This window comes from Pelophylax lessonae (genome assembly GCF_965119305.1).
Source record: "Pelophylax lessonae genome assembly, chromosome: 4".
In the NCBI taxonomy this organism is placed as follows: domain Eukaryota; kingdom Metazoa; phylum Chordata; class Amphibia; order Anura; family Ranidae; genus Pelophylax; species Pelophylax lessonae.
The window spans coordinates 521,321,449-522,474,881 of NC_138771.1; the positions used below are offsets into that span (position 1 = coordinate 521,321,449).

General features: G+C 43.8%; 5 protein-coding genes across 12 annotated transcripts; 2 read left to right on the plus strand and 3 right to left on the minus strand.

The window, feature by feature from the left end:
- The first annotated feature begins 12,683 nt into the window (after positions 1 to 12,683).
- DNM1L (dynamin 1 like) lies at positions 12,684 to 510,229 on the plus strand. 5 transcript variants are annotated; one of them, XM_082256168.1, is made up of 21 exons: positions 12,684 to 12,922; positions 49,915 to 50,062; positions 58,573 to 58,605; positions 73,283 to 73,329; positions 80,250 to 80,321; positions 98,913 to 98,999; positions 99,106 to 99,268; positions 99,835 to 99,955; positions 100,318 to 100,449; positions 101,682 to 101,888; positions 102,021 to 102,141; positions 111,154 to 111,309; positions 111,429 to 111,518; positions 112,842 to 112,934; positions 113,024 to 113,083; positions 124,405 to 124,482; positions 127,506 to 127,679; positions 136,938 to 137,047; positions 137,135 to 137,294; positions 140,133 to 140,229; positions 510,215 to 510,229. In XM_082256168.1, the coding sequence occupies exons 1-20, from the start codon at positions 12,821 to 12,823 to the stop codon at positions 140,187 to 140,189; spliced, it is 2,211 nt and encodes a 736-aa protein (XP_082112294.1). In that variant the 5' UTR covers positions 12,684 to 12,820; the 3' UTR covers positions 140,190 to 140,229; positions 510,215 to 510,229. The 5 variants fall into 5 exon arrangements, with proteins under 5 accessions (XP_082112294.1, XP_082112293.1, XP_082112296.1 ...); XM_082256167.1 differs by lacking the exon at positions 510,215 to 510,229 and having other exon boundaries at positions 140,133 to 140,345; XM_082256170.1 differs by lacking the exons at positions 124,405 to 124,482; positions 510,215 to 510,229 and having other exon boundaries at positions 140,133 to 140,345.
- Positions 189,858 to 287,801, minus strand: TTC38 (tetratricopeptide repeat domain 38). Of its 2 annotated transcripts, XM_082256173.1 has the most exons (14): positions 287,668 to 287,801; positions 263,095 to 263,172; positions 250,049 to 250,130; positions 245,764 to 245,935; positions 244,802 to 244,975; positions 242,376 to 242,451; positions 241,024 to 241,143; positions 210,144 to 210,203; positions 208,973 to 209,011; positions 208,016 to 208,097; positions 203,110 to 203,275; positions 198,236 to 198,395; positions 197,416 to 197,489; positions 189,858 to 190,038 (listed from the first exon to the last, which is right to left on the minus strand). In XM_082256173.1, the coding sequence occupies exons 1-14, from the start codon at positions 287,695 to 287,697 to the stop codon at positions 189,945 to 189,947; spliced, it is 1,407 nt and encodes a 468-aa protein (XP_082112299.1). In that variant the 5' UTR covers positions 287,698 to 287,801; the 3' UTR covers positions 189,858 to 189,944. The 2 variants fall into 2 exon arrangements, with proteins under 2 accessions (XP_082112299.1, XP_082112300.1); XM_082256174.1 differs by lacking the exon at positions 208,973 to 209,011.
- Positions 287,718 to 308,264, plus strand: CDPF1 (cysteine rich DPF motif domain containing 1). Of its 2 annotated transcripts, none has more exons than XM_082256176.1 (4): positions 287,718 to 287,816; positions 305,344 to 305,456; positions 305,637 to 305,748; positions 308,066 to 308,264. In XM_082256176.1, exons 2-4 carry the CDS (start codon positions 305,344 to 305,346, stop codon positions 308,180 to 308,182), a joined length of 342 nt encoding a protein of 113 aa, XP_082112302.1. In that variant the 5' UTR covers positions 287,718 to 287,816; the 3' UTR covers positions 308,183 to 308,264. The 2 variants fall into 2 exon arrangements, with proteins under 2 accessions (XP_082112302.1, XP_082112303.1); XM_082256177.1 differs by lacking the exon at positions 287,718 to 287,816 and adding an exon at positions 288,446 to 288,525.
- Positions 345,166 to 472,327, minus strand: PPARA (peroxisome proliferator activated receptor alpha). Its single transcript, XM_082256172.1, has 8 exons — positions 472,234 to 472,327; positions 395,766 to 395,864; positions 393,406 to 393,660; positions 378,998 to 379,155; positions 374,961 to 375,099; positions 353,865 to 354,064; positions 352,033 to 352,480; positions 345,166 to 346,329 (listed from the first exon to the last, which is right to left on the minus strand). The coding sequence occupies exons 3-8, from the start codon at positions 393,632 to 393,634 to the stop codon at positions 346,082 to 346,084; spliced, it is 1,422 nt and encodes a 473-aa protein (XP_082112298.1). The 5' UTR covers positions 393,635 to 393,660; positions 395,766 to 395,864; positions 472,234 to 472,327; the 3' UTR covers positions 345,166 to 346,081.
- A 126,223-nt stretch (positions 510,230 to 636,452) lies between the features above and the next one.
- Positions 636,453 to 730,775, minus strand: LOC309554439 (uncharacterized protein). 2 transcript variants are annotated; one of them, XM_082256179.1, is made up of 4 exons: positions 730,508 to 730,775; positions 730,339 to 730,415; positions 673,256 to 673,308; positions 636,453 to 636,779 (listed from the first exon to the last, which is right to left on the minus strand). In XM_082256179.1, exons 1-4 carry the CDS (start codon positions 730,609 to 730,611, stop codon positions 636,768 to 636,770), a joined length of 246 nt encoding a protein of 81 aa, XP_082112305.1. In that variant the 5' UTR covers positions 730,612 to 730,775; the 3' UTR covers positions 636,453 to 636,767. The 2 variants fall into 2 exon arrangements, with proteins under 2 accessions (XP_082112305.1, XP_082112304.1); XM_082256178.1 differs by lacking the exon at positions 636,453 to 636,779 and adding an exon at positions 667,334 to 667,592.
- Between the last annotated feature and the right edge of the window lie 422,658 nt (positions 730,776 to 1,153,433).

Here is a 1,153,433-nt window from a genome sequence, read left to right on the forward strand (position 1 = left end):
AGTTTTTCCCAGGACCTGTGATGATCAAAGAAATGACTCCGGACTCTATATATTCATATATTATATATATATATTATGTGTTTTTTTATCTGGTTAAGAGTCCTGAAGCCATTTGGATTGTCACGGATCCTCAGTGATAACATAAAAACATAACATCTCATTGGAGGTTCGTCTTGAATCTTTTTTCCCCCGCCTCTGGGATCCGTGGGTGTTGTCACTCTTTATAGCAATAACATGATAATTATCTTGCTTTGATTGCTTGGATTGAATTGGACGAGATAAACACCCACACTAACCCATAGACCGGCCGATTTTAAATATATCGGGTTTCCGACAATATTTTAGCCACTCCAATATGGATGGAAGGATAAAATTTAGTCAATTGGTACGCTGTTATTTCAACCCGATTTTTGTTTTGTATTCCTTTTCTTCCCAATTCCCCCCTTCCTCTCCCCCCCCCCTTTTTTTTTACATATACGGTACAGTGCGATACTACATTACCCTTGACAGGGAATAGCACAGCTCCGTTGGAGGGTCTTTTTTGGAAAGAGTTTTTGGAAAGAGTTTTTGTGGTTTTAAAACACTGTTTATGGAATTTAGTCCATGAATAAGTATGTGCATACTGGTATTCTGTAGCATTTCTTGAGATAGCAACAGATTGTAACAATGTGTTTACATTGATCTAGATTCATCTGTATCTATATATATATATATTTTACAAGAACACATGCTACATCAATATGCACTACACTTTCATGTACTATATATGTCATATTTGATTAATGCAAAACCAAGTGTACCCATTTACACATATAATTATTTTATATTTTTAAAGTATACATGGTTTTCACATACATGGTATTTCTCATGTTTTTCACCAGTGTTCACCACTTATGGTTGTTTATGGAGAATGTATTCATATGTAGGATATCTATGCTGCATTTTACATGTATTATTACATTTTCCATTCCTTCACATATACATATATTTTTTTACACAAGAATCTTGGGCAGGAATTGTAGATTGGAGTTTTTTGATGCACATATTGCTCCTATCTTGAATGTATCACATCGGTTTTTGCAGTCGGTCAAAACGGTTTCTTTAGGTCAAGAATTTTTTCGTGACACAGCATACACTTTTCAATCATTATTATTTTTAACGATTTTTTATTTAAGTTCACAATGTCACTATAAATGTTTCCCATACACATTGTTCCATCTATTCCATGTTTTTTTATTTATATGTATTTCCATTCTATACATGGAAGATGGATTATAATATTGAACATGGGTTTTATTACTTCTTGATTGTTCCCTCACTCCAACACTGATCACCAGTATATTCATTGTATTTGATTTATATTTATATTTACATATATTGAAACTTTTTTGCACAGTGTGTTTAATTTGGATTTCTTTGGGGTCACTCTGTTTGTGCAACCAAGCCGTAGATTCCCAACAGCTGACTAATTGGATGAACAATCAGTTTGATGAATCTAATTGCTGCCAGCTGCATGTATGGGGTGTATATATGGCCGATGCACATCCAGAGTGAACTTGGTAATGAGTAAGCGACACATCCAGTCGTGAAACGCGTCTACCATCTTGTCCTGCACTCACAGTTTGTATCTATATTTGCCATTTGATTGATGTGGAATAAAGACACTCCTTTTTTGAATTTCATTGGAAGTGCGGTCATTCCTTTTTGCTTGCTGTAATCCCCAAGGGGGCACAAGAAGTGTCCTGGCGGCTCTGGAGGTATCCAGCATTCTAGGGTGGGCAGAATGGTTCGTTCCAGCCCTCTTCTCCGTACACATTTCCGGGGTGGAAAATTGGCAGGCGAATTACCTCAGGCAGATTACCTCAGTCTGCAGGTGTTGGACCAAGGGGAGTGGTCCCTTCATCCAGAGGGGTTTCATCAGCTGTGTCTCAGGTGGGGAACCCCTGGGGTGGATCTTTTGGCGTCTCAGGTCAACAGAAAGGTGCAGAGGTTTGTGGCTTGGTCAAGAGATCCTCTGGTGGATGCCACAGACACGCTGGTGGCCCAGTGGGGTCAGTATCATCTGATTTATGCCTTCCCTCCTCTCGAGCTTCTGCCCAGACTTCTATGTAGGATTGAGGCTGAAAGGATTCCGGTCATCTTAGTGGCTCCGGACTGGCCTCGCCGGGCTTGGTACGCCGACCTGGTACGGCTGGTCGCTGACGTTCCTTGGCAGATTCCTCTCAGGGAGGATCTGCTGTCCCAAGGACTGATCTTCCATTCTGCTTTACAGTCACTTGCTTTGACAGCTTGAACGCTGGGTGATGAAGGATAGGGATTTAGCTGAGTCGGTAATTCCTACACTGTTGAAAACTAGGAAATCTACTTCTAGGAAGATCCACCATCAGATGTGGCTCGAATCTTAACCTTCCTTCAACGGGAGGTTGAACAGAAATTGGCCTTGAGTATCATCAAAGACCAGGTATCGGCTTCCGATATCAATATTCTTCCAATGACCTTTGGCTACACACTCCCTGTTGCGTACCTTTTATTCAGGGTGTCCAACATTTGGTTTCTCCAGTGCGGGCTCCGTTGCCGCCTTGGGGGTCTTAATTTGGTGCTTTTAGCTCTTAAGAAGCCTCACTTTGAAAATATTCAAGAAATTCCCCTGCTAACGCTGTCTCAGAAGGTGCCCTTTTTAGTTGCTATCACCTCTGCGCGCAGGGTGTCGGAACTGGTGGAGTTATCCTGTCGTGCACCTTACCTGGTCATTTACAGGGATAAGGTGGTTCTTCGCCCCTGTCCGCTGTTCCTTACAAAGGTTGTCTCTGATTTTCATTTGAATAAACACATTGTGTTTCCTTCCCTGTGTCCCAGGTCTTGCATGCCTTGGATGTGGTCCAGGCAATTAGGGTGTACCTGGCAGCTACGTAGTCTTTCAGGAAGTCAGACTCTCTCTTTGTGCTCACTGATAGATTTTGGAAAGGGTTGTCCGCTTCCTCTGCGACCATGTCCAGATGGATCAGACAGATGGTGGTTCAGGCCTATTCCTCCAGGGGTCAGGTTCCCCCTTTCCCTGTTAAGGCGCACTCTACTAGGGTGCTTAGTGCCTCCTGGGCTTTCCGTCATCCGGCGTCAGTGACGCAGGTTTGCAAGGCAGCCCCCTGGTCGTCGGTGCACACTTTTATAAAGTTTTTTTAAAGTGGATGTGTTGGCATCTGCGAATGCTTCTTTTGGTCACAAGATTTTGTATGCTGCTGTTTAAAAGGACCTGATCCTTTTTGAGGGTGTGCTGTATTTTCAGATGGGCTCCAGTCAGAGGCGTAACTAGAACCTTCAGGGCCCCCGGTGCAAGAAACCATGAAGGTCCCCCCCAGACTCCTTGCCGGGGCCCTTCCCTTCAAGCCTTGGGCTCTTCCCACTGATCCTGGGGCCCTTTATTCTCGTTGCGGGCTCTTTATTACAGTCCCGCAGCGGGACCCTTTCACAAGTTCTGCAGTGGGCCCCCTTCCTGCCATCTTGGGGCCCCCCCACAGTGGTGGAATGCCAGGGCCCGGTTGCAAGTGTGACCTTTGTGATCATGGAAGTTCACTTACTGGTGTCAGTAGTTTTTTTGTTGGTATTTTAATTGTATTATTTTTTATCATTTTATTTTTTTTTTTTTTACAATGCCACTGACTATGACTCTGTCTATTCAGAAAAGTAAGGAGCTGATAAATTACATATTTACCGACCCCTTCCTGATTCTCTATTGTGACACATCCCCTGCAGCAGTCGGCAGGAGAGGGAAGGGAGCACAGTGGGGGGGGGGCAGCAAAGTAGTGGGGGGGACAAGGGGAGCACACAGGGCCCCAGAGGCAGCAGAACACAAGTGAACTGGATAGGAGGGGTGGTGGGGGCAGCATACAGAGAAACCAATCTGCTCCATTTTCCTCCAGAAGCTACAGGAGGAAAAAGGAGGACAGTGATTTCTCTACATGCTGCCCCCACCGCCCCTCCTATCCAGGTGTACAGGGGAGCCGCACAGGCCCCTTGGAGCATGGGGCCCGGTTGCAATTGCAACCCCTGTAGTTACGCCCCTGGCTCCAGTTGTTTGGTTGAGCTTCTGTTGCCTGGTTGGCTAATGTTAAGCCTTGGGAATAGTTTTGTTGTTCCCACTTCTCATGTTTAACACTGCTTTGGGATGTCCAAATGGTTATGAATAACAAGAGCTGTGTCCGTCAATGAACGAAAGAGAAAATGGGATTTTTGACTTACCGTAAAATCCATTTCTCTGATGTTCATTGACGGACACAGCATCCACCCCTCTGTGGCATTATAATTCTCCTATCACTGCTTGTAACAAAACAAAGTGGCTATAGCAGAGAGGGGAGTATGCCCCCTGGGACTGCCCATGGGTGTAGCCAGAATTCTATTCTGCTTAGTGTCCTACTCCTGTAGTGGGCAGTATAACCCAATGGTTATCAATATCAGGAGCTGTGTCTGTCAATGAACATCAGAGAAATGGATTTCACAGTAAGTCAAAAATCCAATTTTTATGGTGTCAGGAGGTCCCTGAATGCTGTTTTACCTTGCGGGATTAAACCATTCTCAAACGGTTTAACCCCAAAGTCTGTGTTCCAGCGTTGATCTCCCAGTGACGCCTATGATTGTGAAAGCAGTCAGCTGATGTTCTCAAGTATGTTTCTTTTTCAAGCCAGGTTTATAAATGGGAGTCACTGAATGGCTTAAAGCGTCAGCTAACTGCTCTCAGCAAATCAGAGGTGCTGCTTGGTGGCCCTGAAGGAGCCTTCCAATTTACAGAGATTTCTAAACCGGAAGAGTCAGGATGCTGGGAGATTGGTGCTGGAACACAGACATTGGGGTTAAACTATTCGAGAATGGTCAGTCAGTGCCAGGGACATCCTGGCACCATAACAACTTTAATTAAATTAAGTTGTTATGGTGCCTGGAGTGTTCCTTTAATATTCCAAGTACATATTGCTTTGTTTGGGACCAGTTAAAGTTAAAAAAAAAAAAAAACAGTAAAGTTAGCCCAATTTTTTTGCATAATGTGAAAGATGATGTTACACTGAGTAAATAGATACTTAACATGCAACACTTTAAAATTACACACACTCCTGGAATGGCACCAAACTTCCTTACTTAAAAATCTCCATAGGCTATGCTTTAACATTTTTTACAGGTTACCAGTTTAGAGTTACAAAGGAGGACTACCACTAGAATTATTTCTCTTGCTTTAACGTTCGCAGCAATACCTCACATATGGTCTTCGGTCAGCTCTATGGTAAACGTCCGCCACCGGCGGTTTCCTTCGCTGGCTTGCTGGTCGCCCGGGCAAACCAGTAGAAGCACTGGAGGGTGGTGGGAGGGGGGCTAATTAAGCGGCTGAACTATCGCTATAATTGTTTTTACTGTGCATGGAATTTCCGGGTGAAAAAAAGATATGCAGCTACAGGCATCATTCAGATAAATTCTAACCCAGTCCCTTCTCTGGCTCCCCCTACCAATTCCAAAGACCAAAAAGTGATCAATCTGTCTGACTTCCCCCTAGACCAGAGACATATTGATTTACTGGAGAAGGGACTCTCTTTCTCACCAGCGAACAATATGGACCACTTCGAAGTATACAAAGACCTTTGTCTTTTCCTAAGGAAAATCTACTATAGACTACTTCACTCAACAGACGTAACCACCAACAGTGACCAACAGGAGCGAGAACCAAATGACCAAGAGGCCATTGAAATTTTGACATCATTACTTGATGAAAATGAGTCCAGCGATGATGAACCCCTAGATGTAGTTCCAGATATTAGGAAGGCCAACATTTACATACGATCCACCACAATGCCCAAGTTTAGAAATAACAAGTGGCTAAATGTTTTTGCTACACTTGTTGAAGAAGACCTGAAAAAGATCTGCTGGGAATGGTCTTTTCCTGACAACCTCACTTGTGATGAGAGATCTGCTCTAAAAGAGATTAAGGAAGCCAAGGGACTAGTAATCAAAAAGAGTGACAAGGGCGGCAATGTGGTCCTGATCTCCGAGGCTTCCTATGAAAAGGAAGCAAACAGACTTTTATCAGACCAATCAACCTATAATAAACTCAGGGAGACCCCCTTCCCCAAAGTTCAGATTGAACTGAATGAAAAACTTAGGTATGCTAGAGAGGCATGCCTTATCACAAATAAGGAGCTAAAATTTCTTAAGGTCTCTGACTACAATACCCCCACTTTCTATATAATTCCAAAAATTCATAAGAACTTACGGGACCCCCCTGGGAGACCTATAGTCTCAGCAGTGGGGGGCCCCTTGGAGAAAGTGGGGAAATATCTTGACTGCCTCATTAAGGAGTTAGTCTGTGACCTACCTTCTTATGTTAGGGATACCGGTGACGTTTTGAACAAAACCAGGGGCCTACATTTTGAAGAGGAAGTCATCTTGGTAGGAATAGACGTGGAGTCCCTATACACTTCCATCCCGAATGCCTGGGGCATGTTAGCCACCCATCACTTTCTTGAGAAAAAATTCCCCTACTGTGCAGCACAAAACGAATTCCTTGTGGACATCTTGGATTTCGCACTGTCCCACAATTTCTTTCAGTTTGCAGGTAAATATTACCAACAAATCAGAGGCACAGCCATGGGGGCACCCTGGGCCCCCTCATATGCATGTCTGCACTTGGGGTTGTGGGAGGAAGAAACGGTCTATGCCTCGTCTATGTACCAGAGCCATGCACTCACATGGCTTAGGTACATAGACGATGTGCTACTGGTCTGGAGGGGCACAGTTAATCAGCTCCAGGAGTTAATGATTGAACTTAATAATAATCCCCGAAATATTCACTTAACCTACACTTGGAATAAGAAATGTATCTAATTTCTTGACCTAAAAATGAATCTGGAAAACGGGAGATTAGTCACCTCCACCTTCAGGAAACAAACGGCTGCAAATACTCTTCTTAGAGCCGATAGTTTGCATCCTACCGCCCTGAAGAAAGGTATCCCTGTTGGTCAATTCATTAGACTAAAACGTAACTGCACTAAATACAGTAAATACGTTCAAGAGGCAAAAGAACTCTACCAACACTTCAGAGAACGTGGATACTCCCACCGTACTCTTCGGAGAGCCAAAAAACAAGCTGGCCAAAGAACACGTGACCAACTCCTTACACCTAACCCCAGAACTAATGGCACCACCGAGACTAATAACCAGATACGGTACCGAATGGGGTGAGGTACGCAACATCTTAGAACGACACTGGCACGTGCTACAAAATACTGAGAGACTGAAAAAGATTGTGGGTCCAAGACCACTCCTGGTAGCCAAGAGAGCTAAAAACCTGAGCGACCACCTGGTACACTCAGAGTTCACTAAAACTCAATCTCATGATAACTGGTTATCAGATCTACCCAAATTTAAGGGTATGTACCCATGCGGACACTGCCACATATGCAAATACGTGGAAAAAAGCTCAGTCTTCTTTGACTCAACAGGAAGGAAAAAATTCAAGATAACCTCCTTCATCAACTGCAGTACCTCGAAACTCCTATACCAAATCACATGCCCGTGTGGCAAACACTATATAGGCAAAACTAAGAGGACTTTAAGAATTAGGATAGGGGAACACCTAAAAAGCATAAGGCTGAAGGAGGACACTCCACTCGCACAACATTTTCAGGAATTTCACGGAGGGAATACTAGGGGCCTGAAAGTCAAGGGATTCTGGGCCCTCAATATTTCACCCCGGAGGGGGGACTTTGACAAGGTACTTCTTAGAGAGGAAAAAGCCTGGATCTTTCGGCTTTCCACACTCACGCCATATGGACTTAATAATGAGCTAAGCCTTAAGATCTTTCTGGACCCCTAAACATGACCTCCCCCCATCATATCTTCACAACTGGGCCAATGGCCCTTCAACAATTCTGATTAAAAATCTCCCCCCATTTTAGTTCTCGTTTGTTCATCTCTCTTTTCCTCCCCCCCCCCCCCCCAGCTAAGGGATATGCCCTAATTCCCACCTATTTTCCATGATTTCTGTGCCCCTTGGAAATATACCTATGATATAACTATATATCCATCTTTCCAACGAACCATAGAGCAGAGTGCACAATCTTACACCCTAAAAAGATGACCATGCTCTGCACGTGAGTTGTAACCCAGTACATGCCGGTCTATTTATGGGATTATGTTCTCATTCATTTTTTCCATGTTATTTGTACAATGTATGGTCCATCTTTACCTCAGCTATTGCCAAGCAGGAGCTAAAGTTACATAGACCTTGGCCCAGTGACATGAGAACTTTGTTTGCCCTCCCCCCCCCTTCCTGCAAGGTAATGGGGGAGGCACCCCTTTCCCCTCTTTTACTACTTGTTATCGCCAGGCTTTTACATGGTCGCATCTGGCCGACATCGGGAACGGAACTTGCAATACATTACAATGATAATGCAGTGGTAGTACTACATCTTTACCACCAGATGGCCCCAGTCTGAAAGTCTCCGGGAGCACCTAATTGTTGATTGGGATTCCTACGGACACAGCCTATAAAAATGTACCCCGGAGAACGTGATGACGTCCTGAGGAAGCGTGCGTAAGCACGCGAAACGCGTCGACATCACACGTTGACGCCCCGCCCACCCTTTGTCCCTGCAGAGATCTATACTGACTGGCGGCTAACTCTTCACCGCGACCCGGAAGCAGCTCCAGGATTCCGCCCGGATACAGAATCGAGCCGGCCCCTACAGCCCTTCTGACGGTGAAGACTTTAACGTCTCTGGCAACAACAAGTCCAACGGACCACTGGACAACTCATCACCGACGTATGCTCTTTCTGATACTGACCTGAGTGCGGGGTTCGGCACGGACATCCCTGAATCCACGGATGAGTACGGGTGATCCCTGGTAAGACCTATATATACCTTTACATACATCCACACCTGGATCCTTTACTGAGTAAGGTCGCTACACCATATCCCCGGAACCTCTAGCAACCCCAGCCAATGGTCCGATCGGGACTCCCCCAATACAGATTGACTTCGATACTTTCCCTGATTGTTCCAGTTCTGCCATACCCTGGATAGCCAGTCAGTAGGTATAGATCTTTGGCGATCAGCCATTACTTGGAACTAGTTTATAGTTCCCTTTTTGCCTTACACGGGGGATCCCACTTTGGAGACATATCCTCCTCCCACTGCTGTTCAAGCTGTATGGCTGTTAAAGCCAGGATCCCTCCAACACACTCCACCACATACCACCACTTGCTGTTTAAGCATTTTGGCTGTTCAGCCACGATCCCTCCGGCACCGGTAGCCATGAACTGCCCCATGGGGGCCCGGTTTTCTTTGGAGGTTTCTAGCTATATAATGAAACTCATATTATAGGAATTTTGCCCTTGTTGTATGACATTTTATGAGATTAAGTTGCCGCACTTTGCCCTCTGTCTGTGATGTACTGATTACACTTGATGTCATTTAGTCACTCTTTGAATGACCTTTTTAACATACCTCTCACTCTTCTTGGGCATACCCAGGCGCCTTCTCCATAGGGCTCCTTATGAGTCTTCCTTTTGGCCACAAGCACAGTTGCTCGGGCTTCTAGAGTGATTTACAGGTCGGCTTGTCCCGACTTATCACACTAAGCTCGTCCGAAACAGTGCTATTTTGGGATTGGATGGACGGGGACCTACACGTGTTCTATTTGCTGTCTATATGATCTTGACACCCATAGGGGTCCACAGAGTCAATTAGTTCTCCTGATGAGCCCCCACATTTGTTTTACTGATTGATTATTTATTTTATTCATGTATGTACATCTTCACTAATAAAGTTACTCTGTTTGCACCGTAATCCCAGTGAGCCTCTCATTGCAACCATTCCTGGGGGGATTTCTCTGTCCCTCCACTCCCTACCCATTTTGTCTATCATTCAGATATCTCCACTCAAACCTAAGGATGTCATATGATGGCTGTAGGTATGTAAGTGGTTATTAAATCACATTGCTAATTGCATAATGTACTTGTTTTCAGCCTAAATACTGACATTTGCACTTAAAGGAGTTGTAAAGGCAGAAGTTTTTTTTATCTTAATGCAGTAACATAAAAAGCCTTCTGTGTGTAGCGGCTGCCCCAGCACCCAATAATATTTACCTAAGCCCCATCACTGTCCAGCGATGTCCAAGAGTGCCTCAGCTGTCCAGACACTCTCCTTCCTGATTGGTTGAGACACAGCAGTGGCGTCATTGGCTCCCGCTGCTGTCAATTAAAGTCAGTTAGCCAAACAGGTGAGAAAGGGGCGGGGCCAAATGGCAACGCCGTGTCTGAATGGACACTGCAGCTCGGCTCTGGTGCCCCCATAGCAAGCTGCTTGCTGTGGGGGCACTCAGCAGGAGGGAGGGGCTAGGAGTTCCAGCCAGGGACATGAGAAGAGAAGGATCGGGGCTGCCCTGTGCAAAACCATTACACCAGTGTTAATTTTGGCATCGAAGTTTGATTTAGTTTTAGTTATAGTCTTTTTACTTAAACGCCATTTTAGTTTTAGTCCAATTTTAGTCATTGTATTTTAGTCGACTAAAATCTCCAGTACATTTTAGTTGAATAAAAACATTTTAGTCAGCTCGTATCTAATGTGTTTAGGTATATTGTAATGTATTATTTAATCATTTCTATAGAATTTCCAAACTCATTATATACTCCTGTAGTAAAAAAGCTATTATCATGTTCTTATTTACGGTATTAAGGGTTGAACAAACTCGCAGATACAGATTTAGCCACTCTGGATGGTCTAAGGAGGCCTGTAATGCCGCAGAGTGCTCTGGAGAGTGTTCTGAGGAGGCCTGTAATGCTACAGAGTGCGCTGGACAGTGGTCTAAGGAGGCCTTTAGTGCTGCATGTGGTCTCAGGTCTGAGGGATGGCCTGTGATCCTGCACAGTGCTCTGGATGCCGCCATGCCAGTGTTGACTGGTCAGAGGAGGCCTGTAATGCTGCACAGTGCTGGAGGGTGGTCTCAGGTCTGAGGGGTGGCCTGTAATGCACAGTGCTTCTCTATTATGGACGGTGCACACAGTCGATTCAACTCGCTTGCTTGCTGGGAGCGGAAGCCGGCGGAGCTCTGTGAAAACCGGAAGTTAGCCTCACATTTTCATTCGGTTTTAATTCGTTATGGAAAATGGATTTGATTTTCGTCATAGTTTTCGTCAGTGGACGAAAATGTGCTGTACTTTTTATTTCGTTATGGTCACTGTAAAAATGCCGCTGATAAAAACTTTGACGAAAAAGTTTTCCTTGATGAAATTAACACCGCTTTACGAGGAGGTGGTACGTATAACATGTTTGGTTTTTAAAAAAAAAAAAAACACAAGACTTTACAATCGCTTTGAAACTGTAATTATGTAACTTTTGGAAAAGCCAGTAAAAACTTGGCTGTGCCAGTAAATTTTGGGTGTCGCGTCAGTAAATTTCAATCTATTAGGTTGGCAACACTGGTTGCCAACAGTGTGATGTCCGTGAGGTCCCTTGCTGGAATCTTCTCCCCTGCTTCTTGTCTGGCACAGGATAATGTCACTTGCATGCATGTACAGGTACAGTCATCCGGGCACACAGACATGTGCCGGAATGTAAACTGATCTCTGCATGTACAGCTCAGTGTACATTCTACAGAATGAGAACAGGCAGGTACGAGTATTTACTGCAGAAGAGATATTGCACATCTCTTCTGCATTAAAGAGCCTGCCCGTTCATTTTTTTCCCAATGTTAGGTCCACTTTGCTTTGGGTAGAGTGGGGAAGGGTTAGCCCCTCCCCCCATCGGAGACATGCACTTCTCTCCTTGTATGACTTTTGTCACCAACAAAGAAAATAGGGGAATTACAAAACATCAGACACCAGAGCAGGAAGTAAGGAAGAAATCTTTAGGTGGGGACATCTGTTCCTGAGACAATCATGATAGGATTTCCCCTCACTTTAGGAGACTTTTTCTAACTTCCTGTTGTTTCTCTAAGACAGGAAGTGAGGGGAAATGTACCTAATAACACACAGATAATGAATGTGATAAGACATCAATGTGTCATTGTCCTCTGAGGGCTCATTAGCTAGCAGTAAGGAACCTCTGGAAACTGAAGCTACAATACTGTATGTCTGCAGTTCCAGCAGCACTGAAGCAACCATGACCTCCATGAATGTCAGTAGTCCCCCATTCTACATACATGTTCTGTGCTGGGTGTTAGGATTGCACTCTGCTTACAGCGTGCTCTTATCTCCCAATGTCACTGTCAGGGACCTTTGAAATAGACACTTCCTCATTTAAAACTGTTACAAGTCGCATTTCCGGTCACTCAGCTGTCATCCTACCGCGGCCATATTTTTTGTGGGCAAATAAAGTCAACTAGCGCACTTCCTTCTGCACGGACACACAGTCCGCAAATAGGAAAAAACTAGCATCGTTTCCTTTTCTCCGGTAGCCAAAAGCAGCACCATAGACTCTTTTTTCTTTCACCTTTTAACGCTTACGATTGGTTGCAAATACCATATTATTGGCAAAACCGAGATTAAGCCAGGAAACTACAAAAAAAAAACTAAATGAAAAGGACGTTTTTATTTTCACCGATAATATTTTGCCCAACTCAAAGATGGTGCTCTCAAGCTCCTCCTCACCCGCTAAAACTACATACCCCAGCAGGTCCCGCTCCCCGCGCCTGCGCCTATGGGTTTTTCCGTCCCCGCGCCTCTCTTCCCTGCCGCAGAGGCCTGTGGGCCGGGTGAATGGTTCTCTGAGCGGAGAAGCCGGCGGCTGTGAGTGGTGGCCGCCCCTCTGAGTCTCTCCATTCATCCCCACCTCGGGCCGCAGAAATGGAGGCGCTCATCCCCGTCATCAACAAGCTGCAGGACGTCTTCAACACGGTGGGGTCGGATGTCATCCAATTACCACAAATCGTGGTGGTGGGGACACAGGTGAGCGGGATCACTGGGGGATGTCACACACTGTCCCCCTCATATTACACCCCCACACTATAATATACATCACCTATCATTCACACACTATATCATATATATATATCACTCATTATATACAACCCCCCCCTCACCCCTATAGTATGTGTCATTCACACCATAACCATATATATTCTTCATCATTCACACACTATATCATATATATCACTCATTATATACAACCCTCCCATAGTATGTGTCATTCATCATTCACACGCTATATAATATATATATATATATATATATATCACTCATTATATACAACCCCCCCCCCCCCCCATAGTATGTCATTCACCATTCACACACTATATTATATATATATATATATATATGTGTGTGTGTATATCTATATCACACATTATATACAACCCCCCTCCCCATAGTATGTGTCATTCATCATTCACACCGTAACCATATTTATTCCTCATCATTCACACCCTATATAATATATCGCTCATATACACCCCCTATAGTATGTGTCATTCATCATTCGCACTATAATCATATATATTCCTCATCATTTACATCATATTATATATTCCTCATCATTCACACACTATATAATAAATCTATATCACTCATTATATACAACCCCCCCTCCCCCTATAGTATGAGTCATTCACATCATATTAAATATTCCTCATTCACACACTATATAATATTTATCACTCATTAAACTCACTCCCCCCCCCCATAGTATGTGTCATTCATCATTCACACCATAATCCTATATATTCCTCATCATTCACACCCTATATAATATATATCGCTCATATACGCCCCCTATAGTATGTGTCATTCATCATTTACACTATAGTCATATATATTCCTCATCATTCACATCATATTATATATTCCTCATTATTCACACACTATATAATAAATCTATATCGCTCATTATATACAACCCCCCCCCCTATAGCATGTGTCATTCACATCATATTATATATTCCTCATCATTCACACACTATATAATATATCGCTCATATACACCCCAGGTGTATACATGCATAGCAGGGATCCTCAAACTACGGCCCTTCAGCTGTTACAGATCTACGCTTCCCATGAGGCATTGTAAAACTCTGACATTCACAGCCATGACTAGGCATGATGGGAATTGTAGTTCCTGAACTAGTGGAGGGCCATATTTTGAAAACCCCTGCCCTATAGTATGTGTCATTCATCATTCACACTATAGTCATATATATTCCTCATCATTCACATCATATTATATATTCCTCATTATTCACACACTATCTAATATATATCCCTCATTAAACCCCCTTCCCCCCATAGTATGTGTCCTTCATCATTCACACCATAATTGTATATATTCCTCATTCACATCATATTATATATCGCTCATTATATTCAACCCCCCCATAGTATGTGTCATTCATCATTCATACCATAATCGTATATATTCCTCATTCACATCATATTATATATCGCTCATTATATTCAACCCCCCCATAGTATGTGTCATTCATCATTCACACCATAATATATTATATATTCCTCATCATTCACACCACAATAATATACACTGCTGAAAAAATTAAAGGAACAATTTTTAACCAGAGTATAGCATTGTCAGGTAAACTCCTGGGATATTGATCTGGTCAGTTAAGTAGCAGAGGAGGTTGTTAATCATTTTCAGCTGCTTTGGTGTTAATGAAATTAACAGGGGCACTAGATGAGCAACAATGAGATGACCTCCAAAACAGGAATTGTATTTACAGGTTGAGACCACTGACATCTTTTTCCCTACTCCTCTTTTCTGACGGTTTTTCACTAGTTTTGCATTTGGCTAGGGTCAGTGTCACTACTGGTAGCATGATAGGTGATACCTGGACCCTATAGAGGTTGCACAGGCAGTCCAACCCATTCAGAATGGCACATCAATACTTGCCATTGCCAGAAGGTTTGCTGGGTCTCCCAGCACAGTCTCAAGAGCATTGAGATTCCATGAGACAGGCAGTTAGATATGGACAGGGCCAAAGAAGGTCCTTATCAATCAGGGCGGGTATCTGCTCCTTTGTGCAAGGAGGAACAAGATCAGCACTGCCAGAGCCCTACAAAATGACCTCCAGCAGGCCACTGGTGTGAATGTCTCTGACCAAACAATCAGAAACAGACTGGATGAGGGTGGCCCGAGGGCCTGACGTCCTCTAGTGGGTCCGGTGCTCACTGCCTGGCACCATGGAGCTCGATTGGCATTTGTCATTGAACACCAGAATTGTCAGGTCTGCCACTGGCCCCCTTTGCTTTTCACAGGTGAGAGCAGGTTCCCCCTGAGCACTGTCACCGATATAAAAGGGACTGGATAAGCCGTAGAGAACTAATGAAAAATGATTACCGTTTCTTTATAATTATGAAGAACTGTTCTTTCTGTGGCTTTGAAATTGCGCTACTTCAGCATGATTTTTAAAGCCACAGATCAGTGCAATTTGGGTTTCCTGATTTCATTGCGGCTTGCGACTTAATTTAACAGAACTCAATGCGAGTCAATGGAATCACAAAAAAGGTATTGGTTTTAGTATCAGAGCACCCTTTCCAGCAAACTATACAATGAAAAAACAGGGATATTTAGTCCACATGAAGTCCATCCAGAATTTGCAGTGTTAATATGTGGTCACACCCCTTTAGCACCTAAGGCTCGGTTTCCACTAGTGCGACTTGCGGTGCAACTTGACACATGTCAAGTCGCACAGCAAGTCAAAACCCATTGTTTTCAATGGGGCACGTTTCCACTGCCGCGGCTTCAGTTGCCGCGACCTCAAAAGTAAATCGTGTACTACTTTTGAGCGCGACTTCCCTCTATATATGAGGGACAAGTCTAACTGAAGCCGTGGTTTACTTTTGCTACGAAGTCGTGCTAGAAGTAGCACGACTTCGTAGCCGCACTAGTGGAAACCTAGCCTGATAGTTTAAATACATGTACAAGCTATTGGGATTTGAGCACAGGTTTATCTTTTCTCACTATACAGCTGGTTATCTGTATTGACCACTGCATAGAGATATTCAAGAATCAATTATCGTTTTTTTTTAAACTTTACATAATAACTAAATTATACGCCACACCTTTTTGAGTGTTTTTTTTTTTTCTATCCGATTAATCAAAACAATAATTGGCCAACTATTTGATTATGAAAATAATCGTTAGTTGCAGCCCTACAACCAAGGTATGCAGAATACCATCTATGATCGCACAACACATCGAACTTTGAAGCAGATGGCTAAGAACAGGAAACTGAGGCTACAATTCACACAGGCTCACCAAATTTGGATAATAGAAGATTGGAAAATGTTGCCTGGTCTGAGTCTCAATTTCAGCTGCGATATGGTAGGGTCAGAATTTGGGGTAAACATGAAAGCATGGATCCATCCTGCCTTGTATCTATAGTTCAGGCTGGTTGTGGTGGTGTAATAGTGTGGGGGATATTTTCTTGGCATGCTTTGGGTCCCTTAGTACCAATTAAACATCGTTTTAACACCACAGCCTACCTGAGTATTGTTGCTGACCGTGTCCATCCCTTTATGACTATAGTGTACCCATCTTCTGATGGCTCCTTCCAGTAGGACAATGCACCATGTCGCAAAGCTCAAATCATCTCACCACTGGTGTCTTGAATATGTCAATGAGGTCACTGTACTCCGATGGCCTCTGCAGTCATCAGATCTCAATCCAATAGAGCACCTTTGGGATGTGGTGGAACGGGAGATTTGCATCATGGATGTTTAACCAACAAATCTGCAGCAACTGTGTGATGCTATCATGTCAATATGGATCAAAATCTCTTAGGAATGTTTCCAACACCTTGTTGAATCTATGCCACGTAGAATTAAGGTAGTTCTGAAGGCAAAAGGAGGTCCAACCCGGTACTAGCAAGGTGTACCTGATCATGTCGCTGGTGAGTGTATATCCATCATACACGCTACAATATGTATCACTAATCGTATACACACACTGTAATATAACTCATACACTCCGTATCACTTACACACAATAGAACACATTGCTCCCCATACATCTACACATGTATCACTCATACATACACACGGGGCAATAACTGGCACTGATCCCCCTGTATAGCTAAAAGCTGGCTTCTCCTCCTCTCCCTCCAGTCAGCTTTCAGCTGTTACAGAAAACCATACAGGGAATCGGTTCCTGTAACTGCATAAACCCCCCCATCCCCAATTGCACTGATCACCCTCCCTGTACATCATTCTTCTCCTCTGCTTAGACCCCTAATATTTCACCAAAGCCCCCCCTCCCCCAACAATGTTGTGAATAAATAAATATATTTTTCAAAATTGTAAAAAAATTTGAAGATTTACCTCCATGACCAGCCCATTTTTTTTTTTTTCTATAGGACAGTGCGTTTCTTTACCTGACAATTGTGTGGTCGTGCAACGCTGTACATGAATTACATTTTATGTCTCCCCCCACAAATAGAGGTTTCTTTTAGTGGTATTTGGGTCACCACTGGGTGTTCTATTTTTTGCACTATAATTAAAAAAAGACCGACAATTTTGAAGAAGGAAAAATATTTTTTACTTTCTGCTATGAAATCTATCCAATACAAAAAAATAAAAATAAAAATCAAATACCAGCAATGTACGGTATGTCCTATGTAGGCATGTTGTGCATTGACTCCAAAGGTGACTGGTTCTCTTTACAGGGTCAGTACAGTCAAAAGTGATTTTTTAGATACAGGTGCTGGGCTAGATTTATAGGATGCTATTGATAGAATTTATTAGGGCACTTTGTCTATTTAGAAAATTTTGCGCCTTTTAACTAATAAAGCAGAATTGCATATTTACTTTTTTTAATAAGCAGTCCTTGATTGATTCAGGTGACTTGCCCAGTGATATCATTAGTCAGCTGCAGACAGGAAGAAGTATTTCCTTAATCTCCTCTTTCCCGGTTATGAGACTTCAACATTGTAACTTTTACAGCAAGTCACAAGATGAGACTACAAGTGGTGAGATGAATCAATCATTAGATTCTTCTAGGTCAGGGGTCTTTAACCACTTAAGCCCCGGAAGATTTTACCCCCTTCCTGACCAGGAGGTTTTTTGCGATTTTTTTTTTTTTTTTTTTTTTTTTTTTTTTTCTGCGTGACTTTAACGGACAATTGCGCGGACGTGCGACGCTGTACCTAAACAAATTTGGCATCCTTTTTTTTCCCACAAACAGCTTTCTTTTGGTGGTATTTGATCACCTGTGCGATTTTTTTTGATCATGCGCTATAAACAAAAAAAAGCGTCAATTTTGCAAAAATAACAATATTTTTCACATTTTTTTTTTATATGAAATTCCCCAAAAGAAAATGTAAAAATCAAAATTTTTTAACATTTGCGGCCAATTTGTTTTATGCTACATATGTTTGGTAAAAAAAATTGCAAAAAGCGTATTTTGATTGGTTTGCGCAAAAGTTATCGCGTTTACTAACAAAGGGAAAGATTTTTGTCATTTTTGGTGTTTTTTTTTTTTTTTTTCCGGGACTGTGACATTGCGGCGGACAGATCGGACCCTTGACTGACATTTTTGACACTTTTGGGGTTACCAGTGACATTACTGCAGTAATCAGTGCTATACATATGCGCTGTTACTGCAAAAATGACACTGGCAGGGAAGGGGTTAACTGTATTGGAGAGGGAGGGGTTAAGTGTGTCCTAGGGGCATGTTTCTAACTGTGATGGGACATGGCTACTAGTGTAAAAACAGAGATCAATGGTCCTACATAGTAGAGCCGTGTGATCTCCATTTTTACACAGGGGAGAATGACAGGCGGCTTGTTTACATTAGCCGCCTGCCTTTCTCCCTTCTCGCCGAACGATCACGAGTGACCGGCGGACATCGGGTCCGCCGGTCACACGCACTGACTTGTCTGGGAACGAGCCGGGGCGGGCGCGCGCCCGCTATTGGCTCACAAGCCAGTGACAGGCTAGTGACGTACCGGTACGTCACTTTGCCTGGCCGGGGCTGACCGCCGCAGTATATGTACTTGCGGCGGTCGGCAACCGGCTAAACATTGGCCCTCCAGTTGTTCAGGAACTACAATTCCCATTATGCCTAGTCATGTCTGTAAATGTCGGAGTTTTACAATGCCTCATGGGATGTGTAGTTCGGAAACAGCTGGAGGGCCATGGTTTGAGGATCCCTGTTATAGGTCATCACTGGGGAGGGGGGGGCAGGTCTGTTTTTAAAGGCACAGTCTCATCGTCTCATTCCCATGCCCCACTCTCCAGCCTCTTGCCTCCACCTTACCAGAGGGACTTTTTACTAATATAGATGCATTTATTAAACCTATTAATGGTATAAGTGCATTTATTAAACACTCAGTTTGGTGTGTATTACTAGTAATTTTTTTGTTTTTGAAGTGAACTATGCTTTGTGTTCTCAGATTTGCTGCCATCAAATTTGGAGTCTTACTTTACATGCTGCAACCTGGGAACTCCGCCATATGTGAAATTAATAAAACATTGTAGATCATGGGACCCTTTTGTCGTGTTTGCGAACCTGGGAGCTGGTGGGGAATGTGTTGCTTCATCCATTCAGGGCAGTAACAGGTTCTCTTGGAAACTCACCCTTGACCAACTGAAAAGTTTTCCCTGTGAATTTTTATAAGGGCCTGTGGACAGATTGAGCAAGCATGGGCCACAGATTCTGTGAGAGAATACTGGGCTTTTTCTCATGGACTTTTTATGTTTTCTGTACAAATATAAAAAGCAACCTATTTCTGTTATAAGACATATCAAATAATACTAGGGCAGGACAAACAACCCAAAATTACACCTTTTTGGAAAGTAGACACCTCAAGGTGATGCTGTGATGTCATTCCCCCCCCCCCCCCATTTTCTTTAAAATGAAGAAACATGTTGGTAAAAAGAGGGTTAGAACGTGGAAAGGGTTAATATTCAGATGTGCAGGGTAAGGGGGGGTAAGGGGTTAATAGATAATAAAATGAAGCCGAGATATGATTTTGGGGGGGGGATGAAATGGGGCAAATACTCCCCACCACAACTGCTACTTTGGATATAGTGAATTATTGATTTGATGAGTTCTTTCTTCCTCCCCTTCCGTTGTAAGAGGAAGGGAGGGGCTTACAACGTAACACTACATCTGATATTGATATCTGTGATTACTGTGATTGGCCAGCACAGCGATCACATGTACAGAGCTCCCTCAAATCAGCTCTGTACAGCCTGTCTGTGAAACGTGTCCTAGCCAAGGATGGTTCAGTTCAGACATTCATGGGTGCTCTTGTCTGCCGCTTGAGTGATTTCTGGAGTGATATTTTGGCCTCTTACACGGGCAAGTAGCTGTAGGCACCGGCAAGAATCAGCGGGTTCTTGTGGCTGGAATGACCAAGCAAGTGATCAGCAGTAGCTGTTCAGCCTATTTAAACGAATGCTGCTGCAACAACGTGGATGTCTGAGTCTGGATACAGCTGACTGTGTCTAGGCTCCGGCATCCATATGATCACATACACCGGTCATTTCCGAATAGCTGGAGTCCAATGGCTGGAGCTACCCTGCCGTGTAAATGTTGTGTTTTTATCTTTACAATCAGGGGGGTATAAGGTGGTTAAAGAGGGATTTCAGTAACTTTGCACATCTGTGTGAATAAATGCCTCCTGTGACAAAATACACTAGTAGTATATTTCAGTAAAAGCAGGACTCCTTTTTTCATCAAAGTCTCTTGTCCCCCCAGTAATCGGACCTGTGGGCGGAGCCACTGTTTGGATTCTTATAGGACATCATTGGTGAGGGTACTTTTTCTCAGATCTGCTGCTGTTGAATATGGAGTCTCTTTTCCTGCTGCAGCTTAACCACTTGCCGACCAGTCACATTGACTGTACTGCGGCAAAGTGGTTCGTTATCATCCAGCGACGTAGACCTACGTCGCTGGACTCCTCCCCCCTGTAGGCGGCGCGCTCCCGCTGTGTTCAGTCACAGCGGGAGTCAGGCCAGGGGAGGAGCCGCGGCAATCGCCGCAGCTCTTCCCCGATCGTCGGGGAATCGAGTTTGGAGATCCGCCCGCTTGTGTAAACAGAGCGGGCGGATCTCCTCAGTGACAAGGAGTGACAGATTGCAGTGTTCAGCATAGCTGAACATGCGACCTGTCCCTGACTCACTCAGTCACCTCCCCCGACACACGTCAGTAAGCACCAGGCATACATTAACCCCTCCCTCTCCAATAAAATTAACCCCTTCCCTGCCAGTGTCATTTTTACAGTAACTGTTCATATATATAGCACTGATGTCACAATGTCACTTGTACCCCCAAAAGTGTCAAAAATGTCAGTCAAGGGTCCGATCTGTCCGCTGCAATGTCGCAGTCCCGCAAAAAAAATTGCAGATCGCCGCCATTACGCGTTAAAAAAAAAAAAAAACACCAAAAATGACAGAAATCTTTCCCTTAGTTAGTAAACGCAATAACTTTTGCGCAAACCAATCAAAATACGCTTATTGTGTTTTTTTTTTTTTTTTTTACCAAACCTAGGTAGCAGAAAACAAATTGGCCAAAAATGTAAAAAAATTTAGATTTTTTTAATTTTTTGGGGGGAATTTCATATAAAAAAAATGTTAATATTATTTTTTCAAAATAAACACCAAAAGAAAGCTCTGTGGGGAAAAAAGGACGTAAATTTAGTTTGGGTACGGCGTCGCACGACCGCGCAATTGTCAGTTAAAGTCGCACAGCGCCGAATCGCAAAAAGTGGCCTGGACGTAAGACAGCAAAATCCTCCGGTGGTAAAGTGGTTAAAGGTCCCAGCATAATACAAAATGGATGAAAAAGCTAAAAGGATCATAGGACCCTCTAGTCTGTGTTTTTGGACTTGACCGCTATCATAGAATGTATTGCTTTGACCATTCAGGGTAATGGTGGGTTCTTTTAGAAGCTCCTCTCCTGCATTGTCCAGAGCTTCTGTACAGGTACAAAGGGGTATGCACGCTTTTTAATTTGGACTTGGTGTTACTAAACCCAGGAGCCTGCATTCACTATATCTGGTCTCCCACAGTACACAGAACATGGAAATCCAATCATTTTAATAAATGTAAACTGCTAAATACCTTTTCTCGTTAGTATAATAGCAGTATTGTGACTTCTGTCATTGTCTGGTTAAAACTTGTAGGAGGAGTTTTCTTTCTTCTCTGACTGTCTTATGACTCTGCATGACCCCTGACCCTCTGTTTGGACAGTGCTGATTGGCCCTGTGCTGGTCTCATGCACCATGCAAGAAAAACACAAATTTTACTAGCAATACACACCAAACTGGATGCTCAGTTCTTTTAGGAGATGGATTGGGGACAGTGGAAGAAGGGAAGGATCAGAGAAGACCAGTATTAAACAGCCTGTTTAAACAATGCGCAGGATTAACCCCTTAGGTTCCACAGTCAATATACAAGCATGCTTTACTGCATATACAGACTGATTTTATGGTTGTGGATTTAGTAACTTTAACATATGCAGTAACCAAATTATTTTTCAAAAAAGCTTGATAAAAAGCATTTTTAAGTTAGGCAGAATTAAAGTATAACTAAAGGCAAAACTTTTTTCTTTAGTTTTGGATAGAGTGGGGAGGAGTTGGAACCCCTGTCTTTTATCACTGTCTGTGACCCAAGTAAGGAAACTCCCCCTCTCTATTTGTCCTGTTTTACCATTATTAAAAGTGTAAGTAAAAGAAAATCCAAAATTTTGGGTTGTCCCCAGAAAAGTAACAAGAGGGGAAATATTCCAACGGGGACACTAAGTCTGACCTGGGGGTCCCCAAGGAATTCCCTTAGTTTGCAGTGATTTTTTTTTTTCCCCAATTCCTGTTTAGCTATGGAACAGGAAGTGAAGGTAAATCTCCCCAATGGGACACAGATGATTAAGACCCCCTTTCTCACTGGCGGGAGTCCACCAGCGGATCCACCCGCTCAGCAAGGGTTTGCTCTGCTGATCTCCACTGAGCAGGGGGATGACAGGTCTGTGTCTGCTCATCTGAGGCAGAGAGGACGCAGATACGGCCCGCCATTCTTTATGGGGCTGTCAATAGAAATGAACCACCTATCCATTTCATCCAACTGTCATCTGATCTGATCAACTGGACGAATGGGGGAACAGCTCTCCATCTGTTTTTTTGCGGACCGGATCAGATGTCGGCGGGTGTCAGCAGACATGTGCTGACATCCATTGCTCCATAGAGAGCCGTGGGTGGTCTGATCGGGTCTGCCTGAAAAACCGACAGGCAGACCTGATTGCTCAGTCAATGTGAAAGGAGCCTTAAAAACAGTCCTTGAGCATCAGTCAATGTCTTTGTCTAGGCAGAATGAAGGATTTCCTCAGTTACCTCTCCCCCTCTGTAACATAACAAGTGACAAGCTGAGAGGTTGCAGGAGTAGGGGCTGATCTGTGTCAGACCTTTGTGAACACAACCAAGAACTGCACAGGCATCAGGATTTACTGGATTGTGTTTTTCATTTCAATAGTTTTTTATTAAATTTTCAAGAAAAAGAACAAATAACAAATACGTTATACAGGTACACCAGTTGAAATCCGCAACAATCACAATGAACAATGTATACCCAATTCAGCCATCAGACAGCGCCAACCTATTACTTGGGATAGGGCCTCCCGCTAGTCGGCCCCCCAGCCAAACAATTCCGTGCAGCGCCAACGGGGAACCCACCCCGGACCACCCCCATCGGGAACAACACTGTGATCCAGCGCGGGCCCCCCCCCCAGCCCCCCCGGGGGCCAGGCGCCAACCCACGGGACGCCCACCCACTGCCCCCACGTAGCGTGTGGGCATTGAATGTGGTAGTTACAATTAACTCTGACAGCATTTCAACCCTTGTACAGTCGAGAAACATAGATCCTTAATACATAAGACTATCAACTGGACAGTCTAAAACTTTAACCTCACATGCAAGTACATGTCATCATTCAAAAGTATAAGCATTACATTATAACAAAACACCTAGAGACAAGGCTGCCCCTATCCCGGGTATTTCGATGACCAACAACTCCACATCTGTTCAAATTGCGTGCACTGTCCATTAACATTAGCAAAGAATCTTTCATATGAATAATGGGAACGAACTCTATTAATTACCCCCAACACTTGAGGTTTATTTTCCGATCTCCAAGCCGCAGTAATAGTCAACCTGGCTGCGGTGAGGATATGGGTAACGATAGCTCGGTGTAAGGGAGGCACTTTTTGGATGCCTAGGTTCAATAGAGCCAAGGCCGGGGACATTGGCATCAGCTCCCCGGTCACCGACCTAAGTAGAGCGAACACCGCCGCCCAATAGCCTGTGAGACACCGACATTGCCATAGAAGATGAAATAGCGTTCCCTGTCCCCCACACCCCCGCCAGCAGGCCGTGGAAGCGTCACCAAACATTCTGCCCAGGCGCACCGGGGTCAGATAGCTGCGGTGGTGGATTTTGAGAGCCACCTCCCAGTGAGTAGTACAATGTGTCAATGAATATCCGGAGCGAGTGGCCAGCCGCCATTCACGCTCCGTATATTCCTCCCCTAGGTCTTTTTCCCATGTTAATTCGTTAGAGGACTTGCTGTACCTAGTATGGTGTTGCAGTGCCTTGTAGAACCACGAAAGTCCCCTTGGTTTGCTGTAGTGGTTTGAGAAATAGTCCCAGATATCAGAAGGTACCTCCACTAAGGGATTAGGGTGTTTAATATGGTAGTGATATAGCTGGGCCCTAAAAAAAGAGGGATTATTAACAGGATGGTTGCGTATTTCCCGGTATGAGGATGACCTAGACCATTCCCCAAGAGGTATTTTCAGTGAAGGTATAAGATATTCATAGGAGTCTAGCTTCAGTTCCAGTTTAGTTTTAGGGATCCCTGTCAAGGATTGTGCCACTTTCCAGGCTCGTAACGTCGCCTGCAAAGAGGATATCCTGGGGATGCAGATTGCACTGTCAGATACAAAGGCCAGAAGCAAGGCTGGGAGTTCCCTTTGCGCCACTATTGCCTTTTCTAAAAGCACCCATAATTTATCTGAGGTGGGGTCAAACCAAGCTTTCGCTTGATCTAATAGGGCGGCCGCGTAATAAGTTTTGAGGCGCGGGAAGCCGACGCCTCCCACAGATCTAGATTTAATCAGTATAGAGTACGGGATCTTCGGTACCTTACCCCCCCACAGGAATCTCCGAAATTCCTTGTCCATATTATTGAAGAATGCCTCCGGGATTACCACCGGGAGTGTCCTAAAATAATAAAGAATCTTCGGTAGCACCAGCATCTTGAGTGCAGATATGCGTCCCAACCATGATAGTTCATAGGAGGCGATATGTGCTAGGTCGTCCCGAACGATGGACTGCAATTTGGTGAAATTAGTATGATATGTTTGAGATGTCGGCGCCACCAAAGATATACCTAAGTACGGAACCGATTTAGTGGTCCATTGAAAAGGGTGCTTGCTCTTAAGGCTTTGCAGCTCTCTAGCAGACAAAGAAATCGGCAAGCACATGGACTTTGTTACGTTAAGCTTATAGTAGGAAATGGCTCCAAAAGCTTCCAGTTGGCACTGCAAATGGTGGAGGGACCGTGTTGGGGAAGTCAGGGTAAGGATCACATCATCCGCAAATAGCCCGATTTTGTGATCTCTTCCCCCTACTCCAATACCCGAGATATTGGGATCACTCCTAATGGCCTCCGCCAGGGGCTCCATAACCAAGGAAAAAATAAGTGGTGACAGGGGGCACCCCTGGCGCGTTCCATTGGTAATCACAAAGCTGTCAGACATGGCACCGGATGTAAACACCCTGGCCGAGGGTTTAGTATATAGGGCAGAGATAGCAGAAAACATAGGTCCCTGAAACCCAAATTTGGTCAATATCGCTTTTAGGTACCCCCAGTGAACCCTATCAAACGCTTTTTCTGCGTCTAACGTCAGGAACACCGAGGGCACCTTCCTGTTTTCAGCCATTTGCAAGAGATCCAACATTCTCCTAGTGCCGTCCGGCGCCTGTCTACCTTTCACGAATCCCACCTGATCCGCTTTGATCAGGCAGGGAGTTACATCGGCCAGGCGCACAGCTAGGATTTTTGCATATAGCTTAAGATCCGAATTCAGAAGAGAAATGGGACGGAAATTTTGGGGCACATCAGGCGTTTTGCCTGGCTTCGGAAGCGCAACAATCACTGCTTGTAACATTTCCTCTGGGAAGGAGGCACGCTGGGCAGCCGCATTAAATACTTTACAAAGATATGGGGACAAGGTTTGTTGGAATGCCTTGTAGTATTCAGCCGAAAAGCCGTCCGCTCCTGGAGATTTGTTAGGTGGTAGGGACGAGATAGCCTTTTGAACTTCCGCCTCTGTTATAGGGGAATTCATTACCTGCCGCATCTGATCCGTTATAGTGGGAAGATGCAAGGAGTCTAAGAAGGACTTAATAAGGGGTTCTGAAGGTTGAGGGGTCTTTGCATCATCCTTAAGGTTGTAGAGTGCCTTATAGTAACTAGAAAAGGCGTTGGCTATAGCAGTGGGGTGGCGTACTAGGATATCAGTTGTGGGCTCTTTGATAGAGGGCAATTTAGTGTTTTGGTGCCTCCGTCTCAGGAAATTAGCTAACATTTTGCCCGATTTGTTACCCTGAGAATAGTATCGTGCTTTAGATAAGAACAAGAGATGCTGATGTTCTTCTAGAAGTTTAAGACGGACAAGTTTTCTGCACTCAGTAAGCTCCTCCAATTTAAGTGGGGTAGAGTCTGCTTTATGAGCGATCTCAAGGGATCTGAGCTTCCCCATCAGGGAACCCAACTCCCGAGCCCTCGCCCTTTTTACTCTAGAGGCCTGTTGGAGAAGAATCCCCCTGGAAACCGCCTTGTGTGCGCACCATAGTGTGAATATGTCCACCTCCGGAGTGTCATTATCCTCAAAATATTCCCGAATCCGACCACCCATCCGCTCCCGATGGCCCGCTTCCCGGAGCAGAGACACATTGTTGCGCCACAGTTGGACCGGGGTAGTCATATGGGGCTCCGAGAGCACCAACGAGACCGGAGCGTGGTCAGACCAGGACATAGTGTGGATGTTAGACTTCTCAACCGCTCTTAGGAATTGTAGGTCAGCCACAAATAGATCTATTCTCGAGTACGATCCATGAGGGGCTGAGTAGTACGTGAAGTCCTTTTCCGTAGGGTTCAAACAACGCCAGACATCATATAAGTCAGAGGTGTGCAAAAACTTTTGTAGAGTAGCCCTCGCACGCCCCTGAGTGGGAGAACAATCCAACCCTTTATCTGCAATACAATTAAAATCCCCACAGTACAGTGTGAGACCCTTTTTCACACGATCCACTTTTCTCCTCAGCGCCCGTAAGAATCGCAATTGCCCCTGATTAGGAGCATAAAGGTTAACAATTGTGTAGGTGATATTATTAATGTCACAGACTAGGATAAGGTACCGACCTGCCTCGTCGGCCAACGAGTCGTGTAAAGTGAAGGCAACAGAATTTTTAATAGCAGTAAGTACACCCTTCTTTTTAGTAGCACCCGAAGAGGAGAAAATGTGGGGGTAGGACCTGTCAGAGCACCGAGGAGGATTGGACCGTGCGAAGTGGGTCTCTTGGACACAAACTACATCTCCATGTAAAGCGCGAGCCTCCCGCCAGAGAGACCTGCGCTTGAAAGGACTGTTAAGGCCGTGTGCGTTAATAGAAACTATCTTAATAACCATTTAAAGAGAAAAGGCATAAAGATAATGAAACTTTGCAGTTATCAGACTTAATTCGCTACAAGCAGGGTCTTCATAGGTCAAGCAGCGTCCTCCATATCGAGATAGGAAAAAGGACAGACAGTGCGGACAGTACCTGTAGAGAGTGTACAAGGACACAGTCCCCCATGTGTGCTGCTGGTGTTGAGCGCATGCAATGTAAAAGTTCTTGGTCATCAGGGTAGTAGTTTCCAGTTCTTCGTAGACAATGGTGAGGTCAAAAAAATGAACTATAAAACAAAATGAAACACAAAAAGCACAAAAAACAAGTAAACAAGAGTTCGGAGTAAACCCCGTCATGCGATAAGATCGCAGACACTGGTCAGGGGGGAGTCAGCTCCGAGCACCCGGTCACTCCTGGACCCCGACTCATCCAGGTAGGAGGTAACTTCAACTGCTCAGAGTGGAAACATCAAGAGGAAACTATAAAGGCAAAGAAAAAAAAAAAAAAAAGAAAAAAAAAAGCGACTTGAAGAAGGTGCAAAAGGAATCCGCTGTGGATCCATGGTACTAGTATCCCGGGAACTTCTCCAGCAGCTCGGGCTCAGCTGTTGACTTTACGCCATTCCGGTTCTAGACGGGTAGGTTCTGCACGAGGAGAGGTCTCCTGCGGGTCCGGGAGAAAACCCCATTTTTTAGTGAGGGCAAATCCTTCCTCCACCGATCGGATGACGTGTGTACGGCCCTCTCTAATGATAAGTAGCTTGGTGGGGAACCCCCAGGAGTATTGCACCTGGTTGTTTCTAAGCAGCTTGGTCAATGGGATAAGCTTCTTCCGAGCGGCCATAGTAAATTGCGATAGGTCCGCATACACCGAGATACCGTGGTAGGGATCAGGCAGTGGGGTGGTTTTCCTCGCAAACCTCATAAGGTCATCTTTCACGTGGAAGAAGTGGATGCGCGCAATGACATCCCTCGGAACCTTGTCCGGTAAATGCTGTGGTTTTGGTAAGCGATGGGCCCGGTCCACCACCACTTCAGTGATCGGGGTGTCCGGCAGTAGGGCTAGCAGCATAGCCTGCACATAGGCTCTTAGTTCTGGGGGGGTGACCGACTCGGGAACCCCCCGCAACTTCACATTATTGCGGCGGGCCCTGTCCTCCAGGTCCGCCATCTTGCTTCTCAGGGCATCTAGGTCATCCCCCCGGGCATTATAATCGTCCACTAGCTCGTTGTGGGCAGTAGAGAATTCCTCCATTTTCCCTTCAATATGATCCACCCGGCCTCCAAGTTCTACTACGTCAGTCTTTATGCCATTAACACACGCCACTATCTCCCTGTGAAACGCTCCATTAATGGACATCAGCATGTCCTTCATAGTGACATCTGTGAGTGGCTGCCCAGTAGTAGGAAAATCCCGTATATTAGCGTAGAATTCAAGTGTGCTATCCAGGGATCCATTGCCTTCCCTACTGTCGCCCGCACATCGGTGTGCCTCCGACCGTTTGGTCGCATGTTTTTGCGGGCTGTGGGATGGGGAGCCCCCTTGGGATGACCTGCTGCTGGCCGATGGAGAGAGCAAGCCCGGGTCCCTCCCGCTATTGTGCCGCGATCCGGCCGAGGCTCCGGCCTGCAGCAAGGCCCCGGCGCCATTTTGGGACCTGGGTGTACTTGTAGAGGAGAAAAAGTCCGTTAACTTACGGGGCCCCCCGCGATCCTTTCGCTTCCGCATCTTGCTCCTCAGGGTTCCCGGTTTCACGAGGGTGTAAGGAGAGCCGGAGTCGCTGCCCTACGTCGCTTTAGTTGTTGCGGAGAGACCGGGAGTATCGGAGCTCAAACCTCACGCGGCCATCTCCTTCGGCTGCCGGCCACGCCCCGGATTGTGTTTTTCAAGCTAGCATCTCAGTTCAGGAAGTAGACATTGGGCCTGGATGACGGCTGAGCAAAGATGGGGCCCTCCTGGACAGAAAAGCAGATGAAGGCATTGTCAGGAGGAGTACTGTAATCTCTGTGAGAGGTAATCAATACCTGGAAGTGTTACACATTACTTAGCATGAAAATGTATCCAATGCTAGGTCCACTTTGAATACAGGTATCTTGCCGCCCAGGGGGTTGAGATATAAGAAACCTAACTCTCCGACATCAACCAAATCCTGAAACATTCGTTTTAAATGGAATGACCCATTAAATTAATATTTATGTAATGAGTATGTACTGATGGTTTATTTTTATTTTAAGGCTTGGCGACTGTGTGTCTGCATTTACATGTGTTCTTGTGCTCCTGTTGAAGTTTATGGGGCCAAAAATGTGCATTGTCACACCAAAGAAAGGCACCAGTACTTTGTTCCAAGACACATGTAAGAGAAAAGTGTGAATGGGCCACCTTTATGGTAATCCTCTTGTTGTATAGCAGCCAATGTGTGTTAAAAGCCAAGTCCACTTTGAGGAACATGTTGCATGTTACTCCCATGTTTAGGGTGGAACAGGTTTCCAAGCACAACCCCCCTCATCCTTCCCTCTCTATCCAACAGTGGATGGGGGTTCCTCTCTCCCCACAGTCGCTGTCGCATTAAAATGACAGCTCCGCCCACACACCAATGCCATTCATACACATAGGTTTGTGAATGAATAAACTACATGTCCCATCTGCCACTTGTTCTCCATGGTCTGCGATAGGGCTGAACGATATTGGGGAAAAAAAATCAAATTGCGATATTTTTTCCCCAACGATGTATATTGCGATATTTACCCTGGTGTACGTGGTACAGTCGCCTCCCCTCCGTATTTGGTACCTTCTTTGCAGCCTCGGCCCACGTGCGCTCCCTCCACCTCTTCTTCTGTTTGTCCCTCATGATCGGGCTGTGAAGTCGGTTCTCCCGGAGGGAGGTGGAATCTCTCTGGCTGGGGGCAGACGGAAACGCCGGAAGTGGGGGTAACGCTGGGAGTTGTAGTCCTCTCCACCAGGCAGCTCCTTCGCACCGGAAGCACACTCCCAGTCCCCACAATACACTTCCGCCCCACAGCACAGCGAACCAATCACGTGAGTAGCGGCACAGCGAACCAGGTGTGCAGGCAGGCACGCGTGATTGGTTCCCTGTGCCGCTGCTCACAGCGCACTGCTCACCGCTCAGTCAGGAGAGCTGTGGGACGGATGTCGGGCTGTATTCTTCTACCTTCACTGGGAGTCCCCAATATCGCATGATCCGGCGATGTGACTATCGCCCACGCCCGCAGCATGATATTCGATGTTACATCGAATATCGTTCAGCCCTAGTGTGTATGTCTGTGTGTTTTATTTTATTATATATATGTGTGTATGTATTTTTATGTACGAATCTATATAGTAAAAGATTGAGATAAAATTAATTTTAGTGCACACGCATACCATACCCAATATTTTGCATGAGCTTGGTAAATGGCAGGAAAAACTATGGTAAATTGTTCATAAGTTTTGCTTTAAAAAACGTATTGGTCATCAGTTTAGTGTTACTAAACCCACAACAGTAAAATCAGTCTGTAAATGCAGTATCACTCACTGGGAACCTAAGGGGTTAATCCTATGCATTGTGTAAATAGGCGGTTTAAACCTATCTTCTCTGATCCTCCCCTTCTTCCACTATACACAATCAATCTCCTGATAGAACAGAGTGTTAGTCACTCTGCACATGCTCAGTTTGGTGTGTATTGCTAGACTTTTTTTTCTTTCCATTGTGAGTGCATGTGATAAACACCGGGCCAATCAGCACCGTCCAGACAGAGGGTCAGGGGTCCTGCAGCCGCATTGGACAATCGGAGAATAACCCCCCCCCCCCCCCTACAAGCTTTAACCAGACACTGACAAGCCACAAGACTGTTATATACTGCTGATGAGAAAAGGTATTTAGCAGTTTATATTTACTAAAATAATTGCATTTCCATGTTCTGTGTACTGTGGAGACCAGATATAGTGAATGCAGGCTCCTGGGTTTAGCAACACTTTAACAGCGAATGATGGTCCTGGAATTGTTTTCACTCCATAGTTCATGTTGATACCTACAAAGTGTTGTGCAACTGCTGTAAAAGTGTATTCCCCCCCCCCCATTACCTTTAATATTCTATGGTTTGTTGTTTTCATCATTAGGAGTCGGCCTTCTTTCTCTTCTGGATTTTTGCGGCTGGCCCCTTGATATTGTGCGGGGTCCACCCTCCTCAACCGCTGTGACTCCTCAGCTGATACCTCCTGGGATATCTGATGTGGGTATCCCTGATGGTTGCAGGAGAAGAGTATCTGCTGTTCTCTAGGCGAGAATGGGGGTGGGGTGGACCATAAAGAAAAAAAGTTTAAAAAAAAGAAAAAAAGATTGAGTGTGGAGTAAAATAGGGCAAAGATGTATTTTGGAGTGAAGGTAAACTTTAATTTGGAAGTTTCTGATTATCTACTTATTTTTTTAAGAATCATTTGCCCCTTTTCCAGCATTTTATATACAACCCAAAGGTTAAAAATTATCTATTAGGGCTCTTTCACACGGTCCGCCTCCGTAGGCGGATCCGTGTTGCTCAGCGGGGATCGATCCGCGATCCCCGCTGAACCGGCGGATGACAGCTCCGTCTCCGCTTGCAGTGTGGAGAGGGAGGTGTCTCAGCCCCCGCTGCCCTCTATGGGGGATCGGATGAGAGCGGACCGCCTGTCCACTCTCATCAGATCCGATCCGCTCCGATTACTGAACGGATGGAAAAATAGGGTTTCCATCCGTCCAGATTTCACTGACAGGATCGAATACGGATGGCAGCGGGTGTCAGCGGAGGTGTCTCCGCTGCCCCATAGAGCTGCATGGAGGATCCGATCAGATCCGCCTAAAAAACTGACAGGCGGATCTGATCGGATCGCCCGTGTGAAAGAGCCCTAAGGTGTGTGGGTGTGTATTTATGTATGTAAGCTGAAATACCAGAGTTGTGTAAATCGCTTACATTTTGCCTTGTAAATGTAGGTGTATAAGGTTTATATATATATATATATATATATATATATATATATATATATATATATATATATATATATATATATATATATATATATATATATATATATATATATATATTGGCATGAGTACATTTTAATACTCTTTTGATTCTGACAATTTCTTCTCTGTGGCCCCTCTTTAAATGAGGTAATTACCCACTCCAAGTCCTGCAGGCTAGTGGTCACCCTGTTCTTTCAGTAAAGCTGCTGTCAGTTGTCCTGGTTGATTGACAGCTGCTCTGATTGTTTAGCAGCAGAATCTGGGACTTCCTGTACCTGCCACGTTTGTTGGACAGCTCGGGCTGTTGCAGGAAATATATGTATTGCAGCCTACCAGTCCTTGGATGTGGTGGGCACATTATCACCCTAGACTGCTCAATCTTGGTTTGGACTTACAGCATGGGTGTCCAACCTTTTGGCTTCTCTGGGCCACACTGAGTGTAGAGAAATTTTCTCGGGCGCATATAAAATATATACTATAGTTAAGGTATATAAGCAATAAAACGCCGCCGCGCCCCCCCTGCACTAATTTAACACAAGTAGAGGATGATCAAATGAAATGGAATCAGTATACAGAGGTTTACTTCTTCTGAGAAATATAAAAGAACACTCTAACCACCATGACCACTTCAGTGATTTGGTGGTTTTTTTTGTGCAGGCGTTTTTTTTGTGCAGGCGTTTTTTTTGTGCAGGCGTTTTTTTTGTGCCGGCGTTTTTTTGTGCAGGCGTTTTTTTTTTGTGCAGGTGTTTTTTTTTGTGCAGGTGTTTTTTTTTGTGCAGGTGTTTTTTTTTGTGCAGGTGTTTTTTTTTGTGCAGGTGTTTTTTTTTGTGCAGGTGTTTTTTTTTGTGCAGGTGTTTTTTTTTGTGCAGGCGTTTTTTTGTGCAGGCGTTTTTTGATTGACTAGAGACCGATGGAAAACGCCTATAATCTGCCCAAAAAGCAGCTCATGTACTTTTTTGAGCGTTGGGCGTTTTGCTCACAGCGTCAAAACGCTCAGATGTGAACAGGGGCCATTGAAATGAATAGAATTGGTCTTGGGCGTTTTGAGAGCTGATCCTAGAGCAGAAAAACTCCCCAAAAATGCCTACATGTGAACGGAGCCTTACACACGCTAATGCACATACCTTTTCTACTGATTTTGCAGACTGCTGGTGTGGTGACTGCTGGTGCGGTTAATACTGGTCATGCAGGTACTGCTGGTCATGACGTCAGGTACTGCTGGAGGAAGCAGCGGCTGCAGTAAAGAGCAGAGCCGATGCTTCCTGTATGGCTCCTGTCACAGGCGGAGTGCATTTTATATCACTGTGCCTGTGACGGAGTCAGAACTATACAGGAATCAGCGGCTCTGTCACTGACTGCAGACATCCTAAGTCTCCCGTGGCAGCCGGGGGATCGCACGGCACTTGCGGGTGTCCCTGAACCGCAGGCGGTGGGCCGCATTGCCTGCGGTTCTTGGCCGCATTGCCTGCGGTTCTGGGCCGCATGCGACCCGCGGGTTGGACATGCCTGGACTACAGGCTGATGTTCTGGTGCTTGCAAGTGCAAATTAGGTCCATAGACTTGGCCTTATCTGGAGCCAGCCTATGTCCTTAGAAGAGGATGTGTAGATGCATGAACCGGATGGGGTCTTGGGAAGAGCTGTGCACAGCATGAAGATTTAGTGGAACGAAAAGCTAAGTATAAAAACTGATATAAAAAAAAAAATACAGCTTACTATTTTATCAGACGCTGTTGCTGCCTACTTTTTCAGTTATACTCTAGTAAAAACCCTTGCACATTGTGGTTTTTGGATTTATTTTGAAAAACATTTTATATATTCCTTATGTTGGATTTATGTATCTTGATTAGAAAGATGGTAATTTTCCTTTATAGCCTCTTGCCAACCCTCTGCAGTAAATGTCCTGCAGCAGACGGCTCGTACAGGCACCGTAATGTACCTGAACGTCTTGGCTTTCTTCTGGGTTCAGGGCAGGCGCACCCCCGCCCCCCTATGCTGTGATTGAACACAGGGATTTAATCAGCGCATCCCGGCCTAAAATTCATGACCAGGACCTGCTGATCGACTCTGTCCAATCACAATCAATACAGGGCTCTGTATAGAGGGAACAATTTGTTTCTTATGTTCAGTTTGCCGCAATTCTGCCTGTGATCCCGAATCACGGCATATCCCGGGAAACCCATGTGATTGCCTTCACTTTCAAAGGCTCCCCAAACGTGGCGCACTTTTGCTGCGATTGTCGCTTACAAATCGCTGTAAAATCGCGCAAATAGAATCACGGGGCGCTTGTCACCCAAAAGAAGTACAAGAATTTATTTTGGCCGATAGGCGCCCCACGATTCTGTTCGAGAGATTTTACTGCAATTGGGTGACAATCGCGGCAAAATCGCGCCGCGTTTAGGATGCCATTGGAAGTGACAGGAGTCGCACAGGCGTCCCTCGATTTGCTGTGACTCGGGATCAGGGACAGAATTGTGGCAATTTTTACCCACAATCAGGGACGCCGAATTGTGAACAGAGCCTTATGCCTGCAAAACAGACATAAGAAACAAGGATCTTTAGTAAAAAGCAGCACACATTACCCATTGTTAGGCACACATTTACCCCTTGATCACCCGAGATGTTAATCCCATGCCAGCCAGTGTCGTTAGTACAGTGACGGTGTATAGTATTATCACTGATCACTGTATTAGTGTCACTGGTGATGTGTCAATTTGTCAGTGTTAGATTGCCCACTGTCCCGCTGTAAATCGCTGATCACCACCGTTACTAATATAAAAAATAAAAATTTCAAGTATGTATACCATTGTATACGCTATAACTTTCTCACAAAACCAACATACACTTATTGTTTTTTTTTTTTTTTTTTCCCCAGACATATAGCAGGATACATTTTGGCCTAAATTTTATGAAAAAACTTGTCAGATAAAAAAAAAAACAAAAACTTTAATTTGCTTTTTTTTTTTTTTTTTTTTCCTTTCAAAATTTGTTCTTTTTTAGTTTATATAATAAAAAAAAAACCCAGAGGTGATCAAATACCACCAAAAAAAGCTCTATTTGTGTGGAAAAAATGATACAAATGTAATTTGGGAACAGTGTTGCATGACTGCGCAATTGCCAGTTAAATTGGTGCAGTGGCGAATAGCAAAAAGTACTCTGATCATGAGGGGGGTGAAATCCTCCAAAGCGGAAGTGGATTGTCAGACTGAGACATGGGGTCCAGATCCAGGGCTGCAGGTCATCCATAACCGTATACGTGGTGCCATCATTTCCCTTTATTGGAGTGAGACTCTGACTTGCTTGTCAGTGTAAGTTAGGATTTTCCTTGAAACGGTTGATTTGTGGTTGTTGGCGGTCATGTGGAAGATTTGTTAATGTGCTTTGGCTTGATAGTGGATGTGATGAATGTCCTTGTGTTGAGCAGAGCTTGCTCAGTCCTGCAGGCAGAAAGATTCCTTGTTAGATACTGAGCTTGTGACCCTCATAAGGTTATTGGAACTTTTTCACTATTCGCCCTTGTTTTGTTAATTGTGCAAAGATGTGTTTAGAGGAGTTTGCTGTGAAGGGATAGCTAGGTTTAGTTCTGCTTTAAAATGATTGTAAATGTAAAAAAAAAAAAAAATGTCTATACTTACCTGCACAGAGAATTGCACAGGGCAGCCGCGAACCCCCTCTTCTCGGGTCCCCCGCCAGCGCTCCTTGCCCCTCCTCTGTCCAATGCCCTTACGGGAAGCTTCCTCCCATGAGGGCATTTGTGCATGCTTGCTCCCAAGCCCTGCTGCTGTGTCCATTGACACAGACAGAGTGACTTGGTCCCTCCTTCCGCTCCCCCTTCACTGGCTTTGATTGACCGCACTGGGAGCCAATAGCTGCCAGTGCCCCAGCAAGACCTGAAAGTGATAGGAGAGAAGAGCTGCAGACCTGCACAGCGCTGGATTGAATGAGGGCTCGGGTAAGTAAAATGGGGGGGGGGGGATGCTGATGCATAAACATTTGTTACCCTAATGCAAGGAATGCATTAAGGTAAAAAATGTTTAGGTTTTAGAACCACTTTAACTGAACAAGGCTGAAGATAGAAGCTGATTGGTTGCCATGCCCTAGATTCTGTATGCCCCAGTTCTGATTCATTCCTCCCATTGTGTAAAGCTAGATATGTGTTTTTTTTTTTTTTTTTTATTCAACCCAGCGTGCTTCCACAACCCTGCGACCTCCTCCGCTGTGCTATTGTATTCTAACGGACTCCCTTCCCTCGCTAGAACACACTGATCAGCGCTGGCAGCTGTTTTTTGTATTGTTTTTGAAGGACAGACAGCTGTACACACAGGCTGAAAGTTGAACATTTTCATCCTGTGTGTACACAACTTAAAGCAGAGTTCCAGTCTTTTGATTTAAAAAAAAAAAAAAAAAAAAAAAAAAAAAATTTTTATTGAGAAGATGCAGGGTAACATAATGCGCATATAACATATATACAGTTACACATTTAGAACTAAATCCAAGTAGTAAGCAAAATATACATCTTCTCAAATGTCAGTGCAATATACACCATATTGGCATCAAACTTGGGATCTCTATACATATGTGAAGAAATGAATGAAAGTAAAAAAGGTGCGCTCAACCTGTTCTAATGTATCCCATAAATCAATATGGGAACATATCAAAAAATATTTGTGTAGTTGCGTGAACTAATGCAAAGAAAAGTTGATACGTGCACTAAAAAGATTTAGTGCGAAACTTAATAGTTGCAATATATATATAAATATATTGCAATGTATTATTTATTGCATATATTTTTATATTTATTGCAACTATTAAGTTTCGCACTAAATCTTTTTAGTGCACGTATCAACTTTTCTTTGCATTAGTTCACGCAACTACACAAATATTTTTTGATATGTTCCCATATTGATTTATGGGATACATTAGAACAGGTTGAGCGCACCTTTTTTTACTTTAATTTCTCCACTCTATTGTTAGAGTTCAGGTGCAGCCACCCCCTCCCCCCTTTTATTTTGAGTTAAGCACACCCATATACACCTATTCATACGTGAATACAGTCTGTGTATGGCCCAACTATCATATCATTGGTTACCTTCAGTGACAAAACGATTCAGAACCAACATAACTCTTAGGCTTCTTTCACACGGCCGCTCAGTTTTTTTCCTCCGCTGCTGCATTTTTTTATTTTTTTTTTACACGGACACGGATGACATTTGTGTCATCTGGTCCGTATGTCCGCATATCATCCCATCCGTTTGCGGATGATATACGGACATAATGTATGTCTATGGGGATTGCGGATGACACCGCTGACATCCGATTTTGCATCCGTTCTGTTTTTTAAACGGAAGAAAAATAGGGGGTTCTGTTCCATTCCAAAAAATGGAACAGAACTAAAAGGATGCAAATCGAATGTCGGCGGATGATCATCCGCTGACATCCGCAATCTCATTGACTTGCATTATGTCAGTTTTTCATCTGCAAAAAAATGGGTTGAAATACGGACGTACGGAGAGGCCGTGTGAAAGGGGCCTTAAACAGACTGTCCAAAATACTATCTGACAAACTTGGAATACCAACATAAATGATTACATTCACCTGTTATGTTCTTTATGGTATTATGTTATAAACCAGTGTTTTAATTTGTTAATAAATGATGTTCAGAGCTGCAGCAATCTATCCATAACAAGCGGTGTAGGTGCTATTCCTGGTGTGTCTAACCAGCATGCACCAAATATTTCCAAACTTTAGGGGATTTCCTATGATAAGTGGTGTTTTCTAGAACAAGAATGTTATTCACTGACTGAGCACGTGGGTGTGGTTACTGAAAGCTAGTAACATCACTTCCCGGGAGGAGCACTGTTCCTGTGTAGCCAGTGGGCATATACAGAATGGGAGGAGCTGATCATAGGTTCCCGCCCAATGTTCACTCACATCCTAATTCATGAGAAAATTAAGAAATATAAAAAAAAATGTAGTCATAGAGGACACGGGGGGCACATTCACAGTATAGCTGTGCTGGGCTTTGAATAAAAACTACCATAGGTGAAGGAAGCTGGATGGGGGGGGGGAGACTGTCAGTGTAGCTGGAAGTGCTCTGGGGTCTTGGCTCAGTCTACAATGATCATAGTACAGGCAATCACACGAAGTCTACGTTTCCACTACTGTGACTGGTAACGCAACTTTGGACACACAGTTGTATGACAAATATACAGCCCATTGATTTCAATGGCACCCGTTTCCATCTATGCGACTTTGAAAATCAGCAACCTTGAAACGGTACCTGCACTACTTTGATGCGACTTTGATCCAGAGTGTGTAAAGTTGGATCAAAGCTGCACTCAGTCACATTAAAGTCGCACTCTAGCCTAGTGGCTACGTTTCCACTACTGCAACTCTTAAGTTGCGCCATTTAGAGTGCGACTTTAAGTGCAGCTTTGATCCAACGTTACACTCTGGATCAAAGTTGCATCAATGTAGTACAGGCACTAGGGATCGACCGATTATCAGCAAGCCCGATATATCGAGGGCCGATATGCACTTTCCCCGATATATTGTTATCGGCCCTGGAACTGGCCGATATTGCCAATATTTTTCTGACGCCATTCTGCCTTCTTAGGCTGCTTCCCTCGCCTTGGACAGCCTCGTCTGGAGTCAGGAGTAGTCTCGCAGGAGTGTATCACAGCCATACACTCACCCACAGCAGCCCAGTGCCAGCCTGTGCCGGTGAGCCAGCCAGCCACAGCAGGCCCTGTGCCGGTGAGCCAGCCAGCCACAGCAGGCCCTGTGCGGGTGAGCCAGCCAGCCACAGCAGGCCCTGTGCGGGTGAGCCAGCCAGCCACAGCAGGCCCTGTGCGGGTGAGCCAGCCAGCCACAGCAGGCCCTGTGCGGGTGAGCCAGCCAGCCACAGCAGGCCCTGTGCGGGTGAGCCAGCCAGCCACAGCAGGCCCTGTGCGGGTGAGCCAGCCAGCCACAGCAGGCCCTGTGCGGGTGAGCCAGCCAGCCACAGCAGGCCCTGTGCGGGTGAGCCAGCCAGCCACAGCAGGCCCTGTGCGGGTGAGCCAGCCAGCCACAGCAGGCCCTGTGCGGGTGAGCCAGCCAGCCACAGCAGGCCCTGTGCCGGTGAGCCAGCCAGCCACAGCAGGCCCTGTGCCGGTGAGCCAGCCAGCCACAGCAGGCCCTGTGCCGGTGAGCCAGCCAGCCACAGCAGGCCCTGTGCCGGTGAGCCAGCCAGCCACAGCAGGCCCTGTGCCGGTGAGCCAGCCAGCCACAGCAGGCCCTGTGCCGGTGAGCCAGCCAGCCACAGCAGGCCCTGTGCCGGTGAGCCAGCCAGCCACAGCAGGCCCTGTGCCGGTGAGCCAGCCAGCCACAGCAGGCCCTGTGCCGGTGAGCCAGCCAGCCACAGCAGGCCCTGTGCCGGTGAGCCAGCCAGCCACAGCAGGCCCTGTGCCGGTGAGCCAGCCAGCCACAGCAGGCCCTGTGCCGGTGAGCCAGCCAGCCACAGCAGGCCCTGTGCCGGTGAGCCAGCCAGCCACAGCAGGCCCTGTGCCGGTGAGCCAGCAAGCCGGTCTTTAATCATTAAACAAAAATTAACACAATCAGTACCAGATTTGTGTCAAAAATTGTCTTTATTTTTCAAAACTTTAAATGTACAAAATATCGGCACATATTGGCCGATACCGATATGTGATGGCAACGAAAAACCGATATCGGTCGATCCCTAGTAGATACCTTTTCAAAGTCACTGATTTTCAAAGTGGCATAGATGGGAACGTGTGCCGTTCAAATGAATGGGCTGTGACTTTTCATGCGAATGTGAATGTCATACTTGCAGGGCTTAGGCTGGATAGTGAACGAAGAGAAGTCGCAACTAACACCAAGCCAGAGGGTCATATACTTGGGCTATATACTAGATACCAAAATGACCAAGATTTTTCTGTCCGAGGAAAAAGATCAAGGAAGTGATAGTAATAGCCAAATTTATTACCATCAGACGAGGCATGGCAGTACTGGGACTGACGTCCTCCATCCCGGCCATCACTGGGCTCTGCTGCACATGAGACAGTTGCAGAATCACATTCTAGCCCGATGGGATGACAAGACCTCATCCCCAGAAGCGACTATCTTGGTTCCTCATGCATTCAAAAGAACACTGCAATGGTGGCTCAAACCGCTAATTTACCTAGAAGGGCACAGATGGACACAGGCAAATCCCATGCAGATCACAACAGACAGCTGCGCTCTGGGTTGGGGAGCACATTTGGTGGGCTGCTGCGCACAAGGAAAATGGAACCTCCACTGGTCTCAAGCATGCTCAAACCTGAGGGAGTTAAAAGCCATAGAGAGGGCGCTAAAAGTATTCCAAACGGCAATTTAGGGCAAAGATGTCAGGATCCAGTCAGAAAACTGACCGAAACAACATTATTATGGGGCGAGAGGAATATCCGATCCATCTAAAGGGAACAGACAACATGCTGGCAGATTTCCTAAGCGGAAAAATCACACAGAATGGTCCTTTTTGTTTAAAAAAAAAAAAAAATCTTTTTGTGGATCACCTGAGTCTAGGGGGGTACCCAAGGTGGACCTGTTCATGGCATATGTAAATACGAAGCCACTAAAATTCTTCTCTCAAAACCTTACTGATGGGAACATCAGGGTGGATGTGTTCAGCCAAAGCTGGGTCCCCCATCTATGCTATGCATCCCCCCTCCAACTGCCCTAATGTCAAAGTCGGTACAAAAGGTCAAGGAAGAAAGGGCAACGATGGTACTCATTGCACCCCATTGGCCTCGTGAGACCCTGGTTCAGTCACTTGGAAAATCTCAGCATTCAGCCCCATCCAGCACTCCCAGACGTACCCAACCTCTTATGGCAAGAACTAGTCAACCACCCAAACCACAAGGTCATGAAACATTTAGCCTGGTTCCTGAAAGGGTGAGGTTACTGAACAAAGATCTGTCTAGCAGAGTGAATGACACCATCCTGGCCAGCAGAAAACCTGTGACTAGAGCCATCTACTAAAAAATGTGTCTTCTGGTATAAGAACAAGGGAAACTCTGACAAGGGAACTTTTTCTACAATCCTGGATTTCCTACAGGAAGAAGTGGATAAGGGTTTTTCCTCACTAAACATTGAAGGTTCAAGTGGCGGCCCAATCTTCTTTACCCTTGGTGACACTCGTGTCAGCAAGAAGAACCAGCAAAATTACAAGCTCTATCCATGATGGAACCATACTGTTTAATTCTGACCGATAAAATTATCCTCACTGCGGACCCAGCCTTCCTACCAAAAGTCTGTTCCATTTTTCACAGAACTCAGAAGGTGGTTATTCCCTCCCTTCCAAATTCAGTAGAAAGCAGAAAAAAAGTCTCACAACAGCTGACTGTAAGATCCTGATAACATTTTGAGACAATTAAAGGTTGACGAAAAACAACCACACTATTCATTCACCATGCAGGAGTCAACAAAGTGAAGCCGGCCTCAAAGTACGATAGCCAGATGGATAAAACTTGCTATTCAGACAGCCTACCAGGCTCTAAACTTTGCCCCACCGCCAAGCAGAGTCATGGCCCAATCGACCAGGGCTTGGGCATAATCAACCGCTGAAAGAGCTGGGGCATCACCGGAGCAGATCTGCAGGGCAGCTACATGGTTAGGCCTCTTTTTTTTTTTTGCATCCATTCCGTTTTTTAAACGGAACAAAAATAGGGTTCCGTTCCAAAAAACGGAACAGAACTGAAAGGACGAAAATCGCATGTCAGCGGATGGTCATCCGCTGACATCCGCAATGCCATTGACATGCATTATGTCCGTATATCATCCGCAAAAAAATAGGATGATATACGGACACACGGAACGCCCTTAAGCTTCAATACCTTTTGCAAGGCATTACCTCATTGACCAGCTGTGCCAGATGTTTGACCAGGACCAGATGTTTGGTGGCAAGGTGCTCCAGAATTTATTCCCTCCCTAGTAAGTATTGCTTGCTACAGCCTTCTCAGATGCTGCCCTGGAAGACGATTAGAGAAAACAGTTAGATACCTGGTAACTTTTTTTTCGAAGAACTCTTCCAGGCCAGAACGCGTTCCCGCCCTAAACAACAATATGAAAAGGGTTTTGCAGATTCATTAGCTACTGAGGTTTCCTTCTGCGCTTTGATATTACTGAGGCAGAAGGTATGGCTGAAGTTTTTTTTTATTATGGTTGACTATTGTGTTTCCGGTTTCAGGTGGGAGGAGCCTGTCTCTCAGATAATGCCCTGGAAGACTTCTTAGAAAGAGAGTTGCCAGGTACCGAACTGTTTTTTTCTAGGGAGGTTGCGGAGCATTGCGCCCGTAATCTGCAGATCTCAGGTGCAATGTCAGGCTCTTTCTGACACTCAGTACAGCTGGAGATCCAGGACAGTTACTGAGGAACAGGAAGATCAATGATTTATTACCTTGCTTAGCAGTGTCCTCACAGTTCATTGAGATCTACAAGCCGTCTGCCTTGGTGGAAGACAGGGCTTGTAGTACATTCATTCACAGTTCTGTGAGCATGAAGGATGCAGCTGTGTGGGTGATACTCCGCACAACTGTACTATTTTTTAAACTGTGATAGCGGAATGTGGGCAGAGGATCCTCCGCCTGCTGTTACAATGTAGGATCCAAGGTGGTGGATGACGGTGCAGGGCTGCTGCTTTAGTAAGAGCAACCTGTTACTAATGGTGAACTTCTCCTTTTTATTAGTTCTACGATTGTGGTGGATGCTTGTTGCCAAACTAGCGGAATGTGGGCAGAGGATCCCCCGCCTGCGGTTACAATGTAGGATCCAAGGTGGTGGATGACGGTGTAGGGCTGCTGCTTTTAGTAAGAGCAACCTGTTACTAATGGTGAACTTCTCCTTTTTATTAGTTCTACGATTGTGGTGGATGCTTGTTGCTAAACTAGCGGAATGTGGGCAGAGGATCCCCCCCCCCCCCCCCCCCGCTGTTACAATGTAGGATCCAAGGTGGTGGATGACGGTGTAGGGCTGCTGCTTTAGTAAGAGCAACCTGTTACTAATGGTGAACTTCTCCTTTTATTAGTTCTACAATTGTGGTGGATGCTTGTTACCAAACTGTTCTTTATAAATTGGAGGATAAATGTGTGCTTTGTAATCATTAATTGCAGTTGTACACTGTGGAGGGTGTTCTATGTCTGGGTCATATTTGTCATTTGTTCCTGCTTTGAGGTCAGTGTCAGTTCATTGTAGGATCACAATGAATACTATGGTATTGTGCAGAACAGGAATGTTATGGTGTTCACCTGCCTTGGATTGTGCAGGCTCCTCCTGGCTTGTTAAATAGGTCAGAGTTCACACAGCAGAAGCATTGTCTATACCACTCCCTGTTCATGCTTTGATGTATGTGGTTACTCTGTGCTGGTCAATACAGATGCCTCGTGTGCAGAGGACCCAGGCTGCTTGTGCTTATCTCATTTATACTGAACTGACACTTCTGAAGTTACGAAGAAGAGATTGTGTCACCCATGTCTGTCTATGCCACTAAAGAAGATTACAGTTTCATGCCTCAATGTTAGGATTTCAAGTTTCCCAAAAATGTCATATGTTTTTGGATTTTTAAATCTGACTTTATTTAAAATATTTTAAAGAATCTTAATTTTATGTGGTAACTGTAAATCAGTTGTGCTCATGTGATGTCACCCTATCACATGCACCTCTAGTGAAGACTACAAGCAGCTGTGCTGACACACACTGAGCCATAGGTGTGCATAGCCTATTGCATTGAGGTGTGCACCCCAAAGCTCAAACACATGCCTTTCTCTGCAGCCTTAGCTGCATGAGACAGTGAATGAATGGAAAAAGGCCTGTACAAAGCGGGTTCCTGTTCATTCACAAACTGTAGCATAGTAAACCATTTACTATGCTTCAGTTATGAATGAACACGGTGATGTGTTCATTGTATTATTTTAGAAAAGGAAGGCGCTGGTAAATATTTACTAGCCCCTCACCCCCCCCCCCCACTCTCCATCCTGAAACATTTTCTGCAGTAGCTGGGGAGAGAGGAGGGAAGCCAGCAGCACTGTGAGGTGGTAGGCAAACATGGTGGAAGCCTGGGCAGTAGGTGGAATGGGCACTGCACGTAGTGATCAGGGTGTGCCACTGTGTCAGTAAGTCGGTCCTGAGCAGTACCTGACGCTGGAGCAAGCGCACGAAGGTAGGAAGAGGCTGAAAGACTGTAATGGGTAAAAAACAAGCTGGGAAAGAAAAGAATAAAAGCAAGATAATTTGTGCTGTCCTGTTTTACAGTTGGGTACCCTGTCGCATATGCTACATTGCGACAGGGTACCCTACCGGTTTCAACACCCATTCAGTTGGCATGATCCTCTGTTGTCGCCATCAGGAAACCCTTCGTAAAAAATGCCATGCAGCCATTTGTGGGATTTATGTAGACCGGAACATACATCTATGGATATAAAAAGGTGAAAACCGTTTTAGGCCTCATTCATGCAGGTGTATGGATCCATACGTTTATGTGAATGGGCTGTCTTCACCTGCGTGAAAAGCATAGGTGTTCTGTGCAGGCTGCCTGTTCAAATCAATGACGGGCGCCAGCTGCTCAGACCTCAGTGTGCATCCTGGAGTGTACATTCGTGCGGGTCTGATGCACAGAGCAGAACGCAAACCACCTATGGAATAAAATGAGGTTATAAAACAAATGTGCTTTACTAAAATTCATTTCTTTTCAGGTAGATATTTTATCAGGGGTGGGACAAATTATATTTTGGAATCCAAGTGCCAGACTTCAATCCAGGAGCCTGTATGTGTTTTTTTTTTTTTTTTTTAAGTGGTCGCTCAATTGACTTTTGCAAAAGAGAACCTTCTAAGTTGCCACCTTTTAATTTTTAAAAGAGCTTTGGGTACCTGGACCTGTCTTCTGGAGTTTGTCCATCACTGGTTTAATTACCAATGGGGGGTGGCGCACCAAAAAGGAACAGAACATTGTGTCGCCTATGTACAATATTCCAAGTTCTAATCTGTGAAAAACAAAGGTCTGAATGCAGTAATCCATATATAACAGCAGCTCCTTTCCATGACCTCAACCAGCTATATTGTTACCATAATGTGAAGGGAGCATTTATTAGTAACGAAGAAATTATCGGTCATTTCTCTGCACTAAACGACTTCCTCTGTTATTTTCTGTACCGGCCTAAGAACAGAATGGATGTCATTTAACTGTAGCTGTATCCATTTTATAAAAACAAAGGAAACCAAGTTTTCTGGCTTTCCCACCCATCCATCTGTTCAGTGTGCAGTTTTATGGCTTATTATCAGTGGTTCAGAACACAGTCCTTATTTATCACTTGGGGAAACATTTGGTGCTGAAGATTGCATTGATCTGTTGTTAAACATGGCTTATCACGGTTCTGATGAAGAGCAAATGATTCAGTTGTATGTCATTAGGAAAGATCATAATTGCTATAAAAACTGGCACAGAAGTCTGAAGAATGCATTACTTACTATGGCTATTTAGGAGCCACGGTTTGAAACGCTGAAAATGGACCTGTGCTTTTCTAATGCAGGCCAAGCAGCAATAGGGATACGCCCTACCAGATAGGCAAAAATAGGGGCCTGAATTTATCTTTTGTATTAGCTTACTGTAATTTATTTTGCTAGTAGCCTCAGTCAGTTGGGCTCCACTGCTTTGCACTGTGATATCCGTATAACACTGAAGTGTCACTGACAGGAAGGAGCAGAGGGATTACCTAAGCAGAATCCTAATGTTCCTTCAGTATCCAATGGGGGGAGGGGGGTTATGTCAAAATCGTATTACCTGTAGTGGATATAATTGGAGCTGTCTAGGAGGACATTCTGTCACTCCCCTCGAGTGACCCTGCAAGACCATTTCATAAGCGTTGTGTGCCGTTGTCCTAATAATGCATTTAGAAGTTTTTTGCACCATTTCTGTTGAGCTGTGTTTTTCTGCACACCGCTGCATATGAATGGTGTGAACAGGGCACATGGAAAGCGTTTGATTTCTATGTGCTCTGTACAAACCACAAATGTGCGGTGGTGTGCATAAAACGCAGCTCAAAGCAGCAAATGGTGTGAACAAGCTTATTTGGAGTGCTGGTGACTTTGTATTTATGTATCTGGATCATAAGACTGACTGCTCTTTGAATCTTGTCAGGTAAGGAATTATTAATGTGGATATAGCTGATTGTTGAAATGTCCCTTGCACGCTGGGTTGTTCAGCTGCAGTGCGTCCCTCCTGGTGACCTGCATTCAGGTACCTAAATGCTTGGACCACTCAGTACAGCATTCACCTCTGTCCAGCCACAGCCTGCCATAGATTTTGACAGGCTGTCTACAGCTGAATTGATCAAGGGATCTTCATTTTGAACTCATCCCCCTAACTAATCATTTCAATTGTTTGATGTGCTCCAGTCAGTGACCTCTATATTATTGGGATTTAATGTGATAAAATGGTCACACAGGAGATCACAGTAATCTTCACTATGTCTCTTGCCAAAACAAGTGTGGGTGTCTCATTGTCCAACTGCATTCTTTTGTGATAGTAAATAAATGTGTGATGTCTGAAGACACAATCAACCTGGTAGTTGGACCTGACTTCTAGCATTCCAGTGAGATAGCTGCCTTAGCTGCTGCCTACTCGTATGCAGGAAAAATGTTGGCACTGTATGGTTAGATGAAGGAAGGCCTCATGCACACAAAAAAAAACAAAAAAGCATTCTAACGCCTAAAAGCCTGCAGCGTTTTTGTAGACAAAAAGCCTGATGGTTGTAAAGTGTCTAACACTTTTGGAAGCTTTTAGGAAAAGGCATCAAGCTCTTGGGCATTTAGTTAATTTAATTGGCCAGGATAAATAATTTATTGTGGTCATTGAAATGAATTCATGCTTAAGCGCTTAAGGTTTTAGCAGCATCAAGCGCTTTCTGCCCAAACGCTGCTGCTACGGGACTCACTAGCAGCCTCTAAAAGCCCCTGCCACAAAATGCTGCGAAGACTGAGGTTGATTTCCTAAAGGCAAATATACTGTGCACTTGCTCTAGGGGAAGCTATATCCATCCAATCATGTGCAAGAAAAAATGTTTTCTTTTAATCCCCCTCAGATCTAGAGCAACTGCACTTCTAGTGCATAGACTATTTGCCTTTAGTAAATCATCCCCTATGTTTGTGCATGGTCACATAGGCTAACATGCAGGGGAGTTTAGAGGCAGGGAAAAAAATGGCAAACATCCCTAGGAGCAGCTGTAAAATGTCTTGTGTGCTTGAGGCCTAAAGGATAAGTTCACCTTTAGGCCTCTTTCACATGGAGCGGTCCGTATTTCGATCCGCTCCGGCACTTTTTTTTTTTTTTGTTACGGACACGGATGACACTTGTGTTATCCGGTCTGTATGTCTGCATATCATCCCATCCATTTGCGGATGATATACGGACATAATGTATGTCTATGGGATTGCGGATGTCAGCGGATGACACCGCTGACATCCGATTTTGCATCCTTTCCGTTTTTTAAACAAAAGAAAAATAGGGTTCTGTTCCGTTCCAAAAAAACAGAACAGAACTGAAAGGAAGAAAATCGGATGTCAGCGGATGGTCATCCGCTGACATCTGCAATCCAATTGACCTGCATTATGTCCGTATATCACCCGCAAACGGATGGGGTGATATACGGACGTACGGAACGTCCGTGTGAAAGAGGCCTTAGTAACATATTACTGATGCAGAAGCCTGTCCCAATCCTTCACTGTGACAGCAGATGGGGGACCCTGTCTGGCAATCTGTGAATGCATGAGCCACAAGTCCTGTCCGCCATCGTGGCAGACGGCTTGTAGTTCACTGATACTTCCTGCAGCTAAGTAACGGTATGCCTATATGGATGTACTGACAGCTGTTAGGAGTATCTGCAGGACCCTGACATTGCACCCATGATCTACTGATCACAGGTGCGATACTTTGCAGGCTCCATGGTAAAAAAACATTTTTTTAAATACACATTTTATCATGTGCATTTATTTGTTGAACCGAAATGAAAATTCTGGAATGAAACCAAACCGAAAACCGAAATTGACAGCTTTTAAAAAAAATTGTCTTCACACTGGTCCGTTGCGCTTCTGTTTACAACCTCTTTAAAACTGTTCCTAATTCCCTCTACCTTGACTAAGGCCCCAGTTCCAGCTGAAGAAAAACAGCCCCAAAGCATGGTGCTGCCACCGCCATGCTTTACTGTGGGTATGGTGTTTTTAGTGATGTGCAGTGGTGTTTTTGTGCCAAACCTATCTTTTGGAATTATGGCTAAAAAGTTCAAACTTGGTTTCATCAGACCATACCATGTTTTCCCACATGGTTTTGGGAGACTTCAGATGTGTTTTTGCAAAATGTAGCTGGGTTTGGATGTTTTTCTTCGTAAAAAAAAAAAAAACAGTTCCGTCTTGTTGCTCTACCCCATAGCCCAGACATATAAAGAATACAGGAGATTGTTGTCACATATACCACACCGCCAGTACATGCCAGATATTCCTGCAGATCCTTTAATGTTGCTGTAGGCCTCTTGGCAGCCTCCCTGACCAGTTTTCTTCTCTTCATAAATTGTGGAAGGACGTCCAGTTCTTGGTAATGTCACTGTTGCCATATTTTTTCCACTTGATGATGACTGCCTTCACTGTGTTCCATGGTATATCTAATACCTTGGAAATAATTTTGTACCCTTCTCCTGACTGATACCTTTTAACAATGAGATCCCTCTGATGCTTTGGAAGCCTTCTTTAGACCATGGCTTTTGCTGTAGGATGCAACTAAACAAAATGTCAGAAAAGACCTTCTAGAACAGCTGAACTTTGTTTGGGGTTAACCAGAGGATCTTTAAGTGATGGCAGGTTTGTACTGACTCCTATTTAACATAGGTTTGAAGGTTATTGCTTAATTCTGAACACAGCTACATCCCCAGTTAAGCAACCACTTTTTTTTTTGTTTTACTCCCCCACCCCCCCTAAAAGATTTCAGTTTGTTGTTCAACTGAGTTGTATAGTTTTATAGGTCACTTTAAAGATGAAAAAAGTTATGAAGAGATTTTTGTCTTTTTTTTTTTTTTTCATCACAAAAACCTAAAATTTTTTAACAGGGAAACACCTTTTATTATGCCCGTTCTAGTTTCCATGATGCCGGTATACAAGTAGTTTGCTCCAAAGAGATCCTGTGTATTTGTAACATGCAGCATTTAGCTTCTGTCTTCTTCTTTTTCTTCACCCTGATTGTTATTTCTTTTACAGAGCAGCGGGAAGAGCTCTGTATTGGAGAGTTTGGTTGGTCGGGATCTGCTTCCCCGAGGCACTGGAATAGTGACCAGAAGACCCTTAATCCTGCAGCTGGTCCACGTGTCATCAGATGACCGCCGAAAAACCTCAGGAGAAGACAATGGTAATGAACATTTCACATAAGTGCATTCCATTAGGTTATGTTTGTTATTAAATTGTGTCCTGGGCTATGTAGTTTGTTGTTTTTTTTTCAATATAATGGATGGGGTGAGAAGGTGCTTTAGAACCATCATTGATGAACCTGGTTTGTATGAAGTTGCTTTCATTAAAATGCTTAACAGACATTAAAACCTCATGTAAATAAAGCACAACTCCACCCAAATTTTATATTCTTCATCTGCCTAGCTGTTTCATTGTTGAATGACATGCTGGCTTCATATATTTCAAAGATTCCAGTGGCTACATATCCAAAATGGATTTCCCATTTCTGCCTAACTCTAACCAACATTATAAGCCAGATAATGGGCTCATTCTTCCCTGATGGATTTTCCATGGTGTGAATTGTGCCTTCGGTGTCTCAGCAGGTAGCCAATGGATTATTAAAATGACTACTGCTTAAAGTTGAAACACTTTTTGAGAGGAGTTTGCCTTTAAATATTGTATAGCACTGTGCAAACTGTTGATGCTATACAAGTCCAGTATAATTGACTCAGGGCACAAAGTTCTTACTAAATACTAAACAAACTAAACTGTTCTAGTTTTTTTTTTTTTTTAGCTTTGTTTTCAGAAATGTGATCTCTCCTGATTTGGTATTTAGGGTTTTATGCCGAGCATCCTTAGGGAGTAACCTCATTTTATGCCGTTGATTTTGTAAGCATAGTGGACAGATCAAGTATACAGAGATCTGTGAGCTCTGCCTCCTTTTTAAAAAATACTGTATAAACCGATGGCGTATTTCCCAGACTACCATCATTCCCAGCCTGATCTAGTATCATAGCATCCTGATTAAGTTTTCATGTCTTTTTGCTGCATGATAGTCAGAGGTCACTGCTGTGAAGAAAACATAACTTCCTTTTCCAGTAAGTGCCGTCTTGTGGTCGGCTCAGGAATCTCAAAGGAAGTACCAGTAGAAAATGTAAAACCTTTGGTAAGATGGAGCATATTGTTGTTCTGCAGGCCAAGGGAAAGATTTTTGCTTCAGTATTCTACAATTCCCAGAAGATTGGTAGCTAATGTAGCTGGAAAGGAAAAAAATGACAGTGGAAGTCCCGTGTGAGCTTATGGTTAAGTGGAAGTTAATTTCCTAATCTGCCATTTGGCACTCAGATTGAGCGCAATGGTCACTTAACAGTTAACCTGGCACCCCCTTTTTTTTTTTTTTTTTTAAATATTCATAAGTTATGCCTATGAGCAGGTGAAACAAAAAAATTATAATTTTCTCTTTACCATCATAAGCAGAGGTGGGTCTAGAGCAAGGCTGCATTGCTTAAAGTAAACCCAATGCCTAAATAAACAATGCACAATTTCATCATGGGCAACCATACCAAAAAACCTATTTTTAAAAAAAAAAGGGATTTTTGACTTGCCATAAAATCCATTTCTCTGATGTGCATTGACAGACACAGCTCCTTATCATCTTTGCCATTGGGTTATACTGCCCCCCTACAGGAGTAGGACACTAGGCAGGAAAAAGCTTGACTGCGCCTCCCTGGTACAGGACAAGTGGGTCCACTAAGTCAATTGGTCCAACTACAGGATCGAGTTTCGGTCCTATCCTTCCAAAAGGTTCTTCCCTTCCAACCTGCACTTGTCCCCAGATCGCTTACGGGGGTCTCTTTGGGGCAGTGCAAGACTTGTTACTTCAAGGGGTGATTTTTCAGATTCCGACTTCGGAACATTTTTAGGGGTTTTACTCAAACCTCTTTACAGTTCCCAAGAAGGAGATGTGTGTGTGTGTGTGTGTGTGTGTGTGTGTGTGTGTGTATATATATATATATATATATATATATATATATATATATATATATATATATATATATATATATATATATACTCCTATACAGAAGCTCAGATGTTTTGCCTGCCTCCAAAGACCCCAAAAAACGCCTGCGCCAAAAAAAAACACGCCCAGGTGTGTTATTGCAGGGGTTTTTTTTGGGGATCTTTGGAGGCAGGCAAAATATCTGAACTTCTGTATAGGGGTATATATACACACACACACTTATATGTATTTATACACATATATAGGTGTGATAGGAGCGGAGCCATATGCCTGTTAATTATTTCATTAGTGCATGCATAGTGTTCTGCTACTTTCACACCTATATATGTGTATGTGTATATATACATACATGTGTGTGTATATATACCCCCATACAGAAGTTCAGATGTTTTGCCTGCCTCCAAAGACCCCCAAAAAACGCCTGCGCCAAAAAAAAAAAAAAAAAACAACCAGGTGTGTTATTGCAGGTGTTTTTTTTTTTTTTGGGCATTTTTTTGGGTTCTTTGGAGGCAGGCAAAACATCTGAACTTCTGTATAGGGGTATATACACACACACACACACACACACACACACACACACTTGTATGAATATATACACATATATAGGTGTGAAAGTAGCATAACCCTATACTTGCGCTAATTAATTAACACCCATATGGCTTCTCTGCTATAACACCTATATGTGTGTATGTGTATAAATACATGTGTGTATGTGTGTGTGTGTGTGTGTGTGTGTGTATATATATATATATATATATATATATATATATATATATATATATATATATATATATATATATATATATATATATATATTACACACACACATATAGGTGTGATGGCAGAGAAGCCATATGGGTGTTAATTATTAGCGCAAGTATAGTGTTCTGCTACTTTCACACCTATATATGTGTATATATACATATGTGTGTGTATATACCCCTATACAGAAGTTCAGATGTTTTGCCTGCCTCCAAAGACCCACAAAAAAATGCCCAAAAAAACGCCTGCGTCAAAAAAAAAACGCCCAGGTGTGTTATTGCAGGCGTTTTTTTTTGGGCGTTTTTTTTGTGGGTCTTTGGAGGCAGGCAAAACATCTGAACTTCTGTATAGGGGTATATATACACACACACTTGTATGTATTTATACACATATACACATATAGGTGTGAAAGGAGAGAAGCCATATGGGTGTTAATTATTTAATTAGCGCAAGTATAGTGTTCTGCTACTTTCACACCTATATATGTGTGTATATATACATAGAAGTGTGTGTGTGTATATATACCCCTACACAGAAGTTCTGATGTTATGCCTGCCTCCAATAACCCCCAAAAAATGCCCAAAAAAACGCTTGCTACAAAACCGGCAATAGCAGAGCTGTTCTATAAGTGTTCTAATAAGAAACAATTTTTTTTTTTTCTGGTTCTGGACATGCTACAGAGCTGAAACTTCACAGGTACACTTTTTAGACCCTGCAGACACTAAATCCAAAGAAATCTTTTTTTTTTTTTTTTTTTCAATAATTGGCTCTCTATCAAAAATGACAATTTTTAAGAACTTTTTTTGTGTGATTAATAGTCTCTGGGGCATGACCCAGAACCCTAGGCTCTTTTTATGGGCATTTATTGGGTTTTAGGGCTTCAAAATGGGGTTTTTTGATTACCGAAGTTCGGGTCCCATTGATTTCAATGGGGTTCTGAAATCCGGGCCGAACTTTCTGGAAGTTCTGGTCGAACCGAACTTTTGAAAAGTTTGATCATCCCTGATCTGGCAAGCCACAAACGGGGCTCTGCCAGACCTGCGGACAAGGCTATCTCTGCATGAAGGGGCGCCCTCACCCATATCTGGGGTGGGGGGATATCTTCGCTGTTTTCCGGATCCGTGGACCTCCCTGGTACAGGACAAGTGGGTCCACTAAGTCAGTTGGTCCAACTACAGGATCGAGTTTCGGTCCTATCCTTCCAAAAGGTTCTTCCCTTCCAACCTGCACTTGTCCTCAGATCGCTTACGGGGGTCTCTTTGGGGCAGTGCAAGACTTGTTACTTCAAGGGGTGATTTTTCAGATTCCGACTTCGGAACATTTTTAGGGGTTTTACTCAAACCTCTTTACAGTTCCCAAGAAGGAGGGCAAGGTACGTCCAATTCTGGGAACTCAAGGCACTAAACTGCTTTGTGCTGGTACAGAAGTTCCAAATGGAGTCCATTCGCATGGTAGTGGCGTCTCTACATCAGGGGGATTTTCTCACTTCTATCGACATCTAGGACCTCTTCCTTCACATTCCAATTTGTGCCAATAGGAGCATTATCATTTTGTGACATTACGCTTTGGTCTTTCCTCTGTTCTTCGGGTCTGGCCCCGGTGCTAGCATTGTTGTCAGCAGGGGATCGCTGTCCTGGGGTACCTGGAAGTTCTTCTGCGAGCGGAGCCTCCGACTGCTCTGATGTACAACTTGGAGATTACTCTGCAAACTCTGAGGGAGTTTGGTTGGATTCTGAACCTTCAGAAGTCTGCTCTGGTTCCATCCACAAAACTGGACTATCTGGGTCTGACTCTGCCAGAGCGTTTCTTCCTCTGGAAAAATTCCAGACATTGCAGGAGGCTATTCAGCTTCTGTTGTTCAGCAGATGGTCATCCCTCCAGGCTTGAATGCGGGTGCTGGGCCTGATGGTGTCTACCTTCGAGGCTGTTCCGTTTGCACAGTTCCACACGAGATCTCTGGAAAAAGAAATTCTGGTAAAATGGGACAAGAATCCACGGTCTCTAGAGGGGATTTCGTTTTCTGGCACTTTGACAGTGAAAATCCTTTCTCCCCCTGTACTGGACGGTTGTCACCACGGATGCCAGCCTGTCGAGGTGGGGGAAGTGTCCTCGGGACAGATTGTGCTCAGGGGGTCTGGACACTTGAAAAGTCCAGACTGTCGGTTAATGTACTCGTAGCAATCAGACTTTTTCTGGATCTTTGGACAATTCGTCTTCAGGGTTGTCCAGTACAAATTAAATCAGATAATGCTTCAGCCTTGGCCTGTCAATCACCAAGGGGGCACAAGAAGTGTTCTGACAGCTCGGGAAGTAGCTGGCATTCTAATGTGGGCAGACCGATTCGTTCTAGCCCTCTCTGCTGCTGTAAACATTCCAAGGACAGCACAGAGGTTTGTGGCACGGTCTCAGGATCCTTTGGCCTACGCCACAGACGCATTTTAGTGGCTCCAGACTGGCCTCGCTGGTCTTGGTATGCTGATCTGGTATGGCTGGTCGCCGATGCTCCTTCAAAACTTTATCTCTGGGAAGTTCTGCTGTTCCAAGGATCAATCTTCCATCCTGCTTTTACAGTTGCTTGCTTTAACAGGTTGGCTGTTAAAAGCCAGGTGCTGAAAAGAGAGGTATGTCTGAATCTGAGATTTCTACGCTGTTAAAGGGGCTCTAGTGGTGTGAGTCTTTTGGGTTTCCCCCTTTTTTCCTCCAAGGGATTTTGACACTTGGCTCCTCCAGTGTGGTCTCCATTGCCACTGTGGGTCCTCAGTTTGGTTGTCCGTTCTCCAGAAACCTCCCATCGAAAGTATTTGGGAGGTTCCCCTGCTTACGTTGTTCCCAGAAGGTAGCCTTTTTTGGTGGATATTACTGCTGCGCTCAGGGTGTCGGAGATGGCGGCGTTGTCTTGTTCACCTTATCTGGTGGTTCACTGAGATAAGGTGGTTCTTCGTACCTGTCCGATGTTCCTTCCAGTGGTCATCTCTGGTTTCCATTTGAATGAAGACATTGTGTTGCCTTTCCTATGTCCCAGGCCTAAACATCCTGAGGAAATTGCCTTGTATTCACTGGATGTGGTTTGGGCAGTCAGTGTGTACCTGGCAGCTACAGAGCCTTTTTTTTGGAAGTCAGACTCACGAATTGAACTCCGAGGTGGCCCTCTAAATGTTTGGCCTCCTTTTTACTGTGACAGTTTCCAGATGGATCAGACAGTGATTCAGGCCTATTCGATTAGGGGTCAGGTTCCTCCTTTCCCTGTTTAGTCGCACTCTACTCAGACTCTTAGTGCCTCCTGGGCCTTCTGTCATCAGGCGTCAGTGTTGCAGGTTTGCAAGGCGGCCACCTTGGTCGTCTGTGCACACTTTCAAAATGTTTTATAAGGCGGATGTGTTGGCATCTGCGGATGCTTCTTTTGGTCGCAAGCTTTTTGCTGTTAGAGGACCTGGTCCTCTTTGAGGGTGTATTATCTTTTTCAGGTGAGCTCCAGTTGTTTATGGTTGAGTGCCATGTTACCTGGTTGTCTACGATTTATAAATTTGGGAGTTTTTTTCTTGCTGTTCCCACCCTTCATGTTTAACACTGCTTTGGGACGTCCCAATATTCAAGAAGATAAGGAGCTGTGTCCGTCAATGACCAAAGAGGAAATTGGATTTTTGACTTGGTTAAATCCATTTCTCTGATGTTTGATGGAAACAGCTACCACCCCTCTGTGGAGTTGGCTTTCTTCTGACACTGTGATGGTCAGTGATTGCAGCGCTGCTTAGAGATAACTGTGCAAATACGCTTAAATTAATAAAATTAGTAATCCAAAAAATTCATATAAAGTGCTTCAACAATCTAATAATAAAATGTCCATATAAAGATCCTCCCGAGAAAATAAAGTGCTTGAGTGCTTGATCCGTGCTGCATGAGGGGTTGCCCCCTTTGGTTATCTACTTACCACTAAGTGGTTAATAGCAGGCATGAAATCGGCTTTGCACACAGCTTCTTGGATATGGTTAGGCAAATTGCTGCTGGAAAGATCCTCAAATGTAGTGATGAATCCCGAATATCCTCACAAAAGAAAACTGATCATGGTGAAGATCGTTTCAACAGGGAATTTATTGAGGTAAAAACAGGGTATACTCACATAGTTAAAAGCATGCATGAATACAAAGCACGGCTTGGTGGTTAGCTGCTCCCGCAGCGTGCGCTCCACCGGCCGGAAATCACGTGGCTGTCCGCTCGACCAATCGCTAGGTGCGTTTCACTGTAAGACACAGCGTCATTTGTAGCTACAGATGACGCTGTCTTACAGCGAAACGCGTCTAGCGATTGGTCGAGCGGACAGCCACGTAATTTCCGGCCGGTGGAGCGCACGCTGCGGGAGCAGCTAACCACCGAGCCGTGCTTTGTATTCATGCATGCTTTTAACTATGTGAGTATACCCTGTTTTTACCTCAATAAATTCCCTGTTGAAACGATCTTCACCATGATCAGTTTTCTTTTGTGAGGATATTCGGGATTCATCACTACATTTGAGGATCTTTCCAGCAACAATTTGCCTAACCATATCCAAGAAGCTGTGTGCAAAGCCGATTTCATGCCTGCTATTAACCACTTAGTGGTAAGTAGATAACCAAAGGGGGCAACCCCTCATGCAGCACGGATCAAGCACTTTATTTTCTTGGGAGGATCTTTATATGGACATTTTATTATTAGATTGTTTGTTGAAGCACTTTATATGAATTTATATGAATTTTTTGGATTACTAATTTTATTAATTTAAGCGTATTTGCACAGTTATCTCTAAGCAGCGCTGCAATCACTGACCATCACATTTCAAAAGAGCACTAGCACTTTTCACTGCAGCAAGCAGCTTACACAAATATTTTTGCACAAAACTTAGCACTTTAATCACCAAATATATACACACCATAAGCGCGAGGTCCCACAGTCCTGCTATTTCTTCTGACACTGCTTGTAACAAAACTGAGTGCCTATAGCTGAGAGTGGGAGTATACCCCCCTGGGACTGCCCCATAGGCGTAGTCAAGCTTTTTTCTGCATAGTGTCCTACTCCTGTAGGGGGCAGTATAACCCAATGTGCATTGTTTGTTTATGCATTGGGTTTAGTTTAGGCAATGCAGCCTTGCCCTGGACCCACCTCTGCTTATGATTGGACATTGTATGAGCAGTACCACACTGATAAGGTCATCCCTGTGCCCTTTCTGCAATCCCCACAAATTGCACTGTGCAACATGTAAAGCCAGATTAGCTCAGGCATGGCCCCTTCCCACTCTGAGCGAAATGATTACGACATTCAGATACCTATGCTAGTTTTTAATCTTGTAGGAATTCCTGACAAGATTGGAGTTGTGCTTTAAGCTTTCAAGATTTGGCGCTTTGTATGTGTTCTAACTGAATGACCTTACTAGGTTAGTTCTAATATGCACTAGGAGGGGGCAGCGTGTATATGTATGTATGTATGTGTGTGTGTGTATATATATATATATATATATATATATATATATATATATACTGTATTTTCTGGCGCATAAGACTACTTTTGAACCTCAAAAAAATCTTCCAAAAATGGGGGGTCGTCTTATACGCAGAGTATAATATCTCCAAGGTAACCTAAGTATAAGTATTTCCGGTAGATGAAAATTAGGGGGGTCGTCTAATACGCCCAGTCGTCTTATACGCCGGAAAATACGGTGTATATATATATATATATATATATATATATATATATATATAATATAGTGGATCCACCAACTGAAAACCCACCTAAACCAGGAACACTTTATTATGAATATTGATTCTGGACACACTCACTGATGATGATGAATTACCTTTTTATAGGACAGGAGATCAATGTGCCACTAATTCTCTCTGCCTTTTTTTCCTCTACTTCTTTCTCCCTTTATCAATCCCCAGACATGGATGCCTGGAAAAATCCAAGACTCAAAGGTCTCCTGTTTGCACACTGTTCCTTTCCTCCTCTACTCGCATGAGCTTTTTCTCCTCCTGCAGACTTTTCTCTAGATCGCTGGTTGTCTGTCTTTCTGCTAATTGACCTGCTTTCACTTGTAGTCCCTTCTCAGGTGCAATGGGCACAACTTTCACCTCCCAGTGCAAACGATTCATTAGTTGGTGGAGCGGGGCAGGGTTTGAGGTTATGCTGGGGTCTAGATTGCAGTAAGAGTTTCTCCTCCACCCATTGGATATCCTTGGCAGGTAGAGCAGTGACACTATGCTACTGGTGTTACTGGCCTGAATTCTCAGTGTGTGACTATTAAGCGTCCACAAATGGTCACACATTTACTATTCTGGGTTGTCCCCTAGCGGATACTCCATAGTAATATATGAATACTCAGACCTGTCTACACATTGTGGTTGGGGGAGATTTGCTTTTCACTGCTTCTTACCTGAAAGGTAACCAGATCCTGCCTCACTTTACCCAAAATAAAAAAACTGCATTGGACGGAGGTACTGATTTTATAAGCGCTTTTTTTTTTTTTTTTTTTTTTTATTTCCTATGATTCCTGTTCTTGGGTTATATATATATATATATATATATATATATATATATATATATATATATATATATATATATATATATATATATATATATATATATATATATATATATATCATTTTTTTATTTGCAAATCATTATCACATTGGCTGCAGGTTTATATTGTGCATTGGCTTGCTTGTTCCTGTTTTTGTGATGAAAGTCAGTTTCATATTTTAGCTCTGCTCTTTCAGTTATTTAAAACAATTCTGTCTCAATTTTACTCTACTTTTCCTTTGTTCTTCCGGAATACTGGTATTTTCAGGTATATTAGTGTTTGCTGGGCCTGTTCTCTGTTCCTAGCAGGACATGTTCTGTAAGTAATCTCACGTATGCTTAGGAGCGATAATTGGCCTCTCAGCAGTGCAGTTTGGTCGTGTGAATATGTAGGAAACAAACTATTGGTAGGGAATGAGGATTGGCTTGGGAAACACTGACCCGGTACTCACACTTGTCTGCACTAAACACATTTACCATTTAATTCAGTCAAGTGCATTGACATGTTTTAATGCATCTTACAGCGACGTGCAGTTTTATTAAAATCGGTGGGAACACGCATTTATTAAAACAGACCTAAAAGTCACACATCCACCAACACAGGTACTTCTAAAGATCTCTCTGCTATTAGTTTTTCTCCAGTAGAGCCATATTAAATGATTACCATTCTTTTGACCCATGAAACCTTTTAGTGGGACCCCATTTTTAGGGTTCTAACCTGTAAGAGGCTACCCAAGGCACTAAAGTCCTTCATGAAGATGATTATCTGGAAGGTGGAAATAAAGCTGGGACAGTAAAAAAAATCATTAGCTACAGATTTTTTTTTTTTAAGTAGATAATCTAACAAAGACCTGTTAAAAAGTTAAGGTTTGCAGAGTTCAGGTGTCAGTAGTAAGTAATGCATAGTGCCAGGGTCAGGAGTAAGGACTGCAGAGTTCTGGGGTCCGAAGTAAGGACCGCAGAGGATGCAGTTGTGCCTGGAAGAGTAAGCCCCGGTTCACACTTATGCGAGTGCGGGAAGGCTGCGAATCCGCAGCCTGTTCCCGCATCGCACACGCACCCCCGGCAGTTCACACTGCCATATGCGATACGCAGGGGGTGTCAATGTAATCTTAACGACACCCCCAGTTTGATCGCATATCGCAGTGCGATCGTGCAGTTTGCACAGGATCGGATCGCACAAGTGTGAACCGCTGTGCGATCCGATCCTGATGCGGCTTCCTAAAAGGGTCCTGTGCGTGTTTGCTGCGGCTCCGGTGCGAATTTAGCCATGCAAAGTGTATGGCTAAACTCGCACCGCACAGCCGATCGCATGTAATGAAGGAGCAGTGCGCTCCGACATTATATGCAAACCCGGCACTCGCACAAGTGTGAACCGGGGCTAAGGGTCCTTTTCACACGGGCAGTCCGTATGTCCGTTTTTCATCCCATCCGTTTGCAGATGAAAAACTGACATAATGCATGTGAATGGGATTGCGGATGTCAGCGGATGACCATCCGCTGACATCCGATTTGCATCGTTTCGTTTCAGTTTTTTGAGACGGAAGAGAACCCTATTTTTCTTCTGTTTTAAAAAAACGGAATGGACGTCAGTGGTGTCATCTGTTGACTTCCACAATCCCATAGACATACATTATGTACGTATATCATCCGCAAACGGATGGGTCGATAAACAGACATACGGAACGGACACTCCAAAGTGTCATCCGTGTCCGTTTAAAAAAAAAAAAAAAAACTGCCTGAGGGGAGGAAAAAACTGAACGGACTGTGTGAAAGGCCCTAAGGGAAATTCTCCCAGGTGGAGATGTATTTTGAAACACTGGATCATAGGACTTCCCTTGCTCTGCTTTCACATTGCTGCTCTGATCTGAGAGTAAGAATAATGGGGTCGTGATCTACCGGTCACATAGCCAAGATCAATGCAGTGTGATCAACTGGTTGCTGATCCAGGCTACAATTGCATGTTAAAGCTACTGTGCAGAGAAAGTGTGGAGGGTTGTTCTGCCAGGCTGATTGTAAGTGCACAGATGCTGTGGCGTAATTTTATTGGCCAGGCCCTTTTGTGTTCCAATCATGTGACCCTTTTTATATTAGCCAAGTACTTCTGTGGTTCTGTCATGTGACCTCAGTTGGACAAGTGCTTCTGTGGCCCTGTCAGATGAACTTCAGTGGTAACACATCCTGTTTGCTCTGCTGTGTCCACCACAGGACAACTCTGAGCACTCTGTTTTCTAGGGTGTAATATGGCAGCATTCTACAGTACAACAGGGCTTAAAGTGGGGTTTGACTAGTTTTTCAGGTACAAATGCATCCCAAAAACCATGGCAGGGACATGGAGTATTGCTCGTTTTGGGATCCATGGAAGAAAATCGGCACGTCTTGAATACCCACTGTATCTTCTTTCTAAAAGTCACCCACAGATTTATCCGATTTCCACTTCCATTTTCCTAAGGCAGTAGAGCAGAATGAGTTTGAGTGTATGTCAATTCAAAACCCTTTCCGTCTTGGTTTTGCATAAAGCAGGGAAGGGTTTGGACCCCTTGTAGGTTCTTTACTGATATGCAAAGCACAAAGGCATTTCTCCTCTAAAACGTAATGTTTTTGGCTTGACTTAAGCCCCGTACACACGTACCGATTGTCGGCCGTAAAGATTCGGCCAACGACCGATCGGCCGATTGTAGGCTTGTTAGTATGATGCTTCCGACAGCCGACAGCGCACTTTCGGCCAAACAATCTGTCGTGCAAGCATTAAAATTTTTGTAGGCCGACACCAGAACGGCCGATTGTTCGCCAGTCTGTACAGAATTCGGCCGACAATCAGCAGATTAGCAAGACTGGGCATGCTCAGAAAAGAAAAAAGACACGGAAAGTTAATCATCACATGACATCACTTCTGCAGTCGGCTGTTGTTGGCCGACAAAATTTGTGTGCAGTCTTTTGCAGTTTTCAACAGACACGACAGCCCTGGACAAAAGACGGCCGATCGTTCGGCCGACGACGGGGCTTTACACTTTAAAAATGGACTGCCATAGGAAGTGTGGGCAGTTCTTTTCTATACTTTCTTTATTTCACCAGTTCAGCTCTCCCTTCTGTACACCCTGAGGTCTAGAGGGTTTCTTACATTCACGCAATGGGTCTGTTTATTTGGCAATAACGGTGTGAAATCTTAGGATAACAAAGTAATACGTATGGTTTTTTTTTTTATGACGAACAAGGCTTTCTGTCATACTGTCTTTACAAAATGATTTTATTTTTTTATGCTATTTATAGACAAAAAAAACTAAAAGGTTTTTCTACCTTAAATCATTTTTTTTAATTGTTACTTTAGATAAAAGGTATTTTATTCTATAATTTTTTTTTTTTTTTTTAATGCCAAAAAAAAAAAAAAAAACCTGTAACAAACAAAACTTATAAAAAGCAATGCATTTTTTGTAAACGTTTAGAAAAATAAAAGCAAGGAAAATAGAGAAGGGGTTAATTAGGGCTCAGTCACACAAGCTTTGGTCTCTGAAGTCGGTGTTCAGATTGTTCTCCAGAGACTATTTGGCAGGTGGTGGGGAGACGTGGCATTACCTCCCCACTGCATGCTATGAAGGATAGGTTCACCTTTTTGAACATGTTACATCCGTATTTAGGGTGTAACTTGTTCAAGCAGACCTGCCCTTAGACCCTCCTTCCCTGTAGCAGTGTGCGTTGGTTCCTCTACCCCACAGCCGGTGTCGCATTTAAAATCAACATTTCATTCATTTACAGAGATCAGTGAATGCATGAACTACAGTACAAGTCCCGTCTGTCAGCATGGCAGATGAGCCTGAAGTTTTTCAATAGACTGTGAGCACGCTGATCAGCATCTTCGCAATCCATTGACCCTTCCTATAGCTCTGATACTGACAGTCTGTACAGAGGCATGGACACAGAGCTGTAGGCAGGGTGTGCAGGAGCCTAACATTGCACCCGTGATCCACTAAGTGTGAGTGCAATGCTCTTCAGGTCCCTATGAAATAAATGCCCCTTTTTTTTTCTGCAGGTAAAAGGGAGGAGGTCTAAAGTCCGCTACTGGAGTCCGCTGAATGCTGACACCAGGGGAGGTGGAGACAAGGGGGTTCTGTGGTGGTACAGAGAGTCGCAGGATCTGTAGGAGGAGTTTTGTTGTTCCCTCTGCTGCCGATTTATGGGACAGGGGCGCAGAGACCAGCCTCTCTGCGGCTGCATGGAGAATTGCAGGATCTGGTGAAGGAGTTCTGTCCTCCTCTCTGCTGCTGACTGCTGAGACAAGGTGGGGGTGGGGATAGGGGGTTACTCAGCACCAGGAGAGGTGCGAGTGCAACATGAAACAGCCTGGCAGGTGGGATTTGGCCCATGGGCCTTGTGTTTGATACATGTGAAGTAGATACAAAAAATGTTACTTCGTATCACATTCTCACCTCTGAACAGTGCTTATAAGTACTCTGTAAGACAGTACTTTTTTTTTTTTTTTTGACAGCTGCAGCTGCTGTCTTTACACTGCTACTCATGGCTGTCATTTTCACTGTTGGAAGTTGCCAGTAAGTGCAAAGAAGAGGGGCAGGAGAAGGGCATGTGAAGCACATTAAGTATTCACAACAGATAATTCTGCTATTGTATCTTTTGGCCAATTATAAACTGCCAGTCTGCAGCAGTTAGAAGATGTACAGATGAAAGAATGGGGTTTTGACATAGGTTAGCCATGCACTTTTAGATTTCTGTGGTTTAGCTGAAACAGAGTGGGTGGGGGGGGGGGGGGTACTTTCCCAGCTGGCTGTTGTGTTTAGACAGTTCGTAACCATCGGCTGTCTGAATACCTGAACAGTGGCTGCATCTGATTTGGATGCGGTTGCTGTTTGACCATTTTCCACCTTGTTCCTTTAATTTTTCAAAGTTTGTTGAGCAGGTTGGTGCCTACATAGCCACCCATGGCTTGGATGATTGAGCAGTGTGTAGCCAATCTTAGTCCAGATTGGATTTAAACTTTTAGTTAAGATGGCTGATAATTGAAGAATACATTAAAGGTCTGTGGAATAGATCTTAAGAAATGGAAAAGGTTTGTGACCAAAACAGCCCCATCATCCATCGTCTATCGTCTACTGCTGCCTTCCCATTTATGGAAGGCAAGCAGTGTGTTGGCAGCTGTCTAGTGCTGGATGTTGGTGATGGCTGTGGGAATATACAGACCTCTCTAGCTGTCAGTGTACACAGATAATGCTCAGCCTGCCAGTGACTTGGCTTATTAGAAAGGGAAAATGCCTCCGGCTTCTTGTATGGGCACCGTATGACTCATACAATGTTTCTGTGTATAAAACATCACATGTACTAGTTTGCTGTCTCTGATGGAGGTGTTGGCCCTCTGTTTCTGTATGTTTCCCTTGTTAACTTGCTCAGAGGAATGGTGAGGTTGAAGCCTGCAGACTTAGTCACTCTTGTTTTTCCTTTCTTTCATATTAACCCTTTTATATATTTTCTCTTCTCTTTGCTAATGTGAAATTAGAGCTGCACGTTTCTGGATAAAATGAGAATCGCAATTGTTTTGCTTAGAATAAAGATCACGATTCTTGGCCTAACATCTTTGACTAACTTTGTTTAGCTTTTTTTAAAAAAAAAAATTCATTAAAGTGTATTTTTTCCCATCAAACTGCATTTAAAAGACTTCTGCGCAAATACAGTGTGAAATAAAAGATTGCAATGATCGCCATTTTCTCTTAAGTTCTCTGATTAAAAAAAAAAATATATATATAAATAATATATATATATATATATATATATATATATATATATATATATATATATATATATATATATATATAGGGATTCTGTCATTTTTTTAGCAAAAAAATACGGATTTTAACTTTGTAAGCAACAAGTGTCAGAAAAAGGCTTAGTCTTTAAGAGGTTAAACTTCCCTCCCTTAGGCCTCTTTCACACAGGCGCTCCGTTTTTTGTCGTCCGTTCAGTCACTTTTTTTTTTTTTTTACGGACACGGATGACACTTTTTTGTGTCATCCGCTCCATATGTCCGCGTATCATCCCATCCGTTTGCGGATGATATACGGACATAATATATGTCTATGGGATTGCGGATGACACCGCTGACATCCGATTTTGCGTCCTTTTTGTTTTTTTAAACCGAAGAAAAATAGGGTTCTGTTCTGTTCCAAAAAAAGGAACCGAACTGAATGGACGCAAATTGGATGTCAGCGGATGGTCATCCGCTGACATCCGCAATCCCATTGACATGCATTATGTCCGTATATCATCCGCAAACGGATGGGGTGATATACGGACATACGGAACGCCCGTGTGAAACAGGCTACAGACGGAAGTTCATTCCTTTGAGCTAAAAGAGCGAAATGATACATTGTAAAACATTATGTTTATAGTTATCTAGCAGTCTTAACAATGTTGATAAACATTTGGAGGCGCTTTTTTTTTTTTTTACGCAATTTAACGATTAATCGTGCGGCTCTATGTGAAATCCAGTTTTAATAACGATATTTACACAAAATTGTTTCAGTTCTTGGTAGTTGCCTTTCTTGGCTCTCAGTGCCGGTTCACATTATTGCGGCTTGCAAGATCGCATGTAATTCGGAGCGCACTGCTCCTTCATTACATGCGATCTCATGTGCGGATGCAAATTCAGCCATACACTTTGTATGGCTGAATTTGCACTGCACCCGCACCAAACACGCACAGGACCCTTTTTTTCAGCCGCATCAGGATCGGATCGCACAGTGGTTCACACTTGTGCGATCCGATCCTGTGCGAACTGTCAGATCGCACTGCGATATGCGATCAAACTGGGGGTGTCTTTGACATTTAATTGACACCCCCTGCATATCGCATATGGCAGTGTGAACTGACATATGTGTAGATGCGATGCGGGAACAGGCTGCGAATTCGCAGCCTCCCCGCATAGCACAAGTGTGAACCGACCCTCCGAGTATATCTAGATTGTCCAGTGATTTGTAGAATGACATGATTAGTTGGGGTTTATGGTAGGGAGGGTCCTTCAGCAGGGTCTTTGGGATACAGCTAGGTCTCCAATACCAGAAATTGATCTAAAAATTTAGTTTGGACTTTTTAAGGAAAACTTTACTATTGTAATGTAATATACAGTATCTCACAAAAGTGAGTACACCTCTTACATTTTTGTACATAGTTTATTATATCTTTTCATGTGACAAAACAGAAGAAATTACGCTTTGCTACAATGTAAAGTAGTGAGTGTACAGCTTGTATAACAGTGTAAATTTGCTGTCCCCTCAAAATAACTCCACACATAGCCATTAATGGCTAAACTGCTGGCAACAAAAGGGAGTACACCCCTAAGTGGAAATGTCCAAATTGGGCCCAATTAGCCATTTTCCCTCCTTGGTGTCATGTGACTCGTTAGTGTTACAAGGTCTCAGGTGTGAATGGGGAGCAGGTGTGTTAAATTTGGTGTTATCGCTCTCACTCATACTGGTCACTGGAAGCTCAACATGGCACCTCATGGCAAAGAACTCTGAGGATCTGAAAAAAAGAATTGTTGCTCTACATAATGATGGCCTAGGCTATAAGAAAATTGCCAGGAACCTGAAAATGAGCTGTAGCATGGTGGCCAAGACCATACAACGGCTTAACAGGACAGGTTCCACTCAGAACAGGCCTTGGTCGACCAAAGAAGTTAAATGCACGTGCTCAGCGTCATATGCAGAGCTTGTCTTTGGGAAATAGACGTATGAGTGCTGCCAGCATTGCTGCAGAGGTTGAAGGGGTGGGGGGGGGTCAGCCTGTCAATGCTCCGATCATATGCCGCACACTGCATCAAATTGGTCTGCATGGCTGTCGTCCCAGAAGGAAGCCTCTTCTAAAGATGATGCACAAGAAAGCCTGCAAACAGTTTGCTGAAGACAAGTAGACTAAGGACATGGATTACTGGAACCATGTCCTGTGGTCTGATGTGACCAAGGTAAACCGATTTGGTTCAGATGGTGTCAAGCATGTGTGGTGGCAACCAGGTGAGGAGTACAAAGACAAGTGTGTCTTGCCTACAGTCAAGCATGGTGGTGGAAGTGTCATGGTCTGTGGCTGCATGAGTGCTTCTGGCACTGGGGAGCTATAGTTGAGGGAACCATGAATGCCAACATGTACTGTGACATACTGACGCAGAGCATGATCCCCTCCCTTCAGAGACTGGGCCGCAGGGCAGTATTCCAACAGAATTACCCCTAACACTCCTCCAAGACGACCACTGCCTTGCTAAAGAAGCTGAGGGTAAAGGTGATGAACTGGCCAAGATTGTCTCCAAACCTAAACTCTATTGAGTATCTGTGGGGCATCCTTAAACGGAAGGTGGAGGAGTGCAAGGTCTCTAACATCCACCAGCTTCGTATTGTCCCCATGGAGGAGTTGGAAGAGGACTCCAGTGGCAACCTGTGAAGCTCTGGTGAACTCCATGCCCAAGAGGGTTAAGGCAGTGCTGGAAAATAATGGTGGCCACACAAAATATTGACACTTTGAGCCCAAATTAGGCATTTTGACTTAGGGGTGTACTCACTTTTGTTGCCAGCAGTTTAGACATTAATGGCTGTGTGTTTTTTTGAGGGGACAGTAAATTTACACTGTTATACAAGCTATACACTCACTATTTTACATTGTAGCAAAGTGTCATTTCTTCAGTGTTTTCACATGAAAATATATAATATATTTAACAAAATGTGAGGGGTGTACTCACTTTTGTGAGATACTGTATCTGAAATGGATTAAGATCAAAGGCTTTGGGTTTATTTCTGCTCATTGAGATTTTCCATTGCGTCATTCAATGTACATTGCTCGCTGGCTGAGAACATCGAGGACTGTTTAGCAGTGTCAAATTTATGGCCATCTAAACAAAGTCAAATCAACTACATTTTGAGATCCAGCTGTCTTTATCTGGTGTTCATCCGAGGGCCATCCACTACTTATTTCAACAACCCTTCTCTGATACAATTGATATTTGAGAGGTATTGCCTTTCTAATCATACCCTTGATACAGCCAATGTTTGGACCCAGCGGAGCATGCAGACCACTTGATTTTAACATTATGTGCGCAAGTATATAGTGTTTTTCATCATTGCATAGAATACCACCACCCAGGGTTTCCTCTCCCCCCCTGAAGAAGGAGTATCTGTTGTAAACTCCGAAACTAGTCGGGTTCTGAGTCTTCACCCTGAACTGGTGTGGTCATTCTGTAATGCATATGTGATGTATTTTATTTACTTGCCTTTTATATTTTGTAATTATTTCTCAATAAAATTATAAAATTTACTATTTTTGTGTTTATATGAGTGCCTAAAAAGTCCCACCAATAGGGGAATTTTCTTCTTTTGATTTATATTGGGATGTGGCACCATCATTATACCCAACACAGGCAAACCCTTTTTGATCACCTGGATATACTAATCATTACTTTGGAGCACTTTATATGAACATTTATGTTTCATCAGAGCACATATGATGGACACCATATTTTGTTGATAACACTTGTTGATTCATGTAATCACTAATTATTTTTGTGCACTTCTGGCGCAGCAAGTTTTTTGATTTTTATAATTAACTTTTTATACCCCAAATCAATTGCTGCCACTAGATTTTATTTGTAAAATATCCAACTTTCACATAAACCAATATGACTTTATAAAAGTCTGAAATATCGACCACAGACTGGAATATCCAAAAATGTAACATATAGTAAAGACTGGAATTCTTTAGGTTCTGCGTTAGCACTTTAGAGACCGTAGTAAAGTAGAAGTCCAGGCAAAACCTAACTAACACTAAACTTGCTCTGTTTCACATTCTAAACTTGATCTATCTAACCCTGTAATGCACAAATTACTGTACTTGCCTATTCTGCAGCAGATTCGGTCCGGTTCCAGCATCAGCGGTCAGCGACGGCTTCAGCGTGGAGGTGGGTGCAGGAGAGGCATCCGACAACGGAAGCCCATAGGAAGTCTATGGATGAGGTCACTTCCCATTCATTTCACAGCCGTTGTCGGTCCCCTCCTTTACAGGGTTAGATAGATTTGTTTTAGAATGTGGCACAGAGCACAAATATTGTTCAATAGAAAAGGTCACACGGTGCAAATAAAATATTTACATATAGAAAATTACAAAGGAAGAAAGTGACAATAATACAACAGAAATGAAAAGGGGTTAAAGAATTATAATACTTAAAGCAGAAGTAAACCGCAAAAGAAAAAAAATGTACTCCCTGCAAGTTAATGTCATCGCATACAAGCACATTCTGAAAGACTTCCCTAAAAACAAAGCCCTCCAGCGGTGCGCTGTTACTGCTGACAGGGCTTCCATCTTCTTCCTTCCTTCCTGGTCTTTCTTCTGGGTTTGTGGGATATGGCCATCTGATTGGCCGAGCCACGTTGTCACCACTCCTGTGGCACAGCTCTCTCAATGGACCACATGCCGTCTATTGAGGACACAGTGCTAATGCGCCGGTGACCTCACCGGGGCTGCTTAAAGCGGAGTTCCACCCTCAAAATCAACTTCACCATTCGCTTGCTTTAATGTACCTGGAAAAGAATTGGATAATTAACATTTTTTTTTTGTTTCACTTATTTTCTTTTTGATGAAAATATACTTACCTTCCTTCCTCTTCCTCCCTCTGCGGACACGGCGCACGACATCACTTCCTTCTTGCATTGACTCCTAGGAGATGAGTGTCATCCATTCCAGGAGTCAATGCGCCTGCACTGGCCCTGCTTGTCACTTTCGGTGCAGGCGCGTCAATCCCTGCTTAACAACTTCTGGGCAGCATGCCCAGAAGCTGTGCAGGGATGACGCGCCTGCATCGGAAGTGATGTGCAGGGCATTTTGGGACTCCGACATCACCTAAGAGGGACGCTCTGGCTTCAGCTTCCCACACCTGAGATGGCAGCGCTGGACAAGACATTTTCAAGGTAAGTATTTCTTCTAAAAGGTAAGTGAAACAGGGGACAGTTCAGAGGCTATAGTTGCTTAAATGCACTAGCCCTGACTGTCCCCGGGTATTTTTTATCTAAAAAAATGTTTCACGGTGGAACTCCGCTTTAAGTAAATGTCTCCTACGGCGCGCGTTTAGGAGATATTTAATGTACCTACAGGTAAGCCTTATTGTAGGCTTACCTGTAGTCCTGGTTCTCCAAACTATGGCCCTCCAGCTGTTGCGGAACAACAAGCGTCCCATGAGGCATTGTAAAACCCTGACATTCCCACATGACTAGGCATGATGGGAATCGTAGTCCCTGAACAACTGGAGGGCCATAGTTTTGTAAACCCCTGGTATAAATCAACAAAAACTCCTGGCACTTTAACAAGAAAATAAGGAGAAGGTTTGGGACTTTACATGAGACACGACAACAATACCGTATTTATTGATACAAAAATCAAACATAATGAAATGATTACAAACATGGTATACAATAGTATAAAAAGATGATAAAAGTCAAGTAACATAACCCCAATCCAAGTTAATAAAGACCAGCATGGCAATCAACATGAGTAGGAGAATGATAGAGTAAGATCATAGCATCCATAACTGACGCATTTCGTGCGTCGGGGTTATGTTACTTGACTTTTATCCTCTTTTTATACTACTGTATACCATGTTTGTAATCCTTTCATCATGTTTTAATTTTTGTATCAATAAATACAGTATTTTTGTCCTGTCAGTTTTGGTCTGTCGTGTCTCATGTAAAGTCCCAAACCTTCTCTATTTTCATTGAATTAGGGATGGAGACGCACAGCCATTCCCACTGTGCACCTCATGTAAAGCCCCACCCTCCCCCTTGTAGCGGCACTTTAACAAGGTCTGGTTCTGCAAGTTTCCAAAGTTGTATCAGTGAGCGAGATGGATCAGTGGCTCTCATAAGTCTTGGCTGATGTTCCTTGTTGATGGCAAAAAGAGAGCTCTGGACTACTGATGCAGCCCCTCTTTTCTGGTCCCTGAGGATGGTTTTTACAGGAATGCTCTGACCATTGATAAGTTTTGAGGAGTGACGAAATCAATCTTTTATGGGCTTTCAGCTATCCCGCCTTCAAATACAGTTTTCTACATATATCTTGGAATACCTACAGATTGCATTCTGGTATTTTTTTTTTTAGATTACTATCCAGCATGAAATTACCGTTTTGAATACAAATATGATGGGTATCAAATGGCTATTTCACCTAGGCGAGGTAATGGGTCTAGTTTGCCTCCAGTACCTTCTAATATAGTGGTGTTTGGACTTAAAATGCTGCTAATTACTTGATACAGGTAAATATGTCCTATATTGCTGGTAATGTTCTTATCACAGGAGTAATGACATACACAGACGTTCTGATTCTCCAGGATGAGATCGAAATTCATATTTGCCAATTACTCCAGTAAATCTATTTACAATTGGGGGTCAAGTCCGAGCCTGAACTTGACAGTTTTTATGACTGCCATTGCAGTGAGACTAGGATGTGTATTGTCCTGTTATATCGGTTGTAGTTGGGCTAAATCAAAAGGTTATCTGGTTTATGTTGGGTAATAGGGTTGAGGGTCTGCCGTGTTCTTTCAATGGACTGATAAGAATGTTCTGGAATGCAGCTAGAAGTTTAATTGTATATGATGAAGTCTAAATGTAGCCATGTCCTGAAGGGGCGGGGGGGTGGGGTCACTGCTGCTTAAAAAAAAAAAAAACATGGCTGTCTAAGAATTCCGAACAAGATGGCTACCCTGTCTCACACCAGTTTTGGGGTGCCCAGTTCATTCACATTGCAGTGTATACACATATTCCATTGAAACAAAATAAACTTTTTTACTAATTGGATCTATTTACTGATTGTTACGCAGGATCTTATGTCCTTTGCCCTAATGAGCAGTACGTTTTTTTTAGGGTTGTTAAGATTGTGTGAATGAGGCCTCATTTCACACGTTTGCAAATATATGTGGAAGCTGTCTTGCCTTGTAAAGGCCCCTCTGTATGCTGTAGTATGGTCATAATTCCAGGAACTGGAGCATATACAGAAATTAATAAAATAAAGGTAAGTATGCCTGAGAGAAGCCCAGCAGAACAACTACTAAGCCCCCTTTCATAGGAGCAGACTGATGGGATCCACCTGTCAATTTTTTAGACAGACCCCATCAGATCATCCATTGCCCTCTATAGGCAGTCAGATGTAAATGGACTGCCTGTCTGTTTTACTCCGGCCGACATCCGGTCCTATCCGCAGAAAAAGACAGATGGGGGATCCGTTCTCCCCATCCATCGATCGGATGACAGTTGGATGTAAACAAGCAAGCGGTCTGTTTACAGCCGACCGCCCATAGAGGAAAGCGACCTGTGTTGGTGTCCACTCTGCACAAGTGGAAAGGACACGGAATTGTCTTCCATTTCTCTTAGCAGTGATCAGTGGAGACATCGCCCTGCTGAGCAGGTGGATCCGCTGACGGAGTCTGCCAGTGTGAAAGAGCTCTAAAGCCAACCCAGCGAGTTGAACGAAAAAAATTAAAAACCTGTTAGATCTGGTCGGAGCCACTGTACTAAGGATCTGACGTTAGTACAGCGATCTCCCCCTCTGACCTGTTGTGATTTGCACTGTCAATTTCATTGCGACTTCTTTAAACATAAGTCTATGCAAGTCGCAATGACATTGGCAAAAAGTAGTGCAGGAACCTTTTTTTAAAGTCACTGTGGCATAAGTTGTGGCAATTTTACCCGTTCCATTGCGGACAATGGGTGTGACTTGTCATGTAATTTGGAACTGAATCGCACCGGTGTGGATTGGGGTCCAAGGAGGAATAGGCTCCCTCCAGGCATACCTGTCCTTTTTTATATATCCATTGCTAAATATACTTCAACATGTAGACAGACGGTCATAGGCTAGCCATAGAACTGTACTATGTAGAGGCCATACAGTATATAGATTTGCAACATATCTTACACTTAAAATAACTTATGACATTTTCCTTTTGATTTCAGTTTGCAGTAGCGCATCTCTAATTTAATAAAAGACAATCACCCTAACTATATGTGAGGATGTGATAGATTTTATTCACTACATTTGTTTTTGTTCCAGGAGTGGATGCTGAAGAATGGGGTAAATTCCTACATACAAAGAACAAGGTATGCTGATGGGGGAGTCCATTTAATTCTTTGTAGTTACAGCTCAGGAAGTGAGGGAATAAAAAAGTTTAGGTTGAATTTAGCTTTAAAAGCGACTTTTGGAGTCTTGAATTCTAAAGTCATTTGTTTGTCTCTGAATTACACCTAATAATATAAATGTGTTTCAGTTTTAAGTATATTGTGTGACAATTCAAATCAATTTAATTCTGTAATTTGACTTAGCAGATTTTTAAAATGCACTGAGGAAAGGTTATTAGTAGTGTAGCTGCAGGGTTTACAAGGGTCAGGAGTGGAAATTCCTTCTCCTGCAGCATCACCTGCTGGTGAAATCTGGTATTGTTGCATAATTGTATAGCTGTGATAATTTTGTGCTTCTCCTAAAGACTTTTCAGAATGGTTTCTTTTTGCAATACCCAGAACAGTAAATAAGCTTTCCATTGAAATTGCAGATTCCTTTCTTTTCTCTTTGTGGCCATGGTTTAAAAAATACGCTAATATTCAAAATGGTCACCTTGGCCGCTTAAATTAAAACTTAAGGCAAACCCCCCCCTTTTTTTTTTTATTTCTCTTTCTGGTCTTGGATAGAGGGGAGATGTATTAGGTTACCTGTCGGTTTTTATTGCGGTCTGTATCCTCGTTGGGGAAATTCACCATCTCTATTTGTCCTGTTTACCATTATCATTGAAAGTAAAAAAAAAAATCCCAAATTTTGGTTGTCCCCAGAAAAGTGGAGTGGAAAATCTTCCAATGGGGACACTAGTTCTGGTGACCTGGGGTGCCCCAAGAGATTTTCTTAACCACTTCCCACCCACTCAACGTTATATAAGTGGGGATATGTGAACGATGCCTGCCGGGCATCATCCAGATATCTTTTTTTTTTTTCTGCCGGCGATTTCCCCCCCCCCCCCCCCTTCCCGTTCTCCAGTGATTACAAACAACATGCGGTCGGCGAGCCAGAGAATGAATTGGTCAGCAGCGGAAGTTTACCATAGAGAATTCTGCGGACCAGATGGTCCTGCCTTGGCAGATGTAAACTCTGCAGGCTAGAGGAGAGATGTGGGGTCTTATAGACCCCAGATCTCTCTGTAAAGAGGACCTGTCATTCCTTATTCATATTACAAGGGCTGTTTACATTCCTTGTAATAGAAATAAAAGTGGTCAAAAAAAAAAAAAAAAGTAAAACGCCTCGGTCTCCGTGTGCTCGCACGCTTAGCTTAAGTGAGCGCATACTTTGCGCCCACATATGTAAACTGTGTTTAAACCACACATGTAAGTATCGTTGGGAACGTTCGAGCGATAGCAACAATTCTAGCCCAAGACCTCCTCTGTAACTCTAAACGGGTAACCTGTAAACATTTTTTAAAGTGTCACCTATGGAGATTTTTAGGTACCGAAGTTTGGCGCCATTCCACGAGTGTGCACAATTTTAAAGCGTGACATGTTTGGTATCAATTTACTTGGCGTAACATGAATCCAAGCTCTGCAAGCTGAGATAACCTGCACTGCATTGATGCTTTCACACAATTTCACACGAATTACCTGCAAGAATAAGTCCTTACATTTAAAGAGCACCTTACATTTCATATCTATCATGACAACGCCTGTTATTGGGCATCCACTCACCTGCTGCCGCCGCGTCCCTCACCTTGTGCGTCACTGCCGCTTCACCAGCCGTCCCATTAAAGTGAACGGGACTGTCGGTGAGTCAACAGCGGGTCAGAGGAGGACAGTTGCCCTTTAAAAATTATAATTTAAATTGAGTTGAATTAAATCAAGCCTTTTTACTAGTGATTTAACTTGACTTGATTTCAATCAAATCCGCCCTGGCCAGAATTGGCCCGGTATGGAAGTGGTTAATTTGCAGGGATTCACTTCCTGTTTGGCTATGGGACAGGAAGTGAAGGCAAATCTCCTCAATGGGACACAGTTAGCAAAATAAACCTGACAGGGGTTATAACCCTCCCTTACTCTATCCAAAATGAAAAAAAGTTTCTCTATCGCTCATTGACAGACGTAGTCCTCGGTGATACAGCACCTTCGGGTTATGTTGCCTCCACAGGAGCAGGACTAGACAGGAAATTAAAATGCTCTGGCCACACCCTAGGGGCAGTCCCAGAGGGTATATCCTCTCTCTCTCTGCCTCAGCAAATCAGTTATTTTCTGTCTAGTTAGGAGTAAGGACCTAGATACCTTGCTGGGATCTTCGGTCCTGGCAAGATTTTTTTCTTAAAAAGATTTTTTAGACAGCTTTTTTCTCCAGTGTTCCTGTGAGATCTTCAAGCAAGAAAGCTGAACTGGGCGACGGGCTGGATGTTGAGATCCGGTGGTCACCCCAGTTCAGCCTACGAGCGCGTGCAGGCCATAGCTCCGCGCTGGGTCGGCCGCGACAAAGTCCCATTAAGGGACTGACCCCGCAAGTTAAACGTCTCGCTGAAACGCCAAAGACCATGAGTCACGGCGTCCGTATTGGTCGACAGCCCTCCCGCCCCGGTGGAGAGGGGTACTGTCAGGAGTTGGTGCCTGCCTGGTTCCGGTATGGTGAGTAGTATGTTCCCCCTTTTCCCCCTGACGGGTCTTGTGGTGAACGCGGGCCCCTCTCTGTATGGTAAGGATGAGTCCCCCTCTATCCTATAACATGGCACAGATCCCCCTACTTTGAGTGTGATTTTATGTGCAAAAAGCCAGGAGGCTTGGTTTGGGAGCTAACAATCTAATTGTATACATGTTTAAAAGATTGTAATCAGTGGCAGTCTGGGAATCTTACTGTGATAAGAATAAGGTACCTACCAGTCAGAAGCCACGGACATGTAGACTGCCTTCCTAGTCAAATCTCCAGCTATAGCAGGCCTTCCGAACGGCCATGAGGTCCGCCAGGGCCGGTACCGCCAACCACGCCAAAAATCCCCTTGCAGAGATAGTGTTGTGTGCCCTGCAGCACACCGCTATTCGGTACAGGCCGCCGCCATTTTTTTTTGCTGGATTGCACGAGCCGCCATTTTGGCGTAGCCTCGTGTCTCCAGCATGGGGGCGGCCATGTTTGAGGTGATCCAAACACCTCGTGGAGCTAGGGGAGGCGCCGGAAGGCGTGCAGAGGGGCGGAGCCGCCTCCTTTCTTCCTGGGCAGCCAGCCAAAAGACTTCCTGTTTGTCAAGACAGCGCTGTAACCTGTTGCAGTTAAACTCTGAGCATCAAGTGCTGAGCCTGGGGGTCTATCTCTCTCTCTCTCTCTCTCTCGATCGATAGGGATCCCTAGCAGGTAACACTAAGGGGCTTTTGTGGCGCTGGGGGTCTGTGAAAAAAAAAAAGTTTTTTATTGTTGAATTATATTATCCGGGAAGTTACTGGAATAATCATGGACCCTGCCACACAAATTCCCCCACCTGTTTCCCTCGAGGGGGCCACGGGACCCGCCGGTGCACAGAGTGTAGAGGCATTTACAGCAATTTTGGAGTCTATGGTGGCTCGGGTGGAGGCGGCCTGTCAGGGACGAGGGTCAAGGAAGCGACCCCCGCCTACCCCTATATTATCTGACACCTCTGACTCAGATTCAGAGATGGTCACTGCAGTTGCAGGTCCCTCTGCAAGGGCTGTTACCTCAGGTAAAGCTCCCTCAGACAGTGAGGAGGACGTTTCTTCTCCCGCTATAATTCAGGAAGAAGCATTGGTGGACGCACTAGTTGTGGCAGTGCAGGAAACCTTAAAACTTGAGGTTTTACCGGCAGAAGCAACTGATACAGAGATTCCTTTTGGTACTAACAAGCCCATCAAAACGGTGAAGGTTTTTCCTGTACCCAAGTGTTTTGGTAATAAGATTAAAGAGGAATGGGAGCATTCTAAATGTACCTTTACTATTTCCAAGCGTATTGCTAGACGCTATCCGTTTGAGGAATCCATCATTAAGAAATGGACGGTACCACCAGTGGTGGATCCACCTATTTCCAGGCTGAATAAAGCCACGGTTATCCCAGTGGAGGACACTTCGTCCTTTAAGGATCCGGTGGATCGAAAGATGGAAGCAGAGTCCCGCACCATCTTCTCTCTGATAGGGTCAGCATTTAGACCAGTAATTGTTATTGGTCTAGTTTCCCAGACACTTACGGAATGGGCGAGATTGGTACGCCAAGACCTTAGGGGAAAAGATATTCCCCAGGAAACATCTGATTTGATGGAACAGATTATACAAGGGCTACAGTTTATCTGTGACGCAGCCTTGGACACTACTCCCCTATTAGGGCATGCATCTATGTCAGCGGTAATCCTCAGACGTGTGCTGTGGTTAAAATGCTGGTCAGCTGACCTAGGTTCCAAAAAGACCTTGACGAATCTCCCCTTTCAGGGGAATCGTCTATTTGGGGCCACCCTAGATGAAATCATTAAGGATGCCACTGGGGGCAAGAGCACTTTTTTGCCACAGGCTGCTAAAGCTAAGGGACCTCGCAACAAGCGAGGACCTTTCTTTACCGCCCATAAAGGGTTTGCACGCCCGGCTGGAACAAGCGGGAAAGGCAAGACTCCTCCAGGAGGGTTCAAGAAAGGCTGGTCGGACAAACAGAGGACCAACTCAGCCAAACCCGAAGCAAAGGAGTACACAGCCTGAAGGTGCGCCCCCACCCGGTTTGAGGGTGGGGGGACGTTTTCACCGGTATTCAGGACATTAGATCGAGCATCAACTACTACTACCGGTGCGATTCTTCCCTTCCAACATTTAAGTACTACAGGGAGCGGTAGTCACCGTTCCCTGAATAGATCTTTTCCTTTACCTTTTCCTAAGATTAGTCTCAATTCCCCACAGGAATCGGATCTGGTTGACCAGACAGGCCAAGGAGCCTCTAGCGGGTGACTTCGGTCCCTGAGGTTCAACCAGAAAAGATCACCCTTCCTGATAGCAATCAGGTATCTGATAAATGTGTGGGAACAGAAAACGACCAGACTTTCTCGGATGGTCGGGGCCAGATAGTTCTAGGGACGCCTGGTTCAGATCCAGTCAGCGCCAGTGGTCCTAGAAATTCTAGGCTGGCCTCGTCAAGCCGGCCTGGCCGACCTGGACAGGCTAGTCGCAGACGTTCCGTGGGAACTTCGTCTCAGGGAGTGTCTGTGGTCTCAAGGACCAATTTACCATCGTGCTTTACAGTCGCTGGTTTTAATGGCCTGGCCATTGAGACCCAAGTACTGAAGGACAGAGGTTTGTCAGCTTCAGTCATTCCTACCCTTATTAAAGCAAGGAAAGCGACTTCCAGCAAGGTCTATTATCACACTTGGAAGACTTATATTGCGTGGTGCGAATCTTTAGGATTTCCTCCACGTACCTATTCGGTGACTCGAATATTGGCTTTTTTGCAACAAGGGGTTGAGCAGAAGCTAGCCTTGAGCACCATCAAGGGTCAAGTTTCAGCATTAGCAATCTTCTTTCAGAAACCTTTAGCTACCAAGTCCTTGGTGCGGAATGTCATCCAGGGGGTGCGGCACCTGGCTCCACCAGTCCGCGCGCCCTTACCGCCCTGGGATCTTAATTTAGTTTTGTCGGTTCTACAGAAACCTCCCTTTGAAAACATCAGGGAGATTCCCTTGTTTACTTTATCCCAGAAGGTGGCCTTCTTGGTGGCTATCACTTCTGCTCGCAGGGTGTCAGAACTGGCTGCATTATCATGCCAGTCCCCATACCTAGTGATTCATAGGGATAAGGTAGTACTTCATCCTAAGCCATCCTTTCTTCCTAAGGTGGTTTCAGATTTTCATCTGAATGAAGATATTGTACTACCTTCCTTGTGTCCTCAGCCCAAGCATCATCGGGAACATGCGTTGCATTCCTTGGATGTGGTTCGGGCAATCAGAGTATACCTGAAAGCTACGGAATCATTCCGTAAGACGGATTCACTTTTTTGATCACGGATGGCCCCAGAAAGGGTTTGCCTGCATCTGCCGCGACCATTGCCAAATGGATTAGACAGACGGTGGTACAGGCTTATTCTATTAAGGGTCAGAGTCCTCCGTTCCCTGTTAGGGCGCACTCCACTCGAGCGCTCAGTACTTCCTGGGCCTTTCGCCATCAGGCGTCAGTGGTCCAGGTATGTAAGGCGGCCACCTGGTCGTCGGTACATACCTTTACAAAATTCTATAAAATTGATGTGACGGCATCGGCCGATGCCTCATTTGGCCGCAAGGTTTTGCAGGCCGCAATTTGAGGAGACCGGTGGTCTACCTCGAGAGTTTTTTTCTATTTGAAAAATTTCTTTTTTGTTGAGTCTCATCATTAAGGATGAGCATTGTAAACTTCTAGTTGGCACCGGTTGGGCCTTCTAGATTGGGATTTGATTTCCATTTTCCCACCCCTCATTTGTGATACTGCTCTGGGACGTCCCGAAGGTGCTGTATCACCGAGGACTACGTCTGTCAATGAGCGATAGAGAAAAATGGATTTTTGTAAAATCTTACCGTAAAATCCTTTTCTCTTAGCTCATTGACAGACGTAGTCCCCGCCCCTCTGTTTTGGAGTTGGGTTGGGTTAAAATCTCTAAAGACTGCTTTTTGACATAACTGATTTGCTGAGGCAGAGAGAGAGAGGATATATCCTCTGGGACTGCCCCTAGGGTGTGGCCAGAGCATTTTAATTTCCTGTCTAGTCCTGCTCCTGTGGAGGCAACATAACCCGAAGGTGCTGTATCACCGAGGACTACGTCTGTCAATGAGCTAAGAGAAAAGGATTTTACGGTAAGATTTTACAAAAATCCATTTTTTGCCTATAGTTTCACGTTAAGACTTGGTTCGGTGACCTCCTGCTACTAAATAAACTAAAATATACATTTCAAATAACTCTTCAAAGACTGATTATTTGCTTCTTATATCTCCTCTTTTTTTATTTTTTGTGCTATGTACTTTAAACTTTATCTGTAATGTGGATTTAATGTCCACTCTCATTTCAGATATACACAGACTTTGATGAAATCCGGCAAGAGATTGAGAATGAAACTGAAAGAATTTCTGGAAACAACAAAGTAAGAGCCGTGCTATTACAAAGCAGCCAGAGCACTAAACTGCTGTGTGATCTTATTGGCCAGGGATCCTCAAACTACGGCCCTTCAGCTGGTGTAGAACGGTGTAACGTTAAAAAACCATACCCCGTGAAGAAACCATACCCTCATCACTTCCGGTCTGAAACAGCTGAGCAGCGCAGCAGTGTGCATGCTCAGAGCCCCGGATACGTGATTGAACATGAAAGAATTTGACAAGTGCGCATGCTCGGTGGGCATGAAATTATCACGGCACTGTGTATAATGTTCTAATTGCGGCGGGTACATTAAAACACTTCGGCTGCAACATCAATCATCTCCTCTGCTATCGCTGTAACTTCCCTCATCTCCGGTAATATAAAAGCGGCGGCGGGTGTATGAGATGTAAATGTGACGGCGATCGCGGCTCCGTGATCCGCTTTTATATTTTATTACCGGAGATGAGGGAAGTGACAGGGGGAAGAGCGGAGATGATTTATGTTGCAGAGGAGCTGTTTTAATGTAAGCGCCGCAAGTTTAACTACCGTGAGAAATCCATACCCTCTGAAGGTGCACTGGAAGTGACGAGGGTATGGTTTTCTCACGGGTATGGTTTTTTCACGGAACACCGGCATTGTAAAACTCTGACATTCAGACATGACTAGGCATGATGGGAATTGTAGTTCCTGAACAACTGGAGGGACATAGTTTGAAAACCCCTGTTATAGGCAGATATTTAAAACTCAGCTTTTTTTGTCTGTCATAATTTACATGCCAGGCTAATGTACTTCCTTTTTCACCAGCTGAAGCAAGACTCTTGATTTTCTGTGATATGAGGAACATAAAACAGGAAACTTCTAAAACGATCTTTAGCCTCTTGGCTGTTGAAGGAAATGACTTTGTTCAGAAAGCTCCAAGCAAAGCATTAGAATTACATTTGTACTGGCAACGGCAGTTTTTTTTTTTCACACAGGGCCAGAGTTTATTTTAGAATTCTCTTGGAATGGATGATTACAGCCAAACAGAATCAAACTGGTTTTCTCCAGTCAATGGCAGACTTGAATTGGAAGTTTATTGTCCGATTGCAGAGGCGTTTTTGTCTCTCTGACATAGACCTCAAAGTGGAGTTCCACCCTCAAAATTTTTTTTTAACAAAAAATACCCCTAGGACAGTCAGGGCTAGTGCATTTAAGCAATGATAGCCTCTGAACTGTCCCTTGTTTAACTTACCTGTAAGAAGAAAAACGTACCTTGAAAATTTCTTGTCCAGCGTTGCCATCTCAGGTGTGGGCAGCTGAAGCCGGAGTGTCCCTCTTCGTGTCCTCTTCCGTGATTTCGTGGGACCCAGGATGCCCTGCTCGTCACTTCCGATGCAGGCGCGTCATCCCTCAGCTCCTTCTGCGCATGCCCAGAAGCTGTTCAGCAGGGAATGACGCGCCTGCGCCAGAAGTGACGAGTGACATCGGTGCAGGCGCATTGACTCCTGGGTCCGATGACGCTCATCTCCCAGGAGTCAATGCAAAGGAGGAAGTGACGTCGGGGGCCGCGGCCATAGAGGGAGGAAGTGGAAGGACGGTAAGTTAATTTTCTGAAAAAATAAGGTAAGTGAATGAAAAAAAAAAACTATCCAATTCTTTTTCAGGTTTTTTTAAGCTAACGGACGGTGCAAAGTTCATTTTTAGGGTGGAACTCCGCTTTAAGTTCAATTCACTAAGTTTTAACACACGTTTATTTGCCATTAACAATCTTTTACAGCTGTGACTTCCTTTAGCTTTTATTGTAATAGTCTTTGTTAAATAGAGCTGCACGATTAATCGTTAAAAAATTGTGATCTCGATTCACCCCCCCCCCCCCCCATCACGCACTGCTCCTAAATTACATGCGATCTCATGTGCGGTGCAAATTTCAGCCATACACTTTGTATGGCTGAATTCGCACCACATCCGCACTAAACACGCACCGGACCCTTTTTTTTTTTTTATCCGCAGCAGAATCGGATCGCATGGTGGTTAACACTAGTGCGATCCGATTCTGTGCGAACTTGCAGATCGCACTGCGATTTGCGATCGCAACTGGGGGTGTCGTTAACTTTTAATTGACACCCCCTGCGTATCGCATATGGCAGTGTGAACTGCCAGGGATGCGATGCAGGATCACGCTGCATATTTGCAGAAGTGTGAACCGGTGTAATGTGAGAATTACCTACCCCGTGAGAAAAACCTACCCCTCGTCACTTCCGGCCAGGAACAGCTGAGCAGCGCAGCAGTGCGCATGCTCACAGCCCCGGATACCTAATGGAAGAGCTGAGGATCAGACTAGTGCGCATGCGCACTAGTCTGAAACGATCTCGGTGTCCGTTAAAAAAACCTACCGACGCGGCGGTGACATAAAATAGCTGTGCTGCACTATGAGTCATCTCCGCTCCTGTCCCGGTCACTTCCCTGATCTTGGCTAGTAAATATAAAAGCGGCTGGCGGCTCCGTGATTTATCTTTTCATACAGCCGCCGCCGCTTTTATATTTAGTAGCCGAGAGCAGGGAAGTGACCGGGACAGGAGCGGAGTTGACTCATAGTGCAGCACAGCTGTTTTAATGTAACTGCTCGCGTTACACAGACTGCCGTGAACCGGAAGTGACGGGGGTAGGTTTTTCTCACGGGTAGGTAATTCTCACGGAACACCGGGACTCACAGAGCTGTTCTCTGCAGCTGTCAAAAAAAAAAAGCCTCTGCAAATGTTTATCAACATTGTTAGGCCTGCTAGATAATTATAAACACAATGTTTTACAATGTATCATTTCATTCTTTTAGATCAAAGGAATGAACTTCCGTCTGTGAGGGCAAGTTAACATCAGTATTTTTTGCTAGAAAATTACTTAGATCCTATATATATATATATATATATATATATATATATATATATATATATATATATATATATATATATATATATATATATATATATATATATATATATATATATATATATATGTATATATATGTGTGTATGTATGTGTGTGTGTGTGTGTGTGTGTGTGTGTGTGTGTGTGTATGTATGTGTGTGTATATATATATATATATATATATATATATATATATAATGTAAACATTGCATAGTAATATGCATCAACTACAAACATTGTTGTATCTAGAATAAATAAGAACAGCAACAAAGCAATATGAAGACGCTGGTTTCCAAGAATCGCCAGCATCCCATTTTTAAATAGTCTCATATACGGTTATAATATATTACATAAATGTTTTTATGATAAACAGTAAAAGATGCCACTGTAATTTAAACCACCTGGCTGTAGTTAAAAAAAAAAAAAAAAAAAAAAATGTAAAAGTAGAAAAAAAGGATCCAAGAGGGAAATGTAGAAAAAAGTAGAACAAGCTAAAGCAGTGGAACATGGAAAGCACAGGATAAGGGGAGAGTCCCCCTATCCTTCCCTGCTGGACATATGCAATTTCGACTGAGATTCTCCATAAGCATTCAGATCTAAAGTTGTTGGATGTCCACAGATCGGTTTAAGTTATGTGTAAGATTGCATTTTTGAAGCTTTTAGTGCAATATTCACTTCACACTACTGTGTTGCTCTCAGCAACCTTCTTAGGCTCCTTTCACACACTCCGTCCGTCGGACGGACTTCGTTTTTCTCAGCGGGGGATCGAGCCGCTGATCCCCCGCTGAGCAGCAGGAGGACAGCTGTGTCTCCGTGCTGTGTGCGGAGACACAGCTGTCAGTTCCCCATGCATCTCTATGGGGGAAATCGGATGGGAACGGACCGTTTGTCCGTTCTCATCCGATGCCATCCGATCCTCTGGACGGATGGAAAATAGGGTTTCCATCCGTCCAGATTTGACGGATCGGATGTCAGCGGACATGTCTCCGATGACATCCGATGCCCCATAGGATGTCAGCGGACATGTCTCCGATGACATCCGATGCCCCATAGGAATGCATGGGGGGACCGTTCAGATCCGCCAAAAAAACGGACAGGCGGATCTGAACGGTCAGTCTGTGTGGAAGGGGCCTTAAGAGAATCATACACTGCTTGAAATTCAGCCGGTTCAGCAGAGATCGCTCTCGGACACCTGGTTCTTTTTAAGCTAACCATACACAGATTGAAATTCATCTGGTTCAGCAGTGACTAAATTTTGTTCAGTGTGTGACATTCGCCACCCAAGAGAAGTCAGTTGTTTGATCGACTTTTGTCCAAGGGGCATGTTGGAAAAGCTTTATCGATCGGTGGCTGTAGCTGCTGATTGGTGCATTCTGACAGTGTAGGGCGCTGCTCAGAATACAATGTCCCAGTGGGGAGGTTTTCTCCATCCACATCATTTGTGTGTTTAGCCAGTTGGCTGAACAAAAAAAAACTTAGTAGCTTTTAGCTGCTGTTTTACTTCCTGGTTAAATAATGGCCATTGTCACCCAACCTTTTTCCTTTGAGCCCACGGGTCATGGACACCCCTTGGTCCTTACCTAGCAAGTAGCTCAATTAAACCCACCCTTTAATGCCCACTCCCAGCAGATTGACAGCGGTCTCTTGGGAAATGTAGTTTAACAGGGGTGGTACGAGCTACAATGGTAGAACATGTGAGCACTGCTGAAACTGGCCTGTGCTCACAAGGAAGAAAATATAGTATTCATCATAGGACTACAACTAGAATTCACTTTAAAACGTCTGTAAAAATGAACATTGGCATGTGGGAGGGGGTTATGTATAGCTGGGACAATAAAGCTGTAGTGGGATTATGGGTATTGTGTGGGGTGGTGGTAACTTTTTGAGAAGTTGGTGACTATAATTGGGGCCAGGTAGGAGGAATACATTTGCTGCTCTTGCTCTGTGAGAGAGAGAAGTTTGGAAACGAAACTGCTAATTATACATCTATTTTACAAAGCTGTTTTTACATCTTGGCTTTAATACTGTAAAAGCAGGAAAATACATGAAGTTTGCAAATGCAACATTTTCCTTTTTCCTGCTGTCCTTTTAAAAGAGTTGTGGTAATATCTGGCAAGTTTAAGTTCAAATTTCCTTTTTTGTTTTTTGGGAATAGTCTGCAGAGCACTCTCTGCCTATAAAAGAATCTCTACCATCTCTTTATATTTTAATAATCCTTAAAGAAGATGTACAGCCAAAGCTCGTGTACATCTCCTATGGATCACAGGAGCGCAGCTTGTTCTGCACTCCTGTCATCCGTATTCAGAGCGGACTGAAGTCCGCTCTCTGCTGACGTCACAGAAATCGGTCCAGGCACCACAGCAATGAAAGTCAGGATCCGCCAGGTTCCTGGACTGACTCCCGGCTCAGCTTCTCAGCGAGCCGCTGAGAGCCTGAGCCGGCCGCTCACTGCCCCTCCACAGCCCAGCGCTTCAGTGAGCGAGGAGGGGGCAGAGCAGAGAGCTGTGACTGACGGTCAGCAGCTCTCTGCTCGGGGAGCTTTCAGAACCGAGCAATCGGGGCATGTTCGATCGCTCAGTGTAGAGGTGCCGGGGGACCGATACAGCATCAGATCAATGCTGCATCCACTTAGGTAAGTATATATTTAAAAAAAAAAAAACGTAAACTACTTTTTTTTTTTTTTTTTATTTTGATTTAGCATGGACCATGTTTAGACATGCTGCGTGCATTCCTCTTTCATATAAGAACTGAAAACATTAAATCTTCTCCCCTCTCAACATTTTTTTTTTTGTACATGCCTCCAGACACTTCAGAGGCATCTGTTATATAAAAGGTTTCTTGGGGGTTTTCTTGCCACACCACATCTGGAATTCAGTATATATTAGAAGTCTTATATAGTTACAGAATTAGTGTATTTTTGATTGAATATTGTCTTCTATCTGGGATTAGATGTTGCTTTGTTAGTATCTACACCTCATGAGTGAAGGGTCTGTTTTCTTGTAATGTACAGAAACAGCAGTGTCAGTGTTCAGCCATTGTAAAAATCCCAACAAGGCCAATTCATCCTAAAATATTCCTGAATCTTCATTATGTCTCTTGATCTTCTCTGATTTTCTGCGCTTACATGATTCAGCATCAGATCAGACTTATTCTTTGTGCCTGGATAATGTTCTTTACTTCGGCTAACAAAATGTCAGCTGTGTTTGTGATTTTTTTTTTTTCCCCAGAGAAATGTTCAGCTAAAATCAATGTGTTTACTTCACTGTTCTAAATCTAAAATGCCAAATTACTTAAATTTGCAGTGAAGTGCTGGGTCCAGAGTCTATTTTCTGAACTGCAAAATGTGAGGGTCCTGTTAAGTGCCCACCTCTCTGCCCTGTAATATGCATATTTCTTATGGGCTGTCCAGCGATGGTGTCCCCCAGCCTAAAGAAACCTGCAGTGGCACTTGAGGGCTGGATCACCAGTTTTCACTTCCAGAAGAGTTGCAGAGTCGTGTGATGGCAGACTAAAATGATGTCATTGGAGATTTTGAAAAATGAGTAGGAGGTATTGGCGGACAACAGCTGCCTTGAGATGGGATTTAGGGAGTCATAACTTCAGAATGCAGTCTGAGAAATTGTGCTTTTTACTTTTTAAAGCTAGATTATGTGCCATGGAAAATACATTTCCACCCAAACAATAAGTCATTGATGTCTAAAACAGGTGGGGGGGTTTTCATTTGTACACATATAAATGAGTAAGTTTTGCCACCGTCCCTTTATATAATTCTATGGGGGGTTGCTGGTGCCTCAAACCAGAGAGTATGGGACTTTATGGGCAGGTAGATGGTTTGTACAACCAATGAATCGGATGTGGTATAGGTAAAAAAATAAATAATTTATTACAGAAAAAAGAAGAATATTACAAATTGTAACAAGTATTTGGGTGAACAATGTGCTTGGGGAGAGGGACCCAAGTGTGAGAAAGGTAGAAGTGATTCAAAGGAATCAGTGACAATGGTGCATCTGGTGACATTTTACAAGGATTTTCACTGTTTTCCAGTAGATGTTTAATGGAAAATTACTCCCAGGAAAATCCCCAATCGCTGACGCGTTTCGGCTCTATCACGGGCCTTTATCAAAGCGTTCAGTCACTCAGTCAGAGTAAATCTATGAGAACAATATACAGGATTATTCAAATCCTCTGAATATGTCATATAACATCATTAAATACTTCAAAAAGCTTAGGGGGTACATACACTGGTGTAGCCACTATTCTGCGCAGAACTCTCATCACCGTTCACAGTCACAGCGGGAATCGTATACTGCATATAGCCTAGGGGGGGATTTTTTGCAATGGTATTAATTTATGGTGTAGGTTGGTACTATCAAGGTGAAGAAAAAGGCAATATCTTGAACTTACAGTTTGGTAAGCTGCTGGGGTGGGGGTCCTCCGCAGTTCTGGAAAAGGGGAGGGGGGAGGGAGGGGGGATTTTTCCTTCCCTTTCTTTACCACCAGGTCCTCAGTCTGTGGTATAATAAGCCTGTTTTACAAGTGTGTACCATGGCTATGTATCTATTACTAAAGTGCCAGTAATCCCAAATGAGTGTGGTTTAATTTTTATTTCAGGTGCTTGTGACAGTAAATTCCGTGACTGTGGTGCCCAAGAAGTTAAGTCATGGTTGACTGATCCAAGTTCCAAAGGAACACTTATGTTTTCACAGTAGTCCTTAAGGCTGGCGCAGGTCCGGTCTGTCCTCTCTCCTCTGCTTGAGAGGAGTGAGGGCTGACTCACGTTCCCCGGCCTTTTGTAGTCCTTCGCGCATGCGCAGTACGCGCTGCACGTAAGTGGACTACGAGAGCGTTGACGTGGCACTCGTCTCTGCGCCTGCGCCGAGTGGATGTGCGCGCAGGTGCAGGCCCGTTGTTAGGGGTGCTCCTTCAGGCCGCCAGCACAGTGGGAGGGGCCGTCCTCTCCCCGAAGGGGATTGGTTCGTCCCGAGCAGCCCCTACGCGATACACAAAGGGGCTTACCGTGCTGGGTGTGACTGCGGGGACAAAAGGGGAGTCCTGTCTGCAAGAAACAGAGCTGGTATCCGTGTATGCAATAAACACACATATGTCAGTATTGTAACATGGGTTTAAATCAATGAAGATAAACATTCATATGGCATATATCAAAAAATGCAATAATGGAAAAACAAAAAACAAAATAAGAAAAGCAAAATAGGTAATATTATTTAGCAGCAGTCATACAGTACCCCACATAAGGTATTGGGGGAGGGGGGGGGGATGGGACGGTCCTGATCGCTGGGCAATACCAGGGTCGCCCCCGGATCATGTTTAAAAGAAATCGGGTTCTGGACACTACTTTTAGAAGTTATTTCAAAATAAACTGCAGATGTATCAGTAGGTTTTCTCTTACGTCCTCCGACAGTCGCCGCCTCTTCATATTCGTCACATATGGGGTATTAGACTTTGCTCCGAAGGAGTAGCTAGGCAACAGAATATGTTAACAATAAAGCTTTAACATATCCCACCCTCAAGGGGTGGTCCCCTCAGTCAATACCCTCCTACTTCCTGCAACCATATCTCAGTTTTAATGTCTAGCTTGTCAGGAGTGGCTGGCTCTCTCTGTGCTGGGACTTTTTGTCCCAGACTCTTTCTTCTTTTTGATATTTTGTTTGAGTTTTCTCTCTACCTTTACTTAGCTGTTATTTTTGTCAGCATTAGTTAGTTCTTCGGACGAAGAGGATCATGCGGACTGGGTCTCGGGCTGATCCCCCTGGTCGCAGGTCGTGGGTCAGTGGCTTCCCAGTCTGCCATCGAGCGTTCAGCCAGGTAACGCTCCTGGCACAGTGAACGACCCATCCCTGTTCGGTGCAGGGATGATTGGTGAGGTGGCTACCTCACCGGACGCTGTGCGGTTTCTGAACCGCCATTGTGTGCGTCTTGAATTGCGACTCTCCCTGCCTCATGTGCAGCGGCTTGTTCGCCTGTGCGGGTTCCCCACGCCATGTGAGGTAAGTGTATCTATGTGGGGACCTGTCTGTCTGGGGGGGGTCTCAGTCTGGGACTGTGTAACCTGCCTTTAATCACACTGCTTGTCTCCCTATCTCTCGGCTGCATGCTGTGGGCTGCAAGGGGGGGGGGGAGCTGTATGACACTGAGTATGTCAGGCTGGGCAGTGTGAGGAGCTGTGTGCTGTGGGGCATGTTTTTAATGGCATGTTGGGGCATATACAGCGATCGCTGCGGCGATCTAACATGTATCCATATAATGGGATAATATTGTGTGTGATTTTATGCACTGTGGAGCGGCGATTTCGGCGGCAAACGACGCCATTTTACCGGCGCCCGCTCCGGCCGCATGGTTTACATGCACGGCGGCCATTTTCTTGTAGCCTCCATAGGCTTACATAGAGCGCCCTGGCAGCATCACTTCCTCTCTCCTGGAAGCACCGATCGAGGCAGCAGCAGCAGCGGAGTCTCCTCAGGTTTTATCCTTCTATTCCTGTGTTCCATTGCCTGTATTCAGTCTGTATATTCCCTGTGGGGGTCTCATTGTGCCTGAGTGTGGTGCGGTGGGCTGCGCTTGCCGCGCTTGCTGTAAGGGGGCAGTTAACCCTTGGTTGTCTGGCATACAGGGGCAATGGATTCTCAGGAGGGCAAGTTTCCCACAGTATTGGTGGAAAGCCAGGGGACCGCTGTTTCCCCCCCAGGGGGGGATTTAGCCACTATTGTGGCTGGCCTTGCTGCACAGGTGCAAATGCTGGTGGCTGCTCAATCTACTAAACGGCCCAGAGTTGCTCTGTCCTCTGATTCTGAGGGTGAAGGTGATGGGGCTGTTCTGGCGGGGACCCCCCTATCGGGGTCCCGCTCCTCTCTTGATCTAGTGGGGTCTGAGGTAGAGGCTGAAGTTGAGGGGGTTGATAATTCTCCCCCTGGCTCGCCTGAAGAGCTTGCAATCATGGATGAGTTGATTGCTTCCATTAAGCAGACGCTACGTTTGCAGGACGAGGTGTGTCCCCCAGCTGCCTTGGCGGCTTATGGGACGCAGAGAAAACGCAGGACGCCGCAGGTTTTTCCCTGCAATGCTGATTTTCAGCGCGCTGTTAAGGACCAATGGCGCGATTTGCGCAAGCCTTTTGCGGTACCAAGTAAATTTAAGCTGCGTTATCCTTTCTCGCCTGCCACTGATGAACGGTGGTGTGTGCCTCCGCCAGTGGATCATGCTATTGCGGTTTTGAACAAAGCCACTGCGATCCCTGCAGAGGGATCCCCTGTTTTCCGTGATGCCACGGATAGGAGACTGGAGTCTCTTGCCCGTCATACTTATTCTGTTACGGGTTCTATGCTTAAGGCTCTGTTTGCTTCTCTCATGGCGGCCCAGGCGATCGCAAGTTGGACGCAGATGCTTAGGCGCGTCCTAGTGGCCGATTCGGCCTCGGCGGCGACCCTGGATATGGTGGATCAGTTCCACCAGGGTGTCATGTATCTGTGTGATGCGGACCTGATTCCGTTGGCCGCGCGTGTGCACAGCGTGGCGGTGTTGTCTCGCCGCCTGGTTTGGTTGAAATGTTGGTCGGTGGACCAATCTTCACGTAAAACCTTAGCCAATCTGCCTTATGATGGGTCTCGCCTTTTTGGGGAGTCCCTGGATGTGTTGATTAAGGGGATTACCGGGGGTAAGAGCACTCTCTTGCCCCATTTCCCCAAGGCTAAGGGGGCTTCTGGGAAGAAGCATGCTCATTTTCGGCCCCCTCAGGGGTCCTTTCGTGCCTTTCGGCCGCACTACAAGGGCAAACCGTTCAAGGGCCAAGGCTCTCAGAAGAAGCCCTGGTCTGGGAAACAGAAGTCCGGTCAATCCGGACCTGCGGCCCATAACAGTTCGGCCTGAAGGGGCGCCCTCACCCAGTTTTGGGGTGGGGGGACGCTTGCTCGGTTTTCTTCAGCCCTGGTTGGCCCGTGTGAGGGACAGATGGGTTCTGGAAATCGTTCGATCTGGTTACAAGATCGAGTTTCTCTCTCGGCCGGAGAGCAGATTTTTTCCCTCAAATCTTCAACTCTCTCCAGAGCGCCTGCGGGATCTGCACCTGGCGGTGCGGGACCTGAGGGCTCAGGGAGTGGTGGTTCCGGTGCCTCATCGGGACAGATTTCGGGGGTTTTATTCCAATCTGTTCACCGTGCCCAGGAAGGAGGGCAAGGTTCGTCCGATTCTGGACTTGAAAGCTCTGAACCGCTCTGTGCGAGTTCGCAAGTTCCGCATGGAATCCCTGCGCTCGGTGGTGGCTGCCCTGGTTCCGGGGGAATTCATGGCCTCCATCGATTTGAAGGATGCGTACCTTCACATCCCCATATTCGAGGGTCATCAGAAGTACCTTCGATTTGCCATTGCGGAGGATCACTACCAGTTTGTGGCGTTGCCCTTTGGGCTCGCCTCGGCTCCGCGGGTCTTCACCAAGGTGCTTGCACCGGTTCTGGCATTATTGAGAGCCCAGGGCATTTCTGTCCTGGGGTATCTGGACGACATTCTGGTTCGGTCTGCGACCAGACAGGGTCTGGAGAAGGACCTGTCTGTCACAATGCAAACTCTGCAGGAGTTCGGTTGGACGATAAATGTTCCAAAGTCGACACTGAGTCCGTCGGTTCGTCTCCCCTATCTGGGAATGATACTGGACTCGGTGCAGGCGAAGGTCTTCCTGCCGGAAGACAAACTCAGGACTCTTCAGGAGGAAGTCAGGTCCCTCAGGGACGTTCCACACTCGTCTCTGCGGACGGGTATGAGATGTCTGGGATTGATGGTCTCGGCCTTCGAGGCGGTTCCTTTCGCGCAGTTTCACACGCGGGGTCTCCAAGCGGAGATCCTGTCCAGGTGGGACGGGCGACCTCAATCTCTGGATCTTCAGATCTCGTTGAGTCATCGCACCAGGGAAAACCTTCTGTGGTGGCTCCAGTCCCCGTTGGTGTCCGGGGGCAAGTCGTTTCGTCCGATCTCGTGGACGATAATCACCACGGATGCCAGCCTGTCGGGCTGGGGTGGTGTTCTGGGCGTTCTGTCCGCCCAGGGGACCTGGTCGGAGGGGGAGTCTTCCCTTCCGATCAACATTCTGGAATTGCGTGCGATAAGGCTCTGTCTTCATCGCTGGACGGACCGGCTGCAGGGCTGCCCGGTTCGGGTGCAGACGGACAATGCCACGGCGGTGGCCTACATCAACCACCAAGGGGGCACCAGGAGTGCCCGAGCGGCTCGAGAAGTGGCCGACATTCTGTTTTGGGCCGAGACTCATGTCCCGGCGATAACGGCGGTTCACATTCCGGGAGTGGAGAACTGGCAGGCGGACTATCTGAGTCGCCAGACCCTGGATCAGGGGGAATGGTCTCTCCACCCGGCTGTCTTCCAGATGTTGTGCGCGAAGTGGGGTCTTCCAGATGTGGACCTGTTCGCGTCTCGCCTCAACTACAAGGTGAAGAGGTTCGTGGCAAGGACGCGCGACCCTCGGGCAGACGCGTCGGACGCGTTAGTGGCCCCGTGGCATCAGTACAGGCTGATGTACGCGTTTCCACCGATTCAGTTGCTGTCCAGGTTCCTTCGCAGGTTGCATTCGGAACGCAGCACGGTGATTCTTGTGGCACCGGACTGGCCTCGCCGGTCCTGGTACGCAGACCTCGTGAATCTGGCGGTCGACGCTCCTTGGCGTCTGCCTCTTCGGGACGATCTACTGTCTCAAGGACCGATTTACCATCCTGCTTTACAGTCGCTGGCTTTGACGGCCTGGCTGTTGAGACCGAGGTCCTGAAGGAGAAGGGTCTCTCTCCAGAGGTCGTTCATACTTTGATCAACGCGAGGAAGTCTTCCTCGGGGAAGGTTTATTACCGTACTTGGAAGGCCTATTTTGCCTGGTGTGAGTCCAGGGGGTTTTCACCCCGCACGTACTCGGTTTCCCGTGTGCTGTCTTTCCTTCAGACGGGTGTCGATCAGCGTTTGGCGCTGGCTACGATTAAGGGTCAGGTGTCTGCGCTGGCCGTTCTGTTTCAACGTCCCGTGGCTTCCAACTCCTTGGTTGGCACTTTTATTCAGGGTGTGCGGCATCTGGTTCCTCCTAGGAGGGATCCTTTGCCCCCTTGGGACTTGAATCTAGTTCTATCTGTGTTACAACGTGCTCCTTTTGAACAGATCAGGGAGATCTCGTTGTCTATGTTGTCCAAAAAGGTCGCCTTTTTGGTGGCGATCACTTCGGCTCGCAGAGTGTCGGAACTGGCGGCTTTGTCCTGCAAGTCTCCGTACCTGGTTGTTCATTTGGATAAGGTGGTCTTGCGACCTAATCCTTCTTTTCTACCGAAACGAGTTTCGGAATTCCATCTTAACGAGGATATTGTTTTGCCTTCGTTGTGCACGAAGCCTAAACATCCGAAGGAGGTGAGATTGCACTCTCTGGATGTTGTTCGGGCGATAAGGGTTTACCTTAAATCGACTGAGTCTTTTCGTAAGACTGACTCCTTGTTTGTTCTTCCAGAGGGTCCTCGGAAGGGCATGGCGGCTTCCGCCTCTACCATTGCCAAATGGATCAGGCAGACCATTGAACAGGCCTATGCCTTGCAGGGGAAGGTTCCCCCTGTGCCTGTGAAGGCGCACTCTACTAGATCACTGAGTACGTCTTGGGCCTGCCGTCATGGGGCTTCTGTAGCCCAGGTGTGTAAGGCGGCGACTTGGTCGACCGTACACACTTTCACAAAATTCTACAAAGTAGATGTTCAGGCATCGGCGGATGCTTCCTTTGGCCGCAAGGTTCTTAGTGCGGCTGTTCCATAGGGTCCCTTGTTGGGGACTCCTGGCTGTTGGGATAGTTTTTTTGTATCCACTGGTTTTTTTGTCTTTTCCTGGGTTGTTGCTCCTGTTGAGCACTTATTTTTGCTGTTGCCCAGCTGGTTTCCTTCCTTTGGTAAGGTTCCTTTCTTTGATGTGGAGACTGCGTTGCCTTTCGGCGCGGATGCGTTTCCCACCCCTCATGTTTGCACTGCTTTGGGACGTCCCCATATGTGACGAATATGAAGAGGCGGCGACTGTCGGAGGACGTAAGAGAAAACGGAATTTTTGTAAAATCTTACCTGTAAAATTCCTTTCTCTGAGTCCTCCGACAGTCGCCGCCCCCGCCCCTCTTTTGGGGTTTGAATGTATACTCTACTGCTATTCCACTAAAACTGAGATATGGTTGCAGGAAGTAGGAGGGTATTGACTGAGGGGACCACCCCTTGAGGGTGGGATATGTTAAAGCTTTATTGTTAACATATTCTGTTGCCTAGCTACTCCTTCGGAGCAAAGTCTAATACCCCATATGTGACGAATATGAAGAGGCGGCGACTGTCGGAGGACTCAGAGAAAGGAATTTTACAGGTAAGATTTTACAAAAATTCCGTTATTATTGCCCCTATATAAGTAGGGACAAAAGGAGAAGATAATAAGGAGGGGATGGTGGATACATATAGGTAGGGGGACTGTTTATTACGCAGATGGATGGATGGATCAATCAGTCTTGCCTGATGCAAAACCCTCAAGAAACGGGCGGAAGCTCTCATTTTCATTGAGTCCAGGTGGTTTAGTCGCCCGGAGGCGTCTGATCCACCTCATTTCCATTTGTAACAGTCTCTTGTTCCAATCCCCCCCTCTACATGGTATATGGATCCTTTCCAGTGCCATAAATGTCACTTTAGGCATTCTATTTTTGTGGTAATGTGCTACATGCCTACCAAGGGGCACATAAAAATTGCATAGTTGCATGCTATTGATATGTTGGTTGACACGTTTTCCGAATTCCTGTTTAGTCTTTCCTACATAGTAGGATTCACCTCTCATAAGGTAGACCACCCCTCTTGTCCGACAGTTAACGAAATGTCGGGGTTTGAAGAGCTCCCCATTGGGGAGTGTGGTATTAACACATCTCTGTATGACATTGCACTGCCCGCAGTTACCACAGGGGAATGTACCCATTTGCTTGCAAGGATCCTTTCTCGTTTCCTTATACTCACTGTGGGTGAGTGCTTGTTTCATGGATCCTGCTTTCCTAAAAGTTATTTGTGGGTATTCAGGTATAAATGGTTTAATTGCGGGGTCCTCTTTTAGGATCAGCCAGTGTCTCGCAATAATGGTCTTTATTTTGGGGTGGTCATTCGTGAATCTTGTTATAATCCTGGTCTGGTTGTCTTGTTCATTGGATTTCTGTCTATTTTTGTTTTTAAACAGAATGTCCTGTCTTTCTTGTTTTTTTACCCTATTGAATGCCTTTTTAAGGGTTGTCTTGGTATAGCCTCTTTTCAGAAGTCTCGCCGTGAGGTAATTAGCTTCTTTTTGAAAATCTTGTTCGGTGGTACAGTTCCTTTTTAACCTGAGGAATTGACTGTATGGAATTGCATTCTTGAGTGAAGTGGGATGGAAGCTCGACGCATGCAGTATCGAATTGCCCGCTGTTTCCTTCCGATACAGGGTTGTTTTTAGAGTCCGTCTTTATCCTTCATAATCCATATGTCCAAGAAGGGGATTTTTTCCTTGTCATAATTGAGGGTAAAGAACATGTTATAGGTGTTATTGTTCATGGCCTGAAGACATTCTTGGATCATGCTCTCCGGTCCAGTCCATATAATGAATATATCGTCTATGAACCTTTGCCAAACGATGATATTGTTTGCAAAGGCACTGTTTTCCTCATTGGCTAAAAATTCCTGCTTCCATGCTCCGAGATGTGTTGGCATAGGAGGGGGCACAACTAGTGCCCATTGCGACACCACATGTCTGCAAATAATACGTGCGATTAAAGACGAAAAAGTTGTTCAAAATATAGTCCAGCATCATCACTATAAAATCTTTGAATTTTTTGTCATGTCCGCTTTGTTCTTCCAAGGTTTGCTTGATGACTTCCATTCCTTTCTCGTGTGGGATGTTATTATACAATGCTTCGACGTCAATGGTTATGAGGAAGGCATCATTGGGTATGGTGATACCTTCGATGATCTGGAGAAGGTGTGCCGTATCCCTTGTGTATGAGGGTAATTTTGTTACGTGCGGTCTTAAGTATGCATCTATAACCTTGCTGGTGTTCTCCGTCAGGTCGCCGTTCCCCGATATGATGGGCCTACCTGGGGGATTGTTTCTATCCTCATGGATTTTAGGTAATACGTAGAATGTTGGGGTTCTTGCATGTTTGGTTCTAACGAACTGCCAAAGTGTTTGCGAGATCATCCCTTGATTTAGGGCCCCATCGATTTTTTTTGTAGAAATCCTCTTTATAAGTCTCTACCATAATTGGCAATATCTTTCTGTAACATCTTGTATTATCAAGTATCTTCTGGCACATTGCTTTATAGTCCTCATTGTCCATGAGCACAATGTTCCCCCCTTTATCTGAGGGTTTGATCGTTATCGATTCATTGCTCTCCAACTCCTTTAAGGCAACTTTTTGTTCTTTAGTGAGGTTTGGCATGGTGTTCTTCCCCTTCAGTTTCTCAAGCTCCTTATTTGTTTCCCTGGCGAAGAGAGCTATTGATGGATTCTCGTTCAGAGACGGAAAAATGTGTGATTTCTTTTTAAAGGTAGGGCGTTGAGCCCTTTGTGTTCCTTCTGCCTCTTCGTCCTCACTCCCTCCCTGTGTATCCTCCTCCGTCCAGTCATCTATCCCTCCTTCCTCTAGTAGGAGGTTCAAATCTCTAATAGCCCTAAATTCCGCTGCTGTCAGGCTCATATGTGATGTTTCAGTGGTTGTTTTCTTACTATATTTTACTTTGAGAAGTAAGTTTCTGGCAAAAAGGTTCAAATCCTTGACTATTTCAAAAGTGTCAGTGCCTCTATTGGGGCAAAAGGAAAGGCCTAAAGATAGTACTTCCCTCTGGTGCTTCGTAAGTATGTGTGTGGACAGATTAATAATTGTCAGGCCTTCTTGGTCCATGGTTTCGTCTTGTTTTTCCATTATTGCATTTTTTGATATATGCCATATGAATGTTTATCTTCATTGATTTAAACCCATGTTACAATACCGACATATGTGTGTTTATTGCATACACGGATACCAGCTCTGTTTCTTGCAGACAGGACTCCCCTTTTATCCCCGCAGTCACCCCCAGCACGGTAAGCCCCTTCGTGTATCGCGTAGGGGCTGCTCGGGACGAACCAATCCCCTTCGGGGAGAGGACGGCCCCTCCCACTGTGCTGGCGGCCTGAAGGAGCGTCCCTAACAACGGACCTGCGTGCGCATCCACTCGGCGCAGAGACGAGTGCCACGTCAACGCTCTCGTAGTCCGCTTACGTGCAGCGCGTACTGCGCATGCGCGAAGGACTACAAAAGGCCGGGGAACGTGAGTCAGCCCTCACTCCTCTCAAGCAGAGGAAAGAGGACAGACCGGACCTGCGCCAGCCTTAAGGACTACTGTGAAAACGTAAGTGTTCCTTTGGAACTTGGATCAGTCAACCATGACTTAACTTCTTGGGCACCACAGTCACGGAATTTACTGTCACAAACACCTGAAATAAAAATTAAACCACACTCATTTGGGATTACTGGCACTTTAGTAATAGATACATAGCCATGGTACACACTTGTAAAACAGGCTTATTATACCACAGACTGAGGACCTGGTGGTAAAGAAAGGGAAGGAAAAATCCCCACTCCCTCCCCCCTCCCCTTTTCCAGAACTGCGGAGGACCCCCACCCCAGCAGCTTACCAAACTGTAAGTTCAAGATATTGCCTTTTTCTTCACCTTGATAGTACCAACCTACACCATAAATTAATACCATTGCAAAAAATCCCCCCCTAGGCTATATGCAGTATACGATTCCTGCTGTGACTGTGAACGGTGATGAGAGTTCTGCGCAGAATAGTGGCTACACCCGTGTATGTACCCCCTAAGCTTTTTGAAGTATTTAATGATGTTATATGACATATTCAGAGGATTTGAATAACCCTGTATATTGTTCTCATAGATTTACTCTGACTGAGTGACTGAACGCTTTGATAAAGGCCCGTGATAGAGCCGAAACGCGTCAGCGATTGGATTTTCCTGGGAGTAATTTTCCATTAAACATCTACTGGAAAACAGTGAAAATCCTTGTAAAATGTCACCAGATGCACCATTGTCACTGATCCCTTTGAATCACTTCTACCTTTCTCACACTTGGGTCCCTCTCCCCAAGCACATTGTTCACCCAAATACTTGTTACAATTTCTAATATTATTCTTTTTTCTGTAATAAATTTATTTTTTTTACCTATACCACATCCGATTCATTGGTTGTACAAACCATCTACCTGCCCATAAGGTCCCATACTCTCTGGTTTGAGGCACCAGCAACCCCTCATACAAAGTCATTGATGTCTTCTAGCTAAAATAATAATAAGCAAATAATAAGATTGATAGTATTCTTAAAACGCATGCATGTAAGTTTTGTGTATAGTTTGATGTTCTGCATACTATCATGTCTCATAATAGAAAGAAATTCCCCTAAGGGTTTGGGACTTTTAAGGCACTCAGTAGAATATACAAATTTTTTTTTTCCCTATAAAACTCAATTTTATTGATACAAAAATAAATAAAAAACACATATGTGCATGATACATCACAGCATACAAAAATAACGATCATGTCTCATGATCATTTTCAGTATTACGAGATGCATGTTAACTACAATCTCTCTCAATGCAATTTTCCATCTGTCATTTGTTTATGTTTAGGGTATTAGCTCAGAACCCATACATCTGAAGATCTTCTCTCCTAATGTGGTCAACCTTACGCTAGTGGATTTACCAGGGATGACAAAGGTACTAGTGGCTCAGTATTGCCTATTTATTAAATGGAATAGGTTGCTAAATAAACCTATAACCATTAAACTTGTTAATTTTAATAGGAATCTCCTCCCTTTTTTAGGTACCAGTGGGTGACCAACCTAAGGACATCGAACTGCAGATCAGAGAGCTAATTCTTAGGTACATCAGCAACCCTAATTCCATCATTCTAGCAGTCACTGCTGCCAACACGGATATGGCAACGTCCGAAGCTCTGAAAATAGCCCGGGAGAGCGATCCAGATGGTGAGCTTCAGATATTTGTTTTCAAGGTGTAAATACATTCCTGGAATAAAGCAGCGTCTGCTTTGCATTGTATGCCAGCCTGATGGATGGATCAATAAACATTAATGTTTATTAATGATCTAAATAGTGTCAAGCCCTGTCACTGGAGGTTTTAAGCTTGTAACCATAGTGTTATATAAAAATTTGCTAAAGCCCTTTCCACACCCACTAAATGGTAATGCAGAAGCAGACCGAACCTGCATTGTACTACCATGACCTGCCTTTTCTTGGTGAAGCCAGGCACCTGGGCTGCTGTGCATGGGGACAGCACATGGCCATAGAAACTGATTTAATTTGAGGGTGGTGGGTTGGGGGCAGGCAGGTGGTTTTGTGTAAATTTATGTAAAACCATATTTTTTAGTATGGACCTGAAAAGGTTCAGCATCACTACCTCAGAACAGGCATGCAGCTCAGAAGTTGAAATCGCTTTTAATATCAGAAGATGATCTACTCACTTCTCAGTTTCTCTTTGAGGACACCACAGGCAGGGCTTCAGCATTTTTCCTGGTTCCTTTTTGTTTTGGCAGGCAGGAGAACACTCGCTGTGATTACCAAACTGGACCTAATGGATGCTGGGACAGACGCCATGGATGTCCTCCTAGGGAGGGTCATACCGGTTAAACTGGGCATCATTGGAGTTGTCAATAGGTAGGGATTTTGTGCTTTAATAAAATAAAATTGTATATATATGGTCTTTCTGGTAAAATAGAATTCAGATGCCTTATGTAAACCCAGTCCTTGCTTTTTGCTGTACATACTCATCTTTTCTTGCTTCCTGGAAATGGTACAATAGCGAATTATAAGCTTACACAAGACTAAAGACTCTCTACTCTCAAACTGAATGTTTGTTAACCTTGTGTGGGTAAAGCACAGCTTTGGTTTAGACAAATGTATTTTATCAATTGCATTTTTTATTTGGGCTATGGGATAATTCTCGATTTTGACATGGCTTGTGCTGTGTCCATGTAATAGGCATATTTAATCGAAACTGCTTTTATTTGCTGTTTCAGGAGTCAGCTGGATATTAACAATAAAAAGATTGTCGCAGACTCAATCCGGGATGAATATGCTTTTCTTCAGAAGAAGTATCCGTCTCTAGCAAATAGGAATGGAACCAAGTACCTGGCACGTACCCTGAACAGGTAACACCCAGCAGGGAGCCCTAATGTAGGCCTGCTTATTTTGTTAAAGTGGACCTTACACCTCAGTGATTAGGTCTGCTTTTACAACGTATCCCCCACCACCTCAGTAAAATGCTCAAGAAAAATGCAAATAATTATTTGAAGGGAAAAGGTTACATAATGTACCTTTCTCCAGCTTCCCCCTGTGGTGTCTAGGCGATGGTGATGTTATCCTCCTTCTGGCCAGATCATGAATGTTGAGTAGCTCAGGTTTCTCAAGAAGACAATCCTACACTGTTCTGCAGCATGATTTGGGCTATTCTGCATTCCCAGGGATCTTGTCGGCAAGATAATGTAGTCACCCCTTACACCACAGAAGTCAGGGAAAGGTTAGTAAATTCAGCTAATTTTTTGTTTCCCCCTACAGGACCTTTTTTGCACTTTTACTCAGTGTTTAAGGAATGGGGAGGGGTGGTCACATTGAAAAATAGGGTTTCCATCCGTCCGGATTTGACGGACAGGATCGTATCAGATGTCAGCGGACATGTCTCCGCTGACATCCGCTGCCCCATAGAGATGCATGGGGCATCCGTTCAGATCAGCCTGAAAAATTGACAGGCAGATCTGAATGGACCCTATGTGTGAAAGGGGCCTTATTCTTGCCTTTCCAGTAGGTGTTGAGTTAAATCTTTACTCTCTTGGAGAACTGGTTATTTCTGTGTTCCAACACTTCTGGTTGTGTTGAATAGCATGTTACCCGTCGTCATGGTTCATTCCGGCAGCTTTTTAGTCACGATTTATGTTCTATGACATAGGTGGCTTTGTTCATTTTACTATGGGGACAGGGTTTTTTAACATGTCAATTTCATTTTGCAAAATTCTATGAAAGTACTTTCAATAAATGGATACCAGGAGGGGTGTCGCCTGCCTTCGAGTTGTAAGTGTCCGTAGGTGGTCACTGGGCCCTACATGCAAAGAAGAACAAAAAGTGAAAAACGTACTTTATGGAAGAAAGATATTTATTCATGGAGCAAAATTGTCTTGTTTTTTTTTTTAAGGGTTTACATCTACTTTGACGTACCTGTATGTTTGTTTATAGATTTTGAGAGGAAAGTTGAGCACCCAATTATAGAGACCACATACAAATGCTATACCAGTGTTAGTGCTATAAAGCAACAGTACTGCTACCCTGCCACTAAGTCTTCTGTTTTTTTTTTTTTTTTTTTTCCTTTCTGTGTTGTGCTTGTCTGCAGGCTATTGATGCACCACATCAGAGACTGTTTGCCAGAGCTGAAAACCAGGATCAATGTTTTGGCAGCTCAGTATCAGTCACTGCTCAACAGCTACGGTGAGCCGGTGGAGGACAAGAGTGCAACCCTGCTGCAGCTCATTACTAAGTTTGCCACAGAATATTGTAACACAATTGAAGGGACAGCAAAATACATTGAGACATCAGAACTGTGAGTAGCTATCATTTCTCTGAAAGCTGACATCTGTTGTGACTTTAATGTCTTATCTCTTGTTCTCTCTACCTCAGCAGCCAGTCACCACAATGTTCAAGTTTGATCTGTTCTGTGACTTTAATTTGACAGGTGTGGCGGAGCACGAATTTGCTACATCTTCCATGAAACTTTTGGCAGGACTCTGGAGTCTGTTGATCCGTTGGGTGGACTGACCACTATTGACATACTTACAGCTATCAGAAACGCAACGGTATGTTTTATTGAATATCCACATTCCTCTGTGTCCTTTCACACCACGCTGCAAATAAAAAAGTTACTGCAATGAAGGGCATCTCGTGTGCATTGCTTTTCATGCATGTTGGCATGCATTTTCATGTCTTCTGTTGTGAAGTGACAGGTGCCTGAAAGGGTCAATATACTATCAATTTTTTATTTTTTTTATTTTAGATCTGTACTTTTTTGCGTGTTCAGTTAAAATGCAGACAGGTGGTATTTTATTGCAACGAACGCGTACAACCGTGTTGTAAATGAGTCAGTGGCTTTCTATGTGCCTTTGTAAGGAACTGCAATGATCTGAAGCAGAAAAGGAAGCCATTACAGATCATGTGAGTGACCCCAAGTGTTACTTTACACTTTGAGGTCTTTCTGCCCCTGCCTGTGTTTTTCACAGTGAAGAACCAGCAGCAAACTGATGTGCTTATCTCTGTCACTCTCTTTCCTCCTGTTAGCATGTTCCCTTGTCAGCACATGTACACTGCCACAGAGCCTGACTGGCTCCTTGTGGTGTGTGTCCCTTCCTCTACCAGTCTGAATTCTGATATACAATATCTCTCACAACGTGAGTACACCCCTCACATTTTTGTAAACATTTTATTTTATCTTTTCATGTGACAACACTGAAGAAATGACACTTTGTTACAATGTAAATTAGTGAGTGTACAGCTTGTATAACATTGTAAATTTGCTGCCCCCTCAAAATAACTCAACACACAGCCATTAATGTCTAAACCGCTGGCAACAAAAGTGAGTACACCCCTGAATAAAAATTTTAAAATTGGGCCCAAAGTGTCAATATTTTGTGTTGCCACCATTATTTTCCAGCACTGCCTTAACCCTCTTTGACATGGAGTTCACCAGAGCTTTAAAGGTTGCCACTGGATTCCTCTTCCACTCCTCCATGACGACATCATGGAGCTAGTGGATGTTGGAGACCTTGCGCTTCTCCTGAGGATGCCCCCACAGATGTTTTAATAGGGTTTAGGTCTGGAAACATGCTTGGCCAGTCCATCACCTTTTCCATCAGCTTCTTTAGCACAGCAGTGGTCGTCTTGGAGGTGTGTTTGGGGTGGTTATGTTGGAATACTGCCCTGCAACCCAGTCTCCAAAGAGAGGGGATCATGCTCTGCTTCAGCACGCTTGATTGTAGGCAAGACACACTTGTCTTTGTACTCCCACCTGGTTGCCACCACACACTTGACACCATCTGAACCAAATACGTTTATCTTGGTCTCAACCAGACCACAGGACATGGTTCCAGTAATCTATGTCCTTAGTCTGCTTGTCTTCAGCAAACTGCGGGCTTTCTTGTGCATCATCTTTAGAAGAGGCTTCCTTCTGGAACGACAGCCATGCAGACCAATTTGATGCGGTGTGCGGCGTATGGTCTGAGCACTGAAAGGCTGACCCCCCCCACCCCTTCAACCTCTGCAGCAATGCTGGCAGCACTCATACATCTATTTCTCAAAGACAACCTCTGGGTATGACGCTGAGCACATGCACTTAACGGCTTTGGTCGACCATGGCGAGGCCTGTTCTGAGTTGAACCTATCCTGTTAAACCGCTGTATGGTCTTGGCCACCGTGCCACAGCTCAGTTTAAGGGTCTTGGCAATCTTCTTATAGCCTAGGCCATCTTTCTGTAGAGCAACAATTCTTTTTTTAGATCCTCATAGAGTTCTTTGCCATGAGGTGCCATGTTGTTTTTCCAGTGGCCAGCGTGAGAGCGATAACACAAAATTTACCACACCTGAGACCTTGTAACATTGACGAGTCACATGACACAGAGGAGGGAAAATTTTCACTTGTGAAAATGGGTGTACTCTTGTTGCCAGCGGTTTAGACATTAATGGTTGAGTTATTTTGAGGGTACAGCAAATTGACACTGTTATATAAGCTGCACACTCACTACTACTACTACTACTACTTTACATTGTAGCAAAGTGTCATTTCTTCAGTGTTGTCACATGAAACAATATAATAAAATATTTACAAAATGTGAGGGGTGTACTCACTGTTGTGAGATAGTGTGTGTGTGTGTGTGTATGTATGTATGTATGTATATATATATAATATGTATGTATATGTATGTATATGTGTGTATGTATAGCATATTGTATATATCTAGTCACCTACAGAAACACTGGTGAAATAAAACTGTAGCACAGCCCAGCATAATAACCCCTTTCACTACCAGCATGCCTTGTTTTTTTTTTTTTTTTTCTAAGTGTCCTAAGAAGATGGATGTTTTTTCTTTAGCTCCTTATCTCTTCGCTGTTGCTCCTGCTTGGAAAGAACACTTGGAACTTCGCTCATCAATTCATTCCTGCCCCCTTACGGTGAATTAGTTAACCTTCTGCCATCAGACCCCCATCTGCTACAAGATTTCTGGGTTTCAGGAGTAACTGAGGCCTTGCCTCTTCCTACATGTTGGTTTACCATCTTTGATTCTAGACACAGTCCTGCTGTACCAGGTGCCCTCCGCCTACCTAAAGACTCTGCGGCTGCTTGCCATGTGCTACTGACTGTGCTAACATCTGCAGCCTGGAACCATGTTGCCATCTGCTTTAACAGTCTGTTCTGTTCTTGGTGTCCTCTTCAGTTCCATCAGGTGTGACTGGGTCCTCTCGGTTGAGGTCTTTACCATGGTTATACAAGGCTTAATGGCCAAAATCACCCAGTTTGCCCACTCTTGTCACAGAGGTCCCAAGCGTGCTCCCACGCCCTCTCTTTCATGTAATTTGTGCTTCAAAGCAATCGGTTGAACAGTGTCTGTCTGGTTCTAAATTGTTCCAGTCCTCGACTGATGAGCATACCCCTAAAGAATTGCAGTATACCGCTTTTACTTCCAAATTGGGGGAAGACCGCTTTGGCTCTTATATAATGCACTAGAAACTACTGAATACACCCTGAAACAAGAGGATCAGCCTGTTGCTTCCACCTATGCTTCCCCCAGTCTTGGGTCACTAAAGACCCTTAAGACCTCAAAGACTTTCCCATTGATCTTGTTTTTCCAACTTTCTCTCTATGGAGATTAGAAAAAAACCTGATAAGTATTTGCTCCTTTCAAGCGCTTATTAGCCTTTTAATTTTTCTTTTTGGGTATATTGTATCATTGGAATGGAGGTGAGGCTTTAGTTCTGCTTTAACGTGATACTTAAAAAAATTGGTGGAAGATGCAGCTGTCTTCTAGGACCCAACCGATAAGCAGTTGGAAACCCTTTCTAGAACACGGTTTTTCATGAACGTTTCTGCCTTTCACCTGATCCTGGCTGCTACTTTACTTTGTCAAACGATGTCTGGTGGTCAAAATCCTTAAAAGGGGATAGAACCACTGCTGCAGTTATTCCATTGATTGTTTACTGTACCTCGAGTATTCACAGAGGATCCTGTTCAGCATTGGCCTTGCCACAGTCACGCCATTTTGGGATACTTTGCTGACCACCTATTAGGCTATCAGTCAGCAAGGGCTCTGTGGATAACCTGTTTTTGAGCAATCAAATGTTACAGTGGTTAAAATGGATCCTGAACTTTCAGAAATCATTGTTGGCACTGGCTTATTAGTATCTGGGTCTTGCAGCTCAGGCCAGAGTGCTCTTTCCATAAGAGGAACTTCAGATTCTTTGCTCTTCCATTCAGAAGTTGTTCAACTCTGATTTTTTGATTGAGAGTCCTAGGCCTGAGGGTAGTCATGAGACCAGTCGATCTGGTCTCTGGACAACCGTATTCATTTGTCACCAAGGTCCAGGTTGTCCCTTGCTTCATGGCTGACTAATCCGACTCTGAAGTTGAATAAAGTACTTTCTACTATTTGGGGAATCCTTAAGACAGATGCCAGTCTGCCATGCTTGGAAGGCATCTTGGGCGCCATGTTGGTAGAATCTCTTCCGATTTTAAGATCCTGGAACTTCAGGCAATTTGGCTATATTTCTCTACAGTGTTATATCGTGCTAGAGGGTCATATGGTACAGAATAGGTCCAACACCAGGTTTGTGGCATACATCAATCAGGGAGTAACCCCGAAGTCTTGCAACTGCAGGAGAGGTAGATTAGATCTTGTCCTGAACAGAATTTCACATTTGTGCCTTGTCTTCTGTGTACATTGCAGGCATAGACAATTGTCAGGCAGATTTCCTGAGCCAACAAAGTGTGGACTTGGAGAAGTGGTTCCTACACCCAGAGGTTTTCTAGGACCTGTGTTGCAAGTAGAATATACCAGATGTGGACCTCCAGGGTTAACCACAAACAAGACAGGATTGTTTCCAGGTATATGGATCCTTTAGCTGAAGCAGTGACTGCTCTGGTCGCTTTTTGGGATCAGTAGACCCTGATCTGTGCCCTCCTCTCCTGAAACTTCTTCCCTATAGACTTCCCATGGAGGGCATTCCAGTTATCCTCATTGCTCCAGACTGGTCCAGATGTTTGTGGTACGCCAGTCTGGTAAAACTTATGAGGATCTTTTGTCCCAAGGACCGGTTTTCCATCTGTCGCTGGCTTTAAGGACATTGCTGTTTAAGTCCGGGATCTAAAGGGGCATCTCTGAATTGGTGATTCCTATGATGCTAAAAAGTCTACTTCTTGCAAGGTCTATAATAGGACACCGAAGGCATACTTCACTTGGTGTGAGTTTTATGGCTTCTACCCAATGATTTTTTTTGTGGAATGAATCCTCTCCTTCCTGCAGCTTGGTCTGAATTTTTATATAGCTTCTTGCATCATCAAGCGTTCAGTTGTTTCCCTTTTTATTCTATTTCAGAGATTGTTTGGCCTCTCACTATTTAAAACCTTTGTATCGGGAGTCTAGCGCTCCCCATCTGTTCTCCTGCTAATCTGGTTCTCGCTGCATTTTAGAAACCTCCATATCCGCCAATAGAGTCTGTACTCAACTCAGGAGATAGTTTTCCCTGTAGCCATCGCATCTGCGACGGGAATGTCCGAACTGGTGGCCTTGTCTTCCAAGCAACCTTTTCTGGTTTTGTGTAGACAGGGTGGTATTGAGGCCTAAGCCAGATTCTGCCTTTCACCTTAGCCTAGGCATTGTTCTTCTCTCCCTGTGTCTGGCTCACCAAAAGGAAACTTCCTCCATTGTCTGCATGTTTGTGCCGTTTTTCTTTCAGAAAGACTGATTCCTTATCACGAATGGAGCTTGTAAGGGTGCATCTGCTTCTTGTTCCACCATCTCTGGGCAGCTGCTATCATCCAACTTTGTCATATCAAGGATCAGGGTCCATCCTTTCCAGACAAGGTGCACTGTACTAGATCTGTGAGTGCTTCTTTGGCTTTTTGGCATCAAACATCTGTTTCCCAGATTTGCAAGACTGCCACCTGGTCTTGTGTTCACATGTTCTCTAGGTTCTGCAAGGTGGACTTTTCTGCCTCCTCAGAGGGTTAAAGAAAAAAAGTCAGCTATCATGAGCGTGCCATAATCCTGGAAAGAACAAAATTGGAATGACAGATGTATATAAACATCTGTTAAAAATTGACTTTAAGACCCCGTTCACATTGGGGCGACCTGTCAGGCGACCTGGTCGCCTGGCATAGAGAAGCTGTGGACCCGTTCTAATAGGAGCGACACAAGTCGCTCCGACTTAGAAAAAGGGTCCGGAGCTTCTTTGGGGCGACCTGCATTGACTTCAATGTTATGAAGTCCGTGCCGGCCGCTCCGAGGTCGCGGTGCGAGCTGCGCGCCGCGACCTGGGAGGACGCCCCGGGAAGTCGGATCGCCCCAGTGTGAACGGGGCCTAAGGGCACATGCTTGAGACAAAGTGTAAACACAATAATAAAAGAATCACATATTACAAACAGTGCAATTTGTTAAAGACTGACCCAAACGTATGGGAATTCAGTTTGATCATAGAAAAAAGATCACGCATATAACAGAAAACCTCTAAATTACGTGGATGAAAGAATATACATCTGTATCAGAGGTCAACGCATTTCACAGTGTACTTCATCAAGACCCTGTAGATACGCAGGTACAAATATTCTTAAAGTAAACAAAATCAATATTCATAATATATTGCAACTTGTACACATATCATATATAAATACAGTGTGTCTATTAATGGACTACCTTTTCTCAAAATCATTCAAAATAAGTGCTCAGCTTGGGGCGTACACAGGGGAACCAATGAGCCAGAAGGTAAGTCAAGATTTACCTAAATAAAAATGGATACGTTTTTAAATATAATGTGTATGAGAAGTTTTTTAAAAGTAAATCTTGTCCAGATCTTAGACTGTAGGGTTGGGACATATAAAGGTATAACGGTCATATGAGTAAATAGTATTCACCCCATATAGCTGTCAGATGGCTGTGTCTTATCTATATTTACCAAAAACAAAGATTCTGGATAGGGGATAAAGTGGATGGACCGGATGCCCCGTGATCAAACACGATCAGTAATACAAATAGGATCACCTTAATCATAGAATGGCAGCAATTGGGATAGCAGCTCACAATTATGTAAAGGGATACAGTGTAATACATCTATCAGAGCAAAGGAAACCTACCTAAAAGAATGAATCAATCATAAAAGATCACGCCCACAAGAGGGTCAGATCCAGGGAAAGCTATGTGAAGTACCGTCAGGAGCCTCGGAGCTTGTTTATAGCCAATATGAGAGAAAAAATGTAGATACCTCAGCACCTCAAATAGGTGGCAATCCCAATAGGTAGGTTTACATGTTAGCAATATAGGGGATATTGGGTGCCTTAAATCTAGACTATAATAGCAAGATATCACAAAATTTATTTTTTTATTTTTACAGGGGTTTATATGCATCTGTCATTTTAATTTTGATCAGAGGGTTAAAGTGGTTGTAACCCTAAAACTATGTTTATTATGGCTGCTGATCCTTGATACCCTGGTCATTTTACTTGCCTCCGCCATCCTGCTCTCTCCTTAGCGTCTCTGCATCTCCTTTCTCTCTGTAAATTCCCTAGTCTGTATGAGAGCCAATCTCCTCCCCAACCCTTACCTCTTATGCCTGTTTAATTATATTCCCTGCAGCTGCTTCAGTGCTTGTAAAATAAAGAAACCTGTCTTCATTACTTCGATCCTCTGTGTTAGGCCCTTGTTCAGTACAATGTGTGTGTTTTCCTAAAAATATAATGTTAAATACCTTCTTTGCAGAGCCCTGCTGGTGTAGACACATGATCTCCCTCTTTTAGCTTGCATCAGAGGGGAATCTCAGCCCCTCTACTGTACTCGCATCAGGAAGAGAAGCAGAGGAAGGTCAAATGACAGCACAGCAGGGCTTTGCAAAGAAGGTATTTAACATGATAATTTTAGGAAAACACACACACTGTACTGAACAGGGACCTAAAACTTTTAAACTTGTGATACCTGGACGCTATTTTCCTTTTGCTCAATGAACAGTATTGTCTAAGTTCAAGGCAGAACCTGGCTCTCGCATACCCTAAAACGCCTGGGCTGGGTTCTAAACTTTGAGATGTCAGCTCTGGAGCCGATGCTAGGCCTGGAGTATTTGGGCTTGGTCCTAGACAGGGATCAGGCAAAAGTGTTTCTGCCTCTGGGAAAAAGCTGGTCTCTGAGAAATCAGGTGCATAGTAAAAGAAGCAAAAGGCATCCTTTTGATATGTCTGCTTGAGGTTGCTGGGGGTAAATGGTATCTACCTTCAAAGTGGTTCCCTATGCACAATTCCATTCCAGACCTTTGCAGAGGAAGATTGTCTGGAACAAGAAAGTCCAAGCATTAGATTGTCGTATGTTTCCCCCCCCCCCCCCCCCCCCCCAGGGTAGTGCAGTGTTTGAATAGACGGTTGCTCAGAATCTGGAGAAAGAAGTCCTTTCTTCCAGAGGTATGGAAGATCATGACCATTGATGCCAGTTTCCCTGATGGGGAGCTGTTCTGGACATGGAAGCAGTCCAGGGGACTTGCTCTCCGCAGGAGTGAATGCTGCCCATCAAATTCTTTGGAACTTCGGGCAGTGCGCCTTGCTCTGGATTGTTCGACGAACCTGTTGCACAGGTTTCTGGTCAGGGTTTAGTCTGACAATGCCATAGCAGTGGCCTATATCCCCAGCCAGGAGTCGTGTGGTGCAGGAAAAGGTGAACCACATTCTGTCTTGGGCAGAACAGCATGTACCATCTGTCGGCAGTGCACATTCCTGGGATGGGGAACTGGCACATTTTTTCAGTTGCCAGCAGCTAACGCTGGAGGAATGGTCCCTGCATCCTGGGATGTTTTCTGCAATCTGCCAACATTGGGGAACTACGGACGTAGATCTATTGGCTTCCAGGTTCAACAACAAATTGTACAGGTTTGTGTCCAGGACAAGAGACCCTCTAGCGATAGGGGTAGATGCCCTGGTAACACCTTGATCCCATGTGTCTCCCTCCCCTCAAGTGTATTGCTTTGGGAAATCCCAAAAGGTCTTCATTATGGCCTGTGTCTCGTGATGTAAGATAAAGAATATTTGATTTTTTTCTACTCGCCTGTAAAATCCATTTATTGGAGTGCATCATGGGACACAGAGGTCCCTCCCCTCTTTTCTGGGAGTTTGTTGCTTGCTACAAAACTAAGGGACTTCCTGTGTGGGAGGGGTTATACAGGGGAGGACTTCCTGTCTGTTTGGTCTGCCAGTGTCCATGCACCTATAGGTGGCGCATAACCCAGATGGTCACGATTTATAGTCTGCTCTGTATCCCGTGATGCAAGTAGAAAAAAACCTTTTCGGGCTGAAGTTTTTCTAGAAAACCTTCTATAGTTTATAATGGCTAAACAAGTTTTGTGTATTCCCTGTAGTTTGGTGGTTTCCTTCCAGGTGTGTCAGATTTTTCCTGTTACCCCAAAACATACTAATGGGGTTATTTTTTTTTACCTAGCTTTGCTGGACTGCATTACCATTAGATTCTAAGCTCTTCCAAGGTCAGGAACTAAGAATGAACAATCTGTGTACCTGATGAAGCCCTGAAGAATTTGTTTATACTAACCCTGAATAAAATAAATGATTTGTCCTCTTAGGGCCCACGACCAGCTTTGTTTGTCCCAGAAGTGTCTTTTGAATTGCTGGTGAAGAGACAAGTGAAACGATTGGAAGAGCCAAGTTTGCGGTGCGTTGAACTTGTTCACGAGGAGATGCAGAGGATCATCCAACATTGCAGCAATTACAGCACACAGGTAATTGTACATTTCAGGATATACAGTTTCTATTTTTAGGTTGTATTCTGGTGCTAAGGGATTTATGTAATCCTGTACAGACGCTGGTTTGAGGTTTCTCATTTTGCTCCCTTTTTCAGGAGCTCCTAAGGTTCCCAAAGTTGCACGATGCCATAGTTGAGGTGGTCACGTCGCTTCTGCGGAAACGCCTCCCTGTAACCAATGAGATGGTAAGAGGATGTGCTGCTTACTGACCATTAAATTGCTACAATTTCTTCTTTGAAAGTTTAGTAATATTTTTCACAAGATACTAGACTGGAAATGCTGAATACCAAAGATCCAGATGACAATCACACATAGGCCACTGAGGATGAAATGCAGCTTCTATCTCAATGCAGATTGCTAAACATTAATATGTAGTCCGGGCATTCTATAAAATAAAAATAAAAAAATGGTGTATTCTGGAATTATGTTTAAGATTTTAGTCACACAAGAGGCGGAGGGGCATTTGAGCCATGGTTTTACACCCCTGACCCCACCCCCAAGTGGAGTTTTACACACGCAGAGGCCATGATGTTTTGCTTCATGGCTGGGGGCAAAAATTATATCCCATGTTGAGTTTGGTGCTGCAAGGCAACCATGAACCAAACCCTAGGCATGTAGTTGCGGCGCAGTATTTACATATAAAATGCTCATATCCCCATTCATCTGTCAGGCATTTGAGAAGCAGCAGTATTGTCTCCTGAATGCCTGGCAGCCACTTCTGTAATAGTTTCCCTGAAAAACTATCTACCATGGATCAGTTTTCAGAGGGGTGGTAAAGGCTGCTGCCCGTTGGTGATATATAGGAAAATCACTTTTAATTGGCATTCCACCTATTTTTAAACTTTATAGTCACATAGGAAAAGTTTTGATCACCCCATAAGTGTTTCCTTTTGATCCTGCCATTAGATCTGTTATTTTTTCACTTCTCAGAAAAGCCAAGCTGTTCCCCAAATGTGGCAGTTTACAGCGGTTGGGACAAAGCATATAACCTTGCTAAGGGTGTATCTGATGGTCATATTTTATCTTTATTATCCCCCCAAAAAAATACAAGAACCTGTTGATGTAACTGCTATAATGATGTAAGTGTTTAAAAAGTCCATCTAAGCCTACGATGTCAACCGGATAACAATGCTGCTGTGTGATTCAACTGCAGAACAGTGTGTTGTCATCTAGTTAAAGTGTAAATAATTGATCTACTAAAAGGACCAACTAGTAATAAACCGTTACAGGGGAAACACAGGAAAACTAACGCTGTTCGGTTAATGCTTTTGACAAACTGCATAATTTTAAAAATTTTGCCCATAGTTCCACTTTGACTCAAGTCCGAGATCTGCACCCATGTCTCATAGTTTTGACTAGAGATCCAATTTGTAGCTATTCTCCAGGCAAGCATGGTTGAAATGGCGTTCAGCCTTAAATCTGAGTCTGTGCATTTAAATGGAGAAATGGAAACCATAAGGCCGGAAAATGTCTTAATATATATAACCATGTTGGGTCTTTTCATACAGGTCCACAATTTGGTTGCCATTGAACTTGCCTATATCAACACTAAACATCCAGATTTTGCAGATGCCTGTGGTGTGATGAACAACAATATAGAGGTGAGGAAGGGACACAATCTTCTCTACCAACTCCGGTAACCATAATAAATCTTAATGTATAAAATATTTTTGTTTTCTGTGACATGCAGGAACAGAGGAGGAACAGATTAGCCAGGGATTTACCGCGGTCTGCAGCCCCCTCAGATAAAGTGAGCACAGCCAATATGATACTCAATTGTGTGAATGTGATAAATTATATTATACTAGGAATCCATTCATTTGATATGCTTTTTTGTCCATCACATGAGTGTTAAAGTAGAACACTTCCCAACAAACAAATTCCTCTGATTTCAGTGTATTGGAGTAGGGATGATTTTGCACCAGGTTTGTTTTTTTGGCTGAGCTGTTACTACGGACTCAGTTGACAGTATATTCCTCGAGAGATAATACATTATGTGTGATTTAATTTGCGGTGAAGTGGAGTTTTCACATCAAAGAAAGCTAGTAGTATTACTCAAAAATGAATTGACATTTAAAGGCCAAGTTAACTTTTAAGAACATGTTACACCTGTATTTCGGGTTTATCATGTAACCTCTTCCTAAACACCTCTTCCCACACCCAGAGACCCCACCCTTGTGCCAAGAACAGGGGTTTTTCCTCCCCCACAGCCACTGTTGCATTCCAAATTGGCAGGGCTGCACCGAAACATCACTGTCATTCATTCACAGAGATCTGTGAATGAATAATCTACAAGTCCAATCTTCCACTGTGGCAGACGGAATTGTATTTGTCTGTGGACTACAAGTGCAGTAATCGACACACCTATAGTCCACTGCCACTTCCTACAGCTTTCTAAATAAAATCCCATACAGAGGTAAGGGCCGAAAGCTGGGTGAAGTGTCTGCAGGAGTGTGACATTGACCCCTGATCCATTGCTTTGCAGGCTCCGGTGGGAAAAAAATAAATAAACTTTCGTTCATTGACGGACACAGCTCCTGATATTCTTAACCATTGTGTTATACTGCCCCCTACAGGAGTGAGACACTAGGCAGAAAAAAAGTCTGGCAAGCCTATGGGCAGTCCGAGGGGGGTATACTCCCTCTCTCTGCTATCGGTACTTACTTTTTTTTCTGTCTAGTCAGGAGTAAGGACCTAGTTCCTTGCTGGGATCTCTGGTCCTGGCAAAATTTCTTCTTTTAGATAGATTTTTTTTTTCCTCCTGGTTTTTCCTGTGAGATCTACAATCAACTGCCGGACTAGGCGACGGGCTGGGTAATCTAGATCCAGTGGTCACCCCAGTGTGGCCTGCGAGTTAAACGCCTCACGAGGTTGCATACGCCACAGCGTTTCTCCTGGCCGACAGCCCCCCATTTCGATGGCGAGGGGTTCTGTCTGGAGCGGTGCACATCTGGTTCCGAGTAGCTGTCTCCCCCTGGAGAGTTTTGGGGTGGGCGCGGGCCCTTCCATGGGATGGTCGGACCCCTGGGTTCCCTTCCCTCCCGTTAGGCACCCACTCACCTGACCCCCCCCCCCCTCCCCTCCACTAGTGCTGGACCTGTATGGGTGGTCTGGTAGACTTCTAAGGATGGGGGCAGGGCGCGGGGGGATGTTGTACCTGGTGGGGGCTTCTGTCAGGGCCTCATGTCGTGCCTGTCCTGAGGCCTTAGGAATCCTTGGGAGCCTTGTGGTGCTGCCATTTTCTTGTAGCCTTTGTGCTGCAATGCAGGGCGGCCATGTTTGTGTAGTCCGGGGCTCATTTTGCGGTGGGTTGCCATAGAAGAAAACAACGGCAGCCATGACAGTGGAGCCCTATGGGCTTCAATTTTGGCGGTGGGAGCCCCTCCTCATCCCCTGGTGCTGACTCCTGGATCCTTTCCTGATAGCCGTACGTGCAGTGCAGATTCTTCTGGTGGCTGCGGTGCCTGGTTTCTGTGGGATGGTGGGTCTGGTGGGGTCCTTTTCCTCTCTGCTGAGGATTGATTGGGGCTCTGTAACTGGCAACCGAGTGTGCTGTCAGAGCGGTGGGGGTGTCCCTTAGTAGTGTTTTACATTGTTTTGTGGGGTCCCCCTGGTGATTCATGGAGTTTTTTTTTAGAGCACATCTCCCCACCTGATCCCCGCTGAGTCTGCGGGGCCCTCCGGGTCCCAACCATCCATCAATGCACGGACGGCGGTCCTGGAGTCCTTTGTGCCCTGGTTGGAGTTGGCTGTTGGGCAACGGGCTAGCAAAAAAGTGCCCCCTGCCTTCGCCTGTCCCATTTGTCCCCCTCAGATCCTGAATCTGATTTGGCTGCCGCGGACATGGGTCATCCTGCATGGGTCTGCGACCACAAGCCCAGAATTGTCACTACAGAGTGGGGACAACCAAGGTGTCCCCTTGGGGTCCCCAAACACTTTTCTAGGTGATACACCCTATAAGGAGTCCCTTCTTAAGAAGTGCACTGTTCCACAGGTGGTGGACCCTCTGGTTTCCAGATTAAACAAGGCAACCATGATTTCGGTTGAAGAGTCCCTGGCCTTTAAGGACCCAGCTGACAGGAAGGCGGAGGCTGTGGCCCACAATGTGTACACCCTGGCTGATTCGGCACTGAGGCCAATATTCACCATTGCCCTGGTGTTGCAGAATCTGACCGAATGGGCTAAGCTGTTGTGCCGTGACCTGGAGGGGGAGCAGCCCCCTGCCTTTGCTGAGCTGGTGGACCAGCTGGTACAGGGGCTGCAGTTTATCTGTGATGCCTCTGTGGCTCGGCTCTGTTTCGTCAGTGGTCCTTCGGCGTGTCTTTTGGCTTAAATGCTGGTCTGCGGACTAGACTTCTAAAAAGTCCTTGACTGAGCTTCCCTTTTTAAGGGGATCGCTTGTTTTGTGCTACCCTGGATGACATCACCAAAGGTCTCACGGGGGGGGGGGGGGGGAGAGAATACCCTTCTTCCACAGGATACTAAGGGCAAGGACCCTCATCATGGACGTGGGCCCTCCTTGGCTTATAAGTTTTTTTTTATTTTTTTTTTCTTCCCTCAGGGTCTACTTACAAGGGATCCGAAGCCCTTCAGGGCCTCCTCTGGACCCGTGGACTTCCCCGGTACAAGACAAGCGGGTCCACAAAGTCATATGGTCCGTCTACAAGATCGAGTTTCGTTCTACCCTCCGGAAAGGTTCTTTCCTTCCGACGTGCAACTGTCCCCAGGCCGCTTACAATCTTTGGGACGGTGGAAGACCTTTTACCTCAAAAGGTGATTGTCCCGGTTCTGACTTTCGGAACATTTTCAGGGGTTTTACTCAAACCTTTTTACAGTCCCCAGAAAGGAAGGCGGCAAGGTGGGTCCAATCCTGGACCTCGAGGTCCTTAACTGCTTGTGCAGATGCAGACGTTCAGAATGGAGTCTGTTCGCATGGTGGTGGCTTCCCTGTATCGGGGATTTTCTTGCCTCCATCGACATCAAGGATGCTTACCTTCACATTCCAATATGTGTTGGTCACCAGCGCTTCCTCCACTTTGCCGTGGGAGAGGAGCATTATCACTTTGTGGCGTTACCCTTTTTGGTCTCTCTTCTGCTCCTCGGGTCTTCACAAAGTGTTTGCCTGGGTGCTAGCATTGTTACGTCAGCAGAGGATCACGGTCCTGGGCTACTTGGATGACCTTCTGCGAGCAGAGTCTCCTATTGCCCTGGTGGAAAACCTGGAGACCTCCATACGGACCCTGAGGTAGTTCTGAAGAATCAGAATCAAGCCGAAGTCTGCCTTTGCTCCTTTCAAGGAAACTAGAATATCAACTAGACTATCTGGGTCTGACTCTGGATTCAGCCTTAGCCAGAGTACTCCTTCCTCTGGACAAACTCAAACTGCAGGCTGCAATTCAGGAGGTCCTTCCTCCGGACTTGCATGTGAGTGCTGGGCCTGATTGTGTCCATTTTCGAGGCAGTCCCATTTGCACAGTTTTATACAAGGTCCCTGCAAGGGAGATTCTTATCATATGGGACACGACTCCAGAGTCTCTGGACAGCCAAATCCCTCTGTGGGGGGGGGGGCAGTATAAGCTAGTGGCTAGGAATATCAAGAGCTGTGTCCATTAATGAACATCAAAGAAATGGATTTTACAGTAAGTCAAAAATCCCTTTTTTTTTTTTTTTTTTTCCCTGCAAAAATATGTGCCATTATTATATAAATATTATTTTTTTTTTTTAAATGTGTACTAGAAACATAGATAATTGATGGCAGAAAAATCCCTGATAGTTCAGTCTGCCCATTTTTTTTTTTTTTTCTGTTAATTTTTTCTGAGTATAGATCCATTTTTGTCCCAAGCATGTTTAAAGCAATTTATTGTTGCTTGTCCAACAACTATCCTTTCAGTAAAATAATACTTTCCAAAATTAGTTTAGAACTTTCCTCTAGTTTGAGGTCATTTAGCCTTTAAACTATATATAAAAGCAATAGGAAAAATGAAATGTATTGCAGCTTACCAGTCTTTAGATGTGGTTGCTGCATTATTTCATGTTTGTTTTTTGTTTTTTTTTTCCCCATTTTTTTCATCTGGTGATCCTGCAAGCAGTAAAACCCTTCCTGTCCTAGAGTGATAATGCTCACTCACTGTACTGTATCTTGGGATGAACAATTGGGTACCCTAGGACAGGAATGTGCTACAACTCCTTCCTCTTTTCTCTCAACATTGAAGGGAAATGTTCCGGAATCAGCAAGGATAGCCTAGGCAGCGAGAAAAGACTGCAAAAGAGTGCACTGGAGTTCTGGCAGGATCAATATATATATTTATTTGTGCTGAACAAGTAGATATAACCAAACACTATCAGCTGTATATTTAACAGACCAAAGGGTGCAGTTAAGAGAAGTTTTTGTTTGTATGCAAGGAATTTATTGATCGTTCAGATGTTGCAGAATCGGGCTCCGGGATCTATGCTGGGTACATGCATTTACTCAGTGGTAGGTGGACTGAAGGTTGCCCATGCTTCTTGTACATAATGCTTTTTATTTGGCTTGGCTGCATATTAATAGGAAACAATCATGGTATTCTGTCTCATTAATTTGATTGTAAGAACCTTTAGAGTATCATACAGAGCAAAGAAATAGGGATAGGTAGGGGCCAGCTGTGTTAATTATGAGCATGAGCTATTCGTCTCTTATACTTTTTTTTTTTTTTTCCAGCGAAGTGGGTATGATTAGTGAACATGTAAAAAAGAGCCTAGCTCTTCATCAACTGGCTGAAAAAATTATGTAATTATCAGACTAAAAATACCAAACCCTATACAAATGTTCTTTAAAAGAAAAGAACGTCCCCCATAAAGAATGTTGAACTGTGTGAATACAGTTCATCTTGGGTTAGAACGATTGTGTGTTTGGGTGGTTATGTTGCAAGGATTATTTATATTATGCTGTGTGCATTTAGCAGTCATGTATTTGTATACCTAGTGTAAGTCCCTAAGCCGAATTTACTTATTGAAGTTATTGGCTTTTTAGGAGTGTACTCATGTGTCACTGATGGAAAAGGTTATGCAAAGGTCACAGGATATAAGGTATCATAAAGTGAGTACACCCCTCACATTTTTGTAAATATTTTATCATATTTTTTCATGTGACAACACTGAAGCAATTACACTTCAATGTAAAGTAGTGAGTGTACAGCTTGTATAATAGTGTAAATTTGCTGTCCCCTCAAAATAACTCAACACACAGCCATTAATGACTAAACCGCTGGCAACAAAAGTGAGTACACCCCTAAGTGGAAATTGGGCCCAATTAGCCATTTTCCCTCCCTGGTGTCATGTGACTCGTTAGTGTTACAAGGTCTAAGGTGTGAAAGGGGAGCAGTTGTGTAAATTTGGTGTCATCGCTCTCACTCATACTGGTCACTGGAAGTTCAACATGGCACCTCATGGCAAAGAACTCTCTGAGGATCTGCAAAAAAGAATTGTTGCTCTACATAAAGATGACCTAGGCCAGTGATGGCAAACCTTGGCACCCCAGATGTTTTGGGACTACATTTCCTATGATGCTCCTGTACTCTGCAGTGTAGGTGAGCATCATAGGAAATGTAGTTCCAAAACGTCTGGGGTGCCAAGGTTCACCATCACTGGCCTAGGCTATAAGAATCAAATTTACACTGTTATACAAGCTGTACACCCACTACTTTACATTGTAGCAAAGTGTAATTTCTTCAGTGTTGTCACATGGAAAAAAAGAAAATTTACAAAAATGTGAGGGGTGTATTTACTTTTGTGAGATACTGTAGCTGGCAGTAGAATCCTGCATTCACATACAAGCCTGACCTCGTATATATAAACCCAAAACGTATTTCTCTTTCGTTCATTGACGGACACAGCTCTTCATTTTCTTGATCGTAGAGTTATACTGCCCCCTACAGGAGTAGGCAGAGAAAAAGCTTGAACACGCTTATGGGGCAGTCCCTGGGGGTATACTCTCACTTGCTATAGGGATTGTTTTTTTCTGCCTAGTCAGGAGTAAGTAGTCCTGGCAATTTTTTTATTTTTCGTGGAATTTTTTCCCTCTTTTTATTATTTTGTTCCTGTGGGAGCTACAATAAAGTGCTGGTCTGGGCGACAAACTGGATAATATAGATCCTTAGGGTCACCCAAGTCCGGCCAGTGAGAGCGTGCAGACCGCAGCTCCTCGCTAGGTCGGCCGCGACATAGCCTCACCGGACAGGGGCAGGCCTGAGAGTTAAACACCTCACGAGGGCACATACAAACTGGCTTCAACCTGAGGCACAGCCTTTCCTCCTGGCCGACAGAACCCACATTACGATAAGAGTGGTGTCCTGTCCTGAGCGGTGCCCACCCTGTTCCTGGTAATTAGCTGCCCCCCCCCCCACTACCCCTGGAGGGTTTTGTGGTTGGTCGGACCCCTGGGTCCCCCCGCCTTTCGGCCCCTCTAAAATTTTGGTTGCTGTGCGTCTTTGGTCCCCCTGGCCCCCCCCCTCCCTGGGTGAGGTTATGAGGCTGCTGTTGCCACACTCTCCTAAGGGGGGCTGGTTAAAGTTGCTGCTGACAGGGTTTTCCTGCGGCACAACGGGGGTTGAGCAGGGTTCCCTGCCACCCTGGGGGTTGGTGACTAGGGCAGGGATGTCCTCTGGGCTCCCTGCAGCGGTTGTTGGGCAGGGGGAGCGGATTTTTAACACCAGATTGGCCAAAAAATTATGGTTCATTGTGGGCCCTTGGCCGGCGTCCCCTTTGCATGATTGCAGTTGGCGGCCTCCCCTGATTGTTTTTCAGGGTGAGATAAGTATATAGCGACCCTACTGGGTCTGCGTCCATGCACCCAGAGTGTTTAGAGAGTGTGGATGATTCCTCTGCTCCTTTAATAGCGGCGCTTAAATAGGCGCTGGTGGATGCACGGTTTGTGGCACAGGTGGATGGTTCGATCTGTAGTGGACTCGCCGGTTTCAAGGTCAAATTGAGCTGCCTTCATTCCAGTTGAGGAGTCCCCGGCCTTTACAGGTCCAGCTAATAAGAGGGCAGTGAATTTCAACCCTCAGGGTCTCAAGACAAGGGATCCAAGCCCTTTTAGGCCTCTGCTGAAGGTTCCAAAAAGTCTTGGTCGGGCAAACTACAAGCAGGTGCTGCCAGACCTGCGGACAAAAATCCCTCCATGAAGGGGCGCCCCCACCCGTATCTGGGGTGGGGGGACTTCTTCGCTGCTTTCCAGATCCGTCAACCTCCCTGATCCAGGACAAGTGGGCCAGACAGTCATTCGCTCCAGCTACAAGATCGAGTTTCGATCATATCCTCTGGAAAGGTTCTGCCCTTTCAACCTGCACTTATCCCCAAATCGCCTAAAAAAGATCTCTATTGGGTGGTGCAAGATTTGGCACTTCAAGGGGTGATTGTTCTGACTCCAAAGTTGGAAGGTTTTCAAGGTTTTTTTTTTTTTTTTTTTTTTTTTTTTTTCTCAAAGCGGTTTACAGTTCCCAGGACGTAGGGCAAGTTGCGCCCAATACTGGACCTCAAGGCACTAAACCGCTTTGTGCGGGTACAGAAGTTCCCCATGGAGTCCATACGCTCGGTGGTGGCGTCCCTACATCATGGATTTCCTCGCCTCCATCAACATCAAGGATGCCTGCCTTCACATCCCAATATGTGTTGCCCATCAGCATTTCCTCTGCTTTGCCGTGGGCGAGGAGCTTTATCAATTCGTGGCATTACCCTTTTGGTCTCGCCTCCGCTCCTCGGGTCTTCACAAAAGTGTTGGCCCCAGTTCTAGCATTACTGCGTCAGCGGGGAATCGCGGGTCTGGGTAACCTGGGCGATCTGCTTTTACAAGCAGAGTCTTTGTCCGCCTTGTTGGAAACTTGGAGATTACTCTGCAAACGCTGAGTGAGTTCAGTTGGATTCTGAATCTTCAGAAGTCTGCCCATCCACAAGCCTAGTCTATCTGTGTCTGACTCTGGACTCATCCTCAGCCAGAGTGTTTCTTCCTCGAGAGAAACTTCAAAAGGTGTAGGAGGCAATTCGGCTTTTGCTGACCAGCAGACGGTCGTCTCTTAGGACTTGCGTGCACCTGCCTGGGTGGGGAGGCGTCCTCGGCACAGATTGTGCTCAGGGGGTCCAGACTTACCGGTCAATGTACTAGAGCTCTGAGCGATCAGACTGTCTAGATCATTGGACAAGTCGTCTCCAGGGGTGTCCGGTGTGAATTCAATCAGACAATGCCACGGCTGTGGCCTATATCAATCGCCAAGGGGGAACTGGCAGCTCAGGAAGTAGCCGGCATTCTAAGGTATGCAGAAAGATTCCTTCCAGCGTGCTCTACTGTGCCTATTCTAGGGGTAGAAAATTGGCAAACAGACTACCTCTGTCGACAGGCGTTAGACCAGGGAGAATTGTCTCTTCATCCAGAGGGGTTTCTTCAGCGGTCTCTCTGGTGGGGTACTTCAGAGGTGGATCTGTTGGCCTCTCCCCTCAACAGGAAGGTGCAGAGGTTGTGGCACGGACTCCGGATCCTCTAGCCATTGCTACAGATGCTTTAGTGGCTCCTTGGAGTCAGTATCATCTGATTTACATCTTTCCTCCTCTCCAGCTTCTGCCGAAACCACTACGCAGGATCGAGGCAGAAGGGATTTCGGTCAACCTAGTGGCTCCAGACTGGCCTCGCCGGTCTTGGTATTCCCATCTGGTATGGCTGGTCGCCTATGCTCCTTGGAGACCTCCCCCCTTTCTTTCAACACCCATTGGCCACACGCTCCTTGGTGCGTACTTTTCTCCAGGACGTGGGACACTTGGTTCTTCCGGTGTGGTCTCCATTACCGCCGTGGGACCTCAATTTGGTGGTGTCAGTTCCCCAGAAGCCTTCCTTTGAAAATATTCGGGACTTTCCCCTGCTTAAGTTGTCTCAGAAGGTGGCCTTTTTTGGTGGCCATTATTTTGGCATGCAGGGTGTCTGAACTGGGGGCGTTGTCTTGTCCACCTTACCTGGTGGTTCACAGGAATAAGGGGGTTCTGCATCCATGATCGCCTTCCCTTCTGAAGGTCATCTGACTTTCATCTGAATGAAGACATTATGTTGCCCTCCCTGTGTCTTAAGCCTAAGCATCCTAAGGAAGCTGCCCTGCACTCCCTGGATGTGGTTTTAGCAATAAGGGTGTATCTGGCAGCAACGGAGTCTTTTAGGAAATCAGATTTACCATTTGTCCTCATGGATGGACCTCACAAGGGGCTTGCTGCTTCTGCTGCGACCATTTTGAAATGGCTCAGACAGACTGTGGTTCAGGCTTATTCTTTTAAGGGTCAGGTTCCTCCTTTCCCTGTCAAGGCGCACTCTACCTGGGCGCTTAGTGCCTCCTGGGCCTTCAGTCATCAGGCGCCAGTGATGCAGGTTTGCAGGCGGCTACCTGGTCTTCTGTACACACATTCACAAAGTTTTAAGTGGATGTGTTGGCATCTGCGGATATTTATTTTGGCCGCAAAATTTTGCAGTCTGCTGTTTAGAGGATTTGTCCTCTTTTAGGGTGTTTTTTCAGGTGAGCTCAAAGTTAGCTGGCTATGTTTAGCCTTGGGGAAGTTTGATTTTTCTACTGTTCCCACCCCTCATGTTTGGCACTGCTTTGGGACATCCCTACTGTCAAGAAGATGAAGAGCTGTGTCTGTCAGTGAAATTATATTGGCCAGTATTCTTCAGAAGAGATCATGTGACTGAGCACCTAGGCATTCAGGTACACTGTATTACCAAAAGAATTCCAGATCATTTGGTGGAGGGGGGGATTATCGTGTGGGGTTGATCTTACCAAGACATTGTGGACAATTTAATGCTCCCAACTTAGTGGGGACAGTTTGGGGTTGGCCCTTTCTGTTCCCACATGACTGCACACTAGTACACAAAGCAAGGTCTATAAAGACATGGATAAACAAGTTTGGGGTGGAGGAACTTGACTGGCCTGCACAGAGTCCTGATCTCAACCTGTAGAACACCTTTGGGATGAATGAGAGCCAGGACTTCTCTCCAACATCAGTGCCTCACCTCACAAATGCACTTGTGGAAGAGTGATTAAATATTCCCATAGACACACTCCTAAACCTTATGGACAACCTTCCCAGAAGTTAGAGCTGCAAAGGACAGGCCAACTCTGTATTGAACCCTAAAGACTAAGACTGGGATGCCATTAAAGTTCATGTGTGTGTAAAGGCAGGCGTCCCAATACTTTTGGTAATACAGTGTATGTAGCTATAACTGATGAGACAATAGCGCAGCATTTACTCCTCCAGGAAATGTTAACATTTTAGCCCTACTTTAATTTATCCAACTCATCAGGACTGCTAATGTAGCTTTATAAAAATATTTAAGGGCCCTTTCACCCGGGCGCTCCGTATGTCCGCAAATCATCCTATTTTTTTGCGGATGATTTACGGACATAATGTAAGTCTATGGCATTGCGGATGTCGGCGGAATACCATCCGCTGACATCCGATTTTCTTCCTTTCAGTTCTGTTCCGTTTTTTGGAACGGAACAGAACCCTATTTTTTTCATCCGTTCAAAAAACGGAAAGGAAGCAAAATTGGATGTCAGCGGTGTCATCCGCTGACATCCGCAATGCCATAGACTTACATTATGTCCGCATATCATCCGCAAACGGATGGGATGATATGTGGACACACGGAGCGGATGACACAAGTGTCATCCGCTCCGTGAAAAAAAAAAAAAAAAAGTCCCGCAGCAGAGAATAAATCCGGAGCGGCCGTGTGAAAGAAGCCTTAGAGGTAGAGCATTTTCATTACTTTGAGTAAATTTATACTTTTTCTAGGCCAGTTGCTCAGAAAGTATTAGGACCAGCGGATTAGTATGACAGCTAGCATATTTAAAGGATAGGTCCACATTGACAGCTTGCATATTCCAGTTCAGGTTTCCTTGAAAGACTATTTGTTAAATGTCTTTGATGTGCCCAGCTGCCTCTATTTACTTCAAAATGATGCCTTTGAACGCGTGTTCATAAAGACGGATCTAGGTGTAACGATTGAAAGCTTTGTGTGTGGAATCTGTAGTTAAATCCCGATTCTTTTTCTTTCTTTAGTCTACTAAACCTCCAGGGCCTCTGGCCTCTGCCTCCCTGGAGTCCTCTTCTGCTTCTGCCACTGAGGCTGATGGCAAGGTCTGTGCTGCTGTCAAAGCATTGCATGCTGTCCTGCATGGTTCAGATTCGACTGTAGCGGTTTTTGCTGTGTGAAAATTGAAGCCATGTTTGTGGTAGATGTGCTGCTGTTCCATCTTTTTCTGTGTTTTTGCTGTGTAATGCAAGGCATGCACAAGGAGCCTGACTGCATGAGATACACGTTACCCCTTCTGCATGCAAAATCCACATTCTTCTCTCTCACTCACAGGTTATCATTAAAGGGTATGTCGGCCCAAAAATGTTTTGATACAATTTTGGCTAGAGTGTGTAAGTGTTAGAACCCATGTCTGGTTTTTACATCCCATGGGGTCTCATTAAAATTATTTGCCTCACTTTCCTGTTCCCCTGACAACCGTTTTACTAGAAAGGAAGTGTAGGGAAATCTTCAACTGATACAGACAAAAGTAAAAATCTAACAGTTTTTCACCTTGCCACCAACTCTGAAACCGTTTTCATTTAGGCCTCGTTCACACCATGTTGCAGAGCAGTCAGTTTTTCTGCAAGCGTTCTCCAAGGGTACAAAAAAGCCAAATTTTTCTCTATGTGCCCTATTCACACTACAACACTGGTATCACTTCAGGTTTATTCTGCGCAGGAATCTGCAACGTGTATGCATTTTTCTGCATGGGTAAAACCTGACATGATCTCTACATTGGTATGAACAGGGCGCATCACTGACACACATGAAAACTTACTGAAACGTGCATGAAAACTGAAGTGAAATCTGTGCAGTTTTCCTGCACGTATGGTGTAAATGAGTATGTCATGGGACACAGAGCATCTTCATATCCATGATAATAGGGTTATGCTTCCACCTTCAGGTGATTGAATGCTGGCAAAAAAAAAAAAGTTTCCTTCCTACAGGAGCCTGTAGGGGGCGAGCGCGCGCTGCCGGAGGCGCGCTCCCGCCCCCGCACGTTTACTGAGGTCCCTGCACAAGTGACCGGTGGCTCCGATGTCCCCCGGCCACTCGCGATCTCCTGCTGGAGAGGGAGAAAGGCAGGTGGCTAATGTAAACAAAGCCGTCTGTCATTCTCCCTGGTGTATCAGCAGAGATCATACGATCCTGCTATGTAGTGGCACCCCCATGTGGTCTTCTGCTGCTGTAGTCCATCTGCTTTAAGATTCAATGTGTTGTGCATTCAGAGATGCTATTCTGCATACCTTGGTTGTAACGAGTGGTTATTTGAGTTACTGTTGCCTTTCTATCATCTCAAACCAGTCTGCCCATTCTCCTCTGATTCTCAAGGCATTTTCAGCCACACAACTGCCGCTCACTGGATATTTTCTCTTTTTCTGAGTAATCTCTGTAAACCCTAGAGATAGTTGTGTGTGAAAATCCCAGTTGATCTGCAATTTTTGAAATGCTCAGATCAGCCCGTCTGGCACCAACAACCATGCCACGTTCAAAGTCACTTAAATCCCCTTTCTTCCCCATTCTGATGCTCGGTTTGAACTTCAGCAAGTCGTCTTCACTACGTCTAGATGCCTAAATGCATTGAGTTGTCGCCATGTTATTGGCTGATTAGCAATTGGTGTTCCCAAGCAATTGAACAGGTGTCCTGAATAAAGTGGCCGGTGAGTTTATACAGTTATCACATGCAGTGCAATCGAATTATCCATCCTGAATCCATGGGAAAGGGCAGAATAATTCAGCATTCATTCAGATCATTGCTTTCATTAGAATGACCCAAGTTGGTATAGTTTTTTAATGCTAAACTCCAGTAAAACTGCTAGATACAGTTAATACAGATTTTCAAACGGTTTCAGCTGACTTGATTTGTAAATCTGTTCAGCCAGTCTTGTAGGTCCCTTCTTCCCATCCCTGTCAAACAGCATACGATTGGTCTAAGACTTGCAATTAAAACCAACTAACCAGTGACAGTGGCATAGCTTTTTTTCTATTAAGGTAAAAGGTTTTATTTTTTTATAGGTGGATGCAAATATCTTTAGTCCCGATTCACACTATTGCAGTATGGGATACTGCATGCTAATCGGACAGGAACTGCATTCCTGTTCAATTCACATGTGATTCTTTGCAGTGCAATTTGAACTATTCATTTTGTATGGCTCAAATTGTACTGCACCCGCACAAAAGGTGCAGGCACTTTTTTTTTCCTTTTTCTTTTTCCCCCTGCACTGGAAACGTATTGCATGGGTGTTCACACCCATGCCATCTGATTCAGCCAATCCTACTGCATTTTAATTTGCAAACTGTTTTTAGGGTGTCATTAACATAGACCCCTACACCGGTTCGTGTGAACAGAGTGCGATTGTGATGCGTTGTGAGAAACTCACATCAATCCTTGCGAATCCTGCACTGCATCAGTGTGAACCGGCACCTAAAGTAAGCATGCATTTATTAATTGAGACCTCTGCTTTACATTAGATTGTCAGCCCACTTGTTTAATGAGATTGGAGCATGCGTGATGGTTAATACCAATACAACCTAAATAACATTGGCAGTGGGCTTGTGCCTGCATTTCTCACAGCCCTGGGATGTCTAAGGCCAGCTCGAACTGTCCCAAGATCATGGCCTTTATATTTAGATAGCAAGTGCTACTTGTGTTAGGCTAGCCATACACATAAAGATTCCTCCATTCACATTAAATCATGTGGCTGAAGCAATGCCCCTTGCTAAATATTGTATTCTGATACTGATTGGATGCAGTCACTGTTCAGCTGACAGTTTTTCACCTGGCCCCTTCTATTGTCGAGCCAAATGGTGTCCACAGGGCTACTAACAGCTCGAATATTGGCTGATTAGAGATGTGTATGTCCAGCTTTACTTAAATGCAGCAGAGAAGAATCAAGTCTCCTGCCAGACAGGGCTGTACAGTGTGACAAAGCTGTTTACATTTTAGAACTGGATGGACAAAAATACAACTCCTTTTGCAGGGAAAACGGCAATATTTTTCATCTGTTTGTTTTTTGGGTTTGCCTGGAGTTCAGTTTTAATGCAAAGTTTTGCCTTAAATTCTGTATATTTGCTGTTGTTGCAGGTAGCTTCTGCAGGGGGCATTACAGACAACATCCCAGATGCTGGAACTGGTAACTGGAGAGGGATGGTAAGGGCCTCTAAAGGAGAAGAGCCAGTATTAGAAGAGAAGAGCAGACCTGCACCCGTCCACCCAGCCAGCCCCCAGAGGGGCCACGCTTTAAACCTCCTGGATGTGGTGCGTGTGTATGAATGGATGGAGAAGGCAGCATGTTTTTAGAATGACAGGATGATTGTTAAACTGACAGGTCAGTTTAATGGGTGGTTATCTTGGTACAGCACCGACTAATGGGTTGTGATGGAAGGATGGTCACACCTGGGTGAGGACTCTTACCCTATTAGGCCCCTTGCACACAGGCGGACCGTTCAGATCCGCCTGTCCGTTTTTTTTTTTGGCGGATCTGAACGGTCCCCCCATTCATTCCTATGGGGCATCGGATGTCAGCGGAGACATGTCCGCTGACATCCGATCCGTCAAATCTGGACGGATGGAAACCCTATTTTCCATCCGTCCAGCGGATCGGATGAGAACGGACCGACGGTCCGTTCCCATCTGATTTCCCCCATAGAGATGCATGGGGAACTGACAGCTGTGTCTCCGCACACAGCGCAGAGACACAGCTGTCATCCTCCTGCTCAGCGGGGGATCGGCGGCTCGATCCCCCACTGAGAAAAACGGAATCCGTCCGGACGGATAGTGTGAAAGGAGCCTTAGGACCAAAGGCATGTGGACACTTCTCTGAGTTTATAGAGTTCAGGTGTTTCCAGTGAATGTTAACATTAAAGCAGACTTTCCACGGCAAACTGAAGGTTCCGTTTTTGCAGGCCTCTTGCCCCAACCCCCCCAACACTAATTAATTTGTAAACAATTTGCAGCGCTGCTGGGAGGAACATTAATGTGCCTCCCGAAAGCATTAGGCATAACAAGTGTGTTTTTTCTTTTTCTTTTCTTTTCTATTTTTCTTGGTGAACGATTTGTTTAAGAAAATAGCTTTTTTAAGCCATTTGTTTTGTGGCGGGTTGCTGGCAAAAAAAGTGGACCTTCCATTTGTCATGGAAGGTCTGCTTTAACCATACGGCATGGAAAGATATTAGACATTTATGTACCTATAACCTTGTGGCAGCAGTTTCCATATTTCTCTTGGTACTGTACAGGTTTCCCTTAAAATGTATGTCATTGAAAAATCAAACAAGCATATTCAGTACAACTTTGCAATATATGCACATTTCCATATATTTTGAATCTTTACAATGCAAGAAACTGATTTAAAAAAAAAAAAAAATGACCTGATTGATCCTGCCAAAAATCCAGTGGTCTCCTAACTTCCTGTTTTTGAGCAAGGAATACAGTGCCTCTGCTGCACTTACATGTAAGGTTAATAGTTCTGGCCAGTTCTCCCCTGCTGGTCCTCAGAACACCTACACTTTTAATTATCTCTACAAGGTGGGGGTTGTTACATAGTTGAGGTTGAATAAAGACCATAGTCCATCCAGTTCAACCTGTGTGTGTGTGTGGATGTATTAATTTCCCATACCCCTGAATGTTTTGATCCTTGAGATGTATGTCCAAGAGTCTTTTAAAAGTAGCCATACTCCCCACAGTTGCCACCATTTGTGGAAGCGAGTTCCACAATCTTATTGCCCCTACTATAAAAAAAACCCTTGCGTAGCCTGAGGTTAAATCGCTTCTCCTCTAATCGAATTGAATGGCCTCGTGTCCTCTTGCACTCCTTGCGACTGAATAGTTTTTTTTTTCTATGCTGAGATCACCATTGAGGTATTTGTAAATCACTATCATGTCCCCTCTCAGGCGTCTCTTCTCTAGGGAGAATAAATTGAGCGCTTGTAAACACTCATAATTTAGGTCCTCCAATCCCCTAATTAGCTTAGTTACCCTTCTTTGGACTTTCCAGTTCCAGCACATCCTTTCTGAGGATTGGCGACCAGAACTGGACAGAATGCTCCAGGTGTGGCTGAACCAGAGTTTTATAAAGTGGTAGGATTATAGCTGTATCTCTGGAATACATCCCTTTCTTATGCATGCCAATATTCCGCCGGCTTTGGCAGCTGCAGCTTAACATTGCATGCTATTGCCAAGTCTTTCTTCAACTAAGACTCCCAGATCTTTCTCCATTCTTGATTTCCCCAGAGGTTCCCCCCCCCCAACGCGTATTTTGGTTTGTTTTTAGTCTCCCCAAGTGCAATACCTTAACTTCTCCACATCAAACCTCATTTGCCACGTAGTTGCCCACTCTGTTTGTTCAGGACATTCTGTAAGATTACTGCATCATGATGTGAAGTTATTGCCCTGCTTAATTTTGTGTCATCTGCAAAAACTGAGATTGAGCTAATGATCCCATCCTCAATGCTATTTTTGAAAAAAATGGAACAAAATTGGTCCCAGGGCTGAGCCTTGGGGCACCCCACTTATCACTCCAGTCGGAGTACGCGTTATTTATTACCACCCTTTGGACACACCCCTTTAACCACTTGCCGACCGCCCACAGTATATTTTCTGCGGCAGTCAGCCTCGTACAGGCAAAGTGTCGTAGTACTACGTCGCTCGCCTGAGAGCCCTTCCCTGCCAGTGTAATTTTTACAGTAACAGTGCATATGTATAGCACTGATTACTGTAGTAATGTCACTGGTACCCCCAAAAGTGTTAATGTCAGTCAAGGGTCCGATCTGTCCGCCGCAATGTCGCAGTCCCGCAAAAAAAAAAATCGTAGTACTCGTTAAAAAAAAAAAATTACAAAAATCTTTCCCTTAGTAAACGCAATAACTTTTGCGCAAACCAATCAAAATACGCTTATTGCAGGGTTTTTACCAAACATATGTAGCAGAAAACAAATTGGCCAAAAATGTTAAATTTAGATTTTTACATTTTTTTTGGGGAATTTCATATAAAAAAAAACGTGAAAAATATTTTTTCAAAATTGTCGCTCTTTTTTTGTTTATAGCGCAAAAAGTAAAAATCGCACAGGTGATCAAATACCACCAAAAGAAAGCTCTGTGGTAAAAAAAGACATCCATTTCATTTGGGTACAGCATCGCACGACCGCGCAATTGTCCGTTAAAGTCACGCAGTGCCGAATCGCAAAATAGGGCCTAGTCTTTGGGCAGCCAAATCCTCATGGGCTTAAGTGGTTAACCAGTTTTCTATCCTAGAGAAAACCTTGTGGTCTAAGCCTGCAGCCCTTATTTTGTGTTCTTTAGTCCAGCAGGATAGAACTGGCCAGGGCTGACACTACTGGCTAGGATGTCAGTGTAGCAAAGGCACTCTGTTAGTTCACTACAGGAAGTCAGGAACACAGTGGATTTCTGACAGATAAACTGTATTTTTCTCTATTTGCAGATTTATTAAAATAGACAAAAGTTGGGGTAATGTGCATTTATTGGAGAGATGTACTAAATTTTTTATTTCTGTCGCTCATTGACAGACGCAGTCCTCTTGATTAATATCAAATCGGGTTATACTGCCCTCTACAGGAGTAGGACACTAGGCAGAAGGAAAACGTTCTGGCCACACCTTAGGGGCAGTCCCAGAGGGTATATCCTCTCACTTCCTGCTACAGGATGTCAGTTTTTTTCTGTCTAGTTAGGAGTAAGGACCTAAGTTCCTTGCTGGGATCTTTGGTCCTGGCAAGATTTTTAGAAAAACTTTTTTAGGCAGCTTCTTTCTCCAGTTGTTCCTGTGAGATCTTCAAGCAAGTATGCTGAAACTGGGCGACGGGCTGGATGTTAAGATCCAGTGGTCACCCCAGTCAGCCTACGAGCGCGTGCAGGCCCTAGCTCCGCGCTGGGTCGGCCGCGACATAGTCCCACTGGACGGGGACTGACCCTGCGAGTTAAACGTCTCGCCGGGACGCCGACGACCAGTCACGGCGTCCGTATTGGTCGACAGCCCCCCCACCTCGGTGGAGAGGGGTTCTGTCAGGAGTTGGCGCTCGCCTGTTCCGGTATGGGGAGTAAAATGTTCCCCCTCTCCACCTGACGGGTTTGTGGGTGGACGCGGGCCCCTCCCTGGGATGATCGGACCCTTATGATCCTGGATCCCCCCTCTATCCTATAATAAGGTCACAGATCCCCCTCTTAAGGGTGATTTAGTGAATAAGAACCAGGAGGCTTGGTTTGGGAGCTGACTATCGGAAGTCACTGTATGAGGGGCACTGTAAAGGGACCATGACTGAAGTCAGTGGCTGGCATTTCTGTTAGGATGGCCATGTAAGAAGGTGATAGCATCCTACCTGATACATAAGGTTGCAATACAGGCCGATGCCTGTGCCTGGACTACCGCCATCCACAGGCCGCCATCCTCCCACAGGCCGTACACCTCCCGCAGGCCGCACAGGCCGATGACTACCTTCCGCAGGTCGCAGCCATCTTTCCACAGGCCGCCATTTTCCCGCAGGTCGCGCGGGGCCGCCATCTTGGCGTAGCCTCGTGTCTCCAGCATGGGGGCGGCCATTTTGGAGATGACCAGCTACCTCGAGGAGTAGCATGGGAGGCGCCGGAAGGCGTGTAAAGGGGCGGAGCCGCCTCCTTTACCCGGGAAAATGATCAAAAAGACTTCCTGTCTGTAAGAGACAGCGCTGAGAGCAGGTTGATAGAAACTTCTGTGCATCAGGTGGTGAGCCTTGGGGTCTCTCTCTCTCTCTCTCTCTCTCTCTGTGGGGTCCAAGCAGGTAACACTGAGTGGCGCTGTTGCGCTGGGGGATTACGAAAAAAAAAAAAAAAAGTTTTTTTCTTTGCAATTATTTTTTGTTTGCTGGCAAGTGTCTTGAATAATCATGGACCCTGCCACACATGTATTCCCACCTGATCCCCTCGAGGTGGCCGCAGGACCCTCCAGTACCCCACTTGTGATTGATGCATTATCAGCAGTTTTGGAGTCTTTGGTATCACGGGTGGAGGTGGCCTGTCAGGGACAGGGGTCAAGAAAGCGACCCCCGCCTACCCCTATTTCATCTGACACTTCAGATACGGATTCTGAGCTGGTCACTGCAGCTGCAGGTCCCTCTTCTGGGGCTGCTGTCTCGGGTACGGTCTCCTCAGACACTGAGGAGGACGTTTCTGCCTCCGCCATAGCGCAAGAAGAAGCGTTGGTGGACGCACTAGTCGTGTCTGTCCGGGAAACCTTAAGTCTTGAGGTTACACCGGCAGAGGTAGCTGACTCTGAAATTCCCTTTGGTACCAGCAAGCCTACTAAAATGGCGAAGGTTTTTCCCTTGCCCAAATATTTTGGTAATCTAATTAAAGAAGAATGGGATCGTCCGAAACGAACCCCTGCTACTTCCAAACGCATTGCTAGGCGCTATCCGTTTGAGGAATCCCTCTTTAAAAAATGGACGGTACCACCAGTGGTGGACTCACCGATTTCCAGACTAAATAAAGCCACTGTTATCCCGTTGGAGGACGCTCCGTCCTTTAGGGATCTGGTGGATCGTAAAATGGAAGCGGAATCCCGCTCCATTTTTTCCCTGATGGGGTCAACTTTTAGGCCAGTGGTTGCCGTTGGTTTAGTTTCACAAACGTTGACAACAGTTCATCTGTGACGCCACTCCCTTGTTAGGGCGTGCATCGGTTTCAGCAGTGGTCCTCAGACACGTGTTGTGGTTAAAGTGCTGGTCGGTGGTGCGCCCCCACCCATCTCTGGGGTGGGGGGACGTCTTCACCGGTTGCCGGATCCATGGCTTTCCAGAATCCCGGACAAAGGGGTTCGCGAGGTCATACGGTCGGGATACAAGATCGAGTTTCGATCACTTCTACCGGTGCGATTCTTCCCTTACAACATTCGACTATCCCCGGATCGCTTAGAAGCTTTGCGGGGCGCAGTAATGGACTTGATGCAACAAGGAGTGGGAGTTCCCGTTCCTTGAGCAGAACGTTTTCAGGGGTTCTATTCGAACCTATTCACAATACCCAAAAAGGAGGGCAAGGTGCGTCCAATTCTGGACTTAAGAGCACTCAAGTGTTTTGTCCGGGTACAAAAATTCAAGATGGAGTCCATCCGTACAGTGGTGGCCTCCCTGCATCAGGGGGATTTCCTGGCGTCCAGAGACAGCAAGGATGCCTATCTTCATATCCCCATCTTCGCAGGACATCAGCGTTTTCTCCGCGTCTCCCAAAGATCATCCCTGGTTCCCACCAGGAGACTGAACTATCTGGGCCTAACTTTGGATACATCCTTGGCAAGAGTGTTTCTCCTTGCGGAGAAACTCCAGAAGATTCAGTGAATGATTCGGATGTTGCTGTCCGTCAACTGGCCTTCCCTTCGGACTCGCATGAGGTTCCTGGGACTGATGGTGGCCTCCTTAGAGGCAGTACCGTTTGCCCAGTCTCCTACCCGAATTCTCCAAAAGGAGATTCCTCTCAAATGGAATCGGAATCCCGATTCCCTGGACAATCGGATCCGGTTGAGCGAGCGGACCAGGGAGTCTCTGGTCTGGTGGCTTCGGTCTCTGATGCTCAACCAGGGGAAGTCATCTCTTCCGATAGAATCCAGGTTACCGATAAATGTATTGGAACTGAGAGCGATCAGACTTTGTCTGATTTACTGGACCGAGCAGCTCCAGGGCAGCCCGGTTCGAATCCAGTCGGACAAGGCCACGGCCGTGGCTTCTGTCAATCACCAAGGGGGCACCAAGAGTGTCCTGGCGGCCATCGAAGTGGCCAGCATTCTTCGTTGGGCGGAACGGTTTGTTCCGGCTCTCTCCGCGGCAGATTATCTCAGCCGTCAGATTCTGGATCAAGGGGAATGGCCTCTTCATCCAGAGGTATTTCACCAGCTGTGCCTTCATTGGGGCACCCCGAATGTGGATCTGTTGGCATCTCGGCTCAACAGGAAGGTGCGGAGGTTTTGTAGCCTGCTCCCGAGAGTCTCTAGCGGACGCAGCAGACGCACTGGTCGCCCCGTGGGGACAGTATCAGCTACTGTACGCCTTCCCTCCTCTCAAGTTACTGCCGAAACTTCTTCGCAGGATAGAGGTGGAGGGAATTCCATTTATCCTGGTAGCTCCGGACTGGCCTCGTCGACCCTGGTACGCCGACTTGGTCAGGCTGGTCGCGGACGCTCCTTGGAGACTTCCTCTCAGGAAGGATCTGCTGTCTCAGGGATTACAATCGCTGGCTTTAACGGCCTAGCTATTGAGACTCAGGTGCTGAAGGACAAGGTTGTCAACTTCAGTTATTCCTACTTTAATTATAGCAAGGAAAGTGACTTCCAGAAAAGTCTATCATCGCACATGGAGGTCTTATATTGCGTGGTGTGAATCCCTTGGATTTCCTCCACGTGCCTATTCGGTAACCCGAATCTTGGCTTTTCTGCAACAGGGGGTTGAGCAGAAGCTGGCCTTGAGTACTGTCAAGGGTCAGGTTTCAGCGTTGGCAATCTTCTTTCAGAAGCCTTTGGCTACCTATTCCTTGGTGCGGAATTTCATCCAGGGGGTGCGGCACCTGGCTCCGCCGGTGCGCTCCCTTACCGCCCTGGGATCTTAATTTGGTGTTGTCGGTTCTTCAGAAACCTCCCTTTGAAATTATTAGGGAAATTCCCTTGCTATCCCAGAAGGTGGCCTTTTTGGTGGCTATCACTTCTGCACGCAGGGTGTCAGAACTGGCCACATTGTCCTGACGTTCCCCATATCTGGTGGTACATAAGGATAAGGTGGTTCTTCGTCCGAATCCATCCTTCCTTCCTAAAGTGGTTTCAGAGTTTCATCTGAATGAGAATATTGTTACCTTCCCTGTGTCCTAAGCCTAGCCATCCTTGGGAGTTTGCATTACACTCCTTGGATGTGGTTCGGACAATCAGGGTACACTTGACTACTACGAACTCGCTTCGTAAGACGGATTCACTTTTTGTGATCACGGATGGCCCTAGAAAGGCGTTGCCTGTTTCTGCCGCGACCATCTCTAGATGGATCAGACAGATGGTGGTATAGGCTTATTCTATTTAAGGATCGGGATCCCCCGTTTCCTGTTAAGGCGCACTCTACTCGGGCGCTTAGTGCTTCCTGGGCCTTCCGCCATTAGGCGTCAGTGGTCCATGTTTTCAAGGCGACTACTTGGTCGTCGGTTCATACCTTTACAAAATTGTATAAGGTTGATGTGCTGGCATCGTCGGATGCCTCTTTTGGCCGCAAGGTTCCTGCAGGCCGCTGTGTGAGGAGACTGTTGGTCTACCTCGAGGGTTTGTTGGGTTTTTCACTTAGGTCTCATCTTTTTGCTCGATGAGTCCTTGATGCTTCTAGTTGGCTCCGGTTGGGCCTTCTGGATTTTGATTTCTGTTATCCCACCCCTCATTTGTGGCACTGCTTTGGGACGTCCCGATTTGATATTAATCAAGAGGACTGCGTCTGTCAATGAGCGACAGAGAAAAATGGATTTTTGTAAAATCTTACCGTAAAAGCCTTTTCTCTTAAGCTCATTGACAGACGCAGTACCCGCCCCTCTACTTTTGAGTTGGGTTAAATTCTCTGACACTGCTTTGTGACATAACTGACATCCTGTAGCAGGAAGTGAGAGGATATACCCTCTGGGACTGCCCCTAAGGTGTGGCCAGAACGTTTTCCTTCTGCCTAGTGTCATTCTCCTGTAGAGGGCAGTATAACCCGATTTGATATTAATCAAGAGGACTGCGTCTGTCAATGAGCTTAAGAGAGAAGGATTTTACGGTAAGATTTTTACAAAAATCCATTTTTTTTTTGCCCAAAAGTGCTGCTGACTATACTCTGTATGTATTTTAACTGGTAAAAGGGCCAAAAAAAAAGATTTTTAGGTGGACCAGTTTACTTTCATTACTCTTGTTACACTGGTTATCAAAGTAAACTCTGGTTAGTTCTTGGTCGCAGCAATCCCTACTTTGCTTTCAAAGATGTAGTCATTGTGCCACGGTTAGCATAACCAACCCAGTTATTATTGGTCTGTGTTGAGGAAAGCAACAACCTCTGTTCACGATGAAAGAAGGTTTCTTTGGAAAAGTTACAAAGTAAAGATTAGAAAGTAAGGAGATTTCCATGTGTGGAGATCATTAGACATGAGATGTACTGAGACCTGATCTCTTGATCAAAACCACAGACTTTTAAGCTCAAGTCCTGGACAGTTGCTGTGCAGCAATCATCCCAAACAAACATTTTACATTTAAATCATTCACTTGAGAATGATTAATTACAAGAGACAAAAATGTGTTATTTCAGAACACCTTGTCAACTTGACCCAGACTTCCAAATACCTCATTGTAGAATGAGGAGACTGTCTCTGTGTTCCACAACAAGACATTTCAGGAATCCAGGGAACAACAATTTTTTTCAATAACTTCTTTCAGCAAAGTTATTCTAGAAACCAAACCTGTTATATTAAACCTAACATTGGCTTATAAGCACTTTATCATGCTGTTTAATGCTATTTAATTAATAATGGCTATAATTTTTCTCTCCAGCCTGTGCCAGTTGCCAGAAAACTCTCTGCTCGTGAGCAGCGTGACTGCGAAGTGATTGAGCGACTAATAAAGTCCTACTTCCTGATCGTGCGAAAAAACATTCAGGACAGGTAAGGTGGTGGAGTAAACCGTTAGTCTTATGCTCACTTTTCTTTTATTCAGAGAACTTCTGAATATTAACAAGCTTCTCTTTACAGTGTGCCAAAAGCCGTGATGCACTTCTTGGTGAACCACGTGAAGGACACATTACAGAGCGAGCTGGTGGGCCAGTTGTATAAATCCATGTTGCTGGAGGACCTGCTCACAGAGTCTGAGGACATGGCCCAGCGCAGGAAGGAGGCTGCAGACATGTTGAAGGTATCATTTTGGCTTTCTTCATGTTAGCCATGCAGATAGTCTCACTGTTTATATTGTACATTGTTTTGGCTAAGCTGACAGTGTTCAAATCTATAGTTTAATCCAAAACCAGAGAGTTAATTTGGTTTGTGAACACGCTTGCTCTGGACTACCAGGCAGTGGAACAAATTATGGTGCCTGACAGTGTTGTCCTCCATCCAACTACCACATCCTGGTTCCACCTAATTGTAGAAATGTTCTGCTTACTCTATAGCACAGGTGTCAAACACAAGGCCCCCAGGCCAAATGCGGCCCCTCAGGCCATTTCATGTGGCCCTCGTACCTCTTCTGCAGCTGCGGCACCCCCTTGTCTCTGCCCCCACACTGTCTCAGTAGTCGGCAGCAGAGAGGACAGAACTCCTTTGCCAGATCCTATGCTTCTCTGTGCTGCTGCAGAAAGGCTGGTCTTTGCCCCTCCCCCCCTTTCTCAGCAGTCTGCAGCAGAGAGGAGGGCAGAACTCCTCTACATATCCTGCACCTCTCTGTGCAGCCACAACACTACCTTGTCTCTGCCTCCCCTGGTCTCAGCATTCAGCAGACTCTGTATGCTGACTCCAGCACTCCGCTAGCCCCCCTCCAGACCTTTCACTCTCTTCTTCCTAGATCCACCTACATCTTCCTGGCAGTAGCACAAGGTAAGGGGGTGCATTGTGATGTAAGGAAGGGTGGGTGACTTATGCTGGTGGGAGGCTCTTGACATCTCATGTAAGGGGTCGTGGGGTGCTCTGCACATCTAATCTTTCAGATATAACCGGCCCTTTAAAGGGCAACCATAATGCTGGTGTGGCCCGCAATGAAATTGAGTTTGACACCCCTGCTCTATAGTATGCTCTGCTGCAGAGGCAAATGCAACATAAGCTAGAACAGACCGATATAAACCCGAAGACCCCTTTAGCACTTGAGTGTTTTTCAGCTCGACTTACAGAAACGCTCAACAATCAAAATCCCATTCATTTCAATAGCCCTTGTTCACATTTGAGCGTTTTGTTGCCTAAAGCAAAATGCCTGTTGCTCTAAGTACATGAGTTTTCAGCCAGATCTGAAGACTCTCAACTAAGTGTGAATGTAGCCTTAGACCTTTTTTTTTTTTTTTTTTTTTTTTTTTTTTTAGCAGATCAAACCAAACAGCACGACGTGTGTTGCCCAAAAGAAGTTTCCGGAATTGTGTCACACAATTTGGTTTGCGCGATTGCAGCACGATTTGCCGCGCAACAATCGCGGCAGAATTGTACCACGTTTGGGGCACAATTAAGAAATAATTTGTCCGTCACAATCTCGCAGTCCCACTAGAAGTCCCTTGATCACCACCATTACTAGTAAAAAAATAAATATGCCGTAAATATATCCCATAGTTTGTAGACTCTATTACTTTTGCGCAAACCAATTAATATATATGCTTATTGAGATTTTTTTTTTACCAAAAATATGTAGCAGAATACACATTGGCCTAAATTGATAAAGAAATTAGTGTTTTTTTATTTTTTATTGGATGTGTTTTATAGCAGAAAGTATAAAATATTGCCCCCCCCCCCCCAATTGTGGGTCTTTTGTTTTAAACAAAAACGAAAAAAGTATATTTATTGAGCAAATTTGCAGTACATAACATGAATGTATGTCGACAAATCAGACATGATACAGTGATACAAAGCACTTCTATGTAACTACAAGGGGAATCGCAGGTAAGTACCAGACATCAGTCAGAGGTTAGGTGCATTTGTATATGATAAGCAAGTGCATAAAAAATGAATATGGACATAAAGATATAACCAAACCTAACAAAAACCAATACGTAGCAATTCCCTCAGAATCCTGAGGGCTATAAATAAACTAGCATGTGGCACGTGTGACCACAGCATCTGTGGAGCTCCTTTACCCGCACAGATCCATCCCTAAAAGGTTTTTTTTTTTTTTTTTGAGGTTTTTGCCCTCCCTATGTAGGGTCCTAACCCTGGAGAAGTCTGTCCCTGACTAGCTGATGTGGAGCAAGACCTGGAACGTCCAGCCATGGTTGCCGCATAGAATAAAATTTACAGCTAACATTCCTATGTTAATATGTCAGTTTCTCGCGTATTAACAAATGATTTACTCGCGCCACCCATTGGTCTTTTTTGTTTATAGCACAAAAAAAGGCCACAGAGGTGATAAAATGCCACCAAAAGAAAGCTCTGTGTGGGGAAAAAGGCCATACATTTTTTTTTGGGTACAGCACCACATGACAGCGCAGTTGTACGTTAAAATGACGTAGTGCCGTATCGCAAAAAATGGCCTGGTCATGAAGTGGGGTAAACCTTCCGGAGCTGAAATGGTTAACACCCTTTGCTTAACCAGAAATGTAAAACATTGCAATTGGCTTTACCAGTTTTATGAGCTAAAGAATCTCTCCCTCTACGCTATTGAGATGAGAATAGGGGAAGGTGTTCTGTAGTCCTCTTAGGGTGGCAGTACTCTCTTTCATAGATACAGTTGAGGAGTGCATATCAGCCGAGGACAGGAAGTGTGTTTCTGGGAGGATCATCAGGTGAAAATATTGAGGGGAATACAAAGCCTGAAAAAAAAAAAAAAAAAAACGAATGCAGCCACCATATCAAAGGAATGGTAAGATGCAATATATTAAATTTTTGTTGTTGGGTTTAGATGCACTTTAAATCGAGCAGTCTTCTGACAGATCAGGCAACACCCTGGACTCGTCCTCTATTTGGCTGGTGTTCTAATATTGCATGCAGCTAAAAACCTAAACATTCCGGGTACAGTTCTTTGGCTGGTTGTTCTGTCTTTATCTCTCCCTCTTTCTTTCATTAGGCACTTCAGAGAGCAAGTCAGATCATTGCTGAGATCAGGGAGACACACCTCTGGTGACCAGAAGATGGACACACCAGGCACTTCACTTGAAAACCATAGGATTCGCCAGTTGTACACGGTAGAATTTTATTTATATAAGAAATCCATGTGTATGGAAGGATCGTGTCCAGGAGGGAACCTACTGTATCAAGCAAGAGAAAAAAAACAAAATAACTTCCACACTTCACACAATAAATATATGTCCAGATATTATTCTCTTCTCCTCATTTCCTGTTGTGATTCGAGCTGACCTATCATTGTGACGTTGGAGCAAGAGCATGCTGGGAAGTCTAGTCACTCACCGTTGCTCACATGAATAACTTTTAAGGTGATGTGTTTTTACACAGGACCTGTGCAATTCTCTGGAGTCGTGTACATTTTTGTTTTATCATTTGATATTCCACTGACTGCAATATGTTGACAACCCTAAATATAATAAAAAAAAAAAAAACTTCAGAATGTTTTTCCACTTCAAGTTGTAGATTTGTTTGGGGCAGACATATTGTGATCTAAATGGTCTAATGGCTTTGCTCTCATTCTGTGAGACGTCTTAAAGTATATCCAAAGTCCAAACTTTTTTCTTAAGGGTAAGGGTTAGAATCCCTGTCAGGTTTTTGTCACCAGAACTAAAAGCAAGGAAAAAACAAAATTATGAGTGGTCAGTAGAAACTGTTCTGGGGACAGTTGTATAAGAGGGGACTTTTTTCTTTACTCTTCACAGAAACTGAAGAGAAATCTCTTTAGTACAGTTTACAAAAAAGAACTGCCTGCAGAAATTGGGGGTGGGAGTTGTTTTTATGTCTAGGGTCTTACACCTCCAGGTAGCACCATAATCAAACAGTCAAGATCTAAATATCTCTTCTATGTCCTTCAGTGAACAGAAGAGAAATTATAGTAAACCTGCCAGCTGTTTTACGCCGCGCTTGCACAGCAGCCACGGCAGCCGAGAGACAAGCCAAGCCCATGCTAGTTTATGGGGTATTCCATGTAAACATAGCAGCCACGGCAGCTTACACTAACAATCAAGGCAAATGCACATCTGGAGTGATCCAGGGGCTACCATGTTTGCAGTTGCTTCAGCAGCAGAAAATGCAGGGGCGTCAGGTGAGTAAATGCTGCATGACCGGAACCAAGGGGGTGCTAGGGTGTGCTGCGCCAGATTTCAATTGCACCCCCCGCACACAATCCTCCACAATCAATCCCCACCCACAATCCTTTTCACCTCCACGTAATCCTCCCTCGCCACACAGCACATACATAGGCTACATTCACACCGGGGATTAGGGCTGGTGCGAATTGTAGCAGCAGTTCCTCCTGTGGCTCTCAGTGGGTAAGTGCAGCTGCTGGCCCCATTCACTATAATGAAAGTTCGCACCTTTTTGTGACTCTCTACACAACCAGCTATTACCTGCTGTGATCACCGCTGGATGCGCTTTGTCTGTGTCCAGTAGCGATCACCACAGGTAATTGCTGGCTGTGTCGAAAGCCACGAATAGGTATGGCCGCCAGCAACCTGACATTTTTAGTGAACGAGCCCGGCGGATGCACCTAACCATTGAGGGACTGCTCATCAGCTATCCTTATTACTGCACTTTTATTAATATTTTGCATACACAGATAAGGGAGACCTTTGAATTAAAACAAAGTCCATTTCAAGCTAAAACTTCAGTTTTGGATATAATAAAAGAAGAGTTAGAACCTCTGTACCACAAATGTGATTTCCTCTTATTTCCTGTCCAGATGATGGTGTCAGACACAGGAAGTCTTGGAAAATCTATCCAATGGACAAACAATACAAAGCCTTTTTAGGGGGGTCCATTTGCACAATTGTTTGCATTACTGCTTGTGTTAAGGCAGCCCTTTCACTTGAATAAGTAACACACCTGCACGTTTTTTTTTTTTTTTTCTTGATAAGACAGCTCACTACAATGCATAGCGCACTCATACCTGTGGGTTGCACTGTGCTGTAGTATAGGGGTTTGTTTTCATTATATATGGGCGTAGGGGTGACATTGATAAAACAAATGCTTGCCATTCATTCTTAAAGGCAAAAATGCAATGCTGAGGAAGGAGAGAGGAACCAGGGAGGACAAAATATGAACAGATTAAACTTGAGCTTTAAAGAGTGTTAAGAGGATTCTTCCCAGTGGAAGAACACAAAAACTGGCAGAGGTTCTAACTCAACCCATTCTATCTAAATCAATTAAAAATCGATTATATTCTATTAAATGAATCATTGCATACTGTAAACTACATATATTTCGGAAGACAAAAATCTGCATTCATTCTTTTGTTTGCAGTGACCAATTACCTCCATTATTTTTTTTTTTTGTTTAAATCTTGAAATGTATTTTTCTTTAAGGTTTTTAGCATACCAACCAATGTTGTACTGGCACACTCCTAATTCCTTGTCACTTGTAGTCAGCTTGCACCAGGCTTTGGCCATTTTGTGTCGCCTGGCTGTTTGTGATGTTAGCGAGAGTTCCACAAACACTTAGGGGCAGCTGCATGATTAGCTGTGTTTTTGTTTCAGGGACAATAACTGTCCCCCTCAAAAAGGTGCCCTATGCTGTAATATACCTCTATTCTCGCCTCCCTCCTGAGGTGTCACCAGGATTGTCATACAATAAAGGGACCTGTGACACAGCCATCATTGTTTGTCTGCTTCTGCTCGCAGTCTGTGTGAGAGGGGAACAATCTCTGCTTGTAGGCTTCAGCTGCCACTTCAGTACTGAGACTCCATGTATGTTCTGACATGTCTTTGTTTATCATTGTAAATAAAATGGTCGTGCAGAAGTTTGTGTATCTCTGATTCGTTGTGAGCAGCTGCTTTATCTTACATCATTTCTCTTCCTATGTTCTATCAAAGGGAAATTATAATGGTCACTCAGTATAAAGCCTAAAGCAGGACTCCAGGCAGATATAACTTTGTATTCATTAATATATCATTGAAGCAGAACTCTAGGAATTTTCAAAAATCTAAGTTTAACCAGGACCTGACCGCTCCCAAATGACCTCCCTATGCTCTGTGCTGCCATTTTAAAAAGAGAAAATTCTGCATGCACAGCTGCACCACTGGTCTCTTCCATGCATTTGGTTGCTGGCAGATACCATTGGTGGATTTCTTGCACATGCACACAAATGCCGCCAGCTTTTGATGGGGCCCTGCAGTGACTGGTGGCTTTTGTGTAGTAGAGATGCTTATCACGGGGGTGATGTGATCATTTTGCCCTTATTGTCAAATGACACACTTTACATGAAACTGTCATTGTACTGCAGGAGAGGTCTTCCAGTGCGTATATATACAATACTTGCCAAAACTTTAAGGTTTGAAAACATGCTGTAAATTAAGAATTCCTTTCGAATAGAAGTGTTAATATATGTTGTAAAGCACCGCACAAACTGTTGGCGCTATATCAATCCTGTATAATAATAATTATTTTTATCAATTCACAAAATGGAAGGTACATGAAGAGAAATCCAAATCAAATCCATATTTGGTGTGACCAACCTTTGCCTTCAAAACGGCATAAATTTTCTAGGTACACTTAAGTTTTGTGTTTTTTTTTTTTTTTTTTTTTTTTTGGAACCCGGGCAGGTATGTTGTTCCAAACCTCTTGGCGAACTAACCACAGATCTTCTGTGGATGTAGGCTGCCTCAAATCCTTTTGTCTCTATGTAACCCCAAACAGACTCTGTTGGAATCAGGGTGCTGTGGGAGCCAGACTATCACTTCCAGGACTCCTTGATCTTTCTTACACTAAAGACAGTTCTTAACCACTTGATGCCCGGGCTATAGCCAATATACAGCTACAGTGCAGCTCTCCAATTCTAGGAGAATGTCCCTTGTGAACCTCCCGCGGGCATCAGGTATGCTGTGTGACTGCTGTTTGTCTTGGTCACAGGGGATCACAGATCTGAGTAAAGGTTCCATCACAGCAGCCAGTTACCATGTGATCAGCTGTGTCTAATCTTAGCTGATATAATGTAAACAGACTTGCTGGTTATTGTCTCTCCTTTCCTCACACAGACTGCGTGTGAGGAAAGGAGAGCCGAACTGTGAGGGGCACAGTGAGTACATTACTTGCACTGATAATCGGTGCAGCTTACCAGTGGCCATCAGAGTGGCCCTGTCAGTGGCCATTAGTGCATGTTGGCGAAGAAGAAAAGCTAGTTATTTGTAGGGATGTACCTATACCAATTTTTTCAGAGGAAGAGTACGAGTACCGATGTATATATTTTTTCTCAAGTACTCGCTGATACCTATTTTTAGTGTTGTGACAGTTTTTTAGGTGTTTTTATCCTTCGTTCATTGACAGACGTAGCTCCATATTCTTCTTAACCATTTGGTTATGCTGCCCCCTACAGGAGTGGGACACTAGGCAGAAAAACTTTACCACGCCTATGAGCAGTCCCTGAAGGCATACACCCACTCACTCTGCTATAGGATTCAGTTTGTTCCTGCCTAGTTTAGGAGTAGGACCTAGTTCCCAGCTGGGACTTCGGTCTTAGCTTGTTTTTATTTTTATTTTATAGGGAACCTTTGTTAAAATTTAAATTTTTTTAGCTAGTTATGTTCCTGAGAGAACTGCAATCAACAGTCGGACTGGGATATCCTTGATCCTTAAGGTCTCCCAGTCTGGCCAGCGAGCATGTGCAGGTTATAGCCCACGCTAGGCCTCGCCACAACAGAGCCCCAATGGACGGGGGCTGGCCCGCAAGTAAAAAAACCTCGCCGGAACACACACGACCTGGTTCCGCCTGAGTCGCAGCGTGCCCCTTGGCCGTCAGCACCCCCACCCCTAGTGGAGACGCCCTCACCTGTATCTGGGGTTGTGGGGTTGTCTTTGTTTTCTGTCCGGAACCAGGGACCTCCTTGATTCAGGATAAATGGGCCCATGAGCTGCTCTGATCTGGTTACAAGTTCAAATTCAGGTCCTGACCATTGGACAGATTCTTCCCGTCCAATCTATGCCTTTCTTCAGATCGGTTAAGGGATCTACGAGAGGCGGTATAACATTTGCTGTTGCAAAGGGTGTTTGTGCCAGTTCCCCCTCGAACGCTTTCATGGGTTCTATTCAAACCTGTTTACTGTTCCCAGGAAAGAAGGGAAAGTGCGTCCAATTCTGGACCTCAAGGCTCTGAATCACTTTGTGTGGGTACAGGGGTTTCGAATGGAGTCCATTCGCATGGTAGTGGCGTTCCTACACCAAGTAGACTTTTTGACCTCTATCTCGGACACATATCTGCATCCCGATTTACGTTGGACACCAGCGTCGTCTTTGCTTCACTATAGGAGAGTAACCTTATTAATTTGTGGCATTACCCTTTGGTCTTGCTCTGCTCCGGGGTCTTCGCCAACACCAATAGCTCCGGTATTAACATTACTGTGACAGCGGGGGATTGCGGTACTAGGGTACCTGGACGATCTTCTCTTGAAAGCAAGACTCCCACTCAGTTCTGGTGGGCGATCTGTCATTCACTGTACAAACTCTGCAAGAGTTCAGTTGGACCATCAATTTCAGAAAATCTTTCAGTGCTCTTCTGTGGTGGCTCCGTTCCTTAGCCCTGGGTCAGGGCAAGTCCTTCCATTGTATTGGACTGTGGTAACCACGGATGCCAGCCTGTCTGGCTGGGGGGGGGGGGGGGTAGTACTTTGAAAGCTGAGTTTGGGTTCAGGCAATGCCACGGTCGTGGTTTACGTCACTCGTCAAGGGGCACCAATGGGCCTCCTGGCGGCTCGGGAGGTGGCCGAGATCTTTAATATGGGCAGAAAATTTTGTTCCAGCCTTCTCGGCTGTGCATATACCCGGAGTGGAGAATTGGCAGGCGGATTACTTGAGTCGTTAGGTGTTGGATCAAGTTGAAATGGTCCCTGCACCCAGAGGTGTTTCACCTGTTGTGTGTCCGGATAGGGACACCCGATTTTAGATCTGTTAGTTTTTTGGCTCAACAAGAAGGTACAGAGGTTTGTAGTCAGGTCTCGGGATCCTCTGGTTGATGCCACAGATGCACTGGTGGCTCTTTGGGGTCAGTATCGGCTGATTTATGCGTTTCCTCTGCTGAAACTTCTGCCGAGGCTTCTGCACCGAATAGAGGTGGAAGATCTGTTGTCTCAAGGGCCAATCTTCCATATCCTGCTTTATGGTTGCTGGCTTTAATGGCGTGGCTGTTGAAAGCCGGATAGGGATCTTTCTAACTCAATGATTCCTACACTGTTGAAGGCTAGAAAATCTACCTCTATCTACCTTATCGTATGTGGAAATCGTACATCTCATGGTGTGAATCGATTTTAAGGTGCATCCACGCTCTTTTTCACTGGCTAGGATATTGGCTTTCCTCCAAAGACAGTTTGAGCAGGAGTTGGCCTTGGGTACTATTAATGGCCAGGTGTCGGCTTTGGTGGTGTTTTTTCAACGCCCTTTAGCTACGCATTCTTTGATGCAAACTTTTATCCAGGGAGTTCCTCATGTGGCTCCTCCAATATGGTCCCAGTTACCTCCTTGGGATCTTAACTTGGTACTGTCTGTTCTTCAAAAACCTCCCTTTAAAAACTTAGGGAGATTCCTCTGCTTACACTGTCACAGAAGGTAGCCTTTTTGGTGGCTTTTACCTCTGCTGCAGACTGTCTGAATTGGTGACGCTGTCCTGCCGTTCTCCTCTGGTGGTCTACAGAGATTAAGCGGTACTTCAACCTAATCAGTCGTTTTCTTCCTAAGGTGGTTTCTGATTTCTATTGAACGAAGACATTGTGCTGCTTTCACTCTGTCCTAAGCCCAATCATCCCAAGAAAATTGCCTTGCATTCTTTGACTGTGGTTTGGGGTTTGCCTGGCAGTTACGGAGTCTTTCAGGAAATCAGACTTCCCTTTTGCCCTCACGGAAGGACCTTAGAAGGGATTGGCTGTGTCTGCTGCGACCTTATCCAGATGGATTAGGCAGACGGTGGTACAGGTGTATTCACTTAAGGATCAGGTTCCACCTTTCCATGTGAAGGTGCATTCTGCTAGGGTGTTGAGTGTCTCTTGGGCCTTTCGCCATCAGGCGTCAGTAATACAAGTTCGCAAGGCAGCAACTAGGTTGTCTGTGCACGCGTTCACTAAATTCTACAAAGTAGATGTGTTGGCATCCTCGAATGCTTCTTTTGGCCTCAAGGTTTTGTAGGCTGCTGTTTAAAAGAGCAATTTTTTTCTCTTTGAGGGTCTGTTTCTAGGTGAGCTCCAGTTCCTGGTTGAGCTCCATGTTACCTGGTTGGCTAAGTTTAGCCTTTGGGGAATTGCGTTCTTTTTCTGCGTTTTTCCCACCCCTCATGCGAATACTGCTTTGGGAAGTCCCAATGGTTAAGAAGAATAGTGAGCTGCGTCTGTCAATGAACGATAGAGAACTGGATTTTTTACTTAACTGTAAAATCCTTTTCTCCGAAGTGTAATGACAGACGCAGCACCTGCCCCTCTGTTTAGGAGTGGGTTGGGGTTTTTTACTTCTGACACTGCTTGCAACAAAACTGAATCCTATAGCAGAGTGAGGGGGGGGTGTATGCCTTCAGGAACTGCCCATAGGCATGGTAAAGTTTTTTTTTTTTCCCTGTCTCGTGTCCTATGGTTAAGAAGAATATGAAGCTGCGTCTGTATATGAACTTCAGAGAAAAGGATTTTACGGTAAGTCAAAAATCTTTTTTTTTTTTTTTTTTTAGGGCTCCTTTACACCAGACATGCATTTAAACTGATGGGAAAGCATGCACATAGTTCACTTGTGCAATTTAAAGAGTCCTGTGTGATTTTCAATCCAGTTCAGGTGTGATTTCTAATCTCCATATACTACAATTCGCATTGGAACCGCACCTGACCTGCTGAACTAAATGGCACCAAACTGGGCTTTGAAATCGCACTGCAAACCAGCCTCCAAATATGTGAACCGAGTCTAAAGGTATCGGTTTTAGTATTCCTGCAAATACTTAATATCAGCACTGGTATCGGTGCAACACTACTTATTTGCAAAATTTTTATAACAAACTAAAAACCCAGTGGTGATTAAATACCACCAAAAGAAAGCTCCATCTGTCTAAAAAGTTTCATATGGGTACATTGTTGCATGATCTGGCAATTGTCATTTAAAATGTAAAGGCACTGAAAGCTGAAAATTGGCCCGTGCAGGAAGGGGGTGAATGTGTCTGGTATTGATGTGGTTCATGATATTGGCTGTATGTTTGGGGGTTGTCGTCCTGCTGCAGAATAAATTTGGGGCCAATCACATGCCTCCCTGATGATTGGCATGATGGATAAGAATCTGAATGTATTTCTCAGTATTGAGGACATCATTGATCCTGACCCAATCTCTTTACTCCATTTGCAGAAATGCAGTCCCAAACTTGCAAGGAACCTCCATCATGCTTCACTGTTGGCTGCAGACACTATTATTATTATTGTGCCGCTCTCCAGCCCCTCGGGGAACAAACTGCATTTTGCTACAGCCAATTTTATTTCAGATTTTGACTCGTCAGTCCACAGCACCTGCTGCCATTTTTCTGCACCTCCAGTTCCTTTATTTTTATGCATAGGACTTGGAAACAAGGCTAAAAGACTTGACTATTGCAGAGGACTAAACATTTCAAGTATCCCAACAGCCACTAGCACAAGGGACACTGTTTATTCATTGTATGTACTGTGCCTGGTGCCCATTAAACAAATAAAATCTCCTGTTTTAAGCTTTTAAGACCAGGGCACCTTATCTGAGCTTGTGATACAGATCTTATATTAACTTGATGCAATGCAGCACTAGGAACTCCAGAAACTATATAGTTCCTTTAAAAAGTCACTCTACTTTAGGCACGATCTGACACATGTGTTTAAAGATGGCGCAGGGGGACCATACATACCCACCGGCACATTCTGTGAAAACAAAGGCTTTTAGACTGGCATCTAGAACCCTGGTTAATATGTAGTTCAGTGAATGGGGCTTCCTGGAGGAGCTGCTTCAGCTTCTGATCAGACATGGCTTCCAAAGTGTCAATAATGCTAATGTACAGGGCCTGTGCACTCCTGAAGGGAAGGTTAGACTTTCTGAGGTCTTTCCTTCTCAATTGAGCTATAATGTTGTTCTTGCTGTAGTTACTTTTGTTAACAGGGCTAGGTTTCTTCTTTCTCACACAGGTGGGTATTGGCCACAGTGAAGTCAGATTGCAGCCAATTTAGTCTGGTACCAGGCAACTGGATATGTGTATTTTGGCTGTTGGGGGCAAGCTGGAGGAACTAAACCCTCTGTGTAGTGTATATGGATACCAGAGGCAGCACTGCCAGGCTACAGTGCTAACTGTTCAGTCACCAGGCTATCCAAATTGATGAAAAAAGAAGCTTTCTCTATCGCTCATTGACAGACGTAGTCCTCGGTGATACAGCACCTTCGGGTTATGTTGCCTCCACAAGAGCAGGACTAGACAGGAAATTAAAATGCTCTGGCCACACCCTAGGGGCAGTCCCAGAGGGTATATCCTCTCTCTCTGCCTCAGCAAATCAGTTATTTTCTGTCTAGTTAGGAGTAAGGACCTAGATACCTTGCTGGGATCTTCGGTCCTGGCAAGATTTTTTTCTTATAAAGATTTTTTAGACAGCTTTTTTCTCCAGTGTTCCTGTGAGATCTTCAAGCAAGAAAGCTGAACTGGGCGACGGGCTGGATGTTGAGATCCGGTGGTCACCCCAGTTCAGCCTACGAGCGCGTGCAGGCCATAGCTCCGCGCTGGGTCGGCCGCGACAAAAGTCCCATTAAGGGACTGACCCCGCGAGTTAAACGTCTCGCTGAAACGCCAAAGACCATGAGTCACGGCGTCCGTATTGGTCGACAGCCCTCCCGCCCCGGTGGAGAGGGGTACTGTCAGGAGTTGGTGCCCGCCTGGTTCCGGTATGGTGAGTAGTATGTTCCCCCTTTTCCCCCTGACGGGTCTTGTGGTGAACGCGGGCCCCTCTCTGTATGGTAAGATAGTCCCCCTCTATCCTATAACATGGCACAGATCCCCCTACTTTGAGTGTGATTTTATGTGCAAAAAGCCAGGAGGCTTGGTTTGGGAGCTAACAATCTAATTGTATACATGTTTAAAAGATTGTAATCAGTGGCAGTCTGGGAATCTTACTGTGATAAGAATAAGGTACCTACCAGTCAGAAGCCAAGGACATGTAGACTGCCTTCCTAGTCAAATCTCCAGCTATAGCAGGCCTTCCGAACGGCCATGAGGTCCGCCAGGGCCGGTACCGCCAACCACGCCAAAAAACCCCATGCAGAGATAGTGTTGTGTGCCCTGCAGCACACCGCTATTCGGTACAGGCCGCCGCCATTTTTTTTGCTGGATTGCACGAGCCGCCATTTTGGCGTAGCCTCGTGTCTCCAGCATGGGGGCGGCCATGTTTGAGGTGATCCAAACACCTCGTGGAGCTAGGGGAGGTGCTGGAAGGCGTGCAGAGGGGCGGAGCCGCCTCCTTTCTTCCTGGGCAGCCAGCCAAAAGACTTCCTGTTTGTCAAGACAGCGCTGTAACCTGTTGCAGTTAAACTCTGAGCATCAAGTGGTAAGCCTGGGGGTCTATCTCTCTCTCTCGATCGATAGGGATCCCTAGCAGGTAACACTAAGGGGCTTTTGTGGCGCTGGGGGTCTGTGAAAAAAAAAAAAAAAAAAGTTTTTTAATTTTGAATTATATTATCCGGGAAGTTACTGGAATAATCATGGACCCTGCCACACAAATTCCCCCACCTGTTTCCCTCGAGGGGGCCACGGGACCCGCCGGTGCACAGAGTGTAGAGGCATTTACAGCAATTTTGGAGTCTATGGTGGCTCGGGTGGAGGCGGCCTGTCAGGGACGAGGGTCAAGGAAGTCTTCTCCCGCTATAATTCAGGAAGAAGCATTGGTGGACGCACTAGTTGTGGCAGTGCAGGAAACCTTAAAACTTGAGGTTTTACCGGCAGAAGCAACTGATACAGAGATTCCTTTTGGTACTAACAAGCCCATCAAAACGGTGAAGGTTTTTCCTGTACCCAAGTGTTTTGGTAATAAGATTAAAGGAGAATGGGAGCATTCTAAACGTACCTTTACTATTTCCAAGCATATTGCTAGACGCTATCCGTTTGAGGAATCCATCATTAAGAAATGGACGGTACCACCAGTGGTGGATCCACCTATTTCCAGGCTGAATAAAGCCACGGTTATCCCAGTGGAGGACACTTCGTCCTTTAAGGATCCGGTGGATCGAAAGATGGAAGCAGAGTCCCGCACCATCTTCTCTCTGATAGGGTCAGCATTTAGACCAGTAATTGTTATTGGTCTAGTTTCCCAGACACTTATGGAATGGGCGAGATTGGTACGCCAAGACCTTAGGGGAAAAGATATTCCCCAGGAAACATCTGATCTGATGGAACAGATTATACAAGGGCTACAGTTTATCTGTGACGCAGCCTTGGACACTACTCCCCTATTAGGGCATGCATCTATGTCAGCGGTAATCCTCAGACGTGTGCTGTGGTTAAAATGCTGGTCAGCTGACCTAGGTTCCAAAAAGACCTTGACGAATCTCCCCTTTCAGGGGAATCGTCTATTTGGGGCCACCCTAGATGAAATCATTAAGGATGCCACTGGGGGCAAGAGCACTTTTTTGCCACAGGCTACTAAAGCTAAGGGACCTCGCAACAAGCGAGGACCTTTCTTTACCGCCCATAAAGGGTTCGCACGCCCGGCTGGAACAAGCGGGAAAGGCAAGACTCCTCCAGGAGGGTTCAAGAAAGGCTGGTCGGACAAACAGAGGACCAACTCAGCCAAACCCGAAGCAAAGGAGTACACAGCCTGAAGGTGCGCCCCCAGCCGGTTTGAGGGTGGGGGGACGTTTTCACCGGTATTCAGGACATTAGATTGAGCATCAACTACTACTACCGGTGCGATTCTTCCCTTCCAACATTTAAGTACTACAGGGAGCGGTAGTCACCGTTCCCTGAATAGATCTTTTCCTTTACCTTTTCCTAAGATTAGTCTCAATTCCCCACAGGAATCGGATCTGGTTGACCAGACAGGCCAAGAAGCCTCTAGCCGGGTGACTTCGGTCCCTGAGGTTCAACCAGAAAAGATCACCCTTCCTGATAGCAATCAGGTATCTGATAAATGTGTGGGAACAGAAAACGACCAGACTTTCTCGGATGGTCGGGGCCAGATAGCTCTAGGGACGCCTGGTTCAGATCCAGTCAGCACCAGTGGTCCTAGAAATTCTAGGCTGGCCTCGTCAAGCCGGCCTGGCCGACTTGGACAGGCTAGTCGCAGACGTTCCGTGGGAACTTCGTCTCAGGGAGTGTCTGTGGTCTCAAGGACCAATTTACCATCGTGCTTTACAGTCGCTGGTTTTAATGGCCTGGCCATTGAGACCCAAGTACTGAAGGACAGAGGTTTGTCAGCTTCAGTCATTCCTACCCTTATTAAAGCAAGGAAAGCGACTTCCAGCAAGGTCTATTATCACACATGGAAGACTTATATTGCGTGGTGCGAATCTTTAGGATTTCCTCCACGTACCTATTCGGTGACTCGAATATTGGCTTTTTTGCAACAAGGGGTTGAGCAGAAGCTAGCCTTGAGCACCATCAAGGGTCAAGTTTCAGCATTAGCAATCTTCTTTCAGAAACCTTTAGCTACCAAGTCCTTGGTGCGGAATTTCATCCAGGGGGTGCGGCACCTGGCTCCACCAGTCCGTGCGCCCTTACCGCCCTGGGATCTTAATTTAGTTTTGTCGGTTCTACAGAAACCTCCCTTTGAAAACATCAGGGAGATTCCCTTGCTTACTTTATCCCAGAAGGTGGCCTTCTTGGTGGCTATCACTTCTGCTCGCAGGGTGTCAGAACTGGCTGCATCATCATGCCAGTCCCCATACCCAGTGATTCATAGGGATAAGGTAGTACTTCATCCTAAGCCATCCTTTCTTCCTAAGGTGGTTTCAGATTTTCATCTGAATGAAGATATTGTACTACCTTCCTTGTGTCCTCAGCCCAAGCATCATCGGGAACATGCGTTGCATTCCTTGGATGTGGTTCGGGCAATCAGAGTATACCTGAAAGCTACGGAATCATTCCGTAAGACTGATTCACTTTTTGTGATCACGGATGGCCCCAGAAAGGGTTTGCCTGCATCTGCCGCGACCATTGCCAAATGGATTAGACAGACGGTGGTACAGGCTTATTCTATTAAGGGTCAGAGTCCTCCGTTCCCTGTTAGGGCGCACTCCACTCGAGCGCTCAGTACTTCCTGGGCCTTTCGCCATCAGGCGTCAGTGGTCCAGGTATGTAAGGCGGCCACCTGGTCTTCGGTACATACCTTTACAAAATTCTATAAAATTGATGTGACGGCATCGGCGGATGCCTCATTTGGCCGCAAGGTTTTGCAGGCCGCAATTTGAGGAGACCGGTGGTCTACCTCGAGAGTTTTTTTCTGTTTGAAAAATTTCTTTTTTGTTGAGTCTCATCATTAAGGATGAGCATTGTAAACTTCTAGTTGGCACCGGTTGGGCCTTCTAGATTGGGATTTGATTTCCATTTTCCCACCCCTCATTTGTGATACTGCTCTGGGACGTCCCGAAGGTGCTGTATCACCGAGGACTACGTCTGTCAATGAGCGATAGAGAAAAATGGATTTTTGTAAAATCTTACCGTAAAATCCTTTTCTCTTAGCTCATTGACAGACGTAGTCCCCGCCCCTCTGTTTTGGAGTTGGGTTGGGTTAAAATCTCTAAAGACTGCTTTTTGACATAACTGATTTGCTGAGGCAGAGAGAGAGAGGATATACCCTCTGGGACTGCCCCTAGGGTGTGGCCAGAGCATTTTAATTTCCTGTCTAGTCCTGCTCCTGTGGAGGCAACATAACCCGAAGGTGCTGTATCACCGAGGACTACGTCTGTCAATGAGCTAAGAGAAAAGGATTTTACGGTAAGATTTTACAAAAATCCATTTTTGATCATTTGAAGCAGACAATAGGAGGTGTTTGTGCATGCCTAGAAGTATGTGATAAGGAAGGGTTCTGCAACCATTGAAAACTGATCAAGCAACATTCTTCTCAAGCCCTAACTGGTGCAGCTACACCGACCCAAGGCACCAGCTTTCTACCTGTTTTCATTCAGACAACAATCTCACCCTGGAAGAAACTAAAGCTACATTTCAAAAGCAATCTCAGTGGTAAAAGTCTTTTAGAGGGAGACACTTTAGCAGGCCTTGTTTTAAACTCACATTTTGATAGAAGTTTTATCTGTATGATTGAATTAAGACCATGGCTTTCTTTGATGAGGCATTTTAAAAAGCAGTACCTGATATTGTTTATCATGGCTCCCCTTTTATTACCAGTTGTGTATCCATGTTTTCCAACCAATCGCCTGTGTAAGTGACAAAGTAGCGTAGTATTTCAGGGCAGTTTTGTATACGATTTATCATTTGCAAACACCCTGTAAAAGCTAAGCATCTTTGGCCCCTTTCACATAGGTGATTCGATCAGGTCCACCTGTCAGTTTTTCAACGGACCTGATCGGACCCTCCAGTCTCTTCTATGGAGCAGCAGATGTCAGACATGTGTCCGCTGGCACCCACCGCCATCCGATCCTGTCCTCCAAAAACAGACAGATGGGGGACCTATTTTCCATCCGCCTGGCAGATCGGCTGTCTGTTTCCATCTGACTGCCCCATAGACAGGAGTGGGGTGTGTCCGCTCTGCATAGCGGAGTGGACATGGACCTGTCATCCACCTGCTCAGCGGGGATCAGCAGAGCAATCCCGCACTGGGCAAGCGGATCCTGATTCACTGCATGGTGCCTGCATGAAATGAACCTTGGGGCATAATAGCTGAGAGCCAACCTGTTAAGGCCATCCTTTCAAGAGGAACAATTTTATTACAAGTATTGTCTTAAGTGGAATTTAAAGCTTTTGTGTGTAATAGATTTAATCACTGTGCAGAATTTTTTTTTCTTTTGTTCATCAAACAGACCAATCTGCACTTTACATACAGTTGTGTTCAAAAGAATAGCTGTGTGTTTTTAAAAAAGTGAGTAAAGCTCAAAATCCTAATAGCTTTTATTTCCATACACGCAAATGCATTGGGAACACTGCAAGGTCTATTGCAAATCAAAACCTGAAGAAAATGTTTTCAAATTGGTTATTACTGTACAGAATGTGGAGAAAACTGATTTAGGCTTTTCCTTAAAAAAAAAAAAGTCGACATTTTTTCTTTACAAACTCAAACATTTACTGTATCAACTGGAAGATGCTTGAAGATTTAGCTTTCCTATGAATCATTGAACTAATATTTAGTTGTATAACCACTGTTTCTGAGAACTGCTTCAAATCTGTGGTGCATGGAGTCAACCAACTTCTCGCACCTGTGAACAGGTATTCCAGCCCAGGACAATTGCACTACATTCCTCAATGCCTCTGCATTTCTTTTTACCTCAGAAACAGCAGTTTTGATGTTGCCCCATAAATTTTCTATTGGATTAAGGTCCGAGGATTGGGCTGACCCCTCCATAAAGATAATCTAGTTGGTCTGGAACCAAGATGCTGCTCGCTTACTGGTGTGTTTGGGGTCGTTGTCTTGTTGAAACACCCATTTGCAGGTAATTTCCTCTTCAGCATAAGGCAACATGACCGCTTCAAGTATTTTGAAGGGCAGCTGGTGTAATTTGGCAATTTGGCTGGTGTAATTTGGCACCCACAAATCTTCCAAGGTGACCAGGGTGTTTCCATTTCCTGCCTATTTTGATGAGATTGTCACTAGTCAGTGGGGTTCCCCGAAACGCATGGTTGGCATTCCTAAGCGTTTTGCTAGTAGATATCCCTTTTGAGGAGTCTCTTCTGAAGAAACGAACAGTTCCACCGTCAGTGGACTCTCAGGTTTCCAGGATTAATAAGGACACGCTTTTGCCAGTGGAAGATTCCCCGTCTTTTAAGGACCCCGTGGACAAAAGAGCTAAGGCTCTGGTTTGGTACCTTTTTCCCCGTGGCTTTGTTCAATTTTAAGAGCGGCGTTAGCTATCTTAAAGCGGTTGTAAACCCAAAATCGCGAACACAAAAAAAAACCCTGCAAGACAAAGGCATAATGAGCTAGTATGCATCGCATACTAGCTCATTATGTATTACTTACCTTAGAACGAAGCCCCGACACGGACCCCCGGACATCGCTGCGGGCGCTGCCATGATCCCTCGCCGTCTCTTCCGGGTTCGGCGGCTCCGGCGCGGTGATTGGCCGGAGCTGCGATGACGTCACTCCCGCGCATGCGCGCGGGAGTGATTTTCCGGCAAGCAAAACTGAAGGTCCCCCCGGACCTTCAGAGCGCATGGGCCGCTCGCGTGAGCGGCTGCATGCACTGGAAATATCTCTTAAACCGTGCCAGTTTAGGAGATATTAATTGTACCTACAGGTAAGCCTTATTATAGGCTTACCTGTAGGTAAAAGTGTAAAAAAGCGGGATACTACCGCTTTAATGGAATGGGCTAAGATATTGCGCTAGGATCTGTAGGGGAGTCAACACCCTTTTGAGCTGGTGGACCTGGCGGATCAGTTGATCCAAGGGTTACAGTATATTTGATGCATACCTGGATGCGGCCCCCTTGCCCGGCAGGGTCTCTGTAATGGCAGTGATCCTTCACCGCATGATCCAGTTGAAGTACTGGTCCGCTGACCAGGCTTCTACGTTACTGACTGATTTTTCGTTTGTAGGTGACGGTCTGTTTGTTGCCTCTATGGAAGAGATCATTAAAGGCCTTGCGGGAGGCAAGAGTACATTGCTCCTGCAGACTGCTAAGGGCAAGGAACCTTGCCGTAAGCGGGGTGCTTTCCTTTTGGCTCACGTGCGGCCCTTTCGTCTGACTGGTTCGCAAGAAAAAGGGCTCGAGACCCACCTGTAACTTTGCTGGAGGTTCCAAGAGTCCCTGGAATGGTAAGTTCAAAGCATGCACTTATGATTCCACAGAGAAGCCTTCCCCAGCCTGAAGGGGTGCCCTCACTCGTGTCTGGGGTGGTGAGATGCCTTTGCTTCTTTCTGGATCAGTGGACCTTGTTCATTCAGGACAAATGGGCCCACAAACTGATTCTGTTTGGTTACAAGATCGAGTTTGGTCCTTGCCTCCGGCAAGGTTCTTTCCTTCCAGCCTACGCCTGTCTCCAGAGGGGTTACAGATCCTTTATGGAGCAGTGCAGGATCTGTTAGCACAAGGAGTTATTGTTTTTGCGCCGGTTCCAGAGTCGGAGCGTTTCCAAAGTTTTTATTCAAATCTGTGTACAGTTCCTAGGAAGAAAGGCAAGGTTTGTCCGATCTTGGATCTCAAGGCTCTGAACCACTTTGTGCGGTTTCAGAAATTTCCATCAAGGATCTCTGCTGGCCTCTACCAATCTAAAGAACGCTTACCTTCATATTCCAATATATGTCGGGCATCAGCGTTTTCTTTGTTTTGGCATGGGCGAGGAGCACTTTAAATTCTTGGCGTTACCTTTTGGTCTCTCTTTAGCTCCTCGAGTGTTCATAAACGTTTTGGCCCCAGTTCTGGCCTTGCTGTGGCAGAAGGGGATTGCGGTACTAGGTTACCTGGACCATCTGCTTCAGCGTGCAGAGTCTTCCCCACGGCTCTTGAAGCTGACTTGGACGTTACGGTGCAAACTCTGCAGGAGTTCGGGCGGACACTAAATTTTTAGAAATCAGCATGGTCTCCATCCACAAAGCTGGACTTCCTGGGTCTGACGCTGGATTCAGCATCAGCCCGTCTGTTTCTTCCTCAGGCGAAACTACAGCATGCTGTTTGGCTCCTGTGGTCCAACCATCGATCGTTACTCAGGACTTGCATGCAAGTACTGGGTCTGACGGTCTCCACCTTCGAGGCGGTTCAGTTTGTGCAGTTCCACACCAGATCTTTGCAAAGGGAGATTATGATTAAATGGAACAAGAATCCACTGTCATTGGATAATCTGATTCTGTTGAATCGGGATTCTAGGGAGTCTCTCCTATGGTGGCTCTGCTCCTGGCTTTACATCTGGGAAAAATCTTTACTTCCCCTGTATTGGACTGTAATCACCACGGATGCCACGCTGTCCGTATAGGGAGGTGTTTTGGGAGTGTGTTCGGCCCAAGGTGTCTGGACTCTGGAAGAGTCCAGGTTGCTGATCAACATCCTTCTCCCCGTTCCTTTTCTGTGTCTCGCCTGTTGGAGTTTCTACAATTTTGGGTGTAGATCAATGTACCATCAAGGGCCAGATTTCCGCTTTGGCTGTTTTTTTTTTTTTTTCCAAAGGCTGTTGGTAAAGTCCTTGGTTCATACTTTTGTGCAGGGAGTTCACCATCTGGCTCCCCCGGTGCGATCCCTGGTATCTCACTTTGGTTGGGTCAGTGCTTCAAAGGCCTCCCTTTGAAAATATTTGAGAAATTCCTCTGCTCACTCTGTCGCAGAAGATTGCTTTCTTAGTAGCTATTCCGTATGTGGCGTGTCGGAGTTTGCTGTGTTGTCCTGTCGGTCACCTTACTTGGTGGTTCAAAGGGACAAAGTGGTGTTGCGATCCTGTCAGATGTTCCTCCCTAAGGTTGTCGGTGTTTCATTTGAATGAAGACATTGTGTTTATCGTCCCTATGTACTAAGCCTAAATATTCTAAGGAAATTGCCTTGCATTCTTTAGATGTGGTAAGGGCGATTCGGGTTTACCTGGTGGTGACTGCACCGGTTTGCTAATCCGATTCTTTGTTCTTACAAATGGACCGCAGAAGGGGAAGGCCGTATCTGCTGCTACCATTTCCAAGTGGATCAGGCAGCCGGTGGTGCAGGCCTACTCCCATTAAGGGTCAGGTTCCTCCTTTCCCTTTTAAAGCACATTCTGCAAGGGCCTTCCTTCATCAGGCGTCAGTGGTTCAGGTGTTCAAGGTGGCTATGTGGTCGTCTGTCCACAGATTCACAATTTTTTTTTAAGGTGGATGTACTTGCATTTTCGGATGCAACGTTTGGCCGCAAAGTTTTGCAGGCTGTGGTTGCGGAGGCTTCCGCTTCTTGAGGGTGAATGTTTTCCTGGTGCTGAGCGCATGTTCCTGAGTTGAGTTATTTGTTCTTCTGACACTGCTTGTTACAAACTGGGGTCCTACAGCAGGAAGTGATGTTATACCCTCTGGGACTGCCCCCGGGATGTAACCAAAAAGGTTTCTGCCTAGTCCTACTCCTGAAGAGTGACAGCATAATCCCCAATGGTCTGAAGACTTGAAGCTGTGTCTGCCAGTAAACCTTGGAGAAAAGGATTTTACAGTAAGACAAAAATCCAGTTTCTCCATCGTTCATTGACAGACGCACCTCCTTTAAATTCTTGACCATTGGGACGTCCCAAAGCAGTATTTGCATGAGGGGTGGGAAAACAACGCAGAAAAAGAATGTAATTTGCTTGTAGCAGGAGTAGAATGCTAGGCAGGAAAAAGCTTTACCATGCTTATGGGCCGTCTCTGCAGGCATACACCAACACACTGTACTACTGCCCTTAGTTTGTGTCTGCTAGTTTAGGAGTAGGACCTTGTTCCCTGTTGGCCCTTCGGTCTTAGCTGTTTTTTTTTTTTTTTTGTTTTTTTTTTTGTCCAGGTGACCTCCTGTTGTTCCTGGTTGAGTTATATATTCTTTGGTTGGCTAAAGTTTTAATGAAAATGGTGAAAGAAAACCATGACACTAGTTGCGCACAACACCAATAAATAAAATAAAAGCAATCCTCAATAAATCAAATAATGGTGCATCAATAAACTGCCCAGAAAATAAGTCCACAATATGAATGTTGGAAATGAAATCCAAAAAACTAAATCTACTGTGAATAAATGTCCAAAAAATAACTTCTAAAAACGTGATAAACCAAATGATCTTGTGAGATTCCAGTGCTAATAATAATGTGACCGAAATTAGATCCACCACCGATGTGCTCCACACCCGTCAAATTAGCAACTCACCCTCATTTGTTGGCTACCACTCTCGTGGATAAGGCAAATTTCGCTGTGTATATTACAGTTAGCTGTGGTGTTCCACCAAGGCAATGCAGACAGCGGTCCTCCTATAAACCAGAAGGTTGGGGGATAATCCTTAGCTTCAAACCATGTGGAAAAAATATATAACAGAGGGACCCCGCTGGTGCAGTACCATTAAAACACTTTATTAAATCCACAAAAACAATATATAATGCCCGTACTTGTATTTAACTTGCCAAGCGCATATATACATCCAATGAACAAATGAGAGGGATAGGGGAGCTCACTCTAGTCCGGGATGCTGCAGCATGAAGTTCATGGTTTTCTTTCTCTATTTTCATTATTGTTTTATTTAAGTTGCGGCATATATATTTCAGCACACATTTGGAATTTTGATTTTTTCAAAAGGGTGTGTATACATCTTTAGCGCAAGAATTTTTGCAATTTTTTTTCACATGGCTAAAGGTTTAGCCTTGTTGGGGAACCTTTTTGTAAGACTTTATTTTTTAGTTAGTTTTGTTCCTGAGAGAACTACAAGCAAATTACATTCTTTTTCTGCATTGTTTTCCCACCCCCATCATGCAAATACTGCTTTGGGACATCACATGGTCAAGAATTATATGGAGCTGCGTCTGTCAATGAACCATAGAGAAAACTGGATTCTTGTCTTACTATAAAATTCTTTTCTCTGAAGTTCATTGACTGACGCATCACCCGCCCCTCTATCTTGAGTGGGTTGGGGGTTTTCCTCTAAACACTGCTTGCAATGAAACTGAGGGCTATAGCAGAGTGTGTAGGTGTATGGCCCCATAGGCGTGGTAAAGCTTTTGCCTGCCTAGTGTTCTACTCCTGTAGGGGGCAGCATAACCCAATGGTCAAGAATTATATGGAGCTGCGTCTGTCAATGAACTTCAGAGAAAAGGATTTTATGGTAAGACAAAAATCCAGCTTTTTTTTCTCTCTCCATTGCTAAGCAATGCAGCTGCTGTCAGCGCTGTTTTCCAACAAACGTATGCTGGCTTCCAGTCCTGTTCCCAGAAAAAAAATCAAGTTGGGCTGAATGCTGCTTAGCCATTCACAGAAAGCACTGTATTTTTATGAATGATCATAAGGCTTCCTGTAATTGGCTGAGATAATGAAGAGGGTAGGTGACTGCCTCTTCCCCATGTCAGCTAATCAGAGGAGGCCTTTTATAAATGCAAAAAAAATGCAAGGCTTCCTTTGAAAGGGTGACCAGCACTAAGCCCAGCTCATTTTCGTTCTGCAGTCTGGTAATGGAATAAAAAGTCCCTGTACCTCTGCTTGAACATAGCAATGTATACTGTATGTATACTTCTGTCATTGGTTGACGACACTTACTGTACTCTACCCAGGAAGGGAGCCATCGTCACCTAGACTGGAAGTGTGAAACTACACTAAAATACAAAAAGGAGTATATAAGGAGCCAAATAGGTTTTGGGAGAAACCAGCCCTATAAAAAATAGAACTAAAAACTACAACCCCTTTGTTGAGGGGGGAGTGGAAATGGGCTTTTAAATGGTAACTCCCAAACAATAACACATTCATGTATAAAAAAAAAAAAAAAACCCCAAAAACTTTTCAATATTTATTACAATAATCCTGGTACACAAAGGTATCACCACTGAATAATTGCTAACATGTTTCACGGTAAATAAAAGCTGCTTCTTCAGAGCAATTAACTTGTCCCCATCGAATTTCACATATGTCCATTAGCTGACGTATCAACTGTAGAACGGATATGTTCCAGCTAAAGGGAGACCAAACATAAATGCATCAAGGCTGCAGGTCATGTATCTTGTCAAAAGTCCAAAACAATAATAGTAAAAGTGGTCTAGTGACTTTGTTAATCGATCCAAAGAGGATTTGCTGCAAATCCTGTTCTAGCATTCAAACCGAGTACATAGACATTGCCCATATATATTGACACAAGAGATAAACGACGAGTCCTACTGCCGGATGCCTGGGTCTCCCAAGGACCTGTCCATACTTGTACATGTGAAATTACACTAGGCGTGAATGGAACCTAAATGTAAAATTTGTTTACACAAGAGTAATGAAGCTCTATTTACATCTCTGCCTTGCCAAACGCATTGGCAAACCACATATGGAACCTTATTGCTCTTGTGTAAACAAATTTTACTTTCAGGCTCCATTCACGCCTAGCGTAGTGGAAGTGCACGTTTTTTGGTGCATTTTTCCTGTGACATGTATAGGGCAGCCCCTTGATATCAGTGGGCTTTCCTACATGCGGCAAAGGTGCTCATGGGACATTTTGGTGTGTTGTGGGTTGCATGTTTTTTACTGTGCGTTTTGCTGCATTTTTCGCTTTTTTTTTACATGGCAAAATGTGTGTTTGATTCTGTGTTGGGTGTGCTGTTAATTATTGGCACCAAACTAGCACAACTAGTTAAATTTAGGTGTATAAAGGTAACCAAACTTTATACAATCTCCTTTAGCCTGGGTTCACACTACTGCGATGTGGTAACCAGCGTGATTCTAGTGCAGGTCCCCTCATCGCATTTCCCTGCAGGCATTTCACACTGCCCTCTACGAACCGATGTGGGTGTCAATACAAAGTTAATACCACCCCCAGATCGATTTGCAGATCTCAGTGCGAACTGTATATTGGGACAGGAATTGTATCGCATGGGCGGCTATCAGACCAGTGGACAATCTATGGCTGTATGTTTAGTGAAAACTATATTCAGTGATTGTATTCAGTAAAAAAACGTGCATCTCGATATGGCCTGGTAGTAATGGGCTAGGGTAGGGGGGTAGATTATGCAGGGTGTGCAATAATGAAGTCGGCTGGTAAACTTCTTCCTATGTCTTGTCCTAAGGTCCATCCAGGAAGTAATAAAGAAGTTTCTCTATCGCTCATTGACAGACCTAGTCCTCTGTGATTCAACACCCTCGGGTTATGCTGCCCTCTACAGGAGTAGGACTAGACAGGAAAGAAAACGTTCTGGCCAAACCCTAGGGGCAGTCCCAGAGGGTATATCCTCTCACTTCCTGCTCTAGCAAATCATTTTTTTTCTGTCTAGTTAGGAGTAAGGTCCTAGATACCTTGCTGGGATCTTCGGTCCTGGCAGGATTTTTTTCTTAGAAAAGATTTTTTAGACAGCTTTTTTTCTCCAGTGTTCCTGTGAGATCTTCAAGCAAGAAAGCTGAACTGGGCGATGGGCTGGATGTTGAGATCCAGTGGTCACCCCAGTTCAGCCTACGAGCGCGTGCAGGCGTGGGTCGGCCGCGACATAGTCCCACTGGACGGGGACTGACCCTGCGAGTTAAACGTCTCGCTGAAACGCCAAAGACCATGAGTCACTGCGTCCGTATTGGTCGACAGCCCTCCTACCTCGGTGGAGAGGGGTACTGTCAGGAGTTGGCGCCCGCCTGGTTCCGGTATGGTGAGTAGTATGTTCCCCCTTTCCCCCTGACGGGTCTTGTGGTGAATGCGGGCCCCTCTCTGTAATGGTAAGGATGGGTTCCCCTCTATCCTATAACATGTCACAGATCCCCCTAATTGAGTGTGATTTTTGTGTACAAGAAGCCAGGAGGCTTGGTTTGGGAGCTGACAATCTAATTGTAAAAATGTGAAAATGATTGTAGTCAGTGGCAGTACTAGAACTTTACTGTGATAGTATAAGGTATCCTACCTGTCAGAAGCCACAGGGCGATGTCTATACATGTATACTGCATTCCAGATCATTCCTCCAGCTAAGCAGATGCCTCCCGACGGCCACGGACCGCATACGGCCCGCCAGGGTCCGGTACCGCCGACCACGCTGACCACCATGAGGGTGAAGGGTTGTGAGGCCGAGATCCTTCTGCAGACATGCCGCTATCTGTGCAGGCCGCCGCCATTGTCTGGTAGATCGCACGAGGCCGCCATTTTGGTGTAGCCTCGTGTCTCCAGCATGGGGGCGGCCATGTTTGAGGTGACTCAAACACCTCATGGAGCCAGGGGGAGGCGCCGGCAGGCGTGTTAAGGGGCGGAGCCGCCTCCTTTACCCAGGAAATAGGGCCAAAGACTTCCTGTCTGTAACAAGACAAGCACTGAGCAAGCTGATGAAAACTTCTGTGCATCAGGGATGAGCCTTGGGGTCTCTCTCTCTCTCTCTCTCTCTCTCTCTCTCTCTCTCTCTCTCTCGGGTCCAAAAAGGCAGGTAACACTGAGGGGCGCTGTTGCGACTGGGGGACACAAAAAAAAAAAAAAGTTTTTTACTTTGTCATTTTTTGTCGCTGGCAAGTGTCTTGTATAATCATTGACCCTGCCGCATAGGTATCCCCACCTGATCCCCTCAAGGTGGCCGCAGGACCCTCCAGTACCCCACTTGTTTTTAATGCATTATCGGCAGTTTTGGAGTCTTTGGTATTCAGGGTGGAGGTGGCCTGTCAGGGACGGGGGTCAAGAAGCGACCCCCGCCTACCCCTATTGTTTATCAGATACTTCAGGGGCTGTTGTCTCAGGTAATATCTCCTCAGCAGTGAGGAGCATGTTTCTGCCTCCGCCATAGCACAAGAGTGGTGGATGCACTAGTTGTGTCCGTCCGGGAAACCTTTAGTCTTGAGGTTACACCGGCAGAGGTAGCTGAGACTGAGATTCCTTTTTGGTACTTGTTAGCCTACCAAAAGGGCGAAGGATTTTCCTTTACCCAAATGGGGTTGTTTTGAAACAAACCCCTGTTATTTCCAAACGCATGGCTAGGTGCTATCCGTTTAAGGAATTCCTCTTTATAGGATAGACGGTACCACCTGCTGTCTTGCCACAGACTGTTAGGATAAAAGGACCTCGTAACTAACGAGGACCTTCCTTTTCTGCTCATAAAGAGTTGTTCGTTCCTCGAGGGCGGGCGATAAGGCGAAACCCTCCAAAGCCCCTTTAGAGGGGTTTCAAAGGGCGCTGGTCGGCTAAACAAAAAGTCCGGCACAGCCAAGCCTGAAGATACAGCCTGATGCGCCCCTACCCATCTCTGGGGTGGGGGGGATGTCTTCACCGGTTTCTGGAGGACACAGGATCGAGTTTCGATCACTTCCACCGGTGCGATTCTTCCCTTCTAACATTGAACGGTTTCAGGGGTTCTATTTGAACCTATTCACAATGCCCAGGAAAGAGGGCAAGGTGCGTCCAAATCTGGACTTGGGAAGAAATAGAGTCCATCCGTACAGTGGTGGCCTCCCTGCATCAAGGGGATTTCCTGGTGTCCATAGACATTTAGGAGGCCTATCTTTTTATATCCCCATCATCGCAGGACATCAGCGTTTTTTCGCTTTCCCAAAGATCATCCCTGGTTCCCACCAGGAGACTGAACTATCTGGGCCTAAGGTTGGATACATCCTGGGCAAGAGAGTTTCTCCTTGCGGAGAAACTCCAGAAGGTTCAGTCAACGATTCGGATGTTGCTGTCCGTCAATTGGCTGGGACTGATGGTGGCCTTCTTAGAGGCAGTACCGTTTACCCAGTCTCATACCCGAATTCTCCTGAAGGAGATTCTTTTTTAATGGAATCAGAATTCCGATTCCCTGGACAATTGGATCCGGTTGAGCGAGCGGACCAGGAAGTCTCCGATGCTCAACCAGGGGAAGTCATTTCTTCCGATAGTATCCAGATTACCAATAAGGGTATCGGAGCTGAGAGCGATCAGATTTTGTCTGATTTACTGGATCGAGCAGCTCTAGAGCAGCCCGATTCGAATCCAATCGCATATGGCCTCTTCATCCAGAGGTTTTTCACTAGCTGTCCCTTCATTGGGACATCCCGGATGTGGATCTGTTGGCACCTTGGCTTAACAGGAAGGTGCGGAGGTTTGTAGCTCGCGCCGCGATCCTCTAGCGGACGCAGCAGAAACGCTGATCGCCCCGTGGGGGCAGTATCAGCTACGGCATGCCTTCCATCCTCTCAAGTTGCTGCGGGAACTTCTTCGCAGGATAGAGGTGGAGGGAATTCCAGTTATTCTGGAAATTCCGGACTGACCTCGTCGAGCCTGGTACGCCGACTTGGTGAGGCTAGTCGCGGACGCTCCTTGGAGACTTCCTCTCAGGGAGGATTTGCGGTCTCAGGGACCGATCTGCCATCTTGCTTTACAGTCGCTGGCTTAATGGCCTGGCCATTGAGACCCAGGTACTGAAGGACAAGGGAGTGTCAGCTTCAGTTATTCCTACCTCCAGTTAAAGCAAGGAAAGCGACTTCCAGCACATGGAAGTCTTATATTGCATGGTGTGAATCTATTGGATTTCCCCCACATACCTATTCGGTGACACGAATTTTGGTCTGTCTGCAACAAGGGGTTGAGCAGAAACTATCCTTGAGCACGATCAAGGGTCAGGTTTTCGGCGTTAGCAATCTTCTTTCAAGAAACCTTTGGCTACTCATTCCTTGGTGCGGAATTTCATCCAGGGGGTGCGACGTCTGGCTCCGCCAGTGCGCGCACCCTTACCGCCTGGGATCTTAATTTAGTGTGGTCGGTTCTTCAGAAACTTCTCTTTGAAGATATTAGGGAGATTCCCTTGCTTACATTATCCCAGAAGGTGGCCTTCTTGGTGGCCATTACTTCTGCACGCAGGGTGTCAGAACTGGCCGCATTATCTTGTCGTTCCCCTATCTGGTGGTTCATAGGGATAAGGTGGTTCTTCTTCCGAATCCATCCTTCCTTCCTAAAGTGGTTTTCAGTTTTTCATCTGAATAAAAGTATTGTGTTACCTTCCCCGTGTCCTAAGACTAGCCATCCTTGGGAGTTTGCATTACACAACTTGGATGGGGTTCAGAAGGATACACTTGACTACTACGAACTTGTTTTCGTAAGATGGACTCCCTTTTTGTGATCACGGATAGCCCTTGAAGGGGGTTGCCTGTGTCTGCCACGACCATATCTACATGGATCAGTCAGACAGTGGTACAGGCTTATTCTATTAAGGGTCGGAATCCTCCGTTCCCTGTTAGGGCGCACTTCACTCAAGCGCTCAGTACTTCCTGGGCCTATCGCCATCAGGCGTCAGTGGTCCAGGTATGTAAGGCGGCCACCTGGTCGTCGGTACATACCTTTACAAAATTTTATAAGATTGATGTGATGGCATCGGCGGATGCCTCATTTGGCCGCAAGGTTTTGCAGGCCGCAATTTGAGGAGACCGGTGGTCTACCTCGGGGGTTTTTTCTGTTGAAAAATTTCTGTTGAGTCTCATCATTGAGGATGAGCATTGTAAACTAGTTGGCACCGGTTGGGCCTTCTAGATTGGATTTGATTTCCATTTTCCCACCCCTCATTTGTGGTACTGCTTTGGGACGTCCCGAGGGTGTTGAATCACCGAGGACTACGTCTGTCAATGAGCGATAGAGAAAAATGGATTTTTGTAAAATCTTACCGTAAAATCCTTTTCTCTTAGCTCATTGACAGACGTAGTACCCGCCCCTCTGTTTTTGAGTTGGGTTGGGTTAAATTCTCTAAACACTGCTTTGTGACATAACTGATTTGCTAGAGCAGGAAGTGAGAGGATATACCCTCTGGGACTGCCCCTAGGGTTTGGCCAGAACGTTTTCTTTCCTGTCTAGTCCTACTCCTGTAGAGGGCAGCATAACCCGAGGGTGTTGAATCACCGAGGACTACGTCTGTCAATGAGCTAAGAGAAAAGGATTTTACGGTAAGATTTTACAAAAATCCATTTTTTTCATAGAGCCAGCTGGACAGTGAAGTAAGGGGTGTGAAGATAAATAGAATCATTTTTCTTTACTTTCTGTAAAATAAATACACTAATGGTATTTTGGTACACAGTGAAGCTGGAATTTAGAAAAAAAAAAAGAAAGGCGAACTTATCCTTTAAGTTTTTGTTACTTACGTTTATAGCAATGGGACTCAATTGTTACAATAAACAGTTATATTTAACAATCAGGCTGATCCATTTATTTTCTAGTCTGAACTAGAAATCTGATAGTTTGTAGCATCTTTACAAATATCAGTCTTGATGTCTTAAATAATCAAGCAAAATGTTAGTTGATCTGTAAGAATAACTTTGTACACTAGATGGCACCAAGAGGTCAAAGAATTATAGCAAATCTGTATCAAGAGAGTGGAGACTGACTCTTCTACTTTTCAAAGGCAGGTCCCTACTGCTTTACTTCCCGTGCAAGCCAAAACCTCCTATGGGTCCCGTCCCCCCTTGTGCCATGTCAGGTCTCCTCTGGCTCCTGCTCGTCTGACATTCCATGCTTCTGAGTCTTTTGATGCCAGTCTGTTATTCTGTTTAATACAGTGATGTATCAGGCAATATGTGTTCATGACAGAGGCACTTTTGTACCTCCATAATGTATCTCTCATCTGGTCTAAGGATGGTGTACTTATCATCTTATTCTGTGCACTGCTGTGGTACCCTTGTGACATGAGAGGTCTTCATTATGCTATGACAGGTTCTACTGTGAGCTGTGTACAGTGACAGTCACAGCTCTCCACTTTGCTCCTCCAGTGCTCACTGGTGTGCTGGGCTGGGTAGGGTGTGGGAGCAGCTGGCTCTGGCTATCAATAGGCATACTGAAAGGCGGAACCAGCTGTCAAGCAAGCGGTGAGGTGGATACCGACAATATTGTCCATCAGCTGAGAGCAGACAATAGCCCTGTTATAAGTCACTCTGTATAACAGGAGGAGAAAAGTAAGTGCACCCCTGTGACCCATGTACAGCCAAAAAAGCTTTGTCCATACTTTTCTTTTAGGGATGGCTCATTGGCTTGCATGGTGCTTTTGTGCATGCTCAGAGACTACATACTACTGCCCAGAGGAATAGAAACAATGAAGTCCTGAAGGGACGTACATGCCCTGTTTCAGAGTGCACAGGATGGTGGAGGCTGAATTTCTGGCAGGATCAATGGTTTTTTGTTTGTTTTTTTGCACATAATCCGCGGGTAAATTTACCAGACCAAAAGGCTCTGATTAAAAAGTTAATTGTTGTGGTTAACCTACACTGAAAGGGTGATGTTGTATTGTCTAATAATGTGTTACAGACATTTTCGTCTTTCCAATATTTGCCATCAGTGTTACTACTTTGTGGCATCATACCTGTATGTGGTACAGCAAGTTATTTCAGGATAGGACAGGTCCTCATTGTGCTATCAATTTTGCATGTGGTCCTGATATGCAACATTCTTAATCACCCTGTTGGACCTTTACATTAGGCAGTCCACTAACCCACAGTGACCAAGCAGTGAAAAAGTGAACGCTGATTGCTTTAGGTTGCTGCCCTTGGCTCTTCCTTATTTAATAAGCCTGCTTGTTGTATCGGATATCCTCTCCATCTCCTTGGTCATCTAATGAGCAGACCTTACAGGAGACATTGTTTATACACTGACCGATCTCTCAGCCTTGACCATATTCACAATCTCCCTGGTTTGCTGCAGAGGGTTGCAACTGGGCCACCTGGACATCCACTTGGCTCTAGGAAGTTGCCTATGTAGTACAATTGAAGATGATCCATAGTTAGTCAGGATGAAAAAAGACACAAGTCCATCTGGCTCAACCAATAAAAAAAAAATAAATAAATAAATAAAAACCCAACCATACAATCCCATATACACAATCCTATACCCACAGTTGATCCAGGAAGGTGAAAAAAAACCCAGCAAAGCATGATCCAATTTGCTACAGCAGGGCAAAATAAACTCCTTCCTGATCCCCGAGAGGCAATCGGATATTCCCTGGATCAACTTTACCTATAAAAGTACCCATTTATATTATGTACACCTAGGAAAGAATCCAGGCCTTTTTTAAAGCAATCCGTTCTGCTTTTTATTCCCCAATTACTGCAAAAGGGACAAGTAGATATTTTTACAATCAATTTCATTATATCCCCCTCATTCTCTTTGCAGAAGCCCATCTCCTCTAATGAGCAGATATCAAAGACATCACCAAACACTGTCCTATCTCCTAAAGGACTAATGAAAATTGCTAGAGAGTCCAATTAACAAATAGTCCAGTTTTTTCTTTATGACTTGATCTTTGTGTTTTGCAGTTTTAGGATCAAGGTTCACTTGTCTAAAATGACCATCATTATGTCCTCATTATAAACCACAAGGAAATCGACAAAATGGTTTAGGATCCCTCTAGTCCAGCCTTTTTCAACTAGGATCCTATGGAAACCTAAAGTTCCTCAAGAGGTTGCATGAGAAACCTGCAATGTTTACCTCCACATATACAGTACAGCGAGTATAGAAAACAATCACTAACCCCCCACCCTTTAGAAAACAGAGTTTTTGTTTTATCCAGCTGTGCAACCTATGCCATGCCAGCGAAAGATATAACACCATGTCAGAAAAAAAAAAAAAAAAAAAAATTAAAAAACCGAATCAGAGTTGGAAAAAAGATCACCCACCCCAAGAAAAAATAAATAAATAAACTGTGATCAGCTGTAATCATATTGATTAGCTCAGCATTAAGACCCCGTTCACATTGGGCTGATTTGACAAGTCAAATCGCTGCCTATTGCAGGGAGCGGCACCGGCCGACTTTGCGGCGCCGCACTGATTCCCAAAAAGAGTTCCTGCACTACTTTTGGCGACTTCGGGGGGCGATTTCAATAGACATCTGTGCATAAACCTGTGCAGATGTCGGTCAAATCGCCCCGAACTCGAACTGAAATGCGGGTTTGAAATCGTGTGAGTTCAGCTGAACTTGCACAATTTCAAACCCACCCTAAATGTGAACGAGGGCGAAAAGAGCTTTCCTGGAGCCTTTCAGTCCCTGATAGTGCAACTGAAGCAAACAATCAGCTATGCGTGGCAAGGCACTGTCAAAAGATCTCTGGGATCAAGTTGTGGACAGGCACAAGTCAGGAGATGGATACAAAAAAAAAAATTCAAAAGCTTAATGAATGCCTAGAAGCACAGTGAGGTCTATTTTTAAGTAGTGGAAGGTATTTGGTATAACACAGACCCTCCCTGAGGCAAACTACCATCAAATTCTTTAGGGAAAATCAGTTGCCCTCTGTTGTCAATAGGAAGGTTTACCTTCCAACATGACAATGACCCAAAGCGCACATTAAAAATGAGCACACACTGGTTGAAGGAGAAAAAGGTAGATGTTCTTGCATGGCCTAGTCAGAGTCCAGACTTAAACACCATTGAACTCTGTGGAATGACTTGAAGACTGCAGTCCACAAACGGTCACTGTCAAATTTATCTGAACTTGAACAGCTTTGCAAAGAAGAGTGGGCAAATATTGCAAAGTTAGAAGAGATATACCAACAAACTAAGGCTCGGGTCACATTGGTGCGATGTGGGAACCCTGCGAATCCACTGCGGGTTTCTGCATCGCACTCATCTTGCAAACCGTATACACTGCCATATGTGAACCACCGGGAGTGTCAATACAAAGTTAATGACACCGCAAATCAGTTTGCATATCGCAGTTCGAACTGTCAATTTGGAGAGGAATGGGATCCGATTCTGGTGCGGACCAAAAAAGGGGTCCGGCGCGAGCTTGGTCTGAATGCGATGCAAATTCAGCCATACACTCTGCTAGAACACTAGCGATCAGGCTGCACAGAGTCACTGGCTGTTAGGACCCTGGCAGTAAGTCGGCACAGAGTCATTGGTTGCTAGCTTTGCACTGATGGTCATATAATTGAAATGGCAATCATGAAACTTGGCAGTCAACAGCTAAAACTGTTTAGCTGCATGTAACAGCCAAAGTCTTGATCTCTTTAAACAACAATTTCTGCACTGATCAGCCGAAACTAAGTGCTTCTAGGTCAGTGATACAAGAATGGATACAATTTAAATAGATACGGCCTTCACATAGTTGGTAAGGCATTTCATAGATGATTTTTTTTTTTTTCAACCAGCTGGTTAAACAAAAAAAAAAAAGTCTCAAATTTCCCCATGCACACACTTGAGGTACAACCACAGTTACAAATAAGTTGGGATGTTGTGTAGAAATCTGCATAAAAACAGAATACAATGATTTGCATATCTCCATAAACCCATTTTATTCACAAAAGAAAATAGCTACTTCGTGGACTATTGCTCCTTGCTGATCCATATTGCTACCCTGTGGACTATAACTCGTGTCCTATTGCTACCCGCTAATGTATATCCAAGCTACCCAATAAACACCCTGCATGTCGGGTCCCATGTGATATGCCTCTGTGTGCTCTCTCTCTGTGCTCTTAGTTTGTCACTGGGATAATCCAGGCAAAATTCGTAATTATATTTTTTATAATTTATTGTTAATCTTCTTTCTTAAAGTAGAACTATAGGCAAAACTTTTAAAGGGAGGGTTATAACCCCTGTAAGGTTTATTTTTAGGATCTTTGTCCAATTGGGGAGATTTACCTTCACTTCCTGTTCCATAGCCAAAACAGGAAGTGAGAGGGAATCTCTGCAAGTTAAGGGAATCTCTTAAAGCTGAGTTTCCGGCCTCGGGAGTCCATTTTAGCTAAAAATACCCCCGGGACAGTCAGGGCTAGTACATTCCATGGATAGCCTCTGAACTGTCCCGGGTCACACTTACCTGTAAGAAGAAATACTTACCTTGAAAAGTTCTTCTCCAGCGCTGCCATCTCAGGTGTGAGAAACTGAAGCCGCAGCGTCCCTCTTCGTGTCCTCTTCCGTGATGCCTGAGTCCCACAATGCACTACAACGGCCCCGCTCGTCACTTCCGGGGCAGGCGCTGCATCCCTGCACAGCTTCTGGGCATGCCCAGAAGCTGGATAGCAGGGAATGACGCGATTGCACTGGAAGTGATGAGCGGGGCCGGTGCATTGATTCATGGGAGCGATGACGTTCAGCTCCCAGGAGTCATTGCAAACCGGAAGAGGCGGCGCGGGCTGCAGAGGGAGGAAGTGGAAGGAAGGTGAGTATATTTCCTTCTATAATTTAAGTAAACAAAAAAAAAATTGTCAGTATCCATTTCTTTTTTAGGTTGCAATCAGCAAGCGGATGGCCCAAAATCGATTTTCTTTTTGTTGGTAAACGGGACAAATGGAGAGGTTGAATCTTCCTAACGGAGACACAGACAGCAATAAAAACTGACAGGGATACTAATCACTCTCCACCCTATCCAAGACTAAAATTAAACTGTGCTTTGACTTTATTCTCTTCTGATCACTAGTTGCTTTCCCAATGGTATGAGATCTCCTGCTGACTGATTGCAAGGCTTCTGATTTCTTTTCTTCCTGCTTGCTGGTCACACAGCGTCTGGTGTCTTCTTCTCCCGATTCAGTCCTCTGCTTCTGCTCAATGGACACATGAACCCCAGCGCCCTCTGCTTCTGCTTACTGATCACATGGCCTCTCGTGTCCTCTCCTTCCACTCACTGGTCGCACAGCCCCTGGCATCCTTTCCTCCTGCTTCCGCTCACTGATCATAACACCCTTGCTGTCCTCTCTGTGCCCCAGTCATATTGCCACCATACTTCCTGGCGTCAGCCCCCGAGTCCTCTCCTCTTCTTTCCAGTCACTTATCACACGGCCCCTGACATCCTCTCCTTCCGCTCACTGGTCACACAGCCACCTATGTCCTTTCCTCCTTCTCCCGCTCACTGATTATATGGCACTTGGGGTCCTCTCAGTGCTCCAGCACTCACAGCATCCCAGTCACATCTCAGTACTCACGGCACCCCAGAACCCCACAGCATTGTTTCCAAACCCCTCACTGCTAGGACCCCCAATTCACACCGATATCACTCTGCTCTCCCCGGTTCCTGCTCAGCTCCATCCCTCGTGGCAGCTCTGCTTTACCCTTGCTATCCCACTGCTCACAGCATCCAGCGTGTTCCTCTTATAGCACAGCATTCAGCATGTGTGCAAGGAATCAGAAAAAGACAATAAGGAACAATTTTATGAAAAATAGATTACAGGGCCAATAAGTAGTCGTGTATGGATTATTTCTCAAGTCCCGCAGACTGTAAAAATTGACAATCTATCTTCTTATATACTAACAGATGCAGACACTTCTCTCCTCAGTGGAGGCCTAAATTTTGCTCCACTCAACAAACCCAATCCATTTCTTCTGTTCAAACATCTAAACAGATCTAAACCTAACGCTCAAAAGCTTCTTTTCCATAAAAGAACAAAAAGATAATGCAGTTTCATTCTTCACCACTGTTCATACCTCTCCCCCTCCTGTTGTGTTTGAGTTTGATTACGATATCATAGACACCCTTGACACTCTGTCCATAGATGATGGCTCACTGAGCCTCTTCACTCAACATCTAGCTACTTCCCCACCCTTTGTTCATTCATCTCTCAACCGAAGTCCATTTTCTACTCATAACACGCCAAAGGCCCCCACTTAGAGAGTTTCTATAGAGTAGTTTATGCTGATCTGCTTAAACTATGTCGACATCCTTCCACCTCTACTCCTAGAAATAACAATTTATCTAAATTAGAGACCCAAACTCTCAACCTCTTAATGTGCAATCAAGATATTGTCATTAAGCAGGCTGACAAAGGTGGTGGGATTGTCATTCAAAACAGTAACGATTATGTGACTGAGGCCCTCCGACTTCTGTCTGACCACACAGTGTATCGTAAACTCAAAAAAGATCCAATTACAGACTTCACCCAGGAAGCGAGGACTTTAGTCATAGCAGTAGATAATGGCATACTGAATAAATCCAAGGCCACGTTATTCCATAAAGATTTCTATCAGACCCTGTATTTTTATCATCTTCCAAAAATCCATAAGAGTCATTTCCCCTCAAGGGAGACCCATTGTAGCGGCTATGGATAGTATAACCACAAGTTTCAGTCTATACATTGGCTAATATTTACAACCTCTAGTCCATCGACTCCAGTCTTATATTAGAGATGGTATACATCTCCTGGAGATGCTGTCCCCTTACCAGTGGGAAACCACATAGACATGGCTTTCCCTCTATAACTCCATCCCCCATCTTTTCAGCCTACAGGCCCTGGAGTTCTTTCTATCCTAAGACCCGTTAACTAACCTGAGACAGGCGGCCTTCATACTGGAGGCCACTGAATTTTGCTTAACACACAATTATTTCAACTTCAACAGTGGTTTCTATCTACAGCTACAAGGAACTGCTATGGGGCAAATTTTGCACCCTCTTAAGTGAACCTAGCAATGGGTTTTTGGGAATTTAATTACATCTGGCATAACAATCCATTTTTAGCTAATCTTGTCTTCTTGAGAAGATATATTGATGACATCATTATATGGGAAGGATCCACTGACCACATTCATCCAGATCATTGTAATCATAACCCTTATGGACTTTCCTTCACGCATGTATTTGGTGAGGACACCCTAGCTTTTCTTGATCTCGAACTGGGCTATTCCAATGGTACCATACTCGCCAAAAACTATACCAAGGCCATGGCTGGTAATTCATTTCTACATCACAATAGCTGTCACTATCCTAAATGGATTAGAAACATCCCTAAATTACAGTTTTGTAGACTATGTCAAAACTGCACCAGAGACACTGATTATATAGAACAAAGTAAAACTCTTAAATGGAAATTTCTCGACAAAGATTACCCTGAACCTCTAGTCAACCAAGCCTTTGAGTTTTCTCTAAAGGGAAAACCCCCCCATAGACAGCCAGGAACCCCAGGACCATTCCATCAGATTCACCACCACCTTCCATTTCCAACATAAGAAAATTGAAGGAATCTTGGCCAAACATTGGATCATATTACAGGAGGATCCACACCTCAAGGCCTTAATTCAGGATACCCCGAGAGTCACCTATCGTAGGGCGCCAAATTTAAAAAACAAAATAGCTCCCAGTAAATTAAAGTCTCCCACAGTGACCCTCACTCCACTTATATCTCTGGTTGGTATGTTCCAATGCCGCAAAGCCCTTTGCAAAATGTGCTCATTCATCAATCATGGACAAAAAATCATCCACATAAAAGATAGAAATTTTAACATAGATAACTTCTATAACTGTTCATCTGAATTTGTTATCTATGGACTTTCTTGCCCCTGCCATCAGGCGACGCTTTGGGGAACACAGACTATTCATTGATCTTGGGAAAGATAAACATAGTGTTCCATGCCACTTTGCTGAATTTCACCACAAAAGCACTACCGGACTACAGGTATGGGTGTTAGAGCAAATACCCAGAACCTTGCCAGAGGCCGAACGATACAAAAAATGATGTGCCAGAGATACCTTCAGGGATCTATTCCCTTTATACCCTCTCATGGGGCCTCAATGAGAGGATTGAGATCACTACTATTCTCTAATTACATTATATTTTAGGATTATTCTCACTCCCTCTGTACGTTCTTTTCAGTTGTTCCATTTAGTAAATTATTTTTTTCCTTCTTTCCCCTTTAGGATATTATTTTTTTTTCCTTTCCGTCATCATGGGGGTGGAGGGTACCTTTTCATCAGTGAGTATCACCGCCTTTCCTTCCCCCCTCCTTTTCTGCCAATACCCCCCCCCCTTTCTGTTCTGCCCCCCCCCCTTTTTTTCCTTTTCTTCTTCTCCCTTCTTTCCTTTGCTCTCCCTCCCCTTCCTTTCCCTTTCCAGCCCATCCCTTTCCTTATCACGTTCAGAATATGATGGGAGACCAAGAACACATTATATATATGTACTCTATATTCCTAGTGGTCATTATAGCCTAAGGCTTTTTTATTCATTTTTTACTGTTTTCTCTGTAATGATTTTTTAACAATAAGGTTCTTACTTATTATTGTGATATTGATTGATTTAGCGATCGTTTGTATTTCTCACCCTATGTATGTTCATTTATTTACTTTTTATTATCTTTATTGTTTTATTTTGTTTATTATTACCCCCTATGGATAAAAATAATAACTTTTATTGCAATCTGGTATGGATAGAGCCATTGTTTTAATTATTCCCTGTCTTTTTAACACTTACCAAGATTTACAATGCTATTAGATTTTACTCTCTTATTGCTTGATCCTTTCCTTTTTATGGATTCACCACCTTACTTTTAGTTTATTAGTATATATCGGCTTAGCGCTTCCCCCTAGTTGCCTATTTTCGGTCAGTTATAGATAGATCCATCCTAGCTTGAAAAAGGAGCGCGGCTGCCGTACTACCCGCAGCGCGCATGCTCGGAAATGCGTTGCTTACCAGTGACGTCAGGATCCTGCGCCTGCAGCGTCCCAAGCCTCGCCCTGGTCCGACTTTCCATCACCGTATAGCCGGCTACATACGGAGACCAACGGAACCCACAAGACTGGACGGACAACACGGCTACTGCCTGGCAGGACACAGCTAACATCAGGAACGTGACTCCACACATACCATTGCATCTGATGTGCCTGTCTACTTTCACCATTATGTGAGTTGCTATTAACGCTTTTATTGTAATAAACTGGATACCTGCACTTAGAGGCGCCTCTCCCTTTTTTTCAGGATTATTTTTGGAGAATAAGGATATCAACACATATTTGTGGCAACAGGAAAAGTGAGCTTTAATGTCCAGCTGCACATACACTATATTGGCAAAAGTATTGGGACACCTGCCGTGAACTTTTTAATGGCATCCCAGTCTTAGTCCATAGGGTTTAATATTGAGTTGGCCCACCCTTTGTAGCTATAATCGCTTCTTCTGGGAAGGCTGTCCACAATGTTTAGGAGTGTGTGTATGGGAGTGTTTGACCATTCTTCCAGAAGCGCATTTGTGAGGTCAGGCTCTAATGTTGGAGGAGAAAGCCTGGCTCGCAGTCTCTGCTCTAATTCATCCCAAAGGTGTTCTATCGGGTTGAGGTCAGGACTCTGTGAAGGCCAGTCCATAAAGACATGGATGAGCGAGTTTGAGGTGGAGGAATTTGTCTGGCCTGCACAGAGTCCTAACTTTAACCCGTAAGACCTGTGGCCTCAATGTCCTTACATTGTGATTCAGCTTCTCCCCTATGAGTTACACCACAGGGTAAGGGGAGGGGCTGAATGATGTCATAAAGGACATTGAGGTACAGTGGTAAACACTAACCCAGGTATACAGTACTGGATGTTGGATATTTCATATGTGAACATTAGTTTGGTGCACTGCAAGCACCTATATCATGTGAGTGTATTACCAATTTTTAATGAATAAATGTATGGTTTTAAGCAGTAAAGCACCATGTGCAGTGGTTTCTCTTTTACATACATATGGCTGAATAAAATCCCCTTAGGAAGTAATAGTATGATGTGAAGCTGGCCAGTCATACCGTAATCCTAGGAACAGGAAAAGATCTATCTTAGTCCCCAAAGGTGGGACACAAGCGTATTTTGACTCTACTTAGGTGTTTAAGTCATAAGCCTCGGGTAAGAGTCCATCCGATGGAGGGACCATGAATTGCATGCAGTTTTTTTGCAAGAAGGAACACCGCAAGTTGAACAGGGAAAATTGAAATATTTTTGTGTATTGCACTTTACAGCACAGATTTTTATTGGGTTGTGGGATTTTGTATGGGCTAATGAGCATATTTTGACATCACTTTGGTTTGGCTTATTAGATTTATCATTCACAATTTTTTCTTGTTTTTTTTTTTCTTTTCCCTTTTTCGTTCTTATTGGTGTTGGTAGAATATTGTTACAACACCTTGTGTATCACGGCACTAATAAGGTATAGATGTTGACATTAGCACATATATGAGAGTGTGAGCAATACAGCAGTAATAGTAATAATTTTTTGATTCATTAATACATTGCAGCTCACAAGATTGCATTTATATATTTAGCTGTGTATAACACATTTAAGGTGGAACTCCATTTGTACAAAATAAGAAAGGCATAAAATGCCTTATTTTTTATTTATTTTTTATAGAATGCCTTATTTTTATTTTTTTTTAATAATGTGTTCTTGTTTGAGAAATTGACCCTCACGTCCTGTTTTACTGAAATGTTTTCTGACATTTATACTTATTTGTGGTCTGCATGAGCGGAGTTGTGGTAAGCGTATATCTTTTTGCGTTCCATCTCAGAAAATGTATGTTAAGCCCCGTACACACGTACCGATCGTTGGCCGAACTATCGGCCGTCTTTTGTCCAGGGCTGTCGTGTCTGTTGAAAACTGCTAAAGACTGCACACGAATTTTGTCGGCCAACAACAGCCGACTGCAGAAGTGATGTCATGTGATGGTTAACTTTCCTTGTCTTTTTTCTTTTCTGAGCATGCCCAGTCTTGCAAATCTGCTGTCTGTCGGCCGAATTCTGTACTGACTGGCGAACAAGCGGCCGTTCTGGTGTTGGCCAACAAAAATTTTAATGCCTGCACGACAGATTCTGTTCGGCTGAAAATGCGCTGTCGGAAGCATCATACTAACAAGCCTACAATCGGTCGTCGGCCGAATATTTACGGCCGACAATCGGTACATGTGTACGGGGCATTAGTTTCTAGGGCAGGATGTACAGTCAATCTCTGCTGGCCAATGCAGGGAAAAGCAACAGGTAACCTCAAGGCTTGTTCACATGGGTGTACTTAAGCGTACACTTGTACGAGGGCCATCCTTGCTCACACTGAATGCAGAGGTGTTCCATGCATCCCTGTGCGGGCAGTCCCATTCATGTGAAATGGGACATAGCATCTGCAAGATACAGCCGCTGCTCCCAATTTCACATCCATGTGGGAGTGGGTGCGTGTACTCAAACTCAATGTCTACATTCAGGCACAGCTGTCAAATTAGGAGCAGCGGCCTGGTCAAATCTTTATGGACACATGACATCACTCCTATCATATGGCCAGAAGCACCTAATGCGTACACCCCTCCAAATGTTTATGCTTGTGAATCCTTTTTTGCAAACAAATCAACGTAAAATAATAATTAATGTGAAATAATACTAACATGCTATGTGTTTTAAAACAAAAAAGTTGTTTTGTGACTGCTAAATCAGGTACGCATCAAGGGTTACACGGGGTGGGGTATGGCGATTCCTTGTGACCTTCGGCAGGTCTTGCTGATGTCACATATTGCAGCTAGCTAAATGGAGAACAGGCTAGGTTTTTAAGCATTCACATGGACACAAAGACACATACTGTAGATGAAATACATTACACAATACATTTTGGGATAACCTTTACATTAAAATACAACTGAGGCCTATCCTTCTACAGTATAATAAAGGTAACATGCAGATCAGGTTAGCTGCATAAAAAACATATCATCTTCAAAAAGTTCCTCACTTTCATATTCTTGCTTCCAATGCTATGGACACATACTCTGACTGGGGTATTCAGGAAGAGGATGGGTGATTGAGAAGTTTGGTCATCCAAGTTATAAAAAAAAAAAAAAAAAAACCTTCCGTGGACGATTTTTTGAAAAGTTAGTTGTGACACATTATTTTTCACTTTTACCTTTTAGCTGAACTGTCATGTTCATCTATGTTGCTGGATATTTTTTTTAAAAGAATAAAAGTTATATTAAATATTAGGAGAAATACAAACAGATAGACTTGCAAATCCATATGAGTTACAAGAAAAAAAAAAAGAAATGGCAACATATTCCAGCCTATCATGAGTCAGGGGAACCACATTCTCACTATGTATGTATCTGAGAACAAGCTGGGCTAAAAGTATCACATCCAATTGATCTAATCAGGTGCTAAAAGGTACTAGAACCTAAAATATATGTGAAACTTTTGCCATGAGCTGAGAAGCAGACTGAAAGCAAGAAATGAGAATAGAAAAAGGAAATAGAGGTAGGAGAGCTCTCTACTGGGGAGTGCCAGGGCCTTCAGCAGCACTATGAAAAGTATATGGATTGTCACAGAAAACGGTGAAGTTTATTAGAGGAGATGGAAAAGTTGATCCAAGAGTACCATAATGTCACACATTTCAGGTTCCAGTTATGTACGCTGGCAGTCAACTGCTCCTTTCGCATGACTGAGTTTAGTTCCTCTACCCAGCCTGTAATGGTGGGAGTGGAGGTCTTCTCGTGTCTGGGTATAAGTGCACATGCTGCTGAGAGGAGAAATTGGAGGATACCTTTTTTGAGCCTTGCAATGGACCTAGGTAAACAGTTCTACTTCAAGTTTAGCTTTTTGGGTAAAGGGTACAGTTAATGTTATAGCATACAAGGCATTATAGACAATTGTGCACTTTCAACTTTGTGTTAACAGTACAGGGAAGACCCTTTTCTGTTCCAAAATGACTGCCTGTGACCAACACTAGCTCCATAAAGACATGGTTTGAGGTTTGGTGTGGAGACAAATGGTCTGCACAGTCCTCAACCCTACTGAATACTTTTCAGTTGAACTAGAATATAAGCGAGGTCTTCCCATATGAATTCAGTACCTGACCTCACAAATTGGCAAATTCCCACAGACACACTCCAAACTTTTTTGTGGAAATCCTTCCCAGAAGAGTGGAGGCTGGTGTAGCCGCAAGGCTACTGTTTTGGAATGAGATATCCAGCAAGCACATATAGGTGTAATGGTCATGTCTTTACAAAATTTCTGCCACTTAATGTACTGTACACCCGCTCAAACTCTTTTGGTCTGTCTCAACATAATGAGGAACAACAAGTACAAAATGGTCATTTGGTGCATGGTCTTACCATAGTAATTACTTAAAAGCCAGATCCACTTACACCTGCTAAAGTTACCACTGCGGAAAATATTACAGAGAACACTATTAGCTGACTTACTAAAGTTGAATTTTTTTTTAAATTACTGTATGCCTTTTATTTAGCTTGGAGAAAAATTGATTTTTTAATTCAGACTTACCTGTAAAATCCATTTCTTGAAGTACATCACAGATCACAGAGCCATAAATCATAACATATGGGTTATATAGCCACCTTTAGGTGAAGGACACTGGCAACCACTCAGAATTGATGCCCCCCTATCTAACCCCTCCCACACAGGCAGTACCTTAGCTTTGTAGCAAGCAATAAAGACCCCATAAAAGAGGGGAGAGACCTGTGTCCCGTGATGTACTTCAAGAAAGGGATTTTACAAGTAAGTCTGTATTAAAAAAAGCCATCTTTCTTTTCCTACATCATGGTACACAGAGCCAGAAATCACAATGTATGGGACGTCCCAAAGCAATGCATCAGAGGGAAGGGGGGACACCAAAAAATACTGCCATCTGACCCCAAAAAGGATTACACTGCTGCCTGCAGAACACTGCAGTCAAATGCAGATTCCTCCTGGGTCCCAACACCCACTCGGATAGAAACGAGTGAACATTTGCACCGACGACCAGGTCGTGGCCTTGCAAATCTGAGCCATAGTGGCTTGATGGTGAAGTGCCCAAGAGACACCTACTCCTCTGGTAGAATGTGCCTTTACAGGAAAAGGTGGAACCTTCCATACTAAACTATATGCCTGGGTAATACCCTGGCGAATCCAATAAGAAATCTTAGACTTAGATGCTGCCAACCCCTTTCTGGGTCCTTCTGGCAGCACAAACAAGCTGCAAACAGTAAAACTTAAGTGCACGCATTACATCAAGAGAATACAATAACTTTTACTCCTCTGAGTGAGGATCTGGAAAAAAGAAAGGTAGTATAATGTCCTTACTCAAATGAAAGGAAAGCACCTTGTGCAAAAAACCTGGGTGTGGACGTAGACTCACCCTATCTTGATGTAATATCAAGAATGGCTCTTTACAAGAAAGAGCGGTTAGTTCCTATACCCTTCTAGCTGAAGTTATCGCAATCAAAAAGACCAGTTTTCTAGTCAAATGAACCAGGGAAACTTGCCCCAGTGGCTCAAAAAGCTGTTTTTGCTAAACTGCCAATACCAAATTCAAGTCCCAAGGACACAATGGTGGCTTCAAAGGCGGAAGCAAACATAACATTCCCTGGACAAAGCGATCGGTTCCTGGAAGAAAACCAATAAGGCTGAAATCTGCCCCTTGATAGTGCTCAAGGCTAACTTCATATCTACTTCTGCTTGAAGAAAAGCTAGAATTCTCCCAATGATATATTTGCGGGGAAGCCATTTCCTGGCTTTACACCAGGCAATGTAGGATTTCCAGACTCTGTAATAAATGTTTCTAGAGACTGATTTCCTAGTGTTTATCAGTGTATGAACTGCAGGACCAGATACACCCTGCTCCCTCAAGATTAAGGCTTCAATAGCCAAGCCGTCAAATTTAGAGACTGTACAGCAGGGTGGAATATCGGACCTTGAGAGAGTAGGTCCGGACGCAGTGGAAGGGCCCAAGGCCTCGTCACTGCCAACATCTGGATTGTGCAACCCAAACCCTCCTCGGCCATGCCGGGGGTACCAGAATTACTGGTTTCCCTTCTAGCTGGATTCTGCACAACAGACGCGGTATGAGCTGCACCGGAGGAAAGGCATACATTAAGGAATACTCCTCCCAAGTAGTCACCAAAGCATCCACACTGACTGCGAGTGGATCCCTGGTCCTGGACACAAATCTCTTCAACTTGTTGAAACTGGATGCCAACAGATCTACGTCTGGGACCCCCGCCCCAACCACCCCCGCATAGGCAGAATGATTGAAAAATCTCAGGGTGTAAGGACCACTCACCAGGAAACATCTGACGACTCAAAAAGTCTGCCTGCCAGTTCTCAATTCCCGGAATAAAAACTGCTGTCAGGCGTGGCACAAACTTCTCTGCCTAACACAGGATGAAATCCACCTCTTTCTGGGCTGACCGACTCTTTGTGCCTCCCTGATGGTTGATATAAGCCACAGCCGTGGCATTGTCAGATTGTACCCTGACAGGGTGACCCCGAAGCCTGGAAAGCCTGACCGACTGCTCGGATTTCCAAAACATTGATGGGGAGACCTCTCTACCCAAGACCATTTCCCCTGGACAGTGGCTTCCTCTAGAACCGCTCCCCAGCCGGAGAGACTGGCATCTGTAGTCACTATTTTCCAGGTCACTGAAAGAAAGGAAATCCCCTTCTACAGATTTCTGGTCAACAACCACCAATATAGACTACACTTGGTAGCAGAGACATGGACCGGTACAGAGACTAAACCTTCCCTGAAAAAGGAAGCCAGCCAGTAACTTTTTACATGGTAATTCCACAGACCAATTTGTTAACCAAAGGATTCTGCGCATATGCACTGATATCAGAGCAAATTGTGACATTTGCCTTATGGAGTCCGTAAGACCATCCACTGCAAAACATAAAGGGAGAGGTAGATCGGACAGATCTTCCATAGACTCTCCTTGAGAAGGAACTTGGACACTCACTTCATATGGTCTTTTAAAGACTGAAAAACTCCTATGGCTGCTAATGCTGGTTGAATCGCAGAACATGCACCCGCAAAGGAGGCTTTCAATAAAGATTTCAACTTTTTATCTGCTGGATCTTTAAAAACCTGGGCATTATCCACAGGACAGATTAAACTCTTGTTAACCGCAGAAATGGAAGCATCCACAGTGGGTATATTCCATTTCTTAGTAAACTTTTCCTCCATAGGATACAATAACGAAAATCTTTTAGGAGGAACAAAAATCCTATCAGGATGGTCCCAATCTTTAGACATTCCTTGCTCCAAGAGTGGGTGTATGGGAAATGTCTGAGGACTACGAGTAGGACGCAATGAGCCTAGAGAGAAAGAAGAGACTTCAGTTGTCTCTAGGGGAGGAACTTTGTATACAGACCAGACCATTTCAGTAAGAGACTGAATAAACAATCTCTGGGCCTGAGAGGAAGATAGAGACTCCTCTGACCCTGACTCCCCAGAAGTGAAAACCTCAGCTTGACCTTCCAATGGGATGACCATCAACTACTTCTTTCACATGCTCTGCCCAATTCTGAACTGACTCAGGGGGTGGCTTCAAGGCTGGCCAATGCCAAATCGTCCTTAGTGACCTAGGTTGCGGCAGAAGTACTAGGAGTAGCTACTATGCCTGACAACCGTAATGGCTCAGATTGGCAAGATGTCTGGCTCTTCAGGAGGAGTAGATACAGTGAAAACACGGCTAGGACCTTCAAGGCCTGACGGTGGCATCACAGTGCCTTTTCCAACTGTGACCCCCCCCCCCCCCCCACCCCTGACCCTTTTTCGGGCAGACATTGCATTAAAGCAAGACAAACTTGAGGTACTATCTTTAAGTGTACTCAAGGCTTGTGCCAAGCTTATACAGCCTAATGCACACAGCACTGATTATCCCAAGATACAGGACCTGTTTGTGCCAGTAACATATACCCACAGTGACTTACACAACCCAGCTGCTGCTGCTCTGTGTCCCCTTCAGCATCTAACAGAGGCTGGTGTGTTGGAAACAGTTCCTTGCAGAACGCGCCCATTTATGCTGTATCGCTCATGTGTGGTGTGCTACGTGGCGTCCACGTGCACGCCATTGCGTAAGAACACGCTCTCCATACGGCGTACGCCTGTACTTAGAGGTGAAGATTCCTGCACACGCTCGAATAAGCCTATGCCATAGACAAGCGATCAAGGCAGAGACGAACATGCGGACGCTTATGCGCCAGGGCGAAAACAACAACAACCATATGGGGTGAGAGCAGCTTAGGCTGAATTTTGTTTGTCACAGCTGATACCTTTCAGGTAATCAGCTCAGGGAAAAAAAAAAAATGTGATAACGATAGGCAAAGAAAAAATGATTTAAATCAAGCTTTGCAACAATCCCACAACTGCCTCAACAAGATGTAACTTGCAAGCATAACATCCATAGTCTCATGGAGGGATACATATGGCACATGGTCTCTGTTATCTTATTAAACCACTTGCCGAGCGCTCACATGGAGCGTACTGCGGCAAAGTGGCTCAATTCCGTCCAGCGACGTAGACTTACGTCGCTGGACTCCTCCCCTTGTGGGCGGCGCACGCACCGCCGGAGGCTCACTCCCGCTGTATCCAGCGGGAGTCGGGCCAGGGGAGGAGAGGCTGCTCTTCCCCGATCGTCGGGGATCAAGTGAGGAAATCCGCCCACTTGTGTAGACAAAGCGGGCGGATCTCCTATGTGACAGACAGTCACAGATTACAGGATTCAGCATAGCTGAACCTGCGATCTGTGCCTGTGTCACGCAGTCCCCTCCCCCCACACACGTCAGTAAGCACCAGGCATACATTTAACCCCTTGATCACCAATAAAGTTAGCCCCTTCCCTGCCAGTGTCATTATTACAGTGCATATTTATAGCACTGATTACTGTAGTAATGTCACTGGTAACCCCAAAAGTGTCAAAAATGTCAGTCAAGGGTCCGCTCTGTCCGTCGCAATGTCGCAGTCCTGCAAAAAAAAAAAAAAAAAATCGCAGATCACCGCCATTACTCGTTAAAAAAAAAAAAAAAAACAATAAAAAGACATAAATGACATAATTCTTTCCCGTAGTTAGTAGCTGCGATAACTTTTGCGCAAACCAGTCAAAATACGCTTATTGCGATTTTTTTTTACCAAACATATGTAGCAGAAAACAAATTGGCCTAAAATGTTAAAAACTTTTGATTTTTTACATTTTTTTGGGGGGAATTTCATATAAAAAATTTGAAAATAGTGTTTATTAGTGTTTTGTTATTTTTTTCAAAATTGTCGCTTTATTTTTTTGTTTATAGCGCAAAAAGTAAAAATCGCACAGGTGACCAAATACCACCAAACGAAAGTTCTATTTGTGGGGAGAAAAAAGACATAAATGAATTTGGGTACAGTGACGCACGACCGCGCAATTGTCCATTAAAATAACGCAGTACCGAATCGCAAAATATGGCCTGGTCAGGAATGGGGTAAAATCTTCCGGTCTTAAGGCGGTTAAAAATACGCTCATTGAGAATTTTTTTTGTCAAAGACATCTAGCTAAATACATTTTGGCCTAAATATATGACAAAAATTGAAAATATTGGACATTTTCTGTCAAAGTAGAAAAATATTGTTATTTTTTTTAAAATTGTCGCTCTTGCACAGAAGTGATCAAATACCACCAAAAGAAAGCTCTGTTTGTGGGGAAAAAAAGGACGTAAATTTTGTTTGGGTACAGCGTTTCACGACCGCGCAATTGTCAGTTAAAGTCACACAGTGCCAAGTTGCAAAAAGTGGCCTGGACGTAAAGCAGGAAAATCCTCCGGTCCTAAAGTGGTTAAAAGGAACAGTGCATAAAATATTTACAATTTGCAAATATGCCAGCAATTTTTACCTTCAAGCTGAATAAGTAAATATTTTAAATTGGACTCACCAGTCCAGCCGCAGGATTCTGCTTGAAACAGAAATCCAATCTTCACCCATCACGGCGAGCTTTGTCTTGGCGACCTTCGAGGACTGGGTCCCTTTAACCACTCGCCGACTGCCAACAGTAATATTACTGCGGCAGTGCGGCTCCCCTGGGTCCAGCCTCGTAGACCTACGTCACTGGTCTCCTAGTGATTCCGGTGTAATAAACCAGTGGCCCCACAATACCACATAATGAAGTGGGGTGTCATATGAGTATACTTTTATAAGTGTATATGTGTCCTGCAACAATATTGCCTCTTTTGCAGTGTTAACTCTGATACAGACACAGTGGGAGTTGGGCCGGAGGAGGAGAGGCGGCGATTGCCATCTCCCTTCCCCGATCGTAGGGGGAAACTGTGAGAAGACCCGCCTACTTATATAAACAAAGCAGGCGGGTCTTCTCAGTGACAGACAGGAAGAGATCACTAGATTCAGCATAGCTGAGCCTGCAATCTCTGTGTCTGTCACAGAACCCCCCCCCCCCCCCACACACACACACATCAGTAAGCATGAGGCATACATTTAACCCATTGATCACCCATAGGGTTAACCCCGCCAGTGTCATTATTTAAGTAACAGTGCATAATTTTAGCACTTATTACTGTAGTAATGTCACTGGTCCCCCCAAAAGTGTCAAAAATGTCAGTTAGGGATCCAATCTGTCCGTCGCAATGTCACAGTCCCACAAAAAAAAAAAAATCGCAGATTGCCGCCATTACTAGTAAAAAAAAAAAAAACAATAAAAATTACATAAATCTTTCCCGTAGTTAGTCAACGTGATAACTTTTGCGCAAACCAATCAAAATACGCTTATTGTGATTTTTTTTTTTTTACCAAAAACATGTAGCAGAAAACAAATTGGCCTAAAATGTTAAAAAGTTTTGATTTTCAAATTTTTTTTTGGGAATGTCATATAGCAGAATGTGGAAAATATATATATATATATATATATATATATATATATATATTTTTTTTTTTTTTCAAAATTGTCGCTTTTTTTGTTTATAGCGCAAAAATTTAAAAATCACACAGGTGATCAAATACCACCAAAAGAAAGCTCTATTTGTGGGAAAAAAAGGACGTACATTTTGTTTGGGTACAGCATTGCACGACTGCGCAATTGTCCGTTTAAAGTAAAGCAATGCCGAATCGCAAAATAGAGCCTGGTCAGAAAGGGCGCAAATCCTTCCGGGGCTGAAGTGGTTATTTTAGAGGGGCCACGGCCTTGGACCCGTAGAGCACCCTGCATGGAGAGCCTTTAAGGGTTTGGTATTCCAAGGGTCCAGATCCCAGGGTCCAGCTCCTAAAAAGGACAGCATTACAGGGAAAACCTTGTATCTGCTTCCTGAGGCCCAGGTACCATCTTTTTAGTCCATTGACGGTTTAAGATGGATCTGATAGTTAACCCTTTAGATTCCATTGACTTTGATCGGGGTAAACAGCATATCTTCTGTCTTCATTTGAAGAAACAATAAGAAAAATGTGGAGAGACTCTCCAATGTGACCATCACCTTTAGACACTGGCGAAAAAACTGAGGTACTGGGGGCATCAATTCTGATTTGGTTGCCAGTGTCCTTCACCTAAAAGGTGGCTATATAACCCATACGTTATGATTTATGGCTTTGTGTTCCGTGATGTATGAAATGAAATGGGAACCATTTGTGGCCTGCTCCAGTCATACAAAAGCAACATTACCCTGTGAAGCGATCACATTGTGAAGTGACATTAACGTTGAAAATAAAAGTAGCAACAAGACAGTCTGATAAAAAGATCATTTTCATAAAAAAAAGACAAATTTGGCCAAATTGACTATTACTTTTTATTGTGTCGAACGATCCTTTCAGAGGAAGTAATCTTTCAAAGTGATCAAAATTTTTATTGTTCTTTCATCATTACCAGGGCCATACACAGACAATATGCAGTACTAGCCACACCTCACTGATGAAGTCCTTTTGCAAAGCTCCACCTCTTGTGTCACAATTATTTCTTAAAAACTATGGCTGCAATCCACTCTTGGAGGCAGCAGGCAGTCTGCTCATAGGCAGCGCAACTTTCAACAAAATAGGTCCCCAAACAAGAGAAAGGACAGATGGTTTCCTGAGCAATAAAGAGCCTTGTGACTCCTCTCAGCATTCCCTGAACCCTGTTCCTCCTACAGTTCTTGTACTCAATTTAGCCCGAAAAAAAGTCTGAAGGAGTCCCGAGGAGCGGAAATAAAAAAGGGCAAGTTATCACAATTTCTACATTTTAAAGGTTTGATATGCTGAAGCCTCTATGCACTGACCAAGTGCCCTTATAATAAATACAACCCTGAACTTTACATATATGTCCAGTATCAGCAAGAGATCACTATAGGCTGCAAGGGGGAACATGGTCCAATTGTATCATCCGTTTTCTGGTGACATCCAGGATTCTGGTGTGCATTCTATATGTATTCTTAGAAAGAATCCACTAGGGGTTGGTGACATTGTTTTCCCATTCTCCTCATTCATTGTACGGTAAGATCAAATTTAAAAATGAACCCATTTTTTAAATAGTGCAAGAAATAGTGCAAATTGCGCCTTTTTGGATCATACATGGTTTAAAAAACAAAACAAAAACATATTTACATTCCATTTTGAGTTTTAATATTTATAACTGACCAATTACGCCATTTGATTTGTGTTCTGGTAAACAGAAATAGCTTTTGATGTATGAAAAGTCCAGGTAGACCGGTTCTATGCCATGTGGTGGACTGCAGCTGTCTTCCTTATAAGTCGCTCTGTCATAGGGGAACTCGGTCTCAAGGCATCTCTTTCAATTAAAAGGCATCTACCATATATAAAAAAATAAAATCTGATTAGGAAGATGAAAAATCAGAGAGACATTTTTAGACCCATTACATAAAGAGGTGCAAGGAAGAACTGCAATGTGTAGTAAAAATGTAGCAGCAATAAAGATCCAGTTTACTGCTGTGAGAGCAAGCTAGTCAATATGGATTACAGTACCATGCCTTACTAAAGGATCACTCCACCCAAAATGTATATCAGTTCCTCAGAGGGGTGCTGGAAAGTTACAGCGTATGTGAATGCTTGACTCTAGTGTAGGTTTTTAATAGTTATGGATTTAACTTAGTAAAAGTTTTATGTTATTGGTTATGTTGGTGTATAAGTAACTAATATACATGTTTCAATGTATAATAAGACATCTGATTTCATTGTACTGTGGGAAGTTGGGAACATCTGGCCTCTCTCTGATCTGTGCAGTGGCAAATCATCCATGTGTTCAAAGTGTTCACTGCACATGGGCCCAGAGGAGGACCACTGTGACCTACACTGCACCCATGGATGATCCTCCCTGGTTGACAGTCAGGGTGATCGGTGTGGCAGGGAGACAGTTGAGAGCACCGATCTTCCTGGATAGTTTTCAGTGGAACAGCTGACAGCCGCTTTTCCTCCTCTCCCTCCCGCGGCTGTCCACTAAAAAGCCATACAGGAGATTGGTGCTGGCAACTGTCCCTCCCGCCACACCAATCATCTCCGACTGTCCTCCATGTCCTCCTCCTCCACCCCCCCGCTATGTAATTTACCAGCCCTTTCCTATTCTAAATTGGACACAGTGAGTGATCGCTATTGATCGCTCCGATGTCTTTTGATAACTGAGCATAGTAAACTGTTTACTCTGCTTCATTTTATGAATGAACAGGAGCCTCTGTGGTTAAGCTGTTATTGGGCATCTTAGATCTTCATCGCAATGTACAGAGCCAATCAGAGGCTCTGTACCTTGTCACTGCTGTGAAGCGACCCCGAGTATAAACACTCCGTGTATTTACAAGCACTGAGCCCTTTTACAATGGAAAAATGAAGAGTAATGCTGGCCATACACTATACAAAAAATCAAATGAAATTCAGACAGTTCTTTCGTTTTTCGGCCAGGTAATGGGCATGAATCGGTAACTGATTGTAATGTTTTTGAGCTGAAAAAAATGAAGGATAAGTTTGGAAATTTTCTGCTGAATGATAAATTAAAAGGTTAATGTGTTTCTTGTCCAAACTGTTTGCACTAGGTATATGTAAAAAAAAAAAAAAAAAACAGATTTATGTCCATTGAATGATTTATTGGTCATTACAGGATGTTAGATCATTTGCTCTTATGGCCGAGTGTTCATTTTTCAAAAATTAGTTCGAACGATTTTTCATATAGTGTATGCCCGGCATTAGGCTAGGTTCAGCTGTGTGGCTATCATTGTTGCACCTCTGAAAATCGATTCTTAGTGGATCGCTTTTCAGTTGGCATTTGACAGGCAGTGAGGAGGCAATATGTTTTAACACTAAATGCTGCACCACTGGGCGATTATACAGTGGTGGTAAAGAGAAAAAAAGTGGATGCAAGTAAACCCACATTTCTCTTATGTCCTCCGACAGTCGCCGCCCATTCACACAGTCTTCACTTATGGGGTATTGACTTAATCTCCACAGGAGTTTCTAGGCATAAGACTTGTAAAAAACAATAAATCTACATAGTCACACCCATGGGGGCTGTCCTACTAGTCCAATACCCCCCTGCAATAGCCAACCCAATTCAGTTTGTCTTCTGCCTAGATTAGGAGTGGATAGGCTTCCCTGTGCTGGGGCTACAGTCTCAGCCTTCCTCTTTGTCATTATGATTTATTTTCTGGAAATGTAATTTTTCTTTACATTGCTAGCTGTTTCTTTTGTCAGCGCTAGTTTAGTTAGATCGTCGGATGAAGACGGCGTTGCGGAGCTGGGAATCGGACTGACCGTCCTGGTTCTCCAGGACAGAGGGTCAGATGGAATCCCAGCCCGCCACCGAGCGTTTCGCGGGCTATTTGTTCGCCCTGGCCTCATACACGACCCTCTGTCTGGGGTCGGCAGTCCATGTGTGTCTGTGGTGTCCCCTGTGTCTGTGCGTTTTTGGGCTCCCTGTTCCGGTCCCTGCGGGGGCGCTTCTCTCTCACAGCTGCGCTGTGTGGGGTTTTTGTCTGGCATGTCTGGCTTCGCTGTGGGCGCTCTTGCAGCATGCTATGTAGTGTATTTTCGCCCCATCCGGCGCCATTTTGTGTGTGGCAATGCGATCGTTCCGAGCACATGTCGGCGGCCATCTTGCCGAAGCCTCCCATTAGTTTACATCCATTTTCCCTTGGCCTGCAGCCTGGCTCAGCCTCCAGCGATGACATCACTTCCTCCTTTTTCACAGGAGAGTCCGAAGGAGCTGGTAACACTTTGTGGGGTTCTGTCCTGCTGTTCCTTTTCCTGCCTTGCCTTGTGTGCCTTTCCTGGTCAGTTTTGTCCCTGTGGGGGTTGTGTATATCACAGTCTTATAGAGGTGTGCTGGGGCAGCGCACTTAAAGGGCCAGGTTCAAAAAAAAAAAAAAAAAAAAACTTTCTTTTCTGCTATGGAATCCCAGGACAGCAAATTCCCGCCAGCCCTGGTGGGGGATTCAGGGTCATCTGCATCCTCTAACCAGACTGATTTGGCTGCTATTGTGGCAACTTTGGTGTCAAAAATGGATGTGCTGATGTCTGAACGTGCTGCTAGGAAAAGGCCTAGGATTTCCTTTTCTTCTGATTCTGAGTGTGACATGGTTGCTGTAGGTAGCATGGCTCTTTCAGGGTCTCGCTCTTCTCAGGACCCGCAAGAGTCTGAGGGGGAGGGGGAGGCGGAGGCCGCAGGGGTGGATGACTCCCCCCCCCCCCCTGGGTCACCCGAGGAACGCGCAGCTATGGATGAGTTGATCCTAGCAGTGAAGGAAACACTACATTTGGAGGATGAGCCCACTCCTCCGGGTGTTGTGTCCTCTTTTGGAACACACAGGACCCGCAAGACCGTGCAGGTTTTTCCTTGCCCCGCAGAATTTCACCATAAGGTGACTGAGCTATGGCGTAATTTGAAGCACACCTTCGTGGTGCCTAAGAAGTTTCAGGTTCTCTACCCTTTTGCGGCTACTACGGCTGTGCGTTGGTGTGTGCCTCCTCAAGTGGATCACACGGTGGGCAGGTTGAACAAGTCTACCCTGTTTCTCACTGAGGACTCCCCGTTGTTTCGGGATCCTACTGATAGGAGACTGGAGTCTCTTGCCCGTCATGCCTACATGGTGGCGGGTTCCATGCTCAAGCCATTTTCGCCTCTGTTATGGTGGCTCAGGCTGTGGCGGATTGGACCATGGTGCTCAAACGCACCCTCGTGGCCGACTCTGCCCCTGCCACTACTGTGGCCATGGTGGAGCAGATTCATCGTGGGGTCATGTATTTGTGCGATGCGGCTCTGAATGAGGCCCCATTGGCGATACGCCTGTCCAGTGTCGCTGTGGTTAACCGTCGATTAATCTGGTTGAAGTGCTGGTCGGCTGACCAGAAGTCCAGAAAGACGGTGGCTGACATCCCCTATGGAGGGTCTCGCCTTTTTGGGGAATCCTTGGATGAAATGGTTAAGGGTGTCACTGGGGGTAAGAGCACTCTGCTCCCCCAGAATCCCGAGGGCAAGTTTTTCCGTGGTAAGCGGGGCCCATCCTTTAAACCTACTCAAGGGTCCTTTCGTGCCTTCAGGGCACAGGACAAGGGGAAACCCTTCAAGGGCCAAGGTGGCCAGAAGAAGCCCTGGTTGGGTAAACAAAAATCCGGCCAGGCCGGTGCGGCGGCTCAGTCCGCCTCTGCCTGAAGGGGCGCCCTCACCCGTTACAGGGGTGGGGGACGTTTGCGCGGTTTCCTACAACCTTGGCTGCTCCGAATCAAGGACAGGTGGGTTCAGGAAATCATTCGGTCAGGGTACAAGATCGAATTTCTTTCAAGGCCGGCAAACAGATTCTTTCCCTCAAATCTTCATTTGACCCCAGGGCGGTTACAGGATCTGCATCAGGCTGTGCAGGATCTTCTCGCTCAGGGGGTGATTGTCCCGATGCCTCATCGGGACAGGTTTCGGGTTACTATTTGAATCTGTTCACTGTGCCCAGAAAGGAGGGCAAAGTGCGTCCGATTCTGGACGTAAAAGCGCTGAACCGCTTCGTGCACATTCAAAAATTCCGCATGGAATCACTCCGTTCAGTGGTGGCCTCCCTGAATCCGGGAGAGTTCCTGGCTTCCATAGACCTGAAGGATGCGTATCTCCACATCCCCATTTTCGAGGGTCATCAGAGGTACCTCCGATTTGCTATCGCGAAGGAACATTACCAGTTTGTGGCGCTACCTTTCGGTCTTGCTTCGGCTCCGTGGGTCTTTACCAAAGTCTTGGCGCCTGTTCTGGGCCTGTTGCGGGCACAGGGCATCGCGGTCTTGGGATATCTGGACGATCTCCTGTTAAGATCGAGTGCCAGTCAGGACCTGCTGCGCGATCTGTCCACTACGGTCCAGACGCTTCAGGAGTTCGGTTGGACGATCAACGTTCAGAAGTCGACCTTGTCGCCTTCGGTTCGTCTCCAGTATCTGGGAATGGTTCTGGACTCTGCTCAAGCAAACGTGTTCTTGCCGGAGGACAAGCTCCGGACTCTGCAGAACGAAGTCAGATCACTCAGGAACAACGACTCCTCATCACTAAGGACCTGTATGCGGTCCCTGGGGTTGATGGTGTCAACCTTCGAGGCAATACAATTTGCCCAGTTTCACACGAGATCTCTCCAGGCGGAGATCCTCGCCAGGTGGGATAGACTGCCTCAGTCCTTGGACCTGAGGGTGTCTCTGAGTCACCAGACCAGAATGGATCTCTTGTGGTGGCTTCAGTCCCCGACGGTGTCGGACGAAAAATCCTTCCGGCCAATTCTGTGGACGGTAGTGACCACAGATGCCAGCCTGTCGGGCTGGGGTGGCATCCTGGGCAAGCTGTCTGCCCAGGGCACCTGGTCGAAGGAGGAATTGGTCGGAATGCCTCAAGGGCCATTCTGTGCGGGTGCAGACGGACAATGCCACTGCGGTGGCTTACATCAACCACCAAGGGGGCACCAGGAGTGCCCGGTCGGCCCAGGATGTAACCGGTATTCTGTCTTGGGCCGAGACTCATGTCCCGGCGTTGTCGGCAGTTCACATTCCGGGTGTGGAGAACTGGCAGGCCGACTATCTGAGCCGCCAGACCTTGTACCAGGGGGAATGGTCCCTTCACCCAGAGGTGTTTCAAATGCTGTGTGCGAAGTGGGGATCCCCGGATGTGGATCTGTTCGCGTCTCGGCTGAACCACAAGGTGGAAAGGTTCATGGCAAGAACGCGCGATCCTCTGGCAGACGCCTCCGATGCGCTGGTGGTGCCTTGGAGTCAGTATCGTCTGATATATGCCTTTCCTCCACTTCAGCTGTTGTCCAGGTTCCTTCACAGGTTGGCCTCGGAACCATCACTGGTGATTCTGGTGGCACCAGACTGGCCTCGCCGGTCTTGGTACGCGGACATCGTTCACCTGGCCATAGAGCCTCCGTGGCAGCTGCCGATGCAAGAAGATCTGCTGTCCCAGGGACCGATCTTCCATCTTGCTTTACAGTCGCTGGCTTTAACGGCATGGCTGTTGAAAGCCAGGTCCTGAGAGACAGGGGTCTCTCCTCAGGTTATTCCTACTTTGATCAAGGCTAGAAAAGCCTCTTCTGGCAAGATTTATTACCGTACTTGGAAAGCTTATTTTGCCTGGTGTGAGTCCAGGGGTTCCTCTCCTCGTTCTTACTCAGTGTCGAGAGTGTTAGCTTTCCTCCAGACTGGGGTGGACAAGCGCCTTGCGCTGGCCACAATTAAAGGTCAGGTCTCTGCCCTGGCTGTTCTTTTCCAGCGCCCTGTGGCGTCTCATTCCTTAATCCGCACCTTTATTCTAGGTGTGTGGCACTTGGCCCCTCCTAGGAAGGAGCCTTTACCTCCATGGGACTTGAACTTGGTTCTGCCCGTGTTACAGAGTTTCCCGTTTGAAAACATCAGGGAAATCTCGTTGCCTATGCTATCAAAAAAGGTGGCTTTCTTGGTGGCGATCACCTCTGCACGCAGGGCGTCGGAGTTGGCGGCCTTGTCTTGCCGCTCACCTTACCTGGTGGTTAATAGGGATAAGGTGGTCTTGCGACCTAATCAGTCCTTCTTGCCGAAGGTTGTTTCGGAATTTCACCTAAATGAGGACATTGTTTTGCCTTCGCTTTGCGCGAATCCCAAGCATCCTAAAGAGGTTGCTTTGCATGCCTTGAATGTTGTCCGGGCGATCAGGGTCTACCTGTCGTCGACTGAATCCTTTCGGAAATCGGATTCTTTGTTTGTCCTTCCTGAGGGACCTCGGAAGGGTTTGGCTGCGTCTGCAGCAACCATTGCCAAATGGATCAGACAGACCATTATACAGGCCTATTCGTTGCGGGAACGGGTTCCTCCCTTCCCTGTCAAGGCGCACTCTACAAGGTCGATGAGTATGTCCTGGGCCTATCGGCATCAGGCCTCGGTGGCCCAGGTGTGCAAGGCCGCGACTTGGTCGTCGGCGCACACTTTCTCAAAATTCTACAAAATTGATGTTCTGGCATCAGCTGGTGCATCTTTTGGCCGCAAAGTGCTCTGTGCGGCTGTTCCTTAGGGAACCCTGGTTTTATCCGGGTTCCTGGCTGTTGGGGTTTTTTCCCCTTTGGTTATTTGTTTTCCTGGGTTGTTGCTCATGTTGAGCCTTTTGTTTTTTGTTACCCAGAAGGTTACCTTCTTGTACATGTAAGGTTCCTTTCTCTGACGTGGGTACTACGTTGCCTTTCTGGCGGTTGCGTTGCCCACCCCTCATGTCTACACTGCTTTGGGACATCCCCATAAGTGAAGACTGTTTGAATGGGCGGCGACTGTCGGAGGACGTAAGAGTAAACTGGGGGGTATTGGACTAGTAGGACAGCCCCCATGGGTGTGACTATGTAGATTTATTGTTCTTTTACAAGTCTTATGCCTAGAAACTCCTGTGGAGATGAAGTCAATACCCCATAAGTGAAGACTGTGTGAATGGGCGGCGACTGTCGGAGGACTCAGAGAAAGGAATTTTACGGTAAGATTTTACAAAAATTCAGTTTTTTGGTCTTTTTTCCACTATATATATTTTAAAAAAAATGTAAAACCCTGTGTTTATTAAATATCACAAAGAATAGCCCCATCCATCTCAAAACATTGATATTTGGGTTCAATGTTGCATGACTGAGTCCCCATCCATCTCAAAACATTGATATTTGGGTTCAATGTTGCATGACTGAGTAACCTCAATTAAACATAATACACATACCGTGCTAAATTCTGATGTGACCTTAATCCGCTGTTCATTGCTGCATGTATGAGAACTTGACTAAAGAGGTCTCTCTGAAGATTAGAACACACACAAAATAAATATTTGATAGGTGAAACAGCATGACAGCAAGCCATCGAAGGGCACATCACACTTGGGAAATGCCACAGTGCCTACCCCATAGTACCTTCCCTCTTGTTCTGGTGACAACTGTAAGGTCTATTCACACTTGTGCACTGTAGTAATGCAAATTTAATCGCTCATATTACCGTAAACCAACCTGCTCTGTGTACAGACCATTATGGTATTAATACATTTGAATGGCACCACAAGGCATTGTACGATAGAGAGCAACACAATGCAGTGCACCACAATGCACATACCATGGGCTGAAGTTTGCTGACTTGCAAAGAAAAACAAACATTCATGTGTGTTCTTTGGACTTTAGTCCATTGCGTGCATTGGCACAACATGTGTAAATGCAACAATAGATGGAGAGTAGGGCCTAAAACTATGGACTATTAATTTCTGTCTTGTGACAATGGCAACCAGGACAAATAGCAAGGGTGATGCTACCTAAAGGTGACAATAGACATTAGTATCAATTTTGACAGATACTAGATTTGTGGGGCCATTAAACCCCTAATCCTCCCATAAAAGCCCAATTCATACTCAATGGAAGTAAGAATTAGCAACACATTTACATACATTTATGAAATATTGGACCTTCTAACAGAACGTAGACTTGCATTGGAGCATGTGCCAGTTTATGATGTATATTGATAAGAAAATGAATTTAAAAAGGCCAGAAATTGCTTACCTGAGCGTTGCTGCCCCCTATTTGTAAAATATTGTAGCGAATCGGGTACATGAGCTCTATGACCTTGTCGTAATTTCCGGTGTCAAATTCCACAAGTGCCTGACACAGCGGCAGGCCAAGGTCACTGATACGAGCATGCTGACAGTTTTCACCTGGTGATCTAAAAAACATCACAAAATGTTATATGTCAGTCTGATGACAGTAGATATATGACAAAGGCTCAATGTTGACAGGCTTTTGTTTATGTCCGATCTGCATCTCTCCCTATAAAAGTCCATGGGAATGCAGAGCAGTTGGACAAATCAGGTTTACATAACTTATAAGCAGGTGAGAAGGAGGTCAAATGCATGTGTCGGCAAACTGTGCTACTTGCTTGCATGAATAAATACAAAGCTTCCTCTGATTGGCTAAGTCAGAGATAGTGACAATATCCGCCTGCATCAGCCAACTACAGTAAACTTATACAATGTTCCCAGTCAACAGCTGAGCAGAACTCAGCATGACTCAATTTTGTTCCAGGAATGGGACAGGAAGTTCCCATCCCACTGCTGGAACATAGTGTATACTGTATGTAGCTGAAACTACATACAGGTTATGCAGCACTCCCAGTCACTTCATCTGTTAGTGAAGCTTGGTCCAAAGAACTATTTAAACTTCACTGAAAAAGTTTTAGGCAACATTGGCCAAAGGACAATAAGGAAAAGAAGGGAACAGGAAGGGGAAGGGAAGTGGGGCACATAGGATTTTAATGGTACCATAGGAAAGCATGAACAATTGGATAAAATCTAAAAAACAAAAATGATTACAAAATTAATGAAAAAAATAATAGAACATATGACAACCAATAGTACATTATACGCACATTAGAAATTGGTCAGTTCAAGAGGCTCATTTGCAGTAGTACAATTTTACCCGTGTTGTAAAAATACAACATGTATCCGGGTTCTGTCTTGGTCCACATTGACATGTTTCAAGCCCGAAGCTGCTTCTTCAGGAGTATAGGAACATGAAAGGACCAAAATCCTGCAAGGACAAAACATACATAAGTCCACAATATACAACCAATAAAAAACAAATACATTTCGTTTGTTACACATCCTTTGATAGCTGTGGAGAATCACAAATGCTCACCCTGGGTAACAATACCACCAAGTATCGAATTCAGAAAGGGCGCCAAAAATACTTTCCCCTGGGGGCGAGTGCAGGAGTAGATACAGTTAGCCAACCTGGGTGGTACAGATAAGGTAATACAAAGATCAATATCCTAATCATGTCAGATGAGAAAGATAGCAGCAGATGATCTAAATATCCCAAGTACATGCTACACTAGTATTGCAGACGGGAAACCTCCTAGTATGTGGCCATTGTAGGGAGATAGTCCAAATGCCCAATCAAAAATAGATATGTTGGAAACTGACCCAGAGGCAAAAACTAAAATCTATACAGATTTATAAAAATAACATATATGACTGAAAGCATGTTATCACTTGCAAAAGGCATGTTGTAGCCTATAATAAATGGCAGGCAGACTTGTACATACCAAGAAAGCATGCGCTGAGAGTAAAATCAGATCAAACAGGAAAGGCCTTTAATAGTTGGACACTGATGATAATGTTGTTGTACTCAGTCACAATAGTGTCACTTTGCTAAAGTAGTGAGTGTACAGCTTGTATAACAGTGTAAATTTGCTGTCCCCTTAAAATAACTCAACACACAGCCAATAATGTCTAAACTGCTGGCAACAAAAGTGAGTACACCCCTAAGTGGAAATGTCCAAAATGGGCCCAAAGTGTCAATATTTTGTGTTGCCACCATTATTTTCCAGCAATGCCTTAACCCTCTTGGGCATGAAGTTCACCAGAGCTTCACAGGTTGCCACTGGAATCCTCTTCTACTCCTCCATGATGACATCATAGAGCTGGTGGATGTTAGGGACCTTGCACTGCCTGTTTTGACCATAAACAACTTACAAGCAAAGTCCAAATGACTGATCTCTTCAGCAAAGTGACACTATTGTGACTGAGTACAACAACATTATCATCAGTGTCCAACTATTAAAGGCCTTTCCTCTTTGATCTGATACTCTTGATGCATGCTTTCTTGGTATGCACAAGTCCGCCTGCCATTTATTATAGGCTACAACATGCCCTTGTTAATATATACCCCCTTTTTAAAAATTAGCAAGTCTTTTCCTTTTTTGACATGTAGAAGCTAGCTTGTTGCCTTTTGCAAGTGATAACATGCTTTCAGTAATATACATTATTTTTATAAATCTGTATAGATTTTAAATTTCGCCTTGGTAACAGTTTCCAACATATCTATTTTTGATTGGGCATTTGGACTATCTCCCTACAATAGCCACATACTAGGAGGTTTCCTGTCTGCAATACTAGTGTGGCATGAACTGAGGATATTTAGATAATCTGGTGCTATATCTTTCTCACCTGACATGATTATGATATTGATCTTTGTATTACCTTATTTGCACCACCCAGGTTGTCTAACTGTATCTACTCTCGCACTCGCCCCCAGGGGAAAGAATTATTGGCGCCCTTTCTGAATTCGATACTTGGTGGTATTTTACCCAGGGTGAGCATCTCCACAGCTATCAAACTGTGTGTAACAAAAGAAATGTATTTATTATTTTATTGGTTGTAGATTGTGGATATATGTATTATTATTATTATACAGGATTTATATAGCGCCAACAGTTTGCGCAGCGCTTTACAATGTGAAGGAAGACAATACAGTTACAGTACAGTTCAAAACAGGAGGAACTAGAGGGCCCTGCTCGTTAGAGCTTACAATCTATGTTTTGTCCTTGCAGGGCTTTGGTCCTTTCATGTTCCTATACTCCTGAAGAAGCAGCTTTGGCCACGAAACATGTCGAGTGTGGCCCAACTGCAGACTAGAACCCGGATACATGTTTTATTTTTACAACACGGGTAAAACTGTACTATTGCAATTGAGCCTCTTGAACTGACCAATTATTAATAAATGCATATTGTACTATTGATTGTCATATGTTCTATTATTTTTGTCATTAATTTTGTAATACATTTTTTTTATTTTATTCAATTGTTTATGCTTTTCTATGGTACCATGAAAAGCCTACATGCCCCACTTCCCTTCCCCTCCCTGTTCCCTTCTTTTCCTCATTGTCCTTTGACCAATGTTGCCTAAAGCATGTTTACTATGACATGGGATGAAGGTACCTTGTAAATACATAAAATAGTTTTAAGGAGCACTAGCTATCTATAAACTTCACTAAAAGATGGAGATCAGCTTTAAAGTAGAAGAAAAGTCTTAGTATATCTATCTAATGCCATGCAGCTGTCGCTGCAGTGCATATAGACAGAATGTTTCTACAAAGAGGCTGCAGAAGATAAGCATTGCTGAGATGTAACATAGGATTAAATTAAGGTAAAATACAAGTACTTTTCAGGTTTTTAAACATGGCACTTATTTACGATAGACAGTGCTTTAGTGGTCTGCCTGCCACAGTCAACACAAGGAAAGCAAAGGGAAATATTTAAAAGGCCTGTGCTTATTTAAAAGTAGAATGAATGAATGCTTGAAAAATAAAAGCCAGGAGAGCCAGTTAACCACTTAACGCATAACCACGTATTCCTATGTTGGCAGAATTTAAGTGGTTGTACCAGGGCGATGACTCTAGCTAGAGGCATCATCCCGGTAGAGTTTTTTTGAGTCAGCGGTCGGCTTTCCAGTGGTAAAAACCGATGTGACTCTGGAGCCGCTCGATTGTTACCCCAGCGAGCCGGAGGGGACGCCTCCCCCCACACGCGGCTCTGCCTAGGTCTCCTGTCCCACCGGGAGACTCGAGCAACCAGCCGGTGCGTCCGCCGGCTGGATGGAGTCCCGATCAAATCTGGATGCGGCGTCCATGATGTCACGTCTGGGGCACCAAAATTAAAAAGTGAGTGTATTCAAAAATGCAGTTTTCGGCGTTTTGAATACATGGAAGTGTAGTGGAGGGGTCTAATGTCTTTTAGACCCTCGATTCCTCCATAAAGAGTACCTGTCACTGCCTATTGCTGTCACAAGGGATGTTTACATTGCTTGTGACAGCAATAAAAGTGATGTGATTTTTTTTTTTTAAAAAAACCTGTGGTAAAATTAAAAAAGAAATAGGAAAAAAAAAAAAAACGTGCACGTAAAAAACTTATACGGAAGTCGCGCCCGCAAATGAAATCGCTGTTCAAACCACACATGTGAGGTATCGCCGTGATCGCCAGAGCGAGAGCAATCATTGTAAAAAAAAAAGCTACAACTGGTAACTATTAAAATTTTTTAAAACAACGACTATGGAGATTTTTATTGACCGTAGTTTGTCGCCATTCCGCGGGTGTACACAATTTTAAACCATAACATGTTAGGTATCTATTTACTCAACGTGACATCATCTTTCGCAATATACAAAAATATTTAATTTTTCCCAAAAAAATGGCGTTTGAAAGACCGCTGTGCAATAAATATTACAATGACTGCCATTTTATTCTCCAGAGTCTTTGCTTAAAAAATATATATAATGTTTGGGTGTTCTAAGTAGTTTTCTAGCAAAAAAATACTGATTTTAACTTGTGAACAAAATGTGTCAAAAATGGGCTCGGTCCAGAAGTGGTTAAACTCGTAAGACTGAATGTCCAGTTGCAAGCTTCACACATGTTATAAATTGGCAGTAACAGGAAGGTTGTGGTGTGGACTTATATTGCAAGCTCTCCTTTCTAATTTAGGTTATATAATTTTGAATTCAGCAGGAGATTCAACTGGGAGAATGTAGGTTTTGTGGCAGCTTTATGGCTTTTCCTTATTGATATGATTATTTTTCTTCTATGTGCAATTTTGTTACATACGTAGAAAGTTCTTTCAATGTTTCCAGCATCTGGGTTGTTATCCCAACATCCTTTGCACCTAAGGAAGACATCAGCAAGTGAAGATCATTAAAGATCAACAAGTGGTCGTTGGTATGCTTCTTCGTAACTTGGACAAGTTTGTTCCATCTGTCTCCCACATCCACACCTGGACACACATTAAACATAAAAAGAAAAGAAAATATTTGATATTTCTGTCTGCTCAAGATGCTGCATTGTAGTTCATTTTTAGACATCGGAATACAGTTTGTTGGTCTATATATATATAAATACATTCTGCAGTGGGGGAGAAGAATCCCTTCACAATGTAACATGGTAGAGCAGTTTGGGGGGTGGGGGTCCGATTTTCACCATGTTACATATTACACGCTAAACACAGGTGTAACATAAAACATGGTGCAAAAGGTGGAGTTAGCCTGTAAAAATGTTTTAAAGCTTGATTATAGGCATATAAAAACACAAGTTAATGTAGCTCTGTATTAATACCTAATTAAAGCTGAAATGGGGCAGAAGTTTTATCGCGTTTATACAGTTCATACTATTTAATTTAGTCACCCAGCCTCTGATAAATTCCCAATTGAATGCAGTATAACAAGGGGTCATTCTTCTGTATATGCATTTCATAAGACTGGTGACCGACGTGCCCGCTTTTTCCTCACCACTGATCTTGTACCATCCCCAGTGTAGTTTCTTCATAAGAAGGCAGCAATGTAATTGTGTTACCACCCGCTGTAGTAGGAATACCCTGAGAGTCTGGTCTGGCCCACCCACTCACTGGCACTCATTGACTCTCTCATTCTCCCTATTGCTACTATAATTCCTAATGCATTATGAAAATTGTAATTTGTTACGCCCTGACAGCAAGTGGCATTGGAGCTTTACTAATACCACGGCCAGGTGCTTGGGAATAGCCATGTTTTTTTTAAAAAGTAACTAAGCCACAGAGATTATGAAGGTAAATTTCTCAGTAAATAAACCCGTTAAAAAATATGCACCTTTTAGTAACTAGCCTAGAGTTCAGCATTAAAAGTTTATTTTTTTTTTTTTTTATTGCAAGCATTGTAAATACCTAAATTTGACAGGGTATTAGCCTTTGGCGATTCCTGTACAGCAAAGCTCAGACTGGGGAAAGGGAGGGGCAGGACTGAGTGTCAATTGGGTGTGCGGCATGCATAGCCATAAGGAATATGCAGAGGAGAGATCAGAGTGAGCACAGGTACGACTACATTAAACTGCTGCACTTTCACTGTCTAGGCAGAAGACTGTGGTGAAAAAAGAATAATGCTGTATACCTCAACTGTACTGCATTCTGTGTCACCTGCCTGGTTGTGCTGTGTGGCAGGTTGTGTAAATCTCAGAACTGTATGGACAAAAATACAAATCATTTTTAAGGGGAAAAAGCTAGCTTTTACAGTATGTATTTCATCTGGGTATTTTACCCTTTACTTGAAGCTTAGGTTTAATTTTCACAACATATCTGCATTGAATGTAAATTGTGATAAGAAGGCAAAAAAGGCTTTGTCATGGAACATCTTGAGACAACATGGCATGTACAGTGGATTATCGGAACAAACATTATACACTGAAACGCATTTAATGAGGTTCAGTCTGGTTTGTTCACTTGTCTATAGAACGAATGCGCACACAAAAAAAAAAATACGGTAATGCAGAAACCAGTTTGAAAAAAATTGATCAGGTGGGAGAAGAGAAATCATAGTGTATCAGTAGGATCAATGGAAAGTGCAGGTAATGTAAGTACCAAAAACATGGAGAGTGATGGAAATTATGCTGCTAATTCAAAACAGCAGTAATAATAGGATGGTATAACCATGATTGCCGAATCCTGGAGAATGTTTTCCTTGGTGTATTTGCACTGTATAAAAGGTAAAGAAGTTAAAGTGGACCTAAACATAAAAAGTGAAGACTTGCTATCTTATAGGAAACATCTAGAAATGTTTATTGTAAATCAGCAGTTATCTGAAAAATCTAGTTCTTCTGAAAGACAGAAGTGAATGTCCTGTGTCCACAGCCTCACACCTGTATATCTGTATTACAAGTTTATCTAAAGTACTGCTGCCTCTGACTGTGATTTGGAGGAAGATATGTTGACATCACTACTGTGCTGCTCACTGTTCTCCTTGCTGGAGAAGAATCTGTAACTGAAGAACTACAGTGCAATGATCTCCCTATTCCTGCTTCATTCATTCGTTCATTCATTCAGTGTATCTTTTTTTTTTCCTCCTCTCCTGCTGCTTCTTGAAAAATACCCCACCATTTTTCAGATCACCAGCTGTCAGAGAGGACAGTTCTGATAGGAGGAAGCAAAGCCCTGCCTCTAGCAAGATGGCCACACAGAGACACAGTGCAGGTCAAGGAATGGGGAGAAGATCAGCTGCAGGGAGATGACTATCGACTTGGCCTTTGCCCTCTGCTTGCCTTTTTTGTGCATAGCTTCCACAGATTAACCACACTTTTGTACAAGGATGCAGGGTCATAGTGCAGCCATTCTCAACCAGGGTTCCACCAGAGGTTGCTAGGGGTTTATTGAGCTGTGGTTGATTGACCTCCTATGTGATAGTGCCTGTACAGTTTTGGGTCCAGTGCCATTGGACAGAGCCAGCAGCAGGACACCAGTGATCTTTTTTGGTGTCAGTAAAGCTGCCATTCTGACCACCAACCACCAAAGTAAGGGGCATTCTTGGTACTAACCCCTGATGAGTTAACTTTAACAGGGGTTCCCTGATACCTAAATATTTTTCAAGAGTTCCTTGTAGTAAGAAGTATGAGAAAGGCTGCCATATACACTTGCAGCCACACTGTAAATATCAAGATGTACCTTTTTTTTTTTTTTTTTTTTTTTTTATTAAAGATGATGTCTTCCAGCTGCACGGCCTGTCCAGGTCTCCTAAAACCTGTTTAGTAGGGATGCACCGAAATGAAAATTCTGGGCCGAAACCGAAAATGCAGGATGCCCTTGGCCGAAAACCAAAAATGACTTTTTCCCCCCAAAAAATTTAAAATAGATAGAACAGGGTCCTACACCAAAAACAGGTAGCGACGTACACTTGTAGCTGCCACCCTGTCACAGTATATGTACTGTGATAGGTTGGCAAGAGGTTAATTTAAATTACCAATAGTATTTGTATTATGCAGCATGAGGGGGTTAATGTATTGCCACTGCTGGTCACTCATCTATTAGTGACTGACCAGTGGCAGTTAATTAACCCCTTTGTGCTGCATTAGTGCAACCAGTATCAGTGTTAATTAACACTGGTTGCACTAATGCAGCACAAAGGGGTTAATTAACTGCCACTGGTCGGTCACTAATGCATCAGTGACCAGCAGTGGCAATACATTAACCCCCCTAATGCTGCATAATACTAATACCATTGGTAAGCTGCCTCAGTCCCCCCCCCCCCCCCACTGCCTCAGCGTCCCCCTCGGCAGTACACCCTCCCCTTCTCTGGCTCAGCGTCCCTCCCCATCCCAACGATTCAATCTCCTTACTGTCACTCTGCTGAGTGCTCCTCCGGTGTCCTTCATTCAAAAGAAGCGCCTTTGGCCGGCAGCCCGCCTCCCAGTGATGTCACTACTACTACGATCTGTGTATGAATGAAGTGACACACCGGGCGGGAGGGAGGGCTAACGGCCGCTAATAGATATAACTATGTGATCCTTCACTTCACTTCCCTGTCGGGACTGTGTGAATGAATTGACCTGACACCGGGCGGGGGGAGCGGCCGCTAATAACTATAACTGTCAGCGGAGATACATGCCTGACAGGGAAGTGAAGGCTAACATTAGTTACAGCTATTAGCGGCCGCTCCCCCCGCCCTCCCGCCCGGTGTAAGGTCAGTTCATTCACACACAGTCCCGCTGACAGTGAAGTGAAGGCTCACATAGTTATATCTATTAGCGGCCGCTCGCCCGCCCTCCCGCCCGGTATGTCACTTCATTCATACGCACATCGTAGTAGGAGGGACGTCATTTAGAGGCGGGCGGCCGGCCAGAGGCGGGACTTTTAAAACCTGCGCTGCGCCCTCCTCTTTCCTCACGGCGGCCATATTAATTTCGGCATTGTTAACCCATTATCTGCCGAAATGGGATAGGCTCATTTTCGGCCGATAATTTAGGTGGCCGAAATTTCGGTGCATCCCTACTGTTTAGGGTTGGCCATTATTCCCTTTTAACCACATGTCTAAGGCCTGTTTCACACAGGCTTCAGCTTGTATAAGACCATTGTGAGCCGCAAGCTTTGACAAGGATTATGCAGAGCTTTTAATGAGCTTTGTTAAAGCTTTTAAAGTACCATTGTAGGAAAAGAATTAGCCGCACATCCAGGGATCCCAATAGGTTTCAAATACCTTTATATCCAAAAAGTTGCAAGTGATGACACCAAAGACACCAGCATAAAGTCTCGTAGACGCGTTTCACACATACATCTTGTGCTTAATCATTTAAAGTACCATTCAGCTCCAGTTTGTAAATATTGAACACAGAACCTAATGAGAATGTTGATTGCCACTTTAAACAAACTACTAGCATGCTTCAGCAGGCTTTCAACAAGCTTCAATAAGTTCTGCAGCCTGCTAGCAGCTTGTTTAAAGTGGCAAGTGCTCCCATTAGGATCTGTGTTCAACATTTACAAACTGGAGCTAAATGGTACTTTGTAAGCTTCAACAAATCTTGGTGAAAGCTCTGCAAATACTTTGTCAGAGCTTGCTGTTCTGTTCACACTGCTCTTATACAAACTGAAGCCCATTTGAAACAGGCCTTGTAGAGAGGATGGCTGTACAATTACTAAATATACAGAAAAGGCAAGATTGCATGACAAGCTCCTGGTGTCTTATGTATGGCCAGATATGGAAAGACGAACATGGAGATATACCTTCCATCTGAAGTCGATACAGCAGCGATGAATTATCAACAACATCCAGCATGCTTCCACATGAGATACAGGAGGGGGCAATCTGTGGAGAAAGACATCAGTGATACTAAGGCTCCATTCTCTATTCACACCTTTCTTCTTTAAAAGTCCACTATAATGAAAAAAACATTGTATTCTGATAAGTGTATATGGAAAATAACTGTAATCATATCATTAGGTATATGAATTAATTTTGTATTTCACATGCTTTTAATTATATTTTTCCTCACATTGTAATGCAGATCAAGCTGTCCTACAAAAATGACAATTACAGGGGTTGGGACAAAGTAACACTGCCAGGGTGCTTACAATGGTTATCTTTTATTCATACAATTTAGACCTTTTCTTCAAAAGAAAAAAAAAAGCAGTTTCTATATTTTTATACGTAAAATTGTTAGTTGGAGTTGGGCTTTAATGTGTTTGTTGCTTACCTAAGGTCTATTTAAATCAACATGTCCATATAAGAAAATACTGTCAACAGGGTGACAACACTGCTGTGAAATTTCACTACAGAACCCTGTAATATGTGGAAAAGCAAAGGATCTCCTGGCATTTATAAAGCAATGTCACAGGAAAAACACCCAAAAAAATGAAAACTGCTGTATTAATGCAGAATGACATTTTTGACATATATCCCAGAAGCTGCTGCCAAGGGAAACCAGTTTTCGCATTTCACACTGAGGATGCGCCCTTCTGCTCCTGGACTTTCACAAACTAAGGAGAAAAAGACAGGACTATGGTGCTTGCTGCTAAACAGAAAATGTTCTACCAGGAAGAGGTACTGACAACAAAGCATCAAACAGGAGGCTTGATAAGTTTCACACTATGTTTGCTTACTTCAAAGACCCATTTTGATTTTGTTCATAGTTTAAATTGAACAATGATGGACTTCCTCTACTGTACATGTCAGGTACTCACATGATTGTCAAAAAGAGTTAAGGCAGCCTCATATTCACCCTGGAAGAGAGATAATGCAAACTGCCATTAGATCACATTGTCACAGAAAGATAAAAATGAGATGCTGGATATAGGTTTAAGGTAAGTAAGTTAAATTATCACTGGGCACATTAGTGGGTCTAATTCAGCAACAATACAAAATGTGGGAACCTCTTAGGAAAGGGGGTTGCTCTGAGTTTAGAACCCGCATCCAATTCGCATGACAGGAGACTGTGACCAGCTCTCAATGGATTCGGTTCACACATCTCCCGGGTGGCCACGTAGCGCATTGCACAAGGGTCCTGTGTGTCTTTGGCTCCGTCTCAGGTTTGAATTCAGTCAAAAATTAAGGCCTGATTCATCCCTGAAATGGAGAACAGGGACGCACCGGACCCCTGCTGTGAGCCGTGTCCACACACAGTGTGAATCCAGCCTCAAATCTGTATGACATGAAAACACTTGTTCTTTATATTAAATCACATTGAGGACTTTACCCCAATGTCACTTAATGCCAATCAGAGGTGCATTATATCTTGTTAATATCAAGTAGCGCCATTATTTAACTACCAACACAGTTGGTACAAATAGCTACTTATGCAGCTTAAAAAAGTAATAATTAACAGAGCCAACTATTAGGTTCCTTAGATTTATTACACTGTATATGACAATCAAATGCGTTTTCCTAAACAAATTAGAAGATCTGTGATTTTCTAACCCACACCATCCAGTTAGATGCCAGTTTTCATGGGTAGTGGTCAACCTAGTAAATATAGAGGGCCTCAAGTACAGCCCCTGACATGTCAAGTGGATTGCACAATACAACCATTTCCTGAGGACAGCACAATACTATGAAACAAAAAACATTTTAACGTGTTATTGCAACACGCATGTTGCAGTGCCAATTATTATCAATGGGAAACAATGCACTGTACTGTAGTTGCCAATGCATTGCAGCGAACCACAACACACATACTGTGAGTGTTCTGTGCTGTGTCAGTAAAAAAAGGTGTGCTTCCATTTATTGGTTTATTGAGGTGTGTTGGCAGCCCATTCAAGCTGAATGGATTGCCTTAAACACATTATACGTTAACGTGCATCGCAATGTGTGTTAATGTACTGTCCAACGTATGCCAAGTCAGACGAGTGATCTTACCTTCTCGATGAAATACAAAGCCCAGTGCCAGTAATTATGGCAGGCAAGCATATCACCATCCTGCAAGGAAAAACAACAATATCTAAGATCTAAAAAAATATATAAGCGGGAAATACAGTATATTACAGTGAGTCATATATGAAGAAAATTCACAGCCTGTTTTAAAATTCAGCTTTAAAGCGACCCTGTTAAATACTTTCCAGTGTGTGAATATCTGCTTTTGCTGCATATTCTCCCAACAGGTAAAGGGCAAAAATTCTGCGTTGTGTATAAAACTATAGTACTAAGAGGTAGCTAACACATAAGTAGTAAAGCCAACTTAAATATCATATACAGTATCTCACAAAAGTGAGTACACCCCTCACATTTTTGTAAATATTTTATTATATCTTTTCATGTGACAACACTAAAGAAATGGCACTTTGCTACAATGTAAAGTAGTGAGTGTACAGCTTGTATAACAGTGTAAATTTGCTGTCCCCTCAGTATAACTCAACACACAGCCTAAACCGCTGGCAACAAAAGCGAGTACACCCCTAAGTGAAAATGTCCAAATTGGGCCCAAAGTGTCAATATTTTGTGTGGCCACCATTATTTTCCAGCACTGCCTTAACCCTCTTAGGGCATGGAGTTCACCAGAGCTTCACAGGTTGCCACTGGAGTCCTCCTCCATGACGACATCACAGAACTGGTGGATGTTAGAGACCTTGCGCTCCTCCACCTTCTGTTTGAGGATGACCCACAGATGCTCAATAGGGTTTAGGTCTGGATCCATGCTTGGCCAGTCCATCACCTTTACCATCAGCTTCTTTAGCAAGGCAGTGGTCATCTTGGAGGTGTGTTTGGGGTCGTTATAATGTTGAAATACTGCCCTGCTGTCCAGTCTCCGAAGGGAGAGGATCATGCTCTGTTTCAGTATGTCACAGTTCATGTTGACATTCATGGTTCCCTCAATTAATTGTAGCTCCCCCGTGCCGGCAGCACTCATGCGGCCCCCAGACCATGACACTCCCACCACCATGCTTGACTGTAGGCAAGACACACTTGTCTTTGTACTCCTCACCTGGTTGCAGCCACACATGCTTGACACCATCTGAACCAAATAAGTTTATCTTGGTCTCATCTGACCACAGGACATGGTTCCAGAAATTCAAGTCCTTAGTCTGCTTGTCTTCAGCAAACTGTTTGCGGGCTTTCTTGTGCATCATCTTTAGAAGAGGCTTCCTTCTGGGACGACAGCCATGCAGACCAGTTTAATGCAGTGTGTGGAGTATGGTCTGAACACTGACAGGCTGACCCCCCCACCCCTTCAATCTCTGCAGCAATGCTGGCAGCACTCATATGTCTTTTTCCCAAAGACAACCTCTGGATATGACGCTGTGAGCGTGCACTCAACTTCTTTGGTCGACCATTGCAAGGCCTGTTCTGAGTGGAACCTGTCCTGTTAAACCGCTGTATGGTCTTGGCCACCGTGCTGCAGCTCAGTTTCAGGGTCTTGGCAATCTTCTTATAGCCTAGGCCATCTTTATGTAGAGCAACAATTCTATTTTTACAGATCCTCTGAGAAATCTTTGCCATGAGGTGCCATGTTGAACTTCCAGTGACCAGTATGAGAGAGAGAGAGAGAGAGATAACACCAAATTTATTACACCTGCTCCCCATTCACAGCTGAGACCTTGTAACACTAGCAAGTCACATGACACCGGGGAGGGAAAATGGCTAATTTGCCCCAATTTGGACATTTTCACTTAGGGGTGTACTCACTTTTGTTGCCAGCGGTTTAGACATTAATGGCTGTGTGTGAAGTTATTTTGAGGGGACAGCAAATTTACACTGTTATACAAGCTGTACACTCACTACTTTACATTGTAGCAAAGTCATTTCTTCAGTGTTGTCACATGAAAAGATATAATAAAATATTCACAAAAATGTGAGGGAATGTACTCACTTTGTGAGATGCTGTATATGTAAAGTGTAGCGCCCAAAAAACGAAACCAAAATACTAATTGAAGCAATCATAAAAACGTAAGATCCATGTACAAAAGCATGCAAAAACTTGATCACATAGAGTGAAAAAGAACTGGTTATAATGTGTAATATTTAAATAAAGTGACAGTCACGTGTACAAATAGTCCATAATTACATACATGTAGCACCAAAAAAAAACATCCAAATACATAAAAAGGATAAAAATTTTAAATGTGAAGCCACCATTCCAGTGAAATAAAAGGTGTACAGCAGTAGTGTCCAAACGAAGAAACCGCCACCATCGAGTGAATTGCAAACTCAAGGGAACTATTGGCTGCCATTACAGCAGCATACATGACTTAAAACATGTGGAAATCCCTCTGAAAATATCGCAGTGCATAACTCCCACAGATAACTGTGACCAGCTGAGAATAAAAAAAGCTCATCTCTATGACAGAGGCTCTGAAAGTACTGATCACCCCAAGCAGTGAGCTTTTTAAAGGGTGAAATCCTTCCTAGGCCATTCTCAACTGCAACAACTCACAATGACAAGATCTTTCACTCCCTGTTCTTGTCTCTGGGATAAGAATAAAAGTATAACTATAGCCAAATTGTTTTTCTTTTCATGGATAGAATTTCAGAGTGTGATAACTCCTAAAAGTTTACTTTTTGTTGTATGTGTCCCATTGGGGAGATTTCCCTTCACTTCCTGTCCCACAGCTAAAACAAAAAGTGATTTGAAATCCCTCCATAGTAAGGGAAATCCCTGGCTGTCACCAGAACTAGTGTCTCCATTAAAAAAGTTGATCTGTCTTTCTATTCTGGTGACAAATCAAAATTTGTGATTTCTCTTTCATTCAATAACAGACACAGCTCCTGATAGTCTTAACCATTGGGTTATACTGCCCCCTACAGGAGTAGGCATCTAGGCAAAAAAATATTCTGGCTACACCCAGTTTCCTGCTCTCTGGTCCTAGCAATTTTTTTTCTTTTTAGATAGAAATTTTTTCTCCTGGATTTTTCCTGTGAAATCTACAATCAACTGCTGGATAATCTAGATCCTTTGGTCACCCCAGTCTGGCCAGTGAGCGCGTGCAGGCCTCAACTCCGCGCTAGGTCAGCCACTACATAGCCTCACTGGACGAGGGCTGGTCTGTGAGTTAAACGCCTCGTGAGGTCGCATACGACTGGGTCTCGGCCCGAGTCACAGCGTTCCTCCTGGCCCGCAGCCCCCCATTTTGACAAAGAGGGGTTCTGTCTGGAGCGGTGCCTGCCTGGTTCCTGGTGTGGTGAGTAGCTGTCCCCCCTCTCCCCCTGGAGGGTTTTGGGGTGGACGTGGGCCCCTCCTTGGGACTGTTGGACCCCCGGGTTCCCCTCCTTCCCGCAGGCACCCCCCCTTGCCCAGTCCCTCATCCTGCCCCCACCATCGCCTGTGTATGTGTGGGGAGGTTTTACCTGGTGGGGACTCGCTGTCAGGGCCCCCCGTACTACCTGGATCTGTCCTTGAGGCCTGGTCTCCCTCCTGGGTCCCTGTAAATCTTGTGGTGCTGCCATTTTGTTGTAGCCTGTGTGTTTCTATATGTGGCGGCCATGTTTGTGTAGTACGGCAGCCATTTTGTTGCAATTTGCTATTGGAAATAGTGGCGGCCATGACAGTGGAGCCCTGTGGGTGGAGATTTCAGCGGTGGCAGCCCCTCCTCATCCCCTGATGCTGACCCCTGGATCATTTTACTTCCTGTTGGCTGCAGGTGCCTGCTTCTGTGGATGGCGAGTCTGGTGGGGTCCTCTCCCTCTCTGCTGAAGATAGCTTGGTGCTTTGTGCCTGGCAACCGGGTGGTGCTGCCAGCGCGGTGGGGGTTGTCCCTTAGCAGTGTCTTACATTTGTGGGGTCCCCCTGGTGACTCATGGAGTCTTTGGAGCATGTTTCCTCACCTGATCCCCTCTCTGAGACTGCAGGACCCTCCAGGTCCCAACCATCCATCCATGCACTGACAGCGGTCCTGGAGTCCCTTGTGTCCTAGGTGGAGGTGGCTTGCAGGCGACGGGTTCGCAAAAAGCACCTCCCGCCTTCCCCTGCCTCATCAGATCTTGAATCTGATTTGGCGGCCATGGACATGGGTCACCCTGCTGGGTCTGCAACCACGAGCCTGGAATTCTCTGATAGTGAGGATGATTCCTCCACGTCTGCGACCGTGCACAAAAAGGCGCTGATGAATGCACTGATTGTATCTGTGCGTGAGACCCTGAAGATGAAGGATGTAGCTGAAGCTGTGACGGAGGCGCCGGTGCCCTTGGGCACTCACAAACCATCCAAAGCGGCAAAGGTGTTTCCTTTCCCTGCCTATTTTGACATAATTGTCACTTAAGAGTGGGGACGACCAAAGCGGCCCCGTGGGGTTCCTAAACGCTTTACTAGGCGTTACCCCCTATGAGTCCCTTCTTAAGAAGTGGACTGTGCCACCGGTGGTGGACCCTCTAGTTTCCACATTAAACAAAGCAACCATGACTTTGGTTGAAGAGTCCCCGGCCTTTAAGGATCCGGTTGACCAGAAGGCGGAGGCTATGGCCCTCACTATGTACACTCTGGCTGGTTCGGCAATGAGGCCGGTATTCACCATTGCCCTAGTTTCGCAAACTCTGACCGAGTGGGCTAAGCTCCTGCACCTTGACCTGGAGGGGGATCAGCTCTCCCCTTCCTTTGCCAAGCTGGCAGACCAGCTGGTCCAGAGGCTGCAGTTTATTTGTGATGCCTCTTTGGATGCGGCTCCCCTGACGGCTCGCCTCTCTGTTTTGGCAGTGGTCCTTCGACGTGTCTTTTGAGTCAAGTGTTGGTCTGCGGATCAGTCTTCAAAAAAGGCCTTGACTGATCCTCCTTTTTAAGGAGATCCCCTGTTTGGAGCTACCCGGGGTGACATCATTAAAGGTCTCATAGGGGGAAAGAGTACTTTTCTTCCGCATGCTACTAAGGGCAATGAACCTCGTCGTAGACGTGGGCCTTCCTTCTTTGCTTATAAGAAGTTTTTTCGTCCTTCATGGTCGACTGACAAGGGCTCGAAGCCTTTCAGGGCCTCTTCTGGAGGATCCAAACAAACCTGGTCTGGCAAGCCAAGATCGGGCTTCTTCAGACCCGTGGACAAGGCTCCACCTGCATAAAGGTGCGCCCTCACCTCGGGCAAGGGGGACGTCTTCGCTGGTTTGGGGGACCATTGACATCCTGGGTGCAAAACCAGTTTGGTCCAGGCTACAAGATCGAATTTCACTCTTGTCCCCCCGTAAGGTTTTTTTTTTTCCAAACAATGTTTGGGGCGGTACAGGACCTGTTTCTTCAATGGGTGATTGTCCCGATTCCCACCTCGCAAAGTTTTCAGGGTTTTTACTGAAACCTGTTCACAGTTCCCAGGAAGGAAAGCAAAGTGCGTCCAATCCTGGACTGCAAGGCACTAAACTGCTTTGTGCGAGTAAAGAAGTTTAGAATGGAGTCCATTTGAACAGTGGTGGCATCCCTACTTCATGGGGATTTCCTCGCCTCTATCGATATCAAGGATACTTACCTTCACATTCCAATATGTGCCAGTCACCAGCGTTTTCTCTGCTTTGCTGTGGGAGAGGAGCATTATCAGTTTGTGGCGCTACTCTTTGGTCTCGTATCCGCTCCTCTGGTCTTCCCAAAAGTGTTAGCCCTGGTGCTAGCTTTGCCACGCCAACAGGGGATCGCGGTACTGGGCTACTTGGACGATCTCCTTCTGCGAGCGGAGTCTCCCTGGGCTCTGGTGAAGAACCTGGAGATTACAATATGAACTCTGCGGGAGTTCGGCTAGAAAGTGAAATTTTCAGAAGTCTGCTATGGTTCTGTCTACAAAGCTATCTGGGCCTGACTCTGGACTCCGCCTTAGCCAGAGTGCTCCTTCTTCTGGACAAACTCCAGAAATTGCAGGCTGCAATTCGCTTCCTGCTGTCCAACAAATGGTCATCCCTCCGGACTTACATGCGTCTGCTGGGCCTGATAGTGTCTACCTTCAAGGCAGTTTCATTTTCACAGTTCCATACGAGGTCCCTGCAAAAGAAAATTCTGACCAAATGGGACAAGTCTCCGCAGTCTCTGGTCACTCAGATCCGGCTAAGTCGGGGCACGAAGGAGTCCCTGATATGGTGGCTTCGTTCTCCGGCGCTTCGGCTGGGAAAATCCTTCCTCCCCTTGTAGGGGACAGTGGTCACCACAGATGCCAGCCTGTCAGGCTGGGGAGGCGTCCTCGGCAAGCATTCTGTTCAGGGGAGGCGTTGTACTACGGGGAGTGGTCCCTTCATCCGGAGGTGTTTCATCAGCTGTGTTTCATCAGCTGTGGGGCATCCCCGAGGTGGATCTGTTGGCGTCTCGGCTCAACAGAGGTTTGTGGATCGGTCAAGGGATCCCTCCTCTCAAGCTTCTGCCTAGAATTCTATGCAGGATTGAGGCAAAAGGGATTTTGGCTCCAGACTGGTCTCGCCGGGCTTGGTACACCAATCTGGTGCGGCTGCTTGTCAATATTCCTTGGCAGCTTCCTCTCAGAGAGGATCTGCTGTCCCAAGGACTGATCTTCCATCTGGCTTTACAGTCGCTGGCTTTGACGGCTTTGCTGTTGAATGCCAGGTTCTGAAGGATAGGTATCTGAGTCGGTAATTCCTACACTGTTGAAAGCTAGGAAATCTACCTCTAGAAAGATCTACCATCGTACGTGGAAGACGTACATTGTGTGGTGTGAGTCTCTTGGGGTTCTTCCTTGCTCCTTCTCAGTGGCTCAGATCAACGGGGGTTGAACAGAAATTGGCCTTGAGTACCATCAAGGGTCAGGTGTCAGCTTTGGCAGTCTTCTTCCAACAAACTTTGGCCACACACTCCCTGGTGCGTACCTTTTTTCAGGGCATCTGACATTTGGTTCCTCCAGTTCGGGCTCCGTTGCCGCCTAGGGATCTTAATTTGGTGCTTTCAGCTCTACAGAAGCCTCCTTTTGAAAATATTCGGGAGATTCCCCTGCTTACGCTGTCCCATAAGGTGGCCTTTTTAGCGGCTATCACCTCTGCGTGCAAGGTGTCGGAACTGGCAGAGTTATCCTGTCTTTCACCTTACCTGGTCATTCACAGGGATAAGGTGCTTCTTCGCCCCTGTCCGTCGTTCCTTCCAAAAGTTGTCTCGGATTTTCATTTCAATGAAGACATTGTGTTGCCTTTCCTGTGTCCCAGACCTAAATATCCAAAGGAAATTGTCCTGCATGCCTTGGATGTGGGCCGGGCAATTAGGGTGTACCTAGGAGCTACGGAGTCTTTCAGGAAGTTAGACTCTCTCTTTGTGCTCACGGATGGACCTCTAAAAGAATTGTCCGCTTCCTCTGCGATCATTTCCAGATGAATCAGACGGTGGTTCAGGCCTATTCCATCAGGGTGAAAAAGGGAATATAACTGCGCTAACTAACAGACAACAGCAGCAACTTAATTTGTGACAAACAAAAATATATATGTAAAGGGCTAAGTTGCGCTAATTTGTGCTATATCGACAAGCGATCATCAAACAAAGCACAATGATTGATAAACACTTTAAATGTCCACAATGATATCAAAATATGTTATCCAGATGACAGACAGTCCAAATTCCAGAATCCCAGGGTCAGATGAAAAACAGCTTTCATATAGTCTCCTTACTGGAAACCGGAATAGAGTTCGCCCAAAAACACAAATGAAGTTGAATCAACCAGCCTCAGATCGATATGCTCAGATTATCCTCTCATTAACAGGTGGCGATCATAAGTGGGAGAAAAATAAAGACTCCATAGCGTAATACTGTTATACACTCATATGTCACCCTGAGAAGTGCACACCGTCACCAGAGCCAGGTATCAGATAAGTGAAGCACCGACACCCTTGAGTCCCAAATGCTTAGCAGATAATAGATGTTAAATGGTGTAGTAAAGAAAAAAAGTGACACACAAAGGACCTCTCCCAACACCACTGCCTCTTACCGGATCCCAATAGGTTAAAGCCAGACAATCCCTCAAGCGATCCTCGGAGCAGATAACACTGGAAAGATCTTTCCTGAACTGGCACCAAATAGTATCTCCAGAGCAGTGCAGTATGTAAGACAAAAGGCGCTATATACGCATTTTTTGTGAAGCCGGGTTCTTAGTAACAGGTGTGTTCAGCTCGAAGATCATCGGTAAGAGGCAGTGGTGTTGGGAGAGGTCCTTTGTGTGCCACTTTTTTTCTTTACTACACCATTTAACATCTATTATCTGGTAAGCATTTGGGACTCAAGGGTGCTTCACTTATCTGATACCTGGCTCTGGTGACGGTGTGCACTTCTCAGGGTGACATATGACTGTATAACAGTATTACGCTATGGAGTCTTTATTTTTCTCCCACTTATGATCGCCACCTGTTAATGAGAGGATAATCTGAGCATATCGATCTGAGGCTGGTTGATTCAACTTCATTTGAGTTTTTGGGCGAACTCTATTCCGTTTTCCGGTAAGGAGACTATATGAAAGCTGTTTTTTCATCTGACCCTGGGATTCTGGAATTTGGACTGACTGTGTCTGTCATCTGGATAACATGTTTTGATATCATTGTGGACATTTAAAGTGTTTATCAATCATTGTGCTTTGTTTGATGATCGCTTGTCGATATAGCACAAATTAGCGCAACTTAGCCCTTTACTATTCCATCAGGGGTCAAGTTCATCCTTTCCCTGTCAAGGTGCTTTCTAGTAGGGCGCTTAGTGCCTCCTAGGCTTTCTGTCATCAGGCATCAGTGACACAGGTTTGCAAGGTGGCCTACTGGTCGTCGGTGCACACTTTTACAAAGTTTTGTAAAGTGGATGTGTTGGCATCTACGGATGCTTCTTTTGGCCGCAAGGTTTTGCAGGCTGCTGTTTTTGAGGTTCTGATCCTCTTTGAGGGTGTGTTGTTTTCCAGGTGGGTTCCAGTTGTTTTGTTGAGCTCCTGTTTCCTGGTTGGCTAATGTTTAGCCTTGGGAATTTGTTTGTTGTTCCCACCCCTCATGTTTAACAATGCTTTGAGACGTTCCAATGGCTATGACTATCAGGAGCTGTGTTCGTCAATGAACAAAAGAGAAAATGGGATTTTTGACTTGGTGTATCATTCTGGTATAGAAATGTGAGTCAAACCATTTAGGAGAGACCAGCCCTGTATATATTAAGTAGAAAAAAAGGGGAAAGAAAGTGATCTTACCCCACAGTAACTGGGCCTTTAAGTGGTATCTCCCAAAGAGTATGAAACAGCAACACATGAAATTGTTTAAAATGTACAAAATAATATAGTAATTAAACATCCAAAATCGTAAAAATAGCCATACTACATCTAGGGCCAAGGAGAGGGGCCCTTGTAACATTTCACATGCAATGACATCAATAGTGTATAACGGATATAAGTACAAATTATGCCAAAACAAATTTTCCTCTTCTTCTGGGCTTCTGTTGTCCCCATATACTTCACAGATGTCTAATACGTACATATAAAAAGAAAGAAAAAAGCATAAAAGCACAAAATATATATACAAAAAACACTATACTTATAGGTCCAGAATATGTGGGAAGAAAAAAAAAAAAAAAACCCTAGGAGAAATACCTACCACAAAAAGAAAAAACAGATGTTGTCAGTTATGTTCTAGTTAGGGGGAGACCAAGAAATATGTGCACCCAGTACCATGGGGAAAAAAAAGGGGAGAGATAAAGGGACAAGATAAAAAACTGTATTAGACCAACTTGTTCAGATCCAACACTGTCTTAAAGGATCCAAAAATAGGATCTATTCACCTGTTACAAGGCAGATAGTCCAAACTCTTACCATTACCAAAGATGAAAAATCGTATCCTCAATGTCCCATGCCAAGAGGCAGCCACATTCAGACATTTAGGGGCCTGCAGCAAGATGCCTGAGTCTCCCGAGACCCCACTGTATCGACAACCGATTGCCCTGCACAGGGGCCATCCCTTATAAAGATATAAAAAGGGGGCTGTCCTGAGGCGGACTTGGCAGAGGCTCTCTCGTTTGGCTAAAACAGTATCAGCTGGTCTTACCTGTATAAATGCTCATATTAGCCTAGGGTGCTGGGGAATGAATGGGGGCATATAATATATGAGCAATTATACAGGTATAACCAGCTGATACTGTTTTGGCCAAACGAGAGAGCCCCCACCAAGCCCCCCTCAGGACCTGAGGATACGATTGTTCACCTTTGGTGATGGTACGATGTTTGACTATCTGCCTTGTAACAGGTGGATAGATCCTATTTTTGGATGCTTTAAGACAGTGTTGGGTCTGAATAAGTTGGTCTAATACAGGTTTTTTCTCTTGTCCCTTTTTCTCTCCCCTTTTTTTCTTGGGCATACCCAGTTTTATGTACACTCACTTTACGAACACTCGCGAGTACAGACACAGCTTGATCAGCTTGGCATGGCACTACTCCCAGTTTTTAACATTGGCGTCTATAGGAAATCTTGGTCAGCTAGACCTGGCAATGCTGTCGGTTTTTAACATTGGCGTCTATGGGAAATCTTGGTCAGCTTGGTAAGGCACTGCTCCCTGTCCAACATTGGTGTCTATGGGAAATCTTGGTCAGCTTGCCATGGCACTGCTCCTGAACTATAATTAACAGGGACACCAAACTTAGGGAGCACCGAGAGGGGACCAATGACTACAACATATTCTATTTTGAGGCTGGCCAGCTTGCCTAGTTAATCTATCATGTCATAGTCCTGGGTCCCCTTAACGTTCTCCCCAAGTTTGGTGTCCTTGTCACTTATGGTTTGGGAGCAGTGCCATGTCAAGCTGACCAAGATTTCCTATAGAGCTAGTGTATTTACATGCATTGAGAAGTGAAAAAAGGTATTGTTTCACTTTCAGTACATTTTCGTTTTACATACATGCTCTGGTCCCATTGTGTACTTGGGGTATGCTTGTATATCTACAGTGTGTTGTGTTAGATTCCTTGTCTCACAGGTGGGAGTCCTTATGTACTCCCCTGATAAGTATTAACATTTGGGAACCCATGGTACTTAATGCACATATTTCTTAGTCTCCCCCTAACTGGAACATAACTGACAACATTTGTTCTTTTTGTGGTAGGTATTTTTCCTAGGGTTTTTTTTTTCCTCCCACATATTCCGGACCTATACGTATAGTGTTTTTGTATATATATTTTGTACTTTTATGCTTTTTTCTTTCTTCTTATATGTATGTATTAGACATCTGTGAAGTATATGTGAACAGAAGCCCCGAAGAAGTGGAAACTTTACACCGCAAAACATGTTGGCATATTTTGTACCTATATCCCTTATACACTATTGATGTCATTGCATGTGTAATGTTACAAAGGCCCTTCTCCTTCCTGTGGCCCTAGATCTAGTATGGCTATATATACGATTTTGGATGTTTAATAAATATATTTTTTTTGTACATTTTAAACAAGATACTTGCCTTGCTATTTCATAGCCTTTGGGAGATATCACTTAAAGGCCCAGTTACTGTGGGGTAAGATCACTTTTTTTCCCCTCTTTTTCTACTGGGATTTTTGACTTATCTTAACATCCATTTCTCCGATGTTCATTGACAAACACAGCACTCACCCCTCTATGGAGTTATAATTCTCCTGACACTGCTTGTAACAAAACCGAGTGGCTATAGCAGAGAGAGAGGGAATATACCCTCTTGGACTGTCCATGGGTGTAGCCAGAATTCTTTTCTGCCTAATGTCCTACTCCTGTAAGGGGCAGTATAACCTAATGGTGGAGGAGCTGTGTCCGTCAATGAAAATCAGAGAAATGGATTTTACAAGTCAGAAATCCCATTTTTCTTTTACTTTCATGCTTGCTGATAATGGACACTATGACAAATAAAGAGGGTGAATCTCCTGGACACAGACAACAATAAAAACATGACAGGTGCTCTAATCTCTGTACTCTCTATCCAATTAGAGGAAAAAAAAGTTTTTCCTTTAATTATTGGGGGCTAAAATCTCCCCAACAGGACACAGAAAGAAAAAAAACCTGATAGGGTGTTTAGTCCCTCCCTACTCTGAAGCTAGAATAAAATGTTTTGGCTGTGATAGGATAAGTGTTGGTATTTCTGTATTACTGTAATTCTGGAATCATTTAATACACAGGGAAATTTAGTTGCCCAATTTCACTGTGGGGGGGCTACTCTGACCACTGATTTATCTTGTGGGTCAATCTATACATTTTTTTTTGGATGGAGACGGTCTTGAATTAATGTGAGATCCACCCACGTGAACATTACAGATGTTATACAGTATCTCACAAAAGCAAGTACACCCCTCACATTTTTGTAAATATTTTATTTTATCTTTTCATGTGACAACACTGAAGAAATAACACTTTTCTACAATGTAAAGTAGTGAGTGTACAGCTTGTGTAACAGTGTAAATTATCTGTCCCCTCAAAATAACTCGACACACAGCCATTAATGTCTAAACCGCTGGAAACAAAAGTGAGTACACCCCTAAGTGAAAATCTCCAAATTGGGCCCAATTAGCCATTTTTCTTCCCGGTGTCATGTGACTTGTTAGTGTTACAAGATCTCAGGTATGCATGGGGAGCAGGTGTGTTAAATTTGGTGTTATTGCTCTCACTCTCTCATACTGGTCACTGGAAGTTCAACATGGCATCTCATGGCAAAAAACTCTCTGAGGATCTGAAAAAAAAAAAATAAATAAAGATGGCCTAGGCTATAAGGAAATTGCCAAGATCCTGAAACTGAGCTGCAGCACGGTGGCCAAGAGCATACAGCGGTTTACTGGGACAGGTTCCACTGAGAACAGGCCTCGCCATGGTCGACCAAAGAAGTTGAGTGCACATGCTCAGCGTCATATCCAGAAGTTGTCTTTGGGAAATAGACGTGCGAGTTCTGCCAGCATTGCTGCAAAAGTTGAAGAGGTGGGGGGTCAGTCTGTCAGTGCTCAGACCATACGCCGCATACTGCATCAAATTGGTCTTCATGGCTGTCATCCCAGAAGGAAGCCTCTTCTAAAGATGACGCACAAGAAAGCCTGCAAATAGTTTGCTGAAGACAAGCAGACTAAGGACATGGATTACTGGAACCATTTCTTGTGGTCTGGTGAGACCAAGATAAACTTATTCGGTTCAGATGGTGTCAAGTGTGTGTGGTGGGAGGAGTACAAAGACAAGGGTGTCTGGCCTACAGTCAAGCATGGTGGTGGGAGTGTCATGGTCTGGGGCTGCATGAGTGCTGCCGGCACTGGGGAGCTACAGTTCATTGAGGAAGCCATAAATGCCAACATGTACTGTGACATACTGAAGCAGAGCACGATCCCCTCCCTTTAGAGACTGGGCCACAGGGTAGCAAATGACCCCAAACACACCTCCAAGACGACCACTGCCTTGCTAAAGAAGCTGAGGGTAAAGGTTATGAACTGGCCAAGCATGTCTCCAGACCTAAACCCTATTGAGCATCTGTGGGGCATCCTCAAATGGAAGGTGGAAAAGCGCAAGGTCTCTAACATCCACCAGCTCTGTGATGTCGTCATGGAGGAGTGGAAGATGACTCCAGTGGCAACCTGCGAAGCTCTGGTGAACTCTATACCCAAGAGGGTTAAGGCAGTGCTGGAAAATAATGGTGGCCACACAAAATATTGACACTTTGGGCCCAATTTGGACATTTCCACTTAGGGGTGTACTCACTTTTGTTGCCAGCGGTTTAGACATTAATGGCTGTGTGTTGAGTTATTTTGAGGGGACAGCAAATTTACACTGTTATACAAGCTGTACACTCACTAATTTACATTGCAGCAAAGTGTCATTTCTTCAGTGTTGTCAGATGAAAAGATATAATAAAATATTTACAAAAATGTGAGGGATGTACTCATTTTTGTGAGATACTATATATACCTTTATCCTTTTCCTCCAGTTTGTTGATACGATTTGGTTGGTTTTGTACCTTCCTACTGTTTTCTGCTTATCTACAAAAACTTTAATTAATAGACAGATTGAAATCTAAAAAGTTTTAGCTTTAGATACACTTTAGCTGCTGACAGATCTAACCTGCATGTAGAAGCTAAGGTGCAGATACCACTGGGATAATCAATATTGTTAAATACAAGACACCTGTGTATTCTACCTTGAATCTTGGTGTGCTTTGTGTTTTTCTTGATTTGTGCAGTATTCCAGCATGAAAATCTGCCTCTGTGCAGGGGTTCCCTATAGTAAGGACTAGTTACGGTTTTTCTCCTTCCTTGTGCTGGGTGATTAGTCTTGTGTCTGTCCCCTCCTGTTTTCTGCAGACAGTCTGTAGTAGGCGGACCTGCAATGTTCCTCCCACAGCGCTGCTCTCTACATAAGCAATGTATGGTAGAGTGATTATATCACTGCTATTTTTACAATGCAATATCGGGAATTGCATAGACATTGGATGCACAAAAAGTGTATTTATATCCTTTGTGGCTATTTAAGAATATATTTAAGTTAAAGTTTTTCTGCCTGGAATTTAGCTTTAATCTCAAGGATAACAAGCTAAAAGATCAGTCAGTTTCTTTAGTTAGTATTTAAGGCTGGGTTCACAGCAGGACCAGAATTTTTGCCTGAGTTTGGACCTTAAACAGAGCCAAAGATTCACAGGACCCCTGTGCAACCCGCTCTGCAGCAGCCACAGAGATGTGCAAATTAGCTCCAATGAGAGCCGGGCACACTCTGCTGTCATGCGAATTGGATGCGGGGAAACCCACATCCAATTAGCACTAGTGTTAACCCAGCCTCAGATAGAAAAGCATAGGTTGTGCTTTAGTCTTAATCCCTCTGCGAAGGATTGAATGAATTTTCCTTTGTAGTAGACAGCCCTTCACCTTATCGACTTTCTCACTTGTCTACCTAATTCTTCCTCTTGACTTAAAAGATCTTTATAATCCGTTCACTTACTGTTCTCACTCTGTAAGCTTACAGCAGGTCATCTAATCTTCTAAATTCTAACACAGTTTGTGGTTCTCTAAAGATTGCTGAAGATTGTAAACCGTCCAACCACAGAGTGATCTAACTTGACGTGACAGCAGCCATAAATAAGCCAAGCTTGAGGTTCAACCAATTGACTGTTCTTCAAGAACATGAAAATCTTTTTTTTTTTTAAAGAGGTGTGTGTGTTCTCTTGTCTTTTTACCCAGTTTCATTTTTTTCACCTCAACATATATCATGGTAAACAGGTAAAGAACCCAAAGAAACAGATGAATAAAATCCAAAAAGAGAGTCTCTGAAAAAGTGAGATGGGAAGGGTCCTCCAATCACCAGTGAATAGATGTAAATTGCTTCACCAATCACCACGTAACAAGTCCAAACTGCTTTGACCGCTCAGTAAAAGGAGGGTCAACCCTTCTGGTAAGCAGTTTGGACTTGTCACATGGTGATTGGTGAAGCAATTTATATCTATTCACTGGTGATTGGAGGACCCTTCCCATCTCACTTTTTCAGAGACTCTCTTTTGGGACTTTATTCATCTATTATTGGCGCTGCTTTTTGTTTTATTGTTCATTATTGGGTGTGTAATCTACCTATTTTGCTGACTGCCTTTCTTTTAGATAACTAGTTTTTAAAGTGGATTCCAAGGGCAGATATTTTTTCCTTATAAAAAACCCAAAGGAACCTTTTTACCAATTAAACAGAGAGTGGTGGGGAGGATGTGTTGCACCAAATCCTCCTCAAATCGTGCACCACTTTCTGGGGTTTTCTTTTTCAGTCTCTCCTACTAAAGCATCAAGTGCAGTACTAAACAGCAGGGATTAGAACAGCGTTTGGATCCTAGTCCTAACCCGCCTGAGCTATATCAAAAGAAGCTGTTACTGCATAAAGCCAGACCTTAGCAGACAAGACATTCCTCACTCTGCAGCTTCATGTATAATTGCCCCTTCTATGCGTGCAGCTGCGGGGCAGGGAACACTTTTAGCTGCTTGGGATCGGCTTTGTGTAGCAGCAGCCTCCTGGTGGGAAAGTTCAGGTTGGCTTGGGCTAAGATTCGAACATGCCTCAGTTCATCCCTTATGAAAAGCATGAGAGCTGGTACCAGTGTAGCTTATGGCCTGTCTGCTCAAAGACTTCAACTTTCAATGATACCATCAGGCAGTTTGAAATACTTCGGCCAGTTAGAACACTGCAGACTGGATCAAAAGAGCAAGTTGGGAAATTGGCAATGTGCATTGTTAGTTTTTTTTTATCTCTATAACATTAATAAGCACAATTATATGACCTGATGCTGGTGTATATGGAGGAAGATGGTGGAAGAGCGGTCAGACACTGTCAAACGCAACCCCTTCCAACTCAATCTATGTATCAATTATTCTCCAATAGGGGACTATCCAGGTGCTTCTGCTGCTTCCTATTGACATCTTCTATTAATACTTTAAAGCCCCAAATAAGTCTCCCACCTTATCTCATTAGTTCTGTACCCCAAAATGAGTTGTGAAAGATTTTTGCACAGAAAAAAAAACGGAATTTTTGTAAAATCTTACCTGTAAAATTCCTTTCTCTGAGTCCTCCGACAGTCGCCGCCACTTCATATTCGTCACTAATGGGGTTATTGACCTTTGCTCCGTAGGAGTAGCTAGGCAACAGAATATATTAATATCAAAGCTTTTAGCATATCCCACCCCCAGGGGGTGGTCCCCTCAGTCAATACCTCCCTGCTTCCTGCATTCCCAACTCAGTTTCAGTAGCATAGCAGTAGAGTACATAAACAAACCCCAAAAGAGGGGCGGGGGCGGCGACTGTCGGAGGACTCAGAGAAAGGAATTTTACAGGTAAGATTTTACAAAAATTCAGTTTTCTCTTACGTCCTCCGACAGTCGCCGCCACTTCATATTCGTCACTAATGGGGACGTCCCATAGCAGTGTAGACATGAGGGGTGGGAAAAAAGCAGCCGCGCCTAAAGCAACGCAGTACCCACATCAGAGAAAGGAACCTTACCAAAGTAAGAGAACCAACTGGGCAACAGGAAAAACGTGCTCAACAGGAGCAACAACCCAGGAAAGAACAAGTAACCTAGGGGTAAAAACATCCCAACAGCCAAAGGCCCAAACAAGGGACCCTAAGGCACTGCCGCACTAAGAACTTTACGGCCAAAGGAAGCATCTGCCGATGCCTGAACATCCACTTTGTAAAATTTGGAGAAGGTGTGAACGGACGACCAAGTCGCCGCCTTACACACCTGGGCCACAGAAGCCTGATGACGATAGGCCCAAGACGTACTCAGAGACCTGGTATAGTGCGCCTTCACAGGAAAAGGAGGAACCTTCCCCTTCAAAGCATAGGCCTGCACAATGGTCTGTCTGATCCATTTGGCGATGGTCGCAGCCGATGCCACCATGCCCTTCCGAGGTCCCTCAGGAAGGACAAAGAGAGAATCCGACTTGCGAAAGGATTTTGTCGATGACAGGTAAACCCTGATCGCCCTAACAACATCCAAGGAATGCAACGCCACCTCCTTCGGATGTTTAGGCTTCGCGCAAAGCGAAGGCAAGGCAATGTCCTCATTGAGGTGAAATTCCGAGATCCTCTTCGGAAGAAAGGAAGGGTTAGGTCGCAAGACCACCTTATCCAAATGAATCACCAAATACGGAGATTTGCAGGACAAGGCCGCCAGCTCCGACACTCTGCGAGCCGAAGTGATCGCCACCAAGAAGGCAACCTTCTTGGACAACAGAGACAACGAGATCTCCCTGATCTTTTCAAAAGGAGCATGTTGCAACACGGACAGAACAAGGTTCAAATCCCATGGAGACAAAGGCTCCCTCCTAGGAGGGACCAAATGTCGCACCCCTTGAACAAAGGTGCTAACCAAAGAGTTAGACGCCACAGGGCGTTGAAAGAGAACGGCCAGCGCAGAAATCTGACTCTTAATCGTGGCCAACGCCAAACGCTGGTCCACGCCCGTTTGAAGGAAAGCCAACACTCTCGACACCGAGTACGAGCGAGGGGAATACCCCCTGGACTCACACAAGGCAAAGTAAGCCTTCCAAGTACGGTAGTAAATCTTCCCCGAAGAGGCCTTCCTAGCCTTGATCAAAGTGGGAATGACCTCAGGGGAAAGACCCCTATCCTTCAGGACCTGGCTTTCAACAGCCAGGCCGTTAAAGCCAGCAACTGTAAAGCAGGATGGAATATCGGTCCTTGAGACAGGAGATCTTCTCGAAGTGGCAGACGCCACAGAGCGTCGACCGCCAGATTCACGAGGTCTGCGTACCAAGACCGGCGAGGCCAGTCCGGTGCCACCAGAATCACTATGTGCGGTTCCGAGGCTAACCTGCGAAGGAGCCTGGACAGCAGCTGAATCGGTGGAAAGGCATACATCAGGCGATACTGATGCCAGGGCGCCACTAACGCGTCTGAGGCGTCTGCCCGAGGATCGCGCGTCCTTGCCACGAACCTTTCCACCTTGTTGTTTAGACGAGACGCGAACAGGTCCACATCTGGGGACCCCCACTTCGCGCACAACATCTGGAAGACATCCGGGTGAAGGGACCATTCCCCCCTGGTCCAGGGTCTGGCGGCTCAGATAATCCGCCTGCCAGTTTTCCACCCCGGAATGTGAACTGCAGATATCGCCGGGACGTGCGTCTCGGCCCAAGACAGAATGTCGGCTACTTCCCGCGCCGCTCGGGCACTCCTGGTGCCCCCTTGGTGGTTGATGTAGGCCACCGCTGTGGCATTGTCTGTTTGTACCCGGACTGGACGGCCCTGAAGCCTGTCCGTCCAATGCAGAAGACAGAGATGTATCGCTCGCAATTCCAGAATGTTGATCGGAAGGGAGGATTCCACCTCCGACCAAGTTCCCTGGGCGGACAGAACGCCCAGAACACCACCCCAGCCCGACAGGCTGGCATCCGTGGTGATCACCGTCCACGACAAAGGACGAAAGGACTTGCCCCCCGACACCGCCGGGGACTGAAGCCACCACAAAAGACCCCTGCGGGTGAGACGGCTCCACGACAGCCGCAGATCCAGAGATTGCGGACGCCCGTCCCACTTGGCCAGGACCTCCGCCTGAAGCTCCCGTGTGTGAAACTGGGCGAAGGGAATCGCCTCGAAGGCTGAAACCATCAATCCCAGACACCTCATACACGTCCGGAGGGACGAGCACTGATTGTCCCTGAGGGACCTGACTTCGTTCTGAAGTGTCCGGAGCTTGTCTTCCGGCAGGAAGACCTTCGCTTGAACAGAGTCCAGGATCATCCCCAGGTAGGGAAGACGAACCGACGGACACAACGTTGACTTTGGAAAATTTATCGTCCAACCGAATTCCTGCAGAGTTCGCATCGTGATGGACAGGTCGTTCACCAGGCCCTGACTGGTCGCGGACCGAATCAGGATATCGTCCAGATACCCCAGGACAGAAATGCCCTGGGCCCTCAATAAAGCCAGAACCGGCGCAAGCACCTTGGTGAAAACCCGCGGAGCCGAAGCGAGACCGAAGGGTAACACCACAAATTGGTAGTGATCCTCCGCAATGGCGAATCGAAGGTACCTCTGGTGACCCTCGAAAATGGGGATGTGAAGGTATGCATCCTTCAAGTCGATGGAGGCCATGAATTCCCCCGGAACCAGGGCAGCCACCACTGATTGCAGGGATTCCATGCGGAACTTGCGAACCCGCACAAAGCGGTTCAGAGACTTCAAGTCCAGAATCGGACGTACCTTGCTCTCCTTTCTGGGCACAGTGAACAGATTGGAATAGAACCCCCGAAATCTGTCTCGATGAGGCACCGGGACCACCACTCCCTGGGCCCGCAGGTCCCGCACCGCCAGGTGCAGATCCTGCAATCGCTCCGGAGTCAGCTGAAGGTTTGAGGGGAAAAATCTGCCCATCGGCCGAGAGAGAAACTCGATCTTGTATCCAGAGCGAACGATTTCCTGAACCCACCTGTCCCGAATGCGGTCCAGCCAGGGTTGAAGAAAACCGAGCAAACGTCCCCCCACCCCAGAACCGGGTGAGGGCGTCCCTTCAGGCCGTATTGTTATGGGTAGCAGACCGGGACAGGCCGGACTTCTGCTAACCCGCCCACGGCTTCTTCTGGGAGCCTTGTCCCTTGAAGGGCTTGCCCTTATAGTGCGACCGAAAGGCACGAAAGGACCCCTGAGAGGCCCTAAACTATGTATTCTTCTTACCACGAACAAACTTACTCTTGTGAGTTTGGGGCAAGAGAGTGCTCTTACCCCCAGAAATTTCCTTTATCAGGGTATCCAAGGATTCGCCAAAAAGGCGAGATCCCGCGTACGGCAAATTAGCCAAAGTCTTGCGAGAAGACTGGTCAACAGACCAACATTTCAGCCATATCAGGCGATGGTTCAAGACCGCCACACTAGAAAGACGCGCAGCCAAAGGGACCATATCTAAGTCCGCATCACACAAATACATGACACCCTGATGAATTTGATCCACCATAGCCAAGGTTGTCGGCGGCGCAGAGTCAGCCACCAGGGTGCGCCTGAGCACCTGCGTCCAATCCGCAATAGCTTGGGCTGCCATAATGGAAGCAAAAATAGGCTTCAGCATAGAACCAGCAACCGTATAAGCATGACGGGCCAGAGACTCCAATCTCCTGTCCGTCGGGTCCCGGAACACCGGGGTATCCTCAGCAGGGATCGCAGTGGATTGATTCAAAATCGCCACCGCGTGATCTACTTGAGGCGGCACACACCAACGCTCATCAGTGGCGGGAGTAAATGGATAACGCAGTTTGAACCTACTCGGCACAGCGAAAGGCTTCTTTAAATTGCGCCATTGCTCATCAACAGCGCGCTGAAATTCCGTAGAGCAAGGAAAAACCTGCGATGTTTTGCGCTTTCTTTGCGTCCCATAAGAGGACATCAAAACTGGAGGACATGGTTCATCCTGTAAATGCAGCGTTTGCTTTATAGAAGCAACCAACTCATCTATGAGTGCAAGCTCTTCAGACGAGCCAGGGGGAGAATTATCAACCCCTTCCACCTCAGCCTCCCCGTCAGACCCCACAAGGTCTAGAGATGAGTGAGACCCTGAGAAGGGCACTCCAGCCATAGTAGCCCCATCGCCCTCTGAATCAGAGGAAATAGACACTCTGGGCCGTTTTGTGGATCGATCAGCCACCAGCATCTGCACCTGAGCAGCTAAGTTTGCCACAATAGTGGCCAGATCAGCCCCCTCGGGGGAAGCAGCAGCCCCTTGGCCCCCCACCAAGGTGGGAGGAAACTTGCAATCCTGAGAATCCATGCCCCAGCAAGATAAGGAAGAAAGGGGTACTGCCCCTTTAAGATCACGGCGAGCGTAGCCCACCGCACCCACTGAATACACCGACCCCCACAGGGACAAGAAACTGGGCAAGGAATACAGGAAAAAAGGGAAGATAAAAAACCTGGAGAGGTCACACAGGCTGCTGCCACCGATCGCTGTCCCAGAGCAAAAGGAAGTGATGCAAGACTGACCGCCCCTATGAAGCCTATGCAAGGCTACACAAACATGGCCGCTCGGCTGAGGATTCCTTGGGCAAACTGAAAATGGCGCCGACATGTGGCCTGATCGATCGCCGCCAAAATGGTGGCGTTTGGCGCCAAAAACGCCGTGCATTACCACACAGGACCGGCCACCATGATTCTGCCGCAAAAAAAATGGCGGGTCGCAGCAGCGATCGCCGCACTGCATGCCTAAAATCCGACTGCTTCATGCTTACACCCAGTAGAGCGGGAGAGCCCCCCCCTTCACAGCCCACACACAGGCAGCAAGTCCACACAGGAACTGACAGGGAGCACAGCAGCCACACAGACATGCAGGGTCACACAGTCCCAGACTGACACCCAAATAGACAGGTCCCCACATAGAGTTACACTTACCAGTCCGGATGGCGTGGGGAGCCCGCTCCAGCGACCAAACCGCTGCACTGAAGACAGGGAGTGTCGCAAGCATGACGCAGTGGAACTGCGGTGCAAAACCCGCAATGGCGTCCAGTGAGGTAGCCACCTCACCGATAGCATCCCTGCAGCGAACAGGGATGGGTCGTTCAATGTGCCAGGGTAAAACCTAAGCTGAACGCTCGATGGCAGGCTGGGAAGCCCCTGGCCCTGAGCCCTGGGATCCAGGGTGGCCAGACTGAGACCCAGCTCCGCACGATCATCTTCATCCGAAGAAGCTAACTAATGCTGAAAATCAACAGCTAAGTAAAAGAAAGAGAGAAAAAAAACTCAAAATAAAATCAAAAAGAGAATAGAGGCTGAGACAGAGAGCCCCAGCACAGGAACAGCCAACCTACTCCTAAGCTAGGCATTAGAAACTGAGTTGGGAATGCAGGAAGCAGGGAGGTATTGACTGAGGGGACCACCCCCTGGGGGTGGGATATGCTAAAAGCTTTGATATTAATATATTCTGTTGCCTAGCTACTCCTACGGAGCAAAGGTCAATAACCCCATTAGTGACGAATATGAAGTGGCGGCGACTGTCGGAGGACGTAAGAGAAAATGGGATTTTTGACTTACCATAAAATCAATTTCTCTGATATTGGTTGAGGGACACAGCTCCTGATCGTCATGACCATTGGGTTATACTGCCCCCTACAGGAGTAGGACACTAGGCAGAAAAATAATCTGGCTACTCCTATGGACAGTCCTAGGGGGTATACTCCCTCTCTCTGCTATAGTTACTCAGTTTTGTTACAAGCAGTGTCAGAAGAGTTACAACTCTACAGATTGATAGGTGCTGTTCCTGTCAATGAACATTAGAGAAATAGATTTTACGGAAATCCCAATTTCTCTTTCGTTCATTGATGGATACAGCTCCTGATCTTTATGACCATTGGGGCGTCCCAAAGCAGTGTTAAACATTAGGGGTGGGAACAGCGAAAAATAAATTCCCAAGGCTAACTATAGCCAACCAGGTAAAGAAGAACTCAACTAAAACAACTGGAGCTCACCTGAAAAAAACAATACACTCCCAAAGAGGGTCCTCTAAACAGCAGCCTGCAAAACCTTGCGGCCAAAGGAAGCATCTGCAGATGCCAACACATCCACTTTAACCACTTAAGCCCCGGAAGATTTTACCCCCTTCCTGACTAGGGCCTATTTTGCGATTCAGCACTGTGTGATTTTGACGGACAATTGCGCGGTCGTGCGACGCTGTACCCAAATGAAATTGACGTCCTTTTTTTCCCACAAACAGAGCTTTCTTTTGGTGGTATTTGATCACCTGTGTGATTTTTTGATCATGCGCTATAAACAAAAAAAGAGCGACAATTTTGCAAAAATAACAATATTTTTCACATTTTTTCACATGAAATTCCCCAAAAAAAAAAAAAGTAAAAATCTAAATTTTTTAACATTTCAGGCCAATTTGTTTTCTGCTACATATGTTTGGTAAAAAAAAAAATCACAATAAACGTATTTTGATTGGTTTGCGCAAAAGTTATTGCGTTTGCTAAGGGAAAGATTTTTGTCATTTTTATTTTTTAATGGGTAATGGCGGCGATCTGCGATTTTTTTTGTGGGACTGCGACATTGCGGCGGACAGATCGGACCCTTTACTGACATTTTTGACACTTTTGGGGGTACCAGTGACATTACTACAGTAATCAGTGCTATACATATGTACTGTTACTGTAAAAATGACACTGGCAGGGAAGGGGTTAACTTTATTGGAGAAGGAGGGGTTAAATGTGTCCCTAGGGGTGTGCTTCTAACTGTAAAGGGGCGTGGCTTTTCATGTAACAGCAGAGATCTACGGTCCTACATAGCAGGACCGTATGATCTCTGCTGTTGCACAAGGGAGAATGACAGGCGGCTTTGTTTACATTAGCCGCCTGCCTTTCTCCCTCTGTAACCGACGATCGCGAGTGACCAGCGGACATCGGGTCCGCCAGTCACACGCGCAGGGATCCCAGTGAGCGAGCGGAGGCGGGAGCGTGCCTCCGGCGGTGCGTGCTCGCCCCCTATTGGCTCTCAGGCGAGTGACGTACAGTATATGTACTTGCGGCAGGTCGGCAAGTGGTTATAAATCCTTGTGAAAGTGTAAACCAGGGTTCGACAATGCCCGGGCGCCAGGTCGCATTTGCGACTAGAAGTAGCGACCTGGCGCCTGGGGTGCACTGAAGGAGATGTCCTGTAGCTTTGCGCCCCCCCCCCCAAGCGCTCAAACTACCGCATCATCCGAAAATTGAGGCCCCGGCTTTTGGGCCTTCTTCACTGAGATGCTGCCAATGGGGAACTGGCGTCCCCTTGTGGTGGCCGGGAGTATTACAACAAGCAGTAACTAGCAATGCAAGGAATTTCCACTGCTTGTTCTGAATGCCCGCCATTCTCCTTCCCAAGAGGTGGAGAGACGGAAGTTTTTGCAGTCTTCATCTGGCGCCCTTTGCTTAAAGGTAAGTGTGCAGGGAGTGTGGGTATTATTTGATTTTATTTTTATTTATAAATCCCATTTTACACCGCTCTCTCCTGGAAGTTCAAGGATAATGTGTTCTACATATTTATGCACTTCTGCAAAAGAGTGTTAGGGCTCTTTCACACGGGCGTTCCGATCAGATCCGCCTGTCAGTTTTTTAGGCGGATCCGATCGGATGCCCCATTCAGCCCTATGGAGCAGCGGATGTCAGCAGAGACATGTCCGCTGACACCGCTGCCATCCGCATCCGATCCTGTCCGTGAAATCCGGATGGATGTAAACCTATTTTCCATCCGTCCTGGGGATCGGATGAGAGCAGACAGGCGGTCTGCTCTCATCCGATTCCCCATAGAGAGCATCGGGGCTCTGACACCTCCCTCTCCGCACTGTGTGCGGAGACGGAGCTGTCATCCGCCGGCTCAGCGGAGTTCAGCGGATCGATCCCCGCTGAGCAGAGCACGGTCCGCAACGGAATGCGGACCGTGTGAAAGGGACCTTACTTTAAAAATTGCATTTTGTAATCTCCTTGCAATGTGTTGATCTTTTGTTTTGCATTAAAATCCCTTATTCACAATAAGAATCTTTTATGGAAAAATAAATAAATTATTATTTTTCATCATCTCCCTGCCCTGCCATGCCACACAGCCGATGGCCCCTTTCACACTGGCTTTCTGATCAGGTCCGCCTGTCAGTTTTTCAGGCGGACCTGATCGGACCCTTCAGTCTCTATGGAGTGGCAAGCCGCCGCCATCCGATCCTGTCCACCAAAAACAGAAGGATGGTGGTTCTATTTACCATCCGTCCAGTGAATCGGATTGGATGGCATCGGATGGAAACAGACGGTCCGTTTCTATCTGATTGCCCCATAGAGGAGAATGGGCTGTGTCTGCATAGCAGAGCGGACAGGACCTGTCATCCGCCTGCTCAGCGGGGATCAGCAGAGAGATCCCCACTGAGCATGCGGATTCTGCTTAGCGTAGGCGCCCGTGTGAAAGGGGCCTAAGGTGGCATATGTTACTCTTGGTCACTGGATCTCCTATCGCCCCCAACCTTGCTGCACTGTTTAAATTTAAGATCGGTTATTTTCGTCATTGAAAATAAAGCTTTGTTGTTAAAAAAAAAAAAACTGGCTCCTAACTTTTTTAGCTGGCTCCTAGATTCCAAAAAAATTTGTCAAGCCCTGGTGTAAACCAACAGCAAGTTGGATGCCTTGCAAACCTGCCTCACTGACACCTGATGACGGAAGGCCCAGGAGGCACTGAGCGCCCGAGTAAAGTGCGCCTTGACAAGGAAAAGAGGAACCTGACCCTTGATAAAATAGGCCTGAATCACTGTCTGTCTGATCCATTTGGAAATGGTCACTGAGGAAGCGGACAACACTTTCTGAGGCACGTCCGTAAGCACAAATAGTGAGTCTTACTTCCTAAAAGACTCTGTAGCTGTCAGGTACACCCTAAACGTCCGGACCACATCCAAGGCATGCAAAGCAATTTCCTTCGGATGTTTAGGTTTGGGTCACAGGGAAGGCAACACAATGTCTGGAACAAACTGTTCTGCCCACCTTAGCTTTCCAGCTACCTCCAGAGCTGCCAGGACACTTTTTCAGCCCACTTGATGAGTGACATAAGCCACGGCCGTGGCATTGTCCGACTGAATGCGCAGTGGACATCCCTGAAGATCCGTCCAATAGTCCAGGCACAATCTGATCGCTCAGAGTTCCAAGACATTGATCGGTAGTCTGGACTCTTCCAGTGTCCAGATCCCCTGAGCAAAATGATTGCCAAGGACACCTCCCCAGCCGGACAAGCTGGTATCCGTGGTGACCACTGTCCAATACAAGAGGAGGAAGGATTTGCCCAGCTGAAGCGCCAGAGAGCGAAGCCACTACATCAGGGACTCCTTCGTTTTCCCGGCTCAGCCGGATCTGATTCTCCAAAGACTGCAGGGTCTTGTCCCATTTGGCCAGAATCTCAGTTTGCAGGGACCTCGTATGGAACTGTGCAAATGGAACCGCCTCAAAATGGTAGACACCATCTGGCTCAGCACCCGCATGAAAGTTCGGAGGGATGACCATTTGCTGGACAGCAGAAGACAAATTGCAGCCTGCAATTTCTGGAATTTGTCCAGAGGAAGGAGCACTCTGGCTAAGGCCCAGATAAGTCCAGAGTCAGACCCAGATAGTCTAGCTTTGTAGACGGAACCAGAGCAGACGTCTGAAAATTCAGAATCCAGCTGAACTCCCGCTGAGTTCGTATGGTGATTTCTAGGTTTTCCACCAGAGCAGTAGGAGACTCCGCTCGCAAAAGGGGGTCGTCCAAGTAGCCCGGGTACCATGATTCCATGATTCCCCGTTGGCGTAAAAATGCTAACACCGGGGCTAACATTTTTGTTAAGACCCGAGGAGCAGAGGCGAGACCAAAGGGTAACGCCACAAACTGATAATGCTCCTCTCCCACGGCAAAGTGGAGGAAGCGCTGGTGACCAGCACATATTGGAATATGAAAGTATGCATCCTTGATGTCGATAGAGGCAAAAAAAACACCACCACCACTGTGCGAATGGACTCCATCCTGAGCGTCTTGAGGTCCAGGATTGGACGCACCTTGCGTTCCTTCCTGGGAACTGTAAACAGGTTTGAGCAAAAACCCTGAAAATGTTCCGAAGTGGGAACCAGGACAATCACCCCTTGAAGTAACAGGTCTTGTACCGCCCCAAACAGACCCTGTAAGCGGTCCGGAGACAGGCGCAAGTTGGAAGGAAAGAACCTTGCCGGGGAACAAGAGCGAAACTCAATCTTGTAGCCAGACCAAATGACTTTGTGAACCCACTTGTCTTGTACCAGGGAAGCCCACAGGTCCGGAAACCAGCGAAGACGTCCCCCGATACGGCTGAGGGCGCACCTTCATGCAGAAGGAGCCTTGTCCGCGGGTCTGGAGAAGTCTGCTCTCGGCTTGCCAGACCAGGTTTGTTTGGATCCTCCATAGGAGGCCCTGAAAGGCTTTGAGCCCTTGTCAGTCGACCCTGAGGGACGAAAAAACTTCTTATGAGCTGAGAAGGAGGGCCCACGTTCCTTCTCCTTAGTAGCCTGCGGAAGAAAAGTACTCTTTCCCCCTGTGAGACCTCTAATAATGTCATCCAGGGTAGCCCCAAACAGGCTATCCCCTTGAAAGGGGAGATCAGTCAAGGCGTTTTTAGAAGTTTGGTCCGCAGAGGAGCATTTGAGCCAAAAAGACACTCCGAAGGACCACTGCTGAAACAGAGAGCCGGAAAATTGCAAAGTGGCGCAAAGCTAATAGCACTAAAATAAAAGGTAGACCATTAGATGGGGCTATCATAAAAGTCTTTGAATAAAACAGGAAACAGTCCATGCGCTCAGGGCCAGCCTATTGGGGAGCGGAAGCAATCTCCAAACATGAAACAAAAACAAAGAGAAAAAAACAGGCGCCTCTGAGTAAAGACTGCAGTATTTAATTGGAAAACAACATTAAAAACTTACATCAAGGTAAGTAATTGTGAGTGAGGTGGGTCCTTTCCGGTGTCCATGTGAAGGCTTGAGGTCACCGCTGGGGGTCTGTATTCATCTCAGTTCTTCCTGTTCCTGTCCAGCAGGAAGTGGAGTGGTGTCACTAGCAAGAAAACTGAGGCTGAGACCGCAGGATGGAACGCAGGGTGAGCCGTACTGGCCGTTCACAGGATCTTCTGGAGTGATGACGACGCGTTTCCGAGCATGCGCACTGCAATGGGATACCAGCGAACGCTCCTTTTTCAAGTCAGGTCTTTTTGCAAACCCCCCCGGTGTCACGCCTTGGCTGAAAAATGGTCTTGTGGTCTGGTGTGTTCTGGATCGTTTCCCTGCTGACTGAGCCACTGGGTGATTCCTATTCTGGGCTTGATTCTCACTATCTCCTACCTTTTGGTATGAGAATCTTGCTCCACCCTGTGGCCAGCTGTAGTCGGTTACCTCGTCCCCTGACCTATATATACCCTCTTCCACTTTTTGCTACTGCCTTAGTATAGGTTTTGCTTCCTGTTTGTCTGCTGTGTATGTTCTTGTAATGTTCCGGTACCTTTGGTACCCTAAATTACACTTTCCACAAGTGTATGCGCCCTACCATTTACTTTTGGAAAGGTGCGCATACACCTTTAAGACTGGAGCTGTCATCACTCAGCGCCGGACTAGATGGCTATTTAAGGCGTCGGTTCTCACTCACATGTGTTCGTTCAAACACCCTTATCTGGATGCTAACCTTGCTTGAAGCTTCCATGCTTGCAAGCTTACTTCGCTGACGGAACCTCGCTGCGCTGATCCCTGTATCCCGCTACTGGATCATCCGCCTCTCCTGAACCACCCTTCGGCTGTATTGCTAATAGTGCTAAGTACCCCGCAGGGGAATTCTCTATAAACTTATACTAAGCTTACACTATCTAGCTCTGCATAGTAAAGACTGTTTATTACATCTGCATAAACTAGATTGCTAGCTCTTGAGACTACTGCTACTTTTCTGCACTGGGTTGATCTCTTTTGTATGTCCACCTGCTATTCTATCATCTGCTATCATACAACATTGCTAAACCTTCCTGCATCCATCTGCTACTGTCTCACCTTCAAGTGTCTATCACCTATCACCTCCATTCAACCTATCCCTCAACCTTCATCATTGTGTTACCACATACATAAAGTCACTCTAGGAACCAGCTTGCTAATTGTGTGTATTTACTGGCTGAAATAAGACCTTCCACACATGATGAGTCATTAAGGTTGGGAATGGTATCTCAGCATATCTCTTACATGACTGCTGACGTGGAACTATTTCTGCAGCTGAAAATCCACACCATATAAGAAACGCAGGAGCGTTACAGTTCTATCCTTGTTGCTGACCTGGGCTTACCTTGGCCTCTCTTTGGATCACCCCTTTGGACTGTACCGGCTCAGGCTATTGATCTCGGCTTACTCTTGACCTCTCTTCAGATCACCCCTTTTGGACTGTACCGGCTCTGGCTATTGAACTTGGCTTGCTCTTGACTACTTTCCTGGACTTCGCTCCCTTGGGGTCTGGCTCCCGACCTACTCCAAACCGTGAGTCATTTTCTTATTAGTTGTTACCTATGTTTGCTGGTTGCACTTTCATTTAAGGTCCCGATATTTCGGCTGCAGGACCTTTACTGCTCCTCCACCTGATACCGGGATAACAAGACTACTGGTCAGTAAATCGGAGGAGCGGTTGGGGTCTCTGGCAGGCCCAACACGCGGCCCCCATCGCCAGCAGTGCCCTGCCCCTACCCCAGGAGGTGGACCAGACCACCCTCACAACCCCAGCAATAGTGGAGGGGGTGTTGACAGAATGGGGGGGCCAGATGAAGGGGAGTGCCTGACGGGAAGGAGGTTAACCCGGGGGTCCAACTGTCCCAAGGAGGGGGCCACGTCAACCCCAAAACTCTCCAGGGGGAGAGGGGGGACAGCTACTCACCATACCAGGAACCAGGTGGACATCGCTCCAGACAGACCCTACTCTCCATTAAAATGGAGGGGCCCACGTCAACCCCAAAACCCTCCAGGGGGAGAGGGGGGACAGCTACTCACCATACCAGGAACCAGGTGGACATCGCTCCAGACAGACCCTACTCTCCATTAAAATGGGGGGGCTGTCGGCCAGGAGGAACGCTGCGACTCGGGTCGAGACCCGGTCATATATGACCTTGCGAGGCGTTTAACTCACAGGCCAGCCTTAGTCTGGTTTGGGCACGCGCGCTGGCCAGACTGGGGTGACCACTGGATCTAGATTATCCAGCCCGTCGCCCAGTCCGGCAGTTGATTGCAGATCTCACAAGAAAAAAACAGGAGAAAAATTTCTATCTAAAAAGAAAAAAAATTGCCAGGACCAGAGATTTCAGGAAGGAACTACGTCCTTACTCCTGACTAGGCAGAAAAAAAACTATAGCAGAGATAGGGAGTATACACCCAGGGACTGCCCATAGGCGTAGCCAGATTCTTTTTCTGCCTAGTGTCCTACTCCTGTAGGGGTAAGTATAACCCAATGGTCATGAATATCAGGAGCTGTGTCCGTCAATGAACGAAAGAGAAATTTAGATTTTTGCTAAAAATACATGCTTCTCTCTGGTAAAATGCTGCTTCCTAGCGTCATACTTCAGTGCACTGTGCTGGCAGAGCTGAGTAGCAACCACACACCTATCAGTACAAGTGTCTTTGCAAGCTTTGCAAAGAAATGAAGGGGATGTAGTGTTTGACCAGTTCTGTTGCAGAGTGCTAATTAATAGCACTAGGTCCAATTCTGGTACTTATTGGAATACCCAACCAAATATAGACCCCCTGCACAACTGCTTTTACAGGAAAGCGGAGGTAAGACTATGAAAATGGAGATTGTTTGTCTAAGGTCAATCTAACTGCAAACCTATTCCTGTGACTTCAATTCAGCTTCAATAGAAAATTTAACAATGTTTTCCTTTAAATATTATGTTTGACAAGAGATGTGCTAGAGCCAATAATTTCTTACCTTCCAGTTCTTCTCAGTTTTCTGCAAGAAAGCAAGGCCTTTTTCTATATCTGCCTTCATTTCATGGACGTGAGCGATGGTGTGAACAGACCAGGCATCCTTCGGTTCAATGGCCAACGCCTACATATACAAAACAAACTGCATTAACTTGAAAATGATAAGCAATGCATAAAATAGGAAACAATAGAAAATACACTGAAGGGGACAGTTTCCTTTAAAAATAATTAGCTACCAAAAGAAATGTGCTTGTTTATATAGTATAAAAGTAATTGACTTAGAACAGGTATGCAGCAAGTGGAGTCTGATCTACTCATCTGCATACGTGTATTGTGTCAGTGACTCATTTACCTTTTCAGTAATATAAACCAAGGTGGGAATACAGACCTGCTGTATTCTGGTGGCTCTGTGTTCCTGCAGAAGTATGAGTGACTTCCCATCTGCTGCTGGAACAAAATAGAATCAGCCTGAATGCTTCTTCCCCATTCAGGAAGGATCTTGTATTTTAAGCTATGAATACTATGCTTCCTCTGATTGGCCAAGGTGGAAAGGCGAGGAGATGACATCACTATTTTAACCTCGGCCAATCTGAGGAGGCCTTGTATTCATTGATTTAAAAAATATATATATAAAAAATGAGGGAGAAGCATTTAGACCTACTATTTCTGGAACACAGCAGTAAGATACATCCACAACAGTACCATACGGTGCACATAACACCTGCATCATTCTGTAATTGAAATAATTAGCCCAAACCAACTTGACTCAAACTAACCATTTAATGAAAACTTAAATTCTACTTTTATTTAAAAATACATTTAATGCAGAAATACAGGAAATATCTATCTACTCCTAAAAATGCTCCCCCCCTCCCCCTCCCCCTCCTAACACCTATATGAACACTAACTTGTGAAATACAGATCTGTACATACCTATTTTCAGGCCAATCTGGTCTGGTCAGGTAAACTCCCCTGTGTCAGCCAGTGCTAGCTGCAGGGGCAAAAAGAGAGGGCTTGACAATGGCTGGAATGCCTGAGCAGTGACGGCACCCATGGGCTTACAATGGCCAATCCATTTTCAGCACCCTCAAGTCGCTGCTAACTGACACTGGGTAGTCGATCATGTGATCAGAATGGAGTGGCCTGAAAATACAGACTATACAGATCCTTTTTCCCAAGGATAGTTAGTATATGTATTAGAAGGAGGTAGTTTCAGGAGTAGTTAGGTGTAACCCAGAAGACTACTTTAATCCTACAATAAAATGACTTGCCTGTAATATTTTGTGTCTATTACATCTACCTTGCTAAAGTTCAGCTTTAGGTAAAAGTAACTGTAAAATCATTAAAAAGCTTTACCTCACTGGCCACTTTAAAAGCTTGGTCATAAAAGTTTGTTTCAAGTAATCCAAAAGAGTACATGCCTCTGACATAACTGGTTGAAAGAGAGAGAACAGGATTCAATTTTAATTAATTTGACTACTTCTGTTAAAGGATTAGTTCACCTTTAATGACATATAAATTCACATTAATATGCAGTGCTTCATTCTATAAAAGAATGCTTACTTTTCAAGCTGCTTATTCCACTGTCCTCCCCTCTCTGTTCTGCCTTGAAGGCAGGATCTACTGAGTGTTGGATGCATGGCTCCAGCAACTGCTTAGTTTGCATGCTCCCACAGCTTAGCGTTCTGCGAGAGTAAAAGGGAGAGAACTGCGCATGTGTGGATCTAGAACCAAGCCAAGTGCTCGGTTGTAAGTTTCCAGGGCCAGCATCTTACGCTCAGTATGTCCTGCCATCCAGGCCATAAATGTTTTACACATCACGGCCTGTTAATTAAATTGACAGTCTGTATTAAGTCTAAAGTACAATAAAGCTAGGCCAGAAACGCTAAGTTAATGCGCCTTGCACAAGGGGCTGCCTAGCTGCTGTGCGTCTCTCCCGGCATTTTATTGCATTTAGAAGGGACAGGTACAGTGTCCAGCCCCTGCTTCCTGCAGCCTTTCTTATACTATAGTAGTCAGTAGCTGGACAACGCTTAATGCTGTACTGAGTGGCAGTGGTGTATTTAGGTTTTGTGCTGCCCTAGGCCTGACTAAACTTGTGCACCCCCTAATTTAAATAACATACCGGCAGGTAGCAATGTTACCGCTTTATGGGGGGTGCCAGACTGCTTCCGGGACCCTGCCCTCTGGCCCAATTCATCCCATAAAACTGGCACTATACTAAAAGTGTAGTACAAGCCAGCAGGGACCCTTTTCGGAGCCGTGAGGAGGCAGTTTTTTTTTCAGTGCGGGGTGAAGATTTTTTGCTGCCCCCCTGCAAAGTGCCGCCCTAGGCCTGGGCCTTCGTCGGCCTAGGCCAAGATACAGCACTGCTGAGTGGTACTCGTGTATATATACACATACAGTATATACAGTATCTTACAAAAGTGAGTAAACCCCTCACATTTTTTAAATATTTTAGTATATCTTTTCATGTGACAACACTGAAGAAATGACACTTTGCTACAATGTAAGGTAGTAAGTGTACAGCTTGTATAACAGCATATATTTGCTGTCCCCTCAAAATAACTCAACACACAGCCATGAATGTCTAAACCGCTGGCAATAAAAGTAAGTACACCCCTAAGTGAAAATGTGCAAATTGGGCCCAATTAGCCATTTTCCCTCCCTGGTGCCATGTGACTTGTTAGTGTTACAAGGTCCCAGGTGAGAATGGGGAGCAGGTGTGTAAATTGGGTGTTATCGCTCTCACTCTCTCATACTGGTCACTGGAAGTTTAACATGGCACCTCATGGCAAAGAACTCTCTGAGGATCTGAAAAAAAGAATTGTTGCTCTACATAAAGATGGACTAGGCTATAAGAAGGTTGCCAAGACCCTGAAACTGAGCTGCAGCACGGTGGCCAAGACCATACAGCAGTTTAACAGAACAGGTTCCACTCAGAACAGGCCTCACCATGGTCGGCCAAAGAAGTTGAGTGCACGTGCTCAACGTCATATCCAGAGGTTGTCTTTGGGAAATAGACAAATGAATGCTGCCAGCATTGCTGCAGAGGTTGAAGGTGTGAGGGGGTCAGCCTGTCAGTGCTCAGACCATACGCCACACACTGCATCAAATTGGTCTGCATAGCTGTTGTCCCAGATGTAAGCCTCTTCTAAAGATGATGCACAAGAAAACCCGCAAACAGTTTGCTGAAGACAAGCAGACTAAAGACATGGATTACTGGAACCACGTCCTGTGGTCTGATGAGGCCAATATAAACTTATTTGGTTCAGATGGTGTCTAGCGTGTGTGGTAGCAACCAGGTGAGGCTTACAAAGACAAGTGTGTCTTGCCTACAGTAAAGCATGGTGGAGGGAGTGTCATGGTCTGGGGCTGAATGAGCATGCACAATATTGCACATAGTAAAGCTTTGTGTGCCTTATCTATTGTTTTCCATGATCTTCTGTTAAAAAAAAAAGTCTGTTAACGGTGCTCAGTAACTTAAATTGAAATTTCTAACTCCATAGGCTTGCCCTATCTATCTATCTATGAAGGGAAGAGATAGTCATAGTTTGATAGTGCCTCAGAGGAGAACTCAGGCATGGCTGACAACAGTACTTGGGATTTCAATGAAGCAAAGGCACTGTTTTAGCTCAAACAGGAAGCTAAGAACACACTAGACATCTTGCAGATCAACAGTCATTTGTATGGAATTTGTTTGGAAATGTGCATGCATTGCAGAGATCTACAGGATATGCTTTGTTTTCATTATTTTCCTGACACACAGTTTGCGTACTCACCTACTTAGAGGGGTTTTTGGAGTCCAGTGCGGAAGAACCCGGGCAACAGAATCTCTCATTTGCATTTGTTGCCCAAGGTAAAAGTATGTGTCATGGGCAAATTTCAGTGCCAGTAGGTCCAGGGGATGATTCTGCAGGATCTCTTCCCAAAATATAGCAGCCTTTACAAGGTTTCTTTGGGGAAAAAAGACATCACAAAGAGATAAACCAAGATTTCATTTTAATCAATTACAAAAAAAAATAGATACTGGAGCAAACTAGCCTGGAGAAAAAAAAAACACGAATGCACCCACCACATCTATGGTAAGTTGTAAAAAAATGCATTTGTTTTTGGGTTTAGGTCAGGGGTTAGCAACCTTTTACACATTAAGTGTCCAGCCCCAATTCCTACACCTTCAGATCTCAAATCAGCCCCCATTCCTGTACCCTTAGACCTCAGATCAGCCCTAATTTCTACAACATGTAATACACTTCATACATCCTGCAGATGGCATTTCCACTAGAAGAAGGAAGAGGGTAGGCAGGCAGACAGGCTTCTTCACATGATGTCATCTGCAGTCACAGGTAGGCCTTTATTGGTACTGGTAGGTAAGGTGGGCCAGCACCTGAAAGGCAGTGATGCTAGTCAGGACTCTTTGAAACATCATGGAGGTTGGTGAGCTGCTCCTGCAGAGGGCCAGGTCAGGTTTTGTATTTTAGAGCCCACTGAGTAAGACAATTACAGTCTATGGCAACAGTGCGGTATTTGTAGGGGGCAGGTGCCCACTGAAGAATCCTTGGGTCTTCCAATGGGCCAGTCTGAGCCTGCACATGCCACATGGTTGTCCTCCGGATGCCACTGAAATTGACATGATGTGTCCACCATGGCACAGGTACCTTAGTTAGCCTATCCCTGGTTTAGATACACTTTAGTTACTAATTGCAGCAACTACAAAGCTAAAAAAGAGAAGGTCACTACATACCCTTTAGCGAAGGTTTCAACTGCGGCTACATGTGACCGTTCTCGTTCTGTCAAGGATTGTGTCTTGGCCAGATCTGACATGGTCTTAAGATCATTTTGCAGCTCCTTATCTAAAAGTGGTGGACGCCCTGTGCCAATCAGTTCCAAACCATTGGAAAGCACATATCCCATCACTAGAAAACAGGGGAAAGACATGAAAAAGGTCAGGTATATGAAATCTGAATAGAATTTGCATCACATATGCAATAGATTTCTGCATACACTTTGGGTATACAGTATTAATGAAGCTGAATTACAGTCTTTCTAGCAGTCTTGCCAGTTGTACAGGCTCCTCTTGAATTGAAATGGCTTACTCTGGTTTCACTGCACACTGTCCGCTTCTCACAGTAGCTGCAGCAAATCATAGAGCACATCTCATTTCCTGGCTAGAGGATGTCCAGCATCTTCTAGGCCTTTCCATTCCAGCCTGACAGTCCCTGGCCTACCGCTTTCAAAAAATGTTGATACATATACACGAATAAAATTATATTATATTATATTATATATATATATATATATATATATATATATATATATATATATATATACACAGTATATATATATATATAATGTATATACAGTGAGGCATGAATCCAAAAGTAGTGTACTATAAAATAGATCTTGGGTTTAATTACAATTTAAGAAAACCTGTACTGTCTCGAAGCCATAGGCTTGCTTTATTTCACCTCCCTTTTTTCTCTAGAGGCACATACTTTTCCTTTGTCCTTCATCGCTATGTTCAGCTGCAGAGAACACAGAAAATAGCCAGCGCTTCCAGGTATGGAGGTGCATGTGACTCACTCTACGTAACAGTGCTGAGCTAATCACCAAGCTACAGGGCTGTCACATGGGGAGAGTCTATAGCAGTGTGTTAGGCCACTTTCACACAGGCGCCTCCATGCAACGGATTCTGCTTGCTCAGCGGGGGATTGCTCTGCTGATCCCCACTGAGCAGGCAGATGAGAGGTCCTGTCCGATTCTCTGTGCAGAGCAGACACAGACACAGTCTTACTCTACTATGGGGAAATCGGATGGAAACAGACCGCCTGTCCGTTTTCATCCAATCTGCCAGACAGATGGAAAATAGGACCACCATCCATCTGGATTTTGCGGGCAGGATCGGATCGGATAGCGGCTGATGTCAGCGGGCATGGTCCTATCAAGTCTGCCTGAAAAACTGACAGGTGAACCTGATCGTACAGCCATGTGAAAGGGCCCTAAACCACATCCTGAGCCTACAAAGGCAGCTTCTCCTGCTTTCAGCAGCTAAATAGAGCTTTGGGAGAGTGGAGGAAAGGCGAGTATGTAGTCCTGGGGGGAGGGGATTAAAGTAAACCGGTTTCTTGCTTATTCGTCCACAGATAATGTTTTTAATGGCAATAGAAAATTAAATAAATATTAAAGTATAACTAAAGGCAAAACTTTTTTTTTTAGTTTTAGATAGAAGGGAGAAGGATTATAACATCTGCTGTACCACCCTTGTCTTTTTATGGAGTATTAATAAATTTGAAGATTTTTTAGAGCATGTATGGAGTTGCGGGTCCTCTTCTTCTACAAATTGTGCTGGCAGCTGTGCTTATCCGACAGCTCAGGAGGACTTTTGGATTATTTGGGGTAGAAGCACATCTTCTTTCCATTGTTGACAAGCAGGAATGAGCTCGGGTGTGTTTGAGTTCATACGTGCCCAATCCCACCAGGAAGCTGACACTGCACTCCGCTAATCACAGGCAGTGAGACATTTCCTGATCCGCAGCTGCACAGATCGGGAAATGTCTCACTGCATGTGATTAGCGGAGTGCAGTGTCGACTTCCTGGCGGGTTCGGGCATGTACGAACTCGAACACACCCGAGCTCATCTCTATTGACAAGGAGTAGAACACCTGTCAGTGTTTATAGCTATTTGTGACCCCATTAACCACTTCAATACTGGGCACTTTCACCCCCTTCCTGCCCAGGCCAATTTTCCCCTTTTAGCGCTGTTGCATTTTGAATGACAATTGTGCGGTCATGCAACACTGTACCTACACCAAATTTATGTCATTTTCCCCCCACAAATAGAGGTTTCTTTTGGTGGTATTTGATCACCTCTGGGTTTTTTCTTTTTTGCTAAACAAATAAAAAAAGACCGAAAAGTTTGAAAAAAAAAAAAAAGTTTTTTTGTTTATGTTATACAATTTTGTAAATAAATAAGTTTTTTCCTGCACTGATGAGCACTGATGAGACTGCACTGACAGGGTGGCACTGATAGGCAGCACTGATAGGCGGCACTGATATGTGGCACTGATAGGTAGCACTGATATGCAGCATTGATGGGCACTGATAGGCGGCACTGATGGGCACTGATAGGCAGCACTGATGGGCACTGGTAGGCAGCACTGATGGGCACTAATAGGCGGCACTTATCGGCACTGACAAGCGGCACTGATGGGCACTAATGGGCACTGGTGGGCAATAATGGGCACTGGTGGGTGACACTGATAGATGGCAATGATGGGCACTGGTGGGCAGCACTGATAGGGAGGGCACTGGCGGGCAGTAGTGATGGGGAGGGCAATGGGGGCTCCCTGAGCCCTGATTGCCATCCCTGGTGGCCATAGTGGGCATCCCTAGGGTCATGGGTGGGCATCCCTGGTGGATCTAGTGGCACCCCCCTCCCGAGGGTCTGCACTGGTAATCAATGATCTGATTACCAGTTTCGACCCCCCCCCCCCCTGTCAGGGGAGCCGCTGATCGGCGCTCCTTTACTCGTGCCTGTCAGGCATGAACTAAGGAATGCCGATCAATGGCTCTTCCTGTTTACTATGTGACCAGCCGTGATTGGACACGGCTGGTCACATGGTAAAGAGCCTACGTCAGGCTCTTTACCGAGATCGGAGATGCAGGGTGTCAGGCTGACACCTCGCATCACCGATCGCCGCTCTGCGCGCCCCCGGGGGGCACGCAGAGCTGTATTATCCTGCCGCCGTCATATGACGTCCGGTCAGGATAATACAACCACAATCCCGCCGTCAATTTGCTATAGGGCGGGCGGGATGTGGTTAAGGAGATTCACCCTCTCTATTTTTCCTGTTTACCATTATCATTGAAAGTGAATGTAAAAGAAACCCCAAATTTTGGGCTGTCCCCAGAAAATTAATAGCAGGGTCATTTTCCAATAGAGACACTAGTTCTGTTGACCTGGGGGTCCCCAAGGAATTCCCTTAGTTTGCAGGGATTTTCTGTCACTTCCTGTTTTGGCTATGGGAAAGAAAGAAAAAGGTAAATCTCACCCAATGGGACACAGATTGCAAAAAATAAACTGACAGGAATTATAAACCACTCTATCCAAAATTGAAAAAAAGTTTTGTCTATAGATCTATTTTAATATAGAAGATGTCGGATTTGTACATTCAGAGAGGGAGGGGATGGGGGTAAGGGAGAAGAAGGGAGAGGTGGGGCGAGGTAGGAGGGGGAAAGGTGGGGGGGGGTGAAGATGAATAGTGTGAAGAAGGCCAACTAGTAGTAAGAGGAAAAATTGAAACAGCTTTAAACAGTCTGGGCTGGCCATTATTTAAAGCATAACTCCACTTTTGGTGAAAAAAAACATTCCCCTCTGGGTTATCTATGTACATTACAAGAATTATAACAACCTTTGTTTCAGATTCCTACCTTTTGTTATTCTGAAGAAATCATTGTTTGTTCCTCTGTTCCCCTGTGCTAAGTAGGTCTAATAGAAGTGGTTTCATAATTATCAACCAGCTGTGCACCTGCAGGGCACTAATGAGGTAATCTGCTGGACCTGTATCCCTTTAGATGTGTTCCTATTGGGAGTATCTCAAAAAAAATGACATTTTTGTTTCAGGGGATGCCTGAAATCTGACTCGTATCTTAGGCAGACTTCTGGGAAAATCGGTGAGCCAATCTCACAAGCAGGAAATTATGTTTCTGGGGTGTAGTCAGTATACATTCTGTGTACAGAACAACTCCAGGTAGCCATATTGCATTGCATTCTCAGAAAGTTGCAGCGGCTTCAAATTGAAAATGACTTGTGTCGCAATTGTATGCCCTATAATATTTGTTCCCCACAAAAGTGGAGTTACCCCTTAACCGTGTAGACTGAAGTAATGCTTCATATTATATGGTGAGTATTGCAACATAAGCTGCTTCTTATTTTATCTTCTAATAGACTATTTATGTTTTTTTCTTTTTACTGGGGTTTTGCTTTAATATATATTGCTTAGTCAAAATCTGATTCCAAATGCACTTACCAAAATTAGGATCTGCAGCTTTGATATTGGATAGACATCCTTCAATTCCTCCAAAGGTTGCATCATTTGTCCAAGTGACATACTAGAAGAAAAATATACGTCCACTCACAGATACTTTTTCACTTCAAAGATTAAGCGCCGGTTCACACTGGCGCGACGCTACTTTCAGGGGCGACCTCCGAGATCGCGGTGCGAGCAGCGCGCCGCGACCTCGGAGCGGCCGCCTCAGACTTCATAACATTGAAGTCTATGGCGGTCGCCTCCTGGTCGCCCCAAAGAAGCTCCGGACCCTTTTTCTAGGTCGGAGCGACTTGTGTCGCTCCTATTAGAATGGGTCCGTAGCTTCCCTATGGGAGGCGACCTGCGGCGACCTGTGAGGCGACCAGGTCGCCTCACAGGTCGCCCTAGTGTGAACCGGGGCTAAACCTCCAATAGCAAGAGAGTGACCTATTTATGCATATAAGGTTTCATAACAATGCAAGCTGTGAAACCAGGAGCTCAACTATTCTAGTGCCCCTTAGGTCCTGTATAGATACTGTGCCTGCCAACACACTTAGTACTGCCATTTCAAAACTAAAGACATCTGCTAGTTAGGTCAACGTTATGTACTTACACAGTTCACATCTGAAAAAATACAATTCAATTGGAACTAAACGCAGCTTTACAAATTTCCCCATCAGCAAGCTCATAGTACATAACTGATATACACCACTTATTGGCAGCATCCTGGCCATGCTGAGATCTGCAAAACGCCTTGTCAGGATGACATAGGTGCTCGCAGCTCCCCCTTGTGACTAGCATCACCATTGCAACAGTGGATTGAAAGTGGGGTCTGGTTCTGCTGTACTGCATATTGAAGAAAGGAATGTAGGAGGCTTTGGCAAGAGAGGATGTTGTATCCTAAAGGACTGTGTGTGGTAAGCATATTATTCATGATGTACTCAACATATGTTAAAGATTTGGACAACATTTGCTATGAGGTTTTGAGTTTTTTTCTGGTGGAGTTTAGTTTCACATCTTTTTATTTTTTAAATCAGGCAAAGTTTATTAAGGTTTGAGTTGACAGTTCAATTACAGCTTGTAGAAGAGATTGTAGAATAAGGTACAATATAAAGGCAGTAATAAAAACCCGTTAAGTATGTAGCCAATACAGCAAACAAGCTATATGAGTTTATTCATCACAGGGTTCAAGAGGTATTAAACCAGGTGTTGCTAACCAGCTATCCCACACTTTATACAACTTTACAAGGAGGGTTCCAGCAAGCCAGCCACCCACAACAGGGTGAACCAAGCCAGCCAGCCACAACAGGGTGACACCAAGCCAGCAGCCACCGCAGGGTGCCAGGCAGCCAGCAGCCACAGCAGGGTGCCAGCCAGCCACCCACCCCACAACAGGGTGCCAGCAGCCAGCCACTCACCCACCCCGCAACAGGGTATCAGCAAGCCAGCCACCCACAACAGGGTGCCAGCCACCCACCCACCCCACAACAGGGTGCCAGCAAGCCAGCCACCCACAACAGGGTGCCAGCAAGCCAGCCACCCACAACAAGGTGACACCATGCCAGCCACCCACAACAGGGTACCAGCCAGCCAGCAGCCACAGCAGGGTGCCAGCCAGCCATCCACCCCACAACAGAGTGATAGCAAGCCAGCCACCCACAACAGGGTGACACAAAGCCAGACACCCACACACCCCACAACAGGGTTCCAGCAAGCCAGCCACCCACAACAGGGTGACAACAAGCCAGCCACCCACCAACCCCACAACAGGATTCCAGCAAGCCAGCCACCCACAATAGGGTGACACCAAGCCAGCCACCCACAATAGGGTGACACCAAGCCAGCCATCCACCCCACAATAGGGTTCCAGCAAGTCAGCAACCCACAACAGGGTTACACCAAGCCAGCCACCCACCCACCCACATTACAACAGGGTTCCAGCAAGGCAGCCACCCACAACGGCGTGACACCAAGCCAGCCACCCACAACAGGGTGACACCAATCCAGCAGCTACTGCAGGGTGCCAGCCAGCCAGCAGCCACAGCAGGGTGCCAGCCAGCCACCCACCCAACAGGGTGCCAGCAAGCCAGCCACCCACAACAGGGTGACACAAAGCCAGCCAAACAACGGGGTGACACCAAGCCAGCCATCCATAACAGGGTGAAACCAAGCCAGCCAGCCACCCACCCAACCACCCCACAACAGGGTTCCAGCAAGCCAGCCACCCACAACAGGGTGACACCAAGCAAGCCACCTACAACAGGGTGACACCAAGCAAGCCACCTACAACAGGGTGACACCAAGCCAGCCACCCACAACAGGGTGACACCAAGCCAGCCACCCACAGCAGGATGCCAGCCAGCCATCCACCCCACAACAGGGTTATAGCAAGCCAGCCACCCACAACAGGGTGACACCAAGCCAGAAACCCACCCCACAACAGGGTTCCAGCAAGCCAGCCACCCACAACAGGGTGACAACAAGCCAGCCACCCACAATAGGGTGACACCAAGCCAGAAAACCGCTCAGCCACCCCACAACAGGGTTCCAGCAAGCCAGCCACCCACAACGGGGTGACACCAAGCCAGCCACCGACAATAGGGTGATACCAAGCCAACACACAACAGGGTTCCAGCAAGTCAGCAAACCACAACAGGGTTAAAGCGTTAAAGCCAGCGACTATAGAGAAGGATAGAAGATCAGCCCTTGGGCCAATAGGTCTTCTCTGAGAGGGAGTCGCCAAGGGACATCGGCGATCAGCCGAATTAGATCCGCGTACCAAGACCTGAGATTCTAGTCTGAGGCTACTAGGATGACCAGAATTAATTCTGCCTCGATCCTTTGTAGATGTCTCGGCAGAAATTTCAGAGGGGGAAAGGCGTATATCAGATGGTACTGGCCCCAAGGAGCCACCAGTGTGTCTATAGCGTCGGCTAGAGGATCCCAAGACATTGTCACAAATCTCTGCACCTTCCTGTTGAGGCGAGAGGCCAACAGGTCCACTTTGGGAGTTTCCCACGGAGACACAGCTGATGAAACACCTCCGGATGAAGAGACAATTCTCCCTGGTCCAAGGCCTGTCGACTGAGGTAATCTGCCAGCCAGTTTTCCACCCCTGGAATATGTACAGCAGGGAGAGCTGAAACGAAATGTTCCACCCACCTTAGAATGCCGGCTACTTCCCGAGCAGCTAGGACACTTTTTGTACCCCCTTGCTGATTGACATATGCCACGGCCGTGGCATTGTCTGAATGGATCCGTACTGGACACCCGTGAAGACAAACCGTCCAATGGGCCAGACAAAGTTTGATTGCTTGAAGTTCCAGAACATTAATCAGAAGTCTAGGCTCCTCCAGAGTCCTAACCCCCTGAGCACATTCTGTGCCCAAGACACCTCCCCACCCAGAAAGGCTAGCATCCCTGGTGACCACCGTCCAGTACAGGGGAAGGATTTTCTCTGTCAAAGAGCCAGGGAGCGAAGCCACCAGACCAGGGACCCTCTTGTTCCCTGGCTCAGCAGAATCAGATTGTCTAGAGACTGTGGATTCTTGTCCCACTTGGCAAGAATCTCTCTGCAGAGGTCTCATGTGGAACTGTGCAAACGGAAACGCCTCAAAAAGGTAGACACCAACAGGCCCCACACCCGCATGCAAGAGAGGAGCTGACTGAGAGAGGACTGACTGCTGGACAACAGAAGTCGAATGGCATCCTGCAGATTCTGGAGCTTGTCCAGCGTCAGAAAGACCCTGGAGGCTGAGTCCAGAGTCAGACCCAGTTAGTCCAACTTAGACAGAACCAGAGCAGACTTCTGGAAATTCGATGTACAACTGAACTCCTGCAGAGTCCGCACAGTGATGTCTAGGTTGTCCTTTAGAGCAGTCAGAGACTCTGCTCACAGAAGAAGATTGTCCAGGTACCCCAGGACTGCAATCCCCTGTTGTTGCAACAATGCCAACAATTTTGTGAATACTCAATGAGCTGAGGCAAGACCAAAGGATAACGCCATGAATTGATAATGCTCCTCGCCCACAGCAAAGTGGAGGAAGCGCTGATGTCCGACATATATCAGGATATGGAGGTAAGAGTCCTTGAAGTCGATAAAGGCCAGAAGATCCCCTTGATGAAGGGATGCCACTACCGTACAAATAGACTCCATCCAGAACTTTTGTATCCGCACAAAGTGGTTCAGGGCTTTGAGGTCCAGAATTGGATGAACTTTGCCTTCCTTCCTGGGAACTGTAAACAGGTTTGAATAAAAACCCTGAAAAAGTTCCAAGTTTGGAACCAGTACAATCACCCCTTGTAGTAGCAAATCTTGTACCGCCTCGAAGAGACCACGCAGGCGGTCTGGGGACAAACGCATGTTGGAAGGAAAAAACCTCTCTGGAGGATAAGACCGAAATTCAATCTTGTAGCGGGGCCGAACCAATCCGTGGACCCACCTGTCTTGAATCAGAGAGGTCCACGGGTCCAGAAAAGACGTCCCCCCACCCAAGATATGGGTGAGAGTGCCCCTTCAGGCAGAAGAGGGCTTGTCTAGAAGGACCTGCTCTTAGCTTACCAGACCAGGGCCTCTTGGAACCTCCGGAGACGGTCCTAACAGATTTGGATCCTTTGTCTTGAGACCCTGAGGGACAAAAAAGCCACTTATGAGCTGAGAAAAAAGGACCAAGTCTGCGAAGAGACTCCTTGCCCCTGGAAGCCTGTGGGAGGAGAGTACTCTTCCCTCCTGTGACTCCCTTAATTTTATCCAGGGAAGACCAAAACAGGCGATCCCCCACAAAGGGGAGATCTGATAAGGCCTTATTAGAAGCTTGGTCCGCAGACCAGCATTTCAGCCATATCATGCGCCTAAAAACGAAGGGAGCCGCATCCAGAGAGGCATCACAAATAAAATGTAACCCCTGGACCAATTGGTCCCCCAGCTCCTCAAAGGCAGGGGAAAGCTGTACACCCTCCAGATCCTTACACAAAAGCTTAGCCTATTCCGTCAAGGTCTGGGTCACCAAGGCAATCGTGAACACCGGCCTAAGGACCTAAGGACCGAACCGGCAATAGTAAACATGTGCCGGACCAAGGCCTCTGCTTACCTATCAAAAGGGTCCTTAAAAGCCAGTGACTCCTCCACCGGAATTAGAGTGGATTTGTTCAACCTGGAAACCTGAGAATCCACCACAGGTGGGACCATCCACTTTTTTAACAAGGACTCTTCAAAGGGGTGCCTTCACAGTAAAATCGCCAGTGTTAAAATCCTGGTGTTAAGGTGTTTAGTGTAAAGTGTTAATATTATGGTAAATTTTAGGGAAATCTCCCGCGCTATCGTGGATTTCCGTGTATAATAAATAGCCAAAATGTGCTTGAGAAAAATGAGGGGCTGCTGCTAACACTTGAAAGCTTATCCTTAGCCTTTAGTGAATTGCAATTTGTAGTGTAGTGTTGCGCTGCCTCTCCTAAAGTGCAATGTGACTTCAATAAATCATAATATATGTGTACCTTCTTATTCAATAGTATAAAATTACTATTTAAGTATATCTGTATGGTAGTAAATCATAAATTAAATAACATGATACTGCATGTAAGCTGATGATACACACTGTAACAATTGATAAAAAATGGTGATACTAAATAAAGTAATATATAAATATACAATAAATATACAATTTTATTGTATATTTATATATCACTTTATTTATTATCACCATTTTTTATCAATTTTTACAGTGAGTATCATCGGCTTACATGCAGTATCATGTTATTTCATTTATGATGTACTACTATACGGATATACTTAAATAGTGATTTTATACTATTGAATAAGAAGGTACACATATATTATGATTTATTGAAGTCACATTGCACTTTAGGAGAGCCAGCGCAACACTACACTACAAATTAATATTATGGTGTTGAATTACAGGTAATTAACACTATTAGTGTAAACAATCCTCTCTATACAGTGAATATACAGGGTTGAACAACTTTTATGAGTGTTAATTTAACTCTGAAAAGTCTCTCAAAGGGGTACCTTCAGAGTAAAATCAACAGTGTTAAAATCCTGGTGTTAAGGTGTTTAGAAGTAAAGTGTTAATATTATGGTGTTGAATTACATGGAATTAACACTATTGGTGTAAACAATCTTCTCTACAGTGCCATCTTAAGAGCATTATAGGCCCCGGGCAATGCAGTGCACCCATGAGAATAAATATCTGCTTTACCAATAAATATTGATAAGGCGATATGGCGATATTTATTGGTACAGCAGTGCCAGGCTAATGACAGCTTCCAAGTTCGGTGGCTGGGTCCGGTGAACACACACACGGATGGGAGTCAGACTCGACTGTCCTGTGTGTGCCTGTTCCTGTGGAGGCGGACAGGCATTCCTGCAATTGTGGGCTCCCCCTCCACAGCCCAAGTGACCTGACAGCAGCTCAGGGCCGACAGGTGCTTGCCAACTGCCAAGTTCAGCGGCGGATGCACATGAGAATAGGGACTAATGGTTGGCTGGGACTGGGTCGCTGGGCAGGGGGGCCCCCGGGCAACTGCCCAGCGTGTCCATTCGGTAAGATGGCCCTGCTTCTCTATCCGGTGAAAATAAAGGGTTGAACAACTTTTATGAGTGTTAATTTAACTCTGAACAGTGTGGATTATATAAACACCAGGAAAGTGTTAAAAATAACTCCCATAGAGTTAAATAAACACTGGGGATTTTACTGTGTTCTAGCGATTAGCGAAACACTTCGGTACGGCCACATTGCGATTACGGATACGCCACTGACTCGCGATTTTGTCAAAATAGGGGGGAAAAGGAAAAACCTTAGCCGCTTTTGATGATTTTCGGGTACAGAAGGTGACTGGCGCATCCGACGCAGCCGCATCCTCCATTTTTAATGTTTTCCGTACTGATACAATCAGCGCATCCACCAGCGCTTTTTTGTGCTTGGCTGCAGTAAAAGGGGAATCATCCTCACCATCAGAACATTCAGGGTGCGTGGGCGCAGACCCAGGAGGGTGAATCGCCTCTGCAGCGGCCAGATCAGACTCAGAATCTGAGGAGACAGAGGAGGCAGGTGAAGGTGATGGACGCTTTTTGCTGGTCCGTTGTTTTAACCAGGGAACCACACAGGCAAAGTGAGGAAAAAAAAAAAACACTGCTAAGTGACCCCCCACTGCCACGCTAGCGACACTACAGGTTTCAGCACAACTCAACCTCTGCTATAGCAGAGAGAGGGAAAGCCGCAAGGCACCCAATGGAACTTGGCACCCCTGGTCAGCTAGATGTGGACAGATGGGGGGTGGTCCACAAGGGACCCTGACATGTGGGGGGAATGCTGTGTGGGAAGGGGGGGAACCCAGGGGTCCGACCGTCCGACCATCCCAGGGAGGGGTCCACGTCCACCCCAAAAGGCAACCAGGGAAGGGGGGACACTACTTACCATACCATGGAAACGGGTGGGCACCGCTCCAGGCAGACCACCTCTCCATCAGAATGGGGGGTGCTGCGGGTCAGGAGGCATGCTGCGACTCAGGCCTGGACCAGGTCATATGCGTCTTCGCAAGATGTTTAACTCACAGGCCAGCCCCCATCCAGTGGGGCTACAGTGGTGATCAAAAGTTTGGGCACCCCAGGTAAAAACTTGTATTAATGTGCATAAAGAAGCCAAGGAAAGATGGAAAAATCTCCAAAAGGCATCAAATTACAGATTAGACATTGTTATAATATGTCAACAAAAGTTAGATTTTATTTCCATCATTGACACTTTCAAAATTACAGAAAACAAAAAAATGGTGTCTGCAAAAGTTTAAGCACCTTGCAGAATTTATAGCATGCACTGCCCCTTTTGCAAGGCTGAGACCTGCCAGTGTCATGGATTGTTCTCAATCATCGTCTGGGAAGACCAGGTGATGTCAATCTCAAAGGTTTTAAATGCCCAGACTCATCTGACCTTGCCCCAACAATCAGCACCATGGGATCTTCTAAGCAGTTGTCTAGAAAACTGAAACTGAAAATAGTTGACGCTCACAAAGCTGGAGAAGGCTATAGGAAGATAGCAAAGTGTTTTCAGATGTCAATATCCTCTGTTCGGAATGTAATTAAGAAATGGCAGTCATCAGTAACAGTGGAAGTTAAAGCAAGATCTGGAAGACCACGAAAAATATCAGACAGAGCAGCTCGCAGGATTGTGAGAAAAACAATTAAAAACCCACGTTTGACTGCACGATCCCTCCAGAAAGATCTGGCAGGCACTGGAGTGGTGGTACACTATTCCACTATAAAGAGATACTTGTACAAATATGGTCTTCGTGGAAGAGTCATCAGAAGAAAACCTCTTCTACGTCCTCACCACAAAAATCCGCGTTTGAACTTTGCAAATGAACATATATACAAGCCTGATGCATTTTGGAAACAAGTTCTGTGGACCGATGAGGTTAAAATTGGAACTTTTTGGCTGGAATGAGCAAAGGTACGTTTGGAGAAGAAGGGACACAGAATTTAATGAAAAGAACCTCTGTCTAACTGTTAAGCATGGGGGTGGATCAATCATGCTTTGGGGTTGTATTGCAGCCAGTGGCACAGGGAACATCTCACGAGTAGAAGGAAAAATGGATTCAATAAAATTTCAGCAATTTTTGGATGGTAACTTGATGCCATCTGTGAAAAAGCTGAAGTTAAAGAGGTTGTGAACCCATATATATATATTTTTTGTAACCTGAAAGAGAAACACATAATGAGCTAGTATGCATCGCATACTAGCTCATTATGAAATACTTACCTTAGAACGAGCCCCCGCCGCGCAGCCCGCTTACCTGTATGACGGGCGACATGTCCAGTCGCCCGTCTTCCGGGATCGCGGCATCCGGCCATCTGATTGGCTGGAGCCGCGGTGACGTCACTCCCGCGCATGCGCACGGGAGCCGACGGTCACGGCACGGGAATCTGAAGGAACGGCACCAGCTGCCGTTCCTTCAGAGCGCATGCGCCAGTGACGTCACTGGCTGCATGTAAGGTAAATATCTCCTAAACGGTACATGTTTAGGAGATATTTACAGTACCTATAGGTAAGCCTTATCATAGGCTTACCTATAGGTAAAAGTGTCAGAGGAGGGTTTACTTCCTCTTTAAAGAGAGGATGGCTTCTACAAATGGATAACGATTCTAACTAAACACACCTCGAAATCCATGGGGGATTACATCAAGAGGCGTAAACTGCAGGTTTTGCCATGGCCTTCACAATCTCCTGACCTCAACATAATTGAAAATCTATGGATAGACCTTAAAAGAGCAGTGCGTGACAGACAGCCCAGAAATCTCAAAGAACTGGAAGACTTTTGTAAGGAAGAATGGCAAAGATACCTCAAACAAAAATTGAAAGACTCTTGGCTGGCTACAAAAAGCGTTTACAAGCTGTGATACTTGCCAAAGGGGGCAGTACAAGATATTAACTCTGCAGGGTGCCCAAACTTTTGCAGACGCCATTTTTTTGTTTTCTGTTATTTTGAAAGTGTAAATGATGGAAATAAAATCTAGCTTTTGTTGACAGATTATAAGAATGTCTAATCTGTAATTTGATGCCTTTTGGAGATTTTTCCATCTTTCCTTGGCTTCTTTATGCACATTAATACAAATTTTTACCTGGGGTGCCCAAACTTTCGACCACCACTGTATGTCGCGGCCAACCTAGCACGGAGCTGAGGTCTGCATGCGCTCACTGGCCAGACTGGGAGGATCGTAAAGATCTAGAATATGCAGTCCATCGCCCAGTCCAGCAATTGATTGTAATTCTCACAGAAACAGAAAATAATAAAAAGAGGGAAAAAAAAATAGTTAAAAAAAAAAAATATGCTAGGACCAGAGATCCCAGCAAGGAACTGTGTCCTTACTCCTGACTAGGCAGAAAAAAACTGAATGCCCATAGCAGTAAGTGGGAGTATACCCCCTGGGACTGCCCCATAGGTGTGGTAAAGCTTTTTCCTGCCTAGTGTCCTACTCCTGTAGGGGGCAGCATACCCAATGATCAAGAAGATTCTGGAGCTGTGTCCGTCAATGAAGGAAAGCGAAATATACATTGATAAGCACGCATGGCATCTCTGCCAGTGTCAAGTATATAAATATGTATCTACCCTCACCATCTACTTTTGTTTTAGTTTCTAAAGTGGCGAGATCATGTGTCCCCGCCTCTGGAGTGGTAGGTGCAGAGGCCATTTTAGAGGGCTTGGTATGTAAACTTGAACCCTTAACCACTTGCCGACTGCCGCACAACTATATACTGCGGCGGTCAGCCCCTCCTGGGCAGAGTGACATACCGGTACATCACTCGCCCACGAGCCTCTAGGGGGCAAGCGCGCCGCCGGAGGCGTGCTCCCGCCCCCGCTCGTTCCCTGACATCCCCGCGCGAGTGACCGGTGGCTCCGCCGGCCACTCGCGATCTCCCGCTGGAGAGGGAGAAAGGCAGACGGCTGATGTAAACAAAGCCGCCTGTCATTATCCCTGATGTACACTAACTGCAGAGACTATACGATCCTGCTATGTATCTACCCTCACCATCTACTTTTGTTTTAGTTTCTAAAGTGGCGAGATCATGTGTCCCCGCCTCTGGAGTGGTAGGTGCAGAGGCCATTTTAGAGGGCTTGGTATGTAAACTTGAACCCTTAACCACTTGCCGACTGCCGCACAACTATATACTGCGGCGGTCAGCCCCTCCTGGGCAGAGTGACATACCGGTACATCACTCGCCCACGAGCCTCTAGGGGGCAAGCGCGCCGCCGGAGGCGTGCTCCCGCCCCCGCTCGTTCCCTGACATCCCCGCGCGAGTGACCGGTGGCTCCGCCGGCCACTCGCGATCTCCCGCTGGAGAGGGAGAAAGGCAGACGGCTGATGTAAACAAAGCCGCCTGTCATTATCCCTGATGTACACTAACTGCAGAGACTATACGATCCTGCTATGTAGGATCGTATGTCTCTGTGGTTACATCACAAGCCACGCCCCCCCCACAGTTAGAATCACGCCCCTAGGGATACATTTAACCCACTGATCACCAATAAAGTTAACCCCTTCCCTGCCAGTGTCATTTTTACAGTAACAGTGAATATGTATAGCACTGATTACTGTAGTAATGTCACTAGTACCCCCAAAAGTGTAAAAAATGTCAGTCAGGGGCCCAATTTGTCCGCCGCAATGTCGCAGTCCTGCAATAAAAAGAAAAAAAAAAAAAACGCAGATCGCCGCCATTAGTAGTTAAAAAAAAAAAAAAAAAAACAATAAAAATGACATAAATCTTTCCCGTAGTTAGTAAACGCAATAACTTTTGTGCAAACCAATCAAAATACGATTATTGCGATTTTTAGTTTACCAAAAATATTTCGCAGAAAACAAATTGGCCTAAAATGTTAAAAAATTTTGATTTTTACATTTTTTTGGGGAATTTCATATAAAAAAAATGTGAAAAATATTGTTATTTTTTCAAAATTGTCGCTCTTTTTTTGTTTATAGCGCAAAAAGTAAAAATCGCACAGGTGATCAAATACCACCAAAATAAAGCTCTGTTTGTGGGGAACAAAAGGACATCAATTTAATTTGGGTACAGCGTCACACGACCGGGCAATTGTCCGTTACAGTCACGCAGTGCCGAATCGCAAAATAGGCCCTGGTCTTTGAGCAGCCAAATCCTCCGGGGCTTAAGTGGTTAAGGGCTGTAGAAAGTGATAACGATGTCTTATTTTGTTGCGTTTTCCCACTATTTTGGGATGGATTATGTGCAAACTGCTCCAACTCAGCTGGCGTTTCCTTGCTTTTATCTTTATCTTTTACGATTACTACTGCTGTGTCTCCCTTTTTTTGTCATGGTTCTTGAGCGTGTTTCCAGTTAAAAAAAAAAAAAAAAGGACAACTTATCTGCTAATTCAGGAGTTTAACCACTTAAGGACCAGGCCTATTTCTGACACTTGTTGTTTACAAGTTAAAATCAGTATTTTTTGCTAGAAAATGACACAGCACACTCCACCGTTGCCAAACACCAGTGGGCCAGGGCACCGCTTCCCCAAATGTCTCCCACTGCCTTCCCTGCATTAAACTCTGCCACCTCCCCAGAACACGTATCTTTCCAGGGTGAGGTAGCCCAGGTGAGCTATGCACGCCCACTCACATTGGCGTCAGGCCATGCCCCCAACAGAGCTCAATTTTAAATTAAAATCATTTATGAAGGCATTTAAAAGGTCTCTAATGCCTAAGAATGGGCAGCAGGCTGCAGAAAAGGATTTCTGCTTTCAGCGTGAGAACAGTAGTCTTCACCTTCTTTACCAACCATTCTCACATCCTTGGCCGCCACTGGCGATCTTTCAAAAGCCTGAAAGCAGTGAGAATTAAAATGTAAATTAATGCTCACCGCTGAATGGCTCTGCATACGTTTAATTTTACCTTAATTGGGATTTAAAGCTGGAGTCACACATTTGCTTTGTAAAACATGCTCTAATGGGCTAAAGTGTGTTAAAATGCAAATTTAATAAAATACACCTCCAAGCACATCAATGCTTCATAGTGTGCATTGACAAGCATCAATGTGAGCATTACACTGCATGCATTTTTAAGCAAAAGTGTGAATTCAGACAAACAATAGATGTTTTGGTTGCCATACTTATCAGTGCAAGCAGTTCGAATTTCCACACAGCACGTCATAAGTTGAAATATACATATTCTTCAGCAGCCACAAAGGATTAAGGGATTAAGCTAAAAAGGTATCCAGAAACATGTAGAAAAGTACATTTGCTGAGGACCTGGGAGAAAGGCAGGTGGGAAAAATTTTGATGCCTTTTAGATGTATGTTTCCTGGACATTGGCCTAGGAGAATACAAGTGGAAAGGGATGCCAGTGGTGCCTTCTATGATATATTTCCATATACAGAGAACCCAGTGTCTGGAATCAGTTTATCTTTTTTTTTTTAATAAATTTGTTTCTATTTTTAGTTTACTGGTCCTTTAATAAAAACAATAATGCAGTGGGGCAAAGTGCAGTATATTCTGGCACAAGAGAAGAAAAAAGGATTACTTGTTACCTGATGCAACGTGGCATCAAACAGCTTGCAGACTTCATTGCTTGTAGTCGAAAAGGTCATCCCAGCATCCTGCCAAGCCTGTACAGTAAAGAACACAGAACTATGTACAAATAATGTTACACGTTTGAGTTAAAGCCTAAGTTTGATCTGTATATATTTTGCCCTTCGTGCCACTTCCCCCCCATTAACATGTTAATAACATTTTAAATAAAACCTATTTTTATTTCATACAGGGCTGCTGTTAGAAATCACAGGGCCCCATACAGTCTACCTGACAGCCCCCTCCCCCCCAGCTGAAAGTGAGGACATAGATTTATCAGCCCCTTTCTCTGCAACCTCAGCTGCACGGATGAATAAATAGGAAGTGCTCTGAGGCATTCATCAGTGATGAATGGACACAGGAGTGATTGGTACAAATCGTTCACTGCATTCATTCAGTAAAGGAAGGGGCCTGTAAATTACATATTAACTGGACCCTTCCCCTGCTTTCCATTCTAAAACATCCATCTGTGCATCTGCAGCAGTGGCCAGCGGGAGAGAAGAGAAGGGAAGCCAGCAGCACTGTGAGGGAAAGGGGCACAGGACAGCAGATGGAAGCGGCCCATGTACTAGAACCAAACCCCCTACAGTGCAGCTGGAGGGAGGTAGGAGGAGAGAAGCTAGCATCGCTGCAGGGGGAGGCATAGGAGGATCTGTGTCTGCACTAAGACAGTACAGCCGGTCCTCCTACTCAGCAGGTGCCTGGGCCCCCCTTTTGAACGGATGGGGCCCAGGCCCAGTACCGGAGGGCTGGCTGTACAGCCTTATCAGCGGCCCTGATTACATACCTTATTTTAGACCCAGTTTCCTACAAACACCACAGCACCCTGCCTCAGTACTATTTTCAAGAGCCCTCAACCCTAATGCAGGCAATAGGCTGGCCTTTAGGAGGCGCTATGCAAACATCAAAGTGCCTTGATGGGTGGATGCAAGTCTGGAGGAGTGGGTTTTGCTAGTCAGGCTGTATGTGCCAACAGACCACCCTATATCACCCCCTCATGTAATGTAGAGAGCCCATTCACATTGAGGCGACACGACTTTGGGGGGCGACCTGTGAAGTCGCGTGCACCGCGACTTCGGCGCGACTTGCAGAGACTCAACATAATGGAAGTCTATGCAAGTCGTTCCAAGGTCACCCCAAAGTAGTACAGGACCCTTTTTCTAAGTCGGAGCGACTTGTGTCGCTCCTATTAGAACAGGTCCTGTACTACTCAATGGACTGCGACATACCGCGACTTGTCAGGCTGACAAGTCGCCTGACAAGTCGCGCTAATGTGAATGGGCTCTGAACCTCAAGGATTGTAAGAACTGCAATCTAGTGAATGAAAGGGACAGACCAGCAAAAGTCAGGCTGGGGGGAAGGCTAGATAATGCTGGATGTCCTAGAAATGAATTCCTGCCGCTTCTAATGCACAGTGTGAAAAACTCACACCGTGCAGTGATATCAGAGTAAGCAATTGCAGTACATGGATTTTGCAAGACTGAAGGGAAGGCTGAAGTTCATGAAAATTAGACTTACCGGTAACTTGTTTTCCAATAGTCTTTCAGGACAGCACCTTAGAGAGATGGCTCCTCCCTCTCCACAACAGGAAACACCCCATCCACCAGATTTTAAAAGGAGGCTCAATGCCAACCAAAACATCAAAGGACTCGAAATTGCCAACCAAACTTACAAAATAGCTGCATTCGCAGATGACATCCTTCTATTCCTCAAAGAACCTCTTATCTCTATTCCGAACCTCCTCAAAGACTTCCAACTCTTCAATCACATCTCAAATCTCAAAATAAACTTCAATAAATCCCAGGCCCTAAACATCACTCTCCCTGATTCCGTTATTAGAAATTGTAAAGCTAACTTTCCATTTAAGTGGGACCCTAACGCGATCAAATACCTGGGTATTTACCTCCCCTCCAAGCTTTCAGACCTATTCAAAATTAACTACATACCCATCCAGAGATCAATAACAGAAGATCTCAAGAGATGGAACAACATCTTTCTTTCATGGTTCGGAAGAGCAGCACTGCTGAAAATGAATGTCTTACCCCGTATACTTTATATTTTTCAAGCAGCCCCTATTGCCATCCCTCCTTCCTTTTTCAAACAAATGAAATCCCTCTGTACTAATTTCCTCTGGAGCCAGAAAAGATCCAGGATCAGCTATGATCAACTGACCAAACCCAAACATAAAGGGGGAATTAACCTCCCAAATATCCAATACTACTATTGGGCTTGCCACTTGGCGAGAATTGTGGATTGGAATATCCACACACAGACGAAAGACTGGATAGCACTAGAATCATCTTTTAGCCAACTGAACCTCAGCTCCACTCCCTGGATTCTTCCCAAACATATCCCGACCTCTCTAAAAACACACCCACTTATCGGTCCGACCCTGAAATGTTTCTCTAGTATAGCCGCTAACAACCCGGCCTTCCCTCACGATGAGGATCTTTCCCAGATTTTACAAAACTGGCCCCACTCACAATTCAAAGCTCTACACCTCCTGGAAAACAACACCCTGATTGATCTCCAAAAACTGGCTAACCTAATGACTAATAAAATGTTCCCTAGCCAGCTCCACCTACGTATGATTAATTGGCTGAAACGAAATGACCAAAAAAATCAACTCTCTCGGCCACTATCCAGCCTGGAATCCTTATGTAACCAGACATCTCCCCAGAAACACGTGATCTCTACCATACACAACATGTTTTTTGAAAACACCTCACCTAAAACCCTCAAGGCCTGCAGCAAGTGGGAACGCGACTTAGACACACATTTCTCGGAGAAAGACTGGGAAAAAATCCTTACAATTGCACATAAAGGGTCCATCAACGTAACCACGCAAGAAAACAACTTTAAAATAATTTCCAGATGGTACAGGACCCCGAGTGTTCTCCACCACTATAACGCTAGTTTACCAGACACATGTTGGAGATGTTCTCAGGAAAAGGGCTCCATGCTCCACATCTGGTGGGATTGCCACCTCATTCAACCCTTTTGGTCCAAGGTACACCAGATTATAAAACAAATCTCTTCTGTTGACATAGAATACACCCCGGCCCATATGCTCCTTCATCATTCCAAGGTCCCTTTAAAAACATATAGGAAAACACTTCCCATGCACCTAATTAATGCAGCCAAGCTTTGCATCCCAGTTCATTGGAGATCAAGAATTCCCCCCACGATATCAGAATGGTTTAAGAGAATTGACAGGATTGCAGATATGGAGGAGATAATACACTCTACAAATGACACCCCTTCCAGGTTCTACGAAACTTGGGCGGGTTGGCTACTTTTCCGCTCATCCAATCTCTATGCTGAACATATTAACCCAAATCAACCTGCCCAGGTGTAAAAATCCTAACTGGTATTCCCTTTTTTTTTCTCATTCACCAACCCGGGATCCGTATATTCTAAGATCTTCCAAATCACGCCAAGACAGGAATCTCCCTCCCTACACAAGGGCAGTCAAGGGATTTTCCCAGTAAAATAATCGGAAGATCCACTCCTTCTAGTACTACATGATAATTTAAAATCTTTTTCTTATACGATCTCCCCCCCTTTGCATACCCTTTCCAGCCCCACCTTCCCCCCTACCTCCCCATTGTCTTCCCATCCAAAACTCCCCTCATCTCCACCCTTCTTTGTCTATTTAATTTATCCCAAACCAGATCGGCTAACATTGATACCATTGCTTTACTGATTATGGACGTTAGTCCACGCTTATCCACAGTTCTCATACAAAATGTGTTAAGTTATAAAATGTTTTTGATATTTTGTTTGAAGCAATGTAACTTGTTTATGCGCTGCGTCGCATTCTCTTTACCATTGTCACTATTTGAAGTCTTCATGTTTTGCCTATATTTCCTCAATAAAAACTTTTATGGAAAAAGAGATTCTGAGGAAATGGCCTTTTTTAGGAATATTCCCAAAGCTGCTATTTGCACCTTGAGGGTACTTACTGCCAAACCCTTTACTGCACCCTCCTGTAGAAACTCCAAAATTGAAACTATACTGTCCAATTTTAGATCTTTTGATTCACACCAGATATTATACGTTTTCCAAACCTTTGCATATATATCCATTGCAACCTTTTTCCTACTGGAAAGTAGAGTAGCAATTACTGCGTCTGAAAGTCCTTTCCTTTTTAGCAGTTGCTCCTCAGATACCAGGCGGTGAGCTTTAGCTTTTCCACTTCTGGATGACAGACTGGACCTTGAAGCAGTAAGTCCTGACAAAGAGGGAGCTGAAATGCAGGTTTGGCTGTCAGTTGAAGGACAGTTGAGAACCAAACCCTTTTGGGCCAATATGGAGTGATCAGGATCACTGAGGCTCTTTCCGTTTGGTTCTTTCTCAGCACCAGCGGAATCAGTTGGAAGGGAGGGAAGGCATACCCCAAACTGAACTTCCAGGGATGTGCTAGAGAATCCACTCCCAGAGAGTTGTCGTTTCTGTGGAGTGAGAAGTAAAGTGGAAGTTTTGCGTTTTCTTTTATTGCAAACAGATCCTCTTCTGGTCTTCCCCAAGTCTTGATTATCAACATAAAGACTTCTGGATTTAAGCTCCACTCTGCTTCTCGGATCTTCTGTCTGCTCAGATAATCCGCCACATTGTTTAGTGTACCTTTTAAATGGATTGCTGACAAGGAAAGCAACTGACTTTCCGCCCACTGTAGAATTTCTGTTGCCAATAGCTGTAGGGCTTTGCTTCTTGTGCCCCCTTGCTTGTTTAGATATGCCACTGTAGTGGCGTTGTCTGAAATTACTTGTACATGAGTCCCCTGAAGGTTTTGAGAAAAGGCCTCTAGGGCCCGGCTTTCAACTCCTTCCAGTTTGAGGATTTTGTTGTCTCAATCAGAGACCAAATCCCCTGTGCCAGGTTTTGGTTCCAGTGGGCTCCCCACCCCCATCTGCTGTCATCCGTTGTTAATCTTTGGTCTGCCGGGAAGGTCCAGGCCAATCCCTGAGACAGGATTATTTGGTTTCTCCACCACCAGAGGGATCTTTTGATCTTGGTGGGGATTTTTACCTTTAACTCCAAAGTCTCTGGATTGTGATCCCAGATTCTGAGGAGGAAATATTGTAGTGGCCGAAAATGAAGCCTTGCCCATTGGATGGCTGGTATTGATGCAGTCAGGTTTCATAGAACTGACATGATCTCTCTGATTGACCACAACTGATTTGTTTGCAGCCTTGCTACCATATTTTGGATCTTGACCTGTTTGTCTTCGGGTAAGAAGATTCTTTGTTCCACTGAGCATATCTGAAACCCTAGGAACTGAACCCGCTGAGCCGGTGTGAGGTTCGACTTCTGGACATTCACTAGATGACCTCTGGCTTGGTGCAGATCCTCTTGAAGCTTTTCTTTGGAAGGGGCAAAGAAAAGTAGGTCATCCAAGTATGGTACCACAGAGATTCCCTGAAGGCGGAGGGGCGCTAGGCACTCTGCCATCATCTTTTGTAAAAATACGTGGGGCAGATGATAGGCCGAAAGGAAGAGCTTTGAATTGAATGTGAAGCATTTCCTTCCCCAGATTTACCGTCAACCTTAGGAATCTCTGCGAATGAGGGGCTATAGGGATATGCAGGTAAGCATCCCTTAAGTCTATTGATGCCATAAAGCATCCTTTGGTTAACAGAGTTCTGACTGTCAGAATTGAGTCCATCCGAAACTTCTTGTACAGAACTGACCTGTTTAGTGGCTTCAGATTTAGGATAAGACGGAAATCCCCCGATGGTTTCTTTATCAAAAATATGTGGGAATAAAACCCTTGATGTTGTTCCTCCACTGGTACTGGACAGACAACTCCCTGTCGTCTCAGGTCCTTTAGTAGGTCCATCATAGCCAGGGCTTTTGCTGCATCTCTTGGGAGGTTTGTGACGAAGAACCTTTCGGGCGGTGTCTCCGAAAACTCTATTTGGTAGCCTTGGGACAGCATATCTAGAATATATTGGTTTTCTGTTATGGCTGCCCAATAGGGGAGGAATTCCCTCAATCTTCCTTCCACCAGCAATGTCGTGTCATTGCGTTTTGCTGGTTGACGCAGGAGGATGGAAGAGAACAATTCCTTTTCCTTTAGGTCTTTGCATTGACCAATTTTTCCTCCTCTCCTGGGGTCTTCTATCCTGCTGAGCTTTTTGAGGTCGAAAAAGCTTTTTAGTTGGCTGTTTTCTCTTAATGGGAAAAGACCTCTTTTTATCTGCTGTTTTATCTAGAACAGAATCCAACTCAGGACTGAATAGGAGATCCCCTTTGAATGGGATGCCACACAGTTTGTTCTTAGAAGCTGCATCTCCAGGCCATGTCTTCAACCAAAGAGCTCTTCTGGCCGAGTTGGTTAATGCTGCAGACCTTGCCGTTATCTTCACGGACTCTGCTGAAGCATCTGCAATAAATGCTATAGCCGTTTAGAGAGTGGAGAAAGAATCCAAAACCTCTTGCTTAGGGGAATCTGCCGTAATGTGTGCCTTTAACTGGCTAAGCCAGTACTCCAGATTCCTGGAAACACAGGTAACTGCCATGGCAGGTTTAAGATTCCCCATGATGGATTGCCAGGATCTCTTAAGTTGCTGGTCCATCTTCTTATCCATGGGATCCCTCAGGACTCCCATGTCTTCAAATGCTAGGTCAGTTGACCTAAAAACCTGGGAGAAGGCTGCATCAATCTTTGGCATCTTATTCCAGGGGGCCCCTGGGTCCTCATCAAAGGGAAACCACCTTTTAAAGGCTTTAGGGAAGAAGGTTTTTCTCTCTGGATCAGCCCACTCATTTTTGATAGCATCAGAGATGGTCTGATGCACTGGAAAGGTACAACCCTTAGGCTCGTCCAGGCCCGCATACATTTTATCATGCAGGGATAGTTCCTTCCTGTCTTCCTCTAGACCCAGGGTGATATAAACTGCCTTTAAGAGACAATCCACCTGTTCCAAGGACAGTTTATATTTAGAGGGCCTATTTTGTGTCCCTTCCTCCTCTTCTTCCTCTGAATCCTCTTTGGAATGTGAGGGGGAATGATCTCCTTGTGTGGGAGGAACCCCTTCTGTTCCCACCGAAGGAACCAATTGTGAACCCTGAGAAGAATGTGAGGCTGATGGCTGACTCAGGGCAGGATCCTGCAGGGATGACCGAAAGGATTGAATGGTAGCATCCAGTTCCTTTCTTACAGATGCGACTAAATCGCCACATCCTGCATATGCTTCTTCTTTGATTAAGGCATCAATATATCCCTGGCAAAGTGTCTTTTTCCAGAGTTCGGACAACTTTGCTTTGCATGAGGGACATTTCCTCTTGATAACTATTTCAGAGCTTCTAGCCTGGAAGACATAAAATAAAACATACACATTCTTCTTAATGAGTCAGCCTGATTCTCAGGACCACCAAGGTGCACTGGAAGACATTAAGGTAAGCCCCATGTGCCCTGACAGGCCCCCAGCCACCGGGGGGATAGAAAAAAAGGATGGAGAGAGACCCCACCCACAGTAAGATAGGCAATAACAGAGTTACCCTTTACCTGGGCCTTACTGGTGCCTGTCCCACTCGCTGTTGAAGCTGAATCCATCTGCTTGGCAGCGGTATCGCCGTGGCTTTCGGTACCGGTTCCGGAGACCAAAAGCACACCTGCACTGGACCAGAACCGGAATAGGCACCAGCTTGCTCCTCCCCTCTTCCCCTGCGTCGGCGGAAATTACGCCACACGCCCCCTGACGAACGCCGCCCCTCCCGGAAACCTCGCTTCCGGGTCCTGGACGAGTGCCACTCGATCCGGGAAAGCGGCGGCAAATTTGAAAGTAGTAGTGGTGAGAAAAAAATAAAAAAGTACTGCACCGCCAGCCTGAAATGCCATCCAAGGGTTGCGCTCTGCGGGGTCCTGACTCAGCCTAGAGCACTGAAGGGGAAGAAGGAGCCCATGCACTGCAGTCGGTCGCGTGAATGGGAGGAACCAAAAGTCTCCAATTTAAGGTAAGGTGGACGTAGGAAGCCCGGTCTCTCAGGTAGCACCTTAACCACTTTACTACCAGTCACGTAACCTCTACGTCAGCAGACTTTGCGGGGTTATACCGGGATGATGCCTCTAGCTAGAGGCATCATCCCGGTACCGTTGTTTGAAGCCGACGGTCGGCTTTCCGTCGGTAACGATCGATGCGGCTCGGGAGCCGCTCGATCGTTACCCGGGGGGGCGGGAGGGGACGTCCCCCCCCTCCCGCCGCCTTCCGCGGCTTTGCTCGGGGCTACCGCCCCACCGGGAGCCCCGAGCACCCAGCCGGCACGTCCGCCGGCTGGATGGAGTCCCGATGAATGCCAGAAACGGCATCGATCGGGTCTCCGATGACGTAACCCGGAGGCGGCGTCCATGACGTCACTTCCGGGTTACTGTGCTGCAAAAGGCGGAAGATTTGAAAAACGGCTGTATGCAAAAATGCCGTTTTCGGCGTTTTGCATACAGGGAAGTGTAGTGGAGGGGTCTAGGGTCTTTTAGACCCTCGATCCCTCCATAAAGTGTACCTGTCACGACATATTGCTGTCACCAGGGATGTTTACATTGCTTGTGACAGCAATAAAAGTGATCAGATTTTTTTTTTTTTTAAAAACCTGTAATAAAGTTTAAAAAAAAAGAAAAAATAAATAGGAAAAAAAAAAAAAAAAAATGTAGCCGTCCCCGTCACCGTTAGCTCGCGCACAAAAAAAAACGTATACGCAAGTCGAGCCGCAAATGAAATCGCTGTTCAAACCACACATGTGAGGTATCGCCGCGATCGCCAGAGCGTGGGCAATAATTAAAAAAAAAGAGCTACACACTAACTCTAAACTGGTAACCGTTAAATAAATTTAAAGCGTCGCAGATTGAGATCTCTATTGACCGTAGTTTGTCGCCATCCCACGGGGGGGCGCAATTTTAAACCGTAACATGTTTGGTATCTATTTACTCGGCGTGACATCATCTTTCACAATATAACGATTAACAATATAACTATTTAACTATAAATATTAATAAATATTTAACTTGTGAACAAAAAGTGTCCGAAATAGGGCTGGGGCTAAAGTGGTTAAGAGCCCAGACTCCCCACAGAGGTGTTCCTCGGCCGGAGGAAACACAAAAACTGATGAATGGTGGGAGAAGCCTCCTTTTAAAATCTGGTGGATGGGGTGTTTCCTGTTGAGGAGAGGGAGGAGCCATCTCTCTAAGGTGCTGTCCTGAAAGACGTTTTAGGGAAAAAACATTCCTAAAGGCATACCTACCCATATTAACAATGCCTATTTTATGAATGTATTAGCAGGAGGCAAGGAGCAACCAAACCAGAATTGATCTTTAGCTGATTTAGCACTTGCCGCCCGCCCGCAATGTACTGCAGGTGAGCAGCGGCTGTAGGCAAAGCGACATACCCATACGCCGCTACCTATTTCCGGGTTTAGAGCATGCGCATGACCACGTGTCAGTGTCTCCTGGCCAATGATTTATAGCTGGGACCGGTTGATCATCTGGGTGCAATCACAGCTCAGAGCTCTGTGTTGGTAAACACAGAGCTCTGAACAAAGAGAGCGATCTGTCAGTTCTCACCTCTAAAAGCAGGGATGAGAAACTGAGAGATTCTTAGTAAAAGCAGCACACTGTACAAACATTACAGATTGTTAGTCACATTTTTAACCCCTTGATTGCCCTAGATGTTAACCCCTTCCCAGCCAGTGTCATTAGTTCAGTGACAGTGTATAGTATTATCACTGGTCACTGTATTAATGTCAGTGGCAGTAAGTCAGTCCCCCCCCCAGCGTCAGTTAGTGTCAGATTGACAGTCTTGCTGATCGCTGCCATTAGTAGTATAAAAAAAATTAAAATATTCCAGTATATATACTATTGTTTGTAGGCCCAATAACTTTCACGTAAACCATCAATATACACTTATTGGGATTTTTTAGAAAATATCCTAAAAAAGAATTGGATAATTAAAATTTTTTTTTTTCACTTACCTTGTTTTTAATGAAAATATACTTACCTTCCTTCCTCTTCCTCCCTCTTCGGCCGCGGCCCGCTCCGTCACTTCCTGCTTGCATTGACTCCTGGGAGATGAACGTCATCGATCCCAGGAATCAATGCGCCTGCACCGGCCCTGCTTGTCACTTCCGGTGCAGGCGCGTCATCCCTGCACAGCTTCTGGGTATGCCCAGAAGCTGTTTAGCAGGGAATGACACGTCTGAACCGGAAGTGACGAGCAGGGCTGGTGCAGGGCATTCTGGGACTACGACATCACCGAAGAGGACGCTCCGGCTTCAGCTGCCCACACCTGAGATGGCAGCGCTGGACAAGACATTTTCAAGGTAAGTATTTCTTCTAAAAGGTAAGTGAAAAAGGGGACAGTTCAGAGGCTATCGTTCCTTAAATGCACTAGCCCTGACTGTCCCGGGGGTATTTTTAGGTAAAAAAAAAATTTTCAGGGTGGAACTCCGCTTTAATAAGCACTTCCCCACTATCCCACCAGCCTTGCTCAGCTTGCTTAGCCAAATGGTGTATGCAGGGAACGTCTAGGGATGGAATTCATCCCTCTATCCCCACCTTGAGCATCAGCTTCTATCGCTGCTCAAGGTAAAGCCAGCAATTACCATCCACTTTCCAAACACGGGATGGGTGCTAGTGCAGCTCCCTGCTGTACATGCACAAGTGAAAAGTCTGGATGGCTGCACTCTTCTTCTTCAGAGGAACACTTTACTTATTCAAAAACAGACCATAAAAGCAGCTCAATAGTACAAAAGTACACACGGGGGAGAGACAGGTAAAACACGTTTCACACTTGCTGTGCTTCCTCCAGACCTAAACTGCCCCTGATTGATGCATCTGTTAGCCATACACGAGTGCAGCATATCAATCCGAGGGCAAGTTGTCTCTTACAATGTTTCTACTAAATTCATAACAAGCAGAAATCTGTAACAATACAATGAGCAGAAAAATAACCTACTTAATGTGGGCAAGGCGCCAGGACCGGATGGCTTTACACTCCCCTACTATACGACCTTCCTTCCACTTCTCGGCCCCCCACTGGTTGGCCTTGCTCAACCTCCTGGGTTCCATTGACTCTGCTTTCCCGCGGGACTCCCTCCGTGCCCACATTTCTCTTATACCGAAAGAGGGGAAGGATCCCTCCCTTTGCAGTAGCTACCGCCCGATTTCCCTACTGAATATGGATCTGAAGGTCTTCGCCAAGATCCTGGCAAACCACCTCGGGCCGTACATGACTCGCCTGATTCACTTGGACCAGGTGGGTTTCATTCCTACCTGGGAGGCCCGCGACAACACCACCAAGGTTCTGAACCTCATCCATGTTGTGCGTCCAACACCCGATGTGTCTTTCTCAATACGGATGCGGAAAAGGCCTTCGACCATGTCAGTTGGCGGTTCATGACAGCCACATTGCGGTCTATAGGTCTTGGATCAACCATGCTATCTTGGATTGGGCAACTCTACTCTAGTCCCACAGCGCAGGTGAAATGCAACGGTGTCCTCTCTGACCCTTTCTCTATTACTAATGGCACTCACCAGTGGTGCCCTCTTTCCCCCTTACTCTTAGCACTCTCTTTAGAACCTTTCCTCAGCAGGGTGAGAGCCAACCCTGACATCACGGGACTTACGATTGGTGATGTAGAATGTAAAGTTTCCGCCTATGCTGATGACATGATGTTCTCCATTTCCAATCCGGTCGTTTCTGCTCCCAACCTTCTTAAGGAACTGGAGTTTTACGGTACTTATGCCAACCTCAAGATCAATTTTAGTAAGGCTATGGGGGTTGCTTTCTCGCCTTCCCTACTCACTTGCATATCCTCCTCCTTACCTTTCCGCTGGACTCGGACAGCACTTACCTACCTGGGCACCCGCATAGCTCCAGATATCTCAAAACTCTACGATCTTAACTTTACTCCGCTGATGGCCATGATACGACAGCTTCTTACTTCTTGGTCAGGCGGCATGCACTCATGGTTCGGGAGGTGCAACCTTCTTAAAATGTCGGTGCTTCCCAAGGTATTGTACTTGCTACAAGCACTCCCGATCAAATTACCATCCGCTTTTTTCAAACAACTTCACTCCCTGTTTATACGCTTTATCTGGCCTACGGGCTCGCCACGTTTGTCCGTTCGCTCTTAACTCTTCCCAAACAGTATGGGGGTTTGGCCTTACCCGATGTGACTAAATATTACCAGGCGACGCATCTTGGACGCCTGTTAGACTGGCGTAGACATGCAACCGTAAACTTTGGGAACAATTTGAGCAGGCGGTATTCCCCCTGGGGGGTGCTCTGTGGTGCAGGGAAAATTGCCCGCCCTCTTTTAAATCCACCCTACGATTGGGGTAACCCTTTCGGTGGTGGCCGCGCTCTCCTCTAATTCTTCCGTCTCCACAACCACCTCCCCCTGGTTCCCAATTTTAGGAAATCCGGCCTTCCCGCCGGGCGTATCAGACCGAGCATTTCAGCCTCTAATACGCCGCAATCGGAGCTCGGTGTCTCACTTTCTGTGTCCTGGGGGCTGGCCCTCCATCGAGGCGTTGATGGACCCCGCTGGTCGTTTTGTCCTAAGCTTCTGGCCAGCGGCCCAGCTCCACCATTTTCTTCAATCCCTGCCCGCACTGGACCTTTTCAAATCGGGAACTCATCCCTTATGAAGTTTTATGTGACGGGGAGGAGGACCTACCCCACACATTATCGCAGACTTACTGTCTCCTGGTGTCCCCAGAGGAGGATTTTACCCCTCCCTTTCTATGTAAATGGGAACGGGACCTTCAGTTGACACTTACGCAGAAGCTGAACCTGTGCACCATTGCACTGAAAACACCGACCTGTACAAAGCTCCAGGAATCTAACTATAAAGTTCTAACAAGGTGGTACAGGGTACCGTCTCTACTGAGCAAGATGTTCCCAGGGACTTCGGACACTTGCTGGCGATCCCAGGAGGAGAGGGGTACCCTTCTCCACATATTCTGGTCGTGTCCTAGACTTCGTGACTTCTGGACCGCTGTCGGCTCCCTGCTAAGAGATCTTACTGATCATACCATTTCAGACTCTCCGGCCTTCTTTATTTTGCAACTGTCCAGCATACCGCTGAGAAAATACAAAAAATTGATTGTTCCACACGTCCTGTGTGCAGCAAAGGCATGTATCCCATTATATTGGAAAATTTCACGGTCATCCACCATCAAGGACTGCATGCACAGATTAGTTGAGATTAACAAAATGGAGGATTTGACCCTCACAGCGCTACACAGACATGACAAATACGAGAAGGTCTGGGGATATTGGAGGGTTTTCGTCCTCTCTGACAGGGGGGAAATCCCTGATGTGCTCCTGAGCCCAGGCGCTGTGGATGCCTCGGGGGGGGGGGGGGGGGGGCGCGTGGCCAGGCATGGAGCTGTCCCCCCTTCACCCCCGCCCTTTCTGTCTACCTTATCCTGCCCTTCCTTCTCTTTTCTCCTTTTTTCTCTCCCTACTCCAGTTGCTCCATGTACCGTTAAAATTGTGAGATACTTGACGAGGACCAAATATTATTGTAAATGGTACTTTCATCCCGATGTTTACATAAGCACTTCTTAGTACCTAAGATACGACTTAAAGCGGTAGTAAACTGAAAGAAAAAAAAAACCCTGCAAGACAAAGGCATAATGAGCTAGTATGCATCGCATACTAGCTCATTATGAAACACTTATCTTAGAACGAAGCCCCGACACGGACCCCCGGGCACCGCTGTGGGAGCTGGCATGATCCCTCAGCCTCTCTTCCAGGTTCGGCGGCTCCGGCGCTGTGATTGGCCGGAGCCGCGATGACGTCACTCCCGCGCATACGTGCGGGAGTCATTTTACGGCACTTTCCGGCAAGGAACTCTGAAGGTCCCCCCGGACCTTCAGAGCGCATGCGCCGCTCGCAACAGCGGCTGCATGCAGTGCAAATATCTCCTAAACCGTGCAGGTTTCGGAGATATTAATTGTACCTACAGTTAAGCCTTATTATAGGCTTACCTGTAGTTAAAAGTCAAAAAAAGCGGTATACTACCGATTTAATACTTCTAGCACTTACGATGAGTTTACTATCATATCACTGATGTTGCTGATACTAATGTTTCTACTGGATTCCCTGTGATGGCATTTTCTCTACATAAGGATGTCGTTCTTTCCTACGATTTTGCTTATTCTTTTCTTTGATTTGTGGATGCCTTTGTACTCTTTGAGCCCATTCACACTAGCGTGACTTGTGAGGTGACTTGTGTCGCCCCAAGTCGCTTGACATAACAAAAGCAATGTTAATCAATCAGTGCCGTCTTAATTGGCACTACTGAAGTCGCTCCGACTTCAGAAAAGGGTCCTGTACTTCTTTGAGGCGACTTGTGATCCGACTTGTCCCATATACTTCAATGGGAGTCGCCTTCTTATCTTAATTGAAGCGACTTGTGATCCGACTTTCCATAAAAATGGTCCTGAACAAGAAAAAAAGAGAATTTTTCTTATAATTTTTAGTAGCACAGGCATAGGGCTCCTCTCCGCCTGGGCGTTTTTGTTGCAGGTATTTTTCGGGCATTTTTGGAGGCAGGCATGACTTTTTTTGGATTTAGTGTCTGGGGGGTACAAAAAGTGTCCCTGTGAAGTTTCAGCTCTGTAGCATGTCCAGAACCAGAAAAAAAGAGCATTTTCTTATCATTTTTATTAGAACAGGAATATGGCTTCTCTCCACCTGGCCATTTTTCTTGCAGGCATTTATCGGGCATTTTTGGAGGCAGGCATGACTTTTTTGGATTTAGTGTCTGGGGGGTCATAATACCAGGATCCTCACAAATAAAAATAGGTGAGGTCCCACTCAAAATTCAAATCAGATACAATCCTAGCCTGCAAGGAAAAAATCCCAAAATAAAATGGCTTACACAAAAGTCTACCACTTTCTCATTCCCATACATTTGTAAGCCCCCCCCTCCCCCCATACATTTCATTAACCAGACCGTTGTTCTCTCAGGAATCAATGCAGAGCTCCTGTGTTCCTCCTATTTAGGATTGCAGGTCTCTGTGTTGATTTCACAAGCCCATACCCCTCACAGTTAAAAAACACCCCCTAGGCTCACACTTAACCCCTTGATTGCCCCTGGGTTAACCCCTTCCCTGTCAGTGTCATTATTACAGTAACAGTGTATATTTTTAGCACTGAATAATGTAGTAATGTCACTGGTCCCCCTAAAAGTGTCAAAAATGTCAGTTAGGGGTCCGATCTGTCAGGCACAATGTGGCAGTCCCGCTAAAAATCACAGATCGCCGCCATTACTAGTAAAAAAAATAAAAAATAAAAATGACAAATCTTTCCCCTAGTTTGTAGATAAGATAACCCATCGAAATTTGCTTATTGGGATTTTTTTTTTTTTTTTATAAAAAAATATGTAGCAGAATACAAATTGTCCGAACATGATGAAAAAAATTTGATTTTTAATTTTTTTTTTTTGGGAATGTTATATAGCAGAAAGTGAAAAATATTGGTTTTTTTTCAGAATTGTTGCTCTTTTTTTGTTTATAGCGCAAAAAATAAAGATCGCACAGGTGATCAAATACCACCAAAAGAAAGCTCTATTTGTGGAAAAAAAAAAGGACATCAATTTATTTGGGTACAGCATTGCATGAGTGCGCAATTGTCAGTTAAAATAACACAGTGCTGAATCACAAAAAATGACCTGGTCATTTAGGGGGGAAAATCTTCCGGTCCAGAAGTGGTTAAAATGTCTCACTACATTTTTGCAGTACAGAGATAAAATCATTTAGGCTGCATTCACATGTCAGCTTATAATCGCGGGCAGAACCGCCGCGGTTCCGCCCGCGATGAGGAGATTTATTGCAAATCGCGGGACGCCTAGCGTTGCCCGTTGATTTGCAATAGCCCCCCAAACGCCGAGAGATGTTGCCGCGACTTACGCCCGCCGAATCGCGGCGGGCGTAAGTTTTTGGAGCGTATTGCGTCCCGCGATTTTGTTTGCGCGATGTTGCCGCGATTCGGCGGGCGTAAATCGCGGCAACATCGCTCGGCGTTTGGGGGGCTATTGCAAATCAACGGGCAACGCTAGGCGTCCCGCGATTTGCAATAATCTCCGAATCGCGGGCGGAACCGCGGCGGTTCTGCCCGCGATTATAAGCTGACATGTGAATGCAGCCTTATCTTTAGGATATACATACAGACGTCCAAGATGGGCAGTTGCAGTGCAATTCTGTATTTTATTTCATTATTTGAAGATACAAAATAAAAGCAACACTTTCAAGCATGCCATTCTCTTCATCAAGCTGACTGCAAGTATTACCAGACATTTAAAGTATAAGTAAAGTCTTATTTTTGACTTAGGCTAATAAGGCTTTCCTGTAGGTACTGTGAACATCTTCTAAACCTGCACCGTTTAGGAAATATTCAGAATGCATGCAGCCGATGAAGTCATCGGCGCATGCACTCTGAAGGTCCGGCTTACCGTGCCATACCTTTACAGCCTGTGCCGTAAACCTCAGCTCCCGCGCACATGCGCAGGAGTGATGTCATTGCGGCTCCAGCTTTTAAGTGTAAATGTGAGATCTGAGGTCTTTTTGACCCCAGATCTCACAGCAAAGAGGACTTATCATGCATATTTACAAGGGGTGTTTACATTGTAATAGGAATAAAAGTGATCAAAAAAATGTTTACAAGGTACAGTGTAAAAATAAAAAAAAATAAAAATTTAAAGCGTCCCGTTCCTCCGAGCTTGTGCACAGAAGCGAATGCATACACATATATGAACGGAATTCAAACCACACATGTGAGGTATTGCCAAAATCAGTAGAGTGAGAGCAATAATTCCAGCACAAGACCTCCTCTGTAACTGTAAACAGGTAACCTGTAAAAAACTTTAAGTACCAAAATTTGTTGCCATTCCACGAGCGTGCGCAATTTTAAAGCATGACATGTTAGGTATCAATTTAGTCGGCATAACATTCTCTTGCACATTATAGAAAAAAATAAGCTAACTTTACTGTAAAATTGCGTTTGCAAGACTGCTGCCCAAATACGGTGTGACATAAAGTATTGCAACAATCTCTATTTTATTCTCTAGGGTCTCTGCTAAAAAAATATATAATGTTTGGGGGTTCTAAGTAATTTTCTAGCAAAAAATACTAAATTTTAACTTGTAAATAACAAATGTCAGAAATAGACCTGCTCCTTAAGTGGTTAAAGGGAACAGGTTGGAAAGGATATCATTCAATCACCAACAACATACAGTGTATCCGGAAAGTATTCGCAGCGCTTCACTTTTTCCAAATTTTGTTATGTTACAGCCTTATTCCAAAATGGATTAAATTCATTATTTTCCTCAAAATTCTACAAACAATACCCCATAATGACAACATGAAAGAAGTTTGTCTGAAATCTTTGCAAATTTATTTAAAAAAAAATAAATAAATCACATGTACATAACTATTCACAGCTATTACCATGACACTCAAAATTGAGCTCAGGTGCATCCTGTTTCCACTGATCATCCTTGAGATGTTTCAACAACTTGATTGGAGTCCACCTGTGTAAATTCAGTTGATTGGACATGATTTGGAAAGGAACATACCTGTCTATATAAGGTCCCACAGTTAACAGTGCACGTCAGAGCACAAACCAAGCCATGAGATCCGAGGTATTGTCAGTAGATCTGTGAGAAAGGATTATATCGAGGCACAGATCTGGGGAAGAGTACAGAAAAATGTGTGCAGCTTTGAAGGTCCCAATGAGCACAGTGGCCTCCATCATCCGTAAATGGAAGAAATTTTGAACCACCAGGACTCTTCCTGGAGCGGGCCGCCCGGCCAAACTGAGCGATCGGGGGAGAAAGGAATTAGTCAGGGAGGTGACAAAGAACCTGATGGTCACTCTGAGAGAGCTCCAGCATTTCTCTGTGGAGAGTGGGGAAACTTCCAGAAGAAAAACCATTTCTGCAGCACTCCACATATCAGGCCTGTATGGTAGAGTAGCCAGAAGGAAGCCACATGACAGCCCACCTGGAGTTTGCCAAAAGGCACCTGAGTCACTCTCAGACCATGAGAAACAAAATTCTCTGGTCTGATGAAACAAAGATTGAACTGTTTTGCCTGAATAGCAAGCGCACGTCTGTAGGAAACCAGGCACCACTCATCACCTGGCCAATACAATCCCTACAGTGAAGCATGGTGGTGGTAGCATCATGCTGTGGAAATGTTTTTCAGTGGCAGAAACTGGGAGACTAGTCAGGATCGAGGGAAAGATGAAAGCAGCAATATACAGAGACATTCTTGATAAAAACCTGCTCCAGAGTGCTCTGGACCTCAGACGTGGGTGAAGGTTCATCTTTCAACAGGACAACGACCCTAAGCACAGAGCCAAGATAACAAAGAAGTGGCTACCGGAGAACTCTGTGAATGTCCTTGAGTGGCCCAGCCAGAGCCCAGACCTGAACCCGATTGAACATCTCTGGAGAGATCTGAAAATGGCTGAGCACTGACACTCCCCATCCAACCTGATGGAGCTTGAGAGGTCCTGCAAAGAAAAATGGGAGAAACTGCTCAAAAATAGGTGTGCCAAGCTTGTAGCATCATACTCAAAAAGACTTGAGGCTGTAATTGGTGCCAAAAGTGCTTCAACAAAGAAATGAGAAAAGGTGTGAATACTTATGTACTTGTAATATTTTTAATTTTTTTTTTTAAATAAATTTGCAAAGGTTTCAAACAAACTTTTTTCACATTGTCATTATGAGGCATTGTTTGTAGAATTTTGAGGAAAATAATAAATTGAATCAATTTTGGAATAAGGCTGTAACATAACAAAATGTGGAAAAAGTGAAGCGCTGTGAATACTTTCCGGATGAACTGTACATGCACTCCATAGGAAGTTTGGATCTAGTAAGCAGTGCAACAACAGATAACTTCTATTAGTGATCTAAAACTGGCTGTCATCAAACTGCAATAGATCACTAAAGCAGTGATCTATTGCTGCCAGGTGATGCTGGACAGTGCTGTAACCACTCTGTCCTGGTCTCGATGCTCAGAGGAAGTGTTGTGGCATCACTACAGCATGACACAGAAATGTTGCATTTACATTTGCCTATCAAAGCATATCCATACCAATCCGCTTTTCTTTAAAGAGGAAGGAAACCCTCTGAAAAAAAAAATGAGAAAAAAAAAAAAACTGTAAAGACAAAGGCATAATGAGCTAGTATGCATCGCATCACATCGCATACTAGCTCATTATGAAGTACTTACCTTAGAACGAAGCCCCCGCAGTGCTGCCTGCTCAGTGACAGGACGGCCGACATGTTCGGCAATCCTGCTTCCTGGTTAGCGTCCTCCGGCCATCTGATTGGCAGGAGGCGTGATTACATCACTCCCGCGTGCCGCTGTTCACGGCACAGGGCTCTGAAGGAATGGTACCGGTGGCCGTTCCTTCAGAGCGCATGCGCCGATGACGTCATCAGCTGCATGCACTGTAAATATCTTCTAAACTGTGCAAGTTTAGGAGAGATTGCCTTAATATAGGCTTACCTATAAGTAAATGTCAACAAAGTGGGTTTAAAACCACTTTAATAGAAAATTACATGATATATTTTATGAAAGCACAGACCCTGGAGAATAAAATGGTGGCTGTTGCAATTTTTTATTTTACACAATATTTGCGCAGCCGAACATCAAATGCAAATTTTCACAAAAACTTACACTTAACCACTTTAATACCGGGCACTTCCCTCCCTTCCTGCCCAGGCCAATTTTCCCCTTTTAGCGCTGTTGCATTTTGAATGACAATTGCGCGGTCATGCAAAAGTTTGAAAAAAAAAATGTTTTTTGTTTATGTTATACAATTTTGTAAATAAATACGTTTTTTCCTGCACTGATGAGACTGCACTGACAGGCACTGATGAGGAGGCAATGATGGGGTGGCACTGATGGGCGGCACTGATGGGCACTGATAGGTAGCACAGATATGCAGCATTGGTGGGCACTGATAGGTGGCACTGCTGGGCACTGATAGGCGGCATTGATGGGCACTGATAGGCGGCACTGACGGGCACTAATGGGCTCTGATAGGCAGCACTGGTGGGCACTGATGGGCGGCACTGATGGGCAATAATGGGCACTGGTGGGCGACACTAAAGGATGGCAATGATGGGCACTTGTGGGCAGCACTGATAGGGAGGACACTGGTGGGCATCACTGATGGGGAGGGCAATGGGGGGCTCCCTGAGCCCTGATTGCCATCCCTGGTGGCTATAGTGGGCATCCCTGGGGTCATAGTGGGCATCCCTGGGGTCATAGTGGGCATCCCTGGTGGATCTAGTGGCATCCCCCCCCCCCCAAGGGTCTGCACTGGTAATCAATGATCTGATTACCAGTGCCGACCCCCCCCCCCCGTCAGGGGAGCCGCCGATCGGCGCTCCTTTACTCGTGCCTGTCAGGCACGAACTAAGGAAAGCCGATCAACGGCTGTTCCTGTTTACGATGTGACCAGCCGTGATTGGACACGGCTGATCACATGGTAAAGAGCTACGTCAGTAGTCTCTTTACCGAGATCGGAGATGCAGGGTGTCAGACTGACACCTCAAATCACCGATCGCCGCTCTGCGCGCCCCCGGGGGGGCGCCCAGAGCGGTGTTATCCTGCCGACGTCATATGACGTCCGGTCAGGATAACTCAACCACATTCCCGCCGTCATTTTGTAATAGGGCGGGCGGGAAGTGGTTAAAGGGTAACTCCACTTTGGTTGAGAAAGAATGATTCCCCTCTGGGTGATCTCTGTACATTGCAGGGATTTTAACAAACTTTGTTGCAGATTCCTACCTATTGCTATTCTTAAGAAATAGCTATTTGTTTTTGGTTGTCCATGTGCAAAAATAATGTGAATGGGAGTTTTATCATTCTCAAGCAGCTACTGCACTTGCAGGGCTCTAATGAGGAAAGTGGTAGGGTCTGCATCCCTTTAGGAAAAGAATTTTGTGTACAATCGCGCCTAGGTGCTGTAAAAATATATAATAATTGGGTATCTGTGGGAAGCTGCAAAGTATCAAGTGCACTAATGTTAGTGATCTGGAAAAAATGTGAAGAAGAAAAATACTGCGCTACCCTGGGTGTGTAGGATGAACAGTTCTATACCACAAATTGATATACAATATATATATAACAATATATATGTGAAAATAAGCGAGTGTGGATCACTCCAATGTCTCAAATAAGAAAATATAAAAATGGCACTGTATGCTAGTGTATACAGTGCAAAAATAAACAATATAAAAGTAAACAATGATACAGTAAATATATAGCACTGGTGATGATGGTGACAGTCCAAAAAATAGCGTGACTAAAGTGCAAAAAAGTGCTGCATTAAAAGTCTCTTTAGTGCAATAACATTCAGTGGTGACTCCTGTGACCTCCTGCTTCACCCTTCAGTGCTCAAAGGTAAGGTAGCCCACTTACCAGATGTAGTTGATTCTTATGGCGTACGCCAAAAAGAATCAAAAATCGCTTGTGTGTTATTCCTGGTATCAGATGACCCGATTCTGTATTGAGCCCATAGGCACTCGGGATAAACAAGAAGAGAAAAAGCTCCTCATAGTGTGAAAAAGTAACGTCCTTTATTTTCACTCGAACATGGTAAACACACTCTTCATTATAAAAAACATCCAGTATAAAAGTCCATAAAACACTGTGGTAAACTCCAAACGTGATATTATAAAACTTGTGCAAACTCGCAAGTAAACAGTGAGGGATCACAGCAAAAAAGGGGGGTACCCACTGAGGGGTCCCCTGGTAGATGTGTTGCCGCTACTGAGCTCCTGTGGTGCCTCGCGGCACGATACAACAGGACGCTGGTAAACTCCGCTGTTGGCGCCTTACCCGGAAATGGTGTAGTCGGCGTGCGGTCCAGCAGTAGCTCAGAGCGAGGCAGCGTGCGTACCAGCTTGACGCGTTTCGTCAGAGATATGACGTCTTCGGAAGTGGTACGTACGCATAAAACCAAGTTGACACGCAGCGTACGTACCACTTCCGAAGACGTCATATCTCTGACGAAACGCGTCAAGCTGGTACGCACGCTGCCTCGCTCTGAGCTACTGCTGGACCGCACGCCGACTACACCATTTCCGGGTAAGGCGCCAACAGCGGAGTTTACCAGCGTCCTGTTGTATCGTGCCGCGAGGCACCACAGGAGCTCAGTAGCGGCAACACATCTACCAGGGGACCCCTCAGTGGGTACCCCCCTTTTTTGCTGTGATCCCTCACTGTTTACTTGCGAGTTTGCACAAGTTTTATAATATCACGTTTGGAGTTTACCACAGTGTTTTATGGACTTTTATACTGGATGTTTTTTATAATGAAGAGTGTGTTTACCATGTTCGAGTGAAAATAAAGGACGTTACTTTTTCACACTATGAGGAGCTTTTTCTCTTCTTGTTTATCCCGAGTGCCTATGGGCTCAATACAGAATCGGGTCATCTGATACCAGGAATAACACACAAGCGATTTTTGATTCTTTTTGGCGTACGCCATAAGAATCAACTACATCTGGTAAGTGGGCTACCTTACCTTTGAGCACTGAAGGGTGAAGCAGGAGGTCACAGGAGTCACCACTGAATGTTATTGCACTAAAGAGACTTTTAATGCAGCACTTTTTTGCACTTTAGTCACGCTATTTTTTGGACTGTCACCATCATCACCAGTGCTATATATTTACTGTATCATTGTTTACTTTTATATTGTTTATTTTTGCACTGTATACACTAGCATACAGTGCCATTTTTATATTTTCTTATTTGAGACATTGGAGTGATCCACACTCACTTATTTTCACATATATATTGTTATATATATATATTGTATATCAATTTGTGGTATAGAGCTGTTCATCCTACACACCCAGGGTAGCGCAGTATTTTTCTTCTTCACATTGCATCCCTTTAGACTTAAAGTATCTCACCAAAAATGACATTTTGGTTGCAGAGGATGCCCAAAATCTGACTTGTATCTTAAAGAGGAAGTAAACACAAAAGCATAATTTGTACCTATAGGTAAGCCTAGGCTTACCTATAGGTACTGTAAATATCTCCTACTAAACGTGTACCATATAGGAGATATTTACAATATATGCAGCCGATGATGCCACCTATGCCGTTCCTTCAGATACCTGTGCCTTGAATGACGACTCCTCCGCGCATGCGCAGGAGTGATGTCATCACGGCTCCAGCCTGTCACAGAGCTGGAGTTTGCGGACCCAGGTGAAGATGGATGCTGCCTACATTGCATCGCTGGAGGGCTTCGTTTTCAGGTAAGTGTCACATAATGTGCTAGTATGAGATGCATACTAGCACATTATGCCTCTACCTTGCAGGTCCGAAAAAAACAAAAAAAAAAACAACCAGGGGTTTACAACTTCTGGGAAAATCAGTGGGCCAATCACACAAGCAGGAAATGACATTTCTGGGGGCGTTCTGTATGACATCTATGTACAGAACGCCTCCAGGTTGTCCTATTGCATCTTACAGAAAATGATCGACTGAAAAGGAAAGATACATTTTATATACATTTATTTACAAAATGACGTGCAGCTATCGTATACGCTATATCATTTTTTCTTTTATTTGCTTTTTTTTTCCACGAAAGTGGAGTTACCCTTTAACATGTGTCATAACTGCCCCAGACAGCAAGTAGTTAAAGTGGTTGTAAACCCACCCTGAGATATTTTACCTATAGGTAAGTCTTTAATAAGGATTACCTATAGGTACTGTAAATATCTCCTAAACTTGCACCGTTTAGGAGATATTTATATTGAATGCAGCCGATGACGTCATCGGAGCATGCGCTCTGAAGAAACGGCCGCCCCCGTGCTGTTTCTTCAGAGCCCTGTGTCATGACCGGCGGTACCTGCGCGCATGCACGGGAGTGACGTCACGTGGCGCCAACCAGTAATGCAGCCGGAATCCGCAGACCCGGAAAGAAGATGGCCGAAGATGCATGCGGCTGCCAGTGGGGACAACGTGGGCTTCGTTTGCAGGTTAGTGTCACATAATGTGCTAATATACGATGCATACTAGCACATTATGCATTTACTTTGCAGGGAAAAACGAAAAAAAAAAAAAAACAGGGAGTGTTTACTTCTTCTTTAATAAAAAAGAAAGAAAAGTAAACTGTGATGCATTGAGAGAACACATCACAAGGCCACTACACGGAACACCAGCACACGTTACAGGGGGCATGGAGTTCCTCTCATTGGAAAGATATCCTCTCACTTCCTGTTGGGTCTACAGGACAGGAAGTGACAGGGAATCTCTCTAATAGGACACAAATGGCAAAAAATGAACTAGAATAGGTTTTTAATCCTTCCCCCCTGATTAATTTTCGAATGAGCCCCAAGCACAGCTCGTCCCAGTGTGGTGCAGCTTGTAGCTCTCCATTGCTGCATTGAAGAATCCCTAAAGTTGTTCAATGTCCTGTCTGCTAGGCAAGGAGAGGAAGCAGAAGTCTTCTATATGTATTTTGCACTTTTGCTGCTCCATTAGTGACTCACCTTGCAGTCTCTCAGGCAGACCTGAGCCATTCTTACTGACACTGTCTCTCTGGCACCAAGTACCACAAACCTTGTGACAGTATAACTCCCCAGCCCAGGGGGAGGAGCTCTCACCCTGGGGAGGAGTCTATACACAGCTACCAAGTCTGGTAAGTCATGTGCGTATTAGTATTTTTATTTTATTTGCAATTGCAAAAGTAAGTCGTATTTTAAAAGGTGGTAGTGAGTACCCGGAAACACCACAAGCGTTCTGTAATCAGAAAACACATTTCTTCCCTTCTGTGCATCGTCTACCCTACGAAGAAGCCATGTTACATTTACCAGAAACCAATATGGCCGACGGGGCTTCTTTCATATATAAAATAATAGGGAGCCATCCTGGTTTCTGGCAGTTTTCGATTTTTTTGTTGTTGTTTAACTAATAGGAGTGTTTTAATGGAAGGTTTGACAGATTTGACATAAGGTGAGATTCTAAGGACATTTCTCTGTCACTCACGCTACGTGTGACAAGATAACCGCATCCCCAAGCAGAGGGAGAGGGGTGTGGTTTACTTCGCGTGCTTCGCGACAGGTTCGGTGGGCGTGGTTTGCTTTGCGGCCTGACAGTATTGGTGAGCTGTGTGAAGTAAGGTGGGCGCTGTGTGCGCTCGGTAACATAGAGGTGAGGGAGGAAATGGGCGTGGCCTGCTGTGGCGGGAAATACAATAGCAGGTGTTCTGAGGGGGAGGTGTTCTATAGGTTTGTACCTCAGCTAGCTAGCAGGAGAGCAATTGGAACGATGCTGCCCCTGTGTGGTTGGTCATTTTTGGTGACTGGCGCTGGCAGAGCGGCAGCTGATGAACCGCTTTACGTCTAAGGGTAAAACAAAGCTTAATGCCAAAGAACAATTTTTCAACTTTGACGTGTTAGTAAGGCCCCTTTCACACATGGTGTCCGTCAGGTGAACTCTGTTTTTCATAGCGGGGTATCGATCCGCCGATTCCCCGCTGAGCAGGCGGATGACACAGCGCGGAGACACAGCTGTCAGGTCCCCATGCATCTCTATGGGGGAATTGGATGGGAACAGACCGTCTGTCCTGTTCTCATCCGATCCGCCAGATGGAGGAAAATAGGGTTTCCATCCGTCCGGATTTGACGGATCGGATTGAATGTCAGTGGACATGTCTCCGCTGACATCCGATGCCCCATAGAGATGCATGGGGCGTTTGTTCAGATCTGCGGAAAAACTGACAGGCGGATCCGAACTGACTCCCTGTGTGAAAGGGGCCTAAAGCCCTGTACACACGTACCGATCGTCGGCCGAACGATCGGCCGTCTTTTGTCCGAGGGATGTCTTGTCTGTTGAAAAGTGCAAAAGACTGCACACAAATTTTGTCGGCCAACAACAGCCGACTGCAGAAGTGATGTCATGTGATGGTTAACTTTCCTTGTCTTTTTTCTTTTCTGAGCATGCCCAGTCTTGCAAATCTGCTGTCTGTCGGCCGAAATCTGTACTGACTGGCGAACAATCGGCCGTTCTGGTGTTGGCCAGCAAAAATTTTAATGCTTGCACGACAGATTCTGTTCGGCCGAAAATGCGCTGTCGGAAGCATCATACTAACAAGCCTACAATCTGCCGATCGGTCGTCGCCCGAATATTTACAATCGGTACGTGTGTACTGGGCTTAAGGCTGTAAATGTAATCACAAATACTTTGTGCATCCAGGTGGATTATGCCATGATTATTTTTTTTTTTTAGGACAAATTGGGCTTTCATTTGGTGGTAACTGGTAAATAAAGTCTCCTGATATAGATCTATATATATATATATATATATATAGATAGATAGATGTATTTTTTATATCTTAAGAAAAATTGTTAAAAAACATTTTTTCCCTGTATATTTCTTGCTACTACTATAACCAAAGAACAACCTAAATTAAATTCTCCTGCTCCTGACGATGGCAGGGATACCACAGATTTGTATGTTTGTGCCCGTAGTACAGCCCAGAAACTATAGTGTGCATTTTGCTTTTGACACTGACGCTAACAGACACTGATCTAGTCCCTTGTGCTGGCCGCATGCAAATATGTGGCCTCTCAGCGCTTGGGTCTTGGCACCGAGAGGCCGCATGCTTGTGTGAATTGCGATCAGTAGCGCTGTGCCGAGAGCGTGCGTTCCCGACACAGTGATTGGTGACTAACCCAAAGCTTTCGTAACTTTCAAAGTTTTCGGATCACATGGCAGCCAATCGTGGCAGTCACATGATCTTAAGCCATGCCCTGCCTCACCGCATCTTAAAGAACTGGGAGGTGTGGTGTGGAGAGGTTAAAAAAAAAATATATATATATATATATATATATATATATATTGACCCGAAACTTGACTTAACCTTCCTAGCGGTATTCCAGAGTGTGGCTCGGGGTTAAATTTCAGTGCCAAAAGCGGTAACCCCGAGCCACACTCGGGGTACTGCTAGGAAGATCGCTGGATCCTAGTAGAGGGGTTACTTACCTTGTCACCAGGATCCAGCGATGTATCCCGGCGGTGTGCGGCGGCGGAGCTTCCTCCCGATCCTCTGTGAGCCCCGACTTCCGTCTCCTGCGACGTGACGTTCGCAGGGGGGTGGAACCGGCGGCAAATTCAAATGTAAAACACACCAAACACACTGATACAATGAAAAATAAAATATAGTCGCATTAGTTTGCCCCCCGTGCCCTTTCCTGCAGTTTTACTGTACTTGTGTGTGTGTGTGTGTGTGTGTGTGTGTGTGTGTGTGTATATATATATATATATATATACGTATATGTGTGTGTGTACATACATACATACTTTAACTTATTTATAGTTTTTTATTATATTATAATTTATGATTTTTTGTTTCAAACTTTATCATACCTGAGATGTTATAAAGAAGAACGCACAGTAAAAAAAAAAAATCATATGTAAATCATTGGTTTGGGCTGCTCATTCTTAAGAATTACATGCAAAATAATGGTACCGCTTTCAGCACCTAAAATCCGAAAGAATCTTACCGCCAGGGAGGTTAAACAATAAAGTGGGGTTGCTTCTCTGCCTTTTGGCTAAGATCAAGTGTAGTATCTGTTCTTATCAGTGATCTAGTGGGGGCGCTGTGCTGTCATCTGACCTGGCCAAGGTTGGGTGGCGGCTATGCAAACCTGCTGCAGGGATTGGGACCTGGAAGGTTAATATCGGCAGGAACTGAAAGAGGAGCGCCCATAGATAATTGGGGGCCGGGAGTAAGTTCTCCCCGAGAAAGCTGGAAGGGTCCATTACCTCCTGATTCGAACATTCTACCTTGTCTGGCCATGGGCTGGGAAGGCGGAGAGTCTGTGCTCTCTGGGAGTGGTCGCCCCAGAGGTGCTCTTAGTATGACTTAGGGGGTGTGGGACCCCAACGCATGAACCGGCACATGATCACAGTTCCAAACACTTTTTCTTTGCTGCGCCTTTTAGAGCTTGGCCTTTTGGCTAAGTCCGGGGGTCAATTTTTGTCATCTATCAGGCCTCAGGGTCTAGGCCAATGCACATTCGGCATGGCCACTTTTTTATTGTCTCCCACGTTTGTCACACTTTTTCGTGTGTGTTTTTTCTCACGGATCAAGGGTGTGAGTCCTCGGGCTTGCCCTGACATCTAGGGGGAGGATATGTGGCCCTCAGTTTCCTTCCTCCCCTGCCTCTGGGGGGTCTTTCTTCGGGAGAGCCCCTCAACCAAGTATTCGGGTGAAGCTTTGGCTGCCCAGAAGAACGGGTTCTGACAGCCCTTTTGGCTAGGCGTGCCATGTAAACCCTTTGTCCTTGTCAGAAGCCCTGCACCCCGGGGGATCAGGGTAGAAATCCTACCCCTAAGGGGGGTTGGACTAAAAGCACACCCTTAAGTTCACTTTCTAGTGTGTGGTCATATGCACGTTTTTGTTCACTTACGGGTTTTTTCGTTGTAGTTTTTGCACCACCGCAGATCGCAGATAAAAAAAGAAAGTGGGGTACACCCTATAAGAAAATCGGGCAATACAACTGTCCGATTTTTTTTTTTTCTTTCCTCGTTGTTTCACAGCAAATCTAAACTGATGAATGAAAATTCTCGTACAACAAAGGCTTTTTTTTTTTCTGGTTTTTCTTGTACGAAAATGGTACACATTAAAGGGAAACTCCAGTCAAAAATGTAATTTTTCCTTATAATAGTATGTTTAATATCTTTTGATGATATTCATTTTCTGGCTGACTGCTTGTATAGCTTAGAAAGTCTTATCTATACTAGACAATCAGCTTCTTCCTGTTCTTCACTGACAACGCTATCTTCCTTCATCCGAATTTGCTATGCTGTCTTTCTCTTCCTGAAAAGGTTGTCTGTCTTTCTTAGACAGGCATGCCTAGACCTGCCCAGCCCCACCTCCATCCCTCCTATCTTTCACAGAACATGATCTCCTGTGTTCATAGCCTCCTTTAGGCTAGCAGCTTCTCCTGAGAGAGATAGAGGGGTCACATGACCAGTGCATTATATGAAAGAAATAAGGTACAAAGGAACATTTGTGAAAGTTTAGAAGGATACAGATCCATTTCTATTGCTCATTACATGTGAGTAATGAGTTTAAGGCTCTGTTTCCACTAGTGTGACTTGACATGTGACCTTGGACACAAAGTCACAGCCCATTGATTTCAAATGGCAACCGTTCCCATCTATGCGAATTTGAAAAGGTGCTTGCAGTACTTTGATGTGACTTTGATCCAGAATGTAAAGTTGGATCAAAGCTGCACTCAGTCACACTCTGAATCACACAACTTAAAGTGGAGTTCCACCCTAAATTTATACTTACCTCCATCTTCTCGCTCCGGGTCACCTGAAAAACAAATGGATAATTGCAATTTTTTTTTTTTTTTACTTACCTTGTATAGAAAAAAATATACTTACCTTACTTCCTTCTTCCTACCCTCGGCGGCCAGGGCGATTCGTCACTTCCTGGCTTTGCAGTGATTCCTGGGAGCTGAACGTCATCGCTCCCAGGAATCAATGCGCCTGCACCGGCCCCGACGTCAGTTCCGTTGCGCGCGCGTCATTCCCTTCTAAACAGCTTCTGGGCATGCCCAGAAGCTGTGGAGGAGGGATGACGCGCGCGCACCGGAAGTGACGGCGGGGCCGGTGCAGTGCATCGTGGGACCGAAGAAGACTGAAGAGGACGCAGAAGAGGATTGCGCTGGCTTCAAGCTGCCCACACCTGAGATGGCAGCGCTGGACAATACTTTTTCAAGGTAAGTATTTCTCCTAAAAGGTAAGTGCAACCCGGGACAGATCAGAGGCTAGCCATTGTGGAATGTACTAGCCCTGACTGTCCCGGGGGTATTTTTATTAAAAAATGTATTCCCAGGGTGGAACTCCGCTTTAAGAGTCACACTAGTGGAAATGTAGCCACTAGGCTAGAGTGCGACTTTGGAGTGTGACTTTGAGTGCAGCTTTCATCCAACTTTATACTCTCTGGATCAAAGTTGCATCAAAGCAGTGCAGGTACCTTTTTCAAAATCGCATAGTCCAGCTTCCTTCTCCTATGGTAGTCTTCAAAGCCCAGCACAGCTATGCTGTATATGTGCACTCCCCCCTGTGTGCTCTCTGTATGACCCCAGTCTCTGTGCTCAGGGTGCACCATGCAGCGCACTCACAGCACAAAGGGATATGCACACAACCCCATGGAAAAAAAGCCCAGTTCAGTAGAGCCACATATTTGTGTGCGGCCGGCGTGAAGGGGTTAAGATGTCATTAGGAGTCATGCACGCAGACTTGTTAAGCCGTTAAACATAAAAAAACGAACCTATTTCAGCACCTGGGAGCCACAGGTGTTATGATCAGCCGCCTGTACAGTGAATTACAGGAGATGCTGGTATACGCAGCGCCAAGTGTAAGGGCTCATTTACAAGGGGCAGAAAAAAAATGCTGTGTTTAACCACTTTACCACCGGAGGATTTTGCTGTCTTCCGTCCAGGCCACTTTTTGCGATTCGGCGCTGTGCGACTTCAACTGACAATTGCGCGGTCGTGCGACGCCGTACCCAAACGAAATTTACGTCCTTTTTTTCCCACAAGCAGAGCTTTCTTTTGGTGGTATTTGATCACCTGTGCGATTTTTACTTTTTGCGCTATAAACAAAAAAAGCGTTTATTTTGAAAAAATAACAATATTTTTAACATTTTTTTTATATGAAATTCCCCCCAAAAAAGATGTAAAAACCAATTTTTTTAAAAATTTTTGACCAATTTGTTTTCTGCTACCTATGTTTGGTAAAAAAAATCGCAATAAGCGTATTTTGATTGGTTTGCGCAAAAGTTATTGCGTTTACTAACAAAGGGAAAGATTTCTGTCATTTTTGGTGTTTTTTTTTTAACGCGTAATGGCGGCGATCTGCAATTTTTTTTGCGGGACTGCGACATTGCGGCGGACAGATCGGACCCTTGACTGACATTTTTGACACTTTTGGGGGTACCAGTGACATTACTGCAGTAATCAGTGCTATATATATGCACTGTTACTGTAAAAATGACACTGGCAGGGAAGGGGTTAATTTTATTGGAGAGGGAGGGGTTAATGTATGCCTGGTGCTTACTGACGTGTAGGGGGGGAGGTGACTGAGTGAGTCATGGACAGATCGGATGTCCAGCTATGCTGAACAGTCCGATCTGTCACTCCCTGTCACTATGGAGATCCGCCCGCTGTGTTTACACACAGCGGGCGGATCTCCAGACTCGATCCCCGACGATCGGGTAAGAGCAGCGGCAATCGCCGCTGCTCCTCCCCTGGCCCGACTCCCGCTGTGAATGAAAACAGCGGGAGCGAGCCTCCGGCGGCGCGCAAGCGCCGCCCAGAAGGGGGAGTGTCTGACGACGTAGTACTACGTCGTCAGACGATAACGAGCCACTCTGCCGCAGTAATATTACTGTGAGCAGAGGTAAAGTGGTTAAATGTATGCATCTGAATTCAGCACTATAGTAATCAATAAACCCTAGAACTAGTGTCCCCATTGGAAGATTTCCTTTCTATTACTTTTCTGGGGTCATTTCTTTTACTTTCACTTTCAGTGATAATGGTAAACAGCACAAATGGAGAAAGTGAATCTCTTTAAAGAGGGGCAAAGATAGCATTACAAACTGACAGGGGTTCTAATCTCCCTCCACTCTATCCAAAACAAAAAAAGTTTTTCCTTTAGGCCCCTTTCACACAGGCGGACCGTTCAGATCCGCCTGTCCGTTTTTTTGGCGGATCTGAACGGTCCCCCCATGCATTCCTATGGGGCATTGGATGTCAGCGGAGACATGTCCGCTGACACCCGATCCGATCCGTCAAATCTGGACGGATGGAAACCCTATTTTCCATCCAGCAGATCGGATCGGATGGAATCGGATGAGAACGGACCGACGGTCCGTTCCCATCCGATTTCCCCCATAGAGATGCATGGGGAACTGTCAGCTGTGTCTCCGCACACAGCACGGAGACACAGCTGTCCTCCTGCTGCTCAGCGGGGGATCGGCGGCTCGATCCCCCGCTGAGAAAAACGGACTCCGTCCAAAGGACGGAGTGTGTGAAAGGAGCCTAAATTATACAATAATTGCCCTGTAATCTGTTTTTCATGAAATCCTTTCTTACTGTGTTTTTCTGCCTCCTTGTAAATTGCAACAATCCCCTGTGAGCTCTCAAACCTCTCCCTCTTGCTTCCATTAGGCTACATTCACACCTGAGCGTAGCGTTTTTGCGCGGTTTTTACCGCGATTTACAGGCGTTTTTAGATTGAATAGAGACCAATAGAAAACGCCTGTAATCTGCCCAAAAAGAAGCTCATGTTCTTTTTTGAGCGTTGGGCGTTTTGCTCACAGCTCAGATGTGAACAGGGGCCATTGATATGAATAGGATTTGTCTTGTTGGGCATTTTGAGAGCTGATCCTAGAGCTGGAAAACTCCCCAAAAATGCCCCAAAACGCCTACATGTGAACGGAGCCTTAGTTTGGAACAAGCAGTGCATCAGTTGTGGTCGTGTTCACTGCTCTATGCACACTACAAACCCCATGGCATAGCCCATCTCGGGCACGAGCAAGAGAGATCGGTTACATTCCTACATGTAGTGTCCATGGAGAATGAATGTAGCCACTATCTAACAAGTTGGATTGCAGCAGCTGAAAAAAAGAATGTGGAGGAGGCTGAAAGCAATAGAAGAGGCTTTTGTGAGTTAAGAATACTTCCCTTAACTTTTTTTTTTAAGCCTAAATTTACATAAAATAAGAAATTGGCACAAGGAGGAGCATTACTTACTTTCAGTGAGATTTGTCCCTATTGCTGCTGTGTCCTCTTCTATTAAATCTTCCTCTTTTGACCTCTGATGCTCCCTGCACCCGACACCATAATATTCCAGGATTATTAGAACTAAGGGGTGGTCATGGGTTGTCATCAAGAGAACCGTACTAAAAATGGCTCGCACTCGCCCCCCCCCCCCACTCCCTCTGCACAGCACTTGATTGACAGCAGTGGGAGCCAAGGGCTCTGGCTGCTATCAATCTGCCCAGGGGGGATGAAGACAGTGCCAGGAGCAGGATCAAGTAAGTATAAGGGGGGGGGGGGGTGTGCTGGGGGGCAGTTTAGCAGCACAGAAGGTTTTTCACCTTAAAACAGACAGCATTAAGGGGAAAAATCTTAAGGCTTTAGAACCACTTTAAACCAAAGTCTGGTGTAACTTTCAGGGCACGTTTACACTTGCAGTTGAGGGGTAGTAAAATCCCAAGATTGAGCTGCATTTTTACTGGCCCTTATCCACTGGCCCTTTAGCTGGGATTACAGCAGCCAGGGGGTATACACATGCTTGCGGCCTCAGGAAGCATTATACTCATGTTGCACTCAGCAGCACTATCGTTAAACGCGACCCATTCAAGGTAATAGGCCCACGCTGCAGCCACGGTAGTCCAGCATTTTCTGAGAATTAAAACAGGTGGTAAGGAGGCAATACAGCGCCCCTCACTGATCCAAACACAGATCGCTCCTTCAGAGAGCAAATCAAGTATAAATGAGGCCTAAAGCCTCGTACACACGCAACGAATTTCCGCCGACCGGTCGTCCGTCTTTTGTCCAGAGTGGTGTCTGTTGGTTGGAATGTGCTCTAGACTGCACACAAATTTTCCCGCACGACAGAATTCTACTTCAGAAGTGATGTCATGTGTTGGATTGCTTTGTATGTGTTCTTTCATCTCTGAGCATGCCTAGTCTTGCGCATAAGATTTTTCCCCCTCAAAATCTGTACTAATGAGACGAAAGTCGGTCGTGTTTTGACGGTTGCCAAAAATTTTATAGCCTGCACGTCATGATTTTTTCGGCCGAAAAGTCAGAGTCGGTTGTCGGATGCACCATACTAACAAGCCGAAAATCGGCAGATCGGTCGTCGGACGAAATTTCCCGGACGAATTTCTACTCGTGTGTACGGGGCTTTAAGGGCCATACACACTATAAGATTTTTTGAAGACTTTTTCCTTCAGATTTACCTTTTCTATGTAGTGCAAGGGCCTGCCAGATTGCATACAAATTGAAAGTGTTTAGGTTTGACCTCATATTACTGTATATGGTTTTGGTAAATCTAAAGGAAAAAGTTTTCAGAAAATCTTATAGTGTGTATGGCCCATTAGTCTCTCTCCTAAACAGCAAATGTTTCAAAATCCTCTGTCTGAATGAATGTCATTTCTGAAACTGAGGCCAATAAAATAGAGGATGTTGATACTAAGAGACTGAGCAGCACAAAGGTCCTCCATGGTGATAGACATTTGTAGATTGTGTCACAATGTCTCACCATGATTTGCAGTTGATCACATGGGTTTGAAATGTCAATAGATTTGCTGTGACTATTCTTTCTTGTAAACTGTACTTTGGGATGCTGACAAAGCTGCTGTCAGCAGGGAAAGAAGCTCAATGGATAAGAGTGGTTTATATGATGTGTTTAGAACCATAAATGATCAAAGAAGTTATATCATGGACTAGTAGCATTTAGAAAAATATTATATACCAGCTGCTCTGTGATAATGAAACAGACTAAATAAAGATAAAACTTTATTCCTTTTTATGAGGAGACCTAGTAAGAGATTCTAACCAGCCACTGATTAGTCTCCCTGAAAAAGGGAAGTTCTGCTTCTTTGCATCCTCCTCCCTCCTCTTGAATTAATGGCAGTTTTTGGGTGGTGGGGGGAGCAGGTACCTGGTTTTGACACTTCCGATCAGATGGCTGCGGTCATCTGAGAGGAAGTTCGGCTTCCCCTTCTTTTCCTCACAGCCTTCTGGGACACATCACAGGTCCCAGAGGACTGTGGGACCATTTACAAAGCGTAGCATGGCTTGCCCATGCGCAGTGGGAAACCGACTGTAAAGCTTCCTTATGATGCCAGCGCCTGCACCCAAAGCTGATTGAAGAAGCAGCTCAGGTGAGGATCCAGGGACAGGTAAGTGTCCTTTATAAAGGCAGCAGCTACAGTATTTGTAGCTGCTGACTTTTTTTTTTTTTTTGTTGACACTGGAGCTTCTCTTCAAGCAGGCCAAAGACGGGTAGAACGGATTTCTCCATCCCCCACAAACGAGGTGGATGAAGGAATTCCACCACTCCCCCAGGACATTGTATTTTGACAGCAGCTCCCATAACTGTCATAATGCGTGTTAAGTCGCTGGTCAAGAAAAGTTTTCCAACATTCTCCTTCAACAAAAGTCAGCTTCTGTCGAGCAGTGACGTTCACACACTGATGGAAATTCCGCCGGTCCCTGTTGAAAAGGTAAAATTTTGATCGGTCTATGGTCAGCTTTAATAATAAGCTTACCCACTGAGGGTATATTCACACCACAATGCATGTGTTAACGCATGCACATTGCAGTGCATCGCATTTCTTTTATAAAGTGTAATGTGTTAGTGTGCATTTTACATGCATTCATTTTTTTTTTTCTAAGGACTATATTTAAAATAGTAGTGCATTGCGTTTGCGCTCATTTGCATACATTGTTAGGTCGTGCTAAAAAAAAAAATGTAGTGTTCAGCACTAGGCAAAAGCTATGCAACTGTGTGAACTGCATTCATAGGGAAAAAATATTTTTTTTATTGTAACAAAAATAACAAAATTTGCGCTCGTGTTAACACAAAGAATTTTCTAAAAAGAACATTTACAGAGCTGTGCTAAAAACAATCAGTGACTCCATATAGAAAGAAAAAAAAAACACATGAAAAATTGAGTCTATAAATATTCTTGATGTTGAAAGAAATTTTCCTCCAAAGTGCTCAATAAATTAGTGAGTTCATCACCAAATGACTATAAGGATCACGCATCACTATAAGGATTGCCTGCTTTCCCATTATACATAACCCTCTATCTCTAGAAAGGTTGTGAAGGCTTAGGACAAATATCCAATCTTAGGTCATCCAGGTATAACACCAAACCTCCTTGCAAGGGACACAGCATCTTATTTTGGTACTTCGCCACACATCAGCTCATTATAGTGTATTCCGGTACATAGAACAGAAAATGCTCCAATAGCATAAAATCCTTAAGGGCTCTTTCACACGGTCCGCCTCCGTAGGCGGATCCGTGCTGCTCAGCGGGGATCGATACGCCGATCCCCGCTGAGCCGGCGGATGACAGCTCTGTCTCTGCTTGCAGTACGGAGAGGGAGGTGTCAAGGCTCCCGCTGCTCTCTATGGGGGATCGGATGAGAGCGGACCGCCTGTCCGCACTCATCCAATCCGATCCCTAAACGGATAAAAAAATAGGGTTTCCATCCGTTCAGATTTCACAGACAGGATCGGATACGGATGGCAGCGGATGTCAGCGGAGGTGTCTCTGCTGACATCCGCTGCCCCATAGAGCTGCATGGAGGATCCGATCAGATCCACCTAAAAAACCTGACAGGCGGATCTGATCGGATCGCCCGTGTGAAAGAGCCCTAATGACTTTTAATCAATGTAAGTGCAATTTTTTACATTTAAGCTCAAACCATTGGGCTAGACATAATGAAAAAAAAAAACACTTTCCTTGCCGGTGTAACGTTAAAAAACCATACCCCGTGAAGAAACCATACCCCTCGTCATTTCCGGTCTGAAACAGCAGAGCAGCGCAGTAGTGCGCATGCTCAGAGCCCCGGATACATAATTGAAGGAGAAAGAATTTGACAAGTGCGCATGCTCGGTGGGCATGAAAATATCACGGCACTGTTTCTAATGTTATACTTGCGGCGGGTACATTAAAACACTTCGGGTGCAACATAAATCATCTCCTCTCCTATCGCTGTAACTTCCCTCATCTCCGGTAATAAATATAAAAGCGGCGGCGGGTGTATGAGACGTAAATGTGACGGCGATCGCGGCTCCGTGATCCGCTTTTATATTTATTACCGGAGATGAGGGATGTTACAGCGATAGGAGAGGACATGATTTATGTTGCACCCGAAGTGTTTTAATGTACCCGACGCAAGTTTAACTACCGTGAGAAATCCATACCCTCCGTAGCGGAACCGGAAGTGACGAGGGTATGGTTTTCTCACGGGTATGGTTTTTTCACGGAACACCGGCATTTACCAGAGGACACCCGCACTTCTAGTATTGTGAAAGACGCAATGCTGTCAGAACGAAGCTCAGTCCTACATGCTTCATCATACGGGACGTCGTTTGTCGTCCCCTGGATGATGTCATCTATAACAAAACGTGTTGGCTTTTCTTCACACTTCCTGGTAAGTCAACAGGAAGTGAAGGGAAATCTCCCTAATGAGAGACACAGAAAAATTCAGTTTTCTGTGCTGTGGATACGAGTTTTCATAATAAAGCTGCCATCTTGGTCTCTGATTAATCTTCATCTGCTATGAGGTTGCACATGTGATTAGATATGACACCAGCCATTCAGTGGTTTGACAGTTTGGTTGGCATGCCGGGCAGGGCCGGTGCAAGGATTTTTGGCGCCCTAGGCAAAATAAAAATTGCCGCCCCCCCATATGCTCGGCCCACGATGTGAAAAGAGAATTACAATATGAAGGGAAATTTTTCTTTCTTTAATCATATACTGTGTGTTGTTATTAGGGGAAAAAATATTGTTACCTCTTGGATAAGAAAAATAGCCTTTTCCCTTAGTTTAGTGAATGTGGGGGAAAATCCTGTGCTCCCTGTTTGTATTCGGCAGCAAGATTGTCTTAGGTCTTTATCCTTCATCAGAGGCTCTCCTCCCTCACCGCTATCCATCATAGGCTCTCCTCCCCCACCTCTATTCTTCATCATAGGCTCTCCTCCAGCACCACTATCCATAGGAGAGCCTATTAATGAAGAATAGAGGTGGTGGAGAAGAGTCTATGGGGAAAAATAGTGGTGGTGGAGGAGAGCCTATGATGGATAGCGGTGCTGGAGGAGAGCCTATGATGGAGGATAGCGGTGCTGGAGGAGAGCCTATGATGAAGGATAGCGGTGCTGGAGGAGAGCCTATGATGAAGGATAGCGGTGCTGGAGGAGAGCCTATGATGAAGGATAGCGGTGCTGGAGGAGAGCCTATGATGAAGGATAGCGGTGCTGGAGGAGAGCCTATGATGGAGGATAGCGGTGCTGGAGAAGAGCCTATGATGAAGGATAGCGGTGCTGGAGGAGAGCCTATGATGAAGGATAGCGGTGCTGGAGGAGAGCCTATGATGGATAGTGGTGCTGGAGGAGAGCCTATGATGAAGGATAGTGGTGCTGGAGGAGAGCCTATGATGAAGGATAGCGGTGCTGGAGGAGAGCCTATGATGAAGGATAGTGGTGCTGGAGGAGAGCCTATGATGGATAGTGGTGCTGGAGGAGAGCCTATGATGAAGGATAGTGGTGCTGGAGGAGAGCCTATGATGAAGGATAGTGGTGCTGGAGGAGAGCCTATGATGGAGGATAGCAGTGGTGCAGGAAAACCTATGATGGAGGATAGCAGTGGTGCAGAAAAACCTATGATGGACGATAGCAGTGATGGAGGGGAGCCTAAGATGAAGGATAGCGGTGGTGCAGGGAAAACCTATGATGGAGGATAGCAGTGGTGCAGAAAAACCTATGATGGAGGATAGCAGTGATGGAGGGGAGCCTAAGATGAAGGATAGCAGTGGTGCAGGGAAAACCTATGATGGATAGCAGTGGTGGAGGGGTTAAAACCCCTTTAGACAGTGAGTAAGTCTCCTATAACTATTTATAATAGTGAAGTCTTTATCAGAACCTATTGGACCCCCCCCCCCTCGAGGTGTGCGCTGTGCTTGGGGCTCACTGAGAGTTGTAGTTTTATGTCAGTCATGTGACCCCCCCAGCCCCCTCACCTGGATGATCTGGAACCCCTGGTGCTCCTCCACATACACAGCCATGTGTGGGGGGATTCTCAGGGTCTTGTTGCTGGCGTCCATGTCTCCTCAGATCTCCGAGTTGCAGGCCTCAGATTCCCCGGACAGGCAGCAGTACTCCTTGGCAGCACAAGCAGCTCCCTCTATCACATTTCCCTACCCCGGCGCTGAGTCAAACTTCCTGACTCGCTCATTGGTTCTCCCCCCGCCCTTTCTCCTCCGACGGCTGACGTCATCTGCAGGGGAAACCTAATGCGCATGCGCGGCATCGCCGCTACGAAGATTTCCGACGCTGGAGCCCGGTGTCAGCCCTGAGACTCGCACACATCTCAAAATCGCCCAGGCAGCCGCGGGCGCCGCCGTGCAGGTGGAGCACAACAGGAGGGGCGCCGCCTGCAACCGCCGGTCCATACTGATTCCGGGACCGGGGTGCAGCAGGTAGGATGCTGGCGCCCCCTGCTGAGTTGGCGCCCTAGGCGACTGCCTGGTTCGCCTTACAGGTAGCGCCGGCCCTGATGCCGGGAATGTGACTGAACTGTTAAATCGATGGGTATACTTCCATTTTAAGCTGAATAAATTGCTTTATTAATGTATGAAATAGGATGATTTTCATTGTGTGTATGATTAGAAACCTCTGAATAAGGAGAAATTAAGTTCTATTTTGTTTTATTTTAAGGATCCCATTCACACTGCAACATGACCGTTCAGCGCAGGTAAACACACGTTTATTGACATGCTGCATTGTGGTGTGTTGCACCTTACCATGTGCTTTTCTCTTCACTTCCTGGAAGATGCAAAAGGAAGGTCTATGACACGGAGCCAAAATTGTGCTAGTTTGCTGATGCGTGTTGTGTTGATTTTATTTTTCAGCGCATATCAGCACAAGTTTGCTCCCATTTACATACCTTAGTTTGCGTTGGCATGCGCTGAAAAAAATGTGGCAATGCATCTGATAGGAATAGACCCTTAGATTTAAATAAATCTTAAGGACATAGTCCATCTTTTAAAAATATAATAAGTGCACCAACACTAATGAACTGATGAATGTGCATTTATTAAATTTTTGCATTGAAGCCTACAGAGCAGCTGCGATCAGTGCATCACTGGTACAATTCATAGGCTCCTGCGTTGTTTACATCCTATCCTCAGGTCTGTGCGGAGGTATGGACCTTCTATTATGGGGCTGGAGGAAGTAAACAATGGACCAAAAGTGTGATGACGTCACCACGCTTGTGCTGGTGCGATCTGTGCATCCCTCTGCCACAGTGGCAGATGGAAGTTGTAGTCTTCCCATTCAGCTAATATGTATGGATATGTGAATGAATGATACAGCTGTGTGAGCGGAGCCATGCTAACTTCAAAACAACAACAAGATGCTCCAGGAAGGAGCACCATACAATTCAGGTAATTGGAAAGAGGGAATTCGGGAATGTGATCATTTTCATGTTTCCAAACATAGTCTCAAAAGGTGGACTAAGCATTTAAATCCTATATTTCAGTAATGCAATCATATCTCACTGTTCACAGGCTTCTTGAGTAAATACATTTTCATGAATCTGTTGCAAAGTTTCTTTGCTGAAGTCCTGCCAGTAAGAGAATGTCATATTAAAAGCTGGCAATTCTAAGCTGCTGCCTTACAGTTTTCAGAATGGTTGTCCTCCAGTTGGGTTGGACTACCTATGAAGTCGGTAGGAAGTGCAGACCTGATTGGCAGCCCAAAGGTCATGCAGTGAAGTTCAATTCTAACGCCCGATGCCAGGGACATGCTGTTCTGGGCGCCCGGGCAAGAAGTTTTTTTTTTTGTTACATTTAGCCCTGCTGCTGTTTAGAGCCAGTGGTCGGCTCTCTTGTAAACGCAATCTGAGTGCATAACTAGCCGCTGGATTCGTTTTACAAGCAGCAAGAGGGAAGGTTCCCTCCCACTGCCTTCTGCAGACTGTCCTGTCCTACCAATTGACCATCCGTCGCTTCCGCTGGCTGATCATAGAGTCGGACAAAGACCAGAACTACTCTGCCTCTATGATATAGGGAACAGGAAGCGATGAGCATACGTCACTTCCGGTTTGGCCGGGAATGGAAAGCATTTGATCATATCGTTTTTGGTGTGATCAAATGCTTTCAGGGGCAGAGGAAGGATCTGAGTTCCTGTTGACCCCAGATCTTTCCATAAAGAGTATCTGTCACTGCCTATTGCTGTCACAAGGGATGTTTACATTCATTGTGATAACAAGAAAGTGATAAAAATAAATAATAAAACATGTAAAGCACTCCCAACCCCCCCCTCCCGTACTTGAGCGCAAAGGCAAACTCGCGCGTCTGTCTTGCACGCACGCAAACTGCAATTTTTTCACACGTGATGTATCTCCGCGAACGCCAGATCATGGGCAGTAATTCTAGCAACAGAGACCACCTGTGTAAATCTAAATTGGTAACCTGTAAAGGCTTTTAAGGCATCGCCCATGCAAAATTGACACCATTTGTACGGGCGTGTGCAATTTTATTGCGTGATAGTTTAGTATCTTTATACTCATAAACATCTTTTATATTTTACCAAATTGGGATATAAATTGTGATTTTTGCATTAAAATTCTTTTTTTTTTTTTCCCCCCAACAATTCCATTTGAAAAACTGCTGGGCAAATACCATGTGACATAAAAAATAGCAACACCCACCAATTGTTTCATAAACATCAACCCTTCATATTCTCCATCCTGGGGGGAAAAAAATAAAAATAAATATACAAGGACAAGTACATTTTCATGAAAGAAAAGTACAGTGCTTTGAAAACGTAATCATACCCCTTGCCATTTTCCTCATTTTGTCATGTTACAACCAAAAACGCAAATGTATTTTATTTGGTTTTTAGATAGACCAACAAAAAAACAGTTTTGAAAACCATTGATCATTTTCCTTCCACTTCACAATTATGTGCCATTTTGTGTTGGTCTATCGCATAAAATCCTATTAAAATACATTTACGTTTTTGGCGGAAACATGACAAAATGTGGAAAATTTCAAGGGGTTTAATACTTTTTAAGGCACTGTAGACTGGGCCCCTGATTATGGCATTGGACAAGTAGTTTTTAAAAAAAAATTCCACACCCCTGTGAAGGATCACACACACTGCAGGCCGAGGATGCTGCGGTGCGTGTATATACCTTTTTTTTTTTTTTTTTTTTTTTTTTTTTTTTTTTTTTTTTTACTTCAAGAGTATTCCGAACAGTCCGATGACATCATAGATCCTTCCTCTTCTTCTTCTTCTTCTACATATATTTATGTATTTACTGCAAGTCTAGGGAAAAGAATGCAACGCTGACTGCATGGGTTCTTGCTTCTAAACATACTGTTTGGTTTCAGATGGATCTGGGCGAATCACATCCTCCAAAAGGAATATTTGCGTGCCACCTGTGTGGACTATCGGTTCCATATACATACTTTGGCCAAAGGCCTCCAAATTCACACTCTGTAATGTAAGTAACACTAAGTGGAGCCATTTTTGTTGCTCCACTTGTAAGTACAACTCCATCCTAAACCAAGATGCTACAGATGTTAGTTGTTTTGTTTAGAAAATGAGAAATCATGTTATAGGCTCAATTTGTCAGCCATATATATATATTTTTTTAAATATTGTTTTTGCATGTTTTTGATAGACTGTTGGAAGAATGTTATGTTATGATGGATCCCTTCACTCCAGAGAAAGAAAAGTTTCTGGTTCTCGGTTCTGTGTGCAGCTTATGTAAACAAGTGGTCTGTGTTGGCACGGTAAGAACACAATTTTGTTTGCAGTACATGGGGGGAGGAACTGATTTGCTATGTCTCTCCAGCATTCCCTCGATCACTGGGCTGTGAAGGGATGGAAAGGGCTGGCTCAGGCTCTCATTGGCCTCACTGGGAGGCTGAGCCAGGTAGCAGTCCAGCCATCTAGGCAGATCCCAACCATATGGGGTCTTTTAGCCTGCTGTCGGCTAAAAAAAAACTTTTTTTGTTTGTCCCTTAAACTGTGTGGCAAAGCCATTGCGCACACTTGCAAAAGCTTTACAACTTTGTTTTACTTTTGCATAGTGTGGGATAGAGTTAGAACAGCTGTCTGTGTTACTGTTGAAGGGTCTTTTTCAACAAAGAGGTCTAAGGGGAACAGGCTCAACTGGTATTGTTGGTAGTAGTAACCATTCACAAGACAGGGACACCCAGGAACAGTCTAAAAAGGTTTGTCATTATTTAGCAAGGCAAAAAACAAGCACGGTTCAAAGCAGGAGTGCTGTGTACAGCAAGTTCATAGCATAAAACTAACAAAACAATCTGACAACATTCTGTCAGCAGTCGGCCTTTTCACTCAGCAGCTCCCTCCTAGCAGGAAGAGAAGCTGAGCCTCGTTAAGCTCACATCAATAAAGGCCTGCAAGCTTTATCCTACTCGGAACTCTTACAAAGTCTCCTGACTCATGGACCCACAAAAGAACTTACTAGGATCTTAGAAAACAGCAAAGTTTGTTTCCCACATACAGTATCTGACAAAAGTGACAACACGGAAGAAATTACACTTTACTCCTATGTAATGTAGTGCATGTACAGCTTGTATAACAGTGTAAATTTGCTGTCCACTCAAAATAACTCAACACACAGCCATTAATGTCTAAACTGCTGTCCAAAGTGTCAATATTTTGTTTGGCCACCATTATTTTCCAGCACTGCCTTAACCCTCTTGGGCAGGAGTTCACCAGAGGTTCACAGGTTACCACTGGAGTCCTCTTCCACTCCTCCTTGATGACATCACGGAGCTGGTGAATGTTAGAGACCTTGCACGCCTCCACCTTCCCTTTGAGGATGCCCCACAGATACTCAATAGGGTTTAGGTCTGGAGACATGCTTGGCCAGTCCATCACCTTTACTCACAGCTTCTTTAGCAAGGCAGTGGTCGTCTTGGAGGTGTTTGGGGTCATTTTGTTGGAATACTGCCCTGCGACCCAGTCTCCGAAGGGAGGGGATCATGCTCTGCTTCAGTATGTCACAGTATATGTTGGCATTCATGGTTCCCTCAATGGACTGTAGCTCCCCAGTGCTGGCAGCACTCATACAGCCTCAGACCATGACACTCCCACCACCATGCTTGTCTCAACCTCTGCAGCAATGCTGGCAGCACTCATACGTCTATTTCCCAAAGACAACCTCTGGATATGACGCTGAGCACATGCACTCAGCTTCTTTGGTCGACCATGGCGAGGCCTGTTCTTAGTTGAACCTGTCCTGTTAAACCGCTGTATGGTCTTGGCCACGGTGCTGCAGCTCAGTTTCAGGTTCTTGGCAATCTTCTTATAGCCTAGGCTTTCTTTATGTAGAGCAGCAATTCTTTTTTTTTCAGATCCTTAGATCCTTCTCCCAATTCTCTCATTCACATCTAAAACCTTGTAACACTAACAAGTCACATGACACCGGGGAGGGAAAATGGATAATTGGGCCCAATTTGGATACTTTCACCTAGGGGTGTACTCACTTTTGTTGCCAGTGGTTTAGACATTAATGGCTGTGTGTTGAATTATTTTGAGGGGGGCAGCACATTTACACTGTTATACAAGCTGCTACAATTGAAAGTAGTGTGTACAAAGTGTAATTTCTTCAGTAATAAAATATTTACAAAAATGTGAGGGATTTACTCTCTTTTGTGTTATACTGTAACAAATACAAACCTTGGAGCCTCTTGCCATGTATAAATGAGAAACCTAGGTGACACGTTTACATCGTCCTCAATGCTGCCATTCATTGCCTCAGGGAGGACAGACAGCAGTAAAGAAATTATAGAAGCTCAAAAAATAAAAGTGCTTTATTACTGTATGTTTCCTTGTTGGAGAGGTTTCCTTTACTTTTTGTCCCAGCGACTACATAGGAAGTAAGGGTAAATCACCCGAATATGGTCAGACGGAATCCAGATCTTCTAGAAAGTCTTTCCCTAACTGAAAAGGAGATCAGCTCCATATTGATGGTCATGGGTTTTGAATGGGATGTACACCAAGCTCATATATGTGTTTCTGACAGATTGGATCTGAACTCTTGAGATCTTGTAACTATGTGCCCCTTTTTTTTAGGAATGTAGTCTCTTTTACTCCAAACGATTTTGTCTGCCTTGTGTTACAAAGAACAAAAGTGAATTTCCTCCTGAAATCCGGCAAGATTTGGAGAAAAGAAAAGCACAGTCAAGGTGACAAGGATGAACTGCTTATAGGTCATGTTTTGCATTGATTGAAAACATTGTCTCGTAATAAATGTTAGTACAATTTCAGGTTATATTTGTTTCAAAATTATTTCTCCAAGTAAATGTAAAACCTACTGGGTGATATAAAGATTGCTTAAACACCTGTGTAGTTTAAACTGTTACCATGTACATTTTACACCTTAAAGCTACTGACTGCAGCCACATCCAGTTTACGTACATTTGTTCCAGCAGCAGCTATATTACAGGACACAGTGGTAACGGAGGGGAACCAATAGGCACTTTATGAGGGACACAGGGGATCAACACTCCTGGACGTGTACGTTATGAAAGAGAGTTCACCCAGGCTTACACAGCAGAATAGTGTTCCTCAGCGTTGGCAGGAGGTTAGGTTAGTATTCCTATGCTTCTTTACAGGTATGATCTTATTTATTTATTTTTTCCTGCAACTTTAACTGCTTGCCGACCGCATCAGGTAGAAGTGCGGTGGAAGCGCCGCTCTCCTGCACTGGATCATTTATCTAGTACGTGATCCAAGACATCTGGGTAGGGGGCGCACTCTCATGCGGCCGCTGTGCCGGTTAGGCTGTGGTTAGTCACAGCATAGGCTAATCAGCGGGTGCCAGCCAATGATTGACCACCGGCACCCATTGATGGGTGAAGAGGATGACGGGACAGAGCTCTGTGAATGTAAACAATACAGAGCTCTGTCCTGTCAGCGGGGATGTCCCTTAGTAAAAACACCACACAGTAAATGCACCAAGCACTGTTAGGCACACATTTAACCCTTTGATTGCCCTGGATGTTAACCCCTTCCCAGCCAATGTCAGTACAGTGACGGTGTATATTTTTAGCACTGATCACTGTATTAGTGTCACTGGTGGCCACAAAGTGTCAAGTGTCAGATTGCCCACCATACTAGCACAGTCCAGCGCCACCGCCATTACTAGTATAAAAAAAATAAAAATAAATAAAACTTCCTGTATATCTATACCATAGTTTGTAGACGCTATAACTTTAGTGCAAACCAATTAATATAAGCTTATTGGGATTTTTTCCGCACAGAGTAGGTCTGAGGGTGAAATTCCAGTTTGGGACTCCATAGTGCAGTCGCTGGCCACGATTTCAGCTACCCAGGAAAGCCTGGAGACTAAAGTTGATTTAGTCATGGAAAAGGTTGATAGCTGTAAACGGCCACTGCCTTCTCCATCTGTGGAGGTGTCCTCTGATTCAGAAGCTGATGTGGTTGCCCCGGATGCTCCCCTTCCTGAGGGGTTGCTGTCCTCGCAGTCAGATGGTGAAGAGGACCTGTCTTCAGCTGCAGCGCGGGAACGCGCTTTGGTGAAAGCCCTGATTATTTCAGTGCAGGATACTTTAAAATTGGCTGATGAGCCTTTGGTCTCGCCTTGGCTCCCAGAGTTTTTACCAAGGTCCTAGCCCCTGTGCTGGCCTTGTTGCGTCTACGAGGTATCTCCATTGTGATGTACCTGGACGATCTCCTGTTGCGAGCAGTTTCCCATTCAGAGCTGCTGGAAAACTTCTCCATCACCATTCGGACTCTTCAGGACTTACTTCGGGTGGACGATCAATGTCACCAAATCTGCCCTGACTCAGTCTGTGCGGGTCACCTATCTGTGGCTGATCCTCGACTCTGCTCTGGCGAGGGTCTTCCTTCCCTTGGACAACCTTCAGGAGTTGCAAAGGGGCGGTCCAATTGCTGATGGAGGCCGATCAGTCCTCCTTGCGGGCTTGCATGAGGACCCTGGGTCTGATGGTCTCGACCTTCGAAGTGGTCCCATTTGCTCTGTCTTACACGAGACAGCTGCAGAAAGAGATTCTGTCAAAATGGAACAGAGATCCTCGGTCATTGGACCAGAGGATTCGGTTAAGCCATCTCACGAAGTCTGCTCTCTTGGTGGATCCAGTCACCTGTCCTGTGCCATGGCAAGTCCTCACTGTAGGTGATTTGGACGCTGGTCAACACGGACTCCAGCCTATAAGGCTGGGGTGGAGTGCTGGGGAAGCTCTGTGCTCAGGGGAATTGGGCGTCAGAAGAGTCTTCCTTGCCGATCAATATTCTGGAGCTGAGAGCGATCAAGCTCTGCCTGCTTCACTGGACGAGATGGCTACACGGCTCTCCGGTTCGGGTCCAGTCGGACAATGCCACGACTGTGGCTTACATCAATCATCAAGGGGACACCAGGAGTGCCCTGGTGGCCAAGGAGGTGGCCGAGATTCTGATATGGGCGGAACACAATGTTCCGGCTTTTTCTGCAGTCCACATCCTGGGTGTGGAGAATAGGCAAGCGGATTACCTGAGTCATCAGGTGTTGGATCAGGGAGAGTGGTCCCTGCATCCGGAGTTGTTTCATCTCCTGTGTGTCCGGTGGGGGACTCCGGACCTGGATCTGTTTGCCTCTCACCTCAACAGGAAAGTTCAGAGGTTTGTGGCCAGGTCTCGGGATGCTCTGGCCGACGCCACAGATGCTCTGGTGGCTCCTTGGAGTCAGTATCACCTGAACTATGCCTTCCCTCCGCTCGTTCTCCTGCCAAGGTTTCTTCACAGGGTGGCGATGGAAGGCATTCCAGTTGTTCTGGTAGCACCAGACTTGCCTCGGCTGTCTTGGTACGGAGAGCTGGTAAAAATGGTCATGGATCCTCCATGGCGTCTTCCTTTGCGGGAAGATCTACTATCTCAAGGACCGATCTTCCATCCTGCTTTACAATCGCTGACTTTAACGGCTTGGCTGTTGAAAGCAAGGTGTTGAGGTATAGAGGTTTTTCTGATTTTGTGATTCCCACCCTTTTGAAGGCCAGGAAGTCGACATCTAGGAAGATCTATCATCGTACGTGGAAATCATAAATTTCTCGGTGTGAATCGCTGCAGCTGCACGCTCGCTTGTTTTTTATAGCTAGGGTTTTGGCCTTTTTGCAAAAAGGGGTTGAGCAGCGCTTGGCGTTGGGTACTATCAAGGGCCAGGTTTCGGCCTTGGCTATTTACTTCCAACATCCGTTGACTACTCATAGTTTGATTCGCACATTCGTTCAGAGGGTGCGTCACCTGGCCCCTCCAAGGAGATCCCCGTTAACGCCCTGGGAATCTTAATCTGGTTTTGTTTTGTTCATCAAAAGCCTCCTTTTGAGAATATTTGTCACAGAAGGTTGCCTTCCTAGTGGCTATCACTTCTGCCCGCATAGTCTCTGAGTTGGTGGCGTTGTCCTGTCCGCCTTATTTGGTGGTCCACAGGGATAAAGTGGTCCTCTGACCTAATCTGTCCTTTCTTCCTAAGGTGGTGTCGGATTTTCATCTGAATGAAGACATTGTGTTGCCTTCCTTATGTCCTAAGCCAAAACATCACAAGGAAGTTGCCTTGCACTCTCTGGATGTGGTTCAGGCGAAACTTTATCTGACGGTTTAATGAGTCCTTCAGGTAATCGGACTCTTTGTCCTTCCGGACGGTCCTCGCAAAGATTTGGCTGCGTCCACTGCGACCATGTCAAGATGGATCAGGCAGATGGTTGTTCAGGCTTATTTGATCAAGGGTCAGGTTCCTCCTTTCCCTGTGAAGGCGCATTCTACTACTAGAGCGCTGAGTGCCTCTTGGGCCACAGGGGCCCAGAAACAGCAGAACGCAAGTGAACTGGATAGGAGGGGCGGCGGGGGCAGCATACAGAGGAACCAATCTCCTCCATTTTCCTCCTCCAGCTACAGGAGGAAAAAAGAGGACAGTGAATTCTCTACATGCTGCCCCTGCCGCCCCTCCTATCCAGGTGGACAGGGGAGCCGCATGGGGCCCAGTTGCAATTGCAACCCCTGTAGTTACGCCCCTGACACAAATCATCACCCACAGACTCCTTGGATGAATCAGAGAGTAGGAGGGCAGTATGAAAAAGTATCAAATCCAGTTACTATAGGGTCTAGTTATAAAACATTTGTTGGATAAATGTCACACGCATTGGCCCAGTTTGCACAAACATTTCCTGTGTTGTCCTGTGTTCCTTTATTGAGGTAGTTCAGAAAAAAACACATTTTGGCCACTAGATGGAGATGAAGATCACAGTAAATAATGGTAATAGAGAAAATACAGAAAAAAAATGTTTGCAGGCTAGGCAAATGCCTATAATATTTGTCCAACCAATGTTTTATAAATAGACACATATGTGATGCACAAGCCTTATAAAGTTAACAAAAAAACGTCCTTTATCTTCCTCTTCATTTGTTTTTTCATGCTCCTCCGGCTGTATTGCCAGCAGGCACAGCCTACATGAGGGTGACCACTTTGCTCTGAATTCAGGAGCAGTGCGGCATCGTTCCAACCCCATCACAAGAAGCTGCGTTAGGACTTTACTGGCAGGATTAACATGTTTTTGTGAGTCTGCAGGCAGACTAAATGTGCAGATATGCCTATAAAGAAACGCTGATTCGGAGTGTTCTGGTGGGGGGGGGGGGGGCCTTCCCCCCCCCTGTCAGAACACAACAGCTCAGCAGGGGAGATCACTGTACTAACCTTGGATCGTTAGTACAGCGGCTCCAATCGCAGCTGACAGTTTTTTTTTCATTCAAATGAATTAGAGTGCACGAGGTTTAAGTGACCAAGTCAATTTACACATCAAAGATTGCATGAGATTTTAGTCACTGGGTTTACATCTAATCAAGACAATTTATATAGGACTATTACGGTTCCACTTAACTTAATGTAATGATGGCTTCTAGTGCATGCTACATTTAATTCCAGTGTATTACATGCTGAAAAGCATTTCTTAAAAGGTTCATTATATTTTCTGTACAATAACTTGGCAGACTAGAAATAGGTTGCCAAAATAATTTTTAAAATGTTAAGGCAAAAAAATATTACCTTGTAGTTACAAAGCATGATAACAGTTGGATCTAGCATCTAGGGGTCTGAAAGCATTTCATAACTGACATCAATCGCTACCTTTTAAAGTGTACCTGCTGCTATAGGATTATGAAAGTGATTTGGTATGTCTGCTGCTTCAAAGTTTACTGGTTTTTAATAAATAGCCTGGTTGCATTTTGGTACAGCTAGCAAGCAAACTCATATATAAAACTTTCTGGACTTCATTCAGATTTCAATACACCCAGCTGCTGAGTAAAGTGTCCTGCTTTCATGTCAGCACCCTTGTAGAGCTCCTCTAGGGTAGCCCCAGACTAACATAGTAGGTCTTAACTCCTGAATTCAAATGAAACCTCAGATGACATTTCATTCATGTGCCTGCATTCTGCAAATAGGAAACCCCTACCCCTTCATGTGAAGCGCAGACCCTTTTCTTCACTGTTTCATTACTAGCAATGAAAATACAGTGCAGATTAAAACAGATGTACAACGTTTATTTAAAGACTTAGTTCACCTTTTTCACAAATTTGGTAAATGCACCAATTTTAAAGTGTTACTAAACCCACAACAGTAAAATCAGTCTGTATATGCAGTAAAGCATCCTTGTTGTACTCACTGTGGAACCTAAGGGGTTAATCCTCCGCATTGTGTAAAAAGGCTGTTTGATTGCGTCTTCTCTGATTCTCCCCTTCTCTGTCCCCTGATAATTTCCTGATAACATGGAGTCACTTTGGCAACCCTAGCATAGGGAACAAACTTTTCAGCGAAATGGAATTTTTAAAAGACACGTGGCCATTCACTAATATTAGAAGAGAAGCAGTTTAACCTTAAACTGCGTAAAGGGTTATTTACTGTCAGAGCGATAATGATGTGGAATTCTCTTCCACAAGCAGTGGTATCAATAGGGAGCATTAATAGTTTCAGAAAACTATTAGATGAAAACCTTAATGACCACAGCATACAGGGTATATGATGTACTATTGACATTATTTATATATATATATATATATATATATATATAGATATATAGATATAGATATAGATAGATATAGATAGATATAGATAGATATAGATAGATATATAGATAGATATATAGATAGATATATAGATAGATATATAGATAGATATAGATAGATATAGATAGATATAGATATAGATATATATATATATATATATATATAGAGATAGAGATAGAGATAGAGATAGAGATAGAGATATATAGAGATAGAGATATATAGAGATAGAGATAGAGATATATAGAGATAGAGATAGAGATATATAGAGATAGAGATAGAGATAGAGATAGAGATAGAGATAGAGATATATAGAGATAGAGATAGAGATAGAGATATATAGAGATAGAGATAGAGATATATAGATAGAGATAGAGATAGAGATATAGAGATAGAGATAGAGATAGAGATAGAGATAGAGATAGAGATAGAGATAGAGATATATAGAGATAGAGATAGAGATATATAGAGATAGAGATATATAGAGATAGAGATAGAGATAGAGATAGAGATAGAGATAGAGATATATAGAGATAGAGATAGAGATAGAGATATATAGAGATAGAGATAGAGATATATAGATAGAGATAGAGATAGAGATAGAGATAGAGATATATAGAGATAGAGATAGAGATATATAGAGATAGAGATAGAGATATATAGAGATAGAGATAGAGATATATAGAGATAGAGATAGAGATATATAGAGATAGAGATAGAGATAGAGATAGAGATATATAGAGATAGAGATAGAGATAGAGATAGAGATATATAGAGATAGAGATAGAGATAGAGATATATAGAGATAGAGATAGAGATATATAGAGATAGAGATATATAGAGATAGAGATAGAGATAGAGATATATAGAGATAGAGATAGAGATAGAGATATATAGAGATAGAGATATATAGAGATAGAGATATATAGAGATAGAGATATATAGAGATAGAGATAGAGATATATAGAGATAGAGATATATAGAGATAGAGATAGAGATAGAGATAGAGATATATAGAGATAGAGATAGAGATAGAGATATATAGAGATAGAGATATATAGAGATAGAGATATATAGAGATAGAGATATATAGAGATAGAGATATATAGAGATAGAGATAGAGATATATAGAGATAGAGATATATAGAGATAGAGATATATAGAGATAGAGATATATAGAGATAGAGATATATAGAGATAGAGATATATAAAGATAGAGATATATAAAGATAGAGATATATAAAGATAGAGATATATAAAGATAGAGATAGAGATATATAAAGATAGAGATAGAGATAGATAGATACACACACACACGTTGAACTGGATGGATTGGTGTCGTTTTTTTTTTTTTTTTTCAACCGCACTAACTATGCTCAGCTTGGTGTGTATTTCTAGAGGTTTTTTTTTTTCTTGGGAGAGTGCATGTGATCAGCAAAATAATTGCATTTCCATGTTCTGGTTACTGTGGGAGACCAGATATAGTGAATGCAGGGTCCTGGGTTTAGTAACACTTTATTATAATAAAAAATTATAATAAAAAAATTTGTATTTACTACTAGGGATGCACCGAAATTTCGGCCGAAAATGGGTTAACATTAACTTCCCTGACAGGCATGTATCTCCGCTGACAGGGAAGTGAAGCTCTCACATAGTTACAGCTAATAGCGGCCGTTCTCTCCCGCCCCCCCGCCCGGTGTCAGGTCAGTTCTGTTCTGTTCTCATTCACACACAGTCGCGCTGAGCTGACAGGGATGGATCACATAGTTCTATCTATAGCGGCCGCTCGCCCCGCCCCCCCACCTGGTATGTCCATTCATAATGCACAGATCATAGTAGGGACGTCATTGAGAGGCGGTGCCGCCGGCCAGAGGCGGGACTTTTGAATGAAGGACACCCGAGGAGGGAGACGCTGAGGCAGTGGGGGGGGGGAGATGGGGGGGAGCTGAGGCAGCTTACCAATGATATTTGTATTATGAAGCATGAGGGGTTATGAAGCATGAGGGGTTAATGTATTGTCACTGCTGGTCACTGATGCATTAGTGACCGACCAGTGGCAGTTAATTAACCCCTTTGTGCTGCATTAGTGAAACCAGTATCAGTGTTAATTAACACTGGTTGCACTGATACTGGTTGCACTAATGCAGCACAAAGGGGTTAATTAACTGCCACTGGTCGGTCACTAATAGATGAGTGACCAGCAGTGGCAATACATTAACAACCTCATGCTGCATAATACTAATACCATTGGTAATTAAATTAACCTCTTGCTAACCCATCACAGTACATATACTGTGACAGGGTGGCAGCAAAAGGTGTACGTCGCTGCCTGTTTTTGGTGTATGCCCCTGTTCTATCCATTTTAAATTTTTTGGGGGGAAAAAGTCATTTTCGGTTTCGGTTTTCGGCCAAGGGCATCCTGCATTTTCGGTTTCGGCCCAAAATTTTCATTTCGGTGCATCCCTATTTACTACGTTTTTGTATTGAGGCATGCAGAGCATTGCAACAGCAACCAGCGCTCCTGAATTGTGTCCCTCAAGCCCAGTGTCCATACAGAGGCTGGAGGAAGTTGTGAATGGACTACAATTGCCATGACGTCACTGCCCAGTACTAGTTAACTCTGCTAGGTCCCTCTCCTGGGGTGGCAGTATTTTCATTGAGTGATTCCAATAAATGAATGACACAGCTATGTGGGCAGATCCACGCTCAACTGTGCTGAATTCAAAAACCTCATTCTATAGCTTCTTGTGATTCAGGTAAGGATGGAGGGACAGTTTGAGTTTAGGGGCTGGTATATGGAACCTTGCATCATGTTGCACTTTATTATGAGTGTACCATGAAATGCTGTTTTAACAGTGGAGTCGCCACACTGTTTTGATAAAACTTTATTCTGGATGTTTGTTCTGTCTCAGCATCGATTGTACCTGTGACCTTCTTGTAGACCCAGTCTGAAAGTGTGTGCAGCAGGTTGAATGATGGCTTTAACAGATAGTTTACTCAATGAATAAAGACTCCAGAGGTGTTCTCCAATGCTTCTTTATGCTTCAAGTTAGCAAAGGCATAAACATAGAGACTTTTCCATAGGTAAATTTCCAATGAAGTTACACAGCTTCCACACTCTGCAGTCTCCTCATAACAACTAAACAAAATGGGAGTTACAGCAGGAAAATGGAGGATGGGAGAAACCATCTAGCCAGAAACAGCAGGGGTGCAAGGAAGATACCAATAACATAGCATAACTTAACATGTAATAACAACTGCTAGACAGTTAAAGCTGCGAGGCAGCACACTCCCCGCCTGGTATCATGAGATACCACTACACAATTATTTTCCATAAACATACAATTAACATTGCATACAGTAGAATGCTATGTAGCCCTATCCTCTAAGCTAACTATGCTAGAGGTCTAAGTGACTCCTTCACATAACACTGCATCAGAATTTTTGGAAGCAGGCATAATTAGGACTGTCTCAGTGACTGGTCTCAGGAAGGTTTTTGGGCTCCCGTCCTTTACAATCCTGACTTCCACACTTCGGACCTTTCCATCATCACTAGCAATGGCCTTTGTAATAACTCCAACTGGCCACTGGATCCGATTGGTTTGCTTGTCTTTTAGAAGAACCAGGTCCCCTTCCTTTAAGTTAGGCTTCTGGGTTTGCCACTTTTTACGTCCTTGAAGTGTGAGGTATTCCCTCCTCCATCTGTCCCAGAAACAATCTGCAAGGTATTGAGCGTATCTCCATTGACGTTTATATATGTCCTTTTCATCAAAGATGCTCTTTGGCGCTGGGATCTGTCCAATTTTCCGGCTCAATAATGCAGCTGGAGTTAAAACAGTTGGACATTCTGGGTCTGTGGATACAGCTGTCAGCGGTCTTGAGCTGATTATTGCTGTGACCTCAGCAAGGAATGTAGTAAGTACTTCATGGGTAAGACGTGAAGAACTCGCATCAAGCAACATAGAATCCAGTATGCGCCTTTGCATCCCAATCATACGTTCCCATGCTCCGCCCATGTGTGAAGCGTGTGGTGGGTTGAATTTCCACATGCAGCCTAGATCACTCAAAATATTTCCAACTTGTTGTCGGTCGATCTGTAACTCTTTGCAAGCACCAATGAAGTTAGTCCCACAATCTGATCTTAACATCTTCACGGGACCTCTTAGAGCAAGAAATCTCCTTAGAGCATTGATAAAGCTCGAAGTATCCATTGACTCGATTACTTCGATATGCACAGCTCTTACAGTTAAGCAAGTGAACATTACAGCCCATCTTTTGCTGTTGACTTGACCACCACGACTTCTTCTAGCCGTTACTGTCCATGGTCCAAACACATCCATTCCGACATATGCAAAGGGTGTATCTTCACTCAGTCTGTCTGCAGGTAGGTCAGCCATCTGTTGAAACTGCGGTCTACCCCGTAACTTCTGACATTTAACACAATTGTGAATGATTGTGGCTATTTGTCTTTTCCCTCCAACTATCCAGAACCCTGCAATTCTGACTGCACCTTCGGTGTAGTGTCTTCCTTGATGTTTGACTCTCTCATGGTAATGCTGTATAATCAATGTTCCCAAATGGTGGTTTCTTGGTATTATCAAGGGGTTCTGTTCCTTCCCTTGCAGGTTTGACCTTTTCAGTCGTCCACCGACTCGAAGCATGCCCTCGTTGTCGATCACTGGGTTCAGTGTGAATAGTGGGCTACATTTTGGGACTGGTCCATTGCCTCTTAAGCATTTAATCTCTTCCACAAAGACTTCTTCTTGCACGCGACGTATGATGAACAGCTCAGCCCTCTCATACTCGAAAGCGTTGGGTGACTCCTTACAGGTGTGCCATCCATGGCAAGAAGATGTCTGATTCGATTTGCGGAAAATCTGTGCAATATGAATCAATCTTGCTATAGTCTTCACCAACCTTTTCCAAGAGGAGAAACGTTCAAAACGTCTTACCTCCAAATTTCTTCTTGAGCAGATGTTGGAACTCAATGCTACAACTTCAGGCCGGATTTCCGGGTCAGTATCTGGATCCTCCAGGTGGAAATCGATATCTTCTTCTGAGTTTGTAGAAGACTGGTCCATTAAAAACTTGGGTCCTGAAAACCAGATGGTTTGTGTGAGGACAACTGCTGGCACTGACCTAGTAGCAATGTCTGCGGGATTCAAACCAGTCGGGACATAGTTCCATTGTTCAGGTCTACTGTTTTTCCTTATTCGTTCTACTCTGTTGGCCACATACACATAGAACCTTCTCACATTGTTGCATATATAACCAAGCACTACCTTGCTGTCAGTGTAGTACTTAATCTGATTGATTTCAATATCCATTTCATTTTGCAGGAATTCTGCGACTTCAACAGCTAGGGTCGCACCACACAATTCTAATCTTGGAATAGTGTGAGCAGGTTTTGGAGCTAACTTGGCTCTTCCTAGTAGAAACCCGACATGGGGTCTCCCGGACAGATCTATGATCTTGAGATAAGCCACAGCCGCTATGGCTTCGGTAGATGCATCACAAAAGATGTGAATCTCTTTCCTCAGACTTCTTGAAACTGAAGTGGGTGAATAGCAGCGTGGGATATTAAGTTCTTCCAGTACCTTCAAGGAGTTTCTCCAGTTCTCCCATTTAGGCAGTAGGTCTACTGGCAGAGGAGCATCCCAATCTGTCACTCTCTCAGTAAGCTGACGAAGTATGGATCTCCCTTGGACGGTAACTGGAGTCACAAAGCCTAGGGGATCGTAAAGGCTGTTAACAGTTGACAAGACTGCACGTCTGGTGAATGGCTTCTTAGCGTCAGAGACCTGAAAGGTGAATGTGTCTGAAGTTACATTCCAGAGAAGACCGAGACTTCTTTGCATGGGCAGGGAATCTACTCCCAAGTCCAAATTCTTCAAATCCTTAGCGTGATCTTCTGGATTGAAAGCCCTCATTACTTCGCTGCTATTAGATGCGATCTTATGAAGCCTTAAGTTAGCAGTCAACAGGAGCTGTTGGGTCCTTTTTATCAAATTGACGGCTTCTTCAGGTGTTGAGAAGGATTTCAGGCCATCGTCTACATAAAAATCTCTCTCGACGAATTGCCTGGTGTCAGATCCGAATTCCCTTTCACCTTCCTGCGCTGTTTTTCTCAGTCCATAAGTTGCCACGGCAGGAGATGGACTATTTCCAAAGACATGGACTCTCATGCGATAATCTATCACCTGATCATTAATGTCATTGTTGCGGTGCCACAAGAACCTGAGATAATTTCTGTGTTCCTCTTTGACTATGAAACAGTGGAACATCTGTTGCACGTCAGCTGTCACGGCAATTGGTTCCTTCCTGAACCGCATCAACACTCCTATAAGGTTGTTCGTTAGATTTGGACCAGTTAGAAGAACGTTATTTAAAGAGGTTCCCTGGAACTGAGCGCTTGAGTCAGACTATTCTGATTTGCCCCGGTTTACGAAGATGGTAGACTCCAAAGGATGGAAGGTACCAGCATTCTTCACCTTTCTTAAGGTCTGGTGCTGGCTCAGCATGATGGTTATCTAAAATTTTCTGCATGAATGCTAGAAAGTGCTCTTGCATCTCAGGTTTGTTACGGAGAGTTTTCTTAAGTGCAGCAAATCTGGTTAAAGCTTGTTCTCGATTGTTAGGGAGAGTAAGCCTTGGAACTCGGAAGGGTAATCGAGCTACCCAACTGTTGGTTTGTCCTTGAAGAACTCTTCATCCATAATCTTGATGAACTCCTTGTCTTCGACTGAAGGGGCAATCTTGTTGTCATCACGAGTAGTTTGGTACACTGAATCACCAAAGTCCTTTTGAGAAGTGAGCTTGCAGTTAATGCTTTGGAGTGCTTGATATGGAACTTCGTTTTTGAAATCAAGTCTTTCCTTCACATAATAGTGCAATGGACATTTCATCAATCGATAGGTAACATTAGTTTTGTAGGAAGCTACATCCAAGAGCTTGTGAGATTGGTCTAAACAGACTTCTCCTATTATCACCCATCCAAGATCAAGTTTCTGGGCCTGAGGAGCATCATCTGGACCGTTGCATAACTCTCTTATTTTATGAACTCTAGGAATGTCTCTCCCTAGTAGAATCAAAATCTTAACATCCTTGTTAAGTGATGGAATGTAGTTAGCAATGTGACTCAAATGAGGGTGATGACGTGCAACCTCTGGTGTGGGGATTTCTTCTCTGTTGTTCGGTAGCTGATCACATTCGATTAGAGTTGGAAGAAGAAACTCTGTGTCCTCCTATTCTGATGCAACTATGAAGCCATGGGCTCTTCTTCCAGAAGTATTGACCTTTCCTGCACATGTCTGCAAGGTATAGGACCAGGTCTCTCCTTGAATGTTGAATAGGTCAAAGAATTCTGTACTGGCCAATGAGCGATTGCTCTGATCATCGAGTATGGCATACATTTTTATGGATTTTTGTGGACATCCTTCAGGAAAAACTCTTACAAGACATATCTTGCTACAAGACTTGCTATGAAGCCCTTCTCCACATACCTCTGTACACCTTGTGGTTACGGGGTCGGCATATTGCTCAGTTCTCTCCCCGCCATCATCTGATGTAGTCTTGGGGTTGCTGCCGGGTAAAGGTTTCCTTTTGAACAGGTCTGAATGAAGAGCGTCCACATGTTTGGCACTGTTGCAGAGAGAACATCTGATGGCGATCTTACAGTCTCTAGCTAAATGATCGGAGGATGCACAACACTTAAAACAGATATTATGCTCTTTGAGAAATGACTTGCGTTCTTCAATAGGCTTGTCCTTAAATGCACGACATTTGGAGAGAGAGTGTGGCGCATTATGAATAGGACACTGTTGATTAAGATTGCTTGCTTTGATGTCTGTAGCCAAGACGTTGGATGCTATTGCAGTCTTCCTCACGGCAATAGGATGCCTTAAATCCTTGAATTTACTGTTGGTGGCAATACCCCTTGAAGTACTTAAAGGAATGGTGGTTGTATCTGGATAGAAGAAGCTTGGGTCATTCTTGGATCTTGCAACCTTCCGCACGAACTCTGAAAAATAAGAAAAGGGTGGGAAGGAAACACGATGCTCATACTTATACTTTGATACTACACTAGTCCACTTTCCCTGAAGATGACTAGGCAACTTTGCTACAATAGGATTTACGCCCTGAGCAGTGTCTAAATAGCTAAGACCTGGTAAACTAGGATCTAACTTAGCAATTTCAAGTTCATGAAGGAGGTCACCTAACTCTCTAAGCTTATGATTGTCCTTAACAGAGATTTTAGGAAAGTCGTTTAGTCTCTGGAATAAGGCAGATTCAATGACTTCGGGGCTCCCATAGTCTTGTTCTAGACGTTCCCAGGCAGCATCAAGGCCTGCTTTAAAGTTATAAATGTAGACAGATTTAAGTCTCTTGACTTGTCCTGAAGATTGAAGCCCCAACCACTTTATTAGTAAGTCAAGTTCTGCTTGAGGATCAATGTCCAAGTTCTTGGTTACCGCCTTAAATGTAGATCTCCAACTCCTGTAGTTCTCTGGGCGGTCATCAAATCTAGACAGTCCAGTTGTAATCAACTCTCGTCGAATCATATACTTGCTGAACTCTGCAATGTCAGTGCTTTCAGTTTTTATAGCCACAGGGTCTACTGATGGTGCGCCGTCTTGGACCATGTAAATGGTGGGGGGTACTGCGCTTCTGGGTAGGTGAACAATAATAAATAAATAAATAAATAAACTATACCGTGTGTGTGACTATCACAGTCTATACAAAGGGGAACTAAACCATATAAATAAAATTCGTATTCATAGTGAACAAAGGTAAAAAAGCAATAACCTAAAAAACACTTGTGTTAATCATTCTTTAGTGATAAATAAAGTGCTCAGGTGCATATATATTAAACCACAGTGTCCTCTGTGCTTCACAGAAACTAAATCGCGGTCTGGGTGTAAATAAAGTCCAAAAACTGAGAAAATGTGTGCAAGTGAATAAGTATGAGTCCACAGGTGCTACTCCTTCACCAAACACCGTGCTACAAAAAGTGGGGTGCTTCTCCTTCTCCCCTCAGTGTGTTCAAGCCTCTCACCTTGAAGACTAAGGGTAAAAGCCTTAATAGTAATCCAGGGGGCTCCTCTCCAGTTATATGCCGTACTCCACTATTGTCAGATATCTGGGCTACTGCAGATGATAAGACTCCCTCTCCCTCTCCAGATTCTCCACAGTTCCAATGGCTTGTTATGGAGTCAACCCTTCTCTAACCGAGAGATGTCTTTCCCTCACTAGCAAGTGGGAGTGAATCTGGGCCATATACGGAGCAACTCTTAAGATCTTGGACCATGGTTGGTATCTGATGTTGGCTGGTAGGTAGAGAGAAAGGTGTTGCAGATGGGTTTAATTTAGGTAAGGGTCTGTCGACTGAAGGTCTCTGAGCATTTGAAGTCAAAGAGAGCTGTATCAAAGGGGGTATAGAGTTCATTCTGTAGTCTTCTGCTGTGCCCTTGTAATCTCTATGCACATAGGGTTGTGGTGGCACATGAGCTGCGTAGGTTGATTCACTTGATTTTGTGACGTGCGGTAGTTGTGGAGGGTCTCCGTTAGTAGGTGCGTCTAGTTGACCAGCTTGCTTTGGCGACACATTGCCTTCTGATCCACTTGCTGGATGATTATGAGAAGAATCTCCAACTGTAGGTGGGACTGTATTGTCGTGGTTCTGAGTTAGGACAAACTGTAGGGTCCTTTCAACAGGGTCTTGACAAGCAGCTAAGCTGGTACAAGCTGCTCCTTCTTCTTCCAATAGGGCTTGTTCCAAGACAGATAACTCTGCTAAAGCTACTTCCTTTTCTCTATTCTTCTGAAGAATTTCTAGCTGAGCCTTGAAGGCTGCTTCTTTTTCAGAGCAGGCGGCTTGAACCTGGGCTACTGCAACCTTTTGGCGAGCTTTGAGTATTTGGTCACTCAGTATTGACCTTATAGAGCAGGACCGCAAAGACTTAGAAGAAGATTTATGATATGAGCGGGCAGACCTAGAAGATTTTCCTGAGTTTCTGGAAGAAGCAGAGTTACAGGATGTAGTCTCATGTAGCTGTGCCAATCTACCATCTATCTGTGCCTTTGCTTCAAGATATGTACTATGCCTCTGCTGGTCATTAGAAGTAAAGTCCTTTAATTCCAATGCAGCTTCCTCTATGTTGGAATGTGACAATAGGGAATAGTACTTCTCAGAAAGTCTTTTATAATTCTCAAATGCCTTCTTAACCCTTGAGAGAGCAGTGTTCAATTGCTCAGAATTGTTGCTAGTTTTATTTGTGGCTGTTATACAACTTAAAGTCTTTTCCCATAATGCAGTCAGGTTACTAGATGTTTCTTCCTTACTTGCTTCATAAACCTCCATTGCCTTCAAGGATGGATGAGGGGCTCTGACAGGACGAGCAGAATGAAGTAAGGAGTCTGCTTTATCTTGACTAAATGCAGGTAATTCTGTGAGATCTCTGTTAGACATAATAAGTACTGTATTTCTGGTGTCTTGTTAGAAATCTGGCAGAGCTCAGCTCTGTAAGTAGTGACTTCTGTTATTAAGCAGGCTGGCTGAGGTGCTGGGTATTTGATACAATAGCTAGCTATTGCTGGAACTAGTTCAAACTGGATCACCTCAGAAGGCTGTAACAGTAATGAAGCATTCAGTAGGTGGCTGGTTTCATATGCAGAGTAATGCTTCTCGTGACACACAGACAAGTGTGGTACTCACTGTTATGAAGCTGCAGAGTCTTGGAAATTTACTTTCTGAAGCTGCAGAGATACCTGTGTGATGGATTATTGGAAATTTACTTCAAGTACTTCTTGGAAATGTACTTTCTGAAGCTGCAGAGATACCTGTGATGGATTCTTCATGGAAATGTACTCTCTGAAGCTGTGTATTCCTGGACATTTACTGTTCTGTCTCAGCATCGATTGTACCTGTGACCTTCTTGTAGATCCAGTCTGAAAGTGTGTGCAGCAGGTTGAATGATGGCTTTAACAGATAGTTTACTCAATGAATAAAGACTCCAGAGGTGTTCTCCAATGCTTCTTTATGCTTCAAGTTAGCAAAGGCATAAACATAGAGACTTTTCCATAGGTAAATTTCCAATGAAGTTACACAGCTTCCACACTCTGCAGTCTCCTCATAACAACTAAACAAAATGGGAGTTACAGCAGGAAAATGGAGGATGGGAGAAACCATCTAGCCAGAAACAGGGGTGCAAGGAAGATACCAATAACATAGCATAACATAACATGTAATAACAACTGCTAGACAGTTAAAGCTGCGAGGCAGCACAGGAACCTTGCATCATGTTGCACTTTATTATGAGTGTACCATGAAATGCTGTTTTAACAGTGGAGTCGCCACACAGTGATGATATCACTGTTTTGATAAAACTTTATTCTGGATGTGCACACCCTGGAAGGCCCCCTGCCCCTGAAGCATTTTCACCCTACAGACAGGTTTATGACCTGTTCCTGACACAAGCATGACAGCATACATGTATGGGTAGGCTCCCCCCCCTTGCCCAATCAGGACTGGTTATACTAGATAAATGAGTCACCTCCCCTAAGGTGGCATGCTCTTTTTGTTCCTTAAATGCCCAACCGGTTATTACTATGGATAGTTTTTTTCTATTTTTGCCCTCACCTTGCCGGGTTCATCTTGCCAGCCTCACAGGTTCAGCCTGTGTCGAAGTTCCCTCCGTTTGGGTGAAAATCGCCTATACAAGGGAAGCCTTCCCCAGCTCCAGGCCCTGGGGATAGGATACTGGTCTCTGGGAACAGGTAAGTAACTCGCTGGCAACAAGGGTCTTTCTCCCCCCTTCTTCCTGGCTCTTAATGCTGTGAAGATTCCCTCAGGCTCTGGGGTCATGTATACGCTATTGGGGGTAAGAATCCAGGTAAAACAACAAGTAGGATGACTGGCAGGACGGCTGCACTAATCCAAAATGACGTCCAGCAACTTCTGGCAGAGGTGTACCAAGATGTCGCTGGGTGACCTCCGGTTTGCCGTGAGCGGCCTGAAAGCTCACAGACAGCAATCAGGACACCTGATGAGTGGTCAGGACCCACCTCCTCTCCCCTTTATAGTGGGGAGTACAGAACATGCCTGGTGCGCAGACAGGAGGAGGTACAAACAGCAGATGCCAGATAGGGGGGTGGAGAGGATCCAGGGTTGCTGGGTAGCATCTATAGTGGTATGCAGGTTGTAAGAGTCTCCCTTATTTGAACAGATTGTGCCTGACTTGTGCCGTGCCTGTTCAGAGCCCTGTGGAGGAAAGTCATGTCCTACTGATTACATGCAGGAGTGGAAATAGTATTCTTAAAGGCATACCATGAGCTCTCCCAGAGACCAACCACATAATATAAGGTGAGGGTCAGGTAAGTAGGTATTAAGTCCATTAAAAGAGAGCGCATGGCTAATGAAATGTAAATCTTTCTAGTCCTCAACTCCAGCATCGTTCCTCAAGGTGTACAGACAGGATGCCCTTCTATGGCTGCAAGCCACTCGAAAGCCCGCCAGGAGGGCCAGCAAGCAATGATGAAAACATGGGCTGGAGAAAGGGCAGAAGATCAATGTTTGGGCTGCAGCCTACAGGCCTTACCTAGGAAAATATTATGTCGGTCTTGTCTGCTAAAAGCAGCGACAGATAAGGAAGCGGAAAAGGCAGACATGATCTCTCTAATTAAACAAACGTTAAAGATTCCCTACAAGAGATTGTGGCCAAAGCCAGCCAGTCAGAGGCAGCAGGAGCCAGCCCACCATTGGCTCAAGAAAGCTCCTTAAGGGAACCATCCCAGGGGTCAGGCTCGGGTGATGAGTCCTCCGGGAAGGAGAAGTTGTTTGCTGGTTTTGACTTCGCCTTAGTGCAACCCCTAGTAAGAGCAATAAGAGAAGCTCTTGAATGGGAGGAGGAAGTCGCACAACCTGCAAAAACTAGAAAATATTATCTGCAGTTAAAAAGGTCTGTACTCACGCTACCTATGGATTATGCAGGATGCTTCAGAAAGAAAGACATAGAACTGAAGAAAATATATGCGTCTGCAGGAAGTGCCTGCAAGCCTTCACTGGCACTAACATCAGTAGCCAAGGCAATAACAACGTGGGCAGAAGGGGAGTTATCCACAGAGACCGGAAGTGCCTCAGTACTGAAAATACTTAACGGGATCAAACTGGCAGGCGATTTTGTAGGTGAAGCAGCGATCGACACTCTGCGGTGTTCAGTCAGAGTAATGCTATCGTCAGTAATGGTGAGAAGGGCATTATGGCTCAAACCATGGACGGCAGATGGATTGTCAAAAGCCAATTGGTGCCGTATCCCCTTTGACAAAACAGCCTTGTTTGGCAGCAAATTGGAAACCGCTATTTTAAAGGTGACAGGGGGCAAGTTAGGATTGATTCCCCAGGATTTGAGACCCAGACGCCACCGCCAGCTGTAAAGGAGACAAATAATGGGCAAGAAAAGGGACACAGGACTCTTTAGAACATTCAAGGATACCAAGAAAGGGTGGAATAACTCCCAGACATTGGTAGCTCGGTTAAACAAATCAAGACAGAACACGGCACAGAAGCCCTTTTGAAGGTTCCTCCTTCCAGACAGGTCTGGCTGGTACCCAACTACGCCAATTTGCTCCAGTCTGGACGGAGCAGAGCAGGGACCCTGTGGCCATAAAGCTAATCCGGAAAGGTTTTTGGCTCCCCTGGAAATTCCCCACTTTACCTGCACAAAGCTTCCTCAGTGTCGACAGAAGATACAGATAATCTTTAAATATGTTCAATTACTCCTACAGAAAAGGGCCATAGAAACCAGTCCCTATACGAGAAAGAAATCAAGGATTCTGTTCTCTTTTCTTAGTAAAGAAAAAAATAGGCCATCTAAGACCAGTATTATACCTTCAGAAATTGAACAAGTACATCCAAGTGCAAGGCTTCCGAATGGAATCACTGCAGTCAGTCGTACAAGCCATCAGACAGGGGCAGTGGATGCTACCTTTAGATTTGAAAGATGCCTACTTACATATCCCAGTTCATCAACAATGTCACAAATATTTACGGTTTGTAATAAAGGAATACCATTTTCAATTCACCTGCCTACCATTTGACCTGTCAACGTCACTAAGAATATTCTCCAAGGTGCTACTCCCAGTCATAGCCATGTTGCGCAGACAGGGTCTACAAAAGTTCCACTACTTGGACGCTGTCCTACTAGAAGCCCGGAATCCGCAAGTCCTAACGGAATCCTAGGAGATTCCAGGCCAAATCCTGCTAAACCTAAGGGTGGATTATCATCTGGCAAAAGAGTCAACCAGTGCCCATGCAGATAATGCCATTTCTGGGGGCAATCCTGGATACCTCCAGGAACACAGTGGAACTCCCTCCAGAGAAGGCAACGGCGCTTGTCTCTCAAATACAAAAAATATTGACACACACATACCTCACTGCCTCCCAATTGGTTACTGTTAGGAACCCTAGCAGCTACGATCCCCATAGTGAAGTGGGCTCACTGGCAGATGAGGACTTTCCAGGTGGAATTCCTGAGACAATGGAAGAGCGGCTCCACGCATCAATAGATCAGACTGTCACCAGCAATGAAGCGTTCCCTCGAGTGGTGGAAGAAAGCAGCCAATTTGTCGAAGTGCCACCAAATCAATCCACCAACACCAGTAGTGATCACAACAGGTGCATCAGCAGTAGGCTGGGGAGCACATTGCAGCAGGCATCTAGCCCAGGGCCGGTGGAGGAACAGACGGAAGGAAGTCTCCAATATATTGGAACTAAAAGCAGCCTTTCAAGCTCTAAAAACATTTCAAGACCAAGTCAGGGAAACCAGTGTAATACTCCAGATGGACACCAGGGCAGCAGTCACCTATGTACACCACCAAGTAGGATCAAGGACCCAAGCACTCCTCGCAGAGGTTGTGCCGATCATGAACTGGGCTCAACAGAATGTGTCAAATCTACATCCCAGCTCAACAAAATTACTTGGCGGATGCACTGAGCCGGAAAACAGACAATAATGAATGAACACTGGACCAGTCAGTCTTCCAATAGATTTGCAGTCAGTGGCGTCACCCAGACCTTGACTTACTGGCATCCCTGACCAACAGGAAATGCAAACGTATCTTGGTAAGAGTGAAATTCCCACAGGCGGAAGCGTTGGATGCACTCATCTCCGAGTGGGTCTGTACCCTAGCATACGTATTCCCACCAATTCTTATGATTCCCAAGTTACTCTACAGAAAACGCAAACACCCAGGGGTAGTGATAGCAATCATTCCTTGTTGGTGCCGCAGACTGTGGTTTCCACTACTGCAGTCCTTGGCGTTGGAACCCCCAATCCTACTACCAGGAATACCAGATCTCCTCCAGCAAGGTCAGTTGTCACGCAGATCCTACCAGGCTTCATCTTGCAGCATGGAGTATGGAGTTCGTCCGCAAAAAAGATAATTTGTTCCTCCATGGGATTTACAGGTGGTATTACAGATGTTGTCCCAACCTCCCTTTCAGGTGACCAGGTAGCCTCATGGAATATGATGATGAAAGCAGTTTTTCTCACTGCCATTACATCAGGTAGAAGAATATCGGATATTCAGGCCTTAGGATTCAAACCTACTTATTGTTGCCATTTACATAATAGGGTGATGTTAAGAACTCTACCGCAACATCTGCCGAAGGTAAACAAACCATTTCACCGGAAACAGAACATCATTCTCCCAACAATGCGGAGAGACCCATCTAATCAGATGCACGAGTTAGCTGTTGGGTCTACCTTGGAAATATACATACAGAAGATGGCTCCTTTTAGAAGAGCAGAAAACCTGTTCCTCATCCCAGAAAACTGGCGTTGTGGCTGGTCAAGACCATCAAGAGGGCTTATGAGGCAAGAAATTTAGAATCTCTGACTGACGTGAGGGCTCACCCAATGAGAAGCCTAGCAGCATCCTGGGCAGAATTCAGGGGTGTATCTCCAGAAGTGATATTTAGAGCTGCAACCTGGTCTACATACAGCTGCAAGAAAAAGTATATGAACCCTTTGGAATGATATGGATTTCTGCACAAATTGGTCATAAAATGTGATCTGATCATCATCTAAATCACAACAATAGACAATCACAGTCTGCTTAAACTAATAACACACAAAGAATGAAATGTTGCCATGTTTTTATTGAACACACCATGTAAACATTCACAGTGCAGGTGGAAAAAGTATGTGAACCCCTAGACTAATGACATCTCCAAGAGCTAATTGGAGTGAGATGTCAGCCAACTGGAGTCCAATCAATGAGATTGGAGTTGTTGGTTACAGCTGCCCTGCCCTATAAAAAACGCACACCAGTTCTGGGTTTGCTTTTCACAAGAAGCATTGCCTGATGTGAATGATGCCTCGCACAAAAGAGCTCTCAGAAACCTACGATTAAGAATTGTTGACTTGCATAAAGCTGGAAAGGGTTATAAAAGTATCTCCAAAAGCCTTGCTGTTCTTCCGTCCACGGTAAGACAAATTGTCTATAAATGGAGAAAGTTCTCCCTAGGAGTGGCCGTCCTGTAAAGATGACTGCAAGAGCACAGCGCAGACTGCTCAATGAGGTGAAGAAGAATCCTAGAGTGTCAGCTAAAGACTTACAAAAGTCACTGGCAAATGCTAACATCCCTGTTAGCTAATCTACAATACGTAAAAAACCCTAAACAAGAATGGATTTCATGGGAGGATACTACAGAGGAAGCCACTGCTGTCCAAACAAAACATTGCTGCACGTTTACAGTTTGCACAAGAGCACCTGGATGTTCCACAGCAGTACTGGCAAAATATTCTGTGGACAGATGAAACCAAAGTTGAGTTGTTTGGAAGAAACACACAACACATCAAAACCTCATCCCAACTGTGAAGTATGGTGGTGGGGGCATCATGATTTGGGGCTGCTTTGCTGCGTCAGGGCCTGGACGGATTGCTATCGTCGAAGGAAAAATGAATTCCCACGTTTTTTCAAGACATTTTGCAGGAGAACTTAAGGCCATCTGTCTACCAGCTGAAGCTCAACAGAAGATGGGACATTGACCCAAAGCATAGAAGTAAATCAACAACAGAATGGCCTAAACAGAAGAAAATACGCCTTCTGAAGTGGCCCAGTCAGAGTCCTGACCTCAACCCGATTGAGATGCTGTGGCATGACCTCAAGAAAATGATTCACACCAGACATCCCAAGAATATTGCTGAACTGAAACAGTTCTGTAAAGAGGAATGGTCAAGAATTACTCCTGACCGTTGTGCACATCTGATCTGCAACTACAGGAAACGTTTGGTTTAAGTTATTGCTGCCAAAGGAGGTTCAACCAGTTATTAAATCCAAGGGTTCACATACTTTTTCCACCTGCACTGTGAATGTTTACATGGTGTGTTCAATAAAAACATGGCAACATTTCACTCTTTGTGTGTTATTAGTTTAAGCAGACTGTGATTGTCTATTGTTGCGACTTAGATTATGATCAGATCACATTTTATGACCAATTTGTGCAGAAATCCATATCATTCCAAAGGGTTGAGATACTTTTTCTTGCAGCTGTATAAGCACATTTTTTACTCACTATAAAGTTGATCCAGCGGCCTTAACAACTGTAGAGTTTGGTCGTTCTGCACTGACTGGAGTTAACAACGAATAAATTACTTCAGCATACCCTCCCTTGTGGTTCTTTTGGGCGTGCTACATCCCATACGTGTATGCTGTCGTGCTTGAGGTCAGGAAAACAGAAAATGTTATACTTGCCTGCCGGGGGCTTCGCATTTAAGTCTAGTTATGAGAATGCTGCTTTAAGGGAGAGGGCTCATTTATCTATTATACCCAGTCCTGATTGGTCGAGGGGCGGAGCCTACCCATACGTGTATGCGGTCATGCTTATGCATCAGAAAATGAAAATTACCGCCAGGTAAGTATAAAATTTTTATTCACGCTAGGCAAAATGAACACCGGGCCACATGCTAAAACAGGTTTTTGCCCCTTTTTACATTTTATTTTATTTTTTTTAACCACTTAAGCCCCGGAAGATTTTACCCCCTTCCTGACCAGGGGTTTTTTTGCGATTTTTTACTGCGTGACTTTAACGGACAATTGCGCGGTTGTGCGACGCTGTACCTAAACGAATTTCACGTCCTTTTTTTCCCACAGAGCTTTCTTTTGGTGGTATTTGATCACCTGTGCGATTTTTTGATCACGCGCTATAAACAAAAAAAGAGCGTAATTTTTGCAAAAATAACTATTTTTCACTTTTTTTTATATGAAATTCCCCCCCAAAAAAAAAAAAATAAATAAAAATAAAAATTTTTTAACATTTTCGGCCAATTTGTTTTACGCTACCTATGTTTGGAAAAAAAAAATCGCAAAAAGCGTATTTTGATTGGTTTGCGCAAAAGTTATCGCGTTTACTAACAAAGGGAAAGATTTTTGTCATTTTTGGTGTTTTTTTTTTTTAACGAGTAATGGCGGCGATCTGCGATTTTTTTTTTTTTTGCGGTACTGCGACATTGCGGCGGACAGATCGGACCCTTGACTGACATTTTTGACACTTTTGGGGGTATATATATGCACTGTTACTGCAAAAATGACACTGGCAGGGAAGGGGTTAACTGTATTGGACAGGGAGGGGTTAAGTGTGTCCTAGGGGCGTGCTTCTAACTGTGTAGGGGCATTGCTATTGGTGTAAAAACGAAGATCAACTGTTCTACATAGTAGAACCGTCTGATCTTCATTTTTACACAGGGAGAACTGACAGGCGGCTTGTTTACATAAGCCGCTCTGTCTTTCTCCCGCTGTACCGGCGATCGTAGTGTGACCGGCGGACATCGGGTCCGCCAGTCACACTCCCGCACTCCTCTGTGAACGAACCGAGGCGGGCGCGCGCTCGCCCGCTATTGGCTCTAGAAGGAGTGACAGGCGAGCGACGTAGACCTACGTCACTCTGCCTGGCCGGGGCTGACTGCCGCAGTAAATATACTGTGAGCAGTCGGCAAGCGGTTAAGCTTAATTGAAAAAGGTTTCGGGTGTGAATGGGGAGCAGGTGTGTTAAATTAGGTGTTATTGCTCTCACTCTTTCATACTAGTCACTGGAATTTCAACATGGCACCTCATGGCAAAGAACTCTAAAGATCTGAAATAAGAATTGTTGCTCTACATAAAGATGGCCTAGGCCAGAGGTCTTCAAACTGTGGCCCTCCAGTTGTTCAGGAACTACACTACCCATCATGCCTAGTCATGTCTGTGAATGTCAAGAGTTTTACAATGCCTCATGGGATGTGTAGTTCTGCAACAGCTGAAGGGCCGCAGTTTGAGGATCCCTGGCCTAGGCTATAAGAAAATTGCCAAGACCCTGAAACTGAGCTGCAGCACGGTGGCCAAGACCATACAGCAGTTTAACAGAACAGGTTCCACTCAGAACAGGCTTCACGATGGTTAACCAGAGGTTGAGTGCATATGCTCAGCATCAAATCCAAAGGTTGTCTTTGGGACAGTATAAGTGCTGCCAGCATTATTGCAGAGGTTGAAGGGGGTGGGGGGGGGGGTCAGACCATACGCCGCACACTGCATCAAATTGGTCTTCATGACTGTTGTCCCAGAGGGGAAGCCTCTTCTAAAGAGGATGCACAAGAAAGCCCGCAAACAGTTTGCTGAAGACAAGCAGACTAAGGACATGGATTACTTGAACCATGTCCTGTGGTCTGATGAGACCAAGATAATCTTATTTGGATCAGATGGTGTCAAGCGTGTGTGGCGGGAACCAGGTGAGGAGTACAAAGGCTAGTGTGTCTTGCCTACAGTCAAGCATGGTGGTGGGAGTGTCATGGTCTGGGGCTGCATGAGTGCTGCCGACACTGGGGAGCTACAGTTCATTGAGGGGAACCATGAATGCCAACATGTACTGTGACATACTTAAGCAGAGTATGATCCCCTCCCTTAGGAGACTAAACTGCAGGGCAGTATTCTAACATAACAACCCCAGACACACCTCCAAGACAACCACTGCCTTGCTAAAGAAGCTGAGGGTAATAAAGGTTATGGCTTGGCCAAGCATGTCTCCATACCTAAACCCTATTGAACATCTGTGGGCCATCCTCAAACAGAAGGTGGAAGAGCGCAAGGTCGCTAACATCCACCAGCCCAGTAATGTTGTCATGGAGAAGTAGAAGAGGATTCCAGTGACAACCTGCAAAGCTCTGGTGAACTCCATGCCCAAGAGGGTTAAGGCAGTGCTCAAAAATTATGGTGGCCACACAAAATATTTACACTTTAGGCCCAATTTGGACATTTTGACTTAGCGGTGTACTCCCTTTTGTTGCCAGCGGTTTAGACATTAATAGCTGTGTGTTGTTATTTTGAGGGAACAGCAAATTTACACGGTTATACAAGCTGTACACTCACTGCTTTACATTATAGCAAAGTGTCATTTCTTCAGAGTTGTCACATGAAAAGATATAATTAAACATTTACAAAAATGTGAGGGATGTTCTCACTTTTGTGAGATACTGTATATAAAGCCTATTTTGTTTTTCCCCAGTAGAACAGGGATGGGAAAAACCCAGTTTTTTTTCCTGGTCTGTGGCAGGTTGGGAAGATTTTCTTTCACTTTCTGTATGAAACACATCAGTAAGTTATAGTTGGGTGTCCCCCTTGGAAGATTTACCTTCACCTCTACTGGTGACAACTCTTACCATCTTGGATTTACCATTGCTTCCTGTGCTAGTGACAATGGCCACCAACACAATTAGAGAGCAAGAGAGAGAAATTTCTCCTAGTGGGGACACCTCAAGTAAAACTAAAAAGTGTCCGTTTTACTTATATCTTAACTGTACAGCAAGTGCTGTATGTAGTGAAGAATTGAACTACCAGATATAATTCTTTAACGCCTACTGAGAATGGTTCATCCAGGGATTCTATTTGTCTCATAAAATAGCACTTAAAGGAAGCTTATTCTTAACAGAGTATAGAGGCTGTTGTTGGTGACTTCCTTTGAAAATGCTGGCTGTCATGTTGATCTCTTTGAAACTCTGACCCAAAATAAGTGTACTGATCAGGTTTTCGGACTCTGATGCCAGCACAGACTAAAGTATTGAAGCCATAGACAACCAGGATACTTGCAATTTAAAAGGTCAACAGTGGCAGCTCATTTTTCTTTATGTTCAGGTATCCTTCGAAAGCTGCTCTCTAGGCTTGCCCTAAAAGAAGCGTGAAATTTATAGGCTATACATTTGCAGATTATACTTAGAATTCAGTATGAGCTGTGTAAGAGGACTGCTAGGCACAAAACCAAGCAAAGATTGTAAGATGGTAGGTAGGGTGCCTGGATGTAAAACCTGAGCTCTCAATGAAGTGATCTCCCAATGCTGGGGCGCAGAATATATGACAAGTAGAGCAGAAGGGTATCAAACCCACCGGGCCCAGAGAAAAAAAAATAAAAAATCATTTGGGCAAATGTACCCCCGGGAGGTTTAAATTGTGTGTTCTAATGGTTGCAGTTGTCATGACTGCAAGGTCTCAAAAGAGGTTGTACCTGTCAAAAAGTGAATGAGGTCTGTCAAGATTAAGGCCAGTATTTGGGCAGGTTATGGAGGGGCTGAGTAAATGCCTGCCATTTTTTTAAATGTTGGAGATCTCATTTAAGTCACCGTTTGTGGCGTAGACTAATGCCTCATACACACGCAACGATTATCGGCCGACCGATCGTCTGACTTTTGTCCAGAGTTGTGTTTTGTTGGTTGGAATGTGCCTAGACTGCACACAAATTTTCTCGGCCAACAAAAATCAACTTCAGAAGTGATGTCATGTGCTGGTTTACTTTCTGTGTGTTTTTTCTTCTCTGAGCATGCCCAGTCTTGCTCATCAGATTTTTGTCTGCCGAAATCTGTACTGACTGTCGGGAAAATCGGCCGTTGTGTTGACGGCCAACAAAAATTTTATAGCCTGCACACCAGATTTTTTTCGGGCGAAAAGTCAGAGTCGGTTGTCGAAAGCATCATACTAACAAGTCGAAAATCGGCCGATCGGACGTTGGCCGAAAATTCACAGGCCAATTATCGATGCGTGTGTACGGGGCTTAAGGCAGCCTCCAGCAATGCATATTTTTTTAAATATCTAGAAATTTACTAAACCTTGAGCGTGTAAAATCTGATGCAGCTCTGCATAGAAACCAATTGGCTTTCAGGTTTTATTGTCAAAGCTTAATTAAACAAGCTGAAGTTAGAAGGTCTCCAGTTTTAGTATCCCCCCCCCCCTCCCCCATATCGAATTGAACTTTTGGTTTAGGATAAATACATTCCAAGTCCATTATAACAAAAGTGCAAAGTCTAAAGCCTAGTACACACACAACGATTTTCCGCCGACCGGTCGTCCGTCTTTTGTCCAGAGTGGTGTTTTGTTGGTTGGAATGTGCCTAGACTGCACTGGACTTTTGTCGACCGACAAAAATTCTACTTCAGAAGTGATGTCATGTGTTGGTTTGCTTTCTTTGTGTTCTTTCTTCACTGAGCATGCCCAGTCTTGCTCATAAGATTTTTCCCTGTTGAAATTTGTACTGACTGCACGAAAATCGGCCGTGTTTTGACAAAAATTTTATAGCCTGCACACCAGATTTTTTTCGGCCGTAAAGTCGGAAGTCTGTTGTTGGAAGCATTATACTAACAAGCCGAAAATCGGCAGATCGGTTGTCGGAAGAAAATTCCCTGCCGAATTTCGACGTGTGTGTACGAGGCTTTAGGCTCAGTTTACATACAATATATGCGAATTGGATGCATTTTGAGCATGACATGTGAACCAAACTGGTTTTCTATGGATCCAGGTCACATATCTGCAGGCTGGCCACAGTGCGTTTTTCAAAAGAGTCTGCACCTGAATCGGTGAACGAAACTGCACCGGACTCCTTTGAAAAATCGCAAAGAAGCCATGCCTGGACATATGTGAACTAAGCTTTACAGTTGATTTAAAAAAACAGCCAGAGTAGATTAGCCAGCCCCCCTGCCAGCACACTGTAGAGAAGGACCCTTGCTACATGGGTCTCTCTACAAAGTTTTGCCAAATCACCTGCTGAGTCAGATCAATAGCTTTCTAATCAACAAAGCTTATGCACGCTGCTGATTGGAGTGATTTTGATCTCACTCAGTAGGGGGCCGTCAGACCTCTGCAGAGAGACCACTGTCTCTGCAACAAGAGCAGGACTTTTTTTTTTTTTTTTTTTAGAATGCTGGCATGGGACACGCTTTTCTACGTTGTATGTGTTTTGTAGGAAAAAAAATGAACTGTTAGGGCCAGTGCACACCTTAGAAACGCATTACGGATGCTTTTCTGCATGCGTGTTTTTTACACTTTTTTTTTATGCGTTCCAGTGCATTTTTTCCTCCTTTTATTTCTTAACTTTAAATAAGTACATGCGTGTTCCGTGTTTTTGGTACGTTAGGGTGCGTTTTACTGTGTTCCAGTACATTCCTGTGCAGAAAAAATACAGCATGTTCTACTTTTTTTTTTTTCTCTAGAACTCGAACGCACTGGTGTGGACTATGCTATTAAAAACCATATAACCTGCTATCCATGCATTTTTAATACAGAAAGAAAAATGCACAGGACTGCATGTGGTGTGAACTGGTGCTTAGACTTTACATGTCTGCACCTCTAATGTATTTAGCACATTTTATATGTAAAGTCTCACATTAAGTGATTCTGGAGGGCGATCTGTAAAACGTGCATTAATAGCAGTCACCAGCAAGTCCCCCCCCCCCCCCCCCCCCACACCAGACCAGACAGGATGGACAGACAAAAACCTGGCAACACTTTTGTTTTAAAACAAACGTCAAACAACAGATTTTTAAAAATCATTTGTTTTACTACTGCAAATGTGAAATGAAAAGAAAAAAAAATAAAATGTTGCACCATCATCCACATATACTTTTGATTAGGCCCTCCCCCTATCGAAAAGTTACAAGTTTAAACAATTTGTTTAAAAAAAAAAGTTACATTTTAAATTCTTAACAATGCCTCATCAACTACACATTTGCCATCATACACACTGTTTTTCATCTTTTTGCATATGGAAAAAAAAAAAGCAGCAATTCAATGAAGTATTAGTTTTACCAGTAAACGTCTGAAATAGAAATTTGTATAGTTAATAAAAATAGGAAAGAGAACAACTGTTTTTCAATGGAAGACTAATAGGATTTCCCTTTTACTACATACAAAAGATGCCATATTGCCCACAAATAGATGGATTATGGAGTAGCCCCGATCCGCACAGCAATGTCACCATGTTATATTCTTGCTTCAGATCTCCTTCTCTTAAAAGACAAGTCACAATTGGGTTTTTGCAAGAATCTTGAGAATTAGCCATGTGGGGTGTACACTACTAGGGTGTGTACTTGTACGGCGGGTAACACAGGTGGTCACAATCAGCTACGGGCAGCCAACCTGTACCAATCAATGACAAGAAGCCGCGACTGTTTACCTGTCAATAATACATTGATCCATTACATGCCCCCAGTGAAAACTGTGTGGCCAGGGATGCTCATCTGTCTATAACAGCATGTTACCTTTTAATGTTGTTATAGGCTTGCTGACTGCGGCTGATCGCATTTACCTGTGCTACCCACTGTACATAAATATATATATATATATATATATATATATATATATATATACTCATTCTAGGTGCTGTATGGCTCTACACAGTCATGTGAAGGAGGCCACAATTTAAACTCCAGGTATGAAAAATTTGCTTTAAATAAATATATTATGCATTCTCAAATGTATATAAATTCACTTTGTGTGCACCAAATGCCTTTGCAAACCCAATTATTACCTAGTAAATGTAGTAGTGACACCATCACTGGCCTGTGTAGAGAGAAGAACTGGGGAGGGGCCCAGCAGGTTCCACCCACTACAGGCTACCTGCAGGAAATTACAGGAGGGGGTGGAGACAAGACCAGTCACCGGTCTTTATTACAGGAAACTCCTGCACTAAGGCAAAGTATAGGAGTTGTTTAATGCTTGATTACTGCATAGCTCTTGTTCAAGTAGGAATAATTATGCCTCTTGTATTCATACAATGTTTGTTTAGCCCAGATCTCAGTCTTAGAATATTTAAAAATGTTCCTCTTAGGATCCTTTCACACAATCGGACCGTTCAGATCCACCTGTCCGTTTTTCAGGCAGATCTGAACGGATGCCCCATGCATTTCTATGGGGCATCGGATGTCAGCGGAGACATGTCCGCTGACATCCGATCCAATCCGTCAAAGCCAGACAAATGGAAACCCTATTTTCCATCCGTCTGGCGGATTGGATGAGAACAGACAGACGGTCCGTTCTCATCGGATTCCCCCATAGAGAAGAATGGGGACCTGACAGCTCTGTCTCTGCATACAGCGCGGAGACACAGCTGCCATCCGCCTGCTCAGCGGGGGATCAATTCCCCGCTGAGAAAAACGGAGTCCGCCGACGGACTCCAATGTGTGAAAGGGGCCATATTTAGCTTTTCTTAGGGCCTTTGACCTTTTGTTGATGCCATTGCTTTGACACGCTTATAAGATTGTTCAGGATTCATTAACAGGTGAGATCTGCATTTGACCTCCTTCAAGTGGGTTTTGTATTGCCATAGACTTGTATGTATAAACCATTGGTTTGCAGTCCTGTATTGCTAGAAGTGAGCCTCCAAATGTTTTTTTATGTCCTAGCAATAAGGCTCTATTCACACCAATGTGTTTTTCATGCTTTTTTATTTTTAACATGGGTTCCTGTGTTCACATCAATGCATTTTTGGAAAGGGTCGGAGACTTTTTTTTAAACGCAAAACTGTGCTCTTTTTGGTTTAATAGACTTGCGATTTGCATTTTTTAATCTGCCCAACAACAAATTTGCCAAAAAAAACCCTGCAAAAACATAGTAAAACCTGAAAAAAGCGCAGCAAAAAGCAATGCAGAAACACTAAAATGCAAACTGCATAGGTGTAAATGGAGCCTAAAGCAGGATGTGGGGGGTTGCTAACTGGGAGTTTTTTTTATCAAGGTTTCCAGGGGACCAAATGGCCTACAAGTAGGACACTAAAAGCATGAAAATAAAAATCTAAAGCTCAGTTCATGTGAGGTGTCAAATGTAATAATTTTATACCTCTCTCTCTAACAGTACTTATTCAAGACTGGGTATTCAGATTCTTGCATTAGCCTATAAGGTATGGGGCTATTTAAAAAGCAATATACCTCCACTTCAAAAAAAAAAAAAAAAAAAACATTATAAAGCATAGTGCTTTACAAATGTTTTCTGTGCTCCAGAAATAAATGAAAATTCAAAGTTAAAACTTTGGAAGAGCCTGCTCTAATCATAGAGCTTTTTCTGCTCCATTATATTAAGCAGAGAGAACCCTATGGGATTTCACCAACTACCTAAACCTGATTTTATGAAAGGGATGAGCTGTGGCATGTGTAGTGAAGCACAGTGTAACAGAATGAAAAGTGATATCCACTCTCCATTATAAATGAGCCCCTATTGGCTGTTAGGCCTTTTGAAACATTAGTTGCCCTAAATAGGATGTATAAATTTGCTAGTCTGCAGTGACCTACAGAAAACAATGGAAAATTTGTATAGATTCAGCACAGTCCTGTCCTGTGAGAACATTCCTTATTCCCTTGCATGTTCACCTTACTGCAAAGATTGGTGCGGTTGCTACTTATTCACACAGCTTGCCATCTGAATTGGCACGGGGATACGCTGGATGCCTTCAGCTGCCATTGTGATCTTGCTGGGCATCCAGCGTGTCCCTGTACCTTTAGGAGTGGGCTCCCTCCAGGCAAACCTGTCCTTAATTTATCCACAGCTAAATATGCTCCAATTTGGAGACTCTCAAAACTTTAGTTAGGACTGCAGTACACAGAGGAGTCTTGACATGAGCATTGCGGCTTCCACTTATATTTGTAAATGTGTGCAACTAACCCCTCAGTCTTTATCAATTTGGTCTTTTTGCGGGCTGGCTGGTAAGTGTGCTGGGAAATTTTTGCTGGTCTGTGATGTTGGTTGCCCTTCCATGTGCACCTTAAGCCTCGTACACACGCAACGATTGTTGGCCAACCGATCGGCCGTCTTTTGTCCAGTGTTGTTGTGTTGATTGAAATGTGCTCTAGACTGCACACGAATTTTCTCGGGCAACAAAAACCAACTTCAGAAGTGATGTCATGTGATGGTTAACTTTCCGTGTGTTTTTTCTTCTCTGAGCATGCCCAGTCTTGCTCATCTGATTTTTGTCTGCCGAAATCTGTACTGACTGACGGAAAATCGGCTGTTCTATTGACGACCAACAAAAATTTTATAGCATGCACACCAGATTTTGTTCGGCCAAAAAGTCACAGTCGGTTATCGGAAGCATCATACCAGCAAGCCGAAAATTGGCCGATCGGACGTTGGCCGAAAATTAGCGGCCAACAATCGTTGCGTGTGTACGAGGCTTTACAGAAAAGGCTAGCTCAGGCTCGGGACAGATGCCACTTGTTCGCACAACATTACTTATTACCCCCCTCTACCTCTGCATCCCATTTAGGCTGCCAGAAAACTCCAGCTCTAAGTTCAAGGCTCCTGTTCCAGATTACCTGTATACAAAAGAATGCTCCAAGGATGGATACAAGTAATGATAAGTAATAAAATAGTAAAAACAAGTTTTGATAAATTATTATTATACAAACCGCTCCATTAAAATTAGGCAGTTACGTCAACATGTTTCAGCCAGAATGGCCTTTATCATAGCTAACTGACAAGTGAATTCACTCCATTCATAAAGCCCTGCCCTGAAAAAAAGGTGGAGTAACAAAAATTCATATTATACACCTGTGAACTATAGGAGAGCCTCCATTAAGGTCTTACTGACAGAAACGCAGTCCCATAAAGTGTAACTGCCATATTTTTATGGAGCCATTATATTCAGGAGGCCTTGTGCAACGTGAAGTATTTTGTTGTATGGTGTAGACTTCTATATACAGCATGTCTACATGCAAAATTTGAAATTGTCCCACTGGGCAAAAGCTGTACAGGCATAACCAACAAGACAGGTAATTATTATTATTAAAAAAGTAACTTCCCAATTTCACAAAATCAAATTTCTCAAAACAGTGGAGAACGTTGGTGTTAAGATTTAAGAAAAGTATGTTGCCTTCTAACACGCTAAACTGCTACCAGCATTCTACATTTAGGTTCCATTCACATAAGCGCATCTCCAAAGTCGCACAATTTCCAGTACAACTTTGGAGCATGACTTTTGGTGGAATTTTTATTAGACTCTACACTGTGTGGATCAAAGCTGCACCAAAGTAGTGCAGGCACCTTTTCAAAGTTGCACTGATTTGAACAGGTGCCATTGAAAAGAATGGCGTGCGATTTGTCATGAGACTTTGATGTCCAAAGTCGCATGACAAATCACACAAGTGTGAATGGAGCCTAAGGGCCTGTTCACACCAGCTCACACAATAAAACATATGACATTTTTTTTGAAATTCCAATGCACTGCGCTGTGGTGACCAGCACTTACTTCAGGTGAGCATTGCGGAAATCAGCATGTGTGCACAATTGTTTTCTAGCAGTGAACCTGTGCAGATTAATGCAGGTCTTCACGCGCAGCGTAAACAAGCCCTAAAAGAGATTCAAAATTTACCAAGCGATTTCAGGCAGGCAAGTCTTCAGCAGCCTTCCTGATCCTTTTTGCCCCAAAAAAATTTTTTTTCAGGAATTAAGGAAAACTGAAGACCACAGTGGTGGTTACAATGCCACCCTTACAGTCAGCTGAAATCATCACTGGGGTCATGATACTGTCTCTGCCAAGTGGGGATGGACCTGGAATCCCAGTTCAATTGGTTTACTGTTCTAAAGACTCGTTACAGTACAGTAAACCCACAAACGTTGTATATAGCTATGTTAATGTTTCGACGTTTAGGGCTCGTGGACAAATTTAGAAGGCTAATCATTTTTTTGCTGAGCAAATGAAACTTTATTTATAAAAACTGAAGAAAAAAAACTTCTTCCCAAGTGTTAAGAATTTGCCTCTAGCGACCAACCTTTTAATCTAGGTTTAAAAAAAAGGGGGTCTGTCTAGTAATCTCGGAATCTTTTTCCAGTTTTTGTAAATTTGTTATTTAGCTATATAAATAGAGGATGCTTTACAGGTTATGGCTTTGTTGAATTTGTAGCTGACAGATCAGGTAGTCTACAACTGTATAGGTTTATTTTGGTAAGAAGGTGCTTTCCTAACTTATTTGTAAGGATATGAAAAACAAAGAGAAAAAAAAAAAAAAAATTATCCCTGAGAAAAAACATTCAACAACCAAAAACACAAAGCAGTGCATTCTCTTTAAACACGTTCTACATTTTGTCAGGACAGAATATGTTCTATATATTGTATTAAAAAAAAAAAAAAATACATTGGAAAAGGGATCTTCCTTCTTTTTGTTAAAAACTAAGTTCACCTTAAAGAATATGTTACGCCCATATTTAGGGTGTAACGTTCTTAAGCACCTGCTTCGCATTTATGATCAGCGTGGCATTCATTCAAAGAGATCTGTGAATGAATAAACTGCAAGTCCCATCTGCCACCGTAGCAGGTGGAGGCAATAGTTCCTAATGGACACTTTGTCCAGCTTAAGGCCCCTTTCACACATATGGTCCGTTCAGTTCATCAGTTCAGTCACGTCAAAATGTATCAATTTTTCATACGTTTGTCCTCTGTTTTTCGTCCATTTTTCATCCGTTTTTTTTTTTACATCCACTACCAATGAAAAAACGGATGAAAAACAGACCGTTTGTCCGTTTTTCGTCCGATCCGTTTTTTTGACGGATGAAAAATAGGACATTTATCTGTTCAAAAAAACGGACATTGAAGGAAGCAGATGAAAATGGATGATCATCCGTTGTCATCCGTTTTTCCATAGAGATGCATTGATGTCCGTTTCTCATCCGTCAACGGATGGATGAAAAATGGACCTATGTGTGAAAGGGGCCTTATACTGAAAGCCTGTACAGGGCCAGGGACAGAGAGCTGGAGGAAGCATCTTCAGGAACCTGACATTGCACCTGAGATGTGCTGATCATGGATGCAATGGTTTGCAGGCTTCTGTAGAAAAACATAAGTGCACATTTTATTCCTGCAAATATATGTAGATTTATTATTTTTATCTTAAAGGAAAACTTAGCCTTCAACCAATTATATAATGGGGGGCACATCATCATGCAAATTAGCAACACAATTAGATGCAAATCAGGCTCTTTTTTTAGCAAAGTTTTTTGACATTTTTTCTGTGTATTTTTTGATCCCTGTCCCAGAAATCCTGGGCTGCCAACTGAGACAGACAGACTCCTCAATAAAATCAGCTGTATCCCTGTTTTGTCTGTACCTACCTACAGCTGCGGCCTCAGCACACTGTCTGCAACCCAACCCAGGTAAAAGTCTACTGCTGAGATGCATTGTACTGTACTAACAACCCATATCCTTGAATGGGATGTATCTATAATGCGGGCGCAACGTCTTATTCAAGTCTGCATTATTGTGCAGGCGCAGGCAGCCGGACACTAGATTTTTACCAGCCGAGCTACCAATGATTTTTGAGGTTACAGCCATCAGAGGAAACACTTCCAGCCCTAGGGTGACAACTTTTAACCACCATTCAATAGCAGAACAAATAAGAAACAGTCAGAGGCCCAGAGCAAAGGAAGTTATTAGCTCACAAGATTTCTGGCGGGATCAATAGGTTATTATCTGAACTTGCCAAACAGAAACCAAAATGCTCTCAATTGCATATTTAGTTGAGTAGCTGACAGAGGAATTTATGTAACTATAATAAATTTATCTCGCTGCCTCTGTTTTGCCTTGCTATGCACAATTGATAAATGCTCCCCAATGAGTTTCTGAATATTAAAAGGATAGAAAAATACATTGCGATCCATCTTCAGTACATTTTAGTGTGATCTTTTGTATTTTTTCCCCCCAAAGGATTCCAGCTGATGTTCTGGAAAGCAGTGGTTCTTTTTCAGAAATATGCCAACATATCCTCTGGTAGTAAAGATCTCCTTTTGCACTACTTGAGATCATGTGCTTGTAGGTTTAGTAGTGTACAGGCTTTACAAAATAACTTTTATTTTTTCTTTTATATCAAAGTACCTTACAAATATATTCCATAAACATTTCTAAGTATTGAACATAAAATTCTGTAATAAAATTCTCTATTTCCCAGTTTAGGGAGCCTGAAAGCCCATCTCTAGGCCCATGGTAGAGATGCATCATATAGTGCCTTAACCGATTCTTCGTGTTCACCATTAAAAGTGAACTACTCTGTGTAGAAGCAGCCAACTTTACCCATGTACCAAAGTTTCACACACATATGCACTTCATTAAAAAAAAAAAAATGCCAATGGTATCTTCATTCCCCAAATTCCAAGGTGTTCTGCTAGAACACATTTAGCGGCATTAACGTCCGATGTGCTGGAAAGTTTCAATAAGGACGGCAGTGAGCAACAATCATTTCTGAGAAGTATAAATGTCTGTGTGATACTCTGAACCTTGATCTAAGCAAGTCTGTTGTTGAAGACATAAAGGTTCCTGATTTAGACAGTCTATGACAAGGTATGTACTAAGAGTAGGTCAAAAAGTGTAAGGAATGTGGAGTACCATGATACCAAGGACATCCCTCTCCTTGGATTGACCTGAGTTAAACTTGATTTAAATATTGCTAGATTATCTTCTAAATCTAGACTGCTTGTAAAACTGGAGACATCCTGTGACAAAATTAAAATATAGTCCTTTTTTTTATTTTTTTTTTTTTTTAGGAAAATTAATATGACAAGGAAGTATGTTTTAAGAATATTGTCTTTGTGACACGTTAAAACAACTGGAAAACCTCTGTCTTTTAGCACTGGCAAAGTAGAAGGCACGAATGCGTTTTAACCAAACCTCCGAGAGAAGGAAACTGGTTAGATATAACCTTGCTCCCATCAGAACGATGAATAAAAAAATCCTTGAAACAATTCCTCCAGCCCTTAGTACATGTCTCTGTAGATTTCTTGCAGTAATGGGTGAAGGGATGCATCAGTTTCAGTCTTTTTGATGGTCTGGACAAGAAGGGCGTGTTCCGTTACAAGCTGCCTCAGGTCGGCCATTTTCTGTAAGAGTTTGGGGAAGAGGAAGCTGTCATCCGGGTGGTTGTACTGGAGGTGAAGCTTCAGTACGTGGACAATGTTTTCTTGCATTTTCTCGATGCTAGGGACATTAAGCAGTCCAGGACGGTCTGTTAAATGACAAAAGAGTAAGTGTATTATTGAGAAGTTAAAACCATATTCCAGTTTAAAAAAAAAAAAAAAAACTAGTAAGTAGCCAAGCACTGATTTAAAAAAATTAAATACAAATTCAGATCTTAGCACAATACTTGCCTCTGCAATACAGTCTTAGGCAGACTCCGTGCTCTGCAATACAGTGCTGGTCCTCTACTGGGTTAAATGATGCCCACTGTCCCACTATCTGTGAATGCAGAGCGTCATGGGTTTACACCCCTGTGGCCGTCTGCACTTACAGTGAACCGATGCAGAGAACTGTGCTGATGTTACCACTCCGGCAAAGACCACTGCATCATTTAGGACCACCCAGCACCGAAGAGGACCCTGCAAGTAACATGACAAACCTGAAGACCAGTATATTTGGTGTGCATACTGTGGCGTGTGGCCTTATACATAGGGTCACTTCAAAGTGTGACATAGAGAGATTGGCAATTGGTCTTCAGCTGCTTTATGTTAACCTAAGACCAGACCTGCTCCTTCCACCTTCCTGTATATAACCCAGCGTGGCTTCTGACCTGTCTCTGGATCTTGTCCTCCCCAGCCTGTATTTTGGACTATAGCTTTCTGTCATTTGATGCTGTACCCAATGCTTGGCTGTTGTTGACCTCACCTTGTATCCAGACACTGTCTGCACTCTGATTCATTACCTTTAGCCTGTTAGCTACACTCCTACATCCTACTTGGATACTGCTGTGTTCCTGCATTTGGTCCAACCCACACATTTGACAGCTGGTACTACCTGCAGTATCGGTCCTTGAAGCTACTTTTATGTGGTACCTAAAGTGGTTGTAAAAGGCACAAGGTTTTTACCTTCATGCATTCTATGCATGAAGGTAAAAACCTTCTGTGTGCAGCATCCCCCCAAATACTTACCTGAGCCCCATCTCATTCCAGTGATGTCCACGGGAGCCTTGCCTCCCCGGGGACTCGTGCTCATTAGTGGCTTTTGGCAGCAGCGGGAGCATTGGTTCCCACTGCTGTCAATCACAGTCAGTGAACCAATCAGGAGATGGAGGGGTCCGTAGTGCACCTGCTTGGGTGCCCCCAGAACAAGCTGCTTGCTCTGGGGGCACCCGAAAGAAGGGAGGACCCAGGAGTGGCGGCGTGGGACCCGTAAAGAGGAGGATCCTGTCTGTTCTGCACCACACTGAATAGAGCAGGTAAGTATAACATGTTTGTTATAAAAAAAAAAAAAAAAAAAAAGGCTCTACTATCACTTTAAGACTCGTACACATGATAGGAATATCAGGCGAATGATCGTCAGTTTTTTGGGGGTTTTTTGCATGCTAGTCTCGTATGGAAAACCAATAGGTTGCTAAATTTATGAAAGTTCTTGTAGGACAGAATACAACTTCGGAAGTGATATAATTTATTGTATTCTTTCATTTCAAGGCATGTGTGGTCTTGGTCACACGATTTTTTGCATACAAATAGCATACGAATCAGAAGAAAATCATTTGTTCTGGTACTGTATTAGAAACATTTTCGTGCTTGTCCCTTTGGATTCTTTCACATGAACTGTCATGATCGGCTTTCAAAAGCTGTGTACTAATGATCAGACTATCGGACGTAAGCAGTATTTTCCATTCGATTTTCTCATTGTGTGTACTAGGCTTTAGTCTCTTCCCAAATATTCTAAATTAATCCCCTCATATCCTTACAACTTGTTTCAGAGCTTCCTTGCAGGGCACCTTTTGACATACAGTGAGGATCGAAAGTATTTCCATCATTGACACTTTCAAAATTACCAAAAACAAAAAAATGGTGTCTGCAATAGTTTGGGCACCCTGCAGAATTTATAGCATGCACTGCCCCCTTTGCAAGGCTGAGACCTGCCAGTGTCATGGATTATTCTCAATCGTCTGGGAAGACCAGGTGATGTCAATCTCAAAGGTTTTAAATGCCCAGACTCATCTGACCTTGCCTCGACAATCAGCACCATGGGATCTTCTAAGCAGTTGTCTAGAAAACTGAAACTGAAAATAGTTGACGCTCATAAAGCTGGAGAAGGCTATAAGAAGATAGCAAACCGTTTTCAGATGTCAATATCCTCGGTTTGGAATGTAATTAAGAAATGGCAGTCATCAGGAACAGTGGAAGTTAAAGCAAGATCTGAAAGACCAAGAAAAACAGACAGAACAGCTCGCAGGATTGTGAGAAAAACAATTCAAAACCCATGTTTGACTGCACGATCCCTCCAGAAAGATCTGGCAGACACTGGAGTTGTGGTACACTATTCCACTATAAAGAGATACTTGTACAAATATGGTCTTCATGGAAGAGTCATCAGAAGAAAACCTCTTCTACATCCTCACCTCAAAAATCAGCGTTTAACCTTTGCAAATGAACATATAGACAAGCCTGATGCATTTTGGAAACAAGTTCTGTGGAACTACTGTGGATGAGGTTAAAATTGGACTTTTTGGCCAGAATGAGCAAAGGTATGTTTGGAGAAGAAGGGGCACAGAATTTAATGAAAAGAACCTCTGTCCAACAGTTAAGCATGGGGGTGGATCAATCATGCTTTGGGGTTGTATTGCAGCCAGTGGCACAGGGAACATCTCACGAGTAGAAGGAAAAATGGATTCAATAAAATTTCAGCAAATTTTGGATGGTAACTTGATGCCATTTGTGAAAAAGCTGAAGTTAAAGAGAGGATGGCTTCTACAAATGGATAATGATCCTAAACACACCTCGAAATCCAGGTGGGATTACATCGAGAGGCGTAAACTGAAGGTTTTGCCATGGCCTTCACAATCTCCTGACCTCAACATAATTGAAAATCTATGGATAGACCTTAAAAGAGAAGTGCGTGACAGACAGCCCAGAAATCTCAAAGAACTGGAAGACTTTTGTAGGGAAGAATGGGCAAAGATACCTCAAACAAGAATAGAAAGACTCTTGGCTGGCTACAAAAAGCGTTTACAAGCTGTGATACTTGCCAAAGGGGGCAGTACAAGATATTAAATCTGCAGGGTGCCCAAACTTTTTCAGATGCCATTTTTTTGTTTTCTGTTATTTTGAAAGTATAAATGATGGAAATAAAATCTAACTTTTGTTGACATATTATAAGAATGTCTAATCTGTAATTTGATGCCTTTTGGAGATTTTTTTCATCTTTCCTTGGCTTGTTTATGCACATTAATACAAATTTTTACTTGGGGTGCCCAAACTTTCGATCCCCACTGTATATGGTGGGAGTGCCCAATTGTAGAAACTTTTTGGACCTTTATGTACCAAAATAAATACAAAAACCCTGGGTTTTGGTCTTCATCAAAGGAACACATTAGAAGCTCTCCTATGTAAAAACTCAATTATGTCGCAATGGCCACTTCCAGCTGATAACCTACAGTACATTTTTGCAGCAGATAAATCGATGATTGCAAAAGCATGAAAACCTTTACATTGTACTATGCAAAATTTAAAAATAGAGTTCTTCACATGTATCCACAGACGGGCTGTCTTGGCACCCTTGGGATTTGCTTGCAGTAAAGGCAGTCTAAATAAGTTCACCTGGAGCGGCACAGGACTTTTGCATTACCTTGCATTCTCTAACTAAAATAAGGGTGATATTGTAATCTAAGGGCACAGCCTGGGACACAGCATCATTGGGACAGAGCACCTAGATGCGGACTGTCCTTGTTAATCCAGGACAGTTAGCATCTATGCCATATCTCAGCGGTCACTAAATGGTGGACTGCAGTTCGGAAACAAACCGAGTGATAGTCCTGTCCAGGCCACAGGCGTGTTACTGCCACGGCTGGGTGTCCTCTCCCGGGCTTCTGCCCAGCCACCGATTTCATCCTCCCATCACCCACTTGTTAACATGATAACTTGGGCAGCTGCTGCCCCTCTGTCCTGATCTGCAGCTCCTCCCACCCGCTGTGAGGATGACGTTGGTGGCCGGCTGGAGGTCTGGGAGAGGACACCCCAGGATAAATAGTGCCACTGCCCTGCCAAAGGTACCCTAGGACTGTGCGAGGTGTAAAGGGGCACTGCTTGGTGTAAAAGGGTACTGCTTAGTATAAAGGGGGGTAGGTACGCTGAAGACTGGTGATGTATGGGGGGACCGTAATGCGTTATAGTGCTAACAAGACTCGGACCTCTCCCGCAAAGGAAATTTTGCTGACCAGACCTCTGTAAATTTAAATTCAAGACCCCTACAATATGTGGTTAATGTATGGGAGGATATTGGTTATATATATATATATATATATATATATATATATACACACACAGTGCCTTGCGAAAGTATTCAGCCCCCTTGAACTTTGCGACCTTTTGCCACATTTCAGGCTTCAAACATAAAGATATAAAACTGTAATTTTTTGTGAAGAATCAACAAGTGGGACACGATCATGAAGTGGAAAGAAATTTATTGGATATTTCAAACTTTAACAAATAAAAAACTGAAAAATTGGACGTGCAAAATTATTCAGCCCCTTTACTTTCAGTGCAGCAAACTCTCTCCAGAAGTTCAGTGAGGATCTCTGAATGACACAGCCGTTCACGTGGTAAACAGCCAATTTCATTGGCTGTTTACCATGATCGGGGTTGGGCTCAGTCCAAGGGACGAGCCTCACTCCCGATCGCCGCGCTGCGCGCCCCCCGGGGCGCGCAGTAGCGGAGAGATCCGGGCGCCGTCATATGACGTCCGCCCGGATCGAGAAAGACTTCCTGCCGCCGTCATTTTATTATGGCGCGGTATGGAAGGGGTTAAAGGAACACATTCAAAAACATATCAGATCTTAATGGGGAAAAATCTCATGCTGGATGTCTATACTGATTTGGACTGGGTAAAGTGTTAGAAAGGAAAGGATGCCACATTGTTTAAGAAAAACATCAACCTATAGAGGGCTGAATTCAAAGACACACGAAAATTAAAGTAAAAAAAATTTTGCAGCAGGCTAGTCCATTTTGCTGAAATTTCATTGCAGCAACTCAAAATAGTACTCAGTAGTTTGTATGCCCCCCACATGCGTGTATGCATGCCTGATAACATCGGGGCATGCTCCTTTTGAGAGGATGGATGGTGTCCTGGGGTATTTCCTCCCAGATCTGGACCAGGGCATCACTGAGCTCCTAAACAGACTGAGGTGCAACCTGGTGGAGTCAGACGGACCAAAACATAATGTCCCAGAGGTGTACTATTGGATTTAGGTCAGGCGAGCATGGTGGTCATTCAATGGTATCCATTCCTTCATCCTCTAGGAACTTGCTGCCTACTCTTGACACATGAGGCTGGGCAGTGTCATGCACCAGGAGGAACCCAGGACCCACTGCACCAGTGTAGGGTCTGACAATGGTTCCAAAGATTTCATCCTGATACCCAATGGCAGTCAGGGTGCCATTGTCTAGCCTGTAGAAGTATGTGCCTCCCCAGACTTGGTACATGATAATTATTATATATGCATATATTTGGCACAATGATTTGAATAATTGTTTTCACATTATTTATATGAAAAATTTTGCAATTTGTGGACACTGTTTTTCATTACGAATCTACTATAATAATGTAGCTCTGCACATTGTGAAGTTTATTAATGAAGTTATGACTGCATGCATGACCAGGAAGAGTGCAGGAAGTCATTGCTGTTGTGACTCAGTGATGTACTCTGATGACATTATTATAGCTATTTATATAAAGAAAGTCTTACCTCCACAACAAATAAGAGCAGCAATAAATAACGCAATATCGCTGTCATCCAGTTCCAGGGCATTGAACTTCATTGAAAACTCAAACTTTGGTTCCATCATGTCACCAACTGGCTTCCTCAAACTCTTCAAAAACTCCCGGGTAATAAAACCATTTCCATAAGCCACCAACATCCCATCTTTGTTCATCACTGAAGCCAGCATGGCAAAAATGGCTTCATGGACTCCATATTTTAACAGAGTCACCTGATCGTTTAGGTCCAACTCAGTAAAACCCGGGATGGATTTGGCAAACTCTGTAAGTTCTGTGACAGTTTCCACAGAAGTGCACTGACAGCAGTGGAAGATGCGTACCTCGGCTTCTTTGTTCTGAATACCGTTGGCCACTAGTTTGGCTACCAGTGTTTTCTCTGCCATACACAACGTCTCCATGTCATGTATTACAAATGGCTGAAAGGAAGACAAATGTAGAATAAGAAAATGAGATTCAAGTATAGGTAAACCCTATCAACTTCTCCTATTTGCTTCCTTTAGGTCTGGTAATTCTATAATAGAAAATGTTTAGTTTATCTGTTCAATAAGTACAAAAAAATGCCTCTTGGTCCCACTAGAGATCTTGTCAGCTGATGACTTTCTTGTGCACACTGCCCTTGCTGCAGTTGTATTAGCTAGATTATTCCCACCTCTCTGTAAGGTCTACAGAACACCTCCCCAACAGAAAGGAGAAAATGGAGGGGTGTTTCTCAATAGATATAATGCAGTGATTGAGTGTTGTCATTCTAGGACAGGAAGTGTTACTGGCAGGATCACCAGGTGAAAACAAAGGAGAGAAAGCCTGGAAAGGTTAATGCAGCCACTACATCCTGGCACTGATAACTTTTTTCCTTTACATATAATTAAAAAAAAGAAAATCCACAATAGCAGCCCCCATGTTTCATTTTTTAGGACAAGAAGCAAAAGTACCCACAGGAACAAAGCATAACTCTCCTTTTCCAGTTTCCACACCGGACTTCAATACTTTGCAGCGGGATCTGCTGCTGAGGGTCAGCGCCCTCTGCACAAGCCACTGATCTTTGTACAGCCTAACAGAATAATCCTGATCATGTTTGCACTGAAACATTTGCCCCAGAGCCTGTTGATCACAAAGTAGCATAGAGGTTAGGCATTAATACTTGTGAGCAACTCCATAAAGGTACAATGCAAGGTGAACAAGTTCACTCACAAACTCTGAGTTCCTGAACTTTGTATGTTTATTCTGTATCTATTAACCAGGCACTGCCCTGCATAAAGCGCTGCTATAAGGCTGAGCCAGGATGACAAAGTAACTTTTTATTTAAGATTTGACCACTATTAAGATTTAAAAGTGGGGATCAGTGTAATATCCACAATCAACAGAGAGGGCAAAAGTACCCTGGTAAAACTAACGAGCTATTATATATACTGGCCCAGAAGGCAAATGTCTCCCTACCCTCCCAGTCTAGTCTTCTCTTGGTATTTTACTCTGTTCTTTACATAACTGCTGGGGATTGTTTTTAAATGTGACAGGGTCATTCAGTTTTGATACAGTCCTGAAATGTTTCCATAAAAATCTGCACAATTAACAGTGTTCTTTTATGTAAGCCACACTGTCTTTTTTAACAAGTATTCTATCCATGAAGCTTTCTGTATTGAGGGGAGTGCAGAGTTTTTATCAGTAAAGCGGGCAGTAGAGGACACACCTGCACAGTCTACACACAAGTTCAGAGAAGGTTAGAGCGGCCTTGAGGGCTGCCACAATCATCAAGAAGAACCTTTGGGCCTCTGGAGGGAGAACAGCAATTAGATGATGACTTACTGGGTTGCTGCCTTTCCCCGTGAGAATGGCTCGAGCTTTTAATTTGTTCATGTTGAAGTTTTTCTGATAGGCATCATAAAGGAGTTTGGCCAGCGATAGAAGGTCGGCCATCTGAGAGTCCTTGATATCCTGCTCGCTGGTCAAAATTTCTGCCGTCAGCTTCGCTTTCTCAGAACGAGGCATTCTCCCGAATCGAATCGCTGAAAAGACACAAGTGGCCTTGTAATTAGCAAAAAGAAAGATCCTCGCTTATCAAAGTGCTTTGAACAAAAATGGTCTGTTGTTCTGCAAAAGCAACAAGATCCATACATTCATTCTCCAACTGTCCAGTTTAGGTTCAAAGAGGATTCTGCGGTCTGACTAAATCTGCATTTCAGTATATCATGTTTCACTGTACATACTGTAGCTTTCCTAAACAAATCATTTGCAAAATATCTTATCTAGGGATTGTTCCAGAAACAGCACTTCCTCTTGCAGGCTGACAACGCTAAGCCACTGCCTACAAAGTAGCAGCAGCTTTGTCAACATGCCATGTGTTCCTTCAGTCGGCTATTGGGCTGTCGGATAGAATGGATAGCCCAACAGCCAATAAAAACAAGCACACGTGGCAGACTGACACTGTTGCTGCTAAATGTAAGGCAGTAGTTTAGTGTGGTCAGCCTGCAACAAGAAGTGATATTACTGGCAGGATCTTCAGGAAAAATGAAAAAAAAAATTGCAATTGATTTACAAACAATTATCTGTATATAATAATGAGATAGAATATCAAACATACTGAAAAACATATTTACATAGGGGTCTACATACATTTAAATTTATGCAAACACACACACACATTCCTAAATGGAGATAGAATAGTTAACAGAGATGATAAATTACACCCACTAGGGAAAACATGGCATGACATCAGCATGTCTGTATAGCACCCAGCCCCTGATACAGTTATCAGTATTGATAATTACAAGTGGTATGATGTACATGCATTTATGAAGGTTCAGATTAGTGTTGCACAGAGGTCAAACTAGAGTTTTTAAATAAATATATGGGGGCCAAGCAGTATGTCACTGCACAGAGTGTACTTTAGCACATGCCCTATTGAGCAATTGACCATTCAATCAGCTAATACAGAGCTTCTGTGATACTGAAGAATAAATATACACTGCTCAAAAAAATTCAAGAAACACTTTTTAATCAGAGTACAGCATCAAGTCAATTAAACCCCTGGAATATTGATCTGGTCAGTTAAGTAGCAGAGAGTTTTTTTAATCAGTTTCAGCTGCTTTGGTGTTACTGAAATTAAACACCAGATGCACTAGATGGGCAACAATGAGACGACCCCAAAACAGAAATGGTTTTACAGGTGAAGGACATTAACATTTCTTTCCCTACTCATTTTTTCTGACTGTTTCTCACTAGTTTTGCATTTGGCTAGTGTCTCTACTGGCAGCATGAGGCGATACCTGGACCCTATAGAGGTTGCACAGTAAGTCCAACTCCTCCAGGATGGCATATCAATATGTGCCATAGCCAGAAGGTTTGCTGTGTCTCCCAGCACAGTTTCAAGAGCATAGAGGAGATTCTAGGAGACAGGCAGTTACTCTAGGAGAGCTGGACAGGGCCATAGAAGGTCCTTAACCCATCCGTAGGACCAGCATCTGCTCCTTTGTGCATGGAGGAACAGGATGAGCACTGCCAGAGCCCTACAAACCTACCTCCAGCAGGTCACTGGTGTGAATGTCCCTGACCAAACAATTAGAAACCGACTTCATGAGGGTGGCCTGAGGGCCTGATGTTCTCTAGTGGGCCCTGTGCTTACTGCCTGGCACCGTGGAGCTCAATTGGCATTTGCCATTAACAGTGTTGGAAGTAACTGCGTTTAAGTAAACGGCGTTACTTAACGCAGTTACTTTTCAGGGTAACGAGTAATCTATCAGATTACTCATTGTCTCCCTGTAACTCCGCTGCCGCTACTTCCGGCTGCGTTACGCCGTTACCGCAATTACATCTACCGCCACTAGATGGCAGTAGATGTAATTGTATTCCCCCTCCCTCTCCGAGTCCTCTATGACCGCTGTCCGCGGTCCTGGAGAGAGAAGAGGAGGTGACTCATCGAGTGAGTCACGTGACGTCACGCGGCGCTGTCTCACAGGCACCGCACGGCAGCAGCAGAACAGCGCGCCAGGCAGCAGCAAGAGGACAGGGGAGAGCGGGCATAGAGTCCTGTCTGGCAGCGATCCTACCCAGCCAGGCCCATTGCCGCCCACCCACACAGTGCCAGTCTGAGTCTGCCAGTGCCACATAAAGTACAACAACAAGTACTAGTACTTAGTCAACCAGTGGCAGCAGGGCAGTAAGTGTTACAGACCACCAGCAGTCAGTTTTAAAACAATATTGTCCAGCCCAGGCCAGGAGGAGACTCCACCACCAGTCCACCACAGGGCAGTGGGCAGCAGGAAGACCACCACCAGTCCACCAACGAGTCCAGTCCAACACACACAGCCAGCCCAGAGGAGGAGACAGGCAGGCCTGAGGCCTGCAGGAGGAAGGAGCCAGAGGGACCCGGACAACAGTGTGCCTGCCAGTCCAGAGGCCACACCACCACCAGCAAGCCCAGCACAGCAGGTAACAAAAAAAAAAAAAACTCACAGACAGTCAGGACTCAGACCCCCCACCAGCCACCACCACCCACCCACCACACCACCACCAGTGTGCCACGTCACCACCAGTGTGCCACGTCACCACCAGTGTGCCAAGCGCCCACGCCACCAGCAGCCAGGCAGCCGCCCGCCACCAGTGTGCCGCCCAAGTCACCACCAGTGTGCCAAGCGCCCACGCCACCACCAGTGTGCCAAGCACCCACGCCACCACCAGCCACGCCACCACGAGCCAGGCAGCTGCCCCCCACCAGTGTGCCACACCCACGTCACCACCAGTGTGTTACACCCACGTCACCACCAGTGTGCCAAGCGCCCACGCCACCACCAGCCAGGCAGCCGCCCACCACCAGTGTGCCGCCCACGTCACCCCAGTGTGCCAAGCGCCCACGCCACCACCAGTGTGCCACGCCACCACCAGCCAGGCAGCCACCCACCACCAGTGTGCCACACCCACGTCACCACCAGTGTGCCATCTATGGCAGGCTGCAATCTATTGAGTTCGGTTAAAATAAATACCAAATGTTCTAAAATACTGTATATAGTGTTTTTATTCAATCAGTTAATATAAACATCTTTGCTATTAAAGATGTTATAGAACGTAATTGCATTATAGAATATTAAAAAAAAAGTCACAGTTACTTTGCTGAGTAACTAATTACTTTTTCTATGTGGTAACTGAGTCAGTAACTCAATTACTTTTTGGGAGAAGTAATTTGTAACTGTAACTAATTACTTTTTTAAACTAAGATGAGCAACACTGGCCATTAAACACCAGAATTGGCAGGTCCACCACTGGCGCCCTATGCTTTTTACAGATGAGAGCAGTTTCACACCGAGCACATGACAGCCGTAAAAGGGTCTGGAGAAGAAGAACGTTATGCTGCCTGTAACATCGTTCAGCATGACCAGTTTGGTGGTGGGTCAGTGATGGTCCGGGGATGCAAATCCTTGGACCCATTGCCAGACCCTACGTTGGCGCAGTGGGTCCTTGGTTCCTGCTGGTGCAGGACAATGCCTGGCCTCATGTAGCAACAGTATGCAGCCAGTTCCTGGAGGATGAAGGAATTGATACCATTGAATAGCCCCCACGTTCGCCTGACTTAAATCCGGTAGAACACCTTTGGGAAATTATGCTGTTTCGGTCCATCTGACGCCACCAGGTTGCAGTCTGTTCAGGGGCTCAGTGATGCCCTGGTCCAGATGCGGGAGGAAATACCCCAGGACACCATCTGTTGTCTCATTAGGAGCATGCCCCAACATTGTCAGGCATGCATACAAGCACGTGGGGGCCATACAAACTACTGAGTACCAGGACTAGCCTGCTGCATCAATTTTTCACTTTGATTTTCAGGGTGTCTTTGAATTCAGCCCTCTGTAGGTTGATAATTTTCATTTCCATCAAATGATGTGGCATCCTTTCGTTCCTAACACATTACCCAGTCCATATCGGTATAGATATCCAGCATGAGATTTTTCTCCATTGAGATCTGATGTGTTTTCAAAGTGTTCCTTTAATTTTTCTGAGCAATGTATATAGGTGGCATCATGTGAGACATGAGCGAAGGCATGCACATATTCCCCCTTCTGTACCAATCACTTACTGTGTTCATTCATAAACTGAAGCTTCCCAGCACAGAGCACTTCCCATTCATTCACTGTTCAGTGCAGCTGAGGCTGCAGAGAGACTAGGGAATCTCTGCCCTCAGTCCCTTTCTCAGTCTCAAAAGTCTGTTGAGACCCCTAATATTTCACCAAAGCCCCCCCCCCCCCCAACAGAACAACAATAAAAATAATGTAAAATAGAAAAAATGTGTAAAAAATAATAAAAATAAAAAACTACTACTAACACCAATCTCTACCCTGACACCGCCCACTGCTCTACTGACACCATCCATGTTTCAATACATTTTAAAATGTGTGTTTGAGCTTTGCAGTGCACACACTAATGCCATAGGCTGCACACACTTCTGGACATGAGAATAGGTGTGTGCAGCCTATAGCATTTGGGTGTGCCCCCCAAAGCTCAAACACACATGCATGTACAGTATATATATATATATATATATATATACACATACACATACACACACACACAGTATCTCGCAAAAGTGAGTACACCCCTCACATTTTTGTAAATATTTTATTCTATCTTTTCATGTGACAACACTGACGAAATTACACTTTGCTACAATGTAAAGTAGCGAGTGTACAGCTTGTATAACCGTGTATATTTGCTGCCCCCTCAAAATAACACACAGTCATTAATGCCTCAACCGCTGGCAACAAAAGTGAGTACATACCTAAGTGAAAACATCCAAATTGGGTCCAAAGTGACAGTATTTTGTGTGGCCACCCTTTTTTTCCAAGCACTGACATAATCTTATTGGGCATAGAGTTCACCAGAGCTTCACAGGTTGCCACTGGAGTCCTCTTCCACTCCTCCATGGCGACATCATGAAGCTGGTGGATGTTAAGAGACCTTGCGCTCCTCCACCTTCCATTTGAGGATGCCCCACAGATGCTCAATAGGGTTTAGGTCTGGAGACATGCTTGGCCAGTCCATCACCTTTACCCTCAGCTTCTTTAGCAAGGCAGTGATCATCTTGGAGGTGTGTTTGGGGTCAGAATCATGTTGAAATAATGCCCTGCGGCCCAGTCTCTCTCTGAAGGGAGGGGATCATGCTCTGCTTCAGTATGTCACAGTACATGTTGGCATTCATGGTTCCCTCAATGAACTGTAGCTTCCCAGTGCCGGCAGCACTCATGCAGCCCCAGACCATGACACTCCCAACAACATGCTTGACTGTAGGCAAGACACACTTGTCTTTGTACTCCTCACCTTGTTGCCACCACACAAGCTTGACACCATTTGAAACAAATAAGTTTATCTTGTTCTCATCAGACCACATGACATGGTTCCAGTAATCCATGTCCTTAGTCTGCTTGTCTTCAGCAAACTGTTTGCAGGCTTTCTTGTGCATCATCTTTAGAAGAGATTTCCTTCTGGGACAACAGCCATGCAGACCAATTTGATGCAGTGTGCGGCATATGGTCTGAGCACTGACAGACTGGCCACCCACCCCTTCAACCTCTGCAGCAATGCTGGCAGCCCTCATACTTCTATTTCCCAAAGACAACCTCTGGATAGGACACCGAGCACGTGCACTCAACTTTGGTCGACCATGCGAGTGGAACCTGTCCTTTTAAACTGCTGTATGGTCTTGGCCACAGTGTTGCATCTCAGTTTCAGGGTATTGGCAATCTTCTTAAAGCCTGGGCCATCTTTATGTAGAGCAACAATTCTTTTTTTCAGATCCTCAGAGAGTTCTTTGCCATGAGGTGCCATGTTGAACTTCCAGTGACCAGTATGAGATAATGAGAGCGATAACACCAAATTTAACACACCTGCTCCCCATTCACACCTGAGGCCTTGTATCACTAAGGAGTCACATGACACCGGGGAAGGAAAATGGGTAATTGGGCCCAATTTTGCCAGTTTCACTTAGGGGTGTACTCACTTTTGTTGCCAGTCGTTTAGACAATAATGGCAGTTTGATAAGTTTTTTTTGAGGGGACCGCAAATTTACACTGTAATACAAGCTGTACACTCACTACTTTACATTGTACCAAAGTGTAATTTCTTCAGTGTTGTCACATGAAAAGATATAATAAAATATTTACAAATATGTAAGGGGTGTACACACTTTTGTGAGATACTGTGTGTGTGTGTGTATATATATATATATATACACATACATACATACATACATATATATATATATATACATACATACATACATACATACACACACACATCCACACATCCATCCAGTATGTACTAAAACATGGACGGTGTCAGTAGGGCAGTGGACATGTCAGTGTTTTTTTTATCTTTATTTTTTACAATTTTTTTATATTATTAATATTTTTTTACAATCTGTTTTTAGGAACCCCCATCGAGGGGCTTTGTTGAATTTTGTTTTTTAAAAGAGAAAGGGGGACTAAGGACAGAGATTTCCCAGTCCCTTTCTCTGCAGCCTCAGCTGCACAGGACAGTGAATCAATGGTAAGTTCTCTGTGCTGAGTGGCTTCCTTTTCATTCACAAACTGAAGCCTAGTAACTATGCTTTAGTTATGAATAAACAGTACTGATCACTTCACTGTGTTCATTCAAAAAAGGAAGGGGCAGGTAAAATTACATATTAACCAGTCCTTTTCCCAGCTCACCATCCTGAAACAGGATGGGGGGCAGCAAGGGGAATCTGCCCAGCATGGGGTGATTAGGGTGTGACCAGGCACACCCTGAACACAACTATGGTCATGAGTTTATATATTGAGAGAACATTATACAGTCATAAATATTGGGACATCGACAATTCTAATCTTTTTGGCTCTATACACCACCACAATGGATTTGAAATAAAACAAACAAGATGTTCTTTAACTGCAGACTTTCAGCTTTAATTTGAGGGTATTTACATCCAAATCAGGTGAACAGTGTAGGAATTACAACAGTTTGTATATGTGCCTCCCACTTTTTAAGGGACAAAAAGTAATGGGACAGATTAACAATCATAAATCAAACTTTCACTTTTTAATACTTGGTTGCAAATCCTTTGCAGTCAATTACAGCCTGAAGTCTGCAACGCACAGACATCACCAGACACTGGGTTTCATCCCTGGTGATGCTCTGCCAGGCCTCTACTGCAACTGTCTTCAGTTCCTGCTTGTTCTTGGGGCATTTTCCCTTCAGTTTTGTCTTCAGCAAGTGAAATGCATGCTCAAATCGGACTCAGGTCAGGTGGTTGACTTGGCCACTGCATAACATTCCACTTCTATCCCTTAAAAAACTCTTTGGTTGCTTTCGCAGTATGCTTCGGGTCATTGTCCATCTGCACTGTGAAGCGCCGTGCAATGAGTTCTGAAGCATTTGGCTGAATATGCGCAGATAATATTGCCCGGAACACTTCAGAATTCATCCTGCTGCTTTGGTCAGCAGTCACATCATCAATAAATACAAGAGAACCAGTTCCATTGGCAGCCATACTTGCCCACGCCATGACACTACCACCAACATGCTTCACTGATGAGGTGGTATGCTTTGGATCATGAGCAGTTCCTTTCCTTCTCCATACTCTTCTCTTCCCATCACTCTGGTACAAGTTGATCTTGGTCTCATCTGTCCATAGGATGTTGTTCCAGAACTGTGAAGGCTTTTTTAGATGTTGTTTGGCAAACTCTAATCTGGCCTTCCTGTTTTTGAGGCTCACCAATGGTTTATATCTTGTGGTGAACCCTCTGTATTCTTCTCTTGATTGTTGACATTTACACACATACACCTACCTCCTGGAGAGTGTTCTTGATCTGGCCAATTGTTGTGAAGGGTGTTTTCTTCACCAGGGAAAGAATTCTTCGGTCATCCACCACAGTTGTTTTCTGTGGTCTTCCGGGTCTTTTGGTGTTGCTGAGCTCACCGGTGCGTTCTTTCTTTTTAAGGATGTTCCAAACAGTTGATTTGGCCACACCTAATATTTTTGCTATCTCTCTGATGGGTTTGTTTTGTTTTTTCAGCCTAATGATGGCTTGCTTCACTGACAGGGACAGCTCTTTGGATCTCATATTGAGAGTTGACAGCAACAGATTCCAAATGCAAATAGCACACTTGAAATGAACTCTGGACTTTTTATCTGCTCCTTGTAAATGGGGTAATGAGGGAATAACACACACCTGGCCATGGAACAGCTGAGCAGCCAAATGTCCTATTACTTTTGGAAGCATACTGCAAAAGCAACCAAAGAGTTTTTAAGGGATAGAAGTGGAATGTTATGCAATGGCCAAGTCAATCACCTGACCTGAGTCCGATTTGAGCATGCATTTCACTTGCTGAAGACAAAACTGACGGGAAAATGCCCCAAGAACAAGCAGGAACTGAAGACAGTTGCAGTAGAGGCCTGGCAGAGCATCACCAGGGATGAAACCCAGTGTCTGGTGATGTCTGTGCGTTGCAGACTTCAGGCTGTAATTGACTGCAAAGGATTTGCAACCAAGTATTAAAAAGTGAAAGTTTGATTTATGATTGTTAATCTGTCCCATTACTTTTTGTCCCTTAAAAAGTGGGAGACACATATACTAACTGTTGTAATTCCTACACCTTTCACCTGTTTTGGATGTAAATACCCTCAAATTAAAGCTGAAAGTCTGCAGTTAAAGCACATCTTGTTTGTTTTAGTTCAAATCCATTGTGGTGGTGTATAGAGCCAAAAAGATTAGAATTGTGTCGATGTCCCAATATTTATGGACCTGACTGTATAATGTGCTAACGTAGAGAATTAGAATTGCATGGTATCATATATGGAAGATATTGGACTCTCATAGCAGAAGGCATGTCCCCAGCACACAATGGATCCATACAGACACTGAAAAAATATGACAGGCACAAAAAGCTACTGCAGATTTATGGTGTTGTGGCAATATATATTCATATCCATGATGATACCAGTCAACCTACTGGCAGTTGCTGCTGTACCCCCTTCTTTAGACCTTGTATGACAGGAATATTTTATGTGGATCTAACATCACTCCTGTAAGCAACTGCCCACGTGAAAGCATATTTACACACTCATGACTTGCTGAAACAGCACACAATTTATCCAGTGTACTGTATATAAAAAGGAGACTTTTATGTACTTTATCTCCACATGTTTATAGCTATCATCTATTATTCTGGCCAGGTGCAGTGGGTTGCATTATAGTATTTCAACATATTGCTGTGATGTCATATACTTGATTTGCAACTGAAGAGCTTATTTGATATAGCACCCACAGTTCACACACATTTATTCTATATAGATGCTTAACAGGACCATTCCCTACCTAGCACACTTTGAGTCATATTAAACCTATGGATTTTTACAGTACTTATATCTATGACGAATGGTTATGGATTTATGAACACTTTTTTTTATACCTGGCTGCTAGCGATATTTCAGTTATTACACTGTTAATGGTTCTAGGTGCTGCTACAATTTAGGGAATAGGATATTGTAAAAAACTTCTTAGTTACCATCATGTTCTGCTTGTGAATTTACATCAATGCAATGTCAATTATATATTGCAGCTTACCAATCATTAAATTTGGTGGCTGCATCAGTTTTCTTTTCTGTTTTTACCTGGTGATCTGGCCAGCAACACACCTACTGTATTAGTGGGACACCAATCTGGATGAAGAAGCACAAAGGGCACCTTTGGACAGCAGCATTGTAATCTGGGGGGAGCATTAGGTGTACTATCATATGTAAATACATTAACAAATTGAAGCCAAACTCCAGATAAAAATGTATACGCAGTTAAAGCAAACATTGCTTTTTCATTTGGAATAAGAGGTTTTAGATAAATGAATAGAAGCTGATTACTGTCAGCAACCCAGTCAGTGTTAAATGGTTTGTCTCATCTCTGTAACTGATGCATTCTGCTTGGGGAGCTTGTTCTTTTGAAAACCAACAGACTTACTGGCTGGATCACCAGGTAAAAAGAGAAAAAAGAAACCCTGAAAAAGTAAAAAAAAATGCAGCCATCACAATTAGGAACTGGTAAGCTGCAATATTAACAAATGCTTTTGGGTTTAATACTATAAAATTTGCATCATATACCGTTATTATCCCTGATGCTATATCTCAAATTTGGGGATTTGTATTGTTTGTTACAGTTTATTATCATCATGAATTGTAGTTCCTGTGGTCCTCTTTGTTTTTGCCGATTTCAAAGTCCCAGGGATTACAATAGGTGATGTTCAGTAATATGACACTCTCCCCTCCCCCACTTTTTTTTTTTAGCTCTGTTTATGAACACAGCCATTGCCACTGCAGCATTGTGTACTTTCATCATGCTAACTGTTGGCTTTCAGGTAGAAGTGATAGAGCGGCTATGAAGCCGCCAAATCACTTGCACATCCACCATAACATGCTGTTTTTTTGGTTTTGTTTTATTGAAAGATATGGCACTTTGATAGCCACAAATATCATTTGATACCATTTACATAGTTGCATTGTAACCACCAGACATTGATAATGACAACCTGCAATCCTATCCTTCAACAACTGCTCAACACAAGTTTATACAGTTCTATAATGACAATTGAGAAAAACCCAAAATAAAGAGACTTCGAAAAGGAAAAAGAAAGGAAAATAGAAAAAAAAAGGCGAATACTGTCCAACAAGAGAGGTCGACCTGACATAACTTCCGGGAAGGAATTGTCAGTAACTGTTGTAACGTAGCGTCTGACATGGAAAGCCAGCCAAACATGACAATCGATTAGGGAATAACAGTGCCTATTATCTCATAAAGGGCAATAGTCGAGGAAAAGCTGAAAACTCCTACTTCCCTAAATTAGGCAGGTTTTCGCTGGCAGTAGCTATCAACTCCCCCATATGCATAGTATAGTTCACGTATTGTAGGTGTTGCTGGAGATTTCCAATATCTGGCAATCAGAGCTCTTCCTGCCATCAACAAGAATCTAAAAATATTCCCTTTTTAATAGATTTGATAGATCCAGGGATCATAGGGTGAAGGGCAATCCACCTCAGGTGTCTCCGCCTAAGTCTTGCCTGTAATCATGTGGCTAAGCTGAAATATGGCTGACCAAAAAAGTTTTATAACTGGGCAGGACTACCATATGTGGGTATGGGTACCACTCGGCTCACCACATCTTCAACATTGATCTGGAATAGTCAGATTAATCTGGTTTAAGAAGGCCAGACAGCGAAACCATCTGGTTACAATTTTATAATTTAATTCCTGTGATTGGGAAGCTAAGATTAACTTAAATGCAAAAAGAAGGCTTTGCCCCAGTCCTCAGGAGCTGGATTATTGCCTAGTTCTCGCTCCCAGTCTCAGGCATATAACAGGCAATCAGGGAATGCAGAAGACAGGAGGATACCATACAATTTAGAGAGAGCATTTGGGCATTTTGAAACAGAGAGGTACAAACTCCTCAAGCAGGGTCAGGTCCCAACTAACCCACTCCTTGGCCAACCCATCGTAAAAATGGCATAGCTGTAAATCTTGAAGCCACTGCCTTTGTGGGAGCAAGCGAGGGAACTAAGCTCTTCCAAAGATTTCAGGCCCTTGGGAGTTAGAGCTTGTCAAATAGGGGATAAACCTGGTGGTTGACAGCAAAGAAAACCCTTATCTGACAGCCCGGGTAAAAACTCTGGGTTACTAATATATATTGCATCTAATATCTCTTCTGCCTTTGTGCCCTTGCGTGGCCTCAGTGCCTGTAGGATTACTGTTGTGTTGTCTGTACTTTTGTATGTTTGTACTGTATTACAACCTAATAAAACTAGTTTAAAAAAAAAAAAAAACCCTGGGCTACCCATTATCTGTGTGAAGGGCCCCATTCTCTAGGAGAGACCATATGTTATGAGGGCTTTGTCCCAAACGTAAAAAAAGGAGGAAAGCAGAGGCATTAACTATGATGGGGGTATGCGGTCGCCGGGGAGCAACCATGGAAGAGAGGTCAACAGTCTAGGGACAAGTCAGACTCAAGAGTGATCTACTGCTTAAGGGGGACCATGACTGCACCAATCTAATACCCTACTAAGCAATGCACTAGTGTTATATAATTCCAGGTGGGGCAGGCCCGCACTACCCATGTCTCACCTCTTCACCAGGAGGTCATTCCAAAGTCTGGCCGAAGATCTGGGCCAAATGTATTTAAGTAATAGAGAAAGTGCCAATCAAAAGAATGAACATGGGACCCGGATCAGAATTGTTTAAAAAAGAATGAAGAGATCTAGGGAGAATATCCATCTTAAAGAGAGACATTCGTCCCAGCCAGGAATGTCACATTAATGACCAGCTATTAAGGTGTTGCTACATAGTACAGAAAAGTGGTCAGTAGTTTAAACTCTGCGTGCACTAAAATGGAAAGTTATCGGTGAGATGCAGAAAGTAAAAATTCTAGGCAAATACTAAAGGTGCCGAAGTGTTCCAGCTCCATTAAGGGCAAGGGGAAAGCTATTAGCGGGTTTGTAATGTGGAGCAGAAGGTCATTTGCAAAGAAGCTGATCTTATATTGCTTACCAGCAATGTCTGCGCCACGTATTGAATCGTTAGTGTGCGTAAAGCAGTCGCCAGGTGCACCATTGCCAGTATGTACAAAAGCGGAGAAAGAGGACACCCCTGGCAGGTTCCATTAGATATATGGACCAGGTCTGAGAGTAATCCATTTATCTTAATGCAAGCTCGTGGGCAAGAGTAAAGGGCCATTATTTTATGGATGAAATTCGGGGGTTGGCCAATTTGCTCCAGTGTTCCTCTAAAAAATACCCAATAAAGGCGATTAAACACCTTTTTGATGTCAAGTGAAAGGAGACATGGGGGGACCTTCCGGGCCTGGCAATGTGAGATAAGGAACAATATTTTAATAGTGTTATCCCATGCTTCGCGGGTAGGGACTAAGTCAACCTGATCTAGATTATTAATAAGGGGATAACCGACTGAAGTGGTAATAATCTAGCATAGGTTTTAAGATCGACATTAAAGAAATTGGGAGGTAACTCAAACATTCCGTAGGATCTTTCTGATCCTCATGGAGAAAGAGAATAGGGGCTTCCTGCAACTGACGTGGAAAAGGGCACAGATCAGAAATGGAGTTAAAAGTGATATCCAGGATGGGGGCTAAAACATCTTGAAATGGTTTATAAAAGACACTTGAAAAACTGTCTGGGCCTGAACTCTTACCCCAAAGAAGTGCCTTAATCTTTTGAATGATTTCCTCAGTAGTAAAGGCGACATTCAATGAATCCATGGGAGACTGATCCGACCTAGAAAAAGCCATTGTCGAGATATATTGAGAAAGCTGTGTGTTGCCCTTAGTGTTGGCATAAGCCATAAAGAGACTGGGAATATCATAAAGAGTAGTATAGTACTCAATGAAAGTCAAAGTGATATCTTCAGATGAGTGTACCAGTCCCCTTTTAGGACACCACAGTTTCAGAATACACTGTACGTATGCCCTGATTTTTTGATCATGCGCTATAAACAAAAAAAGAGCGTCAATTTTGCAAAAATAACAATATTTTTCACATTTTTTTATATGAAATTCCCCCCAAAAAAAATGTAAAAATCAAAATTTTTTAACATTTTGGGCCAATTTTTTTTTTTTACCATATATTTGGTAAAAAAAAAAAAAAAAAAAATCGCAAAAAGCGTATTTTGATTGGTTTGCGCAAAAGTTATTGCGTTTACTAACAAAGGGAAAGATTTTTGTAATTTTTGTTGTTTTTTTTTTAACGCGTAATGGCGGCGATCTGCGATTTTTTTTGCAGGACTGCGACATTGCGGCGGACAGATCGGACCCTTGACTGACATTTTTGACACTTTTGGGGTTACCAGTGACATTACTACAGTAATCAGTGCTATACATATGCACTGTTACTATAAAAATGACACTGGCAGTGAAGGAGTTAACTTTATTGGAGAGGGAGGGGTTAAGTGTGTCCCTAGGGGCATGTTTCTAACTGTGATTTGCTGTGGCTACTAGTGTAAGAACAGAGATCAACGGTCCTACATAGTAGAACCGTGTGATCCCCATTCTTACACAGGAAGAATGACAGACGGCTTTGTTTGAATTAGCCGCCTGCCTTTCTTCCGATGTAACGGAAGATCGCGAGTGCCCGGCGGACATCGGGTTCGCCGGGCACACGCGCGGGGGGGTCTGTGACCGCGCGGGAGCACGCCTCCGGCGGCGCGCGCTCGCTCCCTAGAGCCTCACAGGCTAGCGTTGTAGCCCTATGTCGCTTTGCCTGTGAGGGGCTGACCGCCGCAGTAAATAGTCGGTCGGCAAGCAGTTAATATTTATCATAGGTGTATTTTAAATGATAAAGACAAAATATCAACCAGAAGTCTATAAAAAAAAAACATGATACAAATTTTATAAATTGAGTTGCAGTTCAGTGAGTAAAATAAGTATTTGATCTCCAAGCAAAACAGGACTTCGTACTTGGTGCAGAAAGCCTTGTTGGCAAGTACAGAGTTAAGATGTTTCTTGTAGTTAGTGACCAGGTTTGCACACATCTCAGGAGGGATTTTGATCCACTCTTTTACAGATCTTCTCTAAAATCTTAAGGTTTCTTGCTGTCTCTTGGCAACTCGAAGTGTCAGCTCCTTCCATAAATTCACTATAGGCTTAAGGTCTGGAGACTGACTAGGCCACTCTATGACCTTATTGTGCTTCTTCTTGAGCTACTCCTTTGTTGCCTTGGCGGTATGTTTTGGGTCATTGTCATGCTGGAAGACCCATCCACGACCCATATTCAATGTTCTGGCTGAGGAAAGAAGGTTCTCATCCAAAATTTTACAATACATGGCCTGTCTATTGGCCCCTCAGTGAGGCAAAGTACCTTTAGCAGAGAAAAAACCCCAAAGCATAACGTTTCTACCTTGACTGTATGGATGGTGTTCTTAGGGTCATAATCCACATTTTTCTTAAGCCAAACATGGCGAGTCCTCCTCCTCAAGAAAGCAAATGTACAGTCATGCCAATGAACAGCTAAAGGATTCAGAGAAGGATTTGGAAAAAGTGCTGTGGTCAGATGAGACAAAAATTTAGCTCTTTGACATTAACTCGACTCGTCATGGTTTGAGGAAGAAAAATGCTGACTATGACCCTAAGAACACCATCCCTACAGTCAAGCACGGAGGTGGAAACATGATGCTTTAGGGCTGTTTCTCTGCTAAAGGTACAAGCCGACTTTGTCACTTTGAGGGGCCAATAGACAGGCCATATATTGTAAATCTTGGATAAGAACCTTCTTCCCTCATGCCAGAATGTAGATCGTGGATGGGTCTTCCGGCATGACAATGACCCAAAACATACCCCCAAGGCAACATAGGAGTGGCTCAAGAAGAAGCACAATAAGGTCATGGAGTGGCCTAGTCAGTCTCTAGACCTTAAGCCTATAGAAAATTTATGGAAGGAGCTGACACTTCGAGTTACCAAGAGACCATAAGGTTTTGGAGAAGATCTGTAAAGAAGAGTGGACCAAAATCGTATCAACTAGTTTAAATTCATGCAATCGTCGCTTGACCCGATTAAGTTGGGTCATACTGTAGAAAAGCAAGGAGTGGTGGATGTAGTGTCTAGAGACAGGTCAATTATTATATTTAAATGCCCTCCTAGCACTACTCTTCCTTCAGCCAATGAGCCCAATTTGCAAATGACCAAAATTTGCAACATAGGGACCTGACCCTAGTTAGGAGCATAAACATTAAAGTGAACAACATATTATTGATTTTGCATTTAAGAATAAGAAATCTGCCCCCTGCGTCGCTCTCCTCTTGAATATCTGAGACTGGGAGCGAAGCATGGAAACCTATAGTAACACCCATGGATTTACTGAATGGATTGTTACATAGATGGCACTTAGGATAATGGTGGGTAGGCATGGATGGAGCAGATGATGTTTGTTTTAAAATGTGTCTCCTGTAAAAAAAAAAAAGAAAAACATCTTTTGGGACAATGCTGTTGTGTTGTTGTATCATACACAGCACAGTCTGTGCTCAATTAGCTGTAGTTGAGTACAGGGGGGACATAAGGTGTCTAATAGACCCCTGATGCCTCAATAAAGAGAAGCGGTCTTAACGTATATACGATCACATGAGGGGCAAATGTAAAATGGCTTCTATGAATGACACCTTGTGACAGTCCATTAGCTGTATTAACCCCTGCTGCACTGAAAGATTATGGCAGCAGGGGGACAGGTCAGAGATGATTTTAACGAACATAAGAGGTTTCAGCACAAGATACACATCCTGCTGACTGAAAGTTACAGTGCCTTGAAAAACTATTCATACCCCTTGAAATTTTCCACATTTTGTCATGTTACAACCAAAAGGATTTTATGTGATAGATCAACACAAAGTGAAACATAATTGTGAAGTGGAAGTGAAATGATAAATGGTCTTAAAATTTTTTTTCTCCAAATAAATATCTGAAAAGCGTGGCATGCATTTGTATTCAGCTGCCCTGAGTCAATACTTTGTAGAACCACCTTTTGCTGCAATTACAGCTGCAAGTCTTTTTGGGGATGTCTCTACCACCTTTACACATTTAAAGAGTGACATTTTTGCGCATTTTTCTTTGCAAAATAGCTCAAGCTCTGTCAGATTGGATGGAGAGTGTCTGAACAGCAATTTTCAAGTCTTGCCACAGATTCTCAATTGGATTTAGGTCTGGACTTTGACTGGGTCATTCTAACCACATGAATATGCTTTGATCTAAACCATTTCATTGAAATAAAGAAAAACGTGATGCATACCTCTCCAAGCGGGGCCTTACTCCACATCTCCGGAGAAAATGGTCTGCCTTTATCGATACATCACTACCATCTACCAACTATTCAGAAGCATCAATGTCCAACTTTCAACCCTTCGGAACTCCTCTTCTTTCTCCGGACTTACTCTCACCCTAAAGGACTGAGCCCCATTGCCCACCCACCCACACCTGGACTGGTCGACACACATCTCTCCTATTCCAAAATGTACCAGCCCTTTATACGAGTGGGTATCACCCCCACTCACACATCACAATCCATGGTGTTGTTACCCTATCCCGGACCACCTCCACCTTATCCCAGCTGGCAAACTATAACTTCAATCGTCATCCACCGTCCAACACAGCAGTCTGGATTGATTGGTAACGAGGTCACACTAACACCCCAGTGTTCCTCTTTAGACTCCTGATCCATCCATAAACTCTGAGTTAGGCTAGATACCCTAGGTATTTCTTCAACCACCTATACTCTACATTACTGTGCCACGTCATAAACCATCTGGGTCATGGACCTGGTGCTCCTGCTGCCCCCTGATGGTGGGATGCTGGCCCCCTGTTCCGGGCCGACTCCCTCCCCCCCCTTCCCGTGGGGTTGGGAGAGGGGACTTGGTGGGAATGGAATTCCCCCGTTCACATCCCCTACCTATTCTTATTGGTTGCCATCTCCTACTACGTACCTTTGTTCTTTGTACAAAAAATCTCAAGACTAGGCAGTACTCCACCTGCGAGCCGAGCAAAATAAAATTGTTATATGTCTGCCATTTGGTTTACTTTGCTTTGATATGCTCTGGCCATGATACTGTCCTACTCTGTTTATGTTGGAAAATTCAACAAAATATTTTTAAAATAAATAAATAAAGTATTCCATTGTAGCTCTGGCTGTATGTTTAGGGTTGTTATAATGCTGGAAGGTGAACCTCCACCCCAGTCGCAAGTCTTTTCCAGACTCTAGCAGGTTTTCTTCTAAGACTGCCCTGTATTTGGCTCCATCCATCTTCCCATCAACACAGACAATTTTCCCCGTCCCTGATGAAGAAAAGCATCCCCACAACATGATGCTTCCACCACCATGTTTCACAGTGGGGATGGTGTGTTCAGGGTGATATGCAGTGTTAGTGTTCCGCCATACACACACCACACGTTTTGCGATCAGGCGAAAATGTTCAATTTTGTTCTCATTTGACCAGAGCACCTTCTTCAACATGTTTGCTGTGTCCCCCACATGGCTTCTTGTAAACTGCAAATGGGACTTCTTATGGCTTTCATTAAACAATGGCTTTATTCTTGCCACTCTTTCGTAAAAGCCAGATTTATGGAGTGCACAACTAACAGCTGCCTGTGGACAGATTCTCCCACTTGAGCTGTGGATCTCTGCAGCTCCTCCAGAGCTACCATGGGCCTCTTGGCGGCTGCTTTTCTGCTTAATGCTATCCCTGCCCGGCCTGTCATTTTAGGTGGATGGCCAAGTCTTGGTAGGTTTGCAGTTGTGCCATGCTCTTTCCATTTTCGGATGATGGATTGGACAGTGCTTCGTGAGATGTTCAAAGCTTGGGATGTTTTTTTATAACCTAACCTTGCTTAAAACGTCTTCACAACTTTATCCCTGACCTGTCTGGTGTGTTCCTTGGCCTTCATGATGGTATTTGTTCACTAAGGTTCCCTATCAAAACTCTTAGGCCTTCACAGAACAGATGTATTTATATGGAGATTAAATTACACACAGGTGGACTCTATTTACTATCTAGGTGACTTCTGAAGGCAATTGGTTCCACTAGATTTTAATGAGGGGTATCAGAGTAAAGGGGGCGGAATACAAATGCACGCCACACTTTTCAGATATTTATTTGTAAAAAATGTTGAAAACCGTTTATTTTCCTTCCACTTTACATTTCTGTGCCACTTTGTGTTGGTCTATCACATAAAATTCCAATAAAATACATTTACATTTTTGGTTGTAACATGACAAAATGTGGAAAATTTCAAGGAATATGAATACTTTTTCAAGGCACACGTCCCTTGTGCTGATTTTTCTATTTGTGATTTTGACTGCACTTGGGCTTTAAACATTTAAAGTGACAAATAATAAAACTAAAATACATTTTTTTAAAGCACTCCCGCCCCTTATTACACACAAATACATATATGCATGCATACATACATACATACATAAACAGATGTGTTAGTGCGCCTGCATACAAAAAAGGCAATTACACTGCACATTGTATACATCACTGAGCACACCAAAATGACAGAAAAAGTTTAGACCCATTATTCATAGTTAAAGGAGTTGTAAAGTCAGAAGGTTTTTTATCTTAATGCAGGGCTTGACAAATTTGCTTGAAATCTAGGAGCCAGCTAAAAAAGTTAAGAACCAGTTTTTGTTTCACGCATGCCGAATGGCTGGCTTCTGTCGGACCAGCTGCCATACACATGGGCCCAGTGGCGGCCTGTTTTTATTGAACCGGGTGATGTTGCCCGGAATTCAACCCATGTGTACTTTGTTTACTTCTTCTGAAAGTTATTAAAAGGAACACTCCAACCACCATGACCACTTCAGTGGATTGAAGTGCTGATGGAGGTAGGAGTCAGAAACACTGCACATTCTGGGATATTTACAATTATGTGCTGGGGGCTAGTTGCACCCCTAGCACATGTGATTTACTGCTGGCGGGCACTGCTGGCGTAAAATGCTGTGGGTACAGCTGGCTGGTACTGCTGGTGGGTACTGCTGGCAGGAAATGCTGTGGGTACTGCTGGCAGGAAATGCTGGCAGAGATCACTGAGCGGTGCTGGAGGAAGCATCCTGTAGCTCTCCTGTCAGAGGTGGAATGCATTTGATATCGCTCTGCCTGCGATGGGATGGAGGCAGAACTACACAGGAAGCATCGGCTATGTTCTGTCACAGCTGGCACCGTTCTTTCGCCTGACGTCCCAAGTCTCCTTCGAGGTGCAGGAGTCTCCCCCGCATGCGGGCACGGCACTTGTAGGTGTCAGGGAGCCACAGTCTGCATATGGGAGACTCCCGCACCTTGCAGGAGACCTGGGATGTCTGGCAACAAGAACCCTCTGGCAATGTAACCCAGATGCCAGGCCGCTAATTCTAGTCGACAATGCGTCCTTGTGCCCGGGGTTTGTTGAGCCCTGTCTTAATGCATTCTATGCATTAGGAAAAAAAAGCCTTATGTGTGAAGCAGCCACCCCAGCATCACCTAATACTTACCTGAGCCCCATCTCTGGCCAGCGATGTCCACAAGTCCCTCGTCCATGCTGATTGTCTGAGACACAGCTACGGCGCTATTGGCTTCCACGGCTGTCAAAGTCAGTTAGACAATCAGGAGAGAGAGAGGGGACAGGGCCGAAACGCAGTTCCATGTCTGAACGAACACACGGAGCTGCAGTTTGGCGCAGGTGCCCCCATAGCAAACTGCTTACTGTGGGTGCACTCGACAGGAGGAACAGCAAAGATGGACCCGAGAAGAGGAGGATTCAGGCTGCTCTGTGCAAAACCACTGCACAGAGGAGGGAAGCATATCACCTATGGACAATTCTGAGTACCACAGTTTGTCGCCATTTCTCTAGCAACTGCAATTTTAAGGCTTGACATTTACTCAGTACAAACTATTTTTTTGTATTTCCCCAAAAAAATTGGGTAATATATTACATTTAAATATACTACAATTAACTTTAATGTTTTTTTTTTTAAATGGGGATTTGATAAAAAGTTGCGCTAAAGCCATGTGACATAAAACTGCAACTACCACATTTTATTCTGCAGGGCCTCTGCTTTCAGAAAAAATGTTTGAGTGGTTTAAATAATATTTAATTCCTAAAATTTGCATTTTAACGTGCAAAAAAAATAAACAAATGGTGTTCAAACTTTTACTTATTGTGGCAAATTGATCAGGGAACTGTGACAACCTGAAAAAAGGGCAGGACTGAGTAGACCTAGGGTGATTGCCAGCTCTGCAATAACCCATGCCTGCCGGAAAGGATTTTGGAAAGAAGGGTTCAAAGACACAGTCAATTTTAAAGAATGGCCATATGGAAGGACATAATACTTTCATACTTCAAGGTCAATATAAGAAACAGGTGCTGGTAGCTTACCATTATGGGACATTCCCACACTAAGGCACTTTTCAAACCGGCAATATTGGCACTTGTTCCGATTTTTCTTCTGGATTTTACAGAGCCGCTCACACCTGTCATAAACCAGTTTCAGGCGTATTGTTCTTCGGAAAAAGCCCTAAAAAAAGAATATATATATATATATATGTCTGTCTTTTATTCCAGTTATACCTGGAAGCTGGTGAGCTAAATAAATCACCAACTTTTTATAACCCTTGGGTTCTCCACGTTAATAATGAATGCAAAAGGAAGAATGAGACCCCCTTGTAATGAATTAAAGAGGGGGCAGATCCTGAAACTTGGATTCTCAGTTCCCACCACTGGAGTCCACTAGAGATATCTGGGGTTGGTGGTCAGTTTTTGGTGGACAAACCCTTTACAATTAAATCATCACAGACCATCAGATAGTCAAATGTACTACTTGTTAAGAGAACAGACTGATTTCCAAAAGTTTCAATACATTCTCCACCCAGTAACAGATTGTATTTTTCTTACAGCTGTGCTTTCTCTTGAACCAGTTGCAAGTTATCCCATAATTTCTGTGATGTCAGTTACAAAATTGTCCTCCCACTGGCTCTTTGCAGACAGAAAACTAAATCACCCAAAACAAAAAATAGTACAGAAAACAGGAGTTCTGCCTGCACAATGGAAGATCTCTGAAGAACAGTGTTCAGAGGTAACTTCAGTCTCTTCCCACAAGTAGTAACTAAAGGTAGTATCTATCTACCCACGTGTAAAGGGAAATGCAACACAGCAAAACAATTAAACACCCTGTCAGGTCTCCAAATGCTATAACTAAAAAGGTCCCTGCAATAAAAAACATATACTGACCTCTCTGGTACTTCGCTTCTCCTACCTGTCCGCCGTTTCAAAGCTGCAGCCTTGTAAACTCTGTGGAATTTGGCACTTTTTGGGAGTGTCAGAGACCTGTGTTCACCCACCCTGCACTTAGTTCCTTTCCTTCCACTCCTACATCAACTGCATCAACATAGGGGGTTGATGTAAGGCACCATTGCGTGTCCTGCATCAACATAGGGGGTCGATGTAAGGCACCATTGCGTGTCCTGCATCAACATAGGGGGTTGATGTAAGGCACCATTGCGTGTCCTGCATCAACATAGGAGGTTGATGTAAGGCACCATTACGTGTCCTGTATCAACATAGGGGGTTGATGTAAGGCACCATTGCGTGTCCTGCATCAACATAGGGGGTTGATGTAAGGCACCATTGCGTGTCCTGCATCAACATAGGGGGTTGATGTAAGGCACCATTGCATGTCCTGCATCAACATAGGAGGTTGATGTAAGGCACCATTGCGTGTCCTGCATCAACATAGGGGGTTGATGTAAGGCACCATTGCGTGTCCTGCATCAACATAGGGGGTTGATGTAAGGCACCATTGCGTGTCCTGTATCAACATAGGGGGTTGATGTAAGGCACCATTGCGTGTCCTGCATCAACATAGGAGGTTGATGTAAGGCACCATTGCGTGTCCTGCATCAACATAGGGGGTTGATGTAAGGCACCATTGCGTGTCCTGCATCAACATAGGGGGTTGATGTAAGGCACCATTGCGTGTCCTGTATCAACATAGGGGGTTGATGTAAGGCACCATTGCGTGTCCTGCATCAACATAGGAGGTTGATGTAAGGCACCATTGCGTGTCCTGCATCAACATAGGGGGTTGATGTAAGGCACCATTGCGTGTCCTGCATCAACATAGGAGGTTGATGTAAGGCACCATTGCGTGTCCTGCATCAACATAGGAGGTTGATGTAAGGCACCATTGCGTGTCCTGTATCAACATAGGGGGTTGATGTAAGGCACCATTGCGTGTCCTGCATCAACATAGGAGGTTGATGTAAGGCACCATTGCGTGTCCTGCATCAACATAGGGGGTTGATGTAAGGCACCATTGCGTGTCCTGCATCAACATAGGGGGTTGATGTAAGGCACCATTGCGTGTCAAACAGGTGTCAAACACTGCAGTGCTGGAATGGAGGAGAGTTGGGAAAACGAACCAGGGATGAGTATACACCATCTTCTATGGCAAGGACCCTCAGGATTAAAATATTTTTTGGGGTAGCTTTAAAATGTGACTGTCACTTTAAAAAGCATCCACCAGGAAAAAGTTACAATAATATCTGTAAACTTATGTGGCCAAGTAAACACACTGCATTTTTACTTTGAGAAGAATGTATTTCTGTAATATGACTGAGATTTAACTAGACAAGCAATGGGTAATATGTGCATGTGGATTCCTGGAATACATATATTTGTTACACATTAGATTGTACCTGGTAACCTCATCTGATTGTGAATATTTACAATGCTCAGTTATATATTACATTACATATACAGCACAAGTACTTCACATAAAACAATGGCTATTGCTGATTTGTAAATATGAAAAAGCATGATATGTGACATGTCGTGGGTAATTTTGTAAAGCAAAGAGTTTTGTGTAAGCAGCCCTCTGGCAATTAAACAATAGTCACAGAGATTCTGCACTTTGTACCGCCAGAATATCCGCTTTGCTTTATTGCCCTTTAATTACCCTACCAAAATCAAATTAAGTTTGAGTGGAAGACGGCACTGGACTTGTGCTGCTTAAGGCTGCCTGGTGCCAAGTTACTGTGTGGCAGGTGTAGAGGGAATTGCTTCCAATGGGTTGTATCCCAATTGTAGCTAGTAAGTTATAGACTCCGTTGGGGTCTAGAGCTGCTACCTTTCTGAGAACGACAATGGAGGCGTTTCCGCAGTGAATACTTTGGGTGATTGGAGAGGAGCGCCCAATGTTCAAAATGAGGAAGGTCTCACTTGATGAATTTTATAGTTATTTATTGGAGATAAAGTAAACAAGTAGAGCCAACACGTTTCGGGGGGAAATGCCGATCCCTTCTTAAGGGCTAGTATATAGAGAAAAAAAAGCATTGTAAAAACCCATAGCTGGGCCATAGGATACATACAAAGTGCAAGAAGAAAAAACATCTGTGTAGTTAAAAGTAATTTCAAGATAAACTATAATCCACAGTTAGTCTTTAGAATCATATTGCGAATGGTATATAGAATGAAAGCATAGCCACATTACCTATTAAATGATACAAGATGAAATCTTCTACCATTTCTTCTTGCACTTTGTATATGTCATATGGCCCAGCTATGGGTTTTTACTATGTATCTTTTTCTCTATATACTAGCCCGAAGAAGGGGGGAAGCATTTTCCCCCAAAACGCGTTGGCTCTACTTGTTTACGTTTATCTCCAATAAAGAACTATAAAATTCATCAATTGAGACCTTCCTCTTTTTGGACATCGGGCGCTCCTCTCCAATCACCCAAAAATCAAAAGTCATAGTTTTGTAGCCTGAAAAAAAAAAAAAAAAAAAAAAAAAGACATGTCTATCAAGGTAAGCCTTCTTAAAATAATCAACAATTCCAAAATGTTAGATCTTTAAAAATCTTTGATAATCAAGAAGGCAAAAACTCTTTAAAAATCATAATCCAATAAGTCTTAAAGTGGTTCTAAAGGCTGAAGTTTTTTTCGACCTCAATTCAGCAATGTACATGAGAGCAGCTGCTCTCCCGGCTCTCTCTGTCCTCATTGGCTCAGATATGGCTCCCGCTGCTGTCAATCTCAGCCAGTGAGGAGGAAGGCTGAGCTCTGTTCTGTGTGTCAATGGACACAGAGCGGGGCTTGGGAATGCACAGGCACGTGTGCCCCCATACCAAGTGGCTTGCTATGGGGACACTTAGCAGGACAGGAGGACCCCAGCGCGCCAGGGGAGGGCCCAAGAAGAGGAGGAATGCTCTGTGCAAAAGCATTGTACGAAGCAGATAAGCATGACATGTTTGTCATTTAAAAAAAAAAAAAAGAAAGAAAAAAAAAAATATCCATTAGTATCATTTTAAAAAACAAAGTTGATTCTAAAAAAGGATCCCTTTATAAAAAAAAAAAAAAATGATGTCCAGTGTATTGCTTATCCAAGACACACACGCACACTTTATTTTTCTGTACCTTGCAGCCCTCGCAGGCGTGCACTCCATAGTGAAATCCTGATGCCTTATCTCCACACACCCGACATTCGATGTTTAGAGATTTGGATGGATCTTCTGTGCCACTTAGTGCTGCTTGGAAGGTGATAGAAGATGGGCTGGATGCCGGTGAGAGGGTATCTGCAGCAAAACAATGGGGTAAGGGAGAATTGAATGCATTATATGAAAAACCTCTGATAATCTTTTATTAGAATTTTGCATGTTTCTTTTGAGAATATCTCTGGACTGCAGAAAAAAAAAGATTTCTATGAATTTCACTGTAGAGATTCTGCAAATAAAAGCTACTGAAAGCTGAAGTTTAATCTGCTTATAGTTTGCCTACCCTGGTCCCACCCCCATCAAAATGCTAATGACATTTTAAAATAAAACCTTTTTCTTTACAAACCTTATTTTAGACCCTGTGATGTCATCACTAGATCTCTGTGCTTGTCTATTCAATGCAGACATACCATGGCTGGTGGGAGGGGGTGGCACGGTGCTGTACATAGCTTCCTGAAAGCATCAGTACTCTTCTAAAAGAGCCCTTAACCTTAATATGTGCCATGGGTTGGCTCTTGGCAGCAGTTAATTAATGCCTTAATGGATGGATAACAGTCTGGAGGAATGGGCAAATGCAGCCTGCCTATGAATGCTACTCGAAGAAGCAGCAGCGCTTTGGCACAAAACCCGCTAGGCGTGTTTAGCACTTGTAGGTATTGCCCACATGTGATGCTAAGCCTCAGTGTTAGAAAGAACAGAAATCCATTTATTAGGAGTGAGCCATGGATAGTCAGCCTGGGAGGAAAGAGCAAGATGATGCTGGTTGTCCTCCAGCCAGGAAATGAGGCAGACGCTATCTGACTTGCTGTGACCGGAGAAGTTCACAGTGTGCAGTGAAATCAGAGTAAGCAGTTCCAGTACAGGAGAAGAGCCTGTACTACTGTGCAAGACTGAAGGGAAGGCTTGAGTTCAGATTTAAGTATATCTACAGACCTACATTGGATATAAAAAGTCTACACACCCCTGTTAAAATGTCAGGTTTCTGTTTTGTAAAAAAATGAAACAAAGATAAATCATTTCAGAACTTTTTCCACCTTTAATGTGACCTATAAACTGTACAACTCAGTTGAACAACAAACTGAAGCCTTTTAGGTGGAGGGAAGTAAAAATAAAAAAAATAAAAACAATATGGTTGCATAAGTGTGCACACCCTTAAACTAATACTTTGTTGAAGCACCTTTTGATTTTATTACAGCACTCAGTCTTTTTGGGTATGAGTCTATCAGCATGGCACATCTTAACTTGGCAATATTTGCCCACTTTTCTTTGCAAGAACACTCCAAATCTGTCAGATTGCGAGGGCATCTCCTGTGCACAGCCCTCTTCAAATCACCCCGCAGAATTTCAAATCCGATTCAGGTCTGGGCTCTGGCTGGGCCATTCCAAAACGTTAATCTTTTTCTGGTGAAGCCATTCCTTTGTTGATTTGGATGTATGCTTTGGGTCGTTGTCATGCTGAAAGATGAAGTTCCTCTTCATGTTCAGCTTTCTAACAGAAGCCTGAAAGTTTTGTGCCAATATGGACTGGTATTTGCAACTCTTCACAATTCCCTCTACCTTGACTAAGGCCCCCTGTTCCAGCTGAAAAAAAAACAGCCCAAAAGCATGGTGCTGCCACCGCCATGCTGCACTGTGGGTATGGTGTTCTTTTAGTGATGTGCAGTGGTGCTTTTGAGCCAAACATATCTTTTGGAATTATGGCCAAAAAATTCAACCTTGGTTTCATCAGACCATGACACATTTTCCAACATGCTTTTGGAAGACTTCAGATGTGTTTTTGCAAAATTTAGCCAGGCTTGGATGTTTTTCTTCGTAAGAAAAGGTTTCTGTCTTGCCACTCTACCCCATAGCCCAGACATATGAAGAATACCGGAGATTATTGTCACATGCACAACACAGCCATTACTTGCCAGATATTCCTGCAGCTCCTTTAATGTTGCTGTAGGCCTCTTGGCAGCCTCCCTGACCAGTTTTCTTCTCCTCTTTTCATCAATGTTGGAGTGACATCTAGTTCTTTGTAATGTCACTGTTGTGGCATATTTTCTCCACTTGATGACGACTGTTTTCACTGTGTTACATGCTAAATTTAATGCCTTGGAAATTCTTGTGTACCCTTCTCCTGACTGCTACCTTTTAACAATGACATCCCTCTGATGCTTTGAAAGCTCTCTGCGGACCATGGCTTTTGCTATAGGATGCAACTAAGAAATGTCAGGAAAGACCTACTAGAACAGCTGGTGTGTACTGACTCCTATTCAACATGAGTTTGCATGCGATTGCTTAATTCTGAACACAGCTATATCCCCAGTTATAAGAGGGTGTGCAAAATTATGCAACCACATTATTTTAGTTTTTGTTTACTCTCCCCCCCCCCCCCCAAATGTTTCAGTTTGTTTTTCAAATGAGTTGTACAGTTTATAGGTCACATTAAGAAAGGTAGAAAAAGCTCTGAAATTATTTATCTTTGTCTAATTTTTTTGCAGCACAGAAACCTGACATTTTAACAGGGGTGTATAGACTTTTTATATCCACTGTAAACCGTTTTTAGAAAAAAAATATATATATCTACAGTAGGGAAAATAATTTGAACCCCCTGCAGATTTTGTAGGTTTGCCCATTTACAAAGCAATTAAGGGTCTATAATAGTTATCATAGGTGTATTTTAAACGATCAAGACAGTATAAAAAAAAATCCAGATTCAAATGATACAAATGTTATAAAAATGGATTTTTGTAAAATCTTACCGTAAAATCCTTTTCTCTTAAGCTCATTGACAGACGCAGTCCTCTTGATTAATATCAAATTGGGTTATACTGCCCTCTACAGGAGTAGGACACATTCTGGCCACACCTTAGGGGCAGTCCCAGAGGGTATATCCTCTCTCTCTCTGCTACAGGATGTTAGTTATGTTACAAAGCAGTGTCAGAGAATTTAACCCAACTCAAAAGTAGAGGGGCGGGTACTGCGTCTGTCAATGAGCTTAAGGGCTCTTTCACACGGGCGTTCCGTATGTCCGTTTTTCATCCCATCCGTTTGCGGATGAAAAACGGACATAATGTATCTCTATGTAAATACGGATGTCATCGGATGATCATCCTCTGACATCCGTTTTTTGTCAGTTCAGTTCAGTTTTTTTGAACGGAGGAGAACCCTATTTTTTCTTCCTTTCAAAAAACGTAACTGAAGCAAAAACTGATGTCAGTGGTGTCATCCGCAGACATCCGTATTTACATAGACATGCATTATGTCAGTTTTTCATCCGCAAACGGATGGGATGAAAAACGGACATACGGACCGGATGACACAAGTGTCATCCGTGTCCGTAACAAAAAAAAAAAAAGGACCTGATCGGGCAAAAAAAAAGGAACGCCCGTGTGAAAGAGCCCTAAGAGAAAAGGATTTTACGGTAAGATTTTACAAAAATCCATTTTTCTCTGTCGCTCATTGACAGACGCAGTCCTCTTGATTAATATCAAATTGGGACGTCCCAAAGCAGTGCCACAAATGAGGGGTGGGATAACAGAAATCAAAATCCAATCTAGAAGGCCCAACCGGTGCCAACTAGAAGTTTTAAAGGCTCATCAGACAAAAGGATGAGACTCAACTGAAAACCCAACAGAAAAAAACCCTCGAGGTAGACCAACGGTCTCCTCAAATTGCGGCCTGCAAAACCTTGAGGCCAAAAGAGGCATCCGCCGATGCCAACACATCAACTTTATAAAATTTTGTAAAGGTATGAACCGACGACCAGGTAGCCGCCTTGCAAACCTGGACCACTGACGCCTGATGGCGGAAGGCCCAGGAAGCACTAAGCGCCCGAGTGGAGTGCGCCTTAACTGGGAACGGAGGATTCCGACCCTTATTGGAATAAGCCTGTACCACCGTCTGTCTGATCCATCTGGAGATAGTCGCGGCAGATGCAGGCAATCCCTTTTTGGGGCCATCCGTGATCACAAAAAGTGAATCCGTCTTACGAAACGAGTCCGTAGTTTTCAAGTATACCCTGATTGCCCAAACCACATCCAAGGAATGTAACGCAAACTCCCGAGGATGACTGGGCTTAGGACACAAGGAAGGTAGCACAATATCTTCATTCAGATGAAACTCTGAAACCACCTTAGGAAGGAAGGATGGATTCGGACGAAGAACCACCTTATCCCTATGAACCACCAGATATGGGGAACGACAGGATAATGCGACCAGTTCTGACACCCTGCGTGCAGAAGTAATGGCCACCTTCTGGGATAATGTAAGCAAGGGAATCTCCCTGATATTTTCAAAGGGAGGTTTCTGAAGAACCGACAACACCAAATTAAGATCCCAGGGCAGTAAGGGCGCGCGCACTGGCGGAGCCAAGTGCCGCACCCCCTGGATGAAATTCCACACCAAGGAATGGGTAGCCAAAGGTTTCTGAAAGAAAATTGCTAACGCTGAAACCTGACCCTTGACAGTACTCAAGGCCAGCTTCTGCTCAACCCCCTGTTGCAGAAAAGCCAAGATTCGGGTCACCGAATAGGCACGTGGAGGAAATCCAAGGGATTCACACCACGCAATATAAGACCTCCATGTGCGATGATAGACTTTTCTGGAAGTCGCTTTCCTTGCTTTAATTAAAGTAGGAATAACTGAAGTTGACAATCCTTTGTCCTTCAGCACCCGAGTCTCAATAGCCAGGCCGTCTCCTGACTAGACAGAAAAAAACTAACATCCTGTAGCAGAGAGAGAGCGGATATACCCTCTGGGACTGCCCCTAAGGTGTGGCCAGAACCTTTTCCTTCTGCCTAGTGTCCTACTCCTGTAGAGGGCAGTATAAACCAGTTTGATATTAATCAAGAGGACTGCGTCTGTCAATGAGCGACAGAGAAATTAGGTTGCAGTTCGGGTGAGTAAATAAGTATTTGATCCCCTACCAACAAACAATAGTTCTGGGTCCCACAGACTGGCTACAGTATGTGCTCATGTGGTTCACAGATTAGTACTGTCAATTTAAGAAGGTGCTCCTAACAATAACTTGTTATGTGTATAAAAGACACCTGTCCACAGAATCTCTTTCTTCCGTTTAAACTTCACCATCATGGGCAAGACCAAAGAGCTGTCAAAAGGATCTGCACAAGGCTGGAATGGGCTACAAGGCCATCAGCAAGAAGCTTGGTGAGAAGGAGACAGCTGTTGGGAGTGATTTTTCACAAATGGAAGAAATACAAAATAACCATCAATTGCCCTCAGTCTGGAGCTCCATGCAACATTTCAACTCATGGGGCAAGGCTGATCATGAGAAAAGTGAGGGATCAGCCCAGAACTACAGGGGAGGAGCCAGTGAAAGATCTCAAGGCAGTTGGGACCACAGTTACCAAACAAACCATTGGTAAAACAATAAGCTGCCATGGATTGAAATCCTACAGCACCCGCCCGATCCCCCTCCTCAAGAAGGCACATGTACAGGCCCACCTGAAGTTTGCCAATGGACATCTTAAAGCGGTTGTAAACCCAAAAAAAAAACCTGCAAGACAAAGGCATAATCAGCTAGTGTGCATCGCATACTCTCTCATTATGTAATTCTTACCTTAGAACGAAGCCCCGACACGGACCCCCGGACATCACTGCTGCCATGATCCCTCGGCGTCTCCTCCGAGTTCGGCGGCTCCGGCGCTGTGATTGGCTGGAGCCGCGATGACGTCACTCCCGCGCATGTGCGCGGGAGTGATTTTCCGGCAATTCCCGGCAAGGAAAACTGAAGGTCCCCCCGGACCTTCAGAGCGCATGCGTCGCTCGTGTGAGCGGCTGCTTGCACTGCAAATATCTCCTAAACCGTGCCGGTTTAGGAGATATTAATTGTACCTACAGGTAAGCCTTATTATAGGCTTACCTGTAGGTAAAAGTGTCAAAAAGCGGGATACTACTGCTTTAAGTATTCAGAGAAAGATTGGGAGAAAGTACTGTGGTCAGATGAGACCAAAACTGAGCTCTTAAGCATTAACTCTACTCGTAAGAAAATATACTTAGGTATATTCCCCACGCCTGGAGGTTTATAAAAGTTGTGAGTAATGTGAAATGTGAAGTTTATATTATAAAGCAGCAGCTATAGAAAGAAAATTATAATTGTCAGGAATAGCCTTAAAGGGGACTACCTACAGCGCTTGCTCAGATTAATTATATAAATAGTGCTCATATACAATATGTAAATGTGCATGTTCTAAAACCAATGGTATAAAAAGGCTCTTATAACATAATTGAAAGTGCTAGATGCAATAAAAATTCAAGAAATTAATAAATCCGTGATATTAACCAGTAAATATCAATTAGGTATATATATGCAGTAGTGAATAAATAAATGCACTGTGGTTGTGCACGTGACCCTTAAGGGTTAATTCTAGTCCATATGAAGTGACTGCAGTGATTGAAACTGTTCAAAAAATAATCCTTGTGCAGGTATGTTCGTCCAATATACTCAAGGTGCAGGTGCTCAATGTGGGTTATAGTCAATTTCCTTGTGATATAGATCTCTTCACCGTGGTAAGGGTAAATAGGGTAACTTACCAGAAATAGTGAGTCCTATACGCCATATGGCATTAAGACCGCTTGCGCTTGTGTGGCCCCCGGGCCGAGGTAGATTCCCCCTTGGCTCTCTGGTGGGGTAGTATAGGATTCCTCCTCTCCTACCTCTCACAGGGAATGGGCCAGGTGTAATATAAAGAAAAGAGATGCTCCGGATGGTGTAGTATGATTAAAAAGCTCTTTATTCCCAATCCATGGGTAAGTGGCATATAACAAAGCTTAAAATACAGTGCAGAGCAGTATTGCCTGACAGGCTGCGTGTCTAGACAATCTAACTGCGGAGTGGCAAGCGGAGGTTGCGGCATGCGCTCCACCTACGTGACGCCTTCACGCTGTGCGTTCCAATCTAACACGAAAGGTTTTTACACATGTGGTAGTTGTAAACCTTGCAGAACCGTAAAGACCAGAAAACAAAGAACTTTAGAATTCAAATCCAATTCCACTAACAAAACATACAAAATCAAGAGTCTAATAACCTGCCAAAGCCCCCACGTGACTTATTAACCTGCCCTGGGACGCACTACCAGGCAACTGAAGACACGTCTTGGGGAACACATTGACAGCATAAATAAGGGATTAAGGCATCAGAGTGTATCCAATCATTTCCGACTGGCACATAATATAGATCTGAGCCTACTCATGTTCTGTGGAATTGACAAGACTGAACCAGATTGGGAGGGGAAAAAAACATGAGAATCGCGGTATCACAAAACGAGTCAAGATGGATATACCAACTTGCCACCCTACAACCCAGGGGAATGAATATAGATATGGATATAAATTGCTTCATATCCAACCCCTAGGGATAATTCACCATATACCATCTTTATCACTAATTGGGGTTAATTAATAATATGGGGCCAGCCAAACATACCTATTGCCAGTTCACCACACACACTTTCCAACTGCCTGTAGCTTTACACTACTATAACATCAGAGAGTTAAAATATTTATTATACTCCACTTACACAAATATACGTATAGTACTGGCCTATCTAGTGTATTTACCCATGGATTAATATATGACACCATTGGTTTTTAATTTATTTTAGTTTACTTTATTTAATTCTATGGTCCTTGAGTAAGCCGTATTAAGGAAACAATGTATGCAGTTAAACTGTAGTCATCTGTGTGTAATTCAATAGCTTATAAACAACCTGCTAATTATTAGTAATAAGAACTGTGCAAAATATATGCTATTATGTGATTTGTTGTACAAATTAAGAAGGGATGCATAAAAGGGGTGTATATATATAAGTTTTATGCCATACATTTTAAAAGTTTTTTCGCACCATATGTAATTTATTAAGTATATAATGATTTGCTGTGCAATAGTAAGATAAATACGTAAAATACCCATATTGTATATATTCTTTATGAACAATAACCAAGAGTTTTCACCACATAGATGGGAATTATGTTGTTTACATGTCATTGGACCACCTTTAAAAATCTTAAATACAATTATATCCTCTTTGGTTATACCCCAGTATCAGAAGTATATGTCACTGTTACCCTTAGGTACCCAATCTGGCCGTTTATGTAAGGTGACACAGGAACTCAAAGAGGTAATCACTACAGTGGGGACACTCCCGTGGTGCGACCCATCCCGGGACTTAATTACACTGGGCAGAGTGAAAGGCGGCGTTTGTTGTAAAAAATGAACACCGCTACTGTGCCTTCCTATCTCTGATGACGTCACAGGAAGTGACGAAAAGCGTTAGGTTGGAACGCACAGCGTGACAGCGTAACGTAGGTGGAGCGCAAGCCGGAACCTCCGCTCGCCACTCTGCAGTTAGATTGCCTAGACACACAGCCTGTCAGGCAATACTGCTCTGCACTGTATTTTAAGCTTTGTTTTATGCCACTTACCCATGAATTGGGAATAAAGAGCTTTTTAATCATACTACACCATCCGGAGCATCTCTTTTCCTTATATTACACCTGGCCCATTCCCGGTGAGAGGAGAGGAGGAGAGGAGGAATCCTATACTACCCCACCACCCCACCAAAGAGCCAAGGGAGAATCTACCTCGGCCCGGGGGGGGCCACACAAGCACAAGCAGTCTTAATGCCATACGGCATATAGGACTCACTATTTCCGGTAAGTTACCCTATTTACCCTTACCACGGTGAAGAGATCTATGTCACAGGGAAATTGAATATAACCCACATTGAGCACCTGCACCTTGAGTATACTGGACGAACATACCGGCACAAGGATTATTTTTTGAACTGTTTCAATCATCGCAGTCACTTCATATGGACTAGAATTAACCCTTAAGGGTCACGTGCCCAACCACAGCGTATTTATTTATTCACTACTGCGTACATATACCTAATTGATGTTTACTGGTTAATATCATGGATTTATTAATTTCTTGAATTTTTATTGCATCTAGCACTTTTAATTATGTTAAAAGAGCCTTTTTATACTATTGGTTTCATAACACGCACATTTACATATTGTATATGAGCACTATTTATATAATGAATCTGAGCAAGCGCTGTAGGTAGTCCCCTTTAAGGCTATTCCTGACAATTAACTCTACTTGCTGTGTTTGGAGGAAAAAAAATTACCATCCCTACAGTCAACCATGGAGGTGGAAACATTAGGCTTTGTTGCGGTTTCTCTGCTAAAAGGTAAAGGCCAACTTTGCCACATGGACGGGGCAATGTATTGTAAAATCTTGGATGAGAACCTTCTTCCCTCAGCCAGAACACTGAGGATGGGACGTGGATGGGTCTTCCAGCATGACAATAACCCAAAACATACCACCAAGGCAACAAAGGAGTGGCTCAAAAAGAAGCACATTAAGGTCATGGAGTGGCCTAGACCTTAAGCCTAAGAAAAAACTATGCAGGGAGCTGAAACTTCGAGTTGCCAAGTGACAACCAAGAAACCTTAAGGATTTAGAGAAGATCTGTAAAGAAGAGTGGACCAAAATCCCTCGCGAGATGTGTGCAAACCTGGTAACCAACTGCAAGAAACATCTTACCCCTATGCTTGCCAACAAGGGTTTCTCCACCAAAAACTAAAGCCCCGTACACACGTACCGATCGTCGGCATACAAACGTTCGTCTTTTCTCCCCGGGATGTCGGTGTCTGTTGAAAAGTGCAAAGACTGCCCAAGAATTTTGTCCGCCGACTACAGCCGACTGCAGAAGTGATGTCATGTAATGGTTAACTTTCCCTGTGTTTTTTCTTTTCTGAGCATGCCCAGTCTTGCAAATCTGCGGTCTGTCGGCAGAATTCTGTACTGACTGGCGAACAATCGTCCGTTCTGGTGTCGGCATACAAAAATTTAAATGCTTGCAAGAAAGACTCTTGTCCGCAGAATGTGCGCAGACAGCTGTCGGAGGCACCATACTAACAAGCGTACAATCATCAGATCTTTCGTCCGCCGACGTTTGTATGCCGACGATCGGTACGTGTGTACGGGCCTTTAGTCATGTTTTGCTGTGGCATCAAATACTTATTTTACTCACTGAACTGCAACCTAATTTATAACATTCGTATTGTGTTTTTTTCTGGATTTTTGTTTGATATTCTGCCTCTATCATTTACAATACACAATTAAAATTATAGACCCTTCATTTCTTTGTAAGTGGGCAAACGTACAAAATCTGCAGGGGGATCAAATAATTATTTTCCCCACGGTAAAGAGAAACTTTTTTGGCATTTGGAATTGAGTAGAGATTGATAAAAAAAAACCTTTTTTGCCATCTGGGTCTTGTTGGGAAGATTTCCTTCACTCCATATCCTGCAGGCACAACAGGAAGTGAGGGAAATCCCCTCTATGTCACCAGAACACATACTCACATTGGAAAGTTTCATCCCTACTCCATTTCTGGTAACAACTCAGAATTTTGGATTTTCCTTTCATTTCAGTCAGGTGACAAAGGTCACATGGACCTTTGGAATAGAGTGAATCCCCCAGCAGGAACAAAGACAGAAAGACCTAACAGGAGGTCCAATCCTTCCACGCTTTCCTTCAAAAGAATTTAGATATACTCTAAAGTACAACATCACTCTCTCAATTAACACTGACTATTTTAATTCTTTTGCAATTATTAGTAAATAAGAAAGTATATCAGATTTACTTGTTTTAAACTTCTTTCTACATTTCTTCAGTTACTTCCTGGTTTCCATGAACAGAAAAATTAAGTCATACATCCCAGGAGTCTTCTGGAAAGGATGAGGGGTTTTCTCAGCTAAGCACACCCATCTGCCTGCATGCCTGAGCCAAGGGTAGATGGATTCCAGGAAGTAAATCCTACATAAATTATCTTCCCTTACTCAAAATGGCGAGGAGGGGTTCAAAGTGATTTCTCAGCAAAATAAAGGATGTAGACAGACTCATACGGGAGTTTGCTTTAAATATTAAAACTTAAACCACTTTTTTGGTTTGTGGCGCTCAGATGTTGTGTAGTTCTACTTTAAACTTTTTCCTTGATCCTGGCACACGGGAGAGCTGCTTATATAAAAATTATCTGACGTGTGATTCTATTACCCCTCTATAGAAAAAATATGATCTTGCAAACAGGTTAAATTGTACAACAGCAAGAGATTAAAAGTGCTCATGCAGTTTAGCCCAGAAATTCAGCTACAAAAGCTGATAAATGGTTATGAGGAGCAACCTTTAATAACAGGAAGCCTCTGCCAGGATCAGCCTGTGCCATCCCCAAGAGGAACACGTAGGCAGTTCTACAGACATCGGGGATGATGGTGGCAGTGAAAAAGTCAAGCATAAAGAATAGGCTAGGACTGCTACAGATAAAGACTGCACAATTACCAGCACTTTCATGGGTACCATGAAGTGGTCACCGTACTCTGTAAAGTGCACCGGTCAAAGCACTTTCTCAGGCGAGTCTGCATTTATGAGTATATCATTTGTCATTGTTTTTTTGTATTCCATCAATACAGGAAAAAAAAAACACAGATGGAGCAATGAAGGCAGGACAAAATAGACTGGTTAGATAGAACAAAGCATTGACATGAATTATAATTGAAGTCAAACTAGGTATGATTAGCAATAGCGGCCTCACATAACCTTACAGGCCAGACGAATGTTCAGCAGGAGTTTAGGTAATTCAAAAGCAAATAGGTAAGGCGGTGAGGGGGGGGGTCCAGAAGCCCGCCTAAAAAATTACGTCGTGGATCTGTCATAAACCTCATTGCATGGTTTCTGAGGGGCCCAATGATGAACATAAAGTCAATAATTTGAAGAGATATTGGGGAAGGAGGATAGAGAAAAAAAAAAGGGAAGGGTTGTTAGAGGAAGAAAAAGGTGGTGCCTCAGGCATCATCCACCTATCTAGCTAAAAGTTGTTTGACATCATCTATACGGGAGAATTCAATCCAGTAAAACCACGTCTGAATTTCTCATGTGTATATTATATTGTGCTTGTAAGACTTTCCACCACCCTGATATCCTCCACCTTCCTAATCAATTGTTGGATCGCCAGTGGTTGTGGAGATTTCCATAATGCGGAGATACATGATTTTGCTGTATTCACCAGATGCCGCAATATTGGATATTTTGCAGACTTTTGTTGGAATTAAGTTATAGTGCAAGAGAAAGAATTCAGCCGTTTTGGGAAGTATTTGTTTTAACACCCCAGTATATTTTAGTTGGTAGACCCTAAACTGTATGTGTTCAGATTGGAGGTATAAAAACAGTTTACTAGTTTTGAGTCACTGCAGAGATTTCAACAATGGCAATGCTGTAATCTATTCCACAATTTATTCTATGGATCACCTTCCCCCACAAAAAACAGATGGAGATTTATTCTCACAAATTCCTAAGCCTACTACTTGTTCTTCCAGGGAGCTCTCTAAATTTCCAGTTAATCACCTGATTCTGCCCTAACTTATGGCCAATTCAGAGTAGACTCACGATGGTCAGTCAGTAGGTTGTGGTTTACTGGAAACTTGTAAGTAAAACAAATGATGCATCCTATATGTTGGAAAAATAGAAACACTGACTCTATGCAAAGGTAAAGCAGGTCACAGTATGATTCTTAACTTGGTCTTTACTGCTGGCAGATGGTTTCCAGGAGCCCAGTAGCCTTTGGCCATGTACATGGTTGTGAACATTGCCAGCCATACCTCTCCATCTAGACAGAGAGTATCCACTACATGATCCATTACTGTGTTTTGCACCTTTAGCGGATTCTCCCAAGCAATGTATAGAGAATTCTTTCAGTTCAACCTGTCAATACTGTGTTAGAGGTTTGGGGGGTGATCCAAATGCTGGGTCTGTTAGCAGTAAAGACCCAAATGAGCCTCAAATGCATGTAGTTAACTCACCTTAGTAGCATCACAGTCCTATAGAATTTGCTGAAATTCTAAAAAAAACAAAAAAACATTCTGTTTGTTGCAGCCCATCCTACTCCATGATTACTTAGAAACCCTTTATGCAAGGGCCTAATCCATCCCACCAGATGCCTTAGAGAATCATGTTTCTGGTCTTTCCAACAGACAAGAAAAGTTGTGGCTCATGTCACTGTCCTCCTACATAACTGCCTCTTGATTTTCATCCTGCTTGACTGTACTCTGCATTATGCTTTACATTTCTTCATTTCTGTTAACTGTTGAACATTCATAATTATAAGAGGTGCAGAATTATACTGTTTGCTTAGCATAGAATTTTTGTTTTATATCAGCGTGGTATTTCCCCTTTTATTTGTGTCCTGTTATACTGTGACTTTGACCTATCTGTACCTCTGGTTACCTTTAAAGTGGACCTACTATCAAATGTTACCATTATCTAAGTAGAACTATTGGAAAAACTTAGTAATGGAGGGTTATAACCCAAGTTTTATGCCATCTGTGCCCCCCCCCCCCCCAGGTCACCAGAACCCAGAACTAGTATCCCCATTGGAAGATTTCCCTTCTATTACTTTTCTGGGAACCACCCAAAATTTGTGATTTTTAATGATAATGGTAAAAAGGACAAATGGAGAGGGTGAATCTCCCAAATGGGGGCACAGACAGCAATAAAAACTGACAGGTGTTCTATTCTGTCTCCACTCTATGCAAAACTTAAGAAAGGTCTGCTTTTAATTGCACTTAAAGAATTTTCCTAAAATATGTACCCTTCCTAAGGAAAACACTGTTTCAGGTTACCTTCAGTGACACATGAGAAGGGCTACATTATCTCTGCTGAAGTCATCTATTCTAAACTTGTATCCCTTCATCACAGATCACATGACCAAGTGCCCAGGCCTTCAGACATGTGGCAAGCACTGAAAGGAACTCAGATTCTCATTTTTTTTCTATGTATTTAAGCCCATCTAGCAGCAGTCAGTCTTGGCTCCAGAATTTACTTTTAATGAAAAGCATTCTTGTCCATTAGACCGTGATGGACAAGATAGATAAATAGATATACCCCCTTTGCTTTTCAGCCCAACTGGAATCAAGCGATATTAAAAATGGAATCCAAGCAAGGAGTTAAGAGAGTTTCTTACTGCGGACAAAGCTTGAATCTCAACCAGGCACAGCACGTAAGGGTGTCATGAAAATATCTCCCTTTTTTGTGAACCCTGTGGTGCACATCATATCAGGAGGGTTCCAAAAACCTCTGCAACCCACATCCAGCATAAATGGGCCCTTAAGTCCCCGAGGGCACAAGTGCAGCTGTGCAGTCCCAAAGCCTGCCCCTGCCACTGTATCCAAATCTTTCACACTAGGATGTATCATAAGTAATCATGAGTAGCCAGATGAGGATATAGTTGGACTAGTTCCCAGACACGCCTGCTCCCCCACACTTACCCGTCTGGTCTGTGCTAATTGACCCATTGGAGCCGGGGCTGTTTCCCAGATACTGGTACTCTGCCACACCGAAGGAGTTGGAACCGTCATCCCCGATATTCTGAGAGATATCCTGGATGTCCCCTAAGTCTGTGAAGAACTCCTTAGGCAGCGGGCCCCCAAGATCATCATCCTCCAAGGGAGCAATGGAGCAAAACTCCACATCTGGGTCTACCTTGATGGTGGACATGGTAGATTGTGTCTGTAACCATTACACTGTGGATAAAATAAACAGTTATTTTTCCAAAAACAGTGATTCAAGATCAGTTACTATACACTAATCAATATAAAAGGACCTACGCTATGTGGGGAACCCTCACACCTGTCTACTGTATATGGCCAAAAGCATGTGGACACCCTTCCAAATTATGCAGTTCAAGTGTTTCCAGTAGAAAGTACTGTCAAGGCTGCAGCATACAAAGACATTTTAGACGGTGTGCTTCCAACCTTGTGGCAAACGTTTGGGGAAGGCACTTTTCTGTTCCAGTATGACTGTGCCCAAAGCCAGCTCTAAATAAAAAAATAGTTCAACCAGCTTGGTATGGAGAAAATTGAGTGTCCACAGATCCCTGACCTCAACCCTACTTTACCATCATGGTCCTGAGTGATCTTGAGCCGGCTGCCTCTTCCAGATTCAAAAGCCATGTGCCAGCTCTGCCCATGTCTGCTGTATGTCCCTACTCTTGAGCTTTCTGGAAAATGTAACAGGGATATCCTAGGAGGCTGTGGGAGAAGAGACATGTCATTCTCATCTGGGTGAGAATGGCAGCAGGGGGCATGCCAGATAAAGAAAAGGAGGGAGGCATACTCCAACCTCAGTTCCACTTGAAGTATGTAGGACTTCCTAAAAAAATGTATTTCTTTTGTGTTGTCTCTTGGTGTGCTAAATCTACTATACCAATAAAAATGTTTTGTTCGATCTGTTAATTTATGTTTACCTTTGTAAAAAAAAAAAAAAAAATCAATATTAAATGCACATCATTTTGCATGTTAAAAAAAAAAAAAAAGTAAATTATTATTTTTTTTTTTTTCTAGGAGCCTGCAAAGCATTGCACCAACGATCAGCAGATTGTGGGTGCAATGCAGGACTCCTGCAGACTGTGTAAGCTGTTTGCTCGTTCATTGTATGGGCAGGCAGTTGCACACTGACAGGAAGCATCACTGAACTACCTAGAGTGCTCAAAAGCGCCCTGGTAGTTCCTTGAGAACTACAAGTCGACAACTGCAAAGGATGTCTGGACTTCTCACATTCAAAGAACTCTGGGTGGACTCGTTTTTTTAAAATTGTGACAGTGAGTGGGGGGAGAAGAGATCACAGCGGGGGATCAGGGAATGCGGGGCTGGTGCAAGAGTAACATGTTACACCCTGAATATGGGTGTAACGTCACATGTTACGAAAGGTGACATTGAAAGGGATGCTGTACGCTAATTTCTTATGCCTTATGTTACACTGCCTTCACAATAAACATGTGAAGCAGAATTTAAAGTACTGTTGACTTTGCATCTTTATATCTGCTTCTGACATGGCATCATTAAAAAGTCAAGTGCTGTGAGGAATACAGCTTCTATTTGGACTTTATATTGTATTGCTGGGCAGCTAAATGACAGTTCTGAGACAGATTCATTTCTGAGGTTGAGACAGATTTCCACTCTAAAAAAGACATAGAATAAAAAAAAAAAGTGGTCAGGGTCAGGTTTAATTGCAAGTGCTATTTTAAAGCAGCCAATTTATGACACAGGCTGCAACCTTGTTCTAAATCTGTCTCACAATGCCTCTCGATGCTCTTATTTAGCTTTGCTTTGTCCTGCAACAGGATTAATAAAAGGTCCCTCATTGTTCTCAGCTCTCACTGTGGACTACAGAAAGTCTCCCCCATGTTGTAAAGATGAGAAAAGGAGGTGGTGTTCTGTAGTCCTGTCCTAGGATGACAATGCTACTCCTAGTCATCATTGGGGAAGTGTGTTCTTGGCAGGAGAAAAATGCCTGAAAAAATAAAACCAATGCAGCCATTACAGCTAAGGCTGACTGTATATTATACAATTATCTTGTACAATTTTCCTTTAGATTTACAAAACCATATAATATGAGGTCAAACCTAAACACTTTCAATTTGTAAGCAACCAGGTAGGCCTTTGCACTACATAGTTGAGGGCAAATCTAAAGTAAATTGAACAAGAAAATTGTATAATGTATGGCCAGTTTAAGGATTGGTAAGCAATGAGTAATAAGAAGTAATATTTTACTTCTATAACTTGGGTTTTGATCTACAATACATTCTTAAATTAATGGGAACAGCCTAAGTAAATATAAATCTGCTTACCCTCTTATATTCTGCTGACCATGGAAAAACCAGGAGTTCTGAGGCACTGCTTCACAAGCATTCCATTTCTGGCCAGGCAAAGAAGAAATAGATATTCTTCTGCAGAGAAAAAAAAACAAAAAAAACACAACATAAGCAACGCAAAAAAATCGAAACTTCCAGGAGATTGGCTTCTGACAGGAGAGAAGTCAGGGCTCAGCAGAGTCAACGGCACAAAGGAAGGCGGCTCATGTTGGAAAAGGCTTGCTGGGCTCCCCTCTATCTCTGTCCGTCTCAGTGTGATTAGCAGTAGGTAATGGATTAATCATTACAACCACATGTCAAATCATTAACCTGCTAACATGTTCACAGAACACCCCGGCTAATGCATTGCAGCACAGGTTTATTGCTATGCACTTCACAGTGAGATATAGGTTTATGCTGGGATATATTTTAACTGCGCTATAAGTATAATTACAAAACATCTACAATGGTAATTTCTTAATAGTAACTAAAGAGCACCTGTTCTATAGTAAAATAATACTGTGAAGGAGAAGGAACATTTAAAGTACTCCAGGCAGATATAAATACAATATAAAACACAGAGGAGTACATTTACAGTTGTGCTCCAAAATTTGCATACCCTGGCAGAAATCGTGAAATGTTGGCACTGATATTAAAAAAATGGCTGATTATTTAGGGATAGTGATCATATGAAGCCATTTATTATCACATAGTTGTTTGGCTCCTTTTTAAATCATAACAACAGAAATCACCCAAATGGCCCTGATCAAAAGTTTTCATCCCCTGAAATGTTTTGCCTTGGTACAGACACATAAGGTGACGCACACAGGTTAAAATGTTAATTTCTCTTTTGTTCATTGACGTACACAGCTCAAGAATCTTCTTAACCATTGGGTTATGCTGCCCCCTACAAGAGTAGGACAATAGACCGGAAAAAGCTTTACCACACCTATGGGGCAGTCCCAGGGGATATACTCCCATACTCTGCCATAGGCATTTCGTTTGTTTGCTGGGATCTCTGGTCCTATAATTTTTTCTTCTTTTTTTATTTACTGTTCCTGTGAGAACTACAATAAACTGCTGGACTGGGCGACGGACTGGATATTCTAGATCCTTAGGTTCCCCCCCTCAGCTCCACGCTAGGTCAGCCGTGACATAGCCCCACTGGACGGGGCCTGAATCGCAGCGTGCCTCTTGGCCCGCAGCACCCCCATTCCGATGGTGCAGTGGTCTGCCCGGAGCGGTGCCCACCCAGTTTCATGGTGTGGTAAGTAGTGTACCACTGGTGGTCTTTCGGGGTGGACGTGGGCCTCTTCCTGGGACGGTCTTACCCCCGGGTTCCCCCTCCCTTCCCCCCAGCCCCTCTAAATGGTCACTGTGGTTCCTTCCCCTCCGCTGCGCTGGGTGGTCAGATCCGCTTAGGCTTTTGCGGGGTCTCATAGGTGGTCCATTTGTGGACCCATGGCCGGTGTCCCCTTGCGGGATCGCAGTCGGCGGTCTCCCCTGATTGTTATGTTTCAGGGTGTGCTTAGTATGTAGCGAATCTACTGGGTCTGCGTCCACACACTTCGAGTGCTCTGTTCTACCGCAGCCGGTGCTGGTGGATGCACTGATTGTATTGGTGCGGGCAGCTTTAAAATTGCTGCTGGGTTGGAGGCCCTGGTCCCCTGGTTACCCGCAGCCCCCCAAAAGCGGCAAAGGTATTCCCTTTTCCTGCCTAATTTGACAATATTGTCGGAAGTCAGTGACCTAAATGCAATTGGTGGGTACCTTAGCGCTTGGCTAGACAATATCCCTTTGAAGAGTCCCTGTTAAAAAAGTGGACAGTCCCACCTGTGGTGGATTCTCAGGTTCCAGGCTAAATAAATCCACTTAAATCCAGTGGAGGAGTCTCCGGCTTTTAAAGACCCCTTTGACAGGAGAGCCGAGACTTTGGTCCGCCACATGTTTACTGTGGCCGGTTCGGTCCTTAGGCCAGTGTTCAGGAATCCAAGAATCCACAGTCTCTAGACAATCTGATCCTGTTGAGACAGGATACGAGAGGGTCCCTGACATGGTGGCTTCGGTCTCCGGCACTTCGACAGGGCAAATCCTTCCTTCCCCTGTACTGGACGGTGGTCTCCACGGTTGCCAGCCTATCCGGGTGGGGAGGTGTTTTGGGCATGGATGGGCTCAAGGGGTCTTGACAAGACCTCTATCCCATCAAGACAGACGGTGGTGCAGGCCTATTCTATCAAGGGTCAGGTTCCTCCGTTCCCTGTTAAAGCGCTTTCTACGTGGGCACTTAGTGCCTCTTGGGCTTTCCGTCATCAGGCGTCCACGATACAGGTTTGCAAGGCGGCCACCTGGTCGTCTGTGCACACTTTCACAAAATTTTATAAAGTGGATGTACTGGCATCTGCGGATGCTGCTTTTGGCCGCAAGGTTTTGCAGGCCACTGTTTGAGAGGACCCGATCCTCTTTGAGGGTGCATTGTTTTCAGGTGAGCTCCAGTTGTTCCTGGTGAAGCTCCATGTTATCTGGTTGGCCTTTGGGAATTTTTTACTGCTGTGTTTATTTCCACCCCTCATATTTAACACTGCTTTGGGACGTCCCAATGTTTAAGAAGATTCTGGAGCTGTGTCCGTCAATGAACGAAAGAGAAAATTGGATTTTTGTCTTACCGTAAAATCTTTTTCTCTGATGTTCATCGACAGACCCAGCATCGACCCCTCTATTAAGTTGGGTTATTTTTTATTCTGACACTGCTTGCATGTGGAAGTATATCCCCCAGGACTGCCCCATAGGTGCGGTAAAGCTTTTCCCTGTCTAGTGTCCTACTCCGGTAGGGGCTAGCATAACCCAATGGTTAAGAAGATTCTGGAGCTATGTCCGTCAATGAACATGAGAGAAAAGACAAAAATTTAAATTACACTTAGTGCCTGTGCATAAATCATCAATGAGTTTGTTAGCTCTTACGTGGATGCACTGAGCACGCTAGATACTGAGCCATTGGGAGCAGAAAAAAACTATCAAAAGACCTGCGTAACAAGGTAATGGAACTTTACAAAGATCAAAAAGGATATATAAAGACATCCAAAACCTTGAATATGCCAGTCAGTACTGTCCAATCACTTATTAAGTGGAAAATGTGGGGATCTCTTGATATCAAGCCAAGGTTAGGTAAACCAAGAAAGATTGAAACCACAACTGTCAGAATTTTTCGGGATACAAAGAAAAACCTCCAGGTAACCTCAGAAGAAATACAGGCTGCCCTAGAAAAAGGTGTGGCTGTTTTTAAAGGAGAACATTACAATACTTGAAGAAAAACGAGCTGCATGGTCGAGTTGCTAGAAAGAAGCCTTTACTGCGCCAATGCCACAAAAAAGTCAATTTTCAATATGGCCCACAGCACCTTGACATGCCTCACTGGGCTTTTTTGTGACATTGGCGCAGTAATGGCTTCTTTCTGGTAAGTCAACCATGCAGCTAATTTTTGTTCAAGTATCATCAGATTGTGCTCCTTAAAAACAACCACACCGTTTTTTTCCCAGAGCAGCCTGTATTTTCCTGAGGTTACCTGTGCTTTGTATCCTAAGCAATTCTTCTAGCAGTTGTGGCTCCAATCTTTCTTGGTTTACCTGACTGGCTTGATATCAAGAGATCTCTGAATTTTTTACTTCTTAATAAGTGATTGAACAGTACTGACTGGCACATTTAAGGCATTGTATATCTTTTTATATCCTTTTCCATCTTTATAAAGTTCCATTACCTTGTTATGCAGGTCTTTTGACAGTTCTTTTTTTCTGCTTCCCCAGGGCTCGGTATCTAACCCGCTCAGTGCATCCACATAACCCGGTCAGTGCATCCACATAACCCGCTCAGTGCATCCACATGAGAGCTAAAAAAAAAAAAACGAATTGACTAATTTTTACACAGACACAAATTGCAATTTAAAAAGCCACAGATGTGGAAAATTACCCTTTGTTGCCATTTTAACCTGTGTATGCCACCCTATGTGTCTGTACGAAGGCCAAACATTCCAGGGGATGCAAATTTTTGATCAGGGATTAGGGCCATTTGGGTGATTTCTGTTATCAATATAATTTAAAAAGAAGCCAAACAACTATGTGATAATAAATGGCTTCAAATCACTATAAATAAATAAAAGGCAGACAGTTTTTGGTATGATCAGTCATATTTTCAATATCAATGCCAACATTTCATGATTTCTGACAGGGTTTGCAAACTTTTAAGCACAATTGTATGTATTCAAAACATAAACTAGTGCAAATACCAAAATGTAACTTGATATCAGCATCTTATGATCCAATGTACTACAGTTCTCAGACTGCAACAGAGGGACAACACAAGAAGCCTATCACATGTCCTAAATGCATATATGGTAACCAGGAACATGCTGACAGGAGGAGCAGTGAGATGAGCTCTTCAGTGTGCTGCTGTTCCTTCACTGTCCAATCACAGGTTGGGGGTGGACAAGTGACCTAGCTGTGTTGCTTAACTGCAGCAGAGAAAAACCAGTATGACTGTACCGTCTAGGTGGGGCTGTGTTTCAGGACTGGACTGACAAAATTTCAAATCCTTTAGCAGGTATAACAGCTCACATATATGTATTTAAACTTTGTATTTGGCTTTCAGCCCGGAGTTAAGCTTTAGGATACAGGTATACTTTCAGAAGCTGGGATAGAGGTCTCAGCTGACCAAGGGAAATGCAGATGGCTGCCAGCACAGAGGAGTATGTAGTAAGTCCAGTTTGGCGTTGCGTGTTGTGTGACCTTGAGCACGGTTATCTCCCACGTCCCAGTTTAAACAATTATAATGAAGTTACAAGCGTCTCACATGACACTGCTTGTGTGACCAATGGCTGGGACAACAGAACAAATTACATTGTACAGAACGTACAACCCTAGAGTTCATTCAATGCTTGGAAGGGCAGTCATACTTAATTTTTGTTACAGTAAAACACATGGAATGTCTTCTTGATATGTAATAAATGATTCAAATGGAGCAACTACAAAAAAAAATCCCATACTTTATTTTATTTTTTTTCTTTTAATGTAGAACTATAGGCAAAACATTTTTTTTTCTATACATAGAACAGGGGAGGGTCTTTTTTTGTTTGCCATCTGTGTCCAATTGGGGAGATTTACCTTTACTTTCTGCCCCACAGTCAAAACAGTGAGAGAAAATCCCTGCAAAATAAGGGAATCCCTTAGCGCGGGCCCCCCCCCCCCCCCAAAGTCACCAGAACTAGTGTCCCAATTGGACTATTTCTCCTCTATTACTTTTCTGGGGCAGCCCAAAATCAAAATAGACAAATCGAGAGGGTGGGATCTCTCCAACAGAGGCACTGACCGCAATAAAAACTGACAGGTGTTCTAATCTCTCTCCACTCTGTCCAAAGCTAAAAAAAAAAAAAAATGATAATCTTTAGTTATACTTTAACCACTTGCCGACCGCTCACTCGAGCTCTACTGCGGCAAAGTGGTTAGTTCCTGTCCCGCGACGGAGACCTACGTCGCTGGACTCCTCCCCTTGTGGGCGGCGCACGCGCGCCGCCGGAGGCTCGCTCCCACTGTATTCAGTCACAGTGGGAGTCAGGCCAGGGGAGGAAAGGCGGTGATCACCGCCGCTCTTCCCCGATCGTCAGGGAATCGAGTTTGGAGATCCGCCCGCTTGTGTGAGGCGCTAGCTGAACATGCGATCTGTCCCTGTGTCACTCAGTCACCTCCCCCCACACACGTTAGTAAGCACCAGGCATACATTAACCCCTCCCTCTCCAATAAAATGAACCCCCCTTCCCTGCCTGTGTAATTTTTACAGTAACAGTGCATATTTTTAGCACTGATTACTGTAGTAATGTCACTGGTACCCCCAAAAGTGTCAAAAATGTCAGTCAAGGGTCTGATCTGTCCGCCGCAATGTCGCAGTCCCGCAAAAAAAAAAAATAAAATCGCAGATCGCCACCATTACTCATTAAAAAAAAAAACACCAAAAATGACAGAAATCTTTCCCTTAGTTAGTAAACGCAATAACTTTTGCGCAAACCAATCAAAATACGCTTATTGTGATTTTTTTTTACCAAACATAGGTAGCAGAAAACAAATTGGCCAAAAATGTAAAAAAAAATTAGATTTTTACATTTTTTTGGGGGGAATTTCATTTTAAAAAAATGTGAAAAATATTGTTATTTTTTCAAAATTTACGCTCTTTTTTTGTTTATAGCGCAAAAAGTAAAAATCGCACAGGTGATCAAATACCACCAAAAGAAAGCTCTGTTTGTGGGGAAAAAGGGACATAAATTTCGTTTGGGTACGGCGTTGCATGACCGCGCAATTGTCAGTTAAAGTTGCACAGTGCCGAATCGCAAAAAGTGGCCCAGACGCAAGACAGCAAAATCCTCCAGTGGTAAAGTGGTTAAGCTGAGCTAGGTAGACATTAGAACATTGTTTTAAGTTTTAAAATGCAAGCAAAGTAAGAAACTGGACTTCACAGTTTTTTTTTCCTTTCAGACAGTAAGCTGAATTAAAAAGAAAAAACAACAGGTTCCTTCTTCTACACAAAATGAGGTGAATGGAGGAATCCCCCCTCCCCCCCCCCCTCGAAAAGTTTTCCAGCTTGTCTATTGTACAGAAGTCAATCTAATACAGGCCATACATTAGGGTCGAATTAAAAAAAAAAATTCAGAATTTCTGTCGAAAATCTGAAATTTTGTGTATTTAGGGATCTGATTGTGCAACCATTGATTTCGAAAGTCAACCAACCAAGCCTTCAATTTCTCATCATTTTGCTGCGAAAAATAATTTTTCATGGCTGGGAATCTTCTTTTCTTGCACTCATTCGCGTTTTTTTTTTTTTTTTATTAGATTTCTCGCACAATTCTCCCATCATGGATTAGAAAATCATTCATCGTGCAAAAAAATTTCCCATGTACAGTATTGCTGCTTCTGTTGAGCGGGGATGGTCACACACTAACCAAAGATCAACCAATCTCTGCTGAACCAGACAATTTTACAGCTGCTTCTAGGGGCATCTGACATTTTTTCCCCCTAAAAGCTAGTGCTTGAGTAATAACTCATTACAATGGCCAGAATAAATTATTTATTCTTGCCAATAAAACTACCACCCAAAAGCTTGACACCTGTAAATGCCCCTAAAAGCTTTACACACTTTTACAAGTGTCTGGCATTTTTTCTGCAAAAAAACGCTGCTGGCTTCTACGAGAGTTAAAAAAAAAATGTCCTGTGTGCATGAGGCCTACATTGCGTATCAGCTTTACAAGTCATAATTCTGTGTCTATGGGAATGCAGGGGCTGCTTGTTCCAAAGCAGATAGTGCGCGTTTGGGGCCACTCACCCATGCCTGCATGCCTGTCAAATTAGGGTGAGTGGCTGTGTCTGTGCAGCTGCTGCATTCCTGTAAACATCCCTGCATGCAGCACCTGGTGGCTCCAGCTATTTAAAGACGCTGACCATTCACAGACTATGGGTGTAAGTGCCTAAGGCTGGCCATACACTATACAATTTTCTTGTTCAACTTTCCTTTAGATTTACCAAAACCATATAATATAAGTTCAAACCTGAACACTTTCAATTTGTATGCAATCAGGCAGGCCCTTGCACTACATTTGAGTTGAAGGTAAATCTAAAGGAAATTGAATAAGAAAATTGTATGGTGTATGGCCAGCCTAAGTCAATGAGGCCTTATGGTAAAATATACCCATAACTTAAAGCGGAGTTCCGCCTCCCCCTCCACCCCCTTTCAAAAATTAAAAGTCAGCAGCTACACATACTGTAGCTGCTGACTTTTAATATTAGGACACTTACCTGTCCTTAAGTCCAGCGATGTTGGCACCGCAGCTGATTTTTTCATCGGCTGTCGGGTGCTGCCGCCGCCATTGCCAGTAAAGAAACCCGGCAGTAAAGCCTTCCGGCTTCACAGGCGGGTCCCTACTGTGCATGCGCGAAGCACGCTGCGCAGTCCTATTGGCATGGCAGCAGGGGAAGGAGGAGGGGGCCAAACATCCAAGCGACGGCGACGCGGCGCCGTATCCCGGAAGTGAAGGGTACCTGTCAAAAACAAGTACCCGTTCCCGGGAGGAAGCAAAAGTGTGGAAGTTCCACTTTTGGGTGGAACTCCACATTAAAAATGCACGTGTGTGTGTGTGTATGTGTAACAGGCCAAGCAGATAGACGTAGTTTATTGCAGGTTAGAACAGGGTTTCTCAACTTTTTTTCAGTCAAGGCACCCTTTAAAATTATGGGCAATCTTGAGGTACCCCATTCTAAAAACGTAAAAACTATTCTGATAGTTTTACATAATGCAGCAACATCAAAACTTGTAGGACACACAATGTTAGAGGTGATTTATTATTCCAAAGCAAATACACTTTTGCAAACTGGTACTGACTAGTAATCCAATGTTTCTCTTCTCCCTCAGTTTAGCTAATGAGACCCCAAAGCTGATAGAGAGAGGCAAGGGAGGGTCAAACAAAGATGATATGCAGGCAACTGACATCCTCCTTATTAACAGATGATGTCATTGGTCGTTAGGAGGTTGGCAGCTAGAAGGTAGTAATGGTGTACAATGAAAACCTGTGACTTTGTGTAACTAAAAAGGCAGGTTTCATCCGACCGCCGGCTTGTATATAATTTTGGGGCAAGTTTTAGGTATTTTGCCAAGGCACCCCTAAAGAAACCTCAAGGCACTCTGCTTGAAAAAGGCTGGGTTAGAAAACAGCCTCATGACCGAATATAGCTTTTAGTAATAGTCGGAAACCCCCATTAAATTTCTAACCCATTAATTCAAAGCCACGGTCTAGAAATAGTTCAGAGTAACATCAGCTGATAGCTGATAGCTCTATTCTTCTTCTTTCCCCGTGAACTCATTAACTTTTTGTTAGGCTTCCTGTTTTGTAGAACTAAATTGTAACGGAATATAAATCAGTTTCTGTTTCAGCAAACTGAAGGTTGTACAGCTCTGTGGTATGGGAGAAATACCGTAAGCTTGTTATAACCAATAGTTCTATCTTAAAAGGGTATTTAAACCTAAAAATATAACAGCTCAACTGAAAGCAAAGCAGAACAATGGTATCTTTTGTTGTGTAAACTGCTAATCCGATCAGTCCTAAAGTGACGGAGATGAACAAAGTGGACATGCTTAAAATCCAGCCTGGGTGGCAGCGGAGTCTGCCTTTAAAGATACAGTGAAAGAGTGAATATGGCCACGGAGGGACAGGAAATGTGCCAACCACAGATTGCCAGGGGAAAATAGAGCAAAAAAAGGCCAAAAGGAGAAAGACAATGAAGCCACCACATTTTAGGAATGGCAAGCTTCCCCATATTCTATATTTTGTTTAAGCTGAGGCCCTAGAACTGGTCAGCGTTCCATATTTCTAGGTCACGTGATATTTGCGCAGAGTAGAGCTGCACGATTAATAGTTAAATAATCGCAATCTCAATTCAACCGACATTTTCACAATTAAAACAAACAAGTGCAGAGCTGTTCTCTGCTCAGAGCTGCCAAAAAAATAAAAGCCAACCGGCAAAGTTTATCACAACATTGCTCAGCGCTGAGATAAAAAGAAACATTGTATCATTTGGTTCTTATAGATGAAAGGGATGAACTATGGTCTGCAAATGAGGGCAGTTTAACCACTTGAAGACTAATGCTGGCCATGTACTAGCCGAAAATTTGCTCGAAAATCTGTAATTTGGTCCGTTCGTTCATTTTTTATCCAGTTAATGGGAACAAGTAGAAAACCAGTTTTAACTTTTCAGAGCTAAAAAGTTGAAGGAACAGTTTGGAAAATTCTGCTAAACAAACGATAAATTGAAAGGATAATGTGTTTCTCCCCCAAACTGTTTGCTCTAGACATATGTGACAAAATGAACGAAAAAACTTTGAATGATTTATCCATAAAAATTCGGTCATTACATAATGGCACGATCGTCTGCTACAACGGCCAACTGTTTGTTTTTCGAAAATAAGTTCGAATTACTTTTCGTATAGTGTATTAAGCCTTTTTCTGACATTTGTTGCTTACAAGTTATAATCTGTATTTTTTACTAAAAAAATTACTTGGAACCCCCAAACATTATATATACTTTTTTTTAGCAGAGACCCTAGAGAGTAAAATGACGGTCGTTGCGATGCTGTACTTACGCAGTGGTCTTTCAAAAGTATTTCTCTATCGCTCATTGACAGACGTAGTCTTCTTGATTCTCAAGAGCTGGGTTATGTTGTCTCCGCAGGAGCAGGACTAGGCAGAAAGACAAAACGTTCTGGCTCCACCTTAGGGGCAGTCCCTGAGGGTATATCCTCCCTCTCTCTGCTACAGGGAATCAGTTTTTTTTCTGTCTAGTCAGGAGTAAGGACCTAAGTTCCTTGCTGGGATCTTTTGGTCCTGGCAAGACTTTTTTTCTTTAAGAAAAAGACATTTTTTTAGGTAGTTTTTCTCCAGTGTTTTTTCCTGTGAGATCTTCAAGCAAAATGCCGGACTGGGCGACACTTGTGGTCACCCCAGCCGGCCTACGAGCGCGCGCAGACCATGGCATTGCGCTTGGTCGGCCGCGACACATTCAAGTAAGTATGCGGGGCCGGGCGACGGGCTGGATGTTGAGATCCAGTGGTCACCCCGGTTTCTGCCTACGAGCGCGTGCAGACCAGAGCTCCACGCTGGGTCGGCCGCGACGGAGTCCCAGTGGAGGGACTGACCTTGCGAGTTAAAAGTCTCGCTTGGACGCCAGGAACCAGAGAGTTCGAGGCGTCCGAAGTGGTCCACAAACCCCCACCCCGGTGGAGAGGGTATTGTGAAGAGAGGGTGCCTGTCGGTTCGGTATGGTGAGTAAACGTTCCCTTTTTTCCTCGTTATGAGGCAGTATGTATTATGGGCCCCTCCATATATGGTCAGTATATATCTGATACTTACAAGTCCCCCTTGTAATACAGCATGTGTTTGTGGGAAGTGGACTTGGTTTAAGAGCTAACACTCTACCCAGCAGACTGTAACATTACAGCAGACATAGGAGGTATTATCCTACCTTATTTGTAGTGTATCTCCTGTAGATCCATATATCGCCTCTTAGCAGAGATGCAGGTGGATGTGCTGGGAAAAGGATTTCGGCGGTCCGCCGCCATTTTGCTGTAGACCTAGTGCATGTATGTCCTCGGGTCACGCCGGCCGCCATGTTTTTGGAGTCTTATGTCTCCTCTATGGGGGCGGCCATGTTTTGTGAGCCCAGCTACCTCGTGGAGAGCTGGGAACGCCGGAAGGCGTACACAGGGGGCGGAGCCACGTCCTTCTACCCGGGAAAGCAAACAGCTCCTTCCAGTCTGTGTAAGATAGACGCTGACTGCAGTTGGTTGGAAGCTGCACTGCATCGGTTGGTGAGCCTTGGGGGTCCCTCTCTCTCTCTGTGGGATCGAGAAGCAGGTACTCTGAGGGGCGCTATTGCGCTAGGGGGGAGACACACAAAAAAAAAAAAAAAAAAAAAAAAAAAGTTTTTTTGTTTTGCTGGCAAAAGTGTCCTGAATTAACATGGACCCTGCCACTCATGTATCTCCTCCGGATCCCCTCGAGGGGTCTGCGGGATCCTCCAGCACCCCATTGACAATTGAATCATTGTCAGCTATTATGGAAACTTTTGTGTCCCGGGTGGAAGTGGCTTGTCAGGGACAGGGCGCGAGAAAGCGACCCCCGCCTAACCCCATATTATCTGAAACCTCGGATTCAGACTCTGAGCCCATTTCTGCAGTTGCAGGTACTTCATCTGGGATTGGTGTCTCGGGTCCTGTCTCTTCAGACAGTGAGGAGGATGTTTCGGCATCAGCCATAGCCCGAGAGGAAGCGTTGGTAAACGCACTCATTGTATCTGTTCAAGAGACCTTAAGGTTACAGGGTATTCCATCAGAAATAGCTGAAACTGAAATCCCTTTTGGGACTAAAAAACGCATCAAAGTGGCGAAGGTTTTTCCATTGCCCAAATGTTTTGGCAATCCAATCGAAGAAGAATGGCGTCTGCCAAAACGCACGTTTACTATTTCTAAACGCATTGACAGGCGTTATCCGTTTGAGGAAACCCTCATTAAGAAATGGACAGAACCACATGTGGTGGATTCACCAATTGCTAGATTGAATAAAGCCACGGTTATTCCTTTAGAAGACGCTCCGTCTTTTAAAGATCCAGTGGATCGCAAGATAGAAGCTATGTCTCGCACCATGTTTTCCTTGATTGGATCAGCTTTCAGACCTATAATAGCTATTGGTCTGGTTTCGCAGGCTGTAACTGAATGGACCAAGTGGTTACGCCGGGACTTAGAAGAGGTCCCTCAGGCGGTATCAGATTTGTTGGAACAAATGATACAGGGGTTACAGTTTGTGTGTGATGCGGCGTTAGACGCCACTCCATTATTGGCGCGAGCATCAGTCTCAGCAGTGGTTCTCAGGCGTACACTGTGGCTAAAAGGTTGGTTAGCCGACCAAGGTTCCAAAAAAGCATTGGCTAATATCCCCTTTTCAGGAGAGCGTCTATTTGGAGCCAACTTAGATGAGATCATTAAGGATCTCACGGGTGGAAAGAGCACCTTTTTACCGCAAAATTTTAAAGGTAGAGGAACTCGTCAAAGACGAGGGCCTTCTTTTTCTGCTCACAAGAGGTTTTTTCGTCCGGCAGGTGAAAAAACTAAGTCCTCCAAAGCTCCTGCAGGAGGCGTCAGGGGTCGTTGGTCGGGCAAGCAAAAGCCCGCCCCCTCCAGACCTGAAGATAAACCGTCCAAAGCCTGAAGGTGCGCCCCCACCCATAACTGGGGTGGGGGGACGTCTTCGCCGGTTCCCGGATCCATGGCTTTCCAGAATCCCGGACAAATGGGTTTGCGAAGTCATAAGGTCAGGGTACAAGATCGAGTTTCGATCTCTCCCACCGGCGCGATTCTTCCCTTCCAATATCCGATTATCCTCAGATCGTTTAGAAGATCTGCGGAGAGCAGTCACAGATTTACTACAACAAGGAGTGGTAGTCCACGTTCCTTGGACAGAACGGTTTCAAGGGTTTTATTCAAACCTATTTACAATACCCAGGAAAGAGGGCAAAGTGCGTCCAATTCTGGACTTAAGAGCACTCAATTATTTTGTCAACATAAGAAGATTCAGGATGGAGTCCATTCGCACAGTAGCAGCCTTCCTGCATCCAGGGGATGTCCTAGCGTCCATAGACATCAAGGACGCCTATCTTCACATTCCCTATATTCGCAGGACATCAGCGGTTTCTACGCTTTTCCGTAGAAGAGAACCACTATCAGTTTGTGGCGTTACCTTTCGGTCTCGCCACGGCTCCGCGGGTCTTCACAAAGGTGTTGGCCCCAATGTTGGCACTTCTGCGCCAAAGAGGCATATCGATCCTTGGTTACCTAGACGATCTTCTGCTTCATGCAGAGTCTCCTCAGACCTTGCTACAAAACATAGAAATTACTATGATTTCTTTACAGGAATTCGGGTGGCTGGTGAACCAGCAAAAGTCTTTTCTGGTTCCCACCCAGAGGCTCGAATATCTGGGTCTAATTTTAGACACAGTCAGGACAAGAGTTTTTCTTCCAGTAGGGAAACTCCGAAAGATTCAATCAGCAGTCCAGTTGTTACTGTCCAACAGCTGGTCTTCCCTTCGGACTTGCATGAGGGTTCTGGGGTTGATGGTGGCTTCGTTCGAAGCAGTCCCATTTGCCCAGTCCCATACCCGAATTCTTCAGCAAGAGATTCTTCTCAGATGGAATCGGAATCCGGAATCCCTGGACAATCAGATCCGATTGAGCAAACAGACCAGAGAGTCTCTGGTCTGGTGGCTTCGGTCTCCGATGCTCAGCCAGGGAAAGTCATTTCTGCCAATATATTGGACGATAGTGACCACGGATGCCAGTCTATCCGGATGGGGAGGAATTCTCGGTCAATTATCTGTCCAGGGACTTTGGTCCCTGGAAGAATCCAGGTTACCGATAAATGTATTGGAACTGAGAGCGATCAGACTTTGTCTGATTCACTGGACCGAGCAGCTCCAGGGCAGCCCGGTTCGTATCCAGTCGGACAATGCCACGGCCGTGGCTTATGTCAATCACCAGGGGGGCACCAAGAGTGCCCGAGCGGCCAAAGAAGTGGCTTGCATTCTTCGCTGGGCGGAACGATTTGTTCCAGCAATCTCTGCGGTGTTCATTCCGGGGGTGGAGAATTGGCAGGCAGATTATCTCAGCCGTCAGACTCTGGATCAGGGGGAATGGTCCCTCCATCCAGACGTTTTCCACCAGTTGTGCCTACGGTGGGGCACCCCGGATGTGGATCTGTTGGCATCACGATTCAACAAGAAAGTTCAGAGATTCGTGGCTCGCTCCCGCGATCCTCTAGCAGAAACCGCAGACGCACTGATCGCCCCGTGGGGGCAATACCAGCTAATATATGCCTTCCCTCCTCTCGCGTTACTGCCAAGACTTCTTCGCAGGATAGAGGAGGAAGGAATTCCAGTAATTCTGGTAGCTCCGGACTGGCCTCGTCGAGCTTGGTACGCCGACGTGGTCAGACTGGTGGCGGATGTCCCGTGGAGACTTCCTCTCAGGGAGGACCTACTGTCTCAGGGACCGATCTTCCATCCTGCTTTACGATCGCTGGCTTTAACGGCCTGGCTATTGAGACCCAGGTGCTGAAGGACAAAGGTTTGTCAGCTTCAGTTATTCCTACTCTAGTTGAAGCAAGGAAAGCGACTTCCAGAAAGATTTATCATCGCACATGGAAGTCCTACATTGCATGGTGTGAACCGTTGGGGTTCCGTCCTCGGTCTTATTCGATTAGTCGAATATTAGCTTTTCTGCAACAAGGGGTTGAGCAGAAACTGGCCTTGAGTACTATCAAGGGTCAGGTCTCAGCGTTAGCTATCTTCTTTCAGAAGCCTTTAGCTACTCATTCCTTGGTGCGGAATTTCATCCAGGGGGTGCGACATCTGGCTCCGCCAGTGCACGCGCCGTTACCCCCCTGGGATCTTAATTTAGTGTTGTCGGTTCTTCAGAAACCTCCCTTTGAAGATATTAGGGAGATTCCTCTACCCACGTTGTCCCAGAAGGTGGCCTTCTTGGTGGCTATTACTTCTGCACGCAGGGTGTCAGAACTGGCCGCATTATCTTGTCGTTCACCATATCTGGTGGTTCATAGAGATAAGGTGGTTCTTCGTCCGAATCCATCCTTCCTACCAAAAGTGGTTTCAGAATTTCATCTGAATGAAGAAATTGTATTACCTTCCCTGTGTCCTAAGCCCAGTCATCCTCGGGAGTTTGCTTTACACTCCTTGGATGTGGTCCGGGCAATCAGGGTATACTTGAAAACGACAGACTCGTTTCGCAAGACGGATTCACTTTTTGTGATCCCAGATGGACCCAAAAAGGGGTTGCCTGCATCTGCCGCGACCATTTCCAGATGGATCAGACAGACGGTAGTACAGGCTTATTCTATTAAGGGTCGGGAGCCCCCGTTCCCTGTTAAGGCGCACTCCACTCGGGCACTTAGTGCGTCATGGGCCTTTCGCCATCAGGCGTCAGTGGTCCAGGTGTGCAAGGCGGCTACCTGGTCGTCGGTGCATACCTTTACTAAACATTATAAAGTTGATGTAATGGCATCGTCTGATGCCTCGTTTGGCCGCAAGGTTTTGCAGGCCGCAATTTGAGGAGACCAGTGGTCTACCTCGAGGGTTTTTTCCGTTGGAAAATTTTTCTTTAGTCTCATTCTTTGTTTATAATGAGCCTTTAAAACTTCTATTTTGGCACCGGTTGGGCCTTCTAGATTGGATTTGATTTTGTCAATCCCACCCCTCATTTGTGGCACTGCTTCTGGATGTCCCAGCTCTTGAGAATCAAGAAGACTACGTCTGTCAATGAGCGATAGAGAAAAATGGATTTTTGTAAGATCTTACCGTAAAATCCTTTTCTCTTAAGCTCATTGACAGACGTAGTACCCGCCCCTCTATCATTGAGTTGGGTTGGGTTAAATTCTCTGTACTGCTTTAAAACAGAACTGATTCCCTGTAGCAGAGAGAGGGAGGATATACCCTCAGGGACTGCCCCTAAGGTGGAGCCAGAACGTTTTGTCTTTCTGCCTAGTCCTGCTCCTGCGGAGACAACATAACCCAGCTCTTGAGAATCAAGAAGACTACGTCTGTCAATGAGCTTAAGAGAAAAGGATTTTACGGTAAGATCTTACAAAAATCCATTTTTTTTGGGGGGAAAAACACACTTCAATGAATTAAAAAAAACAAAAAAAACAGTAAATTTAGCCCAATTTTTTTGTTGATGTTATGCCAAGAATCACGATCTTTATTCTAAGCAAAAAAATTGCGATTCTCATTTTATCCAGAATCATGTAGCTCTAGCGCAGAGGTTTTTCAAACTCGAAATTTGGGGAAAAAATACACGTGCTAAAACAAAACACCCAATTATTTGGTCAAATATAAAAGATGATAGTACGTCAAGTAAATACAAACATGTCGCAGTTTAAAACTGCATATGCCCGTGGAATGGAGCCAAAACTACAGTACCTAAAAATCTCCATGGATGAAATTTTAAAAACCTCTATGGGTTACCAGTTTGGAATTACACAGGGGGTCTGGTGCTAGAAATATTGCTCTAACTGTTTGCTGTGATACTTTACATGTGGTGCAATTGCCGTCAACGTGCAGGACCAACACGCGCATTTGCATTTGACAGGTCTGGGGTCCACGGGACTCCATTACTCTGCTATGGATCAAACCGAGATCTGTTTGATCTTGTGTTCTCACAAGCCAGTAATGGCTTGTTTACATAAGACCGAAATCGGAAGTGATGCAATCCTTGACGCCTAAAAAAGTAATCCAGTGGCTTTATATCAGCTTTAATTACTTTTACCAAAAAGATAAGCTTTAGGCTGTTTATAAACAGCCTAGCCTAGTACACATTGGCCAAATGTCAGGCGGCATCGACCACTTAAAAAGAAACCAGCCGACATTCAATCTGTGTGTACTGCAGCTTCTGTCAAAGGGGCATGACTGAAAAAGGTCTGCCGATCGGCTTCTTATAAGCACACTCAGCCAATGGTGGGGTTCTGGCAGAGGAGCTGTCCCCCGGTCAGAACACAATAGAACAGCAGAGGAGATCGCTGTACTAACGTCAGATAGTTAGAAAGCTGTTTGATCATGTCTTCTCTACTTCTCCCCTTTTCCACAGTCTCCAAACCATCTCCTGATAGAACAAAGCCTAGTGGGCAAGCTGCACATGCTTAGTGGTACAGGTGTGTATTGCTAGAGAGCTTTTTTTTTTCTTGGGAGAGTGCATGTGATCAGCACAGAGCCAATCATTACTGTCTAGACAGAGGGCAGGGGTCCTGCAGCCTCATAGGACAATCAGGGGAGAATGAAAACTCCTCCTACAAGCTTTAATCAGACACTTATAGAAGTCACAAGGCTGCTCCAACTACTGATGAGAAAAGGTATTTAGAAGTTTATATTTACTAAAATGATTGTATTTCCATGTTGTGTGTACTGTGGTAGACCAGATATAGTAAATGCAGGCTCCTGGGGTTAGTACCACTTTAAAGGCTGAAGGTTTTTTACCTTCATGCATTCTATGCATGGAGGTAAAAAACCTTCTGTGTCAAGCAGCCTCCCCCAGCACCCCCAACCCTTACCTGAGCTTTCGCCGATCCATCGATGTTCACGATAGCCTCTGCTGTCCCAGGACTCTCCCTCCCATTGGCTCCCACTGCTGTAAATCACAGCTAGTGAGCCAATAAGGAGAGAGCCATGGTTCTGTGTGTCTTATGGATGCATAGAGCATTGGCTCGGGAGCGAGCAAGCAGCGGTGCCCCCAGGCACTGCTCAAGGGGAAGGAGCCAGGAAGCCTGGCAGGGGACCCGAAAAGAAGTGGATTGGAGCTACTCTGTGCAAAACCACTGCACACTGCAGGTAAGTATAACATGTTTGTTATATATATAAAAAAAATGTTAAGAAAGAAAAAAACACTAAGCTTTAACCACTTGCCGACTGCCGCACGACTATTTACGTCGGCAGTCAGCCCCTCACAGGCAAAGCGACGTAGGGCTACGTCGCTAGCCTGTAAGGGTTTTGGGAGCGACCGTGCGCCGCCGGATGCACGCTCCTGCTCCCGCTCGGTCACGGACCCCCCCCCGCGCGTGTCATCGTCCATGACAGCGGGAGAAAGGCAGGCGGCTAGTGTAAACAAAGCCGCCTGTCGGTCTCCCCTGTGTAAGAATGGTGATCAAACGGTTCTACTATGTAGGACCGTTGATCACTGTTTTTACACATCAAGCCACAGCCAATCACAGTTAGAAACATGCCCCTAGGACACACTTAACCCCTCCCTCTCCAATACAGTTAACTCCTTCACTGCCAGTGTCATTTTTACAGTAACAGTGCATATGTATAGCACTGATTACTCTAGTAATGTCACTGGTAACCCCAAAAGTGTCAAAAATGTCAGTCAAAGGTCCGATCTGTCCGCCCCAATGTCGCAGTCCCGCAAAAAAAAAAAAAAAATATCGCAGATCGCCGCCATTACGAGTTAAAAAAAAAACAACAAAAATGACAAAAATCTTTCCCTTTGTTAGTAAATGCAATAACTTTTGCGCAAACCAATCAAAATACGCTTTTTGCGATTTTTTTTTACCAAATTTATGGTAAAAAAAAAAATTGGCTTAAAATGTTAAAAAATTTTGATTTTTACATTTTTTTGGGGAATTTCATATAAAAAAATTTTAAAAATATTGTTATTTTTGCAAAATTGACGCTCTTTTTTTGTTTATAGCGCATGATCAAAAAATCGCACAGGTGATCAAATACCACCAAAAGAAAGCTCTGTTTGTGGGAAAAAAAAGGACGCCAAATTAGTTTAGGTACAGCGTCACACGACCGCGCAATTGTCCGTTAAAGTCACGCAGTGCCGAATCGCAAAATAGGCCCTGGTCAGGAAGGGGGTAAAATCTTCTGGGGCTTAAGTGGTTAATATCACTTTAACAACCTGTAAACAGATTAGTTACTAAGCATCACAGACTAATTGTTACAAAATTGTAATGCATTAGAGAAACATATAAGCATATAATGACATTGGAATGCTGTGTGTACAGTTATTACACAATGGCTCTGTGTGTCTTAGGTGAATGGCTGTCCAGGTTTATAAACACATTGCGGGTCACTGAACTTGACACAGATATAAATGCAGAATAAAAAGGTATAGTATGCCCAGCGCTGCTTTCGTGGTAATGTCACTTTATAACATACAAAGACAGAAATTGCACTGCAATGCAGAAAAATATTAGAAGGTATCTATTGCTATTATTTTCTGGTTTTGGTTCGAGCAGGGAAGGGTTTGACCCTCGGTCAAGTTTCTATTGCTGTCTGTTCCCTGCTGGGGAGGTTCACTCCTCTATTTGTCAGAGGTGTAGAAAATGATAGGAATGATGCTGGGTGTCATTTATTTCAGAAGAGAACTATTACTAGACCACCAAGAGGTGTGTCTGCAGGGGATATCACTAGATGGGACAGGAGTATTGTAGCAAATACTGGGTTTAAAGCTGAACTCTTGGCACAAAAAAAATAATTTAAAAGAAAAGTTCATCTTCAGCAACATACTATGTTAGTAATGCAGCAACCTCGCACACCCCTGATCCCCACTGTTACAGTGGACGGAGATCCTCTCTCTGCACCGGGCACAATATAAAAACAGTGCTTCGCCCACACAGCTGCATCATTCATTCACAACGATCTGTGAATAAATTAACTACAAGTCCCATCTGCCACCGCAGAAGACAGCCTGTAGTTCTCAATGAACTACCAGGGTGCTCATCAGCACCCTAATAATTAACTGCCACTTGCTGCAGCTTAGTAACAGTGTTAATTTTGGCCGCAAATTTCAATTCAGTTTTAGTCTTAGGGCTCTTTTACACGGCCGCTCCGCTTGTCCGCAAATCATCCTATTTTTTTGCGGATGATTTGCGGACATAATGTAAGTTAATGGCATTGCGATGTCAGCGGAATACCATCCGCTGACATCCGATTTTATTCCTTTCAGTTCTGTTCCGTTTTTTGGAACAGAACCCTATTTTTCCTCCGTGTAAAAAACGGAAAGGAAGGAAAATTGGATGTCAGCGATGTCATCCGCTGACATCCGCAATGCCCATAGACTTACATTATGTCCGCATATCATCCGCAAACGGATGGGATGATATGCGGACACACGGAGCGGATGACACAAGTGAAAAAAAAAAAAAAGTCCCGCAGCGGAGAAGAACAGCGGAGCGGCCGTCTGAAAGAGCCCTTAGTCTTAGGACTAAAATGGCATTTTAGTTTTAGTCCCATTTTAGTCTTCTGCAAGTGTTTTAGTTTTAGTCGTATTTAGTAGACTAAAACGTCCTACATTTTAGTCGACTAAAACGTCCTACATTTTAGTCGACTAAAACGTCCTACATTTTAGTCGACTAAAACGTCCTACATTTTAGTCGACTAAAACGTCCTACGTTTTAGTCAACTAAAATTCATTTTAGTCATCTATAATCAAATGGGTGTAGTTCAATTGTAATTTGTAATGCATTATTTAAGCATTTCTCTACAATTTCCAAACTCATTATATATACTACTGCTGGTCCTGGAGTGAAAAATCGAATATGTTATATTTATGGTATTAAGCTTTGAGCATGCACCAGTGTTAATTTTGGCAGCAAATTTCGATTTAGTTTTAGTTATAGTCTTTTGACTAAAATGCCATTTTAGTTTTAGTCGTGTTTTAATCTTAAGACTAAAATGCCATTTTAGTTTTAGTCTTATTTTAGTCATCTGAATTGTTTTAGTTTTAGTCATATTTTAGTTGACTAAAATTGTGTTAATTTAGTCGACGAAAACGTTTTAGTCGGTTTTAGTCGACGAAATTAACACTGCTTAGTAACTGCCCATAAGGTGGTACAGGCAAACAGCTGTTAGGAATGTCTCCAGGAGCCTGACTTTGCACCTGTGGTCTGCTGATCACGGGTGTAGTGCCTTGCAGGCTTCATAGTAAAAAATGCACATGTAAAATCATGTGCATTTTTTATTATTATTTTTTACAAAAGGAGCCTTTAAAATGTATTCCTCAATACTGTAGGTACATCACTGGCCAGTGCAGACAGCAGAGCTGTGGGATCTAGCACAGATCTAGAAAAAATACACAAAATACACCAAGATTCAAGTAATAATACACATTCCTCTTGGTTATACACAATGTTGTGCTTATACCAAAATTAAAGTGATTGTTAAGTCTCGTTTTTTTTTTTTTTTTAAATAACAAACAAGTTATACTTACCTGCCCTGTGCAGTTGGTTTTGAACAGAGCAGCACGGATCCTCCTCTTCTCAGGTCCCTCATTTCTGCTCCTGGCCCATCCCTCCTATCGAGTGCCTCCACAGCAAGCAGCTTGCTATGGGGGCACCCAAGCCGGGCTGCAGCTCCGTGTGTCCATTCAGACACGGAGCTGCCGTTCCGCCCCACCCCTTCTCTATCCTGATTGGCTGACTTTGACAGACAACTGCGGGAGACAATGGCGCTGCGACTGTATCTCAGCCAATCAGGAGGGAGAGTCCCAGGGTGGAACTCGTGGACATCACTGGACATAGAGGAGGCACAGGTAAGTATTAGGGGTGTTGGGGGAGCTGCTACACACAGAAGGATTTTCATTTTAATGCATAGAATGCATTAAAGTAAAAATGGATTTTTGTAAAATCTTACCGTAAAATCCTTTTCTCTTAAGCTCATTGACAGACGTAGTCCTCCTTGATTAATATCAACTCGGGTTATACTGCCCTCTACAGGAGTAGGACTAGACAGGAAAGAAAACGTTCTGGCCACACCCTAGGGGCAGTCCCAGAGGGTATATCCTCTCACTTCCTGCTACAGCAAATCAGTTATGTCACAAAGCAGTGTTTAGAGAATTTAACCCAACCCAACTCAAAAACAGAGGGGCGGGTACTACGTCTGTCAATGAGCTTAAGAGAAAAGGATTTTACGGTAAGATTTTACAAAAATCCATTTTTCTCTGTCGCTCATTGACAGACGTAGTCCTCCTTGATTAATATCAACTCGGGACGTCCCAAAGCAGTGCCACAAATGAGGGGTGGGAAAATGGAAATCCAATCTAGAAGGCCCAACCGGCGCCAACTAGAAGTTTTAAAGGCTCATCAATCAAAAGATGAGACTCAACTGAAATTCCAAAGGAAAAAAACCCTTGAGGTAGACCACCGATCTCCTCAAATTGCGGCCTGCAAAACCTTGCAGCCAAATGAGGCATCCGCCGACGCCATCACATCAACTTTATAAAATTTTGTAAAGGTATGCACCGACTACCAGGTAGCAGCCTTGCACACCTGGACCACTGCCGCCTGATGGCGGTAGGCCCAGGAAGTACTAAGCGCTCGAGTGGAGTGCGCCTTAACAGGGAACGGAGGATTCCGACCCTTAATAGAATAAGCCTGTACCACCGTCTGTCTAATCCATTAGGAGATAGTCGCGGCAGATGCAGGCAACCCCTTTCTGGGGCCATCCGTGATCACAAAAAGTGAATCCGTTTTACGGAAAGATTCCGTAGTCTTCAGGTATACCCTGATTGCCCGCACCACATGCAAGGAATGCAACGCATATTCCCGAGGATGACTGGGCTTAGGACACAAGGAAGGTAGCACAATATCTTCATTCAGATGAAAGTCTGAAAACCACCTTAGGAAAAAAAGATGGCTTCGGATGAAGAACTACCTTATCCCTATGAATCCCCAGATATGGGGAATGACACAATAATGCAGCCAGTTCTGACACCCTGCGTGCAGAAATGATAGCCACCAAGAAGGCCACCTTCTGGGATAATGTAAGCAAGGGAATCTCCCTGATCTTTTCAAAGGGAGGTTTCTGAAGAACCGACAACACCAAAGATACCAGGGTGGTAAGGGCGCGCGCACTGGCGAAGCCAAGTGCTGCACCCCCTGGATGAAATTCCGCCCTATTGCAGAAAAAAACAAGATTCGGGTCGCCGAATAGGTACGTGGGGGAAAACTTCTACGATTCACACCACGCAATATAAGTCTTCCATGTGCGATAATAGACTTTGCTGGAAGTCGCTTTCCTTGCTTTAATTAGAGTAGGAATAACTGAAGCTGACATCCTCTGTCCTTCAGTACCTGGGTCTCAATGGCCAGGCCGTTAAAGCCAGCGACTGTAAAGCACGATGGAAGATCGGTCCTTGAGACCGCAGATCCTCCCTGAGAAGAAGTCTCCAAGTCAGCGTACCCGGCTTGACGAGGCTAGCCCGGAATTACCAGGATAACTGGAGTTCCCTCCACCTCTATCCTGCGGAGAAATCTCAGCAGTAACTTGAGAGGGGGGGGGGGGGGGGAAGACATACAGTAGCTGATAATTCCCCTACGGGGCGCTCAGCGCGTCTGCTGCGTCCGTTAGAGGATCGCGGGCGTGAGCCCTGTTGAGCCAACCTGCCAACAGATCCATACCCGGGATGCCCCAATGAAGGGACAGCTGGTGATATACCTCTGGATGAAGAGACTATTCCTCTTGATCCAGAATCTGACGGCTGAAATAATCTGCCTGTCCACCCCCGTGATAAATATCGCGGAGAGAACTGGAACAACTGTTCCCCCAATAAGAATGTTGGCCACTTCTATGGCCGCCAGGGCACTCTTGGTGCCCCTTGGTGATCGACATAAGTCATGACCGAGGCATAGTCCGATTGCGAACCGGAGTGCCCTGGAGCTGCTCAGTCCAGTAAATCAGACAAAGTCTGATCGCTCTAAGTTCCAACACATTTATCGGTAACCTGGAATTTATCAGAAGAAATTACTTCCCCTGGCTGAGCATCGGAGACCGAAGCCACCAGACCAGAGCCTCCCTGGTCCGCTCGCTCAATCGGATCCGATTGTCCAGGGAATCGGGATTCCGATTCCATATGAGAAGAATCTCCTCTTTGGAGAATTCGGGTATGAGACTGGGCAGACGGTACTGCCTCTAAAGAGGCGACCATCAATCCCAGCCAGTTGACGGACAGCAACATCCGAATCATTGACTGAATCTTCTGGAGTTTCTCCGCATGGAGAAACACTCTTGCCAAGGATGTATCCAAAATTAGGCCCAGATAGTTCAGTCTCCTGGTGGGAACCAGGGATGATCTTTGGGAAAAGCAACGAAAACCGCTGATATCCTGCGAAGATGGGGATATGAAGATAGGCATCCTAAACTGATGCAGGAAGGCCACCACTGTATTGATGGACTCCATCTCTTCCAAGACCAGAATTGGACGCACCTAGCCCTTTTTCCTGGGCATTGTGAACAGGTTTGACTAGAACTCCCCCAAGAAATGGGAACTACCACTGCTTGTTGCATCAAGCTGTCCCCGCAAAGCTTCTTAAGCGACCCAGGGATGTCGACTATTGGAAGGGAAGAATCGCACCGGTGGAAGTGATTGAAACTCGATCTTGTATCCCGACCATATGACCTTGCGAACCCCTTTATCCGGGATTCTGGAAAGCCCTGGATCCGGAAACCGGTGAAGACGTCCCCCTACCCTAGAGATGGGTGGGGCCCATTCTGTCAATCCAACGGGATAACAGTGGCTTTATTTAGTCTGGAAATCGGTGAGTCCACTATTGGTGGTACCGTCCATCTTTGTAATGAGGGATTCCTCAAAATGATAGCGCCTAGCAATGCGTTTGGAAATAGCAGGGGCTCGTTTACGGACGACCCCATTTGGGCAAGGGAACCCCTTCACCATTTTGGTAGGCTTGCTAGTACCAAAAAAGGAATATGAGTCTCAGCTACCTCTGCCGGTGTAACCTCAATCCTTACTGTCTGAGGAGACCGTACCGGAGACAAAAACCCCAGAAAAGGGGCTGCAATGACCAGCTCAGAATCCGTATCTGAAATATCAGATGACCTAGGGGTAGGCGGGGGTCGCTTCTTGACCCCCGTTCCTGACAGGCTACCTCCACCCGGGATACCAAAGACTCCAAAACTGCTGATAATGCATCATCACAAGTGGGGTACTGGAGGGTCCTGCGGCCACCCCGAGGGGATCAGGTGGGGATACATGTGTGGCAGAGTTCATGTAACAAGACACTTGCCAGCACACACAAAAAAAATTAATTGCAAGAAAAAAACATTTTTTTTTTTTATTTTTTTCTTAGTCCCCCAGCGCAATAGCGCCCCTCAGTCTACCTGCTTGGACCCCTCAGAAAGAGAGAGAGAGAGAGACCCCAAGGCTCACCTGATGCACAGAAGTTTGTTATCAACTTGCTTCCAGCACTGTCTGTTACAGACAGGAAGTCTTTGGCTTGCTTTCCCGGGCCAAGGAGGCGGCTCCGCCCCTTTACACGCCTTCCGGCGCCTCCCAATTGCTCCACGAGGTGTTTGGTCACCTCAAACATGGCCGCCCCCATGCTGGAGACACGAGGCTACGCCAATATGGCGGCCTCGTGCGCTCTGCAGGAAAAATGGCGGCGGCCTGTGTAGGATAGCGGCGGCTAGCAGCGGCCTGCGGGATGTATGCATTCGGCCTGGCGGCCTGCGGGAGTGCCTCGGCCTGCGGGAGGCTGTGCGGCCCGTGGAAGTGACCGGCTACTGGAGGAATGGCGATCTGGACTGCAGTAACTCAGGCATAGGCATCGGCCTGTGTACACACTCTAACAGGTAGGATACCTTTTACCTCAATAGTAATGCCTCTTAGTACTGCCACTGACTTCAGTCACCCTTACAGTCATACAATGACTTTAGATCGTCAGCTCCCAAACCAAGCCTCCTGGTTTCTATTCACAAAAATCACACTCAAATTGGGGGATCTGTGACCTGTTATAGGATAGAGGGGGAGACCCAGGAACTGAGTGTCCGACCATCCCAGAGAGGGGCCCGCGTCCACCACAAACCCGACAGGGGGAGAGGGGGAACATTCTACTCACCATACCGGAACCAGGCGGGCGCCAACTCCTGACAGAACCCCTCTCCACCGGGGTGGGGGGGCTGTCGACCAATACGGACGCTGTGACTCTGTTGGTCATTGGTGTCCAGGCGAGACGTTTAACTCGCAGGGTCAGTCCCCGTCCAGTGGGACTATGTCGCGGCCGACCCAGCGCGGAGCTATGGCCTGCACGCGCTCGTAGGCTGAACTGGGGTGACCACTGGATCTCAACATCCAGCCCGTCGCCCAGTTCCAGCGTGCTTGCTTGAAGATCTCACAGGAACACTGGAGAAAAAAAGCTGTCTAAAAAAGTCTTTCTAAAAAATCCTGCCAGGACCGAAGATCCTAGCAAGGCATCTAGGTCCTTACTCCTAACTAGACAGAAAAAAACTGATTTGCTGTAGCAGGAAGTGAGAGGATATACCCTCTGGGACTGCCCCTAGGGTGTGGCCAGAACGTTTTCTTTCCTGTCTAGTCCTACTCCTGTAGAGGGCAGTATAACCCGAGTTGATATTAATCAAGGAGGACTACGTCTGTCAATGAGCGACAGAGAAAAAACGTTTCTGACTTTACAACTCCTTTAAGCCTTAAAGGATTAGTCTACCCTAACACTAAAATCTCTAGATCTACAGACTGCTAATCAAACATGAACCTATCTAACCAAGTATCCATACCTTTTTTAAAGCTGATCTGGTCCCACGCTGAGCTGTCAGCGGCGGCTTCGCTGTGAAGGTGGGTGCAAAAAACTCGCTCCGTGTATGGCCGGCCTAACTAGAAAGGAAATCAGCTCATGGCACACTCACTGACCCTGTGAGCTGGAAGCAGAGGAATACAGAACATATGAAGTAACCACCCGGGGGCGTAAAGAGCTGGAAATCAGCCCACACAGTAACCAAATTGTAAAAAAACATATTAAATGAATACGTAAAAATGGATCATACTTGAGTGAAACTTATAACAAATAACCATGTGATAAAATGAGAGTGGTGGCCATACTGCCGCCTTTTGTAGTATCTGGGGGGGCCAGCATCTAGAGAAACAAAAGAGGAGCGCAGACCAGCCTCATAGCGTAGTAAGCTTTATTAGTTTAGCCAAAAATAAAATCAATAATATGCACAAGCAAAAGGGAGCAGGATCAGCATGTAACAGAGCGGGGACCGTCCTGAGGTACAGAGCCTCAGATAATCGGGGTAAAACCGCTGGGAGCCACCATGCACAGGGATCGCTGAAAGGACGCCTCCACATTGGGGTGAACGGCCAAAACTGTTCCTGCTTGTGTTCAGCTTGCAAAGGATCATGGGAAACACGTTTCGAGGAGTAGGACCTCCTCTTCATCAGTGCTGCAATCTCCTGCCTGTGGCAGACTGATGACACCATCAAAGCCTAAGCAAAGTCGCAGGACTGGAGCTTAGCTGGTTGCAGACATTTCAAGAAAGCAGAGTTTGTTACTCCAACACTTCATATTCCAGATATGTGCCTGTTATCTGAGAAAGTATCCTGTTCTCTTTGTATTGCTTCCTTTATTTGAAGTCCCTGCCAGCCCCTCTGTTTTCCTGTAAAAATTGACCACACTAAGCAGGAGAGCACACAACAGTCAGTTCTCTAGCTATGCTGGGAACTCAGCCTGCTCTCCTCCAATGATCAGATTTGTCCAGACACCCCCTGCACAGTCATTCACTGGGAAGATAAGTGTACTGTTGCTTCTCCTCCCCCCCAGCTTTTATGCAGCTGAGAACAGAGGGGGTGTGATCACTTAAAAAGGGAGGGGGGGGAGGTATTTATAATGTTTTTATATCTATACAAAAATGTGTTGCCTTTTGTTTCAATTTTAAACTGAATAGGTTGTATTACAAGGTGATCGTGTACAATCAATCACTTTAATCTAAGTACACAGGACATGTGTTATTATGTCCTGTTCTTCGCCCCCTTCAGCTCCCAACTGTCAAAGGGAGTTGAAGTTGCTGTGTAAAAAATAGACAGTAAGGCCTGGTCCACACTAGTGTGATTTCTGATGCGACTTGAATCGCATGATAATGGAAAAAACATTATCTGCATCGCATACTAGCTCATTATGAAATACTTACCTTAAAACGAGCCCCCGCCGTGCCGCCCGCTTACCTCTTCTGGGATTGCGGCATCCGGCAATCTGATTGGCCGGAGCCGCGGTGATGTCACTCCCGCGCATGCGCGCGGGAGCCGACGGTCACGGCACGGGGCTCTGAAGGAACGGCACGAGCGGCCGTTCCTTCAGAGCGCATGCGCCAGTGACGTCACTGGCTGCATGTAAGGTAAATATCTCCTAAACGGTACATGTTTAGGAGATATTTACAGTACCTATAGGTAAGCCTTATCATAGGCTTACTTATTGGTACAAGTTGCAGAGGAGGGTTTACTTCCTCTTAACAGTTGGACAGAGGTTCTTTTCATTAAATTCTGTGCCCCTTCTTCTCCAAATGTACCTTTGCTCATTCCGGCCAAAAAGTTCAATTTTAACCTCATCGGTCCACAGAACTTGTTTCCAAAATGCATCAGGCTTGTCTATATGTTCATTTGCAAAGTTCAAACGCTGATTTTTGTGGTGAGAATGTAGAAGAGGTTTTCTTCTGAGGACTCTTCCATGAAGACCATATTTGTACAAGTATCTCTTTATAGTGGAATAGTGTACCACAACTCCAGTGTCTGCCAGATCTTTCTGGAGGGATTGTGCAGTCAAACGTGGGTTTTTAATTGTTTTTCTCACAATCCTGGGAGCTGTTCTGTCTGATATTTTTCTTGGTCTTCCAGATCTTGCTTTAACTTCCACTGTTCCTGATGACTTCCAATTCTTAATTACATTCCGAACAGAGGATATTGACATCTGAAAACGCTTTGCTATCTTCTTATAGCCTTCTCCAGCTTTGTGAGCGTCAACTATTTTCAGTTTCAGTTTTCTAGACAACTGCTTAGAAGATCCCATGGTGCTGATTGTTGGGGCAAGGTCAGATGAGTCTGGGCATTTAAAACCTTTGAGATTGACATCACCTGGTCTTCCCAGACGATGATTGAGAACAATCCATGACACTGGCAGGTCTCAGCCTTGCAAAGGGGGCAGTGCATGCTATAAATTCTGCAGGGTGCCCAAACTTTTGCAGACGCCATTTTTTTGTTTTCTGTAATTTTGAAAGTGTCAATGATGGAAATAAAATCTAACTTTTGTTGACACAGGAATGTCTAATCTGTAATTTGATGCCTTTTGGAGATTTTTCCATCTTTCCTTGGCTTCTTTATGCACATTAATACAAATTTTTACCTTGGGTGCCCAAACTTTCGATTCCCCACTGTATAGGGCTGTAAATCAGGCGGTGAGATTGCGACCTATCGCCTCCTCACCACCTAACACCTTTGAAAATCGTCTCGAGTGTGGATTGCTTTTTGGAGGAGCAGTAGCGCATGCCACAATTTTGGATGAGCCCCAAAAGAAAGAATTGTTTGTAAACCTCTTAGCGCAGGCACCTCCCGGCTAATGCCAGAAGGCGAGGCTGGTCGGGGCTTAAGATCACGTGACTGGTTGTAATGACAGTTAGGTGATCTACCGTGACAGCCAATCAGTCACGCAAGGAACAATCGGGAGGTTAGGCAACAGTAACTGTATCGGGAGCACGCAGGTGTGTTGGCAGCAATTCACGCAAATGCGTGGCCCCTAGGCGCCAATGACCAGGCGCCGAGAGGCCGCACATTTGCGTACGGCCGGCGCCAAGCGGTTAAATAATAATGACAACATTTTTAGGGTTATAAACAGGTCCATAAAAGAAAAGTTGCTCTGGTCCATATAACGGTAATACAGGTATGGCAGCTGAACTGGGTAAAGGTGGCTTTTTAATGATAAAAGGAAAATGACTGTTTCTGTATATTGGAAAATGTCAAGCAGATATATTCATGCAGATATATAAAATGACCGAAGGGTCCACTTTTAGAGTGAAAGAACAGCTACCTGTATTCCAGCCGAGTATACAATTTGTTTATCTCAAGGGACAAACTTTAATGTCCTCTAATTCCACAATAATCCCCTACATGCTGACAGTGCTCCTTGAAAAGCCTTTCCACTAATCCACATCCTATTTGTTCCCAATGCAAACCAGATGCCAACAATTTGCTGGAAATTAGTGTATAAAGGGTTAGGGAATTGGCGCTGCCCAATGGGGATGGTGTGATGGCGTCAATATATTAGATATCTCAAATAAATAGATGGTACATAAATGGATGGTACATATACACTTGAAAAATCTTAAATATATTTAAAATCTACAAAGCATTAATGACCACAGTACAAAAGCATAAATATAAAGTGACTAGTGATATAAAGTGCAATAAAGGTGATGTGGTATTGTGCGAAAGGTATAGTATAGAACTAGTAAAATATATGTATCCACACATATAAACACAATGGCATAATTAAATTATTTGGCAAAGTGACAATAGTGAATAAATAATAGATGGATAAATAGAACTTAAATATTATTTTATTTAGATATTGTGCTAGGTGTGTAGTGCTCACCTCATAAATATACACACTAAAGTGCAAAGTGGCTGGTGGGTACAGATGGGTGTGCAGTGTTCACCTATCTGGTGTAAACACTAAAAAGTGATTGGTGAATATAAAAAATATATATTTGATAACAATGTATCAAATGCGCAAGAAAAAATGTGCTCTCCTGACAGGGGGGGATCTGCACTGGTAATCAGAGCATTGATTACCAGTGATGACCTTTAGGGGGGGGTGCCACTAGAACCACCAGGGATGGCCACCCATGACCCTAGGGATGCCCACCCATGACCCCGGGGATGTCCACCATGGCCACCAGGGATGGCAATCAGGGCTCAGGGAGCCCGCCAGTGCCCTCCCCACCAGTGCTGCCCGCCAGTGCCCTCCCCATCAGTGCCATCTATCAGTGCCGCCCACCAGTGCCCATTATTGCCCACCATTGCCACCTATCATTGCCCATCAGTGCTGCCCATCAGTGCCCATCAATGCTGCATATCAGTGCTACCTATCAGTGCCACATATCAGTGCCCATCAGTGCTGCATATCAGTGCCGCATATTAGTGCCACCCCATCAGTGCCTCCTCATCAGTGCAGAAAAAAACGTATCTATTTACAAAATTTTATAACCTAAACAAAAAACGTTTTTTTTTCTCCAAACTTTTCGGTCTAGGTATGGCACCCATGGCTGCGATATTTGGAGGGAGACCCCCGGACCGACTTGGGTTGAATTGAGCCTCTTGGGCCATTGAGGCCCCACTGGGGTAGGCTTGAGGGAGGCCGAGTACTTCCTTAGGGATGGCCACCTAGTTATGCCAGCTGGAATACAATGCGCTGATTCTGTGTCCCCTTCCTCACCCCCCTTTCCTCTTCCCCTTTTCTTCTTTCTTTCTCCTTTCCCTTCTTCCTTCTTCTCCTCCCCCTCAAGGTACTAGTTTATAGGTCTCTCCATGGGGACAACGGTTCATGGTGACCTATGAGTCCGAGGCGGTGGGTCCCCCCTACTCCCCTATACTTTCCTTCCCCCGTATTGTTTTTTGTCTAGGATGGTGTGGAGTTGGAGCTGAAGGGGATGGACGGGGGGGGGGGGGGTGTGTGTGCATGTTTTGGGTTGTTTCTCATGAGCCCGCCCATACTCCCACGTTGCTAAAATATGTTTTCACAGATTGACAGCCTCTATCGTCATGGACCCTTTATCGGTTTGATGCTGTCAGTTTATGTTATTGTCTCCTACGCGGGGGCTGTTCTCATGTTTCCCATGTATGGCATTGTGCCTTGCTTTTATACTTGTATTGTTGTACCTTTTTTTACAAAACTTTCTAATAAAAATTATTGAAACAAAACATTTCGGTCTCTTTTTGTTTAGCAAAGAAGAGAAAACCTTGCGGTGATCAATTACCACCAAAAGAAAGCTCTATTTGTGGGGAAAAAAATGACATAAAATTTGGTTTAGGTACAGTGTTGCATGACCGCGCAATTGTCATTCAAAATGCAACAGCGCTAAAAGCTATAAATTGGCCTGGGCGGGAAGGGGGAAAAGTGCCCGGGATTGAAGTGGTTAAATACCACCAAAAGAAAGCACTATTTGTGTGAACAAAAATGATAAAAAGTTTTATGTGGGTACAGTGCTGCACAGGTCAGCAAGTTCCATTATGATGAATGCAGCCCTATGTGTTGTGTATACAGGATAGGATTTTCTAAACAGCGCACTACGTGACAGGACGGCTGTATGAGGCTGCAGAGAAAGCCCGCTGCCCTGAGAAGTCACTTTTCCTGCTATTCAGGATTGGCAGAGCCTCTCTAGTAAATGGTGGTTTCATGTCATGTTGTAGAAATATGTCAAAGATCACACAAAAAAAGCTTTTCTAATGGAAGAGCCTTTGAGATCGCTGAATGATCTGTTCATAAACTTGTCTTGGAAGCAGGGACAGCTCTTGATATGCAAATTAGCTGATGGACCCCAGAGACCCAGAATGATCAGTTGTCTGCACTCTCCCTGCACATTGGGTTTAGGATCAGTGGGAGTGAGGCTAGCCATACATACAAACATTTAGTCTGGTTGAATAAAAGAAATCTAACAGATGTGTCCATCCACGGTAAATAATGCAGATGGATACATTTCCCACCGTGGGATGTTGTACTCTGACAGCCAGCACCTGCACATGTCAGAATACCTAAACAGTGACTGTGGCTGATGGGAAAGATTTTACCACCCCACTTCTGATGTTTTACTCAAAGGATATTGGGAAGAGTGGTGCCAACAGGGCCACTCACTGATTAAACTTCATTCAGTTCACCAGGAACCAGCCAAAATTTGCTCCGTATATATCCAGGTTTAGAAGGAGATGTGCTGTGTCTGCCCCACCCCCACCGCTGACAGCTAGAATTGCTCTTCATTTGAAGGGACTGTCTCTTTCTTCCTCAGTTGTCTCTTTGAGGGCTGGTTAATGCCAATTGCGGTGTGGGAAATGTGTATTTCTGCACATATTTCCTGCCTCTTACAGATGCGGGCATGTGCCATTAGTTCTTAATTGCACCCCCATGCATCTCCTGGGGTGATTGACAGCCACTAAACTACAACTGCGGTACCATCCAGTTTGGTGTGACGCAAATTTAAATGTCGTGCTTGCCGTACTTTTTGCTCATTCCTGCACGCTTGGCAGGCTGTTGAAATTAACGGGCTGCTGAAAACATGCGGTTTGGAAACATGCAAAACTGCACACGCTCGGAAGCACCTGTTATGGGGTGAACCAGTCCTTAGTCTGATGTTTGGACCTCTATTAACCAGTTCTGAAACATAAGGATTTGCCCCCTTAATGACCAGGCCCTATTTTGCGATTTGGCACTGCGTTACTTTAACGGACAATTGCGCGGTCATGCGACGCTGTACCCAAACGAAATTTACGTCCTTTTTTTCCCACTAATAGAGCTTTCTTTTGGTGGTATTTGATCACCTGTGCAATTTTTATTTTTGTGTTATAACAGAAAAAGAGCGGCAATTTTGAAAAAAAAAAAAAAAACTTTCACTTTCTGCAATATAACATTCCCAAAAAAAATTAAAAAATCTAAATTTTAACATTTTTTTATATTTATATCCAATTTGTTTTCTGCTACATATTTTTGGTAAAAAAAAAAAAAAAAAAAAAAAAAAAAAAAAAAAAAAAATCGCAATAAGCGTATTTTAATTGGTTTGAGCAAAAGTTATTACTTCCATTTTTTGAAAGTCTGGCATCACGTCTCACTGTATTTTTATACAGGATTTATATAGCGCTGACAATTTACACAGCAATTTATAACATGAGGGCAGAAAGTATAATTACAATACAGTTTGATACAGTAGGAATAAGAGTGTCTTGCTCACAGAGCTTACAAATCACTGTAATAAAGTTTTCTTAACCACTTGACCTCCGGAAGGATTTAACCCTTCCTGACCAGAGGATTTTTTGCTATTCAGCGCTATGCTACTTTAACTGGCAATTGCGCGGTCATGCAACACTGTACCCAAATTAAATGTATATAATTTAACACAAATAGAGCTTTCTTTTGGTGGTATTTGATCAACACTGGGTTATTTTGCCTTATATAAAATTAAAAAATATCAAAAATTTAGGAAAAAGAAAAAAAAGAATTCTCCTTTCGGTTAAAAAACCTATCCAATCAAACCAAATTTATTCATAAATTTAGACCACAATGTATTCAGCTACATGTCATTGGTAATAACCAAACTGTGTTTTTGGGGACACTAGTATAGTTCTGATAGTGATCAAGGTATTGATCTGTGCAGACACTATACTAGTAATGTCGGTGATCGGTGACTAACAGGCAGTGACATCACCAGTGATCAGTGATAATTCTGTACACTGTCACTTTACTAATGACACTGACTGGATGACAAGGCAAACAAATGGTTATCTGTGGGGGGCAATCAAGGGATAAAATGTGCCTAACAAGTGTATGCAAGCGTATATGTGCTGCTTGTACTGACAAAAAATCTGGCTGGCTTCTTTCCCTGAACGAAATGAGCTCAGGGAGAAAGAAAATAGCCATTTCCGGTGTTCCGTGAAAAAACCATACCCATGAAAATTCCCTACCCACGTCACTTCCGGTGCACCTACGTCATTGAACAGCTAAGCAGCTTACTAGTGCACATGCTCAGAGCTCCGGAGGGTAGGGAATTTTCACGGGGAAGGGTAGGGAATTTTCACGGGTAGTGTTTTGTAATGTTACACCGCATCAGCTGTTGCCGCTGCAACATGAAATCATCTCCGCTCATACCCCTGTCACTTCCCTGATCTTGGCTACTAAATGTAAAAGCGGCGGCAGGTCTATGAAAATATAAATCACGGAGCCGAGATCTCCGTGATTTATATTTTCATACACCCGCCGCTTTTACATTTAGTAGCCGAGATCAGGGAAGTGACAGGGGTATGAGCGGAGATGATTTTATGTTGCACCAGAGATGTTTTAATCTAACAGCTGATCCGGTGTAACGTTACATAACACTACCCCGTGAGAAGTCCCTACCTTCCGGGGCTGTGGGCATGCGCACTGCTATGCTGCTCAGCTGTTCAATGATGTATGTAAACAGGAAGTGACATGGGTATGGAATTCTAACGCGGTAGGGTTTTCTAACGTTACACCAGCGTGCTCTGTTTACAAACCCACAGAGGTCAGTGATGTGGTTGGCCACAGCCGATCGGGAGGTATACAGCTAATATTATTGGCTGTAACCTGCTGACAGATTTTTGCCGTGACCATTTACAGCGTAGCACACTTCCCAACCATCTCAGATTCACCAGGACCATCCTGAGATTTCAAGTAAATCCCAGTGTCCCGCGAATCTGGCCTGAATCCCGCAGCGGTGCCCAGTGCGGGTACAAGTTCCGGCACTTGACTTCACTAATCCACCTGGCAGGTGCACGCTGCTCTGTAGCTGTCAAGGCTGGGGGTGACATGCCAGTGCTCAATCAGCAATGCCCCCCCCCCCCGCGCCTGCTCGCCCACCCACGCTACAGCCTGCAGAATGGAAGAGAAGGGAGACTAGGTCTGCTTCCCCTCCTTCCCATATCCCCCTGTGTCTGCTCACAACCCATGGCGTGCAGCCAATGCTGTGCCTGTGAAGGGGTTGTGTGGGCATGAATTTTGAAGCAATGCTCCTGATGTCACTGACTGAGCCTCTGGAGACCAGCCAGCCTCAGATGAGAGAACACAGATTGTAACTGGACTCACCCCTCTCTCTTACTTCCACATAACAGTGATCCTTTCTGCCTTTCATGTGCCATAGTGATCCTTCCTGCCTTCCATGTACCATAGTGATCCTTCTTTCCTGCCTTCCATGTGTCATAGTAATCCTTCCTGCCTTCCATGTGCCAAAGTGATCTTTCCAGTCTTCCTTATACCAGAGTGATTCTTCCTGCCTTTAATGTGTCATAGTGATCCTTTCTGCCTTCCATGTGTCATAGTTTCCATGTGTCATAGTGATCCTTCCTGCCTTCCATGTGTCATAATGATCCTGCAGAACTATGCGGTTTGGAGTGGTTAGATTTGAAAAAGTAGTGCTTTGTAGAGTGTCCCTAGGAGCAGCAGTGGATTGGGGGGATATAACTCCTGCCGCAGCCACAAAGCAAAGCATCGCCATTTCAGCATATGTACACCCCCAGCTGCTGCCTCTATAGCTAAAGGGGGAGCACTTGGCGAGGTGGTAAAACCCTGTGGCCCCACCTACTTTTTGCTGAAGCACGCATAGAGCACCACAGGTCACTATCTCCCTGAAATGTACCTCAGTCTCAAAGTTGAAAAGTTGGGAGGTATGGCGTAGATCAGCATTGGGCATGTTCAACGTGCCTGAAAACCAGGAGGTAAGCCGCGACATACCCATAACATCGCTTAGCCTGGAGCTGCCACCCGCCCACAGTAAATGTACTGTGGGTGGGCAGCAAGTGATTAGCCAAATTTGGTTTCCACTTATCTGTTTCAATTACTTACATCCTACCATTAACAGCACTTCCTGTTGCAGGCTAACAATGCTAAGCTGCTGCCTTGCAATTCACAGCAGGGTAATCAGGCTGCCATGTGTGCTCCTTTGGTTAGTCACGAAGTTACCTATTTGCTAGATCTAATAGGCAGCCCAACGACCAACTGAAGAAGTGTACACAGCAGGCTGACAACGCTGCTGCTAATATAAGGCAGTGGTGTGGTGTGGTCAGCCTGCAACAGGAAGTGCTGTTAATGGTCGGATCTCCAGGCAGAGAACTAGAAACAGATTGTCAAAAAACAATTTACTCAAGAAAACTGTATACAGTTATGAACGATGCCGTACATAAAAATGACATACACTTTAAAAGGTATGGATGGGTCCTTGGTGGTTAGTGCTTGTAACACATTTCTACCTGCCGGACTGCTGTATACAGAGATCTGGTGGGAGTGCGGCTAGATTTTAACCAGCGTTTAGCTATTTTTACATTATATTGGCAAGCACGATCTTCGTTGCTCTTTGTACCGACTAACTTGCAGGGGTAATTATTACATAGAATCTATCCCTAAATTGTAATCATCTTTTGCACAACCAGGGGCTAGTTATACTTTTCTTAAGAATACTGATGTTTTAAAGAATTGCAGGTTATCTCTGGAAACATTTTAGAAAAATATTAGAGCATCTGGTTTCAAGGCCTCGTACACACTAGACGCTTCAAAACGCCACTTTTATAGGCATTTGACACTTTTTTTTTTCTGTCTCTAAATGCCATTCTACTTTAGCCTATGTGCCCATGCACACATAGGCATTTACAAGCGAATTAAAGAGAAAAAGGTTTTAATGTATATTTTTAACTTTTGTGGTTAAGCTGGGCTTTATGGCCCCTCGCCGCCTTACTATGATTTAGGTTCCAGTCCCATAAGGCAGGGCTTGACAAATTTGCTTAGAATCTAGGAGCCAGCAAATAAAGTTAGGAGCCAGTTTTTTAAATCTGCTGCCCAGCGCCCAGAACTGCATGTCTCGGGCGTCAGGCAATAAGAATAGCTCACGCCTGGTGCCAAGTGATAAAAAAAAAAAAAAGTGGCACTGATGAGGCTGCGCTGATGGGCACTCATGAGGCTGCGCTGATGGGCACTCATGAGGCAGCGCTGATGGGCACTCATGAGGCAGCGCTGATGGGCACTCATGAGGCAGCGCTGATGGGCACTCATGAGGCAGCGCTGATAAGCTGCACTGACAGGTGGCACTGATAGACGGCACTCCCCGTCCATTCAGCGGCAGTAAGGAAAGGGGCTGTCAACCTGGGAAGATGATGTCGGAGGTGGACAGGCAGTGAGAGCAAGCCGCGCTCACCACAGCACCGTCCACCAGAGGGCGCCGGTTTTCACAAAGGAGCCTGTATCCTGCTCCAGCAGGTCGCAAAGCCGCGGCCCCAATTATCAGCCAGCCTGACGCTAGTCCGCGCACCCGCAGGTGGGCCACATGGGAGGATCTCGACCACTGCTGCAGTGTAACCCAGGCGCCAGGACGTGATTTCCAGTTGCCATTGCAACCTGACGCCTGGGTTTTTTCGAGCCCTGCCATAAGGGTCCAGATTTGACATACAGTATCTCACAAAAGTGAGTACACCCCTCACATTTTTGTAAATATTATATCTTTTTATGTGACAACACTGAAGAAATTACACTTGGGGCGAGAGGGAGGAGGAGGGAGGGAGGGAGGAGGGAAGGGAGGAAGATAGGGAGGGAGGAAGAGGAAGGAAGGAAGGAAGGAAGGGAAAGAGGAAGGGAGGGAAGGAAGAAAGGGAGGAAGGGAAGGCAGGGAGGAAGAAAGGAAGGAAGGGAAGGAAGGGAAGGAAGAGAGGAAGGGAGGAAAGGAAGAGAGGAAGAGAGGAAGAGAGGAAGGGAGGAAAGGAGGAAAGGAAGGAATGGAAGGCAGGAAAGGAAGGCAGGAGGGAAAGAAGGAGGGAAGGAAGGAAAGGCGGAGGAAGAGGAAAGGAGGAGGAAAGGTGGAAGGGAGGAAGGAAGGAAAGGGAAGGGAAAAGAAGGGAAGGGGAGACTTTTTCCTTTGTTCCTCACATTGCACAGAGTAATGCTTTTTATGTATGTAAAGCAGAGTGACAGCTGCTCTAGGACATGTAGCCCTCGTTCAGCCGAACTCACACGATTTCAAACCTGCATTTCAGTGCAACTTTGGGGGCAATTTGAAAGACATCTGTGCAGCTTCATAGATATTGAAATCGTCCCTGAAGTCACCAAAAGTAGTGCATAAACTACTTTAGGAAATAGGTGCGGCGCCGCAAAGTCAGAGTCGCACTAATTGGGCCGGAGCCGTCGCCAGGCAATAAACTGCGATTTGACATGTCAAATCGCGCCAATGTGAACAGAGGCGTAATGTCATTCGTAGTCTCCACCCCCAACCCTCAGAGCTGGGGGAGAAGAGGGAAACGTGATCAGCAGGAGTGCCTAAAACAAAACAGTATTTAGTAGTGTTTTAAATAGAAGGCATGTTATAAGAAGGCCTACAGTTTCCAATGGTTGATTTAACCAGTTGCCGACGGCCTACTACAGATATACTGCGGCAGGGCAGCTCGGCTGCGCAAAATCACGTATATCTACTGTACGTGATTTCGTGCACGCAGCGGGAGGCGGGCCATGGCTGGAGCGGCAGCTATCGCCGCCGGCCTCTCGCAGTTGGCAGAGAAACTGACAGAAGACCTGCCTGCTTATGTAAACAAAGCAGGCGAGTCTTCTGTTACACAGGCAGAGAGAGATCAGGAGTTTCAGCTAAGCTACAACCCCGATCTCTCAGTGCCTGTCACAGAGCCATTCCCCCACACAGTCAGTAAGCATACGTTAACCCCTTTGATCACCCCCAGTGTTAACCCCTTCCCTGCTGGTGTCATTTATACAGTAACAGTGCATATTATTTAGCACTGATTACTGTATTAATGTCACTGGTCCCCAAAAAGTGTCAAAAATGTCAGTTAGGGGTCTGATCTGTCCGCCGCAATGTCGCATTCCCGCTAAAAATCGCAGATAGCCGCCATTACTAATAAAAAAAAATAAAAAGTTCAAAAATCTATCCCGTAGTTTCGAAACGCTATAACTTTAGCGCAAACCAATTAAAATACGCTTTTTGGGATTTTTTCTACCAAAAATATGTAGCAGAATACAAATTGGCCAAAACTGATAAAAAAAAAATTTGAAGTAAAAAAATATGGTGTTTTTTCAAAATGGTTGCTCTTTTTTTTGTTTATAGCTCAAAATCTAAAAACGGCAGAAGTGATCAAATACCACCAAAAGAAAGCTCTATTTGTGGGGAAAAAAGGACATCAATTGTACTTGGGTACAGCGTCGCACAACCGCGCAATTTTTCCTTAAAGTAACGCAGTGTCGAATCACAAAAAATGGCCTGGTCATTAAGGGGGTAAAACCTTCCAAGGCTGAAGTGGTTAATATCATTTGACAGAGGCAATAAACCTGCAGACACTACAACAGATCCCCCACACACACACACATCAGCTTTTGTGCCGTCTGCCTTAGCTGCCTTTGGCATTGCCATGTTATCCCCCCATGCACATAACTCCATAGGTAGTATAGTTACGTGTAACATGCTGGTTGAAGGTGCCCTGGAAAGTGTATTTTGTGTTTACTGCAGGAAATCTTTATCTGAGAATAACTGGTTGTGAGGGTAGATGAACCCAGGAAAGGTGAGTGTTGTCATAGGCCAGGTCCCAAGGTCTCTCTTTAACTACATGACAATTCCTTAATGTTTAACCCATTGATAAACACCATCCTGAAACACTGCATGCAGCAAATTTCACAGTCGGTTCATGTGGAACGTATGTGCAAATCTACTTTGGAGGTTTGGCAGACTGTGTCCAAAACGAATTCAGCTCATGAGGAAGGAAGAAGGCTATTTCTCATAGTAACCGGAGTTCAACTTCAACTCTCATATACTTTGCTTGAAGGGGACAAACAAGAGCAAATGGAAGCCAGGAAGGTAGATAAAGCAAATAGAGACCAGGATGGTAGACGTGAGGAGAGGGAGGCCAGGAGGGTAGACAAGAGCAGAGGGAGGCCAGGAGGGTAGACAAGAGCAGAGGGAGGCCAGGAGGGTAGACAAGAGCAGAGGGAGGCCAGGAGGGTAGACAAGAGCAGAGGGAGGCCAGGAGGGTAGACAAGAGCAGAGGGAAGCCAGGAAGATAGACAAGAGCAGAGGGAAGTCAGGAAGATAGACAAGAGCAGAGGGAGGCCAGGAAGATAGACAAGAGCAGAGGGAGGCCAGGAAGATAGACAAGAGCAGAGGGAAGCCAGGAAGATAGACAAGAGCAGAGGGAGGGCAGGAAGATAGACAAGAGCAGAGGGAGGCCAGGAAGATAGACAAGAGCAGAGGGAGGCCAGGAAGATAGACAAGAGCAGAGGGAGGCCAGGAAGATAGACAAGAGCGGAGGGAGGCCAGGAAGATAGACAAGAGCAGAGGGAGGCCAGGAAGATAGACAAGAGCAGAGGGAGGCCAGGAGGGTAGACAAGAGCAGAGGGAGGCCAGGAGGGTAGACAAGAGCAGAGGGAAGCCAGGAAGATAGACAAGAGCAGAGGGAAGTCAGGAAGATAGACAAGAGCAGAGGGAGGCCAGGAAGATAGACAAGAGCAGAGGGAGGCCAGGAAGATAGACAAGAGCAGAGGGAGGCCAGGAAGATAGACAAGAGCAGAGGGAGGCCAGGAGGGTAGACAAGAGCAGAGGGAGGCCAGGAAGATAGACAAAGCAAATAGAGACCAGGATGGTAGACGTGAGGAGAGAGAGGCTAGGAGGGTAGACAAGAGCAGAGGGAGTGCATGAAGGTAGACAAGAGAAGAGGGAGATTCATATAGGTCTTGTTTACCATTATCATTGAAAGGTAAAGTAAAAGAACATCCCAAAATTTGGGTTGTCCCCAAAAAAGTAATAGAGGAGAAAAACCTTACAATGGGGACACTAGTTTTGGTGACCTGGGAATCCTTAAGGAATTATTTAAATTTGCAGGGATTTCCTCGCTTTTCCTGCTTTGCTATGGGACACAAAGTGAATGGAAATCTCTGCAATGGGACACAGATTGCAAATAAATAAATAACCTGACGGGTTATTACCCTCCCTTGCTCTAGCCCCAAAAAAAAAAAAAAAAAAAATATGTTTGCCTATAGTTCTACTTTAGTGACTGAAGTTCACTTGTTGTAAACAATGTTCCACTGCTAATCGATCAGTATCATTGCATTAGAGCCTACTGTTCTTCCTTTGGTTAAGGTTGTGGCACATTGATATCGTTATTTTGTGGTCTACCTGTTCTTGAGTAAGATGTCACTAAAGAATTGTATCTACTGCGTTTTTGTCTTTATTTGAAATATGTCTGAATCCAGAGTATCAGAGGTATCGGGAGGCTTGCACGGTCAGGGCAACTATTGGGGACAAGCAGTCTATTACTTTACCACTTGAGAGAACACAAGTATCCTACATGGTATGGTGCTACAGTGCTACAAAAAGCTCTGAAATTGGCCAATGAGCACATAGAAACTAGGGACTGCAGAGATCCAGAACTACTGTACATGCTTTGCATGGACAGACTGCCTTCCTATCTAACACAGACTTTTGACCAAAGGCATTGATTTCTGAGCAGTGAATTCTAACCTGGTGATAAGATTAGAGGCAATAGTCGTACGACTACCACTAGGTTCAAACTATTCACACTTTCCAACAAATTGGACATTACTGTCCACAGATATGTGAAATAACTCATAAAGTGCTAAGTGAAATAAAGTGCTTGAAAGTCCCACAAAACTATTTCAAAACATGAAATACAGTTCCATAAACACTTGGTTGCATCTATACGCCTCTGTGAACAAATCACCCATGACCTAATGTGTCTCTTCTCCACCAACATTCACATGTGCATCCCTCTCACCAGAATGTATTGACCCCCACTGCTACATTGCTGAATTCATTTTTCCTCTCGATCCTGACTAATGGTATTGGACAAGTGATGAGCGGTGCCTGGTTTCCTCCAGACATGACGCTTGTCATTCAGGCCAAAGAGTTCAATCTTTGTTTCATCAGACCAGAGAATTTTGTTTCTCATGGTTAAAGAGTCCTTTAGGTGCCTTTTGGCAAACTCCAGACGGGCTCTCATGTGCCTTTTACGGAGGAGTGGCTTCCATCTGGCCACTCTATCATACAGGCCTGATTGGTGGAGTGCTACGGAGATGGTTGTTCTTCTGGACGTTTCTCCTCTCTCCACAGAGAAACGCTGGAGCTCTGTCAGAGTAACCATCGGGTTCTTGGTCAGCTCCCTGACTAAGGCCCTTCTCCCCTGATCGCTCAGTTTGGCCAGGCGGCCCGCTGTAGGAAGAGTCCCGGTGGTTCCAAACTTCATCCATTTACAGATGATGGAGTGCCAATGTGCTCATTGGGACCTTTAATGCTGCAGAATTTTTTCTGTACCCTTCCCCAGAATTGTTCTTTGATACAATCCTGTCTCAGAGGTCTACAGACAATTCCTTGGACTTCATGGCTTGGTTTGTGCTCTGACATGCACTGTTAACTGTGGGACCTTATATAGACAGGTGTGTGCCTTTTCAAATCATGTCCAATCAACTGAATTTACCACAGGTGGACTCCAATCAAGTTGTAGAAACATCTCAAGGAAGATCAGTGGAAACAGGATGTACCCGAGCTCAATTTTGAGTGTCATGGCAAAGGCTGTGAATACTTATGTACATTGGATTTTTAAATTTTTTTATTTTTATTTATTTTGCAAAAATTTCAAACAAACTTCCTTCCCATTGTCATTAAAGAGGAAGTAAACCCTCCTCAGGAAGTTGTACCTATAGGTAAGCCTATGATAAGGCTTACCTATAGGTACTGTAAATATCTCCTAAACATGTACCGTTTAGGAGATATTTACATTTGATGCAGCCAGTGACGTCACTGGCGCATGCGCTCTGAAGGAACGGCAGATCGTGCCGTTCCTTCAGAGCCCTGTGCCGTGACCGTCGGCTCCCGCGCGCGTGCGCGGGAGTGACGTCACCGTGGCTCCGGCCAATCAGATGGCCGGATGCCGCGATCCCGGAAGACGGGCGACTGTACATGTCGCCCGTCATAGAGGTAAGAGAGCGGCGCGGCGAGGGCTCGTTCTAAGGTAAGTATTTGATAATGAGCTAGTATGCGATGCATACTAGCTCATTATGTCTTTATCTTTCAGGATGTAAAGAAAAGAAAAATTATCGGTTTACAACCTCTTTAAGGGGTATTGTTTCTAGAATTTTGGAGGGAAAAAAGAATTTAATCCATTTTGGAATAAGGCTGTAACATAACAAAATGTGGAAAAAGTGAAGCGCTGTGAATACTTTCCGGATGCACTGTACATTTCACATTAATATTTTTGCTACCAAAATTAGTGTGTGCTGTAAATTGCCTCCAGCTCTGCTCCCGTTTCTTCTTGCTGGAAGCTGCCATTTTGTTGAAGCCCAGAGCAGCCTCTTCCTTATTGGAAACTGTCCCCCTCTTCTTGGCCTTTAAAAACAATATTTTGTGTCTCTCTAGCAGCAGAGTTTGTCTTGTCACCTCTCCTGCTTTTCTTTTCTCCCTCCCTAACCTGCATTCCCATTGCTTTCTTCTCCTTTTAGCAACAGTAAATCTTGTGGCTCTGATTTTAGGCACAGTGCCTAGAATAGAGAGCAACTGAGCATGTGCAGAGCAGGGTGAGACAGTGTATCACTGCATTTTAAACAGTATAGGCACACATTTTTATTGTTTTACATAATTTAATATCCTGAAAAAGGGAGCAGCCTGAAAGGATCTATCGGGAATTAATTTGCTGACTAAAATTACATTTTAAGCGAAAGTGAATGAATAAGCTTAGCAAATAATATTCAATTTTTTATTTTGTTTATTATGCCTATAGAGGCTACTAATATGTTCAAGGCATATGAAAAGAGAATGCCATAGTGTCACTGGTTGTCATGGAGAAGGGGACAGACCCTGAATACAGCTGTATATAATTATTTAAAAGGTGTCTCTATAATGTTCATATAGAAGCAGTATTCCAGAAGATCATTATTCCCCCAAGAAAATAAGAACAGTATGAACAAAAGGTAAGTCAACCCAAAAGGTGTAATGGGCTTTAAAGGATAACTGTGGCTTTAAAAAATGAACATACCTCTAACAGGAATAGTCTGAGTTTTGCCAAAATTAAAGTGTTCTTTAAAAGCAGGAGCTCTATGATTACAGACCCCCAATTGATTGCCCAAATATGTCCCCAAATCCCCTCCATCTACTCCCAAAATAATCATCATCATCAGTCCTATCATCAATAGTATTTTATCATATTAATACTGGAATGGCAAACACAAATACACCAGCTACCTACAACTAGTAAGATTTTTGCACAATCAAATCATGGAATCAAGACAGAGTTGTTGAGGTTACTCACGGTTCATCTGACACATCAAGTCAGCTTTTCCACTTTTAGGTTCAAAATGCAGAGAATCCAGTACAAATGTGACATTTTTAAAGGTCTAGTCCCATACCTCCACCATTTTTTCTTTTCTTTAGGTTTTAGGCAAAGTGAGGAAGGATTAAAATCCTTGGTAAAATGTTATTGCTGAAAAAAGTTTTGCTAAAATCAGAACTGATTGTCAGTTTAAAGAAGCCTAAGTTAATATTTTTAAAACTTTAACTCCCCAGGAATCAAGTGCATATAGCACTTGGACCCATTCTGACTGGTGGCACCATTGTCCCCTAAACACACCTCTTAGTCCCCTTTCACACTTGTATGGCCTGAAAGTCACACGACTTGAAGCAATGCCTGTGTAATCTGGAGGTCTATGGACCTCAAGTCGCATCAAGTAATGGCTACAACATGCTACAAGGACAAAGAAAGATGGCCGTTCTCTATAGTAGAGAATAAACTCCATAGAACTCTGAGATAGCACATCTATTCCTACATTCCAGGGATCACACCGCTACAGCTGTGTCATGATGACCCCGGATTTTATCTTATCCTGATGGCTGATCTACCATGGTATAGAGACTGGATAGGGCAGTGTGGGTTTGTGTGATGGGAGCATAACTTTTGTTTAATATTCCTAATGGAAATTTGTAAAGATTTTTGTAATGCACATTTATCCTTAAGGTTCTGTATACCATTTCTCTTGTTTTCTGTATACATGTTTTTATTGATCAGTGGAGAAAACTGGTTTCACACTGGTGCAAACACAGACATCGCATGTGATTCGCACCACATTGCTGTGCGATGCAAATTCAGCCAGTTTGTTTGGCTGAATTCGCATCGCATTCGGACCAAAATGGTACAGGATCCTTTTTTTGGTCCGAACTGGAATTGGAACGCATTGGACGTTTCAATTTCTGTACCATTTCACAGTTCCCACTGTGATCTGCAAACCGATCTAGGGGTGTCATTAACTTTACATTGACACCCGCAGCGGTTTGCAGAGGGCAGTGTTAACTGCCTGCGAGTGACTTGCAATGGGGGAACCCGCTCTGGAATGGTGCTGGGTCTCGCGTCGCACAAGTGTGAACCCAGCCTCAACCCCTACATATGTCCTGTTGACTGTTTCACCTTTCACGGTTTTTAGTTGTCCCCAGAATAGGAATAGATGGGAAATATTCAAATGTAGACACTTGTTATGGGGACAACTGTCTATAAGGGGTGGAATTCCCCTAACTTTGTAGAGATTTACTTTCATTTTCTGTGAAATCTCCCCAAATGGAAAATAAAAAGAAAACGGACATGGGTTTGAACTCTTCCCTACTCCATCTAAAGAAAAAAAAATGTTTTGAGTATACGTATTCTTTAACCACTTAAGCCCCGGAGGATTTGGCTGCTAAACGACCAGGGGGTATTTTGCGATTCGGCACTGCGTGACTTTAATGGACAATTGCGCGGACGTGCGACGCTGTACCTAAACGAATTTGACGTCCTTTTTTTCCCACAAACAGAGCTTTCTTTTGGTGGTATTTGATCACCTGTGCGCTTTTTACTTTTTGCGCTATAAACAAAAAAAAGAGCGTAAATTTTGCAAAAATAACAATATTTTCCACATTTTTTTATATGAAATTCCCCAAAAAAAAATGTAAAAATCAAAATTTTTTAACATTTTCGGCCAATTTGTTTTATGCTACATATGTTTGGTAAAAAAAAAAAAAAAAAATCGCAAAAAGCGTATTTTTATTGGTTTACGCAAAAGTTATCGCGTTTACTAACAAAGGGAAAGATTTTTGTCATTTTTGTTGTTTTTTTTTTTTTTTAACGCGTAATGGCGGCGATCTGCGATTTTTTTTGCGGTACTGCGACATTGTGGCGGACAGATCGGACCCTTGACTGACATTTTTGACACTTTTGGGGTTACCAGTGACTAGACATATGCCGGTTTTCGGTAATTCGATATATCGCGGTATTGCATAGCCACGGTATTGTTATTGTGGCATTTTTAAAATACCGAGTTTATCTGCTCCTGGGTCTGACTTGTGAATTGATACATTTCAGTGAGCAGGATGACTCATTCACTCACACAGCTCTCCCAGTAACTATAAACAAAAATGTTTACATTGTATCTTTTCCTTCCCTCTGCCAGGGAGAAAGGAAGTTTAACCTCTTAAAGACTGGACCTTTCTCTGACATTTGTTGCTTGCAAGTTAAAATCAGTTTTTTTTTTGCTAGAAAAGTACTTCGAATCCCCAAACATTTTATATATATATATTTTTAGCAGAGACCCTACAGAAAAAAAATGGCGATTGTTGTAATATTTTATGTCGCACTGTATTTGCGCAGCAGTCTTTCAAACGCAATTAATAGACTTTAATGAATAAAAAAAAAAAAAACGTAACAGTAAAGTTATCCCAATTTTTTTTTTTGTTACACAGAGAATCGTGATCTTTATTCCAAGCTAAAAAATCGTGATTCTCATTTTGGCCAGAATCGTACAGCTCTAATATATATATATATATATATACACACACACACGCATAGCAGCCCACATTACATTATTATATAGCCATCAAGCAGTGTCTGGCCTACCTGGTGATGACTGGTCCTGGCGCTCGGATCCGATGGCCTGGTCTTTAAAGGGGCAAATCCTTGCGATCCAGAAGTGGTTAAACCTGCAGGAGGACCGGTGTTTTTATCTATTAATGACTTTAACTATTGCTTTAGGCCTGGTTCACATGTATGCGGGTTGGTGGTTCACATGTATGCGGGTTGGCGGTTCACATGTATGCGGGTTGGCGGTTCACATGTATGCGGGTTGGCGGCCCACATTTGCACAGGCATAGCAGCCCATTGATTTGAACGGGCTGCTATGCCCTCATTTTCCGCAGAAAAAAGGTGCATGCAGCATTTTTTTAAAATTCAGTGGCCTTAAAAATCCATCCTGCTTTTGCACCATGCGACTAACCTGCAGTTCCTGCTCTGGCAAGCTTTCTGCATTTTTTGTATACGTGGGCACGGCATTTAAAAACAGTTTGCGTGTGCAGCAACGGCAGGTAAGTCGCATGGTGCAAAAGAAGGATGGATTTCATGGCCACTGCATTTTTTTAAATTCTGCATGCACCTTTTTTCAGCTGAAAACGCAGGCATAGCAGCTCAAGCCCATTCACATCAATGGGCTGCTATGCCTGTGCAAATGTGGGCCGCCAACCCGCATACATGTGAACCACCAACCCGCATACATGTGAACCACCAACCCGCATACATGTGAACCAGGCCTAAAGCGATAGTAAGGTAATTTATAAACAAACAACACCTCCTTCAGGTTTAACCACTTCTTGACCACAAGGATTTGCCCTCTTAATGACCAGGCCATCGGATCGGAGCCGAGCGCCAGGACCAGTTATCACCAGTTAGGCCAGACACTGCTTGATTACCTATTTTAGGCCTGGTTCACAGAGTCTGTACTGACTGACTATATAATAATGTGCATAAGGGAACCAAAGCCCCTAAATTCAGCAATGAAATTGAAGTGAGGTGGAAATTTAATAATTTAAATGTAATAATAGAATACCGTGATAATACCGTATACTGTGGCAAAACCTTAATCAATTAATCGCAGCATGAAAATCTGATACCGTCACAAGCCTACCAGTGACATTACTACAGTAATCAGTGCTATACATATGCACTGTTACTGTAAAAATACACTGGTAGTGAAGGGGTTAACTTTATTTGAGAGGGAGGGGCTGTGTGTGTCCCTAGGGGCGTGATTCTTACTGTGATTGGCTGTGGCTTGAGGTGTAAGGACACTGATCAACGGTTCTACATAGTTGAACTGTGTGATCAGTGTTTTTACACCGAGGAGAATGACAGGCAGCTTGTTTACACAAGCCGCCTGACTTTCTCCCTCTCCCCCGACGATCGCTGAGTGACCGGCGGACATCGGGTCCGCCGGTCACACGCGCGGGGGGGTCCATGACCGCGCGGGGGCGCGCGCTCGCTCCCCAGACCCTCCCAGGCTAGTAGTGACATTAATTAACGTCACTCTGCCTGGCCGGGGCTGACCGCCGCAGTAAATTTACTTGCGGCGGTCGGCAAGCGGTTAAGAACTCCTAGTGCAATTTTAAAGGACATATCTGAATTCAGCAAATGTGCCTTTTTTCAACTCAACTTGGCATCTAAACAGATCACATAACATAAAACCAGTGTCATTTTGGAGAACCATTTCTCAACTGTAAAGGGAAAATGGTATGGTATTGTCACTCCATACCATTTGAAATAAATTTAGGATGAGGCACTGACTATATTTATGGTGTCCATAGCGCCACCCTATGGTGACACTCAATATCCTATCAACTGTAAAGGGGACAGGACTGGTAGCTGCGGTGGTAAACCATGCATGAGATAGAGACACGCAGCAATGGTCCAGGCGGCAGGTTTGTCCTGCACTTTTATTTAGCAAGGCATCAAACAAATTTGCCTCTTAGAACATAAAAAAAAATATATGAGGTTCCATTATAGCTGCTGAGATCTTCCTAATGACCAAACAGTTATAACATTTAAAGCGTCAGATGTGTGGGGAAAAACTGCTAAATTAGGTCTGTTACACTCATCTTTTACGGGAATACTTCAATGTCATCCTGGCCGAAAACAAATAAACGGGCTTAGAGTTGCACAGAAAACGCCTGTGAATGTATGAGGCAAGACGCAGTAGGAAGCTGGCTTAGTTAAAATAGGTTAATCATACCCTGTCTGGCCTCGTGATTCAGCTAGAAAGGACATGCAGCGATTAGATGAAGTCACACCTTGTATGTTCAAAGATCATCAGATACAGAATGTGTCCAATAAGTCCAATAGGGAAAAGCTATCATACAGCAGAACTGATGAGAATATTGTTTACTTCAAGTGTATGTAAAGGCAGAATTTTTTTTTTTCCCCTTTCTTCTTGAGCTTTGGATAAAACATGAAACCCCTGCCAGGTAATTTTCTTCTGTCCACATACTTATGGGACAAAATATGCAACAGGAAAATTAGGAAAACCCCCCAAAAGGTGGGAAATCCCCTTTTTAGACATAATGGGGTTGATTTACTAAATCTGGAGAGTGCAAAATCTGGTGCAGCACAGAGCATAGAAACCAATCCGCTTCCAGGTTGTAAACCGCTGCACTTTTTTTTTTTATCTGCAACGTAAAGGCATAATGTGCTAGTATGCATCGCATACTAGCACATTATATGAAACTTACCTGAAAATGAAGCCTTCCAGCGATGCAATGTCATCACTGTATATAGCTTCCATCTTCACCCATCTTGCTTCCGGGTTCGCAGACTCCGGCTCTGTGACTGGCGGGAGCCGAGATGACATCACTCCCGTGCGTAGGAGCTGCTGGTCATAGCACAGGGCTTCCGAACACAATAAATATATCTTAAACGGTGCAAGTTTAGGAGATATTTACACTACCTAGAGGTAAGCCTTATTATAGGCTTACCTATTGGTAAAATTTAAAGATGGAAGTTTACTTCCTCTTTAATTGAACAAGCTGAAGTTAAAAGCTAAATTGGTTTCTATGCAGAGCTGCACCAGATTTTGCACTCTGCAGTATTAGTAAATGAACCCCACTTTGTATGTTGCTGCTCCTCCAGGTAAGACCGTCACACAGTCCCTTTTACCTCCAGTGTATTCAGATGCAAGCACCGCTCATCCAGCCATGTGGAACAAATGCAATAAGATCCAAAGGGCCAATAAAGAGAAAAAAAATCCCAGACGGGATAAATAATCGGGGAAGGGACGTGGCGATACCAGGAGGATGTATAGGCAAATATGGATACAGAGGTTGGTATATATATATATATATATATATATATATATATATATATATATATATATATATATATATATATATATATATATATACACATACACCAGTGTTAATTTTGGCAGCAAATTTCAATTTAGTTTTAGTCTTAGGACTAAAATGGCATTTTCGTTTTAGTCCCATTTTAGTCTTCTGCAAGTGTTTTAGTTTTAGTCGTATTTAGTCGACTAAAACTCCAGTACATTTTAGTCGACTAAAACGTCCTACATTTTAGTCGACTAAAACTCATTTTAGTCATCTATAATCGAATGGGTGTAGTTCAATTGTTATTTGTAATGCATTATTTAAGCATTTCTCTACAATTTCCAAACTCATTATATACTACTGCTGGTCCTGGAGTGAAAAATGGAATATGTTATTATTTATGGTGGTATTAGGCTTTCAGCATGCACCAGTGTTAATTTTGGCAGCAAATTTCGATTTAGTTTTAGTTATAGTCTTTTGACTAAAATGCCATTTTAGTTTTAGTCGTATTTTAGTCATCTGAATTGTTTTAGTTTTAGTCGTATTGTGTTAATTTAGTCGACGAAAACGTTTTAGTCGACGAAATTAACACTGATATATACACTGTATATAAATACTAAATTTTATTAATACAAGATAAAAAATCTATATGCTGCAAGGCATCATATAATCAACATGTTGGTACAAAGTACAAACAATCACTAAAGATTTAAACAATCACTTCATGTACAGCATAATACATGGACTCCAAAACCCTACGCGATTCAACTGAAGGTCTTCTTCTGGGGGTTTGTCCAGAATTTTAACCATATCTGTATGCATTTAGTAATAAAACAAAACAAAATATCATACAAAAAAGTAACACGAGTATATATTCAATCAATGTTCAAACATCAAAAACAAATTCAGAAAAACACACCTAACTTAATTAGAAAAGGAAGAATAAATCCAAAAACTTACATTATCAAGGAATGTAAAAAGAAAAAAGAAAGAAAAAGTTTTCCAAAGGGCCAGCAGTGCAAAACGCATTGACTGTTTCCTTGCTCCCACAGTCTCTACTGTTGCTGTATATGGTGTTTTATAGATTATCAATAAAGTGGATGCAGTTCTCAAGTGTGCAGGCCTTTGGATCCTATTGCATCCCTTCTTAGACAATTGTCACAGGAACAGGTGTCCCCATTGCAAAATTTCCCTTCTATTTCTGTTCTGGTGAAAACTCTAAAATGTTGGATTTTTTTCTCACTTTCTGTTTCCGTGACAGTTGTCACCAGTACAAATAAAGGGACGAAATCTCCCTAACGGGGACAGAGACAGCAATAAAAGCTTGACCCTTCGCCACTCAAAAGGTAAGGTTCTGTCTTTATTTCCACTTTAAATATATCTAAATAAATGTTACAGGTACTCTATAGCATCTTTTCTCTACCAACATCTCATACATACAGAAAGGCAGGGGATTGCAGGTACTTGAAATCCTGCTTTTGGTTGAGAAAGTTTTGAGCCTTGCAAGAAATCGCTCTGCAAGGGTTCTTCAAACTGCTCGGTTATCTCTCTGCTCAGTTTTGTACAGACTGGATACATTAGTAATATTGGAATCCATTCACTAAAGTATTTGTCACATGTTTCTAGCATTATGGCTGCATTCAAAAGTCCTGTGCCAAATCCATAACATCCATGTGACAGTTTTCCTGCCATGTGCAATGCATGCACCAAATTCAGGTGGTTCTTTTCTGCTACACTTTTACATTCTGATTCTATAGCTGCGACAAATTCATTGGGAAAGGTCTCCATATCTGTGATAAAGAAAAGTGGAGGTAAATTAGACCTCTTGTGGGTTGGAGTCAATTCTGCAACAATCTTACAATCATTTACATCTTACAAACCGTTACATCAAACCGTCATAGGTTTGTTATACAGAGAGGAGACAGACTTGTAATGAGTGTCTAGGACACTCTTTATGAATTCCTCGGATTCCGTGCAGTTAGCATATTTTATATTTTAATTCAGGGCTCATTCACACCTGCAGCGCTGCCCAATTTTGTCCTATGGCTTCAGCTCCTATAAAGACACAATAAGGTGTGATGTGAACAAGCCCATAAGCCTCATACACACGGGTCAGTTTTTTGTTTTTTTTTAGCCTGCTGGGAACCAGACAAGAGTTTGTAAGGAGATCCTGTACTAAAAATCCGATGTTAGTACAGCGATTTCCCTGCTGAGCTATTGTGTTCTGACAGGGGGGCAGCCCCCTACAGCCAGAACACTCTGGTCAGCCCTCTCAGCCACTAGTTAAGATCATGGATCGGATGCCAATCAGCAGACCTTTTTCATGCCCCTTCGACAGCCGGTTATGTCGGGCCGGCTGCCATGCCCACGGGCCAACATTGCCCGATACTCGGCCTATGTGAACGGCTTTTAGGAATATAAAAATTGATATGAAATGCAAATCAGGGCTCAATTTTGCCAGTTCCTAATACCCTAAGTTTGGCATTGCCATTAACTCTCGGCCATCCTGTGAAAGGGAGAGAAACACAAAGTCCAAAAAAGTAACTCTCCTGCGCTCAGGTGCTGTGCTCAAGGAAAATACTGTATGTGTCTTAAAGCGGTAGTATCCCGCTTTTTGACATTTTTACCTACAGGTAAGCCTATAATAAGGCTTACCTGTAGGTACAAATAATATCTCCTAAACCGGCATGGTTTAGGAGATATTTACAGTGCATGCAGCTGCTCGCGCGAGCGGCGCATGCGCTCTGAAGGTCCGGGGGGACCTTCAATTAGTTTGCCGGGAGCTTGCCGGAAAATCACTCCCGTGCGCATGCGCGGGAGTGACGTCATCGCGGCTCCGGCCAATCATCGCACCGGAGCCGTCTCTTCCGCCAATCATCGCGCCGGAGCCGCCGAACCCGGAAGAGACGGCGAGGGATCATGGCAGCGCCCGCAGCGATGTCCGGGGGTCCGTGTCGGGGCTTAGTTCTAAGGTAAGTTACACATAATGGGCTAGTATGCGATGCATACTAGCTCATTATGCCTTTGTCTTGCAGGTTTTTTTTTTTTATTTTTTTTTTTTTTTTTAGGGTTTACAACCGCTTTAAGCTTTGTAGACAATGCCTAGGATGTTGCTGCCCTGTCAGCACCACAAGCATCCAAAAGTACTTAAAGATAACGAAAACAAGAGAAGGGCGCATTGACCTAGTGCAATTCCATTATAACACTTGAAATAAAAAAGGTATCACGCATAATACTCAGCTGATATATTGTGGACCAGATATGCTGACAGCTCACATCCTGAGACCATAGATACGAGTAGCTGTCAGACATTGTTGCACGCACATGCGCTGGAACTCTTAAGCGTCATTGCTATGTGGCTGGCCACTAGACAAGCAGTGCCATTTAAAGCTCCCGAGCTCTGGATATTTTATTTACCTTCAGTGAAATCTACTACATAGCCAAAAACACACACCACCCTGAGCTCTCCTGCTATCCTCTAAAGGCCCGTACACACAAGAAGAAATTCGGAAGGGAAAATTCGTCCGACGACCGATCTGCCAATTTTCGGATTGTTAGTATGGTGCTTTCGACAGCCGACTCCGACTTTTCGGCTGACAAAATCCTGATGTGCAGGCTATAAAATTTTTGTCCTCCGTCAACACATGTCCGATTTTCGTCTCATTAGTACAGATTTCGACGGGGGAAAAATATTATGAGCAAGACTAGGCATGCTCAGAGAGAAAGAACACATACAAAGCAATCCAACACATGACATCACTTCTGAAGTAGAATTCTGTCATACGGGAAAATTCGTGTGCAGTCTAGAGCATATGCCAACCAACGGACACGCACTCTGGACAAAAGACGGACGACCGGTCGGCGGAAATTCGTAGCGTGTGTACGAGGCTTAAGACACACATGTCAAACACAAGGCCCGTGGGGTAAATTCGGCCCTCCAGGCTTTGTCGCGTGGCCCTCGCACCCAGTATTGCAGCTGGAACGTGGCAGAACTCCAATCCAACACCTTCAGCTCATACCCTCTGCTCCTGCTCTCTGCAAGGTGGGGCAGAGCCACCTACACAGGGAGGTACTAGAGCTAGGCAAGGTAAGAGAGAGATGTGAGGAAGCTTTAGGTAGGGGGGTTTGGTTGCACACTGTGCATAGCACCCCTAAACCCTGCACTCTGTACACCCCTGAACTGTAACACACTACTGAACCCTGCACTCCGTACACATCGCACTCCTGAGATATGCACTCTGTACATAGCATAATCACGAGTTCTGCATTCTGTATATAACCCACTTCTGAACCCAGCACTCTTTACATAGCACACCCCAGATACAACCAGCCCTTTGAGGGCAACTATACTGCTGATGCGGCCCGCAATGAAATTGAGTTTGACACCCCTGCCCTAAGATCGAAGGGTTGCAATGCAGACTACATTCCACTCACCTTGGCTTTTCCTTAAAGTGGAAACTTACAATCCTTTATCTCTCTTTAACAACAAATTATTCTTGGACTGGACACAACTAACCCTCATCTGACTACCATAGTACAAAAAGACAACAAGAACATTGCAAAAAAATATTGCATTGGAACAGTCCAATAGTCCTGGAAGCTACTTGTCGATGTTATGTTCTGACATGTGTATTCACTACATGCGAAATGGAGAGAGACACCTTCCAACTCAAAGTATTTAGGAACAGGATACTAGCATTTTAAAACAAACAGTAATATAGTAATCTGTGGACAATGGACTAGCATGACAGCCAAGGAATTAGTATTTTGTAGGAAAACAGATTAGTTATAGTAATGGCCACCTACAGTCTACATATTTTTACCCAACGTCTCATTCCTACTTAAAATTTGCTGCCCCACTACAAGTGAGTAGACAGAGCCCTGTGTAAGCTCAGAATAGATCTCAGTCGGAGCTTACACGGGGCTAAGGAAGCCCCCAACCCACTGTATGCAGGAACACCCTGTCTTGTTCGCTCCGGAGATCGACTATGAACTATGATATGTGGTGTGCAGAGAGCAGCGCACATGACCACAACTAACATGCATTGCTCATTTCAAATAAACAGAAGTGAGGAGGAGAATTCAAGATTCAGGAGCTTCGGAGGATGTTACAATGGAGTAGAAAAATTGGGTAAGAAACAACTCAAAAGAAATGAATTACAGGGATGTGTATGGATTATTTTTAGGCGTATGCGACAGTGCCACAGACACCAGATGAATAACTTCGAGAATTTGGTACAAAAACAGATCACTGCTTACCCTGGCTTTGATAGAACATCAAAGGGCAATGATATTCAAAATTTAGCAGCGCTGGTCTATAGCAACCCTCTATATTTCCACTAATATCTCCCACAGTGTCACAAATATCTCATTCTAGGATACGACTCACAATTCATATGTAAAAAGTGCTAGTGCAAAAACAAATATTTCATAAGCTATAGTGTGCAAACAATACATATACATAAAGTGCAATTGTACGCTGCTGCAAAATCTAATGTGCAAACAATTCATAGACAAAGTACTACAGTGCAACTATCAAATCAACTATCATTATTGAAAGTGCCAAAAATACATATAAATCTCAGGAATCAATAAAAAGAGTCAATGTTGTATCAAACAATAAAGTCCCAAACAGCCAAATCTTGTGCTTTGTTAGATGTAATTAATGTTCCCAGAAGTGCTTCTCATGCCACTGTGCACAACACATCCATTGTGATCCTTCACCATTCTTACTAAATTCATTGGGCAAGCTATAAATCAGCTACTGCGCAAACACAGGTCCACTCAATGATTGATGGCTCCACTCCAGACACAGCTTTTTACAATAAACACTCTCGCATAGATCATCATCATGCATAAAAAGAGGAAAGAGAAAAGAAAACTTCCATGGTGTGAGATCATCTAAAACCAGGTTTTTATTAAAAATAATCAAATCCACTCACATATTCAAAGTGTCCTCCAGACACTAGGGTAAATGGCTCAATCATATATCCCAGGGCTTGACAAATTTGCCTGAAATCTAGGAGCCAGCTAAAAAAGTTAGGAGCCAGTTTTTTTTATTTTTTTTTTTTAACCGGTTGCCGACCGCCGCACGACTATATACTGCGGCGGTCAGCCCCGGCCAGGCAGAGTGACGTATCGGTACGTCACTCGCCTGTCACTGACTTGCGAGCCTATCGCGGGCGGGCGCGCGCCCGCCGAGGCGCGCGCCCGCCGCGGCTCGTTCACAGGCAAGTCAGTGCGTGTGACCGGCGGACTCGATGTCCGCCAGTCACACTGCGATCGCTCCTGTGAAGGGAGAAAGACAGAGCAGCTTGTGTAAACAAGCTGCCTGTCAGTTCTCCCTGTGTAAAAGTAAAGATCTGACCGTTCTACTATGTAGAACGGTTGATCTTTGCTTTTACACCAATAGGAATGTCCCTACACAGTAGAAAGCACGCCCCTAGGACACACTTAACCCCTCCCTGTCCAATAAAGTTAACCCCTTCCCTGCCAGTGTCATTTTTGCAGTAACAGTGCATATGTATAGCACTGATTACTGCAGTAATGTCACTGGTAACCCCAAAAGTGTCAAAAATGTCAGTCAAGGGTCCGATCTGTCCGCCGCAATGTCGCAGTACCGAAAAAAAAATCGCAGATCGCCGCCATTACGCGTTAAAAAAAAAAACACCAAAAATGACAAAAATCTTTCTCTTTGTTAGTAAACGCGATAACTTTTGCGCAAACCAATCAAAATACGCTTTTTGCGATTTTTTTTTACCAAACATAGGTAGCATAAAACAAATTGGCCGAAAAATGTTAAAAAATTTTGATTTTTACTTTTTTTTTTGGGGAATTTCATATAAAAAAATGTGAAAAATATTGTTATTTTTGCAAAATTTACGCTCTTTTTTTGTTTATAGCGCGTGATCAAAAAATCACACAGGTGATCAAATACCACCAAAAGAAAGCTCTGTTTGTGGGAAAAAAAGGACGTCAAATTCGTTTAGGTACAGCGTCGCACGACCGCGCAATTGTCCGTTAAAGTCACGCAGTAAAAAAATCGCAAAAAAACCCCTGGTCCTTTAGCAGCCAAATCCTCCGGGGCTTAAGTGGTTAAACTAACAACCAAGCTTTATTTAATAAAACGGATACTAAATTTACACATAAATACGACTAGAACCCCACTCTCCTCTATAGCGCAATTGGATGGAAACAGACTGTATGTCTCTTTCCATCCGATGCCATCTGATCCGATCCACGGGATGGATAGAAAATAGAACCACCATCCGTCTGTTTTTGGCAGACAGGATCAGATGGCGGCAGATTACTGCTCCATAGAGGAGAATGAAGGGTCCGATCAGGTCTGCCTGAAAAACTGACAGGCGGACCTGATCAGACTGCCCGTGTGAGAGGGGCCTTCGGCTGTGGCACGGCGATGAGGGAAAAAAAAAAAAGATATATTATATATATATATATATATATATATATATATATATATATATATATATATATATATATATTTTTTTTTTAATAATAAGAATTGAAAAAAAAAAAAAACACATTTATTTTTTTAATAATTAAAAAAAAAAAAGAAAAAAATTATTATTTCTTTTTTTTAAATTTAAAAAATAAATTAATAATACCACACTCCCTGTCCACTTACCTTTAAGCAAAGGTAACTGGATAGGGAGAGGAAGTCTGCAAAAACTTCCCTCTCATCTCCTCTTTGGAAGGAGATGGGAAGGCATTGAGAACAAGGCAGTGGAAACAGTCATTAATCCCGGCCACCACAAGAGGGCGCCAGTTCCCCATTGGAAGCCTCATCTCACAGAAGAAGGCCGAAAAGCCGGGGCCTCAATTTTTGGACAGCGCGGAAGTCTGTGCACTCGGGGAGGAGGTGGGGGGCGCAAAAAGGACAGGACACCTCCCGCAGGGCACCCCAGACGCCAGGTCGCTAATTCTAGTCGCAAATGCGACCTGGCGCCCGGGGTTTATCGAGCCCTGATATAGCTTATCGTCTCCGGTCGGTGATATAAGCCACGAGTATGATGTCGGCATGCACAGTGACGTCAGCACCCTTGCCCCATTATACCTGTTTCATCGTGCAGAGCCACTCTGAGGACGTCGCATGACAAAACGCATAGGGCGGGGCAAGGAACCTGACACCACTGCACACGCCGACATCGTTTTTGTGGCTCGGATCACCAGCAGGGGACAATAGCCTATACGATTGAGCGTTTACCCTAGTGTCGGGAGGACACTTTGAATATGTGAGTGGATTTGGATTATTTTTAGAGACTAAAGAGAACGGCTTAGTGTGATTTTGAATTTCAGGGGTGGGTTTTTTTTTTTTTTTCATAGTAACGCTGGTCCAGCCTGAGATCCAGGTATGATTTTTATTGCATACAGTTGGCCAAGCTGGACCACTGTAATTATGCAATAAAAAACCATACCTGGTTTTTAAATAATAATAATATTTTTAAATAATTAACATGATATAATTGCACAGAGCAGCCCTGGACCTCCTCTTTCTGGGGTCCTCTGCCAACGTTCTTGGCTCACTCCTGAGCTGGGCTGTCTTGTCTATAGACACACATAGCGCTGCTCAGCACCCCCCCCCCCCTCCTCCTCACTGTATTTGATTGACAGCAGAAGGAGAAAATGGCTCTTGCTGCTATTAGTCAAGCTTGTGAGGGCAGGGAGAAGGCCAGCAACCAGGCACAGTGCTAGATCGATAAAGGAGTCAGGTGTGGAAGGTTTTTTTACTTTCATTCAGAGAATGCACATACCATAACACATATCCATGAGGTAAAAGGGTGGGCTTTAAAGCTGCACATGAGTCACTGGGCAGCCAGTGTTTCTGTGCCAACAGCGTTCTCACAGACAAGATTGCCACATACAGCGCTTGGTCCCCACCAAAAATTGGTAGCCGTGGGTTTGGCTCCTGATCATGTAACTACTGTAACTGCCAATCACAGTGGTCACATGGCTGCCAATCCTTCATGTCCCAGGTGTTAAGAATATTTAAAGGGATCCTGGGATGGAGGGAAGGGGTTAAACAAAATGGCGATTGTTAGGTATACACAGTGCTTTGACAAACTAAATGTCATTTCATTAGGGCTTGCGTCTCTTGTACCAACCGTTTAACCTGCGCACATGACAATACAAATGTCGCTTTAAGATGCACACCACTTATCCTCAAATGTTTATTATAGCTCATATACGGAATGAGAAGGGCGCCATTTAATTCACCACCAGAGAAGATGGCCTGTGAAATGACCCTTAATTACAGGCTACGCAAACCTTCAAAAGAAGGCTGGAGTCTGAGTGAGGACCCGGCAATACGCCACTGCAAAAGATCTCTATTAAATCTGCAAAACAATTAAAAGATGTTTCAGCGCTTCTTTTGTTTGGTTTTTAAATAAAACACGTCGTCCCGAGATCTGATGTTTTCCAGCACTTTTCACTCTGCTGCCACAACCAAAAATATCACCTACTTATTAGGTAGGGAGGTACCACACTGAGCAAGTCTCAGCTGAACCAAACTTCATGACCTGGTGTGACCCAGCAGAGATAGCAGCTTCGTATTACAGGCGTGTGCTGCTGTGCCCGATCACCAGTATTTCCTGCAAACATTTTTTCACAGGTTTGTTGTGGCGATTTTTTGGCACAGTGTCTGTTAACGCCAAACAATCTGTTGTTGGCATATCCCAGAATTATTCCTTAAAGGTTAAATCCATACAGATTTTAACCACTTGTCGGCCGCCCGCCGCAGATATACTGCGGCAGGCTGGCTTGCTGTGAGAATCGGCGTACAGGTACGTCGGTTCGTGGGAGCGATCCTGGGGGCAAGCGCGTGCCTCCAGCGCTACACACTCCGGCCCCCACTAGGCAGCGGGGATGCCAATCCACAAGACCGGCAGAAACGATTGCCACCAGGCACCCACAATCGCTCCCCGATGAGAGGGAAGGGCGGTCAGCTGTTGTAAACACAGCAGACCGTTGTTCTCTCTGAAATGATCACAGAGCGCCTGTGTTCCTCCTATTTAGGATCACAGGTCTCTGTGTTCATTTCACTCCCCCATACAGTTAGAAAACACCACCTAGGCTCACACGTACCCCCTTTGATCACCACTGGGTTAACTTCTTCCCTGGCAATGTCATTAGTACAGTAACAGTGCATATTTTTAGCGCTGATTACTGTAGTAATGTCACTGGTCCCCCCAAAAGTGTCAAAAATGTCAGTTAGGTGTCTGATCTGTCCGCCGCAATGTCGCAGTCACACTAAAAATTGCAGATCGCCGCAAATCAATCAAAATATGCTTATTGAGATTTTTTTTACCAAAAATATGTAGCAGAATACAAATTAGCCTAAATAGGAGGAAAAAATTAGATTGTCTATTTTTTTTTTTTTCGGGGGGGGGGGGGGGTGTTATATAGCAGAAAGTAAAAAATTTTTTTTTTTTTCAGAATTGTCGCTTTTTTTGTTTATAGCACAAAAAAAAAAAAAAAAAAAAAAAAAAAAAAAAATCGCACAGGTGATCAAATACCACTAAAAGAAAGCTCTATTTGTGGGGAAAAAAGGACATCAATCTTATTTAGGTACAGCATCGCGCGACCGCGCAGTTTTTCATTAAAATAACGCAGTGGCGAATAACAAAAAACTGCCTGGTCATTAAGGGGGAAAACCTTCCAGTCCAGAAGTGGTTAAAGACACAAATTAGTACACTAATAAAAAATAAAAATTTTAAAAAATAGGAAACTCTACATGTAAGGTTCTAAGCAAGGGCCATAGAGTACGCTGTGTGAGTCCTAACAACATTGGACACTAGACGGCAATAATCGCCTGTATCCTAGCAACATAGTACACTAGGTCTATCCCATTTCGGTCGAAAACGGGTCATATATACCGAAAATCATAGCTGCCAACTGTCCAGTTTTTGATGGGACAGTCCCGCCAAATAGGACCTTGTTCCAGCTAACTTACTCTGCCAGGACTTGTCCCGTGCAGTGCGGGAGCATGGGGGATGCTGGAGGAGCCACCTGACCTTGTTTTTCCCCCAACGGTGTCCCCCTGCTCCAGCCGCCATCTTCAGGCTCAGGATGGCCGGCGGGCGCCTGTGATTGGGCGAATATGGCGGGGGCTGGCCTGTACCTGTCCAGTCACGGCGTAGCGTGGGTGGTGCATGCGTGGGTGGCGGTTTCTTCTGGAGCCGGGCCCCGCCCTCGCAGTCTCAAACCAGTACGCTCAGCCTCAGCACACCAGCTGTCCTCATCTCCGGTGTTCCGTGAGAATTACCTACCCGTGAGAAAAACCTACCCTCGTCACTTCCGGTTGCACGGCACTGTGTGTAATGCGGCGTTTACATTAAAACAGCTGGGCTGCAATACGAGTGATCTCCACTCCTGTCCCTGTCACTTCCCTCATCTCGGCTACTAAATATAAAAGTGGCGGCGGGTGTATGAGAACATAAATCACGGAGCCGAGACGCGCTTTTATATTTACTAGCCAAGATCAGGGGAGTGACAGGGACAGGAGCGGAGATGACTTATATTGCAGCACACTTGTTTTAATGTAAGCGTGGCGTGGGTAGGTTTTTTTCACGGACACCGTGATAATTTCCTACTAGTGCGCATGCGCCCTAGTCAGGTCCTCAGCTGTTACATTAGGTATCCGGGGCTGTGAGCATGCGCAGTGCTGCGCTGCTCAGCTGTTCCTGGCCGGAAGTGACGAGGGTAGGTTTTTCTCACGGGGTAGGTAATTCTCACATTACACCGGATCCAACCGCGGACGTTCTTCCTCTTACTGTAAGTGAGTGCCAGCAGATAATTGTCACTAAAGGATCTGATAGATCCTCTAATAGAAAGTTAACAGAGTTACAGAAGTAAGTGACTGCTAGAGGAAGAGAGCAGAGTGCTGTTTATTAGAGAAGAGTGGGGAACAAAAGAGAGATATTGGAGAAAATGAGGGGATGCCTGGGATGCTAGAGAGGGACTAGTCTCAGCAGTGCCATAAAACAAAAATTCTGTCTGGAAGAGAAAGATAGAGAACAGAAAGAGAATACAAAAACACTGTCTCTGTATTCTTTCCCTGTTCCTTATCTTTCTCTTCCAGACAGATTTTTTGTTTTATGGCACTGCTGAGACTAGTCCCTCTCTAGCATCCCAGGCATCCCCTCATTTTCTCCAATATCTCTCTTTTGTTCCCCAATGTACTAGAAAATCTATTTTAAAATAATGTGGGGGGGGGGGGTCATTATCGGCTTCGGTTTTCAGCCAAGGGCATCCTGAATTTTCCGGTTCTGTCTCGGCCCAGAATTTTCATTTCGGTGCATCCCTAGTACAGCACAAATGTACACTTTTGGAGTACAAGAGCCAAAGTCGGCTCTTGTACTCCAAAAGTGTACATTTGTCCTAGCAACAGAAAGACTTTTGGCAGCTTATTTTAGAAGCCACCTATATCCTAGCAATGGGGGGCACCAGGCGACAATAGCCATCTGCATCCTAGCAAAATAAGACACTAGACTGCAACAGTTGCTTGTGCCCTAGCAACAAGGACACTTCCCTGAGACAATGGCTGCATCCTAGCAACAGGGCAATTTACGATGTACACATGTAAACATTGCTAAACCACCTTCCGCCCACCATATTGTGAATTGACAGGTGCAGGGCATGTCTCTCTCATTCTGGGACAATGTCATATGATGCCGCCCCACTCACACTGCGGGGGCGCGCATAGATCGGTGGTGCGCTTTGCCCCTGGGACACGGCGTATTACCGATCTCGGTAAAGAGCCAATGACGAGGCTCTTTACCCATGTGATCAGTTTTGTCCAATCACAGCTGATCACACGTAAACAAAGAAATGCCGGTTAGCGGCATTTCCTCAAAGATAATCAGTGCTGCCCTAACAGTGCCTGCTCATCAGTGCAGCCTCATAATCGCACATCAGTGGAGAAAAATGACTTATTTATAACATTTTATAACAGAAACTAAGAACCCCCCCCCCCTTTATAAAAAAAAAAAGAAAAAAAAACAAGTGGTAATTAAATATCACCAAAAGAAAGCTCTGTCTATCTCAAAAAACAATAAAAGTTGAATTTAGTTACAGTGTAGCATGAACACGCAATTGTCATTCAAAGTGCGACAGTGCTGAAAGCTGAACATCGGAAGGGGGTTAAAAGTGCCCAGTAGGCAAGTCAGTAAACAGAGCCCCTTTTATGCAGGATTTTGATACCATCAAAATCCTGCATACGATTTGAGGCATTTCCATACGCCTGTGTGTATGAGCCCTAAAAGTGACATTTTTTGTTCACAAACTGCGGACAGGGATCTTTCATTTAGCAGCGATACCACTATGGCCGCTAAATTTGAAAACCCAAGCTGAGTTACTACTTCTCAGCAAAAGGTTTTTTAGGTAGAATGGCTCCGTACACATGGATGAAGGGAAGTTCTAGCTCCACCATGCTGAACTGAACATGGCTTACAGCCTTGGTGAGCTCTGGTGATGTATACCCTTTCCAGTCCTCCTTCATTTCTTTAAAAAACCCCTGTCACCATTCTAAAAAGTTGCAGGAAAAAGCATAAAAAAAAAAATCAAAAGCTGGATGGTGTCCCCTGTCTAGCAGCAGTGAGGATTGATGCCTAGGTTTGTTACAACAAACAACATTACATTCATTTCAATGTACGCGGTTAGGGTTCCTCTCTGCTGCTTATGCGCCAGCAGTGCCAGGGAACGGTTTGCAGTGACAGGAGTTCAGCAGGAATATCATAATGCTCAGGTCATCACGTTCCTGTTTAATGGGTCATCTGGACATTGATTAACAATGGATCATTATATCTGGAAGATATAGTCAATGGTGGATTTACACAGTGGGACATTTTTATTTTTTTTCTGGCTGGAAGGTTTTTATATTGAACTTTTTTTTTTTTTTTTGGGAATGAGTAAATCTATTGTTAGTGTTGTCATTCAGCAATGTAAATCCATAATCAATTCTAATGAACAATGCCCCAACTACCCACCTACATAAACATGATGACCGGCACCAATCTTCTCTCACTACAAACGGCAGCAACCTGGCTGGCTGCTGAATTTTGGTAAACTGATCAGCGATGCTGGCCGACGCTGCTGGCCCAATATGATCAGAACCATATGTGATCAATGACATCGCCCAGGAGCTGTCAGCCTCCATTTTTACAAACAGAAGCAGGCATAGGGAAGGAACTGTCGTTTAACTGTCAATTCTTCTTTCAAAATGTCACTTTTGCTTTAGTACATTAATGCAAAAACAATGCTACTCGTGCCCTAAAAAAAAAATAAAAAAAAAAAAAAAACATGATTTGGATCCCATAGACTTCAATGGGGTTCAGGTTTGCAAATTTCAGGCCAAACACAAGGCCGTTCGCTCATCACTACATGTGACAGTACCAGACTTATCCAGTAAGGGAATGGGCACTGGCACACCAGCTAATCAGAATGTATCCTTCAAGGATCAGACAACCAAGATCTGATTCAATGCTGAGGCTTACTGCACTTAACACAGCACTATCGCTCTGCCAGCCTGGATAAGCCTGCAGACTCACTACGGCCCAGTCACGGGTCTCTTCTGCGTCATGGAGCACACAGATGGTTTCTTGTGTGTCGTCGGCTGCCTGCTAAAACTCTGTAGGTGGCTTTGCCAGTGCCAAGTTCAGCCAGGACATGCAAAGCCAATGATATAACGTCATTGGAAAGTAACACCCTAGTTCCCATGATAGGAAAATGCAGAGGTAAATTAGGCTGACTGAGCTCAAAGAGCAAAACTGGGCAACAGATTCAGGGCCCATTTGCATCCAAGGGCTCTCCTGAGCATTTCCACGCAGGAGAAAATTACTCCAAACTGCCATCCAGTAACATCTGTGGAAGGTCGCTTTAAGATGTACAAGTGGGAAAAAGTGGGTCCGCGGCATTTCATATTTAAAAAGGGATAGTTCATCTTTACCAAAAACTGCAGATGCTCATATAAGGGACATCTGTAGATAAAAACAAACTGCGCAGCTTTGATTAAAATTAAGAAAATGCCCTTGCTATAGGTGTAGGCCATTTCCGTACCTCATGAAGCCTGACATGGAAACTCCCAGGACATTGCTAAGTGAGGCCCAGCTGTTACTGTTTACCATTAAATCTGAGAGAGCTCTTTCTCAGATTTAAACCCCCTCACATGCGCTCTCTCTTCCCTGATGCAGTCGCTCTGAGCTCAGCATTTGAGAGCTCAGTCCGGTGATAAAGAAGGTGAACATTAATAGTTGGGCCTCTTTAGCAACGTCCGGGAGTTTTCAAGTCGGGCTTCATGAGGTATGTAAATAGCCCACACCTATAGCAAGGGCATTTTTCAACTTTAGTTAGGCTGCACAATTCGTTTTTATCTACAGACATCCCTTTGCTGCATAGGCAGTTTTTTGGTAAAGATGAGAGAACGCTTTATTTGGCGGAGATCACACGCAAACATGTGGCCTCTCGACGGCCAGGCCTTGGTGCAGAGCAGCCGCATATTTGCATGCAATAGCGCCAAAAGAGCTGTCCTAGAAGTGCGCGCCCTGGGCACTACTGGCACAGTTACTGGCAGCTCACTGAAAGCTCTCCATCGCTGCTTGCAATCGGGAGTTTTCAGATCATGTGACCGCCAATCACAGTGGTCACATGGCCATAAGCCCTGCCCCACCTCCTGGAAATCCAAACCCCTTAAAGGCCTGGCAGGAGCCAGGGCCAACGTGTTAAACTAAAACTGTCTCCAAAGAATCAAACAGGCTGCAAAGTTCTCTCAGTACAGGTTTTCGTTAAGGATGTCATCACACCGACACGCTAAATTATGTTACAATGCAGGATTAATGTGCATTATGCCATGCATTAGGATAGTTCAGTAATTTACAATGGCTGCAACACACTGCAATGGGAGAAAAACCAATGTTACAAAAAAATACAAGACATGCAGATTTTTCTGTGCTGCAGTATAGGTCAATTAGTACCCAATATGCATGTGCATTGGTATGCTCTTTAAAATAAATGCTACTGTAAGGCATGGCACAAAGTGCATTGCGTTTGCTGCGCTGTGGTGACATGAGGTAAATATGCTTTTAGCTGTGAAGCCAGCCTGAAGAGTTTTGATGAAAAAAGAACAGTTGTCTTAGGAAACCAACACTTTTTTGGACAGAATGCAGAGATTTTAGACCCCTTGTCAAGTATATATTGCCATCCTTGTCCTTTTTAGGGCCTATTGGTCACTAACTGCAGGTCACATGCATAAGGATGTATAAAATACTGTGTTCAGATCCCAATGGTCTACAGTTTTATACAGAACTGAACGTAACAAGATTGTATGCTATGGGCCAAGTCACAGAGCTATGCTTCGGTTATTGCTCTGTAGTGTTGAGCTGTGTAAAATTTTGACATTTTACGAAGTATGCATGTGAAGGTTTGTGTGAAAAAATACATGGGGCTAACATAAATGGACATGGCCAAATGCACTGCTGCCTAGTAAATGGTTCATTCAGAGCCACATGTAAACATCAACAAAATGTAGGCATTCGCAGTGGTGCAATAACCTTGGCTTCAAGTAACCTAGAATGACTGAAAGCCGAGGTCATTTTGCACCAGCACAGCCATTCCTGCCTAGTGAACGACTGCGCTCTGAGCCACTGGCTGAGGGCGCTGATTAGGAGCTGGTTGGCTACTGGTTTTCCAGCATACTTGGCCAGCTTCTGTCAGACCGGCTGGCATACAAATATGGGCTGAATGTCAGAGAATTTTGTTTGAACGGGCCAATGTCGGCCGGCATTCGGCCCGTCTGTACGGGCTTAAGAGCCAATACAGCTGACTGTGCACATCCCAACTCATATGGACATACCGTGCAGGTCTATAAAATTCGAGATACACTACGGACAATTTTTATGCAGGTTTTATCTAACAGCTCTGCCAGAAAGACTCTGCATAAATTTCAGTACCTGTTTGCAGAAGCCCATAATAGTCTCAGAAGCATCTCAAACTGATGCCACTGACCATAGGGAGATTTCCCTTTACTTCCTGTGTGGTCAGCAGGACGGGAAGGGAGAGGAAAATGTTAGAGGAAAATGTAGAACATATGCTTCACCATTTCAAACCACAATCAAAGCATATTTCAAATCACATCGAAAAGAACTACTAATTCTAACCCTTCTCCATTCTATATAAAAAAGTGAAAGAGGATGATCCTCTAATTACAACATAGGTTTCTATTGAAGTTTTATCCACTAGCAAGTGTCTTGGCGGATTCCTCAAGTCCCACAGACGCTCTCCAAAATCTGTTGAAGGTCTTTCTAGAAGAGTGGAGGCAGTTGAAGCAACAAGCGAGGGCTAACTTCATATTAATGGCCATTGGAATAAAATGTCCAACAAGCTCATATAGGCATGATGGTTAGGTGCCCACAGTCTTTCACACATATAATGTATAACGTATTTACTACAAAACTTTATAATGGCTTGTGTTTTGCAAATGCAGAAATGCCAATATGCCTTTAGCCCAGCTCATTATAAAATCTGGAGCAAGGAACATTGGAATTGTTGCCCAGGAACATACCTGGATAGAGAAAACGTAAAGTGAAGCTGTTGCCTTGACCTGGGCTGTTCAGGGCTACAATGATGTCCTCCCCAGCAGCCTGTACCTACTTCCCGGTTACCAAATATAGCGTCCAGGAGTGAAGAAAGAATGCTCCTTAATATTTCTAAATTATTCTAGTATCATGGGTGCACAAGCTTTGGCCCTCCAGCTGTTGCAGAACTACAAGTCCCATCATGCCTCTGCCTTTGGGAGTCATGCTTGTAACTGTCAGCTTTGCAATGCCTCATGGGACTTGTAGTTCTGCAACAGCTGGAGGGCTACAAGATGAGCACCCATGCATCTAGTTGGAGTTTACACAAGGCAGAGGACTCCCAACTCAAACCAACGGGGCATCAGAACAAGCGCAAGTGAGTCGTATGCTTGGTATTCCGGTACTCTCCTCGCCCCTGGCACTGATCTGAGTGGTGGGGCAGAAGATAAATGAGTCTGTGCTGCTAGGGAGGGGGCAAACAAAAAAAAAACATTAAGCTTATAGTCCAAATGAGGGACAGTGCCTTCATGTGAGATGTCATCATGCTGTTCTTGATGATATTTAGCCTCCTTTATCAAAGCGCCTGGCAATAGATGTGTTACAAAATAATAAAAAAAGAGTGCGCCAAATCTCTGACCATAAAAATCACAATGAAAGCAAACAATAAAAGTGATAAAGAATATCAGCATCAATAAATAAATGCACTAATAAAGTGGAAAAATAAGACATATTCAATATAAAATTTAACAATGATATAATAGAAATTCAAGTCCACTCCCAAAAGAGATATACAGGGCTCCACTAGGGTGCCAATATTGTGTGACAATGAAAGTCCACTCCCGAAATAATATTTTAGGGCTCCACTAGGAGGCCAGTGTAGAATATTTTGTGAAAATTAAATGCCACATTTCCACACATTTTATTCCCAACCACCTCGGACATAGATATATGAATTCCCTTACCAGATAACCAGGATCTCCAGATTATAAGAGATCACTAGAGCAAGACACACCATATAGGAATCACACCAGGGTATGGTAACAACCTCCACCCCTACCAGGTCTTCCACTGGCTCTCTGGAAAGTGAAATTCTCTGCAGTAAGATTCAAAGGAAAATACAAAGGACCATAGAGTAATATTGCTAAAAACACCAATTTATTTCATGCAACTATACCCACAAGCATCTCAGGGTAACAAATTCTCACACACACCACCAGCAGGTGTGATGACGACATAGGCCACTAGCCCATCCATACGCGTTTCATCTATGCAAGGGACATCCTCAGGGGACATAAAAGATGTGTTATAGGCAGTCTGCGTTGCCTTACAGAAACCAATTCAATTTTTAATTTGTAACCTCTCTTGCTGGAATAGAGAATCTGGTTGGTTACGGCAGAACAACACAGCCTGTCCTTCATCAGGTATTTTACAAATAGGACTAACGGTTGGGAGCGGTTACAGAACTCCCTGTGCAGTGAACCTTCCATAGGCTCATCTTCTGAACATGGGTTGTCATATTTTCACAAGCTCAGAAATAATATGCGGAGTACCCAGATTAAGCACAGGGCTGTGGGGACAGCTGCTCACCAGCACCAATGGGGATGGCTCTAGAACAGCTAGGGCCCCACTGATTCTCACAGCCCACAAATCCCACTTGTACCTGTGGCATTTCCACTGCCCAGCAACCAAAAAGCTTACAAACCTAACTATTTCTCTAGATCACTTTACAGAATAAATAGAAACTCCTAACTGCCTACTAAGAGCACCAGTGCTATGCATTTCTTTTACCCTTACTGCTGGTTCACACTACCGCGACTTGTCAGGCGACTTGGTCGTTATTTATTTATTTTACTAGTAATGGCAGCGATCTGAGGTTTTTTGCGGGCCAGCGACATTGCAGGGGACAGATCGGACCCCTGACTGACATTTTTGACACTTTTGGGGGACCAGTGACATTACTACAGTAATCAGTGCTAAAAATATGTTACTGTAATAATGACACTCTCAGGGAAGGGGTTAACACTGTGGGTGATCAAGGGGTTAAATGTGTACCTAAGGGCGTGTTTCTAACTCGGGGGGGCGTGGCTTGTGAAATCACCACAAAGACCTGTGTTCCTATATAGAAGGATCAAAGGCGCTCTGTGATCATTTCAGAGAGAAGAATGGTCAGCTGTGTTTACAACAACCGACCGTCCTCTCTCAGCGGTGAACGATCGCAATCAGAGCCGCCTGCCTGCTGCATCGGCGGCGGCACGGGCTTGCCCCCTAGCTACCTGCGTGCGACCGACGTATAGCTACCGTATAGGATAACTGCGGTGGGTGGTCCTTAAGCGGTTAAAGGATAAGTGCAGTCCAAAACGAACGCTAAACTTGCTCTTTGCCACATTCTAAGACTGTTCTATGCAACCCTGTAAAGCAAAAAATCACTGTACTTACCCATTCTGCAACCAATCCAGTCCAGTCCCACGCTGCTCTGTCAGTGGCAGCCTCAGTCTGGAGGTGGGTGCAGGAGAGGCACTCGACAGCGGAAGCCCCATAATAAGTCTATGGGTGACGTCAATTCCCATTCATTTCACAGACGTTGTCGGTACTCACCAGCACAGAGCTTCCATTGCTGGAGACCGGATCAGTTGTAGAAAAGGTACTGTAAGTACTGCGATTTTTGCTTTACAGGGTTAGATAGAATAGTCCTAGAATGTGGCAAAGAGCAGATTTAGCGTTAGTTTGTTTTTGACTGGACTTATCCTTTAAATCTAAACTCCAGGCACAAAAAACTTTAATTTAAATAAAATCCTCAATAGCCACAAAGGAAATAAATACACTTTGTGTGCACCAAATGTCTTTGTAAACCAAGATTTTACCTTGTAAAAGTAGCAGTGACATCACCACTGTGCTATACATAGCCTGCGCATAGAGCAGAGCTGTGGGAGGGGTCCAACAGGCCCCACCCACTACAAGCTGCCTGCAGAAAACTACAGGAGGGGGGAGGAGACAAGACCAGTCACCCTGCACAAGGAGAGAGAGCAGCAGTGACCGGTCTTTATGACTGGAAGCTTCTGCACTGAGGTAAAGTCTCACACTGGATTACTGCACAGATCTGGAAGAAATACAGAAAGAACACTGAGATTCAAGTAAGAATATACACGGATCTTGCATTTAGACAACATTTTCTTATCCCGGAGTTTAGCTTTAATCTATCAGATTTCCATCATTTTCACTTGTTATTAGAATTACAAATTGAAGGGCGAAGTGGCAAAACAAAGGCATTTTTATAGTATGCAACACAGGGATGAACATTATTGGTAGCGATTTCAGGTAAAACATAGAAGGCTTATTTTGATGTTTTGGGTATGCCGATTCTTTGGTGCCCATTCACACCTATGTGTGCGCATGTTAACCCACATTAATCTATGTTTTAGGTTTTAATGTCTAGTTCCCACGTACCCTGAGCAAGGGTCAATGCACAAAAAAACATACCCGACTATTTTCTGGAATACACAGCAGACAGCACACTACAACGCATGCATACTCACATCTATTAGTTGGGTGTATAGTTTACTGCAGTGACATGTAGAGGGCCTATTATAAATGAATGCATATGTAGTGCATGTTAACACATGGTCACATGCAAGAAGGTGTAAATAAAGGCCAAGCATCACTTGTTTAGTCACACTGAGAAGGTTTTTCATGCTGGCCACAACATGGCATAAGCAACCTATGTCCAATAGCAACACTTGTACACCTAATTACATTAGTCATATGGTGATGGACATAGTAAAAGATCAGCCATATTGATATCACCATGTCAGGCACACACATAGGTGGGATACACTGTACTACTGGTAACAGAGACTCCACATATACACACTGCCCTCCCTTCTATGCATCCCTTCCCATCCCCCAGCTTTACAACAAGCCATAATGTGTCTAAGGGGCTTTCCTGTTCTGCAAGTCTCAAGGTTTAAAGGGCACGTTGGGGGATGTCCTAGACACAGCAATAGTCAGAGCACATGATGTGTAAATAGGCAACATCTTTGCTCATTCTGGTGAGGACTACGTGCTATGGGCACAGGCTGCCAGCATAATTACTTTATAAAGGGGAGTTGCAGATTAGGGACACAGACTGCCATTAGAAATAGCCTAAGTAAGCTACATGCTATGGGCACAGGCTGCCAGCAGAAATGCCCTACCTACGGGCACAGGCTGCCAGCATGAATACCTTATCAAGGGGAGTTGCACATCAGGGACACAGACTGCCAGTAGAAATAGCCTAAGTAAGCTACATGCTATGAGCACAGACTGCCAGCAGGTATGCCCTACCTACGGGCACAGGCTGCCAGCATGAATACATTATCAAGGGGAGTTGCAGATTAGGGACACAGACTGCCAGTAGAAATAGCCTAAGTAAGCTACATGCTATGGGCACAGGCTGCCAGCAGGAATGCCCTACCTACGGGCACAGGCTGCCAGCATGAATACCTTATCAAGGGGAGTTGCAGATTAGGGACACAGACTGCCAGTAGAAATAGCCTAAGTAAGCTACATTCTACGGGCACAGGCTGCCAGCAGGAATGCCCTACCTACGGGCACAGGCTGCCAGCATGAATACCTTATCAAGGGGAGTTGCAGATTAGGGACACAGACTGCCAGTAGAAATAGCCTAAGTAAGCTACATTCTACGGGCACAGGCTGCCAGCAGGAATGCCCTACCTACGGGCACAGGCTGCCAGCTTGAATAACTTATCAAGGGGAGTTGCACATCAGGGACACAGACTGCCAGTAGAAATAGCCTAAGTAAACTACATGCTATGAGCACAGACTGCCAGCAGGTATGCCCTAACTACGGGCACAGGCTGCCAGCATGAATACCTTATCAAGGGGAGTTGCAGATTAGGGACACAGAATGCCAGTAGAAATGCCATACGTAAGCTACGTGCTGTGGGCACAGGCTGCCAGCAGGAATGCCCTACCTACGGGCACAGGCTGCCAGCAAGAGTACCCTATCTATAGGCACAGGCTGTGCCAGCATGAGTACCCTATCTATGGGCACAGGCTGCCAGCATGAATACCCTCGCTTTAGGAGTTACATGACAGGGACACAGGCTGCCAGTATGAAAAGCACATCCATGTAAGCTACATGCGATGAGCGCAGGCTGTCAGTATAAATACTCTAGCTATTTGAGTTGCATGCTAAGGGGCACAGGCTGCTAGCATGATTTCCCAAACTATGTAAGCTGCATACCATGGGCACAGGCTGCCAGCATGAATACCATGGCTATGGAAGCTATATGACATGCGCACAGGCTGTATACGCATGAATACCTTCAGTAAGCCACATGCCATGGGTGGAAGTATGAATACCCAAGCTATGGGAGTAACATATTATGGGCACAAGCTGCCAGGATAAATATCCTAGCTATGGGGGTGACATGCCAGGGGCAAAGGCTGCCAGCATGAATGCCTTGACTATGGAGGCGATATACCATAGGCACAGGCTGCCAACATGAATACCCCAGCTATGGGAGTTGTATGCTATGGGCACAAGCTGTTGAATACACACCATCTATGGGAGGGCCTACACTTTTTTCCTGAGCTGTCTATTTTTATAGACAACAAGCTTGAAGAGTGATAAAGGAAGCAGTAAAACCTGCTTTCCGATAAGGGAAGGGTGGTGGGGAGGGGACAGGCCAGTGAATGGTCTGGAGTGAAGTCCAGTACAGCCTTATTATTATGGTCTGTAGGTTTGGTGCAGTGAATGACAATAACCGAATGTCAGTTGTCAAATGGTTAGAAGACTACCGCAGTCATGGTGTCAGTTATGATCATGATCTTTACCAATGATTAGTGTTCCTTAAACTGTAACATATGGTACACAGACACACAAATCAAATTTTTTCTATCCATTCAGCTGAATCAAAATAGAATGCATTTGAAGTTTTCAGGCCCTTTTCAAACTGTTTTTCAGGTTAAATAATAATTTTTAAAAAATTCTAATTTTTTTCAGTTAAGGATTAAAATGCGTGTGGCTCCCCAAATATAAATTTCTATTAGAATGTTTTTATCTGTCTTCCTCAACTTCAAAACTGACTGATAACTGAAAAATATTTGTGGTTGTAAACATCTATAGTGTGTACTTATCCAGAGCACTGAGTGTCATTTCTGTCTGCTGCTTTGTTCCTCTGCTATCAGCATAAGTCATTTCTGACACCAAGGGAAAAAAGGTGACAGGGAAGGGATCTCCATCACACAGCCTGTGATTGACAGCCTCAGCTCTGTGTGGAGAGGGATGTGTTCCTTCCCTCCAATAAGCTCTCAGAGCTCTCCTCACTAAGCTTTGCAGTGCGTCATTTTAGCTTCCTGTTCCTTTTTTCTGACAGCTCAGACAAGCTTTATAAATTCTCTACTTTGAATTGATATAGATTAGAAAAGACTGCAGATAAATAGGTACAACTTATGTAGGGGGATTGGTTTCATCTGTGCATATCAAAGATGGTGAAAGAGGAGGTAAAGAAGGTGAACCTCTCCAACAGAGGTACCGACAGTAATAAAACCCAACAGGTGTTCTCATCCCTCTCCATTCTGTCAAAAACTACAAAAAAAAAGTCTTTAGTGATACTTTAAATCACTTTTGCAATAAAATATTGACTGAACTAGGTTTAAATTGAAGAAATATTGATATGTGTGTCGCTAGCATCAGGCTTGAGTATCAAATTTGGCTTTAGAAGCGTTAAAGGGCCAAGGTGGCGATGGAGAGTACCAATGGATAGTACCAATGTGCCGATGGATAGTACCACTTGCTCAGAGGTGTCAATTGTGGCTGTAGATAAGTTAAAGGGACAAGGTGGTGATGGATGGTACCGATGTGGCGATGGATAGTGCCAGTGTGGCGATGGACAGTGCCAGTGTGGCGATGGACAGTGGCGATGGATAGTGCCGATGTGGCAATGGAAAGTGCAATAGATGGTGGCGATGGACAGTGGCTATAGATAGTGCCGATGTAGCGATGGATGGTGCCGATGTGGCAATGGACAGTGACGATGGACAGTGCTAATGTGGCAATGGATGGTGCCAATGGACAGTGGCGATAGATAGTGCCGATGTGGCGATGGACCGTGGCGATAGATAGTGCCGATGTAGCGATGGACGGTGACGATGGACAGTGGCGATAGATAGTGCTGATGTGGAGATGGACCGTGGCGATAGATAGTGCCGATGTGGCGATGGACCGTGGCGATAGATAGTGCCGATGTGGCGATGGATGGTGCCGATGTGGCAATGGACGGTGACGATGGACAGTGGCGATAGATAGTGCCGATGTGGCGATGGACCGTGGCGATAGGTAGTGCCGATGGACAGTGCCTCTTGCTCAGAGGTGTCGGTTGAGGCTGTGCAAGGGTTACCAGCATTGGGTTACAGAGCAGGGTTATGGATGCTCCCTAGTGTTCTATTATTCATTGTCTATGGGTGTCTATGGTGATGAATACTAATATTAGATTACAGTAGATCTGCTGGGGCATTTAAAGGATAAATAGCATTACTGTACATTACTGTGGCCCTAAAAGGGTTAAAGATATGACATGTGTTATGGAAGGGCACCAATGGTATACATTGTCTATGGCTGTGGAGGAATCAATCCTATTAGGTTACATTGTATCCTCTGTAGAAGAGGTGATGGCATGGAGTGAGAGTTGTGTGTCGGTGATAACAGTACGGTATTATGATGGAAGGGGACTATTGATATCCTGATGGTGGTTGTACTCCTGACATGTGTGGGATGATGTCAGTACATGAGAGGTGGAAGGCTTATCTATGGGAGATGGATGGGAAGGACTGCAGGCTGTGAAGGGTTAATTGTCTATATGATGTCAGGGATGGAGGGTCACTAGTTCGGGCTATGAGAGGGTTAATGGTACAGAGTGTCTGTCCCCTCCTCTCTCTGAGGATATGGAAGGATGTGTGTATCTCTCTGTACAGGATCACCCAGGCTGTGATTATACGGGGTGTCAGCAGGGGAAGGGTAATGTGTGGGATATACGATGACAGCTCCTCCCCCTCTTATACCGATCGGTGATCACTGACCTCCCGGTGATCGGTGCTCTCCCTCCGCCCGGTGTCCGGCTCCTCTCTCCCGGTTCGTCCTTGTTTGTGCTGTCCTTTGACAGCGCCGGATGTGACGCCCGGAGGAGGCCGAGCCCCCCGTACACACCTCCCAGACCGGCCACTGTCACTGGCTGTAACCGGGGGAATGGGCGGAGCCGAGAGGGTTGGAGGCGGCACACTGTGCGCGTGCAGAGGGGAACGGGGCGTCAATGTGTATATGAGGAGGGGTGGGGGTTCTGACATCACTGTGTGTATGGGGGTGTAAACTAACATCACTGTGTGTATGGGGGGGTTATGACATCACTGTGTGTATGGGGGATACTGACATCACTGTGTGTATGGGGGATACTGACATCTCTGTGTGTATGGGGGCTAAAATAACATCACTGTGTGTATGGGGGGAGGGATACTGACATCACTGTGTGTATGGGGGGGGGGGGGGGATACTGACATCACTGTGTGTATGGGGGGGGGGGGGATACTGACATCACTGTGTGTATGGGGGGATACTGACATCACTGTGTGTATGGGGGGATACTGACATCTCTGTGTGTATGGGGGCTAAAATAACATCACTGTGTGTATGGGGGGGGGGGGGGGGATACTGACATCACTGTGTGTATGGGGGGGGATACTGACATCACTGTGTGTATGGGGGGATACTGACATCACTGTGTGTATGGGGGGATACTGACATCACTGTGTGTATGGGGGGATACTGACATCACTGTGTGTATGGGGGATACTGACATCACTGTGTGTATGGGGGGGGGGGGGATACTGACATCACTGTGTGTATGGGGGGGTTCTAACAACACTGTGTGTATGGGGGGGTACTGACATCACTGTATGTATGGGAGGATACTGATATCACTGTATGTATGGGGGGGGTACTGACATCACTGTGTGTATGGGGGGGATACTGACATCACTGTGTGTATGGGGGGGTTCTAACAACACTGTGTGTATGGGGGGGGGGGGGGTACTGACATCACTGTGTGTATGGGGGGGGGGGGGTTCTGACATCACTGTGTGTATGGGGGGTAAACTAACATTACTGTGTGTATGGGGGAGGGATACTGACATCACTGTGTGTATGGGGGGGATACTGACATCACTGTGTGTATGGGGGATACTGACATCACTGTGTGTATGGGGGGGTTCTAACAACACTGTGTGTATGGGGGGGTACTGACATCACTGTATGTATGGGAGGATACTGATATCACTGTATGTATGGGGGGGGTACTGACATCACTGTGTGTATGGGGGGGATACTGACATCACTGTGTGTATGGGGGGGTTCTAACAACACTGTGTGTATGGGGGGGTACTGACATCACTGTATGTATGGGAGGATACTGATATCACTGTATGTATGGGGGGGGTACTGACATCACTGTGTGTATGGGGGGGATACTGACATCACTGTGTGTATGGGGGGGTTCTAACAACACTGTGTGTATGGGGGGGGGGTACTGACATCACTGTGTGTATGGGGGGGGGGGGTTCTGACATCACTGTGTGTATGGGGGGTAAACTAACATTACTGTGTGTATGGGGAAGGGATACTGACATCACTGTGTGTATGGGGGGGATACTGACATCACTGTGTGTATGGGGGATACTGACATCACTGTGTGTATGGGGGGGGGATACTGACATCACTGTGTGTATGGGGGGGTTCTAACAACACTGTGTGTATGGGGGGGTACTGACATCACTGTATGTATGGGAGGATACTGATATCACTGTATGTATGGGGGGGGTACTGACATCACTGTGTGTATGGGGGGGATACTGACATCACTGTGTGTATGGGGGGGTTCTAACAACACTGTGTGTATGGGGGGGGGGTACTGACATCACTGTGTGTATGGGGGGGGGGGTTCTGACATCACTGTGTGTATGGGGGGTAAACTAACATTACTGTGTGTATGGGGGAGGGATACTGACATCACTGTGTGTATGGGGGGGATACTGACATCACTGTGTGTATGGGGGATACTGACATCACTGTGTGTATGGGGGGGGTTCTAACAACACTGTGTGTATGGGGGGGTACTGACATCACTGTGTGTATGGGGGGTACTGACATCTCTGTGTGTATGGGGGCTAAAATAACATCACTGTGTGTATGGGGGGGAGGGATACTGACATCACTGTGTGTATGGTGGGGGGATACTGACATCACTGTGTGTATGGGGGATACTGACATCACTGTGTGTATGGGGGGGATACTGACATCACTGTGTGTATGGGGGATACTGACATCACTGTGTGTATGGGGGATACTGACATCACTGTGTGTATGGGGGGGATACTGACATCACTGTGTGTATCGGGGGGTTCTAACAACACTGTGTGTATGGGGGGGGGGGGGTTCTGACATCACTGTGTGTATGGGGGGGATACTGACATCACTGTGTGTATGGGGGGGATACTGACATCACTGTGTGTATGGGGGATACTGACATCACTGTGTGTATGGGGGATACTGACATCACTGTGTGTATGGGGGGGGATACTGACATCACTGTGTGTATCGGGGGGTTCTAACAACACTGTGTGTATGGGGGGGGGGGGGTTCTGACATCACTGTGTGTATGGGGGGGGATACTGACATCACTGTGTGTATGGGGGGGATACTGACATCACTGTGTGTATGGGGGATACTGACATCACTGTGTGTATGGGGGGGATACTGACATCACTGTGTGTATGGGGGGGTTCTAACAACACTGTGTGTATGGGGGGGTACTGACATCACTGTGTGTATGGGGGGGGGGGGGGTTCTGACATAACTGTGTGTATGGGGGGTAAACTAACATCACTGTGTGTATGGGGGGGATACCGACATCACTGTGTGTATGGGGGGTAAACTAACATTACTGTGTGTATGGGGGGAGGGATACTGACATCACTGTGTGAATGGGGGGGATACTGACATCACTGTGTGTATGGGGGGTAAAATAACATTACTGTGTGTATGGGGGGGAGGGATACTGACATCACTGTGTGTAAGGGGGGGGTACTGACATCACTGTGTGTAAGGGGGGGGGGGTACTGACATCACTGTGTGTATGGGGGGGGGGTACTGACATCACTGTGTGTATGGGGGGGATACTGACATCACTGTGTGTATCGGGGGGTTCTAACAACACTGTGTGTATGGGGGGGGGGGGGGGGTTCTGACATCACTGTGTGTATGGGGGGGATACTGACATCACTGTGTGTATGGGGGGGATACTGACATCACTGTGTGTATGGGGGATACTGACATCACTGTGTGTATGGGGGATACTGACATCACTGTGTGTATGGGGGGGATACTGACATCACTGTGTGTATGGGGGATACTGACATCACTGTGTGTATGGGGGATACTGACATCACTGTGTGTATGGGGGGGATACTGACATCACTGTGTGTATCAGGGGTTCTAACAACACTGTGTGTATGGGGGGGGGGGGTTCTGACATCACTGTGTGTATGGGGGGGATACTGACATCACTGTGTGTATGGGGGGGATACTGACATCACTGTGTGTATGGGGGATACTGACATCACTGTGTGTATGGGGGGGATACTGACATCACTGTGTGTATGGGGGGGTTCTAACAACACTGTGTGTATGGGGGGGTTCTAACAACACTGTGTGTATGGGGGGGTACTGACATCACTGTGTGTATGGGGGGGGGGTTCTGACATAACTGTGTGTATGGGGGGTAAACTAACATCACTGTGTGTATGGGGGGGATACCGACATCACTGTGTGTATGGGGGGTAAACTAACATTACTGTGTGTATGGGGGGAGGGATACTGACATCACTGTGTGAATGGGGGGGATACTGACATCACTGTGTGTATGGGGGGTAAAATAACATTACTGTGTGTATGGGGGGGAGGGATACTGACATCACTGTGTGTAAGGGGGGGGTACTGACATCACTGTGTGTAAGGGGGGGGGGGGTACTGACATCACTGTGTGTATGGGGGGGGGGTACTGACATCACTGTGTGTATGGGGGGGATACTGACATCACTGTGTGTATCGGGGGGTTCTAACAACACTGTGTGTATGGGGGGGGGGGGGGGTTCTGACATCACTGTGTGTATGGGGGGGATACTGACATCACTGTGTGTATGGGGGGGATACTGACATCACTGTGTGTATGGGGGATACTGACATCACTGTGTGTATGGGGGATACTGACATCACTGTGTGTATGGGGGGGATACTGACATCACTGTGTGTATGGGGGGGATACTGACATCACTGTGTGTATGGGGGATACTGACATCACTGTGTGTATGGGGGATACTGACATCACTGTGTGTATGGGGGATACTGACATCACTGTGTGTATGGGGGGATACTGACATCACTGTGTGTATCGGGGGGTTCTAACAACACTGTGTGTATGGGGGGGGGGGGGTTCTGACATCACTGTGTGTATGGGGGGGATACTGACATCACTGTGTGTATGGGGGGGATACTGACATCACTGTGTGTATGGGGGATACTGACATCACTGTGTGTATGGGGGATACTGACATCACTGTGTGTATGGGGGGGGATACTGACATCACTGTGTGTATCGGGGGGTTCTAACAACACTGTGTGTATGGGGGGGGGGGGTTCTGACATCACTGTGTGTATGGGGGGGGATACTGACATCACTGTGTGTATGGGGGGGATACTGACATCACTGTGTGTATGGGGGATACTGACATCACTGTGTGTATGGGGGGGATACTGACATCACTGTGTGTATGGGGGGGTTCTAACAACACTGTGTGTATGGGGGGGTACTGACATCACTGTGTGTATGGGGGGGGGGGGGGGGTTCTGACATAACTGTGTGTATGGGGGGTAAACTAACATCACTGTGTGTATGGGGGGGATACCGACATCACTGTGTGTATGGGGGGTAAACTAACATTACTGTGTGTATGGGGGGAGGGATACTGACATCACTGTGTGAATGGGGGGGATACTGACATCACTGTGTGTATGGGGGGTAAAATAACATTACTGTGTGTATGGGGGGGAGGGATACTGACATCACTGTGTGTAAGGGGGGGGTACTGACATCACTGTGTGTAAGGGGGGGGGGGGGTACTGACATCACTGTGTGTATGGGGGGGGGGGGGTACTGACATCACTGTGTGTATGGGGGGGATACTGACATCACTGTGTGTATCGGGGGGTTCTAACAACACTGTGTGTATGGGGGGGGGGGGGGTTCTGACATCACTGTGTGTATGGGGGGGATACTGACATCACTGTGTGTATGGGGGGGATACTGACATCACTGTGTGTATGGGGGATACTGACATCACTGTGTGTATGGGGGATACTGACATCACTGTGTGTATGGGGGGGATACTGACATCACTGTGTGTATGGGGGATACTGACATCACTGTGTGTATGGGGGATACTGACATCACTGTGTGTATGGGGGGGATACTGACATCACTGTGTGTATCGGGGGTTCTAACAACACTGTGTGTATGGGGGGGGGGGTTCTGACATCACTGTGTGTATGGGGGGGATACTGACATCACTGTGTGTATGGGGGGGATACTGACATCACTGTGTGTATGGGGGATACTGACATCACTGTGTGTATGGGGGGGATACTGACATCACTGTGTGTATGGGGGGGTTCTAACAACACTGTGTGTATGGGGGGGTTCTAACAACACTGTGTGTATGGGGGGGTACTGACATCACTGTGTGTATGGGGGGGGGGTTCTGACATAACTGTGTGTATGGGGGGTAAACTAACATCACTGTGTGTATGGGGGGGATACCGACATCACTGTGTGTATGGGGGGTAAACTAACATTACTGTGTGTATGGGGGGAGGGATACTGACATCACTGTGTGAATGGGGGGGATACTGACATCACTGTGTGTATGGGGGGTAAAATAACATTACTGTGTGTATGGGGGGGAGGGATACTGACATCACTGTGTGTAAGGGGGGGGGGTACTGACATCACTGTGTGTAAGGGGGGGGGGGGTACTGACATCACTGTGTGTATGGGGGGGGGGTACTGACATCACTGTGTGTATGGGGGGGATACTGACATCACTGTGTGTATCGGGGGGTTCTAACAACACTGTGTGTATGGATGGTGTGGGGGGGGGGTTCTGACATCACTGTGTGTATGGGGGGGATACTGACATCACTGTGTGTATGGGGGGGATACTGACATCACTGTGTGTATGGGGGATACTGACATCACTGTGTGTATGGGGGATACTGACATCACTGTGTGTATGGGGGGATACTGACATCACTGTGTGTATGGGGGGGATACTGACATCACTGTGTGTATGGGGGATACTGACATCACTGTGTGTATGGGGGATACTGACATCACTGTGTGTATGGGGGATACTGACATCACTGTGTGTATGGGGGGGATACTGACATCACTGTGTGTATCGGGGGGTTCTAACAACACTGTGTGTATGGGGGGGGGGGGGGTTCTGACATCACTGTGTGTATGGGGGGATACTGACATCACTGTGTGTATGGGGGGATACTGACATCACTGTGTGTATGGGGGGGATACTGACATCACTGTGTGTATGGGGATACTGACATCACTGTGTGTATGGGGGATACTGACATCACTGTGTGTAGGGGGGGGATACTGACATCACTGTGTGTATGGGGGGGTTCTAACAACACTGTGTGTATGGGGGGGTACTGACATCACTGTGTGTATGGGGGGGGGGGGGTTCTGACATAACTGTGTGTATGGGGGGTAAACTAACATCACTGTGTGTATGGGGGGGATACCGACATCACTGTGTGTATGGGGGGTAAACTAACATTACTGTGTGTATGGGGGGAGGGATACTGACATCACTGTGTGAATGGGGGGGATACTGACATCACTGTGTGTATGGGGGGTAAAATAACATTACTGTGTGTATGGGGGGGAGGGATACTGACATCACTGTGTGTAAGGGGGGGGGGGGGTACTGACATCACTGTGTGTAAGGGGGGGGGGGGGATACTGACATCACTGTGTGTATGGGGGGGGGTACTGACATCACTGTGTGTATGGGGGGGGGGTACTGACATCACTGTGTGTATGGGGGGATACTGACATCACTGTGTGTATGGGGGGGATACTGACATCACTGTGTGTATGGGGGGGGGATACTGATATCACTGTGTGTATGGGGGGGGGGGGTACTGACATCACTGTGTGTATGGGGGGGGGTACTGACATCACTGTGTGTATGGGGGGGGGGGGATACTGACATCACTGTGTGTATGGGGGGGGGTACTGACATCACTGTGTGTATGGGGGGGATACTGACATCACTGTGTGTACGGGGGGGGGGATACTGACATCACTGTGTGTATGGGGGGGTTGTGACATCACTGTGTGTATGGGGGGATACTGACATCACTGTGTGTATGGGGGGATACTGACATCACTGTGTGTATGGGGGGATACTGACATCTCTGTGTGTATGGGGGGATACTGACATCACTGTGTGTATGGGGGGATACTGACATCTCTGTGTGTATGGGGGGGTTCTAACAACATTGTGTGTATGGGGGGGTGCTGACATCACTGTGTGTATGGGGGGGGGGGGGTTCTGACATCACTGTGTGTATGGGGGGTAAACTAACATTACTGTGTGTATGGGGGGAGGGATACTGACATCACTGTGTGTAAGGGGGGGGGCTACTGACATCACTGTGTGTATGGGGGGGGTACTGACATCACTGTGTGTATGGGGGGGGGGGATACTGACATCACTGTGTGTATGGGGGGGGGGGGGATACTGACATCACTGTGTGTATGGGGGATACTGACATCACTGTGTGTATGGGGGGGGGGGTTCTAACAACACTGTGTGTATGGGGGGGGGGGGTACTGACATCACTGTGTGTATGGGGGGGATACTGACATCACTGTGTGTATGGGGGGTTCTAACAACACTGTGTGTATGGGAGGGTACTGACATCACTGTGTGTATGGGAGGGATACTGACATCACTGTGTGTATGGGGGGGTTCTAACAACACTGTGTGTATGGGGGGGATACTGACATCACTGTGTGTATGGGGGGGTTCTAACAACACTGTGTGTATGGGGGGGATACTGACATCACTGTGTGTATGGGGGGGATACTGACATCACTGTGTGTATGGGGGGATACTGACATCACTGTGTGTATGGGGGGATACTGACATCACTGTGTGTATGGGGGGGATACTGACATCACTGTGTGTATGGGGGGGATACTGACATCACTGTGTGTATGGGGGGATACTGACATCACTGTGTGTATGGGGGGGTTCTAACAACACTGTGTGTATGGGGGGGTTCTAACAACACTGTGTGTATGGGGGGGTACTGACATCACTGTGTGTATGGAGGGGGGGGGGGGGGTTCTGACATCACTGTGTGTATGGGGGGTAAACTAACATTACTGTGTGTATGGGGGGAGGGATACTGACATCACTGTGTGTATGGGGGGGATACTGACATCACTGTGTGTATGGGGGGGATACTGACATCACTGTGTGTATGGGGGGGGGGTACTGACATCACTATGTGTATGGGGGGGGGTTCTGACATCACTGTGTGTATGGGGGGTAAACTAACATTACTGTGTGTATGGGGGGAGGGATACTGACATCACTGTGTGTATGGGGGGGATACTGACACCACTGTGTGTATGGGGGGGGGGGATACTGACATCACTGTGTGTATGGGGGGGATACTGGCATCACTGTGTGTATGGGGCAGGGGGGATAGTGGCATCACTGTGTGTATGGGGGGGGATACTGGCATCACTGTGTGTATGGGGCGGGGGGGGGGGGATACTGGCATCACTGTGTGTATGGGGCAGGGGGGATACTGGCATCACTGTGTGTATGGTGGGGGGGGGGGGGGTACTGACATCACTGTGTGTATGGGGGGGGGGGATACTGACATCACTGTGTGTATGGGGGGGGATACTGACATCACTGTGTGTATGGTGGGGGGGTACTGACATCACTGTGTGTATGGGGGGGGGGGGGGATACTGACATCACTGTGTGTATGGTGGGGGGGGGGGGGTACTGACATCACTGTGTGTATGGGGGGGGGGGATACTGACATCACTGTGTGTATGGGGGGGGGGATACTGACATCACTGTGTGTATGGTGGGGGGGGGGGTACTGACATCACTGTGTGTATGGGGGGGGGGATACTGACATCACTGTGTGTATGGTGGGGGATACTGACACCAGGGCTGTCTTTAGCACAGGACAAAAGATGCAACTGCCCTGGGCCCAGTCATTGTTGTGGGGCCTGAAGCAGCAAGTAATAATTGGATTTTGGAGGACCCAAGAAATCATTTGCCCAGGGTCCAATCAATATTAAAGATGGCCCTGACTGACACCACTGTGTGTATGGGGGGGGGGGGGGGGTAAGCTAACATCACTGTGTGTATGGGAGGGATACTTACATCACTGTGTATATGGTATGGGGATTTAGTGACATCACTGTGTGTATGAGGGGGGTGCTGGCATCAATGTAAATGGGGGGGGGGGGGGTACGGACATCACTGTGTGTATGAGGGGGGTGCTGACATCGATGTGAATTGGGGGGGGGGGGTACGGACATCACTGTATGTATGGGAGATTTGCTGTTCCATCTTTGGGATGGGAAGTAAAGGGTAATATTCTCAATAAGACAGAGATGGCATATAAGGCCGCATGTACATCGGGGTCTTCTGAATGGCTTTTCTCCTGGCGGGAGAAAATCAGCACGAAAAAAGCGCCTAAAGCTGCATTTTTGCAAATGCGTTTAGGTGCATCAAGCACTTAGGTGTTCATTTATTTCATTGGCCAGAATATTAATTTATTCTGGCCATTGAAATGAATGAACTCTTTAGGTGCTAGATACACCTAGTATTAACATGTGTTTAGACACGTTTACACGTGTTTGGGTGCGTTTGAGCTTTTTTTTTTATTCTCGCCACAACTTTGGTGAGCTTTCTTTATTCTGCCCCTAAACACCTGTAAACACCCACGTGTGCATGGACATATAGGCTAACATGGAGGGGCGTTTAGAGGCAGGAAGAAAATAAAGCCCAATCACCTGTAAATCAGACATTTGTAAACTGCAGTGTGCATGACCCCTAAAACAAAGAAGAGGAGGTTCACCTTTCCCTACACCATCCTTGTGAATATACCGGATATACTTCTCCACATGCAACCCACTACAAGAATTTGCCGGGCCTGTAGCTGATATGCACAGTTTCTGCTTCTCCCCCGCCCCCACCAGAGTAACTGATGTAAGGGGGCACTCTGATGGGGACACTGATGTTAGATGAGGCTCTGATTGCAACAGTAATGTAAGGGGGGACATTGATGTATAATGGGGACTCTGCTGAGGACACTTACAGTATCTCACAAAAGTGGGTACACCCCTCACATTTTTGTAAATATTTTATTCTTTTCTATCTTTTCATGTGACAACACTGAAGAAATGACACTTCGCTACAATGTAAAGTGATGAGTGTACAGCTTGTATAAGGGCTCTTTCACACGGTCCGCCTCCGTAGGCGGATCCGTGTTGCTCAGCTGGGATCGATCCGCGATCCCTGCTGAGCCGGCGGGTGACAGCTCCGTCTCCGCTTGCAGAGCGGAGAGGGAGGTGTCTCAGCCCCCGCTGCCCTCTATGGGGGATCGGATGAGAGCGGACCGCCTGTCTGCTCTCATCCAATCCGCTCTGATTACTGAACGGATGGAAAAATAGGGTTTCCATCCGTCCAGATTTCACGGACAGGATCGGATGTGGATGGCAGCGGGTGTCAGCGGAGGTATCTCCGCTGACACCCGCTGCCCCATAGAGCTGCATGGAGGATCCGATCAGATCCGCCTAAAAAACTGACAGGCGGATCTGATCGGATCGCCCGTGTGAAAGAGCCCTTACAGTAAAATTGCTGATGCTGCACTTCACGGTCCTGGAAAAAAAGGAAACATTTCACTTTGTTTAGAAAAAAGAAAATTAAACAGCATGTTACAATAGGCAGACATTACTATCGCCGAATATGACCCATGCAAGTCTACCAAGCCACAACACATGAAACATTAAAATAAATAAATAAATAAAATAAGCTTGCCGAAGAAAATCCCCCTGAAACATTAAAAAAACAAAGGAAAATACATAAAAATAAATAACGGGAAAAAAATACAAAATGTAATATGTAAAATAAACAAAGCTATATTAAGTACACCCCCACCAAAATCCATAAGGCTCCGTTCACATCTAGGCGTTTTGGGGCGTTTTTGGGGAGTTTTTCTGCTCTAGGATCAGCTCTCAAAACGCCCAACAAGACAAATCCTATTCATTTCAATGGCCCCTGTTCACATCTGAGCGTTTTGACGCTGTAAGCAAAACGCCCAACTCTCAAAAAAGTACATGAGCTTCTTTTTGGGCAGATTACAGGCGTTTTCCATTGGTTTCTATTCAATCTAAAAACGCCTGCACAAAAAACGCCTGTAAATTGCGGTAAAATCACGGTAAAAAACGCGCGAAAACGCTACGCTCAGGTGTGAATGTAGCCTAAAGTATAAAAAAAATAAACGAAATAATGAAAAACACATATACAGTACAAGGAGCAATAATTAAAGTGATAATAAAGTCTATTTTTTTTGTTTAAAAATAACAAACGTACTACTTACCTGCTCTGTGCAGTTGGATTTGCACAGAGTGACCTGGATCCTCCTCTTCTCGGGTCCCCCGCCGCTGTTCTTGGCCCCTCCCTCCTGATGAATGTCCCCACAGCAAGCAGCTTGCTATGGGGGCACCTGAGCCGCTCCGCTGTGCTGTTTGGTTATTCAGACACGGAACAGCAGCTCGGCCCCACCCCCGCCTTCTCTTCATTGGCTCACTGACTTTGATTAACAGCAGTGGGAGCCACTGGTTCCTGTTGTTGCATCTCAGCCAATGAAGAGCGAGAGATCCTGGAGAACCTCCTGGACGGAGATCAGACTTAGGTAAGTATCAGCGGGGCTGAGAGGAGAGCTGCAATCTGAAGGTTTTTTAGCTTCATGCATAGAATGCATAGAGGTAAAACACCTCTTTCAGCCTTTACAACCACTTGAAATAAACGAAACCCCCCAAAAACCTTCCATAAAAAAGGAAGATATGTAAAAAAAATAAAACAAACACAAAACATAAAAAAAACACAAAATCCCATGAGCAATACATGAAATAAACGACTCTACCCTAATTAACCCCCCCCCCCCCCCATTGCTGCCTGCCTATCAGTACATGTCAAGTAGTTTTTTCCACAGGCATGAAGCATCGCAACCACAGCGTTTAACCACTTGCCTACAGTGCACTTTCACCCCCTTCCTGCCCAGACTGATTTTCAGCTTTCAGGGCTCTCACACTTTGAATGACAATTACTCAGTCATGCAACACTGTACCCATAAAAAATTGTGTCCTTTTTTTCACACAAATAGAGCTTTCTTTTGATGGTATTTGATCAATACTGGGTTTTTTATTTTTTGTGCTATAAATAAAAAAAGACTGAAAATATTGTGAAAAAACTCATTTTTCTTTGTTCCGTCATAAAATTTAGCAAATGAGTAATTTTTCTTCACAAATTTTGGCCAAAATTTATACTGCTACTTATCTTTGGTAAAAATAACCCAAATAAGTATATATTATTTGGTCTTTGTGAAAGTTATAGAGTCCACAAGCTATGGTGCTATTCATTGAAAATTGATCACACTTGATCACACCTGATGTACTGAAGGCCTATCTCATTTCTTGAGACACTAAAAAGTCAGGAAAGTACAAATACCCCCCAAATGACCCCTTTTTGGAAAGTAGACATTCCAAGGTATTTAATAAGGGGCATGGTGAGTTTTTTGAAGTTGTAATTTTTTCCCACAACTCTTTGAAAAATGAAGATTTTTTTTTTTTTTTTTTACAAATTGACGTATTAACAGGTTATTTCTCTCACACAGCATATGTATACTTGCAACTACACCCCAAAACACGTTCTACTACTCCTCCTGAGTATGGCGATACCACATGTGTGAGACTTTTTCACAGCCTGGCCACATACAGAGGCCTAACATCCAAGTAGCTCCGTCCGGCATTCTAGGAGCACAAATTACACATATAATTTCCTGACAACCTATCGCACTTTTGAAGGCCCTGGAGCACCAGGACAATGGAAACCCCCATAAAATGACCCCATTTTGGAAAGCAAACAGCCCAACGTATAATTTTTGAGGCATAATGAGTCTTTTGAACTTGTCATTTTTTTCCACAAGTTTTTGGAAACTGTGGAAAAAAAATGAAAACACATTTTTTTTACACAAAGCTGTCCATTTATGCAATATTTCTAACACATAGCATGTACATAGCAAAAATTGCACCCCAAAAATACATTCTGCTATTCCTCCTGAGTATGGCGATACCACTTGTGTAAAGCCCCGTACACACGTACCGATCGTCGGCCGACCGATCGGCCGTCTTTTGTCCCCGGGCTGTCGTGTCCGCTGAAAAGTGCAAAAGACTGCACATGAATTTTGTCCGCCGACTGCAGAAGTGATGTCATGTGATGGTTAACTTTCCGTGTGCTTTTTCTTTTCTAAGCATGCCCAGTCTTGCAAATCTGCTGTCTGTCGGCCGAATTCTGTACTGACTGGCGAACAATCGGCCGTTCTGGTGTCGGCATACAAAAATTTTAATGCTTGCACGACAGATTCTGTTCGGCCGAAAGTGCGCTGTCGGCTGTCGGAAGCATCATACTAACAAGCCGAAAATCGGCCGATCGCTCGGCGGCCGAATCTTTTCGGCCGACAATCTGCACGTGTGTACAGGCCTTAACACTTTTACACAGCCTAGCCACATACAGACGCCTAACATCCAAGTAGCCCTTTTCACAAAGTTGTCCATTTATCCACTTTAAGACTGGGCCTATTTTTAACACTTGGTGTTTACAAGATAAAATAATTTTTTTTTGCTAGAAAACTACTTAGAACCCCTAAACATTATATATTTTTTTTAGCAGAGACCCTAGAGAATAAAATGGTGATCGTTGCAATATTTTTTATCACACCATATTTGCGCAGCAGTCTTCCAAATGCAATTTTTTTGAAAAAAATTCACTTTTGTGAACTAAAAAATAAGAAAACAGTAAATTTAGCCCTATTTTTTTCCATAATGTGAAAGATAATGTTACGCAGAGTAATTAGATACCCAACATGTAATGCTTTAAAATTGCGCATGCTCACAGAATGGCGCCAAACATTGGTACTTAAAAATCCCCATAGGCAGCATTTTAAAAATTTCTGCAGGTTACCAGCTTAGAGTTACAGAGGAGGTCTAGGGCTCAAATTATTGCTCTCGCTTTAACGATCGCGGAGATACCTCACATGTATGGTTTGAACACCGTTTACATATGTGGGCGGGACTTGCTTATGCGTTTGCTTCTGCGCGCGAGCTAACGGGGACAGGGCGCTTTAATTTTTTTCCTATTTATTTTATTTATTATTTTTTTATTTTTACACAGTTTAAAAAAAAAAATGTTTTGATCATTTTTATTCCTATTACAAGGAATGTAAACATCCCTTGTAATAGAAATAGGCATGACAGGTCCTCTTTATTGTGAGATCTGGGGTCAAAAAGACCTCACACCTCACAACTACACTAAAAAAGAAAAAAAAATTGTTGAAAAAGGAAAGAAACAAAAAAAAAAAACCGGCCCTTTAATCCGGTTGCTAGGCAACGACTTTTGACGTAGCTCCGGTCCTCCAAGACCATAGAGTCGAGTGAGGGACATCTTGCCGGATTGCCGGCGATTTCCGCCTGCTGAATCGCGGTAACATCGCGCAAACAACGCATGATGCCCCAAAGAAACTCTTGTACCTTTTTTGGGCGTAATGCGATGTTTGCGCAATGTTACCGCGATTCGGCAGGCGGAAATGGCGGCAACATCGCACAGCGTTTGGGGTGCTATTGCAAATCACGGGCGACGCACAGGTGTCCCGCGATTTGCAATGATTTCTGGATCGTGGGCCGAATCGCTGTGATTCTGCCTGCGATCGCTACGCTCACATGTGAACGTTATGGGTGTCAATTTCTGGGCACTGATGAGGTGACTGTTGGGTGACAGGTGCAATTGGGGGGGGGGGCTGTGGACTGTGTGGGGACCTTTATTAGTGTGCTTTCACTTTGTGACAGGTACACAGAGCAGTAACTCACTGTTTCTAGCTCTGCTCTCCTCACACTGGAAACTGTATGAGGGGAGAAGAGCTAGTAACAGGGAGTTACTGCTCTGTGTTTACATTTTGTGATCGGCTGTGAATGGATTCACAGCCGATCACATAGTAAACAGTCACTGTCAGTGACTGTTTACTACTCCTGGTGACAGCTGTGTTCCTACGGAACACAGCGCCACCGACATGACCGCGCTGCGCGCTCCCGATCGCGCATGCGCGGTCATCTTGTGGGCTCCTCCATTGTGATCGGCTGTGTCATTGGAACACAGCCGATCACGTGGGAAATAGCCATGCCCATTGGCTGTTTCCCCCCTGCCGGTGACAGAGGGTGTCCCGGGGACACCCCGACACCGGCAGTGCAGGGCGGCGCGCACACGATCGCGCGCCTGCCCTGCTTAAAGTGCCGCCGTCATATGACCCAGAACAATGGTCGCACCGCTCCGCCGTAATATGACCGCGGGCGGGTGGCAAGCGGTTAACCGGTTGCCGACCGCCGCACGACTATATACTGCGGCGGTCAGCCCCGGCCAGGCAGAGTGACGTATCGGTACGTCACTCGCCTGTCACTGACTTGCGAGCCTATAGCGAGCGGGCGCGCGCCCGCCGAGGCGCGCGCCCGCCGCGGCTCGTTCACAGGCAAGTCAGTGCGTGTGACCGGCGGACTCGATGTCCGCCAGTCACACTGCGATCGCTCCTGTGAAGGGAGAAAGACAGAGCAGCTTGTGTAAACAAGCTGCCTGTCAGTTCTCCCTGTGTAAAAGTAAAGATCTGACCGTTCTACTATGTAGAACGGTTGATCTTTGCTTTTACACCAATAGCCATGTCCCTACACAGTAGAAAGCACGCCCCTAGGACACACTTAACCCCTCCCTGTCCAATAAAGTTAACCCCTTCCCTGCCAGTGTCATTTTTGCAGTAACAGTGCATATGTATAGCACTGATTACTGCAGTAATGTCACTGGTAACCCCAAAAGTGTCAAAAATGTCAGTCAAGATCCGATCTGTCCGCCGCAATGTCGCAGTACCGAAAAAAAAATCGCAGATCGCCGCCATTACGCGTTAAAAAAAAAAACACCAAAAATGACAAAAATCTTTCTCTTTGTTAGTAAACGCGATAACTTTTGCGCAAACCAATCAAAATACGCTTTTTGCGATTTTTTTTACCAAACATAGGTAGCATAAAACAAATTGGCCGAAAAATGTTAAAAAATTTTGATTTTTACTTTTTTTTTTGGGGAATTTCATATAAAAAAATGTGAAAAATATTGTTATTTTTGCAAAATTTACGCTCTTTTTTTGTTTATAGCGCGTGATCAAAAAATCGCACAGGTGATCAAATACCACCAAAAGAAAGCTCTGTTTGTGGGAAAAAAAGGACGTCAAATTCGTTTAGGTACAGCGTCGCACGACCGCGCAATTGTCCGTTAAAGTCACGCAGTAAAAAATCGCAAAAAAACCCCTGGTCCTTTAGCAGCCAAATCCTCCGGGGCTTAAGTGGTTAAACAACCCCATCCACTGCCTATTGCAGCTTAAAGCAGAACTCACCCACAAAAGGAAATTTTGCTTTTCTGCCCCCCCCCCCCCTTCACGTTTTAGGCAATTTTTTATTTGGAGGGGAGCGGGTACCTGTCAGTATCCCGGTGGAAGTTTTGGGCCCCCTCTCTGCCTGCAGCCTCTTTGGTCACGTCACATGTGCCAGGAGGCTGTGGGACCATCCGCAGCATGCAGTGAGGAGCTGGCTGTGAAGCTGTAAGGAGTCACATCAGGCTTCCCACAGTTAGCATGGCGGCACCAGGGACCCAAAGACCAGCTAGGAACTCGGCTCGGGTGAGGACAACGCTGGATCTCTGGACAGGTAAGTGTCCTTTTATTAAAAGTCAGCAGCTACAGTATTTAAAACTGCTGACTTTTAATTTTTGGGGGGAGTTGGGGGCAGGTCTGAACAACCTCTTTAAAGAGGGGCAATAAAAATGCATTTCAACCGCGCATTTTTTTTTTACTGACTCCCCACCGCATGTCTAAATGAAGCATAAGATAAAAATAAATATACAAGGGGCAATAGGATGAATAAACTAAGCTACCCTAAATACACCCTGAAAAAAACCCTTCCTATTCTATTGGGCGGCGGTGTACTGTGTGTATTGTGATAGGATGTATCACCTGCCTGCCCCGAGCTCCATTTGTTAAATAAGACTTTTGTTTTGTTGCTGAGTCAGGACGGCTCCGAGGTGGTTATTCACAGATGACTGACAAATCACCTGTAAATCATCTGGGCAGCTAAGATGTTCTCACTATTAGGTTCCAATGCGTGCCACGGAGGTCTTGTTTTGGAAAAGTGTAGTATATAAAAATAATCCAGCGTCTAATACACTAATCCCAGTTTAGGATGGGTCACACAAGGTGATCCGTCACTGCAACGTAACATCTGCCAAGAGGAATATTACCTATCTCTATAACAGATTATCTGGCCTAGGGATTACTATTTACTTCTTCAGCATACTATGGTTTTATTTTCTTCAATTCAAGAAACAACTTCAAACAATGATATTGTTATAGTCAGTGCTTTAAGTGGGCCGGTATGCACTGGTACTCAGTACCGCCGCTTCCAAATATGGCTCTTGAGCATACCACCACCTCTCAGTGCGCCTTAGCGTACCAGTATGCTCATTTTGGACATCTGTGCCCTCAATTGCCCCCCCCCCCAAGAATATTTCCCACTCCAGACCCAGACCAATCACCACCAGTGAGTCCCCCTGCTCCGGAGTCCCAGCCCAGGCCAGGGGGGTGTGCTCTGTGGGGACCCTGATGTGGGGTGGGGGTGGCGACAAAGTTTATAGGCTATAATACAGTAGAGTACCGGCACCTCTTTTGGGCCACTTAAAGCAATGTTTATAGTTGTACTTTTAGGCTACTTCTTCATTCTGACTAGTGGTCCCTGAAATCTGTTATTATGTAGTGGGAGTACTTGCTTTGTGGGGTTCACTAGTAGTCTACAGCAGTGGTCTCCAAATTGTGACCAGGGGGCTGAATGCGACCCTTTGCTTGCCTTTATCCAGCCCTTGGGGCACTATTCCATCCACTGACACCAGCAATGGGTCATAAGTTACTGTCTCTGACACCTATGATGGGAACAATCCATCCCACTGATGCCAACGATAGGGCATAATTCCTCCCAATGACATTTAGGAATGAGGCACTATTTCTCCCACTGACTCCCAGTGGCTCACAATTCCTCCCATTAATACTAACAAGTGAACACATTTCCTTCTACTGTGAACAATAACAATGACAATAACTATGGGCACAAATCCTCCAAATGATAACCACGATGGGGCAATACTCCTCCCCCTGACATCAACGATGAGGCACACTTCCTCCCACTGTCACCAACAATGAGGCACTATTCCTCCGCTAATACCACAGATTGGCCATTGTTTACTCCCACTGACACCAATGATGGGGCACAGTTCCTCTCAATGACACTGTAATAGAACCGCGACCCACACTGTTATTCAGTCTTGAACATAGATCTCAGATTTTCCAGCTGCCCCCAATACAAAGCTAGCCGACAACTTAGCTTGTTCTGTAACCTTCTCTTTTATTGAACAATCACAGTTTATACACAGCATGGACATCCCCCTCCTGATCAGATTACCACACACAGGTCAGGGGTTGCCTGATTACATTATCATATGCAGATGAAATTGTATACAGAAATAGAATTAACCTTAACTAGTTATCTAGCCATCTGGGCAGAAACAATATGTGAGTTCATTAACAATTAATAATGGGACAGAAAGGCTTAACAGAATACACATCACGCAGGCTTAACAGAATACACCTCAATATACAGACAATAGGAAGCGACTGCCAGTGACAGATTGTCTGTCTCTGACATTGCGGTACAATATACATTATCATAAGTGTAAACACAGAAAAATATGAAGCAATCCAAACCATATTCTTAGTGTCCATTAAGTATCTGTCTTTCACTCCCAGTGACGGTGAGTACTGTCACAGACACAAACGATGGGGCACTATTCTCCATATTGACACCAACAAATGGGAACAGATCCAATGGTGGGGTGCAATTCCTCTTTTTTTCTAATTCTAATTACACCAATGATGGAGCATAACGCTTCCCATTGACATCAACGATGAGGCACTATTCTCCTCCCTGACATGAAAAATAGGGCACTATTCCTCCCTCTGACATCAATGATGGGGCACAATTCCTCCCAGTCACACCAACCATGGGGCACTATTCCCACCACTAACACAGAAAATGAGGCACAATTCCTCCTACTTACACCAATGATGGGGCACACTTCCTCCCACTGACAACAACAACGGGCAGAATTCCTCCCAAGGAGATCAACGATGGGGTACTATTCTTCCCCCTGACATCAACTATGGGGCACATTTACTCACACGGACACCAATGATGGGGCACTATTCCTATTATACCAAAGATGGGACATTGTTTACTCCTACTGACACCAGGACATTTTCTACTCCCATTTGCCACAATCCAGCCCCCCTAAAGTCTGAAGGACAGTAAACTGGCCGTTTGTTTAGTAAGTTTGGAGACTCCTGGTCTACAGGACAGGGAGGAGGAGGGGCAGTGACACAGAGTCTGCAGAAGTCACCCTTCTTAGGCTGTGTAATGATTTGACACAGCAGGTTGGATGGATCACAAGAGGAAGTATTAATTCACAATTATTTTATTAGAAAAGATTTTATATACTGTATACAGAATCGGATGCATCTCATAAAATTAGAATATCCTCAAAAAGTTATTTATTTCAGTAATTCAATTCAAAATGTGAAACTCGTAGATTTTATATACTGTAGATGCGTTACACACATAGTGATATATTTCAAGCATTTCTTTTTTTTAATTTTGATGATCATGGCTTACAGCTAGAGAAAAACCTAAAATTCAGTATCTGAGAAAATTAGAATATTACATAAGACCAATAAAAAAAAGGATTTTTAATACAGAAATGTTAGCTTACTGAAAAGTATGTCCTTGTACATTATAGTATGCACTCATTACTTGGTCTGAATAATTATTCTGACCTGTACATCACTACAAGACTCAGCAGTGATGTAGAGGTCAGGGGATGAAAGCTCAGAGGTCGGTCGGCCACAAAGGCATCCCACATCCTTTCAAACACTAAGACAATCTGATGTACTGGAGTGCAGGGAAGAACACAGGCCACTGAAGTGGTGGGTAGACTGATTCTTCTAGCAGGAAGCTTCAGGTTCAATTTTTATTTTTTAGTCTGATAAAGTCTTTTTAACATTAGTACTCGGGCCCTATTCAAATAGGGCATACATAACTGTATGCCTGTGGAGGGCTGTATTTACCCGCACAGGGATGCACAGGTTTTCTATTAATCCCTGTGCAGGCAGTACCATTGATGTCAACTAGGGTACAGTGGCTGCTCCCAATGTGCACAGCCTCCTATCTACGAGGTTTTGTTAAATCTAGCTGATAATTGCAAAATATACCAGTAAATCAGAAATTCAGAGCTGTCCTGTGCTCACTTCTTGTATTATCTCAGGGAGTCCACCCAGTTCTTATCTTGGACTACAAAACAATTACTTTCTATATGGTGGAGATGAGAAAAGAGGGAGGAGCACCTTAGTCTAAGGCTTCATGTACACTACAGCTCCTAAACCTAAGTTTAGGAGCTTTTGGGGTTTATTTGTGCCTCAATTTAGCTCCATAAAAGCCTATGTATCACATAAGCTTTTAGGACCATTTAAAGGAGTTGTAAAGTTAGAAGGTTTTTTTATTCCTAATGCATTCTATGCAATAAGATAAAAAGCCTTCTGTGTGCCGCAGCCCTCCTAATACTTACCTCCTAATACTTACCTGAGCCCCCTCTCTATCCAGTGATGTCCATGAGTTCCTTGACCATCCAGGACTTTTTCTCCTGATTGGCTGAGACACAGCAGTGGCACCATTGGCTCCCACTGCTGTCAATCAAACTCAGTTAGCCAATCAGGGGAGAGAGGCGGGGCTGAATGGCAGCTTCGTGTTTGAATGGATACATGGAGCTTGAGCTCGGCTCGGGTGCTGCCATAGCAACAGGAGGGAGGGGCCAGGAGCTCCAGCCAGGGACCCAAAAAGAGGAGGATCTGGGCTGCCCTGTGCAAAATCACTGCACAGAGCAGATAATTAGAACATGTTTGTTATTTTATTAGAAAAAAAATTAGACTTTACAATCCAATGCAGTGGGGGTCAATAGCGGTTTGAAGAATAATTCACTCTTTAACCCGCCATCAACATCGAACCACAACATCGATGTTTTTAAACAATTACTCTTTAAAGATCTGGATAAAATCAAACCTATCTGAAATGCAAATCCGAAGTACATCCAAGAAGGGATTGAATCCCTGGAAAAAAGGAAAAGAGGTAGTCATTCGACCAGCGGATAAAGGGGGTGGAGTAGTAATCTTGGACAAAAATTACTACCATAACCAATTAATGGAAATGCTTGGAGATACCGAAGTGTATGAGAAGCTTAATCAGGATCCAACTATAGCATATAGAAGAGATCTGAACAACCTGATAGAGTTGGGCATCAGTAGAAGGATTATAACGAAAAAGGAAATGAAATATTTAGTTCCAAGCTTTAGTCGCATCCCCACTATCTACACATTGCCCAAGGTCCACAAAAACCAGCTCCACCCTCCAGCCAGACCCATTGTCAACAGTATAGGTTCAGTATCCACGAGGGTAGGAGAGTATTTGGACCACTTTCTACAAGAGAGCGTATTACAAATAAGGGCATACCTGCGAGATACCAAGGATTTTTTATGCATTTTAAGAGACTTGACCCTGCCAAATACAGAAAACATCTTTTTAGTAACTGCTGACGTGTCCTCATTATACACGATAATACAGCACGAAGATGCGATTTTAGCTTTAAACTGGGCCCTGAGCCAAAGAATGGATCTACCTCATGTACAGAAGAAATTTTTAGGTATGATTTTAGAGTATTGCCTATCCCACAACTATTTCTGGTACGGAGGCCAGTTTTATGTACAGAAACGGGGCGTTGCGATGGGGGCCAAGTTTGCACCCTCAATCGCCAACCTTTTTATGGGAGAATGGGAGGACAGGAGAATACATGCTGGACGTAGGAAAGAACTGTTGGTATACAAACGATACATCGATGACATGTTCTTCGTATGGGCAGGGGATGAAGCATCGTTGTTAATGTACATGGATGAGTTGAACACTAACACACAAAACATCAAATTAGAGTTCACATGGAGCTGTGAAACCATCAATTATTTAGATGTTAGTGTATCTCTGAATAGCGGAAAGATAAGCACAAAAGCTTACTTTAAACCTACTGACCGCAATGGATACTTACCCATACAAAGCGGACACCACCCCATGTGGCTAAGAAATATCCTGAAAGGACAGTTGTTAAGGATTCGCAGGAATTGCACGTATGATGAAGATTATCTGATACAATCAGCGATTATTTAAGAGAAATTTGTAGAGAAAGGATACAAGACAGATCCGATTGATAAAACAGTGCAGGAAGTGCTCAGTATCCCCCACAATGAGTGTCTTGCCACTAAAGAGAAAGTTACCAACCACCAATGGGGTTTTATCACAGATTTTAATGTGCAATATCGCGAATTTGAGGAGATTTTTAAAAAACATTGGGAGATTTTAAAGATGGACAAGATTTTAGGACCTGTTTTACCGCCTACCCCTATATTTATTTATCGGAAGGCACCTAGTATCGGGGACAGAATTGTCAAAAAGGTCCTTGACCTACCTAAGGTCCCTAAAATGTTCTGGAATGCCCCAGGATTTTATGCTTGTAGACGCTGCAAAGCTTGCCGACAGGTTCACACCCACTTCAGAGGACTGACCACTTTCACTTCCAATGCAAATGGTAGATCCTTCCAAATAAAAGAAGTGATAACATGCATGTCCACGCATGTTGTATATGGAATGGAATGTCCATGTGGCATGTTGTATAATGGTCGCACAAAAAGAAAGTTGGGGGTGCGGATTGCAGAACACATCCACAATATTAGCATAGGATTCAGGGAACACAGTGTTCCGTTACACTTTAGGGACAAACACAAAATGGATCCATCTGGCTTAAAATTTTGGGGCATAGAGAAAATGCCCCACTCTTGGCATGGGGCAAATAGGGTCAGAGAGCTTTCCAAAAAAGAAACAGAGTGGATTTATCGGACCAATGCCCTTACTCCCAATGAATTAAATGTGGATCTGGATTTAAATTGTTTTTTAAGTAATTTTTAAGGGTTTTTATTACCTTTTAATTACTTTTTAACAATTACCTTTTATATCCACATGTCCTCCCTACCTCTATTAAACTTTTAAGCTTGTCCATATATTTTTTATGTTGGCGGGCTCTTTTACATACTATTTTATATTTCCGCTTTTATGGATCATACATATTGAGATATATCTTTTATTGCATTTTTTCTTCCTTTAACACTTTTGATGTATACATTGTTTTCAGCATTTTAACACAGATATGTATATATATATACTTTTAATACCTACATAGGTTAATGGATCTTGTATGGACGCATCTATTGGTTTTAAATGGCCAATAATAATTTGTGTATGTTTATTATGTAGGTATTTATCCTGAATATGCATACAATTGTTTATTTGGTGCATCACGGAATAGGACTGGGTTATCCCCATGCTCTTATGAATCGAGTGTATCAGAACTGATAAGTGGCACCGATTAAATACTTCTGTTCTGCCGCAATAGTATTATTATGGTCATAGCCGACTAGTATATAACAACATCCGGATTGTCTAAACCGGAAGTCGATACCTCTGTGTGTCGAGATCCACAGGTCATATCCTCGCAACCTTAGGCCCCGGAAGTCATTTGCCGCGGCGGAAGTGGAAATGACGTCACGAAGGGGCCACGGACTGTAAGCAAAGGGCGCAGGAGTGACGCTCCTGGTCATCTGTTCCAGAAGAGTTTGTCCGCGGCGGCAGCGGCAACTCTCTTTGCGGCAGATTACAGGCCAGGATTGGTGGGAGGCAAAATGTACACAATACACGTCACATCCGGTATCGGGGATACTGGAAGCACACCAATTGGCGGGAAAACGGCACCACGAGTTCCCTCCCAGGGGGGAGTCATTACAATTGGGCAGAACCAGTCCTAATCTTTTAGGGTACATAAAGGGGACAGTGTGCAGTGTGTCTGTGTCCTCTGTTGAAGTCACATACGACGAAACGCGTCAGAACACAGGCACGCTGTCTCCCTGATGGTCACCGAGGTTTTGGCTGAATTCCGAATCTCATCCATAGGCCAAACGGACAGAACCTATGCAGGAACGGTGAGCAGGCCATCACATCGGGATTATCTATTACATGCTTGAATATTTCTATCTTGATGTAAGCATATTTGATGCTGGGGGTTTTATGTTGGAGTGTGGGTACTAAATAAAGCTTTTTGAAACGGTATCACACTATTGTGCCTCCTATCTTTCCAATGTTTTTATGGGTATGAGCTGATCCCTGACTGAGACTGGAAAGCGGAGTTCTTCTGGTGAGAGCTGAGGTGGTCCGGAGTGTCAAGGGTTCAAGCAACCAATGCTTACAGGCATATTACCATGTTATTTCTGGTGCCCACTCTTAAGGGGTCACTGATGGTGTGGTGAAGGTTAATGCCGGATTAATTATCTCTGAGCACCGGGAACACCGAATATTTGAGGAATAGCTGGTTTTTAACTTGAATAGAGACTGTTTTGGCGGTATAACTCTCTCATATGAGGACTATATGATCATGATATGTTGAAGACATATTGAGCGCTGCTGAATGTGATTTGTGCTGGACATTTCCTGTTTTAGTATTTATTACATTATATTTTAGTCTGTTTCTCTTTTACAGTAGCTGCGATCAGCAATATTTTATGATATTTTATACCGAGTTTATCTATGGTTATGTGGTTTTTACCCTCAGAATTTTAAGCGCTGGGCGAGTGTTTGATAATCCCCCTGTGTTTTTCAACCACTTTTTAATATAGACTTTACAATCACTTTAATAACTGCTGCAGTTCGAGAAGTTCCAATCTCCCTCTCCTGAACACGGAAGAATCGCGTTCAGGATAGGAACATTCTGACCACTGACCGCAAAATGCAGCAAGATCGCAGTAAAATCACCACCTGATTTTGCCACGTTTTCTGGCGGCCGGCAGTCATTATAAGCTATGTGTAAATTAAGCCTAAGGGTCCTTTCACACAGGCGGTCCGTATGTCAGTTTTTCCTCCCATCCGTTTGTGGATGAAAAACGGACATAATGTATGTCTATGGGATTGCGGACATTAGCGGATGACCATTTGCTGACATCCGTTTTGCGTCCATTCCGTTCAGTTTTGTTTTTTGAGACGGAAGAGAACCCTATTTTTCTTCCGTTTAAAAAATGGAACGGACGCAAAAATGGATGTCAGCGGTGTCTTTCGCTAAAGTCTGCAATCCCATAGACATACATTATGTCAGTTTTTCATCCGCAAACGGATGGATGAAAAACGGACATACGAAATGGACCCTACAAAAGTGTTATCCGTGTCCGTTTTAAAAAAAAAAGTGCACGAGCGGAAAAAAAAAAAACGAACCGTGCCGTGTGAAAGGACCCTAAGGCTTGTGTTGTCAGCCCACAACAGAACTGAAGAGTGGATTGTGTTATTTGCATATCAAGAGATGCTTTCTGTACTTAAGGGCCGTTAAAGGGATAAAAGATGGGCATATATTGCAGAAATATACTAGGGTATTTTGCCCTGACATACTCTTTAAGGACAAATTCAATAAACCACAGGAAGGTGCTGGGTCAAAAATCAGTACTATTGGCAGTGGCGTAGCGTGGGTTGTCAGCGCCCGGGGCAAGGTAAGTAATTTGCGCCCCCTACACAAACCTACTAGACCATTACACAGACCACTACACTGACCTAGCTGACCACTACAGAGACCTACCTTATTCCTACACTGACCTACCTGATTACTATACTGACACCTACACAGACCTACTTGACCACTACACATATCTACCTGATTCCTGCACTAACAGACCTGATCACTACACTGACCTACCTAATTACTATACTAACCCCCTATACTGACATTCCTGATTCCTACACTGACCTACCTGACACCTTCACTGACCCCCCTACACTGACCCCTACAATGAACCCTGTACACTGACCCCCCTTCAGTGACCCCCCCTACACTGATCCCCCATACACTTACACCTACACTGACCCCCCCTACACTGACCCCCCCATACACTGACACCTACACTGACCCCCCCCCCATACACTGACACCTACACTGACCCCCCCTACATTGACCCCCCCCCCATACACTGACACCTACACTGACCCCCCTACAGTGACACCTTCACTGACCCCCCCATACACTGACACCCCCTATACTGACACCTACATTGAACCCCCCATACACTGACACCTACATTGACCCCCCCCTACACTGACACCTACACTGACACCCCCCTATGCTGACTCCCCCCTTCGCTGACTCCCCCCTACGCTGACTCCCCCCCATGCTGACCCCCCTCTACATTCCCACATACACTTACTCCCCTATACTGACCCCCCTACACTGACCCCCCCATACACTGACCCCCTACACTGACCCCCCTATACTGACCCCGACACTGACTCCCCCATACACTGACACCTACACTGACCCCCCCTACACTGACACCTACACTGACCCCCCCCTACACTGACACATACACTGACCCCCCCATACACTGACCCCTACACTGACACCTACACTGACCCCCCCTACACTGACACATACACTGACTCCCCCATACACTGACACCTACACTGACCCCCCCATACACTGACACATACACTGACCCCTCCTACACTGACACCTACACTGACCCCCCCCTACACTGACACATACACTGACCCCCCCATACACTGACCCCTACACTGACCACCCCCTTACATTTCCACATACACTGACCCCCCCCCATACACTGACACCTACACTGACCTCCCCATACACTGACACCTATACTGACCCCCCTACACTGACCCCTAAGCTGACCCCCCCCCTACATTTCCACATACACTGGTCCCCCCTACACTGACACCTATACTGACACCCCTACACTGACCCCTCTACATTCCCACATACACTGAACCCCCTACATTTCCACATACACTGACCCCCTCTACATTTCCACATACACTGACCCCCTACAATGACACCCCGTACACTGACCCCCACATACACTGACACCTATACTGACCCCCCCATACACTGGCCCCTACACTGACATCCCCCCACCTACATTTTCACATACACCGACCCCCCCTCTCTACACTGACACCTATACTGTCTGACACCCCCTACACTGACCCCCTCCCCCCCTCCCATGTCAACTTCCCTAGGCCCCCGGGGGTAGGCAGCACATCACTTACCTTGTTCTGTGTCCAAACACTGGCGGGGAGAGACAGCGTGTCGGCGGCCGGCCCGGACACAGAGCATCTTCACCCACGACCAGCCCCGCCCCCTGGCCGCACGTGACCCCTTCAGCGGTCCACCGCTCATCCTGCTCAGTCAGTCACGGAGCCAAGAGGAGGAGTGCGGGAGTGTGGGCGGGCGGGCTTCGCTGGACACTATGATCCCGTGGATGGCGGGCGTGGGATGCGCCCCCCTAAATGTTGCGCCCGGTGCCAGTGGCACCCCCAGCACCCCCCACGCTACGCCACTGACTATTGGTAGGTCTCATGAGAAATGGCATTCTTTTAAGCAGCTTTAGACAATGTACAGCCTTGGAAACACATGTACTGGTTAAGTATAAGACTTGGTTGGGGGGTACAGTCCCATTAGGTAGAAGAATGGTAATTGACACAACCCATTCTTATGATGTCATGGTGGGACATATACAGTATTTCACAAAAGTGAGTACACCCCTCACATATTTGTAAATATCCTATCATATCTTTTCATGTGACAACAACACTGAAGAAATTACACTTTGCTAAAATGTAAAGTAGTGAGCGTACAGCTTGTATAACAGTGTAAATTTGCTGTCCCCTCAAAATAACTCAACACACAGCCATTAATGTCTAAACCGCTGGCAACAAAAGTAAGTACACCCCTTAGTGAAAATGTCCAAAAACAATATTTTGTGTGGCCACCATTATTTTCCAGCACTGCCTTAACCCTCTTGGGCATGGAGTTCACCAGAGCTTCACAGGTTGCCACTGGAGTCCTGCTTCACTCCTCCATGATGACATCACAGAGCTGGTGGATGTTAGAGACCTTGCGCTCCTCCACCTTCCATTAAGGGAAGCCCCACAGATGCTCAATAGGGTTTAGGTCTGGAGACATGCTTGGCCAGTCAATCACCTTTACCCTCAGCGCCTTTAGCAAGGCAGTGGTCCTCTTGGAGGTGTGTTTGGGGTCGGTATCATGTTAGAATATTGCCCTGCGGCCCAGTCTCCGAAGGGGGGGGGGGATCATGCCCTGCTTCAGTATGTCACAGTACATGTCAGGAAAGAGCTCACCTGCTGATGGCACTGTAGCTCCCAGATCCATAGGCTGCAGTTCCAGTGTCCACCAGCGGGTGTCTCTCAACAGTCAGAAACTGACATCTCATGCAATCAGTCATCACCTGATGCTGGTTGCAGGAAGTGTATTTAATCCCTGTGCATGCTCCTCCTCACTGCCTTGGTGTTGTCTCCATGTGCTCCTGACCTGCGTTCCTGTGTCCCTGCATCCTGATCCTGGACTCTGATCCTGACCCTGCAGCCGGATTCCTTCCTTCCCTCCTTCCTTCCTGCTTGCTTACTCCATCTCCTGTAACCCTCTCCCTGTTTTGTTCTGTCTTGTTCCCAGCTTCCTCTGCTTGATCTCCCGTGTATGACCCCGGCTCTGTTACAATTACGATTCGTTTCTCCTGTTTTCTGCATATATTTGGTTTGAGCAGTTGTTCCCTGTGTGTCACTATTGTTTGGTTATTTGGTTTGATTTACACAGTTGTAGCTTTCTGGAGGTGCGTTTTATATTTGTGTTATTCACTTATTTGTAAATAAATTATATTATTTTACACTTTACTTGTGCCTGATATTCTCTGTGCAGTCCGCACATTTCTGGTCACACCTGTTGCTGACAGTACATGTTGGCATTCATGGTTCCCTCAATGAACTGTAGCTCCCCAGTGCCGGCAGCACTCATGCAGCTCCAGACCATGACACTCCCACCACCATACTTGACTGTAGGCAAGGCAAGACATACTTGTTTTTGTGCTCCTCACCTGGTTGCCACACCGTCTGAACCAAATAAGTTTATCTTGGTCTCATCAGGTTCCAATAATCCACGTCCTTAGTCTGCTTGTCTTCAGCAAACTGTTTGCGGGCTTTCTTGTGCTTCATCTTTAGAAGAGGCTTCCTTCTGGGATGACATGAAGACCAATTTTTTTTTTAAATAATCTTTATTTAACAAATTCAAAACAACATACAGAAATATAAAATAGCAAAGAAGTGCACAAGTGCATGTAGGAGAAAAAGAACACAGAAAAGGCACAATCGGCATTATGTTCAGTCCGGACATCATCAGTGAAACAAAAAAAAGGAAAGGTCCATAGGGGTCAATTAATCAGGCATTGTGAAAGCGTGTGCCAACATCGGCCAAACAGCAAATACAATTATGGACCCCCAGGATGCGCCGTGTCTGTCAGTGCCGCCCAAAAAAAGGGGATCCCCGCAGAGGAGGCCGGAGGGCCCGACAGACACCACACACAGTTCCATCATCTGTACACATTAGCGTCCGTGTTACAGTTTATACAGCCGCAGAATCGACTACTGGCCTCAGAGAGACAAGAAAAGAGAAGAAAAAAAAAAAAAGGGGGGGGGGAGAGATAGTATAGGGGAAAAGACAAACATGAAGGATAAAACAGGTAGGGAAAGGGAGGTCCGGGCAGGGGGCGCGGGCCCCAGGCTGGAGAAGACCAGGTAGGAGTCCCAGAGTTCAGCCGCTAACATTAGGAGTGTGGTCATCCGAGATCTCATCAGAGTAATACATCCACCCCGTCCAAGTGTCCTTAAAGCGTTCCTCCCTACCCTGTGACGTGAGAACACGTCTTTCGGCTTCCATCACTAGGTTGACTTCCTTTTTCCACTCAGAGAGCGTGGGGCAGGTGGAACTCCGCCAATGCCTCGGTATGAGGCACTTGGCGGCGTTCAGCAGGAAAGGAACTATACTACGTTTGTAGCGTTTGATCGAGGAGTGTGTATCATGGAACAGGTATTGAAGGGGAGCACGGGAAGGAGGGGTGAGCGACAGCTTGGATACCCAAAGATGTACAGCGTCCCAGAAGGGCTGCAGTAGGGGACACTCCCACCAAATGTGGAGGAAAGTGCCCACCTGACCGCAGCCCCTCCAACAATGGGGGTCCGAGCCCGGAAATATCCGAGCCAACTTGGCAGGGGTCCTGTACCAGCGGGCCACAAATTTATAGGCCGACTCCTGTATCCTGGTGCTAATAGAGGAGACATGGGTCAAACGCAGAATGCGAGAGAGTTGTGGAGGGGAAAATTCCACCCCCAGCTCTCTCTCCCATTCCTTCATGAAATAGGGAGGCGAGGAGGATACCCCGCTCAGCAACAATTTATACATGTGCGACAGTAGGTGGCGGGACTCCGGAGGGTCAACAAACCACTTCTCGAAGTCCGAGAGGCCAGTTATCGGGCGTGGAGCAGTTGGGAGTGTGACGAAAAAGTCAGTCAGTTGCCTATAGCGCCAGTCAGACATCGGAAAATCGCCGAAGCGATCGCGCAAAGTCGCAAGGGGCAGCAAAGTGCCTGCCGGGGCAAACTTCCCGCAGTACAGTTTGCCATCAGCGTTCCACGAGCGAAAAAAGCGTACATCCTCCCCCGGGGGGAACCAGGGATATCCCCCCAGGGGAGCCAAAGGGGACACGCCGGAAGACATGGCGCCAGACGCATTAAGGCCATCCCAGATACGGAGTGTGGCCACAGTCAGGGGTGATGTCCAGGCCGACAGTCCACGATCGCCCGAAGGAATCCACGGGGCACCCGCAAGATTCCGGCCCGCCAGCGTTTTCTCCAAGGGGACCCAAGGTTTAGTCTGACCGTCGTGCGCCCAATTCAGCATACGAACTAATGCCATAGCTTTATAGTACAAAGTAACATCCGGAAGCCCGACGCCACCGTCGGCTTTCGTCCGCCTGACATGAAGACCAATTTGATGCAGTGTGCGGCGTATGGTCTGAGCACTGACAGGCTGACCCCCCCACCCCTTCAACCTCTGCAGCAATGCTGGCAGCACTCATACGTCTATTTCCCAACATCAATCACAACCTCTGGATATGACGCTGAGCACATGCACTCAACTTCTTTGGATGACCATGGCCTGTTCTGAGTGGAACCTGTCCTGGAAAACCACTGTATGGTCTTGGCCAACGTGGTGCAGCTTAGTTTCAGGATTTTGGCAATCTTCTTATAGCCTAGGCCATCTTTATGTAGAGCAACAACTCCTTTTTTTTTAAGATCCACAGAGAATTATTTGCCATTAGGTACAATGTTGAACTTCCAGTGACCAGTAAGGGAGAGGGAGAGCGATACCATCAAATTTAACACACCTGCTCCCTATTCACACCTGAGACCTTTTAACACAAACGAGTCACATGACACCAGGGAGGGAAAATGGCTGATTGGACATTTTAATTTAGGGGTGTACTCACTTTTGTTGCCAGCAGTTTAGACATTAATGGCTGTGTGTTGAGTTATTTTGAGGGGACAGCAAATTTAAACTGTTATACAAGCTGTACACTCACTACTTTACATTGTAGCAAAGTGTAATTTCTTCAGTGTTGTCACATGAAAAGATATAATAAAATATTTACAAAAATCCATCCATATTTCTCATCTTGGTGAGGGTGGCGTACCCTGGCTGCCCGCAAGCTCCTGGGATATTCACGTGGCACATCCCAGGAGCTTTTGGGACAATCTACAGAATGTATGCTATGGCATATCATCAAGGGACCAGCTGCAAGGACTAAGAAGTATCGACCAACTCTTGATGATGTAATTGGGCGAAATAGTAGTGTTTATTAAGGTTTAACCTGGCAAAAAAAGGTAAGTTGTAATGGAAAAAAAAATATGAAAGGGAAGTCCTGTTAAGTGTGAATTGCCCCTAAAATTTCTTTCCAAGCATATTGGAAACTCCAAAACCCTATTTTTTTTTTCTTAATGGGGAGAATGGCTTTCTGGTCCACCTTGTTCAGCTCCCTGACCTTCCATTTTAGTCCATAAATGTGATGGGCACCCTCATAGATCAAAAGGCAGTCAGAGGAGGTGTGTTAGGGCTTGGTTTTCCAGGTTCAAGTCAACATTAACATAAATGTTCCTGGAAGGGAATTTGCAGCACCTCTAAGAATTTGCTTTTAATTTATTTTACCAGTTTAGCCTAACGAAAGGTTTAATTTATTAGGAATCTGTCACAATCTGGCACCTTGGAACTTGTCTTTTTTTTCAGCTGGAAGGCAACCTTATATGTAATGCTTTTGCTAATATGATTAAATTACTTTATACGGGAGAGGTGGAGCTCATCTTGTGTGCAGCACACAAGTCCAACTCACGTTAAAATTGGCACAAACATACCCGATCCCACCCAACCCTACTGAGAGATTACTTCACCAGACTTAGCTCACCTCGTGTGTTGCCTAATGAACTGCATCAGTTTTTTAACCACTTTACCACTAGAGCATTTTGCTGTCTTACGTCTGGGCCACTTTTTGCGATTCGGCGCTGTGCAACTTTAACTGACAATTGCGCGGTCATGCGACGCCATACCCAAACGAAATTTACGTCCTTTTTTTCTTACAAACAGAGCTTTATTTTGGTGGTGTTTGATCACCTGTGCGATTTTTACTTTTTGCGCTATAAACAAAAAAACGAGCGTTTATTTTGAAAAAATAACAATATTTTAAACATTTTTTTATATGAAATTCCCCCCAAAAAAGATGTAAAAACCAATTTTTTTAAAATTTTTGGCCAATTTGTTTTCTGCTACCTATGTTTGGTAAAAAAAATCGCAATAAGCATATTTTGATTGGTTTGCGCAAAAGTTATTGCGTTTACTAACTAAGGGAAAGATTTCTGTCATTTTTGGTGGTTTTTTTTAACGAGTAATGGCGGCGATCTGCGATTTTTTTTTTGCGGGACTGCGACATTGCGGCGGACAGATCGGACCCTTGACTAACATTTTTGACACTTTTGGGGGTACCAGTGACATTACTGCAGTAATCAGTGCTATAAATATGCACTGTTACTGTAAAAATGACACTGGCAGGGAAGGGGTTAATTTTATTGGAGAGGGAGGGGTTAATGTATGCCTGGTGCTTACTAACGTGTGGGGGGGGGGGGAGGTGACTGAGTGAGCCAGGGACAGATCGGATGTTCAGCTATGCTGAACACTGCGATCTGTCACTCCCTGTCACTGAGGAGATCCGCCTGCTCTGTTTACACAGGCGGGCGGATCTCCAAACTGGATTCCCCGACGATCGGGGCAGAGCAGCGGCGATCGCTGCCGCTCCTCCCCTGGCCCGACTCCCGCTGTGAATGAAAACAGCGGGAGCGAGCCTCCGGCGGCGCGCGAGCGCCGCCTACAGGGGGAGGAGTCTAGCGACGTAGGTCTACATTGCTAGACGATAACGAGCCACTGTGCCACAGTAGCAGCACAGTGGCTAGTGTTAAAGTGGTTAAAGGAGAATCCTGGTCAAAATAAAAAATAAAAATTCTAAAAAGAACTAAAGTCTAAACCTAGCCTGGCCATAGATGGTTCAAATTTTGACCGACTTTTGCTGAATAGGCCAAAATTCGAGTCATTGATGGCTGTGCAAGCACCACCTGGCTTAAGAAAAGTTGACTTGGAAAATTATCAGTTGAACAGAGACTATATCCTATCAGATGCCATCACTGTTTGGCAGTGCCACTATATTCAGGCAGCCATAGGTGCCATGTATAAACAGAAAAAAGAAGGAGAGAAACTCACCACTACCTAAGTGTACCATTTTTTAAAACATATTTCGTTGAAATGAAAAACAATAAATATGCACTCACATTTAACCACTTAAGCCCCGGAAGATTTTACCCCCTTCCTGACCAGGCCCTATTTTGCGATTCGGCAATGCGTGACTTTAACGGACAATTGCGCGGTCGTGCAACGCTGTACCCAAATGAAATTGACATCCTTTTTTTCCCACAAACAGAGCTTTTATTTGATCACCTGTGCGATTTTTACTTTTTGCGCTATAAACCAAAAAACAGTGACAATTTTGAAAAAATAACAATATTTTTAAATTTTTTTTATATGAAATTCCCCCCCCCCCCCCAAAAAAATGTAAAAATCTAAATTTTTTAACATTTTAGGCCAATTTGTTTTCTGCTACATATGTTTGGTATAAAAAATCGTAATAGGCGTATTTTGATTGGTTAGCGCAAAAGCTATTGCGTTTACTAACTAAGGGAAAGATTTCTGTCATTTTTGGTGTTTTTTTTTTTTTTAACAAGTAATGGCGGCGATCTGCAATTTTTTTGCGGGACTGCAACATTGCGGCGCACAGATCGGACCCTTGACTGACATTTTTGACACTTTTGGGGGTACCAGTGACATTACTACAGTAATCAGTGCTATACATATGCACTGTTACTGTAAAAATGACACTGGCAGGGAAGGGGTTAACTTTATTGGTGATGCAGTTGTTAAGTGTGTCCCTAGGGGGCATGCTTCTGACTGTAAAGGGGTGTGGCTAGTGATGTAACCACAGAGACACACGATCCTACATAGCAGGATCGCATGATCTCTGCAGTTAGATCAGGGAGAATGACAGGTGGCTTTGTTTACATTAGCCGCCTGCCTTTCTCCCTCTCCACAGGGAGATCGCGAGTGACCAGTGGACATCGGGTCCGCCGGTCACACGCGTGGACTTGTTAGGGAACGAGCGGGGGTGGGAGCGCGCCTCTGGCGGCGCGCGCTCGCCCCCTAGAGGCTCTCAGGCTAGCGACGTAGTACTACGTCACATTGCCTGTACGGGGCTAACCGCCGCAGTAAATAGTAAATTTACTGCGGCGGTCGGCAAGTGGTTAAAAGGCGTATCAATAAGTCTGCAGCAGGAAGTGACTTCCCTGCTGTCCACAGTGGTTCTTATTAATGTGATATACACACTCAGTCTGCTGCTTTTGCTTGTCAGATTAGGTAATGGAAGTTATGTTTTATCAGCTGCGTATGCGTCCACCGCTACCAGGTTTGCTAATCTGGTAGAACACCTGCAGTCCAAAGAAGGCGTCAGTGGGCAACTTACTACACCTAGCTACATCTTGAATTTAACAGTAATTTTAGCAATAAAGTGAGCTGTCATAAATAAATATAATATGTTGACATCTGTAATGCTGTTTTGAATAAATATAATATGTTTTGATGTTACATTTTCAAAGAAGCTGGACCCCAGCAGTAGGAAGGTGGAGGAGGCCATGTTGGTACACCCCACACTGCTCAGCGCTAAACCTTTAGGCTTTCAAAATGAAACATGCAAACAGCATTACAGATCTCAATATACTATATTTATTTATATACGCTCACTTTATTACTAAAATACTCTTAAGACGTAGCTGGGTGGAGTAAGATGTCCACTGCCTTTTTGCATATTTATTGTTTTTCATTTCACTGATGTTTTAATAAATGCTACACTTGGGTAGTGGCTCTTTTCTCTCCTTTTTTCTGTTTATACATTGTTTGCTGGTGGGAGCCTCCCCAGATCATGCTTGGAAGAGAGACTGCTGATGCTGCCATAATGTAAACATTTTTTGGACCTTTCTCATGGACTAAAAATACTTCTTTCATTCATTTATCATTCCTTGCCTATTGTGTTCGTTTTTTTTTTTTTTTTTTTTGGCAGTTGCACCAGTGCCCCTTTTGTTTTGCGCCTGGCTACGTTTGGGGTGCTAATGCCCTTTTCAAATCAGTTTTTAGCTATGGGTGCCATGACTGCTGAATACAATAGGCAGTGTGGAGATTCCCCCATTCAAGCAAACCTGGAGCTTTCACTCAAGTGACAGTCTATAGTTTTGCCCTTCACTCTTCCCCCATCTGACACTATTTGAATTGCTGGAGGTAATACTATGGCATATCACATGTGGAATTTACTCTCTTGGAAGTCCGCCTGTCCTCCATTTTTGCCTTTGGTCACCATGGGTCGTATTGCCACAACTCCCGGGAGAGACGTCCCCAGGAGCCCTCAATCTTCAGCACCACCAGGTTTATTTTCAGCTGATCTGTAGGTAATCAGGGTGGCAAATCTGTTTGATATGTTGAGCCCTCTTTTTGGATCAAGTAATATTATCATACTATACTTTTGTCAATTTATCTTCTGCAGATACACACCTTGCATTTACTCCTGAGGAAGTGAAACATTTCCACTAAACGCTTTGAGTTCATGAATTCAATTTTACAAGTATCATGCGTGTATATTTGGACTTCATATATGAATTTATTTTACATTTTAGAATGAATTTATTTATTTATATGGATATTATATGTACACTACAAATCAGCTCAATAAAATACATTTTTAATTTAACGTTGCTGTAATGAGATGTGTATATACGATTTTCCTTTAAACAGTACAGTTGTCTTTGGAAAATACAATGCAAATATACTACAACACATTACATCACTTCCAAATTTTTATTCTGTTGTATGAAAATTTTCGTAACTTCAGTAAACTCCTCATTTTCAATATGAGACTAGCAGAATTTACCCTATAATCTCATTGTGTGTTCTCAGCCTTCTGCTGGCCCTTCCTTGAGCTCAGTTCCCAGATCTTATCTTTAGATCATTTGCTAGATGGGCACTGTCAGCACAGAGGGAGGACAGGACACCCAGCAGCTGATATATAAAAGTCAGAGGCAATGAAAGGTGATCCCTGTCAAGTCAATTTGTTTATTTTACCTCATTACCTTTTTAATGTGCCCAACTAAAGAAACCAGACACTGTTGAAGGTGTAATAAATAGCACTACTGGATGACTTCATTGATATGGGGCTTCATTCACAAAGATTTAACACTAGGATAAAGATCTTACTTTTTAGTCATTTGACTTCAGCAAGTTTGGAGTTTAAAGGGTAATTCCACTTTCATGGGGAAAAAAAAATAGCAAATAGAGAAAAAACAATATAGCGTATACAATTGTAACACAAATCATATTGTAATTGAATGTTTTTAAAAATTACCTTTCCTTTTCTATCTGCAGCTGTTGTAATTTTCTGAAAATGCAATACAATATGGCTACCTGGAGCTGTTCTGTACACAGAATGTGTACTGACCACACCCCAGAAACATCATTTCCTTCTTGTGTGATTGGCTCACCAATTTTCCCAGAAGTCTGCCTAAGATATTAGTCAGATAATAGGCATCCCCTGCAACAAAAATGTCAGTTTTGGTGAGATACTCCCAATAGGAACACATCTAAAGGGATGCAAACCCTGACACTTTCCTCATTAGAGCCCTGCAGCTGCCACAGCTGATAGATAATTATGAAACCACTCCCATTAGACCCACTCAGTACAGAAGCACAGAGGAACCGCCAGGGATTTCTTCAGAACAACAAAAGGTAGGAATCTGCAACAAAGTTTGTTAAAATCCCTACAATGTACAGAGATCACCCAGAGGGGAATGTTTTCTTCTCAACAAAAGTGGAGTTACGCTTTAAGCAATACCCTTTTTATTGGCTAATTTAATTTAGATGCAAGCTTTAGGGATGCCTTCTTCAGGCTTCAATTTGACTGTAATTGTGAGATCTCATTAGAGGGGGCGCCAAACTTAAAGGGCAACTCCACTTTCGTGGGGAAAAAATTTGCAAATAAAGAAAAAATAATATAGCTTATACAATCGCGGCACACATCAAATTGTAATTGAATGTTATTAAAAAATCTATTTTCTTTTCAATCTGCAGCACCTGTATTTTCTGAAAATGCAATGCATAATGGCTAACTGAAGGTGTCCTGTACACAGAATGTGTACTGGCCACACCCCAGAAACATAATTTCCTGCTTGTGTGATTGGCTTACTGGTTTTCCCAGAAGTTTGCACTAAGATACAAGTTAGATTTCAGGCATCCCCTGCAACAAAATGTAATTTTTGGTGAGATTCTTCCAAAAGGAGCACTTCTAAAAGGATGCAGGCCCAGCAGATTTCCTAATTAGTGCTCTGCAGCTGCACAGCTGATTGTTAATTATGAAACCACTCCCATCAGGACCCACTCACAGGGGCACAGAGGAACAAACAGGGATTTCTTCAGAACAGAAAAAGGTAGGCATCTGCAAATAAGTTTGTTATAATCCTTGCAATGAACACCCCAGATCACCCAGAGGGGAATGTTTTTTTCTTAACAAAAGTGGGGTAACGCTTTAAGCCTAATACACACGATGAAAGTATCGGACAAACGATTGTTCATTTTATTGCATGCTAGTTTCTGTATCAAAAATGAATAGGTTATTAAAGTATGAAAATTCTCGTAGGACAGAATAAAAATTCAGAAGTGATGAGAGGTATTTGTATTGTATTTTAGGACAAAAACTATACTGATTAAACAAAAATTGTATGATCTGGTATCATACGGAAAATAAATTTGTGTTTGTCCCTTCGGAAAATTTCGGATGAAAGCTGATTTTTAAAACAAATAACAAACATTCAAATGTGAGGGGTTTGCGCTTAGGATCACTAGGTGCCAATAAATAAATAAATTATAAACCAAAATAAGCTCCTGCAGGTATAAAAGGTATAACCTTTCAAACAATAAAACAACTATGTACCTGCGCTGCTTGTGCTAAAAACACCTAATAAATATGTGTCAATAATAAAGTGCTAGTGCAAAGCTGTGCTGAGTGCAACCATAAAACCTGTGCTTACAAATCAAATAAATATCAACCATGAATATCAATTATGAATAATAAAACATTCCATGTGAAAAAGAATACAAAAATTATCATATGCATCAGAAAAAATTATGTATATAAATAGGTATATATAAAAATATATATAAAAAAATCCATAAATTTCTGTAATCTTCAACCAATATTCTTAAAGTGAAAAGTCTCTGTGCTCATACAAGTGCCTTGTGCTCGATAAATAAGAAAGTGCCAGTGCTCAGTCCAGGTGAGATAGTGCTCCCCTCTCGGTTCCCCACTCACCAGAAGCTGGATATAAAAACGCCTTAATAATGGTCTTATGAAGTAGACCCCTCAATAGATCATCAGCAGGAGCAGGGTGCCGAACCAATACCTCTCACTCTATATCCAGGCAATACTCTCCCAGTTCATGAAAAGAAAAGGGCCATCATCGTGCAGTATGTATAAACCGTTTATTAGCACGCAAAATAAAATTACACTTACACTGTGCAGGGAAAATAAACAGCCTTGTGCAAACCCGCGGGACGCCAAGCAAATGGCCGTGCATTCCACCCACGTAACCGGAAGCCGGAAGTGGTTGCAGCCGGAAGTGACGTATTGCGTATTCGGACGGCTTGACGCGTTTCGCTCCGCCAATCAGAGCGTTATCAAAAGCTTTTGATAACGCTCTGATTGGCGGAGCGAAACGCGTCATGCCGTCCGAATACGCAATACGTCACTTCCGGCTGCAACCACTTCCGGCTTCCGGTTTCCGGTTACGCGGGTGGAACGCACGGCCATTTGCTTGGCGTCCCGCGGGTTTGCACAAGGCTGTTTATTTTCCCTACACAGTGTAAGTGTAATTTTATTTTGCGTGCTAATAAACGGTTTATACATACTGCACGATGATGGCCCTTTTCTTTTCATGAACTGGGAGAGTATTGCCTGGATATAGAGTGAGAGGTATTGGTTCGGCACCCTGCTCCTGCTGATGATCTATTGAGGGGTCTACTTCATAAGACCATTGTTAAGGCGTTTTTATATCCAGCTTCTGGTGAGTGGGGAACCGAGAGGGGAGCACTATCTCACCTGGACTGAGCACTGGCACTTTCTTATTTATCGAGCACAAGGCACTTGTATGAGCACAGAGACTTTTCACTTTAAGAATATTGGTTGAAGATTACAGAAATTTATGGATTTTTTTATATATATTTTTATATATACCTATTTATATACATAATTTTTTCTGATGCATATGATAATTTTTGTATTCTTTTTCACATGGAATGTTTTATTATTCATAATTGATATTCATGGTTGATATTTATTTGATTTGTAAGCACAGGTTTTATGGTTGCACTCAGCACAGCTTTGCACTAGCACTTTATTATTGACACATATTTATTAGGTGTTTTTAGCACAAGCAGCGCAGGTACATAGTTGTTTTATTTTTAAATAACAAACATGTTATACTTACCTCCTCTGTGCAGTTGGTTTTGCACAGGGCAGCCTGGATCCTCCTCTTCTCTGCTCCTGGCCCCTCCCTCCTATTGAGTGCCCCCACAGCAAGCAGCTTGCTATGGGGGCACCCAAACCAAGCTGCAGCTCGGTGTGCCCCCTCTCTCTCCTAATTGACTAACTGACTTTGATTGACCGCTGCAGGAGCCAATGACGCCGCGGCTGTGTCCCAGCCAATCAGGAGGGAGAGTCCCAAGGGACTCGTGGACATCACTTGATAGAGATGGGGTTCAGGTAAGTATTAGGGGGGCTGGAGAGGCTGCAACACACACAGAAGGTTTTTTACCTTAATGTAAAGAATGCATTTACATAAAAAACCTTCTGACTTTCAACTCCTTTAAGGCTGGCCATACATTATACAACTTTCTTGTACAATTTTCCTTTAGATTTACCAAAACAATATAATATGAGGTCAAACCTAAACACTTTCAATTTGTGTGGAATCAGGAAGGCCCTTGCACTACATAGTCAAAGGGAAATCTAAAGGAAATTGAATAAGAAAATTGTATATTGTATGACCAGCATTAAGGTGTATCTAAAAACAACAAAAATGTAATATATTGGAGCTTATCAGTCCTGCATTTTTTTTCTTTTTGGAGAGCCTATTTTTACTTTATTTCCACCTGATGATCCGGTTCACACTGACATACTTAACCACTTCAATACAGGGCACTTTCACCCCCTTCCTGCCCAGGCCAATTTTCATCTTTCAGTGCTGTTACATTTTGAATGACAATTGCGTGGTCATGCTACACTGTACCCATATAAAATTTTTATCATTTTTTTCACACAAATAGAGCTTTCTTTTGGTGGTATTTAATCACCGCTGGGATTTTTTATTTCTTACAAAAAAAAAAAGAAAAAAGACAGAAAATTTTGAAAAAAACATTCTTTATTTTATTATTTATTTATTATTTTTTCTGTGAGTAAATTTTGAAAATAAGTAATTTTTCTCCTTCACTGATGTGCGCTGATGAGGCGGCACTGATAGGCTGCACCGATGAGGTGGCACTTATGGGCATTGATGAGGTGGCACTGATGAGGAGGCTCTAATAGGCCGCACTGATAGGTGGCACTGATAAACGTCACTGGTGAGCACTGATAAGTGGCACTGATGGGCACTGAAATGAGGCACTGAGAGGTGGCACTGACGGGCGCACTGATGAGCACTGACGGGCAGCACTGATGGACACCGATGGGCAGCACAGATGAGGAGGCACTGATGGGAACTGTGGGCACTGATGGTGGGCACTGTAGGACTGATGGTGGACACTATTTTTTTACTTTTCTGAATCAGGGCACTGATGATCAGTGCCCTGATTACCTGTCCTAGGCTTCCCTTTGAGGTGGAGCCACTGATCGGCTCTCCTGGCCACAAACTCACTGACAGTGTGAGGCGAGGAGAGACGATAAACGGCACTTCCTCATTTACATGGGACTGGCTGTGATTGGACACAGCTGATCACATGGATAAAGAGCCATGTCATTGGCTCTTTACCAAGATCGGGGTCGCGCCGTGTCCTAGCAACACGGTGCGGCCACGATCGCTGCACTGCGCCCCCCGCGGGCGTGCGAGAGAGGCCGTTCTGGTGCACTGTCATATGACGGTGTCCCAGAATGAGAGTCGCACCGCTCCGCCGTCATTTGATGGTGGGCAGGCGGGAAGTAGTTAAACTGGTATTAAACCTATGAAGCACCCTCCTAGTTTTTTATAGTTTTGGATCTTTTCTGCTTATCAAATGAGTGCACAGGCATTTAGTACAGCCCTGGTGATTGGCAGAGGAAAGTGCCTCGGTGTATGCCGGGATACTGTATAAATGCCAAGGGCATATGTGCTCAGGGACTTTCAGCTGCAGAGAGGAGTCCCAGAGGGATGGGGCGACTGCCCCTCCTCTGTAGTAGTTGCCATGCGGCCTCAGGTGGTCGACCTGAGGGCCTGAGCGTCAGAAAGGAACTGAACCCAGAGGTCCTGCAGAGCTGACAAGATGGGAGACACTGGAAGGATAAGATTCTGCATACAGTGAGTACAGATCTGTGTCAGGGGGCCTGTTCTGAGAGGGTCACCCCTTCTGTGGAAGAGTCAGTGGATGGGTATCAATTAAGGGGATGCTAGAGAATGTCAGTATGGTTAAAGCAGTGTGACTGCTTCCGCAAGAAACCTGGTGAGGCCAAACGAGAGTCATCCTTATCAACTGCAAATAGTTCAGGTTGGAGTATCCCATTATTCCCTTCTCCTATGCAAGTTCCACAATAAATATAAAACCAAAACCCCTGGACTGTTTACTGAGTAACGAGCCACTGGGAGTAAAGATGGATGTGTGAACTGCCCCTAGGTGACTGTCTGCAGGTAATCAGAGGAGGCCCAAGAAGTCATCACACAGCAAGCCCTACATGGACAGTGCTACACCTAAAAGCAAACATTTATTATATTGCAGCTTACCAATTCTTAGATGTGATGGCTGCATTCATTTTCTTTTTTTCGGCTTTCTTTCTTCTTTTTTCACCTGGTGATCCAACCAATAAGTCAATTGTTTTTCAAATGAACAAGCTCTCCAGCAGAATGTATCAGTTACAGAGATGAAGCAAACCATTTAACACTAGCAGGGGTCCTTATAATGGTCAGCTTATACTTATTTATGCAAAACCTTTATCCCAAAGGGAAAAAAACTGCTGTAACTGCTAGTGTGAACTGGAGTTTGTTATTGAATTGAAATCTGTTAGTACATCTAACACTTCCCTCCACCAGAGTGACAATACTGCTGTCTGCTGTACCTGTGCTCCTTCATCCAGGGATGTGTCTCACTAGTACCGGAGGTGTGTTATTGGCCAGATCACAGATGAAAACTTGGGGAAAAAAGCAAAAAAAAAAAAAAGAAAACAAATGCAGCCACCACATCTAATGATTGGTAAGCTATAATAATAATAATAATAATAATAATATAATATTATATTTTAGTTTTGGGTTTCATACCACTCTAAGCGGATTTCAAATTGAGAGCAGCAGCTTTATCCAAGCAGCCGCTTGGATACCTAAAGTGGTTGTAAAGCCTCAAGGTTTCATTCTATGGATTACAGCTCCCCCCATACCCCCCCCCCCCCTTTTTCCTACCTTAGCCCTGTCTGATCCAGCGAAGTGCACAAGTTCAGCGGCTTCAGCCACTGTCTCTCTCCTCATTGGAGAGATTGATAGCAGCAGGAGTGATTGGATCCCACTGCTGTAAATTAAATCTAGTGACACGGAAGCAGGGGGTGGAGCCGAGATGCAAGAGAACCCGCACAGGTGTCCCCAGGGAAAGCGGCTTTCCGTGGGGGCACCCGATGAAGAGAAGGGGCCTGGAGTGCTGGCAGTGGATCCCAGAAGAAGAGGATCAGGGCTGCTCCATGCAAAACGATTGCACAGCGCAGGTAAGTATAGGCAAGTTTGTTATTTTTATTTAAGAAAAACAAGGGTTTACAACCCCTTTAATGTGTTACTAAACCCACAACAGTAAAATCAGTCTGTATGTGCAGTAAAGCATGCTTGTTATACTCACTGTGGGACCTAAGGGGTTAATCCTCCACATTATGTAAAAAGACTGTTTGATCCTGTGCTCTCTGATCCTCCCCTTCTTTTATTGTCCCCAATATAGTTCCTGATAATACAGAGCCCGGGACAGGCTGCAAGTGCTCAGTTTAGTGTGTATAGCTAGAGAGTTTTTTTTTTTTTTTTTTCGGGGGGGGGGGGGTTCATGTGATCAGCAGAGGACCAATCAGCACTGTCCAGATAGAGGGTTAGGGGTCCTGCAGCCTTATAGGACAGTGAGAGGAGAATGAAAACTCCTCCTACAAGCTTTAATCAGTGCTTGGCCAGACACTGATAGAAGACTGCTATATACTGCTGATGGGAAAAGGTGTTTAAAAGTTTATATTTACTAAAATAATTACATGTCAATGTTCTGTGGGAGACCAGATATAGTAAATGCAGGCTCCTGGGTTTAGTAACACTTTAAATACGCCCTTGTAAATGAGGCCTAGGGTTGCTCCACTCTATGGAGGAGCAACAAAACCACCCTTGGACAGCGGCATTGACACCCTGTAGAGAGGGTTAAGTAAGAAGAATTTAGAAGGATTTTACATAAGTGACTAACAACTTAAAGATGAATTCCAGCTAACACTTCTTTAAAGCAGCTACATACACTTCTTTTTCGGAATAAAGGTTTTAAAGAGAAAATTAAAACCTGACCATTGTAAGCCCCCCCAGTCAGTGTTAAATTGTTTGACTCAACCCTCTAAGGGCTTGTTGATAAGTGCGGCTACATAGCCAATCGCCCGAAAAGCGATTGGTGGTGGACAGGGGCGGACTGACCATTCGGGGATTAGGGCACTGCCCGAGGGCCCAGGGTCAGTAGGGGGCCCCATGAGAGGCTACACACTACAGAAAGAAGCCAGGAACTTCCATGCAGGCTATGCTGTGGTAGATATTTAAATGCCCACTCTATGTGGCTGAGCTGCAATTTGTAGGTGCGGCTTGAGTGTGGACACAGGGGGCCCCATGATCTCTGATTGCCCGGGGCCCCATGAGTTGTCAGTCCACCCCTGGTGGTGGATCACTTGTCAGGGGGCAGCTGACAGGCAGTGAGGAGGTGGTATGTTGCCTCTTCCCCGCCTGATTTAACCCTCAAAATGTAACTGCCTGTGGTGGTGGCACCGCCCTGTTCATTTAAATAGGCTACGTTTGGAGGCAGTAGCGCCATTGAAAAGCGGCATGCTGTTTATTTTTGCCAAAGACAAAAAACTAGAAGATGTAGCAAAAACAATAGGCATAAGATGATATAGGGTATAAAAAACATTGAAATACTATAGAAAATGTACGACTGAAAATAAAGTCCATCATAGTCCATTAGGGGTTACCTCCAGGTTTATCATGGGAGCACCACACAGACTGAAGAAATATCTATATAGAAGAAGTGAAAACATGAGGGCACCAAACTAAGTGATTCACCCATGTCATTGATTCGGTTCTTTTGGTGTTTCTTGACCTAGAGCTCACCCATGCTGATGGTTCCATCATTACCCTCAATCATTCCAAGCCGGTTGCTGGCAACTCCTATTTACACTTTGGGAGTTGTCACCACCGGTCTTGGAAGCAGTAGCGACCTGTGCATAGGGGGCGCCAGGGCCCCGCCCCCCTAAAAAAAAGGAAAAAAAAAATTACAAAAAGAACAATAAAGTTTTTTTAAAAAAATCGCGTTCGCCGGCCTATGTGGTGGCTATGGGGGGGGGGGGGTTTGGGGTTTACGACCTAGAAGAGGCGCCGATTGGCTGCCTTCTGGGGGCGTAACCTGGTCACAGCGCTAGGACACCCCCACTTTTGTGATATCCTGGCTGTGATTGGTCCAGTCTCCAGTCTGGACCAATCATCATCAAGGACATCCGATTGCTGACCCCGCTGACGTCACAATGGGGGCGGTGCCGGTGCGTGTGTCAGTCACGTCGCCCGATCTCCTTCCCGCCGCCCGGACCAATCGGAAGACCAGAAGACTGAAGAGGACGAGACGAGCAGCGCCGTGGACGGTTCCCGGAATCCCGCCGCCGTCAGAAGAAGAGGACTCGAGGAGAGGAGCAGCGCCGTGGACGTATCGCAGGCAGCCCAGGAGGAGAGCAGGTAAGTGATTGAAGCCGACCTGTGCCCTCACCTGTGCCATGCCTATACTATCACCTGTGCCATGCCTGTACCATCACCTGTGCCATGCCTATACCATCACCTGTGCCATGTCTGTACCATGACCTCAAAGTCACGCAATTTTTTCCCGCGTTTTTTGCCGAGAAGCTCATCCCTCATGGGCAGAGTTTATTTTGTGACACCTCAGGGAACTGTTTTTCTATCAAGCAGTTCAATTCAATTTGTTGTATATGTCCTGCGGTGCTCCTGCAATCTGCTGCATGTAGGTCGCACCATCCGCCACCTCCCTATGCGGATTGGGGAACACCGCAGGGCTATTCTTAAGGGGATGTCTACTACCAAAGGGAAGGTCCCTCATAGCATCCCCCGTAACTTTTCCGTCCACCATAATGGGAATGTACAGGATTTGACGGTTTTTGCTATTGAGTCTATATCCAGGGGAACTCTAACAGATAGTGAGCACTTCTCCTTATTATGTAAAAGAGAGACTGGATATATAAACTCAATACTTTATCCCCTCATGGTTTGAATGAGGAGTTAGACACACATGCAGTGATGTAATGGTTATGTCACTTATTTATCATTTTTTATATCACTTTTGTTTTTGCTTGCTTTTACTTGCTTCAATTTTTTACTTGCTTCATATGTTCAATTGTTATCAGCAGTTTGCTATTGGGAGGAGTCAGTGCGGGTGACAGAGGGTTCCCCCTCCCCTTCCTCCCTTCCCCTTTTCCCTTTCCCCTCCTTTTCCTTTTTCTATTTAAATCTCTCTGTTTATAACGCCAACTATAGACCTGAAGAAGGGGGTTCCCCCGAAACATGTAGTCTGTCTCTTTGGCGTTCCTCTCTCCAACATTAGTTGGCTGCCTCAACATTACATCCATTTCGTACTGCGTGGACACTTGGCATACCTCAGTTGGCTTCCACCTGCCCAGTGATGTAATCTTCCGGTGCAGAAGTGGATATGACGGCAGCAGGAGACACCGGTGCGCTCTGGTTATACTGCCGGCTGTTCCCATCGATGTGGCTGATGTACTGCCTTCTTAGTGCAGGACAGCACTCGTGGGCTCCCACTCATCTATACGGTATCTTTCCACTTGATCCTTCCTCAGCCTCTGACCTCACTGCCAGGCTTGGTCTCCACAACATCACCTCCTGGGTGTTTGATCTTCCCCATAGCCATTGTCATCTGCACTGGCTTCTGCTAAAGATGCTGCCTATTTCTTTCCATGTTGTCCCATATGGTGGCCAGCGTCCTCTAATATTCGGATCAATTATTGTGATGTTTATATCAATAAACTGAGACTTTTGCACCTTCAATCTTCAAGCAGGTTTTGTCTTTGGTCGGGGGGAGCGCTTTTTATCCCACTTTGCTGTTTGGACCAAACTAAGTGTACCAACGCAAAACCTTGTTAAGGCTTGACAAAGGAGCTGAAGGACTCCAAAATGCGTAGCCATGCCCCCTGTACATCTGAGCGGCATATGACCCAATTTCCAGTCGAGTGCTGAGCTCCATGGTGGTTTACACTTCCTGGTTCCAGTTGCTTCCTGGTTTCCTGGTCTGCAGTGGTGATACAGCATCCTGGCCTGGAATGAAAGACTCATTGGGCATGGCAGAGATGGCGGTTTTTTTGAGCTTGACTATAAGCACTGATATTCATTTATTTTGAGTGAGTTGCCAGTTGTCTTTATATCTAGGGATGATCGAACTTTTGAAAAGTTTGGTTCGACCAGAACACCCGAACTTCACGAAAGTTCGGTTCGGATTTCAGAACCCCATTGAAATCAATGGGACCCGAACTTCTGTAATCAAAAAACACCATTTTTAAGCCCTAAAACCCAATAAATGCCCCTAAAAAGTGCCTAGGGTTCTGGGTCATGCCCCAGGGACTATTAATCACACAAAAAAAAGTTCTTAAAAATTGTCGTTTTTGATAGATAGCCAATTATTGAAAAAATTAAAAAAAAAAAAAAAAAAGAGATTTCTTTGGATTTAGTGTCTGGGGGGTCTAAAAGTTGTACCTGTGAAGTTTCAGCTCTGTAGCATGTCCAGAACCAGAATTACAGCATACCAAACCTTCAAAAATGACTTTTTTGCTTAACCGCACCTTTCTTTTGCTCCTAATCAACGGCTCAGCCAATGTGTATGATGGGGACATAATGCAGTGCACTGGGAACAAGATTAGAGGTTTTTTTGGAAAAAGGTGCTGTCTCTTTAAATGTGCATATAATTAACGGGTGTATTTCCACAATGGGGCTTTTATTACCAAATGTTTCAAGAAGTCCAAAGATGTATGTAATTGCACTTTATTTCATGTAAAATGGTGTTTGGTGCACTTTAACTTGAAATCTCACAAGAAACAGACATATATGCACGGATACATTGAGGGTTAGGGGTAGGGGCCACAATGTAGTGCAGAGTGAACAAGATTAGAGATGTTTTGGATGAATACTGTTGTCTCTTGACTTTGAATAGAAGTAAAGGATGCTTAAAAATTGGGCATTTGGTGGTGCGGACGATGCCTTGACACCATATCCCTATGAAAGTGCTGGTAATGAAAGCAATAATTGCCTTTGTAAGGAAAAAAATTACAATGATATGCATCTGTGTGACAGGTGCGCAAAAATTGTTGTTTGGGTGTTGGCGGAGCCATACCACTGTAAGCCCAAAGAGCTGGTGTTGAAGAAGGCGTAAAAATTATGAAGGTGTGCACCTGTGGAACAGGTGCGCAAACATGGTAGTTTTGGTGTTGGCGGAGCCTCCCCACCATAACCCCAAAGAGCTGGCTTTGAAGGAGGCCCAAAAATTGTAAAGGTGTGCACCTGTGGAACAGGTTCGCAAACATGGTAGTTTTTGTTTAGCATAGCCTCCCCACCTTAACCCCAAAGAGCTGGTGTTGAAGGAGGCCCAAAAATTGTAAAGGTGTGCACCTGTGGAACAGGTTCGCAAACATGGTAGTTTTTGTTTAGCATAGCCTCCCCACCTTAACCCCAAAGAGCTGGTGTTGAAGGAGGCCCAAAAATTGTAAAGGTGTGCACCTGTGGAACAGGTTCGCAAACATGGTAGTTTTTGTTTAGCATAGCCTCCCCACCTTAACCCCAAAGAGCTGGTGTTGAAGGAGGCCCAAAAATTGTAAAGGTGTGCACCTGTGGAACAGGTTCGCAAACATGGTAGTTTTTGTTTAGCATAGCCTCCCCACCTTAACCCCAAAGAGCTGGTGTTGAAGGAGGCCCAAAAATTGTAAAGGTGTGCACCTGTGGAACAGGTTCGCAAACATGGTAGTTTTTGTTTAGCATAGCCTCCCCACCTTAACCCCAAAGAGCTGGTGTTGAAGGAGGCCCAAAAATTGTAAAGGTGTGCACCTGTGGAACAGGTGCGCAAACATTGTCGTTTTTGTTTTAGCATAGCCTCCCCACCTTAACCCCAAAGAGCTGGTGTTGAAGGAGGCCCAAAAATTGTAAAGGTGTGCACCTGTGGAACAGGTTCGCAAACATGGTAGTTTTTGTTTTAGCATAGCCTCCCCACCTTAACCCCAAAGAGCTGGTGTTGAAGGAGGCCCAAAAATTGTAAAGGTGTGCACCTGTGGAACAGGTTCGCAAACATGGTAGTTTTTGTTTAGCATAGCCTCCCCACCTTAACCCCAAAGAGCTGGTGTTGAAGGAGGCCCAAAAATTGTAAAGGTGTGCACCTGTGGAACAGGTGCGCAAACATTGTCGTTTTTGTTTAGCATAGCCTCCCCACCTTAACCCCAAAGAGCTGGTGTTGAAGGAGGCCCAAAAATTGTAAAGGTGTGCACCTGTGGAACAGGTGCGCAAACATTGTCGTTTTTGTTTTAGCATAGCCTCCCCACCTTAACCCCAAAGAGCTGGCGTTGAAGGAGGCCCAAAAATTGTAAAGGTGTGCACCTGTGGAACAGGTGCGCAAACATTGTCGTTTTTGTTTTAGCATAGCCTCCCCACCTTAACCCCAAAGAGCTGGTGTTGAAGGAGGCCCAAAAATTGTAAAGGTGTGCACCTGTGGAACAGGTGCGCAAACATTGTCGTTTTTGTTTTAGCATAGCCTCCCCACCTTAACCCCAAAGAGCTGGTGTTGAAGGAGGCCCAAAAATTGTAAAGGTGTGCACCTGTGGAACAGGTGCGCAAACATTGTCGTTTTTGTTTTAGCATAGCCTCCCCACCTTAACCCCAAAGAGCTGGTGTTGAAGGAGGCCCAAAAATTGTAAAGGTGTGCACCTGTGGAACAGGTGCGCAAACATTGTCGTTTTTGTCATAACCAAAATGAGGTTCTGTGAACGTAAAGAGAATGAGAGGAGGGTTTGAGGGTGGCACCATGGTCCAGGCTTAAACTGAGGCTCAACTGCCACATCACAACGATAGCCTAGTCTACAAGGTCTGCATCAGGTGCATCAAAGCTTGATATCCACGAATGATTCATCTTAATGAATGTCAAACGGTCGACTGAGTCGGTGGAGAGTCTAGTTCGATGGTCTGTGACGAATCCTCCTGCTGCGCTGAATGCCCGTTCCGATAGGACACTGGAAGCAGGGCAGGCCAACAACTCCATGGCATACTGGGCCAGTTCTGGCCAGTGGTCTAATCTTAAGACCCAGTATGCCAGTGGATCGGATTCGTCACATGAAAAGCCCTCTGTGTCACTTTGTGCCCTCACGTAATCGTCCACCATGTGATGCAGACGCTGTCGATGCGATGTGGCAGCTGAGAGGCCTGGGCGGTGAGGACTAAAAAAAGACCGAAAGGCATCCGTCAACCGCACGCCTTCTCCAACGCTCCTCTCGTGACCACCAGTAGAATCCATGGTAGGTTGTCCCCGCCCCTGCACCCTACGGGAGTCGGGGAACATGTTCACCAGATTCCTCTTGAGACTGTCCTCAAGGGATTTGATCCTGTGGACTCTATGGGTGGATGGGAAAAGCTCCGAGACTTTACACTTGTACCGGGGGTCAAGTAGGGTGGCCAACCAATAGTGGTTAGTCTCTTTAATGGCCTTGATTCTGGGGTCCTTTCGCAGGCTCTGGAGCATGATGTTTCCCATGCGTCGCAAATTAGCGAAGGCCTGAGAAGCTGACTCCTCGGGGTCACTCATAACGACATTATCTTCAACGGGCTCCTCCTCCTCCCAGCCACGTACTACTCCAAAGTGTCCCGAGGGAGTCAAACTAGGCCTTGCAGATTGCCGCATGTCTTCCTCCTCCTCCTCCTCAAACCCTGCAAAAGTTCCCGCAGAATCGTCCTCCTCCTCCTCTTCCACCCCTGGATCCTGCTCGGGCCTCTGGGAGCTAGGCATAATGGGGTCAGGATTCTCAGGATAAAGGGGGCCTTGAGAGGCAAGGAAGTCCTCCTCTTCCTCCTGCTGCTCTGCCTCCAGTGCCCTGTCCATAATGCCACGCAGAGTGTGCTCCAACAAAAACAGTACCGGTAGGGTGTCACTGATGCATGCGCTGTCCCGGCTGACCATCCTTGTGGCCTCCTCAAATGGCGAGAGGACAGCGCATGCATCCTTAATCAAAAGCCACTGCCGTGGTGAAAAGAAGCCCAGGCGCGCAGAGCCAGTGCTGGTGCCGTACTCGCATAGGTATTCATTGAGGGCCCTCTGCTGCGTGTACAGGCGCTGCAGCATAGCCAAGGTGGAGTTCCAGCGGGTGGGCATGTCACAGATGAGGCGGTGTACCGGCAGGTGAAACTCGCGCTGCACTTCGGCCAAACGTGCAGTGGCACTGTACGACCGCCTGAAGTGACTGCACACCCTTCTTGCCATCCTTAGCACATCCTGCATTCCCGGGTACGAGTTCAAAAACCGCTGTACCACGAGATTCAGGACATGCGCCAGGCATGGCACATGGGTTAACTTTCCCTGACGAAGGGCGGCCAGGAGGTTTGACCCATTATCAGTAACCACCATCCCTGGCTGCAGCTGGCGTGGTGTCAACCACCTCTGGGCCTGTGCCTGCAGAGCCCCAAGAATCTGAGGGGCAGTGTGCTGCCTGTCCCCTAGACACACAAGCTGCAGCACTGCGTGACACCTTTTGGCCTGAGACATAGAATAGCCCTTTGAACGTTTACGTGGTATCTCATCATATTCAAAGGACCATTCTGCAGAGGAGGGCATGGAGGAGGTAGAGGAGGAGGAGCAGGAGGGGGTAGAAGTGATCGATCTACCCGGATCAGCGACACCACCAGCTGTTTGCAGACGTGGGGGCAACACTGGCTGCAGCACCGAGCCCTGGCTACAATCCCTTCCACTGGCAAGCAGTGTCACCCAGTGAGCAGTGACAGAAATGTACCGTCCCTGCCCATGTTTGCTTGACCAAGTGTCAGCCGTCAAGTGTATCTTACGGCTGACTGACTTGGCCAGGGATGACACTACATTGCCTTCCACATGTTGGTATAGGGATGGCAGGGCCTTACGGGAAAAGTAATGCCGACTTGGCACCTGCCACTGTGGAACTGCACATTTTGCGAAGTCACGGAAGGGAGCAGACTCTACCAGGTTAAATGGTAATAGTTGCAGAGCCAGTAGTTTAGCCAAACTACTGTTTAGACGCTGGGCATGTGGGTGGCGGGGAGTATACATTTTTTTTCGTTCCAGCATGTGTGGAATCGAAATTTGGCGTCTAGATGATACAGCTGGTGGTGTGCTGGAGGTAGATGCGACACTGCCTGCTATATCATCATCCCTGCCAGTGGAGGCTGCCAACAGGTGACGAGTGACTATAGCAGGGCCAGGAACAGACTGATGTGCAGGTGGAGCAGGTGGAGCAGATGGAGCATGAGGAGGAGGGCGAGGAGAACTAGGAGGCCGACTGACCAATCTTTGGCCCTTTTGTGGGTTCTTTAAATGCTCCTGCCAACGGGCCGAGTGGTGGGTTGTCAAATGCCTGTTTAGGCAGCTTGTACCCAGGTGGTTGACATTTTTGCCACGTTTTATACCCTTCTTACAAATCTTGCAGATCGCAACTGTTTTATCTGCATGGGATGTCTCAAAAAAGGCCCAGCAAGATGAGGTGTGTATAGTGGCCCGGGAGACAACAGGTGCGGCCTTAGATGGAGTAGGCCGTCTGCTCTCCCCTCTTGCTTGCTCTGCCTCCTCCTCAACCTCAGACCCAACATCTGACTCCATCAAAGACTGAGCATCAGGCCTGGCCTGGGAGACAACAGGTGCGGCCTTAGATGGAGCGGGCCGTCTGCTCTCCCCTCTTGTTTGCTCTGCCTCCTCCTCAACCTCAGACCCAACATCTGATTCTATCAAAGACTGAGCATCAGGCCTGGCCTGGGAGACAACAGGTGCGGCCTTAGATGGAGCGGGCCGTCTGCTCTCCCCTCTTGTTTGCTCTGCCTCCTCCTCAAACTCAGACCCAACATCAGACTCCATAAAGGACTGAGCATCAGGCTGGAGTAGATGGCCGACACTGTGGTCAAACAGCTCAGCTGACTCCTCTGCCATGTCTGAAATTGGGTCTAAGGGAGGACATGAGGTGGACATGGACTCATCTGTATTTGTTCTGACAACTGCAGAAGACTGACCACTTTTCTCTGCCTGGGTCACTGTAGTTGCAGATGATGCCGATGATGAGGGTTTGTTCATATAGTCCACCACCTCCTGTACATACTGTGGACGTATAGCTTGGCCACTGCCGGAGAACAATCCAAATGGTGGCCTGGCTGAGGACTGACCACCACGTCCACCCCTGCCTCTAGACACCCTAGAAGCTGTGCCCCTTTCCGCAGCAGGGCCACGTATGCCTTTTCTTGGTCTACCAGGCATATTTGTCACTGATGCGTTGGCAACTGTGTGCGGTGAAAAACGCACACTGCTATGCGACCCACAGTTGTCGCTGGATACAGCACAGCAGTTGCGGTTCACGCACAGTAGCAAAGCCTTTTGCACAGTGGACCTAACGCTTTGAACAACAGGCGTTAGGTTGTCACTGATGCGTTGGCAACTGTGTGCGGTGAAAAACGCACACTGCTATGCGACCCACAGTTGTCGCTGGATACAGCACAGCAGTTGCGGTTCACGCACAGTAGCAAAGCCTTTTGCACAGTGGACCTAACGCTTTGAACAACAGGCGTTAGGTTGTCACTGATGCGTTGGCAACTGTGTGCGGTGAAAAACGCACACTGCTATGCGACCCACAGTTGTCGCTGGATACAGCACAGCAGTTGCGTGTCACGCACAGTTGCAAAGGCTTTTGTACAGTGCACCTAACGCTTTGAACAACAGGCGTTAAGTTGTCACTGATGCGTTGGCAACTGTGTGCGGTGAAAAACGCACACTGCTATGCGACCCACAGTTGTCGCTGGATACAGCACAGCAGTTGCGGTTCACGCACAGTAGCAAAGCCTTTTGCACAGTGGACCTAACGCTTTGAACAACAGGCGTTAGGTTGTCACTGATGCGTTGGCAACTGTGTGCGGTGAAAAACGCACACTGCTATGCGACCCACAGTTGTCGCTGGATACAGCACAGCAGTTGCGTGTCACGCACAGTTGCAAAGGCTTTTGTACAGTGCACCTAACGCTTTGAACAACAGGCGTTAAGTTGTCACTGTATTTTGCTGCCTAGCAAGCACGTATACCTGCTGTGATACAGCAGCACTGTGCCACGTGCTCACTAAACAGAACCCTCACACTTTCCCTACAGAAACTAAATTTTCAAATCTAACTAATGTAGTACAAAGTTCCCTAACTACACTAGATATCCCTTTCCACTAAATAGAAAGCTCCATACAGCAGAAGACTGACACTGTCCCTTAAGTTTTTTTTTTTTTTTTTTTTAACTCTAAGAACCAGCACAATCGCTGTATCTAACTACACTGGCTGTAAGCTAAATACAATTCTGCTATATGGAGCTTTAGAACCACTCGATATGTAGGAAATGTAGTGTAGCAAGCAGGAGTCAGACAGAACTGCTTCAACTCTCTTCAACAGGCTCTGGATAACTGTGCTAGGGGTTAGGCGGGGCCATCTTATATAGTGTGGGGCGTATTCACTCCTGATTGGCCTCTGGTCCCCGTAGTCACTCCAATCACGTTCCTAGGAGACTCCTGCCCCCTCATTGGCTTTTGCAGACGTTTCTGGGCCAATCACGGGCTTTTAAAGCCCAGTTCCTGTCCCAGTGCATTTTGGGCGGTTCTGGTGGCCGAATACCGAACTTTTGCCGCAAAAAGTTCGGTATTCGGCCGAATATCGAACATCCAATGTTCGGGTCGAACCGATGGTCGACCCGAACCGTTCGATCATCCCTATTTATATCTGTTTAAGGTTTGCCACAATAAGGCAATTTGCTTTAGATTTGCCTTCAGTAGTGCGAAGGCTTGCCTGATTGCATTCACATTGAAAGTGTTTAGGCGTGACCTCATATTATATAGTTTTGGTAAATCTAAAGAAAATATGTACAAGAATATTGTATAATAGATGGCCAGCCTTAGTCTGGTGCTCTCTTGTGTTCCCTCATTTAGGTTTTGAGGTGGCCCCAAAGCAAAGCATGTGTATAGCCCTGAGTGACTGCATGGCTTGTTCAGGCGTGGTCAGGGGGCAGAAAAACTGCCTAATTTTACCACCCCTGACTGCTTGTGTGAAAAAGCCCTAAATGACACTTTTGCTGCACAGTGCACAAGCACTGGGTCCCTTATAACATACCTGACGGGGCCCCCCACCTGGCCAGAAGTGACTGAGGACAAAGATTTATCAGTCCCATTCTCTGCAGCCTCGGCTGTACAGATGAAAGAATTGGAAGTACGCTGAGGTTTCTTGCTCATTCACAAATTAAATGAGCAAGAAACCTCATAGTAAACATAGTAAATACAGTTTACTATGCTTCAGTGATGAATGGAAAAAGGAGTGATTTTGTTCATTCAGAAAAGGAAGGGACCAAAAAAATTAGATATTTTCTGGCCCCTTTCCCTGCTCTCCATCCTGAAACATCCCCCAGTGTGCCCGCAGCAGCTGCTGGCAGGAGAGAAGAGGAGGAAAGCCAGCAGCCCTATGGGGGAGAGGGGTACACAGGGGAACCCGGACAGTAGATGGAAGGGGCACATGTGCTAGATCCAATCCCCCTGCAATAAAGCCAGAGGGAGAAAGAAGAGGAGAAGCTGGCAGCGCTGTAGGGGGGAAGCAGAAGAGGATTGGTGTATGCAATAAGACAGTACAGCCGGCCCTACTGCTTAGCAGGTGCCCGTGCCCCCTTTTGAACTGATGGGGCCCGGCCCAGTACAGGAGGGCTGTCTGTACTGCCTCCCTTATCAGTGACCCTGGGCTCAGAGCAGTGGCGTAGCGTGGGTTGTCAGCACCCGGAGCAAGGCAAGTAATTTGCGCCCCCTAACCCGCGGGATTTTAGCACTCAAGTCTCTTCCACTAGATTAGTTAAAGAAACCCTTACCCCCTAAGCACATGTATTGTTTGTTATGAAAATACTGATGTAATTAAAGTAAAATGCATCTAAATACAAGTTTGAATGTCCAGCGTGCCCCCTTTCAATGCAGAGTGACCAGCGTGCCCCCTTTCAATGCAGAGAGACCAGCGTGCCCCCATTCAATGCAGAGAGACCAGCATGTCCCCATTCAATGCAGAGAGACCAGCGTGCCCCCATTCAATGCAGAGAGACCAGCATGTCCCCATTCAATGCAGAGAGACCAGCGTGCCCCCATTCAATGCAGAGAGACCAGCATGCCCCCTTTCAAAGCAGACAGACCAGCGTGCCCCCTTCAATGCAGAGAGACTTACCTGCAGCGGCGGCTTCTCCTCAGTTCCCTGTGTCTCCTCGAGTCCTCCCGCCTCTTCCTCGGCCAATGGCATGCGTTTGCCTTTCGGCCAATCAGGAAGCGGGTCCGAGACCCGCTTTCTGATTGGCCAGGAGGAGGATCCCAGCCTAAAGATGGAGGCAGCCGCAGACAGTGTGTGAACTGTGTATGTCAGAGTCAGACAGACAGAGTGACACTGCGGATGCGCCCCCCCAGATGTTGCGCCCGATGCGGCCGGCCCCCCCTGCACCCCCCACGCTACGCCACTGGCTCAGAGGTGATATGTCGCCTACTCACAACCTGTGTCAACCATTAAAAGCCCAACCAGCACTGCGCCTCAACTGTGTGTATTACGCACAATTGCGTTGTGGCCTTATTCACTGTGATATAATTTTGCCGTACTCAGCAGTGTACCTCAGCAGTGTGTTCCTCAGTACCTCAGAAGTGTGTTCTAATATGGCTATTTGCTTGTTCACTTGGGGCTAGTCTCTCTTGGGGTTGGTAAAACCATAGCTTGACTTCCTATTTTTATTGCTCTTTGGCTGCAGGAGGAACTCAGATTGCTGTATTATTGCTACTTTCAGACTTATTCACATACTGTAAATAATTTATGGTATTTGCCCATAGTTCCACTTTACCGGAAAATAAATGTCACTTTTTTGAAAACAAGAATTCTTTGTGAACCGATGTTCTGCTATATTCTGGGTGCTTTCGATTTAGCCGATCAATGAATTGTTAAACAGAAGACTCTGATTGGTTGCTGTGGGTAACACAGACAGCTCTACTGTCAGTCATTTTCATTGTTTCATAATTTATTACAAAGTGTTTGTGTGTTTGGATGACACTGTACAGAAAAATATGATTAGTGTTCTGGAAATTCAGGAGGTTGCCCAACAACCACCCACACAGACTAAGGAGCTGCATTCCCTGGCACACGATGAGGAGAAGTGTCACGTGTGGGATTCTTGTCCCGACTCTGGAAAGAGAAGCTTGTCCCTAATATGCTAGAACAGCTCAGCGTCCAGCCAGAATGCCACGTTCACCACCTCAGGAGAGCCCATGTAACGTGTTCATAGAATTAGAAATGAATTGTAATTAAAGCATATCCAGGCACATGGCACAAAATAATGCAGCTCTGTATTTATTAGTACATCATTAAATGTATTTTGTTTCTAAATGCAAGTACCTTCATTTGACGTAGTATCAGCCTCATGCAGTCTCTGTACAGCAGAGCTCAGACTGGGGAAGCTAGAGACACAGAACAAGGAGCCAATCATTTCAATGAGCATGCTGATAGGAGGAAAGTGCAGAAAGACAGAGGAGTAAGTTTACCTGTCTACTGCTTCTCCTTTCACTGTCCCGTCACAGGATGGAGGAGGAACAAGACCTGTAAGTGCAGCAGAGAAAAACCAGGTCTCCTGTCCTGCCAGACAGAGCTGTTCTGTGCTTTGCGACTGAGCTGTGTAAATCTAAGAACTGGATGGGCATAAATACAAATCATTCTGCAGGTAAACATCTCCCATGTATGAATTCCATCTTGGGTATTTAGCTGGTTGTCAGGGGTTCAGTTTAAGCGTGTTTTGAATAATTTGTCTTTTACACAGATATGATACTTTTATTTTTCTTTGAAAATTATAGAATGGGTGTGCCTATAATCTGTTATTTTAACCTGCCTCACACCAGCTGAAAGTTCAGATCAAGCTTGCAGTTGTAACATCAGCTCTGTAAGTTTATGGGAGGGGGGAGGTGCTTAGATAAACCTATTATGCGGAATGGGGAGCTGGGGTTGTCACCAGGGTGACAATGTAGACAAAAGGTCAAAAGTGAACCACAGGAGGCGGGGCAGTGACACCGTATTTGTAGAACTGTAGGCTCTGAACAGTGTATGGTTATGCTATATACAGCCATATACTGTAGCCTGGTGTGTAAAACCTGGTTGGCATTTGGAGACCTTACTATATCAGCCATGCAGATTTATTTTCTAGGGGTGCCACATCCTAAAGAATACTATAGCATAAAGACCTCAGTAATGGGTGGGACTTTAAAGGCGCCTCAAAAAAAATGTTCGCAAGCAAAATACATAAAAGTTTATTGTACAAAGGTTAAAAAGAATAAGACAGTTCCATTACAAAAAACACATAATATAAAATCAATCTCACATGATTGTCATATGAATACCCATCAATCCACTAAAGGGGTCCCATAAAGGTCACTAATACATTAAAAGAACCCCAGCGCGTTTCAACTCCAGTCGTCTTCCTCAAGGGGTTGATGAAATAGGTAATTTCTACAAAAGATCAATATAATGTAATCAAAAGATACTAAAAAAATTAAAGAATAAGAAGAATTACAACAATATAGTGTAGCACTGCCTCCTTAAAAGCTGCTGGTATTTAACACTTTTGGATTCCCCTGGGTTACCCGTAGCAACTGCAAGCAGAAGTCTTAGCACTTTACGTTCTTGGCTCAGTCAATGATCAGTCTAGGGGTTGAAGTTTTTGTTGTTTTTATTCTATATTGGGATAGGAGAAGGGATGAGTGGGATACTCCAATGTTTGAACTATTCACAATTCTGAGGACTCTAACTTGAGAATGCGGCAAGGCCACTGTTTCATCTTGCCACTAGATGAATCTGAGGTAAAATGTTCCTGTTTGTATTTCTATTCAGGGCACTCACCTAGCACCCTCTTTCTCTGTACCAGCTGACACCTGTCCATTGACTATACGCCCCGGAGTGGTCCCCTTCCTGGGCAGACCCCTGGGCAAGATCCTCTGTACTCACGATACTGCTTTCCAGATTTTCCCAGTGCCCCAACTCCTCCAGTCAGCTCTCCTGGACCTCTGGGTTCAGCTCCACACTGCTGGTTCACCAGGCCGACTGCTTGTGACCATCACCATCCACTTCAGAAGAGGAGGCAGCCGGCACCCTCCTTCTGGGACTCCGCTTCCCGCCAAAGACCTCTACCACAAGTGCCCCTGGCTTTATATACTGCACCCCACAATGAACCGAGACAACTGTCTGTGTCAATCCCTGGGGCTGTAACAAAGCCTGTGTGTCATTGACCAGGTTTCCTCCACTGTCCAATGTGCCTCCCCATTGGGCACAGTGGGGACACTCCCTCAGACCATATGAATCAAACACTGAGCACATTGAGCAGACCTAACTCACAGATCCTGCTCCCTGTTAAGCAGAAAGCAATATAGAATTTATCTGCTGCTCCTCTGATAGGCAGACAGAGCCAAAAACTATACTCACTCTCTAGCACCTACCTAGGAGGGTGCTACAATAGTATAACACCTTTAACCACTTAAGCCCCGGAGGATTTGGCTGCTCAAAGACCAGGCTCTATTTTGCGATTCGGCACTGTGTGACTTTAATGGACGCTGTACCCAAATTAAATTGACATCTTTTTTTTTCCCACAAACAATTTACTATGTAATGTTGGCCATATTAACCACTTCTGGACCGGAAGATTTTCCCCCTTAATGACCAGGCCATTTTTTGCAATTCGCCACTGCGTTATTTTAACTGACAATTGCACAACGTGTGACACTGTAACCAAATAAAATTGATGTCCTTTTTTCCCCCACAAATAGAGCTTTCCATTGGTGGTATTTGATCACCTATGCAATTTTTTTTTTTTTTTTTTGCGCTATAAACAAAAAAAGAGCGACAATTTTGAAAAAAAAAAAAAAAACCCAATATTTTTTACTTTCTGCTATATAACATTTCCAGTAAAAAAAATGTAAAAATCTAATTTTGTCATCATTTTAGGCCAATTTGTATTCTGCTACATATTTTTGGTAAAATATAATCCCATTAAATGTATATTGATTGGTTTGCACAAAAGTTATCTCGTCTGCAAACTAGGGGAAATATTTATGTCATTTTTATTTATTTATTTTAATAATGGTGATTTTTGGTGGTTTTTCTAGTAATGGTGGCGATCTGCGACATTGCGGGGATAGATCGGACACCTAACTGACATTTGACACTTTTGGGGGGACCAGTGACATTACTACAGTAATCAGTGCTAAAAATATGCACTGTTACTGTAATAATGACAGTGGCTGGGAAGGGGTCGTTGGGGCAGCCGCTTGTATTGCAATCAGATCCCGGAGAAGACTGCGCATGACACAATGGTTCCTACGGAAGTGACGTGGCATGCGGTGGAACGCAATCCACCCGCACTTCTGGGTTGCAGGCGGCGTGCGTGTCAGCTGACAGCATGGACGGCTCTATTGACGATCAAACACAACCCGAACTCCCCCTCTTGCAGGCATATGAACGGCTATGTAGCAACAACATTTACTGCAGGACACATAGATCCAGAAGGACGTTTTGGAGTCTACAGGGGAGCAGTAAGAAGGCCAGTGTGTCTTTTCACCATATGTATGTGCATGTGACCAATCAGCATTATAGCGATTGTGATGTTTGGACCTATGTGGGTATTCCTTTCAAATTATGCATCATTATTGCCTTTAACAACAGACGATTTGTTGTCATTCTCAGTCCTTTGAAAGAATATATATATAAATGTGTATGTTTTTGTGCATATACAGTATATGTTTTTGTATATATTAATTTACATATTCCTTTTTCCAATAAACTGCTTTTGCTAGCACTGCTACCACAACCCAGTATTGGTGGGGGGTCGAAGGTAATTGTTGGTACTGGTAGTCCTCCGTTTCAGCTTTTACCCATTCCCCTCCTGCTGACCTTTGGCCTTTGTGAGGCGGGACAGTAGGGGGTGGAGTCAACTCACTATTTAGCCCCTTGCCAGTGAGGTGTGTGGTCTATCAGCACCTTTCTGGCTCTGAGGAAGAGGGTTCGTCCTCGAAACCCGTCAGCCTAGCCTTAGCAGATCCATGCAGACCTCTGCATGCTATCCAGCACCATGCAGTGTTTTGGCTATCATTGGAGATCTTGTGTTGATCATGTTTATGTTTACATGTGTACTATCTATAATTGTTTTGTGAGTATATTATGCACTTTTTAAAATATTTTAATAAATCTTTTTAGCGGTAATTCACTAGGTCCGGTGCGCCCTTCTCTAGTTGTTGTCGTTAACACCAGGGGCAATCAAAGAGGTTAAATGTGTCCCTAGGGGGTGCTTTCTAACTGTGAGGGGGATGGGCTTATGGAATCAACACGGACCTGTGTTCCTAAATAGCAGGAACACAGGAGCCTTGTGTTGAATGGTGACAGAACAACGCTCTGCCGTGTTTATAAAGGCAGACCGCTGTTCTGTCTTTTTGGGGAATGATCGCAGGTGCCCGGCGGCAATCGCCCAGCAGATCAGCTTCCTTTCTCGCGAATATATCTGCCGCATGTGGTCGGCAAGAGGTTAAAGTGTATAGACACTTTTTTTTTCAAAAGAGTAATTTACTCTCTATGCTCCAGTGATGCCCTCTGTGTCCTTCTCCGCAGCCATCTTCTTCTTTTTTTTTTTTTTTATTTAAACTTTATTTGGATTTCAATATAAATTTATAAATACGTAAACATTCCAGAGAGTAAAAAAATGATAACAAATAAACAATCAACCCATCCCCTTTTGATCCCACCCCTTCCTCCCCTCCTCCCTACTTACTCACATCTCTCTTTTTCCTTATTGTGCAACCTCCTTTCTTTTCCATCTCATGGTCTCTCTCCCTCCCATAGTCCACCCATATTTCTGCGTATTTTCCAGTTCTTTTAAACTCTGTCAATTTTTTCCCATTTATTTGAGAAGTTCTCTGTCTGGTCCTCTTCTCTGCTACTTAGATATTCCATATTGTATATTCAATTTTTTTAAACCAGTCTCTAAGTGTAGGGCTTTCTGGGTCTAGCCATTTTTTTGGGATTGCCCCCATTGCTGCGTTTATTATACTTTTATGTTGTTTTTTTTATTTATTCGTTTTTTGAAATAGACATACACATGGATCATCAGTGATATCTACCCCTGTAATTTCCCCAACATATTGTTGCACCTTCTGCCAATATTCTCAAATTTTGTGACACTCCCACCATATGTGGGTCATTGTACCCTTCATATTACATCCCCTCCAAAGCAGTGGGGATTTTTCTAGTTGGCATTTTTGTGCTTTTACCGGTGTTATGCACCATCTTGCAAGACATTTATAGTCCATTTCAATGGTGTTTATATCTGCCGCAAAGTCATGTACAGCTCTCAGTATTTGAATCACTTGTTTTTCTTTTAGACGTGTTCCTATCTCTTTTTCCCATGTTTCTATAAATGGAAGCATTCTTAGCCCCGCCATCCCAGTTAGCATTTTATGTACCTGAGATACACAATTGCTTAACTTTTGTTTAACTGTGTGTTTTTATCAATTTACCAAATTGTGCCTCATTCTCTGGTGGAAAATAATTTGTGCCCTCTAGTGGTATCAATGGTGAATTATATTCCCATTTAGCTTGTCTGTGCATCGTTTCTCATACCTTATATACAGTTCTAGTTATTTCATGTGTATTTTCATACATTTTTCTGTGTTTTGGTGGAACCCAGATATTTTTTTTTATTTTTTTTTTGTGATCTACTTAATGTGGTTTCTATCTTAACCCATCCGAGTTTATTTTAATCCATTTTACCATTCATGCTATTATAACTGTGGTGTAATATCGTTTGATATCTGGTGCTGCTAATCCCTCCTGTGATTTGTCTTTTCTAAGTACCATATACTGTATTCTTGGCTTCTTCTCTTGCCATATGAACTTTAAAATCATTGCTTTTACTTTTTTTTTTTATATACTGTATGCCTGTGGAATAGCTATTGGTAGCATTTGGAATTTATAAAGTATTTTGGATAGTATTACAATCTTTACCATGCTTATCCGACCTATCCATGAGAGTGGCCGTGTTGATATATTTTTGATATCTGATTTAATCTCATTAAAGGAATATAATTGGCCTAGTATAAGCTCCCCAAAGAAGGGGTTAGTTTTATCCCTAGGTATTTATCTCTAATTTTGCCCACGTAAATGGGAATTCCTTCTGTAATAGTTCCTCTTTCTTGCTCAATCCAATATTTAAGATTTCTGACTTTACAGGACTGATCTTTAAATTTAAAAGTTTCCCATATTTTTTTTTAGCTCCTTTATTACATTTGGTAGTGAAGGTTTAGGGATAGTTATGTAAAACAGTACATAGTCAGCATATGCTGCTACTTTATATTCCTCATCCCTGATCTTCAACCCCCCCCCCCCCTTGTATGCGCTGTTCTGTATGGTGGCCAGTAAAGACTCCAGCGTCAGTGCAAACAAGAGGGGCGAGAGCGGGCACCCTTGTCTCATCCCATTAAACATTTAAAAAAAAGGTGAAAGACTCCAATTTACCTTTATCGATGCTGTTGGATGCCTATAGAGCGTTTTTATCCATTGTCCCATCCTGGGGCCTGTGCCCAGGTCCTCCATTGTATCCATCTTAAATCCCCAGTCCACTCTGTCAATATTTCAGTCCTCTTTTGGGCTAGGTTTTATTCAACTGACTTCCTGTGAGTCCAGGGTGTCATGAACTGACACAGTATAGGGATGAGTTAATGGAGAAGGTGGAAATATGTTATTTATGTGGAGACAGGATAGGTTTCCCTGATCAGATGAGATTTCAGAGATCCCCTAAAGGTGGACAGAGTAAGAGATAGCCCAATAGAGTGAGGCTTTCCAGATGATGGGAGAGGCTCTGGAAAAGTTTTCGAGTTGAGCATGGGAGGAGGTGGTGAGGAAGCTTGAGAGTAGGAGGTTTTGGGAGAACCGGAGAGGATGGTTTGGGTGATATTTTAAAATGAGGTTGAAGATGTAGTTGGGGAGGGCTCTGTATGTTAGTATTTTTAATTTTTCTTTTGGCTAAGTGGAAGGTAGTGGAGGGATTGCCATTTGGGGGTTGGCAGCTGCAAATTGGTTAGTAAATTGGAGGATTCTGGCACCACCATTCATGATAGACTGAAGGGGTAAAGCCTGTGTAAAGGTATGCCATCAAGAATGGAGTTGCAATAGTCAAGGAGATAACCAGGGAGAAAATGAGTACCTTTGCAATGTTATAGGCTAGGAATGGGTATATTTTGGAAATGTTAAGGCATCAGGTTTGGTCAGTGATTAAATGTGCATGAGTGGAGGAAATGATACTTTTGCCATTGTTCTCAATGGTAAATTTGTGGAAGGGGTATCGGGAGGAGAAAACATTATGAACTCAGTTTTTGAAAGATGAATACGTCAGACAGTAAATTAGTAATGCATGAGGAGATTGAAGGGGTGAGCTGAGGGGTAGAGAGATAGATTTGGCTGTCATTGGCATAGAGATGATATTGGAAACTGTGGGAGGTTATCAGCTGGCCCAGAAATAAGATGTAATGTAGAGAGGGAATAGAAGAGGCCCAAGGATAGAGCCTTGGGCAACCACAGTGGAAAGAGTGGGTTACTTGCCTAGATTTCCACTTCATATAAAAGCATATGACACAGCCACTTACTAAATACACAGTGTATAAAAAAAAAACAGTAATATTTACAAAGTATCATTACTTTTCACATTTCAATGAAAATCTATAGTTGCTGATATTTGTAAAATCTAGGTCTAAATATTGCTGTTTTAGGATTCCAGGGATTTATCTATTAGTCGGATTGAAGGATTAAAAATTGCTTGAGTTCCCAATCAACACAGTCAATGTTGATTTGGGAATCCCTCACACAAAGATATGGTTTTCTACCAACATTTTGATTTGCCACTAGAAAGGAAATCTTCCAATTGGAACACTTGTTCTGGTGACAGATATCTAAAGGGAAATATTGTCTGAATACAAGAGGCATGTGAATTCCTATTTGAATGCTTGTGCAGGGTGACTGCACCCCCCATCCCCCATTATTATTTGTCTGAAGTGTTCCTCTAGTTGGTGGGGCTTGTTTGGTTCCTTCCACAGCTCTGCTCTCTGCACAGTCTATGTACAGCATAGCAAAGATGTTACCACTATCTTCTATCATAATATCAAGGTTTGCAAAAGCATTTGGTGCACACAAAGTGGATTCATATCCTCGGTGGCTATTCAGAAAAATATTTTCTGAATGTTTTTGTGCTCAGAGTTCAACTTTAAGGTCAGATTTACACCTACTCTATGCACTTGCAGTAATGCATGCTAAAACCCCTATCTTAATATGTATTACCACAATGTTCCCATGTGAATTGCACTTCAAAACTCATACAGTATATGGTGTGTTAGCAAATGCACCTGTGCTATATTGCACAACGATGGCAATATGTAAATGCTCTGTGCATTAAGGTTGGCTGTGTTGGCCAAAAACAGTACTGGTTGACCAAATTTCCCTTCACGTGTTGCCTTAATGCCAAGCACCTCAAAGTAAAAAAAAAACAAACTGTGCAATAATGTATGTATGGGAGTGAATCAGCCCATACTTTACTTTAGAATATACTTAAAGAGGAAGTAAACCCGCTGAAAAAAAAAATGTGAAAAAAAAATCTGTAAAGACAAAGGCGATGCATACTAGCTCATTATGAAGTACTTACCTAAAAATGAAGCCCCCGCAGTGCCGACAGGACGCCCGATATGTTCGGCCGTCCTGCTTCCTGGATAGCATCCTCCGGCCATTTGATTGGCCAGAGGCACGATTACATCACTAAAATCACTGGGCTCTTAAGGAACGGCACGGGTGGCCGTTCCTTCAGAGCGCATGCGCCGATGACGTCATCGGCTGAATGCACTGTAAATATCTCCTAAACTGTGCATGTTTAGGAGATATTTATAGCACCTATAGGTAAGCCTTAATATAGGCTTACCTATAGGTAAAAGTCTTTAAAGTGGGATTACAACCACTTTAAAGTGACCCTGTCAGGGGTCGAAGAAAAATCACAAAATAACTAACGTGTGAAGGAAACAGCTTTATACATACTGTAGCTGTCCATCTGTCCATCAACCCTTGTGTGTAAACTTCTCACTGTAGCAGAGCTACTGATACAGATCTGATTCTACACTTCTGGGTGTATGGAATAGCGTGTCTCCCACTAGCTGTGGAACTGCGGTTCCTCCCGATGACCTCTATTGTGTCCCACAGGGACTGGTGGACAACAGGAGGCAGGGCTGCCATTAGAAATCATGGGGCCCCGTGCAGTCTATTTGATAGCTCCCCAATTCCCCCTGCTGACCTGATGGGGCCTGGGCCAGTACTAGAGGGCACACTACACTTCTTTATAAGCACTCCTGACAGGAGGAACCACAGCAGCCGGGTGGATGGGGGGGACACGCTATTTGATCAGCCCGAGCAATTTAATTGAATCTGTGCCAGGATCTCTGCAATAGAATACAGTTTTAGTAAATGGATCAGCAGATGTGTATTTATAGAGCTGTTTTTTATCAAAGGTTAGTTTTTGTGATTTCGTTGACCTTCTGTCAAGATCACTTTAAAATATTAGGGCTCATTCACACAAGCGCAGATAGCCATACACTGGGAAAAAGGGACAGTTTCTCTGTGCCTGGGACTGACAGACACCTGTACAAATCAAGGACAGGCTACAGTTTTACGCCGGTAAGCACACATCCAAGTAACCGCATATCCTTTCAATTAAACACTGATTTCTTGAAGGAGAAAAGGGAATGGGGTGATGAGGACAATCAAAAGCTTTGCAGCACCCTCTGCTGTTGACACTTTGCATAGCCTCAAATAAAGATAATATTGCAACATTTGCATTACCTGTTTGCAATGGTAATATGCTATAACTGCCTGACAGGTGCCTCTGTTGGAGAAAAACATTGCTGAATTAATGTGATACACAGATGGCGAGTGATACATCTGACTATGTCTACAACAGATGCACCCTACAGATGTTCATGTAAAAGTTTGCTGTTTGCATGTGATTGCTGACTTGTAGGTCCACCAGTTTTCCATGATTGAATGGCATGTGTCAGATTTGTAGAGCAGTAGAATCCAAATATAAAACCACCTACAGGTTACCTTACACCTACTTAAAGTGTTTGTCACTTTTGTGCCAGCTAAATACTGCATCCACAAAAACATGTTCTGTATTAGAAATGTTTATGCTATGAATGTACACATGGTTATATCGGTAACCTATGCACAGTGGTAAGTCATATGCTTTGTTTGCTGGACCAATGCTCATTGAAATGTAATCTGTCCACTTAACATCCATTACCAAAGCCATGGTCTTTTTTATGGAGTTCATCTATAACAGTTTCTACTCCTCTGCGAAGACTTTTAAAAAGAATTTGTATCCATTGGATTAGAAGACCACAGCATGCCCCCATTCAATGCACAGTTACCACAGCATGCCCCCATTCAATGCAGTGACCAGCGTTGCGTGCCCCATCAATGCAGTGACCAGCGTTGCGTGCCCCCGTCAATGCAGTGACCAGCGTGCCGTGCCCCCATCAATGCAGTGACCAGCATGCCGTGCCCCCATCAATGCAGTGACCAGCGTGCCGTGCCCCCATCAATGCAGTGACCAGCTTGCCGTGCCCCCTTCAATGCAGTGACCAGCGTGCTGTGCCCCCTTCACTGCAGTGACCAGCTGGCCGTGCCCCCTTCAATGCAGTGACCAGCGTGCCGTGCCCCCTTCAATGCAGTGACCAGCGTGCCGTGTCCCCTTTAATGCAGTGACCAGCGTGCCATGCCCCCATCAATGCAGTGACCAGCTTGCCGTGCCCCCTTCAATGCAGTGACCAGCGTGCTGTGCCCCCATCAATGCAGTGACCAGCAGGCTAGGTGTAGCAATCATGGAGCCTACTGACAAAGCACACACAGCTCCCCTCCTCCCCATGATAAAACACAGAGGACTGACTCCATACCGTCAGCCTGACCCCCTGAGCGCCGTGTGTGAGAGGAGTCATCTGGGGGCACACCTAGAGACAAGCGGCACATGTAGGGGATGAGGGAAAGGGAAGAGAGCAGAAAAAGTGCCTGAGTACTCACTGGCATGTGTGTAGTCTGCAGCCAGCAGGGTGAGGAGCAGGGCGGCTGTCAGGGTGGTTGTATGGTTCCTCTTTTTCTTCCTGCTTCTCCCTCCGGCGTGGCGGTGAGTCCTCAGTCCTCCCGGCTCCCGCCTCCTCCCCAGCCAATGGCATGGGGTTTGCTTTTCGGGCCAATCAGGAAGCACGTATCGGACGCGCTTCCTGATTGGCCAGGAGGAGGATCCGTGTGACAATAGCAAATTTTCATTCGCTATTGTCACACAATGGGTGGGCTCGGGGCGCACTGCTCAGCGCCCCCCGGTCCACCCTTTGCTGAAGCCTATTAGAGCCTCTGGCTCTAATCAGGTGACAAAAAAAAATCCCATTGAACTCCATGCGTCCGGCGCCCCGCATGCAGATTAGGGGGCCGGACGCATGGATAGGGGGGGCGGCACCCATGCACCCCCAACACACCGGCCGCCACTGGGTTTTTACCTGCTTATAGCCATAAATATTTCAGCCATGTCATGATCCGTCTGATATCTGTTGGGTCATGAGAGGGTTGTCTTTTGTCTGTAAATAACATAATGTTGGTTTCCTATGTACTTTACCTATACTGAGAAAAGTAACAGGTACAATGTTCTTGTACTTGCCTTCACTTCCTGTCCTGGAGACCGGGGACACGGTTCTAACTCTTCTACGCTCCATCCAAAAACTAAAAAAAGAGATTCCGGCAGACTTTCTCTAATAAAATAATAAGAATAATAAAAAACAGATATAGAAATTTATAGACAGTATAGCACTGCCACTCATCAAGTGTGGGTGGAAGTAAGTAGCTCACAATAAGCTGTTGGTGGGCAGAGTTGGGAATCCTTGGAATTCAGAAAAATAGACCTAGGATTAGGTGTTCCTTGAACCCCAGCTTGCTGCTACTACTAGTATTTTAGGTAGCAGTCTGCCATAGGCTACTAAAGCACTGGCCAGGTAACTCATATGTATTTCCATGGTTTTTCTAGTTAGACAACAGCATACCTTTAAGTCACCCACTGGTTTTTAAAGCAGAACTAAACTCTTTCAATCAAAATGAACTATTTGAATCCCTATGCTGCTAGCATTAGTAAATAGAAAGGAAGGTATATTATATTTACTTGTTTAAACTTTTTTTTGACATTGCTTCAAATGATTTCATAATTCCCAGAAGTCATCATGGGCATTTCATCTGGAGGAGGGGCTTTCTCAGCTAAGCACACCCTTCTGCCTGCATGCCTGAGCCAAGGGAAAATGATTTCCAGAAAGTAAATGCTACATGAATCATCTGCCCTTGCCTAAAATGGATATGGCTAGAAATTCTGGGAGAATGTTTTTCGAAGTGATTTCTCAACAAAATTAAGCAACATGGATGGATGGGAGACTTTGAAAATTAAAAATGAAATAAATAGCATTTAATGTTTCTGGTGCTCAGATACAGTTTAGTTTTGCTTTAATATCCCCCCAGGGAAATATCTCCTATATTGTGCTGGGTAGCTATGAGGGTGGGGTTTTTACCAGAAACTGTTTTGGTGCTTTCAATATTGGTTATTTTGTGAAGAACATTTGGGCTGATAAGTATGACTTTCAAAATGCAGAGCTGCTAAAATGTGCTCTGCTGCCCTCTAGTGGAATAATATTTGTATTGTAATTTTTTTTTTTTAAACAAAAGCACACGGATGGTAAACCGCACTTCAGAACTTTCTGAACTGAGGAAGATCACATGTTTTAGCGTCAACATTTAGGCAAAAGACAAGTCCCCCCAACCATACTTCCAACACTTTATAGCAAAGTGTATTTTCACCTGTAACCCACACAACATGTTTTAGGCAGTTGGGCCTTCCTCAGTCTATATTGGTGCTTTCATTTGTGCATGTTTTATTTTAGAAACAACGCAGAGTGGATTTTTGCACATGGTGCTTGACCAAGGAACAACAGCCGAGTGACTTCTGGAGCATCTACTTAGGCCTGAAGATGCAATGAGCAGCCATTCAAAGCAGAGTGGTTGGACCAGCGTGCTGGACATTTTCCAACACAGTACACTAACAAATGACATCTTTGGTGTGCTAACATCCTTTGTATTGTGTTAGGGTGCAATGCAGTTTGTATGTTAGTGTGCACTGTGGTAATGTGTGGTAGAATTTGCATTTTACACATTACCACAATGCCAACATGTGAATTGGGCCTTTGGGTGTATTTCTACTTTTTGCAGAAAATTGGGATAACATCTACTTGATGTTTATTACATGTTCCCATTTCCATAACAGGATTTAGGCTCCATTCACACTTGTATAATTCTAAAGTTGCGTTGACTTTGGAGTGCAACTGGGTCAAAGTGGGTGCAACTTGGATACGACTTTGGCTTTGACCAATGATAATGGACAACTGTTGCACACAAGTTTCATTGTACAACAATCAGGTACGACTTTCATGCAACTTCTGAGGGTTAACATTGAAGTCTATGGCCTTCAAGTTGCATGAAGGCTGGACCAAAATAGTGCACTAACTACTTTGAAGTTGCTGCAACTTTAAGTCGTGCATATATGAATGGGTATCATTGGACAACATGGGGAACCATTTGTCATGCAACCTTGATGTCCAAAGTTGCATGACGAGTCACAAAAGTGTGAATAGAGCCTTAAAAACCAAAATTAAAAATTTCTGTTTACCCTTACTTAAAGCGGAAGTAAACCCTCCTTCCCTTTTCAACCAAGGAAGCTGCCATCTTGGCCTCTGTTTAACTGCTTGCCGACCAGCCACCGTAGTTTTACTGCGGGAGGTCGGCTCTGTCCTGTGAAACGGCAGTAACTGTATGTCACTTCGTGGGGCCGCTAGTGGGGGAGCGCGCTCGCTCCTGGAGGTGCGCGCACGTGCCGATTAGCCACAGGGGGAGCCAATCAGCGGGTCCGGCCACCGCGATTGCCGCTGGGCACCCGCGATCTCTCCCTGTGCAGACAGAACGCCGGTCTGCCATTGTAAACACTGCAGACCGCTGTTCTGTCAGTAATGAACACAGGGATTCTGTGATCCTCTTATTTAGGAACACAGATCTCTGTGTTAATTTAGTGAATAACCCCCCCACAGTTAGAAAGCAGCCCCTATGGACACATTTAACCCTTTAATCGCCTCTGGTGTTAACCCCTTCCCTGCCAGTGTTATTAGTACAGTAACAGTGCATATTTTTAGTACAGATTACTGTATGTCACTGGTACCCCCAAAAAGTGTTAAAAATGTCAGTTAGGGGTCCGATCGGTCCGCCGTAATGTTGCAGTCCCGCTAAAAATCCCTGATCACAGCCATTACTAGTAAAAAATAAATAAATAAATATAAATACTTAAATCTATCCCCTAGTTTATAGATGTGATAACCTTTGCGCAAACCAATCAATATACACCTATTGGGATTATTTTTTTTTACCAAAAATATGTAGCAGAATACATATTGGCCTAAAATGATGAAAACATTTGATTTATCATTTTATTGGTAATGTTTTATAGCAGAAAGTAAAAAATAAAAAATATTGTTGTTTTTTTTTCCGAATTGTCAAAACTTTTTTGTTAATAGTGAAAAAAATAAAAATGGCAGAGGTGATCAAATACCACAAAAAGAAAGCCCTATTTGTGGGGAAAAAAAGGACATCAATTGTACTTGGGTACAGTGTTGCACGACCGCGCAATTGCCAGTTAAAATAACGCGCAAAATGGCCTGGTCACTAAGAGGGTAAAACCTTCCGGTCCAGAAGTGGTTAATCTTTAACTGCCATGATCCTGCACATGTGATCAGTTTTGACACCAGCAATTGGATGGTTTGACAGTTTGGTTGAGAGCACAACCAATGTGATAGTTACAATCCTGGCATGCTAAGAATGTAACTGTTTTTTGAAACTGTGAAATGGATGGGTTTACATCCACTTTAACTACTTGCCTACTGGGCACTTTCACCCTCTTCCTGCCCAGGTCAGTTTTAAGCTGTCAGCGTTGTTGCACTTTAACCACTTTAAGACCGGAGGATTTTCCTGCTTAATGACCAGGCCACTTTTTTCAACTTGGCACTGCGCGGCTTTAACTGACAATTGCACGGTCATGCAATTCTGTACCCAAACAAAATTTACGTCCTTTTTTCCCCACAAACAGAGCTTTCTTTTGGTGGTATTTGATCACCTCTGCGCTTTTCATTTTTTGCGAAATTAATAAAAAAATTGCGAAAATTCTGCGACAAATTGACATTTTCTACTTTGACAGGTAAAAAATATCCAATATATTCAATTTTTGTCATATATTTAGGCCAAAATGTATTTAGCTACATGTCTTTGACAAAAAAATTCTCAATGAGCATATTTTTAACCACTTTAAGACTGGAAGATTTTACCCCATTCCTGACCAGGCCATATTTTGCGATTCCACTTTGCAATATTTTAACGGTCGTGCGACGCTGTACCCAAATTAAATTTATGACCTTTTTTCCCCCACAAATAGAGCTTTCTTTTGGTGGTATTTAATCACCTGTGCGATTTTAAATTTTTGAAAAAAGAGCGACAATTTTGAAAAAAAAAACAATATTTTTCACATTCTGATATATAACATTCCCCAAAAAAATTTACAAATCAAAATTTTTTAACATTTTAGGCCAATTTGTTTTCTGCTACATATTTTTGATAAAAAAAATCACAATAAGCGTATTTTGATTGGTTTGCGCAAAAGTTATTGCGTTTACTAACTACGGGAAAGATTTGTCATTTTTATTGTTTATTTTTTTTTACTAATAATGGCGGCGATCTTCGATTTTATGCGGGACTGCGACATTTCGGCAGACAGATCAGACCCCTAACTGACATTTTTTACACTTTTGGGGGGACCAGTGACATTACTACAGTAATCATTGCTAAAAATATGCACTGTTACTGTAATAATGACACTGGCAGGGAAGAGGTTAACACTGTTGGTGATCAAGGGGTTAAATGTGTGCCTCATGCTTACTGACGTGTGTGGGGGGAGGGGGTTGGGTGACACAGACACAGATCGCAGGTTCAGCTATGCTGAATCCTGTGATCTGTCCCTGCCTGTCACAGAGGAGATCCGCCAGCTTTGTTTATACAAGCGGGCGGATTTCCTCAGTCTTTCCCCGACGATCGGGGAAGAGCGGCGGTGATCACCGCCTCTCCTCCCCTGGCCCAACTCCCGCCGCCGAGAGAGGGAGGAATCTGGCGACGTAGGTCTACGTCGCTGGACCTGGCCGAGCCGCTCTGCTGCAGTAGCAGCAACGTGAGCAGTCCAGAAGTGGTTAAATGACAATTGTGGGGTCATGCAACACTGTACTGATATGCGGCACTTATGGGCCCTGATAGACGCTACTGATGGGCACTTATATGCGGCACAGATGGGTACTGATAGGCAGCACTGATAGACATCACTGATAGGCGAAAACTGCTAGGCACTGCCAGGCATCACTGATGGGCACTGATTGGCTGCACTGATGGGTACTGTTGGGGCTGCACTGGTAATCAGGACACTGATGATCAGTGCTCTGATTATCAGTGTAAATGTCCCCTGTGTGTATTTGCCGGTGATTGGCTCTTCTCACCCGCTGTCAGCATGAGGAGAGGATTGCTAATAACCAGCAAATTCTGTTTACATTGTGATCAGCTGTGATTGGACATAACTTATTATGTGGTAAAGAGCTGCCATGATTGTCTCTCAATTGGCTGCAGTGCTGACCAGTGTATTCTGACAGTGGGGGAGTCCTGTTGTCAGAATACAGTTGCACAGTGGAGAGGATTCCCCTATCCACCTCGAATGTGTGTGTATCACCCTTCTAGGTAGGTGCTATTGAGAGAGTATAGTTTTGTGCTCTGTCTGCTTACCAGAGGGGCTGCAGGGAAATCTATATTGTTCTCTGCCTACCAGGGAGCAGGATCGGTTAGTGAGGTCTGCTCATTGTGCTCAGTATGCGATTCATTCAGTCTAGAGAGTGTTTCGCGCTGGTCCAATAGGGAGGTATGTTGGACAGTGGGGGGAAACCTGACGAATGGGTGCATAGGCTTTTGATACAGTCCTAATGAGGGCAGGTCGCATTGGTGCATGCTGGGATACTGTATAAAAGCCAGGAGCACATCTGCTCAGGGTCTTTCGTTGGAGAGCGAAGACCTGGAGGGAGGGGGCGGCTGCCTCCTCCTCTGTAGAGGTGCCATGCGGTCTCAGAAGGTCGTTGTGAGGACCGGAGGAGTGGTCGACTGGAGCTGAACCCAGAGGTCCAGGGAGGCTGACTGAGAGCGGAGACACTGGAGATCCTGTTTCTACAGTATCGTGAGTACAGGAGTTTGTGTCAAGGGGCCTGACCTGAGGGAGGCCACCCCTGCTAATAGGATAGTCAGTGGACAGGTGTCAGCAGAGAGAGGATGCTAGAAGGAGTATCCTGAAGACAAGAGATTGTTCACCAAGTCGTCTTGTGAGAGATGATAAAGAAAGCAAGAGACTTAACCCTATTCATCTAAAGTGGCAGGATGAATTAACAGCCTGGCTGTTCCATGTCTACAAGTGAGGTTGTGAAGATAGAAGTCCTCAGATATTGTGAATAGTTAAAATTGGAGTATCCCACTTTTCCCTTCTCCTATCCCCATTACAAAATAAACAACAAAAAACCCCAATACCCCTGGACTGTTTATTGCAGTGAAGAGCCAATAGGAATCTAGGAACTGTATTTACGCAAACCGTGTGCTGGTAACCAGGGGAGCCTGTCAGAGATGTATAGTAACAAGTACTGAAAGGCGGTATCTGTACTTTCCTAGAGTAGAATTTTTTTCTCCTACTTCCACTTTTACTTCACTACATTTTTTCAATGATTTCAATACTTCTACTCCAATATTTTTTTTTTTGTGCTGCATAGTTACTCGTTACAATTATAAAATTACCACTGCCAGAACAGTAGATGGCAGGTTTCATGAAGCTCAAAACATGTGTATTATCAGCGCATACGAAAATAAAAGCTACTGTATGTATAAGTGCCGGTTCACACTGGGGCGACCTGTGAGGCGACCTGGTCGCCTCACAGGTCGCCGCAGGTCGCCTCCCATAGGGAAGCTGCGGACCCGTTCTAATAGGAGCGACACAAGTCGCTCCGACCTAGAAAAAGGGTCCGGAGCTTCTTTGGGGCGACCAGGAGGCGACCGCCATAGACTTCAATGTTATGAAGTCCGTGGCGGCCGCTCCAAGGTCGCGGCGCGCTGCTCGCACCGCGATCTCGGAGGTCGCCCCTGCAAGTAGCGTTGCGGTAATGTGAACCGGCGCTAAATGAATGCTGCATTTGAAATAATAAAAAACAATATGATGTTCAAACTTTTGACTTCTTTTGACTTCTTTCTTTAATAACTACATAACACAGTACTTGTACTTTTACTTTCAGTACTTGAGCAGCAATTTTTTTTTCAAAACTACTTGTACTTTTACTTTCAGTACTTGAGTAGCAAAATTTTTAAAAAAACTACTTGCAATACGTAAGTACAAAAAATGTTGAATACTTTAGTACTTCTACTCAAGTCACTTTTTGATCGAGCACTTGTACTTTTACTCAAGTATGGGTTTCGAGTACTTTATACAACTCTGGAGCCTGTAGAGTTGATATCCAGCAGTCCCTATGGTGCTACATGTGAATGAGGGAATCTGTTTGGTTTTTCTGAAGTAGCAGACTGATGAGGTCATCTCTCTACTTACGCTAATCTCTCTTCCAATCAGCATTGGCTCCCAGTTCTGCCCTCACCTCTTCCAGTCTGAACTCTGCTGCCGGAGGCTGATTCTAGCTCAAATTCAGGTTCTAACATTAGTTGCTATTGCTCACATAACCCAGTTTGCACTAACAGAGTCTCACAACCTAAGCTCTGGGTTTTGTTTGTATAATGGTTATGTACTTAGGGCTCTTTCACACGGCCGCTCCGTATGTCCGCAAATCATCCTATTTTTTTGCGGATGATTTGCGGACATAATGTAAGTCAATGGCATTGCGGATGTCAGCGGAATACCATCCGCTGACATCCGATTTTCTTCCTTTCAGTTCTGTTCCGTTTTTTGGAACGGAACAGAACCCTATTTTTCCTCTGTGTAAAAAACGGAAAGGAAGGAAAATCGGATGTCAGCGGTGTCATCCGCTGACATCCGCAATACCCATAGACTTACATTATGTCCGCATATCATCCGCAAACGGATGGGATGATATGCGGACATACGGACCGGATGACAAAAAAAAAAAAGCCCCGCAGCGGAGAAAAACAGCGGAGCGGCCGTCTGAAAGAGCCCTTACACTGGTTGAAATAAAAAAAAAAAAAAATACAGTTCATGATACAAAGTAGCATTAGTTTGTATATGAGCTCTAAATCTTATAAATTGGTTTTCTCTACATTACTTCCTTCTTAGATTTTTCCTGGAGTTCTTTAAGTCAGCAATGAAACTAATAAATTGTGATAGCCCGTGCCAGGATATTTAATGCAGAAGTGGAAACATGTCTGTGCATGGTGTGTGAACAGCTCCAGAAAATACAAATTTACCATGCACACCCATTAGTGGCGATACAGCTGTGTCCTGACATGCCATGAGTGCTTCTAATGAGCTCATAGATCTGGGTGTGTACCGTGTTCTGCCTGCAGCAAGGAACACCTACCACAAGCTGTGCACTCACCTCACACCTCAAAGACACGGAACCCTGTGTGTCAGGCAATGTGTTCCACAGCACCATGATTTCACCGGGGATAAGTGTGATAATGTTCCATAACGAAGATGCGATTATTCTTTCAGCTGGAAAAAATAAACGAGCTTCACTTCAATTTTTAAATTAATTTATACAGTGCCAATAAATTCTACACCCCACAGCACTTCTCAGAATTCATTGAGACCGTCACATTAGTCCTTGCTCCAGCTAAACTCTTAATCAAACACCTCTGGCCACAGATTTAGGACAGGCAAGTCAAACTGTTTTTTTTTTATTTTTATTGTTTTTTTGCTCACATGCAATTTTTGCTCCATTTTTGTGGCTCCCTTTTGCTCCATTCCATTCCATTTGTTCCAGCTGTTCCCCAGTTTAGAAAAATTACAGTTCCCCACAAATTGTTGCAGCTTAGTGCTTCAGGAAATGCTTCCACCATGTTTCTCTAGGAAAACTATTTGTGTCCCCTTTAGGCGCTGCTAGATTTTATGAGCGCCCCCCTAGCCTTTTTGCAGCTGCCCAAAACCACATCCTGACCCAACAGTGGCATATGATTAATAGACATTCACTCCATCAATCCTCAAATGTATCGGCTCAATGTCCTGGGAAGAGAGGGTTACGCCTGGTACACAGCTGAATATCAGCTGGGTTCAATAGAAACCGGCCAACATTTGGCCCGTGTGTACATTAGCCTGTCCCACAGAGCCCGGCCAATCTGTTAGCTTTCTTTGAAGATTGAAGTCACCCTGACTTATTGCTGCGTCCCAGGAAAGCTAAAACATTCAAAACCCAACAAAAATACTCACCTGCATCCTGGGTAAAATTCCCGAACAGTCCACATTAAGAATGAACGTTTAAATTCTATAGTAAGGCATACAGTTGGTTGCACCCAATATTAAAACTTATATCAGTCTGATTGGGTAATTATCCACATAAAGATTCCAGTTTACTGAGTACAAATCCACATCCCATACCTACTCACCTGGGTGCTCAATCATTAATCATTATTGTTATGACAGGGGGAAAAGTTATTACTGGTTTAGCACCAGGGCCAAATTAACATTGGGGCTATTGGAGCTGTAGCTCCACGCCCCTATGGTAGGATAGGCCGAGACCAGTGAGTCATTAATGCTGCCCAGCCTTGCTCTGTGTGTACACATGACTGATATGTAAATCCCTGGCGGCAGGCGGTATTGATGGTATTGATATGTAAACCGTGGACAGCATTGATATTTCAATGGCAGAGTGGCAGGAATGCAGCCGACATTGGGAATGAAAGCACACCCAGCCTGCCACTGTCACGAAGCCTTCCATCAGCATGTACTGCAAAGGTGAGCAGATGGAGGTCCAAAGGTAACAGAGAAGGGATTACATTTTGGAATGCAAACATGAGCAAAGAGGAGGTGGGAAAGTGGGGCTAGAGTGCAAAAGTGAGCAGCATGAGTGCACTCCTCTCCTGCACATACTACCCATGGCCATACACTCCGCACTCCTCTACTTCACATACTACCTGCTGCCATACACTCCGAACTCCTCTCTTCCACATACTACCCACTTACACTCTGCACTCCTCTCCTGCACATACTACCCATGGCCATACACTCCGCACTCCTCTACTTCACATACTACCTGCCGCTATACACTTCGCACTCCTCTCTTCCACATACTACCTGCCGCCATACACTCTGCACTCCTCTCCTGCAGATACTACTCATGGCCATACACTCTGCACTCCTCTCCCTGCACATACTACCTGCCGCCATACACTCTGCACTCCTCTCCTGCAGATACTACTCGTTGCCATACACTCTGCACTCCTCTCCCTGCACATACTACCTGCCGCCATACACTCTGCACTCCTCTCCCTGCACATACTACCTGCCGCCATACACTCTGCACTCCTCTCCTGCAGATACTACTCGTTGCCATACACTCTGCACTCCTCTCCCTGCACATACTACCTGCCGCCATACACTCTGCACTCCTCTCCTGCAGATACTACTCGTTGCCATACACTCTGCACTCCTCTCCCTGCACATACTACTCACTGCCATACACTCCACACTCCTCTTCCTGCACATACTACTTGCTACCATACACTCCACACTCCTCTCCCTGCACATACTACCTGCCGCCATACACTCTGCACTCCTCTCCTGCACATACTACTTGTTGCCATACACACTGCACTCCTCTCCCTGTACATACTACTCGCTGCCATACACTTCACACTCCTCTCCCTGCACATACTACCTGCCGCCATACACTCTGCAATCCTCTCCTGCACATACTACTTGTTGCCATACACTCCACACTCCTCTCCCTGCACATACTACTCGCTGCCATACACTCCACACTCCTCTCCCTGCACATACTACCCACTGCCATACACTCTACACTCCTCTCCTGCAGATACTACCCATGTCCATACACTCCGCACTCCTCTACTTCACATACTACCTGCCGCTATACACTTCGCACTCCTCTCTTCCACATACTACCTGCTGCCATACACTCTGCACTCCTCTCCTGCAGATACTACTTGTTGCCATACACTCTGCACTCCTCTCCCTGCACATACTACTCGCTGCCATACACTCCACACTCCTCTCCCTGCACATACTACTCGCTGCCATACACTCCACACTCCTCTCCTGCACATACTACTCGCTGTCATACACTCTGCACTCCTCTCTCTGCACATACTACTCGCTGCCATACACTCTGCACTCCTCTTCTGCACATACTACCCGCTGTCATACACTTTGCACTTCTCTTCTGCACATACTACCCGCTGTCATACACTTCGCACTCCTCTTCTGCACATACTACCCGCTGTCATACACTTCGCACTCCTCTCCTGCTGGCTTGCAGGACAGCAATTTATGCGTACAAGGAGGCTTTTATTTTGTTTAACCATGCCCCTTTAAGCCTCTCCCACTCTTACCGTATTGTGGACCCACCCACAGTTCATGCACCACAATTCTACTCGACTCAACCTACCCAGAAGCACCCCCTCCCCCCCTGTCTTTTCCCCCCCTCTCTGTCACACCCTCTCTCTCCCCCCTCACCCCTCCTTACCCCCTCTCTATTTAATTTAATTTTTTATTTTTTTAACAAAAAATATTTTTTTTATTTAATTGTATTTTTCGCCAAAAAAGACCCAAGGTGTTCTAGGGTAATTTCCACTGTTTTATATTCTTTTTGGATTTATGTTTGAGTTTTCCTCTCATAATCTTAAGACTCTAATACTGGAAGGTTAAGTGATTCTACATAAAGTGCAACATGGTTGCTAATTAGATTGTAAGCTCTTTGGGAATTAATGTGAGTGGTTCAACATGTTTTGTAAAGAGCTGCAAAATGCAAAGACTTTATAAAGAGGGGTATAATTAAAAACATAGCGATCTACATGCTAATACACAAACATTGTTTTGAGAAGTATACGTTACATAATCATCACATATGTTGCGCAGGACCCTCTCTTCTACCTATAGCTGTTGGGTCACCTCGGGGTGTCAGGAGACACTTCTGTCATCTGTAGTCTGTCTTCAGCCCAGACTGTAAGGAAAGATGAAAGCGACAGCCCCAGGTACCAGCTGACGTCTATCTTTGTTGTGGACTTAATTAACAAGCTGCCTATAGAGTTCTGCAGCATTGACCCTGAGGGACAAATAGCTTTAATTACTAAACTTGCAGAAAGACTTCTAATTACTTAAACTCCATACACTTGGCAAAAGGGTGCATTGCACAATTATGGCTGGGCTTGAATGCGGAGTCACCGGTATTTTAAAATTACATTCTCCTCTCATTTTGCTAAATTCTTCTGTTTCTCACAAGTTGTGAAGATTCAATTTTAAAGGTAGGAAAAGTACAGGGCTATAGTACTATATATTACAGGTACTTATATACCTGTAGCACTGTCAATTTACACAGCACTTTACACACATATTGTATGTTCATATCATTCCCTACCCTCGAGGAGGATCTAAGGTCCCTAACTCGCATTCATACATACACATACTAGGGCCAATTTAGACAGAAGCCAATAGATCTAACAGCATATATTTGGAGTGTGGGAGGAAGTACCAGGAAGAAACCCACACAGGCACAGGTAGAATGTTCATGCTCCAGGCAAGTAGCACTATAGTTGGGAGCCAACAACCCTAGTGCTGCCAGGCGGAAGTGCTAACCACTTAGCCACTGTGTTGCCCTCTATTTTTAGAAAGTAGAGCTTAAAACCTGCCATTAGAAAAGTGTAACATATTTGTACCATTGGATGCAGTGCTGTATCTTGGCCTAGGCCAACAAGGCCCAGGCCTAGGGCGGCACTTTGCAGGGGGGCAGCAAAAAAAAAAAAACAGTCTCCTCCCGGTTCCCGCACGAAAAGGGTCTCCGCCGCCTTGCGCTACACTTTTAATATAGCGCAGTCTTATGGGGTGAATTGGGCCAGAGGGCAGAGTCCAGGAGGCAAATTGGTCTGGCACCCCCATAAAGCGGTCAGTGAAGAGGCTGCACTGATGGGCAGTAATGAGGCGGCACTGATAAGGCTGCACAGATGGGCACTGATGAGGCTGAACGTATGGGAACTGATGAGGCTACGCTGATGGGCACTGATAGACTTGTGGTCTGCGGTTCACAGATGACAGGGCGGGTCGTAAACAGTAAAGGCCATGGCCTTTACAGGAAGGGGTGGGTCATATGTAAATTAGGGGGTGCACAAGTTTAGTCAGGCCTAGGGCAGCACAAAACCTAAATACACTGATTGGATGGGTACAAAAGGCATCACTCCAATTCTATACCATAGTGAGCATTCCATGTGATGTAGCCAAACCCACTTTCAACAAACCTTCCATTTTGGCCTTGTTCATATGGGCTTAAGCTTGAGCAAGGTTAGTGTGTATGCACTGCTTTTTTAGGACTACAGGTGAAAAGGTCAAACTGCGCGTCCCCCCCCCCCCCAACATTATGAGCTGTAAACGACTTGAGCAGAATAGGTTGCAGGCTCTGTCTTTTTTTTACCTCCTACTACTGAAGCACCCAAACCAACCACTTCTTCTGCCTACCCCTAGGCAAAGCCCTAAAACTGGATTTAGACTGATCAAAATTGTGCAGACACCATCCAAATTTTGATCAGTGTGTGGCCAGTCCTGCTTAACAGAAGTCAATCATTTGATCAACTGTGTGATCAGTGAATTCTGAGATCAATTGATTGATCAGTGTATCCTGATCCTGTTATCGGAATAAAATGTTCTAACAAGGTTGAATTTCTGCATCCACTTTGCTTGTGTGGATAGATGAATCGGTTATTTTTAATTCCATCTGCTGCCTGAACGAATCTTTGGGAAGAATTTGTTGTGCTTTCTGAAGGTTTTGAGTAGCTATGTTGAGGGACTGAGGAGGAAGGGGTTGGTAAGGAAGCATAGCTCACAACTACTTCTTAGCCCAGGTTCACACTGAGAGCGGGTTTAATATCGTGCAAATTTAGCTGAACTCGCGCAATTTCAAACCGGCATTTCAGTGGGACTTCGGGGGCAATTTGACAGACATCTGTGCGGGTTCCTGCAAAGATGTCTATTGAAATCGCCCCCAGAAGTCACCAAAAGTAGTGCAGAAACTACTTTTGGGAATAGGTGGTGCGCTGCAAAGTCGGCACTGCACCTATTTGGAAAGTGCCATTGCCAGCAATAGGCTCCGATTTGGCATGCAAATGTGAATGTGGGCTTATTTAGAGGCACTGAGTTGATTTACTAAAACTGGAGAGTGCAAAATCTGTCACAGCTGTGCATGGTAGCCAGTCAGCTTCTAACTTCAACTTGTGCAATAAAGCTTTGACAAAAACCTTGAAGCTGATTGGTTTCTATGCAGGGCTGGTGCAGGGATTTTTGACTCCCTAGACGAAACCTAATTTTGCCGCCCCCTTGGCTCCCCTTGGAGAGGAGAAGGAGGGAGGGGGAGGGGGGAGGAGGAGGAAGTCTTATACACTAACACTATAAAGTCAGTGATAGAATGTCACTATGTTCTTCACTCACCACTGGGGCTTTACTCTGCTGCCTATGCATCCAATGAAGTCTTTCCCAGTCTCAGGCACAAACCCTGCCTCTGTGGTGTCTCCAGTCCAGGCTCCTCCAGCTGTCACACACCACACCACCAGGCACCAACCCCGGAGTGCCCACTACTCAGATGATCGGGACTGCAGAGTAGCCTCTTACCTACTGCTTATGGGCCCTGGCATTTGAGGGAGATGTCCTGTTATATAATGCAAGATGACATTACCACATTTAACAATCGAGGAAGCCATGATGGTCTCTGCCAATTTAAAACTCAGTGAGAAGGTATATGTGAAAAGAAAGCTGGTTAATGAGATTTGGACAGCTTTGGGTCTTCTTGAATACTGGTGCCGAACTATCTCGGTGGGCACTGAGCTAAGTCACCTAGTGTCAGGGCACCAACAACGATAGAAGTACTCTAGGACCTGGCATCTCTGCCAGCACTTCACATGGCTGCTGGAATGTACTTTGGCGCATAAACAATACGCACCGGTGCACGCCCATGTGCACTGGCGAACAGTTGCATGCACATGAACAGGTGCACACACGAATGCGCACCAGAATGCGTGGGTGCACTGGCATTTAGACTTGCACCCTCCCGGCCTAGTTTTGGCATCAATGGACCTTTATAAGGAAGTCTTTCAGTGGTTGCAGTTGCTGGTTGATCTTCGGCTTCCCCAGTGCGTTATCTCCGTGATATTCCTGTGCCTGTGTTTTCTGTTACTGACCCAGCTTGTCCTTGACCTGTCTCCTGCCTGCTTCCAGTGTTTAAACTCGGCTATCCACCTGACCACGTCTGCTCTTATACCCACGTGGCTCCTGACCTTGGCTATATACCTGACCACATCTCATCTGATACCCACCTGGGACCTTGGCTTCCTTCTGACCACGCTTCAGTCTCAGCATTATCCTAGATCTAGACAGGTGGCACATCTCTCAGGTGCCACCTGTCTGTTAATCCTACTCCAGCACACCAGCTGTACTTTGGAACTTCCTGCACACAGTCCAGCAGGCAACCTGTGCTACTTTTGTGCCTGACCTCTCCTGTTTCATCTTCAGAGGGGTTTGGAACATAGCCGCAAGAGAAGCCCTCTTTCTCCATTAGCCTCCAGCACCAGGTACGTGATAGTATCAACCAGCCAATATGTCTGAGGCTGAGAGAGGTGCTTCTGCGTTGGAGGCCCCTATGTCAGCAGTTGACAGCCCTTACACAAGCTGTCTAGAGCTTGCAAGATGGCTAATTTCAGTTCACTCCTTCACTACCTTCATGACTCCCATGGAGCCTAACCAAGCTACTAGCTTCACTCCCTCCACTTCAACTGCCAGTTCTCTTGCTACAGCCTCACCTGCTGTGGGATTACCTCCTCTGGAGCCCTGAATCCCCACTCCTGAGTCCTGAGCCCTTTGCAGGCGACAGAAATTCAGGGTCTTCAAAAATGCCTGTGAACGTTACTTTGTCCTGCAACCAAGGACTTTTTCTCTTGAGACCGTCAAGGTGGGTTCAATCATCTCACTCTTGTCAGATGAGCCATAGTCCTGGGCTCATAACCTCCTTGAGCAAAAGAATTTAGCGCTGAATTTAGTTGCCACCTTCTTCGAAGCTATGGCTACCCTATGTGGTGATCCACAGGGGACTAAATATATATTCAACGATACAGAGCTACTTGTGCATCATAAACAGTACACATGTGCAAAATAAGCTAAGTGATAAAGTGCATGCAATAATAAAAGTGCAGATATAGTGCAATATTCTAATCAACTAGTGCAAAATGTAAACAAATCACTTATAAAGTGCAGATATTGAATGTCCATATAAAGTGAATCAATCCGTTCATATTGTTTTATTCACAATGTGCAAAACTTTTATTATTGCATGCACTTTATCACTTGGCTTATTTTGCACATGTGTACTATTTATGATGCACAAGTAGCGTTGTATCTTTGAATATATTTTTGATCTTTGTGGTTATGCAGTGATAGGCATAGATGTTATAGCAGCTACTTGAATTCACTATATTTATATTACTATTATTATTACTTCTTCACATAAGTTGCGCTGATTTTTTCTAGTTTTGTATCTACAGGGGACTGCGACTGCCGAGTCTGCCCTTCATGCCCTAGTACAAGGCAGATGGCAGGTTGAGGATTATATTGCAGAGTTTTGTAAGTGGTCAGCCGATACCGGGTGGAATGATGCAGCCCTAAAATACCAGTTCTGTCAAGGCTTATCCGAAACTCTTATGGACAAGTTGGCTAGGATCGAGGCTCCTGCATCATTAGAGAATCTCATCCAAGTCTCTATCCAATTAGAACAACGGCTGCGGGGGTGGTGGTCCGAACACCCTCAGGTCCACATGAGTAATACCAAAGATTCCAGGGCCAACAGTTCCAGAGTCTGTTTCCCAGCTCATCAATATGTCTGACAGGGAACCCAAGCCTACTCTGCCCAGCTTTATCCCCTGAACAGAAAGCATGCAGGCGACAAAGTAACATGTGTCTCTACTGTGGAGCTACGGGCCACTTCCTTCACAGTTGTGCTGTCCGCTCAAGTAAGTCCAGCCTACCACACCCCTCGTACCTCCAGTTATCCGGGACTTTATCCACTCATGTCATTCTCCCCATCTCTTTGCAGGTGGCTGGAAAGGAAGTCAAGTTGCGGGAGATCGTTGATTCTGGAGCCTGTAGTTGCTTCTTGAACATCAACCTTGCCATGAACTTACGCATACCCCTGAAAGGAAAGGAGCAAAGACTTGACCTGCATTTAGCAGATGGCACTACTCCCAGCTTTGAACCTGTCACTCAGAAGACTATCCCCTTCTTTGCCACCACGGATGCAGGCCATCAGGAATTACTTTGCTTTGACATCATCAGCTCTCCTATAGTCCCAGCCATCCTAGGTATCCGACTGACTGGCCCAAGGGAGAAATCACCTTCTCATCCTCCTACTGTTGACAACACTGTGGTGTTACCATGCCTGTTAACCCTTCAGTGTGTCTCTCCATTCAACCTACACCTGATCCCAGTCATTCTGTTTCTTCTGCCTACCTCGATTTCCTTGACATTTTTTTTTTGTATAAATCTTTTTATTAATATTTTCAACATGAAAATACAAACATTCGGTAAGTACAATTCCCATAAACATTCAGCCAGAACAGTATAACCAAAACATGCATGGGTGCATGGGAGAGTACCAGAAAGAGTACAGGGATATCATCCATAAGTAATTATCATCCATAAGTAATTAGTGTTCCTATCGGTATTAACTGTTGTATAATGAAAACGACATTGGAATCAAGAGAACCGAAGAAGGAGCAATACCTATCCACCACCACTAGATGTCACCAACATCACAAATTAAGCAAAAATAAGAATATAGCCTTTCAGTGGGGTCGCACGCCACGGGCGTCCAGGCATCCCAGAGACGGACATCCCTAATGGGAACCATACTGTGTCCATCTCCAAGACACCGGACCCCAGCAGAGCAAACCCTGAATAGCTTGATGGGAGTGGGTCTCTCATCATGACCTGTTTAACCAAGAAATCCAAGGTTGCCATAGCTTAGTCATATAGGGGGTGGACTGGTTTTTCAGGGACAAGGAGCGTTCGCAGGAGTGATGAGTGGTAACTATCTCAATCAATCCCTGAATTAGAGGGGGTGATTCTTGTTTCCAAGATCTAGCTATGAGTAATCTGGCTGCAAGCAAGCAGTGGGTAATTGTGTGCCTCAATGAGTGGGGTATCGGCCCAAAGTTCAGGGAGAGTAGTGCAAGTCCAGGGTCCGGAGTAAGTGGTTTGTTTGTCACAGCAGACATTAATGAAAATACCTCCTAACAAAAAGTCTGGATACGTGGGCACTGCCAGAAGACGTGGAAAAGAGTACCCACTCCTCCACATGATCGCCAGCACTCACCATTACAATTCTCGTCAAATTCACGAATTCTGTCTGGAGTGAGATACCATCGGAGTGACAGTTTCAAGGTCAATTCCCATAAGTTGGAATTGCATGTCGTCGAGTAGATAGAGTGCAGTGCTTGCGTCCATTGTACGTCAGTGTATTCCATACCCAAGTCCCTCTCCCATTGAACATGGGGGAGTGACTTGGAGAAGATGGTCTTCTGTTGAAGGAGATTATAGAATGTAGTGATGCCCTTAAGTTTAGGAGGTGTACTAGAGGTTAGGTATTTCCATGCCGAGGCTTGGATAGTCAGTGGCCAGGTGGGGATGGAAGATTTCCTTGACATTTTTGACAAAAAAAGCTCTACTCCTGCATGGGTCCTATGACTGCCCGATCGAGTTTCTGCATGGAACAGAAGTACCCTTTGGTCAAATCTTTCCATTGTCTGAGTTGGAGTTGGAGGCCCTCTGAAAATATATAGATGAAAACATAGCCAAAGGATTCAGCCACCCCTCCTCTTTACCTGCTGGAGTCGGCATCTACTTTGTCCAGAAGGATTTACCTTTGATTATAGGGACCTTAATAAAATTTCCATCAAGAACAGATACCCACCGCCTCTTGTTCCAGAGTTATTCCAAAGGTTTCCGAACAGCTCAGGTTTTCACCAAGTTGAACTTACAGGGGGGCCTACAACCTGGTTAGGGAAGGTGACAAATGGAAGACTGCCTTCTGAACACGCTTCGGTCAGTTTGAATACCTTATGATGCCCTTCGGACTATGTAACGCCCCCCCAACATTCCAAAATTTTGTGAATGACATCTTCAGCGAATACCTTGACCCGTTCAACTAGTTTGCTCAGCTTCATTTGAACTCCTTCAGGAGCACGTCAGAAAAGTGTTAAAGACATTCATGTCTTGTACACCAACAGACTATCCAGTTCCTAGGACTCATAATTTCCACAGAGGGGATCCCCATGGACCCTTAGAAGGTCTCAGCATTCTTGGAATGGCCTTCACCCTCTGACAGGAAAGGGGTCCAAAGGTTCATTGGCTTCACTAACTTTTATATGAAATTTTCTCGACCATTGTTGCCCAGATTACCCAGCTCACTTGTCTGCACTCTAGCTTCTTGCCATTGAACAGCTGAAGGCTCTCTTCACCTCTGCTCCTATGTTGCAACACCCCGGACCCAGCTCTCCCCTTTGTCCTCGAGGTGGACACATCCGAAGTAGCAACGGGAGCCGTACTTCCTCATCGTAAGGGCCCAAAGGCCTGCTTCACCCAGTAGCCTTTTGCTTTAGGAAGCTGAACCAGGACAAGAGAAACTCCAATGTGGGTGATCGAAAACTCCTGGCAATTAAAGTCGCCTTTAAAGAATGGAGATACCTGCTGGAGGGCGTTAATCACCCAATTATGATTTTCACAGATCAAAAGATCTGTAAAACGCCTAAGACCTGAACAAGCCAGATGGGCTTTATTCTTTTAATTTTCACCTGACCTACCCCCGAAAACAGGAAAAGTTATGTTTGATATGTCTACGTAGCAAAGGTGACAAAATCCAAAGCCTAGGGTTATTTATACCCTTGCCTATCTCTAATCAACTCTGGGAGATGTTCTCTATTGATTTTATTGTTGACCTTTCTCCCTCTGAAAGTTTCACGACCATCCTGGTTGTGGTAGACAGCCTATCCAAAATGGCCCACTTCATACGAATGATTGGTACTCCTTCTGTGGCCAAAACTGCTTACATTTTTATCAAGGGGATTATCAGAGTTCACAGACTCCCAAAGAACATCATCTCAGATCAGGGGACACAGTCTAGGTTTCGGAGAGCACAACGTACAAATATCTCTGCTGCTTTTTAGCTTTCTCCCAAGATGACTAGGCATCCCTGGTCCCACTGGAGGAATTTGCTTAAAATAACTCTGTCCATTCTGCTACGAACCAGTCCCCATTCTGGGCCAATTATGGATTCCACCCTGCTGCCCTGCCTGAAACTGTGCCTGAAACGACTGTACCCGCCTTGGAGGACAGACTTGTTCTCGTACAAAACAATTTTCGGTTCCTCCAGGAGTCCATACAGAAAGCCCAGGTGGATTACAAAAAATACTTTGATCAGAAATGGAGGGGGAATCCTGCCTTCAAGGTTGGGGACAAAGTGTGGCTTTCTACCGCCAACCTGAAGTTGGCCTGCCCCTCGCGGAAGCTGGAGCCAATGTATATTGGCCTCTTTCGGATCAAACGAGAAATAAATCCAGTAGCATTCAACTGTCTTTGTCTGACTCTCATAGGATCCATCCAATTTTTTTTACATCTCCCTGCTTAAACCAACTGTTCAATTTCCATGAAGAGCGGAGCCACATATGCCACCAGTAACAATTGGAGAGGACACAGAATATGAGGTGGAGTCTATCCTGTACTGTAGGAAGCGAAGAAGATAAACCCATTTTCTAATTAAACAGAAAGGGTATACACCCAAAGAAAGCTCCTGGTAACCTGAAGCCAATGTACATGCCCCCAGACTCCTCTGAGAGTTTTGTGCCAAGTATCTAGAGAAAATTGTCCAAATGGGAATCCAGAGGCTGCCCGTCGGGGGGCACTGTCAGGGAACCAAGGGCAATAGAAGTACTCTAGGACCTGGTATCTCAGCACTTTACATGGCCGCAGGAAATCGTGTTGGCGCTCAAATAATATGCAACGTCAAACATGCACTGGCGAACAGATGCACACACGGGAACATGTGCGCACACGGATGCACGCAAAAATGCACAGGCGCACTAGAATAAAGACTTGCACACCCCCAGTCTAGTTTTGGTGCCAATGGGCCTTTATAAGGAAGCCTGTCAATGGCTGGTTGATCTTCGGCTCCTCTAGTGCGTTATCTCATTGACTTTCCTGTTTCAGTGTCTGTCTCCTGCTTCACTGAGAGGGTAATAGAAAGGAAGAGAATAGAAGAGAAGACAAAAGAGACATAGTTGAATGTGAAACAGGGAGAAAAAAAATAACAGCATAACAGGAGCTTTTAAATGATCAGGGAGGACAAACACAGGAGGCAAAGGAGCCATGCACTCTGGGAAGAGAGAGAAAAAATGCTGGAGCTGATTGTGAGCTACAAGATGAGAGGAGAGTCAGCTGGACTTGGTTGTGGACAGAGGAAAGAGAAGGTTGAATGGAAACAGATTGTGGACCATTAAAACAATAGACAAAAAATTCAAATTTAAAATGCCTGGGAAGAAGGGAAAATCATCATGGTGGAGGGAAAACAAAGAAGGGGCAGCTGTTTATATACTGGGGTGAAATAAAGTGATGGGGGGGGGGGGGGTGTTACTGAGATGTAGAAAGGGAAAGAGGAACAATAGATGACCTTGTACTATTATACATGCCAACCACATGACAGTGAGGTTGTGCTGTCAGTAGAAGACAAAATTGGAAACATCCCAAAGATGTCTCAGTAGCAGGACTGAAAGGACAGAAGAAAACACTGACTCACTCTCAGCATTAATTTACAGTTCATAAAACACCATGAGGTACATTGGGGAAACTTGTCAGACACATCCAAATGATCTTGCTGACCATAATTCTTAAAGTCGTATATATAAACTGTGGTGTTTTGTTTTGTATTACTATTATTTTGAATTTTATTGTAGGTGTCAGGCTGTATACATTGCTTGATGAATTGTAAATATAGTATTGATGTTCGTGTTTGCCTCTGGCATCAAAAAGGCTGCAATTCCATATGGACCTGGTATCTGGAAATGATTGGCTCCTGTTCTGTAGTAATTAGTGTTGACATGTAACTCCTTCCTCCCTCCTTTTTCCACAATGTTCTCTGGGCAGACCTGTATCTTCTAAAATGAGCCACTCTTTCCAGCCATGGCCCCGACTGGCATGGCTCCATATTGCTGGCCCCACACATGTAGACAATGTGTGTGTATAACAAGAAGGCTTTGTGGGCTTTAAGGAAACCCAAAAACAAAACTGAGATATCCTGTGTCTTGCTTTATTTTTTGGTGAGCAGTTTAATAATGCTGCAGTGCACAAAAACTCAAGAGCAAAATGTAATATATTGCAGCTTACAAGTCTTTAGATGTGGTGGCTACATTTTTTTTGTATTTTTTCATGATTTTTTCCTTCATTTTTACTTAACAATTTCCCAGTAACACACTTCCTGTCCTAGGACTGACAACCCTCACTTATCATACTGTATCTATAGGGGAGCAGTATTGCCTCCATCGGCTGCTCGCGTCTGACTTGGACAACTGATCACCTCCCTCTCCAGGTCTTATCTATTAACGTCCCTGCTCATATTTTTGTTCCTTACAAACACAAATGCTGAAGTTAATCTGGGGCCCATTCATGCCCAAATTCAATAGACTTATCTTGTACAAATCTAAAATAAACAAAAGAGACTATGTTAGCATTCCCCACTGATATAAAGCTGCCCAGATTATGCCTCTGGTCCAACTACACACTATATCAGACACACCATTATGAGCTATTTTGGAGGTGCTAAAGGTCCACCCACTTTCCCTGTCTTCCTTTATTTGGATTCCCTAACCTTTACGCACCAAGCATCTTATTCTAATGCTTAACATCAAATATTCAGCTCAATCTATATCACCTCATCTTCAGTTATTCCACATCTTTATATACCCCATATTTCCACTGTGGGTGGATAACCCCCAACATTTTCACTGGTGGAAAGCACAAAGTTTTAACAAAGTCTATACTATGTTGGCAATGATAGTTGCCCCTCATAATGTTCCCAAAAAAGGAATTATTTTGCTAACTACAGAACTTTTCTTAAATCATTATATAAGAATCAAAACTTACCTTTGTCTCTTACAGCATTTGAATCCATCTGCAAATCCGATCCCAGGACAAAAGGAGTGATATCTCTGTTATATTTCACTAAGTGACTTCTCTAGCTCAACCTCTTCCTATTGTCTTCCTTGGGAAATCTATCTCAACCAAACTGTATTTCCAGAGGACTGGCATGAAATTTGGCTCACTTCCTTTAAATGCTCTCAAAATGTACAAGCACTGTAAAACTCTTATAAGGTAATGTAACGTTGGTACTTTAACCAAAAGGTTTGCTGGTTATGGACATAGGATTATTTTATAATTAACTCAACTATTACTGGTATGTATCTATTGCTGATTAATCTCCACAAGGACCCTTGTGAGGCCCTCCTCCATAAACCAATAAATCAATAATTTTCCTTGTTGCAGCCATATACTTATAATACACATATTCACAGCTACCAAACATCCGTCACCGATTAATGGAAATCTCTATCCTTCAACTTCCTGTAATTTTAGAGACATGTACAGTAACTCACAAAAGTGAGTACACCTCTCACATTTTTTTAAATATTTTATTATATGTTTTCATGTGACAACACTGAAGAAATTACACTTTGCTACAAAGTAGTAGTGAGTGTGCAGCTTGTATAACAGTGTAAATTTGCTGTCCCCTCAAAATAACTCAACACACAGCCATTAATGTCTAAACCGCTGGCAACAAAAGTGAGTACACCCCTAAGTACAAATGTTCAAACTGAGCCCAAAGTGTCAATATTTTGTGTGGCCACCATTATTTTCCAGCATTGCCTTAAACCTCTTGGGCATGAAGTTCACCAGAGCTTCACAGGTTGCTCCTGGAGTCCTCTTCCACTCCTCCATGACAACATCACGGAGCTGGTGGATGTTAGAGACCTTGCGCTCCTCCACCTTCCATTTGAGGATGCCCCGCAGATGCTCAATATGGTTTAGGTCTGGAGACATGCTTTGCCAGTCCATCACCTTTACCCTCAGCTTCTTTAGCAAGGCAGTGGTCATCTTGGAGGTGTGTGTCAGGGACATTCCGGTAATAGGCAAATTTGCAAGCGCGTATGCAGGAATGCATGCGTGCATACAAAGATTAAAAATGTGAACGCCTATACGCATGTGCGCGCATTAGCTGTTTAAGCATTGGTGCCTAAATGGGATATATAAGGGTAGAAGCTGCACTTGTGCAGTGCTGTCTGATCTGAAGCTTTACCTGAGTGCTGTTCCTGTGCCTGTAATGACCCGGCTTGTCTGACTATGTTTGCTATCTCCAGTCCTGACCCGGGCTTGCCTAGACTTTGCTATACCTGCTTTCCTGCCTGATATCCTGCTGCCAACCTCTGCCTGTACACCGACTATTCTCTGCCTGCTGCCTAAGCCATATCTGATTATCTGTGACCGAACCTGCTTGTCTGACCCTTCTCCCGTCTTTTGCCTATCCTGCTCCGTCCAGTGTCTAGTGACGCTGTCCTGCATCCGCTATGAATCCACACCGCTGTACTTGCTTCTACCTTCTGCTCAGCAATCCAGTCCTATCCAGTGACTTATCAGCCACTCATCTCGGCTACCAATGGAAGACCAGCGCCGCCACACTTACCCCACTGCACTCTCTCATCCACTGTTGCAACTCCAGTGGTGCCTGAGCCAGGGCTGTACGAGAGGTCTCCCTCTGCATGTCAGGCTCTGCTACAAGGTATGTGGCAGTATCAGACAGCCATGTCTGAGCCTGCAAGAGGGACCTCTCCAATGGATAAGATCTGTCAACATCTCGCAGCCCTCAACCAAGCCGTCAAGTCCCTGCAGGAAGGCTACATCCAGTTGAAGGAACGTGTGCAGTCTTTAGCCACCTCAGCAAGGCCTACCACAGCTCCCTCTGCTGCTGCTGCACCAACACAGACTACTACAGCACCCACTGTGATGATGCTACCACCTGAACCCAGGGTTCCTACACCTGAAAGGTTCTCGGGGGATCGAAGTAAACTCAAGGCATTCCGCAATACATGCCAGTTATACTTCGCCCTACAACCCCCGGACTTTCTCTCTGGAATTCTCTAAAGTGGGATTCATTATTTCCTTACTTCAAGGGGAACCCTAAACCTGGGCCCACCAGCTGCTCGAGGAAAATAATGTTCAGATTCATGCTATGTCATCTTTTTTTGATGCAATGACCCAGCTGTACAATGACCCACAACGAACTGTCACGGCAGAGGCTGCTCTCCGTACGCTCCAGCAAGGCCGCAGGGCGGCTGAGGACTATGTCACAAACTTCAGATGCTGGAGCGCAGATATACAATGGAATGACGCAGCTCTGCAACACCAGTTCTGCCTTGGTTTGTCAGAAGGTCTTAAAGACAAGTTAGCCCAGGTTGGAGTACCTAATACCTTGGAGGGCCTAATCACCCTGGCTAACCAGTTTGACCGTCGGCTCCGCGAGCGTCGGTTAGAAAGGTCTTCCCAGCAGTCCCGTCCTGCATGGATGATGTTCCAGTTCCTGCTCACCTTATGTTTACCAGTTGAGCTCCAGTCAGTTCAAGTTCTGTCAACCCTGCATCAGATGTCCCAACTTGGGTTAATGTGTCCTGCTCTGTCTCCTGAAGAGTGATTATGTCGCCGACAGGGCAACCTATGTCTTTATTGCAGAGAAGCCGGACACTATGTGTGGACCTGTCCTATTAAGATGCGTAAGTGTCCATCTGTCTTCCCTGCTAACCTGTCATCTTTATCTACTAATGCAACTCATCTAGCTCTCCCATACTCATTCCAGCTTCCGGAAGGAGCAATCTCAGTCAACGCTATTATTGACTCTGGAGCATCCAGTTGTTTCATTGACTTAAACTTTGCCACTCAAATTCATCTGGGACCTAAGACTCAAAGACTTTCTGTCTACCTGGCAGATGGCTCATGTATTAAATCAGGATGAGTGACTCAGGAAATACCTCCATTACCTGTGATTACTCCTACTAAACATAAGGAGTTATTTAGCCTGGGTGCTATTACTTTTCCATTATTTCCCATCATCTTGGGCCTACCTTGGCTTCAAGCCCATAACCCTCAGATTGATTGGTCAGTTTTCAATCATGCTATTGTCAGAAACACTACTTTTCTGAATTCCCTGACGCCGCGTTAACTCTGTTGTGCACGGACTCCAATCAAGGAATACACCAGTTGGTGCCTGAGGCCTATCATGATTTCGTCAATGTCGTCAGCAAAAAGGGAGCTGACACTCTCCTTCCACATCAACCATATCACTGCCCGATTTAGCTATTTCCCGGGCCGAGATATACTTGGGGTGAATATTTCCTCTCTCTGAAGGAGAGCAAGAGGCCTAAAAAGAAATATCTTGATGAAAATCTAAAGAAAGGATTCATCCACCCATCTACTTCTCCTGCAGGGGCGGGAATATTCTTTGTTAGAAAGAAAGACCAGTCTCTGCGACCATGTGTGGATTACCGGGAATTAAATAAAATCACGGTTAAAAAAACGCTATCCCCTTCCTCTCCTGCCGTAATTATTCCAGAGATTAAGGTCCGCGACCGTCTTTACCAAGTTGGACTTGCAAGTGGCCGATAACTTGGTCCGTATCCGCGGAGGAGATAAGTGGAAGATGGCCTTCCGTATCAGATTCGGCCACTTTGAATAACTGGTCATGCCTTTCGGCCTTTGCAATGCCCCTATCACCTTCCAGCACCTCAATGATGATTCAGAGACTTCCTGGATATCTTTGTAGTCATGTACTTAGATCACATCTTGAAATTTTCTGTGTCCCTTGACCTACACCAAAGACATATCAACCGCGTTCTGGGCCGGCTCCACCAACATGGACTGTATGCTAAACCCGAGAAATGCGAATTTGAGCGGCAGAGCATCCAGTTATTGGGGTTGGTGATTTCCACAGCAGGCATTAAGATGGACCCCCAAAAGGTTTCTGATATATTGGACTGGCCTGCACCTAGAGATAAGAAGGGGGTACAACACTTTGTGGGTTTTGCGAACTTTTATAAGAGATTCATTAAAGGCTTCTCTGCTATCATTACCCAAATCACGCAACTGACCAAACAGAACCTGCAGTTCTGCTGGAGCTCTGAGTCTCAAGATGCCTTCGAAACTTTAAATAAATTATTCACTTCAGCCCCTATTCTCAGCCACCCTGACCTATCGTTACCCTACATACTTGAAGTGGATGCCTCTGAAATGGCAGTAGGGGCAGTTGTTTCGGAACATCAGGGTCTTAAGGATTTAATGCATACTGTAGTCTTATTTTCACGCCAATTCTCCCCAGCAGAAAATAACTATGATGTGGGGGATCGAGAACTACTCGCCATCAAAACAGCTTTGGAGGAATGGAGGTACGTGTTGAAAGGCGCAGCACATCCCATAATAATATACACGGATCATTAGAGTACTTGAGGTCTGCCAAGTGTCTGAAGCCACGTCGAGCTTGATGGGCACTGCTCTTTTCAAGGTTTTCATTTCACATAACCTACCGACCAGGATCAAAGAATGTTTAGCCAGATGATTTATCTCGCATGTATGATGACCCCAAGGAATCAGCAATCCCGGATACCATCTTGCCTGCGAATAACTTGCTGATGTTACAGTCTGACCTACTCTCACAGCTTCCGTGGGCATCTCTGGCCCCGCTGGAATCACTTTGTCGCCAAAGGAAGGGTTGTTATGGCGGGGGGGACCGGATTTTTGTGCCAGAAAATGTACGGGTGAATGTTTAAAGCTACTTCACAATCATCCATTGGCAGGCCATTTCGGTATCTATAAGACTCTCGATTTGGTACGCGTACCTTCTGGTGGCCAGATCTGGAAGGGTTCTGCAAGAGATATGTGAACTCATGTTCTGTCTATACGCAAAGCAAGACTACAAGAAGCAGGGCTTGGGGTTTACTCAAGCCTTTGCATGTCCCTGACAGGCCATGGAAGATGATCTCTATGGATTTTGTAGTAGAACTTCCACCTTCTGAGTGTTGCTCAGCAATGTTTGTAGTGGTTGATCGGTTATCCAAGATGGCCCATTTTCTGCCCTTAAAGAATACACCATTTGCCTTGGAAACAGACCAAGTGTTTATCAAAGAGATTGTTAGATTGCACGGAATCCCTGCAAACATCGTGTCTGATTGAGGTGTGCAGGTAACATCACGTTTATGGAGGGCCTTATGTGGGGTCCTGAAGATTGAATTATCCCTTTTCCCTCAAACTAATGGGCAAACGGGAAAAACTAACCAGACACTCAAACAGTACATTTGATGTTTCACTTCCTTCGTTCAGGACAAATGGGTATCTTTATTACCATTAGCAGAATTTGCTTATAATAATTCCAGTCATTCAGCTACAGGACAATCACCATTCTTTGCCAATTATGGTTTTCACTTGTCATTTTTGCCTGATATTCCAGAATCTACAGTTCCAGCTGTTCAGAGAACGGTGGATTTCCTCAAACAAAATAACAAGGTACTACAAGAAGCAGTGTCAAAACCACAGGCAGACAACAAGCATTTAACAAAAGAAGATAAGGGGAACTAAGTCTTCAGTTGGGCGATCAAGCCTGGCTATCTATGGCAAACGTCAGATTGGCATGTCCTTCGTACAAAGATTTGCCAAATGCGAACGCCTATGCGCATGTGCGCGCTAGCCGTTTTAGCATTGGCGCCTAAACAGCTCATATAAGGACAGCAGCTGCACTTGTGCAGTGCTTTCTGATCTGCAGCTTTATCTGAGTTATGTTCCTGTGTCTGTATTTGATTCCTGTATTGACCTGGTTTGTCTGACTACATTTGCTATCTCCAGTCCTGACCCCGGCTTGCCTAGACTCTGCTATACCTGCTTTCCTGCCTGATATCCTGCTGCCAACCTCTGCCTGTACACCGACTATTCTCTGCCTGCTGCCTAAACCATATCTGATTATCTGTGACCGAACCCTATTGTCTGACCCTGCTCCAGTCTTTTGCCTATCCTGCTCCGTCCAGTGCCTAGAGACGCTGTCCTGCAACCGGCTGTGCATCCGAACCACTGTACCTGCTTCTACCTGCTGCTCAGCAATCCAGTTCTGTCCAGTGACTTATCGGATACTCATCTTGGCTGCCAACGCAGCCAGTGGTGCCTGAGTCTCCGAAGGGAGAAGATAATTCTCTGCTTCAGTATGTCGCAGTACATGTTGGCAATCAAGGTTCCCTCAATGAACTGTAGCTCCCCAGTGCTGGCAGCACTCATGCAGCCCCAGACCATGACACTCCCACCACCATGCTTGACTGTAGGCAAGACACACTTGTCTGTGTACTTCTCACCTGGTTGCCGCCACACACGCTTGACACCATCTGAACCAAATAAGTTTATCTTGGTCTCATCAGACCATAAGACATGGTTCCAGTAACCCATGTCCTTAGTCTGATTGTCTTCAGCAAACTGTTTGCAGGCTTTCTTGTGCATCATCTTTAAAAGAGGCTTCCTTCTGGGACGACAGCCCTGCAGACCAATTTGATACAGTGTGCGGCGTATGGTCTGAGCACTGACAGGCTGACATTCACCCCTTCAACTTCTGCAGCAATACTAGCAGCACTCATACGTCTATTTCCCAAAGACAACTTCTGGATGTGACGCTGAGCACGTGCACTCAACTTCTTTGGTCAGCCATGGCGAGGCCTGTTCTGAGTAGAACCTGTCCTGTTAAACCGCTGTATGGTCTTAGCCACCGTGCTGCAGCTCAGTTTCAGGGTCTTGGCAATCTTCTTATAGCCTAGGCCATCTTTATGTAGAGCAACAATTCTTTTTTTCAGATCCGCAGAGTTCTTTGCCATGAGGTGCCATGTTGAACTTCCAGTGACCAGTATGAGAGAGTGAGACCGATAACACCAAATTTAACACACCTGCTACCCATTCACACCTGAGACCATGTAACACTAACGAGTCACATGACGCTGGGGAGGGAAAATGGTTAATAGGCCTAATTCGGACATTTTCACTTAGTGGTGTACTCACTTTTGCTGCCAGCGGTTTAGACATGAATAGCTGTGTGTTGAGTTATTTTGAGGGGACAGCAAATTTACACTGTTATACAAGCTGTACACTCACTAAGTGTCATTTCTTCAGTGTTGTTACATGAAAAGATAGAATAAAATATTTACAAAAATGTGAGGGGTGTACTCACTTTTTTGAGATAATGTACAGTGCACATTTATTAACTGCTGTACTGGAAGCTTCCCAAAATGTATGTTTTTTGATCTGGCATGGCTCAAGTTCTCCCCCCTCTCTCAGTAGACCCCACACCTTTTCCATCTTTGAGACCCCAAACTTTTCTGTCTACCTCTAACGAAGCCTTGCTCTATTCTTTCTACAGACTTCCCATAGCTGAAATGGCAACTGCTGTTGACCCCCCTATCCCTCCTTTTCCCTCTCTTTTAATCCCCTTTTTCATGCTCATGCCATCCTTCCTTTCATTTCTTTCCCTCTTGTTGTATCGCTCTATTCTGATTTCTCCATACTTTCTGCTTTATGCTTTTTTCACCTAGATTTATGTACTCATCATTCTTGACCCTTTATCTATTTAAGCTAGCCCTCTGGTATCTATCTGTGGCATGTTAATTTGAGCCCTATCTTGAGCCTAATGGCATGCTTATGTTGCTGCTCAAATAATGGCATCTCTCTTTTTATGTCTCATGATGTTGTGTTTGACTTTGATCATCACGTTTCTATACCATGTTTCATATTACACCTATATTTGGGGAGCAACATAAAGCATGATCACATTTGCAAACCTCCCTACCATCAAGCCAACTACCCCCCCCCCCCCTCCCCACACTCACTTGCCTGAATCACAGGGTACTTTTCCATGAGCATCTTTAGCATAATAACGTTCCCATATGCCACTGTGGCAGTGCAGAGTGGCCAGTAACATAACTGGGGCTCGGGGTACTCCATGCAAGTGTGTCTCATGACTTTATACCAATCACAGTTGCAATGCTTTGAGGCCTGAATGCAAAAATGTAATAAATGCACATTTTTTTTTTTTTTATTGCTGGTGCATTTATTACATTTTTCCAAAAGGTGGACTAAGTCTTTGAGGGGACTTATATACTAAGATTTCAGTAAGCACATAACGCCCCATTAAGGCCATCAAGCCTCAGCTGTCCCCTATTTCATTCTGTTGTCCAAAAGTTGTTAACCCTAGTGTCAGTGGATATTAGTTGTCATTTCTGTACCCTGTGCCCGTTCACCTGCTATACCCTGTGCCAGTGCACCTGCTATACATGCTTATAGGTAGGCTCCATCCTTCTCAGGGAAGAAGGGGGGCACCTTGACCTTTTACCCTTGGATGCCAGAAGAATTGTCCCAACACTGCACGTGGTTTCCCTTTAATTAACCGTTTTGCTGCAGAATGCTTCACTGAATGGTTGAAAAACATGATTATGTTTGTTGCCAGCTTTCTAATTCTAAATTGTATTTTTGAAACTCTGTCACTTTGCTGATACATCCACTGATACAGACCTTTGCTGCACTGCTCCACGTTTCTGTTACTTATGCTCAGTGCTTCCAGGTGTGGGGGAGCACGTGACCTTCTGTTCTTTTCACAATGACGTGCTCACGCATGAGTATTCAATTCCCAAACTCTGTAATATTAGGTAGGAAAAGTAGTTATTAACCCCGTGTAAGCAACACCATCTCCCATCTCCAATGGGAGAATGGAAAGGCTAGAGAGTGATAATCCATCAGAAGAAGATAGTTCTTTCAGGATAACCTGTCACAGAGTCTCCTTAAATAAATTATTTAGTAGGTATAAATTTTGAATTCAGTCTACAAGGAAATAAATGTTAGGACTGCAAAGGCACAGAAGAGCAAATAACTTTGAACACCCTTTGTTCTACTCCATAGATGACTGCTGTGACATACAACAGGTTCATGGTAGGAGGATCCAGCCTTCCCATTGTGACAGCTGTTGACGCATTTCACAACCAATAAACTTCCTGCACAGAGAAAGTTTGCATTGTTCTGACAAATGCATTACTCAGAAAAAAGTATTTATTGGAACATTATAATAAACAATAGGCTTCCAAGATACAGGAATAATACTCAATACCCAGGAAACAATGGCACATATAGCCATGTCCTTGTAGTCCAAGACAGATGTCTGAAAATCTCTCTGGAGATATACATGTGAAGACATTTACGTTGTATAACACACGGGATGAATTATCTTACTTAAGTCAGAGGTATGTTTCATATTTTGTACATTTTATTCTGCATCTGTGTTGTGCTCACTCTTATAGTGTAGTGAACTTATAATAACAACCTGCCATCCTGACCATCCTTTATTTGTATAATAAAAGGTGTTCAGGCATGTGCTTGAGCTAAATTCCAGGCAATCAGCTAAATACATAGCTGAAATACATATATGAAAGCTGTTTTACCTAACAAAGTATTTGTATTTTTATCCATCCAGCCCTGACAGCAGAGAAAAGGTGGTGACTTGACTGTGCTCTACTGCAGTTAAGCCATACAGCTAGGCCATTTCCCAATCCCCAGCATGTGTTTGGACAGTGCAGGAGCAGCAGGAGACCAATAAACTCATCCCTCCGTTCACTTTGTTCTCTCCTGCTGTCAGTAGGAGCAGTCACAAATGTTCCTTGCTCCTAAACCTGGCATCTGTGCCTCTGCTATAAAAAAAAAATGTCTTACTCCATGGGCAAAGATCCTTCTTCTATGGTCCAAATGGCAGCTTGCTTCCCAGCAACTCTGCAACCCTCTTCAGGCAGGAATATGTCTATTCAGCTCAGCTCCTTTCAGGCATCTGCTCCAGCTCTAACCTGCTCCCTAAGTCCCTAAGCACATGGCACATCCTGAGGCCTACTCAAACAGCAGTCTTCACACATGAAGAGCCCCAGGGGAAAGAGAGTTCTGAAAAGGTGCTCCCAAACATTTATTATTTCCCCAGATAATCACTACCTCTGAGCAACACTATCAGGGATTGGCTGAGTTCTATACATTTCATGGCCTAATGGTTAACTCTTCACTGATTACTGAAGCCTCCTCCCAGGAACAGGCTGAAGCATTTAATACACCAGGCTAAGGACAAACCTACAGAAACCAGAAAATGAAAATATGAGCTAAGGCTGGTTACAGCCTAGACCAGGGGTCCTCAAACTACGGCCCGCCAGGGTCCTGAACCTGGCCCGCCGGCTGGGATGTATCATTCACATTGTTTTTTTTTCCTGAATCACCTAATTAGAGCCAGAGGCTCTAATAGGCTTCAGAAAAGGGTGGACCCGGGGCGCAGAGCACTGCGCCCTTGCCCACCCATTTGTGTGACAATAGCGAATGAAAATTCGCTATTGTTCACAGATCCTCCTCCTGGCCAATCAGGAAGCGGGTCAGAGACGTGCTTCCTGATTGGCCGAAAGGCAAACTCATGCCATTGGTCGAGGAGGAGGCGGGAGGACTCGAGGAGACGCCGCCGCCACTGCAGGTAAGTGCCCTGACTGATCTCTGCACGCTGATCTCTCTGCATTGAAGGGGGCACGCTGATCTCTCTGCATTGAAGGGGGCACACTGATCTCTATGCATTGAAAGGGGGCACGCTGATCTCTATGCATTGAAGGGGGCATGGCACGCTGGTCTGTCTGCACTGAATGGGGGCACGGCACGCTGGTCTCTCTGCATTGAATGGGGGCACGGCACGCTGGTCTCTCTGCATTGAATGGGGGCACGGCACGCTGGTCTCTCTGCATTGAATGGGGGCACGCTGGTCTCTCTGCATTGAATGGGGGCACGCTGATCTCTCTGCATTTAAGGGGGGCACGCTGGTCTCTCTGCATTGAATGGGGGCATGCTGATCTCTCTGCATTGAATGGGGGCACGCTGATCTCTCTGCATTTAAGGGGGCACGGCACGCTGGTCTCTCTGCATTGAATGGGGGCACAGCACACTGGTCTTTCTGCATTGAAAGGGGGCACGCTGGTCTCTCTGCATTGAATTCGTTCATATTTTTTTTTTCAAACTATAGTCCGGCCCCCAACAGTGTCTGAGGGACCGTGAACTGGCCCCCCTTTTAAAAAGTTTGAGGACCCCTGGCCTAGACGTAACACACACTAAATTTAGCACTTGCTAAAGTTACACTATGTTACTAAACTATGTTACCACACTCCTAACCCTTGTGGACAGCCTTCCCAGAAGCGTTAAAGCTGTTTTAGCTGCAAAGGGTGGGTCAACTTAATATTGAACCCTATGGACTAAGACTGGGATACCATAAAAGTTCATGTGCGTGTAAATTTACTTTTGGTAATATAGTGTATATGTTTACGTTTTAGCTTTAAAGAGACACTGTCATTATGTCTATTAAGACAAACCTACAGTGTCTGTTTAAATGCCCCAATGCGACACTCTGGTAATTTCTCGATACTCCTTTCTCCGTCATAGCCAATAACAGGGGTCAGAGACTTGAGGGAGCAGTGACATTACCCATAGCTCCCAACTGGCCCTGATTTGGAGGGACTGTCCCTGATTTGGAATAAAGTCCCGCTCTCCCTCTTTCCTTCTCATTTGTCCCTAAATTTGGTCTGGTCTATATAGTTGTATATGAAATGCACTATTTATCAATAAAAAAGAGTTTTCCAGTGCTAAACCTTTCCTTGAATTTCCACATTTTTGCATTGGTAAATTTCAAAAGCCAATATAAAGGAAATAGTAGTGGTAAAAAAAGCACTTGTGGGTTTAACTAATCATTTTTTTTTTTTATAATTCTCCTTTAAGAGGGTGTGACAGGCGGTGTGTCCTATGCCTACATACTTTAAGTAATAGGTGTCCCATGTTCCTATTGCAAAAAGTTGGGAGGTATGTAATAATATAACATAATATATGATTATCATAAAAATACTATGTTAAATTATAATATCATATTAAATAATTATCGTCATATATATATTCTTTATAATAATATAATATAATATATGATTATTATATAATAAAAATACTATATTAAATAATCATCATCATCGTCATCTTTAAATTCTGTATAAAAATATAATATAATATACTGTAATATAATATAATATTGTTATATAATAAAAATACTATATTAAATAAAAATATTATAATAAATAATCACATCATATATAAATTCTGTATAATAACATAGCTTTCAACTCTCCCTAATTTGGAGGGACTGTCCCTGATTTGGAAAAAAGACTCGCTGTCCCTCTTTCCTCCTCATTTGTCCCTCATTTTGGTCTGGTCTATATAGTTGTATATAGAATGCACTATTTATCTATAAAGAAGAGTTTCCCAGTGTTGAACCTTTCCTCCAATTTCTACATTTTTCCATTGGTAAATTTTAATAGCCAATATACAGGATTAATAGTGGTAAAAAAAGCACTTGTGGGTTTAACTAATAATTTTTTTGCATAATTCTCTTTGAGGAGGGTGTGGTAGAGGGTGTGTGTCCTATGCCTACATACTTTTTAGTAATAGGTGTCCCGCGTTCCTATTGCGAAAAAAATTGGGAGGTATGCATTACCTCCTACATCATGAGGCATTAGCCAGGCCTAGCAATTGAGCACTATATCATGGGCGAAGATCACACCTGGAAGCACAAATTATTTTGCCCTGGTTATAACAAAATGGTGGAAGATCACTGAGAGTTTATTCACACTATATTCATTGAGCTATGTTTTTGTTTTTCAACGCCGCCATACAAGTATAGTGTGAACAGGGCACATAGAAAACAATTTCATACATATGCCATGGTGTGCAGAAAAGCACAGCTCATTGGATATGGTGTGTACAAGCCCTAAAAGAATAAGCATCAGTGGGTTGTGGGGGCCTTTACATATGGCACTTTTCCACTGCAAGTACCGGCTAGTACCGGCTCGGCTCTACTCGGCCCTGCTTGGCCTGGTTTGCTTTTCCACTGCTGGTACCGCATGGTATAGGGTCAGAACGGTTCGGTACGGTACGGTATAGGTTTGCTTTTCCACTAAAGCAGTACTAAAGTTAAGTGGGTGGGATAACAACGGGGTGGGTGTGATTCTCTGACCAATCAGTGGCTAGTAGTGACTGCATGCAAAGGATTGTGGGATATGGTACCAGTTTGGTACCTGTTGGAACCACAATCGAGTAGGTACTGTTTTTTCAGAGCCGTACCGTACCGTACCGTTCGGTTCCATGCAGTGGAAAAGCAAACCTATACCGTACCGTACCGAACCGTTCCGACCCTATACCATGCGGTACCAGCAGTGGAAAAGCACAAAAGGGTGCCGAACCGGTACGGTTCCATGCAGTGGAAAAGCGCCAATAGATGCTCTCACTGTCCTGAAACTGCATAAGTGGCAGCTGTAAGAGGCAGTTGAAAGAGAATAGCATGACTAAGACCACTTTTGTTTTTGCTGTCATCTAACAGTTGTAAATCTGTGGATGGTAGTGGATGATTTCACAGGTGCAAGAGGATTTCAACTGCAGCACAACAGATTTTTTTTTTTTTTTTTTACAGTTGGTAAAATATGTCTAAAACACTTTGGTGTTGAAAAAGATAAATAATGTGGAATAAAGCCAGAAGTGAGAAAAGTGTAATATTTATTAAACAATTCTGTTATAGTTTTTTAATGCTAAACATTAAAAAGCAATTCCCAGCTGATGCAGGCTGTTTGACATTCTGCACCATTTATGGAAAAACGCAGCATGAATTCATTCTCACAAATTAACTCAGCCAATTTTTAATTATCACATTGTACAGTGAGAACTTTGTGATGATTTCAAAATCTTGCTCAGGCCACAACAAGGAGGCAACTGGAGACAAAATAGCAATGTTTTCCAACAAAAATCAAAACCCACTGCTAGGCACAAGTGGGGGGCCCAACTGCAGGGTTTAAATGCTTGTTAAGTCTAGGGATAGAGGATATTGCTTGCTCCAGCAGAATCTGTCCATCTGTGCAACCAGTCCCCCAAATCCTCCTTTCCAAGGCTCTTCACATACAAGGCAGGACTAGTAATAGCCCTGCATTGTACATGATCACGCTAAGGGATGGCCCACAGCAGCAATAGGGAGGAGAAGAGAGCATTGCAGTGATGAATATAGTAAGTAATACAGTCTCTTCCTGTACCCCTACACTTAGGTGTCCTTTTATGAACGGGTGAATTTTTTTCTCTGTTGGCTTCTCTACAGTTCTCCGGGGAAAATGATCACATCTGGCACCCCTTTTATGAATGGGAGAACTTCAGTTCGCCCAGGGTGATCAGAGGAGAACGGTTTTCTCGGAGATCTGTGTAGAAGTCAATGGAGCGTCTGTAATCTCGTGAGACAAAGCGAGATTACAGTAGTATGAAAATCCCTCGCGCGCTTTAACAAGCAGAGATAAATTATCACTGCTGAGTACACGAGGTTATAAATAATAGTCCCCTTACATAAATATGTATATATATACACTGAATACACACACACATACATTGTATATATATATACACATTAAATATATATCTACATGTATGTGTGTATATATATACATGTATATATATACATAAATATGGCAGGGGGACATGATTACTGTGTTGGGGGGTCTGAACGAGGAAGAAGGAAGTCCATAATCTTCCTTTTTCCCCCTCAGTTCTCCCCCGATTCTGTCTTCACTCCCCGCTTCACAAGCTCCAGGCTGGTGAACCCGGGAGTGTGAATTCTGGCACAGATCGCCAGTGAAGTGCTGGGATCGCAGCTTCATAGCCTGGCCATTTCTGTGTCTGTCAATGACAGATTCCCATGTGAAGAGATGATCAGCGGAGAACATGTTCTCCCCCGATCATTTCTGTTTCATAAACTGAGAATGATCGGAAATGAGCTGTGATCAGCAGGATCACTGCTCATCTCCGTTTCATAAAAGGACACCTTAATGAGGATTTTAAATAATAAAATGAGGCTTGTTGCCGTGACACATCTCCATCCCCATATGACATAGAAAATTGCAACAATTTGCCCTTGGGACCTTAAATGAGGCACAACATTCCCAATAATGTAATCTAAAAAAAACAAACAAAAAAACAGATTTATTGTTACATACAATGTTAACTACTTGCCTACTGTGCACTTGAACCCCCTTCCCATCCAGACCAATTTTTAGCTTTCAGCCCTCTCACACTTTGACTGACAATTGCGCGGTCATGCTACACTGTACCCATATGAAATTTTTATCTTTTTTTTCACACAAATAGAGCTTTTTGGTGGTATGTAATCACCTCTGGGTTTTTTATTTTTTACAAAAAAAAGAAAAAAGACAGAAAATTTTGAAAAAAAAAAAAGTTTTTCTTATTTTCTGCGAGTAAATTTTGAAAATAAATTTTTCTCCTTCACTGATGTGCGCTGATGAGGCGGCACTGATGGGCACTGATAGGCTGCACTGATGGGTACTGATGAGGTGGCACTTATGGGCACTGATGAGGTGGCACTTATGGGCACTGATGAGGAGGTACTAATATGCCGCACTGATGAGCACTGATAGGCGGCACTGATAGGTGGCACTGATGAGCACTGATAGGCGGCACTGCTGGGCACTGAGAGGTGGCACTGCTGGGCACTGAGAGGCGGCACTGACGGGCGGCACTGATGGGCACTGATAGGCGGCACTGATGGGCACTGGCGGGTGGCACTGATGGACACTGACGGGTGGCACTGATGAGCACTGATGGGTGGCACTGATGAGCACTGATGGGCAGCACCATCAGTGCCCATACTCAGTGCCCATAGTGCTGCCAGTCAGTGCTCATCAGTGCCTAGATGAGCAGGCACTGATGGGCACTGACTGACAGCACTATGGGCACTGATTGTGGGCATTGGTGGGGGGCACTGATGGCGGGCACTGTGCGCACTGTGTGAGTTTTTTTTTTACCTCTAGTAATCAGGGCACTGGGGATCGGTGCCCTGATTACTTTTTTCTGTGTCCCCGGCGCTGTGAGGCTCCCCCTCCTTCCTCACACTGCAGGCTCCGTGTGAGGAAGGAGCGCCGGCGATGAGAGATGATCTCATATGTTTACGTATGAGATCATCTCTCATTGGACGGTCCGATCACGTGGTGAACGGCCGCTGTGATTGGCCATTCACCACGATCTGTGATCGGCTGTGTCCAAGGGACACGGCCGACACAGATTTTCCCTGATGCGCGCTCGCGGGAGCGCGCGGGGAGACTCTTTCTGGGAGGCCGTTTAAAAACAGCCTCCCGAAAATTCAAGTCCGTGCTGCAGCCGTATATAGGCTGTAGCGCGGATGTCAAGAAGTTAAGATATAAACACGGGCAGGTATTATATTCTAAAACAGATTTGTGATGTTATACATAACATATTGTGTTTTCATAAGCAGGTACAATATTTCATGGATCATTCTTTGCAATAATGTACCTGCTTATGAAAATACAATATATTATGTATAACATCACAAATCTGTTTTAGAATACAATACCTTTTCGTGTTTATCTGTCGACATTGTATGTACCAATAAATCTGTATTTTTTTTTTATATTTCATCATTGGAGCGATTTACACCTCATTTAAGGTCCCAAGGGCAAATTGTTGAATTTTTTTAAATGAGGATTTTACCCTTGTAGTGTGGAGGCGCAAGTGTTTTTATTTTTTTCATCATTTTTGGAATGGGCTTTAAAATGTATATAAAGACAAAAGGGGAGGCTTAGAACCTCTGTGGGGTGGGGGGGTGTTTATTAATAAAAATGTCTCAGCACCTACACAGCTGTTTCAGGTAATCACTACAATGTGTAAAATATGTTTAAAAAGTAATTTTCTATATTGCCTCCAATGATTGACAGCTTCATCTAGTGGCCAAAATGCTGTAATGGTTGCTAGATGTAACTGACGATCATAGACAATAAATAGAACATTACATTTCACACATAAAACACGCAATATGGGGATTATTCACTATGGCTGTGCAAATGCTGACACATACGTACAGCAAATATTTTATAAAAAGATCCTATGGTTCTAGTGTTTACCTAAACTGAAACTTGGAGAAGAGAGAATGGATGAAGGGTCCACATGACTAAAGAGAGAAACAGGGTTAACTACAATGGTTAGTGGCGAAGGGGCGAAGTTCTTACCTGACTGGAAGCTGAAGGTCATGTGGGCAGGCTTGAGCTGCAAGGGTGGTTCTTGCAAGAGATTGTGGGTATTCATTCCAGAAGATAGTGAACAAATGGGGATGTAGCGCTCGACAGAAATATATAAAATAAATACAAACATGTGAATCATATAAACCATATAGGATGATTCGTGCAATAAAGTCTCTAGTGTCCAAAGCAATTAGATAATTGACAGCCAATATGGAAGACACAGACTTGATAGGGTGGTTTCCTTAGCAAAGTCTTCACCTTCACACGATCACCCAGTGGAATAACTATATGAGCCGCTTACCAGATTTAATGGACCCCTTGATAAATCTGGTAAGCGGCTCATATAGTTATTCCACTGGGTGATCGTGTGAAGGTGAAGGCTTTGCTAAGGAAACCACCCTATCAAGTCTGTGTCTTCCATGTTGGCTGTCAATTATCTAATTGCTTTGGACACCAGAGATTTTATTGCACGAATCATCCTATATGGTTTATATGGTTCACATGTTTGTATTTATTTTATATATTTCTGTCGAGCGCTACATCCCCATTTGTTCACTATTTATCACGATTCCACATTTGTGTAGCAGCTGACAGCGTGGGAGAAATCCCACTTTATCACTTTATATTCAAATTTATATATAAATTTATTTATATTAATTAATTTTTTCACACCATTTGCGCAGTTTTTTTTACCCCTTTTCTCACCATTCATTCCAGAAGGTTCTGATAAAGAGGTAGAGTCCTGCCCCCCCCCCCCCCTGTATTCTGGGTTCCTGGTGTATTTGGTATTGTGAAAAAAATAAAAAAAAATGTACCATTTGTTAAAGCAGCTTGGCGGGCCAGGGGGTCTATGGGGGTTAGTGTTTAATTATATTGTTACAAAAATGTTTGTAAAGTTTGCTGGAGACAAGCAGACTAAGGACATTACTGGAACCATGTCCTGTGGTCTGATAAAACCAAGATAAACCTATTTGGTTCAGATGGTGTCAAGCGTGTGTGGTGGCAACCAAGTGAGGAGTACAAAGACAAGTGTGTCTTGCCTACAGTCAAGCATAGTGGTGGGAGAGTCATCGTTTGGGGCTACTGCTGGCACTGGGGAGCTACAGTTTATTGAGGGAACCATGAATGCCAACATGCACTGTGACAAACTGAAGCAGAGCATGATTCCCTCCCTTCAGAGCCTGGGCTGCAGGGCAGTATTCCAACATGATAAGAACTCCAAACACACCTTCAAGATGACCTCTGCCTTGCTAAAGAAGTGGAGGGTAAAGGGGATGGATTGGCCAAGCATGTCTCCAGACCTAACCCCTTATAAGCATCTGTGGGGCATACTCAAACGTAAAGTGGAGGAGTACAAGGTCTCTAACATCCACCAGCTCCGTGATGTCATCATGGAGGAGTGGAAGAGGACTCCAGAGGCAACCTGTGAAGCTCTGGTGAACTACATGCCCAAGAGCTGGAAAATAATGGTGACCACACAAAATATTGACACTTTGGGCTCAATTTGGACATTGTCACTAAGGGGTGTACTCGTTTTTGTTTCCTAGTGGTTTAGACATTAATGGCTGTGTATATAAATGTATACAATGCAAAAAACGATATCTGGGTCCTATTAAAGCATTAAGCACATTCAGCAGCGCTTAAACATGCTCAGTTAAGACATGTTATAATCATCTGTCCACTTATCATATATAGTTCATCATGTTCAGAATTGAAGTGTCCAATCTTTATGCCGGAGAAATAGGTAAATTGTGCAGTCTTCCTTAAACACAAGGCACCAGTGTTCCTAAACAAAGATCAATAGCCTCCACCACACCATCCGTGCTCCCCTATGCAATGGACACTCACCACATCTCACATAAATTAAAGCCTGTATGCATCAGCTGCATGAGCCATTGCTTCCGAATGGCCAGCCTTCTCCAATGGATTCTCACAACCAGTACACTCTCAATGGATTCCTCCAGCACAGGGTCAGGCTCCGTATCTCAACCAAATGAATGTAAGCAGACAATAGGATAGTGTAATATTGTTTAAACTTTTATTCCCCAATAAACACTCCAAAGCCCCCTCAATCTATCCGCTTAAATTTGGTCATATGAATAAAAGCATTTGCAAAATAAGGTCTGGGACCGGGTATGTACCGCTGCTCGCCGACCGCGAGCCTAGGCGCCTCCTTACAAATAGGATTTATCGCTCTGCGGCTCCAGGCGAGTTCCGGAAGATCAGCTAATACTCCTCTCGGTCTCCAGGGTAGCAACGTACAGGCGTCCTGATGCGTTTCGTCACGTGGGACTTCAACTGAGGACGCTAGTACGTTGCTAAACTCGAGTTTATCAATGCAGCCGGCGGACCTCCCCCTTCGCATTGATTGGTCTACATGCGACATAACCGGACCGGACTATGTAACTCCACCTCCCTGCTCAACAGCGGATTGTGGGCACGAGCTGGGTTTAACAATATATGTTTCAAACCATTTCATTGGCAATCAGGAATTTATGCCTCTAAATCTGGGTAAAAACAATCTTCCCCCATAACCTGCGAACAGCCCTTAAACCCCAGGTCTCCTCCTCTGGAAAAAGCCGGTATTTGAACCCATCGGCAACCTCGGGGGCCTATCTTACATCTGATCATGTATGGTACAAACAATTGGGCAAATATGTGTTTCCACATTTTCAAGGTTATGGACATATTTCATCGCACCCAATTGCCACCGCCATCCGGATATGTAAACAATGTCAGTATACAGCATAAAATTCATAATTAAAACAAATTAAAAATCATTTAAAACTTTAAATAAGTTTCCAGTGGAACATAATGCATTATACGCATAACTATTCATAATAAAATACAGGTGCACTGGTTCTGTGCAGGTCTTGTGATAATTTTCATAAAAATGTTACCTAAAAGTATTATCTTTAAAAGCCAACAGTAAGTAATATCTAATATTACATATTTAAAATATTATATTAGGATAACCCTCACCACATAATCATGATTCATTAATAATTGCTTAAAATCATAATTCATTAATAATTGCTTAAAAAACAGTTCAGGTCCAGATCTATATTTAACCCTTTTGGCGTCAAGGAATTGGTTCTATAGATCCATTCTGATTCTTTTTTCGAGAGTTCCCTTACTCTATTGCACCCTCGCCAATTAGTTGGCATCTTTTCAATACCCCAGAATTTCAACCCTGAGGGGTCTCTAGAGTGCTTCTCTCTAAAATGCAATGGGACACTGTGTTCTTTAAAACCCGTGGTGATCTTGTATATATAAAAATGTTAATATTTGATCGGTTTATCGCTGTTTGCGGTCTCCAATCCCGGGTTTAGCTCCGGATGTTGACATTCAAAGGTCACACATCCTGTTCCGGGTCGTTGGTCTCCTTCCTGTTGATGGTTTGGGAATGACCACTTCCTGCTGGCTCCGGATTGGACCCAGCGAGTTCCGCCCTGTCTCACCCAGCATATAAGGAAAGACGTTCTGCCATAGGCCACACCCCCTGACGAAGTCACGTGTTGATGAAACCGGTCGGAGGAGGAGCCTGCGGTTCGTCGTGCTGAGGCCAGCAAGGAGACACGGCGGCCATTTTATTGGTTGGAAACAAAGGTTCTGAGAGTATAGCTCCGAGACATGCTGTGATTTCTTCATGCAAACGTGAGTTGCCACTCTGCTTTTACTGAATAAACCTGTGAATGTACTTCACTATTGGAGTTGTCCCTCTTTTCCTTATGTTCACTTGTTCCGGTCGGAGCTGCTGAGGGAACACTGGGAATCGATACTTTTTTTTTGAAAAATTCTTTTTATTGATTTTCAAAGAAAGAACAGAGTAACACAAACAGACACACACAGCAGCCAAAAAAAAGGCACACAATAACCCAACAACACCCTCCCCCCCCCCCCCACCCACCCAAAAACGACCACCAGCACCCTGAGAAGACCAGGAGCGTCGAGGTCAGGGGGTCAGCGCAGGCCACCGTCCAAGGACAGCACGACCTACCACCGGCCTCCGGAGTAAACAACCTTCGGTCCCTTCTCATAAACAACACCCCATATCTCCCCCCTACCCGGGATCAACACATGTCAATTCAACATTAAAGAGACCCAGTATCTGGCTGTTCTTGCAGGACTACAAAGCTAAAATACAAGATAGCATAAGTACACTTCTATAGAACGTTCAATCCACCAGCTTCATAACATTTACACAATATGCAGTTCAGCCCACAGTGTCTGAGGAGTCCACCCACGCCCTCCAAACCTTGTCAAATTTTTTCGGGCAACCTCGTGAGACATAGGTGGCTTTGTATAGGGGTAGCATTGCATTCACTAGGCCTTTCCAGAACAGTAAGGATGGCGGGGAAACCTTCTTCCAATGTAGTAAAATAGCCTTTTTGGCATAGAATAGAAGAACACTCAGCAAAGTCCTGTGAGCCACCGAGGGGACCACCTCCTCCACCAAACCCAGCAAACAGACTCGCTGGGTTCGCGGAATCGGAGTCAGCAGCACCTCGGCGAGACAGGACGTCACCGCAGTCCAAAACTGCTGAATTTGGCCACAGCCCCAAAAAATGTGAGTTGCATCTGCGGGGGAAGCGGAACAACGCCAACACTCCGCAGACGAAGTCGGGAAGATTCTGGCCAGACGGGCCGGAGTATAGTAAATCCTGTGGAGGAATTTAAATTGAATTAGTTTGTCCCTAGCAGCCACTAAATATTTGAAAGGCTCCGTCCATACATCATCCCAGTCCTCCCCCTGTAGGTCCGGCACCTCAGCCGTCCATTGTTCCTTACATCTAACTATGCCAGGGGGTGTAAGTCGGAACATATCCTTGTACACAGTGGAGAGAGTTTTGAGTGTGGTATCACATGTCAACACGCATTCTAAGTCCGAAGGAGACAGCTCTACAGAGGATGAGGCAAATTGGGCCTGAAAGGCATGCCGCAATTGGAGGTATCTGAATATAAAGCCGCTAGGCAAGTCGAATTTCTCCCGCAATCGGTCAAACGGCAAGAGAGCCCCCGCCGCTGTTATATCACCCAAGGTTTTTATACCCCGCGTCGCCCACAACATCAAATCAGGTAAGTGACGAAAATGAGGAAAGGTAGGGTTCATCCACAACGGCTCGGACGGGGAGGATCCAACATAACTGGGGCATGTCAACTTCAATGACTGGGCCCAAGCCCTAACAGTCGCCCTCATGGAGAGCGTTAAAGGGAGATCTGAGCCCAGACCCCTAAACAGCGCCAACCTAAGGGTTTCGAAGGAGCCCAGGTGGGCTGCCTCCAAGATTGTTGCCGAATCCTCCCCATCCGCCCGCAGCCAGCGCCGCGCAAACACCATCTGTCCTGCCAAATAATACTTGCGCCAATCGGGCAGTGCCAGGCCTCCATTACCCCACGGTTCCTGGAGGGCCCGAAGGCCAATCCTGGGAACCCCGGGCGACCAGAGGAATGAACAGACGAGGCTGTCCAACTTCCGGAAAAAGGTCAGTGGTACCCATAGCGGAGAATTGCGGAGGAAATATAAGACTACAGGCAGAAATTTCATCTTAAGGACACTAATACGACCTAATAAGGAAAGTTGTAGACGCTTCCAAGCTTGGATATTTTGTTGGAGTTTAGGCAATAGAGGAGCCAAATTCAACGAGAAATAATCCTGGGGACGCCTAGTTATCTTGATCCCCAAGTAGGTGAAGCTATCCACCCAACGAAGGGGCAGGTCCCCGGCCGCAGCAGGTCGAGCACCGTCATCGAGAGGCAAGATGGAGGACTTACTCCAGTTAACGCGAAGCCCTGAGCACCTGCCAAAATCATTCAGGATGGACAGGGCCGCCCTCAAGGAGGGACCCGGATCCTCCAGGAACAACAGCATGTCATCGGCATATAACGCCAGACATTCTTTAATAGAGCCGACTTTAATCGACCCCACGGCCGGGGAGCTGCGCAGTGCAGTCGCGATGGGTTCAAGGGTAAGGGCAAACAGGAATGGGGAAAGGGGGCACCCCTGCCTCGTCCCCCTCCCCACCCGGAAATATGGAGAAGTGAGAAAGCCCAATCGTATGGCTGTTCTAGGGCTTGCATAAAGGAGTCGGATCCAGGTCTTGAATTTGGGTCCGAACCCCATACGATCCAGCGTCTTGTGCATAAAGGCCCAGTCGACCGAATCAAAGGCCTTCTCAAAGTCGATTGAGACCACCACCCGCTGCCCCGACGCCTCCCCAGGAATTTGAAGATGGGTGAACAATCGCCGAATGTTAGTGTCCACAGATTTACCCGGCATAAAGCCCGTCTGATCTGGGTCTATCAATGAGTGAATAACCCCAGCCAAACGAGTGGCCAGGACCTTCGTCAGGATTTTAAGGTCCATATTTAAAAGGGCGATAGGGCGATACGAGGAGCAGTCCAGGGGGTCCTTACCCGGTTTCTGAAGCAGCACCATATAGGCATCCATCATAGAGGGAGGAAGTTCCTCCACCTCCAAACAGTGCTGCAACAGAGAGCTAAGTCTAGGCGCTAAATGTTCGGAATATTGTTTGTAAAAGTCAGCAGGGAAACCGTCAGGACCCGGGGCCTTATGTGGTGGGAAGGCCGCAATGGCTCTTGCCACCTCTAAAGTTGTTATCGGAGCATCCATGAGGGCGCTATCCTCCGCCGACAAGGATGGCAAGTCAACTCCCTCCAGGAGGGCATCCGCGTGCACAGAGTCACTATCCGGTAGCGGGGCGTACAGGGCCTCAAAATAGTCAGTAAATGTCTCCAAAATGTCACGAGGATCCGACCTGAGCACACCCCCAGCGGCCCTGATAAGTGGGATATTAACTGGCGGCTGCTGGTCAGCCACCAGCAGTGCCAGGAACTTGCCATTCTTATCGCCCTGTGCGAATATAGAAGCCCGTAGGTTGTTAGCTTCTGTATGAGCAAGATCAGAGACGTGAAGAGAGAGAAGGCGTCTCGCCTCCAGCAATGCAGCATAGCTGGAATCAGACGGCAAGGCCGCGTTCTCCTCCGCACATCTCCGCTCCCCCTCCTGTAACATCCTCACCTCCTCATTGTGATCTTTCCTAGCGGATTTAATGGCCGATATACACTCTCCCCTCGCCACTGACTTAAATGCCTCCCACACCACTCTCTGATCAGCTGAATCCACATTTTCTGGCCAATATGACTGGATCGACTTTTCAAGGTGGGAAGCGACCTGATCCTGTTGGAGCCAGCCCGCAGCCAGGCGCCAACCCCGCACTCCAGCCCCCAATTGGAGGTTCACTGTCAAGAGTAGCGGGTTGTGATCAGACACTCCCCCGGCCCTGTATTCCGAGGCAGTCAAAAGGGATTGCATTCTGGCAGTACCAAACGCCAGATCTATGCGAGCAGAGGAACGATGAGCGGTGGACAGGTGAGAGTATTCCCTCAAGAGCGGATGCTTCCATCTCCAAAGTTCAGTCAAGCCCACCGTGGAAGCCCAGGTGAGCAGATCCACCGAGGGCGGTCTATTGGGGTTGGAAGTATCCAAGGTAGCATCCAGGATGGCATTAAAATCACCCATGAACAGTACAGGTAAATGCAAATATTCAGCCAACTTATCAGTTAAATCATATAGCAGTTGTATCTGAAAAGGTGGAGGCACATAAACAGCGACCAACAGCATGGTAACAGAGTACATATCCAAAAGCACAGCCACATATCTGCCCCCTGGATCAGAGATCACCCGCTGGATCGAACATGGGATAGATTTACTAATGAGGATGGAGACCCCTCTAGCATAGGTGGAGTACGTGGCATGAAACGCCCTTTGTATCCACGGCCTGCGGAGAGCCAAAATCAAGTTCCCATCAAGGTGGGTCTCCTGCAGGAGGATGACATGTGGCTTAATGAGCTTTAAATACTGAAAGACACTGGCACGTTTGAACTTATTGTTCAGGCCCCTCACATTCCATGAGAGAAGTTTTATATTGTCAGCCATGGGAATCTAGAAAAAAATTACACAGAGCCCAGGTAAGGGCTATGGGCAGGATGAAAAAAAAAAGGGACCCATAAATAACCCCCTGGGAATCGATACTTGTCGATCTGGGCACTGATTTGATCACACAGGCTGTCTTTGATCCTTGTAATGGGGGTCATTGCAATTTGGTAAGAGGCCATTTATTATCTTGGTGGCGGTTCCTGCACTCGGGGCTTTTTCCAAGTTTGAAGTGGTGGACAGTTTCCCTTCTTTATTGGAGCACTCTCTGATGAACTTTTGTTTACTGCACTTTTGTATTTGATCCATTTGAACATTTGTATGGACTGTGGATTCAATTGTGTTAGCGCTGCACCAATCCCATTCTATATCTCGATCTTGTATATATGTTCTGAAATCCGAATCCCAAGTTTCCTCTTAGTACGGCCAATATAGAGTAACCCACATGGGCATTCCATCCCATACACTACATGTGTAGAGACACAGGAGATGAATTCTTTAATCTCAAACGTTTTGCCATTTGCACTAGATGTAAACTCAGTCAGCCCTCTAAAATGTGTATTAACCTGGCGGCAAGATTTGCACCTCCTACAAGCATGGAATCCAGTCATGTTCCAAAACATTTTAGGTATTTTGGGAGGGTCCAACACCTTTCTGACTATTCTCTCTCCAATAGTCGGTGCTCTTTTATAAATAAATAGTGGATCTTCGGGTAACGCAGGACCCAGTATTTTGTCCAATTTCAATACCCCCCAATGTTTTCTCATGATGTCTTCAAATTCCCTATGTTGGATATTAAAGTTGGTTACAAAGCCCCACTGATGTGCTTCATTAGGTATTTTGTTCGTAGGCGCTAAACAGGAATCATGTGAAATGGCCAGAACGTCCCTTACGGTTTGCTCTAAGATTTCAGGTCTATATCCCTTTTCCACAAATTTATTCGTTATTATCTGAGACTGTTCCAAAAAGTCATCATCCGTGGTGCAATTCCTAGGAATCCTTAGTAGCTGACCTTTCGGTATGTTCTTCAACCAACATGGGTGATGACCACTCTGTATGGGAAGGTAACCGTTTCTATCGGTTGGCTTGAAGTATGCTTTGGTCCTAATTTTATTATTCTCTATTCTGACAGAGACATCCAAATAATTGATTTCCTCTTTACTCCACACATATTCCAACTTGATGTTTTGTATGTTGGCATTCAGATGCTCCATAAACTCAACTAAGGATGACTCTGTACCTGCCCAAATAAAAAATAGGTCATCAATGTACCTTTTGTAGAACAACAGTTGGTCATTCTTATGGGCAAAAATACTCTTGTCTTCCCATTCACCCATGAATAGGTTAGCAAGACTGGGCGCATATTTAGCGCCCATCGCAACCCCTTTTAGTTGTGTAAAGAATTGTCCCCCGTACCAGAAATAATTATGAGAGAGGCAAAACTCCATAATTATTCCTAGATACTTCTTTTGGGTATGGGGTATATCATCCCTCCTGCTGAGTGCCCAATTTAGGGCTAAAAGAGCATCTTCATGCTGTATAATGGTATACAGCGATGCAACATCAGCTGTTACCAAATATATTTCAGGTGCATCAGGTAAAACCAAACCATCCAAAAAAGTTAAAAAATCTTTGGTGTCTTTCAAATAAGCTTTCAATTGAACCACACTCTTCTGTAAAAAACAGTCCAAGTATTCCCCCACTCTGGAGGTCACAGAACCGATACTATTGACGATAGGTCTTGCTGGGGGATTAACTTGGTTTTTATGGACCTTAGGGAGAGTATAAATAGTTGGGACACGGCTAAAACTTGGAAATAAATACTTTCTTTCTTTCAGTGTTAAAATTCTTCTATTAAAACCAATTTCAACCAAATTATTCAGATCTTTTCTATACATCAATGTGGGATCATTAGGTAAAATTTTATAAGTGGTCGTATCGTTCAACATTTCTATTAATTGACCATGATAAAAATCTTTTTTTAAAATCACCACTCCACCACCTTTGTCCACTGGTCGGATCACCACATCTTTCCTGCTTTCTAGGGATACAATCCCTTCCTGTATATATTTCGGGTTAGCATTTCTGATGGGTCTAATTTTTTCCAGATCCGTTGTCACTAATTGTTTAAACACCTCAATATTATGATTAGATGACTGTGGCGGATTAAATAGGGAATTGTTTTTCAATCCACTGTTCACTCCTATTGTCTCTGCAGGATGTGCATTTTCTTCCCGGTTTCTATTGGGATTTATGTTTAGAAAATATTTTTTCATATTCAATTTCCTAATGTATTTCTGAATGTCCATGTAGACATCAAATTTGTTAAGTGGTTTCTTGATTCCACATTTCAATCCAGCATTAAGTACATTGATTTCTTTTTGGTTTAACTCTATTGCTGCCAAATTGTATATTCATTTTAATCCAACTCCCTCCTTTTTTTGGACCTTTCGTCCTGCTCTGCATCCTCTATATGCTGGCGGTTTGGTGGATGATTCCAATTCCCGGGTCGTGAGTCATACTGTGTCTCCTCCCTGGGGCATTCCTGTTCCATGGTCTCCCTCTCCATGGTCTGCCCCCTCTTCCTCGACCTCTTCCTCTCCCGCCTTTCCCTAAAAAATGACGGTACCCATTGTATTGTTGTTCTTCTTGCATCAGCAGTGGTTCAAATCTGTTATAGGTCTGCACTCTCTGAGGCGTCTGATATTGTCCACTACCCCCTTCTCCTCTAGTATTCGCCACATTCATCTGCTGCGGTCTATTATTAACTCCTGAAGAGCCAGCTTTTGGGGTCCCCTTTGTGCCAACTGGTTTGGGCTTTTCCCCTTTTATTTTTGCCTGCTGCCAGGTATTTACCCTTGGGGAATTTACTTCATTTCTTTGGTCTGTGCTTGTTGATGGCCCATCATCATACCAGTTTTGTGAGGATTGATGATCATTCCTCTCTCCCTGCGATGGAATCTGCCATAAATAAATCTGTTTGTTCTTAAAATCATTTGTGTCCCTCTGATATTTTTTTACTTTTTTCTTCTGTGTATCAATATCCACTTTTTCCAGACGTTTCTTGGTCTCTGTATTAAATTTGACCACTGCAGGGTTATCTTTATGGTTCTCCAGTTTCTTTTGAATCTCTACAATTTTAGCTTCTAAACCTGCCATTTTCTTTCTTTTTCTTTTCAGAACCAGTTCCTGTAATTTTAAACCTTATTGGTTGAAAAACTCTAACCATTCTATCATTGATTCATTATCGTCAAGCCCATCTTGTGGTGCTACTTCCCACCTAAGACTTCTCATAATTAATTTATCTTTATTGTACTGTTCAAAAGTACAGATGTCCCACCATGTTTTAATTTGTTTCTCCAAAATGTTTCCCAAAACATTTAGGGTACTAGAGATATCATTATCAATGTGAGAAAATGTGGAAACACATATTTGCCCAATTGTATGTACCATACATGATCAGATGTAAGATCAGCCGCCGAGGTTGCCGATGGGTTCAAATACCGTCTTTTTCCCGGGGAGGAGACCTCGGGTTTAAGGGATGTTCGCAGGTTATGGGGGAAGATTGTTTTTACCCAGATTTAGACGCATAAATTCCTGATTGCCAATGAAATGGTTTGAAACATATATTGTTAAATCCAGCTTGTACCCACAATCCGCTGTTGAGCAGGGAGGTGGAGTTACATAGTCCGGTCCGGTTATGTCGCATGTAGACCAATCAATGCGAAGGGGGAGGTCCGCCGGCTGCATTGATAAACTCGAGTTTAGCAACGTACTGGCATCCTCAGTTGAAGTCCCACGTGACGAAACGCATCAGGACGCCTGTACGTTGCTACCCTGGAGACCGAGAGGAGTATCAGGTGATCTTCTGGAACTCGCCTGGAGCCGCAGAGCGATAAATCCTATCTGTAAGGAGGCGCCTAGGCTCGCGGTCGGCGAGCATCGGTACATACCCGGTCCCAGACCTTATTTTGCAAATGCTTTTATTCATATGACCAAATGTAAGCGGATAGATTGAGGGGGCTTTGGGATGTTTATTGGGGAATAAAAGTTTAAACAATAATACACTATCCTCTGTCTCCTATTGTCTGCTTACATTCATTTGGTTGAGATACGGAGCCTGACCCTGTGCTGGAGGAATCCATTGAGAGTGTACTGGTTGTGAGAATCCAATGGAGATGGCTGGCCATTCGGAAACAAGGGCTCATGCAGCTGATGCATACAGGCTTTAATTTATGTGAAACGTGGTGAGTGTCCATTGCATAGGGGAGCACGGATGGTGTGGTGGAGGCTATTGATCCTTGTTTAGGAACACTGGTGCTTTGTGTTTAAGGAAGACTGCACACTTTACCTGTTTCTCCTGCATAAAGATTGGAAACACACTTCAATTCTGAACACGATGAACTATATATGATAAGTGGACAGATGATTATAACATATCTTAACTGAGCATGTTTAAGCGCCGCTGAATGTGCATAATGCTTTAATAGGACCCAGATATCGTTTTTTGCATTGTATACATTTATATACATATGGTGTCTGTTTACAGTGGCTGCTAGTGTATATCAAGAATACACATCTATTAATTTTAAATATTTAGAAAGCATGATTTTAGGTATTTATAATTTTATCCCTAAATACTCATATATTTAATCCAGAAGCGCTGGGTGGGTGGTTGTGGTTTTTTAGCTTCATACACCTTTTTTAGATTAATGGCTGTGTGTTGAGTTATTTTCAGGGGACAGCAAATTTACACCATTATACAAGCCTTACACTCTCTACTTTACATTGTAGCAAAGTGTAATTTCTTCAGTGTTGTCACATGAAAAGGTATAATAAAATATTGACAAAAACGTGAGGGGTGTACTCACTTTTGTGTATGTGTCTCCACTTATGCTGGAATTGTGCACACTCTGAGAACACCACATTCTTATTATTTACACCTAGGATCAATCCAAAATTCAATATTTAAAGTAAAAAAAAAAAAATCTTATTCTTTTACAGGGGGAATATACAGCATAGTGCTTGTGCAGTGTCATATGTCCCATTATATGCTGTAAAATACCTGGTTGATCCAGCCTGTTCCTGTGTCCCCCTTAGTGTGCTGACCACAGTAATGATGGCTGCTGATCCCTGATACCATAGTCAGTTTACCTGCCTCCATCATCCCGCAGTCTCTCCCTCTCTCCCTCCCTCCCTGCCTGTCAGCTTGGGAGTCTGTTTGTTTGCGCCATCTCCTCCCTGCCCCTCCCCTCCCACTGCAATTCCACTGTGAATGTAAAATCACTAATCAGAAATCATGCAATCCCCTCTGTTACAGCAAGGTCTATTGTACAGTGTCTGTTTTTTTAAAAATCATACAGCAAAACACCTTATTTCAGAGCGCCGCTGTGCACTCACGTGACCGCGCCCTGCTCTCCTCCTCTTCCCCCGACTGACGTAGGGAGGGAGGGAAATCGTAGCCCCTCCCACTGTAGTCCTTAGATCTGTAAAGGGAAGCACTCTGAGGTCACATGATCGCACAGTGGCGATGTAAAATAAGGTATTTAACTGCATCATTTTTAGAAAAAACATACACTGCAGTGTATCCTGCTGTAACAGAGGGCAATCCATAATTTGTGATTAGTGACTTTACAACCACTTTAAGTTCACCAACTTCATTTTTATATAAGGTTCATATTGTATAGATTGTATATGACCAGCATCCTCCATCTTGCAACATTATGATATGTTTATCATATTCCAGAGACTCTTCCCTTGGAAAGCAATTAAAATGGAACATACCCCAGTCAGTAGTGTCATTTCCATCCATGTGAGCTCTTGTATTCCCCAGATAAATAAGGAAGATTATATTGATCATTAATGATAATCCAGTTTAATTTTACCAACAACTTCTACAACCATTATTTTTTTTATAATGTCCTAATGAAGAAGGTCTTTTTTGTGTACTATATAGCTATTAATTATACACATTTTTTAAATTATAAGAGTTGAGAAAGATTAGAACTGCTGTTGGGTTTTTATTACTTTCCAAGGCTTTGTTACAGAGATTTTCCCTCACTTCCTGTCACAGTGACAACAATTTTATCAGACAGGGAGAGAAGGAATCATTTCAGCTCCAGCAAGAACACAGTCAGGAGCAGAAGAGGACAGGCCTTTAGGCCCTCTCCTAAAAAAAATCCACTAAAAGAAAAAATACGTTTTAACACTGTAATGCTGTAGAAGATTTTTAATTTACTTCCTGTCTGGTGAAGTTGTTGTCATTGAGCAAGTGAGTTAATTTCTTTTTGTTGAGTTAATCTCTTCAAAGACATTGCATTATTAATTTTAATTAGTATTTCTAGGAGCAGGATAGCAGTAAAAATACAACATGGGTTTTAATCTTTCCCCGCTCTATCCAAAACTACAATCAAAATGTTTTGACTATATATATATATATATACACTTTAAATGGCCTTCTTTCAGCTATAATTTGGAAAGCTCTTCAAATGGAGACTAAACAAACAGTATTGGCCTGTCACCTTGATTGGTGTCACCTTTTTTAGACACTCTACAGCTCTAAGACTTCTGAAGAATGGTGAGCCTTCTTTTTCCAACCCCCCCCCCCCCCCATAGAAGACATGGAGGAACTGTTAGATATCTGTCAGCTATGAATCTGCTTTTCACTACAGAGGGTTGATGATTCCATACGTGTGACTGAGAAAACCCTGAGACTCTACTAATGAAGTAGAATGAATTTCCTACTGAAGGTGAAATCTGCCTTAGAAGAAAACTCTATATACAGATTTTTAATTTCTAAACATTTGCATTTTGTATAAATGGTCTGGGCACACTGCTTTCTGTCCAGTAACATCTCTAAAATAAAACCAAACAAAAATTGTCTGTAAATATCGCACAAAATCATGCGGCAATCTGTTAAGTCCAATTTACAAACGAAACGTGATGTCAGAAGGGGGTGTTGCCACCGGATGATGTAGCCAGGTGTCCCCGCCCCTTGCCTAATTAAGAAATGTTAAAGCGCGGACCGGGCATACGGCATGACGCCTTCAAGGAGGCGAGAGCGTTTTTCATTTCCTCTATTTTTCGATTCAGTGGGTAGCGTGATTGACCATGGATTTACATCGAGGGATATTATTTTTTTATTTTGTAATAAAGGATTTGTCAAAAACCATCTCATGTGAGTACTAATTTTGTACACTTTTTTGGTGAATGGGTAGGGGTACTATGCACCTGATACCCAGTCAAATGGGGGGGGGGGGGCAGGGATCTGGGGGCCTCCTTGTTAAATGGGGCTTCCATATTCCGATAAGCCCCCCGCCCGCAGACCCCAACAACCACAGCCCAGGGTTGTCGGGAAGAGGCTCTTGTCTCAAACCACGCGATCCCCCTCCTTGCCTGACCTGCCAGGCTGCAAGCCGGATAAGGGTCTGGTATGGATTTTGAAAGAGACCCCACTTCGTTTTTATTTTTACATTTTGGTGTGGGTTTCCCTTAAAATCCATAAGAGACCTGAAGGTAGTAAATGAGAGAAGGGCCCCCTCACTGGAATGAATGTCCATTGTAGTGGTGGCCAATGTAGAACCTTCATACACTGGGACAGTGGGAAGAATTTTTATTGCACTGGTGGTCTGTGGGAAAACAGCTAACCTAATTATTGGTGTCAACGGTTACACATCTATGTGAACAAGAGGAGAAGGTCCACTTTTCTAATGATGCTGGCTCTACTGAGTAGTATATGTGTAAGAAGAGTGCAGCCACCTTCAGGCAGGATATCAAACCACCGCTGCTAACTGCTCAAGGAACACCAGCAACCTCTTCATGAACCCTATGGTTCCACAGCACCCGGACTGAGAACAATGGAAAAGGCAACATTTCAATTCACATAGGCAGCTAAAGTCTTTAACTTTCCCCTGACAGTGTAAATGGCCGTGTTTATGACATGCTATACTTGTACTAATATGAGCAGACAACATAACCAAACTCATTTTGCCCATTGCTTCCACCACACCATACAGATGTAGAACAGACAACATTATCATTATATAATGGTTCAGCTCTTTATCAATTATAACATGACGATGAGAAGAAGCAAAGCTCAAAATTTACAAATTTTTACCTGCAAAGGTACCTGAAAATCATAGACATGATTCCATATTTTTTTTTTTTTTATTCATAAGAAAGAATTGTAGATTTTCTAAACTGAAAAGGAGGTTGAATTCCTATTTATGGCATTATATCAGGGGTCCTGACATCATTTGTTGTCAGTACAAATTATACCAAACTTTGTGGAAACGCTGTTGTGCATAACTGAAGAGGTGGCTAAGATCCCTCATGAAGGCTTTTTTCTTGTTATAAAAGAAACACACCACGCACAAAAAATATCAGAAATTTCACACCTTTATTGATTTTATTCTTTATTCGCATGGTAGAAAGTGAAAAGCGGGCTGTAAACAGCAGAAATGATTGGAAGTCACACAGAGATGAAATAATACATACAAGATCACCATAAGACTGCTGCTGCGTTTCCATATTGTTTTAGGTGACACGTTAGCTGCCTTACGATCTTCCATTACAAAATTGGTCTTTGGCTCGTATGTTTGTGACGCCACACTGCCCGTCAGGGAAGGCAGTAGGTTGTATAGTTAACTCCTTATTGGGGCAAAAAACACTACCCTGAAACCACACAACCTACTACCTCACCCCGCTAAGACAGCTTGAGTTAAAAATACCTTTTTGAAATTTCGTGTTAGGGACCAATGGTATGCATTTGAAAACTTTTAGTTTTTTTTTATTTGAAACACAAACCTGTTTTTGGATTAACTTATCCTTTTCCAGCCCAACTCCAGATATTTTTTGCATCAAACTAAGCAGATAAGGGTTAGAGCGTATTTTAGGATTTTATTGCCATCTTTCTTTTAACTGGGGAAGTTTCCCATCACTTCCTGTCAGGACAGGAAGTATTGGGGAATCTCTGCAAAGGGGACATGGACAAAAATACATTTTTGATTTTTTTGTAGTAGAGTGATGAAGGTTTTTTTTTATCACTGTCTGTAATTTCTGAAGACAAAAGCTCCTTCCATTTTTTCTACGGACATCACAGGGACAGTATGCAAAATAGGTCCCCCCCCCAATGGGATCACAAGACAGAAATACAAAATATAAATATTTAATTTTTTCCCACTACTTCCAAAACTGTCTGAAATTAGCCTTACAAAAAAAATCAACATTCTTCTTGATACCTGAGAATGTCAAAAGTATAATAAGCAAGTATAGTATATTTTATGGACATATTCTCCCACCTTGCCTTCATGAAGAATGGTGTGGTCTCTATCACTCTCTCTCACACTGCCACACTGAAAAAAAATAAGTCGTAAATCCCTACTCCTTGCTACAGGCGATAACTTTTAGCCAACAATAGAATTCCTCACTTTGATATTCAGAATAATAGTTAGATGATTAACATTATTCTATTTTGCCATAGGGAAGAAAGGTTAGCACTATAGCTTTCTCCATATTGCTACAGTGAATAATTAATTATCTTTATATATTTCACCTTGCGATAGGAAATTAGGATTAGTACTACAGAATTTTCTTATATTGCCCCATTCGTAAAAGATTACTTTATTAATATATTCTCTCACCTTCCCACAGTGAATAAAAGTTAGTACTATAGCATTCTCCCAATAAAATCAATCTAATATTATATTTGTTCACTTTGCCCCAGGAAAGAAAGATTAGTGCTATAATATTCTTCCCTATTGCTACAGTGTGTAAAGATTATTTTATCATTATATTCTCCAACCTTGCCAAAGGATAAAGGTTAGTGGTACCATAGCATTTTCCCCATATTACCACAGTGAAAAAAAGATTAAAGTAGAACTATAAGCAAGTTTTTTTTTTTTTTTTCATTTTGCAAGGAGGGTTGTAACGCCTGTCAAATTTTTTCTTCGCCATCTGTGTCCCATTGCAGAGATTTTCTTCACTTCCTGTCCCATAGTCAAATAAGAAGTGAGAGGAAATCCCTTCAAATTAGCAGAATTTCTTGGGGAACCCCATTTCACTAGAACTAGTGTCCTCGTTGGAAGATTTCCCCTCCATTACTTTTCTGAAGACAACCCAAAGTTCTTTTACTTTCGCTTTCAATGATAATGGTAAACAGGACAAATAGAGAGGATGAATCTAATTCGAATTCCCCTCCACTGTATCCAAAACCCAAAAACAAGTTTTGCCTTCAGTTATTCTTTAATATTAAATTCTTCCATCTTGCCATTGTAAAGAAAGGTTTGCTTGCTATCACATTTTCCCACTCTGAATAAAAGATAGTTGGCGATCACATCCTTACTTGCTACAGGGAAGAAAGTTTACTATAGAATCCCTGTAGCTTGATATTGGGGATAAAGGTTAGATACCTAACATATTATTCCCCATTGGCACAGAGAATAAAGGCCAGTACTACAGCATTCTCCAATATTGCTACAGTGAGTAAGGCCCCTTTCACATGGGGTGGATCAGTTTGGACGGACTCAGTTTGCTCAGCAGGGATTGTTCCGTTGATCCTTGCTAAACAGGCAGATGACAGGTCTGTCTCCGCTCACTGTGCAGAGACAGACCTGTCAGAGTCCCGCTCTCCTCTATGGAGAGATCGGATGAAAACAGACAGCCTGTCTGTTTTCATCCGATCTGACCCACATGGACGGATGGGGAACGTATCGCCATCAGTCTATTTTCAGCGGATCTTGTCGGATCGGTTGCCAGGCGGGTGCCACAGGACAAATGTCTGCTGACATCCGCCTCCCCATAGAAGTCAATGGATGACCTGATCAGGTCCGCCTGAAAACCGGACAGGCGGACCCAATCGGTCTGATCTTGTGAAAGGGGCCTTAAGGTTAGTATTATAACCTTCTCACAGTGTATAAAGATTTCTTTATTATATTTTCCCACCTTGCCACAAGGAATAAAGGCCACTTGACTAATAAATTCTGAAAAGATTAGTTTGCTATAATATTTTTTCACCTTGGACCAGTTTATGGATTCTAATTTATTATTAGATTCCATTGCCACTGTGAATAAATGCTAGTTTACTATTATGTTATAAAGCAATTCAGCTTATTATACTTTAAAGCCCCATGCACACAGGCCGATTAGCGGGCAGTTTCTATTGAATCGGCCATCGTTCGGCCCATGTGTATGGCAGCAGTCCGACAGAAGACGGCCAAACGTCCAGCTTCTGTTGAAGGGGCATGACTGAAAAAGGTCTGCCCATCGGCATGGGATCAGCCAACGGCTGAGAACGCTGACCAGTGTGTTTTGGCAGGTGGAGGGGGGGGGGATAGGGCATTCCCTCTGACAGACCACAATAGCTCAGCAGCAGGGGAGATTGCTGTACTAACATCAGATAGTTAGTATAACGGCTCCCCCCTCAGCTCTTCAGTTTTTTTTTCGTTCAGTCCGCTGGGTTGAACGAAAAAAAAACTATTGGTGTGCAAAGCTTAACATTTTCCCACAATTCCACATTGGTTTATTAACATATTCCCCCACTATGCCCCTGAAAGCAAAGCCACTGTAAAGAAACGTGTTCACCATTACTTAAAATGAGATTACACAAAAAAATTAATCAAAAGGCAAAATAGTAAAACTAAACAATGACTCTCCATTATGAAGAAGTCTCCATCGAAGAAATTACAGCCACTTCAGGAAAGACAGTAGATTGTATAGTTATCTGACACTTAGGGCTTGACCCCAAAACTAAACAACCTACTACCTCACCCCAAAGGACAGTCAGCCTCAGGAACAGGAGATCACTTAGTACCAGGCTTGCAGGAAACAAAACGGCATTAAGAGGTTATAATAGGTTGTGCAGAATGAATAAGACAGACAGGTAACGGTTATAAATTAATATTACCACAATACCAAGAAGATCTCATCAGGAATCTTCACTGCATACATTATCAGATTATCACACTGCACCCCTGCAGGGTTTCATAGAAATGACTTAATTCACCTTCAGTTTTCCTCGAAAGCAGGCTCAGACTGGCTGTTAATACGCTACCCAAAGGCTATGATTCCTCCTATAAGATGTTTGGGAAAAAAAGTGATATATTACTTAATTACCTCTGGATATTGTAAAAAATCATTAACCAGTTATTTTCCCATAGAAAAAGATTGCCATCTGCAGATCCTGCAGTAGGATCGTGTAATGCAATATAAAAGGATAAATTCACCTTTTGAAGAAAAAAATAAAAAATAAATGCACATTTTTATTTTCTTTTGCTGATTGGGGGTGCAGTGCCAGGCTCCTGCAAACTCTCAGGTTAGCCGTCTGTCCATACCTTTAAAATGGCCAGGCAGTTACTTGGAGGCAGGAAGATCAATGAACTATGAGAGGGCTCTTAAGCGCCCTTGCAGTTCATTAAGAATTACAAGCCATCAGCTGCTATGGCTGATGGTAGTTGTAGTCTATTCATTCAAAGGAAACCACGGGTGAATGATGTGGCCATGTGGGTGGAGCCTCGCATGGACACGCTGCTTTCAAACTGTGACAATGGGTGCGAGGAGAGGGTCCCCAAATCCGGGGGGGGGGGGGCGACTGGAGGGAGAGGTGGTGCATGCTGAAAATGGTAAATGTTAAACTCTCTGCGTATGGAAACCCTAACAATGAACTTCACTTATTTGCTTCCTTTTGCTCTATTAATTTTATCATTAACTGAAAGGGTTTTGTTATATCTATTCAATAAGTACACATAAACCTGTTAACCTTGTCAGAAATTCAGAGCTGTCATGTGCCATTCCAGTTCCAGTATTAAACCCAAAAGCAGTTATTATATTACAGCTAACCAATTATTGGATGTGTTGGTTGCATTAGTTTTCCTTTTTAAGCTTTATTTCCTTTATTTTTACCTGATGATCCAGTCAGAAAATATGTTTTTCAACAGAACAAGCTGTCCTGCAGACATAGCAGCTAAGAGGGTTAAGAGAAACCATTTACCACTGACAGGGGTTCTTACAATGGTAAGCTTTTATTAATTTATGTAAAACCCTTATCCCAAAAGGAAAAAAAATGTAGGAGCATAGGAGCTGAAAAGCAATTATATCTTATGCAGTCATTGTTTGGCTGATAATTTTCCTCCTGGCTTTTTAAATTTTTCAATTGACTTTTCTTAAGTTGTGTGGTGCTTGCTGGGAAAGCCATGGCTTAAATTTCCTCCAAATCAGCAAAAAATTGGCTGAAATTTACGTTGTGTATGAGGGGCTTTTAGTATTTTTAGGCATAGGGCAACTGTACAGGGCGGAAACCACTCAGTCCACTGTTATCAGCCACAAAAGTGCACTTCTAGCAGATCAACCTGTATTTTACTGCATTTGTTGAATTAGTCTTTAAAGGGAAAACCACAGGGAAAATGCATTTGTATTTTGCAGCACTAGAAAGCATAAATGAAAAAAAAAAAAAAAAGAATATATATATATATATATATATATATATATATATATATACACACACACACACTATATTACCAAAAGTATTGGGACGCCAAAGGTGTTCTATCAGGTTGTGAACACCAGTCAAGTTTCTCCACCCCATACTCGCTCATTCATGTCTTTATGGACCTTGCTTTGTAAACTGGTGCACAGTCATGTTGGAACAAATTGTTCCCACAAAGTTGGGAGCATGAAATTGTCCAAAATGTCTTGGTATGCTGATGCCTTCACTGGAACTAGACACCATAATCCCCGCTCCGCCAAATAATTTGGACCAGTTCACAAAGCAAGGTCCATAAAGACATCGATGAGCAAATTTGGGGTGGAGGAACTTGACTGGTTCTGATCTCAACCCGATAGAACATCTTTGGGATGAATTAGTGGCAGACTGTGAGCCAGGCATTCTCTCCAACATCAGTGCCTAACCTCACAAATGCGCTTCTAGAAAAATGGTCAAACATTCCCATAGACACACTCCCAAACCTTGTGGACATCCTTCCCAGAAGAGTTGGAGCTGTTATAGCTGCAAAGGGTGGGCCAACTCAATATTGTACCCTACAGACTAAGACTGGGATGCCATTAAAGCGGAGTTCCGGACACAAAATCGACCTTTTTTTTGTGCCCGTCCGCTTGGTCTCCTCAACCTGGAAAGGAATTGGATAGTTAGGTATTTTTTTTTTTTTTTTTTTTTTATACTTACCTTGTAATTGGAGATCGAATACACTCACATATTCTTCACTTCCTCCCTCAGCTCCGCGGCTCCGCCGTCACTTCCTGTCTTGCAATGATTCCTGGGAGCTGAATGTCATCGCTCCCAGGAATCAATGCGACGGCACCGGCCCCACTCGTCACTTCCGGGGCGCCGCCCCGGAATTGACGAGAGGGGCCGGTGCAGGCGCATTCTGGGAGAAGAAGACACGGAAGAGGACGCCGAAGAGGATCGCGCCGGCTTCAGCTGCCCACAAGAGAGATGGAAGAAATTTTATAAGTGAGTATTTCTTCTAAAAGGTAAGTGCGAACCGGGACAGATCAGAGGCTAGCCATTGTGGAATGTACTAGCCCTGACTGTCCCGGGGGTATGTTCAGTGAAAATTTTTTTCTGTGCCTGGAACTCCGCTTTAAAGTTCATGTGCATGTAAAGACAGGTGTCCCAATACTTTTGGTAACATAGTAGTGTATATATATATATATAATATATATATTATTACTATTATTATACAGGATTTATACAGCGCCAACAGTTTTCGCAGCGTTTTACAATGTGAGGGAAGACAATACAGTTACAATAATACAATTCAATACAGGAGGAATTAGAGGGCCCTGATCATTAGAGCTTACAATCTAGAAGATATATATATATATTCTATTTAAATGTAATAAATCTGATAAATATGTAAAAACATAAAACAACAGCATATAGCAGTAAAAATATAGCATGTAAACTTAAAGTAAGTAGCAGTGCAGTGCAAAAACAATCCATATAACAAGTGTCCAAAAAGTGCAGAGGTCCTTAAACCACTTATCAGACACTTGCGTAAATGTAATGCATAATAATGTGTAAACTTGAGTAAATTTCAATTTTTTACTAAATCTGCAGCTTTCATTTAAATAATAGCCAAATGGAAAAAAGATTAAGATGACTAGTTGTAATGGTTTCTGCAGGTAAAGATTTCAGTGATCTGTAAGATTTATGATGCGAGTGGGTAATTTAACCTGCAGACATCTGCCCAAAACTTAAATATTTGTTTTGGATGGACTGACATTTTAAAATGCAAGTCAACCTCTCAGAATATCCAAACAGAACTAAACTAAATTTTTATACAAAAATTGCAAACTTCCATAGATATCACATGCAAATGAAAACGTGATCAGTTGTGGTAGCTGCCAGAATAGAAATATCGGAGAAGCGCAAGAATGAAAGCCCAGGAGTCTGCAACTTCAAAATGAAGTCAGCATTGGCAGCTTCCATGGCAAGTTCCCATAATAGGAAATATGTATATTGCAAAAGCAAAAGAAAAAATGGAGTCAAGAATAATCAAATAATTTTCAAGTAACATCATACCTACAATGAAGACACAATATGCAGGAGGTTTCAAGCTTTTTTGACCAGATAACCTGAAAATAAACAAAATATATGCATTTGTTAGTTTTTAGATTGATATGCCCATTCTAACTTTTTAAATATTAACATATTTATATATATTTTCATATATATAAATATATATATATATTTTCATATATATATATATATATATATATATATTTTTTTATTTTTGCCATTCCCTGGATTGAATTTGAAGTGCACAAGTGGCCTAGTTGTAAGAGACAATTTAATAAATATATCGCTGCCTTTTATCGGTCTACCTATTTTAACAACAAAATTATCTCAAATGTATGGAAGTTTCAAATGGAAAGTTGCAATTATAAACAATGGTGAAAAGTAAACCATACAACTTTAAAATGAGGACATTGTCAGATTATTTATAGAAACTATAAGAACTGATATATCCCTATAAACTTTTGCCAATGAGCCCCTTAGGCGAAGACATGTAACAGAGTGTACAGCCTGCAACACAGATAAACACAGAAAAGGACACTATGCATCTACAGTTGCTATAGGTATTATATCACACAAGATGTTTTCCTGGTTATAATGTTTTATCGAGTTTGGAATGAGTTACATACCGGTTTAATTCTTAGGAATCCAAACAGGGATACATACAAGAATCTCACTATAGCAATAAGAGGATCAGGGATGGACCAATGTACAGTGGCTACGTCAGGGCATAATGAGCAGGTAGGACCATGCATAGCTGATACTCCCTGACTACACAGCTGATCACCCCTCATGGGTATTGTGTCTATATGAGACTGATGATGTACACTTAGATGGTAGAAAATCTCTGAAGTTTTCCATTACAGACAACAACAAAAAAACATGCCTCAGTGCAAGGCTGTCCACTGTCCCTTGGAGATTTGTTTCTGGAAATGTCCTTGTTTTGGGTTGTGATCCAACTGGAAAGAATGACTCCTTATTCTTTAGGTGGTCCACATATAACCTGTTGTACGAGATGTTAGCACAGACAATATGCAGTGGATTTACCAAAGGCAAATAGACTGTGCACTTTGCAAAGTGCAGTTGTACTCTGCAAGAGCAGATGCTCCAGAGCTGAGTAAATGAGCAGAAGCTCTGCTGACCTCCATCATCCATTTATGTGCAAATAAAAATGCTCTTTTTTTTATTTTCCTTGCACGTGATTGGGTATTCTTTGCAAAGTAAAGGTTCACCTCATTTACTAAGCTCTGGAGTAACTGCACTTGTAGCGTCTATTTGCCTTTAGTAAATCAACCCCTTAATTTCCTGGCCCCCCCACTGCACTCAGTCGTTCCCGCTGCTGCCCCCTATGTTACTACAGGACACAGCAGTGATGTAGGGGCCAAGGGATTGAACTAAAGACCACATCAGGGAAACAGGAGATCAACAGTCCCACAAATGTTGGTTTCTGAAGCCTTCAGCCGATGACTGACAAGTGATAATGACCATATGCTATTATTGTTTCCACAATGTAGAGGGAGTAAAGTTGCACAGTGTCCACCATTAGGATAGTTGAGCAACTCACCATTTCACTGGTGACAAGTCTGCCGATCTATGTATAATGTTACTCACAATAAGCTAATATATAGCGTAGAGGAGAGCTGAACTGTGACAACTCATCACAGTTGTCAGCCATTAGAATGACTGACAAGTTCTTATAGCCAGTCCAGCTGTGGACTGGGCAGACTGGCCACGATTATGATCCCAGATCACTATTCCAGCCTACTTTACAGTTAAACAACATAGAATCGCTAATTTAAAAAAAAAAAAGTAAAATAAAATTTGCAGTTTTGGATTATTTGCCCCTGCAATCAGGTATTGAAATGTACTGTATACACACTAAAGCCTAAAATAAAATCTTGCCCACAGCAACCAAATACTATACGTTTTACTCCAATTTATAAAATGAAAGCCAAATACAACAGGTCCTAGTGGCCAATGCTTTGAGTTTACTTTGTATCAGTTTTTACAGATATGCTTTACTATTTTTCATGTGTTGTTGCTCAGTGGCAGTAGCCCAGCAGTCACAGTAGGCCCTGGGTATCAAAGGTTGTCTTTTCAGCCCCAAAAGTAGGCCAGCCATTGTTCAGCTGTGTGCAGTACCACCCACTGCCCACTAGAGGGAGCACTGTTACAGTCTATGCTTTCAGAAGCTAGGTAGGACATCAAACTCTACTGTGCTTTAACCCATACACTGCAGAATACACTGTTGCAATTTACTGCATTCTTATTATCCCTCTGCCTTATGCATATTTCTGCACACGTGTAACATGTGAAAAATCTTATGGGTCCTGCATTAAAACTACACAAAGAGGCTTATTTGTGAATACTAGCAGGAAGAAAAACAGGAATATAGCTGCTGTAGGACTGTCCCCATAAGGCTTGCTGTGTGATGACTTCTTGGGTCGCCCTCTGATTACCTGCACACAGTCACTAGGGGATTTTTCACACATACATCCCGTTTGCTCATTACTCAATAAACAGTCCAGGGGATTTGGTTTTGTATTTATTGTGGAATTTGGATGGGAGGAGGGAATAGTGGGATACTCCAACTGAACTATTCACAGTAGATAAGGACAACTCTCACTTGGCCTTACCAGGTAATTTGTGGAAGCAGACACACTGCTTAAGTCCCGGTTCACACTTGTGCGATGCGGGAAGGCTGCGAATTTGCAGCCTGTTCCTACATCGCAAACACACATATGGCAGTTCACACTGCCATATGCGATACGCAGGGGGTGTCAATTAAATGTTAACGACACCCCCAGTTTGATCGCATATCGCAGTTCGATCTGACAGTTCGCACAGGATCGGATCGCACAAGTGTGAACCACTGTGCAATTCGATCCTGATGCGGCTGGAAAAAAGGGTCATGTGCGTCTTTGCTGCGGGTGCAGTGCGAATTTCAGCCATGCAAAGTGTATGGCTGAATTTGCATCCGCACATCCAATCACATGTAATGAAGGAGCAGTGTGCTCCAAATTACATGCGATCGCCGCAGCCGCACAAATGTGAACTGGCACTTAACCATACTGCAACTTGTATGGAAGAATTTAAGTTCTTTTTGCTCTCTCTAGCAGCAGACTTGATGCAAACTACATTACCTTCAGGACACTCTTTGGCATCCCCTTGACTGACACCCGTCCACTGACTGTTCCTCTGAAGGGATGGCCCTCACATGACAGGCCCCATGACACATACTTATTGTAGGCAGAATCAGATCCTTTCCAATGTCTCCCTTCCTCTGTTCGTTCTGCAGGACCTCTGGGTTCAGTTCCTATCTAACATTCAGGTCCTCAGATCGACCACTCGAAGCTGCATGGCAGCTTCTACAGAGGAGAGGCACCTGCCCCCTTCCTCTGGGACCCCACTTTCCAGCCACATGTGCCCTTGGCATTTATGCAGTCACCCAGCATGCACAGAGGCACTTTCCTCTAACAAACACCTTGGCTGTAACATTGCCTGTGCCCTCACTTGTCAGGTTTCCTCCCACTGTCCAATATGCCTCCTTATTGGACCAGTGTGAAACCTTACAGACAAGCTGAGCTGCACCTGAACACCATGAGCAGTTCCTACCAATGGATCCTGCTTTCTTGTAGGCAAAGAGCAATACAAATTTAGCTGGCGATCTCTCTGGTAAGCAGAAAGACCTAAAAACTATACTCTCTCTTCTAGCACCTACCTAGGAGGGTGCTACACTAATAACAGTCATGGGCATATAAATATAGCTGCTGTGCTTTTGGGGATTAAACCCAGGGAAGGACTGGGCTTGGGGCTATTTTTTCCCTTGACCAGTACTAATGATCTAAGTTTCTCTGGTGCCACTTCACCATTTAGACATCAGATTAGGACCAAAAGTCAGCAACATATGGTGGCATTACATAGCTACCTGCTCTCCATACAGACCTGTGATCACAGCATTTGGCAAAGGAAAGTTTTCCAGAAACAACTTCCTATGTGGCGCTGAGATATCATGTGATCTAATGCTAAGAACTTTCCTGGAAGCTGCAAAAAGGTGCACCACGATAAACATATACAGTAAATGTCCTCCAGGAACATCCACCTTTAAACACACCCATTGTACATCATACATTTTATTTATTTAGCCTATAGCAATGTACTCTGTAAGGTCACTTGGTTGTAGTTGCCCTCTAGGCCAAAGGTTTCCAGTTCTCCCCTGATTAAACCCCTGCATTGGAGTAGCTTAGGTTGGGATGTCTCGTTTGAGTGTAGGCTTTAGCTAAAATATTCAGTATTTAACCATGAAACCAATGTGGCCACGTTTTTGTGGCCCCTCTGTTGACTGCAGATTTCTTTTTATTACCTAAATTATTTGGAAAAGGTCACTGGTTCACTACTACCCATGCTCAGATACAGGCATTTTTCCATTTCTGCTCAAAACTCTGCTAGAGAAATCAAAATGGCTGCTGTACTGCTAGAGGGCCAGTGAGTGATTGCTTTTTCATCAGCCTTTGACTCCTTAAATGCAATACCACTAGACTACAGGCACAGGAGACTAGGCATCCCGGCAAATACAAGAACCTAACTGCTTGTATTTTATTACAATGGTTTAGAACCTGACAAGAACACTTTAAATCCTCAAAATATAAAAGATACTCTTCTCCTACAAGTTTTATTTATCAGCCTCAGAACATTTAGATGTTTATTTATAAAGGGATGAAACTTTATACACTCACTATTCTCCTTACACATGAAATTTAAATGGAAAAAATCAGTATGAACACACCCATGATAATACATCTCCCCTATGACCACAGAGTAATATTGGATATTTTGGATTAACATTAAGTGGTAAATAGGCTGTGGTCATCCCCCCCTCGTTCTGCTCTTCCCTGCGATGACAGCATTAGAACGGGCGTGCTGCACGTGGTACACCACACAGATCTGCATTCCAGATCAATTGGAAACACTATTAAAGAAGATGATAGATTGAAGAGCTGCAGAAGAACAAGCGACTCCCCATAGGCTGACCACCCAACCACAAGGTCATTGTTTATCCTCTGTGGCCCCACACTCCTTGTCAGCTACCTGCAGACTTCCAACACCAAAGGGAGGATGGAACCAACTGCTGGATCAGTCAAAGTTAATGGTCTGTCCTCTGACTAATCCCACATTTATTTTGTGGTTCCTCAAATTCCTGTATAGTCAGCCAATTACCAAACATAAAATAATTCACTATGCATTAATGTTTGGCTTTTTTAACTCTCCAAAGTTCTCCTGTATGTAGTTTTGCTCATGCATTTAAAGGGAATATACAGTGATTTGAATATATATTTTGTTTAGTTATTATGTTTTTTATTATTTTTTTTTATTTTTTTTTTCTACTTATATTAAGCTAACTAGGAACTACGGCAATTCATATTTTTTATTACCTATTACAGCCATTTGCCCAACACGTTCATTAAAATGTATTCCTTCATATACAGTATTTCCCTTTCTTTCACTCCCTCTGCTCTGTTCAGGTTGTAAGAGTGAAAGGACAGTCCTGTGTAAGGTATGAGTCACAGCAGTCATAGCCTACACAGGGCTTTTAGCTCCCTATGTGACAGAGCTTATTGGCCCAGAAAAATCACATGGAATGAGTCATATGCTCCTCCATACCCAGCAATACGGAGTATTTCCTTCAGCTAAATGGCGCAATGGGGGTACAAAGTTGTTGTTTTGCTATAAGTGGGAAGATCAAAGGTTTCCTATAAAGTAGACCAAAGTGACTGATAGGAGGAACAAATCACTGTCCTTCTCTGCTATAAAATATATTGTCTGCCAGGAAACAGATAGGTAGTGCTGGGCTTTCTTATTAGAAACCAGCACCCTCCTTGAACAGAGTGTCATCGAAGTACCTTCTAAAAAAATTTATATTTGTGAACTTAAAGTAGAATTCCAGCTTGCATCTAACCAGCCTTAAAACTGCCCCCCCCCCCCACCCTTAACATCTGTGCTAACTAACCTTTATAAGAAAGATGTATATCCTTACCTATTTTCAGGCCGTTCCAGTGCGGACACGTGATCTCCCTTGTGTCAGCTCCAGGGTAGAGGAGAGAACACTTTGACAATGGAACAATGACGTCATCCATAGGATTCAATGGCCCATCTGTTGTTAGTGTTCCCTCCTCTCCCCTGCAGCTGCTGCTGTCTAACACAGGGAAGCTGAATCACGTGACTGGACCAGAGTGGTCCTCATGCAGGCTAGTTAGCACAGGTGTTAGGAAAGGGGAGAAGACAGTTTTAAGACTAAATATATGTAAGCTGGAATTCCATTTTAAGAATCCATACAAATCATTTCCAAAATGTAAATATTAAAAAAAAAATTATACAAAATCTGTTATTTTTTCCTGTAGGGGGCAGCCATAGACATCGGAGGATGGCTAAATGACCGCACACTATCTGACAGTTGGGTGATGCCATTAGCCACAGTTTTGCATCTGACTATAGACTATGAACTATGGACTATTCTTCAGCTGGTCTCAGAAAAAACAATAATGATGGGACAATGTTGTCTAATCTGTGCAACCAAGCTTTTTCTCTGAGAATAACTGACTGGAGAGATCTGCCGATAGCCATAGACTATTGCTAGTACTTAGCGTTAGTGTGGCATAGTGAGGGGCTTTTCAAATCAAGTATACAAGGCACACAAAAAAAAACTGTAGTCTCTACTGACATGAAATAGTAACAATGCTCCTAGTGACTATAAATATACTGCATATATGTACTTTATGTATTGTAACTGTGTTGTTGTTCTTGCTTATGGCAACAGATACATTTTGCTATGCAGTGAAATTTTGAGTTTTTTTGCCTGTGCCTTTCTGGTATGTGGCTGGGTTATATATGGTTATACAGTATATGGTTCTGGTATATGGCTGGGTTCACACATGATACAGATGCAGCTCACAGCAGGGATCCAGTGCGTGCCTGTTCTCCGTTTCAGGGACAGTTCAACTTTTGCCTGAATTCGGACCTGAAACGGAGCCCAAGATGCACAGGACCCCTGTGCAATCCGCTCCGCAGCCACCATGAAGATGTGTGAACCGGCTCCATTAAGAGTCGGTCACAGTCTCCTGTCATGCCAACTGGTTATGGGAAAACCCGCATCCAGTTCGCACTAGTGTGAACCCAGCCTAAGTCTTGTCAATTCAGACTTTTTTTTAAACTAGAAGTTAAAATGTATCTAAACCCAAACACAAAAATGTAAAATATTGCAGCTTATCCATAGTTAGATGTGTTGGCTGCATTAGTTTACTTTTGAAATGTTTTTTTTTCTTTATTTTTATCTGTTAATCCTGCAAATAGCACACTTCCTGTATATGGGGGCTACATGAACGTTTTCACTGGATCTGTGGAGAAGCAATATAGCCACCCTTGGACAGAAGCATTGTCAACCTTTGGAGAGGATAGTGAACTATTAGGTTTAGAGTCTGTTTATGTTGGGCCTAAGCACAAGCTCAGTCCTGTAGGGAGGGACTGATATTTGAAAGCACTTAGACTGATAGTAGAAATAACTAAGGTTGTTGCAGCTTGGCAGGGCGCAGCTGCTAGTCCTTGTGTGCCACTAGACAAAAGCTATTTGACGATGAAACAGAACAAAGCATATTTAGGAATTCAGGAACAGAGGCCCAGCACTAGTGGCTGGCCGGAGTGATTTGCTTGGGGTCAAACCGCGGCGACTTTTCAGAGGCTGCAGCTCACAGCATCAGCTGCAGATTACCAGAATACCTTGTTTGTGTGCTGAGAACAGCTGCAAGGACATCATGGTTCACATGGACGCTTATACAACCATACAGTAATTATTTTAGGGATCCCATACACATGCAGACTGTGGAAGAGACTCGATCGAGGGCTCAACTGCCTGCAATCAGCTTGTTGTCTCCGTCCAAAAGGTATCCACTTACATATCAAGCAGGTGGGACTCCTTATAGAAGGAAAAGTCCTGAACCTGAGCTTTTGGAGATGCAAGCCAGTGGATTTCTCATTTTTCAAGAAAGCTCCACCTCCAGTTAGTGACTGTGCCTAGGCTTACATGTTGCCATCACTTTTCTGCAGGGAGGAGGTAGCATTTGCTCATTTTCCTGTTTCGCAGTTATCTCCAAGACTGTACATTGCAACAAGTCAGATGAGAGGCTGCAACAGGGGCTGATCAGTGTCATGCATTTGTTAAAGTGGATTTCCACCCAAAAGTGGAACTTCTGCTCATCTGCTTCCCCCCCCCCCACTCCGGTGTCACATTTGTCACCTTTCAGGAACGAGGGGGGAACGGGTACCTGTTCCTGACAGATACCCTTCCCCACTTCCAGGAGACAGAGCTGCGGTGCCGTCCCTCAGGAGTTTGGCCCCTCCTTCTGTCCCCCCTGCCAAGACAATTAGAATGCACAGCGGGCTTTGCACATGCGCAGCACAAATGGCGGCGGCAGCACCCGGCAGCCAATCCAAAAATCGGCTGGAGTGCTGACATCGCGGGCTCCCTGGACAGGTAAGTGTCTATATATTAAATATAAATAAAAGGAGACTATTCAGCGCTCAGATCTGACAGAAAATGGTAAATAAGCTGCTGAACACCGGTAAAGGTCAAAACTATCAATACCCAATGGAACAAATAAATATAAATGATATAAATGATCACAATTTAAGTGGTGCATATATTCATCCTTTACAGCACGGGTCTCCTAAACTACATCTTTGTGCATACTTCTGTGAAGTTGAAAGGACTACTATATTTACTATTCTGTTTTTCTATTATGGACATTTTCTGTATACATTAAGCAGTTTATGCGATTTACTATATATTAAATGTCAGCAGCTACAATAATTTTTTCCCCCCAGCTGTAACACCACTTTAACACAGACAAGAACTGCGCAGGACTGTATAGGCACCAGGATTTAATTCCAGGAAGTAGATGGTGACCCTATATCAGTGTTTCTCAACCTTTAAAAAATATGAACATTCTGGAGGCACCCCATTCTAAAATGTAAAAGCTATTTTAATAGTTTTACATAATGCAGCAAGATCCACAAGTCCAAGTAGGAAAACCAACATTAGAGGTGATTTATTCTTCCAAAGCAAATACACTTTTACAAACTGGTACTGACTAGTATTCCAGTGTTTCTCGTCTCCCTCCGTTTTCCTCCATCACTCAGCTAATGTGACCCCAACGTTGATGGAGAGGAGCAGGGGAGGGTCAAACACGGATGCTATGCAGGCGACTGACATTCTCCCCATCAGCTGGTGATGCCATTGGTCGTTAGGATGCTGGCAGCTAGAAGTTTGTAATGGCGCACAATGAAAACCTGTGGCCTTTGTGTCACTAAAAGGCAGGCTCCATCCACACGCCGGCTTGTATACAATTTTTTGGGCAATTTTTAGGCATTTTGCCAAGGCACCCGAGGGTGGCTGGGCACCCTGGTTAAAAAAGACTGCCCTAGATAATGCCTGAATATGGATAAATGTGTCCTTCTGGAAGGAAAAGCAGGTGAAAGCATTGTCAGGAAAAGTTCTCTCTATGAGAGGTAATAAATACCTGGAAATGTTACACAGACCCATTACTTATCATGCTGTTCTTAAAGCTGAACTTGAAGAAAAACAAGTTTTAGATATTTGCTGGTGAGCCTCAGGTGAACTATTGGCAGCAAACTACTGGCCCAAAAACTTGCAGTTCTGGCTTTCAAACATTTTATACATTAATATTAGCAGGTCACCTTGTCCATTCACAAAACACATTTCACAATACAGATTGTTCTGTGTATTGAATGATGGAAGGGGCTTATGAATCTCACAATGAAAAAATATGTTGAATAAAGCTGGTTCGATTAATCAACTTGGGTTTGAGCACGTTGGATTTTACATGTGATTATTGCTACGCAATGGAACACAATGGCTTCACAGGAGGGATTCCCCCATCAACATTGATGGGGGAATCGAGCGATTTTGGGCCCCAGGAAAGAAAATCGCATCATCTATGGCTGGCTTAATAGGTCCACTTTAATAGTCTCTATTTCACTTTCACCAACAAATTCCAGAACTATTAACATAAATACAGTATTTTAATGCAGAAAAGCATCTTTTTAGTAGGTGCTTCCTACTCAGTGGTGGCAGAACTTCAGGAAGTTTGTCTTGGTTTAGCTAAACAGTGAGACAGTTCACAGCCTACAGCCCAACTCTAGGAAGCCTAAAACTCCTTCCTTGCAGTAGGGCTGTGTCCGCACTGCAAGGATTAACTATTTGTTTAAGTCTAGGGGAGGGAAAAGCAGTTTTACTTACCTGATCCTCCGCTCCCCAGCAGACGGTGCACCCCCAAGCTTTGGCATTGGACTGTTCCTCAGCCTAAATCTTGATGATTTCAGAGGACCTTAGACTGCTACAGCATAGAGAAGAGGCTGCAGGGTCTGGTCCAGCAGTGCAGAAGAGTGTAGGACTGAGTTATGCCTAGTACACACAGGCCAAATATTCAGCGATATCGGCTGGTTCAATAAAAACCATCTGACATTCAGCCCATGTGTACTGCAGCTGGTCTTTAGGTTTTAGGTAGGTAGGTTTTGATGAAGCATGTTGTCAGTGTGAAACGCGTCAACTTTTCCATGATCTGTGTCCTTGTCCTGGTGGCAGTTTTTTACATGTTTCAATAAATCTATTGGACCGGCAGGGGTGTACAGCCAATTTCTTTTCCAAACTGCAGCCACTCCAACAGAAGCTTCAGGCAAAGGGGCAAGACCAAAAAAGGTCTGTTGATCGGCTCCCGATCAGCGCTGTCAGCCAATGGCTGAGAGCACTGACCAGGGTGTTCTGGCAGGGGGGCCATCTCCCTGTAAGAACACAATAGCTCAGCGAGGGGGATTCTTGTACTAGCATCACATAGTTAGTACAGCGGCTCCGACCAAGCTCTCCAGTGGTTTTTTGTTTAGACCGCTGGGTTGAAAGAAAAAAAAAAACCTGTTAATGTGTACCAGACTTAAGTAAAAGTGCTTTTCAAAGTCCCCTAGACAGAAACGAGTAGTTAATCCTTGCAATATGGGTTCAGATCCACTGCTAGGGAAAATGTTTAGGTTTCCTGAAGTTCAGCTTTAAAATATATCCAAAGCTAAAATGTGTTTTTGTAATTTTGGACAGAGAAGGGAATAGTTAAAACCCCCTATTTTTTAACAATCTGAGGATATTATCCTTAACTTCCTTTCCTGTAAGCAACAATTATCTCCATTAAAAGATTTTGCCTCTATTGCTGTTCTGGATCAAAATTTTGGATTTTTACTCGCGAGGATCACTTTACTGCCTGCGGATCACTTTAAGCCCCCATAACAATGGTCACCAGTACAAAGTTTGGCATTATATACACTTTGGGGTGTATTTCTAAAGCAGAGAATGTGACTTTCATTGCTTGGTGAGGAATCAATCACTCCTAGAGATGGGCTCAGGCGTGTTTAGGATCCTAACCCCAACTCACCTGCCCGATCCTGCCAGGAAGCCAACACTACACACCGCTAATCACAGGCAGTGAGACATTTCCCAGGCTGTGCAGCTGCGGACCAGGGAAATGTCTCCACACCGGAGCCCATCTTTAATCTCTGTCATTAAAAAACACATATAGTAGGAAGATTCACCAGCAGTAGATGTTAGGTGAAAGTCAGATTCGTTGCTTTATAAATATACATTAGTTAATTAACTAATTTTTCTCAGCAAGTTAGAACTTGAAATGTAGTGGAACTCACTTTCTTTTAATGCTGGCTACTTTGACGAGGTGCGGTAATCTTGGTTTTCTGCAAAAAAGAAAAAGGTAGATTTTAGGCAAGGTAAGTTTCCATTGTTAGGAAGCAGTCAAAGCATCATACAAAGGTGCATACAGTACATACACTCAAAGGTGTTAATCTTGGTGTTGTTAGATTGAATCTCTCTCTTGCCCTATCAGAGGTCATGCTTAGTATTTTGGAGTTTTCCTTCCTCTTTTATCACTGCAGTAGCAGGACTGAGATTTCACTGTTGCAGAAAAAAGAATGAGACTCAGTGGGGAGGGTATATCTGAAACTGTGAAGTGTTCGAGACTAGTAAACTTCTACAGCTATTCTGACCTAAACAAGCTGGAGCCACCAGAACACATGATAGTAAGGGGATTTCAAGCAATGGGGTGGCTAGATTAAAACAAAATGCTGTAGGTAGGAAGGTCATGTTTCAAATTCCAATGTAGAAAATAACAAGTATGCCTTAAATAACCAGAAGCCAAAATTTTAAAGTATGCTAAGGCAAATTTTTTTTTTTTTTTTCAGTTTTGGATAGTGCTTAAATTTCTGTCTATGTCAACCTCTGCTTCTCCTGCTGACCATTGTCTGAGATTTTATCACTGAAAATGCAGTAGAAGGACTGAGACTTCACTATTGCAGAAAAAAGAACAAGACTTAACAGGGAGGGTATATTTGGGAACTGTGAAGTATTTTTTGTGAAATTGATTAAGCTGTTGCCAAAATTTTGCCGAAGCAAAAGCTCTTAATTTTATTCAAACTGCTTAAGTGAAATTTGCTAGAAAAAAATGATTTACAGTAGTTTAGTTTATTTGATTTGGTGTTATTTATTTTTTATTTTTTTTGGGGGGGGGTGTGCATTTAGTCACTAGTTGTGTACTGCTGTTTTAATTTTTTTAATTTTTACTTTTTTTAGTGTTTAAAAAAAAAGAAAAAAGAAAATTTGGAGGGGAAGACGACTGGCACAAGAACACAAGAACAGGTCTATACAAGAACATGTCTGCTTTGTTCTGAGGAGCTCCTTCTTTGTTGGGTAGCCACAGGTGGATCCTCTAATAGGTTTACTGGCCAGTCCCAGCAACCTTTCAAGCTGAGAATTGTTGGCTATGTGCTGGAAGGCCTGGCATTGGGCCACTATTGTGCAGTCCTGACATGTAACATAAGTGACACAATGAGGATATCCCTGACAGTGGATTTATGACTGTACTGTCTCCCTTTATATTGTAAAGCATTGCACAAATTGTTGGCACTATATACAATGTAAATCTTGTATATAATTAATATGAGCTGCCACCATTGTTTCGCATACAAAGTAGCACTTCACCAAAATATGTTTATTCATTGGACGAAGTTGGGTGGAGTTCTGCTTCAATGAGGATTTACATCATTCAGACACCCCAGAAAGGAGGTTTGAAGGCCTATATTTACCTTCTGCTTGGGCACAAATCTTTTTGGACATGCTTGGCCAGTAAAGAGCCAGTGGCAGTGTTGCATTATTTCTACATCCTATACCCTCTGCTAGATTTTCTATAGAAATGTATAGAGATAGGCAGCATATCATAATGGCTATATCCTATGGCCAGAAAGAAGACCCATATGAGAGGGTTCCAGATTCTGATAACCAATCATGTACACTAGTGGTATCCAGTAAGCGACAACTCCAAACAAAAAGTGAGAGCTCAAATGGAAACAGGTGTATGGGTGCTTCCACCTTCATGCATAACAGCTCCACCTGGTGCTCATACTCTGAGGCTGCTGACACCTCTATAGCATATTGAATATAAGAAAGATGGTTGGCACTCAGGATAGCATCCAAAAATAATCTTCTTTTATTGAAAAAGCATGTACAGTAGCTGTAAAAAAGCCAACGCGTTTTGGCCGCCAGGCTTTAATCATGCAATGCTACGGGCGTGATGGCCAAAAGGCGTTGGATGTTTTACAGCTACCGTACATGCTTTTTAAATAAAGGAAGATTATTTCTGGATTCTATCCTGAGTGGTTGTACAGAAATAAATTGGCAGACCAAATTTTATATAACCACAGTGCCCATGTATGGATTGAAATTTGCCCAGTCCCTACCGAACTGGCCGAGATTCGATCCATGCATTGCCAGCTTAACCCTTATTAGATAATGTTGCCACAATTACAGAGTGATTTAAAGATGAGATGAGCCTACATAAAACATTATAGCCTAGTGGGGAAAATGTTAACCAGAGTGTGCCCAAGCCATATCTAAACGCCTCCCTTAAATCATGCCATTCTAAATTTGGAGAGGAGTCTGCAAGCTTCATCTACACTGTAGGTTTTAGCTGTATCTGTTCACATTGCTATCTCAATCTTTGTACAGTCTCTCTTTCCTGACCTCTTAGGTCTGTTTTTAGAATCCAATGGTGACTATACACTGTTCGATAAGTGATCGATTTCTTTTCCAATCTATCTTTTTTTTTTCCTATAGGAATAATCGATCTACAGTGGAAAACCCATTCAATCAATATGGTACACACTGGGTCTCTGCCTCCAGCAGGTAATCTCATAATGTGATCAACTGAAATATGATCAGATTTATGAACTAAGTATCTCAGTGCTGCCAACTGTGATTGATGGTTTTCCGCCATGGCTGATCAACTCAGTTTGCTTAAATCTGATCTATATCAATTGGAAGGGAAGTTGGGATATTTAATTGTTTGGCAATTTGATCATTTTTTATTGGATAATAAAATTGAAGCCTCTGTGGCCACCAAAGCATATCATACACATCCTCCCTCTGAGATATTCATCATCTAATAAAAACACAGTTCTCATAACAATGACAACCAGAAACTACAGTAGTAGACAATTCTGATGTAATCCCTAATTCTCCAGTGGATGGGTATTGTCAATCAGAAGAAGCATGTCCTTACACAAATTATATCCTCACTCATATTGTGACCCCCCGGTAGTAGAGAGAACACATACATTTAAACTGTACCTCTGCACTGTCCTTCTCTATAAGCTCTGTCCAATTACAGTTGCAAACCCTGCCTTGTAACTCCCAGTTTGAAGAGGTTTACCATCAATGGCACACGTTTGACATAAGAACGCACAGATATAAGCATTAAATCAATAAATTCTTCTGTAATGTTAGTCATCTCCACAGCACTGTTCACTAACTTGAGGAGTTGATCTAAAACATTTCTGACCTCAGTTCAACCAGCGTGGAGGACAAAAGACAGCAAACTGGTAATTTCAGTTCATTCAAGTGTTCAGTACATTGTGTAATCACAAGTGTTTTAGGTTAATCATAAGGTACTGACAATGAAGGTGTAAGAAGGACAGGTTAACCCCATCTCTGCCATTAATGCTGTTGCACAACCCATGACTGCACACCAAGACGCTATCATCAACAATACTGATATACTGAGCTGTAAAATCTCTACATGATACTGGCTCAAATGATCAAGGATAATTAGACTACATCACAAAAGGGGTGTGGATACCTGACCATCACACCTACTATGCCCAAAAATATCTGTATAAATCCCAAAAAATGATTACGTTCAGGGCACTGTTAAAAGAAAAGTTTGGGATTTAAAAAAAATAAAATAAAATGATACTTACCTAGGTGATTGCAGCATCCGATGGGTCACAGGAGTGAAGAACTAACTGCACTCCTGTGATTTATAGGAGAAGTATAGCCAAAATAGTTTTGGCTATACTTCTCATTTAATGCTACAGCAATGCAAAAACATTTTAGACAATCATGCACTTCCAACCTTGTTGGATACAGTATGAGTATTAATACTCATGTGATCGTGCCAAGATATTAATAAACAGTTAAATAATGTGTTAAATCGTGAAACAAAAAATTAAAACAAAAGATTTGAGCTGCTAGTCAAAAACAACAGTGGGTTGTGATATGTGTAATGATAGGGAGACAGCGCTCAAAATATGAATTGATTACTAAAGTAATAAATATTGATCAATTCTAAAAATTAACTATCATATTAAATGAATAATCAATAAACCATAAGTAAGTCTGAAAGTGCTTTAAACCATAAAGTGACCGTGCCTTCAATAACGGATAAGATACATAAATAGTCGTTATCCCTTTTAAATAAGTGCCAAGTGCAAAAACAACACAGTCCTGAGTGATGGAGTATTTTATGGTGCTTAGTGCTCAGTGAGATTAAATGTCCACATGCAGGCAAGGGAGGGGAATTCATCACCGGGTTTTTAGCCCACTTACCAGACGACCCCTTGGGGTCTGGCGTGGGTAAATGGTCCCTTTAGGGTTGCCAGTATTCCTCTGTGGGTTTGTGTCTTAGGGATATATATCCAGAGATCCGACTCGCTGGTTTGGAATAGGGCTGTATGGATATCCACTATGTGACCCGTTAATGATATTAGAAACAATATTGTCAGCCGGTGCATAGAGCAGCGTTGAAGCCAGTTTGCATTCCGGCTGCGTTCCAAAAGGCGGAAGTGACGTAGGGCGTAGCACGGGACCCTACGCGTTTCGTCATCAAACGTATAACGTCATCAGGGATTGCCAAGATGTTGGAGCTGAATTAACTAACAAAAAATTGTTCACATAATTTGTATTTTTTAATAAAACTGATCCTTGCACCATGGTAAATTGTCCATTTGGTCTAAAATAAAATAAATAGCAACTTTTCATGGGACAAATCTTACTGAAACACATTTTCAGAACATAGGGAAGTCCCTGAAAAGCTTCCAGCTTTGGCAAAATAAAAAAAAAACAAAAAGGAGCCAGTAGGATATTTCTGAAACTTACCCATTAGTCGTAAATGTGTATTTATATTTGAACAGTTAACATGTTTGCTGAACCAAATTACGTAAAAGACCATGGCATCCAATTTGCTCTTTGATTGTTTTTCATGTTCTGCTGCTATGTAATTTGTGGTGGTTTCAGTTTACAGTTGACCAAGTGGCAACATTGAGAAGAATTCCTGACACAGGACCTTGGGTTGACACTGCACACCACAGTCAGAGCCCAGACACAGCACAAATCACAGATGAGGAGGCATCCAGGGATGACATGTTGTGTCACATGACATGCAGTTAGGGCAAAGGTCTTCCACTCACCAGACAGGAATGTGCTACACCACACTTTTCCAATCATCTCTATAATCTATACATCCAAAGACTAAAGCCATGGATGAATGTGAGGATGCGAAGAAGACCTGGCACCAATAATAGCCGCTCTCAGATTTCCTGCAAACCCACTTTTCTGCATTGGCTAAGGTTGGGTACTTAAAGAGAGTCAAATTTAAACTGTATCTAAACAAAGGAAAGAAATGTAACATACTCCAGCTCCTTAGATGTGGTGACTGCATTCATTTTTTTTCCATCTAGTAACTCTGCCAGTAACTCACTTCCCGTCCTAGGGTGATAACCCTCACTTACTGTACTGTATCTGTAGAGAAGCAGTGTTGTCACCCTGGGACAGGAAGTATGTTAGGACTACAGAACACTGGTTCCGTTCCTCATCTACATACCATATAAGCAGATTTTCTGTAGTTCACAGAGGCAAACTGAACTACTTGAAATGACCCTGCAGAGTGCACAGAAATGTTCAAACTCCCTGGGTTCCTGATAAGACCAAATAGATATTCAATGACATGGATAATAAAAGCTGACAGTGTTTGATGTGTTGGTGAGCATACACCAAGTATAAGTATACATACACACCCTATATAAAGAGAACCTGTGATGATACAACATTTGTGGTGGACTCTGCCGACTTGTTTTTAAAAGTGCAGGCTCTGCGTGCTGTAATTGTAATTGCATTGGGCCCATTCTTGCATGGGAGTATACACTGGTAAACTTTACAAAAATCTAGGCAGTGAAGTTGGATCAAGATGAAATATCAAGACCTAATGGCATCACAGGAAATGTGATTATTAAATTATTTTTAGAAAAGCATAACAGTTTGGCTGATCCTAGACACAGCAATACATATTCAGTGATTCCCTGTAATCTTATAAAGCATAAATTCAAAGTAAAAAATCTCTTGCTTTTCCAACTTTTTTTATGCTGAATAAAATTAGTCTTGCTTTGGGCATTTAAGTCACTTCACATCAAACAGAATTTTTGAATATTCTTCAGTTTGTATAAGAGCCATGCAAACTAGAGCATCAGAAATACATGCAGGGGTACATGCAACCCCAAAATGTTTTAGTAGTTTGATGTTTTAAGAGCAATATATTTTTTTAAACAGAAAAAAGTAGGGAAATAGTATTTTAGAATATGTAAACCCAAGTTTATCTAAACCCAAGAGCAATGTAATAGATTGAAGCTTACCAGTATTTAGATATGATGCCTGCATTTTCTTCAGACTTTCATACTTTTATTTGCACCTAGTGATCTTGTCAGGGAAATACTTCCTTTCCTAGGGTAACAAATTTGACCCACTATACAGTAAAGATGGAGGCGCAGCATCGTTGCTTTAGAGCAGAAAAAATTTTATAACTACAGAATGCTTCCTTCTCCATTGGCAGGAGGTCTATCTATCTATCTATCTATCTATCTATCTATCTATCTATCTATCTATCTATCTATCTATCTATCTATCTATCTATCTATCTATCTATCTATCTATCTATCTATCTATCCTTAAATTTCTTTTATTTAAATAAATATTTTTGAAAGAAATACGTTGTTTTTAAAATACGGTACATTAACATACTTTTGCTAGTATTATCCACTATAAAATGTATTTAAAGACAATTTTATGGCCAAGGGCACATAACAGAATAATTTACATAGTTTCGTCCACTGTCACAAAAGGAGAAATAATCCCTTTATTTTTTAGATATGTGATAAAATAAAAAATGTGAGCATCTTCTGTGTTAGGAAGACTTTACTGTACTACAAAATAAAAAAAAACCTTTTGGCTTTAGATATACAGTCATTTAAGCTATTTTTAACCACCTCTAAATGAATATGTTACAAATATTCCTTTAAATGCGTTAAATTTTACAGCTTGCTTAAAAAAAAAAAAACTTACGACGGTTCCCCTTTCAAGATATCTGGTAAAAATATGTTCTCAGAAATACGTTAGGAGGTTTCTTGACCTTTTACATATCAAGTTCCTGATAGAAATGATAGCAGGATTAACAATTCAGTTTTAGCTTGTAACTAAAGACACTTAACCCCAGAGCATCCCTAGTGACAGGGTTTGGTGCGGCCCAGGCGCTATAACTCAGGCGAAGAATGGGGCCTTCATTCCGCAGACACAGAGGCCAAGTGTGCTGACTGTGAAAACTGACTCGTGAAAAGGGGATTAGTGGCAAATTCTAAATATCTGTTTTAACAGGTGAATGTGTGACAAGTTACGCTTATGCTTTACGACGAGCCAATTAGCATGTCTGAACTTGAGGCACCTGTTCTGGGGATCAGCGCTGTGCACTCGGGGCCGGTTCTGCACTGAGCTAACGCGGCTGGATATCTGCAAATCGCAGTGATGACTCGGTCATGTTACCTCGTAAAAAAGTCACAGAAAAATACCACTTGTAACCTCTTCAGTTTGACTTCACTGCCATTTTCCCTATCACTAAATAATGTTCATGTGAAAACAACCTACTCAATTTATTGTAGACTATTAAGAAGAAGCAGCAGGTTTGCTGAGGGAGAGGCAAGAATAGCAATGGGTAGACTGCCCAAGAACGGCCTTTAACATTTGCATTAGTGAGCGCTATGAAGAGCCATGTTCCTTTAACTAGGCTCTTGTTAGGGTACATACACAAGCGTTTGAAAACATGGAAACTAGTGCAAGATCCTGCATAAAAAGATACACATGTAACATTTGAGCAAGGTTTACATATGTACAGCATTACAGCGTAAGGGTCCTTTCACACGAACGATCTGATCCGCCTGTCAGTTTTTCAGGCAAACCTGATCAGATGCTCCATGTACAGTAAATACCCCTCCATTGCGGGGGTTACGTTCCGGACCCAGCCGCGAAAAGTGAAAATCCGCGAAATAGAAAAACCCTATTAAAATGCATTGTAGGCATGTTTTTTTTACCGTCACTGTACGTGTAAAAGCATTTTAAGGTATTTAAACACACTTTTAAAACAATAGAAACTAATTTAAACACATAAAAGATACTGAGAGACATAGCAAGAGCTATGGAAAACACAAAAATATTTCATTTTTAATGATTTATATAGTAAAATAACATTACAAAAAAAAAACGCAATATACGGGGACCACAAAAACTGAACCGCGATGGAGCGGGGGTTAACTGTATCCCTATGGGGCAGCAGATGTCAGCGGAGACATCTTCGCTGACACCCGCTGCTATCCACTTCCGATCCTGTCCGTGAAAACCAGACGGATGGAAACCCTATTTTCCATCTGTCCAGCGGACCGGATCAGATGGGATCGGATGAGAACGGACAGGTGGTCCGTTCTTATCCGATTTCCCTATAGAGGACAGCGGAGATCTGACAGCTCCGTCTCCGCACACAGAGCAGAGACGGAGCTGTCATTCCCCTGCTCAGCGGGGATCGGCGGATCGATCTCCCGCTGAGTAGAACGGCTCTGTCGGCAGATGCGGGCTGTGTGAAAGGACCCTAAATGGCCTTTTGATGTTCTAGAGCAGATAGCTTCAGTGGAGCTCATTTGCGCTGTATGCATGCAAATGATATTAAAAACAAATACAGTCCTTCCTCAGCACCTCAAATGCCGATTTGTCTTTCTTTTTTTTGTACGAATCTGAATGCAACACACATTTACTTATCTTTATGTAGCTGTGTGTATTGGCCCATAGAAAGCTGTGTTTAAATCCATCAACAGATTTATCCGCTGCGTTCCTTAAATTTTAAAATGTATGTACAAGCATTTACCAACCCTCTTCCCTCCAGAACAGAAGAGGTTTGGATATTTTTAAAAATGGAACCGTAATTTGTCTTAAACTTCATTTTTGTTAAAAAATTATCTAGCATATAAAATTGCTGCACAAGCAACACTATATTACCAAAAGTATTAGGACACCTGCCTTTACACACACACATGAACTTTAATGTTATCTCAGTCTAAGTCCGTAGGGTTCAATATTGAGTTGGCCCACCTTTTGCAGCAATAACAGCTTTGACTCTCCTGGGAAGGCTGTCTGCAAGGTTTGGGAGTGTGTCTATGGGAATGTTTGACCATTTTCCCAGAAGCGCATTTGTGAGGTCAGGCACTGATGTTGGCCTGGCTCGCAGTCTCCACTCTAATTCATCTCAAAGATGTTCTATCAGATTTAAGTGCAGGCCAGTCAAGTTCCTCCACCCCAAACTCACTCATCCATGTCTTTATAGACCTTGATTTGTGCACTGGTCCAAATCATTTGGTGAAGGGGGGATTATGGTGTGGGGTTGTTTTTCAGGGGTTGGGCTTGGGCCCCTAGTTCCAGGGAAATCTTAAGGTGTCAGCATACCAAGACATTTTGGACGATTTCATGCTCCCGACTTTGTGGGAACAGTTTGGGGTTGGCCCATTCCTGTTCCAACATGACTGCACACCAGTGCACAAAGCAAGGTCCATAAAGACATGGATTTGCAAGTTTGGGTGGAGGAACTTGAGTGCCCAGCACAGAGTTTTGACCTCAACCCAATAGAAAACTTTTGGTATGAATAAAAGCAGAGACTGCGAGACAGGTCTTCTCATCCAACATCAGTGCCTGACCTCACAAATGTAATTTGTAAAGGCAGGTGTCCCAATACTTTTGATAATAGAGTGTATTTTGTAATTTTGAAAAATTATGAAAAATTACATTTCTATTTCAGTCTGCAGCTGCTGACATTTTCTGAAAACATGAAAAACACTTTAATGCATCGTTCACACAAGGAGATTATTGGACAAATAATCATACTTTTTTTTTGCATGCTAGTCTCATATCAAAAATTTAGAGTTTTTGAAAACTCTTATATGCTGGAATAAAAGTTTGGAAGTCATGTAATGTATTTGTATTGTATTTTGGAACGACAACAGTACTGACTAATTAAAAATCGAATGATCTGGTATCGTACGAAAAACATGTTCGTGCTTGTCCCATCTGATAATTTTGCATGAATTGTCATGATCGGCTCTTCGAAAGCTGTGTACTAACGATCAGATTACTGTACGATCGCTTCAAAAGTGATATTTTTCATACGATTTTCTGATCGTGTTTATGGGCCATAAGGATCCATGCACACTGGGCCTAAAAAACACAGGAGTTTTGCAGGTTTTCTTTCCTTCCTGTAGAAGCAGCTCAAGGTTATCCTATGTGTCCACGCATATTAGGACGTTTAGAGACATATTTTAGGCTCAGCGTTTAGAAAAAATAATCCCTTCTGGATCGTGTTTTTGAAAGGAGCTTTCGTGCAGAAAAAATGCTTAACACTCATAAACACCTCTAAACGTAGCATTTAGGAGTGTTTGCATTTCCAAGTGTACATTGAAAAATGAGAAGAGGGGAATGTTTTTGAAAAAGATACGTTTGCAAAAGCGAATGCCCAAAAACTCTTCTAAACTCTTAAACAAGGAGACAGGAAGGCGTCTGCACCTAGTACATTACCGCAAAAAGTTTTATTTGAGAAAAATTTACAAAAGTGCAAGCTGACGCATTTTGTGGGCGTACTCCTTTCCTCAGAGCTGCGTTTAGCTCTGAGGAAGGAGGTGCGTCCCTGAAACGCGTTAGTTGGCTATATAGCGGGATACAATTGGAGCATACATATATTACACTATATGGCATCTTGTGGTCTATGTGTTTTTACTAGTTGCACTTTTGTAAGTATCCAAGTTTTATTCATTTTATGTGGTCAAATACATTTTTTGCGGTAATGCATTAGGTGGTTGCGCCTTCCTGCCTCCTTGTCTTTATAATTCTACTTTGGATTCCCCTATCCATGGAAGGCTGCATCTCTCTGGCATTTGAAATTGTTGCACAGTCCTATTAGACAGTGGAGGACCTCTGAAAGTGATCATTTGTCTCTCCTAAACTCTTGTTCAATATGTGCTGCTTTTAGCATTTTTTCTGCTCCTATTGTTCATGGACACTAAACCTTAAAGCTTCTGTGGAGCAGATAAGTCAGTCCAGTGGTCACTGCCAAGTCTCTTCAGCTCAGTCTTACATTCCCTCTACGGACAGCCAAATTTGTACCTCTTATAGAAAATGGGAAGGCTCTTGTCCTCAAGCCTCTGCCAAGATAGGCCCTAGTAAGGGCCCCCTGTAAACAGATCTGCCCGTCATGACCCTGGTTGCTACCTATGATCTGGACAGTGGTTCTACCAGGTGTCCACCACATTCTCCGCATATAATGTACTGTACAGGACTCAGCTTGACCAACTGCAGACAGAGAGGAATGTAGACTGGTACGCAAACTGTTTAAAAGGGGAAACAGGGGCAGTGTGTATGCAACGACTGTAACAGGTGGACAGATATATCGGGAGGCCGTATTAATGAGACTAGTGTTACAGTTACAGTGCTGCTGGCAGTCTTACTAGTACTCGATGGGTATTTTGGAGACAGGCAGACAGGGTAACCTCCTGCTAACCTCTAGATTGGCTCAAATCCACAGCACAGAAGTCAGCCTTGTTGCAATCTCACATGCTGAGTTCTGTTTTCCCATGATTATTACCCAACATTTTATTACTCTATGCCACTCCCTTAAAGCTGGCCATACACTAATAGATTTTGGAACTAACATTCAAATGAATATACATACAGACATTTTTATGAAAATTCTTTCTACATTTGATGACTGGACAAATGTTCAAAAGTATTTCAAAATTTTGTTTGCTTTTAACATTTGATTTTGGAATGAATGCAATTTTTCGGAACAAAACCACATGCATTATTATAAACTACAGTAGTTTGTTTGAGAAATGTTTTCCATCTTGCTCCTTTGAATTTTCTTGCCACTCTGTTTGAAAACAAATGTTGATTTGACCCAATAATAATTAGAACATTTTGGACAAACATTCTTAAAACCCAAAATTTCAAATGAAATTCTACTAGTGTAGGGCCATCTACTAGTGTAGGGCCATCTCTAAATTTTGTATTTTGTTTTGACCCATGTGCACCTTTAAATGAAAGGATCAGTCAAGTTAAAAAGCCTATGTACATGAACCTGTAAAGTCCAACTCTGGGAAACTTGATAATTATCCCTTGTAGTGGGGTACTACAAGGGTTAATTGCTCATTTAGGTCTAGGGGACTTTTTAATGAAGGTTTACCTACCCAATCTTTTGTGCCGCTAGGCTGGTCCCTGCAGTGTCTTCCTCCCCGATGCTCCAGTGGTCTCAGGTTCTGACGTCATCAAAACCAGTGAAGGGTCCATAGCTCTGCAGTGGATGTAATAATGTCAAAGGACAGTCCATCATGGAGCTTGGGAAGCCCCACCTGCCCCGAGTGGAGTTAGGTAAGTTAAAGTGCTTCTTCTCTCCCCTAGACTAAACGAGCAGTTAACCCTTGCAGTTTGGGCACAGCCCCACTGTAAGGAATCATTTTTATACTTCCCGGAGTTAGGCTCTAAGCATATTAAGTAATTGCTTTGATTTGCTTCTGAGTTCCTTTGAGCTGCTATTGACTTGCTTTAAGTTGCTTCAGCTGCTCCAAGCAGCTTTAAGTTTCTTATGCATTCACATTTCCTTGTATGGGATGAAAAAATGCCAAAATGCTAAAAATAGCCTATGAACATAAGCACCTAAAAAGACGATCGGCACTTAACATAAAAAGCCATACGTTAGGTCTTCGAATAAAACCAATAAAATTTGGTGTAGTAATACTGCACTTCACAATAAGGGTTGTCTTTTTCAAAAACAGTGATTACTGATATGTGCCTCAAGGGAGCCTTGAAACAAGCTCATTATGGGTGAGCTGTTTGGACTGGAAGTCAGGGACAATACAAAAGACACTGCAAGCAACTCAGAGGCAGCTGGAAGCAATTCAAAGGCAGGTAAAAGCAGCTCAGAAACAGCTTAAAGAAAATCCTTGAGTAAGTCTATACATGAACCCTTAACTAACAACCCTTAACTAACTTTTCCCAAATACTTGAAAGAAAATCCTTGAGTAAGTCTATACATGAACCCTTAACTAACAACCCTTAACTAACTTTTCCCAAATACTTGAAAGAAAATCCTTGAGTAAGTCTATACATGAACCCTTAACTAACAACCCTTAACTAACTTTTCCCAAATACTTGAAAGAAAATCCTTGAGTAAGTCTATACATGAACCCTTAACTAACAACCCTTAACTAACTTTTCCCAAATACTTGAAAGAAAATCCTTGAGTAAGTCTATACATGAACCCTTAACTAACAACCCTTAACTAACTTTTCCCAAATACTTGTTGAATATTTAAAAATTATCTGTATAACTTAATTTGAAGACTATTCCTTGTCTCCAGACCAAATAGAGAAATGTATTATGGTCTCCAGTCTCCACTGTGGCCAGCCTTTCAGGGTGATTGGAACCTGCAAAACTCTTATAGCCAATTGGAGTGTTCTTATTCTGAGAGGGTGTGTTAGACCCCTGCAGAGAGATTACTGCTTCCATACAGAGAGCACAAGTCATTACTTTCTAGTAAAAACAGACTGTGAAACTTTGAACACCTTTTGTTTTATTGCACCTGGAATGTATTTAGCTGATTTTAACTTAAAGTTTCATTAGGCTTTAAAGAATCACCATTGCAATCAAAACAACAACAAAAATTTCTTGGCTGGAGTTCTGCTTTCTATTTACTTCTGTACTGCTCCCCACCTTTATTTTCAGCCCTATCCACCCCACTTTAACAGCATTATGGAAAATATAAAATAAAATAAATTGTGATCCAAATGAAACTTGCAGTGCTGCTCTAAGCTCAGACAGAGATCTCCCACACAGGTGCAGGGAAGGGAGCTGGCGTCAGTGCACCAAGAAAGAAAGGGCACCGCTCACCAACCCAATGCATTAGTATGTAGAAAAAATGTGGCCTCAGTCAGCACTGCTTCAGCCACGTCCCCCTGACATGTTTCGCCCCGCTCACCAGGGCTTGGTCACAGAGGTTTTTTTTAAATAAACAGTGTAGTGCTACTTATAGATTTTTTCACATGGCAATGAAAAACAATAAAAATGTCCAAGTGAATCACAGTCTTTATTTGTGTCTTCTTAGAATTTCTTCCTTGTGCACTCAAATTCGTTCACTCCACTACAGTTCACTCCAATCCTCCTCCTTCTGAGATCCAATTTAAAAGGGACACACTCTATTTATGACTTTACATTATATGGGGGTCATAGACACAAGATGAGAATACAACTGTTGCTGGTGGTTTACAGGAGGTGGAGGAGTGAAGTGAACCTGTTGGAGTGCACAAGGAAAAATGAATAAGGGAAACAAATAAGGGCTGTGATTCACTTGCACATTTGTATTGTTTTTAATTGATATGTGAAAAAATTATAATATAGATTGTAAGCTCTAACGAGCAGGGCCCTCTAGTTCCTCCTGTTTTGAACTGTATTGTAACTGTATTGTCTTCCTTCACATTGTAAAGCGCTGTGCAAACTGTTGGCGCTATATAAATCCTGTATAATAATAATAATATAACTTTTTTTGAATTAATATTGCACTTTGTATACATTTGTTAGAAGTGTTATTTGGTGTGGGCAGCTGCATTTATTTGTATACAATGTATTCACAGCTAATTTTTGTGAGTGGCAGAGCAACAGGTTATTTTGCACGATTGTAGCTTTATGGAAAATACCACTGTGGATAGACAAGACCTGACCCATGAAGCCAGTTGACTGGCTCTTGACTGTAGCAGATAAATAGCCTTTAGACATATGTGGAAATTTATGATGACTATGTTGGCCATCTTGGGAATTAAGCGTAAAAGACATTAAAATTGACCTGTACTAGTTGACATCCGTCACGACTCTGCAGACACCAGGAGAGCTGCATTGTGGCTGATTAATTATCCACCCGGATAACAACTGCCAAATCCCTCTTGCGAGCTACATAGAGGCTTTTGCATGCGGGCCTTACATACTCTGCGTACAGAATGTAGCCAGCTGTTAATCAATCATTAATCAATAATGGCATACAGAGGGGACTGACGTGACTAACTTGATTTTTTACTCTTTTTGTGTTGTGTGTGTTTTACTCTTTTTGAACTGCGAATTGGATGGGAAATTCTGATTTCACAGAAAATTAACTGGCCACATGGCTTGCTTGAAGGGCAGTACAGTGATCTAGGGAATGATTCAAGACAAAACGCCGCTCATATCAAGCATGCATGTGCTTCCTGTTTGTGCATAACGAAACAATAGAACAGATCAAATATATGCCTGTACAGACCCGGAAAACCACAGAAACCAATGTGCCTAAAAAAATTAAACTTGTAACCTGTTCTGTTATTGTGACCAGAAGCAAATGTTCCCTGGTTCTTTAAAGAAACCCTATCAGGCCTATAAACTCATAAAGGCCTAACTCCTACCTCTCCTTGTTTCCAGAGTTGCAGCCGCCTTAAGTATTTTTAATTATGTGCAGGTTGGCAGATATTCCCGCATACATTGCCACATACCTTACCACCCTGGGAACCCCAATACATTGGGTACTCATGCAAATGTTGACTTTCATTCCTTGTGTCAAAGTTCAAAACTGCCACAATTTACTACTGGTTAGCAGGACCACTTATCCTAGTTATAGTCTAGTAGTGATATAGACACAATGGTGTTCTTCTATGTTCCTGCACATTATTCAATGGCTTTTTTTAGAGACAGCTTTTCTACAGAAACCGATGTATCCTATGAAATGTTGCCGGCTTTTGGACATTACTCACACTATTTAATTTTTTTTTTTGTCTAAGGCAAATGCTCCATGCTACAAACATTGTAAGGTACTTTGGAAAGGAGTTAAAACTATTTCTGATTATTTACAGAGATAGACTGTGGAAACATTCACAGCCATAAGCTCATTAACTGCCACTAGAAAGCTGGGGACATTTTAAAGATTGAACATCTGACAACTTTTCAGTTCTACAATATGTGTATCTATGACAGCATGTTCCCTGACAACCAATTGATCTCCCCAGTGCTGAATACAAATTACATTATTGAGCAGATTCTCTTTGTAAGTAAGGGGAAATATTTCAATTCTTTCTGACATAACTTCTATAGGATACTGCTGAATCTCTCTACTCTTTCAGTGAAGCAATGAAAATCTATTGGCCTGCAACATCTGACATGGACAGATATTGCGGGCAACATTTAGAGCAGCAGGAATTAGTACTCTGCTAGCCTTAGTGTTTACGGAACTATCTAAGTCCACTTATCCTTTTGTCTTAAAGCAATAAGTGTTCTCAGAAAGTGTGAGGAACATGCATCTACACACATACAGTCTAATGAGTGCACCAAACAAACAATCCAAGAGTCCAAGGTAATTTAAAGTGATTCTAAAGACAGGTCATTTTTTACTTAATGCATTCCCAGCATTAAGGTAAGAAATGTCCAGTTGTTGTATCGCCCCCTCACATCCCTAAATACTTCCCTGGCTTGATCCATCGCTGTGCCCATCTGCAGCAGCTTTGTCTGTGTTCCTCTACTCATGAGACACAGAGGCAGTAGTGGGAGCCATTGGTTCCTGTTGCTGTCAATCAAATCCAGTGAGCAGGGGGCAGAGCTGAGCTGTGTGTGTCTATAGACATGCACTGCCTAACTCAGGAACGAGCCTGCATTTCTGCCTCCACAGCAAGCTTGCTATGGGGGCAGACACAGAAAAGAGGAGCAGACAGCGCCAGGGGGGACCTCAGAAGGGGAGGTTCAGGGCCAATCTGTGCAATATCATTGCACAGAGTAGGTAAATATAACATGGTTGTTATTTTAATAAAAAGAAATACCCATTACAACCACTGACTAGAGCCAATGCATTTTGGGGCTCCTTCTTTATCAAGACTTAAGAATTCTTACTGTGCTTAAATGGACTCATGTGAGCAGATACCAAAAAAACTGCACTGTGATTTTGCTTGGATAGTTTCAGAAGGGCAGGTCATCCCAGTGTTACACCAGTGAATGCAGCAAATGAGCTTCATCCCTTTGCTTTAAAGCAATTTGGGTTCACAGGAAATGTCAGGAATCTGAGCACCCCCTTTTAAAGCTTGCATGAACATAGCCAAAGTGACATTAGAAGCTGACTTTGGGAGGACAACCTCATAAACCCAATGAACAATAAATGGAAGATAGTAAAATACAGAGGAAGGATGTCCTAAAAAGGACACCAAAGCCTTTTACTGAAGAGTCAGGCCAACTCTTTTGGAGTGAGGAAGCAGTGGGGATTTTTTTTCTGGCTAATTATATTAGAAAATGTCCATGCTTCAAACATACTGATGAATAAAACACTTCAGCAGTTATACGTTTCAACTGGTTAACAATTATCGTGTTACATATATACACATTTTGTGGTGATGTGGGTCCAGTGTCTGAGCCGCATTCAAGATATTGATGTAGTGGTAGCTTTGCACAAACACGCTCTATAGACAAACACTTGTGTCAGTCTAAAGTCACATCGAAGGTAAAATCTATATGTTTTCCCTTGCTCTATTCAAAAGTAAAGGATCTGCACAATGTTCATGGCTTTGGCATACTGGGAGTGATAAAAGTTCTTTGTGCAAAAACATATTTCAGGCCTATCCAGATGACGTCAGTATGACAAACCGCGTAGGGAGGAGCCATCGTCATTACGACACTTCCGGTTCTGGGTCCATGGAGCACATTGCGTCCCGGACTTACTGTTTTGACACAAGCCGATTGTTTTAACGAAATGTAAGTGCATTACTGTGTTTTATTAATAAGATTATGGATTTTCACTATGGGGTCTGTTTTTATCATTTTGCTGCACTACTGAGACTGCTGGGGACTGGAAGGAGAGTACACCAGAGGGTTGGCCCTGGAATCAGTACACAGCCAGGTGTAGCTGTAAAGGCTGGATAACCTGTTGCAAGGGGAGAGACGTCTGGTGAGTGAAATATCAGGAGGGGGGCATGAGTGGAGACACCGGGCACACTGCATGCTATTGCACAAACTACATGGTCGAAACATCATGAAGTATTGCTCCTTTTATTAGTACCACCATAAGGATTAGCAAGGAGGGCTGGAACGCCGGACTAACCAATGGACTACTGCATATTACATATGGACTTCTCACTTAAAGCACAGATCACTTTGAATTAGCTTACGGTATATGTACAATTGTACAGACTGATTAATGGTTCTAGTGGAATTGTATGGTAACTTCACTTGGGCATTTTTATTTAGCAATTGCACTTTATTAAGTATTGTATCCTTTGCACATCATTTTACATATGTTGCACAATAATTGTTTATTCTTTGATATCTGGTGAATAATTTTACAAGTATTATATTGCACATAAAGCAGCGCCAAAATCCATTTTTTTTATATATAGCTTTTACAACAGGCTCTACCTCGGTAGCAGTCTAAGTGGGGGCAGAATCTCTACTCAAATTTTGGACATTATCACATTCTGTTGATTATCTATAGCGTGGATCATACACATTTTTTAATTTTTACATATTTCAGGGCATAGATTTTTCCAAGCAACAATTAAACATATAATGAAACAAGGAGAGGCCAGGTGGTTTCTATGTCTCCAGCTTTAACTAGGAAGGAAGGTATCTTATGTTTTGTGTGTCATATCACAAACTTATACCTTCACGGTTCTCAGTAGATGAACAGAAAAGTTCTTCACTAGTCCTTTAGAACAGCAGCGCACTGTGAGACAGGCCCTAGATAGGTGGTAAAACATCTGGGCCTAAAATTGCTGGTTGTGGCTTTCTTTCTCTCTTTGGTCACCTCAAAGTAGATTTTAACCCAACCACTAAAATCTCACATAAGCCTTTTTTTTTAAAGAACAGCTTTCATGAAAGGAATGTCTAGCGATTCTGCCATATTCAGACACTTCATGTTTTATGGTGACAACTGCCTCCCAACTTTATTCCTAAATTGTCATTCTGTTCATTATTCCACTGATGGAGGCTACATTATGCAGGCATAGTCCAACATGCAGCCAATGTTGAAAGGAGTGCATATACACAGAAAGTGGCTGAAAAAGTCCAATAGAAATCAGCAGCAGTAAAATGCAAAAAAAAAAAAAAAGCAATTGTTTATAATACATGTTTGGCAAACTAACTGCCATTCAGTTAGATTTTCGATCAAATTTAAGGCATTTCAGTGAATATGTATCAGCATTTTGCTTTCCCAGTTGGAGAAATAACATTTTTTTTAGAAGAAAAAAAGAATCAGTGTCTTTATAATTCCTCTCTTTTGTCTGTTTACTTGCTCTGCAAATCGGAATTGTTGCTGTGCAGATTTGCAGTTACCCAGCATTCCTTGGGCCAACATGAAAACAAATAAAGCGTTCTGTAAGGATCCCAGCCTTGTAATGGAGTATGATTTGCCTGCAGAGGCAGGAAGGGCTATGAACATTATCTTCTGTGACAGAGCTGTATATGACGCTCAGAGCTCACAGCTAAATTAACTATCTTCGTCATCGTTTCCTTTGCATTCTTTTGCCTTGTTCTGATCTCACTGTTGGTTCTGATGAGCAACAAGAGAAGACGTAAAGAACACATCAGAGCCTAATTATTAACGCGTTCCTTGCACGTAAAAATGTTGTAGATCATAAAGACACTGAAACCAGTCCTTTGAGCTTTGGGGCGTTGCAGTAATCCATTTTAAATAACACTCAAGCACATTAAGGCAGGCTCCAACGCACATGCACTGCAACCCACCACAACGCACAGTATGATGTTACCGTGCACCATGATGTACTGAATTGCCAAAAATGACAAACTACCGGTTTTTGCACGTTTTGGTGTGCTGTGAGCTTATTCATTTGAATAAGCTGCCTCAATGCAATGCATTGGAAAAAGAAATATACAATGTATATTACTCGCGCCAAAGTAGGGACCTATAAAGGTATTATTGGACCTAGTGATAATATTACACTAAATATAAATTGATGAAGTGAATAAATAAATAAATAAATTGCAGCTGCTATAGTAAAGTGCTGGTGCTAGTGATGAGATATAGTAATCAGGGGTAGGGTGATTACCTATAGCGCTTGCTGAAAGTGTATCAACCCAAAAAAATTTGATAAATATACCACTGTAAAAACACTCTATGAAAATTAAATAGTGCTACTGAATAAATAAATTATGTGAATGCTGTGCTTCATATTGTGAAAAAATACCAATTGTATATAAAAATTATATATATAAAATTAATAAATAGTTAAAGTTCATGTGCAAAAAAATTAATAAATAGTTAAAGTTCATGTGCACAACTGTGTACTGAATTGATGATAGACAGTCCAGATTATGGTGACATCCACCAAAATGTGACTTCTGGGTGAAAAAAAATATATAAATAAAAATAGTCCACAGGATATGTGTAGATAAATAGTAAAGTGCAGGTGGTCCTTTCTTTCTTCCCAAAATATCCCTTCACTGTGGAAAATAGGTAAATTTCAAACTCACCAGAAAATGTGGGTCCTATATGCCTTACGGCATTAAGACCAAACGTGCTTAGGAGACCCTCTCCAGGTCCGGGTGTGTCTCTCCTGGCGGATAGAGCTATCCCTCTGCAGTACCACTCCCACTGCTAGCGATCTCCAAAGTGGGTATATCTCCTTCAAAACCGATAACTCCTTCTTGCATAAAGTATTCCTCCTGTTGGGTCACCTCCAGTCACGGGGGTATGTTAAAGGAATAAAAAACCGGATAGTGCAGTACTGTTTTAAAATGGTTTTAATATTGCACACAACCCCGGTCACTCCAAACAAATAAAAGTCCCAGTAGGTGATAAAAACAGGTGTAAAAAATTCAAGGAGAATCGATAAGAACAAATACTATCAAACGGTGAGGCAAACGTGGGTAATTCACTATAAAAACGAGCAAAAACAACCGTCATACACGTGGGCTACAAGTGGAGAGCGGTAGTTCCGGCTTGCGTTCCACTAAGCCCGTATGACGTCACGACGTGCGTTCCAGCTAACGCGTTTCGTCATTGGCTAGATTTCTTCAGAGACCTCAAATGTTGGTGGGGGTGGGCTACAGGCTCCCTCATACCCCAAAGATGTGCACTATGAGCTAGAGCTGTTGCAGTGCAGGGAGGTGGCATGGGAGCATTGTACAGTTAGTTAACTGCCAGGAGGGGGGGGGGGTAGGGGTGTGGGGAGGTCTGCAGACACCCTAGTGTTGTCACTCTGGGAAAGGAAGTTTTCATGGATACACTTGCTGGTATGAAATTACTGTTAAGTTGCTGTTAACCACTTAACTACCTCCGATATTTTAAAGCACCAAAGACTTTAATTTATTTATTTGCACAAGTGCACTTTTTCATTGTGAATAATAATGTGTTGAGTGCAATATTATACCAATATCACATTTATCACGTTAATCACGTTGTTTGTTTGCAGCTCGCAGTGTGGAAGAAATTCCTATACATTTATTTATTTATTTATTCAGCTATTTATTTATTTATTATTTCACGTTTGATGTTCACAATACTGAAGTGGCTGTCATAGCCCTAGCGGTTTTTTACTTAAGTGTTCCTTTCCAAATACCTTACGCACAACCTCTTTTGAGGTTGTACTCTGAAGTGGGCTGCAGCCAATAGGACTACATACTTTTGGAACTTCCCTTACACTCCATTTTTCTATCCTAAGCGCCGATTCCTTCCCTCTTTTCACCCATATTTTACTTAAGTGTGTTCACCTATTTGCGCAGTTCTTTTGGTATTTACCAAACCTTTTCCCCATTAGAAGATGATTCAACATTTTTTTCGCCTGGTGTCCAGCTATAACATACTAAGGATAAAGGGTGGTCAAACATTGTTTTCTGATTCATTTATTTGTGTCCATCTCTTAGATCCAAGGAAAAACCACAATAGAGATGTGTTGCAGTAGGGTTGTTGTTTTTCAAAAACTGCAGTTTGGATGCAAAAAAAGCCCCTAGTGGGGTCCTTCTTTAAAATGTCATAAGTACCAAATGTCTTATGACGATGCAACATTTACCATACAGATACAAAATGCTGGCCAGGCTTACTGCGCAAATTTCTCCAGCGAGTTAATTTAAAGTCTATCACCTCTTGTATCTTATTCTCACTGACAACTGCCTCCAGCGAGCTCAGCCTCAAAGAACACAAAATCTTTTTTTTCAGAATGTATTTATAGAATTCCATAAATCTTGCACGCACCTTCAAGCTGCTGTGGGGAGCGACAGCCTAAAACCAGGCTTGGAGGGTGTCTTTGGCACAGCGTCCATAGCCTAATATCCTAAAATCTAATTTAATCCAACATTTCTGTAGGTAAAATGTCATACATATGTAAATATCTTCCAATCAGCATATAGATATCAGATAGCAAAAGAAAAAACATTTTTTAATATATATATTTATATACACACATTACTTGTATCAACACATAATATGTGCCTGTTACTAACTGTTCAGATATATGCACTAAGCGACAAAAAGTTGGCACCCGGCCATCACACCTATATAAGCATCCCAATCTGAAGCCATGGGTATATTTAACAAGCCCCCTCCCCCACTTTAGCAAATATGATGGCCTTCACTTTTCTGGGAAGACTTTTCACACAGTTTTCGAGTGTTTCTATGGAAAGCTGTGTCAGTTGTAAAATCAGGTACTGATGTTGGATAAGAAGACCTGGCTCACAATTGGTCTTTTGGTTCATTTCAAAGGTTTCCAATAGGGTTAATGGTAGGGCTCTAGAGAGGCCATATGAGTTTTTAAAGAGCTGCTGTAGAAGAAGACCTAATGTACAACAGGCCTTACAGTTCATCCCAAAGGTGTTCAGTAGGGTTGAATTTAGGGCTCTGTGTAGACCACTCAAGTTCCTCCACACCAAACTGGTCAAGCCATGTCTTTATGGAGCACTAAAAGCACACAGCTGTGCAAAATGTCTTTGTTTGCTGTAGTGCAGCCTTTTTTAACCAGGGTGCCCCTGGAGTGCCTTGAGGTTTATTCAGGGGTGCCTTGGCAAAATGCCTAACAATTGAACAAAAACTGTATACAAGCCAACAGGTGGTTTAAGCATGCCTTTTAGTTTTGCAAAGCCACGGGTTTTAAATATGCACCATTACGACTTTCTAGACACTAACATCCTAACAACCAATGACGTCATCAGTTAGTATGTCTGTTGCCTCCAAAGCATCCTTGCTTGACCCTCCTCTGCCCCTCTCTGGACCCTCAGCACTGGGGTGACATTAGCTGACTGGAGAATAGAAACAGCGGAGTACTAGTCAGTACCAGTGTGCAAAAGTGTATTTGCTTTGGGAAAATAAATCACCTCTAACCTTGGGTGTCCAATGTGTGGATGTTGCTGCATTATGCAAAGCTTTTGGAATATTTTTTTTTGCATTTTAGAATGGGGTGCCTTAAGATTGTCCATAATTTTAAAGGGTGCCCGAGGGATTGTCTAGAATTTTAAAGGGTGCCTTGACTGTAAAAAGGTTGAGAAACACTGCTGTAGTGTTACCAGTGCCCTTCACTGGATACACACGAACTCTGTAATTTGGAGGAGTTTTCACGAACGTCTGGCCACAGAGGTAGGTCTGAAGGTCAGGTGTCTAAAAATGTTTGACCATGTGTGTCTTAGTGCATCTTCAAAACCTGAAACCTGTTCTAGTTATCAAAAAAAAATAAAATAAAAAGGGAAGAGGTAAAAAACTGCTCTATGTCATATCCAGTGACCCTGATCTGATGGTTCCTCCATGTAATGCTGTCATACCCAGTGATCCCAATGTTCCTCTATGTCACATCAGGGGTCCCTGATGTTTCTCCATGTCATACCCGGAGACCCTGATGTTTTTCCATGTCACACCTGGGGACCCTGATGTTCCTCCATGTCACACCTGGGGACCCTGATGTTCCTCCATGTCACACCTGGGGACCTCAATCCCCCATGGCACACCCAGGGTTTCCAATTCCTCATGGCACACCTGGTGACCCCAAACCCCTGTTACACTTGTGACCCCTCTCCCCCATGTCACACCTAATGACTCAGATTCCCCATGGCATACCTGGTGATCACAATTCTCTTTCACACCAGGGATACTCCAGGTCACACCCAGGGACCCTGATTCCCTGTTCTGGGGACACTTACTGGGCAGTATGAAGAGAGTGGCCTGTACTCTGCCCTCCTTCACCATGATCCTGCTTATTCCTTCTCCCAGGACGCTCCTCTCTTGGACCACAGTGCTCACCACAGCTCCAACTGGCTCCTGGTGGAGGGAGAAGCAACAGTCAGAGAGCTCCGCACCTCCTTCATCACCAACATCCTCAGACCATTCCATTGCCTCGTGGCTTCTGCTCCAGTAAAGGTGCCGTCCTACAGTGCCGAGCTCCGGCTCAGGTTCAGCTCTCCTCCACTCCCTGCTTAATACCGACCCAGGGAAATGAACGGCCTGCTCAGATTAGAGAGTCACTTCCCGCCCAGGGATTAGGCCACTCAGATCCAGACAAAGAGGATCATTATGCAGCTAGCACTCGGGTGGGCTCCTTTCCTGCCCCTTGGGGTTCCCCCAACAATGGTGGAAAGCCAGGGCCTGGTAGTTCTGCCCCTGCCCCAGACACCTGGCATCTTCCTCTGTCCCTTCTTCCTCCCCCACTGCCGCCCCTTTCCTCAGCTCACAAGGATCATTCATGATGGAGCGTGAGTGCTGACTCGTGGCTGCGCCCCTAGGTGGCAATGCGCCCTAGGCGGCTGCCTAGTTTGCCTAGTGGAAGCACCGGCCCTGCTGGGAGGCGTAAAGCGCTCCTGGTGATGTGGGCCCTTGGAGAGATGTATGCTTACTTCCTGACCTGGTGACATCAAGACAAGAAATGAAAGGGTGTCTCCGGGACAAGAGCACACACAGAACCATAATAAAAAGAAACCAATGTTCTAATACTGCCTTTCTCTATTAAAGTGTAACCTAACTGTATTGAAAACGCTATTTTATTATTGTGTAATATTCCAAGCATGCTCATCCCCATTCATCCATTCTCCTTTTTATGTTGTTGAGAAGTCACTTTGAGAAACACCCCTTTGGCATTTCCAGCCATGGCCATCTTGAGTAAGGGCAGATAATTTATGTAGCATTTACACCCAGGAATCCATCTGCCCTTAGCTCAGTCATGCAGGCAGGAGGGTGTGCTTAACTAAGAACGTTTCTCCTCCACATGAAAGAAAAAAAATGCCCATAAAGTCTTCTGGGATATATGGCATCAATTTGGCCTAGGCCAGAAACCAACTAAAGAAATTAAAAAAAAAAAAAAAAAGTTTAAAACAAATAAATATAATATACCTTTCTATGTATTTACTAAAGTTTGCAGGATAAGGATTAAAAATACTTAATGATGACAAGGAGAGTTTAGCTCCACTTTAAATAAATGTGGTTTGTGACTGTCCATGTTGTATCAGAGATACACTGTTGCTTCCTGTCCCTGTGACACCCTATCACCAGGAAAGGAAATGAGATAAGGGCAAAAACACTTGAAGATGGTTCTAACCCTTACTCCTTCCGTACAAAATCAAAAGGAACGTTTTGGCAGAAATTCGATTTTATAGGAGAACTAAACCCTGCACTATCCTTTACAGCCAAGGAAGCTGCCATCATTGGGGTTCTTTACAAAAGGCAAAAAGACTGTGCACTTTCTTGATGGCTTCCATCATCCAATCATGTGCAAGCAAAAATGCTGTTTTTCTATTTTTCTTGAATGCGTTTGAGTATTCTATGCAAAGTGAAGCTTCACCTCCCATACTAAACTTTGGAGCAAGCACTTGCAGAGTGCACAGTTTATTTGCTTTTAGCAAATTAACCCTTATGCACTTTGCAATTGCGGTTGCTCCATAGCTCAGTACAGGAGGGGAAGCTCTGCTGACTTCCATCATCCAATCACGTGCAAGCAAAAATGCTGTTTATTTTTAATTTTCCTTGCATTTGATTGGGTATTCTTTGTAAAGCGAAGCGTCACCTGATTTACAAAGCTCTGGAGCAACTGCGCTTGCAGAATGCACATTCTATTTTACCTTTAGTAAATCAACCCCTTGGCCTCGGTTTGATCTGCAGTTGCCATGCTGCGGCACGCGTCACACCAGCCATTTGATGACTTGACAATTTGGTTGAGAGCGCAAGCAACTGTGACAGTCATCATTCACAGTTTTGGGAAAGAGTTAAACTGATCGGTATGCTTTAAAGATGAACTCCAAGTAAAATAAAAATTGACCTTGCAGTGGGTTGGTTAAATAAAACACCGCATCTTCCTTAAAAATTGGACTTATTTCAAATGAACATCGTACACGCCGCATCCACCGTACACAGGACAGTTAACAAGACTGACTGCAGTTAACCCCTTAGCAGTGTCTCAATGGAAAATATATGACCTTGGGTTTGTTAGTCTGTACACTGTGTGCAAGCGTCTGATCGCCAGGAGCATTTCTCGTGCTATTAGAGACACAACGGTTAATGGCACTGCCCCAAGGTCAGCCTGTCGAAAGCACACATTGGTCCCAATCCAAACTCCTTACATGCGCTACGCCTTTTTTTTCTTCTTCTCTCTCTGAGAAGTCAGTCAGCAACAATCGTCCAACAAAATAAAACAGGGAGATTCTGAAATCACGGCTGTTTACTTTCTCCAAGTCCGGCACAGATGCAGGATGCAAAGGGAGAGAGAGGGGGGAATAAAAAAAAAAGAGTAATAAAATCCATCGACAAAATGGCGGAAGAGCTGCGGCGGACATTTTGTAGCTGCGTCTCTTCGGGAAGTTGGCAGACTCTTGTGAAAACGATAAGACACGCTGGGCAAGTTTTAACTGCGTCCGTGCCAAGGGTAACTTTTCACAGCGTTGCTGGCATTAGGAGCAACGATAAAAGCTTGGCGTTGGCTGCCTTTTTTTTTTTTTTTAACGCTTTCATTGCGAGTGACTAAAAGAAATACTTGCAACCTGCGGGTAAAACTGGACCGACTGTACAAAATTAACCCCTTAACTAACAACCAGCACAATAGGTGAAGTTGAGAAATTAGGATAGATTTGTATTCAGCTGTCATTCACTGCTGTGGGCGAAATTTTTTGAACAAAGAATAAAGGACGCAAACAGGTTTAAACTTGGAGTGTAATTTGCCTATATTTTGCCCTCCATGGCTCCACCCTACCTCCCTTTTTAACATGCCAATGACATTTTTTAATAGAGCCTTACTGTTATTACATACCTTATTTTAGACCAAGTGATGTCATCACTATGTCTCTGTGCTTCTCTGTGCAATGCAGGCAGATCATGGGCAGTGGGAGGGGCCAGCAGGGTGCTGTACATAGCTTTCTATTAAATATCGCAGCACCCCGCCTCAGTACTCCTCTCAAGACCCCCCCCCCCCCCCCAGCCCTGGTGTAAGTAGTGGACTGGCTCTTGGAAGGAGTCTCAAAATGCCTTGAAGAGTGGATGTCAATCTGGAGGAGTGGGTGTTCCCAGGCAGACTGCATTTGCATTCAGAATGCCCTATGTAATGCCCATATGTGATGCTGGTACACACTACTATTTTTTTTTTTTTTTTATTCAACCCAGCGGGCTGAACACAAAAAAAACTGAAGAGCTTGGGAGGAGCCGCTGTACTAACAATCGGATTGTTAGTACAGCGATCTCTCCCCTCAGCTATTGTGTTCTGACAGGGGGCAGCCCCCCAGCAGAACACACCAGTCAGGGCTTGTCGATCGGCAGACCTTTTTTGGTCATGCCCCTTCGATATAAGCCAGATGTTTAGCCTCCTTCTGTCGGATACAACCGGCCAAATGTTGGCCTGTTTCTATTGAACCCGCCGATGCCCTCTGATATTCGACCCGTGTGTACAGCCCTTAAGCCTACATGAGCTGAAATCCAATAAAAGGGGCAGGCCAGGGGCAGTAAGACTGGGGAGGAATGTGCTGGATTATGTCAGATGTTCTTTAGCCAGGAATTGTGGTGGGAATTCTGACTTGCTGCAGCTTCTAATGCACACTGTGAGAGTCTCACAGTGTCACCTTCCCACCCCCAGCTTGTGATTGAACAGATTTTCAGCACATATGCAATGTAGCACGCTAGATTGGCTTATATGGATGCCCCACCATATCTCAGCCTGAACTCTGCTGTGCAGGGGATTGCAAGAGGCTAATACCAAGTCAGTTCAGGTGTTCACACTAAAATGATATTTTATAATATTTGAATGAACTTACAGTATAACTGCATTATGTGGTGTTTTCATGATGCTTTCCCGGAGTTCAACGTTAATGCCAGAGGGTTGAAGTAACAGCTAGGCAATTAGCACTTGAAGTAGGAGGTTAGCAAGGAAGTGCCTTTCTTTACCTCCTGCCCAGTTAATATGGATCCATTTAAAGTGAACTTTCCTTTTCACGTTACTCTTTTTTTTAATTATATATTCAAAATATGTACCCCTACCAATCTATGCTTCTTAATCAAGTTTAACTTTCACCCTCTTCTTCAGAAGATTTCTCTCAAACAAAGGACTGTTAACATGGGTTTTTAGGCAGCAAAAGCCTAAGCAAAATTGCCATACATTACTAATTATGATATTCGTTCCAAACTTTTAAGCTAGTGTTTCCAAGATCCTTTTGGATCATGTGATCTCTGCTATTCTTCCTCTTCAGTAGGAATGAATTCACGTTGGCCCAATAAGCTGCAACCGGGGCATTCCAGGGCACGTATACAAAACAGCAGGGATGCTCATAACATCCTTGAACTAATTTGGCCCCATGGCCATTTTAGGTCAAAGACACTGATCTTATATGGTAAGTCAAATGTCCATGTTGACCTCATAGGGCCATGATGTCATGAGCATCCCCACCCCTTTGTGTACATGTAGCAGCTGTGGTGTGGAGAATGCCCTGTCCACAGCTGATTGGACCGGCACTGACAGCTTTCTTCCAAGATCCAATGAACATGGGTTTGAACCTAAATAAAGCTCTTCCTTACTCTTCAACAAAGGCTGCATGACCAGAAGCCTAGGGCTTCATTCATATAACCAGCACCGAAGGGAGTCCGCAACAGCGTTTTCTTCAGCATATTCCTGCAAGACTGCAACTTTAAAGTGAACACGGCGACTGTTCTAGCCAATGGCAAGTGCTGGCTATACCCACAGTTTACCCCCAAAACTATAAAGTGGTAGACTACATGACTAAAGACTGTGGACACCTGACCATCACCTGTATACAGTATGAACTTCTTGGACTTCCCATTCTATAGCAATGAGCATTATTATTGGAGTTGACCCCCTCATTAAGGCTATACCATCCTCCACTCTCCCAGGAAGGCTGTCCACAAGATTTTGGAGTGTGTCTGTGGGAATTTGTACCCATTTGTGAGGTTAGGTACTGATGTTGGGTGAGAAGACCTAGCTCACAACTGACCTTCTGCGCTTTTAGTGCAAGTCTATAGGTCTGATCTGATATAACTGATATGACTGATAGTAATAGGCTCCTAACAAGGATTCTTAAACTAGATCTGTAGGCAAAACTTTTTTTACATTTTGGATAGAGTAAGGGAGGGTTATAACCCCTGTAAGATTTTTTTTCCCATTGGGCAGATTTACCCCTGTTTCCTGTCCCATAGCCAAACAGGAAGTGACAGGAAATCTTTGCAAATTAAAGGAATCGCTTGTGGACCCTTAGAGTCCCCATTGGAATATTTCTCCTCTATTATTTTTCTGGGGACAACCCAAAATTTGAAATTTTCTTTTACTTTCACTTTAAATGATAATGGTAAACAGGACAAATAAAAAGGATGAATGTCCCTGACAGGGACACAGATGGCAGTAAAAACCTCTATCCAAAACTGAAAAAAAGTTTTGCCTTTAGCAATACTTTAAAAAGTTGTAGCTCATGGAATGGCATGGCCTGACCACATTCCCTGATACAACCACTAGGGGGAGAATTTTCAAATCAATACATGAAATAGAACAGTGGTCTCAAAACTGCTGCCATTTGCTTGCTTTTATCTGGCCCTTGAGGCAGTATTTTATTCACTGACACCAACGAAGGGGCTCAGTTCCTCCCAATGTCACCACTGATGGGAAACCATTCCTCCCAATGACACCAAGATGGGGCACAATTCCTCCCAATTACACCAACGATGGAGCACAGTTCCTCCCAATGATACCAACAATGGGGCACAATTCCTACCAATGAAACCTACGACTGGGTACAGTTCCTTCCAATGACATCAACAATGGGGCACATATCCTCTTACTGACACCAAAGATAGGGCATTGTTTACTCCAACTGGGACATTTTCTACCCGCGATAGCCACAATCCGGTCCACCTAAAGTCTGAAGGACAGTAAACTGGCCCTTTGCATAAAAAGTTTGGAGACCTCTAAAATAGACCAATCAAAACATGGAACAGAAAGCAAGTTTAAAGGGTCAAATTTTACTTTCAGGAATATGTTACACTAATAACTTAAGGTTCAAGTCTTTGGATCTGGTCTGATTTAACTAAAAATAATAGACTTCCTCCTTCACATCTTTTGGGATGTGCCCAGATACTCAAAGACATCATGGCAATGGAGACCCTGATCTCATAGGACAGCACTGAAAAAAAGTCTGTAAAGTTTAGATTTTAAGAGCATATAGGGATTCTGACCATTTCTGATTCTTGATCACACAGTACCCCCCGATAATTTTGCTCTCCTGGAGTTTCCAGAACTCGGGAGGCCTCCTGCCCATCCTCTCATTTCCAATACAGGGTAGACCCCCAGTTCCTCTTGTAACTGATTACTGGGAAATTCTTTGAATAAAAAGTTATTTGACCTAAAAAGAATAGATCCCTTGCAACACTTTTATTGCTACCCTGAAAAAGAAATTGTAGCTGTAGCTTAGGGTAGCCAATTGGTATTTTTATCTTATTTTCCAAGTTAATACCAATACAACCTAATTGGATGGGCAAGAGCTTCCTTTTTAAAGTTTCTTTTCTCATGTCATGAAGCAGAAATTCACAATCCATAATAAAAACCACTAGAGGGAGTACTTTCAAAATCTTTACATGAGATACAACAATCAAAATATGGAACAGCAAAATTATGCAAAAATTTGAAAGGGTCAAAATTTGCTTTCAGGAAAATGTTACAATAGCAACTCAATGTGTTTGCCTAAATATGCTACAAATCCCCTTTGAATTAATCCTAAGTATCACATTATCATTATCTGCCACATTTAAACAAAAACCTCCAAAACCATTATGCAAAACAGTATCATTGTATGAAGACAAAATATTTGCTGAATTAAGAAGCACTTAGGGAGGCCCAATCCACGGAGAAATAAATGGTTATGCTGTAGGTAAAGAAAGGTGGTGGCAGGGGGCTCGGGAGAAGCAGGGCATGATGGGAGCTTAACAAGTTGGCACCGTCCCATGTAGTATTGTTCTACGTTACATGTCCCTAGAGGCAGTTTTCCTTTTTTTTCTCTCATAAAGAATAGCTGAACATTTGCCGTGCACCTGGGTCTTTCCATTACATAGCCCTCACCATGCAGGGTGTCACCCACAGCCTTAACTCTTTCTGCACCAGCCTGTGCCACCTGGACCCTTTGTGGGATCACAGGCAGTCAGTTTTAAGGTTTTACCTGTCAGTACAATCAGCATTTAAAGCACAATGTATTTTGGCTAATATGTTGCTACCTTAGGACTTTTTGAACACACCGTAAGAATAGTTATATTTAAAGCTGATGTTTGGGCAGATATAATAGACATAAATGAAAGGAGCTCTGTAATTATTAACACATCATACATTGTCCGTCTGGTCTGTGCTCCTTCAGCTCCCGGGAGGGATACTCATGGTCATGTCTTGCCTCCAACGCCACAAACAACCTGAGCTGCATTGTAAGTTTTGGGGATATGAGTGCTTGGTTTCCCCTTCCTCCTCCCAGTTTTTATTGAATTTATCATCTTTGCAATTTCCTATATACATATATATATTTTCTGCAGATATGCATCACACACCTACTCCTGAAGAAGTGGCAGATCCAGTCTACGAAACGCGTTGAGCCTGTCTGATGCAGTAATTATAATATCATATGTTTATATACTCTATTACTCCATGGAATTGTGTGATGTTGATTTTTTTTATTATTATTATCATATGAATATTCTGTAATATGCAATGTATTTTTTTTTATATATATATTTTTATGCAACAATAAATGTATTGATTTATTTTCCTACCAGCCTTGTCATGTCCTTCACTCAAAGTCTCAACCCTTTTTTATGTATAATTCAACAGGGATGGAGGCACACGGCATGTCCCACCTTGTGCCTCATATAAAGTCCCACATTTCCCCCCTCCTATTCTTACAGGTTTTAAATACAAGTGTAAGTACCTGAATTTGACCTTTTATCAGGCTTTTGCATTCCCTGTACAGCAGGGCTGGACTGCAAGGGGAAGAAGCAACACAAGGAGCCAGTTCATGTGCTGTCAAGAATCATGCTGATAGGAGGAGAAGGCAGAGTGATAGAGAGATGAGCTTATCACTGTGCTTCTTCTCCTTTTGCTGTCCAGTCATGCGCTGTTGTGCGTCCAAGACAAAGGGGTTCCGAGGAGACAGGTTGAATGTTGCAGACATAAGAATGATGAGTAGCACAAAATTTTGCTACGCCTACCTGAAGAAGCAGTTATATCTTCAAACATGTCAAGCTTGTTTTTACAAGACCTCACAGAGACTCTACAAGATAAGATATACAAGTATTTATATTAATTATATCACCGAAACACAGGAATTTTTTCAGCGGGAATGTGGGGGAATGTAGTGCCGACATCCTCCAGCACTGAATGTATGTAACAGCAAAGGGTGTGCTGGAGGGTCTATTGATGCTGTCTGCTGGAAGATTTATTGTTACTGGTGGGGATCTGCTTTTGTGTGAGGTTCTGTTTTTGCTTGTGGGGGATTAATTGTTGCTGGGGTGGGGTCCATTGTTGCTGGGGGGGGGTCTATTGTTGTGTGAGGGATCTATTGTTGCTGAGGTAGGGTCTATTATTGATGGGAGGGGAACCTATTGTTGCTTGGGGAGACCTATTGTTTTTGGGGTAGGGTCCATTGTTGCTGGGGGGAGTCTATTACGGTGTGAGGGATCTATTGTTGCTGGGGTGAGGTCTATTATTGCTGGGAGGGGAATCTTGTTGCTTGGGGGACCTATTGATGTTGGAGAGGGGTCCATTGTTGCTGGGGGAGTCTATTGTTGTGTGGGGGATCTATTGTTGCTGGAGTGAAGTCTACTGTTGATTCGGTGGACCTATTGTTGCTGGCTCCAGGGAATCTATTTTACTGCTTTTCTTGTTATAAGACAAGAACAAATTCCATACAAATTATTTAGCACTACAAAATGATACTTGGGGCAGTATTGGGAGGTGGGTAGTGGGTGGAACCAAGGTATGGTGTATGAAGGTGGGTAGGGGGCGGAGGCAAGGGGGGACTTAGAAGAAGGAAGCTTCTACACCTATTCTGTGAGAAAAAAAAAGCTCTGCCAAAACATATTCCTGAGTAGGCTGTTCTTTGTGATACAAACTCCTATGTTGCAAACTGCTGTGTATGGTACAAAAACAATGTGATATGAACTTGTGATGAGTGACTTAGAAATGAAGAACCTCTCCCTCTTCATAATGGCTTGGAAATGTGATACAGTGTACATGGACTGGGAATTCAGCCTATGATCGGATCCTTTTGGACTGGGTTTGTACAGCAATCTGTCAGCAGCTGGATCAATGTGAAATCGCAAAACTGATTTTCTTGCATCTATTTTTTTTTTTTACACATTTTTAATTAATCATTAATAAAGATCTTACATTTTATCATACACTGGTGTAGGCGTTTTGTACTGATATAGCCTCAGGAATGAACATGGGAAAGATTATTATAATTTAGCGATATGCTGGTAGACTGGGGGCTCGTTTACGCTTGCGGTTGGGGGCTGAAAAATAAAACCAGGTGGTTGAGCTGTATTTTTATCACCCCCATCTGCTCCCCCCTTAAGCTGTAAAAAGGCAGCAGCCAAGGGTGTACACTTGCAGCAGCCGCAAAGCAAAGCAATACATCCCTTGTCAAGTTTGGAGGGGCCCTGAATGCAATACATTCAATTCAATGGGGCCACCCTGCAAATGCCCCACAATGCGATAATGCGGCATTTATGGGGTTGCCTGGCAAATGCCTTTGAAAAGAAATCCTCATTCAGACTGCTTTTTTTTAGGTGAGTTTGGTACTACAAACCGAACACGCCTGAGCCCACCCCTAATGGTAGCATCAGAATTTGGCATAAACAACATGAAAGCATGGATCCATCCTGCCTTGTATATATGGTTCAGGCTGGTGGTGGTGTATTGGTGTGGGGGATACATTCTTGGCACACTTTGGGCCCCTTATGCCTCGTTTCCACTGAGTGGTACGGTATGGTTCGGTTCAGTACGGTACGGTTCGGTACGGTACGGTTCAGTACGGTACGGTTCGGTACGGTACACATTGCGTTTCCACTGCCAATAGTACCCTTTCATGATAGGCGTGGTGTAGCAGGAAAGCTGTGATAGAGAATTCTCTGTCAACCAATCAAAGTTCTGCAGAGTGTAGCTCCACCCAGTTGGTATGGTACTAATGTGCTTGGTACCCCAACGAAAGGGTACCAAAAAAGTGGTACGGTACGGTTCGGAATTAGGGTACCATTCATAATGGAAACGGCATAAATAGCGTACCGTACCGAACCGAACCGTACCAGAAAGCTCAGTGGAAACGAGCCATTTGTACCAATTGGACATTGTTTAAATGCCACGGCCTACCTGAGTATCGCTGCTGACCATGTCTATCGCTTTATGACCACAGTGTACCCATCTTCTGATGGCTTCTTCCAGCAGGATAATGCACCATGTCAAAGCTCAAATCATCTCACCACTGGTTTCTTGAACATGACAATGAGGTCACTGTACTCCAATGGCCTTCACAGTCACTAGATCTCACTCCAATAGAGCACCTTTGGGATGTGGTGGAACTGGAGATTGGCATCATGGATGTGCAGCCGACAAATCTGCAACAACTGTGTGATGTTATCATGTCAATATGGATCAAAATCCCTAAGAAATGCTTCCAACACCTTCTTGAATCTATGTCATGAAGAATTAAGGCAGTTCTGAAGACAAAAGGGGGTTCAAGCTGGTACTAGCAAGGTATACCTAATAAAGTGGCCGGTGTGTGTATGTGCCCTTGCATTCCATAGTTTATAAGGTTGAAAAAAGTGGCAGGTCCATCCAGTTCAGGCCATGGTTATTCCACGCTGATTTATGCAAATGAGTGCAGCACCATGGATGTGTTGTGAACGAGCCCTAAGAGTTAAGCAGTCAGACCACTTAACCTCACACAAAACGGCCAGTCTTCTCAGTACTATAAGAAACAAAGGTTGGGGGGAGCGGAGTGTAAAAATTCCACTTCTCTGAAGGACTATAGACATAAGTATGTGTATCAGGACAGCAGACACAAGGACTACCTCTCCACCACTGTCACACTGCTAAGAGGCAATCACAATGCATTTTGGGTAAAAATTATTTTCAGTTCATACAATGAAGTCAAAATGTCACATGGCCCCTTTTTATTCTGACTGGTTAGGTCTCTAGTGCCATAATATGTCTGCAAAAACAAAGCCTACAGAGACCCCTAAAAACTGACTGAAGAGTCACAGAGTAAAGCTGCCATTATTACACAATGCACATTATAAGTAAATTTTTCAACGCAAGAGGTGCAAGTGCCTGAATCTGGTATTAGCCCCTTACAGCCCCTGTGCAGCAGAACTCAGACTGGGAAAGGGAGAAGCAGCACAAGGAGCCAATCAATCAGGCTACAATACTCATGTGCTAACAAGGAGCATGCTGATAGGTGGAGAGAACAGAGTGATAGAGGCAACCTCATCAATCTGCTGCTTCTCATTCACCATGTAGTCATAGGCTGGAGGGAGGGACAACACCTATAAAGCTGGCCATACATGGATCGAACGTAACCGGCTGAATTTTAATCCATTTCTGGACGTTCCTCTGGAACGGGACTGTTGACATATTTTCCCTCCATCAGTGCTTGCAGCCAATAGGCTTTACCGCTGCTCTGTGTATTTGGGCGATGATGGAGTAGCCGCTGTCAGAATACAATAGCGCAGTGGGGAGGATTCCTACATCCTCTTCGAATGTGCGGATGGGGATAATCAGTTTGTGATATTTTTTTTTAAAAGCTGGCCGACTGATCAAAAAAAAATAAAAAAAATTAAACAATCCATCTATGGCCATTGGCCAGCCTAAGTGTTACTGAAGTGAAACAGGGAAAAATGAGGTCTCCTGCCCTATTAGACAGGGCTGTGCTGTGTAGCAGAACTGTGTAAAGTTTATGTCTGGATGGAAAGAAATACAACTTGTTTGGCAGATTAAACAGCTCTCGTATATGCAGTTCAAATTCATATTTAGTGGTTTGCTATATTGTTGCGCCCCTGAAAAGCGATCCGTGATGGATGAGAAGATGATATGTCAACTCCTCACTGCCTGCTTTAACCCTTAAAATGCCAACGCTGCGACTGCATGAATTGCAATGTGCACAGTTGCAGCACAGCCCTATTAATGTGAAAGGGTCACATTCAGCTGCCGAAAGTGACAAGCCATATCATTTTTGTGCAGGCTGCAAAGCAAAGCATCACGGCTGGGACATATGTATAGTCCTGAGAGGCTGCATGCTCTAGTCTAGGTGGGCAGTCAGGAAGTAGTAAAACCTGCAGTTTAACCACATGCTTTTACCGCCCGCTGGCTGCTCATGTGAAAAACCCCTAAGCCAAACTTTTTTTTTAGTTTAGCATACCTGCGGTGATGGGCTAGAACCCTTGTTTGCTTTTTGTTGCTGCTTGTGTCCCCCTTACGGAAGTTTACTTTCTGTAGTTGTCCTGGTTACCACTGTCACCAGGACTGAAAGTTAGGACAACCCCCAAATTTTGAGTTGTCACTATAACAGCAATACAGTGTAAATCTTCCAATGGGGACAACTGTCTAAAAGGGATTTGCCTCACTTTGGAAAAATAACCTCTTACATCCTGCTTAGTCTACATAACAGGAAGTGAAGGGCAATCTTCCCAGTTGGACACAGAAAAGGGGTTGTAACTATTTCTAAATCTTTCCAAAATAATAAAAAGTTTTGGTTTTGGATTAATTTTTAATCTGAACTCCAGCCTTCCCTTCAGTCTTGCACGGTTCTTAAAGTAGTTTTGCATAGAACAGCTCACATCCTCCTCTTCTCAGATTCCCCACTGATGTTTATGGCTTCTCCCCCTTGACCATGGCCAGGGCCATCTTTATTACTGATTGGGCTCAGGGCAAACATTTTCTTGGGCCCTCCCAAATTCACGAATCAACTATTTGCGGCTGGCGCGGGCTCAGAGGGCAGCTGCTTTGAGTTCAACAACCATGAATGGGCTCGGGGCAGCTGCCCCTTTTGCCCTGTGTTAAAGACGGCCATGACCATGGTCCCCAATAGCAAACTATTGCTACTGGGGCGCCCGACTCTTCCGAGCCCTGCTCTATGCATCCATAAGACACATAGAGCTGTGACCTGGCCTCGTCCCCGCTCTCTCCTCATTGGCTCACTGGCTGTGATCAGCCATTGAGGAGAGGGATTCCCAGGACAGCCGAGGCTCTCATGCACATTGCTGGATCGAGAGCGAGCTCAGGTGAGTCTTAGTGGGGCTGTGAGGGGAGCAGCACACAGAATGTTTTTTACCTTTATGCATAGAATGCTTGAAGGTTAAAAACGTTCAGCTTTTACAACCACCTAAAGGCTCTTGAGAGAAATAATGAGGCATTGTGCGTTGATGTTTTCAGAAAACCCTGTATATAACCTTGCTGATACCTCCCACCAGCTATGACCTGCCTGAATTGCATAGAGAAGCACAGAGATTCAGTGATGATGTCACTGGGTCTGAAATAAGGCGTGCTATTAAAATAGAAGGGTTTTATAAAAAAAGAAAAATAATAATAATAGTTAGCATATTGATAAGGACGGGCAAAATATAAGCGGATTAAACTTCAGCTTAAGTTGCAGCAATTACAAGTTAAAAGTAAAATCCAGAAGACCTTTCCAAACTCGAGAACCTTCGATTTTCAAAAGGCAACTGTTGTAACCATTGAACATGAAACTGTCAAGCTTCTGCTAAACCGTTCAGGCCCTGGTGAGATTTTCTTTCAAGCAAGCTTCATGTCTCCTGCAAATCTGAGCTCTGCGGGAGCTAAAATCATATATTACAGATTCCTAGCTCATTTCTTGTATTAATTAGCATTTACTGCATGAGAAACAATCAAAGCACGTCCCCAGTGTTTGTGTTGGAATCAGTTATTTTTTAAGGTCACTGATTTTTGCAGAGGGAGGAAATTGGGTCTCTGGGGCCTGCAGAAGCTGCAAAGAAAGTTGCTTGTTTTTTGGAACAGATAAAGCCTGTCCGGTTTGAATGTAAATATGAGCGTATATATATTTTAGCAATGGCGCCCATTTGTAGCAGAGGTTATCGGCTGATCTTTGAAGGGAAAAAATAAGGACAAACAAGCTATTTATACGAGTTACGGAAGAGTGTGTTTATGTATCTCCCCGTTCTGCCATCGAAGCATAAAGTATGCAAATTCTCTTTGTCCTTAAACAACCCTTGGTGTGGCTGCAAGAGGTACTGCACTCCCAGCAGTGGCAGTAAATAAGTGACTGTACTGTGCTCCAGGCTCCAACCCAGATCTTCCTATAATGACTTCTTCTCACAGTCTATGTGGGGTCTGCTGCTCCACTCACAAATATTCTTCTACTTACAATATGCCTGTTATCCATAGGCAACAGACATTGCTATTTTAGGCAATACAATAACTGTAAGAGACTATCACGTCAGTAGGAGTTTGTGACATAATGGAGGCATGAGTCACATAGTAACTCAAGATGGCTGAATATGCTTGCAATTCTCCAAACAAAGGAAAATTTGAAACAGAAGCTTTTTACAAATTAAAACATATCTTCAGCTGCAAGATCATCATCTCTCCTCTCCACCCCTAATCTGGTCCTCTATACGGATAGCGCTTTTATTTTATGTTTATTTAGATTTTTTTTTTTTTAAACCTAAGGCGACTTATGTGCACTGTGCTCCCTATGCCTCCTGGGATATGTGCGTCACATATTCCAAGAGGCACAGGGTTTGATTTATTAAAACTGAAGAGTGCAAAATCTGGTGCAGCTGTGCATGATAGCCAATCAGCTTCTGACTTTAGCTTGTTCAATTAAAGTGATTGTAAACAATCATCTTGTAAAACAACCAAGTCAGTTTAAGAGCCGATTCACATTAGCGCGACTTGTCAGGCGACTTGTCAGCCTGACAAGTCGCGCTCCCTCGCGGTCCATTGACTGCTACAGGACCCGTTCTAATAGGAGCGACACAAGTCGCTCCGACTTAGAAAAAGGGTCCTGTACTATTTCGGGGTGACCTCGGAGCGACTTGCATAGACTTCCATTATGTGAAGTCCATGCAAGTCGCTCCGAAGTCATGGTGCAATGTAATGCACAAGTCGCCCCCGAAGTAGTAAGGAGTCGTGTCGCGCTAATGTGAACCGGCTCTAAAAAAGGCTGATAAGGGTTTAGTGAGCAATCAGCAGTTTCTGCCTCTCAGATAAGTTCCCACTGAAAGCATTGATCAGTAAGAGGGTAATTCTTCACAATTCTTCAGGTGCAAGGGCCGCCATACACGGTTCGAATCTCGGATGGTTCTTGCTGAACCGGTCAAGATTCGAACTTTGAATGGGCAGGCTGAATGTTCTTCCCAGTGACCATCACACTATTGTATCATAAGTTGTAGATATAGCAAATTTTATCAGGGGTTCCCTGAGACCAAAAGTTATTTTGGGGGTTCCTCTGTGTTGAAATGGTTAAGAAAGGCTGTCCTAAGCATTTCCCATTGGGTCAACTCACTTGCAGGTAGAGTGCCATGCCCCAAACTGCAAGTTAATAAAAAAAAAAACACTGGACAAACAAAAATGAAGCCCGACCTGGGACCTCCTCCAGAGGAGAAAGAGGTCCAAGACATACTTATTTGTTTGTCCAGAACAATGAAGGCCCCTTGACCCCATAGGGAAAAGGAGCCTTGACTGATGGGGTCATTACCGGGAACTGGGCGGAGTTACATGCAAAATCTAAAGTAGCACAAAACAATTGGCTACTTAGACATGGGTTGAGGGGTCGGAGTCTAAACTCTAATAAGACTCCTCACTGAGGTAATTGTATAAGCCTTGAGTTACCCACCCTGTCTATGGTATTTGTAACAGCTTTCTCAGCAGTTTTTGATCTTGTGGGCATTAAAAGTTGCCTTAATGGGCTATGCCCTTGATTGGAAGCTGAGTCAGTTTAAAGTCTGTCCAGGACTCATGGTAAAGACAGTCCCTTTAGACTTGGTCATTTTAATGTTCGAGTGTGCTCACAGTATAACTATGGCTGACACTGGTTAAGTGTTTACGTTGGAATTGTTTGTACTGGAACACTTAGGCCCCATTCACACTAGTGCGACTTGTCCCGCGATTTTGGACCGCAAAATCGCATGACAAGTCGTTTTCCATTATTTTCAATGAGCCCCATTCATATCAGTGCGTTTTGAAGTCGCACCGACTTCAAAGTAGTTCCTGCACTACTTTGCCACGATTTTAATGCATTTTGAGGCATATAGCCTTGCCCATGCTTTCAAAATCGCGGCAAAAATCGCGCCGCGAAATCGCGGCAAAATTGCGTTGCAATAGTGTGAAAGGGGCCTTATTTAAAGCTGTGGCCCCACCCTTTCCAGCTTAATTTGTGTGTTTTTTTGTGAGGAGGGTGGCAAGGTTATTGAATGGTGATGTTGGATCTTTAAGACTATGCTTCTTAGCAGTCATGAAGCTAGTCGCATTCGATTTTAATGCAGTGCTGCCAGTAGTTTTTTGGTTTTAACCTGAGCACCCTTCCGGTAAATATAGGGGAGGAGCAGTGAGTTTGGCCCCCCTGACCATCCAAGCAGGGTCAGATTTACCATTAAGCTCATTATGATTCCTTTTTTCCCCATCATCAATCATTTCATGTAAGTTTTTTTTACACAGTGTTACAATATTATAAACCAGGATAGCACCAATAAAACCAAAATGTTTTGTATAGCATTATCCCTGCAGAGTTGTGTTGATTGGGCACAAAAGGTTGTGTGCCTACTATGCCGCCTCTGCATACAAAGCAGGACAAGTTGGACCATCTGCACCCCCTCTGGTGTCTTGGGGCTTATGCCAATTGTCCCATATGCAAACAGCACATTTGAGCTTCCCCTACAAGGCGCTGTCCCTTTAACCCTGCCTAAGCTCCGACCTACGTGCATTTGGTGTTTGGCGCCCAAGGGGTTAATTCTGTTGCTCAGACGCAGAGTCTATTCTTGTCCTGTGTTTGTATGGAAAACATTTTCCGTGTCGCAATAAAGAGATAAGCAAACAGCCAAGCCCTGAGCGGAACGTTACTAAGGAAGCATAGTCTATAATGGCCAGGTTATGTAAGGATATGTTTACACTCGGCTCGGTGACAATAATGACCCCTTCCCTACAGAAACAGCTCACAAACATCTGCTTCAAGGTGCAGGTAAAGTCAAATACTTTAATGGCTTATTCCTGTGTGCACAAAGCTCATTGTCCAGGATACAGCTCATTTCCTCTCCAACACCCTGGTATGGCCACTAATGTAGACCCAGCAGTGTCCTTCAAAGAACACTATGGGAATATGTCCTCCCAGCAGGATGGGGGGGGGGGGGGACTGCCATGGGAACCCAACTTGCAATAAAGTGAAATGTTTTTCAAAACAACCAATACATATTTGTTAGGGCCTTAAAGTGGTACCAAAGAAAGGAGCTCCGGTCAGTTTTTAAAAAAATTAAACGTCCACAGGTACAAATACTGTAGCTGTTGACTTTTAATATACTGACACTTACCAGCCCAGGTATCCAGCACTGTCATCAAAAAGAAAATTGCGATGCTGAGCACCTTGCTCCTGCGCTCAGAACCAGGTTCTCAGGCTGCCTCTATCCCGGAACTCTCACTTGGCATCCACTATGGCCAAGCTTTGCTGCCCTCTACGACCGGGGTGGCCGACAAAACACTGCAAAATGTAAACAAAGAAAAGGGCGAACCAGCCTAGCGCATTATCCTCAGTGGGCTTTTATTGAAAAAGTGATAAAAGTAAACTACTCACAAACATACAACCTATTCCAGCCTATCAATTCCATAGAGCAACGTCCATGATGAGTCCAATGTCTCGTGAAGACCAAAGGCTGACGCGTTTCGAGGCAGTGCCTCTTCCTCAGAGCCTAAGGGCCATGACTGAGTCCTTGGTTTAAATATAGTGGGGAAGACCTCCACATGACCTCTAAGATAAAGCACTGTCATCACCTGGGTCAGCTTTTCACCAGTCTTTGGGTCCCTGATGCCACCATCATGCTTGTGGAAAGACGGCTGGGACTTCTTAGTTTTATACTGGCGGGCCTCAAGATGATGCACCAGCTTCCCACTATGCATTTGCGAGATGAGCTACAATTTCTCAATGGTCCCGCAGTCTACTGGTTCATGTGACTTATTCCAGGTGGTTGAGAGGTGGGAGCGGGTACCCTTCAGTAACTAATAAAGAACTGTGAGGTGACAGCTCTTTATTGCATAAGTTACATGCTTCTGCAATAACAAACACTTACCTGCCTGCTTACAGTCTTTTATCGAATTTACACTGAGCTGTACATGTTCAGCTCAGAGTGCATTCCCAGCACTTAGACTCCCATAACAAGTGCTGGATGACGTCATTCCTTGACCGACCAATCAGGAGGCTGAAAACCAGACACAGAGGAGTAGCTGGGGAGAAAACAAAAGCAGCCAGTGAGGGATTCAACCACCACATCGCTGGAATGCGGAAGTGGGTATTTCTGGGAGTTTAGATCCACCTTAAGGCCTCGTGCGCCCTAGCACTTAGGCCCGTGTTCCGCACATCCTGGCATTTTCAGGTGCTTGGGTGCTACGGGTACTAGGTGCAGCCCTCTGCCAATTTAAATTTAAGACAGGCTGCAATACATGGCATCTGGTACTCACATTTAGGGCTGTATGTGTTCAGGAATATATGCCCAGAAAGCAGAACTCCTTCATTCTTGACATAGGTCTCTGAATGCATACAGTCCTACTATTCAGTGGAGCCAACCTGACTGTCTCTGGCCCAACCATTTCATTCAATGGATTTCAGTTCTTTCAAGTGAACTTTACATAGGGCAGCCTGCTGTTTACAAGAAGCTTTGTACATACCCTCCCACCAGCCATGATCTGCTTCCATTGCACAAAGAAGCACAGAGACCCAGTGATGACATGGGTATGCACTGAAAACAGAAAGATTTCATTTTAAATTTTATTAGCATGTTGATGGAGGGGGAAGAGATGAATCAAGGAAGGAAAAATATAATAAGAATAAACTGTAGCTTTAAAGTTCTCTTTAGAGTTAATGGGAAGTTGAACCAGGATACCACGAGAAACAGGTTTCATGCACATAACAGGATGTAGTTTTGTAACAAAGTTCGGTAACAAAAAAAAAAACAGTAAATCTGCAATCTACGAGTTTGCATATACGACACATTTACGAGGGTTGCTAACTTCTTGAGCTAGCCATAGACAGAAGGGGCAATTGGACATATAGCTATGCCAGCCAGCCTAGACATTAATGGACGCTCAAGGCAACTGTTTAGGCTTCAGTCTATGGAGAGAGGCACTAAAAGGGTGCTGAAGACATCTCTGACTTATTATGGGGTCAGTAGTAGCAATCAGATAACGTTTTCTAACCTGTCCATTAAGAATTTGGCCGGCGCTTTCTGCAGAGAGCTAATAGACATTAGGTTGTCTCCTGATCTGACCAGATTGAAGGACAGTCATATCGGGAATGATTTACTAAAGGCAAATAGTCTATGCATTTTGCAGAGTGCAGTTGCATGCTGCAAGAGCAGTTGCTCCGGAGCTTAGCAAATGAGCAGAAGCTCTGCTGACTTCCATCATCCAATTATGTGCAAGCAAAAATGCTGTTTTTTTTATTTTCCTTGCACGCAAATGGGTAGTATTCTTTAAAAAAAAAAAAAATGAAGCTTTACCTCATTTACTAAGCTCTGGAGCAACTGCACTTGCAGAACACAACTGCACTTTGCAAAGTGCAAAGTCTACTTGCCTTTAGTAAATTAACCCCATATTGTCCATGGTAAACCACTCAATACATTGCTACATGGGAACACTCATACCTGTCAAAAGGAATTTGCATTTATCTCATTCCTGAGATTTATACAATTCAACTGTTGACCTGACATTGAATACTGCAGTTAAGCAACACAGTCTGGTCACTTCCCAGCCTGTGATTGGACAGTTTCCTGTCAGCATGTGACCTGTGGACAGGACAGTGAAGGAGCAGCAGAAGAATCAAAAGATCAATCTTGCAGTGAGGCAGCTGGGGAGTGGAGCGGAGCAGCCACAAACTGCGGATGCGCCTCGGCCTCCCCCCACTCCTAATCATAGCATTGCACCCAAGGCATGTGTTCCTTCTACCCCCCCCCCCTTTCCTTACCCCAGTCCTGTTTGCATGTGACCTGTGATAGGGCAATAAATAGCAGCAGACCAATAAACTCATCACTCTAAACTCTTCTCTTGTCAGCATGCTCTCTCATCATACTTGCACTGTCCTTAGTGCTGCCCTCCCTTCCACTGACATACAGGTGATCAAAGGATTCTGATATCATTTACATACAATTTAATTAGTGCAAAACTGCATGAATTGCACAAAGTCTGGCTTAAAATAAACAAGTTGATCTTCTTTATGTTGCTGTACAAAATTAAAATTACAAGTTTTTTAAAAAGTAAAATTGCAGCTTGTTCCAGGTAGGAAAGGAAAGGTAGCAGGGGAGGACTGGGCCAGGGGGCAGGGGGGCAGTTGCCCCCTGGGCCGCTCTGATGTCCTGTAAAAAGGCTGCACCGCTTCTACCACAGACATGCCTAAAGAATCCCTGGTGAAGAGAAGTAAAAAGTCCCTGCCTACTGAGTGCGGGATGAAGACAAGGACAGAGCGCAGCCCTCACCCCCAGCATGGATGGTGTAAACTGTGTCTGAGCAGAGGCCGGTTCCATGCCCCACTAGAGACTCTCCTCCCCTGGTCAGCCCCAACCAAGCTGTCCCAGCTCCCCCCAACTGCCCCCTGCTGGCCAGGTTGGGAACTCGGATTCAGCCGGTGAGTAGAGAGTACCTGGGGCAGGGCTTCAGCCTGGAATGGGGGTCAGGAGGAGGATGGGAAGAGGGAGAGTGGGAGGGGGGCCGAGTCGCTGCACCATGGGCCTCTGGTTTGTACTTGCCCCCTGGGCTGAAAGTTGCCAGTCTGCCCCTGAAAGGTAGGGTGCAAACTAAGCTGAAATGTCATGTTATCATATATTAAGACTTCAAGTAGAACTATGGCCTCCCAAAAAAAATGTGCTGCAGAACTTAATTAGAATTGCATCTGTGCTTACAGCTTTCTCATAGTCCCCCTGCAAAGTCCCACAAATATCTGTTGATCCTGCCAGTGAGGTCCACCTAATGCAACGTCCTGTGATGGGGTGGTAATTATACTGCACTGGTCCTGAATTAAGAGCAGAGTTGTCACTCTCATGTAGACTGTTTGCATTACAGTGGGAGGAGATGTTGCAGGGAGTGAGGCTATCAGCACGGTCACTGCTGATTAAACAGCCTGTAGCTTGTCAGTTAGCAGGTAGCCACTCCTAGTCCTGACCACTACTTTCTGGATTGGCAGCACTGCTTCTGTTACTAAAACCCTCTCACTGTGAGCTGCTGTGTATGGGAAGGGAACTGTGAGCTGCAGTGTATGGGAAGGGAACTGTGAGCTGCAGTGTATGGGAAGGGAGCTGTGAGCTGCAGTGTATGGGAAGGGAACTGTGAGCTTCATTGTATGGGAAGGGAACTGTGAGCTGCAGTGTATGGGAAGGGAGCTGTGAGCTGCAGTGTATGGGAAGGGAACTGTGAGCTGCAGTGTATGGGAAGGGAGCTGTGAGCTGCAGTGTATGGGAAGGGAACTGTGAGCTTCATTGTATGGGAAGGGAACTGTGAGCTGCAGTTTATGGGAAGGGAACTGTGAGCTGCAGTGTATGGGAAATGAACTGTGAGCTGCAGTGTATGGGAAGGGAACTGTGAGCTGCAGTGTATGGGAAGGGAACTGTGAGCTGCAGTGTCTAGGAAGGGGAGTGTATGAGATGTAAATGGAAGAGAATTAGGCCAGGGAAGGTAAAGGATGTTTTTTGTTTACTTTATGAGTATTAAACATGTAATATATTGCAGCTTACCAGTCCATGGATGTAGTAGCTTCATGAGTTGCTAGAGTGACAACACTCACATACTATACTGTGTGGAGCAGCAAGGTAACTCTAGACAAGAAGTGTGTTAGGACCTCAGAACATGTCTTTTAATCTCCATAACAAAAGAGGGATGTGTTCTGTAGCCCAAAGGGGCAGAGATAATAACACAGGGCAGCACTGGATTTCTGGCAGGATCAACAAGTATTTCTTCAGAACTTATCAAACAGGTATAACAAACCACTGTTTATGAAATATTTGACAGACCAAAAACAAGCAAACAAGTTTTTTGCCAAAGTTTACCTCTACTTAAAAAAAATATATATATACATATATACCTAAACATATATATATATATATATAGATATATATATACACACAAACATATATATATGTGTATATTTAATAAAGCCAACATAAGGATGATAAAACCGCCTATGTATTAATGGTTATGCATGTATTAAATGGTCTAAATGTTACTTATTATTTTCTTTTACTTGCTATACGTGCTCTTTAAGTAAACCAGGAGCCATGAAGGGGTTAACCCTCCCTGCAAATAAACATAGAGCAGCATGGAAAGCCTTTTATAATTTCTCAGCCACCTCTAACAAAGCCTCTTGTATCCCATAAGGTGCGATGAATGTCTTGCATAATACCGAACCTCTCCCCCCGCTAATTAGAATGGCAGGCACTTAGCAAATACATTGTTTACACCCATTAAAAGTACAAATGTACACCGGGGGCCTAGATAATCTTAAATCAATCCAATCCTCTTTAAATGCTCAGCCTTTCATTCCTTGAAACACGTCATATGGCTTTTCATAATGGAGACACCCCGCCACCACCATCGAAAAAAAAAAATTGCCAATCACCTACTAGAATTCTGTTTTTTTTTCTTTTTCTTCTTCTACAGCCCTGGGACAAGGAATATAATTACATATGTTGATTTGAAAAATTGCTGTGTGCGTTTAGATTAATGAACTTATTTGTGGAGGTCATCTTTAGCCAAAACTTTGTTTTTTCATTATTGTACCGAGAGGGGTAGGGATTGAACCTCTGTCCTTCTTGGAAAATCTCTATAGCTGGGGACACAGATTGCAGCAAAACATTTTTTTAAGTAAAATAAGGGAAGGGTTTAACCTATGTTACGTTGTTATTATTACTTTATGTGTCTTTCTGCCCCGTCCTGCAGTTGGAAGTTGTCAAAGAGAACAGGAAGTCAGAGGAAATTTCCCCAACGGGGTTACGGGCAGCAAGTCAAACTTCTCAAAAGTATCTACCCTTCCAAGGCCTATCCAAAATCAGTTTACCTGGAGTTGGGGAGTCTTCCGTTCACATTCCCATTATCCTGGGCACCTTGAGTGTGCATTCACACCTGCGAATGCTCCCGCACTCGAATTTGATGCAAGAACTCCACTGGGGGTTCCTGTGATTAGATGCAAGAGAAAGCCACATTTAAAGCAATGAGTGACTGCCAGCTCCTGCAGCTGATCCTGGCCATTCACATTTAATGCAGCCATTGGCCCTGGACACAGGCTGCCCGCATCCAGGACCAATCACTCGCATGTGATTGCTGCATGAGAGATTTTCATGTGAGTGGCCGAGATTAGCTGCAGGAACTGCCAGTGTTCCATTGCTTTAAATAGAGCTGCCTCCTGCAGCAGGGTTTCTTGCATTTATTGGGAGTGCGCATACATTCGCAGGTGTGCCCAGTGCCATCTTACGAGCAATAAAGGCCCCCGGGCAATGCAGTGCACTGGGGCCCCGCCTACACAATCACCCACGAAAATAAATATGCACATTACCGACAAAGGCGATATTTATTGGTACAGCAATGCCAGGCTTTCAAGTTTGGCGGTTGGGTCCGGTGAACACACACACGCGGACAGGAGTCAGACTTGACTGTCCTGTGTGTGCCTGTTCCCGTGGAGGCAGACAGGCATTCCTGCAGTTGTGGGCTCCCCCTCCATGGCCCAAGTGGCCCGACAGTAGGGCAGGGCCGACCGGTGCTTGCCACCTGCTAAGTTTGGCAGCAGGATGCACACAGGAAATATGGACTAATGCTTGGCTGGGGCTGGCTCGCTGGGCAGGTGGGGCTCCCGGGCGACTGCCCAGCATGCCCATTTGGTAAGATGGCCCTGGGTGTGCCTGTACCTTAACTATCAAGAAACACTTTGAGCAGTTTCCTTTATTAGAGACTGCAAAGACTGTGGGGGTTATTTACTAATACTGGAGAGTGCAAAATCTGCTGCAGCTCTGCATAGAAACCAATCAGGTTTGAGGTTTTATTGCCAAAGCTTTCCAGATTCTGAGTGCACCAGTTTTAGGAAATTTCCCCCTCAATTTTCAATGTGACAGAGCCTGTCTGGTAGACTTTCAGTGAGATAAGAACATCAACAACACTGTGCATGAGGACTGAGTAGGAAGCAGGAAATGTATATGTAATGTGGAAATAAAATTACCTCTACGTATTTTGATTAAAAAAAAAAATATATATATATATATACACTGTATATATGTTTCTAACACAGCAAAATACAATTTATATTAAAACCAAACTCAAGGCAGATATAAAAGATCCAAATTAGCACAGTTCTATACATCATTAAATTGATATTTTATAAATGCAAAAGGTGTATGTACCTAAATGTGACTTGGTATCAGCCCATTCTGCAAGGAGTTTGTATGTTCTTTCTGCACATGCATGGGTTTCCTCCAGGTACTTCGGTTTCCCCCCACCTCCCTCAAACTCCAAAGACATGTTGGTAGGTTAAGTGGCTCCTGTCTAAATTGGCCCTAGTATGCGTGTGCATATTATCATTCTGCGTTCCAGTCCCAAACTGTTGGGAAGGGTTAAGAAAAGACCTGGCAACCTACCTAAAAAAAAAAAAAAAAAAAAGACAAGAAAATTGCCTAGAGAGCTGGCCCAAAGAATCATTTGAGACTTGGGTACAAATGAAAGGATAAATACATAGGAGGAGGCTCAGACTGGGAGAGGGAGAAGTAGCACAGGCAACCAATCAGGTGTGCTGTTGTCCTTATGTACTAACAATTGTCATATCGATAGAAGGAGAGAGCAGAGTGACGGATAGATAATCTCATGAATCTATTGCTTCTTTTCTTACTGGCCAGCAAAAGGCTTGGGAAGGGACAAGACCTCAAAGTGCTACATAATACCAGAATGGAAAAATCCGGTCTTCTTCCCTGCCAGACAGGACTGTAATGTGTGTCAGAGCTGTGTATATTTTAAGACTGGATGAATGGAAGTTCAAATCTTTTGGTTGATAAGACAGCTTTGTTATATGTATTTTATTTGTGTATTTAGCTGTTTTCCTGGAGTTTAGCTTTTAGTTGATCTCTTTCACATATACTGTATAGCTAAACAAGGTTTAAAAAACTGCAGGTCTCCTTTAACATACACAGTTATGACATTTTTGTGAAGTTTTATGGTTTTTAAGGAATCTTGTATTAATTTATTTACTTAATGAAACCATTGTAAATCCCTGTAATAAATTATTATTGTCCTTGGTAGCAGTGACTGAACTCCTTAACTAAAGGAAATACAGTACACATGTATTTTGTGATTCCAGATGGGGAGCAGTGGTGTATATGTGTATATTTATATAGACCCCGTTCCACTCGCACTCTTAGGAACGCCGAGTGTTAAGAAGGCCATAAAACACTCCTTTCACCAAGGTAAGAGGTTCTGTTTTAATAGTAATTTTGTACCGGATGTGAATTAATACAACAGCAAAAGAACGCAAGAAGTGTTACAGCTTAAGAAAAAGTTTTAAATCAATTTTCAATTTCCGATCCTCTTGTGCCAAACGTTTACTCTTGTCATAAAAATTCCCCCGGAGTCGCAATCTCCATCAGCCCCCAAGGACCTCCATCTCCCACATCCATAATCAAACTTTTCCTTTCAGGCATTTTTCTTTTATTCCACTTTTAGACATAAACCCAGGATAAAATAAAAATAAAATCAATTGTTCACATTTGACAGTAAAAAAGGAAAACACTGAAAATATACCATTAAAGTGGACCTGTCATTAATTCCTACTTAATGTGGATCAGTAGGGCACAGCACTACTACTGCACACAATACAGTACTTACAAGCCAAATAAACAATGCTGAGCTCCTTATGTGGTCTAAAGCCCAGGCAGTCCAGGCCACATGGGCTCTGGCTACCAGGAGTATTGTGGTTGTTTCACAACATTGGGGACTGCAGAAAGTCTGTTGCTTTTAATAAAACATACGTTTTCTGGTAGGAAGGAGTGAGATAAGAGAATCAGCAAGGCACACCCATGAACTAGAACCTGATGAACAACTAAGCTACCCCCAGGTACATATGAAATTATAAACCACAGGCTGAGATACGGTTTTAAAAACACTTGCTGATACAATAATTTACTTTAATTAACCCCTTCTAGCCATTTATGAGTTTGTAACACTAAAAGCATTTATGGGCTTCCCAAACTTGTGGTCGCTGTGGTTGGCTGTCAAAGGGATCATGTGATCGGGAGTCCATCCTATCAGCCTGCCAACGGTTAGAAGTTAAGATGAACCCTTTTCTTTAATAAATTTAAAAACATTTTAAAGTTCCCTTTTAACCACTCGAGCTTCGAAACATTTTTTTGCAGTTTGGCACCGCGCTACTTTAATTGGCAATTGAGCGGTCATGAAATGCTGTTCCCAAACTAAATTGATGTAATTTTTTCTTCACATAAATAGAGCATTCTTTAAGGGGTATTTGATCACCACTAGGTTTTTTTTTGTTTTGCGACGTAAACAAAAAAACCTCCAACATTTTGAATAAAAGCCCAATATTTTCTACTTTCTGCAAAAAAATCAAATTTCTTTGTAAATTTTGGCCAAAATTTATACTGCCATGTGTCTTTGGTAAAAAAAATAAAAATAAGTGTATATTGATTGGTTTGCGTGAATGTTATAGTGTCTATAAACCATTGTATAGGATACTGAAATTTGTATTTATTTTTTTTTTTATGCCAGTAATGACAGAGATCAGCAACTTATAGTTAGACTACAATAGTGTGGTGAGCAATCTGACACTAACTGACGCTGGGGGGAAATGACTAACTGCCATTGACACTGACACTTCAGTGACACTAATACAGAGACCAGTGCTAAAAATATACATTGTCACTGTACTAATGACACTGGCTGGGAAGGGGTTGACATCTAGGGTGATCAAGGCATTAGATGTGTGCGTAACAATGTTTAGTCTGTTTACATTGTGGTGTTTTACTAAGCAAACTGTGCTTGTTTTTACTCCCTGCTTTACCTACGCAGGGCTCTCTTCTGTAATTCGCTGAGCCGATCAGTGGGTGCCGGCCATAAATCATTGGCGGGGGCCCGCTGATCAGCTTGTGCTGCATTGAATGACAGCAGTCTTCTGAGCCCGCTTGGGTATGCAACGTACAGGTACGTAATTGTGCCTGTACAAGCCAGTTAAATAAACCATGGGAAAGTACTCCACCAAAACTAAATTTTAATACCCTGGAATTCTCAGGTTCCTGTGATGTTCCAATTTTACTACTGCCTTTGTTATGTTACCTGTTGGCTTGCAATAAGTATATCTTTTTGGTCCTATTGGGAATCTAAGGTCTGTTTTGCTTGAAACAAATTGAGCATAAAGACAACAATAAGAAACATAGGAACATTACAGTGAACAAAAATTACTGTAACTTGAACATTTGAGTTTTCAAAAACTTCTGGTGACCCACGTGACAGGATGACAATGCAGGAGCAAAAATGGGAGATGGGAACAAAGTGTTGTCACCCTATAACAGTGAGTGCCTGAACAAGACAGCCATTTGCAGTATATAGGATCTGCCCCATTATTACTGAACTGGATTGAAGACTCTATCTTTTTTATTAATCTATAAAAAAAACACTGGCTTTTAAAACATTTGAGAGCTTAATTTCGGAGGCGTTAGTTATACTAGGAATTTCTAACCATTATTATTTATATTAATTATAAAATAAATAACTATTGTTTGGCTCTCTGGCTCTACAAGGGCTGTCTGGCCCTAAATTTCTTATTTATTCCCTGAAAAAAAAAAAAAAAATCATAAGCTGATTGAGCATCAATGAAGACACTTTTCAGCAACAGCTGGGAGGCCCACAGCCGCCCATCCCTCCTCTAAGGGTCTTTGTGCCAGAGACGGCTTTGAGCCGGTGCCAAGCAATATGTGATTGTGGCACTGTGGCAGTGGCAGGTTATGACCATCAACAAGGGCAATATCTGACATGGTTTTGCTCTTGCTGTAACAGGGTTTTGCTACGACAATCTGTGTTTTCCTTTCCCGGCGGACTCGGCTATCATTGTACGCAAAGCCTTTGAAGTAACAGAAATCCTATTGAAGGCTCCCAGGCTGTTCAATGTGAAATTAATTCATCTCTCTGCACCTCGGAGCCGGTTAGTACAAGCAGTTCTGATACTGGGCACCACAGTGCAATCTCAAGCTTTATTCCATTCTTGCGCCTTAAAGTTCTGATTTCTAATTTGCAATACTTTGTAATCTACATGTTGTTAGGTTAAACAAACAAAAAAATAGGCTAACTGTAGCAAAAAATGATTTTTAGTTTTGTACAGAAAAGTTGGAGTTTTAGTGATACCCTTTGTTGGCTAAATTAAATTTTTAAAGCAGAAAGCTTTCAGAATTCTTTGGATCCCTTTATCAAGCTTAAAGCAGAACTCCACCCAAAAGGGGAAGTCCCGCTTCAAGGGCTCGTTGAGAAGCGGGGGGCACCTCGCTATGAAGCTGCAGACAGAGGATGAAGATGGCTGGGGTGATCTCATCGCTGGACCGTGGGACAGGTGAGTGACTGTTTTTTTAAAAGTCAGCAGCTACACTTTTTGTAGCTGCTGACTTTTATTTTTTTGATAGGTGCCTGGAGCTCCTCTTTAACAAAGAAAAGTAAGGAGTCCTGAAAGCTTGTATTGTTATAAACTTAAAGAAGATTTATAGGCAATTTAACCTAATCATTTTTTTTCACCATTGTCCCATTGTGGAGAACCAGTGTCCCCATTGGAAGATTTCCCCTCAATTAAATTTCTGGGGACAACCCAAAACTTGGGATTTTCTTTTACTTTCACTTTCAATGATAAACAGGAGAAATAGAGAGGTTGAATCTTCTTAACGGGGCCACAGACAGCAACATAACCTGACAGCTGTTCTAATCCCTCTCCACTCTATCCAAAACTGAATAAAAAATGTTGCTTTTAGTTATACTTTAATGTGTATTTCCACTTTTGCGGTCACATTTAGGAAAACCTCATTATAGTTTCCCATTAACACAGCATACCTAAAAAATGATTTTAGAAATATTTTTTTACTCTTTAGATGTTTCTCAGCAGAAGTTGTCATGCCTGACTGCAAGATTTTTTGAATAACGTTAGAGTAAGGCAGGACATACACGGTTCGAATTGGCCAGTGCAGCAGGGACTGGCTGAGATTCGACATGTATGGGCAGGCTGAATGTAACAAGGTGATTGATCAATTGATCAACTTAGGGACAACAATAATGCCGGGCATTACCTGCTCTTATCGCTAGCAGCTGCTATAGGCATTAGCAGTAATCACTGTCTTCTCCTGGCAGGGATGGCTTAACCCCTCACTCCCTGGGAGAAAACAGTTCCCTGGCAGGAGGGATTCCTGCAGCAATACTGTCTGTGTTGATGGGAGAATCGAGAAAATTTCTTTCCTGCAACTTGCAGTTTGTAGTAGCAATCTCTGCTACAAAATAACCATCATCGGCATCAGTCTAATAGCCCTTGCTGGTCTATTGTGACAGCACTAGGATGCTGCCATGGGTGCTCCTTCAGTTGGCCGATGAGATGCCTATCAGGTCTATGGTTTTCCCCCCCACAGGCCTGATGGGCATACCAACACCCAACTAAAGGAACACACATTGTAAGCTCAAAACACAGCTGCTAATTGGAAAGTAGCAGTTTGGAGTTGTCAACGTGGAACAGAAAGTATTATTACTGGCAACATCCTCTATTATCTTGAAAAAACTGTATAAGGTGAGACATTATGCCAAAAATATTGAATAATTGACTTAGAAAATTGTATTCATGTGGTGTATGGAGCAATCCACTGATTCTAAAGGTTCATTTACTTTTTCATATTAAATGTTTGACATGGAAAGCAATCTGACTGATGAAAGTGGATTTACTGTTTGTGTTGCATGATGATTTTAGGCATCCAGTGGTATAGATTCATCAGATCAAAAAATCTGATACATAAAAAATATGCATTTATGGCCAACATAAAATAACATTTTTTAAAAATGTACAAAAAAAAAAGAATAACAGTACCCGTTATGACCACAAGATGGTGCAAAGCACTCCAATGTTGCTGACTCTTCATCATACAAAGTACTCTTAAAAACTATACTAGGGAAGGATCCACATATACAGTACTATATTACTATGTCATAATGAATTTACCATAAAGTGTTGGTGGAACAATTACATTATAATTTGTATATATCTATCTTAAAAAAAAAAAAAAAAATGACTAAAAAAAAATAATGTCAGATGGACACTTTTTGTTTTAAGACAATGCTGGTAACAATTAATATTTACCTATATATAGTATAATAGATAATATTTATCTTCTTCTTGCACTGTTTTCACAATGTTGCCTGTGACTGTCACAAACAATAAGTATAATGTCGGCCATGAGCCATCAGCTGGCAGATTTGGGGACACATATGCTTATGGCTCTGGACCTCTAGATCATTGGAGGGGGTAGTAAAATTAGACCAGAAGCACCAAAAGATAAAGCCTACATAAAGCCTACATACAACTGAAGTTCTCTTTCTATCGTGTTTTCTTACACTTGAATTGGCCACCATAGCACACCCTTCTGTATCTACATTCACTCACTCCAGCATTGGCTCCACATCATTGCTCTGGATCGTCTTCCTGATCAACAGTGTACCATGCCTGTGTATTGTGTGTTAGCATGGCTGCTTGTAGTCCCCACCAGAGAATTATGTGATAGGGTGACAACAAGGAAACGATTAAGTGACAAAGAGACTATTCATCACCCCAGAACAGAGAGTGCATAAACCATGCCCTTCATAGTGGGATCACCAGATAATATTTAAAAAAATATACAAATTTAAAAAGATTGAAAATTACTTTTTATATGTCAGTAGTTAGTTAAAGTTTATTTGCAATTATAGTGGTATGGAAGATCTGCTCACTGACAGACTTCTTATATCTTTCAGGGAGTCTGGAGCCAGTTTCTGAGTCCTATATCTCCAGCTGTGCTCTCCATACATATTGTAATTGCCTTAACAAGTGAGTGGAGATCTCATTGCTAACGTTTCTGAGCATTTAAAAAGCTGAAGCGCCGTGGTTGATTTAAACTGCTGGCATCGACTATTGTGCTCTTTCCAGCTTTAGGTGGACTGTTCCTTTAACTATCACTTTTAGTTTTCATAACTCAAACCCTCACAGAGAAATGCATTCAGGTTTTCTTGTTATATACACTGCACTCCCTCTAGCAAAGGGCAATGGTGTAAATGCCTGTGTCTTTCAATCATATGTCTTTTGCATGACAGTAAATACCTGCACATTCCCCTTCTGGCCTCTCTTGTCTGGCTTCTCTTTGCTGGTGGAATCTGCAGAAAGAAGATAGATGAGGTTAAATATAGAAAGCAGGCAGGTTACATGACATGTTTGCAGAGATCCATGTGACACAAAAGAGCTGCACCTATAGTAATATTAGACCACCAATTCTTTGAGTATAAGTGTCAAGTGCAGGGGTAGGCAACCCTGGAGAGGTGGAGATATACCTGAACATCATGGAAGAAATCAAGGATCACCAGAGTGCAGCACACTTTTTTAAGGAGGTAACCTAGCAAGACTCAGTAAAAATAAAGGAGAATTTGAGAGGGGTTAGTAGAAAGCTACACTAGTGCAGGGGTCAGGGTAAGTAGCACAGAGTGCAAGGGTCAGTAGAATGTGATGCAGAATAAAGAAGTATGTAACACACAGTGCAAAGGTCAGGAGTAACAAAGTGCAGAGATCAGTAGTAAGTTACACAAAGTGCAGGGGCCGGTAGTGTAAACGCAGAGTGCATCACGCAGTAGTAAGTAACACAAAGTGCAGGGGTCAGTAGTAACACAGAGTGAATGGCTTCAGTAGTACATAATGCAGAGTAAAGCAGTATGTATTGCAGAGTACAGTAGTATGTAACACAGAGTGCAAAGGTCAGGACTAACACAAAGTGCTGGGGTCAGTAGTAAGTAATACAAAGTGCAGGGGTCAGTAGTAAGGTAACTCAAAGTGCAGGGGTCAGTAGTAGGTCATACAAAGTGCAGGGGTCAGTAGTAAGGTAACACAAAGTGCAGAGGTCAGCAGTAAGTAATTCAGAGTGCAGGGTCTGCAGTAACACAAAGTGCAGGGGCCAGTAGTAAGTAACACAAAGTGTAGGGGTTAGTAGTCAGTAATGCAGAGTGCAGGGGTCAGTAGTAACTAACACAAAGTGCAGGGGGTCAGTAGTAAGTAACGCAGAGTGCAGGGGTGAGTAGTAAGTAACACAAAACGCAGGGGCCAGTAGTAAGTAACGGAAAGTGCAGGGGATAGTAGTACGTAATGAAGAGTGCAGGGGTCAGTAGTAAGTAACATAAAGTGCAGGGTGTCAGTAGTAAGTAATGCAGAGTGCAGGGGTCAGTAGTAAGTAAAACAAAGAGCAGGGGTCAGTAGTAAGTAACACAAAGTGCAGGAGTCAGTAGTAAGTAATGCAGAGAGCAGGGGTCAGTAGTAAGCATTCCAGAGTACAGTAGTATGTTACACATGGGTCAAGAGTACCACCCATCTCTACTCACAAACAAAAATACACTCTTCCAGTACAAATATCTACACCCCAATACTAAAATTGCTCATAGCACAAATTCTCCCCTCTGTCTGTAAGATTTCTCACCAGACCTCAAAAGCAGAATTACCCAGTGGAGTGAGGGAAATTCCTCCAAGTCTCCCCTGAGCTGTGTCATATGGCACTTCAGAGCTGAGGAGGATACTAGGACTTTCCCTGGCCCTGCAATGCATATTGCCACTCTGATCATGGGTCCAAGAGGCAGTGGGCATGGCATGGTGGAGCTGACAGGATGATGGGGTCGCAATCCACCTGTCATATGGCCATAACTGCCGTATGGATCATGATCAACCAGTTGCCGACCCCCCTCCTGTTATTGGGTCCCGCACTGAGTGCCCACCATACCAAGCTGCTTTGTATGGGGGCACTTTCGTGGGCTTCCCCCCCCCCCCCCCCCGCTCCCTTCTCACAGGCTGTGATTGACAGCAGTGGGAGCAAAAGGCTTCCACTGCTGTCTCTGAGCCTATGAGTTGGGAGAAAGCGAAGAAAACCACTACTCTCATGTACATCGCTGGATTGAGATAGGGCTCAGGTAAGTATAAGGGGGAGTTGAGCACTCAGAAGGTTTTTTTACCTTAATGCAGAGAATGCATTACAGGGTAAGTTCACTTTGATATTTAGCTTACACTTTAAGATAAAATACCTTCAGCCTTTAGAACCACTTTAAGTGAGGACAACGTGGCTCTTTTGAATAGTGTTAACACAATTTCCTTCTCCTCATTTGCCAAATATTCAATAGAAACCAACAGCGTCAAAAATGTCGAAAAGCTGACAAAATCTGACAAAGCAACACGCCAGATCTCAGCAGCTGCTTTGTACATACCCCCCACGTCTGTGCAAACTGATCTCAGAATTTCACATAGCTTAAATATTTATCAGCCTCCCGTGGTTATATAATATTCCACATTCGTGCGCTTACTGCGGTGCTGCAATGTAAACATTTGCTACGTGCATTATTATGTTAATGAGCATATGTTCATCAGAATAACCCTTCCCCCAGCTCGCCTCCCCGTCCTCAGAATGGAGTCATGGAAAAAAAAACCCATCCAGTGCAATTAAGATAAGAATAATACTTTTTGTTGTTTGTACACAGATCCTCTTTTAAAGCCTCCACATGCTCAGCTTCATGGTCTTGTCAGTTGAATGGCATCAGCAGCAGCCTGGGATCAGCTGTCTGTGAGCCAGGACTCTGTTAATCATACACAGAATGTAACCTCAAAGCATAAGACCAGAGCTGTCCTCGGGTAAACCCAGCCGTGATCTTTGTAATGTGCTGTCCTTATGGAGGCTACCACTCAATAAAAGCATTGTGTGACAAAGTAATGCATAAAATGTGCCCATTCTCCCACATTTTATCAGAAGACTATTATAGTGTCCTACCCTCATAGGTATACACACTATATTGTCTTCAGTATTGTGATGCCTGCCTTTACACCCACATGAACTTTAATAGCATCCCAGTCTTAGCCCGTAGGGTTCAATATTGATTTGGCCCATCCTTTGCAGCTTTAACAGCTTCAACTCTTCTGGGAATGCTGTCCACAAGGTTTAGGAGTGTGTCTATGGGAATGTTTGACCATTCTTCGAGAAGCGCATTTGTGGGGTCAGGCACTGATGTTGAAGAGAAGTCTTGGCTCGCAGTCTCCACTCTGAATCATCCCAAAGGTTTTCTATTGGGTTGAAGTCAGGACATTCAAGTTCTTCCACCACAAACTTGCTTGTCAATGTCTTTATGGACCTTGCATTGGGCACTGGTCCATGGAGGGGGGATTATGGTGTTGGGTTGTTTTTCAGGGCTGGGCTTGGCCCCTTAGTTCCAGTGAAAGGAACTCTTAAGGCGTCAGCATACCAAGACATTTTGGGCAATTTCATGCTCCCAACTTTGTGGGAACAGTTTTGGGATGGCCCCTTCCTGTTCCAAAATGACTGTGCACCAGTCCTGACCTCAACCTCATAGAACACCTTTGGGATGATTAGCGTGGAGACTGCCAGCCAGGCCTTCTGGTCCACATCAGTGCCTGACCTCACAAATACGCTTCTGGGAGAAATAGTCAAACATTCCCATAGACACACACCTTAACCTTGTGGACGGCCTTCCCAGAAGAGTTGAAGCTGTTATAGCTTCAAAGGGTGGGCCAACTCAATATTTGACCCTACAGACTAAGACTGGGATATCATTAAAGTTAATGTGCCTGTAAAGGCAGGCGTCCAAATACTTTTCACAACATAGTGTACATGTACATGTGGGTGATTTAGACATGCCTCTTAATGGAAAGAAGATGACAGGAACAAAGGATCTGTTCCCCAAATTAAGATTATGAAACCCCAACATTTTTAATATCTTCCTAGTGACAGATTTAAAGCTGAATTCTGAGCACAAAAACCTTTATTGAAATATATTCCTCAATAGCCAAAAAAACATGAAATCACTTTGGGTGCACAAAATGCCTTATCAAATCTAGTTATTACTTAGTAAAAGTAGCAGTGATATCATCATTGTGCTGTACATAACCTGTGCAGAGAGCAGAGCTGTGGGAGGGGCCCGACATACCCCAGCCACTGTAGGCTGCCTGCAGAAAACTACAAGAGGGGGCGGAAACAAGACCAGCCACCTCGCACAAGGAGAGATAGCAGCAGTGACCGGTCTTTATTACAGGAAGCTTCTGTTAAAAAAGCTTGCCTTTAAGCATCAGTAGATGTGTGAAAAGAACAGCGCTATAGTAAATGCATAAGCAAAGAGCTGAACTCCAGGCAAACAGTTAAATACACAAAATAAATACTGTATATGTACTATTTTACCTGCCAATGGATTTGTGTTGTCTGTTGCCAATGAGTCTGTATGATGATTTTATTTCAATGAGCTGATTATTAGCACCTTATTCATCAATTTAGTAGCTATTGTTTAGACTCCGTTCACACCATGGCCTTCCAGGTCACGGGTAGAATCGATGCAATTCTGCCCACGATCCCGAATCACTGCAAAATGTGGGACACGCTTGCTGTTCCTGTTCATTCTCATGGTGCCCCGATCGCAGAGCAATTTTGCTGTGATTGTTGCCCCTGATAGTTGTACAAACAAAATCGTGGGACGCCTGGCACAAGAAAGAAGTCACGGATGCATGCGGAAGCCCCCTGTTTGCGGCATGGGCTCTGAAGGTCCGGCACAGTAAGCCGGACCTTCAGAACACATGCCCAGATGATGTCATCTGCTGCATGCACTCTGAATATCTCCTAAACTGTGCAAGTTTAGGAGATATTCACAGTACCTACAGGTAAGCCTTTTTATAGGCTTACCTGTAGGTACAAGTAAAAAGAGAGAGTTTACTTCCTCTTTAAAGCGGTGTTCCAGCCTCCAGCCTCCAAAATTTAAAAGTCAGCAGCTACATATACTGTACACATACTGTAGCTGCTGACTTTTAATATTAGGACACATACCTGTCCTGGAGTCCAGTGATGTCGGGACTTCAGCGGATGTTTCCATCGGCTGCCGGGTGCTGCCGCCGCCATTGCCGGTAAAGGAACCCGGCAGTGACACCTTGCGGCTTCACGGGCGGGTCCCTACTGCGCATGCGCAAAGCGCGCTGCGCATTCGGATTGGCTCGGCGGCGGGGAAAGGAGGAGGGGGCCAAACTTCCGAGGGATGGTGCTGCGGCGCCGTCTCCCGGAAGTGTTGAAGGGTACCTCTCAAAAACAGGTACCCGTTCCCCCCAACTCCCCGAAAGGTGCCAAATGTGGCACCAGAGGGGGGGAGGAAGCAAATGAGCGGAAGTTGCACTTTTGGGTGGAACTCCGCTTTAACTTCAGGTTGTTCAATTAGGCTTGGACAATAAAACCTGAAAGCTGATTGGTTTCTATGCAGAGCTGTACCAGATTTTTCACTCTCCAGTTTTAGTTAATCAACCCCAAAATCGTTCTCACTTTTTTCATCGTTCTTTGCATCTCAGTGCTGCTAATTTACTTCAGCTATTTCAGCCACTGCCTGTCTACATACACTTGGTCCACAGTCGGCTGCACATCCTTGCTTTGCACCTGCTTCCTAATAGTGACAATGTTTGCCCCCGACTGCACAATGTGTGTCAGCATGGTTGCTTGCAGCTTCGACTAGAGGAGTATGTGACAGGCTGACAACAACAGGTGTGCAACTGAGAGACAGTTGTCACACCATACAGGAAGTGCCTGAACAAGGACCTACATGGCAGGATCGCCAGGTATTTTGTTTATTGAAAGCGGCAGATATATAATATAGGTAAATATTTGATAGTAACTCATGAAATGACATGTTAAAGCTTATAAGAGATTTTAGTGATTGTGTTTAGGTCTACATTAAATTGGAGTTCTTTTTTTGCACATCAGTGATAAGATCCAACTATTCAAGGTGTCCCCCTCCCTAAGACATTGGATAAAAGTCCAAAAAAACCTGTAGGGGGTAAAGTTACATAGTATAGTATAGTATAGTATAGTATAGTATAGTATAGTATAGTATAGTATAGTATAGTATAGTATAGTATAGTATAGTATAGTATAGTATAGTACCTTTCCCTGTCTTCCTCTCACAGTGCCCAGACGAGGGCGAGTTAAAGCGTATGTTACCCCAACACTTCATATTCCTGATATGTGCCTGATGTACCATGTACTTGTATGAGAAACTATCCTGTTCTCTTCGCATTGCTTCCTTTATGTGAAATCTCTGGTGTTCCTGCCAGTCCCCTTGCTTTCCTATTAAAACGGACCACACTAAGCAGGAGAGCGCACCAGGGTCAGTTCTCTAGCTATGCTGGGAACTCAGTGTACTCTCCTCCAATGATCAGACTTGTCCTGACACACCCCTGCTGCACAGCCATTCACTGGGAAGCTCAGTATACTGCTGCTTTTCCTTCCCCAGCTCTTATGCAGCTGTGAACAGGGGGAATATGATCACTTAAAAAAAGGGGGAAAGGGTATTAATAAAGTTTTTTTAATATCTATACAAAAATGTTTTGGCGTTCATTTTAAATTGAATGGGCTCTTTTACATGGTGAACATTTACAATCACAACAATCCTCATTCTGGCCAGATCTTGGAGACTGTTGAGTAGCCCAAATCTCACAAGAAGATGATCTTCTTGTACTGTGCTGCAGCATCTTCTTGAAGATCTGAGCTACTCGGTATTCCCTGGGATCTCATAGGTAGGAGGGTGATGCCACCCCTACACTATGGAAGTCTGGGAAAAGTGAGAATATTATCCATTTCTTACAACAAAGGCTCTTTTTTTTGTACTTCATGCAGCGGCTAAAGAAGGGGGCCGCAATGCATAAGCGGATATTGCCTGAAGTGCAAGCTATGCTTTAAACTGGTTACACCCAGATAGACACAGATATATGAAATGTCACTTAGGGACAGCTTGTAAGACAGCTAGTTTCTGTCTCACTTTGCTTTTGGTTATGAAAAGTACACAGCGTGGTTAAGTTTCATGCAGTAGTCAACCACATATACCAGTGTTTAAGTTGCTAAATTCAGGTTATTAGTCATGACTGTAGATGCCACTATAGAATAACAGGGGGTGCATGAATGGGTTCAGATAGGGTCACATGATTATTCGGTATAGGGTGGAAAAGCTATTTAGAGCATACAGCATAGTTATTATTACTATTATTATTATTATAATAAGTAGAGATGAACAAAACTGAGAGTTTTTATTTCCCCGAAATTGGGAGATTTTTTTCAAAATGTTGCCATTTTAGCAAATACATTGAGGAAGGCACATCTTAAATGTATTTCCATGTTTGCAGCCAAATTGGGAAAATACCTGCTTTATTGTTTACATGCCCCTATTTACAAAGCATAAAAAATCTTCTTTAAATGCTTATTCTGTACTCTCTAGCAAGGAAAAATCCTAGGTAGTTTTCTTTGTTTATCAGGGGGCTGTGCAGTTGTGTTTGTCATTAGTAACCCTGTCTGTACTGTGCAGGGAGATCCTCATTATTCATTATACCTAGATTTGAACACTGCCCTAACAAATGGTAAAAGGTGTAGCGTTTGGGCTTTTTGAATTGCATGTTAATGAGGACAGACTGTTAAAAAACCTTGCATTCAGCCATGACACCTCTCCGGAGAAACATCCAAAAGGTAAGAAATATTTTTTCAAATATTTTTCAGGCATGATGTGTGAATAGGAATGTGTAGCAAACATATAGTGGGGTTTTCTAAAATCTGATTGCAGAAGTGGAAACACACTTTAAGTTTGTCTAGGGTGATTTTTAAAGCTGGACTATATGCATATATAATAGTCACAAATCAGTACAACTCTACAATTATCAATGTATTTTTAAATGAAAGTTCCTGAATGTGATCTGGTATCAGCTTCCTGCAGTCCTTGTGCAGCAGAGCTGAAGTGTGAGAGGAAGTAGCAGCACAAGGAGCCTATCAATTAATGTGCTGACAAGGAGCATGCTGATAGAAGGAGAGAGAGAAGTGACAAAGAGAGATGAGCTCATCACTGTTTGGCTTTTTCTTACCAGTAAATTGGTAAATTGAATGATGCTGGCCATCAGACTGAGGACATCTAATGACAGAAAAAGATACTGCAGGGGAAATCTCCGGATTAAATCTGAATATTGCAGCAAAACCTGGTTTTGTTATTTTATCTTTTAACGGACTATTCATTTTTATCACATTTTAACTGGATTTTCTGCTTAAGTATTTGTAAAACTAATAATAATAAAACATTAAAAATAATAAACCTATTTTATCTTCTTCCTTCTGGTCTGTTTAATATACAATTTATCAATAAATGCTGTTAGTCCTTCAGAAACCTTGTGAGCTGACAACTTCCTGTGCATTATACCTCTGCCAACTGCCTTGTTCCCTTCCAAACTATCTCCGAGGACTCCCAAACACCTGTTATCTGTGTTATGGAGAAGAGGACAGGGGTGGTTATTGTAGTCCTGTCCTAGGGTTACAACACTACTTCTCCATGGGTACAGTACAAAGAGTAAGTGTTGTCATCCCAGGACAGGAAATTTATTTCTGGCAGAATCCTCAGATTTAAATAAAGAAAAACACAAAAATGATTGCAGCCATAACATCTAAGGGCTGGTAAGCTGCAATATTTTTGTTCTTGGGACTAGATACACTTTGAGGCCTTGTTCTCTTCCAGATTCAGTTCCATCTCTTCATCTAAAAAACACTTCAATATTTTGAATATATCTGGGGCTTGAAGGGTTGCAACGTGGCACGCAAAACCTTGGACGCTACAAAATCTTCTGGCAATCTGGGGGTTCCAAAGTTTCAGCGATACTACAAGGTTGCTCAATTAATTCAGCTGACACAAGGTTTCTCTATTAACAACCTGACTGTGTCAAGTTGGAAGCCAAGTGGGGTCTCCACTCCTAATAGATTTACCAAGGATTGCAAGGCGATGTTATGTTCAACCTTTCCATCTCTAGGACTCTGTCAGCAAAACGTATACCGGTACTCTCAGGTCTGCACATATTCCAATGGCCCTTCTTTCAAGTAATCCTTTGTCCTCCCCCCCCCCTCCCCCCTCCGGGGCTCTCCCCACAATGCTTCTCATGGTGGATTAACAAGGGATTGTACAGGATAGGGCATTTCCTCGACCACAGAGGGATAAAATCAGCAGATGAGTACTTCCTCCAAACCCTTTGCATGCCCTCGTCGGAAATGTTCTCCCTTCATCAAATATTTCACTTTCTGAATTCCCTTAAGCAAATTACAGATGACATAGCATCAAGGACATTCTTTGAGAACAGGTGCATGTGGGATACTGGTTCAAGAGGGGGAGTATCAGCAATGTATCGTTTCCTTTCTGAGACCTCGACAAAGCTACCCCACCAATTAGCTTGGGATATGGATCTGGGAATAGACATAGATGTAGGGGACTGGTCTAGATGGTCTACTATGGTGCACAAAGGGATCTTTAACACCACTCTTGTTGAGGTGAATTATAGAATTCTGTCTCGCTGGTACATGATACCAACAAAACTTGCTCTTCCCTGATGCCTTCCCTTTATGCTTCACAGGCTGGAGACATGTGGGGACCAGGTATTATATTTGGTGGACATATCTGAAAATCAAGCGCTTTTGGACCAGTGTTCTCCCTTATCTATTCCGTGACATCTGTAAACCTTGTTAAAAATGCTAAAACTGTGCTTCTTAATGATTTGACAGATAATATCCTAGACCTATCCAATCCCTCATCTTTTATATTCCACTAGCTGCGAAAATGTCTATCGCAAAAGCTTGGAGATCTCCTGTGGTGAACATTGCCACAACTAATCATAAGCTACCCTGGATAATGCTTCATAAAACTTATAAGTACATGATGCTCAATATTTTGTGGTTGCACAATCCCAAGCCAGAAATTTAGAAGCGTTGAAAGCAATTTCAGCCAAATCTTTTGATTTCTTTCAGTGGAACACAAAAGGGTGAGAAGCCATGTCAGGCTTTTTTTTATTGCTCTCTGCATAACTATTGTAAAGATCCAGCTTACTTTCTGTTAGGATAGGACATAATGGGAAAACTCTCCAATGGGGACATACAGTATCTCACAAAAGTGAGTACACCCCTCACATTTTTATAAATATTTTATTATATCTTTTCATGTGACAACACTGAAGAAATGACACTTTGCTACAATGTAAAGTAATGAGTGTACAGCTTGTATAACAGTGTAAATTTGCTGTCCCCTCAAAATAACTCAACACACAGCCATTAATGCCTAAACCGTTGGCAACAAAAGTCAGTACACCCCTAAGTGACAATGTCCAAATTGGGCCCAATTAGCCATTTTCCCTCCCTGGTGTCATGTGACTCATTAGTGTTACAAGGTCTCAGGCGTGAATGGAGGAACAGGTGTGTTAAATTTGGTGTTATCGCTCTCACTCTCTCATACTGGTCACTGGAAGTTCAACATGGCACCTTATGGCAAAGAACTCTCTAAAGATCTAAAAAAAAGAATTGTTGCTCTACATAAAGATGGCCTAGGCTATAGGAAGATTGCCAAGACCCTGAAACTGAGCTGGGCCAGGGCCATACAGTGATTTAACAGGACAGGTTCTACTCAGAACAGGCCACCAAAGAAGTTGAGTGCATGTGCTCAGCGTCATATCCAGAGGTTGTCTTTGGAAAATAGACATATGAGTGCTGCCAGCATTGCTGCAGAGGTTGAAGGGGTGGGGGGTCAGCCTGTCAGTGCTCAGACCATACGCCGCACACTACATTAAATTGGTCTGCATGGCTGTCGTCCCAGAAGGAAGCCTCTTCTAAAGATGATGCACAAGAAAGCCTGTAAACAGTTTGCTGAAGACAAGCAGACTAAGGACATAGATTACTGGAACCATGTCCTGTGGTCAGATGAGACCAAGATACACTTATTTGGTTTAGATGGTGTTAAGCGTGTGTGGTGGCAACCAGGCGAATAGTACAAAGACAAGTGTGTCTTGCCTACAGTCAAGCATGGTGGAGGGAATGTCATGGTCTGGGGATGCATGAGTGCTGCCGGCACTGGGGAGCTACAGTTCATTGAGGGAACCATGAATGCCAACATGTACTGTGACATACTGAAGCAAAGCATGATCCCCTCCCTTCAGAGACTGGGCCGCAGGGCTGTATTCCAACATAATAATGACCCCAAAAACACCTCCAAGACGACCACTGCCTTGCTAAAAAAGCTGAGGGTGAAGGTGGACTGACCAAGCTGACCAAGCATGTCTCTTGACCTAAACCCTATTGAGCATCTGTGGGGCATCCTCAAACGGAAGGTGGAGGAGCGCAAGGTCTCTAACATCCACCAGCTCTGTGATGCCATCATGGAGGAGTGAAGGAGGACTCCAGTGGCAACCTATGAAGCTCTGGTGAACTCCATGCCCAAGAGGGTTAAGACAGTGTTGGAAAATAATGGTGGCCATACAAAATATTTACACTTTGGGCCAAATTTGGACATTGTCACTTAGGGGTGTACTCAATTTTGTTGCCAGTGGCTTAGACATTACTGGCTGTGTGTTGAGTTATTTTGAGGGGGCAGCAAATTCACACTGTTATACAAGCTGTACACTCACTACTTTACATTGTAGCAAAGTGTCATTTCCTCAGTGTTGTCACATGAAAAGATATAATAAAATATTTACAAAAATGTGAGGGGTGTACTCACTTTTGTGAGATACTGTATATATATAAAAGAATAGGGCAACACTCTGTTGTTGGGGAAACATGTAGAGGAACAACAGTGTAGTCTATACGGAAGAAACAACTAACTGTAATGTTTTGCTGTATATGAATAATGTACTTTTAGCATGTTTTTAATGTGTGTAAATTTTTTTTTTTATATTTTTAAAGAAAAAAATGTGTTTTGGCACCATAAAAATCCCAATATGCTATGATTAGAAAGAAATTCATGTAAGGTCTACTTACCTGGAAGTCGCCCTACCCCCTGATTAAAACATGTTAAAGCTGATAAAAATACACAATATAAAAATGTGTACTTTAACCAGCCTTCCTGTAAGCTTCGGGGACATCACTGGATCTTACCATGGGGTCCCGGAAAAGCTATCAATCCCAAATCTTTTAATGGCTTCAATTGAGTGTATTTTAACCTGGAGGTGGGGGGTGGTTACCAGGTAAGCGCACCTTGCATTTTCCTGCACTTTAACTTGACTGTAATTGCAAAATGAACTTGTTAGTTTGACAGCAAAGTCTGAGAACCAGGAATGCACACAGGTATGCACGCCCAGTTCTCTGCTGCAAGTTAACACTCTTATTAACCACTTTACAACCGGAGGATTTTGCTGTCTTCCGTCCAGGCCACTTTTTGCGATTCGGCGCTGTGCGACTTCAACTGACAATTGCGCGGTCGTGCGACGCCGTACCCAAACGAAATTTACGTCCTTTTTCTCCCACAAACAGAGCTTTCTTTTGGTGGTATTTGATCACCTGTGCGATTTTTACTTTTTGCGCTATAAACAAAAAAAGAGCGTTTATTTTGAAAAAATAACAATATTTTTCACATTTTTTTATATGAAATTCCCCCCAAAAAAGATGTAAAAACCAATTTTTTTAAAAGTTTTTTGCCAATTTGTTTTATGCTACATATGTTTGGTAAAAAAAATCGCAATAAGCGTATTTTGATTGGTTTGCGCAAAAGTTATTGCGTTTACTAACAAAGGGAAAGATTTCTGTCATTTTTGGTGTTTTTTTTTTAACGCGTAATGGCGGCGATCTGCGATTTTTTTTGCGGGACTGCGACATTGCGGCGGACAGACCGGACCCCTGACTGACATTTTTGACACTTTTGGGGGTACCAGTGACATTACTGCAGTAATCAGTGCTATATATATGCACTGTTACTGTAAAAATGACACTGGCAGGGAAGGGGTTAATTTTATTGGAGAGGGAGGGGTTAATGTATGCCTGGTGCTTACTGACGTGTAGGGGGGGAGGTGACTATGTGATTCATGGACAGATCGGATGTCCAGCTATGCTGAACAGTCCGATCTGTCACTCCCTGTCACTATGGAGATCCGCCCGCTGTGTTTACACACAGCGGGCGGATCTCCAGACTCGATCCCCGACGATCGGGTAAGAGCAGCGGCGATCGCCGCTGCTCCTCCCCTGGCCCGACTCCCGCTGTGAATGAAAACAGCGGGAGCGAGCCTCCGGCGGCGCGCAAGCGCCGCCCAGAAGGGGAGGAGTCCAGTCACGTTAATACTACGTGACTGGACGGGAACGAGCCACTCTGCCGCAGTAGTATTCCCGTAAGCGGTAGTAAAGTGGTTAAACAGTGCAAAGTCTTAACAAAGTATACTGTACTCATGAAATTATTAAAGCTGAACTCCAGGCATGAGAACTTGAATTTAAATATACTCCTAAATAGCCACAAAGGATATAAATCCAATTGTGCCCACCAAATGCCTTGAAAACCCATATTTTACTTTGTAAAAGTAGAAGTGACATCATTGCTGTGCTTGTGCAGGGAGAAGAGCTGTAAAAGGGCCCCAGCTGGCTCCACCCACTAAAGGATGCTTTAACAAGTTCAGGAGGGGGCGGAGGCAAGACCAGCCACCCTGCACAAGGAAAGAGAGCAGCAGTGACTGGTCTTAATGACAGGAAGCTCCTACACAGAGATAATGTTTCACACTAACAATAACTGCACAGATCTGGAAGAAATACACAAAGCACACCAAGATTCAAGTAAGAATATACATGCCCCTTGTATTTAGATATTATTTGCTTATCCTAGAGTCCAACTTTAAGGCTGTCTGCCTCTCTTACTGTAGGGAATGATTGAATACTCATAATGTGGTGCCTAAAAGAGATCTGTCTCTGCTCAAGTATATAAAAGTATATCTAAAGCCTAAACTTTTTTTTAGATTTGATAGAGAAGGATAAGTCTTATACCATGGTCAAGATTGTTTGCCATCTTGTTTGCCATCTGTGTCCTATTGGGGAGATTTCCCTTAACATCTTGTACATAGCAGGAAGTGAGAGGAAATCTCTCCAAAGTAAAAAACTATTTCCTCTGTTCTGGTGACTAATAAAGCAATATTAAAGTCTTGTTTTTTCTTTTTTTAAACAAACTTGTCCTACTTACCTGCTCTGTGCAGTAGTTTTGCACAAAGCAGGCCAGATCCTCCTCTTTTCGGGTCCCACGCCAGCACTCCTGGCCTCTCCTTCCTGCCAGATACCCCATAGCAAGCAGCTTGCTGTAAGGGCACCCAAGCAGGCGCATTCCCGAGTCGCGGCTCTGTGTGTCCATTCACACATGGAGCTCCAGCTTGGCCCCAACCCCCTCCATCTCCTGATTGGTGCACTGGCTATGATTGACTCCTGACTGTCTTTCGGCCATTGGCTCCCACTGCTGCTAAAAGCCAAGCGGGAGTGCAAGTCCCCGGAGAGTTAAGGCTCTCATGGACATCGCTGGATCAAGAGGGGGCTCGGGTAAGTATTAGTGCTTCACACAGAAGGTTTTTTTAACCTTTTACAACCACTTTACGTTTAGAAATGTTCCTTAGTTTCAGTGTCAGTGATAATAGTGATCGCAACAAGAGAGAGGGTGAATCTTACCTCTGCAGACATATATAGCAATATAAACCTAAGGTCCTAACCCTTGTCTATTCTTTCAAACATTTTTAGAAAAGCTTGGGCTTTCAATACAATTTAATCAGTAAGTAGGCTGATGCAACTTGGGACATTTTCAAAAACAATGACCATTTTTAGGGCTATCTCTATAGAAATAGATACACTCTCAGATAGGAGCCAAGGTGGTGGCTCCAGTTTTTAACATCTCTCCTACAACCCTCTGCTCTACATCAGTCCAATAATTTCCAGTCAGTTTGTTCCATGATTCTGGTCCTGCCCCCTCCCACCACATGCACTTTACTATTTGTTAGTGGGGCTGTCCATCAAAATAATAGACGGGCTGAAGGGCCGGAGTTGGAGCCAGAGTACACAACTGGAAAGCTGGCTGGTACTTGCACTGCAAGTTCTGGGTGCAGTGGCACTGCGCAAGGGCTCAGAATTTGGCACCCGGTACCTATTATTTATAGTAAATAAATTTACCCCTGTTTACTAAAAATAAAGAAAAAGGCTATACTTCCTCTTTACCCCGTCACACATGAGAATTTAGGTATGGCTGGGGTTAATTAGGAATAATTAGATATGGGCTGTAATGCAGTTTACACGTGCTTGACAGTGCACATAATCTGTATCAGATTACACGTGTGAATGGAGCCCTAGTATGCACTGACTGCTCACCCTGCACTGAAGTGAATTCAGCTTACGTGGAACATAAGTGGAAAATGCCAAGGTACTTTGAGTATATGTAAAATCAAAACTTTTTTGGACAGAGTTGGGAAGATTTAGAACCTCTGCCAGGTTTTTTATTGCTAGGTGTGCAAAGTAGAAAAAGCACCAGAAGCAGAATCTATACAGATTTGATTTTATGCAGAATCTTTTATCGTAAAAAGCCGAAACATGTCAGGGGTTGTAAAGGGTCCTTCTTCATCAAAGCTTGGTACTGTTAAATGAGAAGTGTACTGGACTGATAAATGGGGGGATCCTGAGGGGTCATTCGTGTGATGACTCCAGAATCAGTTTCTGCTGCTTGAATTCCATCTGTGGTGATCATGGAGAGAATTATGCAAATATCAAAAACACCTTAATAGGTGGATGGCACTCTGAAGGGGTGGAAGTTTCTGCATGCAGTATGGCCCACATGTGTTTCTGAGCCTCCATGATTGAAATAACTGAAATCCAATAAGTCAAAGAGGTGAGCCAGGGACAGTCAGGCTGGGGAGAAACGTAGTAGATGACCCTGAATGCCCCCCAGTCAGGAAATGAGGCAGACTCTAATGGACATACATGCAGACCACCCTAAGTAATGCCCATATGTGTTTCTGAGCCTCCATGATTGAAATAACTAAAATCCAATAAGTCAAAGAGATGTGCCAGGGACAGTCAGTCTGGGGAGGAAAGTAGTAGATGACCCTGGATGTCCCCCAGTCAGGAAACGAGGCAGGCTCTAATGGACATACATGCAGACCACCCTAAGTAATGCCCATATGTGTTTCTGAGCCTCCATGATTGAAATAACTAAAATCCAATAAGTCAAAGAGGTGTGCCAGGGACAGTCAGTCTGGGGAGGAAAGTAGTAGATGACCCTGGATGTCCCCCAGTCAGGAAACGAGGCAGGCTCTAATGGACATACATGCAGACCACCCTAAGTAATGCCCATGTGTGTTTCTGAGCCTCCATGATTGAAATAACTGAATTCCAATAAGTCAAAGAGGTGAGCCAGGGACAGTCAGGCTGGGGAGAAACGTAGTAGATGACCCTAGATGTCCCCCAGTCAGGAAATGAGGCAGGTTCTATTGGACATGCTGTAGCTTCTAATGCACATTATGAGTAGCTCACAGTGTGCAGTGAAATCAGTGTAAGCAATTTCAGTACAGGAGATAAACCTGTACAACTGTGCAGGACTGAAAGGAAAGCTGGTGTTAGCTTGAAATCATTTTCTGCTTCTGGCGCTTCCCCCCTTTGCACACCTAGAAATAAATACCTGACAGAGGTTCTAACTCTGTCCCAATCTTTTCAAAACTGGAACAAATGGTTTTGGTAGGAGTTACACTTTATCTGACCCCCAAACACCCATTAGCTAGGAACTCTCCCTATATCTCTCTCTATAAACTGTGACACCACCTACAATGGCAGTACTTTGGATTATAAACCAATGCCCCACAAATGTACAGTTTGTGGTAACAGTGATCAGGAATAGCAGCATATTTTTAAACAAGGGATAGCCAACTCAATGATTTCCTTTGTAAGAAGGAGGAGTAAGGAACAGACACTGTGTAGTACCATCTTCACATGCACTCATATGTATTTTCTAGGTATAAAATGTATTATTGGGGCCCTTCTTCAACATCAGGCCCCATAGCAGCCACACAAGCTGCTATGGCTATTATTGCTTCTCTGAATAAGATGTTTCTGTTGCCTTGCCCTCCATGGCAATTTGATAAGACAGCACAGTCCCCAGTATACTAGTCATGTAATGCAAGATTTCCACAACTTCCTTTTTCTGCAGTTACAAATCTTTAGGGTGTATAGCTACCCCAGAATACATATTCCACAGAGCATGCAGATCATGGGTAGCCCAGCCAGCTGTACTGGCAGCTCTAGCATGTAACAGATTGGTCTGAAATAGGAGACTAAGTATACAGTATACAGAATAAGTATTGTGCAAATAATAATAATTACTTAGAATGTATAAAGCGCCAACAGTTTGCGCAATGCTTTAAAAACTAAAGGGGGACAGTACAGCTACAATAGAGTTCAACACATGAGGGTTAGGAGGGCTTTGCTCATGAGAACTTTCAATCTAAAGGGAACATTTAAAGCTGAACTCCAGAAATTGTACAAAAAAACACCCCTGCAGGGGTCCTACCAACAACAGGGTTAAATGCTAATTAAATTAGAACTCCTGCCTACTAGCCTTAAAAATGTCCCCTCCTGCTGCCTATGCTGACTAACCTGTGAAAAAGAAATGTATACACTTACCTATTCTCAGCCCACTCTGGTCCGGTCATGTGATCCTCTGTGTCAGTCAATGGCAGTTACAGGAGAGAGAGGAGAGGGCCCAACTATGGGTGGGAAATCGATGAGCAGTGATGTCCCATGTCCTAGCTGTTGTCACCACTACCTCCTCTCCCCTGCAGCCGCTGCTAACTGATACAGGAGAGCAGGATCTTATGACCGAACAGGAGCAGGTTGAAAATAGGTAAGTATACAATTTTTTTTCACACAAGTTAGTCTGCATAGGCAGCAGGAGGGGGGGGGGGGGGCATTTCCAAGGCTAGTTATTGTTGGGCAGGAATTCTACTTTAAGGCTTGGTTTCCCCACATCCAATTCACACGACAGGAGACTATGACCACACAGCTTTACACAGCTCAGGGGTGGCTGTCGTCCACATTAGAAAGAGGCCCTGTGCGTTTTTGGCTCTGTTTCAGGTGCAAATTCAGATATAATTTCGGATCTAATTTGCACCTGAATCGGTGTACCGGACCCCCCTGCTGTGAGCCGCATCCGCATCAGTGTGAACCCAGCCTAAAGTGGTATTAAAGTTAAAAATAAAAAAATGCTGACAGGTTTTATGGCTTTATCGGTCTCCTCTGCCATTAACACCTCTTCCTGCCTGTCAGCTGTAATGTTGCGCATGCGCATCTCAGAGTACATTTTGGCACCTGCTCATTGCTGTGGTGATGTGACTCCCGTGCACATGCGTAGGAGTGACCTCAAAGCGGTAAGGTCATTCAAGTGGCTGAACAGATCGAACGCGGCAGGAAGATGGAAGCACCCCCGCACTTAAAACACGGCACTGGTGGGTTTCCTTTGGCAGGTAAGTGTGATAATGTGCAACTAGCACGTTATGGTATAAAGCTGCAGGGGGACGAAAAAAAAAAATGACGAGTTTACCACCGCTATAAGTCTAGGGGAAGAGGAATAAAGTGTAGTATTTACCTTATTCCTCACTCCAGTGCTCACCTATTCTATAAGGTTGTGGACGGGCCCTCGTGTACAATGCAGGACTACAGGTCCTGCATTGTACTCGATGAAGTCAGCATGCGACCACCGGCCGGAGTGCCTTAGAGAACAAGTTTCAGGGGACCGGTTGGAAGGAGCCTAGCAACGTGAAGAATAAGGTAGGTATTACACCTTATCCCTCTACCCCTAGGCAAGCATTTAACCCTTGCAGTGCAAGGCTATTTTTTTTGTGTGGTTTCAGCTTTAAAATGGCCCTTTAACAGGTACTCTAGTGGCTTTACCACACATCCAGAGCAGCCTACACATGAACCAATCCACAAGCACCAGGCACAGCCGACTTCATCAGTCATCGACAATCATGCAGACATGCATAATGCAACTCATTTCAAAGCAAACGTGCCTTAACTGTATTTTCAGCATCCATTTTTCAGCGACCGGCCTCCCTAAATACAAGTCACCATCAGCAAGGTCGGCTTGGTACACACTAGAAAATGATTTAGCAAAAAAAAAAAATGACTTCACTGCAAGCCGCAGTAAATGTGTATTTGGCCACATGGATGAGATAATCTCACAGCAAATATTAACTCACTTTTTGCCGCACAAGACCTGCAACTCCAGAGTCTGCCGTCATTGAGAATTAGAATTCCTCGCAGCTGAAAAACGCAGAAGATAAAAAAAAAGAAAAGAAAAAAATACAAACGCTAAACCAGGAAGGCCGTCAATAAGAGCAGGAGAGATGTGTTCACGCAGAAGTGAATTCAGAATGCTAGGAGTTAATCTGCTTTCAGCGGTAATTGGCTGTAGCCTGTCTGTCTCAAACAGGAAAAAGAGAAAACTAGGGCAAGACTCTCCGTCACTTCACCAGCAGCAGTACAGAGCGAGCGCCCGCCCCGACCCATGAAAGCCAATTCACATCGGCCCCTGCGCCTTGTTTTCACAGGTGTGCTGGAGAAAGAGCTGGGATCTCCAGCTGCCGCCGACTTACTGGAGATAGGCAGCGACAAAACTCGCCTAGAAGGATGCACTTTCATCTTTCCTTCCAAAGCCTTAACGCTTAAATGCGACATACATTAAAAATGGGCACATTAAGCTCCATAATTATGGTACAGTCCACCCGAACGGAAACGTTTTGCATGCAAACGGACTCGGGGGACGCAAAACCAATCTGGCCATTTTTTAATTTTTTTTTTTATTCTGGCAATCAAATGCTCCTCAGAGAGGAGTCAGAGAAAGTCAGAGAAAAGACATTGCGTCGTGTTGAGCACCATCCTCTCTCACCCCCATTAAGCAAAGTTGGAAGACATTTTTTTTTTTTTTTTTTTTGCGCGCTTATAGGTGACTTGTAGTAATAGAGCAGAATTGTGCGTCTTTGCCTTGATAGACTTTTAAACAGGAGTGCCTGAAAAAATTGTGCGTTTTTCAAGCGTGTTTCAGCCACTGCCAAAGAAGCTTGTGTACCTATTTGAGCTTTAAGGGGTTGATTTACTAAAACGGGAGAGTGCAAAATCTGGTGCAGCTGTGCATGGTGACCAATCAGCTTCTAACTTCAGTTTGTTCAATTGAGCCTGGACAAAAAGAAAAACCTGGACGCTGATTGGTTTCTATGCAGATTTTGCACTCCTCAGTTTTAGTATATCAACCCCATTCATGTTCAATTTTCTCAATACAATTTTCCTTTAGATTTACCTTAAAAAAGGGCTCCAGCCTGTATAAAATGTAACGTTAGCAGCTATAAATACTGTAACTGCTGACTTTTAATATAAGGACGCTTACCTGTTCTGTTATCCCGCGATGTCGGCACCCCTACCCGATCCAACCATCGGCTTCGGGTACAGGCGCTGGCATCCTTACTAAGGGAAACAGTAAGTAAAGCCTTGCGGCTTCACAGCCTGTTTCCTACTGCGCATGCATGAGTTGCTCTGCACTTTCTGAATGGTCCCGCTGTCTTCTGGGATCTGCGTGTGTCTCCCAGGAGGCAGCGGTCGGAAGGAGGAGTGGCCGTAAATGACAAAGGTCGACATGGAAGTGAAGAAATGTCCGCTTTAAACTACGTAGTTCAAGGACCTGCCTAATTGGATACAATTGAAAGTTGATTAGTTTTGACCTCATATTATATGTTTTTTGGTAAATCCAAAGGAAAATTGTACAAGACGATTAAACATGTATGGCCAGCCTCAGTGACAAGCAATAAAACATTCAGGTGTGAGCAGGAACATTGAGAAATAATGGGATTCTTCGTTTCTGAGTGTTCAGGAATTGTGTGACGATACACTCAGGTGTCAATAGGGCCACACTGTCCATTTAGTAGAAAATAAGAGAATACTTCTTGACCCCATTATTGAACCATTAGATATTTAATTCTTGGCCGTTAAAGTCCCCTTTCAGAGGCATCCCTCCCTATTTCCATTTAGTAGAAACAATCAACAACATAATCAAACTCTTTCAGGGCCAGTGCACATCACATGCAGTCCAGTGCATTTTTTTTTTTGCATCAAAAACGCATGGAAAGTAGGTTATATGGTTTTCAGCCACATAGTTCACACCAGTGCAGTCAGTTTCAGGGCATTCCAGTTCCAGAAAAAAAGTACAACATGCTGCATTTATCCTGAACTGGACTGTACTGGAACATGGCAAAACCCATCAAAAATGTGCCGGAATGCACTGGAAAGCATCAAAAAGGCACCAGACCCCAGTACAGTGGACAAAAAAACAAGAAAAAAAGGATCTGGAATACATCCGGAAACGCATTAAAAATGCTGGTGCGTTTTTGTGGTGTGAACCAGCCCTCAGGCCTATTCATGCTTGTCTGTTTTAATGCAGCAAAGCCCATACATTCTGCTTAATGAAAATGCCTGTTAAGTAGAAATCTCATTCTTCTCTATAGGGCTGGTTCACATCTTTGCAATACAGTTCAGTGTGAAAAGGAAACTTTGTGGGTCCGTTAACACCTTTGCCTGTACGTTACCTCACACTCTGCATGCAAACAATGAGGGGTCTTCATTGCAGAAATACCAAGCGATTTATAGCTTAGGGCTCATTTACACCATGTCTGTTGAGCTGTATTGATTTGCATAGATCAATACAGGCTCAACACAGGGGGAGGTAAAAAATAATTGTTTTATATGTATCCTGTTCACACCATACAGGGGTGTTGTGGTGCGTTGCAAGGAAACACAGCATGTCTGCAGTTTTACGCAGCACAACGCACCTTACATTATTGCACCGCAGGGAGCTGTGGGGCATAGAGTGCAATGAAAGGTCATTTTGTGACATTTCAATAAAGTTAAAAAAAAAAGAAAAGAAAAAAAAGCTTACCAGCACAATACATTATAACAATTCCTTCCACCGCCCCTTCACAATGCACATCAGCTGGTATGTTTAATAATACGGAGCGTAATACATGTGGGCCAGTGTGAACAAGCTCTCAGCAGGGCTGCTGTTGGAAACCACGGGGCCCCATACAGACAACCTGACACGGGGTCCCATATACACAACCTGACACGGGGCCTAATACAGCCAATGCTTCAGTTATGAATGAACACAGTGAGTGATCTGCACTGATCACTCATTTTTTTCATTCAGGAGGGGCTGATAAATATGAGATATTTAACAGACCCTTCCCCCACTCTCAGTCTTTAAGAATCCTGTTGTGTGAGGAAGGGGAACCGGTCCCTTGTATGGCTCTCTACAGCAGCTGAAAGCCAAAGGGGGGAGGAGGAGAAGAAGGTGGCTTATAGCTGCTGCAGAGAGAGCCACACAGGGGATTGGTTCTAGTAATTTCTTCACTGGCACACCGATCCCGCTCCCTGCCCACATCTGATTTACCCAGCTGCCTGTGTAAGGGATGCCAAAAATCAGGTACCCCATAAAAAAACAAACTAAGTATCACATTTCCAGCTCCAGCAGTCCATGATTATAGTTCTGTTCATAGAGTAAGTGAAACTCATGGCATTTCTATTGAAGCACCAGTAGAGGGTAGCATTAATTTAAACGCCTGAATGATGGAGTGTACATTTTATTGGAACACTGCTAATATAGCAGGGGGAACCAAAAAGACAGACCTTTGTTTCTGGTGGGAACAGAATAGCATTTGCTATCCTGTCTATCAGACAGAAGGTCATGCTTTATGTTATTGCAGGTAAGAGGGAGCATATTTAAGGCTATAAACAGGCCACGATTGATTTAATGTACATTCCTGTGATCAGTAAAGGCTGCTGTCACTACTGTGTGATTAAATAACTCATTGCACAAATGTTAGTGTTATGTTTTTTTTTTTTTTTTTATATCATATTAGATTGTATTATTAGACCACGGTGGTGCAGAATGAGTAATAACATATCAGCACATGTTAAATTGTTTATTATTTTCTATGAGGACGTTATTCCTATATATGAGAATGTTATTATTATTATATGTATATATGTGTGTATTATTATGTAGGAACAGAATAGTTGCTATCCTGTCTATCAGACTGAAGGTCATGCTTTATGTCATTGCAGAAACCTTTCAATAAAAACACTTCTGGTTTCACCCGGTCCGCTCCCTGTGCACATTGGAATTATTGACCATACTTTCAGCATATGTTCAACACCTGTGCCTCCCTGCTGGCCTAGGCCCCATACAGGACTGGTGGTACCCCCTTATCTATGGCCCCTGGCCCTTAGTCGCTGACTTTTTGCAGCGCTTGAAGCTATAGAGTTGCCAATTTTAGTAGAAACTTCTATTAGCCAATGCAGCTACTGACAGCCTAGCGCTGACTCTCTCCAACTTCAGTTGCACAACTTTCCTCTGAGCTGGGGCTCCCTGGTGTTGACACTGCAAGGTATCACTATCAGGGCATTGCATTATTACTCTCTGCATGTAACAATACAGGAGCACAATTGGGAGACAGTTGTCACCCCATATCAGGAAGTACCCTAAGAAGGATCTTTATAGCAGGATTACAGTGTGTTAATTAAAAATGAATCTAAACCCAAAAACAAAACAAAAATATATATTGCAGCTTACCAGGCTCTAGATGTAGTGGCTGCATTAGTTTTATATTTTCAGGTTCTTTTCTCTCTTGTCCCTTTGTGGCTACTCTTATTTCTCCACCGTATCTATGGAAGGAGCCATAGTTATCATATAGGCTGGACTTGAAACATCCCTGCCTTTGTTTAGCTCTATTACATGGTGGATTGATGAGATTAGTAGTTTACAAAAGAATAATAATAATGTTTTTGCTACTTTCTAGCTCACAGGACGTGACAAGAACAACACATTTCTGGCAGGATCAACAGGTATTTTTCAGTTCTTGCTTAGGCTGAAAAATGAATACTAACGCAGCCACCCCTTTTTTAATGTAAGACATGGAAGTCCTGATGTTGCGTACTAGTGGAAACTTCGTGTTAGCAAATAAAGGGGCCTAATTTCTGTTGTTACTCCCCATTTATAGAATTAAAGTGTTAAAAAAAACCCAGTAGCCTGCATTCACTATATCTGATTTCCAACAGTACACACAGTGCAACTATTTTTAACTGCTAAATACCTTTTCTCATCAGCAGTACTGTATATAGCACTCTTGTGACTTCTATCAGTGTCTGGTTAAAGTAGAAGTTTTCATTCTCCTCTGACTGTCCTATGAGGCTACGTGAACCCTGACCCTCTGTCTGGATTGTGCTTATTGGCCCTGTGCTGATCACATGCACCCTCCCAAAAAAAAAAAAAAAAACACAACTCTCTAGCAATACACACCAAACTGAGCATGTGCAGAGTGACTCCAAGGGCTCTGTTCTATCAGGAGATTGATTGTGGACACTGGAAGAAGGGGAAGATCGGAAAAGACAGGATCAAACAGCCTTTTTACACAATGCAGAGGATTAACCCCCTCAGGTTCCACAGTAGGTATAACAAGCATGCTTTACTGCATATACACACTGATATAACTGTTGTGGGTTTAGTAACATATTAAAGTATATGTGAACCCTCACCTTGTAAAATAACCCATTCAGTTTAAAATAGAAATGAAAGTCAAAACATTTGTGTATACATAAAACATTGTAAAAACCTTTTTGTCCCTTTTTTTTATTAATTATCACATTCCCTTTGTTCTCAGCGTGTCAGGAAAAGTCTAATCATTGGAAGGGAGCAGGGAGAGTTCCAAGCTAGAGAACTGATCACACTGTGCTCCCATGCCTAGTGTGGTCAGTTTTGATGGGAAAGCAGAGGGACTGGCAGGAACACCAGGGATTCCACACAAAGGAAGAAATAAAAAGAGAACAGGATACCTTTTCATACAAATGCGCAGTACAGCAGGCACATATCAGTAATATGAAATGTTGGGTTAACATATTCTTTAACAGACCAAGAAGCAATACAGTATTTAGTAATATTTTTGAACCTGTTTTCTATTCAACATAAGGCCTCATTTACTCAGCCAAATCAACATTGTGCAGCAAGTATCTTGTGACCGGGAGCCCAGGACAGCCGCGGCCAGGAAGTCTGTACAAAGCAATGACAGGCTGATATTCGCTGTAGCTGACGGTTGATGTTTGGAAGTAAGTAGCTGCACAGGTAGTGATTACTGGCTGTTAGGGACAGATGATTGTTCCCTGGGTGCAAACTGCTGCCGAGGTAAACCTGGAGTATATAATCTGCCCCAGGACAGACGGGTTTCTATTTTCTTTCAACATAACTAACTAAAATGCACCTAAACACAAGTAAACACATTCTATGATTTATACCACTCAGGACCAATTCACACTAAAGCATTCAGCTGCTGTGCATTTACACACGTTATTGCTTGCATTAATGTGCATTAGGTTAAGGAAGCCCATTAATTATGAACAGGCTGTCGATGTACCACAATGAATGAAAAAACATGCAGAATTTCAGTATGCAGCACACCACGGTGCACTGCCATGTATTATGGTAACGTGTTAACGTATGCGTTAACACAGGTTGCCACCATAGGCGTGTGCACAGGGTGTACCAGGTGTGCCTGGGCACACCATATTCACCCTGTGTGATGCAGATTCCCCCTGTTTAAACCCCGGATATTTCAGCAAAGCCCCCTAACAGGGCTCCTCATTTAAAAAAAAAAATACAAATAAAAAAGATACAATTGTAAAAAATATTTAAAACTACTGACACCATCCACTGCCCTACTGACACCAGTCACTGCCCTACTGACATCATCCACTTCTCTTCTGACATCGTCCACTGCTCTACTAACATCGTCCACTGCTCTACTGACATCATCCACTTTTCTTCTGACAGCATCCACTGCTCTACTGACACATCCACTGCTCTACTGACATCATCCACTTCTCTTCTGACATCATCCACTGCTCTACTGACCTCGTCCACTGCTCTACTGACATCATCCACTTCTCTTCTGACATCGTCCACTGCTCTACTGACATCGTCCACTGCTCTACTGACATCGTCCACTGCTTTTCTGACATCATCCACTTCTCTTCTGACATCATCCACTTCTCTTCTGACATCATCCACTGCTCTACTGACATCATCCAATTCTCTTCTGACATCATCCACTGCTCTACTGACATCGTCCACTGCTCTACTGACATCATCCATTTCTCTTCTGACATCGTCCACTGCTCTACTGACATCGTCCACTTCTCTTCTGACATCGTCCACTGCTCCACTGACATCGTCCACTGCTCTACTGACATCATCCACTTCTCTTCTGACATCGTCCACTGCTCTACTGACATCGTCCACTGCTCTACTGACATCATCCACTTCTCTTCTGACATCATCCACTGCTCTACTGACATCGTCCATTTCTCTTCTGACATCGTCCACTGCTCTACTGACATCATCCACTTCTCTTCTGACATCATCCACTGCTCTACTGACATCATCCACTTCTCTTCTGACATCATCCACTGCTCTACTGACATCGTCCATTTCTCTTCTGACATCGTCCACTGCTCTACTGACATCGTCCACTTCTCTTCTGACATCATCCACTGCTCCACTGACATCGTCCACTGCTCTACTGACATCATCCACTTCTCTTCTGACATCGTCCACTGCTCTACTGACATCGTCCACTGCTCTACTGACATCGTCCACTTCTCTTCTGACATCGCCCACTGCTCTACTGACATCGTCCACTGCTCTACTGACATCGTCCGCTGCTCTTCTGACATCGTCCACTGCTCTTCTGACATCGTCCGCTGCTCTACTGGCATCGCCCGCTGCTCTTTTGACATCGCCCGCTGCTCTTCTGACTTCGTCCACTGCTCTACTGACATCGTCCCCTGCTCTACTGACATCGTCCACTGCTCTTCTGACTTCGCCCCCTGCTCTACTGACATCGTCCACTGCTCTTCTGACTCCGCCCACTGCTCTACTGACATCGTCCGCTGCTCTTTTGACATCGTCCGCTGCTCTTTTGACATCGTCCGCTGCTCTTCTGACATCGTCCGCTCCTCTTCTGACATCGTCCGCTGCTCTACTGACATCGTCCGCTGCTCTTCTGACATCGTCCGCTGCTCTTGTGACATCGTCCACTACTCTACTGATATCGTCTGCTGCTCTACTGACATCGTCCACTGCTCTTCTGACTTCGTCCACTGCTCTACTGACATAGTCCGCTGCTCTTCTGACATCGTCCACTGCTCTACTGACATCGTCCACTGCTCTACTGACATCGTCCGCTGCTCCACTGACATTGTCTGCTGCTCCACTGACATTGTCCGCTGCTCTTCTGACATCATCCACTGCTCTTCTGACATCGTCCACTGCTCTACTGACATCGTCCGCTGCTCTTCTGACATCATACACTGCTCTTCTGACATCGTCCACTGCTCTACTGACATCGTCCGCTGCTCTTCTGACATCATCCACTGCTCTACTGACATTGTCTGCTGCTCCACTGACATTGTCCGCTGCTCTCCTGACATCATCCACTGCTCTTCTGACATCGTCCACTGCTCTACTGACATCGTCCGCTGCTCTTCTGACATCATCCACTGCTCTTCTGACATCGTCCGCTGCTCTTCTGACACATCCACTGCTCTACTGACATCATCCACTTCTCTTCTGACATCGTCCACTGCTCTACTGACATCGTCCGCTGCTCCACTGACATTGTCTGCTGCTCCACTGACATTGTCCGCTGCTCTTCTGACATCATCCACTGCTCTTCTGACATTGTCCACTGCTCTACTGACATCGTCTGCTGCTCTTCTGACATCATCCACTGCTCTTCTGACATCGTCCACTGCTCTACTGACACCGTCAGTATAAATACACATGCACACACATATATGTGTTTGAGCTTTGAGGTTGCACCTCTAATGCAATAGGCTGTGCACACCTATGGTTGCCACATATGCCTGTGTTAATAAGGCCTAACTGAGGTTAAATATTTAAATATTAAAACAGTTTTCTAGATCTCCACATTATTTTATGACCCTGGATCTAGTAGCAGGGAACCAAAGTTTTTTGGCATTTATTCAGATGAAGAAAAAAGGAACTATTTTTTATCTGTTTCCCAGTGTCTATGCTAATATGATACAATTGTAAGGGCCCTTTCACATTGGTGTGCTTAAAAACGCAGTATGCACTTTTGCCCTATTTTCAATGTGTTTTGGTGCTTTTTCTGGATTTCCTGCATGCACCTGTGAAACTTGGACAAGTGACCCACAGGTGTGTTTTTCCATTCATTTCAATGAGGAGGTGCATTTTTTGGCGCACTTTTTAAATATGAACCAAAAATGCAGCATGGCAAACGTTTAAAAACGAACCACACCAGTAACTCATTGGTGTGACAAGTTCCATGGGATTTAAAGAGAAAGTAAACTTCCCTGGTTGGTTTGTACCTATAGGTAAGCCTATAATATGGCTTACCTAAAAGTACTGTAAATATCTCCTAAACTTGCACCGATCAGGAGATATTTACTATATACGTCACTGATGATGTCATCAGCGTATGCGCTCTAAAAGAACGGCCACCCGTGCCCTTTCTTCAGAGCCCTGTGCTGCGACCGGCACCTCCCACGCTCATTTACAGCGCCGGAGCCCACAAACCCGGAAGAAACACCAGGGAGGATGTCATCCGTCTCAGCAGTGTGCGCCGCTGGAGGGCTTCGTTCTGAGGTAAGTATTTCATAATGAGCTAGTATGCAATGCATACTAGCTCATTATGCCTTTGTCTTTCAGGTTTTTTTTTTTGTTTGTTTTTGTTTCCCCGTGGTTTACAATCTCAACATAACTAATCTCAACATTCCCCGTGGTTTACCGGGCCTTTTTCTGACACTTGTTGTTTACAAGTTAAAATCTGTTTTTTTTTTTTGCTAGAAATTACTTAGAACCCCCAAACATTATATATATATATTTTTTTTAGCAGAGACCCTAGAGAATAAAATGGAGATCGTTGCAATATTTTTTTTTCACACTGTATTTGCGAAGTAGTCTTACGAATGCAATTTTTTTTTTAAAAATACACTCTTTTTAATGAAAAATAACAAAACAGTAAAATTAGCCCAATGTTTTTCTTTAATGTGAAAGATAATGTTAAACCGAGTAAAAAGATACCCAACATGTCATGCTTCAATATTGCGCATGCTTGTGGAATGGCAACAAACATTGGTACTTAAAAATCTCCATAGGCGACACTTTAAAAATGTCTACCCTTTACCAGTTTAGAGTTACAGAGGAGGTCCAGGGCTCAAATTATTGCTATCACTCTAACAATCAGGGAGATACCTCACATGTGTAGTTTGAACACTGTTTACATATGTGGGCGTGACTTGCGTATACGTACGCTTCTGCACGTGAGCTAACAGGGACGGAGAACTTTCATTTTTTTTTCCTATTTATTTTATTTTTTATTTTTACACTGTTTTTTTTTTTTTTTTTTTAAATGTTTGATCACTTTTATGCCTTGTACAAGGAATGTAAACATCCCTTGTAAAAGAAAGAAGCATGAAAAGACCTCAGATCTCACACCTACACTAAAAAAGAAAAAAAAATGTTGCTCCGGACCTCCAAGGCCATAGAATCTTGCCCTCACTCGACTTCCTGCCTGAGGGGACAGTGGACTGGATAATTTTCACTGCTACCGACGGATCCGCTAAGCAGAAAAAATGACTGAGAAGTGACGGGAGGGGGGCACCTCTCTCACCGTCCATAAGGGTGATCCTGCGGCGAGTCCACCACTTTGACCACCCTTATGTTAAAACGGCCCGCCCGCCGGTTACGGTTAAAAAAATACCGGGGTTATGGCAGCTATCTGCTGCCATAACCCGGGTATATAATGTCAAAGTACCAACGTAAATACATGGTGGGCGGTCCGTAAGTGGTTAAAGGGATTTATGAATTCCAGTTTTTAACTAGAAGATTTTACCCACTTCATGGCGAGGCCATTCTTTGCTATTCAGTACTGCATTAATTGAACTGATAATTGTGCAGTCATGCAAATCTGTACCCAAATAAAATTTATATAATTTTTTTATTCACGCAAATAGAGCTTTCTTTTGATGTTATTTGATCACCACTGGGTTTTTGTTTATTTTTCAATATAAACAAAACAAGACAGAATTCTTTTAATAAAAACCCCAATAATTTTAACTAGCTGCTTTAAAACATTACCAATAAAAAAAAAGTAAAAAAATCACATTTCTTTATAAATTTTGTCCAAAATGTATTCTGCTACATATTTTTTGATAAACAAATCCCAATTATTGATTGGTTTGCATGAAACTTATACAAAACTATGGTGCATACAGTATCTCACAAAAGTAAGTACACCCCTCACATTTTTGTAAATACTTTATTATATCTTCTCATGTGGCAACACTGAAGAAATGACAGTTTGCTACAATGTAAAGTAGTGAGTGTACAGCTTGTATAACAGTGTAAATTCCTGTCCCCTCAGAATAACTCAACACATTAATGTCTAAACCCCCGGCAACAAAAGTGAGTACACCCCTAAGTTAAAATGATTAAATTGGGCCCAATTAGCCATTTTCCCTCCCAGTGTCATGTGACTCGTTAGTGTTACAAGGTCTCAGGTGTGAATGGGGAGCAGGTGTGTTAAATTTGGTGTTATCCCTCTCACTCTCTCATACTGGTCACTGAAAGTTCAACATGGCACCTCATGGCAAAGGACTCTCTGAGGATCTGAAAAAAATAATTGTTGTTCTACATAAAGATAGCCAAGGCTATAAGAAGATTGCCAAGACCCTGAAACTGAGCTGCAACACAGTGGTCAAGACCATACAGCGGTTTAACAGGACAGGTTCCATTCAGAACAGGCCTCGCTATGGTCAACCAAGGATGTTGAGTGCACGTGCTCAGAGTCATATCCAGGTGTTGTCTTTGGGAAATAGACGTATGAGTGCTGCCAGCATTGCTGCAGAGGTTGAAGGGGTGGGGGGGTCAGCCTGTCAGTGCTCCGACCATACGCCGCACACTGCATCAAATTGGTCTGCATGGCTGTCATCCCAGAAGGAAGCCTCTTCTAAGGATGATGCACAAGAAAGCCCGCAAACAGTTTGCTGAAGACAAGCAGACTAAGGACATGGATTACTGGAACCATGTCTTGTGGTCTGATGAGACCAAGATAAACTTATTTGGTTCAGATGGTGTCAAGCGTGTGTGGCGGCAACTAGGTGAGGAGTACAAAGACAAGTTTGTCTTGCCTACATTCAAGCATGGTGGTGGGATTGTCATGGTCTGGGGCTGCATGAGTGCCGTGGCACTGGGGAGCTACAGTTCATTGAGGGAACCATGAATGCCAACATGTACTGTGATATACTGAAGCAAAGCATGATCCCGTCCCTTTGGAGACTGGGCCACAGGGCAGTATTCCAACATGATAATGACCCCAAACACACCTCCAAGACGACCACTGCCTTGCTAAAAAAGCTGAGGGTAAAGGTGATGGACTGGCCAGGCCTGTCTCCAGACCTAAACCCTATTGAGCATCTGTGGGGCATCCTCAAACGGAAGGTGGAGGAGCGCAAGGTCTCTAACATCCACCAGCTCCGTGATGTCATCATGGAGGAGTGGAAGAGGACTCCAGTGGCAACCTGTGAAGCTCTGGTGAACTCCATGCCCAAGAGGATTAAGGCAGTGCTGGTAAATAATGGTGGCCACACAAAATATTGACATTTGGACATTTTTTATTTAGGGGTGTACTCACTTTTGTTGCAAGCGGCTTAGACATTAATGGCTGTGTGTTGAGTTATTTTGAGGGGACAGCAAATTTACACTGTTCTACAAGCTGTACACTCACTACTTTACATTGTAGCAAAGTGTCATTTCTTCAGGGTTGTCACATGAAAAGATAAAATAAAATATTTACAAAAATGTGGGGGTGTACTCACTTTCGTGAGATACTGTGTAAACTGGAATTTTTATTTATTTTTTTTATACAACAAAGGGCGGAAATCAGCGACTTATAACAGGATTGTGATAGTGGGGTGGCCGATCTGACACTAACTGATGCTGGGGGAAACTAACTAACTGCCAATGACTTCAACAGTGACAATAATGCAGTGCTCACTAATAATACTATATCCTGTCACTGTACTAATGACACTGGTGATTAAGGGGTTAAATGTGTGCCTAACTATGTGTAATGTGTATACAGTGTGCTGCTTTTACTACCTGATCTCTCAGTTTCTCATCCCTGCTTTGAAGAGATGGGAAAATGACAGATCACTCCCTCTGTACAGAGCTCTGTGTTATTTACCAACACAGAGTTCTGGACTGTGATTGTACACAGCCAATCAGCAGGTCCCTGCCGTGAATTATTAGCCGAGACTTGCTGACAGGCTCCTGCTGTGTACAACCACTGAGGAAGCAAGACGACCCGGGAGTAGGCAGCAATGCATGGGTATGCCGCTTTGCCTACAGGGCCTACTCACCTGCAGTATTTGCAGGCGGGCGGACGGTCGGAAAGTGGTTAAACCCCAAAAGCGCTTTAAAAACTGATCAGTGTGAAAGGGCCCTAAGAGCATAGGTACTTATAAATACATTATTATCATGATTAAAAGAAAACAAATGTGGAAAGAAGTGCTGTATGCACATACATATTCAGAACTGTTTAGAAGATCCTCGCACTCTCCTTGCATGTAGGGGCCGAACTAAACAAGAACTTCAACCTACGGTAGTCCCAGACGGACACTGCACACAGCTAAATACACTTTTTGTATAAAGGGCACTTGAAAAAGCTGAGTGGCCAGCAGGACTGTACACAAAGGTCCAGATTGTATCAAGCCACAGTAGCATTTACGGCACTTAGGTGGCCTCTCAACCAATGTTTTTGCATGTCATTTCAAAATACCTTAGAGTTCATGTCGATAGGCTTTTCACGTAAAGTGGCTTTAGCATTCACATACAATTCTATAGATATGCAACACTCACTTGAAGCAGGCCGAATTCAGAAGGAGGTCAACTGGAGGCCAAATGCACTTTTCTGAATAATATCAGAAGTGTCTCAAACAGATGGCACTTCACCTACACTGCAAGGGTTAACTACTTGTTTAGTTTAGGGGGAAATTAAAGGTACGTTTACTCACCCACTCCTCCAGTAGATGGCGCTCCTCCATACTCCAGCAGCAGAGTGTCTCTTAGGATCCTCACATCCAGTGCAGGGCTATAGACCTTGCAACAGTCTTGATGACAAGATTTTATAGGATTCAAATGCCTGCATGATGTGAGCCAAACTTCATTACAGGTAAGATCTTTTAGGTAAAATCTAGTTTTAAAGGCTGAGCTCACCTTTTCACTAAAATATACTACGCTGTCTAGGGATCCAGTATGCGCAGTGCACTTCGCCAATAGTGTCCTTAGCTTTAATGTCTTATCAGTAGGCCATTACCAGCATGCCCAAAGCCTGCCACCAAAACTCCAACTATAGTTATCAGCCCCAAGGACTCTTCAAACATTAGACACTCATTCCCAGCATCACAGGAGCGAGCACACTTCCACCTTCCAAACATGTGCAGTCTCCAGTGCTATAGGGTAGGGCGATCACACTGCGCATGTCCAAGTTTGGAACGCTTAACCATTGTTTGGCGTACACATTTTAGGGATTTATTCACACCAGCCTGGTCTGCTGCAGTGTGTCTAACGCATGAGCACAGTATCACAAATTATTTTTGCATTAAGTCAGCCCAGTTATTTAAATTAGCTGGCCAACACACCACACTGGACCAAAATTTGTGCATGCAGCATTTTTAGCAGTCCATTGCAACAGACATCCCTCTGCAAGGTGCATTGGGGTGACACCACATCACATATAACATGCATTGCTGCAATGTGATGCGAATGGGCTCTAAGAGACCAGAAGCAAACCATATGTTTCTATATAAGGTAAAATATGGGAATGTGATCACAATGTTTATAGCTTTTAACATTTCATAGTGTAAAATGTGTCTACAATTGCATCAGCAAACAATTTGGTAGCTATTTATTGACATGTTGCCATTTTTTTTCTATCATGGGAAATGATTCCGACAGTTTTCCTTTTTTATAAAGCTGCCTTGGGCAATGTATTTACCCATTTTCACCATATTTTGACAAAGGAGAATACAACCAAAGAAAATCAACATTGCTGTTTTTTGACCACTTCAAACTAGATAGAAGTCATTATTTTTAGTGTAGGGAAGTATAAATAAATTCCTTAAAAATAAGGAATGTCTGATACTAAGCTACTTTTTCCTGTCTATTTTACTAATTTAGTTTTCAACAGTTTATACTTTTTTTTTTTTTTTTTATTAATATTTCTCTTTTTTCCTGACTTCTTGTATTTTTTTTTTAATTTAAAGTTTTTAATGAAAAAAGTAAGACAAAACATGCTTTTTTAAAAAAAAAATAAATAAAAACCTACAGTATTGATGAAAATTTTATAGATATTAAAAAGGCAAAGGCAGAATAAAGCATGGCTTGTAGGAAGTACAATACCATACGAAAACCTTGGGTGTCATGCCTATATGCTAGAATATAGAACAGTTTTAAGGTTAAAAATAAGGAGAGTTTTTTATTGCCATTTTTGTAATTAGGTGTGGTAAAAACTATAGCATATTAAAAAAAAAAAAAAAAAAAAAGCAATAGGAACGCGGAGGATGCAGAGATCACATTACTGCTTAGATGGCTAATATTATTTTCTGAAATAAAAATTATTCAAATGTTGTTACAAGATTTCCTGAACATTGAGGGGTTAAAGCCCCATATCAGTTTATTTTTTGCAATTGGTGTTCTGTTGGGAGATTTATCTTCACTTTCTGTTTTGGAGAACCAAGCGGAAGTAAGAGGAAATCTTTATGAAGGGAACTTACTTCTCAAGCACTCATCCCTTGAACTGATGTCCTCATTGGAAGATTTACATTCACCTTTTGTCCTGGGGATGACTGTAAAATTTGGGATTTCCCATCAGTTTCTTTCCCCATGACAATCAGAGAGTGTGAATCTCTCTAGCGAGGGCACAGACAACAATACAAAATGGATGGGGTTCTATTCTTTCTACACTTCATCCAACTAAAAAATAAAAAAGTTTGGGCTATGTACACACCATAACCAAATTTAGAAAAAAAAACAAGTTTAATATACTGTATGCCACCACTTTGACACCTGATGATCTTGGACACTAATCTTTTCAACCATCTGATATACCAACTACTCTGCTGGTTACTTTCTAATCCCTGCCTTGGGGGCCCATTTACACTTGTGCGCTAAAACAAGCATTTCCACAACGCACAGCGATGAAGCTACTCCATTGTCCGTGTGTTGCAGCACCATCCATTTTGAAAGCATCTCAAACACATTGTACAGTAGAATACAACACACTGCAGCACACCACAGCTCACATACTGTGTATTGCCAAAAAACAGTCATGTATGTTTTTTCATCCATTGTGGTGTATGGGTTGCCTTAACGCAACAAACCGCAATGGAATGCTTAACAGTGAATGGGGCCCCACGTCTTTTATCCTACAAACACAAGAATATTTTACTTTTTAAATACAATAACCTTAACTTTTTCTTTTTTTAACACTGATTTTTAGCTTTACGAAACAGCTTTCCCTCCATTTATAGATATTGTAGGCCTGGAATTTTATGTATAGTGCACGCACAATACATATACCAGGTGTGACAATTTATTCCCGGAATGTAAAAAAATGTTTGAGTATTGTGGTGGAGAATCCAGTCTTTTCTTCCGAACGGATTCTCGTAACCATTTCAGAATTTCAAAGTAACAATGTTGGTTGACCGTTGTACCATGGTACCATGAATTTGCGGTGAACTATTACCTTGTGAAAAAACACACCAGCATGAGCGAATGAGGGTTCTGGCTGCCCACTTCTTGCATCATCGTGGACATTAAGTTTCACTTGCACTTTTGCCAATTTTCACACAAAATTTGATGTTGCTCCAGATTCCAGCCACTCATTTTCTGCCAACAGTGCAATGCATAAATGCTTTATTTCTTCTTCTACTCCGTAAAGACTGAGTGAACCGGTCTGCGAACCAGATGAGTGCAAGTTGCGAATGGCTTTGTGCCGCGGGCCGCGGGCATTCCAAGAATTAAATTATTGCACCTCGTATACAGTATAAATGTCTAGGAAAGATTTGCATGTCTCCACCCCTTTTCCTATAGAACCTCTCGATGACTGGTTTTGTGAGGGAGTGATCTCATTAAACATCGTCTGTTTCAAACGTTTTCAAGTATTATATTTTTGCATGCTGTCACTCTACTGCTAATTATGCTAAGGCCGCACAGGCAATGTGTTTACTCTATTGGACTGGAAATCCATGTTTCTTTAGGATTTGCTGCTCAGGAAAGGGAAAATAAATAATATAACTTTTTTTTTAAAGATGCACTTTTTAAACTAACCTGAACGTTTAACTCGGAGGTGGTCTGTCCAGCTAATCCTCAGCTCTATCACTAGGTAATTTAACAACAGACTTGGTTTTCTGAAACCTAATAGACGAAGCATGCACTTAATTTAATTTAAAGAGTTCAGTTTTGGGCTTTCAATTGAAGCGTGCAGAGCTGGGGTTTTGCACACCTAAGCCCTTTGGATAGAAGGCATACTGTGTATTTTTACTACTGTGGTTTGTTTGCTTTGCTTACATATTTTAGGATGTCATATAACCTTGTAAGCCATATCCATGATTCAGCAGTGTTCATTAACCCTTCTGCTTATACATTATACCAGATCGCAAGTCAGATCATGCATATGGTAGCCATTGATATGCCTTTCAATGCTATATACACTTCTGGCAACACAAATAGGCTGATTTACAAAATGAGTTGAGATATTCACAGAATATACCTTGGGAATATACACTGCAAGTATGTGAAAAACAATTACCGTTCACCGAAAACCCAACTGTGTGTAGAAGAAACAAAAAAAACAGTAATATGCTTTCCACATGATTGGATAATAAAATGAATATTCATACAATTTATTGTGTGAAGATTCTCAACTCCTCTTGTAAATCTGCCTCAGAGTCAATGCATTTGTAATAAAATCAGCCACAGCCACATCCGAACCAGGGACCATGGCTTTATAAATGCGAAAAGCATTTTTTCCTTGGTGTCATGTGAGTGCATATGATTTTATGCTATTAAAGTTTTTACTAAACTACTATGCTTAGCAGGAGCATATCCCCCAAATATTAAAAACGATGCCCATCATTTTTAAGAAGATAATCTTTAAAGTGGTTGTAGACCTCAGACATGAAATATGAACAAAGCACTAAGTGTCATTTCTATCTTCTGCTTAGTTGCTGTTATTAGTATGAATCATTTCTGAAAAGTTTTCCTGGCACCAAGAGAAAAATGGTGACAGGGAAGGAACCTCAAGCTGACCGATAGCCTTAGCTCTGTTCCTGTGTGCTGTGTGAAGACGGCTGTGTCCCTTCCCACTAATCAGCTCTCAGAGCTCTTCACACTGAGCTCTGCAGGGTGTAACTTCAGCTCTCTGACCCCTATTTTCTGATCTTTCAGACCAGCTATATATATTCTGTACTTTGAATGGATGTAGAGACAAGAAGACTGCAGATAAACAGGTAAAAGTTATGTATGAGGATTTGCTTCAACTTTGTGTATCACCTGAGGTCAGTGCGTATGTAAAAGGTTACAACCACTTTAAAACAAAAGGGTTGGTTTACTTAAACTGGAGAGAGCAAAATCAGGTGCAGCTGTGCATGGCAGCCAATCAGCTTCCAACTTCAGCTTGTTCTTTTAAGCTTTGACCAAAAAACTGGAAGCTAATTGGTTTCTATGCAAAGCTACACCAGATTTTGCACTTAACAGTTTTACTAAATCAACCCCATATTTGCCAGCAGGTAAGAGGTAGACGAGAATTTATAAGTCTCTGCTGCCAAAAAAACTCCTTCACATACCTGTTATTCATTTTTCATTTTTTCTATACACTGGCTGTGGTGCACTTCAGTGTGCAGTCCTGAGATCTTACAAATGCTGGGAATAGATCCCAGTCACAAGGTAATATAACTCAGTAGGCATGCACAGGAGTTATATCATCAGGGCCTGCACAATGGGCAAAGCAAGGACCCAGAAGATGAGGACCTTACATCACTGGAAGAGAGCACACCGAGAGGTAGGTGTGTCACAATGTACAAGTATAATAGCGTAGTGCTACTCTCATTTAAACACAACACATCATTATTAAAATGTGTTGTACATAACAGTGGGGCAGATATGTGCATACAGAGCCTGGACCCTTGAAAGGGGAAAAAAGCTTTATATGACCTCTATAGGTCATCGATTTAAAGTGAGAGCACATCCACGTGTGGTAGAGGATGGAGTGAACCACTGGAGATACCGCACGGAGTGAATGGAATTTCTGTGAAACCTGGAGTTGATTTATTGTTTGGACAGCACAGTTGAGATTGAAATGTTATACAATTTTATGAAGCCTTCGATTTTAAGGGATCCCAAAAGCTTGCATTTTTAAGAACTCAAGTTAGCCAATAAAGGTATCACCTAAACTACACACTTTTTGCATTGATTGATGGTTAACAAAGTTAAAGACTTTACTATTTATATAAGTCATGAAAATAATCAATTATAGCAACAAAATACTCTATCTATATTTTATACAGTTATAAAACACTGCATGTTATGAACATCATCATTATCCACCCAGTTGGACTATACTTACTGAAATGCTTACAGTAATATTAAATTAACATTTGGTCAATGTAATTATAATTTATTTTGATCATGTTTCATTTGATTGAATTCTAGACTTGAATTCTTCAAAACTCTACACAAACACAGAATATACCTCCCAACTTCATGAGAAGAAATAGAGGGACAACTCTTAGCACAGAATATGTAAGCAAAGGACTTACCCCTGCTATACCCCCAGTTTTGAAGATCGCTACGAAATAGTATTGAAAAAATATGATTAGTTAAACTCACAAGTGCTTTTTTTTTCTCAAATTTTCCTTCCAAAAAGAGGACCAGAAGGATTTAGTTGAAAAAGACGACCAGTTGGGAGCTATTATACAGGATCTGACCATTAGGCATAAATGTTATATAAAATGAATTATAATACAGTATAGAACACTGTACTACCATTGTGGCCTAAATGCTGAAGCCAGTAAGAACAAAACTGTTTGTGCCCTATGTAAAATTTATTTTTCTGGTCCTAACCTTCAGGCATTTTTTCATCTTTCCATCTAGTAAATCCTCTCTGACCTTGTTGTTGTTTAAACTTTGGATAGTAAAACATTTTTTTTCTGCCAGTAAATACTTTATACAGCCCAGTTCCTCTTTCTTGTCTGCTAATTAGCCCAGGCCAAAGACATCATGCACAGCTCTCTCTCACTCTCATGAGAGTTTGCCAGCAAGGGAGGAGGGATAAGTCATAAGAGAGCTGCAGAGCTTGAGGGGGCTGGATGAGGGTGGAGATAACAGGAGACTACAGAGATCCATGAGTAATCATCCAGAGAGGAGAAATGTGCAGACAAGCAGTGGTGTGAGTGTGGTGGTGTGAGTGTGTGTGTGTGTGTGTGTGTGTGTGTGTGTGTGTATCTGTGTGTCTGTATATAAGTGTGTGTGTGTGTGTGTGTCTGTGTAAATCCAGGAAGTGAACAGTCAGCAGTTTCAGCAGCCCACAGTTAAAATGGCTGCAGCCAGACTTGGTGGAGGAAGATTTCGGCAGCATATTTAGCAAGTACAGAATCACAGTATAAGCACAGTGGTTGGAGGGAATGGCAATGGCAAAGATGTTTTCATTACAAATTATGTGAGCAGACTGCAGTTCCTCTTTAAATATTATCTTATACAAATAAGGTTATATAAGATGATCATTCTTTTTGATAATGGGAAGAAAATATGTTGGCAATAAACAGAAAAGTTGCCTCTTTGTATCTGTTCCTCATTGACATATGCCTTTTTTTGCCTAAGGTTAAATTTGCCCTGATCATACTACAATTCTTTCACATACTATACATCACAGAACTATATGAAGTCTATTTTCTGTACAATCTCCTCATAAAAGCATTCATGGTATTTTTTTGAGCCTGAATCTAGGCTTTTGGATTCTGATTTTAAAAGTAGGCAATGAGTATGATGACCTTCCTCTAAAACAGACCTACATGTGGCTAGGTTTTAAAATGCTATAGACATCTGATATGCGTTAGATAATCCAATAACTATCTACTTATGTGTAAGCTAGCATGCTCCCATTGCCCAAGTGTGCACGTTTATGCAGATACCCCAAACCTGACCCCATACCTGTGGATTTTTGGATTTTCCTGAGTTGTACAATGATCCTTTAATTAAGAGGTAGGCAACCCTGGAGAGGTGGACATCTAAATGAACAACATGGAAGAGATCTGAGATTACCAATGTTGCCAACCCCTGCTTTAATTTATATTGAAACATCTGCACTTAATGTACATATCTAAACCCAAAAACGTCATTTTTGTTTTGAATCTGATGGGGAAAGCCTTAAACCTTTTTGTCATGTTATAATTTCTGTTTGTGTACTCTTTGTGGTAACCAATGTTACCAAGACAGAAAGGGATGGGAAATCTAAAACTTTACAGCTTTCATCACGACAAAACCGAGGGAAAATCTTTCAATGGGGACAATAATGGTTCCAGAGACAAGTTTCTCACCATAGTCACGAGGCCTCTCTACATATGGTAACTATCTTGCTGGTCTACATAGACCACAACAGCATATAGATCATTGTTGATAGGGTTTGGGTTTTTGTGGATGGCATTAGTTTGAGACGCTTCTGAGATCATTCAAAATTCTTTGACCGGTGCATCTGACTTGCAGTTGACCTCAAGTCCTACAGACTTGTACAGAAATGCAACACCTACCTGAACTGAACAAAAGCCCATCCACACAGACTCGTAATATAGTAAAAGTAGATGGAAATTAAAGCAAGGACTCCGGCCCTCATGACATGCCACATTTGGCATGTCATTTCTTTTTGGAGGGGGGGGGGGAGCGGGTACCTAGTTTTGACAGGTACCCACTCCCCCTTCCACTCGGGCCACCTATGCAGCCCTAGTGAAAGTTCTCCTCTCCCCCTCCTTACCTGCAATCTTCTGGGACACGTCAGAGGTCCCAGAAGATTGCCTGGCCATTCAGGATGTGCAGCGCGACTCGCGCATGCGCAGTGCGCACCTGACTGTGAAGCCGAAAAACTGTCACAGTCGGGTGTCCACACTAATGATGCCGGCACCAGGGAGGAGCGAGAGAGGAGCGAGGCTTGGGGCAGCTGTATCGTGGGACAGGTGAGTGTGTGTTTATTAAAAATCAGCAGCTTCACTTTTTTGTAGCTGCTAACTTTTAATAAACACAAAAATGGCTGGAACTCCGCTTTAAGCAAGTTGCAAACAACAGTTTTTTTTAAAATGACCATTCTATGAGCACTAATGATTATATTACATCCTGTCACTGGCAACAACTTGCTAAAAACTGCAAAGAAAATACGCATGTTTCCATGTGTCTCTCTCCCTTGCAGGCTGGATAAAAGATGTGTCACTCCCCTGCTGGTGGAAATAGTGCAAAATGTAGGTCTCCAGCTAGGAAGTGATGTCTAACTCATCCAGCCAGTGAGCATGAGACATTGAAACAGGTGAGTATTTCTCTACCCTATCTAGCCCTATATTTTGATCCTGTTGATGGCGAGTTGTCACCAGTGACAGGATCACTAGCGTTACATGACCCTAACAGTCATGAACCAAGCATGCTTGTCTTTTTCATGGAAGAAACGGAACCTTCATGATCAGGAGCAGCTTTATCTCAGGAGTAACAATAAAAGAATACAACCATTTATATGATCAGTAGAGGGTATCTTCGCAAACAGACCAGAAAAAAAAACATTTTCAATCCAGCTAAATCAAGTGATAACTATTATAATTAACCTTAAAGTTTATGTACACCCTATGAAACAGAGATATCAGCGTTAAAGTTGTGTGAAGAGACAGGCAGCTTAAAAGTGGGGAACTTGATGACCAGAAGCTTCAATATGCAAACAGGGCATGCCACCCTCTTCCAATTGAGGAATCTTTAATTTTAAACAACAAAAATGACAAGAAGGGCGCAACAGCCTTGTGCATTACCTAAAAAATAAAACGATAATAATGTATTTACTCACAAAAGCCATATGGTTGTGAACATATTGGTACAAGCATACCTCAGAAAGAGATGGAAGTCCAATGTAAAACCAAGGCCTCCCTGGGCAGCAAAAAACAATAACTAAAACTTTCGAGGAGTATACCCTCTTCCCCAGAGCTCTGGAAGAAGCTGTTAGGCCTTTCTTTTTTTTTTTTTGTCGTATGTAAAACCTAATGATGAACTTTTGATATTTGCCCCCATTTGGTTTAATAAATATACAATTAAAGTGTTTTGTTGTATCTATTAGAGAAGCGTAAAAAAAAACAGTTAATCCTGCCAGGAATCCAGTGAGCATGTATCTTCAAATCTCAGTCAGTGTTATCAACCCTGCCCAGTTCACCTCAGGGAACCACAGAACACTCCCCCCTCTGTTATGGGCACGAGGAAAGTGCAGAAGTATTCTGTAGTCTCAACATGCTCAGGGTGACAGTGTGGGGAAAGGAGGAAGATATCCCTAGTGCTGCACATCCATGGGGTCCTATGGTGATGGTGGTAAGAGTGGCAACCTCAGCCTGGGCTCCTGCCAGAGCACACCCCCAATGCATTTCGCTCTGCCACCTGCAGCTTAGTCATGGGGCTCAGGGTCAGACTCCTCTTCCATTCCATACATACAGTGCAGCTAGTGAGTGTTGTCACTCTGAGACAGGAAGTGTGTTTCTGGCAGGATCATCAGATGGAAACTGAAGGGAAAATGCCTAAAAAAATAAACTGATGCAGCCATCACATGCTCCCATGGATAGGTAGGCTTCAATATGTAAATATGTCTAAACATTTTTTGGTTCTTGGATTTAGATATACTTTACACCACCTTCACAATATTTTCTACCTTTTTACATTCCTTTCCTTTTTCTGTGTCCTTCTTGTCACACCCACCTTTCACTTTTTGCTGGTTGCCATGGTGATTTGTCGCCACCTGGATCCCTACATCTAATAGCTTTTGGAATTACCCTCCACCTAATTGTAACTGCTACTCATGCATAGTAAGAGTGCACGTCACATAAACTAGGAAAAAAGCAAGGGAGAATGGAACATGAAAACAAATTTCCTCCCGACCGCTTTCAGATTTTTTTTTCAGAACTCCATGCCTCATGCACAAATGTCTGAAATAAGAACAGCTCCTATTCTTCTTTAATCACATGCTTTTACACACGAGAATCTGTTCTTTGTTGCTCCAGTGATTTTTTTCTTTTAAATTACCCCAAAATGAGACTGCTGAGGGGTGTTACTAGAGAGTACTTGGCCATCTGACAAAATCTGAAGATGTCCATAGTCTGCTAGCTCCATTGTTAAAGTTCGACCCTACCCACAGAAATCTTTGTGCCAGAAAATTGCCCAGCACAGCAATTCTCTAATTGCATCTTCACTAATGTGACACAGGTGCCTGAATAATGTATATATCATTAGATGCCAAATCTGGCACGTAGCCTGAATAAATAAACGTGCAGCCAGATTGAAGGGGTTGGGGGGGCCTGGAAAGAGACAGATTTTCCTATAGATTCTGAGATCTTTATGCTGCCAGCCCCTAGAGCATGCCACAACCACAACAATATCCTGAAGCAGAAATAGGAATAAATCCTAAAGTCCATGTAAAGTCAAAACTTTTCTTTCCAGTTTTAGGATAGAGGTAAAGGGCTAATTCGCATCACAGTAGCACATGTATTATTAGAACACACAGTACAGCACATAACACAAATTACAGCAGTGCCATCCTTTCTGAAAAGCACCCCAACACCCTAAAGCCTAGTACACATGTGATGTTTTTTTTTTCATTCAACCCAGAAATCTGAACGAAAAAAAAACCTGAGAGGTCACTGTACTAACTATGAAATGTTAGTACAGCAATCTCCCCTACTGTGCTATTGTGTTCTGACATTGGGACCGCTCCCCCGCCAGAACACGACGGTCAGTGCTCACAGCCATTGGCCGCAAGCTCTGATCGGATGCCAATCAGGTGCTGTTTTTTTATGCACTCTCATTCGACAGAAGCCAGGCGTAAGATGGACTTCTGTTGAATGGGCAGCTGTACACACGTGCCAAAAGTCAGCCGGTTTCTACTGTAATTGCTGATTTTAGACGATATTCCGCTTGAGTGCACAGGGCTTAAGGAAAAGCACCTGTGCTGCAACATGCCGCAATGCACAATATCGCGGCTTTGTGTTACAAGTGGTCATGTCCAGTTTTTCGTTGGTTAGGGTGCATTGGCAACTCATTCATTTCAATGGCTGCCTTTACAAAACCCACATCATAGCGCAACATAAAGCATGTTGATTCACATAGGTTAAAGTGATACCAAATACATACTGTTTAATTTACATTGTCCCTTCTAGTTCTGTATGTGGTTGATGACAATGTATGTATTTTAATTAAAAAAACAAACTTCTAAATACCTTTTTTCGTAAATGGTATACAGCTTTCACATGACCCAGTTCTTTCCTAGCCTGTCTGCAGAGAAACATAAGCAGGAGGAGCTTTTAGTCCTCTGCTGCTGGTCACATGTTCAAAAAAATACAGAGTAAAAATAAATAAATAATATCAACATACTGTTTAAAAGGAGAAGTACAGCCAAAGCTAAAAACTAACCCATTTTCAGCAGACAGCGGGTTGAAGCCTGCTGTCCGCTAACGTCACAGAGCCGCTGTTCTATCAGATTACTGCTACCAATCAGATTGTGTAACTAAAGGGATGTTCTGACCCAAAAATACTTACTGCGCATGCGCTATGTGTTCCAACATGCCTTCCATGGCGTTATGCGTGTAGTGGTAATCTGACAGAACATCCATGCGGACATCTTACTACACCCAGCTAGGTCTTGAATTTCAGTATTAATTTTAGCAATAAAGTGAGCGTATATAAATAAACAAAGTATATTGATATCTGTAATGCTGTTTTGATGTGGAGGGGGGGGGGATGGGTGAGAGCAGAGAGCTGCTGACTCACCAGCTCTCTGCTCAGGGAGCTGTGAGAACCGAGTGATCAGGGGTGTTAGATCACTCAGTTCTCAGTGTTAGAGGCCCCCGGGGGACAGATGCAACATCGGACCAATACTGCATTCACCTAGGTAAGTATAGTTCTAAAAAAATAAAAAAATACTTCTCTATTAAATAGTCATACAAATATGTATTTGAAATCAATTCTTTATTATTTTGTGGAAATACCATGGTGTGTGCAGATTTCTGCCAGTAAGAGGCTCTCCAGCCTGTGTCTTAGAATAAGAGGGAGGTGAAGCAACCATTAATCTACATGTAATATCCAGCCCCATTGTGTTAAGCTGGTTAGTGGGCATGGAGGAGTGTGAGTACTCAAAGTTGACTTGGTATGTATGAGCCACTGGCAATGAGACTAGAAGAGGGATAAGCAGCACAAGAAGCGATAAGCTCATCAGTTTTCTGATTTTCACGTTATTGTCCAGTCACAATCTAGGGGAAAGACCAGACCAGTGGGTGTTACTTAATGCAGAAGAGATAAATCAGGTCTCTGGAAGGCTGAGTAAATCACAGGATTGGATGGACAATAAACAAACATATCCTTTGTAAAACAATTCCCATATTAATTAATATACTGTATCGGTATATTTAGCTGTTTTACTGGAGTTCAGCTATAAACAGGGACTAGCCTCCTCTCAAATAGAGCACCAGTGTCTGGCTGTAATTTATCCGTATCAGCTCAGTATCAGCAAGACACAAGAGCAATAGGCTTTGGCTTTGGTGGGATAGTGGTGTCATTTCTCTTTTCTAAGTGCTGACTGTTGATAACAATCAAATTTTTAGTTCATTTATCACTCATTGCATTCTTGTCTGATGTCTATCACTTCTAAAAACAAGTCAGACATTTAAGGTGGTTGTAAACCTCAGAAATTAAATATGAACAAAGCATATCCCTCTATAGTGTGTACTTGTCTCAGAGCACCAATTGTCATTTTTGTCTGCTGCCCCATCCTCTTCTATCAGCATGAACCATTTCTGACACCCAGAGATAAATAAGGTAATGGGGGAGCTCCAGCACACAGCCTGTGATTGACAGCCTTAGCTCTGTTCCTGAGTGAAGGGGGGGGGGGCGTGTACCTTCCCTCCAATCAGCTCTCACTGAGTTCTGCAGAATGTAAGTTCAGCTCCCCCGATCCCTGCTTTCTGAAAGTTTAGACAAGCTGTATAACGGATGAAGTGAAGACTGCAGGTAAACATGTACAACTTATGCAGGAGGATTTGTTTCATTGCTGTGTATTACCTGTGGCCAGTCACTTCACTGGGTATATGTATTGGTTTACAACCACTTTAAGGAGCTGTTTAGAACTAGACTTTTTGGGAGCATAAGTTAGTAATCGCACATGTATGGCTCTAGAAAACCAGCTCTATATAAGCTATTTTCTTTTTGAAAGCCAAAAGACATACTCAGCAAAATTCTTCAGTTTTCAAGAAATACAAACACTCCTGGGCATGTGGAGAAACATGAGCTCACAGTACACCTCGGACAGTTTCACGTTTTTTTTTTTTTTCTGACTTTCTAGAAATTTTCTTAACTTTCCAAGAAACCCTTTCAAAGTGAGGTGCTCCTCAAAACTGGGTGTGTTATGCTTACATCAGTTCTGCAACTTTGTAGAGGACAGGTAGCTGCAATGTGACTCCTTTCATTTAAAGCTAAATCTCAGGCAATCAGCTAAATACGCAGATGAAATTAACATATGAGAGCTGTTTTACCTGCCAAAATACTTGTATGGAAGCACAAAAGTCCTGATTTTTCTCTGCTGCAGTTAGATCACATTTACAGGTCTTGCCCCTACCCCAGCCTGGGGCTGGAGAGTAAAAGGAGAAGCAGCAGACTGATGAGCCCCTTATCTTTGTCAATCTGCTTTCTATCTCTATTAGCATGTCTCTTGTTAGCACGTGAACACTGGCTACTTCTTCTGCTTTTCCCTATCTTAGTCTCAGCTCTGCTATTCAAGAGACTGATATCAAGTCAAATTCAGGTACCTAAGCTGTTTGCATACACAATAAAAGCATACTTTTTAGGATATATTAATTGCAACTCCCGTTTTGATTGGACACAGCAGGAGCAAATCAGCGGATCCGGCGGCTGCGATGGCCGCTAGGACCCACAGATTCGTTCAAGGGAAAGGCAGAACGGCGGTCTGCCTATGTAAACAAGGCAGATCGCTGTTCTGTAAGGGAGTAAAAGAGAAATCTTGTATTTCAGCTAAGCTGAAACACAGATCTCTCTTTTCGTCCTGTGCATCCACTACCCCCACAGTTAGAAAGCACTCCCTAGGAGCACACTTTACCCCCTGATCGCCCCCTGTCATTTATACAGTGACAGTCCATTTTTTTTAGCACTGATCACTGTATTGGTGTCACTGGTCCCCAAAAAGTGTCAATGAGTGTCAGGTTTGTCCGCCGCAACGCCGCATCCTGCTAAAAATAGCCGATCGCTGCCATTACTAGTAAAAACAAATAAATAAATAAAAGTCCATAAATGTATCCCATAGTTTGTAGATGCTTTAACTTTTGCGCAAATGAATCAAAATACACTTATTAGGATTTTTTGTTACCAAAAATATGTAGCAAAATACATATTGGCCTAAATTTATGAAGAAATTCGATTTTATAAATTTTTTATTGGATATGTTTTATAGCAGAAAGTAAAAAGTTGTGTTTTTTTTTTTTTCAAAATTGTGGGTCTTTTTTTGCTTATAGCAAAATAAATAAAAACTGCAGAAGTGATCAAATAACACCAAAATTTTATTTGGGTACAGCATCACACGACTACGCAATTGTCAGTTAAAGCAACGCAGTGCCGTATTGAAAAAAAAATGGCCTTGTCAGGAAGGGGGTAAAACCTTCCAGGGCTGAAGTGGTTAATGAATACGGGGTAGCATTATTTGTGTGCTATGATTAATTATATCCAGCCCAGAGGTCGTATATATGTTTTGACTCAGGAGCAAGTGGTTATAACAGGATCATGGCTGTAGCCATGATCCTTGTGTCGAATTTTACTGCTGGCGACCGGCTTTCAGGTAAAAGTGAATAGAGCAGCTTCACAGCTGCCCAAATTCTTTTACATGGCTCGAAATGACCCCTCCTAAAGATGCCTGTCACCATTCCCAGGCTCTGTCGTTCCATTGGGGAGCCCAGAACCGTTGGTTGCAAGTGGTGGGGCTGGCTGCCCACAGTGAAGATGGAGGAACACCTGTCCCTCTCTCTCCTCTGTCGCAAATTAAGCCGGTAGTGACAAGAATTTCGTCACTTCTGCTTTTGGTTCAGCCAGGGAAGAACTGACTCGTTTAATTGGATGCTTTGAAGGGTAGAGGAGGTATCAGGGTTTAATAGACCTCTATTCTCTCCATAAAGAGTTCCTGTCACTGCCCAAGCTATCACAAATGATGTTTGACACACCTTGTGATAACAATACTGTTAAATTTAAAAAAATTTGAAAAATTTAAAAAAAATTAAATTTGAATAAAATAAATAAAAATAATTAAAAAATTTAGGGCAACCCATCTTCCCATGCTCATAAACAAATGCACGCAGGTGCAGCACACATATGTAAACACCACACAGGTGAGATATCGCCACGAATGTGAGAGTGAGAGCAATAATTCTAGTGCCAGAGCTCACGTTTAACTCTATAAATAACCAAAAAGTGTACCACCAGAATCAATACGTGCAATAAATCAATAAATCAGAGGAAATAATTCCAAACAAACTACTCAAATAATAAATATCACCAAAGGACAGGCTTATTAACACAGAAAAAATATTATAGTGTGTACCAAATCATATCCATAATGAGTTATAAATGTACATATAAAATCAAAGTGCTCTAGGTATCCAAATAATGTGGATGGTGAAAGCAAAACAAAGTCCTATTAATCCCAGAACAGTCCAACGTTGCACCTCCGTGAATGTGCTCCAGTGAACCTCCACCAAAAGATGCCAAGCCTCTCACCTTAATTTTTGACCCAAGAGTCACCCCGGGTCGAATACAGCTATGCCCCAATGGGGTCAGTAGGGGGCGGGGCCTGCCTTCTGGACGTCACATCTTCTCGAGCCTGGTACGGAACTGGGATTTTACATGCACTATCGAGTGCTATGTTTGTATGTGCACTGATTTTAAATAAATGGTTTGTTAGTATCTAGCAGAGACTCTTAGATCTCTTTTTGTTCCTTCCATTCTTGGGATCCTTCCATGTGGATAAGTGTTACCTGGTCCAGGGAAACCAGTTGGAGCCCTTATACAATCCCTCCTGCCATCTACTGACCCCAGCGGGGCATGTATTTGACTCGGGGTGACTCTTGGGTCAAAAATTAAGGTGAGAGGCTTGGCATCTTTTGGTGGAGGTTCACTGGAGCACATTCACGGAGGTGCAACGTTGGACTGTTCTGGGATTAATAGGACTTTGTTTTGCTTTCACCATCCACATGATTTGGATACCTAGAGCACTTTAATTTTATATGTACATATATAACTCATTATGGATATGATTTGGTACACACTATAATATTTTTTTCTGTGTTAATAAGCCTGTCCTTTGGTGATATTATTGTATTTATTATTTGAGTAGTTTGTTTGGAATTATTTCCTCTGATTTCTTGATTTATTGCACATATTGATTCTGGCGCTACACTTTTTGGTAATTTATTGATTTGTTATTGTGAAGTGGGAACACAAGTAGTGTTAGCAGCCGGACACCTTTTGGTTATTGTGTCACTATATTGCACTATATTATTGCACTGATAGATTTTTGCACTTCATGTTTAACTCTAAACTGGTAACCTGTAAAGGTTTTAAAGACTTCACCTATGGACATTTTTAGGTACAGTTGTTTGTCGCCATTTCACAGGCATGCACAATTTTAAATCTTGACATGTTTGGTATCTATTTACTCAGCACATCACCTTTTGTGTTTGTGTGCACTAAAATTTTTATAAGTGTTTTTTTTCCTGAAACATTGCATTTGATAAACAGCCTCCCAAATATCATGTATTATTATGGATATAAAAAAAATGTATATAATGTATGGTAAATTTCTAGCAACAAAAAATGCTGATTTCAACATGTATGTGAAATTTTTAAACCTGCCCCAGGCATGAAGAAGTAATAGCCAGGATTGGTTGAAACATGTCAACCCAGACAATGTCTTTTACCCCATTGTTACAATTTTAAAGATTCTATAAGTGGTTTTGGGGAAGAATGACTACTTTTCTGCAATTTGTATATTCCAGCACCTTGGTAGAAGTGGTGCCTGGTACCCCCGTTCATGAATTAGGGATGTATGATTAGGATGAGGATCTTTTGAGAATTCTTTTGTTTGCATCAATTTGTGTCTTTTATTTCTTTATAGAGTTCATCAATATGTCAATATGCCCATAGACATGAGATGACGATTGCCTGATATGGCACTTTTCAGCTGGAATGGGTGGCGATCTAATGTCCATTGGGTTAGAAAGAGTGCCTGCTTATCTCAGGAAGGTCATCTTTATTCAGGGAAACATCAATTGTACAGGTTAGAGTACCGATCCCAAATTGTTTTGTTCTTCCCAAGACAACCAGTACTGCAGCTTTTGCTGCATTTGTCCCCCCAACCCCCTACCCCCCCCCCCCTCAATACACACTCAAACATGTGTTCTAACATAAGTCTTACGATTTTTAATTAACACCCTATGATCATAGAATACATAAGAATATTTCCATCAACAATTCTACGTTAGAATATGCTTTAGCACCTAACGAACCTAATCTGAATTCAATTTTGAAAATTAGAATTCAGAAATTCTTCACTCTGAAGATGAATTTTCTGGAGATTCCAAAATACCAACATGAAATATATTTATTGTACCTCATTTGTGTTTAATTGTCTATCTTTGGTGGTTAAATAAAATGAAGGCAGCCTATGTCTCCTAAAAACACCAGTTATAGTCATAAATTAGCAAATATGTTATTTTTCACTTTCAATAGCCAAACACACGGGCTGTATACACATTTCCCTTTTTTTGGTGTTCTGTTAAAAAAACCCCCCAAAAAATAGCATATTAACCATGACAAGTCTCAAATACATCTGTTAATTTCATGTTTGCTGCACTTCATAAGGACTTGCTAGCTGTGTTGATGTGCATAAAATATTAGCATATTGAATCGGGCATTGATGAGATAGATAAATAAGACCTGGCACTGCTGCATCTGCAATCACAGCAAAATAAATTCTCTCTAGCTTTACCCAGCGGCATCATGCAGAGGCACTAGCTGCAGCGGGCATACAGCATAATGGCGCTAGTGTGCTCCCTCCATGCTATGCTGCTGACCTTTCCTAAACTGCACTCTTCTAAGATTGTCCTACGCTTGCTCCTGTGCTGAGCATTGTCAGGTACACTCTGGTACAATGTCAATCAATGTATGACATTCTCTCAATTTTTTCAAACCATCTGTTCTCTTATTGAATGTCACCCTTTTTGACTTATGTTTTGATATTATGTTCCCCAAAATCTGGACTATACAATACAATGCATTTGGATTCTTAGCGAGTCTCACCTTAGTCCTGTGCAAAGTGCCAATCCCAAGGACACGTACTGATTCAGACAGACAGGGTAGGAAACATGCAGTCCACAGGTTCATAGCACTGCAGTCATTAATTAACATACGCCTTGTTCTTGTTTTTTTTTTCTTAGTTCTGGCTGGCTAATAAGAGCATGCAGTCTAAAGGCACCTATAGATGTGTTGACTGCTGGCAGATTTGGCCAGTTTCAGGGCGATCAGTTAATCTTCATACACATCCATCCTTTTTTTTTTTCTTATTAACCATTGGCTAGCTTCCTTAGGGGTTCAAGCTGGAGGAGGTGAATTTTGACTGCTGTTTCCTCCCTAATCGATACACGTTAATATCCATGCTTGGGTGATCTAAGTGTGCATGTTAATCTTAATATTGTTTAAAAGAAAGATCTCCTTGTAGTTTTGGATATGTAATATTAGTGTACAGATATCTCACAGAGAAAGACAGGAGATAATATAAATATGTCCCTCCTTTCTTGCAAAACCTGCCTACATAGACCTGTTGCACCCTTTTATTCTGACATGGCTGACAACTCAAGGCAGCACATGAGTCTGGTTTTGTTTCTTTTCTCCATAGAAAATTAAATGCTTAGCGATACAACACTCAAATGCCAATGCCAAAATTCTATCCATGCAATAGATAGGGCCTTTGAAAATTTGAAGCATGTGTACAAACCCCTAAATAATGCAAGAACCCCTACATGGTTAGATTATTGCTAAAATCTGGCATGTTGCTTTCAGATATCTAGCTGTATATTTAATCTATGGCAGGCTAATAATAATATACCACCCAATCCATTCAAGGATCATTTGCAGCAAATGCATAATGCCTGTAACATGGTGCAACCCAGAGAATTTTTACTGTACGCACATGCTTTTCTTTTTTTGGCTAACCTAACAACATGGAATGACTGTCACAGCAGATAGTGCTGCTTGGCAATAGCTTGTGGGACAGCCAGAGTCTGTAATCAGTAATGAGTGTTAACGGTCTATGGTGGGCCTACTTTTTAAGGTAAGGCCATGCCTAGGTGACCCACCAAGATCAAGGTCGTGAAAAGTTGGCAGTGCCCAATCCAGCATTCAGTAAGTATAATTATAGTGATTAAACCTGTACGGGCTTGATTAACAAATCCTAATCTTAGCATTTTAGTAAAGCATTTTGCAAGTTAAGAGGATGTGGAGCGATCACATTCTGTAATACACAACCAACTGACCATTTTACCAGTTAATGATCTACAGGTAGCGTTGTATATTGTAATATTTTACTGGACATTGCATTGTATCCCGCTTCACTACTTGTCTATATACTACTTGTCTATACTCTTAATACTATATGCATTCAGCAATACAACAGGGTGAGTTCATTTTATTGTTATAATATAGAATATTGTATCAAACTAAATAAAAGATCATGTAAAAAGACCCTGACTCCTGACAACATCAAGTGAATAAAAGGGATACAAGTCTGTTGTAACCTTCAGTGTATAGATATGTTCATTGACCATTTATACTGAGCTCTGTACTGTATACTGTATATGGTGTGCATTGTCTGCAATGCCAAATAATATTCAGTTTTGTGCTAAAAATAAATTTCCTCGCCCAGTGGCACAGAGGGTAAATAGACTCATTTCAACTGCTAAATTATGGAAAATTTTGACAGCCACATCATAAGTGCTAGTGTGGCACACAGACACCCACATTTATCGAAAATGGAATTTGCACAGGTGATTTAGTCTGGCAGTTTTATATCTATATCTATGTGTGCGTGTATGGTATATATGCGTGTAAATATGGTGAGCTGCAGATATATATATATACTGGTATATATATATATATATATATATATACACATATATATATATATATATATATATATATATATATATATATAGGTCCCCCACACAACATATACACATTTTTATATATTTTTACACTACAGGACAAGTAATCAGTCTAACTCATGCATCACGTCTCTTCCATCATTAGACTGACTCATCCAAGAAGAAAATTGCTGCTTATTATTGTTCCTTGACAATTTTACATAAACTAGGTGAATCTGCAGAAACTATACTTTGCATGAGAATATGTTCATTAAATATGCCATATGTTATAATATTTATCACCATAACCACAGCTCTACTGTACATACACTTACACACATGCATATAGACAAATTACATATATATATACAGTATATATATACACACAAACATACACAAATTTCAGAAGATGACACTTCTGCTTTGACTGCTATCTGTTAACAAGTGCGTGCATTCTGTACAGTAATTACAAATTCTTCATATTACTTGATACAAAGGATCCGAAAACAATCAAGGCCTTTCTAAGCCCAACAGCTGTTCCTATTTCACATAAATGTTATTAAATCAAAAAGATGAGAATAAAATGTACTTTCATTTTGTTTTCAATCTGCATTAGCGTACGTACCGAAGATGAATGCCCAAGCCACCACAAGGTCCCTGTCTGTTTCTTTATCTTGGATTAAATATAAATCGAATCTGTTTTTAATGTTACCTGGCCTACTTAACAAATGATCAAGGATTGCTGATAAATTATGTCAAACTGAGGATACTTTCTTTTATTTATTTTTTCTATGACCGAATTTTACATTATATCCTCACAATACTAATGTTGACATTTTCTCACCCTTCGTGAATAGGAGATGGTTGTGGATTTCCATGCAAGATTGAAAATAAATATCTGCAGGTCTGGGGGTGACACATCAATTTTTAAAACAAACATGGCTGACGAAGAAAACAAATGTGGTGGGAGTTTCACTCCTCAAAATCCTCCTTATCCTTAAAGATATTCAACTATTCCAATTTTTAAATGCATTTAGAGATATATTGTTATTTTATGCATTTCTGATTTCCATTAGGTAGCCAAAAATACATGTCATTTAGGTTACGTGAGCAAAATATTTTATAAAGGCGAAAGACAATGTGAAGAGGTTAAAGATATAATATTTAAATGTCTAAAAGTGTGAATGCGAACGACGTGGATATACAGTTTAGCAAAAATAATGAAAATAAACTAAAAAAACCCCAAAAAACAGTAAAGGAAAGGACTTGGATGCAGTCCAACCTGTTTTTATGTGGCCTGTCTTTCAAATGATTCTTTTAATATTCTGTTACAAAGATATAATGTAAAGGTTTTCATAAGTTACTGCTTGGGTCTACTTGCCGCATTTAGGCTGCAGTTTAATATATATGTGTGTAAATATATATATATATATATATATATATATATATATATATATATATATATATATATATATATATATAATTTTTTTTTCATGTGTACAATGTGGACATGCAATAATAAAAAAACTGTGGCAGAAACGGACTGGAGGGCATTCCTATTCAGGAAAGTATAGTCGCCATTATCACTTCACTTTACCGCCACTTTGGCAATTATGCCATCCTAAAATATGGAGGACACTTGGAAAAAAATCATAGTTACAATGACAACAATACAGATATGTCATCATTTTTTAATTATTTGTCCAGCTTTGTCAGGTTATAGGTCCGAAGTTCCATTCCCTTAGCGTCAAAGATTTGCAAAACGGTATCACATAATAGTGTACGAATAAATATGCAAAAGTAAAAATGATAACTGAAATATGGAAGTCAAAGAACTGGTAAGTGTGAAGGCTTTGGGGCAGGGGAGGCCTACCCTATCTTGGAATTCTTTTTTATTTTAATATTCAAAGTTGAAGAAAAAAAATATTGAACGTGTATTGAAATTTACGGCAAAAGTAATTCTCTATGTTCAGCCCTTCATTGAGCTTTTCAATGGCAGTTATTGCTTTCTCTCCCCTCACTCATTTATAATAAACAAGAGGAAAGGATTCTTAATACTAGGAAAACACAGGAGATCGTACTTCCAGTTGTTTGCTAAAATATAAACATATTCTGCAAATTTATCACTAGAACAATATAATATGTTATTCTTTAGCAAGTTATGTTTTCTGGAACGTACATTTAATATTGCCTAGCAAGAAAATGTTTCCACTTCTAAGCAAGGCCTACATGCCTAAATGACTTGTCTAATTAAGCGTCCCAATTTTCAGAATCGGAATTAACACATTTTATTTTTCTATCATATTTACTTACATGTTAGTCACCATTTTATTAGTAAAAAGGAAGTAGTTTAGTCAAATTGCTGCAGGTTTCTTTTCTCTGCACTTGGGAGACGCAAATGTTACAAAGAACAATATAGCAAAAGTGTTTGGCTTTAATTTACGCTCTTCGTTGTGTTTTCGGAATAATTTCTTATGCAAGGTGACAAATTATCATGCATAGTATGTACTAATGATTACTGCATGCAATACATTGTAACATACCTTCTAATATGCAAGTTTAACTCATAAATCTATTGTAACTACCAGTGCCGTGTTCAAATATCTGGGTATTTAACATATGTAATATGCTTATGTCCGAATACTGTTGCATTTTTTGGCGCCAAGGAAGCTATATGGAATAAGTATGTCCCTATTTATTTATGTTACCTGTAGGTGATCAGAAATGTATTAACTGCCTATAGCATAACCCTTGAAAGAAAGAAATGCTATCCCTCCCTAATAACAAATACTATATCCTGCAGACAGCAATGAAAATGAAAAATAAAAGTTTAAATAATGAAATATATTTGTGGTAGAAGTATAAAGATTGTTTGCGTTGAGTAAAATTGACAAAAAACCCATAAAAGAGCCAAATATGCAACGTTGACCTTCATTTAATTATGGTTATATAAAAGAGCTGGCAAACTGATACTACACCTATCAAGGTATGTAAAGAGAAAATAATATGCAGTGCATATCTATATATGTATATAAATACGTATATACACACTATTGTATAGTAATGACTTCTAAATACATAATACAATATTTCATCTCATTTCAAAAATTCCATGATCAATAAAAAGGCAAAGTGCCATACAACAAATTAATAGGTTGGAAAAAAAAAACCCTCTCAAATTAAATTATAATAATATCAAATATAATGCAGATCAGTATACAAAATTTACAGGCAAAGAAAACGTTATACATTTTATGCAATGGAAAATAGCTTTGCATTCAATTCACGACCGACCACAGTCGTCCTAATAAACGATCAAGACACTTGATAATGAAATATTATCCGCCATACAACCAGACTATGAATGAGACAATAAAAAAGGTATAGTAAAAAAAAAAAAAAAACGTATCTGAATTTCCCCGTGAAATATTTTTTAAAGTATCCCAAATCTTACAAACAAGCAGAATGGTTAAGAGATTAATAAACAGTCTGATCAATATCATCGAGGGTGCATAATTCATGAAAAAAGAAAAAATAGCTGGTCACGGTGCCAAAAATGCAAAAAATATATAAAATATAAACAAGAGAGGAAAAAAAATCAGGCCATTAAGCTGCACTAGCCGTTACGTTTTAAAGTAGAACTTCCCAGTCTGAGCTGAACATACAACAGACAATCAATAAATAAAAACTTGATTAGCTGATACAAACATTACATACAGCATCTGAACTGATTAAAGGATCTTACCAGTCAATGGATGGGGAAAGGCTTTCATGCACCGGTGGAAGAGGCACGAGCCCCTAAAGCATTCACCTTGCAGCCTCCTGTGAAAAGCAGACAAGAGGAGTCTGAGAGCTCAGTTTCTTGGTTTGTGCAAGTGCTTGCAGGCCTGTGAGAGCTAGAAGGCGGTCCTTACCTAGCAACTAGCTTGAGATTCTCGGCAGCGTGCGTTCCCCCTGCCACCACTACCTCTTGGCTACCAGCACCCAGCAACGACAGAAGGCTGAGAGGGGCTGGCATGAAAGGCAAAAAAAAAAAAGAGACAAGGAAGAAGGGAGGGAAAAACAGAGAAGCGTGTTAAGCTTGTCTGGCAGTTAACAAGTCTTGAATGAAGAATGTTACCAAACAGACAAACAGCATATAGGGTGCATGCTAATGGTCTTACTTCACTACTTCATTATGAATAATTCAGCAGGCAAAAAAAAAAGCTCCCCGGTCCCTCTAAAACAAATTGTCATTGCTACATCTGCAATTAAACTGCAGTAATGAAAAAAAAAAATTATATATATATATATATATATATATATATATATATATATATATATATGAATCTAGACACTTTGACAGTTATTTGTGCCAACTCATGCCATTCTGCATGTATACAGTTCCAGTGATAAAAAAAGATCGCTGTATACTGCCATATTCCATCTTTGCCGCCTATTTTTTTTTTTCTTTTGTCTTTTCCGCTGGCACCTGTCCCAGCCAGTGCATTGCTATGCACACCCAAATGCCTCGCAATCCAAAAAAAAAATAAATTGCTGAGAAAAAGTGAATGAAGCAAAGATGCAAAAAAAAAAAAGCAAAACCAGTATTCCCTTTTGTATCCACTGTCAGATTAAAAGAGGAAATAGAACTATCCATCCTTTAAGTCAGGTGGTCTTAGTCCGCGGCTGGTAGAAAAAAAAAAAACATGAAAAAGGGCGGCTTGTATACTTGACGGGCAAGCGCGTCACGATTTGCGGAAAAAAAAAGTAGTGGGGAAGCCATATTCCTTAAAGACGGCAGGCTGGCATGGCTTGGCTCATTGTTACACCGAGGGTGAAATAAAAATCAATTTCGGTTATAAATAGGGGGGTGCAAAAACCTTGGAGTGTAAAATCAAGAAGGCTGAAGAAAAAAAAAAAAATTAAAGCTGTAAATAGCTGTAGGAGAGGGGGGGGGGGAGGCAGGGGAATAGTCAGCAGGAGGAAAGAGAGAGGAAAAAAAATTAGAGGGTTAAAATAAAAAGCAGGGTGAAAAAAAATGAAAAAATGATCCTATTTGCTGCAACAGAAAAAGTTGTGCCCTGGCACAAGCCATTTGAAGGGGAGGCACTTGCAGTAGGAATGCAATCAGGAGCAGTAGCTATTTGCAAACTCCCATCTCCCCCTTGTGAGCAGCTAGAGCAGTCTGTCTCAGAAAGAGGAGGAGTACGTTAGCTAACGAAAGAGATGGGTTAGAACTGATGATGAAACGGAGGCATGGCCCTGCGTGAGCAAGCTAGTTGTTAACACACGTACCCTCACACAAACACATACTGCATGTATCTAGACATCAGCTGAACCCTCCCTTTCCCTACTGTAGCATCTGCTTTGACATTTCAGTCACATACAGTAAGCAAGAGCATGTGTGGATATTTTTTTTTTTTTTTTTTTTTTTAACTGTTCATACAAAAAGAAAGCAGAAAAAATGTCATATGACTTCAGGAACCTTGTAAATGTGCATGCTGCAACACAAAAATCAAACCCAACAATGACAATGTGAGAATGATTTACCAAACAGGCTATGAATCTTCATTAAAAAAAAAAAAAAAAAAAACATAAAGTGTGATTATCCACCTCAATTATCAAATCATGTAAAAAGTCGAAAATATTTTATAATTTTCTTTTTTCAATAAAGTTTAACAACCTTACTTTTGAATGGGAGGGGGAGATAAACAGTTACAAATATTTTAAACAATAATTAAATATAATTTTTTTTTTTTTGCTCTTTGTATATTACACAGATTTCCTATATCTGGATCTTGATATATAAGTATTTATTTCCTTGAACCCTGTACATGAGGATTGATCTTTAATATCTTGCGTTGAGAACAGCTTGAAACATTTTGCGTCAAGTGAGGGTATCCAAAATACTGACACCATAGCGCAAGGTACCGTTGATGCCGAGATATACATTAATGCAGAAGAGTCCATGTAAAGCCCCGTACACACGTAGCGATTGTCGGCCGCAAATATTCGGCCGCCGACCGATCGGCCGATTGTGGGCTTGTTAGAATGAAGCTTCCGACAGCCGACAGCGCATTTTCGGCCAAACAGAATCTGTAGTGCAGGCATTAAGATTTTTGTAGGCCAACACCAGAACTGCCGATTGTTCGCCAGTCAGTACAGATTTCGGCCGACAGACAGCAGATTTGCAAGACTGGGCATGCTCAGAAAAGAAAAAACACAAGGAAAGTTAAACATCACATGACATCACTTCTGCAGTCGGCTGTTGTTGGCCGACAAAATTCGTGTGCAGTCTTTTGCAGTTTTCAACAGACACGACAGCCCTGGACAAAAGACGGCCGATTGTTCGGCCGACGATCGGTACGTGTGTACGAGGCTTTAGTCGTCTTATCATAAACAGGTATGCTTCACAAATGCAGCCTTCTTCCAAAAGGGAAACCTTGCTGCTAAACAAAAAAGTAAAATCAAGAGGGCGCAAAGACCTAGTGCATTACCTAATAAAAAGCTTTTATCAAGTAAGGCAATAGGCCTCTGCGCCCTCTTATTATGTATTTATTCATTACAGGTACTTATATAGCGCCATCAGCTAATGCAGCACTTTACATATACAGTATCTCACAAAAGTGAGTACACCCCTCACATTTTTGTAAATATTTTATTATATCTTTTCATGTGACAACACTGAAGAAATTACACATTGCTACAATGTAAAGTAGTAAGTGTACAGCTTGTATAACAGTGTAAATTTGCTATCCACTCGAATTAACTCAACACACAGCCATTATTGTCTAAACCACTGGCAACAAAAGTGAGTGCACCCCTTAATGAAAATTTCCAAATGGGGCCCAAAGTGTCAATATTTTGTGTGGCCACCATTATTTTCCAGCACTGCCCTAACCCTCTTGGGCATGGAGTTCACCAGAGCTTCAGAAATTGCCACTGGAGTCCTCTTCCACTCCTTCATGAGGACATCACGGAGCTGGTGGATGTTGGAGACCTTACGCTCAATAGGGTTTAGGTCTGGAGACATGCTTGGCCAGTCCATCACGTTTACCCTCAGCATCTTTAGCCAGGCAGTGGTCGTCTTGGAGGTGGGTTTGGGGGTCATTATCACATTAGAATACTGCCCTGTGGCCCAGTCTCCGAAGGGTGAGGATCATGCTCAGTTCAGTATGTCACAGTACATGTTGGCATTTATGGTTCCCTCAATGAACTGTAGCTCCCCAGTGCCAGCAGCACTCATGCAGCCCCACACCATGACACTCCCACCACCATGCTTGAGTGTAGGCAAAACACACTTGTCTTTGTACTCCTCACCTGTTTGCCACCACACACACTTGACACTATCTGAACCAAATAAGTTTATCTTGGTCTCATCAGACCACAGGACATGGTTCCAGTAATCCATGTCCTTAGTCTGCTTGTCTTCAGCAAACTGTTTGCGGGCTTTCTTGTGCATCATCTTTAGAAGAGGCTTCCTTCTGGGATGACAGCAATGCAGACCAATTTGATGCCGCGTGTGGCGTATGGTCTGCGCACTGAGAGGCTGACCCCCCCCCCCACCCCTTCAACCTCTGCAGCAATGCTGGCAGCACTCATACATCTATTTACCAACCTCTGGATATGACGCTAAGCATGTGAACTCAACTTCTTTAATCGACTATAGTGGGGCCTATTCTGAGTGGAACCTGTTCTGCTAAACCGCTGTATGGTCTTGTTCATCGTGCTGCAGCTCAGTTTCAGGGTCTTGGCAATCTTCTTATAGCCTAGGCCATCTTTATGTAGAGCAACAATTCTTTTTTTCAGATCCTCAGAGAGTTCTTTGCCATGAGGTGCCATGCTGAACTTCCAGTGATCAGTATAAGAGAGTGAGAGTGATAACACCAAATTTAACACACCTGCTCCCCATTCACACCTAAGACCTTGTAACATCAATGAGCCACATGATACCAGGGAGGGAAAATAGCTATTTAGGCCCAATTTGGACATTTTCACGTAGGGGTGTACTCACTTTTGTTGCCAGCGGTTTATACATTAATGGCTGTGTGTTGTGTTTTTTTGAGGTGACAGCAAATGTACACTGGTATACAAGGTGTTCACTCACTACTTTACATTGTAGCAAAGTGTCATTTCTTCAGTGTTGTCACTTTTGTGAGATACTGTATATTGCACATTCACATCAGTCCCTGCCCCAAGGAGCCTACAATTAAGGTCTCTAACTCATTCATACACATACTAGGGACAATTTAGACAGGAGCCAGTTAACCTACCAGCATGTTTTAGTCCTCTTGTTTTTAATTTGTCAGATGCGGGTGAGTTAATAAGTTTGTTACTGATAAGGATGTTGATTCCCTCACCTGCAACTCCCACTCTATAACTAAGCTAATTGTGAGTGAAACGCGTTAGAAGGCAGAGTTTAAATGGTGGCTTTAATTCTGAGTGTGGCTACTACATTTTTATGTGAAATAGGATTTGAAGATGATTAGCTATTCAAAGTGAACGGAAATTTGCTTTTCACATGAATGGAGAATTGAAGTGACTATTCACACCATTGTTTGAAGGGTCTCAACTTCTTAAGTGAATCAGTCTCTTCATCTCTCATATCGCCTTCGATTGTTTCAATAATAGCCATATTCTACGTGAACCTAAGACATTCGAGGAATGAGGTAAACTTAATGGGACCTCACGGTTGAACCCCCCAACACCAATATCTGCCCATTAGGATATCTGCTGGATTGAAAATGAATTGCATAGTAATACACAAGGATTGAATTTCAAAAAAAGGGTAGTGACAAAGTCCTTTGCTTTAGTTTGTTGCATCTCTTGGTATTTCTATATATAATTTTGTGAGGTCAAACATAGAGGTTCAAACCCATCAAAAACATGAATGTCTGCCTGGTATTCTTACAAGACTCACCAGTGTTGACGTACTAAAGGAGTAGAGAATGTTTCATGTTATTGAAGACCATGAAATTGCTGTCAATTTGAATACTCAAACATGTGCAAGGAAAATTTAACAGACCACACATCCCCTTATTCACTAAGTTAGTGACCACTCGCTACTTTTTATTATTAAATGAACTTTACTAGGGGTGTTCTGTAATGGATACAATACAGACAACATTGGGCTGGTGATTTTTCTTTGTGACATTTTGTTTTGACATTGTGGCTTCCAATACTGCCTAAAAGAATTTATAGGTCCCTAATATCGGTAGGGAGATACTTCTGATGAAGATCCATGCTACCACAAAACTGCCCAACGAAAGTGTCCATTGGTAGGAAGATACTTCTGATGTAGGCCCATGCTGCCACAAAACTGCCCAATGAAAGCATCTGAAAAAAACACTAGCAAAAGTGAGCCCATTTACTGAACAGTAGTAATATAGGGTGGGCAAAATAAATGCTAGAGGAGCATGCTGAGTTTTATAGTCCTATATAGGGGGATACATGGTCATTCCATTGTGTAGTGTGTTAGGAGCAGTGTGTGTGTATCAGTGCAGGTTTAGGAGGGGGGGGGGGGGTGGGGATAAATGTTACATCTAACAAATTGTAGATCCAAAAAGTTGACTGAGAGGTCATACTTGTGATGTTGGTCAGTCCTGTAATTATACTGTAGTGTAATCAATTATTATAAATAATTTTTTGTATTATCACTATAGGTAGTCTATGTGCGTGTGTATGTTTGTACTAATAAACAGTTACTGTTTTACCCCACCTACCTCCTTGCAAATTTTGCAAGTTATCCCTAACATGCCAGCCTAGCAGTAAAGCAAATTTTGGCCTGAGCTTTGAGCAGGTGACACATAAAACAAACACTTTGTGCACGAATTTGCAATGTAAGGGAACGTGATCTGTTTGCGTTATAGCCACAAAAATAGGTGCAGAATACTACAAAATATTTTGGTACATTGTTTTTACCAGCCACGTATGTATTAAAAATATATATATATTTTATATGCACTTGCCAAATGCACATGCAAATATAAGTTTACCCTGGCATTCTGTATAGCTATATGCTCTCACCCTGTTAACACCCAGCCACCAAGTAGATCCCTCATTCTGCTCCGATTTGAGTGGGTGCCCTGCTCCCCCCCCCACCCTCCTTTCCCCTCTCCCACAGTAACTCCCCTGCCTTCACTTTAAAACCATCTGCAAAATCTGAAGTAAAGCTGCCCGGCCCTTTTTCTAGCTATGATCTTGGCACCGAGTCAAAAGCTGATAAGCACTTGGGCGACACAGCTCCACTGCTGGGCTGAAAAAAAAAAAAAAGAAAGAGAGAGAGCAAGGGAAAAAAAGAAAACCAGCTGCCATGATTGCAGTTTGATTGAGTGTGCCTACATTGAAAAAAAAAAAATGGGGAAGAAAAAAAATTAGACTGCAAAGAAAGACAAGGCATGCCAGAGGATTGTGCAGAAGATCCACCACGCTAGAGGAAGACGAGAAGTCTGCCCTCCATTTTCTCTCCTCTTTACTGCCGAACTGCTAAAGCAGCTTCTCGTAGCACTCCCTCCCCCTGCATAACCCGAAGCAAAGCTGCAGGAATCATGCCAAGTGTCACGTTGCTGGTTACCCAGTACGCCTTTTTTTCCCCCACTTTTTTTTTTTTTAACAAACGTCCTTTCCATGCCTCAATTTGTGAAAAAAGTCAGCAAGATAGTACTATTTAAAAATAAAAAATCCTTAGTGGACTAGAAAACAGCTAAGAGGCGACTAACTCCCGCCGACAGCAGATATTAAAAAATAAAAACCTGTTCCTTAACCCTTTGCAGGCATGAGTGGGCTGCAGAGCTAAAGTAAAAAAAAACCCCCACACACACACATTGGTAGGCCCCCTCCTGCAGCAAAAAAAGACGCTACGTTTTCTCAGGCAGAGATGTGCGGATTGAGTGAGAGAAAAAGAAAGCGCGAGTGTATGGTATTTTTTTTTTCTTTCCAAAGACCAACATTTGGCTTTTTCCATTTGTGGCAGATCTCTGTACGCCTATTGTAAGCAGAACATCCTGCCTCTTTTGGCATGGTTTCCAAAGGCTGCTCAGCTAAGTTCAGTAGAACAAACTTTTTTTTTTTCTCTCTCTCTGCTGAAGAAGGAAGACAAAAAAAATCCTGCAAGCTATTCCCCACGTTTCTTGCTTTCTTTTCTGATTTTTTTTTTCTTTTTTCAGAGTTCTTTACTTTCGTTTCATTATTATTTTTTTTTTATTTGGTGACATCGAGGAGTTAAAGCAAAATCTTAACCGCTCAATCCTCAGAAGGGAAAAACTGACTCAAAAACTAAGGTGGGGTCTTTTTTTATGTTTAAAAAAATAAAATAATCAGTTTGTTCATACGAACTGCAGTAACTTAATTTAGCCTAGTCTTGTGATTTGCTTTATTTAACATGATCCTAGCGGCTTCCAGACTGCACCTCTAGCGTTTAGACTTCATAGCTCCCCACCCCTTCTCACTAACCTGTATCCCCTTTTTTTTCCTATTCATCCTAATGAAAACATCCGCCGGGCTCTTCCTTTCCTTCGTTACAGTGAGCTGTTTGCATTCTCGATGGTACAAGCCAAAAAAGCAAAAGGGAAAAAGGGGGGAGGGTGGAGAGGTGTGTGTGTGCGTGGGGGGGGGGGGGGGTTTAGGCCTCGACCGGCTATTTCTCTCATAGCAACAGTACTTCTTGGTACGCCTAGCTTTGGCATACATCAACATCTCTACCCAGCCAAGTATCCTGTTGCGTCACCTCTCGCCATTCCACTCAACCAATTGAATCCTCTCTGCTTTCATACAAAAAAAAAAATATATATACTTTTAACTTCATTGGTAAATTTGAAGGAGGGAAAAAATTGAGAGAGAGGGGGGGATGGCAGTGAGGAAGAAACACGTTATTAAACATGGAGAGGCTCGACTTTAAAACTTTACAGGCCTTCTAGTCGTGTCCTCGTACAGTAAAGGGAGGATGGATTGGAGAGTCAAGTAATTTGAATTTGGCGGTGGGGGAGAGGGGTACTAGGTATTATATAAAGGGAGTTTAGTCAAATCCACACAATAAAAAACCTGTCCCTCTGTTTTAAAGGGTGTACAACTTTATTTGCAGCTAACGTGTATGTATATGTGCAAAGTATCTATCTATCTATCTATCTATCTATCTATCTATCTATCTATCTATCTATCTATCTATCTATCTATCTATCTATCTATCTATCTATCTATCTATCTATCTATCTATCTATCTATCTATCTATCTATCTATCTATCTATCTATCTATCTATCTATCTATCTATCTATCTATCTATCTATCTATCTATCTATCTATCTATCTATCTATCTATCTATCTATCTATCTATCTATCTATCTATCTATGAAATTATATTATATATAACTATTAGAATTAAAATTGATAAAAGCAACCTATCTTCATGCTTTAAAAGGGTGAGCACAGTACAGTTGGAGCTTACATGTGTTTTATGTATGTGTGTTTGTATATATATATATATATATATATATATATAAAATATATACATATAGATAGACAGAGTGGTAACAAGGCTAACTCCTAGCTCCCCATAAACAGAAGTGTAAGTGTGTCTATCTATCTTTTTATCTATCTTTTTTACTTTTTTAATTTGACACGTACGTCATATTTTAGAATTTTTTTGGATTAAAAAACAAAAATCCCATCCTTACAGTCTATATCCTAGGCACAAGATATGTGCCAACAGCTAGAGGAAAACACCTTGCCTGTGTTTGACTATATTCATGAAATAAGTGACAGTCGGACACAAGGTAACAGAAGGAGGCGAAAAATATGAAAATTCAGCAGAAAAATGCTAAACAGAGTTTGACATCCTAAAAATAGGTTCATTCCCTCGTGGGCAGGATGTGGGGGAATCAGAAAGCAAGATTTAGAAAATAACTTGCTGTGTTCGGCTTACTGTAATCAAATGCTCTTCCAAATCATCCATTTCCCCTTAAAATTCTTAGGTGCTTGTTTTTTTTTTTTTTTTTTTTAATCTTTACAAGCAAGCAGCTTGTAGTGCTGAATTCTGCCAGGGTTTTCTGCAGTCTGGGCCTAGTCTCTGGTATAGACAGGAATTAAGCCATAGTAAGATTCACACAGGCTGCAGCAATGAGTCACACGGATCTGGGGGGAAAAAAAGGTAAATTAAAGACCTCTATGTTCTGATTTCTCGATTTTATTAGGCTTTTAGAATGATAAACATGTTGTAACTGAAGTCATTGCTGTTTTTTGCAAGCACTGTGTATTGCATCAGAATGAGATTGAAACATGCCAACGTTTTAACTGCCAACTGTCCCTGACTTCCAAGGGCAGTCCAAAGATTTAGAGCTGTCCCTGGAAATGTTGGTCCCTAGAAAACGCCCTTCATACCAATACTACCGATCCCTTATTTCTACCTGTTAGCTCAATCCAATATAATTATAAGTATATATATATATATATTTTTTTTTACATTGTTCCTATTCGTTCCTATACACATCCTTACACATTATAAAAAAAAAAAAAATTGTGATAATAATATTAAAAACATATATACTATATTATCTTTACACATTTTTACTATACATAGGTTTACACATTACAATATATATATATATATATATATATATATATATATATATATAATGCATTTATTCACATGTTGTAACTATATATATATATATATATATTCACACATTGCTACACGCAGGCACACACATATACATATATATATATATATATAATTTAGTGTTTCAAAATGGTTTTAGGTACTCCAGCTTAACATGTGGGCAACCATGTACAGTGCCTTACATATCTACTATATCACTGTATCTGGAGTACCTGCAAACAGGTTATTGATCAATAATACTTCGATTTTTTTTCTGCATTGGCTTCTAAATGCTCAGTAATTTTCTGGTTGAAGAACTTACTATTTAAATGCGTATCCCATAACTTCAGATGTATACATAACCAATAATATAAAATCACTTTAATATTCCTTAGAATTCCGATAGCAATACAGGCCACTGCATCAGCCATCCATAGCTGCTATACATTGAAGCTTATATTTCACCTTAGCTTGTGCTTACTTCAAATTCCCAATTAATGTTAATATGATAGGGTAATGGGTTATAGGTGTGACACCGGCTAAGCTGAAAAGTACTGCTTCAGAGAATGAGTGACCTACACTCTATTCTGGCAGTCTGATATTGTTTTATAATTATGAGCTCATATATTGATTACAAAGACTGCTTGATCTGTGTAGTCTTTGCAGCTAAGGTCATTCATTTAAGACATCTACTATACAGGACAGTATTTACACATAATGAAACTGCGAATATTTCCAACACTAAATCGCATTTCAGCAGCACGGTTGAGAGGTAAAAAACAAGTAAATAAATCAGCATATATTATATTTTAACAAGTCTACAAATAGCGGGCATTAAAATAACTGCTTAATGATGTTTATATATCACAAAAAAAAAATGAGCCAGCCAATAATAACTTAATATTGAGTACGTAAATAAAATTCATTTAAACAGCAGTCTTGACTCATTTTCTTGATCCTTCAGAGGACTGAGCACAGAGGATTCAGATTCAGAGACAGATTCAGAGGACAGCTACTTTAACTATTCTACCCAAGACAATGCTGTAACATTTTGCAAAGCAATATTCATTAAATAAATTGATTGCTTTTTTAACTATAATAATAATGTCATGTAATTTTTTTGGCACTTTTTGAGTATTGCTGAAGACCTCAATGCTTGGTTTATTCTATAATTATAATGTGAAAAAGAAATCCATAACTTTTTAGATAGAAGCTGTCTTAATGCCGTTATCTATATCATATATTATGTCATTTTTTGTTTTCTAAAAGTATGACTGCAAAAATATTGTAATCACAAATCCGGCTGATTTTATAGAAGGAACTGATGAGGGTATATTTATTAATAGTGATAATACTGGATATAATTAGCTACTGGTTTTTATTTTGTGAAACAATTAGGCAATTGGGGAGGTGTGTTTGCAGGTACTGTCACCTATCTGTCCACAGTCAATGCTTGAATTTACACTATTAACAGCTGGTATACCATCAAAAACTAGGTTTACGCCACCTCAAATTTCACAGGTCACTAAAAAAAAAAAAAAAAAATGATCCTTGATTTTAAAATTAACCCCATACCACCCACACTGCTCCACAAAAAAAATAATCAAAAAAAAAAAAAAACCTGATTCACATTCATGTTTACAATACATCTTGGAAACATATTTTTTCGCCATACAGAAAACAAAAAAGAACAAAAATTAAATGATCGTTATTAAATGGGTAATAACGCATCAAATTACCGAGATAAAAAAAAAAGATCAATTGTTTCCAACATTGGCATTAGGGCAATTGTCAGGTGAAATTATTCTAACCAAAGTACCCTAACAATTTGCAATCCCATTAAAAACAAATGAGACTTGTATAAAATGCTATTTTTGAAAATTTTAACCCCTTGTTCGTCAGGTTGCCACGTCCACGCTTGAAAAGCAAAACGAGGAACGTGAAACTGTGTGGAGTTGTGTAACTGTGCTGGGAATTGCTGCATTTTTGGGGCACAGAAAAAAAAACTGCCAAGATGAAGAAGGATGTGAGCTGGTCAATGACAGAATATTATTTCAGGAAAGCACTCTTTCTTGCCCTTATTCCAGCAAATCTTCCGAATGTCATCAAAATACATGGAGGTAGCAATACAAAATAAAGAGGAAGTAAATTAGACATAAAATAAATACAGGTACTGCATATATATATATATATATATATATATATATATATATATATATATATATATATATATATATATATATATATATTTATATTTATATATATTTATATTTATATATGTGTGTGTTCAAAGGCTCACTTTAAAAAAGTACAATACATATACCTATATAAAAGAGGAAAAGCACAATAAAACAATCCTGGCCAAGCAACTGTTTCTGTGTTGTGCCTGGCGAAACTCCAGACGCCATTTTACGGCTTGCTCAGTTCCGCCATTTTATGTTTTCCCTGTTTTGGCCTATATTTGCAGGTTGTAGATTATGTCAATTTGACAAGTGCTAGCTCAGCATGTATGTAGTGTGCGTGCGCAAGTGTGTACGTGTTGCACACCTTGTAATATACTAAAGAGTGAAAGTTTAGATTAAAGCTGCAAGGGACCCGAGAAAAAGTTTTTGTGTTATGAAATGTCACAGTACAAAAGGACAATCATGAATGTCAATGTGACCAACAAGTTGCACTTGCAATGTATGTTGTAGCTTATTTTTTTCTTCTTCTTTCTTTGTAATGATGGTGCTATTTTATTTGTGCAAAATGTTATGTTTAGCTGTGTGTTCAAACATGTGCTGGATGTTGATAGCAAACGTTAAAAAAAAAAATTTGATGAGTATGCTGCGCTTAAAGCAACTGATAAAATGTTCCATTTCATTATTTATTTATAAAGGGATCATAATATTTTTAGACTTTCGTCTGTGAATACTTGTGTTTCTGTGTAGTTTCACAATGATCCCCCAACAAACATGATATGTGCATAAGCTAAAACCACCTAAACTCAACAGTTCTTGTTAATATATACATATATATATATGTAGATACATATATAGACTTATATAAATATATATATATATATATATATATATATATATATATATATACAGATATATATTTATTTATTTATTTTTTAATTGGTTGAACTAGATTAGATGAACTTGTGTCTTTTTTCAACCTGACGAACTTTGTAACTATGTATGCGTGTGTATAGTTTTGTGTGTGTTTATTGAATGTGTGTATGTGTTTTATATATATATATATATATATATATATATATATATGTATATATATATATATAGATAGAGATATATATATATATATATATATATATATATATATATTTTTTTTTTGTTATGCCATCTCACATTTTCTTGCATTTTCTGCCTCTTACTTAATCCGTAAATGGTATAATTTTAACTCCAAACTTTCTGTTTTTATCTTATCTATCCCTCGTTATCTATCTAATACGGAAATACATACTTGCATCGATGCAAATATAAATTGATTTCTATCATTTCCCCAACGTATGCCTGAAAACAGACTTTGGCTGTCTCAGAGGCTTCCAGTTTTTTTCTACTCAGTCAACAAAAGGTAACATGTTACCTTTATATATATATATATATATATATATATATATATATATATATATATATATATTCCTAATAATAATGTTGGGCTTCTTTGTATTAATTTGAGGATTATAGTTATTTCTAAACACATGTAGAAATGCAAAAAAATAAATAGGCTTTTTTTTATAATTATTAATGAAAATAGGTAAAGGTTCCTGTTAAGGAAATATATTCAACAAAAAAACCTTAAAAAAAGTAATCTTATCCAGACGAAAAAAACTTTTCTGGGTTTAAATACATATTATATATGACATTATTATATACATTTTTATATTTATTCAGATTTTAATTTACTTTTAACTCATACAGGTCTCTGGAGTGATTCTATAGGATTTGCATTTAAATGTATGCGGATTTTGACGTCACCTCTTTAGCGCCACTCATTCTACATAATAAATACACCTAGATAGCAAAAAAGTTCAAATAAAATGCTGCTTGGCTATAATAAAACACGGCAAAGGGCATAGGTAAAATTACAAATCTTACCTATAACACATGAAAGTGTAAAGGAAATTGGAAAGAAGTAATAAAAATATAAGTCTGTTAATTAACTATAATAAAAGATGTAATAAGGCTGTGGTGTGTATCGTGTGAGGAAAAACAAAGAAATATCTCATCAAAAACAATGTCAGTTCAATATTCAGGTGTCGTATAAAGCCATCTGCAGTTTATACAAGATTCCGCTGTTTTTTTTTCTTTTTACGTGATCAATTCCTGACTTGTAATGAGGCAGTGCAACAAATAATTAATGTCTGCAGTCCTGCCTTTCAGCGGCTAATGGCATATCATTAGATTGGATCAGACAATGCAAACAATTTCTGATGGCATTTTGTAATATTGTCTCTTATACCGTCACAAATGATTCTGAACTTTTCAGTTACATTTTTTACTTTTCAGTATGAACTGGGGAGAGGGTGAGTTCTCTTACAAGCAGGGAATACAGATTTTTTCATTAACAAAATTAACGGTCCTTTAGCTTTGTGATTAAAGTGAAGCTGTGCTTGCTTCAATCATCCAATCACATATCAGCAAAAAGCACCTTATTGACTAAGCTAAGCAAAAATCTACTTTGCTAGTTCAACTCTCTCTCCTCCTTTAGTAAAATGAACCCCATTGCTCGCTTAGCCTAATAAATGCTCACTTTGCTAAGTAAATGTTCACTAAGCTTAGTAAATAAGGTAAGACTCTATTCACTTCAGTCTTCTAATCACATAAAAGCAAAAGTCTTTTTTTTTTTTTTATGCACCTGATTGGTTATTCAAACCGAATGCACCTTATTTACTAAAGCAAGGGAATATGCAAACTGAATAGCTTTTACATCTCTTGTAAAACAGAATATATTGAAGTGACATAGAACTCATATTTTCTGATTGCATTTATGTTGGAGTTGCTGTACCAGTGGAAAATTGTCAACTTTTTTATAAAACAACATTTTTTTAATCGTCAACATTTTCTTAGGTGGAACTCCGCCTGTGTTACTAATTTGACATTGCAGCAGGGTAATGATACAAAACAAAACCCTGTTAACAGTATGTATTACCTTATTTGTTTCTTTAGGTCTGTACAGGCTTTTGAAGTATCCTTTTTACCCCTTTTCCCACTGAAAATAGTCACATTGGGGGTTAGTCTTTATCTGTCTACAGTTAATTGTAGAAAGTTCACATAGACACGGTGTGGTACTTTTCTACAGTTAATACATGACAACAGGCAAACTTTTTGCACTGACAGCTGTAGAAACTTTAATACCTTGTACATGACATAATTGAGCTAATTTGCTTATCATTGTTACAAAATGTATTTTTTTTGCTGCCCTTGTACTGAATATTAAGCCAAAAATGGTATAAAGGTAGAGTTACCCTTTAAAGGTTTTCCAATTAAAAATCGGGATAATAGAGAGCAGCATTTACACTGAATTTACCACAATAACATAAATGCATTTGCATACCCACAAGCTTGGCACTGATATTTTAGGAGAATTTTTCTACCCTTTGTTCACTATAAATACCAGATTAGGGTTAATGGAAATTTTTCTTTTTTCCTTCTTTTCAATTCACCTGAACTTAACTGGGCGTTTCAAGTAAACTCAGCCGGAGGATGTTATGAACTGTTTGCACTGGATTCAATTATGGAAAGCCATTTTATGTCACTAAACAAGCATGAACAATATGCTAGAATATTATATCAAGTTATAATAAATAAGACCTCATAGATTTGGATGTTAACAATACCCAGAGCGATCTTTATCTTTTTTATCTTTTTTTTTTTTTTTACAATTCAAGCACAAATGTCTTTCAACAAAATGATGTGTGTCTCAAGTGAAATTGGTCATTGCTAGCGAGATGAGCACAATTTGAGATTTTTGCATAATATCTAAGAATGCATTGTAATCAATTTAAAAATAGGTAACATATTGGCGCTACTCCTTAAACAGAACCTGTGAACTTCCCTATTGATGGGATGTATATATATATATATATATATATATATATATATATATGTATATATATATCTGTGTGTGTGTGCTTTTACATAGTGTCAGCATTGTTTCAGTGCACTTGTAATCAAAACAGATGCTTTTTATCTAAAACATCATCAGGGTATCCATACAGAGGCTGACATGATCTTTCGACATGGGAATAACAGGTATGTTTTTGCACAGCTAAGATAACTGGACAAAGAATCCCTTGAACTATTTCCTTGTCAGATTTGGACAGTGTAGCAAGATGTCCACCGTGGGCATCTGATCATATACTGAAATGCACAAGGGAATTTGTTATTAAATAGCCAACCATCACTTCTCCAACATATTGATATATGACTCAAAAAAAAGTGATGTGACTATCGACTAAAAGTATATCTAAACCTAAGGACAAAATTTAATATATTGCAACTCACCAGTCCTTAGGCACCCTGTTCATATCTGAGCTATGCAGAATTGCAAGATTCTGGATTGAACTTAAAGCGTGGCAAAACGCGTAATGCGATTAGGGTGCCATTCATTTTTAATCGCACCCCAAATGTGGTTACAGGATGCGTGATTTTATGTGCATTTTGTCGCGTGACAAACATGCTACAAACGTGCCAAGATGCGCACTAAAATAAGCGCAATGCTCCACACTAGAAGAGGTGCAGGTGCTTCTTTGGTGCATTTGTCCTATATAGGGCAGCCTATTCAACAGAATGGCCATACCTATGTGTGATGCCTGGATGCATTATAAATTGTGCAATGAAAAGCACAAATGCGTGTTACCGCCATGTAAAGCATGAATGGGGCCTTAGAGATAGTGAGTATATTGAGAGGATCTTCAGTCTCTAGAAAAAAAAAAAAAGTCAGCAGCTACAAATACCTGTAGCTTTTGACTTTTAGTAAAAGGACACTTACTTGTCCAGGGGTCCAGCATTATCCTAACTCGGGCCAGTTCTTCACTGGTCTTCGGGTCCCCAGCTCTGGCATGTTTATGCTGGCTGTGACTCCTTGCGGCTTCAGAGCCCGTATGCTGTGTGCATGCACAAGTCACACTGCACTTTGTGAATGGATGCACAGCCTCTTGGGACCCGTGACATTTCACAAGAGGTTGCAGGGAGGAAGGGGAAAAGAACTTCCAGTGGAATCACCAAGGTGGGAGTGGGTCAAAAAAATGAACCTCCAATAATGTTCTTTAGAGCATAACTTCCCACTTTAGTTTTCTTTTTTCAGGGTTTTCACCCTAGGACACGACTGCAGAATACCTTCCCCTCTCCCTTTCTCAATACCAGAGGCAGGGAGGGAGAAGTGGAGGCTCTGTAGTCCACATAGATAGCTGGGAACAATGCTAACAGATAAAAATGCAGTACAGACAGAGAATATGGGATCTTATCAGCTGACAGAATTTCTGGAACTATCAACAGTCATTTTGTGCACTTTTCAAACAAACAACATAACAAATGGGGTTGATTTACTAAAATTGGAGAGTGCAAAATCTGGTCCAGCTCTACATGGAAACCAATCAGCTTCCAGATTTTTTGTGAAAGCTTAATTAAAGCTGAAGTTAGAAGCTGATTGGCTACTATGCACAGCTGCACCAGATTTTGCACTCTGAAGTTTTAGTAAATCAACCTCTTTGTTTGCTACTGTATAATAAACCAAAATGGTGCAAATAAGAGAAGCTTATTGCTAGGGATTTCAACCCCTTACCTAATGCCACCCCCATCTCTTCTCATGTAAACCTCTAAAAATCATTTAGATTGTACAGATTCGCTTTTTTGTAAAATGCGTGCTAAATCATTAGACTGCAACAATTCTACTGTGTAAAAAGAAAGTTGTAAACCTAACTAATTGCATTTTCCCACGTCTGATGCTATTATTGCAGTTATTATTGAACTGATTATTGAACTGACCTAAATTTTAGGTGGCAAAATATGGGCGGTTCCTTCACCCTGTCCAATTTAACTACTTGCCGACCGCCGCAAGTAAATTTACTGCGGCGGTCAGCCCCGGCAAGGCAGAGTGACGTTAATTAACGTCACTCGCCTGTCACTCCTTTTAGAGCCAATAGCGGGCGCGCGCCCGCCTCGGCTCGTTCACAGAGGAGTGCGGGCGTGTGACCGGCGGACCCGATGTCCGCCGGTCACAGTACGATCAGTACGATCGCCGGTACAGCGGGAGAAAGGCAGAGCGGCTTATGTAAACAAGCCGCCTGTCATTCTCCCCTGTGTAAAAATGAAGATCAGACAGTTCTACTATGTAGAACCGTTGTTTTTTGTTTTTACACTAGGAGACATGTCCCTGCACAGTAAGAATCACGCCCCTAGGACACACTTAACCCCTCCCTGTCCAATACAGTTAACCCCTTCCCTGCCAGTGTCATTTTTGCAGTAACAGTGCATATATATATATAGCACTGATTACTGCAGTAATGTCACTGGTACCCCCAAAAGTGTCAAAAATGTCACTCAAGGGTCCGATCTGTCCGCCGCAATGTCGCAGTACCGCAAGAAAAATCGCAGATCGCCGCCATTACTCGTTAAAAAAAAAAACACCAAAAATGACAAAAATCTTTCCCTTTGTTAGTAAACGCGATAACTTTTGCGCAAACCAATCAAAATACGCTTTTTGCGATTTTTTTTACCAAACATATGTAGCGTAAAACAATTTGGCCAAAAATGTTAAAAAATTTTGATTTTTACATTTTTTTGGGGGGGAATTTCATATAAAAAAAAGTGAAAAATATTGTTATTTTTGCAAAAATTACGCTCTTTTTTTGTTTATAGCGCATGATCAAAAAATCGCACAGGTGATCAAATACCACCAAAAGAAAGCTCTGTTTGTAGGAAAAAAGGACGTCAAATTCGTTTGGGTACAGCGTCGCACGACCGCGCAATTGTCCGTTAAAGTCACGCAGTAAAAAATCGCAAAAAACCCCCTGGTCAGGAAGGGGGTAAAATCTTCCGGGGCTTAAGTGGTTAAGATCCAATATTTTCAGTCTTAGCAATGAACGCAGAACACCTTGTAGTGGGAGATATATTCCATGTAAGTGAATTGGTTTTGGTGGTAACATGGGTTCAACACATACATAGGATCTTATCTCGTGGCAGAAAGACAGTTTTTGTATTATATGTCAAGATATTAGTCATTTTCAACCTGCAGATATGATTTTTACTTGTTTTTCATTGCTTCAAAAAGCTTATTTTCCTGATTGTGTAACCCTGATGTGCAACAAGGTGCTTGAGCAAAGCCAACATTTTCCCAAATTAGCTTAAATCAGACTAAGTGAGGCCATTTGTGAAACAATTATATGAAACACTATTTAGTTAACATAATTAACTAAATAAAATAACCAAAACTATTTCAGAAAAATACTCCTTTTTGGGAAAAAATGCCAAAAAGCAACCAAACTGTCAGTATGCCAAATGAAATAACATTTGATGCCCATCTTCCCCCACATGTACCCTAACTAAGTCCCCTTTACACTGTGACCCAACATCTGCATTTTCTGTACCCGAGTTGATAGTTCAGATCTCAGTAACCTTCGCCATATTTATAATATTGCCAACGTTACATTCGCTAGCACCCAATAGAGGATGCGGTATGTACTTTAAAGATCTCATTCATATGGCTGTAACATGGGTGTAAATATTTTAATGATCAACAGGTGAGGAACAAAAGCTCCCACATAAAAGATCAGTAAATAGAACCATTTTTAATGTGTGGAAATTGTCATGTTTTTTCCCCCAATGCATAGCTCCCAACTGTCCTTTTATTGGAACGATGTCCCTCTTTCCCCTTTATTTGTCCCTCATTTTGATCTGATCTGTATAGCTGTATCTAAACTACACTATTTATTTTTCAAAAAGTGCTTCCCAATGCTTTTTCATCCAAATCCTAAATTTCTGCATTTCTAAATTCAAAAAGCCAATATAAAGGAAAAGTAGTGGTAAAAAAAAGCCAATATAAAGGAAAAGTAGTGGTAAAAAAAAAAAGCCAATATAAAGGAAAAGTAGTGGTAAAAAAAAAAAAAAGCACTTGTGGGTTTGACTAATCACTGTTTTGTAGAATTCTCCTTTAAGTGGGCGTGGCAGGGGGGTGTGTCCTATGCCTACATGCTTTTGACAACAGGTGTCCCTCATTCCCATCTCGAAAATCTAGGAGGTATGTTAATGGTATATGTGCATGCCCTCAGATGCAGATTTCTGGATTTTGTGTTATGGATCCAAATGCAAGCCACGTTTTTGCACCTGTGTGAATGCCTCCATTGAAAACAATACAGCTGCCTTCAGATCTGTAGATAAAGAACCGCTGTAAATGCATTTTTTTTTTTTTTAAGCTGTTTGCATGAGGCCCTTTTAAAACCTTGTTTTTGACAGAACAAACCAACATACAACAGAGATTGAAATGGTTTTTGTGTTTCATGAACTTTAGTGAATCATCTGACTCTGTGGGGTTGATTTACTAAAGGCAAAGTGCAGTTGCTCTAAAGCTTTGTAAATGAGGTGAAGCTTCACTTTACAAAGAATACCCAATCAAGTGCAAGGAAATAAAAAAAATGACATTTTTGCCTGCACATGATTGGATGATGAAAGTCAGCAAAGCTTGACCACATTTACTAAGCTCTAAACCAGGGGTCTCCAAACTTTGAGCTTTGGCTGTTCTTCTCCTTTAACTTTGCTTGGCCAGAGATGATGTCATTAGTCTGCTGCAGTCAGGACAAAGTATTACCCCAGTCTCCTCTCTCTTAGCGATCTGACTGCAACATCATAACTTTGTAGTAAGTCACTAGATGAGAGGTTGCAGCAGAGGCTGATCTGTGTCACTCCTTTGTGAACACATCCAAAAACTGCATCTTTGTCATCTCTGTGAGAGCTAATAAATTCCTCTATACTTACACAATACAAAACATAAATGCACTTAACACATAAAATATACTGTACTGCATATCGGATGCTAATTTTACTTTATCTGCAAAACAAGATCCAGCCTTGCATACTACCATGTGTCAGCACACTGCATATACTTTTTTCGAAATGGCTGCACCCCCATTCATTTAGTATTAAACTATATCTTTAACTAGACCCTAATGAAACTGGATCATATATACTGACCTCTATTTAGTGAGCTGCTACACGGCGAAGCACTCTTAGTGACAGATTTAATTGCAGAGGATAAAATGTCTTGTTAAAGCCATATGCCACGACGAGGCACTTGGGAGAGAAGAAAGAAAGAATTGAAAAGTTGCTTTGGTCCACAGCGCTGGGCTGTCATTTCTCCGAGTTATTCTCTCACGGTAGACAAGGGGAAATTTACAAGGCATTTGCAGATGGGTGTACTCTGCCAGTTTTTTTTTTTTTTTTTTAACTGGGGTATCCACAGAACTTTATGGGGGCCCTCCTTTGTTGTGTGTCTGTCTGTCTGTCCGCCCCGAAGCTGCAGTTTTATCAGCTGCTTTTCTCAACAAGGGCACTTTCAAACCGGCAAAGGCTCTGCCAATTTTAAAATTTCATGGTCGGTTTTCAAAAGACGTTCTTGTTGACCTACTTTAGCAGCTTTTCTCAGAGGAAAGTAAGATTGTTTTAGTCACCCTTTTTAACATTTTGTTTAATTCCTTTTATTTTTCCTTCCGGCAATAGACTTGTGTATTCTACTTTTCTTTTAAACATGATATATATGTATGTGCATATATATATATACATACATACATACATATAAATCATATGCTTACACCAGTGTTAAACCCAAAAGCAAACATTTATTGTATTGCAGCTTACCAATTCTTAGATGAGGTGGCTGCATTCGTTTTCTTTTTTAGGTTTTCTTTCTTCTATTTTCATCTGGTGATCCAGCCAGTAAGTAAAAAAAAAAAAACAAGCCCTACTGCAGTTACAGGAATGAGACAAACCATTTAACCCTGGCAAAGGTGCTTACGATGATCAGTTTTTATTTATGTAAATCTTTTATGCCAAAAGGAAAAAATACTGTTGCTGTAACTGCTTATAAAGTGTTGGGTGGGGTTTGGCTACTATTTTTTAGTGTATTTAGGTCTGCTAGTCCATCTAACACTCTCCTCACTAAGACTGACAATGCTGCTGTTTGCTGTGCCCCTTGTGCTCTTTTGTCCAGAGTGGAGGCACTCAATTACAGGAGGTTTGTTACTGGCCAGATCACCAGGTGAAAACTGGGGGAAAAAGCCTAAAAAAGAAAACGAATGGCAATATATTGCATTTTTTTTATTACATTCAATACCACTTTGAGTCTTTACAGGTGAACACAAGTGAAAGGTCACTTAGGGAGGTTCCCTAAAGTCCAAAATCAACGCTTTGCTTTTTAGTTTTAAAAACAAGTGACAACCACTCTCAGGTTTTTATAGGTTGCCCAAACTGGCTGTTGAAGAACACTATGCTTTAATATTCCACTAATCTATACGTAGAGCTGACTGAATATTGTTTGGTTCTGTACTCAGCCTCTCAACCCCACAAACCTCTCTGCCCCTCTGGCACACCTGGCAATAGTGTAAGTGCAAAGATCAATGAAAACACACACATTATGATAAAACACAGAAATGTCTTTACTATAAGGTTTATGTGTTAAAATAACAGACCGTAATAGTGTATTGAATGAATTAGCTAAAGAACAACCACTGAGATTAAGAGCAATATAACTCAATGTATTATATCAGGCTGCTTCTTGGGGATTCCACAACCATAAATTACCCTAGAAGCAGAGGCAAGCACTTACACAACCATGAACCACAATATAATAACCTTGCACAAGCTTGGCTAGCTCTACTTAAATTGAGGCTATGAGTCCAGGCAGGAGGAGAGCAGAAGAATCACTTTCTGTTATGCCCGACCTCTCTCTTCTATCCCCTTACACCATGGGCGCAACTGCAAACACTGCACCTAATGCAGTGCTCAGTGGCTTAACTCCCAAGTCAGACTACACTGCACATACACTACATATACAGAGCCCTGAGCATGTGTGTGCGTGCCTGTATGGCACCAGTAACATCAGTCCATTGGAAGAAGGATGAGGCTTTCTATCCTCAGCCACTTTAGTTGGTGCACTTAGAACTCCTGCTTGGCAAAGTGTAACTGTGATATGCTGACAGTATCCGGAGGTTATATCCTCAAAAAAAAAAAAAAAACCCTGCAGGACAAAGGCATAATGAGCTAGTATGCATCGCATACTAGCTTATTAAGAAATACTTACCTTAGAACGAAGTCCCAACACGGTCGCCCGGACACCGATGAGGCAGCCAACATCTTCGCTCGACGTCTCTTCTGGGTTTGACGGCTCCAGCGTCTCTCCCGTGCAAAACCTTTCCGGCAAGACCTTTCCGCTGGACCTTCAGTGCACATGCGTCTGAAGGTGTGCTGGTGTCAGCGGCTGCATGCAGGGCAAATATCTCCTAAACCGCGCAGGTTTAGGAGATATTAATTTTACCTACAGGTAAGCCTTATTATAGGCTTACCTGTAGGTAAAAGTTAAAAAGTAGAGTATATTACCGCTTTAAAAGGGCTTCAATAAGACCCAGGTTCTGGCAAGTGAGGGCAAAGTGAAGTAACTCTGTCTGTTTGCAGTGTCCTTGTTTGCTGCAGATGGGCAAGTGCTCTCTCACCAATCCTGTGGTCAAGGCCCAAACAAATATCCTGGAACAGGCAGTCTCTGCTGGCAACCTGACTGGAACGCTTCACAGCCGTCTGTGCAGGTGCTCCTGGATCAGCACCTGGGATCCCCCTCTCTCAGACTGGATGTCCCCAACTGGCCGTGGATGCTTGAGACAACGCGGTAGACTGACCCCGGAGGCAACACCTCTCCTTTGGGTCCAGTCGTTAGAATGGAGCCACCTGTGTTAGGAACTACATGATCCAGAATTCTTTGCAGTTCTTCAGTCCTGCCTGGATTGGCTAGCTCCTTCTGCAAATGAGAAAAAGGGGAGGGTACTGAGTGTCTGTGAATTCCTGTCACTCACTGCACAGTGAGAGGAGGAGAGGGAGGGGGGAAATTCCCCCGCAGCTGCTGGCAGGCACTATGTCCCATCAGTAAGAGCCTCAGTCAGCTTGGCATGGCCGTGGAAGATGTGAGGCACACTCTCCCCCCACCAAATAACCTTTGGTCCTCCAAAGGCAGTAAAGTCTTGAATCTGTTACATGCTTTTGTCATACATGAGGAGAAAAACAGGTTAACATACACAAGACAGAAAACAGTTCACATTTTCATAAGAACCTGGCAGAGGAATCTCCAACCAATTTGCATAGGAAGGAAGGTTGTTCTGCCTACAGGCCACCCGGATTGGGATGGCCCAGCTAGATGTGCCAGGGGGAGAGTTAGGGTCGCCCTTCACCAAATCTGCAGTGAATGAGTAAGGCATGTCAAGAGTCCCTTGAGGGGTGAAGATAACTTCTTCAGAGCTCTCACCCAACACATCACAGATCAGTCTCTTGAAATGTGGAATAACTCTTCACTCTCTCCATGCTCTTGATCAAGACATGGTAGGCCCACTAACCCCATCTTCCCTCTTGACTGTTTTTTCCTCCTGCAGATTAACTTCTCTCTTCACTACTATGGATCCCTCTTCCTCCACTGTAGAAGAAGCATACACTTCTGTCCCTTCTGCTGGCAGGGAGGGTAAGGGATCATACCTGGGGACAACAGGGGCTAACAGTCGTTTCACCAGATCTATGTTGGTCCCTACAATTAACGAGCTTCCTGTGGACCCTAGTAACCCAGGACACACAATGGCCAGTTTGTCCAAGTCCTGAGGCTGACCAACCTTCAATGGATTACACAATAACTTGATCTGCAGGAAGCAATCACAAGGGTAATCTTCCATTTGAATATCTGGGATCCAACTTCCTCAGGGGTATTTATGACAAATACCTCTTGTAAAGGTCTCTAGTCAGCAAAGTCACCTGAGCACCTGAATCAAGAAGGGCTCTTGTGTAAATTCCTTCCACCAAGACAGGCACTACAGACAGAGGGCCTACTAACTTGGCAGAAGGTTCGGTGGAAGCAACTCTTCCGGAGTTGGGAATGCTGTTTCTGGTGATGTTTTGGAGACTGATAGGCATTCCTTACTGAAACAGCATAAACTGTAGGTGTCCTCCATTGTTCTCTTGTAGAATCAGTGTAGGTTCTCCTTGAAGGCCCAGACCTTCTCTCCATCCTTGAGTCACTTCTTTGTGGTTCATGCCAGCCTTCTACCCTTTTCAACATGCGTGGGCATACTCTCTGGTAATGATCCACACCTACACAATTTAAGCAGACGTCAGAATTCGTTGGCCTCTTGCTGATTGCAACAGGCGAGTCCAGAGTTTCATTCCGACCCGTAACAACCTCGTTGGACGACTCGGTAAACTTTGCTGCCAACATGTTTACCATGTTCATCATCTGGGACATTTGTACCCTTAATGCAGCTTTCTCAGACTTGATATCCACCTGCTCTGCTTCTTTGGACAACCTGGAAGTAGCAGCTGTGTCTACTTTAGTGACTTGGCTTGATGACCCGATCATTATCTCTCTTAACTGTGACATCTGAGTCTTCAGGAGCTCAATCTCTGAGTCAAAATCAACTGTACTGGCCACCCTGACCCCACCAGCAGATTCCAACCTTCGGCCCTTCTTCTTATTTTCCAGCAGGGCTTCCTCTTCTCTAATGATCTTCATTCGTTTAGAGTAAGTAAGAGAATCACTCAAACCCCGGGCTCGAAGTTGTAGCACAGTAAGATCCAGCGGCTGGGCTCCTTTTTGCATTTGTCCCATGAGAGCTCTACTTACAGCTTTGGGTTCCATTCCATCCTTCATTATGACTTGGTGAAGAATCTGATCTAGCCGCATGACATAGGCTGATAGCTTCTCCCCTTCCATTTGGTAAGTGTGGTTAAAGAGATAGATTAACTCCGCACCATCTTCAATTCTTCCATAGACCTCACGAGCGCTCCCAAACACTCAGAAGTAGTGCAGCTGGATTTATCCCGTTTTAAGGTTCCTAATCACATCCAAGCTGGAGCCCGCAGACTTCAACCACTCTCTGCCTCTTCACTACATCGGCCACTTCCCACTCTTTCTACACTTTTGCTTGGATAGCTTGGTCAATTCAGGTGTCAAAGTCATCTTCTCCTGAGGGTGTGGGGACTTTACAAGAGAAGAACTGTACCTTGTGATAACCATCATTTTTCAGCATAGCTGGCTTCTTGAGGAACGCTTCAACCAGTTTCCCAAACTCTGCCACTAAGAGGTAAGAGGAATCTTTAGAGGATGTAGCTGGCTTTGAGGTGGTGACCTCTGGGCCTTGCATGATGCATCCTGAGAACTCTGGAATAGAGCTTGATTAGTCCAGATGAATTGGTACAGCCTTAACATCTGCATTTAGTTCAAAGCTGACTTTCCGCAGAATATCAGGAACTCCCTTCTTTGTCCTCACTCTGTCAGGACATAGGTACAATTAGAGCTAAGATCTGTCTTCACATCCAATACATATACTCTCTGGCCCAGATCCAGGGCATCCAGTGCTTGATGGACCCGATCCTCAGTCCAGTCACCGCCAGGAACATCAATTACCACAGTAGCAGCAAAATGACTGGTAAATGGCTGCAAATGTCATTAAAATAAAAATATAATTTAACAGCTTTCCCGGACCGCCCACAGCACATTTACTACGGCAGGCTGGCCCTCCTGCATGAACCAACGTAGCCATACGTCGGTCGCATACTTGGTGCTGGCGTGCTCCCACCCCACTAAGCAGCGGGAATGCCGATACACGGACACCTGCGATCACTCCCTGCTGAGAGAGAAGGACGGTCAGCTGTTGAGAATGATCACAGAGCGCCTGTGATCCTTCTATATAGGATCACAGGTCTCTATGGTCATTTCATAAGCCCCTACCTGCAGTTAGTAAACACTTCGCTAGGCTCACATTTAACCACCCACTAGGTTAACCCCTTCCCTGCCAGTGTCATTATTACAGTAGCAGTGCATATGTTTAGCACTGATTACTGTAGTAATGTCACTGGTCCCCCAAAAGTGTAAAAAATGTCAGTTAGGGGTCCAATCTGTCTGCCGCAATGTCACAGTCCTGATAAAAAATCACAGATCACTGCCATTACTAGTAAAAAAAAATGAATAAAAATGATATAAATCTTTTCCCTAGTTTGTAGACAAGATAACTTTTTTGCGCAAACCAATCAAAATATGCTTATTGCGATTTTTTTTACCAAAAATATCGAGCACAATACAAATTTGCCTAGAAGGATGAAAAATTTAGATTTTTTTTTTTTTTTGGGGAATGTTATATAGCAGAATGTGAAAAATATTGTTTTTTTTTTCTTTTATTTTTTTGTTTATAGCACAAAAAATAAAAATTGCACAGGCGATCAAATACTACCAAAAGAAAGCTCTATTTGTGGGAAAAAAAATACATAAATTTTATTTTGGTACAGTGTTGCACCACCGCGCAAATTTTCCCTTAAATTAACACAATGCTGAATCGTAATAAATGGCCTGGTCATTAAGGGGGCAAATCCTTCCGGTCCAGAAGTGGTTAAAAAATAATGTGTTTGGAGTGGAGAGTTGATAAGAAGAGGATTTATAGATTATAATGGTTGTTGTCTTGTTGACCAAGCCGATTTTTTACAGTTTGGGGTAATTGTGGAGGTACTGGGCACTTGGTTTTACACTTTATAAGATTTTAAGCTGATGTATTATATGCGTTTTACTATAAAATCTTTGCTGTACAAATAACTATGTATATAGGGTACCCGCATGACCCAGAACTCGCTGAGCACTATGGGTTTTCTAAAAAGAAACATCACAGCAGAAGCTGTTTGCCTTCACTGTCTCTCTATTTGAAACTCCATACAGTACAGGCAATAAGAGGGAGAGAGGAGGATTTTAAAGGTAATACTCTCTCGTTTTTAAGATATAACATTTTTGATTTAAATGGAAGTTTTGTGCAGAATAGTTCACTGTGTACTCCCCATGGTAAAATGAAAATTCTTTATTACTGCCCCAACAACAGCACTGCCCAATAAAATGTCCTTGTTGGCTTCTGAGGCATGCTCATTGGAGAGGCATACCTGCAAACTTATTAAAAGTTGGGAAACAAAACAGGCTTTTCTGGCTAATACAATTTCTGCTATTACCACCATTAGCTAGTAATAGAGTTTTGTTCCAAGATAGAAGTCAATTAATGCAGAAAGCTTGGCGTTTAAGTGATACTATATATCGGCTAACTTTCGTTATTAAAGATGCAAGTTTTCAGGACCTCTTAGGTACCTTCCTCAGGCATTATAGATATGGATATATGTATGTGTAAGGTGTATAGTAATCTAGTGGGCAATGAGAATGCCATTTGTTAACAGCATGAAGCTGGTACCTCTGCATCTGAAACACAGTGCAGCTATTAGACCATCTGATGCCTAGTACACATGATGAGAAAATCTCCCAAAAAATAGCGATCGTACGATAATCTGATCAATAGTACACAGGTTTCGAGAGCTGATCACAACAGTTCATGCAAAATTATCTGAAGGGACAAACACCAACATTTTTTTTGTTCAATACCAGAACATATCATTTTTGTGTAATCAGTACAGTATTCGTCTGAAAAAAATTGGAAGAGCAAGACCACGCGTGCTCGGAAACGAAAGAATACAATACAATACAACACATTACATCACTTTCAATGTGTAATTCTGTTGTATGAGCATTTTCAGAACTGTAGTAACCTCTTTATTTTCGATATGACATTGGCATGCAAAAGAAAAAAAAATGGACAATCATTTGTCATGTCATACTTATCTGCTCTGTGCAGTGGTTTTGCACAGAGCAGCCCGGATCCTCCTCCCCTTGGGTCCTCTGCTGGCTTTACTGGCCCCTGCACTGTGTGGGCTTTGGAACTGCCATTGGGCTAACTGCAGACACTGATTTCTGCAATCTTTGTAAATAATAATTTATGTTTTAAAACATATAAATGTGTTAAATTAGTCGCATTGGATCAGTGCACCCGTCTTCTTTTCTCAATTCTCCTATTTGTCCCCTTTTGGTCTGCTAAATATACTGTTGAAAATATTTTGGTATATCTGTTTGAAAAGTGCAAAGAAAACTAAAATAGCCAATTGACTTTGCCAGAAACCCAGTGCTGTGCAGTGCTTAAACACTTGCCGACCGCCGCACGACTATATACTGCGGCGGTCAGCCCCTCACAGGCAGAGTGACTTATCGGTACGTCACTAGCCTGGGAGGGTCTGGGGAGCGAGCGCGCGCCGCCGGCGCCGCGCTCCCGCTCCCGCGTGGTCACGCACCCCCCCCGCGCGTGTGACCAGCGGACCCGATGTCCGCCGGTCACTCTGCGATCGTCGGGGGAGAGGGAGAAAGGCAGGCAGCTTGTGTAAACAAGCTGCCTGTCAGTTCTCCCTGTGTAGAGACACTGATCATACGGTTCTACTATGTAGAACCGTAGATCAGTGTAACTACACCTCAAGCCACAGCCAATCACAGTTAGAATCACGCCCCTAGGGACACACACAGCCCCTCCCTCTAAAATAAAGTTAACCCCTTCACTGCCAGTGTATTTTTACAGTAACAGTGCATATATATAGCACTGATTACTGTAGAAATGTCACTGGTAACCCCAAAAGTGTCAAAAATATCAGTCAAGGGTCCGATCTGTCCGCCGCAAAGTCACAGTACCGCAAAAAAATCGCAGATCGCTGCCATTACGCGTTAAAAAAAAAAAACAACAAAAATGACAAAGATCTTTCCCTTTGTTAGTAAACACGATAACTTTTGCGCAAACCAATCAAAATACGCTTTTTGCTATTTTTTTTACCAAACATATGTAGCATAAAACAAATTGGCCGAAAATGTTAAAAAATTTTGATTTTTACTTTTTTTTTTTTGGGAATTTCATATAAAAAAATTTGAAAAATATTGTTATTTTTGCAAAATTGACGCTCTTTTTTTGTTTATAGCGCGTGATCAAAAAATCGCACAGGTGATCAAATACCACCAAAAGAAAGCTCTGTTTGTGGGAAAAAAAAGACGTCAAATTTGTTTAGGTACAGCGTCGCACGACCGCGAAATTGTCCGTTAAAGTCACGCAGTGCCGAATCGCAAAATACCCCCTGGTCAGGAAGGGGGTAAAATCTTCCGGGGCTTAAGTGGTTAAATACAGTAGAGTTAGTTGACTTTTGTCACCCTAGGACTGGGAGTGTGTTACTAGCAGTAAAATAAAAGGAAAAGAGACTGAAAATAAAAACTAATACAGCCACCACATCTAAGGACTGGTAAGCTGCAATATATTACATTTTTGCTATTTGGTTTGGAAACGCTTTAATTCTCCATCTCCGCTAATAAGAGTTGCCAAGAATTAGACAGTAGTATTGTGACCTGAAAGGAACAGCAAAGTATTGGGTAATACATTTCCTGCTGAAGGCTAACAGAGAGCAAATCAATGCAGGATATTTGATTGAGATGGAGGAAATTGGCACGGGTGTGTTTTAATTTCTAATTTACCTACAATCAGCTGCTTCAGATACTCAGCATGTATGCTGGGGAAGGATTGGCTGGGCATGATAAGCTTTGAGACGGCTGTAGTTTGAATGAGCAGACTGTCATTACTGATTGATTATAATGTGCTTTGCAGAATAATGATGTGATCAAGGCATTATCTGGATGTGGGCTTTTAATATCATCTCATGTGTAACTGGCCTTGCAGGAAAAAATTTAAGGATAAAAAGGAACTTGGAATATGCAGCCCATGATCCGGCCACTGTATACCCTCAGCGCTCCAATAGAAAACTGGGATATATTTTGGCCCATGGCTATATATACCATAGGGTACTCAATGACTAATGTCAAGGGTGCCCGGGTAAGAGGGGGTAGCACCAAATCTCAAAATGTACAAGTTGTGATAACTTTATTATTTGTTTCCTGAATCTGACCACCTCCAGATATTAGCAGCTAAATCCAGCAAGAAATCTACAGATGTGCAGGAGATTGTGAGAAGAGTCACAAGGCTCCCTATAGTTCAGGAAACATAAAACCTTTTTTCTTCTATGGTGGTCTTTACAGTTTAAAATTAGTGCTACAAATATAGCAGTCCACATGCTGCCTCTATTATGGCACCCTACCAGCAGTTTTTACTAAAAGAGACAAAAGCTAAAATCATCATCATTCAGGTATTGCCAGGTAGCATGTTGTATAAATAAGGCACTGATTAAGCCCTCTGCCAACCAAGTTCAAATTTGGGCCTAATTGCGTCTATATATTAAGGTTAGTTTACTGGATAGTGCACAATTTGGTGCAGCTCTGCATAGAAACCAATCAGCTTACAGTTTTTTTGTCAAAACTTAACTGAACAAGCTGAAGTTAGAAGCTGAATGGCTGCCATGAACAGCTTCACCAGATTTTGCACCCTCCAATTTTAGTAAATCAACCCCATTCACTTCTTCTCAATTGTCAATGACAGTAAAATCAAAGGATATTTTTAGGACAAATAATCATTGAAGTCCAATTTTCATGAGAAAAAAATACCTCTAGCCAACTATACATATTGCAAGTTTTATTTATATATAAAGCAAACTTTATTGCAGGCTGTTGAAGCAAACCTGTGCTTTTGCTCCTTTTAGCAGTTGGGAGAGAAGAGAAGAACCAGTACTTCCTGGTATGGAGGAGCATGCAACTCACTTCTCTTACTCTTATCTAAAGGTGTGCTGGTGCTTGGTGATTGACCCAGCATTGTCACATGGGGTGGTGAATGTGTCCTCAAATATAGGGTCTCTGACTACACACAGGGCTTCTTTTTCTTCTGGATACCAGCAGATCAATGGAGAGGCAAGGGAGCAAAATGAAGGTTAGTATGTGCTTGAAAAACAAAGCTGTTGCTTTGCCCACATTGTTTCTGGATCTATCTTCACTTAACTTGATTGTAACTGCTGGCAGGGCCGGGACAAGGAGAGATTGAGGGGGAGGAGATTTCTGTTGGAAGGAGGCATTTGAAGGGCAACCGGGGGTAAGTAATGTTTTAGGAGGGGAAATTGGGGGGGGGGTAATAGTGGTGATTTAGTGGGATTTGTGTTTGGAGGGGGGAAGTAGATTTGTGCTAGGAAGATGCATTTGGGGGGAATTTGTGCTGGTAGGGGGATTTGAAGTGGGGCGAGGGATGTGTACTACGAAGGAAAATTTTAGGGGTAGAGGATTTGTGCTAGGAGGGGGTAATTATTTGGGGGGGGGGGTGATTTGAGCTGGGGGGGAATTTGGGGGATGGGGGCAGGAGAGGGGGATTTCAACTGGGGGCAGATTTGTACTGGGAGGAGGGGGAATGTATGTTTAGGGGGTAAGCATGCAGATTAGTGCTAATTGTTTGGGAATTTTTGTTGACACATAATTTTCATATATCCGGGGGGGGGGGGTGCGCAGTTTGGCATGTCTGCCCTGGGCTCTAGATGACCTTGTACCAGCACTGACTGCTAGTCATACATAGTCTGACACAACGCAGGCCATACACACATCAGGAGAGCAGCAGAAAGTGCAGGGACATTTTTGTTTACATGAAGTCCATACATATTTTTGTGGCCCTCCAACTTCTGCTGTGGAATTGAGCATGAAGAGGGTTTCAGTGGATTATACAACCACAGCCCCAACTCCTGCTTCTATTCTCAGCTGCTGCTAGACCATTCCACACTGGATACAACCACCTTGAGCTAATTTTTTTCTGCTAGCCCACCAATGTTTTCTACACTAGCTTATCTGTTTGGAGAGTTGGGGAGCATAAGCTTCCATTGACAACTGAGAGGGGCCAGCCCCAGTTGTAATTTTTTAGACTCAACATTTGAATAGCCCCTGGGACTTGTTCAGCTATGGTTTTTTTAATATTTGAACACAGTTGTTACTTCCAATAAAGTCACAAACAACTTTTATATTTATGTTTAGGTCCTCTATGAGGTGGGTCGGACATTTTTCAGTGAGAGGTCTCCTGAGCAAAGAACACAACGTCATAGCAGAAGATATGTATGAAATATCTATGCACAGTAAGACAAAATATTGCTGTATGATAAGATCTAAATCCTCCCAAACCCATATGGAAATATACATCTTAGTGTGATCTAATATGTCTTATCAAGGTCTGCAACAGATTATTCGGCTAGGCAGCTATTTTGAGAATGCATCCTCTGATTCCTTCGTTGGCACTGGTAGTTTTCAACCATTTGCAAATTTTTCCCATCTAAGAGATTGTGGTTAATTTGCTAGTTGGCTGAAGGATTCATCAATAACTGGGCCCTTTCTTTCACCAATGTTTTTCCCAATTAAAAAAAAAAAAGCATGACATTGATTTATCTTAGGTGGCCACATCAATAAAATCGCATTTTAACAATAAAGTAACCAGAAAAACGGTCTTTGGTCCCAATTCTGTATATTTTAAAGCAAACTGTACTCAGCATACCTAAGCTAATCTCCATCTAAAGGTAAAGCCTAGTACACACGGGCCGAATGCCGGATTTTTATTGAACGGGCCGATGTTGCCCGGCATTCGGCCCTTGTGTATGACAGTCGTACGGCCAGGTTCTGTCAGACAAGCATGCTGCTAAAAACTAGCAGTCGTCCAGCTCCCAATCAGCCAGTGGCTGAGAGCGCCCACTGGAGTGTTCTGGCAGGGGGCCGTCCCCCTGTCAGAACACAATAGCTAAGCAGGGAAATCGATGTACTAACATTGCATGCAACTCACTTCTCTTACAGTGGCTCCGACCAGAGCTGTCAGTTTTTTTTAGTTCAACCCAAAAAAACTGATAGTTCAACCTAAAAACACTATAGGAGTCTAAGCTGTTTACTTAGCAAAGTTCATGCAAAGTGTATGCACAGCCAAAACATTTTTTTTTGGATTAGGTACAGAAGACTTAAAACCCCTGTCAGTTTAAAGTGATTGTAAAGTCTTGTTTTTTTTTTTTTTAAAATGACATAGATTTTATACTTACCTCCTCTGTGCGGTGGTTTTGCACAGAGCAGCCTGGATCCTCCTCTTCTTGGGTCCCTTTTCCCCTGCTCCTAGCCCCCTCCCTCCTGTTGAGTTCCCCCACAGCAAGCAGCTTGCTAGGGGGCCACCCGAGCCGAGCTGCAGCTCTGCGTGTCCATTCAGACACAGAGCTGCAGTTCAGCCCCACCCGCTCTCTCCTGATTGGCTAAATTACTTTGACTGACAGCCGGGTGAGCCAATGGCCCTGCGGCTGTGTCTCAGCAAATCAGGAAGGAGAGTCCCGGACAGCCGAGGGACTTGTTGACATCGCTGTAGAGAGATGTGGTTCAGGTAAGTATTACAGGGTGCTGGGGAGGCAACTTCACACAGAAGGCTTTTTATCTTAATGCATAGAATGCATTAAGATAAAAAAACCTTCTGACTTTACAACTCCTTTAATTTTCTGCTGTCTGGATCCTGTTGGAGAGATTTTCCTTTACCTTCTGTCCTGAAGACACCACTGGACGTGGGATGAAATCTTTTCAAAGTGAGGGGAATACCCTTTCAACACAGCTGTCACAGAACATGTGCCCCAAATGGAAGATTTATCCTCACTTCCTGTTCTGGTGACAACTGTAAAATCTGGGGGTTTTCATTACTTTCTGTTTCCATAACAGTTGCCATCGGGACGAATATAGTGAGCAAACCTAAACAGTAGGGACACAGGCAGCAATTAAACTTTCATCTTAGCCAAAACAAACGTTCTAGTTATACGCATAATATGAATGGTTGAATACAGTGAACCAGTTGCATTCTATATACTAAGCTCAGTGAACATTCACTTTGCAAAGTGAACAGCTTTTGTTAATTTAATAAATCAAATCCATCATCTTCCTCTGTGTCTCTAGCTGATAATGACCTGTGGGCTGCCCTTTTGTGGAGAATGATTTTGATGCTCAATATGGCTTCCCACATCTGTGGCTAGGCGATGTCCGTGGTTCACAGTGAAATGACTTATGGCATATTTACAAATAAAGATGTCATCTATAATAAGGATTGTGGCTTGGTGATGTCACTGGTATCTCATGAACTAGCAGTTAACTTTACATGAATATCCAGTCTGTGAAATTGTCTAAGTGCAAGCATTTAATAAAATATAAATGTGATTTAAAGAGTTCATTTTAGAGTTCAGGCTTAAATTGCAGACTTGGATGCAAAGCAAAAAGTTCATTTCTTCAACAGGCCCGTTCTTGCTTTTAATGTTATGATCAGGTTTTGAAACCACAGGGCGTCGGGGAAAAAGAGAGTCTTTCGGTCTCATGGACGGTAGCAATAGTAAAAAGCTTTATATCTCAGCCTTCAATTTTTAGCCTGCAAAGTTCCATGACATTATCTACTATGTACTGTACAGACCCCTTTTATGGCCTTATACAAAAAATGTCAAAGCACACTCACCAGCTAATCAGTACAAACAGATTAATTAAAGACTAACTGCCGATTCACACTATAGCGATGTCAGACATCGCATGTGATTCACACCGCACTGCTATGCAAATCATATGCGATGTCTGTGCCATGCGAATTCAGCCATACAGATTGTATAGCTAAATTTGCATCACATTCGGGCCAAAGTCGTGCAGGACCCCTTTATTGTTCCACACAAGAATCGGATCGCATGGGTGTGTACACCTATGCGACCTGATTCCTGTCCAAATTGATAGCTCGCACTGCGATATGCGAACTGATCTGGGGGTGTCATTAACTTTGTATTGACACTCCCAACAGTTCGCATATGGCAATGTGAACTGCCTGCGAGTCAGGTGCGATGCAGGAACCCGCATTACATTTGCAGGGTTCCCCCATCACACCTGTGTGAACTGGCACTAAGGCTGCATTCACACTGGTGTGATGCAGTAAACCCTGAGAATCCACTGCGGGTTCCCTCATTGCACCTGAAGCGCAGATGGTTCCCATTGATATCTGCAAACCGCTGCGGGTGTCAGGTGAAAAGATAATGACACTCCCAGATCGGTTCGCAGATCACAGGGCAAACTGTGGAATGGTACAGGAATTGGATCGGGTTGGTGTGAACACCCATGCAAACCGATTCCAGTGAGGACCAAAAAAGGATGCTCTGGGCTTAACGCTAGGGACAGTCCTCTACTCAAGACCGCTGGAGCACGGGGGTGCTGGACTGGTCTTGTGCTGGGAGGATCAGAGAAATAGGTAAGTATATCTTTGCTCTCCTCTTCCCTAGAAAAAAATGAGCAGTTAACCCAAGTGTGGGCGCAGCCCCATTGCATGGGAAAAAAATTTTTTTGCCCAGCATTCAGCTTTAAACTGTTTCAACATATTGAACTGTTTATAGTGTGAAGTAGAACTCAATTTTTTTATCATTTTCAAATCCTTCAAACAAATGTTAAAATTGAAAAAAATCTAACTTTTATTTACCCTCTCCACATTCTGGCACAGTCCCTTGTCCTCCTTGGTCCAGTGTTGGCAGTTCTTACCAGGCAAAACAACAGTCATATAATTTTGCCCATTTCCTGTAAATGCAGCCTGTCATTTATACAACCCCCTAAGGGACGTGTCATGGCGCAGGTGGGTTCACAGTAGTCAACGACTGGGCAGCTCTCACGCATAAATGCTTAAGCACAGCTCAGTCCTGGAAGAATGCTTCCCCCTGCAGGTGCTAGAGAAAGAAGAGGAAGTGCTGGGGATGTCATTGGACAAGCTAAAAAACTGCAGGGACAAGGTATGTATAGGGTTTTTAAAAAAAATAAAATATCTGAGTGGGCAGACTCAGGTATATTCTGGAGTCCCAATTTAAGTGATACCCTTTATTGGACATCCTTAAAAATTAGAAATGCAAGCTTTAGGGGCCTTTCTTAGGTACTCTCTTCAGGAATTATACAGTTTATAAACAAGGGCCTCAGAAAGCTCTGAAATTGTACACCTAAGGGCTTATGCACAGGAAAATTTTACAGCTGCCTCTATATGCCCCTTCAGGTTAGCCTATGTGTCCATGCACACATAAACTTTCAGAGGCATTTAGGGGCAGTAGAAAAAAAAATGACAGCCTGTGTGTCCAGGAGTAGGGTTGAGCGAACACCTAGATGTCCGTGTTCGACGGGTTCGGCCGAACTTTAAAAAAAAGTCCGGGTCCGTGTCCCGGACTTTTACCGAACTTTTCCCGGACACCGAACCCCATTGAAGTCAATGGGGACCCGAACTTTAAGGCACTAAAATGGCTCTAAAACACCAAAGGAAAGGGCTAGAGTGCTGCAAATGGCAGCAAAACGTAATTAAGAGCATGGCAAGTGCTCTGCAAACAAATGTGGATAGGGAAATAACTTAAAACAACAAAAAAAAAACAGAAAAATAAAACAATGTTCTTCTTCATCTCTGAAGGACGAGGCCCATATGGAGTAGGAGGGAGGTTGAGGTGGTGGTGGATGTGGCGGTGACATAGGCGTGCGCACAGGGTGTGCTGGGTGTGCCTGGGCACACCCTAATCACCTAGGGCACATAGCATTGCCAGTGAGGAGATGGGAAAGATCTCCCTGGGACCTGCTCTGCTCTATTTCTCCTTGCCTACAGGTACATGGCCCCGATACATTACTCTCCCTGCTGGCAAACACATGCATGTGTATTTCAACTTTGGGGTGCACACCTTAATGCAATAGGCTGCGCACACCTATGGGCGGTGTAGGTGGAAGCGGCGGTGGAGGAGGACCAGGGCCGGATTAACAGCATCATGGGCTTGGTGCTGAGGATTTTGAAGGGCCTTAAGGGCCGTGCCTTGCCATGCACCCAGAGGAGGAAGGGTGCAGCCATGCATGCCTAATTCAACATGGGATGCTGTCTCTGAAGCCCATAAACACATCCATGCATCGCCAACTGTCCCTCCTTGTCCGGCCTTCACGCTGTGTGGGGAGGTTCTGAGGGTGCTGCCTGGGGAAGCGAGCATAGAAGCCAGACTTCTGTGTTTACAAGTGACAGAAGAGCGGTAACAGTGAATATGGCCAACCCGGGGCCTATATAAAAGGTAGGGGCCTGGAGCTGCAGCTCCAATAGCCCCTACATTAATCTGGCCCTGAGGAGGAGGACGAGGTAGCCAACACTGCTTCTTTTCAAAAATTTTAAATGAGGGTACACCCCAAAAGAGTGAGAAAGAGCAAAAATGGAACAATGGGTGGGTAAGGTCGGTATCCATTGCTATTCTGCATAAGGTACGGAAAAGTCCCGTGGGATCCATGCCTGGTTCATTTTAATGAACGTGAGCTTGTCCACATTGTCTCTGGACAGGCGGCTGCGCTTGTCTGTTATAACGCCCCCAGCCGTGCTAAATACCCGTTCAGATAATACACTGGCTGCAGGGCACGCCAGCACCTCCAAGGCGTAAAGGGCAAGCTCAAGCCATGTGCCCAATTTGGAGACCCAGAAGTTGAAGGGGGCAGACCCGTCATTCACTACATGTAGGCGTGTGCACACATACTGCTCCACCATGTTGGTAAAATGCTGCCTCCTGCTAAGACGTTCCATCTGAGCTGCTGGTGCTGCTGTTTGTTGTGGCGTGCTGACAAAGCTTTTCCACATTTCGGCCATGCTAACCCTGCCTTCTGAGGTGCTGGCGGTGCCCTGGTTGCGTTGGCGACCTCCTCCTCCTCCTCCTCTGCCTTGTGCTTCCACTGTGGCCCCGCTGTCAGATGGGAATGCCAGCAGCATGGCGTCTACCAGCGTGCGCTTGTACTCGCGCATCTTGCGATCGCGCTCCAGTGAGTGAATTAAGGACGGTACGTTGTCCTTGTAACGGGGATCCAGCAGCGTGGCCACCCAGTAATCAGCACAAGTTAGAATGTGGGCAACTCGGCGGTCGTTGTGGAGACACTGCAGCATGTAATCGCTCATGTGTGCCAGGCTGCCCAGAGGCAACGAAAGGCTGTCCTCTGTGGGAGGTGTATCGTCCGTGTCCTCTGTATCCCCCCAGCCACGCACCAGTGATGGCCATGAGCTGGCCTGGGTGCCACCCTGCTGTGAACATGGTTCCATCTCCTCCTCCAGCTCCTCCTCCTCCTCATCCTCCTCATCCTCCAGAACTGTGCCCCTGCTGGACAATTGCGTCCCTGGCGTTTGCGTGTGCAGGAACCCACCCTCGGAGCCCCTTGCGAATGACTGCCCTGAAAGCCTTGGAAATGTTACCTCTTCATCCTCCTCCTCCTCCTCATCCTGTGCCACATCCTCTTCCATCATCGCCCGAATTGTTTTTTCAAGGAGGCATAGAAGTGGGATAGTTAAGCTGAGAACGGCGTCATTGCCACTGGCCATGTTGGTGGAGTACTCAAAACAGCGCAACAAGGCACACAGGTCTCGCATGGAGGCCCAGTTAAATTAAATAGCGGAATAGAAAATATGATCCAAAAAAAGTGTATGTATATCACACGTACACAACCACACTGGGCCCCAATTACTATTGTTTGTACCCCTAAAAGTCTAGATGAGGAGTAGGGGGAGTATGGAACAGGCAGCACCCTCAAACCTTCAGAAGTATGAGATGAACCCCAACAACTTGGAAAGGTGGATCTCTCTCACACGTACCGACACAGACTATCCCGCAATTCAATTGATCCTCAAAGGTTTTTATTGAATAGCGGAATAGGAAATATGATCAAAAAAAGTGTATGTATCTCGCACGTACACAACCACACTAGGCCCCAATTACTATTGTTTGTACCCCTAAAAGGCTAGATGAGGAGTAGGGGGGGTATGGAACAGGCAGCACCCTCAAACCTTCAGAAGTATGAGATGAACCCCAACAACTTGGAAAGGTGGATCTCTCTCACACGTACCGACACAGACTATCCCCCAATTTAACTGATCCCCAAAGGTTTTTGATTAAATAGCGGAATAGAAAATATGATCCAAAAAAAGTGTATGTATATCACACGTACACAACCACACTAGGCCCCAATTACTATTGTTTGTACCCCTAAAAGGCTAGATGAGGAGTAGGGGGGGTATGGAACAGGCAGCACCCTCAAACCTTCAGAAGTATGAGATGAACCCCAACAACTTGGAAAGGTGGATCTCTCTCACACGTACCGACACAGACTATCCCCCAATTTAACTGATCCCCAAAGGTTTTTGATTAAATAGCGGAATAGAAAATATGATCCCAAAAAAGTGTATGTATATCACACGTACACAACCACACTGGGCCCCAATTACTATTGTTTGTACCCCTAAAAGGCTAGATGAGGAGTAGGGGGAGTATGGAACAGGCAGCACCCTCAAACCTTCAGAAGTATGAGATGAACCCCAACAACTTGGAAAGGTGGATCTCTCTCACACGTACCAACACAGACTATCCCCCAATTTAACTGATCCCCAAAGGTTTTTGATTAAATAGCGGAATAGAAAATATGATCCAAAAAAAGTGTATGTATATCACACGTACACAACCACACTAGGCCCCAATTACTATTGTTTGTACCCCTAAAAGGCTAGATGAGGAGTAGGGGGAGTATGGAACAGGCAGCACCCTCAAACCTTCAGAAGTATGAGATGAACCCCAACAACTTGGAAAGGTGGATCTCTCTCACACGTACCGACACAGACTATCCCGCAATTCAATTGATCCTCAAAGGTTTTTATTGAATAGCGGAATAGGAAATATGATCAAAAAAAGTGTATGTATTTCGCACGTACACAACCACACTAGGCCCCAATTACTATTGTTTGTACCCCTAAAAGGCTAGATGAGGAGTAGGGGGGGTATGGAACAGGCAGCACCCTCAAACCTTCAGAAGTATGAGATGAACCCCAACAACTTGGAAAGGTGGATCTCTCTCACACGTACCGACACAGACTATCCCCCAATTTAACTGATCCCCAAAGGTTTTTGATTAAATAGCGGAATAGAAAATATGATCCCAAAAAAGTGTATGTATATCACACGTACACAACCACACTGGGCCCCAATTACTATTGTTTGTACCCCTAAAAGGCTAGATGAGGAGTAGGGGGAGTATGGAACAGGCAGCACCCTCAAACCTTCAGAAGTATGAGATGAACCCCAACAACTTGGAAAGGTGGATCTCTCTCACACGTACCGACACAGACTATCCCGCAATTCAATTGATCCTCAAAGGTTTTTATTGAATAGCGGAATAGGAAATATGATCAAAAAAAGTGTATGTATCTCGCACGTACACAACCACACTAGGCCCCAATTACTATTGTTTGTACCCCTAAAAGGCTAGATGAGGAGTAGGGGGGGTATGGAACAGGCAGCACCCTCAAACCTTCAGAAGTATGAGATGAACCCCAACAACTTGGAAAGGTGGATCTCTCTCACACGTACCGACACAGACTATCCCCCAATTTAACTGATCCCCAAAGGTTTTTGATTAAATAGCGGAATAGAAAATATGATCCAAAAAAAGTGTATGTATATCACACGTACACAACCACACTAGGCCCCAATTACTATTGTTTGTACCCCTAAAAGGCTAGATGAGGAGTAGGGGAGGTATGGAACAGGCAGCACCCTCAAACCTTCAGAAGTATGAGATGAACCCCAACAACTTGGAAAGGTGGATCTCTCTCACACGTACCAACACAGACTATCCCCCAATTTAACTGATCCCCAAAGGTTTTTGATTAAATAGCGGAATAGAAAATATGATCCCAAAAAAGTGTATGTATATCACACGTACACAACCACACTAGGCCCCAATTACTATTGTTTGTACCCCTAAAAGGCTAGGAGTAGGGGGAGTATGGAACAGGCAGCACCCTCAAACCTTCAGAAGTATGAGATGAACCCCAACAACTTGGAAAGGTGGATCTCTCTCACACGTACCAACACAGACTATCCCCCAATTTAACTGATCCCCAAAGGTTTTTGATTAAATAGCGGAATAGAAAATATGATCCCAAAAAAGTGTATGTATATCACACGTACACAACCACACTAGGCCCCAATTACTATTGTTTGTACCCCTAAAAGGCTAGGAGTAGGGGGAGTATGGAACAGGCAGCACCCTCAAACCTTCAGAAGTATGAGATGAACCCCAACAACTTGGAAAGGTGGATCTCTCTCACACGTACCAACACAGACTATCCCCCAATTTAACTGATCCCCAAAGGTTTTTGATTAAATAGCGGAATAGAAAATATGATCCCAAAAAAGTGTATGTATATCACACGTACACAACCACACTAGGCCCCAATTACTATTGTTTGTACCCCTAAAAGGCTAGGAGTAGGGGGAGTATGGAACAGGCAGCACCCTCAAACCTTCAGAAGTATGAGATGAACCCCAACAACTTGGAAAGGTGGATCTCTCTCACACGTACCAACACAGACTATCCCCCAATTTAACTGATCCCCAAAGGTTTTTGATTAAATAGCGGAATAGAAAATATGATCCCAAAAAAGTGTATGTATATCACACGTACACAACCACACTAGGCCCCAATTACTATTGTTTGTACCCCTAAAAGGCTAGGAGTAGGGGGAGTATGGAACAGGCAGCACCCTCAAACCTTCAGAAGTATGAGATGAACCCCAACAACTTGGAAAGGTGGATCTCTCTCACACGTACCAACACAGACTATCCCCCAATTTAACTGATCCCCAAAGGTTTTTGATTAAATAGCGGAATAGAAAATATGATCCCAAAAAAGTGTATGTATATCACACGTACACAACCACACTAGGCCCCAATTACTATTGTTTGTACCCCTAAAAGGCTAGATGAGGAGTAGGGGGAGTATGGAACAGGCAGCACCCTCAAACCTTCAGAAGTATGAGATTGTGTTCACTGTACCCCACAAAGATTGAGTTCACTGCACCCCACAATGATTGTGTTCACTGCACCCCACAAAGATTGTGTTCACTGCACCTCACAAAGATTGTGTTCACTGTACCCCCCAAAGATTGTGTTCACTGCACCCCACAAAGATTCTGTTCACTGTACCCCACAAAGATTGTGTTCACTGCACCCCAAAAAGATTGTGTTCACTGCACCCCAAAAAGGATGTTGTTCACTGCACCCCAAAAAGGATGTTGTTCACTCCACCCCAAAAAGATTGTGTTCACTGCACCCCACAAAGATTGTGTTCACTGCACCCCAAAAAGATTGTGTTCACTGCACCCCAAAAATGATTTTGTTCACTGCACCCCAAAAAGGATTTTGTTCACTGCACCCCAAAAAGGATGTTGTTCACTCCACCCCAAAAAGATTGTGTTCACTGCACCCCAAAAAGATTGTGTTCACTGCACCCCACAAAGGATTTTGTTCACTGCACCCCAAAAAGATTGTGTTCACTGCACCCCAAAAAGGATGTTGTTCACTGCACCCCAAAAAGGATTTTGTTCACTGCACCCCAAAAACATTGTGTTCACTGCACCCCACAAAGGATTTTGTTCACTGCACCCCACAAAGATTGTGTTCACTGCACACCAAAAAGGATTGTGTTCACTGCACCCCAAAAAGATTTTGTTCACTGCACCCCAAAAAGATTGTGTTCACTGCAGCCCAAAAAGATTGTGTTCACTGCAGCCCAAAAAGATTGTGTTCACTGCAGCCCAAAAAGATTGTGTTCACTGCAGCCCAAAAAGATTGTGTTCACTGCAGCCCAAAAAGATTGTGTTCACTGCAGCTCACACACAGAAAAATGGATGTGGATCACTGACACCTGCCTATCTCCAATCCCACACCACACAGCAATATCGATTGTAGTTTGTAGAACACAGTTTCCCTAAAATTCAGCAGACTCTGTCCCTAACAGGATTGAGAAGAGATCGTAGATCAGGATTGAGTGCAGATTCACCCCACCCCCCACACAGCAATATCGATTGTAGTTTGTAGAAGACACTGACCCTATAATTCAGCAGACTCTATCCCTAAAATGCCTACAACTCGCCCTGCCTAAACACTCCGACCTGTCCCTCAATTCTATCCGGACACAAATGGTTTTTTCCTGCCTATCTTTCCCTAATCAGCAGCCAGCACGTTGATGTGTGCTCTGTCCCTGAATCTAAGCAGCATAATGACGCCGCTGCGGCTGCCTCGAACTTATAAAGACTTGGTCACATGCTTCAGACGGCCAATCACAGCTACTGAGACATTTGCAGGCATGGCTGGGATGGCTTAAGGCACACCAGTTAAACGATTGTTGATTGGCTGTTGAAAGCCCGCCATGAAAAGAGCGCCAAAGCATGCAAAACCCGGAAATAAAACGACCGAACACGGATTTTTACCCGAACATACAGTAAAGTGTCCGTGTCCGTGTTCGGGTACAAAAAATCCAATTATTCGGTACGAACACGAATAATACAGTCCGTGTTCGCTCAACACTATCCAGGAGCAGAGGCTGGTGAGCTGTAAAAATGAAAAATGCCAAGAAACGCTGCTAAATGCAGCTAAACGCTGTAATAAGCTGTTAGTCTTTTGCCGATTAAAGACATTTTTACATTATAGGGACTGTTTTTTCTGTAAAAACGTCCAAAAAAATGATAACTCCAAAAAAACATGCATAAACGTTTAAAAACACAGCTAAAAGCACATTTTTTCAGCTGCTTTTTCCTGGCAGCAGCACTGGCGTTTTTCAAACATCCTGAGTGCATGAGGCCTTAAGTGTATGCCAATTCACAACATATGATAAGTTCTGGATAGTGGGAGGAAGAATACCTGTTTTTGCTTTTTGGCTCTCCTTTAGGAAGATCCCCCATAAATTCTCATCCTGATGACAATGTTTTTCCACACAGGAAGCGAGGGGAAATCTCCAAGAGCAACAAAAAACAAACAAAAATAAAATGGTTTTCTTTAGTAGAGTAGGGAAAGGCTAAAATCTTTGTCAGAATTTTATTTTTCTCTATGTTTCTTTTGCAAATTTTTCCTCCCTTTCTGTTTGGAAAAACTGTTTCACCAGGACAGGAAGTGAGAGGAGATCTTCCCAATGGAGTGCCTTACAGCAGTAAAAACAGACAGGGAGCTCAAATCTTTCCCTACACTATTCAAACTAGAGAAAAATGTTTTTGGCTTGAATTATACTTTACATTAGGCAATGAAAGGCATTAACTCAATGCCAAATATTCTGCATTAATCAATGGCTAACACAAATCTAATACTCAACTACAAACATTTTGGTTAAAGTCAGAGGTATTATTGTATACACTGGAAAATACATGTGAAGCTATACTACCACATCAAGGCACGTGTGCAAAGTGCAGTCCCTAACTCCAGGGCCACTGATAGGGGGGGACCACCAGCCCTCTTGTAGGGGGCCCGAGCACACAGGGGGGCCCACACAGAGAGGGGGATTAGTGATGGACAACAAATACAGAAATCTTCCTCCAGCACCTAAATCTGATCTGTCCCCCTCCCTGCTTTCAGCTTTTATCTGCTGAGAAAGAGACAGTCGTCCCTTCACTAATACCCTCCCTTGTGTGGGCCCCCCTCCCAGCGCTGGCTCTAATGTTATCTCTACTCAGGAGTTTATTTGTAACTTTGTTTCTCTCTCTCTGTCTCTTTGATCAATGAGCTCCAACTGCCCAGCCTGTATATTTTTCTCATCTCATCTTCATTTTTATTTAACATAATTTTTTTTTTTTTTTTAGATTTAGCAGGAATTATGTGAGTTATGTTATATTTATGTCTGCTAATAGTGATTTTGTTGTAGTTTTAGCTAAATATATCTTTAATATTTTCTTGGGGGGGGGGGGGCTGCCAGGTAGTCTGTACGGGGCCCCACGATTTCTAACAGCAGCCCTGCCTAACTCTATACTTTCTAAACTCCCAATTTTGGACATATTTAATGCAATGAATACACAGAGAGCAGGCAAAACACTAGAGGCCCAGACTTACTCAAGGCAGGGGAATACCCCCAGTGTGTTGCAGTACCAAATCCAGCAATTAAGAACATTTATCACTAGCAAAAGGAAAGGTGTACATGGGATGGGCAATATACAAAGAAATGCAAAAACTCCCCAGTGCATTTATTTGGCCCTACTCATCTGCAGCAAAATGTGTTGCAGTCAGTATTGGCATTGATGTACATTTAGCATGTTACCATGAATAGAAAACTTCTACATCCTTTTAACTGATGCCTTAAAAGCAAAAAACATCTACATAAACGTGTTCATTCTTTTGAAGCTGAGCCCTCTCTGATCTATTTTTGTTTAATACATAGGATCTGCAAATACTTCAGAACAATCTAACAATGAGGACAAAATGGACAATGTTGAGATGTGCACAGAGGTAGGACATGGTTTTGTTCAGCTTAATAGGACTTTTCAAAGTTGTTGTTATTTCAAATGTATCAATTTATTAAGGTTAAAATTCAAATTTTCATTTAGGAAGCAGGTACAATACACAAGTAAAAGAATTTTCATTATTGCTATTCGCATTACCTTACTTTGTGATCATAAATGTGTTATGATTTGCACAAAGAGCAACACGTTGCAGAATAGGCCACTAAGATATCTCAGCATTTTGCCATCGGTTTTTGCACAGCGTTGCAGCTCCCAAATCTCCCTGCTTTCCTCCTACATTGTCCATTTTTTCGATATGATGTAGAGCAGAGTATACACAAGTGTACATTTTTCCTAAAATTGTACTAAATATTTTTTTTCTGTCTTCATAATATTGTTTTAAATATTTTTAAATGTTAGAAAGCAAAGCCAAGTAGTAATGATAAAGTTAACAGTGGGGTGAAGTGATCATTTTTTGCATCCACTTTATGATGCGTGTGATCAGGGACATGGCAGGGGTATGTCCTATACCTAAGTATTTTGTGCTAAAAGAAGTCCCTCTTTTCTATATCAGAAGTTTAAAAGGTATGCACATATTTGCTTTATTGTTTGCAGCTGATATAGAATGCTACTCGCACACTAACCATATCACTGCTACACTATCCCAACTTTTTACTCCCTACACAAGCTTTCAATTAAATAGAGGATAGGCTTTAAAACTGGCTTACTTACTTATAAAGCCATAAATAACTTGGAACCCAGCTATCTCACAGAACGTCTGGTTACCCATTTTTCCACATGCTCCTCTCTGCTCCTTAGAGAAAGGAAAGTTGCAGGTACCCCACATTGTCTTAAAGCCTTTTGTATCTTGTACTTTCCATCATGCAACACCCACTATTTGTAACTCACGTCCATCCATTATCTGGAAAGCACTCTCTCTATATAGTAGGAGGCTCAAGGTACATTTATTCACCCAGGCTTATAGCAACACCTGACAAATCTTTCTCTACAAAGATCCAAACACCAATATGAAAAGCACTTTGAGTTTCCAAGTGGGAAAAAATAGCTATAGAAATATTATTAGTAATCATTTATTCAACACATCCTGACAGATTGACTTGGAAGAATTTGACCCCATCAGATGGTAACCAGTGGATCTCTCTTCTAAAGAGCAGTGCCCAGCCAGCTCCCTGTCAAATGTAAGATACAGAAATGTCCACACACCGGATGTATTTTTTTAACACTTGGGAAAATATTTTAGAAAGTGCACAAAGTTGCCTATTTTTTTTTATATTTGATTGTATGTAAAGCCTAAACTTCTGCTCTTGTGACAATTTAAATTTTTCAGATTTCCTTTCACTTTCTGTTGTAGAGACAACGGTCAACAGAACAATTATAAAGGGAAAATTTCCCCAGTAGGAATGCCAATAGTAAAAACTGTTGCACAATCTCTCCAAAGATAAAAACTTTAGACTACTAATAATAATAACTTATTATAATCATGTGACATTTTTATATTTAACACCAGCTGTCATGTTAAGTTGGGAAACTAAAATACAGGGTGTATATATTATACCTAATTTTATCAAACTTTTCCTGTTTACTGCCTAAAAAGTAAAAGCAGACAGAGAAAAAAAAAAAAAAAACAGAGGTTAAGCTTCAGTAAACCCAGTGCCCTGTGAATGTCTCACCACACGTGCCTAAATTACTTCTTTATTTTGTGATGGCCCTTTGAGAGCGGCTCCCATTGAGATGTGAACAAAGGCCATGACCCCGAGGTCAGAGAGTAACTGAGGAAGTCTGACCTTTCTTTGTTGGCAACTGCTCTGTTTATTTTGCCTAAGTAAAGATCACCAATACATTAACTAAAGAGCATTAAAAAGGTTATACCCCCAGGGATATGATTCAGGCAAGTGGCAAAATCTAGCGGTTGGGATCCTTCATGTTACACCATTTGAAAGGACCTGTTAGCGCAGCAGTGACCCACATTTACTAGAGACAAACACGGTCAGGAGTTACAACTTTGTGCGCTGATGCAGAATAAAAACCCCAAAAGTTTAAAGTTAAAAAGACAGATGATTGCTGGTCTCAGTGATATTCTGTACACTATAATAAATCAACCTATGCTCAAAATTCACATTTTTTTATTCCCAAATTTAATGAATCATAACTACCCGTTTTTTTATTTCTTTTTTTTTTTTGGTAAAAAAAAAAAAAGATTGCGAGTCTGACATTAAACATAGAGCAGAGGGTTAAGCACCTGCCTAGAGCAATCTTTTTCCTTTTCATTGGTTTAAGAGAGTTTGGAAGGATCATTTATGTTTTAATTGTGATCCTCGCATCAAATTGACATCGACAGAGAAAAAGACCTATAAAACTGGAATTTTTCTTCCGGCTGTTGGTGAATGAACATTCTTCTTCATTGTCTGTTTATCCATCCTAAAGAGGAACTTTAGCTGAAGTGTATCTAAACCCTGAAACAAATATGCAATAAATTGTAGCATATCAAAAAACGATAGAAAAGGCAGATGGATTACTTTACTTTCAGGCTTTTAAACACATTTCCTGTCCCTTGGTGGCTACGCTAACTCCTCCACTGTATCTATAGAGGAAGCCATGACTGCCAGCTAGGCTGGACTATAAACATGTCTGCCTTTGTTCATTTCCATTACATTGGGGTAATGGGATTAGTAGTTTACACAAGGAAGATAACATGGTTCTGCTTTATTTCACAAGAAGTGAAGGGACATTGCATTTCTGGCAAGATCAACAGGTATTTTACATTCCTAGCCTGGGAAATGAAAACTAACACTGCCACCATATCAGTCACAGTCATAAAGACTGATAAGCTGCAATGCAATACATTTTTGTTCCTGTGTTTGGATCTCCTATAATTTTTATTTTTAAAGAATAACTGAAGAAGAAACTCTGCATGTCCCTATTAAAACAAAAAACTCTTTAGCCTCTCTCCTTTTTTTTTTCTAATAGTGGACACTGCCTGTGGTGCATGTAGAGTGCAGTGCGTCCCTAGGGTTAGTGTCACCTGGTGCGGTAAAACATGGTGCAGCAACCCCCCACTAGCCTGCCTCAGTGCTGTTCTTCAGCTGCGGAGTGACAGCAGGACAGGCAGTAGGGCAATGAGCAGGCTAGCACATCTGTGCAGCTCCCCCCCCTCTAGTCTGCCATAGTGCTACTTGATGGTGTCAACTAGGCCTGGACTGGGACAAAATAATAGGCCTGTACATTTTAGACTGAGCAGCCCATTTTTGGCCCCCCAGACATAATCAACTAGCCCTTGGTCCCAAAATGAAATAATATATCAATTCAGCCCTAAGTGGTCAGATGGGTATTGTAGGCAGGAGAGGAATGGATGGAAGTAGGGGTGAATGAATGGAAGGATGGATACATTAATGGATGGAAAGATAAATGGAAGGAGGGAAGGGTGGATGGGGGGACAGATGTATAGAGTGTGGGTAGCTGCCATGCACTGACCTGGGATTTTCCGGACCAGCCTCTTCCCCCCACTGCAGAAGTGCACTTTAGTGAACACCCCCAGGCCATGCCTCTTGCACAGGGACCAGTCATCTTTGCTAGGGGCTGCTGCGTCTTTTGGAGGTACAGACCCGGTCACTGTTGGATTCCCTGGCCTGTCTTTTCTGTCAGATGAGAGAGCTGGCCATGGTCAGTGTGGGGAAGATAGTCCCCCTAGAAGAAGAGCTGGGTGTCAATAGGAGAGGAGTGCTGCCAGCTAGAGGAGAGCTCGGCTGCAGGTGTGTTGAATCCTCCCCATACTCTTCTACAGGATGATGGAGGGGAGGGGGATCAGGACTTCCCCATTACTCCCAGTCCTGAAATATCCCAACAGGTCACCACAGGCTGGAAGATCCTGGAGAGAGGTTACAGTGTACTCCTGGGAGAGCCCCCTATAGTATGGCAGCACATCCCTAAGCCGGGTATCCTACATTCCTCTCCAATGGGGGGACACATCCCAGGACACAGTTATGAATGCCCTGAGATCCATGTCAGCGGTGTCAATGTCAGATGAGGAGGACTGATAGAGGGGGTCCCAGGTAGGAGGCAGTGAGGGTTGCCCACTGTGTACACAGCAAAGCCCTCCTCTGCCATCCTGGGATCCCAGCATGACAATAAAGTGTAAGTTCACCTTTACAGAAAATCCGTAAGGTGACTTAACACTGGACTGCTTCACAAGTCCGGGGATTTGCAAACCCTGCGGCTTAATCACCTATCTGTACCTCTCAGCAGAAGAGGCATTCTGACTGGTTAGCACAGTCACATGGATGGGGCTGGCCAATCAGATTCCATCTAGCCCCTCCTGTCAGCACTGGTGACACACACCACAACCAGTAGCTAGGACATGCGGCTCGGCGGGCGGGTGTCATCCCTCTGGTAGGTGTCATCCGGGTGTGGTCTGCACCTCCATAGCAACGCCACTGGTGCAGTATACACCATGGTTCTAAAAAGCCAGGAATGCAGCCAGGTGCTGGGGATAAGGTAAGGGCTTGTTCATACTGCCCTGGACAGCTGCTACACACTGAATACACATAGAGGGAAAACTACTTAAAGCGGAGTTCTGCACCCCCACCCCACCCCCTCCAAAAATTAAAAGTCAGCAGCAACACATACTTGTCCCCAGAACAAGAGCGGAGGGATAATCTTCCAATGGGGACACCATTGCTGGAGATGATTGTCTTAGAAGGAAATTCTCTTCACTTTCAGACATTTCCTCTAACTTTCTGTTGTGTCTCTGGGACAGGAAGTGAATAAAAATTGTACACAGACAGCCAAAAATAAACTGGCTGGGGGTTTGTCCCTTTTCTACTCTGCTCTCAAACAAATATTTTTGGTAATACATACACTTATACTGAGGAACTGGCCCCAAGTTTGATGGGTACTTTTTTTCTAAATCTGCCCATGCTACGTTTGCTCAGGGTTGTGGAGCGGGGAGAAAGGAGACTCATACAAACACCTCCAGGACTGGATTACATTTACAAAAAACAATACACCAAGGTCTTGTAACCTATCCAATTGCTACTTCACTAGAGATTTCCTATCTAGCCATGTCTACAGGTGCCCACTAGATTATCACCCAGTACAAAGGAAGGCAGCTGGATTAGTAGATGATACTCATGCCTCCACTTGCATTAAGACAGCCCCATAAACTACACAAGCTTGAATGCCAAAGGCAATAGACAGAGTTTCTTCTGTTCATTCAAACTCCCTCTTATATTGTATACTGTATATATGGGCAGCCAATACTTTCTTTTTGTTTTTACAGTTATCTGGGACACCATTTGACAGATTTGTTTTTATGGTGACAACAGTTTCACAAAACAGGAATTAAGGGGTGATTTGCAAAGGGGGGGGGGGGCACAGTTAGCAAACAAATCTGACAGGGGTTCCAATCCTTACCAACTCTTCCCAAATCTAAAAAAAGTTTTTGGCTGGACGTACACCTTAAAGCTGAGCTCTGGGCATAAAAACTTTCATTAAAAGATATTCCTCACTATCCACAAAGAATATCAATTCATTTTGTGTACATCGTCACTGTGCTGCACATTGCCTGTGAGCAGAGATGTGGGAGGGACCCAGTGAGCCCCACCCATTACAGGTTGCCTGTACAAAACTACAGGAGGGGAGAAGACAAGACCAGTCACCCTGCACAAGAAGTGAGAGTAGCAGGAACAATTTTTTACCACTAGCACCACTAGCAGTTAGTGGAAGACCCACTTTTTTATGCTGCGGTAGGTTTGAATAAAGATGTGAAGGTGCTTTTTTTTTTTTAATCTGTAGCATTCCTTACCCCTAATCCCTTACTCACTAACCTATGTACCTTATCTTTTAAATTATTGCTACGCGCTTTTTCCGCACCACATTCAATACACACTGCCTTTGAGGTTTCCTGGGGATGCCAATACATTGTTAACGACACCCCATATGCAGATTTCAAATGCACTGTACCATGCACTGTACCGCAGTACCATGCAATTTGGTGCCGGTTGTTTTTCAACAGTAGGGCAGGAGCTGACACGGGATTCTGGTGTAAATCGCTCATAAAACAGCTAAACTCCAAACTGATAAGAAATTACACAAATGCTTGCAGCTCTGTATTCATAATTAGATAATTAAATATATTATTTTTAATTGCAAGCAGTGTAGGTTCTTGAATTTGACCTGGCATCAGCCTTCTGCTGTTCCTGTACAGCAAAACTTAGACTGCGAGAGGGAAAATCAGCACAAGAAACCGATTAGTTATGCTGATGACATAGAACCTCCCTGTGTCATGGATATTAAGTGTTAATCTCTGTCCAGTGTCCTGTGACTACATCACATGTCACAAGGCTGAGCCCCTGCAACATCCATTCTCCTAGGCTGTACATTTTGAAACTGGAAGCAGGAATGCAAGATCATGTGACCTGATTTTAGAACAATTTTATGATACTTTTACAAATTATTTTTTCAAAGGAAGACATTTAATGGATGTGCCGGGGAATTGTCTGTATTTTTATATGCAGCCTTGGCATTTTAAAATTGTTCTGAATAAATGAAAGCTAATTCCTCCCTTCATTTTTTTTTTTTTTTACTAATAATAGTCATAGAACAAATGTAAAATGGATGTAAAATTGCTGTTTAGCTCTCTAACTCCATTAGCAGCGCAGTACATTTTCCTGCATTGTAAGACTTACAATCAAAGATGAAGCAGAGTTTGAGGTTCACAAAGCACTGGAAAATTATTTCATTTCCTAGAACAATTGAGACTATTATAATGTGTGTAAAGGCCTGTAAAAAGTAGAACTGTGTTGACAATATTTTGTAACTATTTTGTAACTATCTACTGGCGTATTTATAAATTTCAAATAAAGAAATATTAAACTCAGGATGATATTTGTTAAATTTGTGTTACTTTCATGGAAAATAATCTTAAAATCCAGGTATGATGGATCCTAGGAGGTGGGGGCATATGGGACAGAAACTGGGAGTCACTTACCACAGTGATGGGGTCCAGACCTTTAGTTAATTCCAATATGGGCTTTTACTACACAAAAGTGTAATGCCCTCTATACACATTACAATCTGGTTGTAGACTTACCTTTAGATCTACTAACCGCTAAGTAGTGCAGGTAGATACAAAATGATTGGATTGCTTAGGATGGCCATACACAGCTCGCAGTTTGGCCGATTGCTGCTAAAATTTGAGCTACTGGGTGGCTCTGTCTGCACCAGCTGGCTTGAGAAACTTTGACTGTAAAATTGAAGGAGTTAAATGGAAAATTGTCAGCCAAACAGTGACTGCATCAAATTTGATTTGGGTTTTTAGACAGCTGCAGGTGCTGCGATTGTCTAAATATGTATAGGAATACAACGGATAGCAGGGAAGATTCCTCTACACTGTTTGCATAGATAGGGGAGTTGATTGATTTATCTGGTTCAACCCAAGGGTCTGAACAAGAGAAATCTTAACATGTTAGCCTTAGGTTGGCCCTTATACTATATATATATATATATATATATATATTTTTTTTTTTTTTTTGTACACCTGGTGTTATTGTAGGGTGTTGGGATTTAGGCACATTTTTGAGAAGTATGTAGCTTCTAGGTAGCTACATGAAGTATTATTTTTCTTTATATATCTTGATATGGTAAATAAAAATGTAATTATTTTGTTTTGTTTATGTCCTGGCGCTAGCGATGTGGTCATTTCCTACTTACCTTTTTTCTTTACGCTATACTTTTGGTAAATCTAAAGCTGCTCATATATTATACAATCTGACTGTACAATCCCCTTTAGATCTACCATAAACTATGGGCTTACCTGTTTTAATAAAAACTGAATATTTTTTTTTAGGTTTGTCCTCTTACTAAGTTTTAGTAATAAATCTAAAGAAGGCGCAGGTTATACAATATATAAAAATATATAAAATCCCTTTATGAGTATGTACACTATCAATTTATAAATTATGTGAAACATATCAGTATGTGCCAAAAAAGTGAAAAACAATGGCAATTAGAAATGTATATAGTATCAAGTGCGAAAAAAGCATCATGTCTTAGTTTTCCATTCCATACCATGCTGTGACACCCAGTGATCAATGTATTTAGGTGGGTAAAGGCAACTGGTTGTGCCCCTTAATGGTGATAAATAGGTACCTGCTGCCCCTTTCTTTTGTGTATTCCACAAAATGAAATTGATATTAGTAAATGAAGAAGGCGCTGGTATTGGTGGGTCCCTTATTTTAAGGTATATATTTATATTTATATTTACTGCAGTTATTTTGGATGTGCAGTACTGATGTGGAAAATTGTATGTGACACCAATTGTGTGGTTACGTGCTGAATAAATGTTAATAGTATACCTCTGTGAGTGTGCCAACTATGTAGAACATATATTTACTCTGACCCAGTGATCAATATATGAAGCAAACACTCACCAGACCGCCAATGACCACATAAATAAAGAGGGCCATATGCGCTAAATTCCACTCATCACATGACCAGGGAAACCGACTTTAGTTGATGTAAACTTCTCCTCCTATGTTTATTATTAGGGAAACTTAAAAGCATAAGCAAACAACGAATGGCCTCTTACATGAAATGGTGCACAAATCGACACTAATACAGTCCGCAAGTTTATCTAGGAACTTGCACCTCCGCTCCACCGTAATCAAGAGCCGAAATGTGTTCCAATTGACGGAAGTTAGCTGGCTGGAAGTGACATGTCGGAAGCTCTGCCTCCACACGTTTCGCCACAATGATGTCTTCAGGAAGCATGATGCTTCCTGAAGATGTCATCATCATGAAACACGTGCACAAATTGTGGTGGCACTCACTGCTTTGATGTCACTATTTTTATGTACATATTTAATCAAAAGCACTTGATACTATATAGATTTCTAATACCATTGTTTTCACTTTTGCCACATTTTGAGTTGTATCACATAATTTATGAATTGTTATTGTATATATACTCATGAAGTGATTTTTATAGATTTTTTTTATATATTCTTATACTTCTTTATATGTATTTATGCACATGGCTCATTTTATTTTGGTGAGACAAAAGTGGTAACCACTATTGCCCCCTATATTATATATCACTATTTCCAGTGTTTTTACACTTTATGGGTGGCAACCAGGTGTTATTTATTTATTAATTCTTTATGAATTTGCATATATTGGTTGGTTTTGGTTTAGCATTGTTGCACCGTGGTGCATAGGTTTATCAAAAAATCAGATTGTATTATATATAGCCAGCTTAAGTGTTTTTAAACCTGTAATGCAGATTGGTAAGTTTTAAGCAAAATGGAGTTAAGAGCGTTTTTGCACCATTGCTGAGGATCAATGGCCCTTCAAAGAAAGGTTTATTCAAAATAAGGACGTGTGATCTGGAATGCTGTAGATACTATTAAATGCAGAGTGAATTTTGTACCTGATTGTGACCTTATTCTGAATGCTGAGGACAGCTGACCTCTCCGTTTTTAAAAGTATTGTGGGTGATTCACATAAATAATTTTTTTTCTTTTTTCTTTTTTTTTTTTTATGCCTGCAGGAATTTGTATTTTTTCCAAACACCCAGTTAGGTTTTGGGAACTTAAAATCAAACCTCAACTTTTCAAATCACATTCCATTATTAAAAAAAAAAAAAACAGAATCCATTTAGGTTTATATACTTTGACTGGCCATATACGACCCAATATACTTAAGCAATGCAAACATTCTAACATTGTTATGTCTATATCCAAATAACATTATTTTTAACTTTGTTACCTGCAAAACAGCTTGTGGACAACAATAAATACTGTATATTTGTGGGTAACGGCATTATCAGTATTAAAGAATTGCAGGCTGTTCTTTTCAGGGTTGTACAAGCGCCAAAATAAATATCACAAAATACCCAAGAACTCGTACAGAACTCTGTGACCTTCAAACTGCCATTGCTATTTGTCCCAAGCTGCTGTTAAAGAAAGACTGGCCACATTTTCTGTGTTTTGAAAACTCAAACCCAAAAATAGTTAGTAGGGCCAGTGTGACTATTCTTTCAGCTAAATGTACACGTACCAATACACACTGAAAAATAAACACAAGACATCGATAAATTAATATTTTAAAATACAACACAAAATAACAAAAATACCTATAGATAGATATATAGATAGTTAGATAAGTTGAATTAAATAAACATTGCTGATATGCTGGAATTTTTTTGATGTGCAACAATTCAAAATATAAGTGTAAAAAAAAAAAAAAAAAAAAAAAAAAGGTTAAAGGTCTATTTATCAATTTTCTATCACATATACCCAGGATTTACCAATTTTTCTAACACAGTCCTATGTGGAAAAATGAGATAATTTAGGGGGAAAATAGTAAATTTTGAGTAACAAAAAAAATTGATAAACAGACCCCATAGCTGAGTGCCTGGATTGAACACTGCATATTTTATACTGTGGTTGTAATACTATATACACAGAAAACCAAATGATGAAAAACTGAGTATATATACTATATAATATATAACGATTCAGTTCAGTTATCCGTGTGAAAAGCAAGCTCCTGTTTACCTAAATCATCTGCACATAACTGGATATTCAAAGTGAACACAGCTACAACTAATTGAGTGAATGTTTTCAACTCCTTTAGTATATAAACCGTAATATCCCTATATGTCCTTTATTTGGGATCTGCAGCTAGTGTGAATCAGGTGTTTGCTCACCGTTGCTATGAAAACCTTACTATGCATATAAAGGAAAATTCCTAAAAAATAACAAAAATAAAAAACATCCTGGTATTTGGTTGTAAGGATACTCCCATATCGGGACAGGTGTTCAACAAGGTTTAGACTGATATTTGGTGGAATATTTTTTGATCTATTGAGAATTAGAGATATCCGTATCCAGCTGTATGTTGAAGAATCCATATGCATGTTGGGGGAAGAGATCAGGAGAAGTATAACATCTTGTTGTGGATAGGTGTGACTGACAAAAATAACAGGCAATTATTCCTTTCCAATATCTGGGTATATCGCTCAAAATAAAGTTGTAGGATTTTTTATTCCACCAATACCCTCATATCAGTCCTTTAAAAAGCCTGGGCTCATGTTTTCCTTTAAATTAATCCCTTGTGTGATAACTCCATCAATACCAATGAGTAATATATTTGCTAACATGCTGTATAAATCTGGTAAAAGTTACAATTCTTTTATAAACAGATAGAAAATCCAAGGCAGATATATATAAGCAAAAAAGGTACTATTTTTTGAAGTGTCAATTATCCTGTCAAATACATCAAGATAGAGGACACAGTAATGTAGCTTAAAATGATGTAAATACTAAAAAGAGCGAATGCAAGAACTACATTCTTCAACTGAATGACTAAATGTTTACTGTAGGTATAAATTATTAAATATATTATAAACATGGGTTCAAATAATACATACGTTTATTTATTTATTTTAATTACATATACAAGTTTTAGGAAGGGGTCTCTTGATGAGATATTGTGGCTGATAAAGGTGCTGGCAATTCACTCAATAACGTAAAGATTCATTACAATTTTTCCACTATGTAAATAGTTTATTTGTTTTAGTGGCACATAATTGGGTATTCAAAATGAACATGGCTCCAATTCTCAACTCCTCTAGTATGTCAAACCCATAGTGTTGGTGAAAAAGTAGAAAAAATGTGAGTTGTTTTAGGTTGGATTCTAACAGATAAATAACATTATATTGATTATAACTATTTCAGATCTATTATAAGTTTTTGAGTAATAAGCTATTTTGTAGTTATTGACCAAATGAACAACAATAGGCTTATTTTAAAAATACAGTTTCTTTTTCTGATATATACCAGACATATTTATAAATGGAGCTTATAATTAAAGATGTGAAAATGATAATACTGTGAAAGTATTTTCAGTCATATTTTCCTACATACTTTATATATATTAATCATAACATTACAATTTGTTATGTGTTATTAAATTGCATTGTCTTATGGCCTAATATGTATTTCCAAAAATATTTGAACAGTTGTTAAGAGACACCAGTTTGAATTAGACTGTATAAAAAATTGGCAGTCTTAAAAAGGTGCATAAAATAACCCATGTGATTTTGCATGCTTTCCTACTTAAATATACATTATTTTATGATTTGTTCATTTTTGTAATAAAAGTGAACAAAAATAAACAACATGGTTAAACTTACTAAAGGAAAAAATGCTTCCTCAGTAATTTTTTTTAATTTGGAAGGGAGTTTTCAATTTTCTTTGCGAACAAGGTTAAACTGAGCTGGCTTTCATTTTTTTAATCATCTGCAATCAAAAAACTGTTTTTTCTTAGTTCTGTTAGCATATGATTGGGTATCGATCGCAAAGTGAACTTTCACTACATTCACTAAGGTAAAAGTGAAAGGTGGAAATTTCTTTGCAAAAGTAAAAAAAAAATTGCTTCCTTAATGTAGTATTTTTACAATGTTTTAGAATATTTACTGTATTTTGGCAGTTGGTTTAGGCTATTATACCAATTGTATAATTTGCACAACATATAAATACTTTACAATTTAATAAATGTGAAAATCCAGAAATCAGAATTAATTAGGGAAACACTCTCAAGTGGAAAGATAGCAAATGAAATAAAAAAAGAAACAAAGATGATCAAAAAGAATGATAATCAATTATTACTGAAAGAATAACTACAAAATTATTTTGTTTTTCACAGGGACATTTCAGAATTAGCTGCACATTTCACACCAATATTATAATATTTTATGTCAAAGACTGAAATGTAAATCTTTCTATCATATCATATCATGCACAGAAAAGCATACCAGAAATCTTATACAGTGCTTAATTATCTTTCTATCTCTTTTTATATAGACATATTTTGACATGGTGCCCTATGTTTTAGATCAGTTAAACCTTTATTTATTTTTGTCTCTAGGCCATTTTTTTTATATCAATTGGAAAACTATATTTTAGGGAGTGGTAAATTATAATTTGCCATTTGTCAATAACTTTTAATGTACACATTTATATGAAGGACGATCTGTTGCATTTTTATATCTACCAGTGATTTTTAGATAAGATAACACTGAAATGTTTAATATAGCATGAAGCACAAAAAGGGTCTATTTTTGTATGTAAAGATTGTGTTTTATACTATATTACCACATTACTATTCTATTTGATAATTTTATGTTAATCTTGCATTTAACATGGACTAAAAAGAGTACATTTCATGACAGAATCAGATTTTTTTTTTTAAATTCTTTCCATTTTTAGGGCAACCTACAATTTGCTGTAAAAAATATTCATTCATAGTTCAGTAAGCTTAATTCACAAAGCATTACAAGTGAATAAGGATATTTTTTATGCCATGTGATTGTAATTTTCAGACCATAGCTGAAAATATCTGTAACTTTTTATAAAATAAGGATCCATACCTAACTTTGTAAATTGCTTCAAATGAAACATTTTTATGTAAGTGTTGTGTGACTGCAGTACAATGCAGCAGTTACCTTCCTATTGGAAAAGGGAGTTTTGATTTCTTACATTTTGAATGCCTTTTACATTAAATCTAAATTAATAATATATTCTGATTTTCTTATAACAGCTTTATACAAATAACAATGTTGTTGATGTCACTTTGCAGATAGGTTATATTATACTCTATACTATTGGGGTTAAAAGGGTTTTCTATACAGCTGAATGCATTATTTCATTCCAATTACATGCAATTCCAAAAAGTGTAATAAAAAAAGATATATACCGTATATATATATATATATATATATATATATATATATATACACATCTTGACCATTTATATTGACACATAAGTCAGAATATTGAACCATATGTGTTTAACATTGGCACTTAAGCCAGAATATTGAATTATCTATTACTGTATCGTATAGAAATGCTTTTGTGATGTGATGTAGCAGCTCAGCATGCCATGTGGTCCTTTGATACTGCAAGGGTTAATGTCTACTGCAGCAGCCTTTGAGCAAAAAAAAAAAAAAAAAAAAAAACACAATGTGCATTGCACAGGTTGACAAAAAAGGCAGACAGGAACACAGAGAGCTATGTCTGAGCAGCAATGTTTGGGACACCAGTTTAAGGTTTGGCAGCTATGCTGTAGCAGCACTAGCCCTTGAAAACTTAATCCACAGCCCTTGCACTGTTTTCTCCCACCGCAGCATCCAAACTGTGACTAACTACCTCATTATACATCCCCTGGCACATTCTGAAGCAAACTTATTATACGGGCCATACAAAGCATCTTAACCCATGCAGGTCAACAAGGGAAGGCTGTGCAACTACATGACTCTATTTTTTTTAAACTATATTTTTCATATTTTTGTATTATTTCTACACTAATGTCCCATTTATTTATAATATAGGCTAATTTTATCAGTATATTATTTTTGTTCTTTTAGAATGTTCAGGGCATCCTATTCACAAAAAAGTAAAACAAGATTATGGTATTCAAGCGACTGGTGAAAAGGCAAACATGTTACCTGTACTATTAAATTGAGAAAATTTAGGGAAAAAAAAATCTCCTTAACTCATTAAGTTGTGAAAAGCAAAACCAAGCCAAATCATCAGCCAAAAATGACATTTTTTTTTTTATTTTGTACAAAAGCAGGGAAAAAATGAAGAGTGATACAAATGAAGGAGATATAAATGCCTGGTAAGCATCACTAATATGCAAAAGCGCTAAATAAAAAGACTTTTAGTCAACTAAAACACAAAAAGAAAGTAAACTAATTGTATAATACAGGCATTACAAACCCATTCATATTGTTCAAATGTCTACCTTTTTATTATCAATCTTAGGGAAATGACAATATTTAAAATGTAATTTTATTTGTGCATTGGATGACAATTATCAAATTGGTAAAATGATTTAAAATAATTTACCAATTAGGAAAATGAAAGAACAAAGATGTGTGCATATATAGACAGGTGATATGTGATGTCAGTGAAATGCCAACGTTTTAAATACAGCTAAATCCCTGCACCAGGGTATGTTTAAGGGATTAGGGTTGTTCATTCACTGCTATATACTCGGGTTGATGCTAACACACTGTAGTTGGTGGGCGAAGTGCCCAGGTGCTCTCAAAAAAACTTCAATAATCCAAAATAGGCAAGTCTGGCATAAATAGGCCTTGAAACAAGAATAAAAGCAATTATATACATTTAGTGATAATCTCAGAGCAGTGGCCTGCATCCCATGTCAGACAACTATTAAAGTTACATAGTTGCATTTCAAGTACTGTTTATGCCCCATTTGACTCTATTGATATATATATATATATATATATATATATATATATATATATATATATATATATATATTTCCAGCAACCTCAAGAGGATGCCATCCTCCTAGCATCCTACTGGAAAAAAATGTCCTGAGAACAACAGTTTTAAAGAGTTTAGGTTTGTTTTACTGCAAATTACCCGACGCCATCTGGGCCACTCCCTAATCTGCTGTACCCAACACCACTAAATCGATATTTTAAAAACAAACATTTATACAGTAAATATCTTTTTTTTTCTTTCTTTTTTAGAAAGCTTAAACTACCATATCATGTCACAAAATTCAACAGTGAAAGTCAAGAATGAACTTGGATGCTTACATGTTTGTCAACCAGAGATTTAATGCTTATCACACATGGCATTATATTTTCTGAAACAAATGAGCTAACATATGGTTGTTTTCCATATATTCACAGTGCACAATATAGACACAGGGAAGACATTGTTCTGAGTTCATCCTGCTGAGCCTTGCACACATTATGATGTCTTTTGTAGGGTTATTGAAATATTATTAAAATACATGCAGGATGCACTGCTCATGATCTACTTTGCATGCAGATCTGCCATTGGACTGTACAGTTCACCAAACAAGAACAGAAAATGGGGATGGCTACATACATCTTAAAGTGTCTTGTGAATCCTGATTCCTGGCTGGTTCCAAGTATTAAATGTACCCATAAATGTTTAGAAATGGCCACATAAGGTAAGAATAAAAGGAAAAAAAGCAAAATTAAACCGTAAACGTGGTTCTTCATCACCTATGGCACAAGTCCTACCATAACAACAAGATACAAAATGCAGGTTTTTTTTTTATTCTTTTTTAAAGAAAAGACAAAGTCACACAATCACAGCCATGGAGTCGCAGAGTGTTTCAGGCGTAGCTGAGAGTTCTAACCAACGTACATACTTAGCAATACGGCATTGACCCATGATCAGCGAAAATCAATAGTATATGCATGAAGAGACAAGCATCAATAAGCAGGGATATGGCAAAGACCTCCTTTGCCTGCAAATAACTAGTGTTCGTAGGTTGCTACTTTCCAAAATTTTCCAGAGTAAGAGAAAACAAAATGAAGAAAGAAAATGAGAAGGAGGAAATGAGACAACACACTTTGCGATGGGTCTGTAATCCAATCCTGGAGGACAAGGCAGCTCTACTTGGAAAGGTGCAACAGCTCTTGGTGCGCAGAGGAGCATGCAAAAGCCATCCAAGAGTACCAAGAATTATGAAACTTTTTTTTCTCTGTTGTGTAGAGAAGCTGTGGGGCTTTCCATGTCCCTAATATTGTCTATATTGGCCAACCACAGGGAGACTGAGGGGGGGGGGGTGGATTGTTAATGAAGACTTATATCGGATAAGCGGTACCTTATTCAAATGTAGTAATTAGCCTATGGGGTGATGGAATAGATCCACCGATGTAAGCTGGAGCACCAACTGTCTGACAGTCTTCCAAAAAGGATGCACCTTCGGGCAGCTCCAAAATGTATGCAGAAGAGTACACTCCTCTAAGGAGCAATGCCAACACAGGTTGGATGTTTGAGGAAAAATTATATGGAGAACTGCAGGAGCCTGGTAACATCGTGAGGGGATCTTGTATCCTTGTTTCTGAAATTCAGTATATACTGTAGTTTTAACCATTCCCAATCCATCATACTCCATAAATAAACCCTGACCCTTTAGGATCAACTTGGAACTGTCCTACAAAAACAGGAACAGTTGGGAATGTATGACAAAGAAAACTTTTTCTTCCAAATGGACTTTGTGAGAGTGTATATCTCAACAACTTTCGAATCAACTTTTACTCCCAGAGCTGTTGAATAAAGGCCGAAGAACAGAAAAAATATGATCAAGAAATATTGCTAGCATTATTCATTAAAGTAGAACTAAAGGCAAAACCTTTTTTTTTTCCAAAGGGTAAGGGAGGGTCATAACAGCTGTCAAGTTTTTTTTTTTTTTTTGCCATCTGTGTCCCATGGGGAGAAATCTCTTCCAAGTGACCAAAGCCTCATTGTCACCAGGGTCACCAGAACTATTGTCCACACTGTAAAAGTTCTCATCTCTTTCTGTTCTTGAACACTCCAAAATTTGGGATTTTTCCTACTTTCACTTTCAATGATAACAGTAAACATGACAAACAGAGAGGTGTTCTAATCCCTTTCCACTTTCTCAAAACTAGAAAGTTTTGCCTTTAGTTATACCTTAACATAAAAAATAAAATGATGCAGCTTATGGTCCTCCAACAGTTCTAAAGGTACAAATCCAAGATTTGGACCAACAAAGCATGCTGGGACTTAAATATGTTCACAGGCTACCTTACCATCTCTGAAAAACCTGTGTGAGAGAAGCAGCTACATAAACATGAGCATCAACTACAGAAAACCCCCACCCCTATGTTATGGAGTAGAGGCAGGGGGTTCTGTTGTCCTGTCCTATGAAGACAACACCACTCCTCCACAGATACAGAACAGAGAGTGTGGGGTTGATTTACTAAAGGCAGATAAACTAAGCACTTTGCAAAGTGCAGTTGCACTCTGCAAGTGCAGTTGCTCCAGTGCTTCGTAAATTAGGTAAAGCTTCACTTTGCAAAGAATATCCAATCACATGCAACGAAAAACTAAAAGAAAAACAGCATTTTTGCTTGTACATGATTGGATGATGGAAGTTAGCAGAGTTTTTGCTCATTTACTAAGCTCTAGAGCAACTGGTCTTGCAGAGTGCAACTGCACATTGCAAAATGCATAGTCTATTTGCCTTTAGTAAATCAACCCCTTGAGTATTGTCTCTGTAGGTCAAATAGTGTGTTTCCTGAAAAAAGAAAACCAATGCAACTGCCACATCTAAGAAATGCAATTATTTACATTACATTACATTTGTTTTCTGCAGAAATCTAAATAAGTTGCCAAGTAAGACAACTCCCATGTTTGCATTTCAACTGTGTATTTATCTGTTCACTTGGAGTTTCCTCTTTACAGTGCCACCATTGTTCCAGTGTTGCAGAACACTAGGCACACCTGTTAGTTCATGTGTTGCTGTACACCTCCATATATTTCATATTGCCATGTTTCTTGAAATAGTAATAAAAAAATTACACATCTATGATCTCTGTGACAATGGCTAGATGAATTGTATAAAAAGTCTGCACCTGCTGAACACACTGGGCAGCCAATAAACAACATTTATTGTCATTCATTGCAAAATTTTCATTTTTGAAGAATTAAATGATTTCATTGCATGGATGATTGTTCTAGGTCTGCTCTGGTATTGCTCACACAAAAAGGTGCAGTGACAAATATCAACAAATAGGATATTTACTTATAGGTCTGCCTTTATAAAGTCCAAAGCAAGTCACAAAAATCATACCGTAGTCAGATATCATTTTTAAAAACAACCTTGATATTCACAGTCTTACCTCTTTTTTACTGTTATGGCAGTTGCCCTGGGTATATACACCAATCAGCCATAACTTTCTGACAGGTAAAGTGCATAATATTTAATCTTTTCATTACAATGGATTAGAGTGAGTTTGACAAGAGCCAAATTGTAATGGCTGGACAACTGAGTAAAATCAACTCCATCTGCAGTGGTCAGGACCTTCCAAAAGTGGCCCAAGGAAGTAAAAACTAGGAGCGAAGGCTGGCCTGTGTAGTCCAATCCAACAGAAGAGCTACTCTAGTTCAAACTGCTGAAAAGTTAATGCTGGACTTGACAACCCAAATGTCATTGTTTGAGCACATCTTCTATTGGACACCTCTCTCTCCCAAACATATATCTACTCTCTACTCACAGTTGAAAAACCTCCAAAACATTAACAACCACGCTTATGTTTCCAGGTGGGAAAGGGACCTAGAAAAAGCACTAAAGACAGGGGAAGCTGGTCACAAATTTAGACCACACTAACTTCCTGTTCCATTAAAATCCTCACAATGAAATCTGCCTTTGAAACTGTTTTGAGGGGGTACCTGGTCCTGTCTCATTTAGAACATCTTCACCCATCTGCTCCTGGCACCTGCTTCAGAAGTTGTTTGGCTCCAGAAGACGTCCTCCACATATGGTGGACATGCCCTGTGCTGTTCTGGTTCTGGACAAAATCCCTAAACGTTATATTAGCTTACCCCTTCATAAGAGACCCATAGTATGTCCTGTTACACCTAAAACCTTTAGGCCTTACCAAATTTCAGTTCAAATTGCCCACTTATGCAGTGCCGGGACAAGGTCATCTAGAGCCCAGGGCGAACATGCTAAACTGCACCCCATTTCCCCCCACCCCAAGATGCATGAGCATTATATGTTAGCTAAATATCCCCCCCCCAAAAAAAAAAATAAAAACCCAGCACCAATCTGCATGATTGCCTCCCTCCTGCCCACCCCTTGTCCCGGCCCTGCACTTATGTACTACTGGCGGCGAAAGAAAGAATGAAAATGCATGGCGAGTTGAAATACTGGCCATGTATGTATGGGGTCATGGCAGGACAACAATAAGAGTAACAGGTGATTGGCCAATTAAGCGGTAAAAGCTGATAGGTCAATAAAATAAAGTTAGAGGATTGGAGGATTGGACAGTTAGATAAAGGACAAAAGGATTGGCTAATAATACAAAATTTGAAACCTTAAATCCTAACAGTTCCCTATAAAAATAGTGAAAATCCGTTAGTGGCATCAGTCAGCGGGAGCAGACCAAGAATTTGTCCCGCCCTCCCTGCCCCCATGTCAATTTCTTTGTCTCTTTCTATTGTATTTTGTCAATTTAGTACTTAGTGCTGGGGTTGTTTGTGTTTATTTTTTAAACAATTAATGGGTAACTTGGGCTTTGGGGCTAAGTTACGTATTGAGTTAAGTATGCGTTATTAGTTCGAGCTCTAGGGCTGAACTATGTTTACATTTTTGTGTAAAAATTTTAAAATAAAAGGCCTCGGCCATTTGTTACCACAATGCAAGTCTGTGAGTCATAATATTTTATTTAAATTTAGAGTAATAAGTTTAACCACATTACCACTGGAGGATTTTGCTGTCTTACGTCCAGGCCACTTTTTGCAATTCGGCACTGTGCGACTTTAACTGACAATTGCGCGGTCATGCAACGCCGTACCCAAATGAAATTTACGTCCTTTTTTTCCCACAAACAGAGCTTTCTTTTGGTGGTATTTGATCACCTGTGCAATTTTTACTTTTTGCGCTATATACAAAAAAATAGCGACAATTTTGAAAAAATAACAACATTTTTATATGAAATGCCCCCCCCCCCCAAAAAATGTAAAAATCAAAATTTTTTAACTTTTTTTGCCAATTTGTTTTCTGCTACATATTTTTGGTAAAAAAAATCTCAATAAGCGTATTTTGATTTGTTTGCGCAAAAGTTATCGCAGCTACTAACTACGGGAAATTTATTTTTATTGTTTTTTTTAACTAGTAATGGCGGCAATCTGGCGGCGATCTGCGATTTTTTTCGGGACTGCGACATTGCGGCGGACAGATCGAACACTTGACTGACATTTTTGACACTTTTGGGGGTACCAGTGACATTACTACAGTAATCAGTGCTATAAATATGCACAGTTACTGTAAAAATGACACTGGCAGGGTTCATTTTTATTGGTGATCAAGGGGTTAATGTATGCCTGGTGCTTACTGACGTGTGTGGGGGGAGGGGACTATGTGACACAGAGACAGATCGCAGGTTCAGCTATGCTGAATCCTGCAATCTGACCCTGCCTGTCACTTAGGAGATCCGCCCGCTTTGTTTACACAAGCAGACGGATGTCCACACTCGATCCCCGACGATCGGGGATGAGCAGCGGTGATCACCGCTGCTCCTCCCCTGGCCTGACTCCCGCTGTGACCGAAAACAGCGAGAGCGAGCCTCCAGCGGTGCGCGTGCGCCGCCTACAAGGGGAGGAGTCCAGCGACGTAGGTCTACGTCGCTGGAAGATAACGAGCCACATTGCCGCAGTAGCAGCAATGTGAGCGGTCGTAAAGTGGTTAATTGTTGTTGTTCCTCCTATGGCACTATAGCAAGTGCTTGGAAAAAACAGTTTATACCCTATACAGAAGTCCCCTGCCGCTTAGACTTCTTTGTCACTAATGAGAAGCTCTCCAGTATTCCGCTAGATACACACAAGAAATGTCTTAAAATATGGATTCCATGGATCCAACTTGCTCACCCTTCTATGCCAATGGCCAGTTACGCATTGCTATGAGCAATGAGACCCGGAGCTCCAGCTGGGGTGCTCCTGGTGTTCTTTTCACTTTTCTTTTTTCTCCACCCCCCCTTAGGCTCTACTGCAGGGATGATCTCTACTTCTGCATCCTTTTGTTTCTTGTATAGTGAACCCAATATATAAACTTCTTATTCACCAATGCCTAGTTCTCTGGTAAAAGCGCTTTATCCACATTTTATCCACTTTTATCCACATTATTCTTCTGTTACGGCATGATTAATGTGCTCTTTGACATGCTAAATGTTTTGTTATTCGCTATAATTTCTCTAGTTCTCTATCTGTATATCTAAACGCAGTTACACTGTATTCCTTAAAATGTTTCAATAAAAATGTATTGAAAGAGAAAAAGTTAATGCTGGTTCCAATAGAAAGATGTCAGAACACACAGTGCATCGCAATTTGCTATATATGAAGCTGTGTAGCTGCAGATCGGTCAGGGTGCCCACACTGACCTGTGTCCACAGCTAAAAGCGCCTACAATGGGCATGTGAGCATCAGTACCGGACCACTGAGCAATGGAAGAAAGTGGCCTGGTCTTATTAATTCAAGAATGGTTTTAGGAACTCAATGAGTTCAAGGAGTTGTCTTAGCCTCCAGATTCTCCAGATCTCAATCCAGTTAAGCATCTGTGGGATGTGCTGGAAAAAATAGTCTGATCTATGAAGGCCCCACCTCACAACTTACAGGACTTAAAGCGGAGTTCCGGCCTCAAATACCTTTTTTAACTAAAAATACCCCTATAATACTAAACCATCGCCCTTTACAGAACTGCTATTCTCATACTTACAAGGTGTATAGTATTGGATTTTAGTCAAAATCTTACTTTTAAAAACGCTGTCTAAACGCGGCCATCTTGTATGTGGGCATCTGAAGCCGCAGTTTAATCTGCTGTGTCCCTCTTTCTGATTCCAGGGAGTGTTCTGGGAGTTCTTCCTGATTCCAGCCTCCTGGGAGTGATGACAAACAGCTCCCAGAATGCAAGGCAAAGGCGTAAGTGATGTCGGTGGCCGCAGCTACAGAGGGGGGAGAAGGAGGAAGTACATTCAATAATGCCCTGAAAATAAGGTAAGGGACCCCCCCGAAAAAAATTGAAAATGCCAAATTGTTGATGAGCATAGCGAGTACTCCAGGAATCACTAAAGTTGCAAAATAGGCTGGAACTCCGCTTTAAAGGATCTGCTTCTGACACCTTCATGCTAGATACCACACCATACTATCAGAGGTCTAGTGGAGTCCATGCCTCGATGGGTTATGGTGGTCATATTGATAAATAAGAATGTGTTAGAATTAGACTCAGGGTACAATAATTAGACCCTTTGCACTCTGTAATGTGACTGGTTAGACACTCCCACTCTTTAATCTGCAGGTCTGTGTGAGGACACTTTTGCTTGGGGGTGTGCTTTTTATACAGCTCTGCCAGCACAGAATACGGCAGCGTGAGAGCGAAAAAAAGGATTTTAGGGAATTTCCAAAAAAAAATCAGTCAAAGATCATGACATTCCGGTGGCACAGACCTACAGTATAAAGAATGAAAAGGTGTGAGATGTCAACTGGGCTGTAAAGCGTAACTCCACTTTTCTTGAGAAATAAACATTCCCATCTGGGTCATCTCTGTACATTACAAGGATTTTAACAAACTTTGTTGCAGATTACTATTTTTTGTTATTCTGAAGAAATCCCTGCTTGTTTATCTGTGCCTCTGTGCTGAGTTGGTCAAATGGAAGTGGTTTCGTAATTACCTATCAGCTGTGGCAGCTGCAGGGCTCTAATAAGGGAAGTGTCAGAGTCCGCATCCCTTTCGACGTGTTCCTATTGGTAGTATCTCACCAAAAATGACATTTTTTATTGCAGGGGATGCCTGAAATCTGACTTGTATTTTAGTGCAGACTTTTGGGGAAATTGGTGAGCCAATCACACAAGCAGGAAATTATGTTTCTGGGGTGTGGTCAGTACACATTCTGTGTACAGAGCAGCTTCAGGTAGCCATATTGTGTTGCATTTTCAGAAAATGACAACAGCTGCAGATTGAAAAGGAAAGGTAATTTTTAATAACATTCAATTACAATATGATTTGTGTTGCAATTGTATACGCTATATTGTTTTTTTTGTTTTGTTTTTTTTTACCCACCTATGTGGAGTTACCAATCAATTTATGAATCTATTCCCATAAGATCCTACATGCAGGTTTAACTTTCTTTCAGAGTGCCCACCAGAGCCCTTAAGCCCATGGACTTTTATTATGCAAATATTAACTTCAGCTAGGAATTGTCACTTTGTCACTATTTATTTAGAAATTGTCACTATTTATTCCCTTCCATTGCCTTACAACTAGCTTATTTGCACTTGAGGTTTGCTGTATAGGAGAACTCTAAGCAGAAGAAGATCATCTGTGAGCTCACCTAATTTCAGGTTATGTGCAATTGCTGTCACTCTTTTTGTGTTTGAACTACAGCAGCAATTAAGCTGAATGTTCCTTTTAGTTCCTCAGCATCCTCTCTTGCATTGGAGAGCTTTGGTACTTGCATTGGTCTTGATGACATCAGAGGACCTTTGGCCACCAGAGCATAGAGAATAAGAGGTTGGAGGGATTGGTCTAGTAGCACAGAGGCGACTGCAGGAGCAGAGAATCCAGTAAGTAAATCAGCTTTTACAAATCCCTAGATATAAACAAGAAAAATTCTCACTACAAGGGAGAATTTCTAGGGAGTTCAACTTTAACTAAATGAGTGTTAATGCATGGTTTAATGTGCGTTAATGCACATGTATTAATGCAGTATTAATGCAGTGCAGAAATGTAAATGGGTTCAAAAAGAACCCATTTACATATGAAAATACAAAGTTCTAGATAGTTTATGGAAAAGTCAAAAACTCATGTAAGGTTTTTGATGATTTGTGTATGGCCACCAGGAAGATGCATCTGCCCTATTTTTCCTTTCCTTCTCCAACTAAGCTTAGTAACAGCCGCTCCAGGGCGTTCAAACAGCACGCATGTGCAATGTGCTCTCTCCTTCTCTAGCTGAGCTCAGCTGTTGCCGCTAAATAAGGAGTGTCGAGTCCATCCTGGAAACGGCAGGACGGGGGATTGGGGGGGGGGGGTTGAGGGCCCAATTCCTCCCACAGCTGTATTTGTAATCGGAGGAGGTGCAGCATTTGAAACAGGAGGAGTGTTGGTACTATTCCGGACATATGAAGTTGCATACAGGAATTTTTGGAAAATGTTGCTGATGGTGAACCTGCCCTTTAAGGCTCTTAATCACAGGCACTCTTAGCCCATGCAATGTAAATTCTGGTGTATTTCCCCTCACCCAGGAAGTTCAGGTGCTATCTAGAGTCACCCATAGACATGAATGGACGTGTGTGGCTGTACTTGATTATATGACAATACTCATGTAAATCCTCACGGGTAGGCCAAGGATAGAAAATGTTCTTTTCTTGGAATACACTACTACACTAAAGGAATATTTATGCCTATTCCTGAGTACAGCCGCACACAGCCATGCCTATGGGCAGCTATAAGCTGCACCTGGCCTTCACGAGCGAGAGAAATAAGCTGAGATATATGTTGCTGAGATATATGTTGCTGAGATATATGCACTAGCTCAGGCCACCCATGCGCAATTTTTGGTGATATAATCAAATAACAGTGTTTTATTTATTTATTTATTTATTTTTTCAGGTCATTAATGCAGAATTCTTTATGTGGTAAGTTTGTGGTATACACCGGACAAGACTGGAGAGCCTTGCTGGTGTTTCTAGGCTATGAGGAGGTTCATGCTAGCAGTGCAAGCCCAGAATCGCTCAGAAGAATGTATATTAATATTCGTATAATTCCTGCACCTTGCCATGACTAATATTTAACCTCTCCAGTGCAATTTGCCATATTCAGGACTGCCAAAAAACTTCACAGGGGAGAAAATCAGGCCAGTCTGGTTTGGGAAATTAGAGCTTAAACAAAATAAATAATAAAAAAAAAGATGTCTGCACGTTTCATAGACAATCCACATAACAGGGAATTTATCTACCGATAAAAATAATAAGCTTGATAAATTTTGTCTTAAATGGTACAAATATTTGATTGTACAATATTTAATAAAGAGCTATATGTAAAGTTTGTCTTTAGCACAAAACTTTTTTTTTTTGGAAAGAGTGGGAAAAGAGAACCCCATTGGGGGATTTCCATCACTTAGGGAGCTCTTCGGAGGGAACACTGTACATCACACAAGGGGAGAAGGATGTTTGCACCTTACTACTGAGTGAGAGGGTAGATGGAAGCCCAACACAGCGTAGGGATGGCTCGCAAAGACGGGGCATACAAGAAACAACCAGGGGTCTGAAAGCCTAACATGGTAAGAGATGTGAAGCCCCACTTAGTAACTTTTAAAGGGGACTGCATATCATTGTATAGTTGGATGGTGATTGTTGCAGAACATATCCTGTTTAAATTGCTGGCTGGCATGTATACTATATGGCCCGCCCAGTGTACACGATGGAGGGGGAGGGATTTGTGCTAGCACATTCAGTATAAATTTGAGCCTAGAAAATGATGGACTAGCTTTGAGGAAGGGAGCGTGTCTCCTGAAACGCGTCAGCGGTCCTTATATAGGGATATGCCCTTTCCACATCGAGGTGGACTTATTCTGTGCGATTTTTGTTTTTCACGTTTGTGAAATGTTAAAGGTGTCCAAGGGTAATGCACTAGGTGGTTGCGCCTCCTTTCTTTATGTTTTCAGTTTTTGGGGAGGGATTCTGGATCAGTGCAACAGACTCCAAAGGAAAGGTCATTGCCCATCAATATTCTGAAACTGTGAGCGATCCCTGGATTCTTCTGCTTTGGTCAAATCAGTTGCAAGGCCTTCCAGGGAGGGAGGGAGGGTTCAGTGGAACAATGCCAGGGTCATGGTATATAGCAATCATCAAGGGGGCACCAGAAGTCGAGCAGTCCAAGAAGAGGTGAACCTCATTCACAGTTCACATTCTGGGGGTAGAAATTTGGCAGGCGGGCTATCTCATCCACTGGCAGTTGTTCCGGGGGGTTTGGTATTGCCACCTGGAGGTATTCAATGCACATATATGTCATATAGGTGGGGGGGCACAGGGAGAATGTGGAATTCCAACATCATGAGCATGTCAGTGTATGATCCTTGGTCTCTTTCAACTCGTCCAGATCTCCTTTTGCAAAAGTCCGATCTTTTTTGTTTATAATCCCTGGCTTTGACAGCTTGGTTATTGAGGCTAGAGTCTTGTGGGAGTGTCTGATGCAGTTATCCGGATGTTTTTGAGCATCAGGAAGGCTAGTTCTAGAAAGATTTACCACAAGGCCTGGACCTACGTGGCCTGGTGTGAGACTAGGAAATGTCATCCTTGCAAGTATGTTGTGGGCCATACGTTTGCTATTCTTAAATCTGGAGTTGAAATGTGACTGGCCTTGAGTACAATCAATGGTCAGATTTCAGCCTTGGCAGTCTTTTTTCAGAGGCTAATAACTTCCCACTCATATTTTTCCTCTGGTCAGGCTGCCTTTGTCCCCATAGGATCTCAATTTCCTTTTGTTGGTTCAACAGAAACTGCCAATTAGGACGATTTAGGACCTTCCGTAAGTTCTTTTGACCAAGAAGGTTGTGTTCTTGGATGCTATTACTACTGCAAGGAGTTTATCAGAATTTTTAGCTCTTTCTTGCAAAGAGCCATTTATGGTACTCCACCATGATAAGGTGGTTCTTTCAAACTCAGCTGTCATTTTTGCCAAAGGTAGTTTTGGCCTTCCAACCTAACCAGGATTGTTTTGTCTTCTTTTTTCCACAGGCCTGTGTCGCTGGGAGAAAAAGACCTCCACAGCTTGGATGTGCTTCAGGCTGCCACATTGTATCTGTAATTGAGTGCCGTATTTAGGCAATTAGATTTGCTTTTTGTCCTTCCTGAAGGACCAAAAAAGGGTCAGGTGGCTACTAAGTCCATTTCCCTTTGGATTCATCAGCTTATATTTCAAGCCTATGGTTAAAAAGGAAGGGCTCCACCATTTCCAGCAATGGCTCGTTCTACGAGGGGTGTAGGTGCCTCCTGGGATGTCAGTCATCAGTTTTCATTGGCTAAGGTCTGCAAGGCCGCAAACTGGTCTTCGATGCATACTTTTAAAGGATTTTACTAGGTGGATGTAACCACTGCTGATGCGACTTTTTGCTGCAGTATGTTATATGTTATGGTATAGTTCTTTTTGGTCCATTGCTGGTTTCTGTGTACCTCTCTCCTCATGGGCATTGCTTTCGGACATCCCTATGAGTAAGGAATATTAATCTTCACTGGGTCCTGTGATATGATAAAGAAAACTGGATTTTTGACTTACCTGTAAAATACATTTCTTACAGTATATAGAGGTTCCTCCCCCCCCCCCTCTATGTTGGGGTGTATGGTATGCTACAAAACTGAGTTACTTCCTATATGGGAAGGGTTATCTAGGAGAGGACTTTCTGTCTTTTTGCCAGTGTCTAGTCACCTGTAGACAACAAAACGAATCTGACAGACCATCTGTCTAATATCTTTCTGTAAAATTTCCTGTATATGCATTATGGCAGGCTTACCTCCCTCAGTGCCCTCCATTAGAGATGTGACTTCCACACTCCCACTCATCACTCCATTGCCTCCACTGCCATCTTCTTTCAGTCTTCTTTTAGGTCTGGTTCTTTCTTCAGCCAGTCCTCTCCATCCGTTGGCCATGGATGACCTTACTCCAACGAATGTGCACGGGAGTTAATTAATGTAGACGAAGCAAACAGTGAAGGACAGATGTATCAAAATTGTAGAAAGAAAAGCTGGAGAGAAGTAAAACAGCAACCAATCAGATATCATGTTTCTTCAAGAGGGAAAATGAAACAAGGAATCTAATTTGTGGCAATGGGTAACTGCACCAGCCTATATCCATATTATCTTAAGTTGTTATACACATGCTGGCAACAGGGAGGCACCTGTAGACACTCCTCTGCCTTGACTTAAAGGAGAACTGCTACTTTTAAGCTAACCAGCATCTTCAATGTTTTTGGAGTCGTTGACCCAAAGGAAGTATGCAGGTTAGCAGTTCAGACTTTCTGACTAATTTCACTTGCTGCATGATTGTTATCAGCCAGTCACTAAGAAACTGCCAGAACCAGAAACAGCCATGGGATTAGCATTTCACCAGAGCAATTCAACTAAGCAATATAAAGTGTATTTATAGTCAAAATGTAGTTTTGGATAAAATAGGGAAGAATTTGCGCCCCTGTCAAGTTTTTATTGATATCTGTCACTCTGTTATTGAAGTACCCCCTCCATTTGTCCTGGAGAATATTGTCAGAAGAAAACAAGTGCAGGGGGGGGGGGGGGCAGAATTTTACAACAATTGTGGCAACTGTCTAAGCCCTGGTTCACATTTGTGCGATTGCGGAGATCGCATGTAATTCGGAGAGCACTGCTCCTAAATTACATTCGATATCATGTGCTGTGCGAATTTCAGCCATATACTTTGTATAGCAGAATTCGTACCTCGTCCGCACTAAACTCGCACATGAGGCTTTTTTTATCCGCAGCAGAATCGGATCGCATAGTGGTTCACACTAGTGCGATCCGATTCTGTGCGAACTTGCAGATCGCACTGCGATATGCGATTGCAACTGGGGGTGTCGTTAACTTTTAATTGACACCCCCTGCGTAACGCATATGGCAGTGTGAACTGCCAGAGGTGCGGATGCGATGCGGGATCACGCTGCATATTTGCAGCGTTCCCGCATCACACATTGCACTGAAGGTAGCCATAAACAGATCAATTTTAAATACAATCATACTGTTGATTATTTACTGTTTAGAAGATAATACAATCGGAAGATTGAAAATATCGATTCATACACTATGCCCTTAGCGATTATATCGATCTATCTAGTTTTCTACAATCAGGATTTTCTGTCCAAACTAATCAGAATAATTTTAAATAAATGTGTTACATACATAAAATTACATGCATTACATGTATGGATGAAAGATGTTAATTACTGCTGCATTTCCAGGACAGGAATAAAAGAGAAATCTTTCCAATTTTCCAATGAGACAGAGATGACAAAAAAAAAAGCTCATAGTGTAATATGTTGAATCAAAATGACACTTTATTGATCATTAAAATGCACTCACATTTAGTCAAGATGGCATCAGCGTATAGACAGTGTGGGATAGTCTGTTTCCTTCCAAGAAAATGGCCGATGCATTCTAAATGTGAGTGCATTTTAATGATCAATAAAGTGTCATTTTCATTCAACATATTACACTATGAGCCTTTTTACCATTCATGGGGCCATTTGTGGATCTTGAGGATCTGGTGATCGATTTGTCACTTCACATCTCCTGAGAATTGTCGGAGACCTGTGGTTACTTTACATGTCCTGGGAATTGTTGGAGACCTGTGGTCAAGGTGGAGGAGCCAGTGTGGGGATTATTTATTTGGTGCAGTCTTATCAGACTGGCGGTAAGGGTCCGTACTTTTGGTGATAACTGGTGGTGGTGAAATGTTTATCCTGCAATGCCATCTTGGAATCACGGACACTTGCTGATTTATACCTAACAAGACTGCTTATAGATTCTTTGGAATCTTTGTATGTTTTTTTATCTAGCGCTGCAGTGCACCCTTTCTTTTAATTTAACCACTTATTTACCACCATATGTCTCTGAACGGCAGAGTGATGGGTGTTTATATCTGCAGTGCTGTTTACAAAGGGCACTGCAGAAATGGCAGACACAGTGTACAGAGCTAACCCAAGCAGCTACAGTGCTCTAAAAAAGTATTCATACCCCTTGAAATTTTCCACATTTTGTCATATTACAACCAAAAACATAAATTATTTTGTTGGGATTTTATGTGATAGACCAACACAAAGTGGCACATAATAGTGAAGTGGAAGAAAAATGATAAATACATTTAAATTTTTTTTTACAAATGAATATGTGAAAAGTGTGGCGTGCATTTGTATTCTGCCCCCCTGAGTCATTATTTTGTAGAACCACCTTTTGCTGCAATTACAGCTGCAAGTCTTTTTGGGGATGTCTCTACCAGTTTTGCAAATCTATAGAGTGAAATTTTTGCCCATTCTTCTTTGCAAAATAGCTCCAGCTCTGTCAGATTGGATGGAGAGCGTCTGTGAACAGTAATTTTCAAGTCTTGCCACAGAGTCTGAATTGGATTTAGGTCTGGACTTTGACTGGGCCATTCTAAGACATGAATATGCTTTGATTTAAACCATTCCATTGTAGCTCTTGCTGTATTTTTAGGGTCGTTGTCCTGCTGGAGGGTGAACCTCCGCCCCAGTCTCAAGTCTATTGCAGACTCTAACAGGTTTTCTTCTAAGATTGCCAAGTATTAGGCTCCATCCATCTTCCTATTAACTCTGACCAGTTCCCTGTCCCTGCTGAAGAAAAGCATCCCCACACAGCATGATGCTGCCAACAACATGTTTCACGGTGGGGATGGTGTGATCAGGGTGATGTGCAGTGTTAGTTTTCCACCACACATAGTTGTCCTGTGGACAGATTCTCTCACCTGAGCTGTGGATCTCTACAGCTCTTCCAGAGTTACCATGGACCTCTTGGCTGCTTCTCTGATTAATGCTCTCCTTGCCAGGCCTGTCAGTTTAGGTGGACGGCCATTTCTTGGTATTGTGTACAGTTGTGCCATACTCTTTCCATTTTCAGATGAAGGATTGAACAGTGCTCTGTGAGATGTTCAAAGCTTGGGATATTTTTTATAACCTAACCCTGCTTTAAACTTTTCCACAACTTCATCCCTGACCTGTCTGGTGTGTTCCCTGGCCTTCAGGATGTTGTTTGGTTACTAAGGTTCTCTAACAAACCTCTGAGGACTTCACAGAACAGCTGTATTTATAATGAGAATAAATTACACACAGGTGGAATATTTACTAATTAGATGACTTCTGAAGGTAATTGGTTCCACTAGATTTTAGTTTGGGAAATCAGAGTAAAAGGGGGCGGAATACAAATGCACGCCACACTTTTTAGATATTTATTTGTAAACCATTTTAAAAACCATTTATCATTTTCCTTCCACTTCATAATTATGTGCCACTTTGTGTTGGTCTATCACATAAAATCCCAATAAAATACATTTACGTTTTTGGTTGTAACATGACAAAATGTGAAAAATTTCAAGGGGTATGAATACTTTTTCAAGGCACTGTATGTTTTATGTGATCACTATGATGACCAATCACAGCTATCACAAATATAAACAGTGTAGTATTTATATTGGAGAGCCCATCCCTTCTTCTCCTTCCCCATTCGTTAGTTCTAGATCAGCGGAACCGGGCTGTTAGATCATTTTAAACCCTTTCCCTACTCTCCTTTGACGACTCTCAGCTCCATTTTATCTCTGCAGTGACCTGCATATTAACCCCTTTACTCTCCTTACTCTGCACATCTGTACATTAACTGCTTCATCTCCCTATCCTCCCACTGTATGTGACCTGTACATTAACCCCTTCTCCTCCTACTATCTTTGTGTATAACCTGTACATTTAAGGTATATAGAGCACCATTATCAAGCTACATATTTTTTGTTTCAGTTGTTTTTATTGAAAATATTTCCGGAAACATTGCAAAAGAGTGGCAAACAATTCTTGCCATGTTTAAATCATTCAACAATTTAAATATATGATAAACAAAGGGAGGAGAAGTGGGGGGTCGGGGGGTAGAGATGGAAGCGTAATCGGAGCATTGCTAATAAGGCAGGTCAGTTTTGGTGACTGATATAGACACAAGAACAAACATGAAGAACAAACTGTAAATAGGTGGGTGCACAGAGGAGACCTGCAAAGTCACCGTAGATGGGGGAAAGCCCTCCCAGGAATAGCCCTGCAGGTCTGTCTGTGAAACTCCTGTATCAAGCTCCATATTTTAAACCCCTTAATGATAGCATGTTTCTTCATTTTTTTATAAAATTATGGCAAAAAATTAGATCACCTTGGGGAGTCTACTTTCCAAAAAATGCATAATTTTGTTGGTTTTCATACGTTTTATAACAGAAAGTAGGGGAAACTTTTTTTTTTTTTTTTAAACCCAGTAGTTAATAAAGCGGTATTAAACCCCAAACCAAAAAATGTAATATATTGCAGCCAACCAGCAATCATATGCGTGACTGCACTAGATTTCTTTATTTAGGCTTTTTTTTTACCTGTTTTCTTCTAGTGATTTGGCCAGTAACTCACCTGTATTAGGATGCCCCAATTCTGGATGAAGGAGCACAGGGGGCCCCTTTGGACAGCAGAATTGTCGGTCTGGGGAGATGGGAGTGTTAGATGTACTAGCAGATTTAAATACATTAACAAATTGAAGCCAAACTCCAGTAATACTTTATAGGCAGTTACAGCAAGCATTTTTTTTTCATTTGTCATAGTCAGTCTCATTATTAATTTCAATAAATGGTCAGTCTTATTCCTGGAACTGCGAGAGAGCATGTTCTGTTGAAAAACAGACTTGCTGGCTGGAACACCAGATGAAAATAGAAAATAGAAAGCCTAAAAAGGCAAACTATTGCAGACATAGCATCTAGGAATTGGAAAGCTGCAATATATGTAATAAATGTTTGTTTTTGGTTTTAATACTGCATTAAGGCCTCATTCCACACAGGGCATTTTTTCAGTTTCTCCTAGGGGGCGTCTTCCCCCCCCCCTCCGCCTCTAAACACCCCTGCATGTTTATGTTAGCCTATGTATCCATGCACGCATAGACTTGCATCCAGGAGAAGCAAAGTTTGGGCAGAAAAAACGCCTGACGCTTGTAAACGTATCTAAGCACATCTAAACTTGTGTTAACACTGGGCACGTTTAAAGCTCTTGAGGCTAGTACCTCAAGTGATTATACCTAAAAGAGATGTATGGTTAAATAATCATACTTACCTAGGTGGATGCAGCAACGGTCCAATGCTACATCTCTCCCCCACTGGCTCTAACATTGAGAACCGAGCGATCAAATACTGCCGATTGCTGCTCGGTTCTCACAGCTCCCTGAGCAGAGAGCTGCTCTAACCCCCCCCCCCACACTCGCTCATTGGAATGCTGGGCCATGGAGGGGGCAGGAGTGCCTGGCCAAGGCTCTCAGTGGCTCATCTGAAAAGGTTCAGGCACATGGGCGGATCCCTATTTGATTGTCAGGATCTTGCCCGAGCCTGGACCGGTGTTCCGTGGAAATTCCCTACCATCATCACTTCCTGTGCACCCATGTCATTGAGCAGCTGAGCAGCTTACCACTGCACTTGCTTACAGCTCCGGAGGGTAGGAAATTTTCACGAGGTAGTGTTTTGTAACGTTATACCGCATCAACAGTTGCCGCGGGTACATTAAATCATCTCCGCTCCAACCCCTCTGACTTCCCTGATCTCGGCTCCAACACATAAAAGCGGCGGTGGGTCTATGAAAAGCCGAGATCTCCGTGATTTACATTTTTATAGACCCGCCGCCGCTTTTACATTTTGGAGCCAAGATCAGGGAAGTCAGAGGGCTTGGAGCGGAGATGATTTAATGTTGCAGCGGAGATAATTTCATATACCCGCTGCAACAGCTGATGCGGTGTAACGTTACAAAACACTACCCCATGAAAATTCCCTACCCTCCGGAGCTGTGAGCAGGCGCAGTGGGAAGCTGCTCAGCTGTTCCATGACGTATGTGCACAGAAAGTGATGAGGGTAGGGAATTTTCACGAGGTAGGGTTTTTTAACGTTACACCGGCTCTGTAACGTCAGCCGACAGCGTGCTTCAGCGAAAAAAAGGGGACACAGGAGTGCAGAGCAAACTTTGGCTATACTTCTCCTTTAAAGGTCATTTGGGCTTTAAAGTGCCAGAAACTGAGAGGAGGGATCAAAATATCCTCTGTCTAGGTAATCCTAGGCCACATAAGTCTGGCTTCTTTAGAAAGTATTTCTTTACAAGAATGTTAAAATTATCTGGAAAGGACAGGGGGACAAATAACACTAATGATGGAGGAGCTGACAGCCATTATTCAAAACACTGAGGAACAGTTTTGGGAAAAGTGGATGCCTTGGTTGCACTGCACCGGTACTGAAGCCTACCTTGCAGAGATCTCGGGATCCTAGATCGCTTCCCCTAGAGCTATCTTGGGTTCCGGGGGATAGTGTGAACGCCTCTTTCTTTCTATGTTACCCGCCGCCCCCCCATCCTTTTTCCCCCCTCCTCTGTCCCCCCTGTCTCCCTTCCCCTCCCCTCCCCTCCCCTCCCCTCCTGTTGTGTATCACACCCTTGCCCCCCCCCCTTCCCTATACCATGACTTACATCCCTAAGAGTGACTTAGATGTTCTCGGAATGTTTAAACTTTCTTTACCTTTTTAAAGAGATAATAATCCAACTAGCATCCTGGGCGTATGACTACCAGGAGCTACATGTTCGTATGTCATCAGTTTTACGTTCTCATTATGTGACCTGAATAATGAAGTTCTTAAAAATGCATATGCAAAGTTTTTTGTTTCATTGTTTTGAAAGTCTAATGGTCTGCCTTCTTCATTCTGTGTTTGATATATTTGCGTTGGACATTATGTTTTTGTATCATTGCTTTCTTACATCATTTTTGTACGCTGTTTACTTTGCATCAATAAAATATAATTAAAAACAAAAATAACTCTAATGACAATATAAAACGGGATATTTTTTTTACGTTTTTTTGTTTTGTTTTTTTCCCCAGAATATAATGCGAGGTTTGTTCTGCGTGCAAATATTACAGCATGAACATGAACATAGCTCCTTATTAACATTACGCCAGTATGGTACTGCTCATCCCTGCAACATCAAGGCGGCAGCACATAGAGGGGTCAATTCAGCATATTGGACAAGAATGTGAATCCTGCCAAAAACAGGGGAGCTATTTATAGATGCCGCAGCTTCTGGAAAGTTCACACGCACTACTTTGACATCTTGCAAGCTTAATAAGCTGAACTTGGGGAAAGTCAAGTACAATTTCCAGGTGCTTGGTAGACATAATTTGCGTTTAAGATGACCACTGAGCTTTCATTTCTAAATCTAGCCACAGGCAGGATTTCAAGTCTACATAGTCCTATTAGGAAACTGCCATAGATGGCCTTAGATATTTAAAGCGGTATAAGATCCAAAACCAAATATGTAATATATAGCAGTTTACCAATCATTAGATGTGGTGGCTGCATTTGTTCTCTTTTTAGGCTTCTTTCCCTCTGTTTTTACCTGGTGATCAGGGCAGTAACACACTTCCTGTATTAGTGTCCCCACTCTGGATGAAGGAGCAACAAACCTTGGAGGAGATTGTTAGATGCACTAGCAGATTTAGACACACAAACAAATTGAAGCCAAGTTCCAGCTAACACTTGTTAAGCAGTTACAGCAACAGTTTCTTTGGGGATACAGTCACAATAAATAAATTAAAGATGATCAGTGTAAGCACCCCCGTCAGTGTTAAGTGTTTTGTCTCAAACCTCTAATTTCCACATCTGCAGGACCACTTGTTCTGTTAAAAAAACAACAGATTTACTGGCAGGTTACCAGGTAAAAATATAAGAAAGAGGGTCTAAAACGAAAACAAATTCAACCACCACATCCAGGAATTAATAAGCTGCAATATCATAAATGTTTGCTTTTGCATTTACTACTGCTTTAGGTAGAAGTAAACCCTGAGGGTTTATTTTTTGTAATTTTTTTTTTTAGCTAAAAGTGTTATTAAAGTGTTTGCTAAACCCAAGACCCCACATTCACTATGTCTGGTCTCCCACAATACACAGAACATAGAAATGCAATTATTTTAGTAAATATAAACCGTTAAATATCTTTTCTCATCAGCAGTATATGGCAGTTTTGTAACTTCTATCAGTGTCCAGCTGAACACTGGTTAAAGCTTGTAGGAGGAGTTTTCATTCTCCTCTGACTGTTCTTTGAGGTTGCATGACCCCAGACCTTCTGTCTGGACAGTGTGGATTGGCCTTGTGCTGATCATATTCACCTTCCCAAAAAAAAAAACCTCTCTAGCAATACACACCAAACTGAGTGTATGTAGAGTGCCCCCAAGGCCCTGTGCTATCAGCAGATGGATTGGAAACTGTGGGAAAAGGGGAGGATCAGAGAAGACAGGATCAAACAGCCTTTTTACACAATGTGGAAGATTAACCCCTTAGGTTCCACAGTGAGCATGACAAGCGTGCTTTACTGCATATACAGACTGATTTTACGTTTAGTGGGTTTAGTAACACTTTAAGCTCTAGAGCAGGGGTCCTCAAACTTTTTAAACAGGGGGCCAATTCACAGTCCCTTAGACACTTTTGGGGGCCGGACTATAGTTTGAGAAAAAATATGAACGAATTCAATGCAGAGAGACCAGCATGCCCCCTTTCAATGCAGAGAGACCAGCGTACCCCCTTTCAATGCAGAGAGACCAGCGTGCCCCCTTTCAATGCAGAGAGACCATCATGCCCCCTTCAATGCAGAGAGACCAGCGTCCCCCCCTTTCAATGCAGAGAGAACAGCGTGCCCCCTTTCAATGCAGAGAGACCAGTGTGCCCCCTTTCAATGCAGAGAGACCAGCGTGCCCCCTTTCAATGCAGAGAGACCAGCGTGCCCCCTTTCAATGCAGAGAGACCAGCTTCCCCCCTTTCAATGCAGAGAGACCAGCATGCCCCCTTTCAATGCAGAGACCAGCGTGCCCCCTTTCAATGCAGAGAGACCAGCTTCCCCCCTTTCAATGCAGAGAGACCAGCGTGCCCCCTTTCAATGCAGAGAGACCAGCGTGCCCCCATTTAATGCAGAGAGACCAGCGTACCCCCATTTAATGCAGAGAGACCAGCGTGCCCCCCATTCAATGCAGAGAGACCGGCGTGCCCCCATTCAATGCAGAGAGACCAGCGTGCCCCCATTCAATGCAGAGAGACCAGCGTGCCCCCATTCAATGCAGAGAGACCATCGTGGCCCCATTTAAATGCAGAGAGACCAGCGTGCTGTGCCCCCTTCAATGCAGAGAGACCAGTGCGCCCCCTTTCAATGCAGAGAGACCAGCGTGCCCCCATTCAATGCAGAGAGACCAGCGTGCCCCCATTCAATGCAGAGAGACCATCGTGCCCTCTTTCAATGCAGAGAGACCAGCGTGCTGTGCCCCCTTCAATGCAGAGAGACCAGTGCGCCCCCTTTCAATGCAGAGAGACCTGCGTGCCCCCTTTCAATGCAGAGAGACCAGCGTGCCATGCCCCCTTCAATGTAGAGAGACCAGAGTGCCGTGCCCCCTTCAATGCAGAGAGACCAGTCAGTGCACTTACCTGCAGCGGCGGCGGCGTCTCCTCGAGTCCTCCCACCTCCTCCTCGGCCAATGGCAAGCGGGTCTTGGACCTGCTTCCTGATTGGCCAGGAGGAGGATCTGTGTGACAATAGTGAATTTTCATTCGCTATTGTCACACAAATGGGTGGGCTAGGGCGCAGTGGTCTGCGCCCCGGGTCCACCCTTTTCTGAAGCCTATTAGAGCCTCTGGCTCTAATATCGGTGTTTCGGGAAAAAAAAAATGTAAATGATACTTCCGGCCGGCGGGCTGGGTTCAGGACCCTGGCGGGCCGTAGTTTGAGGACCCCTGCTCTAGAGACTTGTAGCCATGCTTCATTTTTATAGGCCCCGTGTTTTTCTTCCCATTGATGCAGCTCAAGATCAAGTTGAAGGATTGTTGAACCCAACTTCTAATTTTCAGGTGGCTACATTGACTTCCAGGATATATATGGAGCCCCAATGTAGCCACTATGACATGTATGCTTCTGCCCGTCACTACAGACAGATGTGAAGCCGTTCTGCGCACAGACATGCAACCTGTACAATAAGAAGACATCTGCTACACCCACCAGCTGTTTATTGACCAGCAAAAAGTCCTTGAAATGATGGCACGCATGTGCAGAAAAATATGCACCCACAGAGGTTCAATGGACATGTAGTCACGTCATCTCAGATGGCATGTTAAGCGTTTATTACCCTAAAAAAAAATAAAAAAGGTCCTTCTAAAGCATGTTATACAGCACAGTGCTTGTGCTGTGTCATTTAGCCCCCGGTATTACCTAAAAAACCTGGCTGATCCTGCCAGTTTCTACCCTCCCCCTGTAAACTGACCACTGTGTATCATAGCTGCTCAGCCCTGACACCGTGGTCAGTGTACATTGCCTCCGTCATCCGCAACCCTGCCCTCTGCTCTCCTTTGTCCTCCTCCCCCCTCCCTGCCTGTCAACTCTTACCAATCCCGCCCCTCCTTCCTGCTGCTGAAATACCTTTAGACCTCACACACAATCTCCTCTGTTATAAATCCTCCTATGCTGCAGTGTATGTCCTTTGTAAAAAATATGCCTTTTTCAACCTGATTTCCCAGCGCAGATCGGCGGTCACACGACTGCCCCTTCTGACGTGATGTCAGTTAATTTATTCACTGCACCAGCACCATAATGCACTGCGCTGGGTTTTTCTTTCTATTTTTTTTTCTATTTTTTGGTGCAGCAGGCGACGTGATTGACGATGGATTTACATTGGGGGACACTATTTTTCTATTTTTATTTTTTAATAAAGGACTTGTCCAGAACTGGCTTTTGTCTTTATTTTTTTTTTTTGTACACTTTTTTGGTGAATGGGTAGGGGTACGATGTACCCGATATCCATTCACATGGGGGGGCCAGGATCTGGGGGCCCCCTTGTTAAAGATGGCTTCCAGATTCCGATAAGCCTCCCCTCCGCAGACCCCGCACAACCACAGACAACGGTTGTCGGGAAGAGACCCCCCTGTCCCCATCAACATGGGGGCAAGGTGCTTTAGGATGGGGGGGCAGAGCCCCCTGTGCCCCAAGCACCCTCCCCCCCATGTTGAGGTCATGTGGCCTGGTATGGTTCAGGAGGGGGGGGGGGCTCGCTCGTCCCAACCCCCATCCTGTCCAGCCAGGCTGTGTGCTTGGACAATGGTCTGGTATGGATTTCAGGGGGAACCCCACGCCGTTCTTATTTTAAATTTTGGTGTGGGGTTCCCCTTAAAATCCATATCGTACCCGAGGGGCCTGGTATGGACTGGGGGGGGGGGACCCCACGCTGTTTATTTAATTTTTTATCTGTATTCCCAGGAGCCGACAATACATTACAGCCACGAGCAAGTTTAAATGACATTTTTTTCCTTTAGAAATGTCAGTATTGCTGAAACGGGCTACACACATCGCACAAATGCGCCACTTTTTTGGGCCAATAACTTGCATTCAAGCCTTTAAAATGCTTTTAAATGAGGACTTTTGATTTTTCATGTTTGTTTCTCATAGACTTTAATGGAGTTCGCATGTTCGCTAGAACATTTCCCGTGTTCGAGATGTTCTGGTGCGAACCGAACACTAAATGTCACTGGTCCCCCCCAAAAGTGTGAAAAATGTCAGTTAGGGGTCCAATCTGCCCGCCGCAATGTCGCAGTCCCACTGACAAATCACTGATCGCCACCATTACTTTTAAAAAATAAATAAATCTTTCCCCTAGTTTGTACACACAATAACTTTTGCGCAAAACAATCAAACTACGCTTATTGGGATTTCTCCAGAAGTTCAGTGAGGATCTCTGAATGATCCAATGTTGACCTAAATGACTAATGATGATAAATAGAATCCACCTGTGTGTAATCAAGTCTCCGTATAAATGCACCTGCACTGTGATAGTCTCAGAGGTCCGTTTAAAGCACAGAGAGCATCATGAAGAACAAGGAACACACCAGGCAGGTCTGAGATACTGTTGTGGAGAAGTTTAAAGCTGGATTTGGATACATAAAGATTTCCCAAGCTTTAAACATCCCAAGGAGCACTGTGCTAGCGATAATATTGAAATGGAAGGAGTATCAGACCACTGCAAATCTACGAAGACCTGGCCGTCCCGGGGGACAAGGTGAGTACCCTCTGTTACAGGATCCAGCGATCTCCCTAGCGGTACCCCGGGTGTGGCTCGGGGTTACCGCTAATGGCTCTGAAATTTCACCCCGAGCCACACTCGGGAATACCAGCTTCCATGGGCATCAGCCAGTTATGGTATTTTGTATGCATAGTTACATTGTTCCAGCTTGGATCAATATAACTATGTATATACCATACCTGGCTGATGCCCATGGAAGCTGGAAATCACTTAAGTAGACATTGCTACTGCAAGGGACACTGTGATGGGGGGCTGTGATTGTAATCTTTACAGTGCCCATTTACAATGCAGTCCCCTTTATATCAAATTGCCCCTTTACATTACAGTGTGAAGGACTGTATCTATGTATATCCCTCCCATCACTAACCACCCACACGAACACAAATGTATCTCTAGATGCAGATTGCTGCTGTGACCTTTGCTGAAGACAAACGACTTTCAAAAATAAAAGTTGTATCCTCTATTTCATCTCTATTGTCATTGTCATTGGTATTGCCATCGACTGTCAGTTGGATGCATTGAATATGCAGGCAAGGCCATCACTGGTTAGACTCTACACAGAAATGCATTGCCTCTGTGTCCCTGGTCTTTTTTTTTTGCAAGAAATTTTATTAAGGTCCAGTTCACACTTATGCGATGCGGGAAGGCTGCGAATCCGCAGCCTGTTCCCGCATTGCACACGCACCCCCGGCAGTTCACACTGCCATATGCAATACGCTGGGGGTGTCAATGTAATCTTAACGACACCCCCAGTTTGATCGCATATCGCAGTGCGATCTTGCAGTTCGCACAGAATCGGATCGCACAAGTGTGAACCACTGTGCGATCCGATCCTGATGCGGCTGCCAAAAAGGGTCCTGTGCAAGTTTGCTGTGGGTGCGGATGCGAATTTAGCCATACAAAGTGTATGGCTAAACTCGCACCGCACAGCCGATCGCATGTAATGAAGGAGCAGTGCGCTCCGACATTACATGCGAACCCCGCACTCGCATAAGTGTGAACCGGGGCTCAAACAAAGGTACGATACATGGAAAAAGCTGGGACAATAGTGACCAACACATTTTACACTTTACAGGGTCAGAAGCCGAGCACAAGATAGAGACTCGTAACTGACCTAGGTGATATAGCAGCCTGATAGAAAATTTCCCAAGGTCAAAAACATAAACACACTAGAACCCTAGTTGGATGGATCTTAGCATACAAAAGGCACTAAAGCCGTGGGGGGCTTATACTAAAGAGAAGATATAAGGGAAGAAACAAGGGAGGAAAAAAGGGGAGGGGGGGAGGGAGGGAGGGAAGTCGGGTGAAGGCACTCAAACCACATCAACTTTTACCCTACCCTGGAACCTTGTACAAGAAGTTATCCGCTGACGAGAAGGCAAGAACATCCTTGGGTAGCGAGTCCATAAAGTCCTGCCAGTTGCGTACAAAACAGTTTGCGGAAGAAGGAAGATTAAAGTCCGTATTGAGCCGATCCTTGATCATGAGGCTTAAGAGGTCACGGTGAACTTGCGAAACAGATGGGCCCACGGTTGAGATCCAGTTGGCGAGTATTGCTCTGCGAGCTATTAGTAGGCACGTAAGGATCCAATGTCGTGGGTGTGGTGTAGGGCGGCTAGTCCATACCTGAAGCTGTTTGTCCCAATATCCAAAGATAGGTAGAAGGGGGTCTTTTGGTAGTTGCAAGAGCGTGATGTACTAGCGGGACGAAGAGACGTGAGCTTTTGGAAAGGTTTGTAACTGTCCAAAATGCTGTAAGTCCCTGAGTTGAGCAGAGGGTCCAGTAAGGGATCAATAAATCAATTGGCGGTTGAGGCACCTGAGGAACGGAGAAAACTGTGGCATTGCATTATTGGAAAAATATGGGTAGCTGGCAAATTATAGGTGTCCAAAATGTCCTGTATAGCTCGGTGCTTGCCCGTGACGGGGTCACAGATATCCGAAATTTCAGCAGGCCTGACCTTTGCCACACGTTGAAATAATCCCAATGTAGTCCCGGTATGAAGGCAGGGTTATCCTTAATGGGTAGGTACTTATGGCGCTTTTCCACTGCATAGAACCGTACCGGCTCGGCACGCTTTTGTGCTTTTCCACTGCGGTACCGCATGGTATAGAGTCGGAACGGTTCGGTACGGTACGGTATAGGTTTGCTTTTCCACTGCATGGAACCGAACGGTACGGTACGGCTCTGAAAAAACAGTACCTACTCGATTGTGGTTCCAACAGGTACCAAACTGGTACCATATCCCACAATCCTTTGCATGCAATCACTACTAGCCACTGATTGGTCAGAGAATCACACCCACCCCGTTGTTATCCCACCCACTTAACTTTAGTACTACTTTAGTGGAAAAGCAAACCTATACCGTACCGTACCGAACCGTTCCGACACTATACCATGCGGTACCGCAGTGGAAAAGCAAACCGGGCCAAGTAGGGCCGAGTAGAGCCGAGCCGGTACTAGCCGATACTTGCAGTGGAAAAGTGCCATTAGACACAGATAAGGGAAGTTTCATACGTTTCCTGGACTCCCCCCTGGTCTTTTCTGTTGTGTTCTTATAGTAGAGATTTGCACTCACTTCCTGTCAGGGCAGGTAGTGATTAAAAAATTCTCAACTGAGGACATCTCCATCCCAAACCCTTTACCCCATGAGTTTAGCTAGAAAGTTTTTGTTGTTGTCTGTGCCCTCCTATTCTTGTGCCCCCCCTCCCCCGCTCATGATGTGTAAGCTTAGGGGATCCTACACTCAGGAGCCACTTCCTTGTCAAAATTAATGCCGCTGTCACTATTCCTGGCAGCCATGTAACAGAAGGAAGGCCCCCCAGTAAACCATTATGCCCAGGGCAGCCGCCGCTCCCACCAACCTCTTGTCCCAGGCCTACTACCAACACATCCAAAATGGCGGCATTCAGCAGCAGTCCCAGGGCTTTTGGATGTCTGAACAAGAGAGGCTTTTACAAGTACGTAAGATGCATAAAAGCTGTTAATAGGCATATTTTAGTTGGAATTAAAGGTCCAGGTCAGGGGTCTTCAAACTATGGCCCTCCAGTTGTTCAGGAACTACAATTCCCATTATGCCTAGTCATGTGTGTGAATGTCAGAGTTTTCCAATGCCCCATGGGATGAGTAGTAACAGCTGAGGACCATAGTTTGAGGATCCCTGGTCTAGGTCTAGAGACATGGCCTCTTTTTTTTTTGGTAAATAATTTTCTTTACCAAAGTATGGCAATCAAATGATACCCATTCAGCCACTGAAAATAAAATAACCCTAAACGAACACAAACATTATCTTAAAATGAAAAACTGTGGAATGTTTGACAAAGGAAATTTTCTCATATACAGTATTTTACAAAAGTAAGAACACCCCTCACATTTTTGTAAATATTTTATTACAACTTTTGATGTGACAACACTGAAGAAATAACACTTTGCTACAATGTAAAGTAGTGAGTGTACAGCTTGTATAACAGTGTAAATTTGCTGTCCCCTCAAAATAACTCAACACACAGCCATTAATGTCTAAATCGTTGGCAACAAAAGTGAGTACACCCCTAAGTGAAAATGTCTGAATTGGACCCTAAGTGTCAATATTTTGTGTGGTCACCATTATTTTCCAGCACTGCCTTAACCCTCTTGGGCATGGAGTTCACTAGAGCTTCACAGGTTGCCACTGGAGTCCTCTTCCATGCCTCCATGACGACATCATCGAGCTGGTGGATGTTAGAGACCTTGCGCACCTCCACCTTCCGTTTGAGGATGACCCACAGATGCTCAATAGGGTTTAGGTCTGGAGACATGCTTGGCCAGTCCATCACCTTTACCCTCAGCTTCTTTAGCAAGGCAGTGGTCGTCTTGGAGGTGTGTTTGGGGTCATTATCATGTTGGCATACCCAGTCTCCGAAGGGAGGGGATCATGCTCTGCTTCAGTATGTCACAGTACATGTTGGCATTCATGGTTTCCTCAATGAACTGTAGCTCCCCAGTGCCGGCAGCACTCATGCAGCCCCATATCATGACACTCCCACCACTATGCTTGTCTGTAGGCAAGACACGCTTGTCTTTGTACTCCTCGCCTGGATGCCGCCACACATGCTTGACAACATCTGAACCAAATAAATGTATCTTGGTCTCATCAGACTACAGGACATGATTCCAGTAATCCATGTCCTTAGTCTGCTTGTCTTCAGCAAACTGTTTGCAGGCTTTCTTGTGCATCATCTTTAGAAGAGGCTTCCTTCTGGGACAACAGCCATGCTTACCTATTTAATGCAGTGTGCGGCGTTTGGTCTGAGCACAAACAGGCTGACCCCCCACCCCTTGAACCTCTGCAGCAATGTTGGCAGCACTCATACGTCTATTTCCCAAAGACAACCTCTGGATATGACGCTGAGCATGTGCACTCAACTTCTTTGGTTGACCATGGCGAGGCCTGTTCTGAGTGGAATCTGTCCTGTTAAACTGCTGTATGGTCGTGACCACCTTGCTGCAGCTCAGTTTCAGGGACTTTGCAATCTTCTTATAGCCTCGGCCATCTTTATGTAGAGAACCAGTTCTTTTTTTCCAGATCCTCATACAGTTCTTTGCAATGAGGTGCCATGTTGAACTTCTAGTGACCAGTATGAGGGAGTAAGAGCGATAACACCAAATTTACCACACCTGCTCCCCATTCACACCTGGGACCTTGTAACACTAACGAGTCACATGACACCGGGGAGGGAAAATGGCTAATTGGGCCCCATTTGGACATTTTCACTTAGGGGTGTACTCACTTTTGCTGCCAGCAGTTTAGACAATAAAGGCTGTGTGTTGAGTTATTTTGAGGGGACAGCAAATTTACACTGTTATACAAGCTGTACACTCACTACATTGTAGCAAAGTGTAATTTCTTCAGTGTTGTCACATGAAAAGATATAATAAAATATTTACAAAAATGTGAAGGGTGTACTCACTTTTGTGAAATACTGTAAAAGAGAAGATTGAAAAATTTAACCTTGGAATTAATAGATAAGATCAAAAACGCAGAAATATAGAATGGTTGAATAGCTGGGTTATATTTTCCCTGGAGAGTAAATTGGACAATGATTAATACATTATGGGGAATAGTGAAGAATACAACAGCCATGGTGAGGACAATTATAACCTTATGCCTCGGACGCACGCATCGATAGTTGGCCGTGAATTTTCGGCCAACGTCCGATCGGCCGATTTTCGGCTTGTTAGTATGATGCTTTCGACAACCGACTCCGACTTTTTGGCCAAACAAAATCTGGTGTGCAGGCTATAAAATTTTTGTTGGCCTTCAACAGAACGGCCGATTTTCCGTCAGTCAGTACAGATTTCGGCAGACAAAAATCTGATGAGCAAGTCTGGGCATGCTCAGAGAAGAAAAAACACACGGAAAGTAAACCAGCACATGACATCACTTCTGAAGTTGGTTTTTGTTGGCCGAGAAAATTCGTGTGCAGTCTAGAGCACATTTCAACCAACAAAACAACACTGGACAAAAGACGGCCGATCGGTCGGCCGATAATCGTTGCGTGTGTACGAGGCATAAGAGAATATTCCAGAGGAGGAGTAAATCATTTTAAATATAAAACATTGTCATATTCTATAAGACTTATTTATCACAGAGAAAATAGAGCTCATTGGGCCCTACAAGCAGTGCCATTCTTCCAAGGGTTTATGGCAGAAGATGCCTTCCAAGGGTGACAGTTTTTGTTCCCTTTATCTCATGGACCTTCAGGTACCCCTTGCTATCGTATACAGCCATTTCACTAAAATGTACCTACACCTAAAAACAAAAATATATAATCCAACAGCTTACCAGTCATTAGCTGTGGTGGCTGTATTTGTTTTCTTTTTCCAGGCCAAGAACATTTTCAGTAAAATAATAAAATACCTGTTGATACTGCCAGAAATGCCATGTCATTGTCACTCACTGTGAGTTGAAAAGAAGGCACATATACCCTTTTCTTTCTTGTGTAAGGCACTAACCCCCTTTATTCAACACGTAATGCAAATGAACAAAAAACAGACAAGTCCAGCCTGTGTGACAACCACGATTAGCTCCACAGCTGCAGTGGAGGAAGTACAGTAAGTGTTTTCACCCTAGGTTGTGCATTGCTGGCAGCATCACCAGGTGAAAAAAGGGGAAAAAAAACTTTTGAGGCCACCACACATAAGTACTGCCAAGCTGCATATACACAATATTACCAAAAGTATTGGAAGACCCGCCTTTACACGCACATGAACTTGAATGGCATCCCAGTCTTAGTCCGTAGGGTTCAATATTGAGTTGGCCCACCCTTTGCAGCTATAACAGCTATAACAGCTTCAACTCTTCTACGAAGGCTGTTCACAAGGTTTAGGAGTGTGTCTATGGGAATGTTTGACCATTCTTCCAAAAGCGCATTTGTGAGGTATGTACTGGTGTGCCGTCATGTTGGAAAAGGAAGGGGCAATCCCCAAACTGTTCCCACCAAGTTGGGAGCATGAAATTGTCCAAAATGTATTGGTATGCTGACGCCTCAAAAGTTCCTCTCACTGGAACTAAGGGACCAAGCTCAACCCCTGAAGAACAACCCCACACCGTAATCCCCCTCCACTGATTGATTTAGACCAGTGCACAAAGCAAGGTCCATAAAGATATGGATGAGTGAGTTTGGAGTGGAGGAACTTGACTTGCCTGCACATCAACCCGACAGAACACCTTTGGGATGAATTTGAGGAGAGACTTCTTGTCCAACATCAGTGTCGGACCTCACAAATGCGCTTCTGGAAGAATTGTCAAACATCCTGATAGACACACTCCTAAACCTTGCGGACAGCCTTCCCAGAAGAGTTGAAGCTGTAATAGCTGAAAAGGCTGGGCCAACTCAATATTGAACCCTATGAACTAAGACTGGGATGCCATTAAAGTTCATGCGCGTGTAAAGGCAGGCTGAGCTGGGTGTCGGTCCAGGCACATGGCGGATCCCGACTCCCTGGTCGTGATGATGCAGTGCCTGGACCGACATCTGTGACATGAGCAGAGAGCAGACTTCAGCCCGCTCTCTGCTGAAAACAGGTTACAAGAGTGGAGAACGATCTGCAATCCTGTGATCCATAGGAGATGTACAGCCAAACGAGCTATGGCTGTACATCTTCTTTAACACTTAGTTTTATATTGTTTACTAAATAAACATTCTTAATTTCGTGTATTAAAATTTTGCAAATAAATAATTGTTCTTCATACATTTAGCCCAAAATGTATTCTGTTACATTTCTTGGGTGAAAATAACCCAAATCAGTGTATATTATTTAGTCTGTAGGAAAGTTATAGAGTCCAAAAACTATGGTATATATCTGAAAATTGATTAACCCTGTTGTACTGACAGCCTTTCTCATTTCTTAAGGCCCTAAAATACCAGGACAGTAGGAATACCCCTTAAATACCCCCTTTTTGGAAAGTAGACAGCCCAAGGTATTTAGTAAGAGGCATGGAGAGTTTTTTGAAGTTGTAATTTTTTGTCATAACTGTCATGTGACCTGCTGTGATTGGTCACGGCGGTCCCATGGTACCGGGAGCGGGCCGGTACTGTGATCAGTCATCGGCTGTCTCCTGTGCACACAGCGGGTGACAGATCGTGCCACTGCGTGGTCCTGTGGCTGTGAAATTACCGCTTCCTGACAGGACTTCATATAACGTCCACTCAAGATAAGAAAGCCACCGCCCCGCTGTCAGGCTGCTATTGGCTGGGCGGAACTGGTTAAAATGTGCTTGAGAACCACAACTCTATCCTATCATCTCACTATACAAGGTATGAGCTGAAAATTCACACCAAAAATAGACAAGATACATTTTCCACCTGTGCCATTTAACTCCCCATTATAGCAGATGAGAGGCCAAATCATCTCCAGTCTCGTTCTGCCTTTACAAACCTCAAATTTCAAGCCAACTAAGGATAGCTGGCTGTCAAACTTCCTGCGTGGGCACTTTAAATCGGGGAAAGTCACATCCTTAATAGATTCTACCAGGGTATCATTAAATAAGGATTGCAAAATATCTGTCTTATATGTTATCAAAGCTCCTTGCCCGCCATCCGGCCATGTATTATCAGGTAAGGCCTGGCTGGCACAGAGCCTCCCACAAAATTCGAGCCAAGAAAAAAAAAAAAGAGGATAATAAAAATGCAAGCTGGAAATATTCACACGACCGTGTCTCTCCGGGCAGTAGGGGTATGGTTGCGCCTGATGCATTTTTCTTTCTCATTCTCCGTTTTATCATTAGTGCAAAGCCCTCCAAAGCATAAACAAAATGGAGGGCGTTAGTCAAAACAGTCACGAGCAAGTTGTCAAGGAAACAAAAGGCTTTCTGTGTTTATTTAGCTCCTGCACCGATAAGGAGGAGTCTTTGTACTCATAATTTCACACACATCAGAAAAGAGAAGCCATGCTGAGCACACACTGACACAGCTCGTCTGAAATGCCACGGGCCTTGCCGACAGACTTTTTAACCCCACAAATACCGGTCATGATACCACCTGCCTACAAACAAATCATTCACTTTATTCATTTGTGCCAAGTGTCTATGCGGTGCAATGTTGTATAAACCATATATTACACAGTTGCTCTACCCTAATTTTATGGAAACAGCCATATACAGTATGTGAACGCAAAAAAATTGGACCTAAGTTAACCACTTCTGGACCAAAAGGTTTTACCCCTTTAATGACCAGGCCATTTTGTGATACGGCACTGCGTTTCTTTAACTGACATCGTGTGACGCTGTACCCAAATGAAATTGATGTCCTTTTTTTTCTCTGTCTTTTGGTGGTATTTTTTATTTATTTTTTAATTTTTTGCGCTATAAGAAAAAAAAAAGCGACAATTCTGAAAAATAAAAATATATATTTTTTACTATCTGCTATAAAACATTCCCACTAAAATACTTTAAAAATTAAAAATTTTCATCATTTATGCCAATATGTATTCTGCGACATATTTTTGGTAAAAAAAATCCCAATAAGTGTATATTGATTGGTTTGCGCAAAGGTTATCGTGCTTACAAACTAGGGGAAAGATTTATGTAATTTATTTTTTTTTCTTTTACTAGTAATGGCGGCAATCAGCGATTTTTAGTGGGACTGCGACATTGCGACGGAATGATCGGACACCTAACTGACATTTTTGACACTTCAGGGGGGGGGGGGGGGGCAAGTGACATTACTACAGTAATCAGTACTAAAAAATATGCACTGTTACTGTACTAAAGACACTGGCAGGAAAGGGGTGAACTCGAGGGGCAATCAAAGGGTTAAATGTGTCCCTAGGGGGTGCTTTCTAACTGTGTGGGGGATGGGCTTGCTGAATGAACACAGAGACCTATGGTATGTTGCTAAAAAGGAGGAACACAGGATCCCTGTATTCATTCCTGACAGAACAGTGGTCTGCTGTGTTTACAACAGCAGACCACCGTTCTGTCTCCACGTGGAACGATCGCGGGTGCCTGGCGAACATTGTGCGCTCCCACTAGTGGTCCCGCGAAACGACGTACAGTTAGGTTGTTTCGTGGGACAGAGCCGTTCTGCTGCAATATATGTACTGCTAGCGGTCGGCAAGTGATTAAAAAAAGTGAAGAATTTCTATATTATAGGGAACATGTAGAAATGTTCCACTGCAGTCTATAGTTCCTAATGAAAAATAGGAGTACACCTTCCATGCCTAGACATTACTGTGCCTTGAGCCTCATAGCTGTATATGCGCAGTGTGAGATCTAAGGCCCTGCTGCCTCTGACTGCTAGTCTAACCACATTTGGAGTGAGATTTGGTGATGTCACAGTTCTCCTTGCTGGAGAGGAGGCTGTACCTAAGAACTGGCAGTGCAGGGATCTCCCTCCTTCTGCTTCATTTATTCTGTATATCTGTGCTATCTCCACTTCCCCTGCTTCTTCTTAAAGTGGGAGTAAACTCCGTTGTATGATTTTTACCTATAGGCAAGCCTAAAAAAATGCTTACCATACCTATAGGTAAAGTAAATATTTCCTAAATGTAGGAGATATTTACTTTAAAAGCAGCTGGTAATGCAACCAGGGCATGTGCTCTGAAGAAATGGCATACCCATGCCGTTCCTTCAGAGCTGTGCCGGAAAGGGTGGCTCCCGCACGCAGGCGCGGAAGTGATGTCGTCGCTGGCTCAGCCATTCATATCGCCAAAGCCCGGAAACCCAGAAGGAAGACCGTGTGAAGGTAGAAGCGCCTTCAGAGGTGACAGCACACTTCTGGAGGGCTTAGTTTTCAGGTAAGTCTGTCATAGTGTGCTAGTATGCAATGCATACTAGCACATTATGACCTTAAACTGCCCAGTGCCTATTTTTTTTAATTTATTTTTTTTATGTGGTTTACTACTGCTTTAACCAGTCATCATTATGACAGCTTTGACAAAAGAAACCAAAACCTTGCCTCTGCCAAGATAGCTGTCACCACACAGCTGCAGGATAAGGCATGGTAAGTCAGTAAAAGAGAAAGGATCAACTGCAGTAAGACTGCAGGCAATAGTGGGATGAGCTTGGTTTTGGGTGAACTGGGTTTGGGCTGATTTCAGACTTAAACCTAGCTATTTCGTCCTGGCTATTAGTCCTTTGTCCTTAGCTTATGTGTTTTTGGCACAGCTTCCACAAGTCATCTTTGAGGAGGTTCTTCAGTTAATTCCATCATTTAATAGCTGTGTTCTGACTTAAGAGACCTAAAAACTCAGTTATCACTCAATCCTATGATGTGAGTGGTGTTTTATGAAGATAGAAAGTGCCCCCTGAATATCGTAGCAGACATCCAAGCTCAAAAGAAATGTGTGTTTATTTGACCACTAGGGCACACTGGACAAACAAACTGACCTACCTAGATGTAAATGCATTTTTCTTAGCTTCGGTGGTCTGCTAAATGATCCAGGGATTAGGCTATCTTGCTGCTAAATGGTTGTCAGATAGCAAAAACCTCAATAACCACGGTTGTGTACTGGCATCAACAGAAGATGTGCCCCCCACCTCCACCAAGATAATCTATATTTGGTCTTGGTGATTGGGCTACTATGTTTAGGGCTTTTTGTTATTCAATAGATACTGATGATGTCATCTTTCTGCTCACTCCTGCATACCTTTGTCAACACCTTTACATGCAGAATACCTAATTTTTTCTTAGTCTTGTCCTTCCATCTCCTAGTCTGAATACTTCAGTTTAGGAGATTCAAGAGTCTGATACCAACTTAAATTCAGGTACTAAGTACTTATACTACTTGTATTTAAAAAACACAAATAGGGGCTCCCTTTCATACAGGCACCCTCAGTCTCATCATAGGGGATATGAGACTTGGATCAGAATAGAAACACAAACAATAGAAACATATGACATATGCGTGTGTTGTGATATGGAAAAAATTGACCCATGTAATCCCCATGTGTGAGCATGCTGTGGTATCGTACTTGGGGTTGGTACCTCATGTCATGTGGGTTGGGACTTTAAGGGCAAAGTAGTAAATAATAATAATAATAATAATGATTCAAATACAATATTCAAATACAAATTCAAGAAAAAATCTCATAAGTTCCCGCCTTTAAACCTGAATCCGGCTATAGCACTCTTTGTAAGGGAGACCACAAAGGACATAGAAAAGTTATCTAGAAACAGAAGTGAACAAAATCTAACAAAATCCCAAAAAAGAACTTTGAAGGAACTACGTGAAATAGAGGGAATCACAATTAAACCATCCGACAAGGGTGGTAATGTCGTCCTTATGGACAACTCCCAGTACAAGGAAATGTGCCTGAACATTCTAAACAACAAAAAATGCTACGAGAAAATAGCACCAGTCATGATTGCAAGGTACAAAGAGGAATTCTACATGAAAGTGGACAAAGCAGGAAACGAAGGGATAATTTCACCAACACTATGGAATTTCATAAGGACAAAATACCCAAGAACTCCGACCTTTTACTCACTACCGAAGGTGCATAAGGATGCAAAAAATCCGCCTGGAAGACCTATAGTGTCAGGTAATGGCAACATCTCTGAAGGGATGAGTGAAGTAATAGACGCATACCTACGCCCCCATGTGACTAGCTTGGCCTCGTACACAAGAGACACCACTTGACAAGGGACTAAACACTATCAGGAACATACTAAGAGAACAAAGCTTGCATGATGTCAACTTTAACACCTTTATTGTCAATATGTTGGAATACATCTTAAGGAGAAACTACTTCATGTTTGACGGCTCATACTACTTGCAAATATGCGGGGTAGCCATGGGCACGAGCTGTGCACCAACCTACGCAAATCTATACCTAGGAGCCTGTGAACAGGAGTTTCTGGGAAACGATCAAAACATGATATACACGGAGAACATACTAATCTGGCAGCGTTTTATAGACGACATTCTGATTGTTTGGACAGGCCCCGAGGAACTAATAAAAGACTTCAAATGTACACTAAATATAAACAATTACAATATGTTCTTTACCCTCAACTACAGCAGAAACAGGATCCCCTTCCTAGACACATGGGTCTGCAAGGAACAAGACGGCACGGTTAAAACTACTCTCTATCGTAAAGAGACTGCCGGCAACTCGATATTACATGCCACTAGCTTCCACCCTACCCCACTAAAAAAGGCAATCCCATTCAGCCAGTATCTCAGAACAAAAAGGAATTGTACCAATGAGGAAGACTTTAAAAGAGAGGCAGACCTACTAACTAGTAGGCTTCTGGACAGAGGCTACTCCAAGACCTCTCTTAGGAAGGCCTACAATAAAGTGAGAACAAAAGACAGAAGGGAAATCCTGTTCAAAAAGAAAGAGAAGGAGCCTAAACAGGCTGAACAGAAAACAAGGCTAATCATGAGATATACTAATGAACATAGGAAAATAAAGAACATTCTAAACAAGCATTGGACAATCCTCAAGGAAGACCCGACTGTGAAAAAATTTGTAACGGACCACCCACCTGTGACATACAGGAAGGCAGGGGCAATAAAAAACAAACTAATAAGAAGCAAATTCAGGGAGGGAAGCCGAAAAGATCCATGCAAGGTGAAGGGCACTTACCCTTGTGGCTCATGCGATCAATGCAGAGTCATAAGAAAGTGCCTGAAAACCACTCTACCCAATGGCGAGGACTTTGAGCCTAAGCACTATGCCAATTGCCGCACCAAAGGAGTAGTGTACTTAATGAGGTGCGAGTGCAAAGGATTCTACGTAGGGAAGACTAAGCAGGAATTCGGGAGGAGAATAAACAAGCACATGAATAGCATGGAACTGTGCAATTTTTACTTACCTCTGGGACGCCATGTCCCCTACAAACACGCATACAAAATGCCTGATGTATCATTCATGGCCCTAGAAAGGATTCATGTCCCAAATCGGGGGGGTGATTGGAATAAGACCCTTTTACAGCTCGAAATGAGGTGGATCAAACGCCTCAAGGCAACCACACCCCCAGGACTAAACAAATCCAAAAGTTATAGACCATTCCTGGAAGGATTCTCCTCAGGAAAAACAGACTGACCTTAAATGGTCTCTGAAAAAAAAGTTCTCTGAACAGACAATCCTCAACACAACTGGAAAAGGAACCTCTCCTGTCTAAAGGAAAACACAGTAGACAACCAGATACCAACCCCCCCCCCCCCCCTTGCCCCTTTGAATAAATCTTGATAAAGGTTTTTCTATATCAGCCCCATAGGGAATACCCAGCTCCAACCAGTCTTGACTCCAACCTCTTGCATTCAGGATTTCCCTGAGATATTTTAACTCTGCTGTTAATACTGCGATAGTGAGCTGAAACTCACTGTGATTAGCATAATATATATACACAATCCTAGCAATTGCTTTATTTGTTGTGAAGTTAGTAAATAATTTATCCATGTTGTGACACTAAATGATCGTCCTAGGAACACCCGGCACGGAAAGCCCCTGTCTGCAAGTTCACAAACAGCAGGGGCAAACTCACACGAGCAGGTGACGTCACAGCCACGCCCCCCCGAGTCTCGGAAGGAACTCGGGTACTCGTGTCCTTCCGTGGCCGCGGCCAGAGCTGAAATCCCGATGACGTACGGCATGATGCGCGCGCATCCCGCGCACGCGCACTCAAGCCGCACATCAGGTGAAGGAAATCAGCAGAGGGGACGTGCGGCGCGAACTGCGCACGCGCGGCCCCTATAAATAGGCCGGGGAACCGATGTCCTCCTCATTCCCTAACCCACAGGGAGGAGAGAGGACCTAGCAGCCAGGCAGCCGGAGCTGACACTAAAAGTGAGTAAAAGACCCATGCGAAACCTTGAGGAAATTTGGCAAGAACATCTACCTAAAATAATATAACTATAATATTACCATTCACAGCAGCGGGCAAAGCAGTGGAGAACCTTAGGACTCCCCTATAAACACTAGTGAAGCCAAAAAGGACCTCACACAAGGTAAACAGGAGCAAACCCATGTACAATGATTCTCAATATAATTGGATAATTGGATAGAAATATACACTAACAAGATGTGTCATTCATTTATAGACAGCGTCCCCATTGGCACCTATACAGAAGTCTTGGGTCAGTATATATATATATATATATATATATATATATATATATATATATATATATATATATATATATATTATTCCTATACATATATATACATAGAGAAACCTTTACAAAATATACTTAAAAGCTCTCAAAACCAGCTGAATTTATGAACCAACAATAGAGACAATATGCTATACTACCCTTAACTGATGTATACCCATAGATTGGACACACCAGGATCCAATCAGGGGCCAATACAGGACACACGAGAGGACATGTTGATGGGATAAAATCAGCTACACAGTGTGAACAGGTGGCTGCCGCTGTGAGCAGCACTGACCGTAAGTTCAATCTACCAACTATACCTACCTAGTATAGAACAACATACCCACTCTAACTAGTGTCATACCTTTTAGGCTATACGGCTCAGGTTCTCGTTGCTCCAGAGGGATCAACAATATATCACACATGGAAAGAGAACAATTGATGTATGTATGTATATTTACACTCTTTTTATACCACATTTGAATAAAATCAGTGGTATTTACCATCAGACTACTAACAAAGGATATATCTGTATAATTATTGCAGAACCAGTGACTACCCTTGACAAAGGCTCGATCGTGAGCCGAAACGCGTCGGTACACAAACGCAGGAGAAACTCTCTGATTTGATAGAGAATTATCCTAAAACAAGTCACATTTCTTCACACCTGTCACTCCCTTCTGAACTAAATCACTTCTTCACCAGGGGTCTATAACCCCTCACAATATCTGATATACCATGTATATGTATCTCTTTACAAAAAGACAGTAAACATATGTCTTATATTTTTTCCGCTTTGTATTTGAATCATTATTATTATTATTATTATTATTTACTACTTTGCCCTTAAAGTCCCAACCCACATGGCATGAGGTACCAACCCCAAGTACGATTTCAATAGGGACGGTGGCAAAACCCATACTCCTGATAGGTAGACAGTGATCAAAAACCTCCAAAACGTCAATGCTGTGGTATGTCAACTGACCTGAAAAGGGCATTGGGGTTGATTTACTAAAATTGGAGAATGCAAAATCTGGTGCAGCTGTGCATGGTAGCCAATTAGCTTCTAACTAGCTTGTTTAAGTAAGCTTTAAAAAAAAACAAAAAAAACCTGGAAGCTGATTTCTATGTAGAGCTGCACCAGATTTTGCACTCTCCGGATCTAGTAAATCACCCCCACTGTGTCACTTCTTCAGACTAGTAGAACTCATAAAGGACTAAAGCTGCCACCTCTCATGGGCTACAGGCGTTCATTTTCATTGAACACCAAAATCCTTTAAGATTCGAGCAGCCATCTTGAAACAGGAGTGCTTAAATAGCACTTTTTGCATCATTCACTGCTCCCATAGCGTGGAAGTAGTTCAGAGGCACAGCCCCACCTAATAGGGAGGGAGCAGAACTAGTGTAAGAGCAAGCTACCTGGCAAGAAGGGAGAGCACGGGTTCCCTATACAAGGCCCTCCTGTCTGTCAGCTTATTAAGCTGCCTAATACCGCTAACTGGACTGTCTACCACCACTCCTAAGGACCCAGAGGTCCCTACAAGATTGAGATCCTAGGGAACTTCTCCTTGTTCATGCAACAGGCTGTGAGTCTACAATGCAATGCTTGTTTAAAGAAGTGCCTCATTGATACCACTACCTCTCTGAACAAGTGAAGTAAGTTGGAATTTCACCTTTGCCATTGTGTAACCTGCTGTATTTTGGTTGTAATGAAGCTACATTAAAGCAGTAATGTGCTGTTGACTCCTCTCAATTTCAGGTTACGTTAAGTAAGTTTGCACACTAAAGGATGGCTGACTGTATGTGGATATGTGTCCAACTATATCCATCACATCTGCTCAGGTCAGTAAAAATGGACCCAGTCACAAACATTTTCTTTTTGGTCTGATGAACCTGAATGGACCCAGATGACTGGGCAGATATAGGTGTAAGCATATCTTCTTACATCTAGTCCTACATACCAATCAGCCCTAACACTAGGATCACTGACAGGTTAAGTTAATAACATTATCTTGTACAATGGTATCTGAAAGTTGGAGGGATATATTAGGCAGCAAGTAAACACATTGTGCAAGCAGTATATGTGTTAAAAGCAGAAAAAACAGGCATCACAGTTTGTTATATATGGGGCAACGTAGCTGCAGACCGGTCAGGGTGCCCATGCTGTCCCCTGTCCACAGCCAAAAGTGCCTACAATGGGCATGTGAGCATCAGAACTGGACCAAGGAGCAATGGAAGAAGGTGGCTTGGTTTAAGAAATCATGTTTTCTTTTACATCATGTGGATGGCCATGTGCGTGTCTGGGGAAGATATGGTACTAGGATGCACTATGGGAAGAAGGCAAGCCAGCGGAGGCAGTGTGATGCTTTTGGGCAATGTCCTGCTGGGAAACACTGGTCCTGCCATTCATGTGGATGTTACTCTAGATGTACCACCTACCTAAACATTGTTGCTGACCAAGTAAATCCCTTTTATGGAAACTGTAGTCTATGCTGGTACTGGCCTCTTTTGGCAGGAAGATGCCCCCCTGTTACACTGCAAAATGGTTCAAGAATTGTCTGAGGAACACAACAATGAGTTCAAGGTGTTTAGTTGGCCTCCAAATTCTCTAGATCTTGATCCAATCAAGCATCTGTGGGATGTACTGGAAAAGTCTGATCCTTGGAGGCCCCACCACACAACTTACAGGACTTAGGGATTTGCTACTGACGGCTTGGTTCTGGATACCACAGAATACCTTCAGAGGTCTAGTGGCATCCATGCTGAAATAGGTTAGGGCTGCTTTGATGGCAAAAGGGGAATCTACTCAATATTAGGTGGATCATCATAATGTTATGGCTGATTGGTGTATTGCATTGAATTGCAGACAATTTTTGATTACCGTAATCTTGGGTTGAAAATGGACTGACAGTATGCCAGTGTTAAAGGGGGGCATAATGATGTATTTATGAATGTAGAGCTACATTTAATTGTGTCCTTTTTACCTGCCTAGCATTTGGCTTTAAATTAATGATTTAGCTGCAATAGCCCATTAAAATGTCCCTGTTTTTATTATAGGAGTTGAAAAGTCCATGGGTGCTGACAAGTAAATTTTGTGCATGGCACAGCCATGAGTATATCGTTATAAAATGTGTAATGCCCCTGCAAATGTTGTCCCAATACTGGAGGTTGCTCTTATTTAGAGTAAAGAAAACAGAGCCATTGTTCCAAGGGGATTGCAAAAACATTCCTATGATTTTCTAACAGCCAGTTATTTTTAATAGCAAAAATAATACAATGAGGGAACATTTAAATGTTTAGAGCTTGTGATAATTTATAGAGCCTTTATAAAAGGAACCAATTCTCATAAAAGCCACAGTTTTTAGCACAACTTGGAAGCTCTAAAAAGTCCTTTTTAGGGGAGAAAGAAAATAAAGAAAGTAAATTACATTAAAAAAGACATAATCAACACACAACGCTGGTTTAGCAAAGTCTGAGGTTTACGACCAAATCCTTTCACCGCGAAGCCTTCCACAAAGCAGGCTAGCAAACACCACATCTTATGTGCTAATTAGAAAGGAAAACAAAACATTTGGGCCATGACGTTCATTAATTTTGCTGATACACTATATATGGCTCCTTAGAGACACTTCTTTCTGAACCATGGGGGCGATACGTCGAATGGAGAGAATTTAAACAATATCATTAGGAGGCAGAATGAAATTTACCCTACCCCAGAGCCGTAAGGACAGGACACTACCCCTTGATGGAACAGTTTGTTTCTAAAAGGTCATAGGATGCTTCCTTTTGGACAAGCATAAAAAGTTTGGCGGTGTCCAGGCAACATGTCCTGGCCACTGGCACAATAAACCGGCCCTTTGCATAGGCACAGAACTAGCCAATTGATTTAAATCTCTAAAGACATAAGCACCAAAGAAAAATTAAAAGCGGATTTTCAGGCATGTATAGAAAACACAGTGCAGTTCTGAATTCCTTTACAAATCCATAAAGCTGAACTCCAGGCAAACATCTAAATACACAAATGAAAAACATATATATGGGGGGGGGGGGCGTATCCATGAGGCGGACCCGAATGGCTGCAATTTGAGTCTACTCCACAGGTCTCGGGCCTATTAACGGGCCTCCCTCTCGCCTACAACAGCGGATTCCCTCACATTTGGAACTGGAGGAAGCCGACCCGCCCCCAGCCCGATAAGGGTGCTTGAAGAATGTAAGTCAAAGCGGCACCAGACCCGAAGCCAGAACGGTGGCAGCCACCCAAGATGGCGCCAAGCCCGCCACCCAAGATGGCACCAAGCCCGCTGCTCTCCTGCGGCTTCAGAGGGATCCCCTGACAGCCTCTGTCAGTTCCTCACTGCCTTACAGTCCCAAGAGGATGATAAGAGGATGATACTGATGTGTCCTGGCTAGACAAAATCAGGGACAAAGTGTGGGAGGAGCTCACCACTGTATCCAAATGGCTCACTTTGGATATCAAGAAAGATCTGAAGGAACTGGGTCAGCGTTCATCCCTCTCTGAGCCATGGCTGGATGCAGCAACAACAGTCCTGGATGCCCATGAGACAGACCTAGGGGAATTACAGGGCGAGATAGCCTCTCTGCATGATCAGCTTGAATATGCTAAAAACAGGGCTTGCCGGAGTAATATTAGAGTTCAGGGGCTCCCAGCAACTATTACAGATCTGCTAGGCTCCATGTTGGCTCTATTACAAGAACTGGTTACTTCTATTCCACCAGACAGATTTGAAATGGACATGGAAATGGATGGCCCTCCGCGGGATGTTATCCTGAATTTTCACTACTACCGCATTAAGGAGGTGGTGATGCGGGCTTCCAGAGTTTCCCGTTCGCTTACTTTCCAAGGCCATCCTTGCCGAGTTTTCTCTGATATGTCCCAACAGGGTATCCCTTTTAAAGTCTCCTTCGACTATTAGGACTCTCACTATGCTGCCACGACATCCGGAATTTTGTACTCGTCTTCAGTCGATCGGATTGGAATTGCCAGCTGACCTTTACTCTCAACAACCTGCATCCTCGCAGAACCAGCTCACCACAAGATCTACTTCAGCGGGATCTACACGTCCAAATCCCAAGCCAGGGTCTCAAAAGTCACAGGCCTTGCAAGTCCTTCATTCCCAGTCATTCCAGGCCCTGGGCAATGGCTGATCTACTGGGATGCTATCTTTGGCTTTTATTATTCCTCCACCATTAGAGGTGGCCTACAGTTGGGTAACGTACTATTTTGAGTAGTGGAACACTTTGGGTTTCCAGAGTTGGTTACCCTTAAGACCGTCACAATGGCTGATGCTGTGATGGGAGTTCCCACTGTTTTTTCTAATGAGTGACTCTCATGATCTGTTATGTGTTTAGTATGGCTACATGTGTTTCTCTGTTTTTTTTTCCTCAAGCTACTCTGGACTTCTTCAGATAAACATGTACAGTGCATATTTTTTCTAGGGGGGGGGGGGGAGTTCTTCATGGAGTTATTAACTGTTGTTTACTCTATTGCAATGATGAACCATCATGTTACAGTTATGGGGGTTCCCCTCCTTGCAGGGAGGCCTGAGCTCCAATTATGGGCCCTTTTGGCCCCCGGGGGCCTCCCCCTGTGATTTTTTTTGGTCCTGGAGTGGAGGGGGGCTATGTGTCCCTCTCTGGCAGGCTGCTCTTCCTGAAGGCCTGAACGCCGCACAGTGGGGAATCTATTGTTATTGCAGTTGGTTTTCAAGGTTGTTTTTCAATATGTTATTGTATAAAGTTCTTATAACTGTGCCTTTTTTTTTCATTTCTGCCTCATGCTCTTAGCAGACAGATTTTGTACTTTGGTTTGGTATCTGATATAGACCTGTGATTGTGTTATATTTTCTCTTCCTTCCATATTTATTGATTATGGGCATCCTGATATTAATAAAGATGATTTTTTGCTTGGGAGATCCTTTGCGTCTGAGGCGATTCATGTCTTCCTCATTCCATTGAGATGGCTCCCCCTTGGTAAGGAGCCTATCTACAACCATTGCTTGGCTCCTCACCTTGGAGTGTTGGGTGCCACGGGTACCATTTCGGCACCAGACTTTTGCACCGGCTAGGCTGGTTCCTTGCCAAGGCGTTTCTCTTTTCAGTTCTTTGGTTCCTGTTTTCTACTAATCTTTTTTCCTTTCTCTTCTTTTCTCTCTTGCCCTGAGGATCCTATAGCTGTTTCAGTGGATGTCCTGTCCATAATTCTTTAGGATTTTCCTATGTCCCTTGATTGGCTTTTCCTTAATGTTCAGGGACTAATTTTGACACACAAATGTACTAAGATTTTCCGTTACGTCCGTTCTCATAGAATTGATATAGTTTGTTTACAGGAAACGCACTTTGCATCTACCTTGACTCCACGATATTTTGACACCCATTATCGCCTCTACCAAACAACACAAAATCCTGACTGCATTTCACAATCAAGTTCCTTTCACATGCGAGAAATCCATTGCAGACCCACAGTGCCGTTATCTGCTACTTCAGGGTACCCTGATGGATCTGGAGGTGACAATCTGTTCCTATTATGCTCCCAACGAGTGTCAGCACCCTTTCTTATTTTATCTATTTAACCAGTACACACCCATTTAAAGGGCAATTTGTTGTTCTAATATGGTGCTCAACCCCAGTCTGGATCCTTCAGTTCCTGATACAGGGGGTGTGGACTCTCCCTCCAGACCTTCAGGGACCTCCTAGATACTTTGGGCTTAGTGGACATTTGGAGAGAATTACATACTTTGACAAAAGATTATACCTAACATTCCCACCCCCATACACATATTAACTATGTGTATGTCTCTAGTCAGCTTGTTCCTTGGGTTTCCTCGGATTCTATATTAGCCATGCCCTGGTCAGATCATGACCCGATCTTGGTAGTTTGTGATTCACTCTCGCTTAAACCCCCGCTATCTAATTGGTGTCTGAATGATTACCTCCTATCCCATTAACTCAACCTTTCTTTGGTTTCCTCTCCGGTTACCCTTTGGGAGGCGTATAAAGCAGTTATCCGTGGTCATCTTATTCAACATGCCTCCTGGAGGAAGAAAGAGCAGCAGGTTGAGATTAGCCATCTGGAAGCTTAACTGGCTTCTGCTAAAACTGAGTTGAAATGTCACCCCTCGACCCATAAGGCCTCTTTCACACGGGCGCACTGCCCGACGGAGTCCGTTTTGCTCAGCGGGGGATCCATCCACTGAGCAGCCGGATGACAGCTCCGTCTCCGCTCTGTGTGAGGAGACGGAGCTGTCAGATCCCCGCTGTCCTCCATGGGAGATCGGATGAGAACGGACCGCCTGTCCGTTCTCATCCGATCCCATCAGATCCTCCAGACGGATGGAAAATAGGGTTTCCATCCATCTGGATTTCACGGACAGGATCGAATCGGAGAGCAGTGGGTGTCAGCGGACATGTCTCTGCTGACATCTGCTGCCCCGTAGGGATGCATGGAGCATCTGATCAGGTCCGCCTGAAAAACTGAAAGGCGGATCAGATCGCCCGTGTGAAAAGGGCCTAATAGATGTTTGCTTGACAAATTATGCCGTGACCTTGATCTTTGCTTTACGGATAGGGCGAAATGCCACCTGTGCTGGACTAATCAAAAGTTTTATGCCAATGCTAATCAGATGTTTTTATTGACTAATAAACTTAAATCCTGTGATTTTCGGAAACCAGTTTTGTAATTTAAAACGAGGTTTCAGGTCTGAACATCTAATTCAGTTAAGATCTTGGATGAATTTAATTTTTATCCAGCAAAGCTTTATACGTCGAGGGCTACTGCTTCTATCGCTGAGATCTGAGCCTTTTTACAAAACTCGGCTTTATCTTCTCTACGACAACTCCATAGTAGTAAGTTAGGGACTAATATCACTAAAGATGAAGTGTGTCTTGCAATTAAAGCACCTAAAGTGCATAAGCACCCTAGACCAGATGGCTTTGCGCCTTTATTTAATAAAAAACGCCAGATATAGTGGTCCTTCATCTTACAACTATGTTTAATAGTCTGAAGAAAGATGACCATTTCTCCACGGATATGCTACAGGCCTTAATAGTGATGCTTCCAAAACCTGAGAAAGATACGCAGTCATGGGCGAATTTTCTTCCGATCTCCCTTATTAATATCAACGCGAAACTTCTAACCAAGGTGCTCGCTAGTCGCTTGAACAAGATTTTACATCACCTGGTTTCAAAAGACCAAACAGGCTTTGTGCTGCTCCTTCTAACCCATCTAGCCCATCGTCAAGCTATACCCATCATGCTATTGTCCTCGGACATTAGAAAGGCGTTTGACACTTTATCATGGGCCTACTTAAAAGAAACCCTCCGCTATAGAGGCCTGTATGATTCCTTCCTGCGATGGGTCGATAAGTTATATTCCCAGCTGATGGCCTCAGTCAAATATATGGGGAATAAATTCTCTAAATTTCCCATTTCACTTGGTACGTGTCAAGGCTGCCCATTGTCTCCACTTTTCTTTATAATAGCCCTTGAACCTTTAGTGGAACACATTCGCTTGAATCCCGATATTCAAGGGCTGGAATTGGCTGGAGTGCATCATAAATTGGCGTTGCAGATGGCGTCCTAATGTATGTCACGTCTCCTCATACCAGTCTCCCTAATTTATTCTCACTTCTGCACGGTTTTGCCTCCTTATCCGGACTTCAAGTTAATCACACTAAATCTCATGAAATGTCTCACTGTCAGACACGGTCCAACGGTCTTTGGCAACTAACTTCTCATTTCAGTGGTCGCCCTCTCTTCCCTTTAAGATTTATTTAACCTCGACTTACCATACATTATATATGGCTAATTATCCGTCCCTTATCAGATCACTCACCCGTTTATTGGAATCGTGGGACAAGTCTATAATCTCCTGGTGGGGCCGCATCCATGCAATCAAGTTTATAGGTTTTTTGTGGATGGGACCAAATAAAGAAAATATGAGCACCAACATCCCAATTAGTCTGGAGTTTAAGAAAGTGTGAAGTGTGGGACTTTTAACCACTTGCCGACCGCCCCACGCAGATTTACTGTGGCAGGGCGGCTCGGCTGCGTATAATCACGTAGATCTATGTGATGATGTGCATGCGGTCTCGGCGGTGCGCGCACGCCACCGGATCGGCGCTCTGGCTGTGGTTAGACACAGCGGGAGCCAGACCGCGGGAGGGATCTTCAGAGAAACTGATAGGAGAGCTGCCTATGTAAACATGGCAAGGTGGCTCTCCTGTCAGACAAGCACAATGAGATTGTGTGTCTCAGCTAAGCTGAAACACTGATCTCTGTGTGCCTGTCACAGAGCCTTCCCCCCCACAGTTGGCAAGCCCAATTTAGGCTCACACTTAACCCCTTGATCACTCCCTGTATTAACCCCTTCCCTGCCAGTGTCCTTTATACAGTAATAGGGCATATTATTTAGCACTGATTACTGTATTGGTGTCACTGGTCCCCAAAAAGTGTCACTTAGTGTCATATTTGTCCACCGCAATGTCGCAGTCCTGCTAAAAATCGCTGATCGCCGCCATTACTAATAAAAACAATAAAAATATAAAATCAAAAAATCTATCCCATAGTTTGTAAACACTATAACTTTTGCGCAAAGCAATTAATATATGCTTTTTGGGACTATTTTTTATTATAAATATGTAGCAGAATACAAATTGACCGAAAGTGATAAAAAAAAATTGATTTTTTAAATTTTTTATTGGGAATGTTATATAGCAGAAAGTAAAAAATATTGTTTTTTTTTCCCAAAATCGCCTTTTTTTTTTGTTTACAACGCAAAATCTAAAAACTGCAGAGGTGATCAAATATCACCAAAAGAAAGCTCTATTTGTGTGAAAAAATAACATCAATTTCATTTGGCTACAGCGTCGCGCAGCCGCGCAATTGTCAGTTAAATCAACGCAGAGCCGAATCGCAAAAAATTGCCTGGTCATTAAGGGGGTAAAACCTTCCGGGGCCGAAGTGGTTAATGTGCTCAGACACAAAATAGCAAAAACCTTTTTGTTATGTATAAAAAGTATAATCATATATCAAAAGAAGAATAAAAACATTTTATACAACCAAATATTCAGTGTATATAAATGGTACCATTCACTGCACTTTTGTTTTCAATCGGTTTCGCAATATCGGCTTCTTCAGGGAAACGCGTGAAAAGTTTTACTAATGAACAAATAAAAAATACAGTAAATACAATGAGAATAAACATATACATAAATTCAACATATATCAAATGCAAAAACCAAAGTAATAGGCTGAGCTTGATAAATTATGCAGAGATTCATAAATAGCTCCATACCTGTGATGGTATAGAGCAGTGTTCCCCAACCCCCGGGCCGCGGACCGGTACCGGTCCGTGGATCAAACGGTACCGAGTCGCCTGAGGAACTTTAAATTACTTTACTGTCTCGGCAGTGGTGGCCGGGGCGCAGAGCAGTGCGCCCCAAGCCTACCCATTGTGTGACAATGCTGAATGAAAATTGGCAACTCTGCATTGAAAGGGGGAACGCTGGCATCTCTGCATTGAAAGGGGGCACGCTGGCATCTCTGCACTGAAAGGGGGCACGCTGACATCTCTGCATTGAAAGGGGGCACGCTGGTATCTCTAATTTGGCATTCTAGTGAGTTAAATAAAATAAATCACTTTATATTCATTTTTTGGTGTAACTGTATTTTATTTTGAAGGCATGTTTAAATACAATTAAATTAAAATTATTAAATCAAAACAAGCGGGCCATGGAAAAATTATCAAATGTTTACCGGTCCGCGGCGATAAAAAGGTTGGGGAACACTGGTATAGAGCACTGAAATCTGTTTGGTAATCAAAGTGAGTCTGTGAGTCACTGAGTCTTACCCCCCAGAGGGGGTACGAGGCCAACAAACTAAAGGGTTAAACCTGTATTAACAACAGCATCATATCAAAAAGAGCTCTGGGTTATTTTTAACAAATTAACTCACAAAATGTCATGGTATAGATTCGATAGTTTATTTACATATACCAAAGTGACAGAGACCGAAAAGGATAGCAATGTGCAAAAAAACAAACGTCCAGGCTTTACTGATCCTTAGGCCACTTCAGGTCTGTAGAACAGAGAAAGGCAACAGATAATGTAGGAGGTAGTTTACTCCCAAATCAAGTATCACATTGATGCAATAGAGCCCCCCCTCTCTCTTTTTCAAACAAGGCCCATTCATATAGATAACTGCGATGGCTGAGTGACAAAACCAAAGTTCCCAGTGCTCCAGCAGACAACCCAGATTTAAGTGGGCCTCTTTATACACCACATCAAACGTCAATGCGAGATGCGGACGCAAAGGCAGGGGACCGCGCAGGCGCAGTGCGGAGCCTGGCCACTGCATGTACGATCCCCGATCTGAAGCCTCTCCCACAGAGGCGCTGCCTTACAAAGTGCCCGGGCTAACCTAGATAACAGAAAGGCGAGTTGGGGAGGAGGAGATGTAACTGGGTGGAGCATTCGTACTAGTTGGAACAGCAAAGGAAAGAGGGGGCTCCGCACACACCACACACGCAATACCCCTAAAGGGGTCACATTTAGGTCACCATGATCAGAGCGGTAGCTAGTTAAGGCTGACAGACAGCAGTCTGGTGGCTTCCACGAGCGCCTCGGGCATTCGTACGGGGACTCATAGCCACGCAGACCATCCCCACCAGCAGGTGCCCAGTCTCCCGTGACAGACCCAATGATGGTGAAGGAAAAAAACAACACTGTTGAATACTGTGTATTGGTAAATAAGAACTCCGCATGCGAGATCTGTGCAGCTTAATTAAAACTATATATCAAGAAATACATAAAAATAAAAAATATTACAAAACACTGCACTATTTACATGTATTGCAACATTTGCAAGATATACATATAAACATATTAAATCAAAATACCAATTTTTTTGCAGGAACATTGGAGATGGATAAAGTAAACCATCTGTACCTAGACAGATAAGGGAAGGAAATGGTAAGAACAGAGAAATTCTAATTAGGATGGGTTTATATTTACAGGAACGGTTTGTAGCAAATTCCTTCATTTAATCCAGGATATTTCATAGCCTTGTAGGGAATATATCTATTGGGTCTCAATTTATAACAATCTCCTATCTATGTCACCCCCCCCTCCCTTGTTCATGTACCGCGACATGTTCTAATGCATAAAAGCTAATATAATTTACATTAAATTGGTGATAAAGTCCTACATGTTTACTGATGGGCGTTTCCATCTTTTTATTTTTAATCAGGGACACATGGTCTCTGATTCTTTTAAAGAAAGGGCGCTTGGTTTTTCCTATATAGAACACGTTACATTTGCATTTCATGATACAGACCACATCTACTGTCTGATAAGTTATCCTATGTTTTGGTGTCCATATAGAGTTATTAGGAAGCAGAATATCCTTACCCGTCATAATAGGGGGACATCTTCCACATGGGAAAGACCCTGTTAAACGAGTCTTCTTGTGGGTGGATATTGGTTGAATGGTGACTTATTACTGCTGTCCCTGAGTGATCTGGAGCGCTTGTATGTTATTCCTGGATAAGGTTTAATGTATTTTTGGACCTTTTGATCTGAAGTCAAAAGATACCAATATTTGTTATATATAGCTTTAACCTTCTGATGTTGTCAACTGTATCTAGTTACGATTCTGGTTGTTGTAGATTGTGTGTTTCTCTTGTGCTTGTAAATAAGGGACAACCTGTTCTGGCCTTAACTGTTAAAGGCTTTCTAAAGCTTTAAAGGTTTTACTATAGCCTCGTTCCAATAGGCGTTTTGTAGGGCGTTAGCCTCTCTTTGGAAATCTGTGTCCATGGTACAATTTTGTTTAATCCTCAAAAACTGACCATAGAGAATACTGGTAACTAAAGGCTTAGGATGTGAACTTGTCGCATGTAATACCGTATTACCAGCTGACGGTTTTCTATATAATGTGGGGCAAAGGAGGCCTGCCTCATTGATGAAGATCTCTACATCTAGGAAGGTAATCCTCTCTTGGTGGAATCTATATGTAAATTTTAGATTATATGAATTACATTCAAAATTTTTCAAAAATTATATCATGTCATCCTTTGATCCTGCCCATATCATAAAGATATCATCTATGTAGCGATACCATGATACTATGTTGTTCGATGCGTCCATTTTTTTGTCATCAGAAAAAATCTCCCCCCCAGGTACAGATTCGCATATGAGGGAGCACATCTATGTGATACTCGATTTGGGAGTAAGCTACCTCCTACATTATCAGTTGCTTTTCTATGTTATATAGACCTGAAGTGGCCTAAGGATCAGTAAAGCCTGGACGTTTGTTTGTTGCACATTGAGAGGTTATTAGAGTGACCATATTTAAATGGGCAGTCCTTTTGAAGGCCAACTAGTGGATGTTGCTGGCCTTTTCGGTCTCTGTCAATTTGGCATATGTAAGTAAACTATAGAAGCTATACCATGACATTTTGTGAGTTAATTTGTTAAAAATATCCCAGGGCCTTATTTGATATGTTGCTGTTGTTAATACAGGTTTAACCTTTCGTTTTTTGGCCTCTTACCCCCTCTGCAGGAGACCTGGTATGCAGACTTTTCCACCTAATCCGGCTGGTACATGCGGTCCCAGTGACAGACTCATTTTTACTACCAAAGAGATTTCAGTGCTTTATACCATCACAGGTATGGAGCTATTTATGAAGCAGTGCATGATTGATCAAGCTCAACTTATTACTTTGTTTTTGCAAATTATATATGTTGTATTTATGTATATGTTGTATTTACTGTATTTTTTATTTGTTCATTAGTAAAACTTTTCACGCATTTCCCTGAAGAAGCCGATATGGCAAAACCGGTTGGAAACAAAAGCGCAGTGAAGGATACCATTTATATACACTGAATATTTGTTTGTATAAAACATTTTTAAACTTCTTCTGATAAAAAAATGTTTATATTTTTTATATATAACAAAAAGGTTTTTGCTATTTTGTGTCTGAGCACCTTAAAAGTCCCAAACTCCACACTTTCTTGAAATCCACGCGGTCCTGCCTGTTTCGGTTCCCCCTATATATCCTGTCTGTCCACTGTTGTATTTGGCATTCCACCTGTCAGTAGGTCAAGTGTTGTTGTATGTGTTTGGTGGGTGGTGTACAAAGTAGAAAGATGGGTGTCAGTCACTTTTATGCTTGAACAAAGAAGAGTTTATTTCTCACAACAGGAAAAATGTGGGAGAGAGTGGTAGGGCACAGGACACCCTTATACAAAAACAGCAGCAAACTTGCAGATTGGCAGACTCTTTACACAAAAATTTAGAAAAGGTAGACAGCAGTACAGAAAAACAGCCTTTAATCTGGAACCATCAATCTGTACTTTGTAGCATAACCGGTCTCTTATAGCAACAATATTCGAATTTACAGCATAGTACAAAATTCTCTTGGATGAGTTCTCTATTGAAGTTTTCCAACCCACTTCATAATCCCCGGCTCATAAAGAGTCACCTCTGGTACTTCCTCAGAACTCAATCTTTCTCAGTATTCCCTCCAAGTAGTGAGCAGGCTCCCCCTTAAAGAACCCTGAGCACGTGGTTAGGCCTCAAGCTTTAGGCCTACCCAGCAGCAGCTATTCCTCACAGACCCACACAGATCACCTGACTTCCCCAAATACATACCTTCTCCCAGCATGCTCAGCAACCAATATAATTGGCTGAGAAAGTATACATATACATACTTAGACTTACTGTAATTCATCACACTAATGCCAAGGGTAACAGTGCCACCTATTGACAAAAGGGAGAAACCGGCGCTAAACCAGCCCCTCCTTTAGGAGGAAAACCAATGATCACAAAGACTATAAATTAGCCAGGCTAGCTACCACCTAGCACAGCTAAATTTATTAGCAGCCCTGTTTAGGAGAAGGGTGCTACATTAGTTTTAATCCAGTTTGGTCATGTGATCCTGCAGCTCTGGCTCCTCTGCGTAAGGGACTGCTCGATAACAGTTATGAATTCCAGGAATTGTGACATCACTCATGTCAACAACATATTTTCCTTAGTTACGGGCTCCAGGGACTAAAGACTTGAACTGTAGTGTTGCAATCTCTCAAACAGGCAACACAGAGAACCTGAAACATGATTCAGCCTTTTGCAGGAGACTGAGGCTTTTTCCTCACACATGGATGACAAGACATACTGGCAGTCCAGAGCAACAGGCCAGTATATCAATTTTTTGGGCACTTCCTTCAACTGCTGGTATCAGGAGCACAATCCAGCAGCAAACAGCACAGGCAGGAATGTACCCACAAAAACATCTTCCAGGTGAAGGACAATTTCCTGTGGAACTAACACGGCCAGACTGAGCAACATAGATGTGTTCCACGCTGACTTGGAAACAAGATTTAACAACTTGTTGCATCACCAGTAGCAATGTGGATCATGTGGTTGAATTGGCTTTCCAATAATAAATCAATAATGGCTGGGATTCCAAGTTTTGCAGGACGTTAGAGTGCTTTCAGCATACCTGGGAAGTAATTCTTAATGCAGTATGATAGGAGTAAGAACAGCACTAACTCCCAGTAATAGCGATAATATGCTTCTCAGCCCCTGCCACGGGCTGCAGGCACAGATTGAACATGTTGTGCATAACTTTTCTTCTTTCTGGAGTAGCAATAATCATCGCACTGGGTACTTTATTCAAGACAGGACCAGAAATTCCCACTGGCAATAAGTGTCACGGCCATCACTATGTGACAATGGCTGTAACTGCAGCAAACCTAGATATCTTCACAAAAATACACATTCTCTATCCCGTTTTGGCTCACCAGTTTCAGATATCGTTGTGGCAAGACACGGGATCGACTCTTCCCATGGCTGCGGGACAAATGGGCATGCCTAGCCTGACCGACAGTGACGGAGTGCTGACGGCCCTCAGTTGCAGCCTCACTTGTACTAGCAGTGGATGCGGGCACTCTTGTCTCCTTAGGGACGAATTGTGCTGTGGGCACCAACTGATAAGGGCTAGTGATGGCTGCAGAAGACTTACATTGAACGATGGCAGTGGCAGGGTGGTTGACCTAGAAACAGACTCAACCAAGGTGGGATGGATGAAGCCGGACATTTCCTCCGCTTTCAGCACCTCTTTCCTTCCACAATAATTTTGCAGCACGTGGATCAAAGATGGCTGTGCACATGACTGCGATTCCATCTTCTCCACGTTGGAGCAGTAACCCCTCCCCCTGCCAAGGGATTGGTCCGGCTGCTCTGCAGGAGCTTCAGCGCTCGCCTCTTTCTTCCAGCAGTGCGCCAAAACTCTTCTGGAGTCTGCCTTAACCCCTTCAACACTGGCGTAAAATGACAAAAGACCAGGCTGACACTCGTCCAAGAGCAAAAGGACAATTTGGTTCTTCCCCACATGGTTCAAAAGGACAATAGCACAGTGTCTGAGGCACAAAGATATTACTTGCCACTTTCCCACAGAGCCAAACAAAATTCCTGTGTAGTTGCAGTCCATTGGTAGGGGCGACAACAGCAAAAATAACGTTAAGCCCCATGTTGGGCGTCAAAATGTAGTACCCCCCAACCTCCAGAGACCTGGGGGTGACCCCCAGAGACAGGGAGGGCCAAAATTCCTCCTCAGGGTGCAGGTTACTAGGCATGGTGGGTGGTGTACAAGGTAGAAAGATGGGTACCAGTGACATCTATGCTTGAACAAAGAGAAGTTTATTTCTCACAACAGGAATGTTAGGAGAGCGGGGCAGGGCACAAGACACCCTTATTCAAAAACAGCAGCAGACTTGCAGATTAGCAGACTCCTTAGACAAAAATGTAGAAAAGGTAGACAGCAGTACAGAAAAAGAGCCTTCAAGCTAGAACCAGCAATCTGTACTTTGTAGCATAAGCTGTCTCCTATAGCAACAATATTCAACTTACAGCATAGTACGAAATTCTCTTGGGTTAGTTCCCTCTTGAAGTTTTCACAGCCACTTCATAGTCCTCGGAAGAGTCAGCTCTGCTATTTCCTCAGAACTCCATCCTTCTCAGTACTGCCTCCAAGTAGGGAGCAGGGTCTCCTTTGCAGAGCCTGAGCACATGGTTAGGCCTCAGGCTTTAGGCCTACCCAGCAGCAGCTGTTCCTCACAAACCCACCCTGATAGGAGTCTGGGTGGAAAGGACACAGATCACCTGACTTCCTCCAAAAAATACCTTCTCCCAGAATGCTCATCGACCAATATGATTGGCTGAGAAAGTATACATATTCATAACCTAGACTCACTTTAATTCTTCACACTAATGCCAAAGGTAACAGTGCCACTTATTGAGAAAAGGGAGAAACAACAGCTAAACCAGGCTTAGGAGGAAATACAATGATCACAAAGACTGCAAATTAGCCAGGCTCGCTACCACCTAGCACAGGTAATTTTAATCCAGTTTGGTCTGCTCATGTGATCCTGCAGTGGCTCCTCTGCCTAAGGGGCTGCTCGACAACAGTTATGAATTCCAGGAATTATGACATCACCCATAGGTTCCCATGGCCCAGCCATTGTAGATATTCCCTTCTGTGACTGGATCAGAGCAGATTAAAGGAAGGTTCTTTTTTACAGATCTTTTTTCACAAAGGGTATTCAGGATAGGTAATAGTAGGAAGGAGGGAACATTTTTAGGAATAGTTAGCGTTGGGCTTTTTTTTCTACTTTAATCTGAGCTCTACAGGGATTGCAAGAGGCTGATACCAAGTCAAATTCAGGCACTAAAATTCTTGAAAAATAATAATAATAATGATACAAATGTATTAATGAATAAGCATTTATTAATTTAATTGTATTGCATATATTCCCCTGGAGTTCAGCTTTAGAGTATACCACTACACTAAGCAAAAAATGATTCTATGTATTTCTAATAAAATTAATATGTAATTGCCCTTACCAATTTTTTTCTGTACTTAGAAAAATTGTCTGGTGATTCTGACAGCATTCTGTTCTTCCTTCTGAAGGGTGACAACACTGCAAGGCCTGCAGACATTCCCCTTCAACACTGCACAGGACATAAAATAGTCTAATGAGGAACATTTTTAGCTTTGTAACCGCTCAAAATCCTCTTTCTTCCTGCCAATCAGCCCTAATATACGATCCAAGAGGGTTCCCTATGTGAAGTGATGCAGGATGGACGCTCTCTTGGATTTTGCGTACCTGCAGAAAAGACCTTAGTGCCCCCTGATTAAACTGGCCAAAATTGTAGCTACGGGTGGCACCATCCCTCCCAATATGCTTCAATCTTAAAATCCCATCAGATGCTGGCATTATTCGGGTATTCAGAATACAATAGCCAACAGGGGAGATTCTTCTATCCATGCTGTTTAGCGTGGATGGGGGAGTCCAACCTAAACAGCATAAAACTTTTATGGCCAGCTTTATTATCACCAGGAGGGGAATTAGGGTGTTTAAGGATAGCACCTGCAGTTAATGTTTAATTGAGAATTGGGAGCCACCAGAAGTATGGCAATCCAACACGTCACGTTGTCACTAATTTGGTATCATCGGTTGTGAAGGTAATGTCCCTGAGGTTGTGTTGTGTGGCTGGGGGTCTAGTGTGCACATACCAGTTGGTTTGTTTGTACAAGCAAGTCGATGGCACTCCAGTGACATGAGCCTTCATAAAGCTTTATATTTCTGGAACTAGATCACAGAGGAGTTCTGTAAAGTTAAGCCTTTTCTTACATGAAACATGTCAGAGTGTGGCTTGGTCTGGGTGGACTCCTTTGTGATCTAGTCCTGGCATAATAAAGCTTTGTGAAGGCTGATGTCATTGAATTCCAGTTATTTATTGTTAATATTTATGTTTTTCATAATTGTGAATTTGGCTTTGAATTTAATAAATGGTATCTGTGGCCACAAATCCAGCTCTGATGTGGTGTCAATCATTTGAGAAGCAGGTGGTGGTGGGCAGCAAAAGGAGCCAAAACAGCTCCTTTTGCTGCCAAAACAGCTCTGACCCATAGTACCTGGCACCAACCTGTCAGTAGCAGACCATTTAGGTCTTGTAATTTGCGAGGAGGGACCGCCATTGATGGGACTTTTCTTCCAAACATATCCCATAGATGCTTAATTCTACTGCAATTTAGAGTATTTGGAGGCCAAGTTAACATATCAAACTCATTGTGTTCTTAAAACCATTCTTGAACCATTTTTGCAGTGTGGCTGACAAAGGGCACTTCCATCAGGGAATACCATTTCCAGGAAGGAGTATACTTGGTCAGCAAAGTGAAGGTAGGTGGTATGTGTCAATTAACATCCATATGAATGGCAGGACCCAAGGTTTCCCAGCAGGACATTGCCCAAAGCATCACACTGCCTCCTCCAACTTGCCTTCTTTTAATAATTCATCCTGGTGCCATCTTTTCCACCAGGTAATACAACGCCATTGCACCCAGCCATCCACCTCATGTAAAAGAAAACATGATTCATCAGAAACAGGCCACCTTCTTCCATTGCTCTGTGGTCCAAATCTAATGCCTACATGCCCATTGCAGGTGCTTTAGGCTGTGGACACGGGTCAGCATGGGCTGACCTGCAGCTCCATACACAACAAACTGTGATTCCATTTTTTTCTGCTTTCAATACATCGACTTTAAGAACAATATGTTGCTGCCCAATATATCCGACCAACTTTCAGAATCCATTGTTAAGAGATAAACAGCGTTGTTCACTTTATCTGTCAGTAGTCATAAAGGTAAGGCTGATTGGTGTATATTTTTCACATCCTGTAAAAAAGAACCAAAAGTGCATCCATAAAAAGTTATGAGCAGCATCTCAGCCTTTAATATACTCAGCATATAATCAGCTTGTAAACCCATGTGCCTCCACCATGTACGGAATCGATACTGCCTTGTAGTTCTCACATCAGCCCACATGTACTCTTGGACGCCCCAGCCCTTTATAGACATTGCCACTCTACCATTCCCAAGTAATCTTTTTATGTACTATAAACGTCAAAGCTGGACCAGGCCTCGTGAAAAGTTAACCATCAAAGGAAACCAAAAAATAAAAATATTTTTAAAGTGCAGTCGTTCTGACACTATTCTGTCAAAGTTCTGCTGACTTCAGCACATGACTGCAGACCCCTGCAGATCCGCAGTGTATTAACTTCTGTGGATAAGTGACAGGCAAGGTAAATGCCTCTTGTATATCAGACACAGATGCGGGTCTGGGAAGGGGAGAGTTGTGTCTAGACATATTTTTTAGAGCGTGATACATTGCCCCCAAAGTGTTAACTAAATATTGATGAAATCTGCTTTAATTTATTGGCTTAGGTAAGTGTTGCAGGACATGCGTAGCCCTGTCAACGAATAAACATTACTTGGCATTGGAAATAACCAGAACAGGAAGCCATTAAGTATGTTCTGAGAATTCACCTTTATTTTGCCTAAATTATGTCACCTAGAATGCGCGCCTGATGCGTTACGCTGCATTCACTCTTCATCTGGGATTTAGCATCCCCGGAGAAGCTGCTCTGCTAAACAACGTTTTTGTTGTGTAAGATCCTATATTACAGCAACATGAGGCTCTCCAGCCGCTGTCCAACTATTCAGGCTTCATTTATCAAAGCAGTACATCTTGTTCATGAAGCAAAATGATCACTTTGCACAGTGAATGTTAAGAAAGGTACCAGTGTTCATGCTGAATATCCAATCATGTGCAAAAAAAAATAAAAAATTGCTAGCGTGTAATTGGTGATTGAAGTATCAAATTCAGGCCCCTGTCAACACCACTGTGCTCAATAAAAGTTGATTGTTCAATTAACTTTTATCGAAAAAGCTGGGTGGAAAATTGCTGGAGGAACAGTGACTGTATCCAATCAGATGCAGCCACTTTTTGGGGAATTCTGAGAGCTGCATGTGCCGACTGTCAGAATACAATAGCCAGTATGGAAGACTCATTCATTTGCGATGTTTACATAAATGGAGGAACCAGGTAGATATACCACCCTTCATCAGGTTTATAACACTGTCAGGCTCTAAAAAATCCTATTGGAAGTTCCTGCAGCAAATGAGATATTTAACTAGTTCCGGACTACAGTGGAGGGCACAGGCATTCAACAAACCTGAGTGTTGAATGCTGAAAAGTTCTACAAAGGTTGAAGCCAGATTACCAAGGTAGGAGTAGACACCAGCCTATGAGTCCCGTGCTGTTTAGGTCCTGCAACAACGGATCAAAATAATATTGATTTGTTCTCAAAAGAAAATGACACCAAAGTTTCTTAATTAGTTTACAAAATAAAGAAAAAGATAGAAAAAAATTAATCAACTCAAAGAAACAAAAACTTTACATTAAAGACTCTATAGAGAAAATACTGTATTAATGTAACGTACCCAAAAACAACCCAAAGTACATAAACCATTGACATCAGGTACGCATTACAGTTTGTCTCTTAAAGCTCATGTTCTTTCAGCTTTCAGTTTGTTAAAAGTTTTGAGGCACCCTACGTACGTGTAATATACGGTAGTGATGGTCATCTACATCTGTGGCCGAGGTACACACTACTTAGTTTAATGTTATCCAATTGAGCATGAGGAGGCGGAACCTCCAAAGACTTACAAGGGGGGCAACAAGGTTTCAACTGCCTAGGGGCCTCCAAAGAGTTTAATCTAGCTGCAGCGCTAGAATAGTAGGAATGTAGGATACAAGGAACATGTCAAAATATACAGATACACATATCTGAAAAAGCAGCCACTAAACTTCAGTCCAGTAAGCCTAGACTGACATGATGTCATCATTCTGCTGAAGGCAGAAATCAGGTATAAGGCTACAACTTTGTAACATTTAGCAAGTCACACAGTGAGAGGCAGGAGGAGCTGATCTGTGTCAGACATTTGTGAACTAAGGACTTGACAGGCATTGGGATTTACATATCATCTCTGCGTCAACATCTCAGTCCAGGATGTAGATGCTGACCCCGGATCATGCCCTAACAAAGTGGGCACTATTGTTATATTTGATAGCAGAAAGATCAAATTCTTGTAGCGCTACTCCCCTAGGAGCCACAGGAATTACTTGTCTAGGTCTTCCCAACTTCAGTTCCGCAGCCAGGCACACATCAGGCTCATTCACGCTTTCTCCAAAGACCAGTCTAAGGAATGTTGTTTTCATTTTTGGAGAACTTGGATAGAAATGAGGGAAGTTGTGGGATACTCCAAGAATAAGAACTATGTACGCTGAGGACTTAATCTTCCCCTTTAGTTTAAGAACTAGTCATAGTAGAGCCAGTGGAGCAAAAACCCTTTAAGCAGTAAAGTGGCTGGACAGAGCTCTTCAGGACACCAGCCAGTGTTACCTTTAACAGATCCACAGCTGACTGTAACTAGAGGGGAAGCTAAAGCACAAGGTTCCCAAGATATTTCCCATGCCTGTGCTCACAAGGCCCAAGGACAGATAGGTGCCTCCTTCCAGTCTTCCAAGCGAAGCCCTTCAGTGATACCTTAACGATTTGTGACCGACAGCTCCCCACAATCAGCTTCCTCTAAGAACCCCCATCGCTGCATTCCTTCCTCAGGTCACCCACCTGAGACCTCCACAAGGCAGCCTGTGCCTGAGAGGGCAGCGTGCCCTTCTCAGGCTGGACTCCTCCACTCTGAGAGAAGACCCAGAGCAATGTGCGCTCTAAGAATAAATACAATCTCCCAGCCCACCTTCAGAGCCTGCCTTTCTGGGATAAGCCGGGCTGTATCCAGGGGCAGATTGGCAACTTTTGGCCCAGGGGGCAAGTACAAACCAGAGGCCCATGGTGCAGTGACCCGGCCCCCCTCCCACTCTCCCTCTTCCCATCCTCCTCTTGACCCCCATTCTAAGCTGAAGCCCTGCTCCAGGTACTCTCTACTTACTGGCTGAATCCAGGTTCCCGACCTGGCCAGCAGAGGGTTTTTGGGGGGAGCTGGGACAGCTTGGTCGGGGCTGGCCAGGGTAGAAGAGTCTCTGGTGGGGCATGGAACTGGAGGGGGAGGCCTGCGCTCTGTCCTGGTATTCATCCCGCACTCAGTTGGTCAGCGGTGGGGACTTTTTACTTCTCTTCACCAGGCACGTCTGTGGCAGAAGCAGTGCAGCCTTTTTGCGGGGCATCAGTGCGGCCCAGGGGGCAATTGCCTCCATGCCCCCTGGCCCAGTCCTCCCCTGGCTGTATCACTATTCATGCTGCCATCTGCATAGCTCCACACCTATCATCCAGAAACCTCTCATATTTCCTAGATACAGAGGGAGCTATGCAGCAGAGTAGCAGCAGCAGAGCACACAGATCAGACCTGATTAAACAATTGCAGCTCACTGAGTACAGAAAGCCTAACTATGCTTTTCCCTCAACCAAAATCACAGTCACACTGACTACAGTGTGGAGGCTAAATGTACCTGTCAAAAACAAACACTAACATTTGTCTAACTTTCCTAGCACCTACCTAGGAGGGTGCTACATTCTTACAGCATTTGCAATACTGAGCAGGGTTCTGCAGTCTTCCATCAACTCATTGACCTGTTTCCACCATACCAGTATGAAGTTATCAATGTACTGTATGTTGGAGGAACTGCAACGACTTTCCATTTGACATCAAAATAAGTCAACTCTCAATATTAGAAATTTTAAGCAATTTTCTCATGGAGGAAAAAAATTAATGACTGTCTTCAAAAATTGACTCTTGGTTGTACAATACAGATACAACATCAACTATGGGTATTGGTAATGCCAATAATATTACTTTGGTTCATTATTTAAAAACAAATCAAACTTTATGCCTTCAAATAGTGTCAGTGTTAAATGTCTTAGTAACAGATCAAATACTTGTACTGTGCTTTGCTTCATGTTGTATGCAAAGTGTAAGCTTAAATTTATAGTTGACATAATATCCATGTCCAAGGCAAGACTAGGAGTGCAAATGAGACTTGGCATCACAGAGGTTAGATAGGTGTCGATTTTGTTGCCTATATAGATATTTCTTCCATTTTGCTGCATTTTACAGTCAATTTTAAATCCTGGGCATGCCCCCACACAGAAATCATCTCCATTTGTATTAGAAATAGTTGTTTCAAGTGTATAATCATATGGATGAAAAGCACAGAGCAGAGAGGAATTGAGCTTGCTCTACACGACACAGACATTAGACGTATCACAGCCATTATTCTCGCCATCTCCACTTCAGGATGGCCCTAGAGTACCCGGCAAACCTGGAAAGATGCCCACTTAATAAAAGGCATTATGCACCTCAACACCAGCTGGGACTCCACAGAGATTCTGCTAACGTTCTGACTCCAGCACAAAATAAATACCATTTCTTAAATATATTTCTCCCCTTTCTAAAGGCAGTAAATTGTAACTTAGCTGTAGCTGTTCTGCACCATAACACAAATCTTCTGTGTGCTAAACAAGATAGCAGTATGCAAAGCTCATCTGATTCTCTGATACTGAGCGCGAAAGGCTCCATTTTAGCCAGATATGTTTAACCGGTTGCCGACCGACTATATACTGCGGCGGTCAGCCCCGGCCAGGCAGAGTGACGTATCGGTACGTCACTCGCCTGTCACTGACTTGAGAGCCAATTGCGGGCGGGCGCGCGCGCGCCCGCCGCGGCTCGTTCACTGACAAGTCAGTGCGTGTGACCGGCGGACCCGATGTCCGCCGATCACACTACGATCGCTCCGGTGAAGGGAGAAAGGCGGAGCGGCTTATGTAAACAAGCCGCCCGTCATTCTCCCTGGTGTAAAAATGAAGATCAGACGGTTCTACTATGTAGGACCGTTGATCTTTGTTTTTACACCAATAGCCATGTCCCTATACAGTTAGAATCATGCCCCTAGGACACACTTAACCCCTCCCTCTCCAATACAGTTAACCCCTTCCCTGCCAGTGTCATTTTTGCAGTAACAGTGCATATGTATAGCACTGATTACTGCAGTAATGTCACTGGTAACCCCAAAAGTGTCAAAATGTCAGTCAAGGGTCCGATCTGTCCGCCGCAATGTCGCAGTACCGAAAAAAAATCGCAGATCGCCGCCATTACGCGTTAAAAAAAAAAAACACCAAAAATGACAAAAATCTTTCCCTTTGTTAGTAAACGCGATAACTTTTGCGCAAACCAATCAAAATACGCTTTTTGCGATTTTTTTTACCAAAAATATGTAGCATAAAACAAATTGGCCGAAAATGTTAAAAAATTTTGATTTTTACATTTTTTTTTGGGGGAATTTCATATAAAAAAATGTGAATGTGAAAAATATTGTTATTTTTGCAAAATTTTTTGTTTATAGCGTATGATCAAAAAATCGCACAGGTGATCAAATACCACCAAAAGAAAGCTCTGTTTGTGGGAAAAAAAGGACATCAAATTCGTTTAGGTACAGCGTCGCACGACCGCGCAATTGTCCGTTAAAATCATGCAGTAAAAAATCGCAAAAAACACCCTGGTCTTTTAGCAGCCAAATCCTCCGGGGCTTAAGTGGTTAAAGAAGGACTCCAGCCTTCAGTCTGGCAGAGATGTACAGGCTCCTCTCCTGCTCCATGCTTAGTCTGATTTTACTGCACATTGTGAGATTCTGACAGTGTGAATTGGAAGCAGCAGCAAATAGAGGCTGCCTCATTTTCTGGCTTGAAGACTCCAGCATTATCTAGCTCTTTCCTTCCCAGGATGACTGTCCTTGTCCCACCTATTTCATTCATTGGATTTCACTTCTGTCAATCATGGAGGCTCAGCATCACATGTGGTTATTTTCTAGGGTGGTCTGCATGCAAATACAGCTTACCTAGGAACACCTGCTCTTCCAGACTGATATCTACATTAAAAAGCCAATCCTTCCAGGAGGTAGCGAACTGCTTTCACCAGGAGTACTCTTCAGAGAAGTCAATATATTGAAGGAAGAAAATGCTGCTCCAGGTGTGTAATGGTAGCTTGGAGGTGGAATATTCCACAGAGTGCTACCCCCGGCCCGCCTCTGTGGAAAACTTGTAAGAACAGAAACGGCTGCACATCCAGGAATTCCAATTGCCTTTAATTTTCCAAAGTACTGACAAAGTGATGACACCAAAGACACCAACATAGGGTCACATAGATGCGTTTCACACATACATCTTGTGCTTAATCATTGATGTGTGAAACGCGTCTACGTGACCCTATGTTGGTGTCTTTGGTGTTATCACTTTATCAGCACTTTGGAAATTAAAGGCAATTGGAATTCCTGGATGTGCGGCCGTTTCTTTTCTTACACTCTTCAGAGAAGTACTGAGGCAGGTTGCTGTCATCATTTTAGGAAGCTAAGCAGGGCTACTGATAGGTGGAAGAGCTGGTCCTACTGTACCGGGCCCAGGCCCCATCATCTCAACTGGGAGCTTAAGGGTAATGCAGGGACTTTTTTGTGCTCACTGTAAAATTATTTTCTCTGAAGTCCATTGACAGACGCAGCTCCATATCTTCTTAGACCATTGGGACTTCCCAAAGCAGTATATGCATGAGGGGTGGGAAAAACAACGCAAAGAAGAACGTAATTCCCCAAAGGCTAAAATTAGCCAACCAGGTAACAAGGAGCTCAACCAGGAACAACTGGAGCTCCCCAGAAAAAACATACATCCTCAAAGAGAACAAACAAAAAAGGTTCTCTTTTAACCGATTGCCGACCGCCCGCCGCAGTTATACTGCGGCAGCCTAGCAGCTCCTGTGCAAACCGACGTAGGTATACGTCGGTCGCGTGCCTGCAGCAAGGTAGTGAGCGCGCACCGCCGGTGGCGCGCTCCCACCCCCGCTTGTCAGCGGGGACACCGATGCATGGGGCAGGTGGCTCCGATTGCCGCCTGACACCCGCGATCATTCCCCGCTGAGAGAGAAGAACGGTCAGCTGTTGAAAACACAGCTGACCGTTCTTCTCCCTGGAATGATCACAGAGCTCCGGTGATCCTTCTATATAGGAACACAGGTCTCTGTGATATTTTCACAAACCATGCCCCCCCCCACAGTTATAAACACGCCCCTAGGTACACTTTTAACCCCTTGATCACCCACAGTGTTAACCCCTTCCCTGCCAGTGTCATTTTTACAGTAACAGTGCATATTTTTAGCACTAATTACTGTAGTAATGTCACTGGTCTCCCCAAAAGCGTCAAAAATGTCAATCAGGGGTCTGATCGGTCCGCCACAATGTCGCAGTCCCGCAAAAAATTGCAGATCGCCGCCATTACTAGTAAAGAAAAGAAAAAGATAAAAATGACATAAATCTTTCCCGTAGTTAGTAGACGCAATAACTTTTGCGCAAACCAATCAAAATATGCTTATTGCAATTTTTGTACCAAAAATATGTAGAAGCAGAAAACAAATTGGCCTAAAATGAATGTTAAAAAAAATTAAATTTTTTTTTTTTGGGAATGTTATATAGCAGAATGTGAAAAATATTTTTTGTCACTCTTTTTTTTTTTTTTTTCAGAATTGTCGCTCTTTTTTTGTTTAAAGGCGCAAAAAAGAAAAATCGCACAGGTGATCAAATACCACCAAAAGAAAGCTCTATTTATGGGAAAAACTGGACAAAAATTTGATGTAAATACAGTGTCGCATGACCGCACAATTGTAAGTTAAAGTAACGCAGTGCCAAATCGCAAAATATGGCCTGGTCATTACGGGGGCAAATACTTCCGGTCCGAAGAAGCCAACACATCTGCTTTGTAGAATTTTGTAAACGTATGCACAGACGACCAAGTTGCCGCCTTGCACGCTTGCATCACTGACGCCTGATGACGAAAAGCCCAAAGGCACTCAGCGCCTTAGTAGAATGCGCCCGCCCCTCTGACATTGATAGAATATACTGTTTTCTGTGATTGGAAAACAAAATAGAGAGACATAGTTTGTTTGGGCCAAGCTGGCTCAAATTAACTAGGTAAAGTCTAACAAAAGATTGAGTTAAGCTTTAAGTAAATAGATACCAAATATGCCAAGCCTCAGGATTGTGTGCACCCATGAAATTGGCTCAAATTTATTAAAACTTAATGCTTTAAATGCCTTTACAACTCATCACTTTGGAGTCACTGTAAATTAAGGACTTAGAATTATTGCTCTGACTCTGCCATGCATTGCGATTTATCATATGTGTGAGACAATCGTACACTCACACACGTGTCTGATCTATGTGTGTATTTGTGTTCATGTGTGCTCAGAATGATGGGGTGCTTTCAAATTTTAAGTTATTTAATTTATTTTTATTTTATTGTATTTTTAATTTGTTTTAACACTTTATTTATTTTTTCCTCTTAACCACTTTAAGACCAGGCCCTATTTTTCAATTCGGCACTGCGTTATTTTAACGGACAATTGTGCAGTCGTGCGACGCTGTACCCAAATAATTGACGTCCTTTTTTTCCCCACAAATAGAGCTTTCTTTTGATGGTATTTGATCACCTGTGCGATTTTTATTTTTTGTGCTATAAACAAAAAAAGAGTGACAATTTTGAAAAAAAAAAAAAAAACAATATTTTTCACATTCTGCTATATGACATTCTCCAAAAAAAAATTTAAAAATCAAAATATTTTAACATTTTAGGCCAATTTATTTTCTGCCACATATTTTTGGTATCGCAATAAGCATATTTTGATTTGTTTGTGCAAAAGTTATTGCGTCCACTAACTACGGGAAAGATTTATGTCATTTTTATTGTTTTAATTTCTTTTTACTAGTAATGGCAGCGATCTGCAAATTTTAGCAGGAATGCGACATTACGTCCGGCAGATCAGACCCCTAACTGACATTTTTGACACTTTTGGGGGTACCAGTGACATTACTACAGTAGTCAGTGCTAAAAATATGCACTGTTACTGTAATAATGCCATTGGCAGGGAAGGGGTTAACAGTATAGGTGATCAAGGGGTTAAATGTAACCCTAGGGGAGTGATTCTAACTGTATGGGGGTTGGGCTTCTGAGATGACCATAGAGACATGTGATCCTATATAGCAGGATCACATGAGCTCTGTGATCATCCCAGGGAGAAGGACGGTCGACTGTGTTTACAACAGCCGACTGTCCTTCTCTCTCTGCGGGGAACGATCGAGAGTGTCAGGCGGCAATAGGAACCGCCTGACACACGCATCGGCTTCCCCGCTGACAAACGGGGGTGGGAGCGCTGGCGTGCACTCGCCCCCTAGCTGCAGGCGCGCGACCGACGTAGAGCTATGTCAGTTCGCACAGGAGGGCCGCCCTGCCACACTAAATCTGCGGCGGGTGGTCCGGAAGCAGTTAAAGCAATATTAAACTCAAAAATGAAGTGTAATATATTGCAGCTTATCAATCCTTACCAATCTTTAGATATGGTATGTAATATATTGCAGTTTACCAATCCTTAGATATGGTGTTAGTTTTCTTTTTCCCCTTTATTTTTATCTGGCAATCTGGCCTGTAACACATTCTTGCCTTATTGTGGAGGGGAAGGAAGCAAGGTCACAGGCCTGATGAAGGGTTCTTGGGCAATTCTAAAACATTGTTTTTCTATATTTTAATGTAATAAAGCCAAGAAGCAGAGTTTTACACTGGAAAAATGCTTGTTGGTGTACTGACGACATATCTTATCCATGATCCAGAAAGATATATTGAATGAAGCACATGCATCAGAGGAGGTCCCAGGTAGGAGGTCTACCCCCCCGCACCCTTTAAGGCTATGTTCACATCTATGCAGTTTCCGGCACACTTTACAGTGCATTTTGTATTGTTGAACACGCTTTTGTTTGTGTTTTGAATTTTTTTTGCTCCTTAACAAACTGTGAATAGGCGGTTGTTAAGGAGCAGGTGGCTGTCACGTCCTTAACAACTGATGATTTATCAGCTGTCAGCGGGATTCCCTGCTGACAGCTGAATGTAAACCAAAGAATGCTGGCATTAAATAACTTAAAAAAAAAAAAACGCGTGTTTTTCTTAAAATGGCATGGATTCCCCTCCAAAATTCATAACAGAATCTTAGGTGGGAAAAATCCCCCCCCCCCCCCCCCCGCTTCTGAACCATACAAGAGACCACATGCCCTCAAAATGGTGCAGGTGATTTGGGGCAGGGGGGGCTCTGTGCAGCGATTAGGAGATATCCACATTACATGCGGCCAGTGACATCACTGGCACATGTGCTCTGCAGGAACAGCCACTCGTGCCATTCCTTCTGAGCCCTTTGCCGTGAATAGCAGCTCCTGTGCGCATGCATGGGAGTGACGTCATCGCAGCTTCAGGCAAGTCACAGAGCTGAAGCCCGCGAACCCGGAAGCAAGACGGGTGAAGATGGAAGTGGCTGCAGCGCCGACGTCCCAGCGCTGGAACAGCTTCGTTTTAAGGTAAGTTTCACTTAATGTGCTAGTATGCATCACGGTATAACAGGGCGGTTGGGGGGCCCTTTTTCAGATGAATGGGTAAGTGCTACAGATGAATGGGGCTAATCTTTCCTGCACCGCAATACAAAGCATCACGCCCCCCCCCCCCCATATGTCCGCTGCTTATCCAACTAAATGTGAAGCAGTTGGGGGGCAGTAAAACTGCACATGAGGTTTTACTGCCCCTCAACTGCTAGTGTAAAGGAGGCCTTAGAGATTACCCACCCATCGATTTTGCTATCGAGGTTGTCATTAGTTCTAATGTCAAATGCAGACCAGCTGGACAGAAAGCTTAAAAAAAGATGGGACACATTTTTGAAGGAATCTTACAAATATGAATTTTGGGTAATACCTAAGGACTGAGGCCATTTCTAAAACTAATATTTTAAAAATAAAAACCAATCACATGGTGATGTATTTGAAAATGTTGTCAAAAAGCTAGTCTTCGAAGGCTTTAAATGCAAGTAATTAAGCACGCCATATGTATGGCATTTGTCAGTAGGACTGCTCAGGTCCAGCCAGGGTTGCCTTGGTAACACTGGGATGTCAGTCCCTAGGTAGCAAAGGGCTGCATTGGGAAACAGTTTTCAGATAAGATGGCATCATTGTGAGAAGGGGGTGGTGGTGGTACCAGCTCCTCTTCTTCTTCTTCTTCTTCCAATTCATCCATCAATACCAGAGTAGGTTTGGCAATTATATATTAAAGGTATGTAAAGACTGGCAGAGTGCATTTCACAGCTAAAGGGTTAAAGTGCCAGTGGTGCCCGTGCAGCTTTAAGGGGTGGCTCCGGTGGGGGATGCTGCCGTTGTTAGCCAGTCAGACGTTGAGTAGATTTTGTATTGATGCCTCCATCTGAAGCTGCCCGGGAGGCTCATGTTTACTCTTGAATACGTGGACTGGTGCCAGGTTGGCACCGCTCTCCATGTTTATACATTGAAATTCAGGGCATGACTCTGACTTTCAAATGATCCTCTCAAATTAGTGCTCATTTCGCAGAATGCACAGGCTGCTTGTGACAACGCTGTGAACAGTCTGAGAATAACAGCAGGGCTGAAATTTAACCCCCCAAATGCTGGCATGACATCTGGAAGTGCAGTTGAAGCACCAATGTGTACAGCTTCTGGTATTTAAAGTGTATGTAAACCCTGACAATGAACTTCTCTTATTTGCTTCCTTTTGGTCTGCTAAAGGATGTTAACTTTTTGGAAAAAATAACAAATGCACATTTTTTTGCAGGTAAAAAAATGTGCAATTTTTTTTTTGAAGCCTGTATAACATTGCACCAGCGATCAGCACATCACTGGTGCCATGCAGGTCTCCAGCAGATCTGCCAGTGTATCTTCTTCCCTGTACATCCTGTATGACCAAGCAAATACAAGAAAGAAAGCATGAATGAACTACCATGGTGCTCTACAGCACCATGGTAGTTCATTGAAAGCGTCAAGCTGACAGCCGCAAAGGCAGCCAGGCCTTGTAGTTTTCGATGCAGAGAGCCCTGTCAATAAGTGACGTGCATAGGCGAGCGGAGCCCCGCTTGGCCAGGTTTTTTTTTTAAATTGAGAGAGCGAAGAACCCTGCTAGCTGTCACAGCAGAGATCGGGAAGGTGCTAGGGCCAGTCCATTTGTAACATTTTACATGATACACCCTGAAAAAAGGGGTGTAACATTTAACGTTACGAAAGGTGAGTTTATCCTTTAAATATACATTAGCACCTCCTTTCCAAGCCTATTCTGGCACTTCGCTCCTACATGTAAAAATATTTTTTTAATAGAAATTACTTAGAACCCCCGAACATTATATATTTTTTTAGCAGAGATCCTATAGAATAAAATGGTGAGTGTTGACATTTTTTATGTCACACAGTATTTGCGCAGCAGTTTTTCAAATGCAATTTTGTTTGGAAAAAAAACACATTCATGAATAAAAAAATAAAAAAAATGTTTTTGTATAATTTGAAAGATAATGTTATGTCAAGTAAATAGATACCTAACATGTCACACTTTGAAATTGCCTCTGCCCGTGGAATAGCGGCAAACTACGGTGCCTAAAATTCTCCATAGGAGACGATTTAAACGCCTTTACAGGTTACCAGTTTAGAGTGGCACAGGATGTTTGGTGCTAGAATTATTGCTCTGGCTCTGATGTTCGCAACAATACCGCACATGTGTGATGCAATCACCGTTTACATATGTGGGAGTAACGTATGCGTTCACATTTGCATGTAAGCATGGTGGGACAGAAATTTTTAGAATTTTATTTATTTATTTTATACAAAAAAATTTTTGTTATACACTTTTTTTTTACATTTTTTTGTACAAACTTTATTGCTATCACAAGGGATGAACAACACCCCTTGTGATAGCATGGGCCGTGACAGGTCCTCTTTATGGAGAGATTTAGGGTATATTAGACCCCAAATCTCTCCTCTGGCCCCCATGCAGCCATTGGGACTGAGATCAGTCCGATCGGCTGCTTCTCTGGCAGTTAGTGGCCAGGTAAACAAAGGGGTGGAACCAGAAGTGACGAATACTTGGTTTCCAGGGTTACAGAGAGAGGGGAACAACGTCAGTTCCTCTCGCTCTGTCCCAGGCAGCCATCGTCCCCAGCCACATCACTCCCGGCCTCTGCGATGGGACTGGAGAGCCCAGAAGAGGCGGCAGGGGAGGGGGGTGGGACCCCCTTCATCCACCCGTAGAAGTGATCGAGTGGCTAATTAGCCACTCAGATCACTTCTGCTTTCTAGAGAATCGCTGCCTAAAAATAACAGTACCGGGATGATGTCTGTAGGTGCAGGCATCATCTTATTATAACCACTGAAACCCAAGGATGTACGGGCACATCCTTGGGTGGGAAGTGGTTAAACAGCATTTTGTTATATCTGTTCATTAAATGCAAAAGGAATACTTGTCAATCCCGCTAGAAATCCAGTGCTGTCCTGTGCATTCTGCAGTGTTATCAGCTCTGCCCATTTCTCTTTTGGGGACTACAGAACACCTCCCTCATATGTTGTAGCGGTGACGTTGATAGGAGAAAGTCCTAGGACAGGGGTCAGCAACCTTTTTCCACTAAAGGGCCAGATTCAATGTATGTGAATGTATGGGGGGGGGGGGGGCGCATTTACATGCTAGTAAATTAAGATAATATTACACAGCCCCCGCACCTCTGGCCCCCTTTACATTACACAGCCTCCCTGCATATTACACAGTCCCTCCCTACACACACACCCTGCATATTACACAGTCCCCCCCCCCTCCCCCTGTAGCTACTTAAGCCACTTTGTTATGTTTACAGTCACAAACATCCCTTTTTGCTAATGACAAGTGTCCCAGGGCCTGTGCTTTATTAATAAAATGCTGCTATATACCGGAATTCTGAGCGCCGTTCTGAGCTCACAGGACCGGCCAGCTTTCTCCTCCTATTCTCCCTGAGCCGGGGACTCTCAGCCCCTTCCACTCTAGCTGTTAGATTGGGAGACTCGGCCAGTCATGCGAGTGCCGAGAGGCACTCTCAGATAAATAGCGGCATCTTTATAATAAAGCACAGGCACTGGGATGCTAACTGTAAACAAAACCAAACAAAGTGGCAATGTCCGAAGGCCGGGTGCACGTGAATTCATCATGTGCACTGACGGGCCGGACATTTAGCAGCGGCAGGTTGAGGGCAGGCTGTAAGTTGCTGACCCCTGTCCTAGGACCTCATGATCTGAGGTCCTAATGCACTTCCTGTCCTAGGGTGACAACTTTACTTCTTTATCAGTACAATGAGAGAGCATTGAAACCTTAGGACAGGAAGCACATTACTGGAAAGATCACCAGCTAAAAATGAAAGGAAATAAGCTTGATTTGTCATAAAGGATTTTAGGTCTGTTCAGCTGCTCATGGTACTGTATGCAAGCAGGACAAGAATATGCATGTGCACGTATGTGTTGTTGAAAATAACAAAAATCATGATGTCAGGATCTTAATTACATACCCTACATACAGTCATGTGTAAAAAATAAGGAAACCCCATATAAATTGTTCACTTTTTTAACTTATTTGAGCAGGCAAACAGGTCTTTATTCAAAGAGTGCCTACAGATAAAGATGATATACCTGAAAAAATGGCATATACAAGTGTCATATACATTGTTATGATTTAAATGAAGGAAAATGCAGCTTTGTCACATGGAAAATGTAAGTGCACCCCCTCCCACCACTTCTGAAAAATGTTTTAGAATCAGGTTTTCCAAATTAGGTGCCAGTGATTGGAACCTCAATAGGGAGCATCCTTTCACACCATACTGCACATAAAAACTCACTGCAAAATGCATCTATGTGCATTAAACATGCAGTTACAGGTCCATGGAAGGGTCAAAATACTAACAGTTTATATCTTTACTTTAAGTTGAGTTGCATTACATTTACCGTACATGTGTTTTTGTGCATTGGATTAAAATGCAGACAAATTGCATATTAAAGCAACACACTGCAATGCACATGTAGACAACACCGTGGTGCAACCAAAGCACATGAACATCATTGTTTCCTACGTGCCATGATGTATTGATATAGTGCAGAAAAATGCAGGGTTCACACACAGAAACACAGTCTGGGTGCGTTCCAGATGCATTTCTGCATGCTCCTTTACATGCACTTTTTATAAGTTTTTGATGCGTTCCTCTTATTTTACATATTCTTTATTTCCTGTTTTGCAAAAATGCAGCATGCTCTATTTTTGTTGACTGTACTGCAACACACTGCAATGGTATGAACTTTGTCATGGGAATCCATGTAACCTACTGTCAATACGTTTTTTACTCAGGAAAAAGAAAGCACACTGGATTGCATGTGGTGTGAACTAGCCCTAAATCTCAGATGTCTAGGGTCTGGTGTTCTCTTAGCTATTAAAGTGTGTGATGTCCTCATTGCCAAGATCAACAGAACTCTCTGGCCATCAGAAAGCAAGCTGCAAGAATAAGATGCTTTTGAGCTTGGCAAGGGATTTTAAAAGATTGCCAATTGATTTGAAATCAATTTTTCCGTACTAAGGAAAATAATTTACACGTGGTAAAGATTTCAAATGACTTCTAATTTGTCCTGAACTGGCCCAGCAAATGTAGAGCTGATCATTTGATGAAAAGAAGTCTTCAAGAATCCCAAAATGTCATTGCAATGTGTTCAGGTAACTCTTGCAACAATCAAAGGGGTCAAAGTGCATGAAAGCATAAAGAGATTGCACCAATTGCCAATTCTTCCTGCATAAGAAGTGTGTGCTAAGAAAAACCCTTTATTGTTCAAAAAGAACATTCATGCACAATTTCAGTTTGCCTTAAAACACATAGGTAAAGACAAGGCCTTCTGGAACAAAGTGTTGAAGACTGATCAATCAAATGTAGCACAATCCTAGGTAGTTGCTAGAGAGTGAGTATAGTTTTTGGCTCTGTCTGCCTATCAGAGGAGCAGCAGGCAAATCTATTTTGGTTTCTGCCTCCCAGAGAGCAGGATCTGTGAGTTAGGTCTGCTCTGTGTGCTCAGTGTGTGATTCATTGGGTCTAGATAGTGTTTCACACTGGTCCAATAGGGAGGCATGTTGGACAGTGGGAGGAAACCTGACCAATGGGTACACAGGCTTTGACACCCAGTGATAGACCGGCTGTCTCAGTGCATTATGGGATACTGTGTAAAAGCCAGGAGCACATGTGCTGCAGGATCTTTGGCTGGTGAGAAGAGTGCCGGGGGGGGGGGGGGGGAGGGTTGCGGCTGCCTCCTAATCTGTAGTGGTGGCACGTGGTAGCAGGCCGTCGGCCTGGGGATCAAAGGAACGGAACTGAACCCAGAGGTCCAGGAGAACTGACTAGAGGGGGAGAGACACTGGAGACCCTCGAAAAAACAGTATCATGAGTATATGGGATTGTGTCAAGGGACCTGATCTGAGGGGGGCCACCCCGGAGTAGGATAGTCAGAGGATGGGTGTCAGTGTGTCAAGTGAAAGGGGATACTAGGAGAGTATCCTGAAGAGTATTAGTTCATCAAGTCTTCTGGATAGAGACTTAATCTAAATTCACATAGTGGCAAGGTGAATCAGCAGCCTGGCTGCATCATCAGATAAGACGTCCTCATATCTTGTGAATAGTTAATCTGGAATATCCCATTATTCCCTTCTCCCATCCCTAATTTAAATAAAACATAAAAAAACAACTACAAACCCCTGGACTGATCATTGACTGAGCCAAGAAGTAAAGTGTTAAATTGTGAATGCTAGAGTTGCTAACGGTAACCCAGGGGGACTGGAGAATGCAATATCCAGCAGCCCTCAAGGGGACAGTGCTAGAGTTGCTTGGTCACACTAAGAGTAGAAAGAAGTAGAAGTTGGAAACCATAACTGAAGACAGTATTTCAAGTGAAGAGCCTCATACCAACTGTGAAGCCTGGTGATAGAAATGTTATGGTTTAGAGTTCATTACTGCTTTAGGGAATGAGCAGCTTGCAGACATTGAGACAACTATACATTCTGCATTATATCAAAGTGTACTTGATGAAAGATTATATAGAATTGTTAAGTAAAAAGACCTCAGGGCAAACCAAAAATTTTATATAGAATTAAATTCACAAGAAAAAAATGTAAACGTGAAAAAAATTATGCACACTGGTCCATAGAGGTTGCACCAGACTCCACCAGACCAGCAACCAGTCATCTCATCCCAGTGACATTGCCTAGAATATCACACTTAATTACTAGGAAGCTAAACTTTGTACATAACCCATGCTTATGCTCTCCGAAGGCTCACTTTATCTTCTGTGACTTCCAGGCTGGGTCCATAGGATGCCTCGTGCCAGGAGCTGGACCCAGTATTGGGGTTCGCTCGCTAGGGAAGATGCCTAAGCACCCAAACGCCTTCACTACCAGGGCCTTTCGTCACCTATACCAAGTCACGCCCCTTCCTGACCGGCTGGCTGTTTAGGCACCTGACACTAGTACTGTAGTCATTGGCAATGGCAATATAGCCTCCTCCAAACAGATTTATATATAAAACATATGTAATGCATCTTTTCTATCTTGTCCTGTCCCCAGGTGAACTCTGCTCTGAGAAATGCCATGCATGTACCCCTTAAGATTATCCATAAGTGCCTTCAGATCAGGCAAATATATATATAAACAATATTGAAGTGGTAATTTAGGTATAACAAATGAACAGTTCAACATAGATGTTTCCAAAACATATTTCTGTACAATTTTTTCTATGTGCAATTAAGTGCCCCTGCCCTTGAGGTATTTGTAACTTAGTAGGTAAGAAGTCCTTTAGAGTCCATACCCCTGGAACCTTGACTGGGTTCCCGCCATTGGGTGGTGATACAGCAAGCTATAAATCACATCCTTAGCAGCATACTTGTTTGGGGTAGCAAAAAATATCCAGGTGTCCTACTACCAGCAGCACCCCATGAGAGGTGGCTCAGGTCAAGTAAAGCCTACTGCTTCTCCGCTAACACTCAAGGGCCAATGTATATCTATATGCTGCAGCAACGCGTGCGTTTACACACAAAACATAGTAACATTGTTGTGCCATTAATTATAAATAGCAGACCAACGCACTAAGACAATATACATGCATTGCAATGCACTGCAACAAATAGCAATGCACCATAGTGCATTGCTGCAAAAGAATTGTGATATATGTCCAATATTTACAATGGTTTGGTTTAATTGGCTGGCTTAATGCAACTCACATTAGTGCTCAACTTATTGCACGTGCATTAACGCAGTGCACGATTGTAAAAGGGCCCTTATACTTTGTTGGCAACTATTCCTCACCCTAGTCATATAGGCCTTTTTTTCCTCCAAATATGTCTTTTTATCTTCTAAGATGAAAGAAAGTGGAATTTTACCTAAAGAATCTTTACACCCTACGCTAACCACTTAAAATATGTGTAAACCCAATCACTAAAATCTTATTTAGGCCATAACATGTTAACATAATTTCAAAAGTCATTTTTAGTATTTCCAAATCTGCAGTTTTCATTCCAATATTATGCGGTTATCCTGCCATGAGGTTCCTTGTTCAGACACTTCCTGTTATGTCGCTGTCTACCAACTGTGTGCCTACATTGACAACCTGTTCCATGGGCTTCATCACACATTACAAAGGTATAGTCTACTGTTCCATCAGGAAACCCACCCTAGGAAATGCTATGTAGCCATCACTGGGGTGCATGTACACAGGAGGCTGCAAGAGTTCAACAGTGCTGAGAGAGAACAAAAATAAAATGAAAACAAGTATTTTATTTCCAAAAAAGTCAACTGTTTATTAAACACAGTATTTTGTCAAAAAAATAAAAATGTTATATATATTATATATATATATATATATATATATATATATATATATATATATATGTATACTATTATTATTATACAGGATTTATATATCCCCAACAGTTTGTGCAGCGCTTTAATACAGTATATATATATATATATATATATATATATATATATATATATATATATATATACTGTATATATACACAGACCCACACACACATATTACCCATGATATACCTCTAATATATGGGAATATGGGACTAGGTTGAATGGGAAAATCTCTTATTTTTTTTTAATTATCACTGTATATATATATATATATATATATATGTGTGTGTGTGTGTGTGTGTGTGTGTGTGTGTGTGTATTGCATACATAGGAAATATATATATACTGTATATACAAAAAAAAAAAAAATATATATATATATATACACAGTATATGCAGCTATATATATTGCTGAGAACAACACAAAAGCCTTTTTCAGGCTAAAACTCTTCCCCCCGGCACTTTGGAACATTAAGAGCACAAAACGTACAGTGAAAAAGAAAGAAAAAAATATTTTTCCATTCAACGTGGGGGTTTTAGTGAAACAAGACATGGAGCCTGCAGCAGACAGCGAGAGAGCTTCTAGGAAAGACAACACACTGGATCCAGCTGTACAGATGATGCACAGGCAGCTGGGGGGGGGGGGGGGGGGACAAGAGGGACAGGAGTTGGCATGCAGTCACATCCTTCATTTTAATTCCAGCTGGTACCAAACTCCTTGTGTAACAGGGGGTAAGACTCGCTAGCTCAGGTTACAGATAGGAATCCAGTAGTGGAGAATATCTATTAAGAATTTATTAACTCATTCACCTCTCAGAGCAGCCTAAGCTCCCCCTGCTCCCTCATTCCAGACCAGAAAACAAACATGTGATATAGAAATAGAAAATTAATGTGTTTTTGGCAGCAACTGTGGATGTGGAATGTTGTACTAATAGGGGCATTCCGCCAATGTGGAGCAAAGCTCTCAGTGTTGCCAACGGCAACTACTTCCTGCCATTTTTAAGCTTGGTCTAGAAAATGACAGCTGGAATCTGCTAGGATGATCAGCTTTGGGATGGATATGGACAATTTTATGTTTGCAAGCAAGGCAAAAAAATCTGAGCATTGCGTGCAACAGTCTGGCAGCGCAAGAGTTATTTCTAGGCATTTACAATCATTGAACATGTTAAAAATCTCTTGGATTGTAAACCAGTTTATGTCTGGAAGTCATTAAGGCCTCAATTATCAGGCCAAATTAAGCAGCGTCAGTTACCTTGACGATAGCTCTATGACTAATTTTTATACATAAATAATTTTAACGTTATACTAAAGTGATACTGTCTCTAGACCATGAAATTCAACAAAAATCTTTCCATAAAATTACATGCATACATAAGTGATGCATAGAAACGTGCATTTAGTGTATGTTAGGCATGTAAATGTAGAAGTTTCCCCTATGTAGACATCCAAGAGCCATGATACTGCTGCTGGGTGCCAACATCTTGAATGTGATGTCAGCAGCCCAAGCAGACTCAGAGACGTCACTCAAGTATTATTCCCTTTCGTTTTTCCCATGGCAGCTACAAAAAAGATAATGAGGTTGGGGAGGGGCAGAGAAGATGGGCCAGCACAGACAGAAATTAGACACTCCCAGAGGAGGAGAGAGAGCTATGTTTAAGGAGCCTATACTAGGGAATTCGCTTCTCCTGCAGTAGTCACATTTTCTAGCAAGTTCAAACACATATTGCAAATGAATAAAAAAAATTGTTTATGGAAATGAAAAACACTGTAAGCATTAAGTACGCATTTAAAATACTTACTTGTTCCAATTGTTTCTTTGCTTTTTTTTAGGTTGTGACAAGATCTCTTTAAGGACATATAGGGTGTTTTTGATTTGGTACATTGTTTTATTTAATATTTTATCAGTTGACAAACAGACAAAACAAAGTTAAAAATGCAACAATGATCAGCTTGAAGAACTTCCATGCTTCCACTGTGAGCCTCGAGGATGTATTTTTCCACAGTGCCTAATGCTACAAATGTCAGTGAAGGCTTGTTTTTACGATATTCAGATAAATCGCATCTGTTGAAAATATAGGGACCAGTTTGGACACATACTATACTTTATTATAAAACACCCTGTTCATCTCTTATGGCACCCAGTATCTTTGTCTGGTGAAGTACGTAACTCACCTGTTTTTCACTGTTTATAATACATAGGATGTGTATATGCCCACAGGAATATACACTGAAGTACACACAGCAATAGGTTCACAAGAATGCACTGTATTATAATTGTGGCCACCTTGTTGAAACAGCAAGGCTCTATTTACTCCTTCAAGTGTTGACGTTTATTGTGTTAAGGTAGCCCATTCACGTTGCATGGGCCCTAAAGTGAACAGCTACCCAGACTATGTAGACTAGAGTATTTACATATTCTCAACAAGCATGAAATGTACTTTTAAACAAGCCCTCATTTACCTTTGTAGCTATAGACGTTTTGGAGAAATTCATCTTCTAATTGACAACAGAAACACTGAAATCACTGATCTTTTACCTTTATTTACAAAAAAAGAGCGACAATTTTGAAAAAAAAAAACCCAATATTTTTCACATTCTGGTATATAACATTCCCAAAAAAAAAAAAAAAAAAAAAAATCTAATTTCTTCGTCTTTTTAGGCCAATTTGCATTTGTAGTGGGACTGCGACATTGCAGCAGACAGATCGGACCCCTAACTGACATTATTGACACTTTTGGGGGGACCGGTGACATTACTACATTATGCAGTGCTAAAAATATGCACTGTTACTGTAATAATGACACTTGCAGGGAAGGGGTTAACCCAGGGGCGATCAAAGGGTTAAGTGTGAGCCTAGGGGAGTGTTTTCTAACTGTATGGGAGGGACTTGTGAAATGAACATAGAGAGAGACCTGTGATCCCATATAGGAGGATCACAGGCGCTCTGTGATCATTTCAGAGAGAGAACACAGCAGACCGTCCTTCTCTCTCAGCGGGGAGCGATCATGGGCGCCCGGCGGCAATCGGCATCCCCGCTGCCTAGTAGGGACGGGTACGTGCCGCCCTCAGCGCGCACTCGCCCCCAGGACCACTCCCGCGAACTGACATACCCATACGTTGGTTCGTGCTGCCAAACCAGCCTGCCACAGTATATCTGTGGCGGGCAGTCGGCAAGTGGTAAAGTCTCGTTTTTGTTTTTTTTATAACAAACATGTTATACTTACCTATACTTACCTGCTCTGTGCAGTTGGTTTTGCACAGAGCAGCCCTGATCCTCTACTTCTCAGGTCCCTCGTTTGGCACTCCTGGCCCCTCTCTCCTGCTAACTGCAACCATAGAAAGCAGCTTGCTATGGGGGCACCCGTGCCGAGCCGCTGCTCTGTGTGTCCATTTAGACATGGACCTGCGGCTCAGCCCTGCCCCCTTTTTCTCCTAATTGGCTAACTGACTTTGATTGAGGGCAGTGGAAGCCAATAGTGCCTGTCTCAGCCAAGTAGGAGGGAAAGTCCTGGACAGCCGACTTCGCTGGATGGAGATGTGGCTCAGGTAAGTTTTTGGGGGCAGTGGGGGGGGCGCTGCACACAGAAGGTTTTTTATCTTAATACAGGTGTGCTGTTTAGCATTGTATATACTATATATGCATTAAGGTGCCATTCAGAATGAATGGTAATGCAACAATCACATATACAGCACCTTGTAGCATTGTGCATGTAAATACAAATTTTACCGTGTTCAACTGAAAAAAGCAGAGTCACCAAAACAGTGCTTATCTCTGCAAATCTTTCAAGCAATGGGGTTGATTTACTTAAGGAAAATAGACTGTGCACTTGCACTCTGCAAGAGCAGTTGTTCCTGAGCTGAAGAACCTCTGCTGACTTCCATCATCTCACCACGTGCAAGCAAAAATGCTGTTTTTGTATTTTCCTTGCATGTGATTGGGTATTCTTTGCAAAGTGAAGCTTCGCCTCATTTACTAAGCTCTAGAGAAACTGCACTTGCAGAGTGCACAGTCTATTTGCCTTTAGTAAATCCACCCCTATGATACCTAGGGGTTGATTTACTAAAGCTGAAGAGTGGAAAATCTGGTGCAGCTCTAAATAGAAACCAATCAGCTTCCAGGCTTTTTTGCCAAAGCTTTATTGAACAAGCTGAAGTTGGAAAAGTTGGATTGGCTACCATGCACAGCGGCACCAGATTTTGCACTCTCCAGTTTTAGTAAACTAATGCTATAGAAACAATGCTGCACAGTGCCTGAGCACTTTGTAGCTGTTTCGAGGAAGAACAAAAAAATTCTTTTAAAAACTTCCCACTGTAGTCATATAAAAGCAGTGGTCATGAAGGGGTAAAAAAAATGTTTTCAGCCAAATCATTTATTTGACCTTGCATTCCTACAGCTTTGCAGATCTAATAAAATATTTATACAATGTGGAAAAAAAAAACAGTTTCAAGCTCTTGAATACCCACGCTGTTGCCACATGCCCTAAAACAAGCAACAAAACCCACCCAAGACAAAGCATCACTGCACAGAACCACGACGACATATTCATGATGGAGGCAAACTGCCGAGTGCGGAGTGAGTTTACTGCAGACTGCCTCTCCTGACCTATAAACCCAATGCGACTGAAATAAATGCAAATGAACCTGACTTGTTTCGCATACCACAAAATGGTATTCAGACCAAGTTGTGTCTAGCAGACAGACAATAAGCTACTGTCCCACCCATGCAATGCATGCAGCCTGGGAAAAAGAAAAAATGGCAATAGGGAGGAACGCTTGGCACACAAAAACTATTATGTCTATTGCTGCGATCTTCTTTTCCCCTGGACTAGCTAGTGGGGCTACATAGTAACATCGCGCCAGAGTTGCCGTTTTTTTTTTTTGAAAGGTGTCGTCGTGAATGGGAAATTTAGAAAAGTAACAGAACCGTCTTCCATTTGCATATGCAAATGAGGCTGGCATTTGCTTAATTAATGAAACTGGCAAAGACAATGCCACCAAGGCACGCTGGATCATGCTAGAATGGTTGCATTAATGAGGGTGATTTGATATTTCCTTTCAGCGAGGCACCACAGAGAGAGGTATTAAAAATTAGGCATCGGAAGAGGGAACTGGCACGGGAAAGGCGCTTTGGGAGCGGGGGCTGAGGAGCGGCAGAGGTGGGCTCAGAGTCATATATCCTGTTCTTTAATCCGGAGCTAGGTACTGGGGTCCAGGCACTGCGGTGTCTTCACAACAAGACTTAATAAAGAGCCATTATCGCAAGCTCGTCATGCTTGTTCCTCCAGGAAAATGCACAACGCAGTTGCTCTTTTGTTAGTAAATAGGGATCAGGTGGTCACGACACAAATGCAGCCCTTTCTTTTTTATATTCGCAAGCTAATGAAAGGAAAATAAACCATTATTATATATAAATGGCTTCAATTAAATACCTTTATGCACTAATTCCAGGAAATATGGATATAGGTTTTTCCAGAAATGTCATTATCCTATACAGTTCTAAATTACTGAGATAAATGGCCTCTAATAAAAGATATAGAAGAGGGCGTACCAGACAGTAGGGAGACCATCATGAATTTTCACCCACCATCTGAGTTATTTTTTGGGCTTTATTATCATGATTTGTGTTATGCATATAGGGGAAAGGGGGTACCCCGATATCTTATAAAAACCTAACAGGGGTGCTCATCTCTCTCCACTCTATCAAAAAAACAAAAAAACAAAAAAAGATTTGCCTTTAGTTATAACGCTAAATAAGTTATTAAAGTGATAAAGTCTCTTTTTTTTCAATAAATATAACAAACAGGTTATACTTACCTCCTCTGTGCAGACGTTTTGCACAGAGCAGCCCAGATCCTTCTCTTCTCGGGTCCCTTTTGGCCCCTCCCTCACTTTGAGTGCCCCCACAGCAAGCAGCTTGCTATGGGGCACCCAAGACAAGCTGCAGCTCCATGTGTCCATTTAGATACGGAGCTGCCGTTCGGCCCCACCCCCTCTTTCTGATAATTGGCTGAGTGTGATTGACAGCAGCGGGTGCAAATGGCGCTGCTACTGTGTCTCAGCCAGTGAGGAGGGGAGTCCCAGATGGCTGAGACAGTCATGGACATTGCCGGAGGGGGGCTCAGGTAAGTATTAGGGGGGAGGGGGAGTTGCTGCACACAGGAGACTTTTTATCTCAAAGCATAGAATACAGTAAAGAAAAAAACCTTTCAGCTGTGTGTACAGACTTACAATGAGATAAAGAGCAGTAAAGTGCAATGGACGTGCTGCACAACAGAACACTATGTAATGCAAAAATATGGCTGCTCACTTGTGCATACAGAAACTATAAACAGAAACATGCTGCTTTAAATTAACACAATAACGTGCCTTTCAACTTTAAAGTAAATTCTTACATAAAGCCAGTGAAGTGACTGGCCTCAGATGATACACAAAGATGAAACAAATCCTCCTGCATAAGTTGTACCTGTTTATCTGCAGTCTTCTCTTCTTTACATCCATTTATAAAGCTTGTCTGAGCTTCCAGAAAGCAAGGGGTATGGAGCTGAGTGTTTTTCAGCCTATTTGCAAGTGTTTTTCTCAGGCATTTTTTGAGCGTTTTTTTAAACTGATTTGCAAATATTATAGGCGCTTTTGCAGACGGTTTTCATTTTAGCCGTTTTGCTGTGGCCAATAGAAACCTGTATAAGGTGTGGAGTGATGCTAGAAAAGGTGAGAGGAGCTGCTGTTTGAGCTGAAAACACCTGAAAAATCATTCAGTCGTTTTCTATTAAAGTACATGGGGACAAAAACACTCAAATGAAAAGTAACTAATGTATTTTTTGAGCAATAGGCGTTTTGCTACAGGTGACAAAATGCTCAAATGTGAACAGGGATTATTGAAATAAATGGGATTTTGCTTGTTAAGCATTTGAGCGCTGATCTTTGGGATTAAAAATACTCAAGTGCTAACCGAGTCTCACATAGCACACAGAAACAGAGCTAAGGTTGCCAATCATAGGCTGTGTGCTGGAGATCCCTCCCTTGTCATTTTTCTCTTGGTGTCAGAAAACTTGTCAGAAATTATTCATGCTGATAGCAGAGGAATGAAGCAGCAGACATAAATGTGTTCTTAATTGAGACAAGTACACACTATTCAAGGATATACTTTGTTCATAGTTCTGAGGTTTACAACCACTTTAAAACTTGAGAATGAGGGACATTTTAGGGAGATTTTGACCTGTGGCAGGCCAAGTGTGACATGGGAAAAAACGGACGTGGGGAAATTATGCTAAATATTTGGAGGGGCTTAATAGAGTCAGAATTAGAAACAAAAAATTAACACGCCCTGAAAATTATCCCAAATTAAATTCACCCACTGTACACACTCTCTGCAAACATTTCACTCCCATTGCACAAATAGCGCCCCTCTGTGCACACTGTACCCTCCCTGCACACGCTATCCCATCTACACACATTGCACCCCTCCCTGCCCACCCTGCCCCCTCTCTCCACACACTTCACCCTCCCTGTACACTCTGCCCCCTCTCTCCACACACTTCACCCTCCCTGCACACTCTGCCCCCTCCCTGCACACACTTCACCCTCCCTGCACACACTTCACCCTCCCTGCACACGCTACCCCCTCCCTCCACACACTGAACCCTCCCTACACACGCTGCCCCCTCCCTGCACACACTTCACCCTCCCTACACGCGCTGCCCCGTCCCTCCACACACTTCACCCTCCCTGCACACTCTGCCCCGTCCCTCCACACACTTCACCCTCCCTACAAACGCTGCCCCCTCCCTCCACACACTTCACCCTCCCTGCACACGCTGCCCCGTCCCTCCACACACTTCACCCTCCCTGCACACTCTGCCCCCTCCCTCCACACACTTCACCCTCCCTACAAACGCTGCCCCCTCCCTCCACACACTTCACCCTCCCTGCACACGCTGCCCACTCTCTCCACACACTTCACCCTCCCTGCACACTCTGCCCCCTCTCTCCACACACTTCACCCTCCCTGCACACTCTGCCCCCTCTCTCCACACACTTCACCCTTCCTGCACACGCTTCCCCCTCTCTCCACACACTTCACCCTCCCTGCACACTCTGCCCCCTCCCCCCCACACACTGAACCCTCCCTACACACGCTGCCCCCTCCCTGCACACACTTCACCCTCCCTGCACATGCTGCCCCCTCCCTCCACACATTTCACCCTCCCTGCACACGCTGCCCCCTCTCTCCACACACTTCACCCTCCCTGCACACTCTGACCCCTCCCTCCACACACTGAACCCTCCCTACACACACTGCCCCCTCCCTGCACACACTTCACCCTCCCTGCATATGCTGCCCCCTCCCTCCACACATTTCACCCTCCCTGCACACGCTGCCCCCTCTCTCCACACACTTCGCCCTCCCTGCACACTCTGCCCCCTCCCTCCACACACTGAACCCTCCCTGCACACTCTGCCCCCTCTCTCCACACACTTCACCCTCCCTGCACACTCTGCCACCTCTCTCCACACACTTTACCCTTCCTGCACACGCTGCCCCCTCTCTCCACACACTTCACCCTCCCTGCACACTCTGCCCCCTCCCTCCACACACTGAACCCTCCCTACACACGCTGCCCTCTCCCTGCACACACTTCACCCTCCCTGCACACGCTGCCCCCTCCCTCCACACATTTCACCCTCCCTGCACACGCTGCCCCCTCTCTCCACACACTTCACCCTCCCTGCACACTCTGCCCCCTCCCTCCACACACTGAACCCTCCCTACACACACTGCCCCCTCCCTGCACACACTTCACCCTCCCTGCATATGATGCCCCCTCCCTCCACACATTTCACCCTCCCTGCACACGCTGCCCCCTCTCTCCACACACTTCACCCTCCCTGCACACTCTGCCCCCTCCCTCCACACACTGAACCCTCCCTACACACGCTGCCCCCTCCCTGCACACACTTCACCCTCCCTGCACACACTGCCCCCTCTCTCCACACACTTCACCCTCCCTGCACACTCTGCCCCCTCCCTCCAAACACTTCACCCTCCCTGCACACGCTATCCCATCTACACACATTGCACCCCTCCCTGCACATGCTGCCCCCTCCCTCCACACACTTCACCCTCCCTGCACACGCTGCCCCCTTCCTCCACACACTTCACCCTCCCTGCACACACTGCCCCCTCCCTGCACACACTTCACCCTCATCCACACACATTGAACCCCTTCCCGCACACGCTATACCATCTACACACATTGAACCCCTCCCTGCACACGCTGCCCCCTCCCTCCACACTCTGTCCCCTCCCTCCATACACTTCACCCTCCCTGCACACGCTATCCCATCTACACACATTGCACCCCTCCCTGTACACACTGCCCCTTCTACACACGCTGCACCCCTCCCTGCACACACTGTCCCCTTTACACACATTCCCCCCCTCCTTACACATACCGACCTCCCCTCTCCACACACTGCCCCCTCCCTCCACACACTGTCATCTCTATACACATTGCACCCCTCCCCACACACTGTCCCTCCCCACACACTGCACCCCTCCCTGCACACACTGTTCCCCTCTACACACATTGCCCCCCTCCCTGCACACATTTTCCCTTCTACACACATTGCACCTCTCTACGGACATTGCACTCCTCCCCGCACATTGCACATTGCACTCCAGTCTTCCCTGCACACACTGCCCCCTCCCTCCACACATTGCCCCCTCTACACACATTGCACCCCTCCCTGCATGCATTTTCCCTTCTACACATATTGCACCCCTCCCTGCACATACTGTCCCCTCTACACACTGCACCCCTCCCTGCACACACTGTCCCCTCTACACACATTGCAGTCCCTCCACACACTGCCCTCTCTATACACATTGCACCCCTCCCTGCACACACTGTCCCCTCTACACATGCTGCACCCCTCCCTGCACACACTGTTCCCCTCCCTGCACACACTGTCCCCTCTACACACATTGCACCCCTCCCTGCACACACTGTTCCCTCCACACACATTGTACCCCTCCCTGCACACACTGTCCCCTCCACACACATTGCACCCCTCCCTGCACACACTGTCACCTCTACACACATTGCACCCATCCCTGCACACACTGTCCCCTCTACACACATTGCACCCCTCCCTGCACACACTTTCCCCTCTACACATATTGCACCCCTCCCTGCATACACTGCCTACTCTACACACATTGCACCCCTCCCTGCACACACTGTCCCCTCTGCATGCAAGGCCATCCAGTCCTGAGATTTACACAGCTCTGCCACACAGAAGAGCCAGGTCGATGACCTGTCTTTTATCTGCTGCAGTTAGGCAAAACTGCGCCAGGCAACCTGCCCTCAACTTGTGTTTAGACTCTGTGCTCTTTCTTCCTCCCAACATGATCCTAGTAAGCTTGTAGCACATATTGTCGGCTCAGAGTGCTGCCCCTTCCTCATGCATTGTGGTTGCACTGTGGTGTACTGTAGCACAGGTGCATTATATATGTGCATTAGGCTGACATTAGACGGTTCGAATCTCAGCCGGTTTATGCTGAAACAAACCATGTATAGGCAGGCTGATCGATCAATCAACTTGGGCACAATCAGCCTGCTAGATTTTGCAACCCGTGGTTGCAGGAAAGATATTTGCTCAGTGTATGGCCTGCATAAGGGTTCAATTCAAACTTAATTTTAAGGCACCCACACAATGAATTTCATTGCACTGCAGTACTATGCATGTTACTGCACACATTACTGCACATGTTACCGCAGGGCAGTAAGTTTTAATGGATCCTAATAGGTTTTGTCCAATTTTAACTTTTTTTTTTACACTCTCATTGTATAGCAACTAGGGATGGGTCAAACACCCCCCCCCTGTTCGGTTCGCAGCAAAACTCCCAAACGGGAAATGTTCTAACCCAATTGAAGTCTATGGGAGCCAAACAGGAAAAATCAAAAGTGTCCATTTTGAAGGCTTATAAGCAAGTAATTGGCTATAAAAGGGGTATGGGGATCCAGGTGCTGCCCTGGGGGACACGTATCAATAAAAAATAAAAAAGATAATTTTTTGAGGAGCAGTGATTTTAACTATGCTTAAAGTGCAACAATAAAAATGAAAAAATTATTTAAATATAGAGCCTGGGGGGTCCCCTTAATGTGCCTGTAAAGTGGTGCATCTGTAGCATGCAAAAAAACATGCTACAGCAAATAACATTTCTAAAGGAAAAAAAAGCAAGTTAAATCCCATTTAAAATGACTCGCGGTTACAATTGCTGGCACCCGGCTATTGAAAAAATAAAGAAGAAAACGACTATGTGACGTCAAACGTGGATGGGGCAACCAGGTAATATAACTAAGTGGCTCTGCCCCTTGCCTATATAAGAAATATCAAAGCACGAAGCGGGCATGAGGCAGGAGGCCTCCCAGGAGGTGGAGTGTTTTTCATTTTTTCTATTTTTCGGGTTGGTGAGTGGCATGATTGACGATGGATTTACATCTAGGGACACTATTTTTTTATTTTTTAATAAAGGCTTTGTCAAAAACTGTCTTGTGTATTAATACTTCTGTACACTTTTTTGGTGAATGGATGGGGTACTATGTACCCGATATCCATTCACCTGGGATCTGGGGGCCCCTTGTTAACCACTTTACCACCGGAGGATTTTGCTGTCTTCCGTCCAGGCCACTTTTTGCGATTCGGCGCTGTGCGACTTCAACTGACAATTGCGCGGTCGTGCGACGCCGTACCCAAACGAAATTTACGTCCTTTTTTTCCCACAAACAGAGCTTTCTTTTGGTGGTATTTGATCACCTGTGCGATTTTTACTTTTTGCGCTATAAACAAAAAAAGAGCGTTTATTTTGAAAAAATAACAATATTTTTAACATTTTTTTATATGAAATTCCCCCCAAAAAAGATGTAAAAACCAATTTTTTTAAAAATTTTTGCCCAATTTGTTTTATGCTACATATGTTTGGTAAAAAAAATCGCAATAAGCGTATTTTGATTGGTTTGCGCAAAAGTTATTGCGTTTACTAACAAAGGGAAAGATTTCTGTCATTTTTGGTGTTTTTTTTTTAACGCGTAATGGCGGCGATCTGCGATTTTTTTTGCAGGACTGCGACATTGCGGCGGACAGATCGGACCCTTGACTGACATTTTTGACACTTTTGGGGGTACCAGTGACATTACTGCAGTAATCAGTGCTATAAATATGCACTGTTACTGTAAAAATGACACTGGCAGGGAAGGGGTTAATTTTATTTGAGAGGGAGGGGTTAATGTATGCCTGGTGCTTACTGACGTGTAGGGGGGGAGGTGACTGTGTGATTAATGGACAGATCGGATGTCCAGCTATGCTGAACAGTCCGATCTGTCACTCCCTGTCACTATGGAGATCCGCCCGCTGTGTTTACACAAAGCGGGCGGATCTCCAGACTCGATCCCCGACGATCGGGTAAGAGCAGCGGCGATCGCCGCTGCTCCTCCCCTGGCCCGACTCCCGCTGTGAATGAAAACCGGGAGCGAGCCTCCGGCGGCGCGCAAGCGCCGCCCAGAAGGGGGAGAAGGGGGAGTGTCGTTAAGCGACGTTAATACTACGTCGCTGGACGATAACGAACCACTCTGCCGCAGTAGTATTACTGTGAGCGGTTCTAAAGTGGTTAAAGGGGGCTTTCAGATTCCGATATGCCCCCTGCCCGCAGACCCTGACAACCCTGGAGGCCCTTGTCCCTATCAACATGGGGATAAGATGCTTTGGGATGCCCAAAATCACCCACCCACCATGTTGAGGGCATGTGGCCTGGGATTTTAGGGGGGGGACCCCTGTGCTTTAAAAAAAAAAAGTATAGACCGGGGGGGGGGGGAGAACCATACAATGTTTTTTTCTTTATTTTCTTTCTTTTTCTATTCAGCTGTCAGCGAGAAACCCATTGACAGCTGATGGTTCATCAGTTGTTAAGGACCCCGCGGCTGGCTTCCCTGCCCCACAAAGCTTTGCCCAATCAGGGTGCAGTGTGAACTGTGCAGTGCTCAGTGTATTGCAGGGTGTTTGTCGGGGTGAAAACTATGCAAATTCGGGTGTTAAGCGAATGGCCAAGCAGGCAAATGTTTGGCCTGAATTCATGCTCTGCCTGAACCGTTCACCTTCCCTAGTAGCAACATAATGGCCAACATTTGAAATCAATTTCATGGGACACGTCTACTTATCTTTGTGCTATACTGTCTCAGCATATACGTTTTTTTTCTTTACAAATGTTTACTGAACTGGGATGTAGATATTTCTGCATTTTATAGGCTGCTTTCCAATACATGTAAACTGAATAAAACAAGAGAGCATTATTAGGAAAACAATTCGTCATTCAGAAAAAGATATTTTCAGCACTAACCATTAAAACTGTGATTGCAATGTGTGATTTGTATTTTTAGTCTCCAATAAAACCCCACATAGGATAAACCCCTCTTTCTCTGTATCATAAACAGCATAAACATAACACTAATATTAGCTGATATGAGCTGTCTGTGCAGAAAATTTGCTCACTTTTAGCATGTACTAAATGTTAAATTTTAAGGCAAATGCTGGCTATAGTATTGCGACATGCTTTCATAATCTGGCAGTCATGTTTTTTCTTTTTCACCATTAACATAAAATGATCAGACAACGTCTATGCCTTCAGTAGACACTCTGGCACCAGACTTATCTCAAGAGAACAAAAAGAAAAGAATTAAAGCTGGACTCCAGGCAAACAGCTAAATACACAGATGAAATACATCTACCTTCTCAAGCAAATGTATTTCTGTTCATCCAGTCCTGGGATTGACACTGCTCTGCCATACAGCACAGCCTTGTCTGGCAGATACTTGTTTTTTCTCCGCTGCCACTAAGTAACACTTGCAGGTCTTTTCCTTCACCCAGTATATGATTGGACAGGGAAAAGAAAAACAGCACACCAATGAGCTAATCTCTCTGTCAGTCTGCTCCCTTCTACTATTAAAATGCTCCTTTCACTGCAGCACAATTGAATAGCTCTGTGTACTGCTTCTATCTCTATCTCTGAACTCTGTTATAGAGGGAGTGCAAGAGGCTGATGCCAGTTTAAAGAAGGTACTTAGATTGCTTTCAGTAAAAATAAAATTTATTAAAGTGGTACATTAAAGGATTGATTTACTAAAATCAGAGAGTGCAAAATCTGGTGCAGCTGTGCATGGTAGCCAATCAGTTTGTCTAGGTAAAATGTTACTAAACCCAGTACCCTGCATTCACTATATCTGGTCTCCCACAGTACACAGAACATTAAAATTAAATCATGTTAGTAAATATAAACTGCTAAATAATTCTTCTCATCAGCAGTATATAGCAGTCTTGTGACTTCTATCAGTGTCTGGTTAAAGCTTGTAGGCAGAGTTTTCATTCTACTCTGATTGTCCTATGAGGCCGCAGGACCCCTCACCCTCTGTGTGGACAGTGCTGATTGGCCCTGTGCTAATCACATACACCCTCCCAAGAAAAAAAAAAACACTCACTAGCAATACACACCAAACTGAGCATGTGCAGCGTGCCACCAAGGCTCTGTTCTATCAGCAGATGGTTTGGGCATAGTGAAAGAAGGTGAGGATCAGAGAAGACAGGATCAAACAGCCTTTTTACACAGTGTACAGGATTAACCCCTAAGGTTCACCAGTATGACAAGCATGCTTTACTGCATATACAGACTGATTTTACTGTTGTGGGTTTTAACACTTTAAGTCTTGACAAAACACCTGGAAGATGATTGGTTTCTATGCAGAGCTTCACCAGGTGTTGCACTCTCCAGTTTAGGTAAATCTGCTTTAAATATTTCATCCTCTTGCTGGGTGCAGTGGTTTCACCTACCAGCTGGAATGACACGACAGGACTACAGGGTACCTATTGCTGCATGTAAAGTGAACCTACACTACTAAACATAGAAGTTTGAAAGTTCACTGTTAAGTCACATCACATACTATATAACCATTTCACTTTTGAATAGTTCCAGTTCAAGCGATCCAGTTCTAAAAAGCATCATAGGTGTAATAAGAAAGGCCCGAAGCAAAAAAAAAAAAAAAATAAGCGAAGGGCCTCATGAGGGGGTTTACTGGGCCACCGGCAGTTTAGGGGTTAATGTCATCAGGCCATGTAGGTCAGGTCACGGATTGGGCAGTCACTTAAGTAGGTGGGGTCTACAGTATGGTAAGTGGGGGGGACTTACGGTCTTTCCAGCACATTCCTCGAGGCAGCAAGAAGAAAGGATCCCCTGGGTTTTCTCCCTGTGCTTGCTGCTGCGATCGACTCTTGATGGGGGATCTGGAGGCTGTCATCTCTCGGCTGTGGGAGGCAGCGGCGTCTCGTTGGACCCTGTGGCTAGAACGGCACCTGGAGGCGGCCATGGCGGAGGACGTCGCAGAGGTGGGGGAGCGGCATTCCCGCGCTCGGCGGTCACGGCCGCCGGAGCGATATAGCCCGGATTTCTCCCCTGGAGCTCAGCGCCACGATGGGAGCCCGGTGGGGACCCTCCAGGGCCGCCGTCCCAGCGTTCGCCTGCTGGGGGCGGCGGGGCCTCTGGGAGGAATCCTCGGCGGAGCTCCAGTGGGCGGGGCCATACTCGTGCAGGGCCTCCGGCCCCGCCCGCTCGTCAGGATGGCGGAAGTACAGCGGCTGCCCGTGGCGGTGAGGACCGGCCGCCAGGGTCAGCTCGGCGTGGGAGAGGAACTAGCAGTCGCCCTGGCCAGTCGGGAGGAGCGGCCGGCACTGCTACACCGCGCATGTCCGGTGCGGCGGTGGCCCCGGAAGAGGATGCGGAGGCCGGTCACAGAAGGAAGCGTCAGCGGAAGTCGGTGGGGGACGTCAGTTCCGGTCATCGGCGGGAGGGGGGGAGACGGAGCGGAGTGCCCCCCCTGCGCTTGCTGGTTCCAGGTCGGTCGGTGTGGATGGAGGTCCGGTCGGAGGGCGAGCTGTCCAGTTCCGAGGAGGGAAGTGCTCCTGGACCGTCGTCTGCTGTGGCTGCGGGACCCCGCGGCCGCGGGGTCTCAGTCAGGTGAGCCTTTGTCTTTGCACCCTTTGTCTGTCCGGTCTGCTTTGTCTGCGTTGGTAGGGGCGTTGGGGGTGGAGCAGAACCGGGGGGGGCCCGCGGTGGTGGTGGGGGCTCCGGGGGGATGGGCTCTCCGCAGGTCGTGGAGGGGAGGGTCCCAGGGCCTGCTGCGCCGGTTGCGGCGGGGGGCCTGGGGGACTTTCTGGCGGGCCTGCGGTCCTTGCTCCAGCGTTTTGATGGGAGTGGGGTGAGTTCGGCGCCGGTGGCGGCGTGGGGTTCGGTGGGGGCTCCGGTCGCGGCGGCGTCTGGCACGGTGCCTGCGAGGGCTGGGTCGGCCCCGGCTGCTTCGGGGGACACGGTGGTGACGCTGGTGGAGTCGCCTCCTGCGGTGCCGGCGGTGGACAAGGTTGCGGAGCCCAAGGCGTCAGGTAAGGATGATGCGATTCGTTTGGCGGATTCCGCGAAGTGAGAGGTGTACGTCTGTTTTGAGGGCCCCTTGGGGGCGCACCTCAAGGCGGAGGTCCGGGAGAAGATGTGGAAGGATGAGTACGTCGAGCTATTTACGTTACTTCTGTTGGAGAAGTTTAACTTGGATAGGGTGAAGCCGGAGGAATCGAAGAAGGAGGATGAGGAACGGCGGCGTTTTCGTTTGATTCCGCGCACGTTTAGCAATTGGCTTCAGGCTTTTGCTATTTTTGCGAGTGTGGTGGGCGAAAAGCATCCGGAGCATTGCTCCGCTTTGTTTTGCTATCTGGATGCGATCGGGGAGGCCCACAGGGTGTATGGGGGGGTGGCGTGGCTCTGGTATGACGAGCAGTTCCGTCAACGGAAGGCGGTTCGCCCACCGTTGAGGTGGGATCATAAGGACATTAGTTTGTGGATGCGCCTCATGACATCTGCCCGGGCGGTACCGTCTTCCTTTCCGAGCGGGGTCGGCGGTCCCTCTTCCCCAGGACAGTCGGCCGCGAAGCGTCGGGGTTTCTGTTGGCAGTTCGACGAAGGGACATGCCGCTTTGGAACTGCCTGCAAGTTCTAGCATGAGTGCTCCGGTTGTGGGGGCTCTCACCCCTTCTCCCGTTGTTTTAAGCAGGGTAAGCCCCGTACCAGGGACGCTCAGCACAAGAGGGACGACGCCGGTGATGGTGGAAAGGATGCGGCCTTTCCTAAGTAGGTATCCGGTCCAGCGGCGGCCCGCTTGCTGGAGGAAGGGTTCTCGTCGGTTTCCGCATTCCTTGTTCTCTTGATTGTGTCCCCCCTTTGGCGGATAATTTGCGTTCGACTCGGCTGAACCCCGGGGTGGTGTCCGACAAGTTGGCGAAGGAGGTGGCTTTGGGCCGCATGGCGGGTCCTTTTGATGCGCCGCTCTTGGCTGATTTGGTGGTTTCCCCGTTGGGTTTGGTTCCGAAGACGGAGCCGAACAAGTTTCGAATGATCCACCATCTGTCCTTTCCAAAGGGGGGTTCGGTCAATGATGCCATTGATCCGAGTGCCTGTGCTGTGTCGTACACGTCTTTTGACACTGCCATTTGTTGGGTTCGCCGTTATGGGCAGGGTGCGTTGCTGGCCAAAACGGATGTGGAGGCCGCGTTTCGTTTGTTGCCGGGGCATCCGAGCAGCTTTCGGTTGTTGGGTTGTAGGTGGTTGGATGCTTTTTATGTCGATCGCTGCTTGCCCATGGGCTGCTCCATCTCCTGTGCGTTTTTTGAGACCTTCAGTTCGTTCGTGGAGTGGGTGGTACGGGAGGTGTCGGGGGTCAATTCGGTTATCCATTACCTGGATGATTTTCTGTTTATTGGCCCCTCGTCTTCTCCCTTGTGTGGTGTCTTGCTGGCTTCCATGCAACATGTGGCGGAGCGTTTCGGTATTCCTTTGGCGGCTGATAAAACGGAAGGTCCGAAGACCACGATCGGTTTTTTGGGCATTGTCATTGACTCGGTGGCGATGGAATGTCGCTTGCCGGACGACAAGTTGCGGGACATGAAAGCGGAGATCTGCCTATTGGTGGGAAAACGCAAGGTGCAACTTCGGCGGTTGCAGTCGCTTCTTGGCAAGTTGGCGTTTGCATGTCGGATCATGCCTATGGGTCGGGTCTTCAGCCGCCGTTTGTCGGCCGCTACGGCGGGGATCCGCTCTCCGCATCATTTTGTCACGCTGTCGGCGGACCTGGTTGACGACTTACGGGTCTGGCACGTTTTTTCCGTCAGCCTACAACTGTCGTTCGCTTTGGCTGCGGGGTCCGGTCAGCAATTGGGACATTGACTTGTTCACGGATGCTGCGGGCTCCGCAGGGTATGGTGCTTACTTGGGGGGGCCGTTGGAGCGCCGGGCGCTGGCCGTCGACATGGCGGGCGGAAGGTTTCTTGCGGAACTTGGTTCTGTTGGAGCTGTTCCCCGTGATAGTCGCAGTGGAATTGTGGGGGGTGGTCTTCTGTGACAAAAAGGTGCGTTTGCACTGCGATAACATGGGGGTGGTGCAGGTCATTAACAGCTTGTCGGGTGCTTCCCCGCCGGTGATTCGGCTGTTGCGCCATCTTGTTTTGCGTTGCTTGCAGTTAAATGTTTACTTGTACGCCGTGCATGTCCCAGGTGTTACCAACTCGGTGGCAGATTCTTTGTCTCGTTTTCAGATGGACAGGTTTCGGGAGTTGGCGCCTGCTGCGGAGCAACGGGGGGAGCCTTGTCCATCGGAGCTCTGGACGATTGCTTTGGGATCGCCACCGACTTGATCAGACGGTCCTTGAGCGCCGGCACTTGGGCGGCGTATTCAAAGGTATGGGGGGAATGGCGGGCCTTGTTGACTCAGACCGGAGTGGAAGGGGTGAGTATGGGCTCTCGTTCTCTTTTATTATATTTCGTTTGCTTGAATTTTGAACGAAGGGTGTCAGCGGCGGCCATCGCTCGGAAGTTGGCTGGCTTGGCGTTCTTGTTCAAAATGTCTGGGTTGGAGGATTTTACCAAGGATTTTGCGGTACGGCAGGCTTTGAAGGGGTACAGGAGGGGTGTGAGGCGCCCGGATGGGCGCAGGCCGGTCTCCTTTCACCTGCTGGGGGAGTTGGTGGGTAGGTTGGGGTGCACCTGCTCCTCGGTATATGAGTCGCTTTTGTTTACAGCGGCTTTTGTTTTGGCCTTCTACGGGGCGTTTCGCATTGGGGAATTGGTCAGCCCTTCTGGGAATGTGCACGGCGGAATACAAGACGAAGAGATGAGTTGTTCTGACTCGGCTGTGGTGATCTTTCTGAGACGTTCCAAGACGGACCGGGATGGCAGAGGTGTGTATGTGCGCCTGTATCGGGTGGGGGGTTCCTCTCTTTGCCCGGTTGCTGTGGTGGAGGAGTTCAGGCGGGTGCGTCCGTCGGTGGCGGATTCCTTTTTGATGCACAGGGATGGTTCGGCTCTGTCTAAGTTCCAATTTGTGGCTGTGTTTCGGAGGTGCTTGTCCGAGCTGGGTCATGATGCAGGCAGTTACGCTTCTCACTCCTTCCGCATCGGGGCGGCTACAGAGGCGGCCAGGTGGGGTGTGGATGAAGCGACGTTGAGGCGGATAGGCAGGTGGGAATCTTCTCGTTTTCGTTTGTATGTTCGTCCTCATTTGGTTTAGATGCTTGTGTGGTTCGGGGGGTGGCTGGTTGTTTTGATGTTTCATTGCCGTGGTGCTGTTTTTTCTTTACAGGGGGAGCTGCATGCCTCGTGTGGATCTTAGGACACTCGTATGTGTATTGGGGGGCCAGGAGGGCTGAAGTGAGGCATGACGGGAGGCAGTTGGGTTTTACTAAGGAGGAGGCCACCGTCTGGTGGATTGGCATCCCGGGGTTGCTTTGGTGCAGGGTCCTGCCGGAGATCAATCGTTTTGTACATTTGGATAGAGCCCCTGGTATTTTGGTGTTACATGCAGGGGGCAATGACTTGGGGGTCAGGTCCATGCGCCACCTTATCCGGGACATTAAATACGATTTTCTCCGGTTGCGCTTGGCCTTTCCTGACACGGTGGTGATCTGGTCGGAGATTGTCGGCCGCACGGCTTGGCGTTTTGCCAGGTCGGTTGCCAAATTGAACAAGGCCCACATCAAGGTCAATGCGGCGGTTAGCCATTTTGTCATTCGGAACGGGGGGCTGGTGGTCAGGCATCGGGAGTTGGAGGTGGATACCTGGCGGTATCTGCGTGGTGACGGGGTTCACCTGAATGCGGTGGGCACGGATTTGTGGTTCCTCGGCATTCAGGAGGGTGTCCAGGGTGCCTTGCGTTTGTGGAGGGGCTCGCAGTTGTAAGGTGTCACGCCTGCGAGCGGTGGCGGTTGGGGGTCTTTAGAGGCGGTAAAAAACAGTGTTGGTAACAAAGTGTTTAGGGTGACCCATCTAGGTATGGAGCCCTCTGGTATCCCAGTTAATAGTGGATATTAACAGGAAGTGGTAACAGGAGGTATCAGTGGTCAAGTGGGTTGTCCCTGAGCTGGTGTTGCGCGGCTGGGGACCGTTTAACGGATTACGCTGATACCAGGTTAATTGGAATCTTGTGCCTCCCAAGACCAACAACTTATTTATGGTACTGGAATATTTATGGTTATGTTAAAATGTGTTTTGGTTATTTTGGTTATTTGTTAATAAATGGCCCACCGGGCCAATTTTCTCCAAAACTGGTGTCACTGGTATTTTGTTTAGGTTAAGCATATGGTTGGGGCTAACAGGGAGTAAGCCTCAGGAATACCCTAATCAAGAAAGGCCCGAAGCAAAAAAAAAAAAAAAAAATAAGCGAAGGGCCTCATGAGGGGGTTTACTGGGCCACCGGCAGTTTAGGGGTTAATGTCATCAGGCCATGTAGGTCAGGTCACGGATTGGGCAGTCACTTAAGTAGGTGGGGTCTACAGTATGGTAAGTGGGGGGGACTTACGGTCTTTCCAGCACATTCCTCGAGGCAGCAAGAAGAAAGGATCCCCACCCTCCCGCCCTGTTTGTTGAGGATTGTTTGCGGTGAATGTTTTAGGGGACGCTTTTGGGCTGAAGGGGTTTTGTTTCGTTCACATAATTGGTGTTGGCGTTTGGGGGTCTTTGGAGGTGGTAAAAAACAGTGTTGGTAACAAAGTGTTTAGGGTGACCCATCTAGGTATGGAGCCCTCTGGTATCCCGGTTAATAGTGGATATTAACGGGAAGTGGTAACAGGAGGTATCAGTGGTCAAGTGGGTTGTCCCTGAGCTGGTGTTGCGCGGCTGGGGACCGTTTAACGGATTACGCTGATACCAGGTTAATTGGAATCTTGTGCCTCCCAAGACCAACAACTTATTTATGGTACTGGAATATTTATGGTTATGTTAAAATGTGTTTTGGTTATTTGTTAATAAATGGCCCACCGGGCCAATTTTCTCCAAAACTGGTGTCACTGGTATTTTGTTTAGGTTAAGCATATGGTTGGGGCTAACAGGGAGTAAGCCTCAGGAATACCCTAATCAAGAAAGGCCCGAAGCAAAAAAAAAATAAATAAATAAGCGAAGGGCCTCATGAGGGGGTTTACTGGGCCACGGGCAGTTTAGGGGTTAATGTCATCAGGCCATGTAGGTCAGGTCACGGATTGGGCAGTCACTTAAGTAGGTGGGGTCTACAGTATGGTAAGTGGGGGGGACTTACGGTCTTTCCAGCACATTCCTCGAGGCAGCAAGAAGAAAGGATCCCCACCCTCCCGCCCTGTTTGTTGAGGATTGTTTGCGGTGAATGTTTTAGGGGACGCTTTTGGGCTGAAGGGGTTTTGTTTCGTTCACATAATTGGTGTTGGCGTTTGGGGGTCTTTGGAGGTGGTAAAAAACAGTGTTGGTAACAAAGTGTTTAGGGTGACCCATCTAGGTATGGAGCCCTCTGGTATCCCGGTTAATAGTGGATATTAACGGGAAGTGGTAACAGGAGGTATCAGTGGTCAAGTGGGTTGTCCCTGAGCTGGTGTTGCGCGGCTGGGGACCGTTTAACGGATTACGCTGATACCAGGTTAATTGGAATCTTGTGCCTCCCAAGACCAACAACTTATTTATGGTACTGGAATATTTATGGTTATGTTAAAATGTGTTTTGGTTATTTGTTAATAAATGGCCCACCGGGCCAATTTTCTCCAAAACTGGTGTCACTGGTATTTTGTTTAGGTTAAGCATATGGTTGGGGCTAACAGGGAGTAAGCCTCAGGAATACCCTAATCAAGAAAGGCCCGAAGCAAAAAAAAAAAAAATAAATAAGCGAAGGGCCTCATGAGGGGGTTTACTGGGCCACGGGCAGTTTAGGGGTTAATGTCATCAGGCCATGTAGGTCAGGTCACGGATTGGGCAGTCACTTAAGTAGGTGGGGTCTACAGTATGGTAAGTGGGGGGGACTTACGGTCTTTCCAGCACATTCCTCGAGGCAGCAAGAAGAAAGGATCCCCACCCTCCCGCCCTGTTTGTTGAGGATTGTTTGCGGTGAATGTTTTAGGGGACGCTTTGGGGCTGAAGGGGTTTTGTTTCGTTCACATAATTGGTGTTGGCGTTTGGGGGTCTTTGGAGGCGGTAAAAAACAGTGTTGGTAACAAAGTGTTTAGGGTGACCCATCTAGGTATGGAGCCCTCTGGTATCCCGGTTAATAGTGTATATTAACGGGAAGTGGTAACAGGAGGTATCAGTGGTCAAGTGGGTTGTCCCTGAGCTGGTGTTGCACGGCTGGGGACCGTTTAACGGATTACGCTGATACCAGGTTAATTGGAATCTTGTGCCTCCCAAGACCAACAACTTATTTATGGTACTGGAATATTTATGGTTATGTTAACCACTTTACCCCCAGCCCTATTTCGGACACTTTTTGTTCACAAGTTAAAACCAGTATTTTTTCCTAGAAAACTACCTAGAACCCCCAAACATTATATATATTTTTTTAGCAAAGACTCTGGAGAATAAAATGTCGGTCATTGCAAAACTTTTTGTCACGCGGTATTTGCGCAGCGGTCTTTAAAACGCCATTTTTTTGGAAAAAATTTGAAAAATCACATTTCACTAATTTAAAAAAATACTAAACAGTAAAGTTAGCCCATTTTTTTGTATATTGTGAAAGAACATGTCACGCCGAGTAAATAGATACCAAACATGTTACGGTTTAAAATTGCGCCCCCCCGTGGGATGGCGACAAACTACGGTCAATAGAGATCTCAATCTGCGACGCTTTAAATTTATTTAACGGTTACCAGTTTTGAGTTAGAGTGTAGCTCTTTTTTTTAAATTATTGCCCACGCTCTGGCGATCGCGGCGATACCTCACATGTGTGGTTTGAACAGCGATTTCATTTGCGGCTCGACTTGCGTATACGTTTTTTTTTGTGCGCGAGCTAACGGTGACGGGGGCGGGTAAATTTTTTTTTTTTTTTTTTTCCTATTTATTTTTTCTTTTTTTTTAACTTTATTACAGGTTTTTTTTAAAAAAAAAAATCTGATCACTTTTATTGCTGTCACAAGCAATGTAAACATCCCTTGTGACAGCAATATGTGTGACAGGTACACTTTATGGAGGGATCGAGGGTCTAAAAGACCCTAGACCCCTCCACTACACTTCCCTGTATGCAAAACGCCAAAAACTGCATTTTTGCATACAGCCGTTTTTTAAATCTGCCGCCTTTTGCGGCACGGTAACCCGGAAGTGACGTCATGGACGCCGCCTCCGGGTTACGTCATCGGAGACCCGATCGATGCCGTTTCCGGCATTCATCGGGACTCCATCCAGCCGGCGGACGTGCCGGCTGGGTGCTCGGGGCTCCCGGTGGGACGGGAGCCCCGAGCAAAGCCGCGGAAGGCGGCGAGAGGGGGGGGGACGTCCCCTCCCGCCCCCCCGGGTAACGATCGAGCGGCTCCCGAGCCGCATCGATCATTACCGACGGAAAGCCGACCGCCGGCTTCAAACAACGGTACCAGGATGATGCCTCTAGCTAGAGGCATCATCCCGGTATAACCACTCAAAGTCAGCCGACGTAGATCTACGTGGCTGGTCGTTAAGTGGTTAAAATGTGTTTTGGTTATTTTGGTTATTTGTTAATAAATGGCCCACCGGGCCAATTTTCTCCAAAACTGGTGTCACTGGTATTTTGTTTAGGTTAAGCATATGGTTGGGGCTAACAGGGAGTAAGCCTCAGGAATACCCTAATCAAGCTTTTAAAATGGACTAAAAAATACCCAGAGAGATCTATCTTTTGGCCTAAATTTTTCCTGAAAAATAGCAGTGTACTTTCTGTGCCCTGAGTCGCATAGAATATCTACAGTATGAGATCAACTAACATGCAGGTGGCTCCTGCTGCTATGGTAGTGCCACCAGATTTGGAGTGTTATCTGGTGATGCCACCACTGTGCTGCTCAATATTCTCCTTGTGGGAGAGGAAGCTGTACCTGAGGACGTGTAGTGCAAGGATCTCCCTGTTTCTGCTTCATTCTGTAGGTCTGTGCTTCCTCCACCTCTCCTGCTGATTCTGGCATATTCCCCTACCAAACATCAGATCACCAGTCATTAGGGATGCAGCACTAACACGAGGAAGCAAAAGTCCTGCTCCTCCACCATGATGGCCCCTTTACACAGAGACACACATACTTGCCAACTGTCCCTTTTTTCCTGGGACAGTCCCTGCAAATAGGAGCCTGTCCCAGGTAATTTATATTGTCCCTGGAAGTGCCTGTTAATCAGGCTGCCCATAAATGTTACGCAGATGTATTGCAGCTGAATGGGAAACTTATTCCAACTCTGCTACTGTGGCCTTGAGTTTGAAATTCCTGTAATTCTCTCTATATTGAATAGACTCTATAATCTGATAAGTAAGCGGGATTAATTATTCAGAGTGGGCGGGGCTTCAGGGAAGTGTGTGGTAATTGATAGCTGTGCTGCAAAGTGTCCCTGGAAATGTTTTTTAAATGATGGCAACTAAGGACACAGTGCAGAACAAGGCACGATAACTTATCCACAGTTTTTGGAGCTGGCACAGTCATGCTGGAACAGAAAAGGGTATTCACCTAACTTTTACCACAGAGTTGGAAACAGTGTTCATTTCGTAGACGAAAATATTTTCATCATAGTTTTCGCCAGCGGTATGTTTTCAGCAGAGATGTATAGTAACTAAGTAGAACTACTTCACTACTGTACTTAAGTACCGAAAGATGGTATCTGTACTTTCCTAGAGTAGAATTTTTTTCTTCTACTTCCACTTTTACTTCACTACATTTTTTCGATGATTTCAATACTTCTACTCCAATATTTTTTTTTGTGCTGCATAGTTACTCGTTACTATTATAAAAATTACCTCTACTGTATGTATAAATAAAAGCTGAATTTGAAATAATAAAAAACAATATGATGTTCAAACTTTTGACTTCTTTCTTTAATAACTACATAACACAGTACTTGTACTTTTACTTTCAGTACTTGAGTAGCAAAATTTTTAAAAAAACTACTTGCAATACTTAAGTACAAAAAATGTTGAATACTTCAGTACTTCTACTCAAGTCACTTTTTGATCGAGCACTTGTACTTTTACTCAAGTATGGGTTTTGAGTACTTTATACAACTCTGGTTTTCAGTGGGGAAAACAAACAAAAAAAATAAATAAAATTAGAATTAAATCAATTGATGAAAAACTATGACGGAAATCAATTCCAATTTTCATTTATTCTACTAAAATCTAATGGATTTAGTTTTGTTGCAAAGCATTATTTAAAGCGGAGTTCCGGGCACAAAATCGATCTTTTTTTTTGTGCCCGTCCGCTAGTTCTCCATCACCTGAAAAGGAATTGGATAGTTAGGTTCTTTTTTTTTTTTTTTTTTTACTCACCTTGTAATTGAAGATCGTAAATACTCACCTCAGGGTACTTCCTCCCTCAGCGCCGCGGCTCCGCCGTCACTTCCTGTCTCGCAATGATTCCTGGGAGCTGAACGTCATCGCTCCCAGGAATCAATGCGACGGCACCGGCCCTGCTCGTCACTTCCGGGGCGACGCCGCATTCCCCTGCTAAACAGCTTCTGGGCATGCCCAGAAGCTGTGGAGGAATATGGCGCAGCACCGGAAGTGACGAGAGGGGCCGGTGCAGGTGCATTCTGGGAGAAGAGGACGCGGAAGAAGACGCAGAAGAGGACCGCGCCGGCTTCAGCTGCCCACAAGAGAGATGGCAACGCTGTGGAAGAAATTTTATAAGTGAGTATTTCATCTTGCATGTAAGTGCGAACCGGGACAGATCAGAGGCTAGCCATTGTGGAATGTGCTAGCCCTGACTGTCCCTGGGGTATGTTTATTGAAAAATGGTTTCTGTGCCCGGAACTCCGCTTTAAGCATTTCTGTAGATCTGCCAAACCCATTATTTACTCCTGGAGTTTAAATTTAATAGCATGTTATTATTTATGATATTAAGGTTTGAACATGCACTACAGGCACAGATTTATGTTGGCCATACACGTATAGATTTTTGGGCGAGAATGTTCGTACGACCATTCGTACGAAAAATCTTTGAACATTCAACGAATGGACAAATGGCGTTCAAAATTCAATCTTTTGCTTTTAACATTCAATTTTAAAATCAATTAAATTTCTGAGCAATAACCACATACACTGCCCGAAAATTTGTTCGATTGAGAAAAGTTTTCCTTCCTGGCCCTTTGAATCTTCCGTCACTGCAGTCGAAAACGGACATTGATTTGATCCCGCTAATGATTAGAAAATCAAACTAATTCTGTTAAAATGAAAATGTACGAACAAAAATCTATATGTGTATGGCCAGCATTAGGCTGCCGGCAGTCAAAATGTCCTGGATGTGATTCGCCCACATTTAGGAGAGGGAGGTTGGACCTCCCCTAACCGCAGCAGCTCCTAAATGATCCTAAAAGCCTATGCATACATTGATACATAGACTTTTATGGAGTTGAGTTTAGGAGCTTTTGCAAAAAAACTGCCAAAAGCTCCTAAACTCATGTACATGAAGCTTAAGGCATAGGGTTCAAGAGTTTTTGGCGTTTTTTTCCCCAAAGCTTCAAAACTCAACTCCTTAAAAGCCTATGCGGTTGATTTACTAAAGGCAACTAGACTGTGCCGTTTGCAAAGTACAGGTGATCCAGAGCTTCGTAAATGAGGTAAAGCTTCACTTTGCAAAAGTACCCAATTAGGTGCATGGAAAAAAAAAAAAAAAAAAAACCTGTATTTTTGCTTGCACATGATTGGATGATGGAAGTCAGCAGAGCTTTTTCTCATTTACTAAGCTCTGGAGCAACTGCTCTTGCTGAGTGCACGGTCTATTTGACTTAAGTAAATCAGGCCCATAGGCTTTTAGCAGCGTTTAGAAGCTGCAACGTTTAGGTAAGGTTAAACCTCCCTTACTATCCACGTTTAGGATAGAAAAGTTTTGACCACCGGAAAACACAATTTGTTGCAAAATTGGGTTTAAAACGCAGTTTGTGTTTTTGCCATGTTTCGTGTTTTCTCACAGCCGCGGTCAGGGTGGGCTAGTATACATGTAGCCTTAGAAACAATTTCATAAAAAAAAATATATAGGGCCAATAATTAGTGGATGTGCATGGATTATTTTAGAAGAATATGTACATACAGCGGGGAAAATAAGTATTGAACACGTCACCATTTCTATAGGTAAATATATTTCTAAAGGTGCTATTGACCTGGACAACCCAACACAATCAATACATACAAAAAACCCAAAACAATAAGTTCAGAAATTAACTTATGTGTAATAAAATGGAATGACTCAGGGAAAAAAAGTATTGAACACATGAAGAAAGGGAGGTGCAAAAAGGCAGCTAAAATCTATCAGTAATTAGAAAGCAATCCTTCCCCATGTCAGTGAAAGGTAATATCAGCTTGTTCAGTCTCAACTGATAGCCTATAAAAAGGTGTTTCATTACCAAGGTGTCACACAAGAAATATCTCATGATGGGTAAAAGCAAAGAGCTCTCTCAAGACCTTTGCAACCTTATTGTTGCAAAACATACTGATGGCATTGGTTTAGGAAGAATTTCTAAACTTCTGAATGTTCCAATGAGCACTTTGGGGGCCATAATCTGGAAGTGGAAAGAACATCATTTCACCATAAACCGGCCACGAACAGGTGCTCCTTGCAAGTAGTGAAAAGAATTATGGGAAGAGTTGTCCACGAGCCAAGGACCACTTGTGGAGAGCTTCAGAAAGACCTGAAATTAGCAGGTACAATTGTTTCAAAGAGAACAATAAGTAATGCATTTAACAGCCATGGCCTGTATGCACACTAAAAATGGGTGATAACAGCGCTAAGCTCCTTGGTCAGTAAACAGCAACTTAAAGTGTGACAAACACATAAAAAAGAATATTGTAAAGGTAAGCTGCGTTAACTTACCTTTACAATATTCTGTATGCACACTTACCACGCAAGACTCCATTGCTGAAGAAAAAGCATGCTAAAGCTCGTTTAAAGTTTGCTTCACAACATTTAGACAAGCCTGTGAAATGCCGGGAGAAGATGGTCAGATGAGACCAAAATTGAACTCCTTGGATGCTATAATACACACCATGTTTGGAGGTCCAATGGAACTTCACATCACCCCAAAAACACCATACCAACAGTGAAGTTTGGAGGTGAGAACATCATGGTGCGGGGCTGTTTTTCAGCATACGGTGCTCACAAACTTCTTATCATTGAAGGCAGGATCAATGGAAAAAGTATCAAGACATTCTGGATAAAAATCTACTGCCATCTACCAGGATGATGAATATGAAGAGTAGACATTTCAGCAAGTCAATGATTGAAACACAAAGCCAAGGAAACTCAATTGGTTTCAAAGAATGAAAATAAAGTTGCTGGAATGGCCCAATCAATCACCTGACTTGAATCCAACAGAAAATCTACGGAAAGTTCATAGAAGAGGCCCATGGAACCTTCGAGATTTGAAGACTGTTTGTGTGTGAAAGAATGGGTCAAAATCACACCTGAGCAATGCATGCGACAAGTTTCTCCATATAGGAAGCATCAACAAAGGATTTTGTACAAAGTATTAAACACATTTCAGTTTGCGTGCTTAGTACTTTTTCCCTGTGTCATTCCATTTGATTACACATAACTTAATTTCTGAATGTATTTGTTTTGGTTTCTTTGTATGCATGGATTGCATGGGTTGTTACCAACATTTGGTGACGATTTCATGACAATATGGATTGACCCCTTTTTTATGGATAGTGTAGGACCCACCGATAATGGGGTACTTTGACGCAGTGGTGGGCTTGAGCACGATATGGCCATATGGTGGAACTAAATCCCCATTTTTATTTATGGATGGTCTCCATATTTGATAGTCATTTCTTTTGCATGGTTGCGCTATTCTTTTTTAATATACTTTTAGAAATATATTTACCTAGAAAAATGGTGGCGTGTTCAATACTTATTTTACCCGCTGTAGCTTAGTTTCACTTTAAGTCAGACATTTATGCAGCAGACAGTACTGGTATAAATATGTACTTACATTTAGGAGCAATTGCAAATTAAAGACATTGTCTGGAAAAAAACTCATTAACCATGAGAAAAACTGCACACAATTAACACATGCTCAAACCATTAGCACTATAGATAGACCTTGAATAACTTAATGGCAAAAAGTGACATTCAAATTCAAGAGTAGAACCAATGTGTCCAGTTCATAAACGTTCTTGTTAATAATTAGTTAGTGATAAGGTTTTAGTTCCTTAAATTGGACAGGCTTTTATTACTTTAGTTATATAACTGCGGAATCAAATGTATGGCAATTAACTTTTAAAATAACTTTAGGATGTTAAGACAAAATATTAGTGAGTTTATAAGGATTGGTTTACACCTGAATCGCACAGGAACTGATCCACGTTCCTATGTGATTCCTGTGCGATGCAATTTTCAGCATATTCATTGAAATGGGCTCAAAATCACACTGGATCGCAACAAAAGTTAAAATGCACTGCAGTGTACTGTGGTAACGTGATCTGGCACAGGCAATCGCACTGCATTTGGGGAGTTGCTAGGATAATATTGACACCCGCAGCAGATCACACACACAGTGTGTTTTCAATACGTTGTGGGAAACCTTATGAAATGCAGGTTTTCCTGCACTGCATTCTGGTGTCAACAAGCCCTAATAGGTATCCATATTCAAGCGCTGGGTCTTTTCCCTGCATGGCACTGCTGGCATGCTGTGAATCACCAGCCAATTTGTGCCAAGCTCTGCCTTAAAGGATCAGGGGAGTTTGAATAATGCATCCACATGCTAGCAGCTGGACCCCCTGTATTCTCAGTGAATTCACAAGTGTTTCCCAATGCCTTTCAATGTGATCGTCATGTATCCAATGTTCCAAGTGTCATCTCCCATTGCTTTCCAGTATGATCTCTATACTTCCAATACTCCCAGGGTCATCCAGCTTTTTCCCAGTGGTGCTCTGTGTGTTCCTGTCTGCAGCCCATATGTAGGCACTTGTCAAATTCTCAGAGCACTTCAGCATACTTGTACCTGTAATTTCCTTGTTTATGTCAGCCAGCTTCCAGCTGTAGTGCTATGCCCGGAGGGGCCGCGGGTAATATTCCCACGTTCCTCTTCTCAGCAGTTGTCCCACAGCCAAGTGCACATGCATTTTTACTCCTTTGGCTCAAATACCATTCTAGGGCTGTTGATTTTGGGGTTTTAATAAAGGAAAAACTTGGATGGGGTTTGGGAAAGTAGAATACTCCAATAACAGACATGATGATACAGAACTTGCTTCTTAAAACACTGAACACTGTCCCTATGTATCAGATATTGGACAGGTTCTGTAATACAGAGGTGAGGAGATTGAACTTTCCTCAGTCCAAGTAACAGCCCCTTCACAGGGAATGGAATGACTATACTCTTCAGGACAAAACTTCTTAGCCAACACATGGCTGATCTTCTAGCACACAAAGGTTTAATCGGTCTCTAGTATCTCTCCCTACCTGTAATCACAGAACGCCTCTGGAGAAATGATGGCCTCCTACCAGTATCCTGTAGGCAGCTTCTCCCAGTGGTATCACACTAGATCCCCAGACCACAGACCCTCAGTCAGCCTTCAGCAGCAGATAGTGACTCCCGGCCCTCCACCCTTCCAGCTAGGGCCTCCACTCGACAAGCACATGGTAGAATGCCCAGGAAGGGCAAGCAAGCCCCCCCCCCACCCCTCAGGAACTGATCTCTCCCCCTGGAAGAAGACAAGACAGCTCTCTGCTCCAGGATATTTATACTATCTCCCCAAATCCTCTGTGCCAGACCTCCTAAGGATTGGCTGGGGCTACATAAATAAATATTAGGCTGCTAATTTATATTCTCCCACCTCTATGAACAGGGGCAAACTGGCAACTTTCAGCCAAGGGGGCATGTACAAACCAGAGGCCCATGGTGCAGAGACTGCCCCCCCTCCTACTCTTCCCTCTTCCCATCCTCCTCCTGACCCCAATTTTAGGCTGAAGCTCTGCTCCAGATACTCTCTACTATTGATCGATCGACATCGTTTTTTTTACCGCCGATACCGATATTTTGGTCATCGGATATCGGTATCGGCCGATATCTGCCGATATTTTCGGACATTAAAAAAAAATTTTAGTTTTTTTTTTTTAATGTCTACAGGTACTGGGGTGGAGGGATCTGGGGGTCTAAAAGACCCCAAACCCCTCTTCTGCACTTAAAAGCATTCAAAACGCCAAGTTTTTTTAATTCGGCAACGCCAGTACCCGGAAGTGATGTCATGTCATGACATCACTTCCAGGTACTCGGCAGAGCCAAATTCAAAGAAATGGAGACCCGGCCAGACGGCGGCGGTGCAGATGGAGACCTGGTCAGACGGTGGCATTGTAGGTAGGATGCCCGGGTCTCCCGGTGGGACAGGAGACCCTGCGAGCCGCGGAAGGCGGCGGGAGGGGGGGGACGTCACATCCCGCTCCTTGGAATGACAGCTGAGCGGCTTCTCAGCCGCATCGGTTGTAATTACAAGACAGTCGACCGTCGGCTATGGACACCAGTACTCTCTACTCACCGGCAGGCTGAATATGGGTTCCCAACCTGGCCAGCAGGAGGCAGCTGGGGGGAGCTGGGACAGCTCGGTTGGGGCTGGCCAGGGGAGGAGAGTCTCAAGTGGGGCATGGAACCGGCCTCTGCTCAGACAGTTTTCACCATCCATGCTGGGGGGGAGGCCTGCGATCTGTCCTTGTCTTCATCCTGCACTCAGTAGGTCAGTGGCAGAGACTTTTTAGTTCTCTTCACCAGGAATCCTTTAGGCATGTCTGTGGCAGAAGCAGTGCAGCCTTTTTACAGGACATCAGAGCGGCCCAGGAGGCAATATCCCCCCTGCCCCCTGGCCCAGTCCTCCCCCTGTCTATGAACTAGAGCCCTGTTTCTAAACAGGGAGAAGCAAGCAATCAGGCAGCTTCCAGAACACACACCAGACCAAAATAATCAAACCCAGCTCCACAGGTTACAGTGGGCTAAACTAAATTTACGCACACTTAGGCTCCATGTACACGGGACGTTGATAAAAGTCCCTTTGAATGCTGGAATTTTTAGGACGTTTGAAACGTCCGTTCGGTCGCGTCTGTACCCGCGTTTAGCGGGCGTTTAGCGGCGTTTGCGTTTAGAACCGTTCCTAGAGGTCAAAAAAATTATTCCCCTTTAAAATGGAAAAACGCGAACGCTAAACGCGGGTCATCGCGTTCAGACGCGTTCGGACGCGTTTGTGCGTTTGAAACGCCGGGAAACACACGTTCGAACGCAAATAATTGCGTTCTAAAAAAAGTCCCTGAACGCAACTGCCTGCAAATGACTGTAAACGACCCTGTGTACATGGACAGATAAGATAAAATGTAGATGGGTTCAGGGGCTTCTAAAAAAAACGCCCAACTGCTCCTAAACGGCCATTTCCAGCGTCCCGTGTACATGGACCCTAACAGTTAACTATAAACCCCAGACAGAATTCCAGCTTTATTGGATACAGTGAGCCAAACAAAATTCACCTAACAGAACAGATTAACCCCATCAACTACAATGGACCCCAACTAAATGTTCCTAAGACTAACACCTGTCTAGGAAGGTGTGACACAGCCTCCCTGCACTACGGTGATTCAGTGTGTTACATTCAGCTATTCGTTACCAGCACCTGTGCACTCCAAGTCTTGCAGCCTGCTTCAGTGTCTCTCTGTGCATTCTTAGGCTGCTTCCTGCTCTGTGCCCCTGTGCACTTTTTTTTAACCGCCTTAGCGGTATCCCCGAGCGTGACTCGGGGTAGGAATTTTCTGCTATTAGCGGTATCCCCGAGTCACGCTCGGGGTCAATGGGCAGAGCGTGCAGACAGCACAGCGGAGCGTCTCTTACCTTATCCTGGCGATCCAGCGATGAGCTCTCATTGCTGTGACCGCCAGTGAGATCTCCGCCGCTCGTCTGTCGGTAGGAGGACTTCCTAGTTCCGTTCCCTGCAGCAGCAATGCTGCATGGGAGCGGAACTAGGGAGGGAAAGTCAAAAAAAAAACAAAAAAACGTTGCACAAAACACATAACACATTTTATATTATATATATATGCATATATATATATGCATATATATATATATGCATATATATATATATATATATATATATATATATATATATATATATATGCATATATATATATATATATATATATATATATATATATATATATATATATATGCATATATATATATATATATATATATATATATATATGCATATATATATATATATATATATATATATATATATATATATATGCATATATATATATATATGCATATATATATATATATATATATATGCATATATATATATATATATATATATATATATATATGCATATATATATATATATATATATATATATATATATATGCATATATATATGTATATATATATATATAAAATTATATTATTGATTTGATTATAATTCATGCGTTATATATATATATATATGTGTGTGTGTGTATATATATATATATATATATATATATATATATATATATATATATATATACACACATATATATATATAATATATAACACATGAATTATAATCTAATCAATAATATCATTTTATTATATATATTATATATTAAATAATAAAATAATATTATTGATTCGATTATAATTCACTTGTTTGTGTTTCAAATTTATCACATCTGGGATGTCTACTAGAGTCTTGTTTTGGTCAGGTTTAAGTCAGTAATTACTAAGAATTGTAGGCCTATAATACATAACGCCAAATTTCCATGAAAAGAATTGTACCGCTTTTGGAACAGAATTCCTGACAGAATCATACCGCCAGGGAGGTTAAAGGTGTTTAAATTTTGCATGGGAAACACAGAAAAGACAAAGAGGCTCAAGTTCCTGTGTACTTTAGCCTTCTCTAATTGATCTTGTGCATCTCTATGCACATTTACCCACTCCCAGCACCTCTCTGTGTTTCCATGCACATCTGCCAGCTTTGGCTGACTACAGACTGATCTGTGAATTCAGCATCTCAGTGCTGCAAAAGACTTTTGTCTGCATATCAGTACTCAGGTCCCAGTAGCTGTCTGCTAAGTAGACTCTGCACCTTGGCCCTTGCTGTACATCCAGGTACACTGGGCTCCTCATGGCCAGCACCACGGCCCAGCCTTAGCTGTTACAACTAACTTCTGGTTAGCCAGTTTACCCTTTAGAGGGTACAGACTCCTGCCCATGAAATAAGGACTGATAAGCTGCAATATATTTCATTTTATTTTTAGTTTAGATATGCTTTAGGTTTAGTGGGCTGGCGGTATGCAAAGTATCCCTTGTTCCTACTTGATGGGATTGCATTCTAGTATTTTTTATACAGATTCATTTTTAAAGTAGCTGCGATAGGTCTGTAACAGGACTCATATAATATATTTATTTATTTTATTTATTTACTTGTGCGCAGGGGATATATTATATATATCACCTTTGTGTGATATTTATTTTATATAATTTTACAATCCCTTGTTCCTGTGGCCATTTGGATATGCAAAACCACTATAGTCATTTAAGGTATAAATATAGAGTCATTTTTCATTTTGCATGCCTTCTATTTTAGGAAGGCAGAAGAAATGCATTTTGGGGAATACACTAAGTAACATGTCAGTCTGGAATGTGGAAGTCATCCAATGTGTCATTTCAGAGACATTTAGATATGTAAGGATGTGACACAAATTATAAGACACTGACACATCCTAATGAACGGTACCCACAGGCCATAAGGAAGGACCTTGGGCGAACCATGTCTAGTTACCACTTTGGCATTCCCAAGTGTAATATTGAGATAGAGAAAAGAGATGCCAGACAGGGCTTTATTTTGAAAAGAGACTTGATAAAAGCCTCCTGGATGAACGTCTACATAAATTGGTTCAGATCCCCAAGGAGCTATTTCGAGAAAGAAAGCAAAAAAAATATCTGTAGCATACAAAAGGCAAAGACGGTTTCTGATCTATTTCTAAGCACTTGGAGCATAAGCGCATCAAAGCCAATAAATGAGGAGAAAAGAGAGAAAAAGAAAAGAAAAAGGCAGGAAAACAAATCATGCTGTACTTTTAAAACAATATTTACAAGTTATGTTTAGCTTTGGTATTTTTTACCATGCCAAGCCAACACTAGTCTCTTGTAGATAAATCAAACAGTGGAACTGAAGGGGAGAGGGTATGAGTAATGCCAAGAGAAATCTTAAGACTCTCCACAGCACGTGTAATGCACCACCATCTCTTTTTCATACTACACTGATGTCCTTAGTTTTTTAGCATACCAATTGCATGCATTCTCTGGGAAAAATATAACCCCCCCCCCCCCCAGGTGAATGAATAGGGTGCATGTAATTTTAATAGATTGTTCAAGAATTTCCTTTCTGTTTTTTGGTATTAAAGATGGTAAAGGACACAGAAAACCTATTGTATATTGAGCGCCTTTCGAAGTATAATGGCAGGTGGAACTACAACCTGACTTAGCAGCTCATCAATTTACATGAGAAGTGCAATTACTAGCCCAGTTTTGTCCACTAGCAAAATCTGAATCTAAAGCATATATCAGAGGCGTAACTAGAACCTTCAGGGCCCCGGTGCAAGAAACCATGAAGGGCCCCCCGGACCCCTGGCCGGGGCCCTTCCCTTCAAGCCCGGGGCTCTTCCCACTGATCCTGGGGTCCTTTACTCCGCTTGTGGGGTCCTTTATTGCGGTCCCACAGCGGGTCCCTTTCACAAGTTTTGCAGTGGGCCCCCTTCCTGCCATCTTGGGGCCTCCCCAAGGTGGTGGAATGCCAGGGCCCGGTTGCAAGTGTGACCTTTGCGATCCTGGAAGTTCACCCACTGGTGTCAGTAGTTTCTATTTTTTGGTATTTTAATTGTATTATTTTTTATCATTTTATTTTATTTTTTTTACAATGTCACTGACTATGACTCTGTCCATTTAGAGAAGCAAGAAGCTGGTAAATTACATATTTACTGACCACTGGTTCTCTATTGTTACACATCCCCTGCAGCAGCCGGCAGGAAAGGGGAGGGATCACAGTGGGGGGGGGACCAGGGGAGCACACAGGGGCCCATAGACAGCAGAACACAAGTGAACTGGATAGGAGGAATGGCGGGGGCAGCATACAGAGGAACCAATCTCCTCCATTTTCTTTCTGCAGCTACAGGAGGAAAAAGGAGGACAGTGATTTCTCTACATGCTGCCCCCCGCCGCCCCTCCTGTCCAATGCTGGGCCCCCTGGAGCATTGGGCCCGGTTGCAATCGCAACCCCTGCAACCCCTGTAGTATGCCCCTGGCATATATAAAATCACAATTATCAATCACAATTATCAATTATATAACTTAGCAAGTACAAGCTGAAGCCACATGTCACTACAAAGTCTTCTCTGCAAATATGGTCTTATGGGTTTCTTTCAAGCTGCTTATTAATTGATAAGTGGGCTAGCAATTTTCAACTATAACGTTTGGTATCCACCTCAACTGCAACAACAACTGAGTCTGGTCTTCCTATCTCTTACTTTCTGGAGGACTAAAGTAACCTCTAGGTAGGCTTTGGCCTCAGCTTGATCATGGTTACATAAATATGTATCCACACAGGCAACAGTATGGCTACACTCGCTAAGTCACTTTATTTATTTTACATATTCATTTTACAGAAGGAAAAAAAGAGCTGGTAAAATGTACCATAGGGAAAAGTTTGTGGACACCTGACCTCCACACCTACTATAGAATAAAAAGTATGTGGATACCCCTCAAAATATTCAGTTCAGATATTTCCAGTCAAGGGTACTGTTAATGATACAGAATACAAAGACATTTTAAATAAATGTGCTTGTTCATCTTTGTGGTAACATTTGTAACAATGCCCCTTCTATTCTTGCATGACTGTGCCCCTGTGCACAAAAACACAATTTGATGTTGAGGAACTTGAATGGTCTGCACAGAAACCTGACCTTAGCCCTACTTTAAGGGACCTGGATTTGCTGTTGGTTCCAGCCAGATGGCCAAGGGTATCTCCCCTATTCTCCATTCCATCATCTTGGCCACTTCCATGCTTCCAGCTTTAAGCCCACACTTAATGTACCTGCCGATATTTTGTAATAAGGAATAGTCCACACCATAGTTACCTTTATAATGCTTTACTTGAGCCCTAGCGAATAGTTCCATAACACAACACATTACTAGTCTTCAGTCACGTCATTCCATCAGATCACATAACGCTAAGGGCTAGGGGTTTCATGCAGTCTTTCCAGAATACCCCATTGCTTCTCCTTCTCTCCTTATTTTAGGCCTGCCTCAGAAGGATTGTTCCAAAACCTTCTTTTGGTCTATGCCAGGGGTGGTTTACTGTTCTTCAGAATTTAACAGGGCCAGACTAGGGTCAGTGGGAGTAGAGAATGTCCTGATGTCTAGTAAACAATGCCCTATCTTTGGTATCAGTGGGAGGACTAGTGCCTTATTGTTGGTGTCAGTGGAAGGACTAGTACCCCATTTTTGCTTTCAGTTGAAAGATTAGTGCCCAATCATTGGTGCCAATGGATGGACTTCTGCCGCATTGCTGGTGTCTGTGGGATGAATTGTGCTCTTTTGTTGGTGTCAATGGGAGGAATATTGCCTAATTTTTGGTGTCTGTGGGGGAAGTAGTGTCCCATAGTTGGTATCAGTGGAAGGAATTGTGCCCCATTGTTGGTGTCACTAGAAAGAATTCTACCACATCGTTGATGTCAGTGAGAGGAACTATGCCCTTTTGTTGGTGTTAGTGGGAGGGATTATGCCCTTTTGTTGGTGTCAGTGGATGGAATAGTGCCCCAAGGCCCAGACAAAGGCTGCATCTGGCCCCCCGGGCCACTGTTCAGAGACTGCTGGTCTACATAATGACCATCTGAGACTAACTCTTCCCACACGTCTCTGAAACTCCATCTCCAAGCAGAAATTATATAGACAACAGGCAGACTTAAAGTGAAACTTCCGCTCATCTGCTTTCTCCCCCCCTCCGGTGCCACATTTGGCACCTTTCAGGGAGGAGGGGGGAACGGGGACCTGTTTTTACAGGTACCCTTCCCCACTTTTGGAAGTTTGCCCCGCCCCTCCTTCTTCCTCTGCCGCTGGGCCAATTAGAAAGCACAGCGCGCTTCGCGTATGCGCAGTAGGGAACCAGCTGTGAAGCCAAAAGGCTTCACTGCCGGGTTCTGTTACCCTGAATGGTGGTGGCAGCACCCGAGGGCCAATACGAAAATCGGCTTCGGGTGCCGACATTGCGGGCTCCCTGGACAGGTAAGTTCTAATATTTAAAAGCCAGCAGCTACAGTATTGGTAGCTGGTGACTTTAAATTTTTTTCCTGGGGGCGGCACTCTTCTTTAACACTGCAGAGGCTTAACCCCTGCCTACAAACCTGATGATTTTGAACACCAGCTGCTTGCCAGGTCTTCTCATCCTAAATCTCTGCCTGGCTTCATAAATGCTCCTTTGGCTGAATGGGTGCAAATTCCCCAAGACACACTTCAAAATTATAAGGAAAGCCTTCCTGGAAAAGTGGAGGCTGTTATAGCCACAAAGGGGGTCCATCTCCATATTAACGGCTATGGTTTTGAAATAGAACCGTAGCTGTTAATATGATTATCCACTGTCCATTAACCCTTGGCCATATAGTATATATCTAAAAAAAAAAAAAACATTGATTTGCACATGCAGAATCATTTGAAGGTAAAATATTAGTTCTGGGGTTCTGGGCCCAAAAAAAATCAGCATATTATTGTCTAACATTTTGGTTTCTAATTCAAGAATTAAATCTTACTTTAATAGCGCAGAACTCATATAAAATATTTATACAATTTTGGTCCATTTATTATAACGGTATGGTATAGCAGACTGAGCTTTTTCTTTATCCACAGTAAATTTGACCTCAACATTTTGAATTTTCTTGGCAAGTATTTGTACCTCACAGCTGTCCAAATATCCTCCACGAAAAAGCAAATTAATGTTATAGGAGCCTCTACTGAGAATGAAATTAGTGACTGAAACTAAAATGTGTCTTTGCTGCTTCACAAAAATATTAGAAACTTTATTTTTTCTTTTTCTAATTGAGAAAAGGGTATAGTAATCATCAACTAGGGGCTTGGGGTGATCAGAGGTCTTTCAGACATTATTGCGGCTGCTGTCTGTAAACCCATTTATAAAATTAAAAGAGCTGGAAGTCAAAATTAGAAGTTTGAACTGCATTCTTTGTGTAACTAGCAGAGTTGACAAGAGAAGGAAAGTAGATGAGATCTGCAGCAAAAGTTAATGTTCTGGATGAGCAGAGTGATTTTGGCGAATTTGGTTTGACTTCCAAAGATTTAAGAATTTTTTTTTTTACGAATAAAACTCAAACTCAGCTCTTCCTATTGATCTGCTTGGAAGAAATTTGTTTAAAAAAACGACCCTTTTTTTATTTACATGGTGTGTTTATTTTTTTTTTAAAAAATGTTTTTTGGGGGGGGGGGGGGGGGTGGAGGGGGAGGGTTGGGTGTCGGTGGGGATTAAAATAGCTCAGTTTACTGCATGTCATCTAGTATTCTTTATATTTGTGTTTTCCCCCTTTTTATATTTGATTATTTGTGTACTGTTTCTATGAAGAAGAAACAAACCATAGAGTAATGACACTAGGGGATCATTTTTGGCACCGAGAAGGTCCAGGATAGTTGAAAGGGGGTTCTGTTACCCTAGCACCCATTTAAATTTTCCCCTAAAAATGTATGTAATTTTGCCTTTTGCATTGATTCCATTGGATTTTACTAAAACAGTGTAATTTAGCTGAAATTTCCAGATTTTTGCGTAAAATGCAGGGAAATTTAAATTCTCAATTTCTCTTATTCCCAGTCAGACCGCAATCAGGGTATATACTAGTATTATATATTTCATTATGCACAAGGAAGGGACAGAGAAAGTAGATGTTTTTGTGATGCCCAGCAGAAGGTAGGTAGTGTGTGAATATAAGTTTTAAAAGAGAGAGCAAGGATCCAACTTTACTTATAGGAAACAAGCTTGGCAAACTGGAGTTCTTATGGTTTTGATAACAGTATTTGTTAGTTCAGCAGGAAACAGACATAGTTGGCATGTTATGCCTTATCCTTGTTATGTTTAAGGGAATAAAAATGAGGCCTGGTCAGCAGGTTTGGTGCTAGTAGCGATAAGTGTCTGGTAGTGGCATAAAGTGGTGGACTACCAAATTAAGCATTCTGACTCCATGTAGGTGAATTGATCAACTATTTGAAAGGAATAGGCAGAATAGGCATAGTGTTGGTATTTGATAGAACCTTAAGTGCCGGTTCATATTATTGCGGCTTGCGAGATCACATGTAATTCGGAGCGCACTTCTCCTTCATTACATGCGATCTCATGTGCGGATGCGAGTTCAGCCATACACTTTGTATGGCTGAATTCGCACTGTATCCGCACCAAACACGCACAGGAGGCTTTTATTGAGCCGCAGTAGAATCGGATCGCACAGTGGTTCACACTTGTGCAATCCGATGCTGTGCGTACTGTCAGATCGCACTGCAATATGCGATCAATTATATGTATATATGTTAATTATAATGTTAATGTTAATGATAATTATATGTATATAGACACCTAGTCATATATAGGTGTGATAGTAGCAGAAATATATTACTGTAAATGATTTCATTAGCGCAAGCATATATTTCTGCTACTATCACACCTATATATGTCTAGGTGTGTATATAAATATATGTATGTGTGTATATACACCACTATACACAAGTTCAGATGTTTTGCCTGCCTCAAAAGAACCCCAAAAAATGCCAAAAAAACGCTAGCGTCCAAAAAAAATGCCCAGGTGTGTTTTTGCTGGCATTTTTTGGGGGTTTTTGGAGGCAGGCAAAACATCAGAACTTGTGCACAGTACCACTATACACAATTTCAGATGTTTTTCCTGACTGCAAAGAACCCAAAAAAATGCCTTCTATTAAACCGGCAAGGTGTTACAGCAGCGAAGCCATACTCCTGTGCTGAAAGTTTTCTAATACAAACAATCTTTTTTTTATGGTTCTGGACATGCTACAGAGCTGGAACTTCACATGTACACTTTTTAGACCCCCCAGATACTAAATCCAAAGTAAAAATCAAAAAATCTATTTTTTTTTTAAATTTTTCAATAATTGGCTTTTTTATCAAAAATGACAATTTTTAAGAACTTTTTTTGTGTGATTTTGTGTCTGGGGGGTCTAAAAGGTGTACCTGTGAAGTTTCAGCTCTGTAGCATGTCCAGAACCAGAAAAAAAGATCATATAGTTGTTAAAGGAGGGTCCCACATCCCTGTTCTACTGAAAAATTATCTTTTTTTTTTCATGGTTCTGGACATGCTACAGAGCTGAAACTTCACATGTACACTTTTTAGACCCCCCAGATACTAAATCCAATTTTTAAGAACTTTTTTTGTGTGATTAATAGTTAATGGGGCATGACCCAGAACCCTAGGCACTTTTTAGGGGCATTTATTGGGTTTTAGGGCTTAAAAATTGTGTTTTTTGATTACCTAAGTTCGGGTCCCATTGATTTCAATGGGGTTCTGAAATCCGGGCCGAACTTTCGGGAAGTTCGGATGTTCTGGCCGAACCAAACTTTTTAAAAGTTCGATCATCCCTAATTGTGTAGGCAGGGCCCCAGTGCACTGCATTTCCCGGGGGGCCTAAAACAGATCATATGTACATGCAAGTATTGTTATTTAAATTCCCCATATCAGACCTGCCATTTGGGCTTTCCTGACCTGCAATAATAATAGTATCCTCAATAAGGAGTGATAAATATGTGAAAATAACAATCTCATAAATACACTCACCCTGCGCTAAAATATATAAGAAGGCACAAGAATAAAATCAATAATACCGACTTGACGTCAAAGCAGCTGCTATAAAAGAAATGATCAACTGCAAAAAGGTGTCCGATAATATTAAAGGCAAAGTAATATATTCAAACACTAGCAGCGCTATAAAAACGAACTGAAGAAAAAAATACTATAGGGATTTGGGGGACTTCAAAAATAACTCTATATATCTCTGGCAAAATCCAGGGACAGTCTCCAATCAGAGACCACCCACCAATGAAGGCATGCCAAGTGGACAATCTAATGTCCAGATAACCACTTCGGGACCTAGTACCCCTAGAGTGGTGTCAAGACCTGCCCCTGGCTCGCAAGATGTACGCCCAAAAAATCCTAATAATACTAATTATAGAGGAGCTGCAGTTGGGAATTGAAATCAACGATCAGACCCTGGTGAAAGATCGGGACATCAGTCCAATACGAGATGGGACTCCCCCTATAGGGTCCCCATTCAAAATAGATATGATCCCTTAACCCAATACAGTGAGTACAATCCTCCCCCCCCAAACCCTCCCCGCCCTTTTCCGTGGAGAGGGGGAAGAGGCAGGGGTGGGAGAAGGGGCGGCAAACCCTGGCGGGGGAAACCCCAATATTGGGGCCCTCCACAATCACAGGGAATTTACAACCCTCATTGGAGGCCACAATTGGATCTCCAGCCACCTATAAGAGACCGTCCGCGAGAGGATGCAGAGCAGGACGCAGGGAACAAAAAAAGAAGATTGGACAGCGATTAGATGGAATTTATAATTTGGCTGAAGTGTCTCTGACTGATAAAGAAATTAACATTTTACATGCTGGTCTGAAGTGTGCTAAGCAAAGGCCCGTTAATAAATTTAACGTGTACATAGACTTGCACAAGTTCGTAAGGAAGATTAACCTTAAAAAATACTACTTGAATCCCGCAAGAGTGATAGGAGCCCCCAAAGCTGGTTTGGCCAACTATACAGTTGGTACTGATAGTGGCCTTAAGAATAAATCGCTCTTTAACCCCCAACAGTCATCCAATCAACATATAGAGGTATTTAAAAACCTCGTAATTAAGGATCTGAGGGAAATACCCAACAAGAAGGGCGTAAATCCAAGGCACATACAAGAGGGGCTGGAGGCCCTCGAAAAAAGAAAAGACGTTATTGTACGGCTGGCAGATAAGGGAGGGGGGGTGGTATTGCTTAAGAAAGAGTTCTACCTTACCCAACTTTCCACAATGTTATCTGACAAGGATACATATAGGATCTTACCAACTGATCCTACCGTACAATATAGACGAGAGTTGGGGACATTGGTGAGTAGTGGATATGAAAATCATATTTTAACTAAGAAGGAGAAACAATACCTAGTACCCAGCTTTAGCCGCATTCCAACCATTTACACGCTGCCCAAAGTCCATAAGGACCAGACTAACCCCCCAGCGAGACCGATAGTGAATGGAATTCAGTCAGTCACAGCTAGGCTTGGAGAATACCTTGACTCCTTCCTACAAACTAGTGTACTCCAACTCAAATCGTACTTGCGGGATACCAAAGCATTTTTGTTAGCATTAAGAGAGGTGCAGTTACCAACTAACCAAGATGACTTCTTGGTTACTGGAGATGTCTCCTCTCTATATACAATCATACAACATGACGATGCTTTATTGGCATTTAATTGGGCATTTAGCAAACGGGACGACATCCCAGATATCCAAAAGCGTTTTTTGAGGGATGTACTAGACTTTTGTCTAGCTCGAAATTACTTTTGGTTTGATCAAGTGTTTTACCAGCAGCAGAGAGGGGTTGCCATGGGGGCCAAATTCGCTCCGAGTTTGGCCAACATCTTTATGGGAGAGTGGGAAGATACGTTAATTTATGCAGCCCAGCACGAAGAGCTGATCTTATATCGCAGATATATTGACGATCTGTTCTTCCTGTGGGCCGGTTCGGAGTCCTCCCTACAGTCATTCTGTGACAAATTGAATGATAACCGGAACAACATAAAATTGGACTTTAATTGGAGCCGAGAGAGTGTCCACTTTCTGGATGTGGAGATATCCATCTTGGAAGGTGGGCTGAAGACTCAAGTTTTCTTCAAGCCCACCGACCGAAATGGGTATCTCCCTGTCCAGAGTGGACATCACCATCAATGGTTATCTAATATCCCCAGGGGACAGTTCCTTCGGGTCAGAAGGAACTCTACTCTTGATGAGGATTATAGGACACAGTCACTAGTTCTCAAGCAGAGGTTTGTGGAAAAAGGTTATCAAGAGAGTAAACTAGATAACACTATTAGGGAAATAGGTACTTTATCCCAAGATGAATGTTTGACAGACTCGGTGAAGGTTAGAACGCAAACACATGAATGGAGTTTCATCTCACAGTATAGTGCCCAATACCGAGAAGTAGAAGAAATTGTGAACAGACACTGGCCGGTTCTTTGTATGGACAAAGTCTTGACAGAATTTCTTCCTGAGCGCCCAACCTTCATATACAAAAGGGGACCGACTTTTGGTGATGAGGTGGTCAAAAAAGTGTTGGACCCCCCTGTAAGACCGAAGATGTTCTGGGACAATTCTACAGGCTTCTTTGCATGCAGGAGATGTAAGTCCTGTAAACAGGTTAATACCCATTTAAGAAACTTCACAAGTTTCTCTTCACCATCAAATGGACTTACTTTTACAATCAAAGATTTAATTACCTGCAGCAGTACACACGTTGTGTACTGCATTCAATGCCCATGTAACTTATTATACATTGGAAGGACAAAACGTGCATTGTCGGTTAGGATATCGGAGCACATTACTAATATTAGAAATGGCTTCAAAGATCACAATCTATCCTTACACTTTCGAAATGTGCATAACAAGGACCCAACTATGTTAAAGTTTTGGGGTGTGGAGAAGGTGGATCCAGTGTGGAGGGGATCCAACATGGTCCGCGAAATATCGAATCGCGAGACCAATTGGATCTACCAGACTGACAGTTTGCACCCAAAGGGACTCAATGTCGACCTAGACATTAACTGCTTTATAAGCAACTATTGATGTCCGGGGATAACATATTCATTTACTTGGAACAGTAAAAACACGTGACAGTAGTTGATATAAGGTCTCGCTTTGCACATTTATATAAATCAATACTGGACTAGTGCTTTATTATTAACTTTCTTTTGTTGGTAGTGTATGAGATCACCATAGAATTAGGAGCCTTACTCTTGGTGCTTATTATGTTATATCCGCATGTAATTTTTAATCATAATTTTTAATTTTAAATTTTCATTTTGATACATTATTTTATTTTTTAGATAAATGAGACAATTTAATTTTAAAATGTTTGTCATCAGGGATGTGAAGTTTACCTTATCTATTGTATACTTACAATTAACCCTTTTGTATGAGATTATTAATGAGCTCTATATGTGTGTTTTTAACAATGACATATATTTTATGTTAGGTGAATGGCATTCAGTGAAATTTATTTATGCATTCATGTTTTTAAACAACTAATATCTCAGGCCAAAGATCCTGGATTTCCTGTGATTTGTTTTAAGGATGCGGCTAGATGACAACCCCCACGTGCGGGGATGTGTTGAATTTCGTGTCTGTGAGATGCGAGATATGACATTCAGCACAGGGAGGTTTCTTCCTGTAGCATCGTCATCGAAGCCGACCGGATGTTTACATCAATGACGCACTTCCGGCGTGCCGCGAGTCCCGCGCTGTGACGCGGGGCAGAGCGAGTTTGTACGCCGGAAGTGATCATTACCGGAAATACGTAATGGTCATTCACTTCCGGGTGACGCTGGTTTTGGCGCGAGTGCGCTTGTGCCGGCGCATTTATAAATAGCTTACGACCGCGCCGCGCACACGGGCTCTCTGTGGAAGTCGGAGGACGAAACGCGTCAGAGCCGTTGTGCGCGGTCGCATAAGGACATCTACATACACGCTGGAGCTCTTTCCAGATTGTACAAGGTTTGGTACAGAGTGATCCAGCGGAATCTACATTTCTACTCAATGCCTTCACTATATGCTACCTCCTGTAAGTAGACATCCTGAGGGGAGAGGGGCTACAGTTTGTTGTTTTTAGTGTTTAATAAACGTCATTGGCGGAATTACACTATTGTTGCCCCACTCTGTTCACTTACATGGTCTGTTGGCAACGGAGGAGATTGTACAGCTAATAGAGGAAAAGTGGTCCAGTGTCCAATGCTGTAATCTAGTGGTGGAGTCCCTTGAAGGATCTTTATTCACCATCCTCTGGTGAGTTTTAAGAATAGGGGGGGTGCACAAAGTGGTGGTGGAAATCTGGTGCTACGGTCAGGACCCCTCACACCCTTCCTGGGATAAAGGATTGTGTCTAACCAACCTACCACATGACCTGGAAATTTCAATTTAAGGACTTTGGATTTTATTCTTCAGTTCGTTTTTATAGTGCTGCTAGTGTTTGAATATATTACTTTGCCTTTAATATTATCGGACACCTTTTTGCAATAATAGTATCCTAATGTTGAAAAAATTAATTGTGTATTAAAAAGACTCCTGTTTCGTCAAGGGGATTAACCTTCCTAGGGGTATTCCCGAGCGTGGCTCGGGGTTAAATTTCAGTGCCAAAAGCAGGAAGATTGCTGGATCCTGGTAGAGGGGTTACTTACCTTGTCTCTGGGATCCAACGATGTATCCCGGCGGTGTGCGGCGGCGGAGCTTCCTCCCGATCCTCTGTGAGCCCCGGCTTCCCTCTCCTGCGACGTGACGTTCGCAGGGGGGTGGAACCGGCGGCAAATTCAAATGTAAAACACACCAAACACACTGATACAATGCAAAATAAAATATAGTCACATTAGTTTGCCCCCCAGTGCCCTTTCCTGCAGTTTTACTGTACTTTTTCTATATATATATATATATATATATATATATATATATATATATACACACACACACACGTATATATATATACGTATATATATATATATATATATATATATATATATATATATATATATATATATATATATATACACACACATACATACATACATGTATATATATATACACACGTATACATACACACGTGTATGTATATATGTATCTATATATATATATATATATACAGTATATATATATATATATATATATATATATATAATTTTTTTTATAGTTTTTTATTATATTATATGTATGATTTTTTGTTTCAAACGTTATCATACCCGAGATGTTATAAAGAAGAACGCACAGTAAAAAAAAAATCATATGTAAATAGTTGGTTTGGGCTGCTCATTCTTAAGAATTACATGCAAAATAATGGTACCACTTTCAGCACCTACAAAAAGAAAGAAAGAATCATACCGCCAGGGAGGTTAAAGAATTTTTGAAAGCCCAGATTATAATATACGGTATGTAATTTCCTTGACTGGGTTTTTACTAAGGATCCTGAGGAATAAAAATTAAACTGCCATTTGGTTGCCCCCAGAAAAATGTAAAATTGACTCTTGGATGCTTGAGTCCAGTCTTAAAGTATCTGTAAACCCAATAACTAAAATCACATATGATATTTAATATGTAAATGTAATTTCAAAAGTAATGTTTATTATTTTTTAATCTACAGCTTCAATAAAAATGATACATGGTAATCCTGTCATGAAGATATTTCCTGTTATTGGGTGACAACACTTTGTCCCTGTCTCCGAAATGTACTCTTGTGCTGTCACTTTGTCAAACAAGCTTCTGACAGAAACTACAAGGGACCATTTTAACATATGTTATGCAGGCATTGTCCCTTTTTGATAACACATGAAAACCCACCCTGAGAGACGTCATGCAGCCATCTCTGTAGGGCATGTAGACAGAATGCGGCAACCTAGAGAGTGCAGGAGAACCGCACTGAGATATAACAAAGATTGAACAAAGGTGAAAAAAATGGTTTATTAAAAAAAAATTGCAGCTGTTTATGATTCCCTGTGCTTGAGCAAACCGTATCTTGTTCAGTTAGCGTTAACTTGAATATTGTTAACCAGTGTGGATCCATGTACATGGTTGTTTATGTGCTACCGTATTTATTCAATATCCTTTTTTCACATGAATCTTGTGATATGACTAAGTTTGCAAGAAAGTAAACATAGAATATACAGTATGTGTAAGGCTTTAGGACCTTCACAGCAGCCTTCATAGACACCAGGTGGCAAAACTTCCATAAGAAATGATTGAGTCATCATTTGGCCTTCACAACCTTCCCATCATGTCTATTGTGTCTGGGCAGCTGCTCTCTTCGAGATCACCATCTAAGCCAAGCCAATGGAGGGTTATGGATCTCTGCCTCTGCCCTACCATGGATTGTCCGAGCTCAGCACAGATTTCTGGTTCCTATGCGTGGCTTCACCAGGGACTTCTACAAGTGCAGCTGCTCTTTATCCTGCCAGAATATGATTCGATAACAGAGGCTTGTTTCCCAATTCTGCACAGGCTGCAAGAGACACATTGGTAAAACCAAACCCTGCATGCTAAAAGAGTGGCCGTATGACCTTATGTACTGATGAAATAAAACAGAAGTGCACATTTTAACAGCCTGAGCTGTGTGCAAGAGAAGTCAATGAATGGTAGCCATCATCTTTTTAAACTGGGCATAAAAAATGGCTGCATGATATTCTAATTGTCTGCTGTTGGCACTTATGGACCAAGTTCTTCCAGTAATAGCAGATGTATCAGCATGTATCAGCACTAATATAACTATGTAATGGGTGGCCTTGTTGGCAAACTGTGAGGTGCAGAACGCAGGAAGAACAAGCCAAAGAGCCGAACTGATGAGTTTTAGCTGGTATCTACACCAGATTTTTAGGTTTCTAGGGTGCACCAAAAGATCACATAAGGTATGTCAAGACCACCAAACCGCTAGCTGGAACAAGTGCATTTCTGCTCTACACAACCCTGATAAAGGGAGATCTTTGAAACCCTCAAAACACTTTAAAAAATGTAGTCGACTGTTACAACTAATTACATTTATTGTGAACACATACTAGTGAATTGGTGTGTTCATCATTTATTCTCTCCACATGCTTCTACAAGGACCTGTACAAAAACTTCTGTATGACTGGAGACGTGCAAGCATACTCAAACTTATTATCAGAATATACTCAAACAAAGCCTTATTTTTACGTAGAAGTGCAGTTCCCCTAACTCCCTATCACAATAAAATATGTCAAAGCTACTTCTGGGTGTCTGCTTTTAAGTCCTGATTGCAGCATACTTGCTGTGAGACTCCAGTGAGAATTCCTCATTATAGTTACTAGCTCCACTCCCATTACCTTGGAGTCTTATAGGTAAAGTGTGTGCCTTGAAATAACTATGGTACTACAAGATATAGGGGTACCATCATCCTAATGATAGCAATATTTAGAAAGCTAGGGGTTACCCCTATTATAACTGGGGGCATAATAGGGGTAAGCCCCTAGATTTCTAAATACCTTTGAATTTTGGATCTACTCACCCTTCATGGGACTTTCCACTCCTTCTTTGCTATCTTAGGCATATAAAACAAAGGAAACCTGTCATGACAGGCCTTTCATTGCCTTCTTCTAAAATAAATACAAAAAGTTCATGTAAAGTAAATTTGGGCTTTAACAGCAATGTAATTTTAACATTTAATATGTCAGTTTACCTATAGTAATCTAAAATGTAAACCTTATATGTCAGCGAACGTAATTGCATTCTCCTAATTGTTTTTATTATTTTTTTATTTTGGTGTTCTAATTAGAGTTCTCCTTTAGTTGTATAGCAATTTATGTATATGTATGATTGCACAAAAAGGGGTTAATAAAGTACAAGGAAGTCCAGATTTCCGGCGGCAATGGCTGCTTTCGGCAGGCGTTGAGATTTGCATTCGTGTCAAGCAAAATTTAGCATTTTCATTTTCCTAGCCTTGGTCACAGCTGCGTTCATGGTTTGGCCAGTAGCCATCTGAACGACAGTGGACCTCGGATGATAAGCTTGCATTAGATGAGCCGGGCTAATCATGTTTTCTAAAAGAGGCTCAGGTTTCAGGAAGCTGACAAAATATCTCCAACCGCTGGTGTATTAAAATATTAAAACAGCAGTGACTGAAAAGCATCGCATTTTCATTAGTGGGGGGTTTGTGAGGAAGGAGACTGAAGTGTGTACTTGGAATGAATTCATTGAGGAGGTGAAAGGCATTGCATCGACCATCTATTCATGGACACGATATTGAAAAAGCTTGCCTTGGCATTGTAAAACGCGCTTTTATAGTTTATACATGCACGGGGGACAAAAACCCTTGGCAGACAGGGATCCACAAGAATTCCTAAGCAAATAAGTTTAATGGCTGGGCATTGGAAGTAGGACAAAGGCAGGCAGCAATGAGGGGTCAGGCGCAAAGCAGAAGGGGCGATTGTTTCAGTCACACCAGTTTTGGGGGGTTTTGTGTAAAGAGCCCGGCTGTCAACATTTGACACATTTGTTAGTCAAATGAAGCCACCTACAACCTTTTAGAAAGGGGAAATAAGGACATGGCCAAAGTTATTGCACATCCCATTATGACTGATGTTGAGAATAAACCTTAACAACCATTCTTAGGCACTGCAGAAAAACTAGTATAAAACAGGAACTAGTTATAAAGGGAATATATCCACAGAACAGTGTTCACTAATAAGACGGGAATCCTCTTCCCCATTTTGGATTATTTGTGTTTGAGTTTCATGGGAATAAAAATAATTGTACAAAAATGTTACAACAGAATATGATACACAAAGAAACAGCTTGTTCTGTAACCTTTCCACTGCATTCTATGTATTAATTTTCTAATATATGGGAATTTAGAAGCAGTATTTGGTATTTCTTTTTATTAAAGGGTATATAAACCCAGTCACTAAAATCTCAAATACACTTTAACATGTTAATTTTCTTTCAAAAAGGTATTTTCATTATTTTTATATATGCAGCTTTATAATACAAAGTGCTTCAGCAAACTAAATGTCATTCAGTTAAGACTGAACTCTGAGCTTTTATTTAAATGTATTATGTATTCCTCCATATCTACAAAGGGTATAAATCTACTTCATGTTCACCAAATACCTTTACCAACCCAGATATCACTTTGCAAAAATATCAGTGACATTATCACTGTACTTTACTTAGTCTGATCATAGAGAGCATAGCTGTATCCACTAAAGACTAAACCACTAAACTAACCACTAAAGCATATCCACTAAAGACTGTCTGCAAAAAAAAAAAAAAAAAAACACAAGAAGGTGGATACAATACCAGCCATTGAGCACAAGAAGAGAGAACAGCAGTGACCAGTCTTTATACCAGGAAGCTCCTGCGCAGGGGCAAAGTTTCACACTGGATTACTGCACAGATCTGGAAAAAAATACACAAAGCACACCAAGAATCAAGTAAAGCTGGCTATAAACTGATTAAAGTTCGGCCAGTTCCTGATGAACTTGCCAAAACATGCTCAGTGGGTGGCTCTGTTGACTGCTATGGAATCGAAGGAGCAGGGCAGAAAACTGTCAACAGAACAGTGGCTGCATCTGATTGGAGTGCATTGAGTTATGGCTACTTCCAAATACAAAACATTTAACTATCATTAGTGTCAAAAGACTGACATTTTTACTCCATTACATAATAATAATGGAGTCTTATACAACTCCAATTCCAAAAAAGTTGGGGCGCTGTGTAAAATCTACATAAAACGGAATGCAATTATTTGCAAAGCTCATAAACCCATATTTTATTCACAATATAAATATATCAAATGTTTAAACTGAAGTATACCATTTTAAGAAAAAAAATAACGTCATTTTGAAATTGATAGCAGCAACACATCTCAAAAAAGTTGGGACAGTGCAACAAAAAGCTGACAAAGTAAGGGGTACTAACAAGGAAGATCTGTAAGAACGTTTTGCAACTAATGAGAGTAATTGGCAACAGGTCAGTTACATGACTTGGGATAAAAAAGTGAAAGCTAGCATCAGAGGGGTTAATTTACTAAAGGCAAATTGACTGTGCACTTTGCAAAGTGCAGTTGCACTCTGCAAGAACAGTTGCTCCAGAGTTCAGTAAATGAGCAAAGGCTCTTCTGACAATGCAGTTTTTTTGTTCATTCCTTGCATGTGTATGGGTACTTTTTGCAAAGTGAAGCTTTACCCTATTTACTAAGCTCTGGAGCAACAGCTCTTGCAGAGTGCAACTGCACTTTGCAAAGTGCACAGTCAATTAGCCTTTGTCTTTTTGCCTTTAGTAAATCAACTCCAGAGTGTCTCAGAAGTAAAGATGGGCAGAGGTTCACCAATCCGTCAAACATTTTCAGAATATTGTGCCCCTATGTAAAATTGGAAAGCCTTTAAATATATTATCATCTACAGCATATATTATCATCAAAATATTCTGGGAATCTGGAGAAATCTCTTTGCATAAGGGACAAGGCTGAAACACAATATTGGATGCCTGTGTTCATCTGGGCCTCAGACAGCACTGCATTAAAAACAGGCATGATTCTGTGATGGACATCACTGCATGGGCTCAAGAACACTTCCTAAAATGACTGCCTGTGAACACAACTCGCTGTGCAATCCAAAAATTGAAGTTAAAGCTCTATCATGCAAAGAAGAAGGTATATCTGAAAAGGATTCAGCAACGCTGCCATCTTCTCTGGGCCAAAGCTCATTTAGAGTGAAAAACTGTTCTGTGGTCAGACAAAATTTGACATTCTTTTTGCAAACATGGGCGCCACATTCTCCGGACTAAAGAGGAGAGGGGCCTTCTGCTTTGTTATTAGCACTCAGTTTAAAAGTCTGCATCTCAGATGGTATGGGGGTACATTAGTGTGTACGGAATGGGTTGCTTGTACGTCTGGAAAGGCACCATCATTACTGAAAGGTATATCCAGGTTTTAAATTAGCATATGCTCCCATGAAGATGAGTCTTTTTCAGACTTGCATATTTCAGCAGGACTGCATTTACGACAACAGAATGACTTCATAATAGAAGTTTCCGGAAGCTTAACTGGAATGCCTGAAGTTCATACCTTTTACTAACTTAAAATAGGTGCATCTTAGAACACAACATACAACAAAAAAGACCCAGGACTGTTGAGCTATTAGAATCCTGTATTAGGCAGGAATAGGACAACATTCCTCTCCCAAAACTCCAGCAACTGGTCTTCTCAGTTTGCAGACATTTATGCAGTGTTGTTAAAAGAAGAAGGGATGCTACACTGTGGTAAACATTGCCCTGTCCAAACTTTTTTGAGATGTGTTGCTGCCATCAATTTCAAAATGACGTTATTTTTTTTCTTAAAATGGTACATCTGTAGTGTTGCCAGTGGTAAAGTTTAACTAAAAATGCTCTATCCTACAATAAAAATAATTTATAAAATGCTCTATCTTAATATAGGATAACCAGAAGTCCCAGGGACAGTCCCCAGATTGAGGACACTGTCCCCGATCTAAGTCTGTCCCCGGTTTTGGCCCCCGATTCAGGGTCGGATTAATGTAGACAGGGCATCCCATGCTGGCTGAGAAACAGCCTGATTGCTCAGATGCAGATGCCCCCTGCTGGACGGTCTCACTGCCGATCATGCTGCTGTTCAGTGGAGGAGAGGCAGAGCCAAAAATTGACTGTGTGGAGGGCTGAGACCGGGAGGTGAGCAGATGGGGGGAGGGGGGGGAGTTTGTTTGTACACAGGTGAGAGCAGTGGGGGGGATCAGGGGATCAGGGGTCAGAGCTGATGCAGCTGCATGGAGAGATGGAGAGTTTAGCTGTTGTGGGGGAAGGGCTAAGAGGTGGCTGCAGACATATTCTGTGAGAGAAGGGCATAGAGGTGAGCTATAGATGTGGGGGCAGAAGTGTCCTCTGTGCATAACAAACCTCTGAGCCCTGTACTTTATGCCTAACACCCTCCTGTATATTAAGTAGTCCTGTGTCCAGCGCTCGGTGTATTATGCAGTCCTGTGCCCAGCTCTCTGTGTATTATGCAGTCCTGTGCCCAGTGCTCTGTGTATTATGCAGTCCTGTGCCCAGCTCTCTGTGTATTATGCAGTCCTGTGCCCAGCACTCTGTGTATTATGTAGTCCTGTGCCCAGCGCTCTGTGTATTATGCAGTCCTGTGCCCAGTGCTCTGTGTATTATGCAGTCCTGTGCCCAGCTCTCTGTGTATTATGCAGTCCTGTGCCCAGCACTCTGTGTATTATGTAGTCCTGTGCCCAGCGCTCTGTGTATTATGCAGTCCTGTGCCCAATGTTCTGGGTATTATGTAGTCCTGTGCCCAGCTCTCTGTGTATTATGCAGTCCTGTGCCCAGTGTTCTGTGTATTATGCAGTCCTGTGCCCAGCGCTCTGTGTATTATGCAGTCCTGTGCCCAGCACTCTGTGTATTATGCAGTCCTGTGCCCAGCGCTCTGTGTATTATGCAGTCCTGTGCCCAGCGCTCTATGTATTATGTAGTCCTGTGCCCAGCACTCTGTGTATTATGCAGTCCTGTGCCCAGCGCTCTGTGTATTATGCAGTCCTGTGCCCAGCGCTCTATGTATTATGTAGTCCTGTGCCCAGCACTCTGTGTATTATGCAGTCCTGTGCTCAGCGCTCTGTGTATTATGCAGTCCTGTATGCAGCGCTCTGTGTAATATGCAGTCTTGTGCCCAGCGCTTTGTGTATTATGCAGTCTTGTGCCATTTGCCAATAAGAAAAAAAAATATGTTCCCGGATTTCATTTTAAAAATCTGGTCACCTTATCTTAATATTAATGTGTTTTAGTAATACTGATCTGTTGCTTTGCTATATTTATAGGTGTCATCCAAGTGCTATTTTAGATTTCAGTGAATATTGGTGGATTGAATTACACAAAAGCTTTCGATTTTATGTTGACCACAAACAAACTTTCTGCTCCATCCACGGCATCCTTTTCATATAGACTTAAAGATCACACACCTAATTCCTAACACTGTGGATGGGGAATCTTCACTGCCAGCCAAATCATGCTAAACTCAAGCCTTAACTGCTTCCCATCCGCGCTACTGCCTATATACGGCTGCAGCGCGGACTCGAATTTTCGGGAGGCCGTTTTTAAACGGCCTCCAGTGACACGCCCCCCGCGCGCTCCCGCGAGCGCGCAGCGGGGAGAATCTGTGTCGGCCGTGTCCCTTGGACACAGCCGATCACAGATCGTGGTGAATGGCCAATCACAACGGCCATTCACCACGTGATCGGGCCGTCCAATGAGCGATGATCTCATATGTAAACATATGAGATCATCTCTCATCGCCGGCGCTCCTTCCTCACAAGGAGCCTGCAGTGTGAGGAAGGAGGGGGAGCCTCACAGCGCCGGGGACACAGAGACATGTAATCAGGGCACTGATCACCAGTGCCCTGATTACTAAAAGGTAAAAAAACATACACAGTGCCCCCCCATCAGTGCCCACAGTGCCCGCCATCAGTGTCCCCCATCAATGCCCACAATCAGTGCCCATAGTGCTGCCAGTCAGTGCCCATCAGTGCCTGCTCATCTAGGCACTGATAAGCACTGACTGGCAGCACTATGGGCACTGAGTGTGCGCACTGATGGTGCTGCCCATCAGTGCTCATCAGTGCTCATCAGTTCCACCCGTCAGTGTCCATCAGTGCCATCCGCCAGTGCCCATCAGTGCCGCCTCTCAGTGCCCATCAGTGCCGCCCGTCAGTGCCGCCTCTCAGTGCCCAGCAGTGCCACCTCTCAGTGCCCAGCAGTGCCACCTCTCAGTGCCCAGCAGTGCCGCCTATCAGTGCTCATCAGTGCCGCCTATCAGTGCCGCCTATCAGTGGCACCTATCAGTGCCGCCTATCAGTGCCACCTATCAATGCCGCCTATCAGTGCTCATCATTGCGGCATATTAGTACCTCCTCATCAGTGCCCATAAGTGCCACCTCATCAGTGCCCATAAGTGCCACCTCATCAGTGCCCATCAGTGCAGCCTATCAGAGCCCATCAGTGCCGCCTCATCAGCTCACATCAGTGAAGGAGAAAAATTTATAGCATGTCCAGAACCATAAAAAAAAAAGATCATTTGTATTAGGTCACTTATAGAACAGGGATATGGCTCCGCTATTTTCACACCTTGCCGGTTTAGTAGCAAGCGTTTTTTTGGGCATTTTTTGGGGGACTTTGGAGGCAGGCAAAACATCTGAACTTCTGTGTAGGGGTATATATACAGACACCCATGTCTGTATATATACACATACACATATATAGGTGTGAAAATAGCAGAAATCAATGCTTGCGCTAATTCACACTAATATGGCTTCTCTCCTATAACACCTATATATGTGTATGTGTAAAATACATGTAAGTGTACATCAAAAAAATGCCCAAAAAAACGCCTGCAAGAACACACCTGGGCATTTTTTTTTTTGGCGCAGGCATTTTTTTGGGCATTTTTTGGGGTCTTTGGAGGCAGGCAAAACATCTGAACTTCTGTATAGGGTTATATATATACACACACACTTGTATATATTTATACACATACACACATATAGGTGTTATAGGAGCGGAGCCATATGCCTGTTAATTATTTAATTAGCGCAAGCATATGTTTACTTTCACACCTATATATGTGTATGTGTATATATACAGACATGGGTGTATGTATATATATATACCCCTACACAGAAGTTCAGATGTTTTGCCTGCCTCCAAAGACCCCAAAAAAATGCCCCAAAAAATGCCTGCGCCAAAAAAAAACGCCCAGGTGTGTTGTTGCAGGCGTTTTTTTTGGGCATTTTTTGGGCGTCTTTGGAGGCAGGCATAACATCTGAACTTCTGTGTAGGGGTATATACACCCATGTATGTATATATACACATACACATATATAGGTGTGAAAATAGCAGAAATCTATGCTTGCGCTAATTCACACTAATATGGCTCCGCTCCTATAACACCTTTATGTGTGTATGTGTATAAATATATACAAGTGTGTGTGTGTATATATAACCCTATACAGAAGTTCAGATGTTTAGCCTCCCTCCAAAGACCCCAAAAAAATGCCCAAAAAAAACGCCCGCAAGAACACACCTGGGCATTTTTTTTTGGCGCAGGCATTTTTTTGGGGTCTTTGGAGGCAGGCAAAACATCTGAACTTCTGTATAGGGGTATATATACACACACACTTGTATATATTTATACACATACACACATATAGGTGTTATAGGAGCGGAGCCATATTAGTGTGAATTAGCGCAAGCATAGATTTCTGCTATTTTCACACCTATATATGTGTATGTGTATATATACATACATGGGTGTATATACCCCTACACAGAAGTTCAGATGTTATGCCTGCCTCCAAAGACGCCCAAAAAATTCCCCAAAAAATGCCAGCTACAAAAACGCCCAGGTGTGTTTTTGCAGCTGATATTATGATATTAAACACATGATATTAAAATCTGCATTACTGTACTGCAGCACCTCCCAACCATCAGGACAAAAATATAATTAAATTGTGACCATATCGTACTCTAGCCAAAACTTAAAGCTTAACTACATTTCATGTCACTTTAGATAGTTTGCTTGGGCAAAGCTGGGCCAAATTTACTATTTACTGCATGTAAATAGGCGTGCTTTCTGGGCACATCGTATAAACTGTATGTAGCTTCAGCTACATACATTATACAGCGCTGTGTTCCGGCAGTGGGACGCCCATTCAAAGGAAGTTTTGTATGAATAAATACAAAGCTTCCTCTGACTGGCAGAGAGGAGGGTGAATGACACAGTGGCGTAGCGTGGGTTGTCAGCACCCGGGGCAGGGCAAGTAATTTGCGCCCCCTAACTCGCGGGATTTTAGCACTCGAGTCTCTTCCACTAGATTAGTTAAAGAAACCCTTACTCCCTAAGCACATGTATTGTTTGTTATGAAAATACTGATGTAATTAAAGTAAAATGCATCTAAATACAAATTTGAATGACCAGCGTGCCCTCTTTCAATGCAGAGAGACCAGCGTGCCCCATTTCAATGCAGAATGACCAGCGTGCCCCCTTTCAATGCAGAGAGACCAGCGTGCCCCCTTTCAATGCAGAATGACCAGCGTGCCCCCTTTCAAGGCAGAGTGACCAGCGTGCCCCCTTTCAATGCAGAGTGACCAGCGTACCCCCTTTCAATGCAGAGTGACCAGCGTGCCCCCTTTCAATGCAGAATGACCAGCGTGCCCCCTTTCAATGCAGAATGACCAGCATGCCCCCCTTCAATGCAGAGAGATCATGTGCCCCCTTTCAATGCAGACAGACCAGCGCCAGGCTGCTGACTCACTCGCTGCTAAACTGACTGAGCAGTGAGGAGAGGCGGCATAGGCGGGGCTTGGCTTGCAACACCATCCCACCCTACACCAATGGACAGGTGAGGCACAATCCAGCCCCACCCCGACCTGCCATTTTCAGCCATAGGGCGGCCGCGCTGGACATCTCCCAGCCTAAAGATGGAGGCAGCCGCAGACAGTGTGTGAACTGTGTATGTCAAAGTCAGACAGACAGAGTGACACTGAAGATGCGCCCCCCCCCAGATGTTGCGCCCGGTGCGGCCGCCCCCCCCTGCACCCCCCACGCTACGCCACTGGAATGACATTATGATTTCCATCTGAGCTAATCAGAGGAAGCTTTGTTTTCATTCATAGAATACAAAGCTTTCCACGAATGGATGAGCAGCTCTCAGCTCAGCTCTTTGTTTTATCTTACACAGCGCTGTATACTGTATGTAGCTGAGGCTACATATGTTATTACAGCACACCGAGCAAGCGCACCTGTTAGTGCAGTAAAGATTAGGCAGGATAGGTAGGAGGAGTGGGGAAGGAATACTTTTAGCCTAGGTTCGCACTGATGCAGTGCAAGGAACGGCATGTGATTCAGACAGGAATTGCACTGCATTTCTGTTTAAATCCCATGCGATTCTTTGCAGCGCGATTTAAGCCAATTCTTTTTCTATGGCTGAAATGTAACACAGGAAAAAGGTGCATGCACATTTTTTTTTCTTTTTTTTCCCCACACTGGAATTGGATCACAAGGGTGTTCACGGTGTTCACAGCCCTGCGATCCTATTCAGCCAATTTCACTGTGTTTTGCAACTGTTTTTGGGGTGTTGTTGTCTTAACATTGACACCCGCATGAATGCAGTGCGAATGTGATGCGAAGCAAGAAACACACAGGAATCACTGCGAATCCTGGGACTTCATCAGTGTGAACAGTTAGACTTCCACTTGGGCTTTAGATTTACTATAATTTTGTTTTGAAATTAAACCACAATAAGACAAGGAATGGGATCTAGGACTAGTTCAGAGAGCTGGTTGGCCTGGTTCCCCATCTGGTAGCAATTTCTTCTCTTTATTTATTTTCTGTGAGATTTGCATCAGGGTTAGGAAGAGATCCTAGGTACCTTGATCAGGTCTCAAAACTACACAGATCCTCTTTCCTCTTTTTCTGTTGCTCATGCTCTCTTTCTCTGCTGAGAAGGTGGCCAGTATCCTTGAGTACAATTTGCTCTCAAAGGAGTCCCTAGAAGCAGAAAAACACTCAAGTATGAGGGCAAAGGTCTGGGCTGACTTTACAGCCCCTAGGAGAGAGACACAATCCCCCTCAGTAACATTAGCTGCACTGGACAAGTAATAGCAGAGTCCATGAAAGGGACAGTCCACTTCTTCAAGATTCTCTTTTTAATAAGATATTGCTGCACAAAGCTTTTAGTAGGGAAAACATCTTCTCAGGGTGAAGCCAGTCACCAAACAATACAAGATGTAAAATCGAGTGTACATGGAATGTTTTGTATGGTTGGGGCGATTTCAGTAAACCCAGACTAGTGACCTTTGGCAAGGTTGTAGGCAGGGGAAGTCTGTATTCCCCACTCTAGGAGGCGCTCGACCAAAGCAGCAATGCAGAAAGACATGGAAAATGTGAGGAACTTGGTACTGCTATTATTTCCTGCAGTCACAGGGAGACATCTGTCTGATTGGATGCTGGTGCCCCATGTGACTTCAGCGGCTATCTTGGGTCAGACAGTCTATTTAAAACTCCAGCTCTCAGGTTTGGTGCACTTTATGCGAGTGGCTAGTGCGGGGACAGGTTCCCCGACTGGCAGGGAAAGTGCTTAGAGATAGAAAAAGGTTCTAGAGGAGGAGGGATAGTGCAGGAACTACAAACCCGATTCCAAAAAGGTTGGGACACTGTAAAAATTGTGAATAAAAACAGAATGCAATGATGTGGAAGTTTCAAATTTCAATATTTTATTCAGAATACAACATAGATGACATATCAAATATTTAAACGGAGAAAATGTATAATTTTAAGGGAAAAATAAGTTGATTTTAAATTTCATGGCATCAACACATCTCAAAAAAGTTGGGACAAGGCCATGTTTACCACTGTGTGGCATCCCCTCTTCTTTTTAGAACTGTCTGCGAACGTCTGGGGGCTGAGGAGACAAGTTGCTCAAGTTTAGGAATAGGAGTGTTGTCCCATTCTTGTCTAATACAGGCTTCTAGTTGCTCAACTGTCTTAGGTCTTCTTTGTCGCATCTTCCTCTTTATGATGCGCCAAATGTTTTCTATGGGTGAAAGATCTGGACTGCAGGCTGGCCATTTCAATACCCGGATCCTTCTTCTATGCAGCCATGATGTTGTAATTGATGCAGTATGTGGTCTGGCATTGTCATGTTGGAAAATGCAAGGTCTTCCCTGAAAAAGACGATGTCTGGATGGGAGCATATGTTCTAGAAATTGGATATACCTTTCAGCATTGATGGTGCTTTTCCAGATGTGTAAGCTGTCCATGCCACACGCACTCATGCAACCCCATACCATCAGAGATGCAGGCTTCTGAACTGAATGCTGATAACAACTTGGGTTGTCCTTGTCCTCTTTAGTCCGGGTTACATGGCATCCCAGTTTTCCAAAAAGAACTTCAAATTTTGATTTGTCTGACCACAGAACAGTTTTCCACTTTGCCACAGTCCATTTTAAATGAGCCTTGGCCCAGAAAAATTGCCTGCACTTCTGGATCATGTTTAGCTATGGCTTCTTTTTTGGCCTATAGAGTTTTAGCCGGCAGCGGTGAATGGCACGGTGGACTGTGTTCACCGAAAATGTTTTCTGGAAGCCTGAGCCTATGTTGTGATTTCCATTACAGTAGCATTCCTGTATGTGATGCAGTGCCGTCTAAGCCCCGAAGATCACGGGCATCCAGTATGGTTTTCCGGCCTTGACCCTTACACACAGAGATTGTTCCAGATTCTCTGAATCTTTGGATGATATTATGCATGTAGATGATAATAACTTAAAACTCTTTGCAATTTTTCTCTGAGAAACTCCTTTATGATATTGCTCCACTATTTTTCGCCGTAGCATTGGGGGAATCGGTGATCCTCTGCCCATCTTGACTTCTGAGAGAGACACTGCCACTCTGAGAGGCTCTTTTTATACCCAATCATGTTGCCAAATGACCTAATAAGTTGCAAATTGGTCCTCCAGCTCTTCCATATATGTACATTTAACTTTTCTGGCCTCTTATTGCTACCCGTCCCAACTTTTTTAGAATGTGTAGCTCTCATGAAATCCAAAATGTGCCAATATTTGGCATGACATTTCAAAATGTCTCACTTTCAACATTTGATATGTTATCTATATTAAATTGTGACTACAATATAAGTTTATGAGATTTGTAAAATTAGTCCATTCCTTTTTTACTCACAATTTGTCCCAACTTTTTTGGAATCGGGTTTGTACTTCTACCTTGCTTAAGGAAGTCTCCTCTTTGGGTCTGGACCAGCCAGGTTGCATTGTGCTCCTTATTTCAGACACTGTAGGCATCTTTTAAGTCCACAGACCCCTGTTACAGTTTGTAAATGGCTCAGGATGGTCATGCCTACGGGCTTAATTATACTGTATTGAACCTTTCTACAATATATGGCTCTTGCCTATTTTTGACTGTGTGTGTATTTACTGCCCACAACACCACACTGCACCTTTGCTCACAAGGTCAATGCAGGATGTTCAAATGTTTTGAGAAGTGCATACTTGTACACAGCAATATAAATGGTATCCTTGTGTTTGAGGGGAAGATGAGGGGACCTGCTTATTGCCCTGGCAGTCTGAGATCTCCAAAAGGTCAGATTTTATTTCTCATAAATTCAGACCTGGTAATAGCAAATTCCTTCATGGATAAATATGAGAAGGTAGGTGCCCCCCAAAAGGGCAGAGGAGTTCCCAGATACAGATAAACACTCAGTATGGGGGTAAATGTCGAATGTCGGAGTTAGTGAATCTAGGGGGAGATATAAACCCCTTCAGAAATGTTATCTTGTTGAGTGCTGTCAGAGCCCACAGATCCAGCTCCCCTGTACCTACGATCCACTATTTGTGTACCTTAAGTGACCAGTCACTTGCAGGCAAAGAGCCCAGTGTGTCCAGTTGGTTGCTTGTGCTTTCTGTGGTTTCTGCCTGTGTATCTGGAGGCAGCTAGGAAGGGGCAGAAGGGAAGGATGTAGCCATCCAGAGTACAGCAGATCAGGTGGGAAGCTGCACCCTAGCAGCTCAGAGCCACAACCTGGGTCACAAAAAGGGTTGCCAAATTCAGACTAAAGTTCTGGACCATCTCCAATCAATGGTTGCAACAGAATGACCCATACTTAACCCAGAAAGTAAAACAATACTGCAGAACTTGGGCATGGTGGAAATAAAGGGTCCAAGCCCTAGCTTACCTTACCAAGCCCTTTCCAAACTTTGCCCTTCCTGGTGGGCTCACCACAGATTGACCATAGCCCTGTATCTGTATGGCACCCTACAACATGCTGCAATATGTTCCGGGGTGAGTTCCCTAATGCAGGATCCATTACCCAGAACAACCTTACAGGCCAGCCCTGAATCTTCATCCAGGTGGGTTCCAGGCATGGTCTCCAAGGTTCAGCCAGGTAGTACTGATCTGGAAAGCTGCACAAGAAGGAGGGGAGGATGCTAACGTGGGAAAACTTGATAGAAATTCACAGAAAGAAAAAGAGAATAAAATGCCTCTCAGCAGAGAGAAAGATATCCATCACCTAAGAACACTAGCAAAAACTTAAGCCATGCTGGAAGTGTGGGAGGTTATGCTAGGCTGTCTACACAGCACTGTTTTGCAAGTGTCCAATCACCTAAAGTGGTTGTAATCCTTACATATACCCACAAAAGTGGTTGGCCTCAGGTGATACACACAGATGAAACAAAACATCCTTCATAACTTCTACCTGCTTATCTGTGACCATCTCTTTTCCACAGCCTCTTAAAGCATGCATTTTGCACAACATTTCTGAGCTTCCAGAGGCAGGAGGCAAGGATCTGATGTAACACACTACACAGCTCCAAGAGGAGAGCTGAGTGTAATCTGAGATCTGAGTGGAGGGATTGGACACCCACACAAAATTTCACAGGGAAACATGATCAGCTGAGGCTGTAAGTCACAGGCTATGTGCTAGAGCTCTCCTCCCCTTCTCATCAAACCCTTGGAGTCAGAATTGACTAAGGCCTTTTTCACACAGGTGGACCGTTCAGATCCGCCTTTCAGTTTTTCTGGCGGATCTGAACGGTCACCCCATTCATCTCTATGGGTCATCGGATGTCACCGGAGACATGTCGGCTGACATCCGATTCGATCTGTCAAATCTGGACGGATGGAAACCCTATTTTCCATCCGTCCAGCAGATCGGATCGGATGGGATCGGATGAGAACGGACCGACGGTCTGTTCCCATCCGATTCCCCCATATAGATGCATGGGGATCTGACAGCTGTACTCTGCACACAGCGCGGAGACACAGCTGTCACCCCACTGACAAAAACGGAGTCTGCGGACGGACTCCCTAGTGTGAAAGAGCCCTTATACTGATAGCAGAGGAATAGAGCAGCAGACAGAAATCACACCTGGTGCTCTGGACTGAGGTAAGTACACACTATAGAAGGATATACCTTTTCCATTTTTCATGTCAGAGGTTTACAACCACTTTAAATTTAGCTGCATTCCCATTGGTTCCACACTGTAATCCTGTTATGTACCCTTAAAAAAAATACCCAGTTTTAGGAAAGAGACTGGGTATCTGTCTCCACGACCGGAATTTTCTAGAAGCCTAACTGTACCCTAGGTTTCTAGGCATTTAAAGTTAGTGCACATCTAAGATAATTCTAGCTGTGAGTTATAAAACTGAGGTCAAATATAAATTTAATCAAATGTCGTGTAAGGGATGTATGGTTTCCAAGTCAGTGTATAGAGCAGGGGATGTAGTAAATGCTTAGAGGGCAAACATGCCTGCAGTCATTGATAGGATTTAATTGCAGCCGCTCCATAACAGCAATGTGTAATTACTAGATAAGGGGTAATTCACAAAAGTGTTACTGAAAAACAATAGGAAAATCAATGCGTGCTAATCATAAGAATGTTTCTCACGGCTACATGCAAAATTATAAGGATGCAGCAATTATTCTAATGAGTTATATATAGGATAGAGTTCAGTTGTTTCATCTCCATACATTGCTTATTCACTGCTGTATTTAACATTTTGCCCGGAGAAGTCATAGGACAATACCATTTAGGTGAATACGATGCCTGCAGCTTGAAAGCTTTACTTTTGTTCTCCTAAATGGTTGATAGAAACATTTCGCAAGCCAGCTAATGACAAAAGGAGAAAGCAGCTCATCAGTTAGAGATATATGGACCTTTAACTATATCCTTCCGGTTGCAAATCCTGTTTCTGTTACGGCACAAACTTGAAATGGATAAAAAGGGAGATAAAAGTGGCCCTGTCACCAAAATTTGCAGGTAAAAAGCACAAGCAATAATATACAGTATTATAATACAGTAAACTCCCATTATATCGTAGTTCAGTTTTCGCGGTCCCGGTATTTTGCGTTTTTTTCTATTAGACCTATTAATATTATTTTACTAATTAAATCATTGTTATTTAAGTATTTTTGTGTTTTCCATTGCTCTTGCTCTGTCTCTTAGTATCTTTTATGTGTTTAAATGTGTTTCTATTGTTTTAAAAGTGTGTTTAAAGACCTTAAAATGCTTTTACACGTACAGTGAAAGTTATAAAAACATGCCTACAGTGTATTTAAATAGGGTATTTCTATTTTGTAGATTTTCACTTATTGCGGGTGTGTCTGGAACGTTACCCCTGCGATGGAGGGGGGGTTTACGGTATATTATCACTTGCAGTGTTTTCCCCTTTATATTTTTTTAAGTGACCTGCAATGTACGTTTGAAAAATGTAATCACCCCAGAAGGAATTAATTCCCATGCATAACCCCTCCCTCTTTACACGTCATAGCCCTCTCCTCTTTTGGGAAAGTTCAGTTACTTCCAGTGCTGGGCCAGCTCCTCTGCCCCAACCTTGCCTACATAACCATTTATGTAGCTGCCTGCAGAGGAGTGAAGGGGAATACCATAGAGCAGGGATCTTCAAACTATGACCCTCCAGCTGTTGTGGAACTACATGTCCCATGAGGCATTGAAAAACTGGCATGATGGGAATTGTAGTTCCTGAGCACCTGGGCGGCCATAGTTTGGAGACCCCTGCCATAGAGTGCCAATGAGTGACAGCTCTGAGTTTGCTGGGGATGCTGACATCATATCCAAGATGGCGGTGCTGAGCATTAGTCTAAGGGTTTTTGGTTGTCTACACAAGAGGGTCTTTTCCGGCAAATCACATGAATAAAATGCACATATCCTATGGGAAGATCCCTGTTTAAATGAATGATGTATATAAAGTATTAAATATTTTAGGGCCCAGTTACACTACAGCGTTCCTGTAATGCGCAGTAAGATGTGCATCATACTACACATTACTGCAAACAGTTACATATGTTCTGGTGCATTGCGGTGCCATTGATTGTGAATGGTAGCACAATGCACTTTCCTTGTAGTGCAACACAGAATACAGACATAAACCATCTGAGCATTGTGGAACACTGCATTTAAAAGCAGTACACGTTCAATCATGTCACCAACCTAAAAACTGTATGTAAATCACAGAAAAATCATGTATTTTAAATGCTTAAATGCAGTGTTTTCCGTTCCATAAATTCTTTTTTATTTACTTGCAATGTGTCTCAGAACTTGATAGAGAATTGACTTTTCCTAGTCAATTCTCTAACACAGCCCCTCTCCCTTCTTGCATGTCATAGCTCTCTCCTCTTCTGGGAGTGTCTAATCACTGGGGCTGGGCTGCTGACATCACTTTTAATGGTGGCCACATACGTATCAATATGATCATACAAATGATCTTTCCATAAGACCTAAATGATTGAACCAAATAAAAATCTCAAACCAATGATCCTCCATTTGATTGATCTAGTGAGCTCTAATGCCCCGTACACACGTGCAGATTATCTGAAGACTTTTGTCTTCAGATTTACCTTTTCTATGTAGTGCAAGGGCCTGCCGGATTGCATACAAATTGAAAGTGTTTAGGTTTGACCTCATATTATATGGTTTTGGTAAGTCTGTAGACAAAAGTCTTCAGATAATCTGCACGTGTGTACGGGGCATTACTCAATTTTGACTCTGCCAAACAATTGGGTTTAAAGGAATTTTGGTGATCATTTCCAAACAATGGAACAAAAATCAGTACGTGTATGGTCACCTTAAAGGGTAAAAATGCAATGCAATATGGCTACCTGGAGTTGTTCTGTACACAGAATGTGTACTGACCACATCCCAGAAACATCATTTCCTGCTTGTGTGATTGGCTCACCAATTTTCCCAGAAGTCTGCACTAAGATACAAGTCAGATTTCTGGCATCCCCTGCAACAAAAATGTCATTTTTGGTGAGATACTCCCAATAGGAACACATTTAAAAGGATGGATACCCAGCAGCTTTTCTCATTAGTGTCCCGCAGCTGCACAGCTGATTGATAATTATGAAACCACCCCCATTAGACTCACTCAGCACAGAGGAACAAACAATGATTTCCTCAGAATAACAAAAGGTAGGAATCTGCAACAAAGTTTGTTAAAATGTACAGAGATCACCCAGAGGGGAATGTTTTTTTCTCAACAAAAGTGGAGTTGCGCTTTAAAGATGAATTCCAGATATGGCTATTTTTGCATAGTTACATTGGTCTACCTTGGAACAAAATCTGGTTGATACCCATAGAAGCTAAAAATCCCGCTGGCTAGTGAACACAGGGGGCTACTGGCTTGGAACAAGAGCCATTTAGAGAAAGCTCTCAATGAATGCAAATTGTTCCTTGATTGGACAAGGTGGAGATCATGACATCACAGCCAAACCTCTTTGGTTCAACTAACCAGAGAACGCTTTGCATTCACTGAGAAAAATGCAAAGTGTTCTTTTAGGCCTCATGTACACTGCTGCTAATAAACAGAGATTTAGGAGCAGTTGGGCATTTTTTTTTTTTAGGAACCCCTGAACTCTCCTCTATGTTATCTTATCTGTCCATGTACGGTATTTTATAGACAGTTAGAGGCAGTTTAGTGGAATTTTTTTTTTTTTTTTAAGCAAAAAAATGCGTTCATGACAAAAGTTTATTGGCATTTGAAATGCCAAATGCTTGTAACACCAGGAAAACGTGTCTAAACGCGGTAAAGCGCATTTATAAGCGTTTTCGTTTATAGGTGTTTTTAATGAAAAAACGCTTCCAAATGAAAACGCTCATGAATGCTGCTAAACACGGCATGTAAAAGTGGCAAAACTGATGTTTTTTTGCGTTGTTTAATAGCTGTGAAGTTCCAGTGTTCAGAAGAGGTTTTCAAACGTCCCGTGTACATGAGGCCTAAATGTTGACCGTGCTGCATGAGGGACCTCCTGTGCTCACTAGACAGCGTTCAAAGCATGGAACAGGACATGGATGTGGTGTCTACTATAGTGATTTCCAGTTACCACAGGGATCCTATAGGTATGGCACATGCATAGTTACGTACATTGGTCCAAACTGGATTAACCACCTTGGCGGTAATCCCGAGCGTGACTCGGGGTTGATTTTTTCTATCAGGAGCGGTAACCCCGAGTCAGGCTCGGGGTGGATATGCAGAGAGCGCAGCGGTGTTCTCTTACCTTCTCCTGGCGATCCAGCGATGATCTCTCATTGCTGAGATCGCCAGCCGAGAGTCCCGCCGCTCCTCCGTCCTCCGTCGGTGTGATGACTTCCTAGTTCCGTTCCCTGCAGCAGCAATGCTGCATGGGAGCGGAACTAGGGAGGGAAATTCAAAAAAAAAAAAAACGTTGCACAAAACACAAAACACATTTTATATTATATATATATATATATATATATATATATGCATATATATATATGCATATATATATATACCGGTATATATATATGCATATATATATATATATATATATATATGTGTATATATATATATATATATATATATATATATACACACACACACACACACACATATATATATATATATATAAAATTATATTATTGATTCAATTATAATTCATGCGTTTGTGTTTCAAATTTATCACATCTGGGATGTCTACTAGAGTCTTGTTTTGGTCAGGTTTAAGTCAGTAATTACTAAGAATTGTAGGCCTATAATACATAACGCCAAATTTCCATGAAAACAATTGTACCGCTTTTGGTATGTAATTCCTGACATAATCATACCGCCAGGGAGGTTAATGTAACTATGCAAAAATAACCATGGATTTCAGCTTTAAGATGGCAGCACCCAGCAAGTCTAGGGTTTTTGGATGTCTACGCAATGAAGGGTTTTACAGGTAAATGACCCACATATAATAGGTTCAATGTGCATATATTCTTCTGTGAAGATTTTTCTTTAACTTAATGGTCTGCCACAGGGCCTCTTCAAAGCAGAAGCTTGCAAATCTAAAGAAGTGGCTTAAATAGGCTACAAAACATTTTCAACATTAGAGAACAGTTCCAAGTCTGGCTGAATGTAAAAACACTAATAACAACTTTAAATTACATGAATATGTTAAAGCTTGTACAATATCTTACAAAAGTGAGTACACCCCTCACATTTTTGTAAATATGTTATTATATCTTTTCATGTAACAACACTGAAGAAATAACACTTTGCTACAATGTAAAGTAGTGAGTGAACAGCTTGTATAACAGTGTAAATTTGCTGCCCCCTCAAAATAACTCAACACACAGCCAGTAATGTCTAAATCACTGGCAATAAAAGTGAGTACACCCCTAAATGAAAATGTCCACATTGGGCCCAAAGTGTCAATATTTTGTGTGGCCACCATTATTTTCCAGCACTGCCTTAACACTCTTCGGCATGGAGTTCCCCAGAGCTTTACAAGTTACCACTGGAGCCCTCTTCCACTCCTCCATGATGACATCACAGAGCTGGTGGATGTTAGAGACTTTGCACATCTCCACCTTCCATTTGAGGATTCCCCACAGATTTTCAATAGGATTTAGGTCTGGAGACATACTTGGCCAGTCCATCACCTTTACCCTCAGCTTCTTTAGCAAGGCAGTGATCGTCTTGGAGGTGTGTTTGGGGTCCTTGTCATGTTGGAATACCCAGTCTCTGAAGGGAGTAAACCATTCTCTGCTTCAGTATGTCACAGTACATGTTGGCATTCATGTTTCCCTCAATGAACTGTAGCTCCCCAGTGCCGGCAGCACTCATGCAGCTCCAGACCATGACACTCCCACCATGCTTGACTGTAGGAAAGACACACTTGTCTCTGTACTCCTCACCTGGTTGCCGCCACATTCGCTTGACACCATCTGAACCAAATACATTTTTCTTGGTCTCATCAGACCACAGGACATGGTTCCAGTAATCAATGTCCCTAGTCTGCTTGTCTTCAGCAAACTGTTTGCAGGCTTTCTTGTGCTTCATCTTTAGAAGAGGCTTCCTTCTGGGATGACAACCATACAGACCAATTTGATGCAGTGTGCGGCGTATGGTCTGAGCACTGACAGGCTGAACCCCACCCCTTCAACCTCTGCAGCAATGCTGGCAGGACTAACACGTCTATTTCCCAAAGACAACCTCTGGATATGACGCTGAGCACATGCACTCAAACTCTTTGGTCGACCATGGCGAGGTCTGTTGTGAGTGGAACCTGTCCTGTTAAACCGATGTATGGTCTTGGCCACCATGCTGCAGCTCAGTTTCAGGGTATTGGCAATCTTCTTATAGCCTAGGCCATCTTTATGTAGAGCAACAATTCTTTTTTTCAGATCCTCAGAGAGTTCTTTGCCATGAGGTACCATGTTGAACTTCCAGTGACCAGTATGAGAGAGTGAGAGCGATAACACAAAATTTAACACACCTGCTCCCCATTTATACCTGAGACCTTGTAACACTAATGACTCACATGACGCCGGGGAGGGAAAATGGCTAATTGGACCCAATGTGGACATTTTCACTTAGGGGTGTACTCACTATGGTTACCAGCGGTTTAGACATTAATGGCTCTGTGTTGAGTTATTTTAAGGGGACAGCAAATTTACACTGTTATACAAGCTGTACACTCAATATTTTATATTGTAGCAAAGTGTAATTTCTTCAGTGTTGTCACATGAGAAGATATAATAAAATATTTACAAAAATGTGAGGGGTGTACTCAGTTTTGTGAGATACTGTATGTGGTTTGGGACTGGGTTTAAATCTACTTTATTTCTAAGAGCAATTACTCAGGACGGGAATAGATTGTTTCAATGTGGCAGATACCAATAACAAATAGGTCAGTGGTGTGTAATTTATCGCATACTGTATCTCATAACAGCTTTAATAACATACAGAACACAACATCAATAGACATTAACATTATTACTAATTGTAAATGTTGGTGCAAGATATTTTCATCATAAGCACTGACTATAAAGATTAGCACATCCCAAAAAACAACAAATATGGACTATTTAGTGAAACATTCACATTATCAGACACACATTAACACAGTTTTATTTGCTGTAAATTAATCAAAATTTTGGAGTCTAGAATTATTTTAACTTAAAAAAGACCCTAAACCAATCAATAAAATCTTATATAAGCATCAGTGTAATTAAAAAAGTGGTTTCCGGTTATTAAATTTGCAACTGTATAAAATAATAGCAGGTTCAGGCATAACCTGTTATGGGGTGACAATTGTCTCCCAGTTTTCCTCCTGTGTTTTTCGCCCTGTCATATGCACCCCGGGTGAAGACTTCAGCTAACCATGCCGACACATATTGTGCAGTTTTGGCCCCCCCATTATCACCATTAGGAAGCTGGTCCAGATCAATAATGTGCAGCTGAAGCTTGAGATAGTGTATGCAGGCAGGAAGTGGCTGTAACAGGCTGAAGTAGATCAGCAGTACTTAACTAATTTTGGTAACACATGCATCTCTGTTCCCAGGGGATTTCTGTCTACAGCTCACAATTAACATGCCTGCCTTCCAGGCACCCCTGCCCAGATCACGCCTATATCATGGGTGGCCTGCTTAGGCCACACCCACTTTCTGGGCCGCCCTGTCCCTTGTTATGTGAGAACTGCCCACTTAATTCCCTCAGTTAAAGTTTTATTAAACCCAGGATTCACTATATCTGGTCTCCCACAGTGCACAAAACCTGGAAATGCAATTATTGTAGTAAATATAAACTGCTAAACACCTTTTTCTCATCAGCAGTATATAGCAGTCTTGTGACTTCTATCAGTGTCCAGTCGAGCACTGGTTAAAGCTTATAGGAGGAGTTTTCATTCTGCTCTGACTATTCTATGAGGCTGAATGATGCCTGATTTTCTGCCTGGACAGCGCTAATTGGCCGTGTGCTGATCACATGCACCCTGCTAAGAAAAAAAAAAACTCTAGCAATACACACCAAACTAAGCATGTGCAGAGTGCCCCCAAGGCTCTGGATTGGCAGGAGATGGATTGGGGACAGTGGAAAAAGAGAAGGATCAGTGAGGACAGGATCAAACAGCCTTTTAACACAATGCAGAGGATTCACCCCTTAGCTTCCACAGTGAGTATAACAAGCATACGTTACTGCATATACACACTCATTTTACTGTTGTGGGTTTAGTAACACTTTAACACCTTTATGAGTTAGCTCCAGTGTTAATTTTGGCAGCAAATTTCGATTTAGTTTTAGTTATAGTCTTTTGACTAAAATGCCATTTTAGTTTTAGTCGTATTTTAGTCTTTTGACTGAAATGCGATTTTAGTTTTAGTCGTATTTTAGTCATCTGAATTGTTTTAGTTTTAGTCATATTTTAGTCGACTAAAATCTACAGTACATTTTAGTCGACTGTAATCTTTTATATTTTAGTCAACTACAAATCGAATAGGTTTAGGTTAATTGTAATGCATTATTTAAACATTTCTCTAGCATTTCCAAATAAATTGTATACTCCTGGAGTAAAAATCTAATAATATGTTATTACAAGGTTTAAACACGCACTACAGACACAGATTTAGCCATTGTGATATATAACATCTTTATAAATAAAACACAGTTTCATAAACAAACAGAAATATTGTTTTTTGACAAACCGAAGTGCAACTTTAAAATACAAAAAACCCAAAAAACTGTAAACTCCATTGGCTGTAATGTCATTGCACATATTACCTGAATATATTACCAACATTAAATATTAGGGAAAAATATAAGAAAAGCCTTTTCCTACTTTTTTTAGTTTTCAGCAGCTTAGTAGATACCCCTTACTTATGCTTATGTGGTAGTGCAATACATGTTTAAACTTTAATGTGCTATTATTACAGGCTGTGGATGGAATTGTGTTGCCGATTTAGAAATGGCCAGCAGAGGAGTGTTCATTTTGATGTCAATTTTCAATGAAGTTTTAGTCATAGTCTTATAACTAAAATGCCATTTTAGTTTTAGTCGTATTTTAGTCTTATGACTAAAATGCCATTTTAGTTTTAGTCGTATTTTAGTCATCTGAATTGTTTTAGTTTTAGTCGTATTTTAATCGACTAAAATTGTGTTAATTTAGTCGACGAAAACATTTTAGTCTCCGAAATGAACACTGGTTAGCTCAAAGGGTAATGCTGTGATCATGGGAGACACCCAAGGACACAGTATCAGTGGGACAGAGCACATACTGTAGATGCAGGATTGTCATGAAAGATCCAGATCAAATCTAAGGCTCCATTCACACCTGAGCGTATAGTTATCAGGCATTTTTTTTTTGGGCGTTTTTCAGGCGTTTTTTTGAAGGTGTTTGGAGGCAGGCATTGACATCTAACAAAAACGCTTGTAATCTGCCAAAAAAGAAGCTCATGTACTTTTTTGAGCTTCAGGCGACAAAAAGCTCATATGTGAACAGGGGCCAATAAATTAATGGGATTTTGCTTGTTGGGCATTTCAAGACTTCAGAGATAAGCATTTTAGGAGCTGAAAAAAGCTCAGGTGTGAACAGGGCCTTAATGTCATTCAGTTAGAGTGTACATCCATTTTAAACGTTTTAAACCTAAAGAAAAAATATAATGTTTAAGCCCTGATACAGTAGCCCTTTGTTATATGTGTTATATTAGGCCATCCAAACTAGTTCAAGACCAAGAGCTGATGAAGATCTAATGCACCAGTAACAAACCAATATTATGGGTTCAAAGTAATTAAGTAAAAAGTCATAATCAAATACAAAAAAAAGAAAACACTCATGGCAAAATCTCTTAAACCGAAAGCGATTTTCTATTTCAAGGCGAGATTGAAGAAAGGGTTCCTTTCACTGTGGGAAAGTCTTACCAGACCAAGCAAGCTTAGATCTTTTATAATTAAATCATGCACCCACAGTACAGTAGCAGTTGAGGCATAAAGAAGGTATCTCTACCCACATGACGAAAACAAATCTATTAATAAATAAATATATATATAAATAAATCCCCCTATACACATTTTTAAATGTAACATTGTTCACATAACGCTTAACAACACTGTCATTGTAATGTTTAAATGACTCACAATTTTATTTAATGTTCAGTGTTTCCAGGTTATTAAATATCAGTGACCTTAAACTAGTCTTGCTTATATTTTTGTTAAGTTTTTATAATGTATTGATTTAACATTGAATATAATGTATAGGACCCCGTTCACACTGGGGCGACGCTACTTGCCGGGGCGACCTCACAGGTCGCGGTGTGGGCGGCAAGGACTTCATATCATTGAAGTCAATGCAGGTCGCTCCAGGTCGCCCCAAAGAAGCTCCGGACCCTTTTTCTAAGTCGGAGCGACTTTTGTCGCGCCTATTAGAACGGGTCCACAGCTACTCTATGGTAGGTGACCTACGGCGACCTGTCAGGCGACCAGGTCGCCTGACAGGTCGCCCCAGTGTGAACAGAGTCTAAGTCCCCGTTCACACTGGGGCGACCTGTCAGGCGACCTGGTCGCCTGACAGGTCGCCGTAGGTCGCTCGCCATAGAGAAGCTGTGGACCCGTTCTAATGGGCGCGACACAAGTCGCCCCGACTTAGAAAAAGGGTCCGGAGCTTCTTTGGGGCGACCCGGAGCGACCTGCATAGACTTCAATGTTATGAAGTCCGTGCCGGCCGCTCCGAGGTCGCGGTGCGAGCAGCACGCCGCGACCTATGAGGTCGCCCCGGCAAGTCGGATCGCCCCAGTGTGAACGGGGCCTAAATGTATTGTTATTTTGTTGGTTTCTAAAAATAAATAAATAAATAAATAATTAAGGCTCCGTTCACATCTAGGCGTTTTGGGGCGTTTTTGGGGAGTTTTTCTGCTCTAGGATCAGCTCTCAAAACGCCCAACAAGACAAATCCTATTCATTTCAATGGCCCCTGTTCACATCTGAGCGTTTTGACGCTGTCTACAAAACGCCCAACGCTCAGGCTACGTTCACATGTAGGCGTTTTGGGGCGTTTTGGGGGCGTTTTTCTGCTTTAGGATTAGCTCTCAAAACGCCCAACAAGACAAATCCTATTCATTTCTATGGCCCCTGTTCACATCTGAGCGTTTTGACGCCATGAGAAAAACGCCCAACCCTCAAAAAAGTACTTGAGCTTCTTTTTGGGCAGATTACAGGCGTTTTCCATTGGTCTCTAGTCAATCTAAAAACGCCTGCACAAAAAATGCCTGTAAAACGCCTGCAAAAACGCCCATAAAAACGCCTGAAAAAACGCCCATAAAAACGCCTGTAATAGCAACGCCAAGATGTGAACGGAGCCTCAAAAAAGTACATGAGCTTCTTTTTGGGCAGATTACAGGCGTTTTCCATTGGTATCTATTCAATCAAAAAACGCCTGCACAAAAAACGCCTGTAAATCGCGGTAAAAATCGCGGTAAAATCGCGGTAAAAATCACTGTAAAAATCGCGCGAAAACGCTACGCTCAGGTGTGAATGTAGCCTAAATGATTAAAAAGAAGAAAAAAAAAATCACTTCACTTTTTAGTGATCTTTTTGACTTCCTATACTTAAGTGACCGTGCTTGTTGCCAGCTTGTGATTTTTTATTTTTTTTTTGAGCAAAAGTGTAAAAGGTACTCTGTCACCCACATAAAGAAACAGTTTTATATTTGCAGACTATTTTAGATGCCTTCTCACATAGTATAATATCAGTTTTAAAGCCCCACTGTTTCGCCACCTCTCTTTTTTTTTTCTTTTTTTTTTGAACACCCTCCTACAAAAGTTTTTATTCTTCTTTTTACAAATACAGTATCTCACAAAAATGAGTACACCCCTCAGATTTTTTTAAATATTTTATTTAATCTTTTCATGTGACAACAATGAAGAAATTACACTTTACTACAATGTAAAGTAGTGAGTGTACAGCTTGTATCACATTGTACATTTGCTGTCCCCTCAAAATAACTCCCGTAAGTCAAAATGTCCAAATTGGACCCAAAGTGTCAATATTTTGTGTGGCCACCTTTATTTTCCAGCACTGCCTTAACCCTCTTGGGTATGGATTACACCAGAGCTTCACAGGTTGCCACTGGAGTCCTTTTCCACTCCTCCATGATGACATCACAGAGCTGGTGGATGTTAGAGCAGCCTGTGTTTGACAGCCTCAGCTATGTTTATGTGTGCTGTGTAAAGGGTGAGGTCTCTTCCCTCCAATCAGCTCTCACTAAGCTCTACGGAGTGTAAGTTCAGATCCCCACTCCCTGCCTTTCTGAGCTGAGAGATCCTATTTAAATTCTGAACTTTGACTGGATGTGCAGGACAGATGGCTGAAGTGCATCCGGAAAGTATTCACAGTGCTTCACTTTTTCCACATTTTTTTATGTTACAGCCTATTTCCAAAATATAATAAATTCATTATTTTCCTCAAAATTCTACAAACAATATCCCATAATGAAAATGTGAAAGATGTTTGTTTGAAATCTTTGCAAGTTTATCAAAAATAAAAAACAAAAAAATCCTATGTACAGAAGTACTTACAGACTTTGCCCAATACTTTGTTGAAGCACTTTTGGCACCAATTACAGCCTCAAGTCTTTTTGAGTATGATGCTACAAGCTTGGAACACCTATTTTTGGGCAGTTTCTCCCATTCTTCTTTGCAGGACCTCTCAAGCTCCTTCAGGTTGGATGGGGAGTGTCAGTGCACAGCTATTTTTAGATCTCTCCAGAGATGGTCAAATCTGGGCTCTGGCTGGGCCACTCAAAGACATTCACAGAGTTGTCCCATAGCCACTCCTTTGTTATCTTGGCTGTGTGCTTAGGGGCAGTGTCCTGTTGGAAGATGAACCTTCATCCCAGTCTGAGGTCCAGAGCACCCTGGAGCAGGTTTTCAACAAGGATGTCTCTGTACATTGCTGCATTCATCTTTCCCTCGATCCTGACTAGTCTCCCAGTTCCTTCTGCTGAAAAACATCCCACAGCATGATGTTGCCACCACCATGCTTCATTGTAGTAATGGTATTGGCCAGGTGATGAGTGGTGCCTGGTTTCCTCTAGACATAACGCTTGCCATTCAGGCCAAAGAGTTCAATCTTTGTTTCATCAGACCAGAGAATATTGTTTCTCACGGCCTGAGAGCCCTTCAGGTGGCCTTTGGCAACTTCCAGGCAGGCTGTCATGTGCCTTTTACTGAGGAGTGGCTTCTGTCTGGCCACTCTACCATACATGCCTGATTGGTGGGGTGCTACAGAGATGGTTGTTCTTCTGGAAGGTTCTCATCTCTCCACAGAGAAACACTGGAGCTCTGTCAGAGTGACCATCGAGTTCTTGGTCACCTCCCTGACTAAGGGCCCTCTCCCCCGATCGCTCAGTTTGGCTGGGCGGCCCGCTCTAGGAAGGGTCCTGGTGGTTCCAAACCTCTTCTATGTACGGATGACTGAGGCCACTGTGCTCATTGGGACCTTATAGAGACAGGTGTGTGCCTTTACAAATCATGTCCAGTCACCTGAATTTATCACAGGTGGACTCCAATCAAGTTGTAGAAACATCTCAAGGATGATCAGTGGAAACAGGATGCACTTGAGCTCAATTTTGAGTGTCATGGCCAAGGCTTGCGAATAATAATGTACATGTGATTTTTTCATTTTTTATATTTAATAATTTTGCAAAGATTTTAAACAAACTTCTTTCACATTGTCATTATGGAGTATTGTTTGTAGAATTTTGAGGAATATAATTTAATGAAAAATTTAATCCATTTTGGAATAAGGCTGTAACATAACAAAATGTAGAAAAAGTGAAACACTGTGAATACTTTCTGGATGCAATGTAGGAAAACGTGCTTCATCTCTGTGTATCATCCAAGGCTAGTCACTTTGCTGGGTATATGTAAGGGTTTACAACCTCCTATGCCCAGGAAAGAAAACAACTAATAATAGCATCAATAATTCAGGATGATACAGAAGTTGCAAGTGTGTAGATTTTGCTGCAGCTAATACTAAAAAAAAAAAAAAAAGGTAGTAACCAAACATTATGTAAATTTACCGGAGATTATGTGTCATAATTGGAGTTCTTCTATTAAATGTAATTCCATCTTAAAATGTATTTTTATTAACCACTTTTTTTTTTTTTTTTTAAGCCCGTAGCGTGTGCAACACACTCAAAAGACTCCACCCGGTGCATAACAAAGTGCACAAACACAAAGTGAGAACACAAAAAAGCACAGGGTGTGCGACAACGTATGGTCTTCCCTCCGAAGAGGTAGGACCCGAAACCTCAATCCCCCGGGGCGCAAGACTCCTGACAGGGACATAAGGTACTCATGGTCTGTCTGGCCGAAACCAGACCGACCCCGTTCTTCAGGGGGACTGCCGAAACAGCCCCCACCGAGTACTAAGTAGGGCTCCCCCGAAGGGAGACCCCATGGGAGAGGGCGAACTAAGCCAAAAGGCCATATCCACCCCCTCCCAAGACTTAAGGCTGGGCCAGAGGACCCACACACTCCAGTCTGTGCAAATAAAGAAAACAAAGGTGACAGTGCAGGTGACGGACTCCAAAGAAAAAGACAAACAAAACATAGAAGTGGGGAAGGGGAAGTGGGGAAAGTGCAATGCTGCCATGTGAGGAACCAAGGCAGGCCTTCCAGCCGGAATAAAAAATTCCTCTGGTGCAAGCCAAAAGGCCTGTCCCAAGAGGCAGGTGTGAAAAAGGTGTGCATAGTGCAGTGACCAAGGTGCCAAAAGAACTCACAGCGAGCTGCCCCTCACCAGTGAGAAATTAAGGCACCCCTGGGCTGCCACCCCAGGGGCACTTACACTACGGGCTTTTTCAATCTCAGCCCCCGGCCAGACCGAGTGTAGCCTATCCCCACCAGCAGACCTCAGAACCTGGACAGCTTAGAGAGAGCTTACCTACAACTGGGGACAGGCTCGCCACAAAAGCCAGATCAAAACCCAGGAGAGAAAGCCCTCCCCTCGCCATCCTGTTCCTCAGCCCATTACATCCAGGAGCAGTTCCACCGGGCTCACCCTCCAGACCGGCTTTCCTGCTCCCTTCAAACTGGTTAGGACAGTTCAACCCATTCAAATCAGAAGGCGGCGGGCCCCACATGCTTTCCCAGATGACCTACTCCCCATACCTCAATACTCAGAGCGCTCCGGGTTTCGGTCATACTGGTACTAGCTAAGGCCCATACCAACCGATAAGAACAGATACTACACTTGATCTTAGCCAAAAGGCCACTTCAATACTGGGCACTTTCACCCCCCTTCCTGCCCAGGCCAATTTTCGGCTTTCAGAGCTGTCGCACTTTTAGTTAAATGTTTACATAGTTAGTGAGGTTAAAAAAAAGACACCAATCCATCCAGTTCAACCTTTGATGTGTGTGTGCGTGTGTGTGTATATGTGTTTAAGTCAAAAGTACATTGTATAACCCTGTATGTTGTGGTTGTTAACCTCCCTGGCGGTATGATTATGTCAGGAATTACATACCAAAAGCGGTACAATTGTTTTCATGGAAATTTGGCGTTATGTATTATAGGCCTACAATTCTTAGTAATTACTGACTTAAACCTGACCAAAACAAGACTCTAGTGATAAATTTGAAACACAAACGCATGAATTATAATCGAATCAATAATATCATTTTATTATTTAATATATAATATATATAATAAAATTATATTATTGATTAGATTATAATTCATGCATTATATATTATATATATATATATATATATATATATATATGTGTAATATATAACGCATGAATTATAATTGAATCAATAATATAATTTTATATATATATATATATATATATATATATATATATATATATATATATATATGTATATGTGTGCATATATATATATATATATATATATATATATATATACATATATACACATATATATATATGCATACATATATATACCGGTATATATATATATATATATATATATATATATATTTATATATATGTGTATGTATGTATATATATATATATATATATATATGTATATATATATATATATGCATATATATATATATATATATAATATAAAATGTGTTTTGTGTTTTGTGCAACGTTTTTTTTTTTTTTTTTTTTTTTGAATTTCCCTCCCTAGTTCCGCTCCCATGCAGCATTGCTGCTGCAGGGAACGGAACTGGGAAGTGATCAGACCGACGGTGGACGGAGGAGCGGCGGGACTCTCTGCTGGCGATCTCAGCAATGAGAGATCATCGCTGGATCGCCAGGATAAGGTAAGAGAACACCGCTGCGCTCTCTGCCTATCCACCCCGAGCGTGACTCGGGGTTATCGCTCCTGATATGAAAAACCAACCCCGAGTCACGCTCGGGATTATCGCCTAGGAGGTTAAGGTGAGCATCTAATAGTTTTTTAAAACTATTGATGCTGCCTGCTGATACCACTGCTTGTGGAAGAGAATTCCACATCCTTACTGCTCTGACAGTAAAGAACCCTTTATGCAGTTTAAGGTTAAACCGTTTCTCTTCTAATTTTATTGAATAGCCACATGTCTTTTTAAATTCCCTTTCACTGAAAAGTTTGTTCCCTATGTTAGGGTCGCCGGTATGGTATTTGTACATTCATATCATATCCACTCTCAAGCTTCTCCTCTCTAGAGAGAATAAGTTCAATGCTTATAGTCTTTCCTTATAGCTCAACTCATTCAGGCCCTTTATTAGCTTTGTTTCCCTTCTCTGTTGCCCTTCTCTCCAGTTCCAGCACGTCCTTCCTGAGGACCGGTGCCCAGAACTGGACGGCATACTCAAGATGCGGCCAGATTAGAGTGGGAGAATTGTCTTTTTATCTTTGGAGTGAATCCGCTTGCAACAGCTTGGCATTGCATGCCATTGTTGAGCTTGTCATCTACTAGAACCCCAAGCTCCTTTGCCATCCAAGACTCCCCCAAAAGTTCTCCCCCTAGTGAATAACTTGTGTTCGTATTTTTGGCACCCAAATGCATTACCTTACATTTTCCAACATTAACCACTTGCCGACCAGCTGCCGTGTATTTACTGTGGCAGTGTGGCTGGAGCCGCGATTGCTCTGTGATTGGCTAGCGGGGATGTCAATCAGTGGGTCCGGTGGATCCAATGTCCAATGGGCACCCACGATCATCTCCGGGAGAGGCAGAACAGCAATCTGCCTATGTTATTAAGGCAAATGACCGTTCTTCAAGGGGACAGGATGGAGATCTTGTGTTCCTGCTAAGCAGGAACCTGGATCTCTGTCTTCCCCCAATCAGTCCAACCCCCACAGTTAGAAAGCACCCCCAAGACACATTTAACCCTTTGATCACCCCTGATGTTAACCCTTTCCCTGCCAGTGTCATTACTATAGTGACAGTGCATTTTTTTTTAGCACTGATCACTGTATTAGTGTCACTGGTCGCAGTCCTGCTAAAAATTGCTAATCGCCGCCAATACTATTAAAAAAATTAAATAAATAAAAATTCCATAAATATATTGCATCATTTATAGACGCTATAACTTTTGCGCAAACAAATCAATATACACTTATTAGGATTTTTTTTTACCAAACAAATGCAGCAGAATACATATTGGCCAAAATTGATGAACAAATTTGATTATTTAAATTTTTTTATTGGCTGTGTTTTATAGCAGAAAGTAAAATTTTTTTTTATTTTTTTCAAAATTGTCACTGTTTTTTTGTTTATAGAGCAAAAAATAAAAACTGCAGAGGTGATCAAATACCACCAAACGAAAGCTCTACTTGTGGGAAAAAAAGGACATCAATTATATTTGGGTACAGCGTTGCACGACTGCGCAATTGTCAGTTATATTATTGCAGTGCCGTATCGCAAAAAATGGTCTAGTTATTAACAGGGTAAGACCTTCTGGTCCAGAAGTGGTTAAACCCAGTGTTGCCAACCGCCCGTAGATTTACGGACAGCCCGTAAAATCAGGGCACTTTTCTCCTGCCCGTAAATGCCCGTAGCAGGAGAAAAGTGGCAGTAAATCTACGGCGGCGGCGGCAAGGTTAGAACTGCGCATGTGCGGCGCGCAGTTCCGGACTCGGAGATCCCCGAAGCGAGCCGAGTTCTCTTCTTTCACAGAGACCGTGTGACGTCGGCCCCAGCTTCCCCCCTCCCTCTCTCGCACACCCAGCGCTGCGCGTCTCGGCCAATCACAGCCTCCCCTGACTCTCCGCACCTGACACATGCCCAATGGACGGAGCTGTGTCAGATGATCGTCGGACGAGACTAGTGCCACGGTTTGCCTGCGCCTGCCCCTGCCTCCGCCCCCGCCGTCATTTAACCTCCCTGGCGGTATGATTATGTCAGGAATTACATACCAAAAGCGGTACAATTGTTTTCATGGAAATTTGGCGTTATGTATTAAAGGCCTACAATTCTTAGTAATTACTGACTTAAACCTGACCAAAACAAGAGTCTAGTAGACATCCCAGATGTGATAAATTTGAAACACAAACGCATGAATTATAATCGAATCAATAATATCATTTTATTATATAATATATAATATATATAATAAAATTATATTATTGATTAGATTATAATTCATGCATTATAATATATATATATATATATATATATATATATATATATATGTGTGTGTATATATATATATATATATATATATTGTGAGGGATTAGCTCGGTGGCGGGTGTGGATGACCCCTTGGGGGGTGTTTTTCCCAGAGAGGTAGCCGACAAGTGCTTGCAAACAAACAGTGTGGTTTATTAAATGGTGTTTTCTTCACCAGGCTGTATGCAGCAAAACATCCAAAATAAAATAAAACAGAAAATAAATCCTTGCCTCTGTGGGCGGCTACCTTCTCACAACTGGAACCTGCCTAAGTGTCTGTCTCCAACCTACCGTCGGGCAGACTTCCTTGTCCTACAGCGGACACTCAATAGTCCTTTTATAATAGCTTCACAGGGCAACACAGTCCTTTTGTTTCTTTCACACAGAAACACTTCGTCTTCTCACCTTTGAGACGTATTCACCCTTGGTTACCGTCCCGGGCACACATCACTCCGGGGGGTCTTCTCCCAGGCCCACACATCCTGTCGGGAGGCACACGCTGACTGTCCTCCTGCTCCCAGCCCACATGGCTTCAGGACACAGCTTCTGGAGGCAGCAAACAACAGGAATTTCTCTGAACAAATTATAGAGCCTTAACTCCCTCATTCTGAACAGGTGAAGGCCTTTCAACTTCCTGCTGGCTAGCTCTGTAGCCAACACCCTAAATTAATTAATGGACTTCTCAATCAGGTGGAAAATGTATCTCCTTCCTGTGACTACATTCCCAGATTTAGCTGACTTCCTGTCACATACCCCCCCCTCTTGTTTCAACCCTAGGGTTGGGACACATATTTCCAGGCACGCATGTGTCAGGCACTGCTGACTCACTGATAAGCCTCCTATTATCCTCAAGCTTCCGGATGAAACTGTTTTGTCATCTTCATTGACGGATTTCTCATAAATGCCACACAGTTTGTCTCTCATCTCATATACACATTCTTCAACTGCATTTTTGGCATCATTTCGCTCCTTCTCGTTTCTGTCATCTTCATTGACAGCTTTCTCATAAATGTCAGACAGCTTGTCCCTCATAACCGTCTGTCCAATCCACCATGGAGGACCGTGATCCATAGGCAACTCAATTGGGCTAGTCTTAATGTCTTCAACATTCTTAAGACGCCTCTCTCTGCAATCCATAAATGTTTTCCACAAAACTTTGAGAACCTTTGCTTCACTAAGCTTTGTTCCAAGTAGGGACTCTTGACATCCCTCTGTGACTTGAGTTGCCTCTCCATACATCTGTACACAATCATTGACTTTTTGTTGTAAAAGGGAATGATCTTCCTTCTTGAGCTTTGCTTGCTCTAAGATGCTGTGCAGAGGATTTTCCAATTGAGACAACAGGCTGTCACACATTTCTTCAAAGTGACCCCTGTTCCTTTTCCCAGAGATATCAATATCATTCACCAAACATTTCATATTCATAGGCAGATCTGAAGCATTTGCACTCATCAACTTCTTAAACTTTTCGCCCTCCTGAGCGAGTCGCAGTAAAGGCCTACTATTTGATTTGATATTGAGTTTATATTTCTTGCCAAACTCTTCACAGAAGAAGCCAACCAGAACATCATCAACTTTCCTTCCACCAACATAGGGGTCAAAGGCAACAACACAGTTTAACCCAGCGATCTGGGTGGTATCCATTATAGACCTCCTCTCTGCATCAGTGAAGAAGCATGGAACTGCAACACATTCTTTTACAGGTTTCTTCAATGCACTTTCTGCTGAACTATTTGACCGCTCAAGGTCACCTAGTTCTTTTTCTCTATCTGAATTCCACATGGAATGCATCTCAAGATCACGATCAAACTTCTGCCACCCGTCTTTCACCAGTTTCATTTTAGAAATATTCTCTGAAAGGCACTTGAAATTCATTTGCTTCACGTTTTCACCAACAGCCTTAGTTTTCTCCACTAGGTGGCGTTTGCTTTTTCCTCCCAGATTTATATCACTTGCTTTAGTTTTCTCCGCTTTAGTTTTCTCCACTAGGTTTTCAGCCTGAACTGAGAAATCATCACATTTCTTACACAACTCCTTTATTTGCTGAAGTTCTAATGATACATTTTCCAATGCTTGAAGTTTTTGAAGGAACGGTTTATTCCAAAGGGGTGATTCAAGCCACGTGTCATCACATTTCTGAGGCTCACTCAGGACAGACCCCAAAACACTGATCCTTTTAAAAACTGCATCAGGCACACTATCCCCTCTTTGGGACAGATCCTCTGTTGCCTGGAATTCCTCTTCCAGTTCCTGCAACGGAATCTTCATCTCTTCTACTTGCTGTTCTAAGGCTCGCTTAGACTTTTCTAGCTCCTGAACGCTTTTCACAACATCATCCTTGGAGCTGACCAATTCTTCCATTTCTGTACGCAGCTGTTTAACACTTTCTAGTTCAGCCTTACACTCTAGAGCTTCCTCCAAAGAGCGAGCCAAGAACAGGGCTTTGCTCTCGTTATCACGCACCTCCGTTTCTGCACGTGCGCGTTCTTCTGCATATTTTGCAGACACAGTCTTCTCTTCACCAAGCATCTGATCAAACTTCTTTTTCACATCTTCAACACACTGTAATGAACCAACGCTTTCTTCCATGCGTTTTTTCATATCCGCTATCTGAGCTTGCAATGTTGCGACTTGCTCTGATAGGTTTTTCTTTGCTTCCGCCTCCTCTTTTAATTGTTCCAGGAAGCCATTTTTCTCATCTTCCATTTGTTTGAGCTTTGTGCTAAAACTCAGCCTTTGACACCTCTCTTCCTGTAAGAGTTCCTGCGTGTCTTGCAGCTGCGATTCCAAGATAGAAAAATCTTCCGCAATTTCTCTAGATTTGCGGTCTGCTTGAGAAAGCCGATTTGTGACACTGTCCAACTCAACCTGCAATCGGTTTGCCTTCTCTGACAGCTTAGCACACAATCGGTCACCTTCTGACACCTTGACTTGCGATTCCAGAAGCTGTGCCTCTACTTTTTCCCTCTTATGTTCACAATCTCCTTTTCCCTGCATAAGAGCCTTCACCTCATTGGCTAGCATCTGGGAATAAGAATGTAATTCTGCCACACAGGCTTCTTTCTCCTTTAACTGCTGCTGGACACGTTGGGCTTCCCCTTTCCAACTTTCACAGTCCGCACGCCATTCATCTACCACATTGCTCAAAGTAGTGAGCTCATACACAGTACTCAGTAATTTAGCCTCTCTTTCACTTTTCTCTTTGTCGCTGAGAGACAATGTCGCTTTCAGAGCAACATTCTGTTCCTGCGACTCCTGCAGGTCTATTTTTGTAGCTCCATTTTAAGCAATTCCAAGGCTTGTTCCTTTTCTTCCATTTTCCGTTGCAAGGCATCCAACTTAGCCCTGCACACATACTCGGTTTCCTCCATACCGATGGCCTCCATTGGCTGCTGGCGTCTCTGTTTCCAGCCTGCCATGCTCTCTTGATGAGCCTTTTGTTGAGCTGCAAAGCTCTGCTGAAAATCCGCATTTGCCTGCTGTTGAGCTGTATTTGATATAATCAGATGTTTCAACATCTCCTCCATTTTGAGTTTACTTTTCATCTGAGCACACTGCGTCTCCATAGCGGTTTCATCAGTGTTGCTAGGGACAACAACCTTCCTCTTTAGTAGACTCTCTTTAGGCATGGATGGGGCTGGTTCAGACGGCAACATCCCCTCCATCCATAGAATCCGGTCTCTCATTTCATCTATCTTTGCATTCTTCAGGCGTTTGGACCGCCCCATCTTCAATAACTCCACAAACAAATTTTTCACAGTCCAGCAAACAATTTTCAGACCACTGTCTCTTCAACACATGTAGTTTTTCTCTCTCTTGCAGGATCTCTTTTCCTGCGCACACAGTTTGTGCAGTCACTTGCACCAGACACAACAAAGTTCATCAAAAAATTTTGAGACCCCTGTCTCTTTAAAACACTTTTTTTTTTTTTTTTTTTCTGTCAGGATCTTCTCTCCTGCACACATAGATTGTGCAATCTCATGCACCAAATAAAGTTCATCAAACATTTGCACTTCCTTGCAGGGATCTCTGCTTATGCCCACTGCATACCTCCACCATATGTGAGGGATTAGCTCGGTGGCGGGTGTGGATGACCCCTTGGGGGGTGTTTTTCCCAGAGAGGTAGCCGACAAGTGCTTGCAAACAAACAGTGTGGTTTATTAAATGGTGTTTTCTTCACCAGGCTGTATGCAGCAAAACATCCAAAATAAAATAAAACAGAAAATAAATCCTTGCCTCTGTGGGCGGCTACCTTCTCACAACTGGAACCTGCCTAAGTGTCTGTCTCCAACCTACCGTCGGGCAGACTTCCTTGTCCTACAGCGGACACTCAATAGTCCTTTTATAATAGCTTCACAGGGCAACACAGTCCTTTTGTTTCTTTCACACAGAAACACTTCGTCTTCTCACCTTTGAGACGTATTCACCCTTGGTTACCGTCCCGGGCACACATCACTCCGGGGGGTCTTCTCCCAGGCCCACACATCCTGTCGGGAGGCACACGCTGACTGTCCTCCTGCTCCCAGCCCACATGGCTTCAGGACACAGCTTCTGGAGGCAGCAAACAACAGGAATTTCTCTGAACAAATTATAGAGCCTTAACTCCCTCATTCTGAACAGGTGAAGGCCTTTCAACTTCCTGCTGGCTAGCTCTGTAGCCAACACCCTAAATTAATTAATGGACTTCTCAATCAGGTGGAAAATGTATCTCCTTCCTGTGACTACATTCCCAGATTTAGCTGACTTCCTGTCACAATATATATATATATATATATATATATATATATATATATAATATATAACGCATTAATTATAATTGAATCAATAATATAATTTTATATATATATATATATATATATATATATATATATATATGTGTGTGTGTGTGCATATATATACATACATATATACATATATATATATATATATATATATATATATATATGCATATATACATATATATGCATATATATATATATGCATATACAGTAAAACCTTGGATTGCGAGCATAATTCGTTCTGGAAACATGCTTGTAATCCAAAGCACTCTTATATCAAAGCAAATTTCCCCATAAGAAATAATGGAAACTCAGATGATTCGTTTCACAAATCCTTCAGTTTATAGTCTATATACAAAGATTATAGCAATGTGATAGGTTGTGTAACCGTAAAATGTCCATCCACAATATGCAGCCTTCCCAAGGGGATTAGACGCAAAATCTAGCAGAGCTACAGAATATAAGAGAGATGAGAGTGTAGCAATATGGTTACATTTAATGAAGGTTCAACATTTAGCAACTCACATGGTTGATGATCCACATAGACCATCTTCTGAACCACCGTCTCAATCATGACCGGGAAGAATACCCTGCAGTAGAGTGATCTGAAAGTGAGGCTTTGAATCACTTGTGGAGTGCAGCGGGGAAGGGATGATGAAGATGGCTGTGCAGAGGACGGTCTATGTGGACAGCTTTACCCCAGATGCCTGCATACTTAGGTGTGCCTGTTTTAATCATCAACCATGTGAGTTGCTAAATATTGAACCTTCATTAAATGTAACCATATTGCTACACTTTAGAGGCTCCTCTCTTCTTTTTTATACACGACGCTACTTGTATATCAAGACATCGCTTGTATATCAAGTCAAAATGTATTTAAAAAATTTGCTTGTCTTGCAAAGCGCTCTCAAACCAAGTTACTCTCAAACCAAGGTTTTACTGTATATAATATAAAATGTGTTATGTGTCTTGTGCAACGTTTTTTTTTTTTTTTTTTGAATTTCCCTCCCTAGTTCCGCTCCCATGCAGCATTGCTGCTGCAGGGAACGGAACTAGGAAGTCATCACATCGACGGAGGACGGAGGAGCGGCGAGACTCTCGACTGGCGGTCACAGCAATGAGAGATCATCGCTGGATCGCCAGGAGAAGGTAAGAGAACACCGCTGCGCTCTCTGCACATCCACCCTGAGCGTGACTCGGGGTTACCGATCCTAACCTAAAGAATCCACCCCGAGTCACGCTCGGGATTACCGCCAGGGGGGTTAAGCTTTACCGCCAGGCCGGCCGCCAGGCGCCGGCTAGGGACAGTGTGGTGGAGTGGAGTCTGATGAACTGTGCCTGGCCCTGTGGATACTAGAAGATGCAGCTGGAGTCTGGACAGATGGTGGAGTGGACAGAGCAACAGACTGACAGCAGAGGCAGCCACCCGCAGAGCACACAGAAGAGAAGAGGACTGGTGAGTGGGGCTCTGAGCCTCCGACAGCTAGCAGAGCAGACTGGAGTAGAGAGATGAGTCAGGGGGCAGAGGACATCAGTGTCCTGCTCCTGTGCCCCCTTCACCTCTCCACAGGCAGTGTCACAGCTTCACTCTGCAGTAATGTCACTGATATGGCTATGGAGAGGTGAAAGGGACTTAGGAGGAGGACACTGATGTGCTAATATGAAGGGGGACATAGGAAGAAACTACTGTGAGGGGTGAGGAGGGCACTTCCATGTCCGCAGTCTCTGACCACCCCCCTGTACCATGTCCGCAATCTCTGACCGCCCCCTGTACCATGTCCGCAGTCTCTGACCACCCCCCTGTACCATGTCCGCAGTCTCTGACCACCCCCCTGTACCATGTCCGCAATCTCTGACCACCTCCTGTACCATGTCCGCAGTCTCTGACCACCTCCTGTTCCATGTCCGCAGTCTCTGACCACCCCCCTGTAGCATGTCCGCAATCTCTGACCACCTCCTGTACCATGTCCGCAGTCTCTGACCACCTCCTGTGCCATGTCCGCAGTCTCTGACCACCTCCTGTACCATGTCCGCAGTCTCTGACCACCTCCTGTTCAATGTCCGCAGTCTCTGACCACCTCCTGTTCAATGTCTGCAGTCTCTAACCATCTCTTTTCTTTTATCGTGTCTGCAGTCGAGTCTGGAGAGGAGTCAAGAGTGAGAGCGTCGCCGGGATGGGGGTCATGGGAGAAGTTAGATGTGTGGGGCCCTGGCCTGCGCAGTGGAGACCAGAGCCGTCTGACTGAGCCCTGCACAGTGCACCTGAGGGGAGGTCAGTGACAGCGCCGCCAGACCAGTTTGATGGGGGGGGGGGGTCACTGATGTAAGGGAGAGAGAATACAATAATGTAAGTGGGCACTGACTTTTGTTTAACTTAAACTCATTGCTAATAGCACTATCTACATGTTTATAGTTTAATTATTCATATTTGCACGGTTTAGCACTGAAAGCGGCTATTTTATGTACATTTTTGCAGTGCCAGTAAAAAATTCGTCCTGTCCGTAAATTTTGGATGTTCTGCCAGTAAATTTCACTATGGGGGGTTGGCAACACTGGTTAAACCTCATTTGTCATTTAGTTTCCCACCCCATTATTTTGTTCAGGTCTTGTAAGGTTTCCACATCCTGCGTAGACATAATTGCCCTGCTTGGCTTAGTATTGTCTGCAAATACTTAGATTGAGATGTTTAACCCATCCTCCAGATCGTTTATGAATAAAGAAAACAGGATTGGTCCCAGGACAGATCCTTGGGGGACCCCACTTTTCACACCATACCATTCCGAGTACTCGCCATTTATCACCACCCTTTGGACTCCCCCCTGAAGCCAGTTTTCAATTCAGGTACTCACCTTATGGTCCATACCTACGTACCTTAGTTTGTACAGTAAACGTTTGTGGGGAACTGTGTCAAATGCCTTTGCAAAATCCAGGTACACCACATCCACAGGCCTTCCTTTATCTAGATGGCAACTCACTTCTTCATAGAATGATAATAGATTGGTCTGGCAAGAACGATTCTTCATGAAACCATGCTGATTACTACTAATGATACAGTTTTCATTGCTAAAATGTTTGAGTGACAATTGGGCAACACTGTACCCATATGAAACTTTAGACAGATAGAGCTTTCTTTTGGTGATATATAATCACCACTGTTTTTTTGCTAAACAAACAAAAAAAGACAGAAAACCTTGAAAAAAAAATGTTTTTCTTAGTTTCTTCAATAAAATTCTGAAAATAAGAAATGTTTCTTCTTCACTGATGTGCACTGATGAGGCTGCATTGATGGGCACTGATAGACAGCATTGATGGGCACTGATAAACAGCATTGATGGGCACTGATGGGGCTGCCCTGATGATCAGTGCCCTGATTATCAGTGTAAACAGTGTGCTGCAGCTTTGCCGGTTACCGGCACTCCTTTCCTCGCACAGCCAGAACGTGAGGAAAGGACAGAACCGGCAAGTAAGTTTACATGTGGTCAGCTGTGATTGGACACAGCTGCTCACATGGTAAAGGCTTACTGTGATTGTACGCCCTCCCAGAACTATAGTACAATGCCATAGCCATCTTTTGGCTATAGCGCAGTACTAAAGTGGTTAAAAAAAACTATGCCATACAGTAGGTAAACGGTAACTCTACTTTAATGGGAAAAAATAGCGAATAAAAAAAATAATATAGCATATAGAATTGCTACACAAGCCATATTGTAATTGAATGTTGTTAAAAATTATATTTCTGCAAAATGCAATGCAATGTGGTGTACAGAACATCCCCCAAAATGTAATTTCCCGCTTGTGTAATTTGTATAATTTGTGTGATTTTCCTAGAAGTCTGCACTAAGATACAAGCCAGATTTTGCCCATCCTCTAAAACAAAAATGTTATTTGTGGTGAGATACTCCCAAAGAGAAATTGTAGAGGGGTTGCTATTGCGACCCAACCCATGATTCAGGTGACCCATGCCCCCCCATTGTACGCCTGGATAGGAGTAGAGGAACTGAGCACTCCATGTAGCCGCTGAATGCACGCTTCTCCTCCTCTCCCTCTCTCAGACATTCGGTGGCTGTAGTAAGGAAATGGAGGGCATTGGTTCCTCCACATGCCCCTCCCGCTGCCTCTCTATCCCTTTCTTGCTGCCTTGGGCCCCTGTGTGCAGGGGAGGGCTGGCAGCCTTAGGTCTGGGGGGCAAATCCAGTCAAGTGGCCCATTGAACCATAAATCATGCAATAAAGCAGCCTCACCCGTGCCCATCAGTGCAGCCTAATCAGTGCCGATCAGTGTAGCCTCACCAGTGCTCATTAATGCAGCCTGATCAGTGCCCATCAATGCAACCTCACCAGTGCCCATCAGCTCAACCTCATCAGTGCCCATCAATGCAGCCTGATCAGTGCCTATCAATGCAGCCTCACCAGTGCCCATCTATGCAGCCTCACCAGTGCCCATCTATGCAGCCTCACCAGTGTCCATCAGTGCAGCCTCATCAGTGTCCATCAATGCAGCCTCACCAGTGCCCATCAATGCAACCTCACCAGTGCCTATCAATGCAGCCTGACAAGTGCCCATTAATGCAGCCTGATCAGTGACCATCAATTCAGCCTCACCAGTGTCCATCACTGCAGCCTGATCAGTGCCCATCAGTGCAGCCTCACCAGTGTCCATCAATTCAGCCTCATCATTGCCCATCAGCTCAGCCTAACCAGTGTCCATCAATGCAGCCTGATCAGTGCCCATCAATGCAGCCTCTCCAGTGTCAATCAGTGCAGCCTGATCAGTGCCCATCAATGCAGCCTTACCAGTGTCCATCAATGCAGTCTCATCAATGTCCATCAATGCAGCCTCACCAGTGCCCATCAATGCAGCCTCATCAGTGCCCATCAGCTCAGCCTCACCAGTGTCAATCAATGCAGCCTCACCAGTGCCCATCAATGCAGCCTCACCAGTGCCCATCAATGCAGCCTCATCAGTGCCCATCAATGCAGCCTCATCAGTGCCCATCAGCTCAGCCTCACCAGTGTCCATCAATGCAGCCTGATCAGTGCCCATCAGCTCAGCCTCATTAGTGCCCATCTATGCAGCCTCACCAGTGCCCATCAATGCAGCCTCACCAGTACCCATCAATGCAGCCTCACCAGTGCCCAAAAATGCAACCTCACCAGTACCCATCAATGCAGCCTGGTGTGGTGGTCAGCTGTGTCAGGGTCTCTCACCTCAGCGATATCAGCTCAAAAGGTCTTTATACGGCCTCCTGGGGGTGATGCTCATGGTTCTGGGGTCAAGTTGTTGCAGCCAGTGTCCAGCCATGCAGCCCGAGCCAGTCACCTGTGTCCCGACTCCCTGGTGCACCCTGCCCCCAAGACTCAGGGAGTTGTAGTTTCCTCTGCACAGCTGTAAGTTTTCCGCCCCCCTCCCATTCTGCACAATTCCCCCAGTCTGCCTAATCCCCCCTACCCCCAGTCTGCACTAGTGATCGACCGATATCGTTTAATGTCAATACCGATATTTTGGTCATAATTTATTTTTTTTCTAAAGGTACTCTTGTGGAGGGATCTGGGGGTCTAAAAGACCTCAAACCCCTCCTCGGCACTGAAAAGCATTCAAAACGCAAGGTTTGGCTGTTTTGAATGCTGTCAGCTTTTTTCATTCGGCGCCGAGTCATGACATCACTTCTGGGTTTTTTACATGGAGACCGGCGCATGCACACTTGCGGGAGGGATACCGGCTTTCACAGGGACACATCTTCATGCTACACCGGGTCTTCTCTTCGGTGGCGGCGGTGGAGGTAGGATGCGCCGTGAGCCGTGAATAGCAGGAGGAGGGGGGGGGGGGTGACGTCCCCTCTTGCTCCTTGTATTGACAGCCGAGCGGCTTCTCAGCCTCATCGGTTGTCATTACAAGTCAGCCGCCCATCGGCTAAGGACACCGGTATCGGGGTGATGCCTCTAGCTGCACTTTCCCTAAATATCTGCAGTTTTCACAATCCCCGCTCCCCGTAGTCTGCACAAGCCCGCATTGTAGCTATCTTTTGGCTATAGCGCTGGCAGGAAGTGGTTAATGTTATTACTTTCTTTTAAATTTATCTTCACACTTTTATCTTTATACTTATGGTTACAGATTTATTTATTTTTTCTTTACATGTTTGTTTTGATTTCAAGGTTGTTCTTATGGTTGTATGTACTGAGACCTAAGTGCTTTATTTTGCTTCTTTTTATATATTACATGTTTTTGAAATGCCATAAAAATATCCTTGTGCTAACAATGGCTTAGCTAAAATGGACCTTTAAGAGTGAAGAATGGCTGTCTTATAGGAAACATCTAGAAATTTCACTTGTGTCTAAGCAGTACCCTGAAAAACCGTTTGTCTTGAATTTAACCCGAGAAAAAGCAGTGCATTTCCTGCCCCTTGTAGCTGTATATCTGTAATGTGAGACCTAAGGCACTGCTGCCTCTGACTGCTACGATCAGGGGATCCTTGATTTAGGTTCTGACATAAGAAAGTAAAATCCTGCCTCTACCAAGATGGCCGCTTCCACATAGAGATACACTGTAGAACAAGACCTCTGTCTGACTTTTTTTGGACATGGCTTTCTGAGTTTATTTCCTCAATATACACTCACCGGCCACTTTGTTAGGTACACCTGTTCAATTGCTTGGTAACACAAATTACTAATGAGCCAATCACATGGCAGCAACTTTACATCTACTTGCTGAAGTTCAAACCAAGCATCAGAATGGGGAAGAAAGGGAATTTAAGTGACTTTGAGCGTAGCATGGTTGTTGGTGCCAGAAGAGCTGGTCTGAGTGTTTCAAAAACTGCTAATGTATTGGAATTTTCATGCACAACCATCTCTCAGGTATACAGAGAATGGTCCGAAAAAGAGAAAATATCCCGAAAGTGGCCGTTGTGTGGATGAAAATGCCTTGTTTATGTCAGAGGAGAATGGACAGACTGCTTTGAGATGATAGAAAGGCAACAGTAACTCAAATAACCACTCGTTACAACTGAGGTATGCAGAATACCATCCCTGAACGCACAACACATCGAAACTTGAAGCAGATGGGCTACAGTAGCAGAAGACCACACTGGGTGCCACTCCTGTCAGCTAGGAACAGATTTAGGCTACACTTTGCACAGACTCACCAAAATTGGACAAATGGCGGTTGGAAAAATGTTGCCTGGTCTGATGAGTTTCGATTTCAGCTGTGACATTCAGAAGGTAGGGTCAGAATTTGAAGTAAACAACATTAAAGCATGGATCCATCTTGGATTGTATTAACGGTTCAGGCTGGTGGTATAATGGTGTGGGGGATATTTTCTTGGCATTCTTTTGGCCCCTTAGTACCAATTGGACATCGTTTAAATGTCATGGCCTACCTGGGTATTGTTGCTGACCATGTCCATCCCTTTATGACCACAGTGTTCCCATCTTCTGATGGCTTCTTCCAGCAGGATAATGCATCATGTCACAAAGCTCAAATCATCTCACCACTGGTTTTTTGAACATGACAATGAGGTCACTGCACTCCAATGGCCTCCACAGTCACCAGATCTCAATCCAATAGAGCACCCTTGGGATGTGGTGGAACGGGAGATTCGCATCATGGATGGGCAGCTGACAAATCTGCAGCAACTGCATGATGCTATCATGTCAATATGGACTAAAATGTCTCAAGAATGTTTCCAACACCTTGTTGAATCTATGCCATGAAGAATTAAGGCAGCTCTGAAGGCAAAAGAGGTCCAACCCGATACTAGCAAGGTGTACCTAATAAAGTGTCTGGTGAGTGTATATTTTCATTATATGAACATAAGGCATGAGGTCCATTTTGGATGCACCACCAGACTTTGGCAGTATTTACTTTTTTTTTTATCTCATTTGCCTTTATTTTATCTCAATACTTAAAATATCAGTCTCTCTCTAATACTAACAGGTATCTGAGCATACGTTTCATTTTTTCTTTAGTGACACCTTCAGGAGGATGTTACCTTATATCCTATCCTTGTGGTAGCAGGTCAAGAAATGAGGGGAGGGGTTGTTATCAAAACAAGAAGTTACCAGCAGTTATAATAATCTTGGCTGTAGAGGCAGGCACAGTTGCACACCGGCTTTCTTTCTCCTGCCAGGTATATCCAGGAGCGTTTGTCCAATAGACACCTTTATGCTACATTGTCCAAGCCCTGATGAAGAGAAGTTTTTGAAGGAGGACTCTTGACTCTTAAATGCAATAGCGGTCTTTCGCCTTCCTGTTATGACGTGTGGTAATAATAAAGGATTTTGGACTCTTGAGATTATAGTTTGCCACTTTCTCTATTTTATAATTTTCATGTGGAGGAATAATGTTCTTCTAACCCTTTCCCAGTTTACTGCTGTGGGCTTTTTGGTTTGCCCTGCTTCCTGATAAGAAGTGCTCTGAGGAACAGCCAGGAGGCGCTGTGTCTCACTTCAAAGAAAGGACTCTGCATAGATAGCCAGTGTTAGGGTACAGATTCCCGAGAAGAGGGGAGAAGTGGACCCGGCGAGTCAAGACACTGACCAGCAGAGGTAGTCAGGGAAGGTAGTGAGGAGGTGCCCTGGATAGTAGGGTCTTTTCACTCAACTGGTCAGTTAGTTAGTCTTGTATTTCTTCATGTATGCACATGGCTAACTTTTTCTTCCATTTCTCTACAGGTGGGCTCACAGTAGAGATAGACAATGAGGGAATGTAAATTGTATATTATTTGAAATCCCCACCTAGCGAGTTTGTTTGGTGGGGGGTGCATAGTGATCATTCACCTAAAATTGTTTGTATATTTGTACAGCAGAGAAATGTATACCTATATTTTTCCACATCATTTATTTGTACATTCGTTCTTTCCCTTTTCCCCCTTTCCAGGTTTGTGGGATACTCCTGAATTTTTGGCTGGATTTTTGATAGGAGGCAGCTGCCTTGAAGTCAATGGGGACATGACTCATTTTGGTGGGGGGTGGACGTAGCACCCTAAAAGGTAGGTGCTATATAAATTATAAGGGAGGCCTTGCCTGCATAACAGCGGGGCCAGATTGTTCAGTGAGGTTGTCATGGTTCCCAGGTGTGACTGTTGAGACTGGGGAGTCTCCCCACTGTAACCCAATGAGGGCTCTCATTGGGCAGTGGAGGAAACCCGGCCAATGGCACACCCGGGCTTGTATCTATCCCACGAGGGCAGATTATGCCGCAAAGCATTCTGGGAGAGGGTATAAGTCTGAGGAGAGCACATGGCGCAGCGTCTTTGGTGGGAAGCAGAGTCCCAGGAGGGAGGTGACTACTGTATGTCCTCCTGTCAGGAAGAATCGGGTGTCTCAGGTGGCTTGCATGAGTGAACACAGGGCTGAGCTGCAGTGAGGATCCAGGTGTGCTGAGGACCAGCAGAGCGTTGGGGTCAAGTTTTAGGAAAGCATTCTGAGTCTTGTTTTGTTGCTGTATGTAAATAGAAACACAGAAAATAGCGCACCCATACAAAAAAGGTTACTTTCAAATCTTACAAGGCTACTCAAAAACACCTGATCTTAATAAATAAATATGGAGATTTAGTCACACCATATGGCCATACCGTGCTTAAGCCCACCTCTACTTTAAAGTACCCCATTTTTAGTGGGTCCCACACTATTTATAGAATGAAAGATAATGGGGTATTTTGACACAGTGGTGGGCTTAAGCACGGTATGGCCATATGGTGTGACTAAACCTCCATATTTGCTTATTAAGATAAGGTGTTTTTAAGTAGCCTTGTAAGATTTGAAAGTAACTTTTTTTTTTGTATGTGTGCGCTATTCTCTGTGGTTCTATATGTATAATGTTTTTTATAGCAGCACCAGCTTTAAAAATGTAAGTTAGTGTGTGTCCCCAAATCCTTTGTTTATTACATATTGGGTCCTGACTAGGGTTGAGCGAACACCTAGATGTCCGTGTTCGACGGGTTCGGCCGAACTTTAAAAAAAAGTCCGGGTCCGTGTCCCGGACTTTTACCGAACTTTTCCCGGACACCGAACCCCATTGAAGTCAATGGGGACCCGAACTTTAAGGCACTAAAATGGCTCTAAAACACCAAAGGAAAGGGCTAGAGTGCTGCAAATGGCAGCAAAACGTAATTAAGAGCATGGCAAGTGCTCTGCAAACAAATGTGGATAGGGAAATAACTTAAAACAACAAAAAAAAAACAGAAAAATAAAACAATGTTCTTCTTCATCTCTGAAGGACGAGGCCCATATGGAGTAGGAGGGAGGTTGAGGTGGTGGTGGATGTGGCGGTGACATAGGCGTGCGCACAGGGTGTGCTGGGTGTGCCTGGGCACACCCTAATCACCTAGGGCACATAGCATTGCCAGTGAGGAGATGGGAAAGATCTCCCTGGGACCTGCTCTGCTCTATTTCTCCTTGCCTACAGGTACATGGCCCCGATACATTACTCTCCCTGCTGGCAAACACATGCATGTGTATTTCAACTTTGGGGTGCACACCTTAATGCAATAGGCTGCGCACACCTATGGGCGGTGTAGGTGGAAGCGGCGGTGGAGGAGGACCAGGGCCGGATTAACAGCATCATGGGCTTGGTGCTGAGGATTTTGAAGGGCCTTAAGGGCCGTGCCTTGCCATGCACCCAGAGGAGGAAGGGTGCAGCCATGCATGCCTAATTCAACATGGGATGCTGTCTCTGAAGCCCATAAACACATCCATGCATCGCCAACTGTCCCTCCTTGTCCGGCCTTCACGCTGTGTGGGGAGGTTCTGAGGGTGCTGCCTGGGGAAGCGAGCATAGAAGCCAGACTTCTGTGTTTACAAGTGACAGAAGAGCGGTAACAGTGAATATGGCCAACCCGGGGCCTATATAAAAGGTAGGGGCCTGGAGCTGCAGCTCCAATAGCCCCTACATTAATCTGGCCCTGAGGAGGAGGACGAGGTAGCCAACACTGCTTCTTTTCAAAAATTTTAAATGAGGGTACACCCCAAAAGAGTGAGAAAGAGCAAAAATGGAACAATGGGTGGGTAAGGTCGGTATCCATTGCTATTCTGCATAAGGTACGGAAAAGTCCCGTGGGATCCATGCCTGGTTCATTTTAATGAACGTGAGCTTGTCCACATTGTCTCTGGACAGGCGGCTGCGCTTGTCTGTTATAACGCCCCCAGCCGTGCTAAATACCCGTTCAGATAATACACTGGCTGCAGGGCACGCCAGCACCTCCAAGGCGTAAAGGGCAAGCTCAAGCCATGTGCCCAATTTGGAGACCCAGAAGTTGAAGGGGGCAGACCCGTCATTCACTACATGTAGGCGTGTGCACACATACTGCTCCACCATGTTGGTAAAATGCTGCCTCCTGCTAAGACGTTCCATCTGAGCTGCTGGTGCTGCTGTTTGTTGTGGCGTGCTGACAAAGCTTTTCCACATTTCGGCCATGCTAACCCTGCCTTCTGAGGTGCTGGCGGTGCCCTGGTTGCGTTGGCGACCTCCTCCTCCTCCTCCTCTGCCTTGTGCTTCCACTGTGGCCCCGCTGTCAGATGGGAATGCCAGCAGCATGGCGTCTACCAGCGTGCGCTTGTACTCGCGCATCTTGCGATCGCGCTCCAGTGAGTGAATTAAGGACGGTACGTTGTCCTTGTAACGGGGATCCAGCAGCGTGGCCACCCAGTAATCAGCACAAGTTAGAATGTGGGCAACTCGGCGGTCGTTGTGGAGACACTGCAGCATGTAATCGCTCATGTGTGCCAGGCTGCCCAGAGGCAACGAAAGGCTGTCCTCTGTGGGAGGTGTATCGTCCGTGTCCTCTGTATCCCCCCAGCCACGCACCAGTGATGGCCATGAGCTGGCCTGGGTGCCACCCTGCTGTGAACATGGTTCCATCTCCTCCTCCAGCTCCTCCTCCTCCTCATCCTCCTCATCCTCCAGAACTGTGCCCCTGCTGGACAATTGCGTCCCTGGCGTTTGCGTGTGCAGGAACCCACCCTCGGAGCCCCTTGCGAATGACTGCCCTGAAAGCCTTGGAAATGTTACCTCTTCATCCTCCTCCTCCTCCTCATCCTGTGCCACATCCTCTTCCATCATCGCCCGAATTGTTTTTTCAAGGAGGCATAGAAGTGGGATAGTTAAGCTGAGAACGGCGTCATTGCCACTGGCCATGTTGGTGGAGTACTCAAAACAGCGCAACAAGGCACACAGGTCTCGCATGGAGGCCCAGTTAAATTAAATAGCGGAATAGAAAATATGATCCAAAAAAAGTGTATGTATATCACACGTACACAACCACACTAGGCCCCAATTACTATTGTTTGTACCCCTAAAAGGCTAGATGAGGAGTAGGGGGAGTATGGAACAGGCAGCACCCTCAAACCTTCAGAAGTATGAGATGAACCCCAACAACTTGGAAAGGTGGATCTCTCTCACACGTACCGACACAGACTATCCCGCAATTCAATTGATCCTCAAAGGTTTTTATTGAATAGCGGAATAGGAAATATGATCAAAAAAAGTGTATGTATCTCGCACGTACACAACCACACTAGGCCCCAATTACTATTGTTTGTACCCCTAAAAGGCTAGATGAGGAGTAGGGGGAGTATGGAACAGGCAGCACCCTCAAACCTTCAGAAGTATGAGATGAACCCCAACAACTTGGAAAGGTGGATCTCTCTCACACGTACCGACACAGACTATCCCCCAATTTAACTGATCCCCAAAGGTTTTTGATTAAATAGCGGAATAGAAAATATGATCCAAAAAAAGTGTATGTATATCACACGTACACAACCACACTAGGCCCCAATTACTATTGTTTGTACCCCTAAAAGGCTAGGAGTAGGGGGAGTATGGAACAGGCAGCACCCTCAAACCTTCAGAAGTATGAGATGAACCCCAACAACTTGGAAAGGTGGATCTCTCTCACACGTACCAACACAGACTATCCCCCAATTTAACTGATCCCCAAAGGTTTTTGATTAAATAGCGGAATAGAAAATATGATCCCAAAAAAGTGTATGTATATCACACGTACACAACCACACTAGGCCCCAATTACTATTGTTTGTACCCCTAAAAGGCTAGGAGTAGGGGGAGTATGGAACAGGCAGCACCCTCAAACCTTCAGAAGTATGAGATGAACCCCAACAACTTGGAAAGGTGGATCTCTCTCACACGTACCAACACAGACTATCCCCCAATTTAACTGATCCCCAAAGGTTTTTGATTAAATAGCGGAATAGAAAATATGATCCCAAAAAAGTGTATGTATATCACACGTACACAACCACACTAGGCCCCAATTACTATTGTTTGTACCCCTAAAAGGCTAGGAGTAGGGGGAGTATGGAACAGGCAGCACCCTCAAACCTTCAGAAGTATGAGATGAACCCCAACAACTTGGAAAGGTGGATCTCTCTCACACGTACCAACACAGACTATCCCCCAATTTAACTGATCCCCAAAGGTTTTTGATTAAATAGCGGAATAGAAAATATGATCCCAAAAAAGTGTATGTATATCACACGTACACAACCACACTAGGCCCCAATTACTATTGTTTGTACCCCTAAAAGGCTAGGAGTAGGGGGAGTATGGAACAGGCAGCACCCTCAAACCTTCAGAAGTATGAGATGAACCCCAACAACTTGGAAAGGTGGATCTCTCTCACACGTACCAACACAGACTATCCCCCAATTTAACTGATCCCCAAAGGTTTTTGATTAAATAGCGGAATAGAAAATATGATCCCAAAAAAGTGTATGTATATCACACGTACACAACCACACTAGGCCCCAATTACTATTGTTTGTACCCCTAAAAGGCTAGGAGTAGGGGGAGTATGGAACAGGCAGCACCCTCAAACCTTCAGAAGTATGAGATGAACCCCAACAACTTGGAAAGGTGGATCTCTCTCACACGTACCAACACAGACTATCCCCCAATTTAACTGATCCCCAAAGGTTTTTGATTAAATAGCGGAATAGAAAATATGATCCCAAAAAAGTGTATGTATATCACACGTACACAACCACACTAGGCCCCAATTACTATTGTTTGTACCCCTAAAAGGCTAGGAGTAGGGGGAGTATGGAACAGGCAGCACCCTCAAACCTTCAGAAGTATGAGATGAACCCCAACAACTTGGAAAGGTGGATCTCTCTCACACGTACCAACACAGACTATCCCCCAATTTAACTGATCCCCAAAGGTTTTTGATTAAATAGCGGAATAGAAAATATGATCCCAAAAAAGTGTATGTATATCACACGTACACAACCACACTAGGCCCCAATTACTATTGTTTGTACCCCTAAAAGGCTAGGAGTAGGGGGAGTATGGAACAGGCAGCACCCTCAAACCTTCAGAAGTATGAGATGAACCCCAACAACTTGGAAAGGTGGATCTCTCTCACACGTACCAACACAGACTATCCCCCAATTTAACTGATCCCCAAAGGTTTTTGATTAAATAGCGGAATAGAAAATATGATCCCAAAAAAGTGTATGTATATCACACGTACACAACCACACTAGGCCCCAATTACTATTGTTTGTACCCCTAAAAGGCTAGATGAGGAGTAGGGGGAGTATGGAACAGGCAGCACCCTCAAACCTTCAGAAGTATGAGATTGTGTTCACTGTACCCCACAAAGATTGAGTTCACTGCACCCCACAATGATTGTGTTCACTGCACCCCACAAAGATTGTGTTCACTGCACCTCACAAAGATTGTGTTCACTGTACCCCCCAAAGATTGTGTTCACTGCACCCCACAAAGATTCTGTTCACTGTACCCCACAAAGATTGTGTTCACTGCACCCCAAAAAGATTGTGTTCACTGCACCCCAAAAAGGATGTTGTTCACTGCACCCCAAAAAGGATGTTGTTCACTCCACCCCAAAAAGATTGTGTTCACTGCACCCCACAAAGATTGTGTTCACTGCACCCCAAAAAGATTGTGTTCACTGCACCCCAAAAATGATTTTGTTCACTGCACCCCAAAAAGGATTTTGTTCACTGCACCCCAAAAAGGATGTAGTTCACTCCACCCCAAAAAGATTGTGTTCACTGCACCCCAAAAAGATTGTGTTCACTGCACCCCACAAAGGATTTTGTTCACTGCACCCCAAAAAGATTGTGTTCACTGCACCCCAAAAAGGATGTTGTTCACTGCACCCCAAAAAGGATTTTGTTCACTGCACCCCAAAACGATTGTGTTCACTGCACCCCACAAAGGATTTTGTTCACTGCACCCCACAAAGATTGTGTTCACTGCACACCAAAAAGGATTGTGTTCACTGCACCCCAAAAAGATTTTGTTCACTGCACCCCAAAAAGATTGTGTTCACTGCAGCCCAAAAAGATTGTGTTCACTGCAGCCCAAAAAGATTGTGTTCACTGCAGCCCAAAAAGATTGTGTTCACTGCAGCCCAAAAAGATTGTGTTCACTGCAGCCCAAAAAGATTGTGTTCACTGCAGCTCACACACAGAAAAATGGATGTGGATCACTGACACCTGCCTATCTCCAATCCCACACCACACAGCAATATCGATTGTAGTTTGTAGAACACAGTTTCCCTAAAATTCAGCAGACTCTGTCCCTAACAGGATTGAGAAGAGATCGTAGATCAGGATTGAGTGCAGACCCCACCCCCCACACAGCAATATCGATTGTAGTTTGTAGAAGACACTGACCCTATAATTCAGCAGACTCTATCCCTAAAATGCCTACAACTCGCCCTGCCTAAACACTCCGACCTGTCCCTCAATTCTATCCGGACACAAATGGTTTTTTCCTGCCTATCTTTCCCTAATCAGCAGCCAGCACGTTGATGTGTGCTCTGTCCCTGAATCTAAGCAGCATAATGACGCCGCTGCGGCTGCCTCGAACTTATAAAGACTTGGTCACATGCTTCAGACGGCCAATCACAGCTACTGAGACATTTGCAGGCATGGCTGGGATGGCTTAAGGCACACCAGTTAAACGATTGTTGATTGGCTGTTGAAAGCCCGCCATGAAAAGAGCGCCAAAGCATGCAAAACCCGGAAATAAAACGACCGAACACGGATTTTTACCCGAACATACAGTAAAGTGTCCGTGTCCGTGTTCGGGTACAAAAAATCCAATTATTCGGTACGAACACGAATAATACAGTCCGTGTTCGCTCAACACTAGTCCTGACCAGACTTCTGGGTGGAAAACTCCACTCTCCCACACCAGTACTTTATTATCGGTATCCACCAGTAAGTAGTTATAGGAGTCCCCTTAAAGTGCAGTTTAATTAAGCAGTGAAATCTGCAGCTAGCACACTTCCCCCATGTAAGGAGTAAGTATCTTGTATGGTTAAGAAAAGTGGGATTTATCTTTCATTCCATGAATAGTGTAGGTCCCACTGAAAATGGGGTACTTTGATGAAGTGGTGGGCTTAAAGGAGTTGTAAAAGCAGAAAAACCTTCTGGGTGTAGCAGCCCCCCCAGCACCCCTAATACTTACCTGAGCCCCATCTTTCTCTAACGATGTCCACGAGTCTCTCGGCCGTTCGGGGACTCTCCGTCCTGATTTGCTGGGACACAGCCGCGGCACCATTTGCTCCCATGGCTGTGTACCTTCCTAGCGGTATTCCCGAGTGTGGCTTGGGGTTAAATGTCAGTGCCAAAAGCAGTAGAGGAAGATCGCTGGATCCTGGAAGAGAGGGGTACTCACCTTGTCCCCGGGATCCAGCGATATATCCCAGCGGTGTGCGGCGGCCGAATCTTCCTCCAGATGCTCTGTGCCCGCGGCTTCCATCTCCTGCGACGTGACCCTCGCAGGGGGGTGGAACCGGCGGCAAATTCAAATAGTAAAACACACCAAACACACTGATACATTACAAAATAAAATAAATTAACATTGCCCCCTCCCCCCCCCCCAGTGCCCTTTCCTGCAGTTTTACTGTACTGTTTTACTGTACTTTTTATGTATATATACATATATATATATATATATATATATATATATACACACACACACATACACACACACGTATATATCTGTATATATATGTATACACACACACACATACAGTGGGTACGGAAAGTATTCAGACCCCCTTAAATTTTTCACTCTTTGTTATATTGCAGCCATTTGCTAAAATCATTTAAGTTCATTCTTCTTCCTCGTGAATGTACACATAGCACCCCATACTGACAGAAAAACACAGAATTGTTGACATTGTTGCAGATTTATTAAAAAAGAAAAACTGAAATATCACATGGTCCTAAGTATTCGGACCCTTTGCTGTGACACTCATATATTTAACTCAGGTGCTTTCCATTTCTTCTGATCATCCTTGAGATGGTTCTACACCTTCATTTGAGTCCAGCTGTGTTTGATTATACTGATTGGACTTGATTAGGAAAGCCACACACCTGTCTATATAAGACTTTCCAGATCACAATGCATGTCAGAGCAAATGAGAATCATGAGGTCAAAGGAACTGCCTGAAGAGCTCAGAGACAGAATTGTGGCAAGGCACAGATCTGGCCAAGGTTACAAAAAGATTTCTGCTGCACTTAAGGTTCCTAAGAGCACAGTGGCCTCCATAATCCTCAAATGGAAGACGTTTGGGACGACCAGAACCCTTCCTAGAGCTGGCCGTCTGGCCAAACTGAGCTATCGGGGGAGAAGAGCCTTGGTGAGAGAGGTAAAGAAGAACCCAAAGATCACTGTGGCTGAGCTCCAGAGATGCAGTCAGGAGATGGGAGAAAGTTGTAGAAAGTCAACCATCACTGCAGCCCTCCACCAGTCGGGGCTTTATGGCAGAGTGGCCCGACGGAAGCCTCTCCTCAGTGTAAGACGCATGAAAGCCCGCATGGAGTTTGCTAAAAAAAACACCTGAAGGACTCCAAGATGGTGAGAAATAAGATTCTCTGGTCTGATGAGACCAAAATAGAACTTTTTGGCCTTAATTCTAAGCGGTATGTGTGGAGAAAACCAGGCACTGCTCATCACCTGTCCAATACAGTCCCAACAGTGAAGCATGGTGGTGGCAGCATCATGCTGTGGGGGTGTTTTTCAGCTGCAGGGACAGGACGACTGGTTGCAATCGAGGGAAAGATGAATGCGGCCAAGTACAGGGATATCCTGGACAAAAACCTTCTCCAGAGTGCTCTGGACCTCAGACTGGGCCGAAGGTTTACCTTCCAACAAGACAATGACCCTAAGCACACAGCTAAAATAACGAAGGAGTGGCTTCACAACAACTCCGTGACTGTTCTTGAATGGCCCAGCCAGAGCCCTGACTTAAACCCAATTGAGCATCTCTGGAGAGACCTAAAAATGTCTGTCCACCAACGTTTACCATCCAACCTGACAGAACTGGAGAGGATCTGCAAGGAGGAATGGCAGAGGATCCCCAAATCCAGGTGTGAAAGACTTGTTGCATCTTTCCCAAAAAGACTCCTGGCTGTATTAGATCAAAAGGGGGCTTCTACTAAATACTGAGCAAAGGGTCTGAATACTTAGGACCATGTGATATTTCAGTTTTTCTTTTTTAATAAATCTGCAACAATGTCAACAATTCTGTGTTTTTCTGTCAGTATGGGGTGCTATGTGTACATTCATGAGGAAGAAGAATGAACTTAAATGATTTTAGCAAATGGCTGCAATATAACAAAGAGTGAAAAATTTAAGGGGGTCTGAATACTTTCCGTACCCACTGTATATATATATATATATATATATATATATATATATACGTATACATGTATATACATATGTATATATACAGTGTGTATACATATATATATATATATATATATATATATATATATATATATATATATATATATATATATATATATATATATATATATATATATTTATACATACATACTTTAACTTATTTATGGTTATTTATTATATTATAATTTATGATTTTGTGTTCCAAACTTTATCATACCCAAGATGTTATAAAGAACGCACAGTAAATAAAAAAATCATATCTAAATAGTTGGTCTGGGCTGCTCATTCTCAAGAATTACATGCAAAACAATGGTACCGCTTTCAGCACCTAAAATCGGAAAGAATCATACCGCCAGGGAGGTTAATCAAAGTCAGTTAGCCAATCAGGGGAAAGAGGCAGCGGGACCTAACGGCAGCTCCATGACTGAATGGACACACCAAGCTGCTTGCTGTGGGGGCACTCGATAGGATGGAGGGGATAGGAACAGAGAAGGGGGACCAGAGAAGAGGAGGATCCAGGCTGCCCTGTGCAAAATCAACTACACAGAGGAGGTAAGTATAACATGCTTGTTAATTTAAAAAAATAAAAAAATTAGACTTTACAATCACTTTAACCACTTCAATACAGGGCACTTTCACCCCCTTCCTGCCAAGGCCAATTTTCAGCTTTCAGCGCTGTCAAATTTGGAATGACAATTTAAATGAAATTTATCCAATTTGAATGTACCCAAATGAATTTTTTTCACATAAATAGAGCTTTCTTTTGGTGGTATTTAATCACCGCTGTGTTTTTTATTTTTTATAAAAAAAAAAAGAGAAAAAAGCCAGAAAATTTTGAAAACAAAAAAGTTTTTCTTAGTTTCTGTTAGTAAATTTTGTAAAAAAGTAATTTTTCTCCTTCAATGATGTGCGCTGAAGAGGCGGCACTGATGGGCAGCACAGATGAGAAGGCACTGATGGGCACTGCCTGGCATCACTAATGTGCACTGATAAGGGTCACTGATGGGCACTGATTGGTGTCACTGATGGGCATTGAGTGGTGTCACTGATGCTGGTGTTTTTGCTTTACTGTAATCAGGGCACTGATTATCAGTGCCCTGATTACTTGTTCTGGAATCCCCTCTGAGGAGGAGCCGCTGATCGGCTCTCCTCGCTACACACTCTTGACAGTGTGAGGCGAGGAGTGTTAATTAACGGCATTTATCTGTGACCGGCTGTGATTGGACACAGCCGATAACATGGGTAAAGAGCCACATCATTGGCTCTTTATCAAGATCAGGCTCGCTCTGTGTCCTAGGAACACGGGGCGGCCGTGATCACCACACTGTGTGCCCCCGCAGGTGCGCATGAGCGCCTGTTCTGGGGCGCCGTCATATGATGTCCTCCCAGAACAAGAGCCGCACCGCACCGCTCCGCCGTCATTTGACGGTGGGCAGACAGCAAGTAGTTAAGCACTGTATGGCCATATGGTATGACTAAATCCCCATATTTACTTATTAAGATCAGGTGTTTTTAAGTAGCCTTGTAAGATTCGAAAGTAACCTTTTTTGTATGTGTGCGCTATTCTCTGTGGTTCTATTTGTATAATGGTCTTTATAGCAGCACCAGCTTTAAAAATGTATGTTTAGTGTGTGCCCTCCAAATCCTTTGTTTTATTTTTGCTGTATGTGTCACCAACAGAAAGATTTCCCCCCAACTTCCTATCCTCACAGGAAGTTAGGGGAATTGCGACAGGGGAACACCTTTCAAGTAAAAACCTGGCAAGTTCCTATCCCTTCCCTACTCCAAAACTAAAGAAAATTTTGGAGTTTTACTAGGTGAATCCTTTTAAAACAATGTGCATGCATATCAAATCCCACAAAAAAAGCTTTTTTGACAAATAACTTAATTTGAGGTTTACATATGAGCTTTTTGTGTCTTAATTTACCCATGTATGGTCATTTTAACCAATTAGCCTGGCTTTAAATAAAAAGACCTGCTGACACATCAATTGGAAACACTACAGAGCAGTCATGACTTCTGAAGTTGTTTTCTTTCTCGCTCTTTTTTTTTTTTTAACTTCGTTTTAGAGTGGAAACATCTTAAATAAAGAGGGCCCATTCATGAACATGTAATAGCCATGTCAATTCACGTTTTCTGCTAGCCGCATGGAAAAATCAGGCATCACCTTGGAGCCGTAAAGCTCACACAAAATGAGTCTTGTCTCGAGAGCCTGGGTCTGCACAAGCAGAGCTGAAGAAGATGTATATTCCAGAATTGTGTCCTGTATCCCCCTGTCACGGCAGCATAAAATGTTAGTTTTGTTGCTACAAATTTCGTTACTATTTGTGATGTCATAGCAAGAGCAATGGATACACATCTATGTAAATGAAAAATACTACAACTCTTAAACAAGTTTATTTATTTTCTTAATTTTCTCTCAAATGTGCTTTTTCTAACTTGCTTGGGGGGGGGGGGGGAGTTCCCTGCCTCCCATAGGTTCCATGTTTCCTAAAGAACATATAGCTGTGTGACCTTGAAATACAATGATACCCTGGACTTTATTCCAATAAATCCATCAAGCGCCTGTTTTCTAGGAGGCTGTAAAAGTTGGGGATCCCTCTGTGTTACCAAACAGACAAGACCCCTCAAATAAAGAATTTATTTGTTTGAGAATTCATAGACTTATAGCAAAGTTCAGAATGTGCTTTATCAAGGACCACTCGACAATAGACATCAGGGTAGTTAGTTACAGTCCTGTAAAAGGACCTCAAACTGCTGGTGCATTTGTTCAGTAAGTTTCTCAATACTAAAATGGATTACTTCTCATAACTGGAAAACTTTTTAAGTTTATGTAGCACCCTGCTAGATAGGTGCTAGGTTAAACGCATTGTTATGCTCCATCTGCTTATCAGGGGAGCCTGATCTGTTAGTTATGCCTGTTACATGTGTCCAGGTATGAGTCACTTGGTCTGAGGGAGTGTCCCCACTGTATTCAATAGGGGAGACTGTTAGACAGTGGAGGAAACCTGGCCAGTGGCAAACATGCTTTTGTGGCAGTCCCAGTGGGAGGGCACCACTGCAGTGCATCCTGGGATTGACCATAAAAGCCAAGGGCACATGTGACTGGGCGTATTGGGCGGGAAGCAGAGTCCCAGGAGGAGGGTGACGGCTGTCTCTCCTACTGCTGTCTGAGGAAGGTGGTCACAGGCAGTCTACCTTGTGAGCCAGGTGTGGAGCTGAGCCTGAAGGATCCTGGAAAGCTGATGGTGAAGCTGCTGGCAGAGTCATCTGGGAAAAACAGTGTCTGTGATTACCAGGGGGCTTGCCATGGGGTCTGCCCAGGAAGGGGGACCACTCCAGAGAAGTTAGAGGATAGAAGGTCAGCTCACACAGTTAGCAAGAGTAAAGGGGGTGCCAAGTATAACCTTGAAGAGTAATTCACTATACAGTTTGATTATCAATTACTTCACTATAATGACAAGGTGAAGCAGGGCCCTGAAGAGTAATTCACTATACAGTTCGCTTATCAAGTACTTCACTATAGTGGCAAGGTGAAACAGTGGCCTTACCACACTCAACATAGCTAGAAGTCCTTCAGTTGTGCATAGTTCATCCAGTTGGAGTATCCCACTCATCCCTTCTCCCATCACAAGTTCTAAAATAAAAAAAACTAAAACCAAAACCCCTGGACTGTTTCCTGACTGAGCCGAACACTTAAAGCACTAAAGCTGGATACACACTATACAACTTTTGTTGTTTGATTTCCTTTAGACTTAACTTCAACTATGTAGTGCAAGGGCCTGCCTGATTGCATACAAATTGAATGTGTTTAGATTTGACCTCATATTATATGGTTTTGGTAAATCTAAAGGAAGAAAATCTAAAGAAAATCGTAAAGTGTGTATCCAGCTTTAGAATCGATAAGTTGTTGCTATGGGTAACCCAGGGGAATCCGCTTCAAGCAGTTTTCAAGGGAGTAGTGCTACATTTATTATGGCAAATAATCAGTACACATTACTTTCTTACTAGCCCTGGCTATTGTTTTTTTTCACTCTCACATCACTGGGACCCACTTCACTCAGATTAATACACTCACCCAGAAGCTCACATCCCTAGAAAGTCTCCTAATGACTGTGGTTATGACACATAAACAACCATGTTAAAATTACAAACCACAGATTTCCAGGCCCTGTGTGGCACCAATGAGTTTAAGGATTTTTTTTTGTTTTTAGGTTATGTGTACAGAGGACATATGGAGGTATATCACTGAGAAAGAGCTTATAGTGGGAGGGATCACTAGCTGAAAGAATGAAAAAAAACCTCTTCCACACAACGTGCATTGCTATAGTACCTGCTTCTCAAGCCATCATGAAAAACAGTACTTTTTTTACAATTGAATGTAGAAGAAACACACCACCATCAAGGGACATTTGCAAGTGAATGCGAGTGTTGGCATTGGGACATTACTGTCAGGAGTCAGCAGCAGAGATGGCCAGATCTGCGTGGCTACATTCAGGAAATTGAGATCACACTGTGTATATACGTTAAGTTAAATGTATTTATAGTAAAACAAAATCCTTCCAAACACCAGCACACATCAAATATAAAAATATAAGTGAACCAAAAGCCGGTGACAGAATACCTAACTAATAAGTAAACAGAAACCTAACTAGCAACTCACTATATACAATATATACAAAATAGGGGATACAGAAAAGTAGGGGAAAATTGGAGGTGCAGAGAGCAGATGGGAAGGGAGAAAAAAAACTGGGATCAGGACCAAGGGGGAGCAGGTACAATGCAGCAGGATACAGGGTACAGCCAACAGGGCAGGAGCAGGATAAAGGCTAGCAGTATCAAGAAACAAGCAAAACATTGGAGAGTGAGGCACTAATAGGGGAGGGCTAAAATACCCTCCCAGTAGCCAGTATCATATGGAAACTGATTACTGGGATATACTGGCTCCTGGGAGACACCCGCTGGTGGAAACTGGAATTACAAACCTCCATCCAGGGAAGCACATTGCCATCAGCAGGTGATCCAGGTCCTGACAATTACTCAAATGATACCAAAGCTTACCAGGAGATTAAGCATCTAGTTTCTAGTTCGCTTGTTTTACGAAGAATGAACATTAGTGCTACTGTCCAAAAGCAAGAGTGGTGGTGACCTGAGAAGTAATAGAGTGATTCTCCTGGCTACAGAGTATGGAAGAAGCTGAACTGAATTGTATGAGATTGGCTGAACAAATTACAAATCCTTTGGTAGGAAAAATGGAAAACAGGTATATATTTCAATCGTTTCTTAAAGTGGTTGTAAACTTCAGACATGAGATATGAAAAAAGTATATCCCTGTATAGTGTGTTCTTGTCTCAATTCAGAGCACTAAATGTAATTTCTGTCTGCTGCTTTCTGAAAAGTTTTCCTGACACCAAGAGAAACATTGTGACAGGGAAGGGGCCTCCAGCAGATTGACAGCCTTAGGTTTCCCTTCTCTCCAATCAGCTCTCAGAGGTCTCCTCACTGATGTAACTTCATCAGCGCTCTACACTTTTCTTCTCAGAGCTGAGAGATCCTATGCAAATTCTGCACTTTGAATGGATATATTGCTGTAGATAAATAGGTACAACCTATGTAGGAGGATTTGTTTCATCTCTGTTTATCACCTGAGACCAGTCACTTCACTGGGTACATGTAGGAGTTTACATTCACTTTAAGCTGTTTGCTTGGCATTCCACTTTAAAGCCCAACTCAGCCCACTTCTCCTTCCTCACCCCGTGGATTCCCCCCCCCCCCCCCCACACACTTCTAGTCTTTAGGCCAGATTACTGTAGGATCCTCTTCACTGGTGCTGGGTGGGCCCACGACAACATGCATTTACAGGAAGTAGACCACGTGCCGACCGCAATATACATTGCGGTTTGCAAGTGGTTAACTGGGATTATGGTTGAAGGTGGTGGCTGGCTTTATCATGAAACTGGTCCAAGCGGCTCATGAGCCGCTGGATCAGTTTCCGAAGTCCAAGTCCCCTCCTACCGTTTCTGCCAGGTTAACGTGAGAAACAACCTGACAGTGCAGCCGGCTGCTCCCATAGGTGATCATAGAGTTAATACTCTCTTTGATCACCTCTGTGGCCTTGAAGGACCATAGCGACTTCATGATGTCACCTCCAGTCTGAGCTGGAAGTAAATATTTTTTTTTTATTTTGCTTTTAAAGGGAAAGAAGAGATTTGGGGTCTTTTTGATCCCAGATTTTTTTCATAAAGAGAACCTGTCATCCTTATTTACATTCCTTGTATGAGGAATAAAAGTGATAAAAAAAATAAATAAAGGGACAGCGTAAAAATAAAAAAGGTAAATAAATAAGAATTTTTTTTTTTGCAGCCCATCCCTCTGTGCTTGCGCGCAGAAGTGAACGCATACACATATGTAAACTGTATTTGCACCACACATGTGAGGTATTGCTGCAACTGTTAGAACAAGAGCAATAATTATAGCACTAGAAATCTTCTTTAACTCTAAACAGATAAGATTTTTTTAAGTACCATAGTTTGTCACCATTCCACGAGCGTGGGCAATTTTAAAGCGTGACATGTTAGGTATCTGTTTACTCTATTTACTAATTTTCTTCCCCATGATACAAAAAAATTGGTGTTTTATATATATATATTTTTTTTTAATTCATTAAAGTGTATTTTTTTCCAAAAAATTGCACTTGCAAAAACTGCCGCGCAAATATTGTATGACACAAAAATTCCAACAATTACCATTTTTTTTTACCTATGGTCTCTGCTAAAAATATATATAATGTTTGAGGGTTATAAGTAATTTTCTAGCGAAAAATATACTGATTTAAACTTGTAAACAAACAGTGCCAGAAAAAGCCTGGTCGGTAAGTGGTTAAATGATGCTGGATGTCATTCAAGTGCATAAGAGCTGGATCACAAAGCAGATTAGTCTGTGTTTTGAAGCCTCAGTTTCTTTTTTGGTATTTTAACTATTGCTGGAATCAAATTTTTTTAAAGAAAATTAAAAAAGGGAAAGTTGGGCTTTAAGTGCTCTTAGCAAGATTTGCTAAAGTCTAGGTCTGTTGTCCATATTACAGCGGGAGTATATGGCATATATAGTACATTTATATTTAATTTTATTCTTCACTGAATGTATATCTCATACATGTAAGCCGGTGTAGGTGGGTGCCAAAGAAAATAAAGTACAGGAAATATTTAACTACAGTCTGAGTTTACAAAATTTATAAGATTCATCTCAGATACCGGAATCCTTATAAGGAGAGAGAGAAAATGTAATGAATATCATTATTAATTGAATCAAGTGCAATACAATACCATGCTGAGACATGGCCTGCTCTGTTTCCTGATCTACAAATCTACTCTGTGGTTTTTATTATCATTTCCTATTGAGGAGCTAAAAGTACCAGCATCCTCTGGATTGCAGAGCTTCTTTGGGCTCCTTGGCCCTTATAAATAATGGTTCAGTTAATGTAAGGAAAGCATCTTTTCTTCTAGGTTTGCACGCTGACATAGGAGTGAAATTCATCAAATCTGATTTCTGGGCTCACCCCTCCCACCCCTCAACACTCTTCCCCCCCCCCACCTCCTCACCATGGCTTTCATTTTTGCTTTTTGTTTTGTTCTTACCTTTTTTGTCTTCATGCTAACATTCAGGATTCGCTTACACTTTAGATCTTCTGTCAGGTGTTGTGATGTCGTCTCCTCATGGGATAGGTCCATGACACACAGGACTCAGATGATGTCCTTAGGTCTTCTAAGCTTTATTCAACCCAGAAGACTAAGGACATCTAGTGGCTAAAAGGAGTTATTGCAGGGGATATATGTTAATCAGCTTTCCCCTTTCTCTGAGGTAGCTGGCTAAGTGATCTGCAGCCATGTGAGGGGCCCTCCACTGTAAGAACAATAATTTGGGCAAATGGGACAGAGCTTAAAAGTTTGCAGTTTCTCCAAAGACCAAACTATCGTGGGGAGCCCCTTTTCAATTGCTACCAGAGTATGCTCTTATCCTTGGACCTTGGTTCTCTCCAGGTTTTCACCTGTGTTAAAACAGTTACCCTAGACTTCACTAAGAGGAACACTGTTTATGAGGATAAGCCAACGTAGCTCTTTGTGTTATAAACTATTTTACTGCAGTGTTGATTCCAAGCTAAAATCTCTGTAGTTTTAGTTTTTTTAGTTTTAAAGAATATGTCATGCAGCCACATGTTACCCTGATTCACCAACAGAGATGTTGCTGTGAAGAATCTATTTTCATACCTCCCAACTTTTTAGAATGGGAACAAGGGACACCTTGAAGCAGAATTAAAAAAACAAAAGTTTACTTAACCACTTAAGCCCCGGAGGATTTGGCTGCTAAAAGACCAGGGGGTATTTTGCGATTCGGCACTGCGTGACTTTAACGCACAATTGCGCGGTGGTGCGACGCTGTACCTAAACAAATTTGATGTCCTTTTTTTCCCACAAACAGAGCTTTCTTTTGGTGGCATTTGATCACCTGTGCGATTTTTTGATCATGCGCTATAAACAAAAAAAGAGCGTCAATTTTGCAAAAATAACAATATTTTTCACATTTTTTATATGAAATTCCCCCAAAAAAAAAGTAAAAATCAAAATTTTTTAACATTTTCGGCCAATTTGTTTTATGCTACCTATGTTTGGTAAAAAAAATCGCAAAAAGCGTATTTTGATTGGTTTGCGCAAAAGTTATCGCGTTTACTAACAAAGGGAAAGATTTTTGTCATTTTTGTTGTTTTTTTTTAACGCGTAATGGCGGCGATCTGCGATTTTTTTTGCGGTACTGCGACATTGCGGCGGACAGATCGGACCCTTGACTGACATTTTTGACACTTTTGGGGTTACCAGTGACATTTCTACAGTAATCAGTGCTATATATATGCACTGTTACTGTAAAAATACACTGGCAGTGAAGGGGTTAACTTTATTTGAGAGGGAGGGGCTGTGTGTGTCCCTAGGGGCATGATTCTAACTGTGATTGGCTGTGGCTTGAGGTGTAGTTACACTGATCAACGGTTCTACATAGTAGAACCGTATGATCAGTGTCTCTACACAGGGAGAACTGACAGGCAGCTTGTTTACACAAGCTGCCTGCCTTTCTCCCTCTCCCCCGACGATCGCAGAGAGGGTGCGTGACCGCGCGGGAGTGCGCCGCCGGCGGCGCGCTCGCTCCCCAGACCCTCCCAGGCTAGTGACGTACCGATACGTCACTCTGCCTGTGAGGGGCTGACCGCCGCAGTATATGTTCGTGCAGCGGTCGGCAAGCGGTTAAACCCACAAGTACTTTTTTTTTTTTTTACAACGACCAGTATTCCTTTATACTGGCTTTTGAATTTTACAAATGCAGCAAGTTAGAAATTGGATGAAAGGGTTAGCACTGGGAAACACTTTTTGAAAGATAAATAGTGCATTTTACATACAACTATATAGATCAGACCACAATGAGGGGAAAAGGAGGAGGAACGAGTGACCGAGGGATTTTGTTCCAAATCAAAGACAGTCCTCAAAGTCAGGGACAGTTGGGAGCTTTGCATGTTTGTGTAGCATTCATAATCTGTCTTTTCCTATTCTGCAGTGTATGCATGCTCTTTGCAACTCTGACACTGTTTGGCATCCATGCTTCTAACTGCCTTGCACCTGTTTGGTAAACTGCAAGTTACTGTTGCTGTGTGTGTGTGATCATTCAACCTATTACCCTTTCTGTTGAAGCCTAACTCCAAACCAATTATTTCCTTCACTAACAGACACAGTGGGGTTGATTTACTAAAGGCAAATATATTTTCCACCGCTGTCATAATACAATAGCTCAGCATGGAGGATTCCCCTATCCAGATCCAGTGTGTGGATGGGAGAATCTAATCAGTGTTTTTCTTTTAACCTGCTGGTTGAACAAGGAAAACTGACTCATCTATGGGCTGCCTTAGGCTTTAAACTGGTATATAATCTCATTTAAGTTGCTAGATACTTATTATAGTGTTTACTTTCTTTTGTTATAGGAATATACTGAAATCAAAATATTTCTAACTTTTATTTCTAAAAAAAGATATATTGTATCATTGGATTGCCTCATGGAAATGTAATTTTGTTCTTTTGCAGCCACCAAACATGGGCCCTTATATCCAAGATGTGCATGCAGTGCGCATACAATAAAATAAAACTTTTTTCTAGCGCTTGATTTCCTTGTTAACTGTCTTGCTGCCACCTACTGACAGTTTTTCTTCTGACAAACAATTCTTAGTCCTCATACAAAAAGTGTCCTATTGATCTAAGCCAACTGTGAGCACATTTTTTCCGTGGACCTGGCCAGCCAATGAGGTCCTGTTACACTTCCAGGTTAGAAATTTCAAACAGCGACATACTGTATCCAGAGATTAACTGGGTTTTTCTTTTCTTTTATTGGCGTTGAAAAGTTTTCCTCTTCTACTGTACAGTGGAATATGGGCAAAGGCCAGCTCGAAAAGTCAGGCACATGGAGTCGTGATGAGGGGGTGAAGGTCTTTTGCAATAACTGAGAAGGAAAAAAAGATGCTATAGGGTGTGTCAGCTAAAAACCCATGAGCACTAATTTGCATTTCAATGAGCGAAGCACATGGTAATAAAACTGGAGCAAACCACATTTAAAGTAAACTTTGCCAGCTGAGAAAGGCCAAATTTCATGTATGTAAAGGAGCTGAAAGTCCCTGGCTGTCTGAGCCAAACTGGTATTATCACTCCTGGTACACAGTACCACCTGCTGTTTAAGTCAGTAAACGTGTAACTGTTTGTCTGCTGAATAGGTCTTAGTGGCAATAGTGGGGAATAGAACATACAAAAAGAATAAAATAAACTTTGACATTGGGTGCCTACAGTGAAAAAAAAGTAAATATGCCCCATGTAAAAAAATAAGTACATTGCATGAACATTTTTTGACCTTTGTTAACATATTTGAACAGGCAAATTTAATAAAGGTGAAACCTGAACAAAAAAAAAATGACATTATTCATTCATATTTAAAATCTACATTGATGAAAATGCAGGTTTGTCATATGGAAAAAGTAAGTATACCTGTACATTTAACACAATTTTGAATCCAAAAAATTAAAATCTAGTGTTTCAGATTAAGTGCCAGTTATTAGAACCTCCTTAGGGAGTATGCAGGTGGAACCTGTCTTTTATAAACTTCAGAGCCTTCCCTGGCATCTGAATACAATGATCGATGTTGCTGGCTATAGCCTGGTTGTACACAAGGCTGGTTGTACAAAAGTCGATTAATAGATCAACTTGTGTACAACCAGCTAGCCCATACATGGATCGAAATGTGGTTGGTCCCTGCTGAACCGTCAGAATTTAGATCCATGTATGGCCAGCTGAAGGGTCTCAAAAAAAAGTTGTAAATTCTGATAAATAATTTTAAAAGATCACCAAATGATTTGAAACAAATCATTCTATTGTAAAGCCTGGCACACACGAAAAACAAAACCTTTCAGCTCTGGTCGGAGTGGCTGTACTAGTTACCAAGTTAGTACAGCGATCTCCCCTGCTGAGCCATTGTTTTCTGACAGGGAGACGCCTCCTCCCCGCACCAGAACTCTCTGATCAGCGCTCTTTGCCATTGGCTGAGAACGCTGATTGGGATTTGGTTGGCTGCTGGTTTTCCAGCCGGACAGGGTGGCATACACGCTCATCGAATGTTGGCCGTTTTTATTTTTTATCCAGCCAATGTCTTCCGACATTTGGCCTATGTGTGCAGGACTTAAGGAAAATATTCTACAATTAACGTAGACTTCAAGCAACTGTTAATTTATCTAGAACTGTCTGGCCCAGCAAATTCAACCCAATAGCTGACCATTCAATGCAAAAAGAAATATCCGAGAATCCCAAAATTTCATAGAAGGCCGTTCAGGTAACCTTTGCAGCAGTTGGTGTTAAAGTGCATGCATCTACAATCTAGGATCTGTGTGCATTCCTGTATACTCTGGGCTGAAGGAATGCACACAGATCCTACCCAGTAAAGGTTCAAACCCCTCCAGGAAGTGAGTGGAGTAACAGCACAGAAAGAGACATATGGTCCCTCTAGTGTCGGTTTGGGCACTTTTTAATATAAGCGCATTTTATATCATTTGTGGGAATGTTTTTTTAATAAAGAGTTATGCGATGAGAATTTTTTTGGTTTGTGTTCCCTTTGTCTCCTGAACATTGGAGGTGAATTACAAGTCAACTGGGGTTCATAGAAATAGTTCCCTGGACAAGTGGAGCAGATGTAAGAACCGAAGATTTCAAAGCGCAGCTGATCTACGTATTTAAATATAAAGCTATGTACACACTACTACTGACAGCTCAGTTCAGAGCCACTGTACTAACAATCCAATGTTAGTACAGCTGCGATCTCCCCTGCTGAGCTATTGTGTTCTGTCCGGGGGGCAGCCCCCTGCCAGAACACTCCGGTTAGCACTGAATGGGAGCAGGTTGGCAGACCTTTTTCGGTCATGATCCTTCGACAGAAGCAAACCAGCTTCTGTAGGGCCGACTTCTGTAGGGCCGACTCCAGTACACATGGGCTGAATGTCAACAGCTTTCTATTGAATCAGCCGATGCCGGTTGACATTCGGTCTGTGTGTACTAGGCTTAATTTCCAGTGAGTGAGCCCCTTCGAAATAGGTGAGGAGGAGCATGTGTGCAGGGTCAAAGAGTGGATAATATTATGAAATCACAAGAAGGTAAGATACGGTTGTGGACATTGTGGACACTGCAATAAGAAATTTGAGTATGAGTTTAAAACAAAGTTTATCATTCAGTGCTAGTTCACACTATAGCAGTGTCAGACATCGCATGTGATTCGCACTGCATTGCACTGCAAATCACATGTGATGTCTGTGCGATGCAAACTCAGCCATACAGAATGTATGGCTAAATTTGCATCGTATTCGGACCAAAGTCGTGCAGGACCCTTTTTTTGGTCCGCACCAGAATCAGATCGCATGGGTGTTCATATCTATGCGATTTGATTCCTGTCCGAACTGACAGTTGGCACTGCGGTATGCAAACTAATCTGGGGGTGTCATTAACTTTGCATCGATACTCCCAGCAGTTCGCTTATGGCAGTGTAACCTGCCTGTGAGTTGGGTGCGATGCGGGAAACCGCAGTGGATTCACAGGGTTTCCGCATTGCACCAATGTGAACCGGCACTAAAAGTTGTGTTGCACATGCGTTGCACAAGTGTTTTTGGTGAAGCACGTTTATATATTTTATATATGTCAAAATATATGATTTTGAGTTGGCACATATCACTGTAGGAAGTTAAAAAAAAAAAAAAAACAGAGCGCTGTTCATAATTGTAAAAGATCCTTATTTTTTCTTGTATTTCTATTTTTTTCAAGTATATCACCTTCATCTGTAGGCCCTGTTTGAATAAAGATCTACTGTTTGCCTGTTCAATAATGGTGAAACACCTCAATAGTTTTGAATATTTTGATTTTTACATGACTGTACGTACATCCCTGTAACTATACTATATTAGTATAGTATAAGTTAATTTATTAACCACCAGTGGAGCTTTACTGCTACTTTTATTTCTTTCCTATCTCTAAACATTGAGGTTTGAATGACTGGAGAGTGCAAAATCTGGTGCAGCTCTGCATAGAAACCAATCAGCTTCCAGGTTTAATTGTCAAAGCTTGATTGAACAAGCTGAAGTTAGAATCTGATTGGCTACCATGCATAGCTGCAGCATATTTGGAACTCTCCAGTTTTAGTAAATCAACCCCCATGTGTCAGTTAAACAGGTGTCCCTCTAAAGAATTTCCCCTCTTTTCCAGTTCTGACCACAGTTATAGATTTTGGATCTTCAATGACTTACTGTCCTTGGGTCAATGATCAACGGAACACACAGGAAAAAAAAAAGGGTTGCCTTTACATACACTTTAAAGTAAACTAGGGATTACACTAAAGTTGGCAATTTGACATATGACAACTTTATGGCAATTTTAACCACTTTAGTTAGAATAGAAATCCCAAATGACTGAAAATAAAAAATAAGATTTTTGTAAGAACTTACCAAAAAATCTGTTTCTCTGATGTCCATTGACAGACACAGCCTCATCTTCATGAGCTGTGTGAGCTGTGTGGGTTATGCTGCCACCTGCAGGAGTAGTCTAGGCAGTACGTTAGCCAAAGTTTCACATATACATGCCCATGGGGCTGTCCCTGCAGACATAACCCTCACAGACACAGCCCAGTACATCAGTTTAGTTGCAAGCAGTGAAGACACAGAAACCATCCCCATCAGAGAGGCGGGTGCTGCGTCTGTCAATGGACATCAGAGAAACAGATTTTACGGTAAGTTCTTACAAAAATCGTATTTTCTCTATCATCCATTGACAGACGCAGCCTCATCTTCATGAGCTGTGTGGGACGTCCCAAAGCAGTATAGGCATGAGGGGTGGGAAAAACGCAACCAAAAAGTGACGTAAACTCCAAACCTAGCCAACTGGGTAACAGGAAGCTCAACCAAAACAACATGAGCTCATCCAGGTAAAAGACTCCTAAAAAAAACATTATGAAACAGCAGCCTGCAAAACCTTGCGGTCAAAAGAGGCATCAGAAGAAACCAACAAATCCACCTTGTACAATTTGGTAAAGGTGTGCACAGACGACAAAATCGTTGCCTTACAAACTTGTACAACTGAGGACTGATGGCGAAAAGCCCAAGTAGCACTCAGTGCTCTAGTAGAATGAGCCTTCACAGGGAAAGGAGGAACCTGACCCTTGATTGCATAAGCCTGAACAAGCGTCTGCCTGATCGATCTCAAAATGGTCACAACGGACACAGCCAAACCTTTGCGAGGACTGTCCATAAGGACAAAGAGAGAGTCCAATTTTCTAAAGGACTCAGAAACCTTATCGCCTGAACCACTTCCAGAGAGTACAAGGCAATCTCCTTGGGATGTTGAGGCTTAGGACATAAGAAAGGCAACACAATGTCTTCATTAGGATGAAAATCCGTCACCACCTTCGGACGAAAAGACGGTTTCGGCCGAAAGACCACTTTATCTCTGTGGATCACCAAATAAGGCGAACGACAGGATAGCACCGCCAACTCAGAAATTCTGCGAGCAGAAGTGATAGCCACTAGGAAGGCAACCTTCTGTGACAAGGAAAGCAGAGAAATCTCCCTAATAGTCTCAAAGGGAGGCTTTTGAAGAACAGAAAAAGTCAGATTGAGATCCCACAGCGACAATTGGGATCTCCTCGGAGGAGCCAGATGACGCACCCCCTGGATAAAAGTGCGAATCAAGCTATTAGTAGCCAACAGACGTTGGAAGCAAATAGACAAGGTCTACACTAGGCCCTTAATTGTACCCAATGCCAAGCGCTGCTCAACCCCTTTTCGTAAAAAAGGCCAAAACCGTAGCTACAGAAAACAAGCGAGGGTGCAGTTGCAGCGATTCACACCATGAATTGTACGATTTTCACGTACGATGATAAATCTTCCTGGAAGTCGACTTCCTGGCCTTCAAAAGAGTCGGAATCACTGAGACAGAGAGGCCTCTATCCTTTAACACCTTGCTTTCAGCAGCCACGCCGTTAAAACCAGCGACCGTAAAGCAGGATGGAAGATCGATCCTTGAGATAGTAGATCTTCTCGTAGAGGAAGATGCCATGGAGGATCCACAACCATTTTTACCAGCTCTGTGTACCAAGAACACCGAGGCTAGTCTGGTGCCATCAGAATGACCAGAATGCCTTTCATTGCCACCCGGCGAAGAAGCCGCGGCAGGAGTACAAGCGGAGGAAAGGCATACATTAGACGATACTGGCTCCAAGGAGCCTCCAGAGCGTCTTTGGCGTCAGCCAGAGGATTCCGAGACCTGGCCACAAACCGCTGAACTTTCCTGATGAGGCAGGATGCAAACAGATCCACGTCTGCGGTCCCCCACCGGACACATAGGCGATGAAACACATCCCACATGAAGAGAACATTCCCCTTGATCCAACACCTGGTGACTCTACACCCAGAATGTGGACTGCGGAAAGAGCCAGAACATTGGCTTCCACCCAGATCAGAATCTCGGCCACCTCCTTGGCCGCCAGAGCACTCTTGGTGCCCCCTTGATGATTGATGCAAGTCACGGCCATGGCATTGTGCGACTGAATCCGAACTGGAGAGCTTGATCGCTCTTAACTCCAAAATATTGATCAGCAAGGAAGATTCCTCTGATGCCTAAATCCCCTGGGCACAGAGCTTCCCCAGTTCTCCACCCCAACCTGACAGGCTGGTGTCTGCGGTGACCACTGCCACCTTTGTAAGATGGCTCAAGCGAATCTTCTGGTCCAGTGACCGAGGATCTCTGTTCCACTTTGCCAGAATCTCCGTTTGCAAGGGTCTCGAGTGAGACTGAGCAAACGGGACTGCTTCGAAGGTCAAAACCATCAGACCCAGGTCCCGCATGCAAGCCCACAAGGAGGACTCTTAGGTCTCCATCAGCAACCTGACAGCTTTTTGCAGCTTCTAAAGTTTGTCCAGGGGGAGAAAGACCCTCGCCTGTGCGGAGTCGAGAGTCAGCCCCAGATAAATGACCCATACTGATGGCGTCAGAGCAGATTTTTTTTAATTCTTTTGATCATGGAGATTCTTGAATATTTTGATAGTCCACCCCAAATTCCTGAAGGGTCTGAATTGTGATAGAGAGGTTGCCCAGCAGATCTGAGTTGCTAGACGGCTTGCAACAGGAGATCATCCAGATATCCCACAATTGAGATACCTCACTGATGTAACAAGGCCAGCACTGGGGCCAGAACCTTGGTAAATACTCTGAGAGTCGAGGCGAGACCAAAGGGTAATGCCACAAATTCATAATGCTCCTCTGCCACCGCAAAGTGGAGGAATCACTGATGTCCCTCGAAGATGGGGGCGCGGAGATACACATCTTTGAGATCCATGGAGGCCAGAAAATCCCCCTGATTCAATGATGCTACCACTGACCAAATAGACTCCATTCAAAACTTCTGCACCTGCACAAAGCGATTCTGAGCCTTGAGGTCCAGAATTGGGCGCACCTTGCCCTCTTTTCTGGGCACCGTTTGAATAAAAAACAGGTTTGAATAGAAACCTTGAGAGTGTTCCTGCTGAGGATCCGGCACAATCCCCCCTTGAGCCCGGATATCTTGCACAGCCTCCCACGGATCCTTCAAATGCTCTGTAGACAGGTGAAGATTTGACTGAAAAAACCTGTCCCCTTGCTGGGACCAGAATTCGATCTTGTACCCGGAACAAACCAGTTTGCGAACCCAATTGTCCTGAAAGAAAGAAGTCCAGGGTTCCCGAAAGAATCGCAGCCGTCCCACCACCCCGAGCCGGTGAGGGCGCCCCTTCATGCTGAAGAGGACTTGTCAGCAGTACCAGACTGACCAGCCTTGGGCTTGCCCCAATGCTTTTTAGCCCCTCCAGAAGCTCTGAATGGCTTACCTTTTTCCTGCGCCCCGGAGGCATGGAAAAAAACGCTTGTGAGCAGAAAAGGAAGGACCCTACTTATTACAGGGAGTATTACCCTTGGAGAATTGAGGAAGAAGAGTACTCTTCCCGCCAGTCAAGCCCTTGATCAACTCATCCAATGAGTCACCAAACAAATGCTCTCCCAGAAAGGGGAGGACAGCTAGGGCTTTCTTAGAAGCTTGGTCAGCTGACCAGCTCTTCAGCCAAACCATGCGTCTCAAGGCAATGCCCATGGCCGAAACCCTGGCCACCAGGGGAGCCGCATCCATGGACGCATCACATAGGAACACCAGAGCCTGGATCACCTGGTCCAACAGTTCCAACTGTTCTGGAGGAACAGCCTCGGGGTCAAAAGGCTCCCGCAAACCCCTAATCCATTCCGTCACCATCTGTAAGACTAAAAACAGACACAAAAAACAGTTTCAAAATGGAACCCGGCAACACGTGAAGATGGCGGGAAAGGGATTCCATCTGCCTGTCCACCGGGTCCATAAAGACCAGGGAATCTTCCACACGCACAAGGGTAGATTTTTTTAATCTGGAGACAGGATGGTCCACTTTAGGTGGCACCTTTCAACGGTTGGAGACCTTCTCAGCAAAAGGATACCGTAGTTTAAAGCGTTTTGGCACAACTAACACGTGCCTAACGCGCCGCTATTGGTCATTCACAATATCGTGAAAAATGTTAGGACAAGGGAAAACCTTGCCAGCTTTCTGAAAGCCAAAAGTCACCAGCGTCCCTGCCGGCGTGGGCTCATGAGCAAATATTAAAGTGTCCCATACTAAAATAATCAGGGCTTCCACTAAAGCACATTCCCACGCTGCGGCTAAAGAGGACAGGTCCTCTTCACCATCTGACTGCGAGGACAGCGACCGCTCAGGGAGCATCCAGGGCAACCGCTTCATCCTCTGAATCAGAGGACACCTCCTTAGACGGAGAAGGCAATGGCCTTTTTTAGCTATCAACCTTTTTGATGACTAAATCAACTTTTGTCGCCAGGCTTTCCAGAGCTGCTGAAATCGCGGCCAGCGACTGCAATCCAGATTGTCCGGGAGTCGCAAAGAACGAGTCTGAGGGTGAATTCACAGTTTGGGACTCCATATTGCCAGTTGCAAAAAACGGAGTACTGTCGCTCTAGGAAGCGCCGATTGCTGTTCCCACCAAACATCGCAGCGCTCTGCCTTTAAACTAAACTAACAGCAGAGCACGCAGGGATATGTCTGCAGGGACCCCAGTACTGTAGCACCTCACATAAAGTGTCCTCCTGAACGTTTCAGCAGCATGCAGAAAGAGACAGGAAATGACCTCGGCCAGCAGAAGGAAACAGAGCACAGGAAGTGATCTCGCCTGAGTGAAAGGTCACGCTGCTCACTGCAGTGCAAGGCTGCACAAACATGGTTGTCCATACAGTTTCAATAGGAAGCTCAGGGAAATGGCTGCCCCATACAAGTCTATGGGGAAAAAACGACATTGCCCACACTTAAGATGGCGGCGCCCACAGCGAGCCATGTGGCCAGGGACTGACACTATGAAGGCCTCAGGATCCACAACAAGGTACCATGCCACCATCCCCCCCCCCCCCCAAGGGCGCCAGGTGCCCCAGACACATAGCCCCCAGCAGGGACAGGGAGGGGGGTAAGACACAAAGACCGGGCACCGGAGAGGCCAGGGGGATCTTTCAGGAGGCACGAATACTATTATCCCCAGGAGAGGGCCCACATCCCACCAAGGCCAGCAGGGGCAAGGGGGCCACATTTACTCACCATACCATGGCCCGGGTGGGCTCCGCTCTGGGCAGACTACCTCTCCCCTGAAGTGGGGGTGCTGCCAGCTGAGGGGTAAGCGTCAGGTTGTCGCATCCCGGCGAGGCATACGCTCGCAGGCTCGTCCCCATACGAAAAGGGGCACCGTCATGGCTAGGCCTAGTGCGGGACTATAACCTTCTCCTTGCTCGTAGGCTAGGCTAGGGGGACCATAAGGATCTAGAATATCCAGTGCGAAGCCCCAGCCGGCATCGTTGCTTGTAGATCACCAGGAAATTCTTCCCTGAACACTAGCTAGCAAGTGAGCAAAGAGAAATAAAAGAAAATATTCTGAAAAGAATACAAAAAACTGATACCAGAGTCCCAGCAGGAAACCTAGGCCCTACTATTTCTCTACGCAGAAAAAAACTGATGTGCTGGGCTGTGTCTGTGAGGGTTATAACTGGAGGGACAGCCCGTGGGCATGTATATGTAAAACTTTGTACCAACATACTGCATAGACTACTCCTGCAGGTGGCAGCATAACCCACACAGCTCATGAAGATGTGGCTCTGTCTGTCAATGGACGAGAGAGAAATTATTGGTTTCGAAACTAGTGGTTAGTTGCAAGATGGGATCGAAAATTGCCTGATCAAACCTTCGGCTAAAAAATATGATCGCTTTTGATGAAATCAATGTTTTTTTTCTGGTTTTGATTAATTTGTTTCAACACACAGTATTACAGCTATAAAAGTGTTACTAAACCCAGGACCCTGCATTCACTATATCTGGTCTCCTACAGTACACAGACCATGGAAATTCAAAAGTTTTAGTAAATATAAACCAAATACCTTTTCCCATCAGCAGTTAGAGCAGTCTTGTGACTTCTATCAGTGTCTGGTTAAAGCTTATAGGAGAAGTTCTCATGCTCCCATGATTGTCCTAGCAGGATGCAGGACTCTTGATCCTCTGTCTGGACAGTGCTAATTGGCCCTGTGCTGATTACATGTACTCTCCCTAGAAAAAAAAAACCTCTGGGGAGGTGGGGGAAACAGGGAGGGGATTCCAAGGGCCAGAGGTTAGAGGACGGGTGAGTGACATCTTATGTGTATCAATAGTAACTCCTATGCCAGAATATCTATAGTTACATCTGGATCAGGTCCTCACCCAGGCATCCCAAACCCTATCAAATTTCTTGGGGCATTTCCGGCTCATATACATGAGTTTGTATAGGGGTAGGACAGTGTCAACCATGGACCTCCATTGTTAGACCGTGGGAGGCTCTGCTTGTTTCCACTTAGACAGAATGACATTTCTAGCATAGAATGAGGCAACCACTTCTAATCGTATGTTTGATTCTCAGTTAAATGAAAGCAGTTAAAATTGCCTAAGGGTTGCCACAAAAATAGCCAACTTAAAGAGACCCTGTCACCAACATAAAAGTTGCAGGTAAATGCACAGAAAAGTCAAGTACTTTAAATGTTTACTTGCAGTGTTTTTTCCCTATTCTTTTTGTATTCACTTGCAATGTGCCTCTGAACTTATTGAAAATATAACTACTGCAGGAAAGTTAACATGTTACTAAAGTAAACCCACAGCAGTAAAATCAGTATGTATATGCAGTAAAGCATGCTTGTTATACTCAGGGCCGATCCTGGGCGAGTGCGGAGGGTGCACAGCACCCAGGCGCTTCACACTGTTAAAAAGGGGGGGGGGCGCCGCGCCGGCCGAAGCTGCCAGCGACTCACTGTCCACTCAGTGTCTCCGGAGAGTCCGCCGGACTGTTACTGCCTGCCCCCTGCTGCCAGAGTTACTACTACTGCTCCGCTTCCCCCGCTCCGCTTCCCAACACAGCCGCTTACTAAATGACCAGCTCGGGCGGCAGCCTCTCTACTTTCATTTCTTCCTACATCCATTGCTGCTGTATCACTGGTTGCTATGCTTAGCGTCTAGCAACCAGTGACGTCATATGCCCAGGCCGCCCCGCCGCCCCAGCATTCAAAGCAGAGGAGGGAAACTATTCCTCCGCGTCCGCCGCAAGTAAACAGTGTGGGGGGCGGGCTGGCGCTCCGGGCTGACGCTCCATCCCCATCCCCTCCAGCGGCTCGCTGTGCGTTGGAGGAGCCTGGAGGAGTGAGACGAGCGGAGACGGAGTCCTGAAGACTAGAGGAAACAAAAGAAAAAGAACAACAAGAAGTGCCTGGCCTGAAGCTGAAGAGAAGAGGAACAATGAAGAAGTGCCCTGGCCCCTGCCCCTGAAGAAACTGGCGTCTGGTCTGGTCTGCTGCTAGTTCTCGGCCTCGCAAAGTAAGACATTGACAACAATTTTATTAAAGCTCACTCAGCCAGGCCTCACTGCCTCAGCCGGCCTCAGCGACACCTGACAGACCCCACAGTGCCCTCTGCCCGCCAGAGCACTTGCCCGCCCAGCCACCACAGCACCTGCTCGCCCGCCACCACAGCACCTGCCCGCCCAGCCACCACAGCACCTGCCCGCCCAGCCACCACAGCACCTGCCCGCCCGCCACCACAGCACCTGCCCGCCCGCCACCACAGCACCTGCCCGCCCAGCTACCACAGCACCTGCCCGCCCAGCCACCACAGCACCTGCCCGCCCGCCACCACAGCACCTGCCCGCCCGCCACCACAGGGCCTGCCCGCCTGCCACCACAGCTTCTGCCCACCTTCCACCACAGCACCTGCCCGCCTGCCACCACAGGGCCTGCCCGCCTGCCACCACAGCGCCTGCCCTCCTGTGGCCTGCCACCACAGGGCCTGCCCGCCTGCCACCACAGTGCCTGCCCCGCCTGCCTGCCACCACAGCACCTGCCGCCCAGCCACCACAGCGCCTGCCCGCCTGCCACCACAGCACCTGCCCGCCCGCCTGCCACCACAGCGCCCGCCCGCCTGCCACCACAGGGTTGTTGCCATAGAAACATGTTAAAGGGGAGGAGTTAGTAAGATGACCACGCCCACGTGGGGGCGCCAAAAATATTTCTGCACCCAGGCGCCTGTGACCCCAGGATCGGCCCTGGTTATACTCACTGTAGAACCTAAGGGGTTAATCCTCTACATTGATCCTGTCTTCTCTGATCCTTCCCTTCTTCCACAGTCCCCAATCCATCTCCTGATAAGACAGAGCCTTTGAAGTCACTCTGCACATACAGTTTGGTGTGTATTGTTTTTTTTTTTTTCTTGGGAAAGTGCCTGTGATAGGCACAGGGCCAATTAGAACTGTCCAGACCTAGAGGGTCAGGGGTCATAAAGCCTCATAAGTCAGTCAGAGTAGAAAGAAAACTCCTCCTACAAGCTTTAACTAGACAACTACAAGCTTTAACTAGACAAATATAGAAGCTTTATACTGCTGATGAGAAAAGGTGTTTAGCAGTTTATATTTACTAAAATAATTTCATTTCCATGGTCTGTGTACTGTGGGAGACCAGATATAGTGAATGCGGGGTCCTGGGTTTAGTAACACTTGAAGCCCCTAGCACAGCCCTCTTCCTCCTTGCATGTCAGTGCTCTTTCCTTTTCTGGAAGTGTCTAATTACTCACTGTGCTGGCCCAGCTCCTCCACCCCTTCCCTCACCTCCCTACATAACCTTGTAGATGACAGGGGAAGAGTGACTATTATATAATGTAATTTGAATGCAGCTCTATGTCTGCTGGGGCTGATGCCATTACAACTAAGATGGGGGTGCCCAGCAGAGGTCTTAGGGCTTTTGGATGCCTACAAAAGGGAGGATATTAACATACAAAAAAACTACTATGTATAATTTTACGGGGAGATTGTTGAAATAAATGGTCTGGTAAAAGGTTCTCTAAGCCTAGATTTTCTTCCAATCTTTGTTATTTGTTTCATTCACAAATCAATTAACTTATCTCTATTAGGGTGGCCATTGGCCCCTACTGTGTAAACAAAAATTATAACAAAGGCATGAGAGCTAAAGGCCCTATAGACAACTCAAATTCCGGACAATTCCTGGTGAATCGTTAGAGTTTCAAGCCATGCCTGGCCCTCTAAGCATGATCCGGCTTGACAATTATTGGCCAAACAGTGACTGCTTCCTGTCAAATGTGATCAGGAATTAAGGCATCTGTGGGTGCTGTGGTTGTCTGAATACAATAATTACCAGTAGCGATTCCTCCACCCAAGCTCTTAGCATGGAAATCGAGCTGCATATGGTGGCCTAACAGATTTCTAACTCAAATAAACTATGGCATTGAGTATAAGCAGAATGTTTTAGACCTGTCCGTTTATCGTTTATTCACAGAAATCAGGACAAAAACGACAACTGATTTTAATATCCATGTGACATCACCCGTTCAAACACATATATGTGGACTGTGTACCTGCAAAATAATTTGTAATTCAGTTTGGCCAGTCTTGTGATTCAAGCACCACAATATACACTTATTGTCAAAAGTATTGGGACACCTGCCTTTACACGCACATGAACTTTAATGGCATCCCAGTCTTAGTCCGTAGGGTTCAATATTGAGTTGGCCCACCCTTCGCAGCTATAACAGCTTCAACACTAATGGGAGGGCTGTCCACAAGGTTTAGGAGTGTGTCTATGGGAATGTCTGGCCATTCTTCCAGAAGCCCATTTGTGAGGTCAGGTACTGATGTGGACGAGAAGGTCTGGCTCGCAGTCTCTGCTCTGATTTATCCCAAAGATGTTCTATTGGGTTGGGGTCAGGACCATCAAGTTCCTCCACCCCAAACTCGCTCATCCATGTTTTTATGGACCTTGCTTTGTGCAGTGGTCCAAATCATTTGGTGGAGGGGGGATTATGGTGTGGGGTTATTTTTCAGGGGTTGGGCATGGCTCCTTTGTTCCAGTGAAGGGATCTCTTAAGGCGTCAGCATATCAAGACATTTTGGACAATTTCATGCTCCTAACTTTGTGGGAACAGTTTCGGGATGGCCCCTTCCTGTTCCAACATCACTTCGCACCAGTGCACAAAGCAAGGTCCATAAAGGCATGGATGAGCAAGTTTGGGATAGAGGAACTTGACTGTCCTGCACACAGTTCTGACCTCAACCCGATAGAACACCTTTGGGATAAATTAGAGCGCAGACTACAAGCCAGGCCTTCTCATCCAACATTAGTGCCTGACCTCACAAGTGTGCTTCTGGAAGAAGTCAGAAACAAAATATCTAGTATTTTCCGGCGTATAAGACGACCCCCCTATTACATGATCTAGCGGTAATACTTATACTTAGGTTACCTTGAAGATATTACACTCGGCGTATAAGACGACCTCCCATTTTTGGGGGATTTTTTTGAGGTTCAAAAGTAGCCTTATACGCCAGAAAATACAGTAATCTGCGCAGCACCTTTAAAAGGGAGCTGAACAAAATCCGGGATTCTGAAAGGTCAGGAGCTGCTGCTGACGATATATATGTACCAAGGCTCTGGTATTTCGAGGGCCTGCGCTTCCTGACCGAACAGTCAGAATTAAGGCCATCCCTGTCTACTCTCCCTTCCACTACGGCAGAGGGCTCATGTGCTGAAACCCAGGAGGAAGATGTACAGGAGCCAACCTTGACACAGGTATAGCATTTAACAATATATTGTCTGCAATAAAGATAATGATGCAAAAACAATATTATCAAGGCAATAATTTACCCTGAATGTAAAGTCTGTTATTTGGTTAAAATAATCAAACAAACGTGACATTTTATATACACTATAACATTATAATAATGTTTTAATTTCCTAAACAGGAAAGTGTCAATGTGGAGGAGCCAAGATGAAGCCAGGCGTCATCAGAGCAGGCAGGAAGAACACAGCCTCCTGAAAAGAGACGAAAAAAAAAAAAAAAATTTGAAGGAGGCCACTGCTTCATTCTTAAGTCAGGCCTCTATGACCCTGCAAAGAAAGCCAGATGAGGCTGACTCATTTGGCTTTCTCACAGCCAATAAATTAAGGCTGATGACAGAGGGACAGCGACAAATGGCAGAGGTCCTCTTACTGCAGGTGCTGAATAAAGATGTCCGAGGAGAAATCCACGGACACACGCACCTGTCAGACTACCAGCCACCCCCTCCACCTCCACCACAGCCACATGGCAGTCAGTGGCAATATGCCCCAGATCCCCACCTACCCTCATGGTCACATGACTATACTTACTCTCAATTATAAATGATTATAATTTATAATGTGTTTTTTTCTGTTAACGATTATTATTTATTTCTAAGTTATTTGAGGAGGGAATGCCCTTTTTTTTCTGTTCTATTTTTACTAATGTGAGTATCTCTATGTTTATGTTTGGATATATTTATTTCAAAAGTAAAGTAAATGGTTAATAAACTACTTGCCTATCTTTATTTCTAAAAATTGAGCATATTGGGAGTAGGCAGCAATATATGTATTATACATTAATAAAAAAATTAATAAAGGGACACATCAATAGTTAGATATTTTCCATTCATAAACCATTGAGAATGGTGTAGAGAGTTAACATTCTAAAAAAAACACAACATGCAACATACAGAATAGCCAAATCATTATCATCATCATAACAGAACACACGCCTCTTTAATTCTAAAGTATACAATTATGAGCAGCAGCTTCCTTCTTCTCACATTAACCAAGATGAGCATGTGCACCGCATTTCAAATATTTATTTGCCTGCCGCGAGATGAAAGTTCTTTCTTGATACAATGGCTAGTTTTCGTACAAAAAATCTTTCCGGGTCGTTATTTGCTTCCGATCATGCGTGTTCAGATTTTAGATTTTTGTCTGACGAATGTTGTACTGACTGCACGAAAATCGGACGTTGTGTTGACGGATGACAAAAATTATATAGCCTGCACACCAGGATTTTTTCGGCCGAAAAGTCGGAGTCGGCTGTTGGAAGCACCATACTAACAATCCGAAAATCGGCAGATCGGTCGTCGGACAAAATTTCCCTTCCGATTTTCTTATCATGGGTACGGGGCTTAAGGCTGGATACACACTATACAACTTTTGTTGGTAGATTTCCTTTGGATTTACCATCAACTATGTAGTGCAAGGGCCTGACTTATTGCATACAAATGAAAAGTGTTTAGGTCTGACCTCATATTATATGGTTTTGGTAAGTCTAAGGGCTCATGTACACTGCAACTTGTAAACGGCCTTTTAGGAGCAGTTGGGCGTTTATTTCAGAAGCCCCTGAACCCACCTCTATGTTATCTTATCTGTCCATGTACACAGGGTCGCTTACAGTCAGTTGAGTTCAGTGTCGTTTTTTGGAAAGCAATTATTTGCGTTCAGGAAGTTCACCGGCGTTTCAAACGCAAAAACGCGACCGAACACGTTCACCCGCGTTTAGCGATTGCATTTTCAGGAGGCCTTTTAATATATATATATATATATATATACACACACACATATATATACTTTATACATGGTCACCCTGGCATGGCAGAGTCAGGTCACCCTAAATTCCGGTCACCCTGACATGGCAGAGTGGGATCACCCTGGCATGGCAGAGTCAGGTCAGCCAAAACACCGGTCACCCTGACATGGCAGAGTGGGGTCATGCAACTGCCATGTAAGGGTGACCTGACTCTGCCATGCCAGGGTGACCCCACTCTGCCATGTCAGGGTGACTGGAGTGTAGGGTGACCTGAATCTGCCAATATCGGTTGGATCTGAGAGTAGTGAGCAGTGCATGATAACCCCATTTATCCGGTAAGAGGCCTGACGGGCTCTTGTGAATGCACGGTGGGGAGCACTTTGTTCAGTTTGGGCACCAGGATCGTTTATTTTCACCATAGAAAAGCACTTATTTCATTCCGTCCGGTAAGGAGGAATTCCAACAGGTGGAGGGAACTTCAACTCACCAATTGAATTAACTATCACCTGTCACCAACACATCACTGTCGGTGGTCCTACTATTGACACAGTTGTGTCTCGGGACTTCTTGCATCACATAATTTTGCACCTATATATTTTATTTTATGTATTGATTGGTATTGTTTGGAATATATAATCACCTGTCACCAACACACCACTGTTGGTGGTCCTATTATTGACACAGTTGTGTTTTGGGACCTTTTCACCATTTATCTTTTTGCACCTATACATTTGTTTAAATCTGAGGTTGTTTTTTGTATTGATTGTTATTGTTTGGAATACACTCAATATATTGATATAGCGCACCACCTATTATTTTATCACTTATCATTTTCATCTGGTAGCAGCATATCACAGACCAGCGCACTTTTTCTTCACATCATTTATACATACACTTTCAAGTAGCAGCAGGTCAATATGGATATCTTTGAATATTATAGCACACGGAAACTTTTAGTAGAAGACATCTTTACTAAAACCACTCATGAGACCACAGATTTAAGAGGAGTCTTCATGAGACTAAAAAATGTAATGATATCTGAATTACATGCGTCTTGGGACATAGCGTTTCTTGAGAAATATGTCCAGGAGAAAATGGTCCCTAGGAGTCTGAGGTGGAATTTATACCCAGACCAAGGGGATCCGGATCTCAAGGAATGGTTTCATTTTTTTAATGGAGCCGGTATGGGCTTACTCAATTTCCTCATTGATAGGAAGAGAAAGAAAGTCCTGAAACTAAACAAAGAAATATTAGAAATTAAGGAGAAATTAGTACCATCTATGCAGGAAGAAGCATATAAGGTATACAACCAAGAACTGAGAGAGATACTAGCTATGGAAGATGAGGAACAAAAAACCAAGAAAAGGAAAAAATATCTGAGAGACCTGGAGGATTACCGGACTTCAAAGGTATTTAAGTGGCAACTCAATCTTATAGTGGAAGAAGAAGATAATATGGAAATCCAAAATTCACCAGGAGAAGGGACCTCCCAGCAAACTTCGGAACCGTTTGGTTACAGAGCACCGAAGGATGTACCTAAGAAAGAGGTGAAAATAAGAGAACCCCCCAAAAAAGATGCAGAACACCAAGGGTATAGAGGAACTGATAAGTTCAAACCCTTAAGAGAGAACAACTCAAGTCATAACACGAGACAGCAAAATGGGGGAGACAATCCTAATAACTACAAGAAAGAAAGAACGAGACCTCCCAGACATGACTCTTTTAGGAGTAAACATGAACATCGAACGAATTCGAGGGAGAGACAAAATAGAAGATCAAGATCTCGATCACCGAGAAGGATGTCTATGGACTATATGGGGAATTACAATGATTCTCCCCATACTCCTAGAGTTTATTCTCAATACACCCAAAATAGATTCGAACCTTTACGACACAGTGAATATGAAGAAAGAGAAGAGGTGTTTGAACCTCCACAGAACAAAACACCCATGAAAAATAATAAGAAGAATTTTTTAGGGCAGGGCCCAAAGAAAAGCAAAAAAAGAAGAAAATAATTAGAGGATGCAGAGGAGGTTCAAAGAAAAGAAGGAAGAGCCAAGAAACCCAGGGGATTTTCAACCTGAGTAAGATAGACCTTTCCGATTCTGAGAAACATACATTGAGTAAAGGGTTAAAATATGCCCCGAAGAAACCCCTAAATAAGTTTGAGACATTTGTGGACATCCACAAATACGTGAGGAAACTCAACATAAAGAGGCATTTTCTGTCAAAAGCAGGAGAGAGGAACTATGTTTCCTATCAAACTTTAACTGTAATTCCATCAGGTTTGAAGAACGCCTCATTGTTTAATCCTCCAGGAGTCCCAAGCCATCATGTCACGGTATTTAGGGATCTGGTTCTTAAAGAACTAGAAGAAAAAGAGCTGGAATTCAAACCTCAAGGAGATTTACAAAAGGGCATTAAATCCCTATGTGAGAAGAAGAACCTAGTGATTAGACCAGCTGACAAGGGTGGAGGGATCGTACTACTGAATAAGGATGATTACATCCAGGAAATGGATCGATTGGTGGGAGATCCGACCACATACGAAGTCCTAAAAAGTGATCCTACCTCCGTATATAAAAAGAAGCTGGAAAAACTAATCCAAAAAGGTTTTGATATGGGAATTTTAAATGAGAAAGAAAAAGAATTTCTAGTCCCAGTTTCACCGAGAATCCCGACTATATACTACCTCCCGAAGGTTCATAAATGCCTGAATAATCCACCCGGGAGGCCTATAGTCAGCGGAATTGAGTCAATAACCTCGAGGATAGGAAAATACGTTGACTATTTCCTACAACCTCTAGTACAGGAAACACCTGCTTTCCTTAAGGACACATCACAATGCATTAAAGATATCACAGAGGTTGAGATTCAGGGTGACGTACTACTAGTTACAGCGGACGTCACCTCGTTGTACACCATCATACCACATGAGATGGGGTACGAAGCAGTCAGTGTTTTCCTAGATGCGAATCATGATATTCCGCTCAAACAGAAACAATTTATTTTGGACCTTCTAATTTTTGGGATGAATCACAATTATTTTTACTACAACCAGAATTTTTATCGCCAGCGAACAGGTGTGGCTATGGGGGCAAAATTTGCCCCCAGTCTAGCCAACCTGTTCATGGCTCTCTGGGAGGACCGGAATATTTTCACCAATCGTGTTAAAGAACTGGTCATTTGGAGGAGGTATATTGATGATACACTGTTGATATGGCAAGGAGATGAAATATCGTTGAAAAATTTCATGGACAACCTCAATTGTAATAACTGGGGTATTAGATTCACCTACCAATACAGCAATACCTCCATTAACTTTCTTGATTTGGTGATCTATCGAAAAAACTCGGGCTTTGCAACCAGATCTTTCTTTAAACCAACTGATAGAAATGGCTTTATAGCTATTGATAGCTGCCATCATCCCAAATGGCTTGGCTCAGTACCTAGAAGTCAATTTAGAAGGATCCGCAGGAACTGTACCACACAGGAAGATTTCCAACAACAAGTAGGAACCCTGAAGCAGAGGTTCGTGGAAAAAGGGTATGACACCTCTGAGTTGGACAAAGAGATCGAAAATGTCACCCCCATGGAGCAAAAGAACTTAGTGGAACCTAAATGTAAAAATACTTCAATTTCTCCTCACTTTGAATATGCATTCACCACTAAGTTCTCCAGCAATTACAAGTGGCTCAATTATGTTTTAAGGAAGTACTGGGGTGTCCTACAAGAGGACAAAATTTTGGGGCAAGTCTTACCGACCCAACCTAAAATAATCTTCAGGAAGGCGACTAACCTGAAGGACTTAATAGCTAGAAACCCAGTTGAAAGACCTCTCAAGATGGAGATATTCCCAAACATGAAGGGTTTCTATCCCTGCAAAAGGTGTCGTATATGCACAGAAGCAATTACACTGAGAACCAATAAATTCACTTCCACTACCACAGGGAAAGAATATCCCATCAGGGAGTTTATCACATGTGATACCAAAGGAGTAATATACTTATTACAATGCGAATGTAACCTACAATATGTAGGTAGGACTATTAGAACAGCAGGCATTCGTGTTGGAGAACACTTAACAAATATCCACAACGGATTCCCAGGGCATAGTGTTTCTCAACATTATGCTACCTGCCATAACAAAGACCCAAAAAAGCTCAAAATCACGGTTATTGAGAAACACGTCCCACATTGGAGAGGTAGTAATCTACAAAGGTCAATTTCGAGACGTGAGACCTTTTGGATTTATGAGCTAAAATGTTACAGACCCAGAGGCCACAACATAGACTGGGACATCAACTCTCATATCAATAACAGTTAACACATAGCTAGTATAAAATCTATATCTTCCAGCATGTCACTTTTATACATATACATATTCAGATTACACAAAGAGATCTGGTATGGTAAAAGAATTTTAAAATATGTATTTATATAGAGTTGTTTTATCCATTTTATATATTTTAGTATGACATTATGCTGAAATTCGGCTTCAAGTTTTTAATATATATATATCTATTACCATATGTCAACAAATGCCTAATTATAGGAGTATCGGGCCCATCACTTCCGGTGTCAAGGTTGACATTTAAATAAAGTTATTTTATGAAAGATTTTATCCCAATTTTAAATGTGGACAGGTTATACTCTCTATTGAGAAGTTTACACTTTACCCAACATTGAATATTTAAATTTTAGCAGATGGTAGATCGAGATGAGATATATATCGCTGATAGTAATTTGTGATGTATTATAAATATTGATGGGGAACGGTTCCAGTTTCAATTACCACCAAATCATCTCAAGATTCGATCACTATTATGGTAATTTGAGATATATTTAAGAATTTGAAGCCGAGGGACCCGTAAGAGACTTCCGGCGCCTCCTCTGCAGACACCGGAAGTGACGCGGCTCCCTTCAGAATAAAAAGGACGGAAGTGACGGCGCGCGAGAACCTCCTTTCTCTGAAGATAGCCAATCGGCGGAAACGTGTCAGGCAGGAGGCGTGCCGTCACCACGTCGCCTAGGATCCGTGCTGCAGCCGGACCCAGGCAATATTTAGGAATCCCTCAACGCTTTGTAATCCTATGTGAAGTCTATTCCTCATACATGTAAGTGCAATCTTTTATTCTAATAAAGAAATATCAAGGGTAATGCACCATGGGCAGTTATTCTTTTACATGTAATGTTGGAGCGAAACGATCCTCTTAATCACCTATAACAAGTGGCCATGAGTACCGTCTGTAATCTACCCGACTGTGAACAGTGGAGTGGTATATGACTTCTATATCCATTGTGGCTGCCAATATCGGTTGGATCTGAGAGTAGTGAGCAGTGCATGATAACCCCATTTATCCGGTAAGAGGCCTGACGGGCTCTTGTGAATGCACGGTGGGGAGCACTTTGTTCAGTTTGGGCACCAGGATGGTTTATTTTCACCATAGAAAAGCACTTATTTCATTCCGTCCGGTAAGGAGGAATTCCAACAGGTGGAGGGAACTTCAACTCACCAATTGAATTAACTATCACCTGTCACCAACACATCACTGTCGGTGGTCCTACTATTGACACAGTTGTGTCTCGGGACTTCTTGCATCACATAATTTTGCACCTATATATTTTATTTTATGTATTGATTGGTATTGTTTGGAATATATAATCACCTGTCACCAACACACCACTGTTGGTGGTCCTATTATTGACACAGTTGTGTTTTGGGACCTTTTCACCATTTATCTTTTTGCACCTATACATTTGTTTAAATCTGAGGTTGTTTTTTGTATTGATTGTTATTGTTTGGAATACACTCAATATATTGATATAGCGCACCACCTATTATTTTATCACTTATCATTTTCATCTGGTAGCAGCATATCACAGACCAGCGCACTTTTTCTTCACATCATATATATATATATATATATATATATATATATATATATATATATATATATACACACACACATATATATACTGTATACATGGTCACCCTGGCATGGCAGAGTCAGGTCACCCTAAATTCCGGTCACCCTGACATGGCAGAGTGGGATCACCCTGGCATGGCAGAGTCAGGTCAGCCAAAACACCGGTCACCCTGACATGGCAGAGTGGGGTCATGCAACTGCCATGTAAGGGTGACCTGACTCTGCCATGCCAGGGTGACCCCACTCTGCCATGTCAGGGTGACTGGAGTGTAGGGTGACCTGAATCTGCCATGCCAGGGTGACCCCACTCTGCCATGTCAGGGTAACCGGAGTTTAGGATGACCTGACTCTGCCATGCCAGGGTGACCCCACTCTGCCATGTCAGGGTGACCCAACTATGCAGATTTTGGGTTAGGGGTATACACACATATATATATATATATATATATATATATATATATATATATATATTGTTAGGGGTTGGCTCGGTAGCGGGTGACCCCCTGGGTGGGTTCGCTACACAGAGAGACAGCCGAGGAGTGGTTGAAACCAATGGTCTATGGTTTATTCTTCCAATTTGCTGGAAACAACTGCAAGCATCCAAACAGCATAAATCAAACAAAACATAAAATAAACCCTGGCCACTTGGGGCGTCTACCTTCACAACACAGGAACCTACCTATGGAGTCTGTCACAACCTACTGCTGGGCAGACACTACTGGTCATACAGCAGTAAACCAATAGTCTATTTGTTTTTCTTTTCACAGCTCACTGCTCTCCTTAACGCAAAACACCTCAGGATGCAGCAATCAGTAGTGATCCTCTGGATAACTTATAGAGGCCTTAATTGCCTCATTCTGAATAGCTGAAGCTTTCCAACGTCCTTAAACCTTTCTGGCTACCTCCGCAGCCGACAACTGATAGTAATTGGTGAATTGTCTAAACAAGGCAGAAATGTATCTCCCGTCTGTGACAACACCCACAGATTTACCTGACTTCCTGTCACAATATATGTATATACACACTATATATATATATATATATATATATATACTGTATATATTGTGTGTGTGTGTATATATATATATACACATATATATATATATATATATATATATATATATATATACAGTGGGTACGGAAAGTATTCAGACCCCCTTAAATTTTTCACTCTTTGTTATATTGCAGCCATTTGCTAAAATCATTTAAGTTCATTCTTCTTCCTCATGAATGTACACATAGCACCCCATACTGACAGAAAAACACAGAATTGTTGACATTGTTGCAGATTTATTAAAAAAGAAAAACTGAAATATCACATGGTCCTAAGTATTCAGACCCTTTGCTCAGTATTTAGTAGAAGCCCCCTTTTGATCTAATACAGCCAGGAGTCTTTTTGGGAAAGATGCAACAAGTCTTTCACACCTGGATTTGGGGATCCTCTGCCATTCCTCCTTGCAGATCCTCTCCAGTTCTGTCAGGTTGGATGGTAAACGTTGGTGGACAGCCATTTTTAGGTCTCTCCAGAGATGCTCAATTGGGTTTAAGTCAGGGCTCTGGCTGGGCCATTCAAGAACAGTCACGGAGTTGTTGTGAAGCCACTCCTTCGTTATTTTAGCTGTGTGCTTAGGGTCATTGTCTTGTTGGAAGGTAAACCTTCGGCCCAGTCTGAGGTCCAGAGCACTCTGGAGAAGGTTTTTGTCCAGGATATCCCTGTACTTGGCCACAATCATCTTTCCCTCGATTGCAACCAGTCGTCCTGTCCCTGCAGCTGAAAAACACCCCCACAGCATGATGCTGCCACCACCATGCTTCACTGTTGGGACTATATTGGACAGGTGATGAGCAGTGCCTGGTTTTCTCCACACATACCGCTTAGAATTAAGGCCAAAAAGTTCTATTTTGGTCTCATCAGACCAGAGAATCTTATTTCTCACTATCTTGGAGTCCTTCAGGTGTTTTTTTAGCAAACTCCATGCAGGCTTTCATGTGTCTTACACTGAGGAGAGGCTTCCGTCGGGCCACTCTGCCATAAAGCCCCGACTGGTGGAGGGCTGCAGTGATGGTTGACTTTCTACAACTTTCTCCCATCTCCTGACTGCATCTCTGGAGCTCAGCCACAGTGATCTTTGGGTTCTTCTTTACCTCTCTCACCAAGGCTCTTCTCCCCCGCTAGCTCAGTTTGGCCAGACGGCCAGCTCTAGAAAGGGTTCTGGTCGTCCCAAACGCCTTCCATTTGAGGATTATGGAGGCCACTGTGCTCTTAGGAACCTTAAGTGCAGCAGAAATCTTTTTGTAACCTTGGCCAGATCTGTGCCTTGCCACAATTCTGTCTATGAGCTCTTCAAGCAGTTCCTTTGACCTCATGATTCTCATTTGCTCTGACATGCATTGTGATCTGGAAGGTCTTATATAGACAGGTGTGTGGTTTTCCTAATCAAGTCCAATCAGTATAATCAAACACAGCTGGACTCAAATGAAGGTGTAGAACCATCTCAAGGATGATCAGAAGAAATGGAAAGCACCTGAGTTAAATATATGAGTGTCACAGCAAAGGGTCTTTTTCCCTTCCCTCCCCCCTTCCCTTCTTCCCTTCCCTTTTTCCCCCCCATGTTTTCCTCCCTTTTCCCTTTAATAATATTGATCCAGGGATGGAGATGTGAAACCAGTGGTTTTATCATTGTAATATAATTATGTATTATCCCAAATTGGCACCATATATACGAATTACATATGCATTGGGTATTGTATATTGATTTTGTATGTTTATTTAATATTGGTTCTCATTGGTTTACTTTTTTCACCCATGTCATTGGGTTGTGTGTCTCCCGTGTGGTCCCTTTTGGGAACTGCGATGCGCCCCGTCTGCGTCTGTCCTTCTCTCCCCCCCTCCGGCCAGATGCCGAGGTGGGGGCGGGATCTTCGGCCGTGGCCGCGACGCATCGGCGTCACATCTCTCCGTGCAGGGTATTACGTCACACGCTTGTTGGCGTCCCTGCACGTGACTCCATCGGCGTTCATTTGAGGGAGACCGTCTTGGGCAACACTGGCTTGCCCAAAGGACTCCCTCCGTACTGAATAGCTTTGTGACGCTGAGAGCTGCCTCCCACCCGGTCCCAGCGTAGGTTCCATGACTCACTTTATTTAATCGTCCCAGCTTCACTATCATCCTCCTTTTCGTCACATTTTTTAGTATCCTCACCCTTGGGACTCTCCTTCCCTAATAATTGTGATTCTCACTTTACTTTTCAATTTTTTAGCACTGTTTTCTTTGATGTTTTAGGGATGTCACTGGTCTTTATAGTTCAAACACTTTTCATGCATATCTCACCTTTTTCTCTCTCTGCTTTGGTATGTCCATACAGTCACACACACTTTGGTATTCTGACTTGGATTCTTTTTTCATATGGTTTGGGCTCATCTTTCTTTACCATTCTTTGCTTATGAATTTTATGTATGGATCACTGGTTTGATTTATGCATATATGCATATTTATATTTCTTTGTACAGTGTCATGCTATTACTAGGGTTGAGCGGACACCTAGATGTCTGTGTTCGACGGGTTCGGCCGAACTTTAAAAAAAAGTCCGGGTCCGTGTCCCGGACTTTTACCGAACTTTTCCCGGACACCGAACCCCATTGAAGTCAATGGGGACCCGAACTTTAAGGCACTAAAATGGCTCTAAAACACCAAAGGAAAGGGCTAGAGTGCTGCAAATGGCAGCAAAACGTAATTAAGAGCATGGCAAGTGCTCTGCAAACAAATGTGGATAGGGAAATAACTTAAAACAACAAAAAAAAACAGAAAAATAAAACAATGTTCTTCTTCATCTCTGAAGGACGAGGCCCATATGGAGTAGGAGGGAGGTTGAGGTGGTGGTGGATGTGGCGGTGACATAGGCATGCGCACAGGGTGTGCCGGGTGTGCCTGGGCACACCCTAATCACCTAGGGCACATAGCATTGCCAGTGAGGAGATGGGAAAGATCTCCCTCAGACCTGCTCTGCTCTATTTCTCTTTGCCTACAGGTACATGGCCCCGATACATTACTCTCCCTGCTGGCAAACACATGCATGTGTATTTCAACTTTGGGGTGCACACCTTAATGCAATAGGCTGCGCACACCTATGGGCGGTGTAGGTGGAAGCGGCGGTGGAGGAGGACCAGGGCCGGATTAAGAGCATCATGGGCTTGGTGCTGAGGATTTTGAAGGGCCTTAAGGGCCGTGCCTTGCCATGCACCCAGAGGAGGAAGGGTGCAGCCATGCATGCCTAATTCAACATGGGATGCTGTCTCTGAAGCCCATAAACACATCCATGCATCGGCAACTGTCCCTCCTTGTCCGGCCTTCGCGCTGTGTGGGGAGGTTCTGAGGGTGCTGCCTGGGGAAGCGAGCATAGAAGCCAGACTTCTGTGTTTACAAGTGACAGAAGAGCGGTAACAGTGAATATGGCCAACCCGGGGCCTATATAAAAGGAAGGGGCCTGGAGCTGCAGCTCCAATAGCCCCTACGTTAATCTGGCCCTGAGGAGGAGGACGAGGTAGCCAACACTGCTTCTTTTCACAAATTTTAAATGAGGGTACACCCCAAAAGAGTGAGAAAGAGCAAAAATGGAACAATGGGTGGGTAAGGTCGGTATCCATTGCTATTCTGCACAAGGTACGGAAAAGTCCCGTGGGATCCATGCCTGGTTCATTTTAATGAACGTGAGCTTGTCCACATTGTCTCTGGACAGGCGGCTGCGCTTGTCTGTTATAACGCCCCCAGCCGTGCTAAATACCCGTTCAGATAATACACTGGCTGCAGGGCACGCCAGCACCTCCAAGGCGTAAAGGGCAAGCTCGAGCCATGAGCCCAATTTGGAGACCCAGAAGTTGAAGGGGGCAGACCCCTCATTCACTACATGTAGGCGTGTGCACACATACTGCTCCACCATGTTGGTAAAATGCTGCCTCCTGCTAAGACGTTCCATCTGAGCTGCTGGTGCTGCTGTTTGTTGTGGCGTGCTGACAAAGCTTTTCCACATTTCGGCCATGCTAACCCTGCCTTCTGAGGTGCTGGCGGTGCCCTGGTTGCGTTGGCGACCTCCTCCTCCTCCTCCTCTGCCTTGTGCTTCCACTGCGGCCCCGCTGTCAGATGGGAATGCCAGCAGCATGGCGTCTACCAGCGTGCGCTTGTACTCGCGCATCTTGCGATCGCGCTCCAGTGAGTGAATTAAGGACGGTACGTTGTCCTTGTAACGGGGATCCAGCAGCGTGGCCACCCAGTAATCAGCACAAGTTAGAATGTGGGCAACTCGGCGGTCGTTGTGGAGACACTGCAGCATGTAATCGCTCATGTGTGCCAGGCTGCCCAGAGGCAACGAAAGGCTGTCCTCTGTGGGAGGTGTATCGTCCGTGTCCTCTGTATCCCCCCAGCCACGCACCAGTGATGGCCATGAGCTGGCCTGGGTGCCACCCTGCTGTGAACATGGTTCCATCTCCTCCTCCAGCTCCTCCTCCTCCTCATCCTCCTCATCCTCCAGAACTGTGCCCCTGCTGGACAACTGTGTCCCTGGCGTTTGTGTGTGCAGGAACCCACCCTCGGAGCCCCTTGCGAATGACTGCCCTGAAAGCCTTGGAAATGTTACCTCTTCATCCTCCTCCTCCTCCTCATCCTGTGCCACATCCTCTTCCATCATCGCCCGAATTGTTTTTTCAAGGAGGCATAGACGTGGGATAGTTAAGCTGAGAATGGCGTCATTGCCACTGGCCATGTTGGTGGAGTACTCAAAACAGCGCAACAAGGCACACAGGTCTCGCATGGAGGCCCAGTTATTGGTGGTGAAGTGGTGCTGTTCCGCAGAGCGACTCACGCGTGCGTGCTGCAGCTGAAACTCCACTATGGCCTGCTGCTGCTCGCACAGTCTTTCCAGCATGTGCAAGGTGGAGTTCCACCTTGTGGGCACGTCACATATGAGGCGGTGAGCGGGAAGGCCGAAGTTACGCTGCAGCGCTGCCAGGCGAGCAGCAGCAGGGTGAGAACGCCGAAAGTGCGCACAAACGGCCCGCACTTTCTGCAGCAGCTCTGACATATCGGGGTAGTTTTTAAGGAACCTCTGCACCACCAAATTCAGCACATGCGCCAGGCAAGGGATGTGCGTCAAACCGGCTAGGCCCAGAGCTGCTATGAGATTTCGCCCGTTATCGCACACCACCAGGCCGGGCTTGAGGCTCGCTGGCAGCAACCACTCATTTGTCTGCTGTTCCATGCTCCTCCACAACTCCTGCGCGGTGTGTGGTTTGTCCCCCAAACAGGCAAGTTGTAAAACTGCCTGCTGTCGTTTACCCCTGGCCGTGCTGAAGTTGGTGGTGAAGGTGTTACGCTGTCCGGATGAGGAGGCGGTAGAGGATGAGGAAGCGGAGTAGGAGGAGTTAGGAACAGGAGGCAAACTGAAGCGCCCTGCAATCCTCGGTGGTGGAAGGACATGCGCCAAATTGCTATCCGCCTCAGGCCCATCCGCCACTGCATTTACCCAGTGTGCCGTTAGGGAGATATAACGCCCCTGACCGTGCTTACTGGTCCACGTATCGGTAGTTAGGTGGACCTTGGCACAGATGGCGTTGCGCAGTGCACACCTGATTTTTTCCCCCACTTGGTTGTGCAGGGAAGGGATGGCTTGCCTGGAAAAGTAGTGGCGGCTGGGCACGACGTACTGTAGGACAGCCACCGACATAAGGTTTTTAAAACTGTGCGTCTCCACCAGACGGAATGACAGCATTTCAAAGGCCAATAATTTTGAAATGCTGGCATTCAGGGCCAGGGATCGCGGGTGGGTAGGGGGGTACTTCCTCTTCCTCTCAAGTGTTTGGGAGATGGAAAGCTGAATGCTTCCACGGGACATTGTGGAGATGGTTGTTGGTGACCCAGGTGGTGGTGTTGCTGACAGATCGTCTGTTTGCGGGGTGGCAGGTTGTAATGTTCCGGTACCTTTGGTACCCTAAATTACACTTTCCACAAGTGTATGCGCCCTACCATTTACTTTTGGAAAGGTGCGCATACACCTTTAAGACTGGAGCTGTCATCACTCAGCGCCGGACTAGATGGCTATTTAAGGCGTCGGCTCTCACTCACATGTGTTCGTTCAAACACCCTTATCTGGATGCTAACCTTGCTTGAAGCTTCCTTGCTTGCAAGCTTACTTCGCTGCCGGAACCTCGCTGCGCTGATCCCTGTATCCCGCTACTGGATCATCCGCCTCTCCTGAACCACCCTTCGGCTGTATCGCTAATAGTGCTAAGTACCCCGCAGGGGAATTCTCTATAAACTTATACTAAGCTTACACTATCTAGCTCTGCATAGTAGAGACTGTTTATCACATCTGCATAAACTAGATTGCTAGCTCTTGAGACTACTGCTACTTTTCTGCACTGGGTTGATCTCTTTTGTATGTCCACCTGCTATTCTATCATCTGCTATCATACAACATTGCTAAACCTTCCTGCATCCATCTGCTACTGTCTCACCTTCAAGTGTCTATCACCTACCACCTCCACTCAACCTATCCCTCAAACCTTCATCATTGTGTTACCACATATATAAAGTCACTCTAGGAACCAGCTTGCTAATTGTGTGTATTTACTGGCTGAAATAAGACCTTCCACACATGATGAGTCATTGAGGTTGGGAATGGTATCTCAGCATATCTCTTACATGACAACTGACGTGGAACTATTTCTGCAGCTGAAAATCCACACCATATAAGTAACGCAGGAGCGTTACAGATTGAACGAACCTAAAAAATGGATTCAGCAGAAATAGCCACTCAGGTGACACAATTAAAACAGCAAGTATCTGCGTTAATACACGCACTTGCTGAATTAAAAGAAGACAATCAGGCTCTGTCGCAGCAGGTAATTAGACTGACACAACTTACCTCTGCTCAGTCCCCTGAACCCAAGATAAATCCCCCTTTGGTATTTACAGGCGATCGCAAAAAATTTCGCGAATTTAAAAACGCATGTGAGTTACTTTTTTTTGCTAAAACCTCGTACCTACCTTACTGATCACATTAAGGTTTGTACTATTATTTCTTACCTATCAAGCGATCCTCGAGCCTGGGCAGATTCTCTTTTTGAGAAAAACGACCAGCTTCTCAACTCCTATGCCTTGTTCCTGGCAGAGCTCACTAGCCTATATGATGACCCCAATAGGCAGAGTACTGCTGATCTTCAGTTAAGATCCTTGAAACAAGGAAGGAGGCCTTTGTCGCAGAGTTCAAGAGATGGACCCTTGATTCAGAATGGAATGATGCATCTCTGAAAACCCAATTTAGGCTTGGCCTATCAGAAGCCGTTAAGGACGAGCTCGCCCGAGCGGATCTGCCAAAAACCCTGGATGCATTAATACAACTCAGTATTACCATAGATAGAAGACTACGAGAAAGAAAGGCTGAAAAGATGGGAATGCCATTGTCCGTTTCCTCTCGGAGTCTGGCCGTTGACCCCGTTCCTATGGAGATAGGAACCATACGCCCACCGCTATCAACTATGGAAAAAGCCAAAAGACGTAATGAAAATCTCTGCTTGTACTGTGCATCCCCGGATCACAAGATAAACGTCTGTCCCCTAGTCAACAAAAAGAAGGGTGAGTGTTCACATGTCTCTCTAGGAGGATTGACAACTTCATTCACTAACCCCTACATTTCTGTTTTTTTGACATTACAGTGGGACCAGAACAGGATTACTACTAAGGCCATGATTGACACAGGATCTTGTGGAAATTATATGGATATATGTTTTGCTGCTTTAAATAAAATTCCTATTATTTCTAAACTCAAACCTGTCTCAGTAAGTCTTATTACCGGTGTTCCGTTATCCTCTGGTCCGATCACCGATCAGACACAAGCACTTCTAGTCACTATTAACGAGTCTCATAGGGAGACTTCTACCTTCGATTTAATACCATCACCCCACTTTCCCATTGTGTTGGGACTTCCCTGGTTGCACACACACCAACCAACCATAGATTGGAAGAAACGGTCCTTGACCTTCCCTTCTTGTTATTGCGAGGAAACGTGTAACCTCCCGTTTTCCGGGAAGATTCTGTCTGTGGTGACAGATGAGATTGCACCACTATGTTATCAGGATCTTTCTGAGGTTTTTCTTGAGAAAAATGCTCAAGCATTACCTCCTCATCGAGACTATGATTGTAGCATTGATCTACTCCCAAATAGCAAATTGCCGTTCGGTCATGTTTATCCTCTTTCACAGGATGAACTTGCCCATCTCAAAACCTATTTGGATGAGAACTTGGAAAAAGGTTTTATTAGACCTTCCACTTCTTCCACAGCAGCAGGACTCTTTTTTGTTCGCAATAAAGATTCAAGTCTCAGACCTATCATCGACTACAGGAAATTGAATGCTATCACAATAAAAGATCGCTATCCTCTACCACTTATCCCTGAGCTCATTGAGCAGGTGCGTGGAGCTACCTATTTTTCAAAATTAGACCTGAAAGGAGCATACAATCTCATTCGAATCCGTGATGGACACGAGTGGAAGACTGCGTTCAGAACTAGATACAGATTGTTCGAGTATCTTGTGATGCCATTCGGCCTATGCAATGCCCCTGCAGTTTTCCAACGATTTATAAACGATATTTTTAAAGACTTACTAGATGTCTGTGTTGTGGTATATCTGGACGATATACTTATATATTCACGGACCCTGTCTGAACACATAAGACATGTAAGACTTGTATTATCGAGATTGCTTGCACATAATCTTTATGTGAAGCTGAAGAAATGCTTGTTCCATAAAGATGAGGTACTCTTTCTAGGCTACATCATATCCAAAACAGGAATCGAGATGGACATGAGTAAAATATCCTGCATTCAGGATTGGCCTACACCAACTACACGCAAGGTGCTACAGCGATTCCTGGGATTTTCAAATTTCTACAGGAAGTTCATAAAAAACTTTTCTGCTTTTGTGAGACCCCTCACACAGCTCACTAGCATAAAAATACCATTTAAATGGTCAGAAGAAGCAAATAAGGCTTTCCACTTGTTAAAGACAAGGTTTACTTCCGCTCCCATATTACGCCATCCAGACCCATCCCTCCAATACATTCTGGAGGTAGATGTGTCAAACCTGGCAGTAGGAGCAATACTCTCCCAACGACCTACCCCCACTTCACCACTTCATCCAGTCGCCTTTTTTTCTAAATCCCTAAGCAGTCCCGAGATAAATTACCCCGTGGGTGAGAAGGAACTGCTTGCTATAAAATTGGCTCTGGAGAATTGGCGACATTTACTCGAAGGCACCCAATTACCAATAATTATATACACGGACCATAAAAACCTCCAATATCTTCAGACTAGCAAAACTCTCTCGCATCGACAGGTACGATGGTCACTATTCTTTCTAAGGTTTAACTTCTTAGTGACCTACACACCTGCAGATAAGAACAAAAAGGCGGATGCACTATCACGACTAACTGAAGAAAATTACTTTGAAATTCCTTCCGTTCCTATAATACCTCACAAACGCATTATTGGAGTTGTCCGTTCCTTGAAGGAAGAGGTTCTGCATGGTATAAGGTTGGATTCACCCCCACCACAACTAAATACCGATGCAGAAGGCTTCCTCTACTACAACGACAAACTTTACATACCACCTACCCTACGCACCAAGATCTTGGAATTATCGCATGATGTGCCTATGGCAGGACATATGGGTATGACAAAGACTTTCAATTTGATTTCTCGGCAATTCTGGTGGCCTGACATGAAAACATCTATACAAAAATTCGTCTCTTCATGCAATGTCTGTGCCAGGTCCAAAATTGACACTACGAGACCATCCGGCCTACTATGCAGTCTACCAATACCCCAAACTCCATGGGAGGTTCTGTCATTGGACTTCATCGTAGAATTGCCTCCTTCCAAAGGATTTAATACCATCTTGGTGTCAGTGGACCATCTGACAAAGATGGCACATTTCATTGCTATTCGCAGACTACCTTCGTCCAAACAAACGGCAGAACTCCTGATGAAACATGTCTTCAGATTACATGGTATCCCAAAAACTCTTTTGTCTGACCGTGGATCCCAATTTATTTCTAAATTCTGGCAAGAACTATGTCACATACTACGGATTGAGCGGAAGCTCACTTCTCCTTACCATCCGCAGACCAACGGACAGACTGAAAGAGTCAACCAATGCATCGAGCAGTATTTACGTTGTTACACTTCTTACCAACAGGATGATTGGTTGGATCTTCTCCCCCTGGCAGAATTTGCCTACAACAACGCAACTCACAGTACAACCAAGCAGAGTCCGTTCTACTTGAACTATGGGTTCCATCCCTCTATTCTCCCTCCACGCATCCTTCCTTCAAATAACCCAGTAGCCTCAGACTATCTTTCCCAAATAAAGGATTCTCTGGGTTTACTAAATACTACCATTGCACACGCTCACAGTCAACAAAAGAAGTACTATGATCTTCGTAGAAGACCTTCTCCACAGTATACTATCGGGGACCTCGTTTGGCTCTCAACAAAAAACTTGAGACTGAAGATCCCTAGCAAAAAGCTTGGACCTCTGTTCTTGGGACCTTTCCCAATCAAGAAACTTATTGGAAAAGCTGCAGTGCAGCTTACATTGCCAATGGACCTAAAAATCCATCCCATTTTCCATGTGTCGCTACTAAAACCCCATGTTCCGGACCAAGGAATAAGGCCTAATATTCCACCTCCCCCTCCTGTACAAGTTGAAGGTGGAGAAGAATACGAGATAAAAGAGATTCTGGATTCTCGTATCTACAGAAGAAGACTTCAGTACTTGGTTAGATGGAAGAACTATGGGCCCCAAGACGACACCTGGCTAAACACCTCTGACATACATGCCCCTAGATTAATCCGCAATTTTCATGCGAGATACCCAGACAAACCAGCTCCAGAGGCCTTCAGGAGCAGGCCTTAAAGGGGGGGTATTGTAATGTTCCGGTACCTTTGGTACCCTAAATTACACTTTCCACAAGTGTATGCGCCCTACCATTTACTTTTGGAAAGGTGCGCATACACCTTTAAGACTGGAGCTGTCATCACTCAGCGCCGGACTAGATGGCTATTTAAGGCGTCGGCTCTCACTCACATGTGTTCGTTCAAACACCCTTATCTGGATGCTAACCTTGCTTGAAGCTTCCATGCTTGCAAGCTTACTTCGCTGACGGAACCTCGCTGCGCTGATCCCTGTATCCCGCTACTGGATCATCCGCCTCTCCTGAACCACCCTTCGGCTGTATCGCTAATAGTGCTAAGTACCCCACAGGGGAATTCTCTATAAACTTATACTAAGCTTACACTATCTAGCTCTGCATAGTAGAGACTGTTTATCACATCTGCATAAACTAGATTGCTAGCTCTTGAGACTACTGCTACTTTTCTGCACTGGGTTGATCTCTTTTGTATGTCCACCTGCTATTCTATCATCTGCTATCATACAACATTGCTAAACCTTCCTGCATCCATCTGCTACTGTCTCACCTTCAAGTGTCTATCACCTACCACCTCCACTCAACCTATCCCTCAAACCTTCATCATTGTGTTACCACATATATAAAGTCACTCTAGGAACCAGCTTGCTAATTGTGTGTATTTACTGGCTGAAATAAGACCTTCCACACATGATGAGTCATTGAGGTTGGGAATGGTATCTCAGCATATCTCTTACATGACAACTGACGTGGAACTATTTCTGCAGCTGAAAATCCACACCATATAAGAAACGCAGGAGCGTTACACAGGTGCCGGTATCACTACAGATGTGGCTGGAGCGGCCGAGACTGCAGCAGAAGAGGAAGCAGGATGAGCCAGAGACGTTTCTTGGTTTTGAAGGTGTGTACTCCACTGCAGCTCGTGCTTTGCACTTAGATGCCTGATCATGCAGGTTGTGCTCAGGTTGAGAAGGTTTATGCCTCGCTTCAAGCTCTGATTGCACAGGGTGCAAACCACTCGTGTCCTGTCATCAGCACATTTTCTAAAGAACTTCCACGCTAGAGAACTCCTTTGAGCTGACTTTGGTGCGCTCGTTCCCTTGCTGCGTTGGGCAGTAGCGGGCGTAGTGTCTAGGGCACGGCCGCTCCGCTTCTGCACCCTGCTCCCTCTTCTGCTGTGCTGGTGGCTCTGTGCGACCACCGCCTCTTCCTCCAAACTACTCAGGTCACCTGCATGACGTTCATTCCATGTGGGGTCGAGGACCTCATCGTCCTCCACATCATCTTCCACCCAGTCTTCACCCCTGCCCTCCTTGTCGGTCTCCACAATGCTGAACGCCGCAGCAGTTGGCACCTGCGTTTCGTCATCATCGGAGACGTGCTGCGATGATCCTTGCATGTACTCATCTTGAGAAATAAGTGGTTGGGCATCGCTGCACTCAATCTCTTCCACTTCTGGGGCAGGGCTAGGTGGATGGCCCTGGGAAACCCTGCTGACAGAGTCATCAAAAAGAAGAAGAGACTGCTGTATGGCTTGGGGCTCAGACTGCTTGCCTGATTTGCAAGGGGGTGAGGTGAAAGACGGTTGGACATCGGCTGCAGGTGCCAACTGTGACCTTTCTGCAGTAGACTGGGTGGGAGACAATGTGAAGGAACTGGAGGCACTGTCAGCAGCAAACCAATCTACTATCGCCTCCACTTGTTCTGGCCTCATCACTTCTAGGGGCGTATGATGCCCTACCAAATACTGATGCAGGTTCTGTCGCCTACTCACACTTGAGGAAGGTGTTTCACTTGTGCGTGTAGCTGGCACAGATCGACCACGTCCTCTCCTTGCAACAGGAGCTCTACCAGCAGCACCACGACCCAGGCCACGGCCCTTATTTGACGGTCTCCTCATATTTCTGTAATTTAAGATCTTGCCCTAGAAAGGTTTTTATTGAATAGCGGAATAGGAAATATGATCCAAAAAAGTGTATGTATCTCGCACGTACAAAACCACACTAGGCCCCAATTACTATTGTTTCTACCCCTAAAAGGATGGATGAGGAGTAGGAGGAGTATGGAACAGACAGCACCCTCAAATCTTCAGAAGTATGAGATGAACCTCAAAAACTTGGAAAGGTGGATCTCACACGTACCGACACAGACTATCCCGCAATTCAATTGATCCTCAAAGGTTTTTATTGAATAGCGGAATAGGAAATATGATCAAAAAAAGTATATGTATCTCGCACGTACACCACCACACTAGGCCCCAATTACTATTGTTTGTACCCATAAAAGGATGGTTGAGCAGTAGGAGGAGGAGTATGGAACAGGCAGCACCCTCAAATCTTCAGAAGTATGAGATGAACCCCAAAAACTTGGAAAGGTGGATCTCACACGTACCGACACAGACTATCACGCAATTTAATTGATCCCCAAAGGTTTTAATTGAATAGCGGAATAGAAAATATGATCAAAAAGAAAGTGTATGTATCTCACACGTACACCACCACACTAGGCCCCAAATACTATTGTTTGTACCCCTAAAAGGATGGTTGAGCAGTAGGAGGAGGAGTATGGAACAGGCAGCACCCTCAAATCTTCAGAAGTATGAGATGAACCCCAAAAACTTGGAAAGGTGGATCTCACACGTACCGACACAGACTATCACGCAATTTAATTGATCCCCAAAGGTTTTAATTGAATAGCGGAATAGAAAATATGATCAAAAAGAAAGTGTATGTATCTCACAAGTACACCACCACACTAGGCCCCAATTACTATTGTTTGTACCCCTAAAAGGATGGTTGAGGAGTAGGAGGAGGAGTATGGAACAGGCAGCACCCTCAAATCTTCAGAAGTATGAGATGAACCCCAAAAACTTGGAAAGGTGGATCTCACACGTACCGACACAGACTATCACGCAATTTAATTGATCCCCAAAGGTTTTAATTGAATAGCGGAATAGAAAATATGATCAAAAAGAAAGTGTATGTATCTCACACGTACACCACCACACTAGGCCCCAATTACTATTGTTTGTACCCCTAAAAGGATGGTTGAGGAGTAGGAGGAGGAGTATGGAACAGGCAGCACCCTCAAATCTTCAGAAGTATGAGATGAACCCCAAAAACTTGGAAAGGTGGATCTCACACGTACCGACACAGACTATCACGCAATTTAATTGATCCCCAAAGGTTTTAATTGAATAGCGGAATAGAAAATATGATCAAAAAGAAAGTGTATGTATCTCACAAGTACACCACCACACTAGGCCCCAATTACTATTGTTTGTACCCCTAAAAGGATGGTTGAGGAGTAGGAGGAGGAGTATGGAACAGGCAGCACCCTCAAATCTTCAGAAGTATGAGATGAACCCCAAAAACTTGGAAAGGTGGATCTCACACGTACCGACACAGACTATCACGCAATTTAATTGATCCCCAAAGGTTTTAATTGAATAGCGGAATAGAAAATATGATCAAAAAGAAAGTGTATGTATCTCACACGTACACCACCACACTAGGCCCCAATTACTATTGTTTGTACCCCTAAAAGGATGGTTGAGGAGTAGGAGGAGGAGTATGGAACAGGCAGCACCCTCAAATCTTCAGAAGTATGAGATGAACCCCAAAAACTTGGAAAGGTGGATCTCACACGTACCGACACAGACTATCACGCAATTTAATTGATCCCCAACGGTTTTAATTGAATAGCGGAATAGAAAATATGATCAAAAAGAAAGTGTATGTATCTCACACGTACACCACCACACTAGGCCCCAATTACTATTGTTTGTACCCCTAAAAGGATGGTTGAGGAGTAGGAGGTGGAGTATGGAACAGGCAGCACCCTCAAATCTTCAGAAGTATGAGATGAACCCCAAAAACTTGGAAAGGTGGATCTGACACGTACCGACACAGACTATCACGCTATTTAATTGATCCCCAAAGGTTTTAATTGAATAGCGGAATAGAAAATATGATCAAAAAGAAAGTGTATGTATCTCACACGTACACCACCACACTAGGCCCCAATTACTATTGTATGTACCCCTAAAAGGATGGTTGAGCAGTAGGAGGAGGAGTATGGAACAGGCAGCACCCTCAAATCTTCAGAAGTATGAGATGAACCCCAAAAACTTGGAAAGGTGGATCTCACACGTACAGACACAGACTATCACGCAATTTAATTGATCCCCAAAGGTTTTAATTGAATAGCGGAATAGAAAATATGATCAAAAAGAAAGTGTATGTATCTCACACGTACACCACCACACTAGGCCCCAATTACTATTGTTTGTACCCCTAAAAGGATGGTTGAGCAGTAGGAGGAGGAGTATGGAACAGGCAGCACCCTCAAATCTTCAGAAGTATGAGATGAACCCCAAAAACTTGGAAAGGTGGATCTCACACGTACCGACACAGACTATCACGCAATTTAATTGATCCCCAAAGGTTTTAATTGAATAGCGGAATAGAAAATATGATCAAAAAGAAAGTGTATGTATCTCACACGTACACCACCACACTAGGCCCCAATTACTATTGTTTGTACCCCTAAAAGGATGGTTGAGCAGTAGGAGGAGGAGTATGGAACAGGCAGCACCCTCAAATCTTCAGAAGTATGAGATGAACCCCAAAAACTTGGAAAGGTGGATCTCACACGTACCGACACAGACTATCACGCAATTTAATTGATCCCCAAAGGTTTTAATTGAATAGCAGAATAGAAAATATGATCAAAAAGAAAGTGTATGTATCTCACACGTACACCACCACACTAGGCCCCAATTACTATTGTTTATACCCCTAAAAGGATGGTTGAGTAGTAGGAGGAGGAGTATGGAACAGGCAGCACCCTCAAATCTTCAGAAGTATGAGATGAACCCCAAAAACTTGGAAAGGTGGATCTCACACGTACCGACACAGACTATCATGCAATTTAATTGATCCCCAAAGGTTTTAATTGAATAGCAGAATAGAAAACATGATCAAAAAGAAAGTGTATGTATCTCACACGTACACCACCACACTAGGCCCCAATTACTATTGTTTGTACCCCTAAAAGGATGGTTGAGGAGTAGGAGGAGGAGTATGGAACAGGCAGCACCCTCAAATCTTCAGAAGTATGAGATGAACCCCAAAAACTTGGAAAGGTGGATCTCACACGTACCGACACAGACTATCACGCAATTTAATTGATCCCCAAAGGTTTTAATTGAATAGCGGAATAGAAAATATGATCAAAAAGAAAGTGTATGTATCTCACACGTACACCACCACACTAGGCCCCAATTACTATTGTTTGTACCCCTAAAAGGATGGTTGAGGAGTAGGAGGAGGAGTATGGAACAGGCAGCACCCTCAAATCTTCAGAAGTATGAGATGAACCCCAAAAACTTGGAAAGGTGGATCTCACACGTACCGACACAGACTATCACGCAATTTAATTGATCCCCAAAGGTTTTAATTGAATAGCGGAATAGAAAATATGATCAAAAAGAAAGTGTATGTATCTCACACGTACACCACCACACTAGGCCCCAATTACTATTGTTTGTACCCCTAAAAGGATGGTTGAGGAGTAGGAGGAGGAGTATGGAACAGGCAGCACCCTCAAATCTTCAGAAGTATGAGATGAACCCCAAAAACTTGGAAAGGTGGATCTCACACGTACCGACACAGACTATCACGCAATTTAATTGATCCCCAAAGGATTTAATTGAATAGCGGAATAGAAAATATGATCAAAAAGAAAGTGTATGTATCTCACACGTACACCACCACACTAGGCCCCAATTACTATTGTTTGTACCCCTAAAAGGATGGTTGAGCAGTAGGAGGAGGAGTATGGAACAGGCAGCACCCTCAAATCTTCAGAAGTATGAGATGAACCCCAAAAACTTGGAAAGGTGGATCTCACACGTACCGACACAGACTATCACGCAATTTATTTGATCCCCAAAGGTTTTAATTGAATAGCGGAATAGAAAATATGATCAAAAAGAAAGTGTATGTATCTCACACGTACACCACCACACTAGGCCCCAATTACTATTGTTTGTACCCCTAAAAGGATGGTTGAGCAGTAGGAGGAGGAGTATGGAACAGGCAGCACCCTCAAATCTTCAGAAGTATGAGATTGTGTTCACTGTACCCCACAAAGATTGTGTTCACTGCACCCCACAAAGATTGTGTTCACTGCACCTCAAAAAGGATTTTGTTCACTGCACCCCACAAAGATTGTGTTCACTGCACCCTAAAAGGATTTTGTTCACTGCACCCCAAAAAGATTGTGTTCACTGTACCCCCCAAAGATTGTGTTCACTGCACCCCACAAAGATTCTGTTCCCTGTACCCCACAAAGATTGTGTTCACTGCACCCCACAAAGGATTTTGTTCACTGCACCCCAAAAAGATTGCGTTCACTGCACCCCAAAAAGGATGTTGTTCACTGCACCCCAAAAAGGATTTTGTTCACTGCACCCCAAAAAGATTGTGTTCACTGCACCCCACAAAGATTGTGTTCACTGCACCCCACAAAGGATTTTGTTCACTGCACCCCAAAAAAGATTGTGTTCACTGTACCCCCCAAAGATTGTGTTCACTGCACCCCACAAAGGATTTTGTTCACTGCACCCCAAAAAGATTGTGTTCACTGTACCCCCCAAAGATTGTGTTCACTGCACCCAACAAAGATTCTGTTCACTGTACCCCACAAAGATTGTGTTCACTGCACCCCACAAAGGATTTTGTTCACTGCACCCCAAAAAGATTGTGTTCACTGCACCCTAAAAGGATTTTGTTCACTGCACCCCAAAAAGATTGTGTTCACTGTACCCCCCAAAGATTGTGTTCACTGCACCCCACAAAGATTCTGTTCCCTGTACCCCACAAAGATTGTGTTCACTGCACCCCACAAAGGATTTTGTTCACTGCACCCCAAAAAGATTGCGTTCACTGCACCCCAAAAAGGATGTTGTTCACTGCACCCCAAAAAGGATTTTGTTCACTGCACCCCAAAAAGATTGTGTTCACTGCACCCCACAAAGATTGTGTTCACTGCACCCCACAAAGGATTTTGTTCACTGCACCCCAAAAAAGATTGTGTTCACTGTACCCCCCAAAGATTGTGTTCACTGCACCCCACAAAGGATTTTGTTCACTGCACCCCAAAAAGATTGTGTTCACTGTACCCCCCAAAGATTGTGTTCACTGCACCCAACAAAGATTCTGTTCACTGTACCCCACAAAGATTGTGTTCACTGCACCCCACAAAGGATTTTGTTCACTGCACCCCAAAAAGATTGTGTTCACTGCACCCCAAAATGGATGTTGTTCACTGCACCCCAAAAAGGATTTTGTTCACTGCACCCCAAAAAGATTGTGTTCACTGCACCCCACAAAGGATTTGTTCACTGCACCCCAAAAAGATTGTGTTCACTGCACCCCCCAAAGATTGTGTTCACTGCACCCCACAAAGGATTTTGTTCACTGCACCCCAAAAAGATTGTGTTCACTGTACCCCCCAAAGATTGTGTTCACTGCACCCCACAAAGATTCTGTTCACTGTACCTCACAAAGATTGTGTTCACTGCACCCCACAAAGGATTTTGTTCACTGCACCCCAAAAAGATTGTGTTCACTGCACCCCAAAAAGGATTTTGTTCACTGCACCCCAAAAAGGATGTTGTTCACTGCACCCCAAAAAGGATTTTGTTCACTGCACCCCAAAAAGATTGTGTTCACTGCACCCCACAAAGATTGTGTTCACTGCACCCCACAAAGGATTTTGTTCACTGCACCCCAAAAAGATTGTGTTCACTGCACCCCAAAAAGGATTTTGTTCACTGCACCCCAAAAAGATTGTTTTCACTGCACCCCAAAAAGGATTTTGTTCACTCCACCCCAAAAAGATTGTGTTCACTGCACCCCACAAAGATTGTGTTCACTGCACCCCAAAAAGATTGTGTTCACTGCACCCCAAAAAGGATTTTGTTCACTGCACCCCAAAAAGATTGTGTTCACTGCACCCCAAAAAGGATTTTGTTCACTCCACCCCAAAAAGATTGTGTTCACTGCACCCCACAAAGATTGTGTTCACTGCACCCCAAAAAGGATTTTGTTCACTGCACCCCAAAAAGATTGTGTTCACTGCACCCCACAAAGATTGTGTTCACTGCACCCCAAAAAGGATGTTGTTCACTGCACCCCAAAAAGATTGTGTTCACTGCACCCCACAAAGATTGTGTTCACTGCACCCCACAAGGGATTTTGTTCACTGCACCCCAAAAAGATTGTGTTCACTGCACCCCAAAAAGGATGTTGTTCACTGCACCCCAAAAAGGATTTTGTTCACTGCACCCCAAAAAGATTTTGTTCACTGCACCCCAAAAAGGACGTTGTTCACTGCACCCCAAAAAGATTGTGTTCACTGCAGCCCAAAAAGATTGTGTTTACTGCAGCTCACACACAGAAAAATGGATGTGGATCACTGACACCTGCCTATCTCCTATCCCACACCACACAGCAATATCGATTGTAGTTTGTAGAACACAGTTTCCCTAAAATTCAGCAGCAGCCTCTCCCTAACAGGATTGAGAAGAGATCGTAGATCGGGACTAAGTGCAGACCCCACACAGCAATATCGATTGTAGTTTGTAGAACACTCTGACCCTAAAATTCAGCAGCAGCCTCTCCCTAACAGGATTGAGAAGAGATCGTAGATCAGGATTGAGTGCAGACCCCACCCCCCACACAGCAATATCGATTGTAGTTTGTAGAAGACACTGACCCTATAATTCAGCAGACTCTATCCCTAAAATGCCTACAACTCGCCCTGCCTAAACACTCCGACCTGTCCCTCAATTCTATCCGGACACAAATGTTTTTTTCCTGCCTGTCTTTCCCTAATCAGCAGCCAGCACGTTGATGTGTGCTGTGTCCCTGATCTAAGCAGCAGAATGAAGACGCTGGGACTGCCTGGAACTTATAAAGACTTGGTCACATGCTTCAGACGGCCAATCACAGCTACTGAGACATTTGCAGGCATGGCTGGGATGGCTTAAGGCACACCAGTTAAACGATTGTTGGTTGGCTGTTGAAAGCCCGCCATGAAAAGAGTGCCAAAGCATGCAAAACCCGGAAATAAAACGACCGAACACGGATTTTTACCCGAACATACAGTAAAGTGTCCGTGTCCGTGTTCGGGTACAAAAAATCCAATTATTCGGTACGAACACGAATAATACAGTCCGTGTTCGCTCAACACTAGCTATTACCAAATCGAGCCCTTCAATACCTCTTCCTGATTCCTTTACCACACCATGGATCTTGCGCCTTGGCTGTGTTTGTGGAGGCCGCTTTCTCAGTTCCCATTGGGGACTCAATTCCGGGCGATTCCATCACCTGACTGACATTCCATACTCATGTGTAAGTTTCTTGCGCTAATTTTACAAAACATTCCTTTATTTGATGTAATATCACATTTATATGTGTATATATTTTTAGATGCCATTACCATGCCTGCTCCTGAGGAAGTGAAAATGTAATTCACGAAACGCGTCGAGCCTATGAGGCAAACAATACACCCACAAGTTTCACCTGGCATACACGAATGTTTTGTAGTACCTCCTTGAATGTTTATTTATGTTGTTACAGTTTTTTACCAAACCTTATATATACATACCCCTTTTACCCTCATTGTACTGTATTTATATATCATTGTCAACTGCCATTTATACAATATTAAAAACACATGATGTTAATTGATTCTATACTTGTTTTGTGCTCAGCCCAGGTATATGCAATATCATATATAACACCATGTGCCCAGTGGCCACATCTCATACAAAGTCCGTAACATTTTTTGAGCACTATGTGCTCTACATGTAAAAGTTTTTAATAAATCTGCAACAATGTCAACAATTCTGTGTTTTTCTGTCAGTATGGGGTGCTATGTGTACATTCATGAGGAAGAAGAATGAACTTAAATGATTTTAGCAAATGGCTGCAATATAACAAGAGTGAAAAATTTAAGGGGGTCTGAATACTTTCCGTACCCACTGTATATATATATATATATATATATATATATATTCATTCAAATGAAAATGGCTGAAAAACATATATTTCTGTTGCATTGTGGGTGTTTGGGAGGGTCTCCTGATGTGTTTTGCAAAAAACGCCTCTGAGCGCAAACGTCGCTAATCGCGTCCAAACGCATCCAAACGCAGCATGCAAACGCGACACAACGGGCGTTTTTAAACGTCGTTCTGTAGCTGTCAAGTTCCAGCGTTCAAAGCACTTTTTCAAACGTCCTGTGTACATGTAGCCTTAAGGAAAAAAATCTAAAGAACATTGTATAGTGTATATCCAGCCTCAAGGCAGGCGTCCCAATACTTTTGACAACATAGTGTATACCTACACAGATGACACCTCCATCTCCAGTTCAAACTTTAAAGTAAACTGTATCATCTCTCCAGTTCCAAGCCGATCACTGGAAAATTCATGAGTATCATTACACCGCTGATTCATCTTCCATATAACACAGGAAGCTGTAAAACTACAGTAGCATATTATGTAATCTGATACCCAGCTCTGCAGATTAGCATAGGTGTGGCTGAACAGAATTATAAGGAATTTTGTGTACTTGTGCTAACAAAACATTAGAAGCATTTTTAGAAATATTTCAATGCATTTAGATCCTGTAAAGAGAGCTTGTAAATATGATACATATTTATTGTAAACGGATGCCATTTTTTCCCCCAAGAAAATGCTGGTTTTATAATTTTTTTCTATCTCAGCTATAGTGATCTACTTTAGCCACTTTTAGGGCCCTTTCACACATACGGTCTATTTGTCAGTTTTTCATCCATCCATTGACGGATGAAAAACGGACATCAATGCATCTCTATGTAAAAACGGATGACAACGCATCATCCGTTAACTCAGTTTTTATCCGCTTCCATCAATGTCCGTTTTTTTGGAACGGATGAATGCCCTATTTTTCATCCGTCAAAAAAACGGATCAGATGAAAAACGGATGTAAACGGACAAACGGTCCTTTTTTTCATCCGTTTTTGCATTGGTAGTGGATGTAAAAAAAACGGATGAAAAAACGGATGCAAAAACGGATGCAAAAATGGATGAAAAACTGATACATTTTGATGTGACTGAACTGATGAACTGAATGGACTGTATGTGTGAAAGGGGCCTTAGGTATTCCTGGCTCTATACCCCCACTCCAGTATTGTTTGTACATCATTTCTCTACACTTGCTTTCCAATACCAAAAACAATGGACCATACATAAACAATGTGCACCGAAGGGGACAATTTACCCTTTACGCAATCCACGTCACCTGTGACAATGGCTCAGTGCCCCCTACAGGCTGAAGGAGAATTTGCACCTGCCCACACCCCCTCCCTTAATTAATGAAGTCCTTGGCATAACAAGAAATTACACAGGAAGAACTTACAGCAAAATATATGAACAACAAAAACATCCCACGACATAGTCAGAATATTTGCCAGGCATGTTTCCTCTAGTAGCCCTGATAGGGTGGCGTCCTTTGCAATTTTCGGCATCCACTACATCTTCGGGAATCGGAAGACAGTTCAGAGGCCTTAGGGACCACAGAAGGTTGTTCAGTCAGGGAGGTGTCAGCTTCAGATAAGAGGATTGGGCAGAGGATGCTGATGTGACCACATATCTATCTCTTGATCGCCTCATGTCTTAACACACATAGATATTGGCAGCATTGGACTTGTGCTTACTCTATGACCCCTCGCTGCTTTGGAAGCTTTATACCACAGGACTTCTTTACAAAAAATCTTTGGGCCTATTTGGATCCTTGTGGAACCTGCTGGTTTGCGGCATTCTCTTTCTATGTCTTTATCGTTCTCCAGCTTATAACATGTTGAGACCTTAACTGACGCATCCTCTAATGCCTATTTTCCGGCAATCCTTACCAGATTCTAATCTTCTTCTTTTTGGTTAATTTGCACACTCAAAGTGGTGAATTAATATGGTTCAAGTTTTTTGAACCCCGAATAAGGGTTTTTACCCAAAGCGCGTAGGGTCCTTCCTTACCATATGCACCCTTGAGTTCCCTTTAACCTTGTATGAGCCTTATCTGCATGCAATTTTATATATATATATATATATATATATATATATATATATATATATATATATATGTTTTTGGTCTGTGTATTTTCACCAATTTTTTAATGTAAAATCAATAAAGTAATTTTTATGTTTTGAAAAACACTATTATTGTCTTCTTTGGGTACAGTCCCACCACCATTGGGGGCTTTCCTCTTTTCCAGCTTCAGATAAGACATTCTCACCTTGACCCTCAGGAATGTCTGATGTCTGCAAAGCTGCACCAATTGTACTCTCTGATTTCAATGGCTAAGTTTCACTGGGAAGTGGATACAATTCCACAGGGTCCTCTAACAGTAGCAGTAAATCCCTCATACCTTTACTGTCATGGTTCCTAAAGAGCATAGAAGGGGGAACCTGACCTTAAACACATAAGGTCAACAAGTTCCCATGTAAACATTACCTGGTGCCTCATGGTCCTCTGTTACAACATAGTACACCAGTGTTTTTTTTTTTTTTTTTTCTTTTCTTTAAAGATATTTTATTGAGCTTTAAAAAGTTACAATGTAGAAGAACAGTGGTGATAAGCCACAACACATAACCACAATTATGCCACACCAGTGAATCTGTAAAAGATTGTTTTTCAACATAGTAAGGACAAGGCTCCCACTAGAACTCTATCATATTGCCCCACCTGTACTGTGGATTCTTCATGAGCACTCTATCTCCCAGCTTCAATGGGAGCAAGTAAATTGCAGCCTCATCTGCCAAATTTTGATGGCATTTTATAACTACTTGCTTGGCTCTTGCCAGACTCCACTGCTCTTGAACACAACCGTTTGGTGTAAGTGATGACACAGGCTCACACATCTCCAGCAACAAGTCCACCTGTACTCATCCACTATGTACAAACATCAGAAAGAAAAGTGTGTATCCAGTAGTTTGTGCATCATATGGTTATAGGCCCAGACCACTTTGCCCATATATTGTCACCATCAATCTCAATGCCCCTATTCCAATGTCAGAAGCATACCAAACAGTGTCCTGTCACTGTTCTGTCCCCCTGAGGACCATAGGGAGTGGAGTGAAAGGATTTGTTTTGGGCAACCATACAGTTGTACAACATGTGTCCAGAAAATTGGTGGCGACTGCTGTCTGATCGAGAGTGGAAACCACTTTGGCAAATTTAGAAAGGTGGTCCACCAACACCAGTGCATAGTAGAACCCTGAAACCACCTCAGCCACTGTAAAAAAAAGTCCAGTCGGCAGTACAAACACAGAGGAGGTTAAGGTCACTCTCTACACTCAGTGAGGTACAGTCCTAAGTCCAGAGACGTCAGGATGGGTACCTCTGCAAAAGAGATCTTGTTTGTATTTTTTACTGAACTAGGTAACTATGCCCTATCCTGATATTGCAAAAAAGCCAAAAGCTTAACTATAGAAATGTCTTATGGGATTATTAGTATTGTGGACTCAGTATACGCCTGCACTACACTCACCAGCCTAAATAGTCCTAATGACCTTGTTTACACCATTAATGGAACTAAAAAAAACAAGATTTAGCAGAGAGGGTACAATGTACAAAGGATAAGCTGCTTCCGTCTCTCACCTCCTAGACTGTCTACAATCCAGGTAAAATAGAATCTGTTACCATGACAGCAGACATGTCTAACTTACAGAGTAACCACGGGGTCACACACAAAGAGTTTATCAGACAGATAAGGGACTCTGCCCAGAAGAAAAGGCAATAATTATTTATGTTTCTGCAAGAATAATGAACATGACCTTCCAAAGACAAAACAGTCCTCCCCTCAGTGCCCAGACTTGTTAGTCCTGACCCAAACTGCAATCACACAGTCAGCTCCCAAAAAAACACAGCTCAGCATAATAGATACATGTCTGTTTTTTGTGTCTGTCATAGAACATGTTCTTGCAGTATGTGGAGAGCTCAGGTTGGAAAGGGATTTTCTCTTTCGTTCATTGACAGACACAGCTCCTTATTTTTAACCATTGGGTTATACTGCCCCCTACAGGAGTAGGACACTAGGCAAGAAAAAGCTTGACTACGCCTATGGGCAGTCCAAGGGGGTATACACCCACACTCAGCTATAGGTTTTTTTTCTGCCTAGTCAGGAGTAGGACCTAGTTCCTTGCTGGGATCTCTGGTCCTGGCAGTTTTTTTTCTTTTAAATTGATTTTTTCCTAGCTTTGTTAATTTGTTCTAGTGAGAATCTACTATCAACTGCCGGACTGGGCGACGGACTGGATAATCTGGATCCAGAGGGTCCCCTCAGTCTGGCCAGTGAGCGCACACAGGCCTAAGCTCCACACTAGGTCGGCCACGACGTAGCCCCACTGGACGGGGGCTGATCTACAAGTTAAACATCTCAGGAGGGCGCATATGACCTGGCCTCGGCCTGAGTCGCAACGTTCCTCCTGGCCAACAGCCACCCAAATCCCAATGAACCGGTGGTCTGTCAGGAGCGGTGCCCACCCTGTTCCTGGTATGGTAAGTAGCTGTCCCCCCTCTACTCCTGGAGGGTTTTTGGGGTGGACGTGGGCCCCTCCCTGGGACGGTGGGACCCCCGAGCCCCCCCCCACTCCCCTGGGTGAGGTTATGAGCTGCCTTTTGCCACATGTTTTTAAGGGGGGCTTGTTGGAGTTGCTGCTGACTGGGTTTTTTTCTGGTGAATAACGGGGGGGGGGTGGGTTGAGAAGGTTTCCCCTGCTACTCTGGGGGTGGGTGACTAGGGCAGAGATGTCCTCTGGGCCCCCTGCTGCAGTTGTTGGGCTGTGGGAGCAGATTGTTTGGCATCTGTGTGTGCAAGCCTAATGCGGCCAGATCTGGTCCCAAATTTAGGCCCCTGTGTTGCAGCCTACTGGTCAGAAGCTATGTGGAGCGGCCCCAGTGAGGGTGGCTGAAGCCTGGGCATATACATAAATTTAGGCTGCAGCTTGTGGCCTACTAGGCCATGCAGCCGAGTCGGTCTCTGTTGGGGAGGCAGCCCCAGTGAGCCCGGCTGGGATGAGTGCAGCGGCTTGGCCGCCACACAAATTGAGGCTGCGGCTTGCAGCCCTACTAGGTCATGCAGCCAGCTTGGCATCTCCCTTGGAAGGGGTGGCGCTGTGGGGATGGTTTCATTTTTAAAGGCAAACTTGCCGCCATTATTGTGGAGGGTACCTACCCCTCTTAGCCTGCGTGTCTGCGTCACAGTGGGGCTATTTTCTATTGTGCGGGCCTCTATGGAGGGGCTCAGAGGGCGACCCACTTGTTTTTTGCGGGGTCCAGTAGGCGGTCCATTCGTGGACCCTGAGTTGGCGTTCTCTTTGTGGGATCGCAGTCGGTAGCCCTCCCTTTATTGTTATATTTTTCCGGGTGACATTAGTATATAGCGTCCACCCCCCTCCCCTGCCTCATCTGTCCATCAGATCCTGAATCTGTTTCAGCCACCGCAGATGCGATTCACCCTACTGTGTCTGCATCCACGCACCCTGAGTGCTCAGACAGTGAGGATGTTTCCTCTGCCGTGCATGAAAAGGCACTGGTGGATGCACTGATTGTGCCAGAGCGTGAAATTTTAAACATGAGGGAGATGCTAAGTGGAAGGCTCCGGTCCCTTTTGGCACCACAGGTCCTCCGCTGAGGTGGGGGTGTTCCCCTTTCCCGCTTGTCTTAGACAATCCCACTGGGGGTTGTCCAAAACGCACTCTTGTGGTCCCTAAGAGTTTTGCTATGTGGTATCCTTATAAGGATTACCTACTTAAAAAGTGTACGGTTCCACCTGTAGTGGACTCGCCTGTTTCCAGGTTTAATAAAGCTACCTTAATTCAGGTTGAGCAGTCCTTGGCCTTTAAAGATCCAGTTGATAGGAGAGAAGAGGCTCTGGCCCTCCATTTGTTTCACTATGGCTGGTTTGGCTTAGGTCAGTATTTACTATTGCCCTGGTGTCACAAACTCTAACAATTGAGCTAAACTTTTTTAAGAAGGTCTTATCTGATCTCCCCTTTGTGGGGGATCGCCTGTTTGGAGGATAAAAGTCCTTCAGGACCTCCCCCGGAGGTTCCAAGAGAACCCCATCTGGAAAGCCATGAGGGGCTCTTCCAGACCTGCAGACAAGGCTTCCTCTGCATGAAGGAGTGTTCTCACCCGTATATGGGGTGGGGGGACGTCTTCACTGATTTCCGGATCCGTGGACCTCTCTGGTACAGGTCAAGTGGGTCCACAAAGTAATTCAGTCCAGCTACAAGATCGAGTTTCAGTCTTTTCCTCCGGAAAGGTTCTTCCCTTCCAACCTGCACTTGTCCTCAGATCGCTTATGAGGTCACTTTGGGGCAGTGCAAGACTTGTTACTTCATGGGGTGATTCTCCCGGTTCCGGCTTCGCAATGCTTTCAGGGGTTTTACTCAAACCGGTTTACAGTTCCCATGAAGGAAAGCAAGGCACGTCAAATTCTGGACCTCAAGGCGCTAAACTGCTTTGGGCGGGTACAGAAGTTCCCCGAAAGGAAGTCCAATTGCACGGTAGTGGCGTCCCTACATCTGGGGGATTTTGTCGCTTCTATTGACATCAAGGACGCCTACCTTCACATTCCAATATGTGACGGTCACCAGCGCTTCCTCCGGTTTGCCGTGGGCGAGGAGCATTATCAATTTGTGGCGTTTACCTTTGGTCCCACCTCCGCTACTCAGGGCCTCACAAAGTGTTGGCCACGGTGCTAGCATTGTTGTGTCAGCAGGGGATCGTGGTACTGGGGCACCTGGACGATCTTCTTCTGCGAGCAGAGTCTCCAACTGCTCTGATGGACAACTTGGAGATTACTCTGTGATCTCTCGGGGAGTTTGGTGGGATTCTGAACCTTCGGAAGTCTGCTCTGGTTCCGTCCACAAAACTGCACTATCTGGGTGGATTCTGCCTCAGCCAGAGTGTTGCTTCCTCTGGAAAAACTCCAGAAATTACAGGAAGCAATTCAGCTTCTGTTGTCCAGCAGATAGTTATCCCTCTGGGTTTGCATGCGGGTGCTGGACCTGATGGCCATTCTGTTTGCACAGGTACACATGAGATCTCTGCAAAGAGAGATTCTGGTGAAATAGGACAATAATCCTCAGTCTCTAGAGGTGGCTTCATTCTCCGGCACTTCGACAGGGAAATCCTTCTCACCTGTACTGGGCGGTTGTCACCACGGATGCCAGCCTGTCCAGGTGGGGAGGCGTCCTTGGCACAGTTTGTGCTCAGGGGGTCTGGACTTGGGAAGAGTCCAGACTGCAGATCAATGTACTGGAACTCAGAGTGATCAGATTTTGTCAGAATCATTGGACAATTCCTTTCAGGGGTGTCCGGTTTGAATTCAATCAGACAATGCCACGGTGGTGGCCTATGTCAATCTCCATGGGGGCACAATAAGTGTCCTGGCGGATCGAGAAGTAGCCAACATTTTAAGGCGGGCAGAACGATCGTTCCAGCCCTGTCTGCTGTACAGATTCCATGGAAGGTACAGAGGTTTGTGGCATGGTCGGGATCCTCTGGTCGACGCCGCAGATGCATTAGTGGCTCCTTGGCATCAGTATCGTCTGATATATGCCTTTCCCCCTCCTAAACTTCTGCAAAGACTCCTGTGCAGGATCGATGTGTTTTGGGTTTGGTGCCTCAAACCAAGGTTGTTGGGACTTTAAGGGCAAGAGTAAACAAATTAAAGTATCATAGAATAAAAATTGAACAGTTTATTTTCAAAAAATTTTTACAAGGTAATAGACAAGTTTGTCGTGGATGGGTTTAAGGTCCATCGGTGAGAGAAGTGAAGAAGTTGGAAAGGTAGGTGACAAGGTGAAAAATGGTGACTTTTGAGGAACATTTGTCTCTGTTGTTCCATGCATGTATTTCAGGCTTGGGACTTTGTTCAAAAGAAATAAATGACGTGTAATTGAGATAAATTAATTAAAACATTCTATTTTTTAGGAAAAGGAAATAAATGTAGATAAAAAATGATGTTTACTTACAGGCTAAATCATATAGATTAGCTGTACTGGTAGAGTCCAAAAAAGGAGTTCCTCAAGATAAGAAAGTTTGTATCTATAAAATATGTAAGGATTTTAAGTATGAATGATTGAAAAAGAAGATGAGATGAACAAAGAAAATAATTATAAAAAAAAAGTAGAAATGAAGACCATAATTTCATGCTGGGTATTGTATCTTTGAGCAAGGGTGAAAAGCTTGCTATTTGTGGCAAAAAAAGCAAACCTTTAGAGCAGCCTTCTATGGTTCTATTTGGAAAAGTAACACTTGTCAGGTATAGCAGAAAAAAAACACGGTTCAAGGTGCAGCATCTCCCGGGCTGTTGTCTCTCCCTCAGCTGGACAGAAGTAATTCCCTGGGTGTGTTCCCCAGCCTTATAAAGCGGCACTTCCTTGTTGCGCAGGTGTCAAATCAGGCAGCTCCGCATCCAGGATGCCGTGCGGTCGTGATATGTAGGCGGCCGGCATGTGCTATGGAGTTTGGAAACCCCGGTTGGGGGGAATCTGGAGAGGCAAGCAGTGCCATCCTTTTAAACTCCTAACGCCCCGATCATTGATTGGGGCTTTCCGTGCCGGGTGCGATAAAAAAGAAAAACTGAGGGCGATCATCATCTGGTATTGTATTAACAGCAGTTGAAATAAAAACAAGGTCGGAGGTGGCACAGATTGTGCCTGGGTAGGTTGACTGGTAGGGGGAACGAGGAGAACAGTCAATGTTGGGCATAGATGGTGTACTTCCTCAGGATGGGCATATTTTTTGGTATAAGTCTTATGGCTGAAAGATGGGAGGTTTACTTGGGTAGACATAATTGTATTTATGGAGAAAGAGATTTTTTTCTCTCGGTTCTGCTCTCAAAAATATCAGGGGAGGGTGGGAAGGGAGGGGGAGTGTTAGGATATATTTGTGACCTTGCATTGTTGGGGCCATTTTGGAGAAAAAGACTCATTCAAGTATTTTGGTGAATGGATGTCTATAGTTTTTTGGTTTGCTGAATGGATCCAACCGGATTTTATGGGGAGAAAATATTATTAATCGTTTTTTCCTGAGGTGAAGCCTTCAAGGAAAGGACGGAAGCTTTCTGCTTCATTTAGACCTGGTGGTATTGTTGCTTTTAAAAAGCTAATCCACCTCATTTCGATTTGCAAGAGTGTTTTATTCCAATCCCCTCCTCTCCTTGGGATATGGATTTGATCTAGGGCCATAAATGTTACCTTGGGCATTTTATACTTATGATCATAACCTATGTGTCTCCCGAGAGGGACATAGTAGTTCCCAAGACGCATGGTTTGTAGGTGTTTGTTCACCCTTTTTCCAAACTCTTGCCAAGTTTTGCCGACGTAAAGAGATCCACACTCGCATTGCATTAGATATACTATCCCTTTGATCTTGCAATTGGCGAAATGTCTTGGCTTGAAAGTGTCTCCGTTTGGCAGTGTAGTAATTGTGGATTGACAGATAACAGCACATTGTGCACAATTTCCGCAGGGGAAGGTTCCTTTTGTTTTGCACGGATCTTTTCTAGATCCTTCTTTATGCTCACTGTGAACCAGGCTTTGCTTTAGTGAGCCAGCTTTTCTAAAAGTAATGGGGGGGGGGGTTATCCGGTACCAAGCCAGTGATGTTTGGGTCTTCCCTAAGTATAGACCAATGTTTTTTTAGGATACTCCTTATTTTTTGATGCTCGTTAGTATATCTCATAATTATTCTAGTGGAACGTTATATCAATGAAAATATTAATCCTGTAGGCCTAAGGATCCAGATTTTCCCAACCATGCATAATGTGACCTTACAGGTGAAAAAGGATTGGGAAAATAAATGAAATGAATACTCACGCAATCTAATGATTCTGTTACAAGAAGAATACCTTAGGCAAACCAAAACTCTGGACAGTGACATAAGGAATATTTATGAACAACTGTCCCCCCTAAAAATGGCTACACTATACAGCGAACAGGAAAACAAACTCAAACTACATCTGGAGGAGCACAGTAAAGAAACCCTAAGGAAGAAAGAACGAAAATATTGGCGGGACAAAAACGCCTTCAAAACAGGTCAATATTACTCCTCGGATTCATCCTCATATGCCTCCGGATCTGAACAAAACAGAGGAAAAAGAAGAGAAACACAAAAATCAACCAGGCATGACCCACAGATGGATAACGAGAATAGAATAGAAGATACCTACAATGAAAGGGGAGACTACAATTATCCCGAACCTACCTTTCAGCAAGAAGGAGAAAATAGTCAACCTGTAAGACACCACCATATCTTCACACAATGGAAGAAAAGTAAAGAAGACGACCCAAAACAACAACAGGGTTTTTTAGGGAAACAAAACCTAAAACCAACAGTGAAGCCCCTGCAGACATCAGACCCACAAGAGAAGAGACAGGAAGAGAAAAGGGACGAACGATCATAAATTTATCCTCATACACGCTTACAGACGAACAAGAAAAAGTTTTGTTACTCGAACTATCCTTCTGCCCCAATGTCAGCACGGACAAATTCGAAACCATTAAGGACATCAACCTATTTGCCAGGAATCTACTCTTTAAAACCATGTACCACAAAAACCCCAACAAGACCAAATATCCCCAGCCCTAACAGCAGCTGAATTTAGGGGCGATATGGGGATTTAAATCTCCTACTTAAAGAAAGCGATCTAGACGACTCAATGGAGCCTGAAGTACTAGTGGACAGTGAAGACAAGGAAGAAAAAAGTAAAGACCCAAAATTCAAAAAGAAGTCTAACAAATTTCCGTCACTCAACCTCAACCCGACAATTGCATTTTTCGTAAGACAAACAACCAAAGACATTGAAAAAATATGCGAAGATAAAACAACACATAACCTTACAAAACAACAAAAAGAAGCCTTAAAAGAGCTAAAAAACAATGAGGAAATCACCATCAAACCCTCTGACAAAGGAGGGAACGTTGTCATCATGGACAACGACAAATACAAATCCATGTGTTTGAGCATACTAGCAAACAAGAAATGCTATAGGAAAATATCGCCTGTAATTACAAAAACCTATAATGAAGACTTTTACAAAAAAATCGACAAAGCACTAAACAATGGAACAATATCTCAAACACTATGGGAGTATATACGAACCACCCATCCAAGAATACCAACTTTTTACGCATTACCAAAGGTACACAAAGACCAAGTAAACCCACAAGGAAGACCCATAATCTACGGCAATGGAAACATCACTGAATCAATGGGCAAGGTCATTGACATGTACCTCAGACCCCATGTTACCAAGCTACCTTCGTACACCAAAGATACAGTACATCTACTCAAAATCCTGAATGATCTAATGATACCAACTGATGCATATCTAATAACTATTGACGTAGAATCATTATATAATAAGATTCCTCACAACAAGGGACTCATTGCAGTGCAAAAAGCACTAGGCCAACAAAGCCAACATGATCAAAAATGTAACAATTTCATTGTAGACATGCTGGACTTTATTCTGAACCACAATGTGTTCACCTTTTGTGGCAACTACTACCTCCAAACCTGTGGGGTCGCCATGGGCACTAGCTGTGCCCCATCGTATGCCAACATCTATCTAGGAATGTGGGAGGAAGAATTCCTATCCAAAGAGGAAAACAACAAATTTGTCAATAACATCATGATATGGCAAAGATATATCGACGATATACTGATTATTTGGAATGGCCCAAAAGACATGATCTATGATTGCCTGGAAGAAATGAACAAAAATCAATACAATATGTTTTTTACTATGAATTTCAGCAAAAAACAAGTCTCCTTCCTCGATACCTGGATTTACAAAAATGAGACTGGAAGAATCTTGACAACCTTGTATAGAAAAGAGACTGCAGGTAATCCAATACTACACGCTTACAGCTTTCATCCTACACCCCTGAAAAAATCCATTCCTTACAGCCAGTTCTTGAGACTTAAAAGGAACTGCACTAATTTGAAGAATTTTCAATCAGAAGCCGATGTCCTCAATGAACGCCTAATACAAAGAAGCTACACAAAGACATCTTTGAGAAAAGCCTTTAATAGGGTGAAGAAAAAAGATAGGGAACAACTCCTCTTCAAAGGAAACAAAAAACTGGAATGTGGAAATGAGGAACCTACCACTAGAATAATTATGAGATATACTAACAAGCAGGGCTTTTTTTCTCAGAAAATAGGTGCAGGAACTCTCCCTCTCTGACCAACTCCCCGCCCCCAACCACCCCCAAACTCCACCCCAACCATGCCCAAACTCCACCCCAATCATGCCCAAACTCCGCCTCCAACCATACCTTCCTTAGGGTAGAGAAGTAAGCACCAAATAGTGGTAGTAAGTGAAGGCTTATTGAATTATTATAGAACTGCGTATTGCACAAGGCACATGGTTCAGGACTGTGTAATACAAAGTACAGGGCTCAGGACTGCATAACACACAGGGCTCAGGAGTGTCAGGAATATGTAACATTTAGCTCAGCACACAGAGTGCAGCAATAAAGCATTCAGGAGTACCATCCCAAGGCCTTTAATATGTAACACACACTGTAAAAGATATGTAACATACAGCGTATAGCGGTTCTTGAATATGTAATGTACATAATGTTACAAAATTCTCACCCCTGGACCTGCATGCTGTGCCACACATTACATACTCTTAGTCACTGAACTCTGTATGCTTTACTGTCCCGCAGCAAATTTCCCTGGTCTTCCCTAAGCAAACCCCCCTTCACTTCCCTCAAGTATCACCCTCAAAGTAACCATCAAATTCTCACCTTTGCACAACTCTTTGTTTACCTCTGTTTTCTCCATCCACAGCTTGCCTTCGCAACCCTTATTCACAGCTCAGCTCTTTTTTTTCTCCTGTCCACAGCTCAAATCTGCACCACTATCCACAGTTAACCTTAGCACCCCCCCCATTCACAACTCACCTTTGCTCCCTCGTCAAAATCTCACCTCTGCACCCCTCCGACCCCAGTTTACAACTCACCTTTGAAACCCCATTCACATTATCTCTGCCCCCATCTGCACTCCCATGTTTGACCTCTGCAACCCCCCGGTGTCCCCCACAGCTCTCACCTCTGCACAATTTTTTTCACACTCCACAGCTCTCAGTTTGCACAACCTGCCTTGTGCGACTCTCCCCTCTGCACAAATCTCCCCCTTTCCCAGTTCTCCCCTCTCCACAAATCTCACCCTTTCCCAGTTATCTTCTCTGCACAAATCTCACCCTTTCCCAGTTCTCTCCTCTGCACAACTCTCTCCCCCTTTCCTGGTTCTCCTCTCTGCACAAATCTCCCCCTTTCCCAGTTCTCTCCTCTGCACAAATCTCCCCCTTTCCCAGTTCTCCCCTCTTCACAAATCTCCCCCTTTCCCAGTTCTCCCCTCTTCACAAATATCACCCTTTCCCAGTTCTCTTCTCTGCACAAATGTCCCCCTTTCCCAGTTCTCCCCTCTGCACAAATCTCCCCCTTTCCCGGTTCTCCCCTCTGCACAAATCTCCCCCTTTCCCAGTTCTCTCCTCTGCACACATCTCCCCCTTTCCCAGTTCTCTCCTCTGCAAAAATCTCCCCCTTTCCCAGTTCTCTCCTCTGCACAAATCTCCCCCTTTCCTAGTTCTCCCCTCTGCACAAATCTCCCCCTTTTCCAGTTCTCTCCTCTGCACAAATCTCCCCCTTTCCCAGTTCTCTCCTCTGCACAAATCTTCCCCTTTCCCAGTTCTCTCCTCTGCACAAATCTCCCCCTTTCCCAGTTCTCTCCTCTGCACAAATCTTCCCCTTTCCCAGTTCTCCTTTCTGCACAAATCTCCCCCTTTCCCAGTTGTCCTCTCTGCATAAATTGCCCCCTTTCCCAGTTTTCCTCTCTGCACAAATCTTCCTCTTTTCCAGTTCTGCTCTCTGCACACATCTCCCCCTTTCCTAGTTTTCCTCTCTGCACAAATCTCCCCCTTTCCCAGTTCTCCTCTCTGCACAAATCTCCCCCTTTCCTAGTTCCTCCCTCTGCACAAATCTTCCCCTTTCCTAGTTCTCCTCTCTGCACAAATCTCCACCCACCTGTTCTCCTCTCTGCTAAATTTGCCCCCAGCTCCCCTATTTGCATAAATCTCCCCTACACACAAACACACACACACACACACACACACTTTCCCAGTTCTCCTTCATGCAAAATCCCCCCCCCCCCAGCTTCCCTCACTGCTTAAACCGCCCCCCCAGCTCTCCTCTCTAATAACCCCCCCCCAGCTCCCCTCTCTGCTAAACTCCCCACCCACAGTTCTCCTCTCTGCACAAATGACCCCCCCCCATCTCTCCTCATTGCTAAATTCCCCCCCAGCTTTCCTCTGTGATAAACTCCCCTCTCCCAGCTCTCCTCTGTCTCTGTGTTCAAATGACCCACTCCCCCCACTCTCTTCTGTGCTAATACCCTCTCCAGCTCTCATTTCTGTTAAAATCTCCCCCAACTCTCCTTTCTGATAACCCCCACCTCTCCTCTGTGGTAAAATCCCTTCCAGCTCTCCTCTCTGTTAAACCCCCCCCCCCCAGCTCCCCTCTCTGCTAAAATCTCCCCCAATTCTCCTTTCTGCTAACCCCTTTCCCCCCACCTTTCCTCTGTGCTAAAGCCCCCTCCATCTCTCCTCTCTGTTAAAAGCTTTCCCCAGCTCTCCTCTCTGTGAAAAATTACCCCCCATCCCCCCTTTCCCAGTTCTCCTGTGTACAAATTCCCCCAAAACCCTACGTTTACAGCTCTCTCTGCACACATTCCCTCTCCTGAAAGCTCTTCCCCTCCCCTTCACAGCTCCCTTCCCTCCTCTGGAAAGCCGACAATGCTGTATGCGCGGGCTTTATCTTTTAAAACTCGGCACAGTAGGAGAGCTCCATCCATCAAAACTGTCAGAGTAGCGGCGGCCGGCGGGGATGCAATCTCCCTCCCGTATCACCTAAAGCAGCTGCAGTGCTGGAACCTGACTCACCATGGATCAAGGGCAGCAGGACTCACCAGGGCTCGCTATTACAGAGAAGCCGATAGAGGAAGTAAGTTGTGAAAACTTCCTCTGCCAGCTAATGTGTTATATGACAGGTCGGAGTAGAGAGAGCTGCCATAGGTGGCGGAACGGCGTTCCGTGGCGTTCCGGCAGAAAAAAAGCCCTGCTAACAAGCATCAAAAAATAAGGAGCATCCTAAAAAAACATTGGTCTATACTTAAGGAAGACCCAAACATCACTGGCTTGGTACCGGATAACCCCCCCCCCCCCCATTACTTTTATAAAAGCTGGCTCACTAAAGCAAAGCCTGGTTCACAGTGAGCATAAAGAAGGATCTAGAAAAGATCCGTGCAAAACCAAAGGAACCTTCCCCTGTGGAAATTGTGCACAATGTGCTGTTATCTGTCAATCTACAATCGCTACACTGCCAAACGGAGACTGGCAGACTGGAGTTTAAAAGGATGGAAATGCTTGCCTCTCCAGATTCCCCCCAACCGGGGTTTCCAAACTCCATAGCACATGCCAGGGCCTACATATCACGACCGCATGGCATCCTGGATACGCAGCTGCCTGATTTGACACCTGCGCAACAAGGAAGTGCCACTTTATAAGGCCGGGGAACACACCCAAGGAATCACTTCTCTCCAGCTGAGGGAGAGACAACAGCCCGGGTGATGCTGCACCTTGAACCGTTTTTTTTTTTCAGCTATACCTGACAAAAAGTAAGTGTTACTATTCCAAATAGAACCATAGAAGGCTGCTCTCAGGTTTGCTTTTTTTGCCACAAATTGCAAGCTTTTCACCCTTGCTCAAAGATACAATACCCACGATGAAATTATGGTCTTCATTTCTACTTTTTTTTTTTTTATAATTATTTTCTTTGTTCATCTCATCTTCTTTTTCAATCATTCATACTTAAAATCCTTACATATTTTATAGATACAAACTTTCTCCTCTTGAGGAACTCCTTTTTTGGACTCTACCAGTACAGCTAATCGATATGATTTAGCCTGTAAGTAAACATAATTTTTTATCTACAATTATTTCCTTTTCATAAAAAATATAACATGTAACATAAATCACATTGCATAATTCTACTTTAAATTCTGCATATGTGCAAAAAACTTACAATTCATTGTTGTTTCTAGATATGGTGACTTATCCTTGAAAAAGGCTAATACCTATACAGCCGAAATGCGTAGGATAATCTCCTGGACATTTTCCTCTGAACAAAGTTCCAAGCCTGAAATACACGCATGGAACAACAGAGACAAATGTTCCTCAAAAGTCACCATTTTTCACCTTGTCATCTACCTTTCTAACTTCTTCACTTCTCTCACCGATGGACCTTAAACCCATCCACGACAAACTTGCCTATTACCTTGTAAAACTTTTTTGAAAATAAACTGTTCAATTTTTATTCTATGATACTTTACTTTGTTTACTCGTGCCCTTAAAGTCCCAACAACCTTGGTTTGAGGCAACAAACCCAAAACACAACGATTTCAAAGGGACGGTGGCAAAACCTTACTATAGGGCATCCTAGAGATCAAAACCCCTTATCCTGTGCAGGATCGAGGCAGCATGGGATTCCAGTCTTTCCGGTGGCTCCAGACTGGCTGTTGAAAGCCAGGTGCTGAAGGATAGAGATTTGTCTGAATCGGTAAATCCTACGCTGTTAAAGGTTAGAAAATCTACCTCTAGGTAGATCTACCTTCGTATTTGAAGACATACATTGCATGGTGTGAGTCTTTTGGGGTTCTCTCTCCCTCCTTTTCGATAGCTCGGATCTTGGCTTTCCTCCAACGGGGGGTTGAGCAGCGCCTGGCTTTAAATACCATGAAGGGCCAGGTTTCGGCCTTGGGGGGTTTTCTTTCAATGTCCTTTGGCCACGCTTTCCTTGGTGCGTACCTTTATCCAAGGAGCTCGACACTTGGTTCCTCCATTACCGACGTGGGTCCTCAAATTGGTGTTGTCAGTTATCCAGGAATCTCCCTTCGAAAATATCGGGAGGTTCTCCTGCTTACATTGTCCCAGAATTGGCATTTTGGCCTTTTTGGTGGCTATTACTTCTGCGTGCAGGGTGTCGGAGCTGGCGGCATTGTCTTGTCATTGTTTTACAGAGCTAAGGTGGTTCTTCGTCCCGGTCCATTGTTCCTTCCAAAGGTCGTCTCTGATTTCATTTGAATGGAGGCATTGTGGTGCCTTACCTATGTCCCAGACCTAAACATCCTAAGGAAATTGCTCTGCATTCCCTGGATGTGGTTCGGGCAATCAGGGTGTACCTGGCAGCTATGGAGTCTTTTAAGAAGTCAGGCTCACTAATTGTACTCACAGTTGGACCTCGAAAAGGGTTAGCTGTTTCTGCTACCATTTCCAGATGGATCAGACAGACAGTTATTCAGGCCTATTCAATTAGAGGTCAGGTTCCTCCTTTCCCTGTTAAGGCACACTCTACTTGGGCTCTTAGTGCCTCCTGGGTCTTCTGTCATCAGGCATTAGTGATGCAGGATTTCAAGGCGGCCATCTGGTTGTCTATGCATACTTTTACAAAGTTTTATAAATTGGATGTATTGGCATCTGCGAAAGCTTCTTTTGGCCGCACATTTTTGCAGGCTGCTGTTTAGAGGACCTGGTCCTCTTTGAGGATGTATTGTTTTTTCAGGTGAGCTCCAGCTGTTTTTTTATTCAAAACGGTAACTTTATTGAAAATTGGTCACAGTAGAGACACATAAAAGTATACAATATACAAAAAGTTGGTGAACAGAGAAGTTTCTGATGATCAATCAAAAGTGTAAACTGACATAGGGTGCAATAACCCAAGTGTATCATAAACAGTGCAAGAGAGACATGTTAGAACCAACAAATATCAGAACAGAAATTTACACACCATGAACACATTAGAAGTTCCATATCAGCCTCAGTGTGAGATATGAAGCTCAACATGAAGAGTCATAGTTAAGCGCACGTCCTTGGGGCCTGCAACCATCTATCCCATATCCTGTTGAACTTGGAGGGGCAGCCTCAGTGTTTATACATTAATCTGTTGTAGGGTATGATGTTATTTATCTCCCTCAGCCAGCCATTAAGATCAGGAGGCCGATCTCGGAGCCATTGTCTAGCAATACGTTTCCTGGCTATAAATAAGGTTTCACGTAAGAAGAGCTTAGTGAATTTTTCCAGATTAGGGATGAGCTTCGAGTTTGAGTCGAAGCTAAGTTTGACTCGAACATCAGTCGTTCGATCAAATGACAAACAAATGTGCTTCTTCACAGGAAATTTGAGCGCCCATAATGCACAGCGCGTACAGTACCTTATGTGATTGGCCAAAGCATGCACCCTGACCTCCATGCTTTGGCCAATTAAATCATCTGTGCCATGATTGGACAAAAGGCAGGCTGCCTTTAGCCAATCATGGCTCAGGGACTAAGTACACGCCCCACACTATATAAAGGCTGCTCACACAGCGTGTAGTGTGACTGTGTGGGCGAGACAGGAGACAGTGAGAGAAATGTGTTTGAGGCAGGGAGAGAATAGTTATTTTGCAGTTTGTTAGACAGTGCAGTGAGACATTGCTAGCAGTGTGAGTATAGTGAGGGAGAGGATCGTGTTTTTCAGGCAGGGTGAGCAAAGTGATTTGCAGTTTTTCAGACAGTGCAGTGTAGTCTAATTAGAGACATTGCTAGCAGTTAGGCAGGGAGAGAGATTTGTGCTTTTCACAAGTTAAGAGATCAGATGGTGAAGTATATTCAGTAGAGCAGTATATACCATAGACCATATACCATACATTGATCTCTATTAGATCATATCAGGTCATTGAGTATCTATCAGTCACTTGCGTATACCCTATATCCAGCCCTCAAATTTTCCACTCGCCTGCTCGCATTTTGCGAGTGGAAAATTATGTAGGGCGAGCTCCGGGAGCGAGAGGAGATGAAAGCTGGCGAGCCATCAGAGCGCAGATCATCCCACTGTAACAGCTTTAATTGTAATTGCCGAGCGCTCGCTGATAAACACAGTCCCGCCTCCTAGCCCAGCTTCTTTGATGGACAGAACACCTGGCCAACCAGGAAGTGTGACGTCTATCAAAGAAGGCGGGCTAGGAGGCGGGACTGTGTGTGTCAGTGAGCGCCCAGCAATTACAAGCTGTTACAGTTGGATGATCCGCGCTCTGACAGCCGAAAGCAAGGGAAAACCGATATCGGCACAACACCGGCCAGCAGTGGCATACCAATGGGGGTTATCTTCATGCTACACCGGTACTCGCGCCAATCATCTCTTCTCCGTCTGTGTTGCGCTGCTCCCGAGGGCTGGAAGAAGGTAAGTGCCCGAGGACTGAGCAGCCTCCCTGTGTGACTGCATAGAAGGAGCGGTGGGGCGGCTGCATATAGAGGAATTGATCTTTGCATATTTCTCCTGCAGCAGCTGGGCTGGATGCCTGATTCTCCTCTCTGCAGGCATTTAGCGCTTGCAGGAGGAATATGCAAAGATCAATTCCTCTATATGCAGCCGCCCCATCCCCCTCCTATCCAACTTCTTTTTTTTTTTGCTGGCTCCCCTAGTGCTGTACAGCCCCCCCTCCAGTTATTAATATTTATTTTTGTAACTTCTGCATTAATGCAAAAACGTTTAACAGTTTAATTTTATGAGATCATTTATGAGGGCGTATTTAGGGGCGGAATTAGGGGCGGGGCAGGGTAGGAGTTGGGTGGGGCAACTGGTGGCGAGTACCCCTTAAGGCCTGGCTAGTAGCTCAGGACTTTAAATTTTGAGCCCTGCTATATTGATCTGATCTCTATCTATAAGGCTATTGAGTAGATCATATCAGGTCATTGAGTATCTATCGGTCACTAAGTTGCGTATACCCTATATTGATCTGATCTCTATCTATACATAGGGCTATTGAGTAGTAGGGATGATCGAACTTTTGAAAAGTTCAGTTCGACCAGAACACCCGAATTCCCCGAAAGCTCGGTTCGGATTCCAGCACCCCATTGAAATCAATGGGACCCGAACTTCTGGAATCAAAAAACAACATTTTGAAGCCCTAAAACCCAATAAATGCCCCTAAAAAGTGCCTAGGGTTCTGGGTCATGCCCCAGGGACTATTAATCACACAAAAAAAAGTTCTTAAAAATTGTCGTTTTTGATAGAGAGCCAATTATTGAAAAAATTATTGAAAAAAAAGCGATTTCTTTGGATTTAGTGTCTGGGGGGTCTAAAAGGTGTACCTGTGAAGTTTCAGCTCTGTAGCATGTCCAGAACCAGAAAAAAAAAGATAATTTTTCTTAGAATTTGGGCGTTTTTGTTTCACGTTTATTGGGCGTTTTTTGGGCGTCTTTGGAGGCAGGCATGACATCTGAACTTCTGTATAGGGGTATATATATATATATATATATTGTAAGGGATTAGCTCGGTGGCAGGTGTGGATGACCCCTTGGGGTGTGCATTTTCACAGAGAGATAGCCGATAACTGCTTGCAAACAACAGTTTGGTTTATTAATGCAATTTACTTCACACAATTGCAAGCGTTAAAAACAGCAAAATAAAATAAAAGACAAAATAAATCCTTGCCTCTGTGGGCGGCTACCTTCTCACACTGGAACCTACCTAAGAGTCTGTCCCCAACCTACTGTTGGGCAGACTTTCTTATCCTACAGCGGATACTCAACAGTCCATGTTTTATCTCTTCACACAGCACATGTTCATTTTCACCATCTATTCTTGCACTTGCACCACCTTTTTGGCACTAAGTAGCTTGGAAGTTTTATGGACAATAATATCTACCTTTTACATTATATTTATTTTTAATAATACCCGCACTATTTATTTATGCACGAATAATAAAACGCACTTTACTGGATGTTTGCACATTTATTCTTATCACTTAAGCACTTTCTGGGGCACGCAATATTGAGCCCAATATATAGATCCTGACTTTTTGGCACCTGCACTTTTATGACCTTATGATTTTATGACTTTATTATAAATTAATTTATTTACCTGTCTGGTAATCACCTTTTTTCATACATGGGATCTAGTGCAATATACACAAAAATCAGGTTAGCGCCATCACCAACCTTTTTGCACTTTATTCATCTATTGAAAAAATTATTGAAAAAAAAAAAATTAGATTTCTTTGGATTTAGTGTCTGGGGGGTCTAAAAAGTGTACCTGTGAAGTTTCAGCTCTGTAGCATGTCCAGAACCAGAAAAAAAAGATAATTTTTCTTAGAATTTCAGTAGCGCAGGGAACAAATAAAAAACTGAAAAATTGGACCTGCAAAATTATTAAGCCCCTTTACTTTCAGTGCAGCAAACTCTCTCCAGAAGTTCAGTGAGGATCTCTGAATGATCCAATGTTGACCTAAATGACTAATGATGATAAATAGAATTCACCTGTGTGTAATCAAGTCTCCGTATAAATGCACCTGCACTGTGATAGACTCAGAGGTCCGTTTAAAGCGCAGAGAGCATCATGAAGAACAAGGAACACACCAGGCAGGTCCGAGATACTGTTGTGGAGAAGTTTAAAGCCGGATTTGGATACAAAAAAGATTTCCCAAGCTTTAAACATCCCAAGGAGCACTGTGCAAGCAATAATATTGAAATGGAAGGAGTATCAGACCTCTGCAAATCTACGAAGACCTGGCCGTCCCTCTAAACTTTCAGCTCATACAAGGAGAAGACTGATCAGAGATGCAGCCAAGAGGCCCATGATCACTCTGGATGAACTGAAGAGATCTACAGCTGAGGTGGGAGACTCTGTCCATAGGACAACAATCAGTCGTATACTGCACAAATCTGGCCTTTATGGAAGAGTGGCAAGAAGAAAGCCATTTCTTAAAGATATCCATAAAAAGTGTAATTTAAAGTTTTCCACAAGCCACCTGGGAGACACACCAAACATGTGGAAGAAGGAACTCTGGTCAGATGAAACCAAAAATCAAACTTTTTGGCAACAATGCAAAACGTTATGTTTGGCGTAAAAGCAACACAGCTCATCACCCTGAACACACCATCCCCACTGTCAAACATGGTGGTGGCAGCATCATGGTTTGGGCCTGCTTTTCTTCAGCAGGGACAGGGAAGATGGTTAAAATTGATGGGAAGATGGATGGAGCCAAATACAGGACCATTCTGGAAGAAAACCTGATGAAGTCTGCAAAAGACCTGAGACTGGGATGGAGATTTGTCTTCCCAGTCTCATGACAATGATCCAAAACATAAAGCAAAATCTACAATGGAATGGTTCACAAATAAACATATCCAGGTGTTAGAATGGCCAAGTCAAAGTCCAGACCTGAATCCAATCGAGAATCTAGAAAACTGAAAATAGTTGACCCTCACAAAGCTGGAGAAGGCTATAAGAAGATAGCAAAGCGTTTTCAGATGTCAATATACTCTGTTCGGAATGTAATTAAGAAATGGCAGTCATCAGGAACAGTGGAAGTTAAAGCAAGATCTGGAAGACCAAGAAAAATATCAGACAGAACAGCACGCAGGATTGTGAGAAAAACAATCCAAAACCCATGTTTGACTGCACGATCAAACGACAGAAAGATCTGGCAGACACTGGAGCTGTGGTACACTATTCCACTATAAAGAGATACTTGTACAAATATGGTCTTCATGGAAGAGTCATCAGAAGAAAACCTCTTCTACGTCCTCACCATAAAAATCAGCGTTTGAACTTTGCAAATGAACATATAGACAAGCCTGATGCATTTTGGAAACAAGTTCTGTGGACTGATGAGGTTAAAATTTAACTTTTTGGCCGGAATGAGCAAAGGTACCTTTGGAGAAGAAGGGGCACAGCATTTAATGAAAAGAACAATCATGCTTTGGGGTTGTATTGCAGCCAGTGGCACAGGGAACATCTCACGAGTAGAAGGAAAAATGGATTCAATAAAATTTCAGCAAATTTTGGATGGTAACTTGATGCCATCTGTGAAAAAGCTGAAGTTAAAGAAAGGATGGCTTCTACAAATGGATAATGATCCTAAACACACCTCTAAATCCACGGGGATTACATCAAGAGGCGTAAACTGAAGGTTTCGCCATGGCCTTCACAATCTCCTGACAACACAATCTCCAACATAATTGAAAATCTATGGATAGACCTTAAAAGAGCAGTGCGTGACAGACAGCCCAGAAATCTCGAAGAACTGGAAGCTTTTTGTAAGAAAGATTGGGTAAAGATACCTCAAACAAGAATTGAAAGACTCTTGGCTGGCTACAAAAAGCGTTTACAAGCTGTGATACTTGCCAAAGGGGGCAGTACAAGATATTAGCTCTGCAGGGTGCCCAAACTTTTGCAGACACAATTTTTTTGTTTTCTGTTATTTTGAAAGTGTAAATGATGGAAATAAAATCTAACTTTTGTTGACATATTATAAGAATGTCTAATCTGTAATTTGATGCCTTTTGGAGATTTTTCCATCTTTCCTTGGCTTCTTTATGCTCATTAATAAAAAATTTTACCTGGGGTGCCCAAACTTTCGATCCCCGCTGTATATTCTATATTGATCTCAATCCACATCATGTCCAAAAGGCAGACGAGGAGAGGCAGATGCTCACAGGCCACCAAAAAAAGATGGCAAGCAGCCTCTGTGTCCACAGTGAAAAGTGGTGGTCACAGTCGACATGGTGCATCCCCTGCAGGCGGGGCACTTCCAGCCTTTATTTCCGGTGCTGCCCGTGTTATTCAGCCACAACATGTGGAAGAGTTGGTGGAGTGTATAAATAAGCTGTCCTCATCCTCCTCATACTCTGGCATCCACGCTCACAGTAGTTTGCCTTCCACCGCATCTGCCAAAGCGGCCCATTCCACAGGCTCCTTCTCCACAGCTACTCCTTCTGTCGCCCCACCATCATGCACGGAGGAGTCACCTAAACTTTTTGTTTATAGTGTCAGTGACATGCTTCTGGAGGATGCGCAACAATTTGAAAGCTGTGATGTTGGTTCCCAGGTTGATGAAGGGAAAAAAGTGAGCCTAGAGAGAGGGGGTCACAATGACAGACAAGCAGTCATGTTCCCACAGCTGCAGCATACTGCCAAGTTTGCTCCAGTGACAAGGAAGGAGGGGATGATGAGGTCACTGACTGTACTTGGGTGCCTGACAGGATAGAGGAGGAGGGGGAGGGGGGAGGAGGAGGAGGCATAACTCCAACGAGGCAGGATGTGCTCTAGGGGCCGCCATAGGAGTAGCCAACCTATTGCATCACAGCACAGAGCTCCACAGGTGCAGGGTGCTGCAAACTCCCCCCCGGACTCCCAAAAGTTCATTAGGCTTTTTCAGCATATGTGCTGGAGACCGCAGCATTGCTGTTTGCAACATCTGTCTGAAGTGGATCAAGGATGGCCAGAACACCAGCCACTTGGGCACAACATGCTTGACAAGGCATATGACGACCTGCCATGTAGTCTGTTGGCAACAGCACCTGAAAGAGCCACAAGATCAAAACAAGCATACATCACCTTGCTCCTCATCTGGGATCTCTAACCCCTGACGACGTCAATTACTGACAAAACACGTAGGAGGAGCCTATGGCACGTCACGCTGTGACCACCGAGGGGACACGGCGGCCATTTTCTCGGCAGGTTATCGAGTACCGAGACGCTCCATGATACACGCTGACGATTACAACATAAATGTGAGTTGCCACTCTGCAGTTTTATACGAATAAAGCTTCTCAACAGTATTACGCTATGGGAGTTGTTTTTCTTCCTTTTTATACTTACTAACCTTGAGAGGAGTGGGCACGATCTGTGTGGGAGACGGTGCAGGACCTGTCAGCGGATCTGGATCTCACATATGCTGTATATGATCCTTGTCATGGGGATCATTGAGTTGTGGTAAGAGGCTAATCTTATCCCTTGGTGGTGGAATCTTTGCACTGGGATATTGGATTTTGGAGTGTCTTTCGGATCACACAGTTTACTTTTCGAAGAAATTTGATATATGTGTGGACTTTTTAATGAACAATGGACTGTGCTGTTCATCCTAACAACATGTTTTAAGCGCTACACCTACTATTGTTTTATCGTTTCGTGATCTGTTTTTCTAATTCAGGGTCAAGTGTTGGCAGCTAATTCGTTTTTTTATATTTTACATTATATCACATTATGTGTTTTTTATGAACATATATTTATTCATGCGCAGCATATTTCCCAAAAGTATACCTCATGTCTTCTCAAATACCTGCATTGAGAGGGATGATGGTATAGCAATGAGTGCCACAGAGACTTGCACCCAATCTGCTAGCAGTATACCACCACTTGATTTGAGCAGCAGGCAAATTTCACTACCCCAATTGCTGAACCGTAGAAAGAAATACTGTCCCAGCCATCCACATACTCAGTGTCCTAATGCTAGCTTGGCCAAATTGCTAGCATTACAATTGCTGCGTTTTCATCTGGTAGACTCTGCTCCCTTTTGCAAATTTGTGGAATGTGCTGTACCACCGTGGCAGGTACCAAAAAGGCATTTCTTTTTGCCTAAGGCCATGCTCTCTACCATCATGTGGAAGGTAGTGTTTTGGCCTAGTTGGACTGAGCGGTCAGCAGGAAGGTGCACATTACTGCTGACTCTTGATCCAACAGGCATGGACAGGGACGTTACATTTCTTTCAAGGCGCACTGGGTAACTCTGCTGACAGCTGGGAAGGATGCAGGACAGGGTTCAGTGTTGCAGCTTGTTTTGCCACCACGCCTCCAAAAAGCTGGTGCTGGTTATGCCACATCTGGCTACTCCACCACCTCCTCCTCCTCTTCTTCCTCCATGTCCTCTTCTGCTCAATTGTCCTCTGAAGCAGCAGTGCTTCCTAAGCATTCAAGAGCCTACGCAAGCAGTCAGGCTAAAAGATGCCATGCCATGCTTCAGTTGGTCTGTCTAGGGGACAGAGATTCTGTCAGCTCTGCAGGGGCAGGCTCATGGATTTTGATAAAGGATGTATGCATCGTCCTGTCCTCATTTGAGGAGGCCACAAGGATGGTGAGCTGGGACAATGTGACACTATCCCTCTAGTCTACTTGCTGGAGCACAAGCTTTGTGGAATCATGGACAGAGCACTTGAGGCAGAACAGTGGGAGGAAGAGGAGGGCTTCCTTTCTTTACAAGGCCCCCTTCATGCAGATATCATCCCTACAGGGACACAAAACACAAAGGAGGAAGAGGAAGAGGAAGAGGAGGAGGAGGACTTCGGCAGCATGGATGTAGATAGCATACAACAGTCTTCAAGGGATGGATTTGATTCCCCAGAAACCCTAGGAGTTGTACGTGGTTGGGGAGAGGTTGCTCCTGCCGACAATGTCATCCTTAGTGACCCAGAGGACTCAGAAGCTCATGCCTCCTCCAACTTACGTTGCATGGGCTTCCTCAATCTGCAAAGCCTGCGAAAGGACCTGAGGATTCATGCTATCAAGGAGAGGGATAATTACTGGTTGGCAACCCTTCTTGATCCACGTTACAAGGTTAAAGTTGCTGAGCTCATCCTGCCTTCGCAGAGGGAGCAGAGGATGAAACATCTTGAGAAGCCCTTGAAAAAAAATTTGTGTACCACCTTTCCAGACACTGGAAGGTTAACATTCTGTGGACGTGTTTCTGAGGCATCATTCTGCCAAAGGAGGAACGGTGGAGAAGGTGGATGGCTGACCGATGCCTTTAAACAGTTCTTTAGTCCTCTGCAGCACCCAGGGCTGTTAGGTTTAAGCAACCATCGGCAGCATCTCCATCATATGGTGCATGATTATCTAGGCGCAAGAGCAGACATGGAGACCTTTCCAGCTAAGCATCCACTGGGTAACTTGAGGATGGACTACTGGCCAGAACTTGCTCAATATGCAATGGAGCTACTGGCACGTCCTGGTTCCAGCGTGCTTTCCGAACGGACGTTCAGTGCTGCTGGAGGTTTTGTGACTGACAAATGAGTGCGTCTGTCCATAGACTCTGTTGACCAGCTGACTTATCAAAATGAATCAGTCCTGGATCAACAACAGCTATCAAGCCCCTGATGCTGATGTAACTGATTGAATTTGCTAGCGGTCTGCCATCCCTTGAAGACTGCGTATGCTGCCTATCCTATTCCTCAACCTTGATTCTGCTAGCTTCCAAAAATGTTTTTGGTTTAGGTCACTACCAACCCCCAAGTCCTAATTTTTCTGCACTTGTATGACAGGTGCATACAATTTAAATTTCGTATGTAATTGTTAACAGCAGGCGCAAAGGCCCAATTTTTGGAACCTGTATAACAAGTACATGCAATTTCAAATTTGTATGGAATTCATACCAGCAGGTCCCTTTCCTGCGCCCAGCAAGAGTAACTGTGAGGGGTTGGTAACGGTGTTTAGGCACCACCAACAGCAAAGGCCCAATTTTTGGCACCTGTATGACAAGTACATGCAATTCCAAATTTGTATGGAGTTCTTACCAGCAGGTCCCGTTCCTGCTTCCAGCAAGAGTAACTGTGAGGGGTTGGTTACGGTGTTCAGGCACCACCAACAGCAAAGGCCCAATTTTTGGCACCTGTATGACAAGTACATGCGATTTCAAATTTGTATGGAATTCTTACCAGCAGGTCCCAGTCCCATTCCTGCACCCAGCAAGAGTAACTGTGAGGGGTTGGTTACGGTGTTCAGGCACCACCAACAGCAAATGCCCAATTTTTGGCACCTGTATGACAAGTACATGCGATTTAAAATTTGTATGTAATTCTTACCAGCGGGTCCTGTTCCTGCGCCCAGCAAGAGTAACTGTGAGGGGTTGGTTACGGTGTGCAGGCACTACCAACAGCAAAGGCCCAATTTTTGGCACCTGTATGACAAGTACATGCAATTTCAAATTTGTATGGAATTCTTTTCAGCAGGTCCCATTCCTGTGCCCAGCAAGAGTAACTGTGAGGAGTTGGTTACGGTGTTCAGGCACTACCAACCCCAAAGGCCCAATTTCAGACTCAGTTCCTGCCGATACTAACCTTCCAGGTCCCCATCACTCCAGCCGGTTTGCATAGCCGCCACCCAACCTTGGCCAGGTCAGATGACAGCACAGCGCCCCTACTAGATCACTGATAAGAACACATACAACACTTGACCTTTGTCAATTTCAAATTGGTATGGAATTTTTGAGCAGCAGGGCCCGTTCCTGCTCCCAGCAAGAGTAACTGTGAGGGGTTGTGGTGTTCAGGCACCGCCAACACCCAAGGCCCAATTTTTCTGCACCTCTATGACAACTGACAAGTACATGCAATTTCAAATTTGTATGGAATTCTTATCAGCAGGTCCCATTTCTGCGCCCAGCAAGAGTAACTGTGAGGGCTTACGGTGTTCAGGCACCACCAACACCAAAAGCCCAATATTTCTGCACCTGTGTGACAAGTACATGCAATTTCAAAATATGTATGGAATTTTTAACAGCAGGGCCCGTTCCTATGCCCAGCAAGAGTAACTGCGAGGGGTTACGGTGTTCAGGCACCACCAACAACCAAGGCCCAATTTTTCTGCACCCGTATGACAAGTACATGCCATTTGAAATTTGTATGTATATTTGTATATGACATTTTTTCCTTTAGAGATGTCAGTATTGCTGCAGCAGGCTACATACATCATAGAGATGCACTACTTTACAAGCACATTCAGGGGACCCCACAGGCACGATATTTGAAGAAATATTGCATTTTTATAGTTTCACTTTAAGCCTCATTAAAATAAGTAAATCACTGCTCCTTTAAAACGATCGCTTTAAAAAACATGTTTGCATTGCTATATGTTCCCCAGGTCAGTACCCAGACCCCCATACACTTTTTTGGGGCAATAATTTGCATTTAAGCCTTCAAAATTAGGCCGTTTGATTTTCGAGGTTCGAGTCCTATAGACTTCAATGGGGTTTGTTTGTTCGAACAAACTTTTCCTCTGTTCCCGGTGTTCTGGTGCGAACCGAATCGGGGGGTGTTTGGCTCATCATGAGCGTTACCCACATGATGGTACCTAAAACCCAGAAAAACAACCCCTGCTGTAAAACCCATAATCTTAAAAGCAAAAAACTCAGTATCCAGCTTTATACCCGAAACTCTTAACAAAAGTTATTGGTCAGTAGCTAGTGTTGTGCAAACCAGTCAGATCCCTGCCATTGTCCAATGACAAGGACATAAAGTCAAAAACAATCCAAGTCAAAAAGGAAAAATAAAAAAGCAAGGAAAAAAACCCCCATAAAGCACAGAAAGGGGGAAAAAACAAAAAGCGCACTAAGCTGAAGCGCAAACTGGGAGCTCCAGCAGCTCGGCACAGTCCATCCCGGTTTTGCTGCTCACTTCCTGTTCCCCATGAAACTGACATCCAGAACCACAGGCTGGGTGATCGTGCCCTCTGGGGCAATGGCAATGTTCCCGGCAAACGGCCCAGTGATCCATGAGGAGGGCCATGTCAAAAGCGTTCACAGAATAATATCTTCAGGATCCAAAAAAAATAAAAATATGTGCCCCAGATCAGAGCTCACAGAGGTCCTTAGTGCAAAGCCATATAAATTAGAGGACAGTTATATAGAGTCCAGCCAGTCTGCAGCATCACTGGCGGATTCCAAAAATTTAGTGGTGCCTTAGTGCTCCACTCTCAGCTTGCTCGGATTGAGCATCCCATATTTCAGGCCCTTAGCCCGCAGGCGTCTGCACACTTCAACATACGGCTGCCGTTTCTTCTGTGTCTCAACAGAGAAGTCTGGAAACAGCATTATCTTCCCATTTTCATAGTGCAGGTCCTCTCTTTTCGTGGCTTCTGTAAGTATTTTGTCTCTGTCCCGGAAATGTAGCAAGCGCACCAGTCGGCACTCTATGGGCACGCTCCACAACATATGTGGGCGACACATTAGTCAAGTTGAGGAGGTCACAAAAGAATTGTTCAGCAAATAATGTAGGATTAGTCCCCTCAGCTTTTTCGGGAAGTCCCACTACCCTAACGTTGTTGTGGCGCTGCCTGTTCTCAGCATCCTCAATCTTGTCTGCCATGGTGGTCACTTGGGCCCGCAATTCAGCAATCTGAGCAGTATGGATATGGGTAGTGTCTTCTACTGTGGATATTCTGTCCTCAGCTCCTGTCAGGCGACCCCTAATCTTGTCCAAATCATGCCTTATTAAAGTGCATTCTGATGCCAAATGATCAATGCGCATCATGAGTGCCGTTTTGCAGCTATCTATCACCACCAGGATCGGTGCGGCTATGTCCTCATCTGGGGGGGTCTCATCCTGCTGGTCCTTGGGTCCCTCTGGGACAGGAGGCTAATTCGGGGTCCCCAGGGTGCTCCCACCAGAGCTCCGCAGCGATTTCTTCATCCCTGCTGCGGCCCTGTGCGATGAGCGTGTGGAGGAGGCTTGGGAGGACGGTAATATGGCGGCTGCGCACGCGCCTTGCGGCATCTGAGTTCTCGGAGCCCTGAAATTCGGCACCACCGTGGCTGATTTCTTACCAGGCATGGGTCCGGTAAGTAGCCCGGTGCAGGGAGAATGACGGCAGCCCACTAGAATGGCTTTTGGACTGGCGATGAATGCGGATTGTACATGGATGGCAAGGAGCTCCCAGCAAACACGTCTGTCTCCTTCTACATCCTAGCCACACCCCCCTTGATGATTGACATATGCCAGAGCTGTAGCATTGTCTGATTGTATCCGCACAGGGTGTCCCTGCAGTCAATCCGTCCACTGAGACAGACAAAGTCTGATAGCCTGAATTTCCAGGATGTTGATCGGCAACCTGGACTCCTCCCGAGTCCAGACACCTTGGGCCGAACATACTTCCCCATCCGGGGAAAGACACCTCCCCATCCGGACAGACTGGCATGCATGATGCTTACAGTTCAATACAGGGGAAGAAAGGACTTTCCCAGACACAGAGCCGGGGAACAGAGCCCAATAGGAGAGACTCCCTTGAACCCTGACTCAACCGAATCAGACTGTCCAATGACAGGGGATCCTTGTTCCATTTGATCAGAATCTCCCTTTGCAAAGAACTAGTGTGGAACTGCGCAAATGGAACCGCCTCGAAGGTGGAGACCATCCGACCCAGCACTTGCATGCAAGTCCTGAGTGATGATTGATGGTTGGACAACAGGAGCTGAACAGCCTCCTGTAGCTACAGCAGTTTTGTTTGAGGAAGAAATACCCGGGCTGACGCTGAGTCCAGCGCCAGACCCAAGTAGTCCAGCTTTGTGGACAGAGACAGTGCCGATTTCTGAAAATTTAGTGTCCACCAGAACTCCTGTAAAGATTGCACCGTAACCTCCAAGTCAGCTTCTAAAGCTGAGGAAGACTCTGCACGCAGAAGCAGATTGTCCAGGTAACCCAGTACCACGATCCCCTTCTGCCATAACAAGGCCAGCACTGGAGCCAAAATCTTTGTGAACACTCGAGGAGCTGAAGTTAGACCAAAGGGTAATGCCACAAATTGAAAGTGCTCCTCGCCCACAGCAAAACAAAGAAAATATTGATGCCCGACATATATTAGAGAATGAAGGTAAGCGTCCTTGAGATCGACAGAAGCCATCAGATTTCCTTGAGGAAGAAAAGCTACTACTGTGCGGATGGACTCCATCCGAAATTTCTGAACCCGCACAAAGTGGTTCAGAGCCTTGAGATCCAAGATCGGAGGAACCTTGCCTTCCTTCCTGGAAACTGTGAACAGATTTGAATAAAAACCCTGGAAACGATCTGACTCTGGAACCGGCAAAATAACTCCTTGTGCTAACAGGTCCTGCACTGCTCCATAGAGGTTCTGTAGCTGCTCTGGAGACAGGCGTAAGTTGGAAGGAAAGAACCTTGCCGGAGGCAAGGACCAAAACCCGATCTTGTAACAGAACCGAATCAGTTTGTGGACCCATTTGTCCTGAATGAGCAAGGTCCACGGATCCAGAAAGCAGCAAAGATGTCCCCCCACCCCAGACGAGGGTGAGGGCGCCCCTTCAGGCTGGGGAAGGCTTGTCTGTGAAACCAGACACGCCCGCTTTAGACTTAACAATCCAGGGTCTCCTGGAGCCTCCCTCAAAGTTAAGAGGTGGATCTCGAGCCCTTTTCCTGCGATACAGACGGATATAAGGGCCACTTGTTAGCCAAAAAAAGGGACCCCAATTACGGTGAGGCTCCTTGCCCTTAGCAGACTGTGGAAGCAAAGTACTCTTGCCTCCCGAAAGGCCCTTAATGATCTCTTCCATAGAGGCACCGAACAAATGGTCACCTACAAAGGAAAGATCGGACAGCACCTTTTTAGAAGCCTGATCAGCTGAGCAGGGGGGCCGCACCCAGGGATGCATCACAATTATACTGTAACTCTTGGATCAACTGATCCGCCAGATCCGCCAGCTCAGAAGGATGTTGACTCCCCTCCAGATCCTGACGCAAAAACTTAGCCCCTTCCATTAAGGTCTGGGATACCAAGGTGATAGCAATCAATAAAAATTTAACCAGCCACAGTGAAGAGGTACCGGACCAGAAGAGACTCCTCAAAGGGATATCTTCTAACGAAATGCTTAGGTATTCCAACCATGTGTTTCGGGGGGGGGGACCCCACTGACTAGTGACAATCTCGTCAAAATAGGCATGAAAGGGAAAAACCTTATTTACCTTGGAAGATTTGCGGGTGCCAAATTGCACCGTCGTCACCGACTCAGCAGCAGCTTTAACTTTAACGTTTCCCGCATTGATACAATCAGGGCCTCCACCAGTGCTCTCATGCACGGCTGAAGAGGAGGACTCATCCCCACTATTCGAGCACTTAGCGTATGTGGGCGCAGAACCAGTGGGCTGACTGTCGTCCGTGGTGGCCAAATCCTTCTCAGAATCTGAGGAAGCAGAGGATACAGCTTCTTGCCAGGTCTCCTTTGCAGGGCCATATCTACTTTGGGTACTACTGTAGTGACTGCAGGGCTGCCGTCATAGCTGCCAGGGCAGACTGAGACCCAGAGGGTCCTGCAGCTTCCAGGAGTGGATCGGGTGGTGAAACACGCTCCTCAGGCTCTGTGGCCATAAAGGGTTAAGCGGGACCGCGCTGCTCAGCAAATAATTTTTTTTTTTTTTGTTAAAACGAGATACCCCTCACCCTGTGCACTGCTGTGGCACTACAAGAAGCAGCGCACCCGCAAAGCTGTATACTGCAAAGTTATGACAGTGTACCCCCAGAGACTCACCACCCGAGTTTGAAAGTCCCAAAACGATCTGCCACACTGCTGGAAAGAGGAAGAGGAAACGCTGACCTGACACTAGAGGCCCCCACAGCCTCAGCACTGTCTCAGACTACAGGAAAATGGCTGCCAATGCAAGTCTATGGGGAAACCAAAAACATGGCTGCTGAACTACAGAAACATGGCCGCCGAATCGGGAATCACAGAGACCACGGAAAAATGGTGGCACCACCTGGCGCTGCACGGGACCCTGGACCCCACTTGACCCCAGGGAAAAAAGTTACGCCCCCCCCCCGCCCCGCAGCACCCAGGTATGGACACCCCTAACAGGGGCCGACAGCAGCATCACCCACCGCTCCTCTAGTCCAGCACCATGCAGCCCCCGTACCCAATTTCACCCATGCCCCCCAAACAGGGGCCGGGACAGATGAGGGCATCCAAGTTTAAAGGGGAACCCCACAAGGAGGAGGAGAAAGCACAAATGGGAAGAAAGACACAAAGGGGCCTACTATCCCCAGGGGGGGGCCTGCGACCACCCCAACAATTCCGCAGGAAAGAAGGAGGGACACTACTCACCATACCACAGTCACCAGGGGGACGCCTGTCCCAGCAGTTCACCGCACCATCTTGGAATGGGTGTGCTGCGGCCTGAGGTATGCTGCAACTCTAGTCTTGACTGCTGTCATGACCCGGGCTATGCAACCTCGCAAGGTGTTTTACTCGCCGATCAGGCCCCATCCAGTGGGGCTATGTCGCGGCCAACTTAGTGCGGAGCTAGTAGTTGGGTCGCACCCACAGGACCGACTTGGAAGACCGTAAGGATCTAGAATTTCCAGTGCGTTGCCCAGTCCAGCTGTTGATTGTAGTTCTCACAGGAACAGTTTATTGTAGTTTACACATAAACAAAAATAATAAAGTAAAAGCAAAAAATTAAATTTTAATAGGAAAACATGCCAGGACTGCAGATCCCAGCAGAGAGCCAGGTCCTTACTCCTGACTAGGCAGAAAAAACTGGAAGTCCTACAGAAGGAAGTGATGGTATACCATATGGGACTGCCCCAGGGGCGTAACCAAAAAGGTTTCTGCCTAGTCCTACTCCTGAAGAGTGACAGTATAATCAGTGGCGGCCAGTGCGTTGGGGGCGCAGGGGCGCCGCCCCCCCTATCCATGCGTCCGGCCCCCTAATCTGCATGCAGGGGTGCCGGAAGCATGCTTAATGGGGTTTTTTTTTTGGCATCACCTGTTTAGAGCCAGAGGCTCTAATAGGGCGATGCAAAGGGTGGACCCAGGGCGCAGAGCAGTGCGTCCCGAGCCCACCCATTGTGTGACAATAGCGAATGAAAATTCGCTATTGTCACACGGATCCTCCTCCTGGCCAATCAGGGAGCGCGTCCGATATGCGCTTCCTGATTGGCCGCAAGGCAAACCCCATGCGATTGGCCGAGGAGGAGATGGGAGGACTCGAGGAGATGCGCCGCCGGGGGATTCAAGAGAAGCCGCGCCGCCGGGACACTGAGGAGAAGGTGCCGCCGCGACAATGCTCCAGGTAAGTGCACTGGTCTGGGGGGGGGGGGGGGGGCACACTGCATTGAAGGGGGCACGCACGCACGCTGGTCTCTGCATGTATGCTGGTCACTACAATCTACATTGAAAGGGGGCATGTACACTGGTCACTAGTTACATTGAAAGTGGCATTTACGCTGGTCACTAGTTACATTGAAAGGGGGCATGTACGCTGGTCACTAGTTACATTGAAAGGGGGCATGTACGCTGGTCACTAGTTACATTGAAAGGGGGCATGTACGCTGGTCACTAGTTACATTGAAAGGGGGCATGTACGCTGGTCACTAGTTACATTGAAAGGGGGCATGTATGCTGGTCACTAGTTACATTGAAAGGGGGCATGTACACTGGTCACTACATTGAAAGGGGGCATGAATGCTGGTCAATAGTTACATTGAAAGGGGGCATGTACGCTGGTCACTACATTGAAAGGGGGCATGTGTGCTGGTCACTAGTTACATTGAAAGGGGGCATGTACGCTGGTCACTAGTTACATTGAAAGGGGGCATGGATGTACACTGGTCACTACATTGAAAGGGGGCATGTATGCTGGTCACTACATTGAAAGGGGGCATGTATGCTGGTCACTGCATTGAAAGGGGGCATGTACGCTGGTCACTGCATTGAAGGGGGCATGTACGCTGGTCACTACATTGAAAGGGGGCATGTACGCTGGTCACTGCATTGAAAGGGGGCATGTACGCTGGTCACTACATTGAAAGGGGGCATGTACGCTGGTCACTACATTGAAAGGGGGCATGTACGCTGGTCACTACATTGAAAGGGGGCATGTACGCTGGTCACTACATTGAAAGGGGGCATGTACGCTGGTCACTGCATTGAAAGGGGGCATGTACGCTGGTCACTGCATTGAAAGGGGGCATGTACGCTGGTCACTGCATTGAAAGGGGCATGTACGCTGGTCACTGCATTGAAAGGGGCATGTACGCTGGTCACTGCATTGAAAGGGGGCATGTACGCTGGTCACTGCATTGAAAGGGGGCATGTATGCTGGTTACTGCATTGAAAGGGGCATGTACGCTGGTCACTGCATTGAAAGGGGGCATGTACGCTGGTCACTGCATTGAAAGGGGGCACGCTGGTCACTGTGCATTGAAAGGGCGGTCACTGTGCATTGAAAGGAGGCACGCTGGTCTCGCTGCATTGAAAGGGGGCACGCTGGTCTCTCAGCATTGAAAGAGGGCACACTATACCTTAATTACTGAAGGCCCCTTTCACACTTTTGCGACCTCAAAGTCACGCAATTTTTTACAGCGTTTTTTGCTGCAAAGCAATGCCTATTACATTTTTCTGTTTGCGCCCCCCCCCCCCAAAAAAAAAATTTTGAGCACCAGCCTCCACTGAGTATAATACCCAATGGTCTGAAGAATTGAAGGTGTGTCTGTCAGTGAACGAAAGAGAAAAAAAGTTTTGCCTTTAGTTATACTTTAAGCTTGATCCAGCCATATTCTTGCTTGGTCTCTTGTCACCCAATTTGCCTAGAGACGCTAAGGGGTGTATTTACTAAAGCTAGAAAGGGCAAGATTATTCACAATTCTGCAGAGAAAACAATCAGCTTCTAACATCAGGAAGCTGATTGGTTTCTCTGCAGAATTATAACTAATTTGCTCTATCTAGCTTTAGTAAATAAAACCCTAAAAGCCTGACCCTGCATGTGTTAAAGGCTGCAAGTTCCACTCCCATATTCAAGAGATTAAACTCAAAAAAGTTCTTATGGCCTGACTAAATAACACACTTCCCATTTATGAACAGGTTTGGGACCCCTGGATCTGTTTCAAGGACACCACCTAAGATCTCTTGTAACCTTCGTTTTGCCCATCCCAGTACTCCCTTCCCAGATAGCAAGGATAAGTTGCCACAAATTTGTGGCAGGGTTCAATTGTAAGTCTGTTAAAGTGGTTGTAAACCTACCTCTACTGATTGTACCTATAGGTAAGACTAAAATAAGGATTAATTATATGTTCTGTAAATATCGCCTAAACTTGCACCATTTAGGAGATATTTACTGTATAATGTGCTGATGACATCATCGGCGCATGCGATCTGAAGGAACGGCGCCTCTATAGTTTCTTCAGAGCCCTGTGCTGCGACGTCATGTGGCTCCGGCCAGTAGCACAGCTGAAGTCCACGGACCTGGAAGGAAGATGCGCAAAGATTAATGCGGCCTCCAGTGGGGACGACGAGGTCTTCATTTGCAGGAAAGTGTCACATAATGTGCTAGTATGTGATGCATACTAGCATGTTATGCCTTTACTTTGCAGGTTAAAAAAAAAGGGAAAAAATAGCAGACTTTACTTCCTCTTTAACTTACTGCACATTTTCATTGGCAAGTTGTACACTTGCAGAGCACCTGAAGCACAAGTTCCAGTTGATACTTTTCCAATTTGTAGAAAATTTGCGTGGCAAGTCTCTAGCAAGAGAAAAGTTGCAGTGGTGAGTCTACAGCAAGAGCTCCACAAGTCACAGTGACCCCTGTGGTGGGATGACTATTGCACAACATAACTGAACCAGAACATGCTGCAGACTTGTAAAATGTTTACAAAGAAATTTGATCTGTAGTCATGCAATGCGGACTTGCAGCAATTGTGCAACAAACTTGTATAGCCTGGCAAGTGTAGCAATAGCTTAGCAAGTCATTTTCAAACTTGCAGCTCAATTGCTTGCTATCTGAAATGCTGCTTCTTCCTCACTTTCTTTATACTCCACCTGTTAGCTTCCCCTTTTACTCCACTTAAGTTAGCTACCTCTTTTACGTCACCTATGTTAGCTTCCCCATTTACTCCATCAATGTTACTCCTCTTTTACTCCACCTATGTTAGCTTCCTCTTTTACTCCACCTATGTTAGCTTCCTCTTTTATTCCACCTTATTATGTGGCAATTTTGGAAAATGATTTTCTAATTTTCCAATAAACATTTACATTAAAAAAAAGCTAGTGACAGAGACTGTATCACATATGGAATTTTCAATTTGCCTATAGTTCCACTTTACAAAAAGAGTGTAAAGAGCAATACTAATATAAAATAATACAAAATACAAATGAGGTATAAGTGCAAAGAAACAGCCTACCATCCTTTCCTAAGCTGTTAACAATCAACCAAAATATAATTGGATGCTGTAGAATACTTTGCTTCCCATGATATTTCTCCCCCTTGAACTGCTTGACTAGTGTAGAACAGATGTCACTATAATGAACAAAAATAGTGATGCGCCAGTCAATAAAAGTGCACAAATAGTGATTCACAAACGTATAAATCCGTGTCCATAAAGAATGCAATCATCCCAAATGTCCATAAAATAAATCAATCAATAGGTAAATCAACTCCCATGTGTCCAGAAAGGTGATCCTGTGCAAACTTAAATAGGTGCTTCTTTGAGCTGTGCATTCCCACCACCAGGTGAATTGGTCTCTCACCTCCTAGGGGGCGGAGCCTGCGTGCTGGATGCCATCTCTTCCTGTATATGCTGACTGCTATGCGCTGTGGAGCGCCACTCTTGTGAGTAATATTCTTTTGCTCTGAATAAAGTAGCTTGCTTGATCATACAGAGAGCACTAGATATTTTCATTTGTTCCCTATCTATATGGTAATCGCTCTGGAGGTGACAGGCTTCTTGACGAAACGCGTTAGCTTGGAACGCATAGCGAGGGCACGTCACGTTGGGTTGGATCGCAAGCCGGAACCAGAAGTCGGAAGCTGCTCCGAGAGGACGTGCAGCCCGCACCTTACCGCTGACCACCAATGCAAACGACTGGAAAACTTTTTAAAGCTAATAACCCTACTTAGGGTAAATAAACTTAACCTCATACTGCACTATCCGGAGCATTCTTTTCTTTCTTATACATACAAATCGGATCGCTAACGTGGAAGCCTGAGGGATTGTTGCCATCCCAGGGGATATCTCAAGGAGATCCGTTGAGCCCAGGGGGCAAATTAAGCCTGATTGGTTCTGGTGCTGTAAGGCATTCAGTACCCACACCATTTAGTGAGTGACCCAACCTTACTATCTATTTGGAACAAGGAACATCTGAGTCTTACATATCAAGTCTGAGCAGAAGCACTTTATATGAACTGTGGACATTTTTTTGAAAGGATACTATCATTGTTTTATCATTAATTATTGTTTATTATGATGAATTGCTATTTATAAGATTTATGCACGTTCTTACTCAAAACTATTGAATTTATATATTTATTTTCACTTGTGATAACTTAACCCACATTATTGCACTTTACCTACTATTGTAGTATTTATTATATTTAAATTTAAGCAAGCGCTGTATTTTGGTCACTAGACCAAGTATTCACAAACACTATTTCACTATTTTTATACAGCAGCTGCTATTTTCACTAATTTATTTATTTATATATTTATTTAATTATTAATATTAGATTGCACTTTATCATCTATTCAACCCTTTTCCAAAGGCGCGTGGAAATACACCCGTATTTTTTTGCACAGCCCCATATACTTGTTTTAGAAAGTATCTTTCAGGGTGCCAGGAAACCAGACCACACGAAGATGCAAGTAGAATAAAGCGATTTATGTATGCAACAATAATAATCGCACAGAAAGAGAGGAGCAAAATCAAGAACAGCTGGGGTCAAGTTTGGAAGCAGGTAGTCATCCAAGCCGGGATCGAGTCCAGAAACAAGTAGTCATCCAAGCCAAGATAGAGTCCAGAAGTGGGTAGTCTTCCGATGGTCGTCTGATGCGGGGTCGTCTGCCGATGCGGAATCCAGAGCCAGGAAGGTCGTCAGCCAAGCCAAGTCATGCACGGAGAAACCACAGAGACCAGAGGACTGCTAGCAGTGATGCACCTTGGAGCACAAATGCAAAGGCAAGGTTTGAAAGCCATTAGGTGATATATCTAGTCAGGTGTGCAACACAATCACTAAGCAACACCCAGGCAGCAGACAAGTGATGATGCAAACAGAGTTTATAAGAGACAGCAGTCTGCACATGTCCAAGATGGCTGCCAACAGGAAGGCAAGGTAAGACTTTGACAGTACCCTCCCCTCAACGGCCCCTCCTCCGCTGAGCAAAAAACGGTTTCTGAGGAAAATGAGCATGGAAAGCGCAGAGAAGGGTGGGAGCATGAACATCAGTGGAAGGAACCCAGGAGCGCTCCCCAGGACCATAACCTTTCCAGTGAACCAGGTATTGAAACTGACCTTGGAACAGACGAGAATCCAAGATGTTGCTAACCTCATACTCCTCATGATTGCCCACAGGAATGGGACGAGGGTGAGGAAGTGAAGAAGTATAGGGATTGCCAACCAGGAGCTTCAAAAGTGTCACGTGAAAGACATTGGAGATACGCATGCCAGGAGGAAGATCAAGGGCATAGGCCACCGGGTTCACCTTACAGAGGAAGGGCCAACAAAACGGGGGGGGGGGGCCAGTTTTGGAGTGGGCACCTTGAGGTTGAGATTACGGGCCGACAACCACACCCTCTCCCCTGTTGGAGATACAACAACTTTAACCACTTGCCTACTGTGCACTTAAACCCCCTTCCCATCCAGACCAATTTTTAGCTTTCAGTGCTCTCACACTTTGAATGACAATTGCGCGGTCATGCAACACTCAACCCATATAAATTTTTTGTCCTTTTTTTCATAGAAATAGAGCTTTCTTTTGATGGTATTTATTCACCGCTGGGCTTTTTATTTTGTGCGCTATAAATGAAAAAAGACCGCAAATTTAAAAAAAAAACGTTTTTTTTTTAGTTTCTGTTATAAAATTTTGCAAATTAGTAATTTTTCTTCATAAATTTTGGCCAAAATGTATACTTCTACATATCTTTGGTAAAAATAACCCAAATAAGTGTATATTATTTGGTCTGCGTGAAAGTTAGAGAGTCTACAAGTTATGGTGCTAATCATTGAAAATTGATCACGCCTAATGTACTGACAGCCTATCTCATTTCTTGAGACCCTAACAAGCCAGGAAAGTACAAATGACCCCCAAATGACCCCTTTTTGGAAAGTAGACATTCCAAGGTATTTAATAAGAGGCATGGTGAGTTTTTTGAAGTTGTCATTTTTTCCCACAATTCTTTGCAAAATTAATTTTTTTTTTTTTTTTTTTTACAAAATTGTCATATTCAACAGGTTATTTCTCTCACATGGCATATGCATACTTACAACTACACCCCAAAACACATTCTGCTACTCCACCTGAGTATGGCGATACCACATGTGTGAGACTTTTTTACAGCCAGGCCACATACAGAGGTCCAACATTGAAGTAGCACCTCCAGGCGTTCTCGGAGCATAAAATACACTTTTCATTTCTCAACCACCTATTACACTTTTGAAGACCCTGGAGCACCAGCACAATGGAAAAGCCCACTAAATGACCCCATTTTGGAAAGCAAACACCCCAACGTATAATCTATGAGGCATAATGAGTCTTTTGAACATGTCATTTTTTTCCAGAATCTTTCGGAAAATGTGGAAAAAAATGAAAACGCATTTTTTTTTTTACACAAAGTTGTCCATTTATAAGATATTTCCAACACATAGCATGTACATAGCAAAAATAACACCCCAAAATACATTCTGCTACTCCTCCTGAGTATGGCGATACCACATGTGTGAGACTTTTACGCAGTCATGGTCACATACAGAGGCCCAACATGCAAAGACACATAGCATGCACATACCATGAATTACACCCCAAAATACATTCTGCTGAGCAAAGGGTAAACAAAAGCTTACCTGTAGTTTTAGAAGCGCAGTTGTCCACAGGAGTTGAGTCCAGGCAGCAGGCAGGGACCTGGTCAGCAACAGTGCATGCAATTCTCCAGGCAAGGATACCAGTCCAGTGTCAGTGCATGCGGCAGGCAGAGGCATGATGGTAGTCCTGCAGGCAGAAGTAGGGCCTCTGTCGGGATAGAATGGGGACAGGGGTAGAGACTTCTCCCACCCAAATCGCTTTGAAGCCTCCGGGATCCAGACCCTAATCTGAGAAGAAGAAAAACAAAAAAAATTGTTTTCTTCATCCAGAAAAACAATTCTGGTCCCCTCGCTTATGCGAGACCCCTGTGGTATGAATCCCACTACTTCATGAGTGTAGTATGGTAAGCAACGGGTTAAGTTACAATGAGGCAGGCAAAAATCGTGTTCAAACAGTCCAGGGTCAGTTCCAGAGCAGGCAGAGGTAGGTACAAAATCAGCAGGCAAAGGCGTGGTCAAATAACAGTCCAGGGTCAGTTCCAGATCAGGCAGAGGTATGAACAGAATCAGCAGGCAGAAGCATGGTCAAAAAACAGGCCAGGGTCAGTTCCGGAGCAGGCAGACATAGGTACAAAATCAGCAGGCAAAGGCGTCGTTGAATAACAGGCCAGGGTCATTTCAGGAGCATACAGTGGCATAAGGGGTGAAGGTGGAGGACTACGTTTACCATACTAATAATTTAGACAAGTATGGTAACGGCGGAAACAGTCGTCTACACAGAGCACAGAGGCCTGGTTGGGAAGGACACTGGGGACAATAATAGCGGGTGTCTTTTCGAATTCCTGCCTTGGTACACACCCTACATTTTTTCTGCCGTTTTTGGTCTCTTTGTGTGGGAGGGATTTTACTGGGAAAATGGCGTTCAGACAGTCTGCTTATTACGTCAGATCGAATGTTTTCTGGTGGGCCGTTTGGAAATATGAGGGTTGTGAAGATTTCCTCCAGGTAATAAAGGAAGGGTTGGGGGCTTTCGGTGGACTTGCGGTATAATATGTAGGAATTGTATGTGGCCAAATGAAAAATATAAATTGCTACTTTTTTGTACCAATGGTATGTACGTCTTGTGGGTAGATAGGGTTCCATCATTTGGTCGTTGAAATCCACTCCCCCCATGAATAAGTTGTACTCATGTACACATGTTGGCTTTCGGATTGGGCCATTCCTTCTTCGGGATTCCACATAGTTGTCATTGTGGATCGAAGACAACATGTACACGTCTCTTCTGTCCCTCCACTTCACAGCCAGAACTTCCTCATTTCTCAGACTCGCCATCTCCCCTCTTCTCAGCTTGGTGTTTACTAGCCTTTGAGGAAAGCCTTTCCGGCTTTTTCGGACCGTGCCACATGCAGGAGTCTTCTTTCTGTGAAGGTTTCGGAACAGGGGCAAACTGGTGTAGAAATTATCTACGTACAGGTGGTAGCCTTTTTCAAGGAGAGGGTAAATGAGGTCCCAAACAACTTTCCCGCTTGATCCCAAGTAGTCCGGACATTCAGGGGGATGCAGCTGGGTGTCCTTCCCTTCGTACACCCTGAAGGCATATGTGTACCCTGTGGCTCGGTCACATAGTTTGTAAAGCTTCACCCCATAGCGGGCCCGTTTGCTGGGAATGAATTGTTTGATGCCCAGCCTGCCGGTAAATTTAACCAGGGACTCATCCACACATACATGTTGGTCTGGGGTAAATAATTGAGGCAATATTTCCGAAAAATAATTTAGAAGTGGCCGAATTTTGAATAGCTTGTCAAATGCTGGGGAATTTCGGGGAGGGCACTGGGTATTGTCATTAAAATGGAGGAACCTCATGATCATCAAATACCTGGCCCTGGGCATTACTGCAGAGTAGATGGGCATATGGTAGATGGGTTTGGTTGACCAATATGCTTGCAATTCGTTTTTTTTATTGAGTCCCATGTTGAAGGTGAGGCCTAAAAAGATCTTGAACTCCTCCACCGTTAGGTCTCTCCACTCAAAGGGACGGGAATAAAAAGACGTGGGGTTACTCTGGATAAATTGTTGTGCATACAGGTTGCACTGGGCCACAATGGACGTCAGCAGGTCCTCCGTAAAAATTAAACGGAAGTAGTCTATTGGGGCAAAGTTCTCCGTGTTGACCTGGACTCCTGGCTGGGCAGTGAAAGGGGGGGATGATGGCTTCTCCTGAGTTGGGAGGAAGCCACAGGGGGTTCTGAAGGGCATAGGGAAGGCTGGCGTTGGTCCTAACCCTTTGGGGGCGAGGTGACACCCCACTTGAGCTTGGCCTTTCTTGCCGAGGCACTGTGGTGCTGGTGGATGGCACTGCGGAGCTGGTGGATGGCACTGCGGAGCTGGTGGATGGCACTGCGGAGCTGGTGGATGGCACTGCCTCCTCCTCACCAGAACGCCTTCGTTTGGCAGGCGGGCAGTATTCTTCCTCGTCGGAGTCGGTCTGCGTCCCGCTGCTAATGACCAGCTCGTAATTTACTTCGGAGTCAGACTCTGACTCCGAAGAAGATTCCGAAGCAGAAAGCTCCCTGTCCATGTCCCCACTGATGATACTGAAGGCCTCCTCGGCTGAGAACATTTTTTTTGCCATCGTTGGTGACACTGATGGGCACGGTGACACTGATGGGCACGGTGAGACTGATGGGCACGGTGAGACTGGCTCACTGATGGGCACTGTGATGGGCACACTGATGGGCTCTGTGGGCACACTGATGAGCACACTTATGAGCACTGATGGGCACACTGATGAGCGCTGTGGGAACACTGAGCACTGGGCACAATGATGAGCACTGGGCGGGCACTGATGAGCACTGGGGGGCACTGATGGGCACTGGTGGGCACTGGGCACACTGATGAGCACTGGGCACACTGATATGCACTGGGCACACTGGTGGGCACTGGTGGGCACTGGTGATCACTGGTGGGCACTGCTTTACACTCACGATCTCTCCTCACACTGCAGTCTGTGTGTGAGGAGGGAGAGCTGGCAATGAGAGATGATCTCATATGTTTACATTTGAGATCATCCCTCATTGGATGCCTCGATCGAGTGACAAATGGCCGCTGTGATTGGCCATTCGCCACGATCTGTGATTGGCTGTGTCCAAGGGACACGGCCAACACAGATTATCCCCGGTGCGCGCTCGCGGGAGCGCGCGGGGAGTCTGTTACTACCGAGGCAATGACAGATGATCTCATATGTTTACATATGAGATCATCTCTCATTGGATGCCTCGATCGTGACGAATGGCCGCTGTGATTGGCCATTCATCACGATCTGTGATTGGCTGTGTCCAAGGGACACGGCCAACACAGCTTTTGCCCGATGCGCGCTCGCGGGAGCGCGCGGAGGGCGTGTTACTGGGAGGCCGTTTAAAAACGGCCTCCCGAAAATTCAAGTCCGCGCTGCAGCCGTATATAGGATGTAGCGCGGATGGGGGGAGGTTAAAGCTTAGCCTATTACAGATTAACTGCAGTTCATAAATAGGACACTAGATGTCGCTAATGCTCAGTGATATGCTATGCATTTTCTATGATGCGTTGTAATATCCTGTACACTGTACTGAACTTGTTGGTAATCTCTTCCTGTCTGTTGTTCTTATTACAATGAGGTGACATCTTTGCTTTCTGTGTTATGTTCCAATAAAGAAGCCAGTTCCTGTTTACTCCACAATGTCTGATCTGAATGGACTCCGCTGCACCCAGTGATCGCACTCTGCAACATCCCCGACCTGGTATGAAGGAGCAGATAAACATCTCCGGTCTGCCTGGAGCTTCTGACGCTGTGCAGAGACCTGTAAATGCTCTTGAATCTGCACCCAAGAGGAACGGAGGGCATGAAGGTGATCTTCCACATCCGGAATGTCTTGTGGCGAGCAACACAGTCGGTTGAAACCCATAATTGGCCATGAATGGAGATATTCCGGAGGACGAGTTGACGGCAGAGTTCCTGGCAAACTCTGCCCAGGGTAGCAGATCAACCCAATTGTCCTGATGGTCAGAAATATAGCAGTGGAGAAATTGCTCCAGAGCTTGGTTGGAACGTTCAGTGGCACCATTGGCCTGGGGATGGTAGGCCGGGGAGAAGGAGGGTCGAATAACCAACTGAGAGCAAAAGGTGCGCCAGAAACTAGAGACAAACTGACTTCCACGGTCCAATAAAATCTTCTTAGGCAACCCGTGTAAGCGAAAAACCTCCCTGGCAAACACCAAGGCAAGCTCCTGTGCGGTAGGCAACCGCTTAAAAGGAACACAGTGGCACATTTTGGAAAACTGGTCGACAACCATGAGGATAACCATGTAAGCACGAGACGTGGGAAGTTCCACAATAAAATCCATGGCCAGATGAGAGCAGGGATGCTCCCCATAGGGAATGAGATGCAGTAGGCCCAAGGGAAGGTGCCGCTGAGATTTGTTCTGGGCACAGACCGAACAAACAGCCATGTACGCAGCAATAATAGGAAAAAAGGCTGCGCTTAAGTCACAGTCAGGATAGGTAAACGATAATGAACCTAGGCAGCCAGTACAAAAAATACAACTATAGTAATGAAAAGATAAATAAAAGTACAGCGCCAATCATTAATATAGGACAAATCACTGAAAGGTAAGAGTCCAAATATTAAACGGATGACAATCCTCAATAAAACAGATATGAGAGTCCAGCCACCAAAGATGGAGTCAGTACAAGGAAAACATCATCACCCCGTGCAACAGATTAGGTGTCAGCTTACCGGAAACCCTGGACCCCCTGTTAGGGTGGGTCACATGAGCGAGTGGTAAATGAATCCAGGAAGAGGGTCCTCTATAGTGCGGATACCAATCCCAGGATGGTCTCTCCAAAGAGGGCACAGTTCCAGTAACTCAACCCGTGTAGTAGGTGAAAATACCTCAAAATCAAGAGGAAGACTCCAATGGCATAGTAAACTACTCAGCTTTATTCATATTAAAAAGATGCAAATGGCAACTCACATTTAGATGACAAATCAATGCGCATAAATGGTACACCACAGGTAAGCGTGAAGACAAGCGGACGCGCCTCTTCACGCTTACCTGTGGTGTACCATTTATGCGCATTGATTTGTCATCTAAATGTGAGTTTCCATTTGCATCTTTTTAATATGAATAAAGCTGAGTAGTTTACTATGCCATTGGAGTCTTCCTCTTGATTTTGAGGTATTTTCACCTACTGCACGGGTTGAGTTACTGGAACTGTGCCCTCTTTGGAGAGACCATCCTGGGATTGGTATCCGCACTATAGAGGACCCTCTTCCTGGATTCATGTACGCAGCAACATCAGTGCAGAGAGATGGCCACCAGAACTGACAGGAAAAAGCCCGGGACATCTGGTTCTTACCAGAATGACCGGCAGTCTTGGAATTGTGGTACTGGATTGGCGTAGGGCCAATGTGGTGCCTATATTTAAAAAGGGATCAAAGTCTTTTCCAAGTAACTATAGACCTGTTAGTTTAACTTCTATAGTCGGGAAGATTTTGGAGAGTTTAATAAAAGACCACATAGATGAGTTCTTGCTGGAAAAAAATATTTTAGGCAACAGACAGCTTGGATTCATGAAAGACAGAAGTTGTCAAACAAACCTCATTTCTTTTTATGAGGTTGTAAGTAAAACCTTGGACAGAGGGGTGGCTGTGGACGTAGTATACAGTACTTGGATTTTGCAAAAGCGTTTGACACAGTTCCCCACACACGGCTAATGTGTAAGGTAAAGTCTACTGGCTTGGAAAGATCGGTTTGTAATTGGATAGAAAATTGGCTAAAAGATAGAATTCATAGAGTAGTAGTTAATGATTCTTACTCTGAATGGTCTAAGGTTATCAGTGGTGTACCCCAAGGTTCAGTGTTGGGACCCTTACTTTTTAATATCTTTATAAATGATATAGGGTCTGGGATTAAAGTACCATTTCAGTCTTTGCAGATGACACCAAGCTTTGCAGTGGAATAACTTCTTTACAGGATGTTTCCAACTTACAAGCTGACCTCAATGCACTGTTTCATTGGGCAACTATGTGGCAAATGAGGTTTAATGTTGATAAATGTAAAGTTATGCACTTGGGGGCTAAGAATATGCATGCATAATACATACTAGGTGGAGTAGAACTAGGGGAATCCATAGCGGAGAAGGATCTGGGTGTTCTGGTAGATGATAAGCTTAATAATAGCATGCAATGCCAAGCTGCTGTTTCCAAAGCAAGCAAAGTCCTTTCTTGTATTAACAGAGGCATGGAATCGAGAGAGAGAGAGATATCATTTTGCCCCTGTACAGATCATTAGTAAGACCTCATCTGGAATATGCAGTTCAGTTTTGGGCACCAGTTCTTTAAAAGGATATCGGGGAACTGGAGAAAGTGCAGAGAAGGGCAACCAAACTGATAAGAGGCATTGAGGACCTCAGCTATGAGAAAAGATTAGAGGAACTGAATCTATTCTCTCTTGAGAAGAGGAGATTAAGGGGGATATGATCAACATGTATAAATACATAAGGGGTCCATATAGTGAACTTGGTGTTGAGTTGTTCACTTTAAGGTCGACACAGAGGACAAGGAGGCACTCTTTACGTCTAGAGGAAAACAGATTTCGTCTATAAATACGGAAAGGTTTCTTCACTGTAAGAGCTGTGAAAATGTGGAATAGACTCCCTCCAGAGGTGGTTCTGGCTAGCTCACTAGATTGCTTTAAAAAAGGGCCTGGATTCTTTCCTAGGTGTACATAATATAATATAAATGGGTACTAAAAATTATTTTAGGTAAAGTTGATCCAGGGAATATCCGATTGCCTCTCGGGTGATCAGGAAGGAATTTTTTTCCCCTGCTGTAGCAAATTGGATCATGCTTTGCTGGGGTTTTTTTCACCTCCCTCTGGATCAACTGCGGGTATAGGATTGTGTATATGGGATTGTATGGTTGGGTTTTCAATACCGTTTTTTTTTTTTTTTGGTTGAACCAGATGGACTTGTGTCTTTTTTCAACCTGACTAACTATGTAACTATGTAACAGTCTGATGCGCAACCCCTCAGGAATATAACCAGTGGTGGGATTCAAAAATTTTAATAACCAGTTCCGACTTTCAAGCATGGTATAATTTTTTTTAATCTAATGTCAGTTAGGGGTCCGATCTGTCCGCCGCAATGTCGCAGTCCCGCTAAAAATCGCAGATCGCCACCATTATTAGTAAAAAAACGAAACAAAATTTACATAAATCTTTCCCCTAGTAAGTAGACGCAATAACTTTTGCGCAAAACAATCAAAATACGCTTATTGGGATTTGTTTTACCAAAAATATTCCAGGGTTGAGGGCCAGGGTGGTGGGCCAGGGTGGTGGGCCAGGGTGGAGGGCCAGGGTGGAGGGCCAGGGCCAGGATGGTGGGCCAGGGTGGTGGGCCAGGGTGGGGGGCCAGGGTGGAGGGCCAGGGTGGTGGGCCAGGGTGGAGGGCCAGGGTGGTGGGCCAGGGTGGAGGGTCAGGGTGGAGGGCCAGGGTGGAGGGTCAAGGTGGAGGGCCAGGGTGGTGGGCAAGGGTGGAGGGCCAGGGTGAAAGGCCAGGGTGGTGGGCCAGGGTGAAGATCCCCCCCAAAGAACCCTTAAAAGAGGCCAGGGCAGGTCCCATCCCTTCCTGAGGTGGCCTACTGGCCCCCCTCCCCCATAGACTTCAGTTTACTTTAATCTTTAAAAACTTGTACCTTGTGTCCTTGTTGTGTCTCCCCCTCAGACAGTCTCTCTGCTCTGGTGCTCCCTGAGTCTTCAAAACTTCCTGCTGTGCAGCACTCTCCTCGGCTCCTCTTTCATTCACTGCTGTGTAAGCGTGCTGCGTGCGGACTCTCATCACAGGCCCTGGCCAGCCACAGTGCCACTAGTGAGTAGTCCCTCCTCCAGACAGTTTGGACCAGTCCCGGACTCCCCCGCCGCCGCGCCAATTCCACACTCCCTCCCCCAGCCAGCGGCACGATCATCTACTGGCCAGCCGCAGACCAGGCAGGCGTGCCTTCTTTGCACCTCTGGGCGGCGCTGGCCAGCGGGAGGCGGGACACTGCAGGGAGCAGCGGACGGCCGGCGACTGCGAGTAAGCACTCGCTGCTTGAATAATTGCTGATGGTCATTGATGGATGAGATAGCGGGGCAGCGTGGCGGACCCAGCAAGGCCCAGTCATGGACACCGGTGTCCGTGAGTGGACACCTTGCCGACCTCTGGCTTGCACCAGTTCGCAGAACTTGTGAAATGTTAGTAACAGGTTCCAGCGAACCAGTGCGAAATGGCTGAATCCCACCACTGAATATAACATTTGCCAGCAGGTCTATCAGTGGGATCAACAGGTTGGGCAGCCAAGATCTGTTCCCCAAGAGGAGAGGTTAAGTTGGTGCGGATGGCAGCCAGGGTATGATCTGAAGGTATGACTGGTGTCGGCACGGAGTCCTCCCTGGACAACTTAGAATACTGGTGAGACGAGGCATCAGCTTTAACATTCATGGAGCCGGGCAAATAGGAGACAACATAGTTAAAACGAGACAAGAATAAGGCCCTTCTGGCCTGACGGGGTATGAGCCTCTTGGCCTCCGAGAGATACGTCAGATTCTTATGATCGGTGAGAATGAGAACTGGAACCACAGAACCTTAGAGCAAGTGTCTCCACTCAAGAGCAAGAATAATGGCCAAGGGCTCTCTGTCGCCAATCTCGTAGTTGCATTCAGTTGGAGACAGCTTCATGGAGTAGAACCCACCAAGAAGTAAGGGTCCATCAGGTATCCGACGTTGAGACCTACTCCCGTCTCAGACGCATCCACCTCTAGGACAAAGGGCAATCCAGGATTGGGATCAGACAGAATGGGAGCCAAAGCGAAAGCAGACTTGAGGGCCTCAAAAGCTTGGATAGCATCAGGTGTCCAATTGTGGGGATCGCTGCCCTTCTTGGTCAGATCTGAGATAGGTTTGGCCAAAGAGGAAAAGTTCCTGATAAATTTCCGATAGTAGTTGGCAAACCCAAGGAAACGCTGAATTGAACGGAGACCACTAGGGTGAGGCCACTGTAGAACAGCCGAAACCTTCTGAGGGTCTATAGAGAACCCCTCAGCAGAAATGATGTAGCCAAAGAAGGCAACCTGAGACAGGTAGAATTGCCATTTCTCAAGCTCACAGAAAAGGTCATTCTCGCGTAACCGTTGCAGCACCCGTCTGACATCCAGGTAGTGTGATTCAATGGAGTTCGAGTAAATCAAGATGTCGTCCAAATAGACTACCACGCATTGCTGCAACATATCATGAAAGACATCATTGATGAACTCCTGGAACGCAGCGGGCGCATTGCACAAGCCAAAGGGCATTGCTAAATATTCGTAATGACCGGTTCTGGTATTAAACACGGTATTCCACTCATCACCCTCCTTGATCCTTACAAGGTTATACATGGCTCTTAGGTCAAGCTTGGTAAAGACCGTTGCTCCCTTGAGGCGGTCGAACAATTCAGTAACCAACTGAATCGGGTATGCATTCTTGACCGTGATGCGATTGAGACCCCTATAATCAATGCAAGGTCTCAACTCACCCCCCTCTTCTTTACGAAGAAAAATCCGGCACCCGCTGGAGAATTGGACTTGCGAATGTGCCCTTGGGCCAGCGTACCCACCAAGTACTCCTCCATGGCCTTATTCTCCACAACCGAGAGAGAATAAACCCTGCCATGAGGGGGAATGGCACCAGGTTGCAAGTCTATGGCACAATCGTACAGACAATGAGGAGGAAGAGTACCAGAGTGCACCTTGTCAAATACATTTTGATACTCATGATATTCAGTAGGCAATACTGAATCTGAGGAGGTGCAAAGTACCTTAACAGGCCCATGGATACAAACAGCGCCACACTGTGGATTCCAAGAGAGGATCTCAACCGACTGCCAATCAAAGGTCGGATTATGTTTCTGAAGACAAGGGTACCCTAAAACAACAGAGTAGTGTGGGGACAATATAACCTGGAAACAGGCTGACTCCCTGTGAACAGCCCCTATAACCATGTTAACTGGAACAATCTTGTGGGTAACCTGTGCTGGTATCAGGGGTCTGCCATCAATCGCCTCGATGACCAGTAGAGCAACACGGGGCTGCAAGGGTATGGAATTTGCAGCAGCAAACATACTGTCAATAAAGTAACCACCAGCACCGGAGTCTACCAACATCTGGGTAACCACCAAGCCTGCTGCCCAGGAGAGAACAACAGCAGTTTATCTTTACGGGAAACTGGGGAAGAGGAAATTCCACCTAAGGTATGCCCCCGACAGGATCTTAGGTGCGAACGTTTTCCGGATGGGTAGGACAAGATTTCAGGAAATGTCCACCAAGGCCGCAATACAGACACCGGCCCTCCCTCCTTCTAAAGGCCCACTCAGCCTCATAAAGGCGAGTGAACCCTAGCTGCATGGGTTCACAGCCAGACGCACCATCCCCAGGAGGCGTGGGAGGTGAGGGAGGAATGGGTGAGAATGAATACGTAGGAGCCAATCTGGTAGGAGGCCTCCGCAGGAGTTCCTTAAACGATGGTCTCCCTGAGCCTAGTATTGATTAAAATCAGGAAGGAAATGAGAGCCTCGAGCTCATCAGGGAGATCCTTGGCCGCGATCTCGTCCTTTAATGCATTGGAGAGACCATGAGAGAAGACCGCCACCAGAGCCTCATTATTCTAGCCCACCTCTGCTGCCAGGGTACGAAATTCGATGGCATACTCGGCAACGGTTTGAATACCCTGTTGAATGGACAGGAGCAGCTTAGCAGCAGAAGCAGAGCGAGCAGGCACATCGAATACCCTACGAAAGGAGACAACAAAACTCGGGTAATCGAGAATCACAGAATTATCGTTCTCCCATAAGGGATTCGCCCAGGCCAAGGCCTTGTCTGAGAGCAACGAGATTAGGAAAGCCCACCTTGGACCTGTCAGAGGGAAACGCCTGAGGAACCATCTCAATATAAATGCCCACTTGGTTTAGGAAGCCAGGACACTGACTTGGTTCACCCCCATAGCGCTGCGGGGGGCTGAACCAGTCATCCCTCTGGTAACAGCGACTTAAGCTGCAGGAGCAGGAGTGCCAACAACAGGAGGAACCATCGGCCTAGCAGCACCAGGAGCAAGGTGTGCTGTGCGTGCAAGCAACGTCTGCAACGCCTGAGCGAACAGACCCAAAAGGTGATATTGTTGATCGAGCCTGGTATCCAGCATGGGAATTGTAGGAGCACCTGCATGGTCAGAATTCATGGCCCTTGCATACTGTCAGGGTGCCAGGAAACCAGACCACACGAAGATGCAAGTAAAATAAAGTGATTTATTTATGCAACAATAATAATCGCACAGCAAGAGAGAGGAGCAAAATCAAGAATAGCCAGGGTCAAGTTCGAAAGCTGGTAGTGGTCCAAGCCTGGATTGAGTCCAGGAACAGGTAGTTATCCAAGCCCAGTCCAGAAGCGGATAGTCTGCCGAAGCCGGGTCATCGTTTGATGCGGGGTTGTCTGCCGTTGCGGAATCCAGAGCCAGGAAGGTCGTCAGCCAAGCCAAGTCATGCACAGAGAAACCACAGAGACCAGAGGACTGCTAGCAGTGATGTACCTTGGAGCGTAAACGCAAGGGCAAGGTCTGAAAGCCATCAGGTGATATATATAGTCAGGTGTGCAACATCATCACTGAGCGACGCCCAGGCAGCAGACAAGTGATGATGCAAACAGAGTTTATAAGACTCAGCAGTCTGCACATGTCCAAGATGGCTGCCAACAGGAAGGCAAGGTAAGACCTTGACAGTATCCTGTTCTCTCTGCATTTCTTCTTTTGTATGAAATCTCTGCTGATCTTGCCAGTCCCAATGCTCTCCTATTTCAAACTGACCACACTAGGTATAAAAGCACATTCTTCCCAGCCTGCCTGAGAATAGCCTGCCTGTTCTACAGTAATCAGACTTTTGCTGACTCCCTCTTGCACAGCCATTTACTGGGAAGATCTGTGTCCTGCTGTTTCTCCACCCCCACCTCTCTAAGCCCCTTATGTAGCTGCGAACAGAGATTATGTGATAAAAAAAAGAAAAACATCCCAGACGGTACGTCGGGTCAATCCCATATATGTATTGCATTTTCTACATGTTATTTGTATGTTATATACAGCAGTTTTGTATTTCAACGTGCCTTGTTTTATCCAGGCAGGAACCTACTATTCTCACTGCATATTGCTGTACCATGTTTCTTTTACCTTCAATAAAAACAGTTTAAAAAGAAAAAAAAAGAAAAAAAGGTATTTATAATGTTTTTTTTTTTAAATATAAATACACAAACATTTTGCCTTTTATTTATATTTTAAACTGAATATGTTGTTTTACAAAGTAAGGGTTCACTTGCTGTGCTGTGTGAAGCACTGTGTTTCATAAACAATTTATTTGCAAAATAAAATCATTGTTTTCAGCTTTTCATTTTTTATTTTTTTGCATCTCAGCGTTGCTCATCTCCTGCACTCCTAATGTGTACATGGCTGCATGGCATTTTTCAAGTGGGGTTTCCTGATGGTGACAACAATGAATCATTTCTGCATCATGTACAGTATGTACAAACAACCATATAATTGTAGTCTTCATTGGGCAAGCATGTAACAGGGTGACAACGCAAGAGAATAATTCAAAAACAGGGACTTAGCATTGTCACCCTAAAACAGGCAGTGCTTGAACAAGGAACTTTATGGCTGGATCACAGAAAATCACAAAAATGAAAGCTATAGATTAGAAAAGAGTGAGAATAAAATGTTTGATATTACCATAACACATATGATATTAGTGATTGGATTTACAGACACTAACTCTGCCTAGTACATACACTGGTTTACAGTCAGAATAGCCACACATATTTATACAAGGTATAAAACCATGGCTATAGGTTTACACATTTCTCAAAATGTATATCAAACCTGCTAACATTTTATTAAATTCCTGGTGCTTTGGCGTACATTTTAATAAATTCCAGTTCTGTTAAGTAGACTGGGCATTTTCCAAGCTTAGAGAGAATCCTTGTGAGTACAGTCTATGCAGAAACATTTCAGAGAGACAGATGGAAGAAGAAAGGTATGATTGCTCACCTAGCTGCTGTCACATTAAAATGTTGGTGTAAAGAAAATAAAAAAAAGAGAGAACGCAAGATAAAGTGGTATATTAACCAGCATCCTTGGAATCTGGGATTTGGGGAGCTCTAATAATATTGATAATTTATATGTGTAATTATTAATACATCAGTAAATGCAAGCAGTCTATGTACCTGGTATCAGCCTCCTGCAGTCCCTATACAGCAGCAGGGCTTGAGCGGAGCATAAGAGGAATAAGCAGCACAAGGAGCCAATAAGTTAATGTACTGACAAGATGCATATTATAAGCAGGGCCGGACTGGGAATAAAATTCAGCCCTGGAAATAATTTCATACCAGCCCCATAGCATTATTATACCGACCCAACAGCATAGCGCCACTATTTTCTTGTTAATAAAAGGGAATAAACCATGCATTTTAAAGCACATTTGAAGAGTGTATTATATATACCATAGATAAGACAGATATGAAAGCATGTAGGGCTTTATATATATATATATATATATATATATATATATATATATATAAGCGAATTCTGGTTAAAAGTGATAAAAGTGCGGACATGATATAGGAGATGCAGAGGCTGCGGACATGGTACAGGAGATGTCAGGGGCTGTGGGCATGGTACAGGAGATGCAGGGGCTGCGGGCATGGTGCAGGAGATGCAGGGGTTGCGGGCATGGTGCAGGAGATGCAGGGGCTGCGGACATGGTGCAGGAAATGCAGGGGCTGCGGACAGGGTACAGGAGATGCAGGGGCTGCAGACATGGTACAGGAGATGCAGGGGCTGCAGGCATGGTGCAGGAGATGCAGGGGCTGCAGGCATGGTACAGGAGATGCAGGGGCTGCGGACATGGTACAGGAGATGCAGGGACTGCGGACATGGTACAGCAGACGCAGGGGCTGTGAGCATTGTGCAGGAGATTCAGGGGTTGTGGGCATGGTGCAGGTGATGCAGGGGCTGTGGGCATGGTGCAGGAGATGCTGGGGTTGCGGGCATGGTGCAGGAGATGCAGGGGCTGCGGACATGGTACAGGAGATGCAGGGGCTCCGGACATGGTACAGGAGATGCAGGGGCTGTGGACATGGTACAGGAGATGCAGGGGCTCCGGACATGGTACAGGAGATGCAGGGGCTGCGGGCATGGTGCAGGAGATGCAGGGGTTGTGGGCATTGTGCAGGAGATGCAGGGGCTGCGGACATGGTGCAGGGGCGGCGGAAATGGTACAGGAGATGCAGGGGCTTCTGGCATGGTACAGGAGATGCAGGGGCTGTGGGCATGGTGCAGGGGCTGCAGACATGGTACAGGAGATGCAGAGCTGTGGGCATAGTACAGGAGATGCAGGGTTGCCGGCATGGTACAGGAGATGCAGGGGCTGTGGGCATGGTGCAGGGGCTGCAGATATGGTACAGGAGATGCAGGGCTGTGGGCATAGTACAGGACATGCAGGGTTGCCGGCATGGTGCAGGGGCTGTGGGCATGGTACAGGAGGTGCAGGGCTGCAGTCATAGAGCAGGAGATGCAGTGCTCCGGGCATGGTACAGGAGAATCTCCTGTACCATGCCCGGAGCACTGCATCTCCTATGGAGAAGTCTCGCTTACCCTTTTGGACAATTTTATGCTCCCAACTTTGTGGGAACAGTTTGGGGATGGCCGCTTCCTGTTCCAACATGACTGCACACCAGTGCATAAAGCAAGTTCCATGAAGACATGGATAAGCGAGTGTGGGGTGGAGGAACTTGACTGGCCTACACAATGTGATGCTTCTCCCTAACTTTCCTCAGAGGAATATTGATATATTGTTATTTTATACTCAGAGGAAGTGGGTTGAAACATGCTGGAAATCATTCAGGCTGAGGTTGGGGTCCATGAGGGCCTGGGCTCAGAGGAAATGGGTTGAATCATGCTGCCAGTCATTCAACCTGAGGACATCTAATGATAGAGAAGAAGTACTGCGGGGGAAGCTTCAGATTGAAGATATTGCAGCTAAAGGTGCTATTTCTTTTTTTACATTTCTGTTCTGCTTTAAGTTCCATATCATATCACAATGTTAACCTACTAATAGTTCACAAATTTGTTGACGCATCATTCTGTAGACGTCAAGAACTGGAAACATAAACTGGTAACCATTTTTGAAGAAGTAATTTTATGGTAGTTAGATACTCTCCCACACATACATTTCAGTATCGACCAGAAACAACTCTAGTGAGAATATTATTAATGAGCCCAAGCTACTGACATAATCACTGTTCCTTTCATCATTAATATTACTCATTCCTTGACCTTCAGCACATTGGATGGGGGAAGACTCCTACACGTTTATTTTAAACATTCCTCAGTCTCCAGAGGATTAACTATCTGAATGCCGAGCTATAGCAGAGGTGGGTCCTTTATCATGATATTCAATTTGTGGCCCTTGGGAGAGACAACATGATAGACATATTAAATGGGCCGGTGTCTGTGCAATCCATGAAGTTTATGTAGCATGAAAGCCATTGATAGTGAAGTATTATGGGCAGAAATCCATGCTTGCAATAACAAGCTAAAGGGTTCACGTCTTTCTTCCATTCCAGTCTATTGCTTTATAGTCCCATAAGCAACTCAAAGTTTAAAGCAACAACTCCCCCCCCCCCCCCCCCCGCATGAACAAAAGAATAAAGTCTATACAGCTCTGACTGCTTATACAAAAATGACATTTCCTATATTAATGTTAAAAGGTATCCAAATGTACTGGAACTAAACTGCTGCTCAAGGGTGTCATAACACTGAAAGCTAATCTTTGGGAAAGCCAATATGCTGAGAGATAGTGGAAATGGGTCATGATACCCTGAACAGACATTGTTCACAAAAGGTTTTTGCCTTTAACTGTTATTTAATTTAAAGGCTGTTTTTGCTTATTAAATTTGTTCATACAGCACAATGTCTATGTTACACGATAACTTCTCTAGACACTATAGGCCTGATGTATAAGGAGAGTCTAAAGGGGTAAAGCAACTAAATACATTCACTTTCTTAAGCTGCATAAATGTATAATGTCCTGTGAAGCTAAGCTCTAGGCAGATATAAAAGATATGCAGCTCTGCATTCATTAACAACTTACCTATTGCACACAGGAGTAAAAAAATACAATTAAAAAATTAAAAAGTTTAAAAAAAAAAGTTTTTTACTGATCTGAAATTAGATGCATTGTTGTATATGGGACATTGCACACAGTTGAATATAGATCAGTAATACAGTGTTGAGTACAGAGCAGTAAAACAAAGATAGAAAATTCTACATTTGAGTGCAGTCACTTACTCGCATGTTTACTCGTTTTGTCCCCTTCGCACACGTGCGTCATATGTATTAATGAGAATATTACAATACTGGCAATGAAGAAGAATTTTACTCGTCTATACGCTTACACAACTCTACTTACTATACTCAACATTACTCAGGTCTTTACACACAGTTTTTTGCCCCTTGCACACAGTTCAACAAGTTCCTAAATAAACATCAGTAAATTTTGACGCCTGTGTGCAAGGGGATTAGGATGGCAGTACACGTGTGCAGCAAAGAGGTGGGCCTTATTCTGTGCGGCCATATACTATATATATACAGTATATATATATATATATATATTGTAAGGGATTAGCTCGGTGGCGGGTGTGGATGACCCCTTTGGGGGTGCGTTTTCACAGAGAGATAGCCGAGCAGAGGTTGAAAACAAGACTGATTTATTCATGCAATTTACTTCACACAATTGCAAGCGTCAAAACAGCCAAAATAAAATAAAAGACAAAATAAATCCTTGCCTCTGTGGGCGGCTACCTTCTCACGCTGGAACCTACCTAAGAAGTCTTTCCAACCTACTGTTGGGCCGACACTGCTGATCCTACAGCAGACACTCAAATGTCCATTTGTTTGCTTTTCACACAGCACAAACATTGTCCATTGAACATGTCCCTTTGTTTCTTTCACATCAACACATGTTCATTTATAACAGGATCCTTTACTCTTCAGATTCTTCACATTGAACACAGTTCATTTAACAGGTCCCTTTACTCTTCACACTCTTCACATGGAACACTTTGTCTTCTCACCTTTGAGACGTCTTCACTCGTGGTTACCCTCCTTAGCTTCACATCGCTGTAGGGGGTCTTCTCCCATGCTCACCAGCTTGTCGGGAGGCACACATCCGACTGTCCCCCTCTCCCAGCCCACACGGCGACAGGCGGCAGCAGTCCTTCTCCCATGCCCACACGGCGTCGGGAGGTACACGTATGTCTGTCCTCCTCTCCCAGCCTACACGGCGACAGGAGGCAGCACTCAATAGATTTTCTCTGGACAAATTATAGAGGCCTTGATCTCCTCATTCTGAACAGCTGAATGGTTTTCAACTTCCTGCTGGCTCTCTCTGCAGCCAACACCCTATAGTATCAGTGAACTTTCAAAGCAGGTGGGAATGTGTCTCCTCTCAGTGACTACATTCCCAGATTTACCTGACTTCCTGTCACAATATATTGAACAAAATTATAAATGCAACACTTTTGTTTTTGCCCCCATTTTTCATGAGATGAACTCAAAGATCTAAGACTTTTTCTATGTACACAAAAGGCCTATTTCTCTCAAATATTGTTCACAAATCTGTCCAAATCTGTGTTAGTGAGCACTTTTCCTTTGCCGAGATAATCCATCCGCCTCACAGGCCTGGCATATCAAGATGCTGATTAGACAGCATGATTATTGCACAGGTGTGCCTTAGGCTGGCCACAAAAAGGCCACTCTAACGTGCAGTATTATCACACAGCGCAATGCCACAGATGACACAAGTTTTGAGGGAGAGTGCAATTGGCACGCTGACTGCAGGAATCTCCACCAGAGCTGTTGCCCATGAATTGAATGTTCATTTCTATACCATAAGCCATCTCCAGAGAATTTGGCAGTACATCCAACCGGCCTCACAACTGCAGACCATGTGTAACCACACCAGCTCAGACCTCCACATTGAGCATCTTCACCTCCAAGATCGTCTGAGACCAGCCACCCGGACAGCTGCTGCAACAATTGGTTTGCATAACCGTAGAATTTCTGCACAAACTGTCAGAAACCGTCTCAGGGAAGCTCATTTGCATCCTTGTCTTGTCTGCATCCTTGTCATCCTCATCGGGGGTTTCGACCTGACTGCAGTTCGTTATCGTAACCGACTTGGGTGGGCAAGTTCCAGTGAAGGGAACTCTTAAGGTGTCAGCATACCAAGACATTTTGGACAATTTCATGCTCCCAACTTTGTGGGAACAGTGTAGGGATGGCCCCTTCCTGTTCCAACGTGACTGCACATCAGTGCACAAACAAGGTGCATGAAGACATGGATAAGCAAGTTTGGAGTAGAGAAACTTGACTGGCCTTCATAGAGTCCTGCATGGTTAAACATTCCCATAGAAACACTCCTAAACCTTGTGGACTGCCTTCCCAGAGGAGTTGAAGCTCTTATAGCTGCAAAGGGTTGGCCAACTCAATACTGAACCGTTCAGACTAAGACTGGGATGCCGTTAAAGTTCATGTGTGTGTAAAGGCAGGCATCCCAATACTTTTGGTAATATAGTGTTTATCTCACATAACCCCAGCACGGTGGTTGCACTGTTTCTAATAGTTCCTGGTCACAGAGTGTGAATCTGGAGCCTGGTAGGATGTGTTTCAGATCACGTGATCACTGTGACAACCAATCACAGTGGTCACATGATCGGAAAGCCCATGAAATGCCACAGACATTAAGGTTAAACAAAGCCTTCAGATTAATTGGTAATACATTATGTATTGTTTTTTTCAAAGCAAGAAATATAAGCACCTGAATTTGACTTGGTATCAGCCTTTTGCACTTCCTGTACAGCAGAGCTCAGACAGGGAGTCAATCAAGTGTGCTGTATGTATACACAGTATGTTGACAAGGAACATGCTGATGGGATAAAAGAATTAACAGACGGATGACCTCATCTATCTGCTCCTGCTCATTCGCTGTCCAGTCAGAAGACTGGAAGTGGAAAGAGGACACCACTTTATTACTCAACTGTTAGTCGTGTTATCCACCTGGCTGTGTGGCAGGTTGTGTAAATCTCTGGACTGGATGGACAGAACTATAAATTCTTTGGTAGGTAGCTCACCTATATCTGTACCTAATCTATGCATTTAGCTGTTCTCTTTAGATATTGTTTATGCTCCCTCATGTGACTTTAGAGAGCTCTACTGCATATATTAGGAAAGACGTGTACCAAGGAAGGACTGTACAGGATCTGCCCTTTTTCTTATGTATGTTTCATAGTATTGTAGCGCTAGCCCGGTAGGAGCTGCTGAATAGGATGGGTCCTCTGCTCTTTGCCTCAACCTTCTCAAGAACCTCAGCCCTTCTGACACACCAAGTTGAGTGTACACACATACAATATCACAGGATTTCATTGAAAGTAATACTAAGTACCCAATAGTAGTGTTATATCAAAGAAAACAGGCAGCTCATGAGGTAGTAAAGGCAAACTTAAAGCGGTTGTAAACCCTAAAATAAAAAAAATAAAACCTGCAAGACAAAGGCATAATGAGCTAGTATGCATCGCATACTAGCCCATTATGTGTAACTTCCCTTAGAACGAAGCCCCGACACGGACCCCCGGACATCGATGCAGGCGCTGCCATGATCCCTCGCCGTCTCTTCCGGGTTCGGCGGCTCCGGCGCGGTGATTGGCCGGAAGAGACGGCTCCGGCGCGATGATTGGCCGGAGCCGCGATGACGTCACTCCCGCGCATGCGCGAGGGAGTGATTTTTTCCGGGAAGCTCCCGGCAAATAAATTGAAGGTCTCTCCGGACCTTCAGAGCGCATGCGCCACTCGCGCAAGCGGCTGCATGCAATATAAATATCTCCTAAACCATGCCGGTTTAGGAGATATTATTTGTACCTACAGGTAAGCCTTATTATAGGCTTACCTGTAGGTAAAAGTGTCAAAAAGCGGGATACTACCGCTTTAATATATTGTTACCCAATATGGTTCTTATATAGCCAAGCATAAAATGGATTAGCAATAGTAATACACACAATTTAGCATACAAAGTGATTTTCAGAAAGACTAGGTATAAGATGTCATTTGAAAACCAGATCAGCATTAACAGAAGCAACTTCCTCAAATGCAGCAATGAGCAGTAGTGAAGTTTAATTTACCGAGTGCTAGAACTATACTGCCAGAGAGCATTTATGACAGAGATGCTAGTCCTTGCCCGACTGGGTATGCACTGTCCAAAAGAAAAGGAGAATGGTAGCAGAGGGGGCAGGGGAACAAAGGGGCTTTCAGAAATTTTTTTATAGGAAGATCAGTCCTTTGAGATGTTCTACTGCCAGCTATCGCTGGGGCACTTTAAGAGCATTGGTGCACTTAATGACAGTCCCAGTTAACCTGCATGCAGTCTAGGTACAGTATAGATATAGTATAGTCTGGGCACAGCTATGAGGTAGATGTGGTTCAGATGTTGTAAAGGTTTAGTATAATGCAGGATAGGGATGGTATAGGTGAACTCTAGGTTTGAAATAAGTGTGGCATAGAGTGCAATATGGATGCAGTATAGATTAGATACACTTGGTGTCCTGCTCTTAGTAGCTCAGCCCCTGCTAGCAGTATAAGCAATGGACAAAAATCACTTTCACCAATCCCTGGGAAGATGTAATGCGCTCTTGCTGTAGAAGAGGGGGCCCCTTGAGCCTCTCCCTGAAAGCCTCCGATGATCAGTGATTGGAAGCAGAAGGTAAGTGGACACTCCAGTCTCCCTGCAGCAGTGGTGCAAGTTCTGTGATGTGGGAGCGGTGCTGCACTGCCCCCCGAGTGTCCTCACTGTCAGTCTCAGGCTTGGCTTGCTGCTGATATGGTCTCCTGCTGGCAGGCGACTATTCAGGCTGAGGTGCTCTTTCTTTCATTCCCTCAGTGCCAAGAGAAAGAATGTTCCCAGTCGGTTTAATGAAAATTATTTCTCTGCGCTCCTCCTACTATACAGTGCAAATTGGGATTTGTAGTGTAAGGAGTCTATTTGTCCCATTATATGGCTGCCGTCTCAAACTACAACTCCCAGGATTCTCACCGCTCTGCAAGTCAATGGGCTTGCTTGGCCTTAGCTCTCCCCCTGCTGGCCAGAGGAGAACGGTGCAGCATAACATCAGTATCTCAGTAGAGGGAGAAAATAATAAAAGGCAGTCTCCTTCTCCATATTGCTGTAGCCCAGAACTTGACTACACATGTAAGGATGTGGAAAAGGTTTCTTGCTTATGATCTATGAACTGTAAACAGATGTGGTATTGTTCATAATATTTTATACATAATTTGTAAAAAGGCTTTGTACTTTTTGAATGGGTTTACCTAATACAAAGTGCTCCATGACTGGGCAAGAGGGAGAGGAGAGGAGGGGGGGGGCAGTGTCTGCAGCTGCAGGAAATGAGACCTAAAGGTCCAGTATCTGAGTACCGGAAATATAGGGATAGCTAGGCTCCTGGTGCTCAGTAAAAAATTTAATTAAAGAGTTATTTCCACAAGGTGGCCTGCACCTAGTTGGATTTAACCAATAGTAATACATCACATTTTAGAAAATGGCTGAATTCCTGAAGTTCAGCTTTAAGTATACTTGCACATGATTGAGTATCCTTTGTAAATTTAATTTTCAGAGTCTGACCACACTGACCAGTGCACTTTATCATCTAAGGGTGTAATCATACCCACATCTCTCTGTACTGTGAGGTGAGGTCAGTTTTCGATAGGAAAGCAGAGGCAGTGGCGTAGTGTGGGGGGTGCAGGGGGATGCGGCCGCACCGGGCACAACATCTGGGGGGGCGCATCCGCTCCGCAGTGTCATGTCAGTAACCAGTTCTCACTCGCAGCTCTCTGCCCCTGCCTGGCTCACTCACTCTCAGTGCAGTGCTGGCTGTGCGAATCCGATCCGAGCCGCCGGGTCGCCACCCACTGTGGAGGGGGGGGTGTCAGGCGTGCGGTGCGGTGCGGAGAGCGAGGGACTATATGGGGGAGGGACTAACCCTTGCAGAGGCTGCCCAGCGCAGCGCTGAGCGTGGGAGAGAACCACCAGGCCAGGCAGCAGCAGAAGAAGTCGGCAGCGGCGGCAGGTGAGACTGAGGCCAGAGAGGAGAGAGCCAGTGGTGACAGACGTCAGACGGTGCTGCAGGAGGAAAACCTAGGAGGAGAAAACCTAGCCTGCTGTGATCGGATCCGGGACAGCCGGTGAAAAAAAAGGTAGGAGTCACGAGTCAGGACTGACTGGAGTAGTACTGGGCTGGCTGTGGCGTGCTAGTAGTGACTGACTGACTGAGTGTGTGAGAAGAACACTGAAAAGAATAGTATGTAACTATATGTGGACAGTGGACATAAAAGGCACAGAAGAGTGTATTTAGATGGAGCCATATGATTATGTAGCGCTACTCAGAGAGGACCCTCAGAGGGGATCTATTTTATGGGGAACCTGGCCTGCTGTAAGGGGGGAGATCTAAATGGGGGATGGGACCTCACCTCACCCTCACCTGCTGTAAGGGGGGATCTATATGGGGGAAATGATCCCCCATTACAGTAGGCCAGGGTGAGGTCAGGTCCCCCATATAGATCTCCCCCACCCCCTTACAGCAGGCCAGGGTGAGGCTAGGTCACTCATGGGTCCCCCATATAGATTCCCCCTTACAGCAGGCCAGGGTGAGGTTAGGTCACTCTGGGGTCCCCCATATAGATCCCCCCCTACAGCAGGCCAGGGTCCGGACCTCACCTCACCCTGGCCTGCTGTAAGGGGGGGATCTATATGCAGGACCTCACCTCACCCTGTCCTGCTGTAAGGGAGGAGATCTATATGGGGGACCTGCCCTGGCCTGCTCTAAAGGGGGATCTATAGGGACCCTGCTCTAAAGGGGATCTATGTCATAGATCCCCCTTTAGAGCAGGATCCCCATAGATCCCCTTTAGAGGAGGCCAGGGTCCCCATAGATCCCCTTTAGAGCAGGCCAGGGTCCCCATAGATCCCCCTTTAGAGCAGGGTCCCCATACATTCCCCACTTTAGAGAAATGTCCCCATAGATTATATGGGGACCATTCTCTAAAGGGGGATCTATGGGGACCCTGCTCTAAAAGGTGATCTATGGGGACCCTTCTCTAAAGGAGGTTCTATGGGGGACCCTGCTCTTAAGGGGAATCTATGGGGACCCTGGCCTGCTCTATAGGGGGATCTATGGGGGACCCTGCTCTAAAGTAGGATCTTTGGGAACCCTGCTGTAAAGGGGGATCTATAAGGACCCTGCTCTAAAGGGGGATCTATGGGGACCCTGCTCTAAATGGGATCTATGGTATACATTGATAATTGTTTATTTAATTAAAAATGTTTTAATACCGCTTAAATGTTTGTTTACATTTATTTATAAAAGTGTGTGTGTATATATATATATACACACACACACACACACACACGCACATGTGTTTGAGATGCATACCCTAATGCCATAGGCTGCGCACGCCTATGCACTCCGTCTGACTCTGACATAACAGTTCGCTCAGTCGGTTTAGCAGCGAGTGAGCAGAGTCAGCAGTCTGGCGCTGTCACAGATTTCGCTAAAATTTCGCTATTGTTACACGGATCCTCCTCCTAGCCAATCAGGAAGCGGGATCCGCTTCCTCATTGGCCGAAAGACGAATGCATGCAATTGGCTGAGCTGCCGAGCAGAAGGCGGGAGGACTCGAGGAGACGGGGGGGGGGAACTGAGTAGAAGCTGCCGCTGCAGGTAAGTCTCTCTGCATTGAAAGGGGGAACGCTGGTCTCTCTGCATTGAAAGAGGGCACACTGGTCATTCTGCAATGAAAAGGGGCACGCTGGTCTCTCTGCATTGAAGGGGGCACGCTGGTCATTCTGAATTGAAAGGTGGCACGCTGGTCATTCTGCATTGAAAGGGGGCACGCTGGTCATTCTGCATTGAAATTGGGCACGCTGGCCATTCTGCATTGAAAGGGGGCAAAATAAACTTGTATTTAGATGCATTTTACTTTAATTACACCAGTATTTTCATAACAAACAATACATGTGCTTAGGGGGTAAGGGTTTCTTTAACTAATCTAGTGGAAGAGACTCGAGTGCTAAAATTCACGGGTTAGGGGGCGCAAATTACTTGCTTTGCCCCGGGTGCTGGCAACCCATGCTACACCACTGAGCAGAGGGGCTGGCAGGAACACCGGGGATTTCACACTAAGGAAGCAATACAAAGAGAATAGGATAGTTTTTAATACAAGTACATGGTATAGCAGGCCCATATCAGGAATATGAATAGATAAGTACATGGTATAGCAGGCCCATATCAGGAATATGCATAGATGGGTTTACATATTCTTTATGATATTAATTAAGGTGACCCTTTAATTGAAAAATTGTAGCTTTAATAGGTTATGAAAATAAAAATAATCAACTTTTTAAGTAAACCTCAGAACGCTCACAGCTTTTGCGAAAGCACATACTTTGCTCTCTATTCAAAAGTCATGGATTTTACTGTAAAACGGTAAAAGAAAAGCAAATTTGTGTCAAGGATGCGCAGAACAGCTTGGGGCCCGGAGCTCATTACAAATTCCTGAAGATGAGTAAATTTGTTTACCAGGAATCAGTGCGGCCATCAGCCTCGCCTGCCGCCCACCTAGAGCTGAAGGTCACCAAGTATGTGCTGTTTAGAGCTCCGTCTGATTTTTGTTTTCAAGTGATTGAGTCATTCTAAAGAGCAGAGGGCCTGAAAATGCTACATTAATGCTAACATAAAAAAAAAACGAAATCTATCATCTTTGAAGCCCGTACATTCATTGTTAGGAGAAAAGGAAAAACGATTAATGGATGCATTTTGACAGGAAGAAAATCACTCTAAAAAAACGCCAAGATTTTAGTGGCATTCAAACCCAAAGTAAACTTGTCATATGTATAAAGTATTTAAGATGACATAAGGAGTTAAGATGCGGCATCTAGAGGTATAAAAGCTTTCAGATTGCAAGTTTATAGTTTTTAGGAGATCTAATATTGCTCCCAGCTGCTCCTCATTTGGTGTCCAACTTCTAGAACCCAATCCTTCAGTTAACCTTTTATTTTTGGTCTGATGTGTAAACCTCTATAAGGAAAAAATAACTTTTTAAAGAATCTAAACACCATTTTTTTGGATAGAGCAGGTTCTCATCTATTCGGGTCATGGTATAGCTAGTAGTAGATAGTCACATCCACTATCAAAGCTGCTTTTGTAGTTCTAAAGAATGTCTGTAAAATGCCCCAGCATTTATATACACACAGGTAGCACAGATACCTTGACCTCTGCCAGGTTTATACTGATCAAAACATAGAGATATACAGAGTGTAGAAAAGTGCCAGACCAACAAACAAAAAAGTAGATGGTAACTTTGGTAATCATTGCCGTTCAGCAACTATTACTAAGCAAAGCTAAGCTTTCTTTTTATTTCTATATTTTATTTCTATGGTTTGAGCTATTGTTGAGTACCTTCAATAGAAAAATGCCTACACATGGTGACTGATCTCTGTCATGCTTTGTTTATTAGCCATATTGTAATAAAACAGTTATTGAATGAATCATCAAGTGCCAGCATTTTTCAATTGATTGGACTATTGCTTGGCTTGCAGAAGCCTGGCTGTGTACTGGTGTCCCATAAGGGTAGTGGAGATTTGAGTTCTCTCATTCCTTGTTTAGTTACTTTACTTTTGGGTACTCACTTGGGGGAGCCTTGCTGTGTGGGAGCTGCCTCAATACCTATTAACCCGATCTGCACTACAGCAAATTTTTGCATATTTTGCACTTGTGTAAAAATCTTAACCTCCTCCCATCCGCGCTATAGCCGAAGTACGGCTGCAGCGCGGACTCACATTTTCGGGAGGCCGTTTTTAAACAGCCTCCCAGAAACAGTCTCCCCGCGCGCTCCCGCGAGCGCGCATCAGGGAAAATCTGTGTCGGCCGTGTCCCTTGGACACAGCCGATCACAGATCGTGGTGAATGGCCAATCACAGCGGCCATTCACCACGTGATCGGACCGTCCAATGAGAGATGATCTCATATGTAAACATATGAGATCATCTCTCATCGCCAGGACTCCTTCCTCACACGGAGACTGCAGTGTGAGGAAGGAGAGAGCAGATCAGCCGTCGGGGACAAAGAAAAAAGTAATCAGGGCACTGATCACCAGTGCCCTGATTACACAAGGTACACCAAAACACTAACTGCCCACCATCAATGCCCACAGTGCCCGCCATCAGTGCCCCCCATCAGTGCACACAATCAGTGCCCATAGTGCTGCCAGTCAGTGCCCATCAGTGCCTGCTCATCTAGGCACTGATGAGCACTGACTGGCAGCACTATGGGCACTGAGTGTGGGCACTGATGGTGCTAAGAGAGAGAGGGCCAAGCGCCGATCTAAGTGAAGCAATATAGGCAATTTATTGGACACACAAGAAGAATCTTACTCACAAAGGATGTCTAAAAGCAGGCATCTTTAAAAGCAGTGAGGGGTCTCTGAAGTCACATCCAGGGTGGGCTGTCCGGTCAGGCTGTAGCGCTGATGCTGTAGAAGGTAAGCGGCGATCTCCTGTTGCGAGGCAGGGGACGTGCTGATCCTCAGCGGTGGTGATGCAGCGTGGACCCGCCGGTCGGATTGCTGTGACGTCACTTCCGAGACACCAGGGAGATAGAACGGCGACGCGTTGCGGAGCTCCGCTCCTTCTTCAGGCCGTGCAGGGGCCATTTTGGATGTGGTATTTATGCCAGTAGTGCGGAGGACAAAGTTACAGGGGCTCAGGAGGGACAAATCTAGGAGAAAAGCGAACCGGCAAGGGAATGTTAGTGGCGAACAGAGAGTGTGGGACTAGGAAACAGGAGGATAACGTGGATGTCTGGGAGGGGGAGGGGAGGGAAAGGAGAATAGGGGGAGGGGTAAAAAGTGCATGTGCTGAATTGAGTGGATTATGGCAGCAGAAATGAGGAGGGGGGGGGGGTTGATTGTCTTTGTATGGAAGGGCAAGGTGTGTGGAAATCTTGTACAAAAAAGGAATTGCCTGTATACATGTCTGTATATGCAAGTAAATGTATGGAGAAACGCATATGGTAGAGGCATGCATGTATATAAAAAACACATGTATATGTATAAATAAGTAAAAAACAAATGTTGTGTTAAAAGTACAATAAAAAAGGGTACAATAAAAAAGGGGGGTACAATAAACAAATGTATAAGATTGCTAAACATAATGGAAATAATAGAATGGCAATGGTCAAAAACCATATATGTATGTATTCACACGCGCATATAGAAAAAAGAGGGATATGCGTATGTATATGCATACACACATGCTCCAATAGACGCAGATCATGATCACTTAGTTGTTAGGTTGTATATATACATATATATATGTATATATATATATGTATATAGGGAGTCAGTGGTGTTGGTGGGTGTTGGTGAGTGTTTGTTAAAGGAAGGTCTCAATATGAACCAGATTTGTGGCGAAAAATGAAGTAAAAAGACTATAAGGACAGATAGAGACCTGTATATGGGTACTTACTTTGAAGTTGGCTTGAGATAAGGAAGCGTGTGTCGGGGAGGTTCGTAGAGATTGCTGGAAGATGGGAGGAAGAACCTGGGCAGAAAATGATCAAGTTAATAAACCACAAGAAATGTCAAATTGGAAGATGGGCTACAGCAGCACATTAATTTCGATTTCTTCGTTCAGGCCTCCAGGTGAGAGCGTTTCAAGGGAGTAAATCCAGTAGGTCTCTCTCTGGCACAGCCGCTTGAAACGCTCTGTCCTGGGTAAGGTGTTTGAGATAGACTCAATTACCCACACCTTGAGTCCAGAAGAAGAGTGGTTGTGGAACTCTGCAAAGTGCCTGGGGACACTATGCTTGTCCTTCCCTTTTTCAACCAGGCGACGATGTTCGCCAAATCGTTTCCTAAGAGGTCTAATGGTGCGGCCTACATAAAATAGTCCGCATGGGCAGGTTAGGCAATATATTACATATTCTGTTGAACAGTTGTAGAATTGTTTGATAGGATATGTTTTGCCTTTTACAGTGAATTCTGTTTGGCCGTGTTGGACATGGGAGCAGGTGAGGCATAAGGTTTTGCGGCACTGAAACATCCCTATGAGGGGGATGAGGCAGAGGGTTGTGGTGGGGTGGGTGATGGCGGACTTGAGTTTACTGGGAGCAATGAGATTTTTGATGTTGGAGGATTTTCTGTAGGAAACTTTTGGTATAGGGGGGATGGTGGATTTTAAATGTGGGTCCTCTGATAAGATGGACCAGTGTTTTCGTAAGATCTTTTCCATTTGTCTGTATTTAGTGTGGAACTGTGTGGTGAATCGTAGAGGTTGGGGCAATGAATTCTGTGGGTGGGGTGAGATGTGAGGAGCACTTGAATCATACTGTTGCAGGTATTGTGAGTGGGCTTGTTGTAATCCTGTAGTTTTGTGCAATTGCGTTTTCAGGCGGCAGAATTGGCTTTTGGGGATGTTTGAAATCCACCTGGGATGGTGGCAACTATGGTAGTGTAATAATGAGTTTCCAGCGGTAGGTTTCGTGTAGTTTTTGGCTAAGATGTTGCCTTCCTCATGATATAGGGTGAGATCTAGAAATGCTAGTTGAGCCGAATCCCCTATATCATGAGGAAGGCAACATCTTAGCCAAAAACTACACGAAACCTACCGCTGGAAACTCATTCTTTCACTACCATAGTTGCCACCATCCCAGGTGGATTTCAAACATCCCCAAAAGCCAATTCTGCCGCCTGAAACGCAATTGCACAAAACTACAGGATTACTGTGAAGAAAGTGCCCTCCTAACCCAAAAATTCTTAGATAAAGGCTACCCTGCATCCCTGGTCCAACAAGCCCACTCACAATACCTGCAACAGTATGATTCAAGTGCTCCTCACATCTCACCCCACCCACAGAATTCATTGCCCCAACCTCTATGATTCACCACACAGTTCCACACTAAATACAGACAAATGGAAAAGATCTTACGAAAACACTGGTCCATCTTATCAGAGGACCCACATTTAAAATCCACCATCCCCCCTATACCAAAAGTTTCCTACAGAAAATCCTCCAACATCAAAAATCTCATTGCTCCCAGTAAACTCAAGTCCGCCATCACCCACCCCACCACAACCCTCTGCCTCATCCCCCTCATAGGGATGTTTCAGTGCCGCAAAACCTTATGCCTCACCTGCTCCCATGTCCAACACGGCCAAACAGAATTCACTGTAAAAGGCAAAACATATCCTATCAAACAATTCTACAACTGTTCAACAGAATATGTAATATATTGCCTAACCTGCCCATGCGGACTATTTTATGTAGACCGCACCATTAGACCTCTTAGGAAACGATTTGGCGAACATCGTCGCCTGGTTGAAAAAGGGAAGGACAAGCATAGTGTCCCCAGGCACTTTGCAGAGTTCCACAACCACTCTTCTTCTGGACTCAAGGTGTGGGTAATTGAGTCTATCTCAAACACCTTACCCAGGACAGAGCGTTTCAAGCGGCTGTGCCAGAGAGAGACCTACTGGATTTACTCCCTTGAAACGCTCTCACTTGGAGGCCTGAACGAAGAAATCGAAATTAATGTGCTGCTGTAGCCCATCTTCCAATTTGACATTTCTTGTCTTGTGATTTATTAACTTGATCATTTTCTGCCCAGGTTCTTCCTCCCATCTTCCAGCGATCTCTACGAACCTCCCCGACACACGCTTCCTTATCTCAAGCCAACTTCAAAGTAAGTACCCATATACAGGTCTCTATCTGTCCTTATAGTCTTTTTACTTCATTTTTCGCCACAAATCTGGTTCATATTGAGACCTTCCTTTAACAAACACTCACCAACACCCACCAACACCACTGACTCCCTATATACATATATATATATACATATATATATGTATATATACAACCTAACAACTAAGTGATCATGATCTGCGTCTATTGGAGCATGTGTGTATGCATATACATACGCATATCCCTCTTTTTTCTATATGCGCGTGTGAATACATACATATATGGTTTTTGACCATTGCCATTCTATTATTTCCATTATGTTTAGCAATCTTATACATTTGTTTATTGTACCCCCCTTTTTTATTGTACCCTTTTTTATTGTACTTTTAACACAACATTTGTTTTTTACTTATTTATACATATACATGTGTTTTTTATATACATGCATGCCTCTACCATATGCGTTTCTCCATACATTTACTTGCATATACAGACATGTATACAGGCAATTCCTTTTTTGTACAAGATTTCCACACACCTTGCCCTTCCATACAAAGACAATAAGACAATCAACCCCCCCCCCCAAACCCCCCCCCTCCTCTTTTTCTGCTGCCATAATCCACTCAATTCAGCACATGCACTTTTTACCCCTCCCCCTATTCTCCTTTCCCTCCCCTCCCCCTCCCAGACATCCACGTTATCCTCCTCTTTCCTAGTCCCACACTCTCTGTTCGCCACTAACATTCCCTTGCCGGTTCGCTTTTCTCCTAATTTTGTCCCTCCTGAGCCCCTGTAACTTTGTCCTCCGCACTACTGGCATAAATACCACATCCAAAATGGCCCCTGCACGGCCTGAAGAAGGAGCGGAGCTCCGCAACGCGTCGCCGTTCTATCTCCCTGGTGTTTTGGAAGTGACGTCACGGCAATCCGACCGGCGGGTCCACGCTGCATCACCACCGCTGAGGATCAGCACGTCCCCTGCCTCGCAACAGGAGATCGCCGCTTACCCTCTACAGCATCAGCGCTACAGCCTGACCGGACAGCCCACCCTGGATGTGACTTCAGAGACCCCTCACTGCTTTTAAAGATGCCTGCTTTTATACATCCTTTGTGAGTAAGATTCTTCTTGTGTGTCCAATAAATTGCCTATATTGCTACACTTAGATCGGCGCTTGGCCCTCTCTCTCTCTCTTTGGATTTATACAGGGTTGCTTCACCCTCTACAAGCCGGCAGCCAGCAGAGTGTACAAGCAATCTCACTGGACTTTTTCCATTTGCCCACATCATAGACTATTGCAGCAACCCGCTCAGTCCGTTTGCGCCAATCTCTCCCCCCCTCTCTCGCACTGATGGTGCTGCCCATCAGTGCTCATCAGTGCCGCCCATCAGTGCTCATCAGTGCCACCCATCAGTGTCAATCAGTGCCACCCGCCAGTGCCCATCAGTGCCACCCGCCAGTGCCCATCAATGCCGCCCGTCAGTGCCCATCAGTGCCGCCCGTCAGTGCCACCTCTCAGTGCCCGTCAGTGCCACCTCTCAGTGCCCAGCAGTGCCACCTCTCAGTGCCCAGCAGTGCCGCCTATCAGTGCTCATCAGTGCCGCCTATCAGTGCTCATCAGTGCGGCATATTAGTACCTCCTCATCAGTGCCACCTCATCAGTGCCCATAAGTGCCACCTCATCAGTGCCCATAAGTGCCACCTCATCAGTGCCCATCAGTGCAGCCTATCAGTGCCCATCAGTGCTGCCTCATCAGCGCACATCAGTGAAGGAGAAAAATTTATTTATTTTCAAAATTTACTCTGAGAAAATAAGAAAAACTTTTTTTTTTTCAAAATTTTCTGTCTTTTTTCTTTTTCTTTGTAAAAAATAAAAAACCCAGAGATGATTAAATACCACCAAAAGAAAGCTCTATTTGTGTGAAAAAAATGATAAAAATTTCATATGGGTACAGTGTAGCATGACCGCGCAATTGTCATTCAAAGTGTGAGAGCGCTGAAAGCTAAAAATTGGTCTGGATGGGAAGGGGGTATAAGTGCACAGAAGGCAAGTAGTTAATTTACGGCAAAAAAATTACACCCAGAACATGGTATATTTTTCTGAAAGCAAAGGCTCTGTAGAATAAAAAGATATTAGCTCCAAATTTTTATGTCACATGATATTTGCGCAACTGTTTATTAAACGCAAATTTTCACGAAAAAATATAATAAAATAAATTTTAGTGTAAGCACACACAAAATACTACCCATTATTTTCTAAAATATAAAAGATAAGGTTGTGCCGAGTAAATAGATACCAAACATGCCAAGTCTTAAAATTGTGTGCGTCCGTGATATTGCAAAAAAAAATACTGTACCAAAAAAATCTCTATAGGTGAAGTTTTAAAAGGTTTTACAGCTCATTAGTTTAGAATTAAACAGGAGCCCTTGAGCTAGAACTATTGTCCTTACTTTGGCGTTCACCACAATGTGTCACATTTGTTGTGCGACCTTGATTTTACAAACGCGTGTGCATCCTGGGCGTGCATTTACGTTTGCGCATGTGTGCAAGGCAACGTGGGTTATGGCAATCTTTTTTAATTTTCTTAAATACATTTTTTTCCTTATTTTATGTACCTGTATTTATTTTTACTTGATTGCTATTACCAGGGGTTCATAAACCCCCCTAAACTTTAAACCATAAGCCTGCATTGGGCAGGTGACAGGTACTCTTTTTGGAGACATTAGTGGTCTAATAGATCCTAATGTCTCCCCAGTCCTTCTTAGCATCTAACCAAACACAGATCTGCTTGATTAGATACAGTGCCTTGCGAAAGTATTCGGCCCACTTGAACTTTGCATCCTTTTGCCACATTTCAGGCTTCAAACATAAAGATATAAAACTGTAATTTTTTGTGAAGAATCAACAAGTGGGACACAATCATGAAGTGGAACGAAATTTATTGGATATTTCAAACTTTTTTAACAAATAAAAAACTGAAAAATTGGGCGTGCAAAATTATTCAGCCCCCTTAAGTTAATACTTTGTAGTGCCACCTTTTGCTGCGATTACAGCTGTAAGTCGCTTGGGGTATGTTTCTATCAGTTTTGCACATCGAGAGACTGAAATTTTTGCCCATTCCTCCTTGCAAAACAGCTCGAGCTCAGTGAGGTTGGATGGAGAGCGTTTGTGAACAACAGTTTTCAGTTCTTTCCACAGATTCTCGATTGGATTCAGGTCTGGACTTTGACTTGGCCATTCTAACACCTGGATATGTTTATTTGTGAACCATTCCATTGTAGATTTTGCTTTGTTTTGGATCATTGTCTTGTTGGAAGACAAATCTCCGTCCCAGTCTCAGGTCTTTTGCAGACTCCATCAGGTTTTCTTCCAGAATGGTCCTGTATTTGGCTCCATCCATCTTCCCATCAATTTTAACCATCTTCCCTGTCCCTGCTGAAGAAAAGCAGGCCCAAACCATGATGCTGCCACCACCATGTTTGACAGTGGGCATGGTGTGTTCAGGGTGATCAGCTGTGTTGCTTTTACGCAGGGCCAGATTAACGTAGGGGCTATTGGAGCTGCAGCTCCAGGCCCCTACCTTTTATATAGGCCCCGGGTTGGCCATATTCACTGTTACCGCTCTTCTGTCACTTGTAAACACAGAAGTCTGGCTTCTATGCTCGCTTCCCCAGGCAGCTCCCTCAGAACCTCCCCACACAGCACGAAGGCCGGACAAGGAGGGACAGTTGCCGATGCATGGATGTGTTTATGAGCTTCAGAGACAGCATCCCATGTTGAATTAGGCATGCATGGCTGCACCCTTCCTCCTCTGGGTGCATGCCAAGGCACGGCCCTTAAGGCCCTTCAAAATCCTCAGCACCAAGCCCATGATGCTCTTAATCCGGCCCTTCTTTTACGCCAAACATAACGTTTTGCATTGTTGCCAAAAAGTTCGATTTTGGTTTCATCTGACCAGAGCACCTTCTTCCACATGTTTGGTGTGTCTCCCAGGTGGCGTGTGGCAAACTTTAAACGACACTTTTTATGGATATCTTTAAGAAATGGCTTTCTTCTTGCCACTCTTCCATAAAGGCCAGATTTGTGCAGTATACGACTGATTGTTGTCCTATGGACAGAGTCTCCCACCTCAGCTGTAGATCTCTGCAGTTCATCCAGAGTGATCATGGGCCTCTTGGCTGCATCTCTGATCAGTCTTCTCCTTGTATGAGCTGAAAGTTTGGAGGGACGGCCAGGTCTTCGTAGATTTGCAGTGGTCTGATACTCCTTCCATTTCAATATTATCACATGCACAGTGCTCCTTGGGATGTTTAAAGCTTGGGAAATCTTTTTGTATCCAAATCCGGCTTTAAACTTCTCCACAAGAGTATCTCAGACCTGCCTGGTGTGTTCCTTGTTCTTCATGATGCTCTCTGCGCTTTAAACGGACCTCTGAGACTATCACAGTGCAGGTGCATTTATACGGAGACTTGATTACACACAGGTGGATTCTATTTATCATCATTAGTCATTTAGGTCAACAATGGATCATTCAGAGATCCTCACTGAACTTCTGGAGAGAGTTTGCTGCACTGAAAGTAAAGGGGCTGAATAATTTTGCACGCCCAATTTTTCAGTTTTTTATTTGTTAACAATGTTTGAAATATCCAATAAATTTTGTTCCACTTCATGATTGTGTCCCACTTGTTGATTCTTCACAAAAAATTACAGTTTTATATCTTTATGTTTGAAGTCTGAAATATGGCAAAAGGTTGCAAAGTTCAAGGGGGCCGAATACTTTTGCAAGGCACTGTATGTCCCTTGGCTGTACCGGCCAGGAAATGGTGGATCTGAAACCAGAAGTGATGATATCATCATCACTTCTGGTTTCATTGTTTACATGTAAAAGCAGGGCATGAATATGTCCAGGGCTGTGGAGTCAGTAGATAAATGTTCCGACTCCGACTCCTCAGTTTTTTGTACTTCCGACTCTGATTCCCCGACTCCGACTCCTCTGTATTAATATGTATTAATCTTTCGACACTGACTTGGGTGGGTGGCATTGCAGTAACTATTCTGGCCACATCACTAACGATCTCTGGATGAACAAGGATGGCTTCTTCAACTAACAAGATTTCATTTTCCGGCAAAAGACTCTCTTTTCCTCATTGAAGATGCAATGCCCTCAGCTATTAACCCTCCATTTTTGTTCAGGCGATATAACAGGCTCTTCCATTCCAAGAGGAATTTACCCGGGGTTAGATCGTCACATTGCAACCTCTTGGTGACAGTGAAGGGGTGAGAAAGAAGGTTTTCCAGCTCTTTTGTTTGTGTCCACTGGCTTTCAGTTAATGCAAGATTTTCATTGTTTATTTCTTCTATGAAGTCTTTAAGTTCAAGCAAATGCTTCACCATTAAATAAGTGCTTCCCCAGCGAGTTGCTTGATCCAAAATAGCTCCTTTTCCTGCAAGTCTTTTCAAAATTGCATCTGTTTTCGGGGCCCTGGCTGCAACAGTTACTTGCCGTAATTTGCCAATTAGTGTAGCTGCATGGCGATCTTTTAATCCATCTCTTATGGCAAGTTGCAGTGTATGAACAGCACATCGCATATGCTGAATAGTAGCAAGCTTCAATGCTTCTTCAACAAAGTTGTCTAAAAAAATGTCAGCATTCTCTTCAGTTTCTAAACTTTCTCCAATATGGGAGGCACAGTGGTTAGCACTTTCACCTAGCAGCAAGAGGGTCGCTGGTTTGAATCCCAACTACGACACTACCTGCCTGGAGTTTGCATGTTCTCCCTGTGCCTGCGTGGGTTTCCTCCGGGTACTCTGGTTTCCTTCCACACTCCAAAGACATGCTGGTAGGTTAATTGGATCCTGTATAAAATTGGCCCTACCATGTATGTATGAATGTGAGTTAGGGACCTTAGATTGTAAGCTCCTTGAGGGCAGGGACTGATGTGAATGTGCGATGTATATGTAAAGCGCTGCGAAAATTGACAGCGCTATAGAAGAACCTGAAATAATAATAATAATACTTGCAGAGCTGTCTTCCTCTAACTCTAATATCTGTTTGTTACTTTCTTCATCTGCGTTCATCTTCTCAATTGTGCTCAACATGTTAGAAGCGTTATCTGTCACAACACATAAAATCTGTTCCTTTGTAATTTCAAAATCTTCTAGAACATCCTCCACTAACTTCTGAAGGTAATCACTGGTGTGATGTGCCTTAGTGTCCTTTAATCCAAGGTTCCGTGTTATTGTTTTGTTATTTTCATCCACAAATCTAACATTAATAGCAAAATAATTGACTCTGTGACGTGTGCATGCATCCATTTTAAGGAAGACAAAACGTCCTTTCAGAACTTTCTGTAGTTCTTCCTTTTTACATTTGGCCTCCTCAATTATAAGTTTCCTTATACTAAGTCATTAATTATAACTTTTTGTGAATTGGGACATTTAAACTTGCTTTTTTTTTTATTCCAATATAAATTTAGTAGGAGTAGGAGTCGGAGTCGGTGCATTGTTTGCCGACTCCGACTCCAGGTACCCAAAATTTACTCCGACTCCTCGACTCAGACTCCACAGCCCTGAATATGTCTCAAACTCCTGAAGCTGGCAGATGTGGTCCTGGGCTCCCGGTAAATGAGGGGAGAGCTTGGGAACCATGGGGGGCCTGCCCGCTGTGTGATAGAGATCGGCAGATAGGGAACCGCCGCATCAGTTTCACTTTCAAACCCACAGCCCGCTAAACAAGTGGCTCACAAGCCATCAGCTTGTAATTAACAGTTCTCTCTTTTAACATACATAGTATATCCAATGAGCTGAACTAGTTAAGAATTTTCCTCCAAGTGACTGCATAAAATTCTAAATTCTCAGCCGGTCTTCTGAGGTTTTTATTGCTGTCTGCGACTTCATTATGGAGATTCATCCTCTCTATTTGTCCTGGTGACTATTGTAAATGGGACTGAGAGATCGTAAAATTCGAAACATTATTATTGTCACCAGAATAGGAATAGAGGGCAAATCTTCCAATGGGAACACATGTTCTGGTGACAACTGGCAATAGGAATTTCCCCTGTTTTGCAGTGAGTTCTCCAGGCTTGTTGAGTCTACAGGACACTTAAGGGAAGTCTACCCAATGGGGTACAGAAAAAAAATAAATTACAGGGATTATACCCTTTCCCTACTCTCCAAAATATATAAAAAAGGTTTTAACATAAGCAGGTTTTATTACAGTAAACTTATCATAGAACCTTTAAATGACCGCATTTGTTACTTTTAAAAGCTAAAGGTTATGTATTGGTGAAAGAGCCCTTGTCCTTTTAGCTAATAATTTTTGCGAATGATTTCATCTAGGTTAATGGTACTAAGGGGGTTTGGCAGGGGCAGGTCCTTTAATTACATACTTTCTAATAAAAGCTGTCCCTCTTTACTATCTCAGAAAGTTGGAAGGTGGGGTTCTGCCTTTTACCATTTTGGAATCTGGTACAGATCAAGGTCCCTAAGAGCAAGTGCAAAGTCGCCATACTATGCTGTCAAAATTAAACTAGCTACATTTATTAATACACAGCTTGGTGTCCGTGCATCAAGACCCTAAACACACATATGTGTAAAAGTCTGTAAAACGCCAACACAAAAATCAGACACATACTTTCTCCGCGCCCGTGCTCTTCGTCTCAGTGGGGTTCGCCAATACAGAAAGCAGTCACGGTAAGACAAACTGTTTTTTTTTTGCTTAGGAAAGCTCTTGCTCTTGTAGAAAAGATGGTTATTTTTAATTTTCCTGGCATATTATTTTTCTTCTCCCAAGCAGGCCTATCCTCCTACACCTTGCACAGTGCGGCTAGGCTGCTATAAGGAGTCCACCCCCAACCTCAAATATGTGCCAGCAAAAAGCGTGATTAACGGCACGCTGCTTTAAAACTATATGTCCTTCTGTGACATGCCCTAATCCCCCCTCTGCTCAGCTTAATTGACTGGTATGTGAAACCTTGTAAAAAAATGATTACTTGATGTTAAACAAGTGAATTATTGACATTTAAAAGCCGTCACAGAATGGATGTCATAACTCAAAAAGTCTGCTGGCTAAAGCAGACGCACTTACACAGGGCCTGGTCTTACCACTGCGGACCACATGAATCCAAAAGAAAACACACCGAGAGGGTAATCTATTTAAAAATCTCAACAATCTCTTAATTCCCCCAGCAATTCTTTATGTTACCTTTAACTCCCCAGGAAATCCAGCATCCGAATTAGACAATTGCAAACAGATGTGTGCTGGTTAACCTTTGTTGCTACCTGGATGGCGGATTGGTGACGTTGGGCATTATGCAGAAAAAAAATTGAATGAATGGATAGACATGAAATCTACTGAACTCGATATGGATTGCAGAAGGCAATGTGTAGTTATTAAAGTGCATCAAAACCTAAAAACAAAAAGTTACTGCAGCTTATCAGCTCTTATATGTGGAGGTTGCGTTTGTTTTCATTTCAGCAAGTACAGAAAATACCTGTTGATCTTGCAAGGAATGCAGCATCCTGTGGGCTAAACTGGAACCACAAACATCCTTTTCCTTATTGTATAACCTACTAAACTCATTATCACTCCCCCCACCCCACCCAACCCCCACACTCAATCCTTGTAACAGTGATAAACAAAGGTAGACATGTTTGATGTCCAATTTGGGTGACAACATGAACTCCATAGATACAGTGGAGAAATGAATGTACAGTGCCTTGAAAAAGTATTTAGGGATAAAGTTGTGGAGTTCAAAGCAGGGTTAGATTACAAAAAAATATCCCAAGCTTTGAACATCTCACTGAGCACTGTTCAATCCATCATCTGAAAATTGAAAGAGTATGGCACAACTGCAAAGCTACCAAGATATGACCATCCACCTAAATTGACAGGCCCTGGCAAGGAGAGCATTAATCAGAGGAGCAGCCAAGGGGCCCACGGTAACTCTGGAGGAGCTGCAGAGAACCACAGCTTAGGTGGGAGAATCTGTTCACAGAACAACTATTTAGTCATGCACTCCACATATATGGCCTTTATGGAAGAGTGGCAAGAAGGAAGCCATTGTTAAAAGAAAGCCATAAGAAGTCCTGTTTGCAGTTTGCGAGAAGCCATATGGGAGACACAACAAACATGTAGAAGACGGTGCTCTGATCAGATGAGACCAAAACTAAACTTTTTACGCCTAAAAGCAAAGAACACTATGTGTGGTGGAAAACTAAAACTGCACATCACCCTGAACTCCCCATCCCCACTGTGAAACATGGCGGTGGCAGCATCATGTTGTGGGGATGCTTTTCTTCAGGAGGGACAGGGAAGCTGGTCAGAGTTGATGGGAAGATGGATGGAGCCTAATACAGGGCAATCTTAAAAGAACCCTGTTAGAATCTGCAAAAGACTTGAGACAGGGGTGGAGGTTCATCTTCCAGCGGGACAACGACCCTACACATACAACCAGAGCTACAATAGAATGGTTTAGATCAAAGCTTATTCATTGTTTAGAATGGCCCAGTCAAAGTCCAGACCTAAATCCAATTGAAAATTTGTGGCAAGACTTGAAAATTGCTGTTCACAGACACACTCCATTCAATCCAATCTGACAGAGCTTGAGCTATTTTGCAAAGAAGAATGGGGAAAAATGTCACTCTCTAGATGTGCAAAGCTGTTAGAGACATACCCAAAAAGACTTGCAGCTGTAATTGCAGCGAAAGGTGGTTCCACAAAGTATTGACTCAGAGGGCTAAAACATTTTGAAAACAATTTATCATTCTCCTTCTACTTCACACTTATGTGCCACTTTGTGTTGGTCTATTACATAAAATTCCAATAAAATACATTTACATTTTTGGTTGTTACATGAAAAAATGTGGAAAATTTCAAGGGGTATGAATACAATTTCAAGGCACTGTAGATACTAAGATTGATTTACTAAAACTGGAGAGTGCAAAACTAATCAGCTTCTAACTTAAGCCTGTTCAAATAAATGGAAGTAAAGTTGATGTGTAATCAAATGGCTGACAGCCAGGGTATTTATGACAGAAGAGACCCTGTTGGTCTCTTCTGCCATAAATGCATCCTTCTGCCTGTTACCTGTCATGTTCACTGAGCAGAACATGCGCGGCTCAGCAAGCATTTACGGTCCCTGATCCGTGCCGCTGTGATGTTTTTTTTTGTTTGTTCTTTTTATTGGTTGAGCCAGATGGACTTGTGTCTTTTTTCAACCTGACTAACTATGTAACTATATGATGTGACTCCCATGCGCATGTACGGGAGTGGCGTCATTGCAGCCTAACCTATCAAGTGGCCGAAGGCAAGGGACCCAGAAGGAAGACCGGGTGAAGATAGAAGCGCCGGGGGGCCCGCCAGATCGATCCCAGCACTGCACTAGAGGGCACCATATGACAGGTATGCTGTGCATACTAGTACATTATGGCAAAACCCACCTGGGGGGCCTAAAAAATAAAATGATAGCGGACTTTACTTCCGCTTTAAACTTTGAAGAAAAAAAAAACATGGAAGCTGATTGGTTTATATGCAGAACTGCACCAGATGCACTCTCCAGTTTAAGTAAATCAACCCAAAAAGGACAGGAAGTATGTTATTTGTGGGATAAACAGATACAAAAAAAAAATGACTGGTGAGCTTCAGTATATTACATTTTTGTTTTTGCATTTATAAATGCTATAAAGCTGAACTTTCATTTAAATATAATCCTCAATTGCCCCAAAGGCTATAAGTCAACTTTACATGCCCCAAATGCCTTTGAAAATAGTGACATCATCATTGTGCTTTACATAGCCTGTGCAGAGGGCAGAGTTGTAGGAGGAACCCAACAGGCTCTGCCCACTACAGGAGGGAGCAGATACAAGACCAGTCAACCTGCACAAGGAGAGATGGTAGGCGTAATCAGATGTGAAGGAAGTAGATAGTAAACTTGCTTAATGCCTCTACAAAGGTCGCACTATCCTTCTAGAAAGCAAAGTGGGTGAAGCATTGCCAGGGGGGTTAATGTGATCTCTGTGGGAGGTTACACTTAAACATACGAGGTCTGTCTGGAAAGTATCCAGGTATGTAATATGAAAAATAAAGACATTTATTAGATGTAGCACCCTCCTAGTCAGGTGCTAGGTAGAGAGTGTAGTTTTGGCTCTCTCTGCTTACCAGAAGAGGAGCAGGCAAAATCTTTATGCACTCTGCTTATCAGGGAGCAGGATTTGTAGTTAGGTCTACTCAGTGTGCCCAGTGTGATTCCTCTGGTCTTAGGGAGTGTCTCCAGCTGATGAGGAGGCACATTGGATGCTGGAGGAAACATGACCAATGACACACAGGCTTTTGGTACTGTCCCAGGGGTTGGCACCGACAGTGGTGCATTATGGGACAGGGTATAAAAAAGCCACGGGCACATGAGGTAGAGGTCTTTGGGCGGGAAGCCAGGTCCCAGCTGTCAGTTAGCCCAGAGAGAAAGGGGTTTCTCTAGGGGAGTAGCCTGAAGAGAAATACTATAGGAACACCTACCTCATGTTCATTCAAGTGGCCGGATGAAGTAGCGACCTCAGCATTGTGAATAGTTAACAGTTGGAGTATCCCACTCATCCCTTCTCCCATCCCAATTTAAATAAAATCACAAAAACAACAACCCCTGGACTGACCTTTGACTGAGCCAAGAACTTAAAGTGTTAAGTTTTCTGTAAACAGTTGCTACGGGTAACCCAGGGGAATCCCTAAAGTGTAATATCCAGCAGCCCTCTAGGGGGCAGTGCTACACAAAGATGATACATGATTCAAGAAACATTGTATAAAGGACATAGGTAGCAGATGTCACAGGAAATAATTTTGCTACGACACATTTCACATCAAGATCCTGCATCAAAATCTCAGACACAATAGTAAGGGCTCTTTCACACGGGCGATCAGATCCGCCTGTCAGTTTTTTAGGCGGATCTGATTGGATCCTCCATGCAGCTCTATGGGGCAGCGGATGTCAGCGGAGACACCCGTATCCGATCCTGTCCGTGAAATCTGGACGGATGGAAACCCTATTTTTCCATCCGTTCAGGTATCGGATCGGATCGGATGAGAGCGGACAGGCGGTCCGCTCTCATCCGATCCCCCATAGAGAGCAGCGGGGCTGGGACACCTCCCTCTCCGCACTGCAAGTGGAGATGGAGCTGTCATCTGCCGGCTCAGCGGGGATCGCGGATCGATCCCCGCTGAGCAGCACGGATCGGCTTACGGAGGCAGACCGTGTGAAAGAGCCCTTATTGAAATCTCCAGATCAGCTCTAGATCAGTCGCAAAACTTTGTTGATTGCAGCCCCTATATGTTCAACATTCTCAGGTGTTCTACTTGCAGGCCTTCCAGAACGTGGATCACTTTGAACAGATTCTCGACCATCTTTGAAGCATTTGTGCCACACTTTGTTTGCACTGCACTCATTGTATCGAACATCCATGGAGAAATGTTCATGCTAAACGCAAAATTTGATGCAGATTTGTTGCTCTGCTGACCCAGTCATTTTGAATGCGATGCCCACACAGTACACATGCTCACTCAACATCGTCTAGCACCCCCAATGACTAGCAAAGTGAAGTTGTCGTTGTTCACAAATGCGCATTTCAGTCCACTTTCCTTGGTTGCCAGGTTACATCAATGTCACAAACCATTCTAGGTGGCATGCACCTCACTGGACTTAACCCATATTTAGCCAGCAGATATTAGAAAGTGGTTAAATTCCTAAAATTCAGCTTTAACATGATGATGGAGAAATGCTATGTTTTTATAGAATTTACATGAAATTAGACATTTTGAGATTTTATTGGTAAGAACATTTTATATTTTAGCAGTCTGTGTAACTCTCTGGAGATAAATACCCTTTGTTAACTTTAAGCTGAACTCTAGGCAGATTTAAAAAAAGTCACAAATTAATGCAGCTCAGTAATTATTATTACATAATGAAATTGATTTTTCCAATGTAAGCAGTAAATTTGACCTAGTATCACCCACTAGTAGTGTCTGGTTGTAAAGTCAGAATACATTCTATGCATATATATATATATATATATATATATATATATATATATATATATATATATATCCTTCAGTTTGCAGCAACCCCCCTCAGCCCTTCTAATACTTACCTGAACCCCCCCTCTATCCAGTGATGTTCACGAATGCCTCAGCTGTCCGGGACACTCTCTCTCCTGATTGGCTGAGGCACAGCAGTGATGCAATTAGCTCCCTCTGCTGTCAAACAAATTCAATTAGCCAATCAGGAAGGAGAGAGAACGCGTTGGGTCGAATGGCATCTCTGTGTCTAAATGGATACACGGGACTGCAGCTCGGCTTGGGTGCCCCCATAGCAAGCTGCTTGCAGTGGGGGCACTCGACCAGAGGGAGGGTCCAGGAGCTCCAGCCTGGGACCCAAGAAAAGGAGGATCTGGGTTGCCCTGTTCAAAACCAACTGCACAGAGGAGGTATGTATCACATGTCTGTTATTTTAATAGAAAAAAAACAAGACTTTGCAATAACTTTAACTGTAGAGCTGGAGTGTGAGAGAAGAAGCAGCACAAGAAGCCAATCAGTCTGTAGTGCTTACCCCTTCAGAAGCTGCTGGTAATGATGGGTTCTCTGTTCTGCCATGTCTCTTAAAGATGCTCAGTTCCCTCTCACACCCAGATGTAGGTTAGTGGCTGTTCACATCTGTGAGATTTTACACTTTATAACACTACTCAGGTAAAAAACCAAGGGACTGGTGAGGGATGCAGTTAAACAATGCACAAATCATTCACCAGGCAGATACACAGATTTGAAGATACTGTACTGGGTGGGTGATCACCAACCCATAAACAGGCAATCAATAGAACTGTACCAATGTTAAATTCAATTATAACTAGTGCAACTAGCATTTAAGTAGCGGCATAAACTATTTCCGGAAAATATTAGTCCTTATGTGCACACTAAGTCTACAGCCCTAATAGCGAGTATGCATTCCTGTCATAGTGGTACCCCTAAAGGTGTTTTATAGTACCTGGCACCTAATTGTCTGTGTTGGCCGGCTTACGTTGGGGCCCTTCTGTAGGTGGTGCATGGGTAGCTGTCCCTTTAGGAGTGTGTAGCAGATGGCTTCTAAACAAGGGGAACTATCTCTACTGCATTAACTGTGTCAGTGCTGAGATAAGCACGGATGTTCAGCTAACCCCTTCTGGTACAATGGCATATAATCCAGATCGGTTGGTGCTCTACAGTCCTCTAAAGTCAGGTCCCACAAAGCTCAGTCTCACTGCTCAGATCCTCACAAGGCTCACTGGTCTCAACTGCTCTGGTCTCAAGGCACAGCAAGCGACCCCTCTTTGGCTCAGTCCTCAGACTCTGCTGGATGTAGCAAGAGCATTCAGTCTCTGTACAGATTCAGCAAAGACAACATGTCCATGTAGCTCAGCTTCTCCCCAGGAAAGACCTCTTAGTCTCTAGATGTGTGTGCAAAAAGCAGTCCTGTCTCTCCTCCTCTGTGTGCAGAGAGTTTGGCTCCAGATTTTTGTTACATCTGCCCCCATTCACTTGTGTATTCACTTGTGCTGTGCTGCATCCTCAAGGGAATTATAAGTCCTAAGTGTCCTTTTTGGCTTCTGCATCCTCCCCCTGCTGCTAATTTGATCCAAAACACTGCTGCATGAGAGAAGGGGAGAGAAGACGGAGTGAGCAGGGTGGATTTAACATAGAACCCGCTGTCATCCTCACAGCCAGCCATCTACACCGGCTGTACTCGGCTGGCAGCGCAGTGATGGGGGTAGGGGGGCAGCAAGTGAACACATAGCTGGCGGCACCCAGCTACAACAAGTCTATGTGCTGACAAGTAGCCTGCTGATAGAAGAACAGTTACAAAGATTATCTCAACACTGTGCTGCGTCTCCTTTCACTGTCCAGACCCAGGTTGGGGTGGGTGCAGTTCGACCTGGGCTCAGTGGGTTGAATGGTGCTGGTCATCAGACTGAGGACATCTAGTGGCAGAAAAGAATACTGCAGGGGAAATCTTTGGATTGAATCAGATTTTTTCACCAAAAGCTGGTTTATATATATATATATATATATCAATATATACAGTATATATATATATATATATATATACATAAATATATTTTTTATGGGCTACTCGTTTTTAATGTTTTCATTTTTGCCTGGAGTAGTGCTTTAACATAATAATACATAAAACTATTCTCTAGCCACAAGCTTAGTCCCTTATCATCCCGCCACATACCAAAACGTTACATCCCATGAAACTTTATGTCATCCGCCATGTAACACAAGACAACTAAGGCCTCATCACCTCTCCGCCACTTCTTAATTCTGCTGATTTTCTTTTTTTGTTGGAGGATATAGTGTGTGCTAGAACACATTTTCTCCCTTGACTTTCATTCGCTCCCGTCCTTTGCCAAGATTTATATCCCTGACATGTCAAACATTAGTGTTTTTGGTTCGCATTGCTACCTCAACGGCAATTTGTCATATTAATATCTCCATTCATAGGGGATCGTGTTTCCTTTATTCCCTATTATTTAATCTCCCCTGTCCCTTTCTGATGACTGTAACTCATTCCTACCTAGAAAGTGTGAAATTTGGCCCTAAGGCCATCAGTATCTGGTTACACCTATGTTTGGCTGAAGGAGCGAACCTGAGGAGATTTGCAAGGTCTGGAAACTCATTCTCCTGTCCTGCTTTTCTATATATTCAACATTTTTATGGCAGAAACTAGTTATAGATGTAAACCATAAATGGATGACATTAAAGTGACCCTGTATCCTGGACAACAAAATGAAAGTGCTCTAACCATGAAGACCGAAAAAGACCTCTGAAAGTTTGTCCTAATATTTAACTGTGCAAATGAAAAACATAATCACAGACAGTACTCAACTGTTTTAGTGGTTAGGTTTAGATCTTGATTGTTGGATAATATTCAATAAGTAGTAATGTTGTTTAAAGTATATATCAGTAAACAAAAGGATATTAAATATGTATTCGTAAAACTGAAGTACATTCTTATCAAAATGGTGTTGACCATAAACCTTCTAAAACTACTACAGAAGGAGTTGGCCGTTTTTGTTTTATTTGTGGTTCCATGGAGTGCCTTGGCAAATATCAACTTTCTAAAAGTCAGAGCATAGCACTCCTTTCCCCACATGACATTTCCTGAACCTGTCAGTAGATAACATGAAGCATTCTAGGATTAGGGCAGAGAATACCTTTGCACTGACCTTCAAGCATTTGCATCTACTTTCAAAGAAGCACCTTTCCACCTGTCCCAGTTCAAGTTTTTTTATAACCAATACTGTAAGTTTACTGGAGTCCCCATTCCCTCATGTGATGTATTCAAGGTCAAGTCACATCTAGTGCATTGCTATCCAGGTTATAACTAACACTAACTAACTAGTTCTGCCTTGTTTTTTCTGATTTTACTTTAGCCAAAATTCAGTAAAAATTACCCTCAAATTTTGCCATGGTGAAATTTGCTTGATAAAAAAAAATCACAAGGCTTGTTTTCCAACAGTACTAGCATTAAGGTTCCTCTGTTCCTCAATATCTAATGCTCATTCCCAATGAGTGGTCATTTATTGGCACAATAAGAGGTCCAGCATAGTTAAAAGTAGCTTGCCTAACCGTCAGGACCCATTTGAAGTGCATTGTGCCCAAAACCATATCAAAAATATTTACCCATTACTCAGTCCCACTGACTCCAATGCAAATTAGTTGAAAAGATAAAACTTAGGCAACATCTCACGGGTTTTCTTAAAAATACTGACAAAGAGAAAACTCACAACTGTGTTCATTCTTATCAGGCAAGCAGCGCAAAGGAGATCAACTCTGACTATTGCTCTTACAATCTGTACAATTTTCAAGGGGCTATCCAAGCTTTTAGTATAACGTAAAGCTAGGGCCAGCAACAGTACGGTTAAACTTTATGAGCAAGACGTGCATATTTTTCCAATAAAAGCAACTGAGTAGCATTCATAGCCAGACTTTAATCCCTTTTTGGTGATATTTTATGGAGTCTACTGGAAAAGAAGCCACAGATATGACCCAGCCAAGAGAAATTACACAATTCCTACCTGCCCCATATTAGAGCGCAAAATAACCTCTGCTCTAAAGACCGAACCTGATTTATATGCAGGTGCTGGAGGATCCACGGTAATGATGGCTGGTTTTGCTACCTGCTGAAAAGAGAGAGAAGCAGCGGGCGGGGAGAGACTGTAAATCATATGGGACCCTTGGGAGGAAGCAGTACATTCTTATACTATTCAAATATGCTGGATTTTATGTACATTATCTTCGCACTCAAGCCTTGGCTTAAATGAATCACATGTGATTTTGCAAATTATTACCATTTATTTAAAGAGAATCTGTAGCCCTTATACATTTTTTTTCTTTTGATTAATATGTCATTTTAGGCAAAGATTAATGGCCAAATAAGGTTGGTTTTTAACAGTTTAAAGGTTGGTTGAACAATAACAACTGCATTATTGTGCTCTTTTCTTTTCTCTAGATAAATGTATATGGAAAACCAACTTTTTTCATTTAGTTTTGTATTTAGGAAATAGTTAAAGTGTACTTGATCTCAAAAACAAAAACAAAAAAAAATTATTTTGCAGCTTACCAGTGCTTAGATGTAGTGGCTGTATTTTTTTTTTTTTTTTCGTTTTTCATTTATTTTTAGGCAACCCTGCCAGTAAAACATTTCTTGTCGTGGGTAACAACACTCACTGTACTGAATCTTGCAAGAGCATTGTTGTCAACCTAGGCTGCTCACTCCTAAATAGACCTGACAGACAAATTTTTTCGAAAGGGGCAGGCTAATCGTGGGAACCAACGCTGGAGGCATATAAACACCCCCATCTGCTGCCTATTGCAGCTTAAGGGGGAGCGGTTGGTGGACAAAAAAACATGGCTCAACTGTTCATTTTTGCCCCCCAACCACAATTCCAAACAAAGCCTGTAATCATAGCTCTAGGCCACAAGTCTCCAAACTTTTCAAACAAAGGGCTAGTTTACAGTCCTTCAGACTTTAAGGGGGTTGGATTGTGGCCAGTGAGGGTAATAAATGTCCTGGGCTTAGCATCAGTGAGAATAAACATGGCCTTAGGGTTTGTGGTCAGTAGGAGGAAGAGTAAGGCTCCATCATTGGTATTAGTGGAAAGAATAGTGCTCCATCATGGGCATTAGTGGGAGTAATAGTTCTCTATCATTGGTATTAGTGGGAGTAATAGTGCCCCATTGTTTGTGTCAGTGGGAGGAATAGTGCCTCATACTATTGGCAGAAGTAGTACCCCAAGATAGCAAAGGGCCACATTCGGCCCTCAGGCCACAGTTTGGAGACCCCTGCTCTAGGCCAATAGAACCAGGAGGGTTACCCACAGGGGCTGGTTGAAATTTACATATTAGAATGCCCCAGGTTTGGGGGCTCATGGGGTACTCCATGGAGTTTATGATCATTCTTTTGGCTACCTTTGAGTGCTGCAGTAAGCAGATGGTTAAATGGTTTTGTTAAACGTACAAACCAGTTAGCTTAACTAACAGCCAAGAGATATACAAGGTCTGAACTGGAACCAATACAGGAACTGTCATACCATTTACTGACATAAATATATCCACTAAGCTTCCTTTTTTTTACCAAAAATAAGGGGAAAATGCAAAAGGCATTGACTGTAACATGAAAAAAATGATATATGAACAGCAATAAATAATTCAGCATTTTGCAGGATTTAATTTTTCCATTTGTTGGTGTTGTCCAATTTCTGTACTGGTTTCCTTAAAGATGATGAAAAATGGCTCCTGAGTTTGAGATCTTTCAAGTGCCTCCACCAGCTGTCAGCAATCACATATTGTACTGGTTAGATGAGAGAACCTCACGTTACTTTATTCACTTAGCTTTGCTGCTTTTACTTTGGTTCTTCCAACATGACAAAGTCATAAAACACAGCAGAGTAAAGAGCCAAGTGGATTATTTTAAAAGGCAGAAAGGAACACAGAATGTGCAGTAACCCATAGCAAAGAATGCAAATTAATTCTGGTCTCATGAGTTCCCATTTACAATGACCATTCATAACCCAAACCCTCCCCATTAGCAGAAATCACATGACGAAATTACCATTTAAGGGGTTGTGCATTTAGGATAACAGCGGTGCGCTGATCACATAGCATCACACTGTTCCTTTTTTTTTTAAAGAACTTTATTGAAATGTCACCCAGTAACATTCTATTATGTTTTATTGATACACAGCGCTGTGCCTTGCACTGAAAAAAGCACTGTATGCCAAATTGTTTTCAAAACACACCTCTGCAATGAGGTGGTGTGAACTGGCCAGGTAAGAGACTCCGCTGGAATAGCTGCCTAATGCCATACTACCGCACCTGGTGTAAATAGGCCCTAGAGGTGGAAGTGGGCGTTAAAGCCCAACTCCAGGTTCTGCCCCCCTATTAAGGACTGCTTCCTCCCTGAGGAAGTCATGTGATTGTGACAAAATGCGTGGGAGGAGTCGGGTGACAGAGGACTGTGTTTGTGGAACATATGAGAGCATACGGGAGCTGCTGCCCTGTCACATGATTTTTAAAAGCACACTGTCTCAAGTTTTAATGTAAGTGGATATTATGCAATAAATGTGAAATCTTTATATACTACACAATGGGAGTGTATTTTTTTATACCAAGGGGTCATGGAGGAAAGGAAGTCCAGACAAAGACAGCTCAGTGAGGAGAGAGGAGAGTGGAAAGAGATTCAACAGCTGAGGAGCCTGGAATTAACCTCAGCAGAGGAAGGCGGTTTTAGACCTGGAAACAGGTCTAAACTGGAGTTGAGCGCAGTGGTAAAAGGTGGTGGGAGTCACCCCACAATTGTATTAACTGAAATCCACAAGGGTGAAGGTGGAAAAACTGCGGCATATGATAAGCACATTTAAAGGGAAAAATAGTTGAAAGAAGAAAAGCACTACTAATTGAATTAAAGTCATCTGGGACTGTCACATTTGTTTTATTTATTTTTTATTGTACACAAGAAAGTTTGTCACTGAATAATGATAGCAGTTTTGTGGTTTGAAAGTAAGGTTTTGGTTTAAAAACATTAATTGGATTGCGCACAGATAGGCACTGCCAACATTTTTGATTTTATTTAGTTTGCAGTTGTGGGAACACATTTTTGGTTGCAGCCATCAGACACAGGAAAGGAGTGGGGGACACATCAGGTTAGGGAGCACGGCATAATACGCACCTGTTTTATTGTTCATCAAATACCCAAGCGAAAAACTATAGGCAGTTGTTTAGGTAAACCACTATTCACAGCGCTGTCTGTATCATGCTACCCCTTAGCACAGTGTTTCTACCATACATACACCCTTATTACATATACATTTATGTGAACAAAAAAATACATGAAAAAATGCACAAATAAATAGTCCCAATAAATTCTAAGGAATATTTCTTGCAAAAGTGTCTTGTTCTTAAAGTGTTCCAAGATATGGCTTGATAAGGTGCTCCAATAGAAAAAGTGCTTCTGTGCTCCTAATCCTGCTTCACAGTGCTACATGACTTGACTTTGTACCTCTCAGCCTTAAAGTCTCCGAGGCTTGTGGATATTCCTATTCCCCCCCCCCCCCCCCAGGTCTTTCCAAAATTGGGCCCTTTTAGCACTACCTGAGTCTTTTCCACTAGAACAGTATTAAACTCTTACCTAAGCACATGTATTGTATATTAAGAAAATACTGATGTAATTACAGTAATACCAGTGTACTCAAATTTATTTTCATTTGTTATTTTACCTTATTGAGAGTAGTGCACATAGTAGCTATATACATTGTCAGCCCTGAGGGATGGGGTTTCCCCCAAGAGGTGCAGGAAGACGGTGGCAGGAGAAGTGAAACACACCGAGTGGAAGTCCCCTGGGCCTTACACACATCACCCCAAATACTGCATCTTCTCATCTCAGATCACCACAAATCCTGCACCTTCCCACCTCAGATCAATCCAAATATCCTCACCATCAGACCTCAGATCATCTCTAACCTCTGCACCTTTACTCCTCAAATCAGCCCAAATCCTGCGCAACAGACCTCAGAACACCCCAATTCCTGCATCTTTATACTTCAGATTAGTCCCAACTCATGTACATTCATACCTCAGATCACCCCAATTCCTGCACCTTCACACCTCAGATCACCCTAATTCCTAGACCTTCAAACCTCAGATCACCAAAATTTCTGCACCTTCACACATCAGATCAGCCCCATTTCCCGCAGCTTCACACTTCAGATCACCCCAGTTCCTGCACCTTCAAACCTCAGATCACCCCAATTCCTGCACCTTCACAGCTCATATCAGCCCCAAATCCTGCACCTTTACACCTCAGATCAGCCCAGTTCCTGCACCTTCACACCTCAAATCACCCCAATTCCTGCACCTTCACAACTCAGACCATCCCAATTCCTGCACCTTCACACCTCAGGTCAGCCTCAATTCCTGCACCTACAAACCTCAGATAGGCCCCAATTCCTGCACCTTCACACATCAGATCACCCCAGTTTCTGCCTCTTTACCTCAGATCTGCCCAATTCCTGTACCGTCACACCTCAGATCAGTCCAATTCTTGCACCTCCGAATTAGTAGTTCCAAAAATTTGGTTATATATCAGTCCAGAAGCAAGCAGCTTGAATTGTTTGACTGTACAGGGGTCAGCAGGGCAGAGAATGGGGTCATCAGGCCAAAGGACACGGTCAGCAAAGGAGAGGACTGGGGTCAGCAAGAGAGAAAGGACTAGGGTCAGCAAGAGAGAGGAGAGGGTCAGCAGGGCAAAGGTAGAGGGTACGCAGGGAAGAGCATGGGCATTAGGCAGGGCAGAGGACGGGCATTAGCAGGGCAGAGGACAGGCGTTAGCAGGGAAGAGGACAGGCGTTAGCAGGGCAGTGGACAGGCATTAGCAGGGCAGTGGACAGGCGTTAGCAGGGCAGCGGACAGGCATCAGCAGGGAAGAGGGAGAGGAAACGTCAGCAGGGCAGAGGGGGGGGGGACATCAGCAGGGCAGGGGGGAACGTCAACAGGGCAGAGTGGGATGGCACACAGCTAAGATCTGATTCTTTTGCAGACACAACCAAAATTTGCACAGTGTGTATCTGGCTGTTGCAGGCTGAGGATTTCACAGGTCAAAACTGTGAATGCCAGCCACAAGCTGTGCCGATAGAGGTTCTGTCAGAAAAAGAAATAGATTGGCTGTGTGCAGGGGAAAAGCAGCTAAGCTGCATGTCCCATGGCAAGCCTGAGTGGAGTCTGAGGATGTGAGGTAGAGATTATCAGCATTCATGCAGAGGTGCGGCGTGGCACACCACCACCTAGATCTGGCTATTCGCTGCTTCAATGTAGGATCATGCAAGCTATGTGAGGTGGGCGGGAACGGAGGCAGGAGGGCAATAAGGTAATCCCAGCTGTGCTTCCTCTTGTACCGGTCGGCTTTACTGCAGCACGGTAGAGTGTCCCTTGCGTGCCCCCAAAAATATATCCTGGGTGCCATTTTTGGCACGCATGCTGAGATTGGAGTTGCCAACCTCTGATCTAGAAGCTCAAAGTTTTTCTATGGCAGGATTGTCTGGGTGTGTTTTCAGATTTCCATGACCAAATATTCAGCCATCATGTCGAGGAGTACCTCAGACAAGAGGTATGTTCTGATGGACCATTGGATGGCCACCCAACTCTTACTTCAATGGTTGGTCGCTGGTCCTCCTCCTATTCCTTCTTCAAGAGAACTAAGGGTTGGACATGAATGCATTGTTTGCTCTTTGTCAACAGCCCTGACATGACATGGAAAGCTTATATTACAGTTCTGTAGACTGCTTGTTGCTCACTAGATTCCTGAGTCAATGTGAGCCACATGGACTCAGGAATCTAGTAGACAAGCAGGCTGCAGAATTGTAGAAATAGGAATAGGGTCGGCGACCTGCCACTGAAATAGGAGTGTGGGAAGACATATTTCCTTCCCCCCTAGGATTCAATGTCCTAGTCACTGCTGAGCCTGCTCGTCTCCATCCAGCCGGGCTCCAGCATGACAATGCACAGCCACCACTCACCGGGACTTTTCTGCGCTCCTCTAGAAATTCCCCCCCACCCCCCACGCTACCCCACTGGGTCCGCCTGTCCGTTTTTCAGGCGGACTTGATCAGGCCACCCATTCATTTCTATGGAGAGGCGGATGTCAGCGGAGATGTGTCCACTGACACCCGTCTGTCATCCAATCTGACAAGATCCGCTTAAAACAGACGGATGGTGATACGTTCGCCATCCGTCTAGCGGGTCGGATCAGATAAAAACAGACATGCTGTCTGTTTTCATCCGATCTCCCCATAGAGGAGAGCGGGACTATGACAGGTCCATCTGTGCACAGTGAGCAGAGATGGACCTGTCATCCGCCTGCTCAGCAGGGATCAACGGAGCAATTCCCGCTGAGCTAGCGGAATCCGCCGAGCAGGTCCGCCCCATGTCCCTGGTGGGTGATACTGGGCACAGAGCAGTGCATGTAGCACTGGGAAGCAGGATTAGGAGCACAGATGCACTTTTCCTATAGGAGCACCTTATCAAGTCATATCTTAGAACCCTTTAAGTACAAGACATTTTTGCAAGAAATAATCATTGGAATTTATTAGGACATTTTATTTGGGCATTTTTTTCACGTATTTTTTTTGTTCACATAAATGTACAGTAAAACCTTGGATTGCAAGCATAATTTGTTCCGGAAACATGCTTGTAATTCAAATCACATGTATATCAAAGCGAATTTCCACATAAGAAATAATGGAAACTCAAACGATTCTTTCCACAACCATTTGTTTATAAGTCTTTTAGTTTTTATAGTCCATATAAAAAGATTATAGCAATGAGATAGGTTGTGTAACCATAAAATGTCCATCCACAAATGACACCTCCACAAGGGGATTTGAAGCAAAATCCAGCAGGAGCTACAGTGTATAAAAGAGAAGAGAGGCGCCTCTATGTGTAGCAATATGTTTACATTTAATGAAGGTTCAACATTTAGCATCTCACATGGTTGATGAATAAAAGAGGCACATCTAAGTATGCAGGCATCTGGGGTAAAGCTGTCCACATAGACCGTCCTCCTCCCTGCCAGCTCTCACTGCTGTCAGTCTGCAGTCATGACCGGGAAGACTGTCCTGCACTAGAGCGATCTGAAAGCGAGGCTTTAAGCGCTCGTCAAGCGCACGGTGGAAGGGATGACGTCGATGGCAGCGTGGAGGACAGTCTATGTGGGCAGCTTTACCCCGGATGCCTGCATACTTAGATGTGCCTGTCTTAATGATCAACCATGTGAGTGGCTAAATGTTGTACCTTCATTAAATGTAACCATGTTGCTACACTTAGAGGTGCCGTGATAGCAGCTGTATCGGAGGAAAGGCATAAATCAGCCTATAGCAGTGCCAAGGCACCACCAGGCACCACCAGTGCGTCAGCGGCGTCAGCCAGAGGATCTCAAGCCCTGGCCACAAACCGTTCTACCTTTCTGTTTAGACAAGATGCAAACAGGTCCACCTCTGGAGTTCCCCATCGGTACACAGGAGGCGAAAAACCTCCGGATGCAGGGACGATTCCCCCTGATCCAGAGCTCAGGTAATCCGCTTGCCAGTTCTCCACACCTGGAATGTGCACTGCAGAGAGAGACCTGGAACGTGCGCCTTGGCCCAAGTCAGAATCTCGGCCACTTCCTTGGCTGCCGGGGCACTCTTGGTGCCCCCTTGGTGATTGATGTAAGCCACAGCCCTGGCATTGTTGGTTTGGACCCAAACTGGGAGACTGTGTAACCGAGGCGCCCAATGGAGCAGGCATAGTTTGATCGCCCTGAGATCCAGGACATTTATCGGTAAAGATGATTCCACCTTCGACCATGTTCCTTGGGCACAAAGAGTGTCCAGCACCCAACCCCAGCCCATCAAGCTGGCATCCATGGTGATCACCGTCCACAACAGCAGCAGAAAAGACCTGCCCTGTCTCAGAGCGGGGGACAGGAGCCACCATGAGAGCTCCGACCTCGTGAGACGGCTTAGACATATCATCCTGTCCAAGGACTGTGGATCCTTGTTCCATTTGGCAAGAATCTCCGCTTGCAGAGGCCGTGTGTGAAATTGAGCAAACGGGACCGCCTCGAAGGCCGACACCATCAGCCCCAGGGCCCTCATACATGTCCGCAGGGAGGAGAGATCATCGTCCATCAGGACCCTGATTTTGCCCTGCAAGGTCTGTAGTTTTTCCTCTGGAAGAAAGACCCTTGCTTGAGAGGAGTCCAAGATCATGCCCAGATAACTCTGGCACACTGACGGAGTCAGCGCAGACTTCTGGAAGTTGATGGTCCACCTGAACTCCTGCAGCGTCTGAACTGTGAAGGCCAGGTTGCCTGACAGGGCGACACAAGAGCTCGCCCTTAACAGGAGATCGTCCAGAGGACAGCAATCCCCTTTTTGCGGAGCAAAGCCAGCACCGGGCCAAAACCTTGGTGAAGACTCTGGAAGCGGAAGCTAGACCAAAGGGTAATGCCACAAATTGATAGTGCTCCTCCGCCACCGCGAAACGGAGTTACCGCTGGTGACCCTCATAAATAAGGATGTGCAGATACGCGTCCTTTAAATCAATGGAGGCGAGATAGTCTCCTTGTTGTAAAGATGCCACCACTGACCGAATGGACTCCATTCAAAAACATCTGCACCCGCACAAAGCGGTTCAGCGATTTGAGGTCCAGAATTAGACGCACTTTGCCCTCCTTCCTGGGCACCGTGAACAGGTTTGAGTAAAAACCGCGAAACCTGTCCCGCTGAGGAACCAGGACAATAACACCCTGTGCAAGGAGATCCTGCACTGCCTCCCTGAGATTGACCAAACGATCCGGAGACATATGGAGATTTGAAGGAAAGAACCTGTCTGCTGGGCGAGAACGGAATTCAATCTTGTAACCTGTACAAATCAATTTGTGAACCCATTTCTCTTGAATCAGAGCCGTCCAGGGTTCCCGAAAGCAACGCAGATGTCCCCCCACCCCTGTACCAGGTGAGGGCGTCCCTTCATGCAGAGAAGGATTTGTCCGTCGCACCGGGCTGGCCGGCCTTGGGCTTACCCGACCGAGTCTTCTTGTGTCCTCCGGAGGCTCTGAACGGTTTTCCTTTTTCCTGCATCCCTGAGGCACGAAAAAGCCCCTGATGAGCCTTGAAGGATGGCCCTCGCTTACCGCGAGGCGCCTTACCCTTCGCGGATTGGGGGAGAAGAGCACTCTTACCCCCTGTGAGAACCTTGATCAACTCATCCAAGGAGTCACCAAAAAGGCGGTCACCCAAAAAGGGAAGATCGGACACGGTCTTCTAAGAAGCAGGTTCCACCGACCAGCTCTCCACATCATGCGGCGTATTGCGACCCCCACTGCAGACACCCTGGCAACCAGAGGAGCCTCGTCCAGGGCCGCATCGCACAGGTACACCATGGCTTGGGCCATTTGATCCGTGAGCTCAATTAGAGTTGGAGGAACTGACTCAGCTTGCAAGTTGCTCCTAAGCACCTTGATCCATTCTGTAACCGTATGAGAAACCAGGACGGATGCGAACACAGGTTTGAGGAGCGAACCCACCACCAAGTGCAGGTGGCGGGAAAGTGATTTAATGCGCCTGTTCACTGGTTCCTTAAACACCGGGGAGTCTTCCACGGGTACTACAGTGGATTTATTCAGCAGGGAAACAGTGTGATCCAGCTTGGGAGACACTGTCCAGCGATTGGAAACTGGGTCTGCAAAGGGGGAACGGCGCTGAAAGCCTTTGGGCACCACCAGCATGTGCTTAATGCGCCGCCATTGCTCATTCGCAATATCTGGGAAATCCTCAGGACAAGGGAAAACCTGACCCGACTTCTGGACTGTGCGGGAGCCGGAGACAACCTGCTTTCCTGACTGTGTGGGCTCATCATCTATATGCAATGTCTCCCTTACCCACCAAATCAGTGCTTCCACCAAAGCGTGTTTCCGCGCCGCAAATGAGGAGGACTCATCCTCCTCACCGTCTGACTGTGAGGACAGGGATCCCTCGGGGAGGGCAGTGTCCGTGGCAACCACATCAGGCTCTAAATCAGAGGACTGAGAGGGCATCGGCCGTTTTTGGATAGCAACTTGTTTTATTACAAGATCCACTTTGGACGCCAGAGTTTCTATGGCTGCAGACAGAGACAACAGAGAAGGTATCACGTACCTGGTGTGGAGGCCAATGGAGAGAGGGCTTACCTTGCGGCTAGGTTCCAGACTCCCCTGAAAGTGAGAAAAGGAGGAGTCAGGCTCAAAGTAGCACAGGTCGCCTGTGATGTTGATTGCAGAATAACTCAGAAAGGTTTCTGATGTGCGAAGTAGTGGCTGCAGCCAGGTGGCGCCTGTGAGAGGTGGCAGGTCTGTGTTTGCACTAAGTACAAGCTGAAGATCAATCAGCAACTTCAATCACTGGCACACTTCCTTATAAAGGCCAATGTGATGTGCTGGCTGAGATGCTGGGTCCTAGAGCCCTTCTCCTGCCATTGGTTTCCTGACTGATGCTGGGTCCTAGAGACCCTCTTCTACTACTGGAGCCCTGACAGTGCCCCCCCCCCCCCCGACGGGCAGCCTCCGGATATCCATTTGGGCAATTTTCTCCGGGTGTTTGGCCCGAAACTTTCGGAGGAGTCTAGGGGCAAGTAAATTGGCTTCGGGTTCCCAGGAGCTTTCTTTGGGTGGATACCCCTTCCATCTAATTAGGTATTGGATCTGCCTACCTCGTTTCCTGCAATCCAGAACTGACTCTACTTCATACTCCGTCTCTTCTCCAACAGTTACTGATGGTGGAGGTGGTTCCACTCTTCCTGGGAATGGGTCAGGAATGGCTGGCTTGAGAAGAGAAACATGAAAGACCGGGTGGATCCTGTAAGAGTCAGGCAGGGAAAGCTCAAATGCCACTGGGTTTATCTCACGTTTGATTTGAAAAGGACCGATATATCTTGGTCCCAACTTCCTTGACGGGCACGGTAGCTTTAGGTTCACAGTTGACAGCCATACCTTGTCTCCTACTTTAAGGGGAGGATTGCCGCTTCGTTTCCTGTCAAAAAACCTCTTGTAGTCTGTCTGAGCCTTTTACATGCAGTCTTGAAGGGTTTGGTAGTTGTTCTGTATAAAGGTAAGCCTGTCTTGCACTGCTGGTACTGCTGATTCGCACATTGTTGCTGGCAGGGCGGAAGGGTGAAATCCGTAATTGGCCCAGAATGGAGATTGGTTGGTTGCTAAATGTAAAGAGTTGTTGTAGGCAAATTCTGCCAGTGGGGGCAGGGATGCCCAGTCATCTTGAGAGAATGCAGAGAAACAACGCAAATATTGCTCCAGTGTCTGATTTGTGCGTTCCGTCTGTCCGTTGCTTTGAGGATGGTAGGCGGATGAGAGGCAAAGTTCCACTTGTAGTGTATTACAGAGGGCTCTCCAAAACCTGGAGGTAAACTGTACTCCTCGATCCGAAACGATGTTACTGGGTAAGCCGTGGAGTCTGATAATCTCCTTGATAAAGATGTGGGCAGTTTCTGTAGCAGAAGGAGTACCAACCACGGACAGAAAATGAGCCATTTTTGACAGCTGATCTACCACTACCAAAATGGTAGTAAACCCTTCAGAGGGAGGTAGGTCAACGATAAAATCCATGGAGATCATCTCCCAGGGACGGTTAGGAATGGGCAGGGGCCTTAATAACCCCCAGGCTTTAGCTTTGATGCCCTTGCTGCGTAGACACACTGTACAGGAATTGACATAGGCCCTACAGTCCCGGCTGAGGTTAGGCCACCAGAAGGCCCGTTGGATGAGATCACAAGTTTTACGAGCCCCAAAGTGTCCGGCTAGTTGGTGGTCATGAAATTTCTTGAGGACCTGAGGCCTTGCCTCCAGAGGTATAAAGACCTTATCTTGGTGCCACAGCAATCCATCCTTCTTTTTAGTGAAGCTTGTTTCAGATTCAGGACATGATGCGGAAGCCTGCCTGATGGAGGATTCCAGACTAGGCTGAATTAGCAAAAAATTTTGGGCAGAAAGAATGGTACTGGGAGGAGCAGGTTCAGAAGATTCAGGGAACATCCGAGACAGGGCATCTGCCTTCCCGTTCTTGGATCCTGGTCGGTATGTCAAATGAAAATTAAACCTGGAGAAAAACAAGGCCCATCTAGCCTGACGAGGTCTTAGGTGTTTAGCAGATCTCAGGTACTCCAAGTTCTTGTGATCAGTAAAAATCATGATTGGGTGACTAGCCCCCTCCAGCAGGTACCTCCACTCCTCAAAGGCTACTTTAATTGCCAGGAGCTCCCTATCACCCACATCATAATTCCTTTCGGCTTGGTTTAGTCTCTTGGAACAAAAAGCTACCGGGTGAAGCAAAGCCTTTGGGCCCTGACGTTGAGAAAGCACTGCTCCTGTTGCTACTTCGGAGGCATCTACCTCTAGAACGAAAGGAAGTGCTGGGTCTGGGTGTTGTAGCACAGGGGCAGAGGTAAATAGGGCTTTCAACTGTTCAAAGGCTGCTTGGGATTCTTGATTCCAAAGAAAGCGTGTATGTGAGCAAGTAAGCTGAGTAATCGGGGCAATGATATTTGAGAAACCCTTGATAAATTTCCGATAGAAGTTAGCGAATCCTATGAATCTTTGGACTCCCTTCCTATCTGAGGGCGCAGGCCATTCCATAATTGCTGAGACCTTCTGAGGATCCATTGAAATTCCCTCGGTAGAGATTATGAATCCCAAGAACTGAATAGACTGTCTCGAACTCGCATTTTTCTGCTTTGGCGTCTAAGCCATGAGTTCTTAGGGTATTTAACACCTTTTTGACATGGTCCCGATGGAGCTCGAGTGAGGCAGAAAAGATTAGTATGTCATCCAGGTAGACAATAAGAAAAAGGTCAAGGTACTCTCTGAATATGTTGTTTACAAAGTGCTGGAACGTTGCAGGAGCATTACAAAGCCCGAAGGGCATCACGAGATATTCAAAATGACCGAATCTCGTTCGGAAGGCGGTCTTCCATTCGTCCCCTTCCCTTATGCGGACTAAGTTGTAGGCCCCTCTCAAGTCCAACTTCGTGAACACTCGGGCTGCTCGGAACCTCTGAAATAATTCTGGAACAAGGGGAAGTGGGTACCTATTCTTGATAGTGATCTTGTTAAGCTCCCTGTAGTCAATGCACGGTCTGAGGGAGTGATCCTTTTTCTCGACAAAGAAGATACCTGCTCCGGTCGGCGAGGAAGATGGACGGATGAATCCCTTGGCTAAGTTTTCATCAATGTACTGTCGGAGGGCTTCCAGCTCAGTTTCAGCCAGTGGAAAGATGTGCCCAAAGGGTATCTCTGCTCCAGGAAGTAATTCGATTGGACAATCATAGCATCGGTGTTGGGGTAGAGAATCGGCTTTTCTTTTGTCGAATATATCAAGCAAGTCGTGATAAACTGGTGGGACAGCAAGACTGGTATCTGTTGAGGGCTGGATGGACAAACATGCAGGAGGAGCGGCATGCATGGAGATGCCACAGTGTTGTTGACAGTAACTAGATGAGAAGGTAATTTCTCCCTTGGACCAGTCAATTTTTGGATTATGGGCCCGTAACCAGGGTATTCCTAGGATGACTGGGAATATGGGAGACCTGATGACATCGAACTGCAGGAGTTCTTAATGACCTGTATCTGTGGTTGCTGAGATAGGAAGGGTCTCTTGGGTAACTGAGCTGGGAGTAGTGCCATCTGCTAGGTGTATATCAAGTCTTTGCTTTTTAGGTTTGAGAGGGATATGCAAGTCTTTCGCAAGAAAATAATGTCTATGAAGCAGCTGCAGGCCCCAGAGTCAACGATTGCTCGCAGGTTGATTCCCTTTCCAGCCACCTGCAATGAAATGGGAAGAACGATGTGCGAGGATTGAGTCCCGGACAACTGGTGATAAGAAGAGGATGGTTGACGGGCTTACTTGGTCGGATGGGACAATTACACAGGAAATGGCCAGTGGATCCGCAATACAGACAGAGATTGTTCTGTCATCTGCGCTCCTTTTCTTCAGGAGTCAGAGCGGGTCGGAGTATACCGATCTGCATGGGTTCCACAACAGATGAACCAGAAGGATGAGAAACCGGGGCAGGAATGGTAGAACCTGGGACCCTTGGTAGCACCCAAGTGGGCCGGAAGCTCTGGGTATGCTCGGAGCGTCGCTCCCATAGGCGTCTGTCCAACTGGATGGAGACTTGAATGAGATTCTCAAGAGAGGTAGGAGCCTCGATCCGGGCCAATTCATCCTTAAGGGTCTCAGCTAAGCCTAAACGGAACTGGTACTTTAAAGCAGCGGCATTCCATCCGGTATCAGCTGACCACTTACGGAACTCCACAATGTAGTCTTCCACAGGTCGCCGGCCCTGTACAAGAGTATGAAGGGCAGTCTCAGCTTTGGCAGTTCTCTGTGGGTCATCGTAAAGGACAGCCATGGCCTCAAAAAATGTGGAGACAGAGTTCTGTGCTGTATTCTTTTGCTCCAATAGGTTATGAGCCCAGGATTGCGGTTTGTCAGACAATAGAGAAATAATGAACCCTACTCTGACCATCTCAAGTGTGAAAGTCGTTGGTTGCAGAGCAAAATAAAGTTCACATGCGTTTCTGAAGGCCCTGAACTTTCGTCGATCCCCTGAAAAGCGCTCAGGAGTGGGAACTCTGGGTTCTGGGGGAGGAAGCAAAATGGCAGCTGGAGCAGTGGCTGGAGGACTGGAAGGAGCCGCTTAAGGGTTGGGGCTCATACCCGGGTTAGGTTCTGTGGAAGTCGCTGTAGTAGTAAGAGCGCGCATGCGTTCTTCAAGCTGGAAGTATCCTCCTTGCAAATTCTTGATGGCTTGTGTAAGTGTAGTCATCCGCTGACAGAGAGCTTCCATCGCCGCAGCACCTCTCTCGGCCTCATCAGCCAGACATATGGCTGATTGATACTATCACGTACCTGGTGTGGAGGCCAATGGAGAGAGGGCTTCCCTTGCGGCTAAGTTCCAGACTCCCCTGAAAGTGAGAACAGGAGGAGTCAGGCTCAAAGTAGCACAGGTCGCCTGTGATGTTGATTGCAGAAGAACTCAGAAAGGTTTCTGATGTGCGAAGTAGTGGCTGCAGCCAGGTGGCGCCTGTGAGAGGTGGCAGGTCTGTGTTTGCACTAAGGCAATAGGAAGTCAGTTCAAGCCAGAGTTCAGAGCCGGGAGGATACCAGAGCAGGCAAGGTCAAATAGGGAAGCCGAGATCAGACACAGGTAACAGGAGAGAATATCCAAAGACAAGCCGAGTTCGGGTCAGGAGACAAGCAGAATAGTAAGGACAAGCCGGGTCGGTAACAGAGAACTTTCAGGAACAAGGATCACACTTCCTTATAAAGGCCCATGTGATGTGCTGGCTGAGATGCTGGGTCCTAGAGCCCTTCTTCTGCCATTGGTTTCCTGACTGATGCTGGGTCCTAGAGACCCTCTACTACCACTGGAGCCCTGACAGAAGGTGATCCGGATGGGCCAGATGCACAAATAAATTCAGAGGGGAAATTTTCACCTTGGGACTCCATTTTTAGCAAGGCAAAAAATTTGAGTACAATGGCCCTTTAAATTGCAATCGGGGTCCGCACCGCTATACCGCACTACAGCTGGAGTCCCCCTTTAAGTTTGCAGGTGTCCTGACAGGAGCTAAGTGTGTCCGAGAAAGGCCCAAAGGACTAAAAACCCCTTACTGTGCCAGCAACCTGGAGAAGCAACCGCTCTGCAATCTGTCTTCAGCAAGTGAAACTTCTGGGAGGAAGTGAAAAAACAAGCACTAGAGGCCCCTCCCGCACTAACCACAGGAAAATGGTGCCAATAGAATACAGATAGGAAGCACAGGGAAAATGGCTGCCGCCCATACAGCGCGGCCTGCCCACACTTAAGATGGTGACCGAAAACGGCGCCAAGCACTAAGGGAGGCAAGAAAATGGCTACTGCCCTTACAGCCTGATGGCCACACCTAAAATGGCGGCCGAAAATGGCACCAAGCATTCAGGAGCCCAGGGAATGAGACCACCATGGGGATCCACTTCAGTGGACCCCCCAGGACAAGGTAACAGCTTCACACCCCCCCAGCCATTAGATGCCACTATAGCGTCCCCCCAGCGGGAGCAGGGAGGGCAGGACCTGTCCTGACAGTCCAGGGGGATCTTTCAGAGGACACAGCCCTGTTATCCCCAGGAGTGGGCCCACATCACCCCCTCAGATATCTGTCCCAGGGACACAGGGGGCGTTGCATCACTCACCATACCATGGACTTTGGGGCTCCGCTCCGAGACAGCTCGCCTCCCACCCTGAGTGGGGGTGCTGCCAGCCAGAAAAGGGTTCGCAGCAACTCAGGGCATCCCAGGATGATGCGTCCCGGCGAAGCATCTGCTCGCAGGCTCGTCCCCATCTGTGGGGGCTCTGTCGTGGCTAGGCCTGGGCGGACCACAACCTGCTCACGCTCGTTGGCCAGGCTGGGAGACCTTAAGGATCTAGATTATCCAGTGCGAAACCTTAGCCCAGCTGTCACTTGTAGTTCACCAGGAGGATCCCCCTGACACTAGCTAGCGATAGTGGGTAAGGAAAAATAAACATAAACATTTCTCAAAAGAAAATAAAAACTGAGATCGGAGTCCCAGCAGGGAACCCAGGTCCTACTCCTGAAACTAGGCAGCAAGAAACTGATCTATGAGCACAGTGTGTCAGGGGTTATGTGTGTAGGACAGCCCCTATAGGCGTGCCAAGTGAAAGTTTTCACTGCCTAGTCTACTCCTGTAGAGGGCGCATAACCCATTGGTGAAGAAACATTGAAGAGCTGCGTCTGTCAGAGAATGTAAGAGAAATACTGTGCTGTGGAAGCATGATACGGACAGCGCTGTGAATAATGGTTTACATTATCTTTTTTAATAACTTACATAGGTTGTTCAAATCTCACATGTTGGGGAGTCAGGCTGGTCACACATGGCTCAGTTTTGTTTCACTCAAGCACTAGGGAGAATCCTCCCCAATATGTCATTGCATTCTGACAGCGGAGGATTCAGCTGAACCTAGTGGTTGAATCGCTGAAAGTTTTCCAGCAAGCCTGTTCATGAGCATTTAATCAGTAGATCAACTTCTCTTGAACAGGACTGGCAAAAGATGGATTGAAATTCAGCCAGTCCCTACTAAACCAGCCAAATTTCGATCCATCTATGGCCAGCTCAACTCTTGCTCCCTAGTACTTCTTCTTCTACTTCTTCATTGCAGGAAAATAATGGATTCCATGTAGAAGCAATGTGCCATCACTGAATTCTCAACAAAGGAGGTATGCAAGCTGTCCGACATTCACAGAAGGCTACAAAATGTTGACAGGATCTTGACCATGGGCGCGTGCACCCTAATCACCCCATGCTGCGCTGATTCCCTCTGCTGCCCGCCGCCCCTGTGTCCCCTTCACCCCCCCCCAATGCTGCCGGCTTTCCTCTTCTCCCATCAGCTGATGCAGGGGATGTTTCAGTATGGAGAGCAGGGAAAGGGGCTTGTAAATATGTAATTTACCAGAGGCATTATTTTCTGAATGAACGCAGTGAGTGATCTGTACTGATTGCTCCTATGTCCATTCATTACTGAAGCATAGTAAACTATGAACAGGAAGCCACGCAGCACAGAGCGCTTCCCATTCATTCACTGTCTAGAGCATTTGAGGCTGCAGAGAAAGAAACTGGGGAATCTGTGTCCTCATTCCTTTTCTCTGTTTCAAAAGTGAGACATCCCCTATGGGGCTCCTAAAAAATATGTAAAAAAAAAATCATAAAAAATAATCATTAAAATAAAATAAAACTACTGACATTGTCCATTGCCCTACTGGGACAGAAGTGTGGGTGAAACAGAATATGTATATATATATATATAGTGCCTTGCGAAAGTATTCGGCCCCCTTGAACTTTGCGACCTTTTGCCACATTTCAGGCTTCAAACATAAAGATATAAAACTGTAATTTTTTGTGAAGAATCAACAACAAGTGGGACACAATCATGAAGTGGAACAAAATTTATTGGATATTTCAAACTTTTTTAACAAATAAAAAACTGAAAAATTGGGCGTGCAAAATTATTCAGCCCCTTTACTTTCAGTGCAGCAAACTCTCTCCAGAAGTTCAGCGAGGATCTCTGAATGATCCAATGTAGATCTAAATGACTAATGATGATAAATAGAATCCACCTGTGTGTAATCAAGTCTCTGTATAAATGCACCTGCATTGTGATAGTCTCAGAGGTCCGTTTAAAGCGCAGATCAGTGTTAATTTTGGCAGCAAATTTCAATTTAGTTTTAGTCTTAGTCTTAGGACTAAAATGGCATTTTAGTTTTAGTCCCATTTAAGTCTTCTGCAAGTGTTTTAGTTTTAGTCGTATTTAGTCGACTAAAACTCCAGTATATTTTAGTCGACTAAAACGCCCTACATTTTAGTCGACTAAAACTCATTTTAGTCATCTATAATCAAATGGGTGTAGTTCAATTGTAATTTGTAATGCATTATTTAAGCATTTCTCTACAATTTTCAAACTCATTATATACTACTGCTGGTCCTGGAGTGAAAAATCTAATATGTTATTATTTATGCTTTGAGCATGCACCAGTGTTAATTTTTGGCAGCAAATTCGATTTAGTTTTATTTATAGTCTTTTGACTAAAATGCCATTTTAGTTTTAGTCATATTTTAGTCTTAAGACTAAAATGCCATTTTAGTTTTAGTCGTATTTTAGTCATCTGAATTGTGTTAGTCGACGAAAACGTTTTAGTCGGTTTTAGTCGACGAAATTAACACTGGCGCAGATAGCATCATGAAGAACAAGGAACACACCAGGCAGGTCCGAGATACTGTTGTTCAGAAGTTTAAAGCTGGATTTGGATACAAAAAGATTTCCCAAGCTTTAAACATCCCAAGGAGCACTGTGCAAGCGATAATATTGAAATGGCAGGAGTATCAGACCACTGCAAATCTACAAAGACCTGGCCGTCCCTCTAAACTTTCAGCTCATACAAGGAGAAGACTCATCAGAGATGCAGCCAAGAGGCCCATGATCACTCTGGATGAACTGCAGAGATCTACAGCTGAGGTGGGAGACTCTGTCCATAGGACAACAATCAGTCGTATACTGCACAAATCTGGCCTTTATGGAAGAGTGGCAAGAAGAAAGCCATTTCTTAAAGATATCCATAAAAAGTGTTGTTTAAAGTTTGCCACAAGCCACCTGGGAGACACACCAAACATGTGGAAGAAGGTGCTCTGGTCAGATGAAACCAAAATCAAACTTTTTGGCAACAATGCAAAACGTTATGTTTGGCGTAAAAGCAACAAAGCTCATCACCCTGAACACACCATCCCCACTGTCAAACATGTTGGTGGCAGCATCATGGTTTGGGCCTGCTTTTCTTCAGCAGGGACAGGGAAGATGGTTAAAATTGATGGGAAGATGGATGGAGCCAAATACAGGACCATTCTGGAAGAAAACCTGATGGAGTCTGCAAAAGACCTGAGACTGGGACGGAGATTTGTCTTCCAACAAGACAATGATCCAAAACATAAAGCAACATCTACAATGGAATGGTTCACAAATAAACATATCCAGGTGTTAGAATGACCAAGTCAAAGTCCAGACCTGAATCCAATCGAGAATCTGTGGAAAGAACTGAAAACTGTTGTTCACAAACGCTCTCCATCCAACCTCACTGAGCTCGAACTGTTTTGCAAGGAGGAATGGGCAAAAATTTCAGTCTCTCGATGTGCAAAACTGATAGAGACATACCCCAAGCAAGTTACAGCTGTAATCGCAGCAAAAGGTGGCGCTACAAAGTATTAACTTAAGGGGGCTGAATAATTTTGCACGCCCAATTTTTCAGTTTTTTATTTGTTAAAAAAGTTTAAAATATCCAATAAATTTAGTTCCACTTCATGATTGTGTCCCACTTGTTGTTGATTCTTCACAAAAAATTACAGTTTTATATCTTTATGTTTGAATCCTGAAATGTGGCAAAAGGTCAAAGTTCAAGGGGGCCGAATACTTTCGCAAGGCACTGTGTATATATATATATATATATATATATATATATATATATATATATATATATATATATATATATATACATACACACACACTTTATATTATCAAAAGTATTGGGACAACTGCCTTTACACGCACATCAACTTTAATGACATCCCGGTCTTAGTCCATAGGGTTCAATACTGCCCACCCTTTGCAGCTATAACAGCTTCAACTCTTCTTGGAGGGCTGTCCACAAGGTTTAGGAATGTGTTCATGGGAATGTTTGACCATTCTTCTAGAAGTGCATTTGTAAAGTCAGCCACTGATTTTGGAGAGAGGGCCTGGCTCGCAGTCTGAGCTCTAATTCATCCCAAACGTGTTCTATCGGGTTGAGTTCAGGACTCGATGCAGGCCAGTCAAGTTCCTCTACCCCAAACTCGCTTATCAATGTCTTTATGGACCTTAATTTGTGCACTGGTCCAAATCATTTGGTGGAGGGGGGATTATGGTGTATTAAGTTGTTTTTCAGGGGTTGGGCTTGGCCCCTTCATTCCAGTGAAGGTAACTCTTAAGGTGTCAGCATACCAAGACATTTTGAACAATTTCATGCTCCCAACTTTGTGGGAACAGTTTGGAGATGGCCCCTTCTTGGTCCAACATGACTGTGCACCACTGCACAAAGCAAGGTCCATAAAGACATGGATGAGGGAGTTTGGGGTGAAAGAACTTGACTGGCCTACACAGTCCTGACCTCAACCCGACAGAACACCTTTTAGATGCATTAAAGTGCAGACTGTGAGCCAGGCCTTCTCTCCAGTGCCTAACCTCACAAATGTGCTTCTGGAAAAATGGTCAAACATTTCCATAGACACCCTCCAAAAACCTTGTAAACAGCCCCCCCCATAAGGCCCCTTTCACATATGTGAATGTGAGTCCATTCAGATCCGCGTGTCAGTTTTTTGGCGGATCTGAATGGATGCCCCATGCATCTCTATGGGGCATCGGATGTCAACGGAGACATGTCCGCTGACATCCGATCCGTCAAAAGCGGATGGATGGAAACCCTATTTTCCATCCGTCTGGCGGATCGGATCTGATGAGAACGGGCAGACGATACGTTCCCATCCGATTCCCCCATAGAGAACAATGGAGACCTGACAGCTGTGTCTCTGCACACAGCGGAGACACAGCTGTTACCTGCCTGCTCAGCGGGGGATCGGCGGATCAATCCCCCACTGAGAAAAACAGAGTCCGCCTGACGGACTCCGTGTGTGAAAAGGGCCTTAGGGTTTAAGCTGTTATAGCTGCAAAGGGTGGGCCAACTTATTACTAAACTCTATGGACTAAGACTGGAAGAATTGAATGCTAAATGCTTAAATGTTTAAAGTTCAAATGCGCGTAAAGGCAGGTGTCCCAATACGTTTGGTAAATTGTAGTTGTATATAAGTGTATATAGACGCACATATGCCATTGACATTATTGACAAAATCATAGTTTCATAGTTAGTCTGGTTAAAAAAAGACAGAAAGTCCATCTAGTTCAACCAATTAAAGCTAAAACAAACAAAAATAAATAAAAGGGAAAACAAAAAATGTTCAAAGGTGGATGAGGAAGTTTAAAAAAGGGGAAACCAGCACTGAAGACAAACCAGGCTATGGGGGACCATCCTATCCTTTCGTTCAATACAAGCAATGAAAACTTGAGTTTTACTTATTCTTCCAAGTTAATTAAAAAGTAAAGAAAACATTTTGGCTGGATGTAGGCTCTAAAACTAATTTTCCAATAAATACTAGTACAGTACCTGCAAAAGGGAAAAATCTTCATCCCTTGTTCCAATGTACCATCAGTTATCTGCAAAAAAACAGTTACATTTAATAAAGGGCAGTGATGAACTCTAGAGTCATACAATTTTTAGTGAACTAAAGAAAGCTTAGATAGCTTAGAATGTGGGTCTATTTAAACTAGTGATTGACCGATATATCGAGGGCCGATATGCACTTTCCCCGATATATCGGAATCGGCCACCAAGGTGGCCGATATTGCTGATATTTCGGAAAGTGCATGTACCGGAGTGATGTCTGCAGCTAGAGGCATCACCCCAGTACCGGTGTCCATAGCTGACGATCGGCTGCCTTGTAATGACAACCGATGCGGCTGAGAAGCCCCTCGGCTGTCATTACAAGGAGCGGGAGGGGATGTCCTCCTGTTGTTCCGCGGCTCGCCTGGGTCTCCCGTCCCACCGGGAGACCCGGGCAACCAGCCTGCAGGGCTGCAGAAGACCCGATCAAAGCCGCATTTGGCTCCGATCGGGGTCTCCATGTAAAAACTCAGAAGTGATGTCATGGGTACTCGGCGCCAGATTCAAAAAAACGACAGCATTTAAAACAGCCAAACTTGGCGTTTTGAATGCTTTTAATTGCAGATGAGGGGTTTGGGGTCTTTTAGACCCCCAGATCCCTCCATAATAGTGCCTGTCAAGAGATAAAAATAAGAAAAAAATATGAAAATATCCGCCAATATCGGCCGATACCGATATGCAATAGCCAAAATATCGGTATCAGCAACGAAAAACCAATACCGTCCGATCACTAATTTAAACATTTCCAATCCACACATAATCATATAACTAGGCTGAGTTGTTCATCAGCTACATGAAGCAGAAGAGGATTACACTATAATAGCTGAGTTTTATGACCTTTCTGGAAATTCTGCTGATAGTTTCCCATTTAATCTTCATGTTTCATCCAAGATTACATTGCTGCTGGCAGCCATCATGATATATAGACCAAAATCTTTATCTCTGGATATTAATCAACCTTTGCAAGTCAACTATTTTTGATAGGATGAGGGTGATAGGTTAAATACTTCATGCTGTCAAGATAAGCTTGTTGGGGAAAAATCAGTTTTGCTAACAAATTTTTTTTTATTTATGTTACTAAAGGGCTCATTTATAACATTATCTGCTCTCTGTTATTCTTTGCACACAGCACAAGCCCACTTTTAATAGCCCATTCTTAAAATGTGGCCTGCGGTGTGGAGCAACTAGATTGTAAGCTCTAATGAGCAGGACCCTCTGATTCCTCTTGTATTGAATTGTATTGTAATTGTACTGTCTGCAGTCATGTTGTAAAGCACTGCGCAAACTGTTGACGCTACATAAATCCTGTATAATAACTCCATCATTAGAAAGCCAGTCACATAATCGAGCTTTCCTCCTGGCTTTTTTCCCTCAAGTTCCACCTATTTTTTTTTTTTCTGCACTCCACCAGTTTAGAGTCCAAGAGTAAGCAGAATGCATAGCACATTTGTATGATGTGTATAGCACGGCACAGTGCTGGAGCAACTCCATGGTTGGAGAAAGCCTGGTCACATGATCTTGATAGGTCACAAACAGGCTTTCCTCCTGGCTTTTTTTGCCCCCAAGTTCCATTTTTATGTAGCAGGTTTTCCAGGCCTGTGGCCTGATGTGGGTCTGCCGGTTACCCCTCCAGCCCATGTGAGCTGCAACCCTGGGTGTGAGCACTAAGACATTGACAACTCCGGCATTTTTGTTTTGTTGTTTTATTGTATTTGAGGGGATGGGAGAAGGGAATGAGTGGGATACTCCTTTAGGCTCAACTAAATACAATTGTGGGACTTTTCTGGCACGAATGCCTGTTAGCACTGTCTTGACGCCAGCCGACACTAGCCAACCCTTCCTGACGCTTGAACACTGTGTATCACTGAAAACTGTGCTGGATCCTCAACTCTAGTCCAGAAGATCCAGGACTGATGAACTGCTTGACTTGTAACCCTGCTGTAGCTCAAAGTCACTGAATGGCTCCCTCCAGCACTGCACTGGCTGAGAAAGCTCCTTGTAAGTTCCTGTACTGCTGCAACTCTCAACTGGCACACTTCACACTGTGCACTGGCACTTCAGGGCCCAAACTGCAGGCGCCCCCTTTACACTTTAAGCTCTTCAGGGTCCACTGAATATGTACCCCCTCTGTCACTTTAGGGTCCTCAACCTAGGTACCCCCTTTCACCACTAGCTGGCACTGGACCCCCAAACCTCTTCTGGAGTGGTCCCCTCTAACTTCAGGCAGACCCCCCCAGGGGAATCCTCAGTAATCACGACCTGTGTAGGCTTTCCTGGGACTGGACCCCTCTGACTCTCCGCAGGTTCTCGGCACACCGGATCCCCTCAGCTTAGCTCAGCTCTCTCTGGATCTTCAGGCAGCACCCCGAGATCCTCCTCCTCAGACAGGAGGAGAGACAGCCGTTCTCTACCTCCTGGGACTCTGCTCCCGCCAAAGACCTCGTGTCATACGCCACCCCCAAACTTATACCCACTCCCAGAATCCTTTGCAGGGTAGTTACAAGCCTGGATATGTCCCCTGATTGGGTTTCCTCCACCGCCCTATGAGAAGCCTCTCACAGGAGCCAGTGGGGAGATCCCCCCTTCAGCAGGCACACCTGGAAACCATGACACCCTGACTAAGGGTGCTACACTTATTTTAATTTTTTTTGTGCACTCCACTGACTTTGGAGTCCAAAAGCAAGGGCAGAGCACATTTGCAAGATTTGTGTAGCACACTGCTGTTCTTTACAAATCCGTGAAGCTTTGCTTTATTTATTTTTTTAAACAGCACTTCTGCTTTTTAAATGGATCCCAAAATATGTAGAGCTGGCACTTTTTTCTACCTTTATAGAGAACTTTAAACTCAGCCCATTCCCTGGCAGAATTACAATTTATTATTGCCCAGTGACACCTGCTAAGCATTTTAACTGCCTATCACTTTTTTCAGTGTTGAGACTTGGGAGCTTATAGAAATGTGTACATAAGTTTAGGGGTTAATTTTACTATTTTTAGTCTTACTGTTTAGGTTAAGGTTAGGTTTATATTTATGTCAAAGTTTTATTGTACATAAATATAAGGTTGCACTTACAATAAGGATGTCAAGATTTGGGACTCGAGAGTAACGATGACGTCAGCACGTCGCTCTTCCCTATTTCATCATACGTTGACGTCGTCCAAGGCAGAGTGACGTGCTGACATCATCGTTATGTCCCGGAAGGACGGGTTTTTGTATGTGTGCCAGCCTACGCATACAATTTAAGGTGCTATACTTGCACTAAAACTTTGCGATTTTACACTATGTGAAGCCCTTTATGTTTTTTTGAAACACTTATGACAACTGCGTCGGAAGATTGGTGTGTCCATTTAGAAGACTCTTTGAAGCTATAAAGGCCCTGTCTGGGTATGGAGCCACAAGTACTTGTGACCTTTTGAAACGAGAGGTCTATATATTTTGGTAAGCGAGTCTTTCAGCCTTTAGTGGTGGTGTTGACACACAGGATCACGCTTCAAGGTGGTGGATGATGGTGATATTCACAAGGAATATTGGAACAGATCACTTGTGGACTTTTTAAGTTAATTTATTTAGCGCAACTTTATAAAGCTACACCAGCCGTTCTCAACCTTTTCAACACAGAGGAACCCCTGAAATACATTTTTGGTCTTGGGGAAACCCTGCTAAAAATTAGAAATCTACAATTAGTGTGACAGTCAGTGGGAAGAATGCTCCTTACTATTGTCATCATTGGGAAGAATTACCCCCTTACAGATAGCTAAAAGGAACAATGGTGTCACTGGAAACATATCTGAGAGGCAGAAATTGCCTATTGCTCAAGGAACCCCTAGCAACCTCAGGAGGAACCCTGGTTGAAAAAACCCTGAGCTACACTGTATTGGAACTTTGCTGATCTCACAGAAGAGTTCTGCTTGCACCATGTGTTTATTTGCTATATATAGCGCATTTTTTTTCTTCTTTTTATATGAATCTATTAAAGTTTTGCTTTTATTAGCCTGTGGGTGGAGCACTCAGAGGAATCTCATGCAACCAACATCCAAACTCCATGCAGACACTGCCCCTACCAGGAATTGAGCCTCGCAACCTAACACTGCAAAGTAAAGCCCTAGCCACTTAGCTTCCAGCAGTTCTATGTACACTGTTTTAGTAGTAAAAAAAAAGGCAGGGAAAGAAAGTAAAAAACACATAGCACAGCACAACATCTGGAAATGTGTACAGTAGACTTTCATCAGCATATTTTCTGCCAATCTGATGCAAGTAATGAAATACTTGCATGGTTAAACCTTATTGAAAAATTGCATCTCAGTTCCCTTTCCAATCCTGTGTAACTGTATTATGTCAGGTAAAACAATCTACTGAATATGCTATATTTAACTTGTATTGAATAGTCTATATGCTATTTAATATTTGCTTGACACAGTACCGCCGTAATATATTGCCATCATTGAGGCAATTTAAACAATCATAACTGTTCTGTATAGGAGATACTGAACCAATTCTAGTTATTTTACCAGTCTATAATTATTGGATTGCCTGTATTCCCAATGGTGTCACTGGTCTCTAGTGAATGGATGGACTACATTCTCAGTGATGTCACTGGTGATAGGCTGCATTCTCAGCGATGTCACTGGTGATAGGCTGCATTCTCAGTGATGTCAACGGTCTCTAGTAAATGGATGGGCTATATTCTCAGTGATGCCACTGGTCATAGGCTGCATTCTCAGTGATGTCACTGGTGAAAGGCTGCATTCTCAGGGATGTCTGTGGCCTCTAGTGAATGAACAGACTACAAGTCAGTGATGTTGCTGATTTCTAGTGAATGGATAGGCTGCATTTTTAGTTATTTTACCAGTTTCTAAATAATGGATTGACAGTATTCTCACTGGTGTCACTGGTCTCTATGTGCTACATTCTACATGATATCACTGGTCATAGGCTGCATCCCAAGTGATGTCAGTAGCCTCTAGTGAATGGACAGGCTACAACACAGTGATGATGCTGATTTCTAGTGAATGGATAGGCTGCACTTTAAGTGATATCACTGGTCTCTAGCAAATAGATAGGCTGCATTTTCTGGTACGATTGTTTTTATTGAGTTAAACAATGCCAAATTACAGGCCTGAGAATAAGAAAGGCAAAATGGCCCCGCACAGGGGAACAAAACATTAAATTACATGTAAATACAACCAAAACACTTTTCCAATGTTTCAAAGTGAATAGTAAAGCATTCTGCACTAGTGTTGAAGGTAGTAATGAGTAACTGGGCACAGAGGCCTGAGACATGTTGGGACAAAGGGGTGGGATTGTTGTCCCATGAAGGAGGTGAGGGGGAAATAGAATAAAAAAAAAGGGGGGGGGGGTAAGTAAGTTGCATTCTCATCGATTTTACCCATTTTTAATAATGGATAGACTGAATTCTCAGTGATGTCACTGGTTTCTAGTGAATGAATAGGCTGCACTGTCAGTGATGTCCTCAGTCCTCAGTCTCTAGTGAATGGATAAGGTGCCTTTTCAAAGTCTAGGGGATTTGTTTTTTCATGTTTTAATTGGAGAAGGGAATTAGTGGGATACTCAAAAATTAACTATTCACAGGTGAGGACATCTCTCCATACAAACGGTGCAGCACATTATCAGTAGGACCATACAGCAGCTGTACAGAATGAACAAATCCCTTTGTAGCCAGTGTCCCCTTTAGCTTGCACCCAGCAGCTGACTTATAGCACCCAGAGGGGGATGTAGCAGTACAAGTACCAGGGATCTCCTGTGGGGGTCTGTACTTGAGAGGCTCCTGAAGCACCAGCGGCAGCCTTTCTCAGTAGTACCAGACAGGATCCATGGACATCCTTCTTCAGTCAAATCTCACAAGAACAATGGCCTTAAAGCTTCAGTGTTTTAGGCCTCAGGTCGCCCACCTGAGACCACATGGCCGCTTGCACTGAGGAGGGGCAGCAGCCCCCTCCCCTCCTGGACCTCTCTCTGTAGAGGAAGTCCCAGAGTCCATGTGCTCTTCAGATATGAAGACAGTTACTCAGCATGACTTGGGACAAATCTCCTTCTAATTGACCAGGGCTGTATAGACATTCATGCTCTCATCTGCAACGTTTTCTCCCACTGTCCAGTACAGCCCTTAGCTACCAGAAACAAAAAACTATATACACTCACTCTAGCACCTACCTAAAAGGGTGCTACAGATACATTCTCAGTGATGTCACTGGTTTCTAGTAAACGGGTAAGTGTCTTTCTCAGCATTGTCACCATTTTGCAGTAACTGCCTTCTTAGTGATGTCTCTCTCATGAATAGATAGGCTGCAGTAGGTGATGTTACTAGTCTCTAGTTAATGGATAGACTGAATTTTCAGTCATGTCACTGGTCTCTATTGGATAATAAAGCCTAATACACACAATAAGAATAATGGACATAAAAAATGCATTTGAAGCGATCGTCCAATAATCTATTCATTAGTCCACAGCTTTTAAGAGCCAATCATGATAGTTTATGAGAAAATATCCGAAGGGACTAGCACAACATTTTTCTCATAAGATAACAGAACAAACGATTTTCGTGTAATCAGTAAAGTATTTGTATGTATTTGTTTGCTCGAAATCTAAAGAATACATTGCAATACAAAAACATTACATCACTTCTGAAGCTGTATTTTGTCTTACAAGACTTTTCGTAACTTTTAAAACCTATTTGTTTTCAATAGGAGACTGGCATGCTAGAAAAAAAACGGACAATCATTCGTGCAATATTCTCATTGTGTGTACAATGCATTAGGCTCAGTGATGTCGTTAATCTCTAATAATAGGCAGGCTGCATTCTCAGTGATGTTATTGATGAATTGATTGGATACATTCTCAGTGATGTCACGGGTCGCTAGTAAAAGGATAGGCTTCTTTCTCTGCATTAAATATAAATATAGGCTATATTTTAACTGTAATAAAGTATACTGGATTGCTAATGACAGATTGGTGCACTCACAGCACCAACAGTATGTGAGTAAATGTATTGCTTTTATCTAATAAATAAAAAAAAAAGGGTTTCAGCACTATTTCTTTTCCCCTATGTATGATATTGTCACTATTTGCTACAAAGAGCAGTCCCCGAGGGAGGATCCCCACTTGGGGGGAATTGGAAGATTGTTCCTAGCCTAGGAAGGCACTAAGCGTTTTCTGACCAAGCTTAATCGCAAGGTCGCATACATTGAGGTGAGGACTCAGCCACAAGGGGGGTGCACGGTTCTGGGTGTACTTTCACTGGGACACAGTTTGAAGCACATCGTCACTTTGTATTTCTTTTTGAGCTTGATATTGGCATGTCTATAGCACTACTGGCACTTTTTGGAGAAAGGATTGTTCGTGACAGCACTTTATATTTAGATTTATATGGACTTTTTTTCTACACTATATTATATGGACTTATTTCACTGCACAATATAGTTATTTAAGCATTGTTTATATGTAATATAGGTGTATGATCCTACATTTTTTATTTAGCACATATTCATACGTTGGAGGTAGTGATGGACGAACATCGGCCGGGGAGGTTCGCAAACGCCAGCCGCAATTTTTCTCAAAAGTCCACGAACCGCGAGTTTGCGGCGGGCCCCATTGACTTTAATGGGAGGCGAACTTTAAAAACCTTTAGGTCATATTTGCAGCCACAAAATATGTACTAGCTGTGCACAAATAGTCCCAGCACATGGTCAATGTCATGACAGAAGTATTGCAATTGAAAAAGTTGCCCTAAATTTTTTTATTTTTTTTTTACAGCAAAAAATATATATTTTTTTTCATAAATCAGCCAGAACTGACAGCAGTCGGAAAATACATTGTCTAATACATATAGGGTCCATTCACACATCTGTAAAATGGGTCCGCATCCATTCCACAATTTGGCAGAATCTTTACAGACCCATTGTTTTTCATTTCCAGTCTGAAAAATTAGGCATTCACAGGACAAAGAAGTAAGTGAAAATTAGCCCACATGGGTTTACCTGACAGCTAAGTACATAGTATTCTGTGGCTGAAGGTACATTAGGCATTCACACAGTATACAGAAGTAAGTGTCGGCCTGTATAGGCTGCAAAAATTAGCTCACATGGGTTGAACTGACAGCAAAGAACGTAGTATATGATGACGAGAGGTACAGTATGGAATTCACAGGATACAGAAGTAAGTGGCGGCCTGTATAGGCTGCAAAAATTAGCTCACATGGGTTGAACTGACAGCAAAAAACTTTGTTTTTGATGGCTAGAGGTATGGTAGGTGTTCACAGTACACAGAACCGTAAGTGTCAGCCTGTATAGGCTCCAAAAATTAGCTCACATGGTTTGAACTGACAGCAAAAAACGTAGTTTTTGATGACTAGAGGTACAGTAGGCGTTCACAGTACACAGAACCGTAAGTGTCGGCCTGTATAGGCTCCAAAAATTAGCTCACATGGTTTGAACTGACAGCAAAAAACGTAGTTTTTGATGGCTAGAGGTATGGTAGGCGTTCACAGTACACAGAACTGTAAGTTTTTGATGACTAGAGGTACGGTAGGCGTTCACAGTACACAGAACCGTAAGTGTCGGCCAGTATAGGCTCCAAAAATTAGCTCACATGGTTTGAACTGACAGGAAAAAACTTAGTATTTGGTGGCCGGAGGTACATTAGGTATTCACAGAAAAAATAATTGTCGGCCCTGAAAGGCCCCAAAAATTTGCCATTCAATGGACATGAAATGCCTTTTATGCCGCTGTATGTAGTGAAGCCAAGGACCAGGAATTGTTGTGGGTGGAGGAATTTCGATGAAACCTGGTCTACTGGTCACATGTGTTGAATTCCTCAGAGATCCATGCCTCATTCATTTTTATAAATGTGAGGTAGTCTACACTGTCATGAGCTAGGCAAGTGCGCTTATCGACCACGATCCCCCCTGCTGCGCTGAACGTCCTTTCGGACAGGACACTGGATGGGGGGCAAACCAACATTTCCATTGCAAATTGTGCAAGCTCTGGCCAGAGGTCAAGCCTGCCCACCCAGTAGTCCAGGGGTTCATCACTCCTCAGAGCGTCCACATCGGCCGTTAACCCGATGTAGTCGGACACCTGTCGCTCTAGGTGTTCCCTCATGCTGGATTGGGAGTACAGCTGTCGATGGTTCGGCTGAAAGAAGGATCTAATTGACCGAGACATCTTCCAACCGCCCTCTTCTTGCAGGCGCTGTTGGATTGCTACCCGCAACTGTCTCTCTGTGACTGGAAATTCCTCTGCCAGGGCACGGAAAAGCAGAATGCAGCATTTCCCGCAGCAAGGCCTGGAAAAGCTGCATTCTGACCGCCCTCTTTGATTGTGGTAACATTTCTGCCATTTTGTGTTTGTACCGGGGGTCTAAGTACGATGCCACCCAGTACATGGGCCTTGGCCTTTATGCGTTTTATACAGGGGTCCCCCTTAAAATACTGCAGCATGTAGGCCCCCATTCCCACTAAACTGGAAGCGGTATAGTGGCCTGCTTCCAGCTCATCATCCAAGATAATGTCGTCCTCGTTCTCCTCCCCCCATCCACGGATAACACCAGGGATCCCAGAAAGGTTTAAAGCATGCTCTTCTTGCTCCTCCTCATCCCCCCCAGCACCATCCTCTGACTCCTCTACAGACTCCTGCTGTTGATTTGTCTCAGATGGAGTAGCACCCCCCGGGAATTCATTCAACATTGCGACTTCCTGATCTTCCTGCTCCTCGACGGCTTGATCAATGACACGATGCAATGCACGCTCCAGAAAGAAGGCATAAGGTATGATGTCACTTATGGCGCCCTGGCCGTGACTGACCAGTTTGGTGATCTCATCGAATGGCCGCAGAAGTCTGCATGCGTCCCGTATGAGCAGCCACTGGCGAGGTGAAAAAAACCCAAGCTCCCCAGAACCTGTCCTGCCGCCGAGTTCTAACAGGTAGTCATTAACTGCATGTTTCTGCTGGAGCAGCCTATCGAACATATGCAACGTTGAGTTCCATCACGTCAGGCAGTCACAAATAAGACGCCTGAGGGGCAGGTTGTGTCGCCGCTGAATCTCAGCAAGGCGAGCCATGGCTGTGTAAGATTTTCGGAAATGGCCCGAGATTTTCCTGGCCTGCCGCAAGACGTCCTGGACCCCAGGGTATTTGGCAACGAATCGCTGCACTACCAAGTTCAGGACGTGTGCCATGCATGGCACGTGTGTTATTTTTCCCTGTTTCAGCGGGCTCAGCAGATTGGCACCGTTGTCGCACACCACTTTACCAACTGAAAAATTCAGCGGTGTCAGCCACTAATCTGCCTGTGGACGCAAAGCTGAAAGGAGTGCAGGACCAGTGTGGATCTTGGCTTCCAGGCACAACGGACACAGCACAGCATGGCAGCATCTCACCTGGCATGTGGAATAGGTTCTGGGGATCTTGGGCGGCGCAGGAAAAGAGACGGTAGCAGCGGAAGAGGAGGAGTCAGCCGAGGAGGAGAGGGAGGATGGAGGAGGAGGAGAAGAAGAGGCAGGCCTGCTTGCAATCTGTGGCAGTACAACTAAATCTACATAGGTGCCACGGGTTGCATGCTTAACGGCCGTCAGAAGGTTCACCCAGTGGGCAGTAAAAGTGATTGCCCGTGTTTGCTAGACCATGTGTCTGTGTAGATAACACCCCGCTTCAATCTGTGGTATTGGGGGGCCACAGGTTTATCACACCAGTTCTACAAATAATTGGCCAGTATCTGTTTTCAATGTGTGTAGCACAGTTAACACAGCAAAAGAGGCCAAAATTTTTGCAGGACTAAAATACAATCTTAGAAAACTATACTGTTAAATAACACCCCACTTCAATATGTGGCATTGGTGTAGCACACCAGTTCAAAAAATTGGCCAGTGAGTTTGGCGCTGTGTGTACCAGACTTCACTCAGCAAACTAGGCAATATTGTTGCATGACACAAATACACTTGAAAAAGTTTACTCAGATAACACCCCACTTCAATATGTGGCATTGGGGGGGGGGGGCAATTGGTCTATCACACCAGTTATAATACATTATAAGTGCTTTTGTCACTGTGTGTAGTGTTGCTGCAGAAATGTTTAGTCTCACCACCACACCTGTCACAATGCTGCACAGTGCACAATAATAGTACTAATCCACTATAATATGCTTTCTACAGAGTATATTATACTGGGGATTACCCCCCCCCCCCCTTTTTAGTGCACGGCACAGCAATACCAAAAAATTTGCAGCTCTTTACATGACTTTTGTGGACATTAACAGAGCAATTTGTGTGTGACTGCAGCTGATCTCTAACTGCCCCTAAAGCAACCACTGGATACCTGGCCCTATAGTAAAGAGACTGTAATAGACCCTATAACAACATTGGAGCATTTTAAATGACTTTTGTGGACATTGACAAAGCGATTTCTGTGTGACTGCAGCCGATCTCTAACTGCCCCTAAAGCAACCACAGGATACCTGGCCCTATAGTAAAGAGACTGTAATAGACCCTATAACAACATTGGAGCATTTTAAATGACTTTTGTGGACATTGACAAAGCGATTTCTGTGTGACTGCAGCCGATCTCTAACTGCCCCTAAAGCAACCACTGGATACCTGGCCCTATAGTAAACAGACTGTAATAGACCCTAAAACGACATTGGGGCATTTTAAATGACTTTTGTGGACATTGACAATCGATTTCTGTGTGACTGCAGCTGATCTCTAACTGCCCCTAAAGCAACCACAGGATCCATGGCCCTATAGTAAAGAGACTGTAATAGACCCTAAAACGACATTGGAGCATTTTAAATGACTTTAGTGGACTTTAGTGGACATTGACAGAGCGATTTGTGTGTGACTGCTGCCGATCTCTAACTGCCCCTAAAGCAACCACAGGATACCTCTCCCTAAGCTCAAAAGATACTAGACCTATACCGAAATACCAGCCCTGAAAAGGACTTTTGTAGACATTGACAGAGTGATTTGTGTGTGACTGCAGCCGATCTCTAACTGCCCCTAAAGCAACCACTGGATACCTCTCCCTAAGC

Excerpts from the sequence above, each read along its gene's own strand:
- DNM1L (XM_082256168.1), top strand. The coding sequence starts at position 12,821 with ATGGAGGCGCTCATCCCCGTCATCAACAAGCTGCAGGACGTCTTCAAC. Across the intron at positions 58,606-73,282 it reads GAAAAATCCAAGACTCAAAG|GAGTGGATGCTGAAGAATGG; the intron begins GTCTCCTGTTTG and ends TTTTTGTTCCAG. Across the intron at positions 111,310-111,428 it reads GCAGCAATTACAGCACACAG|GAGCTCCTAAGGTTCCCAAA; the intron begins GTAATTGTACAT and ends TCCCTTTTTCAG.
- TTC38 (XM_082256173.1), bottom strand. The coding sequence starts at position 287,697 with ATGGCTCAGGTCTGCCTGAGAGACTGCAAG. Across the intron at positions 198,396-203,109 it reads ACATTGAAAGAACTTTCTAC|ATCACCAGGTGAAAACTGTC; the intron begins GTATGTAACAAA and ends GATGTTTTTTAG. Across the intron at positions 190,039-197,415 it reads TCACATCAGAATTTAGCACG|ATGCCTTTTAATTGAAAGAG; the intron begins GTATGTGTATTA and ends TATATATGGTAG.
- CDPF1 (XM_082256176.1), top strand. The coding sequence starts at position 305,344 with ATGGATCTGGGCGAATCACATCCTCCAAAAGGAATATTTGCGTGCCAC. Across the intron at positions 305,457-305,636 it reads CCAAATTCACACTCTGTAAT|ACTGTTGGAAGAATGTTATG; the intron begins GTAAGTAACACT and ends TGTTTTTGATAG. Across the intron at positions 305,749-308,065 it reads AAGTGGTCTGTGTTGGCACG|GAATGTAGTCTCTTTTACTC; the intron begins GTAAGAACACAA and ends CCTTTTTTTTAG.
- PPARA (XM_082256172.1), bottom strand. The coding sequence starts at position 393,634 with ATGTCCACCATCAAGGTAGACCCAGATGTGGAGTTTTGCTCCATTGCT. Across the intron at positions 375,100-378,997 it reads ACGCCTGCGAGGGCTGCAAG|GGCTTTTTCCGAAGAACAAT; the intron begins GTACAGAAAAAT and ends TTCTTTTTTTAG. Across the intron at positions 346,330-352,032 it reads TGCTCTTATTTGTTGTGGAG|ACCGTCCTGGACTGCTTAAT; the intron begins GTAAGACTTTCT and ends GTCATTTAACAG.
- LOC309554439 (XM_082256178.1), bottom strand. The coding sequence starts at position 730,611 with ATGCCAGCCCCTCTCAGCCTTCTGTCGTTGCTGGGTGCTGGTAGCCAA. Across the intron at positions 730,416-730,507 it reads AATCTCAAGCTAGTTGCTAG|GAGGCTGCAAGGTGAATGCT; the intron begins GTAAGGACCGCC and ends TGCTTTTCACAG. Across the intron at positions 667,593-673,255 it reads GCCAGAAGGGGAATGTGCAG|TGGAATAAAAGAAAAATGCC; the intron begins GTATTTACTGTC and ends TATGTCTAAAAG.